General features: G+C 40.5%; 9 protein-coding genes and 1 pseudogene across 30 annotated transcripts; 6 read left to right on the top strand and 4 right to left on the bottom strand.

Moving 5' to 3' along the window:
- The first annotated feature begins 25,990 nt into the window (after positions 1-25,990).
- ociad2 (OCIA domain containing 2) lies at positions 25,991-67,169 on the top strand. Of its 3 annotated transcripts, none has more exons than XM_072569139.1 (7): positions 25,991-26,138; positions 37,929-38,010; positions 40,531-40,584; positions 41,211-41,258; positions 45,305-45,434; positions 48,927-49,037; positions 66,861-67,169. In XM_072569139.1, exons 1-6 carry the CDS (start codon positions 26,082-26,084, stop codon positions 49,003-49,005), a joined length of 450 nt encoding a protein of 149 aa, XP_072425240.1. In that variant the 5' UTR covers positions 25,991-26,081; the 3' UTR covers positions 49,006-49,037; positions 66,861-67,169. The 3 variants fall into 3 exon arrangements, with proteins under 3 accessions (XP_072425240.1, XP_072425230.1, XP_072425250.1); XM_072569129.1 differs by having other exon boundaries at positions 48,924-49,037; XM_072569149.1 differs by lacking the exon at positions 25,991-26,138 and adding an exon at positions 26,837-26,963 and having other exon boundaries at positions 48,924-49,037.
- On the top strand, positions 26,310-26,829 carry LOC140476465 (large ribosomal subunit protein eL8 pseudogene; annotated as a pseudogene).
- A 17,389-nt stretch (positions 67,170-84,558) lies between the features above and the next one.
- On the bottom strand, positions 84,559-113,629 carry ociad1 (OCIA domain containing 1). 3 transcript variants are annotated; one of them, XM_072569082.1, is made up of 8 exons: positions 112,597-113,600; positions 100,848-100,932; positions 99,293-99,346; positions 99,154-99,201; positions 98,614-98,743; positions 92,854-93,038; positions 88,584-88,742; positions 84,559-85,494 (listed from the first exon to the last, which is right to left on the bottom strand). In XM_072569082.1, exons 1-8 carry the CDS (start codon positions 112,690-112,692, stop codon positions 85,454-85,456), a joined length of 798 nt encoding a protein of 265 aa, XP_072425183.1. In that variant the 5' UTR covers positions 112,693-113,600; the 3' UTR covers positions 84,559-85,453. The 3 variants fall into 3 exon arrangements, with proteins under 3 accessions (XP_072425183.1, XP_072425200.1, XP_072425191.1); XM_072569099.1 differs by lacking the exon at positions 88,584-88,742 and having other exon boundaries at positions 112,597-113,629; XM_072569090.1 differs by lacking the exon at positions 99,293-99,346.
- Positions 113,259-580,730, top strand: fryl (furry homolog, like). 13 transcript variants are annotated; one of them, XM_072569030.1, is made up of 65 exons: positions 113,259-113,399; positions 129,023-129,113; positions 153,820-153,939; positions 274,946-275,145; positions 289,150-289,203; positions 296,544-296,683; positions 301,534-301,630; positions 310,713-310,792; positions 317,643-317,723; positions 319,755-319,923; positions 326,490-326,582; positions 328,004-328,102; positions 339,367-339,468; positions 340,520-340,564; positions 346,953-347,056; positions 349,213-349,321; positions 352,683-352,769; positions 358,782-358,953; positions 364,484-364,616; positions 371,333-371,440; positions 376,014-376,251; positions 376,361-376,546; positions 382,532-382,618; positions 388,993-389,261; positions 392,905-393,094; positions 400,868-400,992; positions 401,852-401,909; positions 405,904-405,995; positions 408,445-408,617; positions 410,711-410,871; positions 415,966-416,076; positions 416,619-416,773; positions 423,052-423,151; positions 430,216-430,384; positions 432,432-432,691; positions 433,571-433,711; positions 440,858-441,026; positions 445,520-445,607; positions 454,644-454,756; positions 455,178-455,328; positions 456,201-456,304; positions 458,087-458,272; positions 463,356-463,560; positions 465,107-465,228; positions 465,343-465,530; positions 466,156-466,250; positions 467,894-468,489; positions 476,259-476,356; positions 482,906-483,076; positions 483,931-484,071; positions 489,630-489,833; positions 490,193-490,354; positions 491,161-491,235; positions 493,255-493,431; positions 495,347-495,547; positions 507,597-507,767; positions 515,264-515,472; positions 526,218-526,425; positions 529,647-529,796; positions 530,690-530,788; positions 549,645-549,713; positions 561,377-561,394; positions 567,332-567,442; positions 576,961-577,145; positions 578,558-580,730. In XM_072569030.1, the coding sequence occupies exons 4-65, from the start codon at positions 275,026-275,028 to the stop codon at positions 578,811-578,813; spliced, it is 9,030 nt and encodes a 3,009-aa protein (XP_072425131.1). In that variant the 5' UTR covers positions 113,259-113,399; positions 129,023-129,113; positions 153,820-153,939; positions 274,946-275,025; the 3' UTR covers positions 578,814-580,730. The 13 variants fall into 13 exon arrangements, with proteins under 13 accessions (XP_072425131.1, XP_072425123.1, XP_072425139.1 ...); XM_072569022.1 differs by lacking the exon at positions 129,023-129,113; XM_072569038.1 differs by lacking the exon at positions 129,023-129,113 and having other exon boundaries at positions 113,259-113,441.
- Positions 580,731-582,311: 1,581 nt separating this feature from the next.
- Positions 582,312-584,324, bottom strand: zar1 (zygote arrest 1). 2 transcript variants are annotated; one of them, XM_072568943.1, is made up of 4 exons: positions 583,338-584,324; positions 582,805-582,897; positions 582,652-582,726; positions 582,312-582,571 (listed from the first exon to the last, which is right to left on the bottom strand). In XM_072568943.1, the coding sequence occupies exons 1-4, from the start codon at positions 584,046-584,048 to the stop codon at positions 582,428-582,430; spliced, it is 1,023 nt and encodes a 340-aa protein (XP_072425044.1). In that variant the 5' UTR covers positions 584,049-584,324; the 3' UTR covers positions 582,312-582,427. The 2 variants fall into 2 exon arrangements, with proteins under 2 accessions (XP_072425044.1, XP_072425054.1); XM_072568953.1 differs by lacking the exon at positions 582,652-582,726.
- A 134-nt stretch (positions 584,325-584,458) lies between these two features.
- Positions 584,459-596,638, bottom strand: slc10a4 (solute carrier family 10 member 4). Its single transcript, XM_072568932.1, has 3 exons — positions 595,490-596,638; positions 594,594-594,804; positions 584,459-585,129 (listed from the first exon to the last, which is right to left on the bottom strand). The coding sequence occupies exons 1-3, from the start codon at positions 596,158-596,160 to the stop codon at positions 584,605-584,607; spliced, it is 1,407 nt and encodes a 468-aa protein (XP_072425033.1). The 5' UTR covers positions 596,161-596,638; the 3' UTR covers positions 584,459-584,604.
- A 14,297-nt stretch (positions 596,639-610,935) lies between these two features.
- pglyrp5 (peptidoglycan recognition protein 5) lies at positions 610,936-615,589 on the top strand. Its single transcript, XM_072572031.1, has 3 exons — positions 610,936-610,970; positions 614,158-614,276; positions 615,414-615,589. Exons 1-3 carry the CDS (start codon positions 610,936-610,938, stop codon positions 615,587-615,589), a joined length of 330 nt encoding a protein of 109 aa, XP_072428132.1.
- A 9,379-nt stretch (positions 615,590-624,968) lies between these two features.
- Positions 624,969-693,684, bottom strand: slain2 (SLAIN motif family, member 2). Of its 2 annotated transcripts, XM_072568909.1 has the most exons (8): positions 693,114-693,684; positions 667,170-667,318; positions 657,703-657,873; positions 646,293-646,454; positions 644,509-644,874; positions 638,659-638,802; positions 632,426-632,723; positions 624,969-628,005 (listed from the first exon to the last, which is right to left on the bottom strand). In XM_072568909.1, exons 1-8 carry the CDS (start codon positions 693,494-693,496, stop codon positions 627,939-627,941), a joined length of 1,740 nt encoding a protein of 579 aa, XP_072425010.1. In that variant the 5' UTR covers positions 693,497-693,684; the 3' UTR covers positions 624,969-627,938. The 2 variants fall into 2 exon arrangements, with proteins under 2 accessions (XP_072425010.1, XP_072425020.1); XM_072568919.1 differs by lacking the exon at positions 638,659-638,802.
- A 71,748-nt stretch (positions 693,685-765,432) lies between these two features.
- On the top strand, positions 765,433-908,832 carry tec (tec protein tyrosine kinase). Of its 4 annotated transcripts, none has more exons than XM_072568886.1 (18): positions 765,433-765,695; positions 772,047-772,238; positions 791,569-791,673; positions 832,231-832,312; positions 838,084-838,158; positions 840,428-840,465; positions 843,759-843,997; positions 851,779-851,844; positions 858,080-858,134; positions 867,627-867,706; positions 873,155-873,288; positions 880,401-880,475; positions 881,135-881,306; positions 882,454-882,670; positions 886,560-886,624; positions 894,863-894,981; positions 898,982-899,139; positions 905,125-908,832. In XM_072568886.1, exons 2-18 carry the CDS (start codon positions 772,077-772,079, stop codon positions 905,194-905,196), a joined length of 1,914 nt encoding a protein of 637 aa, XP_072424987.1. In that variant the 5' UTR covers positions 765,433-765,695; positions 772,047-772,076; the 3' UTR covers positions 905,197-908,832. The 4 variants fall into 4 exon arrangements, with proteins under 4 accessions (XP_072424987.1, XP_072424969.1, XP_072424998.1 ...); XM_072568868.1 differs by having other exon boundaries at positions 838,030-838,158; XM_072568878.1 differs by lacking the exon at positions 765,433-765,695 and adding an exon at positions 765,785-765,971 and having other exon boundaries at positions 838,030-838,158.
- A 5,835-nt stretch (positions 908,833-914,667) lies between these two features.
- Positions 914,668-971,102, top strand: txk (TXK tyrosine kinase). The gene is made up of 15 exons (XM_072579601.1): positions 914,668-914,727; positions 935,841-935,889; positions 936,013-936,112; positions 938,620-938,825; positions 943,747-943,812; positions 945,097-945,151; positions 949,639-949,718; positions 950,988-951,121; positions 955,597-955,671; positions 956,396-956,567; positions 957,615-957,831; positions 961,236-961,300; positions 965,629-965,747; positions 967,249-967,406; positions 970,582-971,102. Exons 1-15 carry the CDS (start codon positions 914,712-914,714, stop codon positions 970,636-970,638), a joined length of 1,569 nt encoding a protein of 522 aa, XP_072435702.1. The 5' UTR covers positions 914,668-914,711; the 3' UTR covers positions 970,639-971,102.
- Positions 971,103-1,001,554: the final 30,452 nt, after the last annotated feature.

Below are 1,001,554 nucleotides of genomic sequence, written 5' to 3'. Positions count from 1 at the left end.
CTGTAACCGAATCAAGATAATGTGACACAATCAAATGGGAAACTTTTGTTTTCTGTACATTTGGAATGTGCATGCATTTACGTATATCTGTATTCCTTTACAAAGGTGTGCATGTGTGTATGTGTATGCAATATTCTGTTTCTCCTCAATTTCAACTTTCAGATTTTTGAAAAATGTTTGGATAAATATCAATAAATATTACGCCCTGACTCTTATATCTAATTATAAAATAGACTCCTTAAAGATTTGAACACTTCAGCATTGACCAAACTTTTCTGCTCCCTGTGCATCACATTACCTATTTTAAATTTACATATTACTATATATATTTCACCATTTAATTCTTTAACCTTTGGGCTTTCCTGCTCATTCTCCCTAATGCCTCCAATTTAGCTTTCAGATTTAGAAGGCACTAATTATAACCATAAGATATCCCTGCTGAAACATCACTGTGAAAAAGATTTTTATGGCATAGATCTGATCTTCATCTATATGTTTAAGCTATTCTGTGCACTAACTGGGTTGTAAAGAGATGCACCACATGAATAGCCTTTATCAACATTGTCCTTTGCACCACCAGACTGCATTTGTTGATGTAGCAATTACAAACAGTGCACTGGCTTCACATAGATTGTCAGCATCTGTGTCATCACTGTTGCAAAGTCCCAGGCAGCTGTGTGTATTGAAGATGGTTCAGGTCAAACAAAGACAGAAAAGGACAAATGATACTGTCTGAACTTCCTCCTGCTCCTTCACTCACACTTTCCAGGTCCCTAAGCTGCTCCAATTCACTACTTCATGCAATCCATTGTTCCCTCCCATTTCTTCCCACACCTCATGATCTCTTCACCATTTCCCTCTGCTCCACTTGCTGCTTCTCCTGCTCCCTTTGTCACTTCTTTTGTCCCTTCAATGCCTCCTCCACTCCCTTTACCACTGATCCTGTTTTCTGAATCATTTCTTTCAGATCCTCTCATACTTCCCAGTCTCCTGGCTGCTTTCCGTCTGCTCCCTCCCATTCCTTCTGCAGCTCACTTCCCCATGACTGGCAAGGATCGATGAAGGAAGGGGGGAACAAAAGAAAGTGGGGAGTGGCAAAATGGAAGGTAAGGAGTAAGGGAAATCAGACACACAGCACAAGGAAGTGACCAGTAGGTGGATTAGGCAGAAAGCAGTCTGGGAACAGATTCTGAGGATGTCAAATAAATAAAGTGCTGTAGAGAGCTGTAGGAACCACACATGCATCACAAGCCAGCAGTGGAAGTAGATTTTCTTTCCCTGTCTGATGGTAGCAGGTACCACAGGTAGACATTCTTTTTCTCCAACTCTAGAGAAAGTAAAATTTTGAGACAAATTTGAAATAAATGTAACCAGTCGGGAATTTTTAAATTTGTTAAATATTATTCCTGGTTTCATTTGATGGCAGTATTTTCAAGGATTCAGCTACAGCGCACAGGACATCTGATTTGCAGCGCGCACAATTTTCTAACCATTGAAAATTAATGCAGTTGAAGTAATGGATTATTTTTGTTTCAAAAGGGATGACAATAAAGTGTGTTAGTAACAAATTCCCACGTTTTTCACGCAATGCACAGTTCTGTTTTTGCGTTGTCCACCTGTTTGTGTCCTATCACAGAATTTTCTGGGTAATTCACAGGTATAATTAATATTTACAAACTTGCACTTGAGCAAATATACATTAATGATCTAGATGAAGGAACTGAGGGCATTCTGGCTAAATTTGCAGAAAATACAAAGATAGATAATGGGACAGGTAGCATTGAGGAGGAGAGGAGGTTGCAGAAGGATTTGTACAGCTAAGGAGAGTGGGTAAAGAAGATTAGATTAGATTCCCTACAGTGTGGAAACAGGCCTTTTGGCCCAACAAGTCCACACTGACCCTCCAAAGAGTAACCCACCCAGAACCATTCCCCTAACCTATATTTACCTGTGACTAATGCACCTAACACTGGGCAATTTAGCATGGACAATTCAGCTGGCCTGCACATCTTTGGATTGTGGGAGGAAACTGGACCACCCAGAAGAAACCCACGCAGATACAGGGAGAACATACAAACTACACATAGACAGTTGCCCGAGGCAGGAATCCAACCCAGGTCCCTGGCATTGTGAGGCAACAGTGCTAACACTGAGCCACCATGCCACCCCAGAAGTGGCAGATGGAGTACAATGTGGGGAAGTTTAAGGTCATGCACTTTGGAAGGAGGAATAGAGGCATGGACTATTTTCTAAATGGGGAGAAAATTCAAAGAGACTTGTGAGCTCTAGTCCAGGATCCTCTAAAGGTAAACTTGTAGGTTCAGTCAATAGTTAAGAAGGCAAATGCAATGATGGCATTTATTTTGAGAGAACTTGAATACAAAAGCAGGGATGCACTTCTGAGGCTCAAGAAGGCTCTGGTCAGACCAGATTTGGAGTATTGTGTGGAGTTTTGGGCCCCATATCTTAGGAAGGATATAATGGCCCTGGAGCATGTTCAGAAGAGGTTCACGAGAATGAAAAGCTTAACATTGGAGGAACATTTGAGGACTCTGCGTTTATAGTCAATGGAGTTTAGATGAGGGGGGAATCTAATTGAAACATGCCGAATACTGAATGGCCTGGACAGAGTACATGTTGGGAAGATGTTTCCATAGGTAGGAGAGATTAGGACCCCTAGAGTAAGGGGAAGATCTTTTAGAACAGCGATAAGGAGAAACTTCTTCAGCTCAAGAGTGGTGAACCTACAGAATGCATTGCCACAGAAGGCTGTGGAGGCCAAGTCTTTGAGTATATTTAAGACTGAGATAGATAGGTTCTTGAGTATCAAGGGGGTCAAGGTTTACAGGGATAAAGCAGGAGAATGGGGTTGAGAATCTTACCAACCATGATTGAATAGCAGAGCAGATTCAATGGGCGGAATGGCCAAATTTCTTTTCCTATGTCTTATGGTCTTAAATGCAAAGAGCTTAATTTAGTCATATGCCTGGTGTTTTGATTCTGTTCAAAATATGATAAACCTATCACCAGACGTGAAATCTCAGGATTTTCCATTTGCAATTTTGTAAATTTTTCCTGGGCTGCTACATCCTGCTGATTACTACAAAATGCCAATTACAATTTATAAAACAAAACTTCTTATCTCAAAACCAGACAACTTTCAGTTCTCTGTATTCCTGTCTTCTTTTTGTCTTCTTGGGGATTCTGCTTCACAGGTTACTGATCAATAAAGGTACCTTTATAAGAACTTTTTCTCATGCAGTCTTTATATGCTAGTGATTTGGCAGTTCTTCTCTCAACTGCTTAATTTTTCCCGGTCTTATACCCCCAAAGCATCAAATTGTATCACTGGCTTTTAAGATTGTCAATATGCTCAATTCAAACTGGATTGGAGTTTTTTTTTTTTTTGCAATATAATTTAAACTGATTGGCCTAATTTGAATCTGTTTTTGTCTCCAGGTAACCAGCTACCCTAACTGCTGGATCAAAAGGTTACATTATATCTTTTTTTCAAAACACTTGGTGCTGTAGTTCTGTTGCTTTTAACTCTCTTAAAGGTACAGTACACCCACATCTTCATAACACAGGTAAAATTCCTACTCCTGAACACAGCTTTGAAATTATTTGATTTTATTTATTTATTCTCACGTGTATGTTTTGGCACCATTCTCCAGCACCATCTTAAAATACAGAAACATAAACCAAAACATTGAATTTAAATGCAGAAAACTAAAGAAGTAAAGAAAAATTGTTCAAATTTACAGTTGTTGTTAGGGGAGCATCTTGGGGCAGTGCCCATAATTCTACGGGTTTTAAAATAGTGATAGAAAAAAAGTTCTAAATTGGAGGAAGACCAATTTTGGTAGTGTTAGGCAAGAGCTTTCAAAAGTGATTGGGTCAGATGCTTGCAAGTAAAGGGATGGCTGAAAAATGGGAAGCCTTCAAAAATTAAATAACGAGAGTCCAGGGATAGTATGTTCCTATTTGGGTGACGGCAAGGCTGGAATGAATAGGGAATGTTGGATGACTAGAGAAATTGAGGTTTTAGTCAAGAAAAAGAAGGAAGCATATGTCAGGTATAGAAAGCAGGGATCGAGTGAATTCCTAGAAGACTATAAAGGCAGTAAGAGTCTACTTAAAAGAGAGATCAGGAGGGCAAAAAGGGGACATGAGATAGCATTGGCCAAAAGGGTTAAGGAGAATCCAAAAGTGTTCTACAAATACATTAAGGATTAGAGGGTAACTAGAGAGAGAATAGGGCCCCTCAAAGATCAGCAAGGCCACCAATGTGTGAAAATGCAGGAGATGGGGGAGATAATAAATGAGTATTTTGCATCAGTGTTTACTATGGAGAAGGATAGGGAAGCTAGAGAACTTGGGGAAATAAATTGTGACATTTTGAAAAATGCAGAATGACTTAAAAACACATATAGGAGGATAAATTGCTGGGACCTAATCAGGTATACCTCAAACTCTGTGGGAAGCTGGGGAAGTGATTGATGGGTCCTTTGCTGAGATATTTGTATCATCGAAAGCCACAGCTGAGATGCCGGAAGACTGGAAATTGCCTAACTTGGTGCCATTATTTAAGAAAGGTGGTAAGGAAAAGCAAGGGAACTATAGACAGGTGAGCCTGACATTGGTGGTGGGCAAGTTGTTGGAAGGAGTCCTGAGGGACAGAATATACATGTATTTGGAAGGGCAAGGACTGATTAAAAATAGTCAACATGGTTTCATGCGTCTCATGAACTCGATTGAGTTTTTTTGAAGAAGTAACAAAGAGGATTGATGAGGGCAGAACAGTGGACGTGATTTACATAGACTTCAATAAGGTGTTCGACAAGCTTCCTCATGGTAGACTGGTTAGCAAGATTAGATCACATGGAATACAGGGAGAATTAGCCATTTGGATACAGAACAGGCTCAAAAGGAGAAGAAAGAGGGTGGTGGTGGATGGTTGTTTTCAGACTGGAGGCCTGTGAGCAGTGGCGTGCCACAAGGATTGGTTCTGGGTCCACTGATTTTCATCATTTGTGTAAATAATTTGGATGTGAACATAGGTGGTATAGTTAGTAAGTTTGCAGATGACACTAAAATTGAAGGTGTAGTGGACTACAAGAAGGTTACCTCAGAGTACAACAGGATCTTGATCAGGTGGGCCAATGGGCCTAGGAGTGGCAGATGGAATTTAATTTCGATAAATGTGAGGTGTTGCTTTTTGGAAAGGCAAATCAGAGCAGAACTTTTACACTTAATGTTAAGGTCATGGAGAGAGTTACTAAACAAAGAGACCTTAGAATGTAGATTAGTAGTTCCTTGAAAATGGAGTCGCTGATAGATAGCATTTGGTAGTGAAGGTAGCATTTGGTATGTTTGCCTTTATTGGTCAGTGCATTGAGTATAGGAGTTGAGAGGTCATGTTGTGGTTGCACAGGACATTGGTTCAGCCACTTTTGGAATATTGTGCGCAATTCTGGTCTCCCTGCCATAGGAAGGATGTTATGAAACTTGAAAGGCTTTAGAAAAGATTTATAAGGATGTTGCCAGGTTTGGAGGATTTGAGCTCTAGGAAGAGGCTGAATCGGTTGGGGCTATTTCCCTTGGAGCATTGGAGGCTGAAAGTTGACATTACAGTAGTTTAACAAATCATGAGGGGCACGGATAGGGTGAATAGACAAGGTCTTTTCCCTGGGGTGGAGGAGTCCAAAACTAGAGGACAAAGGTTTAAGGTTAGAGGGGAAAGATTTAAAAGGGACCTAAGGGGCAATTTTTTTTGTGCACAGTGTGGTGTATGGAATGTGCTGCTAGAGGAAGTGATGGAGGTTTGTACAATTACAACATTTACAAGGCATCTGGATGGGTATATTAATAAGAAAAGTTTAAAGGGATATGGGCCAAATGCTGGCAAATGGGTCAAGATTAATTTAGGATATCTAGTCAGCATGGACGGGTTGCACCGAAGGGCCTGTGTCTATAGATGAATGTCTCTTTAGAGTCATAGAGATGTACAGCATGGAAAAAGACACTTCGGTCTAACCCGTCCATGCCGACCAGATATCCCAACCCAATCTAGTCCCACCTGCCAGCACTTGGCCCATATCGCTCCAAACCCTTCCTATTCATATATCCATCCAAATGCCTTTTAAATGTTGCAATTGAACCAGCCTCCTCCCATTTCCTCTGGTAGCTCATTCCATACTCGTACCATCCTCTTTGTGAAAAGGTTGCCCTTTCCCCTCTCACCATAAACCTATGCCCTCTAGTTCTGGACTCCCCGACCACAGGGAAAAGACTTTGACTATTTACCCTATCCATGTCCCTCATAATTTTGTAAACCTCTATAAGGTCACCTCTCAGCCTCTGACGCTCCAGGGGAAACAGCCCCAGCCTGTTCAGTCTCTCCCTGTAGCTCAAATCCTCCAACCCTGGCAACATCCTTGTAAATCTTTTCTGAACCCTTTCAAGTTTCACAACATCTTTCCGATAGGAAGGAGACCAGAACTGCACACAATATTCCAACAGTGGCCTAACCAATGTCCTGTACAGCAGCAACATGACCTCCCAACTTCTGTACTCAATACTCTGACCAAAGCATACCAAATACCGCCTTCACTATCCTATCTACCTGCGACTCCACTTTCAAGGAGCTATGAACCTGCACTCCAAGATCTCTTTGTTCAGCAACACTCCCTAGGACCTTACGATTAAGTGTATAAGTCCAGCTAGGATTTGCTTTCCCAAAATGCAGCACCTCACATTTATCTGAATAAAACTCCATCTGCCACTTCTCAGCCCATTGGCCCACCTGGTCAAGATCCTGTTGTAATCTGAGGTATCCCTCTTCGCTGTCCACTACATCTCCAATTTTGGTGTCATCTGCAAACTTACTAGCTGTACCTCTTATGCTCACATCCAAATCATTTATGTAAATGACAAAAAGTAGAGGACCCAGCACCGATCCTTGTGGCACTCCACTGGTCACAAGCCTCCAGTCTGAAAAACAACCCTTCACCACCACGCTCTGTCTTCTACCTTTGAGCCAGTTCTGTATCCAAATGGCTAGTTCTCCATGTATTCTGTGAGATCTAACCTTGCTAATCAGTCTCCTATGGGGAACTTTGTCGAACGCCTTAATGAAGTCCATACAGATCACATCTACCACTCTGCCCTCATCAATCCTCTTTGCTATTTGTTCAAAAAACTCAAACAAATTTGTGAGACATGATTTTCCACGCACAAAGCCATGTTGACTATCCCTAATCAGTCCTTGCCTTTCCAAATACATGTACATCCTGTCCCTCAGGATTTCCCTCCAACAACCTGCCCACCACTGACGTCAGGCTCACCGGTCTATGGTTCCCCGGCTTGTCCTTACCACCCTTCTTAAACATTGGCACCACGTTAGCCAACCTCCAGTCTTCCTGCACCTCACCTGTGATTATCGATGATACAAATATGTCAGCAACAGGCCCAGCAATCACTTCTCTAGCTTCCCACAGAGTTCTCGGGTACACCTGATCAGGTCCTGGGGATTTATCCACCTTTACCCATTTCATGACATCCAGCACTTCCTCCTCTGTAATCTGGACATTTTGCAAGATGTCACCATTTATTTCCCTATAGTTTATATCTTCCATATCCTTTTCCACAGTAAATACTGATGCAAAATACTCATTTAGTATCTCCTCCATTTTCTGCGGCTCCACACAAAGGCCGCCTTGCTGATCTTTGAGGGGCCCTATTCTCTCCCTAAGTCCCCTTTTGGCCTTAATGTATTTGTAAAAACTCTTTGGATTCTCCTTAATTCTATTTGCCAAAGCTATCTCATGTCCCCTTTTTGCCCTCCTGATTTCCTTCTTAAGTATACTCCTACATCCTTTATACTCTTCTAAGGATTCACTCGATCTATCCTGTCTATACCTGACATATGCTTCCTTCTTTTTCTTAACCAAACCCTCAATTTCTTTAGTCATCCAGCATTCCCTATACCTACCAGCCTTCCCTTTCACCCTGACAGGAATATACTTCCTCTGGATTCTCGTTATCTCATTTCTGAAGCTTTCCATTTTCCAGCTGTCCCCAATCAGCTTTCAAAAGTTCTTGCCTAATACCATCAAAATTGGCCTTTCTCCAATTTAAAACTTCAGCTTTTAGATCTGGTCTATCCTTTTCCACCATTATTTTAAATCTAATTGAATTGTGGTCACTGGCCCCAAAATGTCCAGATTACAGAGGAGGAAGTGCTGGATGTCATGAAATGGGTAAAAGTGGATAAATCCCCAGGACCTGATCAGGTGTACCCGAGAACTCTGTGGGAAGCTAGAGAAGTGATTGCTGGGCCTGTTGCTGACACCTCAGTCACCTGCCCTGCTTTATTTGTCAAGAGTAAGTCAAGTTTTGCACCTTCTCTAGTAGGTACATCCACATACTGAATCAAAAGATTCTCTTGTATGCACTTAACAAAATCCTCTCCATCTAAATCCTTACCACTATGGCAGTCCCAGTCTATGTTTGGAAAGTTAAAATCCCCTATTAATCTTACAGATAGCTGAGGTCTCCTTACAAGTTTGTTTCTCAATTTCCCTCTGACTGTTAAGTGGTCTATAATACAATCCCAATAAAGTTATAATCCCTTTCTTATTTCTCAGTTCCACCCAAATAACTTCCCTGGATGTATTTCCGGGAATATCCTCCCTCAGCACAGCTGTAATGCTATCCCTTATAAAAAATGCCACTTCCTCTCCTCTCTTGCCTCCCTTTCTATCCTTCCTGTAGCATTTGTATCCTGGGACATTAAGCTGCCAGTCCTGCCCATCCCTGAGCCATGTTTCTGTAATTGCTATGATATCCCAGTCCCATGTTCCTAACCATGCCCTGAATTCATCTGCCTTCCTTGTTAGGCCCCTTGCATTGAATTAAATGCAGTTTATGCTTCTGTTGCACCATGCCACTGAATCAAAATCTAGATTCATAAACAATGTGTTGGTAACTTGCTCCCTCTAATGGACAAATGGTTGAGAAAATTAGGTCCAACTGGTGAGTTTTCTCTCCCTAACATTTTGGTTACATCATTTCAGACAAAAGTTAATCAAGCTCTTTGTGTTCATGATACTGTTTGAAACATAATGTCATTAGTTTCATAGAGTAACTACAATGCCAATATTAAAGCTGAGCAAGGGAGTTCTTAATTTATCCTACATTCTTGTCCATGACCAGGTTTTTAAATATAACGAAAAAATTATTTCACTGCTCAGAGTAGAATACCCTTTCTGACTGGGCCTCCTTATTCAAGCAGTGAACTACTAATGCTTATCCTCAAATGTGTTATGCTGACCTTGCCTAATTTTACATGGTCATCGCTCAAAATTAAAAAATGTTGGGTGTCTTGAAAATGTACTCTATTTTCAGCCTTTGAAATATCTGTTATGATAAAAAAAAGCCTGGAAAAATTAGATTTTCGAAAGACTAAGTATGAAGGCAAGATAACAAGTTGTTAAGTAATGGAGCTCTTTTCTGAATAAATGGAGCTCGGGGCTGGTTAACACATTAATTGATCAGTTACTCAGTCACTGGATAGAGACACCAGTTTATATCAAATTGTGGGGAGACATTCTTTCAGTTTTTGGTTTGCTCACCACAGAAAGAGAAAAGGAAAGATACTGTCACTTGCAGTCTGCAGACCTACTGCCCCTGTATTGTTTCACATAGAAGCTGTCCACCTGCCCAGGAGCCAATCATAGAGTTGTTGTAATGCTGATGACTCCTGGTCTCCACACTGATTCTAACTGAAAATTCAATAAGCTGTCTGTCTCTGGGCAAAGCTTTCTCTGAACACATAGCCATTGTGCCACTGCATCTCAAATATATTCCCCCACTGCTTGAACAAACTAACAGTATAAACATAACTCATAATAAGTTCCAATAACTTATCCTGAAAAGTACAGCAACTCCTTCCCCAGTCCTTGGTTTAAAACAGACCTTATCCCATTTTGGCCCACAATCCAAAATAACCAAAAGTAAAAAGATTTGTTAAGCAGTTCTGTATAGTCTTTGCCCATGAACAACAAACAAAACATTGGAATTTGGCACTCCATGCAGTTGCAAAAATGCCAGGGCATTTCTTACTTATGCAGGACAATATTTACATATATTTGAGACACTGACAGGGTCTAATAACTGAATAGAACATAAGAACATAAGATCTAGGAGCAGGAATAGGCCATTTGGCCCTTCAAACAATAAGATCATGGCTGATCTTTTCGTGGCCTCAGCTTCACTTATCCGCCCTCTCACCATAACCCTTAATTCCTTTACTGTTCAAAAAATTATATATCTTCCCTTTACAAATATCTACTGAGAAAGCCTCAACTACTTCACTGGGCAGGGAACTCCATAGATTCACAACCCTCTGGGTGAAGAAGTTTCTTCTCAATTTAGTTCTAAATCTGCTCCCCCTAATTTTGAGGCTATGCCCTCATGTCCTAGTTTCACCCAGAATGGAAACATCCTCTCTATCTCTATCTTATCTATTCCCTTCATAATTTTATATGTTTCAATAAGATCCCCCTCATTCTTCTAAATTCCAATGAACATAATCCCAGTCTACTCAGCCTCTCCTCGTAAGCCGACATTTTCAACTCTGGAATCAACCTAGTGAACCTCCTCTGTACCCCCTCTAGTGCCAGTACATCCTTTCTCAAGTAAGGAGACCAAAACTGCACGCAGTACTCCAGGTGTGGCCTCACCAGCACCCTATACATCTGCAACATAACCTCTCTGCTTTTAAATTTTATCCCTTTAGCAATGAAGGACAAAATTCCATTTACCTTTTTAATTATCTGGTGTACCTGCAGACCAACCTTTTGTGATTCATGCACAAGGACACCCAGGTCCCTCTACACAGCAGCATGTGGTAATTTTTTACCATTAAATATTAGTCCTTTTGTACATTGCAGAAAGATTGCAGACAGTGATCTTTCCCCATTGCATCTGTATAAAACTGATTTAGTAACTGTGTGTATACGTAAAGATTTTTTATGGATAAAGTATATTTTTGGAATAAAAACATTAATACAGCTGGAATGGCTTCCTGTCAAAACACATTTCACCTTGTATTGTCTGCAGACTAAACATCCTTCTCAAGGAACACAACAGCCAATACTTACAAAAATATTCCTGTTGAGACAAGTCCTCAGAAACAACCCATGCACTATCTGATATACTGTCATCCCAAGTGAAATACACTCCACACCCTACAAACTGATGATAACCTCAACACTTGAAGTCATATTTTCAGGTTGCCTGCAAAAGATCACTAACCATAATCTGACAATTGACCCAAGTAGCAAAGCCACAGGTTTCATCTTCAAAGGGAAATCTAGACCAGCTTCAACTACTTTTAAAGACAGGACAGGGAAAATGTGGTCACTTGTTGCACAAGTCAAACAAGAGGAATAACTTAAAATCTGACTATGGCACTCCCAACTCAAAACATAAACCCCATACTGAACTTCTGCCCTGACAGACCCTTTACAATTGGCAACACAACTATTTACTCTGCATCAGCTGAAGATGTAGAATTCCTACAGTGTGGAAACTGGCCCTTTTTCCCAATAAGTCAACACCAACCCTTGAAAGAGTAACCCACACAGACCTATTCCCCTACTAAGGCACCTAACCTGCACATCCTTGAACACTATGGGCAATTTAGCATTTACCAAATCACCTAACCTGCACATCTTTGCACTGTGGAAGGAAATTAGAACACCCAAAGGAAACTCACGCAGACACAGGGAAACTGTGCAAACTCCACACAGACAGTTACCCAAGGCTGGAATCAAACCCAGGTTCCTGGTGCTGTAAGGTAGCAGTGCTAACCACTTAGCCACCATGCCACCCCAACAGAATTCCTATTCCCTGACCATTGACTAGTTTCTTAACTTTGATCGCAGTTTATAACGTTTCCCCTGTCATGCAAATCAAAACATTACAAACTTGAGAATGTTGACACCAATAGGAAATCATGAGAAATTGAATTTTAAAAAATCTTCATGGGATGCAGGTGTTGCTAACTTAGCCAATATGTTTTGCCCTTGAGAAGGTGGTAATGAGCTACCGTCTTGAACTGCTATAGGCCTTTTGCTGTAGATAGACATGAAAGGCTATTAAGAATGGAGTTCCAGGATTTTGATAATGAAGGACATTATCATGTCCTATCATTATCATTATCATATCATAATAATGACATTTCCATGTCCAGATGATAAGTGGCAAGTGGTGATGTTCCTATGGGCTGAATCTTATGAATTTCTTTTGACTAAGTCCAAGTTGTATCAAGATTTTTGGAGTGATTTTCACTGCAAGATTTAATGAGTTCTCTCACCATATCTGACAAAAATTGCCTCTTTAACGACCAACACCTTACCTATCCATTTCTCATAACCGCTTCCAGTTCCATTTTGCCATGCAATCTGTTACTCAGCAGATATCCAGATACATCCCTCCATCCTTCCAAAACTGCCTTGTCTGTTGAAGGACAAGATCTAAACATGTCAGAGAAGTGGAAGATGGCACTATGATTCTCAGTCAGGGACGTGAAGGGACCTGGGTGCTAGCGAGAGTTTGAAGGAAGGCCATCCTCTTTCAGCAGGAGGCTAGGCCAGCTGACCCTGACAACCTGGTGTGAGGTCACCATCTGGGCGAATGCTGCTTCCACAGTGTGGATGGATGACCAGCAGTGACATAAAAAGGTCAATGACCAATGACAGGAGGTCATTCTACAGGCGTAAATGCCGTACTCTTCTCTGTCCTTCCACTCACTCAGCCTATCGCTTCTGCTGCATCCACCTTCTGCCAAGCCTCATGCTACACCACTTTCACTATTGCATGCAACATCTTCCCTCACATACACTCACCTATGACAAAACTTTCACATCACTACCTCTGTGTTGCATCTTCACTCCCTCAGAAAACCTCACCATCTTTTGACCACAGTGAGCTTGTCCAGGTGGAGGGATGGTCAACGTTGGACTCCTCCAACCCTACAAAGAGAGACTGTTTGTTCTCATGGGGAAAGACTGCCACTGCTTCTGCAGGAATGCAGAGATGCAGAAACATCCATGTCCCACCAACTGAGTAAATTCCATTCTTTATACTACTGCAACTCTCACATTGATGTTGTTGTCACTCTCATAGAGTCACAGAGTCAGACAGAATGGAAACTGACCCTTCAGTCCAAATCATTCAACTAAATTAGTCCCACTTTTCTGTGTTTGGCCCATATCCCTCCAAACTTTGCAGTTCAGGCAGCATCCATGGAAATGTCGAAGTGTCTTTTGAATGATGTAATTATACCTGCATTGACCACTTCCTCTGGCAGTCCATTCCACATACAAACCACCCTCTGTGTGAAAATGTTGCCCATCGGGTCCCTTTTAAATCTTTCTCCCCTCACCTTAAAAATCTGCACACTAGTTTGAACTCTCTCACCATAGGGTAAAGACCCTTGCTATTTACCTTACTTATGCCCCTTATGATTTTATAGACCTCTATAAGGTCATCCCTCAACCTCCTAAGTTCTAGTGAAACAAGTCCCAGCCTATCCAGCCTCTCCTTATAACTCAAACCCTCCAGTCCTAGTAACACACTGGTAAATCTTTTCTGAACCTTCTCCAAATTAATAATATCCATTCGATAGAGGGTGAGCAGAACTATACCCAGTACTCCAACGTCCTGTACAACCTCAAAATGACATCCCAACTGCGATACTCAGTGGTCTGAGCAGTGACAACAAGCATATTAAATGCCTTCATAACCAGCCTGTCTCTCTGTGATGCAACTTTCAAAGAACTATGTACCTGAACTGCTAGGTCTTTCTGTAAGGCAACACCATCCAGAGCCCTACCATTAATTGGGCAAGTCTTGCCCTTGTTCGTTTCACCAAAATGCAACACCTCGCATTTGTCCAAATTAGATTCTGACTGCCACTCCTTAGCCCATTGGTCCAATTTTGATGATCAAGATTCGTTTGTAATCATAGATAACCTTCTTCAGTTTTGACTATACCACCAATTTTTTTGATATCTGCAAACCTACTAGCTATGCATCCTAAATTCTCATTAAAATCGTTTATCTAAATGACAAACAATAGTGGACACCTGTGGAACGCAGCTGGTCAGAGGCCTCCAAAGAACCCGCCACCACCATTCTCTGTCTCCTAACATCAAGCCAATTTTGTATCCAGATGACGGGCTTTCCCTGAGTCCCATGTAATCTAACTTTACTAGTCAGTCTAACATGCAGAACATGGCATGCCACTGCCTTAGCACCTTTTCTCCCTTGTGTTTGCAAATACCACCAACCCCTCAATGACTTCTGCAGAACCTTGCCCAGCTTCTCCTGAAGCCACCTCCTGAAGACAAAAGTACCTAGAACTCAGGGGAAGCATCAGCCAAGTCTGCCTCCTACACCACTGTCAGCTCAGATACTCACACCTCGGTAGGAAGGCTAGGCTTAGAAAGCGTGCCACCACAATCTGGTGAGCACCTACCTCACTGTCACAGCTCCGCAGACAGTCAGGGAAGAAATGTCCTAGGCTGCAGGCACCCAGAACACTGCCTGGAGACCAGACAGCTGCTCAGCCCCAGACAGGGAAGGACCCAGTAGTATTGGCAATCTGGGTCTTTGTGCATGCTCACAGAGAGGAATTTAGGGAGCAATAGACCTCATTTCCCAGAAACTGTGGTAATTTATTCAACTATCTGTCTGCTTCCATGGACAGGTTTGTGGCTACCATGGAGAGACCGACCGAGTACCCTCTGGGTCAGCTGGACCCATTGGTCCTCAAGACAGGAGGGCAGGGAATTTGGCAAATGCTCTGATGGTTCTTCCTCACAGGGAGACAGGGCAGTGCCAGGTGGCACTCAGCTGGAGGAGGAACCTGACACAGGCCCCTCAGAAATCTTCTCTCAGAACACTCTGTAGATGGCTGGACCCTCCATCTCCACTTCAAACCTTAAAACTTCTCACTGAGGACAGCCAATCTGCCTCTGGCAAGATAATAACTTGCCATATCTGGCTCACTTAGACTCCACAGTCCCTGTGGTCTCCAGCTAAGTATTCAGGGCCAATACAGTCTTCACACCTCCAGGAACTCAGCATATATGCCTATGCCAGCCTACCTTTCCCATTCAGCCCCTGACATATGAGGTGACCATTTCCACCCACCACCCTTGAAGCAAGGGTCCTCCTAACTGTTGGTGAACTCATATTTGGCATGGCCCCCTGCCCATCCATACTTTACAGCATTCCTATCCTGCCCATTTCTGATACTATTGCCCCTTCACAATTGTCATCCACCCATCGCCCCCCCAGCCACCAGCCTCCACTCCTGATGACTCACTCGCCAGATCTCAAAGTCTTGGCAACAATTGCTCATTGCATCCTTCCCCTGCTACCTACTTCTGCTTAGTTTCTGTGGCCGGAGTCAATCATACCCTTGAGCAGCCCTGGACAGAACATGCCCAAACCTCTGACAGCTGGCTGTATGTTTCCCTGACTGGGTTGGCCTTACCCCTGAGACTGGACATTATGGAGTGATGGAACTTAATGTGACTCACACCATAGATTACAGAGGTAGTGACTCCTCACTGAGATCACCCTGACTGGATGCCTGACCATGGCCAATTCCCTGGACTGGTATCAGAGGCTGTCCTTGACTTACTGTGTTTTGGACCCTTGACTCATGGGTGCCTCCATCGACTTCAGTGAGGACTACTCCCCTGAGATGTTGAGACATGGCTGCTTACTTGAACATGGAGTGTGTTTGCCACATAAACAGCTAGCACATGGTGCAGGTGTGAGTTTGATGTAGCCTGCTGCTATACAGCAACACAGCTAAGGGCTGTTGACCAGCAAGACAAGCTGCCTGGTTGTGCAACTGCGCTAACTGGACAACAAAGAAGTCTATAGAAAGTCTATAGAAACTGCAAACTTGCCATTGGCATGAAGTGAACAAATGCTAAGAGAGCAAGTCAGCAGCTTTGAGTTGCAGCCAGTGAGCTGAGTGCCAATCAGTGCATAAAGAATCCCTTCGGCGGCCTTCCATTGCTGGTTGCCGACATGTCCACAATGCAATACCGTGCTCCCAGAATGCCCTATTAATAATGTATGCTACATTCCTGATAATTTCTCCAGCTAGTCTGTGGACCTCCAAGGTCCTTGTGCAGCAGCAGCTGAAGAAACTGTCACCATTGCGTAGACATGTGTGCCCCCTCAGAATGGCTGTGCAGCTTCCGAGAATATTGGTCATGAGGGATTGGCCAATGTTGGGTAGTAGTGTCCATGGATGAGGGTTTAGTGCAGATGATGCCCACAGATTGTGCCCCCCATTGCAATTTGATCAAACGCAACATGGAGGTCATTTGGAGCAACTGGTGAGCTGAATCTGGTTTACATGTTGTGATTTCTTAGCATTGAGCTTGACTGGTAAGTTTGGTAAGATAGATGGCTGAATAACAATGAGGTGAATTGTGCCAACAACAAGACATCTAACAAGCAATAATCCCTTTAATTAGGAACTCACCATTGCCTAGTGAAAGACTTGCCACATAAAAGAAAAACATAAAAGATGGAATGGGATGCTCCTGGTCTCATTGGTCTTCACATTTGAATCTGTCACTTGTCTCAACATAAACCCTTCTCTTAGAATCTTATCATATTACACCCCATTTCACTACTACCCTTGATCCTCAAGATGGTAATGGGCTTGGGATGCAGACTCTAAGGAGCCTTGGTGAAATTATGCAGTGTCTCGTGTAGATGGTATACACTGCTGCTCCTGTGCATTGTTGGTAGAAGGAGTGAATGATTCTACATGAGGTGCCAATCAAGCAGGCTGCTTTGTCCAGCTTTGTTCAGCTTCTTGAGCATTGTTGGAATTGCACTCATCCAAGCAAGTGGGAAATATTCTTTAACACATATGATGTGTAGATAGTGGACAGGCTTTGGGCAATCAGGAGGAGAGTGACTTGCTGCAGTATTCCTAACGTCTGACATGATCCTGTAGCCTCAGTATTTAAATGGCCACTCCAGTTTAGTTTCTGATCAACAGTAAACCCCAAGATTTTGATCGTGGGGGATTCAGTAATGGTCATGGCATTGAATGCCAAGAAGTGATTGTTAGATTCTCTGCTGTTGCAGATGGTCATTGCCTGGCATATGTATGGTGCAAATGTTACTTGCCATTTGTCAGCCAAAGCCCGGATTTTGCCCGGGTCAGAGTCATAAAGATGCACAGCGTAGAAACTACTTCACTCTCTGGGTGTTGCTGATGGTGCTGAACATTGTACAATCATCAACAAACGTTCCCAATTTTAACCTGACGATGGAGTGAAGGCCATTAGTGAGGCAGTTGAAGATGGTTGGACCTCATACACAACCTTGAGAAACTCCTGCAGTGATGTCCTGGAGCTGAGGTTACTGACTCTCAACAACCCTAACCAACCTTTTAAGTAGGCATGATTTCAACCAGCAGAAGTTTACCCTCTTTGACTCTAACATTGTTCTGGTGCCTAAATGCCAATGGTCTGTTATATCGCATAATGAAATTTCAATGATTATTTTCATCACAGTATTGTAGAAAAATAGGAGCATGAATAATCCATGCTACCCTTAAACATTTATATCTAGAAATCTATTGATCTGCATTGAACTGACTTCCAGTAGTTAACAAAATCACTTAGAAAATCTGGGAAAGCTGCCATCATCAAGGAAGAACTTTTGTAAGGAATAGAGATTGACAGTGGAATGGTTAAGAAATGAGTGAGGAGATGATTGATTAGATAGGTGAATGAGATGATTTAAAAAAAGGCTTAGAGACACAGAAGATAAGAGTTACAAACAGAACATAAGCAGTAGGGAGATAGGAAGTGGTTTGGAAGCAATAGAAATTGTGGAAAAGAGGTAGAGAAGATAATAACAGATAAACTTTAAGCCTGTTATTTAATTTTAAAGTTGCTAAGTGTGAGGGAAAAAGCACCACATATCATGTGCAACCCAGAAATAAGCCATTCAACATAACCATACCACGGTGAAATTATCCACACATTTCCCATCTCTCCTCATCTAAATCTATCATCATAATTCTATATTCCCTTCTCCACCATAGGCTTGCCTTTTCCTTCATTGCACAGGAAATTGTTAACTCTGGAGGAAAGGAGCCTTCTTGATCTTGGATTTCTGAAGGACTTTGAAAGTGAAGTACCACAAACTATGTGTTTGATCATTTGACTTAAGTGTAAATTAGTCGATTTTCAATGTCATTAGTTTTATGGGTAACAAATGGACAACTTATTTCAATGTGCTGACTGATCTTTTTCTCTCATAATTTTGCAGATCATGGAAAGTCAAGCAAAAATATTTAATAGGTCAGTGAGGGAGAGCCCACCATAAAGTAGATTGGACATAATCTTTTAGGAGGATCATGTTTAATGGACCATGTTTCCACTCTCCCTCTTTGCTTTGAATGTTGTTTCGTCTGATATTGTTTGTGGCTTTCAAGCCTGTTGGTAACATCCAAATCAGAACCATTCAAAATAAATGTCTGGTTAAATGGTCAACCAGTTCTAATAGAGATCGATACTGGCATAGCTGTTTCAGTGACCACAGAACTAATCTTAAATGAAATTTGCTCTGGACTCCAACGCTTGAGTTGCACAAGACTTCAACTACACTGAGAACCTATACTGGGGATCCTTTACAGATTAAGGGTACAACTTTGATTCCAGTCTCTTATGAGAAGCAGCTGGTTCAGTTGACACTGGTTGTAGTAAAAACCATGGGCTCAAGCCTGATGGGATGAAATTGGTTGAGAAAGATTCATTGGTTGGTTCAAAACATTTTCCGATAAGAAAATTGCTGCCTGAGTGAATTCCAAATTAAACATCTGGAAGTTTTTCAGGGAAGTCTAGGAACTGCCAAAGGAACCAAATCCACCTTGCATGTTGACCAGGAAGCAATTCCATGATTCTGCAAAGTTGGCTCAGTGCCATTTGCTTTACAGGCAAAAGTAGAGGCAGAATTCAGGAGGCTGGAAACCAAAGAAATCATCACACCAATCCGTTTGTGCAATCGGCAGCACCGATCATAACGATTGTGAGGTCTGGTGAGTCAGTTCACCGTTGTGAGGATTTTAAACAACTGGTAAAGCACTTTTCACAGCTGGATAAATACCCAGTCAGTGTGTAGGGAGGTTGTCCTTCAAAAGCTGGACATGAGCCTTGCATATGTACAGTTGCAGTTAGATGAGAATTCCCAGAAATATTCTATAATTAATTCTCAATAGGGTTTGTACCACATACAAAACTGCCATTTGGGGTATCATCAGCCTGTGCAATTTTTCAGCAGATGATGGAGAACATTTTGCGAGTTCTACCCCAGGCCGTCATTTATTTAGATGAAGTGCTAATAATGGGAAGACCAAAAAGGAGTACACTACTTAAAGAATTTAGATATAGTCTTTAGATGTTTCACTCAGGCAGATATACACCTTAGAAGGGAGAAAAATGTGTTCCAGGCACCCCAAATGACTTGGGCTACAGAGTTGACAAAACTAGATTACACCAGTTGGAAAATAAAGTGAGGACAATCCCATGCTATGAAGCTTAGATCTTTCCTCGGGCTAGTGAATTATTTCGGAAAGTTCAGACATAACCTGGCCTCCATTCTGGCACCTTTACATTAACTCTTAAAAATGGGCCAGACTTGGAAATGGTTGTGTAACCAAACCATAGCTTTCAGAGAAGTGAAGGAACAACTGTGGAGATGCTAGTGTTGGACTGGGGTCAACAAAGTCAAAATCTCATGACACCAGGTTAGAGTCCAACACAGTTGCTGAGTTGAGCTGTACCTTAATAAGTTTGGTACCATTATGTGATGGAGTTTTCTGCAGTTGGTATGTGATGAGAAGAGCTGAAGTTCCTAACACCTTGACCTGTGATCATTGTGAGGTGGACTAGTTTACTGAGGAGCTTGTTACGAGTTTTAATTTTTTCTGCAGTCTTCAAGAGGTTCTGTATCTACAGGAAAGTATTGTCAAGAATGATGAGGTTTTATGGATCAGACCACACCTCCATCAAATATATCAAGGAGATAGCCTATACCATAACTTATTTCAAGGCAAGTGTAAGGTACTGTATTCTAGATGTAATTTAATTGGTTATACTACTTGGATTTAAGCAAAACACACTTTATCTTCACACCCATTTAAAATACAAACAAAAGAAAGAAAAAAGAATTGATTTAACTTTAACTCTTTTGGAAAAGTTAACTGTATAACAGTTTATTTAACTACTAAACAGCAACTGTTCCAATATGGTAACATCCCATAAACACACCCATGGCAAAGACAAATTTAGTAAAACAAATAGTCTTATATGTGATTCTGGCAGCAGGAAAAGAATGCAAGTTTTTAGCTGTAACAGAGAGAGAGGTAGTTACTCCCACCTTCAGCTTCAAGACCCCAGCAATGACTGAAAGTTAAACTAAAATCTTGTTTCTGTGGGAGCCTGACTCCATGTGTTCATACTGCTTTTACTATTCCAATGTTCAAAGAAAAACCCAAGCCTTCACAAGCTGTTTATTTTATTGGCTTGGAACACACCATTCTCCATCTCTGCCTCAACCTCTCTATAAAAACAACCAGGATAAAATACACCACTTAAAGCCATTCTATCGTCACAATGGTGATTCAATCTCTGGATGTCCTGAGTAATGCTGACTTCTTTCAATCCTGGCATCCTGTTCATGGAGTAATAGCCTGAGCCTCTGGATTACGAGTCCAGAGACGTACAAAGAACAAGAATCAGTACAGCACAGCACAGTCCCTTCGGCCAACCAAGCCCACCAACACACTTGGTGCCTTTCTAAACTAGAAGCGTTTTGTCTCTACAAGGACTGTATCCCTCTTTTCCCTCCCTATTCATGTATCTGTCAAAATGCCTCTTAAATGTTGCTCTCGCATCTGCTTATATGATCTCCTCTGGCACTGCATTCCAGGCATTTAACACTCTCTGAGTAAAAATAAAACTCACCTCTCACATCTCTTTTAAATTTACCCTCTGTTACCTTGAACCTATGTCCCCAGTAATTGATGTTTTATCATAGAGTCATAGAATTCCTACAGTGCTGAAAGAGGACAATGAGCCCATCAATTCAGTGCTGAAGAGCATCCCACCCAGATTCAAACCCCTACACTAACCCAGTAACCTGCTGTATTTCTACCCTGGGAAAAATACTTTGACTATCCATTTTACTTACGCCTTACATAACTGTGTAAACTTCTTTTGGGTTGCCTTTCAGCCTCCAACATTCAAGTCAAAGCAAACCAAGTTTGTCCAATCTGTTCCCTTAACTTATACTCTCCAAACCAAATAACATCCAGGTAAACAATTTCTGCATTCTCTCCAAAACCTCCACATCCTGCTGGTAATGTGGCAACCAGAACTGTACACTTTATTTTAAATTTGACCCAACTAAGTTTCTATACAGTTGCAACATTACAAGCCAATTTTTATCCTCTATGCCCCATCCAAAGAAAATAACTTGAGGTTATCCAGCCTCCTTTCATAGCTAAAATGCAAAGGTCAATCTCAAATAATAAAGGACCCAGCACTGATCCCTGCTCTAGTGGAAACAATCAAGTTTATCCAATCTTTCCTGATCTATTTGACTCCAATCCAGGCAACATGTTGGTAAACCTCTTCTGCACTCTGTCCAAAGCCTCTACATCCTCCCAAAAGTGTGGCAACCAGACTGCACACTATCCTCCAAATGTGGCCTAACTAAAGTTTATAACTAAAACTTCAACATGACTTGCCAATGTTTATACTCAATGCCCTGACCAGTGATGGCAAACATGCCATGTGTCTTCTTTACCACCTTATCTAATTGTGTTGCCACTTTCAGAGAGCTATAGATTTCCATTCCAAGATCCCTCTGTATATCCATGTTCCTAAGGGTCCTGCCATTAACTGTATACTTTTGTCTTGCATTTGAAACACATCACTTCATACCTGTCTGGATTAAACTCCATCTGCCATTTCTCTAACCTTCTTTCCAACTCTATGCAGCTGTATCCTTTGACAAACTGCTTCACAATCTACAACTCCACCCACTTCTATGTTATCTGCAAACTTACTAATCAGACCACCTACATTCTCCTCCAAATCATTTATAAAAATTACAACCAGCAGAGGTTCAGTACCGTTCCCTGTAGAACACCACTGGTCACAGACCTTTGGTCAGAAAAACACCCCTCCACAACTTCCCTCTGTTTTCTATTGCCAAGACAATTTTGTATCCAACTTAGCAACTCACCATGGATCCCATATGTCTATATCTTCTATATTAGCCTACCATGAGGCATTTTGTCAAATGCTTTAGTAAAATCCATCTAGACAACATCCACTGCCCTACCCTCATCAATCATCTTTGTCACTTCCTCAAAAATTCAATCATAATTGCAAGACATTACCTCCTCCACATAAGGCCATGCTGACTACCTCTAATAAATCCATTCTTCTCCAAATGTGAGAAATCCTATCACTAAGAACCTTCTCCATAAATTTCCTTACCACTGATGTAAGGCTCACTGGCCCATAATTTCTTGAATTATCCCTGTTGCTCTTCTTAAACAAAGAAACAACACTGTCTATCCTCCAATCTTCTGAGACTTTATCTGTGGTTAAAGAGGATACAACGATTTTTGTCAAGCCCTCAGTAATGTCCTCCTTTGCCTCCCTCAGTATGGTGGGATAGATGCCACCAGGCCCAAGGAACTACCTTAATGTTTTCCAACACCTTCTCCTTCTTAGTATTGACAGGCCCTAGAATGTCAACATACCCCTCCTTCATACTACCATCTACATCCTTCTCCTTGGTAACTACCAATGCAATGTAGTCATTAAATACCTCACCCACTTTCTCTGGCTCCATGCATAAATTCCTGTTTTGTCCTTGAATGGACCTACCTTTTCCTGAACTATCCTTTTCCTCCCAATATCTGTATAAAATGCCATGGGATTCTCCTTAATCCTACTTGCCAATGACATTGCATGGCCACTTTTAGCCATCCTTATTCCTTGTTTAAATTCTTTTTACTTTTTTATTAAAGAAGGTATGTTTATTGAAAAAAATCTTTCTTTAAGTATAAAATTACAAAAATATGAAAATATAATATTATAACAACAAAAACAACAATAAACAATAAACCAACTATATACTACTCTACAAAAGAACTCACAACTATACTTATTACAGATCAATAAATAAATAAGTAAATAAATAATGTCACTCAGCATAACAAGACCTCAGCTCTCAACCTTCGAGAGCATCAATTATTAAACTCACGTTTACTCAAAATTATTCTTCTCAGGAAATTAGGCTTATTAAACCAAACCACCGTGGCTTGACAAAAGCCCTAATTAAATGGTGGACAGATCTGCTTCCAAATAATTCAAAAAGGACTGCTATGTTTTATAAAATTCTCAATTTTATGGTGCACCACGTTTGCAAGAAAGTTCAAAGGAATGTGTTCCAAAACTAAGTTATGCCACCCGATAGACCCGAGGGGTAGGGGGAGGGGGAGGTGGGGGTGTTCTCAGAAATGAAGTGCATCAGAATGTTCTTCCTCACACAAAAATTAAGGATGCTGATAAACTTTTGCCCATGTACATCTAAGGGAGTTAAATTCGGCAAACCCAGGAGAAGAGAAACCGGGTCCACCTTGACTTCGGTCCCCAAGACCCTCTCTATTACTCCTGCCACTGCGCTCCAATATGTACGGAGCCTGTGGCAGGACCACAGACAATGAGTGAGGGTACCCGTATTCATTTTACATTTGGGGCACATTGATGACACACCTGGCTTAAATTTTGCAAACAATTTGGGGCCAGATGAGCCTATGAAGGGCTGCATAGCACGGGTCCTATTACATATTGAAAACTTCCTCGCATTCTTAACAAATGTCCTCCCAAGTTGTCGGAGTGATCTCCAGCCCTAGGGGCAGCACGGTGGCTCAGTGGTTAGCACTGTTGCCTCACAGCACCAGGGTCCCAGGTTCGATTCCAGCCTCGGGTGACTGTCTGTGTGGAGTTTGCACATTCTCCCTGTGTCTGTGTGGGTTTCCTCCGGGTGCTCTGGTTTCCTCCCACAGTCACAAAGATGTGCAGGTCAGGTGAATTGGCAATGCTAAATTGCCCGTAGTGTTAGGTACATTAGTCTGAGGGAAATGGGTCTGGGTGGGTTACTCTTCGGAGGGTCGGTGTGGACTGGTTGGGCCGAACGGCCTGTTTCCACACTGTTGGGAATCTAATCTAACTGTCTCTCCCAAACCTCCCATAATCGCTCATTATCACCCGAGGAACCTCCATCCAACAAATGATAGAGAGTACTCACTGAAAGAGTGCTCTTAGCCTGAATCCTGTATCATTTATATTCCTCAATGGCCTTGTCTGATTTCAGTTTCCTAAAGCTTATACTTACCTCTCTTTTCTTTTTGACGAAGACGAACACCTTTCCAAAGCATCATCCCTCCTTATTGTAGTAACTGTCTTGTTAATTACTTATGAGACACCACCTTCTTTTTCACATCCTTCCTTATTCTACCTGAAGACCCTATACCCCGGAATGTTGAGTTGCCAGTCCTGCCCCTCCCACAATTATGTCTCTGTGATGACAGCAACATTGTAATTCCACACGTCAGTCCATGCCCTTTATTCATCTGCGTCATCTATAATACTCCTAGCATTGAAGTAGCTACCATTCAACCTTACCTTACTTTCTTGAAACTCAGCATGTCTGAATTCCCTCTGCTTTGATTTCTTTATATGATTTTGATCTGTTTGTATCTGTTTAAGCATCTTGATATTTCTGCTAAATGTCCTGTATAAATATGTTATTATTGTCAGTACATCTCATCTTATTGGGTATACTGGCAATACAGTGGAGCAAGATCAGAAACTTTTGCCTTTGAGATTCACAGTCATAGCTCTAATTTACCTTATAAGTCACAATCAGAAGTTTATAATTCTCACAAAAGGCATAGGAGGCTTTTTTCTGGAGGATTGTGTCAGTATAACGTGATGGAAGATCACGTTTACCTTTGCAAACTTTAATACTGTTAAACCCTCTGAGTAAAATACCTCAGTGCCAATAATTATTTTGACTTCATTTAAAAGCTATTATAAACAGCATCAACATTTGTTTGAGCTGTATTAAGAAAACGCTAAACTTCTCGGTGTCTCAAATTCACTGAAACATGAATTACAGTGCATTGAGTATAGGAGTTGGGAGGTCATGTTGCGACTGTTCAGCACACTGGTTAAACCACTTTTGGAATATTGCATTCAGTTCTGGTCTCCCAGCTATATTCAGGATGTTGTGAAACTTGAAAGGGTTCAAAAATGATTTATAAGGATGTTGCTGGGACCGGAGGGTTTGAGCTATAGGGAGAGGCTGGGTAGGCTGGGGATGTTTCCCCTAGAGCACCGGAGGCTGAGGGGTGACCTTATAGAGGTTCAGAAAATCATGACAGGCATATTAAAGTTGAATAACCATGGTCTTTTCCCCAGGTGAGGGAGTCCAAAATTGGAGGGCATAGAGGTGAGAGGGGAAAGGTTTAAAAGGGACCTAAAGGGTAGCTTTTTAGCAGAGAGTGATGCTTATATGGAATGAGCTGTCAGAGGAAGCGGTGGAGGCTAGTACAATTCTAACATTTACAAGGGTATGTAAACAGGGAGGGTTTAGAGGAATCTGGGCCAAATGCTGGCAAATGGGATTAGATTAATTTAGGTTATCTGGTTGGCTTGGACAAATGGGACCAAAGGGTCTGTTTCCGTGCTGTACATCTCTATGACTCTATGACACATTAAGTTTACATTGGGTGAAAAAAGAATTGAGGTTGGAGTTATGAAAGAGGTGGAGCCGAGTGTTGTAGTCAGAAATAAAACCCGGAAGAGAAAGTTGTCGCTTAGCTTTCTGCAGTTTAGCATCGGCTGAGTGAAAGCTGCTGAGAAAGAACAACAATGTCAAACAAAACTTCACCTCCTCTAAACCAAGAACCTGCACCAACTCCGCAGCAAGTAAGTAAAGAGGTGACTAATATCACATCGAGTAAAGCACAGTCTGAAATTGCTTGTGAAGTCTACTCAGAGGTAAGTAACTGCAGCAGAATTTCATACTATTTATTTCTCGAGAACAAGTAGCGTTTTTTAAACATTGAACAAGATGGGTGAAAGATCAATCTCTCCGCTATGCCGAAAGGAAAGAAAAGTCAAATGCAAGAAGGTGATCCCACCCGCTTCCGTCTTTGGGAGAAACATGAGGTAAAAAGGTTCTATTCGAGAAGAGGGATTGGTCGGGGTATCCAGTACAAGAGGGACCTGGGGTAGGCAGTGAAATGGCCTCGGCGTGTGCGGCTTCAGTGTTAAAGGGCCACTGTGTCCCAGCAGCTGAAGGTGCCCCCAGCAATGAAGCAGTTCACTCAGGACCTGGACACACAGCTCTTCAGGCTGGTCCATAAATACCGACCTGAGACCAGGCTGGAGAAGGTGCAGCCGCTGTTAGTCGGAGCAGGAGTGAACACTCTCACCGCTGCGGGAGAGGAAGAAACCTCAGCTGGAGACTGGCGATCCAGTGGGGACTGGTTGTTGGTGCCGCCTGCTCTCTGCTGAAAGGTGGGTGGGTGGGGGTCCTTACTGCACTGTCAAAGGCAGAGCCAGGGTCGGGCACCTGGTGGCACCCTGTCTTACACCTAGCTCGGATCAGCCCTGAGGAGAAGCGAACAGTGACCAAACTGATGGAGACGGGACGGACAAACTGCAAGAAACGGCTTGATCAGGTTCATCGTCAGTGGCGCGATGGTATTCAGGGCTCGGACTGAGAAACTGAGCAAGGCCAAGGCAAAGGTACTGACAACTAATCTGGGCTAACTCAGTGCGCAGTCAGATCGTTGTGTTTATAACGAACTGTAAAACTGTTTTTTTTAAAAAAAACATGAATGTCAACGCGTCTGTTGCAGCATGAAGTAAGGATCTTAATCAAAAGAAATAATTTTTAAAGTTTTCCACTTCACAGCTCAAATTTCACTTTGCAGCTCTGTGTGTGTATCCTCAGCTATTGCATCATACTAGATATGCAGGAATTACCAGTCAGGTTCTGCATTACTATGTATTTTAACTCTGTATTTATTCACATAGCACCATAAAGGTTTAAGCTAGGAGGGACTAAAATTGTGGCAACATTCAACCTCGGACTTTAGAGTTGGGCAAAGGAAATACTGATGAAATAATAAGAGAATATGTTAGGTGAACATAATTGGAATTATCTGTTCACGCAAAGAGTGGAAGCTGAAGTCAGCTGAATGGGCAAATTTATTTAGGATTGAAAAGGTGTAGTAATGTATTTCCTTAATCATTAGCCATCTACCATGAGGCATTCATTGCAGGTAGTTACCATGAGCTCTAATAAAATACAGACTACATGGTACTCCATTGAATTTGTAATATTGGGCAGAATCTTACTTTTTTTGGCTAAGTCTGAATGATTTTGCCTTTTCACCTCATCCTATCTTACCAAACTCACCATATTAATTACTTACTCGACCCTATATTGTCTCTCTGACATCAGATTTTTGGCCTCATCTTAATATTCCCACTTTGCGATCAGAGACATACACCCAGCTCATGAACTCAGCCAGATTACACCTCTTGACTTGCTAAGCAGGCCAGAGAACTACTGATGACATATAATATCCCAAACAGATCATGGATGAAGCTGGGAGTAAACCTTTTCAAAGGAACTGAGTATCTTGTCATCATAGACTAATACACTGACTACTTGCACGTAGACAACACCAGAAGTCACACAACACCAGGTTATGGTCCAACAGGTTTATTGTCATCAGGTGAAGTACTGGTGTCATGTGACTTCTGACTTTGTCCACCCCCGTCCAACATTGGCACTTCCAATTCATACTTTCACATGGACCAGCTCAATTCAATGACTACCAGTGCGATTGTTGATGCCGAAAAACACACATGTTCACACTTCTAATGTTCTACACATTGTGATGAGATCCTGTGGCTTGCAATTCACAAGTGAAGGGTTCAATTGTTTCACAATAGATTAGGAATTACAACACCACATGTCAGCTCCACACTATCCTTAATCAAATGGAAAGGCTGATGTGGCAGTGACAATGACAAAAGGGTCATAATGAAATTATACAAATACAGCACAGCCAAATACAAGGCAATCCTCAAGTGAAGAAACACTGACAGCATGGAAAATCATCCAGACCAAAGGCTAGGATTATGTCACACATACACTGTTTTTCCAACAGCAACCAAAATGATTGCTGTCCAAAGTTGTAATAGGCAAGAATGACAAAAGTCAAGGTGAAACAGCAGAAAGCCAAATTTCATTTTGATAAACTGCCAAGCCGTTGTCAGAATTGAGCATTGGAGAGTCAGTCAGGGTACAGACATTAAATGTTGTCAGCAAGAGTCAGTCCAAGTGGTAACTTTAGGGTCTGCAATAGGTAGTTGTTATTTGTACACAGCAGATATGAACATCCAGACATACAACTTCAACACAGGTGCATAAACCAAACTGAAGAACATGGTCCTTCAATGTAAGTGGCAATCAGGAAGTTGTGAACTCTCCATCTGCACAGACGTTGGATCAACCATCAAACCCAGAGTCCCATGGCACCTCATCAACAGAAATGGAACAACAGCAGTTACTCTGGCGACAGGTTGCAGAGAAGGACATCACCCTGATGAACCGTCAATGACATCACGTACACATACCTTTTAAGAGACTGGCATAATTTAAAAGCCATGTGTACAATGCAAATGCTGAGACCGATGAGATTAACAAACTGCTAGTACATAAGAACAATTGTAACCTGGGCAACTCTCAGTTCTATTTTAGTTTTTCTTTTATGAGGTGGGGAATGGTTGGGCTAGAAATGAAATACTAGATATGTGACTCCTACCATGAGGCATTCACTTCACTGGCATCTTATAGACAGTAAAGATAGAGTACAGACAACATACTATTCCATTGAAATCATTGACACCAATGGTTTGCTCCATGGTATAATTTCTCCGTATACTTCCAAGTCACAAGACAGGAGACCATGTAATGTTAAAAAGTTAAATTGTTGGAGATCCAAGATGGCAGCGGTCTGAGTGGTCTGCTGTGCTGGGCTCTGTGCCATGCCCCCAGGCAAGGTGGACCTTTACCCCTCCCCCCTCACCAACCACCCCCAGGAGAAAAAAAACAGCTAATTTAAACTTGCTGAATGTCTGGAGCTGCTAAAACTGTGGTGTGACAGCTTTAAGGCCAGAATGAAATCGAATAAAGGAACGGGGCCTAAAGGAGTGCAGCAAATAGGGCCCTTCCCTACTAAGTCAGGGGTGTCTGCAGCCAGTGCTCAAACTCCTGTAGCGGCTGCTTTGGATCTAATGGGACAGCAGCATTTACTCTCGGAGTTTGGCAATCTCCGAGAGAAGATTGAAGCAGCAGTAGAATCATTATCTATCATGCTGAAAAAAGCATGAGCAGGAAATTCAATTGTTGGACCCAAACAGTAGAGGCAGTAGAGAAGAGGACTGCGGCATTGGAGACCGTGGCGGAGGTTTTGGGAGGTAGGATCCGAGCACTGGAAGACCAGGTTCGGGTCCTTCAGGAACAAATCAACGACCTGGAGAATAAAAATAGAAGAAAAACTTACAGTTTGTGGGTCTTCAGGAACTCAAGGAAGGTGAGGACTTCCAGGTCAGCTTCCTGGAGAAGTGGCTCCCGAAGTCCTTAGGGCTGGAGTTGGAGTCGGGCCTGTTGATCATAGAGTGGGCCCACTGCATCACAATGCATGCGATATCCTGTCAAAGGCTTTCTCCTGGTCCAGGCTGATGAGGCAGGTGTCCACCCCCCTGTCCTGCACGTATGCGATCGTATCCCTGAGGAGTGCGAGACTCTCAGAGATCTTCCTGCCCGGTACAGCACAGGTTTGGTCCGGGTGGATCACCGATCCCAGAGCAGACCTGACCCGGTTGGCGATGACCTTTGACAAGATTTTGTAGTCTGTATTTAACAGTGAGATCGGTCTCCAATTTCTAATTTCCTCCCTCTCCCCCTTCCGCTTGTAGATGAGGGTGATGATGCCTTTCCTCATGGATTCACTCATGGTACCTGCCCGAAGCATACTGACATACACTTCCAGCAGGTCCTGGCCGATCAAGTCCCAAAGAGCGGAATAAATCTCGACCGGTAAGCCGTCGCTTCCGGGAGTTTTATTCTTTTCGAAGGACTCGAGGGCCTTGGTCAGTTCATCCAGAGATAGCGGCTGGTCCAGCCTCTCTCGTGTTCCGTCATCTAGGACCTCCGTGATAGAGGACAGGAACGACTGGGAGGCCGCGCTGTCGGTTGGCTTCGAGTCATACAGGCTGGCGTAGAAGGATTTGCTGATCCTCATGACGTCAGCCTGAGATGACGTTACCGAGCCATCTTCTTTCTTCAGGCTGCTGAGCACGGAGCTCTCTTTGTGCACCTTCTGGAAGAAGAAACGTGAGCACATCTCGTCCTGCTCCACCGAGCGGACCCTGGACTGGAAGATTATCCTGGAGGCCTCCGAGGCAAAGAGCGAGGCTTGCTGGCCCTTCACCTCCTTGAGGTCCTCCGTGACATCGACCCCCATCGTCTGCAACAGGAGCAGGTTCTGCACACTTTCCTGGAGCTGGGACAGTTTTCCTCGCCTCTCTCTCGCCTCCTGGACACCTTTGAGGATAAAGAACCTCTTGATGTTCCCTTTTACCATTTCCCACCAGTCCGCTGGAGACTCAAAGAGGGGCTTCACGGTTCTCCAACCTGCGTAATCCCTCTAGAGCTCTTCGATGTTTCCCGGGGTCAACAGCTTAGTGTTCAGTTTCCACGTTCCCTTGCCTGCCCGCTGTTCGTCCTGTAGGTGACAGTCGGCCAGCAGGAGGCAGTGGTCAGAGAAGAACCACTGCCTGTAAAAGGGAGCCACTGCCCCATTAAAAGAAAAAAGGTGCTGCCAAGCCTCAGGAAGAAAAGGGCTCCTCCAGCTGTAAGAGTAGAGGAGTGGCTATACTGGTAAGAAGGAACCTCCCTTTTCAGGTGACTGAGCAAATTAAGGACGAACATGGACATTCATCATTCTTAAAGCTCTAATACATTGAGTATGGCATCTTGAATGTGTATTGTCCCCCGGCGCACCCGCTTAAATTTCTAATTGATGCAGTTGATTAATTAATGAATCTTGGGGTGTGCCTCACAGTCATACGAGGGGGATATTAATTGCCTAATAGATCCTGAGGTTGACAGGGTGCCAAGGGGCCCAGCAGGTACACCTATGCAGTCTAAGCAGTTGGTGGACATGTGTGAGGAGTTGGGACTAGTGGATGTGTGGAGGCATCTCCACCCTAATGGAGGAGACTTTACTTTCTACTCCAATCTACACAAGTACCATACGGAAATTAACATGTTTTTTAATGCCAACTGATGGTTTGGACAGAACATTGGTGTGCAAAGTTGGGAATATAGCTGTCTTGGACCATGCACCAGTTTATTTAGATGTTAAAATCAAGGGTGGTGGAATGGATGCAGGGCACTGGCACATGGACCCATTCCTGTTAAGGGATAGCAAATTTGTTGAGTACATCAGAAGAGAGTTCAAGGCCTTCTCGGATATCAACTCAGGTTGTAGTCCAGCAATACTTTGGGAGGCCACTAAGGCATATTTACGAGGCCTGATCGTTTCATATTCAGCGACTTGAAGGAGGCAGAGGGAGGAGCAACAATGGATGCTGGAGACCTGGCTGCAGATAACTGAGGAAGCATATTATTAATAGGCCCTCTTTGGTCAAACTGTAGCAGGTCACGGCCCTCCGGGCAGCTCTTGACTCATTGCACATGCAAGTGGCAAAAAAAGAGGTCTCCTTTGCTAAACAAAAACTGTTTGCATTTGCAGGTAAGCTACGTAGATATCTGGCATATCTGGCTGGGAGGAAAAAAAGCTTCCCAGTCTATTACATCTGTTAGAGAGAAGGCTGGCACGATTACCAGTGAGTTGAAGAAGATAGTGTGAGATTTAGGGAATTCTTTGCAGAGCTATAACAGTCAGAGGGAAACATGGTGCAGCGAGAATGTAGTCCTTTTTTGAGAATCTGGACCTCCCCCAGTATAAGCCCAGAACAGACTTCCCTGTTGAATGTGCCTATGATGGTACAGGAAGTGCAGGAAGCAATAAGGCATCTCCAGGGTGGCAAAGCACCGGGGCCAGATAGATTCCCAAGTGAATTCTATAAGGAATTCATAAATGTATTGGTGGAGCCACTTCTGGGGATGTATAGCTATTCATATACACAGTATTGTCTGCCGCCTTCTCTATGGGAGGCTAATATCTCCCTCATTTTAAAGAAGGGGAAAGACCCTGAAGAATATGCCTCATACAGACCAATTTCAATGTTGAATGTAGATTTTAAAATCCTATCCAAGATGCTGGCTCTGAGGTTGGAAAAGATCCTGCCCCATATTATAAAAGAATTTAAGACGGGTTTTGATAAGGACCATTGCACCTCCAACAATATTAGGAGGGTACTGAACATAGTGCAGGTATGCCAGCAAAGATTGATCCCAGGTCTCGTGGTCTCCCTAGACGCAGAAAAGGTGTTTGACCGGGTAGAATGGCCATATTTGTTTGGGGTCCTAGAGCGCTTTGGTCTGGGGGGATCCTTTGCCAGATGGGTGGCAGTATTGTAAAATGATCCTAAGACGGCAGTCATTACTAATGGCACCAAGTCAGGTGCTCTTAATATTGGGAGAGGTAGTTGACAGGGGTGTCCTCTCACTGCTGTTATTCACCTTGGCAATTGAGCTGTTAGCCAAAGCTATCAGGAGGGATCCTGAAATAGTGGCGCCAAGGGAGGGAATGTGGCAGCATAAGATCACCCTATACGCTGACGACGTCCTTTTGTTCTTGGCCAATCCAGGGATGTCCATTCCTCGATTGATTCAAACAATTAATTTATTTGGCAGTTTCTTGGGCTACAGGAATAACTTGACAAAATCGGAAGCCATGCCGTTGGGGGGATTAGTGGAGGTGCCTAATCTGAAGGATGGAATGCAGTTCCTGTTTAGATGGTCGTTGAAAGGTTTATTGTATTTGGGAATTTTCATTACCCCTTCCTTCCACTAGCTGTACAAAGCTAACTATGTACAACTATTCGAGAGGATAAAACAGGATTTGCAGCGGTGGGAGGGGTTACTGAGATCATGGGTGGGCCCAATAGCCCTGATTAAAATTAATATTCTTCCCCGCCTGCTGTACCCCGCGAGAATGCTCCTGTTGTTACTATCCAGATGAGTGTTACGTAGGTTCAGTGGCTGGCCAGGATCTAATATTTGGTGTACAGGCACCCTCTAATTAAATGTATTGAATTGCAGCCTTTGCAGGTGAGAGAGGAGTGGATCTTCCAGACTTGAAGAAATATCAAATAAGCGCTTTGTTAGCATATGTTAATGCTGGGTATAGGGGGATTCGGAATCGATTTGGCTTGATGTTGAAGCTTTGTAGTTGAGAAGTCCCCTAGTTAATCTATTATTTATGGATAAGATGAAACCTGTGACAGAGCAGTGTAAGAATCCAGTCATTTTAAATACAGTGAAAGCCTGGAGGATTATGAGGCAAGATGAGGGCACTTGGTCTTACATCTCACTGTTTACCCCGTTGGTGGGAGTCCAAGGGTTTAAACCTGTGGCAATGAACTCCGGCTTTAAGTTATAGGAGAATAAGGGAATCTCTTGCCTGGGAGATTTATTCTAGGGGGAAGTCTGGATATCATTTAGCCAGTTAAGTCAGAAATATGGATTGTCTAATAGGGATCTTTTCTGGTACTTTAAGATAAGGGATTATATGCACAGGAAGACCAAGCTCCTGGCTTAGTGTTACAAGTCAGACAAGGAAAAAATTGTACAAGTGCTCTTTCAGTCAGTATAATCATAGTCATAGAGTCATAGAGATGTACAACATGGAAACAGACCCTTCGGTCCAATCCATCCATGCTGACCAGGTATCCCAACCCAAACTAGTCCCACCTGCCAGCACCCAGCCCATATCCCTCCAAACCCTTCCTATTCATATACCCATCGAAATGCCTTTTAAACGTTGCAATTGTACCAGCCTCCACCACTTCCTCTGGCAGCTCATTCCATGCACGTGAAAAAGTTGCCCCTTAGGTCTCTTTTATATCTTCCCCTCTCACCCTAAACCTATGTCTTCTCGTTCTGGACTCCTTGATCCCAGGGAAAAGATTTTGTCTATTTATCCTATCCATGCCCCTCAAGATTTTGTAAACCTCGATTAGGTCACCCCTCAATCTCTGGTACTCCAGGGAAAACAGCCCCAGCCTGTTCAACCTCTACCTATAGCTCAAATCCTCTAACTCTGGCAACATTCTTGTAAGTCTTTTCTGAACCCTTTCAAGCTTCACAACATCTTTCCAATAAGCAGGAGACCAGAATTGCACACAATATTCCAACAGTGGCCTAACCAATATCCTGTACAGCCGCAATATGACGTCCTAACCTCTGTACGCAATACTCTGACCAATAAAAGAAACCATACCAAACACCTTCTTTAGTATCCTGTCTACCTGTGACCCCACTTTCAAGGAGCTATGAACCTGCACTCCAAGGTCTCTTTGTTCAGCAGCACTCCCGAGCATCTTACCATTAAGTGTATAAGTCCTGCTAAAATATTGCTTTCCCAAAATGCAGCACCTCACATTTATCTGAATTAAACTCCATCTGCCACTTGTCAGCCCATTGGCCCATCTGATCAAGATCCTGTTGTAATCTGAGGTAACCTTCTTCACTGTCCACTACACCTCCAATTTTGGTGTCATCTGCAAACTTACGAACTGTGCCTCTTATGTTCACATCCAAATCATATACGTAAATGACAAAAAGTAGTGGATACAAGCATCAATCCTTGTGGCACTCCACTGGTCACAGGCCTCCAGTCTGAAAAACAACCCTCCACCACCACCCTCTGTCTTCTACCTTTGAGCCAGTTCTGTATCCAAATGGATAGTTTTCCCTGTATTCCGTGAGATCTAACCTTGCTAACCAGTCTCCCATGGGGAACCTTGTCGACTGCCTTACTGAAGTCCATATAGATCACATCTACCGCTCTGCCCTCATCAATCCTCCTTGTTACTTCTTCAAAAATCTCAATCAAGTTTGTGAGACATGAGTTCCCACACACAAAGCCATGCTGACTATCCCTAATCAGTCCTTGCCTTTCCAAATACATGTACATCCTGTCCCTCAGGATTCCCTCCAACAACTTACCTAGTTCTGACATCAGGCTCACTGGTCTACAGTTCCCTGGCATGACCTTACCACCCTTCTTAAACAGTGGCACCACGTTAGCCAACCTCTTGTATCATTTACAGAAAGGTCGTGCCTTAGAGGATGTGGAAGGACTCTGTAGGATGTGGAATTGAGTGCTAGGAGAGGATATCTCATCGGAGGTATGGGAAGATATATGGAGAAATGTAAGGAAAATTTCAGTATGCAACAGAGCATAGGCCATGCAATTGAAGATCTTACACAGGGCTCATATGGCGCCAGAGTGGCTAGCTAAGTTCAAGAGAGGAGTATCATCAGGGTGTTCCAAATGTAAAATTAATATGGGCACTCTCACACACTGCTACTGGTCATGTTGATCCACAGATACTAGAGTGCTATAGTAGGGGAGCTAAAGAATCGAAGTTAACGTGGATCTGATATTTTTTGTTCTGGGGTTGCCAAATTTACCCTCTCTGGGGGAAGACGGGAAGAGACTGTGGAACATTCTTATCTACTGTGTGAGGAAGAACATTTTAGTGAAGTGGATGTCAGAAAAACCACCAGGACTTATGGGGTGGCGTACGCTGGTGATGGAACATCTCCCCCAAGACTACCTCACAAATATGGCGCACCACAAAACGGAGCAGTTTTACAAGATGTGGCGGCCCTTTCTAAATTATATTGACGCAGACTTATCAGCAATATTAACTAGGGCCATGGTATAGCTGTTGGAATCAGTATGGGTGCCCATGGTGTGCTGGGAGGGGGAGGCTGGGGGAGAAAGAATACTGGTATAATGTTGGGTGCTCCCAGGGATGGGAGTTTCAATGGAGGTGTGATGACTGAAATAGAATAAAGTAGTGAGATATAATTTAATTTAATTTGAATTCAGTTTAATTTAATTTTTATTTAGTTTGTTTATAGTTTAGTTTAAGTTGGAATAGTAGGTCGTTCACTGCTAATAATATCGTGATATTACTTTGTTGTACTGTTTCTAGTTTTTTGTTTTTTGCTATTATTCTTTTTTTGTGGATAGATGTTTTGTAAAAGATTTAAAAAGGTTTCTAATAAAAATTATTTCTAAAAAGAAATAAATTGTACTATCTCGCTGAACATTAATGTAATGTTTAAGGATTAAACTGTACTATCTTTATGTGGGGGGAGGGTCGATATTCATGCGGAAACGTGGATGACTCTCACTTCATACTACTACATTTACTACTACTCTCCTGTTATTATCAAATTAAATTCTCATTCAGGCCCTTCCATTCAGAAATGCTTTCATAGCCATCCCCCAAAACTAGGGCAAATCACACCTACATTATCTTGGGGAATCATGGAGTCAGGAAATCATTTGCATAACAATTCCCCGGGATTATGGCATTTACATCTTTGAGGATGCTCTCATTCTACCATTGTGCCTGGGTAACATGTGGTTATGGAGGTGAAGGGAGAATGGCCAGAGTACCTGTAAGCATTACCAACTGACCTTTATAAAGAGGATGTGTTTTCTTTGATCGGGGCCTCTTTGACTCAACTTTGCACGCCTGTGAAGAGGGTCACTGGGGGGTCACCTAGTTTGTACAGACTTTAACAAACTCTTAATTGTTTGCAGAAGTTGGTGTGAGCGAATTGCGTCTCGTGTGTGAAACCTCGGGAAAAGAATCTAACAACAATAGGTCCATGAACTTACTTTTCTGGGGAAATCCAAAATTAATTGCAATGTCCCCTTCTTTCATCAGAAAATATGCACTTTTAAAAATAAATTTGAATTGTTAACACTGTCCAAAAATACTACCGGATGGTGGGGAAATCACAGTTCTAGTAGGATGGAGAACGAGGAAGTTCTCCCACAATTTCAATAGTTGTCAGATAAGTACACAGTAAGGAATGCAATAAAATGCTCTCCAAAAGCTGGACAGAAGTGGGTGTAGATCTGTATAGGTTTGGAGCCCTACTTGAGAATAAGCTGACTAATGAGTATTGAAACTGATGACCAAGTACTACAGGATATAGAAATATTATCAGAGAAATGATTTAGTTAATTTTGTAGACAGGGTGGATAGAGATAAGCTTTTTCCCAGTGTGAAGGATTCAATAACGAGAGATCACGTTTTCAAGGTGAGAGGTGAAAAGTTTAAGGGGGATACACACGGCAAGTACTTCACACAGAGGGTGGTAGGTGCTTGGAACGCGTTGCCAGCAGAGGTAGTAGAGACAGGCACGGGTAAATTCATTTAAGATGCATCTGGACAGATGCGTGAGTAGGTGGGGAGCAGAGGGATACAGATCCTTAGGAATTGGGTGACAGGTTTAGACAATGGATTTGGATTGGCTCAGGCTTGGGGGGCCAAAGGGCCTGTTCCTGGGCTGTAAGTTCTCTTTGTTCTTTGTTCTTTTTTTATTATCCTCTTATTGATAGCTATAATTGTAAAACAGTTCAATCATCCACAGAATTATGACTGATTAAGCAACTGACTTTGTATACACAGGGTGGATATGTGAACGGACCTAATTATGAGAAAGTTGGCAAGATTATAATGGAATGCAAGAGTGAAAGCTTCTGGTACAGAGGCAAGTTTTATTAGCTTATTTTCTGATAATTTGTCACACCCTATGTTGATCTTTTTCACTTTTGTCCTGTTTTCTGCAAATCTAAGCAGGTCAAAGTAACTATGATTCTATGAATAATCAGGTTAGAATGTACACTCCTGGTTGGAATTACTGTGTAGATCTGTTTCATACAATTATTCTTACTGTGATTCTTTGGACTTTACATTATTGACCTTGCACCCTGTCATATTTACATAATCCACTGATCTCTGACAATAATTGTGAAGATATAGGGGGAAGATTTAGTTTTGTGACTTGTCAAAAGTGGAGGTGGGTTCTCTGGTTAACAGTTGGGAACTCTGGGCCACTTACTGGATTAGTGGTGCTGGAAGAGCACAGCAGTTCAGGCAGCATCCAACGAGCAGCGAAATCAACGTTTCGGGCAAAAGCCCTTCATCAGTTTCCTGATGAAGGGCTTTTGCCCGAAACTTCGATTTCGCTGTTCGTTGGATGCTGCCTGAACTGCTGTGCTCTTCCAGCACCACTAATCCAGTATTTGGTTTTCAGCATCTGCAGTCATTGTTTTTACCAACTCTGGGCCACTGTGTGTTTTGTACATCAGTGGCAGTTTTCCTGCCCAAGTGTCAGCCTGATTGGCTTCCAGATGGACAGGAATACTGGAGAAGAGGTTGCAGGACGAACTGGATCCAATCTTTGACTTTGTGAAAGGGGCCAGCAGATTTTGATGAAAAGAAGGATCTAATTCTCAGAGCAGAGGGGAGGTATTTGAACCTGCACAGGATGCAATTCCTCACTCTGGGGTGAGGAATTCTGCTGCTAAATAGGATTTGGGAGTTGTTGAAATTCTGATCATGAATGATTTGGGAATGGGTGTGGTGCCAGTTAGTAAATCTTTTGCTCTTCATGTTTCACAAAGAGTGCTTCTGACCCTCTTCTTCACTTACTGCCATTAGCAAAGAAAGCTACCCAACCAGATAATTTGCTTTGCAGGATCAAATCTCAAGATTTCAACATCATAGAAACATAGGAAGTAAGAGGAGGAATAGGCTATTTGACTCTTTGAGCCTGCTCGTCTATTCAATATGGCCATATCTGAACATCCAACTCAGTATCCAATTCCTGCTTTCTTCACATACCGTTTGGTCTCTTTAGTCCTAAGGACTATGCCTTACTCCTTCTTGAAAACATGCAACATTTTGGCCTCAACTGCTTTCTGCAGCAGGGCATTCCACAGATTCACCACCCTCTGTGTGAGGACATCTCTCCTCATTTCAATCCTAAATGGTCTACCCTAATAAACCTTGACTGAGACCTTTGGCTTTGGACCCCTTGCTCTTGAGGAACATCCTTCCTGCATTTAACCTGTCTGGTCCTGTTTCAAATTTTATATATTATTTTGAGATCCTGCAATATTCTGCCAAACTCCAGTGAATATAGTCCTGTCCAGTCTCTTTACATATGTCAGTCCTACCATAATAGGAATCGGTCTGGTAAACATTAGTTGCACTCTCTTCATAGCCAGAACATCCTGCCTCAGATAAGGAGACCAATACCGCACACAATTCTCACCAAGGCAGTAAGACATCCCTGCTTCTGTACTTCAACTCTATCACTTTGAAGACCAACATACCACTTGCTTGCTTCATCTGCATTCTTACTTTCAGAGACAAGTTATGTGATAAATTTAAACTGTTAACTCACCTCTGTGAGAGCAGGGTGGCTGTCTATCACTTAATTATACTGGGTAAAACTTAGAAGGTTACAACTAAGAGGTGATTTCCTGACACTATCAGAACTTTTGCCCATTCACCCCCAACCTATCTGACCTACTCACCAATGCGCACCCCCTCTCAGTTTTTTTAAAAAATTTCACTCATGGGATCTGGGAGTCGCTAGCTGGGCCAACATTTATTGCCTGTCCGTAGTTGCCCTTAAGCAGGTGATGGTGAACTTAGTTCTTAAACTGCTGCAGTTCATGTGTTACTTCCAGTTACAGCTGTCTTCCAGCCCTTTTGAGTTCTGTTCTACGTGGGTTAAAATAAATCAAGTGTAAGAGTGATAGTCCCTCAGAATAAGGATAATACTTGAACATGCCAGGATTCTGCCTCTGGAGTCTTTTAACATAGACAGGCTGTTGCACTGTAATTACCTCATGATTCTGAACAGGCCGTCAATCTCCCTTGTGCTCACCCTTTGCCATCGGAACATTTGAAGTACTTCCTGATTGTTAATTAAGCTGCTTGGCTGCATTATGGCACAGCTTGTCTGGCTATCATGTCCTGAGCAGTCACTTGAATCTTAAAGTTCTGGTTTAGAAGCAAGGACACTGGCATCACCCCATAACCCCTCTTCTAATGTAAGGAAGAAATCTGAAGATAAAACAGGAAATTTCCTTCAAGCTCTTTCCCTCAGTCATGAAACATTAGCTCCCTGCACACATTGTATTTGGGATGATTATCCTTGATTGATATTGGTTTTGACAGAATGGAATTTCACTGTTATGAATTTTCTTGTTTTCAGCTTTGCCATTATCTATTGCAAGTATGCTTGCTACTCAAGGATTGGTGTACAAAGGTAATATTACAAAGAAGTTATCAATTCATAATGTTCTACTTAAATTAATCAGTTGAATAAAGTTGAGTTGAATCTCCAATGTGTTGTTTTGGCTGAACCACTGTATTTCTGGCAGATGATCCATAGAAATTCCAAGGAAATGGATGTAGATTTTGTTTTCACTCTTTATGAACACCATTTTAATATTACTTAACTTACAACAGTTCATTGACCTTTAGTGGGTTTTAAATCAGCTTAGCTATGACTTTTGGTATCTGGGCTGATGTGTCAATCTCATTAGGAAATTTGGACTGTGAATGAGCGGGGTACGTTACGCAATGGCTGTTCAAGTAAGCAGATTGAAGAATCATCATTGAGGTATATAGAGGGCAAAAAATTTACCATTACATTAATTAGCATTAAAAACAGTTGGCAAGCTCAAAGAAGAGAGAGGTTTTCTCCTTTTAAGTGATGGGAATGTGAACATTTGTTAAGCAAAGTTCTTTATTTTTTGGACTGAAAATGTTCAGTTTCCTTATAGTTTGAGGAAGCTACTTTCAAAACTTAAAGCTAATATACTCTTCTGCCAAATAAAAGACAATAATTGGTGGATTAAATTGGAATAATTTTTTCTATACCCTATATAGGGATTCTTTCACCTTCAAAGAGATTTGGGTCGATTCCTAAAGTCGCACGTAAGTTAATGATTTGTTTTACCGTATACATGGTAGTGAACTGTACATAGTAGTGCTTGAAACTGCAAAAACATAGAAAAGTATGTCAGAAAACTCAAATGATTTTAATTTGTGTAGTCCCATTACAGCATTATATTGAGTAGGTTACAATCTATGTGTGAGATTTCCTCTATGGTCTTGGCAAATTAAACTGGGAAAAATGTAGGTAGCAGCCTTTCATGGACATTGTTTCTTTCACCTCAGCCATTCTAGAACCTCCATTGTCTGCTGTTCCCAGTTAGTTGAACGAATTAGCAGCTGGGAATTGTGCTCCATATTCTTTCTTTTTGTTTACTGCCTTGTTGAGCATCCCTGGAGAAGGTGATGATGAACCATGGGTATGGTATTTTCAAAGATGAGCACTCTAAGTACTTTGTGGTACTGGCCACCTCTACCAGTATGAGGTAGTTTGCTGCTACCAATCCACCTTGTCTTTGTTTTGGTTTAGAGCTTATCTCGTGGTTAGCAGGAGAGAATACATCCCTCCTCATTATCACTGTAACATCCTTCAACTAGCTAAATGTTCACGATATCTACACTCTTCCATTTCTGGTCCTCGACACGTTTTCAATTTTAATTACTACACCATTGTCAGCTGTGTTTTCAACAACCGAGGCCCTAAGGTCAGGCATTTATTTCCTGAAGTGTAACGCCTTATTAGCTGACTGTCTACTTTCAAAATTCTCCTTAAAGCTAACTCTTTGATTAAGCTTTTGATCATCTGTCCAGATATCTCTGTTTGCAGCTTGGTACGGAATCGTTAGGTAGCAAGGTGAGTGAGGTCCTAAGCAAACACTTTGTGTTGGTATTCACTAAAAAGAAGGAATTGGTGGAGATGATCTCAGGGGAGGGTGTGTCGAGTTTCTAAGCCAAGTTGCTATTAAAAAGAAAGCGGCATTGTGCATCTTAAAAAATATTCAGGTAGATAAGTCTAAGAGTCCTGATGGGATCTGTCCCAGAATATTGAGGGAGGCAAGGCAACAAATTACTGATGTTATGAAGATGTGGGTGCACTGTACCTTTAAGAGAGTTAAAAACTCCCTGACAACACCAAGTGTTCTGAACAAGATATAATATAACCTTTGGGTCCAGCAGCTAGTTTGGCTGGTTGCCAAGAGACAAAAACAAATTAAAATTGGGACAATCAGTTTAAATAATACCCCCAAAAAACTAAACTCCAATCAAGCTTGAATTTAACGCATTGACAATATTAAAAGCTAATGACACAATCCGATGCTTTGAGGTATAAGACTGGGAAAATTTGAACAGTTGAGGGAGAAATACCAAGCCACCAGCATGTACAGACTGCCTGAAAAATAGCTCCCTTAAAGGTACCTTTATCCATCAGTGACCTGTGATACTCCTGGGGTATAATTCTGGGAATTACAGGATTAATTAAGTCTCACATTGGTGGTAGGCAAATCATTGAAAAAGATTCTCAGGGACAAGATCTGTACCCATTTAGGAGCAAAAACTTATTAGTGATCGACAGTATGGTTTTTTGCACAGGAGGGCATGCCTCATTAACTTGATTGAGTTTTTTGAGGAGGTGACGAAGATGATTGATGAGAGAAAAACCAGTTGATGTTGTTTTCCTGGATTTCAGTAATGCCTTTGATAGGGTCCCTCTTGGCAGACTGGTACAAACGGTGACATCGCATGGTATCAGGGGTGAGCTGGCAAAATGGATACAGAACTGGCTTAGTCATAGGAGACAGAGGGTAGCAGTGGAAGGATGCTTTTCGGAATGGAGGGTTGTTCCACAGGGAGCAGTGTTGGGACCTCTGCTGTTCGTGATCTATATAAACAATTTGGGGGAAAATGTAGCTGGTCTAATTAATAAGTTGTCGGACAACACAAAGATTAATGGAGTTGCAGAACGTGAGGAGGATTGTCAGAGGATACAGCAGGATATAAATCAATTGGAAGCATGGGCAGAAAAAAATGGCAGATGGAGTTTAATCAGGACAAATATGAGGTGTTGCATTTTGGAAGGTCAGGTACAGGTGGAAATTATACAGTGAATGGCAGAACCCATAGGAATATTGATAGTCAGAGGGAGCTGGGTGTGCAGGTCCACAGATCACTGCAGGTGGCAGTGCAGGTAGAAAAGATAGTTAAAAGAGCTTCTGGCATGCTTCCTTTCATTGGAAGAATACTATTGAGTATAAGGATAGACAAGTTATGCTGCAGCTTTATAGAACTTTAGTTAGACCACACTTGGAACATTGCGTTCGGTTCTGGTCATTACACTACCAGAAGGATTTGGATGTTTTCGAGTGGGTACAGAAAAGGTTTACCAGGTGTTGCCTGGTATGAGAGATTTTAGCTATGAAGAAAGGTTGGCTAGACTGAGTTCATTTTCACTGGAACACAGGAGGTGGAAGGGCAAACTCATAGATGTTTATAAGATTGTGAATGGCATAGATAGAGTGGAACGTATGGTGCTTTTTCCCCAGGGTGGAGGAGTTAGTTAATAGGGGACAGTTCAAGGTGCGGAGGTGGTGGGGTAGGCGGGGGGGTGGGGGGGGGGGGGGGGAGGCGGGGGTGTGTGTGTGTTTAAAAGAGACGTGCGAGACACGTTTTTCACTCAAAGGATGGTGAGTGCCTGGAACATGCTGCCAGAGGAGGTGGTGGAAGCAGACACAATAGCAGCATTCAGGAAGCACCTGGATGAATGCATGAAAAGAAAGGGAATAGAGGGATGTGGATTCTGTAAGTGAAGACAATTTTAGTATGGAAGGGCAAAAGGTGGTGGCATAGGGTTGGAGGGGTGAACAGCCTGTTCCTGTGCTGTATTGTTCTTTATTCTTGCTGTCATTCCTGTTAACCACCTCAGCAAATAGTCAAATTGATATATAAATGTTAAGCTGTCATTGTTATAGTTTGCAATGGTGCAGTTAAGAGATTGGGAATTCATTGGGCGGCACGGTGGCACAGTGGTTAGCACTGCTGCCTCACAGCGCCAGAGACCCGGGTTCAGTTCCCGCCTCAGGTGACTCTCTGTGTGGAGTTTGCACGTTCTCCCCGTGTCTGCGTGGGTTTCCTCCCACAGTCCAAAGATGTGCAGGTCAGGTGAATTGGCCATGCTAAATTGCCCGTAGTGTTCGGTAAGGGGTAGATGTAGGGGTATGGGTGGGTTACGCTTCGGCGGGTCGGTGTGGACTTGTTGGGCCGAAGGGCCTGTTTCCACACTGTAAGTAATCTAATCTAATCTCTCAAACACAACATCAAGGTGGTGAACAGTTTTACTCAGTTTAAGTCCTCTCAGTCAATGAGTGTCAGACTGCCACTTCCCAGCATTGTGTAAGGTAACAGTTCTGAAGGGTTTGATGTTCATGTTACAGTGACCCGGCTCTTTCTACTAATGTCAGACACTGTGTGGATTCAGAGAATGTTTATTAGGATAATCACTGGTATGGAGGGATAGTCTTATAGCAAAAATTAAATAAATTGGGACTCTACTGACTGGAGTTTAGAAGAATGAGAGGTGATCTCATTGAAATACATACTGGACCATTTTTAAGGGGCTTGACAGGGTAAATTCTTAGAGAATGTTTCCCTTCATGGGAGAGTCTAGGACTAGAAGGTATAGTCTCAGAATAAAGGAGGTGTTAATGTGAGACTGAGATAAGGACAAATTTCTTCTCTCAGGGGGATGTGAGACTTTGGAACTCCTTGCTACAGACAGCCCCCAGAATCTTTGTGTCTATTTAAAGCTGAGATGGATACATTCCTGATCATTAGGGGAATCATGGGTTGCTTTGAAAGGGCAGGAAAGTGGATGTGGGGAATGTCGGATCAGCCATGATCCATTTGAATAGCGGAGCAGGCTTGAGGGGCCAAACAGCCTAGTCCAATTCCTATTTTTCATGGTCTTCTGGACTTATGGGTGGAAACAAGGAGCTCTGTTCTTGCTTGTGGAGGGAGCAGGTGTACCTACACCAGGTCACGAAGATGCTAGTAACTGTGCCTGACTAACAGTGCCTTTGTATTTTGTTTGGCAGTTGCTGGAGTTCTTGGTTTTGTGGTTGGAAAAATCTCTTATGTGGGAGCTTGTCGCCAAAAGTTTCAAAATGCAGGCTTTCCCCCTTTTGGAACTGCATTTCCTTATGGATTTAGAAACTTCCCTTTTGGGTAAGTAACGTTCCATAAATTTATCCACATAAAGCATTTTAGCAAATTTAATTATAACCTTTCAGTAATGCCATCGGATTGAAACTTAGAACTTTTGTTATCAAACTATTCAGACGTCTTGGCTTCACAAGTTGTAATTTGGTGTCCCGCCATGTTCAGATTTTTAAAATCTGCATTATTTGTTTCCTGTGATGTTTTGCTGTTTTTATGTTTTCACTTAAATATTTTCATTTTCTTTTTCAACTTCTATTTGCTACTCTTCTGTATATCCATATATCCATCCTTGCCATTTGTTTTCCTCTATGGTTCTTTCCTATTTTCTTCTTGTTCTTAAATGTTCCTGACACACATGAGAAACTTAAGGAAATGAAGAAACTGTTGGACTAATTATGTGTTTCTCAATGATGTGTGACTGGAGTAAAATTAAAATTGGCAGGAAACATTTGAGTATTTTCCTTGATGTATAACAGAAATAGAAAATAACCAACTGAAAACAAAATGAAACAAAAACTTAAGTCACTAGAAAAGCTGAGCAGGTCTGGCAGCATCTGTGAAGAGAAATCAGAGTTAATGTTTCAGATCTGGTGACCTTTCCTCAAAACCTTCTGTCATCTATATTGTGATTGTCCAACCTATCTGCCAATTTTACCTTCCTTGAGAAATTCCTGTTCTTTTCTGAAATGGTTATTTTAGTTATTTGTATATTTTGCTATTTAAATGCTTTTCTCCCTGAGTCTGCTGCTTTGGCTCAATCTTTGGAAATAACTACTGCCCCAACTGCTGCTCTCTTTTTTTTTGATTTTTGGCTACTTCTTGGTCCAATATAAAGTCAGTGGGATACTGCATGGACAAGTTGGGCCAAAGGGTCTGTTTCTGTACTGTATGACACTATGACTATAAAGTGCTGCTTCTTCTCTGTTCTGTAGGATCTCGGACCTTCCTTACTGACTAGCCTGTTAGAGGGTGGATACAATAATAACCTTCAGGAGGGAATTGGATGAATATTTGATAAAGAACAAAATTGGAGGGAAAGGAGAGGAAGTGGGAAGCAAGGCGGACAGCTGAACTTAATTGTATAAGAGTCCTTAAATCAAAATCCTGATGAGAGAGTAAATGATGATGATTGAGTTCTCGTGATCTTAAAAATGGGTAGACAAGCATAAAACCATCTGGTGCAGAAGAGGCCCTTTCGTCTGTTGTGTCTGCACCGGCAAAAGTTAGTCTAAATCTACACGAGTCCCACTTTCCAGCACTTGGCCCATAGCCTTGAATAGTACAAGTTCTCACCCAATTTTAAAGGTTGTGAGGTTACCTGTCTCAAATATCCTCCCAGGCACTGCATTCCAGGTTCCAACTACCCTCTGGGTAAAACAGATTTCCTCAAATCCCTCTAAACGTTAAACCTTTCACCTTAACATTGTGCCCCTTTGTTATTGACTTTTTGACTAGGCGGAATAGCTGCTTTCTATCCATGCTGTCCGTGCCCGTCATAATCTTAAACATCTTAAAAATCAGGTCACCTCTCAACCCTCTCTTCTTGAAAACAACCTGAGCTTACCCAGCCTCTCTTCATAACTAAAATGCTCTATCATGGCTAACCTCTTGGTGAACATCCTCTATATCTCCTCCACTACAATCACATCTTTCCTATAGTGTAGTGAGCTGAACTGCACACAGTTCTCCAGCTGTGGGCTAACCGAATCCTATGTAGGTCCATCATGGTGTCCCTGATCTTGTCTTCATCGGTCATGGCATAGATTATAAGTATCCCATATGCCTTGATTCCTTTATTAGCCTGTCCTACTGCCTTTAAGAATCTATGGACAAGCACTGCACGATTCCTTTGTTCCTCTGAACTTCCTCGTGTTCTGCAATTCACTGAATACTCCCTGATCTTGTTCCAACTTCCAAAGTGCAGCATCTCACACCTTCCTCAAGGTTAAATGCCATCTGCCACTGATCTGCCCATTTGACCAATTCATCTGTATCCTCCTGTAACCTAACACCTTTCTCCTCACTGTCAACCACCTGGCCAAACTTTCAGTCTACAGCAAACGTACTTATCAGAGACCTGCCCAGTGGTGAATATCAGGAAGCCTTTTTGCAATTATTTGCCAATCATGAATGCTCATCCAATGGCCAGCTCACTAAAATTCAGTTCCCCCTTCCCAAATAACTTTTCTATGAGTGAGCAATATTGGCCTTCTGATTTCTGACTGCCTAAAAAAAGCATGCAACAGGGAGGTTACTGCTCTTGGAGGGAAAATCTGCTGATTTGTTTCTTTGGGGGAAGCTTTTGGCTGTACCATGCCCCAGTTGATATTGGATGTTTTAATCACGCGTGGTGATAATCTAAATTGCACTGAGTACAGAAGATAAATGAAGGTGCAAGATTGGAATTTAATAGGCACACCCCATTGAATTTATCTTGGGGTAATGTCTATTCGGCCGTTGGAGGCTGGTTGACCAGGAACGTGTGGAAAGACAGGAATGCTTAGCTGCACATGTCCACTCTAAGAGCCGAGGAGATGCTCTTGGCTTGTGGGCAATGAATGGCACCAGGATCTTTGACCCCTTTGTGGAACAGTGGTGGGAGTTAAATGAGGTGGGAATTGCATTAATGTGCAACAAAAACCGATCCATCTCCAAGCAGAAGCCATGCTCAGCCTGACAAGAACCATCAAACTTTGACACCATAATGGAAGATTCTGCCCAGGAAAGGGGATCAATCAGATTTCTCTCTATGAAAGAGCTATTGGATGCTTAATGAGCCAAATGGCTTCCTTCCATCCTTGATATTACAATAATGGAAAATATTGGAATGAGTCAGGGAGTTCCTGTGGAGTGAGAAGCAAAATTAATGGGTGAATTATTGGCAAGTGATTATGGGGATAAGTGCCGGTCAACACTGTACCAACCATCAATCCAGGCACCCCAGATGGCCCTAATTACTGCAGAGTGAAACATACACCCCCAATAGAGATAAAATTAACTCCCTACCTCCAGACTGCAGATAGCTCCTGTATAATAGGACTGGCAGGCATTCTGTAGTCACAGCAGTCCCGAAGGAGAGTGGCAGCCACTGTTGGGAGCACAGATAGTCACCAGGAAAACAGCTTTCTTAGATTTGAAGATAAGTGGGTAGGCAGAGATTGGAGACCCTAGGTCTGGCTGAAAAATTGTGGTGGACGTGGAAAGTGACTCTAAGAGATAGTTAACAGTTCACTGCCAATTCTCAGTACGCCTAAGGATGGGCTGCCTGACACTTTAACCATCCCTGTATAATGTGGGGGACAGAATGGAGCTGGGTAGAAGGATGGTGGGCTGATCACTTGCTTTATTTTACATGCTTAGCCACCTCCAAATTCACTGGTTTGGGAAGTTGTAAAGTATAACCCATTGTTTAATTTCAGTGAACTGTCTCCAGTGATTTTGCATTTGGGAACATGCTTGATATTTTGTAATAACTTACAAGATTATGTCTTCCAGTAGGCCCCATCATGGCTGTGACCATCATGACGGCAAAAATAGACCCCATGGAATCCCAGACCATTGGAAGAAATCTCAATAGACAACCCCACCCATAAACCCTGCTGACATCAGGTACATTATTTCTTGACATTTGCAAAATCAGTGCAGTCTATTTGCTACCGTAACCTGAAATAAATAATACTAACAGTATGTCATCCGCTTTACTGAAACAAATTTTCACTGTGGGCTCAGTGACCTGATATCTCTTTTTTTATTTATAATTTTAAGCTGGTTTTCCATATCTCGCTCCTGAAATGCCCATTCTCTCTCTCTCTCTCTTCAAGCTCGTGTCTTTTTAGTTCTAGTTCCCTTTTTATCTCCATTTACATTTCCATCCTCTTCAATCCCACTCTCCATTGTCTTTTTCTGCTCTCTACTTGCTTGTTTCATTCTCTCGTGGTTTGTGAATGTCGCTCACTGGCCAACATTTATTGCCCGTCCCTGGATACTCTTGAGAAAGTGGTATTGAACTGCCTTCTTGAACTGCTGCAGTCCATATGCTGTGGGTTGACCCACAATGCAATTAGGGAGGGAATTGCAGGATTTTGACCCAGAAATTGAACTGGACTAGTCAAACTGTGGCTTCATTACCAAGACAAATGCTAGGAAACTTCAGTTGAGTTGCTCACCTCCTGAATTCCCCAAACTGTTCACTACCTCCAAGACACAAAACAGGAGAATGCTGGAATACTCCTCACTTACCTGAATGAGTGCAGTTCCAACATAAGCTTGACTGCAGTAGGGGCACTGGACAAATTGATAGATGACTCCACAAGAACAGATAAAGATCATTTATTTTGTGCATGCATAGAGAACTTTAAAAGAGATCAAAGCTCACTGACTTACAGAACACCTTCACACATTATGCAGATTACAGGATGCATATTGTAATTATAATTCCTACACTTGAACATCCATGTGTTGTCCCGTATTATCAATGTTTTCCCACAGTTTTTGTAGGCATCATCTGTTCCTCAACCAAAGCTTTTGATAGCTACTAAATTTGACAGTTTAATGCCTTTTTTCTGAGTTCTAGTTTCACTTATTTCTAACTATATAGCCAAAATGTTAACTCTTAACTAACTTAACCCTCTTCAACACCATCTGAGATAAAACAGCCAGCTTGATTTGCATTCATTCCTTCCACCCGCAGCACACAGTAATAGCAGTGTGTATCACCTACAAGGTGCACAATAGGTATTCACCAAGGCTTCTTGGATAGCACCTTCTAAACCCACAGCCACTGCCATCTAGGAGGACAAGGGCAGCAGATACATGAGAATACCATACCTGTAAGTTTCCTTTCAAACTACTCACCATTCTGAGTTGGAAATATATCATGTTTCCTTCATGCATTGCTGGATCATAACAGGCTACAGTGGTTCAAGAAGACAGCTCACCACCACCACCTCGAAGGGATGGGCAATAAATGCTGGCCCAGTCCACGAAGCCACAACCCCTGAATGGATTAAAACAAAATGAATGAGATTGTGCATTTTATTTTGATCAACATTGATAACACTACACATAAAAAATGTGGCTCTAAAAACAAATCTAAATTTGTTACTAAAATTGGTTGAACCAGGCTATAAACAGTTGCAAGAAATTCCCAGGAATTGACTTTCCATCCTGTCCAGGAATTAAGCTTGTACTGGATTGTTTTGATGAGAAAGGATGCTTAATCTACTGGGTTGGACTAGGGTGGACAAAGTCAGAAGTCACACAATGCCAACTGACTTCACCTGACGAAGGAGCTATTTGTTGGACTATAACCTGATGTCATGTGTCTACTGACTTGATCTACTGGTGTCTACTTTGACTCTGTGTCAGAGTAGGTGCGTTTGTAAATGAATTTGCATGGGGCTGCTTTCACCTTTCTGTGAGATTCCAAAGCCCACAGAATCAATACCACATATGCATTCTGGCCTTGATCATTCCAAGGAGCACACTAACATTTGTTCCAAATTCCAAAGTTTCTCTCTCTCATGTTTGAAAACAGACCAGCCACTATTTGGTGTTCTAACTGAGAACTCGAGAGATGCAAGTTCAGTGAGCTGCTTCTTCAATAACTGAAAATCAAAGTGCATTCGAGGGTTGAGCTAGCTACTAATTTTGGGCACTGCATAAAGTAAAAAGTACCCAGATGCATTAGAAATGGTCAAAGTTTGAAACAAATAAGAATAAGTTTTGTTGATTATTTCCTCCATTCTCCTGTGTTTTCCTTCATTATTTGAATTTCCTAGTGTAATTTAAGAATAGAGTACAATATAACCCAGGCCCACCAAGCCTGAGCTGACACATGACACCTTTCTAAACAAAAAATGTATTGCCTCTACATAGTCCATATCTGTCTATTCCCTGCCTATTCATGTATCTGTCAAGATGCCTCTGAAGTGTTGCTATAGTATTTGCTTGTACCACCCCTTCTGGCAGTGCATCCAGACATTTACCACCCTTTGTGTGAAAAAGTTTGCCTCTCACACCTCCTTTAAACTTAACCCCCTCCCCAATCCCCCAACTTTACCTTAAACCTCTGTCCCCTAGTAATTGACATTTCTACCCTGGGAAAAAGACTCTGACTATCCATCCTATTTATGCCTCTCATAATGTTGTAAACCTCAATGAGGTCGACACTCAGGCTCTGACATTCAAGTGAAAACAATCCAAGTTTGTCCAATCTCTCCTCATAGCTAATACCCTCTAAGCCAGACAACATCCTGGTTTTCCAAAGCCTCCACACCCTACTGGTAATGTGGCTTGGTTAAAGCTTGCTACATTAATAGAAGACAAATTAACTTGCAACAAAATCTGACTTTTTTTGATTGTGTTTTTTCTGTGTTGAAAATACCAGCACATTGATCTATGATTGTGTGCTTCTACCTAATCTGTGTTAATTCAGTTATTGTGGATCATGGTTCCAAGGTGACCAATGTTGGAAAATATTATTTGACCGTACACAACATTCCAAATAATGGGCAGAATGGAGAAGAAATAAGAGCAGCCTTGATAATAAATTATGCCATAAGATGGTTGTGAGAAAGAGGTGTTAGATCAGAAGATAGGAAAGTAGGACTAATAAAGGTGGAAATTAGGAATAACAGTAGTCAGATTATGTCAATGGGTGATATTAATAGGTCTGCTAACAGTAGTTTCACCATTGCACAGAGTAGTATGTGACAAATAATTTGAACTTGTAACAAAGTAAAGTTTAATCTTTGCTTGGACTAGATCAATCAAAGAAACCTTAATAGAATCTTTTACAGCAGTTTCCTGGAACAATATATTGTTGAACCAAATAGGCACTACGATTTTATGTGTAGTATTGGTTAATAAAGCACCTTTATTTAACAAACTCACAGTAAGAGACCCACTGGGAAAAAGCAACCATAATACAATACGAATTCCATTCCAAGGTTAAGAGCATCAAACTGCACTTCCAAGCACAAAGCTAAGCTTGAACAACACTAATTACGCAGATATAAGGGGGAGGCTGTTTAAGATTGATTTGTCACATTGACTAAAAAAGTAGCAAAAAAGGGTGGCAAATGTTGAAAGAAGTAATTTAAAATGTTCAAAAAAAATATATTGCATTAAATGGATTCTGGGTAATCCAAGATGGAGGATGGGAAAAATTTCTGGCTGTAACAGCTGCTCCTTTTTTGAGGTAATTTTGGTGCTGGAGGTGATTTCCTCGAATTCCAGGAGCAGCAGTTACTGTTTTATATGCTGTTGCATTGTTTTGGAACTTTGGAAAAAAAAGTCAAAACAACAGCAGTTTAAAAGGGAGAAGAACAGACAAAGGAAGCACATGGTGAGGTCAGTGCAGGAGAGAGAGGGAAAGAAACTGGCACAGCAGTGAAGCTGCACAGTTACTGCCTTTGCTGTTTGAATTCATGTATCGCTGGGCATCGGAGTGCGTCTGGGAAAATTAACAAACAGTGAAATTCACAACTGATCTTGGAGGAACCTGTTTGGGTGAAGTTGACAGCACAGAATCAAATAAGTTAATTGTTTTAAGTGGACTACAGAAAGTCTGCAGTAGTGAGTACAGTGGGTTATTTCTTGATTATATGTTTTTGAATATATGCCTCTTGATTAAACTTAAAATATAAACCATAACTATGAATTTAATCTGGGGCAGTGTTTGTTGAGGAATAAGACGGTGATATTTTCTGGGTCTGTAGATTGTGAAGGAGCAAACATGGCCTTTAATACTCTTGATATGTGCTTCTTGTAGGAGTTTAAGGGTTACTGTGGATTATATCTGCCATAAATACTGTTGTTTGTGAATCTTATCAGATTGAGTGGATTGGTTGGACAGACAGTTAGAAGCAATGAGGAATTTGCAACAGCAACAGTATGTGATGGCGGCAGTTCTAGGAAGGGGGGAAAGTCTCAGATACAGTCACATAGATGGGTTAACTCCAGGAAAGGTAAAAGAGATAGGCAGCTAGTGCAGGAGTCTTTTGTGGCTATACCCATTTCAAACAAGTATGCTGTTTTGGAAAATGTAGGGGATGATGGATTCTCAGGGGAGCATAGCACAAACAGCCAAGTTTCTGGTATTGAGACTGGCTCTAATACAATGAGGGGTACGTCGGTTTCCAAGAGACCAATTGTGTTGGGAGATTCTGTAGTCCGCGGTACAGACAGACATTTCTGTGGCCAGCAGAGAAAAAGCAGAATGGTGTGTTGCTTCCCTGGTGCCAGGATCAAGGATGTCTCAGAGAGGGTGCAGAATGTTCTCACAGGGAGAGGGGCCAGCAAGAGGTCATTGTCCACATTGGAACCAATGACATAGGAAGGGAAAAGGTTGTGATTCTGAAGAGAAAATACAGAGAGTTAGGCAGGAATTCAAAAAGGAGGTCCTCGAGAGTAGTAATATCTGAATTACTCCCGGTGCGATGAGCTAGTGAGGGCAGGAATAGGAGGATAGAGCAGATGAATGGGAGAAGGATTCACATTTTTGGATCATTGGAATCTCTTTTGGGGTAGAAGTGACCTGGATAAGAAGGACGGATTGCACCTAAATTGGAAGGGGACTAATATACTGGCAGGGAAATTTGCTGGAGCTGCTCAGGAGGATTTAAACTAGTAAGGTTGGGGGAGGGGGGGGGGGCGGAGGTGGGGGGGTAATGACCGAGGGAGATAGTGAGGAAAGAGATCAATCTGAGACTGGTACAGTTGAGAACAGAAGCGAATCAAACAGTCAGGGCAGGCAGGGACAAGGTAGGACTAATAAATTATTTCAATGCAAGGGGCCTAACGGGGAAGGCAGATGAACTCAGGGCATGGTTAGGAACATGTGACTGGGATATCATAGCAATTACAGAAACATGGCTCAGGGATGGACAGGACTGGCAGCTTAATGTTCCAGGATACAAATGCTACAGGTAGGATAGAAAGGGAGGCAAGTGAGGGATGGGAGTGGCGTTCTTGATAAGGGATAGCATTACAGCTGTGGTGAGGGAGGATATTCCTGGAAATACATCCAGGGAAATTAGTTGGGTAGAACTGAGAAATAAGAAAGGGATGATCACCGTATTGGGATTGTATTATAGACCTCCTAATAGTCAGAGGGAAATTGAGAAACAAACTTGTGATCTCAGCTATCTGTAAGAATAATAGGGTGGTTAGGGTAGGGGATTTTAGCTTTCCAAACATAGACTGGGACTACCATAGTGTTAAGGGTTTAGATGGAGAGGAATTTGTTAAGTGTGTACAAGATGGGGAATCGACAAGATGGTGGAGATTCTGCAGAACTGCTGTGGACAGCTCTGCTTAACAGCCAAGGCATACCGATGTCTTTTGCCATCCCTGGCCAACTTATGTTGTGGAATTATTAGTTTAAAACCTTACAGAACACATATTTGTTAATATTTGGGATTTGGAAGGATGCCAAAGGGAAAAGCAGTGAGCAAACAGCAGGACACTCCCCTGCAGCACCTTCCACACCAGAGACAGCAGCAGCAGCCTCTCCTGAACGCCCCCCCCCCCCAGGAACCTGACAGACTCACAGGAATTGGCTGTGGAGATGGAGAGACTTCCCATGAAAGTTGCGACTGTGATTGAGGAGATCCAGTGGGGAGATTCGTGCCCAGGTCCAACCTATCGCAGCCATGCTGCAGAAGCATGAGAAGTAGATCCAGGGCCTCGGGGAGAGACTGGAGGTGGTGGAGGGTTCAACTAAGGCCTCGGAAGCTGCGATGGAGTCCTCATCCAGTCAGATCCAGGTGCTGGAGCGAGAGGTGCGGGCCTTGCGAGACTATATCGACGACCTCGAAAATCGAGGTTGGAGGATAAATCTCCGAATTGTCGGGCTCCCTGAAGGTGAGGAAGGTGAGCAGCCAGTGAGCTTCTTTGAAAGATGGCTGCCGAAGTTTTTGGGCCTTCACATCGAGTCCAGCAAGCTGCCGATTGAAAGGGCTTATCGGGTTTACAGTTCACAGGTCAGGCCCAGTGCAACACCCCCACTCAGTCCTGGTGCACTTCCATTCATATAAGGACCAGCAAAAAGTCATAGAAGTTTCCAGATCCCTGCGAAAAGATCTGCTGGCACTGCTGTACAAGGGGTCAAAAATTATGTTTTTACATGATTTTTCAGCAGCTGTAATTCAAAAGAGGAAGTCCTTCAATGAAGTTCAGAAGAGGCTGAGGAACCTGAGTATCCAGTACTCCATGAGATACCCCACAGTTCTCCATTTTAGCCCCGAGGACTCAGTTTATACATTTGTCTCAGCGGATAAGGCTAAAAACTTTGTGGACACTTTAAAATAGACGGATTGGCCAGTAGAATATGGTTAATGTTTGTGCTCTTTTCTATCTTTCCCCATGTTTTACCTTCCTTTTTTTTATTCCTTTCTTTCTCCCTAATAATTTCCATTTTGGAAAGGGGAGAAAAGACTTTGCAATAAGTTGTTCCTTTTTTTTAATAACTGGATTTTCTGATCAGAAATTTTGTGCATGTTCTTTGTTGTCTCTCCCCCTTTTTTCTTGTTTGTTCTGCTTCCCTTTTAGTCACAAGTAGGGGTGACATGAAGCCAAGGATGGGTGGAGTGCTCATCTGGACTATGTCTTTTTTTTGTTGAGTTAAGGATCATCTCCTTGTTTTTTTTTCTGGCCTAAGGCTGGGGCACAGTCTGGGTTGAAGGAGCTGTGAAGGAGGGGATGGGTAGGGTGAGTGCCCCTATGGGCAGGGGGAAGAGTCTTCCATTCAAGGTTCTGTAGTTGGTTTTCTTTGTAGTTTTTTGGTAGTAATAGTTGTTTACAGTTATGATTGAGTAGTTTTTGTATACATAATTTTTCGATGCTATGAGTCTTTATTTACTTATGCTCGGCACTTTGTAAGCAGGGTTCTCCCTCCGAGGGGTTCAAGGGTCTCAGAAAGGGGATATGGCTAAGTGTCTTATTAAATGGTGCACCTGGAACATTAAGGGAAGTCATTCGCCTGTTAAAAGGAAAAACATGCTTTCTAGCCTAAAGAGGGAAAGGGTTGATATTGCTTAGTTGCAGGAAACCCATCTTGATGATGGGGAACACCTGAAATTACAACAGGGGGGTTATGACTGGGTATTCTTTTCATCCTTTACTACTAAAAGTAGGGGAGTGGCGGTACTTATTCAGAAAAATCTTTTGTTTACATTATTAGAGCAGGTGAAAGATGAGCAGGGATGATTTGTGATACTTAAAGCCCTGATACATGGGGAGGAATATGGCATTTTAAATGTCTACTCTCCTCCGGCACATCCCCTCAAATTTTTGATTAGTGCTTTCTCTAAGTTGAGTGCTCTTGGAACACGGCGCATTATTGTAGGGGGGGGGATTTTAATTATCCTTTGGATCCAACAGTGGACAGGATGCCTTGTGGGCCCCCAACTATTTCTTCACAGGCCAAGCAGGTGGCCGACTTTTGCGAGGAGTTGGGGTTGCTGGATATTTGGAGATGTTTTCACCCTACCGGCAGGGACTTCACCTTTTTTTCAAACCCACATAAATGTCACACGAGGATTGACCTCATTCTGGCTCCCTCGGCCCTTCTGGATTCGATTATGGGTTGTAAAGTTGGGAATATAGCTATCTCTGATCACGCGGCAGTATATTTGGAGGTTAAGGCCAAGAGTGAAGGGATAGGTTTGGCACTGGAGTTTGGACCCTTTTCTCCTTAAGGGTTCCAAATTTGTGGAATACTTTTTGAAAGAGTTTCAGGAATTCTTGACTATCAACTCAGGCATGGCTAGTAGTCCATCTATGCTATGGGAGACTGCTAAGGCCTTTGCTAGGGGATTAGCTATTTCCTACTTGGCTAGCTGGAAACAACAGAAGGAGGAACAGCAGCGTCTACTTGAGATGCGGTTGAAAGCTGCGGAGGTAGCACATTTTGCGCGGCCTTTGGTGACTAAGCTACAGCGGATCACGGTCCTTCGGGCTGCCTTGAATTCAATACGGACACAAAACACCAAGAACTTGCTTTTGCAAGACAGAGGTTGTTCAAATATGGGGATAGGCCAGGGAAGTATTTAGCTTACCTGACTAGGAAAAACGTGCTCCCCAATCCATTACTGCAATTAGAGACAGCGCCGGGGTCCTTACATACGATGCTAAAAGGATTAATGAGGCTTTTCGGAGCTTTTACTCTGTATCAGTCTGAAGGTTGTGAAGGCAAGAGGGCTTAAATGGAGACCTTTTTTAAGAACCTTGACCTCCCTTGGGGTAACCTTGGAACATGCCTCTCTCCTTAATGCTCCCTTGACAGTTCAGAAAATACAGGAGGCAGCGAGGCAACTTCAGAGTGGGAAAGCACCTGGCCCTGATGGTCTTCCAGGTGAGTTTTATAAGGAGTTTATAGGGATTCTGTCATGGCCAATGTTGGAGATGTACAATCACTCCTATATGCATGATGCCTACCACCATCTTTGAGAGAAGCTAATATTTCCTTAATTCTTAAGAAGGGGAAGGTCCCTGAGGATTGTGCCTCATACAGGCCCATCTCTCTATTAAATTCAGATTTCAAGATTCTGTCCAAGATCCTGGAAAGGGCGTTGTCCCATATTATTAAAGAGGACCAGACAGGCTTTATAAAGGGCCGTAGGTCCTCTAATAATATTAGAAGGTTGCTGAATGTGGTCCACATTTGTCAGCAACGCTCGATTCAGGGGTCGGTGATTTCCTTCGATGCGGAGACACCATTTGACCAGGTGGAATGGCCGTATCTTTTTTATGTCTTAGAACAGTTTGAGTTGGATGGGGTCCTTGCTCGGTGGGTGAGTTTTATATCACCACCCTCTGGCGGCGGTCACGACCAACGGGGTGAAGTCTGTGAATTTTAGGATTGGAAGAGGTAGCCGGCAAGGCTGTCCCCTCTCACTGTTGTTGTTCACATTGGTGATAGAGCCGCTGGCAGAGGCCATTCGTCAGAACGTCCACATACCCGCTCCAGAAGTGAGATCGAGGGGACACAAGATTACACTGTATGCGGATGATGTCCTTCTGATTTCATCAAACCCGATGACCTCTGTACCCCATTTGATACAATGTATCAATTCATTTGGGGCTATTTCAAGGTATAACATTAACTTTGCAGAATCGGAGGCTATGCCTTTGGGGAAACTTAAGGATGTACCAGAAGTTGAAGGTGGCCCTAAGTTCCCTTTTAAGTGGTCACGGGCAGGGTTCCGGTACCTTGGCATTTTTATTACCCCAAGTTTGATCTGTTATTTTGGACTAATGTTGCTCACTTACTTGACAATATTAAGCAAGGTCTCCAGAGATGGGAGGCTCTTCCAATTTCATGGCTGGGCCGAATATCTCTCATTAACATGAATGTTCTTCATTGTTTGCTTTATCCCATACGTATGCTCACTATAATGTTTCTCAGGTCAACGCTGCGAAAGCTTATGGGGTGATTTGGTTCCTTTGTCTGGCATCGTGGGCGGCCCCTCGTCAAACTTACCAAATTGCAGTTGCCTCAAAGAGGGGGAGGAGTTGATTTCCCAGACATCAAGAGGTATCAATTGAGTTCCCTGCTGTCCTTTGTCTGCGATTGGGTAGGTAACAATCCAAACTCAATATGGCTGGATATTGAGGCCTCCCAAGCAAAGTGTCCTCTTATTAACCTGTTGTTCATGGATAAGATGAGGACAGTTATGGACCACTGCTGGAACCCCATTGTCATTAGTACAGTCAGGGCTTGGAGGGCGATGCGTCAGAGTGAGGGTTGTTTATCCAAGACTTCGCCACTTACACCTATAGATGGCATGCCAGGGTTTCGACCAGGGATGATGGACTCAGGGTTCAAACTCTGGGCAGTGAGAGGAGTTTCTAGTTTGGGAGACTTGTTTGAGGGGGAGGTTATGATGTCTTTTGAGCAACTGAGCTGCAAATACTGGTTGCCCAGCAGAGATCTTTTCCATTTTTTTCAGGTTAGGGAGTTCATCCCGAAGAAGACTACGCTTCTCACTAAGCCCTATAAGCCCGATACAGAGAGATTGTTGCTACGTTCCACAAGCACCCTTTTGGTTAGTGCCCTCTATCGCCTGCTGGATGGCAGGGCCTGGCAGGATATTAATCAGCAAGAGCTAGGAGTGGAGATCTCTTCTGAAACATGGGAGAACATATGGGAGAATACTTGAAAGATCTCTATCTGTAATAGGACATGCGCTACGCAGTTAGAAGTTCTGCACAGGGCTCATCTGGCACCAGACCATCTGGTAAAGTTTAAAAAAGGGGCATCTTCAGTGTGCCCCAAATGTAAAATAAGTGTAGGTACTCTTACCCATTGCTTCTGGACAGACCACAGGCTCCGTGTTTATTGGAGCACTGTGACGGGAGGGATAGGGAGGATATTGAGGACTGAAGTCAAAGTAGACCCAATATCTCTCCTCTTAGGTCTACCCAATTTACCATCTTTAGACAGGCATGGGAAGAAACTATTTAATATTCTTGCATACTGTGCACAGAAGAATATTCTGATCAATTGGGTGTCTGAGAACCCGCCGGGCTTGCTGGGATGGCAGAAATTAGTTATGGAGCACATTCCCTTAGACTTTTTTACAAACATGGTGCACCACACAACAGACCATTTTTCTAATACATGGCAGCCCTACTTGAGTTATTTGGAAACAGATTTGTCAGTTGTCTTAACTAGGGCATTTGTTTAACCAGGATGGTTAGATTTGTCAAGCCCTGGGCCCTGGAGGGGGGTCTCCTGAGTTAATACAGGTAAATATACAATGCTCCCATTCCTCTGTTTGGGAGCTTTGCACCGAGCGTAGCTTTTCTGTACTCTGTTTTATTTTTAGTTTTTTTTGCTTTTCTTTTTTTTTGGTGTTGCTTTTCACAGTGTTAGGGTTTGTTTTGTATTAGAGGGTAGGTTAATAGTTAGGAGACAGTAGTTGTATTGTTTTTGTGTTTGTTTTCTTTTTATTACACTGAAATTTGTTATTGATTGTATTTTTCAATAATTTTATATGTTTGGAAAGTTTAAAAAAATTGCTAATAAATATATTTACAAAACAAAAGTCTGTACAAGACAATTTTCTGACTCAACATATGAATGTTCCTACTAGAGAAGGTGCAAAACTTGACCTACTGTTGGGAAATAAGGCAGGGCAGGTGACCGAGGTGTCAGTGGTGGAGCACTTTGGGGCCAGCGACCATAATTCTATTAGATTTTAAAAAGTGATGGAAAAGGATAGACCAGATCTAAAAGTTGAAGTTCTAAATTGGAGAAAGGCAAATTTTGACAGTATGAGGCAAGAACTTTTGAAAACAGATTGGGGGCAGATGTTCACAGGTAAAGAGACGACTGGAAAATAGGAAGCCTTCAGAAATGAGATAACGAGAATCCAGAGAAAGTATATTCCTGTCAGGGTGAAAGGGAAGGCTGGTAGGTGTAGGGAATGCTGGATGACTAAAGAAATTGAGTGTTTCGTTAAGAAAAAGATGGAAGCATTTGGCAGGTATAGACAGGATAGATCGAGTGAATCCTTAGAAGAGTATAAAGGAAGTAGGAGTATACTTAAGATGGAAATCAGGAGGGCAAAAAGGGGACATGAGATAGCTTTGGCAAATAGAATTAAGGAGAATCCAAAGGGTTTTTACAAATACATTAAGGACAAAAGGGTAACTAGGGAGAGAATAGGGCCCCTCAAAGATCAGCAAGGCGGCTTTTGTGTGGAGTCGCAGAAAATGGCGGAGATACTAAATGAATATTTTGCATCAGTATTTACTGTGGAAAAGGATATGGAAGATATAGACTGTAAGGAAATAGATGGTGACATCTTGCAAAATGTCCAGATTAAAGAGGACAAAGTGTTGGATGTCTTGGGACGCATAAAGGTGGATAAATCCCAGCACCTGATCAGGTGTACCCTAAAACTCCGTGGGAAGCTAGAGAAGTGATTGATGGGCCTCTTGCTGAGATACTTGTATCATCGATAGTCACAGGTGAGGTGCCAGAAGACTGGAGGTTGGCTAACGTGGTGTCACTGTTTAAGAAGGGTAGTAAGGACAAGCCAGGGAATTACAGACCAGTGAGCCTGACATTGGTGGTGGATAAGTTGTTGAAGGGAATTCTGAGGGATAGGGTGTACATGTATTTGGAAAGGCAAGGACTGATTAGGGAGAGTCAACATGGCATTGTGTGTGGGAAATCATGTCTCACAAACTTGATTGAGTTTTTTGAGGAAGTAACAAAGAGGATTGATGAGGGCAGAGCAGTAGATGTGATCTATATGGACTTCAGTAAGGCATTCAACAAGGTTCCCCATGGCAGACTGATTAGCAAAGTTAGATCTCATGGAATACAGGGAGAACTGGCCATTTGGATACAGAACTGGCTCAAAGGTAGAAGACAGAGCGTGGTGGTGAAGGGTTGTTTTTCAGACTGGAGGCTTGTGACCAGTGGAGTGCCACAAGGATCGGTGCTGGGTCCTCTACTTTTTGTCATTTACATAAATGATTTGGATGTGAGCATAAGATGCACAGTTAGTAAGTTTGCAGTTGACACCAAAATTGGAGGTGTAGTGGACAGCGAAGAGGGATACTGCAGATTACAACAGGATCTTGACCAGGTGGGCCAATGGGCTGAGAAGTGTCAGATGGAGTTTAATTCAGATAAATGCGAGGTGCTGCATTTTGGGAAAGCAAATCTTAGCAGGACTTATACACTTAATGGTAAGGTCCTAGGGAGTGTTGCTGAACAAAGAGACCTTGGAGTGCAGGTTCATAGCTTGAAAGTGGAGTCGCAGGTAGATAGGATAGTGAAGAAGGCGTTTGGTATGCTTTCCTTTATTGGTCAGAGTATTGAGTACAAGAGTTGGGAGGTCATGTTGCAGCTGTACAGGACATTGGTTAGGCCACTGTTGGAATATTGCGTGCAATTCTGGTCTCCTTCCTATTGGAAAGATGTTGTGAAACTTTAAGTGTTCAGAAAAGATTTACAAAGTTGTTGCCAGGGTGGAGGATTTGAACTGTAGAGAGAGGCTGAACAGGCTGGGGCTGTTTGCCCTGGAGCGTCAGAGGCTGAGGGGTGACCTTACAGTGGTTTACATAATTATGAGGGGCATGGATAGGGTGAATAGACAAAATCTTTTCCTGGGGTGGGGGAAGTCCAGAACTAGAGGGCATAAGTTTAGGGTGAGAGGGGAAAGATATAAAAGAGACCTACAGGGCAACTTTTTCACACAGAGGGTGGTACGTATATGGAATGAGCTGCCAGAGGAACTGGTGGAGGCTGGTACAATTGCAACATTTAAGAGGCATTTGGATGGGTATATGAATAGGAAGGGTTTGGAGGGATATAGGCCAGGTGTTGGCAGGTGGGACTAGATTGGGTTGGGATATCTGGTCGACATGGACAGGTTGGACCGAAGGATCTGTTTCCATGCTGTACATCTCTCTGACTCTAAATAAACAATAATTGGAAAGATCATTAATGTTTTACAAGAGAAATCAAGGATAGTATTAGATTAAAAGTAGAACCTTTATGCATTAGAAACAAAAATGGTAATCCTAAGGATTTGAGGCATTTTTGAAAATGTCAAAGGGTGACCAAAAAGTTGATAGAGGGGAAAAATAGAATGTGACTAAATTAGGCTGGAGCATGAAAACAAATTCTAGAAATTTTACAATTATCTATAAAAGTGAATAGCTAAAGCAAAGGTTTGTCCTTTACAGGCATCTATAGGTCAAATTAAGAGGATTGTGGAAATGTGGAGATATTAAAAATATTTTATGTCATCCTTCATAGTTGCATACCCTAAATTATATACCAGCAAAAAGTGATAACCTGGGGTTAAGGTTGAGGAATTTAAGGAAATTAGTATTGACAGAGAAAGGGTTTTGAAATAATTTAACAGACAAAACCTTGACTTTTCAGTCCTGGGAGTTTTTTTTTCCTGCTCTACAAATCCAGTCTGGGAAAAAAATTATGTTTCCCAAGAACATTAAAATTCTGGTCCTGTATGGTGGGAGGGGAGAACCAAGGCATGGTGGGTAACTTTGAAAACAGGGTGTCTTCTGCTGGGTGTGGAGGCAGACGCAGTAGAAGGTTCTTTATGTCAGATTTTTTAAAAAAGCAATAAAATAACAGAAAAAAAACTCATCCTCCCCATTCCCTCACCTTAATACATTCAAAAATCCCTTCCATGCCAATCCACGTTAACAATTTCCTTCTCCCCACTGCCCATGTTTCATCATATCCTCTTTGCAAACCAGTGTTTCTTCACCAACACCCAAAGACCTTTATGGCCCTTATGTCAACTTATTAATACAAAATTAACATGCCAACTTATCCAGTATCTTCCATGGGCAAACCTCAGTACCCATGCTGAGATGAAATAAAATTCTTCTATTGACGAATTCACAATATCAACAAAAACCTCTCATTGATTAACAAAAGTTATTCACTACATTTAACTTTATTCGATCCTTTATGAAAACAAGCATTGGAACTCCTATTCACCACTTCTAACTGTCAATCAAACTATGAAGTGACAGGCAAACTGCTGTAATAATGAAAGTTTTGTTAAATCAGTCAAGCAGCTCTCATATAACATGAGAAAGCACAAGATAGAGTGAGAAAACAAGCATTTTTAATATCCAAGACAGTTTTAAAAATACTTAAATAGCAATTTTCAAATGCTTTTGCAGTTACCATTAACAGTTCCTTTTGACAGTTTCCTTTAACAATTTTGGTGTTACTTATTGAGTACTTTCTTCATAATTTCAATCAGTTTGATAGTGTCCATAAGTTTCTACATTTTGTACACATATTCGTATCTATGTGAAGGGCACTTGAGCTCCTCCAGAGGTGTTCTGGGACTGTATCCAAAATTGTGCCTTACCCATCAAAGCAACTCCACACAAGTTCAAACCTGCTCCCAGCTGTGATGAGGATACAAAGAGGCATCAAAAATATAAAGACATATTAATTGAATTAACACCAAATAGCAAAAGCAGTGTAATGTTTGAAAATATGAAGTTATCCATTTTGTTAGGACAAATAGAAAAAGTTTTTTGAAAAGTGTAAAACTTGTGAATATTGAGTGGAAACACAATAAATTAATATACAGGTACAGCAAGCAATAAGGAAGACAAATGCCATTCTGACTTTTACAACAAGGGTATTGAAGTTTTGTTTATTTGTTCATGGTTATGGGTATCAGTGAGTAGGCCAGCATTTATTGCTTATCCCTAATGGCCCAGAGGGCTGTTAAGAATCAACCACATTGCTATGGGTCTGGATCACATGTAGGCCAGTTTAGTTGGGATAGCCTCTGCTCAGTCTCGCCAGTGTACCATACCTCAAGAGCATCCTTGCCTGCAGTGTATAGGGTGAAGGCAAGGATGCTCTGAGGTATGGTACCTCGATGAGACCGAGCAGAGGTACAGCACCGGATGAATGGACACAGCACAACAATCACCAGCCAGGAGTGTTCCCTCCCATTTGGGGATTGCTTCAGCGGTCTGTGACATACAGCCTTGGACCTTCGGGTGACCATTCTCCATGGCGGAGATCGGAACGGCTACAACATAAAGTGGCTGAGCAGAGGCTGATAGTCAAGTATGGTGATGGCCTCAACTGGGACCTTGGGTTCATATCACAGTACAGGTGACCCCGCTGCACTACACACTCTGTCACACACATGTGTACACACCCACTACAGATCCATCATTTGGAGATGCCGGTGTTGGACTGGGGTATATAGAGTTAAAAATCACACAACACCAGGTTAACACAGGGGGCTAACACCTTCAACATATTGTCTAGCTATCACCATTGTTAACAGCTAACCCGAGAATGCAACTTTTAAAAAAAGGGTTTTGTGATTTACACATGAAAGCAGTGAAACTATCACTGTATTCTAACAGATGAAAGGCTTAACAGACAATCAATTCTTCAATGTATAATTTCAGTTACATCACACTGCAAATTTTTGCTATAAATTCTGTGTTACGATCGAGCCCTCCACAATCACCTGATGAAGGAGCGTCGCTCCGAAAGCTAGTGTGCTTCCAATTAAACCTGTTGGACTATAACCTGGTGTTGTGTGATTTTTAACTAACTACAGACCCATATACCCTCAGACACATACATCCATACAGACCCTCTCTCATACACAAACTCTCTTTTATACGCTCACACATACAAACTGCCCCCACACTTACACCCACACACGCACCCTTCACAGACTTATACCCCTTTACACTCACACACATAAACATACTCTCTCACATACACTCGCAACCCCCCCCCCCCCCGCCCCACCTCCACGCCACGTGCATGCGCACACACACACACACACACACAAGCTTGTGGGGTGAATTTGCACTTGCAAATAACTTTTTATTTTGCTCAAAAACTGCATGAATTCATGTCAGATTCTGTAAATTCCTTTTTTAGAAATAGAATCAGCCTGAACATTGGGGCACAGACAGACAGATTTTAACCTCACACCTTCAGTGCATTATCTAGCTGAAATGGCACCTATTGTTAAAGTTCACTTGAGAATGTAACTTCAAAAAAAGTTCTGAGATTTACATATGAAAGAACTGAAACCAACATGGTCATTCTAAAAGATGAGAGACTTAACAAATAACCCAGGACTTTTTCAATGTATCACTTCGGTTGCATCACACTGTAAACTTTTGCTATAAATTCTGGGTCTTACGATCTTATACTCCACAACCACCTGATGAAGGAGCAGCGCTACAAAAGCTAGTGCTTCCAAACAAACCTGTTGGACTATCACCTGGTGTTGTGTGATTTTTAACTTTGTACTCCCCAGTCCAACACCAGCACCTCCAAATCATGGATAAGAGGGTTATGCTATGATGAAGTTGGGTCTATGCTTTCTGGAATTTAGAAGTATTTCTTTGAAGCATACAAGATTCTGCAGTGATTGATTAGGTTGATACTGAGACGTTTTTCCTGAATGAAATAGAGAACATAAGGGTACGCACTCGGGATAAAGTATTCAGATGAAAAATTTATTCACTAAATGACTGTGAATCTTTGGAAATTGTCTGCCCAAGAGGGCTGTGGATGCTTAAACTTTAGGCTGAGACTGATAGACATTAGGACATTCAGAGAATCAAAGGATATGAGCTGAAAGTGGAAAAATAGAGCTGGAAAGATAATTATCATATTGAATAGCAGAAAGAACTCCAGTAGCCTTACAATTCTACTCATATTTCTTATGGTCTTTAAAATAAAGCTATCACTTCATCTCCATTGTTGCTTTGTATAGATTATTTTTTACATTTAATTGTGGGTATAACATACTGTTTGGTTTCTACGAACACAGTTACTTGTGTGTATATCAGCCTGTTTGGTTTCTATGAACTGCAGAATTCTTAAGTATTTGACTTTTGAAAAATGCTTTTTTTTTACAGTTCACAGGTTTCATAAAGAATACATCGTCGTGCCTGCAACTTGGTGGAGAAATTCTGTGGTGTAGCTCTCCTATATTCTAAACTATCCTACTTTTAGCATTTAAAATGTTGCATTAGTCTAAATAATGAGTATAAATAATGTGTGGCATGTTTTATTCATGGTGATTTACAAACTACAAATGCTATAAAAAGTGTGATTTGAATTCATCAGCTATTTTACTATCCTATGTACAGTAATCAGTGGGCTAATTTGTATTTCTAATGCTCTTTACAGTTTCCCATAATAAACTGAGATTTTTTATCACAGTATCTTGTCTTTGAAGGGGGCCAGTCCTTGGTCTTCTCATGTATTAATTAAGAAATGTTGTAGTAGGAATGCTACCTGTTTATGTTAATATATTTATCAGTCAAGTTAAAGGTGGTTGCAAATATCAAACAGCTATTGTTGGTTAAACTATATCAAAATTGTCAACCCTGGGCCGTTCTTAACAATGGCACCAATGGTGTTTCTGTGTCTGCAATGTCAGGGGGTTGGTTAACTCAGTTGAATGGGGTGACCCTCAATATAAAATCACCACCAGTCTTCTCTCTTTAAGGAGAGAGCAACTCTATGATCATTTGGGAATTTGGTGACTACCTATTTGTAATGTACACACCTGTTTATAACAAGGAAGACATGATATTTGGGATTTCTTGTGATGTCCAAGATACTGCCATCTCCCCACCAAATTAACTCCTCCAGCCCCAAACAAACTGTGATGACAGCTGCAACGTGGATAGGTAGAAGCAACACTTACCTGTTTGGAAATTCTCAAAACCGCTTGAAAGTTACTGAAATGCATTTCATTTCAAATTTCTACCCCTCCACTACTCAGTATTTTCATCTCTTTGTGCAGCTGTGTTGTCTTATTTTAAATAATCAATGGTTGGAAACTGAGTATAGTTTTTTAGACTTGTTTTATCTCAGTAGTGCAAGGAGAGATTTGCCTTAATTATTGTGCTGAAGCAAAGTTTTAAAAAGCATTGTACTCTTTTCCATCCTCTCATTCACATTTCAGTGTTCCTCCACACACAGCAAATAATGTCAAAGGTTAATGTATTAAATTCTCCATCATGCAGCCAGGGAGTAAACAATCAATCTGGTTCTGGATGTTGCCCCCTGTCCGAGACTGTTTTCTCCAAAGCCATTCTTAACATTGTCTCCTGTTTATACAGATGCCTATGGACACTCGACTTTCAGGTGCATAAGCACCACTCCATACAAAGTTGAAATCTGCCTTCTACTTCTAGTACAGAAGGATAATTTAACCCTTAGAGTCTAAAAGTCTATGCTTTCTCGAACAGCTGGAGAGGACGTGGCACCTAGGAACACTGAAGAATGGACTGGTCCCACCAACTCCTTTCCTAATGTATATCCGAATGAGGATGATCAAATTATGGTTAGCCCCAGCCTTCAAGCTAAACACCATGTCAGTCATTTTATCAGCTGAGTCCTCTGATGTGGAGGCGGTGTGACAAAAACCTGTCATAATTGGTTGGCTGATTTATGGATTGGCAATGCTTTTCTCGGGCCTCTGAAAGTAGGAAGGGTGTGGATGTTTATATGAATATTTCCTTGTGTCTGCTGTGAAAAGCTGCCACAGTGTATAGTTATTGTGTGCATCAAAGAAAATCTTACGTTTGCACATGAGAATCCTATGCTCTTTTCCAATGAAAAGGAAACATCAGCAACAAGGTGGAAGATGTTTTCACAATAATTCAGGGATTCAAAGCTGAACAACTGATTTGCGTATCGCAACTAAACCGGCAAATTGTAGGAAGAACTTTCATTGGTTTTGAAATGGTATCAGATCATAAGCACAAATCATCCTGTATTTGATTGTATGCTGTTCAGGTCATCTGTGATTCCTTCATTCTTCAGCTGTCTTCATTTCATCCACTATTTGGAGGCACAGTAGGATATTCATGACTCTCAAGCTTTAACAACAACTTAGATTCATATAGCTCCTTTAATGTAGTAAAACATCCCAAGTCTCTTCACATGAGCATTAACAAACAAAATTTGATACTGGACATATTGAAGATAACAAGAGGTGACCAAATTCATTTTAAGACTTTTCCTAAAATAAGTAAGAGAGAAAGAGAGAAAGGAGTGGCTCCGAGTGAATTTCAAAGCCTGTAACACTAGCAGTGGAAAACATGACTGCCAGTGATGACTGATTGAAATTGGAGATATGAACAAACACAGAAATTAGTCGGTTACTCATCTGTTTGAGCCTACTCCATATTCGAGAAGATAATGGAGTCACAGCTAATCTGATTTTGACCTCAATTCTACACTCCTTGATATTCCTCCCCCAATAACCTTTCACTCGTTTGCTAATCAAGAATCTATCCCCCTCTGCCTTCTCTGCCTTTTGAAAAGAATTCCAAAGACTTTCAACCCTCTGAAAGAAACTTAACTCTGACCTAAGTGGATGACCTCTAACTTAAGACAGTGACCACCAGTTTTGCAGTCTTCCATCAAAGGAAACATCCTTTTGACATTCGCCCCACATCCCCTCAGGATCTTGGATGTTTCAGTCAAGTTGCTTTACACTTATAAACTCCAGCAGACAGAAGCCTAGCCTGTCCACCCTTTCCTCATAATACAACTTGCCCATTCTGGGTATTAGTCTAGTAGACCTTCCTCTGAATTGCTTGCAAGACACTGACATCTTCCCCTTAATACCAATTGGTCTTAGAAGACCAATCACAGGCACAGTAATTCAGAGTGGTTTCACCAATGTCTTGTAAACTTGCAGAGTACTTGATTTTTTTAAAAACTTGATTACAATCACTTGTATAATTAGACTTAATGCACAAGAGACAAGAAATGGAGAAACACAAGTAGTTTGTAACATTCTGGGACTGGAAGAATTTGAAGACAAAAAATAGGACAAGGTCATCAAAGTAATTGAAAACAAAAGTGAGCATTGTAAAATCAAGATGTCGTGAGTGAACACAGATGATGGGAGAATAGGAATTATTATGAGTTAGGAAACCAGTATGTTTATGGAGGGTAGGATTCCAAATTATTGCTCTAAAGCAGAGCAGCAGTAGCCAAAAATGGCATAACAAAGGCTCTGGATTCTGTGATACCAAAATACACAACTGTGATGTGTGAATAATTAGCTGTTTCTCAGCTGAAATGCTGATCCATATTTCTGCAATACTGGTCAGTATTGGAACTGTTATAAATGTTGCATATTCATGTTCTAAATGCTTTCCTTTTGAAAATAATCCTTGGTTTCCTGGCCAGCTAGTAGCCTGCTTACTATTCTTAATCCAAAACAGAAAGTGCTAGAGAAACTCAGCAGGAGTGGCCGCATCTATTGAGAGATGCACAAGAGTTAACATTTCGAGTCCTGTGACCCTTCACCAGAGCCTGATAGGAGGAAATCATTGAGGGTCACTATCGGTTTCGATAGGGGCCTTATTACATCATGAAAATTGATATAACTAAAGTGTAAGTCTGGGCTCGGGGATAAATTGGAGAGATTAAATCTTAAATAAAAGAGATGAGTGGGAACGTATGGAAACTCAGATCCGATGATGTTGACAGGAAATGCAAGGAACACAAGGGTCACCAAGATTGAGAAGCTGAGCCTGAGATTCCCCTGTGATATCTTCCATCTTTATCTGAATTGCAAGTGTGCAATGGAAATGAGAAGTGACTGCCACCAAATCTTGAATGGGTGGAATAGGTGTCTTTTTTCTGTCTGAGGGAGCAGGCTCTACTTGTGAGTGATGGGAGGACCTTCAATGGGCAATCAGGCACTAAACATTATATGGGCTGAAGTAATTGTATCTACATCACTGAATCCTGCAACAACATCTAGTGCCTGCTAAACTGTCTCTTCATGGAGAAGCCACAACAGAAGCTCCCCTTCATGATGCAGAGAAGGTTCACCTAGCCCACAGTCTATTGTCATTTCCTCCAGATGATTAAGGGGCCTTTGCACCACACACTGAGACTGTCCCAGGTCACCACCACCAAATGGTGTCATCTGTTGGAATAGGACTTGTATCCAAAGGGGTAGGTGGCCATCCTATCCCAGTGGCTGTCAAAGTGACAAGTTGCACTATTATGCAAATGTCTGCTTCCATTATTCACTGGAGACCTTTAAAGGTCAGCCATGTTATTGGAATATGATGTGGCCTGGTAGTTACTGCATTCACCTCCTGCTCCCTTTCACTTACTTCTCCTCACTTGTGAATCATGCTTTTTCTGATATATCTTTTACACCCGCCCCTGCTTCAGAGTGGCAGTAGTTGCGTTGATGATGCGACTGGGGAGACTGTACTTGTTCTTGTGGAAATAGTTACCAGTTACATAGCACTTACAGAACAATGGCTTCATACAGAGGCTAAAAATCTTGGAAAAATGAGAAGATTGCACTAAAACACTTGAAAAGGCCTGTCAATTGTGTGCATTGGAACATAAAACCTCAAATTTTACAATTTTAAAACTTCCAGGTTTATGTATTTATCCATATTGCATAGAATAACATATATGATATCTCAATGCTTAAATAGTCAATGGCGATGTTGTGACCAGAAAGGTTAAAGTTAGGGAAAAGCATCTGAGCTTTGGAAAGTATCATGGAAAGGTTTTTTGGGTGGAGGGGAGTCCATGAATCAACCTCTTGTACTTGTGCCATTTTTTTAAAATGCAGGACATGCTGTTACAGATGATGCAGACTCTGGTTGGTTTTGAACAGGCTGATTGTTTCTTTGTATTTAACCACAGTGACTCATTGCACTTGGTTTCTGGGATTAATAATTATATTCATACTAGACAAAATTTTCCACCTGCCTTCCAGCATGCAGGCTTGCACAGGTTTTAAATAATAACTTCAAATTTTTAATAATATGCCACTATTAACATTAGTATGGGTTTGGTGAAGTGACAGATTCCTGGTTTAATGAGACACACAAACACTTTGTGAAAGACCCTGGTTAAGAATCATCATCCACTGAACTCAGGAAGTGTGCAAACAGTTTGGTTTTAGCATTTGGGAAATGTTTTACAATCAGGAGTATTTTGACTCTTGGCTTTAAGAAATGACATTTTATTGTATAAATAAAACAGAAATAACGTATTATTATTTTAAGCATTTTTGTTATCTATCAGATTTAATTTTGATGTTTTTAATACGTCTATATTAGTACATGAAGTGTGTGGTCTGCTCTCAATTTGGTGTTTTGTATTTGGGTCACTGTTGGTATTATTACTGGAAAAATCAGATCCCAGACTAAAATCTGGTTTGATAGATCATATTTTGTTTTATTGGTATTAATGAAGTGGTCTTTCACTGAAACTCAACACACAATCCTGCAGATTCAGTTTCAACAATAAAACAAGTTTATTACACATAAGAAATGAAGATTAGATAGAATAAGCCAAAATATTTACATATAAATATAAATGTAATAATTTCAAACACTTTATACGCTCACCAGAGAGGATTTCCTTCTCTCCCACATCTGTAAGGCTTGACCTAATCATAGCTTCAATTCCCAGTCTTGAAAATCTGATAGTTTCTTCCTTGAATTTTAATCCAACTGAGCTTAGACTATCTCAGTTTCAAATCACCTCGGCAGAATTTTTACCAAATCTTCAGGTCTGAAACTTTCAAACTACTGACATTGAAGTCAAATTTTTATTTAAATGGGAAGCAGTCTCAAATTGATTCAGTATCGATGACATTTTTGTGTATGAATCACAGAAAGTGGGTATGCAGATGTAGCATAGAATAAGAAAGGCAAATGGAATCCTGGCATTTATTGAAAAAGGGCTGGACTATAAAAGAAGTGTTGTTACAATTATAAAAGGCATCGGTGAGACCACATCTGTAAATACTGTGTCCACTTTTGGTCTCCTTACTTGAGAAAGGATATGGTGGTACTGGAAGCTGTTAAGAGGAGGTTCACCAGGTTGACTCCAGGAATGAAAGAGCTGTCATATGAGAAGCGGTTGAATAGCTTGAGCTTGTACTCACTGGAGTTCAGAAGAATGAGGGGGGCTATCTGATGGAGATATATAAAATGCTACAGGGGCTTGATAAGATAGACATTGAGCAGATGTTCCCACTTTTGGGACAGTCTCAAACAAGAGGTCATAGATATAAAGTGAGAAGAGGTAAATTCAAAACTGAGATGAGGAGAAAAGACTTCTCTCAGAGGGTTGTGAATCTGTGGAACTCACTGTCCCACAGTGCAGTGAAGGAACAATCAAATCAACATATTCAAGAAAGAAATAGGTATGTTTCTGATGAAAAGCAGGATAAAAGATGATGGGGACCAGGCAGGAAAATAGAGTTGAGACCAGGATAAGATCAGAGCTGAAATTCTTTGGCAGCATCCAAGGAGCAGGAAAATCTTTTTTAGGCCGGGCAGTCAGGTTTGTAGATTTTGGGCAGGAGGTAGAAACGGGCGGTGCGGGGTTGTGGGACGATGAGGTTGGAGGCGGTGGATGGGAGATCCCCTGAAGTGATGAGGTTATGGATGGATTGGGAGATGATGGTTTGGTGGTGGGAGGTGGGGTCATGGTCAAGGAGGCAGTAGGAGGAGGTGTCTGCGAGCTGGCGTTTAGCCTCAGCAATGTAAAGATCGGTGTGCCAAACTACCACTGCGCCTCCCTTGTCTTCTGGTTAGATAGTGAGTTTGGGGTTGGAGCGGATGAGAGGGGTGGACAGGTTGAGGCGGTTAATGTCGCGGCGGCAGTTGGCTATGAAGAGATTGAGGGCGGGTAAGAGGCCAGCACGGGGTGTCCAGGTGGTTGGGGTGTATTAGAGGCAGGAGAAGGGGTCGTCAAAGGGTGGGTGAGAATCCTGGCTGAAGAAGTAGGCGTGGAGGCGAAGGCGGCGGAAGAATTGTTCGATATCTCGCCACGTGTTGAACTCATTAATCTGGGAGCGTTTCAGCTCTGATCTCCAGCATCTGCAGTCCTCACTTTCTCCCAGAATAAGATCAGCCATGATCACTTTAAATGGTGGAGCAGACTCAAAAGGTGGAATTGCCTACTTCCGCTTCTAATTCCTATGTTCCTAATCTTTTTTTAAAATGAGTTCTTAACTACCTCCCTTCTTCAGGAACCAACTGTATAACAAATCCAGTTTCTGCTAAGACCTTAGCAAATTGACATCAAAAAGACATCCTTCAAGCTGTGGATGTTTCCCCTAAGCCAAATATTTCTGGATTTTCTACCTTAAATTTAGTATACAACTGTTTATTTTGTTCACCGATAAAACTCATCAAGGACAACAAAACTCCATTACTCTCCAGGAAGTCTGTGTCTTACACTATGTTCTGAAAATTACCATGGCTACAAAAATACTTATAAGTTAACCATTAAACCCCTTGATAGACACAGACCTAAACCTATAGTACTACTATTTTAGAGTTTGGATTTTAAATTAGTTAACTATTCAAATTTTATAAATCACACACCCAATGTCACATTTATGTTTTTAAGATCAATCTGTTTAGTTCAATTCTGTCTTCAAGTTGATCCATGTAAATCAATTTGTTGGATCAGCGCATGTATTTTTCTCATTAAGTGTTAAAAGTTTTACTGTATTAGCTTGCTTGTCTTAAACAAGTTTTTGAAAGGAGATATAAAATCTTTGAATGCTGAGAAACAGGTGAAAAGTATGAAGTTAGACAGTTATAGAGTCATAGATATATACAGCACAGAAACAGATTCTTCAGTCCAACCCATCCTTGTTTTCGTCAGAATAAATTGGGGATTGCAAGATGTATTCTAACACTTGAATTCAACAGTACAGACATTTGAACAGAAGTGTAGAAAACAGAGAAAATATCTCTGTGTGTGGTTATTATCCAAAGTTGGAAGAGAGAATGACAACTTATGACTATGGTGACTCTGTGCAAATGTTGTTATGGACTAAGCCAGACCACTCTCAAAATATTCTTAAGCAGGCAGCCCCAGACCATAACTTTGCAATTTGTTTCGGTAAGTGTACAGTGAAAATTACTCGGATTCAATTAGTTAGGTTGACTACTAGATTTTAAAAGAGATAAAAAAATTATTCACAAAATTACACAATGAAACACAAAGAACAGAATAAAGAATCCCTACAGAATTCAACCTATCCAGATAGACTTGATTATGCTGTTCCGAATATACACAATAGTCCCAATAAGCAAACTCTCTTTAAAACCCAGTATAAATAGAACACATACTTACAATTGAAGTTGAAGGGCAGAAAAGAGAGAGAGTTTCCACACAACTCCGTGTTGAACTTCTCAGTTCAAGACTGAACTAAAACTGCTCAGCTCAGCTAAAGAGCTGACCACTTCTGTTTCATCATACAGGTCACTTCTAAAACATGATCACTTTGGCCTGAAGTCTCATCTGTTCACATATAAACAAAAGGCCTCTCAAAATCCTTTTCATCTCTGTACCAAACCAGACTGATCGGAGCCCGGCCTGGTTTATTACCCCTCTGAAAAAAGAATCAATGACAGAGTCTCCAGGCAAAGAAAAGCTTTTAAATAAAAGGGACCAGCTTTGTGACATCTCCCCCCTTTTTAAAAAAAACCCATCAATACCAAAAGATGGCTTCATTTTTAACCCTTCAAAACCCAGTTAGTTGTCTAAACATACATACACTGTACTAACTATAAACATGCAAACATGCACAACCACATGCAAATTCAGGCCACGGTACACCCACCACCAGACACCTCCATATCTCATTGATAACGCATCAGCAATCACGTTTTTGCGAACTGCCACATGCACAATTGTCAAAGTGAATGGCTGCAACAACAAGCTCCATCTAAACAGTCTGGTATTTTTGTCCTTAAATCTTTCCACAAATATCAATGGGTTGTGATCAGTGTATACGATTGTCTCTGATGCATTGTTGGTAATATAAACACAGAAATATTGTAATGCCAACACCAAGCTTAAAGTCTCTTTCTCCACCGTTGAATATTTCTGTTGATGAACGTTCAACTTTCTGGAAAAATACCCGATGAGTCTTTCTTTCCCTTCAGCATCCTTCTGCGGGAGCACCGCACCAACACCCACATCATAGCCATCTTGAAAGGCTTGATGTAATCCAGTGTGGTTAATATTGGGGCAGAGGTTAACACAGTTTTTAGGCTGACAAATGGCTTTTGACAGTCCGCTGTCCTCTGAAACTTCTTGTCCCTTTTAAACAATTTGGTGAGTGGAGCAGTAAAACTGCTAAAGTTCGGCACAAACTTTCAGTAAAATCCACTCAACTCCAGGAGCCGTAGTACTGCTTTTGTCATTGACGGTATGGGAAATCCCCGAATTACTTTCATTTTCACATCCCATGGGGCCGTTTGTTCATGTCCCAGGAAGGTGGCTTGGACTTTGGCAAATTCAGTTTCAGCTAAGTTTACCACCAAGCCTGCCTTCTGAAGTTGATTGAACAAGTCCAATAAATGCTGTAAATGTTCCTTCCATGAGTGACTAAAAATCACCAGGTCATCAATGTACACCACACAGTTGGGGAATCTAGCAATGACCTGATTAGTCACTCTCTGAAATGTGGCTGGAGCATTTTAAATACCAAATGGCATGACTTTGAACTGATATAGTCCATTTAGCATTAGGAAAGCTGAAATTGCCTTTGCTCTCTCTGACAGAGGTACTTGACAGTAGCCTCTGAGTAAGTCCAACTTAGAAATGTAAGTTGCTTGTCCCTCTTTTTTGACACAGTCCTCCAACCGTGGAATTGGATACGCATCAGTCTTTATAATAGTGTTGGCTTTGCGATAGTCCACACATAACTGTTGGGTACCATCTGGCTTTGGCACCATGACTATGGGTGAGCTCAGTCACTGTAACTCACTTCGATTATGCCATCTTGGAGCATGCATTCTATCTCCTTCTGAACCTGTGCCAACTTTAGAGGGCTATGCCTATAAGGATGTTGCTTAATCAGAACAGCACCTCCTCTTGCTTTCCTTCCTCATCAAAATACCTTTTCAGCATATTCACATGACACATTATGTGAGATTGATTCCTGTCTGGAGTCCTTATCAAGTAGTTCACCTCACTCAATTTCTTCTCAATTTGATATGTTCCACTAAACCTTGCTTTTAAAGGCTCACCTGTTACCAGAAGTAACACCAATACCATATCCCCAGTTGCAAAATTGTGTATTTGTGATTTCTTATCCGCTTCCTGTTTCATTGTATGCTATAAAATTTTAAATGCTGTCTATCCAACTCTCCAGCTCTATTTAATTGTTCTCTAAAATTTGACACATAGACCAAATGGATGTTCTCTGAATCCTGACTTATTAACTTCTCCTTAATCAGTTTTAACAGTCCTTTTATTTCATGCCCAAAAAGTAATTCAAATGGACTGAATTTGGTCAATTCATTTGGTGCATCACTGATCGCAAAAAGTACAAACGGAACTCCCTTATCCCAATCATCTGCATAATCCAGACCATAAGCCCTCAACTGTCTTTAGTGTTTGATGCCATCTTTCTAGTGCTCACTGCGATTTTGCATGGCATGCAGTAATTTGAATTGCTTTATTCCCAAGTTATCCATAACCTCCTTAAATAGTTTGGATTTGAAGTTTGATTCTTGATCTGACTGGATCTCTATTGGTAGTCCGTAACTAATAAAAAAGTTGAATAGTTCTTTTACAACCCTTTTAGCTGTGATGTTGAGTAATGAGATTGCCTCTGAAAATCCAGTCCAGACATACATTATTATTAACAAATACTTATTCCCACTTTTTGTTTGAGGTAGGGGACCTATGCAATCAATCAAGACTCTTGTGAAAGGTACCCCAAATGCTGGAAGAGGTATCAAAGGTGCAGGTTTTATTACTGCTGGTTTTCCAATTAGCTGACATGTCTGACACGTCTGGCAAAATTCAACCACATCTTTGTGTAGTCCAGGCCAGTAAAAACATCTTTGTATTTTAGCCTGTGTTTTCCTCACCGCTAAATGACCTCCAAGTGATAGCTCATGTGCCACTCACAGCACTTCCTTTCAAACCCTGCAGGCAAAACAATTTGATGAATTTCTGCCCATTTCTCATCTACTTGAATGTATGATGGTCTCCATTTCCTCATTAAGACATCATTTGTTAAGTAATAACACACAGGAATGCATTCACTTTCTTTCTCAGTAAATGTCTTTTGACATAACTGTTTTAACTCCTTATCTTTCTGCTGTAATTCAATTAGCTTAGCAGAGCTAAAAATACTGGTGTTTACCTATTTGCACCTTCTCTGCGCCACTTAACTGATCAAAGTAAGTTTTGGATAACTCTGTCAGCTTCCTTATCTGTGCCTTTTGATCTCTCCTGCTTCAACTTGTGCCTCTGTGATCACACAATCAGGGAAAATTCCTGGTTAAACATTCTCCATGTCTCCAGTGGCTTTCCAACTAGACTGGCAGCATGCCTACTGGTGAATTAGCTATATCATTTGCAAGAAAAAAAATTGCATTCCTGGAGCTGAGAGTTTGTCTAGTACTCCTACAAATTCTCCACTCTTCTCTGGGCTCTCTATCCTCACTTTACATAATTGAGCACTTTTTGTCTCACCATGAATTCCTGTTACCAGTACCTTTTCTGGCAATAGTTCCTCAGGAGTGCATGTCTCCTCATCACTCAGCATTACAGACTGAGAGGATCCTGTGTCCCCTAATATTGTAACCTCCTGAACTATTACTCCTGCCCTTTGTGAATAAACTTTACCCTTGGATGTATATATTTTAAGCAGGTCTGGCACTTCCTCCTTAATCAACGTCTGATCATCTTGTACACTCTGAGGCAGTTGTCTAACTTCCCTTGTGCTTTTTGTTAGCAGTCCAACAAAACTCCCAGGTTTGCCCAGTTTTCCTACATTAAGCTTTCTTCTGGCCCACCAACACAGTGATTTTGTGTGGCCCACTTTATTACAATGAAAACACCGGAGCTTTTTAACTTCTTTGTCCCTCTCAAGGGTTTCTTTTTTACCCTGTGATAAGTTATCCTTATGATCTTCACGGAGACGTACCTTTTCCTTTTCATGTGAGGATTTCTCTTTGCGCCAGTTTCTATCCCTCATGGACTGAAATTGATTCATGAAGCCAAACCATGGTTTATGGACCAGCTCATAGTCATCAACCACTTCAGCTGCTAACCTTGCTGTTTTAACTCTCTGCTCTTCCAAATGAGTTCGCACAACTTCAGGTAGTGAATTTTTGAATTCCTCCAAAATAATTACCTCTCTTAAGGGCATCATAGGTTTGCTCAATTTTTAAAGCTCTTATTCATCTATCGAAATTTCTCTGTTTGATCCTTTCAAATCAATATAGGTTTGACCTGGGTCCTTTCTTAGATTCCTGAAACGTTATCTATAGGCTTCTGATACAAGCTCATATGCACTTTAAATGGATGTTTTCACCACCTCATACTTCCCAGATACCTCCTCTGCTCGGGATGCGAATACCTCACTAGCCCTACCTATAAGTTTCTTTTGGATCAATAACACGCTCATTGTCACTGAACACTGCATTTGTTTAACTACCTATTCAAATAAGATAAAAAGGCTTCCACATTCTTCTCACCAAATTTTGGCAATGCTTGAACATACTTAAACAGTTTCTCAGTAGGCTTCTGACTACCAGGGGCTTGCTCTTCCTCACTAAACCTACCCTCAGCCTTTATCTCCAGCCTTTTAAGCTGACGTCCCTTTTTAAGCGTCAGTTTTTGAAGTTCAAAAGCTCTCTCTTTTTCTCTCTGTTCCGCTGCTCTTTTTCCCTCTTCTGCTTTTAATTGTAACTCAAAGGGTTTCATTTCTGCTGCCCTTTCCTTATCTCTTGCTGCTTCATTTGCAAATGATTTCTTGATATCTCTTTAGGTTCTGATGGTTTCTCCAGTAAGTTTAAATGCTGAGCTACTGCTATAATTATCTTTCCTTTCCTCACAGAAGTAGGCAGGTCCAATTCCAGCTTCTCTGCTAATTCTTGCAACTTGGTCTTATTCACTTTTTGCAAAACTTTAACCAAAGTCACTGCATCCACATCCAGAAAATTTTTGGGTATTACTATCCCGAGCTTTATCTACCCAACAAAACCAACACCCGAAATAAAGACACTAGCATCTATCACTTGCTGTTTAAAATCCTGCAAAGAGCCCCAATCTGTTATGGACTATGCCAGACCACTCAAAACATTCTTAAGCAGGCAGCCCCAGACCATAACTTTGCGATTTGTTTCGGTAAGTGTACAGTGAAAATTACCCGGATTCAGTTCGCTAGGTTGACTACTAGATTTTAAAACAGAAAAATTTATTGACAAAATTACACAATGAAACACAAAGAACAGATCTATGAGCTATATCTGTCCAATTCACTTAGTCCCACTCAATGCCCTCTTCTCATGGCTCTCCAATTCATTTTCCAAGCCAGAACTGAAACTGCTCCCACCACCTCGCAAAAACTATTTTCCAGATTGCAGCAACTCACTGTCAAAACAGGTTTTTATCATGGCATCATTTCTTTTGTCTATCATGGTACACAAGTATTAGTGGCCATCTCTATCAGTTATCATTGGCCATAATCTGAACTGGACTAGTCATATAAATACTGTGACTACAAGAGCAGGTCAGGGACAAACAATCCTGCAGCAGAGTGACTCGTCTCCTGATTCTAAAAGCCTGTCCACCTCTTCAAGGCACAAGTCAGGAGTGTGGTGGAGCAATTCTTATTTGCGTAGAAGTGCAGCTCTGACAACTCTCAAGAAACTTGACACTGTCCAGGAAAAAAAAACAATCCACTTGATTAGCACCATATCCACAAACATCCACTCCCTCTATCACTAACACTCAGTAGCAGCAATGTGTACCACCTACAAGAGACACTGCAAAAGTTCATCAAGATTCCTGAGACACCACCTTCTAAAGGCATGAACTCTACCTTCTAGGACAAGGGCAGCAGATACATGGGAACACCACCATCACCTGCAAGTTCCCCACCAAGACATGCACTACCCAGGTTTGGAAATATATTGCATTTTCTCCTGTGTTATTGTTTCAAAATCCCGCGACTTGCTCCCTAACAGCAAATTGGACTGCACTGGTTCAAGAAGGCAGCTCACCATCTTCTCAGGGACAATTAAAAATGGGCAATTAATGCTGGCTCAACCAGTGTCACACACATCTCATGAATCAATTTTTGAATATTACCTTAAAGCAATGTCTTCTCGGAGAAAGTGAGGACTGCAGATGCTGGAGATCAGAGCTGAAAATGTGTTTCTGGAAAAGCGCAGCAGGTCAGGCAGCATTCAATGAGCAGGAGAATTGACATTTCGGGCATGAGCCTTTCTTCAGGCTCATGCCCGAAACGTCGATTGTCCTGCTCCTTGGATGCTGCCTGACCTGCTGCGCTTTTCCAGCAACACAGTTTCAGCTTAAAGCAGTGTCCCCAAGTTCAGATACCTCCACCAAGCGGATGTTTCTCCCTAACCAGTCTGGCCAGACTTGGCACTGTGAACACCGTTATCTAATCTCCTTTTAATATTCTCTTCATGAGAAAATGGCATTGGCGGTTTCTTAATAGTGTACAGAATGTAAGCTTTGTTGCTTGAGATGATGGTGGCAAGCTACCTTCGTGAACTGCTACAGTCACACAGTATAGATCCACTCACAGTACTATTAGGAACAGCTGCCAGGATTGTGTGCCAGCGATGGCTTTATATTCTAAGTCAGGATGTTGTGCAGTCGAGGGGAGGAACCTATAGCTTTTTGTACTCCTATGCATTTACAGCTCTTGACCCTATTTGTGTTAGAGGTCACAGGTTTAGACGGCGTTATCAAAGGAACATATGTGGGTTATTTCAGTGCATTTTGTAGGCAACACATTGATAACACTGTGTATCAGTGGTAGTGAGAATAGATGGTGCGCAAATCAACCAGGCTGCTTTGTCCTGGATGGAGTCAAGCTTCTTGAATACTATTGAAGTTGTACTTATACAGGAAAGTGAGAAGTATTTCATCACACTCCTTGCGCTTTGTAAATGGTAAACATGCTTTGAAGAGAGTCAGGTTACTCAATGCAGACTTCACCAGCTCTGGCCTGCTTTTGTTGCTACAGTATTTACATAGCATTTACTATTTTCCTTACTGTTCATTATACTTTCCAGTTTTACATCAATACAAATTTTGAAATTGCTCCCTATATCTCCAAGTCCCAAAATTTAAAAGCACATATAAAAATAGTAGTTCTAGTACCGAACCCTGGTGAACAGCACTGTTCACATTTCTGCAGTTGAAGGCAGACCTTTACAGCAGGAAAACAGACCTTTTGACCCAACTCCTTCAGGCTAAACAGATATCCTAAATAAATCTATTTCCATTTGCCAGCACTTGGCCCATTTTCCTCTAAATCCCTTGTATACCCATCCAGATGCCTTTTAAATGTCATAATTATAACAGTCTCCACCACCACCTCTAGCAGCTCATTTTTCACACACCTGCACCACACTCTACATGGAAACATTGCCCCTTAGGTCTCTTTTAAATCTTTCCCCTTTGACCTTAAACTTATGCCCTCTAGTTTTGGACATACCCCTCCCTGGGGAAAATACCTCATATTTACCCTATCCATGCCCCTCATGCTTTTACAAACCTCTATAAAAGGTCACCCCTCTGCCTCCAATATTTCAGGGAAAAATAGTCCCAATCCATTCAGCTCTCCTTGTAGCTCCAGTCCAAAGCAAAAATTCACCATAATCTTGCTCCATCTTTTCATCAATTTTATGTTTGTGCTGCTACCCCTTTTGTTTCATGTTTACATATTGCTCATAAGCTTATGTTTTGGCGGTAGAAGCAAATAGTAGCATAAATTAGACTTTCCATTATATAGCTACAAATACTGTACTTTAAAGTCATAAGTTATTCTATCACAGAACCAAATTACAATATGTTCCCTACAGAGCTTACAAGTGAGTTTTGTAATGACTTGGTTTTAAATCTATGCAAAATCAGCTCACATCTGACGATGATAGAGGTCTTGGTGCAGATTATACCAACGTATTCATGTAACAAAAAGAGAATCAATTTTGCTCTGAGATACAAATAAATGAAAGCAATTTTAAATAAAACTAAATTCCCCTGAAGAAATCTAAAAATTCATCCTTAAATTGTCCTTTTATCAGAAAGTAAAAAGGCTAATTACTGGGATTAGTTGGAAGAACCATAAAAATAAATCTAATTAGCCCATTACTCTTCAGCTTAAAACAAAGACAACTTTAGATATAAAAGCCAGCATCTTAGATTTTCTTTACATTGAAAATATGTAAATGTAAGATATTTCACAGAGATACAAACGCAGAATAGACACACCAATGGACAGATGAAGAATTATGACCAATAGCTTGAGCAAAGAGCTTGGCCAAAGAGCTCACTTTTAAGGAGGACTTGAAGGGAGACAGAAGAAAAGGGAGTGGCAAATGGGTTGATGTAGATAACTCAGGGGCATGTTGTCTACACTAATGAACATGAAATACCAATGGTTGGGTGAGGTCAAGCACATATAGTTGGAATGGGGAGAATTTTACTTTTGGTGAAGGGCAGACAGGAAGGGAATTAAACAGGAGAATGAGAAAGAAGAGATTCAAGGTTGTACCTTGAAAATGTCAATTCAGTGAACTTTCAAATTCTAGGAAATTGTGGCAATCTCTCCTCATATTTTAACACTGAGTAGAGGTGTCATTTTCATAAATCCACACTGTAATTTGTGCACAATCAATATATATATATATTTCCTAAGAAATGGTGCCTCAGACTATACATGGGGTACTGAACATAGTCTAAGGAAAGCTTTGATATTTGAAGTCTGACTTTGCCCTCTCGTATTCTAGTCTTTTACTTATAAAAGGCAAACATTCCACTAGCCTTTTATTTTCTGTACCTGATCATTTTAATGAACTACATATAGACACTCAAGCTTCTTTAGACTTCCACTGTTTCTCACTTCTCACCATTAAGTTGTTCTATCCCTTTTTACTCCACAGGGAATGTTCTCATATTTGGCTACTTTGAAATTAATTTGTTTTTCCCTGTTCACTCAATCCTTCTGTAACGTTTTGCTTCCATCATGATGCAACTTTGTATCCACCAGCAAGTTCACATCTGTGACTTGCTATCTCATTATTTGTCATAAACAAACATGCTGAATAGTTGAGCCTCAATTCAGCTCTTAAGGATCACCACTAGTCTCTTTGTGCCAATTAGAATAGCTGCCATTATACCAAAACTGTACATTGCCACAATTTCCTCCAGTTCAATATTGCAATTGTATCCTTACCGCCCACAGTCTCAGAATGTGACAGACTGAATGTTTACAACCTTTGCATTCTACTAGACTTTGATCAGTGTGTCTAATCATAGTCTTTATGTTGGGGATTATAATTTCACCCGTGACGCCGACTACCTTATTCCTGCAGGAAATCATCAAATTGTTAACTTCTTAAACCATATCTTTGTCAGCTTTTGATTCAACCAGTCTTTTTCTAGACACTTGCTCATCCACCCACTCAATTCAATGGATTCTGATAAATCACGCATTTTAAATTCTTATTCTCACATTCAAATCAATTCATGGTTCACCCCAACACCCATTTATGCAAGACCAACCACCTATTTGGTTCATGTTTATACACTTTATTATCAATGTTGCAGGGAAAGAATTGGTGGAAAACACAAAGTACTGAAATAAAACATTTGAATTGTTTTTCTTGAATTGGTAATACAACTGAAAGTTTTGATTGGCTAAAAGTAAAACATAAAACTAGAAAAATACCTCACTGTTACCAAACTAGTGACTCATCCTGCTAGGATTACAAAGTCTTTGGGTGCCACCCAATCAACATAATTTGATTTACATTTATGCAAATTTGAAAGTTCCCAATAGCTGGATTCCCCAAGCGTGGAAACTGTTCAAAAAGATTTTTAAAAAATTGTTCAGTAAGCAAATTATGGGCTAGCTTTTATAAAAATGTAACAATAATAAAACACTTTACATCTAATAATGTTCACTTTCAAATTTATACTTGCATTAATAGCTTCATGGTTGAAAATTGAACATACATAGTATTACTTAAATACAGTCCATCCATCACTTTGGTTTAATTTGATTAACAGCAAAAACACAGCTCAGAATTAAGAATACACAATCATCCATGTTGAGGCTGTCTAATACAGCCTTAAACTAAAGTAATATTTTTCTTTGCATACCTTCCCTGTCATAAATCGTTACATTTAGAAAGGAATACAAGTACTAGCAAGAAACCTTCTGCAGTGTTTTTGAATCAATCATAATTTTTATGCTAAGAAATGGAACAAACAAGTCTTTGATGGAAAAGAATGTAAACAAGTCAATTGGATTCCATTAAAAAGTAGATCATAAGATCTTTATGGTATAATCAGATTGGGATCAACTTTTTAAAAAAATTCTTCAGGCTTTCAGATTAAATATTTCTGTGAAGGATATCACATATGAAACGTTCTGGATCCATCTACTTGTCCACGAGTATCCTTATTCTTCCCAGGTATCTCCATACTTGTTTGTTTTTGCAACTGGAAAAATAATTAGACCAGGAGAGATAGTGTTAACATGTGGGAAGCATTAGCTCAATAAATGTAAAACAAAACCAAACTATAACAAAAGCAGAAACAACTAGAGAAACTCAGCAGGTCTGGGAGCATCTTTGCAGATAAAGCAGAATCAATGTTTCAGGTGCAGTGACCCTTCATCAGAACAGAAGAATGACACAATATTTTGGAAAAAACAAAAAAAATTCTGAAAACAGTCTGAAGCTCTGACAGTACCAATGTTACAGGTTTATAACCTTTCAAAAACTGTTGCTGGGTCATCAGCCTGAAAGATCAGCTCTCTTAATCGCTCCGTAGGTGCTGCCAGAACTTGAGTATTTTTAGTATTTTCCATTTTACTTCTCAGATTCCATCTGCCACACTTTATTTTTACATTATGATAAATTGGCCTGGATTTTCATCATGGAAACACTTAAAAATTGTGGGAAGGTCTTGATTCTATTTCTGTGGCTTCCAATTTTCAACAGCATCCTTTAAGGATTCAAGCTGCTTCAGGTTGCAAGCCAGCATTCTGGATCATGAGCAGACCAGCTCCATTGCACAGATAGGTATGTCCTAGTTCTTTCTTGTTTTCAATGGAGTCAGCCCAGCTTTACATGTAGTGGTTGTTTACAATGTCTCAGAGTTGTCATGGGCCATAATGTGCATGTCAAACCTTTGCAAGTTAAGTTCAGGAGGTCCTGCTTATGCCCTTTCCATGTCACTTCACCCACCGTACACTAGTGAACAAATGAGACCCTAATAGTGTCAAAAGGATATGTTAAAAAAAAGATAATTTATTCAAAAATTTCCTTAAGCTTCTTTGAAATAAACCAATTTTCCTGCAGACGAAGGCTATAAAATCCAGATCAATACGTATTCATTTGTTCTTACTCACTGATTTTTAAATATATTCTCAGCAATGAATCCTTCAAAATGCAACTTTCTGCATAGCTAACTCTTTCTATATGTGGTCCCTCAATTATCACGGAACAAGGCCTGTGTTATACTGTTCAGGCTGGAGTGCAACCATAGATGCATGGCCTTTTTAGCTTGAAAATAGACAATAGGTCAAAATAAAAAAATGTACATTTCATTTTCATTCTAAAATGTTTACTACTAAACATACAGAATCCACCACAAATAAACCTATGTCCATGAAATGTCTAACTTGAATGTTTCTATACAGTAACTAAAAACTGTAGGAGGAGGCCAGATCATGCCAAGGCTAGCTCTTTGCATTAACAATCCAGGTGGAATTGAATTGCATCACTATTCCCACAACATCATATAATGATCTACTGTCCCCTTGAGAAAATTCCTCAACTGATTCATGATACAACAACCAATTAAATAAATTTCTCCTGATCCCTCCTCTTACTTAAAATTCTCACTTTATCATCAATAACTTAATCATGGACTACTCCAGCAGAGGAATATACTGGCATTTATTCATCCTATTAAAAATAATTTACATTTATAAAGCATGTTCATGTTGAAACATATACCTGTGTAAACAGCAGTGGGACTAATTAGATAAAAATCAACACTTACCTAACAAATTTGATCAAAAAAGATTGGAGTGAAAATCTGATTCAATACATGCATTTTGAGAAGTAGGTCCAGGTAAAAAATAAGACAGTTTTTTTAAAAGGGCTTGTCAGAACTAGTTAAAAGGTATGGGTATTAAATATGGAGGCAGAAATTCAAAGTGTACAACATCCAATAAACAAAGAATGAATCCGATGTTATGTGGGGTTCGACAACATTCAAGAGAAAATTGGTATGGGGACTCTCCTGTCAAGGGCACAGACAGGAGATTTTGCTTTTCTAGTACCAGGATTAAGGATGTCCCAAAATTTTTAAAGCATATTGTTACAGGGGAGCATGGAAAACTGGAAGTTATTGTATACATTGGTAGAATAACATGGGGAAAAGATGAAGGCTTTACAGAGTGAACATAAGAGGTTAGGTAGATGATGAAAAAATAGAACCTTAAAAGTAGTAATCTCTGTTTACTTCTCGTGCCAAATTCAAATGAGGGAAAGAATAAAAAGATAAAGTAGATCATTCAATGGCTGAAGAGGTGGTGTACTGTTCGGGGATTCAAGTTCGTAGATCACTGGGACCTCTTTTGGGTCAGAAAAGACTTGTAGAAAAAGGATGGCTTTCACCTGTACCAGAAAAGGGTGATTTCCATAAAAATTAAAGTTTTTAAATAGGAGTAAGACAAATTTTAATGGTATGAGACAAGAACCTAGGAGGTTGAAGGGTGACCACAGAGATTTATAAAAATCATGAGGGCTACAGATATGGTGAATGGCAAGTGTCTTTTCCCTAGGGTGGGGCATTTCAAGACTACTGGGCATGTTTTTAAGGTGAGAGGCGAAGGATTTTAAAAAGACACAAGGGACGACTTGTTTACACCGAGTGGTTCATGTGCGGAATGAACTTGCAGAGGAAACGGTGGATGCGAGTAGAGTTACAATATCTAGAAGACGTATCAAAAAAGGGACAGTAAATGAGGCATGCTGGAAAATTGAGACAAGCCTTGGTCCAAGTGACTGTGCACAAAAACTCTGAAATAAACAAGCTGCAAATTCCAGACAGGCTGCAGCTACAGACAATAATCGCCACGTGGACCAAGGTCAAGATCTAGTCTGGTGGTATTTGATCATCCAAAGTTAAAGCACAAAATAATTGATTAGATTCAGTGTAAATTATTAGTTTGTAGTGTATTTTGTTATGATATTTATTTAACACAATAATATAATTTATTACTATTAAGACTTGACTCACGGTTTCTTCGCTAGATATAAGAGTTAAAATACACAGTGTGGCCGACGCAACAACAGAAAAATAGAATCCAGCCCGAAAAGATTTAACATCAGTTTAAAAAAGCTTAAATTCACAAACTTTGGCAAGCCTCACTTCTAAATTAGATAAACAATTGCATTTCTTACATATGCCTTTCACTGAGAATTTTATCATTCCTAATTTAGCATCATGGTGGCACCACCAGAATAACTGCAGCAGTTCAAGAACCTTAATTAAAAATAAAATCCATATTTGACCTCCTTTGTTGTCAGGTAATCGTTGTGGAGTTGGTTTGTGAAGCGAATCTGCCTTTTGTGCCACTGTCACTTCGTATAGTTCCCTATTTTTGTTTCTTAGTTCGTCATATGTCATTGATTTCCTTTGAGGCTTTGATTCTTCTATCTCTGGACTAGGTGCTGTGGTCAGAAGCAAATAAACTTATTTTAGAAGAGATTATAAAACCTCTGCATGGTATAGTGATTGAGATACAAATACAATTCAAAACAAACAAGTGCTAGTTTACAGAAGGCGACAAAATTTTGCAAAAAGCTTGGGTCTGGCAGTGTTGATTGAATGAAGGCTCAAGAGGACCTGGGTCGACCTGGTCTAGACTGCTTCTGTCTATCATACATCCTTGCACTGTGCTCCTAAAGTTGCAACTCTGTTCCAAGAATGATGCAGATCTCAAATTAAATAAGCTTTAGTATTGTCACTGCAATTTGCACATTCTATACCAATGCTTACAATCAGATAATAGATTAGATTTTGAAAAAAAGGCTATTACACACAAATATTGGTGAAACAATTCAGTTTCCACTGTTGATTAAGGAAGAGAAATTCCCAAAAAGGTTTCCAAGGTTAACAGAAAATAAAATGACATGGTTAAATCTTTAGTGGGTACAACAGCCATTCTATTTTGGATAAGATGAAAAATGATTTGAAGTTTACTTAAATCTGTAATCTTATTTACATTCAAACAATTTTTTTTAAAAGGCAAGACTAAACTTCTGCCCTAAGCAAAGCACAAAGACTTTCATACTGATGAAAATAGATTACATTAATTGTAAAAATAAAATGAACCATGTAAAAGCTGCATTCAATCATATTCAAGGTGAATATTTTTTGAGTACGTTTTGAGAAGATTTGTAGCTCAGGTGGAGGTTCTGGATGTAGGTTTGCTCGCTGAGCTGGAAAATCCATTTTCAGACGTTTCATTACCATACGCGGTAACATCTTTAGTGAGCCTCCGGACGAAGCAGTGCTGGTTTCTATGTTTGGTGATGTCATTTCCAGTGGTGATGTCATTTCCTGTTCTTTTTCACAGGGGTGGTAAATGGGGTCCAAGTCAATGGGTTTGTTGATAGAGTTCCAGTTGGAATGCCATGCTTTTAGGAATTCTCGTGCATGTCTCTGTTTAGCTTGTCCTAGGATGGATGTGTGGTCCCAGTCGAAGTGGTGTCCTTCCTTATCTGCATGTAAGGATACTAGTGAGAGGGGGTCATTCGTTTTGTAGTTGATGTTCTTGTATCCTCATGGCTAGTTTTCTGCCTGCTTGTCCAATGTAGTGTTTGTTACAATTCTTACACAGCATTTTGTAAATGACATTAGTTTGCTTGTTGTCTGTATAGGGTCTTTTGAATTCATTAACTGCTGTTTTAGTGTGTTCGTGGGTTTGTGGGCTACCATTATGCCAAGGGGTCTGAGTAGTCTGGCAGTCATTTCAGAGATGTCTCTGATGTAGGGAGAATGGCTAGGGTTTCTGGACATATTTTGTCTGCTTGTTTGGGTTTATTGCTGAGAAATTGGCGGACTGTGTCCATTGGGTACCCATTCTTTCTGAATACACTGTATAGGTGATTTTCCTCTGCTCTGCGTAGTTCCTCTGTGCTGCAGCGTGTGGTGGCTCGTTGAAATAATGTTCTGATGCAGCTTCGTTTGTGGATGTTGGGGTGATTGCTTCTGTAGTTCAATGTTTGGTCTGTATGTGTTGTTTTCTTGTAGACACTGGTTTGAAGTTCCTCATTGGCTGTGACATCTACTGTGACATCTAGGAATGGCAATTTGTTGTTGTTTTCCTCCTCTTTATTGAATTTTATGCCAGTCAGGGGATTATTGATGGTCTTGAAGGTTTCCTCTAATTTGTTTCATTTAGTGATGACAAAGGTGTCATTCACATAGCGGACCCAAAGTTTAGGTTGGATGGTTGGCAGAGCTATTTGCTAGAGTCTCTGCATTACTGTTTCTGCTGAGAATCCTGATGTTGGATATCCCAAGGGTGTCCCGTTGGTTTGTCTGTAGATTTTGTTGTTGAAGATGAAGTGTGTGGTAAGGCATAGGTCCACTAGCTTGATGATACTATTCTTGCTGATGAAGTTGGTGGTGTTTGGTATATGTACTATGTATCTGCTGCCCTTGTTCTTCTAGATGGAAGTGGCAGTGAGTTGGGAAGGCGCTATCTAAGGATCTTTGGTGAATTTTTGCAGTGCATCTTGTAGACGGCACATGCTGCTGCTACTGAGCAGTGATAGAGAGAATCGTTGTGGTGTTAATAAAGCAGGATGCTTTTTCCTGGATGGTGGCAAGTTTCTTGAGTGTTGTTGGAGCTGCACCAAACCAGGCAAGCAGGGAATATTCTACATTACTCCTGATTTGCACCTTGTAAATGAAGAACAGGCTTTGGAGAGTTGAGATGAATGAGTCGTTACAGTATTTCCAGCCTCTAACCTGTTCTTGTAGCCACTGTATTCATATGACAAATTGAGTTTCTGGTCAGTGGTAACCCCCCAGTATGTTGATAGTGGGAGATTCAATGATGGCAGTACCATCAAGGGGCGATGGTCAGACTTGGCTCTTGTTGGAGAAGGTCACTGCCTAGCACTTGTGTGGCCAAAACATAATTTCACTTTGTCACCTCTTGTCCTACTCTGGGTATCACCAACAAAATAGTTACCCTGCAGTGCTGCCATTATCTTATTGCTTTGCAAATCTACATATTCCCTCTCTTGAACCCCGCCCCTTCCCCCTTTAGTTGAAAGCCCTCTCTGCAGTCCCAATTATTCAATTTGCCAGAACATTGGTCCCAGCACAGTTTAAGTGAAATCCGTTGCACTGAAAGAGCTCCCTTATAACCTAATAATGTTGCCAGGGCCCCATGAAATGAAAGCCATTACTTCCGCAACAATCTTTAAGCCACACATTTAAGTCCTTGACTGTATTTACTCTCTGCAAGTTCACCCGTGGCTCAGGTAGCAATCTAAAGATTATCACCTGCTCACTTCTTTAGCTCACTGTTCAAATTCTTTCAGCAGAACCTCCTATCCAGTCCTATCAAATGTCATTGGTACAGATGACAGCAACTGGATTCTTCCTCTTCCACTCCAAGTTCTTCTCCAGCCCAGAGGGGATACCCTTAACCATGGCACCACAAAGGCACCACTGGACTTGTGTTCATGGCTAGGAACAACAGTATTTATTCTCCTAAACATACTATTTCCTACACTTATATCTCCTCTACACTAATTCTATAGCTCCCTGTACCATAGTCATTCCTCTTTGCAGACCCCACTCTCAACCACAGGGGAAGTGAAGGTTCATTATATTGGTCCTTGATGGAAAGGGACTGGCCTATGATAACAGGCTTAGAAAATTCGGTCCATATTCTTGGAATTAGAATGAGAAATGATCACTGTAAAGACATTTTAAAAAAGTTAACATGTTTCTAGAATATGGGGTCAGGATCTCAAAAAAACTGAGATGGAAAAAAACCTTTATTCCACTCAAAGAACTGATAATCTTTGGAATTCTCTGTCCCAGAGGATTGCTGATGCTCTAATGAGGAACATATTCAAGGTAAAAAAAGGCAGATGTTTTGTTTCTCAGGAAATTAAAGAACATGAAGAGCAGATGGGGAAGTGGAACTGATGCCTAAGATCAGCCACCATTCCATTGAATGACAAAGCAGGTTTAGCTGTCTCCTTGTGCTCCCATTTCTTATGTTCTCATGGACTAAAATAGAAATTGCTTGAAAAGCTCAGCACGCTAACAGAGTTCTGATGAACTTTGAGGAAGGTCACTTGATCCAAAATGTTAACTTAGATTTCTCTCCCTAGATGCTGCCAGACCTGCCGAGCTTTTCCAGCAATTTCCATTTTGTCTCTGATTTACAGTATCCACAGTGTTCTTTTGGGTCTCATGTTCTTACTTACTTTGCAGTGATTGCCTTTTATTTTTGGTCAACTTTTTATTTTAAGATTTTAACCTTTTGTAATTTATACACTGGCACTGATGCTCGTATAATTCTTCCGTACAAAACAACCATAAGATGGATAACAATGTTTCAAAGGTTAGTACTGGACAAGGACTTAAATAGTTGACAAAAAAAACTGAACTACTGTTAAACCTATCTGTCTTTAACAATTCATTGCAATTTTCTTCAAAAGAATGCATATAATTGATACTGTTTATTAAATATAATTGTGTTACTTACTGTAATTAAAGTGTTACAAAGTACAAAAGTACACAAAATACCTTCTGTAGTGTCAACAATCCCTGTAGGAGCTGATTCGCTGAGTGTAGAACTGAATGGAACAGGCTCATAATTTGAATCAGAGACACTGTAGCTATAATCATCGGAGTAGGTGATAGGGCTGTTCACTTCGGGTTGTAGATGTTCTACAGTACTGTCAGAAAATTCAGACTTTTGATATGAATGTCTGCAATACAAAATTAGCAATATTACCTCTAGGTGGTTACGGTTGACGAAGGAGTGGGATGTAGAGAAACAAAGTTATAAGATGACCATATTAAGAAATAACATATATATTGTCATGACATAACTTGCAATCATATTAGATATTTACTTACCATCACAGGATTGATAATTCTCCTTGAAACCCCTTTCAAAGCTAGACCCTTTTTTTCCTCTAAAAGCTGTTCCTTGGCTCAAGGGTACACTGTCCTTGATTTTTTTCAGAGGGGTAATAACCCGGGCCGGGCTCTGATCAGTCTGGTTTGGTACAGAGATGAAAAGGATTTTGAGGCCTTTTGTAAACAGATGATACTTCAGGCCAAAGTGGTAATATTTTAAAAGTGACCGTATAATAGGGTGTAGGTTTGCTCGCTGAGCTGTAGGTTTAATATCCAGGCGTTTCATTACCTGGCTAGGTAACATCATCAGTGGCGACCTCCAAGTGAAGTAAAGTGAAGCTGTTGTCTCCCGCTTTCTATTTATATCATTCTCCTGGATGGGGTTCCTGGGGTTTGTGGTGATGTCATTTCCTGTTTGTTTTAAAAAGACTCAGTATAACCCATGGACAAAACCAATGTCATCTACAAAATTCCACGCAAGGACTGCCACAAACACTACATAGGACAAACAGGAAGAAAGTTAGCCACCAGGATACAAGAACACCAGCTAGCCACAAGAAGACACGACCCTTTCTCCCTCATAGCCCACAAAAGGATGAAAAAAAAAACCATTTCGACTGGGACAACACATCTATCCTAAGACAGGCTAAACAAAGACATGTCAGAGAATTCCTAGAGGCCTGGCACTCCAACCACAACGCCATAAACCAACACATAGATCTAGATGCCATCTATCAACCCCTCAGAAAACAAACAGGAAATGACATCATCACAAACCCCAGGAACCCCATCCAGGAGAAAGATATAAATAGAAAGTCGGAGACAACAGCTTCGCTTCACTTGGAGATCGCCACTGATGATGTAACCTAGCCAGGCCTTGAAACGTCTAGATATCAAACCTACAGCTTAGCGAGCAAACCTACACCCTAAACCTCAACCTGAGCTACAAACCTTCACAAACCTTGCAAAGACCTGTATAATGAAAGGGGAGTGGTCAGATCTCTAGCTGAGCAGTTTAGTTCAGTCCTGAACTGGTGAGAAGTTCAATAGTGAGCTGTGTAGAAACACTCTTTCTCTTTCTGCCCTTCAACTTCAACCTGTAAGCATCTGTTCCATTTCTACTGATTTTTAAAGGGAATTATTGGGACCGTTGTGTATATTCAGAACAGCATACTTAAGTCTAGTTTGGATAGGTTGAGTTCAGATTAGATTAGATTACTTACAGTGTGAAAACAGGCCCTTCGGCCCAACAAGTCCACACCGAACTTCTGAAGAGTAACCCGCCCAAACCCATTTCCCTCTGACTGATGCACCTAACACTACGGACAATTTAGCATGGCCAATTCACCTGGCCTGAACATATTTGGACTGTGGGAGGAAAACGGAGCACCCGGAGGAAACCCATGCAGACATGGGGAGAATGTACAAACTCCACACAGACAGTCGCCCAAGGCTGGAATCCAACCCGGTGCTGTGGACAGCAGTGCTAACCACTGAGTCACCGTGCCACCTTCTGCAGGGGTTCTTTATTCTTTTGAGTGGTCTGGCCTAGTCCATAACACATGTTAGAGTGGAACCAAAACGGATCATTCAACAGCATAAATTCGATTTAAAAGGTGAAGTAGTTCTTCTTCACTTGCATGATTGTATGTTATATTGTATCCACGGAGTTAGCCTCAATGACACAATGAAAAACACATTTTAATATTCAAAATGTAAATTAATTCAGCAGCAACATTTAATTCCAACTTTATTCTTGTATTCCCTAATAATCCACCTCAATTTTAGCAGCAAAACATATGTCAAATTGAGTTTCTGGTCAATGGTACCTCCCCCCGCCAAATATGTCGCTAGTGGGAGATTCAATGATGGCAACACCATCAAGGGATGATGGTCAGACTTATTGAAGAAGGTGACTGCCTGGCACTTCTGTCATGAAGGTGGGTCGTCAGATTAAGCTGGTCTTACAAATGAGGATTGCGGTAATTTTACTTGAACCTCCATGGTCAAAAGTGGGTCAGGAAGGTTTCACTTTAAACTAGTCTTCATTTTTTGGCTAAAATAATGAAGTAGACAATATTCCGAGGGTGCACAGTTTAAGAGCAGGATGAAAACAGTAAAAGGTGATACACAGGGGTGAAGATATAACTTCCATCTAGATTTTTAATGTGGAAAAATGTGCTATATGGATGCACAGACAAAAACTGACACCAATGCAAAGCAAGAAATGATTACAAGCTTGCTTGGTTTTAAGAAAGAAGAAGAAGAAAATTAAATAGACACATGGCAAGTGAGGAATGCTCAAACTTTGAAAGTATTAACATATGTTTCTTTTTATGGGGTAAACAAGTACTCACCACATTCCTAGTCAGGTAGGCAACAAATCTATCACATCAAAGTCCAGAAATTTTTTAATCTTAATTTAAACTATGCTGGATTGTATACATGTGAAGCAAATCAAAGCACCAAGGAGAACAGGATACAGAGGTCAGACCAATGGTGCCAAGGACAGGATAATAGAAAAATCAGAATTCTAGCACAAGGCAGAAAATTCTCACCCATGTTTTCAGAGGTTGAAAGAGATCTCTATACATGTACAATTGAACAAAAATGGTAATTAATGGAATTTATTAGTAAAGAATTATGCAATCAGCTCATTAGTGACAGTTGTTAAAAATATCACACTGCAGTTGACAGAAGTTTCCCAAAGGTGAATCAAACACCAAACTTATGGCTGTTGGTTTGGCTGGAATGTTTTATACACTTGGCAATAGTGCAAAGCCAGGAACATGTTTAGGAAAATGCAAATGCATAGTGTAATTGCCCTCATAGGATAGAAACTATTTGGGCATTGTTCCTATTTAAGATCATTGTACAGCATAGTTTTTACACATGAACTAATTTATGTATGGTTTCTTTGTAAATACATTGGATGTCATATACATTAAAGTGCTAAAAAAAAAATTAGGTAGTAAAGGTTAACTGGATCTACAAATATTACATCAGTTCTACATCCAATCTCCATATGGATATTGTACAGTAACAGTCCATTCTAAGCTGCATGTTATTATTTCCTTCGGATGAATTGGTTATTTGCTATTTATTAATGATTTTGTGCAGCCCATCACATGAACTTGTTTGGGTACCATGCAAGCTTAATTTTCACTTTTGTTTCACATTAGCCCGCAGAAACACTTGTCAATAGTGTAAACATGTATCCTTAACCAAGCAGAATTTAGATGTTCTAATTGCTATGTAGTTATAGGTTATCTTATTTTCATCCTAATTGAACAAACATCTCAGCAAGAGGCCCAGCAATCTCTAGCTTCCCACAGAATTCTAGGGTACACCTGATCTGATCCACCTTTATGCGTTTTAAGACATCCAGCACTTCCTCCTCTGTAATATGGACATTTTGCAAGGTGTCACCATCTATTTCGCTACTTACTATATCTTCCATATCCTTTACTGTGGAAAAGGATATGGAAGATATAGAAAGTAGCGAAATAAATGGTGACACCTTGCAAAATGTCCATATTACAGAGGAAGAAGTGCTGGATATCTTGTATTGCATAAAAGGTGGATAAATCCCCAGGACCTGATCAAGTGTACCCTAGATCTCAGTGGGAAGCTAGAGAAGTGATTGCTGGGCCTCTTGCTGAGATATTTGTATCATCGATAGTCACAGGTGAGGTGCCAGAAGACTGGAGTTTGGCTAACGTGGTGCCACTGTTTAAGAAGGGTGGTAAGGACAAGTCAGGGAACTATAGACCTGTGAGCCTGACGTCGGTGGTGGACAAGTTGTTGGAGGGTATCCTGAGGGACAGGATGTACATGTATTTGGAAAGGCAAGGACTGATTAGGGATAGTCAACATGGCTTTGTGCGTGGGAAATCATGTCTCACAAACTTGATTGAGTTTTTTGAAGAAGTAACAAAGTGGATTGATGAGGTTGGAGCAGTAGTTGTAATCTATAGGACTTCAGTAAGGCGTTCAACAAGGTTCGCCATGAGAGACTGGTTAGCAAGGTTAGATCTCACGGAATACAGGGAGAACTAGCCATTTGGATACAGAACTGGCACAAAGGTAGAAGACAGAGGGTGGTGGTGGAGGGTTGTTTTTCAGACTGGAGGCCTGTGACCAGTGGAGTGCCACAAGGATCGGTGCTGGGTCTTCTACTTTTTGTCATTTACATAAATGATTTGGATGTGAGCATAAGAAGTACAGTTAGTAAGTTTGCAGATGACACCAAAATTGGAGGTGTAGTGGACAGTGAAGGAGATTATCTCAGATTACAACAGGATCTTGATCAGATGGGCCAATGTGCTGAGAAGTGGCAGATGGAGTTTAATTCAGATAATTGAGAGGTGCTGCATTTTGGGAAAGCAAATCTTAGCAGGACTTATACACTTAATGGTAAGGCCCTAGGGAGTATTGCTGAACAAAGAGACCTTGGAGAGAAGGTTAATAGCTCCTTGAAAGTGGAGTTGCAGGTAGATAGGATAGTAAAGAAGGCATTTGGTATGCTTTCTATTATTGGTCAGAGTATGGAGTACAGGAGTTGGGAGGTCATGTTGTGGCTATATAGGACATTGGTTAGGCCACTGTTGGAATATTATGTGCAATTCTGGTCTCCTTCCTATCGGAAAGATGTTGTGAAACTTGAAAGGGTTCAGAAAAGATTTACAAGGATGTTGCCAGGGTTGGAGGGTTTGAGCTATGGGCAGAGGCTAATCAGGCTGGGGTTGTTTTGCCTGGAGCGCCGGAGGCCGAGGGGTGACCTTAGAGGTTTACATAATTATGAGGGGCATGCATAGGATAAATGACTCCCCTGGGGTTGGGGAGTCCAGAACTAGACGGCATAGGCCAGAACTAGAGGGCATAGGCTTAGGGTGAGAGGGGAAAGATATAAAAGGGACCTAAAGGGCAACATTTTCATGCAGAGGGTGGTATGTGTATGGAATGAGCTGCCAGAGGAAGTGGTGGAGGCTGGTACACTTGCAACATTTAAGAGGCATTTGGATGGGTATATGAATAGGAAGGGTTTGAAGGGATATGGGCCGGGTGCTGGCAGGTGGGACTAGATTGGGTTGGGATATCTGGTTGGCATGGACGGGTTGGACTGAAATGTCTGTTTCCATGCTGTACATCTCTATGACTCTATAAATGGAAAAGTCAGCTCCTGTTATAGAAAGGTTTGGCTGTGTGCAACTGAAGTCCCTTGCTGTTATCAGAAATAACAAGCAGTATGCTCTTACCCACGAATAAAGAAGCTGTCTTGCATTACTTTGCATTGGGAATTCAATAGCGATCTAAAAATACTAATGTACATCTCTACTTTTTCTGGAGAGAAACTGCAATATTTTTCTAACAAATAAGTTTCACTAAAATGCAGAAAAAAATTTTAAAATGGCAACTGACGGATGTGGGAATCTTCTATGTCCTTGCCGTAGAGCATCTCCGAGTGGCGAATTCTCTAATCTCATGAACTTCTCTTGGCATGTCCTCATGTAGGAAATCTTTCCAATCAGGTAACCACAAAAACCAGCAACTGAGAAAGAAGGGCCAAAAAGTCACAGAAGATTTCCAATTTAATTCTTTTAGTTTCCAAAATGAGAAAAGCATTTCAATTAATGTATCCACTACACAACCAAGGACTTAGACTGGCTGTCGTGTTATAGAGTTAGAATTACATAAGCTAATTATTGGAGTATCAGACACTTTATCTTGTCACATTGCCAATTCAATGTCCATGTTTAATTTGAAACTGCTTGATGTTCATATATGCAAAACTGAAATCAAATATTTGAAGACTTTCCAGCACTGGGTACAGATTCAGAGAAACTATTTCTACCAGAGTTAGAAAAATGCCTTTACTAGGGAAATTAAAAAAAGTCAATAACATGAATTAACTTCAAAATTACTTTTTTCTGCTCCTCAAGGAATGAATAATTCACTTACACGCAACCTTAGGTATTGATCCAAATCGAGTTGAAGTCGAAAGGATGCCTAAATGGGAAGTACAGAAACTACGTAACTTATAAAACAAATACAGTAATGCTAATCAAAAAAAATTATATTAATTACTTTAGAAAGTTACCTCTGGAGATTAGGACTTGAGTTACTAGCATACTCATCCCAGAAAAAGGCAATGCTGTAAAGACCATTTGAACAAAATCAGTAAATGATCTGAATTACAGGACTATTAAATAGTGATTCTGAAACATTACAAATCTTTCTAGTGATGAAAAAAAAATCTGTAATAAAATTTCTAAAGACATTTCTACACAAGGCTGGATGAATTAATTTGAAGAAAATGTTACTTCTTGAGGACGGCTTTTAAAGTTTAAAGTTTTGGGCAACCAAGTTTTGTTCAAAGTTCACTTGGTCTTGATCATCTTAAAGTGAAATGAAAATCTTCCCCTTGCACTGTACTGTAGTGTCTGAATCTGTTCATTTTAAACATTAAAGTTCTAGAAATAGCTTGAGGTGAAAAGTTAATAAAAGATGATTCAAAAAGAAAGAAAAAAATTGTACAGTGTCTCTCAAGTTCTACATATTCCAAAATGCATCAGAGACAACTTTTACTGCTGTAATGAAGGAAAGTGTGGTAGCTAATTTATACACAGCAAGATTTCACAAATAATGACATGATAAACTTTTCTCAGGATATAGGTTGAGGGGCAGCATGAGGAATGGCGAGATAATGTGCTCTGGTGGTTGGGGAGGGGGGTGGGGGGGGGTGGGAAAGAGAGGTGAGGTGAAGAAAGGAACGAGAACAGCAGGAAGAAATCCACTGTCATCGTGTGTTTTACAGTTTTCTGAAAGGGAAAATATGGGTTAGGTTTAGCATCTCTTCTGAACAACACAGCTTTGATTGTATTTGAGAGTGCTTCCTCAGTATGGTGCTACATTGTCACTCTCGACTTGTCCTGAAGGTTCTGGTATGGGGCAGAAACCCAGAACCTGATTCAAAAGCTGTGTAACAATCATTGAGCAAAGACTGACATCTGTCCTCCAAAACTGAAATACTACTGCAGATTCTAGAGGGGTAGACATGGATTCACCAGTTTGCAGATTGAACTTTTCCCAATTCCTATTAATTAGAACAGAAATGATTACCTAACTTTAAATTCAAATAGGTGGGGGATGGAAGAGGAGAAAGTGGATGAAAAATGAATACAGTAAATTGAGCAGAATTAATTACAATTTAAGGGTTTAGACTGGAAACAGTTTTTTAAAAAAAATCTCCAGTTGCCTTGAAATTAAACAGTAAAGATATGATGTGATGGAATAATTGTACATGATAACATTCAATATTGGTTGATAAATGCATAGTTAAATTGTTTTAATTAACAATAGTGCCACGATGGAAGCAAAATCATATATGTTGAATATGAATCATGCGTACCTACAAACCTTTTATACTTCGAGGAATATTTTATACCTACAAAGCATCTCTCAGCTAGTCACTGCAGAGAAATACTCCCAAAGCATAATTCAGTACACTTTGAAATTATTTTAATTGGAATAAAATGTTTCAATAACCCATCTAAATTTGGCATTGCTTTTACAGAAATAAATACAATTCTATCAAAATAAAATTTGAAATGTCAGACCAGCTACAAGTGATTAGTAATTGATCAAAAACATACATCTATAATAGAAGCTTTCCTGATTGCATTCCCTGAAGACCCTTCTTTCATCTTCTGTAGGGATGTATGAAGTACCCAATGGACTCTAGATAATGAGAAAAGTTAGGATTAATTCTTCATCCAATGAAGTAAAATTTAACAACCAAATTTATTTTTTTAAATGCACTGCTGTGTGCGCAACTGAAGTGTTCATACCACGTATGTCATAGGATCAATTAAGGATCTGTGTACCTAATGATATTACCAGAAATGTGAGGGCACTTCCCTGTAAACGAGCTGGAGGAGGAGATGTCTGACATAATTCAGCTAAAACATGGAATCCAGTTGGAGGTTATAAAATTTCTAATCTATTCAACAGACTAAAAGATCTAAAATAGAGGGAACTCAATCATCCTGTAAATACAGTTCAATAAAATAAAATCTTCACAGACAGGCAGGCTTAAATATAATTACTTCTGAAGCTTGTTAAGGAAAACTACTTTCTCAATGGTGAAAAGCTACAAATAAAGGTGTGAAAAGATTTAGTTGGTAGGAGTTGCTGTTACTGTACATAGATCACGAACTAGTAATAATCAAGATAAATGGAGGACTGGATTAAAGATTTAGAATACAGGGTGCAGACATCATTTGGATAAATCTACATTTTACTCATTCCTTTTTTATTAGGTATGGTGCATAAAACCACTCAGTATTCTAGATGCAGCCCAATCAGGACTTTACATACTGTGGGATATTTCTATTTCATTGTATTCTAAGCCTTTAACCCAGCAGTTTGCTCTACTCTTAGGCTCAAATGTATGACCTTCATTAAAGAAGAAGGTCTTATGCCTGAAATGTCGATCCTCAATGCTAAATTGCCCGTAGTGTTAGGTGAAGGGGTAAATGTAGGAGAATGGGTCTAGGTAGGTTGCGCTTCGGCGGATTGGTGTGGACTTGTTGGGCCGAAGGGCCTGTTTCCGCACTGTAAGTATTCTAATCGCATCTACTGCAGCAAGTCCAAAACAGAAACGTTAACGTAAGTGGAATGGGGTTCATTGAAATGGACAGCAGCTGAAAGGTCAGAATCGTTCCTAATGACAGAGTGATGGTGTTCCGTAAAGCATTTGGTCTCACAAATGCAGGATGAGATTAAAAGCAGTACAAGTTAAATGCTGCTGGAAGTGTAAGATATGTTTGGTACCTCATAAGTGAGGAGGAGTTTAATGGTCATGTGTTACACTGAGATTGGACAGGAAGGGGTCATGACTGAGGAAATGTTAGGAGTGATGGAAAAGTAGACCAGGGTGTCAGATTATGAACACCACCATATTCTTTTAGATCAATTCTCCAGTCTTTCCTATGTATGCATATCCTTCCTAAAACATGATGCACAGAACTGTACACAATATTCCAGCTAAGATCTAACAAGTGTATCGACGTGTCAGTCATAAGCCCTTCTTCTTCACCCTCACCTTAACCTCCCTACACCTATCGCATTCCCAACGCCCCTCCTCCAAGTCCCTCCTCCCTACCTTTTATCTTAGCCTGCTTGGCACACCCTCCTCATTCCTGAAGAAGGGCTCATGCCTGAAACGTCGTTTCTCCTGCTCCTTGGATGCTGCCTGACCTGCTGCGCTTTTCCAGCAACACATTTTTCAGCTCGGATCTCCAGCATCTGCAGTCCTCACTTTCTCCAAGGTCTAACAAGTTCAACATCACCTCCTTATTCTTGTACTCTACACCCTTATCAAAGCTATAAGACCTAGAAAGAGACAGAAGCCATGCAGCCCATTGAGTGTGCTGATGCAATAAATCTCAACTCTACTTACCTGCCTCTTCATTTGATTCCCTTATTGATTAAAACTCTATCTCAACCTGCAATATACTTCACAACCTAGCTTTGAAAGCCAACCGTGGTAAAGAACTCCACAAGTTTGCTAACCTCAGAAGGAATTCTTCTCTCTCTCTCTCCATATTAAAGCAGAATACTATATGCTTTATTTACTGCTCTGTCCTGCCCATCTATAATCTGTGCTCATATACACTAAGGTCCCTTGGCTTCTGCATCCCCTTCAGAATTATATTCCCCCTCACCTATTGTCTTTCAATGTTCTTACCAAAATGCACCATCTCACTTCTCTGTACTGAAGCTCATCTGATAACTGTTATAGAATCCCTTTAGCGTGGAAACAGGCCCTTCAGCCCAACAAGCCCACACCGACCCTCTGAAGAGTAACCCACCCAGAGGCATTCCTCTACCCTATTACACAATATTTACCCCTGAGTAATGCACCTAACCTACACATCCCTGAATACTATGAGCAATTTAGCATGTCCAATTCACCTAACCTGCATATCTTTGGACTGTGGGAGGTAACCCAAGCAGATCCAGAGAGAATTTACAAACTCTACACAGACAGTCACCCAAGGCTGGAATTGAACCCAGGTCTCTGGCACTGTAAGACAGCAGTGCTAACCAGAGCCACAATGCCGCCCCATAACTATCCATCTACTCAATCAATTTGGCTATGTTCATTTGGCTATCCTCCCCTTTTTACAAATCTTCCAAGTTTCATGTTATCTGCATAGTTTGAAATTATGCCCTGCATAAAGATCAGGATCATTTATATATTACATATATAGGAAAAACAACAGTCTCAATACTGATTCCTGGGGAACGCCACTATAAACTTTCCTCCATCCTGGAAAACATCCACTGATGACTGTTTTAGATCATTCAAAATTTTGTATCCATATTACAATTAACCCTGATATTCCAGGAGCTATAAAACACTGCCACAAGTGTGTTTTATTGTACTGTATCAAACATCTTCTGAAAGTCCATATCCACCACAACAGCATTACCCTCACTGAATCAGTCATCTCTTCAAAATTCTCCAGCAATTAAACAGAATTTCTCCTTTAGAAATTCATGCTGACTCTGCACAATCAATCATCTTTTTCCATGTGGCTACAAATTCTTTCCAAATAAATTGCCTCAAAGTCTCCCTGTGCTGAAGTTAAACTGACTGGTCTGTAATTAGTGGGCTTATTCTTACAACCTTTCTTGAACAAGGCTGTAACATTTGCAATTGTTCAGTCTCCTCGCACTTCTCCCAACTTTCGAAAGACTGAAAGATTATGGCCAGTGCCTTTGCAATTTCCATTCAAAATCCTTAGGTGCATCTCATCTGATCCCAGTGCCTCATCAACTTTAGGTACCAAATATCTATCCGCCAGAGTTAAACCTTGTAACTTCTGAACAGGAGACCTTCCATACTTGAAATATTAATTTTATTTCTCTTCTCAAACTGCCCAGACCAGAGTTATTCTAGCATTGCACTTGTTTCAGATTTCTAGGATTTTGTTTTTAAACACCGATTTAGATTTCATTTCTTTATCCCTTACACCAACTGAATTGCTATTCTCTATCCTCCTGTCAGTGCATCTCTTAAGTACTTTGTGAATACAGTATTGGTCTACTATTCTCGCTTGATTCCCACATTACTGCCAAGTTTAAAATTTGTTTGAGGTTCTGCCAACAGCATCGGCAAAATGCTTCACAAGGAATTCAATCCCAATGTTTAGCTGCAACACATTTGGCTGAAATGGTTGCCAGTTTCCCAAAAGCCAGTGTCCGAGAAACCTAAAGCCCTACCTCCTATGCCATTTTTCCAGCTACGTACTTATGAACCTTTATCCTCCAATTTCTGTATTCAAATGTGGCACTTGAAGTAATCTAGAGACTACTACATTTGAGATCCTACTTGCTAACTTCCTATGTAGCTCCTTAAATTATGATTTCAGCAGCAGCCCCCTCCTACCCAAATCATTGGTAACAACATGGACCATGACATTTGGCTGTTCACCCTTCCCCAAAACATTTTGCAGGTGCCTGTGACACTCTTGATCCTGGCACCAGAGGGACAACATATCATCCTGAAGTCACGCTGCCAGTCACATTTCAAAAGTTACATTTAAGAAGCAAAAGGAAAAGAAAATAGATTTATAAGAACCGGAAGGCTCACTCTGCCCGCTTCTCTCATCACCTCGGAAGAAAGCACCTGGTCAACGAGTAAACTGGGGAAATGGTCATGCACTAAGAATTCAAGAATATCTACATTTTTTGCCACTGCTAAGATTACTTCCAACAATTAAACAACAACTGTCCTCGTCGGTTATAACACCTCAAAGTCTCCAAGGACTTTTAAACTACACAATCTTTACTCCTCTTCTATAATAGACAGGTGGATTACCCATTTTGCATTGCTTGATGTTGCTGTTTTTGCCTCAAGGTTAGTACAAGTAAAATTCCTCTTTCAAAAAATCCTTAAAATCATTTCCTTCATTCTGCTCTAGTAACTACGTTTAATTGTGAGATAATGTGTGGCAATTGAAATAAGAAATGTTGTGAAGACTGACAAAGAGTGATTCTCCCCCTCGCCTGATCAGAACAGAATTACTAATGGAGGCTTCCGAATGATGAGCCCAGCAACTTAATTACCACATTACTACACATAGTAACTGACTGAATACTAGACATTTTGTAATAGGTATATATAAACCTTGACATAATCATCTTTTTCCTCATGTTAGGCCACAGATCAGCCACAATCTCACTGAATGGTAGAGCAGGCTTGAGCGGCTGAATGCCATCTACTGTTGTATATTCCTATTTAAAAAGGTGGTGGGGTAGCTTTGTTAATCAAAGATGTCATTAATACAGTATTGAGACATGATCGTAGGTCAAAAGAGCAAGATATCAAACGAGTTTGGTTGAAGATTAAAAAAAAAGAAAAATAGGACATTACTTGTTAGATTAGTTTATAAGCTCTTAACATAGTAACATTGCATTACAATCTATGCAGAAATAAATAAATGGAATACTTCAGAAAGGTACTGTAATAATCACAAGTGACCAGAATCCATACATAATGCAAATCAGACTGGCAAAACGTAGTCAAGAAAATGTGTTTGTACAGTGTATTTGGGACAAACTGAAAGCAGTACATTCTAGAACATTGAGCAGATAATTCTCGGCCTGGTAAAGAGATCTAAGACAGGATTAATCAGTAACCTCAAAGGAAAGGAGCCTCTAGATGACAGCGATCACAACATGATAGAATTTTGTGTTAGTTTGAAAGGTTAAGTGTGGGTTCAACATACTTGTCCTAAACCTGACTAAACGTTTAGCAAGTAGGACAGGGTTATGATTCTAGTGCTAGCTATATTACTGAGAAACTAAGTTAAAAGGTAGGACATTGCAGATGGAGTGGCAGAACTTTAAGGATATATTTAATAACTCCTTTAAAAAAAACCTTCTATTCCATTAGAAAGGATTATTTGAGAAATATTCATCATCCACAGCTGAATGAGGAGGATATAAGATCACTTCAAATGGAAAGAAAGCCTGACAAGGAATAGTGGCAGGTCAAAAAATTGGTCAGATAAGAACAAGCAAAGAATGACTTAAAACTGAAGGTGAAAGCAGAGTATGAGAGAAAGCTAACCAGCAATGCAGAAACAGACAGAGCTCCGGCAAGTATTTAAATAAGAAAACAGTAGCTATAGTTAGCATTCGTCTGAGAGACTGTGGGGAATTGATACTGGTAAACATGGAAACAAACAAATGTTATGAGTCTGCCTTCACTACTGAAGACTTAGAAAACTTTCCAAAGGTATTTGAAGATCATGAGGTCAACAGGAGAGAGGATCTTTCACTATTGCCAATGAGATACTATGCGGGGTTACAGACAGTGGATGCATTGGCTATAGTCTTCTGAAACTTTAGATTTTGGAGGCCTCAGCAGTTTGGGAAATTATCTAATATAACTTCTCCATGCAAGAAAGAAGGTATAAAGTGATAAACTATACGCTAGTTGTGTCATGGGAATGTTGCCAGAATCCACTATTAAGGAGATTATGGAAGGATACATAGAAAAACAATGTAATCAGGCAGAGGCAGGTTTTGTTAAAAAAAACAAATTGTGTTTAACTACATTATTAGACTGACTACGTTTTGAGTGCAAGTAACAATTAAGACAGATAAAGAGGATCCTGTAGTTCTGGTACACTTCAATTTCCAAAAGACATTTGATAAGGTGTCATATCAAAAGGTTACTAAACAAGAAAAGATCTCATGGCACGTGAAGAAACATTAGCACTAATAAAAGGTTGTTTAACTAACAGGAAGTGGAGAATATGGAATAATGGGGTATTTTAGGTTGGCAAGCTGTTACCACTGTAACCGCCAGAATACTGCCTTTAGAGGGCAGCTGAGGTGGGAAGTTTCACAATCTTTAAAAAGACTATCGACGAACATTCCAAATAACATAACATTCAAAGCTATGGGCAAAGTGCTGGAAAGTGGACTAATGTAGTTTTTGTTAAACATAGAACAGTACAGCATAGGAACAGACTCTTCAGTCCATGATGTTGTGCCAAACATGATACCATATTAAACTAGTGCCATCTGTCGACATCACCCCATTCCTTGAATATTCATTTGCTTAGCCAAGAAGTCCCTTGAACGCCTTATCTTATCTGCCTCCACCACCAGCCTTGGTCCACACTCCTACCACTGTGGGGAAAAAAAAGACGTCCTTCACATCTCCTTTGAACTCTTTCCCCCCCGCCCCCCCCCAACTTTAAAAGCATGGCTCCTAGTTTTAGGCATTTCACCTCTGGGGAAAAAAGTTCTGACCTTCAACCCTATCTATGCATCTCATCATTTTACAGACTTCAGGTCTCCTTCCACTGCTTCAGAGAAATCAACCCAAGGTTTTCTAGCCTCTCTTTATAGTTCATACCCTCTAATCCAGGCAGCATCCTGGTGAACCTCTTCTGCAACCTTGTCAAAGCCTCCACGTCCTTTCTGTAAAGTGGCGACCAGAACAGAATGCAATTCTCCAAGTGTGGCCTAACCAAAATCTTATAAAGCTGCAACATGATATCCCGACTCTTGTACTCAATTCCCCAACCATTCCTCCCTCACCTCTATCCAAGGCCCTAAAGGAGCCTTCCACATCCAAAGTTTTACCTGCACATCCACTAATATCATTTATTGTATCCGTTGGTCCCGATGTGGTCTCCTCTACATTGGGGAGACTGGGCGCCTCCTGGCAGAGCGCTTTAGGGAACATCTCCAAGACACCCGCACCAATCAATCAAACTGCCCCGTGGCCCAACATTTCAACTCCCCCTCCCACTCTGCCGAGGACATGGAGGTCCTGGGCCTCCTTCACCGCCGCTCCCTCACCACCAGACGCCTGGAGGAAGAACGCCTCATCTTCCGCCTCGGAACACTTCAACCCCAGGGCATCAATGTGGACTTCAACAGCTTCCTCATTTCCCCTTCCCCCACCTCATCCTAGTTTCAAACTTCCAGCTCAGCACTGTCCCCTTGACTTGTCCGGACTTGTCCGACCTGCCTAGCTCCTTTTCCACCTATCCACTCCACTCCACCTTCCCCTCCCTGACCTATCACCTTCATCTCCTCCCCCACTCACCCATTGTACTCTATGCTACTCTCTCCCCACCCCCACCCTCCTCTAGCTTATCTCTCCACGCTTCAGGCTCACTGCCTTTATTCCTGATGAAGGGCTTTTGCCTGAAGCGTCGATTTCGCTGCTCGGTGGATGTTGCCTGAACTGCTGTGCTCTTCCAGTACCACTAATCCCCAACCATTAAAGACAAGCGTGCTATATGCCTTCTTTACCATACTATCTACTTACATGGCCACTTTCAGGGAGCTATGGACTTGAACCCCAAGCTCCCCCTGTACAACGATGTTGTTCAGGGACATGTCATTAACTGTATACTTTTCCTTAACATTTGAACTCAAACTACTTAAATAGCAGAGGGCCCGCTATGAATCCTTCAGAACACCATTAGTCACAGACTGTCAGGATGAAAACAACTGTCCACCACTACCCTTTGCCTTCTAAGGGCAAGGTAAAAACAATGACTGCAGATGCTGAAAACCAAATACTGGATTAGTGGTGCTGGAAGGGCACAGCAGTTCAGGCAGCATCCAACGAGCAGCAAAAATCGACGTTTCGGGCAAAAGATTCCTGATGAAGGGCTTTTGCCCAAAACGTCGATTTTGCTGCTCGTTGGATGCTGCCTGAACTGCTGTGCTCTTCCAGCACCACTAATCCAGTACTTCTAAGGGCAAGCCAATTCTGAATTCACATAACCAAGTCACCGTGGATGCCACACACCTTAATCGTCTGGATGAGCCTCCATGAGGGACCTTGTCAAGAACCTTACTAAAATCCACGTAGATAACATCCACTGCTCCACACTCATTGAAGTTTGAGGTGACAAAGATGATCAATCAAGATATGACAGGCCCTGCACTAAACCATGCTGATGGTCCCTAATTAGGCCATTCTTTTTCAAATACAAGTAAATCCTATTACTAAGAATTCTCTCTAATAGCTACCCAACCACTGTGAGACTCACAGGTCTGTAGATTACTGCATTATCCCTATTTCCCTTCTTAAACAGAGGAACAACATTAGCTACTCGCCAGTCCTCTGGGACCTCTCCAGTGGCGAAAGACAATTCAAAGAGCTTGGTCAAGGCCCCAGCAATCTCTTTTATTGCCTCTCTCAACAACCTGGGGTAGATATCATCTGGCCCTGGGACCTATCCAACTTAATGCTCTTCAAGAAACCCAACACCATTTCTTTTTGGATCTCAAAATGCCCCAGCATTTTAGCATGCTCCACACAAATCTCACTATCCACCATATCCTTCTCCTGGGTGAATACCGATACAAAGTACTCATTTAGGATCTTGCCCACATCCTCTGCCTCCAAACACAAGTTCCCTCCTTTATCCTTGAGTGGTCCTACCTTCTCTTTAATTCTACTTGCCAAGGTCATTTCATGTCCCTTCTTGCTCTCCTAATTCCCTGCTAGAGTTCCTTCCTGCTTTCTTTATATTCCTCATGGGCCCTGTCAAATTTTAACTTAAATCTTACATGTGAACTTAGTCAAAAGGGAAAAAAGCATAATCACCCTCGTTATCAAAGGGTCCCTTGCTTAGCCATCCTTGTCATTCCATACTAGGATATGCCGGTCCTGAACTCATCAGCAAATCTTTAAACAATTCCCACCTGTCAAATGTGGACCTGTTAACAACTCCTCCCATTAACACTACCCAGCTCCTTCCCAATACTCATGGAATTTGCCCCTCACCCAAATTATTACCTTGCCACAAACTCCTGACTTATCCTTATTCATAGTTATTTTAAAACTTAAGGAAGTTGTGATCACCGTTTCCAAAATGCTTTCCCACTGAAAGACCAGTCACCTGGCCAGACTCATTAGCCAGTACAAGGTCTGGTATGGTCCTCATCTAGTTGGACTATTCACATAATGTTCTAAGAAACCTTCTTGGATGCACTTAATTTCTGCCCCTTCTAAGCCTCTTGTTGGAAGAGAGGCCCAGTCAATATTGGGGAACTTAAAGTCACCCACTATGATAACTCTGTTTTTATTGCATCATTCCATGTCCCTCAATGTCGCATTGGCTGTTGGGGGCGGGGAAACCTATACAGAGGAACCTCGATTATCCAAATGCTTCAGGCAGGGAATATTTTGGATAATTGAATGCTTGGATAATCGAATACCAGATAACACAGTTTAGCCAAGCATTGGGATCTTTCAATCTTGTCCAGATAATACGAAATTCGGATAACCAAATGCCGGATAATCAAGGTTCCTTTGTAGCATAATTCTATCAGTGATTGAACCATCTTATTTTTGAGCTACACCCATACCGTCTCAGTGGATGGGGCCTCCAGCATGTCCTGTCCGAGTACAGATGTTGCATCTAACATTGGTTAGGCCACTTTTGAATAGTGTGTGCAATTCTGGTTTCCCTCCCTCGTAGGGATGTTGTGAAATTTAAAAGAGTTAGAAAAGATTTACAAATATGTTGTCAGGGTTGGAGGGTTTGATCTACAGGAAGAGGCTGAACAGGCTGGTGGCTGTTTTCCCTGCAGTGGAGGCTGAGGGGTGACCTTATAGAGGTTTATAAAATCTTGAGAGGCATGGATTGGGTACATACACAAGGTCTTTTCCCTGTGGTGGGGAAGGCCAGAACTAGAGGGCATAGGTTTAAGATGAGAAGGGAAAGAACTAAAAGGGACCATAGGAGCAAATTTGTCATGCAAAGGGTGGTGCATGTATTGAATGAGCTTCCAGAGGAAATGGTGGCGGCTGGTACAATTGCAACATTTAAAAGGCATCTGGATGGGTAAATGAATAGGAAGGATTGAGAGGGATATGGGTCAAGTGCTGGCAAATGGGACTAGATTAATTTAGGACATCTGGTCAGCATGGGCAAGTTGGACTGAAGGGTGTGTCCCCATGTTGTAGATCTCTTGACAGTATAACATTCTCCCTAATTAGTAATGCAACTCCACTTCTTCTACTTTCATCTCTATCTTGCTTAAAACAATGAAACCCTGGAATGTCAAGCAGCCAGTGCTGTCGCCCTCTCAGACAACATCAAAGTCCCACGTACTGATTCAGGCTCTAAGCTCATCTGCCCTACTTGTAATACTCCTTGCATTGAAATAAACACTTCAGCCTATTAGTGCCATAACGTTCGTTAACCTGTCTCTGCCTGTCCTTTCTTTCTGATTTACTGATCCTAACCTTTACCTCAATCCCTCCACTTGCTGACCTGCTGCTCTGGCTCCCAGCACCCAGGCACTCTAATTTAAACACTCCCATGGTGAACTGGTGAACCTCCACGTGCAGATATTGTTTTCTCTCCAGTTTAGGTGCAACTTGTCCCTCTTGTACGGTTCACTCCTGTCCCGGAAGAGATCTCAATGATCTAAGAACCTGAAACCCTGCCCCATGCATCAGCTTCTTAGCCACGCATTCTTCTGTCCTATCTTTCTACTCCTTGCCTCACTAGCACGAAGGACTGGTATTAACCCAGAGATTACTACCCTCAAGGTCCTGCTTTTCAGTCTTTTTCCCCCCAACTCCCTTTATTCACTCTGCATAACCTCAACCTATGTCGTTGGTGCCAATGTGCACAACATCTGCCTGCTCACCCACTGATGGTGCAGAGGGCTCTTCTGTACTGAGTTTATTCTATGAATAATACTGGGCTAGAAGTGTTTACAATTTGTTTCAATTACTTGAATAAAGAGACAGAACGAACAGTTGGGAAACTGGATCAGATTTAATCAGAAGGAAGGTAAGGCAGGATCACTGTCAAGGGCAGGTTAAGCAAAAGAAAAAAAAACACTTGGCATAAGTAGCATTTTGTAGTTGCCCATTTCAGCAAAAAGAGAAGAAAAAGCAGTATTTTGGTGCCTCCCTTGCGCAGCAGGTGCTAGTAGCTGGGGATCCCTCTCTCCCTTCACACTTCTACCGCCATCCAGTTTCTAAATAATTAGCAGCGGAAACTAGGAGCAAAGGCCTGCTGTCTAGGGAATGAAGCCTGGAACAGTGGTAGGAGGCTTGACAAGACATCCAGCACCTCATACAGGGTGACAGAGGGTGGCCATGCCAGGGTGCTGAGGACTGGGGTACCAGCAGCGGCTGATCAGGCGCGGTCAGGTTGGGCTCTCCTCTTGCCCCCGGTGTGTTGGTGGTGGAAGAGGAGAAACACCACCGTCCAGGAGAAAGCAGCTGATCACTCTCGGCAGTAAAAAAAAACATGACTCTCTCAGATCTCGGTCTGTAAACGGCCTCCACTGATTCACAATGTCACCCACCGGTCCTTTAGCGAATACCTGAATTGAGCCGAGCCGGGTTGTGGGACCAGGGTCTTGTCCATGTCCAGGGCCGGGGCCGGGGCCGGGGCCGGGGCCGGGCTGCTCCTCCTCCATCCCCGCGGAGAGGCCGCGCCGTTAACGGTCACAGCACGACGCCACCACCTTCCACCGAACGATCGCCCCGCGCGCAGGGCCCGGAAGCATTTCTATGAAATTGACCATGATCCCGGAAACGAAAAGCGGGGACCGAACCTGAGGTCACATGCCCGCACCGTCAAGTCGGAAGAAATATGTAAGGCGCCCACAGTCCTCCTCGTTCACACAGGCTCCGAGGTGATGGTACTCTCACTGACTGATTTATCTGATCAGATATGGAACCACCTTGAATTGCACATGTTCGTACCACAGCCAGAATCAGGAAATACATATCAAACAACGCAGCAAAGGTGAAAATAAGAAACTATTTATAAAATAAAGGCTCCACCTCACACTTTTATTTCAGTTTTTACCTATACTTCCTCGTTTGCCTGTAATCGAATGACAGACCGGAAATGAATATGGCAGGCAGGCTCCGTGACGTTAGGTTATTGACAACATTATTGACCAATAGGCGGCCAGTCTCACGGCAACGAGCCGTTCGACTTAACGTCATTGCACCAATCCGGTGAGGCCAGAGGCGGGCCTAACGGGAGAGCGAGTCCGGTTGTCACGGAGGGGGAAAAAAAACGCGAGCGGCGGGTAAACGGGCGGCGTCGCAGCGGTCAGGGGCTTGCGGATTCAGAGTGAGAGTCGCACGGAGAATAGCTCGAGAGAGTGAGCAGGTACCATTCTTTCGGGTAGACACCAGCACCGCGGCTCCACAGGTAGGGGAGGCGGGGATCCGACTTCAGTTGGTTCACAGGGAGAGTCTGCGGCAGGCCGGGTCTTGCCCATTGGCTTCAGAGACGAACTCCACAGGCGCTATTGGAAAGAGGATGAACAAAAGCGCCTGAGAATGAGCGTGAGGCCGAGCTGGATTGTGCTGGGGCCCGGAGTGAACAAAGCGACTCGTTGTGAATGCTGAACGTGTGGTTCACTCTCTCTCTCTGTGCGTCTGCGTGTGTGAGAAAGATTGCCTGACCATAGGGTTAACCCGTTTATGGGAAGTGAGTGGGAGAGTTCATCTGGCTTTGATGGGAGTGTGCGAATCTCAACTCTGGATTCCCCTTCCTCAACCTTTCTTTCTCGTCTTCTCTGATCGCGCTTTAAACCAACTTCTTTAAGTCAAATTTCTGATGTCATATCTTGACTGATAAAGCTCCTGTGAAGTAACTTGAGAAGATTTCTTGCCATATAAATGCAAATAATTGCCGTCCTGACTGCCGGCAGGTCCTTGGGTTGTTCTGTTCCTGATTGTGGTACGTGTGATTATGAATACTTGGTTGATTTGTGAGTCTCAAGAATTTACTGTCCTCGGTCTGATTGTGTATGAGACGGTTCTCCTCGGATGCTGCCTGTACTGCTGTGCTCTTCCAGCACCACTAATCCAGAATCTGGTTTCCAGCATCTGCAGTCATTGTTTTTACCTAACATCGGAAATACAACGTGGTATAACAAATGGTTGTGGACTTAAAATATTAACTCTTCTTCATGCTTTTCGCAGACAAATCCTGCGTGTTTCCGGCATGTTTTGCTTTTATTTGATTTTACTATTGGAGAGAAATGGTGAGGCAGTTGTAGTTTGGAGGCACTGTTGCCTTTTTTTAGTTTCAGTTTCCACTTTTCTATTGTTCTCCCTTTTGGCAATTGTGATCCATTGACAGTAAAAGTTGCTCGTCAAAAGTGCATTCTATTGACATCCTCTGTATTCAGGTGGCCCAGGAGAAAGGGATGTTGAGTCACTTATTACTAGAGTCAAAGAGATCTACAGCACAGAGAAAGGCTCTTCGGCCCATCCGCCTAACTATTCTTATCCCAGCACTTGATCCATCGCAAATGCATACCTGAATATTTCTTAAATAGTCCCCTCAAGCATTGAGTTCCAGATTCCCACTGTGCTGTCAGTAATAAAGTTTTTCGTCATTTCCTTTAAAGCTTCAGCCTTAAATCCATGCCCCAGGTCACTGATTCTCCATCAAGCAGAAAAAGTTTCTTCATATGCTTATCTGTGCTTCTCATAATTTTATACATTTCAGTCATATTCCCTCTCAGTCAGCCATGATGGTATACTTGAGCCTTTCTGTGACTTTGGGACTTCAGGGGTCAAAGATGATATGGCACTTTAGTTTTTGATGGAATTTGCTAAGTTTTCTTTGCCCTTCATGATCTGAGTTCCTATTACTTGTATCCTTCTGAAAGGAGCATGTTGGCTTTGTACTTTGGTTTAATGCCACTGAGACACCCTCAAAGAGAAAAAATCCACAGTACGTAGCCCTGATAACTCCGATATTTTTAGAATTAAAAATTTTAACCACCAAGTAGTTTTTACCAGCTTATGAAAATAAATTGCAAAAGTAGAAATTTTGTGCTGAAATGTTTGAATGATCAGCCTTTGAAATAAGAGGTATATTTGACAATAGTGGATTTGACTTGCATTGTGCAACTGTTGGAAATAGCTCCTTTAATATAAACAGTCATAGTTCCAGGTTTACATTTCCTACATTTTTATACAACTGCACTTCAAAACTATTTAATTGGCTGCAAAATGCTTTGAGAACTTTCTAGGATCATAACAGTCACTCTTTAAAATCTGATTTTTTTTAGTTGTATTGGATGTGAAAATCAACATTTACGCATTTTAAATACGTTGGCATTGTATGTTACAGTTTGCACTCACCTCGAGTCTAATATGTGTCCTAATGACGTGGCTTTCTACTGTGTTTCAGAGAAATGCTGTATTGTGTTGAAAGCAGTTCAAAAGTTATTCAGTCCCCTTATTGCTGAATATGTCTAATTTATACAATAGGGTGCAGCTTGTAGGACAGAGCAACTTGAATATGAAAACTTTGTTTACTTCAGTGGTGATATGTACATTGAGGAGAAAGTGAGGACTTTAGATGCTGGAGATCAGAGCTGAAAATGTGTTGCTGGAAAAGCACAGCAGGTCAGGCAGCATCCAAGGAGCAGGAGAATCGACATTTCGGACATGAGCCCTTCTTCAGGAATGAGGAATGTGCATTGACCTCATTATGCAAAGAAGCAGAAGCTTCTTTGATCATAACTGATGTTAAAATCCTCAACTCCACTTTCCTGCTTTAATTCTCAAAACCTTTGATTCCCTTACTGATTTAAAAAAAAAATTGTCTGTTTCAGCCTTGACTATACTTAATGACATTAGCCTCACAGTCATCTGTGGTAAAGAATCATACAAATTACTATTCTCTGAGAGGAAAAAATCTTCCTCATCCCTATCTTAAAAGGGTGATCCCTTAGTCTGAGATTATCTGCTCTGGTCCCAGAAACATGTTCTGTATTTAACCTGTCAAGTTCCCAAGACTTGAATCTGTTCCAATAAGGTTGTACTTCATTCTTTTCAATTCAAGTGAGTACAGGCCCAATGTATTCAACCTCCTCAGAAAGCAGTTCTTCCAAACAAGAGTTCAGCCTAATGAACCTTCTGTGGACTGCCTCCAAGGCCAGTGCATCTTTCCAAAACTATTGGAAGTTCACATTCAAAGTTTAGATTTTGCTGCATCATTATCTTTTAGATTATCTTTAGTTGGTTTTAGAACTTTCCCAATCATCTGACTTGCTACTAATCTTCAGCACATTGCATGTTTTTCTTTCAATTTGATACTAGCCTTAACCTCGCTGGTTCACCATGGTTGGCTTCTCACCATCCCATAACCTTTCTTTCTTTGTCTTTGCTGTGCGCCACTAAAATAGTTTCTTAAACTTCTGCTGTTGTTCCTCAACCATTTTTTTAGATTAGATTACTTACAGTGTGGAAACAGGCCCTTCGGCCCAACAAGTCCACACCGACCCGCCGAAGCGCAACCCACCCAGACCCATTCCCCTACATTTACCCCTTCACCTAACACTACGGGCAATTTAGCATGGCCGATTCACCTAACCTGTGCATTTTTTTTTTGCCAAAATCCTTTTGAGTCCTATCTAGCTAATTCAACCCTCATTGCTTTATAATTGTTCTTATTCAAGTTAGCACAGTTGTTTTTCTCCCTCAAATTGAATGCTAAATTCTACTTTATTACGGCCAGTTCTGAGGAAGGGTCATTTGACTTGAAATGTTAACTCTGATTTCTCTCCACAGATTCTGCCACACTTGCTGAGGCTTTTCCAATAATTTCTATTTTATTCCTTATTTATAGCAGCCACACTTCTTTCGGCTTTTGTTATGGTCACTGTTCCCTAGATGTTCTTTTAATCTGACATTATTTATTAAACCTGTCTCATTACTTATCATCAGATCCAAAGTAGGCCTGATTTTCTAGTTAGATTCACAGCATGTTAGGAGGGTTTTTTCGAGCAGTATGTAAATAGTTCAACTCGGAAGGGTCTATACTGGGCCTGGTGTTGAGGAATGAGCCTGGCCAGGGGTTGAAGTTTCAGTAGGGGGTTATTTTGGAAATAGTGATCACAATTCCCTAAGTTCCCAAAGACGGGTGGTCCTAAAGGAAGAGTGCTAAATTGAAGAAAGGCCAACAATAGCAAAACTCAGCAGGAGCTGGGGAATGTGGATTGGGAGCAGGTGATTGAAGGTAGATCAGCATTTGATATGTGTGAGGCTTTTAAAGAGAAGTTGATTAGAGTGTAGAGCAGACATGTCCCTTTGAAAATGAGGGATAAAAATGGCAAGATTAGGGAACCATGGATCACCGATGAAATTGTGAGACTAGCTGAGGATAAAGGAAGCATACTTAAGGTCTAGGCAACTGAAAACTGGCTAAGCTTTGGATGAATATTGGGAAAGTAGGATCAATCTGAAAAGAATTTAGAGGGCTAAAACGGGTCATGACATATCTTTAGTAAACACTGTGAAGGAAAATCCCAAAGCCTTTTATTTGTATATAAGGAACAGGAGGGTAACCAGAGAAAGGGTTGGCCCACTCGGGGACAAAGAAGGACGGTTACGCGTGGAGTCAGAGAAAATGGGTGCGATTCTATCAATCGATATTTACCAAGGGGAGGGGCACAATAGATGTTTGATTATGCTAGATCAAGTCAGCATAAAGAGGGAGGACATGTTGAGTATCCTAAAAGGCATTAAGATGGACAAGTCGCTAGGTCCGGATGGGATCTATCCCAGGTTATTGAGAGAAGTGAGAGAGGAAATAATTGAGGCCTTAACAGATATATTTGCAGCATAAATGAACAAGGGTGAGGTTCCGGAGAACTGGAGAATGCTAATGTTGTCCTCCTTGTTTAAGAAGGGTAGCAGGGATAATCCGGGTAATATTTGACCGGTGAGCCTGACGTCAGTGGGAGGGAAGCTGCTGTAGAATTAACTGAGGGATAGGATCTATTTACATTTGGAAGAAAATGAGCTTAACAGTGATAGGTAACATGGTTTTGTGCGGGGAAGGTTATGTCTTACCAACTTAATAGAATTCTTTGAGAAAGTAATGACTGTTTTATATGCTGTTGCATTGTTTTGGAACTTAGGAAAAAAAAGTCAAAACAACAGCAGTTTTAAAAGGGAAAAGAACAGACAAAGGAAGCACATGGTGAGGACAGTGCAGGAGAGAGAGAGAGAGAGAGAGAGAACCTGCATAACTACTGCCTTTGCTGTTTGAATTCATGTATCGTTGGACATCGGAGTGCGTCTGGGAAAATTAACAAACAGTGAAATTTGCAACTGATCTTGGAGGAACCTGTTTGGGTGAAGTTCACAGCACAGAATCAGCCAAGTTAATCGTTGTTTTAAGTGTATCCAACAGAAAGGGTGCAGTAGTGATTAGAGTGGGTTCTTTCTTGATTATATGTTTTTGGAGATATGTCTCTTGATTAAACTTAAAATATAAGCCATAGCTATTAATTTAACCTGGGGCAGTGTTTTGTAGAGGAATAAGATGGTGTTATTTTCTGAGTCTGTAGATTGTGAAGGAGCAAAAGTGGCCTTTAGTACAGTGATACGTACTTCTTGCCAGATGTAGGAGTTTAAAGAGGGTTTAAGGGTTACTGCGGATTATATCTGCCATAAATGCTGTAGGCTGCAAATCTTATTAGATTGAATGGATCGGTTGGAGAGATAGTTAGAAGCGATGAGGAATTTGCAACATTAACAGTTTGTGATGGATGGCAGTTATAGGAAGGGGGGAAAGTCTCAGATACAGTCACATAGATGGGTTAACTCCAGGAAGGGTGAGAGAGGTTGGCACCTAGGGCAGGAACCTTTTTGTGGATATATCCATTTAAAATAGGTTTGCTGTTTTGGAAAATGTAGGGGGTGATGGATTCTCAGGTGAACGTAGCCCAAGCAGCCAAGTTTCTGGTATTGAGACTGGCTCTAATGCAACGAGGGGTACGTCGGCTTCCAAGAGATCAATTGTGTTGGGGGATTCTGTAGTCCGCGGTACAGACAGACGTTTCTGTGGCCAGCAGAGAAAAAGCAGAATGGTGTGTTGCTTCCCTAGTACCAGGATCAAGGATGTCTCAGAGAGGGTGCACCATGTTCTCATGGGGGAGAGGGGCCAGTAAGAGGTCATTGCCCACATTGGAACCAATGACAGTGGAAGGGAAAAGGTTGAGATTCTGAAGGGAGATTACAGAGTGTTAGGCAGAAATTTAAAAAGGAGGTCCTCGAGAGTAGTAATATCTGGATTACTCCCTCTGCGAAGAGCTAGTGAGGGCAGGAATAGGAGGATAGAGCAGATGAATGCATTGCTGAGGAGCTGGTGTATGGGGGAAGGATTCACATTTTTGGATTATTGGAATCTCTTTTGGGGTGGAAGTGACCTGTACAAGAAGGACAGATTGCATCTAAGTTGGAAGGGGACTAATATACTGGCAGGGAGATTTTCTTGAGTTGCTCAGGAGAATTTAACCTAGTAAGATGGGGGTGGGGGGTGTGGGACTCAAGGAGATGGTGAGGAAAGAGATCAATCTGAGACGGGTACAGTTGAGAACAGAAGTGAGTCAAACAGTCAAGGCAAGCGGGGACAAGGTCGGACTAATAAATTAAACTGCATTTATTTCCATACAAGGGGCCTAACAGGGAAGGCAGGTGAACTCAGGACATGGTTAGGGACATGAGGCTGGGATATCATAGCAATTACAGAAACATGGCTCAGGGATGGGTAGGACTGACAGCTTAATGTTCCAGGATACAAATGCTGCAGGAAGGACAGAAAGGGAGGCAAGAGAGGAGGGGGAGTGGCATTTTTGATAAGGGATAGCATTACAGCTGTGCTGAGGGAGGATATTCCTGGAAATACATCCAGGGAAATTATTTGGGTGGAACTGAGAAGTAGGTAAAAACAAGGACTGCAGATGCTGGAAACCAGATTCTGGATTGGAGTGGTGCTGGAAAAGCACAGCAGTTCACGCAGCATCCCAGGAGCAGGAAAATCAACTTTTCGGGCAAAAGCCCTTCATCAGGAATAGAGGCAGAGTGCCTGCAGGGTGGAGAGATAAATGAGAGGAGGGTGGGGGTGGGGTGAAAGTAGCATAGAGTACAATAGGTGAGTGGGGGTGGGGATGGAGGTAATAGGTCAGGGAGGAGGGTGGAGTGGATAGTTGGAAAGGAAGATAGGCAGGTAGGACAAGTCCTGGGGACAGTGCTGAGCTGGAAGTTTGGAATTGGGGTGAGGTGGGGGGGGAGGGGGAATGAGGAAACTGTTGAAGTCCACATTGATACCCTGGGGTTGAAGTGTGCCAAGGCAGAAAATGAGGCGTTCTTCTTCCAGGCGTCTGGTGGTGAGGGAGCGGCGGTGAAGGAGGCCAGGACCTGTATGTCCTCGGCAGAGTGGGAGGGGGAGTTGAAATGTTGGGCCACAGGGCGGTGTGGTTGATTGGTGCGGGTGTCCCAGAGTGTGTCCCGAAAGCACTCTGCTAGGAGGCGTCCAGTCTCCCCAGTGTAGAGGAGACTGCGTTGGGAGCAACGGATACAATAAATGATATTGGTGGATGTGCAGGTAAAACTTTGGATGTGGAAGGCTCCTTTGGGGCCTTTGATGGAGGTGAGAGAGGAGGTGTGGGTGCAGGTTTTGCAATTCCTGCGGTGGCAGGAGAAGGTGCCAGGACAGGAGGGTGAGTTGTTGGGGAGCGTGGACCTGACTAGGTAGTCACGGAGAGAATGGTCTTTGCGGAAGGTGGAAATGGGTAGGGAGGGAAATATGTCCCTGGTGGTGTGGTCCGTTCGGAGGTGGTGGAAATATCGTCGGATGATTTGGTTTATGTGAGGGTTAGTAGGGTGGAAGGTGAGCACCGGGGCGTTCTATCCTTGTTACGGTTGGAGGGATGGGGTTTGAGGGCGGAGGGGCAGGATGTGTACGAGATGCATTGGAGGGCATCTTTAACCACGTGGGAAGGGAGATTGCGGTCTCTAAAGAAGGAGGCCATCTGGTGTGTTCTGTGGTGGAACTGGTCCTCCTGGGAGCAGATCCGGCGGAGGCGGAGGAATTGGGAATACAGGATGGCATTTTTGCAGGAGGTAGGGTGGGAAGAAGTGTAATCCAGGTAGCTGTGGGAGTCAACGGGTTTGTAAAAAATGTCGGTGTCAAGTCGGTCGTCATTAATGGAGATGGAGAGGTCCAGGAAGGGGAGGGAGGTGTCAGAGATGATCCAGGAAAATTTAAGGTTGGGGTAGAATGTGTTGGTGAAGTTGATGAATTGCTCAACCTCCTCGTGGAAGCACGAGGTGGCAGCAGTGCAGTCATCAGTGTAGCGGAGGAAGAGGTGGGGTGTGGTGCCGGTGTAACTATGGAAGATGGACTGTTCTACGTAGCCAACAAAGAGACAGGCATAGCTGGGGCCCATACTGGTGCCCATGGCTACCCCTTTGGTCTGGAGAAGGTGGGAGGATTCGAAGGAGAAATTGTTGAGGGTGAGGACCAGTTCAGGCAAATGACTGAGTGTGTCAGTGGAAGGGTACTGTTGGGGATGTCGGGAGAGGAAGAAACGGAGGGATTGGATGCCCTGGTCATGGATGTGTCGAGGGAATGGAGGTGTAGAGGGATTGGATATCCATGGTGAAGATGAGGAGTTGGGGGCTAGGGAAACGGAAGTCTTGGAAGAGGTGGAGGGCATGGGTAGTGTCTTGACCTACTCTTTGGAAATAAGGCAGGGCAGGTGACTGAGGTGTCAGTAGGGGAGCACTTTGGGGCCAGCGACCATAATTTGATTAGATTTAAAATAGTGATGAAAAAGGATAGACTAGATCTAAAAATTGAAGTTCTAAATTGCAGAAAGGCCAATTTTGATGGTATTTGGTAAGAACTTTTGAAAACTGATTGGGGCAGATGGTCGCAGGTAAAGTGACAGCTGGAAAATGGGAAGCCTTCAGAAATGAGATAACAAGAATCCAGAGCAAGTGTATTCCTGTCAGGGTGAAAGGAAAGGCTGAGAGGTATCGAGAATGCTGGATGACTAAAAAAATTGAGGGTTTGGTTAAGAATAGAAGGAAGCATATGTCAGGTATAGACAGGATAGATTGAGTGAATCCTTAGAAGAATACAAAGGAAGTAGGAGTATACTTAAGAGGGAAATCAGGAGGGCAAAAAGGGGACATGAGATAGCTTTGGCAAATAGAATTAAGGAGAATCCAAAGGGTTTTTACAAATATATTAAGGACAAAAGAGTAACTAGGGATAGAATAGGGCCCCTCACAGATCAGCAAGGTGGCCTTTGTGTGGAGCCGCAGAAAATGGGGGAGATACTAAATGAATATTTTGCATCAGTGTTTACTGTGGAAAAGGATATGGAAGATATCGACTGTAGGGAAATACATGGTGACATCTTGCAAAATGTCCAGATTACAGAGGAGCAAGTGCTGGATGTCTTGAAACGGGTAAAGGTGGATAAATCCCCAGGACCTGATCAGGTGTACCCTAGAAGTCTGTGGGAAGGTAGAGAAGTGATTGCTGGGCCTCTTACTGAGATATTTATATCATCATTAGTCACAGGTGAGGTGCCAGAAGACTGGAGGTTGGCAAACGTGGTGCCACTGCTTAAGAAGGGTGGTAAAGACAAGCCAAGGAACTATAGACCAGTGAGCCTGACCTTGGTGGTGGACAAGTTGTTGGAGGGAATCCTGAGGGACAGGATGTACATGTATTTGGAAAGGCAAGGACTGATTAGGGAGAGTCAACATGGCATTGTGTGTGGGAAACCATGTCTCACAAACTTGATTGAGTTTTTTTGAAGAGGTAACAAAGAAGATTGATGAGGGCAGAGCAGTAGATGTGATCTATATGGACGTCAGTAAGGCATTTGACAAGGTTCCCATGGGAGACTGATTAGCAAGGTTAGATCTCATGGAATACAGGGAGAACTAGCCATTTGGATACAGAACTGGCTCAAAGGTAGAAGACAGAGGGTGGTGGGGGAGGGTTGTTTTTGAGACTGGAGGCCTATGACCAGTGGAGTGCCACAAGGCTTGGTGCTGGGTCCATTCCTTTTTGTCACTTACATAAATGATTTGGATGCAAGCATAAAAGGAACAGTTAGTAAGATTGCAGATGACACCAAAATTGGACGTGTAGTGGACAGCGAAAAGGGTTACCTCAGATTACAACAGGATCTTGACCAGATGGACCAATGGGCTGAGAAGTGGCAGATGGAATTAAATTCAGATAAATGCAAGGTGCTACATTTTGGGAAAGCAAATCTTAGCAGGACTTATACACTTAATGGTAAGGTCCTAGGGAGTGTTACTGAACAAAGAGACCTTGGAGTGCAGGTTCATAGCTCCTTGAAAGTGGAGTTGCAGGTAGATATGATAGTGAAGAAGGCGTTTAGTAGGCTTACTTTTATTGGTCAGAGTATTGAGTACATGTTGCGGCTGTACAGGACATTGGTTAGGCCACTGTTGGAATATTGCATGCAATTCTGGTCTCCTTTGTATCAGAAAGATGTTGTGAAACTTGAAAGGGTTCAGAAAGGATTTACAAGGATGTTGCCAGGGTTGGATGATTTGAGCTATAGGGAGAGGCTGGACAGGCTGGGGCTGATTTCCCTAGAGCGTCGGAAGCTGAGGGGTGACCTTATAGAGGTTTACAAAATTATGAGGGGCATGGATAGGGTAAATAGGCAAAGTCCTTTCCCTGGGGTGGGGGAGTCCAGAACTAGAGGGCATAGGTTTAGGGTGAGAGGGGAAAGATATAAAAGAGACCTAAGGGGCAACTTTTTCACGCAGAGGGTGGTATGTGTATGGAATGAGTTGCCAGAGGAAGTGGTGGAGGCTGGTACAATTGCAACATTTTAAGAGGCATTTGGATGGGTATATGAATAGGAAGGGTTTGGAGGGATATGGGCCGGGTGCTGGCAGGTGGGACTAGATTGGGTTGGGATATCTGGTCGGCATGGACGGGTTGGATCAAAGGGTCTGTTTCCATGCTGTACATCTCTATGACTCTACGTGACCAAGTTGATTGATTGGGGGAAGGGCTATAGATGTCATATACATGGATTTCAGCAAGGCGTTTGATAAAGTTCCCTGTGGTAGGCTGATGTCGAAAGTGAAGTTGCATTGGGTTCTGGGTGTACTAGCTAGGTGGTTAGAGAACTGGCTGGGTAGCAGGAGCTAGAGAGTAGTAGTGGAAGGGAGTTTCTCCAAATGGAGAACTGTGACCAGTGGTGTTTCACAGGGATCTGTGTTGGGATCACTGTCGTTTTGTGATATACATAAATGATCTGGAAGAAGTATAGGTGGTTGGATTAGCAAGTTTGCAGATGACGCGAAGATTGGTGGAGTAGCAGAAAGTGAAGAGGCCTGTTGGAGAATGCAGCAGAATATAGATTGGAGAGTTGGGTGGAAAAATGGCAGATGGAGTTTAATCTGGTCAAATGTGAAGTGATGCATTTTGGACGATCCAATTCAAAGTGAACTGTACCGTAAATGGAAAAGCCCTGGGGAAAATTGATGTACAGAGAGATCAGGGCGTTCAGACCCACTGTACCCTGAAGGTGGCAATGCAGGTTGAAAGAGTGGTCAAGATGACATACGGCATGCTTTCCTTCATTGGACATGGTATTGAGTACAAGAAGTTGCAGGTCTTGTTACGATTGTATCGGACTTTGGTTCGGCCACATTTGGAATACTGCATACAGTTATGGTGGCCACATTACCAAAAGGATGTGGATGCTTTGGAGAGGGTGCAGAGGAGGTTCACCAGGATGTTGTCTGGTATGGAGGGCACTAGCTATGAAGAGAGGTTGAGTAGATTAGGATTATTTTCTTTACAAAGACAGGGGTTGAGGGGGACCTGATTGAGGTTGTCAAAATCATGAGAGGTATAGACAGGGTGGATAGCAAGAAGCTTTTTCCCAGAGTAGCGGACTCAATTACGAGAAGTCATGAGTTAAAGGTGAGAGGGAAAAGTTTAAAGGAGATATGCGTGGAAAGTTCTTTACACAGAGGGTGGTGGGCGTCTGGACCGTGTTGCCAGCGGAGGTGGTAGAGGCAAGAACGATAGTGTCATTCCAGATGTATCTAGACAAATACATGAATGAGCAGGGAGCAGAGGGATATAGATCCTTAGAAAATAGGTGACACGTTTAGATAGAGGATCTGGATTGACGGAGGCTGGAGAGCCGTCGGGCATGTTCCTGTGCTGTAACTTGCTTTGTTATTGTTCTTGGAAACTGACCCTAATCCTTCCTTGTGCCTACCTCTGCCAAACTAGCTGCCCCAATCAACATGAAGATTGAAGTCACATGTGAATAATGCACTACATTATTTTTACATGTCTTTGTTAGCTCTTGATTTATACTAATTCTAACTGAACGGTTATTGTGAAAAGACCTATAGAACACTCTTTCCAGTGTTGCCATCCCCTTGTTACTTTTTAAACTCCACGCATATGGGTTCTAATGTTCTAATTCAAATATTTTCGGGCTCTATTACATACTTCATCCGTTCTTAACAATACCACTCCACCTCCCATTTTTCCTTGTTTGTTCTTTCCAAAGGTCACATGTCCCTGAATACTGAGCTCTCATTAGATCTCTTTGTAACCGAATCTCTGTATTAGCTATTAGACCATAACTAATTATATATATTTATGCCATTAATTTATTTTGTTATTCAATTGAAGAGCCATTAATTAATTTATTTTGTTATTCAATTGAAGAGCCATTAATTAATTTATTTTGTTATTCAAGTAAAGAGCCATTCATTTTGCCTTGTTAGCATATTCACCCCCCAATACCATCTCAGGACTGTTGTTTTTCTATGTTGCGCACTCTGTGTCTTCCTTTCTCACTCTGGGACTAGTTATTTAAAGATCTGATCTGTAATGCTGCTATATCTTCACTTTGTTTCCCTTCTCCCAAGCTCTCCTTTCCTCCCATTTAGCTTAAAGTTAAGTCTTTAACTTATTTAATTTGACAGGACACTCCTCCCAGGTAGTGCTTGAGATCATTATTGGCAGTAGTTGTAAAGTGCTTCATAACTATGTAAAGCACAGACTGAGTGCTTGACCCATGTGTGTTCAAATGTGAGAATGTGGACCTTTAGCAATTTGAAATGTATAAGATTCTTTGGGGGCTTGATTTGGGAATGGTTGTTTTCCTTTGTGAAAGAGTCTCGGGCCAGAGGGTGTAACTCAGTAAGGGGTCACCCATTTAAAGACTGAGATGAGGAGGAATGATTTTCTAAATCTATGGTGAGTTATCGACATCTTGACTGCAGAGAGCTGTCGAGGCTAGATCATTAAACATATACAAGGCTATGAGTGACAATTTTTTAATCAGCAAAAGAACCAATAATTGGGGTAACTCAGGAAAGTGAAGTTGAAGATTATCAGATCCGTCTTTGAATGGTAGAACAGACTCAGTGAGTGGAATGGCTGACTTAGTGTCATAGAAATATACAGTGTGGAAAAAGAGCCTTCAGTCCAACTCATCCATGCTGACCTGATAACCTAAATTAGTCTAGACGCATTTGCCAGCATTTGGCCCATATCCCTCTGAACCCTCCCTATTTATATAGACATCCAAATGTCTTTTAAATGTTGTAATTATATCAGCCTCCACCATTTCCTCTGGCAACTCATTCCATACACGCACACCTTTGCATGAAAATGTTGCCCCTATGGTCCCTTTTAAATCTTTCCCCTTTCACCTTAAACCTATACACTTCTGTTTTGGACTTCGCTACCCTGGGGAAGTGATTTTGTCTCTTTACCCTATCCATACCCCTCAGCCTCCGATGCTCTCAGGAAGATAACCCCAGCCTATTCAGCCTTTCCCCAAAGCTCGAACCTCCAATTCTGCCAACATCCTTGTAAATCTTCTCTGAACCCTTTCAAGTTTCACAACATTCTTCCAATAGGAGGGAGACCAGAATTGTACATAGTATTCCAAAAGTGGCCTAACCAATGTCCTGTGCAGCAACATGACCTCCCTACTCCTGTACTGAATGCACTGACCAATAAAGGCAAGCATACCAAACACCATCTTCACCACCCTGTCGTACCTACGACTCCACTTTCAAGGAACTATGACCTGTATTCTAAGGGTTCTTTGTTCAACAACACTCCCCAGGACCTTACTGTTAAGTGTGTAAGTCATGTTCTGATTTGCCTTTCTAAAATGCAACAACTCACATTTGTCTAAATTAAACTCCATCTGCTACTCTTGATCCATTGGCTCATCTGATGAAGACCCTATTGTACTCTGAAGTAACCTTCTTTGCTGTCCACCACACCTTACCTCAGGCAACTGACTGACTGTGTGGAGTTTGCATGTTCTCCCCGTGTCTGCGTGGGTTTCCTCCGGGTGCTCCGTTTTCCTCCCAAAGTCCAAAGATGTGCAGGTCAGGTGAATTGGCTATGCTAAATTGCCCGTAGTGTTAGGTAAGGGGTAAATGTAGGGGTATGGGTGGGTTGCACTTTGGCGGGTCGGTGTGGACTTGTTGGGCTGAAGGGCCTGTTTCCACACTGTAGTGTAATGTAATCTAAACCTCCAATTTTGGTGTCATATGCAAACTTACTTACCAAAGCTCCTATGTTCACATGCAAATCATTTACACAAACAGTGGATCCACCACTGATCCTCTTTGCACTCCGCTGGTTCTCAGTCTGAAAAGCCACCCTGCATCACCACCCTTTGTCTTCTACCATCAAGCCAGTTCTATCCAAGTAACTAGTTCTCCCTCTCTTCCATGTGATTTAATCTTGCTAACCCTCCACCACCACCCTCCGTCTTCTACCTTTGAGCCAGTTCTGTATCCAAATGGCTAGTTGTCCCTGTATTCCATGAGACCTAACCTTGCTCACCAGTCTCCCATGGGGAACCTTGTCGAACACCTTACTGAAGTTCATATAGATCACATCTAATGCTCTGTCCTCATCAATTCGTTACTACTTCAAAAAACTCAATCAAGTTTGTGAGAAATGATTTCTCATGCATAAAGCCATGCTGACTATCCCTAATCAGTCCTTGTCTTTCCAAATACATGTAAATCCTGTCCCTCCAAATTCCCTCCAACAACTTGCCTCTCATTGCTGTTAGGCTCCACGGTCTATAGCTCCTTTGCTTTTCCTTAGCAACCTTCCTAAATAGTTCTGCTCCTCAGTCTTATAGTCTTATGCTGTTGGAAGCATGAACAATAAATACTGTGTCACATTGTAATGGTTTGAAATGTCACCTTGCAAGAGCATTAACTGGAAATTAATATCTCGTTGTTACTTGGAAAACTCAGGATTTACTGTTCTGAATCTATACAGAGGTTGCAACATGGAAGCATGCTCTGTTCAACCACTGTCAGTATTTACTTTCCATGCAAGCAAATGGTTTCATTTTCATTTACTTAATTTGTTTCCATATCTTTTAGTTCCCTTCCCTTTGTTTATGGTATAGAGTCATAGAGATGTACAACATGGTCCAATTCCTTCATACTGACCAGATATTTACTTAGTCTAGTCCCATTTGCCAGCACTTGGCCCATATTCTTCTAAACCCTTACTATTCATATACCCATGCAGATGCCTTTTAAATATTATGTAACTTATGTAATCTTGAATGCAGAAATGGTTTTGCCTCAACTAGGAACCATAGAAGTGAATTCCATAGAACCATGTCTCTCTGAATGAGGCAGTGTTACTTGCAATGTATTCTAAATCTTGTTTTGATACATCAATTATTAGACGTAATCAGCTTCGATCAAAGTTGCTGTATCATTTCATAATTACTATGTGTTTTATTCCATAAAAGAGCCACAATTATAAGTCTGTACGGTTTAAAGTTGAGACTATTTTCAAACCATAACCATGTTTAGATCAATGATATACTCATTCCCTTATGTTGGTTAAGTGATATATACCAAATTTCTAAATATATACAGCAAACCTGATAATTGCTCGGAACCCAAGTTGGACCAGGAATATGCTGGTTGATCAAATATTCTGGAGAATCAAGAGATCCATGTAATCAAGGTACGAACATATACTACAGTAATAGAAACATAATGCAGGGGAATGCACATCACTGTTATACTTTAATTACAGAACAAATCACTTAAATAATATTGCAACTTTGCCAAAATAAAACTTACCGGCAAAGAGCCTTCTCACTTGTGCCCTTAACCGATTACGTGATAATACAGTAAACCTTACGGTATTTGAAGTATATCACTTTTGCCAGTTTATCAAGATGGCCGGTTCATAAGGTGCCAGTTAAAACATTTGCTCTAATTTAAAAATACATTTCTTTGGGAAAATCAATTTAATCTAATTTATTACAGTCTTGAAGTTCCAGCAAAGGTGCTGGAGTGGGAGCTGTGACTATGCTGCTCCTTTATTAAGGTTATGTTGTCTTTGTTTTTTTTTCAGAGGGGTCATAAATGCAAAAACTCTGGGAAGTCGAGATGGATGGGGGTTAGGGCCAATTTGATTATCGCTAACAGATATTATCTCCGACAAAAGGCTTTCACATTTTATAAAATACACCTGTCTTATGAAAGGGTAGTGGCCAGTTCTCTGAGCTCAGTTTTTCTCTGGTTTGGTTTGCGTTTTAACAATCTGGCTGTTCAAAGAAAGCAGTTAGTCAGATTTTGAGGCCGCTGATCAAAGATCAGGAGTACGCTAGAACTCTGGGAATCTAGGGATGTGATTGCTGGGCCTCTTACTGAGATATTTATATTATCAGTAGTCACAGGTGAGGTGCCGGAAGACTGGAGGTTGGCTAACGTGGTGCCAATGTTTAGGAAGGGTGGTAAGGACAATCTAGGGAACTGTAGACCAGTAAGCCTGACGTCAGTGGTGGGCAAGTTGTTGGATGGAATCCTGAGGGACAGGATGTACATGTATTTGGAAAGGCAAGGACTGATGAGGGATAGTCAACATGGCTTTATGCATGGGAAATCATGTCTCACAAACTTGATTGAGTTTTTTGAAGAAGTATCAAAGAAGATTGATGAGTTTGGAGTGGTAGACGTGATCTATATGAACTTCAGTAAGGCGTTCGACAAAGTTCCCCATGGGAGACTGATTAGCAAGCTTAGACCTCTCAGAATACAGGGAGAACTTGCCATTTGGACATAGAACTGGCTCAAAGATAGAAGACAGAGGATGGTGGTGGAGGGTTGTTTTTAAGATTGGAGGCCTGTGACCGGTGAAGTGCATAAGGATCAGTGCTAGGTCCACTACTTTTCATCATTATACATAAATAATTTGGATGTGAGCATAAGAGGTATAGTTAGTAAGTTTGCAGATGACACCAAAATTGGAGGTGTAGTGGACAGTGAGGAAGGTACCTCAGATTACAACAGGATCTTGATCAGATGGACCAATGGACTGAGAAGTGGCAGATGGAGTTTAATTTAGATAAATGTGAGGTGCTGCATTTTGGGAAAGCAATATTTTAGCTGAACTTAAATACTTAATGGTAAGGTCCTAGGGAGTGTTGCTGAACAAAGAGACCTTGGAGTGTAGGTTCATAGCTCCTTGAAAGTGGGGTCGCAGGTAGATAGGATAGTGAAGAAGGCATTTGGTATGCTTTCCTTTATTGGCCAGAGTATTGAGTACAGGAGTTGGGAGATCATGTTGCAGCTGTACAGGACATTGGTTAGGCCACCGTTGGAATATTGTGTGCAATTCTGGTCTCCTTTGTATCGGAAAGAAGTTGTGAAACTTGAAAGGGTTCAGAAAAGATTTACAAGGATGTTGCCAGGGTTGGATGATTTGAGCAATAGGGAGAGGTTGAATAGCTGGGGCTGTTTTCCCTGGAGCATTGGATGCTGAGGGGTGACTTTATAGAGGTTTACAAAATTATGAGGGGCATGGATAGGATAAATAGACAAAGTCCTTTCCCTGGAGTTGGGGAGTCCAGAACTAGAGGGCATCGGTATAGGGTGAGAGGGAAAAGATGTAAAAGAGACCTAAGGGCAACATTTTCACACAGTGTGATACGTGTATGGAATGAACTGCCAGAGGAAGTGGTGAAGGCTGGTTCAATTGCAACATTTTAAGAGGCATTTGGATGGGTATATGAATAGGAAGGGTTTGGAGGGATATGGGCCGGGTGCTGGCAGGTGGGACTAGATTGGGTTTGGGTATCTTCTCAGCATAGATCCATGCTGTACATCTCTATGACTCTGAATAGCTACATGGAAGAAGATGTTCCATGCTGAATCTCTAATCTCTCAGTCTCGCTCTCTCCTGTAAGACCCTGTGCTTGATTTTACCTTTTTTGCCAAGAGGTGTTTATGGAAATTGTTGCAGGAATTTGAAACAGCATCATTAAATTGGGATAGTCTAGTTTTCGGATAGGTTAACTTCTTCTATATTCTGTTCTCTTTTGTTTGTGTTGTATTTGATAATCTTGCAAATAAGTTCTGTTTTGTTTAGAACTAAGTGGGTGGGCTAGCTGCATCACTCCTGGAATATCCACACTACACCTGCTTAAAACAGCTAGCAAAGTTAGGGTCCAGGCTACTTTCTTGAAATAGTTTGAGTGAGTCTGGCCTGATCTGTAACAGAGAACACTGCACTATATAGCCATCTCTCAATGTTTTACACAGCTCTGCAACAAAAAAGGACCACTGCAAAAACAAAAGTAAATTTGGCTATTGTCTTTGATTCTGTTTTACAAAATGTGAAATTTATGATGACGGAAAATTTTAGTCCAGCAGAATAGCAAACTTCTGAATGGTATCTGTAGTAAACTGAATTTCCACGTGGTAACTCCAGATTAGCTGAACTTGACCAAGCTTGTCATTTGATTGCCAATCAGAGTGAGGCTAGACTGGAGAGGAGTACAAAATCAGTGTTTCATAAACTGTCATTGACGTTAACATCCTCGTGTGTAAAGATATTTAAAGCCTTCAATTATGACTAAATCTTTGAGAAATTTAAAATGCTGTCAATCGGAGAGAATGTGAAGTTAACACATTGAGTGGAGAATTGGTGTGAAATAGAAAGTGGGCATTGCAAATCATTGGGAGTTGCAAGGCAGTGGGAGATTCCATTGGTGAGGTTGTCCAACATTACGACACAAAGTGAACTGTTCAATAAGCAAACATTTTCTCTAGCAAGGAACAGGATGAGAATGGCACCATATCCCATAGTTGAAGAAGCTCTGCTAATGTGGTCCAAGGCAGCCTTAGCAGAGAGTATGCCTATGTCTGATCCAATCCTTCAGTAAAGGGTACTTGGCCTGGCAAAGAATCTAGGCCACACAGAAGTTGCTTGTAGCAATGTACCCTACGTACACTACAAACTTTTATCTTCCACAGCCTTTGTGGCAACTTCTCAAATGCCTTTCTGCATTTTGTAGTGCCACATGATATGGTAGAGAGTATCTTTAATATGAATATTGGAATTTAGCTTCAGAAGGACTATATATAGTCATTCCTACCTTTACTATGCTTCTCAGCTATATCTGAAACCAGGACATATTCTCTACTTATCCCATTTGCCAATATTTTGGCTTTAATTAGTGTAATTATACATTGATAAAATATGAATAGGGGATTAGGGGATTTTGACTACTCCAATATCTTTTGGAATAATCATAGTATAAAGGGTTTGGATGGGACAGATTTGAGTAAGGCAGATTTTATTAAAATAAGGCAGGATAAAATATTTTATTAAAATAGACTGGGAAAAGCTACTTGAGGGTAAATCTACAGCAGAACAGTCAGAGTCATTCATAAAGTTACTGGGTGGGAGTACAGGCCCAACCTGTTACCTTTCGGGAGAAATGTAGGAGCAACGAGCCCGGTGAACCATGCATGTCTAGGAATATTCCCAGTGATGGAGAGTAGGAGGATTCCTGAGTATCCGGCAGTCCATTTTGTCTCCTTTCTTGAAGATTGTGGTGATTGCAGCATCCCTGAGATTGGCAGGGATTTCTTCTTCTTTGTACTAGATTTCCAGAAACAGTTGGACATGATTAAGCTCTGCTCTTCTGTAAATCTCTCCTGGAATCCTGTCTGCTTTTCCCACTCTTCACATGTGTAATAGAGGCATCACCTTCGGCCACAGTCGATGGGAATTTAAGATCATCTTTGGGAAGTTGGGGGATTTCCTTAGATATGTCCTCATCAATGATTGTCTCATGTTTTAGGTGTTCTTTAAAGTGTTCCCTCCATTGGAGATTGATGTTTTCTCTGTCACGTTACGTGCCATCCTTACTGTACACCAATTTGAGACCAAGGATATTGGGTCTGTATGTTACCTTGGTGACACTGAAGAAACTCCAGATGTGGTGCGTGGCAGCAAGGGATTGCAGCTCCTTCGCTTTCTCAATCCACCATTGGTTCTTGATTCTCTCGTTGTTCTTTAACTCTGCTGTTTGAGTTCTCTTCACCTCACTGGCGATATTGTTTTGCAAGACATGGAGAACTTTCCTCTTCCTGTGGGTAAGGTCTTGAATGATATGACTATTCTCTTCAAACAAATCTTTTATTGTTTCCTGGCCTTGTAACCAATTTTTTCTTCACATTGAGATGAGGATGTCTTCATCTCCTTTTAGATTCCCGCTACTTGAATAAAATTACTACTTTTTGGAAATTTTGATGAAGACTTTGTATATTTACTGGTCTGCTTGGCTCTTCAAACCACTCAACGTTGAACATTTTTCTGAAATGTTTATTTGTCTTCAGCCGCTTCTGGTAGCGTGATGGACGTTGAGGAACAGATGAGCCAGTGGCCTGTCCAGCAATCCATCTGCAATGGTCATTGCTTTGGTACTGAAGACATCCTATAGGTCTTGGAATCGAATGATGATATAATTGATTATGTACCAGTGTTTTGATTGTGGATGTGAATTAATGTTTTTGGCAAAATAGTGTGTTGGTGATGCACAATTGGAGTTGCATACAATTAGTGAGCAGGAAAATCCTTTCCAGTGGTTCCTTTCCAGAGTCAGGCACCCTTTCTAACCCTGGCTTTCAAGTCTCCAAGGAGATTAATTTTATATTTCCTGGAGATGTTGGTGAGTTGGTGTCTCGGATGGAGTAAAAGCTGCCCTGGTCTCATCTGTGGCATCAAGGATTGGAGCATAGGCAATCACGACTATTGCAAGTTGTAGATGGAGAGTCATGAGGTGATTGATAATGCCAATAGGGAACTGGGAGAGTCAGTTGGCAAGTGCGCTCTTGATAGTGAATCCAATTCCATGCATCCTGGGTGGATCCTTGGATTTTTTGCTTGAGAAGAAGGTGCAACCACCACCTCCTTCCCTCAGCTGCCTGTTGCCTGCTTTTCAAGTCTCCTGCAGGCCAATGAAATCAGTGTTGAAGTGCCTTAGATTCACAGGTAACAAAGACAGTCCTTTGTTCGGGATAATTGTTTGTGTGTTGTCCATGGGGTTTGTATATTCCAGTTTCCAAGATTGGTTTTCAGAATGCAGGGAGATGAGCCCACTGGATGTGGTTTTCCAGCCAGGTTGGCAATGAAGCACACTATTTTTAGAGCACCTTTACTCTCCCCTTCCTCATGTAGCATGTGCAGAGTGAGGCCTGCTTAGTTATGGAGAAAGCTGCTGAACCACACTCCTGTTCCTCTTCTAAGAGCAAATCAACTGAGCCAACTCCACCCCTCTACATGCAATCTGAAGCTCGGGACTTTGAGACCTCTGTCACTTCTTGTCGATTGCCACAGAGCTTGTGTTGTGTTTGTGGGTTGTAAATTCCTCAAGGTAGACATCTTGTGTCAGATATCTTTGAAAGAGGGAGTGCTGTTGCACATCAGACACATGGTCTTCGACAGAAGCTAGATCCAGTTCCAGTGGCAAGGAAACCTTACTGACTGGGGATCTCCCTGCTGTTGGAACAAATGATGTATGAGTATCTTCTGTCTGGATTGCCATTTGAGTACTTGCTTTGGATTGACTTTGTCTGTCTGGTTCCTCCCCTCCATGGGTGGTTCTGAAGCCAGGAGTTGAGAACTCCTGATGGCATCACTGTCAGAATCAGTGGAACACAAACAATATTAGTGGATGATCTATCAGTATGAATGTGAAAGTTAAACTTTGATCAGCTGCAAATTGATGTTTCAAGCAATTTCAAATGTCCGTAAATTCATAATCATCTTTTATACTTTGAGCACTCCTGAAGAGACAATAGAGATAACATGGAGGGGAATTAGCAGCTGCAAGCTAAAAATTTCTAACAATTAGAATTAATTTTAGAATCTATCTCAACCACTTCCTGAAAGTGAGTAGCTAAACAACAGTCATAAAAGAATAATGCTAAGATGTTGGCTACACATTATGGCCTGCAAAAGTTCCTATAAATTTATCAAACAAAAGCATGGCTAAAGTAAACATAGGTCCTTTAGAGGGTGAGAAGGGGGATTTAGTAATTGGATATGAGGAAATGGCCGAGGCATTGAATTATATTTTGTCGGTCTTCACAGTGGAGGACGCTAACAACATGCCCACAATTGACAAAAGATGAAGGTAGGTGAGGACCTGGAAACTATCATTATCATGAGAGGTAGTGTTGGGTAAGCTCATGGAGCTAAGGGTAGATAAGTCTCCTGGCCCAGATGGAATGCATGCCATGGCACTAAAAGAGATGGCAGGAGAAATAGCAAATGCATGTGTGGTAATTTTCCAAAATTCACTGGGCTCTGGGCCAGTTCCAGCAGATTGGAAAGCATCCAATGTGACACCACAGATTAAAAAGGGAGGGAGACAAAAGATGAAGAATTTTAGACCGGTTAGCTTAATTTCTGTGGTGGAGAAAATGCTTGAGTCTCTTATCAAGGAAGAAACAGCAAGGCATCTAGATAGAAATTGTCCCTTTGGGCAGATACAACATGAGTTCATGAAGGGCAGGTCAAGCTTAACTAATCTTTTGGAATTCTATGAAGACATTATGAACTTGGAAAACGGGGACTCAATAGATGTAGTGTATATAGACTTCCAAAAAGCATTCAACAAGGTGCCACACAGAAGGCTGCTGGTTAAGATAAAGATACAAGGCGTGATGGGCAATATATTAACATAAATAGAGGATTGGTTAACCAACAGGAAGCCAAGTGTGGGAGTAAAGGAGTGGTATTCTGGTTGACAATCAGTGACAAGTGGTATGCCTCAGGCATCTGTGTTGGGACTGCAATTATTCACAATTTACATAAATGATTGAGAATTGGGGACTACATGTAGTGTGGATGACACTAAGTTGAGTGGTAGAGCAAAGTGTGCAAAGGACTGTGAAACATTGCAAAGGGACTAGATAGTTTTAACTTAGTGAGCGAAGGTCTGGCAGATGGGGTGCAATGTTAATAAATGTGAAACCTTTTGGACTATAACCTGGTGTGTGATTTTTAAATGAATGTGAAGTCATCCGTTTTGGTAGGAATAACAGGGAAAAGGACTATTAATTGAATGGTAAGAATTTTGCAGCATGCCGCTGTGTCGAGGACCTGGGTGTCCTTGTGTATGAATCACAGGAGGTTGGTCTGCAGGTGCCACAGGTTTACGAAGGCAAATAGAATTTTGTCCTTCATTGCTTAAGGGATTACATTTTTAAAAACTGGTTTTTGCAGATGTATAGGGTGCTGATGAGGCCAGACCTGGAATACTGCATGCATACTTGGTCTCCTTACTTGAGAAAGGATGTACAAGTGCTAGAAGAGGTGCAGAGAAGGTTCACCAGATTGATTCTGGAGTTGAGGGGGTTGGCTTATGAGGAGAGACTGAGTAGACTGGGATTATAGTTTTTGGAATTTTGAAGAATGAGGTGGGGATCTTAGAAATATTATAAAATTATGAAGGGGATAGATAAGATAGAAGTAGAGAGGATGTTTCCACTGGCAGGAGAAATGAGGACAAGGGGGCATTGCTTCAAAATTAGGGGGAAGCAGATTTAGGATTGAATTGAGAAAGAACTTCTTCACCGAGAGGTTTGTGAATCTATGGAATTCCTTGCCCAGAAAAGTGGTTGAGGTTTCCTCAGTAAATGTTTTTAAAGTTAAGATACAAATTTTGTGAACAGTAAAGGAATTAAGGTTTATGGAGAGTGGATGGGTAAGTGGAGCTGAGTCTACCAAAAGATCAGCCATGATCTTACTGAATGCTGGAGCAGGCCCAAAGGGCCAGATGGTTGACCCTTGCTCCTACTTATGTTATTATTAAGCATTTACAATATTGGGCATAATTGTTTGTCACTGGATTTGGGGGGGATTTCTTAAGAGAGGTTCAGATTGGTAAGTATTACTTTTTGGATAATTGCAGTTTGACTACCCCATCTATTCAAGAACCACAAATATAGGTTGTCTTGATGTCACTGGAAATATTGACACAGTTTAATGACACATGACTCTGCAAATCCTCTGAGGTCTGAAGCAACAAAAAAAATTTATGGTGAATAGTTTAAATATAATAATAACATAATGCCAGGACTAAAGCTAAGCTGTTCTTCAATATCTGTGCCCTTCTCTTTTGTGCAGTGACTACCTCATCAGATTCCCTCGTGCACCATTTTTGTCTTTGATTTTTGATACATACTTCTGGTAATGAGTTATTTGTTCATTCAGGCTCTGGCTTAGTGTTGGCATGAATCTGCTAGAAGATGCAAAGACTTATTAGGTGGGCAACTAATTTTTAATGAAAACAATGGGATTTACGGTCACCATATCAGAGCTAATTTTGCATGAACATCTTGCATGTTAAACCTTTTACAAAATGGTGGATGATGTACTTTATGTTTAGACAATTACTGTGATACCTAATCAAAACTATTATAGTTGTTGTCGGACTTGGCTGAATATTATGATTTAAGTATTTTGTGTGTGGAGCAAGCTTATAAGCACATAAAAATTTGGACTCCAAGCCTGACATAATGTTCCCTTTTCTGTCTCCACTTTCAGCATGACTGAGACCAAAGGAAATTATCATAGACTAGCATACTGACATTTTAATAGATAGTATCTGGTATTAGCGTGACATTTTGCTATACTGTGTGTATGTTTTTGGTACTGGGTTTGTATTTGCATTAGCTAATTGCTTTAAATATTGTAAAATGTATAAACTTGGGGATGTTAATTTCAATTGGTACTTGGCAACAGATATTTCTAAATTTTGACCGTGTGTTAGGGAGCAATCCAAGTGATGGTATGAAACAGAAATGTAGTTGTTGTAAGGGACAGTACAGTGAGAAAGATGAGCACTGTTCTCTACATTCAAGAGAGTTCTTTTGACAGCTTGATAGCAGGGTTAATAATGTCTCCTGGGGCCTTCAGAAAAATTTTGAGCAGGAAGGGAGGGACCTGTTGTCATTTGATACTTTAATCCAGAGACATTGATGTCACCAAGAAAGAGGTCCTTTTGAATGAATGAATGAATAAATGAATGAATGGCAAGAAGGCTAATTTAAAATACCAGAGTAACGAAGGTAATAATAGCTGGATTACTGAGTCACAAGCAACTTGGAATTGGGCAAATAAAATCAGAGTTGAATGTATTGTTCGAAGATTGGATTAGGAAAATGGGTTTTGATTCATAGAGCTTTGGCACAGTATCAGGGAAAGAGACATTTGACAGTCATATCAGACTGAATATTAACTTAGTTTACCTCTCCACAGATATTGTCAGATCTGCTGAGGATTTCCAACACTTTGTTTTTATTTTATATTATAAATTATACATGAATGTCTGGGGATAGTAGTTGACCATTTAGTTTCTTGAGCCTGCTCCGTCATTTAAAAAATCGTGCTTATCTGATTGTTACTGCAACTCCACATTATACATTGCTGATAACATTTTGACTTCTTGCCTCATGACATCTCTGTCATTAAAAAAAAATTCAAAGATTCCTCTTCCAATGCCTTTTGAGGAAGAGTTCTAAGGAGTCTGAGTGAAAACAAATCACCTCATTGCCTTAAATGGACAACCCCTAAGCCAGCCTACTGAACCTTTCCTCAAAATATTCCACATATTCCTGGGATTGGTCTGGTAAACATTTTCTGAACTGTTAAAACAATGACATCCTTAAATAACAAGACCAGCCCTGTAGATGGTAGTCCAGATATGGTCTTAACAATGCTCTATATAAATAACATTCTATTAGCTCTTTCAATTGCCGTACCTGATACTGACTTCTTGCAATTCATTGCGTAGGACATCCTGATCCCTCTACATCTTGGAGCTCTGTAATTTTTCACCATTTGGATGACTTATTTTCTCATTCTTCCTGCCAAAATGGACAATTTCACATTTTTCTTAAACTTTCCTCTATTTGCCAGATCTTTTACCTGCTCACTGAAACTATATATTTTTGTAGCTTCTTTATACTGTCTTCACAACTATCTTTGTTATCTATCTTAGAATCAACAGTAAATTTACTAACCATACCGTTACATTCAAATTGTAAAATAAAATGAGGCCTTAGCACTGATCCGTGTGGCAAGCCACTCATTGCATCTTGCCAACCAGAAAAAGAGCCATTTATACATTTGTTTCGCGTTAGCTAGCTAATCTTTTATCCATGCCAGTATGTTACCCCCTACAATTTGAGCTTTTTACTTTCAGCAATAATCTTTGTGTCTTCTGGAAATCTAAGTACATTATATTGATTGGTTACTTCCATTCACAACATTTACTTCCACGGGAACTTCAACAGATTTAGTGAAATATGATTTCCCTTTCTGCCTCATTGCTTTGAACGTTTCTACATGCATCGCTGTAAAGTCTTTCAAAATAGTTGCTCACAACTTCTCTCTGAAAGAATGAAGTTAACTGGTTTGCAGTTTTCTTTGCTTCTGTTTTCTTCCCTTTTTGACATTCATTATTTTCCAATTGGGGGGAAAATACCCAAAATCAGGGAATTTGAGAGAATTAAAATCAACATGTCAATGATCTCACTAGCCACTTCTTTGAAGGTCTTAGGATGAAAATAATTTTGGATCTGAGGTATTGTAATTTTCTTGAATTCTACCTTTCTTCCCTTTCATCTCCTGATTTTTAATTATTTCTGGGATGCTACCAGTTTCCTATATAGTGAAGAATTCATCTGTGATCTCCTTATTTTTCATAATTTTTCTATCGGAGCAATACTCACTTTAACATGTCTTAAAACATTCATTAAAACCTCTTAGCTTACCAGAAATATAAAAATATATACTTTCTCGTAATCTAATTTTTATTCACCTTTTTTAGCCTTTTTTAAAGTTTTGTGCCATCTTTTGACCTACCAGCCATTTTTGCATGATCGTATGCTTTTCAAAAAAAAACTTTGATGCTATTTTGTGTTTTCATGAATGTTCCTTAAAGGTCTGAAGGGAGGGAATGGGGGGATAAGTCATGTGACAGTGTAGAAAGGATTAGAATGCATGAATGCAGTGTATGAAACAAGGTAAATGAGTTTGTAAAGCAGATAGGATGTTAGAACGAAGAAAATTTACAGCACAGGAACAAGCCCTTCGGCCCTCCAAGCCTGAGCCAATCCAAATCCACTGTCTAAACCTATCGCCCGATTCCTAAGCATCTGTATCCCTCTGCTCCCCACCTACTCGTGCATCTGTCCAGATGCACCTTAAATGAATCTATTGTGCCTGCCTCTACTACTTCTGCTGGCAATGCATTCCAGGCACCCACCACCCTCTGTATAAAGTGTTTTCCACGTGTATCCACCTTAAACTTTTCACCCATCACCTTGAACACATGATCTCTTGTTATTGAATCCCTCACCCTGGGAAAAAGCTTATCTCTATCCACCCTGTCTATACCCTTCATGATTTTGTAAACCTCAATCAGATTCCCCCCTCAATCTCCTTTTTTTCTAATGAAAACAATCCTAACCTACTCAACCTCTCTTCATAGCTAGCAGCTTCCTCATAAACCTTCTCTGCACCCTTTCCATCCTTTTGGTAATGTGGTGACCAGAACTGTACACAATATTCTAAATACGGCCGAACCAAAGTCTTGTACAATTTTAACATGAGCTGCCAGCTCTTATACTCAATACCCCGTCCAATGAAGGTAAGTCATACCATATGCCACCTTGACCACTCTATCCTGTGTAGCCACTTTCAGGGTACAGTGGATGTCCACTCCCAGATCGCTCTGCTCATCAATTTTTCCCAAGGCTCTTCTGTTTACACTATAGTTTGTTCTAGAATTAGACCTCCCAAAATGCATCACCTCACATTTGCCTGGGTTGAACTCTATCTGTCACTTCTCTGCCCAACTCTCCAGTCTAAATGTATTCTCCGACAGTGCCCTATGCTTTCTGATACACCACCAATCTTTGTGTCACCTGCAAACTTACTGATCAGACCAACAATGCCCTCATCCAGATCATTTATGTATATTACAAACAACAGTGGTCCCAACACTGACCCCTGTGGAACACCACTGGTCACCTTTCTCCATTTCGAGAAACTCCCTTCAACTACTGCTCTCTGTCTCCTGTTGCTCAACCAATTCTTTATCTACCTAGCTAGAACACCCTGCACACCATGTGACTTCATGTTCTGCATGGGGAGCCTTATCAAATGCCTTACTAAAGTCTATGTAAATGACATCTACGGCCCTTCCTTCATCTAATAACGTGGTCATTTCCTCAAAGAACTCTGGTAAGGCACGATCTCCTCCACACAAAACCATGTTGCCTCTCACTGATAAGCTCATTCATTTGCAGATATAAAGAGATTTTATCCCTCAGTACCTTCTCCACCAACTTTCCCACCACTGACATCAGGCTCACTGGTCTGTAGTTACCTGAAATATCTCTACTACCCTTCTTGTACAGGGAGACAACATGACAACCCTCCAGTCCTCTGGCACTTCACCACCTGTGTTTAAAGATGCTAAAAAGATAACTGTCAGGGCCCTAGCTATTTCCTCTCTCGCCTCCCTCAGCAACCTGGGATAGATCCCATCCGGTCCTGGGGATTTGTCCACCTTAATATCCTTTAGCCTACCCAACACATCTTCCCTCCTTTTGTCAATGTGATCCAGAGTAAACAAACTTCTATCTCTAATCTCAGCATTCATCATGCTTCTCTCCTCCGTGAACACTGACACAAAGTAATCATTGAGAATCTCGCCCATTTTCTCAGGTTTGACACACAACCTTCCTTCCTTATACTTTAGTGGACCAACCCTTTCTGTAGTTACCCTCTTGCTTCTTATGTTGTGGGTTTCACAGATGGCTGCAATGGCATCAAGGCTGTGCACTAAATATCCAGGTACTCATCCTATTGAAAGGGCAAGCAGATAGGCAGAGGGAACAGGGTTGCCTTGTTAGTAAAAAATGAAATTAAGTTGATAGCAAAAAGTGATATAGAGTCAGAAGGCACAGAATCTGTATGGGTAGGGTTGAGAAACTACATGTGAGAAAAGACTGATGGGAGTTGTGTACAGGCTTCCTAGCAGTAGTCAGAATATGAAAAAAATCTGGAGGTAATGTTTTTGCTATTACAGTAATCACAGATGACTTCAAAATGTAGGTGGACTGAGAGTATCAGCTTGGGAGTGAATCTCAAGAAAAGGAATTCATGAAATGTCCAAGAGCTGGCTAGTTTTGTACAGCTTGTGGTAGAGCCACTTAAGAAGCAATTCTGGATTTGGTATTGAGGCAGACTTGATGAAGGAGCTTAGTGGAAGGAGTCCCTAAGGGCAGTAACGATAATATTATAGAATGCAGTTTGAGAGGCACAAGATTAAATCAGATGTAATGATATTGTTATTGAGTAAAGATAATTACAAACACATGAGGCAGAAACTGGAAAGAGTTGATTGGAAGTGGAGCTGGGCAGGGAAGACAGTGAGTCAGCACTGGCAGGAGTTTCTGGGGGTAATTAGGCACAGCAGAAAGTCATCCCAAGGAAGAAGAAACATATTAAAGGGAGGATGAGGCAACCATGGCTGACCAGGAAGGTTGGGAATAGCACAAAAGCAAAAGGAAAAGCATATAATGTTGTGAAAATTAATGGAAAGCTAGAGTTAGGAAGCCTTTAAAAACTAACAGATAAGGAAAGAGAAGATGAAATATGAGTTTAACCTAGCTCATAATATGAAAAAAAGACTTTTTAGATATCTGCAAGGTAAGAGAGAGGCAAGAATGTACATTAGAATGATGTAAGATGAGGCTGGACAAGTAGTAAAGGGGAACAAAGAAATGGCAGAGGAACTGAATAGGTACTTTACATCAGTTTTCATGGTGGAAGACACCAGCAGCAGAACAGAACTCTGAGAGTCTGGGGGCAGAGCTGAATGTAGACCATCAATAAGGTGAAGCTGAAAAGTCTGAAGGTGAATAACTCACCTGGACCAGATGGATTACACCCCAGAGTTGTGAAGGAGGTAGCTGAGGAGATTATAGGGGCATTGGTGAAGATCTTTCAGAAATTACTGGAGTTAGGGAGAGTCCCAAAGGACTGGAAAATGGCTAATGTAACACCTATATTTAAGAAGGGAGGGAGGCAAAAAACAGGAAACTATAGGCTGGTTAGCCTGACTATATAGTAGGCAATTAAGAAAACAATGACCTATTAGCCGATATTGAAAGATGCTTGCAGTACAAGAGCAAGGCATTTGTCTTACAGTTGAATGAGACTTTTGGTGAGACAGGACCTGGAATATTCTGTGCAATTTTGATCTCTCTATTTGGGGAAGAGCATATTTTCATTGGAAGCAGTGCAGTAGATGTTCATTTGGTTGGCCCCTGGGAAGAGAAGATTCTCTTATGGTGGGAGGCTGAGTAAATTGGATTTGTATTCCCAGGAATTTAGAAGAAAGAGAGGTGCTCCCATTGAAATTACCAAGATTATGAATGGATTTGACAGGGTAGATACTGAGATGTTGATTCTTCTGTCAGGGGAATCAAAACAAGTGATTTTATAATAAGGGATTGATCACTTCGGACTGAGATTAGAATTATCTTTGCTCAAAGGTTGAGTCATTGTAATTCTCTATTCCAGAGATTTTAAGTGCACCATTATTGAATATACTTGAGACTGAGAGACATGTTTGTTTGCTCAGGATGTTGAGGGCTAAGTGGAGTTGATGCACAAAATCAAACATAGATTCTTTTATTTGATTTGACTGATGAACAAGCTGAAGACGTCTGTTGGTGAAATTGTCGATTGTGGACTGGTTTTTGAGAAATTATCATCAGAAGTCAAGAACATTGGCATCTGGTTACATTTACACTGTCCCAGTAGAACCCATAATATGTACAGGGAGTATGCAGACCTGACCACGGCTGATGCTATTGTGGGTGACCATCACAATCAACGAGTATTGATAGCAGAGGCTAAGCCCTTTTATTGTTATACAGTGGGTGTTCTTCACTTTGTTAACTGGACTCTTACAATGGATACTTTTCCCCCTGTTAGCTGACCTTGCCTACTCAATGCTTTCAATATTGTTAAATGGCTCTACGTAATGATTGATTTTCAACCATGTTAACCTATTAACCTTGCCTCCAGCACCCCATTGTTAACTGGAAGTTCTCATCTGATCGGAGTCACAATCAGCTGAATGTCTTGTTTCACGAAACTCAGAAACTAACTCGCTTTCCCTGCCTGCTTATACCTTATACACATTCCCACTGTCACTCAATGGTACCGTGATATGGGAGCTCGCTATCATACTGATGCTTATTTTATTCAGATTTTTAAAATAGAGGAAACTGCATCAAGCAGGTTCATAATTCCAAAGTCAAGTTCCCTCTCCCACAGACAATTCAGCATCAACAGCACAAACCATGTTTCAGAAGCAAGAGACCAAACACTCTATTCTAAAATGTATTGATCATTAAAAAACTGTATTACTGACAAAAAAAAATGTCACTTTGAATGGCAAAGTGCTGTTGGAGGGCTGTTTGCCCTTCTCTTGCTCTAATTTCTTGTATTTCATTTGCCACAAAAATTTGTTCATGTGATAGCAAGTTTCTTCTGAATTCCCTGTTTTGATTTCATGGTGACTATCCTTTATTGATTGCCTCTAGTTTCGGTCTTTGATATAAGTGGAAACGTTGGTCTTGCCTACTCTCTCAAATTTTACAGACCTCTATCAGTTGAAAAGAAAGGAGTTCCAGACTGTTGTTCCTTTTGTGAAATGTATGACCTTGTCATCTGGCATTCCTAGTCATTATGTACTGCTCTTTCAGCCAATTGATAAAATCCTTCAAGTATCGCTTCCTTCAAGTCTTTCAGAGTTCCAGAACCCACTGTTCTTTAAGCCCCCATCAACATTTATATCGCCTGTCCCCTGAGACACCCTCTCACCCTTCATTCCAAAGCTTTTCCTGAATTGAAATTTTAAGTTCAGGACATCAGCCTATTTCAGAACCCTGCCCCTTTGAGAGGTTGAGGATATTTTCAACTCAAAATTTTGAGATCGCTTCAAATCACAACTGAAAGATTTTAAGCATGTAGAGTTTGAACGATTTCTCAACATTGCGTATCTGTGTTGTTAGTAGAAATTTCTATTATATGTCAGAGCTCGATGATAGAAATGTTTGTACACTCATCCTGTATGGATTTCAAAGAGTTTTCACTTTTAGTGGTGACTTTTTTTAAAATTAGATTTAATGATCAAAGCATTATTTGAAGGGGCAATAACTGAAAAGAACTATTCTTATGAAAGTCATGAACTGTTTAGACAGATGATACTTGTAAGAATATACTTATATGCAAACTGAGACTGTTATTTCATTGGCTTGAAAATAAAGTGAAAGGTTTGAGGTCATTTCTGCTTTTTTAGATTGTTTACACTGGCAAATTCATTAACAGTACAAAAAAATAGGTATTTTCCCTTCCTTCATTCCTGGGACAGAATAGGAGCTTTGCACTTTCCAACTTCTGATTTCACGTCATTTAATGACTTGTATCACTACAACATTGTTGATGTAATACAATTGTCATGAGAGTGTTATCCAGTACATTTGACGTTTAGCAACAGGAGAAATGTTAGGGAAATGGTTAAAAGCATAGTCAAAGAGAAGACCAGGAGTGCAGAAAGGGTATGGACTGTTGGAGTGTATTCTATAGCTGTGGTCCAGGTAGCTCAAGGCCATTGACAATAGAGCAATTATAATCTGAATATTGCTGAAAAGAAATGCAACTCTAAAGTTTTCCTTTTGCATTCAATGGGACAAACACGAGTGCCAAATGTCAAACTATCGCAGCTTCTGTTACAGGAGAGAACGATACTGATTAGCTGATTTATTGCCATGGAGGAAGCAACGGGGAACTGTGGAGTCCCGAGTAATTCAGTCAAGACACAAGGCTTGAATACATTTTATTTTGTTTACTATGAATTAAAATCTAGGATGACCAGAGGCCAGAATGAAATTAGTGCAGATATTTCAACTGTGATAGAGCTTGAAGGAGGGTGTTGAGATAGGCAAGCTTGCTACAGAAACATTTGAAAATAATGATTTTTAAAAATTGAGATGTTGTTTAACTGAGAGGTCATTGAGCATTGGAATGATGGAATGAAAATGATTTACCATGAGTAAGAAGGTGAGGGGCAAAATATTGGATGACTATAGGTCTTGGAGGATAGAATATGGGAGGCCAAATCACTTGTCTCTATGTCCACTAGCTGTCACTATTCTCCTATTTTACTCCACAATTTGCACAAAAGTTTTCTCAAAAAAACAAATTTTTCTCTTTAGTTGCTGAAGTTTTCCAATGTAAGAGTTTTATTAAAGTAAATTAAAACAATTTATAAATTTCAAAATATGTGATTACATTTAACAGTTGATTTGCCTTTGTCACTTAATGTCTTCACCGAAGCATCTAGTAATAAACATTAGTCTTTCCAAAAGTTTGTGCTTGGGCTTGTTTTTTTTTCTGAAACTGTGATGCGAGTAATTTATTTCAGATTGAGCAGTGAGACTGCAATATGCTCAATTTTACTGCAAGCCTCACTGTCATTCAGTAGGAGAACCTCTTTACTTCAATTTCTGTTCATTGGCTTTTCAAAATTATTGACCAAGTTCAATGTTAATGTAAATTAGACAGTTTTCTTTCTCTCCAGTTGTGTTGGGGGTAAAAATTTGTTTGCATTTTGTTTAAATCATTGCAAAATATATTTCCACAAATTAAGTGATCCTGTATAATATGGACGAGAAGGTTTGTTTTCCTTCATTTATCTGTATATTTGCTCTCCAAATCAAGTATGCAACTTGGAGAACAGAGATACAATGGCAATGGTCCTGTGTACAACTCGGTGAGTGGAGCGAACCGAAAGAGGTGAATATTAGTCAGACCTGATTGTGAGAGAAAAAATATTGCCTTTATTGTTCTTTGAAGAATGTGGGTGTAATGTTGAAGCTTAGTTTGGAGTTTGTGGCAAAGTAATTGGAATAATTTGCGTAGTTTAAAACTAGAGGAAGGACTCTATCATGGTCCTCTCAGAACTTTGTGGTAAAAAGCAGACAGCTTAAATACTTGGCTTGAAAAGAGCTGGACAGAAAGTGTAGGAGAGCGTAGTCTGCCGAAGTCTAAAGCCAGGGCAAGGAGCTGCAGAGTGTACAGTAACATGCATTTAAATAAAATTGTAGGTTAGACTAGCCAAAAGCTAATGGAATAAATGTTGCATCTTGGAGAAAACTGAAACACACTGCAGAATTAAAGTAAATTCTGGAGGATTGTGGCATACTTGGGTTGAGCTCTAGAGAAGTGAATGCATCTTCAAGTTTGTTGTAATGTATTCTTGGTGAGGAAATAAAAATTAGACTTGAATTCATAGCCTAAATAAATATAAACTTGTTGAGTTAATGGTGTTTGCTTTGTTATTGTTTTAAAATGTTCAGTCAGTTAATTACTGGGTATACAGATTTCTTCTGTAAATCTTAACTGTTGATTCCTATATCAAGCTTTTAACGAGTGTCACTGATGTTGTGCATATGGACCTTTTAAAAGGCACTTGATTAAGTTTTTCTTCTTTGGTAGTCCCTCATGACTTAGGATGACTTTCTTCTACTTTGTAGTTTTTGGTCTTGCAGTGACAGAACCATTTAATTCTGGATCCCTACACACTGCCACAAATGGGACATGTAGTGTTGTTTAAGGCAGGTGGATAGGATACTCAGGTTTTCACATTCTTCTGTTTTTTGTGCTTGGCCTCTTAGAGATGCTTAAGATACTTGGCAACTTTGCAGATATTTTCTCTCCATTTTGGGTAAGAGATTCCCACAAGTCTGGGGTTAATATACTTTTTCAGAGAAGCTTTCAGGATAGCCTGGGAGGATTTTCTCTGCCCGCTTTGTAATCGTTTATTGTGAAGGAGTTGAGTGCAGAGATTGTTTGCAGATTCATGTCAGGAATGTGGACAAGTGACCCAATGTAACCGATTTGACAGTAACTAGTGCCTCACTGCAGGTGATATTGGTCTGAGGGAGGGCATCGATATTGGACTGCATACTAAAATACCATAGGATTTGCAGAATTAAAAGTCTTGGGATTTAAAGGGACTGTGAGCTGATGGATGCAAAAAGGGGGGACAAAGGGGAAAAAATGAAAAGTTTCCATATGTAATGCTGATTGTCACCACTTTTGTTCAAAGCACTTGACAGCCCGTGAAGTACCATTAGATTCAGCCCATCAAGTCAACTCTGCCTTCAATGAGATCATGATAATCGTCAACTTTCCTGCCATTTATCTAAGTCTTGATTCACTTATTGTTTAAAAATCTGCCTATCTCATTCTTGACTTATATGCACCACCCTCTGTGTGGAAAAGGTTACTCCTCAGATCTCTTTCAAATCTTTTCCCTCTCACCTATGCCCTCCAGTTTTGGACTCCACTGTCCCTGGGAAAAGATTTTAGCCGTTCCACCTTATCTGTGCCTTTCATGATGTTGTAAACCTCTATAAGGTCACCCCTTGGCCCCCTACATTCCTACCTTATCCAACCTCTCTCTCTAGTTCAAACCTTCCAGTCCTTATAAATATTTTTTGCACCCTTTCCAGTTTAATAACATCCTTCTTATAGCAGGGTGAGTAGAATTGTACTGAGTAATCCAAATGTGGCCTCACCAATGTCTTGTACAGCTGTAACGTGATGTTTCAACTCTTGTACTCATTGTTCTGATTGGTGAAGACAAGCTTGCCAAATGCTGCCTTCACCGCCCTGTCTACCTGTGACACCACTTTTAAGGAGTTATTTGCCTGAATCCTTAGGTCTCTTTGCTTGACAACAGTCCGCAGGGCCCTAACTATAAAAGTTATGCTCTGGTTATAAAAGGTATGCTCTGAAACACCTTGTATTTATCAGCACTGAACTCCATCTGCCAATCATCAGCCCACTTGCCAGTTGGTTAAGATCAAAATTGCGTCTGTCTTCTGTTAGCTAACCAATTCTTTATCTATGCTAATATACTCCCTCCAAACAACAGTCTTCTGGCACCTTGCCTGTGACTATCGATGATCCAAATCTCAGCAAGGGGCCCAGCAATCACTTCTCTAGCTTCCCACAGAGATTGAGGGTATACCTGATCAGGTCCTGCGGAATTTTCCATCTTTATACGTTTTAAGACATCCAGCACCACCACCTCTTTAATTTGGGCATTTTTCAAGATGTTGCTACCTATTTCCCCACATTCTGTGTCTTCCATGTCCTTCAGAGTAAACACTAATGCAAAATACTCGTTTAGTGTCTCCCCATCTTCTGCGGTTCCACATGTAGGCTGCCTTGCTGATCTTTGAGAAAAGGTACTTGAAGAATAGATATTGGTCAGCACTCCAGGATATCTTTCCTGTTTTTCCTCAAAATAGTGCCATCGAGTCTTTTATGTCCACCCAAGTAGGCAGCTTGTATTTATTTTTCAGCATTTCTTCAAAAAAAAGCATCTTTGATGCAATACCGCTACTGATGTGGATTGTCCTAGATGGTATCAAATATTTTGGGAAGTATTTGGGAACAGCAGGAATAGGCAATGGTTATTTGGTGGCATCGTGTCTCATGGGAATAGCAAGCTGAAAAATCATGGAGTCATCACAGAAATTAAAAATGTTTTCAAAGGATGCAAGGTTCCCAGTGCATCTGTCAGACAGACCCAGGCTAATAGGGAAAAATACAGGCAGTTCTTGTGCTTAATAAGAACAAAGAATTTATTACAAATAAAATACATGGAGCCTAAAAATAATGATGATGCATAACTTCACGAGTTAAAAGTCTAACCCCTTATAAACAGTGCTTCCTATCCCTGGCACCACCTCCCCCACCCCCCATCCCCCCCCCAAAAAAAGTGCTGTTCCCTCAAATGGGAGAAGGGAAAAAAGATAGCTGTGAAAGCAGTTCACTGATCCTGTCTTCAGGATTCTTTTTCTTGATAGGATTTTCTGTTCTTCAACCTTTCTTCTCCAGGTTCTTTTCATTTCTGTCCAGGTGTTACAGATGACTGTTCATTAACTGCAGTCTGTGCATGGAGCCTAAAACGTTGGTAGAGTGTTAAAGCAGGACTTCACATCTGGTATCACTTTGGAATAGGAAGGTATAGGTATAGAATTCAGGAAGGAGGTACTATGAGTTTCTTGAGCAGTTTAGGAGTGAAGAGGTATTGGGAGTTTTGACTGGCTTAAAATTAGACAGATCTCCAGGTTGGAATAAGTTGTATCCTGCTGCTGTGAGAGATGTGGGAGGGAGTTCAGCAGCTGTGACCTAAAATATTTAATTTCACTCTGCCCACAGGGGAGGTGTCAGAGGACTAGTGGCTGCTAGTATGGTACCACCGAGGGTGGTAGAGATAGACCAGGGAACTATGGACTAGTGAGTCTCTCATCAACAGTAAGGAAACAATTGGAGAAAATTCTAGAGGAGAGAATTAGTATCCACTTAGAGAGGTAAGGTTTTCAGGGATAGTCAGCATGGCATTTCCAGAGGGAGGTCATACCTGACCAATTTTATTGATTTTTGTTTGAAGAGGTGATCAGGTGTGTAGATGAGGTTAACACAGTTGATGTAGTTTATATAGATTTCTGTAAAACCTTTGATAAAGTCCCACATAAAGAAGGTTAAAGCACATGGGATCTTGCGTAACTTGACTAGTTGGCTCCAAAATTGGCTGAATGGCAGGAGACGGGGTGGTGATTGGCAGCCTATATCCAGTGGGATACCAGTGCTGAGTCCTTTTTATTGTTTGTGACGTATATAAACAATGTAAGTGAGAGTGTGAGGGAGATGATAAGCGAATTTTAAGCTGACAGGAAGTTGACAGTGAAGAAGAAGGGCTTAAATTACAGAACAATATAGGTAGCTTGGTCAGATGCGCAGAATAATGACAGATGGAATTTATCCCTGATAAGTTTGAGGTGATGCACCTTTGGCACAAATAGTGAGTCAAGGGATTGCTGAATGAATATAAGGACACGAGGGAGCTCAGAAACAGAAGGATCTTGGGGTGCTTGTCCACAGATCCCTGAAAGTGATAGGACAGATTAATAGGGTAGATAAGGCTAGGCGACTTGCCTTTATCAGTCATGGTACAGAGTACAAGAGCAGGGAAGTTATGTTGGAGCTGTACAGGACTTGATTTAGGTCACAACAGGAGTACTGTGTGGAGTTCTGGTCACTGCACTATAGGAAAGATACGATTGCACTGGAGGGGGTGCAGAGAAGATTCACCTGGATGTTGCCTGGGTGGGAGCAGTTTAGCTATGAAGAGAGCCTGGATACGCTCAGGTTATTTTCTTTGGAGAAGAGAAGGCTGAAAGAAGGCTGTGTTTTAAGAAGCTAAGGGGCATGAACAAAGAGCAACCATTCCCCCTAGTTGAATGATCATACTTATGGGTTATAGTTTTATAGTGAAAGTAGGTGGTCAAGAGAGGATTTGAGGAAAAAGATTTAAATCTTTAGGGTGGGAATCTGGAATGCATTGCCTGGGTGATTAGTTGAGGTGGTGAATCTCTTAATATTTAAAACTTAATTGGATGAGCACTTTAAATGTCATAACATTCAAGGTTATAGGCTAAGTGTTCAAAAGTGGAATTTGTGTGGATTTAGAGAGATTTTATCAGTGCAGACCTGATGGGCTGAATAGCCTCTTCTGAACTGTATGAACCTGTGATTCGTTAGAGAACACAGAGTCTTTTAAAAAAAAGACTAAGCTGTCCTCAAATTTGATTATGTCACTTTTTAAATCCATGAGGGAATGTGTTCATGTAAGATTTCTGATCTATGCGCCAATATGCTTTTGTTATTATCTTGGTATGTGTAGAAACTGAGCACTATGTTTGAATCTCCAATCAATGAATAACAAAGAGGATTGATGTGGGCAGAGCGGTGGATGTGATCTATATGGACTTCAGTAATTCATTTGACAAGGTTCCTCTTGGTAGACTAGTTAGCAATGTTAGATCACATGGAATACTGGGAGAATTAGCTATTTGGATACAGAACTGGCTAGAAGATAGAAGACAGGTGGGTTGCTTTTCAAACTGGAGGCCTGTGACCAGCAGTGCGTTGCTTTTTGTAACTTTTATAAATGGTTTGGATGTGAATCTATGAGGTATAGTTAGTAAGTCTACAGAGGTCACCAAAATTGGAGGTGTAGTGGACAGCAAAGAAGATCACCTTAGAGTACAATGGGATCTTGATCAGATGGGCCGATGGATTGAGGAGTGGCAGATGGTGTTTAATTGATAAATGTGAATTGCTGCATTTTAGACAGGCAAATTGGAGCAGGACTTATACACTTAATAGTAAGCTCCTGGGGAGTGTTGCTGAACAAAGAGACCTTAGGATTTAGGTTCATAGTTCCTTGAAAGTGGGGTCGCAGGTAGATAGGATAGTGAAGGCAGCGTTTGTTATACTTGCCTTTATTGGTCAGAGCATTGAGTACAATGCTCTGGGAAGTCATGTTGTGAGTGTCCAAGACATTGGCTAGGCCACTTTTGGAATACAGTGTGCAATTCTGGTCTCCCTACTTTAGAAAGATGTTGTGAAACTTGAAAGGGATCAGAAAGGATTTACAAGGATGTTGCCGGGGTTGGAGGATTTGAGTTTTAGGGAGAAGCTGAATAGACTGTGTGCTATTTTCCCTAGCACAGTATTCAGCCACCATTGGAGGCTGAGGGGTGACCTTATCGAGGTTTATAAAATCACGAGGGGCATGGATAGGGTAAATAGACAAAATTATTTCCTTGGGGTGTGGGCATCCCAAACTAGAAGGCATAGATTTAAGGTGAGAAGGGAAAGATTTAAAAAGGACCTAAGGGGCACCATTTTCACGCAGAGGGTGGTGCATGTATGGAATAAGCTGCCAGAGGAAATGGTACAATTACAACATTGACAAGGCATATGGATGGGTGTATGATTTGGAAGGGTTTAGAGTGCTATGGGCCAAATACAGGCAAATGGGACTAGATTTATTTAGGATACCTGGTTGGCATGGATGAGTTGGACCTAAGTTTCTGTGCTGTGTATCTTGAAGAATCTATGATTCTTAATGGCTGAGAAGTTTGCACGGGATGAATATTTTTCATGATGCTCATTTTTTCTGTAAGGATGCTGTCTGCTGACCCATATCAAAAGTTTTTTATGCAGATTGGTAGATGAAAAACTGAAGACCCTGTAAATGTGCACACAAGGGTGCTGTTGATATTTCTTAAAACTCATTTTCACTGGAGAAAATCCATTTTCATCCAGTGTCTGATCATTCAGATGCATCAGCACTAGTGAATGTGTTTTTTAAATTTAACCCTAAGTAATTACAATAATTATTTTGTTGCAGATTTTCTTCTCCCTTTGTGATTTTGCCATTTGAGGAAGACACTGCCCACCTCTATGGAATTTAGGCGAAACTGGTCTTCAGATGGAATATAGGTGAAACTGGTCTTTGCAAAGTATTTAGGTAGGTACAAAAATCAAATCATCATCCTTTACGTAAGAAGACCTCATGAAACTACAGTACAAAAGGAGGTCACACTGTTTTTAAAAAAAACTGTTGCCATAGTCAGAGTGAAGGAGGAAATAATTAAAATGGTCTAGAAATTGATGGAAAGGCTCATTGTACTAGGGAATGCTAAGTCTCCTGGATCAGTTGAGTTGCATTAAGGATGTTGAGGAAAGTCAACTTAAAATTTGTGGTTGTCCTTGCCATCATCTTTGAATTCCCATGTGGTTAGGAATAGTCCAAGAGGACTGATGTATTGGTAATTTAACACTCTACTTTCAAAAAAGAACACTACAATAACCCTGGCAACAATATATTTGTTAGTTTTCTTTACGCTTAATTAAGGAAAACCGGTTCAGATTTGTAAAAGACAAATAGCTTTAACTAACTTGATTGAGACTGCATTTTATGATACCTTAACATAAGGTTGATGAGGGTAAGTTAGTTGTTTGCATATGGGTTTCTCAAAGATCATTTCCACATAATGTTTGAAAGCAAATTTAAGGCAAGTAGAATAAAAGAGACAGCAGTGACATTGAGTGTGAAGCACACAGTACTGGGGAATGGTTATTCTTCAGAACTGAGGAAGATGTACAGTGGTGCTCCCACTAGTCAGTACATGGATGACTGCTTTTATTGATCTGTATGAATTACTTTGCTTTGGGTGTACAGGGCACAGTTAAAAAACTTGTAGATGACATAAAATATGCAAATATCATGAAACACAAGAAAGATGCTGATAAACTTTGAGAGACTACATATAGGTTGATGGATTGCACAATTGAATGCTGGATGAAATGCAGAGAAATACAAAGTGATATATTTTAATAGTGAGAATGAAGAAAGACAGAATAAAACAAAATGTACAAAGTTTGATGCAGGAGTCGAGACTGATTGATTGTTCCTGGGCTTTCTAAATCAAAGGAAGGCAGTAGCTAAGAGAGACATAGTATACCTGTTGCTGAAAGTAAGCATGCAGGTGCAGCAGGTGTTGCAGAAGGCATGTTGCCCATCATAAGACCATGGCCATAGCAGCAGAATTAAGCCATTTGTCCCATCACATTTGCTCAACCATTTGATTGTGGCCGATATGTTTCTAAACCTCATTCTCCTGCCTTTTCCCATAACCCTTGATTCCCCTTGCCAATCAAGAACCTATCTATTTCTGTCTTAAATACTCAGTGATTTGGCCCCCACAGCGGCAATGAGTTCATGAACTGATACCCTCTGGCTGAGCAATTTCTTTGCAATCTCACTTCTAACTGGTGTGCCATCACTCTGAGGCTGTGCGTTTTGGATTCTGATCTTTCCCACTTGTGGAAACATCTTCTCTACCTACTCTATCCAGGCATCTCAATTCATTAAGTTTCAACTAGATTTCCCCACATCTCTTTAAATATTGAGTACAGATCCATAGTTCTGATTCTCATATTACAAGCCTTCTTCTCCAGAACTGTTCTTGTAAACCTCCTCTGGACTCCAATGCCAGCATATCTATATTCATTTTTGCGGCCTGAATCTGCTCAGAATGTTCCAAATGTCGTCTGATGAACCTTGCACAGCCTCAGTAGTACACCCTTGCTCTTGTATTCTAGCACTCATGCATTTGCCTTCCTAACTGTCAACTGAGCCTGCATGTTAACCTTAACATAATCCCGAACTAGTATTCCCAAGTCCCTTTGTGCTTCAGATTTTGAAAGCCTTTTCTTATTTAGAAAATGATTTATGCCTCTATTCTTCCCGCTAAAGTGTGTAACTTCACACTTTCCCACATTGTATTCCATCAGCTACTTCTTTGCCCACTCTCCAAGCCTCCCCACTTCCTCACACGACCTGCCCCTCCAGCTTTGATCATGAGAGTATGCCGGAGTGACGGGAGCAGGTATATCTTGCTGCAGTTGCATATATGCACCGCCCTCTGCGTGAAACATTTGCCCTTATAATCCCTTTTTTAAAAATATATTTTTAAATATATTTTTATTAACAAATAGATTTTTCAATATTACAACAAATACAAAACAATACACTTCAAAACAATATAAAGAAAGGACACCAAAAAAAAATTTAAAAACACAAACTGCCCTCATGTACAAATGTATAAATATATATATAGAAGAAAATCCCCAACTAACTACTTACTTGACCAGATGGGCCAATGGGCTGAGAAGTGTCAGATGGAGTTTAATTCAGATAAATGCGGGATGCTGCATTTTGGGAAAGCAAATCTTAGCAGGACGTTTACACTTAATAGTAAGGTCGTCGGTAGTGTTGCTGAAGAAAGAGACCTTGGAGTGCAGGTTCATAGCTCCTTGAAAGTGGAGTTGCAGGTAGATAGGATAGTGAAGAAGGCATTTGGTATGCTTTCCTTTATTGGTCAGAGTATGGAGTACAGGAATTGGGAGGTCATGTTGCTGCTGTACAGGACATTGGTTAGGCCACTGTTGGAATATTGCATGCAATTCTGGTCTCCTTCCTATTGGAAAGATGTTGTGAAACTTGAAAGGGTTCAGAAAAGATTTACAAGGGTGTTGCCAGGGTTGGAGGATTTGAGCTATAGGGAGAGGTTGAACAGGCTGGGGGTGTTTTCCCTGGAGCATCGCAGGCTGAAGGGTGACCTTATAGAGGTTTACAAAATTGAGGGGCATGGATAGGGTAAATAAGCAAAGTCTTTTTCCTGGTGTCAGGGAGTCCAGAACTAGAGGGCATAGGGTTAGGGTGAGAGGGGAAAGATTTAAGAGAGACCTAAGGGGCAACTTTTCCCACACAGAGGGTGGTACGTGTATGGAATGAGCTGCCAGAGGAAGTGGTGGAGGCTGGTACAATTGCAACATTGAAGAGGCATTTGGATGGGTATATGAATAGGAAGGGTTTGGAGGGATATGGGCCAGGTGCTGGCAGGTGGGACTAGATTGGGTTGGGATATCAGGTCGGTGTGGACAGGTGGGACCGAAGGGTCTGCTTCCATGCTGTACATCTCTATGACTCTATAACTAAATAAATAATAATTAACAACAAACTATTAAATAATAATACAGCTCAGCAAAATAAAACATAGCTCTTGAATATTGAGAGCATTACTGTTCTCATATTCATATGTTTGCAGTTCCCCCATCTGGATATTGGACTCGTAAAGCACAATATAAAAGCAGTTATTAGTGTGGCAGATAAATCTGTGACCAGGTATTCCAAAAATGGCCGCCATGTCTTATAGAAATTCTCAGGTTTGTGGCGTACCATACTTGTGAGAAAATCCAAAGGGATATGCTCCATAACAACCTTCCGCCAACCCGACAGGCCTGGGGGGTTTTCGGACACCCAACCTAACATGATATTCTTTCATGCGCAGAAAGTGAGGATGTTGAAAAGTTTTTTCGTATGCGCATCTACAGGGAATACACTGGGCAGGCCAAGAATAAGAGAAATGTAGTCCTTCTCCACCCTTACACCCAAAGTCCCCCCCATTGCACCTGCCACAGCGCTCCAGTATGTTTGTCTCTGGTCCTGTGGTACACTTCAATAGAAAAGAGTGCCCGTACTAACTTTACACTTGGGGCATTTTGAAGATACCCCTGGTTTAAATTTTGACAAACGATCCGAAGCCAAGTGGATCCTGTGGAGAATCTTCAACTGCAAAGCATGGGTACTATTGCACATTGATATCTTTCTTATGTTTTCCCAAATACCTTCCTAGGCCTTTGAGGAGACCTCAATGCCTAGCTCTCTCCCCCACACACTGCAGAGTTGATCAAATTGGTCTGAGTGGCCCTCAATTCATGATATAGGATACTGACAGAAAGTGCACTCTTAGCACTGAGCACCCTCCTCTCTAGGTGAGATTTGTGGGGATCAGTCAAAAGTTTTTTTGAATAAAATCCCTAACTAGCTCCTACTTCCGTGCTAACTGATCAAAAGATGCCATTGTGTCTCCCTCAAATAAATCACCCCTAGCTGTCCAATGCTTGAATCCTGAATCTATCATCCCTGGTTGAAGATCCGGCATAACCACTATAGGTGTAAGAAAAAAATGTTTTGCCAATATTGCCTTCCCTCTGTTGAATTGCCCTCCATGCTTTAACAGTATTGATAACTATTGGGTTATGGCACTATTCCTTAAGTGTCCTCATTTTGTTCAAAAACAGCAAACTAATAAGGGGGCACTTTGCCTGAGAGGTTTTTATATCTAACTATTTTGAAAAAGGGTCCCCACAAGCCCATTCACTCACATAAGGTAAAAGCGAGCTTAGTTGATCATTTTTAATATCCGGGAGATCCACTTCCCTCAGTCTATAAGGCAATTGCAATTTAACTAATTTAGTAAGGGGCCACTTACAATGCCAAATTAAAGAGCTAAACCACCCATTCAGTCTCCTGAACCTTTGCTTATCGAAAATCATGGGGAGCATCCTTATCGGGTACAACAAACAGGGGAGAATATTCACCTTTTAATAAGAACTATCCGACCTAACCATGAGACTGGAAGCACATCCCATCTTTGAAAGTCTTGTTTGCTTTCGTCGAATAAATGAACAAAATCAGTTTTAAACAACTGATCAAGAACTGGAGTGAGGAATATGCACAAGTACATAAAATCCCCCTGTGACCACTTAAATGGGAATTGAGATTCACCCTCAAGATCTAGCACCTTCATGAGACCACCCATAGACATAGCCTATCACTTGGCAAAATTAATCTTGTACCACAAAAAGGGGCCGAATGAGCTGATGCATTGTATCAGGCAAGGCATTAAGACTGCTGGATTTGGCAAAGAAATGAGGACACCATCTATGTGAAATGAAATCTTGTGTAGTTTTGACCCCACTTCTGGAGCTGGTATATTGGGATCCCTACAAATGGCCTCTGTCAATAGTTCAATCGCCAGTGTAAGAAACAATGGTGAAAGGGGACCCCATTGGTGATGATTGCAGTGAGAGGGTCACTAGAGAGCCTTTACCCATCTTATAAAGGCTTTGCCCACGCCAAACTGCTGAAGAGTATACAAAAGGTACGGCCACTCAAACTCCATCAAATGCCTTCTCTGCATCTAGAGAAATCACCAATCCCTGTATTGACTGTTGTTAACACGTTTGAATTATATTAAGCAGCCTCCTAACATTACTGGAGGATCTGTAGCCCTTTATGAAGCCTATCTTGTCCCCTTTAACAATAGAAGTTAACACAGTTTCCAGCCTTAACGCACGAGTCTTAGAGAGGATTTTAAAGTCCATATTTAAGAGTGAAATGGGCCTGTAAGAAGCACAGTCCTCCAGGACTGTCCCTTTTCGAAGTATAAGCAAAATATTGGCTTCCCTTCGAGATGGCAGGAGACAATCATGACTGTGCGAGTCATTGAACATGTTGAGCATCGGGCCTGACAATCTGCTTGTGAATTCCTTATAGAATTCACTGGGAAGTCCATCAGGATCAGGCGCCTTTCTAATCTGAAGCTGCTTCACAGTCTCCTGCACCTCTTGCTTTGATAAGGGGGCATTGAGGAAAGGCTCCCATTTGGGGGTCACACCTGGGAGCTCTAGATCCTTGGAAAAAGGATCTTGGCCCATCCCTCCTCTCAACCCTCAGATTGGTATAATTCAGAGTAAAATGTCTGGAATGCCACGTTAATCTTTTTGGAATCACATGTTAGGTTCCCAGATCATTCCCTAATCAATGTAATGGCTTGAGAGGCACTCCTTTTCCTGGCAAGATACACTAGGTACTTGCCTGATTTGTCACCATGCTCATGCAACCTTTGTTTTGCGAAGGTAAGCTCCTTCTTTGCCATCTGTGTGAGCACGGAATTCAATGCAGACTGTAGCGTCGTAATCCTCTGTAGCTTGACCAACGAGGGCTTGTCAAAGTGAGCCTTATCGGCTGCCTTCAACCGTGCTCAGAGGAGACGTTGCTGCTCGCCCTTCTGCCGTTCCTACTGGCAGAGTAGGAGATAACTAACCCTGGCATAGGCTTTGGCAGTTTCCCAAAGGATGGGCGGGCTACTAACTGAGCCTGAATTAATGTCCAGGAACACCCTAAATTCCTTAGAGAAGTACTCCATAAACTACTTATCCTTAAGGATAAAGGGATCCATTCATCAGTGCCTCGGACCCACTACAGCGTTTTTAATCTTAACCGGTATACTGGAATTTGATCGCAGATGGTGATATTGCCAATCATACAAGATGCCACCAAGTCCAGAGTTGCTATGGGGATCAGAATAAAAATCACTCCTGGTGTAACATCTGTGTGGATTGGGGGAAAAAAAAGTTAATTCCCTACCTGTAGGGTGGAGACTTCTCCAGGCGTCCTCCAACCCTAACTCCACACACAGATCCACTAATTGTACAGAGGTTATCAGGGGGCCTTTGGGCAACCTGTCTGCTATGGGATCCATAAGACAATTAAAATCTCCCCTTATCATGTGCTGGGACTCAAGACTGATCAATTTAGAGATCTCCTCTACAGAAATTTGAGGGGATGAGCCGGAGGGCAGTAAACATTTTAAAATGCCATATTCTGCCCCATTTATCTGGGCTTTGAGGATTACGATCCTCCAATGTGTGTTTTTAACACACTCCAGTAACTTAAATGTGAGATTCCTCCTGACCAATATAGCCACTCACCTATTTCTGGTATTAAAAGATGAAAAGTAAACTTGATCAAAGCCATTCTGCTGTAGTTTCAAATGCTTCCTATCATCCAAGTGTGTCTCTGTATTAAAGCAATATCCACCTTTTCCTTTCTAATATTCAAGAGTATCCTTTTCCTCTTGATTAGTGACTGACTCCCCTTGATGTTCTAGGTACACCATTTAATCAAGTTATTAGCCATAACCTTCTGCGGTAACATTTAGATTCCAGAGAGGAGGAACTCGAATGACAAATCACCGAGCCTTAGTGTCACAAGATCCATTGAACATAAAACTCCATAAACTAAAACCAGTACAGTTAACAACCTACAGTTATCAAAGACTATATACACCAAAAACCAAAAAAACAACAATGTATAAAGTGCCAGTAGTGCTGAATAGAGGACCTCACCTCATGCCCAAAGGGGGCATCTATGCATCCCAAAACCCAACTTCCATCCTTCTGTCAGTACTGCAGCCAGGACATTTAAATACCTGAATCAGCATAAGTAGGCATTTAGCCATCCTAACCATTTTCTCTCCTCCTTGCTAGAGTCACACCACTAACGCAAGCAGAAAACAAAAAAAAACACGAAATAACAGTGTGAACAAAGAAAATTTGAAAACAAAATAAGTATTCCACCCATCCCTTTGGTTTAACTTAGAAATTGAAAGTACACATCCCAACTTCTCCCGAGCATAGTTTAGATCAGATTGTTACCAGTTTTTAAAAAAAAGGAAAAGGAAGCCCCGACTGGACTTCATCTTCTTTTAACAGAAAGTAGCGACATACCCAAATATCACTACTTGTTCAGATTAAGTTAATTTGTCCACCAAGTCTCTTGCCTTCTTCGATGTTACAAAGAGATATACAGATCCATCTCATGTCATCTGAAGCACCACCGGGTTCCTCAGAGTAGTGGATCCCAAGCTCCCTCAATCTTTTCTTGATGCTGTCATAGGATTTTCTTTTCTGGATCACCACCGCTGTCAAGTCCTGGAAGAATATGATCTTAGAGCCCTCATAAACTAGGGCCTTCCGCTCCTTCCCTTGGTTTCTGGAAGCTTCCACGATTCTCTCCTTATCTCTGTAGTGATGAAACCATACCAAGACAGGACGAGGACGGTGGTCCGGACCTGACCTCTCCGCCGTGACCTGGTTAGCCCTCTCAATCTTCAAGCTTCTCATTCCAGCCTCCAAGTTAAGGAATTTCGGCAACTAGTCCTCAATAAATTCCACTGTTCGCTCGCCTTCCTTACCCCTGGCAGACCAGTGATCCGAATTTTTTTTTTCTCCTGCCCCTGTTCTCGAGGTCATCAATCTGGTCAAGCAATTTACAGACCTGCATCTCCAGAGCATGGATCCTATCCTTGGAGGAATCTGTATTAGCTTCCATTACTGTGACCCTGTGTTCTACCTCATCTGTCCTTTTCTCCAGGACTCCCAACTGCTGTTCATACTTCTGTAGCATGATAGAGATTGGGGCCGGCTTCTCCTCTATCTGCTTCCCCAATATCTTGTGAGATTTTGCGAGCTCCTTTACCAGGGTCTGGTGCGAAATTGAGTCTGAGATCCTGCAGGCTGGGCTGCGGGCCGGGCCTCTGACGTGCTTCCTCCTTTCTTCAGCATCCCTGGATGGCAAAACCCGAGGTAAGTTGCTCTCTGACAGTTTCCTGGGACTCCATGACCTTTCCAGAGTCACAGGATATCGCGCTGGACAGGGTACAGCAGATAAAGAATTCGTACTGCTTGTGGTTTGGTGCAGAGGCCTGCAACGTCATCTTCCTAGATTGCTGCCATTTTGGATCCCCCCTCCTGGTCCCTTTTCAGTCTTTCCCCTCCCTCCTTAAAACTATGCCCTCTAGTTTTTGACTCCCTATCCTGGGAAAAAGACCTTGTGTATTTACCCTATCCATGTCCCTCATGATTTTTTCAACCGCTATAAGGTAACTTTACCCTATGCGACGCTCCAGGGAAAGAAGCTGCAGCCTGCTCTACTTCTCCCTGTAGTTCAAACCCTCCAATCCTGGCATTATCCTTTGTAAGTTTTTTTCTGAACCCTTTCAAGTTTGACAATACCTGTCATAATGCAGGGAGAACATTATTTGAAAAAATGGCCTGACCAATGTCCTACGTAGCCACAACATGACCTCCCAACTTCTATACTCAACGCACTGACTAATGAATGTAAGTGTGCCAAACTCAACTTTCACCACGCTGTTCACCTGTGGCTCCACTTGCAACGAACCATGCACCTGTACCCCTAAGTCTTATTGTTCACTAACACTCCCCAGGGCCCTACCATTAACTGTGTAAGTCCTGCCCTGATTTGCCTTACCAAAATTTAACTCCTCACATTTATCTAACTGAAACTTCACCTGCCACTCCTTGGCTCATTGGCCCATCTGATCAAGGCCTTGTAGTACTCTGAGGTAACCTTTTTCACTGTCCACTACACCACCATCTGCAAACTTACTAAGCAAAACCCCTTTGTTAACATCCAAATCATTTTTATAATTTTCATTTACATGAATGATGAAAGGTAGTGGACCCAGCACTGACTAATCCTTGCAGTACACCATTGGTCACAGGCATCCAGTCTGAAAAACAATTCTCCTCCACCCTCTGACTCCTACTTTCAAGCCAATTTTATATTCAGTTGGTCAGCTTCCCTGGATTCCAATTGACCTAACCTTGCTAACCAGTCTACTCTGCAGAACCTTATCGAACACCTCGCTGAAGTCCATATAGCCATGATGTAGAGGTGCCAGTGTTGGACTGGGTTGGGCAAAGTCCAGTGTGTAGTTTAGCAGGTTTATTTGAAATTGTAAGCTTTTGGAGGGCTGTTCTTTCATCAGGTCTGATGAAGGAGCAGCACTGCAAAAGTTTGAAATTTCAAATAAACGCATTGGACTATAACCTGGTGTTGTGTGACTTCTGGTGAAGTCCATATAGGCAACATTTACCTCTCTGTCTTCATTGATCATCTTTGTCACTTCAAATATCTCAATCAAGTTAGTACAACACAATTCCCCCACACAAAGCCATGTTGACTATTCGTTATCAATCCTTGCCTTTCCAAATGCATGTAAATCCTGTCTCTCAGAATCCTCTCGGCAACAAGTTACCCACCATTGAAGTGAGGCTCACTGGTCTATAGTTTCCTGGCTTTTCCTTACCATATTTCTGAAATAATGACACCACATTAGCCAACCTCCAGGCTTCCAGCACCTTACCTATGGTTATCAATATAGGTCTCAGTAAGCTTCCCAGGAAGTTCTGGGATATACCTGATCAGATCCCGGTCGGAGTATTGTATGTGGTTTTAATCTCCTATCTGAGGCAATATTTTTTGACTGTGGAGGGAGTTCAATAAAGGTTCATCACATTTATTCCTGGGATAGTAAAACTGATATGTGAAGAGAGGCCTGATCGGTTTGGGCTATATTCACTGGAGTTTAGAAGAATGAGGTGGGTGAGTGCGTGGAGGGTGGTGGAATTCAAAGAAACATTCAAAATTCTAACTTGACTAGAAAAGGTAAATGCTGGAAGAATGTTCCTGATGATTAGGGAGTCGAGAACCAAGGGGACGATCAAAGGATAAGGGGTAAGCAATGTAGAACTTTGGGTAGAGAAGTTTCTTCTAAGCTGAGAGTGGTGAGCCTGTGGAATCCTCTTCCCAAAAAATGGTTTAGGTCAATGTTTTCACTAAGGCATTAGATACAGTTCTTAGGGCTAAAACAGATCAAAGGAAATGGGGAGGAAAGTGGTAAGGGGGTACTGAGTTCGATGATCAAACTTGATCATATTGACTGGTTGGACCAGATTCAAAAGGCCAAATGAAACCATTTCAAAGAACTTCTATTTAGGAAAAATGTGAGGGCTTTGAGAAGTTGCAGAAGTGATTTATGAGGATAACAATTCATTCCAACCAATCTAGGCATGCAAGAGGGCATTGAGATTATTTTGGACCAGAATAGTGTGCAAGGTAATGGGATAAAAGCAGGAGATTGGCTGTTGGTCATGATGCTCACTTCACAAGCGAATGCAAGCAAGGTGGGCTCAATGGCCTCCTTCTGCACTGTAACATGTTATAATTGTGTTTCCTTAGTTGAGGGCTATCTGTAAAAAGGATAGACTTGGGGAGGTGGGTTACTACCTTTATTAAAAATGCTTGAGAGGATTTGATAGAGTTGCTCAAAATCATGAGAAGTCCACACAATGCCATTACAGAGAAATAAAACCTCAGCTTCTGTGGAGAGAGAAACAAAGTAACTTTTGAATTCAATATGACTCTCCTCTCTAGAGGGCTTGCTAACCTTGTTTAGCATTTTGTTTTTATTTCAAATATCCAACATCTGCAGTCCCTTAACTAGTTAGAGGGAACTTTTATTGGCTAGAGGGATTGAAAATCAGATGGGACATGTTTAAAGTGATGGTCAAAAACATCAAAGATGATATTGGTTTCCTCCCTCTACAAGGATTTCAGTGAGTCCCTCTCTCACTGCACACCCCAGGTCATTTCCTCTGAGCCTGCTGGACACACTTTCCTCATTCCTGAAGAAGGGCTTATGCCCAAAACTTCGATTCTCCTGTTCCTTGGATGCTGCCTGACCTGCTACGCTTTTCCAGCAACACATTTTCAGCTCTGATCTCCAGCATCAGCAGTCCTCACTTTCTCCTCATTGGTTTAAACAACTAAAAATAAAATATCCTTTCATGGATAAGGGACCAGGATGGGAACAGGGCATGGTTATTAGTCAGCGGTTAACATTGCTGCCTTATAATGCCAGGGACCTGGGTTTGAATCTAGTGTGGGGTGACTGTGTGGAGTTTGCACATTCTCTCCATGTCTATGTGGGTTTCCTCTGGGTGCTTTGGTTTCCTCCCGCAGTTAAAGATGTGCAAGCTAGGTGGATTGGCAGTGCTAAATTGCCCATAGTGTCCAAGGGTGTGCAGGCTTGGTAGGTTCACCATGAGAAATACAGGGTTACAGGAGTGGGTCTGGGTGGGCTGCTCTTTGGAGGTTTGGTGTTAACTTGATGGGCTGAATGGCCTGCTTCCACATGAGAAATTCTGAGGGTAAGTTGAATCACTCTTGCATACAGCTTGCCTGAACTTGACAGGTTGGATGGTTGCCTTTTGCACTTTAACCATTCTTGCTGAAAATTTTATGGTATATACATTGAGCATAATTTTCAAGCATGCATCTTGAGATTCTCTCAGTGGAATGCCATATAGAGTCATAGAGTCGTACAGCACAGAATCCAGGCCAATCAGGTTTCCTAAATTGAATTAGTTCCATTTGTCTGCATTTGGTCCATATCCCTCTGAACCTTTCATATCCATGTATCTGTCCAAATGTCTTTTCACTGTTGTAATTGTACCTGTCTCTACCACTTCCTCTATGTTCTCTTCCAGTAACAGGAAATATTGATTTCTTGGTTTTTTTTCCTACATTTATGAATCTTAGTGAGTTCAAATAACTTTTAAAATGGTTCAAGACAAATTATTGATTTTCAATTATTTACTTTGTTTTAACCTGCTTAATTTTACTTTGGAGAAATGTAGACAGGTTGACAAACTGTTTAATTTCATATCTAGCTTGACTGCTTATACAGAATATGAATGAAATGGTCAAATATATCTGCTGATTTATTATTTTTCCAGATGATTAACCTAGATGGGTGAATTTGAGTTACTTGTGTTTTTTTTCACTGCATTTATAAATGACTGGGCAGCCTATGTCAGGCATGGCATTATCTCAGTTTGAGAAAGTTCTCTTTTACATCAAATGGACGTTGGCAGTCTAGCATTTACTGTTTGTAAGCTCCAACCTTTGTAATCAAGAGAGAAATTACCAGCATATAAAATTTTTTTTTGGATTTAAAAACCTGGAAACTGTTTTGTTTTTGAGGCTGTTTTGGGTTTTTTTTGTTATAGCTGGCAGCACAATTTTCTGGCCAAGGTTTTTTATTCTGAATCTTAAAAATAGGTTTGTTTGCTTGGAAAAGAAAAAGCCAAAGAACATTCTAGAATGGAGCATATCGTTGTGACCTGTTATGTGAAAGATTCTATATATGTATATTTTTCATCCTCTGTAGTTTATAAAACATTTTGGAACATCACCCGATGAGCTTCTAGAGTTAATGGCTCCTTGAGAAAATTTAATTGTAATTTTCTCAGGAAAACTTGGGAACAGGTCCAAATTTAAATATCCATCTGGGCTTTGTGGTGGTCACGCCCTATGAAGTTGTCAGTGCCTTTTAAAGTTTGAACATACCACAGAATAATAAGGAAATTCAGGAGTTGCTATCAGTGAGTCCTTGTTACTCAAAAGGTAGACAAGTAGGAGGCTGGAAGAACACAGCAAGCCAGGCAGCATCAAGAGATAGAGAAGTCAGTGTTTCAGGTGTAACCTTTCTTCAGGACTCAGCAGTCCTGAAGAAGTGTACACCTGAAATGTTGACTTCTCCACCTCATGCTGCTGCCTGGTTTGCTGTGCTCTTCTAGCCTCCTGCTTGTCTACCTTGGATTCCAGCATCTTCAGTTTTTTTTGTGCACTCTGGTCTCCTTCCTATTGGAAAGATGTTGTGAAACTTGATTAGATTAGATTAGATTAGATTACTTACAGTGTGGAAACAGGTCCTTCGAACCAACAAGTTCACACCGACCCGCCGAAGTGCAACCCACCCAGACCCATTCCCCTACATGTACACCTTCACCTAACACTACGGGGAATTTAGCACGGCCAATTTACCTAACCTGCACATTTTTGGACTGTGGGAGGAAACCGGAGCACACGGAGGAAACCCATGCAGACGCGGGGAGAATGTGCAAACTCCACACAGTCAGTCGCCTGAGGCAGGAATTGAACCTGGGTCTCTGGCACTGGCACTGTGAGCCACTGTGCCACCGTGCCGCCCATAAAGGGTTGAAAAGTAGAAGGGTCGAAAGGGTTTGAACGCTCCAGGGAAAACAGCCCCAGCCTATTCAGCCTCTCCCTATAACTCAAATCCTCCAACCCTGGCAACATCCTTGTAAATCTTTTCTGAACCCTTTCTTGAAAGGATTCAGCCAGCGTTGGTGGCTGAAGGGTGACCTTATAGAGGTTTACAAAATCATGAGGGGCATGGATAAGATAAATAGACAAAGTTTTTTTCCCTGGGATGAGGAAAGTAGAGGGCATAGGTTTAGCGTGCGAGGGGGAAAGATATAAAAGAGACCTAAGGGGCAACTTTTTCACACAGAGGGTGGTATGTGTATGGAATGAGCTGCCAGAGGAAGTGGTGGAGGCTGGTACATTTGCAACATTTAAAAGGCATCTGTGTGAGTATATGATTAGGAAGGGTTTGGAAGGATATGGGGCAGGTGCTGGCAATTGGGACTAGATTGGGTTGGGATATCTGGTCGGCATGGACGAATTGGACTGTGAAGGGTCTGTTTCCGTGCTGTACATCTCTGACTCTAAGTATAACTGACTTTAACAAATACTAAAGTCACAAAATTGCAATTGACACAAGAGTTCCTCCTCTCCGACATATTTATGCAAGTTTTCTGTGGAACAATTCAATTTGTGACATTTTTCCTGCTTTATTCCCGTAGTCACTCAAGTGTCTATCTACTTTGTTTTGCAATCATCTTTGAAGGCAGCATGCTCTAGCTCACTGTTGCTTGCTATATAAAAACATTCTTCTTCACATCCTCATATCCTAAGAGCTTAAATTTGTGTCCTCTAGTCCTTTTGTTATCAATAAAAGATTTTTTTTTTCTTTGTCCACTGTTGGGGATGAACAGATTTGTTTGTTGGTTCCAGTCTTCCAGGAAAATAAGTGATATTGCCTTTTTTGCTCTCTGGTGCGTACCTTCTGTTCTCCTCTCGTGCTCTCTATCCCGCTGTTTCGTGCTGTATGTTACATTCTCTTGCTGTCACATATCCAGAAGTTTATAAAAGTTCAACATACTTCCCTGTGTCTATATGCACTGACTTATTTATGATGTCCAGGTCCCTGATCGTAACTACTCTTTTTGATCCTTCTGTTAAAATGCATCACTTCGCACTCCTTTGTATTAAATTTCATCTGTCACTTGTCGACCTGTTCTACTAGTCTTTACATATCCTGTTGCTGTTTTGGTTTTTTTGTTTTTTGCTACATCTCCAAGCAAATTGGGAAATGTTCCACTGTATCCCAATGTTCAATGCATTTATGTCTCAAAACAGTGGTCTTACCACCATATAAAAACACCACTGCAATATTCATGAGTGGGCTTTGACAGAATCCTTCAAATGTCATAACCTAGATTACCCAGAAGAATAACTGACAGATGCATGTGAAAGCTGATGTCTGCAAATTCCTATCCAAGTTGAACAAGGGTCACTTCTTAGAAATGCATTGCAGTTTTCTTCATTGTTGCACCAGAATCGTGGAAGTCTGTATCTGACAGCACTATGGGTGTAGCTATATAACAAGGATTACTGGGTTCAAGGAGGAGATCATCCTCCTTGGACAATAAATACTTGCTTTGTCAGCAATACCCACATGCTACGGGTGAATAAATAATTAAAAGAAATTAGTGCCTCTGATGCCAAACAACTGCCAGGTGTTCATATAAGCATTGAATGTACATAAATAGGAAGAGACTGACACTATACATCTAACACTGGATTAGTGGTGCTGGAAGAGCACAGCAGTTCAGGCAGCATCCAACGAGCAGCGAAATCAACGTTTCGGGCAATAGCCCTTCATCAGGAATAAAGGCAGTGAGCCTGAAGCATGGAGAGATAAGCTAGAGGAGGGTGGGGGTGGGGAGAACTATACATCTAACTACTATTTTTCTTCATTATACAAGGTCAGGAGACACAGGAATAGTCTAGTTTACTATACCTGTCATTACGATTGTGTCTAATCTTTCATTTCAGTTTTACTTTTACTGATCCTCAAGTCCCCGGATTCCCTTAGAGTCGCAATATCTGTCAATGTCTGCCTTGAATATGCTCAATAACTGAACATCCTTAGTCCCTTGGGTAGAGAATTCTAAATATTGTGAATCGTGATGTCATCACTTCCATTGGGAATCATGTTTTTAGTGCCTGCTATACTTTGCACAGTAATCATTTTTTTTAGCAGTAAACAACTGACGAATCAACGCTATTAGTATTTACGGTGCAAGACTTTAAAAGAAAATTTGCACCCCTCAGGAAATTTTCCAAATTCAGAGGAACCTCGATTATCCAAACGAGCTGGGTGGGCGCTATTTTGTTTGGATAACTGATTTTTATCTTCAACAAGGGAAGCTATACTGATCTAACACTGTGCTCTACCGGAGAATTTGTTTAATGAGTCTGCTATTTAAAAAGACTAATCTTTGCATTCTGCAAATTACAAGTTAAATCGAGAAGGACTAAACCCTTACCATCACATTAAATACTGTATATGAAATCCCAGCATAAAAAAGATCCCAAACAGCTTCTACGATCAGAAGACCATATGTCAGTTTCCAGGAACTCGGTGTAGCGATAGAAAGACAGAAGCACAAACTTGCGCGTGCGTTTACGTTCTTTGCACTTTTTGTCACGAATGGACCCATAAAGTGACAGGAATACTCTAAAACACTTACTTTGGCAAAGGGCTGTGTAATAACCCTTACCTAAAAAAATCCAAACATTGCTGCTTGAGGTGCTTGTGTTTCCTTGCTTTTGTCAGCGTTTTCACATGTTCTTCAGTACAGATAAATCTAATGCACTTACTTCTTTGATGTCACGTTTTTGCAGGACCTTGAGATCATCTTTGGATAATCTGAAATTCGGATAATTGATATTCAAGGATAATCAAGGTTCCTCTGTACCATTTTAACTCTATAGTGAACCTCCATGTATTAATCTAAACTTTTTTTTCCTATACTTTCCCAGCCACATTAGGGAGATTTAAACAATACTTCGATAAGCACATGGGTGATTTTGGGATAGTGTAGGGGGACGAGCTGAGAATAGTTCACAGGCCGGCGCAACATCGAGGGCCGAAAGGCCTGTTCTGCACTGTATTGTTCCATGTACTTTCAAAAAATTGATGCTTGGAGATTGGAATAAATCACGTTTTAAATTGCCATCTAGTGGTGGTTGTGAAAATAGTCTCCAGACCTGTTCGGGAAGGTACAGCATTTTATTGAATTCAATCATTGCCTGATGTACTGTTTGTCATAGCTCAAACGCTGAGGGTGTAATAGAAAAAAATGCAGCCACCCTTTACAAATGAAAGTTTAGGAATAAGCTGACCGCTGACCTATTGAATTTATGGATGTTTAAATTGAATTTAGCAGCTGGAACCTTTGTCAGCTGCAGTGGATTTTGCAAACTAGATTTAAAGGTTGTCTGAGTGTTAAAATAGTATTTGTGTCTCTGAAGTGTCATATAACAGTTCAGAAGGCCCCTTTTAAAAGAAAATGTCCATTGAGAAAATAAGGGACAATAGTATGAATTTTAAGTACAATTGGTTGACCTAAATTTTAGCTTATGATAATCAATTTTCTTAAATTAAGAGGAAGGTCTTAGTTTCAGGATTTTTAAAATAAATGTGGTGCCTGGATCACCAATTTTGTGTATGATTATGCATTGCTTTTAAAAATGAAAAATACAGGAAATCCTACCAGAATAAGCAGCATGTGTAGAGACAAGAGTTTATCTTTCAAGTCTGTGACCTTTTTTGTCAGAATGGTGTCAAGTTTTATTTCAGTCTTATAGCACCTCCTGTACTTTGTTTTTATATGCATTTTACCAATCAAAAATGCCTTTTTTAAAGTCAATTTGACAGATTTTTCCACATATACAATTGTATGGTATTGTTCCAGGCCACTTCAATTCAACCCAATTTAGTGCTATTTGGCTTTCAAATCTTTGCTGTTGCATTTTCTTTTCCATCAAATAAATATGTATTTCTAAAAAGACACCTCACTGCTTATCACTAGAAAATTGATATGCACTGCACAGTCTTCATTTAATCATTCCTTGCTGGGACTCTTGCTTAAACTATGCATTTCTAATTCTTTAATTTTAACTCAGAATTTAAAATTTTGCTCAAGTATGGTGTTGAATTAACTAAGTTATACTTACCTAGTTTATTTGTCTTGAACAAAGGCTTTTTTTTGACTAATTGCTAGTCAGGTATCATTGTTTGCAAATGAATGAAAATTGAAAAAAACATAGCAAGGGACTCTCTCTCTTTGACAGCTTTTAATACTCCACAAGGACTGGCATTATGTTTCAGAGATTTATTCTGAGTTACAATCCCAGTACTCCACTTTCTGTTTGAAATAAGAAAGGATTGTTAAAGATGCTCTGTGTCTAGATGTGCAGGTATTAACATTTTTTAATGTGAGTTCTGTAGAATAAGATATTCCACTTTGTCCAGAATAGTAGAGTTCGAGGACACAACCCCTGCTTGAAATATCTACATTCAAAGCACGTCTGCAAAACACATAAAGGGCCTACATATACTTTTAATCTACTATATAAATTGTATACAGTAGATTAAGGATCTTTTCTCTGAAAAAGAGAATATTGCGATGTCCCCTAATAACCTTGGGCATTTTCATTTGTCATGGAACCCAAACTAAAAATTTGTAAGGGTAAGATAAGCAATTTAAGAGATGGGTCTTCTCTCAGTGATGAGAAAACAAGATGTTTTTCAAGTTGTGCATGAATTTTAATAATTATTAGTTTTTCAAATTAATTTAGCAGCTTGTCGGGTGAGGTATTTGTGTGGTGGCATGTGGTTAGTTACTGTGTTTTTGTGCCTGATGTTTTCATTGCTTTGAGTGATCCAAATGATCCTTTATCTGACTCTGTCTTTCCTAGCAATATCCAATGTTCGGCACAAGGTAGGTCCTGAGGTTGCCAGTGGTGAAACTATGTGCAGTTGTATATTTGTATCCTTGAAGGTGTTCTTTAAATTCACTTTATTTTGACCAAGCATTTAGATGAGTTATATTTTTACTGCATGTAAATAATTTGGCATGACTTGTGTTATATTGCATTCCGCCTACTTCTGGTAATTCAGAATCAGTACTTTTGACCAATAGTTTCCAAACCTTCTCATGACTAAGCATTTCTCATTTTATGTTTGGGTCTGTTCCAGACTAACTGATAACAGTTCATTGCCATGAATAACCAACAATTATATTATTAATATGTAGGTGCCACAAAGGTGAACTGGAAGAGTTTTCTTTCTTTTGTTTCGTGTCTGTTGTGATCTAATAACTGAATAACATGGTTGAATTTTTTTGAGGTTGTTAGGTTGCTGAAAAAAAATAGTCTACTTTTTGTAGTACATTTTGGAATTTTAAAAAAATCCTTTTTTTGAGGTGTCATCCAGTAGCCTATGAAAACTAGAGACAAACTCTAAGATGTAGAAGGGATTTATTTTTGAAGATAGTGGGATTTGTTCTTAATGGTCGCAGTTTTTCAGAGAGATCCACTTTGTATCAGACTACTACATTATCTCTTGGCTTAGCCTTAACCTAATTTTGCCAGTTCACATTGGCTAGCTTTGCTTTCATGTTCTTGTAATTGCGTTTTAGATTAGATTAGATTCACTATAGTATGGAAACTGGCCCTTCGGCTCAACAAGTCCATACCGACCCTCCAAAGAGTAACCCACCCAGACCCATTCCCCTACCCTATATTTACCCCTGACTATGGGTAATTTAGCATGGCCAATTCACCTAACCTGCACACCTTTGGATTGTGGGAGGAAACTGGAGCACTCAGAGGAAACCCACGCAGACATGGGAAGAATGTGCAAACTCCATACAGTCACCCGAGGCGAGAATCAAACCCAGGTCCCTGGTGCTGTGAGGCTGCAGTGCTAGCCATTGTGCCTTTATTAAAGTTTAAATCTTGGATCCCTCAAACTACATGTAAAATTTAATCATGACCTGATTACTGGTAGGGGCACATTCACAGTGAGACCAATCGTGTTACATTTTGTTACATGATATCTAGCCTATTATGATCTGCTTTTTGGTTGTCTCAGGAACATGCTGTTCTAAGAAACATTCTATGAACACCTCATTCAGGTTACTTTTACCTATCTGATCTGGGTTTGGGGGGATTTTCTTACCAGGAGGAGTTGAGTAGGTTGGGCTTGTACTCATTGGTGGTTAGAATAATTAGAGGAGATAATATTGTAACATTCTAAGATTCTTTTGGTACAACTTGTTCTGCTGTAGTACATGTTTCATCAATGCAAATTCGCTGTAACATGCTTGAGGAATTGGGGACGTTGTTTCTGAAAACAAACTTTTAAAACCTGTCGTGGCTGTAATGTGATTGGCAGCACTTTAAGCACTGTTTCCAAAGCGTGATTTTTCTTTCACACGAGGTTGCACAAGAATGGAAGACTGACTGACTGTACTTTACAAGACAAATGTTGAAAGGTAATTTCCTCTTGTCAGAAAAATCTAGGACCAAAGGGCAAACTTTCAGAATAAAGATTTGCCCATTTGAGACACAAATGAGGAGGCATTCTTTCTCTGAGAGTAGTACATCTGTGAAATTCTTTGCTGCAGAGAACTGTTAAGGCTGATTTATTAAGTATACAGGTTGCTCTGCTATAATGTGCATTTTGTCAGCGCAAATTAGCTGTAACGCGATTGACGAATCGTGGACATTATTTGGATAATGCGATTTTCTATTAGTGATCTTTCATAGCGTGATTTTCTATTGCACGAGGCTGCAGAGGAACACAACTGTCACGTTATGGCAGAACAACCTGTATTCACAGCTCAGATAGAAAGATCTCTGATCATTAAGGGAATTGAGGCTGAGGGAATAAGACAGTAAAGTGGAGTTGATAATTATTAGATCAACCATAATCTGAATGGTGGGAAGGCTCACTTGACTGAAGGCCGACATCTGCTTCTACATCTTGTGATCTTCTGGTCAGTCTATATAGATTAAAATGCCACTTGATTTTGGCTGTATCTTTTCTGATAAGCTCCCATTATTTTTTCTTTTCACTTAGTCCTGATATGTGGTCACTGAATTGAATGTATTGTCAGGTGTACCAAGGCACTGCGAGCAATACAGGCAAGTCACAGAGTTAAGTCGCATAGATGAGTAAATAATAGGTAAACAGCGGCAAAATCAAAAACACAGGTACAGGCGAATGCTAAGAGTTTGAGAGTCCATTCAGTATTCTAACAACAGTAGAGTAGAAGCTGTTTCAAAATCGGCTGGTGCGTGTGTTCAGGATTCTGTACCTACTCCCCGATGGTGGTGGTTGTAGAAAAAACATTGCCAGGGTGGGATGGATCTTTGAGAATGCTGGCTTCCTTTCCTTGACAACGGGGGTGGTAAATGTATTCTATAGATGGGAAGTTGGCCTTTGTGATTATCTGGGCAGAGTTCACCACTCTCTGTAACTGTCTCCCATCTTGAATGGCACAGTTGCCATACCAGGTAGTGATACATCCAGACAGAATGCTCTTGATGACGCACCTATAAAAGTTGGCAACGGTATTCACCATCATGCCAAATTTCCTCAGCTGCCTGAGGAAGAAGAGACATTCCTCCCACAATGTCTTGTCTTTTTAATTTTTCATTTCCACCGAAATTGTTTTTATGATCTGGTTTCTTGAACTTTGTGTTCTCCTCCATGTGCCAATATCATAATTGAGAACTGATCCACTATTAATCTTTTCCTAGCTTCTTGTTCATGTAAGTACCATGTACCCTTCAGTATTCAACTCCCAACCTATGTCATCCTACCTGTAAATGGCTATCAGTTTGATCGTATTTATTCTAACTTGCATGTTCAATTCATCTGTTTTGTTTCTAACACTGTGTTCAGAATCATAGCCTTTAATTTTGTGCTTTTTCTTCTTTTTGTAATCTCTGGCCTTATTTGTTGATTTACTCCTAGATCTGTACTCATGTTTCCTTTCTGTCTCAGTCTGCTTATCATTTCCCATTAAAAGGCTTTCTCCCTTGCCTTGTCTCTATTCTTTGATTTACCATATTTTCCTAAATTTGGTCCCCTCACTCCACTATTTAGTTTTTACCTTTCTACCACCACTGCCACCCAAGACTATTACCTTTGAGCATCTACTTAATTTGGTGCCTAGCTCCTGTTTCTTAATGTGCAAGGCTCCTTTCCTTGTCTTGCCAATACTTTTTGTACGTGGGTCATAATACCTGGTTCCTCACTCCTTCAATTGTAAAGTTCTCTCAAGCCCTGGATATACCTCCTGACACCTGGCATTGGGCAAGCAACAACCTTCTCATCTTCCACTACTTGCTGCGATTATAAAGTATTTGCAGTGTAGATAAAGGCTACTTGGCTCATTGTATTTGTGCCAGCTAAATGACAAGCCCTTCAGTCTCATCCCACTTTACAACGTTTGGTCTGAGGCCTTGCAGATTGTCCCTCTTGAGATGCATATCCAGATATCTACTAAAATTAGCCTACATCATTGGTGGGAAAATTGTTGGAGTCTACGATCAAGCACGGTGTAACTAACACCTTGAAAATATTCAATTTATCAGGTCGAGACATCATGAATTCATGATAGGTAGATCCTGCCTGACAAACCTCATTGAATTCTTTGAAGTGGTGACTTGGATAGTGGGCAGCTGTTGTTTGTAGAGATTTTCAGAAGGCATTTTATCAAGTCCTGCATAAGAGACTGTTGACTAAGGTAGAAGCCCATAAAACCTAGAGAAAATTACTGACATGGCTGGCAAATTGGTTGAGTGGCAGATGACAAAGTTGGGATCATTGTTATTTACTCAATGGCAGAAAATGACCGGTGATGTTACCCAAGGATCTGTGTTACAATCTCAATTATTCACATGTATTAACGACTTGGATAATGGCATAGAAAGTCATACATCCAAATTTGCTGATGACATTGAGTTAGGTGGCATTGTAGACTTTGTAGAGGTTTGTGCTAAATTATAAAGGAATATTGAATGACTAGATGAATGGCCAAATTTGTGGCAGGTGGATTTTAACGTGAGCAAGAATGAGATTATCCATTTTGTATTGATTAAAGGATAGTTCATGATGCTTTATAGATAGCAAGAAATTAGAAGCTCTGGATGCCCAAAGAGACTTTGGGGCTCAGGTGCATAGATCTTTTTAAAATGCCACAAACAGCTGCAGAAAATAATCAGGGAAGTTAATGGTTGCCTTTATTTCTAAGAAGACTGGGCTGTAAGGACAGAGAAGGTTTGCTAAAATTATATAAAATTTGGCTCAACCCCACATGGAGGTCTGAGGGCCAATCTGGGCATCACACTTAAGGAAGAATGTATTTGTGTGGCAGGAGTAAAGTGTAGGTTTACAAGAAATATACCTGGATTTCTGGTTTTAAGTATTGAGAAGCACTTGTACAAATTAGGCCTGTTTCTCTAGAATTTAGAAAGTTAATGAGTGATCTGATTGAAATATTCAAGTTGTTAAAAGGAAAAGACAGGGTAGATAATAATAAACTATTTCCACTGATTGGAAATTCTAGAACTAGGAAACATTGTCATAAGAATTAGGGCGAGACCATTCAGGAGACAAATTAGGAAGAGTTTCTACACAATAAGTGGTAAATATTTGGAACACTTTTGTACAATTGGCAGTTGATGCTATATCAGTTGCTGACTTTAAATCTGAGATAAATTTTTGTTAAGCAATGGTATGAAGTAATACGGACTAAAGACATGTATATGGGGATAGGCAACAGTTCTGCCATGATCTCACTGAATACAGAACAAGCTTGAGGTGCTCAATGGCTTTGTCCTAATTTTTTGTTCCTAAATGAAGTCAGAAATCGCACAACGCCAGGTTATAGTCCAATACGTTTATTTGAAATCACAAGCTTTCAGACTAGGAGGGAACATTCCTGTCTGGCAATTATTGCGTGGTGTCCCTTCATCCGTTGTTGTATGTCTGCATGGTCTCGCCAATATACTATGCCTTTGGGCATCCTTGCCTGTAACGTATGAGACAGACAATGTTGGCCGAGTCACATAGATATAGTATCTGTTGGTGGGTGGTATTCCCACGTGTGACGGTAGTATCCATGTCAATGATCTGACGAGTCTTGCAGAGGTTGCCATGGCAGAGTTGTGGTCGATGTTGTACTGAAGGCTGGGTAGTTTGCTGTGAACGATGATCTATTTAAGGTTTGGTGGTTGTTTAAAGGTGAGAAGTGGAGGTGTAAGGATGATCATGGGTAAATGCTCATGGCTGTTGAAGGGTACGAAGAACATGGTGTAGAACGTGGACACCACACAACAATCACCAGGCAGGAATGTTACCTCCCAGTTGGGGAAAACTTCAGCGGTCAAGGGCATTAGCCTCCGATCTTTGGGTAAGCATCCTCCAAGGAGGTCTTTGAGATGCACAACAATGCAGAATCGCTGAGCGGAAACTGATAGCCAAGTTCCGTACCCCTGAAGACTGCTTCAACTGTGATCTTGGATTTATGTTGTGCTACATGGGACCCCCAGCATACTGTTCTGTTTCTGTAAAATTTTTGTTATTGTTCTGTTTTGACACTCTCACCTTAATTAGTTTTACAGTTTTGGATTACTTATTACTTTGGTTAAACTGTCGTCATGCAGCTCTCATATAGAGTCATAGGGTCGCTTTCATATTATTCCAGTCATTTGGTTCGTCTCCAGCACCACCTTATTTTAGATTTTTTGTAACTGCCTCTCTTCTTCATTTAATCAAAGTATAGGTCATCTCTTCGCATATTATTGAGCTGTTGATACTTTTTACTCACATCATCTGACACTTTTGATCACCTCCAGAGAGTTACTATTTGACACTAAACTCTCACCGTTTGTACGATCTTTTGATCTGTCTGCCCTTGATCTCTCTGCTTATAAATTCTGCGCCTGTGTGCTTCTGTCTCACTTCACCTGGCAAAGGGCTACATTCTGAAAGCTTGTGTTGGAGTATAACTTGGTGTTGTGTAACTTCTGACTTTGTCCATCCTAGTCCAACGCTGGCACCTCCACATCGTTCCGAATGAGATTAGGGTTTCTGCCTGTATGACCCTTTCATGTACAGAGTACCAGGCTGCTACCACTTGAATGAAACCACTTTTGCTGTCTTCCTCTTATCCTTCTACAAATAATTTTTTAAACATACTCACCCAGTTACTGATCTAGGAGAAAGTGAGGACTGCAGATGCTGGTGATCAGAGTCGAAAAGTGTGGCGCTGGAAAAGCACAGCAGGTCAAAGAGCATTGAGGAGCCAGGGCTTATGTCCGAAATGTCGATTTCCCTTTCTCCTTGGATGCTGCCTGACTTGCTGTGCTTTTCCAGCGCCACACTTTACATCACAGATCCTGATCTGACAGCTAAGCGAGATGTGCCCTTCTCATCGACTTTATCCAGGCTCACAAAATTTTGGTATCTTGATCAAATTTCTCCTCCGCCTCTTCTGTTCTAAGGAGAACAACTCTAACCTGTCCACATATGTGCTTTTTCTAGTCCTGACAACACCCTCATAAATCTCCTTTGTACCTTCTAGTGTAATTGTTTGCTTTTTGTTATCAGGTGGCCAAAATTGCACATAGTATTCAAGTATTTTCCCAACTAATGATCTATACAGTTCCCACATAGCTTCCCTGCTCTTATAGTCCTTATCTTGGCTAATAAAGGAAACAGTTCCATATAGGTTCTCAACTATCTTATTAACTGTCATGCTACCTTTCACAGAGCTGTGAATATTCACCTCCTCTTGGTATTTTCCCATTTATTGTTTATTATTTTGACTTGCACTTGGCCTCACCAAGTTCATCGCCTCTCTGATCTCCGGTTTTAAATCCATTTGCCAAATTGTGCTGGTATTAAATGTTGAACAAGAAAATAGGTTTGCAGTCGGATTTAGATACAGTAGGAGAGAGGGCTGTGTTGCATTAGAATCGTAGAATCCTTACAGTCCTTTGGCCCTACAAGTCCACACTGACCCTCCAAAGAGTATCCCACCCAAACCTCTTCCCCATTCTCTACATTTACCCCTAACCTATACATCCCCGAAAACTTGGCCAATTCACCTAACATGCACGTCTTTGGACTGTGGGAGGAATCTGATGCGTCTGGAGGAAACCCACACAGACACGGGGAGAATGTGCAAACTCCACACAGACAGCCGCCCGAGGCTAGAATTGAACCTGAGTCCCTGGCACTGTGAGGCAGCAGTGCTAACCACTGAGCCACTGTGCCACCTATTACAGTTCATAACATTCATATGATAAATATAATGAAATTTAATTGTATCTCACGTGAATGACTTTCTAAAAAAAACACACTTCAGTTGATCTCCTAATAGATACAAGAAACTCTCAGATTCATGAACAGTCAAGCAAGCAAGTTATAATGTTATTTTAATACTGCATTTCTGTTCTTTTGACCATCTACACTTTTGCCTCCGCCATATTGCTTTTCTTCATTTATCAAGGTTCATAACTTTTTAACTATACTTTTTAATCATCTCTATTTATTTGTTCATCAGTTTCTCCTCTGAAGCACACACTGTTTCTGAATTAAAGGTATTTGATAAAGTCAATATAGCCGAACAGTACAGTTTTAAAAATATAATTGTCACCAAAGGAGTGTTTTAAGAAATCTTAATTGTAGCTTGAACTTGTTTTGATATTATTTTATGTTGGATAAAATGTTCTAATTTTGTATGAAAGTGTGTAGTTAGGACTGTAAATTTAGATGTACTGTGTTTACATAGTTTTAAAATGATACATATTATCTTTGGAAAACAGCTTTTACTGTTGGAGATATGAGGTTCCACCCACTATGAATAAGTTTGAATGACAGAATAAAGCAATTTCGTAAATAGAAACATGTTCGTGTTTCTGTAAAAGTCTTAATACCTGGTATTTAAAGAAATTTCACAGCTCTTGATCTGCAGCTAATGTAGATACTGATGCACTCATTAACAGTTTTTTCTTGAAGCTTGAGACCTTTGTCGGCCCTGCATTCTGCATGTTTATCAGTTTGTCAGGGAAGGCGCGGATACCAAAAGTTGTTTGATAGCAACTTTACGGCACCACCCAATTTTTGCATGACATCACTGAAATCCACAGCAAATATTCCACCTTTATGTATTAAGGAAGTTTGCATGAATGCTTTCGTGTGTGTTAATGCAGCTAAGCTGCTTTATTTTATGGTTGCTGCTTTCTTTAAAAGTTGAAACATGGATTTTCTGAAGCGAGTGGTACCTGCTGTAATAACTGGGGAAGTTGTTTTGGATGTTGGGGCTGCTGATTGTGACAGTGTCCCCAAACTTTTGAAAATGAGACGTTTGAGTTTGCTTTCTATAGGACAGACAATGGAAGAAGAACTTGATGAAAATGTTTGGTTGAATCCTGGAATTCAACCATGTGAACTGGAACCATCAAAAGGTACCTAAGAGTCGATTTCTTTGTCACTTGAAAGTGTGGGTGATCTCCTTGTAAGTGGTTATGTAATCATGGTGGCAGTAGTATAATATGTCCTAGAATGTTCAGAATTTAGATAATTGTATGTTTCCTGTGCCAATTGTAGAGACTTCTGTGCAGTCCTTCTTTTGCACTTATTTTCCAAAAGAATTTTTAACAACTTGATGAAATGAATTGACCTGGAATAACAATATTTGATTTTGTAATATCAAGAGGTATAGCAAGACTCTTGCCCCCAACCCCGCCCGCCCCCCGAAACTGATCAAGCATTTCTGCAGCAATAATCACACAAGGCAAAGGAATTGAGAAATTTAGGATTAAAATGTACATTTTACAGCTAGAAATTTGACAATGATCCGGATTATCGATTAAGAAATCTTTAAAAATTTGATTTACCTGTGTTACACATAGGTGTGTATAAGCTCATAATCTGAGTTAATTATTTTCATACACAGGAATGGGAGGGGTATGTTTGCTTTTTCATCAGTCTTATGATTTAAAACAGGTGTTGGCCAGGATTTTTAGTAAGGATTGCATAGACTATCATTTGACTTGGAGAAACAGAAATTTAAAACATAGGAGCAGGAGGAGGTCACTTGACACCTCACACCTGCTTTGCCATTCAGTATGATCATGCTTGATCATCGAGTTCGTTGCCCCAATCCCACTCTCCACCCATATCCTTTGATCCCTATTGCAAGAGCTACACCTAGTTCCTTGAAACCGCATAATGTTTTGGCCTGAACCACTTTCTGTGTTGTAAGTAAAACATTGTCTTAGCAGACCATAGAGCTTTTATCAGAGCTGTTTGACTGGTGATAAAGGTCAACATGCCTCTGGCAAGAAGAGAGGTTGTTAAGGAGAATCTTGGTAACCTCAGCTGGCCTGGGAATTGAATCATGCTGATACTGCCTCTCTGCATCTCAAACCACCAATCCAGCCAACTGAACAGCCTCTCCTCTCAAAGTAATGTTGCCATAGTCTTAATGGACCAAAGGTTGTTCTCCCAATTAGGTGATGGTTTTACCTGAGGGCCACCATGCTTCATGTAAGGGACAATGTTGAGAAGGAGAGTCCTTCATGGTAACCTCAGTTGGTGTAGGAATTGAACCCATAGTGATGGTATCACTCTGTATCACAAACCAGTCCAGCCAACAGAGCGACCTGCCTCCCTGATGTAAGTACAGACAGAAGTAGCAGTGATATTAGGTTTCTCGGCTTGTTGTAATTCTTTTACTCTGAATAACTAGTAAGTGGCTATGCAAATGGCTCTGAATGGCAAGGGATGGGAATGTAAATTCCTTACAGTCTACCTGTAAGTCAAAGGCATGCTACCCTAGCCTCAGGACATCCAATTTCTTATAGGTCAGCAGAGCAAATTAACTCTTTAATATCTCACAGCTCCACTTACACCCCCATTCACCATACCCTTAATTCCTTTACTGTTCAAAAATCTAACCATCTTTGCCTTAAAAACATTGAATGAAATTGCGTTAACTGCCTCACTGGGCAGAGAATACCACAGATTCACAACCCTTTGAGTGAAGAAGTTCCTCTTAAATTTGCTCCTCCTTATTTTGAGGCTTTGGTCCCTCGTTCTAGTTTCACCTGCCAGTGGAAACAACCTCTCTGCTTCTATCCTATTTATTCCCTTCATAATTTTATGTATTTTTGTAAGGCAATCCCTCCCCTATTCTTCTAAATTCCTGTGAGTTAGTCCCAGTATACTCAATCTCTCCTCATAAGACAACCCTCTTAACTCTGAATCAACTGAATGAACCTCCTCCACGCGCTCACCGCACACCATACTGGTAGTGATACTAGACACTCAGCAATAACATCCAAGAAGCAAACTACCTTTACCTTACAATAACCACCACTTCCTTTGCTATCTCTAATTTGTCTGACATCTAGTATTGTATGAACATAACCCTCCTCCAACTCAGCGTCTGGTATGGAGACCAAAACTATATACGGTACTTCAGGTGCGACCTCACCAGCACCTTATACAGCTGCAGCATAACTTCCTTGTTTCTAAACACCCCTAACAATGAAGGACAATATTCTACTTAGAATGGATGGAAATTCTAAAATTGCGGAGTTGGATTAGGAATTGTTGCATATTTGTGAGAACAGATTGCGGGAGTGGAATGATTGGTGAGAAGAAAAGCAGTTAGCAGTCTCTGTGATGGACAGGATAGAAGGATGGAAGGTCAGATCAGAATATAAGATTATGAGCAAATTGGTTTAATTTCAGGTAGTTGATGTGGTGGGAGATAGTATTCTTTTACAGAATTTGTGACAGGACTGAAAATCATGATTTTAGTCTGCAGAAGCTGAGTTGGAGGAGGGTTATGTTCATACAATACTAGATGTCAGACAAATTGGAGATAGCAAAGGAAGTGGTGGTTATTGTAAGGTAAAGGTAATTTGCTTCTTGAATGTTATTGCTGAGTGTCTAGTATAAGTCCTTAAAGAACTCTGGAGAGAAGAAAAGCTTTTGCAGGAACTAAAAAAAATTATAACTGGATAAATAATGGTGGAACAAATAAAAGGAACTTCACTCAGCTGAGCAACAGTGAGGCGTTAGAGGGGAACGGTGTCAAAGTCTGCGACCATGCTTTCACAGAACATCATGATCACTGTCAAATAGGATGCCACTTGGAACTTTGATAAAGGTTACTTCAATGCTGTGGCTAAGTGGAAATCTGACATGCCCCATTGGAAATCGAGTCTCGCTTTTCTCCGAGCCATCACAGAAGTTAAAGTAAACAAAATACCCCAATTTAGTTGTCCATTTGATCCAGGTTGACAGAAAGCACAGACCACTTGATGGGAATTGCTGTTTATTACAGACAAGCAGTTATTATTAATAATTAAGCAATTATGGGCCGTCGACATACAGCTCTTCCACTTAAGTCTCATCCTCATAAAACTCCTCCTACATGCGCATTGACACACAAAACAAAAATATAGGTGTAATGGATAAGTGGGAAAAACTGGGATGGCATTTATTTGCATTTATGTGGCAAGAGATGCCATATAAATGCAAATATGGGGACAGCACGGTGGCTTAGTGGTAAGCACTGCTGCCTCACAGCGCCAGGAACCCGGGTTCGATTCCAGCCTCTGGTAACTGTCTGTGTGGAGTTTGCACATTCTCCCCGTGTCTGCGAGGGTTTCCTCCGGGTGCTCTGGTTTTCTCCCACAAACCAAAGATGTGCAGGTTGGGTGATTTAGCCATGCTAAATTGTCCATAGTATTCAGGGATGTGTAGGTTACAAGCATTAGTAAGGTTAAATGTAGAATAGTAGGATAGGGGAATGGGTCTGGGCGGGTTACCACTTTGGTGGCAAGAACAGGAAGGCAGATTACTACCTCAATGGTATCAAATTAGGTAAAGGGGCTGTTCAGAGAGATCTGGGTGTTCTTGTCCACCAGTCAATGAAGGCAAGCATGCAGGTACAGCAGGTCGTGAAGAAGGCTAATAGCATGCTGGCCTTCATAACAAGAGGGATTGAGTATAGAAGCAAAGAGGTGCTTCTGCAGCTGTACAGGGCCCTGGTGAGACCACACCTGGAGTACTGTGTACAGTTCTGGTCTCCAAATTTGAGGAAAGACATTCTGGCTATTGAGGGAGTGCAGCGTAGGTTCACGAGGTCAATTCCTGGAATGGCAGGATTGCCTTACACGGAAAGACTGAAGCGACTGGGCTTGTATACCCTTGAGTTTAGAAGACTGAGAGGGGATCTGATTGAAACGTATAGGCTTATGAAAGGACTGGACACTCTGGCAGGAGGGAACATATTTCCGTTGATGGGGGAGTGCCGAACCAGAGGACACAACTTAAAAATACTGGGTAGACCATTTAGGACAGAGATGAGGAGAAACTACTTCACACAGAGAGTGGTGGCTGTGTGGAATGCTCTGCCCCAGAGGGCAGTGGAGGCCCAGTCTCTGGATTCTTTTAAGAAAGAATTGGATAGAGCTCTTAAAGATAGTGGAGTCAAGGGGTATGGAGATAAGGCTGGAACAGGATACTAATTAGGAATGATCAGCCATGATCATATTGTATGGCGGTGCAGGCTCGAAGGGCAGAATGGCCTACTCCTGCATCTATTGTCTATTGTCTATTGTCTATTGTTACTTTTCAGAGAGTCAGTATTGACTTGTTGGGCCAAAGGGCCTGTTTCCAGACTATAGGGTTTCTATACATTAGGTTGAGAGTTTTAGGAAAGGAAATGGTGGTATTGTGATTTGTTTGCAGGGACAAAGGAATGCAAGATTTGCAGAGAAGGGGATTGTACCAAATAATTTTTCCTGACATCCTCTGCCTCCAATATCTTTGATTAACAAGTCTTTTGAAGTAACATATTCCATACGTAAATCTGTTTTTTTATGGTCTCTAATCAGCCCTATGGCTCCTTTTACCACTGTTACTATTTAAATGCCTATGAACACTTTGTGATATCCTTTTATGTTGGCTACCATTCTTTTATCTTAATTCCTCTTTCTTTTTTGGATATAGTTTCTCATCTTCCCCTCTGAATCTCAGTATCCTTCTTGGTTCTCAGTTGTATTCACTACCTGATACCCATCATTAGCACTTTTTCTTTCTCTTAATTTATATCTTTGTCATCCAAAGAACTCTGGATTTATTTGTCCTACCTTCCCTTTTGAGGAAGTACACTGTGACTGTACCCAAACCATCTTCTCTTTTAAGGGAGCTCATTGCTCAGTGACCGTTTTTTCCACCAATCTTTTGTTCCAGTCTATTCTGCCCTGCTCCATCCTTGCCCCATTTGAAATCAACTCCCCACCAATTGATTTTTCTTTCTATGGATTGACCATTGTCTTTCTCCACCATATTTTAATGATACAATGAACACTGTCTCCAAAATGTTTTCCAACTGGCACTTAATTTATTTTCACAAAAAAGCTCCAGTAGTTCATCTTTTCTTGTGGACTGGACTCTTCTGTGTGGGAAATTCTCCTGAACACCATTTAGAATCACTTTCTCCTTGCAACCCCTGATACTTCCCAGTTTGCATTTTGGCAAGATCCACCATTATAACTGCAACTTAATGTTGATATCATTCTGTAATTTCACTGCAGATTTGTTCTTCCACATCCTTCCCACTTGGTGGCCTATACACTACACTGAGTATTGTAAGTGTACTCTTTTTGTACTGATTTTGTCAATGGATGTTCTGAGATATACGGTCTACAGTTAACCCCTCCTCCTTCCCTTACTTTTCCGTACACCTGAAGCCCAGGAGCATTTAACACCCAATCCTGCCCTCCTTGAGCGAGGTTTCTGTTATTGCTACAATATCATATTTCAATATAACAATTTTGCCTGTGATTTCCCATTCTTTACGATATACCATGTATTTACGTGGCCAGTAACTTTGATTTAGACTTGATTGCTTTTTCCTTAATTTGCACAGTTCAGATGCAATCCATCTAGTTTGTATAGCTGCCATCTTCACCAGAGCCCGTCTGTTTCCCAGGAATCTCGTGCCCTCCCCCCTGCATCCTCTTCCCAAACTCTCAATTATAAGTCTTATCCTTCTATTGCTGTTCTCACTTGCAAGTGGTACTAGGAGTACCAGGGATTACAATTGAGGTCCTGTTTTATTAATTTTCTATCTCGCTCTCTAAATTCTTAGGATCACATATCTCTGGTACAAACAGGGGCCATGACTTTGGTTGTTCATGCTCCCTCAGAGGAATGTCCTGCAGCTGCTCTGTGTCATCCTTCCCAAGCCTAACTCTTCATGTAACATCATCATGGAGTCACATATATGGCCACAGAAACACCTCTCTCTTCCCCTAACTAATGAATCCTCTGTCATCATTGCTGTTTTTCCTTCTTACTCCCCTTCTGTACAATTAAACTGCTTGTTGTGCCACAAATGTGGCTTTTGACTGCACTCCCTTGAGGAACGAGTGCTCGCGTCAGCCTTGACAATGGAAAAATGATTTGTGAGCAAGATCCCAGAAGACTCCTGCACCATCTGCCTGTTTCTTTTGGGTGGTAACCCATTTCCTTTCTGCCTCAAGGCTCTCAGGCTACAGTGAGACAACCTCTCTGAACATGCTATCCATGTAATTCAGAACCTCAAGGATGTGCCACAGTGATCCCTGCTGCCACTCGAGCTCTGGAACTCAGAGTTCAAATTTCTGCAACTGTCAGCACTTTCTACAAATATGGTTGCCTAGGAAACCAGTTGTGCCCATAACTTCTCTCATTATACAGGCCATACATTTTACTCTATTTAAATTTCCTCCTCCTATGTTAACTTAATTCTACTTTGGATTGCTTATGCTAATATATGATCTGGTGTTACTCCGTTAAATCCAAGTAAAGCTACTTCTTAGAAAGGCATTATTTTTTCTATTTAATGGCAATTTAAAGATAGTCCCTGATAGCAGATTATTTACCAACCAATGAACGTAATGTGAAAAAAGGAGAAAAAAGTTTTATCAAGCTCCCCACTTAGCCACTTTGCTAATTGCTTTAAAACCTATTTAAAGCAATACTGACCCCCTCTGTGTCAAATTTTTGGATACAGTCACTCAGCATCTGTCTCACTCCGGCACAGATTTCCTCATGCTGATCATGCACTCTCACTCATAATGTGTAGTAGGAAAGTGTGAACCAATTTAACATGAAAAATAGAAAAGTTGAATATTATTTAAATGGGGAGAGATTTCAAAATTTATGAACAGAAGGACCAATGTCTCATTATGTATGAATCATATAGAGATAGTATGCAAACTCAGCAAGTGATTAGACAAGGAATTGGAAGATTGTTGGTTATTGCATGGGAAGTGGATTATAAAAGTTAAGATAGAGACACATAGCATTGTCCAACTCGTCCACGTTGACCAGCTATCTCCATCTGATCTAGTCCCATTTGTCAGCATTTGGCCCACATTCCTTTAAATCCTTCCTATTCATATACCCATCCAGATGCTTTTTAAATGTTGTAATTGTACACCTGAGATGTTTTGCCGGTATTGTGCAGATCAGTGAGATTATATCTGGAGTGTTGCTGTACAGTTTTGGTCTCCTTATTAAAGAAATAATTATGTTAGAAGTAGACCAGAAAAGGTTCCATTAACTAATACCTGGGATGAGGGTGTTATGAGGAAAGGTTGAACAGGTTAGAACTATAGTTATCCACGTCCTTCTTTCCCTTTTCAATCCTCAGATACTTGTGCAGAATCCAAGGAGTTTTGGCAAATTATACCCAATGCATCCACAATCTCTGTAGCTGCCACTTTTCAGATCCTAGGATGTAAGTGTCAGGGCCAGAAGACACATCTGTCTTTAGCCTCATTAGTTTGTGTAATACTATTTCTCTAGTAGAGGTAATGGTATTTGATTCCTCCCCTGTTATCCAGGATAATTGGATGTTTAATTGGTGACTGAGAAATGGAAAATTAAGCAAATATTTCTTCACATTATAATGATGCATCTTCATGCTATAAACCTAGCTCAATTGACCTACCGTTCAGCATCACAGTGTTGCTAAAATTTGTTTCTCTTTATATGTCTTGTATTAGAAGGTATGGTTACCTAATTTTTGTTGACTTTTATCAATTTACACAAGTTTATCAATAGAGTCATAGTCACTTTTTAAAATTAATTCATCGATGTGAACTTTGCTTGCTGGCCAGCATCTATCACCTGTCCCTGGTTGCCCTTAAGAAGGAGGTAGTGAGCTGCCTTCTTGAACTGTTGCAGTCCATGTGGTGTAGAATCACCACAAAGCTGAGTTCCAGGATTTGACGCAGTGACACTGAAGGAACAGTGATATATTTTCAAGTTCAAATGATGAGTTGCTTGAAGAGGAACTTGTACGCAGAGGTGTTCCCCTGTATCTGCTGCCTTGTCCTTTTAGATGGCAGTGATTGTGGATTTGTAAGGAGCCTAGGGATATTTCTGCAGTGCATCTTGCTGCCACTTAGCAATGGTGGAGAGAGTGAATGTCTGGATCTGGTACCAAATCAAGCAGACTTCTTTATCCTGTTTGGTGTCAAGCTTCATGAATGTTGGAGCTGAACATGCCCAGGCAAGTAGAAAATATACAATAATTGATTTAAATTTATGTCATTGCTTATATTGTCATCCCATTTCCCCCCTCAGTCAAAGCAAAACACTCAGAGAGACAGTATTGTTTTACCTTCTTCATTTTTATTCCAGGCCTTGGCGGAAGTGAGAATGATCGCCCATGTGCACAGGGGCATGAGTTCACGGTCTTCTCTGGAGTACCAGTTTCATAATTAATTATATAGTCATTTTACAGGGAGAATCATCCAGATAAGGCAACATACATATTGATTGGGTGACTGTTACAATCAGCGAGTGTCAATAGCAGAGACCAGTCTCCTTTGCTGTTGTACATTGAATGTTCTTAACCTTGTTAACTGGGTTTGTACATTGGATACTTTTTCCCTTGTTAGTTGACCTTGCAATATTGTTGAAAATGTGTTGCTGGAAAAGCGCAGCAGGTCAGGCAGCATCGAAGGAGCAGGAGAATCGACGTTTCGGGCGTGCCAAGCAGGTTAAGATAAAAGGTAGGGAGGGGGGACTTGGGGGAGGGGCATTGGAAATGCGTTAGGTGGAAGGAGGTAAAGATGAGGGTGATAGGCTGGACTGGGGGTGGGGGCGGAGAGGTCAGGAAGAAGATTGTAGGTTAGGAAGGTGGTGCTGAGTTCAAGGGTTGGGACTGAGACAAGGTGGGGGGAGGGGAAATGAGGAAACTGGAGAAATCTGCTGAGTTCATCCCTTGTGGTTGGAGGGTTCCTAAGCGGAAGATGAGGTGCCCTTCCTCCAGCCGTCATGTTGCTATGGTCTGGCGATGGAGGAGTCCAAGGACCTGCATGTCCTTGGTGGAGTGGGAGGGGGAGGGGGAGTTGAAGTGTTGAGCCACGGGGTGGTTGGGTTGGTTGGTCCGGGTGTCCCAGACGTGTTCTCTGAAACTTTCCGCAAGTAGGCGACCTGTCTCCCCAGTATAGGGGAGACCACATGTGGCCCGATGTGGCGGCCTCTATATAGGGGAGACAGGCCGCCTACTTGCGGAATGTTTCAGAGAACACCTCTGGGACACCCGGACCAACCAACCCAACCACCCCGTGGATCAACACTTCAACTCCCCCTCCCATTCCACTAAGGACAACATGCAGGTCCTTGGATACCTCCATCGCCAGACCATAGCAATATGATGGCTGGAGGAAGGGCGCCTCATCTTCCGCCTAGGAACCCTCCAACCACAAGGGATGAACTCAGTCCCAACCCTCGAACTCAGCACCACCTTCCAAACCTGCAATCTTCTTCCTGACCTCTCCGCCCCCACCCCCACTCGAGCCTATCACCCTCACCTTTACCTCCTTCCACCTATCGCATTTCCAACGCCCCTCCCCCAAGTCCCTCCTCCTTACCTTTTATCTTAGCCTGCTGGACACACTTTCCTCATTCCTGAAGAAGAGCTCATGCCCGAAACGTCGATTCTCCTGCTCCTTGGATGCTGCCTGACCTGCGCTTTTCCAGCAACACATTTTCAGCTCTGATCCCCAGCATCTGCAGTCCTCACTTTCTCCTTGCAATATTGTTAAATGGCCCTACATGATGAATGCTTTTCTACCTTGTTAACCCATTTCCCTTGTCTCCAGCACTCCATTGTTAACTGTAAGTTCTTATTTGTTCTGAGTCACACTTAGCTGAACCTCTTGTTTCTCAAAACTCAGAATTTAACTCTTTCCCTACCTGCTCATACCCTTTACACATTCTCATTCGCTCCTTTTATAATTTCATGATAACCACCAAGATGGCACGACCAGCTTTCATAAGACTCTGACAACTAGTATTTAAGCAAGGTATTAATACACAGCATACAAAATATTACTAGTCTATTACAGTAAATAGAATTTGAAGAATCTTCCCATTTGGAAAAAAAAATTAGCCAGTGATGTTCTTAAGTCCACAGTCTTTGGTGACCACTCCATCCCCTCAAAATCAAACGGAAATGAGCCAGTTCTCAAAACTTTCCTTCAGTAAAGTCCAACCTGAAAACAAAATTCAGTCTGTCCTTGTGCGTCACTCCGTGGAGAAATCTGAAATTTTGGATAATGGCAGTTAAATATTTAACAAAACTGACGAGACTTCCATCCTTCTGGAGATGCTTCAGATGGAGGGTACCAGTGCATCGTGAGTGTGTAGTACAGCAGCTGCAAATGCAGGATAGGTGAATGCAGCATTCTTTGCTGCTTCTGCTCCCACTCTGCTGTCAAATGTAACAAAGCCAACTGGCCGTTGTGATGTTAGCTTGATCACTGAGCCTTCATATCCCTTGCTCAAAACACAATGTCCATAGGAAGGCCACTGACAAAAAGCATACCGACCTCCTCTTCACTGTTACCTTCACATTTTGTGCTTGTGACTGGGAGCTGATTGAATCTGTTGGATCAGTTTGTGGAGGGGTGGGTGGTGTTCCAAAGACGTGCTTTACCTGTGTGGAGAAACTCTACAGATGATGTTTAGCTGCTGAAAGTATCTTTGCATTTCCTCCTGCATTATGACCCTTGTCTGCTGTTATCTGATTTATTGTCTGACTGCAAATCCTTTTTCATTTGACCAACATTAGAGATGAGTTTGTTTTATAAAATGGTGCAAATGGATCTGATCTATAAAAATGATTCTGTTCATGTTGTCCCATAGGAATGTGGGAGCAGGAAAAATCCATTTCGACTCTCTAGACCATTCTTCCATTTAGCAAAGTCATGGCTGATCTGTGCCCTATATCCTTTATACTTTTGGTTAAGAAAATTTATTCATTTCAGTTTGAAGGTAAACTATTTGTGGAATGGAGTTCTAAGCTTTTTTACTTGTGTATGGAATTATTTTTTAATATCAGTTTTATAAGTCCTGGCTTTAATTTTTAAGCTCTGACGTTCTAGTGTCAACTCCCTAGCGGAAATGCTTTCTTTCTAACTCCTTTATATGTTCACCTCAACATCTTGAAATTTGGATTAAATCGCATTTTAGCTATCTAAATTATAGGAAATGTATTCATAGTCTGTGCAATCTGTCCTTGTAATTTCCCTCTTAGACTCTGGATATTATTCTAAAAAATATATTCTACATTCTGTCCCAAGATGAATAGATTCTTCCTCAGCTGTGCTGCACAGACTGCTGAACAATTCCATCCAGGCATTATATAGCTGAAACATGACTTCTATCACCCTGTGTTCCAGATATTAAGTTCTGCTTTCCATCTACCTTTTGATTTCCTATTTGAAAATTATATTTTGGCGATATGTGCAACAGGACACCAAGCGTCTTTGCACCTCCATTGCTTGTAGCATGTTGTGATATAATAAGTACTGTTCTGTTGTTTTTTTTGTGCCCAAAGTTGATAACTGCAGGCAAAAGTGAAGTCAAGTCTCTTTGCCACAATTCTTCTCACTTACTTATTGAACGAATTCTTTTGTCATTTACACTTCCATTAGTATTGTGTATAATGATGTCTGTATTTGTGTTGTCAGCAAACTTTAAATGTGGCTTGCTATCCATCATCTAAGTCATTAGTATACACAATGAATAATTAAGACCCCAACACAGACCTGAGTGAGCATCATCGGTTATCTCCTGTAAATTACCCGACTCTGCCTCCTGCCACTCAGCCGGCTTCCCAATCCGGTCAATGGTTTATTTTAAATCCCGGAAAATTGAACTTTGGCTAACAGTCCCATTTGGACAATTTTATTAACTTCCAGATTGATTTAAATAACATCCATAGAAATTCCCCGTTTTCAGTCATTGATTTAAAAATTTATTTGGGTTCACTAAGCATGATTGTTAGTCCATTCTGGCTGCCTGCTCCACTGAAAACTTTTAAAATGTCTAGTCATCTGATTACCACGACTCCATAACTTAGGTTGAATGTATTGATCTTGGAGGGAGTGGGCAGTGTAGATTTGCAAGAATGATCTTGGATTCCAGTGGTTAAATTACAATAATACATTAGATAAACTCAGGTTACTTATAGACTCCAGTAATTTTCCAGACAACAGTTGTCAGGCAGTTCTATAATTCGTTATTTATTTTCTGTTTCAAGACTGTACTGCAATAATATAGTGAATGAATTGAACATCCACAGTGTTGAAGGCACTTAGATGTTTTAATAAAGGGGAAATAAAACACTCGCTACTTTTACGGAGCATTTTATAAAATTAAAGATTGACCGTGTTGAACCAAAGTAATGAGTGGTTTACTATTTCTTTGTTGGATGCAGTCTGCAAAGGTAAAGCTAACTTTTGACCATCTACATTTTTATGATTTGAATTTTGTCCGTGCCTGGATAAAAGTTTGACTGTGTTTTGTTGATGTGTGAACATATAATTCTACTGAAGTGGAAGAGAATTGGATTAATTATTCAAAGAAAATAATTTAAAATCCTACCATGGCACTCAGTGAATTTTATAGTATTTGCAGATTAAAAGGTTTCAGTTTTTGTCCATGAATCTGTTGGAGTGTTAGAAAAATTAAACTGGTTGACTTGTCTCCATTCAGGAAGAGCAATCTGCTTTCATGCAGTTTATCCTTTGAGGCTCCAGTCCTAAGCCAATTCTGTTGGTTGTTAACTACATTCTGAAATTTTATAGCAAGCTCCTCAGGTGTGCCCTGAAGAAAATCCATTGTCACATTATAGGGCAACAATGGATGGATCATAAGTGCCTATTTTGTCAGCAACATCTAGGTCCTGAGAATGAATTAATAGTTTTTGGGCAAAATAGGTGATACGTTTAGAAGGCCTGGTGTTTCCATACCATAATGCTAAATAAGAGATTTGTGAATGTGTAGTCACAATTGAATAAAAGTGTGATTTCTTCATGTTTCCTCATATATATTTTGCTTTTAATGCTCATTTGTAAAATTTTGAAAGGTTGCAGATTATGATTGATCCTCATGGTAGGTGGGAATTTCTGCTAGACGCAACTAATTCAAGTCGATGTATTCTGTCTTCCGTCCTGTTGCAATGGAAACTGTCCTATTTATACTGTGGGTTAGATTCCATAGCACTGGAGTCAGCAACATTACAACCGTCATTAAAATGCATGTATTGATCCAGGGCAAGGCAACATAGATTTTTTTGGAAAAGTTGTCTGACCGTTTTGAATTTTTTTTGAATTGACGGATTAATTAGATGAAAGGAAGATTTTCAGTTTAAGGTGCCTGGTGAGTCGCCTTTTTAACATTTCTAGCTTTGCTGTGTTGATACAAGGTCACAGATCGAAAAGGTTAATTCTGTTTATATTTCCATACATATAGTGTGATATAGTATTTCCATCATTTTCTGTTTTTATATCTACTTCCTAGTACTTTGCTTTTATGTAAGTTTGGTGATATTGATGAGAATGTGACTGGCCTTAATCATCATATACTCCATGATTAAATAATCTGTTTATACATGGCAAACGGTTACTTGGTTGAGGCAGTAGAGGACTCGAAGGGTTATTACATTTTGGAATTCTCCACTGCAGAGAGCAGTGGAGGTTGAGTTATTGAATGCATTCACGGTTGATTTAGATATATTTTTGGTTTACAAGTGAGTCAAGGATAATTCAATTCATAGGAAGGTGCACTTCAGGCATTTGCCAGATTAACCATGATCTTATTGAATGATGCAGTTGGATTGATGGGCAAAATGGCCTACTGCTCCTATTTCTTACTGTGTCAGCAGTAGACATTATGTATTTGCTCGTGCAATTGGGAGTGTTTCAACTAAAATGGCAGGAGAAGCAAGGGCAAAAATAAAAGAATAAGAAATCAGAAAAATGATAGAATTCAAGAATTAAACTGGGCTACTGTGCAAAATAATGCGAACATGGCTAAAAATGTTAATTAACAATGTTAAGATTGGTCTTAAAGCCTTATGTTTTAATACATGGAGCATTTGCAATAAAGTAGATGAATTCATCATGTAAATAGATATAAATAGGTATTATATAGTTAGGATTATGGAGGCATGGCAGCAAGGTGACTGATGGGAACTGAATATCCCTGAGGATTCAGTTCCTTGGAAGTCAAAGAGGAAAAGGAGGTGGTGTGGCACTGCTGGTTAAGGAGACAATTAATGCAATAGTGAGGAAGGATATTAGCTCTGGTGAAGCGGAATTTGTATGGGTAGAGCATAGAAATGCCATGGGGCAGAAAAGATAGTGGGGGTTGTAAATAGACTCCCAAGCTGTACTCGTAAAGTTGGGGAACGCATTAATTATGAAATTAGAAACACAAGAAATTAACTGTAATTGTAGGCAACTTTTAATCCGTATTTAGGTTGGGTAAACGAAATCAGTAAATCGTGGAATATATGAAATGGCTTTTTTTGGATCCATATGTTGAGGAACTAACAAGAGAACAAGCCATCCTGTGCTGGGCATTGTGTAATGAGAAAGGAATATTTGGTAAAAGAGTCACCATAACATAATATAATAATTTTTCACTTCATTGAGATTCGGGTCCTGAATCTAAATAAAGAAAACTAGGATCATGTGAGACTTGAGCTGGCTGAGATTAATTGGGTAATGTTATTTAAAGGGATGTCAGTGGATAGGCAGGAGCAAATATTTAAAGAGTGCATGGAAGAAATGCAACAATTGTTTATTTCTGTCTGGCACAAAAATAGGAAAGGTGGCCCAACTCTAGCTAACAAGGGAAATTATTGATAGTTTTAGATCCAAGGAAGGGGCATACAAATTGGCCAAAAAAAGCAACAGACCTGAGGACTGGGGACAGTTTAGAGTTCAGCAAAGGAGGAGAAAGGGATTGATTAAGATTTGAAAAATATTACATTTTTGGGGCCCAAGTGCCAACCTTGCACTTGTCATAGTTTGCCAATGCAAGAATGACCCATTTATTTCTATACTTTCCTTTTATGTACCTATTGAAGCTTTTATAGTTTGTTTTGTTTTCCTAGATAGAATTCATATTCAGTTCTCCCTTCCCTTATCATTTTGAGATCTTTCTTTGTTTTTATAAACCACTTAATCCTCAGCATTACTATAATTTCTGCCAACTGTATAGGCCTTTTTAAAATCTTATGCAATCCTGAACTTGCTTCATTTGCCACAGTTGACTAACCTGTTTTGAACTTTTGAACCTTGAAGGAATGTATAGTTGCTCTAAGTCATGTCATGGTTCTTTTAAAGGCAATCCACTGTTTATGTACAATCTTTTCATTTAATGTATTTTCCCATTCTGCTTCAGGCCTTTGGAATTTCCACTATTCAAATTTAATTGCTTTGTTTTCAAATAAACTATCTCACTTTAAAACATTAATCTAGAGTTCTAGCATACTGTGGTCAATTATCTTAAAGATTCTTTTATAGTAAGAGTGTAAATTAACCCCTAATTACTGCATGATACTTAGATCTAAAATAGCATGTCCTCCTCTTGGCTCCTTAATATGCTCCAATAGCAACCACCTCGAGCAACTCGCCCTCCATGGCTTTGGTGTGCTGTTAGTTTACTCAGTCTGTTTGCAGATTGAAGTCACCAATGATAACTGTGTTGCTTGTCCTACGTGCTTCTCTCATCTCCAGATTAATACCATGCCCCCATATTACCACTGCAGTTTGCTGGCCTATAAATAACTGGTGTCCCTTGCTGTTTCTTAGTTCCACCCAAATGGATGGCACGCATTGTTTCTCCACTGTAAGATCCTTCCATACTAATGCACTATTCCATATTTTATTATCACCACAACTCCATCTCCTTTCCTTCTTGTCTGTCCTTGCTAAAGGTTGAATATCCTTAAATGTTCTGTTCCCAGTCCTTGTCACTACAGCATTTAGGTATAATACCTTTTTAACAGTATTCCACTTTTGAGGCATACTTGGCGCTTGATTTTGTTTTTTGTTTCTTTTAGTGTCTTGAGCATCTTTTCAATTTGATGATCTTTATCTCCTTCCAGTTTTGGGTTACCCCTCAGGTTCCAGTCCCTTGACAAGCTAGTTTAAAACCACCAATAAATCTCCCTGCAAGCAGAATGGTTCCAGTCCCATGAGGTGTAACCCTCCAATTTATACAGGTTCCACCTTGTCCCAAGCCAGACCCAATTCCTCAAAGATCTGATGTCCTCCTAGACCCATTCTCCTGTAATGTTTTCAATCAATCAGTCCGTCCATTCTTATTCTCACTACCATGTGAAAGTTGGAGTAATCCTGAACATACTGCTTGAGGCCCTGCTTTTTAATTTCCTTACTAACTGTCTAAAATTTGCTTTCAAGATCTCATCCTCCTTCCTTCCTAACTCATTGGTGCTGAAGTGGAGCATGACTTCTGTTTGATACCCTTCCTGAGAAGGGTGCCCTGCATCCACTCCTTAACCTTGGCACCGAGAGACGACAATACACAGAATCACAGAAAACAGGAACAGGTGTAGGCTGTTTTGCCCTCGAGCTTTTTCTGCCATTTCTGCATTCACCCCATATCCTTTGATACCTTTAGCTCTAAGAACTACATCTCCTTGAAAACATTCAATATTTTGGCCTAAATCATTTCCTGTAACAGAATTACACTGGCTCACCACTCTCTGGGTATAGAAATTCCTCCTCATCTCAGTCCTGATTGGCCTACTCTGTATCCTTTAACTGTTATCCCTGGTTCTGCACGCCCTGGCCATCAGTACCATCTTTCTTACATTTTCCCTGTCTAGTGCTGTTAGAATTTTATAGCTTTCTATGCATTCCCCCCATTCTTCTAAACACTAGTGAATATAATCTTAACTTATCCATTCTCTCTTCATATTTACTCCTGTTATCCCAGGAATTAGTCTAGCAAACCTTTGTTGCACTCCCTCCAAAGCTAGAACATTCTTCCTTGGATAAGGAGACCAAAACTGCTCTCAGTATTCCAAATGTGGTCTCACTAAGGCCTTGCGTATTGTATCCCTGTTCCTCTGCTCAAATCCTCTTGCTGTGAAAGCCAGTGAACCATTCTTCTTCTTTACCCTTGCTGTTGGGAAATAATCTATCACCATTCATTTGCACCAAAGTGAATAGCCTCACATTTATCCAGATTATACTTCATCTACCTGCATTTTCCCATTCACTATTTTTCCAAATCTCACTGAAGCATCTCTGCATCTTCCTCACAGTTCACCCTTCCATCCAGCTTTGTGTTATCCGCAAACTAAATATTATATTTAGTTCCCTCATCTAAATCATAAATGTATATTGTGTATAGTTAGGGTCCAAGCAATGTACCCTGCAGTACTCCATTAGTCATTGGCTGCCACACTAGCTTGGGGTCATGTTTACTGTCACATAAATGCCCATCTCATCCTCTGACTATAGAGTCCTCTATAAATATTGCTTTCCATTCGTTTATCTCCTCCCCTGTCTAACTGATTTGACTGTAATGCTTGGATCTGTCTGCATTTGGCTGAGAAATCATCACCCTTGCCATTTTCCAAAATAGAATTCTGATTAGCAAGCACAAAGTCTCAGGGAACTCCTGCACTAACCGCCTGTTAGAGACCCGTTTTCTCTTTCTAACTGCACACTTCCAAACTATGGTATGATCATCTCTGTTATACGTACTTCTCTGCCTCACAGATGAACACAGTGTCTCCAGCTTTGGACCTCAAATTTCTGCAGCCAGTAATGCTATTTCAAGACATGTTTGTCTGGGGCAAGTAGTATGTCCATGACTTCGCTTGTAACACAAGGTGTACACCCCATTTGGTCCTTTCTTGAAAAAAAAGTTACTGCTACTCTTTGAATATGTGTGGACTTGCAATAACCCTCAGGAAAAGAGTAGAAGAACCCATTTGGTCCTTTAATGCCCTAAAGGAAAGGAAATCTGCTCCTCTTCTGGATTATATGTGATTGCAAATTCAAAGCAAAATGGTCGGCTCATAATAGCATTTAAAATGACAGCAAGCTACTCAATGGAATCAAATAACTACAAAATATAAGAACAAAACAGGATTGACCGTCAGGCATTGACAGATGAGAATAAGCCATACAGTTGAACACAAAACAACATCCAGCTTTTGCTTTAAAGATCGAAAATACTGACCAAGTCTACTCACCAACCAGCTGTTTCCCCTGCAATCGTGATGATATGCTGCCATTGGTCTTAGTCTAGATAAGCCTCTTGATGCTTTCCTGCTCACTTCTTGCTGTAGAGATTTTGTGTCTTGGAGTAAGCTTCAATTAAAACGCTTTTTTTCCCCTGTTTGCCCAGAATTCCCAGGTTCTGTCTCTGCCTCTACCTCTGCCTCACTCTGACAAAGTCCTTTCATTGTGACTGTATGACTTATTCTCACCTGTCAATGCCTAATGGTCAATCCTGTTTTGTTCTTACATTTTGTAGTCATTTGGTACCACTCAATAGCTTGCTTTGTCATTTCAAATGCAATTAAGAGTCAACTATATTGCTTTGGATTTGCAGCCACCAATAACACAAATTTTAATCGAAGAGCAGATTTCCTTCCCTTTAGAGTATTAGAGGACCAAATGTGTTTTTGTGGTAAACAGGTGATTTCATGATCAGCATTACTTTTAGTCAATGTATTTCAAAAGCTGGCTTTAAATTGCCAAGCTGCTGTGATGGGATTGGAGCTTGAGTCTTTGGATCATGCCTTTGGATTAGTGACACCACTGCTCTGCTCCTATATTTCACCTCAATTTCTGATAGTTGTGCCATCTCGGTTCTGGTATTATCATTCATTTTTTGCACCTTTTCCAGTGCCTGTATGCTATTTGAGATGAGATGGGAACTTCGGTTACAGTGCATCAATGACCACAATGTTCCATAAAAAATTATTATGGCTTCTCTACTGCTCAGTTCTATTCCTTTAAAATGAGCTTGTGCACTCTGAATTTATTATTGTCTTGTGTAATCTGTGCAGCCTTTATTGATCTTTGATTATGCACTTCTAGATCTAATTTTATTTTTTAAATTTGTATGTTCATTTAGTGTGGGTGTTATTGGCTCAATAAGATTGGATTGCCCGTTCCTAAATAAACTTCATAAGGTGGTGGCAAAGCACACTCTTAAATCATTATAGACCATGTGCTATAGGCAAATTAACAGTACTGTTAGGAAGGAGTTCAAGGATTTTTTCCTCTCCACATTTAGACCCCTCTTTTCCAAGGAATATTATATTTTCTATTCATCCTGTCAAACACACCCACCTCAATTATTTTGCTGTTCAGCCATGTCATGAACAGGTTTATTCAACCAAATTTCAAAATCCAAGGGGCCACTGAGTAAACTTTCTGTTGACCTCTCAAATAGCCAGTACAGAATTAAAGATGGTAGCAAAGATTTCATAGTACCAAAGGAAAGGTCATCCCCATAAATTTCGATTTAGAAGAGTAACAAACACGGGAGTGACAAAATACCTGAGGAGTGGCTTCTCCAGTCTCGGATTCTGACTCTTCCATGTTCTCTGCTTCTGTTCTTCCAGAGTCAGATTCTGTCCCTTCCTCTGTCATTGCTCCTTCAGAATCAATGATTGGAGAAGCAGCAAGTCAGGATAGCGGGGACCTATGAGTGGAGGTCTAGGAGTAGTTATTTTGGACAGTTGTGTTGCTGCCATACAGAATACTCTCAACTGCCACATCAGTTAACCACTGGATGATGAGAGGAAGCAGCTGGAAACCTAGCCATGAGTTGCAGAGTACAGATCAGGTCAGGTTATGTACTTCATCTGTCATCTGTTGCTCCATCTGATTTTATCCACATTCAAAACTGTCTTGGTTCTATCATTTCCACTTGTGATCTAACGCGCCAGTTGATCTTCATTATAACTTGCATACAGGATATCTAGGCCAGACTCTGCTCTTACAGGTAGGGGAAATCTCTGGACTAAAGAAACAGTGAGGCAACACATATGAGAAACAAGAGGAATAGAAAGGAAGAATGAGCCAACAGTTTTGGTCCTTGCACTTTGGGAATGTTAAACTGGCATTGGAGACAGTTTGGTGAGGGTTCAGGTGTAGAGGGATTGTCTTGAGGAGCGGTAGATTAGATTCAGCCTGTACTCATTGGACTTGAAGAATGAGAAGCGACCTATTGCAACACACGAGATTCTTAGAGAGCTTGACAGGGTAGATGTGGAGAGATTGTTTCTTCTTGTGGGACAGTCTAGGACCAGAGGACATAACTTCAGAATAAGTGGTCACATGGTTATGCCAAAGGTGGAAAATTTCTTCGCTGAGGGCTGTGACTTTGTGGAATTGCTTTTACCAAATGAGGCTGCTGGGTCATTTTGTATGTCCAAAACTGAGATAGACAGACAGATTATTCATCAGTAAGGGAATCAAAGACTATGGGCAAAGGACAGGAATGTGGCATTGTGGGTTATCAGAATGGCAGAGTAGACTCAATAGGCTGAATGGCCTACTTCTACTTCTGCTCCTGTGACTTATGGCCTTCTCGAAGAGTGGGCAAGTTGTATTAGGGAATGGATGTGAATGGAGAAGAAAGGGAGAGAATGACAGTGGGGACAAGAAGAGAAAAGGTAGAACTAACTCAGTAGAGGGGAAATAAAAACAGAAGTTGCTGGAGAAATTCAGTAACTGTGTTTCTCTCTTCACATATGCTGGCAGTGTTGATGTTTTGAGTCTGATATGATTCTTTGGAACAATCCGAAGTTCCAAAGAAGAATCATATTGGATTTGATAAGTTAATTTTGTTTCTATCTTCATGGATGCTGGTAAACCTGCTAAGTTTGTTTTATTTTGGATTTCAAATATCCACAAGTACTTCACTTTTACTTCAGTGGAGGTTGTCACAATTTTTCAAAGAGGGCATATGGTACTGTCCAGAGTGGGTTACCTTACACTTCCTTTGCCTTCCAATTTTATTCTCAGTTGGATGTTTAAGGTGTGACCTTTTCATATCCCTGTCTATATTTTCACTTTGGAAATGGATTTTGGCTGCCCTAGAACAAACATCAAAAACTGGGGGGACCTGGCATAAGCTGCTTCAGTCTTCAGAGTTTTTCCTCTGTTTGCGGGTAGGTGCTCTCTCTTTTACTACATCATCTGTTTAAAAGTGGATTAAGGTGTGATGTTTTTGGGTTAGATTCTTTTCCAATTAGCAGTTGAATAACTGTAAATTTATTCCCTTCTTCATCTCCTCTTCACCATTCCACTTGAGGAAACAACATCCTAAAATACCTAATAAAGGTGACAGTAAAAATAAAAAGGGTCATTTGATCAAAAAGTAACCCTTGAGAAAACTAAACTAGACAAGTTTATTCTCAAAACAGTTACTTTTACCCAAAATACTGAGGTAGTCATGTTTTTGTTGCAGTCTTTTTCCGCGTTCTCAAACCCCTAATTTGATTTAATATATAAGTCTGAGTCCAGATTTGTTTTGAAAATTGTGTACAGCAGTAGCCACAGCAAACACAGCACCACCTATTTCTGACAGTCTGGTTAAATATTTTTTCTACTCTGTTTTGATACAATGAGACCAGAAGAAGGCTATTTGGCGCTTTTAAGGTGACTTTGCCAATCAGTTTTGAGGAATATAGAATTATTTAAATAGAATCCCTGCAGTGTGGAAGCAGGATGTGTAGCCCATTGAGTTCATGCTGACCCACCAAAGAGCATTCCACATTTTTGACTCGCCCTGTCTCTGTAACCCTGCAATTCCCGTGGCTAACCCACCTAGCCTGCACATGCCTGGAAATTATGAACAATTTAGTATCTTCTTAACCTGCACGTCTTTGGACTGTGGGAAGAAAGCGGAACACCTGGTTGCACATGGGGAGAATGTGCAACCTCTACACAGACAGTAGCCTGAGGCTGGAATTGGGTCCCTGGTGCTGTGAGGTGGCAGTGCTAATCACTATGCCGCCCCAATGAATGATTGTATTCTTAAACTCGATGGTATTAAATTATTTCTGGCACACATGAAAGATGCCGCAGTCTCTTCAGATTGGGCACAACCCTGTCTTCAGTTATATATCCCAAGTTTGCAAATTGCTCCCCATTAGGAGACGTGGCATGCTGTGAGGATGGGTGAAGTGGACCAAACTGTTGACTCAGTAAGTGGACCGAACTGTTGTGTTTACTGTCAGGAAGTATGAGATCATACATTCTGGATAAATAATTAGAATTTAAATTGGATACTAGTCATGGCAATAATATGTCACAAATGCAAATTAAAGTTTACCATGACCAGTAATGATTGTTAGAGGTATATTTGTTAAAAACATTACCAAGAAGTAACCATTGTTTTTGTATACTGTTTGCTACACGTATTCTGTGGCTCAGAATAAGTTCCATGGGAGAAAGCAATTGCAAGAGCAAATGACGACTGAATCCTCTTTCTTTAAAATGATCTGCTTATGTCTATTTTAGTATTTGAGTAATGGTATGAAATATTTATTCATTTGACTACAAACTAAGCAGTTACCGTCCAGTAGTAATGTGAGAAACAGAACAAAGAAGAGGTGGCCTTATTACTTTCACAGATGAATTGTGATAATTTTGAAAGTGCCGATACATACAATCTGAGCCTTCATGTTCTCGTAAAATGAAATCAACATTTTCTTTGTGCCAGTAAAATAGCATAATTGCAGTAATGAAACAAAGCAGCTGGGTTTTACTCAGATGCCTTACTCCGAAACTGGTTTAGGATTGTCCTGTATGGGCAGTATTTCGGGTGAGGGAGAGGGGTTGAGTAGTGTGCTGGTTGGAGGATTGGCAAGATACTCTTGTCAGGTCTTTCTGGAAAAGCCTGCAGAATTAACTGGATAGGGACAGGTCTGCCCCAAATGATTTTTTTTTTTGGATGAGCTGTCCTTTACTCTGAGAGCTGCTGGCTAAATAGAGGTCATCAGCTCTACTGAACAGTCGGACCACAAGAGAGATGGTACTGCTGCTAGTATGACACTCTTGAGGCAAAGAATCATCCCCTGGATTCCATGCCATGAGTCTTGAAAGATGGGTGTTGTGAGCAGCGAGTCTGGCTCTGGTTGGGTTATTTTGGGGGACAGTTCAGAGTCAGTCGCATTTTTGTGGGTCTCAAATCACAAATAGGCCAGGGTGGGTTAGGATGGCAAATGTCCCCCCTAAAAGCCATTGTCGATTGTGTAAATAAGACCATCTGACATAGGACTAGAAATGGGTCATACAGTCCATCTTGTCTACTCTGCCATTCAGTGAAATAATGGGTAATCTGATAAATCTGAGCTCCACTTTTCTGCCTTTTCCCCACAATCTGTGACTCCCTTACTGCTTAAAAGTCTATCTCAATCTTGAATATTCTTAATTATCCAATCTCAACAGCTAAACAATTCTACCAATTCGCAGAGCAGAAATTCCTCCTCAGCTGTGTCATAATGTGCAACCCCTTATTCCGAGATGATGCCATTTGGTCCTAGTCTGTCCCATGAGGAAAACTACTTTTTCCCATTTAGCTTGTCATTCCTCTAAGAATCTTGTTTGTTTCAATAAAATGTATGTTTCAGCAAAAGGCTATCTGGTTCACCAGTGGTTACATAGTCACCATTATATCTTTTTTAAAAGTAGCCAGAGTTTATTGAATTTAAATTTCACCATCTATGATGGTGGGGTTTGGGCTACATTTCCAAGGTAATTGCCTAGTGCTCTGGATTACCAGATCTGTGTTAAAAATCACATAACAGCAGGTTATAATCCAACAGGTTTATTTGGAAGTACTAGCTTTCAGAACGTTTAACTTTGTCCACTCCCACTCAACACTGGCACCTCTGCATCATGGCTACCAGAAGAGTGACATTGCCATTCTGGTACTACCTCCCCTGTTAAGTTAACACAAGCTATTACAAATGGTTGGGAGCCTGTCTCGAACAATTTAATTCCAACTAAATTTCAACTTCATATGTAGCATCATTTGATGTATTTAAACTATAAAATGCATTGGATGTTATTTCATTATAGTTTCTGGGAAGAACCATCTGACAGGTATAGTAAATAAAATGGTCATTCTGGCAATTATTTGCTTGAATGTTGGGTAAGGAAGGGGGAGAAAACTGTACACTGCTCATCAGTCACAAATAGCTTCCAGGATAAATATTTGCAAAGCTGTTGACCCTGAAATATTTCATGAAAATAGTTTTAGTCTTAGCCAATATACTGTGTATAGTATCATGTGAAATGGTACTCATACTATTTTGTTCCATTTTTATCAATGAGATAAAATAATTACATTTTATAACCTATAAAACAAAGTAAAGGAGCTAGTGGTGTATATTGAAATTGGCAGGGTTGATGTGGGTATCACAAGGATGTGGCTGCAAGGGGATCCTGGCTGGGAACTGAATATTCAAGGACACATAACTGGGTTACCTTAATAGTAAGAAATTAAGTTAAATCAAAAGCAGGAAGTGATATAGAATTGGAAGGCATAGAACCTGTAAGGTAGAGTTGGGAAACTGCAAAGGAAGAAAGACCCTGATGGGAGTTGTGTACAGGCCTTCTAATGGCAGTCAGGACGTGGGAATAAAATAAATCGGACAGAAAAGGCATGTAAGAAATGTGTTAATCATGGGGCTCTCCAACATGTAGGTGGACTGGGAAAATTAATTTTAGTAATGGATTTCAAGAAAAGGAATTTGTGGAATATATGCAAGATTATGTTTGGAGCAGCTTGTGGTAGAGCCCTTGAGTGAACAGGCAATTAGTGGTATGAAGTAGGCTTGATTTAGGGAGTTTAAGGTGAAGGAGCCCCTTAGAGTAAGTGATTATAATATGATAAAATTCACCCTGCAGTTTGAGAGGGCGAAGATTGAATCAGATCTAATGGTATGACAGTTGCGTAAAGTTAACTACAAAGGCTTAAGGGAGGAGCTGGCTGGAGTTGATTGGAAGCGGACCCTGATTGGGAAGACAAGGGAGCAACAATTGCAGGAGTTTCTGGAGTTAATTTGGAAAGCAGAATAGAAATTCATCCCATGGAAGAAGCAACATGCTAAGGAAATGATGAGGCAACCGTAGTTGACAAGGAAGTCAGGCACAGCATAAAAACCAAAGGAAAAGCATCATGTGGTGAAAATTAGAGGGAAGTCAGAGGTTTAGGAAGCCTTTTAAAAACCATCAAAGGATAAGTTAAAAACATGATAAGGAGGGAGAAGATGAAAATGAAAGTACACTGGCTAGTAACATAAAAGAAAATTGCACTTTTTTAATATATAAAAATGGTAAGAGAGAGGTAAGAGTCTACTTTGAATCACTGGAAAATGAGGCTGAGAAGTAGTAATTGAGAGCAAAGAACTGGTGGAAGAACTGAACAAGCAATTGGTATCAATTTTCACAGCAGAAGACACCAGCTGTGTCAGGTGCCTTGGGTACCACAAGGGTGTGGCTGCAAGGGGATCAGGGTTGGGAACTAAATATCCAAGGACACAAGTGGGATTATCTTGTTCGTAATAAAAGAAAAGAATCAGGGCAGAGGCAGGTGTCGTGGCCATCACAAAGGAGAAGGTGCTGGGAAAGCTGAAAGATCTGAACGTGGATAAATCACTCGAATTAAATGGACTTCATTACAGAGTTCTGAGGGATATAGTGGAGGAGATTGTAGAGGCATTGGTGGTGATCTTTCCAGTATCATTGGAGTCAAGGAGGACTGGAAAATGGCTAATGTAACACCCTTGTTTAAGAAGGGAGGGAGGCAGAAGACAGGAAACTATAGGCCATTGTTAACTACATTATTAAGAATGAGATTGCAGAGTACCCATAAGTGCATGGTAAAAGAAGGCTGAGTCAGCATGCTATGTCAAGGAGAGATCATGCCTGACAAAGTTGTTAGCATTGTTTGAGAAATTAATGAGCAGGTTAAGCAAAGGAGAGCCAGTGAACGTAATCTGTTTGGATTTTGAGAAGGCCTTTGACAAGGTGTTGCACAGGAGGCTGCTAAATAAAAGATAAGATCTATAGTGTTGAGGGCAAGGTTTTGGCATGGATAGAGGCCAACTGGCAGAAATCAAGGTGTCTTTTCCAGGATGGTAGCCAGTGACTAGTAGAATTCTGCAGGGGTCCATGTTGGGATTATAACTATTCATGTTATACTTTAACAATTTGGTCAAAGGGACTGAGGACATTATTGCTAAGTTTGCAGACAATACAAAGATACGCTGAAGGATAGGTAGTGAACAGGAAGTGCGAAGGTCGCAGAAGGACTTGGATAGACTAGGAAATTTTGATTCGATTTACTATAGTCACGTGGACTGAGATACAGTGAAAAGTATTGTTTTGCGTGCTCTCCAGACTAATCATACCTTACATAAGTACATCAAGGTACTGCAACAGAATGCAGAATATAGTGTTAGAGCTCCGGAGAAGGTGCAGAGAAAGATCTACATGAATGAGAGGTATATTTAAATGTCTGATCAAAGTGGGGAAGAAGCTGCTCTCAAATCTGTTGGTATGTGTTTTCAAACGTTTATCTTCTGCGTGTTGGAAGAGAGTATAATTGGAATGGGAAGCATCTTTGATAGTGTTGGTTAATTACCCGAGGAAGTGGAAAGTGCAGAGTAAATGGAAAGAAGGCTGATTTTTGTGATGGATAGGGCTGGGTTCACAACTCTCTGATTTCTTGCATTCTTGGACACAGCAGTTGCCATACTAAGCTGTGATACATCCAGATAGCTTTCTATGGTGCGCCTATGAAAGTTGGTAAGAGTTATTGTGGGCATGCCACATTTCCCTAGCCTTCCAAGGAAACAGATGTTGGTGTGGTTTCTTGACTGGAGTGTTGACGTGGATGAACCAGGATCGATCGTTTGTGATATTTACTCTTCGGAACTTGAAGCTCTTAATTGCCTCCACCTCAGCACCATTGACAGACAGGCATGTATCCTCCACTCTGCTTTCTGAAGTTGATGACTAACTCCTTTGTTTTGCTGACATAGAGGGAGTGATTGTTGTCTTTGCACCATACACTAAGCTGTCCATCTCCTTTCTGTATTCTGTCACATCATTGTTTCAGATTCAACTCACTACGTGTTGGAGTTGGAAAAGAAGTGGCAGAAGGAATCCAGTGTGGAAAATTGTGATATTAGGCACTTTGGTCGGAAGAATAGAGGTGTTGGCTATTTTCTAAATGGGAAAGGATTTGGAAATCTGAGCCACAGACTGACTAGGGAGTCTTAGTTCAGGATTCTCTTAAGTTTAACGTGTAGGTTCACTTGGTAGTTAGGCAAATCCAATGTTAGGATTCATTTCAAGAGTGGACATGGGGAAGAGGTTTTCCCCCACTAGGACAGATGGGACCCAAGGGGACAGCCTCAATGTGAAGAGATGACTCTTGAGAACTCAGATGAAACGGAAATTCGTAAGCCAGAGGGTGCTTAAACTGTGAAATTCTTTGCCGCGGAAGGTTTTGGAGGCCAAATCATTGAGTATATTTAAGACAGCGATAGGTTCTTGATTAGTAAGGAGATCAAGGGTTACAGAAGGTAAGGCCAAAGAATGGGATTGAGAAATATTTCAGTCATGATTGAATGTCAGAGCAGACTCAATGGGTTGAATGGCCGAATTTTGCTGTTGTTCTCTCCTTCTTTGAGACCATAAGATACATTAGATATGTTTAGGGAGAGAACTCCAGAGCTTGGGCATTGACAGCTGAAGGTATGGCCATCAGTGGTGGAGTGATTAAGGTCAGGGATGGTCAAGAGCTCACACTGCAGGAGCACCAATATCTCGGAGGGTTGAGGAGTGAGGCCTTGGACTGACACGTAGACAAGAATGAGGGTGTGAAATAACTCAACAAAGGCCAGTATCCTGTCACCAAGTCTCCCTTCATGTACACATGCAGAGTACTTGATATAGTACTGGTCCAGCTAGCACAGTACCAACTTGTAGAGTGAGCAGAACCCTGATACTCATATTTATATCTATTAGCCAGGGCTCTGTGATTCAGGCTGTTAACCTCGTCCAATCAGGGAACCCATTCCGTGAGCTCCTATCTGGTTGACCTTGTTCCAGTCACAACAGAGAGGACTGCTTAAACTAGGAGGAGATAGGTTAGATAGATCAAAGTTCTGTCCTGATAGTGACTCTTTCTAGGTTCAGAAGAGAATGGAGATAATGAAGAAAATTCACAAAATATCCAGATAAGCTTTTCTAAAGCTCCAACATAACAAAAGCTTTTGGATCTTCCAAATGCAGAAAACATTAATCCCCCAGTGTGATTCTTTGAGTATCACATTTGCTTGCCTAAATTAAGAAAACAACTGAATGACAAATATTTTTACTTCCCCAAGTTCAAAGCAGTACATGAGACCCTATATATAAACAACAATTAAACCTCCAACTTGAGCTCTGTTGAACTATAATAGTGTATGCTGACAACACTGGATTCTGCTTTAAAACTCTTTGAATCCTCCATGGCTGCTAACTTCCTCCAATTAAATTCTGGGAAGACAGAAACCATTGTTTTTAGTTCATTTTCTAAACTTGATTCCCCAGCTATTGATTTCACTCAGCTTCTTGTGAACTGTTTGAGACCAAACCAAACTGTTTGCAACCTTTGAAATAGGACCTGGAGAAGGCCTTTGGTCCTTTAAGTCTGCTTCACCATTTAATTAGATGCCTGATCTATCTTCAAGCTGCTTAATGTATTTAAATCTTCAACCTTGTCTTTAATGTACTCTATTGATTGAGTGTCCTCAGTTCCCTAGAGTAGAGAATTCTGAAAAGCTGCCACCAGCTGAATGAAAAACCTCCTCCTTCTCTTTGTCCTAAATGCCTCGCACCTTATTTTGAGACACTGTCCCCTGATTCCACAATCCCCAGCCAGAGGAAACCTCTTTCCTGCATCTTACTCTTTTGAGCCCTGTAAGAATCTTCTGTTCTTGAATGTGTTTCATATCCATTGGGGGTGTTTTATTATGCAATATAAATAGAATAAAAACAAAGTGCTTTCGAAACTCAGTAGCTGTGGGAAGACAAAAACAGGGTTAACCTTAAGTCCAAAATAATTTCTTTTGTGTTCCAAAGAAGAATCGTTGGACTTGAAAAGTTAAATCTTGTTTCTCTTTCCATAAAAGCTGCCATACCTGTTAAGCTTCTCCAGTATTTCCTGTTCTTGTTTCAGACCTCCAGCATCAACAGTATTTTACTTTTATACAAATAGAAGGTTTTTTATTGCATTTTCAATAACTCAGAATCCCATTGTTGGTTAACCTTATCTAGTTACTTCATGGAACCCATTTAAAGTTTCTCCTATCTATTACTGGTTTCATTATCACACTTAAGCATTTGCTGTCTTTTCAGTTTAAAAAATCCTTTTTCATTTTTTTCTGCTTGCCTTTCATTTATAAATATGACCCCAAGTGCTGAAGTTTTGTGCTACTATAAAACTTACTTTAATTCAAATGATCTAAATGTTTCATAGTTGTGAAAATTCATATCACTTATCCCTCCGATTTTTCTAGTCAAGAGAAGTAAAATCTGGTATAGTTTGGTCCAACTACTTAATTAATTTCTGTACTAATCTGTGCAGTCCCTCTCTACTTGGTGTATGTTAGAATGTGGTAATGGTTATCTTACCAATTGTTCCTTCTTTGTAAGAATTCAGGTGATTAATATCTGCAGATATTTCTCCCAGTATTGAGAATTGCACTTTGTAGCCAGAGTTCAAGAAGAGAGGAACAAAACCTTGATAAATTGTATCTATTCCACCCCCCAACCCCACCACACACAGACACAAGTCTCTTCTTGCCATATAAAGTTCTTGTGTGTTTGCTATTGAAGCAGAAGAGAAAAAAAGAGTTAAATGTTCTCTTATTCACTTATTTCAATAATGAAGCATTTATTTGTTTTTACACAGATGATTTTCAAGTTCTCTCTTTGATTTGCAGATTGCATAGTATTGTGTTTGCATGACCAGGTAACCTTTACCTGAAGAGGAGCTACCTGGGAGACCTCGAAAGGAAATAAAACAAATCAGTGTACAGACAGTGTCATAGAATCAAAGAATCCCTGCAATGTGGAAGTAGACCATTCAGCCCATTGAGTCCACACTGGTCCTCTGAAGAGCATGTCACCCAGACCCACCCCACTACCCTATCCTTGTAACCCTGCATTTCCCATGGCTCATCCACCAAGGCAATTTAACATGGCAAATCCATCTAATCTACACATCTTAGCGAATGTGCAAACTCCCGAAACAGTTGCTTGAGGTTGGAATCAAACTCTAGTCCCTGGCAGCAGTGCAAACCACTGAGCCACTGTGCAACCCGAATCAAATACCTTTGAGAGAGAAAAGGACTACAAGGACATTCACAGCATAAGTGAGAGTTGGTATAGGATAATTTAACAGAATGAGATGAGGGCAGGGGTTTATAGAAAATGTGAGGAAAATAGATGGTGTTTTTGACTGCTGCATGTGTGTTAGGCTGTTGGGCCTTTTGTTTTTTGCTGTAAATCTCTGACTCTGTGTTACTTTAGCAATTTTCCAGAATTATAAGGGTTCTTGCAAGAATCACCATTATCTCTGTAGCTGCTACTTTTAATATCCACAGGGTGTATCCCATCAGATCCAGGAGACAAATCAAGGAAACTAATCCCATTAATTTCTCTAGCACTTTTTCTCTAGTTATAGTTATTGCATTGATTTCCTCTCCTCTTTTTGTCTCTTGATTATGTCGTAATTTGGAATACCCTTGCTGTCTTCTACTGTGAAGATTGATGCAAAGTATTTATTCAACTACATTGCAATTTTCTGGTTCCCCTTTATTACTTCCCTAGCCTCTCACCACACAAGCCTTTATTAAGTTAAGCCTCTCTCTTCCCCTTCACGTATGTAAAGACACTTTGGGTTCCAGTCAGGCTTTCTGAATTCTTTTTCAGGCCAGATGTCAGTGTAAAAGAAAATCATTTTTTGTTAGAATGGTTGGGGATAGAAGGAGAATAAGTTCATGAGCTGGATCAGAAACCAAAATAGAAACTGCTGGAGATGCACAGCAGCTCGGTCAATATCTAAAGACATTAGTGAGCGGGGGGGAATAAATTGAAAATGCCTCTACTCTTAAAATAATACTGTGAGGTCTTATGATTAGCAGAGTAGAAAAATAGGTCTGGTTCAATGTCTCCTTTCAAAGATGGCTTCATTAATTGCCTGGTGACAGTAATCTTTATTTCTCGCAAGTTGTTCTTGACCCACTTTGACTTGATCATGCTTAAGTAAGAACACCTTTTCTTGTTCAGGTAATTTTGATGAAGGATTCCAGTAGAACATTGAACAATCTTCTGAAATCTCAGACCTACTTTTAGATTAGATTAGATTATTTACAGTGTGGAAACAGGCCCTTCAGCCCAACAAGTCCACACCGCCCCGCCGAAGCGTAACCCACCCATACCCCTACATCTACATCTACATCTACCCCTTACCTAACACTACGGGCAATTTAGCATGGCCAATTCACCTAACCTGCACATCTTTGGACTGTGGGAGGAAACCGGAGCACCCGGAGGAAACCCACGCAGACACGGGGAGAACATGCAAACTCCACACAGTCAGTCGCCTGAGGCAGGAATTGAACCCGGGTCTCTGGCGCTGTGAGGCAGCAGTGCTAACCACTGTGCCACCGTGCCGCCCAAACTTTATATTTCTTGCATTTGCTCAAATTCATCTGTCTGGGCTCTGTGGATTATGGAGCAGTCTAAGATAATTATGAATGTGGACTTACAGCAACAAATGAAGACAGAAAGCAGAATCATAATCTCTACTTGTATAGAGCATACATGATGCATAGCATAACCTTTTTGGTAAAGGAAGAAACCTCGATGGGTTTGAGGGATAGAAAAAAAAGCTAATTAAAGAGTAATAGAACCTTAAAAAATAAATAGGCCCACCTTCTATTGCTGATAAACACACTACTTTTTTTTATATAAAAGACAAAACAAATGACAGGAGTATTACATCACAGGAAATTCAATAGATCTGAGGTGACAAAAGGGAGTGCCAGAATGGGAGGCAAAGTAAATCAGAGTGGCTCGATCAGGGATATGAGGAAGACCAGAAGCATAACAAACAACACTTAGGAAATTCAGCAGCAGCTAAGAATAATAAATGTTCAATTTGGTTCAAATATATTCAAAGTTTATGTTGAAATAGATTGTGTAAAATTGTCGTCTATTAAATTCTGGTGTTTTATTTCTTATTAAACTTAAAATACATTCAAAATCATATCATGAAAGCTTGTTTCATGGTAACAAAAAATGTATGTATTTATATTTTACATTTTTCTTCCACATTGCTTGTTTACTACTCTGTTTCTTCTTTTGTATTAATTTATCTTTATAACAGTTTGTTGCAAATGCAAGAACTGGTAGCATCCATATCCAGATAGGTGAATCGGTTAATAGCATTCACGTGCACTCTGCTGAGTAGGAATGTTTGGCAAGATTGATGCCGAATTCCAGCCAACTGAAAACAATTAGTGCAGCACCATGAGCATTTTGAAGAATTTTTTTTAAAAAGACAACAATTGAAATAATAATTCTGACCCGTAACAAAAGTAGAGCTTTAGCTATCACCAGAGCCAAATGACAGCATAATCATGCAAAAAGGAACAGTATAAGCTTTGCAACAAAAAAGGTTTTCCATTAATTTAGCCTCCAGTTACAGTTTTGTAAGCATCCTGAGTTATACACTCTTAGTTTTATATAGAATGATGCCCAAATACTAAAGCAACTTTCTGAAAGAGTAGTAACGCATAATGACAGCAGCTGATGCACAAATACACTGTGTTGTATTTGGGTCTTAAATATAGCTGAGTCACAGTCTGCCAGTCACTGACACATTCCGATATGCTGTATGCTATGCAGCAACTGCTAAAGTCTCCGATTCACTACAAGCTGAAGAAAAAAAGATACAAAAAGAGGTGATTGAATTTCAAACCCCAAAAAAATCTATTACTGTAAATAGTGAATAAATAAAACAAACAAGTTAAACAAAATCAAACTTCATGAAGAAGATTAAAGTTAACAGTTTGTAGATTCACTGCCTCCTGGTTCCATGTCTGTAATTTTAAAATATCTCAATACCAGATGAAGATACTCTGAACTAAACAGTTCACTATTTCAAGGAGAAAGTATTGTCATCCCGCTTCCCTGTCCCCCTATAAGTGAAAGCAAAATGCTCAGAGACACAGTATGGTTTTCCCTCCTTCATCTTTATTCTGGGCCCAGGAGGGAGAGAGAGCGATCACCCATGTGCACAGAGACACAAGTTCTCGGTCTTCTCTTGAAAAACAGTTCCTTAATGAATTATATAGTCATTTACAGGGAGGAGCAACCAGATAAGGCAACATATATATTGGTTGGGTGACGGTTACAATCAGCGGGTGTCAATAGTAAAAATTAAGCTATCTACTGTTATACAATGAATAAGTGGCTTCACATAATGAATGCTTTTCACCTTGTTAACTGATATTATATATTGAATGCATCTTCATCTTGTTAAATGGATCTACCATAATGAATGCTTTTTCACCTTGTTAAACTACTACTCTTGCTTCTATTACTCCATTGTTTACTGCAAGTTCTTATCTGACCTGAGTCATGCTTAGCTGAAACTTTGTTTCACAAAACTCAAAACTTAACTCTTTCTCTACCTCCTCATACCTAATACACATTCTAAGTATAACTATCTTCACATTGAGATGATTTAACATACTGAATAAATTCACAGTTCCTTGTTCTTGAAAGCCATATATTTGAAATTTAAAATATTACAATGTACTTTGTAATTTATTGGTTGTATCTTTTCTTCCCTGGGCAAGTAAAGAATGCTATTTGCAGTAATGGTGCGGGATGATACAGGCAGAAATGATTTCAGAACACCATATTGCATGTATAACTAAAAGCTAAACTTTATTTTGTCTGCAAGAATTTGTCAGTAAAGGCTTTTTGTTCTTGCGAATTAAATGGTACTTGGAAGCAGATATATAAGCAACAGAAAGTGTTGAAAGATACTCCACACACATTTTCTAAATTCACTGTGCTTGTGTTCACAGTTCACAGATAACACTAACAGTGCCTGTAAGGATAGAGCACTTCAAATAACAAAAAGGAAAGAGCAACATATACAATTTCACCACTACCTCTTTGAATAGAACAATTAAATAAAAAATAAAGAATGATAGCACTGAGGAATGGAAAGACTTTTTGTATTTATTTACTCCTCTTATTTCAGAGGATCACTACCAGTCAAGAGCATATCCCAAAAATACAAATAATATCTGTCACCAATCATGCAGGAATTGAGGCTGCAAACACATAGCCTATCACCATGTGGCTCAGTAAGTTAGAAGACCAATGCCCTGACCATTAGTTCACAGGAAAAAAGCATATATAGGTATGTACAGTGATTTAAATTTCAAATTCTGAGAACCACAGGTATTCACCTTGGCATTGATAGCATTCCTGCTTTTAGCTTAATAAGTTGCAGCTTTAAGCCCACAATGGGACTTAAGTGCTGAATTTCCCTCTATTTCACTTTATGCTTTAGCATTATGTTTCCTGTTCCAGTAGTTCAAAGAGAGGTTAAAAATCCCACATTATTCAAATTTACCTGAGTGTTATACCATACAATTCCCTCTCAATCAACATTACAAGAGTTAATCTATTATATGCAAAAATGGCTGGCATTTTTATCCTACATGTTCAGAATTAATAGCCTCAAAGCAATGCATCGTATGTACAACATCTTGAAACACTGAGATGACTGTTTTTACTTGCAAGTCTTAACCCAATGTTGAAACAAGATTATTTTAGGTTCATTATTTTACACGATTGTAATCTCATAGGATATCGTGAATGAATCATTTCCGTTTAATAACATATAGCAGAGTAAATGGAAAAATCTGTGATTTTGCAGTGTGAGAGGAAAACCTAATATATGATTTAATGTACTACCTATGCAGGAAAGGTATGGATAAACAGGGTAGCAAAGAAATCTCTGGAATTGTTTGTTCGCCTGTGTGGAACCACAGGAGATGGATGAGATACTAAAAGAATATTTATTGTCTGTACTTACCATGGAAAAGGACATGGAAGCTAGAAAAATCAGGGAAATAAATAGTGATTCTTGAAAAGAGTCACATATTGCAGAAAAAGGTGGTGCTGTAGGTCTTAAAATGTTTCAAGGTAGTAAATTCCATGGGACCTGATCACATGCATCCCAGGATATGACACAAATCTAGGGAAGAAATTGAGAAGCCCTTAGCAGAATTATTTGTATCATCGACCACTGTGGCTAAGGTGTCGGAAACTGGAGGGTGGCTAATATTTTTCCATTACTTAAGAAAGATTTGATTAATTACAGTGTGGAAACAGGTCCTTCGGCCCAACAAGTCCACACCGACCCGCGGCAGCGCAACCCACCCAGACCCCTTCCCCTACATTTATCCCTTCATCTAACACTATGGGCAATTTAGCATGGCCAATTCCCCTAACCTGTGCATGTTTGGATTGTGGGAGGAAACCGGAGCACCTGGAGGAAACCCATGCAGACACTGGGAGAATGTGCAAACTCCACGCAGTCACCTGAGGTGGGAATTGAACCCAGGTCTCTGACGCTGTGAGGCAGCAGTGCTAACCACTGTGCCACCATGCCGTCCAAAAGGAAAAGCCAGGGAACTACAGACCGGTGAATCTAACATCGGTGTTGGGTAAGAGGGGATCCTGAGAGGATCTACATGTATTTGGAAAGGCAAGGACTCATTAGGGAGAGTTGGCATGCTTAGAGGAAGAGTTTAGAGAATAGAGGCCAAATGCAGGCACATGGGTCTAGGTCAGATTGGGATGCCTTTTTGGCACAAACTAGTTGGACTGAAGGGTTTGTTTCCATGCTTCCTAATGACTGTACAGTCACTTCTGCTGTAATACATGTTTCTTCAATGTGAATTGGCTTTAACGCAATTGAAGAAGTTAGATCATTAGTTGTAAAATGTGAACTTTCCTTATCTGTATTGATTAAGTGCAACTCCGACTCAGTTTGAATGATGTTGCTATTGTGCGATTTTCTTAAAACACGAGATTGCACATGAATGAGGCTATTGCATTATATTAGGATAGACTGTATTAAATTTAAATTTGGGGCTCTTGTAAGGACACAGCTACATGTGTACTATGTAAAATTAATAGTTCCCTCCACTCCCAGAAAAAAGATATAGAAGCTCGAGAGAATGTGTATCAAAGATGACAATAGAACAGAGAATATAGCTCATGCGCAAGATTGGTCAAGGTTGATCTTTATTTTAAAATAGGAAAAACTCAAAGGTAATTTGACCATCTTTAAAATTTTCAGTGGATTGGTTAGCATAGTTCAGGAAACAATGTTTTCACGTGATGGAGAGTGCAAAGCTAGGGTCCATAAATACAAAGCAGTTCCTTAATAATCAGTTACAGGAATATAGGAAAAAATCTTTACTCAGTGGTTACCATTTGGAATTTACCATAGGAAGTGGTTAAAGCTAATGGGTTAGATGTTTTCTAAAGAAAACCTGACAAGTAGAGACAAAGGGATTTAAGAGCTGAAATGTTAAATTGAGAAAGATAACACAGGAGGAGAGTTGTAGGGAATACAAACACTAAGGCAACCTGGAGAAAATGACCTAATTCTTTTCATGCCAGTTGTAACTGTAGCTGCTGAAAGGAATTTCCTCCAATCTCCACTGATCAGTTTTTTGTGGGGGTTCCTTGCTGCCATACTCAGGTCAAATTTTCTCTTGATGTCAAGAGCACTCAGTCTTGCCATGCATCTAGAAATCAGCTTACGCATTCATATTTGAGCCAAGGGTCAAATGAAGTCTAGAACCAAGTGTTGTAAGTATATGGGGAAAAGACAGGAGACTGGCTTTAGATAATAGAATCAGTTGTTGAGATGGCTGAATGGCTTTCTTCTGTGCTTAACAGTTCTGTGTTCTTAAGTGATTCTGGCAGAAAACACAATTGCAATAAGCATAGGACTCTTGAGGTGCAGTAGTGGTCTCCCTACCTCATCTAGGAGGCTCTGGTTCAAGTCCCACTTGCTCCAGAGATGTGTATTGCCATTCCTAAATGGGTTGATTAGAAAATATCTATCAGCAAGTAAATGCAGTTGAAAAATTGAAAGCACTGTTAATGACTACTGATATCCCTTTGCAGTTGACTCAAAACAGACAGTGGGATGGTGATTGGTCAGATCAGGTTAGATTTTTTTTCTGCTTTTTAATGTGGATGGGATATTCTTGGACAATTTATCACCTTGTCAAAAAGATGTGCTAGACATCTTAGATCCAACAGGGTGCATAGGTCTAAACCCAACTCCTGCTGGATATGACAGTTATAGGCTCAGAATGGAAGTCATTTAACATTTCAAGATTGCACTGACTCTGCAGCTGCAAGTCAGCCAGACCCATTTCCCTACTCTGCAAATTTATTTTCAGGAGCATGACAACATTGGGTGTCTTTGGATTCACAAACCACACACCCCTCTTCTGTGCTGTATTATCCTATGGTCTACCACCTATCATCTGCAAGCCTTCCTTTAAGCTGCACACCATCCTGCATTGAAACTGTAATGACACTGGGCCCTTCTGTGCCTGCATTTCAGGGATGGTTGTGGTTCATGAAGGTAGCTCTCTGTCACCTCCTTCATGGTAATTGAGGATGGATAATAAATGCTGCCCTATATAATGATGCCTCTATCCCATTTAAAAAAAAATTGAGTAAGCACTTAACCAATCCCCTTATCAAAGCTACAATTGATGCCTGCAACATACTTTCAGGCAATATATTCCAAATCTGAACCGCTCAGTACAAAAAAACACATTTATTCCTGTCAGCTTTGAGTGGATTTCCATTCACCCGAAATCTGTGCCATGTCTTCCTTGACACCTCCAGCAAAGGGAATTATTTTTCAGTGTCTATATTATCTGGACTTATTATGCTTTTGAATATCTTTCATCTCTCAGAAGGCTGGAGTGTTGGAGGCTGAGGGGTGAACTTATAGAGGTTCATCAAATCATGATAGGATAAATAGACAGTCTTTTCCCTGGGGTGGGGAAGTCCAGAACTAGTGGGCATAGGTTTAGGGTGAGAGGGGAAAGATATAAAAGGGACCTAAGGGGCAACGTTTTCATGCAGAGGGTGGTGCACATATGGAATGAGTTGCCAGAGGAAGTGGCGGAGGCTGGTACAATTGCAACATTTAAAAGGCATCTGGATGGGTATGTAGGTAGGAAGGGTTTGGAGGCAGGCACCAACATGATGAAGGGCTCCAGCCCGAAACGTCGATTTTCCTGCTCCTCTGATGCCGCCTGACCTGCTGTGTTTTTCCAGCACCACACTCTCAACCCCCTTTCGAGGGATATGGACTGGGTGCTGGCAGGTGGGACTACATTGGGTTGGGATATCTGATCGGCATGGAAAAGTTGGACCGAAGGGTCTGTTTCCATGCTATACATTTCTGTGACTCTATGCCTCCATGACTCTGCTCGGCCACTTTACATTATTGCCTGGCCTGAAGTCCGCCTTGGAGGCTGGCCACCCGACCGTCCAAGGCCGAATGTCCCAGAACACCAAAGTGTTCTCTGATTGGGAGGGAACATTGCTATCTGTTGATTGTTGTGCGGTGTTTGTTCATCCGTTGCCATAGCCTCTGCTTGGTCTCACCAAACTACCTTGCCTCACAGCATCCTTGCCTGCAGTGTATGAAATAGACAATATGAGCTGAGTCACATGAGTACATGCTATGTATGTGGTGGGAGGTGTCTATACTCTGACGCGTCTTGCAATGTTTACCGTGACAAGGTTGTATGGTATCCTGAAAGGTGGACAGCTTGCTGCTAACAATGATCTTTTTGAGGTTTGGTGGTTGTTTTAAATGCGAGAAGTGGAGACGTGGGGAAGGTCTTGGCGAGGTGCTCATCCTCATTGATAATGTGTTGCAATCTGTGAAGAACTTGGTGTAGTTTTTCAGATCCTGGGAAGTACTGGACAATGAAGGATACCCTGTCGGCTGCAGCTTGTGTCTATCTCCTGAAGAGACAGGAGCCGAAAACTACACCATGTTCTTCACAGCCTGCAACACATTATCAATGAGGATGAACAAGAAGACCTTTTCGCCAAGACCTTTCCCAAGCCTCCACTTCTTGCCTTTAAACAACGACCAAACCTCAAACAGATCATTGTTTGCAGCAAACTGCCTGGCTTTCAGGACAACACCATATGACCTTTTTCACTGTAGACGCTGCAAGATGTGTCCGTGTTGACACTGATACCACCATTATATGTGGACCACCTCCCACCATGTACATGGCAGGTACTCATGTGACTTGGCCAACGTTGTCTATCTCGTACGCTGCGGCAAAGAATCCCTAAGGCAGGGTAGATCGATGAGCAAAGGCTATGGCAATGGATGAATAGACACAGCACAACTATCAACACACAGGAGTGTTCCCTCCCAATCAGAGAACAGTTTGGTCCGGGACATTTGACTTCGGACTATCTTCCAAGGCAGACCTCAGGACAAGCATCGACGCAAAGTGGCCGAGTAGAGGCTGACAGCCAAGTTCGGTACCCATGGGGATGGCCTCAACTGGGACCTTCAGTTCACGTGACACTACACTCTCTGTGTCTGTCTCTCTGTGTCTGTCTGTGTCTCTCTCTCTCTCTGTCTCACTCACTCACTTTCTCTCTCTCTCTCTCTCTCTCTCTCTCTCTCTCTCTCTCTCTCTCTCTCTCTCTCTCTCTCTCTCTCGCCCCCCCCCACCCCTCTCTCTCTCGCCCCCCCCCCCCCCCCCCCCCCCTCTCTCTCTCTTCGACAGACCCATACACTCTTGTCGACCCTCTTTTTTCATATATCTCACTCTCATATACTCCCATTCTCTCACGGATTTATATCCTTTTACGCTCTCACTCATACACATACTCTCTCAAAGACACTTTTACCACTCTCCCCAACACACACCCACAAAGAAGTTTGTGGGTGAATTTGTATTTACAGAATTACATTTTACTTTGCTCAAAAACTGCATGAATCCAAGTAAGATTCTGTAAATGCCTTTTTTACATTAAAATTAGTCTGAACATTGGGGCACAGACAGCCGCACACAGGGCAGCACACACCTTCAATGCATTATTTGGGCCAACATGGCATCTATTGTTAAAATTCACTTGAGAATGTAACTTTAAGAAAGGTCTGGAATTTAAATATGAAAGAACTGAAACCAGCAAACTCATTGTAAAAGAAGAGAGACTTAACAAACAATCCAGGTCTTTTTCAATATATAATTTCAGTTACATCACACTTCAAACTTTTGCTATAAATTTTGTATCCTAAGATCTTATACTCCACAACTACTTGATGAAGGAGCAGCACTCCGAAAGCTAGTGCTTCCTTGTTGGACCATAACCTGATGTTGTTATTTTTTAACTTTGCAATAAATGACAGTATTCCATTCACTGTGTCCAAAGGAATAGAATATTCAGTAAAGGAAGGTTTACCACAGTCGCACAGGGCCTTGGTTAGATGACATCTGGAGTGCAGGTTTTGACTCCCTGTTATGGATTAGACCATATTTTAAGTTGGCCTGCACCCTAACTTTTTCTTATTTTCAAGGTGAATGTAACATGCTGTGTTTTAGATGCTCTTGGATTGGTCAAACTACTCTGCGTTAGGCAAAACACAATTTATGTGAACACTACAGTTAAAATACAACCAAAGACAGAGGAATTTAGAAAACTTAATGTAATAATAGATACAGTCATTATTATTAACTGTTAAATATAACAACATCCTACAAACAGATTCTTTGGCAAAAAGGCAAAATTCAGAAAACTGATTTTGTCTCATGCAATCCAACCGTTTTTGGTTGTAATCGAGAGACTGAGAAATAGCTTCCACTTCTTCAAGCTCGCACCAGCAACTGCTTAAAGCTAAACCTAAAAACCATATTTTAAAAAAACTAGATAATTGAGGGCTGTGAGACCTGGCTATTCCCATGCAGGCTGTTTTTCTTGTTCCACCTTTATAAAATGAAAATTCAAGGCCTCCCATGCTGTTTACTTTATTGCAGTCTGCTCAGCGCCTCACATTTAATCTCTCTCAAAAGAAACCATGACAAAAATACACCTAAAGCCACAGCATTATCACACTCCTTATTTGAAAATCTCCTATCATCAAGCCAATTTTTTATCCATTTGGTGAACTGTCCTTGGATCTTGTGATGTAACCTTACTAACCAGCCTACCTTGCGGAACCTGGTTGAAGGCCTTGCTAAAGTCCATGTAGACAGCATCTGCTGCTCTGCCTTCATCTATCTTTTTGGTCCTTCTCCAAAAAGCACAATCAAATTTTTGAGACATGATTTCCTACCACAGATATGCTGAATATGCCTAATCAGTCCTTGTCTTTCCAAATGCATGTAGATCCTGTCTCTCAGAATCCCCTTCAACAACTTACTAACCACTGACATTCGGCTCAACAGAATGTAGTTCCCTGGCTGTTCTTGCAGCCTTTCCTGAGTAATCTTGTTCTCAACAAGATGGGCAAATCCAATCCAGGCAATTACCACCCGTGTACTTGAGCATCACTGAAGTGATGGAAGGTGTCATTGACAAAGATATTAAGCTGCACTTAATCAGCAGTAAACTGCTTGTTCACGCTCCGTTTGGTTTCCTGTAGGGCTCCTGACCTCATTGTGGCCTTGATTCAGAATGCTATCAAATCTGAAGTGGGTGGGAATCAGGAGGAAATTTTCCACTGGTGCAAGACTCGTTAAGCAGACAGGAAACTGACTGTGTTTGCAGAAATCAATCACCTCCAAGACCATCTTCAGTAAGAGACAATCAAACCACTACCCCATGACATTCAAATGTGTTACCATCACTGAATCCTCTACTAGTAACACTCTTGGAAGGGTGGGGGGGGTGGGTTACCATTGACGAGAAATTCAACTGGACTTGCCAAATGAACACTGGCTACAAATGCAGGAAATACACTCTGGGATTCTGAGTAAAGCTAGTCAGAAGCTAGAAATACTTCTCAATAGAAATGATTAACTTCTGACTCTCCAAAGCCTGTCCAGTATCTACAAGGTACAACTCAGGAGTGGGGACACTCCTCACTTGCCTGGAAGCATGCAGCTCCAACAACATTCAAGAAATTTGACAGCATTTAGGACAAAGCAGGTCTCTTGATCGAAACTGCATCCCCAAACAGCTACTCCCTCCATCACCAATGCTCAGCATTAGCAATGTGTACTATATGCAAGATGCATTGCTGAAATTCACCAAAGGTCCTTAGACAGCATCTATCAAACCCATAGTCGCTACCATGTAAAAGAATAGGGAGTGGATAAGTGGGAGCACCACAATAATGCAACTTTATTTCCAAGTCACTCACTCATCCTAATTTGGAAAGATATTGCTATTCATTCATGTTGCTGGGTGAAAATCCTGGAATTCCCACCCTAATAGCCCTGACTGCATAATAGAAGTGTCCTGATAGACCAGTTTAGCATACATTCAAGAAGGTGGCATGTGACTTTAAAGTGGGTATGTGTGGAATTATTCACTTGGCTGGTCAGAACCAAAAAGTCTTTTCTTTTCCCCAAAGGTATGAAACTTGTTTCATGTTAATGTTCAGAGGAATTTTGTTTTTATACAAGAAATACAATGTTGACATGCAGCAAAAGCAAGCATATTGGAAAGCATGTTGACCTTTATCACAATGAGTACGCTAATAAAGTCTTGCTGTATGTGTACAGAACTTGGTGAGATCTCATCTAGAAAAGGGTGTGTGGTTTTGTTCTCTTTAAGAAAGAGCATAGTTCTACCATGTACCTTCACTGCATTGGGCTCTGTGGTTTGTTCTTTTCCAGAAAATGAGGAAATTAAGCTTATAGCTTTTGAAGTTTATCACCCAACCCTGGGAAAAAGACTGAGTGCATTCACCCTATCCACGCGAACCTGAGGGGCAACTTTCTTTTTTTACACAGAGGCTGGTACGCATATGGAATGAGCTGCCAGCGGAAGTAGATGAGGCGGGTACATTAACAACAATTAAAAGATGTTTGGACAAATGCATAGATAAGAAATGTTTAGAAGGACATGGGCCAACTGCTGGGAAATGGAATAAGCATGGATGGACATTTTGGTCAATTTGGGCCAAAGAGCCTGTCTCTGTGCTGTAGGTCTTTGACTCTATGACTGTAAGAATGACAGGTGATCTCAGTTAAATGTTGAAGATTTGCAAGGGCTTTGATAGAACTTTTATTTTCTGTGTTTGAGGGCTGTAGAACAAGGCATCACAAATTTGGGATTTGATGTTATATTTAGAACTAACATGAGCAAAACTTTTTTAGCCCAAAGGAATGTGAATTTTGGAATTTGTCTACCCTAGAGTTGGCATGCTCCATTGTTGACTATGTTTAAGGCTGAGATAGTTAGGTCTTTGCTTTCTCAGGGACTCATTGGATGTAGAGCAGGCAGAAAGTACATTAAAAGTGAAGATCAACCGTGACTGTATTGAATGGCAGTGTAGGTCTGATGAGCACATGGTTTACTCTTATTTCTTATGTTCTTGTCTCAGTAATGTCATCCAGTCCTCAGACCCTCCGATGTCTTTATGCTTTTCCAAATCACTTTGCTGCACCATTAACACCTTTACATTTAGCCATCTAGGCCCACATTCTGAAATTGCCTTTGCTAAATCATTGCTTCCCTTTCCTTTCTACTGCTATCTCTGCCTTTAAATCCCTCCTGAAAATCCAGCTATTTGACCACACTTTTGGCCACTGCCCTATTATCTCCTTACTTGTCTTGGTGTCACTGTGTCCCACCATGGCCCTGTGAAGTAAGTGCTTTGGGATGTTTTCCTCCAGTAATGTACTTTGTTAGGGTGGGGGCTATCTGCTTCTTATTTGGACAATATTTGGTTAAAAATAAACTACTTCTGTGTGAATAAGTGAAATGTTTATTTAAGATTTAATTGTTGAGTCATAAATAATTAAGTAGTGTTTGACTTGTATAATTGTCGAAGTGAAAATGTTTTTAAGATAGATTTAACATTTGTAACCTTTTCTGTTCTTCTGAAACTATGAAGTGAGAATTTTTGTATAAGCTGTTAGGGAAGAAGAAAAATTTGAGGTAAGCCGAAAAGCTGCACGATAGGCTGGAAAACCACAGTATTGATTGCATCACCCATCACCATCGTCCTCCCCTCCCCCTAACTAAAAACCAGGCACTCGCATTACTTTGGTGGATTAAGTGGGACGCTGTATCATGCGTCATCACAAGCATGCTGAGAAGTCGCTGATTATTGACTGGGTGGGCAGTGCTGTAGGAAGTAATGTGCTGCTGTGAAGAGACACTCGAGCTAGGCATTTCAGCAGCAAGCCGCGGCAAAGAATGTACATCATTGGTGATTTTGTGAAATGTCCGTTGTGCAAGGCAATGCGAGGAGAGGTGCTGTGGTCGTTTCAGTCTGTGCAGTTGTATTTCTCTGGAAGCTAGAACTAAGCACTTGTTTTCAATAGTTCTGAGCTCCACCCTTCTGTACTGTATTTACCAACACCATAGGAAGCAGCTGGTAACAGTTGTTCGACATAGCTATTACAGACTACCCTTTGTGTAAATCATACGGTTCAGTCTTTGCGGAAGATGTATGTTATTATGCTCCGTGAAAGGTGAAATTGCCCTTCAAACTACACTGAATGTAGAGTAAGTTTTTCTGACTGGCGAGTTCATCTGCATTCAGCATTGCTGGAACTCAAAATGTGCGTCACATAAAAAGACTGCATGATAATGAGAAAGGGACACTTGAGGCCAGAACTGCTCTTTGATAGGAGTCGAGGACAACAATTTGAGACAAAATAAATACGCAGCCTGGCAAACTGTTTTAATAAATTCGCTAGCTGCTGTTGCTCGTCAAAAGGCATAATGTTAAGCCTGCAGGATTCTGTGTTTTTTGAAATCAGCATCAAGTCTCTGCTGAAGTCTTGGAGTAGTAGCTGTAAGTAAAAATTAATTATCTATATATGCAAATAACATGTAATCGTATCATGTAAGGTTTTGATGTTTGAGTGCATTAAGAGCTGTGTGAAAATGACTGGAGCTTATCCTTCATGTGAAACCTTTCAGTTCCCTGTTGTATTCAGGGTGGATCTTCTGTATCATTCCCTTTTGCTTTAGATAAACTAATATGATTAGGTCTATAGAGTCACTGCATTCATTTTTTACTTGTATCAAATACATTGTTTTCGTTATGTTGCTACTCTGAACAATATGTGGGCAGTGATTTGGTTCTGTTTCTATGACAATCATATTGATCTGATTTAGAATGCTACCTTAAATTTTAAACAGTCTCATAGTAATCAGTAGATATTTGTGTAACCGACTAATTTTTTTCAGGGATAATGCTTCTTATTAGTGCCATTAAGATGATGCAGCATAGCTTACTCACCAGTAGGTTACCTTATGAAATGTTTACATATCATTTTGTACCGCTAAGTTCTCTTTCACAATCCAGATACACAGCTGTATCATTACAATGTTATGTGCTGGTTTAGTGTACAGAATGTAAATAACAAGCTGCTGTTTGACTGTACTGTAGCTTTCTGTATTCTGTAGCAACAATGATATGACATTAATATGGCTGGCTTTTGGCACGCACACTTTCTGCCAACATTTTGATTGCTGATAGTTCATATTTTTGCCAGGCACATTATGTGAAACAGCTGTCTTGCTCTTGTATTTTCAAAGAGTCTTTCTAAAAAAAAATCCCACTCTCAAAAGTTTATGCCCCTATCCCCTGCCTGGAATTTATGTGAAACTGCATGGCAACTCCATGTTGAGGCCTGAGTTCTGCAGTGTACAGACATCAGAAATAGCTTACAGCACCCAGCCAGCAACAATTCAGAGACTAGATTTGGCAACAGGGAATTAAATTAGCAACATGCTGATCACCTCTCCAAAAAAAGTTATCAATGAAAGTTGTATGATTAATGATCTGCCACCCTTAATGGAAGCTACCTTTTCCATTTGGAAACTTAATCTTAACCATTTGGTCTTATCTACAGAAAGTATTTAAAATTTAAACCTTTACCAGTGGTTAGTTCTTCAGTGCTGTACTCAAAAAAAAAAGTAGGCCCGATCTATGCATTTTAGTAGAAATCTAGTGCGCATAAGTTCTTTAAGTCAAATGACGGAATAATTATAGATTTATTATGCTGCAAATTTAACTCTTGGCTGAGTGGTGGTACGGAAGATGATCATGAGAGAAATTGAGTCATTAGTCTGTGGAGCACCCTTTCCCAGTGTGCATTGGAGACGGAGCAATTGAATATATTTAGCGCAGAGGTAGATTATTTGACTAAGGAGGTAGTGAAAGGGTATTGGGTATAGATAGAAAAAGGGCTTGAGGAGCCCAATGGCTTCTTCCTAATTCATGTTTGCATGTCGTTAGAATCATACAACACAGAAGTGGCCATTTGGCCCATTGAGTCTGTACAACCAAAAATATACTAGCTACATTAGTCTCACTTTGCTGCACTAGACCCATAGCATTGCATGTTATGACACTTAAAAGTGCTCACCTAAGTAGTTTTTCGTAGTTGTGAGGTTTCCTACCTCAACTTTTAATGACATGGACATGCAAGTAAAATTGCAAATTTCAATTTTAGCTAAGTTTGTATATTACATGAGTTCACTTATATTTTGATTAGGAGTCTGCTGTGGTTGAAAATCTCAGCAGGTGTTTTAATAATTTCCTTAGTTCATATATATGGTGTTACTGAGGGAGTTAGTAAAACTTCTCACCTTTCCTTTATTTTCCAAACGATTTTGGCTTTCCTAGGAGAATTCAGACACTAGTAGAAAATAGGATTTTATTTATCCATGCAGCAACTTTCTAATCTGCTGGGACAGGGAGACTGAATAATAAGCAGAGGTTAGGTACTCAACACAGAATAAATGGTGGTTGAACTTGCGCACATTATTGCAACCAGTAATAGGATAAAAGTGAAAGATGACAAAAAGCAGCTGAGCCAACTATTTTCATTTTGTATCTAAAAAGGAATGGGGGGGGGGGGGAGAATTCTCGAACAAGAGCATCTACAATCCTTCTGTTTAACTCTTTGGCATCACTTGTTTGTCCTTGTTCTGTGGTATTGCTTGTCAGTTTGAAAAATATGAGGCTCATAAGATATGTGCCACACTGACAAAGCTGTATTTGTTGTCTATTCCAAGTTAACATGCACAGTTGTTATTTCTTGAACCGCAGCTCTTGTTGACTGCTCTGCTGTCCGCTAACGTTCTGCACTGAAAGTGATGGATCTCAAAATCTTCACATTAATTTGTTGGTGTGAAAGCTGCTGTATTTGGTGTTGAGCACATAGGTAGTCTTCTATTCTATCCTCATATCTTGGGTTTCTCTTTCAAAGCTATTTTTGGTACTTACCCTTCAATACCATCATGGTACTTGCCTCCAGTCTGGAAGGCAGTGCCCAACTGTTTTCGAAATTCGAGCAGACAGGACTTTTCTCAAAGTTCTGTCTGGAATAATCCCTGAATTATCCAGTATCTGTGTATCTCAGGGAGAGATTTTAACGAAGGGAATCATGAGGTGAATAAGCAGGAAAACTGAAAACCGATGAGGTTGCAAGCGTTTTCTGAGTATGAAATTAAAGAGTAAGGATTGGTATTTCACTGGAATGAATGTCGGCAAATGATTTTTTTTCTGGAAAAAAAAACTTGAAATTCAAGATAAAATCTTTCCAAGTTGTCAAATTGCTTAGTTTCCTTTTGTACAATAAATTAATATTTTTGTTTAAAAGTATATTGACAGCCTTGTATGGATATGTTCAGTGACTGACCAGCGCGAGAACAAAAGTGCCAAAATAAAATCTAGGGTCTATCCAGCTGGGTTTCACTCTGGAATCTGTCTTGTCCAGAATTAACATCAACCTGGATCATAAAGCACATGTCTAATTCCCTTTAGGAAATTATTATTAAAACTGTTTCCATCATCTTTTCAGATGGTGCATTCCAAATCTTTACTTGCTGCATCGCAAAGATTATTTACACAATTAGTTCTTTTACTATTTATTTTAAATGTGTATTTTCTGATTGATAATCCGCCTGCCATTGGAATCAGTTCTTCTCCCATCAACTCCATTATACCCTTAATTTTGAGACATTTTTTATTAGCTCAAACATTTTTTGCTTTGAAAAGAACAATCCTGTCGTCTGTCTTCTCTTCACATATTCTTGTACCTCATTCTAGTAAGCCGCCTCCTTTAACATCATTCCTAAAGCATGCTGCCTAGAATTGGGCACATTACACCTAAAGCCTAACCAGTGATTTTTAAAGATGAGTATTACTTCTTTTGATTTTGTTCAGTGCATTTATTATGCAAAGCCCAGAATTTCATGTGCATTTTTAAATAGTCTTTACATTTGTCTTGACATATTCAGATACCAAATATCTTTGTCCTGAACTGCTTCAAAATTGCACCATTTGATGTCTGTTCGTATTGACTTGGCTCGAGCCAAATGGAGCATGCAGCTAGGAATCATAGAATTCCTACGGCAGGCAATTTGGCCCAGCAATCTACATCGACCCTCTGAAGAGCTTCCCAACCTCCTACCCCTGTTACCCTGCACTCCCGATGGCTAACCCACCAGCCTGCACATCCCTGGACAATATGGTCAATTTAGCATTGCCAATCCACCTAACCTGCAGACCCTTCGATCGTGGGAGGAAACCGGAGCACCCAGAGAAAACCCATGCACACATGGGGAGAATGCGCAAACTCCACACAGACGGTTGCTCAATACTGGAATTGAACTCTGCTCCCTGAAACTGTAAGACAGTAGTACTGAGCCATTGTGCTGTCTGAGTTGGAGTGATGCACGCAACCTCTTTTTGATTTCTGTCTTTGTCTTAAATGTGTCTAATAGGTCTGTTGTTTAATATGCATATCATCATGGTGATCTTTTTCTTTGAGATCATTGATAGTTCAGCCAAATGTTCTAGAATACTTCTGTGATTTATAGATTTGAAGGTTTTTGTCAAAAAATTGTGGTGGATTGAGTTATTTATGACATTTTTCGTGGAGTTGGCAAACTGAAAATCTGTTAATTGTGCCTCTTAATGGTCTGAATTCACATTGAGATTTCTGGAGTAGCTGTTCATGAAGTGAACCATTTCAGAAAAGTTCTTTGGATTCCAACACTTCCTATGGCTGTTGCGTTCTTCATTATGTGATTGCTTTTATTATCTCCAGAGCTCTTGTTGGTATTCTTAGCTTGTCTCTAACTGGGTGTTGTGTGATGGAATTGAAAACACTTTCATCAATAGATCCTTGAGTAAAAAGGATTTAAAATTTGACAATGATTGAAGAAACAGTGGTTTAGTTCTAAGTCAGGATGGTGGATAACTTGGAGGGAAATCTTACAGGTGATGGTGTTCCTATGCATCCACTGTTTTTGTCCTTCTAGGTAATTGAGGTTTTGGGGTTGGAAGGTGCTGTTGTAGGACCTTTTTGGCAACCTGCTGCATGCATCACGTGATGGTATTTGAGGCTACCTCTCTATTATTTGTTTTGGGATTGAATATTTAACATGGTCATTGGATTAGGACAGCCAGTTTCTCCTGGATGTCACCAACCTTCTAGAGTTTTGTTGGACCTGCAATCATTCAGTCAAATAGGACATACTTTATCACTACATTACCTCACATTACATCTGACTTGTAAATTGTGAGCAGACTTAAGAATGGGAGAGCAAGCGATTCTGGTAAGGAGGTGAGTTACTGCAGAATTCCCAGTCACTGACCAACTGTTATCTCCATCTTAAAATGGCTGTAGATCATCGATTATGGGGGATTCACTGATGGTATTGATGTTGAATTTCAGTAAGAGGTGGTTAGATTTTCTTGTTGATGACAAGGGGCAATGTTTTGATTGTTTTCTATTGGGCATAGTTATTTCCTGACATTTGTGTGGCATGAATGTTACTTGCCACTTTTCAGCCTAAGCCTGGATATTGTCCAGGTCTTGTTGCAATTGGACTACTTTAGTATCTGAGGAGTTGTGAATGGCACTGAACACTGTGCAATTGTTAGTACATCCCTACTTCTGATTTCCTGGTGGAGGGAAGGTCATTGAAAAAGTCCAGGATCCCCTGCAGAAATGTCCTGAAGATGAAGTGACTGACCTCCAATAACTGAACCACCTTTCTATGTGACAAAAACGCCTTCAACCAGTGGAGAGTTTTTGCCTCGATTCTCATTGACTCCTGTTTTACTAAGGTTCCTTAATGTCACTCTTGATCAAAAGCAGCCTTGATGTCAAGGGAAAGATGTAGTGAGCCGTAACTGATAATGAGGCAAAGGAGAAATGGAAATAAGTAGATCAGGGTGGAAAGGGATAGAGATTGCAAATCTAAGTTTAAATCGACAGATAGGTTACAAAAAAATATTTTTAAAAGAAATTGTATTTGAATGCATGTAGCATTCAAACAAAACTGATGAATGAGACTACAAATAATCTGGTAGCCATTGCAGAGGCATGGTTTCAAGATGATATGAATTGAATAATGAAGGTACGTAACATTTAGGAAGGACAAGAATTCAGGAAAAGTTGAAGTGATGGCTTTCTTAGATAATAATCGTATGAAATCAATAGAAAGGAATGACATAAATTTAGGAAATAGTTTGGTTAGAAGTAAGGAATGATGTATAAACTCCCTCACAGTAACTGCACGATAGGGTGGACCAAATTGAAGAAATAATGGGAGCTTGTCAGAAAAGTACAACAGTATTCATGGATGATTATAACGTACATATAAACTGAGAGAGTCAGATGGGCAAATGTAATCTCGAAAAAGAGTTTGAAATGTTTTCAGATAATTTCTTGGGACAGCAAGTTTTGGAGCTGACTAGGGAATAGACTGTACTAGTAATAGTTCATGATCTCATGGTGAAGGTGTGCCTAGGTGGCAATGACCATCAGATGATTGAATTTTACACTGTTTGAAGGAGAGAGGAGTCGGTCTCAGTCCCACTCCACACGTATTTTTAAAACTTGGACAGTTGTGAAGACATGAAAGCAGAGCTGGTAAATGTTAATTGGAAAACTTAAAGGCTATGTCAGCAGTGAAGCAGCGGCAGGTATTGAATTGTGTATTTCAGAATACACAAAATAAATGCATTCCAGTGAGGAAGAAACCATAAGGGCAAGACAACTATCTGAGTTTAACTGTAAAAGGCAAACACCAAGTAACGAATTTAGAGTATAGTTATGCAGTCGGGTGGTATGTTAGATCTCCTGACGAAGGGCTCTTGCCCGAAACATTGATTTTCCTGCTCCTCGGTTGCTGCCTGACCTGTTGTGCTTTTCCAGCACCAGTCTAATCTTGACTCTAATCTCCAGCAGCTGCAGTAGCCACTTCCGCCTGGTAGGTCAGAAGATTGGACCAAATATGCTGCAAAAAGTTACTCAAAAGTTGGTATGGTGGAAAAAATTGGAATGAGAGAGAAAGTTAGCCAGAAATAGAACACAAGGTAGTAAGAATTTCTGTAACTGTTGTGTTTTTTAAATGTTTATTGGTGAGCTTTGATGTGATAGAAAGTGAGTATGATCAATTGATATACAAAATGTAGAGATGGCAGATGAATTGAACAAGTATTTTGCATCAGTCTTCAATATTGAGGATACAAGTACATTCCCAGATGCACCTCTAGATTGGGAACTGGAATGGAGAAGGAACCTGGAAAACTAGAATCTCCCAGAGAAGTAGTCCAGAGTAAATTGTTGGATCGTGGACTAACAAGTGTATTGGTCCTAATGGATTTCATCTTCGTGTTTTAATAAATGTGGCCACTGAGATGGTTGATACAGTAATTTTAATTTTCCAGAATCTTAGATTCAAGGCAAGGTTGAATTAGGGGAATGTTGTATTAGCATGGAAGAGAACAAATGTAACTTACAGGTGAGTTAGTTAAATATCTAGGGAAAATGTTAGAACATATTATTAAAGAAGTTATAGATAATTTGAATGTAATTGGGCAGAGTCAGTATAATTTTGTACAAGAAAAGTCATGTTTATTGATCTATTGAGGTCTTTGAGGAAGTGGCATATACTGTGGATAGAGGGCCCAAAGGATGTCATGTGTTTAGGTTTATAAACATGATGTGGATGAAGGAACAATAAATGGTTATAAATTGGCTGATGGCAGATAGATATGCAGGGGAGTAAGTTGTGAAGTGGATATGGAAAGGCTGCAAAAAGTTAGATCAATTAAATGAATGGGCAGCAATCTGACAAACAGTATAACATGGTCAAAATGTCAAATTGTCCATTTCCGCAGGAGGAAGGGCAAAAGTATTGATGAGAATTTGCAGAGTTCAGATGCAAAAAGATCTGAGTGACAGCAGGACTTCAAAAGGCTAGTATGTATTAACAAATCATTGAGCAAGTTAATAGAATTTAATTAATTATTTTGAGGAAAGTTGAATGCAAAAGTATGGAGGTAATGTTTCATTTACATAGGGCACTTACAAGGCCACATCTGGAGCACTGTACAGTATTGGTTACCTTACTTAAGACTGTAATTGTTTCGGGAGTAGTATTCAGAAAAAATATTTAGATGTGGGCATTGAATGGGTGGTTTGTGTTATGAAGAAAGTTCAAACAGATTTGGCTTGTATTCACTGATTTTTGGAAGAGTATGAGGTGACTTGATCAGAACATATTTATTCTGAGTGGTATTGACAGAGTGGATGTGGAGAGGATGTTTCCTCTTATGTGAGAATCTAGAATAAGGGGTAATTGTTCACCATAAAAGGTTGCCCATTTAAAGCAGGGGTAAGGCTGAATTAGAGAGCTGAACAGGCATGAGAACCAGAGTCCTTGAAAATGTTTAAGTCATAGGTGGATGGATTCAGGAAGTGGGTGAAAGGATATCAGAGGTAGTTGAGAGGTTTGAGATTGCAATCACATCAGCCATGATTTCCAAATGATGGAGCAGGCTCAAGGAACCAGTATTCTTATGATTCATGGACATAAAATATTATGCTGAATTTCAACATCATAAACAGGAATTTAATAATATACATTAAGGATATAACTTGTTTTGTAGAAATCGTTAAATAAAATGAGATTTTACTTCACTTCATGTAATACTGAAGCTTTTCTACATGTGAAAATTTGCAAAGCCAAAAGTGGGAGATTGAAACTTGAACATGTTTTATCATTTGCGACGGTCATGGCTGAACTGACAGATATGAATTCTTCTGTCCTATCTGCCCCCTGAAACCTTTATAGATTTCATAGAATGGAAATCATAGTGTGGAAGCAGGCCATTCAACTCCGAGTCCATACTAATCCTCTGAACAGCATCCCAGCAGGCCCACTCCATCTCTCTAACCCTGCAGTTCCCATGGGTAATCCACATAGCCTGGACTCTATTGGCAATTCAGCATGGCTAATTTCCCCTAACCTGCACTTCTTTGGTTTTGATCAATCAAAAATCGATATAAGTATATACTACATATGAAATCTAATCTGTGACCCAGGCTCCGCTATTCTCCTGAGAAAAAAATTCCAGACTAACATCACTGAGGAAGTAAATTCCACCTCATCTCTGTCTTAGAGACGTCTAATTTTTAAACACTGTCCACTAGTTTTAGCTTTCCTCACAGAGGGAATCATCTTCTTGGTCTCCACCATGTCAAGTTCACTCAGGATTTTGTATGTTTGACTAAAATAGAATCATAGAATCCCCACCACGTGAAAGCAGGTCGTTTGGTCCAATGAGTCTCCACTGACCCTCTGAAGAGAATCCCACTCAGACACAGACCTAACCTGTGCCACGTTGTAACCTTGCATTTCCCATGGCCAATCCACGTAGCCTGCACACTATGAGCAATTTAGCATGGCCAATTCAGCTAACCTGCACATTGGAGTGTGGGAGGAAACCCATGCAGACATGGGGAGAATGTCGCTCAAGGGTGGAATTGAAACTGGGTCCCAGGTGTTGTGAGCTAAAAATATGTTGCTGGAAAAGCGCAGCAGGTCAGGCAGCATCCAAGGAGCAGGAGAATCGATGTTTTGGGCATAAGCCCTTCTTCAGCATCTGCAAAAAAAAAACTGATCTCCAGCATCAGTCCTCACTTTCTCCCAGGTGTTGTGAGGCAGCTATGCTAAACACTGAGCCACCATGTCAACCAAATTTGTGTTTTTTAGGATTCCGGTTGGCATTGGCCACAAACCACTCAGATTGTATGATCACTGCTTAATTTCAAGAATTAGTGAAATGAATCTTCTGAAATACAGTTATATCCTTCCTTAACAAAAGAGACCAAAACTACATGATACTCTTGATGCAGTCTGATCTAACCAAGGCCCTGTATAGCTGTCTCACCATTTCCTCCTCTTTATGGTTCATACCCATTGACCTAAAGCACAATATTCCATTTGCTGCTTTAATCACTTGTGTCTGACAACTTGCTTTCCTAACCTAGCTTTGCTATGTGCACATTTGTAACATTTGCACCACTCAAATGCCAGGCAATGACCATCTCCAATAAGAGACAATCTAATACTGCCTCTTGACTCTCAATGGTATTACCATAAATGAAATGGTAACATCTTTGGGGTTACCATTGACCACAAACCCAACTAGATTTGCTGCATTAACATACTGGCTACAAGAGCAAGTCAGTGGCTGGGAATATTGCAGTGAATAACTGACTTCCTGACTCCCCAAAGCCTGTCCACCATCTAAAAGGCAAAAGTCAGAATGAGTGCAACTCCAGCAAATCCAGAAGCTTGACACCGTCCAAGACCAAGGAGCATGCTTGATTGGTAGCATATCCACAAGCATCCACTCCTTTTACTATTGATGCTATGTAGCAGCAGTGTGTACTATTTACAAGATGCACTGGTGAGTTTCTGCAAAAATCCTGAGTACCTTCCAAACCCACAATCTAGAGGGACAATGACAGCGGATACATGGAAACACTACCATGTGCAAGTTCCCCTCCAAGTCTCACACCATCCTGACTTGGAAATATGTCACCATTCGTTCACACTCGGGTCAAAATCCTGGAATTCCCTCCCTAATGGCGTTGTCGGTCAACCCACAGCACGTGGACTGCAGCAATTCAAGAAAGCAGGTCACTGCCACCTTGTCAAAAGTAACTGCAGATGAGCAATAAGTGCTGGCCAGCTAAGGATGTGCCACAACCCACAAATAAATAAGTTACATCCATACTTGTTGACCCTTTATCTGTGTTATTAACAATATTGTGCTTTAGTTCTGTCATAAAACGGTGTAACATTCTTTAGCATTGTTTGTCAGTTTGCAATTAAATTATTTTTCCAGAACTATCATGGGGAACTTGCAGCAAAAGAGCTAGAAATATAGGAAATAAGAGCAGGTGTCAGCCATTCCGCCCTTCAAGCCTTTCTGCCTTTCAAAATGATCATGGTTGATCATCCAACTCTGTACTCAGTTCCTACTTCCTTCCCTTACCAAACCTAACAGTCAGTATTGACATCAAAGTCAGGAAAAAAATGGATAGCAAAATACTGTGTACACAAGAAGAGAAAATGCATTATACACTATCCAGTAAGGTGGATTCATGTTATTTTCAGTGTTCAGCTGGAGCTGAGGATGCAGAACATGAGGTTATCAGGTGGTCTTTAGCAGGAATAATAAATTACTGTTGAAATCAGGATATGTCCAGTGGATTAGAGCCAGATATCATTTCACTTTGTGGTACTTCATTACAATTACCTATTGTTGCAGACATGTTTACTACAAAAATAGACTTGCATGTGGTCTTAGAATGTTGCTGCCAAAAAGTGTACAATATCTTGTTGTGCTGTCAAATGAAGAATGCTGACCTTTTGTTTTCCAAGTTGTTCAGTTCGTGCTTCTCACAACAAAATGTGTTGAAGTTAATAACTGACATTGTACACTACTATACATCAAAACAAACGCTACACTATTAAATTATTGAAGGCTAATTTCCTTTGTTGAGTGTTATTTTTCACAGAAAAATCCATACTTTACAATACAACACTGTATAGTACAGTATGGGCCCACCAAGACTGCACCGATTTCTATTCCTTATTTTGACCCACTACATATTGCCCATAAGTTGTGTCTATCCATCTGTTCATCTCATATTCATGTGTTTTATCGAAATGCGCCTTAAATGTTTCTAATGTGCCTGCTTCCTCCTCCACCACTGGCAGTGTATTCCAGGCGCCACCACCCTCTGTGTGAAATATTTTACCCGCACTTCTCCATTCAATTTTCTCCCAGTTCAGGACATTAAGTTTTATGCTCTGTCACAGAGTGTCTTGATGATGGGCTGGGTTTCCTTTCTGTTACTGCAGCTTTGCTGTCCTGCCCTTATCAAATATGTGATGAAAACCTGTTCTGTTTCTAAATGGAGTTTCTACCACATTTTTGGCAAAATTACAGTGGATGTACAAGAACATCTCAGAACGCTAAACTGTAAATGTATATTTTTCTTACCTTGTAATATCCAAATTACTACTCAGTGTAGTAATTTTTCCTGAGATGAGTGTAAACTTAGACTTACGTTTAAAGAATTAAGATTAGAATTTAAACATGTTGCTGTGGAATTTGAAAATTATATTTTTGATGGATGTGACTGCTTTAGATTTTTGTTGAATTCTGAATTCATATTTGAAAGTAAGCAAATTTTTTGGCTGGCCTGACATGACTCATTGGAGCTTAGAAAAGTGAGCGACGGTTTTATTGAAACGTACAAAGTTAAGGGGACTTGACAGGGTAGATACAGAAAGGTTTTTTCTGCACCAGAGGGAGTAACCTCAAGAGTAAGGGTTTCCAGTTGGGACAGAGATGAGGAGGAACTTGTTTTTTTTCCCTCCAAGGGTTGTAAATCTGGTCAGTCAGTTAAAGTTTACTTCTCAGGAGGGGTGCTTGTGGAACTGTCCTTTATTTTCAGTTTAATATATAAATTTGAAGCCATTGTCTTTGGTCTGGTTTAGTGTCACTGTTTGAGGGTACATTCCCAAGAACTTTCCTAGCTATCAATCCAAAATGGGCCATATAGAATAGAAATCTCGTTGTTTGTGCATTGTTTATAAAGGAATAGGAAAAAGTAATTTGATCCAACTGGTCCATGATGGTAATTTTAACTTGTATTTAATAGTGTGTTGATCCCTTCTTCTTTACAATGTAATTGGAGGTTAAAGTTCCCATTATTTATGTTTTTACTCCCATAGTTACTTCAGCTCCCTTTCTATGACTCTGCTGTTGGTCCCCTTGATCTTTGTTTTAAATGACACTCTATACAAATGTAAGCAGCATGTGGCGCACAAACAAATATTTGTATTAATACAAATTGACTGAAACAGGACAGATGGTTATAAATTATTAATGGGCTAATAATCCAGAGGCCCAGGCTAAAGCCATGGGGATGTGAGTTCAAATCCCATCATAGCAGTTGATGCAATTTAAATGCCGCTGGTAAGTTTTCAGTTGGTCTGCATAATGATGACCATGAAGCCACCTTTGACTGTTATGAAACAAAAATCTTGTTCATTAATATTCTTTAGAGAAGATGATCTGTGATACCAGGTCTGTCTTCAATGTGCCCAATAATGTGAAGGACTTTTACCTGATCTCTCAAATGGCGTGTTAAGCCATGCAGCTCATGGGCAATTTGGCTTGGACAGGAAATGCCGTCCTTACCAGTGGTGTCTACATTCCATGAAGACATTTTTAAAAAATGAAAATATACACAAGACAGGAGCAGAAGTGGGCCATTTAGGCCTTTTGAGTCCATTCCACCATCCACTAAGATCATGGCTGATCTGATTAACAGTTTCACTTTTTGTGTCTATTTCCCATAACCTTTGGTTCCCTTATTGATTAAAAATTTGTTTCCTTTGACCATAAATGTACTGAACAACACAACCTCAACAGCCCTCTTTCACTACTGAGAGAAGAAATTCCACATCATCGCGTTCTTGAATTTGCAACTACTTCTGAGATTGTCATCTATCCTAGACACTTCAACAAGGGTGTTGTCCTGCTACCCCCTCTCATTTGAAGCAAAACGCTCAGCAACACCGTATAGTTTTACCACCTCCGTTTTTATTCTGGGCCCTCAAGGGAGAGTGAATGATTGCCCATGTGCGCAGAGACATGAGCTCATAGTCTTCTCTAGAATAGCAATTTCTTAATTAATTATATAGTCATTTACAGAGAGGAGCATCTAGATAAGACAACATACATATTGATTGGGTGACTGTTACAATCAGCGAGTATCAATAGCAGAGACCAAGCCCTTTACTGTTATATAATGAATGTTCTTAACCTTGTTATATGGATTCATACAATGGATACTTCCCCTTATTAGCTGACCTTGCATACCGAATGCTTCCAATATTGTTAAATGGCTCTACATAATGACTGCTTTCCATCTTGTTAACCCATTACCCTTGCCTCCAGCACTCCATTGTTAACTGTAAGTTCTTATCTGACCAGAGTCATGCTTAGCTTGAACCTCTTGTTTCACAAAACTCAGTACTTAATTTTTTCCCTACCTGCTTATACCCTTTATGTACTCTCAAGGGGAACAACATTTCTGCATCTATCCTATCATGTACCCTAAGGATCTTATATGTTTGAATAAGATCGCCTCTCATTCATCTAACCTCTAGTGAACACAGGCCCCAAGGAACTTGATCTCTCCTTATAAGGCATTCTTTCCATACCTTGTTTAAGATTCGCAAATTTTCTCTGGACTGCTTCAAAAATCAGTGTACCGTTCCTCGGATAAGAGTGCCAAAACTGTTCAGAGTATTCAACTGTAGTCTGACTAGTGCCTTGTATAGTTTTAGCAAAATCCCCGACCGTTATACTTCATTCTCGTTAAAATAAAAGCCAATGTCCTAAGTTGGCTTTTGTATTACCCAGCGATCTTGGATACTAACTACTTGTAATTCATGGATGTGGACTTCCAAATCCCTCTGTTCTGCAGTTATCTACAGTCTTTCTCCAAATAATTAAAGTTCAGTGCTTTTTTTCCTACCAAAGTACGTAACCTCACATTTTCCCATGATGTCTTATACAGGTAGTTTTTCTGTAGCACTGTTGTCACATTTTTGTGCTACCTTGCATTATAGAAAAATCACATTTTAAAAACAGTGCTTTATGTATTGACTATGTAATCGCATTACAGCCAACATTCATTTTAAAAGTTCACCTTTAAATCGTAAATTGCATTAGTGAATTTGGGTTGATGAAACATGCGTTATAGCAGAACGACCTGTATATGTTTTTTTTGCCCTTCACTTATCCCTGTACAAACTCTGTGTCACCCTCGCCACTTACCTTTCCAACTATTATTGTGTCATCCGCAAACTTGGCTACATTGCATTCACTTGCCTCATCCAAGCCATTCATGTATACTTCAAATAATTGTAGCCCCAGCATTGATCCATGCCGCAATCCGCGAATTACAGGTTGCCAAACTGAAAAGATTCCTCAAGAAGGGCTCATGCCTGAAACGTCGATTCTCCTGCTCCTTGGATGCTGCCTGACCTGCTGCGCTTTTCCAGCAACACATTTTCAGCTCTGATCTCCACCATCTGCAGTCCTCACTTTCTCCAAACTGAAAAGATCACCTTATCCCACATTTGTCTTCTATTAGTTTGCCAGTTTTCTATCCATGCTAATGTATTGCCTACAACAACATGGGTTCCTGTCTTAAGGAGCCTAATGTCTGGTATCTTATCGAACACTTTCTGAAAATCTAAATATTACATCCACTGCTTCCCATTTACCTATTCTGCTTTTTCTCAATCAAAGAATTCAAGTAAATGTATTGACATGATTACTACTTCATAAAGCCATGCTGACTCTGCTTGATCATTATGTATTTCTAAATGTTCTGTTACTACATTTCTTAAAATAGTTTCTAATATTTTCCTAATTAGAGGTGGAATATATGCAATAACACAAAAAATAGGAGCTGGACTGCACCACTTGCTCATTGAATATGCTTTGTCATTTAATATGATCATCGCTGATTTTTGAGTTTCCATTCCACCTTCTGCTCATGTCTCTCATCCTTTGATCCCCTTAAAAATTGTATAGAAACATATTTCATTTTTAAAATATATTCAACAATGGAGTATCCTTATCCTTTTTAGGGCAGAGAATTCCATTGATTCAAAACTAAGTAATTTCACGTCACCTCAATCGTAAATGATTGATCCTTTATCCTAAAATTATACCCTTGTATTTTAGATTCACTGACAAGTGGAAATAATTTCTCAGCTTCTGTGCAATCAAGCCTCTTCAGAACTTTAGATTATTCAAAGAGATCAATTCTCATCCTTCTAAACTCCAGTAATTAAACCCTGTCCAATTTAGCAAGACCGCTTTATTCCAGTTCCTGTACATGAAACTCTGACATGTAATTGGCTGAACTGATTTGTTTGCTGCATCTAAAACTGACACCATGTGTCTTAGGCTGATAGATATAGCCCATAGCCTCTTAGTTTTAAATAAGTAAATTAACATGATGGGTGGTCTTCAACTCGGTGAAATGTATGGAACATACCTGTTGCAAATGACTCCATTACTCAATGTGAACTTAGAATTGAATCATTCTGGAAATGGATTGGTTACCCCTTTTGGGTAACGAATATTGAAAACTGTGGAGTCCAACTGCACAATGAAAAAGGATCAATTTATTTAAAAGCAAGTCTTGAAGCATTTTTGGGTATGACTGTACTTTTATTATCTGATTTAATAGTTGTTGACCAGCAGTTCAGTTAAGCAAAATATGCAAATAAAACATAAGGAGGGAGAGAAATAAAACAATGTTAGGATGATATAATCCTTGAACATTTTATAATAGGCTACTGAGTTTACTTGAGTATAGTTCATGCATAAACTATATAGAAATAAAGTTGTTTTAGGGAGCAGAGATTTAGGCTAATATGAATTGCTGGGATGTTTTAAGTCAGTTCTTGACTATAATTAATTTTTATTTTCTTAAATTATTTGCATTAGATCAAGGGCAGTTTAGAGCCAGTAAGAAGCATTAGTAACCTTTACTTTAATTGCAGTTAAATCTTTAGAAGTTTGTCACTTAGCTCAGTGAGGAACACTCTTTGTGCTAAGATCTTTGTTTGGGCCTTTCACCTGTTGCTGAGCATTTAACCTAGCCTAATGTGCATCTGCGGTGCTAAAGGTTTTGCATTACACAAGGTGCAGTTCTGAAGAGAACTGGCAGAGAATGGCTACCTTGGAACATAAGCTACTGTTTCGAAAGCAGCTTATATGAAGCATTTTTAAATTTTTGAGGTGAGTACTAAGCTTTCTGTTTGTAATTATTCTATTAATTGCTGTAGTTGAGGTTACAGGAGAGATGTCAGCAGAGGCCATTCAATCCTGTAAATTGAATACAGGACAAATACTGTATCTTAAAAGCGAAGGCATTGCGATGTTAGCTTTCTGATGAATTACAGGAAGCAGTAGACATTCCCTGCGGACTATTACGCAATATAACTGGCAAGCCCATGGCCTGCAGTTTAACAGTTGAATAAACTACCAGTTGCTAGAAATACATTATTATGTACTAATACAGCTATTTTCCGGCACTTTTATATTTACTGCTATGTTAAAACTTTGATGTGCATTATTGTAATTAAAAGTAATATTCAGAACAAATTCTACAAATGTTTGTAAATTAAAAATGCATAATTGATGGTCTTGATTTGAAGTATCTCATAAGACATGCACACTATTTGTTCCCAATCACTTATATTGCTGTTTTTCAAGCCCATTGAGTTGAAGATTATTAAATGTGTATGCGTATAAAATGTAAGGAAGTAGTTTTGCTGTAATATTGACGGCATTTTTTTTCCTAAGGTGGTTAAATTATTCAGCATTTTATGCAAATATTGTGCAGTCACTTTACGGGAAATATTGGTGAAACAGTTTTTATAAATCAGTGGCTCAGTGACCACTGATCCTCCATGTAAGATCATAGATCATAAGAAATGGAGCTGGATTAGATCATTCAGCCCATTGATTCTAACTGCTGCATCACTTCATCATGACTGATATGTTTTTCAACTGCATTCACCTGTTTTCCCATTTACCAATCAATTACCTGTCTACCTCTGTCTTAAATGCACTCATTGCTACGTCACCGTGAAAGGTGCCTATAGCTCCATTCCCCACCTGCATTTTAGTAAATCAGACCGTAAGGCTGCGCCTCGTGCGAACTGTCTGTATGGAGTTTCCATGTTCTCTCTGTGTCTGCGTGGGTTTCTTGTGGATTCTCTGGTTTCCTCCCACACACCAGGGTGAAAGGGAATGCTGGATGACTAAAGAAATTGAGGGTTTGGTTAACAAAAAGAAGGAAGCTTATGTCAGGTATAGACAGGATAGATTGAGTGAATCCTTAGAGTATAAAGGCAGTAGGAGTATACTTAAGAGGGAAATCAGGAGGGCAAATAGCTTTGGCAAATAGAATTAAGGAGAATCCAAAGGGTTTTACAAATACATTAAGGACAAAAGGGTAACTAGATAGAGAATAGGGCCCCTCAAAGATCAGCAAGGCGGCCTTTTGTGTGGAGCCACAGAAAATGGGGGAGATACTAAATGAATATTTTGCATCAGTATTTACTGTGGAAAAGGATATGGAAGATATAGACTGTAGGGAAATAGATGGTGACATCTTGCAAAATGTCCAGATTACAGAGGAGGAAGTTCTGGATGTCTTGACATGGTTAAAGGTGGATAAGTCCCTAGGACCTGATCAGGTACTGAGAACTCTGTGGGAAGCTAGAGAAGTGATTGCTGGGCCTCTTGCTGAGATATTTGTATCATCGATAGTCATAGGTGAGGTGCCAGAAGATTAGAGGTTGGCAAACATGGTGTCACTGTTTAAGAAGGGCGGTAAAGACAATCCAGGGAACTATAGACTGGTGAGCCTGAACTCGGTGGTGGGCAAGTTGTTGGAGGGAATCCTGAGGGACAGAATGTACATATATTTGGAAAGGCAAGGACTGATTCGGGATAGTCAACATGGTTTTGTGTGTGGGAAATCCTGTCTCACCAACTTGATTGAATTTTTTGAAGAAGTAACAAAGAAGATTGATGAGCCCAGAGCAGTAGATGTGATCTATATGGACTTCAGTAAGGCGTTCAACAAGGTTCCCCATGGGAGACTGATTAGCAAGCTTCGATCTCGTGGAATACAGGGAGAACTAGCCATTTGCTTACAGAACTGGCTCAATGGTAGAAGACAGAGGGTGGTGGTGGAGGGTTGTTTTTCAGACTGGAGGCCTAGTGCCACAAGGGTCGGTGCTGGGCCCTCTACTTTTTGTCATTTACATAAATGATTTGGATGCGAGCATAAGAGGTACAGTTAGTAAGGTTGCAGATGACACCAAAATTGGAGGTGTAGTGGACAGCGAAGAGGGTTACCTCAGGTTACAACAGGATCTTGACCAGATGGGCCAATGAGCTGAGAAGTGGCAGATGGAGTTTAATTCAGATAAATGCGAGGTGCTGCATTTTGGAAAAGCAAATCTTAGCAGGACTTATACACTTAATGATAAGGTCCTCGGGAGTGTTGCTGAACAAAGAGACCTTAGAGTGCAGGTTCATAGCTCCTTGAAAGTGGGGTCGCAGGTCGATAGGATAGTGAAGAAGGCATTTGTTATGCTTTCCTTTATTGGTCAGAGTATTGAGTACAGAAGTTGGGAGGTCATGTTGCAGCTGTACAGGACATTGGTTAGGCCATTGTTGGAATATTGTGTGCAGTCCTGGTCTCCTTCCTATCAGAAAGATGTTGTGAAACTTGAAAGGTTTCAGAAAGGATTTACAAAGATGTTGCCAGGGTTGGATGATCTGAGCTACAGGGAGAGGCTGAACAGGCAGGGGCTGTTCTCCCTGGAATGTCGGAGGCTGAGGGGTGACCTTGTAGAGGTTTACAAAATTATGAGGGGCATGGATAGGATAAATAGACAAAGTCTTTTCCCTGTGGTCGGGGAGTCCAGAACTAGAGGGCATAGGCTTAGGTTGAGAGGGGGAAGATATAAAAGAGACCTAAGGGGCAACGTTTTCACGCAGAGGGTGGTACATGTATGGAATGAGCTGCCACACTGTAGGTATTCTATTCTGTTCTCCCAGCTTACAAGCAGAAACTGAAGCATGAGGATCCGGTATAGAAAATTGTATAGTGCTGGTCTGAAGTAGCTAACGACTCATGATTAGCAAACTGGTCCATACTCAAGAATTCAGTGGCCAACCTAAACGATTATGCCACTCCTATCACAAAGTCTCGTAGACTCACTGCCAATAATGCATCCCTGCATGATGAGCTCAATGTATGACCAGCCTCAGGTGGATCTGTACGCACGGTCACCACCCCAGATGCCTTCTGAGGGTGAACCCTTGGAAAGCAACTAACCCGGATAGACTTTTTGGCCATGCACTCAGATCCTGCACAGACCATTTGGCAGGAGTGTTGACAGATGTCTTTAACTCTCCTTACTACATTGTGAGGTTTTCAACTCCTCCAAGAAGACTGCTATCATCCCGCTGCAAAAGAAAAATCAAGCAACGTGCCTTGATGACTACTGCCAGTGGCTCCAACATCCATCGTTCCAAAATGCTTTGAAAGGTCAACAATGGCACATAGTTCCAGACTCTCAGATTGCCTTGATTTATAAATACCTACTGTCAGAATAGGTCCAAGGCAAACGCCATTTCCCTGTCTGTGCACTCATCCCTGGAACGTCTGGGTAACAATACATCTACATCAGATTCCTATTTATTGACTTCAGCACCATAATTCCAACAAAACACATCTCCAAGCTCTGAGCTGTAAGACTCTGCTCCCCCCCCCGCAACTGGATCCAAGACTTCCTAACCCGCAGTCCGTTATCAGTAATGATATGCGATCGCACCTCCTCTACCATAATCCTCAACACCAGTGACCCGAAAGGCTGCGTACTCCGCGTTTTCCTATACTCCTTTATACACTTGTGACTCTGTGGCCAAATTCAGCTCTAACTCCATTCACAAATTTGCTGATGATACCACCATGGTGGGTTGGATCTCAAACAACAATGAGACAGAGTACAGGAAAGACAGTTTAGTGGCATAATGTAAAGACAACAATTTGTCCCTCAATGTCAACAAAACAAAGGACCTCGCATCGACTTCAAGAAGCGGAGTGAAGGACACGTCCCTGTCTGTTTCTGGCGCTGAGGTGGATGTCGTTGAGAGCTTCGGTGCCTCGGAGTAAATATCACCAACAATCTATCCTAGTCCATTCATGTGGATGCTACAGTCAAGAAAGCCTTATGAGCAAGTAGAGGTATTGCTGTGCTAAGGAAATTCGGCATATCCACAAGGACTCTTACCAATTTTTATATGAATCATACCATCCTATCCAGATGTGTTACAGCTTGGTATGGTAACTACTGTGACCAAGACTGTAAGACATTACAAAGAATTATGAACGCAACCAAATTCATCATGAAAACCAGCCCTCCTTCCATTGATTCTTACTTCTACACTTGGCTGCTGCCTCGGGAAAGCAGCCAACATTATCAAAGACTCCTTGCACCCTGGTTCTGTTCTCTTGCACTCTCTCTTCCATCGGGCAGGAGATACAAAGGTTTGATGACGTGCCAACAGATTTAAGAACAGTCTCTTCCCTGCTGTTATCAGACTTATAAACAGACCTCTCGTATCGGAGGTGATCTTACTGTGCACCTTCTCTGTAGTTGTAACACTATAGTTTGCATTCTGTTCTGTTACCCTGATGTACTTAAGTAAGATATGATTTGTCTAGATAGCATGTCAAACAATACTTTTTACTATAGCTTGGCATATGTGACAATAAAAATCAAATTAAATAAGTGGCTTGGCCTCCACAGCCCTCCGCAGCAATGGGTTCGAGACACCACCCTCTGGCTGAAAAGATTCCTTCTCATCTTAATTATAACGGGCCATCTCTTCACTTGGAGATTTTGCCCTCAGGTCCTAGTCTGTCCTACTAGAGGAAACATCTCTTCCATGTTAATTCTGACTGGGACAGTCAGTATTTTGTAAGGTTCAAACAGACCCCTCCTCATCCTTCTAAACTCTATTGAGTACAGACCTGAATCCTCAGCCGCTCCTCATGTGATAAGCGCTTCATTCCCACGATAATTCTTGTAAACCTCGTCTTGATCCCCTCTTCTGTGTACCCAACTTTTTTGTGCTGACGTGGGAGAGGTTAGCATAAAAACTCAATCACAAGATGGGGAATGATAGAGATGGATATAAGTGAAGAATTAGTTCTGTATTTTAGTTTAGTTCTGTTAATTTCAGTTCAGGTTTATAAACTCCCAAATAATAACTATAGTTGTCAATATCAATCTTTTATTCTCCATTCAGACCCAGTCCTGATTTCTGCTTAGTTCTGTTGTCTAGCATCAGGCCTTTCTAACTCAGTTAAGATTGAGCTAATATATGAAGCATCTGTTGTCAATCTAATATTTAGATACCATACAAAAGCAAAATACAAGGATGCAAAAGCTGAGTTATTTTTAATTGTATGTGGGCCTAAGAATTTATTGCCCACATTTATTAGTACTGACTATATATTTGTAAGTTAAGATGTTGAGCACCTTGGAGGGATGGTTGTAGGTGGTTATCTGCTGTTCTCATCTTTTTAGATGGTAATAGTCATTGTTTGGCATTTACTCGATAATGTAACCTAGGATGAATTTCTGTAGGCCATCTTGTATATAGTACACTGCTGCTACTCAGTGTTAGGTGGTATAGAGGGTGAATGTTGGATCTGGTGCTAATGCTTTGTTTTGGTTGTAGTCGAGCTTTTTGACTGTTTCTGAAACTGCCAAGAAACTCTTTGATTCAAGTGGGAAATATTCCATCACATTCCTGAGTTGTGCATTGTTATGGTGGGCAAGCTTTGGGGAGTCAAGTGATTTATTTGCGGTAGGATTCATCGTCTCTCACCTGCTCTTGTAGCCACTCTATTTATATGGCGAGTCCAATTGAGTTCATGGTCAATGATAAATACTAGGATGTTGGTGATGGTGTGACGGTAATAGCATTAAATGTCAAGGATCAGTAGTTAGATTTCCCCCTTTGTTGGAAGTTATCATTGCTCAGAAATTAAGTTGGACAAATTGGGAGAGTTGTCTCACAAACAGTCAAGCAATAGCCTGACATAATTATGCTCTCACAATCATACCTTACTGACAATGTCCCAGACACCACTCTCACTATCCTTGGATATGTCCTGTTCCACTGGCAGAACAGACTCAGCAGAGTTGGCGGCATGTGATATATAGTCAGGAAGGAGTTGCCCTGAAAGTCAACATTGACTCTGACTCTGGACCCCTTGAAGTCTCATGGCTTCAGGTTAAACATGAGCAAGGAAACCTCATACTGTTTAGTACTGCCCTCCCTTAGCTGGTAAATCAACTCTGCTCCATGTTGAACAACAATGGGAGGAGTACTGAAGTTGGCAATGGTGCAAACTGTATCGTTGGTAGGGGCATTCAATGTCTCCTACCAAGAGTGACTCAGCAGCAGCACAACCTTATGGGTCCTAAAAGACATAGTTGCTAGACTAGGTCTGCAGCAGATGGTGACAGAACTAGCAAGAGGGAAAACCATACTTCACCTCACCCTTATCTGTCTTCTGGCTGCAGAAGTACGACAGTATCAATAAGAGCAACCACTGCACAGTCCTTGTGTAGACCAAGTTTAGCCTTCACATTGAAAATAGCCTCCTTTGTATTGTGTGGCACTATCACCGTGCTAAATGGGACAGGTTTCGAACACATCTAGCTACTCAAGACTGAGTATCCATATGCTGTTGGCCATCAACAGCAACAGAATTGTATTCCAGCACAATCTGCAACCTTGTGGCCCAGCATATTCCTCACTCGACCTTTACTATAAAGCCAAGGTATCAACTGTAGTTCAATGGAGAGTGCAGCAGGGCATGCCAGGCGCAGCAGGGCATGCCAGGCGCAGCAGGGCATGCCAGGCGCAGCACCTAACATACATAAAAATGAGGTGTCGATGGGGCAGCACAGTGGCTCAGTGATTAACACTGCTTCCTCAGAGTGATAGGGATCCGGGTTCCGTTCTTGGCTTGGGTGATTGAGTGGAGTTAGCACGGTCCCCCCCCCCATGTCTGAGAGGGTTTTTTTTCTCTGTGCTCTGGTTTCCTCCCGCAATGTAGGTGAATTGGCCATGCTAAAATTGCCATGGTTTCCAGGGATGTGCAGGCTTGGTGGGTTAGCCATGATATATTTGGAGCTGTGGGGGTCTGGGTCTGGGTCTGGGTGGGGAGTTTCTCTGATGGTTTGGTGTGGACTCAGTGGGCTGAATGTCCTCTTTCTGCACTGTAGGAATTCTGATTCTGACTTGGGGGAAGCTACCAACAGGACTACTTGCATGTCAAACAGCATAAGTAGCAAGTGATAACCGAGCTAAGCAAACCCACAACCAGTGGATCAGGTCTAAGCTCAGCAGTCCTGCCACATCCAGCCATGAATGTTGGTTAGCAGTTAATCAACTCATTGGTGGAGGAAGCTCCACAAATATCCCCATCAGTATTCACAGCAATCTTCGGCCAGAAGTGCAGATCTATCTTCGCTCTTCCAGTAGTCCCCAGCATTAGAGATACCAGTCTGCAGCCAATTCGATTCATTACATGTGATATTAAGAAATGATTGGAGGCATTGGATACTGCAAAGACTATGGGCCCGGTCAATATTCTGGCAATAGTACTGAAGATTTGTGTTATCAGAACTTGCTGCGCTCTTAGTCAAACTCTTCTAGTACAGTGACAACACTAGCATCTATCAGACATTGAGGAAATTTGCCCAAGAATGTCCTATACGTAAAAATCATGTCAAATCCCACCTGTCCAATTACCGTCCCATCATTCTACTTTAGATTGTCAGTAAGGTGATAGGTGCGATCAGCAGCATCTGCATGTGTTTCCACTGGGTGTTCCAGTTTCCTCCCACAATTCAAAGATGTGCAGGTTAGCCAGGCTAAATTGCCTATAGTGTTTAGGTTTGTGTAGGTTTAGGTGCATTGGTCAGGAGTAGATGCAGAGTAATAGGGTTGGGGAATGGGTCGGTGTGAGTTACTCTTCAGAGGGTTGGTGTGGACTAGTTGGGCCAAATGGCCTGTTTACAAACTTTAGGGATTCTATGAAATGAGGATGTTTGCTGATGATTGATCAACACTCAGCACCATTAACGACGACTCAGATACTGAAGCATTCCATGTTCAAATGCAACAAGATCTGTCCAATATCCAGGCTTGGGCTGATAAGTGGCAAGTTACACTTATGCCAGACAAATACTAGGCTATGACCATTGCCAGTAAGAGACCATCTAACCACTGCCTCTTGAAATTCAGTGGTGATATCATTGCTGATTCCCCCAGTAGCAAAGTCCTGGGGCTCACCATTAACCTGAAACTCAACTGGACTCTCCACATAAACACTGGTTACAAAAGCAGGTCTGAGGCTAGGAATAAAGCGCAAGTAACTCACCACCTGACTCCAGAGCCTATCTTTCGTCTGTGGGGCAAAGTGATGAAATTGCTCCACAGTTGCCTGGATAGGTGCAACTCCCAACAACACTTGAAGCTAGACGCCATCCAGGACAAAGCAGCCTGTTTGATTGGCACCACATCCGCAAACACCCGCTCCCTCCTTCACTGATGCTCAGTGGCAGCAGTATATACTATCTACAAGATATACTGCAGAAATTCGACAAAGATCCTCAGACTGCACATTCCCAACCCACCTCTTCCATCTAGAAGACGAAGGCTAACAAACACATGGGAATATTACCAACTGTAAGTTTCTCTTCAAACCACTCATCGTCCTCATTTGAAAATATATCACCGCTTTTTCATTGTCGCTGGTTCAAAATCCTTGAATTTCCTCCCTAGTGCCATTATGGGTCAACCCTCAGCAGGTGAACTGTGGCAGTTCAAGAAAGCAGCTCGCCACCACCTTCTGAAGGGTAACTAGAGATGGGCAATAGAATGCTGGCCAGCCAGTGACACCCACATCCCATGAATGACTTTTTTTAAAAAACAAAGCAATTGCTAAAATGCAGCATGACCCACTAATTAACAAATTAGAATTGTTTGGGATTGATGGATCCTTGTTGCCATGGGTTAGAAGTTAGTTTAGAGATAGGAAACAGAGAGCAGGTATAGACGCGCATTTCTCAGGTGTGGGCAGGGTTCAGAGATCGAAGTTAGGACCCTTGTTTTTTCTGATTTGAAGATGTGTGTTGAAGGCAAGATCTCTAAATTTGAAGATGATATTAGCTGGGGAGAATAATGATTTGTAAGGATGATGCTGAGTGACTTCAGAAGGACATTGGCATGTTGGCCAGTTGGGCAAACACAGGTGAATTTCAATGCAGAGAAATATGAGATAATGCATTTTGTTGAAAGAACCATGGAGAGAGCATGCAGGCTTAATGCTACACCTTTTGAGGAGAGTACACAAGCAGAGAGACACTCTGGGTTTATGTGCATGATTCTCTGAAAGTGGTCAGGCAAAAATTGATACAGCTGTTAAGGTTAATAGGATCTGTCAGTTTATAAAGAGAGGTATGGAGTGTAAAAGCAAGGAAATGAAACTAAACATCTACACATCATTGTTCAGATAATAAGGTTGGATGTTCAACAGTGATACTCGTGAGTCATTCATGGCGACAGACAGACAGACAGACACACACACACACACAGTTCCATCCGGAGTGCGATGGTGGTAATCGGGACATTAAGATATGATGTCTGTGAGTATGACTATCTTTGACTTGTCTATTGGACAAGGTTTCCCGAATGTGGAATTACTCTTCCGTTAGGTGACCGTTCAGAGCTGAATGGTGTTGGAAGATAGGTTTTTTTAAATACTTTTGACAGAGGCACAAGTGGTGCAAATGGGTAGATAGTTTAAAAAAGGCACAATGCAAGAGATAAATGGATTGTTAATGGTAGAGAAAGAAACAGGTGTACATTGGGTGTGAAAGGGAGAGAGTTGGTCCTTGCTACTAAGTGCAAGTAAACATGGCACATCTGTGAGAGAAGGGATGTAAGAAGAATGGATAGTGATGCAAAGCCATTAGTTGCTGAAGTCATTGAATTTAATGTTGGTATCTTAAAACTGTAACATGTTTCGCAGAAAATGAGGTATTGTTCCTTTATCCTGCATTTGCTTCACTGGAACATTGCAGCAGACTAGGACTGAAATGGTATCAGGAGAGCAAACAATCAGAAATTGCTGGAGAAAATTAGCAGGTTCGGCGCCATCTGTAAGAAAAAAAGCAGATTTAACATTTCAGGTCCAGTGACCCTTCGCAATGTGTTCTAAAGAAGGGTCATTGGACGTGAAACATTTAACTCTGCTTTCTTTCTCTTCACAGATCCAGTCAGACCTGCTGAGTTTTTCCAGCAATTTCTGATTTTGCTTCTGATTTCCAATATCTGCAATTCTTTGGTTTTTGTTTAGCATGAGAGCAAGGTGGTTTCTTGAAATTTCTAGCAACTTGTAGGTTAGGATGTTTCGTATGGACAGAAAGGAAGTGTTCTGCAAAATAGTTATTCAGTTTGCATTTTCTTACACAAATGTAAAGGAGACCACAATGTTCTAATGAAGCTCATTGCATATATTATATGAGCTGTATAAGTGCAAATTTGTGGTAAATTTGAAGACCTCATCAAACATAAAGGATCATCCTTGAAATCGGTAGTATTATTAATATAAAGTATTAATTACTTTGGATTAAAACTGAAATTTCTACCGAAATTATCAAAGTCAAATAGCCTTCATTATAATTAACTTCCACACTAAGAATTCTATCATAATTTAGTACATTGTAAAATGCACTCGTAGATCTCAGTGAAGAGGTATGTAACATTTATACCACACATGCCAGGCAATGTCATTTCTAAGAAGAGAAAGTCTAACCATGATGCCTTGACATTCACTTGCATTACCAGTGCTGAATATCTCACACTCAACATCCTGGGAGTTACCAATTACCTGAAATTGAACTGGACTAGTCATAAAAATATTTTGGCTACAATAACCTCGAAGCTGGGGATCCAGCAGTGAGTAACTCACCTGCTGTGACCCCCTAAGGCCTGTGCACCATCGGCAAGACGCTAGTCAGGAGTGTGATGGAATACTTCTGCTTGCAGATGCGTTCCAAACTCCAGGAGCTTGACACAATCCAGGATTAAACAGCCTACATAATTGGCGGCATTGTACCAACATTCACTCCGTTCACTACTGCTACTCAGTAGCAGCAGCTTGTAGTATCTATGCGATGCCCTACAGAAATACATCAGAACTTCTTAGACAGCACCTTCCAAACCCACGACCACTGCCATCTCGAAGGACAAGGACATCTGCAAGCTCCCCCCCCCAAGCTACACGCCATCCTGACTTGGAAACAAATTGCCATCCCTTCAATGTTGCAGGGTCAAAATCTTAAATTGTGGATCCTACACCAAATGGATTACAGCATTTCAAGAAGGCAACTCATCACCACCAGCTCAATTTTAACCAGGGACAGTCATTAAATAAAAGCAAATTACTGCGGATGCTGGAATCTGAAACCAAAAGAAAATGCTGGAAAGTCTCAGCAACTCTGGCTGCATCTGTAAGGAGAGAAAAAAGCTGACGTTTCAAGTCTAACTGACCCTTTGTCAAAGTTGGCAGTCATTAAATGTTGGCCTCACCAGTTGGACCTAGATGCATAAATGAATACAAAAGAATATGTGTAAAGTCTGGGCTAATCTAAATTACTGTATATAAAATATTAATGAAATATTAAAACATAAACTCAAATTTGGTTCAAGATTACTTCGTGAATTCTGCTTGTCAACTGTATGGTACAGATTCACAATATAATTCACAAATGATGACACTGCATTTCCCTGTTTCAAGGGTGGAGACGTGATATTTCCGTTTTATATTCACACTTTTAACTACAGGAAATGAATATAAATATTATTGGAAATGCTTTCAGAAGTGAAAGTTTAAAATGGAACCTTTGTATTTGTTTGATTTTGCTGAAATGAGAATCTTGTGTTACTGAATAAAAATCAGTGGAAAGTGCTCCTAATTTATTTACTGTTGAACATTAGCCAATTTAAAGCATCCCAAGATATGATAATGTTGAAAGTGGCAAAGATTTAGACATAAGTTTACTTCATAATATAGTGAACGGTTATTTGAAATTGTCACTTGCCTGTGTATCATTTGCTTTGATTACATTTTGTTGATTCCTTAAATAGGAATGGTGTGCAAGAGCATGGGGGGGAAAAAGCAGGGGAATGGCACTAATTCATAATGTTCATTTGGAAAGCTGTTGAAAACAGTATACCAAATGGCCACCACCTGCATTGTAACACTCCTGCGGTTGTCGATGATGGAAAGGCTTTGAAACATCAGACAATGTGTCATGTGCCTTGAGTACCTGGCCAATCCTGTAGTAGTGTTGATTTGGCTAAACAAGCTAAGCTTTTGGGAAGTGGTAACCTCCCACCGTCATCGTGAAAATATTAAAAATTATTTTCATCTGTTGAAGTAACGGCAACCAGAAATGTGCCGAATACTGCTATGTTAACGATTGTATTGTATTGCAGCAATTGAATTTGAGAGACAGATAAGCCCCTTGTTTTTATGAAATCAAAATAGTTAAGCATGCTTGAAAAAGAGAATAATGCAAATCTGAACCTTGTGATCAGGTGATGTAAAATCAGAAAGTAACTCTGACAAAGGTAGATGCTATTAGGACTGGTGAATCCATGCCAGTTCTTTAGACCAACTCTGATCTATTTGCCCATTCAAGTTTATTTTCCGCAAGTGGCAATCTAATTTCCTTTTAAATTAATTAATTGTCTCCACTTCCATCCATCACTTTTTTTTACCATTACTACTTGATGCATAAAAAAAGTTCCTCATTGTGGGTTGAGGGTTTGGTCTGAGGTGTAAAGGGTTTGGGAAGTTGTGGTTGGTATGAGAGGTAGGTATGGAGTCAGTTAAATAGCTGCTAAGGAGTTAGACCATATATGTAATAATACCAACTTTTCCTGAGTAACTTCTGCTTTAATTTTGTCAAAGCCATTCAAAGTGTCCAATTTAAATAGAAACTTTCTTAGGATTCTCCGCACAGTGGAATTGCACTGCCTACAATTCACTTTCCTGTGCAATTCATTGTGTGCTGTGACGGGGATTCTGTAGCGTTCTCATGTGCAATATCTATCTGCAGTGGCATTACAACTGTCTGGTCAGCAGAAATTCCAGGCCTATATCTCCCTATGCTCTTTCAATATGTCCTGTCATCTTCAACAATTCGTACACGTGCACCCCATGTTAGAAAATACAGAGGAGTTTGAAGATAAAATATTTACTAGGGAAAAGGAAAAATGTTCCAAGCATGACTCTATGACTGGCCAAAAAGCAGTAAACCAGAGGAAAATATGTAATATCTGTGACGTTTCACCCCTAAAGTATCTACTACAGCAGGGAACAACTCCATTCAGTTGTACATAATGCCTCTGGTTTTCAGGAAACAGTCCTTTTAAATTAACCAACGAGGTATCGAAAACCCAAACATTTAACAAAAGAGAGAATAAATTAGTTTGTATTCTGGAAAGGTCTAATCATCTATTTTTTTTTCCCTAAAACACACAATTTTCTGCTTTACTGCCATTAAGTCTACCTGAAAACTGTAAGGTATAGGAGCAAAATGGGCCATTTGGCCCATCAACTTCACTTTGCCATTTCATCATGGATTACATGTTTCTCACCCTTATTCCCTTGCCTTCTCCTCATAACCTTTCATCCCTTAGTAATTAAGAATCTATCTATCTCTGTCTTAAAGACATTCAATAACTTTGCCCCCACAGTTTTCTGCAATGTTGTGATGCAAATATTATCCACTTTCTGACTGAAGAAATACCTCCTCATCTCGATTCTAAAGAATCGTCCTTTCTCTTTGAGGCTGTGCCTGTGGGTCCTAATGTCTCCTGCTGGTGGAAACATATTCTCTATATAACTTACAGAATCAGAGTAATGAGTAATGAGATTTTCCCCTAAACTCCATCAAGTACCAACCCAGCGTTCTCAACTGCTCCTCATATCATCATCCTTTCATTCCCTGAACTAGGTTTCCCAAGTTCCTTTATGTTTCAGATTTCCCATTTAGAAAATAGTCTACTTCTGTATTCTTCCTTTAAAAATGCATAACTTCACACTTTCCCACATTGTATTCTATCTGCTACTACTTTGCCTGTACTCCTAGTCTGTCCAAGTCTCTTTGCAGCCTCCCCACATCCTCCACGCCACCTGTCCCTCCACCTATCTTTGGATCATCCACAAACTTAGCAACATTGCCCTTGGTCCCTGATGCCAGTTGATGAATCTATGAATATCTCTTCAAATTCCTGCTTAGAGATGCATTATGCTCTTGTACCTAGTTAAGTAAATTTCCTTACATCTAATTTCCTTCCTTTGGGTGGGTGAGAAATGAGGAAAGAGTTGAGTTGTGGGAGTGAGAAGCCATGGTTTTTTCATTTGCATTTTGCAGGCACTGTTAAAAGCAGTCCTGTGGTTTCGGTCACTCATTTCCTCCAGTCACATATCCCAAATCACGACTTGCAATAAAAGCATTCATATTAGTGTCATGGGACTTGGAACCAATTCCAGTGCTGATTTGACAGAAAATGTGCTTCATAGGTCTGCAAGAAGGACGTGCAGCTTGGGTAGCGAATACTAATGTAGATCTGTAGATCTCTAGATCTGTACATGATAGTTGTCGGATGAATGTAGTATTTGACTAAGCTGTGATGTATCCTCAGTCTACAACCTACGACATTTACTGTCCTGGCTCAAGTTCAAAATGGCTACTCAGAACAGGCACGATTTTGTTTTTTTTTCCTTAAAATTTCATCACATGATGTTTATCCAATGTTTGTAAATTTTATTGTGTTTACCTTCGTGAAGTGTCTTTCGCACAAGCATTTTGTATAGTTATGTCATAGTTCCCAAGAATTTTTTTGAAATTAGATGCGAAACTTGGACAGTAATGTTTTGACTCATTTTGTAGATTTGTGTTGTTCCAGGATACAGTATGTGGTAATCAATCCATACACAACTACAAATTTGCATAAAATACAGAGAGCTACTTTGTATTACAGGTTGATTTGTAGTTGCACATTCTCAAAAATAGTTTGCACGAATGTTTTTAAACAGAAAATAATGGAACTACTTAAGCAGTATCTGTGGCAAAGAAAGCAAAGCTAATGTTTCAAGTTGATAACCAGGACAAATACATGTAGCAGGTTTTAAGTAAGATATGGCAGGAAACTGGGGAAGAGAGCAAAGTAAACATCTTTGATAGTGCAGAAGGCAAGTCGAATTAACTGGGGAAAAAAGTGATAATGAGGCAAAGCAAAGGGAGGGTAATTACTCAAGTAAAGAAACAAAAGATGTGTGTAGATATTTTTAGTCACCTGGTCAGATATGTTATGACACATGTCTGAAGCAGGTCGAGCTTGAACTCAGACCTCTGACCCAGATGTTGGGACCTTGTGTCACAAGCTGTCCAAAAGATGGTTTCATGGGAATGATTGAATTGTTACTAACCATTTACTGGATTAGTGGTGCTGGAAGAGCACAGCAGTTCAGGCAGCATCCAATGAGCAGCGAAATCGACGTTTCGGGCAAAAGCCCTTCATCAGGAATAAAGGCAGTGAGCCTGAAGCATGGAGAGATAAGCTAGAGGAATTCATACTCTCAACAAACAGTATTTCAATTCCATCTCAAACATCAAAAACTGTAAGTACAGCAAACTTTTATCCACCCACCTCCATAACCAGCGCTCCTCAAACATTCCAGAAGATTCCCCTGGCCTCGGAAATGCCATTAGCCATGCGGCTGACGCAGCTACCACCCCCACGCTGAGTGATGATGTCACTTCCGCCCCCATCATGGCCACTCCCACAGCCACTTCCGGCCCTCACATCATCACTGATGCCACACGCTCAGTGACTTCCGCCACCCCGACTGCCATGATCACCACCACTTCCGCCTCCACCAGCGCCACTCACCTGCATTCTGCTGACACGCCCCCCACAGACCCCACTGTCACTATCCCCACACCTCAGAACCCCGAGGGCACCATTACCCCAGCTCATGCCTCCACCCCCATTCCCCCCACCATCACACCCACTCCAGGTACTGGCTCCGACCCCACTCCCAGCTCCATACCCATACCAGATCCCAGCTCCCGGCCCTGCCGAGTTTTCACCATCCCTCCAGACCTCCCACTCACTGAGGACGAACGATCAGTCCTCAGCAAAGGGCTCACCTTCATCCCCCTCCGTCCACGCATCAATGAATTTAATACACGAAGTGACATCGAACAATTCTTCCGTCGCCTCCGCCTCCGAGCTTACTTTCACAATCAGGACTCCCGCCCACCTTCCGAGGACCCCTTCGCCCACCTCCAACACTGCATCCGCCTGGACACCCCGCGCTGGCCTATTACCTGCCCTGGACCTCTTCATTTCCAACTGCCGGCGGGACATTAAAAAAGAAGCTCCTCTAGCTTATCTCTCCACGCTTCAGGCTCACTGCCTTTATTCCTGATGAAGGGCTTTTGCCCGAAACGTCGATTTCGCTGCTTGTTGGATGCTGCCTGAACTGCTGTGCTCTTCCAGCACCACTAATCCAGTATTTGGTTTTCAGCATCTGCAGTCATTGTTTTTACCTTGTTACTAACCATTGCTGTGTGATAGGAAAAAAATGGGAATAATTGTGATATGACATTGTTCAACTCATCATGTGATGTTCTTTAAGCTTCTGTTCCAACAAAAATCAGCAATGTAGAAACAATGGGAGGTCAGGGTGGGAATGTGCATTAAAAGAATGAGATCTGAAGCTCCGCATCATGCTTGTGGACTGAACAGAACCTTACTGCTGTGTTTGGTCTCAGCCGTATAGGGGATACTGTAACATGAACAGTGAAAACTGTAGGCTAAATTGAAAAAGTATAACTCGCTGTTTTGCATCTTTGGCAGCCCTGTATTGAGAAGAGGTAAAAAGGATGATATTGCATTTTCTGCATTTGCACAAGAATATGTCATGCGAAGGGGAGGAAACATTGGAAATATTTTGAGAATGGAACAAGGTACCACTGAGTTGAGTCACCTTTTCAAAAAGCTGAAAGGGGAAGAGAGAGAAACAACATTGCCTCTAAAATACCTTAATTTTATGCCCAGCCCATTTATGGACTACGTGGTGCTATAAGACATTTGAATGGTGACCTAACTGTACATTTAAATATGGCTGTTTTATGTGTTCAAAACGTTAGCTACCCAAAGAGTGTATTATACAGCAGTATAGCATTTGGAAGTGACCTGTTTCATGGGGATATTGAAAGATGATGTGTTTGGTGGTCATATCCTATTGGAGGTGGTAAAAATGTCATTGATGTCATAAAAATGGACTTTAGTAAGGCATTTGATAAGGTTCCCCACGGTAAACTAATAGAGAAAGTGAAGTCACATGGTGTGCAGGGTGTTCTAGCTTGGTGGATAAAGAACTGGTTGAGCAACAGGAGACCGTAGTAGTCGAAAGGAATTTCTTGAAATGGAGAAAGGTGACCAGTGGTGTTCCACCGGGATCAGTGCTGGGCCTACTTGTTTGTGATATACATAAATGGTCTGGAAGAGGGCACGTTGGTATGATGAGCAAGTTTGCAGATGACACAAAGATTGGTGGAGTAGCAGAAAGCATAAGGGACTGTCAAAGAATACAGGAGAATATAGATAGACTGGAGAGTTGGGCGGAGAAGTGGCAGATGGAGTTCAATCCAGGCAAATGTGAGGTGATGAATTTTGGGAAGTCTAATTCTAGAGTGAATTATACAGTGAACAGAAAAGCCTTGAGAAAAGTTGATGGGCAGAGAGATCTGGGAGTGCAGGTCCATTGTACCCTGAAGGCTGCTGCACAGGTGGATAAAGTGGTCAAGAAGGCATATGGTATGCTTGCCTTCATCGGATGGGATATTGAGTATAAGAGCTGGCAAGTCATGTTAAAATTGTCAAAACTTTGGTTCGGCTGCATTTAGAATATTGTGTACTGTTCTGGTCGCCACATTACCAAAAGAATGTGGACGCTTTGGAGAGAGTGCAGAGAAGGTTTACAAGGATGTTGCCTGGTATAGAAGATGCTAGCAATGAAGAGAGGTTGAGTAGGTTAGGTTTGTTTTCATTAGAAAAAAGGAGATTGAGGTTTACAAAATCATGAAGGATATAGACAGGATAGATAGAGATAAGCTTTTTCCCAGAGCGAAGGAATCAGTAACAAGAGGTCACGCTTTCAAGGTGAGAGGTGAAAAGTTTAAGGGGGATACACTTGGCAAATACTTTATACAGAGAGTGGTGGGTGTCTGGAATGCAGAAATAGTAGAGGCAGGCACAGTAGATTCATTTAAGATGCGCCTGGACAGATGCATGAATAGGTGGGGAGCAGAGGGATACAGATGCTTAGGAATTGGGCGGCAGGTTTAGACAGTAGATTTGGATCGGCTCAGGCTTGAAGGGCCAAAGGGCCTGTTCCTGGACTGTAAATTTTCTTTGTTCTTTGTTTTGTTCATTAATCTGTTGGATGTGTTGATATGTGTGGAACGAAATATGAGAACAAAGTAAATCGTTATTATGGGTGACTTGATTCTGTATCTCCAGTTGATATTGTGACTAATTCGATTTATCTTAGAGGAGGAATTCCGAGAGTGTGTATGGGATGTTTTCCTGCATCAGTGCGTTAAGGAGCCATCTACAACTGGATATTTTGCATTAAGAAAGGAATAATTAGTGTAGTTGTGGGAGTTCCATTGGCAATAAGCAACCATAATATACTCAAATTCTTCATTCACGATATAGAATGAGATGGTTGATTCTGAGACTAGGATCCTGAATCTTAATGAGGGAACTATGATGGTATGACGTGAGTTGGCTATGCTGTATTGGGAAATGTTACTGAAAGGAATGATTGACGGCAATTTTAGACATTCAAAGAGCAAATGGGTAAACTACAAAAATTGCTTATCCCTATCTTGCACAAGAGCACAAAAAGAAAACGCCAAACTTTGGGAAATTAGAGATAGTAATACTTGCAAAAAAGAGGCAGACAAATTGGCAAGAAAAGACAAGAGACCTCAAGATTGGGAACAGTTTCCAAGTCAGAAAAGGAGGATCAAGGGATGATTAAGTAAGGGAAAATGGAGTATGAGAGTAAGCTTGTGAGGGCATATAAACTGTAAAAGTTTCTATAGTTAGTAAAGAGAAAAAGTTCGGTGAAAACTAATGTAGGTCCCTTACAACCGAAATGAGGGATTTTATTATCGGAACAAAAAAACACTGTCAATTAAATTGATAGGTCACTTCAGCCTTCCCAAAAGAGACCAGAAATTATGGAAAACATGGTCTAGTGAGAGGGAGGAACGGAGACAAATCCATATCAGTAGGAAAATGATATTAGAGAAATTGACAGCTGGAAGGCTGATAAATTCCCAGCGCCTGATCATCTACATTCCTTGAGTGCTTAAGGAAGTGGCCTGAGAAATAGTGAATGCGTTGGTGGTTATCTGCCAAGATTCTTGAATGATTTCTACAGGTTGGAGGGTAGGTAATATAACACCAGTATTTAAAAAAGGGAGGTAGAGAGAATATAGTGAATTATGACCAGTGAGTCTGAAGATGTTAGAGTCCATTATCAAGTCTTTTATAGCATTTAGAAAACAGTGGTAGAACCAGATCCAGTCAGTATGCATTTACAGAAGGGAAATCATCTTTGAAAAATTAGTGCCGTTTTTTAAAGGGTGTCACTTGTAGAGTTGATTGGGGGAGCCAGTGGATCTGGTTAATCTAGACTTTCAGAAAACTTCCAACAAAATCCCACAGAGAGATTAAATGAAAGCACATGGGATTGAGGTTAGTGCATTGAGATCGATAGGCAGCACAGTGGCTCAGTGGTTAGATTCTCAGTGCCAGAGACCCTGGTTCGATCCCAGCCTTGGGGTGACTGAGTGGAGTTTGCACATTCCCCCAGTAACTGCGTGGGTTTCCTCCATGTGCTCCGGTTTCCTCCCACAATCCAAACATATGCAGGTTAGGTGAACTGGTCATGCTAAATTGTCCATAGTGTTCAGGATGTGTAGGTTGGGTGCATTGCAAAGAGGTAAGTGTAGAGGAATGGCTCTTCACAGGGGTGGTGTGGACTTGTTGGGCCAAATGGCCTGTTTCCACACTACAAGGGTTCTATTTTTTTAAAAAAATTGGTTAGCAGAAGGGTGCGCTGGGATGTTGCAATATGATTTAGATATGCTGAGTGAGTGGGCACATGACTAGCAGAAGCAACATACTGTGTAGAAATGCAAGATTATTCATTTGGTAGCAAAAAAGGAAGGCAGATTATTATTTGAATAGCTGTAACTTGAGAAAGAGAAATGCCCAACAAGTGCTGGGTGTCCTCATGCACCAGTTGCTGAAAGTAAGCATGCAGGTGCAGCAGCAGTAAAGAGGACAAATTTTATTTTGGTCTTCATAGTGAGAAAGTTTGAGTACAGGAACAAGAATGGGTTGCTGCACTGATATGGGGCACAGGTGAGGCTATACCGCGAGTATGTTCTCCTTATCTGAGGAAGGATGCTGTTGCTAAAGACGGAGTGCAGCAAAGGTTTACCAGGTTGATTCCTGGAATGGTAAGTTAGTCCTGGAATTGTATTAAGTTATGCACTGGAATTTAGAAGAATCAAGGTGGATCTCATAGAATCTATAAAATAGATGCAGGAATGTTGTTCTCTGGTGGAAAATCCAGCACTAGGGGTCATTGTTTAAGGATAAGAGGTAAACCTTTTAGGACTGAGTTGAGGAGAATTTTCTTCACCCAGGGATTGGTGACCCTGTGGAACTTGATACTGCAGAAAGTGGTTGGACTTAACGTGGGATTTCAAAAGGGAAGTAGATATAGCTATTGTGGCTAAAGGATCAAGGGGTGTTGGAGGAGGGCAGGAATAGGGTTTTGAGCTTGCTGGTCAGGCATGATCATATTGAGTGACCGGCCATGCTCCAGGGATTGAATGCTATACTCCAGCCCCTACTGTCTATGTTTCTGTGTTGGTTCAGGAAGAGAAAAATGTTGGAGTAGATATGTGGGAAATATGATGGACGTGATTGAGGGCTTTAGCAAGTGTGAAAATGGCCAGCTATGGGAGAAAGGGGAATGTATGATGGAAGCACTGATATGGAAGAAAACATGATCAGAACACAAGGAGATGGAACATAGAACAGTACAGCACAGTACAGGCCCTTCAGTCCACAATGTTGTGGCGAGCATTTATCTTAATCTAGGATCAACCTATACGCCCCTCACTTTAATGCTGTCCATGTGCTTGTCCAGTAGTCGCTTAAATATTCCTAATGTCTCTGATTCTACTACCACCGCTGGCAGTGCATTCCACACACCCACCACTCTCTCCATAAAGAACCTACTTCTGACATCTCCTTCACTCACCTTAAGATTATGCCCCCTGGTGACAACCATTTCTATCCTGGGGGAAAGTCTTTGACTATCTACTCTATGTATGCCTCTCATTACCATGTACACCTCTAGCAAGTCACCTCTCTTCCTTCTTTCCAGTGTGAAAAGCCTGAGCTCACTCAACCTCTTTTAGTAAGACTGGCCCTCCAATCCAGGTAGCATCCTGATAAATCTCCTCTGCACCCTCTCTGAAGCATCTACATCCTTCCTGTAATGAGACAAGAAGAACTGGATGCAATATTCCAAGTGTGTTCTAACCAGGATTTTATAGAGCTGCAGCAAAACCTTGCGGCTCTTAAACTCAATCCCCTGTTAATGAAAACCAAAACACTATATGTGTTCTTAACAACCCTATCGACTTGGGTGGCAACTTTGAGGGATCTGTATACATGGGGACCCAAGATCCTGCTGCTCCTCTACAGTAATCCTGTCTTTAAAATAAAATTTAAATCACTTCACATTTGTACAGGTTGAACTCCATCTGCCACTTCTCAGCCCAGCTCTGTATCCTGTCAATGTCACGTTGTAGCTTGCAACAACCCTCGACACTATCTACAGCACCACTAACCTTTGTGTCATCGGCAAACTTACTAACCCGCCCTTCCATGTTTTCATCCACGTTATTTATAAAAACTACAAAGAGCAGAGATCCAACAACCGATCCCTGCGGGACACCGCTGGTCACCGACCTCCAGGCGAATACTTTCCATCCAGTACTCGCTGTCTTCTTTCGCGAGCTAATTCTGTATCCAGACAGCTAAATATCCCTGTATGCCATACTTCCTAACTTCCTGAATGGGCCTTCCGGGGGAGCCTTGTCAAATGCCTTACTGAAATCCATATATATTACATCCACTGCTCGAACTTCATCAACTTGTCTCATCACATCCTCAGAGAACCTGCCATGCTCCAGGGATTGAATGCTGTACTCCAGCCCCTACTGTCTATGTTTCTGTGTTGGTTCAGGAAGAGAACAATGTTGGAGTAGATATGTGGGAAATATGATGGACGTGATGAGGGCTTTAGCAAGTGTGAAAATGGCCAGCTATGGGAGAAAGGGGAATGTATGATGGAATGTATATATGGATTTCAGTAAGGCATTTAACAAGGCTCCCCCGGAAGGCTCATTTAGGAAGTTAGGAAGTATGGGATACAGGGAAATTTAGCTGTCTGGATACAGAATTGGCTCGCAAAAGAAGACAGCGAGTACTGGCATAACCTGTCCCTTACAAAGCCATGCTGACTATCTTTAATCAAACTATTTTTTTCCAAATTGTCATAAATCCTATCTCTCAGAATCCTTTCCAGTACCTTGCTTACTACAGGTGAAAGACTGACTGGTCTGTAATTCCCAGGGATTTCCCTCTTCCCTTTCTTGACCAGAGGAACAACATTCGCCTCCCTCCAATCATCCGGTACTACTCCCGTGGAGAGTGAGGATGCAGAGATCATCACCAGGAGCACAGCAATCTCATTCCTCGCTTCCCGTAGTAACTTTGGATATATCTGGTCCAGCCCTGGGGATATATCTGCCCTGGTGCTTCCCAGAATTTCAAGCACATCCACTTCCTTAATATCAATCTGTTCAAACCTATAAACAATGTTCTCCGTTTCAACAAGGTCCCTCTCTCTAGTGAATACTGAAGCAAAAAAACTCATTTAGGGCCTTCTCTCCATCTTCAAACTCCAGGCGCAAGTTCCCTCCACTATCCCTGATCGACCCTACCTTCTCTCTAATCATTCTCTAGTTTCTCACGTACGTGTAGAACACCTTTGGGTTTTCCCAAATCCTTCCCACCAAGGCTTTTTCGTGCCCCTTCCTAGCCCTCCTGAGTCCATTTTTGAGTTCTTTCCTAGCTACCCTGTAATCCTCTAAAGCTGTGCCAGATACTTGCTTCCTCAACCTTAAGTAAGCTTCCTTCTTCCTTTTGATGAGAAGCTCCTCTGCTCTTGTCAGCCAAGGCTACTTCACCTTACCATTCCTTGTCTGTCTCAGTGGGACTCTTGCAACAAGTGCTCCTTAAACAGCCTCCTCATTTCTGTTGTGCCTTTCCTGTAGAACAACTGTTCCCAAATTATACTCAACAGCTCCTGTCTAATAGCAGTATAATTTCCCCTTCCCTGATTAAATACCTTCCCATATTATCTGTTCCTTCCCCTCTCCATGGCTATGGTAAAGGTGAGACCGTTGCGGCCACTGTCACTGACATGCTCTCCCACTGAGAGATCTGATAGCTGGCCTGGCTTGTTGCCTAATACCAAATCCAATATGGCCTCCTCCCATGCCACCCAACTATGTGTTGAGTCAGGAATCCCTCCTGGACTCACCTGACAAAATTGGGTCCAACCAGACCATCTACACTAAGGAGGTTCCAATCAGTACTGGGGAAGTTGAAGTCACCCATAACAACAACTGTGTTACATCTGCACCTTTCCAAGATCTGCTGTCCAGTCTGTTCTATCTGCTTCTATCGCGGGGTCTTTAGAAACCATCCAATAAAGTGGGTGGCTCCTTTCTTGTTACTGACTTCCACCCATACTGACTCAGTAGACAAACCCTCCTCAACAACCTTCTTTTCTGCACCTGTGATGCACTCTCTAATTAACAATGTTACTTCCCCTCCTTTTTTACCCTTCTCCCTGTTCTTTTAAAAAGATCTTAACAATCCATGTCTCTGTTATGGCCACAGCATCGTAATTCCAAGTACTGATCCATGCTGTAAGTTCATCACTCTTATTCCTGACACTCCTTGCATTGAACTAGACACATTTTAATCCATCCCTTTGCCCTATCAACTGTGTATCCTTCCTGACAGCCTCTCTGCATTGCATTTCTGTCTGTTCAACAATTACCCTCCTCTCTGATCTGTCGCTCTAGTTCCCATTCCCCTGCCAAACTAGTTTAAACCCTCCTGAAGTGCTTTAGAAAATCTTCCACCCAGGACATTGGTGCTCCTCCAGTTTAAGTGTATCCCGTTCTTGTACAGGTCCCACCTTACCCAGAAGACACCCCAATGATCTACGTATTTGAAGCCCTTCCTCCTGCACCAGCCCTGTAGCCATGTGTTCAGCTGCACTCCCTCCCTGTTCCTCGCCTCACTAGCACGTGGCACCAGTAGTAAACCTGAGATTGCTACTCTGCTCGTCCTGCTTTTTAGCTTCCAACCACCTCCCTAAAATCAATTTTTAGATTTCCTTTTCCTGGCTATGTCATTGGTGCCAATGAGCATCACGACGTCTAGCTGCTCATCCTCCCCCTTCAGAATCTTGTAGATTCGATCAGAGACATCCTGGACCCTGGTACCTGGGAGGCAGTATAACTTTCTGGGAGTCCTATCTGCGACCACAGAATCTCCTGTCTGTTCCTCTAACTATTGAATCTATTGTCTGAGTTAGACAAATGGGAATAATGGACTAGAATTGTTACATTAAGCGGGGGGGGGGGGGGGGGGGGGAAAGGAGCGTGGAAGTACATTCAGTGGTTTGAGTTGGATATTGCTGAATAGAAATGGAAAGAGGGAGGTTGTGCAAGGGGAGAATCTGAGACTAAGCATGAGGGGGAAATCGAAAGCAAAGTCTATGACATTTTTGAGCTGGACAAGAGTAGGAAACATCACTGATATGGCCATCTATGTACTGTAAACAAAAGAGGTGAGGGAGGCCACCTAACTATAATTGGAATAAAAATTATATCTCAAAAGGCAGGCACAGGTTGGATCCGTGAATATTCCCATAAGAACATCCTTTATTTACTCCACTGCACCATCTCCTTTTGTTTTGCACCATTTCTTTTGTCATAATCTTTCCTTTTGTTCTTTCCTCCTCTCCAGACTTTCCCTGCTTAAAATCTGTTGCAGTTATAACACAGCCACTCAACATGTATTACTTTCGAAGCAGTAATTTGGAATGCAACATTTTTTTTGACAAGAAAACCAATAGTGACATCAAATAAGAAAACATCCATAGTTTGTCAGCTTTATATCATCCACATTTGATTAAACAATTAAAATTCTTGATTTGTTAAGTCTGGAATTTGCTGGTGTTGCTCCATCTGTTGAATAGTGGCTGTTAAATGTTTTCTTTATCATGGCATGTTGGCATCTCTGGCAAGACCAATATTTATTGCCCATCCTCTAACTGTGCTTGAGTGATAGATGTAGGTACAGTTAGAACATTCAAAAGGCATTTGGACAGGTGCATAAATCAGAGAAGTTTAGAGGGAAATGGGCCAAATGCAGGCAAATGAGTGGTTTGCTGTGCCATTTCAGAGAACCTCATTGCTGTAGTTCTGGGGTTACATGTAGTCATACAGGTGAAGATGACAGATTTCCTTCCCTGTGAACCAGATGAGTTATCACAACAAGTGACTGTAATGATCACAGTCACCATTTTGAAGACAAACTTTCAATTCCAGATTTTATTAATTGAATTTAAATCCTACTAGCTACAATTGGTGGATTTGAAACAGTATTATCCTCAGCCTTTCGATTGCCAGTCCAGTGATGTTACTAGCAAAGAGTCAGAGTCACACAGCATGGAAGCAGACCCTTTGCTCCAACTCATCCATGTTGACCAAGTTTCCCAAATTAAACTAGTCCAATTTGCCTGCGTTTGGCGCATATCTCTCAGAACTCTTCCTCTTTATAAACCTTTGTCTTTTAAATGTCTTTTGAATGTTGTAACTGTACCTGCCTCTACTATTTCCTCCTTATCTGTGCCCCACATGATTTTGGAAATGTCTGTAATGAATAAATGAATGATTTTATTGTGTATTTTACAGTAAGTATACAATAAATGCAGTGAAAACTTTAATTTGTTGCCAAAATATAATGTTATGTTGAATAATTTTACAAAAAGGGGGGAAAAAAAGCACAGAGACTCCATCAGTCCTGAACCAGCTTATCACCATTAATGACACTGATGCTGCTATCACCCTCCTTGGCTTCACCGCCATCTACAATATCAAAGTCCCAATGTTTGCACACCATCTTTTGCTGCTGTGCTGATGCTCCACCACCGGTCCAACCAATGTCGGAGTTCTTTGTCTCGGCACTGAGCACACGCTGTCAACGTTGCTGTGATACCTTTCTGCCACCGCTTCACTGCTACCAACACTAGACCCAACAGAAGACAAATTGGACAATCCTTGGACACCATCTTTCACTGCTGCCGTTATCTTGTTGACTGCAAATTCGGATGATGTAGCAGCTGCCGATTATCGTGCCATGTCCTGTGCAGAAAAGTGAGGGCCAACTCTTGTCCGTGCTGTGCTTGCAATCTTCCATGCTGGGCCCACTCTAGATCTGCAGTGGCTCACGTGATGTCTGCACTGGACACAGTCAATACCACTTGAGTTCAGGGCAAGAGGCAGATAAAAGTATAGACAGAGGAAAAGCAACAAAAAAAAATGAAAACCTGTACGAGCAGACGAGCTCTGGCTTGGGAGCTCTAATTTGATGCCATCTTGAAATTGAATAAGTTCACCTCACAATCAAATTCAGTATTAAACTGTATCATGTTATGAATACTACCATCTCCTCCAAAGTAACAAGAGGTGCCTTTGCAAAAGTTACAGTAGCTAGGTGGGACCATGGATGAGGAGCCTTTGTGTTGTTTGTTGAAATTGAAGACAGACTTTGTGTTTGCCAAGAAAACATGGACAGTTGTATCTGTGAAGGCTAGAATTCTTGAGAGACAGGGCGCAGGATGCTTTAGCATGAGAACTAAATATATAGGTACACAGGTATGACCTACAGCTGTAAAGTATTTTTTTCTGGATTTCTAGCGTTTCCATTCCTGCAGACTCCAAGACAATTTGGAAAAGTTGAAAGCAATCTTCAAAATTGAGTAGAAATTACAGCACACAAACAGGCCATTTAGCCCAACTCATCATTAACGTGTTTGTTCCATATGATCCTCTTCCCATCTTACAACAACATTTCCTATCAGCATAACCTTCTCTTCCTTTCTCCTTCATTTTCTTGAATTTTATATTAAATGTGTCTATATATTGGATAGCTGCCAGTGAAATTCTATACGACCATGTGAAAATGGTTAAAGAAAATGGTAGAATTTAAATCGATGTAAGATTTCTGTAACTATTGTTGAGTTTGCTTTGGGAAGAAAGCGTTAACACACTGCGTAATGAGTAGCCTGGTACTGCCTGAGGGTGTGAGAATCTGTTAGCCTCCTGTGATACTGAAAGCATTGCCTTTTGAACTCCTGAACTGCTGATGAGCAAGTTATGTTGTTTTACCATTCCATTAATTTGCCAAAACATTATGCTGCTCCTAGCAACAATCTAATCACTGGGCACACATTTCCTGCTGCACTAAATTTATGATTGAAAATTGTCTCACAGTTTGTATGTTAGTCAGGTGCCAGTTTTCTTTGTACTTTTCTTTTCAATAGAGAATTTGAAAAACTGCAATTTCGGGTAATTTAGCAAGCTTAATGCATGAACAAGGAGAAGTAGACTCAAATTTCCCTTAATCTTGAACATTTTAAATTGTGCACTGTATGTCATCTTTCTAGGAATGCATGAATTTATTTTTATATTGGTGAAATTAGGATGGTTCTCCTTGGAGCAAAAGTGGTCAAGGGAAGATTCAACAGGTATACAAGATTATAATATTAGTAGACAAAGTAAAGCTGATGTTAAAAGACTACATTTTAATGCTTGGGATGTGAGGAAGAATTTTCTTTTTAATTTTTTGAGTGGTAGTGATCTTAGACTTTTGCAGACAAGGTGTTGGAAGTGGTGACAACTGGTGACTTTTAAGAGGTTGGAGGGCTATGGGAGTAGACCAGGGAAATATGACTGGTGGGGCTTCCATGTGAAATCTGGCATCTGCTAGATTGGCTGAACAATCTCCTCTTGTGTCATGATGGTGACTTTATGATTAACTGTAAAATGAAAAATAAAATGAATAAACCAAAGTTAACTGCATATTTTTACACGAAAGTGTAATATTTTAAAGGAATCAATTGTATTTAAATATTTAAAAAACGTAATTTCCCCCACTCACTACAGTGCATTGATGCTCAACCAATTTACCGTCTAAGTAGTGGACATTTAATACACTTGTGCTTTACAGCTCTATCATGTCTTGAATGATGAATACCGGGAAGTGAGGAGCACAGGACCTTTACAGCTGGCAGAGATAATGGTTGACAGTGAATGAATGATGCTTCCTTTCAGACGGTTGTGAATGGAATGCACTTCAGGCTGGGATGGGTAGATTTTTGATACCTCTGGATTCAGGTACATGGGGAACTGACAGGAAAGAGGAGTTGAAGCTCAGCATCAGCAAATACTGCAATGAATGGGGGCACAGTCTTGGTGGGTCCTATTATTTAGTCCTGCTCCTCTTTCATTTGTTAGAGTTGCATGAAGGCATTTGTACTATAACTTGTAGTCCAAAACAGCATAGTGCCCTCCAGATGGGATGTGGGAATTTGTGAACAGGCAAAATCACTGTTTTTCTACTTGATCAGATCAAATGATCTTAATAAAGCATCTAGTCTGAACCAGGAAGTGGAAGTTAGAATAATTTGTTTGATGTCAAATCATGCAGAGAAAGTAAAACTGATCAAGATGAATTTAAAGCTAGAAATAAGTTTTAGACAAAGTACTTAATTTTTAAAATTTGCAATAATAATTTAAACCTGAAGGAATAACATTCCACATAAAGAAAAGTTAATTTTTAGTGCCATGGAGGCCTTTTGGCAGTAATAAAGATTTACTGCAATGATAAAGATTAACTTAGAATGGAATGGATAAAGCCTAACTTTATGTGGGTGTGTTTAATGTGTAACTATCAAGTAAGAACGCTAGCTTAATCTCTTTGCACGTATTTTAATGTTGGCTATTTTGATTAAATATTGTTGTAGCAAAACTTCTAGGAGAGCACAGCATCCCTGATGGTCTTTTGATTTTACAGTTTAAATGTGCATCTTCAGTTGCTAATGATTCTGTCAGTTTTACACCAGTAAAAGTGCGTGCTGACAACCTCGCTGCAATAGAACTAACAATGAAATCTCACAATTCGGGTGGTGGAAAATTTAATCCTGTTAGCTGTCTTTCCACCATGATGGATGTAAATTGTTGCATACATTGCTGAGGCACTTGTTTATCAAGAGAATAGTTATTTCTAAAATAATTTGAATTGACAATCTACCATACTATTAAATGTCTTAAAACAAACTTCTGTGAAATTTTTTTACTAGATTATCAGAATGCTGTTTAATGCATGAGAAATTTACCTAGTAATTTGAGCATAGTCAGGATGTTGGTTTGGCCCTCTGAAGTCATTCTATGGCCACAGCTGTTAGCCACTTCATGGCCAAAGACTGTATTTCTCCAACAGTTAATTAGTGAGACTTATCGTAGGTTCTTTTGATGCATTCCTGACTTCAGGCACTTCAGTATTAAATGAAACACTAATACCTGGGATGGATGTGGATGTAATGATGTGTAAAATAGAGAAGTGGAAAAGAAGGCAGCAATAGTAAATATATTGTGGGTGCAACTCACTTAGAATTTATTTTTTAATGTATATTTTTGGATACTGAACTTGCATTTCCTGGTTCTCCTGCCTTTCCTCAGTTTTTTGCCCTAACCAGCCGCCATCCTTGGCATTTATAAATTTAGCATCAAATCATCCTCTTATACTTTATTTCCTTAACATTCTTGTCTTTCCAAACCTTCCTTTGAAGATCTCTGACTGGGAGGATATTCTCCAGTGTCTTTCTTTGACACATTTTTCTGATAACCTGCATGTTTTTCTACTTTTTTTTTGCTTGTGCAAATTTCCTTATTCTCCTGTCCATGTATCGATGTTGCAATGTTAACTGTTGAATTGCTGATTATTTTTTTTTTCTGCTCTCTCATTCTTACCTGATTCTTGTTGTCGCACACTTATTGTCCCTAATAGCACCATGTTGACAAGTTCATGAAATTGTAGAATATAAACTTTCCATAACCAGCTTAACTCACGCGAGGTTTAACTTTGAACAGTTAGATTGCCCCATACATTCTTTCCCCACACGTTCTTCATACTACGACAACTTTACTCTAGAGGGCAGAAATAACAACAAAACTTGTTTCCTCCAATTCACACTGTTTGTCCTGAACGTCTGCTTCCACATCCTTTCTTCCCACTGTTAGCACAAAATGAGAAACATTCTGAATTTGTTTATATCCAAAACTGAAACCACCCACCTAAGATGCCATGATCTCATCTGGCATTTTCTCCATGATAATGGTAATTCTTGATTTAATTAACTTTTTGTTTTATATAATCCAAGTTGAGCTTCTTTTCTCATGTTAATCTTTTATCAAGATTGCTTTTTTTATCTCTGGAACATTTTCTGCCTTCACTGTCTGTCTGTCACTGTCAAATGCACTTTGTCTAATATGTCAAACCTTGACTATTTTAATTATCTCCTTTCTATCATCCCTGACTCCACCAATGCAACTTAGTCAGCATTTAGCAGCCTATATATTCTCCCTATAAAGACTTGCATACGAGTGACTTCTATCCTTAACTATCAACCTTACTCAGCAAATTACTTAAGACCTTCATGTCCATAAAATCTGTTCAACTTATTCTCTCTTTTGTCTGATTGATAAACATCAATTCTGCATTTTACCACTCCATTCACATTGGATTATGAAGTTGTTTTTTTACCCTATTGTTGATCATGAGAGGCATGGATAGGGTGAATGCACTCAGTCGTTTTCCCAGGGCTGGGGAAGCAAGTTTAAGGTGAGAGAGGGAAGAATAAAAGGGAACTTGAGGGGCAACATCTTACACACAGGGTAGTATGCATATGGAATGAGTTGCCAGCGGAAGTGGTTGAGGTGAGTACATTAACAACATTTAAAAGGCATTAGGACAAATACATGGGTGGGAAAGGTTTAGAAGGGTATGGGCCAAGTGCAGGGAAATGAGGTCCGCGTGGATGGTCAGTTTGGGCCAAAACAGCCTCTATCCATGTTGTCGGATTCTATATCAAGTACAGGAGTACAATGAAAAGTTTAGTGTCACCTCATATGGTGCCAACTTAGGTACAAAGTACCTAGGTACAGATCTTCAATACAAAATATGGAAATAAAGGGAAAAAGAAAGGAAAGAAAAGCTACTTTAGTTATAGTTGCTCATAATAAGTTAGTAAAATGAGAACAACATTAAAAAGATAAGCCTTTCAGTAGATCAGGGGGCTTCCACAAATGGTCTGCCGGGCTCCCAAATTGTTTACTGCGCACATTGGTCCCCATTTGCACAGCTGTACCATTCCACTCAAGCTTCCAGCCTACTGGCCATTTCCCACTCTGCTCAAGCTCCCAGCTCCACATTGCTCAGGCCTCCAGCCTGCTGGCTGTCCCTGCTCTGCATGTGCCTCCAGCCTGCTAGCTGTCCTCGTTCTGCATGTGCCTCCAGCCCACTGGCTGTCCCCGCTCTGCGTACGCCTCCAGCCCGCTGGCTGTCCCCCTTCTGCATGTGCCTCCGGCCTGCTGGCTGTCCCCCTTCTGCATGTGCCTCCAGCCCACTGGCTGTCCCCGCTCCTCTCCACCTCATGAGAGAACTCCAAGAGGAGAAAAACGGGGAGAAAAAGAGATATGAAAGCAGGAAATAAGCAGAAGGAGCAGAGGAGCTCTGGTTCGAGCATCCTACTCCACCACCATTTTGATCCCCTGTCCCTTGCAGTCCACTATCTATGCGGTTCCCAAAGGCACTTTGTATTTATTTCTGGAATTTATTTTCAAGCACTTTGTGTTTTGAAATGCACTAAAAGTTGTATTTTGTTTAATTGTGCCTTCATACCCTATGCTGCTAAATGTTTTTTTATCTTAATATGAATTGTTATTATCCCAGCTGATGTTATTACTAGACAAGTCCAATCTTGGATTGAAGTTGGCATGATAGACCACACAATATCTACCTTTTTTTTCTTTTAAATTTCTTTGAGATGTTGTTCCTTGTTAGGAATGCTGTCAAATGTAAATTGTTATTTTGTTAATTTGGTATAATCTTCTGTAATTCTAGTTTAAGCTGTTTACAATTCTGCATTTCATGTTTTAAGCTAACCAACCATCATTAATATTTATGTTTCTAAATGTTTTCATGCAGCATCAGCACCTGTTAGCACCGTAACCAGGCGGCGTATTTCTCCAGGTAGCAATCCCACCTGGGAGAAGAAGAGTGTCACAATGTCAAACATTGCCATTGACCCGGACATCAAACCTGGGGAATATGTTATTAAGAGCCTCTTCGCTGAATTCACAGTTCAGGCTGAAAAAAAGATTGAAGTTGTAATGGCTGAACCATTGGTATGTATAATTTTGCTTTACAGAAAAAACTTAAAAGAAGAGGGTTGGCTTCCTATCATGTTCATTACCATCCTCTAGTCAAACTGCACTTTGAGCAGTCATCTTGTACCTTTCCTGACCATGAATTATCGTTGTAGAAATCTCCCCATTAATACTACTCTATGCCTGATTGTGTTGGAGTGCCCTTGGGCAGCTGATCCTGTTGCTTATTGCCCTTTTTTCCATCTTTGCTGACCAACTGCAGGCAGAGAGTTTTGATCCTCTGGAAATCTCTCTTAAATCTCCAACTCTTTACCTCCTTCATTGCTTTTAAAACATTTTCAATGCCATGTCTTTATGCTGAGCTTCGCTGGAGCATTGCAGCAAACCTGAGATAGATCTTGGTCAGGGAACAAGGTGGTGTGTTAATGGCCGGCAACTGGAAACTCAGGGTCTTTCTTTTTCTTTTCGCAGGCAGAACATAGATGTTCTGTGAAATGGTCATCCAGTCTACACTTTGTTTCCCCAATGTAGAGGATCCATATTGTGAGTTGCAAATGCAGTAGAGTAGGTTGGATAAAGTGCTTTTTTTTAACCTGGAAGATGTGTCTGGGCCCTTGGATACTGAGAAGAAAGGAAGTAAATGGTCAGGTAAAAGGGGTGGCACAGTGGCTCAGTGGTTAGCATTGTTGTCTCACAATGCCAAAGACCTGGGTTCAATTCCAGCCTCAAGCAACTGTCTGTGTGGGGTTTACACATTCTCTCCATGTCTGCATGGGTTTCCTCCTAGAGCTCCAGTTTCCTTCCATAGTCCAAAGGTATGCAGGATAGATTAATTGGCCATGCTAAAATTGCCCATAGTATTCAGGGATGTGTAGGTGGGGTGCGCAAATCAAGAGTAAATGTAGAGTGATAGGGTAGGAAAATAGGCCTGGGTGGGTGACTGTTTGGAAGGTTGGTGTAGACTTGTTGGGCTGAAGGGCCTGTTCCCATACTGTAGGGAGTCTATACACACACACACACACACACACACACACACACACACACACACACACACACACACACACACACACACACACACACACACACACACACACACACACACCCATTGACATTAACTTGGGCATGTATTGAGATCTCTATGACATTAACGTCAAGGTCCTTAAACTGCAACAATTGTTTTCATAGCAATACAGAGTATTCACGACTGGATATTTTAAGGAAAGATTACTTTAGGACTCTTGCTGTATCTTGAACTTCATTCCAGTAAAGCAAATTATCAAAGTGTAGAAGCTGGTTTTCTACATTTTACTCACTTAATCCGATCTTATTCTTCTGCGTTCTGCATGATGCCTTTGCCATTGTCATTTTTCAGGCAAGCATTAACTTCTACTTTCAAGGAATTTATGAATCCTGTATAAGCGAATAGCTGGATCAAATAATCTCTGATATTGCAGGTGTGCATGTCATAGTAAAAGGTTATGGTTTCATTGGTCACGTGTGTGTGTGTGTGAATGTGTTTAACTACTTTTATGTTTTCATTTACCTGGTTTAATATTCGATAATTATTTAAGTAGTTTACAACTTGCATGTGTTAGTTTATAACCAAATGTGTTTTCTGATAAGTGATACATCTATGTTACCTGCTGAAAACAAGATCAAGTGGTGACATGCACTACACTTCAGTACGATGTAGCACTGTGACAAAGTTTTCCATTTAGCTCAGGATTTTGCTAAATTTACCTTGGACTTGGATAAGGTCTCCTAGTTTTTCTGACCTTGACAAAGTATTTATGTAAAAATCTAGAAATGTAGGTGATTCTAATTTTGCACCTTCTCTTCCAATTCACCAATGACAAGAAGTAATTGGTCACTGTCTGTGCTGCCTGAAGCCTGCATAAGTTGTGTTCTCATAACAAGCTTTCATACCTTCCCTTATCTTATCCGAAGCATAAACATAGATTGTATATATTGAGTCTCCAGCACTTCCACCTGTGGTGCCCTACTGATTTAGTTTGATAACCTGAAAATGAGCCCTTTATCCCAACTCTTTGCCTCTTGTGTAGCTAATCCCTTATCCGCACTAATATAAGACACCTGACACTGAACTCCTGTTTTGACCAGTAACCTTTCTTATAGTACCTTTATTGAATGCCTTTTGGATACCAAAACACATTACACCTATTGGTTTCCTCTTTCCACTCTGCTTGTTAAATCCTCAACATTACTAACTTTAAGTGCAATTTATTTTCCATGAAGCCATGTTGATTCTACTTTATTATATAATAATGTTCTAAATGACTTGCTGCTACTTATTAACTAACATCACTTTTCCAAAAGCATGGCACACAATGCTACAGTTCAGAATGAGGCCATTCAGCCATCCATGTCTGGACCAGCTCTCCAACTGAACAGTTCCTTGTGATCTTTCTTCCGCCCTTCTCTCCATAACACTGCACATTGTTTCTTTTCAGGTAACAGTCTAATTTCCTTTTGCATGTTTCAATTGAATCTACTTCAAACACATGCTGAGATAGTGCATTCCAGCTCTTAACTTCTAGTGTAGTAGGTGTTTTATCTTTTATTTATTCCTTCTTTACGAAATATTTCAAATCTGTGCCCTTTCATTCTTGAGTCCTTCACAAGTGTACACAGTTTTACCCCATCTACTCTGTCCAAACTAACTTGGCTGGGTTATAGGAACCATGAGACTATATTAATGATTAAAATGAGCATATACAAAATACTGGGAGGGACAGATAACATTAACATAGAAGAAAGTAAGTTAATTGGTGAACTTGCAGAAGGTAAAAGAACTGGAGTATAAATTAGGGTTAATTGCATGTGCATGAGTGCGTGGAGTTTAGCCAATAAGACTGGTGAGTTATAGACGCAGATTATCATGTGGGATTATGATATTGTGGCTATAACAGAGACATGGCTCAATGAAGGATGTTGCGTAATACTGGTTATAATGTGTTCAGAAAAGATAGGAAAGGCAGAATTGGAGAGGGGCAATAATAGTTAAAAAAAATTGTGTAGTTCTACAGAACAAGGATGTATCAGAGGGATCAAGGACAGTCAATATTACTCAACTACAAAATGAAAAGAGTGCAATTATACATCTTGTTGTAGCCTACCAGCCAGTGGGAAGAATGTGGAAGAACAATTTTGCAAGGAAATTACAGAGAGGTGCAAGCATCACAGAATTGTTATAATGAGGAACTTTAATTGCCTGAATAGAGACCGAGACAATAGTGTATAGAGCAATGAGGAACAAGCATGACTAGATGTGTTCAGGAATTTTGTACCGCTCCATGTGTCCACTCCAACAAGAAAAGAGACATTACTAGGTATTTTCTTTGGAATGTTCAGGCCAAATAAACTGACACTCAATGAGGGAGCATTTAGCGAAAGTGATCATTATCATAAAGTTTACAATGATAAAAAGTGGTTAAAAAGGAAAAATAATCCAGGAAGAGCTGACTTCAATGGTGTAAGAATGGAGCTGGGCTGGATCGACTGGAATTGACTATAATTAAGTACTATAATACTTCAACATTTCATTAAATCCTAATTCCAATGGTCAAATCTTTGTTTGTCCATGTTAGAATTACTATTCATATCTGTTCCCATCTCTGTTGCTTACCAACTTGCTCTTGTTTTGTTTTGTTAATTTAGAAAGAGGGAAGCAGATTATGAAAAGACTGGCCACTGACTGCATCTGCTAGTTCAGCCTTTGTCATTTCTTTGTAACTTTACGTGAATTCATTTTGTTAAATATGCCCTGAAATGTCCCTCAATCCTGTGTACACTGCTTCTTCACAAAGAAACCAATGATTCATTGTCTGACAGACAATGTGCTTTGGGGTTGAAAAGAAAGAAAAAAAAATGTTTTGGTGTCAGGACGTTTGAGCTGAGAGGTTGGGCTTCAATCTCAATCTCAATCTCAGGTCTGTATAGAGCTGTCATAGCAGCCGATCACTTTTTTGAAGATGTTTTGAAAATTTATTTCAAGAAGGTATCTGGATGGGTATATGAATAGGAGGAGTTTGGAGGGATATGGTCCTGGAGTTGGCAGGTGGGACTAGATTGAGTTGGGATATCTGGTCGGCATGGACAATTTGGACCGAAGGGTCCGATACCATACTGTACATCTCTATGACTCTATGACTTAAACAAGGAACTGCTTAAAATAACCTATACATTAGACATGTAGTATTCCTGCAGCACAAATAATAAGCAGCCTTTTTCACTGACCTACAGTCATTTTCATTAAGTGTAAATTTAATGAAAGTGGTTAGTTTCAATAATAGTTTGTCAGAGAAAATATTTAGAATGCTAGCTTAGTGCAGTGCTCTAGTTGTATTGCCTTAATGTGTAACAATTTCATATGCTTGCAGGATAAGTACAATGTATGTTTGGTATTTTCTGAACTGGAAGCAGTTCTTTTCAAAGTTCTGTAAAAACTGCCTGAACAAGTGTATCTGACACTAAGCCTGAGATGTTGTGGTATTCCATGTCCTTGCTAGGCCACATGTCATGTAAAATAAGGTAAAAGGCAAAATAAGATGCTGGAGACTTGAAGTAAAAACACAGTGCTGAAGAAACTCATCAGTATGGCAGCATCAATGTAGCGAGAGAGAGAAAAAATATTTCAAGTTCAACATAAGACTTTTTCAGAATACAACAGCACTTCTCGTGTGTCTTCCTTTTCTTTCGACTAAATATTCCCCCTTGACCATAACTGACAGAGTGCTCAACTGGGTTTGACCCATTGCTCGTGTTTCTATTCTATTCTATTTGTTCCTTCCCTCTCAGATGGGTTTGTATGTCCTCCCTTTCCACCCCACCAGCTTCCATATTCAAAGTATTATCCTTTGCTAATTCTGCTATCTCTAGAGTGATGCCACCTAAACACACCATCTGTTCCCATCTTAGCATTCCGAAGGGACAAATTCCTCTGTGATCCTGTTCTACTCCTCCATCAACAGGAAACTGAATGGGAATAAATGGATTTTTTACTAAGTGGCAGGCAGTGACAAATGGGGGATTGCAAAGGTCTATGTGTGGGCCCTAGTTATTCATGGTATTTTTAAACTGACTGGATGATAGGTGTCAAATACAACGTTCCGAATGCAATATTGGAGAGGTGGCGGGGGGTAGGGGGGGAAACGGTTGTTTGGGGATGGTGGTGGTGGTGAAAAATGGCCTACAGGAGTCTATTATCACTAGGTTATTAATCCAGGAACTGAGCTATTGTTCTGGGGACCTGAGGTCAAATCCTGATATGGCAGATGGTCGCATTGAATTGAATAAAAGAAGTCTGGAATTAGGAATCTATAGATGACCATGAAATCATTGACTTTCAGAAAATGTTTTGAAGTAGGGATATCTTACTACACTCATAATACAATCTTGATGAGATGACATCTGCAGTATTGTATAAAGTTTTAGTTTCACGAGCTACGAAAGGATATTGATGTCAATAAGGTGTGCAAAGAGGTTCCCCAGGCTAATACCGAGGCTCTCCCACCCTATTAATACTTGGTAACACGCTCATCGACATGTACCAACAATGTAAATTATTGATCCTGAAGATCTGGAAACTTTCCCCACCATGAATTTGCTTGTTTTTTTTTAACTTTATACTGATGCACAGTCATTATTTACCTTGCCTAATATTTCCCTCTACCCCATTATAATTATTTCTGTTTCTTGTAGCCTCAGTATTAATATGGCTAATCCAGTTAGTTTCTAATGAATGGTAATCCTCAGGATGTTGAGAAGGTATTTCACAATTGTAATGTCAAGGGGTGGTTGTTTAGATTCTCCATTATTGGAGATAGTCAACCCAAATCTGGATATTGTTCAGATTTTGCTTCAGTTGGACATTTTGCACCAAAACTCCTGTGATAGCAATTATATCAAACATGAATATTTCTGTTTTGTGCCATGACTTCACAAATGCTGCAAGCATTTGTTTATCCTATCTGAAATCTCTCTCAGATTTTCATTCTCTGCCACGTGAGTTTAAACCCTTCCCAATAGCACTAGCTAATCTCCCATTGGAGATATAATTAATGCTCCTGTTAAGATGCAAGCAGTCCTCCTTGGACATTTCCCACCTGCCCCGGAATATAGTTCTCAATTCAGCATGACAACAACTCCTGACATTAGCCAAGTTCTGGAACCCAGAGCGCACGTTTCTGCAGCTGGTGGTGCTTTCAGGTTGTATATTTGTTTAGTCCATATGAAGCATCCATAGTTTGCTACATGCTACTGGATGAGAATTCCACTCAGCCAAGCTGCCCTGCCATGTTTCAAGCTTACTTTGAGAATACACACTAGCAAATTACACAAGTGTCAACAGATAAACAAGGAGAATGCTCATGAACCAATTACTTGCCTTCTGATCTTAGAGTCATAGAGATGTACAGCATGGTAACAGACCTTTCAGTCCAACCCGTCCATGCCGACCAGATATCCCAACCCAATCTAGCCCCACCTGCCAGCACCGATCCTTGTGGCAGTCCACTGGTCACAGGCCTCCAATCTGAAAAATAACACTCCACCACCACCCTTTGTCTTCTACCTTTTGAGCCAGTTCTGTATCCAAATGCCGAGTTCTCCCTGTATTCCATGAGATCTAACCTTGCTAATCAGTCTTCCATGGGGAACATTGTCGAACGCCTTACTGAAGTCCATATCGATCATGTCCATCGCTCTGCCCTCATCAATCCTCTTTGTTACTTCAAAAATCTCAATCAAGTTTGTGAGGCATGATTTTCCACGCACAAAGCCATGTTGACTATCCCTAATCAGTCCTTGCCTTTCCAAATACATGTACATCCTGTCCCTCTGGATTCCTTCCAACAACTTGCCCACCACTGAGGTCAGGCTCACCGTTCCATTGTTCCCTGGCTTATCCTTACCACTCTTCTTAAACAGTGGTACCACGTTACCTTACCTCCAGTCTTCTGTTACCTCTCTTGTAACTATTGATGATACAAATGTGTCAGCAAGATGCCCAGCAATCACTTCTCTAGCTTCCCACAGAGTTCTCGGGTACACCTGATCAGGTCCTGGGGATTTATCCACTTTTATGCATTTCAAGACATCCAGTGCTTCCCCCCCCCCCCCCCCCCCCCCCCCCCCCCACTGTAAGATGGACATTTCGCAAGATGTCACCATCTATTTCCCTACAGTCTGTATCTTCCATATCCTTTTCCATGTAAATACTGATGCAAAATACTCATTTAGCATCTCCCCCATTTTCTGTGGCTCCACACAAAGGCCGCCTTGGTGATCTTTGAGGGGCCCTGTTCTCTCCCTAGTTACCCTTTTGTCCTTAATATATTGTAAAAACTCTTTGGATTCTCTTTAATTCTATTTGCCAAGGCTATCTCATGTCCCCTTTCTGCTGTCCTGATTTCCCTCTTAAGTATACTCCTATTTCCTTTATAGATCGAGGATTCACTCGATCTATCTTGTCTAAACCTTACATATGCTTCTTTCTTTTTCTTAATCAAACCCCTCAATTTCTTTCCTGAAATTGTGTTGCTGGAAAAGCACAGCAGGTCAGGCAGCATCCAAGGAGCAGGAGTATCGACATTTCGGGCATGAGCCCTTCTTCAGGAATCATGCCCGAAATGTCGATACTCCTGCTCCTTGGATGCTGCCTGACCTGCTGTGCTTTTCCAGCAACACAATTTCAGGAAAGAAATTGAGGGGTTTGATTAAGAAAAAGAAAGAAGCATATGTAAGGTTTAGACAAGATAGATCGAGTAAATCCTCGATCTATAAAGGAAATAGGAGTATACTTAAGAGGGAAATCAGGACAGCAGAAAGGGGACATGAGATAGCCTTGGCAAATAGAATTAAAGAGAATCCAAAGGGTTTTTACAATATATTAAGGACAAAAGGGTAACTAGGGAGAGAACAGGGCCCCTCAAAGATCACCAAGGCGGCCTTTGTGTGGAGCCGCAGAAAATGGGGGAGATGCTAAATGAGTATTTTGCATCAGTATTTACTGTGGAAAAGGATATGGAAGATACAGACTGTAGGGAAATAGATGGTGACATCTTGCCTGACCTGCTGCGCTTTTCCAGCAACAACACATTTTCAGCTCTGATCTCCAGTATCTGCAGACCTCACTTTCTCCTCAATTTCTTTAGTCATCCAGCATTCCCTATACCTCTCAGCCTTTCCTTTCACCTTGACAGGAATATACTTTCTCTGGGTTCTCGTTATCTCATTTCTGAATGCTTTCCATTTTTCAGCCGTCCTTTTACCTGCGAACAACTGCCCCCAATCAGCTTTCCGAAGTTCTTGCCTAAGTCCGCCAAAATTGGCCTTTCTCCAATTTAGAACTTCAATTTTTAGATCTGGTCTATCCTTTTCATCACTATTTTAAATCTAATAGAGTAATGGTTGCTGGGCCCAAAGTGCTCCCCCACTGACACCTCAGTCACCTGCCCTGCCTTATTTCCCAACAGTAGTTCAAGTTTTGCACCTTCTCTAGTAGGTACATCCACATACTGAATCAAATTCCTCTCCATCTAAACCCTCAAAACTGTGGCAGTCCCAGTCTATGTTTGGAAAGTTAAAATCCCCTACCATAACACCCCTATTTTTCTAGCTGAGATCTCCTTGCAAGTTTGTTTCTCAATTTCCCTCTAACTATTAGGGGGTCTATAATACAATCCCAATAAGGTGATCATCCCTTTCTTATTTCTCAGTTCCACCAAAGTAACTTCCCTCGATGTATTTCCGGGAATATCCTCCCTCAGCACAGCTGTTATGCTATCCCTTATCAAAAGTCTGCCCCCACCCCCCCCACGCCTCCCTTTCTATCCTTCCTGTAGCATTTGTATCCTGGAACATTAAGCTGCCTGTCCTGCCCATTCCTGAGCCATGTTTCTGTAATTGCTACAATATCCCGGTCCCATGTTCCTACCCATGCCCTGAGTTCATCTGCCTTCCCTGTTAGGCCCCTTGCATTGAAATAACTGCAGTTTAATTTATTAGTCCGACCTTGTCCCTGCCTGCCCTGACAGTTTGACTCGCTTTTGTTCTCAACTGTACCAGTCTCCGATTGATCTCTTTCCTCACCATCTCCCTGGGTCCCACACCCCCCCCATCTTACTAGTTTAAATCCTCCTGAGCAACTCTAGCAAATCTCCCTGCCGGTATATTAGTCCCCTTCCAATTTAGGTGCAATCCGTCCTTCTTGTACAGGTCACTTCTACCCCAAAAGAGATTCCAATAATCCAAGAATGTGAATTCTTCCCCATACACCAGCTCCTCAGCCATGCATTCATCTGCTCTATTCTCTTATTCCTGCCCTCACTAGCTCGTAGCAGTGGGAGTAATCCAGATATTACTACTCTTGAGGACCTCCTTTTTAAATTTCCACCTAGCTGTCTGTAATCTCCCTTCAGAATCTCAACCTTTTCCCTTCCTATGTCATTGGTTCTAATGTGGACAATGACTTCTTGCTGGCCCCTCTCACCCATGAGAACATTCTGCACCATCTCTGAGACATCCTTGATCCTGGCACCAGGGAAGCCACACACAATTCTGCTTTTTCGCTGCTGGCCACAGAAACGTCTGTCTGTACCTTGAACTAGAGAATCCCCTAACACAATTGATCTCTTGGAACCCGACGTACCCCTCGTTACATTTTCTAAAATTCAGTCAGTTCACAGACTCCTGGCCCCCACCTCTTTGTAATGAAGAATTATAGTATATAACTCTAAAGTGTTGGAAAATGGATTTTGGTTTTCAGTTCTGTGCAAATCTAACCTTGAAGATCAGGTCGTAATTTTCAACATTGAATTAGTTGAGGGGGCAGGGAGAGGGAGAGCAGCAGGTTCATTCTGTGGGAATAGCCATAACAATGGAGGGCGCGATTGGTGCAGTTGCCATGAAGTCAGCGCTTGGTAGAAGTCCCGAGCTTAGAAATTTATGCTTGAAAATCTGTGAGAAAATAACAGAAAACATTTGGGACTGTCTGAGAACAAGACGAGTGTTTAGGAAGCCCATGTTAAATAATAGTAAGCTGAGAATTATGATTTGTTTTAATGTGGAGATAAGGGTAACTCCTCCAGAGGTTTGTGTATCTTTATGGGTATCGTTGGGTTAAAGGGCATCCATCTTTGTGATGTTTGTAATGAAATTGCTGCAGTAGTTCTTGTATAGTGATACAGTTTGTGTTTTTCAATTTGTGTAATGCACTTGTACCCTTCTACATTCTTTGTTTCAATTAAACAGACAGAGGGTGGCGATGGAAGGTTGCTTTTCGGACTGTAGTCCTGTGACTAGCAGTGTGCCACAAGAATTGTTGGTGGATGCACTGCTTTTAATCATTTACATAAATGATTTGGATGTGAGTACAGAAGGTGTGGTTCGTAGGTTTACAGATAACACCAACATCAGTGGTATAGTGGACAGTAACAAAGATTACCTCAGTACAACAGGTCTTTGAACAGATGGGCAAATGGGCGAGGGAGTGGCAGATGGGTTTTAATTCGATAAATTTGAGGTGCTGAGTTTTGGTAAGGCGAATCAGAGTAGAACTGAGAAACTTAATGCTAGGGTCTTCGAGAGTGTTGCCAAACAAAGAGACCACAAGGTCCAGGTCTATAGTTTGTTCAAAGCAGAGTCACAGATAGACAGGATAGTGAAGAAGGCATTTATTTTACTTGCCTTTATTGGTCAGTGCATGGAGTATAGGAATTGGGAGGTCATGTTGCGACTGTACAAGACATTGGTTAGGCCTTTGAGAATAGGGCTGTTTTGTAGAGAGATGAGTGACTGATTGTTTAATGTGAGGATCACCATTGCTCAGGTGAAAGGTGAGGTTGAGAAAGGGGGATACTCGTGGTAACAGCAACTAGTGTGAGAATTGTTGGCATCTCACTGCATCGCAACCCAACTGTCCAGCCAACTGAGCTAGCTGAATCTGTGGCTATCTTTACCACAGAGGTCTGTAGAGGTTGGGTTATTATTTATATTCAAGGCTGAGAGGGACAGAATTTCTATCAGTAAGGAAATCGGGGATCCTGGGGAAAGGCAATAGAATTGACGATTATCAGATCAGCCACGATCTCATTGAATGGTAATGCAGAACCTGAACGGCCTACTTTTGCTTCTATGTTATATTGTTTTGAAACTTGTTTCAGTCTCGTTTTCTCAAAGGAGATCATCCCAGCATCTTTAATTTAACTTTATTCCTAATTTCCTAATCTGTGCACCCTCTTAAGAACCCTCACATGCTTCCTGATATCCATATTGAATGTAATGCAGTGTGTTCTAACTAGAACTTCATAAATGTTTGACATAACTTCCCTGCTTTTGTACATAACACCTTTCATCAGTCTTCTATTTGCTGTGCTGCCTACTTTCTCGATATCCCTGCCACCTTCCCATGTCTACGCATATGAGCCCCCAGAACCCTCTACTTTTACAGCTACATTGTTTATTTTATATTCTCCTCATTCTTCTGCAAAAATTCATCATCCAGAGTTGTTTGCACTAAAATCCATCTGTCACTTGACTGCCTATACTGCTAATCTATCTTTTGCCCTTTTGCATTAAGTTTGCTTTTCAATTTGCCACACCTTCCAGGTTATTGAACAAAATCTATTGGAATCATTGTAAACACATCCTGATTGGGAATTCATTTGTTTCCATTTGATTGATCTTCCGATTAGGACATATATAATTGGTAGTTCAGCTAGTGTAGTGTCAACTAAGTGCACACCATTTTCCCAGTTCTGTAAGGCAGAACAACAGAATATGGGGAAAAAAAGCAGTGTCCTCCTGGCTTTGCACTGCCATGGTTAATGACCCTTTTATCATAATTTGGAATAGTTAGAAATTTGATAGGTTTTACCAAGGTGAGATGATAGGGGGAGAGAGCAAAAGAAAGATTCTATGAGAGGGTGAATGGTGGAAGAGCTTGATCACTCTCTTTCCACTTTTACCACTTACATATATTTAAAATTGAGTAAACTTCTAACTTTTTTCAGTTCTAATGAAAGGTCATTGACCCAAAAGTTTATCTGTTGTATCTTCCTTGACTGCATTTCCTCATTATGTCTTTTAAAAGCTTATGGACATCTTTCTGAACACTGTCTTGAATAGCCTTTGTGAGAACTGCTAATGATAAGCAGGGTGGGATGACTTCAGTTTTGAAAACAAAAAGTGCTGAAGATCAAGCAGTGAGGCAGCATCCATGGAGAGAAAGCAAGCTGATGTTTTGAGTTGAGATGACTCTTCACTAAAGCTGACCTGAAGTGTGGAGGTGGCATCATTTATGCAATAATGGGGAGAGGGGGCTGGAGTCCTTGGGAGAAAGGATGTAGATAGTTCAGATTAAGTGATTGGAATGTGAGAATGGCAGAACAATGCTGTGTTTAGCTGCCAGATTGGAAAGAACCAAGTATGAGACAACATGTAAACATCACGGTGTTGTCAGGGCTGTCACCGACCTCATTACTTCTAGAGATCTTCCCAACCCCACACTGCCTCCAACCTTATAGTTTGCCGTCCCTGGATAGCCCACTTCCACTTCCTTCTCAAAGTTCACAAACTAGACTGCCCTGATAGACTCAGCCTGTTCCTGCCCCACCAAGCTCATTCGTCCTATCTTGATTCCATTTTCTTTCTACTTGTCCAGACCCTGCCCACGTACATCCACAATTCCTCTGATGCCCTCTGCCAATTTCCAGTTCCCTGGCTCTAACTGCCTCCTGTTCACTGTGGTTGTCAAAATCCTCTTAGCTTCATTCCTCAACAGGATGGTCTGAGAGCTCTTGGTTTCTTTCTCAACCAGAGGCTTGAATAATCCCCCTCCACCACCGTTCTCTGCTTGGCTGAATTTGTTCTCTCACTGAACAATTTTTTCTTTAATTCATCTCACTTCTGCCAAGTCAAAGGAGTAACTGGGCACCCACATGGGTCCCAGTTTTGCCTGCTTCGTTATAAAGTACATGGAACAATCCTTGTTCTAGTCCTATACTGGCCCCCTCTCTCAACTCTCCTTTTCGGTACTTTGATGTCTTGTTTCAGTGCAGTTTCATGCTCCCACCTGGAACTTGAAAGATTTGTTCATTTGCCTCCAATTTCTATCCCTCTATAACTTTCAAATTATCCATTTCCAACACTCCCCTTCCTTTCCTTCACCTCTGTCTCCATTTCGAGGAATAAACTGTCCACTGCCATCCACTACAAAGTCACTGACTCCCATAGCTACCTTCACTACAGCTCTTCGCACTCCATATCCTGTAAGAATTCCATTCCATTCTTCCATTCTTCCGCCTATGTCGTATCTGTTTGACTGATGCCACTTTCCAAAACAGCGCTGCTGAGGTGGCTTCCTTCTTCCATAACTCTGGTTTCCCGTCCTACTGTGGTTGATAGGGCCCTCAACTGTATCAGAGCTATCAACCATGCTTTTGCCCTTGCCCCTTCTCATTGCTCACAACTGTGTGAACAAGTCCCCCTTGTTCAGTGGAAAGGATGTAGAAGTGGGCTATCTGGATTGAAGACTGTAAGGTTGGAGGCAGTGAGGAGTCAGGAAGATATCTGAGGTAATAAGGTTGGTGACAGTCCTGGCAACAATGCCTTGATATTTGGATGTGAGGTCATGATCTGTTCTTTCCAATCTGGCAGTTAGACACATCATTGTTCTGTCATTGTCACATTCCGACCAGTTAATCTGAACTATCATTATCCCTTCTCCTTCCCGCGTGCGTATGCGCACACAGGCACCAGCCCCACATCAGCTCAGATGAAGAGTCATCTGAACTCATAATGTTAGCTTGCTCTCATTCTCAGCATGGATACTGCCTGACCTAGGATTTGATGTTTTCAGTACAGCTTCCAATATCCGCAGTGAATGGCTCCAGTTTTGTAGTTTAAGTTTACAGTTTTAACTACTGTTGGTTGAGAATTATTTATACTATTTGAATGATGCTGTTAGTCACAATTTTCTTTTTCTAATTATTTATGTTTTAGGAGAAACCATTGTCCAGGTCATTGCAAAGAGGTGAAGATTTACAGTTTGATCAGGTAAGAAAATTGGCCTACTATGTTTTATGGGAAAGTGAGGACTGCAGATGCTGGAGATCAGAGCTGAAAATTTGTTGCTGGAAAAGCGCAGCAGGTCAGGCAGCATCCAAGGAGTAGGAGAATCGACGTTTTGGGCATGAGCCCTTCTTCAGGAATGAGGAAAGTGTGCCAAGCAGGCTAAGATAAAAGGTAGGGAGGAGGGACTTGGGGGAGGGGCATTGGAAATGCAATAGGTGGAAGGAGGTTAAGGTGAGAGTGATAGGCCAGAGTGGGGTGGAGGCAGAGAGGTCAGGAAGAAGATTGCAGGTTAGGAAGGTGGTGCTGAGTTCAAGGGTTGGGACTGAGACTAGGTGGGGGGAGGGGAAATGAGGAAACTGGAGAAATCTGACTTCATCCCTTGTGGTTGGAGGGTTCCTAGGTGGAAGATGAGGCGCTCTTCCTCCAGTCGTCATGTTGCTATGGTTTGGCGATGGAGGAGTCCAAGGACCTGCATGTCCTTGGTGGAGTGGGAGGGAGAGTTGAAGTGTTGAGCCACAGGGTGGTTGGGTTGGTTGGTCCGGGTGTCCCAGAGGTGTTCTCTGAAACGTTCCGCAAGTAGGCGACCTGTCTCCCCAATATAGAGGGGGCCACATCGGGTGCAGCGGATGCAGCAAATGTGTGTGGAGGTGCAGGTGAATTTGTGGCGGATATGGAAGGATTCCTTGGGGCTTTGGAGGGAAATAAGGGGGGGGAGGTCTGGGCGCAAGTTTTGCATTTCTTGTGGTTGCAGGGGAGGGTGCCGGGAGTGGAGGTTGGGTTGGTGGGGGGTGTGGACCTGACGATGGAGTCACGGAGGGTGTGGTCTTTTCAGAATGCTGATAGGGGAGAGGAGGGCACTATATCCCTGGTGGTGGTGTCCGTTTGGACGTGGCGGAAATGACGACGGATGATCCGATGTATATGGAGGTTGGTGGGGTGGTAGGTGAGGACCAGTGGGATTCTGTCCTGGTGGCGATTGGAGGGGCAGGGCTCAAGGGCGGAGGAGCGGGAAGTGGAAGAGATGCGGTGGAGAGCATCGTCGATCACGTCTGGGGGGGAAATTGTGGTCTTTGAAGAAGGAGGCCATCTGGGTTGTTAGGTATTGGAACTGGTCCTCCTGGGAGCAGATGCGGTGGATACGAAGGAATTGGGAATATGGGATGGCGTTTTTACAGGGGGCAAGGTGGAAGGAGGTGTAGTCTAGGTAGCTGTGGGAGTCGGTCGGTTTATAGTGAGTGTCCATGTTGATTCGGTCGCCCGAGATAGAAGTGGAGAGGTCTATGAAGGGGAGAGAGGAGTCTGAGACGGTCCCGGTAAATTTGAGGTCTGGGTGGAAGGTGTTAGTAAAGTGGATGAACTGTTCAACCTCCTCGTGGGAGCAAGAGGCAGCGCCGATACAGTCATCGATGTCGCGGAGGAAAAGGTGGGCGGTGGTGCCAGTGAAGCTGCGGAAGATGGACTGTTCCACATATCCTACGAAGAGGCAGGCATAGCTGGGGCCCATGCGGGTGCCCATGGCTACTCCTTTGGTTTGGAGGAAGTGGGAGGATTGAAAAGAGAAGTTGTTCAGAGTGAGGGCCAGTTCAGTCAGTCAAAGGAGCTAAGCCAACCCTCCCTCAACACCTTTGTCAAATCTCCTCTTAACCATCTTCTCTTCAAGAAAAACAGTCCAAATTTTGTCAGTCTCCCTTTATTCCTGGAATCATTCTCATAAACCTTTTCTGCACTTTCTCCAATGTGGACGTGTCCTTTCTAAATTGTGGTGCGCAGAACTGTACACATTAATGAACATTGAATATAGCATTTCAAGAAATGCAGTAGTTCAAGCAAAAGGCCGACATCACAATCGCAGACAACTAGCAATGGCCAAGAAATGTGATCTAGTCAGCAATAGTCATATCTCGAGAACGTTTTCTTTCATTAGTGACAAACGTACTGCATCCAAAGCAGTCTGGTGATCTACTATTGAGCTACAATTGTAATCATTGTTTCTAAGAACAAATTATTACCCATAAATATTACACATGGTAAATTAGGCACTTGCATTGGAGGAAACATTGAAAAACATGGAAATTAGATACTGTCGGCAAAACCATGGAATATTTGGAGTGGATAGGATATGCATGCATTGGGTGGGAGTAATATTGGTGGATTTTTAACTTTTCTGCTTTTAACTTGTATTTACACTTAAGTATTAGTGCAGAGGTTATCAATTTCGAAGGTGTTGTAAAAGAAGCCCTGGCAGTTTAGATTACATACATTACATTACTTACAGTGTGGAAACAGGCCCTTTGGCCCAACCAATCCACACTGCCCCGCCGAAGCGCAACCCACCCATACCCCTACATTTACCCCTTACCTAACACTACGGGCAATTTAGCATGGCCAATTCACCTGACCTGCACGTCTTTGGACTGTGGGAGGAAACCGGAGCACCCGGAGGAAACCCACGCAGACACTGGGAGAACGTGCAAACTCCACACAGTCAGTCGCCTGAGGCAGGAATTGAACCCAGGTCTCTGGCGCTGTGAGACAGCAGTGCTAACCACTGTGCCACCGTGCCACCTTTATTGTAGTTCATCTTGTAAAAGATACAACTGCTGCTGTATCTCACTGATAGAAGGACTCATTGTTAACATTGTTTGATGATGTCTCGCTCAAGTAATCTACTTTGTCTGATAAGGTGTCAAGCATTTTAATGGTCATTTGAACATGTTTGGCTACGTGCAGTGCCATTATACTCCTGACATGTTTTGTAGATCATTTGAAAGGCTTGTTTTAGAAACTTGAAAGGTTAGTTAGTTCCAAAAGATTGATCCAGTTAAGTTTCTCGTCATTAGTAATCCATGAAGTGTTGTTGGTAGGTTATTCAGCAATCACCTATTGAATGTCAAGGTGAGATGGGTTAAATACTCTCTTGGTGGAGGTGGTAATTTCTTTGAAATTGTGTGGTGTGAATGAAACATGCCACTTATCAGCCCCAGTATGAATGCTACCCAGGAGTTGCTGCCCATGAGTTTGTACTGCTTCAGTAGCTTTAGAGTTGCATATGGTTTGGAACACTAGTTATTAGTACACATTCTAATTCTGACCTTGGGTTGGAAGAAAGTCATTGAGAAAGCAGCTGAAGGTGGTTGGCATTGGCCCACTATCCCGGGGAATTTTTTGACAGCAGTGTTCTGGAGTGGAGTTAATTTGCTTGCAAAAAACACTAGGCATCTTTCTGCTAAGTATGACTCCAAAAGGCGAGTGTTTTCCTCTGATTCCCACCAAAACCTTACTAAGAATCTGTGTTGCACTTGGTTTGAAACTTACCTAGGTCACTGTCACCTCTGGAATTCAGCCCCCTTGTCCATGTTTAGACCAAGGCTGTAATGAGATCAGGAGCTGAGTAATCTTGGTGGCACTCAATCCTAGAAATCAGTGAACAGGTGTTGATCATGTACCTACCACTTGAAAGCACTGTTGATGACATCTCTTTTTATTCTTTTGATGATTGAGCATAAATTACTGGGATGATAATTGGCCACGGGTGGTACGGTAGCTCAGTGGTTAACACTCCTGCCTCGCAGCCAGCCTTGGGCAACCATCTCTATGAAATTGGCACGTTCTTCTGGTGTGTACATGGGTTCCTCCATATGTCCCAGTTTCTTCCCGTAGTCCAAAGATGTGCAGGTTAGGTGGATGGGTAATTTAGCTCGTCCAGTAGTGTCCAGGGATGTTCAGGCTATGTGGGTCAGCAGTGGGAATTGTGGGTGTGGGGAGAGATGAGTGTTCTGGGTGGGGAGCTCTTCTGAGGGTTGGTGTGGACTTAATGAGCCAACTGGCCTGCTTCTACACTGTAGGCTTCTATGATCAATTTGGATTTGTGGACAAAACATAATCTGAGCAATTTTGTACAGAGAATAGTGACATCTTAGTGAATGAATATTAACTTGCTGTTCATATTTGTTTGCAATATTCTCATGGGAGATTTCACAAGATGGATGCCCAGGCAAATTGAAACACAATGAAAAAACAGTGTAGAAGGAATGCATGTTGCAGCAGGAGGAGAAAGAACAGAGGGTAGAATAAGGCACACATTATTGTTCAGGGTGTAACTGGAATGCCACTTGGATGGTGCAAGAGGGGTTTTTAAAATTATTCACTGAATGGTGACTTAGCAAACCTGAACAATTCAAAATACGGCTGAATGCTCATTTTACATAGCGTTTTCCCAATGATTGGAAAAAATCTTCAGAAAGCAAGAGCTTGCATTTATGTTTCCCGACTATGGGTTTTCTCAAACAGCGTGACAATAATTAAGCACTTATCGATAAATTCTCTGCTAAAAATTGACACAAAGTCGTGTGAGGATTGCTGCCAGACTTAGTATTAGTTGTAAAACTACAAAGAACTTCTAGATGGTCAAGACTAGGTTGAAGATTAAGGCAGGAGGTGGCTATGGCCAGGGTTTGGAAATTGAGTCAATGATCAATTTTGAAGCAAATGAATGTGACCACAGAAGAGTGAAAACACCAGCTAGCATTTTGAAGTGTAAATTTTACCCATCTTCAAAATACAATCGTACCATTTCAGAGATAAGTGATTCAGTTCTACCTATGTTGGAATAAAGCAAATAACTGCGGATGCTGGAGATTTGAAACAAAAACAGAAATTTTTAGTCAAACTCAGCAAGTCTGACAGCATCTATGTGGAGATAGCAAAGTTGATGTTTTCATTCCACTGACTAGTCACCATATGTTGAAATCCAGAGGAACTGATCAAACAAAGTAAAACGTTGCATTGATTGTTAAGTATGATAAGTTTCTGTTACCCCTGTTATTTTTCTGATTCTTTTTGCGCTGTTTGAAATGTCAATTTGTTTCAGTAAAGAGATTTGAACTGCCTGGATTCAAGTTTATGCGGGTCTACAAAATTAATTGAATGCAAAGTCTCCCAACATTTCTGAGAGAAATGTAGCACTTGTTAAAAATGTTCTTTTTTTTCTCTATTTCCCTTGTTCAAGCAACGAACCTTAAAAATTGCTGGATTTATTAGCATCTGTTGTGTTTGCAAACCCCTAATGGTGCAATGCATAGAAAAGGGTGTCAAATGGAGGATTGCGTCGTTCAACAAGTGTTTGCTTACAATGCAAATTAAAACTTAAACTCTTGACATATATATCTCTCAAATTTTGATGACGAGATCAGCAGATCATACAGATTATGAGTGGACTCTGAATTATACTTTTGTTTTGTAGTTCTTTTTTGCCCTATTTAACTTCACCCAGTTATTCGCTTTTGATTTGCACTACTAATGGTTGTGTGACAATGCTCATCATCAAGAGACCTGCTCTAATATTTGACAATGTAAATCCTGCTGTGGGATTTGAAGGTTTAAGGTCGATTTTTAAAAAGAATCTGGACAAAAAAAAATTGGCATTGATGTATATTAGCATAATCCACTCAATTGATGTAAGTACATAAGAATTCTGAGCAGAAGGCCTTCCAAACCTGCTGTGCTATTCAATAACATCATGCCTGAACTGCTAATGTTGTGAATTCCACAATCACATCTCCCCTGATCACCTTCAGTTCCCTTGCTTAACAAGAAGTTATTCACCTCTGTTTTGAAAATATTTAGTTATCCCACTGCCACTTTTTCTGAGGCAGAGGTCCAGAGTGGTGCAAACTTCCAAGAAGGAATGATTTGGAGATGCTGGTGTTGGACTGGGGTGTATAAAGTTAAAAATCACACAACATCAGGTCGTAGTCCAACAGGTTTAATTGGAAGCACTAGCTTTCGGAGTGCTGGTTCTTCATCAGGTGGTTGTGGAGTATAAGATTGTAAGACACAGAATTACATCATACTGTAAACTTTTGCTATAAATTCTGTGCCTTACACAGACAGCTAGTACTTCCAATTAAACCTGTTGGACTACAACATGGTGTTGTGTGATTTTTAACTTTATTCAAGAATGAAGAAATTCTTCTCATCTTTGTCCTAAAATGGCTATCCCTAACTTTGAAACAGTGTCACCCAGTTCTGGAGTGACCCACAAGAGGAAACATCCTTTCTATGTCCACTTTGTCAAGTCTCTTAAGGATCTTACAAAGTTTAAATAAATCACCCTCATGATAACACTGTAGAAAACCAGCCCAACCTGTCCAATTTTTCCTCATAACACAACCTGTTCATTCCAGGCACCAATCTAGTGAACCTCCTCTGGGCTACCTCCAAAACATTTATGTCCTGCCTTCAATAAGGATATCAAAATAGAACAAAGTTTTTGAGATGCATTGCGTATTTGAAGCGAAACAATACTAAAGGATAGCATTCCACTAACCACCTTAATCACTTGCAGCACATAAATAGTAACTTTTTTATGACTCATACATTTGAGCACTTAATTACTTCTGTACCTGAGAATTCAGGAGTTATTAACCAATAATAATACTCCACCTTTTTACTTTTCCTGCCAAAGTGAACAAGTTCACGTTTTCCCATATTATAGTCCATCTTCCAGACTTGCTTAGCTTGTCTTTGAGATTGTATTCTTATTGTATCTACTTCATTAAAAACTCAGAACTAAATTTGAAGATAACATGCCTTTGAAACCCTCACCTAAGTCATTGATATAAATTATAAAAAAATTGGGGGTCCAGCACTGACCCCTGTGTACCTTACAGCTGACGTAGAATCGGTTTGTACTGCAAGAAGACTTATTTTCCAAAGTCATTCCTGTATTTATTTTATTGAGTCTCGCCGTATAAATGTCACTTTTTAGGTTGGGATGTAATCGAAAATCACACTGTACGGGGAGAAGGTAGGAGAATGAAGTTGAGACATGTATCAGCCATGATCAAATGGTGGAGCAGACTTGATGGGCCAAATAGCCTAATTCTTCTCCTATATCGTATTCTTATTGTACGCTGAAAGTAATTGACATTGACACTTTAGAGAGATTTATTGCTAAATAAAGATATCTATTTCCTATCCCTAATAAATTCAAGATTTGGTAAGCCACCTTGGAAGACAGTTTACAGTCAACAGTGCTGGCATTGAATTAGAATGACATATAAGCCTGATTGGAAAAGAACTGCAGCTTCCCTTTCCTAAAGGACATTGATGAGCCAATTGGATTTTAGTGTGTTAAAACATTTTGTGTAAGGGAGCATGGACAGTGTGAAGATTTCTGGGTACCAGCCTCATAAGCAGCAGTGATGGGTTTGTGGCAGGGTTTGCTTGGTTGAAGTATGCATAAGCATTATATGAATAAACATTAGGGTACTTTCCATGCTAAGAGTTGGTTTATTTATGTGCTGTTTTATGTTTTACAGGTGATTAGCTCGATGAGCTCAGTAGCAGAACACTGCCTTCCCTCCCTACTTCGCACCTTGTTTGACTGGTACAGACGACAGAATGGAACAGAAGATGAATCCTATGAATATAGGCCACGGTCAAGTACAAAATCAAAGGGGTAACTTAATTTTCTTTCTTTTCAATAACTAGAAAACATTTTATAAAAGCTCATTGCTACTGAAATTTAGGGTGAAGTATGTACAGTGTTGTAACAACACAAATGGTATTCTCCACTAACAGGATGCATAAAAGGTGTTCTGCTTACCTCACAAATGAGTCAGTGTCAGTATGATACTAGGCTTGTAGACCATACATCCTGAAAATCAGTGGATTATAGTAAACCGCTATCCTTTCAGCTGTTTGCACAAAACAAGGTGCTGACCATACCCAACTTAAATCTCGACTTGCAAAACTCTGAATACTGTGTCCAACTTTCGATGTGATTCTGTGATTGGACAATATTTTCTAAATGATCTTGATGAGTTACAACGGTAATTGATTTAAGATTATCAGTATGGGTCATTGTGTGTACTGTAAGCTACACAGGACCCTATTCTTTTTGGACAGAATGAACATGTACATATTCTGTACCCGTTTCAACTCAACTCTAAAGATGGACGGCTATTCTCTCTGGTTCATTTTGCAGGGCCATGTGTTGACCAATCAAAGTCAATCTGCCTGGTGTAAAATTTAAACAGATTAACTGTCAACGATAAATAACTGGTACATTCTGATGGCCTCTACCAATCAGAGTCTACAATGCAGAGGCTAATCAATAACAAATCTAAAGCAACTCAAAATTTCTAATGTTCTTCAAACATTGATAAGACCATAAAACATAGGAGCAAATCAGCGTATGAAGTCATTTTTGACTTTCAATTAGATCATAGTGGATTTGATAATCCTCAACTTCACTTTTCTTCCTTTTCCTCTTCCCTTACTGTTTACATATGTCTCAGCCTTGGACATATGTAATGACCCATTCAACAACCTTCTGTGAGAAAGAATTTCATAGGTCATTCCAGTCCTAATCTGATTTCCACCAATGAGGTCCATTTTGATGACTTTGTTGCATCAATCTCCAAAAGTCTCGGTAGTTCTATTCCAATCCTTTCAAATAGAAAACCAACTATCTAAAGCAGTCTACTTAGTTATTTACAGGACATTGTTCTTCTGCTCCTTCAACAGAGCAACTATCTCTCTCTTTCTGACTCAAGATGCACCTTCCCCTTTCAATGATTGTTTAAAAGTGTGAGAACTGTCAGTTGAATTCATTATGATTTCTGTTTGAATTTCTGCCTCCTATGCCACAAAGGCAGACAGCTAAATCAAATCAGCCTCCCTATCCCTGCAACAGTAAAATTAAAGCATTCAGTGACTTCCAAAATTCACCCTAATGATTCCTTACCAGACTTTTTGAACAACTAGCACTAAACTTTGTGAACAATCAATACCAGGTACCATGCTTGTAGCTTAAACAAAACAGTTAATAATTTATTGTTAATGCAGTAGGTATAACAGGGCAAAGTTAAACTACAAGGTAATCTATTCAGGTCTAGGATTTAAACCCAATCTTCTTTGATTCTAGCCTTCCACTCTTTCAAAGACAGATAAACAGACATATTTAAGGGTACCAAGAGGGTGCAGGCAGTAGATGTTGTCTATTTGGATTTTAGCAAAGCCAAGATTCCACATGGTAGACTAATTAGTAAAGTTAGATCATATGGGATTCAGGGTGAACTTGTCAAATGAATACATAATTGGCTTAACAGCAGGAAACAGAGTGATGATATGTGTTGCTTTATAGACTGGAGGCCTGTCACCAACTGTGTTGCATAGGGATCGGTTCTGGGTCCACTGTTGTTTAACATTTATATGAATGATTGAGATGACAATATAAAAAGCATGGTTTGTAAGTTTGCAGATGACACCAAAATTGCTGGCATAATAGACAGTGAAGGTAGTTTTCTAAGATTACAATTGGATCTTGATCAAATGGGTCAGTGGGCTTAAAAATGGCAGATGGAATTAAATTTTGATAAATGTGAGATATTGCATTTTGGTACACAAACAAGGGCAGGACTTATAAAATTGATAATAGGGTCCTGGTTGGTGTTGTAAAACAGAGGGACCTTGGGGTTCAGGTACATAATTCTTTGAAGTTTGCATCACACATAGACAAGGTAATTAAAAAGTCATTTGGCGCACTTACCTTCATTGCTTAGTCCTTTGAGTATAGGAGTTGGGAAATCATGATGAGATTTTACAGGACATTGGTGAGGCCTCTTCTGGAGTATTCTGTCCATTCTTGGTTACCCTGTTACAGGAGAGATATCATTTAGCTGGAGAGGGTTCAGCAGAGAATTACCGGGATATTGCTGGGTATAGAAGGTTTGCATTATAAAAATACGTTAGAACTTTATTCACTGAAGTGTAGGAGGTTGAGAGTTGACCTGACCTGAGTTTATAAAATCATGAAGGGTATAGATAGAATTAGTGGTAATTGTCTTTTTCCTAGGATGAGGGATTTCAAGAGTAGGGGCCACATGTTTAAGGTGAGAGGGGAGAAATTTGAAAGAGGTATGCGGGACAAATTTTGTGTGGAGAGGCTGTTTTGCATGTGGAATGAACTTCAAGGAAATGATGGATGCAGGTACATTGTTTAAAAGGCACTTTGATAAGTGGAACAAAGAGCAATACAGCACAGGAACAAGCTCTTCGGCCCTCCCAGCCTGCACTGACACATTTTGCCCTTCCATGCTAATACCCTCTTCATTTACAGGATCCGTATCCCTCTATTCCCTTCCTATTCATGTATTCATCCAGGTGCTTCTTGAAAGTACATGAGTAAGAAACGTTTGAAGGGTTATGGGCCAGGAGCAGGCAGGTGGGATTCATTTAGTTTGCGATTATGTTTGGCATTAACTGAACCAAGGTATCTGTTTCTGTGCTGCATGACTCTATAAAAAGTAAATGAGCTGTAACTGGCCAGTTCACTTAGGCAGACTCCATGATTCGTAACATCACAGGCACATGGGATTATATCTGGCTTGGTTTGTGACGACACTAATGTATGCAAATAGCTTCTGATAATCTCTGAGGATGATTCACTTATAATTAAGGTTCTATTCTCTAAGGTTTTAATACATTGATATTGGTGTTGGTACTGATAACCATGCAGCAATCAAATCCTCCATCCTGTCGCTTTCAACAGGCATAGTCATAACTGATTTAATTGAAGTTCAAAAACTAGTTCAAGCTGTGGTTTCTCTCTCTCAAATTAGTTGCCTCCCTATGAAGCCCCTGTTAACTTTCAGATATATGTCATCAGTTTGACCATAATGCATCTCCAGAACTGAAACATCTGGAGTACTGTTTGAACAAGAATCAACCTGCAACTAACTTCCAACTTCCAGCCCTAGCCTGATAAGCAAATATTAGTTTGTTTGTTCTCTTTTAAAGAAAAAATTATCAGCTCCTCCCAGTCCAAAGGTGACCTATAGCTCTGAGCTCTCAGCTCACAGCTCCAAACTAAAAGTTATATCAAATGAACACTGAAAATTGAAAAGGGGTTCTGATAACCAGATCGTGTAGCATGTCTCAAAAGACGGGTAGATGAAGGTAAGCTATTTCCACTGGTTGGGGAAGCTGTGATTAGGAGGTGTATTCTGAAAATAGTATCAGGACTATTACTAATTATTCAATGTACACAAACTCTCAAGGATGTCAATTTATTTATGTACTTATTGTTTTCTCCTCCAAGTAATGTGCCATTTGGCACTCAACTAACTAGACACGCGATAGAACAACTATCTTACCTCATTACTGCATGATGTACAAACATACACCAGGAACAAAGTGAATTTTGTTTTTGTTCTTTTTGCATACAAGGTACAGTAATAAAGAATGAAATAGTGTTGGCCTTCATTTCAAAGGGAATGAAGCATAAAAATAGGGCGGTCTTGCTAAAATTTACAAGACTGCATTTCTCCCATAACCCTTGATTCCCTTACTGATGAAGATTCTGTCTGTCTCAGCCAAAAAAAATTCAACTATCCAGCTTCTACAACTTTTTGTGGTAAAGAATTCCACAAATTCACTACTATCCGTGAGAGGAATTTCACCCTCATCTCTGTCTTAAATATGCGACTCTGAATTTTATCTGAGGCACTCTCACAGGGGGAAGCAACCTTCCTGCATTAACACTGTCAAGCTCCCAAAGAATGTTTCTGTTTCAATAAGATTGCTCCCTTATTATTCATAACAAAGAGTATATGTTTAATCTACCCAGCATCTTGTAATAATACAGTCCCCCCATACCTGGTACCAGCCAAGTGAACCTTCTCTGGACTGCCTGCAATACCAGTATTCCTTTGCTTAGATAAGTGTCCCAGAATCGTTCGCAGTATTGCATCTGTAGTCTGACTTGTACCTTGTATAATTTTAGTAAAGACTCTCTTCTTTTATACTCCGGTCCCTTTGAAATAAAAGCTAACATTCCATTTGCCTTCCCTATTACCTGCTGAACTTGGACCATGCTGATGGAATTGACAAATGAGTGGCCATGTCAGAATGAGTCTGAATAATGGTCTTGTCAAGGAGAATATGATCAAAGGTGGAGATGATGATGTAGAAAGAATAATAAATAATTGGGTTTTTGAAAGTGCTATTTATGGGTTGATTTTTATTTTCTAAAGTGATACGCACAGCAGGAAGCCAGGCTGGGAAGGAGAATGTGTGCACTTGCTGCTGACCTTAGGCTGTGTCTAACAAACTATCAAAGCATTTCTGCTACACTTTTTATTAACAGCAGCTTACTTTTCCTTAACTATTGAGATTAAATTGGAAATGGTTAATTAATTCTGTATGCAAAATCATGAGAAATACTAACTGCAGTGTTACTTTCAAGTTCCATAAAGCTAGATACTGAAAAATGATAAGCTGCTACCAATTTGTTCTCTTTTTCAGGGATGAACAACATCGTGATAGAGATTATCTGCTTGAACGAAGAGATTTAGCTATTGATTTCATTTTCTGTTTAGTTTTAATAGAAGTTTTAAAACAGGTGAGCTAGCTTTGTTTTGCATACCCAGCTGATATTTAAAATGGATTAAGTATTCTTGTTCCTGCCTTCACCTCACCCTAGGTCACTTAAGCCAATCAAATATCCATGTAAAAAGAGTCTTGGACATGAAAATAATTTAGAGCACAATCTGCTGTGCACAAAAGCAGTGGGCAAAATAACTTCCTGTACCATTGAGTGTGCAAGATAGTATTCAAATAAATATTAGTCATGAATGGTTACATAATTTAAATACACATTTTTAAAAGTTTCCACTGCAACAGAATTCAAAGGAGTAAGATGTATTTTAAGTAATGAACTTTTAGTAGCAACTTACATTTCATTAATTTACTATTGTATATTTTGCATTTGTATTTTTTGCAAAATTATTTTCAATATTTATCTTTACTGAATCTAATTTTATTATCATATTATTTACTCCGTCTGATCACGTCATCTTGCAAATGCTTAGCTTCTGATTCTCTGATCTTGAAGTGTTTCAAAACCAGCAACTTAAGAGCTCCAGTATAACTGACGTAGAAAGTTACAGATGCACAAGGTTGTTTTGACTCAAATTAATTTACCATTCCCACATCACATGAAGTTACTATGAGGGACTGTCCTTCTCAACATGTCCCATTGCCCAAGGTGTGGTTAAACTGCCAGTTGTCACCAGATCACCATTGACATCTTTCAGGATTGTGGGGAAAGCAAGTAAATTCTGGTCTTGTAAAAAAAAAATCCAGATCCCATAACCAATTCCTATAAAAATGTTTACCCACTTAGTTGCATCTTCCAAATCCTGTATTACTTTCTCATTCCAATTCCTTTGTCCATCCTGAAATAAGCTCTTCCCCCATTCATTTACATCTGTGCTTTTAAACGTTTAGCTGAATAACCTTGCTACCATTCTTGCCAGGATAAATTAAGATTAGCTTCAAACTGGGTATCCAGCTAGTATGATGTATCACAACAATGGAATTGCTTTCCCCTGTTCTAATCACATGGCCCAGCACATCCTTAACCCTCCATTTTCATCTAGAGTATTGAGCAGTCCTGGTAAATTGGGGAGCATGCTGCTCATGAGGCATCACTGTTCAATAAGGGAGGTATACAGAAAGAAGATTGCAGTAGACCAGTTAGCCTAACATTTTTTGTTGGGAAAATACTAGGGTCCATTATTACGTAAGAATGAGGATATTTAGAAAAGCCTCATACAAATAGACAGTCAATATGGTTTTGCGAAAGGGAAATCATGTTTGACAACTTGCTCGAGTTATAGAGTCATACAGATGTACAGTATGGAAATAGACCCTTCGTTCTAATTCTTCCATTCCAACCAGATATCCTAACCTAATCTAGTCCCATTTGCCAGCACTTGGCCCATATCCCTCTGAACTCTTCCTATCCATAGCCCCATCCAGACTTGAAAATGTTGTAATTGTACCAGCTTCCACCACTTCCTCTGGCAGCGCATTTCATACATGCACCACCCTCTGTATGAAAACGTAGCCCCTTAGGTCCCTTTGAAATCTTTCCCCTATCACCCTAAACCTATGCCCTCTAGTTCTGGACTCCCCCACCCCAGGGAAAAAGACTTTGTCTATTTATCCTATCCATGACCCTCATGATTTTATAAACCTGTATAAGGTCACCCCTTAGCTTACGATGCTCCAGGGAAAACAGCTCCAGCGTATCAGCCTCTCTATAGCTCAAACCCCTGGCAACATCCTCGTTAACCTTTTCTCAATCCTTTCAAGTTTTACAGCATCCTTCCTGCAACAGAATTGCGCACTGTCTCAGAGAGGGTGTAGAATGTTCTCACGGGGGAGAGGGGCCAGCAGGAGGTCATTGTCCACATTGGAACCAACGACATTGGAAGGAAAAAGGTTGAGACTCTGAAGGGAGATTAGAGACAGTTAGGCAGACACTTAAAAAGGAGGTCCTCAAAGGTAGTAATATCTGGATTACGTCCAGTGCTATGAGCTAGTGAGAGCAGGAATAGGAGGAGAGAGCAGCTGAATGCATGGCTGAGGAGCTGATGTATGGGAGAAGGAATCACATTTTTGGATCATTGGAATCTCTTTTGGGGTAGAAGTGACCTGTACAAGAAGGACGGACTGCACCTAAATTGGAAGGGGACTAATATACTGGCAGGGAAATTTGCGAGAACTGCTCGGGAGGATTTAAACTAGTAAGGTGGGGGGGTGTGACCCAGGGAGACAGTGAGGAAAGAGATCAATCTGAGACGAATACAGCTGAGAACAGAAGTGAGTCAAACAGTCAGGGCAGGCATGGACAAGGTAGGACTAATAAATTAAACTTCAGTTATTTCAATGCAAGGGGCCTAACAGGAAGGCAGCTGAACTGAGGGCATGGTTAGGAATTATGGAACATATCATAGCAATTACAGAAACCATGGCTCAGGGATGGGCAGGACAGGCAGCTGAATGCTCCAGGATACAAATGCTACAGGAAGGATAGAAAGGGGGGGCAAAAGAGGAGGGGGATTGGCATTTTTGAAAAAGAATAGCATTACAGCTGTGCTGAGGGAGGATATTCCCGGAAATACATCCAGGGAAGTTATTTGGGTGGAACTGAGAAATAAGAAAGGGATGATCACCTTATTGGGATTGTACTATAGACCCCCTAATAGTCAGAGGAAAATTGAGAAACAAACTTGTAAGGAGATCTCAGCTATCTGTAAGAATAATAGGGTGGTTATGGTAGGGGGTTTTAACTTTCCAGTCATCGACTGGGACTGCCATAGTGTTAAAGGTTTAGATGGAGAGGAATTTGTTAAGTGTGTACAAGACAATTTTCTGATTCAGTATGTGGATGTACCTACTAGAGAAGGTGCAAACCTTGACCTACTCTTGGGAAATAAGGCAGGGCAGGTGACTGAGGTGTCAGTCGGGGAGCACTTTGGGGCTAGTGACCATAATTCTATTCGTTTTAAAATAGTGATGGAAAAGAATAGATCTAAAAGTTGAAGTTCTAAATTGGAGAAAGGCCAATTTTGAAGGTATTAGGCAAGAACTTTCAAAAGCTGATTGAAGGCAGATGTTTGCAGGTGAACGGACGGCTGGAAAATGGGAAGCCTTCAGAAATGAGATAACAAGAATCCAGAGAAAGTATATTCTTGTCAGGGTGAAAGGAAAGGCTGGTAGGTATAGGGAATGCTGGCTGACTAAAGAAATTGAGGGTTTGGTTAAGAAAAAGAAGGAATCATATGTCAGGTATAGACAGCATAGATCGAGTGAATCCTTAGAAGAGTATAAAGAAAGTAGGAGTATACTTAAGAGGGAAATCAGGAGGGCAAAACGGAGACACGAGATAGCTTTAGCAAATAGAATTAAGGAGAATCCAAAGGGGTTTTACAAATATATTAAGGACAAAAGGGTAACTAGGGAGAGAATAGGGCCCCTCAAAGATCAAGGCGGTCTTTGTGTGGAGCCACAGAAAATGGGGGAGATACTAAATGAATATTTTGCATCCATATTTACTGTGGAAAAGAATATGGAAGATATAGACTGTAGGGAAATAGGTGGTGACATCTTGCAAAATGTCCAGATTAAAGAGGAGGAAGTGCTGGATGTCTTGAAATGTTCAGGTGTACCCGAGAACACTGTGGGAAGCTAGGGAAGTGATTGCTGGGCCTCTTGCTGAGATATTTGTATCATCGATAGTCACAGGTGAGGTGCCGGAAGACTGGAGGTTGGCAAACGTAGTGCCACTGTTTAAGAAGGGTGGTGAGGACAAGACAGGGAACTATAGACCAGTGAGCCTGACCTCAGTGGTGGGCAAGTTGTTGGAGGGAATCCTGAGGGACAGGATGTACATGTATTTGGAAAGGCAAGGACTGATTCGGGATAGTTAACATGGCTTTGTGCGTGGGAAGTCCTGTCTCACCAACTTGATTGAGATTTTTGAAGAAGTAACAAAGAAGATTGATAAGGGCAGCACAGTAGATGTGATCTATATGGACTTCAGTAAGGCGTTCGTCAAGGTTCCCCATGGGAGACTGATTAGCAAGGTTAGATCTCATGGAATACAGGGAGAACTAGCCATTTGGATACAGAACTGGCTCAAAGGTAGAAGACAGAGGGAGGTGGTGGAGGGTTGTTTTTCAGACTGGAGGCCTGTGACCAGTGGAGTGCCAGAAGGATCTGTGCTGGGTCCTCTACTTTTTGTCATTTGCATAAATTATTTGGATGCGAGCATGAGAGGTACAGTTAGTAAGGTTGCAGATGACACCAAAATTGGAGGTGTAGTGGATAGCGAAGAGGGTTACCTCAGATTACAGCAGGATCTGGACCAGATGGGACAATGGGCTAACAAGTGTCAGATGGAGTTTAATTCAGATAAATGCGAGGTGCTGCATTTTGGGAAAGCAAATCTTAGCAGGACTTCAGGACTTATACACTTAATGGTAAGGTCCTAGGGAGTGTTGCTGAACAAAGAGACCTTGGAGTGCAGGTTCATAGCTCCTTGAAAGTGGAGTCGCAGGTAGATAGGATTTTGAAGAAGGAGTTTGGTATGCTTTCCTTTATTGGTCAGAGTATTGAGTACAGGAGTTGGGATCATGTTGCTGCTGTACAGGACATTGGTTCGGCCACTTTTGGAATATTGCGTGCAATTCTGATCTCCTTCCTATTAAAAAGATGTTGTGAACCTTGAAAGAGTTCAGAAAAGATTTACAAGGCTATTGCTAGAGTTGGAGGGTCTGAGCTACAGGGAGAGGCTGAACAGGCCGGGGCTGTTTTCCCTGGAGCGTCGGAGTCTGAGGGGTGACCTTATAGAGGTTTACATAATTATGAGGGGCATGGATAGGATAAATAGACGAAGTCTTTTCTCTGGGGTCAGGGAGTCCAGAACTTGAGGGCATAGGTTTATGGTGAGAGGGGAAAGATATAAAAGAGACCTAAGGGGCAACGTTTTCACGCAGAGGCTAGTACGTGTATGGAATGAGCTGCCAGAGGATGTGGTGGAGGATGGTACAATTGCAACATTTAAGAGGCATTTGGATGTGTATATGAATAGGAAGGGTTTGGAGGGATATGGGCCAGGTGCTGGCAGGTGGGACTAGATTGGATTGGGATATCTGGTCGGCATGGACGGGTTGAACCGAAGGGTCTGTTTCCATGCTGTACATCTCTATGACTCTTAAGTGCCTAACCAATGTCCTGTACAGCCAAAACATGACCTCTCACCTCCTATACGCAATGCTCTGACCAATAAAGGAAAGCATACCAAACACCGCCTTCACTGTCCTATCTACCTGCGACTCCATTTTCAAGGAGCTATGAACCTGCACTCCAAGGTCTCTTTGTTCAGCAACACTCACCAGGAGCTTTCCATTAAGTGTATAAGCCCTGACTTGATTTGCCTTTCTAAAATGCAGCATCTCACATTTCTCTAAATTAAGCTGCATCTGCCACTTTTTGGTCCATCTGACCAAGATTCCATTGTGCTGTGAGTAACCTTCGCTGTCCACCTCATCTCCAATTTTGGTGTCATCTGCAAACTTACTAACTATACCTCATATGTTCACATCCAAATCATTACATATAACTGATGAAAAGTAGTGGACCCAGCCCCAATCACCACTAGTCAGAGGACTCTTGTCTGAAAAGCAACTCTCCACCACCCTCTGTCTTCTGCCTTCGAGCTCGTTCTGTATCTAAATGACTAGTTTTCCCAGTAGTCCATGTGATCTAACATTGCTAACCAGTCTACCATGAGGAACCTTGGTGAATACCTTACTGAAGTTCACAGATCACATTTACCGCTCTACCCTTGTCAATCCTCTTCATTACTTCTTCAAAAAGCTCAAACCAAGTTAGTTAGATGTGATTTCCCATGCACAAAGCCATGTTGACTATCCCTAATCAGTCCTTTGTTATGGACTAGGCTAGCCCACTCAAAACATTCTTAAGCAGGCAGCTGAGACCAGAACTTTGCTACTTGTTTTGGTAAGTGTACAGTGAAAATTACCCGGATTGAGTTAGCAAGGTTGACTACCAGGTTTTAAAACAGACAAAAATTAAGGAATGAAACTTAAAGAACGGAATATAGAATACCCAACTCAGTCTATCCAAACTAGACTTAATTATGCTGTTCTGAAAATACATAACAGTCCCAAGAAACAAACCTATTAAACATAGAATAAAACTGAAACAAAGGCTTACAGGTCAAAGTTAGAAGGGCAGAAGGAGAGTGAGTCTAGCAGCCTGTCTCCACACAGCCCATTGCTGAACTGAACTGACTAACAACAAGAATTCAGCTTCCAGGACTGACCACTCCCCTTTCATTATACAGGTTACTTCTAAACATGAAGGCTGGGGTTTAAAGTCTCATCTGTTTACATATAAACAAAAAGGCCTCCCAATGCCCTATTCATCTCTATTACAACCCACCTGATTTAGAGCCCGAATTGTTTAAGGACCCCTCTGAAAAAAAATCAAGGTCACAACATCCTTGAGAAAAGGAACAGGTTTTAGAAAAAAGGACTAGCTTTGTGACACCTGCCTATCCACTTACATGTAAATCCTGTCCCTCAGGATTTCCTGTAACAACTTGCCCACCACCGATGTCAGGCTCCACAGTCTACAGTTCCTTTGCTTTTCCATACCGCCTTTCATAAATGGTGGCACCATGTTAGCCAATCTCCAGTCTTCAGGCACCTCACCTGCGACTATTGATGCTCTATATATCTCAACAATTACTTCCCTAGCCTCCCACAGAGTCCTAGGATACACCTGATCGGGTCGTGGGGATTATCCACCTTTATGCATTTGAAGACCATGCAACACTTCCTCCTCTGCAATATGGACATTTTTCAAGACATCACCATCTATTTCCCCACATTCTATATCTTCAATGTCCTCCTCCATAGTAAACACTGGTGCAGACTACTCATTTAGTATCTTCCCCCATCTCCTGTGGTTCCACACATAGTCTGCCTTGCTGATCTTTGAGGGTCCTATTCTCTCCCTAGATACCCTTTTGTTCTTTTGATTCTCCTTAACCTTAATTGCCAAAGCTATCTCATGTCCTCTTTTTGGTCTCTTGATTTCCCTCTTCAGTATACTCCTCCTGCATTTATACTCTTCTGAGGATTCACTCAATCTCTGCTGTCTATACCTGACCCATGCTTCTCATTTTTCTTAACCAAAACCTCAAGTTCTTTGAGGATATAACCAGCAGAGTCGATCAAAGGGGATCTTGTCCATTGGAAGGTTAAGGCCTACAGATCTTGAGAATGCTAACATTGGCAAGTTCCCCATTGACTTGCATACCATTGTAACTTGTTAAAAACTCATTCGGGGATGAGAGTCTTGTGGATTGGTAAACATTTATTTCCCTTCCCTCCTTGGCCTTGAGAAAGTGGTGGTGATACTTGAATACCATCAACTGCAAGTTCCTCTGTAAGCCATCACTATCCTGACTTAGAAAAATATTGCCATTCTTTCACTGCCACTGGCTCAAGATCTTGGAACTCCCCTCCTAACAGCATTTTGAGTCTTTCTATACTCATGGCACTGCAATGGTTCTCAAGTAAAGTCACAATAACCACCTCCAGGTTAATTAAGGATGACCAATAAATCTTGACCTTGTCAATCATGCCCACATCCCATGAACAAATAAAGAACTGGCCACACTTCTAACCGAACTGTTACGATACAGTTGCTGCCATCTACCAACCAATATGAAAACCCCTTTTGATATATGTTCATTTTCATGACCATTCCATTAACCAACATTCAAATGATGAAGGATTTGTTTTGTGCATTCACCAATTCTTAAATCAATTCTCCACTTCCTTCAGCTCTAATTGTAGTTCAAAGAATGGGTCGAAAAACCGAGTTAAACAGTAGATGTAAAACTTTACAACATCACAACAGTGACTATACTTCAGAATTAGTTCATCATCTCTCAAGTGCTTCAAGACCTCTAGTCATTGTGAAAATTGCTTTATAAATCAATTTCTTTCTTCCTTTCTTGATACAAAGGCAACATTCTATCCAGTTGACCACTTAGCCCTTCACAAGGACAACCTGCTCTGTAAGATCAACCCCTTTGTCCCAACTAGGATTATTTTCTGCCAAATGTATTATCTGTGCATTTTGGAATTGCTTAGATTGAATGTGATAATATTTCCCTGATGACTTTCCGTTATCCCCAATACTCTTCCATTTATCCATAATTCAGTTGCTTATATCTTGCACTAAATCCTACTCCATCTTCTGTCTTGGTTCTAAATGCTGGAATTTACTCCCTAAAACTCTGCTTTACCATTTTCATCCCCTCCTCTAAGACTCTTTCAAAACACTGAAGAATTTAATTAACACTCGGAATATGTTTTGTTGATATCAGTTTTGTTTCTCTGAAAGATTTTGTTACTTCTGTCATAAAGGTATTATGTAATTATATTAATCTTGCTAAACATATTCGTCTTGTTTCTTGTAAAACTTATGGCTTTTTATTTTAACAAGATTAGAAATGGCTACCAACCTAAGGAATTAGTATGGCTATTTCAATTTTTTATTCAAATTATTTTGATGTTATTAATATGAAAATCTTTTTTAAAAATACTGTTATTAATCAAAATGGTAAATGACCTCGTCAATTTAATGTGAGCACTTTTGATGTCACACTGCAAAGGAAGCTTACGGTTATGAAAATGAGATGCATCCTTTCCGGTCATGTGTGTCTCAGAGTATTGATCTCTCATATATTTTCCAAAAATGTGCATAATGTGTTTTAATCCTGAACCCCTTAGTTCAATATGTTTTGCAGACAGAAGTGACCTTCACTTTGTGCATTTGAAATAGAAAGGAATAAAATGCTGAGGGGTGGAAAAGGGGTGGAAAATATATCCTGTTACCTGTTCCTTGGAGATTTAAGGAGTACTTTTTTGTTGCGTAGTCTTAGTCTCAAACTCATTGAAATTAGACATAATGATTTGTATGGGGAATGCACATTTTTGCCAATTGCTTGGAACAGAATACCACTGCCAAGATTACCTGTACTTGTAAAATATATGATCTATACCTATGCTGATGTGTTAATTGCTTTACAGATTCCTCTTCATCCAGTGCCAGATGCTTCAGTCCATGAAGTTCTGAACTTAGCTTTTAAGCACTTTAAACACCGGGAAGGGTAAGTCGGCTCTTTGCCTTTTTCGTGCATTCCTTCATGAAGTGCTTTATGCATACATATAATTTTGTGGTTGCTTGCTGAAATGAAATCCTTTGCCTATGTTTTCTGAAACATGTCACCGAAACAAGTTTAGTTATTCTTTAATTGAGCTGTGGAATTCTGCAGTGAAGAATGTTCCCCAAGATATTGTGGCACAGCAGTAGTGCCTCTACCTCTGTGTCAGTAGGTCTAGGTTAAAGTCCACCTCAGAATGTGATGGACAAGGAGATTTGTAAATACACATCTAAGCATATTGCTTTAAAGAATGCTCCCTTGTTTGTTTAATGGCATTTACTGTTTCCTAGCCCTTCTAAGAAAGGGGCCAATTATAGAAGAAACAGGGAGCAGAATCACACTCAGCACCGCACGATATGGCAAGAAACTGGGAAAAGTGTATGAGATCAGCAGTAATGAACTTGTCAGTGTCAAGAGCAAAAGTTCAATTTTTCAATCAAGTGTTGAACAGTGTGATGTGAATCCTATTTTTATGCAGTATCATCCACGAACATTTCATTATCAGTTAATCTCACTTTTCTTAATGTCATGATGATAGAATTTGGGGTTAAGATCGCTAGGCTACCTTCAAATATTTTGACGAGGCCTGGTCTGGTCCATAACATCAGCAAGAGCAGTTTTCTCCTGCTGCAATTGTGATTCATTGATGAACCTTTCAGTGACCTATTTTCTTCAAAAGCAAAATTCTGTAGGTGTTGAGAATTTGAAATTAAAAAATATTGTTTAAAAACTCTGAGAAACTCTCAGAACTTTCAGTCCATTTTGTCTGTAATTACTCTGACCATTTTAACTTGGTCTCAATCTCTTGCTTTTTCCCTGTAAAATGCTGCTTATTCTTCCTACTTAATTACTCATCTGTGCAATAGCATCTGTGGTGAGAAAATGAAGTTAATGTTTCAGGTTGACCTGTCATTCCAATGTACTGATGCAAGGTCATTTGACCTGAAATGCTACCTCTGTTTGTCTTGCCAATTGGTTATACTGTATGTGTGCATCATTTTGCATGAAGAGTCTTTTGTGGCTAATGATGAAGTAAGACTTTCCTCTAGGTTATTAGCTTTTGATACTACTGTTGAAGCATTTGAAGGTTGTGAGGTTGCCAGATCATGATTAAAGGACTTGCTCTTATTATCAAGCAGTAATATTTCAAAAATACATTAAGGATCTATTCTGATATTGGTTAACCCAGTGCTATTTTACATCCGAAAACTATTGTACCTGTTCTATTGGGTATAACTGAGCTACACATTTGCACTTTGAAATCTGTGAAAATGAAACATCGTGCACGCTGTCCTCACTTCTACAGTCTGGACATAAGCACATAAGAATTAGGAGCAGGAGTAGGCTATCCGGCCCTTCGAGCCTGCTCCACCACTCAATAAGATCATGGCTAATCTTTTCGACGACTCAGCTCCACTCACCCACGTTTTCACCATCTCTCTTATTTTTCAAAAAAGTATCTACCTTTGCTCTGAAAGCGATTACTGAACTAGTGTTAACTACTTCCCTGGGCAAGGAATTCCACAGATTACCAACCCTCTGGGTGAAGAAGTTCCTTCTCAGTTCAGTTCTAAACCTGCTTCCTCTAATCTTGAGGCCATGCCCTCTAGTCCTAGTCTCACCTACCAGTGGAAACATCCTATCTATTTTCTATTTTATCGATTCCTTTCATAATTTTATATGTCTCTACAAGACCCTCTCCTCATTCTTCTGAAGTCCAATTAATATATTCCCAATCTACTCTGTCTCTCATAAGATAACCCCCTCAACTCCAGAAACAACCACGTGAACCTCCTCTGCACCCCCTCCAGTGCCAGTACATCATTTCTTAAATCTGCACACAGTATGACAGGTGTGGCCTCACCAGCATCTTGTACAGTTGTAACATTACCTCTCTGCTTTTAAATTCAACCCCTTTAGGAATGAAGGACAAAATTCCATTTGCCTTCCTAATTAGTTGTTGTACCTGCAGACCAACCTTCTGTGATTCATGCACAAGGACACCCAGGTCCCTCTGCAAATCAGCATGCTGCAACTTTTTACAGTTCAAGTAATAATCTATTTTGCTGTTACTTCTACCAAAATGTGTGACTTCACATTCGCTAACATTGTATTCCATCTGCCAGACCTTTGCCCACTTACTCAATGTATCTGTGGTCCTCTGCAAACTTTACTCTGCCACTCATCTTAGTGTTATCGGTAAATTTTGACACCGTGCTCATGGTCCCCAGCTCCAAATTAATTATATAAATTGCAAATAATTGTGGTCCCAACATTGATCCCTGAGGGACACTACAACCAGAATAGCACTCTATATCCCCATTCTTTGCTTCCTGCCAGTCAGCCAATCCACTATCAGCTTGGACAGCAGTGCTCATTTGGCACACTCTGCCAGCGAATCTTATTTTCTACATAGCTGCTGGTCACCTTGTTTGTGTTTTCTATTAAGCCAAATAAAAGACATTCAGACCTACAGAAACTATATTTAGCATGGGTGAGGTTTGTTCTCTGTCTGTTAGAGTGACTGAGTCTGGCCCTGGAATTGATGAATTCAAGACTCTGAAATCTCTCGACCAACTCATGCTAAAGGGTCAAAGAAGGTTGTTCTGCATAATGCAATACGGATATTTGCGCTTTGCAAACAACTAACCCACCCGAACCTTTTTGATTGCTAATAGGCCACCCAAATTACAATGACTTTCAGCTTGGATTCTACTGTATTTGTTAAATGCTGTGGCAATTGCAGACTTCAGAACGGAATGTAAGAGTAGGGAATTCTTACTGCAAATATACAAGGTGCTGGTGAAACCATATCTGGAGTACTGTGAGCAGTTTTGGTCCCCTTATTTAAGGAAAAATGTCATTTCATTGGCAGCAGTACATAGAAGGTTTGCTAAGATGATCCCTGGTATGGAATAGTTGTCTTATGAGCAAACACTAAATAGTTTGGGGCTCTGCTCACTAAAGTTTAGAAGAATGAGAAGTGATCTAATTGAAACATTTGGGATTCTGAAAAGGGCTTGAGACAATAAATGGTGTGAGGATGTTTCCTGTCATGGGAGGGTCTCGAACCAGAGGGCACAATCACAGCATAAAGGGAGGCAATTTAAGACTGACATGAGGAAGAATTTCTTCTCCCAGCATTGAGTATTTTGAACTCCTTCCCATAGAAAGCTATGGCGGCAGAATTTTTGTGTGTTTTTTAAGGCTGAGATAGATTTTTTTATCAGGAAAAGGACAGGAGAGTGGATGTGAGGAACCTTGGATCAGCCGTAATCCTATTGAATAGCAGACCAGGCTTGAGTAGGCGAGCGGCCTACTCCTGTTCCTATTTCTTAAAGTTTTTATGGTAACATTTCTGAAAGGAGTATAGGGTAGTGCAGTAAATCCAGGTCTGAATAGGCTGGGGTTATTTTCCCTGGTGCATTGGAGTATAAGAGGTGATTTTTATAGAAATTTATGAAATGATGGGGGCATGAATAGGGTTAAGAGCCAAGGGTTTTTCCTCAGTGTATGGGAGTCCAAAATTAAAGGGCATAGGTTTAAGGTGAGAAGAGAAAGATTTAAATGAGACCTAAGGGCATACAGAGAATGGTGCGTGTATGGAATGAGCTGCCAGAGGAAATGATAGAAACTGGTACAATAATGACTTTTAAAAGGCATCTAGCTGGTTACATGAATTGGGAGGACTTAGAGGGATATAGGCCGAACGCTGGCATATTGGGACTAGATTAACTTGGAATATGTGGTCGGCAGGAATGAGTTGGACTGAAGGGTCTGTTTCCGTGCTGTACAACTCTGACTCTGCACAGAATTTGGGACAATAAAAAGTGGCATTAGGCTGATTGATTGATTAAAATAGAACTTTGTTAAAATTAATTTATCGTGTTACCTGTAGCAAGATAGTGAAATGCTTTGTTTTGTGTGCTACACAGGGAAATCATACCAAAGTTCATCAGGGTAGCAGAACAGAGTGCAGAGTACAATGTTCCACCTGCAGAGAGAGAGAGAGATCAGAATTAACATTTGAGAGATCTGTTTTGATAACAGCAGAGAAGAAGCTGTTCTTGAATCTATTCATACATACATTCAAACTTATTGTATCTTTTGCCTGACGGGAGAGGGTGAAAGAGAACATAATGGGTGGGAAGGGTCTCTAATTATATTGGTTGTTTTCCTGAGGCAGCTGGAATCCTAGAGCAAGTCAGTGGATGGAAGGCTGGTTTGCATGATGGACTGGGGTTGTGTTCACGACTGTAATTTCTTGCAGTCTTTGGAAGGACAGTTGCCATGTCAAGCTATGATGCATCCAGGTAGCATGCTTTTTATGGTGCATCACTAAAAATTGCCAAGAGTCCTTGAGGACATGCTGAATATTCTTCGCCTCCTGAGGAATTAAGACATGTTGTTGTGACCTGCTTGACTGGGTTGATCTGAGCTGATTTTATGGATTTTGCCCGCTAAATGGCTCAGAGCAGAGTTCACTGTAACTCGGAATAGATTCTCCCTGTGGCAACAGACCAAGCAGGCGACCAGTAGCTCCCTAGCTCTGCTTTGTTTTTCTTATGTTACCAATTTGTCAGCAGGCAAGAGAGCGAGTGTACTAAATGATGCAGTTCTGTTGATAATTAGGGAAACTAAATTAAATTATCTCAAAGATTAAAAAAAGTTGGTGCTTGCAGGGGTGATTAAAAAGATGAAGAAAGCCAGAGACATAAAGTAATTTTCTCATCTGCATTTATTAATGTTAAGTTACAGGTATTCAGGCTTGTTGAGAGGTTCTATGTGGCCCTTAAGCCATTGTTAAAAATACAGACTGGACAACTTCACAGGGGCTGCATCTCAATCAGTGGCCATTTCTCTCCCGCATTTGCTGTTGGGAAGCTCACCAGCAGTGAATGTTGAAGGGGAATTAGTCTGTGATTGAGGTAGCAATGTGACATGAGTGGTGTAACTCAGCCTGAGTCCTGGAGCTGGACCAGTTCAGTTTCTGGCTAATGCTGTCCTGCAAGACATTGATAGTGGGGGATTTATCAGAGCAGTGGCCACTGCTGGGACCTCGGGCAATCTACCACATGGAGAATTGATACACTGGAGTAGGAAATCAAGAAAATGGAGTTCAATTTTTGTATGATGTTCAGCGTTTTTTCAGTCAATATGTTGCTGCTCCAACAAAGGAGCATTGCTTTACCGGTTTTTAGTTCAGCTATGGAGTAGATCACACCTGAAAAATTGGGAGACATTTGGAAAGCAATGACCACAACAAATTTCAGTTTAAGCTTGGTAAAGAAAAATACAAATCGAGGGTAAGTACTTTATTTGAAAGATGCACATAGAGCAAGTTGATAAGACCAGATTAGAAAGTTAAAAGTAGAGTTATAGCTCAGCAATGGAAAAGGTATAAATCAACTTTCTCACGAAGTAAAAAAGGGAATGTACTGAAAGCTGCAGTTCTGTTAATAATTAGTCTAATTTAAATTAGTCTATGTCAAAGTTGAAATTGAGAAAAGAATACTTTGCTTACAGGGGTGATTTAAAAAGCCAAGTAAAGCTGGGGCACAAAGTAATTTTCTCTGGGGCATATTTATTATTAATCTGCAGAACACCTTGTAGGTGATATCCATTGTTGCTACTGGATTTCAGTGATCTTATTGAATGGTGGAACTGACTGGCTCAGAGGTTCAAATGACAGATTCCTTGTAAATCCTATGTTCCTAATAGATTTAGAATGCAAATACTGGTGAGATAAAATAAGTGGTGAGGTTTTAACTTGCCAGATATGAGGCAAAGCAATTATGAATTTGAAAAATTACCAAATTTTTCAGGAAGCTGGGGAATGTTTTGATGTGTTAACAGCAGTAGACTTTAATTGCGCCGTGGAATTGTAATGAAAGGTCACAAATTCAACAAAATCAGAAAAGGAATTGAAGGGTGTGTTGGCAGAGACATTTTGCAAATTTATATTGGATGTTGTTCTTTATATCTATTGTACTAAAACTAATGTATTGTAGAAGCTTGGCTGTATTCCACAAGCAATGAAATGTACTTGTATGGAACATATTGCACCAAAATACATTCAACCTCATAATTTTGATAAGAGAAGAGAACCCAAAATAACTTCTTAAAAAGTCAGTCCTGCTAAGGTGATTCAAAGCTTGCAGTGCACCATTGAATGTAGAGATTGTAACATGGGCATTGAGATTTCAGATTTGTCCATCTGTTTAGTTTAAAAAAAAAGTAAAAGAAGAAAATTTATGAATATCATGCAAATTAGTTGTGTAACTGTGCTAAGCTCATGACTGTAACAGTGCTGTAACGTTTTGGAGAGTTTTCTTCAGTTCGCATGAAGGAAGTGTATTTATTGTTTAAAAACAAAAACAAGTGACTACTTTGTTTCAGAGTCATGATTTTCTGCCTTGCTTCATTTAACAAGGACTACTCATGAAATTTGGACTGGTGATATATTTTGCTCAGTTAAGTTTCTTCATAACACCAATAAAAATTGGATTATTGTTTTCTAACAAAATTTTGCTTTGCATTGGATAAGGTAATTGAATTGCATCATGTATAGCTTCAATTCTCACTTTGCTGAGTGCAGCACTGTTTTAAGTGACTCGTTCAATTCAAGTAGCATATTCTTATCCAATGCAAGTGCACTGTATTATTGTATTTTCAGTTCATTTTGTAAGATTCCGATCTGGATTAATTTTGGTGAGGTTTAAATTTGATATCTGATGCTTTTTTAAAAATAATTTTCTCTGATTTTTTTTTTGTCTCCCTTCTTTTTTTTTTGCAGGTATTCAGGACCCAACACTGGGAATATGCACATTATTGCAGATTTATATGCAGAGGTGATTGGTGTTCTTGCACAATCAAAGTAAGGAGATTAATTATTTTGTCAATATGTAATTTCTTTTGCACTTTTCCAAATATTAATCTCAAATTCTGTCCAGGACAACTCTCTTAGCAGAATCACAAAATTGTTGCAGGACAGAAAGAGGTTATTCAGCATAATAGAAGCACAGCACAGCTTGTTTCATGTCCCTTCATTTTCCTTGTCAGTCTGCAGGTTTTTTTCTATTCCATTCCTTTTCAAAACAACAAATTAACCTGCTTTCTGTACATTTTCAGATTCTAACAGTTGTTGTGCAAAAACATTTTTCCTCATGACATCTGTAGTTTTTTTCTGACCATTCATCCTAAATTGGTGCTGTACAGTCCTGACGTTTCCCCGAGTAAGAAAAGTTTTTTCCCCATCTGCATTCATGCTATAAAGAGTTTGGACAACTCTATCAAATCACCTCTCAACATTCTTTCTCCGAAGGAGAATATCCGAAGTTTCTCTGATCTGTCCATGTAACTGAAATTCCTTATCTCTAGAATCATTCTTGGGAATTTTTTCTGCGTCCTGTCTGATGCACTAGTGTGCTTCCTAAAGTGTGGGACCCAGAATTGGGCAAGGTGCTCCTGTTGAAGTTGAGATTGTGGTGTTGGAAAAGCACAGCAGGTCAGGCAGCATAAGCCCTGATGAAGGGCTTATGCCCGAAACGTCGATTCTCCTGCTCCTCGGATGCTCCTGCTGTGCTTTTCCAGTGCCCCACTCTCGACTCTGATCTCCTTATTTCCTGTAGTCCTCATTTTCTCCTACTCCTGTTGAAGTAGAGTCAGTATTTTATAAAGGTTCATTTTAATCTGTTTGCTTGTTTTTACATTCTATGCTGTGTAAAACCTCAGATCCTATATGCCTTACGAGCCACTTTTCCACAGTTTTAAATCAACGGTAGTAAAGGAGAAGGAATGTATTGGTGTCCTTTAACCCTTAGACACAGTTTGCAGTGTCGAAAGGGGTGATGAAGGAAACATAAGGTAGCGGATGAGTGCTGAATTAAACACTCATGTTGCTAGCTTCTTGCTTATTGTTGGAATTGTACCCTTCCAGGGAAGTTGATGTAGATGGTGGACAAGTTTTGAGGAGTGAGCAAGTGAGTTACTCACTACCCTTGTAGTAGTCAATAGTGGTTGTTTGATTTGTACAGTTACATTTCTTGTCAACAATAATCCCCAGGATGTTGTTGGTAACCCTAAGTTGGGAAGACTGTCTGTATTGTAATGGTAATGTAGTAACTGGAGTAATGATCCAGAGGCCCAAGTTAGTGTTCTGTTGACAACGTGCCAAATCGTATATTTGATTCAATAAAAATCGAGAATAGAGAACGTGGGCGGCATGGTGGCACAGTGGTTAGCACTGCTGCCTCACAGCGCCAGAGACCCGGGTTCAATTCCCGCTTCAGGCAACTGACTGTGTGGAGTTTGCACATTCTCCCCGTGTCTGCGTGGGTTTCCTCCGGGTGCTCCGGTTTCCTCCCACAGTCCAAAGATGTGCAGGTCAGGTGAATTGGCCATGCTAAATTGCCCGTAGTGTCAGGTAAGGGGTAGATGTAGGGGTATGGGTGGGTTGCGCTTCGGCGGGGCGGTGTGGACTTGTTGGGCCGAAGGGCCTGTTTCCACACTAAGTAATCTAATCTAATCTAATCTAAAAAAGCCAGATGCTTATTTACTTCATTTTTCTCTTTTAATATTTGAATGTGTTCTTCTCCTGCTGTATGCACATACTATCTCTGGGTTTTACCTGAGTTAGTTTATGGATTGCTGCTGACTTTTTTTTGTTTTTTATTCATCCGTGAAGTTATTACGGTGTGTTTGTGAAAACAAATGAAAGCAGAAGTGATTGAAAAACTTTTATTTGCAATATGACCGAAATAAATTGCAAGGTGGTTTTATTTGAGTCTTTTACATAGTTTGTTTTTTATACTGGAGTATCTTGTGTGAGAAATAATTAACTTCCACAGGGCAGACTTGTATATTTTCAATTCTAATGAGTTGCAAGCATAAATTCATTTATTTTTAGATTTCAGGCAGTAAGAAAGAAGTTTATGACTGAACTGAAGGAACTACGTCAGAAGGAGCAGAGCCCTCATGTTGTGCAAAGTATTATCAGTTTAATTATGGGAATGAAGTTCTTCAGGGTCAAAATGTATCCTGTGGAGGATTTTGAAGCTTCATTTCAGTTTATGCAGGTAATGTGGACATTTTTACTTTAGCAATTTGCATAAATTTTTAATTGACTTTGACTTTAAAATTTGTTATTTCTTCGTGCCTCAAGCTTCAAGAATATCTGCATGTTTCCAAGCTACGTATGTTTCAAAAGAAGAAAATGTAGTGAGGGTACACAACACGTTGCTGTAACATGGTGTATTGTACACAACCTTGGAGAATTAGAAAATAACTCTGGGTGATTCTTGCTATTCTGGAATATGTAGAGGCATAAAGTACATCAAGATGGACTTGCCCTTCTTTGGGGGCAAGAAAGTTGATAAATCATTGACCCTGAGTTAGGACTTGCATATATTACTGTATCCAACTGAAGAATATCACTACAGACCAAGAATAGTTCATTTGCCTTGCTTTGACCAGTAAACATTTTGTCTAATGCTAGAGAATCAAAACCTGTTAAAAATGAAAGGAGCTAAAGAAGAGCAGAATGTAGCCAGTACAGAAGCATGGAATCCGTACAGTGTGGAAGCAGGTCATTCAATCCATCGAGTCCACACTATTCCTACATTTCCAATGGCTAATCCATCCAGCCTGCAAATCCCTGGATTATGGGCACTTTAACATGGCCACTTTACTTAACCTAGGCAAAAGTGAGGACTGCAGATGCTGGAAACCAGAGTTTAGATCATAGTGGTGCTGGAAATGCACAGCAGGTCGGGCAGCATCCGCGGAGCAGGAAAATCGACGTTTCAGGCAAAAGCCCTTCATCAGGAATCCTGAAAGGGTAGTGAGTAACTCACTTCCTAACTCCTCAAGGGGGCATAGCTTTAAATTAAGGGGTGGTAGGTATAGGACAGATGTTAGGGGTAGGTTCTTTACTCAGCAAGTCGAGAGTTCATGGAATGCCCTGCCAGTAGCAGTGGTGGACTCTCCCTCTTTATGGACATTTAAGCGGGCATTGGATAAGCATATGGAGGATAGTGGGCTAGTGTAGGTTAGGTGGGCTTGGATCGGCGCAACATCGAGGGCCAAACGGCCTGTACTGTGCTGTATTCTTCTATGTTCTATGTTCTATGACTGAGAGGGGAAACTGGAGCACCCGGAAGAAACCCATGCAGGCACGGGGAGAATGTGTAAACTCCACACAGACAGTCGCCTGAGGGCGGAATCAAACCTGGGTCCTTGGCACTGTGAGGCAGCAGTGCTAACCACTGAGCCACCATGCTAGTATGCTGAAAGAAAATGTTGGGGAATAAAAATATGCCATTGAAGAGAACAAAATGAAGCAAAGATATAAAAAGGAAGAGAGGTTAATTTTGCAAAGTTTTTATATTGTAGAACAAATTTTAAAAACAACTTAAACATTATTTACTTAATTTAATGGTATATACTCACATGTGCCCAAAATAATGGGTCATCACCTCAGCCATTTCGAGTGGTCAGGTTAGATAAATTTAAAGAGTAATTAGGATAATTGAAACTGTAGATTGGTTTCAGCCACAGCTGGAGTACTTTACAGATTTAAACACCCCGTAATGACAGTCATGTTGTTACGAGTGTTTTTTTATCATTGAAAAGCTCGGATAAAATTTGAGAAATTAGTATTTTCCTTATTAAATTAGAATGTCACGATCTTCACTTCTTCCATTTAGGAGACATTGTAGGAATGCAGTAGAAGCACTTCAAGTCAGTTGGATTCAGTTCTGCACTGCTCTGGTGGCTGCACAGCTGATTTTGAAAGGCAGAGACCATCACAAGTGTCAAATGTAAAATTGTATCTTGCTAGTGGTGCAGGATGCTCTCTGCTGGCACTTGGTAGCAGGACTGGCGTCTGATCTGGAGCCACATGTCATGGTGATGGACACTTGCTCACAGTCCTTATCAACATTTGCATTAATCATCAGGTAGCATTTTCCCCTTGTCATGATTGATGCTGAGGCTTTCATGTCTCTTTACAGCAGCCTTGAATTGGAGGTGTGGATGCCTTACTGGTCTCAAAGTGCAGGCTTTCTGCCAATGTCACATGTCCATGTGTATATGGCCATATTGTGTCCTGTGCCTGTGCCCAGCAAACAAAGCAGCCTTTGCTTGATTAATTCTAGGATATTTATCCTCTTTTCTTTTGAAATAACTGCCATATTGGTGACATTGTTCCATGTGATGCCAAAGATTCATCACAGATGTTGCAGATGGAATTCATTGAGCCTCTGTTGTTGGTAGGTTTATGTTTTCCCATCTTTATTGCCTGAGCATGTGTTGGGGATGCTCAATTTGTAAGTAAACAACTGCTTCTATAGGTGATTTTTTGATGTCTCATGGCTGTTAGGTTAGCTTGCCAGAAGTAGTGACTGTCTAGTCAATATGTGTACTGTTCTTGAAGATCGGCATCTATGCCTTGTGTGATGATGGTGCTCCTTTAACAAGGTTATGTTGTCCTTGGTTTTGTTTTCAGAGCGGTTGTGAAGACGCAAGGGTTTAAGGCCAGTTTGATTATAGCTACCAGATACTGCCTCAGACAAAAAGCTTTCAAGTTTTAAAAACAACACTTGTTCAATGAAAGGAGAGCAGCCAGTTCTCCCCGCTCAGCTTTGCTCTTGTTTGTTTTGGTTTTAGCAAGCAGTCAGTTTGGAGGCTGCTGGTCCAAGAAGCAGCTACATGTAAGAAAGTGTTCCATGTTGAATCTCTTAGCGCTCTCCCTCTCTCTCTCTCTCTCTCTCTCTCTCTCTCTCTCTCTCTCTCTCTCTCTCTCTCTCTCTCTCTCTCTCTCTCTCTCTCTCTCTCTCATAAGACCCTGCTTGATTTTCCCTTTTTTGCCAATGGGCCTTAATAGGGATTGTTGCAGGAATTTGGAAGAGCATCATTAATTTGGGATAGTCTGTTGGGTTTCAGATTGGTTAAGTTATTCTGTATTCTGTTCTCTTTTGTTCTTGTCTCATTTGGTAATCTTGCAAATAAATTCTGTTTTGTTTAATATGAAGTGGTTGGGCCACTGCATCACTCCTGGAATATCCAGTCGACACCAGTTTAAAATAACTAGCAAAGTTAGGGTCCAGTCTACTTGAAATGTTTTGAGAGGGTCTGGTTTGCTCCGTAACACTTGACATTAGATCCAATTTACTGATTGCTTCCTGTGGTTTGTTGCTGAGTTTGATGGCTGACAGACATAATATTCTGACCCATAGCTACAGTTTTCTGGTGGGAGAGATTTACACATGACTCCCTATTTGCAGTTAGCTAGCCAGCTGCTGAACTTCAATGCATTGCATTTGACACATAACATCAAACTATGGCAAGGTTCCCCAGCCCACAAAAATCTTCAAACCAATCAAATAAGTAGGTGATATATTGGTGTGGATATTCAAATACTCCAAGATAGTTTTTAAAGCAGTGCAGAATGGATTTGAGATTCAGAATGCTGTGGAATTCAAGATGCAGCACACTTTGTGGGAATTGCCCTGGAAATGATAAGCAATTCCTCGGCATCTGGAATCCTCTGAATAAAGAAATCCTTAACATCAGAGAATTTGAAGGGTTTTGCTTCTGTCAAGTTAATAGCCAACCAGGAAAGTTAGACAATAAAAAAAAACTAGTCTAACTTCTGGCTGAATTCTCAACTTACCCAACACACCTACAATTACACCTCCCCTAACCTTTTGCACCATCAGACTCCCATTTCCAACCTAAAGCAATTCTACCCCAGGTCCCCTGAAATTAATGTAGATTTCAACACAGACAGCCCAGAGATCATGAATTGCATAATTGTTATTCCATTGAATCAGATCATTACGACCTTACAGGAAAATTAAGGTTAAACAAGGAAGAATATGGTATTAAGTTTATGTTTTACACTTGGTTGAGAAAATTCTGTCAGTCTAATCCTACTGTCCCTGAGGCCTCTTTATACCAGAGATAGCCATCCCTCTCTAGTGAGGGACATTCAATTGCTCAAGCACCATTACTCACCATCATTACCTAATATTGGAGATCCTGTTGCACTGTTCCCTGCTTTAGATTTGCCATCCCAGCAAAGACACATTACACACTTAATTGCATGCAAACACCTTGCCTACCTCTTATCCTAATTCCTTAATAGAATGCTCCACATAACCTCTCAGATTACAGATTTACCCCTTCCTAGCAGCTGTCAAAGTGCTGGCTGTGCTGGTGTAAATTTAAATCTCGGAACATAGCACACTGCTGCAAAAGGGGTTGTATGGCTTGATTCTGACCATCCTATGCTAAGGGAGAACTATGTTGCTTTTAGGTAGTTTCCTCATTTCTGAAGGACTCAGGATCTGATTTCCTGGCTAGAAGTGTGAAGCTCCATGATTTAAAAAAAAATTGTTAACCAAGCGCCAATCTGACTAGGATTGCCACTCTTTGTGACTTCTTGAAACAGTGGTCCAGATATTAAGTCATGCAGTAAAACGAAACTGCCCATATTAAATATGAAAAAACAGAGAAGACGAATTAACCTAATTATATTTGAGTGGAATTTAGGGCATGGAATTCTCCTTCACTTGGCATTGTGGAAGCAGATTGCAAAGTATGTTTCAAACAAAAGTCCATAGTTGCTGACAAAAAGAGAAATGCTTAAGGATTCGGGTGTGGGTTTTTCTTTACAAAGTAGGATTGGGCAATGTCATTCATGGGAAAAAAAAGTGTGAAATAAACTCAGATGAAAGGCTTATTTTCTGTGCTGTAACATACCAAGCATTCAAGATAATGATGTTGCACCCTGTCATTTTTCTGTGCTCATGATAAAGAGCCACACAATTTGGCTAACATAATCCAGGTTGGAAAAATAACTTGCTTTCTAGTTACTCTGGCAATGCATATTGAAATTGTGCTGAGATTTGCTACCTGGTGACATTTTGAAATTCTGTAACTTTATTTCTGTTCACTATTTCACAGCCTTCCAAGCTTGGATTTCTTGTCCATCTAAAACCAATACATTTGTACATTGTACTGTTAAGCTATATAAAGTTTCATGACCACATTACACATGGCACAGTAATGCATTTTACTCTAGTATGGTTCTTGATTGATTTCTTGGCATTCATTCATGGAATGAATTTGTTCATCAATCATTAGGTGCACATCCCTACCTTCATCACACCTCCAAGATAGTAGTGAGCTAGCTTCTTAGTAAACCAACAGTAGCAAGGCAGATTCAGGGTTTTGTCCCAGCAACTGTGGTTATTACAGTATAGTTCCAAGTCAGCATGGAGTGGCTTGGAGGGGAACTTGCAGGTGGTGTTTGTAAGTATCTGCTGCCCTTGACCTGCGAGGTGGTAGAGATCACAGGTTTAGAAAGTGTTTGTAAAGGAGTCTTGGTGAATTACTGCAAATTGTAGATGGTACATGCTGGTACCACTTGGTCACAGATGAAGGGATTGACTGAAGGTGGTGAATGAGATACAAATCGAGTGGGCTTCTTTGTCCTGGATGGTGTCAAGTTTTTTGAGTATTTTTGGAATTATACCCATCCAGCTGCACCTATTTAGTGTATTCCACCAAACCCTTGATAGTGGGCAGGCTTTGGGAGTCAGGAAATTAGTATGCAGTATTCCCACTCTCTAACTTGTTCTTGTGGTCCTATATTTAAAGGGCAAGTCCTGTTCACTTGCTTTCAATGGCAGTTCTGGGATGTTGATAAAGGGTTGATGGTTTACTCCCTTATTGAAGATTGCCATTGTCTGGCACTTATGTGCCACAAATGTTACTTACCATTTGTCATCCCAATCCTAGGTCTTGCTGCATTTGGACATAGACTGCTTCAGTATCTGAGGAGTCTTGAGTGGTGCTGAATGTTGTGCAATCATCAGTTATCTTCCTTACTTCTGACCTTGTGATTGTGGGCAGATCATTGATTAAGTACCTACCCCTGAGAAACTTCTGTGTCAATGTCCCCTGGATTAGATGATTGACCACCACCAGCCACAGCCATATTCCTTTGTGTTAAGCATAACTAATCAGTGGAGATTACTTTTTACTTGAGTTCTGCTCAAGCTCTGTGGCATGCTATTCTTGTCAAATGTGGCCTTGATGTCAAGGGCAGACTCTTCACCTCTGGAGTTTAGCTGTTTTGTCCATGTTTTGACCAAGCCTGTAATGAGGCCAGGAGCTGAATGGCTCTGGCAGAATCAAACTGAGTAGTAGTGAGCTGGTTATTATTGTGTAAATGCTGCTGTATTATCACTGATGACATTCATGATGATCATTTTATGATCATTAGTGTTCTAATGGAGAATTAATTGAATTTAAATTTTCCTCTCTTTGTTGGCAAAACATAAATGGGCAATAGAGCACATTGGATGGTAGATCCCTACTTTGTAACAATGTAACAATGCTGAAGCAGTTTGGCTTGGTAATTGTGTTCAGTGCCTTCAGCCAGTTCATGATACCATGTGCAGTGAAATGAACTGGCTGAGTACTGGCATCTGTGATGTCGAGGACCTCTGGGCTACTGAGATGGGACATTACATGGGGCTTCTGGTTCAAAGCTCTTTTGAAAGTTAGACTTGTTATAATTTTTGATTTTTATCGGGGGATTCAGAAATATTTAACTGGATTTTATTTTTTCTAGGAATGTGCACAATATTTCCATGAAGTGAAAGATAAAGATATAAAACATGCACTTGCTGGACTCTTTGTGGAAATTCTGATTCCTGTGGCTGCTGTAAGTATTTTCTGTTCTGCTGGAGAAACGCATGAACAAATATAATTGTTCTGCACAGTTTTTCTAAAAGTTAATCTTTGGCTACAAAAGATTAACTGTTTTGACTTGTAGGAAAGAGCTTTGGTAATTTTTGAGGCAAAAGTGTGAAAATAGTGACATGGAATTAATATATAAATTATTAACTTCAAACTCTGTTTAACCAGTTGTAGTTTCCTGGTTCACGTACTCTCAACCTCAATATAACTAACTACTGCTAACTCCATTTTCAATTGTATCAGACATAATTTGTTGCTGTAGTTGTTGCAATTGCCAATTTACAAAATAATATGATTATGTAATAATTTAATCGATAGTATTCAAATCCTTTAAAGAGTGTCATTCTACTGTCAGAGTGATAATTGAATAATAAATAAATAATGAGATGCCAACTTGTCTGCAGTGTAATTAAAGAACTTGTTCATTGTAACTGGATATAAAGAATGGGCATGATTAGAAACCAAGCACACAAGTAAATTTTGGAAAATATTTTTGAGGGAGAGAGCTGACATTAGCAGACTGTAAGAAATCTGTCATTCTGCAAAGTTCAAAAGCAGAGTTAAAAACCCATGATAAAATTACTGCAGCTTATCAGTAAAGAATTGGTGGCATTTTGTTTAAAAATAACATAAATTTTCACTTATGAAGTGAAATGCACTTAAACTGGATAGGGGATAATCATTCAGTGCAGTAACTGTACATTCTCTGAATATTACTATTTTGTTATCGTCAGAAAATTACAGATCTTAAAATTTTACTTTTTATAAAAGTTGATTTAAAGAACTATTTTTATTTGTAAAGCGTTGGCTTTCACAATTAAATGTAGTGTGACATCTTTATTAGCAAGTAAATACAAAGTTTGGGTTACTTCCTGTTGCTCAATCTGAACTCTCAACCGAGGACTGACTTGCCAATTATGTTGTCACCACCTCTACTTTGGGCTTCCATTACAGCCAGTTGTCTCTATATCCAGGGATTGATGCAGCATGAAAAGCTTAAATAGATTCTTGCCTCCACAACAAGTACTATGAAGTTTCAAATAGAATGCGCAGCAGCACCTTTTATGAGAAACTAGGGATCACCATTCAACTTAGCTTTCCGAAAGTTGACTACATCCTGAGAACTACACTTGTGAAAAACTGCAGTTGCAAGCAGAATACAAAATATCTTGACTTATTTTAATCCCACAACTTTCTATATTCTGAGTGTGTGCAGATGTGGTATGAACAAACTGGTAGATATGAAAAACAGCAGTGATGGGATGAATCTGCTTAAAGTGCTGATAACTGCATCCCAATAAAGAATAAAAAGGAAAGAATAGCCTTTGTTTTCATTGAATCTTGTATTTGGAGACTGCACTAATTGTACCAAACTTGGTTTTTCAGGCTGTTAAAAATGAAGTGAATGTGCCATGTCTAAAGAATTTTGTAGAGATGCTCTATCAGACCACCTTTGACCTTTCATCAAGAAAGAAACATTCATTGGTAAGTGTTGTAAAATAGTTAGGTTTGTGATCAATATGCATCTTGCATTTTTGCATTGTTCCATTACTTTTACCCTCCTTATTTCAAAGTATATCTTGTAATTTTATTTTATGAACAAAATGTAGCAGCTCGAATAGAAGGTACCTCAGCACAGGCTAAATCTGAACCTCTGACTAGGTGGAACTGCCAGATGGCTAAATTTGATGAACATTAAATAATATTACTTGGGCCTTAGTTTATTTCATTTTAAAATGCGAACTATTTGCTCTGATTTAAAGATTTAAGAGATCTAAGGGACAACATTTTCATGCAGTTGGTGGTATATGTATGGAATGAGCTGCCAGCTTCCACCACTCAGCAGTTACAGCATTTAAAAGACACCTGGATAGGTACATGAATAGGAAGGGTTTAGTGGGGTATCGGTGAAATGCTGGCAAATGGCACTAGATTAATTTAGGATATCTGGTCAGCATGGATGAGTTGGACCAAAGGGTCTGTTTCTGTGCTGTTCAACTCTAACTCTAAGTCTCTTAAGAGGTAGAAGTTTGAGAGCAACCAAATAAAATTATATTCAGGAAGGCAGAGGTACTCATGAGGCTGTGGCTAACAAGCATCTAGGTCCAGATGAACTTCATGTTAAGGTTTTAAAAGGAGTAGCCAGTGAGATAGTTGATGTTGTTTTAATTCCCAAAACTCTTTACATTCAGGGGAAGATTCCTTTAGATTGGAAACTAATGTCTTATACAATCATTCAGAAGGGAGGGAGGCAGAAAGCAGGGTACCGTGCGCTTAGCTTAACATCTGATTTAAGGAAAATGTTTGAATCAATTATAAGGGATGTTATAACAGAGCAATTGGATAAGTTCAAGGTAATGAGACAGAGCCAACATGGTTTTGTCAAAGCGAGATCATACCTAATTAATTTATTGGAGTGGAAGGGTTTGGAGGGATATGGGCCGGGTGCTGGCAGGTGGGATTAGATTGGGTTGGGATATCTGGTCGGCATGGACGGGTTGGACCGAAGGGTCTGCTTCCATGCTGTACATCTCTATGACTCTAAATGAGTATGCTGTAGATAAAGGGAAGCCATGGATGTGTTTAATTTTCCAAGAGGCATTTGATAAGGTACAACATTAAAGATTATTGTGAAAAAAAACTCATAATTGCAAGGGTAACATATTGATATGTGTAGAAGATTGACTGGCTGACTAAAGGGAAAAAGAGATTTGGAATGAGTGGATTCTTTTCAGCTGGCACTATGTCATGAATGGTGTGCCACAGGTGACAGAGCTTCAGTTTTTTGCAATGTTTATAAATAATTTAGATGGAGGAATTTAAGGCGAGTTAGTTAAATTTGTTGATGACACAAAAATAGGTAGCAAAGTGAGTTGTGAGGAGGACATAAGGAACCTGTGAAGGGATATTGATAGGTTAAGTGAATGGGCAAAGATCTGGAGTACAATGTGAAACAGTGTGAGATTGTCCATTTTGGCAGCAAGAATTAAAAAAAAGGCACACTATCTAAATGATGAAAGTCTGTAGAGCTCTGAGGCGGAGACAGAGAGAGATCTGGGTATCTTAGTGCATGAATCGCAGAAGATCAATATGAATGTGCAGCAAGGAATCAGGAAAGCCAATGGAACATTAAAGTTTATTGTGAGGGGAATTAAATGGAAGAATAGGGAAGTTATACTTTAATTATATAGGGTATTGGTGAGACCACATCTGAAGTTCTGTGTACAGTACTGGTCATTGTACTTACAGAAGGAGGTAAATGTATTGGAAGCAGTTAAGAGAAGGTTTAATAGACCAATACCTGGAAGAATGGATTGCTTTATGAAGAAAAGCTAGAGAGGTGAGGCCTGTATCTCTGGAGTTTAGAAGAGTCAGATGACTTAATTGAAATGTATAAGATTCTGACTAGACTTGACTGGGTGGATATTGGAAGAATGTTTTCTCTTGGGGGAGAATTTCAGACTAGGAGTTATGGTTTAAAAGTAAGGGTACGCCAGATGGATTTTTTTGTTTTGAAGGTTGTCTTTTGAATTCCCTTCCTCAAAAGGCACTGGGTGCAGAATCTTTACATAATTTTTATGGCATAGGTGAACAGATTCTTGATTTCCAAGGGGATGAAAGATTATTAGGGAAAGTAGAAATATAGAGTTAAGATTAAGATCAGATCAGCAATGATCTTGTTGAAAGGCAGAGCAGGCTTGAATGGCTGAGTAGCCTACTCTTGTTCCTTGCTCATATCTTGTTTCTACTGGAATTGAGAAGAGGAGGAGTGATTTGATAGAAAGTGTATAAGATCCTGACAAGGTGGATATGGAACATTGCTGATGAAGAGCTAATGTCCAAAACGTCGCTTTTCTTCCTCAGATGCTGCCTGACCTGCTTTGCTTTTCCAACGCCACACTTTTCGAAGGTGGATACGGAAGGAATGTTTCCTCTTATAGAGTCATAGAGATGTACAGCACAGAAACAACTCATCCATGCCAACCAGATATCCTATCCTAATCTCATCCCATTTGCCAGCGCTTGGCCCATATCCCTCTAAACACTTCCTATTCATATACCCATCCAGATGTCTTTTTAATATTGTAATTGTACTAGCCTCCACCCCATCCTCCGGCAGCTCATTGCATCCACACGCCATCCTCTGAGATCAAGCTGCCCATTAGGTCCCTTTTATATCTTTCCCCTTTCACCCTAAACCTATGCCCTCTAATTCTGGACTCCCCTATCCCTCATGATTATATAAACTTCTATAAGGTCACCTCTCAGCCTCCGAAAATCCAGGGAAAACAGCCCCGGCTTATTCAGCCTCTCCCTTTAGCTCAAATCCTTCAACCCTAGCAACGTCCTTGTAAATCTTTTCTGAACCCTTTCAAATTTCACAACATTGTTCCAGTAGGAAGGAGACCAGAATTGAATTGTACGCAGTATTCCAAAAGTAGCCTAACTAACATCCTGTACAACCTGAGGGCCTGTCCAGAACAAAAGGGCACTGTTGTGAAATTAGGGGTCACCCTCTGAGGTCAGAAATGAAGGAAGTTCCCCCCCCCCCCCCGCCCCAGTATTGTGTGACTATGGAACTCCCTGCCCCAGTGCAGTGAAATTGCTGTTTTAATACTTTTAAGACAGTGGTAGATTGATTCATTAGGCAAGAGAATCAAAGGTTATTGTGGGTAGATGGGAATGTGCAATTCTAGACATGAACAGATCAGCGAATAGCAGTGGAGAGATTGAAGAACTGATAGGCTGGCACATTTTGGAAAAATTTAGATGTAAAAGCATTGTTGTTATGTGTGACTTCAACTTTCCCAATATCGACTGGAACCTCCTTCATGCAGATGGTTTGGATGGAGCCGTTTTTGTCAGGTGTGTTCAGGAGGGTTTCCTTACTCAGTATGTAGACAGGCCGACGAGGGGTGAGGCCATTTTGGATTTAGTACTCTGCAATGAGCCAGGACAGGTGTCAGATTTCGCAGTGGGTGAACACTTTGGTGACAGTGACCACAACTGCCTCACATTTACCGTAGCCTTGGAGACAGAAAGGAGCAGTTACCAAGGGAAGATATTTAATTGGGAAAAGGAAGCTATGATGCTATCAGACAGGAGTTGGGAAATACAGACTGGGAGCAATCCTTCCACAGGAAGGTCACAGCAGACGTGGAGGGAAACAAGGATCTAGCACAGCTTTAGAGGATTACAGGCTTGCTATAAAGGAGCTCAGAAATGGACTGAGGAGAGCCAGGAGGGGGCACGAGAAAGGCTTGGCAGGAAGGATTAGGGAGAACGCAAAGGCATTTTACTCATACGTGAGGAATAAGAGAATGATCAGGGATAGTGTAGGGAACTTGTGCATGGAGTCTGAGCAGATAGGGGAAGCCCTGAATGAGTTTTTTGCTTCGGTTTTCACTAAGAAAAGGGACTTGTTGTGAATGAGAACTTTGAGGAGCTGGGAAGCAGGCTTGAACAGATCAAAATTGATGATGATGATGTACTGAAAAGTTTGGCAAACATTAAGATTGATAAGTCCCCAGGGCCAGACCAGATTTATTCTAGGCTGCTCCGGTAAACGAGAGAGGCTAAGCCACTGGCAAAGATCTTTGCTTCCTCACGCCCCATGGGAGTTGTATCAGAGGATTGGAAGGAGGCAAATGTTGTTCCTCTTTTCAAGAAGGGGAATAGGGAAATCCCTGGAAATTGCAGACCAGTCAATCTTATGTCTGTGGTCAGCAAAGTTTTGGAAGGAATTCTGAGGGATAGGATTTGGCAAAGCATAGCGTGATTAAAGGCAGTCAGCATGGCTTTGTGAGGGACAGGTCATGCCTAACTTATCTTATTGAGTTCTTTGAGGAGGTGACAAGACAGGTCAACAAAGTTCAAGCGGTGTATGTGGACTTCAGCAAGGCATTTGATAAGGTTCCCACGGTAGGCTCATTCATAAAGTCAGGAGGTATGGGATACAGAGAAATTTGACTGTCTGGATTCAGAATTGGTTGGCTGACCAAAGGCAGAGAGTGGTTGTATATGGAAAGTATTCTGCCTGGAAAACAGTGTTGAGTGGTGTCCTGCAGGGCTCTGTTCTTGGGCCTCTGCTCTTTGTTGTTTTTATAAATGACTTGCATGAGGTGGTTTAGGGGTGGGTTAGTAAATTTGCAGATGACACAAGGGTTGAAGGTGTCGTCGATGGTATGGAGGCTACTGCAGGCTGCAGTGCGACATAGACAGGATGCAGAGATGGGCTGAGAAATGGGCAAAAGTGAACTGCAGTTGCTAGAAATCAGAGTCTAGATTAGTGGTGCTGGATTCATTCCAGATGAAGGGCTTTTGCCCGAAACATCGAATTTCCTGCTCCTCGGATGCTGCCTGACATGCTGTGCTTTTCCAGCACCACTCTAATCTGGGCTGAGAAATGGCAGATTGAGCTGAACCTGGATAAATGAGAAGTGATGCATTTTGGAAGGTCAAAATTGAATGCTGAATATAGGATTAAAGACTGGATTCTTGGCAGTGTGGAGGAACACAGGGATCTTAGTGTTCAAGTACATAGATCCCTCAAGGTTACCACCCAAGTGGTTGTTAAGAAAACATATGGTGTTTTGGCTTTTATTAACAGGGGATCAAGTTTAAGAGTTGCAAGGTTTTGCTTCAGCTCTATAAGTCCCTGGTGAGACCACACTTGGAATATTGTGTCCAGTTCTGGTCATCCTACTACAGGAAAGATACAGAGGCTTTGGAGAGGGTGCAAAGAAGATTCACCAGGATGCTGCCTGGACTGGAGGGCTTGTCTTATGAAGAAAGGTTGACTAAGCTCGGACTTTCCTCTCTGGAGAGAAGGAGGAAGAGAACTGACCTGATCGAGGTATTCATTGAGACATGAATAGAGTCAATAGCCAGAGACTTTTCCCCAGGGCAGGATTGACTGGCACGAGTGCTCATAGTTTAAGATATTAGGAGAAAGGGTTAGAGGAGACTTTAGGAGTAGGTTCTTTACGCAGAGAGTTGTGATTGCATGGAATGCGTTGCCAGCGGTGGTGGTGGAAGCAGAGTCATTAGGGACATTGAAGCGACTGCTGGACATGCACATGGACAGCAGTGAATTGAGGAGTGCATAGGTGGGTTATTTTATTTTATGTTGGGATTAATCACAGCACAACATCGTGGGCCGAAGGGCCTGTTCTGTGCTGTACTTTTCTATGTTCTATCTTCAAATCCTCCTTCATTGTGGCAACATTTGTTCTGAATTCTCACTCTCTCTTCCTGGAATACCTTCAATGCTCCAACAGGTGTTTGGAGGTCAGTTATTCCTACTCTAGGTTATGGCTGTTCTCGCTTGTGCCTTTGATCTAACCATCATGACTGCTTCACTAATGTCCTGCCCTCCAACATAAGCTCAGTTATGGGGTTATTTGCTGATGATTGGTCAATGTTCACTAAAATTCACAGTTCCACAAGGATAGATGCAATCCATGTTCACATGCAGGAAAACTTGGGCAATGTTCATAGAATCATAGCCTCTTTCCACACTCTAGGGATTCTATTAGGCTGATCAAATCTGCACTGACGCTTCAAAGTGTATCCCATGCATACTCAGCCCCCTTCCTTATCCCTGTAACCCCACATTTACCAGGGCTAATCCACCAAGCCTATACATCCTGGACTCGACTGACAATTTAGCGTGGCCAATCCGGGAACTGGAGCCTCATGCCAGAATCCCACACAGACACATGAAGAACATGCAAACTCCACACAGAGAGTCGCCCAAGGCTGGAATTGAACCCAGGCACTGAGAGGCAGCAGTGCAAACGACCAAGTTTTGTTCAGGTTTGGGTTGATAAATAACAAGTGTCAAGTGAGCCACACAAGTGCAAAGCAATGACATGTCTGAGAGGAGCTAAATATTTCATTCTGACGTGTAATGACTCTGCCATCACTTAATGTCTCACCGTCAGCATTTTGAGATTAGTCAGAAACTTAACTGAGCTGGCAACATGAGTATTATGGTGAAATGAGCTAGTATAATTTGGTTACATCAACTTTTATAATTCTGGTTTTAAAATTTACACGACGAAAGGCATTCTTAAACAAATTCTATCTCTTACTAGTGCATCCATTGCAATAAAATGATACAGCTCAGAATAAGGTCATTTAACCTGAAGCACCATGAGAATTCTTAGCAGAGTCACTCTCCCTTCTCTTTGCTTAAAGCCCTGTAATTAATTCCCCTTAACGTACTTCCACAATTTATTTTGCCACAGCACCATCCCAGTTATAGGGCCAATTTCTTGTTGGTGCAAAAATTGTCCAATTGATTCATTGGAGGGCGGGATACCTTATGCCACCTCCTACTGCTAGCAAATTTGTGGTGGAACAGGGGTGGTTGTATAGGCAGTTGGAAGATGCCTGCTAGATGTATTGAGTCGCGATACAATCAAACAAGGCCACAGGGAAACACTAAATTTAATGCTACAATTCCTGACCTTTCTTCTTAGCTATTGGTCAGTAAGATAATTTGGGATGCCTGGCACACCCTTGCTTGACCCTGGGTACAGGCACAGAAACAAATTTGGGTCCTCCTTGGTGTGAGCAGCTGAATAGAATACTAATAGCTCACTACTTTAAACAAAGACATGGACACTGGCCTGGAGCAACTCCAGGGGCTCCCCTTCCTCCTCCTCCTCCTCCTCTACCTCCTCCTCCTCCACCTCCTCCTCCCCTTCCTCCTCCTCCTCCTCCTCCTCCCTGGACAATTCCAATAAGTCATTTCTCTGCATTTATGCAGATGACTTAGATCAATCATTGATAATATATGTGCATTACTTCCCACTGTTGCTTTCATTAAATCTTTGCACTTATATGCAAAATTACGAAACAGGAGCAGAGGTAGACCATTCGGTCCTCCAAACCTGTTCCACCATTCACTAAGACCATGGCTGATTTGTTTGCCTTTCAAATTACACATTCCCATCTATCTCTAACCCTTAATTCCCTTGCCTAACAATAATCTATTTCTTAAAATCACAAAGCAAAACTCTGAGAGAAAAAGAAATGCCGATCATGTCTGTCTTGAAAAGAGAAATCTTAATTTTAAAACAGTTCTGGGCTGACCCATGAGAGGAAACATCCTTGCTGCACGCACCTTCCCAAGACAGTTCAGGACCATATTCACTTCAGTCAAGCCAACCCCCCACACCTCCACCTCTTCTGAATTTCAGTGCAAATAAGCCCATCTGTCCAGTGATATGCTCTTAAGGGAAACCAATATTGTTTTTCCATCTTTGACAAGTGAGCTTTGAGAAGGTATTTAATGAAACTTTTGGTCATTTCCCTTGACACACGTCATAGCTTGTGGCTGATACCTTCATTTCTTTCTGCTTTCTTGACCTTTCCCCACCACTGTAGAGGACTTGCACTGATGTTACAGGCCTTATAAAAAATGCATTTATAGAAATTCAAAATCTCAATGTTGTAAATGCAGGTTGTAAAAATCCCAAGTCTAGGAATTGTCACCTTGGTCCAAAGCAGTTAGAGCACCAAACTAAACTGGTTTGGTAATAGTTCGAAGAGATTTCTTTCTTCGCTTTGTCCCATGGTTGCAAAGTGTTACCCCATAACTACATCTCACAAGTTAAGTGTTAGTTGGGGAGCACTTTGGGGCCAGCGACCATAATTCTATTAGCTTTAAAATAGTGATGGGAAAGGATAGACCAGATCTAAAAGTTGAAGTTCTAAATTAGAGGAAAGCTAATTTTGACAGTATTAAGCAAGAACTGTTGACTGTGGCAGCTGTTTGCAGATAAACAGATGGCTGGAAAATGGGAAGCCTTCAGAAATGAGATAATGAGAGTCCGGAGTCAGTATATTCCTGTTAGGATGAAAGGAAAGGCTGGTAGGTGTTGGGAATGCTGGATGGCAAAAGAAATTGAGGGTTTGGTTAAGAAAAAGAAGGAAGTATATGTCAGTTATAGACAGGAGAAATCGAATGAATCCTTAGAGTATAGAGGTAGTAGGAGTATACTGTACTTAAGACAGAAATCAGAAGGGCAAAAAGAGGACATGAGAATATTTTGGCAAATAGGGTTAAGGAGAATCCAAAGAAATTTTATAAATACATTAAGGACAAAAGGATAACTAGGGAGAGAATAGGGCCCCTCAAAGATCAGCAAGGCAGCCTATGTATAGAACCGCAGGAGATGGAGATGCTAAACAAGTATTTTTCATCAGTGCTTACTGTGGAGAAGGAAATGGACGATATAAAATGTAGGGAAATAGATGGTGACATCTTGAAAAATGTCCAAATTACAGAGGAGGATGTGTTGGATGTCTTGAAACGCGCAAAGGTGAATAAATCCCCAGGGCCTGATTGGGTGTACCCTCGAACTCTGTGGGAAGCTAGGGAAGTGATTGCTGGGCCTCTTACTGAGATATTTGTGTCATTGATAGGTGAGGTACCAGAAGACTGGAGGTTGGCTAATGTGGTGCCACTGTTTAAGAAGGGTGGTAAGGACAAGCCAGAGAACTATAGACCAGTGAGCCCCTCGTTGGTGGTGGGCAAGTTTTTGGAGGGAATCCTGAGAGACAGGATGTACATGTATTTAGAAAGGCAGGACTGATTAGGGATAGTGAACATGGCTTTGTGTGTGGGAAATCATGTATCACAAACTTGATTGAGTTTTTTTGAAGAAGTAACAAAGAAGATTGATGAGGGCAGAGTGGTGGACGCGATACATGTGGACTTCAGTAAAGCGTTCAACAAGGTTCCTCATGGGACACTGGATAACAAGGTTAGATCTCATGGAATATAGGGAGAACTAGCCATTTGGATACAGAACTGGCTTGAAGGTAGAAAACAAACGGTGATAGTGAAGGGTTGCTTTTCAGACTGGAAGCCATTGACCAGTATCATTTTATATAAATGATTTGGATGTGAGCATAAGAGGTATAGATAGTAAGTTTGCAGATGACACCAAAGTTGGAACTGAAGTGGACAGCACAATGGGATCTTGATCAGATGGAGCTTAGTTTAGAGAATTGTGAAATGTTGCACTTTGGTAAGGCAAATCAGGTCAGGACTTATACATTTAATGATAAGGTCCTAAGGAGTGTTGCTGAACAAAGAGACCTTGAATTGCAGTGGAGTTGCAGGGAGATAGGACAGTGAAGAAGGGCGTTTGGTATGCTTTCCTTTATTGGTCAGAGTATTGAGTACAGGAGTTGGGAGGTCATGTTGTGGCTGTACAGGACATTGGTTAGGCCACTGTTGGAATATTGCATATAATTCTGGTCTCCTTCCTATCGGAAAGATGCTGTGAAACTTGAAAGGGTTCAGAAAAGATTTACAAGGATGTTGCCAGGGTTGGAGGATTTGAGCTATAGGGAGAGGCTGAACAGGCTGGGGCTGTTTTCCCTGGAGCGTTGGAGTCTGAGGGGTGACTTTATAGAGGTTTACAAAATTATGAGGGGCATGGATAGAGTAAATAGACAAAGTCTTTTCCCTGGAGTCAGGGAGTCCAGAACTAGAGGGCATATGTTTAGGGTGAGAGGGGAAAGATATAAAAGAGACCTAAGGGGCAACTTTTTCATGCAGAGGGTGGTATGTGTATGGAATGTGCTGCCAGAGGAAGAGATGGAGGCTGGTAGAATTGCAACATTTCAGAGGCATTTGGATGGGTATATGAATAGGAAGGGTTTGGAGGGATATGGGCCGGGTGCTGGCAGGTGGGACTAGATTGGGTTGGGATATCTGCTCGGCATGGATGGGTTAGACTGAAGGGTCTGTTTCCATGCTGTACATCTCTATGACTCTGAGGGGCATGGATAGGATAAATAGACAAAGTCTTTTCCCTGGGAACTAGAGGGCATAGGTTTAAAGAAAGATATAAAGAGACCTAAGGGGCAACCTTTTCACGCAGAGGGTGGTGTATGGAATTATCTGCCAGAGGAAATGGTGGAGGATGGTGCAATTATTGCATTTAAAAGGCATCTGGAAGGGTATATGAATAGGAAAGGTTTAGATGGATGTGGGCCAAGTGCTGGCAAATGGGGCTAGATTAGGTTGGGATATCTAGTCGGCATGGATGTGTTCGACCAAAGGGTCTGTTTCCGTACTGTATATCTCTCTGACTCTATGACTGCATCTGTTGATTAAAACCGCACAACTTTGTTATGATGGGCATCATTTCAAGTGTCCAGTTATACTCAATATATAGCTGACACAAGTAGCATGCACTCTTGGACACGATGTCAGAAAATTGCCAGCACTCAAACTCATTATCGAGTGGAGCATTGTCATTTAAAGAGGAAGAAGGTAAACTCAGAGCAGACACATCCAATTCTCTCTCCACCCCAAAAAATACAAAACAGCTTATCAGTTGTTACTGACCCTCTATGCCCACTTTTTCTTGCCCATGTGCATGCTCTTTCTTACCTGCAGTTGCAACTGTTGTACACAGCTACAAACAACTTCCCATCTTGCTTGTGCACCTCCTGACCTTTTAATGATAGTGTCCAGCAGAAGCAACTCATTTTGGAGGCATCTCACAAAATTGCCAGAGAGGCACAACTTTATCCAGATATTTTGAGTTTTCTGATCAATTTGTGAAAGTTGGCATAGCCAAGTACATTGTTAATTCACTACCAAAGCTACACATTTCTATTCCTTTAGAACACAACTGGTTTTCTGCTGGGATCATTTTTTGTAACTGTTAATGCTACTACTAACTGGTGTCATTTCTAATTTCTGTTTGCCTTCTCAGGCCCTGTACCCATTGGTTACCTGCCTTCTGTGCGTCAGTCAAAAACAGTTCTTTCTTAATAACTGGCATATATTCCTTCAGAATTGTCTGTCTCATTTAAAGGTAAGTAATGCACCATGAACAAAAGTAATTGGATTTTAAAAAATTATCCAACTGTTGATTCCTGCACAAGTTATTTGTAAAATAAAATTATTTCATTAACAGCGCAATGTTATTTGAATTGATGGAAGACTGCTCGCATATATAGTCTGCTCTTTAGGTATATGTGTCTGGTCCAAATAGTGCAATAAGGAATGTGTAATTTTTCACACAGTTGAATTGTCAGAACCCGTTTCCTATCTTGATTTTGTTTGTCTTTTTGCTTTGTTTACCTAAACATGGTAGGTTTGCAGTCCAATTCTTAATTTACTTGTCGAATAAGCTGCAAATAACAGGGAAAAAGAAATGAGATAATTTCCCCACCTTCGATTTGCTGTTTATCCGTCTCGCATTGAACTGCTCACAGATAGAAGTGTCACCAGTAGATAAGAAATTAGCCTGAATTTTGGCCTCTGCCAGTAATGTTTAGTTCCACCTTGATAAATCATCTTTATTTTAGTGGCAATAGAACAAATAAACATGATCTGGATTTAAGTGTAAGTCGCCTTAAATAATAATTATCTCTGCACTTTGGATGGCGAGAAATGACTTTTTTATCTTGAATTCCAAGCATTTCTTTCCTAGGAAAATGTTTTTCTGCATGCTTATCATTTCATTTATTCATATTGTTCCACATGGCTGTATGTGTGTATGCTGTCTTGTTTTGTCTTGTTGAACTCACTACTAACTCAGTTTTATGTTAGTTTATCTCTGTATACAGCATCTCAAAACCCTCTTGGCAGGGACAAGTGCTTATGATATAATGGCATGTTTTATTGTTTGTCATTTTCCAAAAATATTATTTTAAACATTCAGTTTAACTCCAAGTTAAGTGCATTGCGGTGTTTTTGTTACATCTAACAAAAGCTCTTTGTACTGCTGTTTGTTGTACGTGCTGTTGTTCATCAAATGCTTTTAAGAATTTTAAGTTTGTGCTTTGTTCCCCATCTAACATGCATGGACATCCCATTCTCATGCTTGTTCATGTTTTGCTGTCTTACATTGCTTTATTCAGATGCCATCTAACAACAGTATCAGAAAGCAAATAGAAACTTTGCAGGTATGTGTGCCAAGTTCTTAAAATATGTACATAATCTAGAAATTTAATGACAAGTAGGTAATCTAAAAGGAGTCTTTATATAGGTGGTACTTTCAGTGCTCACCTGAAGCATAGCAGTCATTAAATTGTAGTCGTTGCATTACACTTGTTAATCCGTCAATGAGTATGGCTTTATATTTAATGCTGTGCAGTGACCTGACTAAACTCTTCATTTCAACAATCACTGGCAAAAAGTAGTGATATTGAATAAAATGGCATCAGTGGTTCAATCATATGTCATTTAAAACAAAGATTTTTGATAAACTGGAGTGAATAGAAAGTTTTAATCTCATCAACCAGTTTACATGGGAACAGGAGTAGGCCATTTTGCCCCTCAAGCCTATTCCGCCATTGTGAGATCTTGGCTGATCTGTGTTCTAAGTCCATACACCTGCCTTTGGCCCATATCCCTTAATAGCTTTACACAAATTTATCTATCTCAGATTAAAAATTAACAACTGAATCACCATCCAATGCCATTTTATGGAAGAGAGTTCCAAACATTTCCAACTAGTGGAAATTCTTATATACCCTGTTTTTTTTCCTTTTGATTCCTTCTATATTTTAATCAGATCACCCTTTAACCTTCTAATTCTAGGGAAAGCGGGCCTAATGTGTGCAATCTGTTGTCATAACTTAGTCCCTGAAGTCCAGTTATAATTCTTGTTAACCTACATTGTACTCCCTCCAAGGGGGAAGCACACGGTACTTCAAGTGGGATCTAGCCATGGTTCATGTCATAGAGTCGTAGAGATGTACAGCTTGTAAACAGACACTTTGGTCCAACTTGTCCAAGCCGGCCAGATTAATCCAGTCCCATTTGCCAGCTCTTGCCCATATCCCTCTAAACTCTTTATGTACCCATCTAGCTGCCTTTTAAATGTAATTGTACTAGCCTCCACCTCCACCTCTGGCAGCTCATTCCATGCATGCACCACCCTCTGCCCCTTAAGTCCCTTTTAACTTTTTACCCTCTCACTTTCAACCAATGCTCTCTAGTTTTGAGCTCCCCTACTCTGGGGAAAAGACGTTGGCTGTTCAGCCTCTCTATGTCCCTCATGATTTTGTAAACCTCTAAGGTCGCTCCTCAGCCTCCAATGCTCCAGGGAAAACAGCCCCATCCTATTCAGCATCTCCCCATAGCTCAAACCCTCCAACCCTGGTAACATCCTTGTAAATCTTTTCTAAAACCTTTCAAGTTTCACAACATCTTTCCTAAAGCAGTTCTGTTTATCTGTAGCCTAACCTCTTTATCCTTGTGTACCAATCCTCTAGATATAAAGGTCAACATTCATTAGCTTTCTTGATTAACTTCTGCACCTGTTTGTGACATTTTAAAGATCAATGCATTTGAGCAGCAATTTTCTTTGGATATCCAGTGTATTTAACTCCAAACCATCTAGAAAGTATCCTTTTTCTATTTTTGTTTCAGTTCAAAATGGATAACCTCACACTTCCTTACTTTGAACTCCTTCTGCCACAGTTTTGCTCATTCACTTAGTCTTATCAACGTCCCTTTGTAATTTTATGATGTAATCTACACTGTCTACAATGCCGTCTGTCTTTTTGATGATGGTATGACAACCCATGAAAGAACTAAAACAGTTGAGGTTGATTATTTTTACTCAATGTATTATAACATTTTAAACCTGGCCTTCTGTCATATCCCACAACGATATTGTGTAGCTGATTTATGAACATTTGAGGATGGTAGTAAATGCTTGCCTACCATCAATGCTTATATTTTGAGTGTAAAGAAAAAAATAAAAGCTCTATCCTCATTAATTTCTTAAGCTGTGCAGTTAGGAAGGGAATTCCAAGATTTTGGTCCAGCAGCAGTGAAAATAGTGATAATAGTTCACAGACCAGCTACCCTGAGTCTTGGAGGGAAACTAGCAAATGGTCGTGTTTCAGTCCAGCTGCTGCCCTCCTTCCAGCTAATAAGGATTACAGCAAAGTGCTTGTTGAGGAAACCTTGGCATCCTGTGGATGGTATATACTGCTTTCTTCAGCAGCAGTGTTTGAAGGAATGAATGAGTTGCTCATCAACCAAGTTACTTCCATCTTCGGTGAGGTCAAGCTTAAAGTGTTTTGAAGCTGCATTCATCCTGGCACATGAGGAATATTCTATCAGACTTCTGACTTGTGCATAAAGATAGTAGATAGACTTTTGGGGGCCAGGAAATGAGTCACCTGCTGCAGAATTCCCTGAGAATTGAAGCTACAATATTTAAGAGGCAGCTAAATATAAAAGGAATAGATTATAAAATGGAAGTAGAAGTAGATACATTGAATCACTGAACAACAAAAAAAATGGGTAGGCCTATTTGATCCATCAAGTTCACCCCACCATTCATTAAAAGCATGAGTGAATCTGATTGTGGCCTTAACTTCACTTCCCCAAATCTTTGAGTCCCCTGTAGACCAAAAATCAATTGGACTCATCCTTGAATATATCCAATACCGAACTCATTATCCTCTCTGCAGTACAGAATTCTATGCATTCATGACCCTCTGAGAAAACACCTACCTTGTAATTTCACTCTTCAGTGGTAGATTAAATATTTTGAAACCAGACCCCCAAGGTGACTTGATGGTTTAAGGACCTGGCTTCAATTCCACTGTCTGGCGACTGTGTGGAGTTTGTACATTCTTCCGGTGTCTGCGTGGATTTCCTCCCACGGTCCATAGATGTGCAGGTTAGGTGAGTTATCCATGCTAAATTGCCCATTGTGTCCAATAATGTGCAGGTCAGCTGAATTAGCCATGGGAAATACAGGGTTCTTGGGATAGGGGAGGGAGTGGGTCTGAGTGGAATGTTCTTCGGAAGGTCGGTGTGGACCCGATGGGCCAAAAGACATCCTTCCATTCTGTCGGAGAATTTAGCTCAATTAATCAGAGATCACAACCACACAGATCGAACTGAGAACTGATAAGGATTTATTTAACAAACAGCGATATTATGGAAGAGACTTGACCCCACTGAGAAAAGTCACTGACAGGCTGTTCAGAAGGAAATACAGCTTCTTCCCCAAACAGAGAATACAGTAGAGTTTTATACTCTTACAAAAATGAAGTGCGAGTAATGAGACAATGGTGTGAGTTGTGCAACAAAGAGGAATAAAGTTGATGCATTGAAAAGATTCAAGTGTCCGTTGTCTGACAATGAGTTTCTTAATTGACTCAGAAGATTCTGATCCTTGGCTGGAGTAATGTTAGTGGGTTTCATCCTGGTATCAATGTGTTCATATTGTTGAGGGGGCAAGCAAAATACCTTTGGTGTCTCGTTGTGTGTATATCCTTTGTGAAGTGTATATCCTAGTGGGAGCAGCTGTGCCCTAAGGACATCAGAGGTGCTGGGCTGTTGTGAAGTGGGAGGCTCATTATCACTTAGTCAGAAGAAGTATATTCTCTTGGTCTGGATAAGGCATGTGTGACGTCTGGGGTGGCTGGTTTGGCCAGTTTGAGGCATTATGGGTAGGCTCAGTGGCTAAGTGCAGACATTTTGTGTTGTCTGTTTTGTGGCCATATCATGGGGAGGCTGGGACCTGTATTTTCTCCCACACACGCTATTGGGATTCTATGATGATAGTTCTGGGTTCTCTGTAAGAGTACAATTCTTCACAGCATCCACTCCTTCCAGCCGCCGCAATAAGATCACCTCTCAGTCTTTTAAATTCTAATGATTTCATCCCAATCTTTCCTCAGAACTCAATCAAGGATTCCATTCTACAATAAGATATTAGAGTAGAATTAGGTCATTCAGCCCATTGAGTCTGCTTGGCCTTTCAATCATGGCTGATCTGTTTCTCATTCCATTCTTCTGTTTTCTCCCCATTATCCTTGATCCCGTTACTAATCAAAAATCTATGAATTAATTGTGATTAGAAAAGAGACAAATTTCACTAATGCTCAGGCTGCATTAGTGCATGCATGGTTGTGCAGCTTGGAGTCATAGAGATGTACAGCGCGGAAACAGATCCTTTGGTCCAACTCATCCATGCTGACCAGATATCCTAATTTCGTCCCTTTTACCAGCACTTGGCCCATATCCCCCTAAACCATTCCTATTCATATACCCATCCAGATGCCTTTTTAAATGCTATAATTGTACCAGCCTCCACCACTTCCTCTGTAGCTCATTCCATGCATGCACCACATGCATGTGAAAAAATTGCCCCGTAGGTCCCTAAATATCTTTCCTCTCACTCTAAATTATGCCCTCTAGTTCTGGACTCCTCCATCCCAGGCAAAAGACATTGTCTATTTATCCTACCCATGCCCCTCATGATTTTATAAACTTCTATCAAGTCAAATTTGTGTCTTTGCAGATCTGGTCATATCTTTATACCTGACATTGCTTGGTGCAATGTTCACAGCATTAAATATTTGGCAGGGTCTGCTTACTGTTGACTAACTCTGCATCCCTCTTAGGCAAAGAGGACCATTTTCATTCTGGTCCACTTCTCCTCAAGGCCTCCATGATACCATTAGAGAAAGAGTGACTCTGGAAGATATGAACTTCACATACAATTACTGTCTTTGAATTATGTGAACCCTGATATTTCTGCTGTACCACAGTAGGCAATCTGCGCATAATCATGAACAGTCTGTAGAAATGAAAGTGCAGCTGGCATCAGTTTTGGGTCAAGCCCATTTAGTATTCCATTACACCTGCTGACCCTTCTTCCAGGGATTAATCAAACTCTACTTTGCTCTAATAAGCTTTTCAGTTAAACTTGCCAAACAGGCACACTGAGTCCATGACCTTTCCTTGTTACTCTGCAATCTTGAATTTCCTTGTCCCTAAGCACAGTTTATTTGAAAGCGATCTGTTATGTTTTTGGCTGGTCATCTAGAAGTTTGCTACCTGTGTCATAACTGTCGTCGCGTTTGGTTTGCATTAGCTTCTGGTTAAGCAGAGCATCTCTTAACATTTTAATCCTTATTTTCAAATCCTGCATGCTGTCAGCCCTTCATATCTCTGTAATCTCCTCTTACTATAGCATTCTCTAAGAAATCTGCACTCTTGAACATCCCAATCTTAATTGGTCCACAATCGGTGGCCATTCTTTCAGCTACCAAGGCTGTAAGGTGCTCTAAAGTTTCCACCCTAAATCTCTCTGCCTCCGTATCTTTAATTTCTTTCTTATCTTGTCCCTTAAAAGTTTGAACCTCTTTTGTGGCTCCATGTCAAAATGTATAGCGTTGCTGTGAAGCAGTGGTAGTCTGTCTAAGGCCAGTCTTCTGTTTAATTCTCCACACCTCACAACCTGCACTTTGCTGTTCAGTTGCTTATAAAAAAACTTCAGTTTAATTCTTGGACCTAGGAAAAAGAATGCATAAGATTGTTTACTGTTGCCTTCTTCATATGTGCTTAAAAGAAACAGTGATTTCCTTCAAAAGGATGCTACACCTGCTCAGTTGTTCTCCATTCAGATTCTAGGTATTCGATGATCACTGTCTTAGGCCAATTAAATTATGTTTTATGTGCAGTATAAGTGCAAGTTGTTGCTGACTGTTAAATAATTATTTCATGCTTGCCATGCTGTCATTTGTAACCATGGAAACAAATACTTTAGAGTTGCATATATAAATAATGTCCTGATTTTTGAGTAATACAACAGACAATGGTAACTATAATAATGAAAAAATCCACAGGGGACAGTGGTGAATAAGTAACATTATATGAAAAAGAATTTGGGGAAGGGGCGGTGAAGACAATGTTGCACACACTTAATTTAGTATAAAAGACATACTGCCAGATGGCTGGAAAATAACTCTTGTAATTCCTGTATTTACAAAGTAGAAGAACATATAAACACAACATATAATGCGTAGCCTTCTAAAGACAGACTTTTGCTTAACCAATCATATTGAATTTTGAGGTCTTTATACTGGAAAGAGTAGACAGTAATGCAGTAGATACACTTTATCTGGATTTTGAAATGCCTCAATAAAGTGTCACATGATAGACTGATGAATCATAAAAGTTAGAGAACGTGGAGTCAGAAAACAGGTGACAAATGCATTTCTTTCTGGCTTCAAATTAAAGGCGGGGTGGGGCGGGGTTCTGGGTGTCAAATTCAGAGTGGTGGCAGTAAGTACTGGTATTCCACAAATATCAGTATTGGGATCAAAATTTTGATTTAGAATCAATTGCAGAGAAGCGGATTGCTTCCCATATAATGTAAACCCTTCCTCATATTCGTTTGATGATATATTTTGTATATCTGTCCTTTTTCTGCACTGGTGTTAGTTGTATTTTTGAATGGAAAGTGCATATTTGTGGTCCTAGTTATTTATAGTCTTTTAGCTATTGGAACATATCCTTTTTTTTTCTTTATAGAACAAAGACCCCAAAATGTCGCGGGTTGCACTGGAATCGCTGTATAGATTGCTATGGGTTTATGTAATCAGAATAAAATGTGAAAGCAACACTGTAACACAAAGGTGAGTACAGAAATTTAGATATATTTTACACACATCAATCAATTGGTAAGCAAAATGAAATATTGCAGATGCCATCATAATAAGAGTTAGTATTAGGTATTTTGCATGATGAGAAAGATTATCCTCATTAAAACAAAATATTTAATGCAGTAGTGGTCCTTGAAATATTCTCCCATTTCTAAAGTGTTTGCTTGACTAAAACATTTCATTAAAATAAATGTAATATCCTTTTTAAAACAGGCCAGTGATTTTAGCTCATGCTTGAAATATTTCCACAGAGCAGATTGTTTAGGTCAAGTGCCTGTAGCATTTCCATGATGGACATAACTAAAATGTTTGAAGTAAGGTTGTGCATCCTGATCTTCAAAACGTAGTTGCACTTGAAAAGTCTCCTGTTTTTGCATTTGGTTGGAATAAATCTAAACAAAGGATAGTATGTTTAATATCACCTTCTTGCAAAACATCAGTTGTTGCCACATATTTAAGAGTTAGTGTACACTAGGACAATCAATATTTTACTCTGAACATTTTGAAACAGTACAAGTTTTGAGTTTTGTTTTGCTTATGAATCAAAGCTAGTGACAGTCAAAAGACAATACTTTTGAAAACAGCAACACTTGCTTAAAAATGTTGTACATACTATAGTAACCCCTTCTATCTAAGTTCAGTCACATAAAAATCAGTTCCATATTTTTAAAGAAGATTGTTTATCAATTTTTCTTTATAAAGTCATAGAATCATAGAGTCATACAGCATGGAAACAGACCCTTTGGTTTAACAGGTCTATGCTGAACATCATCCCAAACTAAATTAGTCTCACCTGCCTGCTCCTGGCCCATATCCCTCCAAATGTTTCCCATTCATGTACTTATCCAAATGCCTTTTTTAAAACCTTGTAGTTGTACCCACATACACAACTTCCTCAGGAAGTTCATTCCACATTCTCATTTGAGCCACCCTTGAAAAATTTGCCCCTTTTTTTAAAATCTCTATCCCCTCTCCTTAAAAATGTGGCCCCCAATCCTGAAATCCCCAATTCTAGGGAAAAGGCAACTGCCATTACCTCTATCTATGCACTTCATTATTCATAAACTTGTTTCTGATCACCTCTCACCTCCTATACCTCAATGAATAAACTCCCAGACTATCCACCTTTTCTTTATAACTCAAACCTTGCATATCCAGCAACGTCACCAATGTCCTGTACACTTCAACATGACTTCCCATCCCCTATACTCAAAGGTCTGAGCACACTTGCCTTCATTGCTAAATGCCTTTTTAACTGTCCTGTCTACATGTGACGTGAACTTCAAAGAATTATATACCTGAACCCTTCGATCCCTCTGCTCTACAACACTACCCAAGTCCTTAGCATTAATTGTACAAATCCTACCCTTGCTTGTTGTACCAAAATGCAACATCTCACATTTATCCAGATTGAATTCCATATGCCATTTTCCGTTGACCTATTTGATCAAGATCTCCTTGTAATCTTAGAAAACCTTCACTGTCTACTATTCCACCAATTTTGGTGATGTCAGCAAACTTACTAACTCAGCCTTCTATATTTTCATCCAAATCATTTATATAAATGATAAACAAAAGAGGATCCAGAATTGATCCCTATGGAACGCTACTGGTGACAGGACTCCAGTCCGAAAACAAACCCTTCACCACCACTCTGTCTCTTGCCGTTAGGTCAATTATGTATCCAATTGACAAGTTCACCCTGAATCCTACGTGATCTAACTTTACTAGTTAGTTGACTATGTAGAACTTTGTAGAAGGCTTTACTAAAGTCCAAATAAACAATGTCTACTGCTCTACCCTTGTCAATTCTCAAAAAAACTCAATCCAGTTTGTGAGACATGATTTTCCTCTCACAAAACCGTGTGAACTATCCATAATCAATTTTTTGATTGTGAAGTTATGATATCTCAAATTGCCTTGATTGCAATATTCTTAGATATCGTTGCATATCTGATAGATTGTCTTGGCATTTTTTCTCATAATTCAAAGCTTAATTTATGTACAAATTTCAGTAATACCTTGAATTTTGTTGTGTTTTTAATCTGTTGTAAATCAGGGATTTCATACATTTTGTCTATACTGATCCCGTTTTAATCTGCCTTTTTCTATTCTGATTCTTTAAACAGTCGCCTTTTAAGCATTGTATCAGCACTTTTCCCCAAAGGCTCCCGCAGTGTGGTTCCCCGTGACACACCTCTGAACATATTTGTGAAGATTATCCAATTTATTGCTCAGGTATGAATTAAGTAGTAATATTTTCGGTGTAGTTATGCTTTACTACAGGTAGTTCTTCTTTAACACGCGTTTGTTAAACACTATTTGGTTGTAAAGTGATTTGTGAATTGCGGACTTTTTTTTTAATAAAGCAAACTCCTATTTGCTGTTGTACGATTCCATCCCCGACACTAGCTGAACAGCAAAACCCGACTTCAGGATCCTCTGTCCGCAAAATGCGAATTTAGTGTGTTCAGCTAAAACAGGAAAGCAATCAGCTCTGCAGGCCTTGAAACTTAGCTTGAAACTGGGAATTGTAGTCTACTTTCAGAAGGAATTTTATTTTAAACCGGAGGAGAATCTTGAGAAGGACTGGATTTCCACGTTAACATCATGTGGCCAGTTGGCTTGCGCACTTTCTGGTGAAGAGATTCGTGAAAGTTACAATGCTGTAGTCAGTGATTTGAGTGTTAAAACTGTTAAGTTTACTGTATTATTTCACTAAAATTTATGATATAAAGATTTACTCAGACTGTGCTATCGTTTGTGTTAGGCAACTTGTATTTTTGTTTTGATTTTTATTGATATTTTTGGTGGTGCACCGCAAACTGGTTTTTCCCATCGGCCTCATTATTTATATTGTATGACTTTCTATAATGCGGTGTCACATGCAAACACAACAACTGCATTATAGAAGAACTACCTGTATTAACAATTTTGACTTTATTGGAAACAGCCTGCTAATTGACCACAGTTTTTAGTGGAATACCTGTTCTTGTATAGTTTGTATATAGCACCAAAGTTTGTGAGAAAATTTGTAGCTCGGGTGCTCGTTGTTGTGGTTCTGTTCGCCGAGCTGGGAATTTGTGTTGCAGACGTTTCGTCCCCTGTCTAGGTGACATCCTCAGTGCTTGGGAGCCTCCTGTGAAGTGCTTCTGTGATCTTTCCTCCAGCATTTGTAGTGGTTTGAATCTGTCGCTTCCGGTTGTCAGTTCCAGCTGTCCGTTGCAGTGGTCGGTATATTGGGTCCAGATCAATATGCTTATTGATTGAATCTGTGGCACACATCCACAGATTACAAAGACAGTAGCCAGTCCTTTTAACAGCCTAGGATGATGACTTTCAGAATTAATGACTTTCTGTTTCTGTCAATCTCTCACTCTCTTTTCTGTCTCACTCTCGCATGTGTTCTCTGTCTGTCTCTGTCTGTCTGTCTGTCTCTCTTTCTGTCTGTGCGTGTGTCTCTCTCTCTCTCTCTCTCTCTCTCTCTCTCTCTCTCTCTCGTGTGCTCTGTCTGTCTCATACTGTTTGTCTCTCTCTCTCTCTCTGTCATTCCACACACACACACACACACACACACACACACACACACAGTCGTTTTTTCTCTCACTCTCTTTCCATAGTTTTGCTGCCACCACCCCCACCTAATCTTTCTCAATTACTAAATCATTCCTTCCTCTTTGTATTACTGCAAACCCTGCATGTCCCTACGTTGCAGACCATAGTCTTCAGTGCTTTACTGTGTCTTCATATGCATCTGTTTCACCCTTTTATTTCTCCGTTACCTGCGCTCCCTCCTTCACTAATATTCTATGCATGCTTTGAAAGTCTCATAAAAATAAATCCTTTTGTTTATGCTTTCAGTATATTTTCTTAACTAACTCTGCGTGGTGCATTTTCTAGTTGAAAGGATCTACGTTAACTTCATTGTTTGAGTTTGGGAGATTTGTTTACATGTTGATTGTTTGGGCATATAGACCTAATGAGGTCAGGATTCTTTGGAACAAAATTTCAAGAGTTATTTCCAGCTTCTGCCTCAAACTATCCACAGGCACTCCCTCAGATGTAAGTTAGCAGTGCAAGTATTCCAGCAACACATTTTCAGCTGTGATCTCCAGCATCTGCAGTCCTCACTTTCTCCTCAAGTATTAGGATAACTAACCCACAGGGGGCAGTGGAGAATAAGTAATGCTGTATGGAAAAGGGTCTAGGGAAGTGACAGCGAAGACAATGTTGACAATTTAATTTAATACAAAAGGCATAACTACCAGATGGCTGGAAAACAACTCATGTAATTCCTGTATTTACAAAGTAAGAGAACATATAAACACAAAATATAATAATGCATATCCTTCTAAAGGCAGAATCTTGCTTAACATTGAAGTTTGAGAATTTTATTATGGAAAGAGTAGAGATAATGCAATGGATACAATTCATCAAGATTTTCAAATGCCTCGAAATGCCACATGCTAGACTGATGAATCATAAAGATTAGAGGTGGCAAAATTGATTTGTTTCTGGCTTCAAATTAAAGGGGGAACTGGAGTCAAATTCAGCGTGGCAGCAATGGGAAATTGTGTTCCACTAATATTAGTACGAGGATAAGTTCAAAATTTGGATTTACAGTTTGGATGTAGGAAACAGAAATACATCCTTCAAATTGAGTATAAGCCAAATTGAATGGATAATCAGTATTGAGGGTGACTACATTTCACTACAGGAGAATATTAGTAAACTTGCAGAAAAGGCTTCTAAATGGCAAATTAAGTTCAGAACACAAATGTGAGCTACTATATTTGGTAGGAAGAATGCGGAACACTTTTTGGAAGGTGCGAGTCTAGTGAGGTTAGAAGAAGAAAGGGATCTTTTGGTTAACCTCAGTTTAGCATTAAAGACATAACACGCAAAACAATCATTAGGCTTTAGTTTTAGTGGGACAGAATTGAAAAGTGAGCAAGTTATGCTAAATCTGTATTGAACTATTTTTAGACCACCTTTAGAATACTGTGCATACTAGAATGAGTATATAGAGGAACTGAAGATGGCCCACAGATCTTACAAGAAATGTGTGGATATGCATGTCACTGAAGAGTTAATAGACTGGATCTCTTTTTGTTCTCTTGGAAAAAATAAAACTGAGGGAAGATCTTTAAAAGTAAAAAAAGTTTTGCTGGCGGATCTAAAGAGACAATGTGACCTTTTATGGGGAAGAGGTGAACTAATGGTTGTGATGGTCATCGTATGTATGACGGTCATCAATGTACGATGGTCACCAAGAAATCAGAAGGAATGTCTTTACCGAGAGAGTGAGCTGATCGTGGAATTTTGCTACCCCAAGGTATAGATTAGACAACCAATTTTGATCGTTTTTCACGGGAAGATAAAAAAAATCTGAAGAAATAAAGAGCAGGGGGCTATTTTAACAGTTATTTGAAGTCGGAACCTCACTTGGAGTTTGAATGCTGGTGTGGGCATATAGATTGTGTAGCTAGTTTCAGTGACATAAATACGATACAACTATATAACAATAAACCTTAAAACTGAACTGTATTGTGTATAAATACTTAGAGGTTCAGCTACATTGTTTTTGTTTTAACAACAGGAACGGCTCGATTTTGCAATGAAAGAAATCATATTTGATCTACTTTGTGTCGGAAAGCCATCAAAAACATTTGCTATTAATCCAGAGGTAAGACCAGGATAGACTGTTGAATTTTTCCAATGACGTTTGGCAAATGAAGAAATAAGTATATCAGTTGAGGGAGCACATGTTTTTGGGATATTATGACCCATTGTGTTACGATAAGTTGTACTAACGTTTTGTGACATTTTCCCAATGAAATTAAAATCCAACTGGTAGCTGCTGTGATAAATGCTGGAACAATACATTGTTGCTCAAGCCCCACTATTACTTGTATCACAACATAAATTAAAAATGCTTTTTCCAGTTACTGAGGTGATCAATTAAATGCCTTCTCCATATTAGATTTTAAACAACAAAATATATCAACCAGGTTTCTTAACAAGCACAATTATTATTATCCAAACTAAGTTTATTCATTGAAAATTCAACAGTTAGTTTACAGAATGACAGTAATATCAAAGTATAAATGCTTATTAAAAAGCCAAAATAACTGAGGATGTTGTAATTCGGAAACAAAAGCAGAAGCTCAGCAGGTATGGCAGCATTTGTGGAGAGAAATCAGAGTTAATCCGGTGACCCTTGCTCAGAACTGATGGTAGCTAGGAAAATGTTTGTTTATATGCAGAAGAAAAGGGATAAGGAGTAAACAATAGGTGGGGATAGAGCCCAAAGAGAGAAGAATAGTTGGACAGACAAAGGAGTTGATAACGATCTGGTTAGGAGAGTAATTAGCTGTTAATGGAGATTGTTAGTGGCTAACAATAGGTCGTGTGTGTGGTAGCAGGTTAAGACATGGGAGAGTTTAGGCCCTGTAATTATTGAACTCTGTATTGAGTCCGAAGGGCTACAGGGTGCCAAAGCGGAAAGTGAGTTGTTGTTATTTTGGCTTATGCTGAGCTTTGTTGGAGCACTGCAGCAAACCTGAGACACAGATGTTGGCCAGGGAATAAGGTGGTGTGTTGAAGTGCAAGCCGACTGGAAGTTCAGGGTGTTTTTTGCGGACAAACTTAGATGTTCTGTGTAGCGGCCACCCAGTCTACACTTCGTTTCCCAATGTAGACGGGACCACGTTATGAGCAGTGAATATAGTAGATGAATTGTGAGAAGTGCAGGTAAAGTGCTGCTTTACCTGGAAGGTATGTTTGGGCCCTTGGATACTGAGGAGGGAGGAGGTAAGTGGACAGGTGTTGCACCTTCGGTGATTGCAGGGGAAGGTGCCTTGAGAAGTTGGGGGGTGATGTTGGGGGTGAAGGAAGAGTCCACCAGGGTGTCCCAGAGGAAACACTCCCTGCAGAAGGCAGACAAGAGTAGTGAGGGGAATATGAGCTGGCACTCAGCCTCTGCAATGTAGAGGTCATTCCACCAAATTATGACAGCACCACCCCTATTGGCAGGTTTAATAACAAAGTTGGGGTTGGATCTAAACATACTGCATGCACTCAGTTCAGAGGGAGATAAGGTGGATTGGGTTGGGGCCAGAGAAATTGTGGCGACCGATGTTAGGTCAACAATTCTCAATGAACAGATGGAGTGCAGGTAAAAGGTGAGCACCTTGGTGGTAGCGACCATAATTAGTTACGTTTACAATAGCAATGGGGAAAAGGCAATTATGATGCAATTAGGCAAGATTTAGGATGCATAGGATGGGGAAGGAAACTGCAGGGATGGACACACTTGAAATGTGCAGCTCATTCAAGGAACAGATACTGCGGGCCCTTGATAAGTATATACTTATCAGGCAGGGAGGTAGTGTTGAGAGAAGGAGCCATTGTTTACTAAAGAAGTTGAAGCTCTTATCAAGAGGAAGAAAGCTTATGTGACGATGAGATGTGAACACTCAGATAGTGGGCTTGAGTGCTCTAAGTTAACCAGAAAAGATCAAAAGAGAGGGCTAAGAAGAGCCAGAAGGGGACATGAGAGGTTGTTGGCAGATAGGATCACGGAAAACCCCAAGGCCTTCTGTAGGTATTTCAGGAATAAAAGAATGACTCGAGTAAGATTAGGGCCAATCAAAGATAGTAGTGGGAAGTTGTGTGTGGAATCTGAGGTCATGGGGAAGCGCTTAATGAATACTTTTCATCAGTGTTCACATTGGGAAAGAGCAATGTTAGTGAGAAACTGGAGATCCATGCTACAAGACTAGATGGGATTGAGGTTAACAAAGAGGAGGTTTTAGCAATTTTGGAGGACATGAAAATATATAAGACCCCTGGGCTGGATGGGATTTATCCTCGGATTCTCTGCAAAGCCAAGGAGGAGATTACAGAGCCTTTGGCTTTGATCTTTGTCGTCATTGTCGACAGGAGTAGTGCCAGAAGACTGGGGGGGTAGCAAATGTTGTTTCCTTGTTTAAGAAGGGGAGTTGGGTCAACCCTGGTAATTATAGGCCAGTGAACCTTACTTTGGTTGTGGGTAAGGTTTTGGAAAGGTTAAAAGAGAGAGGATTCATAATCATCTGGAGAGGAATAATTTGATAGTCAGCACAGTTTTGTGAAGGATAGATTGTGTCTCACTTACCTTTATTGAGTTCTTTGAGAAGGTGACCAAACAGCTGGATGAAGATAAAGCAGTTGATGTGGTGTATGTAGACGTCAGTAAGGCATTTGATAAGGTTCCACACAGAAGGCTATTGCACAAAACATGGAGTTTCGGGATTGAAGGTGAATTAGCAGTTTGGATTAGAAATTGCTAGCTGAAAGAAGACAAAGGTTGTTGATTGATAGGAAGTGTTCATCCTGGAGCTCAGTTACCAGTGGTGTGCCACAAGGATGTTTTGGGGCCACTGCTGTTTGTCGTTTCTTTTTTATAAATCATCTGGATGTGGGCGTAGAAGGATGGGTCAGTAAATTTGTGGATGACACGAAGGTAGGCAGAGTTGTGGATAGTGCCGAAGGTTGATGTGGATTGCAGAGGGACATAGATAAGCTGCAGAGCTGGGCTGAGAGATGGCAAATGGAGTTTAATGCGAAAAAATGTGAGATAGTTCACTTCAGAAGAAATAACAGGAATGCAGAGTACTAGGCTTATGGTAAAATTCTTGGCAGTGCAGATGACCACAGAGATCTGTGTCTGGGTGCATAAATCCCTGAAAGTTGCCAACCAGGTTGATAGGGTTGTTAAGAAGGCATATGGTGTGCTGGCGTTTATTGATAGGGGGATTGAGGTTCAGAGCCATGAGGTCATGCTTCAGCTGTACGAGACACTGCTAAGGCCGCACCTGGAGTATTGCATACAGTTCTGGTCACTCTGTTATAGGAACGATGTGGAAGCTTTGGAAAGGTTCAGAGGAGATTTGCTAGGATGTTGCCTGGTATGGATGGGAGGTCTTAGGAGGAAAGGTTAAAGGAACTGAGGCTGTTTTCATTGGAGAGAAGAAGGTTGAGAGATGACTTAATCGAGACGTGTAAGATAATCAGAGGGTTCGATAGGGTGAACAGTGAGAGCCTTTTTCCTTGGATCGTGAAGGCTAACAAGAGGGGACATAGCTTTAAATTGATGGGTGCTACATTTAGGACAAATATTAGATGTAGTTTCTTCACTCAGTAGGGGTGTGGAATGGCCTGCCTGCAACAGTAGTAGACTCACTGACGTTAAGGGCATTTAAGTGGGCATTGGACATACACATGAATAATAGTGAAATGGTGTAAGTTAGATGGGCATCAGATTATTTTCACAAATCGGCGCAACATCAAGGGCCAAAGGACCTGTACTGCGCTGTAATGTCCTATGTTCCAAAAGGCCAGAGGGACGGGTCCAAATGGAGGGAAAATGTTGGAACTGGACGAAGGAATCTGTGGGACGGGGAGAGGACTCTTGCCCAAAGAAATGGGCATGGATTTGAAGACGATAGAAGAAGATGGAATACTTATCCCTCTAAATATCGCAAAGACAAACGCGCAGATTCTTCAGGAATAGAAAAAGAAAGATTTCTTGACAGAGATTTGCATCCTGAACAAAAGCACTTAAACAGGTTATTCTCAAAGTTAGAAGGATCAAATCTAGAATGTTCCAGAGTCAGCACCTCTGATGTTCTGCACTTGTGGTCATGCACTGTTGTCTCTAAAGTCTTAGAGACACAGCTTGCTCAGGGAATACAACCTTGAGATGTTCCTTCAATCACACTTGCAAAAAAATAACAAGTATCACCCTAACCACACAAGGTTTTTTTTATTGTCTGTGATGGGAGAGGTCAGATGGGCAATTTGATCTAGGCACACCTAGCTCCAACTTCGCTAGTTCGAAACAAACTATCCTCCAACTGAGCTACATAAAACAAGAACTTACATAAGACATTCACTGTTGAAAACAGCCCCAGCAAGCCTCGAAAGTAACTTGAACAGTTAGCTCGAGTCACAAAAACATAAAAACTAGGAGTAGGCCTCTCAGCCCTTTCAGCCAGCTGTGCCATTCATTAGGGTCATGGTTGATTTTCTATCCCACTTTCTTCTCATACCCCTTGATTCCAGTAAAATCTAAAACTTTATCTCTTTCTTGAATATATTCAGTGACTTGGCCTCTGCAACATTCCGTGATAGAGAGATCTACAGGTGCACTATTTTTGAGTAAAGAATCTTTTCCTCATCCTGAGACTCTGTCCCCTGATTCTCGGCTCCCAAATCAGGGAAATTGACTTCCCTGCATCTTGTCTGTCCAGCCTTGATTGAATTTTATATGCTTCAATCTGGTTCTCTGTCATTCCATCTCAACTCTAGTTAAACAGGGCCTGTATTCACTGATCTTTCCTTATTGGTCATGCCAAGTATCAGCCGAGTGAACTCTCTGCAATACCTCTTTGGTAAATATGTTGTTTGCTTATTGTGCCCCCTGCATGGTGAGCTTTCTGCTTGCCGCTGTGGTAAGGACTGCATGGTGGGGCGAGGTTCTTAAGTGGGTGCTAGGCTAACCGAATCCTCGCCCTTCACCTTTCCATCTGATTAAATGACTCTCCACTACCAAACTTGCCATCAGGCTTGGTACAAGTTTTCATCCATTGTTTTAACGTATTCTTCCCATCACAATGATAGAATTTTGAGCCCAAAAAGACATTCTCTCACCACAGATGTGGCCCTGACCTGCTATCTTTATGCAGCACTTAGTTTTAAAATACAGTATCCAGATATCCAGTATCCACAGTACTTTATGTTCATCTTTGCTTGCTGCTGTGCATTTGGCAATCTAACCTCACCCGTTTGCCCCAATACGTTCCCACTTTGTCTTTTCAAAATGTCAAATACTGTGGATTATTTAGATCCCAACCTTGGCTTTTACATCAAAGTAATTCGTCTCTCTTTGTGCCATTAATTTGCCATCTTATTATACACCCCTTATATATTCAGATAAGGAACCTTTAATTTTACCATTTTGCTACCCTTCTATGTCCGAATCATAAACAGTTTGCATTGTTTGCTTCTAGATCACTGTTGTGGACAATAATTGTTGCAGGGTAATTTCAGGCATTACACATTTGTTGTTTTTGCCTCAGCTGGCACCATTGAGTGTTGCCCATGGAAATATAGTGAGTGCAATCCAGGGTGCAGTGTAAACCAATTGGAGGAATAAATTAGTAAAACATGTATCATCGAAAACTTTGTTTAAATCAAATGTTTTTCCATGCCACGATACATGTCTGCACACTAATTGTAGGTGCAAACTTGTTTTTATCAAATGCTTTTATATAGAAGAATCAATTTTGTGCCATAGTTATATTCCCAGAAGTGCAGTGATATTGTGTTGATATTTAGTTAAAAGATGAAATAAGAACAAAACTGGAAATTTTGAATCTTTCATTCATGAACACTTGCTCTTTGGGCAAGGAAATAATCTTGAAACTGGAGCAAAGCTGCTATCTTGATTTTATTGAACTGTCCAGTCAGTAGTTTAAGACTGTTTCATTGTTATTTGATTGAAATAGTTTTTAAACTATTCATTCAAAACTAGTGAAGATAAAACTAGTGATAAAAGATCCAATTCAATTTTTGCCACAAGTTGAGTCAGGTTTGACTATGATTAAATTTGAAAGAACTGACAATTTCTCCTTGTTACATATTTCTGTTGCAGAGAATGAACATAGGTTTGAGAGCATTTCTAGTAATTGCAGATAGTTTGCAACAAAAGGATGGAGAGCCTCCAATGCCAACAACAGGAGTTGTCCTTCCATCAGGAAGTACATTGCGAGTAAAGAAAATCTTCCTGAACAAAACCCTCACAGACGAAGAAGCTAAAGTGATAGGTTGGTTTATATACTTGGACATATGTTTTTGTGTATGTTCGTCTCTCTTTTTGTCTCGGTGAAGACTCTTTTTGTATTTTTGTTTGAAATATGCTCCTCTATTTCATGTGCACGCAATTGTCATAAATGAGCTGTTGGTTTATCATCACTGTGTGCATTTTAATTGCCCAGTTCTGAAATAATGAGCTGGAGCTTGAACAGAATTTGCTGGTTGAGATGTCTTGAATGAAGATGTAGTTAATACCTAAAACAGGAGAATGACTGCTTCTACCATGTGGATTCAAGTAATTGATTGATAAGTAAACTGCACCAAAAACACAACAACAGGGCCAAGTGTCCATTGGTTACTTTAATGACCTGGGCAGATTTGTCTGAAGGTGTTCATAACACTATAATTTAAAGTGTGAGGTATTCCAATATCTAGTTAAGCATATGTTTCATCGAACTGTTGTTTTAAGACACCAATCACTTCATTCAAAGTAGTCATCTCTTGTAAGACTAGTTACGAGATGAAATTGGTGGTATTGGTGTCATTCTGCCAATTTTGCTGGTGTAAGAGCATTTGGCCAATTACTTGTTCTGAGGAAGGGTCACCAGCACCAAAACGTTAACTCCCTGATTTCTCTCGACAGATTTTGAGCTTTTCCAGCAACTTTTGCTTTTGTTTCTGATTTACAGCATCAACAGTTCTTTTGGTTTTTACTTATTTTGTTAGTGTTACAATTCAAACAAGATTCCAAGATGGTGTTAATCATGGATTTCCTGTAATCAGTTGTATTTGTTTATCTTGTTCATTTGCACTTCTGAACTTGAGAACAAATGTGACGTACCAGTGCAAAGTGATGAGCGATCTGCAATGATGGAAGTGCTGACCACTTTTAGGCAGGTTTCAACATCAGGCTCCAATTGCCTGCACTTGTGGGTGCAAAAGATAGCATGACACTTTTGGACATAAGTGGAGGATATAACTCTGATGTCCTGGCTTTTTTGGCTGATTTTGCTGACACCGAGGAACACGTGTGGCATGCTGCAGGGAGATGCTTGTTGAGCAAATGAAATCTTTTGATGAGCAGTCACTTTTGTCCTGTAGGAAACATGGTAACCTATGTGTAATCCACAAATAGAAATATGATAACAACCAGATAATCAGCTCTTTTTCTGATCAGGAGGAGGGTTGTGAGGTTGGATTGGGGAGAAAGCCAGGCACGAGTACAGGGTGGGGACAAGAAAGGGAGAAGTATCCCTCCTTCACCATTCTTGGAGGTCTTTTCTGCTGCCAAACTCTTCCCTCCCACCCCTCTTCATCCCCTTCCCGCCATGCTACTTTCCCTTCCTCCCTTTCATGGTGCAGGATGACCTTACTTTACGTCAGGTTTTCAGGAACCAATTCATGGTGTAATGCTAAATAGTGAGTTTTAGCTTCTTAACTCCCTTCCAAGACTCCTTGCGCTCCACCGAACTCAGACATAGTTCTCTCAAGCCAAATGTGGGAGTTACATGGGAATGATCAGGCAACCAGCAGTGACAGTGAAAAAGAACAGCATGCATATGCAAATTGAACACAGTGCATCCAGCAGAACTAGGAAAATCATAAACCATAAATTAGCCAAAATGAATTATCGTGATAAATTCTAATTCTTCATGATCACATAGCAAAATGAGCAGAACAAGGCTTCATTAGCTATAAAGTATTTTTTGACATTTGGGCAGTTATGAACAGTACTATGTAAATGCAAGTCTATCCTTTTTGTTTTGCAATCTGATGGCTATATATTGCATAAGACTCCTGTCAGTGGAGGGTTTTCCTTTCAGTTTTATGAAGGCTCCTTGATACTGCACCTTGTCAGGCTGCCTTTATGTCATAGACAGTCAATTTCACTTCACCTCTGAAATTCAGTTATTTTCCTCGTATTTAGAGAATGGTTGGAATTTAGGTTAGAGCTGAGTGGTCCTATTGGAACACAGCTTGAGGGCTGGTGAATAAGTGCCATTGATACCTTCTGTCCCTTTGAGGATTGAGACCAATAAGGCAGCAATTGACCAGATTTTGCTTTTTGTGAACTACCTCAACAATTTTTTTACATGGTGAGACATGTGCTAGTGTTGTCGCTGCATTGGAATAGCTTGCCTAGGGACAAATTTTGACCTGCATATCAGTTTTCACCATTATACCTGGAACATTTCTGACTTTGCAAAAAGTTGCCCAATAAGATTTTATAATACATTTAGCAGATGCTTTCTATTTTCTGACATTGTTTACATCTGGCATCAATTCAAGAGGATTGCCTTGTGTGTATAGCAATGAAGTCAGCAAACTGGGTTATCACACTGAAGCATCTTTACAGCAAACCAGCAAGCTAAAACACTGAATTGTTTACTCTTAATTGAAGTTATCAGGCAGCAAATTAGATTTAAGATTGAAGCTAAGATTTTGTAAACAATAACTTCTGACATTTGTGGATTTTTAATCGTGGAGAAATTTGATATTACATGAATACATGTATTTTAATCAACCTGTTTACATGTGTTATGACACATCTCTGGAGCAAGTGGGCCTTGAAACTCAGGCCTTCTGAGTTAAGGACATTATCACTGTGCCTCTAAAGCCCCAAGTTCTACAAATATAAGGATAGCATTTCAAAGCCATTCATTATGTTAGCTGTCATGACGAAGTTAGTATGTCATTATAATCTATCTTACAGTTCCTTCAATAAAAACAAAAGAAATTTCTGGAAAATGTCAGCAAGTCAGAACAGTTTTGAAGAAGGATTACTGGACCCAAAACTACCACTGCTGGCTGTGCATTCTAAACACTCACCACTTTGTGTAAAGAACCTACCTCTGATATCTCCGCTAAACCTTTCTCCAATCACCTTAAACCTATGCCCTGTCGTGCTAGCCATCTGTGCCCTGGGAAAACATATTTGGCTATCCACTCAAACTATGCCTCTCATCATCTTATACACCTCTATCAAGTCACCTCTCATCCTTCTTCACTCCAATGAGAAAAGCCTTAGCTTCCTCAACCTTTCTTCATAAAACATGCCCTCCAATCCAAACAGCATCCTGGTAAATCCCCTCTGCACCCTCTCTAAAGCTTCCACATCCTACAATAAGGTAACTAGAACTGAACACCATATTCCAACTGTGGTCTAACCAGGGCTTTATAGAGCTGCAGTATAACCTCGTGGCTGTTAAACTCAGTCCCCTTGCTAATGGAAGTCAACACATCGTATATGTTCTTAACAAACCTATCAACTTGGGTAGCAACTTTGAAGGATCTATGGACATGTACCCCAAGATCCTCCTGTTCCTCCATACTACCAAGAATCCTGCCTTTAATCCTGTAATCTGCATTCAAATTTGACCTTCCACAATGAATCACTTCACAGTTTTCCACTTTGAATTTCATCCGCCACTTCTCAGCCCAGCTCTGCATTCTGTCAATGTCCCATTGCAACCTACAACAGCCCTCCACACTATCCACAATTCCACCAACCTTCATGTCATTGGCAAACTTCGTCATCAAAGTTATTTATAAAAATCACAAAGAGCAGAGGTCCTGGAATAGATCCCTGCAGTAAAGCACTAGTCACCAAGCTCCAGGCTGAATACTTTCCATCTGCTGCCACCCTCTGTCTTCTATGGGCCAGCCAATTCTGTATCCAGACAACCAAATTTCCCTGTATCTAATGCCTCCTTACTTTCTGAATGAGCTTGCCATTGGGAACCTTATCAAACACCTTGCTAAAATCCATATACATCCACTGCTCTACCTTCATCAATGTGTTTTGTCAGATCCTCAAAGAATTCAGTAAGGTTTGTGAGGCATAACCTGCCCCTCACAAAGCCATGCTGACTATCTCTAATCAAGCTATGCTTTTGCAAATAATTATAAATCCTGTCTCTCAGAATCCTCTCCAATAATGTGTCCACCACCAACGTAAGACTGACTGTTCTGTAATTCCCAGGGTCATCCCTATTCCCTTTCTTGAACCAAGAAATAATATTTGTCACCCTCAAATCACCTAGTCCTACACCAGTGGACAGTGAGGACACAAAGGTCATCAACGAAAGCGCAGCAATCTCTTCCTTCGCTTCCTGTAGTAACCTTGGATATATCCCCTCTGGCCTGGTCACTTATCTATCCTCAAGTTTTTTCGAAGTTTCCCACGCATCTTCCTCTTTAACATCAACCTGTTTAAGTGTATCAACTGTTTCACACAATCCTCACAAATGACAAGGTCCCTCTCAGTTGTGAATACTGAAGCAAAGTATTCATTAAGCACCTCCCCTACCTCCACTGACTCCAGGCTCAAGTTCCCTCTATAATCCCTGATCAGCCCCACTCCCACTCTAGCCTTCCTCTTGTTCCTCACATAAAGCTAGAACGCCTTGGGTTTTTCCTTAATCCTACCCACCAAGGCTTTTTCATGCCCCGTTCTGGCTCTCCTAAGTCCATTCTTCAGTTCGTTCCTGGCCCTCTAGAGCCTTGTCTGATCCTTGCTTCCTTCTTCCTCTTGACTAGATGTTCCACATCTCTTGTTATCTAAGGTTCCTTCACCCTACCATCCCTTCCTTGCCTCAGTGGGACAAACCTATCCAGCATTCAGAGCAAGTGCTCCCTGAACAACCTCCACATTTGTGTTGTGCATTTCCCTGAGAATATCTGTTACCAATTTATCCTCCACAGTTCCTGCCTAATGGTGTTGTAATTCCCACTCCCTAAATTAAATACTTTCCCACACCGTCTGCTTCAATCCCTGTCCATGAATGTAGCAAAGGTCAGGGAGTTGTGATCACTATCACTGAAATGCCCTCCCACCAAGAGATCTAACACCTGACCTGTTTCATTGCCGAGCACCAAATCCATCATGGTCTCCTCTCTAGTCAACCTATCTGCATATTGAACTAGGAATCCTTCCTGGACAAACCTGATAAAATCTGCTCCATCCAATTTGCACTAAGGAGGTTCCAGTCAATATTAGGAAAGTTGAAGTCACCCATGACAACAACCCTGTTGCTTTTGCACCTTTCCAAAATCTGTCTCCCAATCTGCTCCTCTGTGTCTCTGTTGCTAGTGGGGTGTCTATAGAAAACTCCCATTAGAAATCAACAAATTTATTGGTTTGTATGCTGTGTGTGTCTTTAACAGAATTACTGACATCAGTTTTCATTTTAAGCTGTGAATTTGCAGAGTACTAAGTTGCTGTTGGTGTCTGAGGAATGCAGACAGTCCGTATTTACTACTGCAAAATTCAGACCTTTATATTTTTCAAGTGTAGAAGCCAGAGTAACATATTTTTAAGTAATTTCTCATACATACAACATTTTTAATAATTACCAATACATCCATCTTCAAAAAGTTACTTTTTTATTTTCACTTTAAATGCTATCTGCTCTATCTGTCACTTGTAATATAGTTTCAAGCAGATTTCCTTCGAAACATTTCTCCTTTGCTTCATGCTTTTGTTGTTAAAAATTTGAACAAAGTACTATTGTAACAGTGCCAAATCATCTTTCTCCATAGGGATGTCACTTTACTATCCACAAGTGAGAAAGGCTCTTGATTGCATTCTCAGACATTTGGACAAGGAGGTGGGAAGATCGATGAGTATGACTAATGTACAAATGTCCAACAAAGAGCCTGAAGATATGATCACGTAAGGACTGGAAACATGAACTTGTTTTTAAAGAAATTCCATAGGTTAAACATTTTTGGAAATGTGAACATTAGTAGCAACTAACATGCTTTCAGTTATAGTTTTAGTACGGCCAGAAATCTTTTTGATGAAATACTTTCATGTGGAATCATGGAATAATACGACATAGAGGAAAAAGTGAGGATTGCAGATGCTGAAGAGTCAGAGTTGATAAAGTGTTGCACTGGACAAAGCAAGAGACTCGATGTTTCAGGCAGGGGATTGGGGAGTGGGAAGAGGGCTGAGAAATAAATAGGGGGAGGAGGAGGTGAGGCTGGGGAAAAGATAGGTGTGATGCAGGTAGGAGGTGAATGTGATATGTTGGTGGGAAGGTTGGAGCAGATAGGTGGGAAGGAAGATGCACAGGTAGGTCTGGTCAAGAATCAGAGGATTGGATCTGGGATGAGATGGGGAGGGGGGAGGTTTCATCAAGGTAGCTGTGGGAATCTGTGGGTTTGAAATAAATGTCAGTGTTGAGTCGGTCGCTGGAGACAGAGGGGTCCAGGAAGGAGAGATTGGTGTCAGTGATAGTTCAGGTGAATTTGAGGTCAGGGTGGAAGGTGTTTAAGCTCCTCGCGGGAGCATGAGGCAGTGCCAATACAGTCATCCATGCAGCAAAGGAAAAGGTTGTGGAAGGTGCCAGTGTAGTGGTGGAAGAGGGACTGTTCCATGTTCCTCCAAAAAGAAAGATGAGCGGGGACCCATGCAGGTACCCACAGTCACCCCTCTGGTTTGTAGGAAGTGGGAGGATTCAAAGGAGAAGTTCTTAAGAGTGAGCACCACTTCCACCAATTGAGAGTGTTGGTGAAGGGGGACTGTTTTCGTTGGCAGGAGAAGAAAAAACAGGGCTTTTAGGCCTTCCTCATGGGAGATACAGGTGTAGAGGGACTGAATGAAGATGAAGTGCTGAGGGCCGGGGAATCAAAAGTCATGAAGGAGGTAGAGGGCGTGGGTGGTGTGTCGAACATATGTGGGGAGTTCCTGGACCTAGGGTGACAGGTTGGAGTCATGATAAGTGGAGATAAGTTTGGTGCCGCCGGAGCAGGCGGAGACCATCAGTCGTTTGGGGCAGTCAGGTTTGTGAATTTTTGGGTAAAAGATTGAACTGGGCTATGTGGGGTTGGGGATCTTGGAGGTTGGAGGCTATAGGTGGGAGATCACCTGAGGTGATGAGGTTGTGAATGGTCTGGTCTTGGATGTGATGGCTTGTAGATGGGAGGTGCAGTCATGTTTGAGGGGGCGGTAGTTGGAGATGTCAGCGAGTTGGTGTCTGGCCTCAGCGATGTAGAGGTCAGTGCCCCATATTATCACCGTGCCTCACTTGTCAGCTGGCTTGATGGTGATGTTGGGGTTAAACAAAGGGAGTGGAGGGTTGCGTATTGTGAGGAGGGGGGGGGTAGGTTGGAGTGGGTGAGAAGGGTAGAGAGATTGAGGCAGTTAATGTCACAGCGGCAGTTGGATCTGAAGTGGTCGAGGGAGGGGAAGAGGCCAGTATGGGGTGTCCAAGAAGTTGGAGTTTGTTGGAGTAGGGAGAAAGGTGGGTGGAAGCCAAGAATGCAGGCGATGGGGAGAAAAAAAAAAGAGTTCAACATTGCATGTGCAGAATTCATTGACATGGGGACTAGTGGAATGAAGCTAAGTCCTTCGCTGAGGACAAACGTTTGCCCTCAGTGAGGAGGAGGTCTGAGGAGATGGTAAATACCCAGCAGACTTGGGGCTGGGGTCAGGTGTTGAGCTGGAGTGGGGTGGAGACTGTCACTGGAGTGGGAGTGCGTGGGAGCGGTCATGTAATCGGTGGCGATGTCAGTAATCACGCGACTGGCAGTGTCTGTGGAGGCACCATGGATGATGGCATCAACAGAAGTGACGGCGTTGGCGGCAGGGGTGGACATGATGTTGATAATGGCACCGAGGGCGGAATAGACATCAGTGGTGGCAGTGGGGGTAGAATTGGTGGTAGTGGCAACAATGTCAATTTGACATTGGCGGCGGCCACAAGAGTGGCATGATCTGCACTGACCACTGGAGTGACATCAGCGACTGTGGCCGTAGTGGCAGCTGAAGTAGCTGCATGGTTAATGGTGTCCAGTGGATTCCAGAGGAGGCCGGGGATGGATTCTGGAGTAGTCGAGGAGGCCCGGGTTTGGAGATAAGTGTGAAAGAGTTTAGCTTATTTACGTTCCTTGATGTCAGATAAGCTGGAGGAAAAAGCACTGGTTGTGGGTGAAGAATAGTAGAGGTCTATTGCAGATCTGGGAGAGGCAGGCCCTGAGCTGGGGCAGGGCTGACTGTAAAGAGACTGCTTTGATGTTGGAAAGCTCAGTCAACAATGATTCTGTGAGTTTTTCTATGACATCATGTAGTGGGTGTTATGCTACACACATTGTCACTGGCAATTTTCAAACCCATTTTTGACAATCTTTAAGATTACCACTTTGTCCAATATCAGTTTTCCTGCAGTCTTGTCTCTGGGCGGTGTTCCTGCAACCCATGGTATAGGCAACTACCTTCGCAGAGCTGAGGTAGCTGATCTGTTCCTCCCTGGGGGTGGGGAGGGTTGTCACAATCTGGTATCACCAGGGCATTATACTTCCTTTCAGTCTGCAAAGCCACATTCACTACTCAGGTTTTCTGTCTGTTTGTTAACTTCATATCACCTTGACAGTGTCCCTTTAACTCCATATACTTTAATTTTGTCAACAACTTTCTTATGCGGTACTTAATTAAAAGCCTGTTGAAAGTCTATTTCATCAACTAATTAAATCCAAGAAGAGCCAAACACACAGTTTTCTTTTAACAATCCATGATAACTTTGAGTTATTTTCCATGTTCACTGAAGGGTCTAATGCAGATTGGTTTTTGTTTGCAGCCAGGTGCATTAGTTAAGAGCAATTTGATGTTATCGTGAATGCCTTTTGCATCAGTGTGTGCAGAATCAGGTTTTTAGATTGTATCTAATTTGTTTGAGTTGATTGTTCTTCCATGCTTCTATGAAAGAAGGCTAATCATAAAGCATTCTGTTGCCTTCAAAGCCTCCATGTCTGTCGTCCGTTAGGAAACCTTCAGCAATGTGTTTATTCAAGGCCACTGAAATTCCCAATATCCTTTGCTGTCTTAAGCTGTATGTTTGATTTGCTTCTATTTAATGAAGAATTATAGCATGGCTTAGTGAATGCTTCCACCTTTGTTTCAGTTCAGCTGGAGTTGAACTGTTGGCTCTAAGTTCTTTGAGGAATATCTCTAAATAAAATTTGAGTATTTAATTTTTAACCTATTGCAGTCATAAGCTGAGTTGTATTGTAAGTAAGTTACGTTGTGTTCAGTTGTGAACTGCAAATGTCATGTAAATGTATTGTAAGTCATTATGATTATAGGTTACTGCAGATGAAATTTGCCATAATGACATTTTTGTGGCAAAATAAGGCTGGGATTGTTTCCTTACAGAGCAGAAGTGGGTACTGCAGATGCTGGAGATTAGAGTCAAGATTAGAGTGGTGCTGGAAAAGCACAGCAGGTCAGGCAACATCCGAGGAGCAGGAAAATCGACGTTTCAGGTTAAAGCCCTTCATCAGGTTTTTATATTGTACCTAATTTGTTTGAGTTGATTATTCTTTCATGCATTCTGTGATGAAGGGCTTTTGGCCGAAACATCGATTTTCCTGCTCCTCGGATGCTGCCTGACCTGCTGTGCTTTTCCAGCACCACTCTAATCTTGACATTGTTTCCTTATAGCAGATGGGTTCAGGGGAAATTTGATGGAGGTATTCAAAACATTTTAAAATGTAGATAGGAGGAACTGTTGCCACAAGGAGCATGACCAGAGGAAATAGATTTAAGATAATTGCACATAAAATGTCCAGGGTGGGTGGAATGAGCAGTTGTTTTATGGCCTGGACTGTATACCCTGTAAGTGTGATAGCAATAGACAGAGCAAACTTTCAAAAGGCAGTTAACTATTCCAGTGTAAAGAAAGGTAAGCATATCTTACAATTAGCAGACCAATATATGAAAACAATTAATTTCAGCAACTTCCTTTGAAAATCAGGAAAGAATGACGAAGAAAAGTGAGGGAGGAAGTGGTGTATGAGAGAAAGTTAGCAAGAATTTCATTGAATCCCTAGTATGGAAACAGGCCACTCAACCTAACAAGTCCACAACAACTTTCTGACAAGCATCCCACCCAGACTCATCCCCCATACTCTATTTCTGTAACCCTGCATTTCCCATGGCTAATCCACCTAACCTACATGTCATTGGACTGTGGGGGGAAACCAGAACACCCAGTAGAAACCCACGCAGCCATTGGGAGAACATGCAAATTCTACCCAGACATTTGCCCAAGACTGGAATTGAACCCAGGACCCTGGCACTGAGAGGCACCAGTGCTGACCACTGAGCCGCTGTGCTGCCTAATATAAAGAGAAATATAAAAACAGGTCATAATAGTTATATAATTCTTTCAGTGTAAGTAAGGGGAACGTTGGGCGGCACGGTGGCTTAAGTCGTTAGCACTACTGCCTCACAGCACCAGGGACCCGCGTTCAATTCCCACCTCGGGCAAATGTCTGTGTGGAGTTTGCACATTATCCCCGTGTCTGCGTGGGTTTCCTCCGGGTGCTCCGGTTTCCTCCGACAGGCCAAAGATGTGCAGGTTAGGTGGATCGGCCATGCTCAATTGTCCGTAGTGTTAGGAACGTTAGTCAGGGTAGGTTGCTCCTCAGAGGGTCGGTGTGGACTTGTTGGGTCGAAGGGTCTGTTGCCACACTTGGAGGGTGCTGAGGAAGTGTTCAGGGTGATGGAGGAATGGACCAAAGTGTCAAGGAGGCATGTTCTCTGTGGGATATTGACAGTGGAGCAGAAGGAAGATGGTTTTTGATGGCGATATCCTGTTGGAAATGGCAATGGATGATCTTTTGAATGTGGAGACTGGTGGGATGGAAAGCGAGGACAAGAGGAAGCCAATCATTGTTCTAGGAGGGAGGGAAAGTGGTGAGAGCGCACGAGGAGGAAATGGTTTGGACACGCCTGAGGGCCACAATAGGGTAGAGGGGAGAGTGCTTGGTAAAGTGAAAAAGGAGGATATCTTCCAACTATCCTGATAAAGGGTAATATCGTCGGCAATATTCCGGGTGAGAACAGGACGTAGTACCGATGACATAAAGCCTGAGTAAAAGAAGTAATGTTCCACATACCCCATAGAGAGACAAGTATAACAGGGCACGCCTTTGATTTGGAGAAAATGAAATGAGTTCATGATTCAACATGAGAACAAGCTCAGCCAAGCAAAGGAGGCTGGTGGTGAATGGAGGACTACGTAGGCCTCTTTTCATGGAAAAAGCAGACTGTCTTCAGACTGTCCTGGTGGGAAATGGACATATTGAAGGATTACACATCCATGGTGAAGTGAAATGGAGGTGGCTGAAAGTTGTAGACCCAACATAAAGCATCAGAATAATGACAAATATAAGTTGAAACCGACTGAGCAACATATAAAAATATAGCCAAGACAGGAAGAAATAAGACCATTGAAGCAGGAATTTGCTGAAAAGATAGGTCTGCTCAGGCATCCACTAGTGGATTTTGGAAAGGAGGTAGAAGGAGGCTGTGTGAAATTGGGAGACTGCAGGGAGGAAACTGTGGACGGGAGCTCTCCAGGGGAGATCAGTGACAGTCCTTGAAATAATACTGGATGCTGAAACAAAAATGCAAATTTCTGGAGAAACTCAGCAGGTCTAGCAGCTTCTGTGGAGAAAAAGCAGAGTTAATGTTTTGGGTGCAATGACTCAGTTCTAGACCTGTTGAGTTTCTCCAGCAATTTCTGTTTTTGTTTTTGTTTCAGGTTTCCAGCATCTGCAGTATTTTTTGTTGTGGATGCTTGTTTCCCCTCATGGAAGAGACAGGAAGTAGAGGAAAAATTTTAAAAATAAGGCCTCTCTCATTTAAGGTGGTGGTGAGGACATAGCTTTGCTCTAAGGGAGAGGCGGTGGCCTAATGTTGTTAATATCTTTAGACTATTAATCCAGACGCCCAGGAGGTTCAAGTCCCACAATGGCAGATGGTGCAATTTGAATTAAATATACATTTGGAATTAAGAGTCTAATGATGACCATGAAACTATTGTCAATTGATGCGGGAGAAGCCCATCTGCTTCATTAATGTCTTTGAGGGAAGGAAACTGCATCCTTACCTCATCTGGTCTACATGTGACTCCAGACCCTCAGCACAGTGGTTGACTTTCAACTGCTCTCTGAGCAATTAGAGATGGCCAGTAAATGATGGTCTAACCAGGAACACCCACATCCCATGAATGAATGAATACAAAAAGAGGTTCATGAATCTCTGAAGCTTTTCATTGAATATTTTTAAGCCATGATGTTGAGGTGCTGGTGTTGAATTGGAGTAGGGGCTCAGCTCTGAAAGCTTATGATTTCAAATAAACCTGCTGGACTATAACCTGGTGTCGTGTGACTTCTGGATACTTTTAAGGCAGTGATAGCTTCTTGATTAACAAAGCAGTTGAGGGTATGGATGGAGGCAGAAAAGTGTATTTGAGGCCACAATCCGATTTGGCGTGATTTTGTCAATGTTGGCGAAGTCACAAGACACTGAATGTGTTAACGCTGCTAATTTCTCTGTTTGTACGTTTAATGTTTTTAATATTTTCATGTTTTTAATAGGGGTGAACGAAAACCTAAGATTGATCTCTTCCGGACATGTGTGGCTGCTATTCCGAGGTTGATTCCTGATGGCATGAGTAGGGCAGAACTTGTTGAACTCTTGGCAAGGTGATGCACTTTATTAGAAAAAAACTGATAATGCATGTTAGATTTTACATGCTGAATCCCAGGTCATTCAAAAAAATGCAAGGTTTGAACCAACGTTTTTATTCGCAGAGAATAAGTTGCCTACGAATGCATGTTGCTAAATAACAAGCAGAAATAAGTCGTGTTATGAGCTTGCCTGATCAGATGATTATTCACTGTGTATTGTTCAAACTTGCAAATGCCCAAACGTCACCACTTTCAGACCTGAGAATTGTCTTCTCTACCTCCAATTACACTGTCAATAAACAAGTGAAATAAGTCATGTATGCTGCCACTATTTAGTGATTGTGCTCATAGTATTTTCCACTAACAAAATGCTGTTGTTGGTCCAAACAGACATATGTTTATCCTACAATTGTACAATGTTGTGTATTAATTTCACTGCTAGAGGAATATCAGGCACATGGACTGTGCTTCCCAATGATTAGGCAAAAGTGAGGACTGCAGATGCTGGAGATTAGAGTCAAGAGTATGGTGCTGGAAAAGCACAGCTGATCAGGCAGCATCCGAGAAGCAGGAAAATCAACCTTTCAGGCAAAAGCCCTTCATCAGGAAGGGCTTTTGCCTGAAATGTTGATTTTCCTGCTCTTTGGCTGCTGCCTGACCTGCTGTGCTTTTCCAGCACCACACTCTTGACTCTTCCCAATGATTAGCTGATTGATTTGATTTAATCAGTAGGTTCGTTTTTTATTTGTTCATAATGAACACCAAAAAATAAAACAATAAGTTTACTCTTAGATATGATTCTAAGATTGGGCAGGACTTGCTAAACTATCTTGAGTATGCAAATAGCTACACGAGGAGAAAGTGAGGACTGCAGATGCTGGAGATCAGAGTGGAAGTGTGTGATGCTGAAAAAGCAGAGCCAGTCAGGCAGCATCCGAAGGCATTTTGAGCATAAGCTCTTCATCAGAGGTGAGAGGTTGCCCCAAGAGAGCTGGGAGATAAATGGGGGGGTGTGCTGCTGGAGGGGGGGAAGATAGCTGAGGATGTAGATGAAGTTCGGGGTGAAGGTGATAGGTCGGAGAGGAGGGTGGAGCAGATAGGTGGGAAGGAAGATGGGCAGGTCAAGAGGATGGTGCCAAGTTGGAAGGCTGAATATATGATAAGGTGGGGGGAGGGGAAATGAGGAAACTGGTGAAATCCACATTGATCCCATGTAGTTAGAGGGTCCTGAGGCGGAAGATTCTTCCTCCAGGCGGCAGGTGGTAAGGGTTTGGCACTGGAAGCAACCCAGGACCTGCATCTCCTTGGTGAAGTGAGAAGGGGAGTTAAACTGTTTGGCCACTGGTTGTATCGTGTGAGTTTCCCAGAGATGTTCTCTGAAGCATTCCGGATGTAGGCATCCTGTCTACCCAGTGTAGAGGAGACCACATCGGAAGCAACGGATGCAGTACAGTGTGTGTGAAGGTGCAGGTAAATCTCTGTGGAAGGCTCCTTTGGCGCCTTGAACAGAGGTAAGGGGGGAGGTGTGGGTGCAGGTTTTGCAATTTTTGCATGGCAGAGGAACATGCAGGGAGGAGAGGGTGGATTGGTGGAGGAGCGTGGACCTGACAAGGGAATTGCAGAGGGAATGGTCTTTACGGAATGCCGATAGGGGTGGGGAGAGAAATATATCCCTAATGGTGGGGTCTGTTTGTAGGTGTTGCAATATATCCGGAGGTTGGTGGGGTAGATGGTGAGGACCAGGGGAGTTCTGTCCTTGTTACGGTTGGAGGGGTGGAGTTCAAGGGCGGAGGTGCAGCAAGTGGATAAGGTGCGCTGCAGGGCATCATAGACCACGTGGGAGGGACATTGCGATCTTTGAAAGAGGAGGCCATCTGGTATGTTGTGTGTTGGAATTGGTCCTCCTGGGAACAGATACGGCAGAGGCCGGAAATTGGGAATAAGGGGTAACGTATTTACAGGAGGCAGAGTGGGAGGAGGTGTACTCCGGGTAGCTGTGGGAGTTGGTGGGTTTGTAGTAGTATTGAGTTGGTCACCGGAAATGGAGGTAGGGAGGTGTCCGAGATGGTCCAGGTGGACTTAAGGTTGGGAGGTGGAATATGTTAGTGAAGTTGATGAACTGTTCAACCTCCTCGTGAGAGCATGAGGTGACGCCAATACAGTCATCGATGTAGCAGAAAAACATGTGGGGAATGGTATGATGCAACTGCGGCACTACTGCTATACTATATACACAATAGCTACACTAACAAATCATTTAAGATCAGTTGAGCTCATACTACCTGAGCTCATACTATGGCTTCTTTACATTTTGTTGCTTGTGACCTATATTCTTAGGCAGGGACCCATTCTCTGTATATAAAAGGTATAGAGTGTAGGTTTGCTCGCTGAGCTGTAGGTTTGATATCCAGATGTTTCATTACCTGGCTAGGTAACATCATCAGTGGCGATCTCCAAGTGAAACGAAGCTGTTGTCTCCTGCTTTCTATTTCTATGTTTGTCGTGGATGGGGTTCCTGGGGTTTGTGGTGATGTCATTTCCTGTTTGTTTTCTGAGGGGTTGATAGATGGCATCTAGATCTGTGTGTTTGGTTATGGCATTGTGGTTGGAGTGCCAAGCCTCTAGGAATTCTCTGGCATGTCTTTGTTTAGCCTGTCCCAGGATAGATGTGTTGTCCCAGTCGAAATGGGGTTTTTTTCATCCGTGTGTAGGGCTACGAGGGAGAGAGGGTCTAGCTGGTGTTCGTGTATCCTGGTGGCTAACTTTCTTCCTGTTTGTCCTACGTAGTGTTTGTGGCAGTCCTTGCATGGAATTTTGTAGACAACGTTGGTTTTGTCCATGGGTTGTACTGGGTCTTTTAAGTTTGTTAGTTTTTGTTTGAGAGTGTTGGTGGGTTTGTGTGCTCCTAGGATTCCGAGGGGTCTTAGTAGTCTGGCTGTCATTTCTGAAACTTCTTTGATGTATGGTAAGGTGGTTAGGGTTTCTGGCTGTGTTTGATCTGCTTGTCGTGGTTTGTTCTTGAGGAATCTGCGGACAGTATTTTTTGAGTATCCGTTCTTCTTGAATACGTTGTATAGGTGGTTCTCCTCTGTTTTCCGAAGTTTGTCTGTGCTGCAGTGTGTGGTGGCTCATTGGAATAGTGATCTGATACAGCTTCGTCTGTGAGTGTTGAGATGGTTGCTGGTGTAGTTAAGTATTTGATCAGTGTTTGTCGGTTTTCTGTATACGCAGGTTTGTAGTTCTCCGTTGTCCTTTCTTTCGACTGTGACGTCCAGGAATGTGAGTGGACCTGTGCCTCACCACCCACTTCACCTTCAACAACATAATCTACAAACAAACCAACGGCACACCCATGGGATCTCCACTATCAGGATTCATAGCAGAAGCAGTAATGCAAAGACTAGAACAAACAGCCCTACCAACCATCAAACCAAAAATCTGGGTCCGCTACGTAGATGACACCTTTGTCATCACAAAACGAAATAAGATAGAAGAGACATTTAACATCATCAGCAACACCCTCACAGGCATAAAGTTCACCAAGGAGGAAGAAATCGACAACAAACTCGCATTCCTGGACATCACAGTCTCTCCCTCGTAGCCCTACACACAGATGAGAAAAACCCCATTTCGACTGGGACAACACATCTATCCTGGGACAGGCTAAGTAAAAACATGCCAGAGAATTCCTAGAGGCCTGGCACTCTAACCACAACGCCATAAACAAACACACAGATCTAGATACCATCTATCAACCCCTCAAAAAACAAACAGGAAATGACATCACCACAAACCCCAGGAACCCCATCCAGGACAAACATAGAAATAGAAAACAGGAGACAACAGCTTTGCTTCACTTGGAGGTCGCCACTGATGATGTTACCTAGCCAGGTAATGAAACGTCTGGATATCAAACCTACAACTCAGCGAGCTAACCTACACCCTAAACCTCAACCTGAGCTACAAACCTTGTATAAAAGGTATGGACTCGAGCATTGCACCATAATCTGGATTGCTCAGGAGATTGGGGAGCCTGTAGTCCCAGTGCTGTGTTTACATGGCAATGCTTGGTCAGAGTTGATTCGCGCTGAAAATGTGTTGCTGGAAAAGCACAGCAGGTCAGGCAGCATCCAAGGAGCAGGAGAATCGACATTTCGGGCATGAGCCCTTCTTCAGGAATCTTTTGATTTGGCAATCAATAGGCTCCCTCTGGTTTATATTGTGATCATTAGAAAATTGACAATCTTGTATTTATCCAGATGAGCGCAAGAAAAAAAGATTCAGCAATAATGAACTCTTGTGCTGCCAGGACACCTTTGTAAAATTGCTGTTCTTAAATTTGAGAGCAGAACTTTACTTTCAAAGAAGGAAAGAACTTATGCAGGAAGTCATTTTCCAACATTATGTCTTAGGCAAAAAGTTGATGAGCTGAAGCGTTAACTCCATTTCCTTCTCCACAAATGCTTTTGGAGCTTCCTTTGTTTTAATTTACAACTGTTAATAACGTATGGCTTTATAGCTCAGGAGAGGAATATATAATGAATTTGTATTCATAGTAATTAGGCATAATATTTACTTTGCTTTACAGACTCACCATTCACATGGATGAAGAGCTTCGTGGTTTGGCATTCACTACTCTCCAAGCTTTAATGGTTGACTTTCCAGACTGGAGGGAGGATGTTTTGTCAGGATTTGTGTCATTCATTGTCAGAGAAGTAAACGATGTCCATCCAACACTCCTAGATAACTCTGTCAAGATGTTAGTCCAATTAATAAACCATTGGAAACAGGCAGTTCAGTCTCAAATGAAAGGTCATGATTTCCAGGTAATGATGCAATTTACATTGAGTTTGCACTACTTTATTACACAGTTCAGCCACTAATTTGTTTTGTGACCTAACATTTCCTACTTGGTAATTGATTTACAATCCACAGCGTGGAGTTCCAAATGGAGCTGCCCACACACTACCAGTGGAACGGAGCCCTTATTCATCAGTCTTCCATGCAGCAGAAGGTTTTGCCTTAGTGGTTCTCTGTAGCTGTCGGCCAGCCACCAGGAGGCTTGCTGTCAACATTCTAAGAGAGATTAGAACTTTGTTTACAGCTTTGGGTGTTTCAAAGGTCAGTACTACCTATAGATTTCTGTAGATTATTAACAGTTGAGATGCAGACTAATTTTTCTTACTATTTATTGCCCAATGTTAACTGTTTCAAAGAAAAAATTGATGTGCATTTCCAATATCAGGAACATTTGCTTATAAAGATTATTTTGACCAGCAAAATTTATAACATAGATCATCCTTGGATTGTTATTTCAGAAATTGTTTAACTGAAACTACTTGCGTTGTTACTTAGGATCATAACTTAGTATTGTATTCAGTTAGAACTATAGAAGTTTTCAAATCAAAATGGTGTTAAAATATGTGTCCCAACCTGTTTGTCCAAAGCTAAATCGATTGGTCTGGCCATACTGCTGTCTTCCTTTACTTCAAATTTTACTCATCTGTCCTTTGGTACAAGACCATACAAAATAGGAACAGGGTATGCCATTTGGTTCCTCAAACTTACACTACCATTTACTAAGGTCAGGGCTAACTAAGCTGCACTTGCTTGCTCTCCATAACCCTTGACTCCAATGTAGACCAGAAATCTGTCCAATGTGTCCTTGAGCATATTCAAAATGTATTTAGTTACAAATCACACAATGCGAGGTTGTGATCCAACTGGTTTATTTTAGAAGTACTGGCTTTCGGAGTGCTTCTCCTTCAGGTAGCTGTGGAGCAAGATCGTAAGACGCAGAGTTTATAGCAAAAGATCTCTGAGTTATGCTGTAATGTATCAAACAAACCTAGATTGCTATTATGTTTTTCATCTTTTAGAATGAGTTACACGTTTCGGTTCATTGATATGTAAACCCCAGAACTTCTTTCCAGTCACATTCTCGAGGTAACTTAAGGTTTTATTTAAAAAAAAAGGTGACATCTCCGTTCAGACAGTGCATTAAAGGTGTACGGTGAGAGTCTGTCTCTATCCCAATCTTGAGTCAGACTGGTTCTATTTCCAAAGTAGGAACTTATAAAATGTCACATGGACTGACTGCTTGCATTGATTGCTTTTTGAACAAAATAGAACTGGGTGGGTGTGAGTGTGTGTGTGTGTATGCGCACGCTCCCTCTCCCTCCTACGCAGACAGACAGACAGACACACACACACACACACACACACACACACAAATCTATGTAGTGAATTTGCATTTGTAGAATTGTAATTGCAAATACATTCTATTTTGTTCAAAAAGCAGACAGTCCATGTGACGTTTTATAAATTCCTACTTTGGAAATAGAACTAGTCTGACTCAAGATTGGGGTAGAGACAGACTCTCACCTCACACTTCTAATACATTGTCTGAGCTGAGATGTCACCCTTTTTTTTAATAAAACCTTAAGTTACATCGAGAATGTGACTGGAAAGTAGTTCTAAGATTTACATATCAATGAACTGAAACATGCAACCCATTCTAAAAGATGAAAAACCTAACAGCAATCTAGGTTTGTTTGATATATCATTCCAGTTGCATGACACTGAGATCTTTTGCTATAAATCTGTGTCTTATGATCCTATCCCATTAGCTACCTGATGAAGGAGTAGTGCTCTGAAAGCTAGTACTTCCAAATAAACCTGTTGGGCCACAACCTGGTGTTGTATGGTTTTAACTTCGTCCACCCCAGTCTAACACCGGCACATCCTCATCAAAATGAACTGACTGCATTTCAAATAAAAGCAGTGGTTTCTTCATCAATCGTTCCTTGGGCAAAAGTGTCTCCAGTTCCCAAAATGTGATCGATAAAAGTGTTTTCCTAATCCTTTTTCTCGCGAAGGATCATTTCAAATAAACCTTCTAAATAGTTTTTCACTCTTCATTCTATAAAAACTTCTCAGTCTCACCACTTTCAACAGTCTAAAAAACATAGCTGACTGATGTGAGTTTGAATGAATAGTATATGGTTCTGCATTAAGGGTTAGCAAGTATAATACTGGGGATAGGATTCAAAATATCAGATAAAACAGACATAAATTGAACTTCAGATCCCAGTTCTCAAATATTCTTTTTCTCATCAGGTCAAAGGCTGACTAGTAAAATTTGGACAGTGGAGAATTACACCATCTATGTCCCCGGTCATTAAGATGAGGCTTCCATGATAAGGAAAATGAATTCATGATTTTATTGTCACTTTTCATTGTATCTTCAAGATGTATGTGAAAAGTGTTTTGTTGCCACAATCTGGTGCCATTTTGAGCTATAAAATAATAGAGACATGGATAGACTTTTCCCCAGGGCAGGATTGACTGGCACGAGAGGTCATAGTTTTAAGATCTGTCAGTGTTCTTGACGCAGAGAGTTGCAAATGCATGGAATGCTTTGCCAGTGGTGATGGTGATAGCAGAGTCATTCAGGACATTTAAGCAACTTCTTGACATGCACGTAGACAGCAGTGAATTGAGGGGTGCATAGGTTAGGTTATTTTTAGATTAGGAGTAGTCCACGGCACAACATAGAGGGCCGAACGGCCTGTTTTGTGCTGTGCTTTCTATGTTCTACAAAAAGAATAAAATGAATTTAACTCTTATTTAAGTAATCTTCTGTTCAAATTGAGTCATAAGACATCTGCAAGGTCTCTGGATGGTATTCCGGTCATCAAGAAATCCCGCTCTGGGAAGGGCAATGATGACACTGGTGCCCCAGGAGATCCTGGCTCTGCTGCCTTCCAACTCTGCCAAGTGTCCAGATTCCAGGTCTACTGCCACCAGAAAAACCTTCTTCAGGTACCGCTGCCGCTGCCAGAAGTCCTAGTCGATACTGCTGATGCTGCAGTCGCTGCCCCGCCTCCATCCAGCTATGAAGATGAAGGAAGAAAAGAAAAAAAAAGTACATAAAAGGATGCCGCTGGCCTGGAGCAGAAGGGCTCTGACGAGCTCAAACACTACCTACTGTGCCATCATCAACCTGATCCTCATTTCTCCATGTTGTTTTTAAGACCATAAGACAGTGGAGCAGAAATTAGGTCATTCAGCCCGTTGAGTCTCCTCTGCCATTCAATCATGGCTGATAAGTTTCTCAACCCCATTCTCCTGCTTTCTCTCCAGGTAACCCTTGAGCCCTTTGATACTGAACAATCTATCTATCTTAGTCTTAAATATACTCAATGACCTGGCCTCCAGCCTTCTGTGACAGTGAATTCCATTGATTCACCACTCTCTAGCTGAAAACGTTTCTCCTTATCTCTGTGTGAAAAGGTCTTCCCTTTACTCTAAGGCTATGCCCTCAGGTCCTAGTCTCTAAAACCAATGGAAACGTCTTCCCAACATTTACTCTGTCCAGGCCATTCAGTGTTTTGTATGTTTCAATTAGATGCCCTCCTCATCCTTCTAAACGTCCTCAAAGGTTAAGCTTTTCATTCCTGGGCCCATTCTCATCAACCTCCATTGAACACGCTCCAAAGCCAGTACGTTTTTCCTGATATGAAGCCCAAAGCTGCACACAATACTCCAAATCTGGTCTGACCAAAGCCTTATATAGCCTCAGAAGTACATCCCTGCTTTTATATTCAAGTCCTCTCAAAGTAAATGCCATCATTGCATTTGCCTTCCTAATTACTGACTCAACCTACAAGTTTACTTTGAGAGAATCCTAGACTAGAACTCCCAAGTGTCTTTGCACTTCAGACTTCTGAATTTTCTCCCCATTTAGAAAATAGTCTGTGCCCCTATTCTTCCTACCAAAGTGCATGACCTCACACTTTCCCACATTGTAATCCATCTGCCACATTATTGCCCACTCTCCTAAACTGTCAAATCCTTCTGTAACTTCCCAGCCTCCTCAATGCTACCTGTCCCCCTACCTATCTTTATGTTGTCTGCAAATGTAGCTAGAATGCCCTCCGTTCCTTCATCTAGATTGTGAATGTCTAAAGTGAAAAGTTGTGGTCCCAACACTGAGCCTTTCGGTACACCACTTGTCAACGGCTGCCATCCTGAGAAGGACCTTTTTATCCCCACTCTCTGCTTTCTGTCAGACAGCCAAGCTTCTATCCATGCTAACACCTTGCCTCTAACACCATGAACCCTTATCTTCCTGAGGGGACTCATTACAAATGCAAGGAACACCGACCGTGTAAAGCCTTTGGCTCAGTTGATCACAGTCTTACCAAGTATCCTCCTCAACTTTGGTTGCCCTTCAGAAAGTGTTACACTCCTTCGTCTCGTCCAATGGCATGCAAGCTGTAATCATCATGCACAGAACTGCCGCAGAGGCCAGTTCTTTGAAGACAAGGGTTAAACAAAGTTGTGTCATCGTAGCAACATTTGTCTGCGTTTCACTTGCTACAGCACAGATGAGGTGGCGGCATAGAAGTGATCTCACTAGACCAGTAATCCAGTGGAACAGGCTGGAGATGTAAACTTGTATCCTAATGTTGCACCTGTTGGAATTTAAATTCAGTTAATTAAACTGAAAGTTGCTCTCTGTTTTTGATTTCAAAAAAATCTGGTTCACTAATGTCCCTAAGGGAAGGAAATCTGTCCGGTCTGCATGTGACTACAGACCCAGAATAATGTCGTTACCGTTAACTGATCTTATTCAGGACCATTTGGGATGGGCAATAAATGTTGGCCTTAGCAATAATCCCTACTTCCCATGAAGAACAAAGGATAAAAAACTCCACTGCAGCAAAATACCTACAGGCATGCAGATAAATAACAAAACAAACAGGAAGCTGTTAACTCTATGCCATCTCCAATCCAAAACTAGGTCACTTCAACCTCAGTCTTAAGTGTGCAAATGACACTGAGATGTGTGTGTATTGAGAACCCAAGGTCTGGGTCATTATCGATTCCTTCTCCAAACATGTGAAATGCATTTCACTAAAATCCCAGGAAAACAAGGTCGTCTTCAAACCAGCTGTCTTAGCACAACAATAATCAACTAATTTCCCTTTGAATTAAGTCCTCATAATAAATTTAAACATGATTTGCCTGTTGTATGTCTATCTTGACTCTCTCTAATCATTCTATGCTTATCCATTGCTCTGCTGCTATATCTGATAATAGATTCTAACATTTCCCAAACAGTAATGTCAGACGAAGTGGCATATAGTTCATTGTTCTCTCTCTCTCGTATCAAAACATAAAGGATTCTTTGGAGAATTGACAGGGCAGATGTGGAAACGTTGTTTCCTCTTGTGGGAGCATCAAGGACTGTGACTATTATTTCAGAATAAGGGGTCACACGTTTAAGAAGAAGGAGGAATTTGTTCTTTGAGGATGATTTAGGTTTTATTGTCACATGTATTTGTACTCTTACTGTAAAGTACAGTGAAAAGCTTTCATTTGTCACCAGGAAACAGCGCCTGTTTGAATCATTTCAGAATAAGAAAAAAAATATAGTTTGTAGAAAGCCCATCAATCCTGAACCTGCTCATCACAGTCAATGACATCTGTGTTGCCATCCCTCCGCCACTTCACCACCATCTACACCAGTCCCACCTAACATCCAAGTTGCCTATCCTCAGGCAACATCTTTGTCGTTCGGTTGAGGGTAATCTACCTATGGATTTCTTTACTGCAGAGGGCTGTTGAGGTTGGATCACTCTGTATTCAAGGCTAAGATAGGCAGATTTTTAATCAGTAAGGGAATCAAGGGTTGTGGGTAAAAGGTAGCAAAGTGGAGTTGAGGGTTATCAGATCAGTCATGATCTCGTTGAATGGCCTGCTTGTTTTCCAATGTCTAGGAACTTAATTGATTATTGGCTTAAATATTCTGCCTTCTAACCCATTAAGACACTTTAGAATGTAAGGAATTCGAGAAGATCTCAACCAACGCATCCCTCTGCCTCCTAAATCAATGCATCTGAAATCTTTAGGACACCCACCATCATGTCAGGTGGAAATGTTGACTGTATTTTGCCAGAATTCCAACCACTTACATTGGTGATGTTCCTACCAGTTTGCCTAATAGACAGCAATGTATACCTATTATTTTTGTCATGCTGTAGTTCAAAAACATTAATCAGCAAAATAGTACAGCTTAGAACTTTTCTTCTGTTTCAGGGAGATGAAGAGCTGGCGATCGATGTCATGGATCGATTAAGCCCTTCAATCTTGGAAAGCTTCATACACCTTACTGGAGCAGACCAGGTAGACCAGTGAGCTGGAAATTGTTTGATAATAATTTTGAAATATTAACAAACATTTTGTGAATTTTATTTATGTATTCAATTTATTTTTGTCCAGGCATGTCAACATCGGTTCTGTTTTCAACTAGTGAATAGCAAAGGTACAATGCAATTTACACACACCTATAATGATCCCAGACCAGGCTGACAATTTGATAAGCTCTGGTTCAGAGCCAATAAGTTTTTTAAAGGAGAAATAGTGTAAGGTCTAGGTACTTATAGAGCATAAAAGATATCATGGATTTGAAAAAAAGGTGATAATCTTTATTAGACAAAGAACAAAGTTAAAAATCACACAACACCAGGTTATAGTCCAACAGGTTTATTTGAAGTACTAGTTTTCAGAGCTGTTCCTTCATCAGATAGCTGTGGAGCAGGATCATCAAAGTCAGAACAGTAATACAATCTGCAGTACATGTCAAACTTGGATGTTTAACATCCCATTCCAGTTAGATTGAGGAAAATGTAGGTAAATGGCACACTGTGGTCAAACACCTCACAGTGTGCATAAAAAGCAGATGCAGTTGAGAAATCCCATGGATTTCTCAGAAATCAAACTCCCCCACCCCAAAACCCCTTCACATGTTGACAACAGAACTTTCTCAAAAGTTGCTCTGTCACATACAGTCTCAGCGACTGCTCACGTTCTTAGAGTCCAATCTCCTGATTAGAGATTGGGTACCCTTGAATTATGGAAACTGTACTCCAGCACCTACTCAGAAGTACGATTTTAGCGTTTCACAGACATCTAGCTTCACCATGCTAATAGTGCATCTGTATTTTTTTAATCTTGGTGAGCTGCATAAAATGAACATTGCTTATGGGCTTCATTCACTCACAATTGTACATCTTCTGAGTCTTTCAGGTTCCAGGTCATTTCCTGAGCCCTAATTCAAACATAACAAATTTCTCCTCTGAAAGCCTCCATCCATCTGTTTATAATTGACTGTTCGATAACTCTTGAACTTAATTACAGGTGTATCTACTAGCACAGAACTTGAGTATTTTTCAAATAACCCATTTTGGCAAAGCTTTTTGTCTTGTACACATCTGGACAATTTACAAGAAATACCAAATGAAAGGGAAAGCAGTGTTGGTGTTGTATAACAGAAGAGTACTGGTTGTTTGGCAAATGAATTCTGATAGAACCACTGTCATGGGGAATGAACCATTAAGTAATGAAGGACAGTTAACTGCCAATCTTTGCTTTAATTTCAAAGCAGGCTCGTTGACTGATTTACTGAAGGCATTGTCCTGAGAAGTGAAACAAAGGGTGGTGGTAACACATTTTGTGTTGAAACAGGCACAGAGTGTGTATGTACTCTTCCTGTCTGCAAAGTACAGGGCCCTGTCTGTAACTTATGTTATTACAGTATTTATAAGTGCACCGAACTGCGAGTCCAACTGTCAATCCAAAATTGATCATTGGTGTAATTCATCTCACACACATGATTGTCACAAATATTATCTCAGTGTAATAAATGTAATATCAATAATAAATTTAATATCACACTTCGCATTAGACATTATGTTCAGTATTTTCTAAGTTTACAAGCAAGACCTGGATTGGTACAATCCCTAACTGTGTTGCGAACAGCTGAAGAGGCATGTTGTTTGATGCTGATATAAGGTACAGGAACAGGAGCAGGCCATTCGTCCCTAAAACTTGCTTCACGATTCAGTAGGTCATGACTGATCGGCATTACCCATGTAATGGCCTGGCCTTTTCCTGTAACCCTCGATTCCCCTAAATATCAAGAATCTATCTATCTATCTCAGCCTTAAAATACACAAGGACTCTGTCTTCACAGCTGTCTGTAAAAGGAGTTTCAAATACACTCAACCTTCTGGAAAAAGAAATCCTCCTCATCTCAGCCATTAAATTAGCACAGCTTTATTCTGAGATTATGTCTTCTGGTCCCAGAAATTCTCCATCAGGGGAAAAAATCAGCATATCCTGAAGAATGCAACGCGTTTCAATGCGATGTCTTATTCTTCTAAATTCTGTTTAGTAGAGTCTCAACCTGTTCAGCTTTTGCTTATAAGACAATCCCTTCATAAAACATACCAGGAATCATCGTAGTGAACCTTCGCTGAACTGCATCCAGTGAAATTATATAATTTCTTGAATAAGGGGTCCAAAATTGTTCACTCTATTCCAAATGTGGTCTCTTATGTGGTTGTAGTGAGACTTCCCTACACTGATACTCCAAACCCCTTGGAAATAAGAGCTAACATTCCATTAGCCCTCCTGATTACTTGCTGCATCTATGTGTTAGCTTTCTGTGTTTCATGCACAAGAACCCCCAAGACTCTTTGTGTTGCAGCTTTCTGCAGTTTCTCTCCATTTAAACAATATCCTGTATTTTTCCTCCTTTCTAAATTTTGTAAATGTGCATTTTCCCAAATTGTATTCCATTTTTCAAATATTTGTCTGTTTACTTAAATTATCATGATGTCTCTGTCAACTATTTGTATCCCTCTTGTGACCTGCCTTTCTACCAATTTCTGTGACCTTTGCAACTCTGGCTGAAACATATTTATTTACTTCCTCCTTGTCATTAATATATATTGTTAACAGTTGTGGGCCACTCATCCCTATGGAACCCCACTGGTCATAGAGTGCCAACCTGAAGAAGAAGCCCATATACCTCGTCACTGCATCCTGTCCATGTACCAGTTTTCTGTTCATGCCAATATATTATCTCCAACACCGTGGTCTCTTATCTTATTACTTAAACTTTTGATAGATATCTTGTCAAACACTTTCTGAAAGTTCAAATGTAGCACATATACTGGTTCTCCTCTTTCCACTCTGGCTTTTCCTCAAAAAACTCTATAAAGTTATTTAGACACAATTTCCCTTTGAATTCATGTTGACTCTGTTTTATTAGATTGTGATTTTCCAAATATCCTGCTTTTACATCCTTAATAATTAATACCAATATTTTCCCAACAATAGGCATTAAGCTAATTGACCTACAGTTACCTCCTTTTTTCCTCCTTTCCTTTTTGAATAGGGGTGTCACAATAGCTGAAAAATGTGTTGCTGGAAAAGTGCAGCAGTCAGGCAGCATCAAAGGAGCAGGAGAATCGACGTTTCGGGCATAAGCCCTTCTTCAGGAATTCCTGAAGAAGGGCATATGCCCAAAATGTCGATACTCCTGCTCCTTTGATGCTGCCTGACCTGCTGTGCTTTTCAAGCAACACATTTTTCAGCTCTGATCTCCAGCATTTGCAGTCCTCACTTTCTGCTAGTGTCACAATAGCTGTTTTCCAATCCTGTAATATTTCTCTACAATCCAACAACTTTTTGAAAATTATCCACTATCTCCAGCTGCCTCTCTTAGGATTCTAGAATGTAAGCCATCAGGACTAGGCACTTATCTGCCTTTAGTTCCATTAGTTTGGAGGTAAGTTGGCTCACTGCTGGAAGGTTTGTTTTCAACAAGAGATTGAAAACATACCTTACAGCTCAGCGAACAAACCGACACCCAGAACCTCAACCTGAGCTACAAATCTTCTCCAAACTCACACCCATTAGTTTGCTTAATGGGTAAAGAACCTACCTCTGACATCTGTCTATATCTATCATCCCTCAATTTAAAGCTATGCCCCCTCGTGCTAGCCATCAACATATGAGGGAAAAAAGGCTCTCACTGTCCACCCTGTCTAATCCTCTGATCATCTTATATGTCTCAATGAAGTCACCTCTCTAATGAAAACATCCTCAAGTCTCCAAACTTGCCTCATAAGACCTTCCCTCCATACCAGGCGGCACGGTGGCACAGTGGTTAGCACTGCTGCCTCACAGCGCCTGAGACGCGGGTTCAATTCCCGCCTCAGGCGACTGACTGTGTGGAGTTTGCACGTTCTCCCCGTGTCTGCGTGGGTTTCCTCCGGGTGCTCCGGTTTCCTCCCACAGTCCAAAGATGTGCAGGCCAGGTGAATTGGCCATGCTAAATTGCCCATAGTGTTAGGTAAGGGGTAAATGTAGATGTAGGGGTATGGGTGGGTTACGCTTCGGCGGGGCGGTGTGGACTTGTTGGGCCGAAGGGCCTGTTTCCACACTGTAAGTAATCTAATCTAATCTAATCTAATCTTCGTAAATCTCCTCTGCATCCCTTCCAAAGCTTCCACATTCTTCCTATAATGTGGCGACCAGAACTGTACGCAATACTCCAAGTGCAGCTGCACCAGAGTTTTGTACAGCTTCAACATGAACACGCAGCTCCAAAACTCAATCCTTGCACCAATAAAAGCTAACACCTGGCATGTCTTCTTGACAACCCGATCAAACTGTGTGGCAACTTTCAGGGATCTATGTACATGGACACTGAGATCTCACTGCTCATCCACTGTACCAAGAATCTTACCATTAGCCCAGTACTCTGTATTCCTGTTACTCCTTCGAAAGTGAATAACCTCTCACTTTTCTGCATTAAACTCCATTTGCCACCTCTCAGTCCAGTTCTGCAGCTTATCTATGTCCCTCTACAACCTGGAACATCCTTCCGCATTGTCCACAACTCCACCAACCTTGGTGTCATCCACAAATTTACTAACACATCTACAAATTTTGGTTCGTTTATCCCTTTCTCAGAATCCTTCTTCCTTACTGGGATGCACTTTTGCTGTGAGTCATGATTTACCTCCTGAAATGTCTGCCACTGCTTGATTACTGTCTTATTTTTCTGCTTAGTTCACTTTAGCTAGTTCTATCCTCATTTCATTGTAATTCCTTTTTTTAAGTTAATCACCATTGCTTCAAACCCTAGTTTCTTAGTTTCAGACTTAACACATTGTGATCGCTACTTCCGAGGGGACCTTTTACTTGTTTATTAAACCTGCCTCATTGCCAATTACCAGATAACCTGCTCCAGAGTTGGCTCCGAAACACTTTGCTCTGGAACATGGTCCCTAATGCAGTCTATGAATTTATTGTCATAGCTTTCCAATTTGATTAACCTAATAAACATAATAGTTAAAGTCACCTATTTATTATTGCTCTGTTCTTTTTACATGCACCTTTTATTTGTTGATTTATAGCGTTTTGCAGACAGTGGCTACTGTTTGAGATCTGTACACTACTCCTACTAATGCCTTCCTTCTCTTGCTGTTTTTTTTTATGCCTCTGCACAGACTCAACATCATAAGCATCTAGGTCATCTCTCACAACTGTGCTCATTTCATTTCTTACTAACAGTGCTCAGCTGCTGCCTTTTCCATCCTTTGTGTCTGTCTGAAAAATCACATAGCCCTGAGTATTAAGTTCTCAGTTTTGATCTCCTTGTAACCGTGTTTCCATAATGGCTATGAGATCATATTCAAATACCTTGACTTGGGCCTTCAGTTCGTTTTCCTGAGTCTGAATGCTTTGTGCATTAGGATACAAAGCCTTTAAATTTGCTCTATTTTTGAGTTTCCCTACATTTTATGATTTGTTGGTACAATGTGGCGTTTGTACATTCTATCCCTTCCTCTTATTTTCTGGTAACAATCAATCCCATCACTTCTCCTTTACCTTTGATTTTGTAATTTTCCTTGCAACTGAACCCATTTCTCAACTAGTTAGTTTAAAGCCCTATAATGAGAGGTATGTGATGAGTCATTTTAGGAATTTGGGTTGTTACTAAAAGAAGCTGGCTGTGGACTTATTACTATACTTTTTAAAAAACAATTGTTAGCAAGTCGATCTGGACAGTGACCTAAATCCAGCATGTGTCAGAAAGCGGATAACTGCAAACCTATATGGTAATAATGGAACGATGAATACCCTGTTGAATGTAGAAGAGGTTGATAAACATTTAAGATCTTGTGCTTTCAGTTCAGAAGGCTCTTAGATGAAACATGTTTTTCAGTTCAGATAACTCCAGAGTTGAGTGCAGAAGCAAGTTGAATTTTGCTCAAAGCTAGAAATGTTTACTTCAGTTCAAAGAAAGCTAGGTACTCCAACAGAAGTGTTTTGGTTTGTGCATCTTCCCTGTCAGTAAAATTTGGTTAGAAATTTGCAAGTTCTTGGAACTGACAGGTTTTCTACTTAACTAAACTCTTCATAAAACAAACAGTTGAGATGGAGTGTTTCTGTGGATTTGAGTTTGTAATGTTGGGTATTGGGAAACAGTTTGAAACTTTGTTTTCATGGTTTAATTAAGCTCATGCTAATTGATAGAGCTTGGTTTGTATTTCATTCTGGGATCTGACTTGCCTAGTACCATCAGATGGGACATTACTGTCCTATCTACCAGTCTTTGGAATGCTTTTTGTTGAACATAACTTCTTATAATGCATATTAAGAACAAAACTAAGATTATTTTCTTTTTGCCTTTAAATCAGACGAACTTGCTGTATTGCCCCACTGGGATAGACCTCCAGACGCTTGCAGAATGGAGTTCCTCTCCCATCAGCCATCAGTTTGATGTGGTCAGTCCTTCACACATTTGGATATTTGCACATGTGACACAGGGCCTGGACCCTTGGGTAATTAGCTTATCAAGCTTCCTCAAGCAAGAAAATTTGCCCAAACACTGTCCATCAGCAGTGAGTTATGCTTGGATGTTTTCATACACTCGCCTACAGATGCTTTCTCCGCAAGTGGACATAAAGTAAGTCTTCCTGAACTTTTTTTCAAGCCTATTGCTTGCCTTTGCTATTGGTCATATACACAAATGATCCCCTTTCTCCACTTTTTGGTTCATTAATTGGTTAATTTAGAATTCGGTTGTAAAAAGGTGAATTTTGATGACCAGTGTTGATTATAAACATGTTAAGTTATATTAATTAGATTTATTTTAACCTAGATTTGGGAGTGTAAGGCAAAATGTCAAAAATTTTGGGTGACAGCACAACGTACAAATTTTTGAGAACTGAGATAAGGATAGTGCAGAATTTAAGTAAATCAATGAAATCTGGTGAAATCATTAAACATGGCAAATTAAATTAAAAGTAGAGAAAAGTGAAGTGGTATACATTTTATTTTTATTCACAAGACTTGAGTATTGGTGGCTAAACCAGCATTTATTGTTCACCCGTAACTGCTTTTAAAAAGGTGGTAAGTTGCCTTCTTGAATTGCTGCAGTGCATTGGATAGGTGTATCCATAGTGTCTTGGGTAAGGGAGTTCCAGCACTTTGACTCAAAGACACTAAAAAAAACAGTGAACGTTTGAACTCAAGATGCTTGGGCTTGAAGGCGAATGTAATGGTATTCTCATGTATCTGCTGCTCTTGTTCTAGATGATCGAGGTCACTGGTAAGTGTTGAATTGGAAGCCTTGATCTGAGTCATTGCAGGCCATCTCATAGATAGTATACAGTGCATGTTGAAGGTGCTGGATAAGGTGCCAATCAAGCAGGCTGATTGTCCTGCATGATGCTTCTTGAGTGTTCTGCACTCAGAGCCGTATAGGTATACTGCACAGGCAAATGGACACTATTCCGTCATACCTCTGGTACCTTGTGATTGTGGACAAACTTTAAGAAATCAGAGGGTGAGTTACCTGCTGATCCTTACCCTCGAACTGTTTTGTGGCTTGAGTGCACCCTCGGTGCTGGTAGGATGGATTTCCAGGACTTTAGCTTATTTGGTAGTGAATGAATGATGCTATTGTTCTAAGTCAGGAAGTTGCATGGCTTGTAGGGGCACTGTTGAAGGAGTTTTGGGTGAGTCAAAAATATACAGCTTACAGATTGTATACACTTTTGCAACTGTGCATTGGTGGTAGAAAAAGAGATGAATTTATTGTGGTGAATGAAATACTAATCAAGCTGCTTAGTCCTGGATTGTGATGAATTCTTGAGTGTTAACTGGAGTTGCACTCATCCAGACAGGTGGAGAGTATTCTATTATACTCCTAACTTGTACCTTATAGATGATGGACTTTCAGGGGTCGGCTGCACCAACTCTCTGAAGTGCATCTGACCTAGACCCATACCCCATCCATAACCCCGCATTTACCATGGTTAACCCACCTAGCCTGCACAGCCCTGGACATTATGGGCAATCCACCTAACCTGCGCATCTTTGGACTGTAGGAGGAAACTGGAGCACCTGGCAGAAACCCTGTACAGACACTGTGGAAACTTGCAGACTCCCCACACGGTTACCTAAGGCTGGAATCGAACCCAGGGCCCTGATGCAGTTAATTGAAACTGATGGTTGTATCATTGGAAAATAACTATGAATAATCTGAAGGAAGTATATGAACTGACAGAGAGTTGATTTGAATGAGACAAGATCAGAGCTAGCCCAGATAGATTGAAACTAATGGTTGGCAGAAAACAGCTTCAAAGTGGAGATGGATCAGACACTGTCAAAGTATGTTCCCTCAGCAGGAAAATATAGGACAAACAAATCACGAAAGAATGGAAATTAAAATATTGAAGAAGTGTGCCTATAAAAGTGTCAGGTAGAACAAAAGGTTCAGAGGGTGGTAAAAAAGCAAGTGAGAAGTGGCGAAGGACTATATTAAATTCCAAAGTCTTCTGTAAACTCGTCAGTAATATATGTGTGGTAAAAGGAGGAGTAGGGCCACTTTGGGCCCAGGAGACAAGAGGTATGACAAAGGGGTTAAATGCATACTTGACATTTGTCTTCACCTCCAAGATGGACATTGCCGAAGCTATAGTGATAGAGGAGAATGTTTGGTCACCAGAGGGGTTTAACGTTGATCAGGAAGTAGTTTTGGATGACCCATCATACTAAGCAGATGAGGCACTGGAACCAGATGAGATGCATCCAAGGACATTGAGGGAGGCGAGAGTGGAAATTCTTGAGGCACTAATGATAACCAATCTTCCCTGGGATCCAGTGTAGTACCAGAGGACTAGAGAATTGAAAACGTTATGCTGTTGCTCAAAACAGTTGTTGAGGTAAGCCTACCTTTTACTGATCAGTCAGTTTAACTTTGGTGGGGAAATGTGTCGAAATAATAATTATTTGTGGAAAGATGAATAGACGCTTGGAAAAGTATGTTAGTTTGGAAAAGCCAACTTGGATTTGTTAAGGAAGAATCATGCGTAACTTGCTGGAGTTATTTTTTGAAGAGGTGCCTAAGGGCAATGTGGTGGATTTAGTGTACATGGACTTCTAAAAGGCATTCAATACAATGTCACACAGTAGACTTGTGAGAAAAGTTGTAACTCAATAAAAGGGTTGGTAGCAGTGTGGATTCAAAACTCTGTGAGGGACAGAAAACAGAGTAATCATTCAATGGTATTTTAGGTAGAGGAATGTTTGTATTGGAATTCATTTCCCAGGGTAGGTATTAGGATTATGCTTTTCCTGATATATGTGTTGTGGAGACAGTTTCAAAGTTTGTAAATGAGACAAGACAAGGCAACATTGTAAACTGTGAGAAGAACAGCCTGGAACCTTAAAAGGACACTGACAAGTTGATAGACTGAGCAAGTAGGTGACCGATGACTTTCAATATGAAGAAGTGTGAGGTAGGAAAATCATTGAGAAACAGTATAAAATAAAGGGTACTATTTTAAAGGATATGCAGAAGTATAGAGACCTATTGTTTATGTGCAGATGTCATTATTTATGATAGATATCAATAGAACATGCAGTATCCCAGGTTTCACTAACAGGGGTATGGAATACAAGACAGGGAAGTTTATATTGAACATATAGGACACTAGTTAGAGCTGAACTGGAGTATTATGTACAGTACTGGGTACTACACTGTAGAAGGATGGGAATGCATTGGAAAGATGCTCAAGAGGTTTATGAGAATAGTCCTAAAGGTGAGAAACTTCATTAGGAGGATAGATTAGAGAAATTAGTGGTGTTCTTAGAAGGGATAGTTAAGATGAAATCTGGTTATGTTGAAATTCATGGACAGTCTGGATAGAGTCGATAGTTCGCTTTGGCAAAAGAGTTGCGAACCACAGGAAATAGATTGAAAGTGATGGCAAAAGAAACGACTCCAATATGAGGGAAATCTTTTTATACGTAATGGATGATCATTGTCTGGAATGCACTCTGATATTTTGGTGAAGACAAATTCAGTGGGAAGCCAGAATCAACACAAGAATAGAAAGTAAATTCTTCCATTAAGAGGAGAAAGTGTAGGTGTATAGAAATGGCAGAGTTGTTCGTGCAGCGAACTGGTAGTGTCACAGTGAACCTAATAAAGGTAACTATTCTGTGATTCAGTAACAAACATTGCCAAACATTTTAGCAGTATAGTTTTGAATATTTTTTTCAAATTGATGTATTTTATTCTAATCCTCTTTTCCAAATAGTAGTCCAATAAATGCCAAAAAAGTGAGCACCACAATCGGCAATGATTCCTACATTGGGCTTTGGAGAAACTACCTTATCCTTTGCTGCAGTGCAGCAACATGTAGTACGGCTCCTTCAGGGTCACTAAGGTGCTCACCTCCAGAGACGCTGGCGTCTACTCCTGATAGTGGATATAGTCTGGATTCTAAGGTAGGTACTTCTTGAAATTTCTATCAGCTTGATAAAGGTGGATGTTGAGATTGTTTCTGCTGGTCACAGAATTTAACATGCAGGATCACAGACTTTGGATAAGAGTCCAATCATTTAAGAATGAAATGAGGAGAAAAGGTTATGAATCTTTGGAATTCTTAAAACATCTTAGCGCCTCTATTGTTGAAATTTTACATTCCTTAGAGACTCCAAAGGTCCAGAGAGCAGGCTTGACAGCTGATTGAAGTCTAAGATTAAGCATGATCTTTTGAATGGCAAAACAGGTTTGAAATGCCTTATGATCTATTTCTGTTCCTGTTTCTTGTGTGTATTATTCAATAATTGAAAAATAGGAAATGCTTGAATAGATAAGGATATCAATTCTGAGATCATGCCTTACCTGTCTGTAAAAGTAATTGATAATGTGGGCGCCTTGTCAGGTTCATGCTTCAAAGTGATAGAAATGTTCGTTTTCTGTGCATGGCTTCTGGAGCATTTTATCCTTTTGCTGTCCCATGAGGCATTTTGACAACTTCTTGAGGTACTAATGTGAGGTACTTTTGTGAAGTTGTACTCATTTAAACTTGATCATTCTTTTGTATGTGTAGTCAAAATTGCTCCCACATCCACCTGTAAGGCTTTGTTGTACATCCTTCTTAGAACCAGCATTTATGGAATTGTTAGGTATTTATGTACTTTAACCTTAATCCGATTTTTTTCTCTCTTATAAGCAAGCCACGTTTGAATATTGTTTCCATTGTGAATTCTCCAAAATTGTTCTAAATTCCATCAGATTGACTGCTTTGCTAGCTGTCAGCAAATCATTACTGTTTATATCATCGTTGTCATCTCCACAATGCATACAGTTTGAATTCACTAAAATAATGTTGGTGTTCAGTATCTGATAGATCCAAATTTAGGCTTAAATGTGGTTAACTAGGTCCATGTAAATTCAGGTCTGTCACGAAAGTTAGGAGCAGAATGAGGCCATTTGGTCCTTCGAATGGTGGAGCATACTCAGTGAGATTGTGGCTGATCTTGTAATTTTCAATTTCACTTTCCTGCTTTTCCCATTAACTATTGACTTCCTCATTGATTAAAAATTTGTCTCAGCCTTGAATATTTCATGAACCAGCTTCATCAGACTTCTGTAGTAAATAGTTCCATAGAGCCAATGAGAAGAAAAAAAATCATAGAATCCCTACAGTGTGGAAACAGGCCCTTTGGCCCAACAAGTCCACACCGACCCTCCGAAGAGTAACCTGCCTAGACTCATTTCCCTATCAAATTATCCTATATTTTACCCCGACCGATGCGCATTCCTGAAACACTATGGGCAATTTAGCATGGCTAATTCAGCTAACCTGCAGATCTTTGGATTATGGGAGGAAACTGGAGCACCTAGAGGAAACCCACACAGACACGGCGGAAATGTGCAAACTCTGCACAGTCACCCAAGGCTGGAATCAAACCTAAGTCTGTGGCACTGTGAGGCAGCAGTGCTAACCACTGAGCCACGGTGCCACCGTACACCAAGGATATGCATGTCCATAAGTGCCCTCACCAACTTCTTACAGATGCACAATTGAAAACACATTGTCTGAGTGTGTAACAGCCTGATATGGAAACTGCTCTGCCCAGAAACTGCAAAGGGTGGTGTGCACAGTCCAGGCCATCACTGGAGGCCAACCTTCCATCCATGGAGAAAATGAGGACTGCAGATGCTGGAGATCAGACCTGAACATGTGTTGCTGGAAAAGCGCAGCAGGTCAGGCAGCATCCAAGGAGCAGGAGAATCAGCGTTGTAGAGGGAGGAAGAGAGCTTCTTCAAGGAAGGCATCCTTGCAAGAGGATTCGCAGTAGGTTAAAATCTTCTAGGAGAAAGTGAGGACTGCAGATGCTGGAGATTAGAGCTGAAAATGTGTTGGAAAAGCGCAGCAGGTCAGGCAGCATCCAAGGAGCAGGAGAATCGACGTTTCGGGCATGAGCCCTTCTTCAGGAAGGCTCATGTCCGAAACGTCGATTCTCCTGCTCCTTGGATGCTGCCTGACCTGCTGCGCTTTTCCAGCAACACATTTTCAGCTTCCATCCATGGACCCCATTTACATAGCTCGCTGCCACAGAAAGGTTGCCAACATTATCAAAGACTCTTTACACCCCAGTAATGATCTCCTTATAACCTCTTCTGTCAGAGAGAAGATATAGAGGCCTGAATGCATGCACACCAGTAGGTTCAGGGGCAGCTTCCCAGTTGTTATTGGCCGATTGAATGGACTCTCTTGGCTCAAATAATGTTGATCTTGCTAACGTTGATCTCTCCTGCACAATGTTACCTGTACACCCCTGTTTAAATCTTTTGTTCTGTACATCCTTGCTTACTATGACCTGGCTGTACTGCTCATAAACCAAGTTTTTCACTGTACTTCTGTACACATGACGACAAATAAATCAATCAATCCAAAAAAGCATTGTGAACCTTCTCTAGATTGCGTCCAATATCAGTACAACTTACCTCAGATAAGGGGACCAAAACAGTTCATAGTATTCCAGCTGTGGTCTGACTATTGTCTTGGATGCATTTAACATAATTTAAATCCTTTCCTTCTAAACTAAAGGAAGCCATTCCACTTGTCTTCCCTGTGACCCACCAAACTTGAATGCTAGCTTTTAGTGATTCATATGCTAGTATTCCTAAATCCCTCTGTGTTGCGTATTCCTGCAGTCTGTTCCGAATTAAATAGCACTCACCTCCTCTCTTCCTGCCAAAGTGCGTAACCTCACATTTTCAATACGACCTTGCATCTGTCACGTTTTTGCCCACTTATTCAACCTGTTTGTTTCTTTGTAGATTGCTTTGTCATCCTCATCACTTACCTTCCCACCTATTTTTGTGTTGTCTGCAAACTTGGTAATAGTACATTTACTTCCGTCATCTAAGTCATTAATACATATTGCAAATGATTGTGATTGCCAGTGACACTCCTCTAGGTATAGTTACCTACTTTTTGTTTCTATCCCTTTTTGAACAAGGATGTTAAAATGAGCATTTTTCCAATCCTCTGAGGTTTTTCTAATACCTGAGCATTCTTGGAAGGTGATGACCAGTGCATCCATATCTCTGGTACTTTATTTAAAACCCTAGGATGCAAACCATCAGGTCCAGGACTCTTACCAGCCTTTAGCCCCATTAATTTCAAAATACTTTTTTCTATTTTGATAGTTACGTTTATTTCACTCTCGCTCGTGCTCTCTTGCGCTGTCTCTCTCCAACCACCACCACCACCAAGTCCTTTCATTCTTTTCTGAATGCTTTTCGTGTCTTCTGTTGTGAAGAGTGATACAAAGTATTTATATTCACCATCTCTGACATTTCTTGGTTCCCCATAATTTCCCTGCTTCAATCTATAAGATGCAAATACTCCCTGTTGCTTCTCTCTCAGTTTTTTATATGTTCACACAAATTCTTGCTGTATATTTTTGTTACTTACTAGGTTACCCTCAGTTTATTTTCTGCCATTTTGTTATTTATTTGGTCATCTTTTTGTTGCTTTAAAACTTACCCTGTCCTCTGATTTACCAGTAATTCTTGCCACATTGTGTTTTTTTTCCCTTTGAAATTGGTAATCTGAGCTTCTCTGTTAAGCATGCCAGTTTATCCCAGAAGGCCATTTAGGCCTTTGAGCCTGCCCCACCATTCAATAGGATCATGGCTAATTTGACATGCCTCAGGCCCACTCTCCTGCCTTTTCTCAGTAACTCTTCATTCCCCTGCTGATCAAGAATCATTCTATCTCAGCCTTAAATATGCACAAGATCTCTGCTCCCACAGCTCTCTATGGCAAGGAGTTCTAAACACTCAGCTCTCTGAAAGAAGAAATTACTCCTCATCCTAGTCTTAAATTGGTGCCCCTTTATTCTGACTCTCATTTAGACCTAAACTGTCCCACGAGGGGAAACATCCTCTCAGCACTTACCCTTTCAAGCTCCTTGAGAATCCTATATGTTTCAATGAGATCACTTCTCAGTCTTCTAAAGTCCAATGAATCAACTACTAACCTGATGAGCCTTTGCTCATAAGGTAATCCCTCCATGCCAGGGATCATCTTTGTGAACCTTCTCTGAACCACCTCCAATGAAATTATATCTTTCCTTAAATAAGGGGACCAAACAGCACTCTAGATATGGTCCCACCAACACCTTGTACAGTTGCAGAAAGATTTCCTTACTCCTGAATTCCAACTCTCCTTGAAATAGGGGCCAACATTTCATTAGTGTTCTTGATTACTTAGTGCAGCTGTGTGCTAACTTTCTTAGTTCTATGCACTATTATCCCCAAGTTCATTTGATTTGTACCTTTCTCAGTTTCTCTCCATTTAAATAATATTCTGATCTTTTGTTCTTTCTTCCCAAATGAATAACTTTGCATTTTCACACATTATACTCCATTTTCTAACTCAAGGCCTATTCACTAAATCTAACCATGTCTCTTAACTGTATCCCCCTCACAACCTTCCTTTTTACCTATTTTTGTGGCTTCTATACATTTGGCTACAGTACATTAATTCCCTTCCTCCAAGTCATTAATGTGTATTGTAAATAGTGCCATCCCTGCTTCAATCCTTGTGAAATCCCACGGGTCATCGGTCGCCGATTTGAGAAAGAACCTGTTATCCTCACTCACTGCTTCCTGCCCATTAACTAATTCACTATCCATGACAATATATTATCCCCAACAGGTGAGCTCTTATCTAATGACTTAACCTTTTGAGAGGTACTTTGTCAAACATGTTCTGGAAGTCCAAATACATCTACTGGTTTTTCTTTGTCCAGTCTGGTTGAGACTTCCTTGAAAAAGTGTAATACATTAGCCAGACACTATTTCCCTTCCAAGAAGCCACGCTGGCTCTGTTTGATTAAATTTTGATTTTCTAAATGTTCTGCGATTACCTGCTTAACCATAATACCAATATTTTTCCAACAGTAGATATTAGGTTAATCAATCTTTGAATAAGCGTGTCACATTAGCGGTTTTCCATTCCAGTCTAATGCTTCGCACATCTCTGATGGGCGGCACCATGGCTAGCATTACTGCTTCACGGCACCAGGGACCTGAGTTCAGTTCCAGCCTCAGGTGACTGTGCACACTCCACACAGACATTCTCCCTGTGCCTGTGTGGGCTTCCTCGGGGTGCTCTGGTTTTCTCTGACACTCCAAAGATTTGTAGGCAAAATGGATTTGCTGTGCTAAGTTGCCTCATAGTGTCCAGGGATGTGTGCAGGGGGATTAGCAATAGTTAATGCAGGGTTATGTAGAAAGGATGTGATGGTGCTGATCCATGGGCCAAGTGGTCTGTATCTGCACTGTAGGGGTTCTGTGATTCTTCAGAATCCAATGGCTTTTGGAAAATTACCATTAATATCTCAGTAGCCACCTCCTTTAAGTTCCATGGACGCAAACCATCCAGACCAGGGAACTTTACCTTTAGATCCATTAGTTTGTCGATTACTGCTACTTTAGTGATGGTACTTAATTTTTCCCTCCATGCTCTTTAGCATTAATGGGATGTTTGAAGTTTCTTCCACGACAAAGATTGATGCAAAATATCCATTTCATTTCTCTGCAATTCCCTTATTTCCTAACACCATCTCTCCAGATTGATTTTCTAAGGGGTCGGTGTTCACTTTGATACCACTCTTTCCTTTTATATATTTAAAGAAGCTCTTATTGTCTGTTTTTATATTCCTAGCTAGTTTGCCCTCATTTATTTTCTGCTTTTGTTATCTTTGCAGTCTCTTTTGCTGGAATCTGAATTTATGTCTGTATTTGAGGCTTCATGAACTTTGGTCTCCTTACATGTTTTTACTTTGAACTTGATTAACCATGGTTGGCTTATCCCTCCTTAGAATGTCTCCTCCTTATTGGGGTGCAGTTTTGCTGTGGGTCATAAAACACCTCCTGCAATGCCTGTCATTGCTTCCTTACTAACTTTCCTGCTAGTCTGTCCGTCGAGTTCACTTTAGCTAACTCTGTCCTCAGTTCATTGTAATTTTTTTAAGTTAAGCACAGTACTTCTGACTGAAGTTTCTCACTTGAACTGAACATTAAATTTATGATCACTACATCCCAGGGGATCTTTTCACTTTTATGGTTCCTTGGTACAATATGACATTCACATGTCCTGTCTTTCCCTTTTTTTTTGGTAAGAATGAGCACCATCACTAACCTGCAATCCTATATTCTCCTTTACCTTTGATTGTATAATTTTCTATGTACCTGAATATCAACATTTGCCACAAATGTGTTCACTATGAACTATAATAGAATCCACCAGCTCCCACATTATGCAGTTTCAGGACATTGTGTGACCCTGCACTTCTATTTTGTTTGTTTAGTTCTTCATTTGTTTTTTAAATTCCTATTTATTTAGTTTTTAATCTAGAAATATTTCTCTTCTTTACCTTCAAAAGTAATGTATAATAGATAAAATAAAAACTAAAATATTATTAATAAATTAGCAGTTACAGTTAGTTCTTCTATAACCCGATGGTTGTGTTCTTGTGTAAACAGGCATTATATAAAAATCACAACTTTAAGTGCTGTTTCTAAAATTTGGCAATATAATTACATTACAGCCAATGCGCTTTCGAAACATTTCATCAGTCGTGTTACAGCGAATTCACATCAACAAAACGTGCATTCTCACAGAGCAACCTGTATTACTAACCATTGAACTTTGAGATTTTCCTGGATGTTACTCTGTTTTATGCAGGGCTTCCCATTCTGGGTTCAATTTATTCTATTAAACAGACCTTGCAAAGTATGAACCAAAAAAGCAAGCAAATATAATTTTTTTCCCCCTTCAAATGCGAAGGATGACTTTCTGACTTTGGACATTGACCTACTGGCCCATATTTATAAACAAATAAGAAATTTTAATTGTCATTATTTCAAGTGCAGCTTTGGTTATGTAAGCTACAAAAAAATGAGCAGTTAAATCCGGAAGAATCAAACTGTGGATAGGACAAGGAACCGCATATTTAATATACATTTAGGACAGCAATCAGGATAGTCATAATCTGGCATTGTCTTCTGTGTAGAATAATGCTAGCAAAAGGTCTGTACTTTATTGAAGAAAAGCAGGTTTGAGAGATCTGGCTTCCTTCTAGACAAGGCCCTTCCTTATCCATAATTATTTTATGAAACATAGCAGCTGATTTAGGTACAAGGTGATCCTAGAGACAATAAATATGTATTTTTAATGATGTGGAGGTGATGATGTTGGACTGTGATGGACTAAGTCAAGATCCAACAGGTTTATTTGAAATCACAAGCTTTCAAGTGAAGTCACTTCATTTGAAGGAGCAGTGCTGTGAAAGTTTATGATTTCAAATAAACCTGTTGGACCATAACCAGGTGTCATGTGACTTCTCTCTGCATTTTTCGAGGAATGTTAGCTTGAACATCAGAAAAGTGCAGTGGTCATCTTTGATGTGCTTGTGTCCTTTTATGCTGAATGAAGCAGGCATTTGGGGACTTAGTTTAACATCTAATCTAAAAGATACCACCTTTAACAAGAGTATTCCTTTCATACTGTTATTAAATGTCAGCTGAAATTATGATCGTAGTAAAGTGTGAAGACATAATATGTTTTTCTCAATCAAAAATGCTACCAACTACTAATCAATTTGACATTTGCAGCAATAACCAGAATAGGTAACATGAGATTATGAAGATATGAATTTTATATTAAGGTGAATACTTTGTAATTTCAGATAATTGGCATTCCATCCCCATCTTCGCTATTCAAGTTTATAGTTCCAATGATGCGCTCTGAGAGCATGGAAATTACAGAATCTCTGGTGCTGGGGCTTGGCAGGACCAATCCTGTAGCATTTAGGTAAAAGGCATTTCATTGCACAAGTTTTCTTATGTCTGAACCAGCAAAACATGTTAAGATGTATTTAATTTGAATTTCTTTAAGATATTTGAAGAGCAAGATGTTCCCTCCAGGATTGCCCAAATATCTACAATTTTTGAGAGCCAGTTTAAAAGCCAATTAGTTGTATTTATTCACAACTTTAGCTGCTTTTGTCCTCAAAGAGATTGGATTGCTTTGTGCTTCAAATCACATTGTTCACTCGATGCTTTTTGACTCAAAAGTAGAATAAGAAAGCTGAGCTTAGTTTCAAACTGGATTGAAGAAAATTCATTTTGCAATTTTTTCAACAAAAAATAAGCTTTATCTGACAGCTATGTTTTTTACGCATTGAACAAAGATTTTGTGCTCAATTTGTAAATTAAATATAGTAAATATTTTGTCTATCAAAATTTGTCTTAATAATTACTAACATGCCTGCTCCCATCACCTCCACTGGCAATGCAATCTAGGCACCTGCCATTTTCTATGTAAGAGATGTTCCCCACAGTTCTCCATTAAATATTTTCCCTCTCACCTTGAACCTGTGCCCTGTTGTAGTAGTTGACCTTTCCACTCTGGGGAAAAAGTTTATGACAATTCATCCTATCTGTGCCTTTCATAATTTTGTCGTCCTTTATTTGGGTGCCTCTCAGCCTCTGTCTTTCCAGTGAAACCAATCTTGAGTTTATCAAACCTCTGCTCATAATTAAAGTCCTTAAGACCAGGTAACATCTGCTTAACTTTCTCTGCAACCCTCTCCAAAGCATCCATGTCCTTCTGGCCAATGAAAGCTAAATGGTTAGCAGCTCATTTTCAGTCGCTTCTTTTTTTTTTGCAGAGAGTTGATAGAAGAACTTCATCCCATTATAAAAGAAGCACTTGAAAGAAGGCCAGAGGTAAACAAAAATTGAACTGGACTCTTAATGAAAAAGCATAAGGTGATCTGCATTAGAATGTTTGATTGTATGTGTGTGGATCTGTTGTGAAAGGTTTTCTATACCAGATTTTCAAAAGTTAAAAGAAACTGGCAGTCAGGTGTCTAAGTTAGAAATTCTGAATGTTTTTTTTCAGCTTGAAAACTGAATTTGAGCAAAGAATGTTTCATATAAAGTCAGTTCCCAATTCACTATCAACTGCTTTTTCAGGTTCCTAACTCTTTTTAGCTTTTGACCATCCATCTCAATGATGTTGGTGCAGTTCCTGATTTGCTCAACATCCACACCCTCAACATCCACGTCCTCCTGAAAACCATTACTGTCTCTCATCCCGTTTGCCAGATACAGTCCTCATTCTACTTCCTTAAGTGGAAGTGTATAGAATTCAAAGGATAGAGCAAGTAACTTGCTAAACTATTCATGATTAAGATCTGGCTGGATCACATAAAGCATGATGTTGTCTGTTGAAATTGCTCACTATTCTAGGAATGTTCTGGAATGCAAAGATAACCTCTGATTTCTCTGCTAAAGTTGTCTTTTTCAAACCCATCTACTCCTTTTTTATACCCTTGTCGCCAATAAAAATGCAGAAAGATTTTTGTTAGTAAGATTTCAGTCATCCAATAAGCTGCCTCCGCTACTACCCTCTTATACCAGACCAGTTTTCTTCTAAGATTCTCCTCTGTCCGATTCCAAGCCCTCATCTTTGTCAAGTCACTCCCCTTTTTCTGATGCATGCCTTTTACAGGCTCAGCTTACCTGCAAGACCCATCTCTTGTTCCCTCAGCCTGTTTGCAGCAAAGTAGTGTTTTCATCGCTCATCTTATTAATGTTTGTTTTCAACTCTGATACTGTTGCCCTCTTTTTGAATTCATCACAACACTGACCCCTTTATCCTTGTAAATTACCATGTTATTACCAACCATCCTTTCTTCTCAAAACTTTTTCAACATGTGGTTGCCACCTAAATTTGTGTCCATTTTCTCTGGGGTGCTCTGTGTTCTTCCGTTCAGGATTTCATCCTTGACCAAATACCAAAATAGCTCTTCTCAAAGTTTCAAATGAAATCCTGTGTTAAACAAACCCTTCCTGTGACTCTTCACTTGTCTACGTTGTTTGAAGTGGTCATTCACACTGTCTTTCTATGGATGGGACTGCACATGCCTGATACCACTATTATTGTAGCCAGAGAAGCTTTCTTCTTTTCCTACCTGGTTACTTGGGGTAGACCTTAAGGACCTATCCCTGATCCACTCTTATTTCCTGTCTATATGGTTCTCTTTTGTTATATTAAGTAAAACCTGAATGCTGATTTCTGTAAGTTCACTGACAACACCAAATTCCCTTTGACTGCTACCCCTGCCTCGCCTGAACCTCTCTCCACCTTGCACTGTTCTTAAATGGTCTAACTGCATGTCCAACAACCAATATTGGATCATCTTAAAATTTCTCTCAATACCAGGAAATCTGTAAAGTTTGATCCCCATTGCAAGCCACATTCTCTAGCCACTGACTCTGTTTCACTCCCTGGCAGCTTTGAGTCTGAGCCTTATTGTCTGTAATCTTGAAGTCATATCATGGTTGACCCCAGAAGAAGGTTGCAAGCAGAACTGTATTGTAACTAATGCCACCCATTTCCAACCCAGTAATGTCACGTACTTTTGCTGTGCCCAAAAGCTGGGATTTAATGTCCTGTGTACTAAATGTTGGACTGATGACTTCTGGGGTGATTAGATCCTGTCTCTAATGGCAGGAAAGCTTACAGGCTGAAATGCCAATTCAGTACTTAAATGCTGTCCTGCAGTGATTTTGCGCCCTCTAACCCCATCTGAAGGGGTAGTATGCCACCTTATATTAAATTTAAGATGCTATTTCCATGCTCATAAGTGTTCAGACAACTCAGTTCTGTATTACTGCCTTACTTAATTATTTTCCAAGTTTTCCTTAATGAACATTAAAAACCCACTATTATGTAACCCTCGATTCCTTTTTTCCCTTATTGTGCCTTCCTTTTCTTCCTAACCTTTTGGCTCCACTCTTCTCTCCTTTGCTCTGCTCCCTCTGTTTCTGTTCACTCACAACAGAACTTACGCTGGTTTATAGAATTGAAACTCACTAATGAATAAGTTATAAACTTTTAATTGTTTACAATGAAAATAAACTGTTTTATAAACATATTTTATTGACATGTGTAATTATGCAATTATTGTCATGTTATTCACCTATTTTTAAAATTGTCTCATTGGAGTAATATATGCCAACATGATGCCAAATTAAATTAATTCCATCTGCTTGACCTTGGTCCACATCCCTCCATTCCTTCCATACATGTGTGCTTATCTAAAAGTTCCCTAAACACCCCTATTGTATCTGTTTCCACCATCCCTTGCATTGTACTCCAGACTCCTACTACTCTGTGTAAAACTCTTGCCCCTCGCATCTCCTTTGAACTTTCTCTCCTCACCTTAAATGCATGGCCCCTAGTATTAGACATTTCAATTCTGGGAAAAAGATTCCAAGTGTCAACCATATCTATGCATCATATAGTTTTATAGACTTCTATTAAGTCTCTCCTTAGCCTCTGCTACTCCAGAGAAAACAGCCCGAGTATTTGTAGCCTCTCCTTATAGGTCCTACGGTCTAATCCAGACAGCATCCTGGTAAACCTCTTCTTCATCCTCTCGAAAGCCACCACATCCTTTCTGTAAAGTGGTGACCAGAATTGAATGCAATACTGTATGTGTGGCCTAACTAGAGTCTTATAAAGCTTCAACATGACATCCTGACTTTTGTACTCAATTCCTGGACCAGTAAAGACAAGAATGCCAAATGCCTTCTTTAGTACGCTATCTACTTGCGTGGCCACTTTCATGGAGCTGTGGATTGAACCCCAAGATCTCTCTGTACATCAAGGCTGTTCATGGTCCTGTCATTAACTCTATATTTTTTTCTTAACATTTGACCTCCCAAAGTGCAGCACCTCACACTTGTCTGGATTAACTCTCTGTCTGCCATTTCTCTGCCCATATCTGTAACTGATTTATATCTGGCTGTATCCTTTGAGAACCTTCTACCGATCTTTGTATTGTCTGCAAGTTTACTAACCCACGCATTTATGTTTTCATCCAAGTTGTTTATGTATATTACAAACAGCGGAAGTCCTAATACAGATCCCTGCAGAACACCACGAGTCACAGACCTCCAGCCAGAAAATACCCTTCCTCCACAATCTTTTGTTTTATTATATAATTCTTGTTTATTTATATTTACTCAATACAATTGACAGCTGTAGTTTAAAAGATGTTCCTTTTGTACACAAAGGAAATGCTAAACCGTAGACCCATCTTAATTAATGGCATCATGGAAGAACTTTGCAGCTCCATTCATTATTTCAGCGAAAGATTATGGGTCGCTCACATTATATTTGGAGATTTCGGAGCATGTAGTATTTGTCACTTTTCAATGATTCCACATATTTGACTTTGCTTTTCTGTATGGGAATGGTAATGTTTTATTGTTTCATCAACATGTATGGTATGTAACCAAACCCAGCCCATAAGAGCTGAAGTGTGGCTGTGCAATCAGAAATAAGCTAGTGAAAAACAATAGTAAACTACTGTACAGCCAACTGCTTGATTTGTCAATTGCTAACTCCAGTAATTTGAAAATTTAGAGCCACCATTTCTTCAAGATTATATGATATTGATATATTTTGAAAGCTGCTAAGTATTGTTCATATGCAAAGGGTTTAAAATGTTCTTTTGTATGATATCATTAATATTATAATTTGACGAGCTATACTACCTGCAACTTTGGAAATTTAATGGCTATATTTACACAATTACTATAATTTGTATTTGCGATTGTTACTTAAGTTGTTTGATTTTTATCAGTTTGGATGCAATGTGGAAATTCAAAATGCAGAAAATAAGTGATATTTGCATCTGTATTGCAGAATATGAAACGACGCAGGCGTCGAGATATTTTGCGGGTACAACTCGTGAGGATCTTTGAGCTACTAGCAGATGCTGGTGTAATTAGTCACAGGTAAATAACAAACATGAAATTAGGTTTCAACTCTCAACAAATTGCAACTGAAAAGTTATGAACTTAAAAATAGAAGTCCGTGGTGTTGGAGGTATTATTTTAGCATGGTTAAAGGCTTGGGGCTAATCAATAGAAGTCAGCGTTGGGATAGGAAAGTACTTTTAGGACGGCCAGCTGTAAGTAAACGAGTATCAGATGGATCAGTGCTGGGGTCGCAATTATTTACAAAAAAATATTCATGACTTGGATGTGGAAAGTGAACGTAATGTCACCAAGTTTGCTGACGACCCAAAAATTGATGAGACAGTAAATGATAAGGATGACATGAGCACTCTGTAGAGGGATGTAGACAGGTTAAGTAACTGGATAAAAACTTGTCAGATTGAATATAATGTGGGCAATTGTAAAGTTAGGCACGTTGGCAGGAGTTGAATACTATTTAAGTGGAGGAAGACTGCAAAATGCTACAGATTTGGGAATACTCGTTTATTAATCACACAAGTTTAGCATTCACACTCAGTAGGTGATATAGAAGGCAAATAGAATGTTGATCTTTATTTCAGTGGAGTGTAAAAGTAGAGAAGCTTTTTTAAAACTATACAAGGTGTTAGTCGGACCATAGCTGGAATACTGTTAACCGTTTTGGACCCCTTTTAGAGTCCTCAAGTCGACACAAGAGTCAGACAGCATAGAAACAGACCCTTCAATCCAGCTCATCCATGTCTACCAGGTTTCCTAAACTAAGTTAGTCCTATTTGCCTGCTTTTGTCTCCTATCTGTCTAAACCTTTCCTATTCATGTACCTGTCCAAATGTCTTTTAAATGTTGTAATTGCTCTCGTCTCTACCACGTCTTCTGGTAGCTTGTTCCACGGATGCACCACCTTTTGTGTGGAAAAAGTTGCCCCTCAGGTCCATTTTAAATAGTTTTCCACACTCACCTTATGTTGTGCCTTCGAGTGTTGGACTCCCCTTCCCTCGGGAAAAGGTGTTGCCATTTCATCTTAGCTATGCTTCACATGACTTTTATAAACCTCTATAAGTTCACCCCTCTGCCTCCAATGATCCAAAGAAAAAAGTCCCAGCCTATCCAGTCTCTCCCTATATCTCAAACTCCCCAGTCTTGGTAACATTTCTTGTAGATCTTTTTTGGACTCTATCCAGTTTAATGATATCCTTCCTATAACAGGGTGACCAGTATTGTATACAGTACTCCAGGAGTGGCCTCACCAGTATCTTGTACAGCTGCAACATGACATCCCAACTCCTATACTCAATGCTCTGACCAATGAGGTCAACCACACCAAATGCCATCCTGTCTACCTGTGTCGCAACTTTCAAGGAACTGTGTACCTGAACCTCTAAGGCTCTTTCTTTGTACATGCTCCTCAGGGCCTGACCTTTAACTTGTACATACTGCCCTAGTTTGCCTTATCAAAATGCAACATCTCATACCTATTTAAATTAAACTCCATTTGCCACTTCTTGGCCCAGCTCGTTGTCTCTTAGATAACCTTTTTCAGTGTCCACTATACCACCAATTTTACTGTCTTTCGAAAACTCAGTAGCCTTGCCTCCTATGTTCTGTCCCAATTTATCTAAAGTTAAGATATGTACTGGCATTGGAGGCAGTCGAAAGAACTAAGGTTATCTCAGGTATGGAGAGACTGTCTTACGAGCAGAGGTTGAGTCCGTTGTGCCCATGCTCCTTATTGTATAAAAGAATGAGAAGTGATCTTATGGAAACCTACAAAATCCCTTGGGGGTCTTGACAGGATAGATGTGGAAAGATTGATTTCCCTTGTGGGAGAGTCAAAGACCAGAATGCATAATTTCAGAGGTCATCTATTTAAGACAGCTGAGAAATTTTGTCTCAGAATAGTGAATCTGTGAAATTCTTAACTGCAGAAAGCTGTTAAGGCTGTGTCATTAAATATGTTCAAGGCTGGGACAGATTTATTATCAGTAGGGGAATGAAGGTTTTTTGGGAAAAGGCAGGAAAGTAGAGTTGAGAACTTTCTGATCAACCATGAAATCCTTACATAGTAGAGCAGACTTGTTTGGCTGAAAGACCTACTTCTGTTCTGACATCTGATGGGCTTTTAGGAAGTTTGGGAAAACTTGTACTGAAAATAAGGAGATAGTGTAAATTTAATTCACATTGTGGCATGAAGGGTGTGCACAGTTTTGAAGATGGAATGCTAATCTTATGCTGACCTGGAGACAACATGCCATTCTGCTATTGAACATTCTAATTGGTGTTTGATTTGAGAAAGAACAAATGAAATTGAAGTGCAATTTATCTGTTCATTACTTGAAATTTTAGTCTAATTTCGTGTCATAAATTAATCGCAAATATCCGATTATAACAAGTGCATAGATTTTATTTGATGTTGATTTGGCTTTTTGTGTTTTGGTTTTCTTACCTATTGTTTGTTTTCAAATACTAGTGGAAGTGGAGGCCTTGATAATGAAACACATTCCCTCAATAACACTTTGTTGGAGTATGTTGATCTGACAAGGCAGCTGCTTGAAGCTGAGAATGACAAGGATTCTGACACGTTAAAGGATATCCGATGCCATTTCAGTGCCTTGGTGGCAAATATCATTCAAAATGTCCCAGGTATGCATAATTCCATAAGCAATTAGTTACTGTGATGATTTTTTTAAAAATCTACTATGTATTGCAAGTGTAAATGTGTCTAACAAGTGCATAATCTAACTTATAATTAATTGGGGCCAGTAATGTTTATTGATTTAGAATATTTACAAGAAAAAGAGGTCAGTTTATTATGACCTAGTTCAGTTTTAGGGTGCATTTATTGAACAATTATAACATCAATGTAATCTAAATGTACTTTACTATTGTACTAGTAATATAAATCCTATTAGTCCGGCGTTATGTCAGGCCTTAACTCTACAGTTACACTGGACGAGTTTAACTAAATTTCTTTAGTGTAATTGTGGGAGAAAATACAGGTCCCAGCCCCTCCATGACATGGCCACAAAACAGACAACACAAAATGTCTGCACTTAGCTACTGAGCCTACCTTCGATGCCTCAAATTGGCCAAACCAGCTGCTCCAGACATCACACATACCTCAAGACATGACTCATCCAGCCCCAGACCAAGAGAATATACTTCTTCTGATTAAGTGATAATAAGCCTCCCACTTCACAGCAACCCAGCACCTCTGATGTCCTTAGGACACAGCTGCTCCCACTAGGAGTCCAGCCTTCACAAAGGGTCCCCAGACAAGGAGGCACCAAAGGTACTTCGCTTGCCCCCCTCAACAATACAAACCCATTGACACCAGGATGAAACCCACTAACACCACCTGCAGCCAAGGATCGGAATCTCCTGAGTCAATTAAGAAACTCATTGCGGACCCTTGAATCTTTTCAATGAATGAACTTTATTTCTCTTTGTTGTACAATTCACACCATTGTCTCATAACTCGCACTTCATTGTTGCAATGGTATGAAACTCCACTAAATTCTCTATCTGGGGAAGAAGCTGTGTCTCCTTCTGAACGGCCTGTCAGTGACTGTTTCAGTGGAATCAAGTCTCTTCCACGATATTGCTGCATGTTAAATAAATCTTTGTTAGTTTTCCGACCGATCTGTGTGTTTGTGATCTCTGATTAATTGAGCTAAGTTCTCCGGCAGTAATTTACCCTTAGCATACTTTCTCATTTTCTAGTTTTTACGTTGTATGAGAACTGTTGGGTGTAGTTGATTGGAAGGAATTTTTCAAAATCTAAATGAACTGGAATATGTGATATGCAAAATTTCAACTGCAAAATAGATCATAGTCAATAGCATAGAAAACAGTTAAAAAGAAAACCATGGAAATTGAGCAAAAATTGAGCATATTTTGATGTTTAGTATTAATTTCTGGTTAGATCCCACCAACAAAGGCCACAATTGATAGTATATCCAGGTAATTTAATGTATTGTCTTTATTCCCCCATTTAAAGAAACTCCATTTCAGAGTCTTGACGAGTAAATTGTCCAACTTCTTATCTTGCACTATCTTGTGCTCTCTGTACTTTATTTTAAGGTATTTTTTTTTAATTTCAAAAATATACTTTATTCATAAAATGATTTGATGGTCTGTACATTTGATCATGCCATACATATGTCCACATTTACAAACACAGATTCGAATTTATCCTTGTCATTTACAATCCTGTGCATTAAAGTATATATTACAGAATTAGCTTGTCATGAAACTGTCACTGGTTTACCTTAACATTGTCTGAAGACTCCATAGATTTGAAATCATAAAGGCAGAAAGTTTATTGCTGAACGTCCTCAAATTTGTTATGGAAGGATTGTTTGTGTGAGTCTCAGAGTTGAGTGTGTAACAAACCCAGAGAATGCTGTCTGGTCTGGCAGTGTCTGTGGAGAGAAACACAGTTGAAGTTTTGAATCCATTATGATTTCTTTAGAACATTTCTTCAGAAAATTGCAGTATATGTTTTGCTGAGAGATGTAATGCAACTTTAAAATGAATATATTCTAGATCACTCTTCATCCAAGGTGCTTGAGAGTTAACTAGACCCAGCATCTGACCGCACAAATAAAATGAGCAGTACTCATATCATTGTCTAACACTTGTGCAATGACTTGTGTTGAAATTCTTCTGTAGATAAAATCTACAGGGCTTAAACATTTTGAGACTCATTTTGACTTTTTTGCCTTTCCTTACAGTTCACCAACGGAGGGCTATCTTTCCACAGCAGAGTTTACGCCACAGTCTATTTATGTTGTTCAGTCACTGGGCTGGCCCATTTAGCATAATGTTTACTCCTCTGGATAGATACAGTGACAGGAACATGCAAATTAACCGGCATCAGTATTCTGCATTAAAGGTATAAGCACTGATCCTTCTCATTCATTGTGACAATGTACCAAGAGTTTTATGAAATCTAATTCTATATGAGATAGTGTTATGTTGTGTCCTGTCATGTGGCAAATATTATTGATTAATGTTTTCTGGATGCAAGGTCAAATTAATTTTGTACCAATGGAAGAAAAGCAATTATTTGGTTCTATTGTATGAGCATCATTGACTGGCACTGCATGAAACTGTATGTGCACATTCATTACAGTACAATGATATCAATCAAAAAGTAATTGTTGATGGACTTTTTTTATTGGAAGGCTGTTTCCAGTGGGGCTCTGCAGGTCCCCCTTTCTTTTTGTGGCCAACGTTAATATTTTGGATGTAAATTATAGGGTGCACAGTCAAGAACGTTCCCTGAAAATGTTTCCTGCATAGCTAATATTGAAGAAGATAGCTACACAGTGCAGAAAGTTATCAATGGATTGGTTAGGTAGGCAACAAGTGCCAAATGGAATTTAACACCGAGTAGTGTGACGTAATGCATTTAGGAAGGTCAAACAAGGCAAAGGAATACACAGTAAGAGTGATAATATGGAGGGGTACAGAGTAAGTGAGGTACCTTGGGCTGCATGTCCATTGATCCCTGAAGGTAGCAGGGTGGATCATTAAGGTGGTTAAGAAGCTTGTGGAATCCTGATCTTTATTAGCTGAAGTATAGGATATAAGACCATAGAGGTTATGCTGGAATTGTATAAATCATCAATTAGGTCACAACTTGGATACTCTGTGTAAATCGGGTCACAGCATCTGGTTGTACAAGTGAGGTAACGAGTGAAAAAATGCAACAGTGGAAAAAAAAATGGATTGTCTGGGATTCTTCCCCTTGAAACAGAGAAGACTACGGATTGAGATTTACAAAAGTGAGAGGATAGAATGACCTGGATAGAATGCGATGGAAAGAGCCTATTTAATGGAGAGGTTAGTGTTTCAAGGATATAGATTTAAAGGAATTGGTAGAAAGATTGTAGATCGAGATGCAAAAGGCATTTCTCACCGAGATGATAGTATTGGTTTGGAACTGACTGCCTGAAAAGGTAGCAAAGACAGAAACCCTCCTATCATTTAAAAGATGTGTCTGGAAACACATCTCAAATGCCATAATCATTTGGGCACATGAATCAAAGTCCGTCATGGCAGCCTGATATATTTGAATTCAATTAATAAATCTAGAATTCAAATAATAAAACTAGTCTCATGGTGACCGTGACTCAGTTGTTGATTGTGATAAAGACCCACCTGGTTCACTAATGCCTTTTGAGAAGGCAATATGTTATTACTTAACTCCAAATACACAGCAATGTGAGTGACTTGTAACTGTCCTCTGAAATTGCCCTCACCAGTCATTCAGTTCAAGGGCAATTAGGGATGGGTAGCAAATACTAGCTTTGCCAACAACACTCTGGTTCCATGGTAGTTTTTTTCCTTCATTGTTGATAGAAATTTAGGTAGTGCATTCCAGATCATAAGAACACTGTCCGTTTTAAAACAAGTGGATCTCTTCCTCCAGTTCTTATGCCAATCAAAAATACCTATCCTCCGATTCTTGATACTTGGTCCACCAGAAACAGATTCTTTATTTAAACCTCAAAACCATTCAAGAATTTTTGAGAACTTGTAAATCTTATCTTAAACCTGTTTGCTTTATGGAAAAGAATGCTAGCTTTTTCAGTTTCTCCCTATTTGACTCTCCCAGTTGTCTGCATTGTTTCTGTTATCTCTGATGTTTTATTCTGATTCCTATTCCCCTGTCACATTGTTTAAACCCTCTACCACAGCACTATTTAACCTCCAAAAGGAAAAGTAGTTGCCATACCACACTGTGATGCATCTGGATAGGATGCTTTCTATGGTGCATCTATAAAAATTGGTAGGAGTCTTTGTGGATGTGCTGAGTTTCCTTTCGCCTCTTGAGGAAGTGGAGACATTTTTGTGCTTTCCAGACCATTCTGTCAGTGTGGGCGGTCCAGGACAGATTGATGGTAATCACCACTCCCAAGTACTTGACGCTGTCAACCATCTCCATCTCAGCACCATTGATGCCAGACAGGCGTGCCCTCCATTCTGTTTCTTGAAATCAGTGACCAACGATAGAGAGTTGTGAACACAGCCCAGTCTATCTCCCAAATCAGCCTTCCATCCATTGATTAGATTCCCTACGGTGTGGAAACAGGCCCTTTGGCCCAACAAGTCCACACCGACCCTCCAAAGAGCAACTCACCCAGACCCTTTCATCTACTCCCTACTAATGCACCTATCACTTTGGGCAATTTAGCATGGCCAATTCACCTGGCCCACACATCTTTGTGACTGTGGGAGGAAACTGGAGCACCCAGAGGAAACCTATGCAGACACAGGGAGAATGTGCAAACTCCACACAGACAGTCACCTGAGGCTGGAATTGAACCCGGATCCCTGGCGCTGCGAGGCAGCAGTGCTAACCACTGAGCCACTGTGCCACCTTGACTTCATCTATGCTGCCTGTTGCCTCAGGAAAGTAATCAGCATAATCATAGACATCTCTCACCCTGGCCATATACTGTTCCACCCTCTTCCATCGGATAGAAGATATAAAAGTTTGAATACGTACAAACAGATTCAAGAATAGCTGCTTCCCTGCTGTTAAGAGATTTGATTGGACCTTTCAAATGTTAATACTGCGCTCTCTCTCTGCACCTTCTCTGCAGCTGTTACACTGTATTCTGCACTCTGTGCTGCTACTGATGCACTTTGTACGTTATGATCTGCCTGTATAGCAAACAAAACACTTTTTCACTGTCTCAGTACATGTGACAGCAATAAATCAATCTAAATCAAATCAGTGCAGTTAAGGTGCAATCCCTGTCCATCTTGAACATGTTGCTCGTGGTGCACAGCAAGTCCCAGCTCCTCCAGCCACCTGTTTCATATTTTTCATAGACTTACATGGTGTTCCAGAAATTGCTACCTTGTGTAATAGTCAAAGAAGTTTAGTGATAATTATGTACAATCATATAATTTGTATATCAGTGCTGATTTTAACAGGTATTGTAAATTTTTAGAGTTTTGGTGCAAGTTGATGCTTAAGTTGATACGTATTTATAGTCATCATTGAAGAGTTGAGCTTCATGTTTGTAAAGGTGGGGGTGATCTAGATGATGTCCAGCATTGCAGTGGTGCATGAGTTTTGTTTGTCTGTTTGCATGCAAGATAAGTATTTATTCTAAATGAAAGTGTAGCTTACAATCTGGCAAATCATCTTTGTTTTGGCTGAAATTTCATCACATTTTTTAAGCATTTAGTAATATATTTCATAAAACAAATGACAATAGATATAAATTACATAATAATTAGAGGGCTGCTGTTTATCTCAGTAATTGATGCCCAGTTGAGTATAAATTGAATATGATGATGGCACTGAACTGTCTATAATCTGTGAGATGTCAATCAGTTACTGGGGAGGTCATTAATCCCAATGTTACATGAAGTTATATTGATAGGAACTCTCTCCACAATGTCAGTCTACTGTTGGATTTTTATGCTACTTCTACAATGGATGCTTCTACCCTTTAACAGAGACATAGAGGCATACAGCACAGAAATAGACCCTTCGGTCCAACATATATGCACTGATCAGCCATCCCAATCTGACCTAGTCCCATTTGCTAGCATTTGGCCCATAATTCTCAGAACCCTTTCCATTTATATACCCATCCAGATGCCTTTTAAATGTTGTAATTGTTCCTGCATCCACCACTTCCTCTGGCAGCTCATTCCGTACATGCACCACCCTCTGTGTGACAAAGTTGCCCCTCAGATCCTTTTTAAATCTTTCCCCTCTCAGCTTGAACCTATGCCCTCTAGTTTTGGAATGACCCAACAGTAGGAAAATGACCTTGGTTATTCACCCTATCCATGCTGTTCATGATTTTATAAGGTCACCCCTCAGCCTCTGACACTCCAGGGGAAAAATACTACAAACTATTCATCCTCTCACTATAGCTCAAACCCTCCAATCTTGGCAACACGCTTGTAAATCTTTTCTGCACCTCTCAAGTTTAAAAACAGCTTTCCTGTAGAAGGGCATCCAGAATTGTACATAGTACTCTAAAAGTGGCCTCAGCAATATTATTACTGCTGCAGCATGATGTTCTGCACTCCATATTCGATATATGAAGGCAAGCATGCCAGACACTGCCTTCACCACCCTGTCCACCTGTAACTTACAGGGACTGTGAACCTGCACCCCTGGGTCTTGCTGTTTGGCAGCACTGTCCAGGGTTTACCATTAAGTGTATGCATCCTGTGTTGATTTGCCTTATCAAAGTACAACACCTCACACTTGTCTAAATTAGACTCCATCTGCCACTCCTTGGCCCATCGGCCCATCTGATCAAGGACGATTGTACTCTGAGACAGTGAAGATGATTATCTCAACACCATCCATCTATGAGACATCTGTAAACTTGCTAACCATGCCTCCTATAGTCTCATCCAAACAATTTATATAAATAAGTGGACCCAGCACCAATTCTTCTAGCACACCGCTGGTCACAGGCCTCCAGTCATTAAAGCAACCCTCTGTCACCACTTATGTCTCCGACCTTTCAGCCAAGTTTGTATCCAATTGGCTAGCTCTCCTGGATCTCATATGATTTAACCTTATTAATCAGTCTACTATGCAGAACCTTGTCAAAAGCTTTGCAGAAGTCAACATAGATATCTACGGCTCTGCCTTCCACATAATGAGTTAATTATGTAAGATTATTGATATAGAGACTGTTTAATTTGAGAGTGGACCTATCCTGATGAAATCACTTTGAAAAAGTGCATATTTGAAAATAATTGGAATTTTGTGATAAGCATTATGGATAGGCACAAATAAGTGATGCCAGTTGACTTTACTAATAACTTCATATATTTAATAAAAGAATGAGCCGTAGGTTTTACCAATAATAATCCAATGCCAAACATTGTTCTAAATGTAACATTGTTCTTATTAAATCTGTTGATTTGGCATATGATAATTGTCATAATTATTTTCTTAAGGCTTATGTATCAATCTTGTTTCTCTTCACCTAAGGCTATGTCAGCTGTGTTATGTTGTGGGCCTGTGTCTGATAATGTGGGTTTGTCATCAGATGGTTATCTGTACAAGTGGTTGGATAACATCCTGGATTCCCAAGAAAAAAAGGTAAGAAATATCTGAAATAATAAATCATAATTGTACACAAAAAGTTGCAGGTATAAAAGTAATTTGAGCAGTAGTTTTAAAAAATATACTTGAATGAAGGCTTTGTGTTTTGAAAGCTTAACACATAAAATAGCAGCCTTTGCAACATTATTCTGATGTAAGTAAAGTCGTCATAGTCCAAGAAAACCATAGAGCTGTTATTATAATCTCTGATTAGAAAGAGACGTTGAGTGATAAGTTTAACTTGAGGGTCATCATGTCTCAGATATGTGGCAAGATTGAGAAGACAGGATCTTCGTGGTGATTTTAACCAGTGCAGGAATGAAACTTGCACTGTTCTGCATCACAAACCAACTATGTAGCCAACTGAGCTAGCCATCTCCTGTTTTGAAGACCTTCTAATATTATACTAATTTTGTTTCTTGGTAAAATTGATTTAAATCAGTTCTCACGTTAAAATCATACTGTTAACTGCAGCAATTAATTTGAAATAATTTGTTCTTGTTTTAAGATTAACTTTGTATTTTGCACATTTCATTCAGGTTCATCAATTAGGCTGTGAAGCTGTAATGCTTTTATTAGAGTTGAATCCAGACCAAAGTAATCTAATGTATTGGGCTGTAGATCGATGCTATACAGGTTCAAGACGAGTAGCAGCTGGATGTTTCAAGGCGATAGCCAATGTTTTTCAAAACAGGTATGGATTAAGTTGTTCTCATGTTGATAGTTCGGCAATGATGGATACAATTAAGTATAAATGAGGTAGCTTAGTTACATTTTAGAAGCATTGCACATTATTAACATATTACTGATTCGGCTAACCACAAAATGTTATAAAAATTGGCAGAAGAAATCATGTTTAGATTTGAGATTTCAAAGTAGTGGGATTATGGGATACTTTTGAAGTGTTGAAAAATAACTAGGTCAGTCTTTCCAGAACAGTGACCTTATCCAGAATGTGTCAGATAATAAGGACCCCTGAAACGTTAGGGAAGAATTGGTTGTGCTGTCATGGTTTGTGACTGCTGGGGTAAACATTGAAGGCCATTGACGTGTTTTTGGTTCAAAATAATCAGAAGTTGATTTTAGCATAGAAAGTTCAGAAAGAGAAAGTTTTTTGGAACAGTTTGGAAGAGACCTGAGTGAGGTTAGAAGAAAAAATGATTTCTATCTTAGAAGGCATCTTAGGGCAGTTCGGGGAAAGCATAAATCAAAAACCCCCCAAAAAAATCTGAATATTGGAAATCAGAAACAAAACAACCATTGCTGGAAAAACTCAGGTCTGGAAGCACCTGTAAAGAGAAAGCAGAGTTAATGTTTCAAGTCCAGTGTCCCTTCTTCAGAAGTGGGGTCACAAGACCCTAAACATTATCTCTGCATTCTCTCCATAGATGCTGCCAGAACTGCTATGTTTTTCTAGCAATTTCTGCTTTTGCCTCCGGGAAAGCACAGTTAACTCTTTTTTTTAAATAAAGTAGTTTTGTGAAACTTCCAAAAGAAGAGTTTTTGATTGGAATTTTGCAGGATATTAAAAACTGAGGAAGGCAAATCTCTTCATTTCGAGACTATTATTTTAAGACAATTCATAGGAATGAACTGGAGAAAATCAATTATTTTGAACTTAAAGATCTGATATAAAGGAGTAACATCGCTAAATTTGAGGCTGTGTAACTGGTAATGTTGGAAAACGCGATGAGTCTTTGATTTGCCATATTTTACGATCTTTCCAACTGTGTTCTTAACTCGATAATTTGTTGTTTTTTAGTTCTTTTGTGTGATATGTTCTGTTCTGTTGTTAAAGTAACTCCACAGTCTCATATGAATGACTACCAAGTTAAAGTAAACAAAATCTAACAAGCCAGGTTTCATTCTTGAATCTGACTTGCCAGTAGTACCATCGACTGGGATCATAACGCCCCTTTCTGACGGCAAACAGTCATTGACAACATCCTTCCTGCATCTACCCTGTCTCATCCTGTTGTAGGTTTGTGTGAAATCCCCCCCAACCCCATTCTTCAGAGCTCCATCTAATATAACCCTTACTGATACAGCCTGTCCTCATACATCAGTCTGATAAACCTTTGTTGCAATCCCTCTAGTGAGAACAGCCTTCCTCAGATAATGTGACTAAAGCTGCACGCAATATTATAGTTGTAGTCTCACTAGGTCTCTGTATAATTGCAGCAAGACATCCCTGCTGCTGTACTCAAATCTTTTCACTATAAAGGCCAATATACCATTTACCTTCATCACTAGTGTATCAGGACACCCAGGTCTTGTTACAAATTTCCCGCCTCAATTTATAGCCGTTCAGATAATATGCCTTCCTATGTTTGCTCCCAAAGTGGATAACCTCACATGTATAATGTTATACTACATCTGCCATGCATTTGCCCACCCACTTTTTTAGTCCAAATCATAACAAAGTATGTCTGCATCCTTCACATCCAACATTGTGTCATGTACAAATTTGGAGATAGTAAATTTAGTTCCCTGACCTAAATCGTTAACATACATGATGAATTTAGATTAGATTACTTACAGTGTGGAAACAGGCCCTTCGGCCCAACAAGTCCACACCGCCCCGCCGAAGCGCAACCCACCCATACCCCTACATCTACCCCTTTCCTAACACTACGGGCAATTTAGCATGGCCAATTCACCTGGCCTGCACATTTTTGGACTGTGGGAGGAAACCGGAGCACCCGGAGGAAACCCACGCCGACACGGGGAGAATGTGCAAACTCCACACAGTCAGTCGCCTGAGGCGGGAAGTGAACCCGTGTCTCTGGTGCTGTGAGGCAGCAGTGCTAACCACTGTGTCACCGTGCCGCCCAAATCCTTAGGGTCCTAGTATTGATTCCTGTGAATCAATAGTCACTGCTTGTCACTTGGGAAAAAAAAAGAGCCACTTATTCCCACTTGTTTCCCTGTCTTGCAATCCAGTTTTCTATCCATTTCTACTGCCCCTAATCCCAGCATTTTAATGGTACATATTAATCTGTTCTCTGACACTTCTGTCAAAAGCATTCTGAAAGTCCAAATAAAACACATGCATTGCCTCCCCTTTAGAGCAGAGAGGAGTAATACATTAATAATATTCTGGTTGGCAAGATGTAACAAGTTTTGGATTAATGGTGCTGGAAGAGCACAGCAGTTCAGGCAGCATCCAAGGAGCTTCGAAATTGACGTTTCGGGCAAAAGCCCTTCATCAGGAATAAAGGCAGTGAGCCTGAAGCGTGGAGAGATAAGCTAGAGGAGGGTGGGGGTGGGGAGAAAGTAGCATAGAGTACAATGGGTGAGTGGGGGAGGGGATGAAGGTGATAGGTCAGGGAGGAGAGGGTGGAGTGGATAGGTGGAAAAGGAGATAGGCAGGTAGGACAAGTCCGGACAAGTCATGGCGACAGTAACTGAGCTGGAAGTTTGGAACTAGGGTGAGGTGGGGGAAGGGGAAATGAGGAAACTGTTGAAGTCCACATTGATGCCCTGGGGTTGAAGTGTTCCGAGGTGGAAGATGAGGCGTTCTTCCTCCAGGTGTCTGGTGGTGAGGGAGCACTTTCCGCTGCCACCGCAGGAACTGTAAAACCTGTGCCCACACCACCTCCAGCACCTCTATCCAAGGCCCTAAAGGAGCCTTCCACGTCCATTAAAGTTTTACTTGCACATCCACTAATATCATTAATTGTATCCATTGCTCCCAATGCGGTCTCCTCTACATTGGGGAGACTCGGCGCCTCCTAGCAGAGCGCTTTAGGGAACATCTCCAGGACACCCGCACCAATCAACCACACCGCCCCGTGGCCCAACATTTCAACTCCCCCTTCCACTCTGCCGAGGACGTGGAGGTCCTGGGCTTCCTTCACCGCCGCTCTCTCACCACCAGACGCCTGGAGGAAGAATGCCTCATCTTCCGCCTCGGAACACTTCAACCCCAGGGCATCAATGAGTTTCCTCATTTCCCCTTCCCCACCCCACCCCCCCCCCCCCCCCCCCCCCCACCCTAGTTCCAAACTTCCAGCTCAGCACTGTCCCCATGACTTGTCCTACCTGCCTATCTCCTTTTCCACCTATCCACTCCACCTTCTCCTCCCTGACCTATCACCTTCATCCCCTCCCCCACTCACCCATTGTACTCTATGCTACTTTTTACCCACCCCCACCCTCCTCTAGCTTATCTCTCCATGCTTCAGGCTCATTGCCTTTATTCCTGATGAAGGGCTTTTGCCCGAATTGTCGATTTCGAAGCTCCTTGGATGCTGCCTGTATTGCTGTTCTGGGGGCCGGGAATGATGACAGTGGGATATGTGGGGGGCATGTCAGCAGAATGCAGGTGAGTGGCAGTGGGGGCGGAAGTGGTGGCAGACACGGCAGTAGGGGTGGCGGAAGTCACTGAGCGTGTGAAATCAGCAATGATGTGAGGGGCGGAAGTGATGTCACGTGTCATGCATGAGGAATTGTGAGGGGTGGAAGTGGTTGTGGGAGCGGCCATGATGGGGCGGAAGTGACATCGTCGATCAGTGTGGGGGTGGCAGCTGCACCAGTCGCATGGCTAATGGTTTCCAAGCAGTTCCAGAGGCCGGGGGAATCTTCTGGAATGTTTGAGGAGTGCTGGTTATGAAGATGGGTAGATAAAAGTTTGTTGTACTTACAGTTTTAGATGTTTGAGATGGAGTTGAGAGTATGAATTTTCCTGAGGATGTAGTACAGAGTGCAATTCTGAGAGAGTGTGGCCCTCAGCTGAGGCAGGGTTGACTATAGAGTGGTTAGGTGCCGGCACATTGCTGCAAGTGTGGAGCAGAGGATCTTGAAGGAGAACTGTTGCTGGTGTTTTTGAATCTGAGGAATGTTTGGACAGGATAGGCTTGTATCAATGAAGTTTGGAAGAATACGATATTTTAAGAGGGGTTCTTGACAGGGTAGATGTGGGAAAGATGTCTTTTTGTGGGAGAATCTAGAATTAAAGATCATGGTTTAGAATCATAAAGAATGAATAATATCCTGGTAAAGAGACCACTGGCCCTCGGAAGAGCATCCTGTTTCCAGAGCCAAACACTCCCCATAATCTCATATGATGTGAAGGTGCCAGTGATGGACTGAGGTGAGCAAAGTTAAAAATCGCACAACCCCAGATTATAGTCCAACAGGTTTATTTGAAAGTACTAGCTTTCAGAAACCTGCTACTACTTCAGGTAGCTGTGGAGCAGGATCATAAGACACAAAATTTATAGCAAATGGTTACAGTGTCATGCAACTGAAACGATATATTGAACAAACCTAGACTGCTGTTATGTCTCTTGTCTTTTAGAATGTCTTGCCGGTTTTAGTTCATTAATATCTAAATTCCAGAACTATTTTTAAGTCATATTCTCAAGGTAACTTAAGGTTGTATTAAAAAAAAGTGCCATCTCAGTTCAGACGGTGTGATGTTAGGGTCTGTCTGTATCCCAATCTTGAGCCAGACTGGTTCTATTTTCAAAGTAGGAATTTATAAAATGTTGCATGGAGTGACTGCCTGCAGATTGTGTGGTTTTTGAGTAAATTAGAATGTATCTGCAAATGCAAATTCACTCATAGACCTATATATGTGTGTGTGTGTGAATGAGAGAGTGAGTGATTGTGTGCATGTGTGTGTGTGATGGTGTATAAGCCTGTGAGAGGGTGTGAGTGTGGGGAGTGTAGTTCTGGGAAGTTCTGGGATTTACATATCAATGAACTGAAACCTGCAACCAATTCTAAAAGATGAAATACTTAACAGCAATCGAGGTTTGTTCAATATATCTTTTCAGTTGCATGACACTGTGATCTTTTTATATACATTCTGTGCTTGTGATCCTGTTCCACAGCTACCAGATGAAGGAGCAGTGCTCCGAAAGCTCGTACTTACAAATAAACCTGTTGGACTATAACCTGCTGTTGTGTGATTTTAACTTTGTCCACATTTATGTAGCTATCCCATCTAGCCTGCACATCTCTGCACTGTATGTGCTAAATTGCTATGGCCAATCCACCTACCCTGCACATCTTTGGATTGTTGGAGCACTGAGTGGAAACCCACGCAGACACGGGGAGAATGTGTAAATTCCATGCAGACACTCTGCAAGGCTGGAATTGTACCTGGATCCCTGCTGCTGTGAGGCAGCAGTGCTAACCGCTGAGCCCATTGTGCCGTTTAAGAATAATTTATCAGCTATTTGAAGCAGAGATGAGAATTTTTATTTCTCAGCGGTCAGGAGCCTTTGGAACTCTCTTGGTGGAAAGATGGTGGAAGCAGTCTTTGAATGTTTCATGGTGGAGGTAGATTGATTCTTGATGAACAAAAGGTGAAATGTTAACAGGAGTAGGCATGAATGTTGAATAGTTAGCTCACCCTTGATCTTACGGAATAGTAAAATTGGCTTAATGGGTCAAGTTTGTTGGATATTTAAGTTTTTCTTTAAAATTCCATTGGGTTGTGCTGAATTATTGAATTGAGTTCACCCCTGTGATTTTCAGTTAACTGAAGCTCAATTTCACAAAATTCTCAAATGTATACTCGTGAAATATTAAACCTTCAGAGGAGTTCTAATGTTAGCTAATATCTTTAGTTGCTTCAGAAGTTAATCTCCTGTAATTAATGTGTACATATAGCGTGTGAACACATTGCCACAGTATTTCTTAATTTCAAGCTGTTTGATTTGGTATTTGTTTTTTCTTTTGAATTCTGTGCAGGGAGTTCCTGATTTATGGACATCCAATTTAAGAACATGTACTTACGAATGCGCATTCATGCACAATGTATTAATGTCGAAGATCTGACACTTCCTCATACTTATGGCCATTTTATACTATCCTACGTTGCACAAAATGACTTGTGAACAGACTCCAAATGGAACCTGTTCACAACCTGGCAACTCCCTGCATTTTAATCAAGACTAAATAAAAGTTTATCACTGTAATTTTATTAATAATATATTTTCTTCTGAAACTTTCTCACAGGGATTACCAGTTTGACACTGTAACTCTTCTGAACCTGATACTTTTCAAAGCCGCCGATTCATCAAGAGATATCTATGAGATTGCCATGCAACTGCTACAGGTTTGTGAATGATTTGAAATGACAGCAGTGATGTTTTGACCAATTGAATATTTGAATACCTTGTATAATGTTTCATGTACTTTTATTTTCCATTAAACACGATCAGAAAATCACTTAATTATAAATCAAAATATTTTAACAGGAGAAATAGAAAGTTATAATTATTCTACTCCCAACTGAAGGAGACAAACTTTAGAGGAGGATGAATTATTCTCCTCTCTTACCCCACGCAAAAAAGAAAGCAAAAAGTGTTTGTTACTTCACTGACGGGTGGCCCACAGCAATACCACGCTGGGATCTTGCAGCTCTGTTGATCCAGCATCTCAGGAGCTAGTAATGGTCCTAACTAGTTCTACAAGCTGCCCTGAAGAAAGGAGAGAATGCTAGTTTTTAGGTACCCCATTGAAGGGTTGGGAAACTACTGGGGAGTTGAGTTTTATCTTGGCAAAATTAGTGGGTGGCACAGTGGTTAGCACTGCTGCCTCACAGCGCCAGAGACCCGGGTTCAATTCCCGCCTCGGGCGATTCTCTGTGTGGAGTTTGCACATTCTCCCCGTGTCTGCGTGGGTTTCCTCCGGGTGCTCCGGTTTCCTCCCACAATCCAAAAATGTGCAGGTTAGGTGAATTGGCCATGCTGAATTGCCTGTAGTGTTAGGTGAAGGGGGTAAATGTAGGGGAATGGGTCTGGGTGGGTTGCGTTTCAGCGGGTCGGGGTGGACAAGTTGGGTCAAAGGGCCTGTTTCCACACTGTAAGTAATCTAATCTAATCTAAAAATTTTTGTTTCATTCGTTCCTGAGGTATGAAATTTATTGCCCCTCCCTATTTACCCTTGAGAAAATGTTAAAGAGTGACTTTCCTGAGCCACTACAGTCCATTTGGTGCAGCTGTACCAACATTGCAATTGGGCAAGGAGTTCCAGGGTTTTGACCAGTGTTACTGAAGGAACACCGATGCATTTCCAAGTCAGGATGATGACTGACTTGGAGGGGAACTTGCAGGTGATGGAGTTCCCTGCCCTTGTCCTTCTAAATGGAAGTGGTCCTGGGTTTGGAAGGTGTTGTTTAAAGATCTTGGATGAATTCCTGCAGTGCATCTTGTGGATAATGTACACTGCTGCTACTGAGCGTTTGTGGCAGAGCGAGTGAATGCTTGTGCACGTAGTGCCAGTCAAGTGGGCTGCTTTGTCCTGGATGGTGTCAAGCTTCTTGAGTGTTGTTGGGACTGCACTCAATCGGACAAGTGGGGAGAATTCCATCACACTCCTGACTTGTACCTTGTAGATGGTGGGACAGGCTTTGGAGAGTCAGGAGGTGAGTTACTCACTGCAGCATGTCCAGCCTGTGACCTGCTCTTGTAGCCACTGTGTTTATGTGGTGAGTCCAGTTGAGTTCCTGGTCAATGATAGCCCCCAGAATGTTGATAGTGGGGGATTTAGTGATGGAAACACCATTGAATGTCAAGGGGTGATGGATAGATTGTCTCTTATGTGAGATGATAATAGCCTGGTGTAAATGTTAGTTGCCACTTGTCAGCCCAAACCTGAATATTGTCCAGATCTTGTTGCATTTGAATGTGGACTGCTTCAGCATCTGAGGAGTATCTGAGCGAATGGTGCTGAACAATTTGTAATTATCAGGAAACACCTACCTTGTGATGGAGGGAAAGTCGTTGATGAAGCAGGTGAAGCTGTTGAGCCTAGGGCATACCCTGTGTGCCCAGGTATGATTCCCATTGATTCCAGTTTTGCTAGGCATCCTTGATGCCACTTCACTTGAATTTGATCTTGATGTCAAGGGCTGTCACTCTCACCTCACATCTGCAATTCAGCTCTTTTATCCATGTTTGAACCAAGACTGTAATGAGGCCAGGAGCTGAGTGGCTCTCATGAAACCATTAAGGCCAGCTACATTATCAAGCAGGTTGGTAGGGATAAACCAGGGAATTACAGACCAGTGAATCTGTCATCAGTGGTTGGGAAACTGTTGGAGAAAATTCTGAAGGAGAGAGTTAGTCTCCATTTGGAGAGGCAAGGTTTGTTCAAGGTTAGTCTTTTGGCTTTGTCAGAGGAAGTCTATATCTAGCAAATTACTTGTATTTTTTGAGGTGACCAGCTGTGTTGATGAGAGTAGTGGAGTTGATGTGGTTAATATGCATTTCAGTAAAGCCTTGAGGAGGTTCTACATGGGACACTGATAAAGAAGGTAAAAGGAAATGAGGTCCAGCAGAATTTGGCAAGGTGGACCCAAAATCGCCTTAATGGTTGGGGACAGTGAGTGGTGACGATAAGCTATTTGTATTGATGGAGGACGTGTCCAGTGTTATACCACAAGGATCGGTGCTGGTCCCTTATAGTTCATAATATATATGTAACCAATCTAGAAGTGTGCGTGTGTGGCAGGTGGGGGGTGCTGCTGTTGGCATGTGAAAGGGAGAAGATTATTTGACACAATTGTGTAGGTGGTTGATGTGAGGAAAAAGACAGGTTACAGCAGGATATAAACATACATCTAGACCTAGACGTTGAAGAAAGGAGCAGGAATAGGCCATTTGACCCCGGATCATTCACTCAATACCCTTATCTCGCTCACCTTCTCTTTCTCTCCCCGATCCCTTTAACCACACAAACTATATCTGCCTCCTCCTTCAAACTATATCAATGTTTTGGCCTCAACCACTTACTGTGGCAGTGAAATCCACAGGCTCACCACTCTCTAGGTGAAGAAGTTCCTCCTCATCTCAGTCCTAAAAGGTTTACTCCTTAACCTTAAATGGTGACCCCCTGCTTATGGTCATTGGGAACATATTTACTGCAGCTAATCTGTTCAGGTTTTTTTATAATTTTATAGACTTTGATGAGATCCCCACCCCTCATTCTTCCAAACTCCAGTTTTAGGCCTTCATCCTCTCCTCATGTCAATTCTGCCCTCCGAGGTAAACCTTTGCTTCACTCCCTCTAAAGTAAAGGAGGCAGAAACATAATCCACTGGGCATGGTCTCACCAATGTCTCTATAATCATAATGAAAGATCTTTGTTCCTGTCTTCATGAATGCCAACATACAGTTGGCCTTTAGTGCCTACTGAAGCTGCATGCTTACTTTCATCGACTAGTGCATGAGGACACCCAGACCTCATTGAAGATTCTCCACTGTCAATTTACAAACATTCAAACAATAATCCACCTTTCTAATTTTGCTGCCAAAATTGATAGAGTTTGTGAGAAGATTTGTAGCTCGGGTGCTCGTTGTTGTGGTTCTGTTCGCCGAGCTGGGAATTTGTGTTGCAGATGTTTCGTCCCCTGTCTAGGTGACACCCTTAGTGCTTGGGAGCCTCCCGTGAAGCGCTTCTGTGATCTTTCCTCCGGCATTTGTAGTGGTTTGTCTCTGCTGCAGATTCAAACCACTACAAATGCCGGAGGAAAGATCACAGAAGCGCTTCACGGGAGGCTCCCAAGCACTGAGGATGTCACCTAGACAGGGGGCGAAACGTCTGCAACACAAATTCCCAGCTCGGCGAACAGAACCACAACACCAAAATTGATAATCTCCCATCTATCCACATTATATTGCATCTTCCATGCATTTGCTCACTCACTCAACCTGTCCAAGTCGCATTTCTGCATCCTCCTCACAGCACACCCTTCCATCCAGCTTTGTGTCGTCTTCATATTTAGAGATATTGCATTTAGTTCGCTCATCTAAAATCATTAACATATATTGTGAAACACTGGGGTCCTAATACCGATGCCTACTGTTCACTGCCTGCCATTCCCAAAAAGACCTATTTATTCTTGCTCTTTGTTTCCATTCTGCTAACCAATTTTCTATCCACCTCAACAATACCTCCACTCAATTCACTTAACTGTTACGCATTAATCTCTTATATGGGTTTTTACCAGAGACCTTTTAAAAGTCTAAAGAAACAATAATCACTGACTCCCCTGATCAACTTTTACCAGTTGCAGCCTTGAAGAATTCCAGTAGATCTTTTGAGCATGATTTCCATTTTGTAAATACATGCTGACTGAGACTGATTTTACCACTGTTTCCTAAGTGCTTTGCTATGAAAATTCTTGATAATGGATTCCAGCGTCTTCCTGAAGATTGGTGTCAGTCTCACTGGTCTATAATTCTCTCTCCTTCCCTTTTTAAATAGCGGAGTTACATTAGGTACCTTCCAATTGATGGACTGGTCAGAATGGAAGATGGAATTTTACTCTGATAAGGGTGAGATGATACACTTTGAAAGATGTACAAGACAAAGATATACTCAATTTATGGCATCTTTTTGATATGCATTTTCACAGATTCCTGAAGGCGGCAGGCAGGGTAATAGAATCGTTGGGAAACTACGCAGGATAGTTGGTTTTATCAACCATGGCATTGATTATGGAGCAGTACAAAACTATGGTTAGGATCCAGCTGGAGTGCTGTGTGCAGTTACAGTCACTGCACTATCAGAAGGCTCTGACTGGACTACAATAGATGTAGAGGAGACTGACTAGGCTGTTCCATGTCATATAGCAGTTGAGCAATGAAGGAAGGCTGGATAAATTCAGGGTGTTTTCTCTGGAGCAGCGAAGGCAGTGAACGGACCTGATAGAGGTCTGTAAGATTGAGAGAGCATGGACAAGGTGGACAGAAAGCAGCTGTTTCCTTAGCTGAAGGTTCAATAACAAAGGGGCATAATTTGAATGTGGAAGGTGGGAGATTTAAAGAAGATTTGAAGCGAAACATTTTCCCCCAGAGGATCGTGGGAATCTGGAATACACTGCTGAATAGGACAGTTAAGGTTGGAAACTTCATGACCTTTAAAAGTACTTGGATGAGCTCTTGAAATGTCGTAACAGTCCAGGCTATGGGCTAAGCGTTATAAAGTGGGACTAGTGTAGATTTCGAGTAGTATTTTGTTAGTGCAGATTTGATGGGCACTGTATGATTCTTTTGGTCAGTGAGTAACAGACTGTAATGTCAGGATTTTTGTATTCATCTGCCTATGGATTAATTTCTGAAATTGCAGTCAGTTTCGAAGTGACAATGACAATGCATTGATGGCTTGTCTTCAAATGCCTTCACAAAATCCAGAACAGTATCTAAACTGAAATTTCATTGCTGAATTAAAAAATAAATGAATTATCAATTGTCTCTTCACTCAGCATACTTTATGAAGCTCCTGTAATGTCAACACACTAGTTAGGAATTTTCTTCAGCTTCATAAAAATGTAATAAATGAGTTGTGAACAGGGGGAAAAAAGAGAACATTTAAGGTAGTTTGGAAAAACATTAATTGATATTAACACTAAAAGCAAATGGTGGCATTGACTAAATCATCATAAAATAAGCTTGATAATTGCAATAAATTTTGTACTTGCACTTGTTAGAAATGATGACCTTGAAGATTGCAGTGACATTTTTTTATGACTATTTGGCAAAGCATAGTGTGATTAAAGGCAGTCAACATGGCTTTATGAGGGGCAGGTCATGTCTCACAAATCGTATTGAGTTCTTTGAGGAGGTGTCAAGACAGGTCGACGACGCTTGAGCATTGGATGTGGTGTGAATGGATTTCAGCAAGGCATTTGATAGGGTTCCCCATGGTAGGTTCATCCATAAGGTCAGAAAGTGTGGGATACAGGGAGATGTGGCTATCTAGATTCAGAATTGGCTGGCTGACAGAAGGCACAGTGTGGTTGTATTCTGCCTGGAGGACAATGTTGAGTGGGTCTCGCAGGGCTCTGTACTTGGGCCTCTGCTCTTTGTAGTTTTTATAAATTACTTGGATGAGGAGGTTGAGGGGTGGTTTAGTAAATTTGCAGATGACACAAAGGTTAGAGGTGTCATTGATAGTATAGAGGGCTACTGCAGGCTACAGCGCGACATAGACAGAATGTAGAGCTGGGGTGAGAAATGGCAGATGGAGTTCAACCTGGATAAATGCGAAGTGATGCATTTTGGAAGGTCGAACTCGAATGCTAAATATGGGATTAAAGACAGGATTCTTGGCAGTGTGAAGGAACAGAGGGATCTGGGTGTGCAAGTACATAGATCCCTCAAAGTTGCCACCCAAGTGGATAGGGTTGTTAAGAAAGTATATGGTGTTTTGGCTTTCATGAACGGGGAATAGAGTTTAAGAGCCGTGAGATTTTGCTGCAGCTCTATAAGTCCCTGGTGAGGCTACACTTGGAATATTGTGTCCAGTTCCGGTCGCCCTACTATAGGAAAGATGCAGAGGTTTTGGAGAGGGTGCAAAGAAGGTTTACCAGGATGCTGCCTGGACTGGAGGGCTGGCCTTATGAAGAAAGTTTGAATAGGCTGAGACTTTTGTCTCTGGAGAGGAGGAGGAAGAGAGGAGACCTGATCGAGGTGTACAAAATAATGAGAGGAATAGAGTCAATAGCCAGAGACTTTTCCCCAGGGCAGGATTGACTTGTATGAGGAGTCATAGTTTGAAGATATTAAGAGGAAGGGAAAAAGGAGACATCAGAGGTAGGTTATTTACACAGAGAGTTGTGAATGCATGGAATGCATTACCAGCAGTGGTGGTGGAAGCAGAGTCATTGGGGACATTTAAGCAACTTCTGGACATGCACATGGATAGCAGTGAATTGAGGGGTGCGTAGATTGTTACTATATTTTACATTAGGATTAAATCTCAGCATAACATTGTGGACCAAAGGGCCTGTTCTGTGTTCTATGTTCTATCTTGTAGCATTTGCTTTACGAAAGTGGTTTCATAATATTTCTGAATGATGGAACTTATGCAAAATTATAGAAATAATGCTTGTTTGACATACAGGTAGCTCTTCTATAACGTGATCGTTGCATTCTTAGGCAATCCCATGTTGTAGAAACATTGCGCTTTAGATGCAGTGCTTATTGTTGGCAATGTAACAGTGTTCCCAATTTATCAATTGTGTTACAGCGAATTTGTGTTAACAAAATATGTGTAGCAGAGTGACCTGTACTTGCAGTAAGCATTTGGGATAAATCCTCCATTGGCACCTTAAACCTCCTGTTTGAAATTCCCTGCTTGAAAGATATTGTTTGTTGGTTTTACTTATTGCAGATCTTGGAGCCCAAGCTATTTCGTTATGCGCACAAGCTGGAAGTGCAGCGAACTGATGGAATACTAAATCACCCTTCTCCACTGCCACATCTTTATTCTGTTTCCTACTATCAATTGTCAGAGGAATTGGCAAGAACTTACCCAGAACTTACAATCCCCATCTTCTCAGGTATATTTCATTACTTTCATGGGTGATACTTTTTGTTGTATTTTCTGTCGACATAAGCATTCAAATTTATCTGATAATGTATGTCTGAGAAAACCTTTTATGATTTATGTTGCATTTGAAAGATAATGTAGTTCATTTTCCTTTTGTTGTATACAGTATTTGAAAACAACTTTTTTAAAACAGTTGAAGACCTGTCTATTATTTTCAGTAGGCCTTCAATTTACTTAGAAGCCATCAACAATAGTTTGAGTTCATTGGGTTGTGAGTTGTTTTCCTTATTTTGATCTTCTATGTAATATGGCAAAAACTGGATCATTAAATGTTCATAGATAATCAAGGAGAGACCAAATACAAAGTGAAGTCCAAAGTCTGATATGGACTTGGATATTACTCTTAATTAACTTTGCAAGAATTGGTGTACATCTCTGATAAAGTCTGTTTTACAATGGCACTAACTGGAGTCTCAATGGCTTCAGACACCAGAATGACCTGATGGCAGTGTGACCCAGGGAAGCATGTTACTTGATGGATTTGCATCGTAAATAAGGATTTATAACTGTACTTAGCAGTTTTCTTTCCTGATAAGTACAGTTTTCTGTGCATTTCAGCTGTCGTGTGCTTTGACTGTTCTGATCAGAGTGGTGCTGGGAAAGCACAGCAGGTCAGGCAGTATCCGAGGAGCAGGAAACTTGGCATTTCGGGCAAAAGCACTTTGTCAGGCTTTTGCCCAAAATGTCGATTTTCCTGCTCCAGAGATGCTGCCTGACCTGCTGTGCTTTTCCAGCACCACTCTAATTTTGACTCTGATCTCCAGCACCGACAGTCCACTCTTTCGCCTGTTCTTCTGACCAAGCAATTGCTTTGCCAGTGCTGGATAATGAATATAACATGATTGATTTTGAAGTTATGATTTATTGTACTATTTGTTCAGAAAAAGTGTGACTTAATTTCTTTTCTGATCATACTTTCTAATTCTTTGTTGTATGATTTTATTTGTACTCAACCTCTTTAAATGTAGCAAAAGCAAATTACTGTGGATTCTGGAAATCTAAAACAAACAGAAAATGTTGGAGAAATTCAGCAGGTCTGGAGAGCATCTGTGGAGAAAGAAACAACTGTTTTGAGTCCGATTTTACTTCAGAGGTTGAAAGAGGTTGGAAAATGGGTGGTTTTGAAACTTTGGACAGAGATGGATAAGGAGCCATAGGAGTAGATCATGTGGAGGCCAATACAAAAGTCAAAGGGGTTACCAATTGGGGTGAAAGAGATAAATTAGATATAGAAATTAAAATGTGGAAGGCTGGAAGCAGATCCTCTCAGCTCTCAGTTTCTTAAAAAAAAGGACAAGCCCATTTTGGAGTGCACTTGAGAAGAACATAAGGAAAATGAAGTATGCAGTCAAGCTCACTGAAGTTGTGGAATTCAATATGTAAAACACCCAAGAGGAAAATTTGGTGTTCCCTGAGTAGCGTTGTGCTTTGTTGGAACATTGCAGCAGGCCAGGATAGAAACAGTTGAAATGCTGTACAGGCTCCCAAAGACTATGTTGAATTGCACAACTTCACAGCCTGTCCCAAGACATCTCATCTCTTCATTTTTTTTTGCATCCTTCTGTCTCTTCCCACACCAGAAAACAAAACACAGGCTTCCTTGTTTTCTTTGCTCTTAGCCAAGAGGATCCATTTTCACCTGTGAATTTACATCCATTTTACATCTTTTTTTCTTTCACCCCAACAAACAACACTTTTATCCTTTGCACTGGGCTACAGTACAATCTCTTCCACTGATGACTCCTCTACCTCTGTCAAAGTTTCAAAACCACCATTTTCTAACCCCTTTTTAGTTCTGAAGTAAAGTCATATTGGACTTGAAACATTGACTCTCTCTCCAGAAACAGATGCTTAAACCTGCACCTTGTATTTTTTTTTTCCTTTTAATGTAATGTTGGACTTGTTTCTAAAAGGCCTTATTAAATAATTTTCAGCCAAAGAGAAACCTCTGGAGCCTGTAGCTGTATGTTATAATATTGCATTTTTAACCTTTACAGAAGTAAGTCACAGAATCCAAACAGCTCACCCTGCTGGTCGGCAAGTGATGCTGCACTACCTTCTGCCCTGGATGAATAACATTGAATTGGTAGATTTCAAACCCTTGTCATCTTCAAAGACTGTGGATGAATCTGATGAAGTATATATGAAGGACAGGGAGATGATGACAAACAGCAGACGTTGGCTGAGGGGGGAAGGTTGGGGATCTCCACAGGCTACTATTATGGTGCTAAATAACCTGATGTATATGACAGCAAAAGTAAGTGTTCTCTCATACAAATCTGATCTCACTCCAAAGCAAATCTGCAGTTATCATGAAAAATGTTTCATGGCACATTAGGAAATCAGTTTGTAAGCAGATAAATGCACTCTCAAAGTTTTACTGCATTTCTTTTTTAAAATTCCTAGTTTTCACTAACATTGCAAACTGAGTTTTGAATTTTCATCACTAAGTTTCATTTCGTATGAAAGTTAAATACAAAGCTGAATTAACAGGAAAACTGGAAGTATTCACCAATTCAGGGGGTATCTGTAGAGAACAGAACAGTTAACATTTCAGGCCAGTTATGTTTCAATAAAAGTGGGACATGATCTTCAACACAGCAATGGGGATATCCTGCAATCAGCATATTGTACAGTGGTTCATACTCCCTTAAAATATTTCACTTGCTGAGGTGTCCCGCAGAGTAAAAGCACTTAAAAGTTTTAATGCATTGAAGTCAACCTAGAACTGCCAGTCTAGTCTGGAGAGTAGATATTAGGGGATAGGTCTGGCTGAATTTGAGTTTCTTTAAATTGTAAAAATATTAAAATAGGCTAAAAACTACAGTAGAGATTTTGCATGAAATAATATTTTAATGCATGTTGTTAACTGAAATTAAAGGCCATAATTTGAAATGAGAAATGTTTCTATTACTGGAATGCTTTTGACATTGCAATTTTCTTGAGATATAAAAAAAACTGACACTGTGATACAAACTTTTTAATGAATCCTAGTTTTGAGAGTAAGAAGGAAAATGCATTTGATTCCCAGAATCAAAGAAGATAATCTTTCCAAAGTTAATATTCAAGATAATGAGGTGTTGAGAAATTTGTGTCATTAAGCTGCTTGAAATTTGTTTTTCTTTTCCCTGTGCAGTATGGTGATGAGTTAGCATGGTCGGAGATAGAAAACGTATGGACAACACTAGCAGACAGCTGGCCCAAAAACCTAAAAATAATTCTGCATTTCCTTATCAGTATGTGTGGTGTGACAAGTGAGCCTAGTCTCCTGCCATATGTAAGTAAATATTATGTACTTTTACATATTATGTACTTCTGAAGATATAAATAGAAAGTAATTGATTTGCTGACTTGAAAATATATAGTTAGACTCTGATTAACAATAAATGCTGCTTTACGTTTTTCCCCACAGGCTAAAACAGATTTTAAAACTATTTCAGTTTTGTGTCTGCATGAAACTGGAAAGGCTGGTGTCTGTAGGGAATGCTGGAAGACTAAAGAAATTGTGGGTTTGGTTAAGAAAAAGAAGGAAGCATATGTCAGGTATAGACAAGATGAATCAAATGAATCCTTAGAAAAGTATAAAGGAAGTAGGTGTAATCTTAAAAGGGAAATCAGGAGGGCAAAAAGAGAACATGAGATAGCTTTGGCAAATAGAGTTAAAGAGAACCCATTAATAAACACATTTAAGGACAAAAGGGTAACTAGGGAGAGAATAGGGCCCCTCAAAGATCAGCAAGACTCCCTTTGTGTGGAACCGCAAGAGATGGGGGAAATGCGAAATACACAAGTATTTTACATCAGTGTTTACTGTGTTAAAGGATATGGAAGGTATAGAATATAGGGAAATAGATGGTGACATCTTGAAAAACGCCCATATTACAGAGGAGGAAGTGCTGAATGTCTTGAAATACATAGAAGTGGGTAAATCCCAGGATCTGATCAGGTGTACCCTAGAACTCTGTGGGATGCTAGGGCAATGATTGCTAGGCCTCTTGCTGAGATATTTGTATCATCGCTAGTCACAGGTGAGGTGCCAGAAGACTGGAATTTGGTTAATGTGATGCCACTGTTTAAGAAGGGTGGTAAGGGCAAGCTAGAGATCTATAGACCAGTGAGCCTGACGTCGGTGGTGGGCAAGTTGTTGTAGGGTATCCTGAGGGGCAGGATGTAAATGTGTTTGGAAAGGCAAGGACTGATTAGGGATAGTCTGCATGGCTTTATGAGTGAGAAATCATGTCTCACAAATTTGATTGAAGTTTTTGAAGAAGTAACAAAGAGGGCAAAGCAGTGGACATGATCTATATGGACATCCGACAAGGTTCCCCATGGGAGACTGGTTAGCAAGGTTAGATCTCACGGAATATAGGGAGAACTAGCCATTTGGATACAGAACTGGCTCAAAGGTAGAAGACAGAGGGTGGTGGTGGAGGGTTGTTTTTCAGACTGGAGGCCTGTGACCAGTGGAGTGCCACAAGGATCAGTGCTGGGTCTTCTACTTTTCATCATTTATATAAATGATTTGGATGTGAGCATAATAGGTACAGTTAGGTAGTTTGCAGATGACACCAAAATTGGAGGTGCAGTGGACAGCGAAGGAGGTTACCTCAGATTACAACGTGGTCTCGATCAGATGGGCCAATGGGCTGAGAAGTGGCAGATGGAGTTTAATTTAGATAAATGCGAGGTGCTGCATTTTGGGAAAGCAAATCTTAGCAGGACTTATACACTTAATGGTAAGGTCCTGGGGAGTGTTGCTGAGCAAAGGGATTTTGGAATGCAGGTTCATAGTTCCTTAAAAATGCTGAGCAAAGAGATCTTGGAGTACAGGTTCATAGCTCCCTGACTCTGACTCTCCAGCATCTGCAGTCCTCACTATCTCCCTATACTATTCTACGTTAATTCTTGTCCTCTAGATGTAAAGGGCAGCATCCCATTAGTTGCCTAGATTATTTTCCGACCTGTTGGTGCCACTTCAAAAATCTACGCATCTGAACCCCCAAGTCGTTTTGGGCATCCACCATATTTAACTTCATGCCATCTAAAAAGTACCCTGATTTATCCTTTTTCAGTCTAAAATGAATAACCTCACACTTATACTGACATCCATCTGCTGCAGTTTTGCTAACTTTTCAACTGTAAGTTTTTTTACTTAATTTCATCAGAACCCTCCATAGTTTCCAATTTGGGGTGGGCAATAAATTCGAGCCCAGCCAGCGATACCCTCAACCTGTGAGTGAACTTTGAAAAAAAAATTTAGATAATGTCTTTTTGACAGCACCAGACATAGAAGAATTGAAACGTCCTGGGAAGTTCCGCTATGCAACCTGCCTCTACGCTAGAATAAGAACTGGCTAGTGGAAGATCTGGCCAGTGATTTCTTTCCTTGTGCATTTTTAACTCTGGTTTTCATTTATTGGTTTCATCACGACAGACATAACATCTGGTAATCCTGGTAGAAATATATATTAAGAATTATTGGTAAAAGAAGGAGCCCTTTAGGTCCAGCACCTCGTCCTTTTTTGAAGATCAACTTCCATTATCATGTTTGTCTTTTTGAAGTTTAGTGCATCGTGCACAAGATATTGACTACTCCGATGTCTCTTTGATTTAGAGTCATAGACTCATAGAGATATACAGCATGGAAACAGACCCTTCGGTCCAACCCGTCCATGCCGACCAGATATCTCAACCCAATCTAGTCTCACCTGGACTCCCCGACCCCTGGGAAAAGACTTTGTCTATTTATCCTATCCATGCCTCTCATAATTTTGTAAACCTCTATAAGGTCACCCCTCAGCCTCCGACGCTCCAGGGAAAACAGCCCCAGCCTGTTCAGCCTCTCCCTATAGCTCAAATCCTCCAACCCTGGCAACATCCTTGTAAATCTTTTCTGAACCCTTTCAAGTTTCACAACATCTTTCCAATAGGAAGGAGACCAAAATTGCACGCAGTATTCCAACAGTGGCCTAACCAATGTCCTGTACAGCTGCAACATGATCTCCGAACTCCTGTTCTCAATACTCTGACCAATAGGAAAGCATACCAAACGCCGCCTTCAATATCCTATCTACCTGTGACTCAACCTTCAACAAGCTATGAACCTGCACTCCAAGGTCTCTTTGTTCAGCAACACTACCTAGGACCTTACCATTAAGTGTATAAGTCCTGCTAAGTTTTGCTTTACAAAAATGCAGCACCTCGCATTTACCTGAATTAAGCTCCATCTGCCACTTCTCAGCCCATTGGCCCATCTGGTCCAGATCCTGTTGTAATCTAAGGGAACCCTCTTTGCTGCCCACTACACCTCCAATTTTGATGTACTAACTGTACCTCTTATGCTTGCATCCAAATCATTTATGTAAATGACAAAAAGTAGAGGACCCAGCACTGATCCTTGTGGCACTCCACTGGTCACAGGCCTCCAACCTGAAAAACAACGCTCCACCATCACCCCCTGTCTTCTATCTTTGAGCCAGTACTGTATCCAAATGGCTAGTTCTCCCTGTATTCCATGAGATCTAACCTTGCTAATCAGTCTCCCATGGGGAACCTTGTCGAATGCCTTACTGAAGTCCGTATAGTTCACATCTTCTGCTCTGCCCTCATCAATCTTCTTTGTTATTTCTTCAAAAAACTCAATCAAGTTTGTAAGATATGATTTCCTACGCACAATGCTGTGTTGACCATCCGTAATCAGTCCTTACCTTTCCACATACATGTACATCCTGTCCCTCAGGATTCCCTCCAACAACTTGCCCACCACTGAGGTCAGGATCACTGGTCTATGGTTCTCTGACTTGTCTTTACCGCCCTTCTTAAACAGTGGTACCACGTTTGCCAACCTCCAGTCTTCCGGCACCTCACCTGTGACTATCGATGATACAAATGTGTCAGCAAGAGGCCCAGCTATCACTTCTCTAGCTTCCCACAGAGTTCTCGGATACACCTGATCAGGTCCTGGGGATTTATTCACCTTTAACGATTTCAAGACATCCAGCACTTCCTCCTCTGTAATCTGGACATTTTGCAAGATGTCACCATCTATCTTCCTACAGTCTATATCTTCCATATCCTTTTCCACAGTAAATAAGGATGCAAAATATTCATTTAGTATCTCCCCCATTTTCTGTGGCTCCACACAAAGACCGCCTTGATCTTTGAGGGACCCTATTCTCTCCCTAGTTACCCTTTTGTCCTTAATATATTTGTAAAACCCCTTTGGATTCTCCTTAATTCTATTTGCCAAAGCTATCTCATGTCCCCTTTTTGCCCTCCTGATTTCCCTCTTACATCCCTCTGATGTAAAATATTCATTTAGTATCTCCCCCATTTTCTGTGGCTCCATACAAAGGCCGCCTTGCTGATCTTTGAGGGGCTGAAAATGTGTTGCTGGAAAAGTGCAGCAGATCAGGCAGCATCCAAGGAGCAGGAGAATCGACGTTTCGGGCATCAGCCCTTCTTCAGGAATGATCTTTGAGGGGCCCTATTCTCTCCCTAGTTACCCTTTTGTCCTTAATATATTTGTAAAAACCTTTTGGATTCTCCTTAATTCTATTTGCCAAAGCTCTCTCATGTCCCTGATTTCCCTCTTAAGTATACTCCTACTTCCTTTATACTCTTCTAAGGATTCAGTCGATCTGTCTATACCTGACATATGCTTCCTTCTTTTTCTTAACCAAACCCTCAATTTCTTTAGTCATCCAGCATTCCCTATACCTACCAGCCTTCCCTTTCACCCTGACAGGAATATACTTTCTCTGGATTCTCATTATCTCATTTATGAAGGCTTCCCATTTTTCAGCCATCCCTTTACAGCTGCCTCCAATCAGCTTTCGAAAGTTCTTGCCTAACCGTCAAAATTGGCCTGTCTCCAATTTAGAACTTCAACTTTTAGATCTGGTCTATCCTTTTCCATCACTATTTTAAAATGAATAGAATTATGGTCGCTAGCTCCAAAGTGCTCCTCCACTGACACCTCAGTCACCTGCCCTGCCTTATTTCCCAAGAGTAGGTCAAGTTTTGCACCTTCTCTAGTCGGTACATCCACATACTGAATCAGAAAATTGTCTTGTACACACTTAAGAAATTCCCCTCCATCTAAACCTTTAACACTATGGCAGTCCCAGTCAATGATTGGAAAGTTAAAATCCCCTACCATAACTACCCTATTATTCTTACAGATAGCTGAGATCTCCTTACAAGTTTGTTTCTCAATATGCCTCTGACTGTTGGGGGGTCTATAATACAATCCCAATAAGGTGATCATCCCTTTCTTATTTCTCAGTTCCACCCAAATTACTTCCCTGGATGTATTTCTGGGAATATCCTCCCTCAGCACAGCTGTAATGCTATCCCTTATCAAAAATGCCACACCCCCTCCTCTCTTGCCTCCCTTTCTATCCTTCCTGTAGCATTTGTATCCTGAAACGTTAAGCTGCCAGTCCTGCCCATCCCTGAGCCATGTTTCTGTAATTGCTATGATATCCCAGTCCCATGTTCCTAACTACGCCCTGAGTTCATCTGCCTTCCCCTTGCATTGAAATAAGTGCAGTTTAATTCATGGGCGGCACGGTGGCACAGTGGTTAGCACTACTGCCTCACAGCGCCAGAGACCCGGGTTCAACTCCCGCCTCAGGCGACTGACTGTGTGGAGTTTGCACGTTCTCCCCGTGTCTGCGTGGGTTTCCTCCAGGTGCTCTGGTTTCCTCCCACAGTCCAAAGATGTGCAGGTCAGGTGAATTGGCCATGCTAAATTGCCCGTAGTGTTAGGTAAGGGTTAGATGTATGGGTATGGGTGGGTTACGCTTCGGCGGGGCGGTGGGGACTTGTTGGGCCGAAGGGCCTGTTTCCATACTGTAAGTAATCTAATCTAATCTAATCTAATTTATTAGTCCTACCTTGTCCCTGCCTGCCCTGATTGTTTGACTCACTTCTGTTCTCACCTGTACCCGTCTCAGATCAATCTCTTTCCTCACTACCTGACTGGGTCCCACCCCCCACTTTACTCGTTTAAATCCTCCCAAGCAGTTCTAGCAAATTTTCCTGCCAGTATGTTAGTCCCCTTCCAATTTAGGTGCAATCTGTACTTCTTGTACAGGTCACTTCTACCCCAAAAGACATTCCAATGATCCAGAAAAGTGAATCCTTCTCCCATACACCAGTTCCTCAGCCATGCATTCATCTGCTCTATCCTCCTATTCTTGCCCTCACTTGCTCATAGCAGTGGGAGTAATCCAGATATTACTACCCTTGAGGACCTCCTTTTTAAATTTCTGCCTAACTCTCTGTAATCTCCCTTCAGAATCTCAACCTTTTCCCTTCCAATGTCGTTGGTTCCAATGTAGACAATGACCTCCTGCTGGCCCCTCTCCCCCGTGAGAACATTCTGCACCCTCTCTGAGACATCCTTGATCCTGGCACCAGGGAAACAACACACCATTCTGCTTTTTCTCTGCTGGCCACAGAAACGTCTGTCTGTACCTTGGACTACAGAATCCCCTAACACAATTGATCTCTTGGAAGTCGACGTACCCCTTGTTGCTTAGAGGAGAAAGTGAGGACTGCAGATGCTGGAGATCAGAGCTGAAAATGTGTTGCTGGAAAAACGCAGCAGGTCAGGCAGCATCCAAGGAACAAGAGAATCGACGTTTCGGACATCAGCCCTTCTTCAGGAAGAAGGGCTGATGCCCGAAATGTCGATTCTCCTGTTGCTGCTGATGGAACCATCTATGCGAATTAGCTGCTGCATTTTCCACATTGCAATGTTGACTGCACTAAAAAAAAGACTTTATGGCTGTATAGTGCTTTGTTCAACAAATGAACCAGAAAAGGCTATCACCTGTCTTGCTTATTTGAAACAGGGAGAGTGGTGTGCACATGTTCAAATTGGCGACAAAGAACTGGGCCACGTGTGTTGTGCCTCAATGCAGTGCCTTGACAATTTGAGTTGAATTGCCTTCTTTAAATTTAAACAAAGTTAGGCAGTTAACTGTCATTTATCAGCTAAATAGTGCATTTTCCATGGCACTGCCTGCCTCTACCAATCAGAGTCGACTTGCCAACCAATCATTGCTTTTCTCATGCAATATAAAAATATCGTTCCTCTTTATTTTGATATTAAATGTGAATTGTCCTGATGGGTGCATAAGGCAAAACTTTGACAAATGCCCTTTTCAGAAATAGTTAATATTCAGTTTTTAAATGTTTTTAATTGCTATTTATGGCAATATGATTACATCGATTGTGATTTTATGGAGTAATAATGCAAAAGAAGTTTGTATAGGACTGTGTATGTTATTGCTACAAAATAACCTCTTAGCTTCAATAATTAATTCATTGAGGAGGGGGAAAATTTAAGTCTGCAGAAATCATAGGACAAACCTTATTTGAAAATCTGAAAGAATTTGTTTATCCTATACAGATCAAAAAAGTGGTTGTGTACCTGGGCAGAGATAAAACTATGCAGTTGTTGGAAGAGCTGGTAGCAGAACTGCAACTGACTGATCCAGTTAGCTCAGCTGTCATTCACATGGACAACCCACCCTACTACCGTATCACCTCTAGTTACAAAATCCCCTCCATCACCTCAGGTAACCGTTTATTTAGCAGAATACCAAAGTTCATATTGTTTACGTCGCAAGCCTTTATCACTTATACAAATGAATAAATACTTTCTTCCTTGTTTAGTCCATACAAAGCTATTTTTGAGTCTGTAGTTCAGGTACGGAAAAGTTAAGGAAGCAGGAATTTTTATTGAATTTACAAGAACATTCTCAGTCTTGTTACCAAATACTGTACCATAAGCAAAGAAACACTTTTTTTGTGTACAACAAAAGTTTTGAATTTATTTATGGCATCGTAGAGATGTACAACACAGAAACCGACCCTTTGATCCAACTTGTCCATGCCAATCTGATATTCTAAATAAACCTCATCCCATTTGCCAGCATTTGGCCCATATCCCTCTAAACTCTTCCTATTCTTTTAAATGTAATTGATTGTACTAGCCTCTTTCACTTCCTCTGACAGCTCATTCCGTACACACATCTCGCTCTGCATGGAAAAAGTTGTCCCTTAGGACCCTTTTACATCTTTCCCCTCTCATCTTAAACCTGTGCCCTCTTTTTCTCTGAACCCATTTTCTTCAGTCGGGCTGTTTGATTCAAACCTTGATGAGTAGCATTTTTCTTCCAGGTGAGGGAGAAAATGAGTTAATTTTGGAATTTAATTCAATACAATAACTTCTGTAATTCAAGCCACTTATTTAAAACAGTTGTGTTCGGAAATATATCTCTTTAGGAGGACACTTCTAAAATGTTGGTCAAGTCATGCTGTGGAACATGACCAGTCTTTTCTACAGCTTGTTAGAAAAAGTGCATCAAAAATTATAGTTGGTTAGTCCAGTTAGGACCTTTGATCAGGAAGACGGGTACTCGTACATGAATCTTTCACTTCCGGCCTGCAATTACACCATAAAGGCCATATGATCAAAAGATACAGGAGCAAAATTGGGTCATTTGGCTCATCAAATTGCTCCACTGTACGGTCATGGGTGATGTGTTTCTCAACCCCATTCTCCTGCCTTCTCCTGTAATTCTTGGTCCCTTTACCAATCAAGATCCCTATCTATCTTGTCTTAAATACACTCAATGACTTGGCCTCCACAGCCCTCTGTGGCAATGGGTTCCACAGATTCACCACATTCTAGCTGAAGAAATTCTTCTTTCTGAAGGATTGTCTTTTCACTGCGGATGTGCCCTGGGGTCCCAGTCCCTCCTCTTAGTGGAAACAACATCTCTGTGGCCACTCTATCCAGGCCTCTCAGTATTCTGTAAGTTTCAATCAGATCTCCTCTTATCTTTCTAAAATAAATAAGAGTACAGATGCAGAGTGCTCAACTGCTCCTCATATGACAAACCCTTCATGATCGGGATCGTTCTTGTGAACCTCCTCTGGACCCCTTCCAATACCAGCATATCCTTCCTTAGGTACAGGACCCAAAACTGTTCACAATATTTGAAATGCAGGTCTGACTAGAGTCTTAAACAGCCTAAGCATTACATTAATGCTCTTGTATTCTAGCTCTCTTGAAATAAATGCTAACATTACAGTTGTCTTCCTAACCTGCATTTTAAACTTAACAGAAACTTGAACTAGGAGTCCCAGGTAATTCATGTTTCAGATTTCCAAAGCCTTTTCCTATTTAGAAAATAGTGTGTGCCATTATTCTTCCTATCACCTTGTGTTCCATCTGCCACTTTTGTCCATTCTCCAAGTCCTTCTGCAGCTTCCTTGCTTCCTCAACACTATATGTCCCTCCACCCGTCTTTGTCATCTACAAGCTTAGTAACAATGCCCTCAGTTACTTCTTCCAGATTATTAATGTGTAAGGTGAATAGTTGTGGTTCCAACACAGACTCCTGTGAACTCCACTAGGCACCAGCTACTGTACTGACAAAGACTCATTTACTCCTACACCCTGCCTTTAGCCTGTCAGCCAATCCTCTATCCATTCCAGTACCTTGCCTGAACACCCTGGACTCTTTTATTTAGCAGTGTTCCAAGCGGCTCAAAAACCTTCAGAAATCCAAGTGGATCACATCCATTGACTCTCCTTTGTCTAAGCTGCTTGGTAACTCCTCAATTCCAACAGATTTGTCAAGCATCCCTTTGATAAGGCTGTGCTGACTCTAGTATTTTGCGGAGTATTGACAAGTACTCCACAATCTCATACTTAATAATGGACTCCAAAATCTTACCAACAACTAATATCAGGCTCACCAGCCTATAATTTCCTGTGTTTTGCCTCCCTCTCTCCTTGAATAGAGGAGTTTAAGACCCAAGGGTGTAGCCTTACAGTAAAAGGGAAGATCTTTTAGAACGGAAATAAGCAGAAACTTGTTCAACCAGAGAGTGTTGAATCTATGAAATTCATTGCCACAGAAGGCTGTGGAGGCCAGGTGGTTGAGTATATTTTAAGACAGAGATAGATAGGTCCTTGAGGATCAAGGATTACAGGGAGCAAGTGGGAAAGTGGGGTTGAGAAATTTATCAGCCATAATTGAATGGTGGAGCAGACTTGATGGGCTGAATGGCCTAATATCTGCTCCTATGTCTTACGGTTACATTGCCCATTTTACAGACCTCCAGAACTCTTCCTGACTGCAATGATCCCTGAAAGATCACCACCAGCGCCTCTACAGAACTCTGGGGTATCCATCTGTTCCACCTTCAGACCGTTCACCTTCCACAGCACCTCTGTACTGGTGGCCAATACACTCACCTCTGCCCCTAATTCTCTTGAAGCACCAATTCCCATTTAATGTTTGAGCAAAGCTTTTGAGCTGTGTAATCCAGCTAATGTAGCTGGAATGAGTTTCTACATTATCAGAATGTGGTGTTGTGTTCACTTTTTCATATTGATTTAAAGTAGAGCTTAGGGAGCTGTTAGCTTAGAAGAACTTGATGACAGATGCATTTTTGTTTACCAAAATAAAATATTTTCATGATTGAATGTAACATTAAACAGCTTTGTTCTCACCTGATGCCCTACCATGTGAATTTTAATTGTAGCAACTCATTTATCTAAAGTCAAATAAATTGTTGATTGCAGCACTATGGTGCTGTTTATTTGGTTAACATCTGAACCACTGAAGACTATTGATTCAGAAGAATGAAGGGAAGACAAATATTGTGATCTAGCATTTCCAAACAATGCAAGCTAGATAACTGTCCTTTTAAGATTAAGGTCTAAGTATTTGTATTTATATCCATCAGTAGCCGTTACCTCAAAACTTTCAGATGATTCGGCCCTGGACATACTTTGCGTCAGTTAGTTCAGTTGGCAGTACTCTTGCCTCTGATTCAGAAGGCTAGTATTGAATATGTAAGCTAGATGACACTTCATATTACTGAGAGCAATGCATCGTCAAGGTGAATTGCCCACACTAAATTGCCCATAGTGTTCAGGGATGTGTAGGTTAGGTGCACTAGTCAGGGGTAAATATAGGGTCGGGAATGGGTTCGTGTGGGTTACTCTTCGGAGGGTCAGTGTGGACTTGTTGGGCCAAAGGACCTGTTTCCACACTGTAGGGATTCTAATCTATTCTAATCTAAGGGGTATTATCTTTGAATCAAGATGTTTCCTGACTGTCTGCATGTAGGATCTAAAATGTCCAATAATGTTCAAAGAAGAACAGGAATATTCTCCTAGTACCTTAGCCAACTTTTATCTGTCAGTCAGCACCTCCAAAATGACAAGTTATTCATGTTCTGCTTCTGGAACAATGCTGTACATAAACTAATAGCTAATTTAAAAGTAACAGTAATTAGACTTCAAAAGTAATTCATAGAATTGCTGTAGTGCCAACTGTTGGGAAGAATGACTGGAGTTCCAATCCCCTGCTCTTTCCCCATATCACTGCACTTTTATTTCGCCCAATACCTTTTTGAAGATGGCATTCCAAATCCTAACCACTCAGTGCATCTTTTTTACAAAGTTTCCTCATTACATGTATAATTTCATTTCTTTCATTGACCATCTTAAATTGGTACCTTCAAGTTTCTTGATCCTTCAGTTGAAAACTGGTTCTCTTTCTTATAATTATCTCTTTCAGTTATAAGAATCAGTATTCTGTCTTTTCACAATGTCCGTATCTCTATCTCATTTATAATTCACACTGTATAATTCCACGGTTTTACTGTTTCGCATCAAAGTTTAAGTTAATCTAACTTTTATATATGTTTGAATATTAGCATTGAGAAGGTCTGTTTCTGGTAAATTTAAATCAGTTTAAGGTTAATTTTAATTGTTTCAAGGAAAAGCAGATAGTGTAATGGCTGAAGATACAAGTGTGAGCTGAAATTCTCCAACAATGAACAGGCAAAGGGAACAAAGGAAAGTTGAGAAGATTACTTGATTATAAATATGTTTATAGACAGAATCTAGTATTTTGTTGATAATGGGTTGATGTTTTTCACACTTGACAAGTTTTTTTTCAAGTTGTAATTCTTTATTTTATAGTTTAATTACACATTTGCAATTTGACTCCATCAATTTCTTATCAATTCCCATTGTGTATAGGTACCACTTCTAGCAGCAATACAATGGTAGCAGGACATGATGGTCATCAGGACACTAAGTCAGCAAAGGACTCTACTATTGATGATAAGTATGTACTTGTGTTTCGAAACAAAACTGTATCATAATTTCTTTAAACAGTTGTAGTGTTTCTGATATATGGTGCTGATGTTGAAGTTGATTATGTTGCTGTTTTATTTGATAGCTCTGTAAAGCTGTTTTTCATAGTTTTTCATCTTCTGTTTCTCCCTTCGTCTTTGAAGCAGTACGGGAGAGATTATTACCTGGCATTCTGATCAACATTTATTTGTCAACCAACTCCTAAAATAGATGCAAATACCAAGAATGCTGAAAACGTTCAGTAGGTCTGGCAGCATCTTCAGAGCGAGAAAGAGGGGCAGCATTTTAAATCCAATCTGACTTCTTCAGAAGTTCTGAAGAAATCATACTGGATTCAAAATATTGCCTATCTTCCTCTCTCCACAGATGCTACCAGACCTGCTGTGTTTATCCAGCATTCTTTGTGTTCATTTCAGATTTTCAGCATCTTCAGTATTTTGCTTTTAATTAGCTAAATTAGATGATCTGGCCATTTACTTGATTGTTGTTTTTGAGAGCTTGATCTGTGTTATGATACGGGGTAAACCCCTCTGTTAATTTAACCAGCAACACAAATAAGATTGTGCTGTAATCTGTTAAAAAACGAGAGGCAAAGAACTATCGCAAAAGTCACTATTTAAAGTAAAAACTAAACTTTTTTTTAAGTCTAACAGAGAATATTAACTAACAACTATTTACAACTCCTTTCTCTTAAACCTATCTTTTATCTCCCTCCTTTAAAATACTAGTCCAATTTTTTTGAAAAATCCCGATTACAATTTACAGAAAAATAATCACATTTCAAAACCAGTCAGTTTTGCCATGTTTCCTCTGTAGATTTTCCTCTGTAGATTCTCTCTCCAGGTTGGCCTCGGTGTTCTGCTGTACAGACTTCTTCCACAGACAAATACCTCTCAGAGAGCTCTTAAACTACCAGCCACCATCTGTCGGCCTTTTGGCAGTTCTCTCTCAACTGTTCAAAAATATTTGGTTTTATACCCCAAAACATTGGATTGTTTCCTAGGTTTTAATATTGTCAAAATACTAAATTCAAACTTGATTGGAGTTTGGTATCTTGGGGCATAATTGAAATTGATTAGCCAAATTTGAATTTTTGTTTCATGGCAACTCAGCTATTGTAGCTGTTTCAACCAAACATTACATTGTTTTCTTGTTCCAGACTCTCTCTGCTTCTGTAAGTCTTTGCTTGCTTTTCAACTCTCTTAAAGCTACAGTACCCCTACACCTTCATAATAATCTGTGCAAATTTGACGAATGAATTTCCTGTGTTATGACAGCAACTACAATGCCATGGTTCTTGATTGACTAATGAACATCTTTGAGAAAACCTGAGCTTGTAAAAAATGCTGTATAAATAACAGTCTTTAGTTCCCCAGGAACTTAATTTTTTTTCAACGTTTCCCACTTCCTTTAACTAATTTCTGCCCGGATGATTCAGTAAAGATATACACATCTCAGTAACTAAATACATTTCTAACCAGCAGTTCTGATCACCACACTATTGGAAGGATGCAACTGCATTGCAGAGTGTGCAGGGGCAATTGATTTATTGTCACATGTACTGAGGTACAGTTTCAGCATGTTAATATAAGCAAGGATGTACAGTCAAAAAAGACTTAGAGGCATACAGGTTACATTTCACAGTGAGTGCACTAGACAAGATCAGCATTAGCAAGATTAACATTATTTGAGGGTAGAGTGTCCATTCATCAGCCTAATAATGGCTGGGAAGCAGCTGTTCCTGAGTCTGCTGGTGTGTGTCTCCAGGCTTCTGTACCTTCTGCCTGATGGAAGAGGTTGTTTTAGATCATTACTGGAGTGCGATAGGTCTTTGATGTTGGCAGCCTTTCCACTGCAGCGAGCTATGTAAATGGAAGGTTGGCTTCCATGGTAGTCTGAGCTGTGTACCATCTTATGTAGTTTCTTGTAGTCCTGGTCAGAGCAGTTGTTGTACCAGGCCATTATGTACTTAGACAGTATGGTCTCAGTGGTGCATCTATAAAAACTCGTGAGGGTCCTTATGGATATGCCAAACTTCCCGAGCCACCTGATGAAAAAGAGTGTTATTGTGCTGCATTGACCATCACGTCCATTTGACAAGTCCAGAACAGGTTGGTGGTTATTGTCACTCCGAGGAACTTGACGCTCTCCCCTCTCTCAACCTCCATTCCGTTGCTGTAGATGGAAGTGTGTTCTCCTCCTTTCTTTCTAAAGTCAATGATCATTCTTTAGTTTTGTCACCCTTGAAAGAGAGGTTGTTCTCTTTGCACCACACCACCAAGCCCCCTACCTCCCTTCTGTATTTTGATTTTTCATTGTTAGATATTTGTCCCACTATGGTGGTGTCGTTAGTGACTGTGTCGATGGCCTTTGTGTAGAATTTGATGACACAGTCATAGATGTACAGGGAGTACAGTAGGGTGCTGAGGACACCTTCTTGGGAGTCTCCAGAAGTGAATGTTATTGTAGAGGAGGTGCAGTTGTATATCTTCATTGGTTGCAATCTGTAGGTCAGAAAACTGAGGATCCAGTTGCAGAGGGTGGTGCTGAGACCAAGGTCATGGTGTTTCAAGATCAGTCTGGAGACCATAATGGTGTTGAAGATAGAGCTGTAGTCAATGAGCTGCAATCCGCCTTGGGGGTCCTTCATGTCCAGATGTTCTAGGGATGAGTGTAAAGCTAGGAATGTGACATCTGCTGTAGACCTGTGATGGCGGTGTGCAAATTGTAGGGGATCAAGGCAGGCTGGGAGACTGGAGTTGATGTGGGCCATGACTAGCCTCTGTAAGTACTTCATGATTATTGAGGTCAAAACCACTGGGCAGTAGTCATTGAGGCACTTTGCACGTGCTTTCTTTGGTACGAGGATGATGATGGTCTTCTTGAAGCAGGTAGGGACTTCGGCCTGTAGGAGGGAGAAGTTGAAGATGTCAATGAAAACTTCCACCAGTTGGTTTGCACAGCATCTAGGTGCCTGGCCAGGAACACTGTCTGGGCCTGTTGCTTTCCTTGGGATGACTCCCAGGAAGACTGATCTGATGTCTGCAGCGGTGACCGAGGGAACAGGTGTGTCTGGGGCTGTCGAGGCAGGCATCACCATGCTGCTGGCATTCTGCTCAAACTGAGCATAGAGAGCATTGAGCACGTCGGGGTGGGGATGTGTCTTTGTCTGCTATCTTGCTCTGCTACATTTTGTATCCCGTAATGTTGTTTAAGCCTCTCCATAGGCAGCGGGAGTCTGTTTAGTAGGTTTGGGCCTCTAACTTGGTCTGGTACTGTCTGTTAGCATCCTTGATGGCTTTCCTGTAATGGTATGGGTCATTCGATTTGATAGGGAGTGGATTTCGGGTTAACTTCTTTGGTACGGAGTCCTCTACGCATTTACTAATGATTTCCGTGACAGGGTAGTTGTTATGGGGGTCTTTAACTTTGCAAATATTGGCTGGAAACGCTATAGTTCGAGTACCTAGATGGGTTCGTTTTTGTCCAATGTGTTCAGCAGAGTTTCCTGATAAAGTATATAGATAGGCCAACGAGAGGTGAGGCCACATTGGATTTGGTACTCGGTAATTAATCCGGCCAGGTGTTAGGTTTGGAGGTCGGTGAGCACTTTGGTGATGATGACCACAATTTGGTTGTGTTTACTTTAGCAATGGAAAGGGATAGGTATATACCGCAGAGCAAGAGTTATAGCTGGGGGAAAGGCAATTATGATACAATTAGGCAAGATTTAGTATGCATAGGATAGGGAAGGTAACTGCAGGGGATGGACTCAATTTAATTGTGGAGCTTGTTCAAGGAACAGCTGCTGCGTGTCCTTGATAAGTATGTCACTGTCAGGCAGGGAGGAAGTGGTTGAGTGAGGGAGCTGTGGTTTACTGAAGAAGTTGAATTTCTTGTCAAGGGTAAGAAGGAGGCTTATGTAAGGCTGTTGGACCAGATAACATCCCTGGCAGAGTGCTCAGAGAATGTTCTGTTGTACTGGTGGATGGTCTCTTCAACATCTTCAACATCCCCCTGAGCTGCACCATAATTCCAACGTGCTTCAAGGCGGCTACCATCGCCCCCATGCCGAAGAAGTCTTCAGCATTCTGCCTCAATGATTACCACTCTGTTGCGCTTATACCCATCATCATGAAGTGTTTCGAGAGGCTTGTGATGAGGCATATTAAGACCCTGCTGCTCTCCTCACTGGACACCCTGCAGTTCATGTATCGACATAATCACTCAACAGATTATGCCATTTCCACCACCCACCATCTGGACCTCACCCACCTGGAGAAGAAGGGCCCCTAAGTCAGACTACTCAGTTCTGCATTCGTTCCTCAACACCTGATTTGAAAGCTGAGACTGCTGGGCCTGAATCCCTCCCTTTGTAACTGGATCCTGGACTTCCTGACTGGGAGATCTTAGTCAGTCTGGATTGGAAACAGCATCTCCCAACACCATCACACTAAGCACAGGGACCCCCCCCCAACCCCGGGCTGTGCGCTCAGTCAACTGCTGTTCACCCTGCTGACACACGACTGTGCAGCAATACATAGGTCGAATCACATCATCAACTTCGCTGATAATACTACTGTAATGGGCCTCATCAGCATGAATGACGAGTCTGCGTACAGAGACAAGGTGCAGCGGCTAATGATCTGGTACAGAGGCAAGAACCTGTCCCTGAACATGGACAAGACAAAAGACATGGTTGTTGCCTTCAGGAGGGCACAGAGCGACTATTCTCCACTGGACATTGACGGCTCCCCTGTGGAGATTGTGAAGAACACCAAATTTCTTGGCGTGCATCTGGCGGAGAATCTCACCTGGATCCTCAACACCAGCTCCACAGCCAAGAAAGCCCAGCAGCATCTCTACTTTGTGCAGGCTGAGGAAAACCCACCTCCTAGACCCCCGTCCTCACCACATTCTAAGAAGGGTTCATTGAGAATTCGCTGAGCTGCTGCATCACTGCCTGGTTCGAGAATTGCAACGTCTCGGATCGTAAGATCCTACAATGGATTGTGAAGACAGCTGAGAAGATCGTCGGGATCTCTCTTTCCTCCATTGAAGATATTTACACCACATGCTGCAGCTGAAAGGCTAAGAGCATTGTGGAACCCCACACACCCCTCACTCAGACTCTTCTCCCTCCTGCTATCTGACAGAAGATGCTGGAGCATTCGGTCGCTCACGGCCAGACTGTGCAAGTTTCTTCCCCCAAACCATCATGTTCCTTAACACAGTATGATCTGACTCTTTCCCATCTGAAATTCTTTGCACAACCTCAAATTGCTGGTTGGAAAATGTCTATTATTTATCATTCCTGTATTACACTAACTTATGTGTTATGCACTTTATGCAATTATGTACTTTGTGCTGTCCGTGGACCACTCTCGGTCCTGGAGGAACACTGTCTGATTTTTACTGTATCGGTGGTATAGGGTAGAAATGACAAATAAAGGCTCCTCTCTCTAAAGATGAGACATGATGTCTCAGTTAGGGCACTTGGGAGTTACAAGTTTGCCAGGAAGGACTTAAGAGAGAGCAAAGAAGAGCCAGGAGGGGACATTAGAAGTATTTGGCAGGGAGGATCAAGGAAAATCCTAAAGCTTTCTATAGGTATTTCAGGAATAAAAGAATGACTAGGGTAAGATTAGGCCAGTCAAGGACAGTAGTGGGAAGTTGTCCGTGGAGGCCGAAGAAATAGGAGAGGTGCTAAATGAATATTTTTTGTTAGTATTCACATGGGAAAAAGACAGTTTTGTGGAAGAGAATACTGAGATACAGGCTACTAGACTAGACTAGACAGGATTGAGGTTCATAATGAGGAGATGTTAGCAATTCTGGAAAGTGTGAAAATAGATAAATCCCTTGGCCTGATAAAATTTATCCTAGGATTCTCTGGGATGCTAGGGAGGAGATTGTAGAGCCTTTGACTTTGATCTTATGTTGTCATTGTCTACAGGAATAGTGCCAGAAGACTGGAAGATAGCAAATATTGTCCGCTTTGTTCAAGAAGGGGAGTAGAGACAACCCTGTTAATTATAGTCTAGTGAGCCTTACTTCTGTTGTGGACAAAGTTTTGGAAAGGATTATAAGAGAGAGGATTTATAATAATCTAGAAAGGTATAATTTGACTAAGGATAGTCAACACAGTTTTGTTGACTAGGTAGGTCGTGCCTCACTAACCTTATTGAGTTCTTTGAGAAGGTGACCAAACAGATGGATACGGCTAGAGTGATTGATGTGGTGTATATGGATTTCAGTAAAGCGTTTGATAAGATTGCCCACAATAGGCTATTGCACAAAATACAGAGCCATGGAATTGGAGGTGATTTTGCGGTTTGGATCTGAAATTTGCTAGCTGTAAGAAGATGGGGGGGTGGGGGATTGGGGGCGGGGAGTGATTGATGGGAAGTATTCATCCTGGAGTTCATTTACGAGTGGTGTACTGCAAGGATCGGTTTTGGTGCCACTGCTGTTTTTCATTTTTAAAAATTACCTGGATGAGGGCATAGAAGGATGGGTTAGTAAATTTGCAGATGACACTAATGTCAGTGGAGTTGTGGACAGTGCGGAAGGATGTTGCAGGTTACAGCGGGACATAAATAAGCTGCAGAGTTGGGCTGAGAAGTGACATTGGAGTTTAATGCAGAAACGTGAGGTGATGCACTTTTGAAGGAGTAACAGGAATACTGAGTACTAGGCTAATGGTAAGATTCTTGGAAGTGTGGATGAGCAGAGAGATTTCTGTGTCCATGTGCCTAGATCCCTGAAAGTTGTCATCCAGGTTGATAGAGTTCTTAAGAAGGTGTACAGTATGTTAGCTTTTATTGATAGAGGGATTGAGTTGGAGGGCCATGAGGTCTTGTTGCAGCAGTGCAAAGCTCTGGTGCAGCTGCACTTGGAGTATTGCATACAGTTCTGGTTGCCGCATTATAGGAAGGATGTAGAAGAATTGGAAAGGGTGTGGAGGGGATTTAGCAGGATGTTGCCTGGTATGGAGGGAAGGTCTTATGAAGAAAGGCTGAGGGACTTGAGGCTATTTTAGTTAGATGAAGATTAAGATGATCAGAGGATTAGATAGGGTGGACAGTGTGAGCCTTTTCCCTCTGATGGTGATGGCTAGCACAAGGGGCACAGCTTTAAATTGTAGGATGATAGATACAGGATAGATGTTAGAGGTAGGTTCCTTACTCAGAGTAGTAAGGGCATGGAATGCCCTGCCTACAAAAGTAGTAGACTCACCAACATTAAGGACATTTAAATGGTCATTGGATAGTCATATGGACGAAAATGGAATAGTCTAGGTTAGATGGGCTTTAGATTGGTTTCACAGGTCAGCGCAACATTGAGGGCCGAAGGGCCTGTACTGCGCTGCAGTGTTCTGTGTACAGTGGTGATGTACTTGTCTAGTTTGCCATGACGAAGGGTTTTGGCCCAAAACATTGACTTTCCTGCTGCTAGGATGCTATCTGACCTGCTGTGCTTTTCCAGCTTCATACTTATTGATTCTTGCTTCCACATCTGCAGTCGTTCCTGTCTAGATTTTCCGCTGAGTTCTTGAACATGGTCCAGTCCACTGATTACAAGCAGTCCCAGAGACGCTCTTCTGCAACCTCAGACTAGCATTGTTCTCACTTTTGCGAAGGGTCCTTCCGTTACAGCTTCTGTTGGTAAGCTGTGAGTCGGAGCACAGTGTTTTCATCTGATTTTCCAAAGTCTGGGCAGGGGTTGGCGTCTTTGGTTGTGTAGCAGTGGTCCAGAATCTTCGGTCCTCTGGTGGATCAGGAGATGTGTTGGTGGTACTTTGGCAGCACCCCCTTGAGTTTGAGATTGAACAGAATGTTGACTGGGACAAAAGGTCTCAGTTGTGAGGAGAGGCTGGATAGGCTGCGTTTGTTTTCAGAGGCTGAGAGGATTTGATTGAGATATCCAAAATTATGAGAAGCGTAGGCAGAATAGATCATGAGAATCTTTTCAGCGTGGCAGACTCATTTAAGACCAAACGCCTTTAAGTATAACGTGAGGAGTAAGTGGTGAAACAGAAGATCTGAGGAAAGTATTTTCCCCCAGAGGATGGAACACACATATTTACAATATTTTACGAAGCATCTGGATGAGCACTTGAAATGCCAGGGAATAAAAGGCTGCGGACCCATTGCATGTAAATGGAATTAGTGTAATTTGGTGTTTGATGTCGGGAGAGATGTGGTGGCCTATCACGCAGCCTATCCAGCCTCTCCTCACAACTGAGACCTTTTGTCCCAGTCAACATTCTGTTCAATCTCAAACTCAAGGGGGTGCTGCCAAAGTACCACCAACACATCTCCTGATCCACCAGAGGACCGAATATTCTGGACCACTGCTACACAACCAAAGACGCCAACCCCTGCCCAGACTTTGGAAAATCAGATGAAAACACTGCTCCAACTCAGGGCTGTTTCTATGCTTTATGACTCTATGATTATTGACTGGTCATTGTACGGTAATCCTTAGCAGACAGCCTCAATTTTTGACCTTAATGATTAAAGCAGTTAAACAAGGCTGAGTATTGGATCTTATCCTGAGCAACTCCCACAGCAATGTCATCTTGGTCTAGGTAAAACCAGTCACCTTGCTTTGCACGAGGAAGACCCCAACCATAGATCGTGTTCCTTTGATTTCCATTGACTTCCAATTTGCCAGGATTCCTTCATGCTAAACTCAGTCAAATACTGCTTTGATGTCAGGGGCAGTCTGTCTCGCATCATCTTCTGAGTTTAGCTCTGTTATCCATGCTCAATCAAAGCTGGAGTGAGGTCAGGAAATGAGTGCCCTAATTAAAACTAAACCGAACATTGCTGAGCAACTTGTGACTCAGCAAGTGTCACTTAATGGCACTGTTAATGACACTTTCCTTGGTTTATGTTCAAGGATAGATTGATGGACTGGTATCTCAACCTTATTCCCAAAATAATTTGAAAAGCAAATTGTAAGAAATGAAAAATTTAATTACTTTGTTTTCTTTGAGCAGTTATGGACATCTTGATATCTACGCTGGACTAAATAGTAACTTGAACCGGCAGCATCACCGGTTAGAATCTCGTTACAGCAGCAGTTCTGGAGGATCCTATGAAGAGGAGAAGAGTGCGTAATATAATTACAAAATATATTGTAAACCTTTTTATACATTAGTGTATCCCCTTAAAGTTCTCAAACGTATTATATGTTATTTGGATTGTAAATCCACTAGGCAATTGCTTTGTTAAAACATTTGATTAAATATTAAATTTTCAATGTAGAAAGTTAAGGTCATATAAATGGTATATTTCCAGAATTATATGGGTTAGCAAGCACATCTTTATGACACTGCAGGTACAATCTGATCTGTTATTACTATTTCTCTATTGTGTGCCTAAATCTGAGGAAAAATTCTAATTTATAATCTGCAAGAAACATTTGCAGTCTGCAAAGGGCTGACACTTGTTTTAGTGTCTGGGAATAAAATTCAGTCATCATTCTCACCTGCCTTTACTAATTCATCTATTGTATACTTTATATTAAATAGGTGATTCTATGCCAATTTATGCAAACTGGAGGCTGAAAGTGATGGAACTCAACAAAGCAGAACCATTGCCATTTCCTCCCAATGGTGGAAGCTGGTCACCACTGGCTGATTACTTGCCAGAGACTGGTACACCAGGGATACCCCTGCAGAGGTTAGAGAATATATCGATGATTTCTACAGACTGTTAAAAAAATGACTGCAAAATCCTATATGCAAATTTACCAATACTGTACATGTTCAACAAAATTCATGACATTTGAACTGCTGATTGACTAGTTTGGAGGAATGCAACAACATGTTATATTCCTAGAATGAATGTAAACCAACTTGTTTCAATATAATCCATGTTGGATTTCTGCAAATACCAATTCATAGCCATGGACTTGTGTGTGCACGCACATGCATGAGAGAGAAAAAGTCTATTTCTGTGCTGCATATCTCTGTGTATTTAATAACACGTGCTTTATTTCTGTTGATGTAAACATTGTTGTAAAATAGTAGAGTGCATCCTTTTTCCTTGGTTGGTGTAATGTTCATGTGCTTCAAAGCATTTTATTTAAATTATGTGCAATAACCTGTCAAATAATTTTTTTTTAAAAATCTCATGCACTGGGGATAGGAAAACTACACTTTGATCATGACTGAATAATAGCTAACTTCTAACTTCACAAAGCTGTCGAAGTTCCATTGATTACAACTGATGCATGTCAGTGACTCTAAGAATTTGTAAAGGAGTAAAACCGACATTTTGGACTTGTCTGTAGAACCACTGGGTAAAATGTTGAACATGTTTTGTTTAAGTTAGTGCATGTTTTCTTTGTGTGTAAGCTTGCCTTAATCCATGTTGATATGTCACTCCTAACTACTCGGGTAATATAAAGGCTGGTCTTGCCATTCAATGAATATATGCTGTAATACCACAGGTTAATTGTTTCAATTTTCAAAGTCTATTGCTAATATTAATTTTTTATTACATTTCATTCATGTAGTTCTAACAATTTGATTATTTTGTTTTATTCTTAGGTGTAACATTGCAGTCATCCTTCTTACGGATCTAATAGTTGATCACAGCGTAAAGGTGGAATGGGGGAACTACATGCATCTTTTGCTTCATGCAATATTTATAGGTAATTAGAGAATAAAAATGTTTTAATTGCTGGCACAGGGTAATGTTGTTGACCTGATGTGGCAGAGTGAGACAATAAGGGACAATTGTTCCCTGCAATGCATGCTAATTTCAGACAGGCCACCAAAGAGTCAAAAATCGTAAGATGATGTTATCTATTCAGTACTTCAGGGAAAGCCTTCAATGCAAGTATAACAAATACTATTTCTACTAAGGAGCAGAAGAATCGATGTTTCGGGCAAAGTCCCTTCAAGAATTTCTGAATGAAGGGCTTTTGTCTGAAATGTCGATTCTCCTGCTCCTTGGATGCTGCCTGACCTGTGCTTTTCCAGCACCACACTCTCAACTCTCATCTCCAACAACTGCAGTCCTCATTTTCTCCTATTTCTACTAATGCATTCTGTAAAAGGAAGAGGAAACAAGCCAAATAATGTTTTTTTAACACCTGTGAAAACAGTACATACAATTTTTCCATCCTGGCTATTGCTGCAATGTTAAGATTTTCACAAAATAATGAAAGCAGGGCTATTTAGATCATTAAGTCTATGCCAGTTCTCTGAGAGAGCTGTTCTGCTAATGCCATTTTCCCACTCTTCCTCTCACCCTAAGCATTCTTGCTTCTCAGGTAGTCCAATTTTCCATTCATTCCTTTGATTAACAGTCCAACACACTGTCATGCTATGTATACTTGACATGAACGACTCACTGTTTGAAAATGTTATTGCTAATATTCCTGCTGTTTCTTTTGCCAATTACCTCAAATCAGTGCCCTCTGATTCTCAATCCTTCCTTTCAGCATGAGCAGTTTCTCCTCATCTACTGTGTGCAGGTCTATCCTGATTTTGAATACTTACATCAAATCTCTAGTTCTCCAAGAAAAACAATCCCACCTTCTCCGGTCTATCTACACAACTGAAACTCATCATCCCTGGAACCATTCTCATCAATCTTTTTCTGCATTCTCTCTAATGCTTTTGAAATGTTGTACCTAGAACTGGACAGAATGCTCCAGTTGGGGCCCAAGAGTTTAACATAACTCTTTGCTTTAATATTCTGTACAGTAATCAATAAAGCCTAGGAAGATCCTGTTGCAACTGCCCTGCCGCCTTCAATAATTTAAGCACTTATTTCCAGGTTACAGAGTCGTAGAGTCTTAAGCACAGCAAAAGCTCCTCGACCCATATAGTCTATACCTGTCAAAAACAAATGGCTAACAATTCTAATCCTATTTTCCAACACCTGGTCCATAACCACCTTAAATGTTATGTGGTTTTCTGTTTATACCAGGTTCCACTACTCCTGCATTTTTAATATGTTTTGGTTGATTCTGTCTATCAAAAACTGTAACCCTTTTCATAATTGTAGACTGTTATGTTTGGGTTTGAAAATTCACAGATTTAATAAATCATTTATTCAGTTATTTATGCTTGCTCTTAATTCATGTCATTACCTACTGATGCTTCATGCTGAGCTGTTTTCTTGGTAGTTTTCGGTGGATTGCCAATGCTTTCCACTTTAGGGGAAGGTTAAGGATGCAATTCCCAAATCTACCTTAGCTGGAGCAAGAATTGAAGCTGTGCCGTTATTGTAAGCAAGATGCGAGAAAGATATCTACACTTCAGCAAATAATTGTTTTAAATTTTATATATAATTGTACTGGTCCAAAAATGTTTTAGAGTTTAAGGTAAAATAAAATACTTTTCAGATGTATTTACTTTTTAAAAAATAGAATTGTATGAATTGATAAATTGAAATATATTTCATTTTTTCTTTGTTTTGACAGGATTTGATCACCAGCATCCTGAAGTGTATGAACATTGTAAGCGACTACTGTTGCATTTGCTTATAGTAATGGCCTATAACAGCAATGTTCAGGCTATGGCCTCCATTCTCCTCAGGAACAGGGAGTTTACTGAGCCGAAGGTGCTTACTGTCAAACCAGCCACTCATGTGGAGTATAGTTTTACAGGTTAGTGACTATTGTAAATGTCTTCTCCATGGAAGTTTGAAAGGTCTTGTTGCTTCTTTTTATTCCAGCAGGTGGTGCCACTTGCTGATGAAGTGTAGAAGTCAAGTACAGTGTTACATTTCTAAAAATTGAAGTATTTTGTAAAGTGTAACTAAATAGCAACTATTTTGACACTTTTCAGAAGCTGATTCACAGAAGCTAATTGCATTTGATGAACGCTAATGTATGGTGCCATTATGCTTTGGGGAAATAAAATGTTCACATCCCATATGAATTAGGAGCTGCAGTTGCCCTTTTGGACCCTCAAACCTGCTCTGCCATTCTGTAAGATCAGAACTAACCTGTGTATTTTTCACATTGCATATTCCTATCTACCCCAATAACCTTGGATTTTTCTATGGCAAGGGAAACAATCTGCCTCCATCTCAATGACACCACTTCCACTGTTTTCTGAGGCAGAGTTCCAAAGTTACACTTACCTCTGGCCTAAAAAGGCAACTCCTAATTTTGGACTCATGGACAAGAGATAATATCCTCTCTCTGTCCATCCTGTCAAGGCACTCAGAATCTGGTATATTTCAATCAAGTCACCCCTCAACTTTAAACTCCAATGAAAACAAGCCCAGTCTGCCCAACATTCATTCATACAACAATCTGTTCAATCCAGTTGCCACTGTAGTAAACCATCTCCAATGCGTTTCCCTAAATAAGGGACCAAAACTGCATGCAGTATTCAAACATCTCACCTATACCCTGTATATCTGTAGCAAAACATTTTTCCTGTTATGTTCACTTCTTCTTGAAATCAGGTGTACCATCCCATTAGTCGCTTTAATTGCTTTCCATACCTGCATAGTAACATCTTGTGACTCATGCATAAGAACATCTAAGTACCTCTGCGCTTTGGAATTCTTGAGTCCCTATCCATTGAAGTAATACTCTGCTTTTTTATTCTTCATCCTTTACTTAACTTTCTGTTCCCCTTGTTTGTCATATACAACTGAAATTCAGGACCCAATCCTTTTCCTCCTGCAGCCATGAACTCTGATATGGCTAGCAGATTGAGTTTATTTATTTAAATGTTCACTGTCAATTAATTTACTTTTTTATGAATGCTGCATATATTCAGGTACAGAGACTTCTGTTTGTAGTTTTGTTCCCTTTGTAAGATGTAGTATTACAGCGGTGGAAAGGAAGATGGACGAAGATTTGCCATCTGAGGTAGTTTGGGTTGAGGTTAGGAATAGGAGAGGTGAGGTCACCCTGTTAGGAGTCTTTTACAGGCCTCCTAATAGTCCTAGAATCGTTGAAGAAAGGATTGCGAAGATGATTCAGGAGAAGAGTGATAGTAATAGGGTGATTGTTATGGGAGACTTTAACTTTCCTGATATTGATTGGGAAAGCTATAGCTCAAGTTCGTTAGATGGGTCAGTGTTTGTGCAATGTGTGCAGGAGAGTTTCCTGACACAATATGTAGATAAGCCAACAAGAGGTGAGGCCATACTGGATTTGGTTCTGGGTAACGAACCAGGCCAGGTATTAGAACTAGAGGTAGGTGAGCACTTTGGGGACAGTGACCACAATTCGGTGATTTTTACTCTAGTGATGGAGAGGGATAAGTGTGTACTACAGGGCAAGAGTTATAGCTGGGGGCAGGGAAATTATGATGCGTTGAGGCATGACTTAGGATGTGTGGATTGGAAAAGTAGATTCCAAGGCAAGAGCGTAATTGATATGTGGAACTTGTTCAAGGAGCAACTATTGAGTGTCCTTGATAAGTGCGTACCTATCAGGCAGGGAGGAAAGGGTCGTGTGAGGGAGCCGTGGTTTAATAAGGAGTTGGAATCCCTGGTTAAATGGAAGAGGGCGGCCTTTGTAAAGATGAGGCGTGAAGGTTCAATAGGGGCAATTGAGAGTTATAAGGTAGCCCGGAAGGACCTGAAGAGAGAGCTAAGAGCAGCAAGGAGGGGACATGAAAGGTCCTTAGTTGGTAGGATTAGGGAAAACCCTAAGGCTTTCTATAGGTATGTTAGGAATAAAAGAATGACTAGGGAAGGAATAGGTCCAATCAAGGATAGTAATGGGAAGTTGCGTGTGGAGGCTGAAGAGATTGGGGAGGCGCTGAATGAATACTTTTCGTCAGTATTCACTCAGGAACAGGACATTGTTGTCGATATAAATACTGAGGCACGAATAAGTAGAATGGATGGCTTTGAGATATGTAGAGAAGAGGTGTTGGAAATTCTGGCAAGGGTGAAAATAGATAAGTCCCCTGGGCCTGATGGCATTTATCCTAGGATTCTCTGGGAAGCAAGGGAGGAGATTGCAGAGCCATTGGCCTTGATTTTTGTGTCCTCTTTGTCGACAGGAGTAGTGCCAGAGGACTGGAGGCTAGCAAACGTGGTTCCCTTGTTCAAGAAGGGGAGTAGGGATAATCCTAGTAACTATAGGCCAGTGAGTCTCACTTCTGTTGTGGGCAAAGTCTGAGAGAGAATTGTAAGGGATAGGATTTATGCACATCTGGATAAGAATGATGTGATCAAGGATAGTCAGCATGGTTTTGTGAAGGGCAGGTCGTGCCTCACAAACCTTATTGAATTCTTTGAGAAGGTGACTAAGGAGGTAGATGAGGGGAAAGCGGTAGATGTGGTATATATGGATTTTAGTAAGGCGTTTGATAAGGTCCCCCATGGTAGGCTACTGCAGAAAATACAGAGATATGGCATTGAGGGTGAGTTGGAGGTTTGGATTAGGAATTGGCTCTCTGGAAGAAGACAGAGGGTAGTAGTTGATGGCAAAGGTTCATCTTGGAGTGCCGTCACTAGCGGTGTTCCGCAAGGATCTGTTTTGGGACCATTGCTGTTTGTCATTTTTATAAATGACCTGGAGGAAGGGTTAGAAGGTTGGGTGAGCAAGTTTGCGGATGATACGAAAGTCGGAGGAGTTGTAGACAGTGAGGAAGGATATGGCAGGTTACAGCGGGATATAGAGAAGCTGCAGAGCTGGGCAGAAAGGTGGCAAATGGAGTTCAATGTAGCTAAGTGTGAAGTGATTCACTTTGGTAAGAGTAATAAAAAGATGGATTACTGGGCTAATGGTAGACTACTTGGTAGTGTGGAAGAGCAGAGGGATCTTGGTGTCCATGTACACAGATCTCTGAAAGTTGCCACCCAGGTAAATAGTGCAGTGAAGAAGGCATATGGCGTACTGGCTTTTATTGGTAGAGGAATTGAGTTCCGGAGTCCTGAGGTCATGCTGCAGTTGTATAAGACTCTGGTGCGGCCGCATCTGGAATATTGTGTGCAGTTTTGGTCGCCATACTATAGGAAGGATGTGGAGGCACTGGAACGGGTGCAGAGGAAGTTTACCAGGATGTTGCCTGGTATGGTAGGAAAATCCTATGAGGAAAGGCTGAGGCACTTGGGGTTGTTTTCATTGGAGAAAAGAAGGTTTAGGGGTGATTTGATAGAGGTGTACAAGATGATTAGGGGGTTAGATTGGGTTGACAGTGAGAACCTTTTTCCACGTATGGAGTCAGCTATTACAAGGGGGCATAGCTTTAAATTAAGGGGGGGTAGATATAGGACTGATGTTAGGGGTAGGTTCTTCACTCAGCGAGTCGTAAGTTCATGGAATACCCTGCCAGTAGTAGTAGTGGACTCTCCCTCTTTATGGGTATTTAAGCGGGCATTGGATAGGTATATGGAGGATAGTGGGTTAGTGTAGGTTAGGTGGGCTTTGATCGGCGCAACATCGAGGGCTGAAGGGCCTGTACTGCGCTGTATTCTTCTATGTTCTATGTAGCCTTTGCTAGGTTTACTCTTATGGTTTGTTTGTCTCTCCACTTATTCCTACAATTACCACCTTAATTTTCCAGATTAATATTTTCTTCCCCTGTCTCAACTCTACCCCTTGCTAAATTTCCCTAAGTATGATTCCTTACCCCTCATTTATTTTAAAACCATTTCTACTTCCCTAGTTATACAACTTGCGAGTACACCAGTCTAGTTTCTTTAAGGTATACTGTGTGAGCAGTACAGATTCTAATTTCCCTAGTACTGCTGCCAGTCTCCCATGAACTGGAATCCATTTCCTTCAGTCTTTGAACCACATATTAATTTCTCAAATCTTATTTACTCCTTGCTAGTTGGCACATGGGTCTACTTTGTTTGAAATGGCATGCATTATATTGTTTATACCCAGCTTTGTTACTGATAAGTGATGTCATTTTCTGTGCATTTGTTATCCACAAGTGCACACCTCTGATATTTGTTTTAAATTGGAATGTTAAGATAAAGGAAGAAACAGAGCCTGAATAGAAGGTATAAACAAGTTATTTCTTAACTGAAACCAGGACACTTGGAAGAGGTATGTTTCTGAGAGGGAAAATAGATGGCTTTAGCTTCATGAGTATTGGTGGACTTGCACTTATCCAGGCCAACAGGGAGTATTCTATCATACTCCTGACAGTTGGTAGTGGACAGACTTTAGGGATTCAGGAGGTGAGTTACTTTCCAGAGCATTCAAAGTGTTTGACCTGCTCTTGTATCTGCTATATTTATATGACTTGACCATAAAATTCAATTTCTGGCCAGTGGTAATCCTCTCAATGATGTTGGTAAAAGATTCAGCAGTAATAGTGAGCAATGTTTTGTCTAAGCTACTTGGCCAAACAGCCACTCCAAGGGTCCATACACGCAATTAATGTTCTGACGCTGTTTGCAACATTGACTTCATGTTCTGAAAGTCATTGTTAGGCCCAGACCTCAGAAGTGCCCCGCAGATGAAAATATAATTTGTGGGAATGTTGATAATGACTGAATATCAAGAGATAATAGTTCGATTCTCTTTCATTGGAGATGCCCATTACCTGGCATTTGAGTGATGAAAATGCTACTTGTCCATATTAACGCAGTCCCAAATATTGCCTGGGTCTTGAAGCATCCCACTATCAGGAATCATTGATGAAGTCATTAACTGATCACTTCTATTTTGGCTAAGATTTGTAGTGTCATTGTATAAACAGCCTTGAAGTAATTGCAGCCAATATTGTAGGTTTAATATTTTGAAAATATTCTTCTAGCAGGGAGCAGTGAATTTGTGCCAGATTACCAGCCCTCACCAATGACTGACTCAGGACTCAGCTCAAGCTCTACCTCTTCTAGCATCAGCTTAGGAACTACCAGTGCTGCCATTCCTCAGCTCACTCCCACCATTTTGAGCGAGGTGGATATTAATGCAGACCAGGATGAGAAGGTGAAAACGCTCATTGAATTTATAACTACAAGGTAAGTTAGTTTAAAATTGCACCACTCACTCAAGTGTTTCACCCAATCGATTTAAGTCTCAAGGAGGTTGTAATGGTTGAGTAAGAAAAGGAGAGTATTATGTGTATCTTACCTTCTTTCCTTTTCAGACCATTAAAAACATTTGGCATTTTGTTACTTTTCTGGGGATCATCCTCCTATCTGTGTAGAAAGGCTGAGGTATAGAAGGAGTTAAGTAAATGTTCATATCACCTCCCCCTTTATTGTATGTTGTCATCCACAGAATAGCAAACCACCTTTGTGTCAGTATTAACTGATATACAGTCTTAGAGATGTACAGCATGGAAACAGACCCTTTGGTCCAACTAGTCCATGCCAACCAGATAACCCAACCTAATCTAGTTCTATATGTCAATACTTGGCCCATATTCTCTAAACCCTTCCTATTCATATAGCCATCCAGATGCCTTTTAAATGTTGCGATATTACCAGCTTTCACCACTTCCTCTGGCAGCTCATTCCATGCACACATCACCGTCTGCTTGAAAAAGTTGCCCCTCAGGTCCCTTTTATATCTTTCTCCCCTCACCCTAAACCTATGCCCTCTAGATCTGGACTCCCCCACTCCAGGGAAAAACTTTGTCTATTTATCTTATCCATGCCCCTCATGATTGTATAAACGTCTGTAAGGTCACCCCTCAGCCTCCGTCAATCCAAGGAAAACATCTTCAACCTACTCAGCCTCTCCTTATAGCTCAAATCCTCCAACCCTGGCAACATCCTTGTAAATCTTTTCTGAACCCTTTCAAGTTTCACAACATCCTTCCAATAGGAAGGAGACCAGAATTGTGCACAATCTTCCAAAAATGATCTAACCAATGTCCTGTACAGCTGCAACGTGACCTCCCAAGTCCTATACTTGGTGCTCTGACCAATAAAGGGAAGCATACCAAACGCTGCCTTCACTATCCTATCTATGAGCAACTCCACTTTCAAGGAGCTATGAACCTGCACTCCAAGGTCTCTTTGTTCAGCAATTCTCCCTAGGACCTTACCATAAAGTGTATAAGTCCTGCTCTGATTTGCTTTTCCAAAATGCAGCACCTCACATTCATCTAAATTAAACTCCATCTGCCCATTGGCCTATCTGATCAAGATGCAGTCTTGATCTCTTAGCTGAGTAATCTAGCTCAATTACTGAAATATCTTTCGGACCAGAAATCTTTCTGCAAGTTACTTTGCATCCTTACTCTGAAAGGGGAAAAACACTCAGATTTGTCGTGATCCCTCCATCACACTTTGTGGTCCAATTGGTTACATTCACCTATTGTTCAAATCACATTTACCTTTTACATTCTCTCTTGTACTCCATTGTAGTAAGTGAGAGTTTCAGGGTATTTCAGCATCAGTGGGCACTAGCTGAAAGGATAGAAGTTTGAGGATAACTTGCTTAATACAGTCCCACAGGAGATTATGCTGATCTATGTTTAATTATTTGTTTTAAATAATGGAAAATTACTAACTCTTTATATTGCAAGACTTACAGATTTCATTTATCTTCTTAAAGAAAACGAGGGCCACTATGGAACCATGAAGATGTCTCTCCTAAGAATCCAAACATTAAAACTGCTGAACAGTTAACTGTGTTTTTAAAGCATGTAATATCTATATTCAAGCAACAAAGATCAGGTAATTGGAATGCATAGTTATTACAAATTCACAAGTATACATCTTACAGTCTGAACTCATTACATTTTAATCCAGTGTTTTCTTTCCTGGCATTTTTATTTCCAACTAAACTAGGTTTTCAGCTAGAGCAACTTCTCAGTGAAGTGGCCTTGCAGACAGCACTTTCATGTTCTAACAGACATTATGCTGGAAGATCATTCCAGATCTTCAGGGCTCTAAAACAGCCACTGACTGTAACTACACTGTCTGATGTATTGTCAAGACTGGTTGAAACAGTTGGAGATGCAGGGGAAGAGGCTCAGGTACGTGATAAGACTTTTAATAAAGTTACAAAATGATTGTGCTGATCACTATTATTGTCACCTTTGGGATTGTATGCCAGTGCATTATTATATTCAGAATCAAGAAAACATTCTGAACCAGACATCTCAGTGGTACAGATATCTAACTATTGATTATTGAAAGTGTTAGTCAGGTTTGATTCATTTACATTTCTATTTAATACAATTTCAAGTAATAAATTCATTATTCAAAAAGCATTATCATTTTTTGATTTATGTGAATGAAATTGGTCTGTTGCAGCATACATCTGACATGAATTTGAACTCTCTATTACATCTAGCTTTAAGTTTGTATTTTAGAGGAATCCAGCTTTCGTCTGTGTGCTGAGTTTGTTTACTTCAGCTAGACCCACGTTTGAAGTAGAACAATTGATTTCCGCAAATTCAGTCTCATCAGAGGAAAGTCAGCTGCAGTTGCTATTTCAAACTGTTGCTGATTTTGCTGGAAAGTTCATTACAGAAGAAAATATTTATTCTCATTAATTTTCAGTCATTCAGCCTCTTAATAAAAATTAGTTCACCTTGTACATTGTTGTGTTTGCATTCTTTGAATTGTGAAATTATATGTAAGTATTTCTATTAACAGGGTTTTGTTATAGAACTACTGCTCACTCTTGAGTCTGCCATTGACACATTAGCAGACACAATAAAACAGTATGATCTGCTTTCCGCACTTTCTCAGTAAGTATTTTTGGCTTTATATATGATCTTTGATCATTTGACAATTGACTGTTGTTGTCTATTTTATTTTGTATCTGTGTTTAAATGTTATATAGTTTAATCTAAACATATGTCCTTTTTTATCTCAACACCTGTAACAAAAGACTTTAGGTATTTGCTTCAAAACATTCTCCAGCACATAGCAAGCAAATAGATTATGTGGGTTTTCTGTATCCTGGGATGATATTGATCACACTCATCATCTTTGTAATTCCAGAAGTTTATATCTCTATATAAGTAGACAATTTAAGTTATTTGTTTGCAAGCATATTGTTTGGTAAAATGCAAGAGATGAAATGAATCATGATGATGCAGGAAATCACTGTGCTGAACAGATTCTTGTAATCTGTACATGTTTTTAGTAACCTGAAGGAGTTCTATTTGAATGCACTTTTATTTTTAAAAAATCACTTGAAATTATCTGCAAGTTTATGGTTCTATTTGGTTTTGAAAATGCAATTGTCATTAAGAATGTGAATTATAATCTCCCATTAGCACACTTTGACATTCCAACTAATTGTTGTTGGCCAATTGTCTCACCAGGAAGAGGGAACTAGGCAATGTCATTAGGTAACTAGAGTACAATTCACTTCAATAACATGAGAAAAGAAGTGATTTTAATCCTCCTCACACCCAGCTGAGCTTCTGATCAACCACTTAGTGTAGGGAAATGCTAGAAGAATGTAAAATTGTTCCAGGCATAGCATGGCTTGTTTATTACTAAGTGTTTATGGCAACCGCTTTGGCTATGGGTGACTAACCATTGACTGCATTAGTTGTTGGCCTTGAGTCTTTGCGAGGAAGTAAAGGTCTTAACTGAGCCATAAACAGGAAAGACAAAAAAAAAATGGTTCGAACTTACTGATCAACTGCCAGCAGTTTGCATATGCTTTTTTTAGATTAGATTAGATTACTTACAGTGTGGAAACAGGCCCTTCGGTCCAACAAGTCCACACCGCCCCGCCGAAGCGCAACCCACCCATACCCCTACATCTACCCCTTGCCTAATACTACGGGCAATTTAGCATGGCCAGTTCACCTGACCTGCACATCTTTGGACTGTGGGAGGAAACCGGAGCACCCGGAGGAAACCCACGCAGACACGGGGAGAATGTGCAAACTCCACACAGTCAGTTGCCTGAGGCGGGAATTGAACCCGGGTCTCTGGCGCTGTGAGGCAGCAGTGCTAACCACTGTGCCACCGTGCCGCCCATTTCTATTTTGATAAACCTGTGAACAAATATTTTCCGAATATAATAGACTACTAATGACTGAGTTCACTCTGTGCATATAAATGTGATTCTGTATTTGTCATTGGCAGAAATTAATTTTTGTAATATGTCACACTTTGTTAAGGGAAAAGTTAAGATTCGGTCAAAGAAATTTAAGCATAATGGTAATCGTAAGATGAATTGATTGCCACAAGAGTTTAAAAGTAGTCCTGGCTGAAACTAAACACAAACCGTAAAGAAATAATTCGTGTACAGAAAGCAAGTTGTTAAATTCTACATGAGTTTTATTTATGCAGAGTAATATTAATTTGCATGTACCTTAAACATAAAAACTGATGTTTGCATTTGTATTTTTTCTTCATCGTATTATAGAACACATTTAACTGATTCCTTAATGGGCACTAAGTTGGCAGCTAACAGGAAAAGCACTGGACAACTAAACTTAAGCACAAGCCCACTCAGTACCAGTAGTTTCCTGACTCATCATAGTTGTCATACGAGAAGTAACTCTTTACGAGCCAGTCTACTGGGAGACAGACGTCGAAGTAATACACTGGATATTTTGGATGGGAGGATGAACTATGGTAACCTAGCAAGGACTCGAAGCCTGTCCTCTCTTAGAGAGGGAGAAATGCCAGACCAACAGCCAACTACTGATCCAAGTAGCCTGATGGCTACCATTTTCTGGATAGCTACAGCCCTACTAGAGTCAGACTATGAATATGAATACCTTTTGGCACTAAAACTGCTCAACAAACTGCTCACACAGTTGCCTCTGGATAAAGCAGAGAGTCGGGAGAAGATTGAAAAAGTACAAAGCAAACTAAAGTGGAACAGTTTTCCTGGCCTCCAGCAGTTATTCCTTAAGGGCTTTACCTCATCTTCCACTCAGGATATGACTGTTCATCTCCTGAGTAAACTGATTTCCATCTCTAGACACACTCTGGTGGATCCAGCTCAGGTGGCAGGTATGTTTTATTTTCATTTTCAAGTTTCTTTTCACATCATTCTTACTTTGCCATTAATTATTTCTAAAAAAAATCTTAATGCATTAAAATAAAAATTTGGGAATGGTAAAGGAACTATTCACCTTTATCTCCTGTAAAGCCGAGATTTGGACCGGCGTGGCAAAAGCCACGCATGACTTTCACAAATAAGTGAAAAGTGCTGACTAGAAAATAAACATTTTTCACTTAGCCTGATATCAGTCATTGGAAAAATGCTAGAGTCTGTTACTGTGGACATCTCAAGAACATGTTTAGACAAGCATGATATGATTAAGACAACTTGGCTTCTACTAAAAAACAATCCTGTTTGACAAATTTGTAAGTGTTATTTGAGTAGATAAAGGGAATCTGTAAATGTGGTATACCTGAATTATCAAAAGACACCATATAGGTGATGTACAACTGGTTAAAAGGTGTTGAAAAATGTGGTGCTGAAAAAACACAGCAGGCCAGGCAGCATCTGAGGAGTAGGAGAATCGACGTTTCGGGCATAAGCCCTTCTTCAGGAATCCTGAAGAAGGGCTTATGCCTGAAACATCAATTCTCCTGCTCCTTGGATGCTGTCTGGCCTGCTGTGTTTTCCCAGCACCACATTTTTCAACTCTGGACTCCAGCATCTGCAGTCCTCACTTTCTCCTGGTTAAAAGGTGCTCATGACTTGGTATTAGAAGATTGGATGACAGATATGAAGCAGCGATTGGGCAGACATAGAATCATACAGCACGGAAACAGACCCTTTCATCCAACTTGCCCATGCTGACCAGGTTTCCTAAACTGAACCATTTTGTCTGCACATGTCTCTCATCCCACTAAACCCTTCCAATCCATGTACTTGTCCAAATGTTGTCATTGCATCCGCCTCAATCACTTTCTCTGGCAGCTCGTTCCACATACACACCACCCTCTGTGTGAAAAAGTTGTCTCTCGGGTCCCTTTTAAATTTTTCCCCTCTCACCTTAAACCTACGACCTCTAGTCGTGGACTCCCCTACCCTGGGGAAAATACCTTGGATCCTTACCTTTCTGTGTCCTTCATGATTTTATAAACCTTTATAAGATGACCTCAGCCTCTGACACTCCAGGGGAAAAAAGTCTCAGTCTATCCAACCTCTCCTTAAAACTCAAACCTTCTACGTTTGGTAACATCCTTGTAAATCTTATTTACACCCTTGTCAATTTAATAATATCCTTCCTGTAATTGAGTGGAATTGTACACAGTACTCCAAATGTGACCATTTCATTGTCTTGTACAGTTGTAATATGGCAACAACTCTACTTGATGCTCTGACTGATGAAGTGGAGGTGCAGATGTTGGACTGAGTGGACACAGTTAAAAATCACACAACCCCAGGTAATAGTCCAACAGGTTTATTTGCAAGTACAAGCTTTAAAAGCTTGTACTTCCAAATAAACCTATTGGTCTATAACCTGTTATTGTGATTTTTTTTACTTCTGATTGATGAAAGCAAGTTTGCCAAATGCTGTTTGCACCACCATGTCTACCTGTGACATCACTTTCAAGGAAATATGTACTTGTACCCCTAAGTCTCTCTGTTCAATAACACTCCCAGGGCTCTACCATTAACTGTGTAAGTCCTGTCCTGATTTGTCTTGCCAAGATGCAACGTCTAACATTTATCTCAATTAAACTTCACCTGCATTCCTCAGCCCAGTGTCCATCTGATCAAGGTCCCGTTTTACTCTTCGATATTCTTCTTCACTATCCACTATACCAGCAATTTTGGTGTCATCCGCAAACTTACTCACCATGCTTCTTTTTATTCTCATCCAAACCTTTTATATAAATGACAGACAACAGTGGATCCTTGCAGCACATGGTGAATAATAGAGTGCTTGAAGTACTGGGGCCTCAGCTGTTTACAGTTCTTATGAATAATTTGGATGCAGAAACAAGGAGAATAATATATTTGAGTTTGCTGGATAATACAAAATTAGGTGGAAAGAAAAGCTGTGTCAAGGACAGAGTATGCAAAGAGGTTTGGGCAGGTTAATGAGCATACACCAAGATGGTGGATGAAGTATAATGTAGTAAAATGTGAAGTTGTTCATTTTTGACAGAAGAATAAATAAAGCACAGCAAAAGCCATTTGGTCTTTATTGCCAGGGTTTGGACTATAGGAGTAAGAAAAACATTAAAAAACTGTATAGTATGGTGTGTGTCATTTTAGTTCCTATATTTATGAAAGGATGTATAGTCAGTTCTGCTATAACATGTGTCTCTTCAACGCTAATTGGCTGTAATGCGACTGAAAATTTAGACCATTATTTGCAGCACATGAACTTTCCTTACCTGTATTCACCACAACACAAATCTGACCCCATTAGTTTTAATGCTGCGGCTATTGTGCGATTTTTCTTAGAACACAAGATTACACAAAAATGGAACTATCGTGTTATATAAGAAAGGACTGAATTTGCATTGGAAACATAGCAGTAAAGGTTCACTAAAATGCTACCTGAGATGAAGACATATCTCTGAAGTGAGGCTAAGTAAATTAGGCCTAAATTCTCAAAAATGTAGAAGAATAACAGGTGATCTCATTTAGGCATATCAGATTCTGAAGGTTAAAAATCTCACAACACCAGGTTATAGTCTAACAGGTTTAATTGGAAGCACGCTAGCTTTCGGAGTGCCACTCCTCCTTCAGGTGGTTGTGGTGCTTAGTAGAGAAGATGCTGAAAGATTACTTCTGTTGCTTGGAGGACTATAAAACATAAGGGCACAACCTTAGGATAAAGGACTGATGCTTTATCACTGAACTGTGAACAACTTAATGAGGGTTGCCAATCTATGGATTCCTATCCCAAGGAGTGTGGATGCTCCTCCTCTGAATATATTTAAGGCTGGAATAAACAGATTTTGCTCGCTTACAAAATCAATGGAAGTGGGAAATCAGCATGAAGTTGAACTTGAAGCCTAAAGTCAACAATGTGTATGTTAATTGATGGAGCAGGCTTGATGCACCGTAAGTCCATTCCTGTTTATATTTCATGTACTCTTGTGATGGACTGAGGGGCCTCCTATACTGTGAAGCTCTATGATAGGCCGAGCAGATGTGCTTTGTGGTATGCACTAGATTATATTTTCCTGCTCTCATTTACCTGATTCAGAAATTCAATGTAAATTGGTCAAATTCACAAGATGTTTAAGTAGAATGAGAAGTTGACTTTAAAGTACTTAAGAAACCACCAATAAAATGTGACGGTAAAGCGAGCAGAAACAGCTGCAACTAGTCAAGCGAAAGAATTTCAATGCAACTCAATAGTTGCAAGAGAGAAAAAAGTCAGGGTATTGATCACTGCTTCAAACAGTGGAGAAAATGTTGGAGGAAACCTGGGAATGTGTGTTAACTCCACTTTAACCATGTTCAATCATTGCAGAGCAGCAAGCAAAGCAAATAGAATGATGAGCTTTCATGCCTAAACAGTTGAGCACAAGTCTGTTAAAAACAAAGTACAATAAAGCTACCTATTCTTGAAATGTGAAATGGTCTTTATATTACATGTGCCTTATAGTTGTAAAGGAATGAGATTCAATCCTTTTTACAAACTCTAACATTTGTAGTTTGTTTCCTTTCTTTTCAAACATAGACCAGCTACTATTCCCATTGAATTTGCTTTAGTTGTGATAACTTGTTTTCAGGTAGATTATAGAACTATTGGGACATGTGACAGATTAATGCCAAATTTAAACTGGTATATATTGACTACTTTGTAAGTGACGTGTCTTAGTCTTACATGAGATATATACTTAGGAATTTAGATATTAACAATAAAGAACATCCCAATTTTGTACGTCAGTCACTTGTAGACAGATCCTCATCAGGATAGAACTGGATTGATTAATTATTCAAAGTTTGCATGATCGTCAGTACAAGAGACAGATACTGTGTTTGAAATGGCATATTGAGGTGTCCTCCTAATAAAGAAATTAGCATCCTTGATGTGGAAGGCTCCTTTGACATAAAATTTATAACTGCTTCTTTTCTTTGGTTCACTTGGTGCAACTGTATTTACAGGTGATTTTGGTGAGTCAGAACTCAGAGTCCAGAAGTAAATATAAAAAGCTCATCAAAAGACTCGGCTTAAAGTATTAAAGTGAGAGTTAAGTACTGTATTGCTTTTTTGCATGCTGGCTTAACTTGCTTCTTGGTGTATTTCATATTTTCAATAAACAGTTTGCAGTTTGTCCTGAAATGTTTCCTGATAGTGTGATGCTTTCTCAGCAATTTGTGTAATTCCCCTGTTGTCAACATCTTGGGTGTTACCATTGACTAGAAACTGAACTGGACTCGCCACATAAATACACTAGCTACAAGAATAAGTCAGAGGCTAGGAGTCCTACAGCAAGCAACTCACCTAATTACATGTATCCTGCCCATCATCTAGAGGCAAGAGTTAAGAGTGTGATGGCATACTCTTCACTTACCTGGCTAGTTGAATCTCCAACAACATCGAAAAGCTTGACATCATCCAGAACAAAACACCCTATTTGATTGACACCGCATCCACAAAGATACAGTCACTCCACCACTAATGCTCAGTCACAGCATTGTGTACTATCTACAAGATGCACTGCAGATATTCATCGAAGAAATTCACCAAAATCCTTCGAAATCCATAGCCACTTCTAGCTAGAAGGACAAGGGCAACAGACACATGGGAATCCCATTACCTGCAAATTCCCCTCCAAGCCACTCGCCATCACATTCTTGACTTGTACCTCGTGGATGATGGACAGGCTATGAGGAGTCAGGAGGTGAGTTACTTGCTGCACTGACCAGTTACTTCCTAGTCAATGTCCTGCTCTTGTATTTATATGGCTAGTCCAGTTCAGTGTCCAGATAATGATAACTGTGAGGATGTTGATGGTGGGGGAGTACCACTCACCTTCCTGACTTGGAAATATATTGTGTTCCTTCTGTGCTGATGGGTCAAAGTCCTGGAATTAGCTCCCTAAACAGCATTGTCGGTCTACCTACAGCACATGGACTGCACCAGTTCAAGAAGGCAGCTCGCCACCAACTTTTTAAGAGCAACTTGGGACAGGCTATAAATGCTGGCTTAGCCAGGGACACCCACATGCCATGAGCGAATTTTTTAAAAAAAACAAGAGTAAACTTTGTATTTCCCTACTCAGTCATGATGGGATCTTTGTTAGCTCTGCATCCAAGAAAAAGTGCATGAGGATAGCTTGGAACCTTCCTTTATACTTAGCTGTGATCTATGATGAAGAGATATTTCAAAATGTAACCATTTTAAAACCATACACAGATTAGCCCATTATTACTCTTAATCTTTCACAATAAAAATATGGGCATTTATGTTGTTACTCGCCTTTTTTGCCTGTAAAATGCTTTAAAAACTATCTGATTCTCCAGTTGGTCTGATAATTATTTCAGATGGAGTTCCACCATCGTAGCAAGCTGTAATGTAATTGCTTGGGAAATTTAAAGATTCCATTGGCCAATTCCGCTATGCATGGGACCTTCTGAAAATATCCATTTAAATCAGAGAATTTGAAATGTCTACTGATATTAAATAGTTACCCTAGAACCATTAGACTATTAAATACACAGACCAACTCCTGAGAAAGTATTCAACTACCCTCCTATAACGTACCTCACCCGGACTCAACCCCCTTCCCCAACCACCTCTCTCTGCAAACCCGATATTCCAGCTTCCCCTGCGCTGGGATCTCACCCTCACCTTCCTCCACTGCTGGATCCAGTGCCCCTTGCAGAGTCCTCAGTGACCTGATTCTCCACCAACACTGATGTAACTAACATTCCATCACTTACAGGGCCCCATTGTCACCTAGCACCTTACTCCATAGCCACGGCACAATATCCACCCAGCACCCTAAGCCCACATTTACCTTGCGTACTTTTCACTTGACAGCAGCTATCTGTGATTCTGAAGCTTTAAATTTCGGAATACAGCAGTTTTGCAAAAGTGAGCGTAGTTATTATTTCCTGCCTGTTCTGTGTGGACTGTCAGAATAGAAGTTTGGCTCTGCATTTCTGAAGGTGCTCAAATCACCATCTCCAGTTGGAAATGTGGAGCTGTTTCATGGCATAAAAACGGAGCAGAGTAGCAATTTACTTGAGATTTCCAGTCTTCAGAAAACCTGACTCCACATTTACACACTACATTTCCAAATTCAGTTCTCCTGTAAGAGAGATCTGACATTGGGTGTTATGCAAGGCTATAAAAAAGAAAATTGTATTCTGGGTTTTATACTTAAGCACATTTAATGTTTTTAAAAATATTAAATTGATGCTTAACTTTGGTTAATCAATTAACTATTGTTGGCATATTGCTTGCTGATTTGAATATCCTTTTGTAGATATTACAACGCTGGAAATAGCAGTGAGGAAGCACTCGAATTATACTAGAAATCAGAGATTGTGAGAAAAGGCTGAAAATTTTGTTTAGAAACAGATGTTAAGTGATTTAAGATAGAAATTAACAAGAGGTTGAATTAACATTTTTTAAAAATTGGAAAACTTGAAGATAAAATAAGTTTTCTGGAGATTGTAGGATCAGGATTATTATGGCAGCACTGAACAGGCAAGTATGATTTTATTTTTTGCAATGAGTTTCTGTTAGAACATGCAACGCTTTTCTACATGTGGTTATTGCTTACAACTGACTCGGATAATATTGAAATTATTTTTGAAAAGCATTGAGAAAATGCAGGATGCTTGGTTTCGATTCAAAACCAAGCTGAAGAAGTAGTCTTAAGTATTGTGGACCAAAGATGGTCAGGTGCTGTAGTTTTACATTCCTTGATTCATAAATAGGCCTGGGAATAATAACAGCTGTACAGAAAGCTAATCATAAAATATTAATAGAACAGACCTTGTAAGAATATTTTGATATATTCTGTTGAGGATTTGCAAAAACAATTCAAAGTATTTATTTTGTTAAAGTTTCTTCCATGGGATTTGAGCATTTCCAGCAAGGCCAACATTTCTACTCATCCCTTATTCCTTTTGAACTGTGTGGCTTGTTAGACCTTGTCAAAGGGCAATTGAGGGTTAGCCACATTACTGTCGGTTGGAGTCACATGTAGGCCAGACCTTCCCTAAAGTAACTTAGTGAACCATGCGGGTTGATACAATAATCGATTATGGTTGTCATGATCATCATGAGTCTAGCAAATACCTGAGTGTCTGGATTATTAGCCTGGTGATGTTACCACTATATCACCAGCTCCTGAAATCTTACATTTGTTGTGTTCATGCCTGCTTCTAGCTTTGTTAAAGCAATATAATTTTAAGTTTCTGACCAAAATCAAAAGATCTAACTAACTTGAATGGACATCTTTATTTCTGTCCAAAAATCTTCACTTTACAATACTGGTAGGAATTTAATATAACTTGATTCATGAACATTTGATTCACTGCAAACTGATTAGAATTAATGGCAATTTCAATAATTACAAGAAAAGTAGTAAATACTTTTTGAAGTGGAATTTTCTAGCTTTGTTGCCTTAGCTTGATAAGAATCTAACTAAATAAGAATTCCAGTTTCACCAGTCAAGTAGCAATTTAAATCTCAGTTCATTTAGTAATGTGAATTACTTTGTTAATATTTTCTATAGGTGGAGTATTAACCTCTATGCGGTCTAATTTATGTGCATTTATTTATTATTCCTGATTATGACATAATCTGTATTTGACCAGACTTATATTTATTTTTCAGGGTTCCCATTAAATATTCTGTGCCTGCTACCTCATTTAGTTCAACATTTTGATAACCCTACCCAATTCTGCAAGGAAACCGCTGACAGAATAGCAAAGGTATGTACACAATTATGAATGAGTACATAAATATTGGAAGGCTGAAAATAAACTCCATCTTGAAAATATTTGAAAATTGAACCTCCACAGCTCTCTAGGACAGAGAATTTAAAAGATTCTCTCCTTAACGGCTTGACAGAGTACATGCTGAGAGGATGTTTCCCCTCATGGAACACTGTCATACTCATGTTCCTATTTCTGAAGGCCTTTTTTCATTCCATCTATGGCAAATACAGAGGAACCTCGATTATCCAAACAAGGTGGATGGGCACTATTCATTGGGATAACCAATAATTTGGATAATTGATTTTACCTTAAACATGGGAGGCCACACTGATCTAACGCTGTGCTATATTGGAGAATTTGTTTAAATCTACGATTTTAATGATTCTGCCATTTAAACCAATTAATCCTTGCATTCTGCAAGTTACAGGTTAAAACGAGAAGGACTTACCATCACATAAATACTGTATATCAAATCCCAGCATTAAACAAGGTCCTGAACGTTTTCCACGATTGCAAGAGCACTTGTCAGTCTCTGGGAATTCAGTCTCATGATACAAAGATAGAAGCATCGCCTTGCGCATGCATTTATGTTCGCTGCCTTTTTTTTTAATAACAGCCCGATAAAGTGACAGGAATACCCTGTACTGTAAAACACTTACTTGTGCAAAGGGCTGTGTAACAACCCTTACCTAAAATATATCCAGTTGCTGATGCTTGAGCTGCTTGTGTTTCTTTGTTTTTGCCAGCGTTTTCACATGTTCTTCAGTACAGGTAAATCGATTACACTTAACTCTTTGATGTAACGTTTTTTTTTGGGACCTTGAAATCATCTTCAGATATTCCGAAATTTGGGTAATCGATATACGGATAATCGTGGTTCCTCTGTATATCTTTTCTTAGGTAAATAGACCAAAATTGGACACACTGCTTCAGATGTGGTCTTATCAAGGCTGTATGCAGTTGCAATAAGACATCTTTCCTCTTGGCTGCACTCAAATTCTCTTGTATTAAGGCTAGTATATCATTAGCTAACTTAATTGTTTGCTGTAACAGTATTATAACATTCACTTACTCATGAACAAGGATTTCCAGGTTCCTTTCAAGTCCAACATTTCCTGCCCTTTTATTATTTAAGATAGATATTGTGTTTTTGTTTTTTTCTTAACAAAGCGATGACCTCACACTGTCCAGCATACAAACCTATGAACTGGGAGTAGAAGTAGACCCTTGATCCCACTCTGTCATTTTCATTATGGTTAATCTAATTACTTTTATATTGCCACCTATTAACTATGCCAATTCATCCCTTTACTTATCAAGAACCACCATCTTTACATTAAAAATATTTAGACTCTGCTTCTGCTGCCATTGGAAGAAGAATGTTCAAAAGATTCTCAACCCTCTCTCAGCAGGCCTATCCCTTACCTAATATGGCATTTCACTTTAGCTAGCTCTCCTTTTCGTGCCCTTTATTGCTTGTTTTTTAATGTTGAAATACTAGTCTTGAAACAACTTTTCTCACCCTCAAACTGAATGTGAAATTCAATGATATTATGATCACTATTACCAAAGGATACTGTAAGGTCACTAATAATTCTGTCTGTATTCTTATCTGCCACATTTTTAGACTATCACTCAGTGTCTCCAAATTCCCTTGAAGTGTCTTTATACCCTCCTCATAATTCTCACTCCCACCTCTACAAATATGGAAATGGTACATTTTAAATCCCGGATCTAAATGATTGATGTAAATTGTAAACAGCTGGTAACCAGGGAAGGCGATGGCTATTAATCCAGAGACCCAGGTAATATTCTGCGGACCTGAGTTCAAATCCTGCCACAGCAGATGGTGGAATTGGAATTCAATTTTTAAAAATCTGGAATTAAGAGTTGACTGATGATCATGAAATAGCTGAAACTTTCCCATCTGATTGACTAATATCCTTCAGGGATGGAAATCTGCCTTCTTCATCTGGTCTGGCCTACATGTGACTCCTGACCTACAGCAATGTGGTTGACTCTCAATTGCCCTCTGAAATGGCCTAGCAAGCATCTGGCATACCTGAATGAGGTATCAACCTGGAGAAGCCACCAAACAGGATAGCTTGCATGCCAAACAACAAAAGCAGCAAGTGATAGTGCTAAACAATCCCACAACCGACCGATCAGATCTAAGCTCTGTAATCCTGCCACGTCCAGTTCTGAATGATGGTGAACGATTAAACAACTCCTAGGCGGAGGAGGCTCCACAAATATCCCTGTCCTCAATGATGGAAGAGCCCAGCACATCTGTGCAAAAGATAAGGCTGAAGCATTTGTATCAATCTTCAGCCGGAGGTGCCAAGTGGATTCATCTCAGCTTCCTCCAGTGGTCTCCAGCATTACAGATACCAATCTTCAGCCAATTTAATTCACTTCATTTAATATTAAGGAATGGTTGAAGGCAGTGGATACTGCAAGGCTACAAGCCCTGACATCATTCCAGCAATAGTACTGAAGATTTCTGCTCCAGAATTTGCCACTCCAACCCTGCCAATTACCGCCACATCAGTCTACTCTTGGTCATCAGTAAAGCGATGGAAAGTGTCATCAACAATGGTGTCAAGCTACAGCTGCTCAGTAATGACCTGTTTAGTGATGCCCAGTTTGGGTTCCACCAGTGTCATTCAGCTCCTGACTTTGGTTCAAGCATGGACAAAAGAGCTGGATTCCTGAGGTGAGAGTGACAGCCTACTTAACATCAAGGCTGCATTCAACTGCGTGTGGCATCAGAGTGCCCTGGTAAAACAGGAATCAGTGGGAATCTGGGGGCAAGCTGTCTGGTGGTTCGAGTCATACCTGACACACAGGAAGATGGTTGTGGTAGTTGGTGGTCAGTCATCTCAGCTCCAGGACATCTCTGCAGGAGTTCCTCAGGATAATGACCTAGGTCGAACAAACTTCAGCTGCTTCATCAATGATCTTTCCCTCCATCATAAGGTCACAAGTAGGGATATTTGCTGGTGATTGCATCATGTTCAGTACCATTTACAACTCTGTTACTGAAGCAATCCATGTCCAAGTGCAGCAAAATCTGGACAATATCCAGGTTTGGGCTGGCAAGTGGCAAATAATCTTTACACCACACAAATGCCAGGCTATGACCATCATCATAGAGATAATCTAACTACCGCCCCTTGACATTCTATGGTGTTTCCATGTTTCCATCTCCCACTGTCAACATCCTAGGGGTTATCAGGAATTGACCAGACACTCAACTGGACTCGCCACATAAAAACAGTGGCTCCAAGAGCAGGTCAGAGGCTAGGAATACTGCAGCGCATAGCACACCTCTTGACTTCCCAAAGTCTATCCACTGTCTACAAGGCACAAGTCAGGAGTGTGATGGAATATTCTGCACTTGCCTGGTTAAGTGCAACCCCAACAGCACACTAGCTTGGCAACATTCAGGACAAAGCAGCCTGCTTGATTGGCACTATAGTCACAAGCATCCACTCCCTCTACCACTGGTGCTCAGTAGCAGCAGTGTGTATTATCTGCAACATATACTGCAGGAATGCACCCAAGATCCTCAGAAAGCACCTTCCAAACCCATGACCACTTCCATCTAGAAGGACAAGGGCAGCGGATACATGGGAACACCACCGTCTTCACGTTCCCCTACAAGCCACTCAGCATCCTGACTTTGGAAGGAACAACGGGTCAAAATCTTGGAATTCCCTCCCTAATGGCATCCGTCACTGGGTCAAAATCTTGGAATTCCCTCCTTATTGGCATTGTGGGTCAACCCACAGCAGGTGGACTGCAGCGGTTCGAGAAGGCAGTTCATCAACACCACCTTCTCAAGGGCAAATAGGGACAGGCAATAAATGCTGGTCAGCAAATGATGCCCACGTCCCACAAACGAATAAATAAAAAGAATATTTGTTCCTGTGTGAAAATATTAGAGTCCATTATAAAGGATGTAATAGAAGAGCAATTGGAAATTCATAGTATGATCAAGCACAATCAGCATGGCTCCAAGAAGAGGGAATCATGCCTGACAAATTTATTAGAGTTCTTTGAGCAACTAACAAGCAAACTAGATGAAGGGGAAGCAGTGGATGCAATGTATTTGATGTTTCAGTCGGGTTTGATAAGTTACTGTACGTCAAATAAAATAAGAGCCCATGATGTTAGAGTATATTAGCACTAGCTACCTGACTAAGGACCAGCACTCCGAAAGATCGTACTTCCAAATAAAGCTGTTGGACTAAAACCTGGTGGTGTTTGACTTTTAACTTTGTTCACACCAGTCCAACACCAGCACGTCCACACCATATATTAGCATGGATAGACGATTACCTAACTAATTGAAGATGAGGGTAATGGGCTAAGGGGTCAATTTCATGAGTGCAGTCTGTAATTACGGAATGCCCCAGGGTTCAGTGCTGTAGCTGCAGTTATATACAATAAATGTTAATGACTTGGATCAGGAAACAGAACATTTGGTAGCCATGTTTGCATGTGGCACAAAAATAGATGGGAAGACAAGTGGTGAAGATGACACAAAGCATCTACCAAGGTTATAGATGAGTTAAACAAGTGTGTATAAATGTGGCAGATGGAATTTAATTTGGGAAAATGGTACTTTTACACTGGCAGAAAGAGTTGAGCTGAATATTATTTAACTGAAGAAAGACTGCAGAAAGTTACAGCACAGATCTTACAGCATCTTGGAATCCTCATGTAGAAATACCAAAAAGTTAGCATATAAATTCAGCTGGTAATAAAAACGGCAAAAGAAGTATTGGTCTTGAATTCAAAGGGAATGGAGTGTAAAGTAGGGCAGTCTTAATAAAACCATGCAAGGCATTTATCAGACCTTATTTGGAATACTGCTAAGAATTTTGGGCCCCTTATCTAAAGATAAATATGCTGGTGTTGGAGGCAATCCAGAGAAGGTTCATAGACTAATTCTGGGTATGGAGGGACTGTATTATGAGGAGAGATTGAGTCTATAGTCATTGGAGTTTAGAAGATTGACAGGCGATCTCATCGAGACATAGAAAACTGTTCGAGGACCTGACAGGTGTGGAAAGCTTGTTCTTCTCATGGAAATGTCCAGGACCCGCGAGTATAATCTCCCGAATAAGAGGTCACCCTTTTAAATCAGAAACTTTGCTCTAGGGTGGTGAACTTGAGGATTTCTTTACCGCACAGGTAGCGATTGAGTTGTCAAATTTATTTAAGGGTAGGTTATACAGATTTTTAATCAGTAAAGAAAGTGAGGGTAATGGGGAAAAGGCTGGAAAGTGGAGCTAAGTATTAATAAACCATGATCGAATTGAAAGATGGAGCTGACTTGATGAGCTGAATGGCCTGTATCTACTCCTTGGCCTTATGGTCTAAATCTAAATCTTAATTTTTTACAAGGTCCACATACCCTTTTGGAAATCAAATACCCTAGGATTATTAGTAATAATCTTAGAACAGAATTTTTAATGTAAAAACAACATTGTTGTGGATGCTGTAAATCTGAAATAAAAACAGAAATTATTGAATTGAATGATTTATTGTCACTTGTATTTATCAAATAAATACAGTGGAAAGTGTAATATGTCGCTCTGCTCCGGCATCATTTTGACTAAAAGAAGATATTAAGATATTAAACTGAAATTAAAATAGAAGATTTAAATATAAGTAAAATCAGAGTCATCTTCCTCCCACCTTGTGCTTTGCTCAACGTTGAGTTGGGGGGTCTCCATAAAGTGCTCTGGGCACCACCAGTGCCCCTGCATTACAACCCATTCCAGGAGTACCAATTCAGACCTTCCACATGGTGACTGAAGCCCAATATCTCTGATTCTGATGCTGACCGCAGATGCTGCCTTCTCCACTGACATCACTGGGGTGCCCATTTTGCCATCACTAGTCCAACTCTAACAATTGACCCAATTAATATCAAAGTTACCAATCATCAGACACTATCTTTCGCTGCTGGGCCCATCACACCGACATCACCAGCACATATGTCGCAGCCACCAGGTCTTGTGTTTACTCTTCCACCAACTGCTCAGCCATGGTCTTACTGGAATCTTCTGCCACAAGTTCACCCTGGACCCACTCGAGTATGCCCTGGTTTCAGTCATCGCAATAAAGTTCTTCACAGGAGGTAAGTACAAGAAAAAAAAGGAAAACAGAAGAAAAGAAACGAAAAGGAAAGCAGATGGAGTGGATGAGACACGGACTGAGGAGCCCTATGCCGCTACCACCCTGGAATATTATTATGGAAAATTATGGGAAAAACCCATTCAGTCAAGCAACTCTTTTTGTCAAAGAGAAACAAGGTGAACCTGTTCCAAAGAACAGTAATTTTCAACTCAAAAATGTTAATTCTACTTCTTTCTCCACAGATCATTCTAGTTGATAAGTTTTTTAAAGGATCTTTGAAATGGCTCTGAAAAAGAAACAGAGGCTGAAATCGTGGACACTCTGGCATTGTATTCAGGTAACAAAGTTTTCAAGGTTTTAATGTCTGTACCTGTCATGTTTTTGTCTTAGGTCTGTGCAGAAGAAAAAACCGTCACGCTTTCGAACCTGGCTCACATGATGAGCCTTTATAGCACACACAGTTATTCACGGGACAGTGCAAATTGGATTAATGTGGTTTGCCGATACCTACATGATGCCTTCTCAGACATCACTTTGAACCTGGTCACTTACTTAGCTGAGGTAATTTTCCTTTTTTTTGTTTATCTAGCCGACATGTCTCTTTGTAGAGTTTGTCTGTGTTAAAGCATAGAAGAAATATTAACCTGCATTTTTTTCTTAAATTGTTGACCGGTGTTATACAAGAACCAAGACTACTTAACCTCATTTTTATTGAAATGAAGAATTCATCATGTCACTCTGAGTTAATTGGTTCCCTCCCAGACCTCAATGTCCATTCCAGGTTCTTAACTTGTCAGTTATTTTCTCCGTTTAACACACAGCACCAACAGTCTTGTGCTGATGATTTTATTCTATATTTACGAGTTTCCTTCAGATCTTACGTTCTTGGTATTTGTAATTTTCATCACAATGGCTGAATCATCCCAGTTTTAATATTTGTTTCTTTCAATTCAATTGACTTAAGCTTTCCACTTTTCCAACTAGAGTGCTGAAGCATTGGACTTTTAAAATAATGGCTGTCTGTAGTACATTACGTTTACCATGCATCTCCTCAACTCCTATTTTGTCATCGCACATTTACATCTACAACTGGTATGTCACTGCCAATGGATGGAACATCATAAACTCCAGATTCTGGAAGTCCAGATACTTAATAACTGTGATGCAAGCAGAAGGAAATTTGTTTTCCCATAATGAGATATGAGCAAGGCCATTGGAGAGCCAGTAAATTTCCTTGAAACTTTAATTGCAAAATACACAAGGATAGAATTTAGCAAGCCACAGTGTTTATGACATCACCTTTGCTTGTGCATTGCTGGTAGCAATGAATGCAAATTGCATTTTTAAAATTCTATGGATTTTTTTTGTTTGAAATGCCTGTATAGGTATTACCTCTGTGCTATTTTTCTCAACAGCTATTAGAAAAGGGCCTAACTAGTATGCAGCAGTCATTGCTACAGATTATCTATAGCCTTCTGAGTCACATTGATCTGTCTGGAGCTCCAGTAAAACAGTTTAATTTGGAAATCATGAAGATCATTGGGAAGTATGTGCAGGTTAGTCATAAAAATAAATCTTGTGCTAAAGCTTATCTCATTTCTGAGCTGCAATACAATTACTTGGAGCAAATTATATTTTGAAGTTCTTGCTTTTTAATTCATTAAGGTGGGTGTGAAGTGTCTTCCAACTGAAATATTTGAAAAAAATTTTGATTTGTCTCTGCAGCCTGTTGTACAAATAAAACATTTCTGCAATACCTAGTTCAATCTTTGTCTCACAAACGTATAGTTCAAACCAGAAGAATAAAACTTTTAGTTTGTACATAGAGATTGAGTCATTTAAATTACCATTATATCAGGTTGACTTGGCACCTGTGGGAAGCATCTTGCAACAATATTAGCAGTTTTTCATTTTATTATTTAATTAATACAAATCCCCAGACCTAGCACTAGACTTCTCATTTGTTGAACTTAAGGTGATTAGCCTGCTGCTTAGTCTGTAGAGGGTATGTACCTGAGCAATGTGCAATCTCGTTTGTCTCTCTGTGCGAGTGCTGAGGGGTTTAAACAGGGCCCTGCGGTTGATGACATGGGATAGTCGCAAAACCCCATAATCTTTCCTGCAGATGCTAGAAATCTGTAATGAAATCAGAAAATAATCCTATGTGTTTGTATTCTATGTTGAGTCTATAAGGTCAATCAAGAGGTAAGCTGATATACTTTAAACTTATATACTTTAAGCTTATACTGAGGTTTATTTATGCAGTGTTACATGTAGAGGACATGAGATTTGAATGAGAAACAATTTTTTTAAAAATGTCAGTAAGCTTTGCAGTTCTGTCAAGTGAATTATGTACAATTTCACACTGGTATCTAAGTGCAAATGTTTTGAGACCATTTAAATTATCATGTTAATTCAAATCTGAGCTTCAATTAGATTTTATGATTATATCCAGGAAAAAGAATAGTCTGAGGAAACAGGGAATGTTCAACTTCATTCTGTCATTAACGAAGCAATTCAATACATGAGTACTTCATCACAGACCTAGGTGGAATTCTTAATTGATTGGCCATGCATGGAATGATTTGACCTCTTGTACCATCTTCTGTTGCAAATAAATCTTAAAATTTGAGACACGGTTTGTTGCATTTCAAATTAACCTGTGAGCACTCAAAACACTGTAGATTAAAATATGTGGAAAATGAAACAAGACAACTTTTTAAATTATGTGTAGTGCTTTTCGCAATTCCTATGTTGCCTCCTAGCTTTCGGAGCACCGTTTCTTCATCAGGTCACAATCACCTGATGAAGGAGCGTCGCTCTGAAAGCTAGTGTGCTTCCAATTAAACCTGTTGGACTATAACCTGGTGTTGTGATTTTTAACTTTGTACACCCCAGTCCAACACCGGCATCTCCAAATTATGTTGCCTCAGGAAGATTTCAGTTGAGCATGAATGGCTGTTGAGGAACTGTGTAAAAAACAAACATTTTCACTTTAAAAGCTATACCTTAAAGGGAATTTAAGTTTTTTCTTCTTTGATTTGTTTTTAGAGTTATCCTTTGGCATGCACTGCCACAAGAAGTGCAGTGTATGAGCTTTTCATGAAATGTTTTGCCATTTCAACTATATTTATTTACCTCACTAGAATAGATCCTCACAGAAAAAACTAAGCGAATATCTAGATTGTTATTAAAAGAGCCAATTAATAATTAGATTGAGAAGTCAGATGTTTAAGACAGTGATTTTAATAACAAGGCACTTAGTTATTTATCTGGTATATGGAGAAGCTTGTGAATTCAGTGATTGCTATAAATTTTGGGCTGACAATATTTGGACTTGCTGTTATCCTCCATGACCATTTAACTCTGAAAGGGTTTTGATGGAATTTCAGCTGTCAGTTGAGTATGTACAATTGTTAAAGTGAGTAATAGATTGGATGGATGCAATGGATTGGGTGAGGATGCAGAATTTGATATTTCTGATAACTGTATGTCGTACATTGAAGGAAATATATTTTTGTGGAATATTCTGTACGGATGATGGGAAGACACATGCAGAAAACAAGCTCTGCTTTTCGAACTGGAGCATAAGGTTGGGGAGTTACATTTTTACATTTTTTAGTTTTAAAGAAATAGTGCTAGCTGCATAGTATTTATCCTGATCTTATCATTCTTATGAAGAGATGAATTAGGAGCAGGAATAGGCCCTTCAGCTATTCTAACCTGCTGCAGCATTGATAAAACTTATGTCTAATCTGATTGTAACCTCAACTCTACATTCCCACCTAACTAAAATAACCATTGACTCTGTTAGTCTAAAGTCAATCTTCACCTGCTTTAAAAATCTTAAATTTTTCCATTTCATTGCTTTAAAGGGAAAAGAACTCCAAAGACTTTCAACGACCTGAGGAAAAAGAACTCATCTCAGTCTTAAAAATGGAATTCCTGACTTTACAACTGTGTCCGTAAAACCAAATCTGTCTCACAAAGCAAAACATCTTTTTCAGATTTCACACTCATTTCCCCCCCTCAGGATCGTGTATGTTTCAACAGGATAACTTCCTGTCAACTCCAATGGGTATAGGTCAAGCCTGTCCAATCTTTTTTCATGTATGAATTATCTCCTCTGATCCTTACCTACTCCCTTTACTTAACTACTAACCCAGGTTCAGTTGAGTGAACCTTCTCTGAACTGACTCTAACACACTTGCACCCTCCCTGAAATAAGGGGACCAAAACTGCACATACAGTCAAGATGTGCCCACACCAATGCTATTTGCAACTACAGAAAAACATGCCTACTTTTATATTGCATTGCCCTTCGAATAAGTGACAACATTACAGTTGTCTGTCAATTCACTCGCTATGGCTGCAGACTAATTTTGTGATTCATGCACCAGAGCACCCAAATCCCTTTGTAGCATCAATTTTCTACAATCCTGCCATTTAAGTAATATGCTACTTTTCTATTCTTCCTGCCAAAGTCAACAGGTTACATTTTCTTTTATTACATCTGTCAAATTTTGCTTCGCTCAATCAATCTATTTGTATCCCTTTACGGACTCATAACAATCCTCTTCGTAACTTGCGTTCCCACCAATCTTTGTACCTCCACAAGTTTAGCAACCATAGATTCAGTCTTTTCATCCATGTTATTAATATAACTTACAAAGAACTGAGACCTCAACATTGATCCCTGTGGTACACTACTCGTCACATCCTGCCAACTTGAACATAACCCATTTGCACCAACCCTGTGATACCTATTAGCCAAAAATTTCTTTACCCGTGTGCTATCATTCAATTTAACAATCTGCCAGGAGACAGAGCTTTAGGACAACAATTGTTTATTCACATGTAAGCAAGGAGACTCTGATCTATCAGTGTAAGACTAACTCTGGAAAGTTTTACATGTCTTCAGGTTTTGTGCGCAAGTCACATCGAATTCCTGTTCCAGTCAATTCTCATCGTACATTGACCTCATGTTCTAATGTAGATTTTCCAATAGTTACACAGACTTTAGCTGTTCTTTCACTGAAGACCTCCGTTATCTTCGCTGATTATGTAGCCTCTACTTTCTTGTCTATCACTTCCTGCTTTCCTGACCTTGCCCAACTGCATGTTTCCATTCTTTATCCTGCCTTTACATATTTGTGGTTCCAATTTATTATTGACAAAATTTCTGACTAAAAGTTTAACTTAACTAATGAAAACCTTCATGTGCTAATATTTTACCCCTACACCATGAGATTTTATTTTATGCATTTACCTTTGATGAGGCATTTTGACAAATACCACTGGACATCTATGATTTAGAGGTGCTGGTATTGGAATAGGTGTACAAATTTAAAAATCACACAACACCAGGTTATTGGAAGTAGTGCTTCCAAATAAACCTATTGGACTATGACCTGGTGTTGTGATTTTTAACTCTGGTTATCTAAGTACGCAAGATCCAGTGGTTTGCCTTTATCAATGTGGCTTGTTACTTTCTGAAAAATTCTTAACAAGTTCATCAATCATGATTTAATTTTCACAAAACCAAGCTGATGACCTGATTGCATTAAGGTTTTGTTATTGCCCTGCAGTAATCTTTTCAATAATAAGTAGTAGCATTTTCCTTATAATAAACTTTACGTTAATCAACTTGTAGTTACCTGTGTTCTGTCTCCCTCCTTTCTGAAAAGAGGAATCACATTTGCTATTTTTCCAATATGACAGGACTTCGAAAAATTTTTAAATGAAATTCGGTGCATCTACTCTCTCATTTGTTTTAGTGCCCTAAGGTTAGGCCAGGGACCTGTCTGCTGATAGTTCTAATGACCTTCTCAGTACCTTTTCCTGCAGTATTTATCACACGGTCAGCCACATGTACCTCATGAAATGAGTTTCCTGATTGGGGCTGTTAATCTGATCCAGTCAGGGAGCTCTGACCAACAGATATAAACAGAGGTGTCTGTTCATTCTGAAAGCTGGCTCTGAGAGAGCTGGATCAGTGTCAAGGATATTCCATGTGTAAATAAAGGGTGATTTAGTGATGGTTATATGGAGTTACTTCATTTTCCTAATGATTGTATATGTTTTAAGTTCCTGTCTTGCTTTTCCTTCTGATTCACGGTTATATTTAGGATGTTATTTGCATCTTCTCAGTGCTGTTCAGTTCATCTGTCATTGCTTATTTTTTATTAATTCATCAGGTTCCCTCAGTAGCACTCACTTTGCTTTTTCAATTTAATAAATGCCTTATAATTATCTTGCAATAATTTCATCAGTTGCAATTGATTTGTATTGTGAACATTGTGAACAATAAATTTAAGTTTTAGTTATTCAACAAAATAAAATATAAATTACCAATTTGGAATAATGATTCATTTTGAAAAGAGAAGAGAAAGTACAAACTGATTTCAGCTCTTGGCCATATTTGATTCATTCACTCTCACTCATTGTTGCAGTAGCAAAAGCATAATAAATAGCTGTGTGTAAATTTGTGAGCGTGTTTGATTTTTAAGATTATGGCTTGGGTGGAGTTTATCGATTGGAGTATGGGTTGTTTATTAAGTAATCAGAACAACTTAGTACCCAACAGAGCAGCTTAAAAATCAATGTTTAGGGAATCTTTAACTTGGAGTCATACTGGATCAAAGGGGACTACTATTTTCATTGGATGAATTGAGAGAAGCAGAGGATTAGCTATTCCAATGTAACCCTCATAATACCAACTATCAGCTGATTTTAAAATGTTTTGTCTAGTATTTAGAAATAAGACTGTTAATAATGTATGACATGTCCAAGGAAAAATCAGTAAAATGTTATTTTTCTAAAGGGAAGGCATCCTAACTGCTGTTTTATTCATTCTTAGGATGTGGGAGTTAATGGAAAAGTTGTCATTCCTAAGTGCAGTTTTCTACTTTTGTATAAATCTGTTCTCTTTATCCTTACTTGGGCTTTAAATTCACAAAGCTGACTCTGTCATGCATCCCTTAGATTATAATCTTGTCTCATTGCAATGGTATGTTATAATCAGATTACAACATACTTTGCATTTCTCCAATGGCATTTTGTACAGTAAACATATGTTGAGTAGTAAAATCATTGTTTAATTTATTTTACTTAGAGTCCATACTGGAAGGAAGCACTTAATATTTTGAAGTTAGTGGTATCTCGGTCAGCCAGCCTTGTTGTGCCAGATGAAGTGCATAGATCAAATTACGGAGGCGAGTCCTGTACATCTCCTGAAATTTCCTTCACAAAAATTTGGAACAATGCGTCAAAAGAATTGCCTGGAAAGACTTTAGATTTCCATTTTGATATCTCTGAGGTATGTGTCTGGTGTTCAAAATAACTGTACCTTTAGAAAATAAATTCATTAAAAGTGATCCTATTGACAACAATTTGTCAACGTTCTAGAGAGGATCAGTTAAGTCCTTTATTGAGTTTTTTATTGTTTTGTTTGTGTGTTTCAATTATAGTATTTTAGATTTGTAGTCATATATATGTTGCTGCTGTTGAAGAACCTGGATGAAGCTTTTATCCTTGTATTCTACTGGTCTACTGTTACAGAGCTTACCTTGGGCATGTGAATGTCTGTATTGTATGTACAGCAAAGAAATTTCACTGAATCCATTTTTGTAAGTATACCTGGCTAATTTTATTTTAACCCTATTTTGGAATATGTAGACGCCAATTATAGGACAGAAGTATGGTGATCAGCATAGTGCTGCATGCCGAAATGGAAAGCCAAAAGTTATTGCTGTCACTCGCAGTACCTCTTCTACATCTTCAGGGTCCAACTCAAATGCCTTAGTACCCGTCAGCTGGAAAAGGCCGCAACTATCCCAGGTACAGTGAGTTCCATTCAAACCAAAGTCAAAAACACGTCTTCCAATAAATTGCGTCTTCCCATAAATCATGTCTTCCCAAATAAAGTGCGTTGAAAATGAAGACTTAGACCACCTCTATTCCACTGAAGTTCAGCACTAATTGATAATCTTATTCAAAGCTGATGTGAAAGCTGGAATATCATGCTGCTGTAGGTCGAATGCTGTTCAGGGATTGTCATGTAGTTGGTGGAACAGAGGCAAAAGAACATCACTTTTTATTCAACCTAACTGACCCCACAGTTGTTTGATGTTGACAGCAGATATGCATAATATTTCCTTGACCTTTCACACCTTGAATGCATAGAATCAATGAAAGTTGCTAATATTAGTCAAAACTACAAAGAACAGGTTTAAATTGTGCTCCAAATTATTTGGGCCTGGCTGCAATGTAATAATGTACAAAAACAGCCCACAATACTACTTCAGTGATATGCTGTTTATCACATCCAACATTTTCATGAAGTATTAAACAATTTCTTCATGGAACCAAAAGTTATTTTGTTACAATGCTGTAAGGGAAACCTTAGAAACTGATATTGCTATACAGCACTGTGTTCAAGAGAGCCATGATGGAAACAATGCAAAGTTATTTTTAGAGGATGTGACACTTTGATCTCGGCTTTACTTTCTTGCAGAAGTATAATTAAAGTATTAGTTGTGAGGTAGCCTGTTCATATTCACGTCTTATGGTGCTTAGTTTGATTGAATAAGTTTTTGGAAAATGTTCTGAATCTTTTATTTTCTTGAAACCTTTGATTGTTTTAGAGAAGAACAAGAGAGAAATTAATGAATGTGCTGTCACTTTGTGGCCAAGAAGTTGGTCTCCCAAAGAACCCATCAGTAAGTTAAAGGTTTTCTATCTAAAGTTTATTTTCAACTCTCAGCATTATACAGTATTTTAAAATGAAAACCCTTTCATTTCAATATAGCTTTACCATGCTTCTTTAAAAAGTGATGTCTTCTGTCTTTGGTGGGCATTGAATAGGTATTTAGAGTCATAGACTCAGAGACGTACAGCACAGAAATAAACCCTTCGGTCCAACTTGTCCATGCCGACCAGATATCCCAACCCAATCTAGTCCCACCTGCTAGTACCTGACCCATATCCCTCCAAACCCTTCCTATTCGAATACCTATCCAGAAGCAAATGTTGCAATTGTACTAGCCTCCACCACTTCCTCTGTCAGCTTATTCCATACACGTACCACCCTCTGCGGGAAAACGTTGCCCCTTAGGTCCCTTTCATATCTTTCCCCTCTCACCCTAAACCTATGACTTTGTCTGTTTATGCTATCCATGCCCCTTGTGATTTTGTAAACCTCCATAAGGTCACCCCTCAGCCTCCGACGCTCCAGGGAAAACTGCCCTAACCTGTTCAACCCCTCCCTATGGCTCAAATCCTCCAACCTTGTCAACATCCTTATAAATCTTTTCTGAACCCGTTTCAAGTTTCACAACATCTTTCCAATAGGAAGGAGACCAGAATTGCACACAATATTCCAACAGTGGTCTAACCAATCCTGTACAGCTGCAACATGTCCTCTCAACTCCTGTACTCTATATTCTGACCAATAAAGAAAAGCATACCAAAAGCCACCTTCACTATCCTATCTACCTGCGACTCCACTTTCAAGGAACTATGAACCTGCACTCTAAAGTCTCTTTGTTCAGCAACAATCCCTAGGTCCTTACCATTAAGTGCATAGGTCCTGCTAAGATTTGCTTTCCCAAAATCTGAATTAAACTCCATCTGCCACTTCTCAGCCTATTGGCCCATATAGTCAAGGTCCTTTTGTATTCTGATGTAACCCTCTTCGTTGTCCACTACACCTCCAATTTTGGTGTCATCTGCAAATTTACTAACTTGTACCTCTTATGCTCATATCCAAATCATTTATGTAAATGACAAAAAGTAGAAGACCCAGACCAATCCTTCTGGCACTCCACTGGTCACAGGCCTCCGGTCTGAAAAACAACCCTCCACCACCACTCTCTGTCTTCTACCTTTTGAGCCAGTTCTGTATCCAAATGGCTAGTTCTCCCTGTATTCCATGAGATCTAACCTTGCTAACCAGTCTCCCATGGGGAACCTTGTCGAACGTCTTACTGAAGTCCATATAGATCATGTCCACCGCTCTGCCCTCACCAATCCTCTTTGTTACTTCTTCAAAAAACTCAATCAAGTTTGTGGGACATGATTTCCCCCACACACAGCCATGTTGACTATCCCTAATCAGTTCTTGCCTTTCCAAATACATGTACATCCTTAGCCTCTAACTTGGTCTTGCAGTTACGGTATTTAAATGCTTTGTTTCTGGTCAGTGGTGACACCCTGGAAGTTGATAGTGGGGGATTCCATGATGGCAATGCAATTGTATGTCGAGGGAGGATGATTAATTTTGCTCTTGTTGGAGATGGTCATTGCCTGGGTCTTGTGTGGCATGAATGTTACTTGCCACTGGTCAGCCCAAACTTGGTTATTGTCCAGGTCTTGCTGCATTTGAACTTGGACTGCATCAAGCAGAGATTTGAAAACATGAGTGAAAATTTTAAAATCAAGATATTCCTCAATTCCATTCACTTGTAGGTCAGCAAGTATGAAGAATTGGAACACAACTTATGCTATTCCCAAGTTGATGTAAATTTGTAAAAGAAAAGCAACATGAGGGTATTATTTCCTGGTACCCAGGTATCAGATATATTTGGCACAGACTTGGAGCTGGCCACATATTCAACCTCAGACACAAGGAGTGTCACAAGGAGGCTTAAAGATGGGGAGAATAAAAAAAGATCACTTCAAAATGTGTTTTTTTTTCAAAGGCATGTTATACCTGTGTATAATTGCAAAACATTTTTTAGGTTGTATTTTCATCCAGTGAAGACCTAGATATTGCAGAGCAGCAGACAAGTTTAATCTCCACAACTGAAGAGCCGATCAGGGAAGAGGAAGTACCAGTAGAGGATGCTAATACTGAACAGCAATTTGGAGTGTTGAAGGATTTTGATTTCTTAGATGTTGAATTGGAAGATGCAGAGGTAAGAAACTTCTGCAATGGTTTGAGTTGGCAAACTAAAATCGCACGTTGTTTTACATTTTATTGCACCAAGGACATGATAACAAAGTTAAGTATCAGAAAGGGGAAATTATAATATTATATTCAAATTCCACTTTATTCAAGTGCTACCCTCAAGAAAAACGTTGTTCATAAAATGTGAGTTACTCTAGACTACAATTTTGAAGACAGTTGGAAATTATTCTGGTTTCCTTTTTGAGATTTAGTAAAACGAATGTTAGTAACTTGCACTTTTTTAAAGGTGAACTTATTTCACTTAAATCCTCCTGTAGTTTGGGAAAATAAATAAATAAACTAACGAATCTACTTCCTAATTAATTTTTGCTTTTGAATTTGCTGATTGTGCCAGAAGGCAATTTGTCACAGCACTTTGCATGCAGAACTTTTTCTGGATTCACTTTTAATAAACTTAGATTGAATTTTAAGAGTCAAGTGTTAAACTGGTATATAGTGGGGACGCTTCTAACTCAAAATGGTGTTGACTTAAGCCACACTGCAAAATTTGAGCATCTGATAATGTTGACACTTCAATCCGTGCCAAGAAACCACCTCATTTTTAGAGGTTTCTTTTTTTGATTAGGATTATAATCCAAGACCCCAACTATTTAATCAAATGGTTGTAAAAACACCATGATTCTATTTAGAGAAGATGGGGAAAGCTCTTAACCTGCACTGGCAAGATAGGTTAACTGCCCATTTAACTTGTGCTAATTTGGAGTTTTATGCAATTGTTATCTTCCATGTTTGCCTACATTATATCAGTGGCTGTCAGAGAATGTCACTGATTTGTTATACCATACAACCTATAGTCAGTGTTTACCTGCAATCTATTTTCTCACATTTGCCCTGCCTTCCTTACTAAAAACAGAATTGGTCTGTATGGTACACTGCCATCGTGTACAAGTAAACTGTGCCAGAGAATTGCCATGGCTCTCATACTGCCCCAATATACTTCAGGCTTCCTGTTATGAAGCAAATTTAAAATAGCAGGATTTCCCTAGAAAGAAGAGGATAGGCAGGGAATTCAAAAGTCACAGGTGGCTCTGAGAGACTTGGGTAATATCTTTAAATAGCATACACAGCTGGTGAAATGTTGAAAAGATTATCTGTATGTCCTGCATGTGTTTTGTTACTTGAATTTTCGCACCCGAACTAAACCACCTGGTAATTCAATGTAATTGCTGTTTGTTCAGTTTAAGGCATACTCCTGTTTCTTACATCGTGCCAAATATTTCTCTCTTCTTACTTTTAATGCTGGTCATCTCTTTTCCTCATTGCTAACCAGGAGCTGCAGGTAAGTTGCAGCCTGGTGCGGTGTTTTGTTGAGTCTTGTGTGTGATAAATGTTGAATGTTAGTTAATGGAATAGCATTACTGTGTAGGGCCATACTGTTCTGTTTATATTTGTGTGCAAAGTTTGGCCCTTTCAGGACATGCCTGTAAATAAATGTTAAAAACAAAATTAACAAGCAACACAATGATGTAACACATCGGCTAACTTACGTTCTTAAGGTAGTTTTTAAAGTTAATGAATGTAAAATATGTTTAACTTTTGTAAATTTGTTACGTACTTGCAGAAAGTGCCATTATAGATAATGAACTATGTTTATTAATGTGGTCGTCTGCATGTTTCATGTATTGCTGCAAACTGAATTACTTCTGGGTATTTCAGTAAGCCACTAGGGATTTAGAGCTGTATTTTGCAGTGTGTTCATGGAATAAGCTACTTTCAATATACCCCTAATAAGCTACTTTCAACACATCTGTAATGTACAATCCCATAATGCTCTGGCAGCATTTCATGTGATTCTTCAAATTGCAGTTTTTAAGAAAATTGTGTTATTAAGAAATAATACATTAAAAATAAAATTGTTGCAGGGTGAAAGCATGGACAACTTTAATTGGGGTGTGCGGAGACGTTCATTGGACAGCATTGAGAAGGGAGATACACCCTCGCTCCAGGAGTTCCAGTATTCAGGAAGCACACCCAGTTTAACCTTAACCAATCAGGAGGACACTGACGAATCATCTGAGGAGGAGGTACTGGCTGACGGTCAGATGTTAACCCAATCACAGATAGTAAGTAATTATTTATACAATTTATTTGTATTTATATTTTTATTTCAGAAGTTCTGTTAATGGATATATCGATTGAACCATAGGAGGCTGTGAATCTCCCAAGATTTAATGTCAATTCCAATGCTTTTTTTTTGACTTCCTGAAGTATCTTACTCTATCAAAATCTATCTACTCATGGGTCATAATTCATACTGTAGGCAATTTTAAATTTGTTTTTTAGAATGCAATCTGTGTTCTTAGCCTCATCGATAAGATTGAGAAAGCAATTAAATGAATTATGCAATTGGCACAAGACATGACATGAAATAAACATTTTAAAGTCTGTTTCAGAACCTTTGTTAAATAAATAACATCCAAGAATATGTACACGCCCAAATCTCATAGATTTTTCATTATTATTTAATCTTATCAATTTCCTTTTCTCCCTTTTTGAACAAATTAACGTCACCTTATTGGTTTATTTGGAAACTACCTTTTGTTTTTTACGAGCAGTATTTTTTTCCCTTCTCAAATCCCCAGTGATGCCTTGACTATTTCACGTTTAGGCTTAATTAGGAGTGAGATTTCTCTAGAACTACCATCAATGTACAGTAGAATATGCATAACATGGAAGATCACTTAACTTGTCGAGTTGGTGCTGGCTTTCTGCAAGAGCAGTTTAACAGTTTGCACAAATCTAGTCTCCTCTCCAATTCGTTTTGAAAGCCACAATTGAATCTGCCTCCACCACCCTCCTAGACAGTGCGTTCTGAATCCTAACCACTCACTGAATAAAAAAGATTTTCCTTGTTCCTTTTACTACTTCTGTCATTTACCTTAAAAATCTAGTTCTCAATAGTTTTAAAAGTGGGTTCAATTTCTAGTCAGTCTACCTAGACCCCTCCTCATTTTGAATATCTCCATCAAATCTCCTCTCAACCTTGTCTTTAAGATAAATAACTCAGTTGCTTAAATTTCCTTTTAACTGAAGTTGCTTATCCTGGACCCATCCTAATAAAGCTTTCCTGAGCTCTCACTAATATTCACATTCTTCCCAAACTCTTATGTCTAGAAATTTACACACTACTCCAATTGAGACCAAATCAGTATAATAGAGCATTATCTTGGCTTTTTTTTGCTTTTATACTCAATTCTACTGTTTATAAAACTCAGGATCCTCTATGGCTTTTGAGCCAATTTCTCACCCAGCCCTGCCACCTTCAAACTTCTGTGCACATGCCCTTTTATACCTATTAGCATATATTGCCTCTTCTCTTCCTACCAAATTTTGTGATGTCATTTTTTCTACATGAAAATTTAAAGTATATTAGCTTGCAGTTCTCAATGCTTCCAAATTTTGTCATTTACGAATTTTGAAATTGTGTCCTGTACAGCCAAGTGTGTGTCATTCTACCTCCTGTGTACCTTCCTCTAGTCTGAAAAATAGCTTTTGATCCTTACCTGTTTCCTGGCACACACACTCAAATAACAAGCTGCCGTTATCCATTTTATTCCTTGGCTTCAGCTTTGCTGACATGTCAATTATAAGCATATTCCGGTAGCCCATAGATGTCACATCAACCATATTTTACTTATACCCTTTATTCAAGAAAGGAGGAAGACAAAAAGCAGGAAACTAAAGGACAGCTTGTCAAACATTTGCCATGGGGAAATTGTTGGAATCCATTATTCAAGAGGTCATAATATGATTAGGCTGACCAAAATGGCTTTATGAAAGGGAAACTTTGTTCAAAACTAATGTGTTATAGTTGTTGAACAACTAACAATCAAATTAGATAAAGGGTTGTATTTGTATTGCTTAAAAAAAAATTGGATAAGATGCCACGTTAAGCATTACTACACATGGTGTGAGCACACTGTGCGGAGCAACACTGATAACAGATCAATTAGCTAATGGAAACAAAGAGTAAAGATAAATCATTCTTTTTCAGGTTAGAAAGCTGTAACTAGAGGAATGCCAACCCGAAATCAGTGGTTGGGCCTCATCTGTTTACATTTATATCAATAACCTGGTTGAAGGGACCCAAAATATGAATACTAAATTTGTCATTAACACCAAGATAAGTAAGAAAGTAAGTTGTCCAGAGGAGATAGAGATAGGGATAGAGGCAAAATTTGATAGATGGAGCATAATAAGGTTGAATGTGAACTTATCCATGTTGAGAGAAAGAAGAGAAGCAGAGTATGATGTAAATGAGAAGTGGTAGAACCTGATGGTACAGAAGGATTTGACTGTTATGTTACATGAATCACAGAATTAGTTCTGCAAATGCAGTAAGTGGCAAGGAACACAAAAAGCTGAAATTCCTGGAGAAACACAGGACGACTGACAGCTTCTATGGAGAGAAATTAGTTAATATTTAGAGAGTGATGAGGAAGACAGTTCCATGGACTGCTTTCATTTATTGCTAAGGGAATTAAGTGGAATAAAAAGGTAAAGTTGCCACAAAGTTCCAGAGGGTCATAGATCTGCTCTCTCCTTAGCAGGGCGAGAGAGAGAGAGACAACTGGTGGTGCTTTAACTTATGGGTCACCATACCTCAGATGAAGGGAAACGTTGAAAGGGAGAGTCCTTCATGGTGACCACAGGTGGAGTGGGAATTGAATCTATGCTTTAGGCATTACTCTACAATGCAAACCAGCCATCCAGCCAACTGTGGTAAAACATACATACAAGATGTTCTGAGGCTTGATCGGTTGGATACTGGGAGGATATTTCCTTTAATGGGGAGACCACAAATAGGGGATGTAATTTTAAAAATAATAAACCATTTTAAGTTGAAGATAAAAAATTTCTTTCATTCAAAAGGTAGAGAGTATGTGGAATTCTCCTCTTCATAAAGTAGTCAGGAACTTACCCAAGACAAGAAAATGGAGGTGAGACCACAACCAGATTAGCCATGATCTTATTGAATGGTGGAACCAGGCTCAATGAGCTGAGTTGCCAACTCCTGCTCCCAAGTCGTACATTAATATCAACCTTTTGTTACCTAACCAAAAATTTAATCCTAGAACATCATACTGGGTTTCCTTTCTGTAGGCATTTTTTGACTAAGTGTCTGTTAGTTTTAGAACATAGCACAGTACAGGCCCTTCGGCCCACAATGTTGTGCCAAGCATTTATCTTAATCTAAGATCAATCTAACCTACACACCCCTCGATTTACTGCTGACCATGTGCTTGTCCAGCATTTGCTTATGTCTCTGTCTCTACTACCACCGCTGGCAGTGCATTCCACACACTCACCACTCTCTCCATAAAGAACCTACTTCTGACATCTCCCCTATACCTTCTTCCAAGCACCTTAAAATTATGCCCCCTGGTGACAGCCATTTCTGCCCTGGGGGGGTGGGGGGGGTGGGGGAGGTGGGGGGAGGGGGGGGGGGGGGGGAGGGGAGTCTCTGGCTACCTACTCTATCTATGCCTCTCATTTACCTTGTACACCTCAATCAAATCACCTCTGTTCCTCCTTCTCTCCAGTGTGAAAAGCTCAAGCTCACTCAACCTCTCTTCATAAGACAAGCCCGCCAATCCAGGCAGCATCATGGTAAATCTCCTCTGCACCCTCTTTAAAGCATCTATATCCTTCGTATAATCATGTGACCAGAACGGGGCACAATATTTCAAGTATGGTCTAACTAGGGTTTTATAGAGCTGCAGCAAAACCTCGCAGCTCTTAAACTCAATACCCCTGTTAATGAAAGCCAAAACACCATACACTGTACGTGGATATTTGTACATGGATCCAGAGATCCTTCACACTGCCAAGAACCCTGTCTTTAGCTCTGTATTCTGCATTCAAATGCAGCCTTCCAAAATGAATCACTTCTCATTTATCCAGTTTGAACTCCATTCGCCACCTTCTCAGCCCTGCTGTACATCCTGTCAATATTGTGTTGTAACCTGCAACAGCCCTTGACACTATCTACAGCACCACTGATCTTTATATATTCAAAACAAGTGAGTGAGTGTAACTAACTCACTCTTCCACTTCTTCATCCAAGTCATTTATGAAAACTACAAAAAGCAGAAGCCCAAGAACAGATCCCTGCTGGACACCACTGGTCACCGACCTCCAGATGGAATAGATTAGATTACTTACAATGTGGAAACAGGCCCTTTGGCCCAACAAGTCCACACCGACCCGCCGAAGCGTATACCACCCAGACCCATACTCCTACATTTACCCCTTCACCTAACACTACAGACAATTTAGCATGGTCAGTTCACCTAACCTGCACATTTTTGGATTGTGGGAGGAATCCGGAGCACCCGGAGGAAACCCACGCAGACATGGGGAGAATGTGCAAACTCCACACAGAGAGTCGCCTGAGGCGGGAATTGAACCGGGGTCTCTGGCGCTGTGAGGCAGCAGTGCTAACCACTGTGCCACCGTGCCCATCCACTACCACTTGCTGTCTTCTTTTGCCCAGCCAATTCTGAATCCAGACAGCCAGATTTCCCTGTATCCCCGCCTCCTAACTTCCTGAACGAGCCTACTGTGGGGAACCTTATCAAATGCCTTACTGAAATCCATATACACCACAACCACTGCTCGACTAAGGCTTGTGAGGCATGACCTGCCCCTCACAAAGCCATGCTGATGATCTTTAATCAAACTACGTTTTTCCAAATAGTTATAAATCCTATCTTCAGAATCCTTTCCAGTACCTTGCTTACCACAGACCTAAGACTGACTGGTCTGTAATTCTTAAGCATTTCCCTATTCCCATTCTTGAACAGAGGAACAACATTCACCTCCTTCCAAACATCCGGTACTACTCCCGTGGAGAATGAGGATGCAAAGATTATCACCAGAGGTGCAGCAATCTCACTCCTCGCTTCCCATAGTAACCTTAGATATATCTGGAGACCTATCCATCTTGATGCTTCCCACGTCCTTAATATCAATCTGTTCAAGCCTATTAACCTGTTCTCACTTTCAACAAAGTCCCCCTCTCTAATGAATACTGAAGCAAAAAACTCTTAGGATCTCTCTTTACTGTTCAGACTCCAGGCACAAGTTCCCTCCACTATCTCTGATCAGCCCTACACTCTCTCTGATCATTCTCTTATTCCTCACATACATGTAGAATACATTTGGGTTTTCCCTAATCCTTCTCGCCGAGGCTTTTACGCTCCCCCTCCTAGCTCTTCTCAGTCCATTTTTGAGTTCTTTCCTATCTACCTGTAATCCTCTGAAGTTGTGCCAGATACCTGCTTCCTCAACCTTAAGTACTCTTCCTTCTTCCTTTTGATGAGCAGCTTCTCTGCTCTTGTCATCCAAGGCTCCTTCACCTTACCATTCCTTGCCTGTCTCAGTGGGACAAAGTTATCCAACACTCACAGCAAGTGCTCCTTAAACAGCTTCCACATTTCTGTTATATCTTTCCCGTAGAACAATTGCTCCCAAATTATACTCCACAACTTCTGTTTAATAACAGTGTAATTTCCCCTCCCCCAATTAAATACCTTCCCATACCGTCTGCACCTGTCCCTCTCCCTGACTATGGTAAAAGTGAGGCAGTTGTGGCCACTGTCACCGAAATGCTCTCCCACCAAGAGATCTGACACCTGGCCTGGCTTGTTGCCTAGCACCAAATCCAATATGGCACCCCATCCAAGTCAGCCTATCTACATATTGAGTCAGGAATCCCTCTTAGACCCACCTGACAAAAATTGGCTCCATCCGGACCATCTGCACTAAGGCAATTCCAATCAATATTGGGGAAGTTGAAGTCACCCATAACAACAACTCTTAGATCTGCACCTTTCCAAGATCTGCTGTCCAATCTGTTCTTCTGTCTGCTGTTATTGGGGTTCTATAGAAAACATCCAGCAAAGTGACTGCTCCTTTCCTCTTACTGACTTGCACCCATTCTAACTCAGTAGACAAACTCTCCTTAACAACCTTCTTTTCTGCAGCTTGATGCACTCTCTAATTAACAATGCTACTCCTATTCCTCTTTTACCCCTCTCCCATGTTTTTTTAATCGATCTAAAGGCTAGAACATCCAGCAACCATTCCTGCCCCTGTGCAATCCTTGTCTCGGCCATCGTAGTTCCAATTATTGATTTTGTCCTGATGTATTGTTGTTCAAAGCTTTCCCGCCACTGAAAGTGGGAAACGTAGTAGCGCTCAATCTCACAGACGCATTGAAAAAAACTGAAAGCCTGGAGATTGAACTTTTCCAGCTGATGATACTTCCTATACACATGGTTGCTCAGGGCACAAGAAGAAACATGAAGTTCCCTCATAGTACAGGATGTGTATTCCACCTCTGAGATACTCTGCTGTCATTGTACTTATTAGACTATTTACTAAATTAAGAGAAATAAACTCATGTTAAATTCCTATCCAACAACTACTGACCAATCACCCTGGAGTTAACATATTTTCTTCTAGGATTAATTTAAATCTTGTACAGAAATCATCATCATAGGATGGATTGCAAAGGAAATGATTAGTAAGAATAAAAAGTAAAAGACAGGTTCATACCTAAAATATTGTTTACACAAATTACTTTTTCCTTGGATACAGATCAGTCAAATTTTTCTGGAAACCTGTGGAGTAATTTGCATTCTTCAGTTGTTCAGAACAATCATTGTACTAGAACTAACACCGTTTCTTTATCCTTTCTCTCCTGTTCATATGGTTTCAGCAATCCAAATTGCAATATACAAAGTAATGTTGATCGCTTTAGATTTTCACTCTGTTCAATTTGATTGTCTTTATCTAAGTTTAATAACCATGTCATAAAATAATATGTTAAATTCAGAGTTTTGTGTTGACACTTGAGATCAGAGCTGGGTTTCTGATCTCACAAGAAGGTAATGTGATCTTAGAAGCTATAAGAACCAGTCTACACCTACAGATAGCATTCCTATGACAACAATTAATGTATTTTCTTCTCTTGAGCTTTGATTACTGTTCTGTCAGGGACCAAGGTACTTTAATTCTCTAATTATCAAAGTGTTAGAAGTTACATCTGTGCTGGTAACATTCTTGATACAATGTTAGAATTACACCCATTATTACACACTGAAAAAAAAGCATTAAATTTGATTAGCTGTGTACTTGACCAGCACCAAAGTTCTGAAGTTACAAGATTACACTCAGCATATAATTTAGGGAATAAAAGCAATAACAAACAGAGAATACTGCAGAATCTCAGCAGGTCCAGCAGCCTCTGTGGAGGAAAATAAAGTTAACGTTTTGAGTCTGATGTGGTTCTTTAGATTGGGGATAATTTGGAGAATTTGATAATGGGATGTAGAAGTCAATGTAACAGTTTTGCAATGGTTTGGATTTTCTGAATGTCAATACTGAATGGATTTTACGGAATTATAAATTGGGGCATCACAAAGGGAGGCATTTGGCCCCTGGTGTTTGTGCTAGTCATTTGGTACTGCCAAATAGTTAATCTATCCCAACTTTCTCCCTATTTTTCCCCTTTCTCTCAAGTTCTCCCTTGAATTTTATTAACTAATTTGCTTCCACATCGTCCTAATTTGCAACCGTGCATTGCATTAAAAAGCATTTCCTCACATTTGTGATCACTTCAAATTTGCATGACATTTATACATAAATCTGCACAGAGATCGTTTTTGCAGTCGAAGTATCAAAAGATGATAAAGAAATATTGCTTGAACAAGAAGACGAGAAGTGTTTCTTCATGATCTTCGCTCAGGATTACCAAAACTAGCTACTATTAAAATTAAGGAAACTAATTTATTTTAGTTAAAAATCACAAAACACCAGGTTATAGTCCAACAGGTTTAATTGGAAGCACACTAGCTTTTGGAGTGACGCTCCTTTATCAGGTGATGAAGCGTCGCTCCGAAAGCTAGTGTGCTTCCAATTAAACCTGTTGGACTATAACCTGGTGTTGTGTGATTTTTAACTTTGTACATCCCAGTCCAACACCGGCTTTTCCGAATCATAATTTATTTTATATAGAGTTTTTATTTGTATTCGTTCCTCTATTCAGGCAGCAGTTAAATCTCCTTGGCACAGTGTCCAAAAGGCTTGAGTAATGTTGAGGGCTCATTCAAAAGAAACCAGTGTCTTAACAAACAAGCTGATCAACTAGATATCCGTAAAATGTATCCAACATAAAAAGATTTACAGCAGAGAAGGAGGCCTTTTGGCCTATTTTGACTGCCAGTTCAAAAAGAGCCTTCCAACCTAATTCCACTAGTCTGTAGCCTTCAACACCTCAGTTGTATATGCAAGTTTTTTTAATGCAGTGCTGGCTTCTGCCTCTTCTACCTTTTCTCATACAGTGAATTCGGAGCTCCAAAACTCTGAGTGAAAGAATTATCTTCAACTTCTTAATTATTTTAAATCCATGCTCCTTGGCCATTCAGCTTTTTGATAATGGCTTTGTGCCTTTCTCGTCGACCCTATCTAGATCTCTCATAATTTTATACACTTGAATAAAATCTCCCTGCAGCTACTCCTGTTCTGCAGAAGACAACCATATTCTAATTATTCCTCATAGCCAAAATTCTTTATTCTTGGTAACAGACTTTTAGCGCAATTACAAACTGCCTCTAGTGCTCTGACTAGAACTGATGATCAAGGTTTCTGCTACTACTTCACATTACTTTATTCCCTGGGGTATGCTTCATCTGGGTCTGATTTCTCTTCTTTCAAGAGATTAGACACATTAACATTTCTTACCTCACTATTAATCTCATGCAATATTTCATACTTACCCTCCTTATATATCTTCTGTACCTCAATCCCCTCTATTATGAAAACATGCATAAAGAATTATTGATAAACATGCGATTTTCTTGAAGTGAATTGAATTTATTGTCATGTGTACCTCGACACCAGTGAAAAGCTTTATCTCGCGAGCAGTACAGGCAGATCACATGATTAAGTAGCACAGATAAGTAAATAATAGGTAAACAGCAGCAAAAACAAAAACACGTGTACAAGCGAATGTTAAGGGTTTGAAAGTCCATTCAGTATTCTAACAACAGTAGGATAGAAACTGTTTTGAAACCAGCTGGTGCATGTTCAGGCTTCTGTACCTTCTCCCCGATGGTAGAAGTTGTAGAAAAACATTGCCAGGGTGGGATGGATCTTTGAAAATGCTGGCAGCCTTTCCTTGACAACGGGCCTGGTAGATGGATTCTATAGATGGGAGGTTGGCCTTTGTGATTGTCCGGGCCAAGTTCACCACTCTCTGTAACCGTCATCGATTTTGAATGGTACAGTTACCATACCAGTAGTGATACATCCAGCTGCTCTGGATGGTGCACCTATAACAGTTGGCAAGGGTATTCACCGTCATGCCAAATTTCCTCAGAAGAGACTTTGTTGGGCCGTTGAAACCAGTGCGTCCACATGAAAAGTCCAAGAAAGCTTGTTGTGGATGACCACTCCCAGGAGTTTGACACACTCCACTCATTCCACGTCTGTGCTGATGATGTGTAGGGGGGACATGAGTGACATCCCGCCGAAAGTCAATAATGAGTCCCTTGGTTTTGCCAGCATTGAGAGCTAGGTTGTTCTCAGTGCACCATTTTTCCAGGTCTTCCACCTTCCATCTGTAGTCTGTTTCGTCGCCATCTGAGATTCAACTGACTATGTTGGGTGTCATCAGCAAACTTGTAAATGTCATTAGTCTGGTATTTGGTGAAGTAGTCATGGGTATACAGTGAGTACAGTTAGGGGGCTGAGTATGCACCTCTGGGGGAGGGGGCTCCAGTGTTGAGTGTTAGTGAGAATGAGATATTGTCCCCAATCTTCACTGATTGTAGCCTGTGGGTCAGGAAACTGAGGAACCAGTTGCAGAGAGTGGAGCTTAGTCTGAGATCACTAAGTTTAGTAATCAGGCTCGAGGGGATAGTAGTGTTGAAGGCTGCACTGTAGTCAATGAGTAGGATTCTTACATAGTTGTTCTTGGTGTCATGATGTTCGAGGGAGGAGTGAAGAGCAAGCGATAGGCATCCGACATGGATCTGTTGGTCTGATAGGCAAATTGGAGTGGGTCGAAAGTAGTGGGGAGGCTGGAGTTGATTAATGCCCTGACTAGCCTTTTGAAGCACTTCATGACCACCGAAGTTAGAGCCACTGGGCTGTAGTCATCGAGACCTGCTGCATGAGCCTTCTTAGGCACAGGGATGATGTTGGCCCTCTGTCCCTGCCTATTTCAAGTGGCCTTCTGCAGGGAGAGGTTGAAGATGTCCGAGAAGACCTCTGCCGATTGATCTGCGTATGCTCTAAATGCTTGGCCTAGTACTCCGTCTGATCCCATTGCTTTCTTTGGATTCACACGAAGGAAAACTGATCTGACCTCTGATGCAGTGACTGTTGGGATAGGTTAGTCAGGACTTGTCGGAATTGGTGTTGCCTCTCCAAGAAATTCTGCTCAAAGCGAGCATGGAAGGCGTTGAGACAATTTGGGAGGGATATGTCATTGTCTGCTATCTTGCACTGTCTCTTTTTAGAACCTGTGATGTCATTCAGTCCTTGCCATAGTTGCTGGGTCTCTCGTTTGTTTAAACATAAAAGTTACCTTTTCACCTTTAAATGCCTTTTCTTAGTTATCCTCTTGCTTTATTTTTAAAATATTGTTGGATTTATAATCTAACTTGAGTTTGCTTGATTTTCCTTGCCAGTATTTTGTCTTAACCTGTCTTTATTTTCATCATTTAGTTTGTAATATCACTGTACCTTGTTGCATCTGACATTAGTTTTTTTCACAATCCAACAGTGTGTATGCTTTTCAACATTCGGGGAGTTTAAACTTGGTTGTCATTCTTTTTCTTTATGGGAACATAATTTGTTCTGAATCCTGTGCCACCACCCCTGTTTTCCTTCTGCAGTGGTATTATGCAGCATTAAGTAGCTGTTTCTAGTCCACTTTTTGGCAAGTTATATTTCCATATCTTCTCCATAGCCTGGTTGTATTCCCCAGAGAAACTGTTGTCTTTCCCTAAATTCTGAATTAAATATTGAGTGCAGAGCAAAGTTTATTCAAGTGTCTCCTGCGCTAACAACGTGGCCCAACTTGACATTTTTTGGGAGTCACCCATTCCCTGTCTGCCAGGACCCCTGAATCTGTCTCATGACCCCCTCTAAAATCTTATGTAGCTATCAACCTTCCAAATGCATACAGTAATGTCAGCTGCTGCTGAATCTTCAAAACCCATGCAGGTGTCCAGAAGTTTCTGGCAGTTCTGTAATGGAAGATGTGCATCTCTCAGGGATCAGGTGCCCTGCCATTCCTCTGTTTATTAGACTAACTAAAGTTTGCAGAAATAAATTGAACATTATTAAAGGTTATCTAAGAAAATACATTCACCAGCGACACAACAATCAGCACATTCCCTTGTGCTAATGGCACTTTATATTATTTAACCTTCCTCCTTGACACCCTCACTCACAGCATTCTGTAGTTCACCTGAACTCCTTCAGATTCATGCTATTTACCCTCTGGATCTACTTATAAAAACTTCAATTTGACAAATTGCTTGTTGAGCTATGACCTGGTATGATGCAGCAAAATTACATTTTGATTTTATTGAATATCAAATAAGAGAGCACAGACTTAAGTTGAATTAAATATCAGAAATTATGAAAATCTCTGGCTGCTTCTGAATAATTTATACTGTGCTGTTTCTCACTGCCTCGCTGACTTTTCAATTGTGATAGTTGGCTGTCTATTTTCATATTGCATACTAGGCAGTGTGAGAGTTTTGCATCAAAACAGGTAAAACAAAGATTTCAGACTTAAGACCTTTTAAACTCCTCGCATTTAGCACATTTATATGTGCATGCAATAGTATGTAATTTTTAGTCAAAGGAAACCAACTGTTTCCCCAAGTGCCTAGATCATAGGCCCTGGTTGTTATACACTGCTCAGACACTGAGCATCAAATTTTTATCTGGTTTATCATGTTATTTTCTAGATTTTTATATTTTCACATAATTATGTTAATATTGAGGGTTTTTTTCCCTTGTTACAGTCTAATCATAAGAATCTTGTGGATTTACTCCTGCATATAATTTTCTGTATCCTCCTCTTAGCTAAATAGTGATTCGATGATAGATGATGCTGCTTCAAACCATGTGGAGTCCTTGCAACAGTCAAGAGAAACAACGACCAATGAACTGTCCGAAGAAGCACAACTGCCCAGAGCTGAGACCCCAAATTTAGAGACACTGCTTCCAGATAGCACTAACAACCAGCTGCCTGAGGTGGGAAACAATGTGGGTCGAAATATGGGATGGTGCATGGCTGATTTGGGATCTTTCTAATGCTATTTATTTCTTTTCCATTTCTGCACTGGAAGCTGATCAAATATTGCAAATTCACTGAACAGTATGAAAGTTTAATCATTTTAACCTGTGATGGTATTTAAACAAGATGTGTCTGTTGTAAGATCTCCAAAAGGTTGTCTTTAGATGTATAAATTGTTTGCACAGGTTAAAAGTCTTCCTTTTGCCTAATAGACCTTTGCAGAGATACAGTTTGATGAAGAACCTTTCATTCTTTACAATCGTGTGGTCTTTAAGGGTGCTTGTGCTTTTTCTAAGCAACTAATTTTGGGAAATCTAATTATGAGCTTGACAATGTTGATCTTTTCTTGGCTTTGCATATTGCATTATGATTATGGGTTGAGATTGTGGGTGATAACCTCAGGCTTGCTGTGTTAGCATATCATCTGATAATGTCTAGACCTGTGTCAGCTTTGGGGGCTAAACCTGATTTGTAAGTATTATAACATTCCTTTTGTACTACATTTAAATTATATACTACTTATTATACTAATACAAATTTGATAACTGTGTCTAACAACTTGAAATTGTTTATATTTGGTAGAAAAATTCTGTACCTGAAATAGTTACAAAATTATTGCTGTTATTTAAGCATTTGGAATTGGACCTAAAATTACTGATTACCTTCTCTCATTTTGAAAATACACCTTCCTTCATAAAAACAGAAAGGTAATGGAGATGTTTAAATATTTGTCAGTTTTGCTTCTATTGACTTAAATCAATGGACTTTTATCCGCTGGATAACAAAATGGCATATTTTATAGCTTAACTGATGTTTTATAGCTTAACTGAAGCATTGAGATTTGGAGCAGAGCTGATACCACAACAAGTCTACATTGTAGTGTTTGGGGAAAGAGAATAGTACCTTTCTGTTTCAGATCTTGAACAGACTAGTGATTTAGGATAAAACCCAGCCAGACTTTTTATTTACCTCTCCACCCCCTGAGGCTTCCAGCCTCATCCCTGATGAAGGGCTTTTGCCCGAAACATTGACTTTCCTGCTCCTCGAATGCTGCCTGACCTGCTGTGCTTTTCCAGCATCACTCTAGCCCTCTGTTTCTTCCTCTCCTGACGTCCCCACCAGTACCCTTCCACTGACACTCTTATTCGTTTTGATGAACTGGTCCTCACCCTCAACAATTTATCCTTCGAATCCTCCCACTTCCTCCAGATGAAAAGGGTAGCCATGGGCACCCACATGGGTCCCAGCTATGCCTGTCACTTTGTCGGCTACATAGAACAGTTAATGGGCAGCACGGTGGCACAGTGGTTAGCACTGCTGCCTCACAGCACCAGAGACCCGGGTTCAATTCCTGCCTCAGGCGACTGACTGTGTGGAGTTTGCACATTCTCCCCGTGTCTGCGTGGGTTTCCTCCGGTTTCCTCCCACAGTCCAAAGGTGTGCAGGCCAGGTGAATTGGCTATGCTAAATTGCCCGTAGTGTTAGGTAAGGGGTAAATGTAGGGGTATGGGTGGGTTGCGCTTCGGCGGGGCGGTGTGGACTTGTTGGGCCAAAGGGCCTGTTTCCACACTGTAAGTAATCTAACCTAATCTAATCTTCCGGAGTTACACTGGCACCACTCCCGACCTTTCCCTCCTCTACATTGATGACTGCATCGGCGCCAGTGTGCTCCCATGAGGAGGTCGAACAGTTCGGCAACTTCACCAACACATTCCACCCCAACCTCAAATTCACCTGGGCCATCGCTGACACCTCCCTCCCCTTCCTGGACCTCTGCATCTCAGTCAACGATGATCGACCCAACACTGACATTTTCTACAAACTCCCTGACTCCTACACCTACCTGGATTACACCTCCTCCCACCCTACTTCCTGCAGAAATGCTACCCATATTCTCAACTCCTCTGCCTCTGCCGCAGCTGCTCCCAAGAGCACCAGTTCCACCACAGAACACACCAGATGACCTCCTTCTTTAAAGACTGCAATTTCCCCTCCCATGTGGTTGAAGATACCCTCCAACGCATCTCATTCATGTTCCGCCCCTCCGCCGTCAAACCCCACCCCTCCAACCGCAACAAGAATAGAACCCCCCCTGTCCTCACCTTCCACCCCACCAACCTCCACATAAATCGTGTCATCCGCCAACATTTCAACCACCTACAAAAGGATCCCACCACCAGGGATATATTTCCCTCCTCACCCCTATCCACTTTTCACAAAGACAGTTCCCTCTGCAACTACCTAGTCAGGTCTGTGCCCCCTAGCAACCAACTGTCTCCTCCTGGCACCTTCCCCTGCCACTGCAGGAATTGTAAAACCTGCGTCCACAACTTCCCCCCTCATCTCTGTCCAAGGGCCCAAAGGAACCTTCCACATCCATGAAAGTTTCACCTGCACTTCCACACGTCATTTATCGTACCCGTTGCTCCAATGCGGTCTCCTCTACATTGGGGATACTGGATGCCTTCTCGCAGAGCGCTTCAGAGAACATCTCCAGGATACCCACTCCAATCAACCCCACTGCCCTGTGGCCAAACATTTCAACTCCCCCTCCCACTCTGCAGGCCATGGGCCTCCTCCATTGTCACTCCCTTATCACCCTGATGCCTGGAGGAAGTACGCCTCATCTTCCTCCTTGGAACACTTCAACCCCAGGGCATCAATGTGGACTTCACCAGTTTCCTCATTTCCCCTCACCCCACCTTACCCCAGTTCCAACCTGCCAGCTCAGCACCGTCCTCATGACCTGTCCCTCCTGTCGATCTTCCTTCCCACCTATCCGCTCCACCCTCCTCTCTGACCTATTACCTTTCCCTCCACCTCCATCCACCTATTGCACTCTCAGCTACCTTCTCCCCAGCCCCACCCCCCTCCCGTTTATCTCTCTACCCCCGAGGCTCCCAGCCTCATTCCTGATGAAGGGCTTTTGCCCCAAACGTCGATTTTCCTGCTCATCAGATGCTGCCTGACCTGCTGTGCTTTTCCAACACCACTCTAATCTTAACTCAAACTTTTTATTTGTTCACTGGCTAACCTAGCCTTTATTGCCAGTCTCACTTTCTTGGAGAAAGTGGTGGTGAGTTGTGGTGAGATGGCTTCTTCAACTGCTGCAGTCCTTAAAGTGGAGGAATACCCAGAGCACAGTTTGGAAACTCTTAGATTTGACCCAGCAACAATAAAGGAACAGCATTATATTTCAAGCCTTCATGGCATGTGACTTGGAGAAGAACTTGCACATTGTGGCATTGCCATGCATCTGCTTCCATGAAATACCCAGGTGGTTAAGTTTGTGGGTTTGGAAGACGCTTCTAAGGAGCCTTGCTGAGTTGCTAGAGTGCATCTTGTAGATAGTACACAGTACTATCATCTGCATGAGTGGTATTTGAAGTGAATGTTAAAGATGGTGGATTGAATACCAATCAAGCGGATTGCTTTGTTGTGGTGTCAAGCTTCTTGAGTGTTGTTGGAGCTGAACTAGTCCAGGCAACTGGGGAGTATTTCATCACACTCCTGATTTGTGCCTTGTCTTTGGGGAGTTAGCATTGAGTTACTTGCTGCAAGATTCCTTCCCCCTCAACTGCTCCTTTAGCCGCAGTATGTATATGGCTAGTCCAATTCACTTTCTGGTGAATGATAAACCCAGGATGTTTATGCTATTGAAGGTCAAGAGCTACTGTTTGTCATTATGTAGCATTTGTGTGGTGCAAGTGTTACTCATTACTAATTAGCCCAAGCCTGGATATTGTCCAGGTCTTGCTGCATTTGAAGATGGACTCCTTCAATATCTGAGAAGTTGTGAATGGTGCTGAACATTGTGTTCTCATCAGTGAACATCTGACCTTATGACAGAGGGGAGGCAGTTGGTGGAGCAGTTTAAGATGGTTGGACTGAGGAATTCCTGCAGAGGTATCCTGGGGTTGGGCTGATTGACAATATTCCTTTATGCTAGGTATAACTCCAACTCAACAAAAATGTTTCCTCTGATTCTCATTGCTTCCGATTTTGATTGGACTCCTTGATGTTACTTTCACTTCATTCTTTCTTCACTTCTGGCGTTCAGATAATTTTGTCCTTGCTTGGACCAAGGCTGTGATCAGGTCAAGAACTGAGTCACTATCGTGAAAACCAAACTGATCATCAGCGAGAAAGTGCCTTTGCAAGTGTTACTTGATCTGCCTTGCACTCTTGTTATTCTTAGCTTCACTTTCCTCCACAAATCTTTACCGATAAGAAACAAACAGAACTCTTTTGAGTTTGGTATTATGATGCATCTTGTGTGTAGCAGGTGAACCTTTGGCCTCCTGCCGATTTTCATTTCATTAATGCACTTTATGATGGTAACAAATCCAGGACATCCAATCTACCCCTCTCTTCCTAACCCACGAAAGGTAGAATTCTAATTCAATCTTAATTTTATATTTGGTTTCCAGCAGCAATAGTCAGTTACTCATTGAGGCTGCAGTAAATCCCCAATAGGTCACTTTGGTTTCTGGATTTCAGGAGCCCACAAAGAAGTAGCTGGAGTAAACCATGTACAAGCTTGAGTAGGGATAAATTATAAAGAAAATCACACAGAACAATGCCAAATGTATTTCTGATTACTGTCTTTATCCTTATGATTAATCAAAACCTTATTGACTGTTGAGCTTTATCAACTGTTTTACACAATTTTGTAAACTCCATAACTGATGTTTTCATTACATACACCAGCAAGAATGATTTAACCCTGTTGTGGTTCTGTTTACCGAGCTGGGAATTTGTGTTGCAGATGTTTCGTCCCCTGTCTAGGTGACATCCTCAGTGCTTGGGAACCTCCTGTGAAGTGCTTCTGTGATGTTTCCTCTGGCAATTATAATGATTTGTATCTGCTGCTTCCGGTTGTCAGTTCCAGCTGTCCGCTGTAGTTGCCGGTATATTGGGTCCAGGTCGATGTGTTTGTTGATTGAATCTGTGGATGAGTGCCATGCCTCTAGGAATTCCCTGGCTGTTCTCTGTTTGGATTGTCCTATAATAGTAGTGTTATCCCAGTCGAATTCATGTTGCTTGTCATCTGAGTGTGTGGCAACTAAGGATAGCTGGTCGTGTCGTTTCATAGCTAGTTGGTGTTCATGGATGCGGATCGTTAGCTGTCTTCCTGTTTGTCCTATGTAGTGTTTTGTGCAGTCCTTGCATGGGATTTTGTACACTACATTGGTTTTGCTCATGCTGGGTATCGGGTCCTTCGTTCTGGCGAGTTGTTGTCGGAGAGTGGCTGTTGGTTTGTGTGCTGTTATGAGTCCTAGTGATCGCAGTAGTCTGGCTGTCAGTTCAGAAATGTTTTTGATGTATGGTAGTGTGGCTAGTCCTTTGGGTTGTGGCATGTCCTCATTCCGCTGTCTTTCCCTTAGACATCTGTTGATGAAATTGCACGGGTATCCGTTTTTGGTGAATACATTGTATAGTGTTCTTCTTCCTCTTTTTGCAGTTCTGGTGTACTGCAGTGTGTTGTGGCCCTTTTGAACAGTGTCTTGAAGTAACTTCTTTTGCATCAAGACACCATTCAAAAGGGCCACAACACACTGCAGTACACCAGAACTGCAAAAAGAGGAAGAAGAACACTATACAATGTATTCACCAAAAACGGATACCTGCGCAATTTCATCAACAGATGCCTAAGGGAAAGACAATGGAACGAGGACATGCCACAACCCAAAGGACTAGCCACACTACCATACATCAGGAGCATTTCTGAACTGACAGCCAGACTACTGCAATCACTAGGACTCATAACAGCACACAAACCAACAGCTACGCTCAGACAACAACTCACCAGAACGAAGGACCCGATACCCAGCATGAGCAAAACCGATGTAGTGTACAAAATCCCATGCAAGGACTGCACAAAACACTACATAGGACAAACAGGAAGACACCTAGACAGGGGACGAAACGTCTGCAACACAAATTCCCAGCTCGGCGAACAGAACCACAACGAGCGCCCGAGCTACAAATCTTTTCCCAAACTTTGAAGATTTAACCCTTTTACCACAGAGTCTCTTACAGACATTTAAATCTCAATGAAGAGTCAGTGAGAGAGTCAACACTAAAGCTCTTGCTTAACTTGCAAGGCTTTTAATTAGTTTTCTTTCAGCAGATTGCTGCACATTCACTAGATGCTGTTTTCTTCAGTTTATGTCTCTTCCCAAGATGCTTAAAAGAAACTGCTAATTTGCTCACTAATACTTAACATAAATTCCCTGAACTCATGACTTCAACAACCTTACACAATGTCTTCCTTTCTGATATCTCCAGAGCTTTCTGCTTCTGGAGCTTGGCTTCCAAGTATCTCAGAACCTCTCATCAAAGCAGCAAATGAGTGTAGACAATTGATAGTAGCATCTTTGCTGCTATGGGCCTCTTTCCCCCTGCATTAGCCTGCCTTTGGCTCATCTCTCTCATGGTTGTAAAACTCAAATCAACGCAGATTAACTCCCCAGCTGGTTTGCTGGTCATTCAGTTGGGATCACAACTTTCTGTAAATGCTGTTTTCAAAATGACTCTTTATCCTTCTAAAATAAGCCTTAACTGAAAAGTTAATATTACATGCGCACACCTACACCCACACACCCACTTTACAGCCCAACAGCACGATAGAGTTATCCTCACCAAATGGACTGCAGTCTCTCAAGAAGGCCACTCACCATCACTGTCTTGAGAGCAACACGGGATGGGTAATAAAGGCTAGCATCCAAACCCCAAGAACATTTTATGAATCTTCATTACATTACAAGTGTAAGCTACATATAAAATAAACAATATTAAATAAATAACTTTATAAAAGAATATGCACTTGTTTGTAAAACTTTTGAATTGCTATAGAGCTTTAAAGAAAGCATTTGTTTTATTTGTGGATGATGCATGCTCTGTCATTGAGAGATGATCAATTCTCTCTAATATCACAGAATCAAGAAGGTACACAAGGGTTTTCTTCAGATGACTGTCCTTTAAATCTTTGTCGCTTTTTTGTTGGAGACACAGCCCTCCTTTAGTCAGTACATCTCTATTGCAGCATGCCATTTAACCTGTTTAGTGGGGATTATGAACATTGCCAAGCTCCCACATCTGGTTGAATGGACCTTCATTTCTTTTGTGGTCAAGTTGTAAAAAGGCCAATTCGTCTACAGGTTCTCAGTGGCCACGTGTGATTTGTGTTGGTTGCTATCAGTTGGAACTTATTTGCATTTCTAAAATCATGGGGCAATTAGCATATATGAAGACAACATTTTGATGGCAAATTTTACTACTGCTTTTCCATGAAAGTGTGAAATTACATGATTTCTAAGTCATAGTAAAAGTCCAATTACTAGTGTTAAAATGTTAAGATATTTCCTGCTGAAGTGATATATGCAAATATGAAAGCCTCGGTAACGCATTGTGTCTTGCATTATATTTCTAGTTCTTCATTTGATTGCAGGATGCCAGTGCAGTTATGAAGGATGAACTGATTATCACTGTTGGTGAAGATACTGGTTCAGATACCAACCAAGATTCCCAGAAGTTTGAAGAGCCTTTTATTCCTGGGAGTTACCCAGAGTCCATCTGTGATGAGGATGTAACCCTTGCTCTCAAAGAGCTTGATGAAAGATGTGAAGAGGAGGAGGCAGATCTGTCAGGGCATTCAAGGTAGTTGATTCTGTATTAACCAGCAAAGACAAGATAGAGCATGCCAGCTATAGTTACTTTTTCCCACCTGTTGCACTACTTTCTGCTGGAATGTTTTATGCTGCCTTAAACTGAAAGAATAACAGCCACATCCTTACAAACCCCGATTTTGCAGTTCTCACAGAGAAAGGTAACCACAAAAATTTTAATGGGCTCTTAAGTGTTAATTTTGCTCATTCCATTTTAATTTTGAATCTGATGTCATCAATAAGAAATCTATGGTATCCTGGTGATCTGCCAATCAGGTTGAAAAATTCTCACAGACAGTAAACCAGCATATACATATGTGATTAAACTGAAGATCACTTTAAAAATAATGAAACTGCAAATATTGAATGAATGACATGTAGAACATCTAAAATTAGTCTTTTGGAGTCAGAAGGTTGTTCAGCATTAATTATGACTTAATTTGTCATTTAAAAGTTCAGTTGCATCTTATTCAACAAAATATAACATAGGGATTTATCTTTACAACATGAACACTGCATGAAAAGTTGAAATTAACATCAGTTCATGGAATCTGTTGATTACATGCATAAGGCCTACATGCTTGGTTGAGAAGCTTACTGCTTGTCAGCAACTTCAAAATTTGTGTCTAACTTATACGTACAGGACCCGAGAATGCTGAGAGTTCCAATCAGTAAAAATGATGAACGCTGATGATTTTATTGTAGATTTTTGCCAGCATGGCAGTTCAGTGGTTAGCACTGCTGCCTCACAGCACCAGAGAATTTGATTCAATTCCAATCTTGGATAACTGTCTGTGTGACATTTGCACATTCTCCCTGTGTCTATATGGATGCTCCAGTTCATGCCACAGTCCAAAGACGTGTAGGCTAAGCCGATTTGGGCATGCTGAATTGCTCCGCAGTGTCCAGAGATGTGCAGGTTAGATGAATTAGTAATAGTAAGTTTGTGGTTCTTGCAGAGTGATTTGCTAACGTTGTTAGAGGAATTTAAACTAAAGCTATGAGAACAGAAGAATGGTTTTAAAAAATACCAGACTACTTGGAGAAACAAATAGCATTAGTATAGAGAATAATTAGAAGATGAAACCAATGTAAGAAAGAATTAAATTTAAATTGTGATTACTGAGCATGAATGTGAATGCAGCAACATAGTAAATAAATTGGGAAGTTAAAGGTGTTAGACTGTTATGTGGAAATATGATGTTCTGGCAATAACAAAGACCTGGCTCATGGAAGGGCGAGTTGGGGATTAAATATTCCTGGGTGTAAGGTGCTTAGAAAAGTAGAGAAAGGAAGCGGGTTGGCAATATTGGTGAAGGAGAGCATTGCTGGAGAAAGAGGAAGCCTCAGCGTTCAAAAGAGAATTAAGTTAGTTGGAGGTAAGGAATAAAAACAGTGTAGCTACATTCCTGATGAAGGACTTGCGCCCGAAACGTCAATTTTCCTGCTCCTCAGATGCTGCCTGACCAGCTGTGCTTTTCCAGCACCACACTCTTGACTGTCTCCTAGTGTAGCTACATTGCTTTGTATTGTCAGGAAACCACTAACTAATGGAAAAGTTGTGGAAGAATAAATCTGCACAGTACTTAGAGAAATGCTAACAGTATAGAGTTGTTATAATGAGGGTATGAATTATTCAAGTTTAAACTGGCACTTCAGTACTGGAAATGGCTGCAAGAGGCTCTAGTTCCTAAATTGTATGAAGGAGAATGTTCTGCAGCAGTATGCGTGAAATCCATCAGGAATGATATACTGTATGCCCTGGTTCTTGGAAATGAGATGAGCCAAGTAGATCAGGTGTCAATGGGGGTACATTCAGGACACTGATAGTTTAGGTTGATGGTGGATAATAGTCATCAGTTCCGAATACCAAAAAATCCGTTGGCAGAGAGTCAACTTGAGTGGGGCTAGAATAGAGTTGAGCAGTTGGACTTGAGTGAAAGGTTGGCTGGAAACACAAATTGAGCAGTGGGGATACCTTCAAAGAGTAGATGGTTCAGGTATAGTCAAGGTGTGTATCCTCAAAAAGGAAAAGTAGAATAAGCAAAATCCAGAGATCTCTGTATGACAAAGGAGATAGGAATGATGGGAAAGAAGCAAAAGTAGCTAATGATGAATGCCGTGGAGAAAATACAATTGAGAACCAAGAGGAATGCTGAAACTTCAGAGGCTAGCTGGAAAAGTAAACAGGAATTACGCAAAATTATGATACGAAGGGGTAACCCAAAATCTTCAGTTGGCATATCAACAGGAAAACAATGATAAAAGAAAGAATAAGGCTAATTAGGGACCAAAGAGAAGGATTTATGCACAAAGACAAGTAGCAAGTCTGAGGTTTTAAATGGATACTTTACACATAACTTTACAAAGGAAGTAGATCCTATCCAGGCTGTGATGGCCAAGGAGGAAGCTTTGTCACTACAAGGGTTCAAAATTGATGACTAAGTAGTCTTGAACTTGACAAGGACTGGGATGAGTTGCATTCAAAGTATTAAAGGAAGTGAGAATGGAAAGAGCAAGGAAACTGGCCATAATCTTTTAGTCTTCTCTGGACTCAGGGCAGGTGCCACTGGAGAATTGCAAACATCACAGCTTTGTTGAGAAAAAATTCTGGTATTGACTGCAGAGCAGTCAGTTTAACTGTAACGGATTGGAAACTTCTCAACAGTTATTTAAGATAGAATTCGTAATCATGGGAAAAGGATAAGTTAATTAGGAAGAATCGGGATGGATTTCTAAGTCTTATTTAGCTAATTTGCTTGGATTCTTTGAAGAGGTAACAGGCTTATCGATGGTAACATTGTTGATGCATACATAGATTTCCAGAAGTTTTACAATACGGTATCACTCACTGACTTTTGAGGAAAATTATTGCTCATGCAATAAAAAGAATGGCAGAAACATGGATACAAATTTATCTGAGTGATAAGAAACAGTGAGTAATGGTCAGCAGTATTCTCTTTAACCAGTGCAGCAGCTGGGAAACCAGCTTGATAGTCAGGCTGCTGCATGACTTGCGCTTCCCACTTCTGTAGCCAGTGCAGTGCACGGATCTTGACCAATGCACAGGAATGAAGAAAAATTAAATGGAATGTTGACGATCAAGGATATTTTTCAGGCTGGTGTTAGTGGAATTCCACTAAGATTAGTGTTAGGAATTTTGCCCTTATTGGTAAAGGATCTCCTTAGAAAAAGGCTGAAAGGAGATTGAATAGAAGCTTTCAAAATCATGAGACAGCTGAATAGAACAGACAAGGAGAAACTGTACCTGCTCATAAAATATTCAAGAACAAAGGCACAGAGTAAAGATTTGTAAAGGAACCAAATGTGAAACAAAACATTTTTGTACAATTTCACAACTGAAATGCATTGCGTGTAAGTGTGGTGAGCCAGAGACCATTAAAGCATTCAAGAGAGCAATGTTTTTTTAAGTAGACGTTGAATGTGCAAGCATATGGAGAAAAGTTTGGAGAATGGCACTAAGTCATGAAGCTCATTTGAAGAGCTGGTGACCACAGTAGTCCGAATGCCACCTCTGTAGTGTCACATTTCTGTAATTGTACATAAAGTTCTTCAGGGGAGATTGAGTAGCCAGAGATTATGGTCCACATCAGTACCAATATCTTGGTAGGATGTAGATGAGACCTGAAAGCAGATTTCAGGATGCTGGGAAGGAAATTGAAAAGCAGGATCTCTAAAGCAGTAATTTAACAATTGTTTACAGTTTCTCATCATGGTGAATAAGAGAGTTGACTGAACTGGTATACAGGGATGGCCATCAGACTTCTGACTCACTAAGACTGCACTTGTGCAAGCTGGGACATATTACAAGATGAACTGGCTGTATATTAGTAGTAACATCCTCACAGGAAATTGTTTTCGTGTCTTTGGGGAAGGTTTGAACTGTATTGGAAGGGAACCCAAAATGGAATTCAGATTCAATGGAAGCCACGCTGATAAATGGAATTAGTTAAAAGTCACACAACACCAGGTTATAGACCAACAGGTTTATTTGGAATCACTAGCTTTCGAGGCACTGACTCTTCTTCAGGTGGTTGTTGAACATGACCATATGACACAGAATTTATAGCAAAAGGTTTACAGTGTCATGGAGTTGTAATGATATCTTAAACAATTTGAGTTAAAATCACACAACACCAGGTTATAGTTATTAGACAAATTCAGATTAAGTCTTTTGTCTTTTAGAATGGATAAGGTGGTTTAGGTTCTTTAATATGTAAATCCCAGAATTACATTCTCAAGCTGGCATCAGCTTATCTAATAATAGGTTTCACCTCAGCTCAAACAATGCATTAAGTGTGTGAAGGTAAAATCTATACCAATGTTGAGTCAATTCTGTTTCTAAAGTGGGGCTTACAGAATCTTACATGGGTTTCTGCAGTTTTTGAGCAAAATAAGATGTAATTCTGCAAATACAAATTCACCCCATAAACTTAGATGTATGTGCGTGCAGGAGAGACAGAGAGTGCGCGGGTGGGTGTGAGTGCATGTGAAAGTGTGTGTGTATGAGAGTTGTAAGCTTGGTCAAGTATGTGTACGAGTGTGATGAGCTATAAGCCTGTGAGACCGTGTGTGCGGGGGGTGCATGTGAGAGAGAGTTTGAGAGAGAGTTTGCATGAGTGTGCGAGTATGTAGGAATGTATGTGAGTATAGTGCAGTGGGGTGATCTGTAGTGTGACATGAACCCAAAGTCCCAGTTTGGGCCTTTCCCATGGGTATCCAACTTGGCTATCAGCCTCTACTCGGCCACTTTGCGTTGTTGCTTGTCTCGAAATCCACCTTGGAGGCCGGTCACCCGGAGGTCCGAGGCCGAATGTCCTGGAACTCTGAAGTGTTCCCCGACTGGGAGGGAACAGTCCTGTCACCGATCATTGCACAGTGTCCATTCATCAGCTGTCAATGTACCAAGCCTCACGACATCCCTGCCTGCAGCGTATGGGATAGGCAACTTTGCCCGAGTCACATGAGTACCTGCCGCGCATATGGTGGGAGGTGTCCAGTGTGGACACTGGGTACCACCATTACATGTGGAGACACTTTCCTCCACATACGCGATAGGTACTCATGTGACTCGGCCAACGTTGCCTGAACAGATGCTACGACAATGGATGAATGGACACCACACAACACCATCAGGCAGGACTGTTCCCTCCCAGTTGGGAAACACTACATCATTCCAGGACATTCAGCCTCAGACCTCCAGGTGACCATCATCCAAGGAGGATTTTGGGACAAACCACACACACACGAACGCATGCCTACATACTTGCACACTCTGTCTCTCCCGAACGTGCGTACATCTAAGTTTATGGGTGAATTTGTATTTGCAGAATTACATTTTATTTTGCTCAAAAAACTGTATAAATCCTGTAAGATTCTGTAGCACCACTTTAGAGACAGCATTGACTCAACATTGGTACAGACTTTACCTTCACACATTTAATGCATTGTCTGAGATTAAATGACATATTATAAAATAAGCTGATGACACCTTGAGAATGTAATTCTGGGATTTACATATTAAAGAACCTAAACCAACATATCCCATTGGGCACCGCACAACAATGAACAGACAGGAGGGTTCCCTCACAATTGGGGAACACTTCAGTGGTCCAGGACATTCAGCCTCGGATCTTCAGGTGACCATCCTCCAAGGTGGACTTCGGGACAGGCAGCAGAGAAAAGTGGCCAAGCAGAGGCTGATAGCTAAGATCGGTAACGATAGGGAGGGCCTCAACCGGGACCTTGGGTTCATGTCACATTACAGGTGACCAACATTGCACTATACACACACACACAGATACTCCTACATACACAAGCTCTCTCACACACACGCACACACAGGCACTCCTATACACACACACACACGGACGCGCGCACAGACTTAAGACACTCTGCACTCACTGCGCGCGCGCACACACGCACACTTTCTCACATTCACAACCTCCAACCCAGACAGACACACAAACACACACAGACAAAGACCCACATGCACACACATATTTTGTGGGGTGAATTTGTACTTGCTGCGTTACATTGTACTTTGCTCAAAAACTGCAGGCGTTCATGTAGAACTCAGCTCAAAATTGCCTGAATTTATGTAAAACTCAGTTATCTCACTTTTTAGATTAGAATTAATCTAAACATAATGGAATGGACAGAGAACACAAGGGGCCAACACCTTCAGCATATTGTCTAACTATCACCATTGTTAACAGCTTACCTGAGAATGCACCTTTTTTAAAAAAAAGGTTTTGTGATTTACACATGAAAGAAGTGAAACTATCACTCTATTCTAACAAATGAAAGGCTTAACAGACAATCAATTTTTCAATGTATAATTTCAGTTGCATCACTCTAAATTTTTGCTATAAATTTAATGTGTTAGGATTGAGCCCTCCACTACCACCTGATGAAGGAGAGTTGCTCCGAAAGCTAGTGTGCTTCCAATTAAACCTGTTGGACTATAGCCTGGTGCTGTGTGATTTTTACCAAGATATTGGTATGATGTGGACCACAATCCCTGGCTGTTCAATCTCCCCTGAAGAACTTTATGTACAATTACAGAAATGTGACAGTACAGAAGTGGCATTCGGGCTATTGTGGTCACCAGTTCTTCAAATGAGCTTCATGACTTAGTGCCTTTCTCCTATCTTATCTCTTATGTTTGCGCATTCAATGTCTACTTCAAAAAAAACCATACAATGCTCACTTGAATGCTTCAGTTGTCTGATGAAGGGCTTATACCCGAAATGTCGACTCTCCTGCTCCTCGGATGCTGCCTGAGCTACTGTGCTTTTCTAGCCCCACATTTTCGGCTCTGCATTCCACAGTTTCAAGATTGATGGATCACCTTGTTGAATTTCTTTTACAGAACATGACAGGGTGGATGTAGGAAAGGTATCTTATTCGGCTAAAATTAATGGACATATTCACTGGATGAGGGGCCGGCCGTTTAAGACTGAATTGAGGGATTTCTTCACTCAGCAGGTGGTAACTATTTGGAATTCTCTATTCCAAAGAGTTGTGAAAGCTGGAGCATTAAACATGTCAAGACAAAAGTTGACAGATTGCTGGAGACTAATGGCATCAAAAAGTATGGAGGTAGCATCGTTTTCTTGCACTGAGGTTGATAATCGGTGATGATCTAATTGAATGGTAAAAGGGGGGGGGGGGAAGGTTTGCAGGAGATGTCGGAGGCAAGTTTTTTAATACAGAGGTGAACGTGAAGACTCTAATACAATAGCACCATTTTAGAGGAAGTGAATAGAGAGATAAAGATTGCATAGAGGCAAGGGTTTTTAATTTCAAAATGTTCTAGTATGCTAAACTGGCCAGATGGCTTACTCCTGATACTGCGTTTCTGAAACCCCCTATCATTTATCCTCTGCCCTTCCTGATGCCAACTTACCTTATTTCCACCATGACTAAACCCCAAAAGATTTTTTAAAAACTTTTTTTTAATGTTCACTCGTGGCACTAGGGCATTGCTGGTTGGGTTGATATTACCCTCAGTTGTATTCCTGCATGAGCTATGGTTGACATCATATACTGAAAATGTGTTCCATTCGTTTGTCTTTCGGGTTCAACATATTTCCATACTTTACATTTTGAAATATGAGTTGGTTGAAGAAGCATGCAATGAACATCTCTTTGGTCTCTGTGAAATTGAGAACATTTGCAACTTCAAAAATATATTTTTGAATACCCTTGATTATAGCACAGAGGAAGTCATTTGACTCATTGGACCTATGCCAGTGCTTGAAAGGCGAGGGAAACAAACCCATTATCTTGCTCCATTCCCATATTCCAACATTGGTCCTTTTTGTTATTCTTCATCTCCACAACCAACATGATCGTACGCAGCAGCTACCAAGTAATCATCACTTGTGTGTAAAGAAAGTCTTCCCCACAGCTACGTGGTCCTGAATTGCACTAAATGTTAGCGTCTCACTGTAAACTTTGTCAAAGATATCAAGGGCTTCCTTTTATCTTCTGTTTTTAGAGTTACCTCTTGATCTTTCATAAGAAACTGAAAAAACAAAATTCAGAATGCATTCCACTCCTGATTGGTCAGGATAGAAAACAATATATTGATAGTCTGCTACTTATTCTCCTTGTTGCTAATTCATCAGTTTTATTGAACATTTGAACAAAAGGCCTGTCTCTCCTGTGGAGTCCATAGGTTTTCAGAAAAAGGGACTATGTGCCAGGTAACATGTAGCTAAGAATAGTCAAACTAATAGCAAAGGTAGCAATTGCAAGGGTGGCAAGGTGGCACAGTGGTTAGCACTGCTGCCTCACAGCGCCAGAGACCCAGGTTCAATTTCCACTTCAGGCAACTGTCTGTGTGGAGTTTGCACATTCTCCCCATGTCTGCGTGGGTTTCCCCCAGGTGCTCCGGTTTCCTCCCACAATTATAAAAAAAATGTGCAGGTTATGTGAATTGGCCATGCTAAATTACCCATAGTGTTAGGTGGAGGGTTTGGGTGGGTTGCTATTCGGAGGTTGGTGTGGACTTGTTGGGCCGAAGGGCCTGGTTCCATACTGTAAGTAATCTAATCTAAATTTTTACAATTCCTGTAAGGTCTCTGCAAAAAAACAAACTCTCTGCTGCTCTTCCACTGCATATTTTGTAAGGACCTTTAAACTATGGAACCAGTTCTCTCCCTCAGCATTCCTTTTCTCCTACACTTTTAGGCCCTGCCTTGCCTGAACCTAAACACTGCTGTTTGATTTGTCTCAGCATCCTTCTTTTCAACCTTGATGTCCTGCACTTTTGGTATCACTAAGATTTATTATAAAATTTATGCAACTGTTCGATGAAAGATCTTGAAATTTGGCATCCAGTCTATGTCAGCCTCCTTGTTGTGACATTCAATAGAAAAACCAACCAGTTTAAACCAAAACAAAACTGCCCGTTCCTCAATGCAGCAGTTATTCAGCTCTGCAGTAACTGAAACAATAGAAACTGATAGTTTTATTGCTTTGTTCTAAGATCGTTCATTGTTTCTATTCTGTCCAAATATTTAATCCCATCATTATGTCTATGCAATGTGAAAGATAATGAACAACTGATTGACCTTCATACATAGAGCAGGTGTAGTGAAGCAACTCATTCTGAGTGTAATGGAAATAAGTGATTGATATATCAATTAACAGTAAAAGATAGATGGTCAAGAGATGTGAAGGAACTTCACAAATGTGAAACCCATTAAATTGATTGTGCTTGTAAATTGACATCCTTTGATGCGTCAACCTCTTAAAGTAGACCCTACTTAAGATAATTAAGAATACTGTCTACGACAGCAAAAGGTCTTGTGCCTTTTGCAGAAGAAAATATTTTACATAGTGCAATACAGCTTTCAACTGCGTCTATATGCAGCTAATCTGCCAGCTAAGGCACAGACGCTGTTCGAATGCACTTGAAACAAAGTGCTCTTTAGCATTTGTAGAAATGTTACCTGCATTAAGTAGGAACAGTCTCAGATATATTTACTCTGCATGTTTTGTAAGAATTTTCAGTAAACTTGAACAGTGAGTATATTTTTTGGAAATTTCTGAATTTTTTTATCATGGGTAGATTTCCTACATTTTCTTGCTTTTTCTGGAATAAAAACCACATTGGGTTAAAAAATTTATTCATGTCTTTTAAAGTCACATAAAATCTTCCTAATGGTGAATTTGAATTTTTTTAAAAATTTAATCAGTGTGTTGATTTTTGTATGAAGGAGAAGGTTCTGTGAACTGATATATAAGTACTTTATTCTGATAGAGGAAAGTTGCATCTAATAAGAGCCGATGTCACAATACATTGTCACTTTCTACTATGTCTTTCAGGATTTCCGTGATATTACTGCAACAACAAAAAATATTTATCTTTCAGAGAATGCTCTCGTGACAGTGGTGGTTCTCACATCTCAAATGATTACTTATAATATGTAAAACTAGAATGATTTTACAAGAATTCTTTGTGTACCTATTGGAATAGTTACAAAAGAAAATCCAAAATCACCTTTTTAACTATTCTGCAAACTGCAACATTGCTGTCATCGTTTAAGCAATGTATCCTGCATATATATTCGTTCCTCAATCCTTTTTACAGCTCCTTGCTGCCCTGAACCACAGCATTGTTATCTTTCAAACAAACAAGTGAGAAGGCCTAGAACACTGACTACTCCTTTCTTGTCTCAATATAACCTACCTGGCATGTGCAGAATAATGAAATGAGTTCTGTCCTTTTTCCTGTGTTAAAATGTCAGTTGGAGGTCAAGTTTCACATAGATTACCCCTTTTAATTTGATAATCCAGTTACCAGCTGCCAAGAATAATATAAAGTATGCCTTTCTTGAGTTAAACTTGCAGTGCACTTTATATTCTGAAGAAACAACCAAAGGATCAGGACAGCAAGTGCTGAATTTCGATGTAGTAACTTTAGCAAAATGTTCTCTTAAATAATATGAACCTTTTTGCAATTTGTAAAGGAAAAATTGTATACTTCTGCATGCTTTTAATATAAATGAGGGAAAATGTGTCAATTACAAAACTGAGCTATTGAAAAATATAATCAAACATTACATCACTGTTTTGCTGTGTGATCACAAAAGCATATTGCAGGATTATAAAAAAAAAATCAGAGATTGGTTTTTCTAGACACCCAATGACCTTTCTAATAAACTGAATAGATTTGAGCATCTGCTTTGTATCTATTTTCAGTCAAGATGAAGGAGACCAGGAAGAGTTTCCTGAGATTCAAGCCTCACCACCACCATCACCTTTCCTTTCTGCAATCTTGTCTGCTTTTCAACCAGTGGCTTATGAGGATGAGGAAGAAGCCTGGCGTTGCCACGTCAACCAAATGCTGTCAGATACAGATGGATCTTGTGCAGTCCATACTTTTCATGTGTTCTCTAGACTGTTTCAGGTCAGTGATCTATTGCCAGATGATAAGTATTTTTTGATGACAGTTGTGGTGGAATCACAGCAAGTTGTTTGCTTTAAAGTTCCAAAGTTGTTGAAACTGAATCTGTCAGTTGGAAGGCACTTACTGATATCATTTAAGTCCCCCATTACTAAAAGTGATTTAAAGATCTTACTGGCAGGAGAACGGATTCTGCTATTTATGCACCTAAGGCTGTGAGAGCCTCTTGAACAAATATAATTTAGCTAACCGTTTGTTTTCAAAAGAAAACACTGTCGCTTTGAGTAGTGTTTTTGGAAAACACCAGAAGGCACCATTACATATGTGTTGCACAATAAATGAAAAAAAATTTGTTTCTTCATTCTGTGGCAGAGGTGCTGTATGCTTGTTGCAATATATCCTTGCCAGTTTCATCAGGATTACCCATGTGCAGCAAGTCCAGTGTGTGGTATTCATTGATCCTTTTGTAATATCCCACATTAATGCAACTTACATTTATATGGCACCTTTAATATGGGACAGTGCCCCATGGTGCTTCACTGAATCATAATTAAGTAAAATCTGGATAATGAGGCCAAGCAGGAGACACTAGGAGAGATGGTAAAAGCTTGTGCACTTAGGTAGCTTTGAAGACTTGAAAGGAGAAGAAGCTTACAGGGAGGATTCTTGGGGTAGCCTGACCACAGCTGGCAAGAGAGTGAGATATGCAGAAGGCTGCAGTAGTGCATTCAGAGAAGTTATACAATTAGAGGCTTTAAAGAGAGATTACACTGTGAAATTATTTAAACTTGACAGTGAGAATATTAAATAAAAGGCAAGGGTGTATCAAGAGCTAATGTAGGTTATGAATTATATGTAATCTGCACCACGAAATGAGCTAAATGTTTGGAGAATAGAGAACATAGTCTAATTAGGAATGCATTGTGTAGTTGAGTCTGAATTTGGCAATAGCATACTATGGATTTCAGCAGCAAAGAGGGTCATGTCCTGAAGGTGGACGTAGATCCTCTTTATGGTGGAGAAGTTATGTGGTCAGGAAGTCAGCTTGTGTCATTTTGATGTCAAGATTGCAAAAACACTGGTTCAACCTTAGACCCTGGACAGTGAATGAGAGGAAATTGATAGAAGGCTAGAGGTAGTGATTTTGGAACATAGATAGAAATGAGCATAATATGGCCTTGTGAATCCTTACTCCATCATTCACTACAATTATGGGTGATGTTGGGCTTCAGCTCTAATTTCTTATCTGCTCCCCACATCCCTTAACTCCCTCATAGACAAAAATATATCTATCTCAGCCTTAAGTGACTTCATTGATTATCTGTCCACAGTCTCTGAAGGGAAGAATTTCAACGATTCATATTGTTTAAGTCAATAAATTTCTGCACCCCTAACTCCCAAATTGTTGGCCCCTTGACCTAAAGCTGTGCCCCTCCCTTCTAGATTCGCCAATCAGGGAAACAAACTCTTAGTATCTATCCTGACAATCCCCCTTTGTAATGTTGAATCGTTCAATGTGATCACCTCTATTCTGCTTAATTCTAGAGAAGATAGATCCAATTTCAAGGAAATTACAGATAGTATTATATTCGATAAAAAGGCATTTATGATGCAAGTGTTACTAACAAAATTGAGTTTTATAAGTATTTTAGAAATCAGCAAAGGAACACCAAAACATTAATTAAAAGGGGAGAGAAAGGTTATGAAAGTAAACAAGCCAGTAAAATAAAATGTTCTAAGAGTTTTTACAAGTTTATAAAAGAAGAGAGTAGGTGAACATTGGTCCCTTCAAAGCATAGGCAGGATAAGTCTGCAATGTTTTTAAATAAACTATGATCATAGTGGGAAAGACTGCTTTCCGATTATTGGTGCTGGATTGTCATTTCTCTACACCACCTTTTAAGCCACATACTTAATGCTTTCATTTGTATTAACAAGTGCCAATTTCTTGTGACTCAGGTAATAATTCAGAGATGATTACCTCTGTGGATCTTCTTTCTAATTTAACCTCCAGATGCTCATACTCCCTCAGCAGGAGTTCTTTCTTCTTCCTATCTATAACATGGTACCCACTTGCACCTTGACAACTGGATCCAAGTTGTTCCCTCGCACAAAGGGATATTTTACCCGACACTATGACAGCAAAACAACCTTTTGAGATTTAAACTTTCTGATGCAGAAAGCAGTATCTATCCCTCTAACTATACTGTCCTCTGCTTCTGTTACATTCCCTTTCGTTCCCTGCACCATGTTCAGTTAGCTCATCTTTGCAGACCACACTTGCTGCAAGAACCTCAAACCTGTGGGACAATTATTGGGGTTAAAATTCTTTCTCTGGTGCCTTCTGGATCTCTACACGTGTTACACAGTCATCCCTTCCTGTCCCTTATCACAAGTCTAAGAGGTGTAACTCTACTGGAAGAAAGTGTCCAGGTAACCTCCCACTCCCTGGTGCATCATATGTCATTGAGGCAAGTTTGCCACATACAAGACTGAATCTTAGACAGGCAATTAATGAAAATTGAGCTGTAGAGTCATGATGATGGGGATCTTGGCAGTGTTTGAAGACTGGTGAAGAATTATTACTCATGTCATTAGCACATGTGTAAGCTGATCACATTCCTTTGGCTGTTTTGGAGCAGTACGTGGAGGGGCAACAGTACATCAGTGGAAGAAATGTGGGATGAGATAATTGGGCCCTTGCTAGAAATATTCTGACAACGTTCAGTAGGTTTGAGTGGAACCAAGAGAAGGCAGCCAAGTTACATTGAACATTGGGAGAGGATCACTTGAGAAGGATGGTGTTGACCATATCAGAGACTGCAGAGGATTTGGGGAAATTTAAAAACATGGGGAGGAGAAATCCCTTAGAGGCAACAAATTGAATGTGCCAAATTATTCCTGATGTTGAAGGTGGAAGATAAGAAACTTAATGAAAAGAATAGGTAGCGCAAAGTAGAAGCGAGAGGTTGCCTTTGTTCTTCAGGATTATTCTGGAGCAGTGAGTATTTTTAGCATTGAATGAGGTACAAAAGCACCTGATAGTTTTTTAATACATGTCTGATTTGTGTACCAACTAACTTATTACTAAACTCGGACATTGCTTTGAAGCCAAACACTTATTTTCTTTAATATATATAATCCTAAATCTAAAAGTGTTTCCAATATAATATGACTGACACTGGGTGATGATGTTGTTGAAAACTGATTCTTTTTTTCTACAGAACATTCAGAAAAAATTCTGTGCCATAACTCATGATTCAGTCAGTCATCTGGGGGACAGTCTACAGAGGATTGGGTCAAAGTTCAAGAGCTCATTAGAAGTAATGATGATGTGTTCAGATTGTCCTACTGTGTTTGTGGATGCTGAAACTGTAAGTTTTTTTAGACTTTTCCTGTAATATTAATAACAATTGTAAAAACATGGTTTAAACTAATTTTATGCATGTAATACTATGCTATTTTTATTATAGAATAGTTACAACTTAATCACATTCATTCATATAACTGTATTCCAGAAAATGCATGATGCGATTCTTAAAACTAATGCTTCAAAGTAGTTTGCTATTCATTTTTATGAGCAGCCTTCTGATATTTCATAAATTCGAAAATCAAACATAATATTCTCAAGTTACTTTCTTTATCTTTAACTCTTCACCGGTTGGTCGTGTATTGGGGAGCGTCAAACTGACGAATGATGATGTGAAAATCTAGCACTTGTACTAAATCAAGTGATGACTACAGATAATGTTTAAATACAAAAATGCTTTGCAACTGTATACCTTGGAAATCACCAAAAGTTAGCTGGAGCCTGTTTACAGTAGCAAAAGTAACATTTTGATTATGATGATGGCAATCTGCAAAATTAAATTCTGTTTTTAAAATCCCACTAATTTTTTTTGTTTTGTTATTTTCATTTTTAAAAAATCTTTCTTCCCTATTTCTCCCTAACCTCATCCAGAGATGTGACAGGATTATGTCCATGCATTACTCAACATAGGAAAGTCCACACAATCAGCCTCCAGTCTACCACCAGTGTCATTGAATTGGTCAAGGAGAGTTGCCTAGGATAATTTACCTCTTTTCTTGATTATGGGCACAAATAGAGGAACCAGAATTACAAACACAGAATTACAGTGTTTGAGCAATTCTGTTTATCAGTCTCTCCAGCATAAATGTACATGTTAAATTTTAATATATATTTAATATACATTTTGAATATAAATTAAAATTTCTAAAGTTAACAATTTTTGTTTGTTTCATACAGCTTGTTTCATGTGGATTGTTAGAGACTTTAAAGTTTAGTGTATTGGAGCTACAAGAACACTTGGATACCTACAATGCCAAAAGAGAGGGAGCTGAGCAGGTAAGTTGTAGAAACCATCCTTTGCTTAAATCAGTCAAAACAAAGTGGCAATTGTGGCGATCTTTACAGAGGTCACACTTGCTCTGATGTTGAGATGAAGCATTTAAAAAGTGTGGAACGTTGAAAGTAAAAGAAAACGTAATACAGCAGTTTCCTTTCACATCTCTTTCTACTGTTAACCTAGTAAATATGTTCCAGAACACCTTGGAATTGCTAAATGCAATGTACGTTTATCGTATCGTTGTAAAGAATTTCTCTACTTTTTAGAATGCAAATTATTGGGAATATGCAGTGGAATGAAAACTTAGAATGATGTAAAATTTGAGAAGCAGTAGTCTTGGTTTTATTTATAAAATTTGTTCTGCCTGTACGAACTAAAGAAAAATTTAGATAACGTTTCAATTTTTTCGTAATCCCAATCCAAAGGAAGTGTCAATTGAAAATGGTGCAAATATCTTTTGCCCTGATAGTGCAGTTCCTCTTTAGGATCACAGGAGTTCAGATTTAACGCTATTGTCATGCACCAAAAGAAAAAGTGTATGGTGGCTATTGTAAAGAGTCAAAGCATTTGTCCTGAGTGAAAGTAAATGCCAGAAAAATAAATAACATGCCCAAAAGCGTGGTAAATAAGATTTAGATCAGGACACTGGGGAGATAGTGATGCAGTGGCAGTGTCACTAATCTACTTAGCTAGAACACCTAGCTATTGTTCTGGTGATGAGAGATTGAATGCCATCGTGACAGATAGTGAAAATTAATTTCAATGAAAACTAGTTTGGATTAACAGCTAACTTAATGACGACCATATAACTATTGACAATTGTCGTTAAAAACTGATCTGATTCATTGTTGTCCTTTATGGAAGGAAGTGTGCTGTCCTCATCAAGTGCAATATTGTATAGCATTTTATGTATAACAGTGACTATGTTGGATAATCCATAAAAACAGTTGTGTGAATAACTATGTAAGATTCAGTGCTCCTGTAGAAAGATACACGGGCTTGCTATTTCCTGTTCATTAATAGCTCACATCTGCAGATCTAAAATTTTGAAATCTTACATAAAACTAGCCTGCACCTTTTAAAAAGGAGATCCATTGTTGTCAAAGCAGGTGCTGGAAGTTGTGCATGAATTTAATCTGCTCTCAGAAACAGTGAGAATTCACAGCATGTGGGAGACAGTAGGTTCCAATGTTTTGGGATACTCCATTGAAGTTCTTGATAGAGGAGGAGTGATCTGCAGGGGTTAAGAGGTCCTCCAGATATTGGTCAAAAGGTAATTAGAGCAGATGGCCAAGGTGGAAGTCATGACAAGGAAGCAAGCCCCAAGGACTTGACTGTGATGCTGAAAGTTCAAAAATCTCCTGCAAGTAGTCAAGGTCAGTGAATATGTCTTAAAATGTCACAGTCAATCAATGACTGAATCATCAGCTTTAGGCACCACTCACTGTCCCATGTCTGCCGGGGACAGGACTCATCCTTATTATCATTCACACTGCTACTTACCTGACACCCACATCTCCCAGCTTGCATACACCACCAATAATTCAATCACAAAAACTACATCACCCAAGTAGATTGTACAGCACTAATTTCCATACTTTAATCTCTATCCAGACAAGATGGCACACATCTTAAGCAGCAAAAGCTATGCTGAAGGGGACTTGTACACCTGCCCCTGTGGAAGTTGTGGTGCTAATTACATTCACATGTTTGTGGACCCATTCATGCTGAATCTACTTTTGCTATTTCCATTGCAGCACAAACACAGTCACTTATCTTGTAGGGGAAGTTTAGACAGTTTATAACCGTATGTGAATTAGTGTGCAAAGGAGCTTGCATTGTCACAGCAATTCAGTGATCTTTCCACCAGCAGCCAGAGGAGTGGCAGTGCCTCCTTGGAGCACAACCGATCTGTCCTTGACTTTGATTATAACCTGATTTTAGTATTATATATTTTAGTGTTACGTTCTTGTGCCCTGTTGAGGCATAATAGATAGAGAGCATTGAAGATGCACTTTTGTAAGAAGTCTGAACATCTTTGTTTCTGAAGGAACTTAACTGGTATTACTGAATCTAAGAATATAGAGAATTCCTACAGGCAGGGAGAGGTCATTTGGCCCATGGAGCATGCAAAGTGCATCCCATCCCCATAACCCCATACAGGGTTTTTACCATAACTAATTGAATCTGGTATTGTGTAACGAACCAGAATTGGTCAGAGACCTCGACGTGAAGGAGCCATTGGGAAGTAGTGACCAGAATACATTAAGCTTCAATCTGCAATTTGAGAGGGAGAGGGTACAGTCGGAAGTGACAGTACTTCTGTTGAATAAAGGGAACTATAGAGCTATGAGGGAGGAGCTGGCCAAAGTTCAATGGTGCAATACCTTAGCAGGGATGACCGTGGAGGAACAATGGCGGATATTTCTTTGTATAATGCAGAAGTTGCAGGATCAGCTCATTCCAAAAAGGAAGAAAGATCCTGGGAGGAGGCATGGGTGGCCGTGGCTGACAAGGGAAGTTAAGAAATATATAAAGTTAAAAGAGGAAAAAGTATAACATAACAAAGATAAGTGGGAAAACGGAGGACTGGGAAGGTTTTAAAGATCAACAGATGATTACTAAGAAGGAAATACGCAGAGGAAAAATGAGGTACGAAGGTAAACTGGCCAATAATACAAGGGAGGATTGTAAAAGCTTTTTTAGGTATGTGCAAGGCAAAAAAATGGTTAGGACTAAAATTGGGCCCTTGAAGACAGAAACAGGGGAATATATTACGGGGAACAAAAATGGCAGAAGAATTAAATGGGTACTTCAGATCTGTGTTCACTGGGGAAGACACAAGCAATCTCCCTGAGGTAACAGTGGCTGAAGGACCTGAACTTAAGGGAATTTATATTTGCCAGGATTTGGTGTTGGAGAGACTGTTAGGTCTGAAGGTTGATAAGTCCCCGGGGCCTGATGGTCTACATCCCAGGGTACTGAAGGAGGTGGCTCGGGAAATCGTGGATGTGTTGGTGATTATTTTCCAGAGTTCGATAGATTCAGGGTCGGTTCCTGAGGATTGGAGGGTGGCTAATGTTATACCACTTTTTAAGAAAGGTGGGAGAGAGAAAGCAGGAAATCATAGACCAGTTAGTCTGACTTCAGTGGTGGGAAAGATGTTGGAGTCTATTATAAAGGATGAAATTACGGCACATCTGGATAGTAGTAACAGGATAGGACAGAGTCAGCATGGATTTATGAAGGGGAAATCATGCTTGACTAATCTTCTTGAATTTTTTGAGGATGTAACTCTGAAGATGGACGAGGGAGATCCAGTAGATGTAATGTACCTGGACTTTCAGAAAGCTTTTGATAAAGTCCCACATAGGAGGTTAGTGAGTAAAATTAGGGCACGTGGTATTGGGGCAAAGTACTAACTTGGATTGAAAGTTGGCTGGCTGACAGGAAACAAAGAGTAGTGATAAACGGCTCCATTTCGGAATGGCAGGCAGTGACCAGTGGGGTACCGCAGGGATCTGTGCTGGGACTGCAGCTTTTTACAATATATGTTAATACTATAGAAGATGGTATCAGCAATAACAGTAGAAAATTTGCTGATGATACAAAGCTGGGTGGCAGGGTGAAATGTGAGGAGGATGTTAGGAGATTACAGGGTGACCTGGACAAGTTAGGTGAGTGGGCAGATGCAGTTTAATGTGGATAAATGTATGGTTATCCACTTTGGCAAGAACAGGAAGGCAGATTACTACCTCAATGGAATCAGTTGAGGTAAAGGGGCAGTACAAAGAGATCTGGGTGTTCTTGTACACCAGTCAATGAAGGTAAGCATGCAGGTACAGCAGGTAGTGAAGAATGCTAATAGCGTGCTGGCCTTCATAACAAGAGGGATTGAGTATAGAGGCAAAGAGGTGCTTCTGCAGCTGTACAGGGCCCTGGTGAGACCACATCTGGAGTACTGTGTACAGTTCTGGTCTCCAAATTTGAGGAAAGACATTCTGGCTATTGAGGGAATGCAGCATAGGTTCACAAGGTCAATTCCTGGAATGGCGGAATTACCTTACATTGAAAGACTGAAGCGACTGGGCTTGTATACCCTTGAGTTTAGAAGACTTGAGAGGGGATCTGATTTGAGACATATAAGATTATGAAAGGATTGGACACTCTGGCAGCAGGAAACATGTTTCCGCTGATGGGTGAGTGCCGAACCAGAGGACACAGTTTAAAAATACGGGGTAGACCAATTAGGACAGAGATGAGGAGAAACTTCTTCACCCAGAGAGTGGTGGCTGTGTGGAATGCTCTGCCCCAGAGGGCAGTGGAGGCCCAGTCTCTGGATTCATTTAAGAAAGAGTTGGATAGAGCTCTCAAAGATAGTGGAATCAAGGGTTATGGAGATAAGGCAGGAAGAGGATACTGATTAAGGATGATCAGCCATGATCATGTTGAATGGCGGTGCAGGCTCGAAGGGCTGAATGGCCTACTCCTGCACCTATTGTCTAATGCACCTAACCTGCACATTCCTGGACGCTGCAGGACAATTTTTAGCATGGCCAATTGACCTAATCTGCACGTCTTTGGACTGAGAGGAATCCAGAGCACCCAGAGAAAACCCATTTAGGTACTGACATAAGGTCCAAACTCCACACAGACAGTCTCCCATAGCTGAAATCAAACCTACATCCCTGGTGCTGTGAGGCAGCAGTGCTCACCACTGTGCAACCCTATCTGGGGCAGGCCTGAATTCATTGCATTTATACAGGAGAACCAATTGAAATATGTACATCAGGAAAGAGGCCTGCAGCAAGTGGCTGATCTATTAAAACTACATTAATAGTATGAAGGTACAGCAACCATTGAGCATAAAATAAGGAACCCAATAATTTAGAATACTCAAAGCTCTTGGACATCTGCTGTTTGCGTCGTTGCTTCAGTTTAGCTGAAGAAAATCCAGGCTCTAAAGAGGGTCCAAGTGAAATATCAAAATCTATATTTATCAGCAATCAGGATGGCTCCAAAACTTAGTAAGTTAATTCAGAGAATGGTGTGCCTAGAGGGCACATGAATCGAGATATAAATGATGAAAGGATTGGATGCAATCCAGTTTTGCTGCATTATTTCAAATAGACAAGGATGGTGGAATTCAAGGTCATTCCTCCAATAAAACCTGTATGCAAAGTGTTCAGTGAGCTGCCAGGGAATATTTCTTTGCAGAGCCACTACAAACTGCCAGGATATGGTGAAAGGAAATTGTTTCAGTACTTTGAAGAAAACCTTGACACATAACGAGTCATGTAAAAAAGGAGGGAACTGCTAACGGCTCTGCAGTGAATCTTGTAATCCCCATATAAATGCATCTGAGCTTTGCATCACCTCAAATTCTCTAAGGTTTCCAAACTATGCACCTCAACTGGCACCTTGATTGTGACAGCCTTCCAACCTATTTTTAAAAAATATTTTCTAACCAACCTGTTCAGAGACATTTTTACACATCTCTGGAGCAAATGAAATTTGAACCCAGGCCCTCTGTCCCAAAGCTAAGATACACTGCCACTGCCCCACTAGAACTTCCTTGCATCTCATACGATGATGTTTTCCAACATGGTGGTCAACTCTGCCTGTTGAGATTCAGGAGTCCCACTGTGACAAGGCAGTTTCTACTGTATTTGCTGCAGAGGAAGGTAGTGAGCTGGGAACGTTCTTAATTAGGTCTGTTGGTTCATACTCATTGGTTTAAATTTAACAGCTTCATACTGAACATGTGCGAATTGACAATAGAAAATTCCTGATTGGTTTGAGAGTAATAGTGCTGTAGTGGAATTTCTGATTAAAGCCAAGCTTAATTACATGGAAGATCCAAGCAAAAAGACTTTGAATACGCGGAAAACTAGTTAAGGTCAAAAGTCCAATAAATTGCTAGGCAGTGCTCCAGTGACTGGTTGTAATATTGTCAGAATATCCCAGGTACCCTTTTACACAGGAAATGCTAGGGACTTGGATGGAGGGATCAAAAGGTAAGAAATCCATGAAAGAAAACAACTCAATTGAAATCAAAGGTGGTGAACACATCACAGATTCTAATAAACATTGGAGAGATGGATGGAACTCACTTTGAGTTGTTCTCCAGGAAGTACATGCATTGTGAAACCTCTAGACATCCTAGAAAACTTGCCTGTCTTGGCAGAGTTGGATATCAACCCACTGTAAAGTAACTTAACAAAGCCCTGACTCGCTTGCATTAGGCAAAGCTATGTGTGATGTTGTGCAACCTGAGCTCATCAAGTATAGGAAGCCATCACTCCAGTATTATCTACACACCTTTTGGTGTTTCTTCTAAAGGGAAGGGCCTACGCCCCAGGTGATGGTGGTGACGGTCAGTTAAACAATCAAATGGATTGGGAGCCCACTGCAAGTCAAGTCTGAAGCATTTGCAACAATTTCAGGCAGAAACAGTAAGACAATTCAACCTTCTCATGAGGTTCCCAGCCTTAGAGATGGCAGTCTTCAGCAACATTCCATCTAAGCTGCCTGGCCACTGGGAGATCCTGGGCACACCAAATTAACCGAGGCATTGGAACAACCACAGAAATTGCTGGAAAAACTCAGCAGATCTGGCAGCATCAGAACTGTTCAGAGAGAGGGTCACTTGACCCAGAACATTAACGCTGATCTCTCTCCACAAGTGCTGCCGACCTCGGAGAGTCATAGAGATATACAACATGGAAACAGACCCTTCGGTCCAACCTGTCCATGCCGACCAGATATCCCAACCCAATCTAGTCCCACCTGCCAGCACCCGGCCCATATCCCTCCAAACCCTTCCTATTCATATACCCATCCATATGCCTCTTAAATGTTGCAATTGTACTAGCCTCCACCACTTCCTCTGGCAGCTCATTCCATTCACGTACCACTCTGTGTGAAAAGTTGCCCTGTAGGTCTCTTTTATATCTTTCCCCTCACACCCTAAACGTATGCCCTATAGTTCTGGACTCTCCAACCCCAGGAAAATGATTTTGCCTATTTACCCTAACCATGCCTCTTATAATTTTGTAAACCTCTGTAAGGTCGTCCCTCAGCCTCCGACACTTTAGGGAAAACAGCTCCAGCCTGTTAAGCCTCTCCCTATAGCTCAGATCCTCCAACCCTGGCAGCAACCTTATAAATCTTTTCTGAACCCTTTCAAGTTTCACAACATCTTTCCAATAGGAAGGAAACCAGAATTGCATGCAATATTCCAACAGTGGCCTAACCAATGCTGTGTACAGCCGCAACATGACCTCCCAACTCCTGTACTCAATACTCTGACCAATAAAGGAAAGCATACCAAACGCCACCTTCACTATCCTATCTACCTGTGATTCCACTTTGAACCTGCACTCCAAGGTCTCTTTGTTCAGCAACACTCCCTAGGACCTTACCATTAAGTGTATAAGTCCTGCTCAGATTTGCTTTCCCAAAATGCAGCACCTCGCATTTATCTGAATTAAATTCGCATTTACCTGAATTAAACTCTATCTGCCACTTCTCAGCCCATTGCCCCAACTGGTCAAGATCCTGTTGTAGTCTATGGTAACCCTCTTCGCTGTCCACTACACCTCCAATTTTGGTGTCATCTGCAAACTTACTAACTGTACCCGCACCTCTTATGCTCACATCCAAATCATTTATGTAAATGACAAAAAGTAGGGGACCCAGACCGATCCTTGTGGCACTCCACTGGTCATAGGCTTCCAGTCTGAAAGACAACCCTCCACCACCACCCTTTGTCTTCTACCAGACAATTTTCTGATTCAGTATGTGGATTCACTCGATCTATCCTGTCTATACCTTACAAATGCTTCCTTCTTTTTCTTAACCAAACCCTCAATTTCTTTAGTCAGCCAGCATTCCTTATACCTCTCAGCCTTTCCTTTCACCCTGACAGGAATATACTTTCTATGGATTCTCGTTATCTCATTTCGGAAGGCTTCCCATTTTCCAGCCGTCCCTTTACCTGCGAACATCTGCCCCCAATCAGCTTTCGAAAGTTCTTGTCTAATACTGTCAAAATTCATCTTTCTCCAATTTAGAATTTCATCTTTTAGATCTGGTCTATCCTTTTCCATCACTATATTAAAACTAATAGAATTATGATCACTGGCCCCAAAGTGCTCCACCACTGACACCTCAGTCACCTGCCCTGTCTTATTTCCGAAGAGTAGGTCAAGTTTAGCACTTTCTCTAGTACGTACATCCACATACTGAATCAGAAAATTGTCTGGTACACACTTAGAAATTCCTCACCATCTAAAGCTTTAACACTATGGCAGTCCCAGTCGGTGTTTGGGAAGTTAAAATCCCCTACCATAACTACCCTATTATTCTTACAGAAAGCTGAGATCTCCTTACAAGTTTGTTTCTCAATTTCCCTCTGACTTTAGGGGGTCTATAATACAATCCCACTAAGGTGATCATCCCTTTCCTATTTCTCAGTTCCACCCAAATAACTTCCCTGGATGTATTTCCAGGAATATTCTCCCTCAGCACAGCTGTAATGCTATCCCTTATCAAAAATCCCCCTCCTCTCTTGCCTCCCTTTCTATCCTTCCTGTAGCATTTGTATCCTGGAACATTCAGCTGCCAGTCCTGTTCATCCCTGAGCCATGTTTCTGTAATTGCTATGATATCCCAGTCCCATGTTCCTAACCATGCCCTGAGTTCATCTGCCTTCCCTGTTAGGCCCCTTGCATTGAAATAAATGCAGTTTAATTTATTAGTCCTACCTTGTCCCTGCTTGCCCTGACTGTTTGACTCACTTCTGTTCTCAGCTGTACCAGTCTCAGATTGATATCTTTCCTCACTATCTCCCTTGGTTTCTTCACCCCACCTTACAAGTTTAAATCTGTTGAGCTTTTCCAGTAATTTCTGTTTTTGTTTCCGATGTGCAGTCCTTTCAGTTTTTATTTAGCTAAGGCATTGGCTTCAGCTTCCAGCAACTGTTGTCATGCATGGACCTCAGAGGTCCAGAAATTATTGAGAGGGAACAGTGGTCTTCAGTCATTTTGTTTCACTCTACATAACATCAAGAAATTGTAGATGACAATGACTGCTGCAAGTGTAAACTATTCTGGACAGCTGCAACACTGACATGTTGAAAATTGCCCAGGAATTTCCTGTCCATAAAAAAAGGGCGAGTCCAACCTGACCAATTATTATTTACGAGTCCACTGTGATCATTAGGAAGGTGAAAGCAGGTGTTATTGGTGGTGCTGTAAAGCATCACTTGCCCAGAAGTAAGATTGTTTGGTTTCACCATGACCATTCAGCTCCTGACCGTAGTATAACCTTGGTCAAAAAGACTGCACAAAATATATGGATAAAAGAGATGAACCTCAGAGGTGAAGTGAGAATGAATGCCCTTGACGTCAAGGCAGCATTTGACTGAGTGTGGTTTCAAGGAGTCCTCGGCAAAACTGGAGTGGGTGGGAATCCACTAGCACAAAAGATGATAGTTGTCGTTGTTTGATGCAAATAATCTCTTTCAAGGGATTTCTCTGCAGGAATTCCCTGGATTAATTAGTGTCCTCAGGCCAACCATCTTCAACTGTTTTATCATGACCTTCTCTTCTCTCTCTTTCCCCCCCCCCCCACAAATGATGTTAGAAATAGAAATGTTCACTGATGACTGCATCACATTCAACATCAGCGCCACATATTGCTGTTCAGGAATGTCAGTGAATACTTTTCACTTGCCTGAAAAACTACAGTTCCAGCAATACTCAAAAGTTGCACACCATCCAGGATTAAGCAGCCCACTAAGTTTGGCACCCTATCTAATATGTTAACATTTACTCTTTCACTACATACACAATAGTAGAGATTTATACCATGTGTGAGATGCAACAATTCACCAAGATATTTTTGACATTACCTTCCAAAACAGTGACCTCTACTGCTCAGATGGGCAAAAACAGCTGGTGCATGGAAACGCCACTTGCGAATTCCTCTCCAAGCCGCATGCCATGCTGTCTTTGCTGATGCTAGGTCCAAATCCTGCAATTTTTCTCTTCCGAATAGCACTGTGAATGTAACTATTAAATATCAACTGCTGTGAGACAAAAGACAACTCACTAACACTTTCTCAAGAGCAACAATGAATGAGCAGTAAGTGCTGACATGACCAATGGTATGCACATCCTGTGAAAAAATAAACAAATTGTGAGCTGCAAAAAATTTGACCTCAAAGCATGACATTTTTCTGCTGAACATCATTAGAAAAGTATTTCCCTTTTGCGCTCCTCATTCTGTAAATCCAAGTGTCTCCAGTCTGAATTCTAATGAGGTTTTAGAACTGGTAGGTCAACAGTTGGCAGGCTCTTCACAATCCACCAACTTCTACAGAAATGCAGCGAGCAAGCAGACTACTGGCTCCTTGGATGCGTTGCATTGTCCACCCTCTGCGTGAAATAGTTAAATATGTACACACTTTCCATTCTAAACTATGGGAGTTGAGTTTCCTTATTGCATTTCAGATCTGAGTTTTCTGTGAATGAACAATTTCAGGTTCTTCAGCCTGTTGTACTGTAAGATAAACATTAACTTACTTGCCCTTTTCTGCTTTGTCTCCACTATTAGAATATAATTTTTAGCAACTGACAAGAATTCTAATTAGCATTCCAGCTGTGTCTCTTATAATGTCAGTTCCTCTATCCATTTGGCTATAATACAATTGTTTTTTTTTTCTTTCTTTCAAGAAAGGTTGGCAAACGTGGTTCCACTGTTTAAGAAGGGCAGTAAAGACAAGCCAGGGAACTATAGACCAGTGAGCCTGACCTCAGTGGTGGGCAAGTTGTTGGAGGGAATCCTGAGGGACAGGATGTATATGTATTTGGAAAGTCAAGAACTGATTCGGGATAGTCAACATGGCTTTGTGCGTGAGAACACATGTCTCACAAACTTGATTGAGTTTTTTGAAGACATAACAAAGAGGATTGACGAGGGCAGAGCAGTAGATGTGATCTATAATGACTTCAGTAAGGCATTCGACAAGGTTCCCCATGGGAGACCGATTAGCAGGGTTAGATCTCATGGAATACAGGGAGAACTAGTCATTTGGATACATAACTGGCTCAAAGGTAGAAGACAGAGGGTGGTGGTGGAGGGTTGTTTTCAGACTGGAGGCCTGTGACCAATGAAGTGCCACAAGGATCAGTGCTGGGCCCTCTACTTTTTGTCATTTACATAAATGATTTGGATGTGAGCATAAGAGGTACAGTTAGTAAGCTTGTGGATGACACCAAAATTGGAGGTGTAGTGGACAGCGAAGAAGGTTACCTCAGACTACAACAGGATCTTGACAAGATGGGTGAATGGGCTGAGAAGTGGCAGGTGGAGTTTAATTCAGATAAATGCGAGGTACTGCATTTTGGGAAAGCAAATCTTAATAGGACTTATACATTTAATGGTAAGGTCCTAGGGAGTGTTACTGAACAAAGAGACCTTGGAGTGCAGGTTCATAGCTCCTTGAAAGTGGAATTGCAGGTAGATAGGTGAGTGAAGGTGGCGTTTGGTATGCTTTCCTTTATTGGTCAGAGTATTGAGTACAGGAGTTGGGGAGGTCATGTTGCGGCTCTACAGGACATTGGAATATTGCGTGCAATTCTGGTCTCCTTCCTATCGGAAAAATGTTGTGAAACTTGAAAGGGTTCAGAAAAGATTTACAAGGATGTTGCCAGGATTGGAGGATTTGAGCTATAGGGAGAAGCTGAACAGGCTGGGGCTGTTTTCCCTGGAGCATTGGAGGTTGAGGGGTGACCTTATGGAGGTTTACAAAATTGAGGTGCATGAATAGGATAAATAGACAAAGTCTTTTCCCTGGGGTGGGGGAGTCCAGAGCTAGAGGGCATAGGTTTAGGGTGAGAGGAAAAAGATATAAAAGAGACCTAAGGGGCACCATTTTCACACCGAGGGTGGTACATGTATGGAATGAGCTGCCAGAGGAAGTGGTGGAGGCTAGTACAATTGAAACATTTAAGAGGCATTTGGATGGGTATATGAACAGGAAGGATTTGGAGGATATGGGCCTGGTGCTGGCAGGTGGAACTAGATTGGGTTGGGATATCTGGTCAGCATGGACGGGTTGGACCGAAGGGTCTGTTTCCATGCTATACATCTCTCTGATTCTATAACTCTATATTCAAGGCATAAATAGAAAGGCCATTAATCAATAAAGGTTATGGGGAAAAGGCAGAAAAGTGGAGTGGATGATTATCAGATCAGCCATGATCTCTTTGAATGGCAGAGCAGACTCAGTAATCTGAATAGCCTACTTCTCTTTCACCTTACAATCTTCAGTCCATGGAAATTCCAGATATTAAAATCAAATGACTAAATTTGCTAACAATTTTTAAAAAAATCTCTGTGACAAAAGCAGTTCCTTGGTGCTGTGTTTTGTCTGATAATCCACTCGGCATGAGAGAAGAAGTAGGTCCATGAGAAACTGTATTGGTTATCCTTTGCTTTGTTCTTGCAACTTTAGTTTCTTGAGAAACATTTAGTTTCTGTACATCAGTTTTCAGAACCTTTCCACACTTTTATGTTTGCTTTTGCAGTAAGTCTGTAAGATATCGGAGCAGAATTAGGCCATTTGGTCCATTTTGTCTGCTCCGGCTTTCGTTTGTGGCTGGTATGTTTTTCAACTCTAATCTCTTGACCTCTTTAAATAACCCTTGATCCCCTTACTAATCAGCAACCTATTTATCTCTGCCTTAAATACATTCAATGACTTGGCCTCCGCAGATCTCTGCAGCAATGAGTACCACAGATTAACCACCCTCCAGCTGAAGGACTTCCTTTTAATCTCAGTTTTTTAAAGGGCTGTCCCTTCACTATGAGGCTGTACCTTGGGTCCTAGTCTCTCATACTAGTGGAAATATCTTTTTCAGATCTACGCTATCCAGGCCCTCAGTATTCTGTAAGTTTCAATGAGAATTGCCTTATCCTTCTAAACTTCTTCAAATATAGACCAAAGTCCTCAACTAGGCGTCATTTCTGATGCCTGTCATCATATATGACAAGCTCTTCATTCCTGGAATCGTTCTTGTGAACCTCATCTGGACCCCTGCAAGGCGAGGACATCCTCCTTAGATAAGGGGCCCAAAACTACTCAATGTTCCAAATATCTGACCAGAGCCTTTATACGAACTCAGCACTTCCCTGTTAGTCCAGGTGCATGTGGGCAAAAGATGGTGGGGAGTCCCAAGCAAGCAATTAGGCAGTGGGTCGGTGGTCTAGAGGAGGAGGAGCGTAAATGAGAGATGGTGTTGCAGAAAGTAGTGAGAGCAGGAGTGCATGAACCTTGGTGGGAGATGAGTGCAGTGCAGATAGGGATGTGGGCCAAATGGAACTGTATTAGGTTCGGATATTTGGTCGGAATGGACAGGTTGCACCGCGCTGTACATCTCCACGACTGTATAACCGTACTTAACTATGTACTTCCAAGTACTCTGCAATCTCATCCTTAATAATGGACTCTTAAAATCTTAACCAGCGACCAAGGTCAAGCTAACTGGTCTATAATTTCCTGCCTTCTGCCTCCTTCCCTCCTTATGGGTGTTACCTTAGCTGTTTTCCAGTCCTGGCGCCTGTGATCATATACAACATTACCTCAAAGTTTCATCATCTTTCCTTCCAGAAATATTCTGCATTTTGTGGCCATCCCTGTACCACTTTATTTGAAGATACATGCTATGCTCGCAATTTTACAACTTCAGTCAATAAATTATTTTCCTTTATGACTTGATTTTAACATTAATCCATCCAAATGCAGAATTTAAGCTTGCACCTTCAGAAGTGCAAGCAGTGTGATAAGTAACTATTTCCTGGAGTGCTTTTATTAACTTTGTAATAAAATTGTAACCTTGAGCTATTGTAAACTTCTCGGGTCTAGATTCTGAGTCCAGCCTTTTTCTCAATCCCAGTCCTCGACCCGGTGATCTGTGTTTGTTCTACTGACCCAAATTATTAATGAACAGTACAGCACAGTAATGGCCTTTCACTCCACCAAGACTGTGCTCACACATGGTGCTTTTCGAAATAAAAGTCTTTTGCCTCTGTGCAATCTGTCTCTTCCCTACCTAGTCATAACTGTCAAGGTGCCCCTTAAAAGTTGCTATTGTATTCACCTCCTCCATCATCTTTGGAAGCACATTCTAGATATTTACCACCGTCAGTGTAAAAACAAAAAGTGCCTCTCACATCTCCCTTTAAAGTTACCTCCTTTTAAACCTATATCTCCTTGTAATTAACATTCATACCTTAGAAAAAGACTCCCAACTATCCATTCTATCCATGCCTTTCATAATTTTGTAAACCTCTATCAGGTCACCTCTTTTACGATCCTGGCAACATTCTGATAAACTTTTTGCAAAATCCTCTCCAAAGTCTCCACATCCTTCTGACAGTGCAGCGACCAAAACTATACATAAAATTCCAATATGGTCTAAATAAACTTCTATGTACCTGCAACATAACTTGCCAGTTTTTATATTCTGTGCCCTGACTGAAGACAAGCATGCCATATGCCTTCGTGACCAGTTTATCCACTTGTGTTGCCACGTTGTGGGAACTGTAGATCTGTACAGCCAGATCACCCTGTATTTTAATGTTTTTAAGAATTCTGCTGTTTACTGTATACTTTCATCCAAGTCTCCAGTTTGTGTAGCCTTCCTGTTACCTCTAGCAATCTTTCTCACTATCCACAGCTCCCCCATTCTTTGTGTCACCTGCAAACTCACTACTTAGGCCACCCTCAAATAATTTTTGTATGTTACAAACAACAGGGGTCCCAGCACTGATCCCTGAGGAACACCACTGGTCACAGATCTCCAATCCGAAAAAAACACTTTCACGAATACAGTAGGCCAGGTCTATATCTATCTTACCAGCTTAATACAAATCTCATGTGACTTCACCTTCTGTATCCACCTCCCATTGGGGGACCTTGTCAAAGACCTTGCTAAAATTCATTTGGACAACATCTACTGCTTTGCTTTTATCAATCATCTTTGTCACTTCCTCAAAAAAACTCAATCAAATTTGTGACATCCCTGTATAAAGTGATGCTGTCTTTCACTAGTAAGTCTATATTTTTTCAAATGAGAGTAAATCCTATCCTGAAGAATCATCTTCAGTAATTTACCTACCACTGATTTAATGCTCATCAGCCTTTTGTTTCCCATTTTATCCCTTTTGCCCTTCTTAAACAAAGGAACAGATGCTATTCACCAGTCCTAAGACCTCTGTATCCAAAGAAGATACAAATTTTTCATACAAGGCCCCAGCAGTTTTCTCACCTGCCTCCCTCAGTAATCTGGGGCGCATCCCATTGGGTCCTTGGGGACTTGTCAGCCTTAATACTTCTCAAAACAGCCAATACCTTTTTTTTATATTGACGTACCCTAGAATATCATCATATCCCTCCCAAGAAACACTATCTACCATGTCCTTCTCCTTTGTGAATACTACGACAAAGGATTCATTCAGGACCTCCACCACTTCCTCCTTTTGTCCTTGAGCGTACCTACCTTTTCCTTAGCTACCTTCTTGCTCCTTATATATGTATGATTTTGCTTAATCCTGTTTGCCAAAAGACATGGCTTCCTTTAGTCCTCCTAATTCATTGTTTGAATTCTTTCCTGTCATCTTTGCATTCATCGAAGACTGTCTGTCTGCAGTTTCATAAACCTTGCATGTGCCTCCATTTCCTTTTTGACTGAACTCTCAATATTTCTTGTCATCCCAGGTTCCTAAATCTTGCCATCCTTATCCTTCATATTGTCATGAACATGTTGCTCCTGAACTCTGATCAACCGGTTTTAAAAGACACTCGCATATCTGGTGTGAATTAACCCTCAAACAGCCACCTCCCAATCTACATTCCCTGCCTGATATTGTGAAAGTAAACTCTTCCCCCCCCACTAAGTTTGGTACTCGCCTGCGGACTACTCTTACACTTATTCATAAGTAACTTAAACTTTCAGAATTATGGTCATTTCCCAAAATGCCATTTACAAATTTAAATCTGCCATGGAATTTCAATTCTTGTACTGTTATGATTATTGTTTGTGAAGATGCTATTTAAGAATACTTTGTCACTTTCCTCTTTATTTACTTGTGTTGCACAGGAGCATGCCTGAATGTGCTGATTTTTGTTATTACTGTAAAGCACAATATATAAAGTGCTTCATATCTGTCACAGACAGGGAGAATTAAATATTCTTGTGATATGATCAGCAATTTCCTTAGGGAGTTCTTTGAGATGTCTTTTTTGAATATAACTGCTTGAGGTCATGAAACCTCCTGAGAGAGAGAGAGAGAACCTGGTGCATTTAGTAAAAACTGACCTAGAGTTTTGAATGTCTAAGATTTACGTTGAAGTTCCAGTTGATGTCCAGTCAAACTGAAATAAAATTGGGTAGCTGTTTTCATTTGGAGCTACTGAATTTGTGTGCTGTCAGTGAATAAGTAACTATGAATGCTCTATCAAATATTTATTGCAAGCTTCATTAGTACACTCTGGGTAAAGATATAAAGAAAGGCAGATCCTCTATGTGCCTTTGCATATGTGTTCTGCATACATACAGTTACTCTAAGGAGAAAGTGAGGACTGCAGATACTGGAGATTAGAGTCAAAAGTGTGGTGTTGGAAAAGCACAGCAGGTCAGGCAGCATCAGAGGAGCATGAGACCTCAATGTTTGACACAATTATTCTAACCCAGGCTATGCATGGCAAGTGAGATTATTTGATATGCAGTTGTTTGGTCAAGCATACACAACTATAATAATTATATAAAGTATCTAGGCTACTTGATGAGGCACCTATTATGTTTGCCGCTTACATTTAGCAGCAGGAAATTGTGAGCGAAGAGCTTGATTAAGGTGTATACATGATTATGAAAGGCATTTATTAGCAATATTTAAATCTCCAAATTATACATTTAAGCTCTTCTTCCTTCCCCCCCCGAAAAGAAGCTGGCCCAAAACACCAAAGCGAAAGTTCATTTTTGTGTATAATGGTACGGTATCGAAAAACGTGGTGATGAAGAAACATGATTAGTCAGGCAGCATTCGAGCATCAGGATGAAGCGCTTATATGTCAACTCTCTTGCTCCTTGGATGCTGCCTCACCTGCTGAGTTTTCCAGCACCACACATTTTGACTCTGATCTCCAGCATCTGCAGTCCTCACTTTCTCCTTATTATGGTGCTATATTCAGCTTTAAACATTTGTTTCAATGTTTGACTATTTCAGTGATGGGAACAAGAGGATCTACTTGGTTTTGCACGTATCTTCTATTGTAGACTCTGTGTTATAAATATAATTAAATTGGGTCACGTATGAGCATAATATGATTTACAAATGGAACTTGGAATCCATTCACTGATTGAATCAGATGCTGCAGCCTCTGGAGTACTCTCTCCATTATTGCATCAGCCATCAAATTTGATTTAGTGATTCTTTTTAAATTGATTAAATGAAGAATTGCCTTTCTGCTTTGTTACTAGAGTTATACAGATCTTTGGAATGAGGTATTTTGGGAAGTGGCCTTCACTGCCTTTATATGCACAATGTTGTTTTCTAATGGACAAAATAGCCATCTGTGGTTAACAAGAACACACTATACATGTTCTGTAAACCTATATTTGTAAAATGTATCACCTCTCTTTAATTTGTGTCTTCTAAATAATTTATATTTTAGTGAATCATGGTTCAAAAGTGAATCTTCTTCAGGAGATTTCCAAGCAGCCTAGAAGTCAAGAATTTAAAATGTTTAAGAGTAATTTTGGATTCTGGAAATTTAAAAGTAGATTGGGTTTTAGGTAAAGATATTGAAGAGGAAATGAATTTAGAAGCGTAAATGGAAAATGTTGTCTCCTGATCTGACTTCCTCCGGGAACTTAAATACACTATTAATCTAATTGAGTTGTTTAAAGTGATAAAGGAAATGGAAACAGAGGAGGTCTATCCTCAGGGTGGGGTGGAGGTGGGGAGAGGGGGTGGTTAATTCAGAATCTAAGGGCACAACCTTAAAACTGAACTTTGGTCATTTCAAGCATTATATCAATTTTCCCTCTCACCCTAAACCTATGCCCTCTAATTCTGGACTTCCCCACCCCAGGTGAAAGATCTTGTCTATTTACCCAACCCATACCACTCATGATTTTAAAATCCTCTACCCCCCCCTAAGCCTCCGATGCTCCAGGGAAAACAGTACCAGCCTATTCAGCCTTTCCCTATAGCTCAAAGCCTCCAAGCCTGGCAACATCTTTGTAAGTCTTTTCTGAACCTTTTTAAGTTTCACAACATCCTTCCTATAGGAGGGAGACCAGAATTGAACACACTGTTCCAAAAGTGGCCTCACCAATGTTCAGTACAGCTGCATCATGACCTCCCAACTCCTGTACTTTATATGCTTTACTGGTTATGTTCTCAAATATCTTGCCACTTGCAAAGATCAATGCACGTGCACCCATTGTCCTTGTGACCCAGTGCACTCTTTAGGTTGTAGGTTCTTTGTTGCCTCCCCATATGTCTTCTGTTAAAATAAATCCTCCTGTATTTATCCCACTTATTTCTGCTTCTTTGGCACAATGAAAAAGAAAGTGGCTGTAAATCTCGAGGTATGCAGTAAATGTTACCCAAAATGGAAAGCTACTCCTTACATAGTGCAATATTTTTGCTGTAAGAATAAGATCTGGGAACGGTTATCTGCGATTTATGAATAACTTTCCATATATATGAGATTGTCATTGTTTTTATGTTGATTAAAGTACGTACTTACAAATATGATTGATTATTCTTTCAATGCAGTGGTTGGAGAATTGTAAAAGAACATTTGGCACAGTTGATGGTCTCCAAAGAACAAATAGAGAAGCACAAGTGAGTGATCTCTTTGTTTCTATTTTTTTACAAGACTACACCACCCTTCCACTTCATTTTTTCACTTTGCTTGTATAGAGAAAGCCTTAGGAGAAAGTGGAGGAAGGATCATTTAATGCACCTAATTGTTTTGAAAACATAATTCCCATTTTGGCAATTTATGGTAATATTTTGGGGACTGAATAATGCAAAAATGTTCTCTCCGTTGAGCATGATGTTGACATATCCAGCTAATTGCACTGGAAGTTCTCCTGTAAATTCAAAACCTTTACCACTTTCTTTATCAAAGATGGAGAGCATGGAAAACAAACATTGGACTACCCTCACGAAACTATATACTGAAAATCATAAATGTGAGGCTTGAATCCTGCAATACCATGATTTGTAACTAGTAGTCTATACTATCTTTGAATTAAACTAATTTTTAGAATATTTATGTTTGCCTGCTTTCAGATTATTTATTGCCCTTTAACTTTGCTCCATATTCATGTATGACTAATTAATTTGCTTTTGAGGTCATCTTAGTAAAACAAAAGAGGCTCCATGTGAACAGTCTTGGGTTATTTTGTATTCTAAAATAAATACGTATCAATGGTCAGTTAGGTCATTCTTCCAGTGAATGTTCTGAATGATCTGTTTATCTGTCATCTAACTAGTTAGCAAAACAAACTGAGTCAGTTATTCTTTCACTTTCTACCATTGTATAAATAAAGAAACAACCATTAGAAAATTAGGGTGTAAACAGTGTTGTATTTGTCCTTCCTTTGCTGTGATCAGGATGACTATTGCACAGTATTTTTTTAACTACGTATTGGACAGGTTCAGCACTTCCAGAGGGGAATTCCCATTTACCCACGCTATCAGTTTTGATGAAGGGTAAATCATGCAGTGTGGAGAAAGTGAGGACTGCAGATGCTGGAGATCAGAGCTGAAAATGTGTTGCTGGAAAAGCGCAGCAGGTCAGGCAACATCCAAGGAACAGGAGAATCGACGTTTCGGGCATCAGCCCTTCTTCAGGAATCTGAAGAAGGGCTCATGCCCGAAACGTCGATTCTCCTGTTCCTTGGATGCTGCCTGACCTGCTGCGCTTTTCCAGCAACACATTTTCAGCTCTAAATCATGCAGTGTGCCTGCATTGATCGATGAGTCCCTGAAATTTTAAGAAAAATGTCAGGGCTCCAGTTAGAAACAAAGTAGGATAAAAAGTTAAAGTATTTGGATTTGTTTAGTGCTAACAGATATTTCTAAATATGGAATATGAAAATAGTATTTTATTAGATCTGATGAACTTTGCTCCAACTCTCTGACATTTCTTCCACATGAATTAACCAAAATATTTCTGATCTGAAGTTCATGGAAGTACTTTCTGAGGCAAGTGGAGGAGAAGAATTGTACAGGAATTTCTACAAAAAATTCTGAATGGAGTTCAGACTGTTATGATGAAGCTGAGCTGGGAGGGGATATTGTAGGGTGAATGCAATGCAGTTATTCCTGCTGAAATGTGCTACTTATGTTTTGAAACTGGAGGACGACCAGGATGTGAATTGTGTGAGAAGCAGGTTTCACAGAACCAATGAGTGGATAGTCTGTTGATAATTAGGCTCATTCAGAACAATTTGTGAAGAATATCCACTCCTACTTTTTTTTAATTTGGCATTACTGTAACAAATTTAAAAGCTATTTAGCAATTTAGAGCATCATACTCTTCCATCCTTCAAATCATCTTTTTCTTTATCACATGAACGTTTGTCAACAAAGTTTGAGAACTAAATTGGATGATCACACTATGTAGTAAGATGCAAATGCTGTTGATCATTTCAACAGTCACCTGCATTAACCATTTCAATGTCATTCATGCAAATTTTCAACACTATTCACAACTCCTTTGATACGAAAGCAGTTCACATTCAAAAGGATATCCAGATTTGGGCTGGCAATGGCAAGTAGGTTTCACTCTACATAAGCCAGGCAGTGAACATCTCCAATGAAAGTTAATCTAATGCTCTTTGACATTTAATAGCATTATCAGCTTCCTGAACATTACTCTTGACCAGAAATTAAACGTACCAGTCATATCCATACTGCAGGTACAAAAGAAAGTCAGAAACTAAACATCCTGCAGCAACTATCTCACATCTCCAAAGCCTATCCATCTATAAGGTAGAAGTGAGAAGGAATACTCTCCCTTTGTCTGGATGTGTGGATTTCAATCAACACTCGAGAGACTTGACACCATCCAACACACTATACCCCACCTTCCAGAATCACTGCCTTCTCCAATGGTGGATAGTAGCAATGTGCATGAGCTCAGGACGCACTGCAACAACTTGCCAATGATCTTTTAACAGTATCTTCCAAATCCGAGACCATCCAGAAGGACAAGAGCAGTGGGTGCATGGAAATACCACCTACTTGTTCCCCTTCAAGTTGCAAAGCATCTTAACTTGAATCCGTAACACCATCACAGGGTCAAAATTCTTAACCTCCCTTCCTAACAGCACTTTGGGTGTTCCTGTGCCCCAAGGGCTGCAGTGATTCAAGAAGGTAGTCTGCCTCTGCATTCTCCAGGGTAATGAGGGCTGGTTGATAATTACTCGTCTGGCCAGTAAAGTCCATTCCCATGAATGAATTGAAATAAAAGCTTATAGCTCCTGACACCACTCCAGCAATAGTGTTGAAGATATGGTAGAATTAGTCATGCCATAAACTTAACTGTTGCAATACAGCTACAATACTGACATCTAGACAGCAATGTTAAAAATGACACAGATAAAACATCTGCAAACAGTCCCCAATTCCCTTGCCCCATCAGACCACTCACAATCATCAGTGAATGCTGCAATATGTCATCAACAGTTCTATGAAATGGCACTTACTCAGCAATAACTTACTCACTACCTTTGGCCCAGTCCTTCTGCTAAGACCACACAGTTTCTCACAACAATACAGCCTTCATTCAAATCTGGACTAATGAGCTGAACTCTAGCGATGAAGTGAGAGTGATTGTCCTTGCCACAAGACATTTGACTGTGTGTGGCATCAAGGACCCTTGTAGTAAAAGCAGAATATCACAGATGCTGGTAATCTGAAATAAGATCAGAAAGTATGAGAGAAACCCAGCAGGTGTACACCTGTGGAGAAGGAAATAGTTTTGAATCCAGTTATGACTCTCGATGACTGTAGTCTTTGCAGATCATCCCAACCCCAGGACATCACTGTAGTGGTTTTTCAATGTGGTATCCTAGGCCCAACCATCTTCACGTGTTTCATCAATAGCCATCTCTCCAACATAAAGTGAGAAATGGCAGTATTTTTTAATGGTTGCATAGCGTACAGCACCATTTGTGACACCTCCAGTACTGGAGCGAGACATGGACAACATTCAGATTTGGGCTGATCCGTGGCAAGTAACATTGGCATCATGCAATTATCTCCAACAAAAGAGAATCTAACCTCCACTCAATATATTCTGCACCCTTAGCTTTGGAAAAGAGGACTTTTGCAGATTTAATTTAGTTTTGTTTATACATGTGTATATAATTATGTACATATACACAAATTCAGTAAAGCAGTGATCTCAGCATCAGGCTCTGGGGGAACCTTATTCTATACTTGACTCCAGTCCAAAAAGCAACTATTTATGATTACTTAGTTTCGTGTCACTCTGCTAACTATGTATCTATGCCTTTTACTCCATGAGCTGAAACTACCAAGCCACTTGTTTGGATGACATTTAGAAATTCACATTTAATATGCCAAATGCGTTAGCCTCATCACTCTTCTTTATTATCTGTCAAAAGTTCAATCAAGTCAGCTGGATATGATTTGCATTTTATGAATCCCTGGTGCATTTCCTTAATTAATCTACACTTGTCCATGAACAAAATTGTCATGGAGGTGGGATCAGGGGCAGAAGGGCAGTGCAATCTAATTAAGGCAAGTTAAAACACAACTAAGACCAATTACCAGACCTTAACTAGAAATTTCCTCCCAGCTTATGAGTAACTGCACCATTGGAAGCATTTCAGCTACCTCACTTTGTTTCCTAGCATAAAACCTGGAGTCTCCACTCCAGCACACCCTGAAATGCCCCTCTTGCCTGTATGATCTCCGTTGCAATCACAGGCTGCCTTGTAGATGAGTTCCCCTTCCATAAAGATGAGCTGATGGCTGTGGTCAGTTCTTACTTTAGACTTTTCAAAGCTGTTTAGGGCATGTGTTAAGATGGAAGCAGCCTCTTCAACGTGCTTGAAAACTCATTCGACATTCTCACTTTGACTTATCTGCCATTCTTAACTGAAAGGCAACTAGTCCTCTGGCAGCTAATTGTACATTCATGGAAAATCACAGCCAGTACTGGTCTGGGCACAGTACAGGTCAGGAACTCCAATTGACTTTGATGGCAGGGTCCCAACACAAAATACAAAATCCTATCGTAAATGACTGTTAATTTTGTCCCAGAATATCATTTCTAAAAGATCTTCCACCATGAGGGTAAATTGACTTGAGTTGCTAGCCTTCTCCTGTTTTTGAATAATTCTCCACCCCTTTATCTAAGAAAGCATGGAAGACTGAATATGGCTGGTTCTCCAGAATTTCCATCCTAACTTGCTTCAGCTTTTTCAGATATGTCCCATCTAGTCCTGGTGACTTACCAACTTTGAATGTACCCAGCCTTTTTATAGCCTTTGTGGCTGCATGAATAGATCTCTTCATACTTGTTTATATATAATTAATTTGCCAATTAAACACCTATTCTGCAAGGTTATTAAAATTGCCTTTGATTTTTAATTGTCTTTCCTACCTATTAATTAGACCTCTCAATTTGGTGTTGTCTGCTACTTTTCAAATTATTACTTCTAGTTTTTTTTTGAGTCAAAATCATTCATGTTGACAACAGTCTCCCCATCCTAAACCCCAAAACGTACCATTTTCTACCTTTTGTCAATTTGATTATCTACCATTAACCCCATTGTCCTTTTTTGTAATGTGAACAACTTACATTCTGCTGCTATCCCCAATTTCCTCATCCTCTGCCTTAGTTTTGCGTACCTTATCGAAGTTTCTTTGAAAACCTAAATACAAATACATCCACACAATTACCTTTTTTCTCTGTATTTTTCTCAAGAATTTAGTAAGGTTAGCCAAGCTTATCCTTCCTTTAGGATATCTGCACTCATTACTTTTTTATTATTCCATTCTCCTATGTTAAACTAATTAGATAATAATTCCTGGGTCTTGATTTATCACGTGTTTTAAATATAACTATCAGAAATATTTAGGTGCCTCTTTCTCTTCACTAAGTTTTAAATTGTGAGAGTGCAGTCTATCTGGACCAGTGTTTTATCTGTTGCAAGTTTATTTGCATTATAAATTGTCTCTCTTGTCCCCTTTTTTTTCCCTTTGTCTGTCTACTGAACAGATGTGTTTTTCTTTGGTTTTAGTTTAACTCTAATCTCTTTACTCATTCATGACATATTATTGACAAGTGTGATCCTGTTTTTAGTGGATTATATTTCTCCTGAGCTCTCGGTAGTTACTTTAAGTATTTAATAATGCCATTTTCTTTTACATAATTTTTGTAACATTTCATCCTTAATTACATTCTCAGCCCCATCAAAATGAATCTCTTCTGTCCACATGCCCAGCCTCATCCAAATTAAACTTTGTTGTGTCATGATCCATCGATTACTGTTTCTTTGAAAACCATAATACTTAGGAGCAGAAGTAAATCATTAGCCCATCGAGTTTGCTCTGCCATCCAATGAGATTATGGCTTATCAACTCCACCTTGTTGCTGCTTGTCTTTGAACCCTTAATTCCCTTAATTAAAAATCTATTTATCTTAGTCTTGAATATATTTAATGATCCAGCCTCAACCGAATTAAAATAATTCCACAGGTCCACTACCCTTTGAAAGAAGAAATTCCTCCTTATCTCTGTTTTAAGTGTGTGACTCCTTATTCTGAGATTATACCCTCTGGTCTAGACTCGCCCACAAGGGGAAACAACCTTTCCACAAACTACTCTGTCACGGCACTTAAGAATCTCGTATGTTTCAACAAAGTCGCCTCTTGTTCTTCTAAATTCATCTAGTGTAGGCCCAATCTACTCAACCTTTCCTTCATATCTGGTAGAAGCCGAATGAATCTTCTCCAGGTGCTTCCAATATCTTTCCTTAAGAAAGGGACTTAAAACTTTCCACTGTATTCCAGATGTCGTCTTAGTAGTGTCTTAGATAGTTGTAATAAACCTCCCTCCTTTTATATACCATTTCCTTTGAAATAAAGACTGACATTCTATTTGCCTATCCTATTAACTGCTAAACTTGCATGTTAGCTTTTTGTGATTCATGAACAAGGACTCCTGAAACCCTCTGTTCCATAGCTTTCTATAGTCTTTCCCCATTTAAGTAAAACTCAGCTCCTTTAATCTTCCTGCCAAAGTGCACAATCTCATATTAACCCACATTATATTCCATTTGCCAAGCTTTTTCCACAAGCCCAACTATCTATATCTCTTTACAGACTTTTTATATCATCCTCACCATTTCCATGACCATCTAGTTTTATGTAATCTGCTAACTTGGCTATGGTACACTCTCTTTCCTCATCTGGGTCATTAATATATGTTGTAAATATATAATCCCTTTGTCACTCCACTAGTTCTAGTTACACATCGCTATCCTGAAAATTCTCCCCTTGTCCCAACTCTTTTTTTTGTTAGCTAGTCCTCTATTCATGCTAATATACTACCCTTGACAATGTGGTTCTGTCTTATTTAACAGCCTAATGTGTGATATCTTATCAAATGCCTTTTGAAAATTCAAATACGTTACATCGACTGCTTCCCCTTTTATCTATCCTGTTTCTTACTCAAATAATTGTAGTAAATTTATCATGCATTTTTTCCCCTTCATGAAGACATGCTGAATCTGCTTGATGATATCATATATTTCTAAATGCTGTGTTATTACAGCCTTTAGAATAGACTCTAACATTTTCCCAATAAAAGGGTTTACATTAACTAGCCTCCAATTATAATTTAAAAAAGGACTACAGATGCTAGTCATCTGAAACAAGATCAGAAATTGCTGGAAAAATTCAGCAGGTCTGGCAGCATCTGTGGGAAGAAAGGAAAATTAATGTTTCGAGTCCAGTGACTCTTCATCAGAGCAAACTTCATCAGAGTTACCACTTTTTTGTCTCTTCCCTCTTTTAAATAAAAGTGTTACATCAGCAGTTTTCCAATCTTCTGGGACTTTTCAGAATCTAAGGCTCAGTAGTTAGTACTGCTGCCTCACAGCACCAGGGTCCCAGGTTCAATTCCAACCTTGGCTGACTGACTGACTGTGCAAACTCTACCCATTCTCCCTGTATCTGCGTGGGTTTCCTCCAGGTGCTCCGGTTTCATTCCACAGTCCAAAATGTGCAGGTTAGGTGAATTGGCCATGCCAAATTACCCCATAGCATTAGGTCAATTAGAGGGAAATGGGTCTGGATAGGTTACTCTTCGGAGGGTTGGTGTGGACTGGTTGGGCTGAAGGGCCTGTTTCCACACTGTAGGGAATCTAATCTAATCTAATGCAACCAGTTTAAATACTTCCATTTTAAAAGGCATCTAGATGGGTACATGAATAGAAACGTATAGAGGGATATGGGCTAAATGTTGGTGAATGGGACTCAATCACTTTAGGATATCTGGTCAGCATAGATGAGTTGGACTGAAGGGTCTGTTTCTGTGCTGTATGACGCAATGACTCTAATATCCTAGGCTACATTCATCAGGCCCAGGTTCTTAGTTGCTCTGGTTCATTTCCCATTATTAGTTGCAGTACTGACTATCTCTTGATAGTCATCTTATCCAGTGAAAAGAAAGAAATTCTGAATGCAATGAAAACTCCTTACATCCTCTTGCCATTTTTATGTGGCATATGTGAAATTTCTGAAGGTTTTAGTCAATATAAATCTAACACCACCTGAAAAGTGTAATTTGATATGGTCAACTCTACTGAATGAGATGACTGAAGGAGCTGAACTCCAGTTCTTTTCCATTATAATTCTGAGAGATTTCAATCCCTGCCTTTACCAATACTTTCATAAGAGTGAATAAAGGCAGAATCTTTGCAAGAGGCAATGAGGTAGTGATAATGTCACAAGGCAAGTAATCTAGAATCACAGGCTAATGTTCTGGCCATGTGGGGTCAAATCTTACTATACAGATGGTGAAATTTGAATTCAGTGCAAATCTGGGATGAAGTCACTATGAATGACAAATAAAACTAATGAAAACTGTGTAAGTATTGTTTGTTGTTGAGAGAAAAATATCTTGTTTACAAATATCCCTTCTTTGTCGGTTAAAGCAAGTTATTTCCCTTTCTAGCACAAAGTTAACATACTTTAATTAAAATATACAGTCGATTCTGATATAACACGATAGTTCCATTCTCATGCAATCTTGCATTATGAGAAAATCACGCAATAACTGCACCATTTAGACTAATGGGCCCCGAAAATCGCGTTATAGCCAATGAAGGCAAGGAAAATTCACGTTTGAGATAAGGGTCTAAATTCTTTAATCACGTTAAAGCCAATTCATGTTGAAGAAACATGTGTTACAGCAGAACCAACTATAACTCACTGGAAAATGAATGAGCCCATTACCAAAGGTTTTTTTTGTTTGAAAGTAAAGGAATTTTGTTGAAATTTAGTTGTGTGTGTACTCTAAAGTCCTTCATTGTCTTTAAAAGCTGATGAAGCTGCATGTGAACCTTTCATCTTCTATTATGTGACCATTATCTTACATGTATGAATTCAAATGAAAATGCACATTTCTTGAGCCAACTCATTTGTCTGATTTGCCTGTATAGTTTCACTGCAAATGAATTTCTGTATTCCACATAGGTCTTCTCAAAGCGTGCCTTATAACCAGGTGACCACTCCAATGTATGTCTTCCTTTGTAAAAACAAAACACATTTCAGTCCATGAATGAACTCCAGTATAACAATCCAAAGACGAAAGACAAAATTCCATAATCAGTGTTTACCACTATCGTAACAATGTCAGCTTTATGATAGATTTGGTATTCCATTTATTTATTATTGAATTATTCTTATTTAATAAGTGAAAAAATAAAATTTAAAGATCAACATTTTAAAAAATATTACTTCAAAAATATCCATTAAATTTGATTGAAAGTAAATTCGTTTTTAACAAAGCAATGTGCAATTTTTAAAGTACCAATATGAGAATGAACACTGGTTTCTGGCACACCTTTTATTTTTCTATGAAGTGTTTTGTATTAAATAAGTTTGTTACTTTGCTTGTGTGCGAATATTGTACTGTTAATGTTATTTCAACTAATGATGCCATGCAAATCTCTCTTATTTTACATTATGGTGAAGCTTATCTTGTCAGTTAATGGCTTCACAGTCCCATCAGTTGTCTTTCTCAACCATTTCGGAGTTTTAAAAAATAGTGAAGAAGAAGCTTGTGTAACTAGAGTTACTTGTAGGCCAGACTGACTGACATCAACAGAGTCATTTCTATAAATGATTTGGATGTGAGCATAAGAGGGATAATTAGTAAGTTTGCAGATGACACCAAAATTGAAGGTGTAGCGGACAGCAAAAAAGGTTACCTCAGATTACAACGCGATCTGGATCAGATGGGCCTTTGGGCTGAGGAGTGACAGATGGAGTTTAATTTAAGGAAGTGCGAGGTGCCGTATTTTAGAAAAGCAAATCTTAGTAGGACTTACCCATTTAATGGTAAGGTCCTAGGGAATGTTGCTGAACAAAGAGACCTTGGAGTGCAGGTTCATAGCTCCTTGAAAGTGGAGTCGCAGGTAAATAGCATAGTGAAGAAGGTGTTTGGTATGCTTTCCTTTATTGGTTAGAGTATTGAGTACAGGAGTTGGGAAGTAATGTTGCACCTGCACAGGACATTGGTTAGGCCACTTTTGGAATATTGTGTGCAGTTCTGGCCTCCTTTCTATCGGAAGGATGTTGTGAAACTTGAAAGAGTTCAGAAAAGATTTACAAGGATGTTGCCAGGGTTGGTGGATTTGAGCTATAGGGAGAGACTGAATAGGCTGGGGCTGTTTTCCTTGGAGCATTGGAAGCTGAGGGGTGACCTTATACAGGTTTATAAAATCTTGAGAGGAATGAATATGATAAATAGAAAAACTCTTTTCTCTGGGGTGGGGGAGTCCACAACTAGACGGCATAGGTTTAAGGTGAGAGGGGAAAGATACAAAAGAAGTCTTAGGACAACTTTTTTTATGCAGAGGGTGGTACGTGTATGGAATGAGCTGCCAGAGGAAGTGGTGGAAGCTGGTACAATTGCAACATTTAAAAGGCATCTGGAGAGGTATATGAATAGAAAGGGTTTGGAGGGATATGGGCTGGGTGCTTGCAAATGGGACTAGATTAGGTCAGGATATCCAGTTGATGTGGACGAGTTGGACTGAAGGGTCTGTTTCCATGCTGTACATCTCTATGATTCTAATTAAAGGGAGTCATGGGTTGTTTGTAGGAAACTGAAGATGACTATTCAGAAATAGTGAGTATACAGAGCTCTTATCAATGTCATTATTGCTTCTACTTTTGGTGGCAGTTGTGACAATAGAAAATGATTACTAAGAATGCAAAAGCAAAAGATTTTAGTGCCATTTTCCTTCAGAATAATATTTGATGCAAGGAGTTCATGAATTGAAAACCAATTGTAAAAGCTATCATTTAAATTACTTCAATGTTAAGTTTTAAACTAATTATGTCATCTATTAAACTTTAATAAAGAGTAAATAACTTGTTTACTAGAAAGGGAAAACAGTATAGCCAGATCTTGAGACGAGGATATTTTTGTAGTGTACTGATATATCCAGAGCTTACTGCAGCCTTCAGAGAATACAGGCCAATTTCTTTTTATAGGCAATATTTGTTGAAAAGTCCAGTATTTCACTGTAAACTATATATTGCCAGAAATATCGTTTAAATTTTCCTTGGTGAGGTGTTCAGTGTTTAAATTGGAATTGGCATATTGCTGTTGTATTTTCACATCTTGAAAGACTACAGTTTGCATTCTTCACAATTTGAAATGTGCAATGAGGGGAATGTGAATGCATTTTCATTTTAAGTTATGGATTATTTCCTGTTTGTCTTCTCGTAGCTAGGGTATCTGTGGATCAAAAGCATAGAGGAAGCAAAATATGTAATGCGTTCAGCACAATCTTCTCGGCCAGTTTGTAGCAAGTTCAACAAGAGAAAGGGCATTTACTAGTTTTAGGAAATAAATCTAAGTATGAAAAAAGCCAAGATAATTTAAGATTTTACGAACTTGGTGACAACAGGGTTTTCTATCAAGCAAGGTAAATCCCTGCTAAACTAATTCATAACCCTGTTGCAAACTATTTCATGTGAAACATTTAAAATTGCATTTAAGTTAAAAGCAGGTTTAATGAAATAACTTGGACATTACAAATTTTCATGTGAAAATGCATTGTTTAACCACTGTTAGGGCTTTGGGTTCAATCTGTAGCATAGGTTAGTTTGTAATTGGTTCTGATAATACTGGGACATCTTTGACCTTGTGTGAGGTTTAACTGTCACTAATTCTTGATCTCTTTCTCTTTCTTTGTTTTGTGACTTCATCTTCTTGCTTAGCAAATGGAAGTTCTAGCAGTAAGTGATGGTTCTTGTCTTCTAGACATATTAACAGTGTTGGAATCGCAAACTTACCTTTGTTTGCTGCATTTACATTTGTAACCCTGCAATGTGTCTGATGTCATTCATATATCTGTGTAGATATTGTGCAGCTGCCAAAGAATGCTATGCGTTGCTTCCATGCTACTTTTATGACAGTTATACAACATGTTTGTAGCCTACCACAAAATTAATTCCAAAAAAGGATAGTTTTCTTTCATTGACCAACTATAATAAAGTACTGAATGCTGAAATAAATTACATTGTAAGTATCAAATTTTGGTTCTACAGATGATATGTATAACCACAACCAGTATGTTAAAATTGACTAATGCACAGAGGATTAAGACATAAGTGGTACTGACAGCATACATTAAAAATTAAATTTGATGACTGAAGTGAAATGTTAACCTGGATATTTAAAATATTTTACCATCACTGTTTTGGGGAAAGTCCTTTTAGGATACTTAAATTGTAGTTTATGCTGTATTATTAAGTACTCTAAAAGATTTTAAAATATACATATAATTTAAAATAGGCTTTTTCTATCAGCCATTTCAGGCCATAAATATTTGTTACTTAGTTTCAAATTTAGGTTAGTATAACTGAGATATATGAAGTATTCCCTTTTCATTTTAATCAGTAGTACATTGAAAATATGGGGAATTCTGACGAGTCCAAAGGAAAGCACATTTGGATGATGATTTGTGTTCTGTCATCAGATTTAGGAATTCTTAATTTGAAATGGAAAATCAAAGATAATTAGATAATTCAGGCGGCACCAGGGACCTGGGTTCAATTCTTGCCTCAAGCCACTGTCTGTGTGGAGGTTACACGTTCTCGCTGTGTCTGCGTGGGTTTCCTCCCACAGTCCAAAGATGTGCAGATCAGATGAATTGGCCATGCTAAATTGCCCATAGTGTTCGGTCCATTAGTCAAGGGTCAGTGTAGGGTAATAGGTTAGGGAAATGGGTCTGGGTAGGATACTCTTCAGAGGGTCAGTGTGGACTTGTTGGACCTTATGGCCTGTTTCCACACTGTCGGGAATTTAATCTAATTTAGATTCGATAAGCATAGCAGAAAGATAGCAACATTCTTTTCTTTCTTTAAATATAGAATGCTAGACTCTTATCTGTGCAATAATTACTCTAAATTTACAATGAAATGAATCTTTTAAAATCTTAGACAGTGGATTATTTTCTAGTATGTAAAACTTCATAAAATCTTTATATTAATTTTTAAAATCTTGAGTAGAGTGTATTTAGTGAGTCATCCTATTGTTGAAAATCTTTTTTCAATTTATATCATAGTGGTTTATGTGCCAATAAATATTTATGAAGTTTCCTACCCATTAAAGGAAATTCTTCCATGTGAACAAATTATATTGTGACATTAGATATGTACGACTGCTTGTTCTTGAACTTTGTACTTAATTCATTCCTTTTGATTATTTTGTTGAAATAGTAATTCTCGCTGAAGATCTATTATATTTCTGGTTTTAAATTTTATCATAAAATATAACAGATTAAATGGGTATGAAACCAAACCAAATACTTATCATTATAAGAATGCAGTAGCCAAAGAGTTCGGAGTTTGGTCATTTTATCTTTTTTTAAGTAGACACTTAACATTTTAGCAAGTAAAGTCAAGAATATATACAATAATTTGTAATTGTTTTTAGTATGTTTATGAATGTTAAATTTTAATGTGATTTTGATTTTTACATCTTCACAATATTTCCTGTCTCCTATTACCCCAATTCTGAATGCATAATTGTTCTCAAATAATTCATCCCTTTTGTAATTGATATCATTTTCCATGCTGTTTGTCAAGTTTTTTTCGTTGACACACATGTGAAGTGGCAAAGTATGTTTTAAATCATTCAATATACTGTATAAATGGAAGCTTTTGTTCCTGGCTGGGCACTTTTTTTTTAAACATGGTAACAATTGAACAGGAGACTGATCTGGAAAGTGTGTTGTGCCAGTGTATCATAAAGTTAGTTTTTCTTTACATTTTTCAAAGTTATAATTAAATTATTGTTGATTAAATGGTTTAACTGTTGCATAACAATTAATATCACATTTATTAACATTTATTATTAAAACATTTTTAAAATGTCTAGTATAATCAGAGAACTGGTGATTCTCTTGAATGTATTTTTGCACAAGATAATTCCTATCTTGAAGATATAATGTAACAAGTATATGCACCTTACAATAAATTAATAGGGTGTTGACAGCTAAACATTCTGCATCAGTGATGAGTTAAAAGTCAACTTATTCACAGGCTTGAATACATTTTAAATATTTTCAACATAAGAAATGCTGTAACTCTGGTTCCATGAAGTGCCTGGAGTATTATGCCTCCATTAACCTTATTGATTATAATATAACTGCTTTGTTCTTATATTTGTCTACTTAGATTTTTTGAGATTAATTTAAGAAATTGTAGAGTTCACTCTGAGAAGATATTCAAATGATAATTTGGTGGACAGGTTCTTATTGTGTAATAAAGGAAAGAATGTATTTAAGATTATAAGTACAAATGGATATAATGGATATAAAATTATAGAAACTAATCTTCAAAGTGTTGTTGCATGTTTTACTGAATGATGGGATTATTTTTTAGGTGTAATTTTATGTTACCTGTGTTTTTCTGCAAGAAATCTTACCTGCTTTATTTGCTTTTATATTTGCTGGAAAGCTTATTTTCAGTATTAGGACCATTGAAAAGCTACACAGAAAAGAGAAGGAGGCCATTTTGCCCATCACATCTCTGCCATCGGAATAAACGATTTTTTTTATTCAATCACATTTATAGCACTTCAGGGGAAAATTCAGATTCCTTTTAAATGAGTTGAGGATATCGGTCTCAGTCATAAAAGTGGACAGTGAATTCTAAACGCTCTAGCTCTCCATTCTTGCTATTTCTGTTGATTCCTGAATGTTTCAAGCAAGTATGGACAAATTATTTTAAGTTAGATTATATTACCTACAGTGTGGAAACAGGCCCTTTGGCCCAACAAGTCCACACTGACCCTCCGAAGAGCAACCCACCCAGACCCAATCCTCTACATTTACCCCTTCACCTAACACTCCGGGCAGTTTAGCATGGCCAATTCACCTAACCTGCACATTTTTTTTTGGACTGTGGGAGGAAACCCACACAGACACAGGGAGAATGTGCAAATTCCACACAGACAGTTGCCTGAGGCAGGAATTGAACCCAGATCTCTGCCACTGTGAGGCAGCTGTCTGTGCCACCGTGCCGCCCCTTATATTGTTCATATGGCCATAACGTGGAAAGGGGACCAAAATTGTATGGATCGAATAACAAGCCCAAATCTGCCAGTTCTTCATTGTTTTAAGAAAATTAACAGTAATGGAAGACTGAAATCATGTTTCTTTTCAGCTGTTTCACTTTTTAAATGGTAGTGGTGATGTATTTAATTAAATCTTCATACTCTTCAGGAGTACATTTAGACTTTCCTCAGCAGTAATGAAAAATTCAGAGATTTTTCAAAAATTCAAAATAGAGGGAGCTCAGTTCTTGCTAGTGTAGGATCTATAACTGGGGAAGGAATAACATTGGAACCTGTTTGGAATGTGTGGTTAATTCACCTTTGAATTTTATCTGAATTTTATTATAACCCACTAGAACAAGATTTATTTTTTTGCAAAAACTGTTTATAGCAAAGAACTTACTTGTTAAGATTAATATTAGTTATGTACTTCAAAAAGAGGGAAAGAGCAAGAGAGTGCAGCAAATTGAATTGTTCTTTCAAAACACCCAGTGCAGAGATGTGCCAAATAGCTTCTTTATGTTATGGACCCAGAGACAGATAGCTGAATCAAGGCAGTCTTTCTACCTCTGGATTTGCACCACAGTAAAAATTAAACTGTAGAAGACCCCCAGATAGTCACTCCAATTGTTTCTAACCAGACATTTGAATAACCATGGGATAATTAATTTTGAAACACTGATATTGTATCTTAAATAAAAAGACTTAATTTATTAAATGCAAACTAACATTAACTGGGAGAAAATTAAACAGCACAGAAAGCTGAGTAATGTCTGTGCTTTAAACTCCAAATATCTGTTTTCAGCTCCAGTCACACACAAGACAGGTAAACAAACAAACAGTTAAGGAATAAATAAAAGAAGATAACAAAACTGGTCAAATTATTTGAATGTCCTACAAAATGCATTGTTTAGAGTCACCTTCTCTGTTCACCCTAGCAAAAAACAGCAATATTTCTAATGTGTCTTTCCTCTTTTTGGGCTTCTGGAAGCTAGTGTATCAGATTAGGCAGGAAGCTTTCAAATCTTCATGCTTTGGCAGTAGTCCAGAACCATCTCTCGGAAAAATAGTTTTAAAAAACTTTAATTTTGGTTCTGCGCTAATAAGTCAATCAACTCTCCCCAAGACCTCCCTCACTGTTCAAAAATTGCCTTGTGTTTGAAGATAGCATCTCCTCCAGACCTTTGTGAACCAACTCCAAGGTACTGATTTCTTTAATAGCCAAATTCTATCTGTTTAAACACAATGCTTTTCCCCAGGGATTGCTGTGTCTGTTAGAACCTTTTAATCAAGGCTCAGCCTGCAAGTAGCCCGCAGGCAGCCTCAACAAACAAAACTTGCCTGGTCAGTTAGTTGTTTCCTGACCCAAGGAGATCCAGAGTCCAGTGATTTCCAGCTCATAATTTAAAATTAATAAAAGAATGAAATAAAGATAATAAAAGATCAGTGAGGATTCTAAGGAATGTCTGACACTAATTAAAATATTATTTAGCATTTAGTAACGTATTGAAAAAATACTCTTTTGTCTAAACCAAAAATATTTTACAGCAAAGGAGCCGCCTGTTCCAATTTTCTTTCTGTTTATAAGAACCACAAAAGTTCTAAACTGGATGACCATTAAGACATTGAAGAACACTGTTTTCTCAATACTACACAATTATTAATCTCATTGGTTTAGAATAGAAATTGTCACATGATTGGACAAAGCGATTGTGGAAATACTTGTAAAATCAGTGAGGTTTGTAATTTGGAAACTCATAGAATATTATGAGAAAGTAATATTGACAAAATGCTGAGAGTCATAAGCCTAGATTTTGAACTTGGCATGTTCAGAATCAAATTGGCTGTTTAGAAATGGTACTTCACTGTTTCTGCAATAGCCAGATTATTCTCATCACCTGATAATCTTGAGTATTGCTGAAAGAAAAACACATCGTGTCAAAGCTCTTGGCCTTGCACTAAATGGACAAATCACAAAAATACCAATAAAGAAAAAAAAACATTTATACTGTGTGAGAAGAGAATACTGATTGGTTGGCAAGTAAATGCCAATTGGCAGAGATATTGCCATGGAGAAGGGAACAGTTAATAATGGCAGTGATTGAGTACATTCAGATTATTCTGTTATATGTAGAAATCATAGTACCAAATAAAGCATACAAATTTGATTTAGCTTAGTGTTTCAGATGACTTCAAGGTCTCATGCATAAGAAATGTAACATGTAGGTGTAGGTCTCAATCCAGGGTAAAATGTTTCACTTTTGAGAGAAATAGTCTGTGATTTATCATGCTTTCTGAATGACATTGATTTAATCTTTTTTTCACTAACTGTTAGATAACAGTCTGTCACAGCAATGATGGCTTCTTTGTATCAAATGTGCCATTGACCTGATTTTTTGCTTTTGTACGCTGAAGCTGTAATTGTGACTGTGGTGCAAAGGTCAGCTTTCATGTGCCTTTTGTTAGCTTTACATTGTATCAGCTCATTTAAAGCAGGCATTCTTCTGTGCAAATATTAAGTAACCATCTTTAACATTTCATTGCAGAAACCTGGCTGTAATTAATCTCCAAGTTAGTGCATTTGCTAATTCACCTATGTTGACTCTTTTTAGGAGTTGGAGCTGTGTCGAAGACTGTATAAACTGCATTTTCAACTACTGCTGTTATATCAAGCCTACTGTAAACTTATCAGTCAAGTAGACACCATCAAGCAAAAGGTTGAGGTAACTTGAAATGTTGTTTCTAGCACAAATTGTATTCTATTTTCTGTTGGGTGTCAAGCCCTTTTCTCTGTAATGTCATTACTTGGTGACTTATCCACCTTGGATTTTGATAAAAATAATAACCCCTAAATTACAGTTCGAGTTGGGAGTTTTGTCTCACTTACTTTTAAATAACTTTTGCACTGAACCCTGTTTCATTATGTGTGGTGATATCATTGGATCAGGTGATGGGGCCACATTTGTCGTGTAGTGTCTGGATCTAGGGGTGAGCTGTAATCAGAGGTCAGTGGCGAATCGAAGTTTCGGTTTGAATTAGAACAGGTTTTTAATCTTCTAACTTTTCCTGGGTTACTATTAGGCCAAGGTGAATGGAAACTCTTGAAATTTTCAAATTCTTGGAAAATTCCCTTGGTTTTAGCTGCTTTGGGAATTACACGTGATCCAGTCTGTAAAATACTATCTGGCCCAGTATTTCATTGAAAACCAATTTGTTTACAACAGCTATCTCTAATTGTTCCATAGCCACCTCTCAAGAAACCTTTGTTTAGACTTCTATTAGAATTTAAAATAATTGATTACATCTTAATGTGGAAAAGAGCATAAATTTCATTCTCTGCAGTTCAATTCATTCTTTTATCCCTGAGTCTTCCTACCTCCTCTGGAATTATTGTTTTATTCAGACATTTTTAAAAATAACTTACAATTGTCTTTTAAATCATCTGGTATCCTTTTCTTCATTTCTTTCAAATCTCTGATCTCTCATTTCAACCCTCAGCTATACTTACCCATCTCAGACCTTGTCAAATGGATCTATGCTGACAAAATTGGTGGCATTAATTTCCTTTTTTATATTTATCTGCTTCTTGATTATCTTTAGTAAGCCCGAGATTGATCTCCTCTCCTAATTACATTTCAGGTAGTTTAATTTCTCTGTTTATCTGTGGATTTCTGTTTTTTGATGCATCCTAGTTTCACTGTGCTCGCTCCTGTTTATATGTTTGTCACTGCTGCACCATTTACTCATGTTTTTGCTCAGTTTCATTGACTGGATCTCTTCTCTATCTCTCAACATTTTGTCTTTTTGATTTCCGTATCCTCAAAGATGTGTCCTTTCTTTCAGTTTTTCACACCGTACTGGTATTATGGTTGCTATTTCTCAGTTTTTATACTTCTACACCAGTTATTTTTCTACTTAATTGCCCAGAACTAAATGAAGCAGTGCTTCTCTGTTTGAAATAGTAACAGGACCGGGTGTTAGCTTGTAGGGCTGTGTGGGTTTAAGATTGAAATCATGACAATTGACAGCATATTGGGTAGACAGCTTCAACCCACTGACATAATGGTGAGGTCCTAGGGAATGTTGCTGAACAAAGGGACCTTGGAGTGCAGGTTCATAGCTTATTGAAAGTAGAGTCGTAGATAAGATAGGATAGTGAAGAAGGCGTTTGGTATGCTTTGCTTTTATTGGTCATAGTATTGAGTACAGAAATTGGGATGTCATGTTGCAGCTGTACAGGACATTGGATAGGCCACTTTTGGAATATTGTGTGCAATTCTAGTCTCCTTCCTATCAGAAGGATGTGAAACTTGAAAGGGTTCGGAAAAGATTTAGAAGGATGTTGCCGGTGTTGGGGGATTTGAGCTACAGGGAGAGGCTGAACAAGCTGGGGCTGTTTTCCCTGGAGCGTCGGAGGCTGAGGGGTGACCTAAAAGAGGTTTATAAAATCATGAAGGGCATGGATAGGGTAAATAGACAAAGTCTTTTCCCTGGTGAGTCCAGAACTAGAGTGCATAGGTTTAGGGTGAGAGGGGAAAGATACAAAAGGGGCCTAAGGGGGCAACGTTTTCACACAGATGGTGTTGCATGTATGGAATGAGCTTTCATTCCAACTTTTAAAAGGCATCTGGATAGCTATATGTATTTGAAGAGTTTGGGGGGATATGGGCTAAGTGCTGGCAAATGGGACTAGATTAGGTGGGGGTATCTGGTCGGCGTGGACGAGTTGGACCGAAGTGTCTGTTTTCATGCTGTACATCTCTATGACGCTGTTACTGTATGACTTCTGCATTTACCTGCAGCATGTTACTGCAACTAAGCATACACCTTGAGAGAGGTAGGTCATCCATTGGATCTTGAATGTCAAGACTTGCTAATGGAAATAAGGTTAAAACAGAAACAATTGAGGGAGTGAACACAACAGATTATTGGAAAAAAATTACTAAAATCTCTTGGGTGATTTCTTGTTTGACGCTATCTATGTTGAGAGATTATTTTCATCACTTTTGAAAACTTGTCTGCTTGGTCTCCACTTTGGAACTGTGACCATCATGAATATGGATGAGGACCAAGATGACCAGTGGATCGACAGCACCAGCAGGAGCAGTAACTGCCCGTTCCTTACAGGCCTACTGCTCTATGGAGAGAGATTAGTCAAGCAGAGAAGTATAGCTCATAGGAAGCCATATCTGCCTGATAGAGTATACAACTAGAGGGGAAAACATCCATCAGAAAGCATATGTAGCCTTTGACCTGTTCTTATAGACATGATGTTTTTATAACTAGTCCAGTTCATTTTGTGGTTAGTGGTCACCTCCAAAATGTGAATGGTGTGCAACTTGGATGTAGTGCTGCTGTTGACTGACACAAGATATAGAAGCAGGAGTAACTTGCATAGTCTACAAGCCCACTCCACCATTCAATAATATCTTTGATCACAACTCAATTTTCCTGCCGCCTCCTTGTAAACATTCTGTATATTTCTGCCTTAAGTATATTCAGCAATAGAGCATCAACAACTCTGAGCACATAATTCAAAAGATTCACAACCCTTCAATGAAGAATTATTTTCCTCATCTTAATCCTAAATGATCAGCCCTTATCTTGAAATTGTGCCCAGATGTTTTAGATTGCCCAGCCACGGGAAATAATCTCTCTATCTTCCCTATAATGTCTCTTCAGAACCTCTTCCTTTTAAATTAGGTTATGTTTCATTCTTCTATATTTATTAAACTTATCGGATCAATTTACTCAGCTTCTGAACTCAGGAACCAATCTTGTTAACCCACTGTACTATCTTTGTAAATTAAAATATAGCAGGATTTCTTTTGTTTGAAATTTCTAATTACCCAACACTTAAATAGTGGAAAGATTTTCTGCTGCTTGTCAACCTGTAGTTTGATGTTATCCGAATTTACTTGTAGACTGTCGTTTGCTACCATCAGCATCATTATTGAAATAGTTGTGAATAGAGATAAATACTGCAGAATTATCAGCAAATCCTCATACCTGGTCTTATGATTAAATCACAGTGGGGCTGCTGAAGATCTTTAGTCTGAGACTCACTTATTTAGCTTTGTAAGAACTCAATTGTGCCATAGTTAGTTAGTGTTACCTCGATAACCAAGCAGCTTTACTCACCTGGCCATTGATATTTTGTTTTTGTATGCATGTCTCCATCAAGGTTCTGTTAAAAGTTTATTATGTCGAAGGTTCTAGTTGGCCAAATACTAAGGGTCAGTGAGCAGGTTCTGATGAGTTGCATCATTGTGTGGTAACAGTAATGATCTTTTATCACCTGAGAATTGGCAGGAGATTGACTGGGTGAGATTAATTTTTTCTTTTGTTTCTATGGAACATATAGATAATCTTCCACATTACACCTATTACACTCAAATCTAGCTGACCCAAGAACATCTTGGCTAGGGAGAACCGTCAGTAAGGCAGGTCTTCAACACAACATGTGGAATGTTGTCAAGTTCCATAACCTTTGATGTTTCCAGTTCATTCATTTATTCCTTTCATTGATGAACTAAATTAACTGAACCCATCTATGATGGTGGCATCCTTGAGAAGAGGCAGAGTGTGATTTTCACTCAATTTTTTTTTTGTCTCATGATTTTTGTGGACACTTCAACCTTGTCATTTGCAAGAATCCTGAGCTCCACTCTGGTTGAGGATATGGTTGGTTGTTTGTCAGGCCAGCTTTCCCATCAGTTGTCTGAATGATAACCAACATTCTTGACCGACTGTGGTATCACTCCAGACATTTTTACTGATCCATTGAAGTAGTTAAGCTCTGCCTTTGGTCAGTGTTTAATGCATGTAAACCTGTGATATTTCTTACCAGGTAGCCTGAAAGCACTTCTGGTACAACCTTCTACATGTAAAGTGAGGCAAAATTTATTTCCTGTCTTGATGATCAGAGTGTATGGCATGTGTTAGGCAGTAAAGGTGCAGATTCTAATTGTAAAAAACTACATTGTTAATATACCCAACACCCTTTAAGAGAATCAGTTTTGGGTTGCTAGATCAGTTCTTGTTTTATGTCACTGAGTTGTTGTGGTGACACATTGAACAATGTAGGATATCCTCGTGGAGTTGTGTTTTTGACTTGACAAGAACCAGTTAGTCCTTCTACCAATGCTATGATGAACAGATACATCTGTGGCACGTTGATTAGTGACAACAAACTCAACAAGTTTCCTCCTGTTGATTTTACATGGTACAGTTCCAGTCTGACATTTGTGATCTTCAGCTAATGTTTGTAAGTGATCAGGACTATTTCAGCACGTCCAGTCATGGTCTTTGCCAATCTTCATTCTGTACCTTTGAATTTTGAAGTGATAATTAACACAGAATAAAAGTCCAACAGTTGGGTGGAATTGCATGTGAGGTTTCATTGCCCTAGATGATGTACTTGAGGTAATATTGACTATCACTGGATTTGAACTTCTGGTCATTCTGTCTGCAAGTATGATGGGACGTACTTATGAAATGTGATGAGGAAATGTGGAAATTTGGGTGATTCAAGAGCTAAGTCAAGAGTAGCTTTATTTATCATTTCTACCATATACAACTGTTAAAGCTACAGTGTAAATGGAACAGCGTTCCTCCAGGACCAAGGTGCTACATGGACAGCACAAACTACATGATCATACACAAAGCGGCATAAAGTACATAAGTGTAAAACACGCAAGGCAGCACAGTAGTGTAAAACACACAAGGCAGCACAGTAGTGTAAAACACACAAGGCAGCACAGTAGTGTAAAACACACAAGGCAGCACAGTAGTTCCTGACATGTCAAGACAATAGACACAGTGATGTACAAATTACAGTGTAATAAAAGAATGATAATAAATAAAACATGCTTCTAGGAACAATTTGAAGTTGTGCAAAGAGTTCCTGATCATAGTGTTAAGGATCCTGATGGCACAGGGGAAGAAATTGTTGCACAATCTGGCTGTGAGAGACCAAGTGCTCTGCTATTTTCTGCCAGATGGCAGGAGGGAGAAGAGTTTGAATGAGCGGTGTTTGGGGTTTTCCACAATACTGTTAGTCTTTCAGAAGCAGTGTGTGGTGTAAATGTCTTAATGGAGGGAAGCGAGACCACGATGATATTAGTCAGGGACTCAATAGTTAGAGGCTCAGATAGAAGGTTTATGAACGAGACTCGCTGTTGGTGTGTTGCCTCCCAGGTGCCAGGGTCCGTGATGTCTTGAATCGTATCTTTGGGGTCCTGAAGGGAGAGGGTGTCCAGCCTCAAGTCGTTGTCCATGTAGGTACCAACGACATTGGTAGAAAGAGGGATAGGGATGTAAGGCAGGATTTTAGGGAGTTAGGGTAGAAGCTGAGAGCTAGAACAAACAGAGTTGTTATCTCTGGATTGTTACCCGTGCCATGTAATAGCGAGGCAAGGAATAGGGAGAGATATCAGCTAAACACGTGACTGCAAGGATGGTGCAGGAGGGAGGGTTTCAGGTTTTTGGATAATTGGAGCTCATTCTGGGGAAGGTGGGACTTGTACAAACAGGACAGTCTTCACTTGAACCAGAGAGGTACTAAAATCCTGGATGGGAAATTTGCTGGTGCTATTTGGGTGGGTTTAAACTAGCTCAGCAGGGGGATGGGAACCAGAGGTATAGCTGCAGTGCACAGGAGGATAAGAGTAGGAAGGACGGGGACAGGATTGCAGGGTCACAGGAATGTGCTGGCAGACAGCGAAGTGGTTTGAAGTGTGTCTACTTCAATGCCAGAAGTATCCGAAATAAGGTAGGTGAGCTTGCAGCCTGGATAGGTACCTGGGACTTCAATGTTGTGGCCATTTCAGAGACATGATAGAGCAGGGTGAAGAATGGATGTTGCAGGTTCCAGGGTTTGGATCTTTCATTAAAAACAGGCAAGATGGTAAAAAAGGGGAGATGTGGGCTTGTTAGTCAAAGACCGTGGTGGCTGAAAGAACTTTTGATGAGGACTCGTCTACTGATGTAGTGTGGGCTGAGGTTAGAAACAGGAGAGCAGAGGTCACAGTTATTGGAATTTTTTTATAGGCCTTTGCAGAGTTCCAGGGAGGTGGAAGAGAGGATTAGCAACATTATTCTGGGTAGGAGTGAAAGGAACAGGGTGGTCATTATCGGGGACTTAACTTCCCCAACATTGATTGGAAATGTTATAGCTCGAGTACGCCGGATGGATCAGTTTTTGTCCAATGTGTACAGGAGGGTTTCCTGACACAGTGTGTGAAAGGGGAGGCCACACGGGATCTGGTGCTTGGTAATGAACCAGGCACGTGTTTGATTTAGTTGGAGGTGAGCATTTTGGAGAGAGTGACCATAATTCAGTTACATTTAGTTTAGCGATGGAAAGGGATAGGTACATGCCACAGGTCAAGAGTTATTGATTGGGGCAATGTGATTAAGCAAGAATTAGGATGCATAGAATGGGGTAGCAAAATGCAGGGGATGCAGACAATGAAAATGTGGAACTGGTTTAAAGAACAGATATTGCGTGTCCTTGATAGGTATGTCCCTGTCAGGCAGGGAGGAAGTGAACCGTGGTTTACTACAGAAATTGCATCTCTTGTTAAGCAGAAGAAAGAGGCTTAAGTGTTGATGAGGCAAGATGGTACAGATGAGGTGATGGAGAGTTACAGATCGGCTAGGAAGGATTTAAAGAGAGAGTTAAGAAGAGCAAAGAGAGGACACGAGCAGCCTTTAGCAAATAGAATAAAGGAGAACTCTAAAGTTTTCTATAGGTATGTGAGGAATAAAAAGATGATTAGGGTAGGAATAGGGCCAGTCAAAGACAGAAGTGGGAAGTTCAGTGTGGACCCTGTAGAGATCGGAGAGGTGCTAAATGAGCATTTCTCATCGGTTTTCACTCAGGGAAAGGAGAATATTATAGAGGAGAAGAATGAGGTACGAGATATTAGACGAGAAAGGATCGAGGTTAGTTACGCACAGGTGTTATCAATTTTGGAAGAAGTGAAAGTAGACAAGTCCCCAGGACCTGATGGGATTTATCAGAGGATTCTCTAGGGAGCTAGGGAGGAGATATCAGTGCCTTTGGCTTTGATATTTGAGTCGTCATTGTCTACAGGTTTAGTACCAGAGGACTGGAGGATTGCAAATGTTGTGCCCTTGTTCAAGAAGGGCAGCAGAGATGACCCAGGTAATTATAGACCAGTGAGCCTTACTTCTGTTATAGGAAAAGTTTTGGAAAGGATTATGAGAGATAAGATTTATAATCATCTAGCAAGCAACAATTTGATTTCAGATAGTCAACATAGTTTTGTCAAGGGCAGGTTGTCTCTCTCAAACCTCAGAGTTTTTTGAGAAGATGACCAAGCATGTAGATGAAGGTTCCACATGGTAAGCTGATGGAGAAAATGCAAAGGCATGGAATTGAGGGTGATTTAGCAGTTTGGATTAGAAACTGGCTTTTTGAAAGAAGGCAATGAGTGGTGGTTGATGGAAAATATTCATTCTGGAGTCCAGTTACTAGTAGTGTGCCACAAGGATCTGTTTTGGGACCACTGCTGTTTGTCATTTTTATAAATGACTTAGATGCAGGCATAGGTGGATAGATTAGTAAATTTGCAGACAACATTAAAGTTGGTGGACAGTTTGGAAGACTGTTACAGGTTGCAGGGGGACTTGAATAAACTGCAGAATTGGGCTGAGAGGTGGCAAATGGAGTTCAATGCAGCTAAATGTGAGGTGATGCACTTTGGGAAGAATAACAGGATGGCATAGTACTTGTTCAATAGAAAGATTCTTGGTAGTGTGGATATGCAGAGGGATCTTGGAGTCCATGTGCATAGATCCTTGAAATTTGCCACCCAGGTGGATAGTGCTGTTGAGAAGGCATATGGTGTGTTAGATTTCATTGGTAGAGGGATTGAGTTCTGGAACCGCAATATCATGCTGCAACTGTACAAAACACTGGTGCAGCCACACTTGAGGGGTGATAGATTTTAGACAGATGTCAGAGGCAAATTCTTTACTCAGAGTGTTGTATGGGCGTGGAATGCTCTACCTGCTAAGGTAGTCAACTCAGCCACATTAGGGAGATTTAAACAATCCTTAGATAAGCACATGGATGATTTTGGGATAGTGTAGGGGGACGAGCTGAGAATAGTTCACAGGTCGGCGCAACATCGAGGGCTGAAGAACCTGTTATGCGCGGTATTGTTCTATGTTCTATGCTCCCTGCAGCTGTCCTCACTATCCATCATAAGGTCTTCATTCATAAAATTTTGTCAGTATGTCTTTGTCAGGCTATCCTGACATGGGCACCAATCCTCAAACATGAGGGAGAAAGACTTTGTGAGGTTGACTGGGTTGAGCCCTTAAACCTACCCTGATAGAATGACATAATCATCACCTTATTTGTTATTGAACTTGCAGAGGTATTATTTACAACTGACTGCTTGCTTAATGAATTCAAGGGACATTGAGTGAAGGGTGTTGTGTGGTACTGGAGCCACATGTAAGCCAGACCACACAAGGATATCAAACCACGTTCCCTGAAAGGTGTGATGTGTCACTTGTGTTTATACAGCAGTTCAGCAGCTTCCATAGTTGCAGGTCACAAATTCAGTTTGGCCAAATGGGATTTAAACTCATGGTTTCTGGCTTGCTAGCCCAGTAACCATAATCACTTGGCTACTTTACCCCATTGTCCTAGGATACTGTCCTTTTTTGACATAGGCAGACCCTGCAGTGCATTAACTATTGTTGAAAGACATCTGTTTGAACATGACATAAAAAGGTATTTATAAACCCAATTTTCTCTTTGCAGCTGATAACTTATCTTTTATACAAAGAGTACTAATTTAGTGCCATTTCCTGATCAATCAGAAAGAAGCTAATTTTTGCCTGCTGACATCAATAGTATGTATCAATTGCTGGTTATGCTCCTGACCTGGCAGTCAACATTCAGATGACAAAGGATAGATTAACAACAGGTCCAATGACAAATGTTCACTAAATTATTACAGTGGTGGAATATCTACATTTCATTTCCAATTTACAAGTTATGCATGCAGTTTCCCTCCATCATTTGATTGCCGCCTGGTAAGAAATTAGAAATGCCATATTTTGGACAGTAAGTTGGTGTTATTTTTCAGTTGTTTACAGAGAAATCTAAGTAACATATGGGAGGCTAGTAGTAATAATTTTAAAACGGTCTCAGGATTAAAATTAAAACCTTAAGTTCTCATTTTTAATTCATTTTCAGGTTATAAATCTGTCAGAGGAACTGGCTCAGTTGGAAGCTAGCCTGAAAGAGGCAGAAGGTTTCAGTAATGAAGTTGAAGTTTCTGAAGCCCTGCAGACATGCACAGAGACTGCTATTCACTCTCTCATTGAAAGTTTAAGAAACAAGGAATTTCCATCTGCACTTTCTCAGGTCAAAGCATTCAGGTAATTCATGTAACTAATCAATGGTCATTTAATGAAACAATGATATCAGCAAAAACGGACCACATTAAGCAATTTGGATTGTTTCTAAACATTTCTGATGACATGTAGGATCATTTTACTGGTACTTTTGAACACATAGCATAATTTATTCTAAAGCATATTATTTCCTTTCTTTAAAAAAAGAACCTTTAAAATGTATTTGCTGTCTAGTTTGCACTGTTTTGTTCCAAGTAACTGCAGCAGTATTTATGATGCATGTTTTGCAGCTAAACTGGAACAGGAAAGATCATGAAGGGTTTTGTAAATCAGGTTGAGAATTAAAGAACTGAGGCATTGTATAATCAGGAGCTAATATCAATCATCAAGCAGAGAGAGGCATCCAGTTCCTGAATGAGCAAAAGAATCCACCAACTAAATAGTGGGAAGACTAAAGTCACTTCCCTGTTTCAAATGCAAATTGTATTACTGATTACTGTCTCCATCCCTTTCCTGAGCAAGGCCCTGAAGTGAACTAGCTAGTAGGAACTTTGGTGTTATATTTGACTCTCAATATAAGCTTTTAACTCGATATCCCCACCTTCATCAAGATCACCAATTTCCACCTCACCTCATCTCATCTGCTTCTAAGATTGTTATCTATACCTTTGACATGTATTGAATGAACTACTCCAATGCATTCGTAGTCAGCCTCCCAAGTGGATTCTCCATAAGCTCGAGGTTATCCACATTAACTTGCATTCACACCCATTACCCTGTGCTCACACTGATCGACATTAGCTCCCAGGTAAATAATGCCGAAATTTAAAAATCTTAAATCTTGTTTTTGCATCCCTGTTGTCTTGACATTGCCTATCTCTATAATCACTTTCACCGTAAAATCTTCAAGGATGTCTACACTGCAATTTTCCTAAACATCACAATGCTCTACTCTTGGGTCCCTATGCCTTCAACAGCAAATGCATTTCCCTCCCTTCTCTTTCCAGACACTCCTTAAAATCTTCACTTTTGACCGAACATTCCATTAATTTCCCTATGAAAACATGTTTGATGATGCTCTTGTCAGGTACCTTGGCACATTTCACTGTCTTGTAAAGACACAAATTTAAAATGTTCGAGTCAGTTTTATTGTCATCATAATTATAATACGGTACATGGAAAAATGTTTGTTCAAAGTGTCCAATCTGGAATTCCTTTCATTTGTACCAGCTTCAAGACTTTACAGACCCGTTAGTTAATGGGAGTGGGTTGTATGCTAGATAAATTACCAAATATTATAATTGGTTAAAAAGTAAAATTAATCAGTTTAATGCATTGTATAGATTTGATATAGTTTATATTTGATTGCATAGACCTCGTCTTTGCAAATTAATTCTTATGCATTATTTTTCCTTTTTTTTCACCCTCCCCCACAGATCTATATGGCCCAATGATATTTTTGGAAACTGTGATGATGATCCAGTACAAACCCTCCTGCATATTTATTTCCGTCATCAGACATTGGGTCAAACCGGCAGTTTTGCCGTAGTGGGATCTAACCAGGACTTATCCAAAGTCTGCTCTAAACTGATGGAGCTGAATCTGCAGATTCGTGAGTCTCTTCGAACAGTGCAGTCATACCAGCTTCTGGCAAAGACATCAGCTTCAGATATTCAAAGTGCTGGATTTTAAGATACACCTGTTGCTCCAATTTCATCCCTTTCAGTGTTGAGAAGAAGGTGCATCATGTATATTAATCACATCCCCCACATTGGCTTCAATTTTTTTGAACATGCTCTAGCTTGTATCTGTTTATAGAAATATAGTCACACACATGAAGAAACCCGATGTTAGACATTTTAAAACAAATTGACTGGGTAATAGCTGTATGAAACTAAACAGCAAATCATTCCATGTGCACAAAGTATATAGGATTGACTGTGTAACCATTTTCTGGCAAAGGGCATGGAATGAAGAAAGAAGTGTTATTCTTCATTTTCTGAAGACAACCCTGCTCCCTTGTAATAATGTATAGTAGTGACACTCAGGCTCTCTGTAGCAGGTGGAATGATGCTAAACTCATCTGGGAAATGGCTTTAGGCTGAATAACCTGCAAGGCTTCAAGGCAAACAAGAATATTTCAGCTTTGTTTTCATGGTGTCTATGGACAAACTCTTACATAAACTATTTAATGCCACTTCCCATGTGGTAAAAATATTATTTGTAAGACTTGATTTAGGACAAACTGACTGCAGGCTTTAGAGTATAAAAATGTTAATAGTTCATAGTGTCTCAACGCATGCCTGAAAAAAAACATTTAAGGAAATTTATTTTGTATTAGAACTAATATGATCCATAGTATGCTGTAGAAAATCTTATATAAGGATAGGATACTTGACAGGTAAATTTAACTGAGTTTTACTCAGTAATGTAAAGTAATTCTACATGTTATTTTTGCTTACTGTTCAGTGTACATCAGATGCTCTTTGATCAGTGATAATTATAAATACCACTGGTATCTAACCAAAAATATGCCTGTAGGTACTCCAAACTGAACAGCAGCAGAAATAAAGTGCTTCATCCTAGCAATTTTAGGACAACTCACCTAACTTATTTTACTCTGTAAATATTTTAGACCTGTATAGTGTAAAATCAGTATTGTTTTTCTTGTAAATTTGTGCATTGCACTGTTGTGAGAATAGGTGTATAAAACTAATGCAAAACAAAACAAAAACTAAGTACTGGTAATGAGTCTTTATCTGCTGTCTCTCTAGTCTGTGAATTTACAGATAATTCTGAAAAGCAGATACTGTTCTGTCTACTCACTCGAACTTTGGGACCATTGTTTCCGCATTATTGGGAAAGAAAGTCAAGGATGAATCTGCAACCTTCAATATACTCAAAAGGACTGAAATGCTGAAAACCTCCAGCTTTCATAATTGTGATTCTATTTGCAGCAGTGGCTTTCTTTGGAGAAAAATTGAATGTAATATCACCCATTGGTGGTGTACCTGCCTCTGTTTGCTGGGAATGACCCTGCTTATAATATGCATCTGTCCTATCCACTGTGATTTTTCTTGGGCTCTATACCATGGAGCATAGAATGTACTGTTTAATTATTAGCATCTGCCTTTTGAGAAAAAGTGAATTATAGACCAGAAATAATTGTAATGAATTGTATGAGTTTAAGGCACTGTGCATGCTATCAGACTGCAAACAGTAGTTCATAATTGAAGGCTCTGTAACCAGTCGTAGCAAATTAACAAAATCACTGTAATCATTCTTCAATGATAAATTATTTTGTTGGCAGTTTGGTATTTTGGCTGTTTAAATATTTAGTGAACATACTGGAGAAAAATGGTAATATTTTAACATGTTTATCCAAGTATGTTGTTTATAATCAAGGAACATTTGCCAAACTTTAGCTAAAGCTTGGCACAGTTATCTTTATCTGATCTCCTTTTATAGATAATGACTTCCCTTCTAAATAGGGACAGCTAGTTCAACAGTTATGTTTGACCTCCACTTCAGATTTATAGTATTTATTTTTTTCATGCCAAACCACCTTTTCCCTTATTCCAATAAAATTGTTTTTGTCCTTTTCCCTAATATGTATTCCCTTTCTTACATGGATTGTAAATTGGAGTTTTAATATCCCCCATTCCTGCACTACATATGACAAGTCAACTGTAACATTGTTAACCTTCAGTTATACAAAAGGATTAAAAAGCCACCCTACCAAAAGTGCTTTTGTATGTGAAGAATGGGATAATGTTATATATATGATCTAGAAAAGTACTAAGGTCTTTGCTATCTCTAGATTGATGTTTAGATTAGTGTTTCTATACCACAAAATCAACTTCAGTTAAAATGGTTAGGGCAACTCAACCCATTGCATTTTTTTTTTAAAAAAAGGTAACCAGCTGTTTCTTAACCTTAAACTATTTTTGAACATCAACACTAACCCCTTCTGAAGCTGTTGTCTTGTCAGACTAAAGCAGTCAAATTTACCACTAGTTCAGCAGGTTTCTCTGCACTCTTAAAATGTTTCACTTTATTTAGTTCAGTTACAAACTTGTAAAAACAATTTTAAAAAGCTTCTGGTGACAAATCTACTCAGCCTATGCAGGGAGAGCTCCAATTATGTTTAGGCAGTTGACATTACAAGGAAAGCAGCATCAGGAGGAAGTCTTGGTCAAAAACAGTTCAAGTGTTTGTTAGGGATACTAAACTATTTTCTAGTTCTCAACTAGGATACAAAACTAAACTAACATTTGAAGTCAACAGTCAGATATACAGCATAGAACAGACCCTTTAGTCCAACTTGTGCTGACCAGATATCCCAACTTAAGAGTCCTACTTGCCAGCACCCAGCTCATAACCCTCCAAACATTTCATATCTATCCAGCTGCCTTCTAAATGTTGCAATCATTAGCCTCCACCACTTCCTCTGGCAGCTCATTCCATACACTCTCCACTCTGGACTCTTCTCCCCCGCCCCCACCCCAGGGAAAAGACTATCCCTGACTAGCTTGGATCACAAGCTTGTCCATTCCATTAAAATTCAAACTCTGCTTTATTTCCTTTCTGAATGTACAATATAGTGTACCCCAGCCTCTAGCCATAGCTGCTCACATCCCAAGAATTCTAGATTGCAAGTTCAGATTAGGTTTACTTACTATTCAAATAATTAAAATCCAGCAAGCTGTAAATAAGAAAGACTAACTGAAAATACTAATGTTTCAGTGTGCTAACTCCAGATGTTATGACTTTAAACCACAAATTAGTGCCAACTGGTGATATTTAGTGTGGACTCACCACTATTGTTCATACAGTGACACCAGCTTCTAATCCATTTTAATAGAAGGGGTGAAGTCAAAAATGAAATATTCGAAACAGATGGTAAAGAGGAGGAATCCTAATTTGAGACAGCTGCTCATTAAGGCGTGAATTCTCCAGAAAATCTCAACCCAGACGTCCTCGTCTATGGTTTACTACTGGAGTAACTATTAAGAGTGTACCTAAAATTCAAACTTCGATCACAAACCAGAATGTTTCTGTAGAGCATTTTGACACTGGCTTACAGAAGGGGGAGGGGGAAGGAAGGCCGTGGAGGAGACACTTTAAATCTTCAAATATTTCAACCACAAGTAAATATTCGATTTGAAGTGAAGGCAAGAGAAACTGGCGTGCTTTTTGTACACTTTATTTTCTTAAGCGATGTTCGAAACCAAAAAAACACAAAAATAAAGTTTCCTGCGTTCCTGTAACTCGAGTCCCCGCAGGAATTAACGCTACCATCCAAATCAAATGATGTATTTGAAGCTGAAAGTGCTATCACAGGAGAGCCGCTTGCCCTTGCATCTCCCACAGAGATCCTGACGATGGGGTCTCTTCGGGTCAACGTGGCGCATTTTGACGGGACATGTGCATCTGGTCTGTTTGCAGGTCTGATGGGCAGGAAAAAACAAGTCTGGGACACTCTTCATTAAAGCGTCTACACAGGCTGTGCTCCTCCGGGGCTACTTACTTGACAGGTGATGTCCTCGACACGGTAAGGGTTATAGGCCTTCTCGCAGGTTCTGCAAAATTGCTTAAAGTAGACCTGACGGTCCAAGAGATTCGTGATTTAGAGAAATCTAAGAGACCATATGTAATAAAGTATTGGCGAAAGGCCCCTTACCTTGTTAGTACCTTGTACACACCACACGTATGCACTCTCCCAGCGGGCGCTGCAGTCTTTGCAGTGGAAATATCCGTATTTCTGCTCCAGGAACTAATGAAAGTTTAGGGTTCAGTTATCAGCATACCAAATACCAGGCCGAGAACTGCAAGCTAATGTATCGAACTAACTACCAGAAATGCATTAACTCAGTGCCCGCTGAATTCACCTCAACCCAAAGAGAAAGAGAATCGTTTAACGTCCCAATATCTCCCACAGGTTTTGCGATTGATGACATTTTACTACTAAAAAGGGCACTATAAAATGCAGTTAAACTCTATTGGCGATTTAAGTAAAAGTTATCTTTCAGATAACTTATCTTTCAATTTGTCCCAAGTTGACTGTTGTGTTGGTTTAGAGACAGTGACATGACCTGAGAGAATCTTTACTCGGCTGGTGAACTGTTTCCCTGTAGATGCTGCCTGGCCTGTTGAGTATTTGCAGGAGAGTTCTCTAATGGAAGGACTAGAACCCGGGGGGAAAGGGAACCTCACCTGAAATCTCAAGCGTTTCTCGCTGGTGCCGGTTTTCGGGACTGTGTCTGCAGCCTCCGGCTTGTTGCCGTTTTCCGCTGGAGTTTCAGACAGCTCTCCGGCTGGAAGGGCCGGACTGTCCGCGGGTTCCCCTCCTTTCTCTCCAGCTCGGAGATCCTGCTCTGGGGCCGGTTCCTCCTGTTTCACTGCCTCCGGCTCGCCTTCCTCTTGTTGCTCTGGCTTCCCGGCTGTTTCTCGGGCAGCCTGCCGCGGCTCCCCCCTGTACACGAAGCTGTTGAGATTGGGGGATACAATCGGGGAGTAAATGGCCATGGTCCTCCGGAAGCGCACATTCCTGGGCATGCTGGCCGGGCTGCCCTGCACTTGGGTCTGGGAGGGTCGGCGCCTTGGTCTCATGGTCATCGTCAGCAGGGTTCTGGGGCCCAGGGAACATTGGACAGACGCATCAATCTTGGGGTTAACCTGCACTCCAACATCTTTCGTGTTGGCTTTTCTCACTCGGGGTGTTAGGTTTGGGTTTACCTGGGATAATATCGCTTTGAGCTGCGCCCGCTGATAGTTATCAAAATATTCCCCAGGGTCACCGTAGTTGTTCAAGTAACCCCTCGGTCTCCAGCTGGAAGCTTTCGGTCGGCTGCTCAAGTATTGGTAAGAATATGGATTGTACGGTGAGTAAATATAATCAAACGCATCTTCACCTAATGTAGCCATAATGTTGGGCCGTGGCTATATCCCCGTGGCTTTATTTATATGGTCCACCCAATCAGAATATTTAAAAAGAACCCACTAGTTGAGTCTATTAAATCAATTTAACACGCTTCACTCATGGCTTTCGGGGACTTTTATTAGCAATGAGCGAACAACACATGGTAACCTGAAAGAAACAATGTAATGTCATGTGGCTTCAATTACTGTAGAGGAAATGCAAATTACTTTGCGGTCTCTGCTAGCTTCGAAGTAAATGAACATTGATCACGTTTCCTTACTACAGTTCTTTATTTAAACACCAACAGGTTTGAATTTACTCGCTAAAGTATCTGGATGTATGTTGTCCTAGAATGTCACTGTTTCTCTAAAATTAGCCCAACGCTAATAAAATAATTGACATTTGCACTCATTGATTGAATTTAAAAATTAAAGCAATTTATTCTCATTTCCCCCCCAAGACAGGAAAACGAGATTGCACGTGGAAGTGTTGGAGCTAACGATCAATTGGAGGGATTGGCAAACAGCAACCATTCCTATTCCGGTCTCCTCCAGTCCCCTTTCACATTCGCGACTCGCTGATAGTAGGTTCCATTATAACAGCGTGTTGTTCACTCTCACTCACAGCTCCGTAAGATGAGTCAATAACCTCTTCTTCTTTGAGTTTCTTGTAGGAAATGTCCGTGTCATCATCTAGGTCTGCTGGCTTCTCCCTGGGCGTCACGTTCCTTGTGTAGATTTTATATCCCAGAACAAAAAGGCCAGCTTCTGTTGCTTGGAATAAGGCATAGAGTAGCGGGAACATGTAGATACCGCCAATTACCTGGGGAGGGAAGGCTAATTTCAGGATGGCTGTGCAAAGTTGGACATTTTGACATCCGGTCCCCAAAGAAACCGTCCTTTTACAGTTAGGAGGCAAATTGAAGAGCGCACCCAAACCATAACCGGCAACGTAGCCAGCGAAGGGCATCAGGACAGCTACATAATACACAGAAGCCGGGATAGTGGCGAGCAGGTCAGGTCCCAGTAAGGTGCCAGTGAGGATGAAGAGGATTATCAGAGTGACCATCAAGGACCATAGAGAAACCTAGACAAGAAATAGTTAAATAAATAAGTGCACCCTATACAAATTCTACATCCCTTATTAATTTAAACATTTTTACAGCTGTTTTCTAAACGTGATATCAGCCACTTTGCAACGAAAAAGAAAAGACTTTCTAACTGGTACAAACCTAGAAATAATGGGACTTCAAAATGACTTGGAAGCCTAGGTCTATCTTGTCATGGGGACTGAAAGATAGAGGTTACAGGACAGTGATACTCATGTGGGTGAGAAGAGCCCATCGTTGCTCATGTATTGAGCAGGGAAACCTCCTGCTGATGACCACTCTCCCCAAGTGCTCTCCTCCATGTTGAAAGTATTTGGAAGAAGTACTGGTTAGGACTTCATGACCTGTTATTAACAATGGCTCAGTAGCACAACTACTGACTGATTCCTGAAGGGGTTCCTTGAAGGTGAAATCACTGATAGACTGGGTAGTGAAGAAGGCATTCAGCATGCTTGCCTTTTTTCGGTTAGTGCATTGAGTATAGGAGTCAGGAGGTCATGTTGCGGCTGTACAGGACACTGGTTAGGCCACTTTTGGAATATTGCATTCAGCTCTGGTCTCCCTGCTTTAGGAAAGATGCTGTGAAACAGAAAACATTTACAAGAACGTTACTCGGATTGGAGGGTTTGAGCTATAGGGAGAGGCTGAATAGGCTGGGGCCGTTTTCCCTGGAGCGTCAGAGGCTGAGGGGGGGGACCTTAGAGGTTTATAAAATCATGAGCGGCACAGATGGGGTGAATAGTCAAGATTATTTTCCCAGGGTCGGGGAATAAAAAAAGAGAGACCATAGGTTTAAGGTGAGAGGGGAATGATTTAAAAGGGACTGAGGCAGCTATTTTCTAAATGTGATATCAGCTGCTTTGGACTTAAAAAGAAAGACATTCTAAATGGTACAAAGCTAGAAATAGTGGGAGTTTAATGTGATTTTGAAGTTTTGTATACAGATCATTAAAATGTGAAACAGGTATAAAATAAAACCAACAAAGCTTTATGGAACAATGCCTTCATACCAGATGACCAGAGCACAAGTGGCAGAGATGGGGATGTGGTGACAATGTCAGAACTGGTCAATGTCATTTCAAGTTGTTGCTGCTGGAATGTAAATTCTCTTAATAAATCTGAAATCGAAAACGATCTCAGTGATGGGATGGTGAAAGTATCATTGTTGTGAAAATCTGTCAGGTTCACAAATGTCCTTTAGAGGATGAAACTCTACCATCCTTTCCCAATCTCATCAACATGTGACTCCAGACCCACAGCAACACAGTTGACTCATAATTGCCATCTGATGTGGCAACAGCAAGCCACATTAGTACTAGGCAATCAATGCTGACCCCCATCAGCGACATTGTTCCATCAGACCATTGCCTATTACTAACAGCAGCTTAGTAGCACAACTACTGACTGAAGGGGTTCGTTGAAGATGGAATCACAGGTAGACAGGGTAGTGAAGAATGCATTCGGTACACTTGCCTTTATTGTTCAGTGCATTGAGTATATGAGTTGGGATGTCATGTTGCAGCTGTACAGGACACTGTTTTGGACCATTGTGTTCAGTTCTGGTCTCCCTGCTCTAGGAAAGATGTTAAACTTGAAAGGCTCCAGAAAAGATTTACAAGATATTGCCTAGATTGTAGGGTTTGTGCTCTAGGGAGAGACTGAATAGGCTTGGGTGTTTTCCCTGGAGCATTGGAGGCTGACGGGTGACCTTATAGAGGTTTATAAAATCATGAGGGGCATGGATAGGGTGAATAGTCAAGGTCTTTTTCCCAGTGTAGGGAAGTCCAAATGTAGAGGACTTAGATTTATGGTGAGAGGGGAAAGATTTAAAAAGGATTTAAGGGGCAACTTTTTCACGCTGAGAGTGGTGCGTGTATGGAACGTGCTGCAAGAGGAAATGGTGGAGGCTGGAATAATTACAATATTTAAAAGTCATCTGGATGGGTACATGAATAGAAAGAGTTTAGAGGGATATGGGCCAAATGCTGGCTAATGGTGCGAGATTAATTTAGGATATCTGGTCAGCATGGACAAGTTGAACCAAAGGGTCTGTTTCCAAGCTGTACATTATGTCTGTGTGACATATCTGCTACACTGGACGTTTGGTAGTTGGTGAGGGATCCAACATGAAGAAAAAGCTTACTTGGCTTCAGCTTCACCAATCTGCCTGTTGCAGATGTGTCTGTTCATGACAGTAATGATGGAAGTGGATGATCAAACTCTGCGTCCTCCTGAAGTACTTTGTGGAGACAAAATTTCACCATCATGTTGAGGATACTATCCATTCAGCTGTGGGGCATTATCACTGTGCTAATTGGGATAAATTCAGGATAGATCTAGTCACTGAAAACTGGACATCAATGAGGTGCTGTTGGTCAAGAATCCATAATCGCATGGTCCACTGTGCACATCATATTACCATTACCATAAAACCGGGGAATCGATTCCAGTTCAATGAGGAATATAGGATAGCAAACTAGAGGATGCACCACGCATACCTAAAAATGTGGTGTCAAACTGGTGAAGCTATAACACAATGAGGTGTACCAAACAGGGAAAGTATCGTGTAATGCATAGAGAAAAATGATCACAAACCAACAGATCACATCTAAACTCTACAGTCCGACAACATTCAATCATGAGTTTAATGGATAGTTAAACAACTAACCAGGAGAGTTCACAAGTAACCCCATCCTCATTGAAGTGCAAAAAGGAAAAGACCAGGCCAAATTATTTGCAATGATTTTCAGCTGGAAATGCCAAGCAGTTGATCTTTTGTGACTCCCTTCTGAAGTAAAAGTCATCACAAATGCTCAGCTTCACCCAGAATAAAAGCAAAACACTGCAGATGCGGGAAATCTGAAACAAGCATGAAAATTGTTGGAGAAACTCAGCAGGTTCGACAGTAGCTGTGGAGAGAAAAACAGTAAACACTTCAAGTCTGATATGACTAGGATTTATACCAGACTCAAAGTCTTCACTTTGTTTCTCTCTCAGCAGATGGTACCAAATTTCCTGACTTTATCAGTATTCGCTGAATTTGTTCCAGTCTTCACCCAATTTGTTCATTTCATGTGATCTCAAAGAAACAGCAAAAGGCATTGGTGCTGCATTGGCTATAGGAGCTGACAATACCCTAACTGGAGTACTTAAGACTTATGCTCCATAACTCCATACCCTTTATCAAACTGTTCCAGTAAAACTTCAACATTACCATTTATGTGTGATAATGTATAAAAATTACCCAAGTATATCCTGTCTGTAAGAGACGTGTCAAATCCAATCTAGCCCATTCATATCCCAGTCAGTTTACTCTTGATAATCAGCAAAGTGATGACATTAAAGCAGCTTTTGACTAAGTGTGACAGCGAGTCAGTGCAGGTATTACTCCACTAGTTGGATTAATGCCTGGTACAAAGAAAATCTTTGTGAATGTTTAAGACTAATCAACTGAATTACAGGATAGCTCTGCAGGAGTTTCTCAGCATAATATCTTCAGCCTAACCAACTTCAGGTGCTTCACCTTCACCATCAGATCAGAATTGGGAAAATTTTCTGTCAACGTACAGTGTTCAGTATCATTCATGGTTCCTTATATATTGAAGATGCTTGTGTCAATATGTAATGAGATCCAGAAACATTTAGGCTTAGCTAATAAGTCACATTTGTGACTCACAAGAGTCAATAAACCACCATCTCCAGTAAGAAAGAATCTAACTTGCTATTATGTTATCGTTGCTGAATCCTCTGCAATTAACATCTATTGACCAGAAACTTAACTGGACTAGTCATTAATATTGTGGCTGCAAGAGTAGGTCAAAGACAGGGACTCTCTGCAAGTAACTCACTTCCTTACTCTCCAAAACCTGTCCATAAATCATAATTCAGGTGATTATAGAATATTCTCCACTTGCCTGGTTCCAACAATTATCAGGCTTGACATAATCAAAAATAAAGCAATTGTTTGACCAACACCTCATTCATCATCTTATATATGCATTTCCTCCACTTTGATGTATAATTGCAGTAATGTGTACCATCTACACAAGCCCCTTTCATTGACACATTCAAAAGTACTACCTCTACTATCTAGAAGGACAAGGACAACAGAAACTTGGAATCAGATGTTTTCCTCATAGCCACACAGCATCACGACCTGGAAATATATCACCATTTCTTTACCATAGCTGGGTCAAAATCCTAGAACTCCCTTCCTAATAGCATATAGGCTGCAACAGTTCAAAAAGGTGATTCATCTCCAACTTCTGGGTGACATGGTGACTCAGTGGTTAGCACTGCTTGCCTCACAGTGCGAGGGACCCCAGGTTTAATTCCACCCTTGTGTGTGGAGATTGTACATTCTCCCCATGTCTGCATGGCTTTCCTCTCACAGTCCAAAGACGTACAGGTTCAGTGGATTGGCCATGGGAAATGCAGGGTTACAGGAATAGGGTAGGTGGCTGGGTCTGGTTAGGATACCCTTCAGAGGTGCAGTGTGTACTTGATGGGCCTGCTTCTACACTATAGTGTTTCTATGATTCTGATGGACAAGTAGCAAAAACTGGCCAAGCCAGTGACATGGTTGAAAATGTGTTGCTGGAAAAGCACAGCAGGTCAGGCAGCATCCAAGGAGCAGGAGAATCGACGTTTCGGGCATCAGGAGGAAGAAGGGCTGATGCCCGAAACGTCGATTCTCCTGCTCCTTGGATGCTGCCTGACCTGCTGCGCTTTTCCAGCAACACATTTTCAGCTCTGATCTCCAGCATCTGCAGTCCTCACTTGCTCCTCCAAGCCAGTGACGTCCTCGTCCCATGAAAAGAAAAGATATCTGGAATTTACTACATTAAGACATCTTAGTTGAAGTTTTCAAGATATTAAAGGAATCAAAGAAAGTGAGGGGGACATAATCTAAAACGACAGCCATTCCTTTAAAGAGTGAAATGAGGAAAACCTTGTTATAGACATTTGGAATTTTCTTTCACAAACGGAAATTAATGTTTGATCAATTGTTCATTTTAAATCTGAGATTGATATAAACAAAGGTATTAGCAAATATAGACAAAGGCATGGAGTTAGTTCACAGGTCAGCTGCAATCTCACTGAATGTTGGAACAGGCTGGAGGGGTAAATGTCCAACTCCTGGTCTTATATACTGAAAATTACAAGTTTTAGCTTTTGAACTTGATGTAGGTTTGCCACAATGCTTAGAAAAGAGGTTGTGTGAGGGAACAGACATTAGCAGCACATACATTTTGGTTGTAAAATGGTAATATTCCTTATGGGGATGTTCCTTATCATCTGTGAAACCAGAACACACTGTAGAACTGTTAGCTGTAATTATTTGTTTTAGATGGTAAATGTGGTTGTGTGGGCACACTTTCAGCATGTGGATCTAAAACTACAACATATAGGTATATTGTAGAGGATTGGATTTCAGAATTTCAGATGTTTACACTATTTTAAAAAAAGCTAGAAATCTGAGCAAAAGTTTACATGTGAAACAATCACCTCCGCGATTAATTACATAATCCAACCTAACGAGAAAGTCATACATCAACCTGTTCTGATGGGATAAAACTAACATCAGAAATTAGTGAAAGCTGATCAGGTCAGAATTGGGAGCAAAAGAGTTTAATTGAAAAGTAATACAAATATGTGAAAAGAAGAAAAGCTTTGTTTAATGCGAGATTTGAATCGATCAAATAAAACTTACTTCAAAATTCAAGTTAGAAGACAATATGTAAGACTGATTCAAGTGAACAACAAGATATAAGGCACATTGGTGACCCAAACAATGCATTTCCCAAACCACAAAAATATTGATCGATCATATAAACTCCAGAGTATAACATTCAATAGGATTTAGTATTAATACTAAAGACCCATAACCATGACTGCTATTTTGACTCCAAAAGAATGAGTGAAATACTTAAACAAATAAGGGACTGACCCCTTATTCTGGGAAAGTGATCCTCAGTCTAGACTCTCCTGCCAGGGAAAACACCTCTCAGAATCTTCCCTGTCAGGCTCACAATAATGTTATACTGTATGTTTCAACAGGATCCTCTCTCATTCTTCTAAATTCTAGAAGGTATGGGCCTCATCCCCTTCCCAGAGGACATTTTAGGAATCCACCTAATGAATTGTAACCATATATTCGCTCCACACTATGTACATCCTTCCTGAGGTCTGAAGACTAACCTACACACAGTGTTCCAGGTGTGATCTCACTATGGTTCTATATAATCTTCCTTGATCAAGGAGACAGAAGTATTAATTAAAAGTAATTTGAATCTACAAATCTTTACTTTTATTGCCAAATGAAATTTGAGAGCTTCTATCCTGTGGTCTGTAAAATATTTACTTGGACCACATTTAATTTTTGCTCTTCAAACTTATACTTACAACAAGCAAATGGCAACATTTACCAGACTTTTTAATACTAAATTGAGGCAAATTATAAACCTTTTGATATAATAGAAAAAGAGAGAATGACAACAATTAAAAAAAAACCAAATGATGTAATGAAGCAAACATTTCATAATATCATCCAGAACTGAAATCTGCATTTGAAATATTTTGCAGAAGGTAGAAATTCAGTTTACCCTATATGGAAATAAGTTAAAGAAATCTCCAACCAAAATTTCAACCGAGTATTCTCATCACAGGAAGAGAACTTGCAGTTTTGCGCCACCGTTTACTGCATTGATCTGAATATATATCTTGCCATTTACGTTCAATAAGCTCAGACTAAAAGAACACGCCTCAAAGACATGTGAGTTGTGGTGCATATTGTTCTTTTACAATAATTATATATCTTAATAATTAAGATAGTAAAGTGTTGTGAGATTTTAAAATTCACTTGAATCACAGAAATAGACTGTATCTCTCTAAATCAATCTAAAGGCCAGCAAAAACTGTATTGAAAGGTCATCATAGATTATGTAGACAATCTGATCATTGCTTACGAACCCACAGCCATCTGTGTCAGAGGCCAGAGTGCCACCAACTGTACTGGTACTCTGTTCATTAGCAGAAAATTGATTGGTTTTCTTGGTATTTCATAGCACTGAGAAAAGTAATAACATTATAGCAGTAACAGGATAGGTCAGAGTTAGCATGGATTTATGAAGGGGAAATCATGCTTGACTAATCTTCTGGAATTTTTTGAGGATGTAACTCTGAAGATGGACCAGTGGATGTAGTATACCTGGACTTTCAGAAAGCCTTTGATAAAGTTCCACAGAGGAGGTTAGTGAGCAAACTTAGGGCAAATGGTATTAGGGGCAAAATACTGACATGGATTGAAAATTGGTTGTCTGACAGGAAACAAAGAGTCGTTCCCTTTCGGAACGTCAGGCAATGACCAGTGGTGTGCCACAGGGATCAGTGCTGGGACCACAGCTTTTTACAATGTACATTAATGATATAGATGAAGGTATTAAAAGTGATATTAGCAAATTTGCTGATGACACAAAGCTGGGTGGCAGGGTGAAATGTGAGGAGGATGTTAGGAGATTACAGGGTGACCTGGACAGGCTAGGTGAGTGGGCAGATGCACGGCAGATGCAGTTTAATGCAGATAAATGTATGGTTATCCACTTTGATGGCAAAAACAGGAAGGCAAATTACTACTTAAATGGAGTCAAGTTAGGTAAAGGGGCAGTGCAACGAGATCTAGGTTTTCTTGTATATCAGTCAATGAAAGCAAGCATTCAGGTACAGCAGGTAGTGAAGAAGGCTAATAACATGCTGGCCTTCATAACAAGAGGAATTGAGTATAGAAGCAAAGAGGTTCTTCTGCAGCCGTACAGGGCCCTGGTGAGACTGCACCTGGAATATTGTGCGCAGTTTTGGTCTCCAAATTTGAGGAAAGACATTCTGGCTATTGAGGGAGTGCAGCGTAGGTTCATGAGGTCAATTCCTGGAATGGCGGGACTATCTCTTGCTGAAAGATTGGAGCGACTGGGCTTGTATACGCTTGAGTTTAGAAGACTGAGAGGGGATCTGATTGAGATGGATAAGATTATTAAAGGATTGGACACTCTGGAGGCAGGAAGCATGTTTCCGCTGATGGGCCAGTCCCGAACCAGAGGACACAGTTTAAAAATAAGGGCTAGGCCATTTAGGACAGAGATGAGGACAAACTTCTTCACCCAGAGAGTGGTGGGTGTATGGAATGCTCTGCCCCACAAGGCTGTGGAGGCCAAGTCTCTGGACACTTTCAAGAAAGAGCTGGATAGAGCTCTTAGGGATAGTGGAATCAAGGGTTATGGAGATAAGGCAGGAACAGGATACTGATTGAGGATGATCAGCCGTGATCATAATGAATAGTGGTGCAGGCTTGAAGGGCAGAATGGCCTACTCCTGCACCTATTGTCTATTATCTTTAAATCTTTATTTTCATTTAAAATATTAGACTTTTGCATTAGAAAACTGTGATTGAGACCCTACATGGCACTCATTTGAAGGAGGTTAATAGAGAACTACAGTTATAGTCATAGAAATATTGCTAAAGTGCTTTCTCACACGACTTAATCTTGACACAAGGTGAGTACAAACCCCTAGTTAAATGTGAAGACATGTCTGAAATGGTCTTTTTGATCTCTGGACACCTTATAAAACAAGAATACTTTAATTTTATTACAATACACATTATATGGTATACTCTTTCCAAAATGAAACATCAGCTGTTGAGTTAAACATTTCACTTTTATCCAAATGTACAAGTGTAATTCCCTCCCAGTAAGGCAAGCAGACTGAGAGTGAGAAAAGGCCAAATCTGCTTTTGAAGGGTTCACACCCTAAACATAAATTGGCATGTTCTATCTGCATTTACTGTATGATCTGCTCGGAGTTTATAGTGGTTCTGATTTTTATTTCTAATATCAATTGTCTGTTAATTTGTCATTTTTATTCTCATTGTTCAACACAAGCCCAGTTTTTTTGATAGACCTGTAAGAGTCCAATTATTGTCAGATCTGTTTGTCTTGTGTTTTGTAAATGACGTTGCGAGAGACTGGAGCCTTATGATGTGCATTCTTTGAAAAGAAAAATTATTAAAATGTGAGCAAACCCTAGAAAAACCATTTACATATTCAGTTAAAACAACTGTATAAAAATTATTGTGTAATTGTGCTGACTGGATGAATATCTAATGGAGTCTGCTCGGGATGAGATCGTCAATGTGACATCAGTTCTGTTGCAAGTCAAAACTTTAAATGTCATTACTAATTGTATTTATTAAATATGGTTTTTGTCAATGTTCATAATCAAATTATCTTTAATGACTCTGATCCATTTTTGGACTTCATACAATTTACTGCAATACCTGTGTTATTCAGAAGAAGCCAACATCTTTGACCAGATTTTGCACAGTATGAATAAAAAAAGGATGGTTTCAAACAATCTCAACAAAGTTACACCTTTCCAGTCACTGTACCTTTAGGAGGAAGTCTGCTGCTCTATTGTATCTGTATCTGATGAAGACCCCCAACCCAATCGGAATTAAAGTGCCACAGAGAGTAAGAATTATTGCCCCGAAAGGCATGAGCTGAACGACAGGGGTATTAATCCAGGCTCGGCTGTAGATCCATAGACACAAGGGCATCAGCAGCAGGGCCAGAAGTGTGGAGGAGATAGTCATGATTATGCTAAAATAAAGGGAAAGGACAAAACTAATTAGACTGAACAATGCAGTTAGGAGTACAGCATCAGGTCAGTGTGCAGCACCACAGTTTATTCACTTGGTCTACACTATCATTCTCCGCTCACAGCAACTGGAGCCAAGCAGCACTGTCTCTGCCACAAAGGAGACCTTGTACTGTAACTCATCTCCACCATCTGGGTTAACCTCCTTTCCAGCCTGCACATCCCTCCACGTTCCTTCACTTCTGCATCTCCCCTTACTCCCGTCCCTCACTCGCTATCCCCTGCACTTCTCATTCTCCCTCACTCCCACCCCTCACTCTCCCCGGTTTCTACCCTCATTCTCCCTCAGCTCCACTCATCCCCTCCCTCACCTCCACTCATCCCCTCCCTCATTCTCCCTCCCCTCCCTCATTCTCCCTCCCTTCCGTTCCCTCACCTTCACTCCTCATTGATAATTCCACTGATTCCACTCTGGAGACCCAGTCCCACTAACAGGGAGATGATGTGGTCCGTTTCTGACGGGCTGTGAGGCCAGAGGCCGGCCTAACTGGGACATTGCCGCTCCCAATCCCAAGCCACTTGGGAAAGTTTGAGAGCTTTCCTTCTTTTGGCTCACGTTGCTCCGGGCAATCTGAGCAGATGGAGGGAGTGAGGGTTGGGGATGAGCTGGAGGGCCGGGCTGCTCACCTGAGATTCATGTCTCCGTGGACCAGCAGAGACAGGATGTTGGAGAGGGTTCCCCCGGGACAGCAGCCACACAGCAGCACGGCGGTGGCAGCCACCTCTCCCAGAGAGAACACCAAGGCCAAGAGGAAAGCGAGTAGGGGCATGACCACAAACTGGGAGGTGGCGCCGAGCAGCACAGCCACGGGGCTGCAGAGGTGCTGCCCGAGCTGGCGGGGCTGCACGGTACAGCCCAGCCCCAACATGGTGATACTCAGGAGCCCCGCCACCAGCACATTGATGCCTTGGCTGAGCAGCGGCTCCCAGGCAGCCCGGGAGCCCGGAGCTGCCTCAACCTCACCCGGGGACGCCGCTGCATGGCCCCAAGCGATGGTCACCTCCAGGCCAGTCACATTGCTGAAGTCTCCAGCAGTGCTGTTCTCCGAGTCACTGAGATTCAACGTCGCCGAGGAAGTTGCAGCTTCCCAGGTCACATTTCCAGCTGAAGTGTAGTTTTCCATCTCACTGAGGGTGCACACACTCCCAGCTCCTCTCCTGGCAGTATTTATAGGAGCACAGTCCAAATCTCCTCTCCCGGCAAAACTGCACTCAATGGTTTCTTCCAGCGGGATTTTATTGGTGAGCCGAGAGCTCTCCATCAAATTGGAGTGAGGACCAAGAAAGGTGATTAGCATCTTCTTTAAAAAAAGACTCCCTCTGTCCCAACAACTCCTGGCTCCTGCTGGTTTCGACTTTGCTTCATTTCGCAAAAATATAAAACAAGCCAACAAATTGCGGCCGAGTCTCAGGTATTAGATTTGGTACCAAGTTCTGTCTTGAAGAGGAGGAACAAAGACAGGGAGGATGCGCTGAGATGTGAAAGCCTGGGACAGTTTGGGGAAGCTCAGTTTGACCGAGTCTCTCAGTGCAATGTCCCCATACTCTGTGTGCCCCACTAACCAGTGACTGCCCGAGAGGACACCAACTCAAACACCGAGTAGCAACCAGCCTGCAGCCACACAATCCTTTACCCGAGAGTTATTCTCTATTGTCCTGATTTAATTGTATTCGCCGACCGTTTTGCTCTCCAGCTCTTTCATCCTAAACCCCAGAGCAGGGAGGGACTGCAGAGAGAGGGAGGGAGAGACAGACAGAGAGATTCCGTTTCCCCGCTCGTTCTGAGGGAAGGTACTGTGCGGAAGATCAATGCCTCCGCGTTCACGAATTGAAGGGAACGAAATTATGTTGCTGGAGGCTCTGTCCTTATCCCCAGAGAACATCAGAAAGGTAAAAATCAGGAATGAGTGAAACACCATAAAAAAGGCAAAAACTCCCTCAATTCCAAAGCCGCGAGGGACTCCGATTAGCTCCAAATCTGTTTCTAAATGGTAGTGTTGGTAAATTTTAAATTGTAATGTCGGTAAATTTTAATCCTATTTTAAATATCACGTGTTGACAGTTACTGGCAATAATCCTAACGTCAGGACAGACCCTGTGTAGCCAAGGAATACTTGTCATTATCTCGATTAATACAAATTCACTTCCGAAATAATAACATCAGTATTTAAAACTTTCATTCAAATGTTTGGTAGAATCGGAAATTTAACAAAATGCCATCAAGCGCTTTTATTAAAATGACAGCGAGAATATACTTTCACCTCTCTGACCCTGGTACCGGGGCAGGCACAGTCCGATCCCACTGTCGAGTGCATTCATGTGAATTCCTCTTTGAACAGAAGATTAGAAAGACGTTACCTCAAATCTATGTAATTAGTGTGCTGCAAGTGTAGGAAATGCCTTTGGTTTTACAACTCCATTAAATGTCAAATTCCAGTCTCTGTTTTTCCTTTTATGCCAAGACGGTACACAACTGCTTCAGTACCTGTGTATATACACTTACATTTTTTTGTGAATAAAGTATATTTTTGCAATAAAACAATGTAAAACCGTCTTGTACTCTGTCCCAACTTAAATGTTTTTGCCCCCAGCTGAGTGAAAGCACCCTACAGGATGCCAAGTTGAAATGTTACAATTCCAATTCCTCTCACCCAGCTTCTTGTCAAGTGGCAGGTTCCTGCAGTGAGCGCTTGTCCATGAGGAATCTTGGGTCCAGGACTCTGGATGGTACTTATCTCTGCACTGCCCTTATCATCCCAGGATGTTGTCTGAATGGGACTCTGCCTTTCCTCCAGTTCAGTTCCAGCACTAACACTGGCACTGAGTGAGGTGGTTGTGAATCCATGCATCTCAAGTCACAAACCTGACCCTCAGCCCAACAATCCTTTCCAGTTTCTGTTCACATCGCTTCATCAAACTGTCCCGACCCAAAAAACTATCACAGAATCACAGCACAGTGGAGGCCATTCAGCCCATGGCATCTGTACTGACTCCCTAATGAGCATTATCACGTGGTGATCTTTCCCTGGGCTCTTGCACATTGTTTCTACTCAGCTAGTCATCTAATGCCCTCTTGAATGTCCCAATTGAACCTGCCTCCATCACACTTCCAGGTAGCGTATTCCAGCTCTGAACCACTCGCTGTGTGAAAAAAGTTGTTTTTTGAATCATAGAGAGTCATAGAGTCATAGGGATGTACAGCATGGAAACAGACCCTTCGGTCCAACCTGTCCATGCCGACCAGATATCCCAACCCAATCTAGTCCTACCTGCCAACTCCAGGACCATATCCCTCCAAACCCTTCCTATTCATGTACCCATCCAAATGTTGTAATTGTACCAGCCTCCACCACTTCCTCTGGCAGCTCATTCCATTACACGTACCACCCTCTGCGTGAAAAGGTTGCCCCTTAGCTCTCTTTTATATCTTTCCCCTCTCACCCTAAACCTATACCCTCTAGTTCTGGACTCCCCCACCCCAGGGAAAAGACTTTGTCTATTTATCCTATCCATGCCCCTCATAATTTTGTAAACCTCTACAAGGTCACCCCTCAGTCTCCGATGATCCAGGGAAAACAGCCCCAGCCTGTTCAGCCTCTTCCCTATAGCTCAAATCCTCCAACCCTGGCAACATCCTTGTAAATCTTTTCTGAACCCTTTCAAGTTTCACAACATCTTTCCGATAGGAAGGAGACCAGAATTGCATGCATTATTCCAACAGTGGCCTAACCAATGTCCTGTACAGCCGCAACATGACCTCCCAACTTCTGTACTCAATACTCTGACCAATAAAGGAAAGCATACCAAACGCTTTCTTCACTATCCTCTCTACCTGCGACTCCACTTTCAAGGAGCTATGAACCTGCACTCCAAGGTCTCTTTGTTCAGCAACACTCCCTAGGACCTTACCATTAAGGTGTATAAGTCCTGCTAAGATTTGCTTTCCCAAAATGCAGCACCTTGCATTTATCTGAATTAAACTCCATCTGCCACTTCTCAGCCCATTGGCCAATCTGGTCCAGATCCTGTTGTAATCCGAGGTAACCCTCTTCGCTGTCCACTACACCTCCAATTTTGGTGTCATCTGCAAACTTACTAACTGTACCTCTTATGCTCACATCCAAATCATTTATGTTAATGACAAAAAGTAGAGGACCCAGCACCGATCCTTGTGGCACTCCACTGGTCACAGGCCTCCAGTCTGAAAAACAACCCTCCATCACCACCCTCTGTCTTCTACCTTAGAGCTGGTTATGTATCCAAATGGCTAGTTCTCCCTGTATTCCATGAGATCTAACCTTGCTAATCAGTTTCCCATGGGGAACCTTGTCGAACGCCTTACTGAAGTCCATATAGATCACATCTACTGGTCTGCCCTCATCAATCCTCTTTGTTACTTCTTCAAAAAACTCAGTCAAGTTTGTGAGACATGACTTCCCATGCACAAAGCCAGTTTGACTATCCCTAATCAGTCCTTTCCTTTCCAAATACATGTACATCCTGTCCCTCAGGATTCCCTCCAACAACTTTCCCACCACTGACATCAGGCTCACCGGTCTATAGTTCCCTGGCTTGTCTTTACCGCCCTTCTTAAACAGTGGCACCATGTTTGCCAACCTCCAGTCTTCCGGCACCTCACCTGTGACTATCGATGATACAAATACCTCAGCAAGAGGCCCAGCAATCACTTCTCTGGCTTCCCACAGAGATCTTGGGTACATCTGATCAGGTCCTGGAGATTTATCCACCTTTACCCGTTTCAAGACATCCAGCACTTCCTCCTCTGTAATCTGGACATTTTGCAAGATGTCATCATCTATTTCCCTACAGAGTATATCTTCCATATCCTTTTCCACAGTAAATACTGATGCAAAATATTCATTTAGTATCTCCCCCATTTTCTGTGGCTCCACACAAAGGCCACCTTGTTGATCTTTGAGGGGCCCTATTCTCTCCCTAGTTACCCTTTTGTCCTTAATATATTTGTAAAAACCCTTTGGATTCTCCTTAATTTTATTTGCTATTTTATAAATCACTTTAAATATGTGTCCTCTCATTCACCATTCTTTTACAATTGGAAATAAGTTCTTCGATCAAATCTATCCAGACCCTTTGTGATTTTGAAAACTGATGTCCCCTCAGACCATTCTCCAAGTTAAACAATCTCAACGTCTTCTATCTGTCCTCCATTTTTGCAAATCTGTTCTGTATTCTGTCCAATGCATTCACGTCCTCTTATTTGCCCAGAACTGTACACAATGCTCCAGCTGAGGTCTAACAAGTGATTTGTGGAAGTTCAGTATCACCTCCTTGCTCTTGTCCCTGTTAATGAAGCCCAGGATCTCTCCACTTGGCCTGCCACACTTGATGGCCTGTGTACATACACATCTCTGCTCATACACTCCCTTTAGAATCATGTCCTTACTTTCATATTGTCTGTTCATGTTCTTTCTACTAAAATGCATTACCTCATCTTTCTCCACATTGAACTTCATCTTTTAACAGTCTGCCCATTCCTCCAACTATCTATGTCCTTTTGGAGTTCTGTACTGTCCACCTTATAATACGTCTGAGTTTTGTATCATCCATAAATTTTAAAATTGGCCCCTGCACATCAAGACCATTAATATGTGTCAGGAAAAGCAGGGTTCACAGTATCAACCCCTGGGGAATTCTACTACAAACCTTCCTCCAACTTGAAAAAGATGCATTAACCATTATCCTCTGTTTCCTATCACTCCACCAATTTTTCACATTGCTACTGTACTAATTATTCCATAACCTATAACTTTCCCCACAAATCTGTTGTATAATACTATGACAAATGTACTTTATGCCACATCAACACCATTACCTTCATCCACACACTCTCTTATTTCTTCAAAAACTCCAACAATCCAATCAAACATGATGTCCCCTTTGGAAGTCCATGCTGGCTGTCCTTAATTATCCCACATATGACAATAAAATGCATTGCAGAAATTCACCAGAAATCTTTAGGCACCATCTTTCAAGCCCATGACCACTTCCATCTCGAAGAACACGGGCACCCATATATGAGAACACCACCACCTGCAATTTCTCATCCAAACCACTCAGCATCGAGGAAACATGTTGCCATTCCTTAACTATCGCTGGGTCGAAATCCTGGAATTCCCTTCCTAATTGCATTGTGGGACTACCCACAGCATCTGGAGTGTAGCAGTTCAAGAAGACAATGTACCACCACCTTCTCAAGGACAACTAGGGACAGGCAATAAATGTTTGTCCAGCAGTGATTCTCATGTCTCACGAGTGAATAAAACAAATTCTATCAAAAATGATTTATTCTAGAAGTTTCCCCACCAAGTTAAACCGACTTGGTTTGTTATTCCCCTCAAAACAAAAGGACATAATTTTGAGGTGAAAGGTGAAAGAGGTTTAGAGGGGATTTGAAGAAAACAAAATTCACTCAGAAGATGGTGGAAACTAAAATGCACTGGGACAATAGCTGAGGTGGGAAACTTCACAGCCTTTAAAAAGGACTTGGATGAGCACTTGAAATACCATAAAATGGCCTGTTTCTACACTGCAGAGAATCTGATCTACTTTACTATTTAAGTGCTTATAATACTTTGGAATACACTTTTGTGTCAGCTGCTGATCATTTATCATAATCCCTCTTTGTTTCGCTTATTTTCATTTCAATCTCTTTTTTCTTGAGAATAAAGATTGTGTTAATTGATTACCTGCTAGTTGAAAATTGGTGTTTTGCACATATGTTAGAAATGATGTCAAATATTAAATAACAAGTCTGTTCCAAGAGAATAATGATAGCTCAGAGTTCATATGTCACCGAGGCCTTATTACTTGATATTATCACAATGATGCAAAACATTTTCCAAATTTATTTCTGAACACATTAGCTATTAAACATCGTCTCACGTTGATGCAAATTCATTTTGAATATCTATTGATGAACAAACAGCAACTCCCTAGAACCAGTTTAATGACTAAGATACATAGCAGAACAAGTGACAGACATCGGGGTTTCCTCACCTCTTACTGTCCTCACTGTCTTAGGTTTGACTTATTTAGTGTCATGGTGACTATCATCAACTCAATCCGTGTGCCATATAGTGATACCAAGATTTATTTTAATGACTGATATAAGGGATACCAAAATGACTACATGTCGACAAAATGAGTAGCAAGTAGATGAGTTTTTCCTCAAAGTAGTCACGTGTTCAAATCATGATATATACAATATTCGCTGAATTGTTTGTTTATATTGACTGAAAAAAATTAAAATTCTATAAAAATTTAAAATTCTATAAAAAGACTGTAAACAGGAATTGAATACATTTCCTTTTTCTTCATCTTTGGAGTGATGCTGACATTAATAAAGCTGTATTTATGAGTCACAAGAAGGTGCTTTGGTAGCGACAGGCAATAAATGTAAAGCTAGGAAATGACACCTGCATTCCGTGACGATATGAAAAACAACATGCTTTCAATTCACGGTCATCTAACAACATGAGGTAATGATTGTAGCCATGATCTCCTTTGTGTATGTTATTAGATTAGATTACTTACAGTGTGGAAACAGGCCCTTCTGCCCAACAAGTCCTCACCGACCCGCCCAGACCCACTTCCCTACACCTAACACTACAGGCAATTTAGCATGGCCAATTCACTTAACCTGCACATTTTATGGACTGTGGGAGGAAACTGGAGCACCTGGAGGAAACCCACACAGACACTGGGCGAATGTGCAAGCTCCACAGTCAGTCACCTGAGGCGGGAATTGAATCCAGGTCTCTGGCGCTGTGAGGCAACAGTGCTAACCACTGTGCCACCATGCCATCTGTGTTAATATGTGCAAGAAATGGTTCAAACAGAAATAAAACAGTGAGTTAGTACACAAGTTTAAATTAATTCATATGAATTATGATGAGATACTGAAGAACTTAACTCGATATAACACTGAACCTGGGAAATAATCTATGACTGTCATGTTTTTAAGAGGCAAAAATATTTATTTTAAAAGGCTAATCATTGAGTTTCTATTTTTTAGTTTAGAGAATGAAGGTCCTCTTTTTTTCTTCTTCGGTATCATTCTTGTAGTCCAAGGTAAGCAGATACAATTTATCATCCACACTCAGAAGGTTAATTGTATTGACATGTTACAGAGGATGCTCACTTACTATATCGGTCAAAGGGAATTCCTAAGATTCTGGATTAGTGATGCTGGAAGAGCACAGCAGTTCAGGCAGCATCCAAGGAGCTTCGGAATTCCTAAGATCAGGGGAAAAAATGTTTTCTCTGGGAGTTCATTTAAATCTAGCTATGAGAAAGGCTTAGATGCAGTGAAGTAATTATTACTGACCCAATAGTATCCTGTGTTTATTACATTTATTAAAATGCAATCAAATTGGGAACTCTTCATTTATCTCCATATTGGTCCATGTTGAAAAGAAATATACCGATACTTTCCTTTGTTCAATAAAATCCAGTGCGTGATTCTTGCCTGAATTCTCTAGAAATCACAGAACAGGTTCCTGACATTGCAAAGCCAATAATGAAAGTATTATATGTCTCCCACAAAAAGAAACCATATATCCACGAGACAGTAAATTTCCCACGGAAACAATGTAATGATTAACTAATCTAAATACAAGAAACTACAATGATATGAGGCATGTACAATAAATTGGGGAATATTACTTAAAGGGATAACGGTGGACAGGCAATGGCAAACATTTAAAGAACTGGCCTTGCTAAATTATCGATAGTGTCCAGGGATGTGCAGTCTAGGTGGATTAGCCATGGGAAATGTAGGGTTACAGGGATAGGGTAAGGTGGTGTTTCTGGGTGGGATGCTGTTCGGAAGGTTGGTGTAGACTCACCGGGCTGAATGGCCTGTTTCCACACTGTAGGGATTCTGTGGTTCTATGATCCTTAGTTCAGGGGTGAACTGCAACCATTGTTCCTTCCTGTTCAAATATAAAATGGGAAAGGTGGCTGACTATGGCTCACAAGGGAAATTAAGGATAGTTTTGAACCAAGGAAGGCACAAACAAATTGTTCAGAAAAACCAGTAGACCTGAGATTTGGGAGCTTTGATTTCAGCAAAGGAAGGCAAATTGAATGATTAAGACGGGGAGAAAATGATTGCAAGGGAACACACAAACTAATTGTAAAAGCTTCCATAGACATGTAAAGAGAAAATGATTAGTGAAGACAAATATCTTACAGATGAAAGAGGGGAAGTTATAATGGGGAGCAAAGGAATGATAGGTGAATTAAATATGTACAAAAGAACATAAAAACATAATAACTAGGAGCAAGAGTAGGCTAACTGACCCTTCAAGCCTGCTCTGCCATCCAATAAGATTATGGCTGATCTTTTTGTGGACTCGGCTCCACTTACACACCCTCTCACTATTTCCCTTCATTCCATTATTGTTCAAACAAAAATCTATCTTAGTTTTAAAAACATTTACTGAAGTGCCGTCAACCACTTCACTGGGCAGGAAATTCCATAGATTTACAACCCTCTGGATGAAAAAGTGCCTTCACAATTCAGTTCTAAATCTGCTCCCTCTATTCTTGAGGTTATGTCCTCTTGTCCTACCCACCAGTGGAAACATCCTCTCTACTTCTATCTTATCTATTCCCTTCATAATTTTATACGTTACTATAAGATCCCCCCCTCATTCTTATGAATTCCAATGAATACGATCCCAGTCTACTCAGTCTCCCCACATAAGCCAACTCCTCAACTCCAGAATCAACTGAGTGAACCTCCTCTGCAGCCCCTCCAGCGCCAGTACACCGCCCTCACCAGCACCCTGTACAGCTGTACAGTCTTCACAAAGGACACAAATAACATCCCAAATATGTCAGGGAACACAGAATCCAGTAGGAGGGAGGAACTGAAGGAAATCAGTAATGGTATAGAAATATTTTTGGGAAGATTGACAGAATTAAAGTCGGATAAATCCACAGGTCCTAATAATCTACATCCCAGTGTATTTAAGGAAGTGGCATTTGAAATAACAAATGCATTGATGGTCATCTTTCAAGATTTTTTTGGCTGTCAAACAGTTCCTTTGGAGTGGAGGGTAACTAATGTAACCCCTCTACTTAGAGCAGAAGGTGGAGAGAAAACAGGGATTTGGAGACTGGTTATCAATAGTGGGGAAAATGCAAGAGGGTATTATAAAAAATTTAGAGGAGGTGATGGCCTAGTGGTATTATTGCTGGACTATTAACCAAGAGACCTAAATAATGTTCTGGGAAGCTGGGTTTGATACACTCCATGGCAGATGGTCAACAAGGGGCGAGGCCACATTAGATTTGGTACTGGGTAATGAGCCCGGCCAGGTGTTTGACTTGGAAGTAGGTGAGCACTTTGGTGATAGCGATCACAATTCTGTTATGTTTACTTTAGTGATGTAAAGGGATAGGTGTATACCATTGGTCAAGAGTTACAGCTGGGGGAAAGGCAATTATGGTATGATTAGGCAAGATTTAGGAAGCATAGGATGGGGAAGGAAACTGCAGGGGATGGGCACATTAGAAATGTGGAGCTTATTCAAGGAAAAGCTCCTGCGTGTCCGAGATAAGTATGTACCTGTCAGACAGGGAGGAAGCTGTAGAGTGCGGGAGCTGTGGTTTCCTGGTCAAAAGGAAGAAGAAGGCTTATGTTAGGATGAGATGTGAAGGCTCAGTTAGGGTGCTTGAGGGTTACAAGGTAGCCAGGAAAGATCTAAAGAGAGAGCTCGGAAGAGCCAGGAGGAGACATGAGAAGTTGTTGGCTGATAGGATCAGGGTAAACCCTAAGGCTTTCTATAGGTATTTAAGGAATGACGAGAGTAAGATTAGGGCCAATCAAGGATAGTAGTGGGAAGTTGTGTGTGGAGTCAGAAATGATAGGGGAAGCACTTAATGAATATTTTTCGACAGTATTCACTCTAGAAAACGACAATGTTATCGAGGAGAATACTGAGATACAGCCTACTAGACGAGGTGATTGGGGTTCACAAGGAGGAGGTATTAGAAATCCTGCAGAGTGTGAAAATAGATAGGTCTGCTGGGCTGGATGGGATTTACCCTAAGATCCTCTGGGAAGCCAGGGAGGAGATTGCCAAGCCTTTGACATTGATCTTTAAATCGTCATAGGAATAGTACCAGAAGACTGGAGGATAGCAAATGTGGTTCCCCTGTTCAAGAAGGGGAGTAGAGTCAACCCTGGTAATTATAGACCAGTGAGCCTTACTTCAGTTGTTGGTAAAGTGTTGGAAAAGGTCATAAGGGATAGGACTTACAATCATCCAGAAAAGAATAATTTGATTAGGGATAGTCAGCATGGTTTTGTGAAGGGTAGGTCGTACCTCACAAACCTTATTGAGTTCTTTGAGAAGGTGACCAAACAGGTAGATGAGAGTAAACTGGTTGATGTGGTGTATTTGAATTTCGGCAAAGCATTCGATAAGGTTCCCCATAGTAGGCTATTGTACAAAATGTGGAAGAATGGGATTGTGGGAAACATAGCAGTTTGGATCAGTAATTGCCTTGCTGAAAGAAGACAGAGAGTAGTGGTTGATGGGAAATGTTCATCCTGGAGTCCAGTTACCAGTGGTGTACCGCAAGGGTTGGTGTTGGGTCCACTGCTGTTCGTCATTTTTATAAACGACCTGGATGAGGGAATAGAAGGATGGGTTAGTAAATTTGTAGACAACACTAAGGTTGGTGGAGTTGTGGATAGTGACAAAGGATGTTGTAGGTTACAGAGAGACATAGATAAGCTGCAGAGCTGGGCTGAGAGGTGACAAATGGAGTTTAATGCGGACAAGTGTGAGGTGATTCACTTTGGTCGGAGTAACTGGAATGCAAAGTACTGGGTTAATGGTAAGATTCTTGGTAGTGTAGATGAGCAGAGAGATCTCGGTGTCCAGGTACACAGATTGTGTGTGGAGTCAGAATAGATAGGGGAAGCACTTAATGAATATTTTTCAACAGTATTCACTCGAGAAAACGACAATGTTATCGAGGAGAATACTGAGATACAGCCTACTAGACGAGGTGATTGAGGTTCACAAGGAAGAGGTATTAGTAATCCTGTGAAAATAGATAGGTCTGCTGGGCTGGATGGGATTTATCCTAAGATCCTCTGGGAAGCCAGGGAGGAGATTGCCGAGCCTTTGGCATTGATCTTTAAATCGTCATTGTCTACAGGAATAGTACCAGAAGACTGGAGGTACTAAGTTGCCACCCAGGTTGACAGGGTTGTTAAGAAGGCATACAGTGTTTTAGCTTTTATTAATAGAGGGATTGAGTTCTGGAACCATGAGGTTATGCTACAGCTGTACAAAATTCTGGTGCGGCCGCACTTGGAGTATTGTGTACAGTTCTGGTCACCGCATTATAAGAAGGATGTGGAAGCTTTGGAAAGGGTGCAGAGGAGATTTACTAGGATGTTGCCTGGTATGGAGGGAAGGTTTGATGAGGAAATGCTGAAGGACTTGAGGCTGTTTTCGTTAGAGAGAAGAAGGTTGAGAGGTGACTTAATAGAGACATACAAGATAATCAGAGGGTTAGATAGGGTGGACAGGGAGAGCCTTTTTCCAAGTATGGTGACGGCGAGCACGAGGGGGCATAGCTTTAAATTGAGGGGTGATAGATGTAGGACAGATGTCAGAGGTAGTTTCTTTACTCAGAGAGTAGTAAGGGTATGAAATGTTATGCCTGCAATGGAGTAGATTCGCCAACTTTAAGTGCATTTAAGTCATGATTGGACAAGTATGTGGACGTACATGGAATAGTGTAGGTTAGATGGGCTTCAGATTGGTATGACAGGTCGGCGCAACATCAAGGGCCGAAGGGCCTGTACTGTGCTGTAATGTTCTATGTTCTATGTTCTATGTGGAATTTGAATTGTATAAATATTTGGAATTAAGAGTCTAATGATGACCATGAATCCATTGCTGATTGTCAGAAAAAACCATCAGGTTCATGAATGTTGTTGAGGGAAGGAAGCTGCCATCCTTACCTGGTCTGGGCTACATGTGTCACCTGTGAACTAATCTAAGCTCGTCCCCCTACACTATCCCAAATCATCCATGTGCTTATCCAAGGATTGTCTAAATCTCCCTAATGTGGCCGAGTTGACTACATTGGCAGGCAGGGCATTCCATGCCCTTACCCCTCTCTGAGTAAAGAACCTGCCTCTGACATCTGCCTTAAATCTATCACCCCTCAATTAGTTGCTATGCCCCCTTGTATAAACTGACATCATCATCCTAGGAAAAATACTATCACTGTCTACCCTATCTAATCCTCTGATCATCTTGTATGTCTCTAACAAATCCCCTCTTAGCCTTCTTCTTTCTAATGAGAACAGACCCAAGTCTCTCAGCCTTTCCTTATAAGACCTTCAGTCCGGATCAGGCAACCTCCTGGCAAATCTCCTCTGCACCTTTTCCAATGCTTCCACATCCTTCCTGTAAAGGGGCGACCAGAACTGTACACACTATTCTAAGTGTGGCATCACTAGCGTTTTGTATAGTTGCAGCATGATGTTACGGCTCCAGAACTCAATCCCTCTACCAATAATACCTAACACATTGTATGCCTTCTTAACAGCACTATCAACCTGGGTGTCAACTTTCAAGGATCTATGTACATGGACTCCAAGATCTCTCTACACATCCACACTACCAAGAATCTTTCCATTGACCCAGTATTCAGACTTCCTGTTATTCTTCCCAAAGTGAATCACCTCACGTTTATTTGCATTGAACTCCATTTGTCACCTCTCAGCCCAATTCTGCAATATATCCAGTTTCTAAATCACCCTCAAACCCATACCTCTGCATTTTCTCCAGCAGCCTACCATGTGGAACCTTATCAAAGGCTTTACTGAATTCCATCTACATCATGTCAACTGCCCTACCCTCATCCACATGCTTGGTCACCTTTTCAAAAAACTCAGTGAGGTTTGAGAGACATGACCTGCCCTTGACGAAACCAAGTTGACTATCTGAAATCAAATTGTTGCTTGCTAGATGATTATAAATCCTATCTCTTATAATCCTTTCCAAAACTTTTCCGACAACAGATGTAAGGCTTACTGGTCTCTAATTACCTGGGTCATATCTACTGCCCTTCTTGAACAAAGTCACAACATTTGCAATCCTCTAGTCCTCTGGTATTAAACCTGTAGACCATGATGACTCAAAGATCAAAGCCAAAGTCTCCAACACCTCCTCCCTAGCTTCCAAGAGAATCTTTGGAGAAATCCCATCTGGCCCAGGGGACTTGTCTACTTTCCCTCCCTCTAGAATTGATAACACCTCTTCCTTACTAACCTCAATCCTTTCTAGTCTAACAACTCATATCTCATTCTTCTCCTTAACTACATTTTCCCTTTCCTGAGTGAAAACCAATGAGAAATATTCATTTAGCAACTCTCCAATTTCCACAGAGTCCATACACAACTTCCTACTTCTGTCTCTGAGTGGCCCTATTCCTTCCCTAGTCATCCTTTTGTTCATCACATACCCATAGAAAGTTTTATGGTTCTCCTTTATTCCACCTGCTAAAGACTGCTCATGTCCTCGCTTTGCTCTTCTTTACTCTTTCTTTAAATCCTTCCTAGCTGATCTGAACCATCTTGTCTCATCGTCACATAAGCCTCCTTCTTCTGCTTAACAAGAGATGCAATTTCTGTAGTAATCTGCAGTTCCCTTACCTCATCACTTCCTCCCTGCCTGACAGGGACATACCTATTAAGGACATGCAATATCTTTTCCTTAAACCAGCTCCACATTTTGATTGTCGCCAACCCCTGCATTTTGCCACCCCATTCTCTGCATCCTAAGTCTTGCATTATAATTGCCCTTGCCCCATCGATAACTCTTGCCCTGTGACTAGCCCTTTCTATCGCTAAACATAACATAACTGAATTATGGTCACTCTCTCCAACGTGCTCACCTATCACTAAATCAAACACCTGCCTGGTTCATTACCAAGCACCAGATCCCGTGTGGCCTCCCCTTCGACATACTGTGTCAGGAAACCCTCCTGTACACATTGGACAAAAACTGATCCATCCGACGTACTCGAGCTATAACATTTCCAATCAATGTTGGGGAAGTTAAAGTCCCCCTTAATGACCACCCTGTTCCTTTCACTCCTACCCAGAATCGTTTTGCCGATCTTCTTCTCCATATCCCTGGAACTCAGTGGAGGCCTATAAAAAACTCCCAGCTGTGTGACCTCTGCTCTCCTGCTCCTAACCTCAGCCCATACTACCTTAGTAGACAAGTCCTCTTCAAAAGCTTTCAGCCACCATTATACTGCCCTTGACTAACAAGGCCACACCTCCCCCTCTTTTACTGCCTTGCCTGTTCTTAATGAAAGATCTAAATCCTGGAACCTGCGACATCCATTTCTCACCCTGCTCTGTCCATGTCCCCAAAGTGGCCACAACATCAAAGCCCCAGGTGTCGATCCAGGCTGCAAGCTCACCTACCTTATTTCGGATACTTCTGGCATTGAAGTAGACACACTTCAATACAGCTTGCTGTCTGCAGCACATTTCTGTGACCATGAATTCCTGTCCCTGTCCTCCCTACTCTCATCCTCCTGTGCACTGGAACTACACCTCAGGTTCTCATCTCCCTGCTGAGCTAGTTTAAATCCATCCATACAGCACCAGCAAACTTCCCACCCAGGATATTAGTACCCCTCTGGTTCAAGTGAAGACCGTCTTGTTTGTAGAGGTCCCACCTTCCCCAGAATGAGCCTCAATTATCCAAGTACCTGAAACCCTCCCTCCTGCACCATCCCTGCAGCCACGTGTTCAGCTGATATCTCTCCCTATTCCTTGCCTCGCTATCATATGGCATGGGTAACAAACCAGAGATAACAACTCTATTTGTTTTAGCTCTCAGCTTCCACCCTAGCTCCCTGAAATCCTGCCTTACATCCCTATCCCTCTCTCTACCTATGTCATTGGTACCTACGTGGATCACGACTTGGTCACCCTCTCCTTTCAGGATGCCAAAGACGTGATCTGAGACATCATGGACCCTGGCACCTGGAAGGCCACACACCAACCGTGAGTCTCGTTCATTCCCATCAAATCTTCTATCCGACTCTCTGACTATTGTGTCCCCGGTGACTAACACTCTCCTCCTTTCCCTCCTTCCCTTCTGTGCAACCAGGACAGACTCTGTGCCAGAGACCTGCACCCCACTGCATAGCCCTAGTAAGTACCGCCCTCAACAGTATCCAAAATGGTATACTTGTTTTGCAGGGGCAATAAATGCTGGCCTGGCCAGAAATGCCCCCATACCATGAATGAGTACAGAAAAAAAAAAAATAGCTGAGCACCTGGAAAATATTGGCAGGATTAGACAGAATCAGCAGGGATTTGTGAAAGGGAAATCATGCTTGATAAATCTACAGGAACTTCTTAAGATCTAACCAGCAGAGTTGATAAGGGGAACCAATGGATGCAGTTTACTTGGACTTTTAGAAGGCTTTTGATAAGGTTCCACTTAAGAGATTAGCAAGTAAAATTAAAGTGTATGGGATTGGGAATTGTGTGCCTCCATGGATGGAGAACTGGTTGGCAGACAGTAAACAAAGAGTAGCAATAAATGGGCCTTTTTCTGATTGGCAGGCAATGACTAGTGCAGTAACATAGGAATCAGTGCTTGGGTCCCATCTATTGGCAATATATAATAATGATTTAGATGAGGGACTAAATGTTTGCAGATGATACCAAGTTGTGTGTGTGTGAGGGTGATTTGTGAGGAGGATGTGGAAATGCTTCAGTGTGTTTGGAAAATTTGAGAGTAGGCAAAGGCATGGCAGATGAAGTGCAATATGGATAAATGTGAGGTTATCTACTTCAGTAACATAAACAAGAAGGTAGATCATAACATGAATAATGGTATATTGGGAAAGGGGCAAGTGCAATGTAACCTAGCTGTTCTTGTATACCAGTCACTGAAAGAATGCAGGTGAATAAGTAACTGGTATGTTGACCTTCATAGTGAGAGGTGTGAGTACAGGAGCAGGGATGCCTTGCTACAATTACACAGGGCTTGCAGTATTTGTGTTCAGTCTCCCTATCTAAGGAAGGATGCTTTGGCTATGAGGTTTAACAGACTGATTCCTGGGATGCCAAGACTGTCATTTAAGACAAACTGGATTGACCAGGATTACATTCATTGGAATTTATAAGAAAGAGGGGTGATCCCAGAGAAACCTCTAAAATTATAATCGAACTAGACCAGATAAATGCAGGAATGATGTTCCCATGACGGGGGAGTCACAGCTTAAGGGTATAGCGTAGGCCATTTAGGACTGAGCTGAGGAGAAACTTCTTCATCCATGGAGTGGTAAATCTGAAATTCTCTGTCACAGAAAATGGTTGAGGCCAAAGCATTTAATGTTTTCAAGAAGAAGTGAGATGTAGTTCTTAGGGACAAAGGAATCAAAGTGGAGAAAGCAGAAATTAATTTGATGATCAGCCATGATTATATTAAATGGTGGAGAAGGTTTCAGGGCTGAATGGCCTATTCCTGCTTCCACTTTTTTTTCTATGTGTCTTCCCTGCAATTGGTGTTAGGACTGTTGTTCGTTTTGATGAGTATTAATTACCTGGATTTGGGTAACAGGCAAAATTTTAAACTTTGTGGGTGAGGTAGAAGTTTAAGTGACATATTCTGGTAAAACACACGAGGAGATGCAGTAAAAACCAAACACTGCAAGGGGATGAAGGAGATGTAGGTACACATGTCCTTTGAGTATAAATGCATAAATAAATGAGGCTGGCAAAATTAGGATGTGGACTGCACTGCCTGAAGTGCTGTTGGAAACAGATTCTTCAATTACTTAATGGAATTTATTTCATTGGCACCCTTTCTAATTCCTTGATCTGCAGTTCTAGTTGCTATTTTTCTTTCAATTTAATCTGCATAAGGGCCCTCAGTCCAATATTCAGTCAAATATCTTTGTCCTAATTGCTCTTTCTCTCTTCTGACCTTAATGATGGACTGTAATTATTTCATAAATGTACCCTTACTTTTAGATGACAGCTTTATTTGCAATATTACATAGAAGTTAGTCAAATTTCTATTCTTATCAGAATAGCAACATTTTGAATGACAACACGATTCTGAATATTATTTAAAAACTCAGCCTGTTTCATTACAAAATCTGGAATTATAAATCTATTGATAACACTCAAAAATGTTTACAAATTTCATTGTCAATTTCTTCACCACTGTTTATGTTTTACATTAATTTATAAATAACGTGATTGATGCTCCTGCTTCTACAGCATTTCTTTCTGCACTGATACCTCTGATGTCCTTTCAGGATCTTTCTATGGTCTCCTCCTATTTGTCCTCTCAGACTGCCTTAACAACATCATCTAAGTATACGGTCTCCATATGTAAGATGATGATACCAAGCTCTATCTCACCACCAGCTCTAAATAGTCAGACTGCTATCTAAATCCAGAGGGTAGCCATGGGCACTCACCTGGGCCCTAGCTACGCCTGCCTCTTTGTTAGTTATGTCAAACAGTCCCTCTTCAGTACGTAATAAACTCTCACCTGTTCGCCACCTCTTCAGCCATTACAACAATACCTGCATTGGTGCTGCATCCTGCACCCAGGCTGAACAGGAGCAGTTCGTTAACTTTGCCCACAACTTCCACCCCACCTTCAAATTCACTTGGATCATCTTGGACACCTTCCTCCTGTTTTTTGACCTCTCCGTTTCCATCTCTGGCGACAGTTTACAGACCAATATTTAGTATAACCCCACAGACTCCCATAGCTACCTGGACTACACCTCCTCCCACCCTATATTCTGCAAAACCTCCATGCCATTTACACAATTCCTGTCTCCATTGCATCTGCTCTGACCAGTGAAACAGTTGGGGCTGCCTTGTTGAATGTTTTTAAGGCAAAGATGGGTAGATTTTCGAACAGTAAATGAATTAAGGGTACGGTCAACTGGTGGATAAGTGAGCTGAATCCACGAAAAGGTCAGCCATGATCTTATTGAATGGCAGAGCAGGCTCAATGGGCCAGATGGCCTACTCCTGCTCCTATTTCTTATGTTCTTATTTACTTTAGTTACGTAATATTGTTGATTTGCAGAATAAAGTGACTAATGTTTTATAAATCTACAATTATATATTATTCTAATTTATAAAGTTAGATATATAGAGGATTGCTTTTAAAAAAATGCCTCTTTAAAAGAACTTATTTCCCTCTCATTAGTTTCATTATTGGTGAAGATGGAAACATTTACGAAGGCGGGGGATGGACCAAAATTGGAGACCACACATTCGGATTCAACAAAATCAGTCTTGGGATTAGCATCATAGGAAACTTTATGAGTGAGTGAATATGACTGGTTACCTTCCAAATTATTTGCGTTCTATCAATGAACTTACTAAAACATGATTAATTCTAATGAAAAAGCTTTCTTCTCCTCGCAAATGTCAACATTTCATGAACTCATTCTGAATATCCTCATACATCACAATCTACCTGATAAATGTTCATATTCTCAACTTAAAGTGTGTTTACAAATATTGCTGCAGAAAATTGGTTTAAATGCAACCATTCATTTGATATCAGCAGAAAAGTGATTAAGTATTTCTTCACTAATGTTTCAAAATCTGCAGTTAATATAATGATAAAATATTGCTATTTATTGGACAGGAATTCTAACAAGTTTGTGCTGAGGGCCAAATGCGTGCCTTAAATCGTGTCAGGGATGATGCATAATCACAAAATGTGAAAGATCCATTGACGTAACTATGAGATTCCATCTTACATAACAAAATTAACACCCCATTCAATAGAATATGTATTATGCCACACACATTTTTCTCTTTAATGCTATCAGTGTGAACCAGTAGAAGCTGATAGTTCAGATAGTCAGAACATGGGGTTTATTCAGAAGAGGGGCTGCCCAGTTAAAAAAAGAGAGATGAGAAGGAATTTCTTAGAAGGTAGTGAATCTGTGAAATTCTTTACTGCAAAGGGCTATCGAGGCTAGGTTGTTACGTACATTCATAGCAGAGTTAGACAGATTTTTACTCAATAAGAAAATCAAGGGTTATGAGGACAGAGGAGTTCATGATTATCAGATTAGCCACGATCTAATTGAATGGCTAATCTGATGATTCTGGTTTCCTTTATCCCCCTAACCTTTGATGGGTGATGGATTTAATAATGCTATTAGCATATGTTCAATCTCCATCCTGGCTGAGGTAGTTCTTCAGGGTTTCTTTCTGCCCATTAGGGATATTGCGACAGGACTGATAGAGATCGATTATGTGGAGAGTCATGATTTGCTATCATCTGTCAAGCAAGGGCATTACATGAAGTCTGGAGGACCAGGAAGGTTCTGTCTTGTAGTTCAGCAAACTTAAATAATTTTAAATAATTTCAATATAATTTCTGATTTAATTCAATTGTTCTTAAACATGTTGGATTGTATAATAAAAAATTCTGATTTGTTGCAGCTACAACACCAAACAGCAAAGCACAGACAGCTGCCCTGAGTCTGATTCAGTGTTCTTTGTTGAAAGGCTATTTGGCATCCAATTACACTTTGAAGGGACACAGACAATTGGGACAAACTACATGTCCTGGAGACGCACTCTATGAAGTCATAAAGCAATGGCTGAGATGGAACTAATGATTATCATTCATGCATCATTTCCTGCTTATAAAAAAACTGCATTGCTGCTCTTTTTTTGATTTTTAAAGGATTTCAGCATTTTATGTAGCTGGCATAAAGTAACACAAGATTTCTGTATTCATTTAACATCTTATACTCTTATTAATTGTCAATGCTTTGCCAAGCTCTTAAGTTTTTTTCTATTCTTGGGATCGAGCCAGCATGAGTCGTAGTTGGCAAATTTGATAGGAGTTCTTTCTGTATACTGGTAGTACATAGGATTACATTTGATGCAAGCCAATTATGCTCTGCAACTTATTGCCCCAGAGAACACAATAAATTTATCTGAAAATCTGATTATTTCTTGATTCAATTGTAAATTCTGACAAGAATATCAACATTTGGGCAGAGGGGGCAGGGTCACCTTTGTTAGTTAAGAATGAAATTATATCTGTGCCTAAAATTATTGAGAGGTAGACAAGCAGAAGACTGAAAGAACACAGCAAACCTGGGAGCATCAGGAGTTGGAGAAATCACCATGTAACTCAAAGGGCTCCACCCAAAACATCTCCACCTCCTGAAGCTGCCTGGCTTGCTGTGTTCTTCCAGCATTCTGCTTATCTGCCTTGGATTCCAACACCTGCAGTTTTTGTCTCTAAAATTATTGTGACTTTGGTAAATTTTGATATGAATATATAGTGTATGTCTAGAAGGCCTGCTGGATTGAATGGGGATATACCATCAAGGATTTTTAAATAGAGGCACCAAATTTTAAATTTCTGGTCAAAGGATATATGCTCAAACCTTTTAGTATGTGTGAGCCCATTATTTCTTGATTCAGTTGTAAATTCTGACAAAAATATCACCAGATGACAAAGGGAGAGGGGTCGCCTTGTTAGTTAAGAATGAAATTAAATCTGTGGCACTGAATGACATGGGGTCAGATGATGTGGAATTGGTGTGGGTGGAGTTGAGGAACCACAAGGGCAAAAAAAAACATAGTGGGAATCATGTACAGATCTCCCAGGAGTGGTCAGGTTCAGGTACGCAAGACGTACCAACAAATAGACAGAACATGTCAGAAAGGCAAGGTCACGGCGAACATGAGGGACTTCAATATCAGGTGGACTGGATGAATAATGTTGTCAGGGGATCCAAAGAAAGGGAATCCAAGGAATGCTTACAGGATGGCTTTTTGGAACAACTTGTGATGGAGCCCACAAGGGAGCAGGCAATTCTAGAATTAGTGCTATGTTATGAGCCAGATTTTATAAAAGATCTTAAAGTAAGGGAACACTTAGGAGCCAGTCATCATAATATGGTAGAGTTCAGTCTGCAGTTTGAAAAGACAGAATGCAAAATCGGATGTAATGGTGTTACAGTTAAATAAAGGTAATTACAGGGGCATGAGAGAGGAACTGATGAATATCGACTAGGAGCAGAGCCTAGAGGGGAAGACATTAGAGCAACAATGGCTCATAGTGTTTGAGATGAGCTACTGGCATTGATTGGGGATCGGCTGTCTGACAGAAGGTAGAGAGTTGGATTAAGAGGTTCTTTTTCGGAATGGCAGCTGGTGGCAAGTGGGGTCCTGCAGGGTTCAGTATTGGGGCCGCAGCTGTTCACTTTATATATTAATGATCTGGATGAAGGGACTGGGGACATTCTGGCGAAGTTCGCCAATGATACGAAGTTAGGCAGACAGGCAGGTAGTACTGAGGAGCTGGGGAGGCTGCAGAAAGATTTAGACAGTTTAGGAGAGTGGTCCAGGAAATGGCTGATGAAATTCAATGTGAGCAAGTGCGAAGTCTTGCACTTTGGAAAGAAAACAGACATGGACTATTTCTTTAATGGTGAGAAAATTCATAAAGCCAAAGTACAAAGGGATCTGGGAGTGCTAGTCCAGGATTCTCTAAAGGTTAATTTGCAGGTTAAGTCTGTGATTAAGAAACCAAATGTAATGTTGTCATTTATCTCAAGAGGGTTGGACTATAAAAGCAGCGATATGCTTCTGAGACTTTATAAAGCTATAGTTAGGCCCCATTGAGAACACTGTGTCCAATGTTTGGCCCCACACCTCAGGATGGACATACTGGCACTGGAGCATGTCCAGCGGAGATTCATGTGGACGATCCCTGGAATGGTAGGCCTAACATATTGATGAATGGCTGACGATCCTGGGATTGTATTCATTAGAGTTTAGAAAGTTGAGGGGAGATCTAATAGAAACTTACAAGAAAATGCATGGCTTAGAAAGGATGGATGCTGGGAAGTTGTTTCCGTTAGGCAGGGAGACCAGGACCAGGTGCACAGCCTTAGAACTGGAGGGAGAAAATTTAGAACAAAAATGAGGAGACATTTCTTCAGCCAGAGAGTGGTGGGCCAGTGGAATTCATTGTCATGGAGCACAGTGGAGACCAGGAAGTTAAATGTCTTCAAGGCAGAGATTGATAATTTCTTGATCTTGCAATGAATTAAGGGCTATGGGGAGAGTGGGGGGCAGTGGAGATGAAATGGCCTAAATGGCCTTACTTCCACTTCTACATCTTATGGTCTTATGGAGTCTGTATCAAATCCTGTGCGGGATTTTTTTCAAAACTGTTCCTCACACTTGTACAAGAGTCTTGCATACAGCTTTTGAGAATCAAACAAAAGTATGTTATAGTCTACATGGCAGGATTTTGAACATGGACAGAGATATGCAGCATCTGTGTTAGAGATGTAGCCAGATACAATTGATGTGACAGAGGAAATATTGAAGCCTATCGCAGTTTTCTAATAGGGGACTGGCACATACAGAATCTTATTGCCATTATTTCTTCAATTTCTCTCAATACGTCATGCTTATTTTCTTAATACGTTATTTTCTTAAATCATTATTAACCATCTTCCTTCCCTCCACCAAAGCAAAGAACATTCTTTCACCACCTCATATCTGTTCCCTTCACTCTATTCCATCTTCTAAATTGCTGTTCTGAACTATGTTCTATCTCCAGGTTGTGACAAATGATCATTTACCCTACACCCTTAGATCTACCTTCCACCAATTTTAGAACCTATCCAACTTCCTGAGTCTTTCTAGAGCTTTTTGTTTTTATCTAAGTTCCCAGTTGGTCTCTCTCCACTGTCCATGGCATTGAATACATTAATCATTGGCTTTGTCAACAACTCCATCTAGCAGATCGTTACATCTGATTGGCTATTATTATGAATGCTATTTGATACAGCCCACAGATATACTCAGGCCAAGAATTCAGAACTAATTTTTTGTATTTCAAAAATATATTTTATTCATTCAAATAATCTATAAGTACATACAAAGTTTCAAAGTCAGCACTGTACAGTCTTTGCAAGGAGAATAAAACAAATAAAATGTTGGAAGTTTGATATTTCTCAGAGCTTCTCTATTGTTGCAAAACACAAAGACAGAAACTACGTATACAGAAAACTACTTATGTTCATTTTGAGGCACCAAGAGAGTTATACTTTGGCAGAAAAGTTCTAGACGGTGGGGGTTTTCCCCACTGAGCCTTGACAGTAGCTGTCCTAAGCTTTAGTGCCAATCTGCAACACTTGGTCAAGATCAACTCTTTACATAGGAAAGCCAACATGTTTCAGGCTGACGAAAGAGCATCTTTCACTGAGGTGATGGCCTTCTAGGGGCTGTCAACGTTTGTCTCGGTGAGTGTCCCAGGGAACAGACCATAGAACATAGAGACCTGCATCATGAGTCACTCAGGACAAACTTCAACAAAAACCACTGCATCCCTTTCCAGATCTTCTTTGCACAGGCATATTCCAGTAGGAGATGTGTGACAGTTTCTTCACCAGTGCAGCCACTTCAAGGGCACCATGTGGTAGCACAGAGAGTCCAGGTGTACATGATGTATTTGAAAGATAGTGCCATCTTGCCACCAGCCAAGCAATGTCTTGCTACTTGCTGGAAAGTTCTGATGAGGCATTCTGCCAAATGACATTGACCCTGCTCAGGGAACAACCTGACAGGATCCACCCTTTCCTTTTCCTGCAGGGTTTCAAGGATGCCCTGATGGGTGTGTGGTCCAAGGTGGTTTTCTTTATTAACTTTTCCATGAGGGATAGGTGATACGGAACAATTAAATTATTTAGAGCATTCCGCAGCAATGAGGTCACTCTTATCCTTTGCAATATTGGGGACAGATAGAAGCTCAGCACATTGGTGTTGTACCAAAGGTCTATGTACACCTTAGAGTTATAGAATCATACAGCACAGAAACATGTCCTTTGGTCCAACTGGTTCAAGCCAACCAGGTAGCCCAATCTAAAAAATCCGACTTACCTGCGTTTGGCCCATATCCCTCTAAATCCAGGTTGTAATTGAACCCACATCTACCACTTCCTCTGGTAAGTTGTTCCACGTGCGTGTGAAATATTTGCCCCTTATGGCCTTTTTAAATCTTTTGTCTCACCTCAAACATATGCTCTTGAAGTTTGGACTCCCCAACCCAGGATATGGTCACACACAAAGGTGGATATCAGGATGAGGGGCGGCATTCGCTATATTCTTCCCCAACTTATCCAGAGCTTTGCACATTGTATCCCTGTGGACATGGTCCATCATGGTCCAGATGAAGTGGACGATGACTTGGGTGACTGCAGTGGTGCAGGTTCTGGGAACAGGCCAGATCTGTGAAACATATAATAACATCAACAATACTTTACACCTGATGCCCAGTTTTCTCCACACAATGGAGAGGGATCGGTGCCTAGCTTCTACCTCACCTTGGCGATACGCTCCTCCCAAATTCCCTCTGAACCATATTCTCAGCACCTTTACATAATCTGATTGACTGTGAAAGGGATAAAGGATCGCACAGTCCAGTTCCCAAAGAACGTGGCCTCAATCTTACCTAGATTGATCTTGGCTCCTGAGGCCAGTTTGAACTGGTCGCAGATACTAGAGTCTGCACACCGACAGCAGAAAACAGCGATATCATCCATGTAGAGGAAGGGTTTGACCTGCTGGCCTCTGCTGCCTGGAATAGTCATTCCTCTCAGACTTGCAGCTTTCCTGATTGACTCTGCAAAAAGCTGTATATAGCACACAAACAAGGCAGGAGAGAGTAGGCAGCTGTGCCTGACTGTACAGTTCTGGTCACCACACTACCAGAAGAATGTGGAGGTTTTGGAGAAGCTATATAAAACCAGGATGCTGCCCGGTTTGGATGGTATTAGCTAGGAGGAGATTGGAAAACCTGGCTTGTTTTCACTTGAACATCAAAGGCTGAGGGGCAACCTGATAGAAGTTTACAAAATTATGGGAGGCATGGATAGAATGGATAGTCAGTCTTTTTCCCAGGGTAGAAATGTTAATTATAAGGGGACATAGGTTAAGGTAAAAGAATGAAAACTTAAAGAAAACGAGAGTGACAATTTTCTTTAATACAGAAAGTGTTAAGTGCCTGGAATGCGCTGCCAGAGGAGGTAGTAGAAGTATCTTGACAGATACATGAATAGGCAGGAAATAGAGGGACATGAGCTGTGTAGAAACAAAAGGTCTTTAGGTTAAAAAGATCAGTGTGTCATGGCAGGCTTGGTGGGCCAAAGTTATTCTGGTTCACTGAGTTCTACATTCTTTACTGCTTCTATAAGTACAAAGCAATGGAAAATCAAGATAGGGCGAAAAAGATAATATCTCAGGATGAAGCATCAGCAAACGAGCCAAGGACTTGGCTTCAAATACAGTGCATATATCATGTCGCTCTGTTAGAGAAATAGTTACTAGTTAGTCAATCTTAAATGGGCCTCCTCAATTGTTTAAATTTAATCGCTCATTGTTGAAGAACTGGCAAAACCCTCTGTGCTCAAGTTACGTGTAATATCCTGGGACATAAAATCTTGTAATTGTTCCAGACTTCTGCTCTATTCATTGCTCTGATGGCTCTCTCATTCTACGGTTCACACAGTGGATAGAAGTTAGGTTGTTAGATAACTTAATCAGATACTCAACCTTGGATCAAGAATGCATTCAATATATTTTAATGTAGGTCTAGACAAAGAATCCAATGATGGGACCAACTTGTGCAGAATACATTTTCGCCACAAGAAACCATTGCATTCTTGAAATATTGATGCTCATACAGACTTGTGTATTTATACATGGAATACCATTAACATAGAATAACAGGAAGGTAAATGGTATGTCAGCCTTTAGTGCACAAAGCATTGGGGTACGTGAACAAATAAACCTTACAATGACTGTACAGGGTTTTGGCGAGATCATATCTGGAATAGGTGCACAGTTCTCATCTTCTTATATCGTGAAACATATACTTACATTGGGAGGTGGTACTTCAAAGCTATAAGAGTCTAGTTCCTGGGCGGAGAAGCTTGTCCGATGATGAAGTTGAGTAAAGTGGGCTGACACTGTCTGGGTTTAGATTAAGGGGTGAACTCATTGAAACTTACAAGTTTCTGAAAGGCTTGACAGGGTAGAACCAGGGGTTGTTTCCTTAGCTGGTAATAAGGGGTCAATCATTTAGTACTGATATGATAAAATCATTCTTTGAACGGCTGTAAATCCTTGGAATTCTCTAACGCAAAATGATTATGGATGCTGTGTCACCAAGCAAATTTTAATTTACATAAATAGCTTTGGGGCCTTAGCGTATCAAAGGGTATGCAGGTAAGATTAATTAGCAGAGCAGCCATGTCGGTCTACTTCTGTACCTACTTGTGTTATGTTCTTTCCAATCTATAACATATGACATATAACCAGCTTCCAAACGTATAACATATGACTAAGAACAGAAAGCACATGGGAACATCTTCAATTTGATTTTGTAAATATATTACTGTTGTCTAATCAAAAATCAGGAAATTATCTCCAACAGCTTTGGGTGTACCTAAACCAAAGACTGCGGAATTCAAGGTGCAAAACATAACCACCTTAAGAGGAATTAGAGATAGGACAATAAAACGGATTTTTCAAGGATTGCTTTCATCAGCAAATGATGAAAAATGTTTGAGCCAACTTAGTTAAAATCTTTGATTTAAAGCAACTACATCATTCTATTTCACTGGTTTGTTATTACTGATGCATAGACAGCAATGACTGAATACTGGTTGTCTCTATCAACAACATTTAAATACCAGCTGTAAGACCACATAACTCCAGACTGATACCATTGCAAATCCTATGCAAGGATCAAAATGCACCTCATCTACTTGGCTATCAAGATGGAAAGTAACTCTTTCCAACTAGCACAGTTCTGCTCAGGGCAGTGATGTTATTGTTAGTCAATTGTAGTGTTACCAATACACCTTTTAATAATTTATTTTTTTATGTTGTACTTATCAGAGAGTGGTGCTTTTTTTTCCCTTTATGTTAAGTATGGTTAACCAATTGCAATTAAGTTGACCTAGTTTAGATGAGCAACATTTTGAGGAGAAACGGTTCAAAATCCAAATAAGCCTGTTAAGACTTTAGCATCCTGTAAAACCTAAGAGTCCCGTACAGAGCATCGAGGTTCTAGACTATTTGTGTGTCAATCTACAATTGTGGCTTTCAGTGTTATCAAACTTGTTGCTGTCAAATGTCTACCTCCATATTGTCTTATCTTACCTTCCCTGATAAGGGTGGGAAGGAAAATAGGAATTATTTCAATTAAACAGAATTATGAACGGATGCATTTTCCATTCCTAAATTGAGTTGCGATCTTATTTGAGATGATTAGAAAACATTGGAATTCAGTTCACAAGAAATCAGAGAACTCAAACTTAGTACTACAGGATACCATGATGGATGGATTTCAATGCAGTTAGTGGCTTGGAGCTCTGAACGTTAACCCAAACACAATGATCAATGGAAAATTTTGGAGAAACTTGGCAGGTCTCGCAACATCATTAAGGCAGAACTGAAAAGAGCTGGGAAAGGTGGTATCTACGCTGATGGTGGAATGAGAGAAAGGATATGGGTGCAGTGAGGGTGGAAGGAGTGTGCATGGAAATGGTGCCCAGAGAACCTGCATATGAAAGAGAGCATGAGAGAAGTGCTTGGTGGGGTGATTGGATTGGTTGTGTAGTAAGCAACCCTTTCAAAACAGGACTTGGGATGTAGGGATAGGTAAGGGACCTGGAGAAGTTCACATTCTGAAACTGTTAAACTCCATGTTGAGTCATCAAAGCTATAAGGTTCCTAGGCAGAGGATGAGATGTTGTTGAGCTAGAGGATGAGGTAATGGTGGAAACAGCAAGTCAAATTGAGTGACATTCATCATAAATGATACAGAGAAATCTTCCATCTCACATGAAAATTAAAGAAAACAGTTGCATGATCTTTTAAACTTCCGCCCACCTCCCTGCCCATTGTTTCTGTTGCATAAACATCAAAAAATTTTTTACAAGCAGTTGTAGAAGACCACGTACTTTTCCTTTCTGGAAAAAAGGACTTACCTATAGGAAATTTTTCAAGTAGTAAAACTTAAGTGATACACATTTTCAAATGTGTGTGACTATGCTGCTTTTGAAGCAGCGTGTTACATTGAGATACAGAGACACCAGGAGTCTTTAAGGAAAAAAAAACTGCATGACAGACCCTCAGGAGGTCTGAGAGTCAGTACGCTACAAACATTTGTGGACACTGCAGCCATAAATACTCAGACAGCAAACAGAAAACAATTCTGTTCCTATGAATGAAAAGACAGAACGCAAGATAAAGAACTATAACACAAGACAAAACTTAGGTCTACCCAAACAACAACCAAGTCGAAGAAAGTCTATCGGTCCACAGATCACTGCTGAAAGTTTTTTAAAAAATGGACAGATTTAAATCTCCAATTTGTGGTTTGGAAATTTGACCATTAAAATTTTCTTTTTCCAGTGTTTACTTTCCTTTAACCAACTGGTGTCAAATTGTTTGTCTTATTTGCGCATGGGTTTGCATGCTTCGGGTTTTGAATGGATACAGTTTAAGTCGCAGTAGCACATTACATCTTGTATTCTTTAATGCATGGCAGAGAGGAATAAGCTGGTTACAATAGTTGTTTTTGTGTTAGTGATGTAACTTAGCATGAATTGCTTTTAGCCTGAATAACAGTTAAGGTATCTGATCATCTTCATTGTTTATATTAAACATTTACACAACTGTGACAGTTTATCTGGCCTGATTATTGGTCCAATATTCCCAGTTAATTTGTAAGTGGCAAAAAGTAGATTTCAAACAGATCAAGTTATAAATGAACAATTTTAAGGAATTGTGGATAAAATAATCTCAAATGGTTCTGATCAAGAACATATTGCTTGGCTGTCACTTTTCCATCGCTCATACCTCTGGTTAGATGCTGGTGAACTGTTCCAATCAGTTGGTCAAAATACTTCTCTGTTCAATAGAAAATGTCATTAATACAATATTAAATAGTTTTACAATGTCAAGAACTGTTTATTTTTCCCCCCCAAGATGATTCCTGCTTTTCATTAAAACAAGTTCATGAACATTACAAAAGTTACATAGAGCAAAAAAAAAAATAAATATTGAAAGCAATATGACCATTTATTTACATTGGAGTAAATGATACTCAATCTATTTGCACAAAAAAGTAACTCACATTCAACAAAAAATTGAAACCTTAAAAGTTAAATTATAGGCACTATTTTTTATTATATAAAATTAAGAATTCCACACTTGTCAGGGTGAAAGCAAGTTTATTTTGCCCACATTTTAAGTTCAGTGTTGGTTGAGTGTTATTTGTCATTTATACCTCTGCAGTTAATTAAAACACTGTAACGTAACATGCTTTTAACTTTAGGGATCAATTTATTTTTAAGGTTATGATACGGTTTCAGTTTTGGCCAATTGTGTCTTCTGGTACTGCAGTGCAAGTATACACATATGAATGCAGTTAAAATGAAGTTTTCCCATAATAACACAAGAGAATCACATCTATTGGTATAGTCATTGTTTGTAGTCATTTCTGAAGTGAATTCATAACTTGGAGTGGGCTTCACTTCCACAAGTTGCTGGTTTACAGCTTTTTCTTGCCTTCATTCTGAATCATCCTTAAACATAATATCCCTCCCGCAGAAAGGACTAATCCGAACCTCCAGTTTATGAAAAGACTTAACTCCACAAAATACATCCACAAATACTGTAACTTGTAATGAAAGCAAATTCTTAATTGGAAGAATTACACAGCTCATTGTTCTACTTTTCAACAAAAGACAATTTGTAAAATATAAAATAAGTACAAATTCCTTGCTCAGACAATGATTTAACATTGGACAAATGACTCGTAAGGGTGTAAATATAAAAGATATTGACAATAAACAGTTGGATGTGCAAGATTACATTTGAACAAATTCTTTCCTTGCAATGTACGATATCCTCTCATGAATCAGCATTTTTCAAATTTATCCAACTTACATGATTGAGATATGACTTAACACTTTACTTCGGTTGGCCATTCAGATTGGTAATCTAACAAAAATGAAAATCACATTCAACTCACTCACTAATTGTTCACATGGTGACTATGTCTACTCTATGCTTCAACTGCAAACCTAATCAACTGTAACTCACACCCACTCCCCTCACTGTGCACTTAACAGTCACCCTATTCACTATTTGCTCACTTAGCTCTCACACCCAGCTCATTCACTCATTGTCTACTTCCATGTTTACCCCATATTTTCTGGCATGCCTATCTCCTCAAAAATTATTGGCTCCCGCACTTGAATATTAAGGTCATTTGGAAAGAAGGCTTTGTTTTAAATTTGCAAGGTACATTCCTGTAAACAAATCCAAATTTTTTTTTATTAAAAACAACTAGCCTCTGGTTATTAACTACATTAATGTCAATTCAAACTATTTTTGGAATTAATTGCAAAATAAAACTTATACTATACTACTCTCCGTAGTATACAAATATATTTAAATGTAAACTCAATCGTTCACAAGAATATAGACAAGTGTAGTGTCCTCTCTGAACACTAATTACTGAATATAGTACCTACAAGGCTGCAGAATGTATTGAACAGCTCCAAGCAAGTGTGTTTTTATAACAGGATACGAGTGCATAGTTTAGACAGAATGATGTTGCATTATATTTTGTAAGCACTGTGGTGTGATTAGATTACAACTTGAATGGACCAAGTTTTCATTTTATACTTTTAAGGGAACATATGTAACCAAAACAAACGTGTCCTATTATACTTGGTGTATTGAAAACTTGGATGTACATTAAAGCCACTCTTTCCTGAGCCAGTGCTTTACAATTTGACAAAAGCAGTTGTGTAAAACACACTTGACACTAAGCCCTTTGGCAATTAAACAAAAAATAGTCAATTGGAGAAAAAAAAATGATACTGAAGGGTTTTCCCCTCCAAACTTTTTCTTCTTGGTGCGGGCAAAAAGTTAAACAAAAAGTGTCTCACTTACAATATACATGCAACTTTCAACTTAAGCCATTTATCCACAAAGAAATGTGTCTGCACAAAGCACCATTTAAATTGCAACTTGCCTTTTCTCACTAAGCTTTCAGTCAGTTACAAAGTACAACAGGACACAACTCCAGAGATCCCCAGCAAAGTGTCAAACATTATGTCAAACTTGTTCAAAATATATTTCAGCTTCTATAATGAATACTACTGGTGCAATATTAACTTTTTAAAAAACGTTTTAAAATGAAGCTAAAATTTCAGAGATTATAATAAATGGAGTAATAACAAATTGCTATGAATTAAAATAATATTTCTCCTCTCCCATTAGCCTCAACCCTGAAAGCTCCAAAAGTAAAATTCAAAAAATGTGTAACTTGTTTTTTGCCACTTAAGGTATTTATAAATATAACAGCTGGGATGCTACTCATTTCTGTATTGAAATAAATCAGATAGCAATGGGCAGCAGACTGCTATAATTGCTATCTGATCATGATAATGGAATTGTGCCTTGCTTTACTTACAGAACATCAAATTTGTAACTGAAGCAATATCTGATTTGTACAAAACAGATTTCACTACTAGACTTTTGTTGACCATTCAAGTTTCAATAACATTAGTTATCCATTTCCCCCTACCAATGGTTATTGTAAGATTTTTCTTTGGCATTTTTGGGATTGTGTCCAGACTTTGCTTTATTCTTTGAATGACAAGTTGCTCAAAAGCATTAAAATAATGGACTGTCATGAAAACAAACTGATTGTACATGTAACAAAAAGTCTGATATTTAATGTCAGTAAAGTGCTACTCCATGATCTCCACCAACTTGTGCTGATTTCTGGCGGAGAACTGGATTGTCTCAAATCCTACTAAATCTCTTTGAACAGTCTAATTAAAATGTCCTTTTGATTCAGGAAAAGTAACAGAGCAAGCTTCAGACTTATGTGCACTCAGATCAATAGCAGCCATCTTTCCAGCTTTCATCTCTAATGCTGCTGTAAGTCTTCGGAGTTGGCAATGACCTGGAAATCAATTATAGGAATAGGAATAATTACAACTGACAATTCAAAATTGCACTTTGAATATAAGTTAACAGGAAAGTTAGACAGCTTTACATCATTTGATTTTGTTACACAATAGACATTGAGAACAGGAAGCTGCTACAACATAAGGCTTTAAACATTCTTGTACAGCAGGGATTTAAAAAAATCTTTGGTCGTCATATATCAAGATTAAATTCTTATTTTGATTCATGATAGTATTAAGATCTCTTTGTCAGAAACTGAAACTAAGATAATATCACTGCAAATGTCTCTTTACAAATCCCACTGCCGAAAAGTTCAAACAAAGCAAACCAATGCATCAGAAATACAAATGTGTAGAGTTAAATTGTCAAACTTGAGATCTCTGCAAATTTTCTGAAATGTTAAAATGTTAATCTACATATCTGAATGAATTGGAAACTACATTAGTAACATTTACTCAGTGAAATACAAAGAATACACAAAGGTACAGTTTCCCCAGGTTACTTCCAGCACACTGACCAAAATTGAGCAAATCAGCACACAATATTCTGGACCTTCAACTGCAATTTGAGTTTTTGTACTAGTTTAAAAAATATTGTTATAGCCTGGCAATGGTTTCAAATCGAATCAATCAACACTTAGTATTCACAATCTGCACCACAGAAGATAATGTTTTTGTCAATTGGACGGCTTGCTAGCAAACACTATCCCAAAATTAGTGGGCAGATTTCACCAAACTGTGGTGCACAAATAGGACCGAGTCCAAAAAAAGAACTGATATGTTTTTGAAGTGGTGATTCTGGACTTTTAAAAAATAATCCATTCATGCAGGTGGGACTAGATTGGGTTGGGATATCTGGTCAGCATGGACGGCTTGGACCGAAGCGTCTGCTTCCATGCTGTACATCTCTATGACTCTATGTGAAGAGATACAGAAAATTGATGTGGTTGCCGATCCTCTAGATACAGTGATACCATTCGCCACAGAGAGCAGATGGATTGACTAATGCTTCTTTAGAAGCTCTTAATAGAAATACATAATTTTTAAGCTTTGAAGATAGAAAAGGGAAAAAGTATCAAGGAATAACTGAGGAACTGTAATTGTAATTGAACCAGATTATAAAGGCCATAGTATGGAGGAGTGGTTGAATAGATGGGCTTGCACTCACTAAAGCTCAGAAGAATGAGGGGGGATTCTGTCTGAGGTAAATAAAATACCACAGGGGTTGCTAAGGTGGATGTTGAACAGATGTACCCCCTGTGGAAGTGTTGAATAAGATATAGAGAGTGAGGAGGTACATTCAATACAGAGATGGAAGACAAACTACTTCTAACAGAGGATTGTGAATCTATGGAACTCACTGTCCCAGAGTGCAGCAGAGGCAGAATCAAATCAACAGATAAGTTTCTGATGAAAAGCAGGATAAAGGGCTATGGGGAGCAGGCAGGAAAGTGGAGTTGAGACCAGGATAAGATCAGGCATGATCATGTTAAATGACAAAGCAGGCTTGAAGGGCTGAATTGCATACTCCAGTTCTTAATTCCCATGTTCTTATAGAAGAATGAACACTTATGATGACGATTGCCAATTTCCACCTGTTTCTAGACCTTTGAGGAGGTTCATAAAATTAAGCCGTTACTTTGAGTAGAAAGACTCAACTGTTCATGGCTTCAAAAATTTACTAAGCAACTCGCTATTCTGGTTTAACCAACACCAGTTGTCTATCTCTAATGAGAGAGCAGTCCAATGGTCCAGTAGGATTATGGCAACATTATATCCAACTAGAAAATCAGAAACTTACAGCATCAGAAACTTGAGCTCATCATGCCTGTGCCAGCCAATAGACAGCGTAATCCCCTTCCCAACAGTTGGGTCATCAGCTTATCAGTTCCAGCACTTCAAATACACAACCAATTCTTTCTTAAGTGTTAGGAATTTTTGCTTCTATTACCCATTCAGGCATGAGTTCCAAATTCCCACCATCTTACAGGTGAAAGAATTTCTCCTTGTACCCCTTCTAAATATTCTAGATTTCACCCTAGATTAATACCCCTCAGCTATGGATTCTTTAATCAAAGGGAACTGGAAACTTATTTACTCTTGTTTAGACCTCTCAGATAAGGGTTGCCCCTCACATTCTCTAATCCAAAGAAAATAACCTGAGACTATCAGGCTCAAAGGGCAAAATGGCATACTTCTATTCATACTTCCTAATTCCTCAAAAACTAAAATTCACCAACCCAAGCAACTCTAGCTAGTCTCCTAATTATCCTCTGTAATGCAACTTTCTAAAGCAATAACTCCTCACTTAACACACTTGTCTTCCAGTAATATGCAAATTAGTGAAAATTTCAAGCAAGTCAGCTTTCCCCATTAAAATCAACGTTACAATAATAGAGTCTAAGCTGTAATTAGGTTTTGTAGGACCTTGCGGGTCGGGGGGGGTTAAAAAAAAACAAACATACAAGTTAATATTGTACAGAACAAAATATACTCTAATTTAATCCTGGTTGCTAATTCTTCTGTTCTTACTTAGGGATGGGAGAAAGTGAGGACTGCAGATGCTGGAGATCAGAGCTGAAAAATGTGTTGCTGGAAAAGCGCAACAGGTCAGGCAGCATCCAAGGAACAGGAGAATCGACGTTTCGGGCATAAGCCCTTCTTCTGCGCTTTTCCAGCAACACATTTTTCAGTTCTTACATAGGGATGGCCAATAAATTTTGGTCTAGCCTGTGATGCTCACATCTCATGAATTAACAGCAAAATAAATTCAGCCACTCACACCCACTCCTCTATTCAATAAGATTTTGGCTGATCTACTGTGTCCCCACCTCTACTTTCCTGCCAGCCCGTTATACTTATTGACAACATTGCCTTAAAACTATTCAATGAAACCACCATCCTCCACCACTCTCTCGGATAAGGAATTCCAGACTCACGACCCTCCGAGAAAAAGCTGATTCTCTCTCTCCCCATCTTAAATGGGAAGCCACTTAATTTTAAATCGTGTCACCTAGTTATAGTCTCGCCCACAAGTGGCAACATCCTTCCAGCATACTGTCAAATTCTTTCAGGATCTTGTCTCTCAATAGGATCACTTCTCATTCTTCTTAACTCCAAAGGGTACAAGCCCAACCTGTTATTCTTTTCCTTTAACGCCAAGCTTTCAAACTAGAATGAATCTTCACTGCATCGCTTCGAATGTAATTCTTTTCTTTCTTAAGTAAGTAGTAATTTAGTTTGCACCAAAGTAATCTTCCTTACACGAGCAAGTTCCAATTTCCTGCCTCAAAGTAATGAAGTTTCTCATGAACTCCTTTTGACTTATTTTATTTATATACACACACACACACACAGAAAAATGTTTCATAATTAAAAAAGACCACTATTAAGGCCATGGCTCACCCTGTTTTCTTTCAATTACAAAAGCCAATCAGTTCAGTCTTTTCTGGTATTTAGAACCTCTCAACTGTAAATGTGGAATTATTATTCTAGCTTGTTTTAGCTTGTTTTACACTTGAGTAATGAGGTGAAAACCTTCAAGAATGCAACCTACAATGAAATAAGCTCTATGCACAAATAACACTTAATTTAAAGAGGAAACAGGCACTACATGGGTCAAGGAGTTACTTATTGCCTCTTGGAACCCAAACACAAATCTTGCCTCCACCAGAGCAATGGTGCAATGAAACCCATGCAATAAAAGTCTATTCTTTGCAAAATGTAAGCAGCTTTGACCTTGTATCATCTGGCAAATTCCAAATATCTTCCATTGTTGCGAGGTTGCTTTGACTTCATCTGCATTACAAGGGCCACCTTCTCTTGTGTGGGGTTACAAACTAAGTGGGAATTTTCCATATGTGAAGACAAACAATACTATAGTTAAGCTACTTGACAATTAGGACATTAAAACCGTCTCTTCTGACTAGAAATCACAAACAGGAACCAGAACCCTGCCAGATTCTACTTTTTCTAGAAAAAGGACAGAGGAGCTAATTACTGCATCTCACCTGTCTCTTAAACATAAGCTGGAAAACTTATGGCCCGTGTGGCTTAGTTGCACATTCGGTGTCAATTAAACTAAGTAAAAATGAGGAAAACAGTTTGCCCATAATTCTGCTAATCTTAAATAGCTGAAAAATAGCAACAGAAAGCACCTACTATCATAAGATTCACTCCAAAAAAGTAGGCTTTAAAAAGAAACAAGTGTCAGTGAGCTACATTTCTATAGCAGCTTGAAATCTCTTTTAGATGTTGCAAAAAAAAAGACAAAAATTAATTCAGTTATTTTCTTTGAAGTTATAACCTTTTGGTTTTTACATAATTAATTGAAGCAGTTCTTCTAGTTTCTTGATTAGCACAGTAAAAGATTCTGCTTCATGTAATGTAAGGATTCTGTTGTTGTTGAACTCTTACCTTCGAACTGGCTGTGCTAGCTTACTCCGAGGCACTGGTATCCCCCCTCCAGTAGAGGCACTAGGTCGAGGCAAACCACTCCGACTCCCTGCAACTTGTCCTTTATTAGAATTGACACCACCTGCAGCAGTGTGAACTGGTGAACTGAGATTCTGAACAGAGGGCCCTGATGCAGAACTGTTGTGACTAGATACAGAATTTGTGGAGACAGGCCCTGGATTAGCCATTGCTTTCAGTGGCTGACGGAGTGCTAATGGAGACGGTGTTGTAGGAAGTCTGAGCTTACTTGGAGAAGGTACTGCAAAAGAAAATAAGGAAAATTATCTTTTTAAATTTTTTTGACTATTCACTCTACAACAATTTTGATGCAGTAAATTTCTAAATGTAATTTTATATTACCACTGTGAATTTGAGACCTAAATTTGTGAAAAAACAACCTTATCAAACCCACACATTTTCAACCACAATTCTTCCACAACTTGTGTAAATGCAGAAAGGAAGCACTGATAGCAATGTGGGTTTTCATAAGTCATTTGTAGTAATTGTATTCAGAGGTAAAAGTGGTCAAGCGTAGTAATTGATCTACTATTAGGACATACTTCTAGTTAAAAATTTGAAGCAAATGACCCAGAGGGGTGGGGAGCAGACAGTATCCTGGAGCAGCACTCCAAATCAGGGAGCAGAACCCTTCTCTTTAAAATAAAAGACAGCTGGGAACACTAAATTCTTATTAAGAGAATAAAGCCAAAAGATTCCACTGGTTTGAACAACCAAGCATCAACTTTAACTTATCAAGTTGAAAAAGCAAAATAGCTCACAGTATCTATTTTATACTCAAGAATCCAGTAAGCAGAGTGAAAACGAATTAACAAGCCATATCCATTTTACATTCTACCACCAAACATTAACACGAGGCAACCATAATTTGGCAGGAGATAAGAGACCAAAGAGTAGATTCAGTTGAGACAAAAATCAGAAATGAAAATGGAATTCATTTATTTACTATTTGTAAACCTCAGAGCCACAGTTTGCAGGAGGGACAGAGTGGGAACCCCAGCTGGCCACCGGGGACAGAATGTGCTGGCCAGAGGGAGTGTGCATGGACTAAGTGAGAATGCAAACTCAGGGAAGCATGAACAAGAAAATGTGTTAGGCTGAAAGCTAAATGGAGAGCTGTTCCTCCCTTTTGCAACCTATTTTTTGTTAGCCCTCAGGTCTCACACTAGTAACCTACCTTGCTTCCCCGCCATCCTCCCCATCACAACCCAACCACCTCACTTCCTAAACCCCCATGGCTTCTGACCTCAGTATCTCACTGACTCCAGCCATACTCCCAGTCACCATTTATGTACTTCATGCTGCTTCAACCACAGCATAAGTGGGACATAAACAGCGTAGGATTGGAAAAGCTACATCTCAAGGATTCTATCCATTCTATTAGTGAAGGTGATTTTTCCCAGCTTAGCTGCCTCGATGATTGAATTTCTTGAATGTTTTGGGGACTTAAGAGTGAATTTACTTGCCTCCCTTTACATTGATCATTGTGCCATAGAAATGTCAAACAAGATCATGTATAACTCTCCATTCAAAGAAAAATGTTATTGACGTGGCTTTCAACTAAGGGTCACAACTTCAAGCTTGTCAGCGAGAGCGCCAGGAGTTGAGAAGAAACTTCTTTACTCAGGGTTGTTAGGATTTGGAAGGCGCTGCCTGGGAGAGAGTGACAAAGGTGGATTCCATAGGAGATTTCAAAAGACAGCAGGATATATACTGGTAAGTTATGAACTTAGAGGACTACAGAGATATGACTGGAGAATGGGACGAACTGGGTACCTCTTTTGGCAACAGTCACCATGCGTTAAATGGCTTCCTTCTGTACTATAAAACTCTATGATTATAATCCCTCCACTGCCTCATCTTTTCTACCAGTATGGCTCCCTCTAGCACTTGCACATTTGGAAGGTTTCCTTCTTGTCATTAAATGTCAGGATTAAACAGTCTTGTCAGTTATTAGTTTGAACAAGGATCTTCCAAAGTCACTGAAAAACTTATGCATACAACTAAAATGGAATAGGTTAAAAGGAAAAAGTGAGGACTGCAGATGCTGGAGATCAGAGCTGAAAATGTGTTGCTGGAAAAGCGCAGCCGGTCAGGCAGCATCCAAGGAGCAGGAGAATCGATGTTTTCGGGCATAAGCCCTTCTTCAGGAATGAGGAAAGTGTGTCCAGCAGGCTAAGACACAGGGTAGGGAGGAAGGACTTGGGGGAGGGGCATTGGAAATGCGATAGGTGGAAGGAGGTCAAGGTGAGGGTGAAAGGCTGGAGTGGGGATGGGGGCGGAGAGGTCAGGAAGAAGATTGCAGGTTAGGAAGGTGGTGCTGAGTTCAAGGGATTTGACTGAGACAAGGTGGTGGTGGGGGGGGGGGGGGGGGGGGGAGAAATGAGGAAACTTGAGAAATCAGAGTTCATCCCTTGTGGTTGGAGGGTTCCTAGGCGGAAGATGAGGCACTCTTCCTCCAACCGTCGTGTTGCTATGGTCTGGCGATGGAGTCGTCCAAGGACCTGCATGTCCTTGGTGGAGTGGGAGGGGGAGTTGAAGTGAGAGCTACGGGGTGGTTGGGTTGGTCCGGGTGTCCCAGAGGTGTTCTCTGAAACGTTCCGCAAGTAGGCGGCCTGACTCCCCAATATAGAGGCCACATTGGTTAAAAGGAAAACAGGAATTAGCACTTTCCACTAAATTACTCAAAAGGAGGCTTGAATATTACCTTGTTAGTACAATTACATAGAATTTGAGAGAGAAATGGCCATTTAGCTCAACAAGTCAATGTTGATGCTTCTGCTCCACACAAGTCTTGCCAGTCTACTTCTTCACATCTCATCGACATATCCTTCAGTTCTTTTCTCTCCCTCATTTATTCTACCCTTAGTTAAGTGTTATTCTCAACTTATTAATATGGTTGCAAAACTTACATTCTTGCTACTCCTGAGTAATGCAATTTCTCTTGAATTATTTACAGTTTGTATTTCTAGTTACCTTACATTTATGGTCCTGAATTTTGGGTTCTCTGTCCATCAAATCAAACAACTTTGAATTTTAAACACCACTATTAGTTACCTCACAGACTTCTCTCTTCTACTGAAAAGAAACTCTGCTGAGTATTAACTATAGATACATGTGCCATGTCTGTTTTGGTTTCAACCTTCTAAAATATTTTTGAGCACTTCTTTGGGCTTATATACTTCTTTCATAATATGGAGACTAAAAGTGAGGAAAACACACCAAGTGTGGATAACCAAAGAGTCTTTTTAATTGAATCGAACTTCCCTGCTTTTGAAACATTCTTCTCAAAACATTCTCCTGCGGCTGTGAACATATTATGGCTTTGATAACCTGGCTGCAAGTTGGAACAGCTTGTGAATCTAGATCCCTGGACTTTATACTTCGGCCTCTTTCAGACTCACCTTCAAAGGAGTAGATGGCCGCCTCACTCTTCTTACCAAAACGCATTCGCTCATAACCATACTGAAATTAATTTACCATTTACACACCCATTTTGCAAGTAGCTAATGTCATCTTGTACCCGATTGCAGTTTTCCTCAGTATTGACTATATCCCACAATTTGGCTTCACCTGCAACTTTTGATATTGTCCTCTGATTCTGGAGTCCCAATCATTTATAATCACAGGAAACATGAGAAGGCCATTCAACCCATGAAGCTCACCGCCATTCAACAAGTTCACAGCTGATCTTTCATCTCCTGCCATATTCCTGCTCTCTCCTTTCCAGAAAGGAAAGGATTTCTTTTGTAAACGTATTCAGTGGTATAGTCTCCACAGCTTTCTGCAGTAGAGACTTTCGCAGGTCTACCACTTTCAGTGAGGAAGTTCTTCCTATCTCAGTCTGAAAAGGCACACTTTGCATTCCAAGATCTTGACCCCCTTGTTCTGGATCACATGGCTGGGGAAACAGTCCCTGCATCCAGTCTAAAGTCTGTGATTTTATGTGTTTTAGTGAGATCCCCTCTTATTCTTCTAAACTCCAGCGAGTACAGTCCAGATGACCCAATCACCCCTAACATGACAAACCTGCCATTATAGGAATCAGTCTGGTGAACCTTTGCAGCATCCATATATGGCAATACAGTAAATGTTATTTGAGCCACCACATTATGAACTGGCATTTTCAATAAACCAGCAAAAATGATATACTTCAAATACCGTGAAGTTTACTGTATTATCATGGTCTTCCCAATATCCAAGTAGCCATTTTAGAGTGCAAGTGAGAAGACTCTCTACCATAAGTTTTACTTCAAAACAAAGTTATTTAAGCGATTTATGATATAAAAAATGTATGACAGTGATATATATAAAAATGTTTCTATTACTTAATGCGCGTTTTTACATCAATTATGGGGACCTCTGGAATACTTGATCAACCAGCACTCCTGGTTCGACTCGTGCTGGTTTATAAAAAGTTCACTGAATATATTTTCTTCGGCAAGTTGATTTAAACAGAACGCAACACCAAAGGTGTGGCCTCACTCACGTGTTGCAGAAAGTCACACTCGCGCCTATACACAAATTTTCTTGTGCTGACAGCATACATAACATTTGCCTTCCAAAGGGTTTGTTGCACCTGCATGATTGTTTTGTGACATGTGCAAAGACATCCACGTTCCTTTGTGCATCAAGCTTTCCTAACCTATCACCATTTAAATAATGCTCTACCATTCTGTTCTTCCTACTGAAGTAGATAACTTCATAATTCTCTATACTGTATCTGCCCATTCACTCAACCTATCTTACTGTCTCATCACCATTCACAATCCCACTTTGTCAGTAAACTTGAAATATTACTTCAGATTCCCTCAACCAAATTGTTGGTATATATAATGAATAGCTGGGGCCGAAGCACTGATCCCTGAAGCAAACCTCCAGTTGTCATTCCATTCTTAAAAAAAATCCATTTATTGCTACTGTTTCCTGTCTACTAACCAATTCTTAATCCTTTCCAGTACATCACCCTAATCCCGTCCTTTGACTTTGCATAATAACCACTTTTATGGGACTTAATCAAAGTTTTCTGAATATCAAAAGACATTTGCCGGTGCTCCCTTATTGATTTCTTCTTTTCAAAACATTCAGTAGATCTTCCACTTTGCAATCTGACAAGACTCTTCCAGAATCTACAGAATTTTGGAACATGCCAGCAATGCATCTACTATCTCCAAACAGTCTGCTCTAGTATCCCTGGTTTTAGATCATCAAATTATCACTTTCAGCCCCTTTAATTTCTCCAGCATAAATAAAAAAAAAATACTTTCAGCCAATTCTTCCTTCTTAATAGACCCTTGTTTTCCTAACATTTGAGAAATTATTTGTGTCTTCTTAGGCAAAGACAAAACTAAAGTTCTAAAGTATTTGTTTAGCTGCCTTGTCATTTCCTTGTTCTCCATGATCAATTCTCCCATTTCTGACTAAGTATTCCACATTTATCTTCATTAATTTATTTTTCATTTATTTAGAAAAGTTCTTAGTGTACATTTATGTTCCTCATTTACTCTAATACTATTTATTCTCCTCCATCAATTTTTTGGGTCATTGGTGGTCCTTTGCTAAATTCAGAAAGTGACAATAATGATTACATCAAGTGGGGAGGTGATGGCATAGTGGTAATATCAATAGGCTAGCAATGCAAAACCCCAGACTAATGTTCTGAGGGCATGGATTTAAATCCTACCACGGCCAATGTGAAATTTTAATTTAATATATAAAAAACTGGAAGTAGTAGTTAGCCTCGTGGTGACCATGTAACCATTGCCAACTGTCAAAAAATATTCACCAGTATCTGGAGAGGGAAATATGCTGCCCTTACCCAGTCTGGCCTATGTGACTCCATACCCTAGCAATGTTATTGACTTTTAACTGCCCTCTGAAATAGCTTAACAGTCTTATAAGTTGGTTCAAGGGCAATTAGAAATAAACAACAAATGCTCTAAAAGTTGTATCTCAACTGCTTCCAGACAATAGAGACTATCCAGTGATGACCCCACAATTCAACGAATGAAAAGTAGTATCACTCACTATCTTCCGCCGGTCTCTCTTTAATGCTAGTCTCTATTTTCTATATTCTAGCCAGTTTACTTTTATAGCTGCTTATTGCTTGATTTTACTTTATTGAATTTTGTTGAAACTCCATGCATAAACTTGTTTAGACTTTAATTTAGACTTACTCGCTGATGCTTGTTGCTGAATTCGGGGTATTCCCCCATTTGGCACTTGTAAATTAGAGTCACAACTTCTACTGTTTTTAACAGACTCTGCTGACTGTATATTAGATGTCCTGAATAGATTTGGAAGACTACGTCTCAACTTTTCTACAACAGAAGAAAAGATAAAATGACACAGGTTAGTCACCTATAGTATAAGTGAGCCTGTAATCCAAACATGTCAAAGAAACTGAATTTTTTAAAAATTACTGATTTAAAAAAATCTGTAATCCAAAGGCTCACAGAAGATGCACTCACTTTAAAAAACATAAAATAGTGGTAATTCCATTGTGTGGAAAACAGCGAAGAAAATTTTCATTGAGCAAATAATATCATACTACAAACGCTATCGATGTAAGTTTATTGTTATTTCATGGATCAAATTTCTCCTACAGAAGAAAATTTGAACAAAATCCAAACTTTAGGATGTTAACGAATGGAAAAAGAGTCAAAACTGGTTAAAAGCTGACTACTGATACCAAACAACAGTAAGCATTTACAATAAACTTAAGTTGAAAAATTTTTCTTCTTTAGCATAGTGGCTATTTGGAACAATGTTCTAGCAAAAGAAATCAATGAGATATTATTTTATTACAACAGATAAAATAAATACCTGGAGACTTTAGCATACCTCAATTTTGAAAATAAATCAACAACACTTCTGGCATTTTTTTGCCACAGAAAGCAAAGACGAATGACACAGAAGAAATTCCCCATCTCTCGCCTGAATGCGACACACATTATTCTCAAATTGTGGTTCCAGTTTGAGATTTTTCCACAACTAATCACCTACTCGGTCAAGCATTTTTAAGAATCCTGTATGTTTCACGATCACCTCTAATTCTTCCACATTCCAATGAGTTTATGCTGACCCTGCTCAACATTTCCTTCTTGACAATCCTTTCATCCCAAGAATTAACCTAATGAACCTTCTCTAAACTCCTCTCAATGCAAGCATGCTCAAGGAAGGAGATGAAAACTCTACATGTTCTCTAGACACAATATGAGCAATGCTTTTGTCATTGATATGGATTTCCATTCTGGATTACATTTAATCTCTATAGCATGGTTTGTATTTTCTTTCTATTTAAGATAATCCTTAACTTCCCTTGTTAGCGACAAATATACTGTGAGAAGGGTGCACTCTCAATGGAATATTCATTTGTGTGTTGGAATATCTTAAATGTGTGTCATTGCTCCTCAAATGTCTCACTTAAAACTTACTTTGCCATTCAACTTCAGCCAATTCTGTCTTTGTACCCTTGTAGTTACCTTTAATTTAAGACTTCAGTTTCAGCTTTACATTAACAACTGTGTTAATCAGAAATGAACTGGACTAGCCATATCAATACTGCAGTAACAACTACAGATCAGAGGCTAAAAATTCTGTGTCCAGTCATCCCCTGTCACCCCAATGTCTGCTCATCATCCACAAGGCGCAAAACAGAGTTTGCTGGAAAATTCCCCAATAATCTGAATGGTGCAGTTCCAACAACACTCAACAGGCTTGACACTACCTAAGGCAAATCATTCTGCTTGGTTGGTTTCCTGGTCATGACCTTCAACTATTATTCCTTTTGCTACTGACTCTCAGTAATGTACCATCTGCCAGATGCACTGTAATAACTCAAGGTTCCTTGGCCAGCACTTTGCAAACCAGTGTCCTCTACCTCGATGGACAAGGACAGCAGATAAATGGGAACACCACTGCCTTCAAAGTTCTCCTCCAAGTCATATGTCCAGCTTGACTTGGAACTGTAGCGCTGTTCCTTTGCTAACACTGTGCCAAACTCCAGGAACTCCCTTCCTAACAGAACTCTGGGTGTCCCTAGAAGGATTGCTTCTCACCACCACCTTCTTCAGGACAACTGGGGATAGTTAATAAAAGTGCTGGCCTAGCCCAAGACACCCATAGCCCATGAACAAATTGAAGCAAGAAAAAACACTGAGTATTCGGGCAAAGCTTTTTTAATTTTGTCTTTTACCATTTCAACCCCCTCATTATTTGTTGGGGCACTCTTATGGCTATGCGCTTTTCTTTCCTGTTACTTACTGGCTTTTATTAGTCTCATTTCTACCCTGCACTATTGCTTTGTCCTTGCTTTACACAACTTTCCAAATCTCTGTGGGCGGCATGGTGACACCACAGTGGTTAGCACTGCTGCATCACAGCGCTAGAGACCCGGGTTCAATTCCCGCTCAGGCGACTGACTGTGTGGAGTTTACACATTCTCCCAGTGTCTGCGTGGGTTTACTCTGGGTGCTCCGGTTTCCTCCCACAGTCCAATAATGTGTGGGTTAGGTGAATTGGCCATGCTAAATTGCCCGTAGTGTTAGGTGAAGGGGTAAATTAGGGGAATGAGTCTGGGTGGGTCGCGCTTCGATGGGTCGGTGTGGACTTGTTGGGCCGAAGGGCCTGTTTCCACACTAAGTAATCCAATCTAATCTAAACTCCCATGGCCACTAGATTCAAAACCCTATCCATGGATCCAATTATACAAGGTTCTGGTGATGCCATTCCAAACTTGCAGTTTCCTCTTACTCTTACTGCAGTATTGTTACTAGTGCCCTACAAATTAAAACTGAATTTCTCCCATACCAGTATTAACCACAACTCAACTGACCTTTTTTAAAACCAATGCCAATTCTTTCATGGCTTGAGTAGTAATCCAGAGACTATTAACTTTGAGGGTCTGATTTTAAATTTAGCTTCTAACTGCCCTATCGCATGGAGTACAATTCCTTTCCTTTTCCTGCCTTTATCATGGTCATGGTCCACATGAATACCCAAACTGCAGGCTGTTGCTCCTACTAAGTATAATGCCCTTGAACCCCTGTGACAGACATATACTCTAGTCTTCAGTACATATATTCTGGTCTCCTATTGACTATGCTATTCCAGATTAGAGCTGCATTTATTTACTATCCTTATTTGAACAGCCCCCTGCAGCATGGTGCTGTGCAATTTGCTCATTCTCTTACACCTTTTTGGCCAAACTGTCAGAAGCTGTCAGAACACTGAGACACTTAGACAATTGCAAAGGTTCCTATATTATTGCCTTCTGGATCCCCATACCAATCACTCTGTAGTAACTCCTGAGAACTAATCTGAACTACCCAACCCAACTGATATGACTGTCTTTAATAGTAAATTGTCAAGGTAACATTCTTGGATTCTTTTGCATCATAGTGTCTGAAGTTTAAAACTCAGCTCAACAACTCAGAGCTGATGCTCCTTCAGCTGCAATGACTTAATGGAAACATTATTGTTCAAGATCACATAGGTCTCCACATGCTACAGCTTCAACATATCTTCTGGTCTGTCGCCTTGACCAGTTTATTCAGCTAATTAGGTTAAGTTTAGAAATATTACTCAACAAACTATTCTTTGTAATTATATAATTGCTAAGCTGCATAATATAAATTTATTACAACTCTTACAGCTCTCCAATGAGTTTAAGCTACCGCAGAGTTTAAAAAGAAAATAAAAACTTGAAACTCACAAGCAAATTACCTACCTGCTCACCTAATTAATGCCTCCATACTTCAGCTTACATGAAGCATGATCTTAGGCTCTCTTGAAGGCCTCCTTATATTATATCACAACAGTATAACCATCCTCACAGCACCAAATTTCCTCATTAATGCAAATTCTGAGTTCAGCACCTCACCTTGCTACAGTCTGGAGTTGGACTTCATGCTTGCTTGCTTGGTGTGGTCATAAAACTTTGTATTTTACAGCTGAAATTTAAGTGAGCTGAGGCATTGCTGGGAAGGCAACTAGTTCTAAATAGCTATCAAATTAAATGACCATATTGGTCTCACCAGGGAGCTGATTTACCAAGATGCAGACTAAATTATAAATAATCAATAATCAAATGGTATCTGTAATACAGGATATTGGGAAAGCTAGAACTGTTATATTACACTGATTAAGTCATTATGTAGATATTTTCAGTTGACTTGAGAAGATTGCAAAAGTGAAATTGATGCTTTTGTGAGCTATTTCTATGAATGGAGCCATGGTAGATAAGTGAAAGTAGGTATATGGATTAGTCATGACCTAACTGACTAGAAGGAAAGCTGAACAGTCTTCCTCCGTGTCTATAGTCCACAACTTTCCATCAGATGGAGTATTTCACTCAGCAGACGAGAAACATATTTAACAGACTAAATGGACTATCTTTTTTCCCCTGGAAAGGTCAAACCTTGTATTAGGAAATTTTGTTTTTCATGATTTTTGCAAGTATTAAGAAACAAAGGCTAGTGTTTTCACTAGAACATTTTTGTACTGAAATGCAGGACATTTAAGTTATATTAGTAGGGACAATGTCATTGAACTAATAAACTAGAAGCCCAGGCTAATGGATCTGAGATCATGAATTCAAATTCCACCATGGTAACTGGTATTTAAGACTATAAAACCGTAAGACAAGCAGAAATTAGACCCAGCGCATCTGCTCTGTCATTCAATCATGGCTGATAGTTTTCTCAATCTCATTTTCCTGCTTTCTCCCTGTAATCTTTGATCCCCATGGCAATCAATAACTTATTTGTTGCTGTTTAAAACACACTCAATAACCTCGACTCCACAGCCTTCTGTAGCAATGAATTCCACAGATTCCCCACTCTCTGGCTGAAGAAGGTTCTCCTTATCTCCATTCTAAAGGGTCTTCCCTTTACTTTAAGGTTTGCCCTCAGGTCCTCGTCTGTTCTGCCAATGGAGACATCTTCCCAATGTCCACTTGGCCCAGGTTGTTCAGTATTCTATAAATTTCAATCAGATTTCCCCTCATCCTTCTAAACTCCACCGAGTTTGGTGCCAGAGTCCACAAACGTTCTTCATACATTAATACTTTCATTCCTGGAATCATTCTCATGAACTTCTTCTGGATCCACTCCAGGGCTAACACATCTTTCCTGGAGGTATGGGGCCCAAAATTGCTCACAATATTCTAAACGTGGTCTGACTAGAGCCTTATAAAGGCTAAGTACATCCCTGCTTTTATATTGTAGTACTCGAGATGAATGACAACATTACATTTGCATTCCCAACTACCAACACAACCCGCAAATCCACCCCAAGAGAATCCTGGACTAGGCCTCCCAAGTTCATTTACACTTCAGATTTCTGAATTTTCTCCCCATTTATAAAATAGCCTATCCTACTACTCTTTCTATTAAAGTGCATGGCCTCACAATTTCCCATGTTGTACTTCATCTGCCACTTTTTCACCCACCCTCCTAACCTGTCTTAATCTTTCTGCAGCCTGCCCGCCTCCTTGATACTACTTGCCCCTCCACCTTGTAACATCTGCAAACTTAGCCAGAATGCCCTCAGTTCCTTCATGTCAACTTCAATTAATACATTTGGAATATTCAGCAAGTTTCATTGGTACTATGATGATCCTAGAACAACGGTCATTAATTGCTGTTAAAGAAAAATCTATCTGGCTCACTAACATGGTTCACAGAAGGAATTCTTAATTAGTCTGGCCTACTTATGACTGCACTGCAACAATATCATTGACATTCAAATGCTCTCTGAAATGACAGAGTAAACTACTAAAGTTCAAGGGTAACTAGGAATCAGCAGTAAATGCTAGTTTTGTCAGTCCAATGAAACGTTCATCTCACAAAAGAAAAACAACCTATCTATAATTGTACATGAACATGGAAAGCCAATAAACTGAGTGCATCTCCAAAAAAACATGTAATTTCAATTTTATTGATGTAACATAAATCAATACAAGTATATCAAATTATGTAGTATTTATGATTAATTTCAGTATCACTCTACCGCCAGTCACTTACCTTCATTTTTTACAATATTACACTGAAGGTCTGTCGCATGGCCTTGCAAGGAAAGACGAGGCTGCTGTAGACGACTAATCATAGGCTGTGGAGAAACAGATGCTCTTCCATAATCTAGGCTCCGAGCAGGAGAACGTGAACGTGGCGAGTTCCGAGGTGAGTGTCTTGGTGAAGCGCGAGGAGTGTGTCGTGGAGATGGAGTGAATCGGGTCAAGGGAGGTTGTTGTGGGTGAGGAACACATTCTTCTTCATCTTCTAAACTCTGAACGTCAAACTCTTGATCACTGAATGTGCCTCGTCTCAGGGAATGGCAGGAAGAACCTGAACTACGTCTTGAGGTACTGGCTTCATATTCCTGTCTGAGACCTCAGAATGACAGAAGTAGAGAATAACTGAGTTATTGCATTAGGAGGATTAATAAAACTAAAACTTTATCTAATTTGATATTTCTGAAAATTGAAAATTAGAATGAAATGGTATGCAAGGATACGAGCGCTGCTTAAATATACAAGAACATTATTTCAAATTCATTATTTGCAGCTTAGGTGAACGAGCAAAATTGTGACACGTGGAGTTCAACATCAACAAGTGTGAGGTTATCCATTTACGACCAATAAAAGGATAGATCAAGGTACTTTCTAGATGGTATGAAGTTAAATACAGTGGATATTCAAAGAGACTTCAGGATTAAGGCGAGTAGATGTTTAAAAAAAAATGCCATGAACAGGCCCAGAAAATAATCAAGAAAGCTGATGGAATGCTAGCCTTTTTTTTTTAGATTAGATTACAGTGTGGAAACAGGCCCTTCAGCCCAACAATTCCACACTGACCCTCTGAAGAGCAACCCAACCAGACCCATTCCCCTACATTTACCCCTGCACCTCACTACAGGCCAATTCACCTAACCTGCACATCTTTGGACTGTGGGAGGAAACCGGAGCACCCAGAGGAAACCTACGTAGACACAGGGAGAATGTGCAAACTCCACACAGACAGTTGCCTGAGGTGGGAATTGAACCCGGGTCTCTGGTGCTGTGAGGCAGCAGTGCTAACCACTGTGCCACCGTGCCACCCACATATCTAGAAGACTGGAGCATAAAGGACACAGAAGTTATTCTGCAGTTATACAAAGTTCTGGTTAGACCCTGTTTGGAGTACTGAGAGCAGATCTGGACATCACACCTCAGGAAGGATATACTGGCCTTGGAGAGAGAGTACAACATAAGTTTGCAAGAATGAGATCTGGACTTAAGGGGTTTAGACATGAGGAAAGATTATACAAATTAGGCCAGTTTTCTTTCGAACTTAGAAGGTTAAGGGGTGATTTGATCAAAGTCTTCAAGATATTAGGAAATACAGAAAAATACAGTAAAGATAAAAGAAACTTTTGCCACTGGTTGGGGATAAAGGGCACAGAACTAGGGGGCACAGTCCGAGAATTAGACCTGGACTGTTCACAAAAGATGTTAAGAAACACTTCTTCACACAAAGTGGTAGAGCTTTGGAATTCTCTCGAATGGATGGTGGATCAGCTGTTAAATTTAACCTGAGATAGGTTTTAAGCAAAGGCACTTGTCATAGAGTCATAGGCCTTTTCCATGCTGCAGACCTCTGTAACTACCCTTAACATTTCTTACATATAATGTCTACACAAAAAGCATCTTTTGAGTGATTTCATTACATTAAAAAGTGCTAGGAGATACTCACAGAGTCCATAGTTATATTTAACATTTTAAATGTAAATTCTGCAAAATTTGTTTGTTTAATATTAGTTCAATACATACTTTCTTCCTGCATCCGAGCTAGGATTTGTACATCTGTGACATCAGCAAGCTTGTAACCAGATCCCAATGAATCTTCATCTACTTCTGAAGCACTTAGTTCACTATCCACAGACGATGGAGGGCTAATGGGAGGATTCTGGTCTGCAGAGCCTTTAAAATGACCTAATATGGATAAGAGGATGAAGTTGCCAATTTGATTTTGCTATATAGTTGTGATTCTTAATGTCTGCTATAGCTGATAACATTTACAATGTTCTTGCTAACGACAATGAAGGAATGATACTATTCAATACAGAAACAGGCAAGGAAGAGGCTTGCATAATTAGCAATGTCTAATAACCTTTTTACAATTCTGCACAGTGTGTTAGATAATGAGGAGAGATCACATAAATCAGATTTGTATTCCATGGATTACAGAAGGTTAAGGGACAAGTTCCCACTTCCTAAGCTGTGCGACCATTTAGCCATGCATCAAATGAAGTGTATATGATTATGAACTACATATACAGCACGTGCAGTATTCTGCTGCTCTGCCAGTTGTAGCATAGGAAACACGGGTTGGCAATTTGGCCCTCAGGCCTTCTCCACCATGTAGGTTTATCAAATATAATTTCTTTTCATAAATCCATATAGACTTTCCCTAGTCCTAGCATTAATTTCTGAAATATCACATTCATTATAACAGATTCTAGCATTGCCCCGCTACGGACGTCAAGGCCTGGTTCCTCTTTTGAAAAATAGTACGATTACATTTGTTACTTTGCTATTCGCACGAATTGATCCACAATCTATAAAGTTTAGGAAGACAATCAATCAGTAAGCACTATTACTTCTACTTTCTGGGATACTGATCATTGGTTCAAGAGGTTTAAATCAAGGCTAGTTCTGTTATTTCCTCTAGTATATTTTAAAAAAAATAAATTTCTCATGAGTTTACTTCTATTTTCTCTATTTTTTTAAGATCAGTTTTTAATAAAGTCTTCATTGAGTGTATTCTAAAACGTGCCCAGATCTCCAGCTCTTCACACACTTTTTTGTGGCAATTTGATAAGTCAATTGATGAGTCATGAAGATGTGAAGACACATTGCCGGTTTGACATTTATGCCTAATGAGACCAACCAGACCTCATTACAACAGTTAAGTGGATTGCAGCTCACCCGATAGAAGAGCAGAATGAGACAGAGCTCTGGAAGTGAGAAATGGCAGAGAAACTTGTTCAGTACTCACACCAGATTCTGTTTCTCTAACATCTCAATAAGTTTACAGTAACTGCTACTTAAACTCAAACTGGAATTTTGATAGCTCCAGGAATAAGCTATCATACAGCTAAGTTTAAATTAAATCAACTTCTAAGTCCTCTTCAGGGTTTTATCCCAATATTTCTGTGAGTATCACAAATTTCTTATTCTAAATTAAGCCGGTTTTATAATAATCTCCTCTTCTTAGGAGGACTGCTAAGAGTAAGAGTAAAACTGAAACAACAAACATCTTCTTAGTTATGGATGCTTCCCTTAGGTTTAAAAAGCTCAGTCTAAAGATTCCAGCAGCAAGCTTGCTAGGTCTTAAAACCCTGAAGTAAACAAAAAATTATTATACTGCCAAAGAACCCACCTCAAACTTTTTAAAGGAGAGATTACCATGGCTACATGGAAAATACCTATATTACTAAATCAAAATTCAAAGTACATTAGAATGAATATTAACATAAATCACTTCCCCACAAAAGAAGGAAAATATAATTTAAAGAGGAATTATGTTCATTAGACATTATCTTAGTACCAATTCTAAGTCAGCCAAACAATAAGGACATGCTAACTTTAAATACACACGAGTTACACAGCAATCATCTTTCCATAAGCTCACCTGTACCAAATAACTCCTCCAGTTTAAAATAATACTCTCGATAAAGTGTCTGCAATGACATTTTCTTTGAATGTTTTCAATTTGTATGGTTGGAGAATTAAACTCTATCTTACCCCAAACCATTTGAAGAAAAAAAGAACCAAGGCAATGTGGTCTGTATAAATATCAGATTATTCCATGCTGTCACTAATGTAGATTTCAAAATGGTGTATAACCTGTACAAATCTCAATGTCTCATTTCCAATGGCTGAGTATTTTGTTGACATGCAGTCATTCTTTTTTAAAAAACATACCTGACAGGCTATTCAATCTTCATCTCATCTTGTAGTAGAACGACTCCTGCATGTTGCTGGCATCAACCGCCAATGTGAATGGCTTTACATAAATGGGTACATCTGAAACTGGCAGAGTTACCAGTACTACTTTTAACATTTTTAATGGCAGTTTAACTCTGTCATCTATTCAAATGGCCTGCCATTTTTAAATAGGTCCATTAAGGATGCTAAAGCAGTGAAGAAGTTTGGGAAAAAAAAAAAATCGTAGAACCCACTCCCACCAGTACAATAAAAATTTTCATGTTTCATATTAGGTACAGGCAAGCCCAAAATAGAGAAGCAAGGCTGCTGGCTAAATGCTGCTTGGCCTTCTTCCACATTACAACCCAACAAGTCACCTTGGCAAATTCACAATTTGCAGAAATTTTATAGTCAAGTTGACTTTTGTATCGAGTTTAATCTAATATAGAGTATATGTTATTCCCAAATTTGGCTAAACCAACCAGATTGTCAATGTAAACAGCACAATTATAAAGTCTCAGTACTTTATTGGTTAATGTTGAAACTTTGCTGGTGCATATTTTATCCCAAAAAGGCATGAATTTGCACTGATAAAGCCCACCCAGCGTTATAAAAGCTGAATTAAAATAAATTTCTCTCAGTTAAAGATGCTTGCCAATATACCACTTTAGCAAGTTGACTCGAGACACACATCTGGCATGTATAATTCGTTCAATAAAGTCTTGCTATAGAATGAGATTGCCTGCATTACCACGTTGACTTTATGATAATTAATTACCAAATATTTGGCCCAACCAGTTTCAACACATTGATAAGTAGACACCAGTTACTTTGACTTGGTTCAATAATATCACTGGCCATCACAAATTTCATTTCTTCTCTCATCTGAGCTAACGTCTTGTCTTGTGTTTCTTTATAGGTAATGCATTCCATTCAACAACATCATTAACAGCTAAAAACATCTCTCCTGGCATTTTCCACAAACAGGTTTATAATTCCACAGTAGTCTTTTTAAGATAACGTGATATTTTTCAGTAGGGTAAACCATGATGCTAATTTTTAAGACATACATGTTTTCAATTGCTTGTTGGAGGATTAGCTTTTCAATTTTCTATTTCAGATTTGTTCTCCAATTAGTCAGTTTCTATTTTGTTCCCAATTCTTTCACTATTACAAGAGCACTTTCCTTTTGACTATCATCTCCATTACAATTTCATTTCAAATGTATTAACATGACATGTTCAGGAACTCTCTCTCATCTAAAGTATTCACTTTTTTTACCTCATTGAATTTGTTCTGATTTGAGAAGGTCCAATGATTCTTGCTTTTAATGCTTCTTCCAACAAGGTTAACTACAATCAACACTGTCTCCTATAGAAGAATTTCCAACATCGGTCTGTTTGCCTGGTCAAGTTTTCATTATTTGTTGGGTCTCCTTCAAATGCTTATCAGTCAACTCATGAATTGATTAGTTTCTCCTGGAATTTGAGACATGGATTGGAAGTGCAGTTTTGGAGTTTTGGGTAATTGACTTTAATTAGTTTTAAGCGGTTGTAGCACCTCATGTCCATATATTAGTTCAAAAGGACTAAATCATGTGCACACATAGTTAACAATCTACCACCTGATGAAGGAGTGACGCTCTGAAAGCGAGTGTGCTTCCAATTAAACCTGTTGGACTATAACCTGGTGTTGTATGATTTTTAACTTTGTACACCCCAGTCCAACATCGGCATCTCCAAATCATGTGCGTACATAAGTAGTCCACATGATGGCAAATAGTAACAATGAAATTCTCATATTCTATGTGTCACAGAGATGCACAGCTTGAAAAAAGACCCTCAGTTCAACTCATCCATGCCAACTAGATCTTAAAAATGTGCCTGACCTGCTGCGCTTTTCCAGCAACACATTAAGCTCTGATCTCCAGCATTTGCAGTCCTCACTTTCTCCATGCCAACTAGATACCTTAAATTAATCTAGCCTCATTTGCCAGCATTTGGCAAGAAACTCTAAACATAGTTTTCAAAGTTTGATACCATATTTCCAATGCACCTTGTTATTGTGAATGATAGGTGGAAGCAGTAAATTGTTTGATTACCAAACTAGTCAACTTTTTTGAATATTTCCAACATCAACTCTGATCCTTAATCGGATCTTCTTTCTTTCAGTTGAATCAGAGTGTACAAGCAGCTCTTCGGCTCATTGATTCTGCACAACAACAAAACTGTTGCAAATCTATGCTAGCCCCACCTTCCAGCATTTTCCCACCTCAACTACCCAGTGCATTCCAGATTCTCACCATCCTCAAATCCCCTCTAAAACCTCCTTTCATTTTAAAATTATGCCCCCTTGGTATTGACCCTTCAACTAAAAGGAACGGCTGCTTTCTATACAAGATGCCCTGCCCCTCAATCATATACACCTTAAATCAAATCCCCGCTCAGGTATCTCTGCTCTAAAGAAAACAACTTGAGCTTAACCAGCCTCCCTTCATAGCTAAAATGCTTCATACCCTAGGCAAGATCCTGGTGAATCTCTCCGCACCCTCTTCAGGACAATAACATCTTCTTACAATGCAGTGAGCAAGAACTTAATCTTTCTTGGTTGTCAGGATTTGGCACTCTCACCGCCATGGCCCTGGTGCGATTCCCAGTCAGGGAAAGAGGATTTACTGTTGCAGCAGATACCCAGGACATCAAGAGCTTCACCAAGTCATTCACCACCCTGACTTGGAAATATAACATTGTTCCTTCACTGTCGATGGGTTACAATCCTGGAATTTCCTCCCTAACAGCACTGCATGTCAACTCACAGCAGGTAGACTGTAGTGGTTAAAAGCAGCAGCTTACCATCACCTTCTCAAGGGGAACTAGAGGCAAGCAATAAACATAGGCCAACCAATGATGGCCCAAATCCCACAAATAATTAAAAATAAACTGCATACATACTCCAACTGTGGCCTAAGCAAAGTTTTGTTTGGTCCCACATCATCAACCTCTAATCTGTGCTATGACTGATAGAGGCAAATGTCCTGTATGCCTTAACTATCCTATTAACCTCACCTAGTGTCTTCAAGAATCTCTGAAGAAGAACCCCAAAATCCCTTTGCTTCTATGAGCTTCCTACTGTCCTTCCATTCACTGCATACTCCCTTGTCTTGTTGCTTCTTCTAAAGTGCATCATCTTGCAATTATCAGGGTTAAATTCCATCAGCTACTGATCTGTCCCGTCTGAGCAATCTGTCTATATCCTCCTGTAACCTAAAACCATCTTACTCACCAACTACCATACCAATTAGATTAGATTACTTACAATGTGGAAACAGGCCCTTCGGCCCAACAAGTCCACACCGCCCCGCCGAAGCGTAACCCACCCATACCCCTACATCTACATCTACCCCTTACCTAACACTACGGGCAATTTAGCATGGCCAATTCACCTGACCTGCACATCTTTGGACTGTGGGAGGAAACCGGAGCACCCGGAGGAAACCCACGCAGACACGGGGAGAACGTGCAAACTCCACACAGTCAGTCGCCTGAGGCGGGAATTGAACCCGGGTCTCCGGCGCTGCGAGGCAGCAGTGCTAACCACTGTGCCACCGTGCCGCCCACAAATCTTCCTGTCATTTGCAAACTTATCATTCCCCTCCAAACTGTCATGTGTTACATATATCTGGAATAATTAACTATCCATCCTTGATTCCCATGGTATATTAATAAGAGACCCCCAAGTTTGAGAGAAGATTTGTAGCTTGGATGCTCGTTGTTGTGGTTCTGTTCGCCGAGCTGGGAATATGTGTTGCAGATGTTTCGTCCCCTGTCTAGGTGACATCCTCAGTGCTTGGGAGCCTCCTGTGAAGCGCTTCTGTGCTGCTTCCTCCGGCATTTATAGTGACCTGTCTCTGCCACTTCCGGTTGTCAGTTCCAGCTGTCCGTTGCAGTGGTCGGTATATTGGGTGTTTTTGTGTTTTTAATGTTTTTAAATAGAGAGCACACACCAGATCATCAACGCCACACTCACAGGAATCCGATTCACTAGAGAGGAAGAAAAAGGACAACCAACTCCCATTCCTAGACGTGATGGTACAGAGAACACCGAACGGAGAATTCACCACAAAGGTGTACAGGAAAGCCACACACACAGACCAAGTCCTGAACTACGAAAGCAACCACCCCAACACACACGAGAAGTTGCTTCAAGACACTATTTAAAAAAGGGCCACAACACACTGCAGTACACCAGAACTGCAAAAAGAAGAACAACACCTATACAATGTGTTCGCCAAAAAAGGATACCCTCGCAATTTCATCAACAGATGCCTAAGGGAAAGACAACAGAATGAGGACATGCCGCAACCCAAAGGACTAGCCACACTACCATACATCAGGAGCATTTCGGAACGGATAGCCAGACTACAGCGATCACAAAACACTACATAGGACAAACAGGAAGACAGCTAACGATCCGTATCCATGAACACCAACTAGCCACGAAACGACACGACCAGCTCTCCTTAGTTGCCACACACGCAGATGACAAGCAACATGAATTTGACTGGGACAACACTACTATTATAGGACAATCCAAACAGAGAACAGCCAGGGAATTCCTAGAGGCATGGCATTCATTCACAGATTCAATCAATAAGCACATCGACCTGGACCCAGTATACCGACCACTGCAAGGGACAGCTGGAACTGACAACCGGAAGCGGCAGATTCAAACTACTACAAATGGCAGAGGAAAGATCACAGAAGCGCTTCACAGGAGGCTCCCAAGCACTGAGGATGTCACCTAGACAGGGGACGAAACGTCTGCAATACAAATTCCCAGCTTGGCGAACATAACCACAACAATAAGAGACTCACTAGTATGTAATTTCCTGGTTTATCTCCAGCATCCTTAAAAGTGGAACATTAGTTGTATTCCAGAACCCTGGCACTTCCCCTGTGACCAGACTGGAACTTAAAATGTGGGTCACAGTCCTTGTAATTTCCTTCCTCATCTTCCACAGCAAGCTGGGGGTCATCCAGATCTGAGATTTATTCCTCAGGGTCATACAGCATGGAAACAGACCCTTCAGTCCAACCATTCCATGATGAACATAACCTCAAACTAAATTAGTCAGAACCATAGAGTCACAGAGCTGTGCAGCACAGACACAGATCCTTTGGTCCAACCCGTCCATGCCGACCAGATATCCCAACTTAATACAAGTCCCACCTGCCAGCACCCGGCCCATATCCCTCCAAACCCTTCCTATTCATATACCCATCCAGATGCCTTTTTAAATGTTGCAATTGTACCAGCCTCCATAATTTCCTCTGGCAGCCCAGTCCACACACGCACCATCCTCTGCATGAAAAGTTTGCCCCCCACCTCCCCCGAGGTACCTTTTATATCTTTCCCCTCTCACCTAAATCTATGCCCTCTACTTCTGGGCTCCCCCCACCCAGGGAAAAGACCCGGTCTATTTATCCTATCCATGCCCCACATGATCTTATAAACCTCTAGAAGGTCACCTCTCAGCCTCAGACATTCCAGGGAAAACAGCCCTAGCCTATTCAACCTCTCCCCATAGCTCAAATTCTCCAACCTTGGCAACATCCTTGAAAATCTTTTTTGAACCCTTTCAAATTTCACAACATCCTTCCTATAGGAGGGAGACTAGAACTGCACGCAATATTCCAACAGTGGCCTAACCAATGTCCTGTACAACCACAGCATGACTCCTGTACTCAATACTCTGACCAATAAAGCCCCACCTGGCACATATCCATCCAAACTTGCCCATTTATGCACTTGCTCAAATGTCTTTTAAATGTTGCAATTGCGCCCACATCCATCACTTCCTGAGCAAGTTCATTCCACATGGAAACCACCGTGGTGTTAAAAAAAAAAATTGCCCCTCATGTCTTCTTTAAATGTCTCTTCTCTCACCTTAAAAATGTGCCCCCGTGCTAGGGAAAAGACACCTACCATCAACCCTATCTATACCTCTCAGGATTTTATAAACTTCTAGAAGATCACCTCTCATATACTTACATTGCAGTAAATAAGGTCTCAGCCTATCCAGTCTCTTTATAAATCAAACATTTTATACATGACAACATCTCCTCTGAACCCTCACTAGCTTAATAACATCCTTCCTATAAATGGGCGACCAGAACTGGAGACAATTCTCCAGAACATGCCTCACTAGTGTCCTATATAATCTCAACATGATTTCCCAAATCCTATACTCAAAAGTACTGTGCAATGAAGGCAAGAGTGCGAAACACTATTTAAAAATCACCCTCGTCTGTATGTGATACAAACTACAAAAGACCCACCAAACCTCCAATACCTTCTCACTGTAAATCAGCTCAAGAATCTCACAGGCTTTCTTCCCAAATATCATACCAACATCCTCCTCCTCCCAACTGAAGACAGGTGTACTTAACACCCTATCAATGTTCTGACTCCAAAAACAAAATGCTCCCTTGGTTCCTAATGGATACTACTTTTCCCCAGTTAACTTCTTTCTCTTGCTATACTTACAGAATCTCGAGATTCTCCCCAGTCTTACTTATCAGTATTTTGTCTTTCTCTCCCAATTATTTGGGAGCTTCCTCCCTGCACTTTCAATACTCGTCTCAGGTTTATATTGACTTGCTCCATTTGCACCTGTTAAAAGCATCTCTTTTCCTTCCTGTCCAGTCCTGTATTGTCCCTGAGATCCAGGATTCTTTGGGTTTGTTGTTTGCACACTTCATTATAAAAGGGAACCTGCTGGGCCTGAACATTAATTTCTTTTTGCATGTTCTGCACCTACATTGTTCTATTGTAGATTTACACACAACTAGCTGTTCCCCATCTACTTCGGTCAGATCCTGCCTCATTTTAAAAAAATCTGCCTTCCCTAATCCAAAGTCCTTTTTTGCAGACTTTTTTTTCCCTTTTCAATTACAAAGTGTAAAATGTACACGGTGTTGTGGTTAATATTGCTAAAATGCTTCCCCACTGCCACCTTGAACACCTGTCCAGTTTCATTCCCCTGAATTAGTCCAGCACTCCACTGTCCCTCCCAGGACCTTCTAGACATCAATTCAAAAATCTCTTCTAAATAGATTTGAAGAAATATGCATCCTCCAAATTCTTTACATTATGACCATTTCAATTTGCCTAGCAAGTTGAAATCCCAAAAATAATTCCCTAATAACATTTTTACATAAGTTGCCCAAATAATTACTCTTCCCTTGCCCGCTGACCTTTTGGGGGTTTATAATAGACCTCTTGCAACGAGTCACCTCTTTTGTTATTACTAAACTCGACCCGCAAAGCCTCAGTTGATGATCTTTCAAGATATCATCCCATTTTATTGGAATAACTGACTTAACTAGCAATGCGATACCACATTTTCTTTAATACCCTCCCCTAACCTGCCTGAAAATCCTACACCCCAGACTACTGAGTTGATGTCTTCCCCCTCTCTCAATCGCATCTGTGATGGCAACACCACAATTCCAAATGTGAATCCACATCCTTCACTCATCTGTCATACCTATAATACTCCTAGTATTAAACTAGAGGCCATCCAGCCTCACCTTACTCCCTCGCAACGCAATCTGCTGAACTCCTTCAGCCTTGGTTCATTCGCTTAAGTATACTACGTTCCTATTAAACTAACACTGTGCCCTCATCACCTGCCAAACTGATATAAGCCATAGCAATCCATATCTTGTTTAAAAAAAAACGGAACTAGTTTTCCTCAATGCATTGTTTCAGGAAATCTTGTGGAAACATTCATAACCGTAAAAAGAAACAGGTGCCCGTTTTAGGCAGAGTCCTTACACAATCTATTAAGTCTGATGAACTTCTTTAGAAAGTTGACAATGGAATTAAAGTTACAGGTTTAATTAAGAGTTGGTGTTTTCCCAAAATCTGATATGTATGACATGCGAGAGAATTTGACTTCATTTTTTAAGCCTGGCCAATAAAAACGGTTTAATATTTTAAACAGAGTTTCCCTTATACTCCCAATCTGCCATTGGTATTTTGTGACATGGTCAAACGTCATCATAATACTACAGCTGGTGGACCACTACAGATGCCTCAGCAGTTGGTATTTTAGGTTGACACTGTATCATTAATATTTTGTTTTTTAAAACCTTCAAGTATTGCTTTAGATTCCCTTTGAGCATTCTATTTAATATAGCTGTTTGAATACGAAATATGTTTGTCACATTTCTATTGAAGATAGACTAAACACATCAGCCTTACTCTTTGCTCATCTTAGTCAACTTTTCAAAAATTGGATCTGATAATTGAATTTCAAAATCTTCCTCCTGTTTCATAGGCTATTTTTCTTTATTTCTAATTTTACGGGTCGGACGTATCCGACCATCACAAATCACTGAGTGCTGGAGCACTATCTGACCCTTGAATAGTTCGGAACTGTTACTTTAATATGCAAATTCTCTGCTGACTTTTTTTGTAATATAGCTTTGATTATTGAAGCACTGACCACATGTGGTTGAGTTGCAGATACAGGTTGTGTACAGTTGTGTGCACAGCAGATACCATTTTGGATCAAAGTGATGGCCAGAACAGCAGACTGATGCAGGATCAAAGCATCACAATGTCACAAATGGCTATCAACTCTCATTGCCCTAGAATTGTGCAATGTAGCCCCACCAAACCTCTTCTTCTTAAAGTCAACTACCTCCAGTAGCAAAGAAACTACGGGTCCCATAGAACTGAATTTTGCAGTCTAAAGTCTCCTCTTCTCTCTCCCTCACTAGAATAAAGTTCAAGTTGGGTGACCAGATCAAACATACTGGGCACACAACTTGAGTTATGACATTTTCAACATTTGGAATTATTTTTTCCCCTCTTTTCCAACAGTTATGAAATATGTTTTTCCCCTCAAATTACTTTAATGTTACCACAGTAATCTACTCTTAGTATTTGAAGGGATTAGCAAAATATTACATTTTCTCGAAAGGAAAATGCACACCTATTATTGTAATACTGCTCATCATTTGATCTTACTATTGCGATATAGTAAAATTACGTCAGGCAGATGTATGGAAACTTCAGGTAAATAAATTTTAAAAATTTTATGTAACTAATTATTAAAATCAAACTTTCCTGCAAGGACCTCCAATTTTGTGTTGCCTTTGTTAAGCAAAGGCAGTACATAATAGCATGTGTGCAATAATGAAACAATTTGACAATCAGAGACATCCGAAGGTCAGTGTACCTGCACTTCCAGGTGTGATCAACTGTTTCACAAGTGGTGTAGATCGGACTGGTGTAGAGGACGGGGAACTGAAACCACTGCCATATGGACTACTTCCTCCACTTGGGGTGAACGAACTTGGGTAAGCAGTAGGATAATAAGAACCGCTTAACAGACTCCTCCTTTTGCTCTCTGAAAGATGTAAAAGAAGTGACGTTGACCAAAAGTGATACATGGTAGAACTGTAATACATCTGAAATTAGCTAAAATATTTTGTGGCAATGTCTACTTGCTTGCATCATTAGAGCATATTCAACATTAATATTGACAACATTTAAAAACATGTCAATTATTTTGTAACCAGTATGGATAATGGATCCTAATCAATTCACTATTCACAAAGCCCACCAGATGAAACGCAGAGTGTGGTGAGGAACTAAGTCAAAGTGGGTTAGAAGAAGTAAAATAGTTTTTAAGAATGGAAATTAGGAAAAGCATCACAATCAGCAGAATTTGGGAAGTTAAACAGATGCATGTAAACTTGTTTTCCTACACAGTAGTTTATAATCAGGATTCACTTCAACATGTAGGAGGCCAGTAACTGGACCTCATTTGTAGTTCAATGACTTACAGGACCCATTGTACCCCGACAGGTAACTGGGACTGTACTGGTGGAGGTGGGGCTTTGCAATTGTGAGCACTGTGAATTCAGAGATTTGAAGTGACCACTTATGAATCCTCACCTAAACAAAAGTAAAATGTTGTGGATGTTAGAAATCTAATAATAAGAAGTGTTGGAAATATTCATCAGGCCTGACATCAGTGGAAAGAGAAAGTGTTGGAGTTTCAAAATGAACCTCCTTCAGAATCCTAGGGAGGTAGTGAAGATAGGTTTTACACTTTTGAAAGGGACAATACAACTTCTGGGACTAGGTAGAAGGGAAGTGAGATTAAATGACAAAAATGTCATAGAACAAATACAAAAGGCAATAGTAATGATTATGGTAAGAAAAAAACACTTGTTCACAGCATGAATGGCAGATTATTAAATGCCATTCCCTGAAACAAAACATGAAAATAAGATTCAGATCAGCACAAAGCAAATAAAGACCAAACTTTAAACAATTATAATGGTGAGGGAAGCGGGCTGAGTAAACTGGAGTCAGTCATGTCCCCAGCAACAGATCGGCTTCACTCAATGATGTGCTTGAAGTACTAGACAAAAACTGATAATAAGAGCCTCTTTAAACACAGAAAGAGGAGGGGAGAGGCCAAAGTGAAGAACAGAAGACTCAGAATCTGACTGCTGAAATAATAATGAGGAACTAGGATAGGACAGGAGAGTTGAACAAAAAATTTGCATCAGTTTTCACAATAGAAGACATTTAGAAATGTTATTAATCACGGGTAAAAGGGGGAGAGGAATTTAATACAATAATTATAGCAAGAGAATATACCTAGGAGCAGGAGTCAGCAATTCAGCCCCTCGAGCCTGTTCTGCCATTTCATGGTGGATCTCATCTTGGCCTCAACTCCACTTTCTTGCCTGTTCGCCATAATCCTTCAACCAACGACTAATTAAAAATGTGTTTATCTTCTCTTAAAATTTACCCAACATCCCAGCCTCCACCATACTGAGGTAATGAATTCTATTGATTCACAACCCTTTGAGCAAAATAATTATTCCTTATTTGTTTTAAATCTGCCACCCCCTTATACTAAAACGATGATAGCTTGTTTTAGATTGCTCCACGAAGAAACAGCCTACGTCTAGCTTTGTCAATCCTCTTTTGCATCTTACATTCTGCAATTAGAACCCCTCTAACGCTGAGAATATAGGCCTGAACTTTTAATCTCTTCATAAAGCAAATCGCCCATCTCTGGAATCAATCTACTGAAACTCCTCTGAAATGCCTCCCTCCTTAAGTAAAGGGAGGAAAATTGAATGTAATACTGCAGGTGAAGTCTCACAAATGCCTTGTGCAAAAGCAGAAATTGCTGGGGAAACTCAGCCAATCTGTCAGCATCTGTGACAGAAAGAGAAGTTAACATTTTGAGCCCCTTCTTCAGAACTGAAGTTAGGCAAACAAAAGGATGGTAGCTAGTAAGCCAAGGAGGAAGAAATGCGAACATTGGAGACCATGAATAGATGAAAGTAGGTTGGCTACACAGAGCAGCCCATGTCATGGTAGAAGTGGGTAAAAGAACACAGAAGGGAAGTGTTCAGGCTCTAAAATTACTGAACTTAGAGTTCTGAAGACCTCAGAACCAGAGTTTATGCTGAGTCTCACAAGAGCACTGCTGCAGGCTAAGACAAAAAAAAGTCCGAAGTGGCAGACAACTGGAAACACAGGATACTTTTTATGGACAGAAAATGGGTTTTCCACAAAGTGGCCACCCAGTCTGCATTTCATCTCCCCAGTGTAGATTACAAGCAGCAAATACAATAGTCTAGAGAGTGAATGGTGCAGGTAAATCGCTGCTTCACCTGGAATGTATATCTCTAGATTGGGCAGCAAGGAGGGAGGTGGTAAATGGATAAATGTTGCACATGCTGCAAATGCACAGGAAGGTGATAGAAGGTTGGGATCAGGTGGACCCGTTATGGGGAGTAAAGGAGTGGACAAGGGTGCCCTTGAGAGGATGGGAATGTGTCTGGTGGGGACATCGATGGCAGCACACCTGCAGAAGGTGGCATCATCAGAACAGATGTGATGGAGACAGGGTAACAGAGAATGAAATGAAGCTCTGAAAGGAAGCAGGATGAGAGGGTGTAGAGTTTAAGTGGTGTGGGAGTCAACGGAGACCCTAAAACCATCCTGATTGTGGATGGACGTGTACAGGGACTACACATCCATAATAAAGAGTTGGCAGCTGGTATCCGCAAACAGGAAATTTTCAAACTAACAAAGCATTAGAAGAATTGCCGATCTAAGTGGGGAGGGAGTGGTCAAGGGGAGAAAGAAAATTGAGTCAAGGTAGAAAGAAATAAATTCCATGTGGCAAGAGCAGGCAGGAATAACGAATCAGCCTGGGCAATCCGGTTTGTGGATTTTTGGAAGAAGGTAGAATTAGGCTGTACTGGATTGCAGGCTTGGAGGCTGTGGGGCAGGGAGGACAACTCTCACGTGATTGTCGATACAATAGCCTGATATTCGATGGTGGAGTTATGGTTTGGGGAAGTCAGGTGGTCATGTCTGAGAACAGATGGTCATCCTCCACAAAATGGAAGTCAGTATGCCAGACAACAAGAGCACCACCCTTGTCAGCAGGCTTGGTCACAAAGTCAAGGTTGGATCTGAGAGCACAGAGGGCAATTAGTTCACAGGGAAGATTGGTTCAAATGGGGAGGGTGGAGGAAGGTGCAGAGTAGTGAGGCGATCAATGTCACTTCACAGTTCTCAGCTAATGGGTCAAGCGTACTTAAAAGGCCAGGGAGAAGACTGTTGTTCAAAGAAGTGGGCACAGAGGTAAAAGCAATGGAAAACACACCCAGAATTCAAGGTGGAGGCATAGATAAATAATATAGACTCCTTAAACCTTCAACATACACTGCAAGATCAGAATGGTTCGTAAACATTTGACATGAGGTGGGGTTAGAAGAAGGGATGAAGACAGAGGGAAGAGTGGGGTAGAAGGTTTCAGAATGGCATGAGTTTTAGCAGCTTGCATTGCTTAATGCTTGAATTGCTTAATGCTTGAAAAGGTAGAGAAGAATTTTCTTGTTGGAACATCAAATAAGCCAGAGAACAAAGTGAAACTGGAGGGGATCAGGACGGCTGAGATAGTTTGAGGTGGTACTGATGGAGCGGGGTTGACAGTGTGCATATGGCAGGGAATGGCAATGAATATGGATCTCAGTGATGCAGAGAGAACAAATGTCTGAAGAGCACTTTATATCAGAGAGACCAGGGATGGATACAACATGAAGTTTGGCAACATTTATGGAGAGAAAGCAAAATTAATATTCTTCAGAACACGATCTTAACCTATCTTCAAACCCCTGGCCCTGTCACACCATGGGGCTGCTTTCAGCACAGCCAACCCATTTTCACTTAGTCATGCTCCAAGTTAGCAGCTTTGCTAACACTCTGGCTTGCCCTTTGTTACACTGGCAGCTTTCCAACCCTGTAGGAGGTGCCCACAAACTAAGGATTCTTGGATGATAACTGTGAATGCATCCACTATCTCTAGCTACATATTTTAATGTCTTAGATGTATCACATCAGATCTAGGAAATCTCTCAGTCTTGTACACCTTTACTTTTCCTTGACTTTTTCTCCAGTGATAATTGCTTTTGTCCCCATGATTATTTAGAATTTTGGAATGGTCACTGAATATTTTTAAGATGGAGGTGGATAGAACCCAGACAGGAGAATCAAGGGTTATCTTGGTAGACAGGAATGTGGAAATCAAGTACAAACAGAGCAGCCACAATCTTACTGGTTGGTGGAATAAACTCAAAAAAAGGGTCAAACGGACTGCACCAACTCCTATGTTGTTGGTTACAAATTATATAGAAGTGTGCAGTGATGCTCCCAAGGGTCAGTGTTGGGGCTACTGCTATTTACATATTAGCAGATATGATTGATTAAAAAATAAACAAATGACCAGCACCATGATTAGAGATTAGTGGTACTGGAAGAGCACAGCAGTTCAGGCAGCATCCAAGTAGCTTCGCAATCGACGTTTCGGGCAAAAGCCCTTTATTCCTGATGAAGGGCTTTTGCCCGAAACGTCGATTTCGAAGCTACTTGGATGCTGCCTGAACTGCTGTGCTCTTCCAGCACCACTAATCCAGAATCTGGTTTCCAGCATCTGCAGTCATTGTACTCTAATCATGGTAAAAACAATTTCAAATTTTCAGACAAACTCAGTTTTGAAACGCAGTAAACAGTGAGCAGGATAGTAAGCAAAACAGATGTTGCTGGAAAAGCTCAGCAGGTCTGGCAGCTCTGTGCAGAGAAATCAGAGTTAACATTTCAGGTCGAGTGACCCTTCCTCAGAACTATTCAGAGTTCAGTTGAGGAAGGGTCGCTCAACCCAAAACGTTAACTCTGATTTCTCCTCACATGTGCTGAATGACCTGCTGAGCTTTTCCAGCAATTTCTGTTTTTGTTACTGATGTTCATCATTTACAGCTCTTTCAGTTTTTATTTAGCAGGATAGTAAGACTCCTGCAGGACACAAGCAGAATAGCAAAATCAGCAAATATATATTAGATAAAATATAGAAAAGTTTTACGCAAGGTCATTTTAATACAAAGAGTGTGGAATGGCAATATGAAATAGAGAATAACTTTATTATTGCTGGGAATTAAGTACACAAGCCTGAGATGTAGACAAGTTGAGACAATTATTACAAGTCATATAGGAACTTTAGCTTCACAAAGACAGGGATGAGTTCAAAAGCAAGGAAGTTGAGCTAAATCTTTATGCAAGACTGATTAACCCACCTGGAGTATTACAGCCAGTTCTGTACAGAGACTGTGGGGAGAACTACTCCAGTGACACCACAGTGAAAACTATACAGAGAGAGATGAAAGAACCTGGGTTATATTCTGTAAAGTACAGGTGTTAAAGGAGAGATTTGAAAGAGGAGTTCAAAATCTTGAAAGTGTCTTGATCCAGCAGAAAGGATAAACCTTTCAGGAGGGACAGTAACAAACAGTGACAAAATTAAATGATTGTCAAAGGACCATACAGTCATTGGACCAATAAAAGGGGAAATAAAATACATGAGTGTTGGTATGTGAACGCATTGTCTCAAAGAATGGTGGAAACAAATGGCAATAACAACTTGGAAAAGGGAACTGAATAGGGCTGTGTCTCTAATGACACCCCCAGCAGATTCACATTGTGAAACACTAGTTTAAAAAAAAGGCAGCCCCCCCCCCCCCCCCACCACTCCCCAAACGAAAAGTACAACAGATATGAGCAAACAGGACAGAATGATATCACTGATGGTGCTGGAAGAGGTACTGTGCAGGTGACTTTTGCACAAGTACAGACAGCTTTTTGGGAGGTGTCAGCAGTTTCTTGAATAAATACTTGGGTTATGAAACTATTTGGATAGACATCAAACAATTGTCACAGCAATGATGGGCCTCCTTCATGCTACAACATAGGACTAGAGTTAAAGCTTGTTGCAACCTCCCAGAGTTAAACTTCATTTTGAGGCTAATAATAGGTATCAGATTGAATGTTGGATTTGAAAAGTATTGCAGGAAGCAGCACAGATATACTTCTACCAACATAACAATGTTGTATGCATTTCCATGAGGTTACAATCTGTGCTACACAGTCGAGAGAACAAAAATTCAACTACTTTTAAAATTAAATGAACATTTAAGAGCTCTCAAAATGCTGGTCACACCAAGTAAACAAACCACCTTGGGTATCACAAACATCAGCACAAAGAGTTGTGTCAATTTAATTAGGGCCCTCCTTAAGGACAAAAACTGCAAATACACAGAGGATCCTAGTTATCACTTTCAGAAGCTGAATTCCAGGCTAATTAGTCATTAAATCTTGTATGCATATAAAAAGCCCCACCCTACATCACCCAGATTACCTTTTCAGCTTGAAGTCAAATGCATGCCTGCTGCCCTACAACTAGTAGTGTAAAATCCACTTTCTCCTATTCAGTGACCAAAATACAGAATTGTGCAACTTAGAGACATACACACAGCTTCAATTAAATTTATGCCCATTCTAGAATCAGACATTACTTCGTTCACTTTGAAGATACAGATCTAACTACTTCTGGCACTACGGTATTATTCAATGACTAAGATTTATTTTCCCAAGATGAGATCCAGTAATCACGGAAAAATAGTCGTCATGTGCAGTTATTTTAGAACACTGCTTAATGCAAAGTCAGAATACCATTACCAAAAACAGGCTGATTACACTGATCATCAGAAATAGATATGAAGTTATCTATAACCTTGCAACATACCTGGCACATATCCCAAAGTATAAATGTTATGTTGCTCACTCAATTCAGCATTGAACTCAAAACTGTTTGGCATTAGGAGGGGTAAATGACATTTGATGGTTGAACATAACATTGTAACAACACCTTTACTGAAGTTTTAGTTTTATTTAAACATGCCAAATAAAAAGGCAAATTTGATGTATAGTGCTACAGTACAACAGTTATTATTGAAAATTGTTACACCAGTGTATCACGTGCCAAAGACACAGCTTCTAAGTACAAAATCAGACCATTGCGTGTCAGAATACAAATAACATCCCAGGAAATGGGACGTTATTTGTATCATTAAGGAAATGGATGGGTGAGAGAAACTCAATCACAAATCACTAGCGAAATGGTATTAAGTAAATTGCTGGAGTTGGAGGTTAACAAATACCTGGTTTCTGATGGAGTACATTCTGGGGTTTTAAGGTAAATGGCCAGTGACATAGCTGATGGATTGGTTTTGGTTTTCCAAAATTCCCCAAATTCCAAGAAGGTCTCATTAGATCAGAAGTTAGCAAACCATTTCTTTATTCAAAAAAAGTGAGGGAGACAGAAAGCAGGAAGGTATATAGCCAGTTAACGTAACATCTATGTGAGGAAAATTTTTAAAAGGGAGTTACAGCAGGGCACTTGGATAAAGTCAATGCGTACAGGCAAAGTCAACATCATGGGCAACTCTGAGAAAGTAACATGTGCTTTAGATAAAAGGAAACTGGTGGATGTACTATAGTTGGATTTTCTTAAGCCATTGAAGTGCCACATCAAAGGCTACTGCAAAAAGTAGAGATTCTGTGCAGGTGGATATTTGCACATTTGCATCACTTCCTACTTGCCAGCCAGAGTAGGCATAAATGGGTCTTTTTATTCTTGGCAGGATGAGACAAGTGGTATGTCACAATGCTGGACCTCAACTCTTGACAATTTACATGGATGAAGGGATCATACGTATGATTGCCAAATTTGCAAAGACACAAGGACAGGTAGGAAAACAATCAAAACAGTCTCGTGCTACAGAAACACAATCTGTGGAGAGAATTAATATTAAGTCCAATCGGACCCCTCTAAACCTTCTCTTGCATGGTTTTCATTTCACATCATCAACATTGTCTGCACCTATAATAAAAACCAAATTGTGAAGTTACATATGGCCTGTTCTTGTTGTCACAGCACTTGTATGGCTAGTCCATTTCAGTTTTCTGTCAATAGTAACCCCCAGTATGTTGCTAGAGGGGTATTAAGCAATATCAATGCAACTGAACACCAGTGGACTATAGATAGATTCCCTTTTAATTGGGGATGGCCATTTTCTGGGATTTGTGTGGTGCAAATGTTACTTGTCAATCCACAGCATACAGCCATACTGTACCCATGAACTCCTAGCAACAATCACGTTATCAGCAAGAGCTAGAAGTATAATGGACTAATTCTGCACTGCAATAAATAGGTTTAAAGCTGATCAAAGAAGATTACTGCAGCAAGAACGTGCAATATCAAATGCTTCAATGGAGGTGACATGCAAGTTAATATTCCTTGTATGCTGTAGTGACAGAATAAATACTGCATCAATGATCAAAATATACAGGAGCAGGGGGATGTTGCCTTTGGAAGTGACGAAATGATCCAGGAAAATCAAGTCACGGGGACAAATTGGAGGAAAGAGCAGCAGCAGCAGCATAGGTTTCAAACTGCTTTCTCTCCTGTCAAAGGAATAGCACTTTATATGAGCATTAATACTGTAATGAACATGTCAACTGGGTAATTTAATACTGAACAGTTTTTTCCCCCGTAAGGATTTGCATTTTTCATTAACAACATGTGAGGTGCTTTGAGGTGTGGTAATGACTTGAGGTGCACTGACAGAGACAAACATGCAACTGTTTACCTATAACCTGACTCATCCATATGAAGCTTAAAGATAAAGACTGTGGTCGACTAGTCTGTCAATTATTTTTCTAAAGATGCATTTGTTAATAATGTATGCGTGTTTCTTAATGCCAACTTAAAAACTACGACTTGAAATTAGGCTTTCCTTGTGAGAGTGGCTTCAAGTTTAGCAAAGCAGTGATGACAACTAATATTGTGAATTTCCTCTAATACCGTTTCTCGGAGAATTCAAATACCCCGTGCCTCCACACATGTAGTAACAATTTTTTTTTGTACATGACTGATCACCTAATAAAGGCAATCATGAGAATTAAAAATGCATCCCGAAAAAGCAAAATAGTAGCCTCTGAAAGTGTCTTGAGAAGTGTTTGAGAAAAATGTTTTGATCACTATATTCCCATATTTTGATCACTATATTCCCACTATATTCAACATTCCCAAATTTGAAAATATTAGGCAATGTACATTTTTACCCACACTTGAAAGCAATCAAATACTTGAAAAGGCAAAAAACGATAAGTACCAATTTGATTAAAAAATTGCTAATACAATATCAGGAATTATTTCAGGCAATCAAATTTAAATTTCTACTAAAGCAGTGAAGGAACTTGATTAGTTACCTGCTAATGTTTGATCAAGCCTATGTATCAAAGACTTTTTTGCTGTTTCCATTTCTGAATTTGGATGATCCAGCACTTGTCTGCACCATTGCAAAGGACTAAAAGCTTTTTGAACTGGGGTTGGCAACCTCTTTGGTGATGTGTACAACCTACAATTGAAAAGAAACAATATTTCCTGGATTAATTATATGACTAGGAATTATTCTTAATCACTCAATATAATATCAGGTCCACTGGTTTTATTATCTTTCTCATTACTTTCCTGAAGAAGGGTTTATGCCCGAAACGTCGATTCTCCTTCTCCTTGGATGCTGCCTGACCTGCTGCACTTTTCCAGCAACACATTTTTAAATGCTGCATTTTGTGACATTACAAGAGTGACTATTTGAAAAGTACTTCATAACCTGTGAAGTGAATTAGCTTGTTCTGATTTTTTTTTCAAAAAAATAAAACACTACATTATTTCTTAGTCATGGACTGTTTTAAATTGGCATAAATGTAGTTAAATATTGTGCTCCAACCCATTTTCCAATCCCCAAAAATAAGGATAGTTCCTCTAGACTGCAATGAAAACTCAAAACAGAAAATAAAAAAAAAAATTCTACCAGATTTGAAGCCTAAAAAGATATGAAATGATGTCAAAATGCATGTTTCCACACTGTCCTTCAGACCAAAGCTAAAGCGAAACATCCTTACAAAATATCACTGCTTTCTCAATTCGACATGGACCTGTCCAGCAATTTAACAGAGGCATCAATTTGAAGACATATCTCAGGATAAGGCAAAAGCAAACTGCTCATTAACATATTTTGTCAACAATTGCAAATCCAATCTCTTAGATGGTATATGTTCTGAGATACCCATTCTTAACAACTTTGAGGTAATGAATAAAATCACAATATCGAGGTCATCAGTAATCAAGACAAGAACCAGCAGAACGAGAACCATGCAAGGGCAATTTTACTATTTCAGCAGCATGCACATTTGTGCAGACAAAAAAAAAGGGATGGTAATATTGACATGCAACTTCCAATCTGACAAAAGTGGCAGTCAAGTAATATAAAGGATATTATTACAAGTACAAAACTAAATCAACCACATTCTAAGCATGACATCAGATTAGCATTATGGAAGGGCAATGATGTGGAGTTGATATTTGTATATAAAGGATATCCTGGTGCAGACTGGAAAAGGCCCGAATGATTCTCCAAGTGGAAAAAATACTCTCAGGTATGTTACTCATTCAGATCTGTATACTTCAGTGCAAGTATGGTTTTACAGCATCTGTTGCAATTCTCAAAACATTGGGTTTCAGGATTAACAATAGTTTAAAATTGTTGGAGTTAATCTTAGAGGCCACATTCATGGGGGACACTGAAGATTAACCACTTTCTTGACAATTTAAAAATTTCAAAATCATTTGCGAACATTTAGGCAGATCTCCCTCATTGATGTTCTTAATATTTTCAAGTATTTTAAATGACTGAAGAAAAACAAAAAGAATTCATGAATACAGCATCAAGTTGCTTGAGGGTCAGTTTGTCAAAGCTGGTCATGCCCTGGATCAGAAGATGCTCAGTTTAAGCATATAATCTGAATTGATGATCCCATTTTTAAGAAATTCAACATTATTACACGTGTACTCCTCTGGATGAAATTTTTCAAAGCAGAGCAGAATGGTGGTAAATGTTTTCACAACCTCAACATTTCTCCCCCTCACCACAGTCAACTGGTCATTTATTTCAAAGTCGGGGATCCAAGATGGTAGAGATCTGAAAGATCTGCTTTGGTGGGCTCTGCATCATAGCAGAGGCAAAGCGGTGTGCTAACCCACCCCACTTAAGCCATTTATTTAAAATTCAACACCAAAAGAGCTGTACAGTGTTTACTAATCCTGTTTTATCAAGTAGAAATGACAAAACACAGGAAAGGATTGAGCAAGTCCCAACACACGGGGCATCCATCAGAAGAATCAAGCACACCCGCGGCCGCAGCTGCGAACCCCTCTGCTAGTTCAATGGACCCGGTCACTCACCAGGCTCTGGTCGCAGAGTTTGCAAAGTTGCGAAAAACAATTGAAGCCACGATTGAAGAAAGGCTCACAGTAGGTTAGACCCGCTCTCAGCTGTGCTCTAAGAACATGAGCAGCAACTTGAAAGTCTTGAAAAGAGAATGGACAAGGTTGCGCGCTGAACCGCAATGGCAGAGACTGTGATCGATTCTTCCAAGGAGCGGAACCAAGCCCTTGAGAAACCGGTCTGTATTTTAACTGAACAAGCTGACGACCTCGAGAATAGGGGCAAGAGGAAGAATATTCGTTATCATTGATCTGCTGGAGGGGGTGGAAGGCGGTCAGCCGTAAGTTTTTTTTCCCCAAGAACTGGCTGCCGCTATCCTTCATGGAGAAGCTCATATAGGATGGGAGAAGATTGAGAGTTTATCGGGTTATGGGTGCACAGGTCAGGTTCGGACCAGCACACTCACCCAGTCCTTGTGCGATTTCATAGTTATGGGGACAAACAAAGAATTTTGGAAGTTTCCAGAACCCAGGGGATAGACCCAACAGCTTGAATTCGTGAAGGCTCCAGAATTATATTCTTTTGGGACTTTTCAGCAGTGGTGATTTGGAAAAGGAAGTCTTTTGATGATATCAGGAGATGACTAAGGGAACTCTGGATTCAATATACTTTAAGATACCCAGCGGTGCTCCATATTTCTTTCAATGGATCCATGCACTCATTTGACTCTCCAAAGAAAGCGAAAAACATTGTGGACACGTTAAAGTAGGCTGGATACTTTAATGGATATAGATAATCATGTTTCTTTGTTTTCTTAAACAAGGTTTGTTGGATTTTTCTGGTATTAACTAGTGTTAAATTATAGTCAGGGTTGAGTAGAGTACTCACTTTTAATTTCTTCAGTAACATTGCTATTTTCTCTCTTTTCTGAGACAGGGGTGCGGCTCAAGCTGGAGAGAGTTATGAAGGTGGTTGTGATGGCTAAGTGTCTGTCTAAGGGCAGTTCAAGCCCTATTTTTATAGTTAATTGCCCTAGAAGCCATATTGGTGGTGGGACAGAAGATATGGTTTTGGGATGTCTAAGTGCCCCCAGTGGGTGGGCGGTAAATTCCTCTATTGAGCGCCATTGACATTTTGTTTTTTGGTTTTGTATGAATGCAGTTTTGTAAAGTTTGAGAACTGATTATTTGTAGCAGTTTTAGTTAGTGTAGTTTTTAGGCTTGGAGTCTCTTTTCATTGATACTCAGCGATTTGTAATTCAAGTTCTTCCTCTCTGGAGTTCAAATCTTATGGTTTATGATGTAATTAAATGGTGCACCTGGAACAGTAAAGGGAGCCATTCACTAGTCAAGAGGAAAAGGTACTTTCCCGTATGAAAAAGGAGAGGGTGAATATTGTCCTATTGCAGGAGATGCACCTTGATGACAAGGAACATTTGAAGTTACAGCAAGGTGGGTTTGATCAGGTCGATTTTTCGTCTTTTAATACGAGCAGTAAGAGAGGGGTCATGCTTGTTAGGAAGAATCTTCCATTTAAATTATTAGATTGTACTAAAGACTCTCATGGGGGTTCATAATTCTCAAAGCTTTGATACAAGGGGAAGAATATGGTATTTTGAATGTTTAGTGCCCCCCGCACACCCCCTTAAATTCCTGGTAGATACATCTTCCAAATTGAGTAATCGTGCATCGCGACATGTTATCATAGGGGGAGATTTTAATTGTCTTATGGATCCCACGGTATACAGAATGCACAAAGGCCCCCCCAATGCCTTCTTTGCAATCTAAGCAATTAGTGGATATACGTGTGTATGAAACTAGAGTTGGTGGATGTCTGGAGGTGGCTCCACCCTATGTAGGGATTTTACTTTCTTCTCTAACCTGCATAACTGCCACACAAGGATTGACCTTTCCTTGATTCCTGCAATACTCTTAGATTTGGTGGCATCCTGCGTAATTGGGAATATTACCATTTCTGATCATGCAGCAGTATACTTATTGGCTAAGATTAAGGGCAATATAACATATTCGAGACACTGGTAAACAGATCCCTTTATTCTTAAGGACAGTATGTTGATTGATTATTTCTCTAAAGAATTCAGATCTTCCTTAGCCATTAATTCAGATTCAGCCAGTAACCCATCCATTCTTTGGGAAACTGCTAAGGCTTATGCCAGGGAGATAATTATTTCTTACTCTGCCAGTAGGAAGTGGCAGAAGGGAAAGCAGCAAGACTTACACATGGTTGAGGGCAGCTGAGAGGATATACTTTGATAGACCCTCGGTGGCTAAGCTGCAGATAATCACAGCACTTTGGTCCACATTGAATTCCATACTCACACAAACAGCCAAGAAGGACTTGCTTTTGCAAAACAAAGGCTGTTTCAGCATGGTGATAAGTCGGGTAAATGTTTAGCATATTCTGCACGGAAAAAGAGGCCCCACCTCTACAAAACCATTACCTCAGTTAGGGAAGTGACTGGGACTTTTACCTGCGATTCCAAAAAGATTAATGCAGCATTCCAGAAATTTTACTCGAAATTATATCAGGCTGAGTGTTGTGATGATAGATGGGTTAAGATAGAGGCTTTTTTCAGGAGCTTGGATCTCCCAGGGGTAACCCCTGAACAAGTGTGTTGCCTTAGTGCCCCTTGACAGTGCAGGAGGCTCTGAAGCAGCTTCAGAGCAAAAAGTGCCTGATCCTGATGGCCTTCCTAGTGAATTTTGTGAAGAATTTATAAACGTACTGTCAGGGCCCATGCTTAACATGTTCAACCGCTTGTACAGTCACAACTGCCTTCCACCATCCTGGAGAGGCTAGTATCTCTCATTCTTAGGAAAGGGAAGATTTAGAGGATTGCACTTCTTATCAGCCCCTCTCACCTTTAAATGTCGATTTCAAAATCCTGTCCAAGACCCTTACATCAAGGCTGGAAACTGTGCTGCCTTCCATTGTCAAAGAGGACCAGACAGGCTTTATAAAAGGGCCGCAGAACTTCCCACAATGTTAGGAGATTACTCAATATGTTGTGTCAACAACATATCTGTTCAGGGACTAGTAATCTCCTTAGATGCAGAAAAGTCATTTGATCGGGTTGAATAGCCATACCTCTTCTATACTTTAGAACAATTTGGTCTAGGTGAAGTTTTTATTAAGTGCGTGAGGGTCCTTTATCACAATCCTCTGGCCGTGGCTCTCACAAATGGTGTGCGATCCATAATTTTAGTATTTCTAGGGGTAATCGACAAGGCTGCCCCCGTTTGCCATCGTTATTTATGTTGGTGATTGAGCGGAGGCCATCTGTAGGGACCCGAACAAATCTACCCCAAAAGTGAGATTAAAGTCACATAGGATTACATTGTATGTGGATGATGTTCTTACCTTTTTGTCCAATCCAGCAGTTTTGGGACCTCACCTGACACAATGTATCAATTCATTTAGCACCTTTCTGGGGCTATAAGATCAATTTTACAAAGTCAGAGGCCATGCTTATGGGAGGTCTTGGGGAAATATCTAATGTCAAGGGTGAATCCCGGATTTCCCTTTAAATGGCTTGGGTGGGGGGGGGGGGGGGGGGGGGGTCCTGTCCTTTATTTAGGTATATTCATTACTCCTGCCTTCGATCATTTAGTTAGGGCGAACTTTCATCTACCACAAACTACCCCTTATCAAGTTAAACAAATTGCAACTGTCCCATAGGTTTTTTTTGAGGGGGGAAAAGGAAAGAAAAGAACGCAGACCTCCCTGATATTAAAAACTAAATCAATTAAGCTCTCTTTTATCTTATGTTAGTGACTGGGCCTGTGAGGACTTGGTGTCAACATGGCTAGATATCGAAGCTTCTCAGGCAAGGTGTCTGCTGTTCTTCGACAAGAAGAGGGCAGTTAGAGTATTGTCTGAACCCAATAATTATCAATATTGTTAAGGCATAGAGGGTGACGTGTCACATCAAGGATAATATAGCCAAAACCTCATTTCTTACCCCTATAATTAGTATGCCAGGTTTCCAACCGGGGATAATGGATTCCGGGTTTAAACTGTCTTTTGCTTGAGTGACTTATTTGAGGGAGAAGCTATGCTATCCTTTGATCAAATAACTCTTAAGTATGGACTACTTAGTAGGAGATCTCCATTTTCTTTTCAGATCAGGGACTTTATTCAAAAAAGAACTAACTTTTTAACAACCCTTACAGAGCTGATAGAGAAGAGGGTGCCCAGTGCTAAGAACACACTGTCTAGCAGCACCCTTTATCATCTGTTGGGGAGTGGCCCCTCTGACTTGGTTGGGTGACTTTGAGGGGTCTGGGAGAGAGTTGGGGATTGAGATTATATGGGAGGACATTTGTCAAAAGACAAGAAGGATTTCGATCTGTAGTAGGACCCATGCCATGCAGCTGAAAGATTATTCAGAGTCCATTCTGCCACAGATCGTCTCTCAAATTTCAGAGTGAGCGTCTTCAATATGTCCCAAATGCAGAATGACTATGGGCACCCTTACTCACTGCTTGTGGCTTCATACATATTGGAGTGCTGTATTAGGCATGAAGATGATCTTAGGGAGCGAATTTGAGATGGACCTTATGATTTCTGTGCTCAGGGTACCTTACTTAGACATTCATGGGGATATCCTTACTTCTTGCACTAATAAAAATATTCTGTTGTGTTGGGTGACCTAGGTCTACCAGGTTGGTGTGAGTTAGTCATGTAGCATATCCTTTTAGACTTTCTCACTAGTATGGCACACCAAAAAAAAACTGAAGATTTTAAGACACGGCAGCCTTTTTTGGATTACCTAGACACAGACATATCTACCATTCTAATAAGGGCTTTTATATAGCCATGATGATCTTGTTGAATGAATCTAATACCCTGAAAGGAAGAATTACAAACATATGAATGTGTATTCATTAATATGCTCAAAGATCAGGAGCTACTGTGTTATTACGCTGAGCATTATTTATTTTTATTTTTCTTTTGTTTATTTACCTTGTTGTTTTGTATGTACATGCACTTGGGTGTAATCTTGTTCAGTTGGCATTTTGTTTTCGAGTTGTGCAGTTGTTGGTTTATTGTAAAATCTCTTGCAATAAAAATATGTTTTAAAAAGCAGTAATCGATGGCCCGTGTTACATGGTTTGGATAAACTGAGGCAGTCGCAGTTATGAAATCATCACTACAATATGAAGCGGAGAAAAAAAACTGTTCTTCCCAAAAAAACAGTATTTATGAAATACTTAAGTAAATGCATCACATTTTCAATATTAAATGACTTTAGAACACTAGGAGGTAAAAGTAGATTATTAGACCCAAGTCTGAAATACTTACAAACTATTACTTGCAGAGGCATACATTCTTGTAACCACAGTTTTAGCCTGTGGCTTTATGACAACAGGATATTTTCTAAACATATTCAGACATGTTAGAACACAGCTCTGGAACAAGTGAGATTTGAACTTGGGCCTCCTGGTTAAGAGACACGGACACCACCACTGTGCACAAAAAGCCCAAAGGTGGATTTGGAAGCGTGACCACTGAATTCTATTCAACATCCAACTGATTGCCTAGTAATTATGATTACTAGGCAAAGTCAATTCATAAAAGATTCTCTTCTGGATGCATAACTCCCATCAATGCATCTCTTGTTTAAAACCATCTATTGTGCAACAGTCTGTTGCAACCTGAAAATAAGTGTTAGCATATTAACAGAAAAGAGGAAATAATTGTTATTATAATGGCACAGAAAAGTAATATAGGAAATTGTAAAATATAATTATAATACCCCTTTAACGTGATAAACCAAATTAACTTGGGAGAAAAAAAATTAACAGAATTTCATAGTTTAACTTTGAATGACATTCACAGTTCAAAGCAGTGCTCCTCAGGTAGATAGGAAATACAGCGCTAGCTTATTGTAGAACTTCCTTTAAATGCAAATAGAATTTCAGGACATAATATAAAGAGATTCTGCAATTTATAAGTAATGATTAACTTTGCCTGAGATACAAACCTGCTAGCATGGTGGGTGATATTATTTAACCAAACTCATCTCATCAAATGAGAGTGCAGTCAACTCAAGGCAAATTCATCAGTTTGAAGAGGTGCACTTAGAGTCAGAGAGATGTACAGCACAGAAACAGACCCTTCGGTCCAACTCATTCATGCTGACCAGATATCCCAACCTTATCTAGTGCCATTTGCCTGCACCTTGGCCCATATCCTTCTCCACCCTTCCTATTCATATACATATCCAAATACTTCTGAAATGTTGCAATTGTACCAGCCTCCACCACTTCCTCTGGCAGCTCATTCCATACCTGTACCACCCTGTGTGAAAACATTGCCCCATAGGTCTCTTTTATATCTTTCCCCTCTCACCCTAAATCTATGCCCTCTAGTTCTGGACTCCCCCCACCTCAGGGAAAAGACTGTGTATTTACCCTATCCATGCCCCTCAGCCTCTGATGCTCCAGGGAAAACAGCCCCAGCCTATTCAGCCTCTCCCTATGCCTCAAATCCTCCAACCCTGGCAATATCTTGTAAACCTTTTCTGAACCCTTTCATGTTTCACATCATCGTTCCAATAGGACAGGGACCAGAACTGCATGCAATATTCCAAAGGTGGCCTAACCAATGACCTAACTCCTATATTTGATTAAGACACCTTCGTCAGTTTCATGCTGAAGCACTACAGCAGAAATAAAAAACAGTAAAATGAAAGCATTTATTATTCCAATCTAGAGAGCATCAAATAGAGACCCTTTTGTGAAATATTCCTGGGTCAGTCAAGTAGGAAAGCAATTTGAGAAGGTTGAATGGACAACATGTTAATATGTTTTGAGAAATTGCTGGCAGGTACTGTTTCTTTATGTTGATAGAAGTCAGGATACATTAAGCATGTACATTAATAAACCGTATGTACAGCACAAAAGTTACATACCAAGTGAGGATAAATATACATTTACTTTTGACCATTGTTGAATATTTCAGTTGGATGGTCAAGCTCTGCATACAAAGAAATTGGTTCCATCATATTTTCCCTAAATTGTAAATTTAAGAATTCAGAAGACAGACAAAACTAGCACTTTAAAAAGCAATATTTGAAGTAGGAGAAACTCAATATGAATTTTTGTTCTTGGAGAGATATATATCAGAAATCACGTATCTTAAATTGTTGAATAACCCAAATATTATTTCCATAAAATCTTAGGTCCAACTGCACAGGATGGCTAACTTGTAAGGAGTTTCTCTCAACATTGTAAGTTATGTGAAATCATCGGAAGACATGGAATTAGCTAGATTAAAAACTTGCATGGATTTCAGGTAGATAAAATCACATATCAAAGAAATTCCAAAGTTCACCATATTTTGGAACAAGATTATACTTAGAGCATTAAATTAAAAAAGGTAAAACCAATACTTACACTGCACGAGGAGAGCACTGCTTTGTGAACTGAGATTGGTACAGGTGTTACTAAGGAGGAGACATCTATTAAGGTGATTCATAGTTAACTGTTAGACCATAACTTTTAAACCTGTCAGCTTGACAATGATTAGTCAAAACATAACGCTGAGACATACAGCCTATGAAACAAATAAGTATTTCAGCATCTGAATTAGCTTAGAAGTCAGTATGGAATCCCTTTATTTTAAAATACCAGCAGATTGTATTAAATAGAACATCGGTTTTTAACATACCAAACCTGCCTGTACTTGGAAAATTCCAACAAAGTCTAACATTAGAAGTGATTCTATAATTGTTTAAGGATTATCCAACACAAGGTAATGAGTGAAAAATTGCACAATCCATTCAGGATTCAAGTAAAACCAATATAATGCACATGCTGCTCATCTAAAATTAAAAACAAGTGCTGGAGAAACTCAGCAAGACAGTTGTGAAAAAGTGTCATATCGGACTCATAACTAACTCATTTTTCTCTCCACAGAAGCTGCCAGAGCGGTTGGGTTTTCTCCAACATATTGTTTTCATACTAATGTCGGATCGTCTTTGGACTCAGTGTAGTCCACTTGTGTATACTGGAAGCGGCGTATGTTAAAATACATTCTTTTGTGAACAGACAAAGAACATACAGGTCCAATGCACCTGTTCCAAATAAACAAACTAGCATGTACTGGTTCCTTTCTCAGGGCATAATTCAGTAGGCACAGGTTAACTGTGCTTTGAACAAATTACAAACAACATTTCTTTTCATAGTGCCTGCTCACTACTGTAATGCACTGCACAGCTAAAATTTACCAAGCTGTTCAGTAGCTGCTGTTGTGGAGATAATAGAGAATCACCAGGAGACGCAGACCAGTTCAAGAAGTAGGTCTTTTATTTGCAATTAAAAAACCGTGACACTGAGAAAGCAGATTCTCGAATGCCCCCGAACCTCAGGGTCCATGGATTTTTATATTTTTGTTAATCATGTTTCTGTTAGCTTATCAGCATGTCCAACTATATTAATCAAAGTACCTCACTCTAGCTACACAATAAACCAGTGATGTTAGTTCCCATTACCTCTTTAGTTGTACATTTGACTTAATGTTATTCTAATGTCACGGTTAGATATGTATTGCTAACTCTGCTACAGTGATCTTCCATTACAGACTAACCTGTCATGATAGATATTTGTCTATCCCATCTATCACAAGAGTCTCCTGTCTCAAGCTGACTCTATTATTAATTAGATATTTTAATGTCATGTCCCAAATATTTATGGTCCCAATCCTGTCATAATGACACTTAACAGAAAAACTTGCTTTATTACTTGGTGTTATCTCATCTCGCCATAGTGACCTTTCAGCCTTAACCCTATTCTGCTAATTGGTGTAAGTGCATTCCACAATTCTTATCCCATCCTGCCTTCCACAGACCACAGATCGCCAGTGGTCTTCATGCTTTAACCCTTCCCATGCTTTCATGCTCTTTATTTTCCATACTGCATGCAACAATAAGGGACCCAAGACTAACTTAAAACTGTACCATCGGGGAGAAGGTACAGAAGCTTGAAACACACACCAGTTGGTTTTGAAACAGTTTCTACCCTACTGTTAGAATACTGAATGGACTCAAACTCTTCGCATTCACCTGTACCTGTGTTTTGGTTTTTGCCACTGTTTACCTATTGTTTACTTATCTACACTATTTAACTATGTGATTTGCCTGGATTGCTCGCAAGACAAAGCTTTTCACGGTGCCTCAGTATGTGTGACAATAAATTCAATTCAATTAAAGCTTGCCTACACGTCTTAAAACAAGTTACATTGCAGCTGAAACAGATGTTTCTATGTTGTATGTTGCTATCAAGGCCAGCATTGTTGAAATATATATCAAACTGCCCTCAAGAAATGGGAGCAATTGAACCATACAGTCCATTTAGTGTAGGCATACCCAGAGTGCTGTTCAGTGGTTCCAGGAATTGGAGCTAGTAATAGCAAGAGAATGGCAATGTAGTTCCAACGCCAGAGAGAGACTTGGAAGCGAATTTGCATGATGTGGCTTCTTTCCACCTGTTGCCTTAATCCAAGGAGTTAAGAAGTCATAAGTCTGGAAGATGCTATCAAAGAAACCTTAAAGTTGCCAGGGTTGGAAAGTTTGCGCTTTAGGGAGGCTGAATAGGCTGGGGTTGCTTTCCCTAGAGCATTGGAGGCTGAGGGTTGATCTTAGAGTTTATAAAATCATGAGGTGCATGGATAGGGTAAATAGACAAGATTTTTTCCCTGGGTTAGGAAAGTGCAGAGCTAGAGGGCATCAATTTAAAAGGGATCTCAGGGACAACATTTTCACACAAAGGGTGATGCACACAATGGGCTACCAGAGGTAGTGGGAGTGGCTGGTACAATTACAACATTTAAAAAGGCATTCAAAGTCAACCACTTCAAGTAATGCAGTTTCCTTCCCAAAAAGGGATTAGTGAACCAGATTTTTTTTTCCAACATTCAAAAATGGATTAATGGTCATAATTAGATGATGACTGAATCATTAGATTCTTAATTCCATACTTTTACTGAATTCAAAATTCCACCATTTACAGTGAAGGGATTTGAAACCAAGTCCAGGTATATTACCTGGGTCACTGGATAACAGTCCAGTGATAATATCACTGAGCCACTCCTTCCCCTCTTTTATGTGTTGTTACAGTGCCTGGTTATATAGACTATACATTCTAAATGACTGATGAACCATCAAGCAATGCATCCAGTCAACCACTGCAAAGGACACTATGTCAAATGGTACTCAACTGGCCCGTGCTTGCAAATCTCAAAAAAGGTAAAGCCACAATCAAATTGTTTCCAACTGTAAGATCACATGTATTAGGTAAATCGGGACCGTGACAAAAATTACACTGGAAACAATTTAAGATCAGCTACAATACATTTGTAGCTTCCTGCCATTGCAGCCAGTGGCTAGCAGTGACTCAGAATACAAACCTGTTGCCATGTCACAGGATGGTGGCACACTTGCCACTTGACTAGTGAGATTTTACTGTAATCTCAAACAGTTAAAAGCTTCTGCCATCCATGTTGAAGGTGCATGGAGAGATTGTAAATAGCCTTCAAAATTAGACTTGATCAAAATCACTGTCCAATGCCAAATGCAAACTTCCATGAGCTACAGTGCAGTCACTGGAGTAAAACTGCACAGCAGCATTACAACAGGTAAAGCACACAGAAGATAGGCACAAAAGGAATGCCTACACCTCAATGAATTTCAGGCACATGGCATTAAACATTTCTTCCATCTTCTTCACCTCTGTGCCCATTTCTTTAAGAGCCCTCTCACCATCCCACAGACCCCTTCACCCACCTTCAACACTCTTTCCCCCCCCCCCCCACCTGGATCCCTTCCTCTGACCTTTTACTTGTTCACTGAAGAACAGTTAATTGACATTGGTCATTTAAATTTCTGTTCCCTCTTTAATTATTTAAATCTCTCTCTGAACTAACTGTACTCCAGGCTCTCAGATCCAACTTCAAACTTTGTAATCAAGCCTGCCAGCAAGGGTGGTGCCATTGTCTGGTCTATCGACTTCGACAATGCTCAGGCTGAGAACCGGTTCTCACAAATACCAACTCCTGCCTCCCCCGGGCCATGACCTCACTAGTGAACATTAGGCTATTGTGTCCAAGAAAATGATTTCCACCCGTAAAACCACTTTCCTACCTTCATCCCAAAATTTAGAAGAAATAGGATTGCCCAGGCAGACCTACTGTTTTGGCTAGCTCATCTCCTTTTACCTCGCCTCTATTTTTGCTCCCCTTCAAGTGCTTTGCCACTTATACCAGTGATTCTAATGACGCACTCAGTTTCAAAATTTCTAGCTCGCAGACACCAGCAATTGCAACTTCACCATGGACGAGCAATCCCTTTACACATTCAATGCTATCTGCATAAGCCGAGGGCTCTCTGCTTGTTCCTGGGAAAAAGGCCTGAACGCATGCCCAACCACCAACACCTTCCTCCACTTGGCTAAGCCCACCCTCACTTGGAACACTTCTTTAACTCCTCTCCTTTCTTCAGATCCAAGGTGTGGCTGTAGGTATCCACATTGCTCCCCATTATGCCTGGCTCTTTGTGGGATATGTGAAACATTCCCTGTTCCTCTCCACAACTCCTGCTCTGGTACATCAGCATCATCAATGCTGCTTCCTTCACTTGGTTGGAATTGTAAAACAAAAAAATCAATTCCTCTTCCAATTTCTACCCTGCCCTCACCTTCACCTGGTATCTCTGACTCATCCCCAGCTCAACATCGGTTTCCATTTCTGGGGATATGTTGGCTACTGATATCTAATACAAACCCACTGACTTGCAGTTATCTCAACTATACACCCTCATACCCAAATTCCTGTAAGACTCCACCCCATTTTCCTAGCCTGTCTGTCACATCTGATGTCACTTTCTGCAAGGAACTCAAATGTCCACTTTTTGCCTCAGCGGAGGATTTCCCTCCTCCATGGTCGACAGCGCATTCAACTGTACCCAATCTATTACCTGCACTCTGCCTTTCTCTTATAGGGAACCTTGATCAGGGACCTTTGGGACAACCTAATCTACTCCGCCACTCTGAATAACTCCGTGCATCCCATGGCACATTCCCAAGCAATTGTAGAAAGTCTAACACCTGCCCAATTATTTGCTCTCTCCTCACTATCCAAGGCAGTAGGCCTTTCAAGTGAAATGGCAATTTACCTGCACAATTTCAATCTAGTCTACTGCATTTGCTACTCCCAATGTGGTGTCCTCCACACTAGGGAGCTGAAACATCAACTGGGTGACCACTTTGCAGAACATCCACGTTCTGCCTATAAAAATGACCCCCAGCTCTGGTTAACTGCTACTTTAACACACCACCAAGTTCAACATGTGTATCTTGGGACTGCTGCAGTGCTCAAGGAAGGCTCAGCACAAGTTGGAAGAACAATGTCTCATTTTTCATTTACGGACCCTGTGACTTTCAGGACTTAATACTAGAGTTAAATCATTCTAGGCCTAAGCGCCTTCTTCCGTGTCCTATACCCCCAGTAAATTCCACTCCTTTACCCCCAGGCTTTGTCATCACATGGGCTGCTCTAATCTCAGCCAACCCACTTTCACCCTTTAACAATTCTCATTAGCATTATCTCCCTAGCTCACTACTATCCATTCCTTTGTCTGCTCAAATGCGGTTCTCTCGCTCTCTCTGGGCTCCATCTCCACATATTGTTAACTCTTCTCTCCCCCAAACCTGGTTTTTAGCATATATACAATCTTTACCTAGCAATTAGTTCAAGGAGAACTGGACCAGAAACATTGACTCTGCATTCTCACCATAGATGCTGCTAGACCTGTGTTTCTTTCGCAGTTTCTGTTTTTGTTCCTGATTTCCAGGATCCACAATTCTTTATTTTTGATACAGAAGGGTAATTTGTTTACCTGCATTTGCATTGAGGAGTGACTTCATTTTTAAATTACCTTCAAACTTAGTTTTTGGGGGATTTTATTTTTTCACTGGAGTCAAGAGAAAGATGGATTACTCAGTCACAGAAGTCAAGTTGCCAGACCGCAGGGAATTCCAGTTACTGCTACTGCATCCCAATTCAGGCTGAAAGATCATTTGCAGGTTGTCTGTTCCATTTCTCCTCGTCTTCACAGTTTCTCACAGCTGGCTGAAAGGGTTGTTTGCTCACAGTGAGTGCGTGCACTGCTGAATAGGCCACCGCAAATTACAGAATTTTTTTTGTTTTAAACTAAACAGGGTTCCTCCAGAATCGCCCAAGATGGTAGAATCATTGTACATCAATAGCGTGGTCTAACACTTTTCTCTGGCTGTCATTTCATAAATACCATGCGCTTATGCATGGGTTGTAAACCATGGTTATGGCCCATCTTTTTGTCCAGTAGCTCTACTTTGGTTTGACGCAGTGGCTGAAAAGCAACTGGCCCAATGGGTAGCTACAGAATGAAAGTATTATGACTGCTACCAGGGACATGGGCACTAGCTTGTGCTTGACATGCTTCCTATGGTCACACACCAGCCGGATGGTGAGGCAGTGAAATCCCTTTCAATTCAGGTACAGAGCAATGTTGATGTACAATGTGACAATATGACATCCATCCAGTCAATGATAATTTATGCTGTAAGGCTGCATACCTTGGAGTTCACTTGTGCTAGTTTTTGGAAAGAGAATGAAGCATTAACTTTTGCTTCAGCAAGTTGTTTTATGAAACAAGAAACGACAAGCTACCAGATGTTGATAACATCAAGGCGAGAAGAAGCCAGATGCAGACAAGTTCCTTGCCATCTTCACAGAAACTGGCAACAAAGTCCTTATTTTGACAGTTGGAAACTTAGCTCAAACAGCAGATTTCAATGAGGTCATCCTCAGTTAAATAAAGACAGTTCTCCCACTAGTTCATGAGACTGCAAGATATAGCAGCACAATTAGGCATTCAGCCCATTGAGTTTGCTCTACCATTTGATCATGGCTGATATGTTTTTCAACCCTATTCTCCAACCTTCAACTCTCGATCCTCTTACCAATCAAGATCTGTCTTATTGATTTGGCCTCCACAACATGCTGCCACAATGAGTTCCACAGAAGAAATTCCTCCTTTTCTCAGTTCTAAAGGGATGACCCTTCAGTGAGGCCATGCCCTCAGGCTCTTGTCTCTCCTCCAAATGTAAACATTTTCTCAATGTCAATTCTACATAGGTCTCTTAGTATTCTGTAAATTTCAATCAGATCACCCCCCCCCCCCAAAACAACCTCATTCTTCCAAAGTCCATTAAGTACACCTAACTTCCCCAACTATTCCTCATAAGCCCTTCAGTTCCAAGATTATTTTTATAAACCTCCTAGACCTAAGGGACCCAAACGTGCTCGCAATATTCCAAATAGAATCTGACTAGAGCTTTATACAACCTCAGTAATAAATCTCTGCTCTTGTATTCTAGCCCTCTCGAAATGAATGCTTCATTGCATTGGACTTCCTAACTTCCAACTGAACCTGCATGTTAATCTTAACAGAATCCTGAACCAGGACTGCCAAGTCACTTTGTGCTTCTGGATTCTCCATTTAGAAAATAGTCTACATCTCTATACTCCCTACGAAACTGTATAACCTCACATTTGCCTTCATTGTTCAAGCCCTGCAACTCCTCCGCTTCCGCAACACTACTACCCTTCAACTGATCTTTGTCATCTGCAAACTTAACAACAATGCCCTCAGTTCCTTGGGCCAGATTATTAATAACTAACATGGATAGTTGCCAGCCAATTCTCCATGCCAGTACCTTGCCCCTAACACAATGAGCTCATATCTATTTATCAGCGTCCTGTGCAATCCTTTGTCGAAGGTCTTCTGCAAATTCAAAACGATCACATCCACTGGCTCTCCTTTGTCTAACTTGCTTGATACAATTCTTTGAGGAAGTCATAGACTTGTTGGGTATGACTTCCCTTTGACTAAGCCATGCTGATTTCACCCTTAATTATTTGTAATAATTAAAAACACAGAAAGAGAGAACACACACCAGATCATCAACGCCACACTCACAGGAATCCGATTCACTAGAGAGGAAGAAAAAGGACAACCAACTCCCATTCAGAGACGTGATGGTACAGAGAACACCGAACGGAGAATTCACCACAAAGGTTTACAGGAAAGCCACACACACAGACCAAGTCCTAAACTATGAAAGCAACCACCCCAACACACACAAACGAAGTTGCATCAGGACACTATTCAAAAGGGCCACAACACACTGCAGCACACCAGAACTACAAAAGAGGAAGAGGAACACCTAAAGAAAGTATTCGCCAAAAACAGATACCCTCGCAATTTCATCAACAGATGCCTAAGAGAGAGACAACGGAACAAGGACATGCCGCAACCCAAAGGACCAGCCACACTACCATACATCAGGAGCATTTCTGAACTGACAGCCAGACTACAGCGATCACTGGGACTCATAACAGCACACAAACCAACAGCCACTCTCCGACAACAACTCACCAGAACGAAGGACACGATACCCAGCATGAGCAAAACTAATGTAGTGTACAAAATCCCATGCAAGGACTGCACAAAACACTACATAGGACAAACAGGAAGACAGTTAATGATCCGTATACACGAACACCAACTAGCCACGAAACGACACGACCAGCTATCCTTAGTAGCCATACAAACAGACGACAAGCAACATGAATTCGACTGGGACAACACTACTATTATAGGGCAAGCCAAACAGAGAACAGCCAGGGAATTCCTAGAGGCATGGCACTCATCCACAGACTCTATCAACAAACACATCGACCTGGACCCAATATACTGGCCACTACAGTGGACAGCTCGAACTGACAACCGGAAGCGGCAGAGACAGGCCACTATAAATGCCGGAGGAAACAGCACAGAAGCGCTTCACAGGAGGCCCCCAAGCACGGAGGATGTCACCTGGACAGGGGATGAAACGTTTGCAAGACAAATTCCCAGCTCGGCGAACAGAACCACAATGATTTCACCCTATTTTACTATGCACTTCATCCTTAGTAATGGACTCTAAAATCTTCTCAATTACCAAGATCAGACTAATTGGCCTATAGTTTCCGGTCCTCTGCCTCCCTCTCCTCAGAGTGTTAGATTTGTAATTTTCCAGTCCTCTGGGATCCATTCTGATTCCAATGATTGCTGAATGATCACCAACACCTCTACAATTTCCTCAGCTATTTCCTTCAGAACCCTGGGTGTAGCCCATCTAGTCTGGATAATTTATCCACCTTCAGATTGATTCAGCTTCCCCAGCATCTTCTCCTTAGTGATGGCCACTGACTCTTGAAGTTTGGCATGCTGCTCTTGTGAAAATTGATGTAAAGTACCCATTGCGTTCCTCCCCCTTTTCTTTGTTCCCCTTTACTACTTTGCCAAACTTATTTTCCAGCAGTTCAATGTCCACTCTTGCCTCTCTTACCTTTTAGATATCTTCCTCTTGCTTTCTTCTTTCAGCATACTCTCATATTTCATCTTCTCCCCTTCACTACTTTTTCAGTTATCCTCTGGTTTTTTAAAAATGGCTTTGCAATTCCTTGACTTCCCACTAATCTTCACTACATTGTACGCTTTTGCTTTCATGCTATCCCTGACTTCCCTTCATCAGCCATTGCTGCCTCGTCCTCCCCTTAAGTATGTTTCTTCTTCCTCGGAATGACTTTCTACTATGCCTTCAAAATTACTCCCAGAAACTTCTGCCATCGCTGCTCCACTGCCTTCAGTCAGAGTACACACAGTCAACTCTGGCCAGCTCCTCCCTCATGTTTTTGTTGTTACTTTTACTCAGTTGCAAGACATCTGATTCAATCTTCTCCCTCTCAAAGTGCAGGGTAAGTTCTACCATATTGTGGTCACATTCCCCTTGGGTTCCTTCACCTTCAGCTCTCTAATTAAGCCTGCCTCCTACACATTACTAAATCCACAATTGCCTGTTCTCTCGTGGGCTCTACCGCAAGCTGCTCAAAAAAAAAGTTCCATGAAATCCTTTCCTTGGGATTTGGTGCCAAGCAACCTGATTTTCCCAGACCACCTGCATTATGAAATTTCCCATGATTACTATAGAAGTACCTTTCTTACATGCCTTTTCTATCTCCTGATTTATTTTCTTCTCCACATCCTTGACAACTGCTATATATTGCCTATGCACAACACCCAAGTTTATGTTTTCCTCTTTGCAGTTCCTCAACTCTACCCAAACATATTCCACATCTTTTGATTCTATATCACTGCTTGCTACCAATTTAATTTCATTTCTTACTTACAACACAACCAGTCACCTTTTCTCACCAGCCTGTCCTTTCAATAGGACATGTATCCTTAGATATTTAACTCCCGGCTCTGATCCCCTTGCAGCCATGTTGATGTGATACTCATCTTTACTGCCAATTTCAATCAGCGCTACAAGCTCATTTACCATGTTTTCATATGGTGTGCATTTAAGTACAACACAGTCAGTCCTGTGTCAACTGCCACCTCTTTACATAGTTATCCCTTATCTGCTGTACTTGACCCTCCACTATTTAGTTTAAAACCCAACCCACAGCCTTAGGTTACACAATTCGCAAAGACTGTGGTCCCAGCATGATCCAGGTGGAGTCTGTCCCATTGAAACAACTCCTTTCTTCCTCAGTACTGATGCCATGTCCCATGAATTGTTTCACTTCTCTCACACCAATTTTTGAGCCATGTGTTTTCCTCCTTAATCTTGTTAACTCTGTGCCAATTTTATTATGGATCAGGTAGTAATCCAGGGACCATGTTTTTGGCACTGCTTTTTAATTTAGCCTCTTGCAGTGAATGTTTCCTCAGTAGAGCCTGTTCGCTCTTTCTACCTGCATCATTATAGTCCTTGAGGTTGCCAACAACTGGATCATACCAAATTTCTCTAATTCAGATAAAATATCCTGAACCGGAGTCAGCGATCCAAGTGGATTGCTCCCCAGTGTCCTGATCAAAAAAGCTCCAGCTCAGACCATTTCTCCAGAAGCTTGTCTTGCTATTTTTTTTTAGATTAGATTAGATTACTTACAGTGTGGAAACAGGCCCTTCGGCCCAACAAGTCCACACCGCCCCGCCGAAGCGTAACCCACCCATACCCCTACATCTACATCTACATCTACCCCTTACCTAACACTACGGACAATTTAGCATGGCCAATTCACCTGACCTGCACATCTTTGGACTGTGGGAGGAAACCGGATCACCCGGAGGAAACCCACGCAGACACGGGGAGAACGTGCAAACTCCACACAGTCAGTCGCCTGAGGCGGGAATTGAACCCGGGTCTCCGGCGCTGCGACGCAGCAGTGCTAACCACTGTGCCACCGTGCCGCCCACAGATTTGTGGTATCTCCTCATTCACTCATGAATGTTGTTTTCCAAAGTGGAGGCCAACCAGAAACAGTTTCACTTTTGTGCATTGACACTTGATAGTAGTACTGAAGGGGTGTTATACTGTAAAACACATAGTTTCATCTTCTTTCTGAAAGACAAAGGTCCGACTTGCCTTTTCAGGTACGTATACAAAGTTTCATGACAGTTCTGAAGAAGAGCCAGTCAATTATTCCTTATGCCCTGGTCAACATATTTTTGCTCAAAAATCATTCAAAAAACAAGAGACTGTGTGGCCATTAATATGTTTCTGGTACAGTTTGCGATAAACAAAATGGTTATTTTTCTACATTACTACGGCAACACTTGTAAATTACTTCAATGGCTGTAAAATATTTTCAAATGTAAAATTGCTGCCAAAATGCAAGATTCTTTCATCTGGCCACAACACTCCCTTAGAATCTTGCAACTTTAAAAACCCTGGAAAACACTGTACACTGTAGTTATTTTTTAATAAATGCTCAGGCATGTTACATCACATTTCTGAAATATGTGAGTTTTGATCTGAGGCCTTCTGACTCATAGGTGGGGAGTGCTGTGCCATAAGACACATGATGTACTCTTGTACATTGCGTCCACAGCATTTTTTTTTGCTAGTTGATTATTTTAAGCAGATAATGATCCATTTAATTGTTATTTGAACTTGTTTGTTTAGCTAATTTAGCTTAAGAGGTTGACATTAGTGGAGTCGACTCAGAATTGAATCTTATATCACATCATGATCTTCCTGCACTAAAGACATCTGGTGGCCAGAGACCTTTGTGTTAGCACCTTTACGAGAAGAAGCAAAGCAATGGAAGGGGTTATTAACAGTGCTATTGAGCACTCAGCAACTTCTCAGTTTGGGTTCTGTCACAGCTACAGAGCTCCTAACCTTGTTACAGTTTGGCCAATCACATACAAAAAAATCTGAATTCAAGAGGTTAGGGGAGTATTGATTTAAAATCCACATTTGACCAAAAGGAGTTTGAAGAAGGAAATTCATTGGATCCAATGTGGATTTTGAGCAACTGTTTAATAAAGTATTATTTAAAAGTCTCATCAACACACCGAGGCTTGTGGATTAGGAGGGACAGTATCAGCTTGGATTAAAAATTGATTTAAGAGTTACAGAGATGGACAGCATGGAAACAGACCCTTCGGTCCAACCCGTCCATGCCAACCAGATATCCCAACCCAATCTAGTCCCATCTGCCAGCACCCGGCCCATATCTCTCCAAACCCTTCCTATTCATATACCCATCCAAATGCCTCTTAAATGTTGCAATTGTACCAGCCTCCACCATTGCCTCTGGCAGCTCATTCCTTATACGTACCACCCTCTGTGTGAAAACATTGCCCCTTAGGTCTCTTTTCTATCTTTCCCCTCTCACCCTAAACCTATGCCCTCTAGTTCTGGACTCCCTGACCCCGGGAAAACGACTGTCTATTTATCCTATCCATGCCCCTCATAATTTTGTAAACCTCGATAAAGGTCACCCCTCAGCCTCCGACGCTCCAGGGAAAACAGCCCCAGCCTGTTCAGCCTTTCCCTATAGCTCAAATCCTCCAACCCTGGCAACATCCTTGTAAATCTTTTCTAAACCCCTTCAAGTTTTACAACATCTTTCCAACAGGAAGGAGAACAGAATTGCACGCAATATTCCAACAGTGGCCTAACCAATGTCCTGTACAGCCACACCATAACCTCCCTATTCCTGTACTCAATACTCTGACCAATAAAAGAAAGCATACCAAATGCCTTCTTCACTATCCTATCTACCTGCGATTCCACTTTGAAGGAGCTGTGAACCTGCACTCCAAGGTCTCTTTGTCCAGCAACATTCCCTAGAATTGTCCTAACCAGAGTTTGAGTATCAAATTAATTTTGGTCACTGCACATTTGAAAGGATGAACCAGAAGATTCCAGGGACAAATGATTTTTATCTCTATGGTTGCGTTACACAAGCTGAAGGTGTTCTCCAAGGAGCAAAGAGGATTCAGATCACGTGTAAAAATCTGAGCAGTTTAAGTAAAGTGGATTTAACATAAAATCCACTGCTAGAGGCAGTGACCTGGAACTTGGTGTTAATGAGAGTGATGGCAACAGAGACTAATGATTTCAGAAGGAAAATGGATGGCAGGCAAGATTAATATTTTTTTAAATGGTAAGGGGATAGCGTGGGGGAACTGGAGCAGGTGGGCTGCTCATGATATGTTAAATGTATTCAAATGAAGGATGCACCGGAAAAATCAATTGCTTATGTAGCTTGATTAAATATAGGGACAGACTTTACACTTTAAAAGAGATCATTTGCTTCATTAGTTCATTGTTAATAGGCACTCAGTTTAATGAGACACTTGAGACCATCTAGTGGTACAGTGATCGTGATCCTACCCCTAGTCCCAGCTGCTCCAGAAGTGTGTAACAACATTAGAAAAATAACAAATGAAAAATTGAAAAATTATAATTTCGGCTCAGAGCATATGGGAAGGTCTTGTCATGGCTCTGGTCATAAACAAATCAGATTGCAGCTGCTTAGAGGTAATTTGACCCAACTGTCTACAACTCTTCCATGGTTATGTGTACACTCCAGTGTCTGCAGAAGGCGCACGCAGTGTCCACTGATACACGAGACCTTCAGCAATGGTGGTTTCTCCAAAACTGGAGTGCACCCAGCCCTCAAAATAATTTGGTGTTCCCAGGAAAACTTGTTTTTGTGAAACTGTTACTTAATGGTAATATTTCTTGTCCTTCAAAAAGAGATATTTCTGTCAAAACAGTATGTCTTCAGGAAGGAGGCAGTAATTTGAAGTGTTGCTTTTTATTCAGAAATCTACTTTTTCTTAAATTCATTTATGGAATGTGGGTGTTAGTGGCTGGGCTAGGTTTATTGGCATCCCTAATTGCCCTTGGAGTGGCAGTAGTGATAAGCTGCCTTGCTGAACTGATGCAATCCATGTAGTCTAGGTAGACCAACAATACCAGGAGGATAGGAGTTCCAGGATTTGGATCCAACCATGAAGGAATGGTGATATAGTTCCAAGTCAGGATGGTGCATGGCTTGAAATGGAACTTACAGGTGGTGATGTTGCCTAGTCGCTCCAGACTGTATTGCTTTCGAAGAATCCTTAATGAATTTCTGCAGTGCATTGTGGAGTTAGTACACACTGCTGCGTCTGCAGTCAAGCTTGATTGTTGGATCTGTATTCATCCAGCAATTGGGGTGTATTCCAAACTCTTGACTTGTCTTTGAGATGATGGATAGATTTTGGGAGTCAGCACGAATTAATCACCAGATTGCCTCTGACCTGCCCTTATAGCTGCTGTATTCATATGGCTAGTACAGTTCTGTTTCTAGATAATGGTAACCCTTAGTATGTTGACAGTGGGGGATCCACTCATGGTAATGCAACTGAAAGTCCAAGGATGATGGTTCCATACTCTCACGATGGACTTAGTCATTGCCTGGTATTTATGTGGTATGAATGTTAATTGGTAATTGTCAGCCCAAGCCTGGATACTATCTAGATCTCCAGTTTTGCTCAGGCTTCTTGATGCCACACTTGGTCAAAACATGACCTTCAAGTAAAGGGCAGTCATTCTCACCACTTTTAAAATTCAGCTCTTCTGACCATGTTTGAGCCAAACTGTGATGAGGTCAAGAATGGAGTGGCTCCAGTGGAACCCAGACTGGGGGTTGATACGCAGGTGTTACATATTTCATCAAACAAATGATGATCATGGCTAACTTGACTGAGTAATTGACAATGCAGTTTGTGATTGGATTGAATTTGCCCTGTACAGGACAAATGTGAGAAGTTGTCCCCATTGCTGCATGGATGCAGGTGTTGTAGCAATACTAAAACAGCCTTGCTTGAGGTGAGGCAAGTTCTGGAGCGTATGTGTTACACCATCATAGAGCCCAGAAACTGACTCTCTGGTCCAACATGCCCATACAGACTAAATTTCCCAGACTAAACTAGTCCCATTTGACTGTTCTTAGGAGATATCCCTCTAAACCTTTCCTCTTTCCTGTACCTGTCTAAACATCTTTTAAATGTTATAACTGTAACACCTAACATCTAACACCTTCTCTGGCAGTTCTTTCCACATACGAACCACCTTCTGTGGAAAAATTGCTCCTCAGGCCACTTTTAAATCTCTCATGTTAAAATTATGCCCTCCAGTTTTGAAACCCCCCTCACACGCTAGAGAAAAGACATCAGCTATTCACTTTACCTATGCCCAAACTTTAACTGCCAGATCTTTTCAAAGTCTATTGCATTTAGCATAATGATAGTGCCGCACATCATGATAAAAGGTATTCTCCACATGAAGGTGTGACTTTGTTTCCATAATGAGTGATAATCACTCTTACCAATACAGATTAATCTGTCCATGATAGTGAGAGACAGAGGCCAAGTACATTCTTCCCTCTTGTTGGTTCCCTCACCACCTACCACAAATCAATATAGCAGCAATGTCTTTCAGTGATTGAGTTGGTTGAGTCAATCAGTAGTGCAGCTTCAGAGCTACACTGGTTTTGAATATTAACCTCACTCAGAGTACATTCTGTATCCTGGTCATACTCAGTGGGTTCTCCAAGTGGTATTCAACATAAACCACTGACTATCTGGGTCCCTAGATTATTAGTTCAGTGTTAATACCACGATGACATTTGCCTCCTCCAAGGAATCTGGCTGCAGATTGTATTAAAAAGGACTGATTAGGTTGCTGGAAAATTAGCTGTTGATTTGGGCTACAGAGGCCAAAGGCATCAAAATTACTTGATGAACCTATGACCAAGGAACAAGACCTCAAATGATAAATAATGCTCATGAAAGAATGACCAGTCTGGTTCTGTAATCCAAACTGCAAAGATGATCTTAAAGGTTCTTTTATATTTGGACCCATCCCATACAGTTTATCAGCAAGTATTAAAACTGGCTCCATCATCTTCGCAGGTTTGGGGCAAAGGAGCACACTGCTTTACACTATAATTGTTTTAGACATCAGCCAAAAGTTGCAAAACAATGTTCTGACCCACTAGTAATCTAGGGCAATATTATTTGCATACTTATCTTTTTAAAAAACGCTGGTCACCTGCACGTGGGTTTTTCATACTTACATGAAAGCCTTAGTGTTCATTTGGCCACCACACCATGTGTGTGTCTTGGTAGAAAGCAAATTGGATCGGTGGTCATTTACCTCGAAAAAAAAGTACTTACTGCATCTTAACATGCAGATTTGAGAGATGAAAATAAATTGATAGGATCCTGAGGGAACAACATATAACATGCTCTAAACGGTACCTTAGGTTTATTTAAAAAGTTACAGCTTTGAAAAAAACGCACCTGGCTATATTAAAATACCAACTTTAAAAATCACGCCAGCAAACCGGAAGAGACTATTTGATAGGGAGCAGCCGCCACCATTCGTCTGCCCAGACATGTTTCCAGAGTCAGACACGGGAGGAGTGCCATTAATCACACTCTCCCCGCCCTCCCTCCCTCACTCACCAGCTGTCCTCCTCCGCCTCCTTATCCTCCGAAGCCATTGTCTCCAGATCCAGCGCCGCCACCTCATCCAGCACCGTCCGCTCCCCCAGCACCGGGCTCTCCCTGTCCCCCGACATAGAGCCCTGCGCCTGAGACACGGCTCCGCCCCGGGCCGGCACCTGAGACACAGCCTCCCCATCCTGAGCGAGCGCCGGGCCTGGATTAGAGCCGGTCACGGATTGCCAAGCGTTGCCGCAGGCCCCGGGGGAGGCAGGCGGCTGCTTGGGGCTGAGGAGGGTGGATCGGGTCCTCAGTTGTTCGTTTTGTTTCTCGAGTTTGCGAACCAACTCCTGCAGCTTCCGTACTTCCAGGTCGGCGCTGACGTTGGAGTTAACGTCCTCCATCCTAGCGCGTCTCTCGAGCGTTTCCCCCTCTCGATCTTTTATCTACTCTCGACCTCGTCGTCCTCACCTACCGGGACATGACAGGCGCAGCCGGCTTCCCACGCCCAACTCCGGGCTCGGCCGTCATTTGCCGGCCGCCATCTTCCTGCCGCCGGTCTCCACCCCGTCGCGTGACGTCACCGGGTTCCTTCCTCCCGTGGGGGGACCAAAACGTCACCAGGTTCCGACACGTCTCGATTCATGACGCTACCGCGCCGGCCACGCCCCCCTCAACCAGACAGTTGCCTCGTGGCGCCCGGCTCCAGTCTCTCTCACGAGCACGACTTGCAACATTGTGAGCACGCGCTCACTGCCAACAATGAGCCTTCGAGATGTTACATCGTCTTCATGTTGGACTGAGCTCGACCAGGTTAAAAATCACACAACACCAGCTTTCTGAGCGCTGTTCCTTCATCTGGTGGTTGTGGAGTCAGATTGTAAGACACAGAATTTATACCAGAAGATTACAGTGTCATAGATATATACAGTGATATATTGAACAAACCTATATTATTAAGTCTTTCATCATTTCGAATGATTTGGAGATGCCGGTGTTCGACTGGGGTGTACAAAGTTACAATCACATTACACCTGGTTATAGTCCAACAGGTTTAATTGGAAGCACTAGCTTTCGGAGTGTCTCTCCTTCATCAGGTGGTTGTGGCGCTCCGAAAGCTAGTGCTTCCAATTAAACCTGTTGGATTATAATCTGGTGTTGTGTGATTTGTAACATCATTTATAATGATTAGATTAGATTCCCGACAGTGTAGAAACAGACCCTTCGGCCCAACAAGTCCACACCAACCCTCTGAAGAGTAATCCACCCAGACCCATTCCCCTCTGACTAATGCACCTAACACTATGGACATTTTAACATGGCCAATTCACCTGACCTGTACATAGAGTCATAGAGATGTACAACATGGAAACAGACCCTTCGGTCCAACCCCTCCATGCCGACCAGATATCCCAACCCAATCTATGTCCCACCTGCCAGCGCCTGGCCCATATCCCTCCAAATCCTTCCTTTTCATATACCCATCCAAATGCCTCTTAAATGTTGCAATTGTACCATCCTCTGGCAACTCATTCCATATACGTACCACCCTCTACGTGAAAAGGTTGCCCCATAGGTCTCTTTTATATCTTTCCCTCTCACCTTAAACCTATGCCCTCTAGTTCTGGACTCCCCAACCCCAGGGAAAAGACTTTGTCTATTTATCCTATCCATGCCCCTCAATTTTGTAAACCTCTACAAGATTTTTGCGACTGTGGGAGGAGACTGAAGCAAACCCACGCAAACACAGGGAGAATGTGCAAAATCAACACATCCAGTCGCTAGAGGCCTGAATTGAACTTGGGACCCTGGTGCTGTGAGGCAGCAGTACTAGCCACTAAACCACCATGCCACCCCAAGTTGCAAGTTTCGGTTCATTAATATGTAAATCCCAGAACTTCTTTTAAGTCACCTTCTCGAGATAAATTAAGGTTTCATAACAAAAGGTGACAGCTCAGACAACACATGAAAGGTGTGAGGCCAGAGTCTGTCTGTAACCCAATCTTGAGTCAGACTGGTTCTATTTCCAAAGTGGAATTTACAAAATATTACATGTATTGAATGCCTGCAGATTGTGCACTTTTTGAGCATGTGCGCTCACATTCATACAAGCACACACTCACTCTCCCTCATGCACGCTCACACACAAGTCTATGGAGTGAATTTGTACTTGCAGAATTATATTTGCAGATAAATTCCATTTTGCTTAAAAAATGCACAATCTGCAGGCAGTCAATACATGCAATACTTTGTAAATTCCACTTTGGAAATAGAACCAGTCTGACTCAAGATTGGGTTGCACACCTTTAATGGGTTGTCTGAGCTGAAATGTCATCTTTTGTTATGAAACCTTAAGTTATCTCGAGAAGGTGACTTAAAAGAAGTTCTGGGATTTACATATTAATAAACTGAAACTTGCAACCCATTCTAAAAGATGAAAGACTTAACAATCCAGGTTTGTTCACTATATCACTGTATGACACTGTAATCTTCTGCTATAAATTCTGTGTCTTACGATGTTATACTCTACAACCTTTTGAAGAAGGAGTAGCGCTCTGAAAGCTAGTGCTTCTAAATAAAGCTGTTGGACTGTAACCTGGTGTTGTGGGATTTTTACCATCATATTCAGACACTTCATAAGAATCACAGACCACACCTGATTCCTTTTTTAAAAACACACATGCTTTTTTGTCTTGCCTTGGCAATGTGAAATCAGAAGGTGGGCCCTACAACACCTGGTGGAAACAGAAGCTTGCATTAATGATGACCTTCTCATATCATTAGGACCAATCTAAGTAATCCACATTCAATCATTAGAGAGGAGAGAGAGAGAGAGAGACACGACCGGTGGTGAGGAGTTTTAAGGTGAGGAGTGAGATTGAGAAAGCAGGGTCTTCATGGTGACCTCAGCCGGTGCAGTCTAGTAATCTAAATCGCTGCAGATGTAGTTTAAATCCCACCATGGTGGCTGGTGGAATTTAAATTCATTTAAAATAATGACTGTAACAACTACCATTATAATAGAAAGAATGCCCCTGAAGGAAAGGAAAGCTAACAATTGTACTTGGTATGACCTAATGTAACGCCAGACCCACTATAACTGTCCTCATGTGGCCCAGTAACCCATTTAGTTCAAGGCAACCAGGGATGGCGGTAAATTCTCACCACAACAGTAATGGTCACATCCCATGAAATAACGAAATAAATTGCTGTTTTAACACCTGATCACTATTGTATTGTTCACAAATGTGGAAGCGATGTTGAGTACCGCTAGTTCTCCCAATGACAAGTGAATCTACTTTGCTCGTGCTAGTTGATGAATACTGAGTTAATTCATACTGTTGCTGGAAAATGGGTAATGAGATAGAGTCATAGAGATGTACAGCACGGAAATAGACCCTTCGGTCTAACTCGTCCATGCCGACCAGATATCCCAGCCCAATCTAGTCCCACCTGCCAGCACCCGGCGCATATCCCTCCAAACACTGCCTATTCATATACCCATCCAAATGCCTTTTAAATGTTGCAATTGTACCAGCCTCCAGCACTTCCTCTGGCAGCTCATTCCATTACACATACCACCCTCTGTGTGAAAAAGTTGCCCCTTAGATCTCTTTTATATCTTTCCCCTCTCACCCTAAACCTATGCTCTTTCGTTCTGGAATCCCCCAACCCATGGAAAAGACCTTGTACATTTACACTATCCATGCCCCTCATGATTTTATAAACCTCTATAAGATTACTCTTCAGACTCCGACGCTCCAGGGAAAACAGCCTCAGCCTATTCAACCTCTCCCTATAGCTCAGATCCTCCAACCCTGGCAACATCCTTGTAAATCTTTTCTGAACCCTTTCAAGTTTCACAACATCTTTCCGATAGGAAGGAGATCAGAATTTCATGCAATATTCCAACAGTGGCCTAACCAATGTCCTGTACAGCCGCACCATAACCTCCCAACTCCTGTACTCAATACTCTGACCAATGAAGGAAAGCATACCAAACGTCTTCTTCACTATCCGATCTACTTGTGATTCTACTTTCAAGGAGCTATGAACCTGCACTCCAAGGTCTCTTTGTTAAGCAACACTCCCTAGGACCTTACCATTAAGTGTATAAGTAAGTCCTGCCAGGATTTGATTTCCCAAAATGCAGCACCTCACATTTATCTGAATTAAGCTCCATCTGCCACTTCTCAGCCCATTCGCCCACCTGATCAAGATCCCATTGTTAATCTGAGGTAACCTTCTTTGCTGTCCAATACACCTCCAACTTTGGTGTCACCTACAAACTTATTAACTTATACCTCTTGTGCTCACATCCAAATCATTTATATAAATGACAAAAAGTAGAGGACCCAGCACCGATCCTTGTGGCACTCCACTGGTCACAGTCCTCCAGTCTGAAAAACAACCCTCCACCACCATCTCTGTCTTCTACCTTTGAGTCAGTTCTGTATCCAAATGTTGAGTTCTCCCTGAATTTCATGAGATCCAACCTTGCTCACCAAGGGGAACCTTATCGAACATCTAATTGAAGTCCATTTACATCCCATCTACTGCTCTGCCCTCATCAATCCTCTTTGTTACTTCTTCAAAAATCTCAATCAAGTTTGTGAAACATGATTTCCCATGCATAAAACCACGTTGACTCCCTAATCAGTCCTTGCCTTTCCAAACACATGTACATCCTGTCCCTCAGGATTCCCTCCAACAACTTGAATGAATTGAATTGAATTTATGGTCACGTGTAGCGAGGCACAGTGAAAAGCTTTGTCGTGTGAGCAATACATGCAGCTCACATGGTTAAGTAGCATAGATAAGTAAATAGTGGCAAAAATCAAAACACAGGTACAGCTGATTGCTAAGAGCTTGTGAGTGCATTCAGTATTCTAACAACAGTAGGGTAGAAACTGTTTCGAAACCAGCTGGTGCATGTGTTCGGGCTTCTGTACCTTCTCCCTGATGGTAGAGGTTGTAGAAAAACATTGCTAGGGTGGGATGGATCTTTGAGAATGCTGACGGCCTTTCCTTGACAGCGAGTCTGGTAGATGGATTCTAAAAATGGAAGGTTGGCCTTTGTGATTGTCTGGGCCGAGTTCACCACTTTCTGTTATTGTCTCTGTTCTTGAATGGTAGTTGCCATACCAGGTAGTGACACATCCAGACAGAATGCTCTTGATGACGCACCTATAAAAGTTGGCAAGAGTATTTGCTGTCATGTAAAATTTCTTCAGCTGCCTGAGGAAGAAGAGATGTTGTTCAGCCTTTGTAACCATGCATCCACAAGAGGAGTCCAAGAAAGCTTGTTGTGGATGACCACTTCCAGGAGCTTGTCACTCTCCACTCGTTCCACCTCTGTGCTGATTATGAGAAGGGGAGCATAAGTAATATCTCGCTGAAAGTCAATAATGAGTTCCTTGGTTTTGCTGGCATTGAAAGTTAGGTTGTTCTCAGTGCACCATTTTTCCAGGTCTTCCACCTTCCATCTGTAGTCTGTTTCGTCCCCATCTGAGATTTGACCGACTATGGTGGTGTCATCAGCGAACTTGTAAATGGCATTAGTCTGGCATTTGGCTGCAGTCATGGGTATACAGTGAGTACAGTAGTGGGCTGAATATGCACCCCTGTAGGGGCTCCAGTGTTGAGTGTTAGTGAGGATGAAATATTGTCCCCAGTCTTCACTGATTGTGGCCTGTGGGTCAGGAAACTAAGGATCCAGTTGCAGAGAGTGGGGCTTATATGAAGATTACTAAGTTTAGTAATCAGTCTCAAGGGGATAATAGTGTTGAAGGCTGAACTGTAGTCAAAAGTTGTGTTTTTGTTGTTTCAATTTCCAAATAACTGTTTCAAGAGCAATGGAATTATACTTATACTTCCTGTTTAAAATCTTTTGAATTTGTATTATAGGCATAATTCAGTTTATACTTCATTTTACCTTCATTTCCTTTATTAATAAACTTCTATTTTATTATTAAACAAAATTTGTAGCATGTATCATTCTTTTTCAGTGAGAAACCATTTTGTTAAAACCAAAACAGATCAAAATATGAAGCCAAGTTTCAGTGTGGGATCTGACTTGTCTGGTAATAACATCAGCTGGAATTGTCAAACGGTGAAATAAAGCTAGCTAGAAATATAAAATAGATAATTTGAGTTTCTGCAAGTATTTAAATAAGAAAAGGGTAACTAAGGTGAGTGTTAGACTTCTAAAGATTGAGTCTGAGGAGTTAATAATGAAAAGCAAGAAAATCATGGAATGTTTGAACAAGTATTTTGTGTCTGCCTTCACTATAGAAAACTTAGAACATTACCTGAAGGTAATTGAAAATCTCTGAAGAGTGGGATGAACTTAAAACAATCACCACCATGGAAGTATTGAGAAAACAATTAGTCAAAAAACTTATAAAGTCCCTGTTATTCTAATTATAATAATTTTTAAATGAATAATAACGATCAGGGATTAATTAATTCCACGAGTTAGTTTACTTACAACAATAAAACACAGAATAAGTCATTACCAAATGATTTCTGAATGTTTTTGTAGCTTGCAAACTCACATCAACCAAACTGCTCGGCAGAGTTGCAACATCATATACATGCAACACACAGATGCTAAAAGGTGAGCGCTCTTAAAGGTAAGGTATACATATAACTGGCAGGCCAGATCTGAAGGAATTGAAAGAAGTATCTGCAGAGGTCATAGGGACATTGGTTAAAATGTTTCTCAAAATCTCCTAGATTCTAGGAAAGGTTGGTGAAAATCGTGAAAAATCTCTTCACTGTCCCCCGCCCCACTGTTGGAATATTTATTAAATACACAATAACTTCAGCAGAGGAAATATAAAACAACAAGGTAAGCTGATTAATGTCTATGCTTTAAACCCAAAACATTAGTTTCCAGCCCTATTCACTTAAGACAGATAGACAAATACACACAGTTAGTGATAAAAAAAATAACAAAACAGGTCAGATTACGTAAATAAATTTCACAATATGCTGTTTCACAGGCATAAATGTAGACTGCTTAGTTGCTTTTCAGGTAAGCTTTCCTTACTTGGTCAGAGTATTGAGCACAGGAGTTGGGAGGTCATGTTGCAGTTGTATAGGACATTGGTTGAGCCACTTTTGGAATATTGCATGCAATTCTGGTCTCCTTCCTATTGAAAGGATGTTGTGAAACTTGAAAGGGTGCAAAAAGATTTACAAAGGTGTTGCCAGGGTTGGAGGATTTGAGCTACAGGGAGAGGTTGATTAAGTTGGGGCTGCTTTCCCTGGAGCATCAGAGGCTGAGGAGTGACATTATAGAGGCTTATAAATACATGAGGGGCATGGATAGAGTAAACATACAAGGTCTTTACCCTGGGGTTAGGGAGTCCAGAATGAGACGGCATAGGTTTAGGATGAGAGGGGAAAGATATACAAAGGACCTAAGGGGCAACTTTTTCACGTAGAGGTTGTGTGTATGGAATGAGCTGCCTGAGGAAGTGGTGAAGGCTGGTACAATTGCAACATTTAAAAGGCATCTGGATGGGTATATGAATAGGAAGGGTCAAGAGTAGGCAAATGGGACTAGATTGGGTTGGGATATCTGGACAGCATGGATTATTTGGAATGAAGGGTCTGTTTCTGTGCTGTACATCTCTCTGACTCGATGACTCTAGAACATTGATCAGCATCTCCCTCACTTCACCCAGGCAAAGGCAACAACATTTCTCAGTCAGCTTTCTACTCTTGTGCTTCAGAAGCAGTTGTATTCAGCAGGGAGCTTTCAAATCTTCATGCTGTATCAGCAGCAGCCAAAAACCATTTCCCAGAAAACACAATTCCAAAACAGAGATCCAAGATAGGAGGCACGAGGGGATACCTGCAGGGGCTAAACTAATTCCATGCTGAAATAACCACACTGGCACCAAGGACATGAGGAAAGCCACATACATGCTGGAAGAGCCAAGCAAGGGTCAAGAGGGTTAAGCAGCCAGAATCTGTGCTGGAGTAACCATGCTGGGGCTAGGTAAGATGCACACTGGAGGATCTGTACAGGGACCAAGAACACAACAGACCCACGAGCAGAGCAGAGTTTCTCAGAGGCGGTCTCATCAAGCACACTTGGTAGACAGCAGTTCTCATCCGACGGTCCCTACACAACAGTCTTCGTGGAGCAGTCTTAACCAGGCAGATGGAAGATGGACAGAAGAAGAAGAGGAAGACCAAGGAAAGAGTTCCCCAATACCTCAGCTAGACAGCAGGATGCTAGCCCCATCAATTTAACAAGACTGAAACATTCCAGGCGAACAACCTGTTTCCTCTGGCATAAGTGAAACATCCCCAGTGGTCACGGTCATATGCTTTCTTTATCTAAGTAAAGAATGTATCATGTCTAAACTGCTGCTTCTTCATAAACTTAATAAACAATCTGAAAATCTCAAGAAATTGTTGACTGCCTAAATTTGCAAATGTGATCATGAGTCTACTTGAAATCAACAAAATAAAAACACATCCCAATAAATCCATAAACCCCTAACTGATTCCTCAAAAGCTGTATGGGAATGAGAAGGTCTGGTTTGAATGTAGGTTGTGGTTTTCCTACAGTCCGACACATTTGGCATATTTCACAAAACTGCACAATGTCCCTGTAAAGACTTTGCACAGTAAAGATATGAGCTTATACTTGCCTGGGCCTTCCAGATTCATACATATCCTGTCGAAGGAATTTCATTCTGGATTAGTGGTGCTGGAAGAGCACAGCAGTTCAGGCAGCATCCAAGTAGCTTCGAAATCGACGTTTCGGGCAAAAGCCCTTCATCAGGAATAAAGGCAGTGAGCCTGAAGCATGGAGAGATAAGCTAGAGGAGGGTGGGGGTGGGGCGAAAGTAGCATAGAGTACAATGGGTGAGTGGGGGAGGGGATGAAGGTGATAGGTCAAGGAGGAGAGGGTGGAATGGATAGGTGGAAAAGAAGATAGGCAGGTAGGACAAGTCCGGACAAGTTATGGGGACAGTTACTGAGCTGGGAGTTTAGAACTAGGGTGAGGTGGGGGAAGGGGAAATGAGGAAACTGTTGAAGTCCACATTGATGCCCTGGGGTTGAAGTGTTCCGAGGCGGAAGATGAGGCGTTCTTCCTCCAGGCGTCTGGTGGTGAGGGAGCGGCGGTGAAGGAGGCCCAGGACCTCCATGTCCTCGGCAGAGTGGGACAGGGAGTTGAAATATTGGGCCATGGGGTGGTGTGGTTGATTGGTGTGGGTGTCCCGGAGATGTTCCCTAAAGCGCTCTGCTAGGAGGCGCCCAGTCTCCCCAATGTAGAGGAGACTGCATCGGGAGCAACGGATACAATAAATGATATTAGTGGATGTGCAAGTAAAACTTTGATGGATGTGGAAGGCTCCTTAAGGGCCTTGGATAGAGGTGAGGGAGGAGGTGTGGGCGCAGGTTTTACAGTTCCTGCGGTGGCAGGGGAAAGTGCCAGGATTGGAGGGTGGGTTGTTTGGGGGCGTGGACCTGACCAGGTAGTCGCGGAGGGAACGGTCTTTGTGGAAGGCGGAAAGGGGTGGGGAGGGAAATATATCCCTGGTAGTGGGGTCTGTTTGGAGGTGGTGGAAATGTCGGTGGATGATTTGGTTTATGCTAAGGTTGGTAGGGTGGAAGTTGAACACCAGGGGCGTTCTGTCCTTGTTACGGTTGGAGGGGTGGGGTCTGAGGGCAGAGGTGCGGGATGTAGATGAGATGCATTGGAGGGCATCTTTAACCACGTGGGAAGGGAAATTGCGGTCTCTAAAGAAGGAAGCCATCTGGTGTGTTCTGTGGTGGAACTGGTCCTCCTGGGAGCAGATCCGGCGGAGGCGGAGGAATTGGGAATACGGGATGGCATTTTTGCAAGAGGTAGGGTGGGAAGAGGTAGGAATTTCATTGGCTATCCTCAATATACATGAGATATTTGGGCAGTGCCATGATCAAGGGAAGCACCATCCATTCTTTGGCTGTACATCCATAACGAGGTCTCTACTTGCTCATCAGAATCCAGTAAAATCGGTTCAAGACACTCTTGTATTCTTCAGTATTATGACAGGTTTAACTGCCTTATTTGAGAAATAAGGACATACTTTTCCTTTTGACAAGAACCTCTTGTAACCCTTAGATATCTTTTTCACCAACACCCACACTCATAGCAGAATTTGGATCTGCCCTGACAAGTGCAGTTAGTTGCAGCTTTGTCTGTTGTCGTCTTGGTCAAAAGGTGTGGTGCTGGAAAAACACAGCCAGTCAGGCAGCATCCAAAGAGCTCTTGATTGTACTCTTTGTCAAGCAACCCTTTCTTGTATTGAACTTGTGTCCATGCATTTATTTTTTCGCAAGAAGATAGATCATTGATCTTCAGAGAAGTCTCAGCAACTACCAAAATAATTCTGGTTTTTAATAAGAAACCTGGTGTCTTTTCTTTATCTTGATGAATTATCACCTTTTCTATGGATTCTGGGTAATCCAAGATGGAGGACAGGAAAACATTGTGGCTGTAAGAGCTGCTCCTTTTTTGAGGCATTTCAGGTGATGGAGGTGATTTCTTCGAATTCCAGGAACAGCAATTAATGTTTTACATGCTGTTGCATTGTTTTGGAACTTCAGGGAAAAAGATCAAAACAAGGGCACTTTTGGGGTGGCACGGTGGCTCAGTGGTTAGCACTGCAGCCTCACAGAGCCAGGGACCTGGGTTCAATTCCCGCCTTGGGCAACTATCTGTGTGGAATTTGCACATTCTCCCCATGTCTGTGTGGATTTCCTCCAGGTGCTCTGATTTCCTCCCACAGTCCAAAGATGTGCAGGTTGGGTGAATTGGCCATGCTAAATTGCCCATAGTGTTAGGTGTATTAGTCAAGGGTGAATGTCGGGGAATCGCTCTGGGCGGTTGCTCTTTGGAGGGTCAGTTTGGACTTGTTGGGCCGAAGGGCCTGTTTCCACACAGTAGGGAATCTAATCTAATCTAATCTAAAAGGAGAAAGACAGACAAAGGCAGCAGCCACGTGGTCAGTAAGGGAGAGAGAGAAAGAAACCTGCACTGATAACTGACACAGCAGTAAATCTGCACAGTTACTGCCTTTGCAGTTTGAGTTCATGCATCTCTGGATATCAGAGTGCACCTAGGAAAAATTAAACAGTGAAATTCACAGCTGACCGTAGAGGAACCTGTGTGGGAGAGCTCACAGCACAGGGACAGATAAGTGCATAGTTTTTAAGTGTAACCTTGCTGTAGGTCTGTAGTGGGTAGAGTGGGTTCTTTCTTGATTATCTGTTTTATTGGGATCTGTCTCTTAATTACATTTCAAAAATAGAAACCATAAGTACTAAGTTAACCTGTTTCTTAGAGCAAAAAGAGGCTATTTTCCGGATCTGTAGATTGTGAAGGAGTAAAGATGGCCTTTAGTAGAGTGATATTCTCTTCCTGTCAGATGTGGAAGTTTAGGGAGAGTTTCCATGTTACTGCTGCTGGAAATGTCTTTGGTTGCAAATCCTATCAGATCACATGGATCAGTTAGAGCAGCAGTTAGAGGCAATAAGGAACTTACAACAGCTAGGGGGTGTGATGGATGGTAGTTATAGGAAGGGAGAAAAGCAGCAGATATGGTCAGGTAGATGGGTTAACTCCAGGAAAGGTAAGAGAGGTAGGCAGTTGGTGCAGGAGTTTTCTGTGGTTATCCCCATTTCAAACAAGTATGCTGTTTTGGAAAATGTCGGGGGTGATGGACTCTCAGGGAAATATAGCATGAACAACCAAGTTTCTGATATTGAGACTGGTTCTAATGTAATGAGGGGCACATTGGGTTCCAAGCTACGATTGTGATAAGGAACTCTCTAGTCAGAGGCATAGACAGGTGTTTCTGCAGCCAGCAGTGAGAAATCAGAATGGCATGTTCCCTCTCTGATGCCAGGATCAAGGATATCTCAGAGAGGGTGCAGAATGTTCACAATGGGGAGAGGGACCAGCAGGAGGTCATTGTACACTTGGAACTAATGACATAGGAAAGGAAAAGGATGAGATTCTGAAGGGGAATATAGAGTTAGGCAGGAATTTAAAAGATAGGTCCTTGAGAGTAGTAATATCTGGATTACTCCCAGTGCTGCGAGTAAGTGAGGGTAGGAATAGGAGAATAGAGCAGATGAATGCGTGGCTGAGGAGCGAGTGAAGGGGAAAAAGATTCACATTTTTGGATCATTGGAATATCTTCTGGGATAGAAGTGACCTGTGCAAGAAGAATGGATTGTACCTGAATTGGAAGGGAAGATGAATATACTGGCAGGGAGATTTGCTCGAGCTGCTCGAGAGGATTTAAACTAGTTGGGGGGTTGGGGAGATGGTGGTGGTTGGGCCCAGCAAAATAATGAGGAAGGAGATCAATCTGAGACTGGCACAGTTGGGAAAAGGAGTGAGTCAAAGTCAGGGCAGGCAGGAACAAAGCAGAGAACAAGTTAGGACTGATAAATTAAACTGCATTTTCTTTAAGCAAGAAGCTGAACAGGGAAGACAGATGAACTCAGAGCATGGTTAGGAACATGGGACTGGGATATCAGAGCAATTACAGAAATGTGGCTCAGGGATGGACAGGACTGGCAGCTTAATGTTCCAGGAGACAAATAATATTGAAAGGATAGAAAGGGGAGCAAGAAAAGAGGGGGGAGTGGCGTTTTTGATAAGGGATAGCATTATAGCTGTACTTGGGGAGGTATTCCTGAGAATACATCTAGAGAAGCTATTTGTTTGGAACTGAGAAATAAGAAAGGAATGATCACCTTATGGGGATTGTATTACAGATACAATCTGTAGTCAGCGGGAAATTGAGAAACAAATTTGTAAGGAGATTTCAGTTATCTGTCAGAGTAGTAGGGTGGTTATAGAGGGAATTTTAACTTTCCAAACATAGATTGGGACTGCCATACTGTTAAGGGTTGAGGTGGAGAGGATTTACAAGAAAATTTTCTGATTCAGTATGTGGATGTGTCTACTCGAGAAGGTGCAAAATTTGACCTACTCTTGGGAAATAAGGCACGGCAGGTGACTGAGATGTCAGTGGGGGAGCACTTTGGGGCCAACGACCATAATTCTATTGGTTTGAAAATAGTGATGGAAAATTTTAGACTGGATCTAAAAGTTGAAGTTCTAAATTGGAGGAAGGCTAATTTTGATGGTATTCGGCAAGAACTTTCAAAAGCTGATTGGGGGCAGATGTTCACAGGTAAAAGGACGGCTGGAAAGCAGGAAACCTTCAAAATAGAGAGAGTGTCCAGAGACAATATAATCCTGTTAGGGCGAAATGAAAGGTTGGTAGATGTAGGGAAAGCTGGATGACTACAGAAGTTGAGATTTTGGTTAAGAAACAGAAGGAAGCATATGTCAGGCATAGACAGGAGAGATCAAATGAATCCTTAAAAGAGTATAAAGGAAGTAGGAGTATACTTAAGAGGGAAACCAGGCGGGCAAAAAGGGGACATGAAATAGCTATGGCAAATAGGGTTAAGGAGAATCCAAATTAGAATTTTATAAATTTGTAGTAATTTTATAAATACATCAGGGCAGAAGGGTGACTAGGGAGAGAATAGGACCCCTCATAGACCAGCAAGGCAGCCTATGTGCAGAATCACAGGAGATGGAGGAGGTACTAAACCAGTATTTTGCATTAGTGTTTACTATGGAGAAGGACGTAGAAGATATAGAATATGGGGAAATAGATGGTGACATACTACAGAGGAGGAGGTGCATAAAAGTGGATAACTCCCCAGGATCTGATCAGGTGAACCCTAGAACTCTGTGGGAAGATCAGGAAGTAATTGCTGGGCCTCTTGCTGTGATATTTGTATCATCGATCGTCACAGGTGAGGTTTGGAAAACTAGAGGTTGGCTAACATGGTGCCACTGTTTAAGAAGGGTGGTAAGGACAAGCCAGGGAACTACAGACCATTGAGCCTGACATTGGTGGTGGGCAAGGTATTGGAGGGAATCCTGAGGGACAGGATTTACATGTATTTAGAAAGGCAAGGACTGATTAGGAATAGTCAGCATGGCTTTGTGCATGGGAAATCATGTCTCACAAACTTGATTGAGTTTTTTGAAGAAGTATCAAAGAGGATTGATAAGGGCAGAGTGATAGATGTGATGTAAATGGACTTCAGTAAGGCGTTCAACAAGGTTCTCCATGGGAGACTGGTTAGCAAGGTTAGGCCTCATGGAATACAGGGGAAATTAGCTATTTGTATACAGAACTGACTCGAAGGTAGAAGACAGAGGATGGTGGTAGAGGGTTGCTTTTCACACTGGAGGCCTGCGACTAGTGGTGTGCCACAAGGATTGGTGCTGGGTCCATTGTTTTTTGTTATTTATATAAATGATTTGGATACGAACATGGGAGGTATAATTATTAACTTTGCAGATGAGACCAAAATTGGAGGTGTAATAGACAGCAAGGAAGGTTACCTCAGACCACAATGGAACCTTGATCAGATCGGCCAATGGGCTGAGGGGTGACAGTTGGAGTTTAATTTAGATAAATGCAAGATAAATGCATGGTTAGGTGAATTGGCCATGCTAAATTGCCTGCAGTGTTAGGTGAAGGGGTAAGTGTAGGGGAATGGGTCTACGTGGGTTGCTGTTCGGAGGGTCAGTGTGGACTTGTTGGGTCGAAGGGCCTGTTTCCATACTGTAAGTAATCTAATCTAATCACAAATGCTGCATTTGGGAAAAGCAAATCAGAACAGGACTTACATATTTAATGATAAGATCCTAGGGAGTGTTGCTGAACAAAGAGACCTTGGAGTGCAGGTTCATAGTTCCTTGAAAAAAGAGTTGCAAGTAGATATGAGAGTGCAGAAGGCATTTGGCATGCTTTCCTTTATTGGTCAGAGCATTGACTAAAGGAGTTAGGAGGTTATGTTGTGGCTGTACAGGACATTGGTTAGGCCACTTTTGGAATATTGTGTACAATTCTGGTCTCCTTCCCATTGGAAGGAAGTTGCAAAACATGAAAGGGTGCAGAAAATATTTACAAGGATGTTGCCAGGGTTGGAGGATTTGAACTATAGGGAGAGGTTGAATAGACTAGGGCTGTTTTTCCTGCAGTGTCGGAGGCTGAGGGGTGACCTTATAGAGGTTTATAAAATCATGAGGGGCATGGATAGGGTAAATAGACAAGGTATTTTCCCTGGGTTGGAGAAGTCCAGAGCTAGAGGGCATAGGTTTAGGGTGAGAGGGGAAAGATATAAAAGAGACCTAAGGGGCAACTTTTTCATGCAGAGGGTGGTGCACGTATGGAATGAGCTGCCAGAGGAAGTGTTGGAGGCTGGTACCATTACAGCATTTAAAAGGCATCTGGATGTGTATATGAATAAGAAGGGTTTGGAGGTATGTGGACCGGCCGGGTGCTGACAAACGGGACTGGATTAGCTTGGTATATCTGGTCAGCATGGACGAGTTGGACCGAAGGGTCTGTTTTCATGCTATACATCTCTATGACTCCACGGCTAATTGCACATTGCCTGTGTTGTATGTTCGTTACCACCCCAAATATTACCCAAACACCTAACTAGTATTACCATCCCAAAAACCTGACCTCCCAGTAACCATCCATTTTAATTCCCTTTCTCACTCCCTTTCTGATATGACCATCCTTGGCCTCCTCCTTTGCCACAGCGAATCACGCTGCACATTGGAGCAACAACACCTCATCCTCCGTCTGGACAACTTACAACCCAGAGGACTCAATATTGAGTTCTCCACTTTCAAATAACCTCCCTTCCCATCCCCCAACTCCCTTCTCAGTCCCTCCCTCCCCCTCCCTTCCACTCCTCTGATCAACCCTTCCTTGCAGCTACCAACTGCATTCATTCCTCCCATCAACCAACCAGGTAGTAACCTCTAGCTGTGTTCACCTATCCCTACCTCACCACTCCGTCCCCCTCCCCCAGCCTCACCCAAAACCCTTCCCACACCCCCACTCCACCTTTATCTGCAGCTCCCCTTACACTCACGCCCAGTCCTGAAGTCCTAATGTTGACCTCCCGAACCTCCTGATGCTGCCTGGCTTGCTGTGTTCTTCCAGTCTCCTGATGATCTACCTTGGATTCCAGCATCTGCATTTTTTTGTCTCTAACTAAACAGAGTTTAGCAAACTTGATGAAACAATTACATCAAATATAGGTAGAGGGGAATCAGTACTCCTTGAATGTTTGTCAGTATTAAGGGGTGGCCATTGTTGATTGTTGGCAGCCAAATTAAAATATTCCAACCACGGAGGAGAGATTAATAATAACGGAAAAACAGAAGTGGAACACAGCCACTGTGTAGAATTGGAAATAGAGGAGATTGAAATTCCAGTTCAATTTTGGGTATATCCAAATGGGGAGGGACATTTCTGAGAATGGAAACTCTAGGGATATTAAAAGCGGTTATATTTCTTCAAGAGCATATAATGCCATGGGGAGAAGAGAAACAGATACATTCCAGACTCAGTGATCCCACCACTGCATGTCGATGGATGGGGGAAAAGTGGAAGCTATAAAGGTAAATTGGAAAATAAAGGGGGAATTTGACATGAACATGGAAACTACTTCTGATGATTTAGGCTTAACAGGAATGGGACTGTGACCAACTTGAGGGTGAGTTGTTGTCTGAGCGTGGCTGTTGGTTTGTGTGCTGTTATGAGTCCTAGTGGTCGCAGTAGTCTGGCTGTCAGTTCAGAAATGCTCCTGATGTATGGTAGTGTGGCGAGTCCTTTGGGTTGCGGCATGTCCTCGTTCCGTTGTCTCTCCCTTAAGCATCTGGCTACACTGGCGGGGGCGAAGTAGATATTCCAGACATTGTACCCCCTGGTAATGGAAGGGTCAAAACCTTCTATTTTATGCATCAGGTGGTGACGGAATATATTCTGTGGAATCCCTGTGACACTCTTGTCCAAGTGTATTGGATTTCGCTCAGAGTGAAAGCAAACTGTGGATTGTGAGTACTTCATGGGGTGGAATTATCCAGAACCTGTTAGATATGTCAAGCACTGTGAAGATCCGATGACCTGTGTCTTCCGAAAATGGTGATGATTGGGTGTGATTGTGGCGTTACTGTATTTTACTGAATTTTACTGTAAATCACTGTGCCCCATCTGGGTTCTTCAGGGGCCAATTAGGAGAGTTACTCGTAGAAGCCGACTCTATAGCTGCCCCCTGCCATTTTAACTCGCGATTATCCCAGTTGCCACTTCGAATACCTCCCGCTTTAATCATAGTTTAGGACTTGGTCTGTGTGTGTGGCTTTCCTGTTAACCTTTGTGGTGAATTCTCCGTTCGGTGTTCTCTGTACCAGAGAACACCGAACGGAGAATTCACCACAAAGGTTTACAGGAAAGCCACACACACAGACCAAGTCCTAAACTATGAAAGCAACCACCCCAACACACACAAACGAAGTTGCATCAGGACACTACTCAAAAGGGCCACAACACACTGCAGCACACCAGAACTACAAAAAGAGGAAGAGGAACACCTATACAAAATATTCGCCAAAAACGGATACCCTCGCAATTTCATCAACAGATGCCTAAGGGAGAGACAACAGACCGAGGACATGCCGCAACCCAAAGGACTAGCCACACTACCATACATCAGGAGCATTTCTGAACTGACAGCCAGACTACTGTGACCACTAAGACTCATAACAGCACACAAACCAACAGCCACTCTCAGACAACAACTCGCCAGAACGAAGGACCCGATACCCAGCATGAGCAAAACTAATGTAGTGTACAAAATCCCATGCAAGGACTGCACAAAACACTACATCGGACAAACAGGAAGACAGTTAACGATCCGTATACACTAACACCAACTAGCCACGAAACGACACGACCAGCTATCCTTAGTAGTCACACACACAGACGACAAGCAACATGAATTCAACTGGGACAACACTACCATTATAGGGCAAGCCAAACAGAGAACAGCCAGGGAATTCCTAGAGGCATGGTACTCATCCACAGACTCTATCAACAAACACATCGACCTGGACCCAATATACCGGCCACTGCAGTGGACAGCTCGAACTGACAACCGGAAGCGGCAGAGACAGGCCACTATAAATACCGGAGAAAACAGCACAGAAGCGCTTCACAGGAGGCTCCCAAGCACTGAGGATGTCACCTAGACAGGGGACAAAACGTTTGCAAGACAAATTCCCAGCTCGGTGAACAGAACCACAACAACACCTGCAACTGTTTGAGATCCTGGGAAAACCAGAGCTGAAAATTAACTCCAGTGAAACCCAGTTAGGACGAGAATCAGTAGTTTATTTAGGATACTTGATATCAAAAGGAGACAGGAACCTCGAACCCAGAAAAGAGACGACCATTTTATTTCTACCACGACCGAGGACATTGCGGGAAGAGTCACAAATTTTGGGGCTAGTCAAGTACTGCAGGAATTTTGAGTTATGCTCACATCGAGTCTGGGGGCACTGCACAGATTCTGTCTGATCCATTGCGATATTCAACACTTTTGTCAGTAGAGATTCCAGTATCTACCTCAATATGCTTCTACATTGTGTCTATTAGCACACAGTAGCCTACCATTCTAACATGCAGCAAGTCTGTGAAAGCGGCTTAATGAGATCGCATAGTTTGGGCGGTGAAAGTTACTGATCCCATTATATAATACAGGCAGAGATGGTAATGAACACACATAAACACCACACGCATTAATTCAGCTGTTAAATATTGACATTGGTCTCAGATGTAAGAAGGGCACAATGGGAATGTCTCTTACTTCCGAAAACTAATGTCGATAATCAAGGACAGGGTTATCAGCTCTGCCGAGTTTAAGAAAATTGAAAGCACAGAGCCTGTCTGTGATACACACAGAAGTAAGTGGACAGGTGAGGAAGCCCATACAGTATTATGTGTAGGTGGATCCTGGAGAATTGTGAAAGGAATTCTACCGCCCCCGCCCAAATATTTGGACAGTAACATATAAAATTTGTAGCAGGAGTTGACCATTCGGCCCCTCGAGCTTACTCCGTCATTCAGTGTGATCATGGCTGATACCACACCCGCACCCGCTTTCCCTCCCCCGACCCTTTAACACTAAGAATTATTTGTAACCCGTTCTTGAACATATTCAATACTTTGGTCTTAACTGTTTTCTGTGGCAGAGAATTTCACTCTCTGGGTGAATATAGTAGTATAAGATGGAGGGAGACGACTGAGCCAGGGATGCTTATCAGTGGAAGATTCAGGCGACAGGGTTCATCGCACTAACTGAGGGATTGAAGACAGCAGAGGACTGACCTAGACTGTCAGTCGGTACGTATTAGGGATGGTCAATGACTTAGCTGGTTCATGTGAGGGGGGAAGATGGCGGGGAGGAAAGGCGATATGTGACACTAGTGAGTTTATTGGAGGATGTACAAAAACCTAAGACGCAGCAGTAACCAAAATTAAAGCTAATTGGAAAATAAGCACATCAGCACGGTTTGGGAATAGTCAGAATAGAAACAGGCCCTTTGGCCCAGGAGTAGATAAAGCTGCATTTTGGGAAAGCAAATCTTAGCAGGACTTATACTCTTAATGGTAAGGTCCTGGGGAGTGTTGCTGAACAAAGAGACCTTGGAGTGCAGGTTCATAGCTCCTTGAAATTGGAGTCGCAGGTAGATAGGATAGTGAAGAAGGCGTTTGGTATGCTTTCCTCTATTGATCAGAGTTTTGAGTACATGAGTTGGGAGGTTATGGTGCAGTTGTACAGGGCATTGGTTAGGCCACTGTTGGAATACTGTGTGCAATTCTGGTCTCCTTCCTATCGGAAAGATGTTGTGAAACTTGAAAGGGTTCAGAAAAGATTTACAAGGATGTTGCCAGGGTTGGAGGATCTGAGCTATAGGGAGGGGCTGAACAGGCTGGGGCTGTTTTCCCTGGGTTTTCCCTGGAGCGTCAGAGGCTGAGGGGTGACCTTATAGAGGTTTACAAAATTATGAGGGGCATGGATAGGATAAATAGTCAAAGTTTTTTCCCTGGGGTCGGGGAGTCCAGAACTAAAGGGCATAGGTTTAGGGTGAGAGGGGAAAGACATAAAAGAGACGTAAGGGGCAACTTTTTCACGCAGAGGGTGATACATGTATGGAATGAGCTGCCAGAGGATGTGGTGGAGGCTGTTACAATTGCAGCATTTAAAAGGCATTTGGATGGGTATATGAATAGGAAGGGTTTGGAGGGATATGGGCCGGGTACTGGCAGGTGGGTCTAGATTTGGTATCTGGTCGGCATGGACAGGTTGGACCGAAGGGTGTGTTTCCATGCTGTACATCTCTATGACTCTATGACATGATGGACTATGAAGGAGACAATGAGGAAGTTACCAAAAAGATTGGTGAGGCCAGAGCAATAGACTTTGTTAACTTGGATTTTAGTAAAGTCTTCTACAAGATGCTGCATGGTAGACAAATTCATAAAGTTAGATCATATGGGATTCATGGTGAGCTTGCCAGTTGAATACATAATTGGCTTAGGCAGGAGATAGAGAGTGGTGGTGGAATGTTGCTTTTGGGACTGGAGGTCTGTCACCAGGATGTTCCACAGGGATCAGTTCTGGGTCCTGTTTTTTTTGTCATTTATATAAATGATTTGGGTGAGAATTTGAAGGCTTGGTTAGTTAGTTTGCGGATGGCAGCAAAATTGGTGGCATAGTTGACAGTGAAGGAAGTTTTCTAAGATTACAAAGCGATTTTGATCAACTGGGTCCATGGGCTGAAAAATGGCCGGTGGAGTTCAATCTGGATAAATGTGAGTAATTGCATTTGGTACAAGAAATAAGGATAGGGCTTATACAATTAATGGTAGGGTCTTGTGTAGTGTTGTAGAACAGAGGGATTCAGGGGTGCAAGTACATAATTCATCGATGTTTGCATTGCATAAAGACAAGATGGTTAAAAAGGCATTTGGCATGCTTGTCTTCATTGCTCAGTCCTTTGAGTATAGGAGTTGGGAAATTATGTTGTGGTTGAATAGGGTATTGTTGAGTCCTCTTTTAGAATAGTATCATACAGTTATATGAAGGATACTATTAAGCTGGAGAGGGTTCAGAAGAGATTTCCCAGGATGTTGCCAGGTTTGGAAAGTTTGAGTTATAAAGAAAGGGCTGGTTAGACTGGAATTTCTTTCACTGGAGTCTAAGAGGTTGAGAGGTGACCTTATAGAAGTCTATAAAATAATGAGAGGTGTTGATAGCGTTAATGGCAGTTGTCCTTTCCTTCAGATGGGGAATTTCAAGACTATGGACCACATTTTTAACATGTGAGGAAAAAGATTTTTAAAAGACATGAGGGGAAATGTTTTTACACAGAGGATAGTTTGTGTGTGGAATGAACATCCTGAGGTGGATGTGGGTATAATTACAATGTTTAAAAGACATTTGCATAAGTACATGAATAAGAAAGGGTTGGAGGGACATGGGCCAGGAGCAGGCAGATCGGACAGTTTACTTTATTTTGGGTTATGTTCTGTATGGACTGGTTGGATTGAAAGGTCTGTTTCCATGCAGTGTGAATGTTTGACTCTATAGCTATGACTATTTTATGGCAGCATTAAGAGACCAATGCCCAAGCAAAGACATCCCTGGGGTTCAATTGGCCAGGGGATGGGGGGTGGTTGGGGGAGGGAGGTATGTGAGGTGCTGAGGTACAGACCAAGGCTGAGTGACCAGAGTGGGAGAAAGGGGAGCACAGAATGAATCAGATGGAGCATGGAGAAAAATTGGAAATGTTATAGCTCCCCAAAATATCAGAAAAATTGCATTGAAAATTTACCACGGGAGTCAGAGTACATGATGAAATAATTAGAAAGATCTCTTAACTCATTGCAGGTAGTGGATAGGAGTCAGGTGGGAGGTGGCCCTAAATTGTCAGAAGTGTATAATTTGCACCCAACGCAACCCTGAAAAATCAGATCTGACGACAGCATCAACCACGTCCAAGAGGGTGTCGGGAACAAATACAAATTGACGTTAACGGAGCCATCCCTGTGTCTAGAGGAAAGCAGTATTGTCCAGTTAACAATCAACCAATTCACCCTGACGAAGGGTTTTGTCCAGAAACGTTGACTTTCCTGCCGCTCGGATGCTATCTGACCTGCCGTGTCTTACCAGCTTCACATCTATTGACTCTGACTTCCAGCATCTGCAGTCCTTCCTGTCTCCAATTTACCCGATAGGTGGAGCCAAATCCCTCTTCTAGAGACTGCTCTGCCGGGGCGGTAACGAAGCTCTTGGTAAAAGGGATACTACCGTCAAAGAGGGTGTACATAACGTTAATAGATTCTGACCTAGGCACCCATTTTACCACCAATGATACATGTAAACATTTAGGAAAAGGCAGAAATTCCACATTCCGTTCCACCCTCACAACTTTGCATAATGGAGCAGGTGAATAGAAATTTAAAGACCTCGTCAGCCAAAGCGATTCAGGGAGTGGGGAATAGCTGGACGCATGTATTGTCCAGTATCCTCGTACCAACCCAAACTGAACGACAGGGTTCACCCCGTCCTAATTAATGAGTGCGATGTAGTGGCCCAAGGGAGTCGTAGCACGATGGATTCCCCTCAAGAAACAAATATAGATTATGTAAGAGATGATGAACAAGCAATTGCACAAAATGAAGCTAACAAATAATTAAAGCTGTAGAAATGGACAGAACAAAGGAGCCACAACAAATGCCTCAAGTGCGGAACAGAATAATAGTCAACGTTAACTCGGACAGAGTTGGACTTTCCCCCAGTTAGACGCACCCATGTGAAGTAATTATGACAGGTGAAACGTGCGCACTTGCAGACTTGAAAGAAAACATTAGTCCAATTAAAGGTATGTGAAGAACTACCACTTCGCAACCTGGACATCGGAAGTCGACTTTATTTCTAAAAAAGAAAATTTGGAATGTAATGCTCACTATTGGACAGATAGTGCGAAGCCCCGATGATTTATATAAACAGTAATAAACGCCCTCATCTGGGACAGTATGTCCATTTACCATGAGGAGTGACCGGAGAATGGGTTAGTAAACCCAGTATCAGACTTTATCAGACTTTAATCACTCCTGTTAGTCACTGGACTCAGGCGGTAACATGGACATAACAGATGGATTAAATTATTTTTAAACCGAGGATACCAATTTTGTTAACTCAGGATATGAGTGGAGTGGGAAGGCTCTCTTTAATAATACAAACAGAAAACCAGAAGAGTTAGTGGATATTTGATTTAAATAGGGAGAGGAATATTCCTCTATATACTCCTGGGGATCTCGATACTACATTTTCAGCCAGTAATTTGAATTTGTGAGGGATCCATGGACGGACATTGTACTGAGCATATGATAAGATGTGTGTGAGGTTAATATCAGTCTAAATCCATCTGTGATACTCCCCAACAATATGATTGGAAATATGACTGGATAGACCGTATTGCCAAGTATAAGGATGTAAAATGGCCTTAAATACTTAGCGGATATCAAAACTCCACGCTGTGAGTCTGCTAGATGGGATGCTGGGGATAGGGAAACTCAGCCATTATTGTATGGTGTTACTATGGTAACTTTTGAAGTAACATTATGTGTCAGGATAGATACCTATCTTAGATGCTACATGTAATACCTCTCCAAGTACCGTGCGGTGGGCGGGCCGAGCAACAGCGAGGAAGAAACACAAGAGAAAGTTCAAGTTGCCCCAGGGATAAGTAGGCACCATGGAGTGATGCATAGGGAAAGGGGAAACCCACTGGAGATTTCGCTTCGTTGTTTGGCAGCACCAATTCGCTAAAGATTGGTAGAATATGCCATCTGTCAAAAACGATGTATCCTGTGTGGCCATCGAGATAGCTAGGGGAGTGCAGTTTGGAAGCAAGGGGACAGTATATGCGTTAATGCTAATAGATGAGCAATGAAAAGGGATCTTTAGGGTGTTAAACTAAGGCTGGGCTTGCAACATGTTAGCCCAAGACTTCACCGAAAGTGTCAGGCCCAATATCAAGGACATCCGTGGAACAATTCCAGAACAGATTATTTTTCGGTCTATAGTTGAATCCCAAAACTACATGAAGAACGGCCAAGAAGCAGCCGAAGCCCAGGAGCTGGTAGGAAAGGGAGAATCGGATTCTTGATGACTATTCTATCTGTCTTGCCAGCTCCCGGTTTGAAGCGCTGGGTGTATATAACGAGAGGCAGCGTCCGAGGAGCAGGAGAATCGACCTTTCGGGCAAAAGCCCTTCATCAGGCCTTAAGATCCCTTCTCAGCCCTTCAATTCCTGAGGAAAGGCTCTTGCCCGAAACGTCGACTCTCCTGCTCCTCGGATGCTGCCTGACCTGCTGAGCACCACACTCTCGATTCTTAATCTCCAGCATCTGCATGCCCTGCATATAAGGAGAGACAAGTAAATCGGGAAGGGTCACAATTAACAATATTGTTTTTTTAAGGACACGGGCTTGTTGTTCAGAATCAAGAAATTACATTGCTTGTTCCGCCCAAACTCGAGGGCCATGGAAAAATGATAGCACATATTGTTTCCGGTCCTGACGACAGAGGAGCAATTTAAGGCGTTTCAGGTAACCCCAGACTCAATGGTATTTTATATGAAATAAGAAACAATTTACATTTGGTCAGTTGTTGTGTATGTCTAACGGCAACTTCTGCATTCAAGTCACCCACTCCTTCACGATGGGAAACTTTCATCTACCCGGGAGGGCAGTGAAGACCTCCTGTTCAGTCTCCTTTCACAGACCGCACACTGGACAAAATGATGCGAATAGGTATATGCAAAGTATGGCCCAGATAGCTCAGGAGTATGTAGAGTCCACACTCAGACAAGAAAACAGGTGAATCTGGAAACCCAAACTGCCAGGGGACTAATTAACTCAGTAAAGGATTCAGACAGAAACATCACAAGATGGCAGGGAACATGTAGGTTAGGAATCACCGCTGATGTTAATTTGTCTATGTTGCTATCAGAGGGAAATGTTGTGAAGAACACGGCCAATTATGATAACAGGATACACGCAAGTGCCTCAGATGGGAAAAAAAATTGCACCTCGCAAACTGACTTGATACAATACTTAGGTTAAATGGTTTAGGATTCCTCTCCCAGACTGGACCGCTGGCCATCTGAAGAAAGGGGGGGAAAATTCTCTGCTTGAAAAGTAGCCTATTTGGGTTCTGCCAAATCCAAAAGGGGACATTGAAAGGCTGAAAAAGGACAGAACCTCAAGACACACCACAAATCAGGATGCTAGAACCAGCTACAAGCATTAAGTATTTCTGTAATGTTTTCTGGATTCCTAGCCATGGGAATTTTATCAATATTTCCTGGATACCAGCTGGTTAACCACCTTCTACTCTTCACCTGCAGGTTTCTGAGGAGGTCTCCACATCTTGACCAAAACCACAGTTTAACAACAGCATTCTGGCTGTTGTTTAGCTTCAGTTTGAGCAGTTTGTACCACTTTTTAAACTCTGGATCAACCTGCCGTCAACTCTCAACCACTTCAGACACTGGAATGAGGACTGGCAGCTGGAGTTTAATTTGAATAAATGCGAGGTGTTGCATTTGGGTAAGACAAACCAGGGCAGGACTTACACAGTTAATGGTAGGGCCCTGGGTTGTGTTGTTAAGCAGAGATACCTGAAATGCCAGCCTAGATATTGGCTCTTGTCTCTGGGTTTGAACTTGAAAACACTACTTTGTTATTTAAGGCAAGAATGCTACACAGTACCATACAAAGGCAGGCTTTAGACATAGGAATGGCTGAGCTTTCATTCCAAGAACACACAACAGGACTTTCAGGGGTGGGCTCTTAGTTTTAAGGCAGGAAATAGATAGCACTGCAGTTGAAAATTAGCCATTACATTTTCTAACACCATTATGTTTTGCTATAGAAAGACACATTTTGTGAAATCCTTTCTTCTTGCAGTGATCAGGGACATTCACAAGAATATCCATTTAAAGAACAATAACATTTCAGTGTCAGTCATCATGGAACTGGAGCATTCTCCTTGTTTGTGCTTCTACAGTTCAGAGTTCACTTGTCAACCAATCAGCACTCTTTTCTCACATGGTATAAAATCTTACATTGACACTCTTTCAAACGTCCTGATGAGTGAAAGATGAAAAAGATCAACAAAATGTGTCTTTTTTTCCAGCAACACCCAAGTTCTCTACTGTCAAACAACAGCAGTGTGAGGACTGAAACACAGAAAGGTGGTGGTATAAGTTAGCTATGTGGCAAATTGAAGCTTGTGTCAGTTGCTAAGATTTATGCAATCATTGTTATTCCCCATATCCATACATGACTTGGAGAAGTGAATAAAAAGAATCATTCCAGAATTTTCTGACAATAACAAATTTATGAATTTGAAACTTTGAAGAAAAGCAAAGGAGAATGCAGAAGACATAGCATTGTTTGGGATATGTGTAGAAAATATATATTTACATTCATTTATATATTGCTTCATTACATCCTCAGGGTATTTCAACCTGATTTACATTCTGATGAATTACTTTTGAGATATTTTCTTGTCATGTGGAGTAAATGAGGTGGCCAATTTGATTCCAAACCCACCTAAGTGGATGGCTCTTGATCTTTGCCAACTGGTAATCAGAAATAAATATTGGATTGTTACAGTTACTAATCTCTAGATGTGGGGGCTGAATGGGCTGCAAGTGGCCACCTGGGTTCCTGTAATTAATATCATACCCTTCTTAAATTTCAGGTCATACCCATCCAGGGTATCATTGACCAGCAACATAAGATTAAGTTGTGATCATGACAGCTTCATTGAAGATATTCCTGAAACTGGGCTACTTGATTGAAAAATGTCGAGAGGGAGAAAGAGAGAAGCCCATTTCAGTTGTGGTTTTAAAAGAAGCAACATCATTGTTGTGGTTCTGTTCACCGAGCTGGGAATTTGTGTTGCGAATAGCTCGGCGAACAGAACCACAACAATGAGCACCCGAGCTACAAATCTTCTCACAAACTTTGAAGAAGCAACATCAGCTGAATGGAAATGCAACAAAGATCAAAGCGCTGGTCAGTAGTGACCATCCTAAATGAGTGCAAAGGAATTGGCACTTACATTGCTACAACTAAGCCTTGTGAAGCATCAGACTTTGTTTCTGAGATATTTCATCGGTATATCTTCAAATGATATTCCATTCTACATGCATCTGCAGTGGCTGGTGTGTATGAACTGACTGTTTAGATCCTTTTAGGATTTAAGTCAGGAAGAACTGTCTAGTCATAAATCATGTGATGTCACCAAATTAGAGAGGAATGACCTGCAATTAAGGCAACAAACTCATTCATGCCTACTTTAACAATAGTTATAAGATTGGTTATATCCTGAAGAAGAAACCAATCTGTGAAGGCAACAATTTCCAGACAGCAAAGAGGTTTATAAATACAATTTAAAACCTCTTGCCACCTTTTCAAGCATATTTTAAAATGGGACAAGAAAATCTATTTGTACCAGAGGCATCCACATTTACAGTGTGAATATGCATTTTTTTAAACAATTCATCAGCTATAGTATTCCTGGTACCTTTGGCATTCATCACTGATTGAGTAGAATTGACCAGATTAGATTTGATATTGCTATTTTGGACAGGACATACATGGGCAATTTCCCAAATTGTTAGGTAGATGTGAATGTTTCATCCAGGTTGTTGATGAGCCCACAGCTTATCCTTCATTCAATGCACTTAGCAGGTTTATGATGTTCCATAGACATTAAAGAAGAAAGCAAATCTCCAGAATTTCTGGGGGTTTTTTGTATTATAAAGCTGTACTTATGGAGATGCTTTTTCAGAAAATTGTACTTACGTAGATTTATGAGTCACATGGATTGGAAACTCTTAGCTAAAGTGATTGGTTTTTGCCCATCAATGAAAAGAATATACAAGCTTTTATGCAAGGAACAACTTTTGTTTGGCTTATATATGCAATTGAATATTTAGTGGTCTAGCATGAGGATCTTTCAAACATAAAGTAAAGCTATCTGCTGCCAGGCTAAAGTTTTGACAAGATGCAGAAGTGGAGCATTGAACTCTACTAGCCCAATGTTCCTCTATCCTTGCTCATTGAGAGGATAGGTGGAGTGAATTGAAGGCACATCTGCTTCTCTAGTATGGTTCTGAGTATGTTTTCTGCAATTAAGTTGGAGACTGCAAATCAAATTCTTAAGGCCCAAAGATTCTCTTGGTAAAGAAAGAGTCAATTATTTTCAAACCCACTTTATGACTCTGGTTTCATGAGATATAGTATTCTGGCAGGAAGCTGTTGTGCAAAGTATAGTTTGGGGAAGCTCTGAAAGTGGGTGCACTGTAGATTGAGGAAATTGTGGTAAGAGCCCTGTGAACAAAATCATAAACTCATTTCCATTACGTGCTGAGATTATATCTATTCAGAAAATGTAAAACATAAATTATTACTGAACTCCCTGCAGTTCAGGGGTGTAATACTTGCCGAAAAGTAGCATTCCTGCACACGTTCTTGTTTATTCAGCTAATCTTTGCTGTTGCTTGCCTCAAGTAGGGTGAATAAGTTTTTACAAACTGTCCCCAAGGACACTCAATGCTCGCCTCCAGCAGAACAGCAGTTTGATGATCCTCAACCTTCAAGTTCCAGATCTGCAGATAGTCAGATGACCCACAGTTTCCCATCTCCAGATAAGGAAACTTGCTTGTGAGGCAATAAATATTAAAACACATTCTTTTCAAAAACATTTTCAAGCCAATTTTTGTGTTTTATATTAACTTGGTGCTTGTATTCTGTATTTGTTCGATGTTGCAGAATGTAATCCAAATATTTGCTGTTTCAGAGGTTTCCGTCAAAACATTTGCTTCGAATAACTTGGTTTTGCTTAATGTGGTGATTTTCAGGACCATGATTACTATGTCAATTGAGGACCACCTATAACAGGAACCTCGGCACTGTCATGTGGAACATTGATCCCCATAGCATTTCCTTTGAATTAAAAATACAAATGACCAGGTGTGTAATTTTCCTCTCAGCTGGACCAGTAGATGTTGCTATTTGCTGCAATTTAACACGCGATGGAAATTTTGAATTGAATTGAATTAGCTTTTCAGATTGTAGGTGCACTGAGGCCCCTAACTATCCTTCCACAACTAGTAGCTTATTTGCTCTTCCTAGGGCGTTAAATGGCAGAGAATTGACTTAAAGGTTAGAGGTTTAAATATCAGTACAGAAATCGGAACACATCACCTTGCCTGAAACTTCAGCACTATTCCTTCAAGGAAGATGTGATGTAGAATCATACCTCTGTCAGGTAAAGAAAACTCGGCTTTTATATAATAGTTTAACTCAAAAGTCTCAAAGACCTTCTTAACCCATTAAACATTTTGAAATGTAGTCTGTGCTATGAAATAGGAAAGGTAGAGCCAACTTCATACACAGCAAGCTCCCACAAACAGCAATGTGACAATGAGCAAATTATTTGCTTATATAGTAGTAATTAAGGGATAAGTATTGGCTCAGACATGAGGAAGAACTCCCCTGATCTTTGATGAAACAGTACTATGGGATCTTTTAAATCCATCAGAGCAGTCAGATGGAATAGTATTATAACTCATCTGAAGGACAGCTCAGCTTTGTCTCAGAACTTCACTGGACTGTCAACCTGGACTTTTAGGCTTATGTCCTAAAGTAGGTGTTGAACCTAAACCTTTTGAACCTCAGAAGTAAGAGATCTTCTAACTGAGCCACAGCTGACAACATTGGTATAAAAGTGTCCCTAGTACTATTTGAAGAAGTGCAGGAGAGTTCACCTCATGTCCATGCCACCAGTTTTCCCTCAAAAAACCTCACCAAACAGATTGATTAGTCGTGGATCCCATTGCTTTTTGCGAAAGCTTATTATGAAATTTGGTTGCTATGTTTTCCTAGATTAAAGATGTTTGAGATAGAAAAGCAATCTGCACTAATGAGCCTCTTCACTTGCCAGGCATATGGCCTCTATTATGAGGTATACACACATTGGAGAAGCCTTCTTGCAAGGGCTTCAATACAGACACAGTACAGATTTGACTGCTACTTTGTGAACACAGAACATGGTGTCAGAAATGAAGCTGAGCTTGGGCATTGAAGAACTGTAAAACTGAACAATGACTGACAGAGTCACAAAATGTTCAGAATTATGAAAGCTGTTACAAGCAACTGAAAGAAACTGAAAAAGAACAAAGAACAGGCCACACCAGAAACACTGGGTAACAGACAATGGGTGCAACATTTTCTCTCTGGTCAAACTGAAAAGTGATCTGAAATAAAACTTGCAGTTTTTCCACATGCAATGGCAAATTGACTAACCAGCATCAGATCAGCTTCACAGGCCAGTGCAGTTATGAATAGCTATGCACATCACTGTCAGGAAATGACTGTCTCAGAGCATATTCCACTCTAAATCTCTCTGAACAACAGAAAAAAGAAACAGATTACAGCCTTGCAAGCCTTGAAAGCATATGTTGAAATCCAAGTGAATGTAGCTTTTGAATAGTACATGTTTAATATTAGGGTCATGCTGAAATCATCCATTGATCAATATTTGGCACATTCACTCAGCTCACATAACTTTATGAGTTTGTGCAACTAAAAGACAGTAGGAGACATAAGAGATTTTGCAGTGAGAGGACATCTACTGAGGAGAAACTTATTCTCAGGAAAGCAATTGACATGTGCAGAAACAGAGGTTGCAAACTAGCGGTGAGAGCGCATTCATGGCAGAACAGACAAGGTCTTTCATTTCACAGGTAGATATTCCAGACCTAAAGAGCAGAACAATCATAGATGAAGGATGGTATGCAAACACTGTGGAGGACATTGTAGAAAACAGGATAGCAGTGTTCTCACTGTAAGAAACCAAATCATTCGCGCACAAGTGTCTAATGGTAAAGCAGGACACCAAGCAGGAACAGACGGCCACTGGAGAGTATCAGCTGAACATGCTGACAAATCACTCAAAATAAAACAGTGAGTTGATTTAATCAAGTTGATAGGTAAGACATGGTAATGTGATTATTGGAATGATGATTGCAGAAGATGAAAATCTTCTATAAAGTGTCAGATAGACAGTGGTGCATCATGCAACATCATGATCTTCCCTGACCTGTCTGTGTAAAGCAGTTCAGCATGGTAACTCAGTCGGGTTGAGGTAAAATGATGGCAGCATACTTGTGTTAAGAGGGTTGATTACTCTGTAAACCCACTGAAATAACATGAATGAAGATCAGGAATTCCAGATCAGAGACAGTGAACCACAGCCACTCAGTTCAAGTAGAGCAAGTCAAAAGCTTCGACTGCCCTCAATGTGTCAAAAATTATTGGCAACCTATAGAAACATATTAGCCCAATGGCTGTGGAACAGATTGATTATTCATCTTCTTAAAGGTGGCTCATTCTGCTTGAGGAGCCCAATATCACAGGTGGCGAAGGTTTCTTAAAGGACGACTGCATCTTGTAAATGGGAGGTGAATTTGGTTGCAAGAATTGAATGAAATCCTTTGTGGGCTGAACCTAAATTGTAAAAAAAAGCTTTGCAGAAGATGCATGGTGCAAGATATGCAGAGAAGGGAAAAGTCCTGTGGGGTGGGGACAAGGCCTTCAAGGCACAAGCTGAGGAGACAGTAGAAAGAATTAGCAGTAGTATTCAATATCAAAAATACAGCTGCAAGAACATGGTGCATAATTTTATGGTTCCCCCACTGACATGTTTGCCTGGTTGGGGAAACAAAAGATTGCCTGGGTGAACATACAGACATAGGAAATAGGATCAGAAGTAGACCAGTTACTCCTTTTGAGTCTGCTTGGATATGTGATAAGATCAGGGCTGTTCTGTTTGTGTTTTGCATTCCACATTCTGACCTACTACAATAACCTTTGATTCCCTGGTCTAACAAGAACCTATTCACCTCTGTCTTAAAAATATTCAATATCCCCATCTTCAGCACTTTCTGATTCAGTAAGTTCCAAAGTCATACAACCCTCTGAGAGAAACAAAACTTTCTTAATTACTATCTAAAAGGGTGACTGTTAATTTTAAAATCTGAACTAGAAGACAAATCCTTTCTATATCCACCATGTGAAAACTCTTCAGGATCTGATACATTTCAATCAAATCATCTATCACAATTGTCTTTCATCTAGGTTTAACACACTAGTCTTCAACCCAATCTTCTCCCTTCTGAACTGGATATAAAATTCAAACATAGTCTCTGCTAATAGGGTGTCTTTACTCTAACATCATTAGTTACTGCTTTCACATTATACAATACCAAGTCTAAAATAACCTGCATTTTGGTTGGTTGCAGATCATGCTTTTCTAAAAAGATTATCTTGAAAGACTTCTATGAAGTTTTCATCCAGACTACTTTTGCCAATTTTAGTTTTTCCAAATTACATGTAGATTAAAGTTACCCATGACAAATGTCCAATATTTCCCCAAATATACTTTTCTCACATTGTATTTACTGTTTGGGGGATTGTAGACCACTCCCACCAGTCACCCAATCTCTTCTGTATCCTGACCTCCTGAACCAATATTATCTTTAACTATTGAAAACATGCCTAGATTAACAATGCTACTCCTCCATCTTTACCCAGCTTCCAATTTTTCTGGATGTCATATACCCTCAATATCCAGAATACTGACACCAAGCCAGAAATACAGCAATCTGGATTCTTACAGAGACACTTTGCCAAATTCCTCTCATGATACTATTCTCTAGTGTGCACTGCATTCCTTGTCATCTTGAAGCTATATTTCCATAATGGGTATCAGATAGTATTTATTTATTTCAATGTGCACTATCACTTCGTTTCTTTTGTTATGAAGGCAATGTGCATTGAGAAGCAGAGCCATTTAGTTTTTTTTAAAATTATCTTTATAACATCTAGCCTTAATTGTTGGCCTTTTCCTTGATTGTTTTTCTTTCTGCTCTTCCTGCCATGCTCTGGCCCTCATTTCCCATATTATTACTTTCCTCTCATTGTTCTCTACATGGTGCTATACCACATATTTCTACATTACTTCCACTCTAGTTTAAAACCCCCTCTATTTCTTGACTCATACAGTTCATAAGAAACCTGGGCGCAGCATGTTTCAGGTATAGATTGTCCTCGTTGTCCAGCACTCACTTTCCACAATACATTATCAATGACCCACAAACCAGAATCCACTTTTCCCACACCAGGCTCTGAGCCATGTATTCACTTCTCTAATTTAATGTATCCTATGCACATTTGTACATAATGGTAGTCATCCAGGGATTATAACCTTTGAGGATCTGTTTTTTAAATTTTGTGCCTAGCTTCTCAAACTGTGTATGCAGAACCTTGTTCCTAGTTCGACCTATACCACTGGTATCCACATGGACCAGAAGCATTGGATTCTCCTCCCTCTCACTGGAAGTTTCTTTATAATCCTGAGCAGATGTCTTGAATACTGACACCAAGCTAGAAATACAGAAATCTGGATTCTTAAAGAGTCACTTTGCCAAATTCCTGTCATGATACTATTCCCTAGTGTGCACTACATTCCTTGTTGATACCCTACTCCCGCTTGAATGGCTTCTTGTACTACATTGCCATGGTCACATCCACTCTGTAGCCCCATCAACTTTCTCTCTAAGCTGCTTGGAGGGTTCATACACACCACTTGGCAAACAGGCGTATTGACTTCCCATACCAGAAACTACTGCCGTGTACAAACCATGGAGATCTGTGCAGTAGCAGGAAAATTCGAGGGAACGTAGTTCCTCACTCTCAGACAAACAGGTGAGAAAGAATCTCAAAGCTATTGGACAGTAGTAGAAGTTAAAACTCCTCCACTCCCACACTCTGGATGTCCTTACCTGGTCACTCACTATCACATTATGCTATCACTGATCACTGGCTAATTCAGAAGATCCTGTCATAAGTGGTGTGACATTTTCCTGGTACAAAGGATTCAAGTAACCTTTCTCCTCCATGATGCACCATAATGTCTAAACGTCAGATCTCAAACTCAGTCAAATCTACTCGAAATTCAGATAAATATTGCAGATGTATTTGCCCAGGATCCAAAAGCTTTTACACGTGCAGCCTTGACTCATCATCTGGCATGTCATCCTTAAGTGAGTTTTAATTATATTATTCATTTATTTTCAGAAATTTTATCAACTTTAACACCACTTTGTGCAACATGTTCAAACTTAAATATAAAAAAAGATCTTGACTGCTTTTCTACCTACTTTCCCTGGAGAGCAAGAACCAATTCAAGTCAGGTCCAATGAATCATGCTCATTGACCCCATCCCTCTTAGACTAATCAACATTTTAATTGAGGTGAGCATGTCCTATTGAAGCCCACCTGTCCTTCCCCCAACTAAAGCCCATAAGTAATATTTGTTTTATGCTGCACACAAGTTCATCTGCTCCAACATCCCATGAATGGTGATCAACATTGGCATGGCACTTGTGGTACTGACTTCCAGTTCTGGAAGTTGCTGCTCCACACAGAAACCTTAGAGGCCAGTGCAGCGGAAAGTAAATTAGACTGAATGCTGCTCTTAAGTGGCCAATAATTCAATGTTGAGGTTGATTGGGAATTCAGACGCAGGCAGAAAATGTGACTAATCACTCTGCTTAGGCCTTCTGCCAGAGGGTGAGGGTGTCATGGTGCCTCCTCAATGGTTCAATTTCCAAACTAGCTACACTCCATTAACTTGTGGGTGCTACATCTCCTCACCCCCACCTCACCATCAAAGGCGGCCAACCCCCCTGCCCCCCACCTCCACACCCTCCTCACTACTGTGTAATTCCTCTGACCATAATTGGTTCTGGACTCTGGAGACTGCTTGTAGTCACAGTCCTAGTTACTGCTGGCATTGGTGCTGCTGGAACAACAGTTGCACAGCGGATCTCTTCAGGACTTCCCCTGTGTGAGGGACAGAAGTCCTGTCTCCAGCCAGTTGTAAAGTATACCAGCCTGTATTTCAGGGAAGTGCTTTTGGCAGAGTAGACAAATGGATTTTTGACTACAATTGGAACCAGTCAGAGAAAGTGTCTCAGCCTCTCAAAAAGGAGAAGTGCACAATTACATAACTGATTAACAAGAGATATCTGAACATTGAGAACACAAGGAACAAGTAAATTTATTTGCCACTGCTAAGGATACAAAACTCAAGAACCAGCCTCAAGAACAGCTTTTAAACTGTATATTCCTTTTGTACATTTTAAATTTTTGTGTCTGTGCATAATGCTTGATGTGTGTCTTCAATATTTTTCTCGAGGTTGACAGATAATAAAAGTGCTCTTTCCTTCACTCAAGGAAACCATGTAATTTGTTCCATGCTGATATAGTAGACATCGAGTAACTCCATCTTTATTAGAGAGACACAGACTTATGCTACAAAATATTTTTTATCAGTTGTTGTGGTCTATCAAAGTGATTGAAAACAGGGGGAGTCAATTCATCCCATCTCGCTTGATTGTTTCACAATCAACTATGGCATGAGAGCTCAGTCCATTATGTCCCCATCACTCTCCTACAATCAATTTTGATAAATTAGTAAATAAAAAAACAAATGAAGTTCTGGGGAAAGGTCACTGGACCTGAAACATGAACTCTGATTTCTCTCCAGAGATGCTGCCAGACCTGCTGAGATTTTCCAGCAATTTCTGATTTTGATCTTGATTAATTAGTCCTCAGTTTTTCAATTCACATGCTTTACCTCACCCTTCCACACTTAGGATTGTTGCAAGCTTCATGTTCATAGCTCTCAGCTCACAGACTGACTGATATTCAGTGATAACAATCACATGATCCAAACATTTCACAAGACAATTGCTGACACATGTCCCTTTCTCTTGGAGGAGAAACTGCCTTGCAATGTAACAGAGTGCAACAGGAAAGAATTGGAGGAGGATGTGAGATGCCTGTTTTAACTCCCAGGAGGAGACAGTGTGGTGGTAATTGTATGAAGAAACATCATCAAGAGCATGGCCACTGATAGGACTGGAAGGATTAATGAGGAAATCTGCATCCCTGATTTTCCTTCTCGTTTCTCATTTCTCCTTCATCTCTCAAATTCTCTTCTGAGGGTGGAAGCACACACGACTTATTTCCTGCTCTACATTAAGTACAACCTAACCTTTGTCTCTTTCCTTTCAGATACCCAAAAACTGGAACACACTCAATCAGAAAGGGAAGAATGCAGTGAAAATGAAGCGAGAATGTGACTTGATCTTCCATCAGCTCGGAGATTGCTACAGCATATAAGTTAGAAGCTACTATAAAGGACAAAGCTATAGATAGTGAGGCATTGGGCACAAATACACAAGAGCTAGGATAGAGCGTGAAAAAATGATGAAAATTTCAATTCTGTAGAGGAGAAGTCACTAACGAGTTATTCTGCAAAGGAGTCTGATGAAGGCCTGACAATAAATATATATGAAATCCCTGTTGAACCGGAAAACCTTTCAGAAAGGCCTATGAACAATCTCAAAGATCATGGAGGTGGTCAGTTCCAACTTTGAACAGGGTTTTGCAGAGACCTTGGTACCCAATTTTTACACTCTGGAATAAGTGGTCACCTCCATCAACCAACTGTCAGATAGGCAATGGAAGAGCTTATCACAACATCACCAGCTTCAGTTACAACAAGATTGCCAACTAAGAGCTTTATTTTTGGAGGCTAATGGTTAACTTTATGACATTGTACTCATGTGATGATGCATTTTAATGTCTGGGCCCAAAGCTGCTCAAAGTCATCCTTCAAGGGCATCTACATTCTCTCTAATTGAGGATCAGAAGTCTTTCATAACTTATGTGGCAGCAACTAGTGAAGAACCTTATTGGATCAAAGGCATTGACAATGCGGGAATTTAGGGAAATTATCAGTTTGACTTTGGTTGTGGGGAAATTCTTGAAACAATAACTTGGGGTGGAATTGATGGTCCTATGGACAAATGTGAGTTAATAAAGGAGTTCAGTTGAGATTGTGGCTGACATAATTTCAACCTCAACTCTATGTTGCTGCATATCTCCAATAATCTTTCATTCCCTTGGTAATGAAAAATCTATCTACATCTGCCTTAAAAATATTTAAAGATTCTGCATCCACTGCCTTTCAATGAAGGGAATTCCAAAGACTCTCAACCATTTGAGAGGAAATAAATAGTTTCCTCATCTCTGTCTTAAATAGTGACTCCTTATTTTTAAACTATGACCCCTAGTTTGTGATTCTCCCATAAGGAGACATCCTTTTGACATTCACCTGCTCAAGTGCCCTCAGGAAATACATGCTTTAATTTAGTAACCTCTAACTCTTCTAAGGTCCAGAGAATACAGGCCTAGCCCATTACTTGTGAAAACATTATTTTATTTGGAATGGTCTTGTAACTTAACAGCATGAGTAGAATTTTTAGATTGACTTTCTGAAACTGAGACTATAATTGTACTTGAGGGGTTCTCGTGGCACAATGGTAGTGTTCACTCATCTAAGTCAAGACGCCTGGCTTTAAGTACGACATGTTCCAGAGGCATGTAACAACATTTCTGAACAGGTTGATTAAAAAATATCTATAACTGTGATTGACTTAAGTCTTACAATTATAGTTAAAATGAACCCCTAAACTCTATTGAATTTCGATGAAGAATACACAATGGACTTTGACAAAGTGGAAAGAAAGTTGCCTTGTTCAGTGCTCACTTCTTAATTACTAAATTGTGCTAAGGAACTATTTAATAATAGGCTCCTGGTCTTAAACTGGCATTTGGTTTGTAGAAAAAAATTCCTCTTGCCTGCTGCCTTGAATAAACCTTCTGGGGAATCAGTCTTTCCATTAGCATTGATGGTACAACTGAGATGTTCTGGTTTCTACAGGTACTCAATCATTGTGGCACTTCAACATCAACCAGATACTTGAAACAGGCACAGAAAGGAAGAGTTACAGACAGATGGAATGAAGATGAAATCACTTCTCACGTATTTGGATGCCACAGATGGTGCAACAATAATAGGCGAAAAAGCCCCAGGAATGTCTGTGGAGCAGTGAACAGGAGTTTCAGGTGTGACTCAAACAATAATGGAATGAGTGCCCAAAACAGAACATAAGGATTGTTGGAGTGACACATGACATAGATAATTCAGAGACTTAAGTTAATGATCAGTCTGAAACAACAGCACTCATCACAAGAAACCTTAATCTGATAATAAGTATAAAAGTCAAGGATTACCCAACCTGACTTCACTGCTCAGGTCCCAACACTCCAACTGCTCTGGATTCTAAACCCTGCACGACACATCCCCACTGCTCCCACCCAGGACACAATTGCCCTTTGCTTGCACTGGATTGAAACCCCCTGCACCTGCTGCAGACCACAGTCGGTCCTTTCCCCTTGGGATCCAAACCCCTGTTTCCACCCAGCGATGCAATCCCCCTTTATCTCTGAGATTTGACCAGTACCCTGTTTAAGTTGAGTGGCTGTTAAGTCGCTCTGAAGTTACTCTGAGGTTCTGCCCACACTAATCAGTGAAAAAACACTGACCATAAGACTATATGAGATTTGGTTTGATTTATTGTTGCCATATATACTGAGATACAGTGCAAAGTATTGCATTGTGTGCTATCCGGGCAAATCATATCTCACAGAAGTACATCAGGGTAATGTAACAGAATGCAGGATGTAGTGTTACAGTTAGAGAAGTTGCAGAGCAAGATCAACTTCAATGGAATTAGGCCATTTGGCCAATGGGTCTGCTCTGCCATTCGATGATGGCTGATATGCTTTTCAACCCCACTCTTCTGCCTTCTCCCCATACCTTTTGATCCTTTTACTCATCAAGAACCTTTCTATCCCTGTCTTAAATACAATCAATGATTTGGCCTCAACAGTTCTCTTTAGCAATCAGTTCCACAGATTTGCCATGCTCTAGCTGAAGAAATTCCTCCTGTTACGACATGGGGTAAACCCTCCTGCTTAATTTAGAACCAGCAACACAGAAAAGATTTATCCCGTGCAGTAATCTGTAAAACTTCGAGTGGCCAAGGACTATTTAAAATAAAAATTAACAACTTTATTTCTTAAAGTATAACAGGGAATAATTAACTAACAACGATTTACCACTCCTTACTCAAACCTATCTGTTACCTTTCCTTCTATAATACTAGTCCGATAAAACTCCCAATTAAGATTTACAAAACAAGACTTCTTATCTCAAAACCAGGCAGCTTTCGTTCTTCTATTCAGATCTTCCTGTGTCTCCTTTACTTCTTTTTAGGAATTTCTGTGGCACAGGTTACTGATCAAAAAGGTACCTTATTAAGAGAACTAGTTTTCAGGCAATCTGTTTACATGCTGGACTTGTCAGTTCTCCTCTCAACTGTTCAATTTTGCCCGGTCTTATACCCTTAAAGCATCGGATTATGTCATTGGCTTTTAAGATTGTCAATATACTCAATTCAAACTGAATTGGAGTTTGATATTTTTCAGTGTATAACTTAAACTGATTGGCTGAATTAGATTTTGTTTTTGTCTCCAGACAATGAACTAAATCAAGTTGTTCGACCAAGTGTTACATTGTTGCCTTATTGAGAACGCTTGGTGCTGTGTCAGGTAGTTCTGCTACTTTTAACTCTGTTAAAGTACACCTACATCTTCATAACACTCCTCATTTTAGTTCTAAAGGGTTGTTTCGTCACTCTGAAGTTGTGCCCTTCGGTCCTAGTCTCCTTTAAAAGAAAACATCTTTTCTACACCTAGGCATAGAGTCAGAGAGATGTACAGCATGGAAACAGACCCTTTGGTCCAACCCGTCCATGCCGACCAGATATCCCAACCCAATCTAGTCCCACCTGCCAGCACCCGGCCCATATCCCTCCAAACCCTTACTATTCAAATACCCATCCAAATAACTCTTTAATATTGCAATTGTACCAGCCTCCACCATTTCCTCTGGCAGCTCATTCCATACACGTACCACCCTCTGTGTGAAAACATTGCCCCTTAGGTCTCTTTTATATCTTTCCCCTCTCACCCTAAATCTTTGCCCTCTAGTTCTGGACTCCCCGACCCCAGGGAAAAGACTTTGCCTATTTATCCTATCCATGCCCCTCATAATTTTTATAAACCTCTATGAGGTCACCCCTCAGCCTCCGACGCTCCAGGGAAAACAGCCCCAGCCTGTTCAGCCTCTCCCTGTAGCTCAGATCCTCCAACCCTGGCAACATCCTTGTAAATCTCTTCTGAACCTTTCAAATTTCACAACATCTTTCCAATAGGAAGGAGACCAGAATTGCACACAATATTCCAACAGTGGCCTAACCAATGTCCTGTACAGCTGCAACATGACCTCCCAACTCTAGTATCAGTATTCTGTAAGTTTCAATGAGACCCTCCCTCCCCCCCCCACTTTTTAAACTCCATTGCGTACAGACCTAAAGTCCTCAACTGCTTCTCATATGATAAGCCGTTGATCACTAGGAACCTTCTTGTAAACCTCTTCTGGATACCCTCCAAGGACAGCACATTCTTCCTGAGATACGGGCCCAATACTGCTCACAATATTCAAAATGTGATACAGCCTCAGAAGTATGTTTCTGCTCTTATATTTTAGTCCTCTTGAAATGAATGCTAACATTGCATTGGCCTTCCTAACTGCCAAATGAACTTGCATGTTGACCTTAAGAGAACTCTGAGCTAGGATTTCAATTTCCCCTTGTGCTTCAAATTTCTGAAGCCTTCCCATTTTAGAAAATAGTCTTTGCCTACATTCCTCAAACCTCACACTTTCCCATACTCTATTCCAGCTGCCTCTTCTTTACCCAATCCCCTAGCCTGTTCAAATTCTTCTGAGCCTCCACACATCCTTGACACTATCTGTTTCCACCCATCTTTGTATCATCTGCAAAACATTAACAACAAAGCCCTCTGTATCTTTGTCCACATTGTTAGTGTATAGCATGAATAGTTGTGGCTCTAACACCGACCCCTGTGGAACCCCACTACTCACTGGTTTCCATCCTGAAAAAGACCCCTTTATTCACACTCTCTGCCTTCTTCCTGCTAGCCAATACTCTATCCATGCCAGTACCTTGCCCTTAACACCATGAGTTCTTATTGAGCAACCCCCTATATGGCACTTTGTCAAAGGCCTTCTCAAAATCCAAATTGATCACACTCCTTTATCTAACTTTTTTGGTACCTCCTCAAAAAATTCTAACAGATTTGTCAGGAATGATCTCTGTAGTGATTGGAATGAGATCAGCCAGCAGAGCCTCACTGAATATGAGTTGGGGCTGTAATTTCTGGATCAATCAGGGACCCTAGGTGACAGACAAAATGGGGAGTGTCAGAGATACTGCCACTCTGATAGCTGATATTGACTGAGCCAGTACTAAATTCAAGGACTGCTTATGTGTAAATAAAGGGTGACTCTGTGACAGGATATATTGAATTATTTTAAACTTCCCTTGATGAAGCCGTGCTGACTCTTTTGTATTTTACTGTGCATTTCCAAGTACTCCACAATTTTATCCTCAATAAGAGACTATGAATTTTTATCAATGACCAAGTTCAGGCTATATGGCCTATAATTCCTCAGCTTCTGCCTCCCTGCCTTCTTAAACAGGGGTGTTACATTAACTATTTCCAGTCCTCTGTGACCCTCCCTGACTCCAGTGATTCCTGAAAGATCACCACCAATGCCTCCACAATCTCCTCAGCTATCTCCTTCAGATCACTAGGGTGTAATCTACGCAGTCTGGGTTATTTATCTACCTTCCCCAACACCTTCTCCTTCATAATGTACAGTACACTCACCTCTGCCCCCCCACGCTCTTGAAGGTCTGGTATGCTACTGGTGTTTTCCAGTGGTGACTGATTCAAAGTTCCTGATTCAGTTCCTCTGCGATTTTTTGTTTCTATTACTACTCCTCCAGCCTCATTTACCAGCAACCCAATGTCCACTCTTGCCTCTATCTTCCCTTTTATACATCTAAAAAAAACTTGCAATCTTCTTTCGTCTACTTGCTGGATTGCTCTCATTTGTTATCTTCTTCCAACTTTTGCATTTTTACTTGTCCTTTGCTGTCCTTTAAAGGTTTCTCAAACCTCTGGCATCCCACTAATCTTCACACATTGGAGGCTTTGTCTTTTGCTTTTATGCTGTCTCTCACTTCCTTGTCAGCCATAGTTGCCTCATCCTCCCACTAATATGTTTCTTTTTCCTTGGGATGAATTTCTGTTGTTCCTTCATCTTCAGCTCCTTAATCAAGTCTGCATTATTAAAAGTCACCAAAACCAGAATTGCCTGTTCCATTAAGGGGTATACCACAAGCTGCTCCAAAATACATTCTGCAGACATTCTGTAAATTCCTTTTCTTGATTTTCCCTGTCACCTAGGTGAGGAGAAAGTGAGGACTGCAGATGCTGGAGATTAGAGTCAAGAGTGTGGTACTGGAAAAGCACAGTAGGTCAGGCAGCATCCGAGGAGAAGGAGAATCAACGTTTCAGGCATAAGCTCTTCATCAGGACTGAGGCTGGTGGGCTGAGAGATAAATGGAAGAGGGTGGGGCTGGGGGGAAGGTAGCTGGGAATGCAATAGATATTTAAAGGTGGAGGAGAAGGTGATGGGTAAGACAGGAGGGTGGAATGGATAGATGGGAAAGACGATAGACATGTCAAGAGGTCGGTGCTGAGTTGGAGGCTTGGGACTGGGATAAGGTGGGAGGGAGGGGAATTGAGGAAACTGGTGAAATCCACATTGATCCTGTGTGGTTGCAGGGTCCCAAACTGGAAGATGAGGCATTCTTCATCCAGGCGTCGGTGGTTAAGATTGCGTGATGGAAGTGGCCCAGGACCTACATGTAGGGGGAGTTGAAGTGTTCAGACATGGGCGGTGGGGTTGGTTGGTGTGGGTGTCCCAGAGCTGTTCTCTGAAATGATCCACAAGTTGGCAATGTGCCTCCCCAATGTAGAGAAGACCACATGAGGTGCAACGGATAAAGTTGTGACATTTGTGGAGGTACAGGTAAATTCTGTCACATGTGGAAGGATCCTTTGGGACCATGGACGGAATGAGGGGGCAGGTGTGGGCACAGGCTTTGCACTTCCTGTGGTGGCAGAGGAAGGTGCCAGGAGTGGGGTGAGGGCTGGTGGGAGCATAGATCTGACAAGGAAGTTGAGGAGGAATGGTCTCTCCTTAACTCTGATAAAGGTAGGGAGGGAAATATATTCCTCGTGGTGGACTGTGTTTGTAGGTGGCAAAAGTGGCGGAGGATGATGCGATGTATACAGAGTTTGGTGGGGGTTTAAGATGAGGACCGGGGTGTTCTGTCCTCATTGCATTGGGAGAGGTGGGGTTCTAGGGCAGCAGATCATGAAGTGGAGGAGATGTGCTGGAGGACATTGTTGACCATTAGTGGTCTTTGAAGAAGGAGGCTATCTCAATTTTCTATGGTGGACTTGGTCATCCTGAGAACAGATGTGGCGGAGGCAGAGGAATTGGGAATAAGGGATGGCATTTTTACAGGAGGCAGGGTGGGAGGCAGTATAATCCAGGTAGCTGTGGGAGTCCGTGAGCTTGTAGTAGATGTCCATGGTTAGTCAGACGCTGGAGATGGAGATGGCAAGGTCCAGGAAGGGGAGGGAGATGTCCAAGATGGTCCAGGTGAATTTGAATTTGGGGTGAAAGGTGTTAGTGAAGTTGATGATCTGTCCAACCTCATTGTGGGAGCATGAGGTAGCACCGATACAGTCATTGATGTAGTGGAGGAAAAGGTGGGGAATGGCGCCGGTGTAGCTGCGGAAGATGGACTGTTCTGTGTATCTGACAAAGAGGCAGGCATAGCTGGGGCCCATGCAGGTGCTCATGGCTATCCCTTCTGTTTCGAGGAAGTGGGAGGATTGGAAGGAGAACTTGTGAGGACCAATTCAGCCAGGCGGATGAGGGTGTCAGTGGAAGGGTACTGGTTGAGACGGCAAGAGAGGGGAAAAAAGGAGGGCTTGGAAGCCTTCATTATGGTGATAGATGTGTAGAGAGACTGGATGTCCATGGTGAAGGTAAGGCATAAGGGGCCGGGGAAACAAAAGTCTTGGAGGAGGTGAAGGGCATGGATGGTGTCCCGAATGTAGGTGGGGAGCTCCTGGACTAAGCGGGACAAGACAGTGTCAAGGTATGCAGAGATGAGTTCAGTGGGGCTGGAGCAAGCAGAGACAGTGGGTCAACTGGGGCAGTCAGATTTGTGAATCTTTGGTAGGAGGCAGAATCGGGTGGTGCGGGGTCCACGGAAGATGAGGTTGGAGGCTGTGGATGGGAGATCCCCAGAGGTAATGAGGTTGTGGATGGTCTGGACCCCAGAGATGATGAGGTTGCAGATGGTCTGGGCCCCAGGGATGATGAGGTTGTGGATGGTCTGGGCCCCAGGGATGATGAGGTTGTGGATGGTCTGGGCCCCAGAGATGATGAGGTTGTGGATGGTCTGGGTCGCAGATCTGATGAGGTTGTGGATCGTCAGCTGTCTGTCACCTGCATATTGAAGTCCCCCATGAATACTGTAATAGTGGATTTCTTACATGCCTTTTCTAACTCTTGAATTATTTTCTTCCCCAAATCCTGACTACTGCTTGAGGCCTCTACAGAACTTCCATCAGGGTGTCTTTTTCCTTTCCAGTTCCTCGATTCTACTCACACTTATTCTATATTTTCCAATGCTACATTGCTTCTTCCTATTGATTTAATTTAATTCCTTACCAACAAGGCAACTCTGCCTCCTCCGCCCACCCTGCATGTGTATGCTTGAGTATTCAGTTCTCAACTCTGATCCCCTTGCAGCCACAACATCATACCCGCCAATTTCAAACTGTGCTACAAGTTCATTTATATTGTTCTGTGTACTGCGTGATTTCAGTACAACACTCTCAGTGCTGGGTTGATTGCGCCCTTTTAATGGTTGTCCTCTTACCTGTTGAGTCTGAGGTTAGATTCGTAAGCATTTCCATATTCCTCGTTGTGTCTCACTAGTGAGCAGAAGGGCCTACTGCACCTGAAATAATCTTAAAAATGAATCCTTCTCTACCGGTCTTCATAGTTCAACCAAAAACTTGATTGAGTTTTTTGAAGAAGTAACAAAGAAGATTGATGAGGGCAGAGCAGTAGATGTGATCGATATGGACTTCAGTAAGGCGTTCGACAAGGTTCCCCAAGGGAAACTGATGAGCAAGGTTAAATGTCATGGAAAACAGGGAGAACTAGCCATTTGGATACAGAACTGGCTCAAAGGTAGAAGACAGAGGGTGGTGGTGGAGGGTTGTTTTTCAGACTGGAGGCCTGTGACCAGTGGAGTGCCACAAGGATCGGTGCTGGGCCCACTACTTTTTGTCATTTACATAAATGATTTGGATGCGAGCATAAGAGGTACACTTAGTAAGTTTGCAGATGACACCAAAATTGGAGGTGTAGTGGACAGTGAAGAGGGTTACCTCAGATTACAACAGGATCTGGACCAGATTGGCCAATGGGCTGAGAAGTGGCAGATGGAGTTTAATTCAGATAAATGTGAGGTGCTGCATTTTGGGAAAGCAAATCTTAGCAGGACTTATACACTTAATGATAAGGTCCTAGGGAGCGATGCTGAACCAAGAGACCTTGGAGTGTAGGTTCATAGCTCCTTGAAAGTGGAGTCACAGGTAGATCGGATAGTGAAGAAGGCATTTGGTATGCTTTCCTTTATTGGTCAGAGTATTGAGTACATGAGTTGGGAGGTCATGTTGCGACTGTACAGGACATTGGTTAGGCCACTGTTGGAAAATTATGAGGGGCATGGATAGGATAAATAGACAAAGTCTTTTGCCTGGGGTCGGGGAGTCCAGAACTAGAGGGCATAGATTTAGGGTGAGAGGTGAAAGATATAAAAGAGACCTAAGGGGCAACTTTTTCACCCAGAGGGTGGTACGTGTATGGAATGAGCTGCCAGAGGATGTGGTGGAGGCTGGTACAATTGCAACATTTAAGAGGCATTTGGATGTGTATATGAATAGGAAGGGTTTGGAGGGATATGGGCTGGGTGCTGGCAGGTGGGACTAGATTAGGTTGGGATATCTGGTTGGCATGGACGAGTTGAACCGAAGGGTCTGTTTCCATGCTGTACATTTCTATGACTCTATGACTCTAAGTGTTGACTTGCTATTCAAGTATCCAGGGTTGATGCAAAATATAATTTCAATGTAATTTTGTTTATCTTTTGAGAATCTGCTCTTCTAGAGAAAAAAATGAAATCTTTTTTCAATCTCTTTTTAAAAAAAGTCAAGATTCTTTATATAATACTTCATCATCCTCTTTCATAAAACCACATATAATTTAAGTTGCATTAATACATTACAAACCCATGAAAACAAACTCGTGTTCTTAAATAAAAACAGAAAACGGAAGTGAGACAATTTCTCTGTTCATAGATACCGTGTTAACATTTCAGGTTGATGAATTCATGAAATCATTTCCATTTGGATTCAAGTTTCCAGTGCCCACCCAACTTGATTTTCATATTGTTTTACCTTTCACCTTTGCACTGTTTGTTGTATTAAGTGCACTAAGATATCGAACAGCAGATAAGGAGTTTTCTGTGGGAAAAATGTCAACATGACCCATAAGGCTTTGGAAAGCAAACTTTTAAATATTTCATATATTACACATAGTCAATGGCAATGCAAGGAGTAGGTTATAATCCATGTCTTCCCAAAGTCATGACTTACGGAAAGGCCAGAAGTGTGTGGGAATCCAAAGGTGATGAACTGTTTAATTGTAACAAACTCCAATCCCTGGCCACTGATTCTAACCTCTTCCTTGGTAACGGTCTAATGCTGAAACAAATATGATACTCAGATCAAGAACAATGTGGCCTTGATCTTCAAAGGAATTACACCAGGTGGATCACTTGGCATCAACCAAAATTGCCCAATCAACAGCCTCATCGACCCTGTAATATTCTCACCATTGACATCTGCTGCTCATGCCAAAACTGAGAGAGATGTCCTTTAAACAATTCAGGCAAGGTCTGACATTGCCATACTCACAGAATCATTACTTACAGACAATGCTCCAGGCACTGCCACAACCATTTCTACTATGTTCAGTCCCACCAGCAGATGAGACACATCAAAAGTGGCAGTGGCACAATGGTAGTCAGTCAGAAAGGTATTGTTGTGGGAGTCTTCAATACCAAGGTCTTTTTCCCAGGCTGTGGGAGCCTAAAATTAGAGGACATAGATTTAAGATTAGATTCCCTATAGTGTGGAAACAGGCCCTTCAGCCCAACCAGTCCACACTGACCCTTCAAAGAGTAACCCAACTCCCTCTGACTAATGCACCTAACGCTATGGGCAATTTAGCATGGCCAATTCACCTGACCTGCAAATCTTTGGACTGTGGGAGGAAACTGGAGCACCCGGAGAAAACCCACGCAGAAATGGGGAGAATGTGCAAACTCCACACAGACAGTCACCCAAGGCTGGAATCGAACCTGGGACCCTGGTGCTGTGAGGCAGCAATGCTAACCACTGAGCCACCATGCCACCCCTTTTAAGGTTTAAGGTGAAAGGGGAAAGATTTAAAGATGACCTGAGGGGTAACGTTTTCACATAGAGGGTGGTGCATGTATAGAATGATTTGCCAGAGGAAGTGATGGATACAATTACAACATTTAAAAGGAATCTGGATGATGTATAAATAAGAAGAATTTAAAAGGATATGGGCCAAGAGTTGGCAAATGGGACTAGATCAGACTGGGATATCCAGTCAGCACAAACAAGTTGAATCAAAGGGTCTGTTTCTGGGTTGCATGAATCTATGACTCTGAGGACTTGTTGTCCTATTATTTGTCCTGGCAACTTTAATAATCTCTCCAGAGTCATCTCCTCCTTTAACTAGTTTGCAGTCCATATGATCATCCTATTTGCCTTTTTGCTGGGTTTCAGGTCCCAGATTGGTTTAGGTGGTGCCCATCTTGATGGTACAGTTCCCTCCTGTCACAATTCTGACAGTTTCACATGAAATAGAACCTGTCTTTTCCACACCAATCCTTTACCCACATGTTTACTTCCCTAATCTTCTTATCTTATTGCCAGTTTCCAAATGGCTCAGATAATAATCCAGAGATTATAATCTTCGAGGTCCTATTTTTAAAATTTTGTTCCTAATTCTTGATATTCCCCAAACAGGACTTCTTGCCTATGTCGTTTGCTCCAATATGGACCATGACAACTAGAACCTCTCCCTCCACCTCCAAAATCCTTTACCTTTGCACCAGTCGGCAACACACCATGTGGAACTTTCAATCCTGCTCACAAAGACTGTTATCTGTCCCCCTAGTTATAGAATCCTCCACCACTATCACTTTTCTTTGCACTGATCCTGCTTCAATGGTACAGTAGTCAGTTTGACAATCCTCTCTGCAGACTCTTACCTTGTCCACACAGGGAGCAAGTATGGCATACCCTGTTGGACAAAGTCAAAAGCTGAGTCTCCTCCGATGCTATGTTTAGGATTCCTCTACTGCGTCACTCGTTGTCACACCCCTCAGTCCCTGCACAGTGGCCAAATTTCAAATATTTTAATGACAAGTTGCAGCGACCCAGAACACAGTGTCAAAGTAACTCTCTCCCTTCGAACTGCATTGCTGTGTCTGAAGCTCAGTATCCAGCTCGTCAATTCTGAGCCAAAGTTCCTCGAGCTGCAGACAATTACTGCAGATGTGTTCACTGTGGCTCACAATGAGATCCACCAACTCAAACATTAGCAAAAAACAACACATAGTCTGAACTGCCAGTTCCAACTTAGTTAATTATTAGGATTCATTTATTATTAAAAAGTATTATTCTCAGGTAGTCCCTAATTTATTGTACTCTTTTCTGAATCTACAACTATTTAAAGCTAGTCATTAGTGTACGTCCCTCGGCAGCCAATCAGAGCGCAGCTTACTAAAAACCGAAGGAACTGCAGATGTTCGAATCAGAAACAAGAACAGAAATTGCTGGAAAAGCTCGGCAGGCCTGGCAGCATTTGTGGAGAGAAATCAGAGTTAACGCTTTGGGTTGAGTGACCCTTCCTCAGAACTGAGGAGCACAGCATTCCTGTAATGTTGCTTTGGCTGCTGGTGCTGTCCTTCACTCGCTCCAGTGAGTCTCTACACCTTCCCAGAGTGCTTCACTGTGACCCCAACTGCATCACCATTACCTGTGACCCTGACTGGGTCTTCACCATGATACCAACTGCTTTACCATGATACTGACTGTGAGAGACCACTCTTTCCTTCTCCAGTAATAGACAATAAAACCACCACTTCTTGACATTCAATGGTGTTACCCTAACTGAATCTCCCACTAACAACATTCTTGGGGTTACCATTGACCAGAAGCTAAACTGGACTCACTGCCTAAACACAGTGGCTGCAAGAGCAGGTCAGATGCGAGGAATATTGCAGCAAGTAACTCACCTCCTGCTTCCTCAAAGCCTGTCCATAAGGCACAAAGCAGGAGGTTGATGAAAGACTCTTCTCAAGAAGCTTAATACCATCTAAGACAAAGCAGCCTGCTTGATTGGCACCACATTCACAAGCATCCAGTCCATCTATCACCGTTGCTTACTAGCAGCAGTGTGTACCATCTATAAGAGGCATTGCAGAAATTCACTAAAGATCCTAAGACGAGTTAAAAACCTTGTACAATTTCAAAGAGGACTTGGATATAGTACTTGAGGCAAAAGGGATCAAAGGATGTTGGGGAGAAGTGAGAACAGACTGTTGAGTTGGTTGATCAGCCATGATCATAATGAGTTGATGAATAGGCTCAAAGGGCTGAATGGCCTACTCATGCTTCTTTTTTCTATGTTTCTGCATTTTTTATTCATCTATTTTTCTAGTCAATCTATTCAGAGACATTATCATTCAAGCAGGTGGGACTTGATTCTGGGCCTCCTGGTCCATGGATAGGGACACTACCACTACACCATTAGAGGGTAATTTTCCTCAGTTTCTATGAGTAACATAAAAAAGAAGCTGCATTTCTGCAGGGTTAACATTTTTAGAGAGAAGTGTTCACAAAGCCACCTACACAGACAAGTGACACAAGAGAGACACTTTGGATACTAAACAAATACAGTTATGGTCTGAATGATTCTTCAAGGATGTGGATCTTTTCAGAGGGGTCAGTTTTGTTCAAAATACTTCAGATCTCAATAAAAGCAGATTGCATATGTTCATTGGTTTCAAATTGGAAATGGACAAGCATTTCTAATTATTTTGGGCTGCACCATAGAATTGAAGAACAATAGGATTCATAAGAAAATAACGTTAGAAAAAAAGGAAATCTCCATGATCAATTGGAGATCAAATCATAAATTATTCTGCTTGCTTCTTGAAAAGGAATGCATATAACAAAGGATTATTGGGGAAGCTGGAAGAAAAACATCTTTTACTGTTTTATAGAGGAAAATCTGTTATTAATTTCCTTAGATTTGTTTTGAAATATTACTTATCAATATTAGTTTTAAAGCTTTATTTAAAGAGAAAGATTATTTGTAAATTGTATAAATTCTGGTTAAGTGGTTACAAATTGGAGCACTCATACATGTGCAAGTATAAAGTAAGATTGCTGGGGGGGGGTCTTGCGGTGCAGTGGTAATGTCCTTATCTGTGGGCTAGACAGCTAAGATTTCAAGTTCCAATGACATGATGATAGGTTGTTTACTTATTTTGTTTTGGCTGATAAATAAATCCATAACTGAGTAAACAGTGATGTCCAATGCTGGTTTTCTTGCGGTCTTGGGAAAACCTGACTTGTGCACCCTTGTATTTTTTCAAAATACACACCAATCACTTGTGTGACTTTGCCTGGGACTTATTTCTTTACACATGACTGGGATTCACAATGCATTTTATAAACTGCAATAGAATTAGTGAGGACCATGGGTGTGGGGGGTGGGCTGGTGAATGGAATACAGAAAAAGGTCTTAATATGTGTGACAGTCTGTGAGCTCCTTGCACTTATTGTTATAGATAAGAATAGAGTGGAGAGGAGTTTAAAAAGGCGTTTGCATGACAGAAGAGAAATTAAGGGTTATTGTTGCATTCCAAAACAATCCTGGAATTGAATACAGTTAAAGCATGACACACTGACTTAAATAGTCATGATTTGGAGATGCTGGTGTTGGACTGGGGTATACAAAGTTAAAAATCACACAACACCAGGTTATAGTCCAACAGGTTTAATTGGAAGCACACTAGCTTTCGGAGTGATGCTCCTTCACCTGACGAAGGAGCATCGCTCCGAAAGCTAGCGTGCTTCCAATTAAACCTGTTGGACTATAACCTGGTGTTGTGTGATTTTTGACTTAAATAGATTTGTGCTGATTCAATTTTCAACTAAACCTATTTAATATGCTATATGGAGATGGAATAGTCCATCAGTATTAGCAGATAGGGAGCTGAAACAAACTGGTTGCAGTGGAAAGTGGAGCCACCGTGACGAATTAACAACAGAACTGCAAAATAACTGAAGGTTTAGCAACAAAATAATCAAGAAGGCAGCAGACAAAGTGCAGTATGATGTAACACTATACCAATAAACACTGAAAGAACATGGTGTATATTATTGTGTTAGGAACTAATTAGCTAGGAACCAGTTGTTATGCTCTGGGAGGTGAGTTCTGGGGGCTACATTCATGACTATAATGCAGAGTCACATGATGTATAAGAAGGAACAGACCTAGAGCAACTTTCACAAGGCACCAATCCAAAAAGCTTCTCTCCACATTTAAAGTGTGATTATTAACACGCAAGAACCAGAGTATGCAATGTTGTTTTATTTTTATGCTCCTATGTCCAAAAACGTTCCCTGGGACAGAATTTATAACTAGAATTTCTGTTGATATGTCTGATATCTTCCTCCTAACTCTAACCCTATTTAATAACAGCGTGACTTTCTTTTTTTTAGAACAATAATTTTGGTAATTTACTAAATATAACATTCTTTGCTTGTAAATTTTTTTAATATCTCCACTAAATAGATACATTTAAGAAATGTCTCTGTTTATTTACTCAGAGCAAACTACTGCATCTTCATTCCAGCATCTAATTGCTCCTGGTTCTGCACTGTGGCCCAAAGACAGCAAGAATGGTAGATTGCCTCAGAATGAAGGCTTCATGATTGCTGCTGGTCAGACATAATGGCTTGTACATGGTCTCACAACAAGTGCACAGGAATTGATTGGAACCATATACAGTCCTTTTAAATTTCTCTGTTGAAACATGAGATCTGTAGAACCACATGATTGTACTCAATATCTTCCTGCTATATTGAGAAACCTGCTAGTCAGACAAAAAGAACATACTTGCTCATCCTGTCATAGAAGGGATGACAAACTCACACTATATCTCTCTGTTATAGCAATGAGTGGCGAATTAGGATATGTTTGCAAAGTTGCCTACTCCTGCCCTGGACGAATTCAGTTACATAGATGTACAATTCATTACACATCTATTGTAATGTAAATTGCTCGAGAAATTCAGCAGCTCTGGCAGCATCTGTGGAGAAACAGTGTTAACATTTTTCATCCAATACGACATTTCTTCGGAATTACTGTGAGAGGGAATCACAATGATTACCTCTTTCAGGAACCTCAGGCATTGCTTCCGGGTGAGGTGGAAACAGGAGATGTGCTCCCTAAGACCCCTTACTAGGTCAGGCTTTCTATGGTGACCCTTCCTCCTTCTCCCTCTGTGCTGAGTTTTTTTCTCTCTGCAGTGTCTGCTCGATTTATCTGCAAAGGGCACTAAAACTTCAAACAGAAAACTGGTTCCAGCCTATATGTAAACAGGTCACAAACTCTTCCTGGAAAATAGTTCAGTGGCTGTTTTTGACGGGCAGACTCAATGGGCTGAAGGGCCATTTCTGTGCTTTAGACCTCTACAACACCATAACTACAAAATTGAACTCTGCTGCAATGTGGAGAAGGCTAAGAGGAGATTTGATACAAGTTTTCAGAATCATGAAAGATCTGGATAGAGAGGACAGGGAGAAACTGTTCCCATTTGTAAATGGGCAGAAAACAGAGGCCACACTTTCAAAGGATTTTGCAAAAGAAGCCCACATGAGGTGAGAGAAAAACCTTTTCATGCAGTCCATAGTTAAGGTTTGGATTGTTTCATCTGAAAATGTAGTGGAGGCAGGTTCAATTGAACATTCAAGAGGGCATTGGATGATTGTGGAAAAACGCAGAAGTTTGGCATCAAATTACAATGCTCAGAGAGCTAGCGCATACCTGGTCTGCTTTTGCTCCATAACAAAGTTTAATATTATTATGTGCAAATATAATGATTATATTTAAAGTAAACAGTGATGTTGGAGCTATGAACTTGAAAATCTAATTTCCATTCCTCAATTTTTAATACTGGATTATACATCAAACCTTTGTTTTCTTTAGTATGTTGAGTTCTTAGAGCTCATTAATAGTAAAATGTAAGTGTAAATGCTAATTGAATTGGATATATTACCAGAAAGTAATTGATGCACGAAAAGTAGATTACCTCTATAGGTAGCTTAAGGGTTATTTCCATTATGCACTATAGATGCAAAATCATAGATGCTGTTTCCAAAAGTTCCAATTAATAGTTATTTTTCTACTTGAAATGGTTCCTGCTACTTGAAATGGTTCCTGTTCAAAGTAGTTGATCAATACTGAACTCAACACTCAGCTCTTGATTCTGTGAGAAAGAAATAATTTTCATTATCTGAGGTTATTTTTCAAGCATGTAAGGGATTCATTGGGGAAAGTAAAATTATGCAAATTAATCTTATTTCCGAAATAGATTTCCTATGGCTTTTATGCAGTTCTTCATTTTCTGAACATTTATTTAAAATAAGTGCTCTTGCTTATTGCGGAACCGCAATCTTGAAAGTGACAGATTGTTGCAACTAGCAATCTCCTTTTGGGAGTTTTCCAACTTAACTTCTCTCCTTTGCTTAGGTGGCCCCTTACACCCAGGAATTGAGCCATGAAAAATATTTAAAGCTCAAACTCTTCAATTTTTAAAGTGGGCAAAAAAAAAGAGAACTTGATTATGGGGCATAGGTACGAAGAAATGCTAAGAAAGTATTTAATCATAAGCATTATGCAGTGACTATTTTGTTCTTTCAATAGGTCCTAATTCACATCTTGCATGGAAGAATCTTGAACCATCTACAGTGTGAGAGAATCTGAGGTAAATTTGTGTTTTCTTTCTTATGATTTTTTTTCAAAGAAAGTTTCCAAGGCCCTTCTCCTAAATGAGTTGTAATCAAAGTGAAAAAAGCCCCTTTGTTTTTTGATAATGGGATGAATGCCTGGATACTGGGACAAGGAACAGCGATCTGCAACAACTTGAAGCACCTGCTAGATTTCAACCACTTTTCCGAAACAACATTTATGTGGGAAAATGCCAGAAGGTTGTCAGATGGAATATAACTCATCATTGCTGATTTGAAATATGATCCCCCAAAAACTATTAAATTATAAACTGTGCATTTTTATCAATTATACCCTTCATATAAGAGATAGGATTTATAACCATCTAGAAAAGAATAATCTGATCAGGGACAGTCAGCACGGTTTTGTGAAGGGTAGGTTGTGCCTAACAAATCTTATTGACTTTTTTGACAAAGTGACCAAACAGGTAGATGAGAGTAAACCGGTTGATGTGGTGTATATAGATTTCAGCAAGGCCATCGATAAGGTTCCCCACAGTAGGCTATTATACAAAATGCGGAGGAATGGGTTTGTGGGAGACATAGCAGTTTGGATCAGTAATTGGCTTGCTGAAAGAAAATAGAGGGTTGGAGTTAATGGAACATGTTCATCTTGGTGTCCTGTTACTAGCGGCGTACCGCAAGGGTCAGTGTTGTGTCCACTGCTGTTTGTCATTTTTATAAATGACCTGGATGAGGGCTTAGGAGGGTGGGTTAGTAAATTTGCGGACGACACTAAGGTCAGTGGAGTTGTGGATAGTGACGAAGGATGTAGTAGGTTGCAGAGAGACATGGATAGGATGCAGAGCTGAGCTGAGAGGTGGCAAATGGAGTTTAATGTGGACAAGTGTGAGGTGATACACTTTGGACGGAGTAATCGGAATGCAAAGTACTGGGCTAATGGTAAGTTTCTTGAGAGTGCAGATGAACAGAGAGATCTCAGAGTCCATGTACACAGATCCCTGAAAGTTGCCACCCAGATTGACAGGGTTGTTAAGAAGGCATACAGTATTGTATACAGTTCTGGTCACCGCATTATAAGGAGGATGTGGAAGCTTTGGAAAGGGTGCAGAGGAGATTTACTAGGATGTTGCCTGGTATGGAAGGAATGTCTTACGAGGAAAGGCTGAGGGCCTTGAGGCTGTTTTTGTTAGACAGAAGAAGGTTGAGAGGTGACTTAATAGAGACATACAAGATAATCAGAGGGTTAGATAGGGTGGACAGGGAGAGCCTTTTTCCAAGTATGGGAACGGCAAACATGAGGGGACACAACTCTAAAGTGAGGGGAGATAGGTATAAGACAGATGTCAGAGGTAGTTTCTTTAATCAGAGAGTAGTAAGGGTATGGAATGCTTTGCCTACAATGATAGTAGATTCGCCAAATTTAAGTGCATTTGTCATCATTGGACAGGCATATGGTATGTGGAATAGTGAGGGTGGGATGGGCTTCAGATTAGTATGACAAGGCGGCGCAACATTGAGAACCGAAGGGCCTGTACTGCGCTGTAATGTTCTATGTTCTATGTTTAAAATCAAGAAAACATTACAGGAAGATGGAAAGAATACCCTGTAGCACCAAAATGTAACTCTGCAAACCTTTAACAAATTATTGGCATTGTTGAATAAAATTTTTGAAAGTTTTTCATAAAGTGTGCATTTTTAAAATTTGCTCATGTGCCATCGATACTGTTGGTTAAGCTAGCACTTATTGCCCATCTGTAATGGCCCAGAGTTAAACACATTTCTATGGACCTGGGGTCACATGGAGGCCAAGCCATGTAAGAATGGCAGAGTTCACTTATAGAAGTTCATAAGTGAACATGAGATAACATGAGTTTTTATGACAATTGTCATTAGGCTACCCTTTTTAGTTCCAGAACTTCTATTGAATTTAAATTTCAACATCTGCTATGGTAGGATTCAAACCCATGGTGAACTTGGGTACTGCAGATGCTGGATTTCAGAGTCAAGATTAGAGTGGTGCTGGAAAAAACACAGCAGGCGAGGCAGCATCCGAGGAGCAGGAAAATTGACATTTTGGGCAAAAGCCCTTCATCAGGAATGAGGCAGGGAGCTTCTGGGGTAGAGAGATAAATGGGAGAGGGGTAGGGCAGGGGAGAAAGTAGCCAAGAGTACAATAAGTGGGTGGAGGTGGAGATGAAGGTGATAGGTTAGAGAGGAGTGTGTAGTGGATAGATGGGAAGGAAGATTGGCAAGTAGGACAGGTCATGCGGATTGTGCTGAGCTGGCAGGTTGGAACTGGAGTAAGGTGGGGAGAAGGGAAATGAGGAAACTGGTGAAGTCCACATTATGTCCTGGAGTTAAAGTATTGCGAGGCAGAAGATGAGACGTTCTTCCTCCAGGCGTCAGGTGGTCAAGGAGTGGCAGTGGAAGAGGCCCAGGACCTGCATGTGGGAGGGGGAGTTGAAATGTTCGGCCACAGGGCAGTGGGGTTGATTGGTGCGGGTGCAACAGAGATGTTCCCTGAAGCACTCTGTGAGGAGGCATCCAGTTTCCCCAATGTAGAGGAGATTGCATTGGGAGCAATGGATACATTGGGTTGTTGGAGAGCATGGAACTGACCAGGTAGTCACGGAGGGAATGGTCTTTGTGGAAAGTGGATAGGGGTGGGGAGGGAAATATATCCCTGGTAGTGGGGTCTGTTCGTAGGTGATGGAAATGTCGGCGGATGATGTGGTTTATGCGGAGGTTGGTGGGGTGGAAGGTGAGGACCAGGGGTATTCTGTCCTTGTTGCGGTTGGAGGGGTGGGGTTTGAGGGCGGGGATGTGGGACGTGGATGAGATGCATCGAAGGGCATCTTCAACCACATGGGAGGGGAAGTTACGGCCATCTGGTGTGTTCTGTGGTGGAACTGGTCCTCCTGGGAGCAGATATGGTGGAGGCGGAGGAATTGGGAACACGGGATAGCATTTTTGCAGGAGGTAGGGTGGGAAGAGGTGTAATCTAGGCAGCTGTGGAAGTTGGTGGCTTTGTAAAAAATGTCAGTGTTGAGTCAGATATCATTGATGAAAATGGAGAGGTCCAAGAAGGGGAGGCAGGTGTCAGAGGTCTCTGATTTCTGGGGAATTCAGTGATGGTAACTCCATTGAATGTCATGGGTGTGGTTAGATGGTCTCCTATTGGAAATCGTCATTGCCTGGCATTTATTTGGTGTAAATTTTATTTGATACTTACCAGATTGGAGAATGGTTCACACTGGTGTGGTCTAATGGATGGATTGAGGATTGGTCTCTTTTTACCATTCATATTTGCCTTCATGATTTGAGTTTACAGGATGTAACTTCACAGTAAAAAGCGAAGAGAATGGTAGCAGATTTCAGGAGGACTTAGGCAGTCAAGTCAAATGGACGCATGACAAATGAACTTTAATGCTGAGAACTGATGCAGGTTGGAAGTGAAATCTGAGGAGAGGTAGTCTGTTAACAATATGGTCTAATGGTAAAGTAGAGGGCAGCATGAAAAGAGAAACTTGGGTTTTACCCAGCATGCAGTGTGCAAGATCTGACAGGAATTCTCTGTTTTTCTGTTACTCTCTTTCTCAGTGTCTTCTGGCTGATGTGATGAATTTATCCTTAGCTTGGTTCACTGTTTAAAATAACTAGTCATGTTTATCTGGCAGAATTTATTCTACCAGATACAAATATTTAGTTTTGAGTTTAGAATTTTTTGGGTAAAGGTAATTTCTGGACTCAAAGCAAAGTTATCCTGGGAAATGGGGCAGAGACAGTTTCAATACAGACATTCTGGCATCCAAGAAGGCACTGAATAGTTATTCAGATAGTCATGGTGTGCAGGGATTTGGAGAAAAGGCAGGAGATTGGCACTAGGTAACAGAGCTATTGCAGGTACAAGGGCCCATTCACTGTAATCTTCTTCACTATAATCTGTACTTCATATGATCCAAGACCTTCCTGACTTGCAAAATGGGCTGCAACACAACAGCATGAGTCAGGAAGGGGCTGAAATTTCAAATTTGATGCAAAAATGTTGAAAATTAAGATTTTCCTGACCTCATTCCCACCTTCCACCACCATCAAAAATCCAGCTCCACCAGTATATAAGGTAGAAATTCTCCTGTGAATAAATAAGGTACAGTTGAGAACATTATTAAATAATGTTTGGCTAGATCTGAGTCATTCTGTTATGTTGCACAATTAAACTCAGCACTGTGTAAGACTTCTGCAATTTTTTTTTCATCTAAATGGAGAAGATATCCGAATAGAATTAAAGGACAGTCGTTTAATAATATTTATAATATCTTAACTTGTAGTGCCAACATAGGTGCCTCTGAAAACTATGTGGCTAAAATGATGATGAGCAGAAGCAAGTCAAGAATCCTACAATAAAAATGAAACTATTGTTTTAGTCTTCCTCTTGCCTCATTTTAATTGGGTGGGCAGGAGTAAAAGGGACTTCTGGTTTCAAAGGCATTATTATTCAATGTACTTACTTCCTCATTAATGGTTTCAAGTTCCATTGAAATTTTACTAAAAAGTCTAGTCATTAAATGATTTATGAATGAATATACATAATTAGCCTCTATGTGTTCCCATTATGGCCAAGATTCTCTGATTAAACAAGTAACAATTGTGTTGAGGAGGGCACACTTTGAATGGCTCTGTTGTGTTGTTCAATGGGAAGTATTAGATTATGGAAATTTTTGTTTGGACAAAGTTTAATTAGTTAATCATTTCCAATTATATGCTGTACCTTACTTGCCTTTTTGTATTTTTCCAAATGTAATATTTGAAGACTTTTGACTTTTCAACATAAAACCTAATCATTCCATCATTCACATTGACAGACTTGAAGACAATCCAAATTTATCCACATTATGGGCATAAATGAGGAGTGATAGATTATTTATGTTTTATTTAATCCAAGAAACATGGGTTTTACCGGCTGGGCCAGTTTTTATTGCCCATATCTGGGCAATATCTGAACCTTGCCCTTTGAGACGGCACTGGTTGTGGCTTGGGAAGGTGCTGCTTAGGGAGTTTTGGTGAATTTCTGCTTTGCATTGACACATGGAATCAGTTGACTTGAGTGTGAAAATCCTAACACTTTACCTCAGTAAGAAACACCAAGTTTGTGTGAAAATGTTCCCATTCTGTAAGCCATAGAACAATCACAACCCAGCACATTTCTCATCTGGCTCAGAAATGACTAAACATACTTTATCATTCTTGAAATCAGCCTAAAGGAAAACTGAAGTCACAGAATAAATGAACAAATGTAGATGAGTAGGTGGAGGCAGTGACGTAATATCACAAAAAGAGTAATTACATTCTGAAGATCATGGGCTTGAAGTCAAGATTAGAGTGGTGCTGGAAAAGCATGATCAAGATCCTTGGGGTTATAAATACAATATCTATAAGAGCAGGAATTCTGCAGCACCTAACTAAACACCTGTCTCCTCAAAGCCTCTCCACAATCTGTAAGGCACAAATCAGGAGTGTGATAGAATACCCCCTGACTTGCCACGGTGGGTGCATCTCCAACAATACTCAAGAAACTTGACACCATCTGGAATAAAGCAGCTCACCTGATTCGTGCCCCATCCTCAGGCAACCACTCCCTTCACCAGTGACACTCAGCAGCTTCAGTATGTATTATCTACAAGATGCACTGCAGAAATTTACCAAAGATCCTTGGATAGCACCTTCTAACCCCATGGCCACTTGCATCTAAAAGGACAAGGGCAGCAAATATATGGGAATACTGCCACTTGCTAGATCTCCTCCAAGCTGTTCACCATCCTGTCTTGGAAATATATCACCATTGCTTCGCTGTTGCTGGATCAAAATCCTGGAATTCTCTCAGTAAAGGCATTGCAATCTGTCTACAGTATGTGGACTGCAGTGTGGTTCAAGAAGGCAGCTCATCTCACCATCTCAAGGGCAACTAGGGAGAGGGATCAAAGTTTGTCAGCCAGTGACGCAAGTGAACAACATAAAACAGCCAGTTACCATCACAATCTATGATCAGACCCTCAGACAATATTGTCTCCAGTCTGTCACTGCCCCTGTAACCTGACACTGCATTCAGGTCTGCTGGCATCAGTTTCACCATCAGAAAAGATGCAGCAATTTTGTATTCCCTCTTATATGCTGTTTTCATCTACTGTAAATTTTGTTGCAAATCTTAAAATGATACATCACCTTTCCTGAGTTGTAGCAACTTCTGCCAGGTTAGGAAGTATGCAGTGAAGTTGTGCAGCATCTTTCAAAAGCCAGTTCTTGCCTGCCATCAAAGAGTTTCTTGGCCAGGGAGAGGGGAGTGTCTACTGACCACACCCAGTCCAGCTACAGACCTGCCAACAACAGGGCTCTTCTTCAGCATCAAAGCCTGAGACTATCAATGAGTCCTTTGAATTCTCATGTGTGCACCACTAGCCTGCTTCCAATATTTAGAGGCATTTGCAAAAGTAGCCTGAACTGTTTTATGTGCCACCTGGATGGGTCCAAGGGCAAAAGGACCAGGTTCCCGAATTTTGTCAAGAATGAGGTCTCTGAGAGCGAAGCATTAATGACCAAAGAAAGGATCTGTAGTAACAGGAGAACTTAGACATGAGGAAGAGACATGAGGAAGAGGCTTCGATCTCAAGTGGTTATGGCTGAGCTATGCCTTCTTCAAGGCAATGCCAGAGGCTAATACTGGCAGCAGTACTGAATTGTCCTTAAGTACTTTGCTAGTGTTTAAACCCAAGACCCTGCTAATGCATTCTGTGGAGAATGAAGGTGAGCAGAACACTGATGCATATATATTGTTACCAATGCCTTTTCTCCAGGGTGGTCACTTTCATCTCTTTTGAACCAACAGAGTAACTGAGACATAAGCACAACAAGTTTCCCTTCATAGCTGACTTTCCCAAGGTGCGAGATTCAGTCAAATGCATGCATATTACAAGCAGGGCCTCTGTGCAGAATGCAGACCAGTAAACTAACAGAAAGAGCCACATCCTTTGAATGTCTTCTTTATGTGTTATTGCCTTTGCTGTCAACAGGTCGGACACATTTTTATTTAAGATTTCCAGCATCTGCAGTTCATTAAATTTTTTGGACATTTTTTCTCCTTTTGTAGCTAACATTTACACCTATTTTAAATATCTGTCTCTTCTTTACCAACTGATGTCACCTGACAAAGGAGCAGTTCTCCAAAGGTTTGTGATTTCAAATAAACCTGTTGGAGTATAACCTGGTGACTTCTTACTTTGTCCACCTTAGTCAAACACCGGCACTTCTATGCCCTTTACCAACAGTATCCTTACCTTTGTCTTCTGGTCAGGGCACTCTCACAATCTGTTGCACTTGCTCCTCTTCCCCTTTATCTTTCACCAAAAAGGGAAGGAGAGAAAAAAGAGAGATGATACGCCAGATAGGTTAATATCTGTGATTGGGAAAATGCTAGGGTCTTTTATAAAAGATGTAATAGCAGAACATTAAGAAATACATAATCTGGTCAAGTGGGAAAAATTGGCAGTTAGAATATAATGTGGGAAAATGTGAGGTTATGCACTTTGGCAGGAAGTCGAGAGGAGCCGATTATTATTTAAAAGAAGAAAGATTGCAAAAAGCTATAGCACAGAATGATTTGGAGTTCTCATGCATAAATTACACAAACTAGCTTTCAAGTTCAGCAGGTGATAGGGGAAGCAAATGAAATGTTGGCTTTTATTTCAAATGAAGTGGCGTATGAAATAGTGATGGTTTGCTAAAACCAGAGAAAGCAGACCACGATCACCATGCTAAATGGGACAAACTTTGAACAGATCTAGCAACTAAAGAATAGAATATCCTTTACTGTCACATGTACTCCAGTACAGAAGAACAGTGAAAAGTTTTTATTATAGCTGCCTTCTAATGGATCCATCTTAGGTACAAGTACCGAGGTATGAATCTTGGATACAAAAGAGGAATAAAAGGAAAAGTAATAACAATACTCATAGTGTCTAAAAAATAAGTTAGCAATAAGATAGCTATAACATAGCTAAAGGATTGACCTTATAGTCTGGTAGAGAATTTCAAACAGATATTATGTTGCAGCAGCTCAGTGAGAATATGGTCTGATTGCCCGCACCAGGCCCCAGTCCAATAATTGCTCCATTCGCTCCAGTCCATTCTGCACCAACACTCAGCTGCACCAAGAGTTGTGCTGCTCTGGGACTTGCTTCCCCTTGCGCTGCTCCATGGTGGCACAGTGGCACAGTGGTTAGCACTGCTGCCTCACAGCGCCGGAGACCCGGGTTCAATTCCCGCCTCAGGCGACTGACTGTGTGGAGTTTGCACGCTCTCCCCGTGTCTGCGTGGGTTTCCTCCGGATGGTCCGGTTTCCTCCCACAATCCAAAGTTGTGCAGTTCAAGTGAATTGGCCATGCTAAATTGCCCGTAGTGTTAGGTAAGGGGTCGATGTCGATGTAGATGTAGGGGTATGGGTGGGTACGCTTCGGCAGGGCGGTGTGGACTTGTTGGGCCGAAGGGCCTGTTTCCACACTGTAAGTAATCTAATCTAATCTAATATCCCTTGTGACTCTGGTTCTCCCTTATGCTGCGCAGTGACTGCTTCCTTGCACACTGCTCCAGGAGTGCTGAAAAGAGTGTCATAGTCATGGAGTCATAGTCATAGAGATGAGAGAAAAAAAGTAAAGAAAGAAAAACAATAGACAGAGCAGAGGAGTCATCTTGCTGGGCATCCACGAGGTGCTGTGAGTCATCAGAAATAGCACAACTGCACTGCAGCACGATCTGTAACCTCATGGCCAGGCATATCCCCCACTCAACCATTACCATCAAACCAGGTGATCAACCCTGGTTCAATGGAGAGTGCAGAGGGTGTGCCATGAAAACCATCAGATATACCTAAAAATGAGGTGTCAACCTGGTGAAGGTACCAAACAGAACTACTTGCATGCCAAACAGCATTAGCAACAAGTGATAGACATAGATAAATGATCCCACCACCAATTAAATAATTGCAGGAGGCGGCTCCACAAATATCCCCATCCTCAATGATGGAAAAGCTCAACACATCAGTGCAAAAGATAAGGCTGAAGCATTTGCAACAAACTTCACCCAGAACTGCCGAGTTAATAATTCATCTCGACCCCCTCAAGTTGGTTCCCAGCATTAAAGATACCAGTCTTCAACCAATTCAGTTCACACCACGTGATGTCAATAAATGGTTGGAGACACTGGATATTACAAACTCTATAGGCCCTGACAACATTCCAGTGAAAGTACTGAAGACTTGGTGCTCCAGAACTTGCCACTCCCCTAGCCAAACTCTTCTAGTACAGTTACAACACTGGCACCTATCTGACAATATGGAAAATGCCCAGGTATGTCCTGTGCAAAAAATCAGGACATATCCAACTGAGCAAATTACCATCCCATCAGTCTACTTTTGGTCAGCAGTAAAGTTATGGAAGATGTCATCAATCGTGTTATCAAGCAGCACCAGCTGTAGATGGGACAAATATCTCTACTGGGGGGTCTCCAAATTTCATCCCTAGCTTCTCAAAATGTCTTCTGATACATTTAATCAGGTCCCAGAAATTTATCTACTTTGATGCATTTTAGGACCTCCTCTTCTGTAATGTGGACTGCTTTCAAGTCATTAATGTATTAGTTCCCTAGCTTCCATGTCTTTCTCCACAGTAAATATTGAAGCAAAATTTTCATTTAGTATCACTCCCATCTGTTGTGCTTCCACACAAAGATGATTTTGTTGATCTTCGAGGAGCCCTATTCTTTTCCTAGTTGTTCTTTTGCCCTTAATATACTTTGAGAATCTCTTTGGATTATCCTGAATCTTATCTGTCAAGGCTACCCCATAACTCCTTTTTTGCCCTCCCTGTCAAGAATGCCCCAACTCCCTTTATACTCTTCAAGAGATTCACTTGATCCTAGTTGTCAATACCTGACATATGCGCCTTTCCTATTCTTGACTAGAGTATCAATATCTCTATTCATCCAGTACTCCCTACTCCTACCAGCCTTACCCTTTAATAGGAGCATACTGCCTCTAAATTCTTGTCATCTCACTTCTAAAAACCTCCCACTTGCCTTTAGGTGCAAATAGTCTACCCCAAACAACTTTTCAAAGTTTCTGTTTCATACCATTGAAATTGGCCTTATTCTAATTTAGAACTTTAACTTTAACACTTAAAAGACATTTGGATAGGCACAGGAAAGATTTAGAGGGATTTAGAGGGCGAAATGCAAGCAAATGAGACTAGTTTAGTTTGGGAAATTTGATGTCAAGGGCTGTCACTCTCACCCCTATTATTCTGAGTAAAGAAACTATCTCTGACATCTGTCCAAATCCATCACCCCCCTCAATTTAAAGCTATGTCCTCTCATGCTAGCCATCGCCATCCGAAGAAAATGGCTCTCACTGTCCACCCTATCTAACCCTCTGATTATCTTATATGTCTCAATTAACTCACCTCTCAACCTTCTTCTCTCTGATGAAAACATCCTCATGTCCTTCAGTCTTTCCTCGTAAGACCTTCCCTCCATACCAGGCAACATCTGAGAAAATCTCCTCTGAACCATTTCCAAAGCTTTCACATCCTTTCAATAATGCAGTGATCAGAACTGTATGCATTACTCCAAGTGTGGCTACACCAGAGTTTTGTACAGTTGCAGTATGGCCTCATGGTTCTGAAACTCAATCCCTCTACCAATAAAAGCTACACACCATATGCCCTCTTAACAACCCTATCAACCTGGGTGGCAACTTTCAAGGATCTATGTACCTGGACACTGAAATCTCTCTGTTCATCTATACTACCAAGAATCTTGCCATTAGCCCAGTACTCTGCATTCCTGTTGCTCCTTCCAAAGTGAATCACCTGATACTTTTCCGCATTAAACACCATTTGCCACCTCTCAGCCTCGCTATGCAGCTTATCTGTGTCCCTCTGTAACCTACAACATCCTTTGTCACTATCCACAACTCTACCGACCTTAGTGTCATCCGCAAATTTACTAACCCATCCTTCTACGCCTTCATCCAGGTCATTTATAAAAATGACAAACAGCGGTGGACCCAAAACAGATTTTTGTGGTACACCACTAGTAACTGAACTCCAGGATGAACATTTCCCACCAACCACCACCCTCTGTCTTATTTCAGCTAGCCAATTTCTGATCCAAACCTTTAAATCACGCTCAATCCCATTCCTCCATATTCCTGTAGACAATGATGACATAAGGATAAATGCCAAAGGCTCGGCAATCTCCTCCCTGGCTTCCCAGAGAATCCTAGGATAAATCCCATCCGGCCCAGGGGACTTATCTATTTTTACACTTTCCAGAATTGCTAACACCTCCTCCTTGTGAACCTCAATCCTGTCGAGTCAGTATTCACCTCAACCACATTGTCTTTTTCTAGTGTGAATTCTGATGGAAAGTATTCATTTAGCACTTCCCCTAGCCCCTCTGACTCCATGCATAACTTCCCGCAATTATCCTTGATTGGTCCTAATCTTAGTCTAGTCATTCTTTTATTCCGGATAAACCACATAGAGTCATAAAGTCACAGAGATGTACAGCATGGAAACAGACCCTTCGGACCAACCTGTCCATGCCAACCAAATATCCCAACCCAATCTAGTCCTACCTGCCAGCACCCAGCCCATATTCCTCCAAACCCTTCCTATTCATATACCCACCCAAATGCCTTTTAAATGCTGCAATTGTACCAGCCTCCACCACTTCATCTGGCAGCTCATTCCATACATGTACCACCCTTTGTGTGAAAAGGCTGCCCCATAGGTCTCTTTTATATCTTTCCCCTCTCACCCTAAATCTATGCCGTCTAGTTCTGAACACCACCCAAGGGAAAATACCTTGTCTAAGTATCCTATCTAAGCCCCTCATAATTTTATAAACCTCTATAAGGTCACCCCTCAGCCCCCATCGCTCCAGGGAAAATAGCCCCAGCCTGTTCAGCCTCTCCCTATAGCTCAAATGCTCCAACCCTGGCAACATCCTTGTAAATCTTTTCTGAACCCTTTCAAGTTTCACAACAAGGAAGGAGACTAGAATTGCATGCAATATTCCAAAAGTGGTCCAACCAATGTCCTGTACAGCCATACCATGACCTCCCAACTCCTGTATTCAATATGCTGTCCAATAAAGGAAAGCATACCAAACACCTTCTTCACTATCCTATCTACCTGCGACTCCATTTTCAAGAGCTATGAACCTGCACTCCAAGGTCTTTTTGTTCAGCAACACTCCCTTGGACCTTATCATTAAGTGTCTAAGTCCTGCTAAGATTTGTTTTCCCAAAAAGAACCTTTAGAAATATAAAAATACCTATGGAAAGCCTTAGGGTTTTCCTTGATCCTATTTGCCAACGACTTCTCATGTCCTCTCCTGGTTTTTCTTAACTCTCTCTTTAGGTCTTTCCTGGCTAACTTGTAACTCTCGGGTGCCCTAAATGAGCCATCACATCTCATCCCAACATAAGCCTTCTTCTTCCTCTTGACAAGAGATTCAACTTACTTAGTAAACCATGGGTCCCGCACTTGACAACTTCCTCCCTGCCTGACTGGTACATACTTATCAAGGACCAGCAGGAGCTCCACATTTCAACTGTGCCCATCCCCTGCAGTTTCCTTCCCCATCCTATGCATCCTAAATTTTACCTAATTGCATTGTAATTGCCTTACCCCTGCTATAATATTTGCCCTGTGGGATATACCTATCCCTTTCCATCACGAAAGTAAACATAACCTGAATTGTGGTCACTATCACCAAAGTGTTCACCTATGTCCAAATCTAACACCATCTACAAGGCACAAATCAGGATGGGATGGAATACTCCCCACTGCTTGGCTGAATGCAGCTCCAACAACGCTCAAGAAACTTGACACCATCCAGATCAAAGCAACTCACTTGATTAGCACTACATCCACAAGCATCCATTCCCTCCATCACTGGAGCAGCTGTGTGATGCACTGCAGAAATTCACAAAAGATCTACCTTCCAAACCCACAACCACTTCCATTGAGAAGGACAAAGGCAGCAGAAACATTGGAACACCACCACCTGCAAGTTCCCCTCCAAGCCAGTCACCATTCTGACTTGGAAATATATTGTTTTTCCTTCACTGCCGCTGTGTCAAAATCATGGAATCTCATCCCTAAATGGCACAGAAGGTGGACTGCAGCAATTCTAAAATGCAGCTCACAACCACCCTCTCAAGGGCAACTAGGGAAGGGCAATAAATACTGGCCAGCCAGTAATGCCCAAATTCCACAAATGAGTTAAAAAACAAGATTGCCACATGAGCCATTTGAGTCCCCATACTCAAACGATTCCTGAAAGATCACTACTGATGCCACTACAATCTCCTCAGCTACAGGTATATCTTTCAGAACCCTGAGGTGTAGTCCATCCAGTTAGGGTCATTTATCTACCTTCAGACCTTTCAGCATCCCAGCACCTTCTCTTTAGTGATGGCCACTACACTGACCTCTGCCTCTGACTTTCTAGAAATTCTGGCAAGCAGATGTTCAGGTGTCTGGATGATTCCAAAGGATTGCTACATTATTCCCCATGAAGTGTCTCCCATAACAATTGTGTAGCATACTACACAACCACAGTACATGGTGAGGTCTTCTTTTGGAAGAGGTATTGTAATAGCAGTCCTAATCAGATCAAGAATGCTCAGGTGACTTTTATGAATCAGGTCATTGGCAAGGAATCTTGCAGTCATCTTACGGTTGACAGTTCGTTGAATTTTTAAACCAGGCTTTCAGAAAAGTTAATAATTACTTTTTGATATTTCCTATAGTGTCATAATAGCACCAGGTTTAATTTAGTTATGTGCAATGTGCAACTCGAAGGAGGAACAGGCCTGAAAGTTTTAAAGTATTTATAATATGACAGCTTAAATTCATTAAAATGATGAAGAGTAGACAATCAAAAGAATGGCAGATATTTGATTCGTCTCATCAAGGACTGCATCTGCTAATTATGAAAACAGCCAGAAATTTGTAGATAGACCTAGAAAAATCTTGCAAGAGATTTTCATCTGTTGCATAAATTCAGAAAAATTATGGCTCCCTACATTAATTGCAATGCTAAAGTATAGGACTGTTTTATAGGGTGTGGTTGAGTACAGTGGGCATATAGTCTTTGGAATATAGAAGAATGAGAACTGACCTTATTGAAACCTATAGCATTCTTCAGGGGCTTGACAGGGTATATGTAGATAGGTTGTTTCCCTTTGTGGGAGAGGCTAGGACTAGAGGGCATAATCTCAGAATAAAGGGTCACACATTTGAGACAGAGGTGATGAGGAATTTCTTCTCTCAGATACTCGGATGTGTGGAATTCTTTTACCACAGACCACTGTCCAGGCTGAACCATTAAGAACATTCAGGGCTGAGACAAATGGGTATGGAGGGTTATAGAGACAAGGCAGGAAAGTGGAGTTTAAGATTATAAAATAAATCATGATCTCAATGAATAGCAGAGCAGACTCAATGGGCTGAATGGCCTACTTCTGCTCCTGCACCTTATTTGTACTATGTGGTCTTCTCTGCAATGCATGTGCAAACAACAATTCACAGATAAACCTCAAGTGCAAGATACTTTGTGAAAGTCATTTTTGATCAATGTGACAAATAATATGCATCAAATTGGTAGTCACTTTATTGAGTTTCACTTACATTCAAAAATAAGCATTATTAATACGTGTGAACCAAATAAATAGCTCCTAATAGTTTTACTTTGCTAATTTCTGACACCCATATGGTACTTCAACAGATAATTGTACTTGCCAATGCAAAGAGAATGAAATTTGCCCCTCCAGCAAAGTCCAAATCGGAAAAGCAGCATTGCTAGTGGCAATGCCAAATATTGGATGGCATGGGTTCAATCTGTATTGGTGGCACACAACAATTAAAAAACAGGGATACTTATGAGCAAAGGATTCTACATTACATTGCTCTCTTGGAGCCATGACTGACAATACTAAATGTAATTAATGGGTTTAGTTATAAATCCAGTTCAGTCTTTTCATTTGAGGAAGCCTGTCTTGGCTGTAAGTTCCTATATCAGGTGAGTTTGTCAGTTTCATCTGTGGGTGAGAAACCCACACAGAAAACTTACTATCAATTCAATGTTATCAGAAAGGATATAAGGGTGGCTGGTGCAATATGTAAGAATATTACACTTGTATAGTGTGGTTTCTTCTGATGATATATTATAGACATGATCATCTTCACATACCAACGACAAGAGAAGTGAACGTAACAGGGTGCACCTCTTTACCCTACTTCTTTAGATATCATTAAAGTATTTGATGCAGTTAACTGATAGGACTTTATAAGATTTTGGGAATATTGGCTGTCCATCAAAATTTCTCAGTCTCATTTGTTCCTTCCAAGACAACATTCACTGTGTAGTTTGATGGCTCATCTGACAGTTTCAGAATGAACAGTGGAGTGAAACAGGTCTGTGTACTATCTATCACTCTGTTGGGTATTTCCTTTCCAGGCTCCTGGCTTTGCTCTTTCCGACGGATATGGAAGGAGTCTATATGCACTCCAAGTCACACAGCAAACTCTACAATCTATCAAGACTGAAAATGAACATGAAAGAACATTGTATCATGATCAACACAATTCTTCTATACTGATGATATTGCACTCATCTTTAACAGAAAAACTCAACCATAAAGACATATTGGACGTCTTTCTCATGCCTTTAACCTGTCTATACCTGTAATAACCATCAAGAAAATCATAGTCATGGAAAAAAAACTGTTGCATATTATCCCTGGTCACATTAAATAAAACTTCACTGTAAATGGTTAACAAGTTCTGCGACAAAGCTCCAGGATGACAATCTAACCCTTAATGTAATGTTTAGCTCAGTTGGCTGGATAGTTGGTTTGTGATGCAGAGTAACACCAACAATGTGGATTCACATTCTTACACTGACTAAGAAAATTCTGAAAAATTTGTGTTTTCAACTTCTCCCATTACCTGAGGTATAGTGACCTTCAGGTTAAACCACGAGAAGTTCTCTCCCTCTACTGAGAGAAAGCTGTTGAAACCCGTGTTCTCAATATCTTGTCATATGACTGTGAAGCATGGAGGACAGCTTTCAGGAATAGAACATTGAATCCCAAATGTGGGGTTTTAGATTACTTACAGTGTGGAAACAGGCCCTTCGGCCCAACCAGTCCACACCGACCCGCCAAAGTGCAACCGACCCAGACCCATTCCCCTACATTTACTCCTTCACCTAACACTACGGGCAATTTAGCATAGCCAATTCACCTAACCCGCACATTTTTTTGGATTGTGGGAGGAAACCAGAGCACCCGGAAGAAACCCACACAGTCACAGAGAGAATGTGCAAACTCCACACAGAGAGTCGCCTGAGGTGGGAATTGAACCTGGGTCTCTGGCGCTGTGAGGCAGCAGTGCTAACCACTGTGCCACCATGCCACCCATGGGTTTGAAGGGTATACCCTGGTCTGCCAAAATTATGAATGCAGCACACCTCTCAAAGACAGAGCTCACAAATTTGTTCACATACAACAATGTTTTTGGCTGGACAAAATATAGGAAAGAAAATGGTCACACATTCAATGACTTTATTCTGCGCTAGACGACCAATGGGATGCACAAAGCTCCACTTCAAGGGTACTGCCTCTGTCAAAGATTAAGGCTTTGAATGCTTTTCAATCACTGCCCCACTCCCAATCCTTGCTGCCTAATATTCCACCCGATTTATACCCTCAGTGTTCAGATCTACACATCTAAGTATCCTTTGCTGTAGTCTCGAGGCAAGCATCCTTTCAACTATAAAAGATACTGAAGCAAGCAATCCATTTCAAACGAGGTGTCTTCAAGAGACACACCCAGCTCCCTTTCACTATCCCCATTGCTGTCTTATTCCAAGTGAAGTGTTGAGCTATTCAGTGAGGAGATCAAAAATGAAACAGCAAAGGAATTATGAAGGCGACATGTGGACAGGATAGCATGGGGAGACTGCATTAACAGATGTATAACAGTATTAACCAACTTGCTGTTTCAATGCAGTGGTATGAAATGCTGTGACTTTAACATCAGTCATTGCACCAGGAGGTCACAGCTGAAATTGAATTTTGTGGGTTGGTGTGCACCGCCATAATGATCAGTGGGTTATTCAGTAGTCACCAACATTGAAAACAACAACTCACAGTCACACATTTAGAAGCTTCATGAAAGACATTTGGGGTCAGTCTATTAAATGTTAGCCTTTTCAACCATTACCTAAGGTATGTGTCTTGAAGACACCTCATTTGAAATGGATTGTTTGCTTCAGTATTTTTTATAGTTGAAAGGATACTTAGTTGTGTAGATCTGAATAGTGAGGGTATAAATTACAAACCGATTTTAAGAGATAAATTATTTTTGAATGGTATTTCAATGGGGTTCTAAGGAGACTTGAGACAACTGCTTTTTGTCAACTTACTGGTACATAATTTTAAAGATATATAGTTATTTCACAGGATGTGGGTGTAATTGACGAGGTCAGCAGTTGTCCATCTCCAATTGCCCTGGTTGTGGCGAACTGCCTTTTGGAACCGCTGCAGTACTTGGGATCCAGAGAAATCCAAAGTAATGTTACTAAGTTTCAGGATTTTGACCAATGTAGAAGAAATGGCGATATAATTCAGGAACTATAGTCTCCATTACCAGCTTCTAACATTTAGGATGGTTGTTACCAAGGAATGTGGGAATATTTCAGGGGGTTTACCGACATAGAAAGATTGGAAGAGCGATCTGGTGGTTCCGATGACGATACAATGAGTTCTACATAGAGAGTTATAACCAACACAGTATATTCTTGCGATCCGCTTCCTTTTACGCAATGACTTAAATATTTTATTTGAAATCAGAATTTCCAGAGGGAACTGAACTGTTGAATTTCTGCTTTTTTTTCTCTTTCTGCAGAGCCTTCCAAGAACTGTCTGTCCCAGGGTGCTCTGCCGGGTTGCGCATGTTTTGTCGCTTTGTGGTGTTTGCTGAAACTGTCGATGTGTATCGGCGGCTGGGGGTGTTGAACCGTCCGGTTGGAGTGCACCCAGAAAGCGGATTAGTGGCAATTGGTGTGAGGCGAGGCCGGAGGGGGTTACTGCTGCGGCTGCCAAGGCAGGTGAAGGGGAGCGCGAGTGCAGCCGAACCCCCCCAAACACCTGCACAGCGCGAGGGCTGATTGTCCCCGGGAGACAAGTGTATCTGTGGACATGGTGAGTCTGCGCCAGGCGGTCTGACTCAGCTCCCCCAGCTAAAGGTTTTGGTTCAGCAAACCGCGACAAGGGAAGGAGCTCGCTCTCTTTGTTTTTTATTGTTAAAGTTAACATACATGGCCGTAGGAGAGTTTGTCTTGAAGTTGGCTGGGCACTGAAAACAGATTATGAAAGGAGGATTGGTGCGTGTGCTGCAATGCAGGAAGTGAACATTTATATTCCCCCTGTTCCATACTCACTTTGCGAATTGACCCCACTGTTGAGTTAGAATTATCGGTGAGTTGTACTTTTCCCTGGCCGATTTGAGTTTGTTTTAAAGGCTACAGCGTTTTCGAGCGGAGCTACCTCTTTTTTGTTTCTCTCCCCCTCCCTTTCGTAGGAATTGTTTTACCAATGTTAGCTATGAACTGATAAGAGGGAGTAGCGTTTGTGGAGAGAGAGCCACCTAATTTGTTGTTTATTTCTGTAACGAAACAACCGTTTTCTAAATGGTGCTTTTTTTTTTAATGCCGAAGAGAGAAAATGTGAAAGGCATAGAAAATGCTTTAAAAAGTGATTTCTACGATCAGCAACATTTCAAGAGAACGGGAAGACAACAAAGCAGCGAATGCGGTGTAAACGACAGTCACCCAAATTCTTAGACATATTCTGTAATCCTCAGGGTTTGCAGGCAGTACCGGCATATTCGCTATTTGCTACATTCGCGGGTAGCTTCTGTCTCGCCACCCTTCATTCTGTATTTAAGTACTTGTGTTTAAGTTAGTATTGCTACTCAAGGTACTATTTATCCAGAGTTTTATTTTGGTTGTTAGAGTAGATTTAAAAAAAAACTTGCTAAATATAGAAAAAGTCGCTTTCAAGTAAAACAGCACTTTATACATTTCCTTATATTTTAGAACATGCTTCAGCAAATTGAATGACTTCAAATAATGCTGAGCTGGGATGTAATCAGTTACCATCTAAGGAGAACAAATGAGCAAGTTTGATATTAAAAAAGGAATGAATAAGAATTTATGTTGCATCTGTCAGGTATCTCAAAATGAGTTACTTCGAGTTGTCAAATATAGCAGCCATTTTACACACTCCCTGTCCCACAAACAGTAGAATAAAAGTTTACCAACACACAGATTTTTTGACCCATCCTGCTGCTGCTAGATTTTTGATGGAATGCACTGCACTTTATTCTGCTTTAAATATTTTTCCGGTTTTCTCATGAGTAATGCTTTCAGTTTTGACCATTGTCTATGCCCTGGATATAAATATTTAAGTGCAGAATTTTTACAAGGTTATTAGAGCTATGTGGTTGTTATTTAAATCACACCAACTAACCTGATTACTGTTCTGTTAACCAGTAATATGGGAGTTTCTCTTTTGATTTTCAAAAGAATGCTTTTTTTGGTCATTGTATGATTTTAAGCTAATAAATATTCCTATTTATTAAATTAGAGTTCCAAATTAAAATAAGTCCTTTAAACTGGTATCCAATTCAGTACATAATATCCTTAAATATGACTTAGCTGATGTTTTGTATAAATACATCATTATTGTCTGGATAAATATTAAATTGAGGGGGAAACAAAAGGTCATGTAGCAATGCAATATGCAGAAAAGAGTAGAGGAGTTATCACAGTGCTGTGTCCAATGTTATGTATCAAAAAAATTTCAACCTTGAGTTTAACATTTTCAAGTTTGTTTTCAAGTTGCAAATTGCTTTGCTCTTCGAAGTCCGTAACCACTTGAGATCTCTGCTTTCCACCAAAATGTTTTTTTTCATTTGGTTACCATTCCTTCACTTGCTTCAGCTCTAAGTTGCAGAATTCTTGCTCTCAAACTTACTGGATGTTCCCTTAGGCCTTCCTTAAAACCTACCTCTTTCAATCTTAAGATTTCTTATGTGCCTCAGTATCAAACTGTGGTTGGGATGCTTGTCTCAAGATGTTCACTATTTCAGAGATGGTATTGACATACTTTTCTATCATTCACACATGTGACATGGGTGTCACTGGCTGGATCAGCATTTATTGCCTGCCTGTGAGAAGGTGATAGTGGGCTGCCTTCTTAAACCACTGTAGTCCATGTGCTGTAAGTAGACCCTGAAAGAAGGAATTTCTAGGATTTTGACCTTGCAATAATGAAGGAATGGGTGATCTATTTCCAAGTCCAGATGGTGGATTTGGAGGGGAACTTGCAGGTGGTAGTGGTGGTGGTGTTCCCTTGTGTGCTGGGCTTGTCCTTCTCTATGGAAGTGGTGGTGGGTTTGGAAGCTGTAGTCTCGGGGCCTTTGGCAGATTTCTGAAATAGTGATTAATTATCTGGTTAAATATGTCACTAATATTTGTGTACCTTTTAAAATGCACAAATTGTTTGGGCAATTGTACCTAAAGACCAAAATTTATTTTCCTGTCAAATGATTTGTGATGCCTTTTTTTGTGAAAGGTAGTTAAGAAAGGAAAGAGTTTTTTTTTGATGGAGTGCCTGAATCTATGGATAGAATTGTAATTTGAGCTAATCAGTTTTGAAAAAAATAATTCTTTACTCTTGTACAAATATTTATCAATAAAATACCACATGTATTGGTCTTTCAATGCAATGTAATTAGGTATCATTAGCTTTCCTTGTCAGATATCACTTCTTCCCTTTCCAATCTGAGCAAATTTAATTGACTCAAACACCTTTTCTTAAATAGATTTTACTAATAAATAAAAGTGAAAGATTTGTTGAATATAACTGGTTTTCACAATGGGAATACAAATGCTATTCAGTACATTGTTTTAATAAATTCATGTTTATGCTGTATGTTGAAAATAATTGGGGATGTAATAGACTTTCAAGAATTATTGTTTCTACGTTCCTCTCGTCATGCTATGTAATAATACTTGGCTGATTGTGGTTTCAGTCTGTGACCATTTTGCATAGTGAAGGTCATGGAAAATATAACATTTCTGGATGGATTATTTGAATTTGACCCAGCAATGGCAAACAAAGGATAATGTAGCTTCAAGTCAGGATCTTGTTGGAGGGGAACTAATAGGAGCTGGTGTTCCTGTTTATCTTCAGTTCTTGTCATTTTAGATGTCAAGGTTTTGGATGTTGCAGTTGAAAGAGACTTGAGGAGTTGCTGCAGTGCATTTAGTTGATGGGACACAGTTCTGTGAGCCGTGGCTGTTGGAGACATTGAGTTTGAAGTTGGTGGATGGGGTGCTGATCAAGAGCACTACATTGTTGAGTGTTATAAGTGGAGTTTTATTATTCATACAAGTGGAGAGTATTCCATCATGCTACTGATTTGTGCTTTGTAGATTGTGGACAGACAAGAACCAGGAGATGACTTCCATGGTGCAGTATTCCAACCTCCTGAATGCTGTCCCAAGTCTTGCTGGATATGGACTGCTTCAATACCTGTGGAGTTACAAATAATGTTGGTGCATTTTCTAGTTCTGAGCTTATGAAAGACAGATCATTGGTGAAAACATTTGTTGGGTCTAGAGCACTACACTCTATTGATGTCCCAGTGCTAATAAAAAGCTCTAACAACTGCATCCTCTTCCTTTTGTGTTGCAATTGACCCCAACCAATTTCTGTCTGATTCCCATTACTTGACTTTTGGTGAGGCTTCTTGATGCCACTGTAGTCAAAACCTAATCAGCAGGAGATGGCAGAGGCATATGTGATGGAGTGAGTGGAGGTAACCTGACCGGAAGCAGTATTGGGAGGTGCCTGTATTGGCTTCTGCTCAGGTGCTTGATAGCACTCGCCACTTAGAAGTGACTTATCATGGGATAGTGTCTTTTGTGTATCTTATAACCCAGATTAATTGGGGGCAGATACCACCACCACCACCACCCCCCCCCCCCCCCCCCCCCCCCCCCCCCCGACCCCATCAGTGCAGAAGAACATTGCTGGAGGTTTGGCCAAAGCTGTTTCTGTGGATTAATGTTATCGTTGTGAGTAGATCTGAGCAAACTGAAAAATTGTGCCATTTTCGTGAAGACTACGCCCTTGGAACATGGATGTTTAGGATCTGCTATTCAGTGTGGAATAGTGGCTAATTCTTAAAGAAATTGCGTTGGAATTCTACCTGTCGTAGTTAAGAGCTTTGAAGACTTTGGCTGAAATTAGTGGCATATGATATGTTTTTGCACATGTCTGTGAGGTCACACTTTCTTGTATCTGCTACACTTTATATTGACTACAATTTGTATGTTAATTGTCTTTATTTACATTTATTTTCTTGATAGTATTATAATCCTGATGAGAAAATCATTCAAATGTTGTCTATTTTTCTACCCAGAAGTGATATCTCACACAGCTGAATGCCTTCCTAACATCAAATTCACCCTATATATTGCTTAGTTTTATCAAAGGCATGTTGCTTAACTACTTGCATGCCCAGCAGTGTTTGTGTGGTAGCATCACGACATTGACACTTCATTGTGTTGGTTCTGCACTGGATGTGCCTTCCTTACTGTTCATTGAACTCGGGTTGATTCCTGTCCCTTTACAGTAATGGTTGAGTAGGGAATATGTCAGGCCATGAATGGCTAAACACTATTGCTACTTGCCTAACACCTAGCAGAACAGATGTGGACATAGAGTCATATAGCCCAGAAACAGACCCTTCAGTCCTCGTTCAAGCTGACCGGACATCCCAATCTGACCTAGTCCCTCTCAACTTTTCCTGTTCATCTACCCATCCAGATCGCTTTTAAATGTTGAAATTGTATCTCTGGCAGCTTGATCCATACACTCACTACCCTCTGCATGAAAAGGTTACCCCTCAGATCCTTTTCAAATCTTTCCACTCTCACCTTAAACCGAAGCCCACTAATTTTGCAACCCCCCACCCTGGGAAAAAATACCTTGGCTTTTCATCTGATCTATGCCCTTCACGATTTTATAAATCTCCATAAGCTCTGACCCTCCCAGGATAAGAAGTCCCAGCCTATTCAGCCTTCCCTATAACTCACCCTCCAGTCCCAGCAACATCCTTGTAAATCTTTTCTATGCCTGTCTCGAGTTCAACAACATTCTTTTTATAGAAGAGTGACTAGAATTGTACCCGGTATTCTAAAAGTGGCCTCACCAATGTCCTGCACAGGTGCAACATGAGTCTTCAGGATTTGGCCAGCTAGATGGTAATGATGCTGCCAAACTATTTTTGGTGATGAACATTGAAATCCATGGCCCAGAGTATACTCTGTGCCCTTCGCCACCGTTATTGTGTTGACCCGATGTCATGAGACTTTTAGGGGCCCAGAGGGTGTTGAGGACTTGGAGCAAACCCTTCTAACTGTTTGCCATTGTATCACTGCCACTTGTGGTGTGTCTGACTTGCTGGTGGGACTGAACATATCCACAAATGGTTGTGGAGTGCCTGGAACATTGTCTGTAAGTAATGATTCTGTGAGTATGACAGTGCCAGGCCTTGCTTGAGTTGTTTGTAGGATCTCCCAGTTTGACACTAGTGCTAGATGCTAATATTGAGAACATTGCAGGGTTAATAAGGCTGTGTATGCTGTTGTCATTTCTAATCTTGGTTGAGCAAAGTGATCCACCTGGTGTAATTCGTTTTAAGATCAAGGCCAAATTGTCCTTAATGTGAGGGTCATATTTGTTTCAGACAGTTACCAGGGAAGAGGTTAGAATCAGTCCCAAGGATTAGATTTGGTTGTGATTATTCATCATCTTTTGCCCTTTGCTTAAGTCATAACTTTGGCAAGACATGCATTATAACCTTCTCCTTGCATTGCCATTGAGTTTGTTGTAATATATTGATGAATAAAAATTCTGGAGCATTATGGACCATGATGAGATTGTTTTCTCCATCAAATTCCTTGTCCTGCTGTTCAATATGTCAGCTTATTTACTGCAACAGACACTGCAAAGATGACAAGTAATAAAATGAAAATAAAATTGAGTGGGTGCTAGAAACCTGAAACCAAATAGAAATGATTTTGTCAATTCATCAACTTGAAATGTTGTTACAATGTCTGTGAACCGAGAACCTGTCTCACCTCCATTTTCTGTTTTTATTTCAGAAGACTTATTTACGTTTGTAAGTTTGTAATCTATTAATGCATTTTAAATTATACCTTTTTATTGTTTAAGACAATTAAGTATTACATAATGGTTTTTGCAGTTATCAATTACATTTTAAATGGATTGATACATCTTAAGGATGCTTTTCACTAGAAGAGCAGATTATCAACACATAAACAAGATTGCATTAACATTTCTTTTGCATTAGTCATGGATCATGAGTAGCAAATCAACACTTAAAATAGTACTGGTTTGTTTTGGTTTAAATATGAAGACCCTGTAGTGAAAAGTTAATTTTAAAAATTATTTCAGGTGTAGTGGGCCCTTCTGCTCACTGGTGAGATGCGACAAGGATTTTGGGAAGAGATGAATGCAGATCCAATTCTTGAAGAGACCTTAATTAAAAGATCACAACAGAAGAAACGGACTTCTCCACTCAACTACAAAGAAAGATTGTTTGTTTTGACCAAATCAAGATTAACATACTATGATGGTCGTCCTGAGGTGAGATTAGTTTTTAATTAGTTAGTGAACTTTGTATAAATTTGAAGAATGGCAGCAAATTGCATGGTGAAAACTTCTGGACCTGCCTGAGTTGAATGTTTGTTTTGGGAATTCACAAATTGAGTATAGGGAAATTTCAGAGGACTGCTTGGTGCATTCAGGATTTTTTGATCATTTTCGACATATTAGTTTTGGAATAAAATAATTTCAGTCAAGGGTGCTTTTTTAAACCAAGTAGTTTTACATCCGTTTATCTTTAAAGCACTGAAATGCAGGCTGATCAAAATCTGAACGAGGCAAGCATTAAGTTTGTTTTTCCTTTGAACTGTAACAATTTGTCCACATGTTGTACATCAGTTTTAAAATAGGTAGGTTATGAATAACTGAGCTTACAATGGATATTGCATGAGCACATTTATGTAAATTGAATAAAGCTTGGTGTCAGGTGTGAGGACAAAACAGTTTTAATGAGGCTTATTTACAACAGATGACCATTATATGCAAACTATTCAGTTTCCTTTCTGATAACGTCAACATTGTTCCTGAAGTGAAAAGAATTAATTTGGTTAAAAAAATCTGAATACTTATTTCCATCTGTTTATATGTGTTCATTTTAAGAATTTATTTGCTACACATTGTCTATTCACTTGCTTGTTATTAGTGTGACATAATTTTATTGGACTTGGGTGATTTGGTACATTTGGCTCAGTTTAGTCCATTTATCCAGATTGAACTGACATTATTCATTTCCTTAATTTAGCATTCAGGTATTTTGTAAATAATTACAGGGTTTTCAACTGCACAGCTTTAAATAAGTCTATTTTATATATTGGTAATTTTTGCTGCAAAGAACAACTTCTTAATTTCAGTTTCTGTTTGATTAGTTTGAAGCTTTCGCCTTTTCCCCTCACAATGTAAATGGAAATGATGTTCTGGATTTTTAAACAAAAATGCTCTTATACTTTTTATATCAGTTCTCAAATGTCTGTTAGGGCTGAAACATTTGCAGTTTTACAGATTTTTTTTTCATAATTAAACCATTCACAATAGGATTATTCTTTTGGCTCTTCTCTGCATGTCTTACCAATTTGACTAGAACCTATGAAAAAATTATTGTATATTAGCATAACTTTAAAATGTCTGTGAGGATTGTTGTGTTGGCTTCAAGGGGCGGGAGTGGATTGATTTGTTTTGTTTTTTTCCCTTAAGGTTGCTGTGTGTAGACAATCAAACTTAGCTTTTCAGATATGTCTAAGTAGTACATGGTCCAATTGTCAGCATATATAACTATCTAAAGTATTAATCCTGCTTTGGACAGATGATTACTCATTGGAAGGATCCATAATTTCAACCTAGGCTGAATGCAAAATACACAGGAATCTCCAAAGATCCTAGCATGAGATATGGGACATTTAACATTGGATCTCAATCAAATTTGATAGCTTTCATTCAGAATCGATCAGTGAACCTATGCACAGGATCTTTGAAATTGCCTCCACCAGTCTAACCTGATTCAATCGAAACCTGCGACGTTCCATTCTCTCAGGTCTGACTATAACTTTGTTATAAATGTGCTGAGGGTGGTGGTGTTGTCGTTTGACATGTCAGCCTCTGACTTGCAAAGGCTGAGCATCAACTCTCTAGGACACTTCCTTCCATCTTCCCTTGGATTGTGACCGCACCATTGAACATAAATCTGTTATTTCTTGGACTATCATTGACCTCATCTCCTATGGAGATCTCCCCTCCACAGTTTCCCATCTTGTAGTCCTCCACCCTCAAAGAGCTCGCGTCCACCTCCTTCCCAAAATTCCTAAATGGACCCCTTGGCATACCCATTGTTTCAGCCTGTTTCTACCCAACTTATTTCTTCTGGTCCTGACTCTTATTTTCCCATCTTTGTTCAGTCTCTCCCACATATTTTCATGATTTTTTTAGATGCTTTGTCTTTTCCTGAATAGAGGGCTGAGGGCTTACCCACGTCTCACTTTCTGGTGCATCAGTGACGTCATTGCAGCTGCTTCCTATTCTTGTTCAGAATTGGAAAAAAATCATCAGTTTTGTTTTCAATTCCATCCTGCTTTCTGCTTTATCTGATTCATCTCAAACTCTTCCTTTCCCTGACTTCACTGTCTCCACATATGAGAATAGACTGTCCACCAGTACTCACTATAAACTCACTGACAGGATATGTTTCCTTGCAACCTGCTTTTTTGCCAGGATTCAATTCCATTTGCCCAGTATCTTGGTCTTTGTTCCATCTTTTGTGATGATGCCTCCGACGTATCCTACCTGTTCTTCAGCCAAGGATTCCACTCCTCCATGGTTGACAAGAACCTCCAACTGTGCCCGAACCATCTCCCACAATCTGTCCACATTTCATCTCCTTCTTCTTACTGGAAAAACAACAGGATTCCTCTTGTCCTCACTTTCCACCCACCAGTCTCCACATTCCCCACCATTTTTGCCCCCTTCCAACAGGGCACAAGTACAAATCACATCTTCCCCTCCGCTTTCAGCATTTCATAGGAATAATTCCCTCCATGACACCTTGGTCCACTCCATCTCTTCGAACACTTCTTCACCCCACCACAGCATATTCCCTTACAATTAAAAATAAGACTCACTTTCTCCCTCCTCCTTGTTGAAGGCACCAAATACTACTTCTGGGTGAAGCAGTATTTTACTTGTACGCTATTTCTTTCAATCTAATCTGCTAGATCGCTGCTCACAATGTGGTTTCCCTTACATTGGTGATATTGCATGTAAGCTGAATGACTGTTACAGAGTACCTCTGCACTGCGTGTCAAAATAACCCTGATCTTCCAATTGCTTGTCATTTCATTAAACCCCACCGCTCTCACACTGACATTTTTGTCCTGGGCCAGCTCCACTACTGCATTGAAATTCAACACAAGCTGACGGAACAACTCGTCATTTTTCACTTTGGTACTTTACAGCCTCTAGACTTCCACAGCTTCAGAGAATGACAAATGTCATCTATTTTAATTACTCCACCCCCTGGTTTCACACAGTGTCTCATTTTTGCTCTGAAAATAGCAGACTCCTTCTTCCTTCACGCTTGTATCATTTACACCATTTCTAAATCTCTCTCACTCCTTTACCACCGTGAGCAGTTTGCTGTCTTTTGATCTGGGCACCTTCACCATTTATTCCACTAGCTTCTCTTCCCCCTCTGTTCACAACATTTAAAAAAACACCATTTTCTAGCTGCTTTCAGTTATGATGAAGAGTTCTTACACACATTAAACATTAATTCTGTTTATCTGACTATAGCTGCTGCCAGAACTGTTGCTTTTCTCTGGCACTTTGTATTTCTATTTTAGATTTCCAGCATTTGCAGTATCTCATATTTGTACTTTGGAAGTTTATAATCACTACATTGACTGTCTGTCTCTGTAGACATTTTCTTTAAGACCCTTGGATGCAGGCCGTCAGATTGAGGAGATTTAATCCTGCTTTTTCTATATTTTCTATAAAATTCTTTCCCTCTATATCTCAATTTTTCCAATTATAATGAAGATAGATACAAAGTCTCATTTTTGTAACAACAAATTATTTTCTTTACTAATCAACCTGTTCAGAGATGGTATTATGCACCTCCGGAGCATGTGGGACTTGAACACAGGTCACTTGGTCCACAGGTATGGACATTATGACTGTGCCACTAGAAGGCTGTTTGTTTTAAAATCTCTGCTATTCCTTGTTGCCATATTCTTATCCCATAATTGATCAGAGCTCACTTTTGTTACCTTTTTTTCCTTATGTACTTTTGAAGCTCTGACAGTTTGTCTTTCTTGCTAGTTTTCCCTTGTATATAAGCACTCTTTTTGGTTTCTTAAAGTATCCCAATTTTCTGACCCACTGCTAACCTTTGCAGCATTTTCTGCCTTTTGTCAACATGTTCCCTTTTGTTAACTTCCAAGTTAACTGAGGATAGCATGTCCTCCTTATAGTCTTTCTTCAACATCAGTATATACTGTCATACCTCACTATGGTACCATGCTATAAATAAAACCCCACTATTCCCAGAGTCGTAACAAAAATGAACAATTATATAAAAGTATGCAAAATTATGCAATTTGTCGTCATCAACAGAAAGCAATCAGTTGGGTATTGTCATTTAATCTTCCTTTTCACTCGAATACATGTGAACCTTAATTGATGTTAGGACACGTTATTATAAATTTGTTTGTTGCCAAACGTTTTCTGCAACTCAGCACTGTTAATTGAACTGAATTGAATTTAATTGAGTGATTTATTGTCACTTGTACTTAGAAATAAATATAGTGAAAAGTGGAATATGTCACTATGCTCTGACACCATTTTGAGCTACAGAATATATTAAGATAGATTAGTATGTAACTAAAAGCAGAGTTCATCTTCCTCCCTTGTGCTCTGCTTGACATGGGGATGTCTCCACAATGCTCTTTGGACATACCAAAGCCTCTGCATCACTGTCCTTTCCAGGAGTCCTGCTCTGGGGCTGCCATTGCCACTACTGCACTCCAGGAATACCACGTTGAGCCTACTATGCTGTCTCCAAAGTAACCAATAACCCAGTTGATCCACCATACTACCAATTCTGGCTATCAAAGCTGAAGCCCAACATCCTAATTCCAATTCTGGTCACTTGTATTCCTTTTCAATCTAGTCTATGAGATTGCTGCTCACGATATGGTCACCTTTACATTGGTGATATTGAATTTAAGCTGGATGACTGCTCTAGATAACCTCTGCATTGCATGTCAGATGTCACCTTTGCCGATCGCAGAAGCTGTTCTGCTGTCACTGCCATCTTCAATGCCAGTAGTGCTGCCACTGTCTTGAGTCTTGTGCTGATGGGCTCACTGACATTGAAGTCACCACACTCTGGGCCTACATTTGCTGCCATCGTGAGCTCCCTAAGGGCTTGCTCTCTCTCTTGTGCTGGGCATCACTTCCTCTCAACCAATTTTGCAAATTCAACTAGTTGCCTTCCTATTTCATTATTGAGTCCTGGAGAGATTTACAGTCCAATGAACACCTTTAAATCAGAGGTCAAACATTTCTGTTTGAATCCAGGCAATGACATCCTTTGTTCTTTCTTTTAGATGCCTTTTTTAAACTGTTATTTGATAAACCACTCTGCATATATTTTGTACACAAACTGAAAGTATCCAGGGAAAGAAAATGCATAAATGACACAAGATAGCGTTTAACAGCAAACTAATGGAAATAGATACACCAGACCATTTAGTTTAGAGACTACAGACACTCAAAAACTTTGCACCTGTTCATGTTCATAGAAAGGACTTATTACCTTGATCAAACACAAAGGTTGGTCTCGCTAGCTCCCCCCTTACAACTTTTGAACATTTTTCTTCCAATCTCAATATTTAATTTTGTTTATCCTTTACTTGTAGTGAGAGTGAGATATACAAATAGTTTTACATCCAATTATTTACATGTCAGAACCATCAGCTATAGTACACAGTCATGATGTGGAGTTTACCTCAGCACGTGTTGGTTGTGATAAATTCCTGCTGCTTGAAGAATTTCTCTCTTAATTATCCATCACCTTACTATGTTTTCAGGTGTAATGAAACAATGCAGTCCCCTGTCCACCTCTTATCTCGTGTGAACTCTAGTTCTGCCTTTCTCGATTCCAGCACTTGTTTTGTTAATTCTATGTAGGCCTAAAGAATTGGAAACCAACCTTTACCTTTCTTGTCTTTTACCATTCAGTTTCATCTCTACCATTCTCTTGGGGAGACATGGCTTGGCTCAAGAGTAATACTTGTCTGGCTGACATTATTTTGGCGATCTATTGTTTCTTTATTAATTGATTTACGCATAATTCCACATGAGCTTGAAGTACTGACATTTATGGCTGTTTCTCCTTTGTCTTTCTGTTCCTTTTTTTTCAGCACTCTTTTTGTATGGTGTGTAGGTTCATTGGGTTCCAGTTCATTTTAATCATTTGGCCAGTTAACTGCTTATGTTTTCCTGCTTTGAATTATGTGAGATCACCCTTCGGTCCCCAATCTAATTTCTTTTCTACCATGGTCATCTTTTCATTGCCTATTTCTTTTGTAGGATTAGCAGATTAGCAAGAGGGCAGATTTCAGCAGTCCAGTACCACTCCCCACCCCCCAGGCATGGCTTGGATCCTGCCTGTGTCCTCCTATATAGGGAAATTCACCAGATCAAATTAGTCCATCTGTTTCAGTTAAGTCCTACTATGCAGATGACTACACTCAGATGTCTTCTACCTTTCCTTCAAAGCCAAACTTGAAGTGTCTTCCAGTTTACTTAATCACCTAAGAGATTGTTCACCTTGGCTCTACATCAATCTATCCCTCGAGGTGGCCTGTGAGTTGAGTCACTTACCACTCTGCTACCTACCACCCTGTGATACTGCTCTCAAGGTTCGGATATGACACGATAAGAGGACATTCAACCAGTTGTCATTTTCGCTCACTATGAATACAGGACAGTCAGATAATCTGGTCTCTTTTGTCCTGTCAGTGGTCCACGCTTCTCATACCCTGCTTGGAACAACAAATTGTTGGGCAAATGGCTAAATGAATCACTTGACACCAAGGTCCGTTTCTAGCATCAAAGTGCTTATTGTTTTACTCTGGTGGGGAGAAATCCCTGTAATGTCCTGAGGCTTGTAGATAGTACACATTGCTGCTAAAGAGGATAAATCGTAGGGGAAGTGGATATTTTGAATGTGGTCTGAGTCAAGCATGCTGCTTTGTCTTGGGTGGTGTCATGTTTCACCTGTGTTGGAGCTATATCCATCCAGGCAAGTGGGGAGTATTCCATCACACACCTGTCTTGTGCTTTGTAGATAGATGATGGACAGGTTTTGGAGAGTTATGAGGTGAGTGACTTGCTGTTGGATTCCTAACCTCTCAACTGCTCTTGTATTTATATGACTTGTCCAGTTCAGTTTCTGGTAATTGGTAACCCTCAGGATGTTGGTAGTGGGGGTTTCAGTGATAGTAATAATGCCGTTAAAAGTCAAGGGTGATGGTTAGCTTCTTTCATGTTTGAGATGATCATTGTCTAGGTACTTTTGTGCTGCAAATGTCACTTGCCACTTGTCAGTCCAAGCATCTATATTGTCCAGGTATTTCTGCATTTAGACATGAAGTTCTTCATAATCTGAGGAATCCAGGATGGTACTGAATATTGCGCAAACATCCCTACTTCTAATCTTACAATGCAAGGAAAGGTATTGAAGCAGCTGAAGCTGTTTAGGCCTGAGAAATTTGAACTCCTGAGGTGTCCTTGCAATTGGATGACTGATCTTCAGCAACCACAGTCATCTTCCTTTGTGCCAGGTAAGACTCCTGCCAGTGCCAAGTTATACCCCTGATTCCCATTGACTCCAGATTTGCTGGGGCTCCATAGTGCCATGCTTGGTCAAATGTGACTTGGATGTCAAGGGCAAGTCACTCTTGCCTCACCTCTTGAATTCAGCTCTTTTGTCTGTATTTGAACTAAGCCTGGAATGGGGTCAGGAGCTGAGTGGCACTGGTGGAAACTGAGCTAAATGTCATTGGATTATTGCTAAGCAAAATACTACTTGATAACATTGTGGATGACACATTCCATCTTTTTACTAATGATTTGGAGCGGAATGATGAGGTGGTAATCAGCCTTTTTGGAATTGTTCTGTCTTTGTGTCCAGGCGATACCTGGACAATCTTGTACACCATCAGATACGTGCTTTGTAGAAAATAAACTCTGAGTAGGGAAATGTATATCTGGACTTGTCATTTGTTTAGCAGTGGCAGCAAAGAATGGTTAGCTGTTTGTGAATCAAAGGTTGAACGCTAAGTATTATTTGAACCAAAGAGTGGTTTGGAGAAAATGTCAGAAAAATGAAAGAAACAAAATCCCAAATTTTGGGGATTGATTATTCATTCCTATTGAAAAGCATAGCCAGACAGGCAGCATCTGAGGAGCAGGAGAGTTGACGTTTCAAGCATAAGCTCTTCATCATAGAGTCATAGAGATGTACAGCATGGAAACAGACCCTTCAGTCCAACCCATCCATGTCAACCAGATATCCCAACCCAATCTAGTCCCACCTACCAGCACCCAGCCCATATCCCTCAAAACCTTTCCTATTCATATACCCATTCAGGTGTCTCTTAAATGTTGCAATTGTACCAGCCTCCACCACTTCCTCTGGCAGCTCATACCATACACGTACCACCCTCTGTGTGGAAAAGAGACCCCTTAGGTCTCTTTTATATCTTTCCCCTCTCACCCTAACCCTATGCCCTCTAGTTCTGGACTCCCCAACCCCAGGGAAAAGACTTTGCCTATTTACCCTATCCATTCCCCCCATAATTTTGTAAACCTCTGAGATCACCCCTCAGCCTCCTACGCTCCAGGGAAAACAGCCCCAGCCTGTTCAACCTCTCCCTATAGCTCAAATCCTCTAACCCTGGCAACATCCTTGTAACTCTTCTCTGAACCCTTTCAATTTTCACAACATCTTTCCAATAGGAAGGAGACCAGAATTGCACGCAGTATTCCAACAGTGGCCTAACCAATGTCCTATACAGCCGCAACATGATCTCCCAACTCCTGTACTCAATACTCTGACCAATAAAGGAAAGCATACCAAACACCACATTCATTCTTCTATCTACCTGCAACTCCATTTTCAAGGAGCTATGAACCTGCACTCCAAGGTCTCTTTGTTCAGCAACACTCCCTAGGACCTTACCATTAAGTGTATAAGTCCTGCTAAGATTTGCTTTCCCAAAATCCAGCACCTCACATTTATCTGAATTAAACTCCATCTACCACTTCTCAGCCCATTGACCCATGTGGTCAAGATCCTGTTGTTATCTGAGGTAACCCTCTTCGCTGTCCACTACACCTCCAATTTTGGTGTCATCTGCAAACTTCCTAACTGTACCTCTTATGCTCACATTCAAATTATTTATGTAAATGACAAAAAGTAGTGGACCCAACACCGATCCTTGTGGCACTCCTGTGGTCATAGGCCTCCAGTCTGAAAAACAACCCTCCACCACCACCCTCTGTCTTCTACTTTTGAGTTCTGTAACGACATGGCTAGTTCTCCCTGTATGCAATGAGATCTAGCCTTTGCTAATCAGTCTCCCATGGGGAACCTTGTCGAATGCCTTACTGAAGTCCGTATAGATCACATCTACCCCTCTGCCCTCATCAGTCCTCTTTGTTACTTCTTCAAAAAACTCAATCAAGTTTGTGGGACATGATTTCCCCTGCACAAAGCCATGTTGACTATCCCTAATCAGTCCTTGCCTTTCCAAATACATGTACATCCTGACCCTCAGGATTCCCTCCAACAACTTGCCCACCATCGACGTCAGGTAGGAATGCATGAAATGTCTATTCTCCTGCTCCTCGGATGCTGCCTGACTGTCTGTGCTTTTCCAGCACCACGCTCCTTGACTCTGACCTTCAGCATCTGCAGTCCTCACTTTCTCCCTGTGTGTATTCTTTACTAAAGAAGAAATCGGTAAGATCTTGGCTCTTCTGTTATCATACTAAAGCAGGATAAACAGTTTGTTCCCCAGCATTTGAGGATTATTAAGTTACTGAACTGTGCAAAACAAAATATCGAATTTAGTCAGACTTCTGGTTTTGATGAAATGAAGTTTGAAGGTAAACACACACTTGTAGAACAAATGTCAGAAGCACGAAGCAAAACTTCTTTGAAAAGCATTCCTTTCCAGCAGCACTCACATGCAAATGATAGAAAGTGGAGGACACAATGTTAATGTGCTTGCAGGATATTTTAGATAGAGACAATTGTACGAAAGGAGAATTTTAACTGAGAATGGAGGAGAGAAGTGCTCTCATCAATTATAAGAAGTGAATAGAATTTGGGGACTTAAATCAGTCAATGGTTGAATCACACCTCAATGTACTATTCTGCTATAAACTGTGTCAAATCGTACAATAGAATTTTCTAAGCTAACTATGAAACTGAAGATTTAGAACAAGATCAAATAATGTTGTGATTTGGCTATTGTTCAAAAAGAGAGCATTGTATTAGTTGCAAGAAATTTCAGTCCTTTGATGCTATGTATTGGTGGCAGAATCTTTCAATTGTCCAGTATTGGACAGAGGATGTATGCCCAGTGTATGTAATAGACCGGCTGAAACGCGACCTTGACACTCTGCATAATAAATACTGGAACAAAGTTAATGAATTTGAGAGTTCCACAAGTTTAAAATTTGGGGATGATAATACTCAAGTCTTTTAAATACTCACCCAGATGCTTCTTAAATATTGTGAGTACTTTCCTCCATTACCCTCTTAGGCTATGCGTTCCATGTATCAACCACCTTCTGGTTGCAAAATTCTTTGTTAGATCTCCTGTAAAATACTTACCTTAAATTTGTGTCCTCTAGTCCTAGACTTGAATGGCTTGGGCAAGATTCATATGATCTACTCTGTCTATGCCTCTCATAATTTTGTAATCTAGCGACCCTGATGAAGGAGCAGTACTCCAAAAGCTTATACTTCCAAATAAACCTTTTGGACTTTAACCTGGTGTTGTGTGATGTTTAACTCTGTCCACCTCAGCCCAACACTGGCACCTCCACATCATAGCTTTTTTAATTTTATCCAGACGACCTCATTTGAAGAACCTTCTAAAATATCCTTTCTCATGACTGCAGTGATGGTTTCCTTTATCAATAATGCAATGTCCGACCTCTCTTGTCACACCTGAAATTCTCTTCCCTGGAATGTTGAGCTGCCAGTCTTGCCCTTGCTTCTTTCCGTGAATACAAAAGTATCATATTCCCATGTGCTCTTAGTTCATTTGTCTTTCCAGACAGCTCCTTGCATTCAAATATGTATAGACTAGCTAACCGGACCTACCATATACTTGATCATGAACATGTCTTTTTGGCCTATTGGACTATCTTAGTATTCTTTCTATATCTGTTTGGATTTTGCTCCTGAATTTACATCTCATCTGTGCCCCATTCCCCTGCCGAATTGGTTTAAAACCTCCTAGCAGGAATGTTGACCCATTCCAGTTCAGGTACAAGCCATTCAGCTTGTACAGGTCTCACCACCTTCAAGGACATCTCAAAGGTCCAAAAATCTAAAGCTCTCCCTCCTACAATATCCTAGCTTCCTAGTCCTATTCAGCATAACAGAAATGTAGAGATTACAACCTTCATCGTGCTCCTCTTTAATCTACAATTTACGCTCTCAATTCCTTTGCAGGACCTCATTTTATTTACCCATATCATTGGTGCTGATGTACCATGACGGCATAACTCCCCCTCCCCCACTTTATAATGTGCTTCAGCCGCTTTGAGACATTCCTGACCCTGGCACAAGGGAGGCAACATACCATTTCAGAGTCTTATTTGCTGCTACAGAACTGCCTGTCAGTTCGTTTTACAATTGAGTTCCCTCTCAGCAAAGCTCTCCCAATCTTTCTCATACTTTGGTGTGCAGTAGAGCCGACTTATGTTGACTGTTGCAGCTTTCCCCTGAGAGTCTCTCTCTGTCCCTGCCTCTGTCTGTTTGTCTCTCTGTCTCTCTCTCTGTCTCTCTCTCTCTCTCTCTGTCTCTCTCTCTGTCTCTCTCTCTGTCTCTCTCTCTGTCTCTCTCTCTGTCTCTCTCTCTGTCTGTCTCTCTGTCTGTCTCTCTGTCTGTCTCTCTGTCTGTCTCTCTCTCTGTCTCTCTCTCTGTCTCTCTCTCTGTCTCTCTCTCTGTCTCTCTCTCTGTCTCTCTCTCTGTCTCTCTCTCTGTCTCTCTCTCTGTCTCTCTGTCTCTGTCTCTCTGTCTCTCTGTCTCTGTGTCTCTGTCTCTCTGTCTCTCTGTCTCTGTCTCTCTGTCTCTGTCTCTCTGTCTCTGTCTCTCTGTCTCTGTCTCTCTGTCTCTGTCTCTCTGTCTCTGTCTCTCTGTCTCTGTCTCTGTCTCTGTCTCTGTCTCTGTCTCTCTCTCTGGCCCCACCCTCCACCCACCTAAACAGAATCCAATACAGAATAGCTGTCTGAAGAGGGATAGCCACAGGGATTCCTATTTTTCCTGCACACTTATCTTGGTCACCAAATGCTTTTCTGCCTGCGTGGCCATTATTTGTGGTGTGAGCAGCTCACTAAACATGCTCTCCACATTGTCCTGCTGTTCTGCACTGCAGTAAGTCCATCTGCATTTCTAGCCACTCGATGTGGTCAATAAGGAGTTGCAGCTGGACACACCACCTGTATTTGGAGTTAGTGTGGACACCAGATTTGTCCCTAATTTTCCACACATTGCAGGAGGAGCATTTCATGGGGCAGAGTTCTCCCTCATTGTGAACTTTACAAGCTACGAGCAATAAATTATTCAAATTACAAATTACTCAATTGTACCCATTGCTCATCAAGTCAGATATCTATTTCTCTTTTTTTTTCTCTCTCTTGCTCACTCATGCTCTCTTATTCCTGCAGCCTACCTTCTCCACCGTCTCAACAAAAACTCTGCAAAACTAAGGATGTTATACGCTCTCTCCCTCCTTGTACTACTTACTCTGTCTCGAAAGCAGCCAGTCCTCTTGCCTGCATCACCTTTTGAACACTGATGTCAGCTGAAGAGCTGTACCTCTGGATTTGGTTGAGTTTGCTGCAATTCACTCCCCTCCCACTACTGCTCTGACTGAGCTCGAACTGCTGCTCTCCTGCTCTGACTGAGCTTGATCCAGGCTCCCAGTCCTCAGGTTTTTATTTGGCAGCTCCACTGCTGCCATTCATCTCCAGGTTTGCTCCACTTGGCTTCTCTCCTGCTGCTGCTCTGACTGAGAACGACAGAGGCAATTTGTTCATTTGTCTCTAAAAGGTCAAAAAGCTTAGCTGAGGATGCAGGAGTAATCGTTAAGTAATACAATAAACTAGGAGGGGAGATCAGTGTGAGATTTGTCTGAAATACTGTACTGAATGACACCGTCACATCCTATCCTTTGTATGCCATTAGTAAATGATTTCAACCAGATAGTGACTATGGAATTTAAAGCATGGGGTGAAGGAAAAGTCAATTTTCATTTTATAATTTTGTTGAATTGGCAAACTGAGTCAGTCAACACTAGCAATAATAATGATAATTAAAGGTAAGAAAATAGCCTTTTCCCCTTTAATGAAGGGGTCAAAAACCAGGAGGTACAGTTTTAAGGGAAGAAACAGGAAAGAATCAGGAATTTCAGGAAAGAATCTTTCACCCAGAGTATTGTGGGTGTCTGGAAGTCTGCTTGAAAGTAAGATAAGAGCACTTGATTAATAAGTAATGTTAGATATGTAGGTCCAGTTGATTCAAAGACAAACTGACAAACAGCCATTTAAAATTTATGAATAGATGAAATACTAACATTAGAGTTAAATATGAGCATATATTATATCTTGCATACAGTGGGGGCTGGGGGAAATGTCTCTACAATATTTGTTATCGAACATGCTAAACATGAGTTGGAAAATAATTGTAAGGATGTTATGAAACATCATATATTTAGTCCTTGGAGCAACAATAAGTAATTAGAAGTAAAGCAGTTCAGAATAAGTTGAAAGATGTCAGGCTGAACTTGCCAAGTGCTGTGATCAGACCTGTTGCTGCAATTTTGGATCGAAGTATGAGTGCAAACTGGTGAAAGCAGCACAAGGATTAAGAATCATATGTTCGTTCATTTATAGATAACTATTGCATTGATGAATATTGGACAATCTGGTGGTAAAATGTTACATATTTAAAGGTATTATTAATGATTTAAGTGCAACTGAAAGATGCACAGACCTCTCTAACTAGTTGATAAAGTAAAAACCGAAGGGAACAATGCAAGTGTCTATGAACTGGTTTGCATTTCCTGTTATTATAATTCCATACAAAACATTTTTGAAAAGTCAGATCTGAACCAAAGTGAGCTCTGGGTAGAGAACAATGTGCATTCATTGTGAAGGTTATGTCAGACTTGAGAAAGAACTGAATGGGAAGATTCAGGATGTCAAATCATGACCACTGCTGTTTTGAATGTATGTAAATGAGCTGGAATGAAAGTCAAAATGATCAAAACGACAAATGATACCAAAGACTATGAAAGTAAAAGAGAAAGTCAAATATAGAACAAGTTAAACAAGAAACCTAAGTTTACACAATGATGCAAGATAACATTTCATGGAGACAGATCTAAATTATGCACATGGGAAGGTAAAGTAGATAACCTGCTTCTTTAAATTGCTGGAGATAATGAAGGATTGATGGGAAAGAAACCTGTGTGACCTGTTCTCTATACCAAACATGTCCAATAAATTCACTATCAAAAAGCCAATAAGGTATTGAATTACATTGTCAAGCTGTGGCACACACATGGAATGATATGCTGCTTAAACTGTGTGCTTGTCTGGTCAGATCATTTATAGATGTTATCTGCTCCTGATAAACAGTGATTGGAAAGACAAAGACACATTTTGGTCTAAATATTTATTTTATGTTCACTGGCAAATAGTTACCTACCCTTTCCAGTCAGTCACTTGTCACTTGTTTTATTATGAATTTTCCTTGCAGTCACCTACCCACCCAAGCACCACCTTAACTCGTGGAGAGAAAGTAGAGTGAGTATTCAGGGTTCAGTGACCCTTCTTCAGAACAGCTTCAGACGAAAGGTCCATTCTGATGAAATGTCACTGGACCTGAAATGTTAACCCTGCCTTCTCTCCACAGGTGATGTCAAATCTGCTGAGTACTTCCAGCAATATTTGGTTTTGTATTGATTTCCAGCATCTGCAGTTCTTTGGGGCTTTTTTTGTTTAGTGCTATCTTGACTCATTCAGTTATCCACGTGCAACCCCCCCCCCCGCCCCAACCTCTCTCTCACTCAAATCCACAGGCAATCTCGAGTCATGCACACATGCATTCTCTTGACTGTCACACCTATACTGAGCAAGCAGGCCCCTCCAGTCACTCACCCCAGTACTGGGAGATCCACTGAGGAGCGGGACATGTGAAGGTTGCATGGTCCTGCATCACTGATTTAACCAATCAGGGTACCAACATTTCAAAGCTGAAGGTGTTGCAGGAAGATCCCCCACTGCCCCATCCCAACCTTCAAACTCCCAGCCTGACATCCTGACGTTCATCTTTCTCCACCTAACCTCTGAAGGCCCAACTCTTGCCCCTGTTCCCTCCTGATAGATCTGTGTATCCTTGAAGGCACCTGGGCAGATTGATAAGGTGGTTAAGAAAGAATTTGGAATATTTGCCCCTGAAAGCATTGAATACAAGAGCAAGGAGCTAATGACAGAGCTGTATATAATGTTAGTTGGCCACAGCTGGAGTATTGGTCGTCACACTATAGGAATGATGTGTTTGCACGCGAAAGGATACAGAAGAAATTCAGCAGGAGATTGCGTGGGCTAGAGTGATTCTGCCATGAAATGAGACTGGATAGTTGTAATTATTTTCCTTGGAATAGAAAAGGCTGAGGGGTGATCTCAATGAGATGTACAAAGTTCCGAGGGTCATGGACAGTGCAGGTAGACCGAAACCTTTCCCCTTTGTAGAGGGTTCAGTAACAAGAGGGCATAGTTTTAAGGTAAGGATCAGAAAATTTAGAGGAATTTGGAAATAAAATGTTTTTCGCCTTGAGAGGCATGTGAAACTCATTGCCTAAAAGCGGGGTAGAGGCAGGAACTTTTAAGAAGTATTTAGATGAACCATTTGAAACACTATAACATACTTGACTATGGACCAAGTTCTGGGAAATGGGATTAGAATAGATTGGTGTTTGATGACTGGCATGGACATGATGGACTGAAAAGCCTTTTTCTCCACTGTTATAAGCTCTATCATTAGTATTCAATAAATTTTTATGACAAATGCAAACTAGAAATGATACTACAAGTTCTGTCTTGCATTTAGCATGGATTATTTGCTACAACTTCATTTGTGGCACACTTTTGAGTGAACTGGGAATCAAAGGAAAAAAAATGTTAGTAAAGTGTTTCTTTTGCAGGGCTTCTATTTTGCTCATGACACATTTTGCCACGTACAAGAAGACATTTTCAAAACAGTTTTCTATTATTCCATGAAAAATTCACATTTGCATCAAGTCACAATTAACTTTGAAATGTGGGTAACCACTTTGAGTTTTGGTGTAAAATATGTTTGAACTTCCCTTATTGATAAGCAAGGTGTTGTGCCCAGAATACGCAGTTGATGTGTTGTTGAATATTGTTAATGTTACAAGTGAAATGGTTCGCAAAAACTGCAGTTCTGTAAACTTTGTACTGGTCGTTCTTGGGCCAATAGCTAAGCTTTATTTTGCAGTAGTGACTCAAGGTCACTTGAATTGAAATGAAACTATTTAAAAAAATCTTCAAAAGCAACAAATTGTGAACACAAAAATATTGTTAGCAAAATAAGAATACAAGGGGCTGCTTTATAATGTTGGCAACTTTACAATATGTTTGATACTTTCATGGTAAAATTTATTTGATATATGTCTTTTGTAAGTCATTTTGCATGCTACCGGATTGGGTGAAAGCATTTGCAATGAACTCTAAGAAAAATGGCATTTTGATAAGTTTGATTTTTTTCATGACAAATCAATTTCACGAATTCTTGGCTCTCTGATTTCCTTTCCATCAGTATTAGTGGCCATACGTTCGAATGTTCATGGCTCGTGAATTTATGTGATCTTAAGAAAAAGGGGGGGAAAAAGTCCTGAGACTGATGGATGGGCAGGGCCAAAGCAGAACTAGACACCACTTGGACCTTGGTGTGGGGTTCAGTCATGGAAGAGAGCGAGCTGTGACCCCAATCCCTGTTCCTGATTCACAACTGAAGTTGTGACCTATAGTTTGGGAAGCACTGTTCCAAACAATTCTGCATCTCTGTTTATTTGTTAAAACATGACTCTTTTGAAACCTATCTTTGGCAAGACTATACCAATATCTACTCATGTGTTTAGAAATTTTGTCATTAACAATCTGTGAAATATGTTGAAATCCTTTTCCTTAGTGCTATACGAATACAAATAATCACAGATCTGGATTCGTAACACAAAGTAGTTGGAAGATTGTATTTTGCAGCTGGCTGTCTCTGAGTTAAGCTTACTAGATAACTCAAGTGATCTCCTTTAATTTGTGTAGACATTTGACAAACATTGTTAATCACAATGTATGACTGGTAACAGTTGGTGGAGCAACGCTAGCAAAAATTGAAAAGGAATGATTGGTTTCTACTGGCATTAAGTTCACAAATTACGCTGTCATAATATTGGTTGCATGTAGAAATAATTTAATAAAGCAATTAATATGAATGTAACGTACTACCTGTAAAGAACATTCAGTCTGGATTGATGTGTTTTGTGTCTTGGTAATTTTTGTTCTTGTGTAATCATAGAATCAGTGTTGTCGAGTCACACAGAATGGCAACGGACCTTTGGTCCAACTTGTCCGTGCTGATTAAGTTTCCCAAACTAAACTAGTCCCACTTGCCTGTCTTTGGCCCATATCCCTCTAAACCTTTCCTATTCATGTATGTGTCCAAATGTCTTTTACACTTTGAAATTGTACTTATATTGACCACTTCCTCTGGCAGTTCATTTTACTTGTGAACCGCCCTCTGTATCAAAATATTGCCCCTCCGGTTCCTTTTAAATCTTCCTCCTCTCACCTTAAAAACATACCCCTAGTTTTGAACTCCTCAACCTATGGAAGAGACCTTTGCTATTCATCTTATTTCTGCCCCTCAAGATTTTATAAACCTCAACCTCCTATATTCCAGTTAAGTTTTCTAACAGAGTCAAGTTATTCCAATTTCTTCTTTCTTTCTTTGTCTTTTAACTAGTGTTGGAATAAAGTGTGTTTTGCTTCAAGGCTGTTAATTTGACAAATTGAAAGGTATCCGGAATGGAACACCCTTGCCTTTATATAAGAAAATTTGGGATCTAAGCTGTCTTCTTAATATGTTGAGGAAGTTTGGTCTGGTCCATTACTGTATAGCAGGGTGACCAGAACTGTACACAGTACTACAGAGGTGGCCTTACCAATGTCCTGTACAACCTCAACATGATGCCCCAACTCGTAGACTCCATGGTCTGAGTAATGAAGGCAAGTGTGCTAAGTACCTTCTTAAACACCTTGTCCACCTGTGGCGCAGCTTAGAAAGAACTATGCACCTGAACATTACATTTTGTAAATGCAGTCGCAGTCAATAGTTTTGGTTTTATGAAGTTTTTTTTAAGGGTGGTACTTTTCTAGATTAGATGAAATTCCCGACAATGTGGAAACAGGCCATTTGGCCCAACAATTCCACACTGACCATCCGAAGAGTAACCCACACAGACCCATTACCCTACCCTATATTTACCACTGACTAATGCACCTAACACTATGGGCAATTTAGCATTGTCAATTCACTTGACTTACACATCTTTGGACTGTGGGAGGAAACCCACGCAGACACTGGGAGAATGTGCAAACTCCACCCAGACAGTTGCCAGAGGCAGAAATCGAACCTGGGTCCCTGGCGCTGTGAAGCAGCAATGCTAACCACTCGGCCACCATGTGGCCTCTTCTCCTCTACTTGGAGGAGAAGTCATAATCACATGGTTGACAATTTGAGCATAACATTATTAGTTATTGCATATGCTGTCCTCTTCCACTGATACAATCCATAAATGGGAAACTGGACATCATCTTTAGAATGAAAATTAAACTTTAAATTACAATAATGTGATTTATAAATAAGATAATGCTGTTGAGTTAGGTAACGTTTTAAATGTTGCAAAGAATAGGAACGTGGTTGAATGAAACTCAGAGGAGTGTCAGACCAAGAGATGAAATCATTTCACTGGTATTCGTAAGAGTAATGAGAAGTTTACAGGAAGAAAAGATCATGTGGCTATAAAGAGACAATTTTCCAAAAAAAGGGTATAAAGTTGATTAACTATGTAAGAGTTGTGTTAATTATTACCATTTAAAGTTACGTGGCTCACAATTAAATTTTAAATTTGACACATAGTTTGCTAGTTATAGGCTTACTTAGACATTTGAATCAGTTGACAGCATATTGACAGCCTGTTATTCTCCACACCACCTGTGGTCATTACATTGAACATATGTTCAGCAGCTACTACCAATTTTGCACCACTGCCCAAGATGTTATGGTGGAAACTATCTTGTGTGTGAACTCATTTCAGAGAGAGTATATGTGCTAGTAGAATATTCCTTTGATCAGAATTCACGCTGTAAGACTAAAATTTAAAATATTCCTGATTTATTATTTTAAATTTTTTTTTAAATCTTACTCCAGAAAAAGTACAAAAAGGGCTCCATTGACATACAAAGGATCAAGTGTGCAGAAATAGTGAAACATGACAGTGGTCCCATTCCTTGCCAGAACAAGTATCCTTTTCAGGTATGTCAAATTGTCATTATTTTATTTAACCATTTAGGCATGATTCTGTATCCTGTTTGGGTCTGCATGTTGATGGTAAGGTTGTATTTCTTGTCTAGACTTATCTCCACTAAGGAGAGCCACAATTGATCTATCTGGTATGCTGAAAGATGAGGATTAAGTTTATCAGAAGGGACCACAAGAATGCTGACCATGGCATTCTGGATCAGGATGCTGAGTGAAAGGGGAGGGCAGGAAGAGTCTTGTAATTTGGCAGATTCATAATTTTGGTGGTTTGGTGGTGGTGGTGGTGGTGGTGGTGGTGGTGGTGGTGGTGGTGGTGGTGGTGGTGGTGCATATATAGTATCCTCTATAGCAGATTGAGAGTTCAGGATGGTGTGTTGTACACTTGGTGACAAGGATCTTGGACACCTTGAAAGTAATGGCTGTACAACTGCTCAGAGATTCTGTGCACAATGCATTGGCTTACATTTTTGAAAGTTGCTGCTGTGCATAGACCTCCAGAGGCCTGCAAAGTAGGAAAAGTAATTAGAGGACCCTTGCTCGAAGTAGCTTGAAGGGATATTTCAGTGGATGGAGAGATTCAATATTGTAACCAACAACATGGATGTGACATGGGCAAGATTGTGCCAGGAACTAAGAAGTAATGAAAAGTCTCTAGTTTGTCTTAATTTTTTTTCAAGTGCTTTTCATGCTAAATCAGGGCATAGACAAGGTATCACCATTCCTAGATATATTAGCAATTCAGATCCAATAGAAGTAGAGGCACAATAGCATTTAGCAGTGGAGATGGGATGTGTGTGAAGAATTGCCATCTTGACTTTGGACCCATAAAGTCTCATGGAATCTGGTGAAACATGGACAAGGAAACCTGTTGATTACTGCTTATGATGACACTACCACCACAACCACAAAGAAAGAAAAACCATTGACCTCATATTCACCAGTTCACCTGTCATACATGCATCTGGTCTTGACGTTATTTAGCAGGGGTGACCACTGCATAGTCCTTGTGGAGATGGACACTTATTTTCACATGGAGGATGCCTTCCATTGTGACATGTTCAATTGTGTCATGTTTTACTGTGCTAATTGGGACAGACAACTAAGAGATCTATCTAACGACTCAACTGATCATCTGTGAAGAACTGTGAGCTATCTCCTGCAGAATAATAATCACCCATTATCTGTAACCACAGGTTACAACAATCAGGCTGGGAGATCAACCCTGATTAACTCTCCCCGGGGGAGGCAATAGCCTAGTGGTATTATCACGAGACTGTTATTCCAGAGACCCTGGTAATGATCTGGGGTCCCTAGTTTGAATCATGCCATGGCAATTAAACATCTGAAATTAAGAATCTACACACAACCGTCATTGCTGGTTTGAAAACTCTATCTGGTTCACTCATGCCCTCGAGAGGAAACTGCCTTCCTTACCTGGTCTGGCCTATCTCTAAGTCCAGGTGCACAGCAGTGTGGTTGACTCTTAACTGCCCTCTGGGCAATTAGGGATGGTAATAAATGCTGGTCTAGCCAGAGATGCCCACATTTCATGAATGAATAAAAAAATTCAATGAAGAATGTTCGAGGACATGCCATGTACAGACCAGGAATACTTAAAACTGAAATGTCAGCTTATTGAGCTGCAATACAGAGCCACTTGTATACAAAACAATGGAAGTAGCATTGTGATAGATCAAAGTAGTTGGACAACCAATGGATCAGATGTAAGCTGCCATGACGAGCCATGAATGATGGTGAATAATTAAACAATTATTAGGTCGAGAAGGCGCTGTCAATATCGCTACCTTAAATGATGTGGTAGCCAAGCACATCTGTGCGAAAGACAAGGCTGAAGTGTTTGCATCAATATTCAGCTGTAATGCTCACTGGATGGGCTTTTTCCTGAAGTACCTGTGCCCACACCTTCCTCCTCACCTTCATCTAAGGCCCCAAAGGGTCATTCCAAATCCAGCAGGGACTTACTTGCATATTCTCAAACTTCCTTCACTGCATCCATTGCTCTCTATGTAGTCTCCTGGACATTGGAGAGACCGAGCGCCGATTCATGGAATGGTTCAGGGAACATTTCTGGTCCAAACGGACCAACCAACTCCCCCTTCTGGTTGCTGTTCCCTTCAATTCCCCAATGCTATGTCCATTCTGGGCCTCCTTCACTGCCTAAACAAGGCCACCTGCAATCTGGAGGGGAAAAACCTCACCTCATCTTCTGCCTCTGGAGCCGAACCCCACACGGCCTCAACACTGAATTCATCAGTTTCCAAATCTCCCCATCCCAGATAAACCCTCCAACTTTGCACTGCCCTCTTGACCTGTCCTACCTGTCAATCTTCTATCCCACCTATCAATAGACAATACGTGCAGGAATAGGCCATTCTGCCCTTCGAGCCTGCACCACCATTCAATATGATCATGGCTGATCATCCTTAATCAGCATCCAGTTCCTGCCTTATCTCCATAACCCTTGATTCCACAATCCTTGAGAGCTCTATCCAACTCTTTCTTAAATGAATCCAGAGACTAGGCCTCCACTGCCCTCTGAGGCAGAGCATTCCACACAGCCACCACTCTCTGGGTGAAGATGTTTCTCCTCATCTCTGTCCGAAATGGTCTACCCCGTATTTTTAAGCTATGTCCTCTGGTTCGGCACTTACCCATCAGTGGAAACATGTTTCCTGCCTCCAGAGTGTCCAATCCTTTAATAATCTTATGTCTCAATCAGATCCCCTCTCTGTCTTCTAAACTCAAGGGTATACAAGCCCAGTCGCTCCAGTCTTTCAGTGTAAGGTAATCTTGCCATTCCAGGAATTGACCTCGTGAACCTCCACTGCACTCCCTTTAATATCCAGAATGTCTTTCCTCAGCCACTGAGCCACTGTTACCTCAGGCAGATTGCTTGTGTCTTCCCCAGTGAACACAGATCTGAAGTACCAATTCAATTCTTCTGCCATTTCTTTGTTCCCCGTAATCTATTCCCCTGTTTCTGTCTTCAAGGGCCCAATTTTAGTCTTAACCATTTTTTTGCCTTTCTCATACCTAAAAAAACTTTTACTATTCTCCTTTATATTATTGGCCAGTTTACCTTCATACCTCATTTTTTCTCTGCGTATTTCCTTCTTAGTAATCCTCTGTTGTTCTTTAAAAGCTTTCCAGTCCTCCGTTTTCCCACTTATCTTTGCTATGTTAAACTTTTTCCTCTTTTAACTTTATATGTTTCTTAACTTTCCTCGTCAGTCACGGCCACCCATGCCGCCTCCTAGGATCTTTCTTCCTTTTTGGAATGAACTGATCCTGCAACTTCTGCATTATATACACAAATATCCGCCATTGTTCCTCCACTGTCATCCCTGCTAAGGTATTGCACCATTGAACTTTGGCCAGCTCCTCCCTCATAGCTCCATAGTTCCCCTTATTCAACAGAAATATTGTCACTTCCGATTGTACCCTCTCCCTCTCAAATTGCAGATTGAAGCTTATGGTCACTACTTCCCAATGGCTCCTTCACTTCGAGGTCCCTGACCAATTCTGGTTCGTTGCACAATACCAGATCCAGAATTGCCTTCTCCCTGGTCGGCTCCAGCACCAGCTGTTCTAAGAAACCATCTCTGAGGCACTCCACAAAGTCTCTTTCTTGAGGTCCAATACCATCCTGATTCTCCTAGTCTACCTGCATGTTGAAATCCCCCATAACAACTATCCGCTCCACCTTTTCCACAACCTGTCACAATCACCTCCCACTTGCATCTACCTATCGCCATCCCATCTACCTTTCCCCCAGCCCTACCACACTCGTATTTGTTTTGCAGCCCTCTTTTCCCCTCTCCAGTCCTGATGAAGGCTCCTGCCCGAAACAATGACTCTCTTGCTTCTCAGATGCTACCTGACTTGCTGTGCTTTTTCCAGCACCACACTCTATCTACTCTGACTTTCCAGCATCTGTAGTCCTCGCCATCTCCTACCCAATACAAACATGTGTTACAGAAAAGAGAAATGGAGGAAAAAAAGTTAGATTATAGCTATACACCGTATGACCTTAGCTACAAAAGTGAACTTAAAAAGACAAACATTGCTGTGTCTCTCCAAAGACTCTTTGCAACAAACCTATGCAGGGAGCCTCCATATGGTCTGACCAATGGCTGTCGCCATGCTCTGCATTGGGTTGCTGGTCGTCACTGCAGGTTGCTGGTGTCTCTGCTAACCCTGCTTTGAGGCCGAAAGGAGGAAAGAGGGTCAAAGAATGGGCAGAGTGGAGGAGCTGTAGCTGGAGTGTCCTACTCCGGTGCCATCTTCCTGTTCCTCAAATCTACCGTTAATTCTAATCTTAATTCGGAGGTCTCACAGGCTTTAAAAGGATGGATGGAGTCATACTATTGCTTGCAACTCTCTGTCTACATTCACTTCCAGAGTTTGATCTCATACAATGTTATAAAGGAAGTGCTTGACATAACAAAAATTGAAAGCAATGCAACTTTCACAATCAGTAAGTTGTCATATGACTAATATGCACAAGGAAAGGGAACTGGAGAGTTACTGAGTTGGCAGAAGCAGTTTCTATAGACACAAGAACATAAAACCTTTAGATTTCCAAATTTGAAAAATAACTTCATTTGAACAGGTATCTTCATTCAAAGATAAAACAGAAGATGACTTGCATTATTTATATTATGCCTTGCATAATTGCCACATCTCTCAGCACTTTTCATCCAACTGAGTACATTTGAAATGTCATAATTACAGGAAATACAGTAACTGAGTTGCTGTATTGTTAACTTGAAATGCTAACATCCAAATAATATCAAATCTTAAAATTTGGAAAAATTAAAGCAGAAAACTCAGACAATGCAGCATACCTTCAGTATTGTACTTGAGTGTCTCTTGATTTTTGTTTTTGCTGAAGTCCCAGAACAAGCAACATTTACTTAATCTTTGGGGTTAATTTGCACAAAAAAAACAGAAATTCACACTAGACTAACTTTCATCTGTCACTGTATTAATTTGGTACTCACACATGAAATTTCTCTTTCTGTGTATAAGTCTGATCTCATGAAATGAATGACTGATTTTACTGCTCCTCGGATGCTGCCTGAACTGCTGTGCTTTTCCAGCACCACTCTTATCTGGACTCTGGTTTCCAGCATCTGCAGTCATTGTTTTTACCTAAATATCTGACTGTGGTCATGTTTTAGTTTTGACTTCAAATGAAGTAATACTTGGCACTTGAACATCCTTGAAATGTTTTTTAAGCGGAGCTTTAAATTCACACGAGTGGAAATACGCAGAAATTAATCCACTCAGTACTATAATCTTTTATTTTTAAACAAATCTATCAAATCGCCACATAATCTATTTTACTTAAATGAAAATGTCCCTAATTTTCACATCTTTGTTTTTCAACTGAAGTCATTTAGACTTGAAATACTTACACTATTTGTCAGAAAATCCATCATGGCATTTCTTGACCCAATCTATTTGTTGTTTTTGAAGTCTTGTTAACCTGAAACCCCACGTCCCTCTTCTTGCACAGTGCTACCATTTCAAGTATATTTAAAATGTATTGTCCTGCATTAAACTTTGGAAATATAGCTGTTCATTTACTGTTGCTGAGTCAAAGGGACTTCACTTTTTCATGAAGGCAGCCTGTCATTGTCTACTCAAGGACAGTTGGGGAATGGATAACCTATGTCTGTGATGCTCATATCCCATGAACAAGTTTAAAGACAACAGCAATCCAAGTCGAGAACAAAATCTGCTTCTCAATTCCCACCAGTAAAGAAATGTCATCAGCTTATCCTTACACTTGCTTCCATTCCAATCAGTTTGAAATTCAGTCTGCCTCAACTTTCATCTTCTCAAATAACCAACTCTGTGCTTTCATAGAACATAGAACAATACAGGCCCTTCAGCCCTCAATGTTGCGCCGACCTGTGAACTATTCTCAGCTCGTCCCCCTACACTATCCCATCATCATGCATGTGTTTATCCAAGGATTGTTTAAATCTCACTAATGTGGCTGAGTTAACTACATTGGCAGGTGGAGCATTCCACACCCCTACCCCTCTTTGAGTAAAGAAGCTGCCTCTGACATCTCTTAAATCAATCAGCCCTCAATTTTAGCTATGACCCCTCATACAAGTTGACATCATCATCCAAGGAAAAAAGACTTTCACTGTTTACTCTATCTAATCCTCTTATCATCTTGTATGTCTCTATCAAATCCCCTCTTAGCCGCCGCCTTTCCAATGAGAACAGACCCAAGTCTCTCAGCCTTTCCTCATAAGACTTTCCTTCCAGACCAGGCAAAATCCTGGTAAATCTCCTTTGCACCTTTTTGAATGCTTCCACATCCTTCCTGTAAAGGGGCGACCAAAACTGTACACAATATTCTAAGCGCGGCTGCACTAGCATTTTTTATAGTTGTAGCATGATGTTATGGCTCCAGAACACACTCCCTCTACCAATAAAGCCTAACACACTGTATGCCTTCTTAACAGCACTATCAACCTGGTTGGCAACTTTCAAGGATCGATGTGCATGGACTCCAAGATCTCTCTACACATCCACACTACCAAGAATCTTTCTATTGGCCCAGTATTCTGCCTCCTGTTATTCTTCCCAAAGTGAATCACCTCCCATTTATCTGCATCAAACTCCATTTGCCACCTCTCGGACCAATTCTGCAGTTTATCCAAGTCCTCTGCAATCTGCCACATTCTTCCACACTGTCCACTACTCCACCGACTTTAGTGTCATCTGCAAACTTACTAACCCATCCACCTATGCCTGCATCTTTGTCATTTATAAAAATGGCAAACAGCAGTGGTCCCAAAACAGATCCTTGTGGCACACCACAAGTAACCGGACTCCAGACTGAATATTTTCCATCAACCACCACTCGCTGTCTTCTTACAGAAAGCCAGTTTCTAATCCGACTGCTAAATCACCCTCAAACCCATACCTCTGCATTTTCTCCAACAGCCTTCCATGTAGAACCTTATCAAAGGCTTTACTTAATTCCATCTACATCATGTCAACTGCCCTACCCTCATCCACAAGCTTGGTCACCTTTTCAAAAAACTCAGTGAGGTTTGTGAGACATGACCTGCCCTTGACAAAACCATGTTGACTACCTGAAATCAAATTGTTGCTTGCTAGTTGATTATAAATCCTATCTCTTATAATCCTTTCCAAAATTTTTCCGACTACAGACGTAAGGCTCACCACTCTATAATTACCTGGGTCATCTGTACTGCCATTCTTGAACAAAGACACAGCATTTGCAATCCTCCAGTCCTCTGGTACTAAACCTGTAGACAATGACGACTAAAATATCAAAGCCAAAGGCTCTGCTATCTCCTCCCTAACTTCCCAGAGAATCCTCTGATAAATCCCATCTGGCCCAGGGGACTTGTCTACTTTCACTCCTTCTCAAATTGATAACACCTCTTCCTTACTAACCTCAATCCTTTCTAGTCTAATATCTTGTACCTCATTCTTCACTTCTACAATATTCTCCTTTTCCTGAGTAACAACCCGAATTTGTTTAGCAACTCTCTGATCTCCACAGGGTCCACACTCCACTTTCAACTTCTGTCTTTAAATGGCCCTATTCCTACCCGAGTCATCCTTTTATTCCTCACATACCGATACAAAGCTTTAGAGTTCTCCTTTATTCTATTTGCTAAAAACTGCTCGTATCCTCTCTTTGCTTTTCTTAACTCTCTCTTTAAATCCTTCCTAGCTGTTTTGTAACTCTCCATCGCCTCATCTGAACCATCTTGTCTCATCAAGACGTAAGCCGCCTCCTTCTGCTTAACAAGAGATGCAATTTCTGTAGTAAACCACAATTCCCTTACCTTATCACTTCTTCCTCCCTGCCTCACAGGGACATACTATCAAGGACATGCAATATCTGTTCCTTAAACCAGTTCCACATTTCCATTGTCTGCATTCCCTGCATTTTGTTACCCCATTCTATGCATACTAATTCTTGCCTAATTGCATTATAATTGCCCTTGCCCCATCTATAACTCTTACCCTGTGGTATGTACCTATCCCTATCTATCGCTGAACTAAATGTAATCTAATTATGGTCACTCTCTCCAAAGTGCTCACCTACAACTAAATCAAACACCTGGCCTGGTTCATTACCAAGCACCAGATCCAGAGTGGCCTCCCCCCCCCCATACTGTGTCAGGAAGCCGTCCTGTACACATCAGAGAAAAACTGATCCATCAACGTACTAGAGTTATAGCATTTCCAGTCAATGCTGGGGAAGTTAAAGTCCCCCATAATGACCAACCTGTTTCTTTCACGCCTACCCAGAATCATTTTTCCAATCTTCTCCTCCCCCTCCCTGGAACTCAAGCAGTGTGACCTCTCGTCTCCTGTTTCTAACCTCAGCCCACATTATCTCAGTAGATGAGTCCTCGTCTAAAGTTCTCTCAGCCACTGTTATACTATCCTTGACTAAGAAGCCCACACCTCCCCCTCTTTTACCGCCTTTCCTGTTCTTAATGAAAGATCTAAACCCTGGAACTTGCAACATCCATTCCTCACCCTGCTCTGTCCATGTCTCCAAAATGGCCACGACATCAAAGTCCCAGGTACCTATCCATGCTTCAAGCTCACCTACCTTATTTCGGATACTTCTGGCATTGAAGTAGACACACTTCAAACCAGCTTGCTGTCTGCCAGCATTTGCCTGTGACTGTGAAATCCTGTCCCTGTCCTCCCTACACTCCTCCTCCTGTGCACTGGAACTACACCTCAGGTTCTCATCTCCCTGCTCAGCTAGTTTAAACCCACCCGAATAGCACCAGCAAATTTCCCACCCAGGATGTTAGTATCCCTCTGGTTCAAGTGAAGACCATCCTAATTGAACAGGTTCCACCTGTCCCAGAATGAGCCCCAATTATCCAAAAACCTGAAATCCTCCCTCCTGCACCATCCCTGCAGCCACGTGTTCAGCTAATACTTATCCCTGTTCTTCGCCTCGCTATCACGTGGCACAGGTAACAAACCAGAGATGATTGAGGCGGCACGGTGGCACAGTGGTTAGCACTGCTGCCTCACAGTGGCAGAGATCTGGGTTCAGTTCCCACCTCTGGCAGCTGTCTGTGTGGAGTTTGCACATTCTCCCTGTGTCTGCGTGCGTTTCCTCCAGGTGCTCCGGTTTCTTCCTACAGTCCAAAGATGTGCTGGTTAGGTGAATTGGCCATGCTAAATTGCCCATAGTGTCAGGTGAAGGGGTAAATGTAGGGGAATGGGTCTGGCTGGGTTGCTCTTCGGAGGGTCGGTGTGGACTTGTTAGGCCGAAGGTCCTGTTTCCACACTAAGTAATCTAATCATAACTGTTTGTTTTAGCTCTCAGCTTCCACCCTAGCTCCCTGAAATCCTGTCTTACCATCCCTATCCCCCTATCTACCTATGTTGTTGGTACCTACGTGGATTACGATTTGGGGCTGGTCGCCCTCTACCTTCAGAACCCCTAAGATATGATCTGAGACATCAAGGACCCTGGCATCTGGGAGGCAGCACACCAGTTGTGAGTCTCGTTTGTTCCCAACAAACCTTCTATCTGAGCCTCTAACTATCGAGTCCCCAATGACTAACACTCTCCTCCTTTCCCTCCTTCCCTTCTGTGCAACAGGGACAGACTCTGTCAGAAATCTGGGCCCCACTGCATGCCCCTGGTAAGTCATCTCCCCCGCACCCCCCCTGCACCCCTAACAGTATCCAAAACGGTATACATGTTTTTTAGGGGAACGACCACAGGGCATCGCTCCACTGACTGTTTTCTCCCCCTTCGAAAAGATGCTTACCTGATGTGTCCCTGGTGTTTAAGGTTAGAGGAGGTGGTTTCTTGTCACTGTTTTATAAAATATGCTTTTTACTGTAACTATGATATTTCCCTTTTGCAATAAATCTTTTTTAAAAAAAAACTCTGATCAGGACAAATCCAGTCTGATCAATTATTGCCTCGTCAGTCTATTCTCAGTCATTGGCAAAGTGACAGTGTTGTCGAATGTGCTATATAGCAATACTGAATAAATAACTTGCTCATCAATGTTCAGTTTGGATTACAACAGGTCTAATCATGAATAGGAAAGAGGGATATGGGCCAAATGCTGGCAAATGGGATTAGATCAGTTTAGGATGCCTGGTCAGTGTGGACAAGTTTGACTGAAGGGTCTGTTTCTGTGCTGTATAGATCTATGACTCCATTGGGTCCTGATCCCATTATTGCCATGATTCAAGCATAGATAATTAAATGAGCAGGAAGTGAGGTGAGAGTGAACAACCCTTGGTATTAGCATTACAGTTGATTCAGCATGGCGTTAGCTAGCCTTAGCAAAATTAGGCTATCCAGAGCACAATAGAAAACAACAGATTTGAACTGTGAAGTTGAATATGTATTAATCCAACAAGGAAAATAATAGATGAAGTTCCATTAAGGGATGGTGAACACTTAAACCAATTGTTATGACATGGACATAGACAGTCAAATTAATAAGCTACCCTAACCCTGTCACAACACAGTAAAATTAATATCGTCACTGGTCTTCAAATTGACCTTTATGGTTCCTAACCAGGCTTTGTGAATAATTAACATCAGACATTGGGTTTATAGCTCAAACAAAAGACTTAACAGTTTATTAACAATGCAGCCACTTTAGCAAAGCAAGGTTCAACGCTGAGGTAATATTGGAGTGGCATGGTGGCTCAGTGGTTAGCACTGCTGCCTCACAGCGCCAGGGACTGGGGTTCGATTCCAGCCTCAAGCGACTGTCTTTGTGGAGTTTGCACATTTTCCCCATGTCTGCGTGAGTTTCCTCCGGGTGCTCCGATTTCCTCCCACAATCCAAAGATGTGCCGGTTAGGTGAATTGGCCATGCTAAATTGCCCATAGTGTTCAGGGATGTGTAGGTTAGGTGCATTAGTCAGGGGTAAACATAGGATCATAGGGTAGGGGAATGGGTCTGGGTGGGTTACTCTTTGAAGGATTGGTGTGCACTTGTTGGGCTGAAGGGCCTGTTTCCACACAGTAGGGATTCTACGACTTAATGTGTAAGATTTAAACCTAATCCTTTTTCATTTTAGCCCCTACTCTCATACAAACGGACACATTTAAGAAATAAATGAAATGGGGGAGAAAAGATGAGCTGTAACTGACCAGTTCACTTAAGTAATCTCCACAATCCATAATATCATTGGCGTATGGCATCATATCTTTCTTGGTGTGTGACAACATTAGTGCATGCAAATAGCATGTTATGTATTTACTCTGTTTTGAAGGACTTAAGGTTTGAAGGTTTGTGGCAAAATAAATTTTATTTCAAGGTTTGTGGAATTACCTGGAGTGTTTAATAAAGGTCACTATAAGACATTGGAGATTTTTAAAAGAAGACTTATGAAAAATCACATTGTAAGTAGATCAGTACAGCACAGGAACAGAACTCATTGTCATAATGGATTCAGACCATCTTGTTTGTGCTAATCATGATGGAGAAAGTGAGGACTGCTGATGTTGGAGGTCACAATCGAGTGTGTGGTGCTGGAAAAGCAGAGCAGTTCATTCAGCATCCGAGGATCAGGAGAATCGACGTTTCAGGCATAAGCCCTTCATCAGCAATTGGGTCATGATGCCATTCGAAACTAATCCCATCTGCACGCACATGTTGACCCACAATGATATTAGGGAAGGAATTCCAGGATTTTAAGCCAGTGACTCTGAAGAAGTGAGAATATATTTCTAAGTCAGGATAGTGACTGGCTTGGAGGGGAACCTGACAGCAATGGTGTTCCCATATATCTGCTGTACTTGCCCTTCCAGAGGGAAGTGGTCATGGGTCTGGAAGGTGTTATCTGAGTATCTTCGGTGAATTTTTGCAGTACAGCTTGTAGACCGTATACACAGCTGCCACTGAACATTGGCGGTGGATAGAGCGGACACTTGTGAATGTGGTACCAATCAAGCAGGCTGCTTTGTCCTGGATGGTATCAAGATTCTTCAATATTGTTGGAGCTGCATTCGTCCAGCAAAGTGGAGAGTAGTCCATCACACTCCTAACTCATGCCTTGTAGATGGTCAACAGGCTTTGGAGAGTCAGGCATTGAGAATACTTAATGCAGTATTCCTGGCCTCCGACCTGCTCTTGTAGCCTCTGTATAAATGAATTTCTGGTCAATGATAATCTCCAGGATGTTGATAGTGGAGGTTTCAGTGTTAGTAACACCACTGAATGTCAAGGGTGGTGCTTAGATTGTCTTATTGGTGATGGTAATAGCTTGACATTTGTGTGGTGTGAATATTACTTGTCACTTGTCAGCCCAAGCCTGGATATTGTCCATATCATGTTGCATTTGATCATGGACTGCTTCAGTGAGTGAGGAGTTGCGAATGGTGCTGAACATTGTGCACTCATTGCCAAACAGCCTTACTCTTGACCTTAGGATGGAAAGAAGGTCATTGATAAAGCAGCTTGTTGGGGTGAGAACACTATCTGGAATGGTAACAAGGCACAACAAGTATTTAGGAAAGCTAATGGATTAAAGTTATAGAGCCATAGAAATCTGTAGCACAGATTTTGGCTCATCACGTCCGCACCAGTTTAAAAAAAACAATCCCCTTATTGATGGAGAGAAGGTCATTGATGAAGCCTCTGAAGATGGTTGAGCCTAGGACGCTACCCTGAGGAAAATCTGCAGGTCCTGGAGCTGAATTGACTGACCTCCAATAACCATGACCATCTTCTGATGTGTCAGGTATGATTCTAAGCAGTGGGGTGTTTGTCCTCTGATTCCCATTGATTCCAGCTTTGCTTGAGCTCTTTGGTACCACACTTGTTTGAATACAGCCTTGATGTTAAGGGCTGTCACTCTTACCTCACTTCCGGATCAGCTGTTTTGTCCATATTTGAACAAAGATGACAAAGAGGTCAAGAGATGAGTGGCCCTGACAGAACCCAAGCTGGGTGTCACTGAGCAGGTGCTGCTTGGTAGCACTGTTGATGACACTTTCCATCACTTTATTGATGTTTAAGAGTAGACTGATGGTGCAGTAGTTGGCCAGATTGGATTTGTCCTGCTTTTTATGTTTGCGTTGGGTAGATGCCAGTGTTTGAATCTGTATTGGAACAACTTGGCTAGAAGAGCTGCATGTCTTGGAGCACAAGGCTTCAGTATTATTGCCGGCATGTTGTCAGGGCCTGTAGCATTTGCAGTATTCAGTGTCTCCACCCATTCCTTTATATCATGTGGAGTAAATCGCCTTGGCTGAAGACTGGTATTTGTGATGCCGGGGACCATGATAGCCAAGATGGATCATCCATTCGGCACTTTTAGCTGAAGATTGTTGTGCAAACTTCAGCTTTCTCTTTTGCAGTGATGTGCTGGGCTTTTCCATCATGGAAGATAGGGATATTTGTGGATCCTCCAGCTCCAGTGAGTTACTTAATTGTCCACCACCATTCAGAACTGGATGTGGCTGGACTGCATGATCCATTGCTTTTGTGATTGCTGAGCTCTGTCCACTTCTAAGGACGCCCCCCCCCCACTCCCCACCACCACCTCTCCGCAGCATGTCGCAAACACCTACCACCTTCTGAAAAACTTTGCATGCACATCTCCCTCAAACTTACCCCTCTCACCATAATACTATGCACCCTAATATTTGACATTTCTGGGATAAAGTGAGTTTTCAGTCAGATGATGGTGGAGTTGGATGCTCCAATCGGAGCTCCTTCTGTTTATTTCTCATTTCTTGCTCCTCTTTTCCCCCTCTTGGTATCCACTTCCCTTGTAGAGGGTCCTGCCTTGCTCTTGGCAGTATGTTGGTGAGTCTCTCAGCAGCTCATGGAGGTGTCTCAGCTTGGCGTGAGTGGCTCCTGTCCGAATGTGTTCCTGAGGCACCAAGGGAGATCAGAGAGATGGCAGTTTCAGCTGCAGTGGACATGTTGTGAACAGACCGCTGAGGTCTCCTGGAGAGTGAGATAGGCCAAGGCGTTTGGTATGCTTTCTTTTATTGGTCAGAGTATTGAGTACAGGGGTTGAGAGGTCATGTTGCGGCTGTACAGGATTTTGGTTAGGCCACTGTTGGAAAATTCCGTACAATTCTGGTCTCCTTCCTGTCGGAAAGATGTTATGAAACTTGAAAGGGTTCAGAAAAGATTTACAAGGGTGTTGCCAGGGTTGGAGTATTTGGGCTATAGGGAGAGGTTGAACAGGCTGGGGCTGTTTTCCCTGGAGCGTCGGAGGCTGAGGGGTGACCTTAGAGGTTTATAAAATTATGAGGGGCATGGATAGGATAAATAGGCAAAGTCTTTTCCCTGGGGTTGGGGAGTCCAGAACTAGAGGGCATAGGATTAGGGTGAGAGGGGAAAGATATAAAAGAGACCTATGGGGCAATGTTTTCACACAGAGGGTGGTACAGGTGTGGAATGAGCTGCCAGAGGAAGTGGTGGAGGCTGGTACAATTGCAACATTAAAAAGACATTTGGATGGGTAGATGAATAGAAAGGGTTTGGAGGGATATGGGCTGGGTGCTGGCAGGTGGGACTAGATTGGGTTGGGATATCTGGTCGGCATGGATGGGTTGGACCGAAGGGTCTGTTTCCATGCTGTACATCTCTATGACTCTATGACTGATCAAAGATTGTTGAACTTTTAACTTATTCCTTTATTTTCATAGTTTAAACTGCAAACAACTTCAATGTTAACTATTACCTTATTTCTTTATTTTTCTACTATTCTATGAAGTAATGCTAAACTTTTTTGTAAAAATATTATTACAAATCTTTTTAACTTTACAAACGCAAAATTATTGAAAAATGCAATCAATAACAAATATCAGTATAATAAAAAGAGAAAAAACACAAATTACAATATGACTGCTCTCTACTAACTATGAACCTACCCTACAATACAAAGCAAACCCTAACACTGTGCAAAGCAACACCAATAAATAAGTACCCCCTCCAGGGCCCAGAGCTCGACAAACCTAACCATCCTGGTGAATCAAACGCCCTAATTAAGATAGCTGGCAAATCTATAGCCAAATAACTCAACTAGGGCTGCCGTGTCTTATAAAAACGGCCTGTTGTGTGGTGCACCAGGTTTGTAAAAAATAAAAGTCCAAGTGAATGTGCTCCATAATTAATTTCTGCCATCCCAGCAAGCCCAGCGGGTTCTCAGACACCCAATTCATGAGAGTATTCTTCTGTGCACAATATGCAAGAATATTAAATAGTTTCTTCCCATGCCAGTCTAAAGATGGTAAATTTGGTAGATCTAAGAGGAGAGATATCGGGTCTACTTTGAATTCAGTCCTTAATACCCTCCCTGTCTCTCCCACCACAGTGCTCCAATAAACACTGAGCCTGTGGCATGTCCAGAAGCAATGGGTAAGAGTGCCTACACTCATTTTACATTTGGGCCACACTAAAGATGCCCCTTTTTCAAACTTCACCAGATGGTCTGGTGCCAATTGAACCCTTTGCAGAACATTTAACTGCGTAGCACATGTCCTATTACAGGTTGAGATCTTTCAAGTATTCTCCGATAGGTTCTCCCATGTTTCAGAAGAGATCTCGACTCCTAGCTCTTGCTCACATAATCGGTTAATATCCTGCCAGGCCCTGCCACCCAGCAGGTGATAGAAGGCACTAACCGAAAGGGTACTTGTGGAACATAGCAACAACCTCTCTGTATCAGGCTTATAGGGTTTAGTGAGAAGCGTAGTCGTCTTCTGGATGAAATCCCTAACCTGAAAAAGATCTCTGCTGGGCAAACCATATTTTGTGGCTCAGTTGCTCAAAAGACATCATAACTTTCCTCTGAAACAAGTCTTCCAAACGAGAAACTCCTCTCGCTGCCCAGAGTTTGAACCCTGAGTCCATCATCCCAGGTTGGAACCCTGGCATGTCAACTATAGGTGTAAGTAGCGAAGTCTTGGGTAAGCAACCCTCATTCTGACGCATCGCCCTCCAAGACCTGACTGTACTAATGACAATGGGATTCTGGCAGTGGTCCATAACTGTCCTCATCTTATCCATGAACAACAGGTTAATAAGAGGGCTGTTTGCCTGAGAGGCCTTGATATCCAGCCATATTGAGTTTGGATCATTGCGTATTCAACCGCAGACAAAGGACAGCAGGAACTCAACTGATACCTCCTGTTATCTGGGAAATCAACTCCTCCCCCTTTTTGAGGCAACTGCAATTTAGTAAGTTTGATGAGGGGCTGCCCACTATGCCAGACAAAGGAGCCAAACTATCCCATAAGCTTCTGCAGTGTTGACCTGGGAAAGATTATAGGAAGGATACACTTGGAATAAAGCAAACGAAGAAGAACATTTATCTTAATGAGGGATATTCAGCCCAGCCATGAAATTGGAAGAGCCTCCCATCTCTGGAAATCCCGCCTAATGTTATCGACCAAGTGAGCAAAGTTAGTCCAAAATAATAAAGTTAGTTCAAACTTGAGGATAATAAAAATGCCTAGGTATTGGAACCCTGCCCGTGACCACTCAAAAGGGAACTTAGGGCTACCTTCAATTTCTGGCACATCCTTAAGGTTCCCCAAAGGCAAAGCCTCTGATTTAGCAAAGTTAGTCTTATAGCCTGAAATAGCCCCAAATGAATTGAGGCATTGTATCAAGTAGGGTGTGGAGGTCATCGGGTTTGATAAAAACTGAAGGACATCATCCAGGTAGAATGTAATCTTGTGTGCCCTCGATCCCACTTCTGGAGCGGTTATGTGGACGTTCTGATGAATGGCCTCTGCCAGCGGCTCTGTCACCAATGTGAACAACAACAGTGAGAGGGGACAGCCTTGCCGACTACCCCTACCAATCCTATAATTCCCAGGCTTCACCCCATGGGGGATGAGCAGCAGAGGGTGGCGATTATAAAGCCTCCACCTACCTAGCAAAGACCCCACCCAACCCAAACTGTTCTAAGACATAAAAAAGATACGGCTATTCCACCTGGTCAAATACTTTCTCTACATCTTAGGAAATCGCCAACTCTCAAATCGATCGTTGCTGACAAACTTGGACCATATTCAGCAACCTTCTAATATTATTCGAGGACCTATGACCCCTTAAAGCCTGTCTGGTCCTCTTTAACAATATGGGGCAACACCTTTTCCAATCTCAGCACCAGGATCTTGGACAGAATCTTGAAATCTGAATTTAATAGAGAGATGGGCCTGTATGAGCATCATCCTCAGGAACCTTCCCGTTCTTAAGAATTAAGGAAATATTAGCTTCTCTCAAAGATGGTGGTAGGCTTTCATGCATATAAGAGTGATTGTACATCTCCAACATCGGCCCTTACAGAATCCCTATAAACTCCTTATAAAACTCACCCGGGAGACCATCAGGGCCAGGTGCTTTCCCACTCATAAGTTGCCTAGCTGCTTCCTGTATTTCCTGAACTGTCAAGGGGGCATTAAGGAGAGAGGCCTGTTCCAAGGTTACTCCTGGGAGGTCCAGGTTCTTAAAAATGGCCTCCATTTTAGTTCTCTAGTCCTTGCAACGTTCAGACCGATACAATACAGAGTAAAAACTCCAAAAAGCCGAATTAATCTTTATAGCATTGTATGTCAGGAACCTGGCGCTGTCTGATTGTAGCAATGGATTGGGGAGTATGCTTTTTCTTAGTCAGGTACGCTAAGTACTTCTGTGGCCTATCCCCATATTCATGCAGCCTTTGTCTAGTAAAAGCAAGTTCTTTCTTTGCGTTTTGTGTCAGTATCAAATTCAAGGCAGCCCGCAGGGCCGTGATCCACTGTAGCGTAGTCACCAAAGGGGCTTTCAACCACGTCTCAAGTAGATACTGCTGTTCCTCCTTCTGTCGTTTCCGGCTAGCCAAATAGGAAATATCTAATCCTCTACCAAAGGCCTTAGCAGTCTCCCACAGCATAGACGGGCTATTAGCCATGCCTGAGTTGGTAGTCAAGAATTCCTGAAACTCCTTCAAAAGATATTCCACAAATTTGGAATCCTTAAGGAGAAAAGGGTCCAAATGCCAGTGCCGCAAACCTAGCCACTCGCTCTTGGCCTTAACTTCCAAATATATCGCTGCGTGATCAGAGATAGCTATATTCCCAATTTTACAGCCCAGAATCGAATCCAGAAGGACTGAGGGACCAGAAAGAGATCAATCCTCGTGTGACATTTATGTGGGTTTGAAAAAAAAGGTGAAGTCCCTGCCAGTAGGGTGAAGATATCACCAAATATCCACCAGCCCCAACTTCTCGCAAAAGTTGGCGACCTGCTTGGCCTGCAAAGAAATAGTTGGGGACCCACTCGGCTTCCTGTCCACTTTGGATCCAAAAGACAATTAAAATCCCCCCCCTATAATAATGTGCCATGTTCCAAAAACACTTAACTTAGAGAAAGCAGTAATCAAAAATTTGAGCGGATGCGCAGGAGGACAGTAGACATTTAAAATGCCATATTCCTCCCCATGAATCAGGGCTTTAAGTATCACAAACGTCTTTGCTCATCTTTCACCTGCTGTATTAATGTTTTTTCTGGATAAGTACTGTCATTCCCATACTTTTAGTAGTAAAGGATGTAAAGAATACCCTGTCATAACCCCCCTGTTTTAACTTGAGGTGTTCTCCATGGATTTCCCGCAACAAAGCGATATCAACCCTTTCCCTTTTAAGGCTAGAAAGCACATTTTTCCTTTTAACAGGCGCATGACTTCCCTTGATGTTCCAGGTGCACCATTTTATAAGACATTTAGCCATATTCCCTTTCAGAGACCCTTGAACCCCTGGGAGGGGGAGCCCTGCTTACAAAGGGCCGAGCACAAGTAAATAAAGACTCCTAACGTTGAAGAATTATGTATACAAAAACTACTCTATCAAAACTACAAACAACTATTACTACCAAAAAACTACAAAGAAAATCAACTACAGAACCTTGAATGGAAGACTCTTCACCCGCTAATAGGGGGCGCTCACCCTATCCATCCCCTCCTTCACAGCTGCTTCAAACCTGGACTATGCCTCAGCCTTAGGCCAGAAAATAAAACATAAGGAGATGATCCTTAAATCAACAGAAAAAAAGACAAAGTCAGGATGAACACTCCACCCATCCCTGGCTTCATGTCACCCCAACTTGTGACTAAAAGAGAAACAGAACAAACAAAAAAAAAGGGAGACCACAAAGAACATCCACAAGATTTCCCATCTGAAAATCCAGTTACTAAAAAAAGGTACAATTTATTCCAAGTTTCTCCCCCCACTTTCCAAAAAAAGAAATTATTAGGGAGAAAGAAAGGAATAAAAAAAGGGAAAACATGGAGAAAAAAGGAAAAGAGAACAAACATTAACCGTATTCTTCTTTAGACCAGCCTGTCTATTTTAAAGTCTCTACAAAGTTTTTAGCTTTATCCACTGAGACAGATGTGTAAACTGAGTCCTCATGACTGAATCGGAGTACTATAGGATATCTGATGGCGTACTGGATGCCCAGATTCCTCAGCCTCTTTTTAACTTCCATCGAAGGACTTCCGCTTATGAATTAAAGCTGCTGAGAAATCTTGGAAAAACATGAATTTTGACCCCTTGTACAGCAGTGCCTGCGGATCATTTCCCAGTAATCTCGAAGCTTCTATCACCTTTTGCTTGTCCTTATATGAGTGGAACTGCACTAGTACGGGCAGGGGTGCTGCGCCAGCCCAGACCTGTGCACTGTAATCCGATAAGCCCTTTCAATCTGTAGCCTGCCGGACTCTATGTGAAGGCCCAAAAGCTTTGGACGCCAGCTTTCAAAGGAGTTGACTGTCCCCTCGCCTTCCTCATTTTCAGGGAGCCCGACAATTCAGAGATTTATCTTCCGACCTTGATTTTCGAGGTCATCGATATGGTCTCGCAAGGCCAGGATCTCTCGCTCCAGCACCTGGATCCAACTGGATGAGGGCTCCATCGCAGCTTAGAAGGCCTTAGATCGACCCTCCACCTCCTCCAGCCTCTTCCTGAGGCCTTGCATCTCCTGCTCATGCTTCTGCAGCATGGACACGATAGGTTGGACCTCGGCACGAACCTCCCCATGGATCTCCTCGATCACAGCCCCAACTTTCAAGGTAAGTCTCTCCATCGCCGCAGCCAATCCTTGTGAGTTTGTCAGGTTCCCGGGGTGTCCAGGAGAGGCTGCTGATGATGCTGTAGTCTCTGGTGTGGAAGATGCTTCAGGGGAGTGTCCTCCCTGCTGCTGTTTGCTCGCTCCTTTTCCCTTTGGCATCCTTCCCACTCCCAAATGTTAACAAATATGCGTTCTGTCAGGTTTTAAACTAATAATTCCACCACATAAATTGGCCAGGAATGGCAAAAACACCAGTGTGCCTTGGCTGTTGGGCAGAGCTGTCCACAGCAGTTCTACAGAATTGCCGCCATCTTGCCAAGTCCGCTTAACGTTTTAACTTTGGTTTCTCTTACTACTTTGTACCTTGGTACCTAAGATGGTGCCATATGTAGTGACACTATACACTTTTCACTGTGCTCCTTTACTCCTATACTTCAGTACACATGACAATAAAAATTTAATGTAAATCTAAAATCTGCTGACACAAAAATTGGTGGAATTTTGGATTATAAGGATGCAAATGGAGTATATCAATATGTCATTTGAAAAGCTGGTTTGAAAAATGGCAAGTGTGAGGTGATGCATTTTGAGAGGTCAAATACAAGAGGAAAGTATGCACTTAATGATAGGACCCTTAGGAGCTTTGATACTGAGAGGGATCTTGGGTTCCAAGTCCACAGCTCCCTAAAAGTGGTAACTATCCATGCTTTTCATAATTTTATGTATTTAAATCAGTTTAGCCCTCAGCCTCCACTGTAGCATAAACAATCCAAATTTATAGAGTAATACAGCATGGAAACAGACTCTTTTGGCCCAACTCATCCATGCTGACCAGATATTTTAAACTGAGCGAGTCCCATTTGCCTGCATTTGGTTCATATTCTTCTCTCCTATTCACATACCTGTTCAAATGTCTTTTAAATTTTGTAATTATACCTGCCTCTGTCACTTCCTCTGGCAGCTCATTCCATACTCGCACCACCCTCTTGTGAAAAAGGTTGCCCCTTACATCCCTTTAATATCTTTCCCCTCTCACCTTATACTTATGCCCTCTAGTTTTGGACTCTCCTACGCTGGAAAAAAGACCTTGGCTATTCAAATGAGACTAGATTAACTTAGGATATTTCGTAGGCATGGATGAGTTTGGACCGAAGGGTCTGTTTCTGTGCTGTACAACTGTATGTAAGGTGGTAGAGAAGTTTGTCTACCCCAATTACACCTGGTTGAACTGAAGTTGAAACTGTTCTTCCTGCTTCCAAGGTTCCTGCTTCATGGTTCTGATATTCTGTCTGGACTGTGTGATACCTCTCTGATTTGAGTGGCCTATTATTCGGGCCATCCTCAAGTATAGTGGATCACTATCATCGAGTCATCGTGGTTTGAGTCAAAAATCACACAACAGCAGGTTATAGTCCAACAGGCTTATTTGAAATCACAAGCTTTTGGAGTGTAATCCCTTCATCAGATGAAGTGGTTTGAGGTAATAAGGTAATTAGCATAATTCAGTTATTTCATGTAAATTGAGTTTTGGTCCCAGGAAGGATCGTGTAAAACAGTATTGGATATTATAATTTCTCTATTGCTTGAGCTAATCCTAGGGCCTTGTCTGTCTTAAAAAAAACAATTTTACTGAACCTCAGGTCTGTTGTTTTACCTGAAACCTTTGCAGCCTTGTCTCATGAACAGTGAATCAGGGTGAATGAATCATTGAATCCCTACAGTGTGGAAGTAGGCCATTAAGCATTTCAAGTCCACACCAACTCTCTGAAGAGGGTCCCACCCTGACCCTTTCCCCACCCTATCCGTGTAGCCCTGCATTTCCCATGGCTAATCCACCGAGCCTGCACATCCCTGGAAACTATGGGTAATTTAGCATTACCAGTCCACCTAACCCACGCATCTTTGGACTGTGGGAGGAAACTGGAGCACCCAGAGGAAACCCATGCAGACACGAAGAGAATGTGCAAACTCAACACAGACAGTCACATCCAGGATGGAATCGAACCTGGGTCCCTGGTGCTGTGATGCAGCAGTGCTAACAACTGAGCCACCTTGCCGCCCCAGGGCTTGCAAGTCTGTCTGGTTTGATCCAATTTGACAGTGAATGCTACATCCACTTGGCTTAATATCTTAGTTCCCCGGATGCTGCCTGAACTGTGCTTTTCCAGCATCACTCTAATCTAGACTCTGGTTTCCAACATCTGCAGTCATTGTTTTTACTTAATATCTTAGTTCCACTGTCTCATTAACACAATTCAATGCAACTGGTTTGCATATCTGTCTGGTCTGTGTGTGGGACAACATATTGACACGAGTAGAAGATTGATTAGAGTTGTAGATGTACAGCACAGAAACAGGCCCTTCAGTCCAATTAGCCCATGTTGAGCAGTTTTCAGAGTTCCATTTACGTGAATTTGGCCCATATCCCACCTAACCTTTCCTATCCTGTCCAAATGTTTTTTAAATGTTGTAATTTACCTGCCTCGACCACTTCCTCGGGCATCTCCATCCATGTACACATCACTCTGTGAAAGAATTGTCTCTCGGGTCCCTTTTTAAATCTTTCCCCCCCTCACCTCAAACCTCACCTATGCCCTCTAGTTTTGGGACTAGCTAACAGAAAACCGAGAATAAGCACAAATTGGTCATTTTCTGTATGGCAGGATGGAATAAATGGTTTGCCACTCGGGATTAATGCTGAGACAGATCTTCAATAATTTATATAAATAATTTGGGTGAAGTGATTGAAGACATTGTTGCTAAATTTGACACAAAGGTAGGAAAGAGTGTGGTTTGTGAAGAGGGCATAAGGAAGCTCCAAAGAGAGAGGTTAGTGCATGGGCAAAGACCTATCAAATGGTGTACAAAGTACAGGAAATATTCATTTTAGTTGGAAGAATGGTGAGAGATTGCAGAGCTGTGACATGGCAGAGGAATTCTAGGGGCTCTTGTTTATAAGTCGCTAGAGGTTAAAAAGCAGGCTGTGATGAAAACACATAAGTACTTTTGGGATTTGGGTTTTTAAAAAAAATCAATATCTGGATATAAGTGAGTGCTGTGAAGAGTTTTTATAACATACAATCGGGAGGTTATTCTGCAATAGTGACCTAAAAGCTTCAGTTCCAAGAAGATATGACTATAAGCAAGAGATTTGGAGTATTAATGAAATAGGATGTTGATTCTTTTGTTGTGTATGACTTGCTATTCAGCTGTTGACACTTTATTTGACACATTTTTGACACTATTGATCACCTGCAAAGACTTGTTGTTCAGCCTTTTGACGTTGCACTCACACTATCTGTACTTATCTGTTGACTCTCTTCATTATCTGGAATTATCTTGTTATTAGCCCTGTCTATATCTTCTGTGCTTATGCACTTCCCTCCACTTCACCTAACGAAGCAGCAGCACTCTGAAAGCTTGTGATTTCTAATAAACCTGGTGGACTATAACATGGTGTCATGTGACTTCTGACTTTGTCCACCCCAGTCTTACACTGGCACATCCACATCTTGGGTGTATGACTAGCAGTATAAACATTTTATGCAATTACTTTTGTTTAGTTCAGAAAGCATCAAAATTTCTTTGAAAAGAGTTGAGTTGATTGTGATGCAAGTTCATAGCAAATTAGACCCTGCAGCAGCACTTTTTTTGAGTTGGTGCAGCTTCCATGCCAGCAGTGTTGTGGATACAGATCTTCAACTTATAAGGATTTAAAAGAAAAACTTGGCCTTTCAGAATTGTGAAAAATTTATATCAGGTTCTAAGAGGAATCATAAATTTGACAGTTAGAGAGGAAACCTGGAAGGAATCAGAAAAGTAGAAACTTAGAATTGAGGTTATTTTGTCCAAGTCTCTGTTGCAGAATGTTTAGGGAAACAAGTTGAAGTTTTGTTTTGATGTTTGTATTGAGAGTTTTCTAAACTATCTTCTTTATCTATACAGCCTTTTCTCCCTCCTTTATCTATACAGCCTTTTCCCCCTCCTTTGTGTAAGCAAATTCTGTTTTGCTGTTAAAGAACATCTGAAGCCTTATGTGAATACGTTTGTGACGAAACACCACATTAACTAACTAAACAAAAACATGTGACCTATCAAGCCAGGTTTTTATTCTGGGATCTGGTTTGTTTAGTAATACCATTGTTTTTTCAATTTACTCATTTGTGGGTCAGGGCGTTCTGGCTGCCTTATTGCCTATTCCAATTGCCCTTGAAAGGGTGGCAGTGAACTGCTTTCTTGAACTGCTACGGTCCACTCTCTCCATAGTGCCATTAGGGAGAGATTTCTAGGATTCTAACCCAGTGACAGTGAAGGAACAGCGATATATTTCCAAGTGGCATACCCTGTAATTCATACATTTCACTTAGTGCATTTTCTAATGACAAAGACAGTTGTAGTGTCTGAAGTCCAGTTGTGCTTCAACTAGTAGGCACTTTTGCATGGTTACATCATTAAACCCACTCTCATCGCCACTGAATTAACTCCACAGAAGCCGGTATCCCATCATCCAGTCACGCTTTGTTTACGCGTGCCTAGTCCTTGACACTGGTGTAGCTTCCTCAGAGATGGCTCTCAGAGTGAACAGAACTTCTGACACTCCTGTTTATTTTTTTCCCCCCAAGTCCCACATTCCTGTTTATTTTTAAAATCTCTTTTATTTACTGCCTAACCGCGATGGTGCTTATTTTTTTCCCAAGCACCATGTGTGTGTGCAGGTGTGAGACATAGTGAAAGACACAAGGTGTATGAATCTTTATTCAATTTCCACCATCAGGAAGACACTCCTGTTTATATCTGTCATGCAGTGCTCCCTGTTTGGACCAAGTTAACCGGCCCAATCAGGGAATTCGTATTCTCTGAAGTACACTTGGTTGATCTTGTTACAATCATTACACTAGGTGTTCAACTTCATCTTTTTCTGAAAGCGCATGTGCAAGTCATAGAGCTGTACAGCATGGAAACAGACTCTTCAATCCAATTCGTCCATACTCACCAGATACCCTAAATTAATCTAATCCCATTTGCCAACATTTGGCCCATATCCATCTGAACCCTTCCTATTCGTATATCCATCCAGATGCTTTTTAAATGTTTTTGTACCTGCCTTCACATTTCCTCTGGCAGCTCATTCCATACGTGCACCAGCCTCTGCATGAAAATGTTGACCCTTAGATCTCTTTTAAATCATTTCCCCCCTCTCACCTTACACCTATGCCCTCTAATTTGGACTCCCTTACCATGGGAATAAGACCTTGTCTATTCACCCTATCCACGCCCTTCATGGTTTTATAAACTTCTATAAGGTCATCCCTCAACCTCCAATGCTCTAGGGAAAATAACCCCAGCCTATTCAGCCTCCTCTGATATTGCTTATCCTCCAACCTTGGCAACATTCTTGTAAATCTTCTCTGAACCCTTTCAAGTTTAACAACATCTTCTCTATAGCAGGGAGACCAGAATTGAACACAGTATTCCAAAAGTGTCCTAACCAATGTTCTGGACAGTCACAACTCTGCATCCAACCTTCTATGCTCAATGAACTGACCAATAACGGCGTGAGTCCAAATGCCTTCTTCACTAGCCTGTCTACCTGCAACTCTACCCTCAAGGAGCTGTGAACCTTTGCCCCAAGGTCTTTTTGTTTGGCAACACTGCCCATGATACGACAGTCAAGTGTACAAGTCCTGCCCTGATTTGCCTTATCAAAATGCAAGACCTCACATTTATAGATGAAGTTGATAAAAAGCCCACTAAAGTTTTTCCTTTTATAATTGTGTTGAAAATACAAATGGATACTTGGGTAGTAAAAGAAATTATGGAACTTTATAGGGGATAGCTTACTTTTCTTTTTAATTCTGTGTGACAGTGAAAATTTTCCAGTTACAACTTAACAGTTGATCAACAGCTCTTCTATCTGCAAACACGTTGGTTGTACCATCTTTTATCAGACTTTATGCACATTTGTCACTACGTTAAACGGAAAAGTTGCTCTATACTGTTGAAAATATCTTCAAGGTGGAGTATATTGAACCTGTGGTTTTCAGATAAATAGCTGAGGTACACCAGCTTTTCTCTATGTGATTAGATGGTCTGTGATAAAAGGTTTAAAAATAGACATTAAAATGAACTGAGTAAAAATTATCTTTTTAATTTTTTTTGTGTGGTAGTTGTTTATACTGATGCATGAAGAGCTGGTACCAGTGCTGACGACTGGCTGATATTTGTAGTTTATGAAAATTAAAGTGTCAAGAATGATTTAAAAATCTTTTTGAAGTGTAAATTTTCAATTATGATCTTGATCTGACGTTGGTTAGAAATTCTTGTGATTTTACTCCTGTAGCACCGGGTGATAGTAAATGTAAACATTTTAATTAATTAACAATCACTTGACCCTTGTAGACAGAGTATGAGTCATACATAGTCTCTTTTCCCTTAAAATTTTGAAAAACGAATTTTTATTGTTTTCTTTGTCAAGATATGGTTGTTAATTAGCTATTAGAAAGTTTAGCTTGTCATAAAGCTGTGAGACAGATTCCACAAACCTGTCAAAAGGCCAAGTACAGAATAGTAGCTTTGCTGTTGATAGATGTCCCTTTGAAATTTGCAAACCAATGCTGTTAAGGCAGACATGAGACTTATTTCACTCCCATCTCATGCTGATTTTCTGCCTTTCCCCTTCCTGCTGCCAAATCCAAGTATGCTCAAATTACTCACTTCTTTCCACTTCTCCCAATCTCAGGTTGCCCAGCCACTGCAATGACAATTCTGCAAATACAGATTCACCTTATAAACGTATATGTGTACACGTGCAGGTGAGACAGTGTGTGTGTGTGTGTGTGTAAGCTTGGTAAAGTATCTGAGAGTGTGATGGGGTAGTTGCAGAATTGTATTTTCTTTTGCTCAAAAATGCATAACCTACCGTCAATCCATGTAAGATTCTGTATATCCCATTTTAGAAATAGAACCAGTCTGACTCAAAATTGGGACACAGACAGACTTTAACCTCACACCTTTGATGCATTGCCTGAGCTGAGATTACCCCTTTTATTACAGAACCTGAAGTTATCTTGACAATGTGACTTAAATGGAATTCTGGGATTTACATATTAACAAAATCAAGCTAGCAAACCCATTCTAAAAGATGAAAGACTTAATCTAAGTTTGTTTAATATATTTCAGTCGCATGACACTGTAACCATTTGCTATAAATTCTATGTCTTATGGTTCTGCTCCACAGCCACCTGATGAAGAAGCAGTGCTTCGAAAGCTAGTGCTTCCAAATAAACCTGTTGGGCGATAACCTGGTGATGTGATTGTTTTTAATGCACTGCATTAAATAAGAGTCTCTAGCTTTATCTGCAACACAAATAACTCAGAGGTATTTCTTCAACTGTGACCATCACAGCATGCTCGCTTGAGGTCAGGCCGGTGTAAAAAGAAATGTTTAGTATCACTAGTCCATTTCAGTAGATTTGAAACTTGCTTTTGTACTTCCTGTTCTTGTGTATTCCTGGAGGATAAAATAGATACATCTGCAAGAAGTGACTTTCTGCAAAGAAAGTAGAGAAAGCCTGGTCTCTCATGATTTCCTCCTTTTAAACCTTTTCTTGTTGGAGTTCCACATGCAATTTATATGTGTGATAGTCTATGGGTTTCTCGCAGGACTTTGCCAGACAGGCACTGAGTTTAAATCTACAGTTTAGTATAGTAGTCCTCCTTTCAAAAGCAACACACTTTGGAATAAAGATTCTGTTAACACTTTGGAGTTTTGATCCATCATCGTAATATTGATTTTGTAATTGAATATGGCAAAAAGCAAGCAATGAAGTAAATTATATTCCTGTGCGTGGTATGAAGTGATAACATTGTCAAGATTACCAAACCAGAATTATAAGAATACAAAAAGGTCAGACGCTTCTTGTGGGTTTCATGCTGCTGTCGTCTGACTGAGAAAACAGGATGTGTTATGACTCTTCAGGAAGCTTAGACAATGAAATAGCAGGTCAGGCAGCATCAAAAGAACAGGAGAATCGACGTTTCGGGCATAAGCCCTTCTTCAGGAATCAACTTGAATCCTTGGATGCTGCCTGACCTCCTGCGTTTTTCCAGCAATACATTTTTAAACTCTGATCTCCAGCATCTGCAGTCCTCACTTTCTCCCTCGAGGATAGTTGTCATTATAAATGTTAATTTTTGCAGTGCATTTGTGGATGGTGCACAATCTAACTAAGAGTCCGTGGTGGAGGGAGTGAATGCTTACAAATGTGTACCAGTCAAGTGGGCTCCTTTTGTCCTGCGTAAAGTTAAGGTTCTTTGGTGTTGTTGGAACTGAACTCATCACTCTTCTGATTTGTCATACAGTCATAGAGATGTACAGCATGGAACCAGACCCATCTGTCCAGCCCGTCCATGCCGAACAGCTATCCCAACCCAATCTAGTCCCACCTGCCAGCACCTGACCCATATCCCTCCAAACCCTTCCTGTTCACATACCCATGCAGATGCCTTTTAAATGTTGCAATTGTACTAGCCTCCACCACTTTCTCTGGAAGCTCATTCCATATATGTACCAGCTTTTTTGTGAAAAAGTTGCCCCTTAGGTCTCTTTTATATCTTTCCACTCTCACCCTAAACCTATGCCCTCTTGTTTTGGACTCCCTCACCCCAGGGAAAAGGCTTTTTTTATTTATCCTATCCATGTCCCTCATAATTTTGTAAACCTCTATAAGGTCACCCCTCAGCCTCCGGCGCTCCAGGGAAAACAACCCCAGCCTATTCAACTTCTCCCTATAGCTCAAATCCTCTAACCCTGGCAACATCCTTGTACATCTTTTCTGAACCCTTTCAAATTTCACAACATCTTTCCAATAAAAAGGAGACCAGAATTTCATGCAATATTCCAATAGTGGCCTAATCAATACATCTGCAACATGACCTCCCAACTACTGTACTCAATACTCTGACCAATAAAAGAAAGCATGCCAAACGCTGCCTTCACTATCCTATCTACCTGCGACTCCACTTTCAAGGAGCTATGAACCTGCACTCCAAAGTCTCTTTGATCAGCAACACTCCCTAGGACCTTATCATTAAGTGTATAAGTCCTGCTCAGATTTGCTTTCCCAAAATGCAGCACCCCACATTTATCTAAATTAAACTCTATATGCCACTTCTCAGTCCATTGGCCCATCCGATCAAGATCCCGTTGTAATCTGAGGTAACCTTCTTCACTGTCCACTACACCTCCAATTTTAATGTCATCTGCAAACTTGCTAACTTTACCTTTTATGCTCACATCCATATCATTTATGTAAATGATGAAAAGCAATGGACCCAGCATTTAACCTTGCTAATCAGTCTCCCATGGGGAACCTGTCGAACGCCTTTCTGAAGTCCTCATAGATCACATCCACCATTCTGCCCTCATCAATCCTCTGTTACTTCTTCAAAAAACTCAATCAAGTTTGTGAGACATGATTTCCCATGCACAGAGCCATGTTGACTATCCTTAATCAGTCCTTTCCTTTCCAAATACATCTACATCCTGTCCCTCAGTTTACCCTCCAACAACTTGCCCACCACCGACATCAGGCTCGCTGCTCTATAGTTCCCTGGCACCATGTTTGCCAACCTCCAGTCTTCCGGCACTTCACCTGTGACTATTGATGATAAAAATATCTCAGCAAGATGCCCAGCAATCACTTCCCTAGCTTCCCACAGAGTTCTAGGGTACACTTGATCAGTTCCTGGGGATTTATCCACCTTTGTGTTTCAAGACGTCCAGCACTTCCTCCTCTGTAATATGGATGTTTTTCAAGATGTCACCATCTGTTTCGCTACAGTCTATATCTTCCATGTCCTTTTCCATAGTAAATACTGATGCAAAATACTCATTTAGTATCTTCCCCCATCTCCTGCGGCTCCACACAAATGCCGCTTTGCTGATCTTTGAGGAGCCCTATTCTCTCGTTAGTTACCCTTTTGTCCTTAATGTGTGTGTAATAACCCTTTGGATTCTCCTTAACTCTATTTGCAAAAGCTATCTCATATCCCCTTTTTGTCTTCCTAATTTCTCTCTTAACTATACTCCTACTGCTTTTATACTCTTCTAGGGATTCACTCAATCTATCCTGTCTATACCTTAATTATGCTTCCTCCTTTTTCTTCACCAAACACTCAATTTCTCTAGCCATCCATCATTCCCTACACCTACCAACCTTTCCTTTCACCCTAACAGGAATATGCTGTCTCTGGATTCTTGTTATCTTTTTTCTGAAGGCTTCCCATTTTCCAGCTGTCCCTTTACCTGTGAGCATCTTCCCCCAGTCAGCTTTTGAAGGTTCCTGCCTAATACCATCAAAACTGGCCTTCCTCCAATTTAGAACTTCAACTTTTAGATCTGGTCTATCGTTTTCTATCGCTATTTTAAATCTAACAGAATTATGGTCACTGGCCCCAAAGTGCTCCCCCACTGACACCTCAGTCACCTGCCCTGCCTTATTTCCCAAGAGTAGGTCAAGTTTGCACCTTCTCTCGTAGGTACATCCACATACTGAATCAGAAAACTTTCCTGTACACGCTTAATAAATTCCTCTCCATCTAAACTCTTAACGCTATGGCAGTCCCAATCGATGTTTGGAAAGTTAAAATCCTCTACCATAACCACCCTATTATTCTTATAGGTAACTGAGATCTTACAAATTTGTTTCTCAATTTCCTTTTGACTTTTAGGGGGTCTATAATACGAGGTGATCATCCCTTTCTTATTTCTCAGTTTCACCCAAATAACTTCCCTGGATGTATTTCTGGGAATATCCTCCCTCAATACAACTGTAATGCTATCCCTTATCAAAAACGCTACTCCCCCTCCTCTCTTGCCTCCCTTTCTGTTCTTCCTGTAACATTTGCATCCTGGAACATTAAGCTGCCAATCCTGTCCATCCCTGAGCCATGTTTCTGTAATTGTTATGATATCTCGGTCCCATGTTTCTAACCATGCCCTGAGTTCACCTGCCTTCCCTGTTAGGCCTTTTGCATTGAAATAAATGAAGTTTAATTTATCAGTCCTACCTTGTCCCTGCCTGCCCTGATTGTTTGACTCACTTTGTTCTCAACTGTACTGGTCCCAGATTGAAATTTTTCCTCACTATCTCCCTGGGTTCCCTTCCCATGCATTCATCTGCTGCATCCTCCTATTTCTGTCCTTACTAGCTCGTAGCTCCGGGAGTGTTCCAGATATTACTACTCTCGAGGATCTCCCTTTTTAAATTCCTGCCTAACCCGCTGTAATCTCACTTCAAAATTTCAACCTTCTCCTTTCCTATGCCGTTGGTTCCAATGTGTACAATGATCTCCTGCTGGCCCCACTCCCCATTGAGAACATTCTGCACCCTCTCTGAGACATCCTTGATCCTGGCACCAGGGAAGCAATACACCATTCTGATTTTTCACTGCTAGCCATAAACATCTGTCTGTACCTTGGGCTTGAGAGTCCCCAAGACAATCGATTGCTTGGAACCCAACGTACCCCTCATTGCAATAGAACTAGTCGCAATACCAGAAGCTTGGCTGTTTGTTCTACATTCCCCTGAGAATCCATCAGCCCCTACATTTCCCAAACAAGCTTACTTGTGTGAAATCTGGATAGCCACAGAAGACTCCTGTACTAGCTGCCTACCTCTCTCACCTTTCCTGGAGTTAACCCATCTATGTGATTGTGTTTGAGACTTTCCCCCCTTCCTGTAACTGCCATCCATCACATTCCCTTGCTCTTGTAAATTCCTCATTACCTCTAACTCCCTCTCCAACCGATCCATTCGATCTGATAAGATTCGCAACCAATGGCATTTATCGTAGATATAATTCTCAGTAATCTGTAAACTCTCCCTAAACTCCCACATGCAACAAGAAGAGCATCTCTCTCTACTAAGGGCCATTTTTGCTTCTTTCAATCTACAGACCAGAAAATAGCATTGTCTTATTCCTCTACAACACACTGCTCCAGGTTAAATTAATACTTATGGTTTATATTTTACGTTTATTCAAGAGACATAGCTCAATAAAACATATAACCAAGAAATAACCCACTCTACTCACTACTGCAGACTTATTTTAAGGCCATGCTTAAAACATCCACTTATCTGTCTCTGTGCTGTGACCTCTCGCAAACAGGTTCCTCCAAGATGAGTTATGAAGGTCACTCTTTTTTTTAATTTTCCCAGATACACTCCAATGTCCAGTGATACATGAATTCAACAGCAAAGGCATTAACTGCTAACTCTGTCAGTTAGCAATGTGGGTTTTTTTTTCTCTCGCTCTCTCCTGCACTGACCTCACCATGTGCTTCCTTTGTCTATTCTTCTCCCTTTTAAAACTGCTGTTGTTTTGACTTTTTGTTTTCTCCAAAGTTCCAAAACAATGCAACAGCATATAAAACAGTAATTGCTGCTCCTGGAATTTGAAGAAATCACCTCTAACACCTAAAACACCTCAAAAAAGGAACAACTGTTACAACCAGAAATTTTCCCATCGTTCTTGTCTTGTAGGTGGTTTTGGGAGTGGGAGGTGAATTCTTGGACTCTGAACTGCTGTTGTAGCCACTCTAATTCAAGGCAAGTCTGGTACAGTTTCTAATCAATAATAAGCCCGAGGATGTTGATAAAAGGGGATTCGGTAATGAAAATGCCATTGAATGTCAAGAGCCAATAGTTAGATTCTGTGTTGTTGGAGATGGTCATTGTTCAGGATCTGTATAGCACAAATTATTTGCCATTTGTGAATATTGCTGCATTTGAACATAGACTGCTGTGATGACTTGGATCCTGGAGATTGAGCGGTAGTCCCCAAAATTGAGAGTTGAAATTTTTTTAAAAAGTGCTTTTCAGGAAACCATTCATCTTGTAAGTGGAACTGACAGATCATCTATATTTTAGAAGCTGGTTGTAGAAATATGAGGTCTGATTTTTAACAGCCTCTGCTTTCTGGGGTTTGCAGAGCTTTCTTTTTCAATCAATTGAGAGTGTTGCTGTCTGGTCAGCATTTATTGTCTGTCCCTAGTTGCCCTTGGGAAGGTGGTAATGAGCTACCTTTCAAGTTGCTGCAGTCGATCTGCTGTAGGCTGACTTACAATACCCTTAAGGAGGGAATTCCAGGATTTTGACTCAGCAATAAAGAAGAAACGGCGATCAATTTCCAAACCATTGACCTGAGAGAGGACTTCTGACCTCAAGGTGAAGCTTGGCAGTCTGGTGGTTAGCTGATGGTGCAGACTGAGTTGAAAGGACTATTATTCTGAACTTTGTATTTTTTTATTTTTCTAATTTATTCCTATGATTTTGTACTTAAGGTGGTATGAAGGTCTTTCATGCTCAACTTGTTATTTCTTTACTTTTCCACTTTTTACATAAAACTTTGTACTTGAGAATCTGTACCTGGGTACCTTTTCTACCTAAGATGGCACTGTAAATGGCGACTTGTAAACTTTTCACTGTACTCATGTGAGTGGATGTGACAGGAAAGCTAATTCTAATTCTATCTTCTGCCTTGTAGATGATAAATAGACTTTGGAGAGTCAGGAGCTGATTTACTTGCTGCAGTATTCTTAGCCTCTGACCTGCTCTTGTAGCCACTGTATTTACGTGTTGAGTCCAATTGTGTTTCTGTTTAATGGTAACTCCCAGGATATTGTTAGTGTGGGATAAAGTGATGGTAGCATCATTGAATGTCAACGGGCAGTGATGAGTTACATCATTGCCTGGTATTTGTTGGCGTGAGTATTACTTACCACTTGTCAGTCCAAGCCTGGATTGTCAAGATCTTCTTGCACATGGACTGCTTCAGTACCTGAGCAGTTCTGAATGGTCCTGAAAATTGTGCAATCATCAACAAACATCTGACTTCTGACTTTACGATAGAAGGAAAGTCATTGATGAAGCAGCTGAAGATGGTTGGGTCGAGGACACTATTCTAAATTCAACCATACTTGATTTAATGGAGATTTTAGAATTTGTCAAGGGGGTATAAAATCTAGCAGAAAGGCACTTTACCTGAATGCTTAGATTAGATTAGATTACAGTGTGGAAACCGGCCCTTCGGCCCAACAAGTACACACCGACCCGACGAAGCGCAACCCACCCATACCCCTATATTTACCCCTTACCTAACACTATGGGCAATTTAACATGGCCAATTCACCTGCCCTGCACATCTTTGTGACTGTGGGAGGAAACCAGAGCACCCAGAGGAAACCCACGCAGACACTGGGAGAACGTGCAAACTCCACACAGTCAGTCGCCTGAGGCAGGAATTGAACCCAGTCTCTGGCGCTGTGAGGCAGCAGTGCTAACCACTGTGCTACCGTGTCGCCCTTAAATGCTGTTAGCATTTGAAACAAGGTAGATGAGTTTACGGCACAAAGCGTTGTGAATGAGTACAATTTAGTAGCTCTTACAGAAATCTGGTTGCAACTGGAAATTAAATATCTAGGGATATCACACTATTTGGAAGAACAGACAGGAAGATAAGGGAGATGGTGTTGCTCTGATATTTAAAGATGATATCAGGGCATTGGTGAGAGATGATATCGGTTCTCTGGAGAATAAGGTTGAGTTCATTTAGGTGGAAATTAGAAATTCTAAGAAGAAAAAGTCACTGATAGGCATAGTCTATATGCCATCAAATAATAATACCACACTGGGGAGAGCAATAAGCAAAGAAATAACTAATGCTTGTAAAAAATGATATGGCAATTATCACGGAGGATTTTAATCTACATGTTGATTTGTCAAACCAGGTTGGTCAGGGTCGCCTTGAGGAGGAGTTCATTGAATGTATCCACAATAGTTTTCTTGAACAGTATGTAATGGAACCAATGAGAGAACAAGCTATCCAAGATCTGGTTCTGTGTAATGAGACAAGAATAATTCATGATCTCATAGGGATCCTTTTGGAAGGAGGAATCACAGTATGGTTGAATTTAGAATACAGTTGGAAAGTGTGAAGATAAAATCCAATACCAGCGTCCTGTGCGTAAACAAAGACGACTACAATAGGATGATGGAAGAATTGGTTAAAATAGACTGGAAGCAAAGACTTAAATGTTGGACAGTTGGCAAACAATGGAGGACCTTAGAGCCAATTTTTCAAAGTGCTCAGCTAAAGTATATACTGGTGAAAAGGAAGATCTGTAGGAAAAGGGGTAATCTGCCATGGGTGTCGAAGGAATTAAGGGAGACTACCAATTTAAAAGAGAAGGCATATGAAATGGCAAAGACTAGTGGAAAAGTACAAGATTGGGAAAACGTTAAAGGTCAATAGAAAGCCACAAAAAAAAGCTACAAAGAAAAGTAAGAGATTATGAGAGTAAACTAGCTTAGAATATAAAGACAGATGGCAAAAATTTCTATAAAGAAATAAATGAAAATGTGTGGCTAAGGTAAATATTAGTCCTTTAGAGGATGATCAGGGGGAATTAGTTATGGTATATGAGCAAATGGCAGAGGAATTGAAAAAGTATTTTATATCGGTCTTCATAATGGAGGATACGAATAACGTGCCAATAAATGACAAGGAGATGAAGGTAAGTGAGGACCTGGAAACAATCATCATCACAGAAGAGGTACTGTTGGGCAAGCTAATGGAGCTAAGGATAGACAAGTCTCCTGGCCCTGATGGAATGCATCCCAGGATACTAGAAGAGATAGTGGGAGAAATAGCAAATGCACTTACGGTAACTTTTCAAAATTTGGTGGACTCTGGGGCAGTTCTAATAGACTGGAAAACAGCAAATGTGACATCACTGTTTAAAAAAGCAGACTGACAAAAGATTGGGAATTGTAGACCGGTTAGCTTAGCTTCTGTAATGGGGAAAATGCTTGAATTTATTAACAAGGAAGAAATAGCAAGACAACTAGATAGAAATTGTCCTGTTGGGCAGATGCAGGATAGGTTCATGAAAGGCAGGTAATGCTTAACTAATCTGCTAGTAATATGAAGACCTTATAAGCATGTGGACAGTGGGGACCCAGTAGATGTGGTTTTTCTAGATTTCCAAAAGGCATTTGACAAGGTGCCACATAAAAGGCTGCTGCATAAGGTAAGGATGCATGGCATTATGGGTAAATTATTAGCATGGATAGAGGATGGTTGACTAACGAAGCAAAGAGTGGGATAAATGACTGCTTTTCTGGTTGGTGACCGTGTTAGGACCACTATTATTCAAAATTTACATAGATGGTTTGGAGTTGGAGACCACATGTAGTGTGTCAAAGTTTGCTGATGATACTCAGATGAATGGTAGAGCAAAGTGTGCAGGGAAACTTTGCAGAGGGACATAGTTAGATTAAGTGCGTTGGCAAAGGTCTGGCAGATGGAGTACAATGTTGATAAATGTGAAGTCATCCATTTTGGTTGGAATAACCGTAAAAGGGACTATTATTTGTATCATAAAAAAATGGAACATGCTGCTGTGCAGAAGGACCTGGGTGTCCTTGTGCATGAATCACAGAAGGTTGATCTCCAGATGCAACAGGTAATAAGGAAGGCAAATGGAATTTTGTCCTCATTGCTAGTGGGATTGAGTTTAAAAACAGTAAGATTATGTTGCAGCTGCATAGGATGCTATTGAGGCCACATCTTGAGTACTGCATGCAAGTTGGTCTCCTTACTTGAGAAAGGATATGCTGGCACTTGGGGGTGGGGGGTTCACTGGGTTGATCCCAGAATTGAGGGGGTTGGCTTATGAGGAGAGACTGAGTAGACTGGGATTATATTCATTGGAATTTAGAAGAATGAGAAGGCATCTTATAGAAACATATAAAATTATGAAGGAAATAGATAAGATAGAAGTTGAGAGGATGTTTGCACTGGCAGGAGAAACTGGGGCAAGAGGGCATACCCTCAAAATTAGGGGGAGCAGATTTAGGACCAAATTGAAGAAGATGTTCTTCACCCAAAGGGTTGTGAATCTGTGGCCTTCCATGGCCAGTGAAGTAATTGAGGCTTCCTCATTGAATTTTTTAAAGCTAAGTTGGATAAATTTTTGAACAGTAAAGGAATTAAGGGTTATGGTGAGAGGGCAGGTAAGTGGAGTTGAGTCCATGAAAAGATCAGCCATGATCTTATTGAATGGCAGAGCAGACTTAAGGGCCAGATGGCCTACTCCTGTTTCTATTTCTTATGTCTTATTCTTCAACAGTTTGTGAACCCTACGCTTTATTATCTTGTGGAAAGGTTATAACACTACTGAACGATTACAACAATTTACAGCTTGTGACCTGAGTTGTTCAGAGTCGCGCTCTGGATCCTAACTGCCTTCAGCTGCTTCATTATTCACCTTCCTTTCGCCTTAAAGGTCCAAGGTGGGGATGCTTGCTGATTGCATAATGTTTGGCATCATTTGCAGCTCCACATAAACTGGCACTGCCCATGTCCAAATGCAGCAAGACCTGATTGAATTCCTCAGTATCAACATCCTTGGAGTTAGAATTGACCAGAAACTGAACTGAACCAGCCATATAAATACTGTTAACCACAGGAGCTCGTGAGAGGCTTAAAACTCTATGGTGAGGAGCTCACTTACTTAACTCACCAAAACCTGTTTTCACCTGAAAGTCAGGGGTCTGATGCAATACTTTTTCCATTTGTCTGAATGGATGCAGCTTCAACAATATTCAAGACGAATCAATCTGTTTGAACAGTACCCCATACACCATCTTCAACATTAATTCCCTGCACCATTGTTGCACAGTGACAGTAGTGTATACAATCTACATGATGAACTGCAACTACTCACCAAGGCTCCTTGGGTATCCCATGAACTCTACCACGTGGGACAATAAAGGCAGCAGTGAGTGGGAACACCACCATCTACAAATTCCTCTCAAGGCTCACACCATTCTGACTTGCAACAGTGTTGACTTTCCTCCACTATCAGTGAGTGAAAATCCTGGACCCACTCCCTAACAAAAATGCGACTGTACATTTACCACTTGGACTGTAGAAGTTCAAGAAGGCAGTTCACTCACATCTTCTCTAGGGCAGTTAGAAATGGGCAATGAATAATCAACAATATCAACATCCTGTGAATGATTCTTTTTAAAAGAAATTTGTCTTTGTTTCTGAAAATAATCAGTTTATTATGATGTGGGAAAAAATTAAAATCTGAAATTATATGTCTCTAAAAGATTAACTTTCATTGAAGGCACAAAAATGGTTTATGTTCTCTTTTTCTTTGCAGCCTGCACATTACTAAGTAAAGTAGCTGCCCATCTATAAGGGAAGTGGGTAGTTCCACAACTTCCTGCCCTATACTGCCGTATTTTAAATAACCAATAAAATATGATCTGTGGCTCACTATGCAACACAAGTGTATGCTGAATATGACCTTGCTGTGAATGGTTTGTTCAATTGTTCCAGCTGGCTTGCCTTTATGAAGTATTTTATACTTGCTGTTTTCCTCCTGTGTTATTGTAATAGAAATCCCCATCTATAATATCGCTTTAGAAGCTGGAGGATGTTGTACGAAGAAATAATCTTCACATTAATTAGTTAATGCTCTCAATTATAAAATTTAAACCAAATTTCCTTAAATATCGCTAAGGATGAAACGCTGCCTCTGTCAAAGGGAGAAGTGTAAGGGTGTAGATTTGTAACTTAATCTGAGGAAAATCCTGCATTTTCCATGATATATGTTGAAATGAAACCTGTTTAATTTGTATAATTATTGTTACTGTAAACCAATGCCCACATTATGAAAAGTTAATTAAAGGCAAAGTACATGGTGGTTAGTACTGCTACCTCACAGCATCGGGGACCAGGTTTCGATGCCCACCTTGGACGACTGTCTGTGTGGAGTTTGCACATTCTCCCTGTGTCTGCGTGGGTTTCCTCTGAGTGCTCTGGTTTCCTCCCACAATCCAAAGATGTGCAGGCCAGGTGAATTGGACATACTAAATTGCCCATAGTGTCAGGTGCATTAGTCAGGGGCAAATATAGGATAAGGGAATGGGTCTGGGTGGGTTACTCTTCGGAAGGTTGGTGTGGACTTGTTGGGCTGAATGGCCTGTTTCTATACTGTAGGGAATCTAATCAAGTCTAATCTACTGTAGAAGTGGGAAATCTGGTTTAAATACCCAAAATTTTGGAGAAGCTCAAAGGTCTGGTAGCATCTATGGACAGAGAAACACCGTTAATATTTTGAGTCATACACCTGCGATTGAATGAGATGACGACATTTGAGAGTCAGGAAGCAGCTGGAGTAATGGAGGATGAACCAGGGTCTCAAAGCCTGTGGAATGCTGACAATGAAGGGAAGGGTAGATGTGTTTGGTGATGGCCTCCTGCTGGAAGTGGAAATGGTGGAGGGTGATCCTTTGAATGTGGAGACGAGAGGGGTGGAAAATTATGGAAAAAGTTAAAAGAGGGGGAGGGTTGAACAGGTGGACTGGGAAGATCAGGTTGGCAGCAGATCTCAAAAGGGATTTGTAGAATGTCTACAGGATGGCTTTTGGAGCAACTTGTGACAGAACCCAGTAGGAAACAGGCAAGTTTTGATTTGGTGACAACAGTAGAAATTGCTGGAGAAGCTTAGCAGGTCTGGCAGCATCTGTGGAGAGAAATCTGTTGCCTTCTTAGGAAGGGTCACTTGACCCGAAACGTTAACTCTGATTTACCTCCAGGTCTGCTGCAAGACCTGCTGAACTTTTCCAGCAATTTATATTTTTTGTTTTTGATTTACAACTTCCACAGTTTTCAGTTTTTAGTCTGGATTTTGGTGATGAGTATTAAGACATACTTGATTAAGGAGCTGAAGATGAATGAATCCTGAGGGGACAGTGACCATAATATAATAGAATTCACATTGTAGTTTGAGAGCTTGAAAATTTTCATCAGATATAACAGTGTAACAATTGAGTAAAGGTAACTACAAAGACGCGAGGGCGGAACTGGCCAGATCTGCTGAGCTTTTCAGCTCCTGTAAAAATGCTATCCCTAATCCCAATTCCTCTGCCTCTACCATATCTGCCATAGAATTGCGACAATGGGGAAACAGGCCCTTCAGCCCAACAAGTCCACACCGATCCTCTGAAAAGTAACCCACTACCTATTCCTCTACATTTATTCCTGACCTACACACCCCTGAACACTACGGGCAATTTAGTTCAACCAATTCACCTAACCCCCACATCTTTGGATTGTGGGAGGAAACCAGAGCACCCAGAAGAAGCCCACACAGACACTGGGAGAATATGCAAACTCCACAAAGACAGTCACCCGAGGCTGGACTCGAACCTGGGACCCTGGTTCTGTGAGGCAGTAGAGCTAACCACTGAGCCACCAGCTGCCCCAAGTTAGATAATATGTTTGCAATGTGCCTTTTTGCCCACAAGGTTCAAGTCCTTTCACATTATTGTAATTTTAACTTTTCTTGTTGCAGATTATATACGATGGTAATACCTTGTATGTTTTCTCTCCAACCGCTGAGAGCAGAAGCATGTGGGTGAAAAAACTAAAAGAAGGTAAGAATTATGAGTGAAGAATTATTTTTCTGATTCATCTTTTAATTCAATTGTGGGAAATGAGCATCACTAGCAAGTCCCCTCTGTTTATTTTTGGAATACATGCATTTCTTTATCTTCGAATTATCTTTTGCTTGGCTGCACGCGCATCAGAACTTAAAGTTCCTTACTTGTACTGAGATTTCTGGGTGTCGTGTAATTGGGCCAATCTAGTATTTATTGTCCATCTTTGATTTACCTTGAAGAGGAGGTACTGAGTTATCTCCTTGAATCGCTGCATAATACCCTGGTAGTATTTAGTCGCAAGATCAAAGATTTTGGGTGATTGACTGCTTACCTTAAGTTTAAGGAAGCTTATTGAAATGGTGTAAAACCTATTGCAGTTATAACATTTTTCTCAATTTCTAAAAAATGAAATTTTAAGGATTAATTCCATAATTCTATGTGCATCCAAAACAGCTTTCAATTATGTCTGTGAGATGACAACATCTTAGCTTTTAATCCTTTAGATTTTCAACTTCTTCAGCCCAAATTCAATTTCTATTGCTATCCTAATAGGAGTTTCTTGGCATTGTATGAGAATCTTAAGTAGTTAGAAGCATACATTTTGTTAATCCTTTTGCTGAAAAGTAAATGTTTGGGAATTGTGGCACATCGAAGTTTGGAACTGTGGCAAAAGCATCCAGCGATGTATTATGCTAAGAGCTAATACATAGTTGAATAGCTATGATTCTTTTTACTGAACTTGCAATCGTGGAGAAGTATTTAACTAGGTCTTCAAAACTTTTTCTGGAAAAGAACAATGAACATATCCTGAACTGTTTCAGTTGTTACTGGAAAATGCAACTGATTACATTTATATAAATAGGACTACTCTAACAATTTTACTATCACAGGTTGCTCCCAGTCCAGAAATGCTGAAACAATTACGTGAGAAACATTCATGCTTTAACATCAAAACATAGAAAATAGGTGCAGGAGTAGGCCATTTGGCCCTTCGAGCTTGCACCGTCATTCAATATGATCATGGCCAATCATGCATTTTTGGTATTTAGTTCCCGCTTTCTCTCTATACTCCTTGATTCCTTTAGCTGCAAGGGCCACATCCAGCTCTTAAATATAAATAATAAACTGGCTCCAACAGCTTTCTTTGGTAGAGAATTCAACAGGTTCACAACTCTGCATCAAGGAATTTTTCCTCATGTCAGTTCTGAATGGCTTACCCTTATTCTTAGACTGTGACCCCTAGTTCTGGACTTATCCAACTTCGGGATCGTTCTTTCTGCATCTAGTCTGCTCAGTCTCATCAGGATTCTATATATTTCTGAGATTCCGACCCCTCTACCCCCATTCTTCTAAATTCCAGCAAGAATGAGCTCAGTCGGTCCAGTTTTTCTGCACATGTCTGTCTTACCATTCTGGAAATTAATCTGATGAGCCTTCGCTGGACTCACTCAATAGCAAGAATGTCCTTCCTCAGACTAGGAGACCAAAACTGCCCACAGTACTCAAATACACATCACCAAGGCCTTGTATAACTGCAGCAAAACATCCGTACTCCTGTACTAAGATCCTCTCTCACTACGAAGACGAGCATGCCTTTAGCTTTCCTCACTGCCTGCTGCATCTGCATGCCAATCTTCAGTGACTGTACCACCATGACCCCAGATCTTGTTGCCCCTCATCTTTTCCTAAACTGCCACCTTTCAGATAATTTGCCTTCCTGCTTTCGTGATCAAAGTGGATAACTTCGCATTTGTCCATATTATATTGCATTTGCCAAGTATTTGCCCACTTAGGCAACCTGTCCAAGTCACCTTGCGGCCTCCTAGCATCCTCCTCACTGCCACCTAGCTTAGTGTCATCTGTGAATTTGGATATATTGCATTCAATTCTTTTCTCCAAATTGTTAATGTATGTAGTGAACAGCTGAAATTCCAGCACTTAACCCTGTGGTATCCTACTCGTCTCTGCCTTCCACTGTGAAAAGGACCTGTTCATTCCAACAGTCTGCTTTCTGTCTGTCAACCAGTTCTCTGTTCACATCAATACATTACCGCTGATACCATGAGCTTTAGCTTTGCTTAACAATCTCTTTTGTGGAACCTTGTCAAAAGCCTTTTGAAAGTCCTGATTCACCATTGCCCACTCTACTGGTCCCATCCTCAAAAAATTCCAGAAGGCTTGTGAAGCATGACTTCCTTTTAGTGAATCCATGCTGAATTGGACTGACTCGGCCACTGCTTTCCAAATACTCAGTTATTACATCCTTGTTAGTTAACTCCAACATTTTCCACACCATTGATGTCAGGCTAATTGGCATATAATTCTCAGTTTTGTCTTTCCCTTGCTTTTTAAAAAGTGAGGTTACATGAGCTACCTTCTATCATTTGGAAGTCTTTCAGAGTCTATAGAATGCTGGAAAATGATCACCAATGCTTACGCTATTTTTAGGGTCACTTAAGTACCCTAGGATGCAGGGTATTAGGCCCCGAGAGCTTAATTGCATCAATTTCCCCAGTGCCATTTCCCGTCTAATAGGAATTTCCTTCAGTTCCTCCTTTATGCTTTACCCTCTGTATCTGAGCATTTCTGGAAGGTTGCTTGTGTCCTGCTTAGTGAAGACGCATAAAAATGGATAAATCCCGAGGACCTGCTCAGGTGGACCCTAGAACTCTGTGGGAAGCTAGGGAAGTGATTGCAAGGCCTCTTGCTGCGATATTTGTATTACCGATAGTCACAAGTGAGGTACCGGCAGACTGAAGGTTGGCTAACGTGGTTCCACTATTTAAGAAAGGACAAGCCAGGGAACTATAGACCAATGAGCCTGACATCATTGGGGGGCAAGTTGTTGGAGCGAATGCTGATGTATTTGGAAAGGCAAGGACTGATTTGGGGATAGTCAGCATGGCTTTTTGCACAGGAACTCATGTCTGTCAAATTTGATTGAGTTTTTTGAAAAGGTAACAAAGAGGATTGTTGAGGGCAGAGCGGTAGACATGATCCATATGGACTTTAGTAAGGCATTCGACAAGGTTCCCCATGGGAGACTGGTTAGCAAGGTTAGATCTCATGGAATATAGGGAGCACTCGCTATTTGGATACAGAACTAGCTCAAAGATAGAAGACAGAGGATGGTGGTGGTGATGTTTTTCAGATTGGATCCCTGTGACTGGTGGTGTGCCACAACAATTGGTGCTGGGTCCACTACTTTTTGTCATTTGTATAAATGATTTGGATGTGAGCGTAACAGGTATAGTTAGGAAGTTTGCAGATGACACTAAAATTGGAGGTGTAGTGGTCAGCGAAGAGGGTTACCTCCGATTACAATGGGATCTTGATCAGATGAGCCAGTGGGCTGAGGAGTGGCAGATGGAGTTTAATTTAGATAAATGTAAGGTGCTGCATTTTGGAAAAACAAATCTTAGCAGGACTTATACACTTAATGGTAATGTACTTTGGAGTGTTGCTGAACAAAGAAACCTTGGAGTGCAGGTAGGTAGGATAGTGAAGGAGGTGTTTGGTATGCTTACCTTTATTGGTCAGAGTATTGAGTACAGGAGTTAGAAGGTCATGTTGTGGCTATACAGGACATTGGTTAGGTCACTTGAAGTATTGCGTGCAATTCTGGTCTCCTTCCTATTGGAAGGATGTTGTGAAACTTGAAAGGGTTCAGAAAAGATTGACCAGGATGTTGCCAGGGTTAGAGGATTTGAGCTATAGGGAGAAGTTGAATAGGCTGGGGCTGTTTTCCCTGGACTGTCTGAGGTTGAGGGGGGTGATCTTATAGAGGTTTTTAAAATCATGAGGGGCATGGACAGGGTAATTAGATGAAGTCTTTTTCCTGGGTGGGGTAGTCCAGAACTAAAAGGCATAGGTTTATGGTGAGAGGGGAAAGATATAAAAGAGACCTAAGGGGCAACGTTTTCATGCAGAGGGTGGTATGTGTATGGAATGAGCTGTCAGAGGAAGTGGTGGAGGCTGGTACAATTGCAACATCTAAGAGGCATCTGGCAGGGTATATGAATAGGAAGGGTTTGGAGGGATATGGGGCAGGTGCTGGCAGGTGGGACTAGATTGGGTTGGGATATCTGCTTGGCAGGGACAAGTTGGACTGAACTATAACTAAGACACATACAAAGTATTTGTTCAACGGATCTGTAATCTGTTTAGTCCATTATGAATTCACCTGCTTCTAACTGTAAGAAACCTACTTTTGTCTTCAACAGTCTTTTTCTCTTCACATAACGATAGCAGCATTTGCAGTCAGTTTTTATGGCTTCCACAAGTTTACTTTCATATTCCAATTTCCCTCTTTTGTATTAAACCCTTTTCTTCTTCCTCTGCTGAATTTTAAATTTCTCCCAGTCTTCAGGTTTGCTGCTTTTTCTGCATCCTCTTTGGTTTCATCACTATCTCTGATTTCCCTTAAATAAAAACTAAAATAACTAGAGGGGTTATAAATCCGAAACAAAAACAGAAACTGCTGGAAACACTCAGCAGGCCTGGCAGCATCTGTGAAGAGAAATCATAGTTAATGTCTTGGGTCTGGTGACACTTCCTCAGAACATTCTGAGGAAGGGTCATCGGACCCAAAATGTTAACTCTGATTTCTCTTCGCAGCTGTTGCCAGACCTGCTGAGGTTTCCCAGCAAGCCCTGATTTCCCTTGTTAGCCATGGTTGAGCCACCTTCCCTGTTTAACTCTTATGCCAGACAGGGATGTCCATGTGTTCTTTAAGTTTTTGTCATTGCTGATCCTTTGTCAACCCCTGAAGTATCCTTGGCCGACTATTCTAGCTAATGCATGCCTCATACCACCAAAGTTAGCTTTCTTTAAGTTCAGGACCCTAGTCTCAGATCGAACTGTGTCATTTTCTGTCATAATGAAGAATTCTACCATATTATGGACAAGCTTCCCCAAAGGATCTTGCACCACAAGGTTGCTATTAGTCTCCCCTCTCACTACACAATACCCAGTCTAGGATGGCTTACTTTCTAGTTAGTTTTTTGACATATTGGTTGAGAAAACCATCCCTTGTACATTCTAGGAAATTCTCCTCCATTACATTGCTGCCAGTTTGGCTAGTCCAATCAATATGTAGATTGAAGTCACCAATAACATTCATGGAGATAGTGTAGCTCAGTGGTTAGCACTGCTGCCTCACAGGGCCAGGGACCTGGTTTCGATTCCAGTCTTGGGCTACTGTCTGTGTAGACTTTGTGTACTTTCCCTATATCTGCGTGGGTTTCCTCCCATAGATCAAATATGTACATGCTAAATTACCCATAGTATCCAAGAATGTGCAGGTTAGTGTATTAGCCCTGAGAAATTCAGAGTTACAGGAATAGGGTAGGGGTGTGGTTCTGGATGGGTTGCTCCTTGGAGGGTCAGTGTGGACCCGATAGGCCCGTTACAGCCTATTTCCACACTGTAGGGATACTATGATTTTATGATTCATAAAGATGATATACTTTGTTCATTCAGTTGGAAACTTCATGAACACGCTCATGTTTTCAATTTTGACTTACGATTTTAAAGAAATTACTCTTTAATTCTGCATTCAGCCTATGTCATCTATTGTGACCATTGGACTGAGACAAGAAGATCAGATTGTTTTCAATTTAGAAGCTATTTTCCTCAACTGAGCTTGTGCTTGAGCCAGTAATCATCATTCTTTAAAATGAATTTCTGCCTGTTTTTCTTTTTAAAATTAGAAATAAGAAATAATGACTTAATAATACCAAAATATCATCCAAAATTCTGGGCAGAAGGAGTATGGCAATGCTGTAGACAAGCAGACAAACTTGCTCCAGGCTGTGAAGAATATAACCTCTTCGGAGATAGTAAGTATTGCTTTTCTTATTTCTGACATTAAAGTATTGTTTTTCAGAAGATTATCAAGCACTTAATTTGCTGCAGAAGCAGGTTTGGTTTTGTTGTGGTTGGAGGGGGGTGGGCTTGCAATAGAGCATGGGGACATTCTGGTAAAATGGGTTTTTGGTTTGCAGCAATCAGCAAGATTGTTGAATTGGGACCAATCTTGCTCAAAAACCTCAGGTTAAGTGGACAGAAACTGGTTGGGCTGCAAAGGCCATTGAAGAGTCATGGACGGAGGAGACCATATGGTAAAGGATGAGAATTAGGCCATGTGGCTGATTGAGTCTGGTCCACCATTTGATCACGGCTGATATATTTCTCAGCCCATTCTCCTGTCTTCTCCTCCTAAACTCCTCCTTACTAATCAAATTCCAGGATGTGAGTTTGCTCACTGAGCTGGAAGGTTCGGTTTCAGGCGTTTCGTCACCATACTTAGTAACATAATCAGTGAGCCTCCAGTGAAGTGCTGGTGTTATGTCCCAGTTTCTGTTTGTGTTTAGTTTTCAAAACTTGCTAGTTAAAATCCTGTTAATCTATCTTAAATGCACTCAGTGACATGTACTGTACAGCCTTTTGTGGCAAAGAGTTTCACAAAACCACTGCCAACTGGCTGAAGAAATTTCTCCTTATCTCAGTTCTAAAGGGGCATCCCTTTACTCTGAGGCTGTGTCCTTGAATCCTAGTCTTTCCTACCAGTGGAAACATTTTTAGATTAGATTAGATTACTTACAGTGTGGAAACAGGCCCTTCGGCCCAACAAGTCCGCACTGACCCTCTGAAGAACAGCCCACCTAGACCCATTCCCCTACATTTACCCCTTCACCTAACACTACGGGCAATTTAGCATGGTCAATTCAACTAATCTGCACATTTTTGGACTGTGGGAAGAAACCGGAGCACCCGGAGGAAACCCATGCAGACACAGGGAGAATGTGCAAACTCCACACACAGTTGCCTGAGGTGGGAATTGAACCCGGGTCTCTGGCGCTGTGAGGTAGCAGTGCTAACCACTGTGCCACCGTGCCACCCACTGTCTACTCTATCTAGGCCCCTCAATATTCTATAAGTTAATCAGATCCCCCTCCACCTTTTAAACTCCATGGATACAGACCTAGAGTCCTCAACCACTCTTCATATGACAAGGCCTCAGCCATTCTTTTAAACCTTCGCTGGACCCACCCCAAGGCCAGCACATCCTCTTTTAGACATTGGGTCCAAATCTGCACACTCTATTCCAAACGCAATTTGACCAGAGTGATATACAGCCTCAGCAGTCCATCCCCATTCTTATATTCTAACCCTCTTGAAATGAGTGCTAACATTGCATTTGCCTTCGTAACTGCCGACTGAGCCTGCGTGTTAACCTTGATAGAATCCTGAACTAGGACTCCCAAGTCCCATTGTGCTTCAGATTTCCAGTCTTTCCTCATTCAGAAAATAGTCTACACCTCTATTCTTCCTAACAAAGTACATTATCTCAAACTTTCACCTTAAGCCCCCTAATCAAGTCTGCCTTATTACAAATCGCCAAATCCTAGTAGGCTGACCACAAGCGGCTCCAAAAAAACCACCTAGTAGTGATTCCATGAATCCCTTTTGTTGAGTATTGCAATTGTGTTTCTGACATACCTTTTCCATCTCCTGATCTATTTTCTGTCCCACATCTGACTACTGCTTGGAGACCTGTACATAATGTAGGGATGGGCAATAAATGCTGGCCAGCCACCAGCGTCCATATTCCACGAGTGCATACAGTTTTAAAATTTCATGATATGCATGTGAACTACTTATCAGATACTCACCAAACAGCTCACTTCTTTCTCTATAATAAAGCAAGAACCAATTCCTAGAGGATGAAAGAGTATAAAAAGCCAAGCAAAGGGGCACCTTTTCCTATCCTCATCTAACTTCCATGATCAGTAAAATGTATTCACACTGTTTTGTTAATGAGTGATAAGGACTTGAACCCTGGCCTTCTAGAGGAGAGACACTATCACTATTCCACAAGGTCCATTTATGATCATATAACTTGGAACTACAAAAGATACTTGCAATTTTTTGGTTTTCTTTGTGTAAGGGGGATGCTTCAAGCAGTGTAGTGTACTGGCTGGCTTGCTGTAAATGCCAGTGTATGCATTAAGATCACTTCAAACAAATATGTTTCTAAGTCAGCTTTTTATAAATTTCTGGAGGTTGCTGTAATGTCTGTCTTGAAATTTATTTTTTACTTTTTAGTTACTCGAAAGCCACTTCCTCCAACACCAGATGATATGGTAATGTATTACAAAAATAATAATTGAGTCTGTTATTAATTTACTGTAATATTCACTGCTGTATTAATGTATTATTTAAAATATGAACAATAATACCAATACATTTAGTAATGAAAGCTAACTGTCAACTCATTAGTCATTTGCTATAATTGAACAAAACTGTTCCAGCATTTCTTGCAGACTGATCTACATTCAGGTATTATGGTATTTTCCTCACAAAAGTGACAATATTTATTGAAACTCAGAAGGGGTACCTGAAAAAGTGCCTGTTTCAAATATTGTACCCTGAACAGAACTCGTGCAGAGACTTTGAAGATTTGATTTGATATAAGTTTTTTAAAATTATGATTGCAGTACATCTTGGACTCAACCTCCAAATTGTCATGTGACTGAATATTAATTTTTTTTCAGAGGACAGGTAGTTAACTGTAAGGTTATGATCTTGGGCAGATCATGCTTTTGCACTGTTGGAAATAATTAGAATTGATCTGCTTTAATAGTTAAAAGCTGAAAATGTGTTGCTGGAAAAGCGCAGCAGATCAGGCAGCATCCAAGGAGCAGGAGCATAGACGTTTCGGGCATGAGCCCTTCTTCAGGAATGAGGAAAGTGTGTCCAGCAGGCTAAGATATCTGAAAAATTACCTTAGCCTGCTGGACACACTTTCCTCATTCCTGAAGAAGGGCTCATGCCCGAAACGTCGATTCTCCTGTTCCTTGGATGCTGCCTGACCTGCTGTGCTTTTCCAGCAACACATTTTCAGCTCTGATCTCCAGCATCTGCAGTCCCCACTTTCTCCTTTTAATAGTTAAAATGCAAGAATATTCTAGTAATACTGTGAAGAGAATATTCTTGGCTTACTGGAGATCAAAAAATGAACATGACTCAAAATTGCAAACTTAATTTTCGTAACTGGTTACATGGAAGGATATTCTCATTATCAAGTTAATTGCACGTAGCTTGGTAACTTGGTTTTGGAATTATTACAACACAGTAATAGTTAGGCTGTTGCAAATCTTTGTAACCACAAAACCATACCTAGTTTCAGTTTGTATAATTATTGCATTTAACTCCATTTCAAAATTAGAGTTAAAGATTACACTGCATTTTGTCACATATTTTAAAATGATGTATAATGGATCTGTATTTAACTCTGTTAATTAGTAATAATTAATTACTTCCTTGTTTAAAAATGGTTTCTTCAGTCGAAGTTCAATGTATGTAATTGTGGAATTAATTTCCTTGCGCCTACCTGTCTATATGATCTAGCTGTCCTTTTCACAAGTCTTGCAGCCGTCAATTCTTATTCATCCAGTGCTGTCTTCTTTTCTTCTCTAACTGATCCATAAATGTATGTGAGTTTAGATAATTTATATTGCATGATCAAAATAATAAGAAAGTTCTCACAAGATAAATTGGGAATCATTGTTTGAGTTTTTCCTGAATTTGTGGCTGTTCTCTTTAGTTGGCTCAGTTCTTACCAAAAAAAGACTAACACAAAAGTGGCCGTTCCACCCCTCTTTAAAAATGATCTGACTACCTTTTCTAACTAGATTTGTATTCTTTTATTTCATGACCACCTTTTATTAGAATAATCTAAATGCCTTTAATGGTTGAGATTTTTATAAGATTATGATGCTTTGGGGCTGTCTCTTTAATTGAAGGTAAAATTGGGAGGTGAAGAGAGACATTTGATCTGTTTCAAGTTCTACCCAATAATTTTCATCTATATTAAACTAGAAAGAGTTAATACAACATGGTGGCAAGTATAGTGAGCCAACAGCATTGCTCAGCAATTTAAAAAAAAGTTATTTAAATTAGAAACTTGCTTGTAGCACTGCAACTGGTTCATCACTGTCATATCAGAAATTGCCTGCTTGAGTTGTGTAACTTTTAGTTCTGCACCAGTCTTCAAAGAAAATCAATGGCAGTTTCACCTTCAGACTTCAGTACAATGTTGTGTTTTGTCCTGCAGTCTTTCTCCTATTGCCTCATTTGCCCTTTGTTAAATGACCTCAAAGCAAGAACTCCCTTCCACCTATGAGTTAAAAATCCATTTTGTAACATGGTATTTTGGGAGAGGATTGAACCATGCTCGAAGATTATGGTTTCTGAGAAGCAACATGTCAAATTTAGAATTTTCATTGTAAACTGAGTTATGCCTCAAATCTATCTGAGGATGATCAGAAGAATCCAGCAAAACAATGATTGACTTTGGAAAATCAGTTTCATATGACAATGAATTTGATTGTGCCTGGAGTTCATGTAGTATGGACAAAAAGCCAGACATTTTTAATTACTGAAGCAGAGAAAAGGCACAGACATGTGATTTCTTGGACATTGGAGCTCTCACAGTGTGAACAAAAAAAAACCAGACTGATGCAGATATGAAGCAATTAATGCAGAGAGCTGAGTCTTTGTGCATGAGAAACCTGTTGGTACAATAGCCAAGGTACTTGGCCAGAATGTAGTACACAGTAACTGAAGACTTTGCCAAAAGCTGCATTGATGCACAGCATATGCCAATGAATAAAGACATGGCTTAGGTCTTTTGAAGAAGGTCTAAAAGCAGGAACATAGGGAGAAACTAGAGGAGGTAGCAGGCAAACCACAGAGGTACCAGCCAGACACAAAGGGAAACATTTCAGAAATTTGCAAATGCAAAGACATGTACGCGAAATGGACGAGTGCATGACCAAAATGAAGGAGGTGGATCAAGATGAAAAAAATACATAGGACTAATTCACATGATAAATCTTAGTGGAACAGGTCAATTCTGTTAACAAACCAGAAGCTTTTACAACACAAGAGATCATCTGTCCCAACAAGCCTTGGCAGGCCTTAACTGAGAGGGAAGATTAATACAGATGTCAGGGCCAAGTGTTATGAAAGTTGCCTTCTGTTTTTTGTAGGGAATGTGGATGTTTATCCTTGAGCTTATCGGAAACATACTGTTATAAGTGTCAGGACTGAAAATGGTCCTTTCATTATATTTCAAAATTTGACTAACTTAAGTAAAACTCTAGTTGACATTTATTTGAGTATAAACAAACATGAAAAAAAATCAAGCACTTTTTCTTTTAATATAATTATGATGAGGTGTAAATCGTAACTGACTAGATGGCATGCGGGTGCCTTGATATCTTAAATGTTCTGTTAACGAAAAATACTTTGCAACCTAATGTAACTCATGACCAGACCTATTTTTAAGGTTTAATTTCATAATTTTAAGCAGATTTGGAGAGTGTCTTATTAACAGAATGTATCTTGCATTCTAATTTATATTATTTAACAGCTATCTAACAATCCACGAAGATATGTTTATAAGCCTCAATCACCCCTACCACGACCTGAAGATGAAGATTATGATGAGGAGGAGGAAGAGGAGGAGGAGGAGGAGGAGGAGGAGATGGTTTTAGCAATGTATGACTTTGAAGCATTAGAGGCCCATGATCTAAGCTTAGTAAAGGGTGAAGAATATGTCCTGTTACAAAAATGTGATGTTCATTGGTGGAAAGCAAGAGATAAGAATGGGTAAGTACCTTCTGGTTCTTGTCACTCAGTGTAGTTGAGCATAGTATAAAATAAAAGTAACTGAGAAACTCTGTTGCTGTAATACCGGAAACGCTGCAAGTATCTGTACTGAAAAGTAACTTTGTGTTCTGGAGTTGCAGTTCTTCTAATTTTCATTATTGTAGTTTCAAGAATCTTGTTGCACATTTTCTTTTGTGCTTGTTTCATTCATGACTCTCAAGCCAGTCTTTCTATATTTAACTTCCTGTGCCTGATTTGATATTGAATTCATTATTTCAGTCTAATCTTGCTAGTTTAGAAAGTGCTGCTAATCAATGACTCTGCAGTCTAATTTAGGAGGTAAATTGTTGTTTACCTTTTCACACCGGTTCCGGAAGTAGGGCAGAGCACACTGCCTATTTTGGCTGGCAGGATCCTACAGTGCAAAAAACCTATATGAAGTCTGGAGGCAGGACTAATTAATAGTGTTGGTGATAAAGTTAGGCCCATTGTTGCTGTTATGCTCTGAAGTTGAGCACCATAAGCCACTGATGTTAGCAACTATGCTGGTATGAGGATTGTCTCTTAATGAAAAGAGAGAAGGAATAACATTTCATACTGCTATTTCCATGGCCACTGTTTATTTTGTTGAAAATGTTTGAAATTGATATTATTAGAATTTAGTTTGAGGGACTGTTAATGATAGGCCCTTGCTGAGATAGTTGTATCATCAATAGTCACAGGTGAGGTGCTGGAAGACTGGAGTTTGGCTAATGTGGTGCCACTGTTTAAAAATGGTGGTAAGGACAAGCCCAGAACCTATAGAGCAGTGAGCTAGATATGGGTGGTGGGTAAATTATTGGAGGGAATCCTGAGGGAGAGGATGTACATGTATTAGGAAAGGCAAGGACTGATTAGGGATGGTGAACATGGCTTTGTGCATGGGAAATCATGTCTCACAAACTTGATTGAGTTTTTGTGAAGAAGTAATAAAGTGGATTGATGAGGGCAGAGCAGTGGATATGATCTATATGGGCTTCAGTAAGGCATTTGACAAGGTTCCCCTTGGGAGACTGATTAGCAAGGTTAGATCTCATGGAATACAGGGAGAACTAGCCATTTGGATACTGAACTGGCTCAAAGGTAGAAGACAGAGGGTGGTGGTGGAGGGTTGTTTTTCAGACTGGAGGCCTGTGACCAGCGGAGTGCCACAAGGATCAGTGCTGGGTCCACTACTTTTCGTCATTTATATAAATGATTTGGAAGTGAGTATAAGAAGTCCAGTTAGTAAGTTTGCAGATGACACTAAAGTTGGAGGTGTAGTGGACAGTGAAGAGGGTTATCTCGGATTGCAACAGAATCTTGACCAGATGGGCAAATGGGCTGAGAAGTGGCAGATGGAGTTTAAGTTAGATAAGTGCGAGGTGCTGCATGTTGGGAAAGCAAATCGTAGCAGGACGTATACACTTAATGGTAAGGTCCTAGGGAGTGTTGCTGAACAAAGAGACCTTGGAGTGCAGGTTCATCGTTCCTTGAAAGTAGATTCGCAGGTAGATAGGATAGTGAAGAAGGCGTTTGGTATGCTTTCCTTTATTGGTCAGAGTATTGAGTACAGGAGTTGGGAGGTCATGTTGCGGCTGTACAGGACATTGGTTAGGCCACTGTTGAAATATTGCGTGCAATTCTGGTCTCCTTTGTATCAGAAGGATGTTGTGAAACTTGAAAGGGTTCAGAAAAGATTGACAAGAATGTTGCCAGGGTTGAAGGATTTGAGCTATAGGGAGAGGTTGAATAGACTGGGACTGTTTTCCCTAGAGCGTCAGAGGTTGAGGGATGACCTTATAGAGGTTTATAAAATCATGAGGGGCATGGATAGGATAAATAGACAAAGTCTCTTCCCTGGAGTCCAGAACTAGAGGGCATAGGTTTAGGGTGAGAGGGGAAAGATATAAAAGAGACCTAAGGAGCAACTTCTTCACACAGAGGATGGTACATGTATGGAACGAGCTGCCAGAAGAAGTGGTTGAGGCCAGTACAATTGCAACATTTAAAAGGCATTTGGATGTGTTGATGATGAGGAAGGGTTTGGAGGGATATGGGCTGCGTGCCGGTAAGTGAGACTAGGTTAGGTTGGGATATCTGGTTGGCATGGACAAATTGGACCAAAGGGTCTGTTTCCGTGCTGTACGTCTCTATGACTCTATGACTCTAATGATTTGAGATTTTTTGAATACAAAAAAGTCATCTTTACTGTCTGTCCCACTCTCTCTTTCCAGGTGTTAGTTTTAACTATGTTGGTTATAGCACAGAAGAAAGCTATTCAGCCTGCCATGTCCATGCCAACTCTGCAAGCGCACTCTCCCAACCAGTCCCACTTGCCAACTTTTTCCTGCAAACGTTTTCTCTTCTTAAATTATCTAATTCTCTTTTGAAAGCCTTGATTGAATCTGCTTCCAATACACACAGGCATTCAATTCTAGACCTTAACCATTCATTCCTTAAACATATCTCACCTCATATTGCATTGGTTCTTTTGTCAGTTCCCTTAAATTAATATCCTCTGGCTCTTGACCTTACCACCAGTTTTTTCTGTGTCCATCCGTACAGGCCCTCGTGATTTTTAACACTTTCATCAAATTATCTCTTGATCTTATTCGTAGTCGGAGAGTCAAGAGTTTTACAACATGTAAAGTGGTCTTTGGCCCGTAACCTTGTATACTATGGCATTGCAAATGCTCATCCAAACACTTAAATGTTGTGAGGCTTCCTGCCTCTGCTATCCTTTCTAGCGGTGAGTTCCTGATAACCCCACCCGGGTGCAAGTAATTGGCCTGAAATCACCTGTCAATTTCCTGTTCTTGTCCTTAAAACTATGCCCCCCTGCATTGTTATCATCCTACTACTTGGGAGAAGTTTCTTTCTAAGCCACTCACTTTTATACACCTCAGTAAGGATCCCCCTCAGTCTTCTCTGCTTTAAGAAAAACAACACCAAACTATCTAATCTCTCTTCATAGTTGAAATTCTCCAGCCCAAGAAAACTAATTACTAGTTTTTCCACTCGGTCTCCATGACTTGAGTCCCTCATCCTGACATCTATTCGTGTAATCTCTTCCCTCTCTGATGCTTTCTAATATCTTTGCATCCTTCCTAATGATGCCCAAAATTTTTTTTTTTAGATTAGATTAGATTACTTACAGTGTGGAAACAGGCCCTTCGGCCCAGCAAGTCCACACCGTCCCGCCGAAGCGCAACCCACCCATACCCCTACATCTACCCCTTACCTAACACTACGGGCAATTTAACATGGCCAATTCACCTGACCTGCACATCTTTTGACTGTGGGAGGAAACCGGAGCACCCGGAGGAAACCCACGCAGACACGGGGAGAACGTGCAAACTCCACACAGTCAGTCGCCTGAGGCGGGAATTGAACCCGGGTCTCAGGCACTGTGAGGCAGCAGTGCTAACCACTGTGCCACCGTGGTTTTCCAGTTGAGGTCAATTATAAAGATCAGTTGCAACCTGCAGAGTGGGATGAGTGAAACCCATTTGGGTATGAATGTTACAGAAAAGTCTTATAAATTTTACGAGAGACATTCAAATGTTGGTCCTCATTTTTGACTTAAAAATCTCGTGGAGTCCTCAATCCCCAAGTCGATCGCTTGTATCAACCTTCAAGTAAGTCTTTAAATGGGTGTATTGCACTCCCATTCAAAAGAGTTGGGAGGTTCTTCAGTTTTTACAAGTCAGCATCTACCGAGTGAAATTTTGAAATCGGGGTCTTGCGGCAAAATGTGACAGACCGATCACAAGGGCTGAAGCCACTAGATGTGTAGCCAAAAAGGCATGTTCTTACTTTCTTAAAATGCTTTTAGATGCCCCTCAAAAATCTCTTGACCTACTGCCTTGACAATGCTTGTTATCTGCAGTCTCCAGGACCTGTCTTCATTTGAACAGATCTTGTTTGCTCGTCAAATTGGCACGATAGACTGATTTTTTTTGGTTGCTAGAATCTGGTCAGCTGCAGTTGGGTCCTCCTTTGGCAACCATAGCTCAGAAGATGGAAACAAACCCTGAACCTAATGTGGAAAGGTTGGACCCATACTTATTGGAGTTCAGAAGATTGAAAAGTGATCTTATTAAAGCATATAAGATTCTGAGGAGATTTTGCAGAATATATGCTTTAAGGAGAGATGATGGCATAGTGGACTGTTAATCCAGAGACCCAGGTAATGTTGTGGGGACCCAGGTTTGAATCCTACCATAGTAATGGTGAAATTTGAATTCAAAAAAATCTGGATTTAAGAGTATGATGATGATCATGATTCCTTAGTCAATTTTTGGAAAAATCCATCTGATTCACTAATGTCCTTCAGGGAAGGAATCTATCATCCCTACCTGGTCTTGCCTACATGTGTCTCCAGACCCACAGCAATGTGGTTAATTATTAACTGCACCCTGGGCAAATAGAGATGGGCAATAAATGCTGGCCTAGCCTAAAAGGCCCTCATCCCATGAATGGATAATAAAAAAAGCATGAACATTTTCCCTGTTAGGGAATCCAAAGCTAGAGGGCACTGTTTAAAAATAGTAGGTCTCCTATTTAAGATGCAGATAAGGTGGAATTTCTGTCTTCAGGTGGTTGTTAATCTTTGAAATTCTTTGTTCGAGAGCAGTGGGATATATTCATTGCTGTATTAGGCAGGATTTTCATCTACAAGGTTATGGGGTGTCAGTAAGAAAGTGGAGTTCAAGGTATAATCTGATGACCCCATTATTGCATGGTGGAGCAGCTTTGAGGGGTCAAATGACTTACCCCTGCTTCTACTTTTTACATTGTCATTGCCTTTACTGTTTCCATTTGACTGGGTATGAATCCCTGATGATTCTGCATCCAAAATAATGGGAGAAACAGCCTTAACAATAAGTTTTGGAAATTATCTTAAGCATTGCAGAGTCTCATAGAAAACATTAATACTGTTGAGTTTGTTCGAAACAACTTAAGATTCGAACCATGGAATTTCCTGACAAGGAGCCAATGGTGAGCAACAGAACATGTCATTAATCATTATGCTGACTACTTGTGAATACAATTCATGACTACTTATTTTTCTCTATCCTTTTCATCTTCATTTATTTAACTGAATTGCTTGCACATCTCTTCCAGTTTCAGTTCTGATAATGGCCCAAAGCACTTGGTGAATATTCCTGTAACTACTGAATATTTCCAGCATTTTCTTTTTTATTCCAAAGGCAAAGCCTGATATTTCTTATAAAGATTTTTTGTTTTATTCTTTACTGTAGTTTTCCAGTTTCTATTTTCGCTCTTTTGTTAGTCGAGCTACCATGGTAGAAATTCCCATGATTGCTTCATGTGCTAGGACAGAAGTGGTATAGTCAGTAATTTGGATGTATGATTAAGTATCTCATGATTTAGATCACCATGGTAGGATTTATTGAAATGATCATAGGTTCTCTTGTATTCTGCCAAAACTATGAGAGGAATCTTTTTTATTTAAAAATATAAAATTAACAATTTAAACTTGCAATATTTCTCTTGTCTCTTCTTATCATATTCTTAAGAACATAAAGTAGAGGAGGAAAAGTTCGTGATATGATAACCCTCAACTCGACTTTACTTTTTTTTCATCATAACTCTTGATTCCCTTACTAATTAAAAATCTCAGCCTTGACTATAATTAACAGCTCAGCCTCTACAGCCCTCTGTGGTTTAGTAAAAGTCAGTGGATTCACTGCCCTCTGAGAGAAGAAATTCATAGAAAATAGAACAATACAGCGTAGAGCAGGCCCTTTGGCCCTCAATGTTGCGGCGACCTGTGAACTAATCTAAGCCCAGCCCCATACACTATCCCATCTTCATCCATGTGCTTATCCAAGGATTGTTTAAATCTCCTTACTGTGACTGAGTTAACTACAAGGGCATTCCATGCCCTTTCCCCCGCTCTGAGTAAAGAACTTGCCTCTGACATCTGTCTTAAATCTATCATCACTCAATTTGTAGCTATGCCCCCTCGTACAAGCTGACATCACCATCCTCGGAAAAAGACCATCACTCTCTAATCCTTATCACCCTGTCTAATCCTCTGATCATCTTGTATGTCTCTTTCAAATCCCATCTTAGCCTCCTTCTTTCCAATGAGAACAGACCCAAGTGTCTCAGCCTTTCCTTATAAGACCTTCCCTCCAGACCAGGAGACATCCTGGTAAATCTCCTCTGCACCTTTTCCAATGCTTCCACATCCCTCCTGTTATGGGACGACCAGAACTGTATGCAATAATCTAAGTGCGGCCGCACTACTGTTTTGAACAGTTGCAGCTTGGAAAATCTTCCTTATCTCTGTCGCAGATGAGCACCTCCTTGGTCTGAGATTGTTTTGTCTGCTTCTAGACTTTCCCACAAGGGAAAACACCTCTCAGCAACTAACCTGTTAGGTACCCTAAGAATTTTATGTATTTCAATAAGATTGCCTCTCATTCTTCTAAACTCCAATAAGTTCAAGACCAGTCTACTCAAGTGTCCTCATTAAAAAAAAGTTTCACCATACCTACAATCAACCTAATGAGCCTCCACTGAATTGCATTCAAACCAATCTATCTTCAAATAAATGAACCAAAATCATTCCCAATTTTCCAGTTGTAGTCTGACTAGTGCCTTGTTTAGTTTTAACAAGACCTCCCTATTTTTATACTCCATTTCTTGTGAAATAACGTCAACGGTCCAGTTGTCTTTTCAAATACTTGTTGAATTTAGAAGCTAAGTATGCATAAGGACCCCAAATCCCTCTGTGCTGAAGCTTTCTGCAGTCTATCCCCATTTATATAGTAATAATCACTTCTATTCTTCTTACAAAGTGAATGACCTGCCATTTTCCCCTACATTATATTCCATATGTCAAAGTTTTGCCTGTTTACTTAATCTGTCTACATTCCTCTACAGACTTTATGTCAACCTCATCATTTGACTTGCCATCTAGTCTTGTGTCATGCGCAAACTTGGTGAGAGTGCACTCATTTCTGTTAATTGGGTTGTTAACATATATTGTAAATAGTTGAAGCCCTAGCACTGATTCTTGTGAAGCTCCACCGCTTAGAGATTGCCAACGTTAAAGTACCCTCTTTTTCCCAACTCTCTCTATTAGTTCGCCAATCCACTATCCATGCTAATATTTTACCCCTAACACTTTGGGCTCTTATTACATAGCCTTATATGCTGTTGAATGCATTTCGTCAGTCCAAATATAGTACATTTACTAGTTATTCTTTATCTATCCTTTCTTCATGGGAATTCAATTACATTTTATTGGAAGAGTTAAACAGCTAAAAGTTACTATTCACATTGCTTCTGAGAGTTACAGGTGAAAATTATTTGAATTTGCCAAATCCAAATTTATCCTAGGGAATCAGAACTGCTTGTCTATCTGGAATGATGATTCATTGTACACACTAAAATTTCATCTTTATTTATTTATACAGTTGTTTGAATCTATCTGATGCTTAACAATTTGTATGAATTTCTTTCAATGATGTAAGAAAGTGGATGCTACCATTCCCATTCTCCTAATGTGAAAAGCTAATGCGTGCTCCCAAGCATGGCTGTAGTATAACTTTGGTCTAGCTGAAGGGCTTATGCCCGAAATATCGATTCTGCTGCTCCTCGGATGCTGCCTGACCTGCTGTGCTTTTCCAGCATCACACTTCGCAGAGTGCTGAAGTAGAGAAATGTAAGCAAATATTAATAAGACTCCTGACACACAATTATGGATATATTCTATTTTTCAGACATGAGGGCTACATACCAAGCAATTATGTAACAGAGAAGAAATCCAACAATTTAGAAAAATATGAGTAAGTTAAACAGTCTTCCAAATTATAATTACAACAAATTTTGTTTTAACCTGAAACTTAGGAATTTGCAGACTTGATGAACTGGCAAAAATTGTATACGTCAAATGCTGCAGTGTTTGCTGTATTATTCTGTCCAATTATTATACTTTTACATTTATTTATTTCAATATAAATATCTTGTTCAATTGAATGGCCACACAAAATATCATCAATTGGTTCAATTTCAAGTCAATTTCTCTTCAAATACCACTATCTACCATGAGGTCTGAGTAGTCAGTTGAGGGTGTTAGTGAGAAGGCTCTGTGCTAGTACGTTTTAGTTGAGGCAATTTCATAGAATCCTTACAGTGTGTAAACAGGCCATTCGGCCCATCAACTCCACACCGTCCCTCTGAAGAGTAATCCACCTAGACTCATTCCCCTACCCTATTACTCCATATTTCCCTGACTAATGCACCTAACCTACACACCCCTGAGCGCTGTGGCAATTTAGCATGGCCAATTCACCTAAACTGCACATAAAGAAAAGTTGCTCCATATGGAGCAAACCATCCTCTGCTGTTTGCTCAATGTCTCCTTGAGCTACTTTCCTGGGCAGCACACTGGATGAGTGGTTAGCACTGCTGCCAGGATTCCAGGTTTGATTCCGGCCTTGGGCGACTGTCTGTGTGGAGTTTGCACATTCTCCCCGTGTCTGCGTGGGTTTCCTCTGGGTGCTCCGGTTTCCTCCCATATTCCAAACTATGTGCAGGTCAGGTGAATTGGCCATGCTAAATTGTCCATAGTTGTTAGGTGCGTTAGTCAGAAAAGGGTGGGTTACTCTTCGGAGGGTCGGTTTGGACTTGTTGGGCCAAAGGGCCTGTTTCCACACTGAAGGAAATCGAATCTCGTCTAAGTCTAGAATCAACTTAATGAAGCTACACTGAACTGCTTCCAGTACCAATATATCTTCAGATAAATGGACCAAAATCATTCACAATTTTCCAGTTGTGGTCTGAATAGTTTCTTATAGAGTTTGAACAAGACCTCCCTATTTTTATGCTCCATTTCCGAAGTCTCATGAAGGCTGCTTGGCAAACACTGTTGCATTATTATTTGTGATTTATGCTGTAAATAAAGTATAACAGTGATATGTTTGTCCCCTGCATTGTATTGTGTTTCGTATGTAATTTTACATTGATTATGTAGACCTATTGACTACCTGGAATATTTGATCAATCGGCACACTCCTGGTCCCATAAGTGCCATACTGTGTATGTTTGAATTGTTCCATTGTGGTGTTAGTTACTCAAAGAATATGATTTTGGATGCATGGTGCTCAGTTTCAAGTTCTCCTCCAAAGAGTTGATTGCATAATGTAGATTGGCATTTCTACTTAGGACTAAGGGTGTGTTCTCTGTCAGGTAAGCAGTCCTTTATATGAGATGTTAAAACTGAAACCTACCTTGCCCTTGGTTGAATGCAAAACATCCCATGACACTTTTTGGAGTGCAGTAGGGCTATCTTTTCAGTATACTGCATAACATTTATCACTTGATCATTGCTGTCTGTAGGACCTTGGTGTAAGAAAGTTGTCTGCTACAGTACAACGGTGACTACACTTCAGAAGTACTTCATCGCCTTAAAGCATTTCAGAATCATTTTGAAGTCATAAAGGACATTATTTTGATATGTCTTTCTCATACATTCAAAAAATTGCATCAACAGTGTGTGTTACAATGCAGGAATGGTCACCATGATTCAAAGATGCATACGCCGATGAACTTGTGATGTCACACCTGCATAATGTTAAATTGTTTTCAGTATGGAATTTGGGAAAGAGACTCTGTAAGCAGTGAGAAAACTACAGCTCCAGAGTGTACAATAACTGCGACAGCGAACTGGCTACCAACCGAAAACCAAGAATAGCATTTAAAGCTGTTGACTCGGGTTATTTTATTGTCTGAACTGATGTTCCTCAAGTAGCAAATTTGTGGTCTCAGATTGAGAGGACAGTTAATGCAGAGAATGAACGGGACAGAATATCTGAATGTAATAATTAACAAACTTGTACAATGGATATTTAGATGAAAACCTAATTATATTAGCACCAAGTATGAGATGCTAAGTTTTTTCACTTTTTTGTTTCATGCCAGACTGAAGGCAATTAATTATCAAACAACATTGTTTTAAAGAGCTGCATTTCTGTACATGTGTGTTCATTGCCCCATCCAGAAATGGTTTTGCCAGACATCATCAAAAGGATTGTTCTGAAAATCCTGTGATGTTCAGCAAGTCTCCAATCAATTTATAGCCAATGTGAAATGTAATGAGTGAGGAATAGGAGTATCAAATAAAGGATGCTATTCTAAAAGGGATTCTTCAGAAAGATTTGAGGATATATATATATATATATATATATGTGGATCAATGAGGGTAGCAGGGGCAGTTTGACAAAGTGATTGTTAGTGCATATGGATTCTGTGAAGTATGCATTAAGATAGTACTAAGGCAAGCAAGTTACAATTAACATTAAGGAGGAGAAAGTGAGGACTGCAGATGCTGGAGATCAGAGCTGAAAATGTGTTGCTGGAAAAGCGCAGCAGGTCAGGCAGCATCCAAGGAACAGGAGAATCGACGTTTCGGGCATAAGTCCTGAAGAAGGGCTTAAGCCCAAAACGTCGATTCTCCTTTTCCTTAGATGTTGCCTGACTTGCTGTGCTTTTCCAGCAACACATTTTCAGAGAGAAATTACTCCCATTGGTAGAAAGGTTGAGAACCTGATGGCTCTGATTTATGTTGTTATGGATGGGGAGAGAGGGAAATGGAATTCTCCTCTTCTTTTCATAACAGAAGTGTTTTCTTATTTATTTTTCCTTTTAAAATAGACTGTGGCACCGCCCCCTCCCCCCACCCCCAAACCCTCTGTTAAGTCCAGTTTTTAAAATTAACCACAAAATGCTGTCAAGTGAAAACAAAAGTATGGTTTCTTCATGTATTCAAACCTGGACAATGATTGTTTGAGAATATAATACAACAAAATGAGCATTCTATAAATACTAGCTATTCATTACTAGTGTTTAAAACTAGTCAATATATAATAATTTAAGATTCTGACTTCGGTTCAAAATTTATTTCATGTCTTGTTAAAATCACAGTGGATCATGTTCCAGGATACAAATGCTACAGGAAGAATAGAAAGGGAGGCAAGAGAGGAGGGGGAGTGACATTTTTGATAAGGGATAGCATTACAGCTGTGCTGAGGGAGGATATTCCCGGAAATACATCCAGGGAAGTTATTTGGGTAGAACTGAGAAATAAGAAAGGGATGATCACCTTATTGGGATTGTACTATAGACCCCCTAACAGTCAGAGGGAAATTGAGAAACAAACTTGTAAGAAAATCTCAGCTATCTGGAAGAATAATAGGGTGATTATGGTAGGGGATTTTAACTTTCCAAGCATCGATTGGGACTGCCGTGGTGTTAAAGGCTTAGATGGAGAGGAATTTCTTAAGCGTGTACAAGACAATTTTCTGATTCAGTATGTGGATGTACCTACGAGAGAAGGTGCAAAACTTGACCTACTCTTGGGAAATAAGGCAGGGACTTAGGTGACTGAGGTGTCAGTCGGGGAGCACTTTGGGGCCAGTGACCATAATTCTATTAGTTTTAAAATAGTGATGAAAAAGGATAGACCAGATCTAAAAGTTGAAGTTCTAAGTTGGAGAAAGGCCAATTTTGACGGTATTAGGCAAGAACTTTCGAAAGCTGATTGGAGGCAGATGTTTGCAGGTAGAGGAGCGGCTGGAAAATGGGAAGCCTTCAGAAATGAGATAACAAGAATCCAGAGAAAGTATATTCCTGTCATGGTGAAAGGGAAGGCTGGTATGTATAGGGAATGCTGGATGACTAAAGAAATTGAGGGTTTGGTTAAGAAAAAGAAGGAAGCACATGTCAGGTATAGACAAGATAGATTGAGTGAATCCTTAGAAGAGTATAAAGGAAGTAGGAGTATACTTGAGAGGAAAATCAGGAGGGCAAAACGGGGACATGAGATAGCTTTGGCAAATAGAATTAAGGAGAATCCAAAGGGTTTTTACAAATATATTAAGGACAAAAGAGTAACTAGGGAGAGAATAGGACCCCTCAAAGATCAGCAAGGCAGCCTTTGTGTGGAGCCACAGAAAATGGGGGAGATACTAAATGAATATTTTGCATCCGTATTTACTGTGGAAAAGGATATGGAAGATATAGACTGTAGGGAAATAGGTGGTGACATCTTGCAAAATGTACAGATTACAGAGGAGGAAGTGCTGGATGTCTTGAAACGGGTAAAGGTGGATAAATCTCCAGGACCTGATCAGGTACACCTGAGAACTCTGTGGGAAGCTAGAGAAGTGATTGCTGGGCCTCTTGCTGAGATATTTGTATCATCGATAGTCACAGGTGAGGTGCCAAAAGACTGGAGGTTTGCAAATGTGGTGTCACTGTTTAAGAAGGGTGGTGAGGACAAGCCAGGGAACTTTCGACCAGTGAGCCTGACCTCAGTGGTGGGCAAGTTGTTGGAGGGAATCCTGAGGGACAGGATGTACATGTATTTGGAAAGGCAAGGACAGATTAGGGATAGTCAACGTGGATTTGTGTGTAGGAAATCATGTCTCACAAACTTGATTGAGTTTTTTGAAGAAGTAACAAAGAAGATTGATGAAGGCAGAGCAGTAGATGTGATCAATATGGACTTCAGTAAGGCATTTGACAAGGTTCCCCATGGGAGACTGATTAGTAAGGTTAGATCTCATGGAATACAGGGAGAACTAACCATTTGGATACAGAACTGGCTCAAAGGTAGAAGACAGAAGGTGGTGGTGGAGGGTTGTTTTTCAGACTGGAGGCCTGTAACCAGTGGAGTGCCATAAGGATCGGTGCTAGGTCCACTACTTTTTGTTATTTACATAAATGATTTGGATGTGAGCATAAGAGGTACAGTTAGTAAGTTTGCAGATGACACCAAAATTGGGGATGTAGTGGACAGTGAAGAGGGTTACCTCCGATTACAACAGGATCTCGACCAGATGGGCCAATGGGCTGAGAAGTGGTAGATGGAGTTTAATTCCGATAAATGCGAGGTGCTGCATTTTGGGAAAGCAAATCATAGCAGGACTTATACACTCAATGGTAAGGTCCGAGGGAATGTTGCTGAACAAAGAGACCTTGGAGTGCAGGCTCATAGCTCCTTGAAAGTGGAGTTGCAGGAAGATAGGATAGTGAAGAAGGCATTTGGTATGCTTTCCTTTATTGGTCAGAGTATTGAGTACAGGAGTTGGGAGGTCATGTTGCAGCTGTACAGGATATTGGTTAGGCCACTGTTGGAATATTGCATGCAATTCTGGTCTCCTTTCTATCGGAAAGATGTTGTGAAACTTGAAAGGGTTTAGAGAAGACTTACAAGGATGTTGCCAGGGTTGGAGGATTTGAGCTATAGGGAGAGGTTGAATAGGCTGAGGCTGTTTTCCCTGGAGCGTTGGAGGCTGAGGGGTGACCTTGTAGAGGTTTACAAAATTATGAGGGACATGGATAGGGTAAATAGGCAAAGTATTTTCCCTGGGGTCGGGGTGTCCAGAACTAGAAGGCAAAGGTTTAGGGTGAGAGGGCAAAGATATAAAAGAGACCTAAGGGGCAACTTTTTCACGCAGAGGGTGGTATGTGTATGGAATGAGCTGCCAGAGGATGTGGTGGAGGCTGGTACAGTTGCAACATTTAAGAGGCATTTGGATGGGTATATGAATAGGAAGGGTTTGGAGGGATATGGGCCGGGTGCTGGCAGGTGGGACTAGATTGGGTTGGGATATCTGGTCGACATGGACAGGTTGGACCAAAGGGTTTTTTCCATGCTGTACATCTCTATGACTCTATGTTAATTGTTATTTTAGAATAACATGAAACAAGATTCTCACTGAGTTATAGTACTGGGGCAGACTCCAATAGATGCTAGATGTTTGCAGCATTTGTCAGCTTTAAGGCTGTTGTTGTTTAATAATTAGAATTGTTGAACCACCTTCACTTTCAATGGATTTTCCAAAGTACTCCATAACCCAGATCAGCCAGTTCACACGCAGATCCCTCACAATAACAGACTACAAACTTTACATGTATTGTATTTTGTTTTTGATTTTGTTCATTCACAGCAATAATATTGAATATCTAGTTTGCTGGAAATTGTGCCTAACTTCTGCCTTTTTCTCCATTTTTATTTAGGTGGTATTGCAAAAATGCAAATAGAAGTAAAGCAGAACAGTTATTGAGATCTGAGGTAATGGCAAAATATATTCTTCGTATTAATTGGAAATTTAACTCCATGTTTAATATTCAACTAAGCCGTCCAAGACTTATTCAGTTTGGATACACTAAACCCACCCCGTCATGGGGTGAATCATGACACACTTAATTGCAAGAGAAGGCCCACGCAAGTCTCACTGTAGTGGAAAAATCTTCACAATTGCTTCCCAGGGCAGAACGGCCGACATGGAATTCCCAGCTACTGGTGATTAGATGTCAATCAAGTTCAAGTTTAATGAGCCAGTGACACTCATTATCCGTCAGCCCTCCACAATTAAATGGTTGATGAGAGATTACAAGAGAGTTGCACAGATTTCCTCTGTCTCGTGAAGGTTGCTTGGCAAATGCTGTTGGATTACTGGCTGCCTCTGAGGTGACGGGCATTCATTGCCTGACATTCTGGGTGTCTGATGGAGTTCCCCCGTGACATCCCCCATGCTGAAATCCCCCTCCTACCCTTTCTTACCTTTGATATCAATCTCTTGTCAATCTTGAGTACATTGGCAACAGCAGCCACTACTTCAATGACACAGACGACCATGAGGATCTGCTGATCTCTGGCCCCACTGCTACTTTTCGTGTCCTCAGTTGAAGAAAGCTATCATGTCTGGAAGTTACTTAACAATTGTGCATTACACCATGAATCTGTGTTTTGTGTCAATTCTTTGAACAGTGAGCAAGACTACTGGTCATGTATCATGTCCCCACCAGTTTCCTCTTCATAGAATCCCTAGAGTGGAAACAGGGCATTTGGCCCAACAAGTCCACGTTGAACCTCTAAAGAGTAGCCTACTCAGACCCATTGCCCTACCCTATTATTCTATGTTCACCCCTGACTAATGCACCTAACCTACACGTCCTTGGACACTATGGACAATTTAGTATGGCAATTCATCTAACCTGCACTGGAGCACCTGGAGGAAACCCACGCAGAGGCAGAATGTGCAAACTCCACATGGACAATCGCCCGAGGCTGGAATCGATCCTAGGTTCCTGGTGCTGTGGCAACAGTGCTAACCGCTGAGCTGCAGTGCTAACCACTGAGCTACTGTACTGCCCAGTAGCCACTTATATGTTGCCATTTGGCAATCTCATCCAAAACTGTTGATTGATTTTCACCCTGTGTACTAACACACCTAGCTCTGTTTTTCTGCTCTTCTATTGCTACACATTTGTTGCTCCAGTTTATAATTTCCTAGCTAATATATAATAAACCACAATTTTCTTCAACGTTAACAAAGCCATTCCTTTGTTTGTGCCTACAATGTGTTCCCTGAGTGCCATCTCACATCTCATCAGTAAATACTGATTCTCAACATGCTGCTTGATTCAGAACTGAGCTATTTCTTCATGTACATTCATTCCAATACTGAAAATAAAACCACAACAAGAACATAAGTGGGAGCAGGAGTAGAGCATTCAGCCCCTTAAACCTGCACTGTCATTCCATAAGATCATGGCTGATCTGCCTCAGGCCTCAACATTTCTATCATGCTATTTCCTCATAGTTACTACCTCCTCAATATTTCATGAAACTAGCTGCCTGCTCTTTTATCTTATGGTCTTACATTCTGCGACTCTGTTCTTAAACTTCTCCATCTTTTGGCCCACCATTATTTCAGCAATTTTAAGAACAAGAAAGGGGAGTTTCAGTGAGCGTGTGCGTATAATTCAGAATTGACAGTTTTTCAATGATTGACTGGTGCAAAGTGTGTAAAATATCCATCTGTTGTGTAATATCATTGATCTTGATGAGTTCAATCATCTAGCTTCTCAGAAGCTGTGAACTAATTATGAATTAATTTAAATTTAAATGCAATATTAATCAGAAATGGATGTTTGTTAAACATGAATAATGTTTTAAACAGAACAAAAAGAAGGGGGAGGGAGCAAATTATATGTACATGTGTAAAATGATTTTTAAAAAAAAGTAAATGGCTAACTGAGATGCTAAAAATAAATTGCGCCATCTGCTTCAGTAAACGCCCCCTACCCCACTCATAGTAGGGCTTGTGAATGCAGTATTGCATTATTTATTCTGCATCTCTGACACAAACCTCCAAAATAACTGCTGTACTTGGAGCTTCGACATGGCAAGCATGCCCCAGGACAGTAGAGAAAATGATTAACAGAACCTTCATAGCTTCCTTGAACAGTTCAACCTTCCCATTGATCTTGGGGAAACCCTGCCCCAAGATCCCAAAATAAAGGATCTGACTATCTCCAGTCTCATTGCTGACAGAAAGCTGAAGTCAAGCATTGACATTGAAAGGAGTATGTGGCAACCCAGGCATCTCCTCACTATTACCAGGTGCCCGTTCCACCAATCACTGTCCTACCTGTGACAGAGACAGTAGGTTGTGAATTGGATTCAGCCATTGTCTCATACCTTTGTGTAGACGCAAGCCATCTTTGACTGCTTAAGAAGAAGAATTTGGAATTAAAAATTGGAGAGTTTGGAAAAGGCAATCTAAAATGGAAGCAGGATTAAAAGAACAGCGGTCTGAGAGTAAGGGAAGAAATGTTGATCTGATACCAAGAGTGCAAATCGTCCATTGGTACTGGGCTATGGTTGAAGTCTAGTTGGGCTTATATCTGGGTTTATGGAAATAGTGCAGAATATGAAGAGGCTAGAATGGGGGTTATATTGAGAAATGAAGTACTAAGTAACTTAAGTATTGACAAAGCAGCCATCTGATTTGGACTTCTTTAAATCCAGCCTTCTCTCTGGGATCGGCATTCACCCACCATTCCTAAGATTGGCACTGTTTTCCAAGATTGACTTCTCCACCTTTCTCTGCACGAGATAGCTAAAAATCAGCAGATAAACGTTTTGACGTCTGGTCATACTTAATGACTGGGATGTTTGGGACCTGATACAAATAAATCTGACCTTCCAAAAGCTAGCGAAGAACTCCTTGTTTCCAACCTCAGTCTGTGTATGATATCAATAGAATGAGTGAATCCAATGTCATACGAATGTTAACCTCATCAGGACCATTATCTTATACTGCAAGAACTTTAGTATTCGCTCTGCTGATCTAGAATCGCCATCATTTGGAGTCGTGCATCATTGGATGCGCTTTCCTTTCAATGAGATACAAAATGTAGATAATGTCCACTTGTTTGGTGTTTGACTAAACACTTAAAATTCCCATTATATTATGTAACTGTCAAGGCTAATATTCTTTGCAAAGCCAATACGATTAAAAGTCAATAATTTGATCATCATACTCCTTCACTATAAAATGTTGATGTCCACAAAATATTTTATTAATTTATGCAGGTGTGGGCATCATAGGTTGGGCTAACTTTTATTTTCCATTCAGAGTTGCCTTTGAGAATGTGGTAGTGGGCTGCATCATGAACCACTGCAGGTAGACTCTCAATACCATTAGGAAGGGAATTTTAGCTTTATTACCAAGCAGACACTAAAGGAACAATATATTTCCAAGTCAGGATGGTGGATGGCTTGGAGAGGAACTTGCAGATGATGGTGTTTCCATGTGTCTGCAGTTCTTGTCCTACTTAATGGAAATGCTTGAGAGTTTGGAATGTGCTGTCAAACGAGCCTTGGTGAATTTCTGCAGTGCATGTTCTAGATAATACATACTACTGCTACTGAGTATGGATGTGATGCCAATCAACTGAGTTGCTTTGTCTGGATGATGCCAATTTTATTTTGATTGTTGTTGAAGCTGCATACATCCAGACAAGTGGGGAGTATTCCATCACATTCCTGATATGTGTCTTGTCGATGGTGGATGGGCATTGGGGTATCATGAGATAAGTTATTTGCTGTAAGATTCTTGGACTCTGACCTGCTCTCGTAGCCACTGTGTTAATGTTGAGAGTTCTGTTGAGTTTCTGATCAATGGTAAACCCCAGAATGTTGCTAGTGTAGAATTCAGTGATGGTAACACCGCTGAATGTCAAAGGGTAATAATAAAGATTCATTTTGTAGCACAAATTGTACATGCCGCTTTTCAGCCCAGGCCTTGCTGTATTTGAACACAGATTGCTTCAGTACCTGAAGAGTTGCAAATTATGCTTAACATTGTGCAATCATCAGTGAACAGCCGATTTCAGACCTTAGGATGGAGGGAAATTTGTTGATAAAGCAGCTGAAAATGATTGAGCCTAGGACATTACCCAGAGGATCTCTTGCAGAGATGTCCTGTGTTGACTGACTTCCAGTAACCACAAACCTCTTTCTTTGTGCTATGTATGACTCCAATCATTGGAGAATTTTCTTATTGACTCTAGGTTTGTTAGGGCTCCTCAATGTCAGACACGAGGTCTAATATCAAAAGCAGTCACTTTCACCTTTGACGGACATAAGCTTTTATGTCAGTGTTTGAACCAAGGCTGTAACGAGGTCATGAGCTGTGGCAGAAACAGAAATGGGTATCACTGAGCAGGTTATTGCTAAGCAGATGCTGTTTGATAGCACAATAGATTATACTTTCCATCATTTTGCTAATGATAGGATCAACCTATCAGGTCGTAATTGGCTGCGTCCGATTTTTGTCTTACATTGTATGTGGAGCACATACCTGGGCTTTGTTAGGTAGATGCCAGTGTTGTATCTGTACCATAACAGCTTGGTTCAGGGCATGGCAAGTGTTGGAGCATGTATTAAGTAATATTGCCTGAATGTTGTCTGTGCCTATAGTATTTGCGGTATCCAGTGCTCCAACCGATTCTTGATATTGTGTACATTGGCTGTAAGCTAGCATCTCTGGAGGAGGTGGAGATGGATCATCCAATCAGCGCTCTGGCTGAAAATGATCAAGAATATCTCGGCCTTGTCCTTTGATGAGCTAGGCTCATCCCATCAATGAATATGGGATATTTGTTGAGCCTGCTCCTCCAATGAGTTTACTTGTCCACCACCATTCATTGCTGAATGTGGCAGGACTGTGGAGCTTAGGTCTAATCTATTTATTGTTCTTTGCTTATGCTAATTGGCACACAAGTGGTCCTGTTTTTTAGCTTCAGCAGGTTGACACATTGTTAGGTGTATGTGGTGCTGCTCCTGGCAAGCCCTCCTGTATCTGCTGGCTTGATGGTAATGAGAGAATGGAGGATATGCCAAACCATGAGGTCACAGATGATACTGGAGTACAATTCTGCTGCTGTTGATGACCCAGCATCTCATGGATGCCCCGTCTTGAGCTGCTATTTCTGTTCAAGGTCTGTCCAATTTAGCATGGTGATCGTTCCACACGACATGATGTAAGGTGTTCTGAATGTGGAGACAGAGCTTCATCTCCATAAGCACTGTGCAGTGGCCACTCTTAATGATATTATCATGGACAGATGCAACTGGGACAGGCTGGTTGGTGAGGACGAAGTCAATTGTGTTTTACCCACTTGTGGTTCTCTCACTATCTGCCATAGACCCAATCTGGTCTCTTAGGATTTGACCAGCTCAATCAGTAGAGCTACTGCTGAGCCTCTTTGGTGCTAAACATTGAAATCCCCCACCCACAGTACCTTATGTACCCTTGCTCCTCCAAGTGTTGTTCAGAATGGAGGTGTACTTATTCATCAACAGTTGAGGTGGGCATTATGTGGTAACTGAGGATGTTTCCTTGACCATGTTTGAACTGATGTTGCTATTCTTCGTGGTGTCTAGAGTCAATGATGAGTACTCCCAGGGCAACCCATTCCTGACTGTACACCATTGTGCAACCACCTCTGCTGGATCTGTCCTACTGTTGGGACCGAACGTATCCAGGGATGGTGTTGGTGGTGACTGGGATATTGTTTATAAGTCATGTTTCTCAGAATATCGCTATGAAGCCTGTTGCTTGACTAGTCTAAGACAGTTGTCTCCAGTCCCAATATTTTACTGAGAAGGACTTTTTTCAGTGCTGACAGGGAGAGTTTTGCAGTTATCGTTTCTGGTACCTAGGTCAATGCCATGTGGTCTATTTGGTTTCATTTCTTTTTTGAGACTTTCTAGCAACTGAGGGCAGCGTCAACCACATTACCTGTGACTCCAGAACCACAGCAATGTGGGTAAGGAGTCAACCAGATAAGGAGGTAGTTTCCTTCCCTAAAGGACATTACAGAACTTGATGCATTTTTCTGACATTCCAGATGTCTTTTCTTTTAATAGAGTTTGAATTCTACCATCTGCCATGGTCCATCAACTCCTGCAACTCACTAACAGCTCACCCATTGAATCAAACAAATGGCATTGGAGCATCAGACTCGCACCCGACTTTTACCAGCACTGGATCTAATATGAGGAAAAGGGTGTCACACCTCACATTGTCATGAAAGTGAGGTTAGTGCAGGTTGACCAAGGTGGCATCTCACTGCTCCATATCACTGACTTATTTCACCTGCTCTGTCAGGGAGGTGGAGCATGGACCTGAAAGATTGTGAACTTTACCTTTTGCAAAGTGAAGCAAGAGGAAACACTAGTGATGATCCTGATGTGAAAATCGGTCAAACATCTTGGTATAGGGGTGAAACACAAAATTGCTGCGATGCTTGTTTTCATTATCATATGTCAAAATAATTCGCCATCTATCAATCTGACAAATTAATAAAACTTTGTGCAAATTTCTATTTCTTCTTAAATCCGTATTGGCAGTTGTAGCAAAAGGGAAGTATTTAACCTGCCATCGGTAGTATTGAAAATAGGAACCCCGTATTGACGTGCTAACAGAGCACTTGAAAAATCAAAATAGATCAGGTGTATGTAGTGTTATGAAAGGGTAATTATGTTTGACATCTGTTTTTGTGAAGGTATGAGTGGGAGGTAGATAAAGGATTACAGTATAAATTGGATTTTCAGAAACTGTTTAATAAATACAAGTGGCAGTTATGCAAGTTCATGAATCATAGGATTGGGGCTAATATGAAAGCATGAATAAGGATTAGGTAATTGACAGAAAAAACCGAGGAATAAACAGATTATGTTTGCGTTGGCAGGCTTTAACTAGCAAGATGCTACAAGGATCGTTTTTGGAGTCTAAGCTATTCAAAATATATATCAATGACTTGAATGAGGAGACTATATCCAAATTTGCTGATGGTATGTTAAGCCATGAGGAGGATGAAAAGTGATATAGACAGGTTATGTAATTAACAAACTCGGTGATAGATATTGTATAACGTGAGAAAGTCTGAAGTTATCCACTTGGGTTGGAAGAAAGAAAAAGCTGAATATGTCTGGAGGGTTTGCAATTAGTAATTATTGATCTACACAGGAATTTGGGAATCCTTGTATGCTCATGACAAAGTTAATAGGTAATCAACTGTTGGGAAGGCAAGTGGTGTGTGGGCCTTTATTTCAAAGGGGTTGCAGTATAAAGCATGGATGTTGTTGGGTATGAAAGGTTTGAGTTATAAAGAAAGGCTGGTTGGCTGGGACTTTTCACTGAAATATACAAAGTCAATCTTCTACACTTCAGTTAGAGATGTCGATAGAGTTAATGGTAATTGTCTTTTCCCTGGTGTCGGAGAAATTACCCAATTGAACAGAGACCACACAAGTGTGGATCAGGTGAAATTGACAAACTGTTTCTTACAAGTGATATCACTGGAAGAGAAATGGACTAGGCTGACACAGAACTGACAGTGTGTACTTATAGATCAAGGGTTCTCCTCCTGGAGCAGTAAGTACAGGCAGTTTTATAGGACTACAGTAATGTGGTGTGAAGTACAGTACAATCAAGAGTAAAACATAATCAATGGGAGGACAATCAGCTGTCCGATAGCAGCAACCAGTCAGGAGATTCCGATCCATTGTGAGAGTAGGGGCTAATGTTTCACATCCTGGCATCAATAGGTTTCCATTGTAGGTAGTCTGCAAGCAAGGTACCTTGGCACCTTTCAGTCTGAGCATCCTTTGTGAAGTTCCAGTATGTGTGAGGAGTGAGACTGCCGTTAGGGCTTCCGGAGCAGTTGTGCTTACCGAGGGCTAGGAAGTCTATTGGCAGGCTGACTCAGGAAGTGTATTCCCCAGTTTGGAAGTGGCTTAAGTCATCTCTTGTTTGCTGCCTACTGTCTTAGTTCGCCTGTTTGGTCAAGGCTGAGGCACTCTGGTGGTTTCTGTTGTGGCTTAGGCAGACATGGTTCCTTATGTTCTTTGTGTCCATGCTGTGGGTGGACAGGGAAGCAGATTTTCTCCCACACCTAGGATGAGAGATTTCAAGACTAGTGGGTGCATTTTTAAGAGAGGAGGAGGTTGGTTTGCGTATGGAATGAACTTCCTCAAAGTGGTGGATGTGGATATAGTTACAATGTTTAAAAAACATCTAGATAAATACAAGAAGAAGAAAGGTTTGGAGGGATGAGGGCCAGGAGCAGGTAGGCGGGATTAGTTTAGTTTGAGAATATGTTCAGCGTGGACTGGTTGGACCGAAGGGTCTCTTTCTGTGCTTATATGACTCTTTGACTCTTGTTGAAATTATAAAGTGCTTTGCTGAGACTACTGTGTTTGCTAGATTAAGGTACCGCGTAGAGTTCTAACCTTCTTACCGATGTAAAGGTGCATTTTTCTCAGAGGAGGTTACAAAGAATTTTCACAGGATTAATTTTTGTGATTAGTGGGCTGGTGTTTCTATTCTCTGGAGTTCAGAAGGACAATAGATGATCACATTGCAATGTCAAGCCTTTGAGTGCTGAGTGTTTTCATGGTTGGGGTTTCGAGAAGTAAGGATTGCAATCATAGAAAAAAGGGGCAGCCATTTAGAATTCAAGAAAAATTTCTGCACTTACAGTTGTGAATCTTTGGAATTACATACTGCAGATTTGCAGTTGATGAGTATATTCAAGATTGCTGTTGATAGTCGGTTAGGCGCAAAGGGTGTTGGAATAGTACAGGAATGTGGAGTTGATATCGAGGTTCAACTATAATTTTATTGAATAGTGAAGTAGTTTCAATAGACTTGCTTGGGGAAAGGTAATGTCACTGGGCTATTGATCTACTAACCCAGGTGACCGTGTAAGTTTGCACGTTCTCAGCATGGGTCTGTATGGTTTGCTTTTCGGAGAGTCGATCTAGACTTGATGGACTGAACAGCCTCTATATCTGCACTGTTGAGATTCTATGGTTTATGATTCTGGGGGCGGGTTCGAGTCCAACCATGGCAGATGATGAAATTTGAATTCTGTAAAAAAAGGAAATCTGCTATTAAAAAATAATTTAATAGCAGCCATGTTACCTTCGTTGATCATCATTGAAAATCTATCTGCTTCACTAATGTCCTTTAGGGAAGGCAAACCACCATCCTTACCTGGCTTGGCCAACGTGTGAAGTACTTTTGGTTTTATGAAGAATACTGTCTTAATTTTTATTGCTCTAGAAATCCCTCTTCACCTTGCTAGCCAATGGCAAGGGTTTTTTTTTGGGTGAAGCAACCACTAACTATGATTTTGAAATGTTCGTTTGGTTGAATATTATTTTGCAAAGGTTTTAATTTTCAATTCATTTACTTTACAGGATAAAGAAGGAGGCTTTGTTGTGAGAGATTCCAGCCAACCTGGGATGTATACAGTATCTCTTTATACCAAATTTGGAGGGTGAGCTAATCCCATTACTTTGTATTTCATCGTTTTATTCTGCTTAATATTTAAAATATAAACACGTTTTCTCCCCTTATTAGATTTTGTTGATCCAGTGACTAGAAAGTGCGTGTAAGTGGAGTTAAGCCACATTAGTTTGATTCCATGTGCTTGAAATGGTCTTAGATTATCTGATTAAAATAAAGGCCCAAATCCACTGTATAAGTTGCTTTAGTTCAGAAGAGAATGTTTTCTTTTATTTGTCTCGTAGATTGTTACTTTTGGATTATGAAGGTTATTCTTAAAGGATTTCTGAGTGAAGGTTTGTGATTGTAAGTGAGAACATAATGATGTAATTTCATTCATTGACCTCTTGACAGATGATGTATTTTTAGTGGATCTGCATGTTACTATTAAGTTGGGCTGATTTATGCAGTGAACAAAATCTTAGCTACCTTTCATGTCTGTGACCATGTAAATTTACGACTTAAATTTATTTAGCATCTTCAATGCAAAATCTTGCAAGGTTCATAGGATTCTAATCAGCCAAAGGTAAAGAAGGTGAATGAACAGTTAATCAAAAACCTTTGCTGTTCCCTGTTGGATTCAAGGATATAATTCTGATAGTATGTAAAATGAGGTGATCCAGAGTTGGTATATAACATGAGTTCATCACGAAAAAAAAAGTAAATTCATCCCACTGTCAATCCACCAACTGTAAGCATAACCTTATTTTAAATTACTAATGGTACCTTTTAAAAAAACACACACGTTCAGTTTCTTGGTAAATTTAAAGCCAAGTACTTTTGAATTTGTTAAAACGTAGCTTGTTAGTGTACTTCTGCCTGAGGAACCAACTTAAGTTTTGGAACCCCCTCGAAGGCCTCCAAAAACAATTACAGAGGAATTTCAATTATCCGAACATCGATTATCTGAAGGACATCGTGAGGTCCCCATGGGGGGAGGGGGGGTGGAGTTAGACAGGGAGCGGTGTTGGATGGGATTGGGGGAGGGCGGGAGGGTGGAGGTGGGGACGGGCAGGAGTGGGGGGGGTCATGTTGGATGGGGTTGGGCAGTGTGGGGGGGCAGGGTTGGGCGGGTAGGGGTCCGTGTTGGACGGGGTTGGGTGTGCAGGCGGAGGGTGGGGTTGGGCGCATGGGTGGGGTTGGATGTGGTTGGGGGGTTGAGTGGGGTTGGGATGGCAGGTGGGAGGGGCGACGGCATTGGGGGTCAGGCGGGGGGTCGGGGTTGGACGGGGAGCTAGGCGATGGGTGCGTCGGGCCATGTTGGATGGGGTTGTGGGGGAGGGCGGGCGGGGGTTGGTGTTGGACGGGGTTGGGGAGGAGGATGGGCAGGGGGTCGGGCGATGGGTGGGCTGGGCCGTGTTGGACGGGGTTGTGGAGAGGGTGGGTGGGGGTTGGTGTGGGACAGGGTTTTGGGGGGGTGGGGGGGGGGGCAGGGGGGTGGAGGCGCACGCGGTGTGCTGCTGCCTCGACTCCTGAATGGGGAGCAGACTTATCAGAAAAGTCCGAGTCCCAGAGGAAAGAGCTCTAATCAATTAACCAAATAATCAATTATCTGAACGGAATAGTGCCTGCCCATCACATTCAGATAATCGAGGTTTCACTGTAATGGAAATTCTCAAAAGTGATCAATTCATCCTTGGACCATATCCAGTTTTGTGGTGAGTTTGCTTTTAGTGCAATTTTTTTAAAACGCATATTTAGTTAGTGTGAACGTAATTGCTGCTTTAAATTTAGTGACAGTTCTGCCAATTGAAGTTGAATTGTGCACAACTGTGAGACCAACCAAAGTCCTTGATGCTTGCTGAGATATGATTATGCCATTGTCTGTATAGATGTTGTTCTGTTCCAATTGTCAAATCATTGGGGGCTCTCAGTTCATCTTAAAAGTAACAAAGTTTTAAGGTAGATGTGGATGAATAGCTGTTGAAAACAGCTGCATTTTGACATAGATAATATGTCATGGTGGTACTCCCTCAAGTATAAAAGGAGGGTGAAATGGTGAAGAACTCTAAAATGTGCATTTTTCAGCCTCATCATCTACCTGACATGATTAATCTTGCAATCTCTGTGACCACTACCGGGAGTGGGCTGAGGATGTTGGTGATGGTTGTCCCTTCTGCCGTCATCTCCTTTCTGATTAATAGCGAGATTTTTTTTGCAAGAAAGAAGGGGAATGTTAATGGCAGCACAGTGATGTGTTTTGAGGATATGCATGTTGTGGGAGAATAATGATCCTGGTGTGGAGTGACAGAATGTGAGAAAATCAGGGAAGTAATGGAAGAGTAATATTTGCACAGACAAAACCAGAAAGCACAGGTTAAGCCCAGGCCCGGGTCTGACCATGTTTGTAGAGAGAGAGAGAGAGAGTTAACTTTGGAAGAGTTACTGACCGAGAAATGTTAACTCTTTTGCTGAGTTTTTTTCAGCACTTTCTGGTTTTTGTCTCAGGTTTACAGCATACTTTGTATTTTTCTTTTATTATTGCAAGTTTGGGGTGTGATTTTAGGAGGAGAAAAAGATGGAGTGCAATATGCTGCAATTACAGGAGGAAATCTGGTGGGAAAAGATTATGTGCTGTGATTGCAGGCAATGCAGTGTTAAATAAAGAATAAACCAGAATTGTGTTTGGAGCCTTTCTTCAGTAACTCCTTGCAGGTCATTAAGCTTCTTGTGTCATGGCAGCCAGGACTGTGAACAATGCTGTCTTTACAATGCCTTTGTTTTGTGCAACCAGTTTTGTTTAGCTGTCCATGGCACCTTTAAATTTTATTGCACAGTTGCATATGCACTATCCATCACAACAAGGTCTTGCTCTGTTTTATGTGAACATTGTCTGTTGAGTGATCTCTTGGCACTGACCTGCTCAGCAAATCTCATTACTTCAGATGAATGGCTTGTCTTAAGATCTACCTGTCTTTCTGTGGCAGGACCAAGCCCACTTTCCTGTCCTCCACCTCCAACAGCACCTCAAATGTAGCTGTTGAAAACTTTCTAGTTGTCTCCTGCCTGTCTGTTCTGAAAACTGAATACAAATTGCTTGCAGCCAGAATGCAGAGTTCCCCTTTAAAGGTCGAAGCTGAATTTCAAAGGCATCTCGGGAATCCAGGTCCACTTCCCAACATTAGTTGAGCCCTGGTAACACCGCATCCCACAGTCCAAAGATGTGCAGGTTAGGTGGATTGGCCATGCTAAGTTACTCCGTAATGTTCAGGAATGTATAGGTTAGGTGCAATATCCACTAGAGTATAGGGTTACAGGGATAGGGTAAGGGGATTTGTCAGGGTGGGTGTGGACTTGTTGGACCGAATGACTTGTTTCCACATTGTGGGGATTCTATGATTCTATTATGATTCTATGATGATTCTGTGTGCAGATCAGGTGGGCTAGGTACACTAAATTGCCTGTGGAGTCCAAGGGCAGCACGGTGACACAGTGGTTAGCACTGCTGCCTCACAGAGCCAGAGACCCGGGTTCAATTCCCGCCTCAGGCAACTGTGTGGAGTTTGCGCATTCTCCCCGTGTCAGCGTGGGTTTCCTCCGGGTGCCCCGGTTTCCTCCCACAGTCCAAAGATGTGCAGGTTAGGTGAATTGGCTATGCTAAATTGCCCGTAGTGTTAGGTGAAGAGGTAAATGTAGGGGAATGGGTTTGGGTGGGTTGCTGTTCGGAGGGTCGGTGTGGACTTGTTGGGCTGAAAGCCTATTTCCACTGTAAGTAATCTGATCTAATCAATGTGTGGTTTTGGTGGATTGGCCTTGGGATCTGCAGGGTTATAGGGGCGGTGTGGGTGGCATGCTGTTCGGAGAGTTGGTGTGGATTTGATGGGCTGAGTAGCCTGCTTCCACACTGTAGGGATTCTATGTAATACATTTTTAAGAGTTGGCTAAATAATGAGATTGAGTTATTTTAAGGAAAAGTTGTAGTAAGGCATCTTTCTTTGGGAGGTGCAGTATATTTGCTGTTAACTTTCTGAACCAGTAGATGGCAGTATAACATCTTTTTCTAACAAATAGTCAGCATTCAAATCAACCTGGTCAGAGATTTTATTGCACAACTCTGCAGCAGATGGGACTTGAACCTAGGTCTCCTCACACCACCAATTCACGTCAAGAAAACTCGGCATTCATTGGCAAATAAAAAGTTACTTTAATAGCTGGTTAATAACCAGTGTTATCCGGAAGTTTGGAAGCTAAATATTTACTTTCAAGATGCGTGATGAAAGGTTTTAGATCCATGCAAAGAATCAATTAAGGTGTTTGAAATAGAGAGCAGGCCAATCAACATTTCAAAAGATGTTTTGTTAAGCTTTTAAGTTGATCCTTCGTTAGTTTTGGGAACATTTTGTTCAATATTCCACATTGGATCAGGAATTTTCCTATTCTGAACGAACCTCTATTAAGGATTTAAATCACCATGGTTAAATGAAGATTGGTGAGCTGAGGTGTAAGTTGCCACATGGGACTGTTAGTGGCAATAACAAGAGATTTCATACAATATGGGCCAGCCTAGAATTTAATATTTCCGTGATAAGGTGGTTCAAGAAAGTTAGACAATGTGGAGAGAAAGCAATACTGATCAAAGAACCTGTTCTAATACTGGAAAGGGATGAGATAGTTGAAGTCTATTTGATTAGAAATAGTAATGGGAATTAGTATGTTACAAAAATGATGTACATAGAAGGTGATGGAGTACATTTGCAGAAAGATTCAGTAGCTCCAGTGCATTGACAATGAGAGACTTCAATTATCCTATTTTAGATTTGGATAGTAAAATCATAACAGCAAAGGAGTGGGTTACAGCTGTGTGTATTCTGCCTAAAAGTTTACAGTAGTGAACCACTGACAGTAGACTTCCCTATTTCTTAATTAAGTTACCTTGTGCAGTGATTGTGTGTCTCCCATTTCTTAATCAAGTCACCCTGCATCACTGGGAGAAAGTGAGGACTGTAGATGCTTGAGAGTCAGAGTCAAAAAGGGTGCACTGGAAAAGCACAGCAGATCAGGCAGCATCCATGGAGCAGGAGAGTTGACATTTCAGGCATAAGTCTTCATCGGGCATTTGTGCTGAAGGGCTTATGCACGAAACGTTGACTCTCCTGCTCCTTGGATGCTGCCTGACCTGCTGTGCTTTTCCGCTGCCACTTTTTTTGACTCTCACCCTCTTTGCATCACTGTTTGTACATGCTTTGGGAGCCTAGCTACTGCTCCTGACTGGCACTCTAAAATTAATCCACATTTTGTATCTTTGAGACAGAATTCTTGATAAGTGCAAGGGATTTTTTTAGGTCAAAGTGGGGTGAGATTAGCTTAGCGGCCAATATAACATAGAATTCCCACTGCTGTCTATTGAGTTGTCTAAATCCAGTGTTCGCAAGTCTATTTGCTAATGATTTAAAAAGAAATGTTATTGTTAAAACTTTAACAATGTGTATTTCATTTCCAGAGATGGCAGTGGATCAACTCGACATTACCATATAAAGCTAACCCAGGGACCTGTCAGACAGTACTACTTGGCAGAAAAACATTTATTTAACAATATTCCTGAATTGATTGAGTACCATCAGCATAATGCAGCAGGTAATGAAATAAAATACATTTTCTTGGTGACAATTTAGCAAGTTTATCATTATTGAATTGTATCTTGAATATTAGCATCATTAAAATGAAATAATTTGAGTAACACGAAGCAGTAGTTAGGAGCAATTGCTTTTGTACTGGAAAAAGATTTGTCATGGTTCCTCAGGGATTTGTATTAGGATCCCAACTTTCTAATGTATTAGTGGCCTAAACCATGCTGCATGGGGCATAATTTCAAAATTTGTGGATGATACAAAAATCAGAAATATTGTGAACCATGAGAAACATTATGTTGAACTTTAAGATGACGTAGGTTGGCTCATTTCTACCAAACTGTGGTATCTGCCAGTGGCAGATAAAATTTCATGCAGAGAAATGTGCTGTGCTTCAAAGAGCACACAGAAAATGTAAAATAAAGGCTAAAATGCTGAAGTGATGTAGGATTTATGTATGTGCATAAATCATTGAAAGTGGCAGGAGATATCGACAGTGTGTTCGATAAAGTTTACAGCATCCAATTTTTGTCAATGTGGCCTAGAGTGCAAAAGTAAAGAAGTTATATTAATCCTGGAAAAGCTGTTTTTTTTCAAAAGAGAAGCTGGTACTGTCTCAACTGGAATATTGCTTACTATTCTAGGTACTCTTACCTTTTGAAAGATGTGAAAGCTTTAACATGCGAAGGTGCAGAAAAGTTTCACAGCAATTGTACCAGGGATGAGAACTTCAGTTACGTAGCAAGACTAGAGAAGTTAGGACTGTTCTTCTTGAAGAAGAAAATGTTGAAATTAGATTTGAGAGAGGTACTGAAAATAGTGGGTCTCTACAGCATGTAAAGGGAGAAACTGTGTCATCGTTGGTGGAAGAATTGAGAATTAAATAGCACAAATTCAATGTAATTGGAAGGAAAAGCAGCACAAGGAAAAGCATTTTCACACAGCGTATGATTAAGTTCTGGAATGTACTTCCTGGGAATGTGCTGGAGGCAGAGCTAATTGAGGCTTTCAAAAGGAAATTGGATCATTGGCTGATAAGGAAAATTTTGAACAGCTGCAAGAGAGTGTATGAGGTACATTGCTTCTTCAGAAAACCGTTATATGAATTAAAGGCTGAATGGCATCCTATGTGGTAACCATAAGGAATAGATCTTGTTGATAATGTGGTTAGGCACTGGAAACACTGATTTAAGGCAATTTATAAACCTTTTCACACATCATTAATGAAATCTGGAGGGCAAAAGTATTGTTTTACGTGCTAACCAAATAAATCATACCTTACATTAGTACATCCGGGTAATAGAACAGAATGCAGAATATCATATTACAGCTACAGAGAACGTGCAGAGAAAGACCAACTCTAATATATTAGGGGTCAATTCAGAGGGTGGTTGGAAGTGGCTCTACACTGTTGTATTACAGCCCAAGCAAAGCCATAGATGGAGTTATCAGTTATTTAAATGGCACTACAGTACCACCCATGTTTTTTGGAAAATACTTGGATGTCAAATCCCCATTGTGCGATCGTGAGGTCTTATTTTTGTTTATTTTACTAAGAAATTGTGCACTACAGAGAATGCACATGAGTGAGGGAACATTCTGTGGAAGTGAAGCAAGTACAGGGAAGATGGTGCAAGCAGATGTCAGAGGATCTGCTGCTACACAATTTCTCCACCAGTATGTCCAGGTGTAATTCCAGGGGTGCACAAGGACCACGGGTTTGGATTGACTGATGATTTGTACTTTAATAAAAGGAACGTGATATTGAAATTGACTGCAGTCACAAAAGTTAGAGTTTTTCAGAGGCTGTGAAAGACGTGGAGAGGTAAGATGAAATTTCAATGCCAAGAAGGAAGGAATTTTGAGAGAAGAAAAAAAGCAAGTAATAAGAATACAAAAGCAAGATATTACAGATGTTGGAAATCTGAAATTAAAGCAGGAAAATGTGGAAATACTCAGCAGATCTCTCTATTTTGATGAAAGGTCACTGCCCTGAAATGTTAGCTAGTTTTCTCTCAAATGGATTGAAGTACACAATTCGTAGAAAAGAATTGTGGTGGAAACAATTCATGGGGAAGACATGAAGAGTATGTGGTTTGTTTTTGGCTCAGGTTGTTCTTTATTTAAAGTGATATGCAAAAGAAGCAAGGATAATATGGAGAAAGTACTTCCTCACTCAGTGAAGAGTTACAGTATGGAATGCACTGCCTGGAAGAATGATGGAGGCTCATTCAAATTGAGACTTTCAAGAGAGCATTGATGATTACTTGGACAGAAAAGTAAAGTGAGGCAAAAGCAGGAGATTGACCCTAGGTTGAGGTACTTATTTGAGTACTCTGTGCAGACAAGATGTTGGTCGAATATTGTCCTCCTGTTCTGTAACAATTCTGTGATGTAGTCAACGAAAGATATTGTAGCAGACAATCAACAGAATGCCTGAGGGATTGAGGGAACAAGAGCATTTGAAAGAGCAAATTCATAACTTCCTGAACATGCAAATGAAGTAGATTTGGCCAGAAAGAAATATGCTTGGAATCCCGCTGAGGAAGTTGATTCGCAGAGAAAAAAAAATGAATGCAGATTCCAAGAGATTAGCAAAACAAACCGAGCAGACCTTATCATGTGGTTGTGACTATTTATTGATTTTAGTTCAGCCTTCAACACCACAATTACAACACGCTCAGCTCCAAACTTGAGTCCTCTGACTCTGGTCACCATTGAGCAACTGGATCCTCAACTTCCTAATCTGTAGACCGCAATCAGTAAGGACAGTTGACGACATCTCCTCCCCAATAATCCTCAACATTGATGCCCTGCAAGGCTGTGTACTCAGCCCCTTATTACACTCCTTATACACTATCAACAGTTCTAACTCCATTTGCAACTTTGCTGATGATACCACAATAGTAGGTTGGATCTCAAGCAACCATAAGACAGAGTATAGGAAAGAGATAGGCAGCTGGGTGGCATGGTGTAAAGATGACAATCTCGCCCTCAATGTCAGCCAAACAAAAGAGCTGGTTCTTGACTTCACGAAGCGGAGCGGAGGATACTACCCCTGTCGATGGTGCTGAGGTGCATGTGGTTGAGAGTTTCAAGTTCCTAGGTGTGAATATCGCCAGCAATCTATCCTAGTCCACTCATATTGATGCTATGCCTCTACTTTCTCCGAAGGCTAAGGAAATTCGGCATGTCCATAATGACTCTTACCAATGTTTATAGATGTACTTTAGAAAGGATTCTATCCAAATCCATCAGAACTTGGTATAGCAATCATTCTGCCCAAGACTGCAAGAAATTAGAGAGTTGTGAACACAGCCTGGTCCGTCATGGAAACCAGCCTTCCGTCCATTGACTCTGTCTATACTTCTCGGTGCCTTGGGAAAGCAGCTAACATAATCAAAGACTCTCCCGTCCCGGTTATACTCTCTTCCACCCTCTTCCATCAAGCAGCAGATGCCAAGTTCAAAAACATACATCAACATATTTAAGAATCACCCCCTGAATTGACCCCTAATATATTAGAGTTGGTCTTTCTCTGCACGTTCTCTGTAGCTGTAATATGATATTCTGCATTCTGTTCTATTACCTGGATGTACTAATGTAAGGTATGATTTATTTGGTTAGCATGTAAAACAATACTTTTCACTGTATCTCAGTACATGTGACAATAATAAATTAAATTAAATCAGATCAAATCTCAAAAGGACAAAAGGCAATCCAGATTCACGATAATTAACTGGTGGATAGCCAACTTCATTTGGGCAAGAATGGATCTCAGCTGGGTAAATTGGAATTAAAGTTTGACAGGAGGAAACTGTAACTGAACAGTTTGGTTACTTTCAAGGAAGAGATGGTTCAGATACAATTGACGTTTATTGCCTCAAAAGTTGATAAAAGAAAATGGGCAAACAAAACCCAGAGCTCCCTGAATGAAAGAGAATGTAGAGTCCTAGAGATTTACAGCATGGAAACAGACCCTTCGGTCCAACCCGTCCATGCTGACCAGATATCCCAACCCAATCTAGTCCCACCTGTCAACACCCAGCCCATATCCCTCCAAACCCTTCCTATTCGTATACCCATCCAAATAAGATAAAGAAGAGAAAGTGTGTGCTAACGGCATGTGTCAAGTAGAAAATACAGTTGAGATCCAAGCTGAATATGGACCAGTCGGAAAAGGAGGTGAGAAATCAAATAAGAGTAGCAAAAACAAATTATGAAAAGAAACTGACAGCAAACATATAAAGTAGAAATCCAAAATCTTCTACAGGCATGCAAACAATGAAAGGGTGTTTAAATGAGAATTAGGGTCAAGAAGAGGGATTTACACAGATGGAAGGGGAATGAATGAGGTGTTAAATTAATATTTTGAATTCACCTTTACTAAGGAAGGGGAAGCTGCCCAGGCTATAATAGAGAGGAAACTTGAGTCTTGCATAATTGATGAAGAGGTGGTATTGGTTAGGCTATTGATACTTAATGTTGGTAGTTACAGAAGTAAATGAGGTGGAAGTAAGTAAATTGAATAAAGTGCAGTGGAACATGCAGCAAGACTGGCAATCTTTCCATTTTTCCCTGGATTCCGGGGTAACACCAGAGGAATGGAGATTTGCACATGTTACACCCTTATTCAAAAATGGTTGGAATTGGCCCAGTCAGTTTAACTTCAGGACTAACTTCTCAAAACTATAACTTGGGGTAGAATTGAATATTCATACAGAAAACCTGGGGTGAGTTGGCAACAGCAGCACAGATTTCATAAGGGAAAATTGTCTTAAACAAATTTGCTGGAGTTCTTTGAAGAGATAATGGAGTTGTTGAGGGTCACACAACAGATCTGTGTGAAAAGTTATTACTCATTGAATAAAAAGGATGGTAGCAACATGGATTAAACAAAAAACTAGCTGAGAAATAGGAAATAAAGTGATGGTTACTGGATACTTTTCAGACTGTAGAAAGGTTTGTGGTAGATTACCTGAGGAGTTCATTTTTCTAATGTATCTTAATGATCTAATTCTTCATGTGCAGGTGACAGTTTTTCAAGTTTGCACATGATATGAACTTGGTAACTTTGTAAACTGTGAGGAGAATGATGTAAAATTACAAAACACTTTGGCATGTAGGTAGCGCAAGCAGTAACAAAAGAAGATCAATGGGGAGCAGTGCAAGATAATGCATTTGGTAGAACAAAATGAAACTATAGTATAAAATAAGAGTCCCCACTGTAAAGGGTGTGCAAGAGCAGAAAAACTTGGATGTCTTTGTACATAAGTCATAAAAGATGGCAGGACAGGTAAAGCAAGCAACTAATCAAGCATACAGTATTCCAGGCTTTATATCATAGGGACTAGAATATGGGGTATGTATAAGATGTCACTTAGACCTCAGCTGAAGAACACTGTTCAGTTCTAGGTGCCATGTTTTAAGTGGATGTGAATACATTGAAAACCATGCAGAAAAGGTTTACAGAAATGGTTTCTGGGATCAAAAGCTTCAGTTATATAGATCAACTGGAGAAGCTGGGACTGTTTTTGGAGAGGAGCAGGCTGAAAAGAGATGTAATAGAACGTTTTAAAATTGTGAGGGAATAGGACAGAATAGAATCCCTATAATGTGGAAACAGGCCATTTGGCCCAACAAGTCCAAGTTCACACTGACCCTCTGAAGTGTATCCCACCCAGACCCATTCCCCATACCCCATTGCTCTACATTTCCCCTGACTAATGTACCTAGCCTATACATCCCTGAACACTGTGCAATTTAGCATGGCCAATTCACCTAGCCTGCACATCTTTGGACTGTGGGAGGAAACTAGAGGAAACCCACGCAGACACTGGGTGAATGTGCGAACTCCACACAGTGTCTGAGCCGGGAATTGAACCTGGATCCCTGGTGCTGTCAAGTAGCAATGCTGACCACTGAGCCACTGTGATAGCTATTTCTTCTCATAAAAGGATCAAGAATGATTGAGGGCGCAGATACAAGTTAATTTGCAAACAAAAAACACATTTTACATGAGACAAGATTTTTTTTTTAACATAATGAGTAGTTAGGGTCTGGAATGCATGCCTGGAAATGTATTGGAGGCAAGTACAATTGAGACATTCCAGTATTCTTTCAAGAGCGTGTCAGATGATCATTTAACTAGAAACAATATTCAGGAAAGCAGCAGAGTGCTACTGAGTCATAATGCTTATTCAGATAGCCAGTGCAGACATAATGGGCTGAACAGCTGCTTTGTTGCACCATAATAATTTTATTATTCAGGGAGTGATGGCAACACATTCAAGCACAGATTTCATAGGGAGCTAGATAAACATCTGAATAGATGATAATTGTGGGGCTATCGTCAAAAGGCAATATTTAAGACTAGCTAAATTGCTCCCACAGAGTTCCAGCATGGACTTGATGGGCCTAATGGCCACCTTCTGTGCTGTAACCTGTCGATAATTCTATTAAAAAAAAGTCATAGAGTCCTACAGCATGGAGACAAGCCCTTTGGCTCAAACTGGTCCATGTCGATCAAAATGTTCATCCACACTAACCCCATTTCCCTGCACTAGGCCCATATCCTTCTAAACCTTTCCTATCCACGTATTTGTCCAAAAGCCTTTTAAATGTTGTTAATGTACCCACCTCAACCACTTATGCTGGCAGCTCATTTCATATGCATACCACCCTCTAGTATTACACGTTAGTAGTACCCCTTACCACCCCTTAGTATTTTTAGTTTTATAATTAGATGCACAGAGTACAAGAGCAGAGAGTTGATAAAGTATGCTTTGTACTTTACTGTGTTAAGTTTAGTTAAGTACATTAGTTGTAAAATTGGAAATTAAAGGTTTGTGGTGGTGGGGACAAATCAAACATTATGGAGTCTGGTTTGTGGGTGAAAAATGAATGCTGGAGCACTGTTCCAAAGTGTGATCACTCCTGGAAGTATGCCAGCTACCAAAGCAAAAGATGGTGATCTCAGGTATCCAAGGTTCAGCAAAAGAAAGGTGTTGGGTCTGTTGTGTATGTAAATTTCAGCTGTCAATTCTAGTGCACCATATAAAAGAAAATGAACAAATGTCAAAATATTACCTTGATTAATACCTGGAGGTATTGTTTTAGGTCTTGTCACACGGTTACGATATCCAGTGGGCCGTAAAGGACGATCTGCACCTACAACTGCTGGCTTTAGCTATGGTAATGTAACTGCCTGATTTTACATTAGTTCAGAAACTGCTAGATTTTTTTAAACCGTCAAATGTACCAACTTATGACGAATGCTATGTTATTTTTTCAGTCAATTGAAGCTTTAAGTTAAATGTTTGCAAATCATCTGATCCAATTTAGCAAATAACAGTGCAAACATTCATATCTTTAGAGCTATTGCTAGATGCTATTGATTAAGTTGCATGCTGCTACCTTCTGATTTACTTCTTTAATAAACTTTCTTTTAATGCCAATGTTTGTAATATTTGTTGGAGAACCAGAATTGTTGATTTTCCACTCAGAAAAGTTCCATCAAAATGTTTTCTCTTACCTTGAAGTATGTTGTTTAATACTTTGCTTTTGTTACCACAATATTGCTCAATTTTGAGTCTGGATGCCAGCTGATGTCTGTAACAAAAGTATACGACCCAATTATAAATTTTTTCAATTGCTCACATATCTTCTATGTTTAGTTGTTATAACAATGTGTTTTTCAGTAGTGTTAGTACTTTATGACTAAGGTGACTAACATTGACAAAATTTGTGTTATACAGTTGCAAAGAATTTTAAGAGTTGAATTTCTCTTATAGCTTTGGGAGTTTCTGTTGCCTTTACATAGTTGAACACATTTGCTTAATTATTTTACACAGATAAATGGGAAATAAATCCGTCTGAGCTAACGTTTATGAAAGAGCTGGGAAGTGGACAGTTTGGAGTGGTACGTTTAGGAAAGTGGCGGGCTCAACACAAAGTAGCAATTAAAGCAATTCGTGAAGGTGCAATGTATGAAGAGGATTTCATAGAAGAAGCTAAAATCATGATGTGAGTGACTGTGCGTTAATTTTAGATTTCTGATACACTTAATGAACCACAAAGTTGTTGGGTAACAGATTAAAATTCTAAATTCTAATCACATGTTTCCATGGATATAACAATATTAGTAGAAGGATTAGAGGCGACAGAAGGAAAATCATGTTCATCCAGAGGATGATAGATGTCTGGAATTCACTGCTGGGTTTGTTAATTCAGTCAGAAAGCTACAATTTATCTAAAGAATCTGGATGTATATTTGAAGAACTAGCCTTTAAGGTTATGGACTAGGTGCTGCAAAGTGGAATTAGAAAATGCAGTTAGATTAATCAGAGTCGAACAATGTAATGCCAGTCTGGCTGCTGTTCAAGGAGCAGGAGAATTGACATTTCAAGCATAAGCTCTTCATCAGGAATCATTGTTTTGAGCATAAGCTCTTCATCAAGTCCAAGTTCACCCCCTGTGTGCGCATCCTCCCCCCCACATGCACCCCCCCCCCACACACACACTTTTCCCACCCCCCCACATACACAACACCCCCCCCCCCCCACACACACCCATGCCCCACCCACTTAAGATGAGAGACTTAACAAACAATCCAGGTCTTTTTCAATATATATTTTCATTTATGTCACACTGTAAATTTTTGCTGTAGGTCCTGGCAGCACTCCGAAAGCTGGAGCTTCCAATTAAACCTGTTGGACTATAACCTGGTGTTGTGTAGTTTTTAACTTTGTCCACCCCAGTCCAACACGGCATCTCCAAATCATGTTAATGTTAGCCCCCTGTTCTTGATCACGATTGTTATTGTGAGTATGTGTGTGGATCTAGATGAGAATAACATATGATTCTGTTGTGATATTTTTGTGTCTGGATAATCTTCCAACATTCACAGTGAAGGCTTGCTGGATGAGGCATTTAAGAAAATCTTTTAAGCTATATCCAGCAAAAACTAAAGACCTTCAGGAAGAGTAGAAATAAATATGCAGAAAAAAGAGAGGGTAAGTTGGAAGTAAACAAGGCAATTAAATTATAGGCATTACAAATACATTTAGAATTTTGGTTTTAGATCAGTTTCATGTTCCATAAACAGAATAGTGATATAAAATCTGTGTTTTGAGGAATTAAATATTTACTGACATGCTTGATTTATCTATAGGAAATTATCTCATCCAAAATTAGTGCAATTGTATGGAGTTTGCACACAGCAGAAACCAATATATATCGTGACTGAATTTTTGGAACTTGGTTGTCTGCTGAACTATCTTCGACAAAGAAGAGGGCAGTTAAACAATGAAATGTTACTGAGCATGTGCCAGGATGTATGTGATGGCATGTCATATTTGGAAGCAAGTGGATTCATACACCGAGATCTGGTAATTTCTTTAGTTACTTACATATTGCAAATGTATGTAATGAGTTGTTTGACCCTTGAACGTCTAATGTAAAATTAGGCTTTCTGATAGTGGATAAAATTATATGACATTAGTAAATAGCACTTGTTTTCTATGCTTGGTTATGGCATTGATCATACATTTACCTGCTTTTTCTTCTTTATTTTGCGTTTGTTTTTCACTGTATGTTGCATAGAATAATCCCCCCCTCCTCCATGCCCCAATGGCATCCTTCAGTCTGCGTAAATAGATACAACAGATAAACCCATTGGGGATATGTTGGCTCCATATGGTGCACTTTGCAGATGGCTGAAGAGACCAATCCGTGAGAAACACGTTCTATCACAATATTCTGTGTGAAGTGGTGATCCTGTAATGTATGTTGTTGTTTTCAAAGTTGGTGTCTGTTGCCAAGCTGCTGGGGTACTGATCATCATATGCACACTGGCGCACAAATGATGTCACCTATTTCATTGTTTCTTGAATGTGATAATTGGTATTTAAGGATCCCATACTGAAAGCTCCTTCAAGTGGAGCTTAGGGTGTCCTGCTAAGTCATCTGGCTCCAGTTGCTTCACAATACAGAGGATTGTTCTGCGTTTTATTGCATTCTGTGAATGTGACGATCAAGCATAAACACCTGTCCTCTAAGAATGCAGGAAGTACTTGGGAGCATTGCCTTTTAGAGCATTACTACACTTGTGATTTTATACTTCCATGAGGCACTCAAAATCACAAACAGCAAAACTGAAGGCTATTGAGCTTCCCTTCCAGATAGCTGTCAGTCACCATATTTTGTAACCATGCACCATGTTGTTGATACGACAGCCCTTATAAACCAGCATCTAGGCCCTAACAGTCAGCTTGATGTTATTCAGTCCATGGTTGGTAAATCAGCCAGAGGTGACATTTACCTTTCCAATGTAGGTTGTCAGGTTTGACATTAAGGGACAGAATTGCCTGTTTCCATGGATCCAAAATAACAAAATTTCCTAACCATTTCCAGCATGGAGTTCCATCACTTAAACAATAAACACGTAGGAACAGACCATTTAGTCCAATCAAACTATCGTAAAACAGAAATAGCTGGTGAAATTCAGCAGGTCAGGCAGCATCTGTGCAGTAAAAACAGAGTCAGCATTTTGGGTCCAGTGACACATCTTCAGAACTGCACTGGTGGTTATAACTCACTTTATACCTCATCTATATTTCAACTCCATATACCTAATTTCAGCCTTAAGCATATATTTTTAATTCTTTCTCTTAAATGCTCTCATCTAGTTTCCTTTTGAAAGCATCTAAGCTTTTGTCTCAACCACTTCCTATGGTAGTGAATTCTACTTCCTAACCACAGTCTGAGAGAAAAAGATAAGAAATCGGAGCTAGAGTTGGCCATTTGGCCCTGCAGTCTGATCTGTCATTCAATACAATCATGGCTGGACCTCTATCTTAACTCATTTCTATACTATTCCCAAAACATTTAATTCTCTTAATTAAAGGTTAAGAGAATTGCTTTTTTAAAAGAAATCTGTCAATCTCGGTCTTAAATTTACAAATGACTGAGTATCCATAGTTCTCTGGGATAAAGATTCTAAAGATGCACTGTTTTTTTTGAGTAAAGAGTCTTCTCTTTATCTCACTCCTAAATGCTGGCCCCATATTCTGAGACATTCCCAGTGAGGGAACATTTCTCAGCATCTATTCTGTCAAGCCCCTTTAGAGGTTTTTATGTTTCATTCAATGACATTTCATTCTTTCAAATTCCAGGCTTTGTCACTCAATCGCTCATCATTAGGCAGTTTTCATATTCTCATTCTCAGCAAATTACTATGGAGATGGTGGATTGAGGTCTTGAAAAGGTAAATAATTGACCACTTGAAGTCCTCTGTAAGACTAAGAATGGGTGAGCTAACAGGACTTTCCTCGCCTATTTTCCAGACCCCAGCCAAAACCATTTAAGGAGACCAGGTTGGGATAAGCTGGAAAGTGATGGATTACTATTTGTTACACTTGATGAGCTTCATTCCCCTACTCTCGCTCCTATTGAACATGTTCTAAGTGGGTAGGGATATAAAATCCTCCCACTGACTTAGTGTAAGAGTTTAAAATACAGAAGTGATCAAAACAACATCCCTTTGAATTGAAATATCCAGTAGTAATGCATGAGCATTTTGTAGACTACTGAATTATAAAAGAGAAATGTTCCGAACTGTTCTCTTGGCCAATATGTTGCTGATCCAACAAAGAATGACTTATTACCCAGAACCAAGTCAAGTCATGAAATGGGACAAGTTGACGACTCAAAAAATAGGGAAACATTTGAGACCAGTGACTATAACATAGTACAAAATTCAGTCTAAGTATAAAAACAAATAATTAGTGGATAACAGAAAAAGTCCTGATGAAGTCATACTGGACTCAAAATATTAATTTCCATTTCTCTCTCTAGAGGTGCTGCCAGACCCACTGAGTTTCTTCAACACTTGCTGTTTCTATTCCAGATTTCCAGCAACTGCAGTATTATGCTTTTTTTTAAAGTAATGGATTAATGCTACTTGACTGGGAAAAGCAAATTATAGCACAATAAAGGAGACCCTGACAGGACTAAATGAAAAGAAAGTTGGCAAGCAGATTCAAGACCTTTTACAAAAGTGACAAATCAAATATTGCAATAAGGGGAAATCTTTTTAGCTTGAAAATTAACTTCTTCAAGGAAAGAAAATGCTGATAGTTACATTCCTCTTGTCCTTGTCTTCAAATCTGTGCCAGCCATTGCTCCTCAGACTTGAAGTTAAATTCCAGAGCTACACAGTTAGTAAATTTTGCTAGCCACTCAATGTCCAAGTAATAGCTACTCATGCTGCAACTCCAAGCACCAAGAGCGTATACAAAAGCAGTTCAGAATGAGCACCACGACCAACAAGCTCTTCTTCCAAGTAACACAGCATTGTAACTTGGAACAACATCACCATTCCTTTGCTGTTGCTGGGCCAATGTCCTGAAACTTCCTGACTGCATGTAAAATGTGGATGCACCAGTACAAAGTGGCTCACTGTTATCATCTTGATGGAAATTAGGGATGGGCGATAAATACTGTCACTTATTAGTGACACTCACATCCCATGACTAGTTTAAAAAAGTAGTTTACAACTAAATCTAGATTTAATCTGGGTGAGCAATGATAGGATTACTAGGAATAAAAGTCCCACTGGACAAACTAATGTGAATTACCTGACATTCTACATGGTAAGGGTTATGGTTGAAGAAAGGTCATAAGACCAACTGCAGTTGTCATGTGGCAGGAATTTGTAACTAGAACTTGAAAATGATAAACTTGCATTGGCATTTTCCATTATCAGTATAGATTCAGGCATTTATTCAAAGAAAATTTGGAAATAACTCCATGCAGAAACAATATTATGTGGGATTGGGATTTGTTTTGATATTATTTTTATGCCAGCTAATTTAAACAATGTAAATATATCGGCAAATCCATTTGAATCGTTCTGACTTTAAATGAGAAGTTGTAATGTTATGGGGCTAGGATTAATTTGCCTCTTCCTCTCAGATTCTTACATATCTGTTGAACTTTCAGATAATTGAGAAAGTCCTATGCCAATGTATTATATATCACAAATGAGCTAAATTCTGCAAGGTAGCAATTTAGAACACATGCCTATCTACCAAAATGGCATTTATCCTTAGTAAAACAACTTGAGTGTGATTTTTGTTTAACTTTGAAATATTTGAATGGGAATTTGTTCCACTCGTCAGCCCATGTAAGTATTAGAAAACATTTCGACAGAAAAGGGTAGAATTAGAAAACCCAGATCTTATATTTTCAAAACATATGTTGTGCTTGTCTTTTTAGGCTGCCAGAAACTGCTTGGTGAGTGACTCACATGTGGTGAAAGTGTCTGATTTTGGAATGACCAGGTAAAATACAGTATTAGTATAAAGCCCATTTTTGGGTACAACAATAATCATTTTATATAAAGTCTTTAATGAAATAAAATATCCACAGGCACTTCAGAGGATCGTTACGACACCAGATTGTATACATAATTGTTAGGTAATATTTTGGTCAACACTCTAGGTTTTTCCTGCCTTTAAAGAAGGAAACAAGACAGAAAGCTTTTAGGGATGGTGTTCAAGAGCTTATGGCCTGAAGATATGGCCGCCAATGGTGGAGCAATTAAAATCTGCACGCTTAAGCGCAAGGGCTGTGGAGTGGATTATAGAGATGGGGATGGAGGGGTTTGGAAATGACTGAGAATTTTAAAAGCAATTGGTTTTACCAGAAGCCAGTGTAGGAAAGCGAGCACAGGATGAAATGTAAATAGGACTTCATGTGAGTTGAAATGCAGGCTGCAGTTGTAGGATGCCATTAGGAGTGTGTGGGAATGATCAGGTCTACAGATAAGTAAGTTAAGCTGAGATGGGCAAACTTATTGACAGTTCTGTAACTTATTAATAATGTGAAATTGACATCTGAACATCCAACATAACATTAACAAACAATAGCTTTCCAGGGCAAGGTTTGTGTGAAAAACTAGTGAATAGAGTTTAGAGAGATCATAAACATTGGCCTTAGTCTTCTCAATGTTCAGTTAGAGATGAAATCTGCTCATCCAGCATTGGATGTTTGATAAATAGTACAGTAATTGAGTAACAATGTATTCTTTCAAAAAGGTGGTGGTGAGGTAGTGCTGGCTGTTAGCAGAGTGCAAATGAAAGCTCATGTCGCATTTTTGAATAATATTACTGATGGACAGCTTGTGATTGTGAAATCATAGAGGCCAATCATAGAATCCCTACAGTGTGGGAGCAGGCCATTTGACCCATTGAGTGCTCACTAGCCCACTACAGAGTATCTCACCCAGGCCCACCTAGCTTGTCCCTGTAACCTTGCATTTCCAATGGTTAATCCACTTAGCCTGCACATTTCTGGAGATTATGGACAATTTAGCATGGCCAGTCCAACCAAACTGCACATATTTGTACTGTGGGCACCCGGAGGAAACCCATATAGAGATGGGAGAATGTGTAAACTCCACACAAATAGTTGCCCAAGAGTGAAATTGCACCTGGATCCCTGGTGCTGTGAGGCAGCAGTGCTAACCACTGAGCCTCCATGCCGCCTGAAGTTAGGTGAAACAAATCATTAAAAGAAAACTTCCTATTATTGCAGTCCTTCAATTGTTTCAATGTCTGTTTGCAAACTAAAATATAGCTCCATACATAACTGTAATTAAAAGTCTCACAACATGACACACATCTCCCTGTGTATATTAAGGTCACTTCCTGTGTCATACAATGATAATGGGAAATTTGTAAATCGACAGATCACTCATTGAAACAATCCTACATAAACATTTGTAATCAAAAACATTATCTGATTTTAGTATTTATCAGTAAATATTAAAAATTATTACATTTTCATCCACTCTTAGTAACATGGTAATTTTTGATCACAAAAATAAGCTTTACCAAAAGGTTCATAGAAATTTTAAAAATATGTAGTTGAAATCTTTAAATTACCTAATTGTGTTGTTCAACATGAGCTTATTTTAATTCAGTTTCTTTTTTACGCAGAGCGTGAAATCATAGTATTCTGACCATGTACTGTTAACAAAATTCCCATCACCACTTAAATACCTCAGTTACAGCTAGACTTCACCTACCTGAAGGACATATGGGCCCCACTTCTGTCTCACTACCAGCAGTTCTTACCTATTGTCACCTGCTTGTTGCCCCATTTCTCAATTCTGACCTTGTTTTTTTTAGGCATGCCTCCTTGAAGTGCTCCCAAGGTACCTAATTCCCTGATAAATTCCTTCTCGGTCACTAGGTTTGGAAAACAAGAAGCAGAGAGAAAACAATAACAAATACACAATGGTGACAGCTGGGAGATTGAATCCTGTGATTTAATGTGCATAGTGCACAAGAGAACATAATTTCTTTTAGTCCATTTTATTTGAATTCTTAAGTGCACTGGGGCACAGTTCTTCTCAAATATCCTTAATGTACTTCCCTATGTTACTAATGATGGTCAGCTGTTGTTGGTGACCTCTCAAAACATCACTGTCCTTTGGAATTTTCTCTAACAGGGTGTAGTGGCTTTAAATTATTGAATGCATTCAAGCCTGTATTAGATTTATGAACTACAAGGGAGCCTATGGTCAAGGGAAGCAGATGGCAAAGTGCAGTTAGTCACAATTCGGTAAACCATGATCTTGTTGCATGGTCTTTGAATGGTCAGTATAAAGCGGGCAACTGAAGTTCAAAATTACAGTGTAGCTGCACTGAAGGTAAAGTTGCTATAGTCTTACCAGATCATAGGGCTGTTCTGTCATTAGAAATAGATAACTAATGGTCATTTAACCTGAGGCTCACTATGACTCACCTCTGGGGAGAGGTTAATAAAGTGAATCCTTCATGATGATAACCTCAGCGCGTGTGGGAATTCAACCCATGCTATTGGCCTGCCTCTCTGTCACAAATTAGCTATCTTGCTGACTGCCCTAAGTAACCCTCATACATACACTACTACTACAAAATCAAATTCCTTTTGCCATTATTTCCAGTTCACTGTTTGTTTCATTTATCCATTATACGTCCATATTTACAACTACCTGATGGAAGTAGCAGCGCTCTGAAAGCTAGTGCTTCCAATTAAACCTGTTGGACTATAACCTGGTTTTGTGTGATTTTTAACTTTGTACACCCCCATCCAACACCGGCATCTCCATATCATATTTACAATGGGAACTATCTATATAAACTCAAAACTTTGTTTCATTCGGCCTCAGACATTTGATGCAAATTACTCCCTTTTCTGAAAATTCATGAGTGTCCTTTTATAGCACACTAGGAGGCCATTTAGCCTGTAGTATGTGTGCTAGTTTCTGTGAGGCAGCCAGTTCTATTCCTGGCAGTATATTCCAGATCCTAATTATTCACTGATAAATTTTTTTCCCAGTGTCACTTTTGAATCGTTTGACATTCGCCTTAAATCATTGTCCTCATGTTCGTGAACCTTCCAAAAGAGAACAGTTCTTTTTCTCAGTACTATGTCCAGAGTTCCCAAGATTTTGATCACCATTATCAAACCTTTTAAAATCTGTATTGCTGTAGCTTCTCCAGTCTATCCATGTAACTGATTCCTGGAAGCATTCTCTGAATCTTTTCTAATGAACCACCTCTAATGTCTTAACATATTTCTTAAAGCATGGACATAATACTACAATTGAGGCCAAATCATGTTTTGTAAAGGTTCACCAAAAATTCCTTGCTTTTCTATTCTATTAAGTTTTTTATAAAATCTAAGATGTCATGTATCTTAATCCCTTTCTTGACCCGCCCTGCTATCGTCAACAATTGTGACCATATATCTTGAGATTTCTTTGCTTTTGCACCCCATAGATTCTTACTTTGTATTCCTTTTCTCACTGTTTCGATAAAAACATGTCACTCCACACTTCTGTGCATTAAATTTCATCTGCCACTTTGTCAGCAATATCATTAATTTCTCTGTCTCTTGAAGTCTATCACATTCATCCTCTTTGTTTGCAATACTCCCTCTTTATTATACACGAAATGTGAAATTGCCCCCTGCACACCCAAGTCTATGTCATTTAATGCAGGTTAAGAAAATAATTGGTGCTTGTACTAATCCCTGCACAGCATTACAAACTTTGTTCCAGAGACAGCACTATTTTTTCCTATCCATGCTGTCACCATCCCTTTAACTTGATGATTTTAACTTTGCTACCAAGCATCAGGAACTGAAATTCCTTGTATCTAAAAGTAAATAAGTACATTAAAATATTACACATTTCAAAATAACATCTATCAATTTACTGTCTATTGCAATTTATTATTAGTGAAGTTTTTAATTCAAGGCTGCAGTTTCTCCAAAAACCTTAGATTTATATCTTTAGCCAGATCTTTGATAATATAACTGAATCTTTTGCTTTCTAAGCACAGTAATGGAACAATATCCAGAGCTGCTTTTGTATTGTGCTGTCAGCACACTGATGGAATATATTCATTTAATTTATAGCAATTTAATTCAATTTTTCTAAATTATTTCAAATGTAGCTAAACAACTGGAGTTTTTATTTCAACAAAAAGGATGTAGGTCCTGGGAGAGAGGAAATGATCATTTGCTTGAGAATTGCTGAAAAAGATGCATTTTCTAAAGCTTTTCATTTTGCACTTATTAGGTTAATGCATTCTCTGGGGCAACACCTCTACTATTCAGAGTCCCCTTGCCTCTCATACATCAGAAATGTTGTTTCCTTTGTTTTTGTAATCCTTGTGAATTGTCCTGATGAAAAGCTCTCACAAAAATGATGTTCTTCAGCAATATTCAAATTCTGTACTATCAAATATAATGTTCTTTTTAATACCTGCTAGTTGTAGAGTCTCTTGCCTTGCCATATTCTCATCCCTGTTTGTCAAGCTTAATTGCAGCACTATATCATCTGGAATTCCATTTCTAATAACATTGACTGCATAGTTCAAGAAGACAATTCACCACTACTTTATCAGGGCAAATCATGCAATATACGCAGACCAGCCAGCAACACGCATGTCCCATGAGAGAGTAGTGAAACCTCACTTTATCCAGATTGAATTCCACTTGCCACTGATCAGCTCATCTGAGTAGCCCACCTATATCCTACTGTCGTATAAAGCTATCCTTCTCACTATTCACCATCCCACCAATTTTCATATAATTAGCAAACTATCAACTGGTAGGAGACAGAGGGTAGTGGTGGAGGTTTTCTTTTCAAACTGGAGGCCTGTAACCAGCAATGTGCCACAAGAACTGTGCTAGGTTCACTGCGTTTTGTCATTTATATAAATGATTAGATTAGATTAGATTAGATCACCTTCAATATGGAAACAGGCCCTTCGGCCCAACAAGTCCATACCGACCCTCTGAAGAGTAACCTACCCAGACCCATTCCCCATATGTACCCCTGAGTAATGGGCAATTTAGTGTGCCCAGTTCACCTAACCTGCACATCTTTGGGTTGTGGGAGGAAACCCACGCAGACACTGGGAGAATGTGCAAACTCCACACAGACAGTTGCCCGAGGTTGGAATTGAACCCGGGTCCCTGGCGTTGTGAGGCAGCAGTGCTAATCAATGAGCCACTGTTCCGCCCCTATATTTGGATGTGAATATAGGGGGTATGGTTTGTAAGTTTGCAGATGACACCAAAATTGGTAGCATCATTGACAGTGAAGAAGGTTACCTCTCAGTACAATGGGACCTTGATCAAATGGGCCAATGGCCCAAGAAGTGGCAGATGGAGTTTAATTTAAATAAATGTGAGGTGTTGCACTTTACTAGGTCAAATCAGGTAGTACTTATATAAATGATTTTGATTTGAATTTTGGAAGGCTGATCAGTAAATTTAGAGGCATAGAAACGTACAGCATGGAATCAGACATTTCCATTCAACTCGCCCATGCTGACCAGATATCCTAAACATTTACTGGTAGGGTCCTGTGGACTGTTACTGACCAAAGAGACCTTGGGGTGCAGATTCATACTTTCATTGAAAGTAGAGTCGTAGGTAGACAGGATAGTGAAGAAGGCTTTTGTTACACTTGTCTTTACTGGTCAGTGCATTGAGTTTAGGAGTTGGGAGGTCATGTTGCGGTTGTACGGGACATTGGTTACTGTACCCATTGGACTTTTGGAATACTACATTCAATTCTGGTATCCCTGCTATAGGAAAGATAGCATTAAACTTGAAAGGGTTCAGAGAAGATTTACAAGGATGTAGCAGGATTGGAGAGTTTGAGCTATAAGGAGAGGCTAACTATGTTGGGGCTACTTTCCCTGGAGCATTGGAGGTTGTGGGGTGATCTTAGAGGTTTATAGAGGGATAGAGAGGCATAGAGTGACTATTCAAGGTCTTTTCCACAGTGTATAGGAATCAAGCTAAAGGGCATACATTAAGGTGAGAAGGGAAAGATTTGAAAATGACCTTAAAGACAACTTATTCACACAGAGAGTGATGTGTGTGTGTGGAATGAGTGCCAGAGGATGTGGTGGAAGCTGGTACAATTAAAGTATTTAAAAGGCAGCGGATGGTTATATGCATAAGAAGGGTTTAGAGGAATATGGACCAAATGCTGGCAAATGGGACTAGATTAATTTAGGATATCTGGTCAGCATGGGCGAGTTGAATAGAAATGTCTGTTTCCATGCTGTACATTTCTATGCCTCGAAATTTACTGAGCAGCCTTCCAAAATTCAAATCAAAATCATTTGTATATACCACATGCAGCAAGGGCCCCAACACTGATTCCTGCAGAACACCACTGGACACAGGCCTCCAGTCACAAAACCTCCTTTGACCATCATTTCTCTGCTTCTTGCCACTCAGCCAGTTCTGTATCCAATTAGCCAATTTTTTTGGATCCCATGAGCTCTTACATTTGCTATCAGTATTCTACTAGGCACCTTATCAAAAGTCTTGCTAAAATCCAAGTAGACTATACGTTTCCATAATTACACACCTGGTCACTTCAAAAATTTCAGTCAAGTTAGCCTGAAATAATTTGGTCAGATAGCATCTCACTTGTAAAAAATACTTGTAATAAAAAAACCTGTAGTCCATTGTGTGGGAGAGTAGTTGGGGTGGGTTACCTCACAACCTTTAAAAGAAAGTTGGATAGTACTTGAAATGTCATAACATGCAAGCTTGTTAGTCTAGAGATGATAGATCTGTGTCACGGACCTGATGGGCTGAAGAGCCTCTTCATACTCTATGGCTGTATGATTCTCATAGGACAGGTTACCTGAAGTTTGGCCAGAATAAATTTTTGGGTTTTTGTGTGCACGGGCATAGCTAGAATTTTACTGATCAAAACCATCTGTCATCATAATTTGGAGTGGACTATGTCCTTACTGCAAACCTAGCTATGATCATTCTATCTGGTTATTTACAACTGAATGAGTACTGTTGTTCATGGCAGATCCCTATCTCAAACTTAAATCAGTTTCCCAGGTTTTCTAATCAACTTTGAACAAAATGGCAATTGCTTGTAATAAAAAGCAGATATGGAACATTAAAAAGAGCTTTAGTATATATTTTCCAATTTTCAAAAGAATTGATGGGATAGATAGAAATGTTTCCTGATGGTAGTGAAGTTGAAGACACTGAGATACAACCTTAAAATAAGAAATAGGCCATTCAGGAGATAAGCTTTACACAAAATATGATGGAAGTATGGAATCCTCTCCAATAAAAATGGTAGATGTTAATAACTTTAATCTAAGGTTGATAAATAATTGCTAGTCATTGGTGTTAAGGGATATAAAGCCTTGGCAAGTAACTGAAGTAATAATAGATTGATCTCATTGAATGATAAAATTAGTTTGTGGAGCTGAAAGGCCTTTTCCTACTCCTATTCCTTTGTTCAGGGGGTGATTTCTTTACAAACAGTCATCACTTAAAATGTCATCCTAGGGAACATGAGTATTATCAATTTATTGATATTACTGGAAAATAATATTGTCTTAAATTTTTTTAAAAATTAACATTCTTCAAGTAGTATCATGGAATTTAAATGTCCATCTCAACCACTTGAAAAGGTATTTTGGAATATTTATGAAAAGAATGACATCTCTGACAGTGCAGCATCCATTTACAATTGCACAAGCATGTTAGATTAGGTCGGTTCCTCAATTTCTGGAGTGCAGTTTCAAACTAAACTTTCAGAGGAGAAAAGGTGACCAACGAGCTGAACCAAGTCAATGTTAAAACAGTTTGTGAATAAAAATAATGAAAATTTATTTCCACTAGTCAATGAATCTGTAACAAGGAAACATAAATTTGATATTTAAGTGACATGCAAAAAAGAAGAAATTGGAAGTATTTTTGTTTGAATTTATTACAATATTGAATGCATTCGAACAAGTGCTACTGATATGTTTTCAACACTAAATTTCCACCTTGAAACATAACTGACAATTAGAGGAACACTGAATATAATAAGCATGGGGAAGAGCAGAAAAATAGATTATTGTAGATTGACTTTATGTAGAGCAAGCATCATTTGCTTGCAATGTGTAAGGTGATCTCTTATGCTCAAGGTTCTATGATTTGTTAACAAATATATCTTTATTTAATTGCATCGTCTTTAGATATGTCTTGGATGATCAGTACACTAGTTCTTCAGGTGCCAAGTTTCCTGTGAAATGGTCACCTCCTGAGGTGCTACATTATTCTAAGTTCAGCAGTAAATCTGATGTGTGGTCATTTGGTAAGGAACTTTATTTTATATGTGCAAGCAGATGTCTTCAAGTATAATTTTTACGTAGAGATGATTTAATGGTAATGTCACCACCCAGTAACCCAGAAAGAAAGGCTTTTGCTCTGGGACATGGTTTCAAATTCCCATGACAGCCAATAGAATTTAAATTCTATCAACAAAATCTGGAATCAAAGCTTGATGACCACGAAACTGTCAGATTAGTTTTTAAGACGAACGCCGGAGAATGCACTTTTGCTGTTATCCCATTACTCCACAGCTCTCAAGATAAAATTAAACTTTCTAGTTACCGAGATGGCTAATTTAAGAACCTTCTGTTTTTAATTAAAAAGATCTACCATCAAGTGACTAATACAAATTAGCCTTGATCTCATTGACTGACTGCCAGGGTATTTTGATTAATAAACAGAATTGTTACAGTACAGGAGCAGGCCATTTGACCCCTCATGCCTGCGTTGGTTTTATTACCTAGTACTAATCTCCCGCCTTTCTCCATATCCCTGCACACTGTTTCTGTTGAAAACATCATCCAGTGCCATCTTGAATGCTCTGTGAAGATGACATAAAAGTCTGCACAGATATATAGATAGGTTAAGTGAGTGGGCAAAATCTTGGCGGATGGAATATGATGTAGGGAAAAGGCAGGAAAGTGGAGTTGAGTATTACCAGATCAGCCAAGATCTCATCGGATGGTGGAGCAGACTCATCGAACTGGATGGTCTTGTTTTATTCCTTCATCCTACTGTCTTATGGTGATATGTATTATGATGTGTTCAGTGACCATTAAATTACCACTTTTAAATAAACCACTGCAGTTGTTCTCACAAAACGTGGAATAAATCCATGTTTTTACAATTCCCCAAAACTTACGTCCTAAAAGAAATTATAAATGTGAAGTGTCTTCATGACAGGAGGAAAATTGTCTGTCCTTATCAAGTCTAGTCTATAGTGGCTATAGTCTAGACTATAGTGGCTGTTGGCCCACTGTATTGTGGTTGATTCCTCACTGCCCTCAGAAATGGCAAAGCAATGTATTTGTTGTGGCAGTGATATGCACATCCCATGAAAGAATAAAGGAAGTCATTTTCTGTCGAGTACATTTGCAAGACACTTTTGCTGACACTTTTGAGATGAGCATTATAAGCAAAGCAATAATAGTTTTTAAAAAGTCAGCTAAAGCTTGGTTATGAGAGACTCTTTAAAATTTATTCCATATGTAAATTTTATCAATTGACATATTTTATTATTCATATTGCCAAAATAAAATCTACAAACAAATTTCAATCACCTATTTAAATCCAGTTTATTTTGAACAGAAAAGGTAATTTGTCCAAATTCAAGTTATTTTGGTTGAGGCCTCATCGCGTTGAGTTCACAAACTATTTTCCAACAATCTACTGTCCAATATTGGAGTCCTTTAAAACTGAATTTTCCTTGTGAGATTTAATTTAACAATTATTTTAGCAATAATTAACTTTCCAAAATTTTAGTATTTGAAAACAAATGGAAGAACTATAAAAATCATGGTGCTCATAATGCCCAAAAATAGGATCAACAATTTGTTTAGCATCAAGCACACCATATTATCAATATATTGTTTTTGAAATTTAAGGTTTTGTTCTTAGAAGGAATGAAAACTAATTCTCAGATGAAGGTGGAAGTGGGAACAAAGGACATCGTTATGAGTAGCAGTGTTTTGACCATTGGCCACATAAGGTTCAGACAATTGAGGGTGGGACAGTGGTTAGCACTGCTGCCTCACAGAGCTAAGGACCTGAGTTCCAGCCTCGGGCGACTGTGTGGAGTTTGCACCAGTACAACCTTCCAGAGATATGGGGCCCTAAACTGTGCACAATATTCTAAATGTGGTCTGACCAGAGCTTTATAGAGCCTCCGATAGACATCCCTGCTTTTATTCTCCCCATGTCTACGTGGGTTTCCTCTGGGTGCTCCAGTTTCCTCCCACAGTCCAAAGATGTGCAGGTCACGTGAATTGGCCATGCTAAATTGCCCATAGTGCTAGGTGCATTAGTCAGAGGGGAATGGGTCTGGGTGGGTTCCTCTTTGGAGGGTCAGTGTGGACTTGTTGGGCTAAAACCTGTTTCCACACTGAAGGGAATCTAATCTAATCCATAAGAGCAGAAATTAGGCCATTCAGCCTATTGGGTCTGCTCTGCCATGCATGCTGATAAGTTTTCGAGGAGAAAGTGAGGACTGCAGATGCTGGAGATCAGAGCTGAAAATGTGTTGCTGGAAAAGCGCAGCAGGTCAGGCAGCATCCAGCTCATGCTGATAAGTTTCTCAATTCCATTCTCCCACTTTCTCCCTGTAACCCTTAATCCCCTTGATGATCAAGAACCTATTTATATACTTAAATATACTCAATGATCTAGCCTCCACTGCCTTTTGTGGCAGTGAATTCCATAGATTCACTACTCTCTGGCTGAAGAAGTTTCTCCTTATCCCTGTTCCTCAAGGTCTTCCCTTGACTCAAGGGCACAGCCTTCGAGTACTAATCTCTACCAATGGAAACATCTTCCCAACATCCAGGCCACTTAATATTCTGTAAGTTTCAGTTCGACTTCCCCCCCCCTACACACACACACACACACACACACACACACACACACACACATCCTTCTAAGCTGCATCGAATGTGGTTCCAGAGTCCTCAAACATTCCTCATGTGTTAAGCTTTTCATTCCTGGGACCATTCTCGTGAACCTCCTCTGAGCCCACTCCAGAACCAGTACAACCTTCTAGAGATATGGGGCCCTAAACTGTGCACAATATTCGAAATGTGGTCTGACCAGAGCTTTATAGAGCCTCCGATATACATCCCTGCTTTTATATTCAAGTTCTCTCAAAATAAATGCCAACATTGCATTTGTATAAGTCGTATCCAAGTTGGGCAGAGGGGAGTTCTTCTTTGGGGAGTTATCCTTGAAAGCAGTCTTCATTGAGCAGTCCTTGCCAGGCAGATAGAAGTCAGACCAAATGGAGAGGAGGCAGACGGAGAGAAGACTTCCTGAACACCTTGTCTAGAGAGCATGATGCTGCCTTCACTATATTAATGAGATTGAAACATTCCATGCTGACAGCTGGTTTGTCCTCTGCTATCAGTAAACCATCTCCAATTGTTGCCTACCTTTATCTAACTAATGATGTATCACATTCAAACTACAGCTTAACAAACTATTAGGAAGTTACTTCCAATTGTAATCACGAACTGCAAAGATCAATAACACTTAATATTACTAGTAAATAGTGTGTAGCACATTGACAAATTTTCCAATATAATCCATTGGATAGTGAGGCTCCCCAATTTGTATGTAAAGTTGGAAAATTATTTCCAGACTCTGTGCACTTCGCCCATTTTGTTGGACATCACATGATTGTATCCTTTCTCGAACCACTTGGATAAATGAAAAGTCTGCAATTTGCTAAAAATTAGCTATTGTCCCGGATAATTCAGGAGGAGAATGTGAGGACTGCAGATGCTGGAGATCAGAGCTTAAAAATGTGTCGCTGGAAAAGCGCATCAGGTCAGGCAGCATCAAAGGAGCAGGAGAATCGACGTTTCGGGCATAAGCCCTTCAGGAATGAGGAGGGTGTGCCAAGCAGGCTAAGATAAAAGGTAGGGAGGAGGGACTTGGGGGAGGGGCGTTGGGAATAAGATAGGTGAAAGGAGGTTAAGGTGAGGGTGATAGGCTGGAGAGGGGGTCGTGGCAGACAGGTCGGGAAGAAGATTGCAAGTCAAGAAGGTGGTGCTGAGTCTGAGGGTTGGGACTGAAAAATGGTGGTGGGGAGGGGAAATGAGAAAGCTGGAGATATCTGCATTCATCCCTTGTGGTTGGAGGGTTTAAATCCCGGGTAATTCAGTCTACCTGTTTTCAGCCATAATGGTGATGTTTTTCACAAATGAAGTGAGTACTTTGACTTAAAATTAGTTTGCATTTAGTCAAGTCAACAACAAATGTTTAATTTGCAGGGGTTTTGATGTGGGAAGTTTATAATGAGGGCAAGATGCCATTTGAAACCAAAACAAATGCTGAAGTTGTTGAGTTCATTTCATCTGGTTGTCGACTGTATCGACCAAAACAAGCATCGAAGGCAGTGTATGAGATCATGAATCAATGTTGGCATGAGGTGAGTGCTAATTTTTTTTTTAACTGAATTTAGCTGTTGCTTAAAGCTGTCACTTTGATATTAGTGAATAAATTAGCAAAGTTGTTTTTAATTATGCTTGTGCTAGTTATACTTTGATTTCCCATAACAGAAAATATACGCATGGCAGATAAATGTAAACCGCAACGCCTTAAGCCTGTTCCCCATTCAGTAAGACGATTACTCTTAAATGCCCACCATCCCATGATGACCTTTCATCTCTTTTTGATGAAAATCTATTGACCTGTCCCTTAATAATACTGAAAGTTTGTGCTTTCATACCTATTGAGGAAGAATGTTCTAAAGACACACAGCCCTTTGTGAGAAAAAGATTTCTCATCCTTTCCGTCATAAATGGGTGACCTCTTGTTTTTAAAGAATGACGACCCCTCGTTCTAGAATCTCCAACAAAATAAACATTCTTTTCACATGCGCTTGTTAAGGTCCCTCGATCTTTTCTGTTTCAATTAAGACAAATCAATCAAATCCCCTCGTATTCTTCTAAAATCCACTGGGTACTAGCCTAGTAGTTTATGATGCAGAGTGACACCAACAGTGTGGTTTCAATTCCCTCGCCAGCTGAGATTACCATGAAGGACTCGCCTTCTCAACCTTGTGCTTTGCATGAAACATGCTGATCAACAAATCAAAACCACCACCAGTCACCCCTCTCTCTAATGAGAAGGCAGCCCTAAGGTCTGGTAAGACCACCGTGACTTTACTTTTTCCTTTAACTTGTTCAACCTTTCCTCTAATTTGAACCATTCCAGGTTTTAGTCTGGTAATTCTTCTCTGAACTGCTTCCAATGCATTTACATCATTCCTTAAATAACATGATAATATACAGTATTACATATTTAGTTTCAACAATGCCCTGAATATTTGAAGACCAGCTTCTTTTATACTTTTTATTTTATATTCAATTCCCATTGCAATTAATAATAACACTCTGTATTAGCTTTCCTAATTATTTGTTGTATCTGCATAGAAACCTTTTGTAATTCATGCACTGGGACATCTCTGCATCTCGGGGTTTGTGATATCCCGCCATTTAAATAATACATTTTTCGTATTCTGGCCAAAGTGGAAATATCACATTTTTCCACATTGCCCTCTATTTTCCACATCTGAAACACTTTGTAAGTTTCCTTTTCCCTCTGCATAACTTACTTCCCTATCTATCTTTGTTTCATCAGCAAATTTAGCAATCATACCTTCCATCCTTTCATCCAAGTCATTTATATAAATTATTAACAGTTGAATCTCAGCACTGATTCTTGTGGTGCAGCACACATTACATCTTGCTAACCAGAAAATTACTTATTTATTTCTACTCTTTTACTTATTAGCCATCCAATTTTCAATCCATGCCAACATGTTGCCCCACCCATGATGATTTTTTATTATCCTCAAGAACTTTTGATATGACATCTTAGCTAATGCTTTCTAGAAATTTAAGTACAGTACATTTCGCACATTCTCCTTTATCCACAGCACGTTACTATTTCAACGATTTTCAATGGTGGAGGCAAGATGACCAATAGACTAAAACCACCACCAGTTACAAAACCACGTTGGCTGCTTGATTATCTTGAACTTCTCTAAGTGGCCTGCTAAAATGTCATTAATAATAGCTTCTATTATCTTTCCATGGCAGATGTGGAGTTTACTAACGTATAATTTCCTGCTTCTGTCTGCCTACATTTTTGAATAAAGGAGTTATATTTTCTAGTTTCCAATCTAATGATATCCAATCCAAGCAAAGGTAGAAAATACCATTTAGTGGCTTTGAGTATTTCATTAGCTCCAAGTTGCTCTCCGGATATATTAATGATTGTTTTTAATGGAAGTTAATTTACCTTTTATGCTGTGTCCAAAAACAATTATGAAATGCTTATGTAAAATCAGGGTGAACAATTGGCATGTATTGACTCCATGTTTGATGTGGTGCTAGTGATCTGAATGAGAAACATTTTGTTTTATTGTCTTTCATGGGGTATGGGCATCATTGTCAAGACCTGCATATATAACCCATTCGTAAGTGCCTTAAGCAGCAGGTAATGAGCCACCTTTTTCACCCACTGCAATCCACGAGGATGCTTAAGCCAATTATGCTCTTAGGAATCATTTGAGTTCCAGGATTTTAATCCAGTGACAGTGAATGAACAGTGATATAATTCCAAATCAGGATTGTGTATACTTGAATGAGAACTTACAGGTGGTGATGGATAGCAGTTTTAAACTTTACCACATTTCCAATTTATAACTTTGAAAATCCAATGTCGATAGTGTTTTAAAAGTCTTCCAATGAACTCTACAGTTAATCACAGAATCACTATAGGCATAAGTCTATATCAGCTCCACCTTTCCATATTATTTCCAAATCCTTTGACTTCCTAAGAAAATAATCATCAACAGAAAATTTAAAGATTTATATTCCCAGATCATAACCATTCTTCTCCTCCAAAACCTAAATGGCTAACTCCTTACCCTAAGTCTAAGATTCTTTGTTTTATACTGACCAGCAGGAAAACTAGCCTCTTAACATTGAACTTGTTCAGCCCTTTGAAATGATTTCATTGAAACGCAAGATCCTTATTCGTCTCAACTCCAGAAAATATAGGCCCATTCCAGTTGATCTCTTTTCAAACAACAGCCCTCTCTTTAGAGAAATCAACCTAGTGAACTTTGACCCTCTGTAAGCTGAGTATATACCGCACTAGATAAGGATCCCAAAATTGTACAAAGCATTCCAGGTAGGTTTCCATAAAAGGCCCCTGTTGTTATAATAAGAACTCTTATATTACCTCTATATATTAAAGCATCTTGTCACAAAGGTTAAAATACAATTTGTCTGTCTTATTGCTTGTTATACTTGAATATTAACTTTATGCTTTAAGTACAAGGAACCTTTAAATAATGGTGTTTACTAGTCTGTCACTTTTCAAAACTTGTTTTTCTATTCTGCCTACCAAAGGAAATCAGGAAGGCAAAGAGGGGATTTGGCAGAAGGACAATCCAAAGAGATTCTACAAATATATTAAGAGCAAGAGGGGAACTAGAGAGAGCTCCTTAAAGCTCAAGGAGGTCATCTTTGTGTTGAACCTTAGGAGATGAGAGAGAGATTAATGAATATTTTGTGGAGGAAGAAATGGATTCTAGAGAATGCAGAGAACTAAATTTTGATGTTTTAAATAAAACAGCTCACATTACAGAAGATGTAGGTCGCAAGGTCTTAGAGACTATACAAGTAGATACATCTCCGAAACCTAATGTATCCCAGAACATTGTGGGAAGTAAGGAAGAAAAATCCAAAACCCTTTGCTGAAATGTTTGCATCATCTATAACTATAGGTGAGGTACCTGATGACTGGAGGGTGGCTAATATTATTGTACCTTTTGTTTAAGAAAAGTTACAAGGAGAAACTAGGGACTTACAGAACTGAGACCCTGACTTTGGTTGTGGGTAAACTATTGGAGGTGATTATAAAAGAAAGGATTTGTGGACATTTAGAGAGACAGAAATTCATTAGGAATAATTAGCTTTGTGTGAAGAAAATAGTGTCTCACAAACTTGAGTGTTTTGAGGAAGTTGCCAAAAAGATTGATGAGGGCAGAGCAGTAGACATTTACTTGGACTTTAGTAAAGCTTCTGCCCAGGTTCCGCATGGTTGACTAATTAGTAAAGTTATGTCACATGGGATTCAGGGCGAGCTTACCAATTGGATACATAATTGGCTTAATGGCAGGAGACCGAGAATTACTTTTTGGACTGGAGGCCTGTTACGAGTGGTTTTCCACAGGGATTGGTTCTGGGTACTCTTTTGTTTGTCATTTATATAAATAATTTGGATAAAAATATAGAAGGTATGGTTAGTTAGTTTGTGGGCTACTCTAAATTGATGGAATAGTAGACAATGAAGAAAGCTTTCTAAGATTACAAAGGGGTCTTGATCATAAGGGTAAATTGGCTGAAAAATGGCACATGGCATTCAATCAGGATAAATATAAGGTATTGCATTTTGGTACAAGGAATAATGGTAGGGCTTGTGTAATTAATGGCAAGGCCTTCGATAATGTTGTAGAACAGAGGGACCTAGATGTGCATGTACATAATTCTTTGAAGTTTGCGGCAAATATAGACAACTTAGTTAAAAAGGCATTTGGCACACTTGCCTTCATTGCTCAGTTCTTTGAATATAGGAATTGGGAAGCCATGTTGAGGTTGTACAGGACATTGGTGAGGCCTGTTCTGGAATACTGTGTCCAGTTCTGGTCACCCACTTATAGGAAGGATATTATTAAGCTGGAAAGGATTCAGAAGAGATCTTCCAGGATGTTGCAGGGTTTGAAAGGTTTAAGTTATAAAGAAAAGTTGGATAGGCTGGGACTTTATTTACTGGAGTGTAGGAGGTTGATAAAAGTTTATATAATAATGAAGGGGATAAATTGAGTTAATGGTAGTTGTCTTTTCTCTGGAATGAGGGATTTCAAGTCTGGGGGCCACATTTTAAAGGTGAGAGGAGGGAGATTTAAAAAAGACGTGAGGAGCAATTTTTTTTATACAATGTGGTTCCTGGAATGAACTTCCTGAGGAAGTGGTGGATGTGGGTACAATTAAAACGTTTAAAAGAGATTTTGATAAATACATGAATAGATTATATTCCGCACAGCGTGGAAACAGGCCCTTCAGCCCAACCAGTCTACACTGACCCTGCGAAGAGTAACCCACCCACACCCATTTCCCTCTGACTAATGCACCTAACACTACAGGCAATTTAGCATGGCCAATTCACCTGACCTGCACATCTTTGGATTTTGGGAGGAAACCAGAGCAAACCCACGCAGACACAGGGAGAATGTGCAAACTCCACACAGACAGTCGCCCGAGGCTGGAATCAAACCTGGGACCCTGGTGTTGTGAGGCAGCAGTGCCTAACCATTAAGCCACCATGCCGCTTAAATAGGAAGGGTTTGGAGGGGCGTGGGCCAAGAGCAGGCAGGTTGGAATAATAGAGTTTGAGATTATGTTTGACAAGGACTGGTTGGACTGAAAAGTCTGTTTCAGTGCTGTATGACTCTGACTAAGTGGGTAATTTCACATTTCCCCACAATATTCTCCCTCTGCAACCTTCTTGCTTAATCACTTAACTAATTTGTTCTCTTTTGCAGCCTCTTTTCATTTTCCTCAGGCTACTTTTTCCAGTTTTCTAACATTGGCGATATTGAATATATTACTTCATTTCCTTCATCCAAATCTTTGTAGATTACAAACAGTTGAACCCATTGATTATTTCCCTACTCCGACAGTTACACCCTGCCTTTTTAAAAGTCTGTTATTCAATCCTCAAACTATGCTAACTATCCTCAAATCCAGGACTCCTTATATTAACCCAGTATTCTGACTCTGGCCTTATGCTCAGCCTCCCATTCATTTCTTCCATCATTAAAGATGAGCTTGTGGGAAGAGAAGCTAATGTTGTAGATGTTGTGGCTATGAAGAGTGGCATTGATGTAGAATAATGCTATTCAACTATACTGAATCAATTATGATGGTTGAAGAGGACTAGCAGTGATATTGCATTGTAGTCTCAATCACAGAGAATGTACTGTGACCTTGCTGTGCCAGGAGCTAAAATATGATGGAACCATTCAATGATGGAGTTGGGGGTAAGATGGGCATGTGTTGTGGAGGGAAGGACAATTAGAGATCAGCTTGTGCACAAGTCAAACTATAGACACTTGACCAAAGCTTGAGCTTAAATTATTTCTGATGCTAATGTAAGTCATAAAACATCCACTATCTCAAAAACCATATTAAAATAATGGTTTTCTAGAACTATGCTAAACAGAGGAGAAAACGTTAACTTGATGTTTATTACAACTTTCAGTCACTGAATGCCATTTCAATTTATTATATTTTTAATTTATTTTGTTAATATATTGTTTCATTGCTTCTCATTTCAGAAAGCAGAGAGACGACCAGGTTTTTCACACCTTTTGATGATGATTAATCAAATAATGGAATGTGACTGTTAAAGAGGCTAATCTGGTTGGTTGTGGACTGCTGGAATTAAAGCATGATGCTGGAAACCCTGTTGCATTTTATGATGGATTTTCTTTTCACTGGTTGTGCAGGATTTGAAACATTAAGCAAAGGTTTTGCTGTAACTGAGTAAAAGTTTCTTAATATGCACTTGAGGAAGATTACCTGTTGATGCAGGTGCTCATTGACCTCACAGTATTTTAAACATTAACATACATTTATTGAGAAGGGTGTTCATTTTGCTATGACATTATCTCATGATTCTGTCATTCTGCAAGTCAGTGACAATTGTATTGAAACTGATGCTAAATTGTCAGCATCATTTGATGAGTGGTCTTTTTTGCTTTGCAAATTCTGTAGGTTAAGTGCAATTTTAATCTGTTGTCCAATCCTGTCTATTACAAATTCAAGGATACAGCAAAAGGTATTTTGCTGTTCAAATTCTATACAGTTATTAATCTTCATTGCCTCTGCCAGAACTGGATTTTCTCAAATTCCAATTATAATATTGTACTATAACACTATGGCACACAATCCCTGTTAATTATTGAACTATTATTTGCATTACTAAGTTACATATTTAATAGCTTTTAGTTAACTAGAGCAGCAGTGCCACAAGTCAAATTAAGATGTATACATGTATTAACCTACCCAGTGGTCCAACATCTTGCAACAACATAAAAATAAAATACTAGCAATAGATAAAAGGTTTCAGATCTAGTTCTGATGTCAGATCCATTCTGCCTCTGAAATAATGCTTTATCCTCTCTTATTTTTTCTTATGGTGTAGAAGATGTTGAGGAGAAAGTGAGGACTGTAGACCCTGGAGAGTCAGAGTTGAAAAAGCGCGGGGCTGGAGAAAGCACAGCAGGTCAGGCAGCAAGCGAGGAGCAAGAGTGTTGACATTTTGGGCATAAGTTCTTCTTCGGGACCTGAAGAAGGGTTATGCCTGACATGTCGACTCCCTTCATAAAAGATGTTTCCCAACAAAATAAGTTGCTTTTGTTAAAATGGAGATGATCTGATGTGGAAGTAAAGCCATTGACTCAAATTTAAAACCTCAATTTTTGATCAGAATTTTGCATTACCTTTTCTTTGGGCTAATGGAAGATAACTGTAGATTTGCATGTTGACAGTAGAGAACAGTATGTACCTGTAGCTAGGTTTTTATGAAGGTAACTGATTACTTGAGAAAACTTCAGTTGTTGGCTTTATCTGATTCAAAACTAGGAGTGCAGTCTTCGTTCAGAAGCTGGAGCACAATTCATTTACAAAACTTGTGTAAGTGGATTAATGAGGATGGAAAACTAGTTATGACCTGGAAACATTGGGTTGCTGAACTGAATATGTCAGTTAAAATTTCCAGCTGGAACAAGACGCTTGTAGCTTCTGGGATGGATTCAACATAGGCCTCTTGAGAATGTTGCTATCAGAAGCCCTGTAGAAATATAGGGCCATCAGTCAAACTCCACATACCAGCAAAACAGCTGCTAAATAAAAATATTCAAGCATTAAAATTGTCAGAAACAAAAAGCAAAGTAGATAGATTTGTTGCAACACATTTGTTGCATGTCTGACAAATCGTTAGTAATGATTAGTAACATATTTGTCACGCAATTGGAAATAAATGACTATCTTTAACAAGACAGAATGCAATCCTCAACCTTTAATATTTGAAGGTGTTGCCTTTGCCTTCATTAACTTCAACCCTATTGACTAGAAACTGAACAACAACAGCCATTAAAATACTGTGGCTACAAGTGCTGGGTATTGTGTGTCAGAGGCTGGGCATTATGTGGCAAGTAACTCACATCCTGTCTCATCAATGCCTGTCCAGAATCTACAAGGCAAAAGTCAAAAATTGATGGAATACTCTCCACTTGCCTGGATGTGTGCAGCTCCAACAGCACTCAACAAGCTTGACGCCATCCAAGACGATTGGCCCACTTGATCAGCACCCTATCCATCATCTTCTGCATTTATTCCCTTCACCACTGCCACAGTCACAGCAGTGTACCTTTTACGAGATGAGTTGCAGTGACTTATTAATGCTTGTCCAACAGCACCTTCCAAACCCGTGAACTCTACCAACTAGAAGAACAAAGGTGGTAGATAAAAGGGAACACCATCACTTGCAAATTTTACTCCAAGCCAGACAGCGTCCTTCGCTATCACTAGGTAAAAATCTTGGAACTCTCTCCCTAACAGCAATGTGGATTTACCTATTGGTTTTCTGTCAAATGCTGGCTTAACCTGCCACATTCATGTACCATGAACAAGCAACAAAAACATAATTAAGTTTAAAACTTAAGCACAGTATGTTGTGATGTGCTTTGTGTTATTATTAATCAATTGTGTAAAAACCTCTGTTAAAAACCTCATCACAAATTTTAATAATTTGGTGGAGAATGTCCATAGTGATCTAGCTGTGAAAAGTTAGAGTCCATGTAAATGGAGAAGAATAACTGCAATTCATGGTTTTCCAGACTTGATGTACTGAGAACAATCGAAACAGGAGCAAGCTAGTTTACTTTTCCATAAGGGGAGGGTACAAATTTTATAGCCAGTTAGGTCAGCTTCTACCCCTGTATTTCACCCCAATTTGCAGCACCTTACAGTCTCTTTCAAGAACTCCAAACCCTTCCCCACTTGCCCCCCAAGAATCATTATAAAGACATGGATGCAGTCAAACTTTTATTTTAAACAAGCACTGAATACTGCTATACCAGTGACATCAAGAGTATAAGTGAATGACAGACTGGGATTCCCATTTCATTGTACTTAGAGAGTAGAGTGATGAGGACACAATGTGCCCCAGCAAATACCTACAGCAAATTTAGCCACTGAATAACAGATGTCATATTTTCACTAGCAGAACATCTATTTCACTGTAGGATCATATAGATAGTTGACCATATCAAGTTGGCATACTAACAGCTTATTGTATGATGGAATAATGATAAGGCTCACATTTATGCACTCAGATTCTTGCTGTGTAAGGTTTGTCAGATACACACAATGCTTTCATGAGATTTCTTGGAGAGTTCAGAGGATGTACCTTGACGGTTGGTTTAATATTGTTGTGAACAGAGAACATAGTGTTGGGGAAGTAACTAAAGAAGGGGATATTAAAGCAGTCTTAAGTCCAAATGAAATCTTGCACTGTATTATAATATTTATTAAATGTTCAGTTATTTGTTAACATTGTTCAACAAGCCAAAGGTGAATGTGCATCTTTCCAACACTAGAAAACTTTACAATGAGAGAAAATTTTATTGAACTTGCAATTTAGAATTTTGTTTATATTGTATGAAACCTTTTAAAACATTTACTAGAGATATAACAAATATAAATATGATCTAGGATGTATGTCAAGACTAATTGTTTCCCCTTGCAGTTTAATTCCCTATATTTTCAGCAATCAAAAATCTACTTCATTTAAAATGACTGGCTCAGAAATGGTTGGTCATGAATGTAATCTATTATTTTAGTTTCCAAATTAGATCAACTTTGATAGTGGTATAGTTCGTTGAATTTTCCTGCTGCTCATTGCTCCCAATGACACTCAAAATATTTACCAACAATAACTGGTAAATTAAGATGTATTTTCACACCTTTGCCCTTGTACATAAGCCAAATAAATACAATTAAATCAAGAACTCTTTTTGTGTCTTTTGTAATGAACAACATGAAAGTAAAATTGCAGTTGTCTCCAACAATGACATTTTCATGCTTTGAAGAGTGAACAATAGTTACTTCTTACAACATTATCAGGGTTCTAAATCTGATAATTGTACTGAAGACTTGTGCTCCAGATCTGACTGCATCCCAAGCCAAGCTGTTCCAGTACAACGACAACACTGCCATGGAGAATGCCAGTGCTAAAACAAAAAGATACCCAGGTATGTCATGTGCACAAAAAGGACAAATTCAATGCAACCAATTGCCATCTAAATCATAAAGAAATGAAAGTGGTCATTAATAGTACTACAAAGAGATACTTATTGAGCAATAGCCTGTTCACTGATGCTAAGCTTGAGTTCCACCAGAGCCACTTAAACTCCTGAATAAATTCAATGTAGCCTTGGTACAAAGATGGTCAAAAAAGCACACTCCAGAGATACAGGGTGAGAATCACTGTCCTTACCATCAGGGTAACATTTTTCTAAGAAGAGCATCAAGGAGCACTCACAAAATTGGAATTCACAGGAAATAGGGCATAACTCTATTCGTTGGGGCATACCTGGACAAAGGAGGATGGTTGTGATTTTTGAGAATTGATCATCTCAGTCTCGTGCATCACTGTAGGAGTTTCCAGGAGTGTCCTTAGCACAGCCATCTTCAACTGCTCCAGCAATAACTTCACTTCTGACCTGAAATCGAAGATGGGGTGTTTCCTGATGATTTCACAATATTCAGTTGCATCTGCAAATCCTTACACATGGAAGAGCCTGTGTCCCTATCCAGTAAGATGTGGCTAACATTTGGGCTTGATTGACTTATTGTTGTCACATATACTGAGATACAATAAAGCATTGTTTTGCATGTTATACAGGCAAATCATACCATACAAAGTGCATCAAGATAGTAGAACAGAGTGCAGAATATAGTATTGTAGGTGCAGAGAGGGAGATCAACACTAACACTTGAGAGGTCTGTTCAAAAGTCTGATAACAGCAGGGAAGAAGCTATTCTTGAATCTATTTGTATGTATATTCAAACTTTTATACCTTATGCCTAGTGGAAGAGGTGATGCTTTTCCAAGGCAGTGGGAAGTATAGATGGAGTTGATGGATGGAAGGTTGGTTTCTGTGATGAGCTGACACCGTAACCCATCTATAATATGCACTGTAGCTACTCATCCAGGCTACTTCGCCAGCACCTTCCAAACCTACAACCTCTATTAAATGTATTAATAAGGAACAAAAGTAGGCCACTCAGTCCTTCAAGTCAGCTCCCCCATTCAGTAAGATCATGGCTGATTTGATTTTAACATTTCTGCATATCCCTGATACCAACTAGAAGGAAAGGGCACTTGATTCGCTAGGACATTATCAGCTGCAAGTTTCTTTCTGAGCACACACACCGTGATGACTTGGAAATATATCACCATTCCCTTACCATCGCTAGGTCAAAATCCTGGGGTTCCCTCCCTGCCAGCACTGTGGATGTACTTACACCCCAATTACTATAGTGGTTGAAGAAGACTGCTTGCCATCACTTTAACATTATTGATATGTTAACATGTGCTCTGAAAAAAAGGATTGTATTTTTCTTAAGAATTATCAACATACGTAAAGAAGAGTATTAATCATACAAAAAAAGAGTTCTTTATTTCCCATGAGACACAAAGTCCAGTAGCCTACAGAAACATAAACATGATCTATTAGGTCAGACTTCAGTCAGAAGGATTGACCCTGACCTTGTAGTTACTTGCCAATTCAAAAATCATGTTCCTGTGCTATAATTTTTATCCAGGCCTGTTATAATCATACAGCCCAAAAACAGCCCTTTGGTGCAACTCATTCATGCTGGCCAGGTTTCTTATACTGAACTAGTCCCATTTGGCCCATAAACTTTTTCTATCCATGTACCTTTCCAAATGACTTTGAAATGTTGTAATTGTACCTGCCCGTAACCTTTCCTCTGGTAACTCATTCCGTAATCACACCACCCTCTGTATGAAACATTTGCTCCTCAGGTCCCTTTTAAATTTTTCTCCTCTCATCTTAAACCTATGACTTCTTGTTTTGAACAACACTTCCTCCCTCCCTCCCTCCTCCTCCTTCTCCTCCTCCCCCTGCCCCCCTCTCACAAACACACATACAAACACACACTATGTAAAACACCTTGGCAATTCACCTTACCTATGTTCCCCATGATTTTATAAACCTCTATATGGTCACCCCTCAGCCTCCTATGCACCAGGGAGAAAAGTTGCAGCTTATCCAGCTTCTCATAACTCAAACATTCCAATATCGGTAACATCCTTTATTAATCTCTTTTTTGCATCCTTCCAGTTTAACAACATCTTTCCTATAGCAAGGTGACCAGAATTGTATGCAGTATTTCAAATGTGGTTTTATAAGTGTCTTGTACATCTGATACATGACTTCTCAACTCCTGTACTCAATGCTCTGACCGATGAAGGCAAGCATGCCAAATACTTTCTCACTGCTCTGTTTACCTGTGATGCCACTTTCAAGGAACTATATATCTGCATTCCTAGCTATCTCCGTTTGGCCACACTCCATACCACAGATATATCTGAATTAAACTCCTTTTGCCATTTCTCAGCCCTCTGGCCTAATTGATCAAGATTCTGTTATACTCTTAGTTAACCTTCTTCATTGTTCACTGTACCACCGCTATTGGTGTCATCCATCAGTGTTCCTACAAAGCAAGCTGGACGGGCAACAGCTCATTTCCCACTTCAGCACTTTATTGCCCAGGGACTCAATGTTTAAATGCACAATTTTTCAAATATGACCTCTGTTATTATAACCCCTCCCTCCACTGATGGGTCTTGTTGGCTTTGTTCTCAGCGGAGAGGGCCCTTTTTCTCATTTTCACAGCTAATATTTGCACCTATTTTGAATCTCTCTCTCTCTTATGGCGCTATTAACACTGCTTTTGTCTTTTGATCCCTATAAATTCACAACCTGTTCCATTTGCTACTCTTCCCCCTCTGAAAATAACATTAAACCCCCATTTTGCAGCTCCCTTCAGTACAGAAGAGTTGTACTGAATTCAACATGTTAATTCTGCTTTTTTACAGATGCTGAGTTTCTCCATCACTTGTTTTTATTCCAGATCTTCAGCATCTGTAATAGAACATAAAACATTACTGCGCAGTATAGGCCCTTTGGCCCTCGATGTTGCACTGACCTGTGGAACCAATCTGAAGCCTATCTATTCTACTCTATTCCGTTTTCATCCATATGTTTATCCAATGACCATTTAAATGCCCTTAAAGTTGGCGAGTCTACTACTATTGTAGGCAGGCCTTTCCACTCCTCTACTACTCTCTGAATAAAGAAATTACCTCTGACATCTGTCCAATGTCTATCATCCCTCAGTTTAAAGCTATGTCCCCTCGTGCTAGCCATCATTATCCGAGGAAAAAGGCTCTCACTGTCTAGCCTATCTAACCCTCTGATTATCTCATATGCCTCAATTGAGTCACCCCTCAACCTTCTCTCTAATGAAAACAGCCTCAATTTACTCAGCCCTTCCTCATAAGACTTCCCTCCATACCAGGCAACATCCTAGTAAATCACCTTTTAACCCTTTCCAAAGCTTCCACATCCTTCCTATAATACGGTGACCAGAACTGTATGCAATACTCCAAGTGAGCTGCACCAGAGCTTTGTGCAGCTACAACATGATCTCATGGCTCTGAAACTCAATCCCTCTACTGATTAAAGTTAACTCACAGTATGCCTTCTTAACCTGGCTGGTACCTTTCAGGGAACTATACACATGGACACCAAGATCTCTGCTATTTCCAAGAATCTTACCATTAGCCCAGTACTCTTTATTCCCATTGCTCCTTCCAAAGTGAAACATTTCTCACTTTTCCACATTAAGCTCCATATTTTGCTTTTCATATTATCCTATTTCCCTGAAAAGGCTTGAAAAAAACAATGGTGGGTTGATTTTGGATCCATTGCACCTGAACAACTGGTGCAGTTGGTTCATAAGAAAGTAAAAGCATGGTCAGAAATTTAAAGTTCTAAGTGCTACCTCAGTCATTCTTACTGACATGGGAGATGTTATCAGAAATAGGCCTGTGTTCCACAATTTTATTTTGTCAAATATGATGTAAATTGATATGGAATTATATTTGTCATTTATTTTACATTTGGATTTTGAATGTTGTGTTAATGGCAAATAGGTTTTGTGTGTGTCTGAAGTTAACAACTAACTTGTAAATATTTATTTTGCCATGGTAATTTCTTTGAAGACAGTTTGTGAGAGCAGCTTTGAGAGGTCTTATTTATTTTTAGAATATACCTCAGGATGTTTTATAACTTAGCAAGGTGGATCATTGTGCTTTAAGGTCTACTGGAAATTTCAAGACCTAGGCTTTTTAAGCTTATGGGGAAACATCTAGAGTTTACAGGAAGAGATTATTTTCAGCTTTACTTCATATAGACAGGTTAGGTAAGTGGGCAGTATCATTTCAGAGAATGAGGACATTAAACAGGGGGGTTACATGTATTATTTACATATACAGGTGAATTAACGTCTGTCAGCCAGGCTTTTGGGCATCTGTACTGGAGCTTTTGACAAACTAGCAGGCCTAATACTCCACAGTAGTTCTTATCATAATAGGACAATGGGCAAAAGATTTCATAAATGTTAATGTTGCATTTTTCTTTTTCTTTATTCTTATATGGGTGTCACCGGTAAGGCCTGCATTTGTTGCCCATCCATTATTGCCCTTGAACTGATTGGCATATTTACATATTTAAAGCATCTTCTAGCCAATATAAATCAACATGGTTCAGTGACAGTTGTTGCTTTGGATATTCCTTGATGGAACTGAGTCCATAAATTATTGCAGACCAAGTTACCATTGTTGTTCAAAGTGATTTACCTACATACTCAACAATTAGATTACAATTTCACAAAAGTAAACAGGAACCTTTGTCAAAGTGTATTCCTTTGACATTAGCAAAATATTCATCCGTTCAAAAGGCTCTGCTCATTATCACTAGAAATGAAGTAATAACAATGCAAAATAAAAATTTCCCAATACTAGCAGAACTGTACTTTTTTTTCTCAAAGCACTTCATAGGAGTGATTAATCAAATGTTTTGTTTATTAGCAAATAAATTTGTAATAAACTCAGTGAAGAGCTTAAGTCTAAATTAGTCACATCTTCTGTGAGGAGAAAAGTCTGTGAAATTAAATAGTTTTGCACATAAAAAGTACAAGTCAGGTGCAGAAGTAGGTCGTGCAGCCCTCATGTGTGCTCTGCCATTCAATAAGACCTCGGTTCATTTGATTGTAACCTCAAATCCATATTCTCACCTAGCCCATATCTTCCCCAACATCTTTCCCACATCTACCCTGTCAGAACTCCTCAGAATTTTTTATATGTTTCAAATAAGTTACCTCTCACTCTTTTAAATTCCAGCAGATATAACATCAGCCAGTCTAACCTTTCCTCTTAAGAAATCCCCACCACATTCTACCTTTCAGTCTTTTGAACGTTCTCTGACTCTCTTCAATATTTTTGCATGCTTTGTGAAGTGAGGTAACCAAGACCATGCAAGGTACTCCAGATGCAGTTTCACTAGTGCCCTATATGCAGAAGCATAACACCTCTAATCTTTATGATTATGTCATATCCTGGGTGTTACTCAGTTTTGCAGTTTACCAGAAAGAAGCCTCAAAAATGTGCAGACGAGTTAAACAGAACTTTCAGCATGACAGGAATTGAAAGGCTTGAAGAGTCAGCATTCAAAGTGATGTTTTAAGCTGCATTAAAAGAAATAAGATGATTCTTTCTACCTGTAAGTAAATTAACCTCTTACATTTCAGCAAAAACACGAGACAAAGGAAAGAGGAAAAGTTCAACATAGTAGTAATAGGAACAGAATGGAAACTCTGTACAGCGCGTGTTCATTTTTTTCCTGTGTTTTGGGTTCTATTGGTGGAGTGGTTTAAACACTGTACACTAGAATTTATTATAGTTAGTAATGCATATCTTGGAGGTCTTGTGAAACAATGGATAGCATTCCTTGCTCTGACTTAGAATCTGCTAGTTCCAGTCCAGGCCAAGGGAGATGTGTTCATTATGTGAATTGAATTGAATATCAACCTCAAACTCTTTCCAACGTTCAGCAATGGCTGGTGGTATAAACATGAGACGTTCCTAGTCAGTCATATGATGGTCAGTAAGTTGGAATCTTTCCCATCGCTATTCATACCTTCAGACTACAGCAACGGTAAAAGTGCATTTTGCCAAAGCCATTGGAATCCTTTGGGGCCCATTGGTTCTGTTAGATGGCTGGAGTGGATCAGTTTGGTACAAACAGCAGGTAGTTTTGTCTCTGTTCTGGTTATGTAGATTCAGAACCCATGATAATGGTTGTGGCACTGTGAATTACACCAGCATTCAGACAGAGAACTAAGGAAGAACAAAAATGAATGTTTTCAGGGTATAGATTGTAAAAAGTGTATATGTGTTGGTTCCATGTCAAATATGTACAGTAATTTGAGCAAAACAATATTTAAGAATCCTTAAATCATTTTGTTACTTATAAATAATGAAAATTCAAAATGCTGTTGATTCAAACGTTTAAAGTTTGACCTTGTCAATGATAATGAAATACACTGAAACATTACATTCCTAAATTTATATTTTATAATAATTTTAAAATTAAATAAGTCTGTATTCTGCTTTTACAGTTTTATTTAAATATTCAATTCACCGACAGCACCTTCAAACCCATGATCACTTCCATCCAGAAGAACAAGGGCAGGAAATGCAAAGGAACATAACCATCTCTAAGTTCTTCTCCAAGCCACTCACTATCCTGACTTGGAAGTATATTGTCATTCCTTCAATGTCACTTGGTCCAACTCCTGGAATTTCCTGACATTGTAGGTCAACCCATTGCATGTGGACTACAGTGGTTCAAGAAGGCAGTTAATGTTTTCAAGGGTACTTAAGGATGGGCAATAAATGCTGTCTAGCCAGCCATGCGCATGTCCCATGAGTGAATCAGATAAAAAAAATTAATTTGATTCTTGCTTTTAACAAACTCTTAAATTTATTTTGACAACCACTTTATTTGTTTTAATGCCACAATGATGTTAGGGAGGCAGTTCCAGGATTTTGATGCAGTGACAGTGAAGGAATGGTGATATATTTCCAAGTCAGAATGGCTTGGAGGGGAGCTTGCAGGGGGTGATGTTCCCAACTATCTGCTGCCCTTGTCCTTCTAGATGGAAGTGACGTGTGTTTGAAAGATGCTGTCTAACGAGCCTTGGTGAATTTCTGCAGTGCATCTTTAGATAGTACACACGGCTGTTGCTGAGCGTTGGTGGTGAGGGGAGTGGATGTTTAGGGATATGGCGCTAATCAAAGAGATGGCTTTTCCTGAATGATGTCAAGTTTTTTGAGCTATACTCAAAAGGCATGTGGGGAGTATCCCATCACACTCCTGACTTGTGCCATGTAGATGGTGGACTGGCTTTGAGATATTAGGAGCAACTTTCACCCTCATTATAATTTCTGTTTTGCGGATCTTCAAGGTCCATGTGCAGCAGAGTCTTGCACCTAACCTCCAAATGGCTGCACAGGTATGTTGGTAAGGAGCTGAGTTACTCACTGCAGAAATTCTTGCTCCTGATCTGCTCTTGCAGCCACTCCATTTATGTGATTGGTCCATTTAGTTTTTGGTGAATGGTAGTCCAAAGAATATTGATATATTAAGTGATACTTGCAATTCTAAACTACACAAGTCAGGCTAGATGAATTGTGTAATTTGCACATTTTATTTTATGTGCTTTATCTTCACCTTTGATCCAAATTTTTGAGTCAATTTGATCTAATTGCTTGGCGGTATTGGCACCATTAAGGAAGGAAAATAATATTTGATCAGTGATTTACCACAGACTAGAAGATATATGAATGATATACACTCATGAATGCTAAGACATACACACATAAAAAAACACATTTTCAATTAGCTATCACTAAAAGACAAAAAAACAAGCTAATTGAAGGTATTATAACACCAAAATAACAATATTAAGTAATACAAATTATCTATCCGCAATGATCTCAGCTCCATGCCATCTCTGTGGGAGTTTCTCAGGATAATGGTCCTAGGCCCAATTATCTTGAACTGCTCATCAATGATCTTTCCTCCATCATAAAGTCAGAAGTGGACATATTCTCCAATGATTTCACAATATTCTGCTTCATTCACGATTTCTCAGATACTGAAGCAATCCATGTCCATATGCAAAAAGCCCTTGACAATAGTCAGGCTTCGGCTTTTAAGTGGCATTCATTTTCATACCATGCAAGCACCAGCTAATACCATCTGAAAGAAGTGAGAATCTAACCATTGCTCCTTGACATTCAATGGCATTGCTATAATTGAATCCTAAGCTAACCACAAGCTGCCAGTTAATGTTAACCAGAAACTGAGCTAGAGCAGCCAAAATAAATACTGTGGCTCCAAAGCAGATCAGAGGCTAGGAATCTTGTAAAAAGTAATTCAGCTCCTGATTCCTGAAAATGTATTGATCGTTAACAAGGTTCAAGGCAGGAATATGATGGAATACTCCCAACTTGCATGGATGAGTGCAGCCCCAACAACACTCATGAAGCTACAAACCATCCACGACAAAGCAATCTGCTTTATTACCACCCATTCAGATACCTTCTACATTCCCTCCACTACTGACTCACAGTTGCAGCCTTGTATTGCAGTGTAATCACTTGCTAAGACTCCTTAGACAACATAAGAGTAATACAGATGTACAGCATAGAAACAGACCCTTTGGTCCAACTTGTCCATGCCGACCAGATATCCAAACCTAATCTACTCCCATTTGCCAGCACTTGGCCCATATCCCTCTAAACCCTTGCTATTCATAAACTCATGCAAATGCCTTTTAAATGTTGTAATTGTACCAGCCTCCACCACTTCCTCTGGCAGCTTATTCCATGCACGCACCACCCTCTGCGTGAAAAAGTTGCCCCTTAGGTCCCTTTTAAATCTTTCCCCTCTCATTCTCAACCTAAGCCCTCTAGTTCTGGACTTCCCCATCCCAGGGAAAAGACCTTGTATATTTACCCTATCCGTGCCCCTCACGATTTTATGAACCTTTATAAAGTCACCCCTCAGCCTCCGATTCTCCACATCTTTCAACACAGAACCACTACCATCTAGAAGGATAAGAGCAGCAAATCCTGACTTAGAAATATATTGCTATTCTTTCACAGTTGCCAGCTCAAAATCCTGGATCTGCCACCCTAACAGTATTGACAGTCTGTGTATACTCCCCTGCACTATAGGTGCTCAAAATGTTAATTACCACTGCCACTGCAAGAGCAGTTACGGATTGGAAACAAATGATGGTTTCGTTGGCAATGTCCACCTCCCAATTGTGAATTTTTTCAAAAAAATTCATATGTGACAATGTAGATTATGCTTCAAAAGACAGTTCATTTTCTGTCAAGCACCTTGGGACATGCTGCAGTCATGAAAAGTACTACTTTTAAGTACAAGTCCTTTTAAAAGATGTAATGTTATATATTCCTATAATTAAGCAGGCAATTTAAACTGCTAAATGCCAGTGTTTTCTCCCTGTAAGATGTTTTGATTAAACGTGATCACCATCTGTCAGTCTGCTTTATTCAGATACTGGAAGATTCAATTCTAACCTGTATGATTGCTTTATGGACAGACAGGAAGACTGCAGTTTCCGCTAATGCTGTAGGTTATCTTACATTTTCGTTTCCTGCCTGATAACAACACTGATGGAAATATGTACATTTTGTTTACGTTCCGCAGTGGTGCACTTTGTAAAATTCATTATGACACATAATTAGAAAACTATCTATCCTACTTTTAATCCTGAATATCACACCTGCTAAATTTATTATTCCCTTTATCGTTTTGATCATGTTCCTAAATGTTACTACACAGGCTATCAAAAATGATACATTGTCAATAATAAAACATTGTTCTACCATCAAATTGGTTAAAAAGCCTCAATCTGTTGGAAACAAGAACAGTGAATGTTGGAGAAACTCAGATGTCATCTGTTGTGAAGAAGAGTCATTTTGAACTCAAAACATTAAATCTGTTTGTTTCTCCACATGCTGTAAGACCTGCTTAGTTTCTCCAGTCTTCTCTGTGTTTGTTTCAGATTTTCAACCTTCACAGTATTTTGCTTTTATTCAAATTTATTGGAACCTATTACTTCCATGATGTCTTTCTTCAGCTTCTCCAACAACACTGGATTTATCCAGTTATACGAAAATTGTACAAATCAGGAAGAACCAGGTTTATTTTTGGATCTGTTCAATTAGTTTGTCACAAACAGGTTGCAATGAGGGTGTGATAATTAGTTGGTGTTCAGGACTAAGGTAGAGAAACATGGCTTCCCTCGTGATCACTTGTCAAATGCCCCATATTGGAGTTAAATGTATATAGATGTATGGATGGCACTGCTGCCTCACAGCACCAGGGACCGGGTTTTGATTCCACCCTCAGGTGACTGTCTGCGTGGAGTCTGCACATTCTCCCCGAGTCTGTGTGCTTTTTCTCTGAAATTTGACCCAGTGACAATGAAGGAACGGTGATATAGTTCCCAAGTCAGGATGGTGTACGGCTGGAGGTGGATCTTTGAGGGGTGCTGTTCCCAATCATCCGCTACCCATGTCCTTCTAATTTGCAGAAGTGGTGAGTTGTTGCACTGCATCTTGTGGATGAAACACATAACTGCCACTGAGCATCACTGCTGAGGGAATTGAATGTTGAAGCTGGTGAATGGGGTACCAATCAAGTGAGCTGCCTTCTCCTGGATGGTGTCAAACTTCTCAAGTGTTGTTGAAGCTGCAAGCACCCAAGCAAATGGGGAGTATTCCATCACATTTCTGACCTCTGCCTTGTAGATGGTGGACAGGCTTTGGGGAAACAGGAAATTAGTTACTCACCACAGACCTCAGTCTTTGGCCTGCTGTTGTAGCCATGCTATTTATATGGATAGTCCAATTTAGTTCCAATGATAAGCCATGGGAAAATGACAATGGGGATTAATCAGTGGTAATGTCATCGAATATCAAGGGGCAATGGTACTCTTTTGTTGTAGATTGTCATTGAAAATAATGTACATGAATATCACTTGCCCCTTATTAGCTCAAGGAGCAGGAGAATCAACGTTTCGGGCATGAGCCCTTCTTCAGGAGCCTTCTTCAGGTCTCATGCCCGAAACGTCGATTCTCCTGCTCCTTGGATGCTGCCTGACCTCTGAGCTTTTCCAGCAACACATTTTCAGCTCTGATCTCCAGCATCTGTAGTCCTCACTTTCTCCCCTTATTAGCTCAAACCTGGATATTGTCCAGATCTTGTTGCATTTGAATGTGGACTGATTCAGTATCTGAGCAGTCATGACTGGTGCTGAACATTGTGCAAACATCCTCACCTCTGACCTTATGCTGGCATGGAGCAGCTGGAGACAGTTAGACCTGGGACACTGCCCTAAGGAAGACCTGCAGAGATGTCCTAGAGCTAAGATGGCTGACTTCCAAAAACCACAAACCCTTTCTGCTAGGTACAACTCCAACCAATGGAGATTTTTTTTCCTCAATTCTCATTGAATCCAATTTTGTTAGGGTTTTGCATGCCATGCTCAGTTGAATGCTGTTTTCTTGTCATAGTCAGTTACTCTCACCTCTGGAATTCAGCTCATTTGTCCATGTTATAATTAAGATTGTGATGTGGTCAGCAACTGAGTAGCTCTGGCACGACCAAACTCAATGTCAATGAACAGGTTATTCCTTTAGCTTAATGCTTGATAGCACCTTTGATGACACTTTCAACAATTTTATCAAGTGCAGACAAGTGGAGCAATAAATAACCAGTCGCCTCTGCCCTGCTTTTAGGAATCAGAATGTACCTGGTCATTTTTCCACATTATTGGGCAGATATCAGTGTTGTAATCATACTGGAATAGCATGGCTGGGGGCACAGTTAGTTCTGGAGCACAGGTCTTTAGTACTATTGCTGCAATGTTGCCAGGACTCATAGCCTTTGCAATGTCCAGTGCCTCCAACCATTTCTTGATATCAAATTGAGTGATTTGAATTAGTTAAAGATGGTTTTCTAATGTGATGTGGGCCGAAGGAAGAGCAAGAAATGGATAATCCACTCGACACTGCTGGCTGAAGATCGTTGCAAATGTTTCAGCCTTGTCTTTTACACTGATGTACTGGACTAATCCATTATTGAGGATGGGGATATTTAGTGTTATAGAGCCATACAGATGTACAGCATGGAAACAGATCCTTCAGTGCAACTCGTCCATGCCGACCAGATATCCCAACCCAATCTAGTCCCACCCGCCAACACCCAGCCCATATCCCTCCAAACCCCTCCTATTCATATACCCATTCAGATGCTTTTTAAATGTTGCAATTGTACCAGCCTCTACCACTTCCTCTGGCAGCTCGTTCCATACACGTACCACCCTGTGTGTGAAAACGTTGCCCTTTAGGTCTCTCTTATATTTTTCCCCTCTCACCCCAAGCCTATGCCTTTAGTTCTGGAGTCCCCCACCCCAGGGAAAAGACCTCATCTAATTACCCTATCCATGCCCCTTATGACTTTATAAACCTCTATAAGGTCACCCCTCAGCCTCCAACACACCAGTGAAAACAACCTCTCCCTATAGCTCAAATCCTCCAACCCTGGCAACATTCTTGTAAATCCTTTCTGAACCCTTTCAAATTTCACAACATCCTTCCCATAGGAAAGAGACCAGAATTGCACATAATATTCCAACAGTGGCCTAACCAATGTCCTGTACAGCCGCAACATGACCTCCCAACTCCTGTACTCAATACTCTGACCAATAAAGGAAAGCATACCAAACACCTTCTTCACTATCCTATCTACCTGCGACTCCACTTTCAAGGAGCTGTGAACCTGCACTCCAAGGTCTCTTTGTTCAGCAACACTCCCCAGGACCTTACCATTAAGTGTATAAGTCCTACTCTGATTTTCCCTTCCAAAATGCAGCACCTTGCATTTATCAAAATTAAACTCCATCTGCCATTCCTCAACCCATTGGTTCATCTGATCAAGATCCTGTTAAAATCCGAGGTAACCTTCTTCGCTGTCCACTACACCTCCAATTTTGGTGTCATGCGCAAACTTACTAACTATACCTCTTATGCTCACATCCAAATCATTTGTGTAAATGAAAAAAAGTAGAGGACCCACCACCGATCCTTGTGGCACTCCACTGGTCACAGGCCTCCAGTCTGAAAAACATCCCTCCACCACTGCCCTCTGTCTTCTGCCTTTGAGCCAGTTCTGTATCCAAATGGCTAGTTCTCCCTGTATTCCGTGAGGTCTAACTTTGCTAACTAGTCTCCCATGGGGAACCTTGTCGAACACCTTACTGAAGTCCATATAGATCTTGTCTACTGCTGTGCCCTCATCAATCCTCTTTGTTACTTCTTCAGAAAATTTAATCAAGTTTGTGAGACATGAAGTCCTACGCACAAAGCCATGCTGACTATCCCTAATCAGTCCTTGCCTTTCCAAATACATGCACATCCTGTCCCTCAGGATTCCCTCCAACAACTTGCCCACCACTGACATCAGGCTCACTGGTCTATAGTTCCCTGGCTTGTCTTTACCACCTTTCTTAAATAGTGGCACCAAGTTAGCTAACCTCCAGTCTTCTGACACCTCACTTGTGACTATTGATGATACAAATATCTCAGTAAGAGGCCGAGCAATCACTTCCTTAGCTTCCCAGAGAATTCTAGAGTATACTTGATCAGGACCTGGGGATTTATCCACTTTTATGCGTTTCAAGACATCCAGCACTTTCTCCTCTGTAATATGATCATTTTTCAAGATATCACCATCTATTTCCCTCCATTCTATATCTTACAAGTCCTTCTCCCCAGCAAACACTGATACAAAATACTTGTTTAGTATCTCCCCCATCTCCTGCGGCTCCACACAAAGGCCACCTTGCTGATCTTTGAGGGACTCTATTCTCTCCCTAGTTATCCTTTTGTTCATAATGTATTTGTAAAAACCCTTTGGATTCTCTTTAACTCTATTTGCCAAAGGTATCTCATGTTCCCTTTTTGCCCTTCTGATTTCCCTCTAAAGTATACTCCTACCGCTTTTGTATTCTAAGGATTCACTCGATCTATCCTGTCAATACCTGACATATGCTTCCTTCTTTTTCTTAACCAAACCCTCAAATTCTTAGTGATCCACTATTCCCTATACCTACCAGCCTTTCCTTTCACCCTGACAGGAGTATATTATCTCTGCACTCTTGTCATTTCTGCAGGCTTCCCATTTACCAGCCGTCCCTTTACCTGTGAACATCTGCGCCCAATCAGCTCTTGAAAGGTCTTGCCTAATACCGTCAAAATTAGCCTTGCTCAAATTTAGAACTTAAACTTTTCGATCTGATCTATCTTTTTCCATCACTGTTTTAAAACTAATAGAATTATGGTCGCTGGCCCCAAAGTGCTCCCCAACTGACACCTCAGTCAGCTGCCCTGCCTTATTTCCCAAGTGTAGGCCAAGTTTTGCTCCTTCTCTAGTAGGTACATCCACATATTGAATCAGAAAACTTTTTTGTACACACTTAACAAATTCCTCTCCGCCTTAACACTATGGTCGTCCCAGTCAATGCTTGGAAAATTAAAATCTTCTACCATAACCACCTTATTATTCTTCCAGATAACTGAAATCTCTTAACAAATTTGTTTCTCAATTTCCCTCTGACTATCAGAGGGTCTATAGTACAATCACAATAAAGCTTATCATCCCTTTCTTATTTCTCAGTTCCACCCAAATAATGTCCCTGGATGTAGTTCTGATAATATGCTCCCACAGTACTGCTGTAATACAATCCCTTATCAAAAACGCCACTCCCCCTCCTCTCTTGCCTCCCTTTCTGTCCTTCCTGTAACATTTGTATCCCGTCCATCCCTGAGTCATGTTTCTGTAATTGCTATGATATGCCAGTCCCATGTTCCTAACCATGCCCTGAGCTCATTTGCTTTCCCTGTTAGGCCTGTTGTATTGGAATAAATGCAGTTTAATTTATCGATCCTACCATGTTCTCTGCTTTATCTCTCCCTGCCCTGACTATTTGATTTGCTTCTTTTATCAACTCTACGGTCTCAGATTGATCTCTTTCCACACTACCTCCCTGAGTAACCTCACCGCGCACCCCCCCCCACCTTACTAGTTTAAATCCTCCCGAGCAGCTCTAGCAAATCTCTCTGCCAGTATATTATTCCCCTTCCAATTTAGGTGCAATCCATCCTTCTTGTACAGGTCACTTCTACCCCAAAAGAGATTCCAATGATCCAAAAAAGTGAATCCTTCTCCCATACACCAGCTCCTCAGCCATGCATTCATCTGCTCTATTCTCCTATTCCTACAGTCACTAGCTCAAAGCACCAGGAGTAATCCAGATATTACTACTCTTGAGGACCTCCTTTTTAAATTCCTGCCTAACTGTCTGTATCCTCCCTTCAGAATCAAAACCTTTTCCCTTCCAATGTCGTTGGTTCCAATGTGGACAATGACCTACTGTTGGCTCCTCTCCCCCATGAGAACATTCTGCACATTCTCTGAGACATCCTTGATCCTGGCACCAGGGAAGCCACACACCATTCTGATTTTTCACTGCTGGCCACAGAGACATCTATCTGTACCTTGGATTAGAGAGTACCCAAGACAATTGATCTCTTGGAACCCAATGTACCTCTCATTACATTACAGCTAGTCTCAATACCAGAAACTTGGCTGTTCTTGCTACATTCCCCTGAGAATCCATCATCCCCTACATTTTCCAAAACAGCATACTTGTTTAAAATCTGGATAGCCACAGAAGACCCCTGCACTACCTGCCTACCGCTCTTAACTTCCCTAGAGTTAACCCATCTATGTGACTATATCTGTGACTTTTCTCCCTTCCTATAACTGCCATCCATCATACCCTCTTGCTCTTGTAAATTCTTCATTGCCTGTAACTGCCTCTCCAACTGTTCCATTCCATCTGATAGGATTTGCAACCAATGGCATTTATTGCAGATATAATCCTCAGTAACCTGTAAACTCTCTCTAAACTCCCACATCCGACAACAACAGCATATCACTCCAGTAAGGGCATTTTTGCTTCTTCCAATCTGCAGACCGAGTAAATAGCCTGTCTTATTCCTCTACAAAACACTGCTCCAGGCTAACTTAATACTTATTGCTTATATTTTTAAATTTAATCAAGAGACATCTCAATAAAACATATAATCAAGAAAGAACCCACTCTATTCACTTCTGCAAACTTACTGCAAGACCCCAAGGCCACACTTAAAACTATTCACATAGCTGTGTCTGTACTGTGACCTCTCCCAAACAGGTTTCTCCAAGGTCAGTTGTGAATTTCAATGTTTGTTATTGTAGACCTTCCTCCTCCAGTGATTTGTTTAAATGTCCATCACCATTCACAACTGTGTGAGGCAGGACAACATTTCTTAACTGTACTCTTCAGCTGTAATAACATTTCTTGGTTTAATCCAATTGGCCAATTGAAAGACACAGAAGAAATAAATGACCTGTTTTCCTGTGAGATCACACTTTGGCTCTTACAGGGAGGAAGAAGCTGAAGGGACCGTATACTGTCAGTTTCCATCCCCCATTGTTACTGTTCTTCTTATGCAGGTTGCTCTTCTCTTTATGAAGCTGCAGGCCCACGTTCTCTATTTTTTTGTGAACCTGCTGACTCCAATTTCTCTCCTGCTCTTTGTGAAGTTACTATCCCCACTCTCCCATGTGCTGTTTCAGAAGCACAGGTTCTCCTTCCTGTAGCGCAGTCTGCCTCACAGAGCTGCTGACAGCTGTACACTCCTCCCAGGTCCTTCACATTTTTGCTGACTCACAGCACACTCCTCTCAATCCACCTGGGAGAGGTCACTGTGGGCAACAACCACCAACTCAGCTAGGTTCTCTGAGAATGGACAGCAGAAAACTAGTGGAAAGCTCGTGACAAGCAGATATAAACAGAGAATGCAAATGCCACTGTTCAGACATATACAGCTGATTCAAAGTTTTAATTCAAATGTACTTTTATATATTTAATTGAAACTAGCAATGTGGGTTAGAATAGATTCTGCCAATAGTTAATTTGGGCTCAATCTATTTAAGTTAAAACACTAATATATACAACACATATTTTCCATCTAAAACGAGGAATGAGAATGGGTTACATTTAATGCTGACCATTGTGGTGCGAACTACAAATAGTGGATGAGGACTTGCAATCAGTTTCTTGGCAGTGAGAGAACGCCCTGATTAAGTCAATTTGAAAGGGACTGACCTGAGATTTCTGATCACTATCTGCAGACTGTCAATCAGGCTCAAAGAGTTAATCCACACCTATTAGCATCGAGGCCTTTGAAATTTAGTAAATCTTCGGGTAAGTAACAAGAGCTGCATGGCTTTTCTACATCCAACAAATCCTGTTGGTGGTACGAGATCCCTTATTGTTGGTTACCCAGGGTCTAATTCTTGGGACCTGGCATCAGGAAGTGAGGAGCCAATGAAAGACACAGTCCCCATCATAATCCCATAATTCCTGAAAAAGGGCTCATGCCCAAAACGTCGATTCTCCTGTTCCTTGGATGCTGCCTGACCTGCTGCGCTTTTCCAGCAACACATTTTCAGCTCTGATCTCCAGCATCTGCAGTCCTCACTTTCTCCTATAATCCCTATTGTGCCTTTTCTAGATTCCTGGGCCTCTGGTTGGTTCAGTGCCACTGTAGACTCTGCTTGTACTGGCACTGACTGCCATAAGTGACTTCAGGCCTTGAATTAGTTGGCAACATTCAGTGGGTGGGAAGCTCTCCCTAAATGAGGAGGCTGAGGGTGACCCCTTAAATGTTGGAAGAGCCCCTGATTCCGTTGGGAGATCCCTACAGAACTGACAAGGTTCCTTTGATGTTTTTCCAGAGACCCTGTCAGCCTGTGGCAGCTTAATTTACACCATCTTGATGGTTCTAACATCTGCCCCCGATTAGCTGAGGACAATTTCCAAGCTTGCCGATGTCTGCAATCCTGCAAGAAGCACCATGAAAAGCTGAACTTCTCACCCAATGTAGTAATCAGATATCTCTCGCACACTGTTATTTACTTTCTGACTGGGCATTAGAGATGGAGGGGACCAAGTGAGCTCAGCAACACAGGACAGCAGATGTTCAGCAATGAGTTGTTTGTGGTGCTCTCTCAGAATTTGTGCATCCACAACCCACACTCCAATTAACAGCTATCCTTCTAACAAATTCCTTCTAACAAATTCATGCTACCTACCATAGTGTTAAAAACAATGAAAAAGACACTGACAGTGAGTTTTTCATTCTATAATACTTAGCTGTGATATTTGAAAGAGGTTAGAGCAGGGAGAAAAGCAGTGACTGGTAAATATTGACTTACCCCTACAGAACTAAATAAAATAACTTCAAAAATAAAATGGGAACAAGGTACTCCATGAATGAAACCTGCCAGCAAGTTGGCTGAGTTACTTTGCATATTGTTTTGCATATCTTAATGAATTTGGCTGGAAAACCTGACACCAGTTCGCTATGGAAGACAGTTTTTAATTTGTAGATTATGTTATACGCATGAACCACGAGTTTTTGATTACAGACCTGACCAGTGGGAGGAGGTGTTAAAAGATGAAAAACCACTTCCACAGTGAGAAAATCAGATGGTGTGATAAGAGGAACCATTCTGATGCACCTGCTACTGGTTGGATACAGGAAGCACATTTTTTGGAGCCAGGGCTCTGGGTACTCGGTTACAAATCTCTTTTATCTGCACTCAGGTGGCAGTAGTCCTATTTCAGAGCCAATAGAAAAAGGGTAACCCACGTCTGTGTTCTTAGGCTCCATGAAGAGTTGTGTTCTGTCAGATTTTACTGAATATATTACTGAAGTGTCAAACATTGCATTATCGATATTTATAGGAATTTTCAGGGTCAGATTTACGAGTTCTGAATGCAGGAAGAAACAACACATACAACAAGCAGGAGAGAGAGAAAAAGCTATTTAATATAATTATTCCACTTTAAAAAAGTGATATTCAAAAACAAAAACATACGCAGTAATTGCTCAAATTCAAAATAGTAGCCTTTTTATGCTGGAATGAAATTTGTAATTCCCAAGAGCTCTGTGCTAGCTCAATCATACTTGTTGTTATAACATCAAACCACATCAGCCAATATAGTCCCAGACTCTATGCCTGCTCTGAACTGTGTTGGTTGCTTTGAACTCAGGACACAGTCCCGCCAGTGTCTGTTTCACAGTTACAGTGGTACATATGCTAATTAACCAGTGATCCCCATGTATGTATGGCAATCAGATAATAGGATAGAGTCACATATTAAATGCCATCTAGAACATGTACAAAACCTGGATTATCTGAGAAGCTGCATATATAAAGCAGTTCTACTGAGCAGTAGAGGAATCCAAATAGTTATAACAGGAATTATACAATTAAAAGTAGGGTAGTGTTGTAGAACAGAGAGATCTAGAGGTTCAGGTAGTAATTCTTTGAAATTTGCTTCACATATAGGTAAGGTGGTTAAAAAGGCATTTAGGATGTTTACTTTCATTATTCACACTTATGAGTATAGGAGTTGCGACATTATGTTGAGGTAATACAGGGCATTGGTGAGGCCTCTCGGAATACTGTGTCCATTTCTGGTCTCCCTGCTATAAGAGGGATTTTATATTAAGTTGGAGAGATTTCAAAAGAGATTTACCAGGATGATTCTGAGAATTGAGGGGTTCAGTTATAAGGAAAGGTTGGATAGGCTGGGATTTTTTTCACTGGAGCATAGGAAGTTGAGAGGTGAGCTTATAGAGGTTTATAAAATCATGAGGGATACAGATAAGGTGAATAGCAGGTGTCTTTTCCCTCGGGTGAGGGATTTCAAGTCTGAGGTGCATATTTTTAATGTGAAAAGATAAAGATTTAAAAAAGACATGGGAGCAATTTTTTTACACAGAGAGTAGTGGAATGATGTGAAGGTGCAGGTGTTGGACTGGGGTGGACAAAGTTAAAAATCATAAACCCCAGGTTATATCCAACAGGTTTATTTGCAAGTACAAGCTTTCAGAGTGCTGCGTCTTCATCAGGTAGCTGTGTACCTGAAGGAGAAGAGTTCAAAGCTAGTACTTTCAAATAAACCTGTTGGACTATAACCTGGAGTTGTGTGATTTTTAACTGTGTGCGGAATGAATCTCCATAGGAAATGGTGGATGCCGGTACAGTTGCAATGTTTAAAAGATGTTTGGGTAAGTACATGAATAAGAAATGTTTGGAGGGATATGGGCTAAATGCAGGCAGGTAGGACTAATTTAATTTGGGATTATAGCTGGCATGGACTGGTTGGACTGTCCTACATGACTCTATGACTCTAGGAGTAGAACATAAATCAGCTCCATTTGACCAACATTGTTAAATGGAGAAGCAGCTCAAGGCAGTTTTGTAAGTGCTACTAAAGGTCAATGAAATATTAGAAAGCTAGGATAATTATGTGGTTTGCTTGGTTTCTGTTGTTATTTTTTAGTTAAATTTACAGGACATCTTCTAACAGTTCAGATTACGGGTACTTGCATCTTCATTTCTGACAATCAGTTTGATGGTGGAAATATTGAGACCGCTTTCATAAGAAATAAATCTTTAGAAGCAAGTCTTTGAAATCTGATGGGAGTGTCCTTGTCCAAGTCACCATTTTATTATTGATTGAAGAAGAATGATTATAAATAATATTTTCATTTCTTAGCGGTACTAAACCATATTAACACAAAAAAACCCATCAAAAAAAATCTGTCATTTTTTTATCATTTATCTCTGATTGTTAATGTTCCATTTACTCATGACATCAACAGTAAGAAACTAAAGTTATACCTCCTACGAGTTTAGTTATAATTAGAAACCTATATCCTGGATGGTGGCGCTGACGTGTCATATCTAGAATGTTAACATCTTTATGGGTTTGAACCTAAAATATACCATTCACTTTATAACTTGATGAAAACGATCACAAAAATTTCAGGGAACAGCTAAATAGAAACTATCAATACAAGATCAATACCAAGAAATCCAGTAGGGAATTTAGACAGGTCTTCTTTACCCAAAGAGTGGTGTGGTGGTGGAACTTGCTACCAGTGTGAGTGTTGAAGTAAATACTATAGATGTATTTAAAGAGAAGCTAGGCAAACATGAGACTGCAGGGAATAAAGGGGTACAATGTTAAATTTGGATGAGGAAAGATGGAAGAAGGCTCAAGTGGAGCATGACTGTCAGCATTGATCGCTTTGCCTACTTCTTTGGCAAAAGATCCAATGCAATATTATGGGGCAAGTGTCCCAGACTGACTTCTTGAAAGCTCTGAGAATAAAAACATGATGAATAACAACAAACATCACATATTCTTGAAATTTACTAGAAGAAAAGACTCAAAGTTCCAATTTTATTTTTATCTATAACAGTTGTGTTCATTTTTTATGAGAAAAGCTTTCCAAGACAGTGAAACCAAGTAAAATTTATGTGGTACATACTAAGACTGGCTGCATTGTTTGTTTTTGGTCAAATCAGGATTCAACAGCATTTTGCAGATTTGCTTTCCTATTTGTGCTTGATGTGTCAGTTAATTAAACAAGTCAAAACATAAAAAACTCCTCATCACTATTTATAGTGCAATTCATGATGTGTTTTGGAAGATTACATTTGTTGTTTGTTTTAGAGTCCTTATGTAAGATTTCTGATTCTTTTTACAATAATTGAATGAATGACAATTTCCTTTACTACTTGCAAACAGAAGTTTTGATTTTTATGAATGTTAACAACAGCTCGTATTTATATCATACCTTTAATGTAGTAAAAAAAATTATAGGTGTGCAACGTACAAACTGTGATATTGAGTCATAAAAGGAGAAACAAGAGCAAATTTCTAAATATTTTTTGCCAAAGGAGGAGGTTTTATAAAGGATTGTAAAAGAATAAAGTGAGATAGAGTGGCAAAGAGGTTTCCATAGTAAGTTTGGAACATACAATAACCCAAACAGAAATTGCTGGAAAAGCTGCTGATCAGGCAGCATCTGTAGAGAGAAATTAGACTTCGCGTTTTGGATCCAGTGACTCTTTTTCAGAACAAATGATACCTCGGAAAAATGTTGGTTTTTATGCAGAAGATAGGGAGAGGTTAGTGGGTAAGAAGTAAACGATACATGGAGCTAGAGCCCAAAGAGAGAAAAGAACAATTGGACAGACAAAAGAATGGATAACAGTCAGCCTGAGAGAATGAATAGCTGCTAATAGGCACTATTAGTGTGTGTAATAACAGACCATGTGATAACAATGTGTAGGAGTTGGGGTGAGTACATGGGAAAAGATGCTCAAGCCCTAAAACATTTGAACTCAATATTGAGTCCAGAAGGCTGCAGAGTTCCAAAGCAGAAAGCAAGGTGCTGTTCTTTTAGCTAGCGCTGAGCTTCACTGGAGCACTGCAGCAAGCCTGAGACCGAGATGTTGGCCAGGGTGGTGTATTGAAGTAGCAGGAAACTGGAAGCTCAAGGTCTTTTTTGTAGAGCTTACAGTCTCTGCAGCAGAAGGGAAGAATGATTAAAACCGGGGAATGTTGAATAAGACAAAATTAGCTGAAGGCTGATGTCTTAAAGGGTTTAGATCTGGAGGAAACTACAAAGGTAAGGAGGAGAGAGGCCACAGAAAGTCTTGAAAACAAGGATGAAATTTCAAAAGCGTATGTCAATGAGTACAGAGGTAATAAGTTAACGCTGTTTGGTGAAAGATGGGAGATGGGCAGCGGTATTGGGATGACATCATGTTTATAAATGTTAGAATATGGCATGCTGGTCAGAAATACATTGGAACAGTCAAATCCAGAGGTAATAATTCAATGAGGTGGTTTGAAAGTAAGACAACCATCTCCCAGGCCTCGATTAATGGCACCATCTGGCACATGTCACAGGTAGATTGGACCAATTTGGTGATAACCCTGTGGGCTAGGCTTTTTATCTGCCACTGTAATGTAGCTGAAATCAGATCAACATTTAAGCTGCTTTTTCTGAGACTGCAAAATCTGGAGTACTTGTAATAATCACCCAAAGCTTTACTGAGTCCAAATCAAAGGAATTACAAATCTAACCACAAGTATTATACAAATCTGAAATGTATTAAGTTTCACATGTATTTTAGAAGTCAAGATGTTTTGACTATATTTACAAATTTTCCTTAACTATCTGTTCTCTGTCCAAATCTGTATACTTGTATTAAGACTTCTAATTTTCTGTACTAAATGGAAAATACTTTGCATGAGAACAATGATTTTGCTATAACCTGTCTAGCAGTGAATGACATTGTTTCTACCATGGGAAGAGGATTCTTGTTTCCCCTTTTCTCGTCCAGTTCACCCAGTTACCTGCCTTCCTGCTTCCAAAAATCTCAAAACAGTTTTCTTCAACTATATCTTTAGTTCTGTGTCCTCATGTCCCCATTCTGTTCCTGATTCCAAAAGAATAATTTATTACAAAATATTCTGAGTGCTGTACAAAATATCATTGGAGTTATCCAGGCATTTTTTTTTGGATATGTTCTAATTGCTGGAATGAGTTCTCAGATTCCAGCATAGATAAATGAAATCTATTTCAATGGGATCCTCACCCTTGCTCCCCAAGCTCTTGCATTGCCAATTTATTGTGAAATTTAGTCAAACTGTATGTGGACTTTATGCTGTAAAACAATATAATAAAGACCGATTTGATCTGATTCAGCACAGTCAGCTTAAAGTCCTTGCAGTGAAGGATGTGGTCAATTGAAACTGTCAAAAAAGTTTAAATTCCTAATAAACTGTATGAACTCTATCAGTGGCCAAGAAGTAGGTTTCTGACTATAATTAAAACTAATAACAAAAATAGCTTTGCTCTGAAATTGTAAGGACCAAATTTTCAACTTTATGTGAGATGAGTAATAACTGACAGGCCATTTGTTAGATACAACAGTGTTTAAGATTCAAGCAGTGGTATTGTGGGCTGAAGATCCATTATCACCTCTTCTTACATGTCTATAGAAGGTCCATTCTCAAAGTTTTGTTTTGAGGCTTTAGGTGGAAAGGTCTATTGTAAATAATTCAGTTACTTAGTTGCTGCATTAAAATATCTGTGTCCAACTTAAAATGTGTCTGAGGCAATGTTCTTTTGCTTCTGAAGATTAACGTGCAAACTGACAGGGATGTAAGACAAGTCCTGTTTGTGAAAAATCATTATCAGACGTGAGCTGCTGACCATTTCTTGAGCAGGTTACTCAAGGCTGCCTAGATCTCAATGCAAAGATAGCTTATTGTGATGACACCAGTGGTAGAGACTGTCACCACCTGTATGCCCCTCCCAGCCCCTGACCCCAACCCAGAGTGATCTGAGAAAAAAGAACTGGAGAAAGAAATTTGTACAAAGGTGTAAGCCCGTACTCTCCTGTTAGACCATGTTTTTACCCTGGTGGCTGTGTTTAACTAGGAGAGTTGGCCTTCACTCTCTTTAACACATTCATCACATTTAAGTCACAACACAGACTTTATCTTAAAAATAAAATGTTGGAAAACCTTCTTTGGAAAGGTCATATGGGACATGAAAAGTGAACTCCGTTTTTCCCCTCACAGCTATTGCCAGCTCTGCAGGGTTTCTCCAATGTTCTCTACATTTATTTCAGGTTTCTAGCATCCATAGCATTTTATCTTTAATTTACATTAATCAGCTGGAGTTATTGGAATTTGGCCTCAAGAGGTTTATATAATTTGCTTTCCTGCAGATTGATGGATCGTTGAATGGATAAAGTTAAAGTCTGTAATAAAAGTAGTGCTGCAGATGCTGAAAATCTGAAATAAAACCTGAAAATCTGGAGAAACTCAGCAGATCTGGCAGCAGCAATGGGGAGAGAAACAGAGTTAACATTTTGAGAGGTGTATGATTCTTCTTCAGAATTGATATGTAATTAGCTGACCAGAACATTTTAATGGTAACAGCAGAGTTGTTTTATTGTGATGGGCTGCCTGCTCCTACAAGACTGTAGTCCTGAATTTATGGCAGATAGATGACAGAGCAATTACAACATGAAGTTTCTACTTAACCATGTTAACCAGAAATTGTATCCAGAATGTGGTGGACCTTGTGCAGTTTGACAAATTCAAGATTACATTTAAGCGTGTGAGCAAGCTCAGACTTAAAAGAGACTTCAACTTAGAATTCCTGTGAGACAGTGTTGTCATGACATTGAGGATTGCAATTAACTTTTGACTAAAGGCAGCCCCCTGAATGCTGAGTTTAAAAGAATTTAACCTGAAATTTTGATTGACTGATCACTGAAGCTGAATAAACAGGCCAATCAGCAGTTTTTAGCTGACGATTCAGCATGTGACTTAAGTAGCTGAAAATGTGTTGCTGGAAAAGCGCAGCAGGTCAGGCAGCATCCAAGGAACAGGAGAATCGACGTTTCGGGCATCAGCCCTTCTTCCTGAAACGTCGATTCTCCTGTTCCTTGGATGCTGCCTGACCTGCTGCGCTTTTCCAGCAACACATTTTCAGCTCTGATACTCCAGCATCTGCAGTCCTCACTTTCTCCATGTGACTTAAGTAGCAAAGGCAAATCAGTTAAACAATGTTGAAGGAATTTAAAACATTGCAGTGATGGATCTGGTTGATTGAGGCTTCAGTTGAATATTAAAACTACTGCCGATGGTGGGGATCTGAAACAAACAGAGAGTGCTGGGAAAACTCAGTAGGTCTGGACATACCTGTGGAGAGACACAGAGTTAACTTTTCAAGTCTGATATGACTTCTTCAACTGAAAGTACTGATCTTTCTAGGGACTAAGACAAAGGCAAAAGTGACAATGTGGTTGAGTAATTAGAAGCTGATGAAATGTTATGGAGAATGGATAATTGGGATTGAAAGTATAATTGGAAGTGAACTATGGGATACATACAAAGGTAGGGTTTGGGTGAGGAATGGTGAAGTGGTTGGTGAGTGACACAGCTTATTAGAATGGCCTTTTCTTTTATTATGTACAGACGGTAGAGTTGCTTGCTTTCCATCCCCACTGGTGGTTCTTTGCAGAATCAGAATAGAATTGGATTTTGTGTCAAATTTAATACTTACTAGTGACTGCCTTTAATTGCTTTGGTTCTGGCTTGTAATTTCAGGGCCTTAAACTCACAATTAAATGGAACTCAACTCGTCTCTTAATAAGGCATAGGTTTATTTGGATTCCTAAAGGAAATTTAGCAATGTGAGTGTAATTTTAGAATAACCTTCCTGTTTGTAGTTGCACATACACAACTTTAAAAGAGAACTTCAGATTTAATTCATTACTGGTTACCATACTAGGTATAATATAAATAAATGATGTGATGTGACAGACAGTTCCTAAAATGAAGATGAAAATGGAAACAATGCATTTCTGATAATGCTCACGATACTCTTTAAAAATGAAGAGAAACAACATGGTCATTGGGTTCACCCATTAATATAATTAATCATATAGCATCAAACAGAACGTTTGATTGCACCTCACAAGATTTCCGGTGGTGTCTGATCAATGACCTCAATATAAAGACCACATTATAAAAGCAAAGACATGCAAGGTATTAAATGTAGAAAATATTGAAAACACACAACAGGTCAATTAACATATAACTGCAGTGTGTTGTCTGGAATTTTAGTTTTTGATTTCTAATATCTGCTGAGCTTTTGCCTTTCTTGAAATGTACTTTATTTTGCAATGAAGAATTGTGGTTACATTGAAATCTCATGTGTTTGCAGATCATACCATCCAGTCAGTGTTTTGCTGTTGTTGCTCTGTTCAGAAACGGTAAGCCCAACTTTTCAACTTCCTTCCAGCTAAAAATACTTTTCTACTTTCCTTGAACTAATACAGCTGATAATAATATCTTCAATGTTATGTTACTTTGTTTATTTTTCCATTTAATTTCAGTGCAGTGACAACTCAAGTGAGTTTAGATGATAATGCAGATCTAATGGATGGTTATCCTTTGAATAATGGTCAAACATCATATCCTTCAAATATTTACCGAGTAGGTGATATGCTTTTGATATATATTCATGATGTATTTAATGAGACAAAACTCACGCATAAGAGTCTATGTGTTTTTTGATTTATAATTTATAACCGTTACATGGAAGCAATTTTTATTTTTGATTGGCCACATATAAAAACCAAAGTAGTACAATATAGTTGTACTGGTAAACCATGGTCAAATTTCCTTATTAAACCAAATCGTTGAATGCTTCTGGAGGCTTACCTGAGGTTACATATTAACACTGAGAACTTCCATATGACAATAGAATACTTAGACAGTACAAATATACATTAACTGCATATATATTACATAAAGGAGTAGTATTATAGTTGTTCCTTTTAAATATCCAAAGCAAAACATCTATCATGGCTAATTTTATTAATCTGTTTAGTCCTCCTAAATGTAAAGTTTTTGTAACTCAGAGCTGAACTGCTGTATCATGTGAGGGATGGCAGGATAGCCAGAAGCATGGCTTTCATTGGATACAGCTGACCCTGGGGTGAGACATGTCCTGCCCCCATTCACCACAGAGCTCCAATGTTACATCTGGCAAGATATATAATTTCCTCTGAATCTTTCATAGCAGGCTAGTAGATAGAATTCTGTGTTCTCACTGCCACAGCCTGATCAATTCCCAGTCTTGGACTGAGGATTTCCTGTGTGTGGTGCAGTGGTTATACTTCTACCCCCAGGCCAGAAGGTCTGAGTTCATGTCCCTGAATGAAGCCTTTTGTTGATTTTTTTGTTAAAGTACGGTGGTTGTGTCCATACCTCTAAGCCAGAAGATCCAGGTTCAAGTCCCACCTGCTACAGGGGTGTCTCATTGCTTGTCTGAGCAAGTGAACAAGAAAGTATCCCTAAATTCCTTACATTATACATTGATTTTCCAGTGAAGCAAATAACTCACAGAAATCCTCTTTGTTTAGCTCCCTGTTGTTTGTAGGATATGTGCAGCAAATGATTCTAACATGTGAACCTTATTTTTAAATTGATACATTAATGCATTTAAAAGAAGAAAGAATGTTCTAACACTAAATTGTGGCAGGTTAACATTTGGGGCTAGAAATTTCAGTGCAGACCCAGGTTCGATTCCAATCTCAGGTGACTATCTCTGTGGAGTTTGCACGTTCTCCCTGTGTCTGTGTGGGTTTCTACCCACTATCCAAAGATGTGCAGGTTAGCTGGATTGCTCATAGTATTCAGGGATGTGTAGGTTGGTTAGATTAATCCGTGATAACTGTGGGGTTCAGGGTTAGGGAGGGGCATGGGCCTGGGAGGGATGCTCTTTGGAGGGTTGGTGCAGACTCGATGGGCCAAATGGTCTCTATCTGCATTATGGGGATTGTATGAAATTTTTTTTATACAGACATTTTAAGTGTTGGTGCATCGTTTCTGTCTGTTTTCAAAGCATCCTTGGGTGAGGTTCTTCTGGTTGCTTGAGTAATGTAACTTTGATGAATGATAATGAAGTCACGTAAGTACTTTTTGGCATTTGGACTGCTTTTTTGTCAAAGTCTCTTAAGACAAAGGAAAGAATTCCTTATATAAGTTCACCTCCTGAATGTTAGGAAGACATTGAAATTGTTAGTGAAGAATTTGATTTCTTGAACTGTGTATTAAAAATGTTACATTTTATTATTATCAAGTTATTTTAACAATGTTTGCCCATAGTCGCAGCCTTAGACTATATTTATGTAAAAGACTAAAATGTCACAGCCAAGTACCTTCCTCATAATATTGTATTAGAAGACTGAATCATAGAATCTCTGGTGTAGATAAAGCCTTTTCGGTCTGTCAAGTCTTCATTGACACTCCAAAGAGCCTTCCATTCTATCCCTGTAAACCTACATTTATTACAGTTAATCCACCTAGCCTGCTCACTATGACGCAACTTAGTATGGCCAATCCACCAAACCTGCACCTCTTTGTGAAAGGAAACCCATGTATAGATGGGAAGAATGTACAAATTCCACACAGTCACCCGACGCTGGAATTGAACCTGTGTTCCTGATACTGCGAGATAGTAGTACTAACCATTGATCCACTATGCCCCCTGAAGGAGTGGAGGGAGGTGCAGTTATTGGCAAGTAGTAGGAGGTTTCCTGAAAGAGATCCCCTTAACTCAAGGATATTATTGTAATATTACATTAGTAAATGCATCTCAAATGTAAATAGTTAATGTTGAAACAAATGGTGACGTATACATGCATAAGATACACCCATTGTGCTAAAGACTGTAAGCAGTGTGCCTTTGAAACTTTTCGCAAAGTTCTTTAAAAATGTGAAGAATGTGCCTTTAGTGAAGTATTGTCTGCTCTGAAGAGGGGTCACAGAACTCGAAACAATAACTCTGTCTTCTCTCCACAGATACTGCCTGACCTGCTGAGTTTCTTCAGCAGTTTCTGTTTTTATTTGTTTATAGTCAAGTGCATTCTGACATAGAATAACAGAAAAACCACTGTTGAATTTGGCTTTAATCTTGGTGTTGTGTCATTATTCAGGCCAACAGGTCAGTAGGGGTCCCATCAAGAAGGAAGCCTCCACCACCACCTCCGAGTGATGATGAGGAGGGCACAGAAGTCAAGGTGATCGCCCTGTATGATTTTTGGGCCCGAGAATCCACTGATCTGAGTGTCAGGAGATATGAAGAATACGTTATTCTTGAAAAACTTGATCCTCACTGGTGGAAAGCGAGGGACAAACATGGGTAAGAATAAACTTCATTTAGCATATTTGTTGCAATATAAAATTTATATAATTGAATTACATTGTACACAGATGTGACAAGCAAACTTCCTGCTGCTTAATACCTCGATGAAAAGCATTAGTTGGACAGGTCTGAAACTGAGAATCTGTGAGAATCGTGCAGTATTGTTATCAGAAACTGGAAGATTTAAATTTAAATATTTGTTCTGATCATACTTTAAAAGAAAAAAATTACCAGTATCCAAGTCTCCTACCACCTATGACATAGGCAGTAACCATTTCATGTACTGACCCTAAATTTGTATGGGAATTCCTATACAACCATAAGAAATAGGAATAAGAATAATTTGTTCAGCCCCTCAAGCCTATTACACTGTTCAGTATGATCATGGCTGAAACCAATATTCCTTATAGCCACTTTCCTGCCTTTTTCCCATAACCCTTGATTCCCCTACTGATGAAGAATTTGCCTTAGACTTAAATATGCCCAAGAACTCTGTCTCCACAGCTCTCTGTGACAATTCCAAAGACTCACGACCCTCTGAGTGCAGACATTTTTCCTCATCTGGTTTAAATTGGCCTTTATTCTGGGATTATGTCCTCTGGTCTTAGACTCTCCTGTGAGGAGAAACATCCTCTCAGCATTTACCCTGTCAAGCCTCTTAAGAATCCTCTATGCTTCAATGAAATCACCTCTTATTCTTCTAAACTGCAGTGAGTATAGTCCCAGTCTGTTTAATCTTTGCTCATAAAACAATCCTTCCATATCAGGGATCATCTTAATGAATCTTCTCAGAACTGCTTCCAATGAAATAATATGTTTCCTTAAATAAGGGGACCAAAACTGCTCCCAGTACTTCACACATGGTCTCACCAGCACTTTATACAGTTGCATTAAGACTTTCCTATTCTTATACTCCAACCCCCTTTAAATAAGGACTAACATTCCATTTGCCTTCCTGAGTACCTGTGATACCTTTTTATTATTTGTGCTCAATTCCCCCACAAGTCCCTATGTGTTGTAGATAACCTATCAGTATCTTTCTGTAAACTGTTTGTATCCCTCTCACAAGCTGCCATTCCACCTATTTTGTGTCATCTGCAGATTTGGCTACAGTACATGCACTTCCTTCCTCTAAGTCATGTCCCCTTCCAGAGTGACTTGAACTCTCAAACTTGCACAGTACAGCCCCCCCCCACCAAACTCCCACTACCTGCCCTAACTGCCACCAGACCAATAGACAAATAGAGTGGAAAGTATGAGACTTTTTCCCCAGAGTGGAGTGGTCAATGATTAGGGGACACAGGTTCAAGATGTTGGGGGTGGAAGTTTAAAAGAGATGTGTGAGCAAGGTTTGTGAAGGTTTGTAGCTCAGGTTGAGGTTTAAGGTGTAGGCTTGCTCGCTGGGCTGTAGGTTTGATATCCATGGAATTTTGTGTTAGGGCATGCAAGGACTGCCACAAACACTACGTAGGACAAACAGGAAAAAAGTTAGCCACCAGGATACACGAACACCAGCTAGCTACAAAAAGACATGACCCCCTCTCCCTCGTAGCCCTACACATGGATGAAAAAAAACCAATTCGACTGGGACAACACATCTATGCTGGGACAGGCTAAGCAAAGACATGCCAGAAAATTCCTAGAGGCCTGGCACTCCAACCACAACGCCATAAACAAACACATAGATCTAGATACCATCTATCAACCCCTCAGGAAACGAACAGGAAATGACATCACCACAAACCCCAGGAACCCCATCCAGGACAAACATATAAATAGAAAGCAGGAGACAACAGCTTCGCTTCACTTGGAGATCGCCACTGATGATGTTACCTAGCCAGGTAATGAAACGTCTGGATATCAAACCTACAGCTCAGCGAGCAAACCTACACCCTAGAGATGTGTGAGGCATGTTTTCAGACAAAAGATATTGAGTGCCTAGAAAGCACTGCCAGAGGTGGTGGTGGAAGCAGATACAATAGCAGCATTCAAGAAACACCTGAATGAATACATGAATAGAAAGGAATAGAGGGATACAGATCCTGTAAGTGAAGACAGTTTAAGTATGAAAGGGCAAAATGCATTGGCGCAGACCTGGAGGGCCGATAGGCCTGTTCCTGTGCTGTGTGGTTCTTTGTTCTTTGTTCTTTGTATACAAATGGTACAGACCACGAATTAACTTGAGTTATTTGGTGTCTCTCACCAGAGTTACTGAGTTACAACTTCACTCTGCCCATAAAGGGATTAAGCCATTGAATTATCCCCAAGAACATACTGCTTTGGATTTGGTAACTCTTAAATGATGTGGTTCCCAGTAGATTTTAATAAGCAATTTTTAAGACATAAATACTGGAACTAACATTGACTACTCTTTGAAATGGCTTGAGCAAGTCACTCAGTTGAAGGACAATTAGGATGGGCAACAATGCTTGCCCAGCAGTGCTCTCACGCCATGAAAGAATGAAGAAAAAGAAAATATATTTCTCCAGATCTCATTTTATATAATGGACTAATACGTTGGCTTGAATTGCTCACGATCAGCAATCACCATGGGATTGTGTTGGTGAATAAGTATGGGGGAGATAAATGAGTATGAAAATGGGGAATGCTGATGAAATAAAGAGTTAGGAGGACAGATGTGAGGAAGTTAGGACAGAGGGTGAAAGGTGGGTCATGTGGGTTGTCAGGATTGAATTCTAGTTAAGTTGGGTTGGGGGAAGCTGGAGGATAGATGAAACATAGAAAATTGAAGATAGGAGCAGGAAAAAGCCATTTGATTTCTCGAAACTGCTCCTCAATCCAATATGATCATGGCTGATCATCAAGCTCAATATCCTAATCCCACCCTCCCATCATATCCCTTGATCCCTTGATCTACAAGAGATATATTTACCTCCGATTTGAAAACACATGATGTTTTAGCCTAAACCACTTTCTTGGTGAAGAAATTTCTCCTCATTTCAGTAATGGCAACCATACTCAACTCAGCCCCTGGCTCCCTTTAATTGTTGGGATATTACTCATGTCTTCCACTGTGAAGACTGATGAAAAGTACTTATTAAGTTCTCCAGCTATTTCCTGGGCTATCTCCCATCACTAGCCTTCCAGCATCAGTTTAAAGTGGCCCAATGTCTACTTTTGCCTGTCGTTTGTTTCTTATGTATTGAAAGAAACTTTTAATATCATTTCTAATATTACTGGCCAGCCTACCTTCATATTTGATCCTCTCCTTCCTTATTTCTCTCTTTGTTATCCTCTGTTTGTTTTTGTAGCCTTCCCAATCTTCTGATTTCCCAGTGCTCTTGGCCTCTTTATAGGATCTCTCTTTTTCTTTAATACATTTCCTGACTTCCTTTGTCAGCCATGGCTGTCTAATCCCTCCCCTGAAAATCTTTCTTTTCTTGGGGATGAACCTCTGTACTGTGTCCTCAATTATACCCATAAACTCCTGTCATTTTTGCTCTACTGTCTTCCCTGCTAGGCTCTGCTTCCAGTCAATTTTCATCAGTTCCTCTCTCATGTCCTCAGTTAAACCTTTGTTTAACTGTAACACCATTATATCTGATTTTGCCTTCTCTCTTTCAAACTGCAGACTGAACTCTACCATATTATGATCGCTGCTTCCTAAGTGTTCCCTTACTTTAAGATCTTTTATAAAGTCTGGTTCATTACATAGCACTAGGTCCAAAATAGCCTGCTCCCTCGTGGGCTCCATGACAAGTTGTTCCAAAAATCCATCCTGTAAGCATTCCAAGAATTCCCTTTCTTTGGATCCACTGGCAACATTATTTACCCAGTCCACCTGCATATTGAAGTCCCCCATGATCACAGTGACCTTGCGTTTCTGACATGCCTTTTCTCTTTCCCGGTACAAGTTGCGCCTCTGGTCCTGACCACTGTTAGAAGGTCTGTACGTAACTCCCATTATGGTTTTTTTGCCTTTGTGGTTCCTCAATTCCACCCACACAGACTCCACATCATCTGACCCGATGTCATTCAGTGCCATAGATTTAATTTTGTTCTTAACTAATAAGGCCACCCCGCCCCTCTTCCCACCTCCCTGTCTTTTTGATAAGTTGTAAATCCTTGGATGTTTAACTGCCAGTCCTGACCCCCTTGTAACCACGTCTCTGTGATGCCTACCATATCATAATCATTCACGATGATCTGTGCCGTTAGTTCATCTACTTTGTTATGAATGCTACGAGCATTCAGGTAAAGTGTCTTAATGCTAACATTCTTATCATTAGAGATATTGGAAGTCATAAGATGTCCTAAGTTATCCTTCCTTTTTGTTGCATTCCTAATCTGCCTCAAGGCTAAATCCACCTGCATACATGCTATCTCCTGCTTATCTTTCCATTTAACTCCATACTACCTGTCGCTTTCACTATTCCTTCCCCTCAACTCAGAAGTTTAAAGTCCTACTGACCACCCTATTTATCCTCTTCGCTAGAACATTGATACCAGATCGGTTCAGGTGGAGACCGTCCCACCGGTACAGATCCCCCCCGGTTCCAAAACTGATGCCAATGCCCCATGAAATGGAATTCCTCTTTCCCACACCAATCCCTTAGCCACGTGTTTTCTTCCCTAATTTTCTTATCCCTATGCCAATTGGCACGTGGCTTGGGCAGTAATCTGGAGATTATGACCCTTGAGGACCAGTACTTCAATTTTCTTCCCAGTGCTTGATAATCCCCAAACAGGTCCTCCACCCTAGCTTTGCCTATGTTGTTAGTCCCAACGTGGACCACAACAACTGGATCCTCCCCCTCAGTCAGTAACTTGAATTCGCATTACTGACTGCCAAATTATTTACATTGTTTCACTTGTGTATTCATTTTGCATTTGTCTAATCTTATGTTATTGAAAGTTTCCTATGAAACAGAAAGTAATTTAACATATGTTATTTCAGAAATGAAGGACTTATTCCAAGCAACTATGTGACTGAAAAGAAATCAAATAATATAGAAGCATTTGAGTAAGTTCATTACATAACTCTTGCATCTGCTATTTGAAAGCTTATAATGTCTTTGCATTTCAGAGTGGGCAATTAAGAAAGGGTCACGCCTTGACTTCAAATAAATTAGACACTGGTGCTTTGAGCACACTAAGAATGAACATTTGATGTTACAACTTCACTACTAATGGCATATGGGACCTAACCAATTTTGAAGGACTTTGCATAATTTACCCCTGTTTTGCAATCAGAATTAAATAAAAAGCACAAGGCAAGAAATTCCACCTGAGTCTCTACCCATTGGCTCAAAATGTGCTCCGAGGCTTCATTTCACTTGTGCCACTTCGACATACAGCTGAACAATTTCATGCAATAGTTTTTTGTAGATTCCTTACCTTGCCCGCAGAAGCCTACAGAAAGTTGAGTGGCAAATGGGGAGGACCGTGGGAAAGAGCTGGCAGGAAGGCTATGGTGCTGAGAGGATCTGTTGTCCTCTTATTAGGTCCGAACGAATTATTACAAATGTGAACTTGTCCTTGTGGTGGTAGTTCCTTGCTGGATTGTTATCATCTGTGGAAAAGTGGAATAGAACATATTTAATGTTAACTTAGGAAAGGGGTGAAATATCTATTTTGGATGACTACTCCAGATGTCTAAAACTCAATTTTAGTGTAGAGCTAAATCTTAACTTTTGATCTATTTCATGAAAGTAAAATGGCTGCAATGAGGGCACACATCTACTCAATTAATACTTAAATATATTTTCCAATGAGCCACTCAGAACACAGGATGTTTACAACTTATTTGCTGAGCCAAGGGACCACAGTTAAAATTTCAGACTTGTTGCCATTTGCTTCTTGCTTGCTTGTTAATTATTTGGGCCTCAGTGGTTGGTGTTATCCATTTAAAGGTGGAGCAACAGTAAAGTTAACTACACAACCTTACTTTGCTCAACTTAGTAAATATGACAAAGTTTTAAAAGGAATAAGGAGAAGCTTATTAATTAGGAAAATGAAACAAAAACCCTGTGGATGCTGGAAATCTGAAATAGAAGCTCAAAAATTGGAAATACTCAGTAGGTCAGGCAGTGTTTGTGGAGAAAAATATTATTTCTCTCTCCCTCCGCACAGGCTACCTGACCTGCTAAATATTTAGAATATTTTGCATTTTAACATGAAGGAAAGCTTGTTTGAGGTAAAAGCACAGGAAGGAAGAAGGTTTGGTCTTTCAGTGTTCATTGTTGATGCGGCACTATGACACCAAGATGACGTATTGAATATGGAAATAATCTTTTGTTTCCTGCAGATGGTACTGTAAAAATATAACACGGACCAAAGCAGAGCAGCTTCTTCGACAAGAGGTAAATCAGTCTGCAAATGTTAAAATATTAATTAATGGGATGTGAGTATCACTGGCTAGGCCAACCACTAATTACCCAGATGGTAGTTAAGAATCTACTACTGTAGTCTGGAGTCACATGTAGACCAGACCAGGTAAGGATGCAGATTTCCTTCCCTAAAGGACATTAGTGAACCAGATGTGTTTTTCCAACAATTGAGAATGACTTTATTGTCATCATTGGACTTTAGTAAAGCCTTTGACATGGTTTCGCATGATAGACTAATTAGTAAAGTTAGAGCACATTGGATTCAGGGTGAACTTGCCAATTGGCTAGAAAATTGGCTTAACAGCAGGAGATGGTGGAGGGTTGTTTTTTGGACTGAAAGTCTGTGACCAGTTTGTCACTTATATAAATGATTTGGATGACAATATAGGAGGTATGATTAATAAGTTTGCAGATGACACCAGAATTGATAAAGGTTATCTAAAATTACAAAGAAATCTTGATCAATTGGGTCAATGGGCTGAGGAGTGGGGGATGGAATTTAATTTGGATAAATGTGAAGTATTGTATTTTGGTAAAACAAGGGCAGGACTTATAGAATTAAGGTAGGGTACTGGGTATTGTTGTAGAACAGAGAGACCTAGGGGTGAAGGTACATAATTCTTTGATATTTGCACCATAGGTAGACAGGATGGTTAAAAAGATGTTTAGCACACTACCTTCATTGCTCAGACCTTTGAGTATAGAAGTTGGAATGTCATGTTAAGGTTGCACTGGACATTGGCGAGGCCTTTTCTGGTATGTATTTCTGGCCACCCTGTTATAAGAAGAATATTATTAAACTGGAGAGAGTTCAGGAAAGCTTTACCAGAATTCTGCCAGGAATGGAGGGTTTGAGTTATAAAGAATGGCAGGATAGACTGGGACCTTTTTCACTAGAGATTCGGAGTTGGGGGGGTGACCTCATAGAGGTTTATAAAATCATGAGGGGCATAGATAAGGTGAACAACAGAGGTCTTTTCCCTAAGGTGGGGGACTTCAAAACTAGGGGGCATATTTTTAAGGTGAGAGGAATAAGTTTTAGAAAGGGCAGAGAATGGTTAGTGTGTGGATTGAAGTGCCAGAGGAAGTGATGGATGCAGGTACACTTAAAATGTTTAAAAGGTATTTGGATAAGTCCATGAATAGGAACGTTTGGAGCAGTGTGGGCCAAGTGCAGGCATGTGGGACTAGTTTAGTTTGGGAACATGGTCAATGTGGACGAGTTAGACAGGAGGATCTGTTTCCAGGCTGTATGACTCTATAACTCTATTAGACTCTTAATCCAGAAATTTTATTGAATTCATTTTCCAACAAATGTGTGTCCCTAGCACATTACCTGAGTGTCTGAATTAATAGTCTAGTAATATTATCACTAAGCCATTGCCTACCCATGGATTTGAAACACATTGAACCTCTGACAGTATATAAAGAAGAAGTAGAGAGAATTTTTGAAATATTGACAACTTTAGGAGTATGATTTAGGAAAGACAGGCAATAAGGAAAAAAATATGGTGGAGTGGCATTGCTGGTTAAAGAGGAAATTAACACAATAGTGAGAAAGGATATTAGCTCTGACAATTTATGGGTAGAGTTGAGAAATACAAGGGCAACAAACATTAGTGGGTGTCATATATAAACTCCCAAACGGAAGTGGTCATGTTGGGAATGGCATTAAACGGAAAAATTAGAGATGCATGTGATAAGGAAATATCAATGATCATGGCTGACTTTAATGGGCAAATCAAATTAGCCACAATGCTTAGGGGAACACATGGGGGAACAGCAACAACTGTTTATTCCTGTCCAGCACAAAAGCATAATGGGTAAAAGCGCCAAGCCATGGCTTACAAAGGAAATTAGAGATAGTATCCCACCCAAGGAAGACACATACAGATTGGCCAAGAAAACTAATAGGTCTGAGGATTGGGACCAGTTTACAATTCAACAAAGAAGGACCAAGGGATTGATTAAGAAGGGGAAAATACAGTACAAAAGTAAGCTTGGAGGAAATATAAAAACTGACACTAAGAGTTTCAATAGGTACATGAAGAGAAAGAGATTGGCAAAGGCAAATGTAGGTCTCCAACAGTCAGAGACGGAGGAATGTATAATAGGGGACAAAGAAATGGCTGAGTAACTGATAACATACTTTTGTTCTATCTTCCCAAAAGAGGACATAAATCAGATACTAGAAATGTTGGAGAATGCAAGACTTAGTGAGAGAGAAGAACTGAGGGAGATCAAATTAGTAGAGAAATGGTGCTCGGAAAATTCTTGGGATTGGAGGTGGATAAATCCCCAGGGCCTGATGATCTACCTCCCAGAGTATATAAGGAAGTGGCTCTAGAAATAGTGGAATCATTGGTGGCCATCTTATAGGATTCTATTGACTCTTGTACAATCTTTGCAGATTCAAGGGTAGCTAATGCCACTCCAATATTGAAAAATGGAGGTAGAGAGAAACAGGGAATCATAGACCAGTAAGTCTGACATCAGTTATGGGGAAAATTTTTCGATCCATTCTCAAGCACTTTATAGTGGAGCATTTAGAAAGCAGTGTCAGGATCAGCTCGAGTCAGAATGGATTTATGAAGGGGAAATCATGCTTTACAAATCTATTGGAAGTCTGTGAAAATATACCAAGTAGAATTGACAAGCAGGAGTGAGTTGATGTGGTATATTTGGACTTTCAGAAAACTTTGACAAAGTCCCACATAAAACATTATTGTGCATGATTAGAGTGCATGGGATTGAAGGAAGTATACTGAGATGTATAGAAAACTGGTTGGCAGAGTGGAAACAAGGAGTAAGAATTAATGGGTCCTTTTCAAATTGGTAGGCAATAACTAATGGGCTGTCACAGGGATCAGTGCTGGCACTCCAGCTATTCACAACATATATTAATGATTTAGATGAGTGAACAAAAAGTAACATCTCAAAGTTTGCAGATGGTACCAAGTTGGGCGGGAGGGTGAACTGTGACGAGGATGCAGAGGTCCTTCAGCATGATTTGGACAGGTTGGGTGAGTGGGCAATTCAATGGCAGATGCAGTATAATTTGGATAAATGTGAGGTGATCCACTTTGGAAGAAGAAAAAAGAAGACAGATTACTACCTCAATGGCTGCAAATTGAGAGAGGGAAGTGTGCAGTGGGACCTGGGTGTCCTTGTGTACCAATTGCTGAAGGTAAGCAAGTGGTAAAGAAGGCAAATGGGATGCTGACCTTCAGTACAGGAGCAAGGATGTGTTGTTGCAGTTATACAGGGCTTTGGTGAGACCACATCTAGAATATTGTGTGCAGTTTTAGACTCCTTTTCTGAGGAAGGAGGAAGTGCAGTGAAGGTTTACCAGGCTGATTCCAGGATGGTGGGGCTGATGTATGAGGAAAGATTGCCTTGGTAAGGATTATTTTCACTGGATGAATGAGGGGGATCTCTTGAGACTTATAAAATTCTAACAGCACTAGACAGGGCAGATACAGATGGTGGGTTTGTCCAGAAAAGGGGGTCACAGTCTGAGGATTCAAGGTAAACCATTTAGGGTGGAAATGAGGCAACATTTCTTCAATCAAAGAGTGGCAAGCCTGTGGAAGTCATTACCACAGGAAGTAGTTGATGCCAAATCGTTGAATGTGTTCAAGAGGTGGCTAGATATAGCACTTGGGGCGAATGGGATCAAAGGTTATGGGGTGAAAATAGGATTAGGATATCGAGTTGGACGATCAGCCATGATTGTGATGAATGGTGAAGCAGGCTTGAAGAGCCGAATGGCCTCCTCCTGCTCCTATCTTCCTCGTTTCTATGTTTATAATGAACTGGCACAGAACAGGAGTTGAGGCCTGAGGCATGATCTTATTGAACGTCGGGGCAGGCTTGTGGGGACATAGACGCTACTTCTGCTCCTGCATTTTTATGTTCTTATGTTATTATTTGGATGTGCGTTAAATTCAGGTTACATGATATATTTTATGAACATGAATGATTTAGCAAAATATTCAATAATAAGAATGAAGTTAAAGCAAACGAGATTTTTTAAGTTCACTTATGGGATGGTATGGTATCACTGGCTAGCCAGCATTTGTTGTCCATCCTTTGTTGCCCTTGAGAAGGTGGTGGTGAACTGGTAGTGAGAATGAACAGCTTAACTTCTCACCTCTTATTGCACAGGATTTCAACAAGTAAGCATGAATTGTAAGATTAGTTGTTTGTCTTCATCATATTATTTCTGTCTCGTGTTATATTTTCAAATGTTGGGGGGTGAAATTGTTCTTCACCGCTGGTATTTCTTGATTGCCTGTTTTACATCACTTTGTATTTTCTTGGTCTTAGATTTCAATATTGAGCATATGCAAAACATGTCACAAATTCGTTATAAGTGCAAAGGCCAATTTCACCCCTTAGTCTTTTGCAAACGTTAGCAGGTTTTTGAAAAAATATGTTTTTGTGTATATTCTTTTCAGGCTACAGAAGGGGCTTTTATTGTCAGAGACTCAAGTCAACAAGGAATTTACACAGTGTCTGTTTACACTAAAGCTGGAGGGTAATCATTGATTTTACTTCATGAATTTTCAACTGGAACGTTATGATTTTCTGTGCTATTCATTTAAGTGTGCAAGTATAAAAATAGGTCGTACTTTGCAGATTGTTTTTCTTAAATTTTTGCCACGGTTAGTATAAGGCCCTGACTATCTAAAACCTTTCCACTTTGAAAAGATAATTCCACTTCTTCATACTTCATACTTCAAACAGTCTGGAGTTTATTGAGTTTAGAGTTAATCAAAGGACCCATTACAGTGTAACTAGTGCACTTGAAACAAGTGTCCAGATACCATTTGCAAAAGGCAACCCTTATTTCAGGTCCTAGCTAATTCTGATCTGTGTTAGAAGATTTTCACATGTCATATTTCCCTACCTGAAAAATTGCTATATTTTCTTTTTACAGATTAGAAAAGTCATAGAATTGAACAGTCACAGTTTCACCGAATTATAGCATTCAGATAAATCACTGCAACATATATGACAATCTCTGGACAGGCCCTGGACTGAATCATAAGCTTTCAAAGATCCCAAGAATATCTCCTACTCATTTTGTGCATTTGCATGACCCCAAATACTAAAGGTGCTTTATGCTTACAGCGATGCATGATGCATCAACATCATTTTGAGTGATATACTGACTCCATCCATACTGTGGCCAGTGGAAATAGATTTCAGTACTTTTATACATATACACAAAGCAGAGTTTTGTTAGTTTTTTAAGCAATGTAATAATTGCTGCAATGTATAATATTAGGTCTCTTCATTGCACTCACTTATGAAATCAATATCAGCTTCAGTTGGTCTCAAACTATTACTTACCAATAGACCATTGTAATTAAATGGTTCACTTAATCCTTTCAATATAATTGGTCATCCAAGTGCATATTATAAGTATACTGCAGCCTGTGGGGAAGCTCATATTTTATGAGAATTGTTATTTGAGGTATTGTACATAAATGGATTTGCTTTAAAATGGATGAGTTGAGAGCATAATTGCAGTGCAATGGTATAGAAAATGCAAAATTGTTCACTTATAATAACAGATAAATTTCTTGATAGTTTAGTTTATTACTTTTGCTGCTAGTCAAATAAATGTCACCCTCTTGTAAAAAATATAGTGATACAAGAAGTCAACGCCTATATAATTGGAACAAATACAACTATTTTCCTTTGGCTGCAGTACCTCCTGTAAGAAAATAACTGGTGGTTGTAACTGTAAAAGAATATTTTGATATGCTGTTTTATTTATGATCTTCATGATTTCTTACAGTGAACCAAATGGATCCGTCAGACACTACCACATAAAACAGACGCAGACATCAAACAAACAGTACTATGTGGCAGAAAAACACCTCTTCGATACTATCCCAGAACTCATTAAATATCATGAACACAATGCAGCAGGTAGAGTGTAGAAGTAACTCAATCCTAATATTTGAAACACAAAATGCATTTAATTTTGTATCTAGAGTACACAAGTGTTCTGATTGGTAGTTACACCTTAGCTATTGCAGCCTCTATTAGGACAACATCAAGTGCGAAGCCAGTAACATTTTTACTATTGGGTCAGAAACCCATAAGCTCTATGCCAGGAGTTTGAGCTCATAAATTAAGATGACACTTCAGAGCAAGTGAAGCATCCATACCAGTTCTGCATGTCTGGATGTACCATCCTTTAGGTGAATCATTAACTAAGGCCACATCAGCTTGCGTCACTTGTGCAGACTGATATTATTAATCTCATTGCTGTCTGTGAAGAATGTTAGGCATGTGTCCTGGGTACCATTGTTTTTATTGGTGTTAGCAAACTTTTATGTTCAAAATGGCTTTTCTTTTTCTGTGGGATGTGAACATTTCTGGTAAGGTCAGCATTTATTGCTCATCCCAAATTATTGTTGAGAAGATGTTGATGAGCTGCCTTCTTGAACATCTGCAATTTCAGTGCTGGAAGGGTCTTCAGGATTTTGATACTGGGACTCAGGAATGGTGGTATAGATCCAAGGTAACATAATGTGTGCTGGAGAGGGATCAACAGCTATTGGGGATCTCATGCATCCACTGTGCTTGTTCAGTTCAGTGGTGGAAGTCAACGTTTCACAAAATGATTTTGAAGGAACCTTGGCAAGTGGCTGCAGTGCATTGTGTAGTTTACAATGCTGACTGTCGGTGGTGAAGGGAGTGAATGTGTAAGGTGTTGGTTGGATGCTGATTCATCAGGTTAATTTGACATGGATAATTTCGAGCATCATGTCTGATATTGGAGCTTCACTCAACCAGATCTGTGGAGAGTATTTCATCTCATGCCTGATCTATACCTTGTTGATGATGGTCATGTTTTCAGAAGTCAGAAGATGAATTATATACCCAGAATTCCCAGTCTTAACTTGCTCTTGTTGCTGCAGTGTTTATGTTCCAGTTCCCATTAAGTTTCTGATCAATGGTAACCCCCAGAACGTTGGTGAGTTGGACATGCAGTGGTAGTAATGCCAGTGAATGTTAAGAAGAGGTAGTTAGATTATTTCTTGTTGGAAGTGGTTATTCCCTGGTACCTGTGTGGTCCAAATGTAACTTGCTGATTATCAGCCCAAATTGGGACATTGTCCACACACAGCAAAAGATGAATATAAACAACTTCAGTATCTGAGCAGTTGTGAATGGCACTGAACATTGTGCAATCAACAAAACATTCCTATTTCTGACCTAATGAAAAACAACTGATGAGTGTTTGGCATGAGGAGCACTTGGGGTGATATCCTGAGACTAAGAGTGTTAGACCAGCAGCAACCTGTGGCAGATGCCAACCATCCTTCATGTGAAGACATCGCAGCTGAACGTCCCCTTAGGATATGCAGTGAGGTGACAGGGGCCCAAAGTCTATTGTCCTCAATACCATTTCCTCTGGATTAATGAGTTGCAGTGTCAGTGAAGACACAGCGTGTCCCACACTGTCACAGAACTGTGTTAATTGTTGGAGAGGGAATTGTGACATGAAGAAATGGGTGGTCATCCAATCCCAATGGCTATCAAGGTGTCAGATGTCTTGAACTTTAATGTAAGTGGCTCTTTCCAAGGCACTGGTGCTTAAAGAGTAACTGGGTGTAAATGTTCATTTGTATTACAGTGGCATGTCTGCCATGCAACCAGTGTGTCCTGATGAATATTAGTTGGTGCTTGTTGCTCCACCATTAAGACTGCCAGCACTTGACTGGGTGGATGTTAGACATCAAATATAGTGCCAGTATCAGGGATCCTGAGAATGTCCTGGCAGTGTTGTCTATTTATGCTCATGATAATCATCCAAGAAGTCATGTAGCCAATTGATAGTGTAGAACTTGTGTTTTTACAGCAATAATCAAGAAAACATGTCCTCATTAATGAGAAAAAGATTGTTTTGAGACATCACTCACATACGAGAAGAAAATACAAAGATTTTCAAAATTGTCGTGGTTAAGGGTATATTCGCTGAGCTGAGAAGTTGATTTGCAGATGTTTTGTTCCCTGTCTAGGCGACATTTTCAGTGCTATCTCCTGTGCGGTGCCACTTTACTGTCTCTTCTGGATTTTATTTAGTTCAGTTTCTGCAGCTTCCATTACCAGTTCTGGTTGTTTGTTGTAGTCACCGGTATATTGGGTCTAGGTCTATGTGCTTATTGATTGTGTCCGTGGATGAGTACCATGCTCCAGAAATTCTCTGGCTGTCCTCGGTTTAGCTTGTCCTATGATCGTTGTGTTGTCTCAGTCAAATTTGTGTTTCCTGTCATCTGTATGTATGGCTACTAGGGACAGCTGGTTGTGGCATTTAGTGGCTAGTTGGTGTTTGTGGATGCAGATTGTGTTGTTTGCCCTATATAGTGCTTCGTGCAGCCTTTGCACGGAATCTTGTAAATTATATTAGTCATGCACATGATGGGTATAGGGTCTTTTGTCCTGGTGAGTTGCTGTCTGAGTGTGGCTGTTGGTTTATGGGCTGTCATGAATCCCAGTGGTTCGAAAAGTCTGGTCGTCAGTTCTGAAACAATTTTTATGTAAGGTAGCATGGCTAGTGAGTTAGGTCGTGGCATGTCCTTGTCACATTGTTTGTCTCTTAGGCATCTGCAGATGAAGGTGTGGGGATATCCGTTCTTAGCGAATAATTTCAAAGTAATTGATTGACTGACTGTGAAGCACGATGGGACATCCTGAGGAATTACATCTGTTTTTATTAGCTATGGAGACTTCATAATTCCATAACATACTGTAATAATGAATGATTTGGAGGTGCCGATGTTGGACTGGGATGTACAAAGTTAAAAATCACACACCACCAGGTTATAGTCCAATAGGCTTATTTGGAAGCAATAGCTTTCAGAGCCCTGCTCCTTTATCTGGTCACAACCACCTGATGAAGGAGCGACGCTCCGAAAGCTAGTGCTTCCAAATAAACCATTTGGACTATAACCTGGTGGTGTTTGATTTTTAACTTTGTAATTATAAATTATGACTGTGGATTAAACTAACATACTGCGGGATTTGTTTAGAACAGACAATGCTATTATTTCAATTGCACTTTACAAAACAAGTTTTAGAGAAATCTGAGCATAGTAATGATTGAAATGCACAATGAGAGGTGATCTCATCAAAACATAGAGGATTCTTAAGGGGCTTGACAGGGTAAGTTCTGAGAGGATACTTCCTATCATGGGAGAGTACAGCACAAAATAAAAGAGCATTCATTTAAAACTGACACTCATTGATGATCTGAATAAAGGAAATGAGACATAGTTGCTAAATTTGCAGATGACAAAAAGATGGTGGAGGGGCAGGTAATATTGAGGAGATGGGGAGGCTGAAGGAGGTCTTGGACAGGCTGGGAGAGTGGGCAAAGAAGTAGCAGATGGAATACAATGTGGGAAAGTGTGAGGTTATGCAATTAGTAGGAAGAATAGAGGCATATTTTCTAAATGGGGAAAGGCTTCAGAAATCTGAAGCAAAACACAACTTGGGAGTTCCTAGTTCAGCATTCTCTTAAGGTTAACAAGTTAGGTTCAGTTGGCAGTTAAGAAGGCAAACATAATGTTAGTACTTATTTCAAGAGAGCTAGAATACAAGATCAGGGGTATACTGCTGAGGCTGTATAAGGCTCTGGTCAGACCATATTTGGAACATTGTGAGCAGTTTTGGACTCAGAATCTAAAAAAGGATGTGCTGATCTTGGAAGGAGTCCAGAGGAGGTTTGCAAAAATGATCCTGGTGATGAAGGGCTTGTCATATGAGAAGCTGTTGAGGACTTTAGGTCTGTACTCAATGGAGTTTAAAAGGATGAGGGGGCATCTTACTGACATCTTTTGAATATTGAAAGGCCTGGAGGGAGTGAACATGAGGAAAATGTTTGCACTAGCAGGAGAGTCTAGGACCTGAGGGCACAGCCTCAGAGTGAAGAGGTAACCCTTCTTGATTAGTAAGTGGTTGGGGAGAAGGCAGAAGAATGGGGTTGAGACTCATAATGGCCATGATCGAACAGCAAGCAGAGTGGATGGGCCAAATGGCCTAATTCTGCTTCTATAACTTATGGACTTGTGAGATGAGAAGGAATTTCTTTCAGAGGGTTGTGAGTCTTTGGAACTTCTTGCCACAGAGAGATGTGGTGCCACAGTCCTTGTGCATATTTGAGGATGAGATTCTTGATCAGTAAGGAAATCAAGGGTTACGGGGAAAAATGCAAGAAAGTGGACATGAGGAATGTCTGATTAGCCATGTTCTTATTGAATGGTGGAGCAGGCTCAAGGGGCTGAATGGCCTCATCATGTTCATTTTCTTTGTGCTCTTATGGCCTTATGGGATAAATATGATCGATGCAATACCAATCTTTGTTAAACTATCCCTTCTCTTCCATTGCCTAGGCCTTGTCACAAGATTTCGTTATCCTGTTGGGCTAATGGGAAGATGTATTCCTGCAACAGCTGGCTTCAGCTATGGTACTGTCTGTAATTATTTACATCATTATGTGTAGATTTGCTATCCCGTTTCACTTTCCATTGAGCCAGTAAATAAGAAATGGCCAATTTTAAAGAAAAGCTTTCAAAATGTAAACACATATTCGGTAAACTCCAGTAAGATCACTCACAAAGTCTGGGCCATATTTGAATTTAGTCTGACCTGTCTCTACCTCACCAATCTGTGCCAGGATAACATCCTATATAAAAGCCTGCAATGGCCTGGAAGTCCATGTTAGCTCTGACTGTATGTGATCCTCCCTACTCAGGTAACCCAAATCACCCAGATGAAAAGAAACAGAATATTCACTCCTTTTAACTGTAATGAAGAATATATTTAAACTTTTTATTGAGAGTAGTATTAGAAACCCAGAGGGTGATTTTCCACTTAGTTTCTCTAAGTGGAAAATCTTAATGTTATGAAACAGCCTTGGTACTTGTGATGGTTAACTGTAGAGGAACAGCTTGGAAAATTACCCCTGAACCCAACCTGAACATCTTATAACACAAGCTCACATCCCAGTCAGTGAGGTTGTAATCTCAATTGTTGATTGTACTTCATCATTCCAACCAGTAAACTTCCAATGATATAATTTTATGAATGGAAACAGGATAATACCCTGAAACATTTTCATTTAGGTAAATTAGATAAATGTGAGTTGCTGTTAAATGATGTTTCATTTCAAGTAGCTTTTTTTTAAAACAGAAAAATGGGAGATAAATACATCTGAGTTAACTTTCATGAAAGAGCTGGGCAGTGGACAATTTGGGGTAGTACGTCTAGGAAAATGGAGAGCTACGCATAAAGTCGCAATCAAAACCATTTTTGAAGGTTCGATGTCTGAAGAGGATTTTATCGAGGAAGCTAAGGTCATGATGTAAGTTTTATTACTTGTCTAGAAAAGTTCAAGATTTGATTGTGAAAATGAAAGGAAGGAATACAAAGACAGAAAGTTTCCCTGTTCTGCATCAGGACAGGGCAGGACAATACCTCCACTTGTAGTGCTGCTGACTGTTTAGATTTAATTTGCATTTTTCAGTTGTGCTACTTGTGGCATTCCTGTATTGCCACTGATCTTTTACAGCACTAACATGCTGGTATTATTAACACCAAGAGTATTGTAAAAGTAAAACATTAACAACTTTCCGTCATTACAACTGAGGTTCAATATACTTACACATATTGGGCTCCAAGTATTCAATGCTTGTTGTCATGACCAACAGAAAATTTGAAAACGGAAGCAATTGACAGGAAGGTGAAGTAATGGCAACCAGCCAAACTTATATCTCCACACAACCCAATACAGAGGAACCTCGATTATCCGGCATTCGATTATCCAAATATCGAAAGATTGTAAGGTTCTGATCCTTGGCTAAACTATGTTATCTGGCATTCAATTATCTGGAATTCAATTAACTGACCGAAATACTGCCTGCCCGTGTCCTTCAGATAATCGAGGTTCCTCTGTAATACCCCAAATGCAATATAATTAAATAAGAAAGTTGGATCGTGGTAGAAAGGTTTGTAGCAGACTAATTATGGCAATCGTTCAGGGAATTCACACTCTAAAAATGGGAGTGAACATAATCATCGGCTGGCAATTCCTGAACATAGTACGAAACAAGTTTTAAGTCTATTTGATATAATTGTTTTAAGGTTAGGTGTAATAATTCTGGATATTTGATTGGTTTACCATTTGTACAAACTTTCTTGTTCACACACCATCTCATGAATTAAATATATACAGATTTGTGTGGTATCAGTAATTCTACTGCCACACAGATTTCCCTTTGATTAAATATAAAACTGATTATAATCTTTGGATAAATTCTAACCTTACAAGAGTCCAAGAACTTTACAATTATTTGATGCTGACATTCGTTGCTAAAAGTGACACTGAATGAATACTCCTTTCTTTCCTCAGGAGATTATCACATTCTAATTTAGTTCAACTTTATGGGGTTTGCACACAAAAGCGACCAATCTGCATAGTTACAGAGTTCATGGAAAACGGTTGTCTGCTCAATTACTTGAGACAAAGACAAGGCCGACTTCATAAAGAAGCCTTACTCGGTATTTGTGAGGATGTATGTGAAGGGATGAAGTACCTCGAGAGGAACCATTTCATTCACCGGGATTTGGTAAGGATTCTGTAGTCCCATTGCAGAAAGTAACCGTTTGTAGGCTGCTATCTGTAAAAAATCAGCATTGTTACAATGATATACATTGGTAAATTTTGTGTGGACCAAGCAACACTGTTACACATCACTCTCACCTATGAAGAGTCAGAATTAATGATGGGTTAAGTTTCAGATCTGAAATAATATACTTACAAATTAGTGACAGATGACATTATTATCTATATTTCTATTAATAAATAATGGGGTGAAATTGTGCTATGGTGGTTTAGCATTTCAAGTCTCTGATAACACATGTATGGTATATCGCTATGTTAATATTGCAGGCTGAATGGCAAAGGAAAGAGACAAATATTCTTTTGTTGTTGTTTTGCAATTGTATGTGGCCAGTTACATTTTGCTCCTTACAATTTTGTTCAGACATTGAGTGAACAATTCATCTTCGGTGAGTGAATACATGTTCCAATTGTAGCAACATAAACTGCTATGTACCAAGCCACCATAGTGAGTTATAACATGAGTCAAGAACCGAGAGAAGCTTTCACAGTATTTTGTTTGGTCTTAACTTAGTACTATATCTAAGTTCCAAATGACCATGAATTAAACAATTTAGTTCATTCTTTATACATCCTACTATCAATGAATACCTACAGTTGATCACAATGAATTAGCAAGAGTCCTTTTACACTAAGGAGACGTCCCAGAGCTTTATAAATATTTGGATGAACTGAATACATGAGAAGCACCGAGTCTGCCATGCTATAAGAAAAAAGAATGTAACAATATTGAATGGGTTTTATTAACTAAAACCCATGTTAAAGACTGCAATCTATTAAAATATTAATTACAGAGAGCACAATTTTCCTATTCCTATGCCTAGCTTACTATAGGTCCCAGGTAAAACACAGAACAAAACCAAATGAGAGGGTTCACATAAGGGAGGACCACTTATTGATTTTTCCATCCATTAATTTGAATGGATAGAAAATGCACTGGGTTGTCATAAGGGCATATGTTCTTTATGACTTTTCACATTTGTGCCGATAATATAGAATCACCCAGATTTATCAACAGAAAAATATACACCAAATGTCCTTGATCACCATTCAAAGGCTTTTTCTTTATAGTCTGGAGTTGGGGTTTTTGGAAAAAAATGGTTGATGTTGTATGAAGGAAGGTTGACTCTAACTATTTCAAGGTGGTGTGGTTAAAGCATTATGAAGGTCATATGACCAGGCTTCTTTATTAGAAATAAAGACAACCATTACTATTTTCACAATTGAAATTGGAGAAAGTTACTATTCTGTGGGTCACAATGTAAAATAGAAATACTTCTTTCAGATACCAAGGTGTCCAACTAAATGCTTATCCACATTAGGTTTTTAAACAAAGAGATCTATTGACCAAGTTTCTTAATAAACACAATTCAGTATTTATTGTCAAGACACAACTTATTCAATAAAACTGCAACAATTGGTTAACATATCCAGTCAGTAATATAACCGTACAAAGGTTTATCCTTGTAAATATCCACGAAGTGTGCATGTTTACATGCATATACATGCACAAGCAGTTCAGAAAAAGAGAAATAAATAAATAATACCGGGTTCCTGGGGAAAGAAATCACATTGGGCCAATGGACTATTCTTGAAAACATAAGGATAAAGCGCAGGATGCTCTGGAATTAATTGCTGTGATGTTCTGGAATCTGTAGTCATAGAGTCATAGAGATGTACAGCATAGAAACAGACCCTTCGGTCCAACCTGTCCATGCCGACTAGATATCCCAACCCAATCTAGTCCCACCTGCCAGCACTCTGCCCATATCCCTCCAAACCCTTCCTATTCATATACCCATCCAAGTGCCTCTTAAATGTTGCAATTGTACCAGCCTCCACCACATCCTCTGGCAGCTCATTCCATACATGTACCACCCTCTGTGTGAAAAATTTGCCCCTTAGGTCTCCTTTATATCTTTCCCCTCTCACCCTAAACCTATGCCCTCTAGTTCTGGACTCCCCGATCCCAGGGAAAAGACTTTGTCTATTTATCCTATCCATGCCCCTCATAACTTTGTAAACCTCTATAAGGTCACCCCTCAGCCTCCGACACTCCAGGGAAAACATCCCCAGCCTGTTCAGCCTCTCCCTGTAGCTCAGATCCTCCAACCCTGGCAACATCCTTGTAAATCTTTTCTGAACCCTTTCAAGTTTCACAACATCTTTCTGATAGAAAGGAGACCAGAATTGCACACAATATTCCAACAGTGGCCTAACCAATGTCCTGTACAGCCGCAACATGACCTCTCAATCCTGTACTCAATACTCTGACCAATGAAGGAAAACATACCAAATGCCTTCTTCACTATCCTATCTACCTGCGACTCCACTTTCAAGGAGCTATGAACCTGCACTCCAAGGTCTCTTTGTTCAGCAACACTCCCTTGAACCTTACCATTAAGGGTATAAGTCCTGCTAAGATTTGCTTTCCCAAAATGCAGCACCTCACATTTATCTGAATTAAATTCCATCTGCTACTTCTCAGCCCATTGGCCAATCTGGTCAAGATAGTCAAGTTGTGAATCATGCATAGTTGTCTCTGAAGTCTTGCAGGTACAGCTTGCTCCAGGTCTATGATCTCAAGACATTCCCAAGGTCACTCTTTCACAAGAACAAATAGGTTTCATTTTGAATTGATTCCAGAAATTGGAGAGATCAGCTGGAAAGCTTGTTCATAACAGGCTTCCTCTACCTTAGCTGGCTCTCTCCAACTGAACCAAGTAAAACAAAATTCCCTCTATTCAAAAACAAACAGCTCCAACTGGATTTACAGCAATGATCACCATTACGTGATTTCAAGAAAGGCTTGTTAAAAACTCCAATGTCCACAGTGAGCTTTCAATGACCTCTTTTAAAGAAACCTCTTTTAAAGAAATCTTGAAGTAATGTTTTTTTCCAAAATCCTTCAATAATTAAATCCTCTAAACAATATTAAATATAACATACCTTTGCAGCACCAGCAAGATAAAGGTTTGCATTGCAGACCCTCCTGAACAGTTAGAAGGATAGTCACTAATGCATCTTATAACAGGATAGGGATTATTCACAATTTTATTGTGTCAGATGATTTTGGAGGCAGCCAGTTTCCCTGGCAGTCTATGACACTATAGTTTGAATTTGGTCCCATCAGGAGGTATGTGAGGTGTTGTTTGTCTGAGTGACTGATTTTTGAGAAACTTCAGCAAGGTTACTGGTAGGTCCAGTCACGCATTTAAAACAACCTTTATTATTGGGCTTCTCAATATGCTTTTTTCTATATATATATATAGATATATATAATATTTGGTCTTTAATCTGTTTGTATGAATGAAATTACTTTTTAACCTGGGTATTTCTTCTCAAAACTAGGCTGCAAGAAACTGTTTAGTGGGTGACAAGAATGTGGTGAAAGTCTCTGATTTTGGAATGGCAAGGTAAATTAGTTTCTCAGATTTGAAATTCTAACTTTAATGGAAACATTCTCTAAGGTAACTATTGTTGATTGAATGTAAACAAACACTGCTTACCATTCATGGAGTCCTGCTGAAACCTTTGCTAGAGGCAACCTCACAAGGATTTCATTAATTACGGAAATTAAGTAACTTTGTCATATCTGAAGTATGAATTAAGATTATTGTTAATGCACTGGAAGCAGTTCAGAGAAGGTTTATTAGGCTAATATCTGGAATGAACATTGCCATAACAGGAAAGTCTAAACAAGACAGGCCTGTGTCCTTTGGAGTTTAGAAGAGTCAGAGGTGACTTAATTTAAGCATATAAGTTCCTGAGGGGACTCGATTGGGTGGATGTTGAAAGGATATTTTTTCTTGTTGGAGAATATGGAATTCGAGGGCATGTTTTAAAAACAAGGGATCACCCATTTAAGACAGAGATGAAGAAATTTTGTTTTTCTCTCAAAAGGTTGTGAGTCTTTGGAATTTCTTTCCTCAAAAGCCAGTTGATGCAGAATCATTACATATCTTTAGATAGAGGTTTGATTATCAAGGGGATGAAAGATTATTGGGGATATGCAGGAATATAGAGTTGAGGTTAAATTAGATCACCAATGATCTTATTGAATGGTAGAGGAGGCTCAAAGCGCTGAGTAGAGTATGCTTTTTCCTTTTCATATGTTCACATGAAATTGAATCAAAGTCTTGCCTTTGACCACTTCATTGCAGATCAATGTGTTCTATGTTCTTATTGTGAAGCTTTAACCTTGGTTAATGATTACACTGATAATGGAATAATTACATACTTTTCTAGCAATAATGAATGGTTGGAAATGCTGCTTAATACTCGTGGAATTATCAATTCATGGCAATGACCATTATGAACAACTGAGCAAGACGGTTTGTAATCTCCAGGTTACTTACATGCTTTATAGCTGTTAATTCACAAGACATCCACTTGGTCAAAAAATATAGACCAAAACAATGCCAGAAATTCAAGTGTAATGAAACTGGGAGAGCTGGCTAACATGTGCCTGCTCATGTGGTCCCAGGTAACATGTTAAATTTGTGCATGAGACCTCATGCAAATGATTGAGTCTTGTGGTCAGCACTTGCTAAAATTTTGTACATGTGCCCGTTGGTTTCAGCATTCTCCCATGGATTGGTGTGAGACTTGATAACACATTAAAGGTAAGGTATGGGGTGTCCTGTGGCAGTGTCCTTGCCTTATGAGCCAGAAGACCCGGGTTCATGTTCCACCTGCTCTAGAAGGTATACTAGCATTCCTGACAGGTTGATTTGAAAATATCAAAAAGGTGCTATGTAAGTGTAAATTGTTTTTTTAATTACTGATTATTCACATTAAAATGCACATAACCATTTCTGGATGCTAAATACCACCATTATGTTTTGGAGTAATCTTTGGTGTGGTGTCTGTTGAAGATGTCAATGCAGGCTTGTGTGGAGTGGATGTTGATTTAAAAGCCTCCACCTTGAGAAACTTTCATCTACGGATAACTTGAGTGAAATAGCTGTTCATTGTGACAAGAATTGAAAGCTGCTATAGGCTCAGAAAATTAGTGCCAAAAGCAAACAATTCATTCTTGTAAAGTTACTTAGTCTGAGATCACATTGAGTGGCAGAGCCGGCCTGATGAGCTGAAAGACCTACTTGCATCGCTATCTTCTATATTTCTGTAACGAAATGTGACTGATGGATCCAGCCACAGGAGGGGTTATTATCATCATTGGTGCAGAGGAATGAAGATACAGAGAAAAGAAGGAAAAGTAGCCATGTCAAAAAGCCCAGGGCCAATAGCAAATTTTATGGATATTGACCAGCCTCCAGATAAGGAGGTTGCAGCTGAATGTCACCTCAGGATGCACAAGCAGTACAGGAGTGCCTGAGTGAATGAATGAATGAATGATTTATTGTCACTTGTATTTACAGTGGATAATATAGTAAAATACAGTGAAAAGCTTCAACTGTTGTCACAATCTGGTTCCATTTTGAATAGTTTAAGAATAAAAAGAATAAAAAGACATAACTTAGTGAGAGTCTATTTTTGTTCTGCCATCTCTGCGCTGAGTCCTGAGCTGGCTCAGCAACAACACCCACATCGCCTGCCCCCTGTCGGATTCACCAACGTTGGAGTTACCATTCTACAGATGCCATCACTTTGCAAGTTGCTGATGCTCTTCCACCATCAGCGGCGGGCCCATGTACGTCAATTCATCAGAGACCATCTCTTCACCATTTCTCCCACCGTGTCGCTGCCGATTCTGGGAGCTGTGCCAGACCCATACTCACTCTGCAACCTGGATACCTCAGCTCCACTGCTGCCATCAATAACCTTACCCAAAGCAACCAGCTGTCATGCCTGATGCCAATTCCTCCAAATGAACAAGGTGTTGTGTCCTCACAGGCTGAAAACATCCCAGGATGCTGTTCTCCAGCTTGAGGCATGGCTCAGCCACAATCTGTTATCTGATGGAATGGGTGACCACTCTATCCCAGTGGCTCAGCTGTGTTGAAATTTCTGCAACTGCCTCCTCTGAAGGAGCAGCTGGCAACCTTTGTGGGATCTCTCAATCATTCCTCAAAAATGTATCAACACTGTTATCAATACCATTTGTGCCAGTTCACAACACATCCCTGTGGCAAGATCAATGCTGCAGCCTTGGCAGTAAGCTTCAACTCCTTCATTAACTAAGCCCCCAGGTCCATGGCACTATAAACTGTACACATCATATCTAGACAATGTTGGAGTCATACCTGGCACATAGGAAGATGGCTGTGGTTGTTGGAGATCAGTCATCTCAGCTCCAGGACATTGCTGCAGGAGTTCCTCAGGGTGGTCTCCTTGGCCCAAACATCTTCAGCTACTTCATCAATGACCTTCCCTCCATCATAAGGGCAGAAGTGGGGATATTTGCCAATGATTGCACAATGTTCAATACCATTCATGCCTCCTCTGAAGCTGAAGCAGTCCATGTCCAAATACAACAAGATCCGGACAATATCCAGTACAGTAGGAGGGATAGCACCTCCTGTATGAGAGACTACAGCACTGTGCATATAAACCAGACAAGACCTCATTAACACCTGGGGAGTTGGCTGCAGTGATCATTGATAAAATTATTGATAAGATTAGATTACTTACAGTGTGGAAACAGGCCCTTCGGCCCAACAAGTCCACACCGATCCGCCGAAGCGCAACCCACCCATACCCCTACATTTACCCAACACTACAGGCAATTTAGCATGGCCAATTCACCTGACCTGCACATCTTTTGGACTGTGGGAGGAAACCGGAGCACCCGGAGGAAACCCACGCAGACATGGGGAGAATGTGCAAACTCCACACAGACAGTCGCCTAAGTCAGGAATTGAACCCGGGTCTCTGGCGCTGTGAGGCAGCAGTGCTAACTGCTGTGCCACCGTGCCGCCCACTAATAAGATAAGAGTCAAATACAGCTTGTGTTTGTTTTCTCTTAGATTTTGCTGTTGCTGAATAAAAATAAATGGTTTGAAGCCTTTCTTGTATATGATGTTGACATTAATTAATGATAAGCTGCTGGGCTACAGTGGGCATTGAGAAAAGATTAACAGTGACTTAGACAGGATTGTAAGATGGAATATGGCTAAGGATAGATGAGCTGCGTGAACAGTGATCAATGGGAGGATGTGCAGATGGACGTGCCATGAAGCGTCAGCCATGCCAGCTATGTGCCCTGAGAAATTTGTTGCGCTTGCTGGCCCACTACATGCGCAGTGAAGGGTAACTCTGGAGTACCAATGTTTGACTGGGTGCGCATCTGGGGCTCAAAGATAGTGTCAGTGTCAGGGGTCCCGGGATGTTCCAGCAGTGTTGAGAAAGTCCGCCCAAGACAAATGGGAAAATATGGCAAGTATTGGACAATCAGGGAGTCATAGGAATGTGGTTCATGGTTAATTGGGTGTGTTTGTGACAATAGTGTAAGCAAATCTGTTGGGCCTCCTTCACCCTCCATGAAACTCGAAAACATGATACTTAATTGAGATCTGGTAAGATTCAGCCTCAGGGATTAGTGTTATTAGTAATTTAGTTTGTATCTTAACAATTCTCCTCAAACAAAAATAATTATTTCTAGAATTCTTTCCACTTGAAGTATTAGGACTATGTACTCAGAGGTAATACAACTGAAAAAATGAAATTAAGAAAATAAATGATTTTATTTTCAAGTGTAACTTGATTTGATGTATAATTGAGTTCCTTTCCAAAGACATTTTCATGTCTGTTAAACTGCTTTGGTGTCTGCTTTCTACAGATATGTCCTTGATGATGAATACACCAGCTCAACAGGCTCCAAGTTCCCTGTCAAGTGGTCACCCCCGGAGGTCTTTCACTTCTCTAAATTCAGCACCAAATCAGATGTCTGGTCATTTGGTAAGACATTTCATTTATTCAAGGAATCTCTGGGGTTAAAACTCTTTACTAACTATTCAAAAAGGTTAATTGTCAATGAATCATTAAGCCTCAAGTGCTTTGCGATGACCTTGTAGAAATACAATTTTCTTTCAGTCACAGCTTAAAGATATGGGGTAGGCCATTTAGATCGGAGGTAAGGAGAAATTTCTTCACCCAGATAGCAGTCAATCTGTGGAATTCTCAGCCACAGAAAGCAGTGGGGGCAGACACTGAATGTTTTCAAGAAGGAGCTAGAAGTGGTTCTTAGGGTGAACAGTATCAAAGAATAAAGGGAGAAAGTGGGAACAGGGTACTGAGTTGGATGATCAGCCATGATTATACTGAATGGCTGAACAGGCATAAGGGGCTGAATGGGTATTCCTACTCCCCTTTTTGTGTTTCTATGTTTTCTCCCTTTTTAGCAGTCGATTGGTACTTCTAGTGATCATGATACTAGAGTGGATGGAAATCTTGGGCACAGTCCTTACTGATGCATATAGAGTATGCCTTAGCTGCCAATTTAAATGCACAAAATTTAAATGCTTTATTTTCTTATTATTTTAGATTCTTTTCAGCCTAAATAATTGATCAGCTCTTTTATTTTTGCTGCCATAACAATCATGGATGGCAGGAATTTACAAATGTAGTGTTTCGCAGGTGAAAATGGTTATGAGTGCATTAGATTTTACTATGATTTTCATTCATGTATCACATTTTAATTCATATTTCAATGGAAGTGTTCCTATCTCTGAGGTCAATTTTGCACAAGATGCTGCTCTGGCAAATCAGCTTGGGTTAGCTAATGCAGATAAAATTGATTTTAAAGGGAATTCAGGATCTACCATTGGAAAGAAATTGGTTCTAAAATGTATAGAATAATACCAGATGAAATATAATTAATATAGTTGTTGGATCTTTAGATCAGTGACATTATTTGGAATGCCATTTCTGTATGTCATTGAAATAATTAAAGGGAAAATTGAAGAAGATTTGTTCACAATAGCACTTGGCAGTCAACACACTAAGATATTGTGGTATGTACTGGAGCAGTAGAATGCTGAACTCTGTTGCCAAATCAACAGAGTATAATTGACAGTCTATTATCATAATCCTGTGTATTTGTCAGGCTCAAGTAGGGGAGGTCTGGATGGCAACAAAAAGATAAGTCTGAAGCTTTCATAACTATGTTCATGCAGTATTGTCACCTCTGCTTCTTGCTGTCTTGAATCACTCAACATAATAGCAAGAAATACCTGAAGGCATTTAAAATGAAGGCTATGGGCCCTGACGACATCCTGGCTGTACTACCAAAGATTTGTGTTCCAGGACTAGATGTGCTCTTTGCTAAGTTCCAGTATAGTTACAGCATTGTCTTCAATGTAATGATGTATAAAATGTCCAGACAATTTTAAATGTTATGGAAATGGATTTTTTTTTGTGAAAGTCTCTACTGATCTTTTTTACCTCATTGTTCTTTAAGGTGTTTTGATGTGGGAAGTGTTTACTGAGGGGAGAATGCCTTTTGAGAACAAGTCAAATGCTGAGGTTGTTGATGAAATATCTCGAGGAGAAAGGCTATACCGACCTTCACTTGCTTCACCCTCAGTGTATCAAATCATGTACAGCTGCTGGCATGAGGTTGGTTGCTACTTCAGCTCTTTACATAGACTGTCTTCACTTTGTTACTGCATGACATTTACTGCAGTTGACAGGAGTGCATTTCTTGGTCACAGGAGACTTTAAGGGTATATGGGGAAATAGGGAAATGTGTGACAACCTGGAAGTTAAGGAGGATCAGATTGATAGAGCGGGGAATTCTGAGTGCATCTTGCTCTCCAACCACTATTTAGTTCTGAATCAGTTCTGAATACTTGTGGGAGGTTTTGTTCTTGTGTCCCTACCTCTGGGTCATAAAACCAAAGGTTTTATGTCTCACTTGCTATACAGGTGTGTATTAATATTCCTGGATTAATTGATTTAAAAACAAAACAACCTACCAGTGGGAATGAAGGCTCATCTAGGGAGCGACTGCAGTTTGGGTGACTCAGCTGTACAGGAAGGAAAAGGCGGAAGATGAAAGAAAATACTCGGGGATTTGATAGCTAGGGGAATAAACAGACATTTCTGTGTCCACAGACTTGCTTTGAGATTAGAATATTGCCTCCCTTATACTTGAATCAGGAATGTCACTGATCAGCTGTAGAACATTCTGAGGGAGAATGTGGTTGTGGTCCATATTGGGGCCAATGACAAGGAAGTGAGGTGGAATCCTGTAGTCAGATTTAATTACTAGCAAACAGGAAGTATAGAAATCTCCAGATTAGTCTCAGAGGTGATCTTTATAACATTTTGAGGACAGATCAGATGATTGTGTAGCTGAAGAGGTCATGGTGGGCTTTAAATTTCTGGGATGTTGGGATCATGTACAGGCCCAAAGGGATGGATGAACAAGGCCTGGAGCATTATCTTTGCTGGGCAGTTTTTAGTGCTATTTGGGAAACTTTCAATTAGCCCGGCTGGGGAATGGGAACTAGAATGTAGAATTAGAAAAGATAAAGACAGTGCACAAAGGATTCAGGGAAGCAGATAGCACTACAGTAAGAAATAGTTGGTGAGGTCAGACTAAGAAAGAATCAATTAAAGTCTATGCAAGAAACACAATAAAAATGGCTGTTGTACTGTAGGTGCACATACCCATATGACAATGTGATATTGTAGTTGTAAATAACAACAGGACTACTTGCTAAATAATTCTGGATACTAAGTGATCAGACAAGATGGAGACAGAAAGAAAAGAAGCATGAAGACTGTATTGATTTAAGGAGACTATTACTGTGCTAGAGCTAGAGGATGTTCCGGAACCAAATTTATATGGTTAGAATAAAGAAACAGTAGTAGTGTCATTATGTCACTAGCTATATTCTATAGGCCATCAACAAGTGGAAAAGATAAAGAAGAACAAATTTGTTAGATATTATAAAGATGGAAAAATAGTGTTGTAGTATCCAAGTCCAAACAGCGATAGTAATAGTGTGAAGGGCAGGGTTCCTATAGGATCTCCCGGAGAATATTTTTGATTGCTATGTTTCTAGCCCAATGAGGAAGGAAGCATTGCTGGATCCAGTTTAGGGAAATAAGGTGGGCCAAATGTTTCATATATCAATCAGGGAACACTTAGGGACCAGTGATCATAGTGTCATAAGTTTTATGTTAGAAATGGAACAAGGACATAGAACAATTTAGATTTAAAGTACTTAAATGGTGGAGAGTAAATTTCAGTGAGGTGAGAAAAGATCTGTTTCCATTAAGATGGAACCAAAGATTGGTAGGCAAATCTATAATGGACTATCTTTAAAGAGGAACTGATTTTGGTACAATTGAGGTTGATTTCCATGAGTATGGAAAGATAAGACAATCAAGTCCAATGCCCCCTGGATGAAGTGTAAGATACAGAGTAACCATTAAACATAGTTGTATGACTATTACCAGTTGGATAATATAAATAAGAACAAGGTTCAATATAGAAATATGGGGGAGGAAATGAAAAAAACATTGGAGATAAAGAGAGAGTATGCAAAGAGATTGCCAAAGTTAAAAGGGAATTGAAAGTCCTCTATAAACAAAACAGTTTAAAAAAAAGGATAGTGAAAAGAGAATTTGGCCATTTAGGGACCAAAGAGGGAATTGATTTCCTTGAGTTAGGGGTTATAACAGAGGGTGGTACTAAATTAATACTCTTTAAGGAAGAAATTGCTGCTAAGCCATAGAGAAAGCTGATGCATTTGAGGTACTGGGTGGACTAAAGGTTGATAAAGTAGTAGTTTTGGAAAGGTTGGCAATACTTAAAGTCAATAAATGACCAAAGGCAGAGGAGTTGTATACAAGGATGCTGACGAAAGAGTGAAGATCGTGAAATACTGGGAATGATCTTCCAATCCTCCTTAGACACTGGGCTGCTGTGAGAGGACTGGAAAAATGCAAATATTACATTTTTGTTCACAGGACAGTGTAAAGGATAAATTCAGCAATTCCAATCTAGTTAGTTTAAGCTCAGTGGTGGGAAAACATTTAAAGATAACAATCCGGGGGAAACTAACAGTCACTTGGAAAAGTATGGATTAATTAAGGAAAGCCAAAATGGCTTAGTAAGGTAAAAATTGCGGATGCTGTAAGTCAGAAACAAAAACAGAAATTGCTGGAAAAGTTCAGCAGGTTTGGCAGCATTTGTGGAGAGAGGTCAGAGTTAATGTTTTGGGACGAGGCTTAGTTAGATGACCATTTAGTTTAGCCAACTTTAATAAGTTTCTAAAGAAAGTAATGGAAGTAGTTAACATGAGGAGTGAAATTGATGTGCACTTTCCTACCAGACCCTTGTAACCCCTGACTCACTTGTAGGGCATAGACCCAACCTGAGCTGCGTATCCTCCTAAAACCCCTGTAACATTGAAGGACAACTTCTGAGGTAGTCCTGGGCTACATTGGGAATTCTGTTCAACTTATGGCATATCTATTTTTCTGTACATTAATCAGGTCCATTTTTACCTTATCTGGTGGTTATCATGTTACCTGTCTCCTGGTTTAACTAATCCTTCATTTCCTTATTTTTCTCTTTGCCTGTACATTACATCTCTTGTTTTTTTCAGATATGGACAATAATTTGATACTCGTGCAATGTGATGGGGTGTCATTTAGATTTCTCTGAATATTGTCAGAATCCAGTCCGGGGATTTGAGATGGGATTAATGGCAAAGTTTATTAGTAAACAATTCTTGAGTGGATAATGACTGCAATTGTTTTGTATACAATTTTTCAGAAACCAGATGGGCGCCCCAGTTTTCGTGAGCTGTTGGATTTAATCAACAATGTATGACCATAAGTGAAATGACTTCTCACACACTCAAAATCCTGGATGTGGAGTGATAATATATTGAGAACATTCAGAAAACATTCTGTGCAGGTGTTTTATAGGTTCATGTTGCAAAGACAACAAGAAGTATGTGTCTGGAATATCTGGAATGGTGCCCATTTCCTCATGGCATCAGGTTCTCCATCATTTAAGTGCAATATAAGACAAAGTTTCAAGAAAGGATACAGGACAGTGATATGACAAAATATAGACATTTTGTAGGCGGCTTTGTTTATAATACTGTAAAGTATCCTCCTGAGATTTGCAGTTATTATATAGTTCAGGAGATGATTGTAAATATTGGTATTCACATTTCTTTGTAGAATGTATTATAATTATTTAAATTTAGGTTGCTGTGGTCATGAACTATAAGTATTTAAAGTTATCACAGTAACTGAAGGGTCAAAATGAGTCACATATTCACTAAAAGAGGGATTGCAAAAAGGATAAATCTTATTAAGTTTAAGAAATTTGCCTTTAGCTACTTTAAGCATGTGACAATTTAAGATCATAAAGGTAACAGAAAGCATAGCATTAAAACCAATAATATTGATGTATTATTTGGCAATGTAGAGTCATTAGCTGTTCAGGCTGGCAGTGTTCTGGAGCACATCTGGTGAAGTGATGTAATCAACAGCAATAAACCACCACATCAATATTTAAAAGAGAATCTTTTCGACAAAGCAATAAATAGAATTGGGATTAATGTATAAAAGTATTAATATTCTATCTATTCAATAACCTGTGAACATTTTGAGGCCAAGCTGAGCTTGTTTTACAAGTACAGTCAGAAATATTCAATTTTAAACAATTTTCTAATAGCATAGTCCTGGAAGTAAAACAATATTTTTAAAATAAATCTCTATAGGCATCCTAGAATGGCAAAAGAATTCAACTTTGATTTATAAATGTTTAATGTGTTTATATAGATACATCTCTTCTTAAGTATGTCTAATCTGTGATACCTACAAGTTGTATGCAATCATGAAACTATAGCAAGAATGTAAGAAATTCTAAAGGAAAATACATACAAGAAACTTGTAGGTAGATATTGAAGGCTGGTCCAAAATGTCTTTTTTCAAATAAACTGTTTGCAATGCGCTGGTATTTTCAATGTATTGGTGATTGAGACCAAGGAACAATTATTTAAGGGGTTCTGATGAAGAATTATCTAGACTCAAAATGTTAGCTTGCTCTCTGTCCATGGATGCTGCCTGACCCACTGTGATTTCCAGAATTTGTTGTTTTTGGGGCAATTATATACCTTTGACATACCATAAAAGTGCTGCACATATTTTATTTTGGACATTTGCTAAAAGTATAATCAAATATTGCTATTGTTCTTCATACCATACTTGCCCTACCACTGGATATTATCAAGTCAGACCTGTCACATTTTGAAGGCAGTTTGAACAATGCTGAATGGTAAGTCAGGCTGTTTAGAAGGCCTACCTCAGTTTTATGAGACCTTTGGTCCAGTTTTATAACAGATTGTTAGGGTTGTGCAGCTTCAGGTTTCATTTCCCACACTATTTCCAAAGTTCTCTCATAACCCCACTCTCCCTGCCTCTTCATCCCATATTTCCAGACACCTCATGCTCACACACGGGTAAGACATCGGCAGCAGTAAAGACCGTATCTATTTTTATTTGTATTTCTGATCATTGACTGAAATGGGAAAAGGATTATTTTAAAAAACCAAAGATTGTGGAATGGATTGCTGTATTGTTTAAAAGGAAGTCACCAAAACTTATTGTAAGCAATGTTTACATTGCTGCTTTGTTCAAACAGTTGTTATGGACAAGACCAGACCACACAAAACATTCTTGAGCAGGCTACCCAGATGATAACTTTGTAATTTGTTTTGGCAAGTGTACAGTGAAAACTACCTAGACTAAGTTAGCTAGGTTGACTATTAGATTTTAAAACTGACAGAAATGTATTCACAAAATTACACAAAGAAACATAAAGAACAGAATAAAGAAGCCCTACAGAACTCAGTCTATCCAAACTATACTTAATTATGCTGTTTCAAATATACACAACAGTCCCAATAAGCAACCCCCTTAAAAAAACTGTAAAAAAAAGGAACAGATGCTTAGAGGTTGAAGTTAGAAGGGCAGAAAGAGAGAGGGAATTTCCACACAGCTCACTGTTGAATGCCCAACCAGTTCTGGACTGAACTGCTCAGTTAGAGAGCTGACCACTTCCCTTTCATCATACAGGTCACTTCTAAAACATGACGACTTTGGCCTGAAATCTTGTCTGATTACATATAAACAAAAGGCCTCTCAAAATCCTTTTTATCTCTGTACCAAATTAGTCAAATCGGGAGCATTACGACGCCTCTGAAAGAAACCAAGGACACAGTATCTTTGAAGAAAGGGACAACTTTTAGAGAAAAGGAACCAGCTTTGTGACACAGTGGAGGAGGTTGGTTGAAGACAAGAATTATGTCCGAATTGAGATTCAGTCAGTAACAAGCAACAGATTGGCTTGTGGAATTGTGACCAGCTGTGGATGCCAACAGCCATCTGATTGGCTCCTGGGATGTTGAATAGTGTGTGGGTGTGAATGATATTGCTAGAAGCCTTCAGACCTCTGGAAGATAATGTGTTGTGTCTCTTGCAGTACAAAATCTCTGAAGCCTGAAGAAAATAGGGAGGCAATATACTTATGGTAATATCACTACCTATTTCTCCAGAAACTCACCCAATGTTCTAGGGACCTGAGTTTAAATCCCACCATGACAGATAGTGGAATTTAGATTCAATTTTAAAAACAAAATCTAAAATTAAGAAACTACTGATGACCAAGAAACTATTGCTGATTGTTGGAAAGAAACGTCTGGTTCGCTAATGTCCTTCAGGGAAGGAAATCTGCTGACCTCAGCAAATCAGATCTATATGTGACTCCAGATCCATAGCAATATATGGACTCTCAACTGCCCTCTGATATCACCTACTCAGCAAACTACTCAGGTCAAGAGCAGTAAGGGATTGGCGATAAATTTCTGGTCAGCTAATGATGCCACATCCCAGGAGTGAATAAAAAGAAGCCCTTAATCATCCTTTACTTGTTGCTGTAAACTATTCCTTAAAATTAATAAATCAGAAACTCTATCATGTGTGAACCTGTTGATCTATGCTTCCCCCAATAATGTGAAGATTACTTGAAGAGAGATTGAAACACGGCAAGTTCAGGCAATCAAAAGTGATCCTTGTATACAGAAGCTATTGACTGGCTTCCAGCTTTTCTTCCTTCTATCAAAACACCCAATTCTATCTATAATTATGTGTATGTAGTGAGTATTTTATAAGAGGGCTAGAGTTTTAATTAGGAGAAAGTGAGGACTGCCGTTGCTGAAGATCGGAGTCAAAAAGTGTGGCGCTGGAAAAGCACAGCAGGTCAGGCAGCATCTGAGGAGCAGGAGAATCGACATTTTGAGCATAAGCTCAGTTTTAACTAGTTAAGTTATATGTCAACTGTTGATATATTACTTCTCCTTCAGTATCATTGGGAGAAAATCCTGGAATCATCCCCTAACAGCATTGTGGGTCTACCTACAGCACATGGACGGCAGTGATTCAAGAAGGCAGCTCCCCACCATCTCCATGAAGGCAACTAGGGATAGGTAATAAATGCTGGGCCAGCCAGTGATGCCCATGTCTCATGAGTCAAGTAAAAAGTTCATTATTGTTTAGTTATAGTTAGATTCATTTTATTTGTATATCATAATAATTATTATTAAGAGCACAAATCTGGATGGTGCTTTCTGCTGACCTATGCCTAAAAGTCAAGCAAATTCAAGAATATTTGCATACTTTACAATATCTTTAACATTTGTGATGACTCCAGGAATCGTGGGGCTCTTGATTTCCAAAGCATTACCCGAGTGAAGTATGACAAAATGACAAAAAAAATCTAATAATCAAAGAACACCTTCACTCATAAAGTTCCATTCATAAAACCTGATCAAAGATTTCAAATACTTCAAGTGGTTAATCTGTAATGAAAACAAAAATATTTGCATTCAGTAATCATAATAAAGACAGCCAATTCCTTAATGGCTGATGCACAGCTTGCTATCAAAATATGTGTTGTCACTAAGATATCTTCTTTATAGCTTTTGAAACTAAGTCAAGCATCTATTATGGACTCAGTGTAATAATAGCCCTGGGAAAGGTGAACAATGAAATCTATCAAGATGCTCTGGGCTTTTTCTCATCCATATCACATGGCTCGTTGTCCAACAGCAAGGGTTTTTTTTTTGTTTTTTAAAACTGTCAGCTGCACCTTGATTATTTTATGCTTAAAGGGCTAAGGATTTAAACAACTTCAGTTCATGAAACCTCATTCATCTTCCACACTGCTTTTGTTTCTTCTGTAAATGTGTGATTACCATACTGTGAACAATGCAACAATGGTCCTTGGAACAATCAAAATGGGTCTGCTTGAATCAGCATAAGTTTCAAATGGCCCTGCTGAGTTTGGAGGTAGGGGGTTTTATCATTTCTCCATTCTCTGATATGTTTGCTTTTGATGAAGGGCACATGAAATATGATGAGCCTAGCCCACTGTCTTCCCACCCCCTGCTGACCTGTCTGGCAAGTGAAGCATCTGCCTGCCATTAGTTCCATTGAGGCTCTTCATTGGCTAATTAATGAGTGGTTAAGGCTCTCATTCCATCTCATAAGACTCTTGCAGCATTTTGATAATATCCATATCTCTGACCCAGGATCACTGGGTTGAAATCCCACCTAACGTGTATAATAGTAGCTCTAAACCATGTTGATCAGGAGAAAAGAAATTCTCATTCCATCACTACCACACTACTAGAATTTTCACGTCTACATTAGTGGTAGCCATCTTTTTTTGCATCATTGACCTGGTAAGGGTTGGCATGACCACTAGCATTTCCTCAAAATACCTTCACAGTCTCTCATCTGTACTGGTAGCTTCAAGACTTCCCGGCATTATGGCAGACCAACCCATGCTGAGGTTTAGTTAAATTAATCACCAGGAGCAGTGAACACTACCTTTTTTTACTTCAGTTTCTGCTTCATGAAAAACCCTCCTTTGCCATTTTTCCAATGTGGACTCCCCATATTGAGTGTAGTATTAGATTCACAACACATTCTCCTCCCTCACTTGTGCCACAATTGCTGGAGGTTCTATTGCACATGTTTCCACCTGCCAGCAAAAAAATGGGAATGCTAGAAATGGAAGCAGGCGTGCTCAGTCTGGTCCTCCATTCTGGAGGTCTCGTGGACTTGCCCAATTCATGAAAATCTGGTCCCATGTAAATATTGATGACAATGTGTGTGGCAAATGGATAAGGTGATATCAAAAGGAGCATTGGGTACCCTAGGTTTTAAATATAGGACAAGAACATAAAAGCAAATAAATCACACTAGAACTCTATAAATTACCAGTTGGGTTCTCACCTGAGGATTATGGGTAATTTTGGGCAGTGTATTTACAAAGTTAACCAGGATGCTCCTAGAGATGAAAGACTTCAGTTATGAGGAGAGATATGAAAAGTTAGGACTGTTCTCCATGACATACAAAAAATTAAAAGGTAACTTAACAGATATTTTCAAGATGATGATAGATCTTGATGAAATAGGTAGAAAAAAGCTAATTTCCTCTAGCTATATAACCAGCCATCCCATATTTGAAATAATTGCCAAAAAATCTCGAGGTGAAATGAGGAGAAATTTCGTTTTTGTTTCTTTATATGGAGTGTTATCAGTATCTGGAATGTTCCACATGAAATACTGAATCACTTTCTAAAGGAATAGGATGATTCTTGAAGATGAGGTAACTATAACTTTACAGAAAAAAAGGGGAGGAGTGACTAAGCATGACTGATCTTTATGAGAACCAGCATGCAATAGGCTGAACAGCTTCTATCAATGTTTTATGTTTCTATTAGCTTCCTTACAGTATGGAAACAGGGCCTTCAACCCAATGACTCCACACCGACCCTCCAAGGACTATCCCACCCAGACGCATTCCTCTAACCTATACTTATCCCTGACTAATGTACCTAGCACTATGGGCAATTTAGCATGGCCAATTCACCTAATCTGCACATCTTTGGATTTGGGAGGAAACCGAAGAAAACTCACGCAGACATGGGGAGAATCTGCAAACTCCACATAGACAGGCGCCTGAGGCAGGAATCATACCTGGATCCCTGGTGCTGTGAGGCAGCAGTGCTAACCACTGAGTCACCATGCCACCATAGGCTAAACCATGAATCTCAAAAGTTGCCATGCTGGGGTCAGCGCTTGGAGACAGGAGACAGTCCTCATCAAGTGGATTGTCCACCAGGCAACTGTCTTCTTCAGATGGAGCATAGAATACCCAGAGTTACTTAATATTTCAACTAGAGAGAGAATGTTGCCTCCACAAGCTTCTGAGACTATCACATTCTGCATATAAACTGCTGCTTCTCAATAAACTTGAATTAACTATCTGTAAGTTACTTACAAATCACATACAATTGCCTATTTTACACAAGGGACATCCCAAATCCAAAATCTTACATAAACTGTCAGAACAAAGAAACTGGTCTGTATTACATCAAGAGATTTGATAGAGAAAGAACAGAATTACACACGCATTGAAAAAGGAGACATTAGCCATTGCCTAGGGGTTAGGGTTAGAGGGTTAGGGTGAGGGTGAGGGTGAGGGGACTACAAAAAGATATTGATAGGTTATATGAGTAGGCAAAAATATGTGTCGAATAGAGTATGATGTGGGAAAAATAAAGTTGCCCATTTTGGCTAGAAGAGTAAAGGAGAAGCATATTATCTAAATAGTGAGAAATTGCAGAGGCTAATATATGAAAAGATCTAGATGTCCTTTGTCACAAAGCTAGTCCCTTTTTTTTTCTATAAGCTGTTCCTTGGCTAAAGGAGACTCTGTCCTTGATTTTTTTTCGTGGGTAATAAACTGGGCCAGGCTCAGATCAGTCTGGTTTGGTATGGGTATGAATAGGATTTTGAGAGGCCTTTTGTTTATATGTAAACATATGAGACTTCAGGCCAAAGTAGTCATGCTTTAGAAGTGACCTGTATAAAGAGAGGGGAGTAGTCAGCTCTTTAGCTGAGCTGAGCTGAGCAATTTTTAGTTCAATCTTGAACTGGGAAGTTCAACAGGAAGCTGTGTAGAAACTCTCTCTTTCCTGTCCTTCAACTCCTACCTGTAAGCGTGTTCCATTTATACTGGTTTTAGAACATAGAACATAGAAAAATACAGCGCAGTACAGGCCCTTCGGCCATCGATGTTGCGCCGACCGAAGCCTACCTAACCTACCCTAGCCCAATAACCTCCATATGCTTATCCAATGCCCGCTTAAATGACCATAAAGAGGGAGAGTCCACCACTGATACTGGCAGGGCATTCCATGAACTCACAACCCGCTGAGTAAAGAATCTACCCCTAACATCTGTCCTATACCAACCTCCCCTTAATTTATAGCTGTGTCCCCTAGTAACAGCTGACTCCATACGCGGAAAAAGGTTCTCACTGTCAACCCTATCTAAACCCCTAATCATCTTGTACACCTCTATCAAATTTCCCCTAAACCTTCTTTTCTCCAATGAGAACAGCACCAAGTGCCTCAGCCTTTCCTCATACGATCTTCCTACCATGCCAGGCCACATCCTGGTAAACTTCCTCTGCACCCGTTCCAGTGCCTCCACATCCTTCCTATAGTATGGCGACCAAAACTGTACACAATACTCTAGATAAGGCCGCACCAGAGTCTTATACAACTGCAACATGACCTCAGGACTCCTGAACTCAATTCCTCTACCAATAAAGCCCAGTACGCCATATGCCTTCTTCACAGCACTATTTACCTGGGTGGCAACTTTCAGAGATCTGTGTACATGGACACCAAGATCCCTCTGCTCATCCACACTACCAAATAGCCTACCATTAGCCCAGTAATCCATCTTCTTGTTACTCCTACCAAAGTGAATGACTTCACACTTAGCTACATTGAACTCCATTTGCCACCTTTCTGCCCAGCTCTGCAATTTATCTATATCCCGCTGTAACCTGCCACATCCTTCTTCGCTGTCCACCACCCCACCGACTTTTCTATCATCCGCAAACTTGCTCACCCAGCCTTCAAGCCCCTCCTCCAGGTCATTTATAAAAATGACAAACAGCAATGGTCCCAAAACAGATCCTTGTGGAACACCGCTGGTAACTGCACTCCAAGATGAGCCTTTACCATCAACTACTACCCTCTGTCTCCTTCCAGCCAGCCAATTCCTAATCCAAACCTCTAATGCACCCTCAATGCCATATCTCCGTAATTTTTGCAGTAGCCTACCATGGGGTACCTTATCGAACGCCTTGCTAAAATCCATATACAGCACATCTACTGCTTTACCCTCATCCACTTCCTTGGTCACCTTCTCAAAGAACTCAATAAGGTTTGTGAGGCACGGCCTGCCCTTCACAAAACCATGCTGATTATCCTTGATCACATTATTCCTATCCAGATGTTCATAAATCCTATCCCTTACAATTCTCTCTAAGACTTTGCCCATAACAGAAGTGAGACTCACTGGACTATAGTTACTAGGGCTGTCCCTACTCCCGTTCTTGAACAAGGGGACCACATTCGCTATCCTCCAGTCTTCTGGCACTATTCCTGTAGACAACGACGACATAAAAATCAAGGCCAATGGCTCCGCTATCTCCTCCCTAGCTTCCCAGAGAATCCTAGGATAAATGCCATCAGGCCCAGGGGACTTATCTATTTTCACCCTTTCCAGTATTCCCCGGACCTCTTCCCTACATACCTCAAGGCCATCCATTCTAATCACTTGTGACTCAATATTCACATCAGCAACAATGTCCTGTTCCTGAGTGAATACTGATGAAAAGTATTGATTTAGTGTCTCTCCAATCTCCTCTGCCTCCACGCACAATTTCCCACTACTATCCTTGACTGGACTGATACCTACCCTATACTGGATTAGTGGTGCTGGAAGAGCACAGCAGTTCAGGCAGCATCCAACGAGCAGCGAAATCGACGTTTCGGGCAAAAGCCCTTCATCAGGAATAAAGGCAGTGAGCCTGAAGCGTGGAGAGATAAATTAGAGGAGAGTGGGGGTGGGGATAGAGTAGCACAGAGTACAATGGGTGAGTGGGGGAGGAGATGAAGGTGATAGGTCAAGGAGGAGAGGGTGGAGTGGATAGGTGGAAAAGGAGATAGGCAGGTAGGACAAGTCAAGGAGACAGTAACTGAGCTGGAAGTTTGAAACTAGGATGAGGTGGGGGAAGGGGAAATGAGGAAGCTGTTGAAGTCCACATTGATGCCCTGGGGTTGAAGTGTTCCGAGGCGGAAGATGAGGCGTTCTTCCTCCAGGCGTCTGGTGGTGAGGGAGCGGCGGTGAAGGAGGCCCAGGACCTCCATGTCCTTGGCAGAGTGGGAGGGGGAGTTGAAATGTTGGGCCACGGGGCGGTGTGGTTGATTGGTGCGGGTGTCTTGGAGATGTTCCCTAAAGCGCTCTGCTAGGAGGTGCCCAGTCTCCCCAGTGTAGAGGAGACCACATCGGGAGCAACGGATACAATAAATGATATTAGTGGATGTGCAGGTAAAACTTTGATGGATGTGGAAGGCTCCTTTAGGGCCTTGGATAGAGGTGAGGGAGGAGGTGTGGGCACAGGTTTTACAGTTCCTGCGGTGGCAGGGGAAAGTGCCAGAATGGGAGGGTGGGTCATAGGGTGGTGTGGACCTGACCAGGTAGTCACGGAGGGAACGGTCTTTGCGGAAGGCGGAAAGGGCTGGGGAGGGAAATATATCCCTGGTGGTGGGGTCATTTTGGAGGTGGCGGAAATGTCGGCGGATGATTTGGTTTATGCGAAGGTTTGTAGGGTGGAAGGTGAGCACCAGGGCTGTTCTGTCCTTGTTACGGTTGGAGGGGTGGGGTCTGAGGGTGGAGGTGCGGGATGTGGATGAGATGTGTTAGAGGGCATCTTTAACCACGTAGGAAGGGAAATTGCGGTCTCTAAAGAAGGAGGCCATCTGGTCTCCACCAGGGATATATTTCCCTCCCCAGCCCTTGTGATTGAAAGAATGCTCAAACTTACTTCTATTCATAAAAAGATTCTCAGGTTTAGGCTGATGAGATTTGACTGTGGAATAGTCTATATTCCTTGTAAGGTGTAAATACTCTTGAGGGTAGTAGTGGATCAAGCAGAGGGAGAGGATTTTATTCTTGTTGAAGAAATAGAGTCTTAATCTACAACTGCAACCAAATCACTTCCCGCAACTGACAGCAAACTGACAAATACATGCAGCTCAAGTATCAAGCAAGGAGTACACAATGGTCGGAAACCTTTGTCTGCAAGAGTGATCAATATATAGTCCAACAGACAAAGCACTGAAGAGGTAACATGAGCAGGAATAACACTGAATGATAGTGGAGGATTGATAGCTGTACGACTGTGGAATGGGGTATACCATTGAAAATGTGAAGAGAAACACAACAGAAACTCCATGGAGTCATCTCGATAACACAAAGTGCAGGGTAAGAACAAAACATTCAGTGTGGTGGCCAGGCATTTTGAAAGACATACATTTTGTTATCGCAAACATGTGCGTACACAGTCAAATGCTGACAGAGCCAATGATTTATTCAAGATTCCAAAAGGCCATGAGAAAGGCTAGCAATGGACGTGTTCAATTTCAAAGGGAACACATATTGACTACGAATTAACCATCATTCAAAATGGATTGAAGGAGCAAACCTTCTTTCAACCGCAGCAGACTCAGTGATCAGAACAAAAGGATATTTGTGACAGACAGTTTCCAATAAGAATTAATATCAGACATTGACACTCAATTTATAAATAAGGTTTCAATAAGTTTACTTTGCTGATATGTTCTTCGTGCCATCCTTCATTGAACAGAGAGATGGAAAGAGCAGTCAAGGCTGTGAGGTCAGTGGGACATAACACAGACTGGGAATTAGTTCTTTTCAGGTACAGAGCAACACCATTGATTAATGGGTTAAATTCATCAGCAGAATTCTTAATGGGGAATGGGTTAAACCCCCCCACCCCGATATCCTAGTTTCTGAAAACAACCTCAAACCAAACATTATCTCTCAAGACCCATGAAGAAAAAAAAATCAAAAAGTGTAGTGCTGGAAAAACACAGCCAGTGAGGCAGCATCTGAAGACCTGGAGAGTCAACATTTTGAGCATAAGCTCTTCATCAGGAATGTGGGGGGGGCCCAAGAGGGCTGAGAGATAAATGGAGGGGGTGCAGGATGGTGGTGATAGGTCAGAGCAGAGGGTGAAGTAGGTAGGTGGGAAAGAAGATGGACAGATAGGACACAGTAGGACAGTAAGTAGGACATAGTAGATGATGTGCGTGGAGGAGCAGGAAAATCTCTGCTGGAAGTGGAAGGAATCCTTTGGGGCCTTGGATGGAGATGAGGGGGTAGGTGTGGGCTCTGGTTATATACTTTGGGCAGAAGTGACATTCCAGGTGACATTCATGATGTCTTCAGTGGTGGCTGCATGTTCATCGCAGTGTTCCAGTGATTGACGGCGATGGGGCAGAAGTGGCTGAGGTGGTGGCAACTACGGGGGTAGTAGTGATGTGCCAGGTAGACTTCACAGTGGTTTTGGTGGTGGTGGCTCTTGCGGCATTTGCAGAGGTGGTTCTCTTGGCAGCGATCATGGACGTGGCATAGTTAGCAGTGGTTGTGGTCTGTGGGATGGTGGGGTGAAATTGACGTCATCATTTGCCATCGTGGTGGTGACTGGAGCGGCCACATAGCTAATGGCGTCCGAGCGGTTCTGGAGGCCAGAAGAAGGTTCTGGGATGATTGAAGAATCCTGAGTTTGGAGGTAAGAACATGAAAGTTTGGTGTACTTATGTTCCTTAATGCCCGATATGCTGGCGTGTGTGGATTCTTCCAAGGATAAACAACAGCAAAGGTCCTTTGCAGGTCTGGGATAGTGTGACGCTGAGCTGGGACAGGGCTGACTGAAGGGAGAGTAGATGGCGGCGCATGGCTGTGAGCATGGCGTGGAGGATCCAGAGGGAGATCTGTTTCTGGAAGCTTTTGATTTTTTGTAGGTACTGGTTTTCCTGGTCAAGTCCAATTTGCGTTGGTCTGAATATTTTCTGGAGTCCATGCAGGATCCGTCGTTTCAGTAGGTAGGTGTTGAGGAAGGAGGTGTGACTGTGATAGTGAGACTGCTTCAGGATGTGGCTGAAGAGCTTCAGGGCAGAGGAGACAACCTGGAGTGGGGGAGGAGGGTGGGGTGGGGTGGGGGTGCAGCGAGAGAGTGACTCATTGAGACCCATGTAGAGGGAGGAGGAGAACTTATTCAAGCAAGGCATCCTTGGAAGAGGCTTCGCAGTAAGGTTAAAATCAACTAGGTGAAAGTGAGGACTACCAGTGCTGGAGATCAGAGTCAAAAAGTGTGGTGCTACAAAAGCACAGCAGAACATCTCTGGGACACATGCACTAAATAACCCCACTGCCCTGTGGCTGGACACTTCAACTCCCTCTCCAAATCCACCAAGGAAATGCAAGTCCTGGGTCTCCTCCACTGCCAAATTCGAGCCACCTGACGCCTGGAGGAAGAACACCTCATCTTCTGATTTGGGACCTTCCAACCACAAGGGATCAATGTTGATTTCACCAGTTTTCTCATCTCCCCTCCTCCCACCTTATCCCAGATCCAACCCTCCAACTCGGCACCACCCTCATGACCTATCCTTCCTGTTCATCTTCTTTCCCAGCTATCCGCTTCGTCCTCTGCTCCGATCTATCACAATCACCCCCCCCACCTTCATCTACCTATCGCATTCCCAGCCCACCACCATCCCAGCGCCAACAACTTGGGATAAGCAACAGATGCTGGTTTTGCTTGCAATGTGAGCATTCCATGTAAGAATTTCTAAAATTTGCATGCTACTTTTTTTCTGATTCATGTAAGGCATACCCAGATTCTTTTGTGGAATTTTGTAGTCACTCTCTATTTTAAAAAAAAAATTTTCAATTCTTCCTATTTATCTCTCAGCCTCCTTGGGCTTCCCCCACATTCCTGATGAAGAGCTTATACTCGAAACGTCGACTCTCCTGTTCCTCGGATGCTGCCTGACAAGATGTGCTCTTCTAGCACCACATGTTTTGACTCTGATCTCCAGCATCTGCAGCCCTCACTTTCTCCCCCATGAAGAAAAACCACAGGAAAGTGAAGCAGAGGTGTTGCAACTCTAGAGGAAGGTCAAACCCCCTGTAAACCTTAAAGTCAGGCAGAGAGTCTGGTTGAAGGACAGGAAGTCAGGAGCCACCACCTTTAGAGAAACAGATCAATCAAGATCTGATATTATCAGACTACCTGAACAGACATGCAGAAGGACAAAGTAGGCATTGATCTTACTGAAGCTGAGTAATGAGTCTGAATATAATCACAGGATATGGGATAACTGTACCTATACCACTTCAGGCAGTGTGTGGAGTGACTTAACCTCTCCCAGTCATGGTAGAGTACTATCACTGTCGGGGTGAATTTAAGCAAACCAGATTGGGACATCCAATTAGGATTCCAGAGAGCCTACCTGTGAAAGTTTAATTTTAGGGACAGGAGAGAGATTGCAATAATGGTGATAACAGTGGTGATGGTAATAATTATGTCGATAATGAGATTAATGATTACTAACATTATGTAACCAAGTAAAAGAAAACTATTAGAAAGATGTACACCAAGTAGGAAGTGAGTTAGGGAGAGAAGTAGTATGATAGGATTCATGTAAATCAAGTAACTGAGTATATGGCACTAGTATGAGTAAGAGAGAAGGCACCAGTCTAGCATTAGCCCACGCTGAGGTAGAACATTACACTAGAGAACTGTGTTTGGTAACCTATTATATGAAAGTAAAGTTGCCATTGCCTTAGAAGACCAATGGGTTGAGTTTAACCTGAGGGTCATCATGGCTCAGGTGGGGGGATGAGATTGACAGACCTTCATGGTAACCTCAGCTGGTGTGGAAATTGAACCTATGCTGAACTCTGCCAACTAGCCATCTAGCCACAGGACAGTAATGACAGCAGACCTGGAATACTTCATATGGTTTTGGTCTCAGTGCCTAAAGAAGATATACTTGCATTGGAAGCAATTCAGAGAAGATTCACTTCGCATCACTCTGCATTGCAAACCAGCCATCTAGTCAACTGAGCTAACCGACCCCCAAACCAATTGTGTAAATAATGCAAATAAAAGAGTTTTCTTTGTTGATGGGATGTGGGTGCCACTGGCTAGACTTGCATTAATTGCCCAATCCTACTTACCCAGATGCAGTTAAACTCAACCACATTTTTGTGGGACTGGGATCACAGCAAGCCCAACCAATTAAGGTTTGGCTGATTTCTTCCTTAAAAGGACTTTAGTGAACCAGATAAGCTTTTACAACAATTGACAGTGGTTACACGATCACCATTAGGCTAGCCTTTTTCTAAAATTAGTTTGTTACTGAGTTTATATTTCACCAGCAGCCAAGGTGGAATTTGAAAACATGTTACCAGAACAATAGTTGGAGTTCCAGATCATTAGTCTAGTGACTTTACCATCGTGTCACAGCCTCCTACAGAAATAAAGGAGTGTTACATTACATAAGTATTTGAAGAGCCTTACTTAGTGTTAAGGAGCATGCAGCCTTAGTAACAGTGTATGTGCAGACACCAGTTGCCTGAGATACTGCAGACCAATATCATGATGTGCAGGTATCAGTATTAACTTCACGCACAAGACAAATCACTAGTGACACAGTGAGAGAAGAAAATCCTCCTTGAATCTTAAGTATCTTAAACTGGAGACCTCTTCATCTTAAACTATGTCCCCTAGTTCTGGATTCTCCCATTAGAGGAGAAAAAACAGCTTCTCACCATCCACTTTGTCAAGTCCAATCTGCTAATTTTTTAATAAAAATATAGTTTATGCATCTCTAGAATAGCCAAGTGAATCTTCTCTGAACTGCTTCCAATATAAGTATATCTTTTTGAAGTACTGAGACCAAAACAGTATGAAGTATTCCAAGTCTGATCTCATCACTGTCCTGTGGCGAGATGGCTAGTTTAAAAATCAGAGTCGTATCAACAGTGTGGGTTCAATTCCTGCACCATCTGATGCTACATTGAAGGATTTTTCTTCACAACCTCTCCCTTTCTGTGATGTTTGGTGATCCACAGATTAAACCACCACCTGTTATCTCTCTCTAACTAGAGAGCTGCCCTATTGTCAGATAAGACAATGATGGTTTTATCTTTACTTTTTGCAGTTGTAGCAAGATGTCCTCACCTTAAAATCTGTTCTTAGTGCAAGAAAGCAAACATTCTTTTTACCTTCCCAAGTACTAGCTGTACCTTATTATTTAGGGAAGAACATCTTCCATCGTTACCTGGTTTGGTCGATAAGTGACTGCAGAACTACAACATTATGACTGACATTTAGTTGATCTCTTAAATAGTGAACAAACCAGTCAGTTCATGGACAATTTGGGATAAGCAACAGATGCTGGTTTTGCTTGCAATGTGAGCATTCCATGTAAGAATTTTTAAAATTTGCATGCTACTTTTTTTCTGATTCATGTAAGAATCTGGCATACTCAGATTCTTTTGTGGTATTTTGTAGTCACTCTCGATTTAAAAAAAATATAATTTTCAATTCTTCCTGCTAAAGTGGACAACTTCACATTTTTCTAGCTTGTACTCCATATACCAAATATTTGAAAACTCATGTAGCCTGTCTCTATCCCTTTGCAGACTACTCATGTCCTTTTCACAACTTGCTCTCCAACCTATTTTCACATCATTAGCAAATTTGGCATTAGTGTACTCATCCAAGTCATTAACACAGAGTGTAAATGTGTTCAAGCCTCAGCACTGAACCCTGTGGCACTCCATTGGTTGCAATTTGCCAATCTTGGAAAACTTGAAGAACAATGACAGGATTGGATAGTGTTGGCATGGATTTATGAAAGGGCTATCGTGCTTGACAAATCTGTTGGAGCTTTTAAGGATGTAATGAGAAGAGGTGATAAAAAATACTTCTATGCTTTATCCAAAATACAAGTTCAGGTACTGTTAAAATAGGAGCCTAAGTTTCTACCTGTTAGTGTTGACTTCAATTCTAAATCATACATAATGCTACATGGTAACAGATCTGCTAACTCTCAGACTTTGACAGCACACAAGATTGAGACTAATGAAGTTCATTGCCCAAGATGTCATATTGAAAATGAAATGGAATTTCACTGACCAAAGTTAAAAAGTGACAAACATCAATACATGAGCTTCTTATTGAACAGATGCATGCAGGAAGTGATTCTATTAAGAGCGTACAAAGGTTTCAAGATTAGGGAGGGCACTCAGCTCCAATGTCATTTGCCATCAAATATGTCAAAGAACCACATGTGGTTGTTTACAAATCCCAAACTTCCTGCTACAAGAGAGATACTGACTTGAAGTAAGATTTTGCTTCCAAAGACTACCAGATATAGCAGGGCTAGCCATCCCAAGGTGCTTTTGTATATTACTAAACAAACCAGATGGTTAGCATCCACAAGTTTGCTGTAAGAAGATGTTTGGACAGTACAATGGACTCCATTTCTTTCCTTCAATCTCGGAAGGTGCATTATGGTAGAGTTGTCTGAACCAGAAAAGAAAAACTATCAAATAATTATTAAAAATTGAAACAACCTCCATTCATCCTGTGCCTCTATTTTTCAATTGAATTGAATTTATTGTCACGTGTACCGAGGCACAGTGAAAAGCTTTGTCTTGCGAGCAATACAGGCAGATCACAGAGTTAAGTAGCATTGTTAAGCCAATAATAGGTAAATAGCGGCAAAAACAAAAACACAGGTACAGGCGAATGCTAAGAGTTTGTGAGTCCATTCAGTATTCTAACAACAATAGGGTAGAAACTGTTAGAAAACCGGCTGGTACGTGTGTTCAGGCTTCTGTACCTTCTCCCCAGTGGTAGAGGTTGTAGAAAAACATTGCCAGGGTGGGATGGATCTTTGAGAATGCTGGCGGCCTTTCCATGACAGCAGGCCTGGTAGATGGATTCTATAGATGGGAGGTTGGCCTTTGTGATTGTCCGGACCAAGTTCACCACTCTCTGCACCGTCTCCCATCTTGAATGGTGCAGTTGCCATACCAGGTAGTGATACATCCAGACAGAATGATCTCGATGGCACACCTGTAAAAGTTGGCAAGGGTATTCACCATCATGCCAAATTTCCTCAGCTGCCTGAGGAAGAAGAGACATTGTTGGGCCTTTGTAACCAGTGCATCCACATGAAGAGTCCAAGAAAGCTTGTTGTTGATGACTACTTCCAGGAGCTTGACACTCTCCACTCGTTTCACCTCTGTGCTGTTAATGTGTAGGGGGGCATGAGTAACATCCCGCCAAAAGTCAGTAATGAGTTCTTTAGTTTTGCCAGCATTGAGAGGTTCTTCTCAGTGCACCATTTTTCCAGGTCTTCCACCTCCCGTCTGTAGTTTGTTTCGTCACCATCTGAGATTCGACTGACTGTGGTGGTGTAAAGGTTGAAACAGAGTGATGATAATAAAGCAAGGGAGCTGGGAAGGAACTGAAAAGGGAAACACCAATAATATGCCCTACAGCATAACTCTTTATAAATGGTAATGTGGTATGGATCAAATACAGCAATCAAATAACAAAAGGCTTTAAGGAACTCAAATATTTTGTAACACCATAATCCTTGGCACTTTACTTGGGCAATTTAAAAATATAAAGCGTGTATGTCATACATTACAGCCTTTAGAGTTTCTGTGGGAAATGAGGAGGTGTCAACCTTCAGTTTCCTGTGCAGATGTGACACTGTTTCTTCGAGCAGTTTGAGGTATATTTCCTGTCAGATTGTGTAAAAAGGAATTGAGTGGGGGCAGGTAGAGAGAAAGAAAAGAAGGCAGAGAGAAGATGAATAGGAAGTGCAAGAGGGTAAAAACAATGAGTGGATTTCACAAGCTCCTTCTAACTTTACCTAAAAGTTAAATGGAAATTTTACTTTTTTAACTGTGGTCAGTCAATAGGTGGTCAATTTAAAGGTGTTTCACTTGAAATTATTCAGGTTTTTTTCACCATGGTTAAATTTTCCTTTTATTACAGTTTAGTGCAATCGTGTTGAACACCACCACCCCTCCAAGTCACATCCATCATGACTAAGAATTAAATTGCCATTCCTATATTGTCGCTAGGTCAAAACCCTGGAATTTCCTTCCTACAGCATTGTGGGGCCACTACACATAAGAAGGCAGCTCACCAACACATTCGCCATTGCAATTAGTGATGGACAATAAATGCTGTCTTAGGCCAGAGGTGTCCACATCCCATGAATAAATAAAAAGAAAAACTAGCTGCTGAGGTAGGCACAAGATCTTCAGACAGGGATACCAAAGGCCCTTGGTATTGCTTGAATGAAAGATGAAGAATTCCCCCACATTGTCACTCCTGTGGGAGCACCAGCATGTGAGCACTCTGTGGAAAACAGTAGCACCTGCTATGGAGACTCAGGTCTAACAGAACACTTGGTGACTGCCAAACATGTGTTCAGACCCACATTTCTTCCCTCCCATCATGGGTGCTCAGCATTAACGGTGAATAGAGAGAAGGACAAGGAACCTTGGTATTGCTTCATCTCAAGAAATAGCCAAGTATAATTTGAAGATAGAAAGTTTACACTAATGTGTTCTTTAGCCATGCAAGGTGACCCGACCAAGTGTCTATGTTCTTTTGGCATGAAGCAGCTGTCAAGAGAGTTCACTTCAACCAACCCTCCCCCCCCAGCTACCTCAGTAGTCATGTTGCAGCAGCCTTCTGATATGAGTAAAGATATAGTGGTTGTAACACACAGGTGTGCAATGTCCTTGTGATTGTGTGCTTTGGCAAATTAAGAGGATGAGACTGTTGAGCTCAGAGATCATATGGTGACAATGAGCATAATGTACATTGAATCATTTCTTCAGGACTGAATTTCAGAATTAGATTCTCAGATAAGTGTTGGCATTTCAATTAATTTGAATTGAACAGAATTATTTAATTACTGGAGTTATGATGACTGCAATTTCTTAGAAGGTTTTACAGCCCAGTACCATACTCTGGCCCTCTGCCCCTGTGGAGAAACTGTTACTTACTCCTTTCCCTTTGGATCTCATTTGCTCCACAATAAGATCTTAATGTACAGTTGATTTTTGAATCAATATTCTAATGTTCCATTTTTGTGTTCATATTTGTAGGCTCCAGCTGTGATCTATGAATAAACTTTCCATTCTACATGTCACCTATTGTGTTGTGATTCCTGTGTCCCGATGATATTTCAGCAGCACCTTGTACATTTGCAGTAAGATTTCCCTATTCTTAGGTTTCAACCACCTTAAAATAAGTTCACAGCCTTCCTGATTACCTGCTGTATACGTGTGCTAAATTTCTTTGTTTTGCATACAAGTACAACCAAGACCATTTATGTCACAGCTTTTTGCAGTTTTTCACAATTTAAATAATTTCCAATCTTGCAACCTGCCTGAAATAACTGCAAAGATGCTGATATCCTGTCACCAAATCATCCTATAGTTACTGGTGTACAATACACCGGCTGTAGCCAGCTAGCTCAGACTCAATCCTCTGAACTGAGGAGAGCCTAATCTCCAAATTCTATTATTCTTTTGCCTGCCCTGACACACCTTCCAGTTCTCAGTCTGCCCCATGCCCCCTTCCAGCTCTCAGTCCATTCTGACACACCTTTCAGTTCTCAGTCCATCCTATAAGCCCTTAGGACAGCTGTCAGGACAAACTTTGTCCACTTGGTTCCAATCACTACCCTATCTTCCCACCTATTTTGAGTCATCTGCAGTTTTGCCTATAATACATTTGCTTCCTTCCTCCAAGTTACTAATATATATTGCAAACAGTTATAGTCCCAGCACTGGCCACTATGGAACCCCACTGGACGTAGGTTGCCAACCTGAAAAAGAACCCCTTATGCCTACTTGCTGCTTCTTGTCATCAGCCAATGCTCTATGTCAATATACTACATCCAACAGTATGGGCTCTTAACTTATGGGTTATCCTTTAGTGAGATATAAATCAGCACCTGACTGATTTTCAACAGGTGAGTTTTTGAAACATCAAGTTTCTCAATTGGGAAGGGGGAGTTAGTATGCCAAATTATATAAGTAATGAAATGCAAATATTGCAAATAGTCCTCTTGTTACCTGATCATATGATTTTGGTGTCATCATATCAGGACTTGATTGCAACAGTTTAACTAGGCAGCAAGAATCTTATTTTTGGACTCTCGCTAGGTTAAGTCATCACTCTCATGCCTCAGGTAGGGAAAATATACAACATGACTGTAAAATTCCGTTGATGGAATTCTTGGAATGGTTATTAATAGCCAGATCATTTGCTCTGATGTAATAGGTCGAGTGAAAGTTGATAAAGTCCCATAGACTGCTCTTTCATCAGAAAAAGCTGACTAATGATGAGTTTAACCTGAGGATTATCAGAACTTGTGCAAAGTTGAGAAGGCAAAGTCTTTATGTGACCTCAGGAATAGGAACTGAACCTGTGCTGTAGGCATCACTCTGCATAGCAAACCAGCCATCTAGCAAATTGAGCTAACTGACACCCACACACAAGAGATATTGACTAGAACTATTCAACACACACATAGATTCACTCTCTAATCATTCTTTTATGCATTGCATACAAAGATGAAACCTTGAAGGAAAGTGGTAATGTGTGGGGTATTGATTGGTGCTTAACTTTCAGTATTAATGAGTTAACAACATCATTATTAATCCGTTGGTAAACATCATACAACCATAATTATACTTTAGCTGGAAGTTTTAAACAGTTGCATCAACTTAGCCAATGACTTATAATTAACTCTGAGTAACTTATTCCATCTACACTTCAAACCCATTGAGTTTGGTGTTGACCTGGATATTCAGGCCAGTCAGACATAATGTAACAGCCCAATGCAAATTTCTATTCTTTTTCAAGAGAGGAATCCACAATATGAGTCATTCCAGTGATCTGACACTGCCTACAGAATAGGCATTGATCTTAGATATTAAATATCTCAGATGACATTTGAATCTAACTATTTTTGATCCAAATCAACCAAACCAATTTGCCCTGAAGATGTGATCTTACCAAAGTAAACATCTCAAGAAATTTCACACAGTTGTAAGGAGAAAGGTAACTCAGGCCAGAGGAGGAGACATTAAGAGTCAACAGTCCAATTCTTAAAACAAAAGTATGTGTTTGGAATTTGGTTCTTAAAGGAGGAGGTTAGTTGTAATGAATTAGGATGGGGAATGATCAGTGAAGGCTCAAAGTTGGTTGTAAAATGGTTGTAAAATTTGGATGTTAAAGCTTTTGGCTCCTAAATGTTTGAAATTATCTGATTGAAATGATCAGTGAAGGCTCAAAGTTGGTTGTAAAATGTAAAATAGTTGTAAAATGGTTGTAAAATTTGGATGTTAAAGCTTTTGGCTCCTAAATGTTTGAAATTATCACAGTTTTAGAGAGATACTGGAAATTTCAGTGAATATATTTTTTTCCAGTTCTGAACATGTGCTGTGGAATGATACATTGTCATTTTGATACTCTGTCTGTAGTGCAGGTCTGAACGAGGTGGCACTTTGGATGTACAAAAATATGTACGCATGACATTCTAGTTATTGAATCATAGAGTCATATAGTACAGAAACAGACCCTTTGGTTCAACTAGTCCATGCCAACCATAATCCCAAACTAAACTAATCCCAGCTGCCTGCACTTGGCACATATCCCTCCAAACATTTCATTTTCTTGTATTTATCCAAATGTCTTTTAAACCATATTGGAATAATATAGCAATATAACTATATTTTGCAAGAGGCAGAAAGCAAAAGTATGGGAGTGTGTGCAGCATTGAAGAAAATGGCAGATAAGGAAGGGTAAGGTCACAGAGGTATTAGCAACAAGGTTGTGTTTATTTGTGTCTTAACTCTAGGGGAGCACTTCCTGCGCATATATACTATATGCACATTGTTAGATGCAGTGAATCAGTCTGTGACTGTAAAGTGAGAGCTGCCTTTAAGTACAGTTATTGTTGTATAATTCATGCATATCATGTTTCAGTATTAGACTGACATCCGAGATTAAGTTTAGAACTGCAAACTAAACCAGATATTAGGGAGTAAGGGATGGACTGTTCCCCCAAATGTTATGTCATTAATTTAAAAATTCTCATCAGAACTACCAATCCGGTCACCATCAGCTATCCCAAGATTCGAGGAAAATGTTGACTTGGGCTATGGGGTATCTGATGACCATGATGTGTTTGGAAAACTGGGAGGTGAAATGAAACCTGAGTGTCTTCATACACCAGTCACTGAAAGGTGCAGCACACGGTGAAGAAAGCAAATGGTATGTTGGCCTTCACAATGAGAGGATTTGAATATAGGAGCAGGATTCTTGTTGCAATTGTACTGGGCCTTGGTGAGATTACACCTGGCAGTTTGGTTTCTTATCTGAGGAAGGATGTTCTGGCTATGGAGGCAGGTTTATCAGACTGATTCCTGGAATGGCAAGTCTGACATATGAAAGGAGACGGGACTGGTTAGGAATACATTCATTGGGGTTTAGAAGAATGATGGGTTTAGGGTGGTAATTTCATAGAAACCTATAAGAGGATTAGACCAACAGACACAGGAAGAATGTTACCAATGACCAGAGAGTCCAGAACCAGGAGTTGTAGTCTAAGGATATAAGGTAGGTCATCTGGAATTGAGATGAAGATAAATTTCTTCACTCAGATAGTGGTGAGCCTGTGGAATTCTTTGCCAAGAAAAGTGGTTGGGATCAAAACATTGGACGCTTTCAAGAAGGATGCATTGTTCTTGGGTTTAAAGGATCAAAGGGCATGGGGTGGAAGCAGGAACAGGATACTGAGTAAGATGATAAGTCACAATCATATTGAATGATGAAGCAGGCTCAAAGGGTTGATTGGTCTACTCCTGCTCTTAGTTTATATGTTTCTATGTTGTTTCTGGAACCTTGCAAAGTCCTTTGTAGCCACACTAGTCAATATAAAGCGGGAGGTGGAATTTCAATTGGGGTGCACCTGTTTTGCCTATAACAAAGGATAGCAAAGATGATTCTCGATAGGAGTGACAGAGGCAGGGTAGTTGTCATGGGGGACTTCAATTATCCAAATATTGACTGGGAACACTACAGTACGAGTACTATAGATAGGTCAGTTTTTGTCCAGTGTGTGCAGGAGGGCTTCCTGACACAGTATGTAGACAGGCCTACAAGGGGCAAAGCCACTTTAGATTTAGTACTGGGTAACGAGCCTGGCCAGGTGTTAGATTTGGAAGTAGGTGAGCACTTTGGAGAAAGCGATCACAATTCTGTCAGGTTTACTTTAGTGATGGAAAGGGATAGGTGTACTCCACCGAGCAAGAGTTACAGCTGGGGGAAGGGAAATTACGATGCTATTAGGAAAGATTTAGGAAGTGTAGAATAGGGAAGGAAACTGCAGGGGTTGAGCACATTAAAAATGTGGAGCTTATTCAAGGAAAAGCTCGTGTGTGTCCTAAATAAGTATGTACCTGTCAGGCAGGGAGGAAGATATAGAACACGTGAGCCGTGGTTTATTAAGGAAGTGGAATCCCTGGTCAAGAAGAAGAAGAAGGCTTATGTTAGGACAAAATGTGAAAACTCAGTTAGGGTGCTTGAGGGTTACAATGAAGTCAGGAAAGACCTAAAAAGAGAGCTCAGAAAAGCCAGGAGGAGACATGAGAACTTGTTGGTGGATAGGATCAGGGTTAACCCTAAGGCTTTCCATAGGTATGTCAGGAATAAAAGAATGACAAGAGTTAAATTAGGGCCAATCAAGAATAATAGTGGGAAGTTGTGTGTGGAGTCAGAGGAGATACAGGAAGCACTAAATAAATATTTTTCGACAGTGTTCACTATAGAAAATGAAAATGTTGGCGAGGAAGATACAGAGATACTTGCATCTAGACTAGAAGAGATTGAGGTTCACAAGGAAGAGGTATTAGAAATACTGCTGAGTGTGAAAATAGACAAGTCCCCTGGACCGGATGGGATCTATCCTACGATCCTCTGGGAAGCAAGGGAAGACATTGCCGAGCCTTTGGCATTGATCTTCAAATCATCATTGTCTACAGGAATAGTGCTTGAGGACTGGAGGATAGCAAATGTGGTTCCCTTGTTCAAAAAGGGTAGCAGAGACAACCCTGGTAATTACAGACCAGTAAGTCTCACTTCAGTTGTTGGTAAACTGTTGGAAAAGGTTATAAGAGATAGGATTTATAACCATCTAGATAAGAATGATCTGATCAGGGACAGTCAGCACGGTCTTGTGAAGGGTAGGTCGTGCCTAACAAATCTTATTGACTTTTTTGACAAAGTGACCAAACAGGTAGATGAGAGTAAACCAGTTGATGTGTATATGGATTTCAGCAAAACATTCGATAAGGTTCCCACAGTAGGTTATTATACAAAATGCAGAGGAATGGGATTGTGGGAGATATAGCAGTTTGGATCAGTAGTTGGCTTGCTGAAAGAAAACAGAGGGTTGTAGTTGATGGAACACGTTCATCTTGGAGTCCAGTTCTAGCGGAAAAACCGCAAGGTTCGGTGTTGTGTCCACTGCTGTTTGTCATTTTTATAAATGACCTGGATGAGGACTTAGAAGGGTGGGTTAGTAAATTTGTGGACTACACTAAGGTCGGTGGAGTTGTGAATAGTGACGAAGGATGTTGTAGGTACAGAGAGACAGAGATAGGATGCAGAGCTGTGCTGAGAGGTGGTAAATGGAGTTTAATGTGGACAAGTGTGAGGTGATACACTTTGGACGGAGTAATCGGAATGCAAAGGTACTGAGCTAATGGTAAGATTCTTGGGAGTGTAAATGAGCAGAGAGATCTCGGTGTCCACGTACACAGATCCCTGAAAATTGCCACCCAGATTGACATGGTTGTTACGAAGGCATACAGTGTTTTGGCCTTTATTAATAGAGGGATTGAGTTCCGGAACCAGGAGGTTATGCTGCAGCTGTGCAAAGCTCTGGTAATGCCACACTTGGAGTATTGTGTACAGTTCTGGTCACCGCATTATAAGAATGATATGGAAGCTTTGGAAAAGGTGCAGAAGAGATTTACTAGGATGTTGACTGGTATGGAAGGAATGTCTTACGAGGAAAGGCTGAGGGCCTTGAGGCTGTTCTCGTTAGAGAGAAGAAGGTTGAGAGGTGACTTAATAGAGACATACAAGATAATCAGAGGGTTAGATAGGGTGGACAGGGAGAGCCTTTTTCCAAGGGGACACAACTTTAAAGTGAGGGGAGATAGGTATAAGACAGATGTCAGAGGTAGTTTCTTTACTCAGAGAGTAGTAAGGGTATGGAATGCTTTGCCTGCATCGGTAATAGCTTCGCCATGTTTAAGTGCATTTAAGTCGTCATTGGACAGGCATATGGACGTACATTGAATAGTGTAGGTGGGATGGGCTTCAGATTAGTATGACAGGGCGGCGCAACATTGAGGGCCGAAGGGCCTGTACTGTGCTGTATGTTCTATGTTCTATGTTCTATGAACACCATGGCGTTGAAAGCTGGATTGCAGTCTCACACAACCACTTCACCAATACAAATTATCTATCATTGTTTTGAATTTGTAATTCATTTAGGCATCCACTATGATTGTTTCAAATTTGAGATTACCTATTTAAACATGCGACTTAATACCCAGGTAGCCGGATACCCCTTCAAACAGCTCTTACGTTCTATTCACTAATTTAAAAACAGTCAAAGGTTTGGTATCCTGAAAGAAGGCTCAGCAAGTACCTTGATGACCACAATAGGTTGGCCATGGTAGTCAGAGGGTAAAATTGCCAATGACAACTTAACAAATGTATCACTGTTACAGACTAAAACTAGTATTCAAAATATTTATTCCAAAATCAATTGCAGCATTAGGATGGCCTACATTATGATCAATGATTGTGAAATAGAATTCTAAAGTCATGTCAAAGGCAAATATTTCCAATATTATATAGTACAGTATATAACTGTTGGCAACAGAGGGTGGCGAGGTGTTGTCTTTGTTTGTAATGCTTTATATCAGATCTCTGACTCATACTCTAAGATTGTTCCAAAGTATGTGACTATCCTCGAGGGCTTTTACTGTGTAGTGGTAGTGCCCCTCCCTATAGGTGTGGGGTCAAGTTCCACCTATTCCAGAAGTATATCATAACTGACCTGAACAGGTTGATTAAAAATATTGATGACCATCATTTAAACCAAGCATATTGGTATTTATCTGATTGGCCACAGTGGGTAGTGAAATAAAATGCAAAGTGAAGTAACCAATTTCTTTTAGGAAAAAAACAGGAAAATTTCACTTAGCATGGAGTCTTTTAACTAGTTGTTGCATCCAGATTCTTGTCACAAAGTTCATTGCACTTTAATTAGGAGCAAACAGCTACTAAACTTTCTTGCAGAGTTAGATTTGCCTAAAGCAAGTCGAGCCTTATAAATCAGTAGGTACAAGTGTTTATTGTACGAGAGTGAGGAATGCAGATGCTGGAGATTAGAATCGAGAGTGTGGTGCCGGAAAAGCACAGCAGGTCAAACAGCGTAAGAGGAGCAGGAGAATCGAAGTTTCTTTTCGCCGAAATGTTAATTCTCCTGCTCCTTGAATGCTGCCTGATCTGTGTTTTTCCAGCACCACACTCTCAACAAGTACTTATTGAACTGTCCAAAATTGTTAGGACACTAACAATTATTTGAAGTGGTACTTTTGTGATTGACAGCTGTGGTAGTAGCAAATTGTTAAGGCCATTTGCTCAATATAAGCCGTTATCCCTGTTAAGCACAGACTATTTTACTGATGGGGACCATTCGTGCTTGATAGAACATGTTAATTCTGTGGGGTTTTAATGGAACCTGGATGTTTGTTGCAGCATGGGACGCTTTTGCCACTTGCAATAATGAGAAACAGATTATTGCCCCTTTTAAGGTAAAATGATCTAAATTTTTGAAGCAGAAAACAAAGATTCATGGCAATGTAAGGACTGTGGCCCAATAGCATTAGTTGTAGATTAAAAACCGAAAGAACTGCAGATGTTGTAAATCAGAAACATAAATAGAAATTGATGGAAAAGCTCAGCAGGTCTGGCAGCATCTGTGGAAAGAAATCAGAGTTAATATTTTGGGTCAAATGACTCTTCCTCAGAAACTCTGCTTTCTGTCCACAGTTGCTGCCAGACCTGCTGAAATTTTCCAGCAATTTCTGTTTTTGGCAGTTATTTCAATACTGCCAGATGACTTACCATGACTGTATTCTCAGAGAATCAAGCCAGTGAACATAAAACTATAAGGTACAAGAGGAAATGAACTTTAGGTGTAAAAGCAGATTGCCACAAAAAGTCAGTGAAACGTTATGCGTATTGAAATATCAGAATACATTATTGTTGAACAAAAATGCATGCATTTGCCTGGGCTTTTCTGGAGAGTAGATACAATTCTTCAGAATGAACAAAGAAGAACAAAGAAGAACAAAGAAAATTTACAGCCCAGGAACAGGCCCTTCAGCCGTCCAAGTCTGAGCCGATCCAAATGTACTGTCTAAACCTGTCGCTTAATTCCTAAGCATCTGTATCCCTCTGTTCCCCACCTACTCATGCATCTGTCCAAACGCATCTTAAATGCCTGCCTCTACCACCTCCACTGGCAACGCGTTCCAGATGCCCACCACCCTCTGTGTGAAGTACTTGCCGTGTGTAACCCCCTTAAATTTTCCACCTCTCACCTTGAAAGCATGATCTCTCGTTATTGAATCCTTCACCCGGGGAAAAAGCTTGTCTCTATCCACCCTGTCTATACCCTTCATGATTTTGTAAACCTCTATCAGGTCCCCCCTCAATCTCCTTTTTTCAAATGAAAATAAACCTAACGTACTCAACCTTTCTTCATAGCTAATACCTTCCATACCAGGCAACATCTTCATAAACCTTCTCTGCACCCTCTCCAAAATGTCCGCATCCTTTTGGTAATGTGACAATCAGAACTGTACACAGTTTTCCAAATGCGGCCGAACCAATGTCTTGTGTAATGTTAACATGACTTGCCAGCTCTTATACTCAATACCTCGTCCAATGAAGGCGAGCACACCATTTGCCTTCTTGACCACTCTATCCACCTGTGCAGCAACCATCAGGGTACAATGGACCTGCACTCCCAGGTATCTCTGCCCACCAATTTTTCCCAAGGGTCTTCCGTTCATTGTATAATTCACTGTAGAATTAGACTTGCCTAAATGCATCACCTCACATTTATCTGAATTGAAAAGCATCTTCCACTTTTCCACCCAACTCTCCAGTCTATCTATATCCTCCTGTATTCTCTGACAGTACCTTATGCTTTCTGCTACTCCACCAATCTTCGTGTCATCTGCAAACATGCTGATCATACCAACAGTGCCCTCTTCCAGATCGTTTATGTATATTACAAACAACAGTGGCCCTACCACTGACCCCTGTGGAACACCACTGGTCACCTTTCTCCATTTCGAGAAACTCCCTTCAACTACTACTCTCTGTCTCCTGTTCCTCAACCAGTTCTTTATCCACCTAGCTAGAACACCCTTCGCACCCTGTAACTTCACTTTCTCCATTAGTCTACCATGGGGAGCCTTATCAAACGTCTTACTAAAGTCCATGTATATGACATCAACAGCCCTTCCTTCATCTATCAACTTGGTCACTTCCTCGAAAAACTCTACTAAGTTGGTGAGGCACGATCACCCCCACACAAAACCATGTTGCCTATCACTGATAAGCCCATTTTTTTTAAACATAAATAGGTCCTATCCCTCAGTACCTTCTCCAGCAACTTTCTCACCACTGACGTCAGGCTCACTGGTCTGTAGTTACGCGGAATATCCCCACTACCCTTCTTGTACAGGGGGACAGCATGAGCAACCCTCCAGTTCTCTGGCACCTCACCTGTATTTAAGGATGCCACAAAGATATCTGTCAGGGCCCCAGCTATTTCCTCTCTTGTCTCCCTCAGCAACCTGGGATAGATCCCATCCAGTCCTGGGGATTTGTCCACCTTAATAACCTCTAGCCTACATGTATTTGGAAAGGCAAGGACTGATTTGGGATAGTATCATGGCTTTGTGCGTGGGAAATCATGTCTCACAAGCTTGATTGAATTTTTTTGAAGAAGTAACAAAGAGGATTGATGAGGGCAGAGCAGTAGATGTGATCTATATGGACTTCAGTAAGGAGTTCGACAAGGTTCCCCATGGGAGACTGATTAGTAAGGTTAGATCTCATGGAATACATGGAGAATGAGCCATTTGGATACAGAACTGGCTCAAAGGTAGAAGACAGAGAGGGTGGTGGTAGACGGTTTTTCAGACTGGGGGCCTGTGACCAGTGGAGTGCCATAAGGATCGGTGCTGGGTCCTCTACTTTTTGTCATTTACATAAATGATTTGCATGTGAGCATAAGAGGTACAGTTAGTACGTTTGCAGATGACACCAAAATTGGAGGTGTAGTGGACAGTGAAGAGGGTTACCTCAGATTACAACAGGATCTGGACCAGATGGGCCAATGGGCTGAGAAGTGGCAGATGGAGTTTAATTTAGATAAATGTGAGGTGCTGCATTTTGGGACAGCAAATCTTAGTAGGACTTATACACTTAATGGTAAGGTCCTAGGGAGTGTTGTTGGACAAAGAGACCTTGGAGTGCAGGTTCATAGCTCCTTGAAAGTGGAGTCGCAGGTAGATATGATAGTGAAGGCAGCGCTTGGTATGCTTTCCTTTATTGAGTACAGGAGTTGGGAGGTCATGTTGCGGCTGTACAGGACATTGGTTAGGCCACTGTTGGAATATTATGTGCAATTCTGGTCTCTTTCCTATGGGAAGGATGTTGTGAAATTTGAAAGGGTTCAGAAAGGATTTACAAGGATGTTGCCAGGGTTGGAGGATTTGAGTTATAGGGAGAGGCTGAACAGGCTGGGACTGTTTTCTCTGGAGCGTTGGAGGCTGAGGGGTGACCTTATAGAGGTTTACAAAATTATGAGGGGCATGGATAGGGTAACTAGATAAAGTCTATTCCCTGAGGTCGGGAAGTCCAGAACTAGAGGGCATAGGTTTATGGTGAGTGGGGAAAGATATAAAAGAGACCTAAGGGGCAACTTTTTCAAACAGAGGGTGCTATGGGTACGGAATGAGCTGCCAGAGGAAGTGGTGGAGGCTGGTACAATTGCAACATTTAAAAGGCATTTGGATGGATATATGAATTGGAAGGGTTTGGAGGGATATGGGCCGGGTGCTGGCAGGTGGGACTAGATTGGGTTGGGACATCTGATCGGCTTGGACGGGTTGGACTGAAGGGTCTGTTTCCATGCTGTACATGTCTATGACTCTATGGCTTTAAGACATCTTCCCTACTTATGTCAACGTGATCCAGACTAATCAAATGTTTATCTCTTCCCTCAACATTCATCATGTACCTCTCCTCAGTGAACACTGATGCAAAGTAATCATTTAGAATCTCACCCATTCTCTCAGGTTCGACACAAAGTCTTCCTTCGTTATCCTTTCGTGGACCAATACTTTCTCTCATTATCCGCTTGCTTCTTATATAAGAATAAAATGCTTTGGGATTCTCCTTAATTCTGCTCGCTAAAGATATTTCATGACTCCTTTTAGCCGACTTCATTCCTCATTTAAGACTTGTCCTACTCTTCCGATATGCC

Source organism: Chiloscyllium punctatum, chromosome 1 (genome assembly GCF_047496795.1).
Source record: "Chiloscyllium punctatum isolate Juve2018m chromosome 1, sChiPun1.3, whole genome shotgun sequence".
In the NCBI taxonomy this organism is placed as follows: domain Eukaryota; kingdom Metazoa; phylum Chordata; class Chondrichthyes; order Orectolobiformes; family Hemiscylliidae; genus Chiloscyllium; species Chiloscyllium punctatum.
The sequence above is the reverse complement of the archived record's forward strand: the minus strand, read 5'-3'. Positions and strand labels throughout refer to the sequence as shown.

What these genes read in the sequence shown, in the direction of transcription:
- ociad2 (XM_072569129.1), top strand. Translation starts at nt 26,082, where the DNA reads ATGTCAAACAAAACTTCACCTCCTCTAAACCAAGAACCTGCACCAACT. An exon ending in TCAAGGATTGGTGTACAAAG is followed by an intron (nt 40,585 to 41,210) that starts GTAATATTACAA and finishes TACCCTATATAG; the next exon opens with GGATTCTTTCACCTTCAAAG. An exon ending in TTTAGAAACTTCCCTTTTGG is followed by an intron (nt 45,435 to 48,923) that starts GTAAGTAACGTT and finishes TATGTCTTCCAG; the next exon opens with TAGGCCCCATCATGGCTGTG.
- ociad1 (XM_072569082.1), bottom strand. Translation starts at nt 112,692, where the DNA reads ATGGAGGAGGAGCAGCCCGGCCCCGGCCCCGGCCCCGGCCCCGGCCCT. An exon ending in CCCGGCTCGGCTCAATTCAG is followed by an intron (nt 100,933 to 112,596) that starts GTATTCGCTAAA and finishes CTCATTATCTAG; the next exon opens with AGTCCATTGGGTACTTCATA. An exon ending in CATAGAAGATTCCCACATCC is followed by an intron (nt 93,039 to 98,613) that starts GTCAGTTGCCAT and finishes TTTGTATTGCAG; the next exon opens with ACATTCATATCAAAAGTCTG.
- fryl (XM_072568967.1), top strand. Translation starts at nt 180,816, where the DNA reads ATGGATTTTCTGAAGCGAGTGGTACCTGCTGTAATAACTGGGGAAGTT. An exon ending in CGAAGAAGCTAAAGTGATAG is followed by an intron (nt 358,954 to 364,483) that starts GTTGGTTTATAT and finishes CTTTCTCCATAG; the next exon opens with GGATGTCACTTTACTATCCA. An exon ending in GCTTCATGCAATATTTATAG is followed by an intron (nt 456,305 to 458,086) that starts GTAATTAGAGAA and finishes TTGTTTTGACAG; the next exon opens with GATTTGATCACCAGCATCCT.
- zar1 (XM_072568943.1), bottom strand. Translation starts at nt 584,048, where the DNA reads ATGGCTACATTAGGTGAAGATGCGTTTGATTATATTTACTCACCGTAC. An exon ending in AGAAACGCTTGAGATTTCAG is followed by an intron (nt 582,898 to 583,337) that starts GTGAGGTTCCCT and finishes AACTTTCATTAG; the next exon opens with TTCCTGGAGCAGAAATACGG. An exon ending in TCGAGGACATCACCTGTCAA is followed by an intron (nt 582,572 to 582,651) that starts GTAAGTAGCCCC and finishes CCTGCCCATCAG; the next exon opens with ACCTGCAAACAGACCAGATG.
- slc10a4 (XM_072568932.1), bottom strand. Translation starts at nt 596,160, where the DNA reads ATGCTAATCACCTTTCTTGGTCCTCACTCCAATTTGATGGAGAGCTCT. An exon ending in CACGGAGACATGAATCTCAG is followed by an intron (nt 594,805 to 595,489) that starts GTGAGCAGCCCG and finishes CCTTTATTTTAG; the next exon opens with CATAATCATGACTATCTCCT. An exon ending in CAGCAGACTTCCTCCTAAAG is followed by an intron (nt 585,130 to 594,593) that starts GTACAGTGACTG and finishes TTTCTTGTCTAG; the next exon opens with GTTTCTCTATGGTCCTTGAT.
- pglyrp5 (XM_072572031.1), top strand. Translation starts at nt 610,936, where the DNA reads ATGGACCCTGGCACCTGGAAGGCCACACACCAACC. An exon ending in TGGAAGGCCACACACCAACC is followed by an intron (nt 610,971 to 614,157) that starts GTGAGTCTCGTT and finishes CCCTCTCATTAG; the next exon opens with TTTCATTATTGGTGAAGATG. An exon ending in CATCATAGGAAACTTTATGA is followed by an intron (nt 614,277 to 615,413) that starts GTGAGTGAATAT and finishes GATTTGTTGCAG; the next exon opens with CTACAACACCAAACAGCAAA.
- slain2 (XM_072568909.1), bottom strand. Translation starts at nt 693,496, where the DNA reads ATGGAGGACGTTAACTCCAACGTCAGCGCCGACCTGGAAGTACGGAAG. An exon ending in AGCTCGGATGCAGGAAGAAA is followed by an intron (nt 644,875 to 646,292) that starts GTATGTATTGAA and finishes TGTCATTCTGAG; the next exon opens with GTCTCAGACAGGAATATGAA. An exon ending in TCAGCAACAAGCATCAGCGA is followed by an intron (nt 632,724 to 638,658) that starts GTAAGTCTAAAT and finishes TTTCTTTTGCAG; the next exon opens with TACCTTCTCCAAGTAAGCTC.
- tec (XM_072568868.1), top strand. Translation starts at nt 772,077, where the DNA reads ATGCGACAAGGATTTTGGGAAGAGATGAATGCAGATCCAATTCTTGAA. An exon ending in GGTGAAAAAACTAAAAGAAG is followed by an intron (nt 832,313 to 838,029) that starts GTAAGAATTATG and finishes TTTTAAAATTAG; the next exon opens with AAATAAGAAATAATGACTTA. An exon ending in CCATCAGCATAATGCAGCAG is followed by an intron (nt 873,289 to 880,400) that starts GTAATGAAATAA and finishes GTATTGTTTTAG; the next exon opens with GTCTTGTCACACGGTTACGA.
- txk (XM_072579601.1), top strand. An exon ending in TGTTGCTCTGTTCAGAAACG is followed by an intron (nt 935,890 to 936,012) that starts GTAAGCCCAACT and finishes ATTTAATTTCAG; the next exon opens with TGCAGTGACAACTCAAGTGA. An exon ending in GTTTACACTAAAGCTGGAGG is followed by an intron (nt 949,719 to 950,987) that starts GTAATCATTGAT and finishes GATTTCTTACAG; the next exon opens with TGAACCAAATGGATCCGTCA.